At 40.8% G+C, this 1,080,814-nt stretch overlaps 10 protein-coding genes, 1 non-coding gene and 1 pseudogene across 52 annotated transcripts in view; 8 read left to right on the top strand and 4 right to left on the bottom strand.

The window, feature by feature from the left end:
* The window catches only part of LOC109255372 (zinc finger protein 248-like), a 21,222-nt gene extending 9,240 nt beyond the window's left edge, over positions 1-11,982 (bottom strand). The window contains exons 1-6 of one of the 6 annotated variants that reach the window (XM_053910143.1): positions 11,869-11,975; positions 10,979-11,050; positions 10,130-10,231; positions 9,987-10,028; positions 1,774-1,900; positions 1,411-1,506 (exon numbers count right to left, since the gene is read on the bottom strand). In XM_053910143.1, the coding sequence (XP_053766118.1) occupies positions 1,411-1,506; positions 1,774-1,900; positions 9,987-10,001 (238 nt within the window). In that variant the 5' untranslated portion in view covers positions 10,002-10,028; positions 10,130-10,231; positions 10,979-11,050; positions 11,869-11,975. Of the gene's footprint in view, positions 1-1,410; positions 1,507-1,773; positions 1,901-9,986; positions 10,029-10,129; positions 11,656-11,868 lie in introns of those variants that run through there. The other 5 variants (XM_053910144.1, XM_053910145.1, XM_053910146.1 and 2 more) reach the window with 5 other exon arrangements.
* A 17,140-nt stretch (positions 11,983-29,122) lies between these two features.
* LOC109255369 (zinc finger protein 345-like) lies at positions 29,123-58,663 on the top strand. 8 transcript variants are annotated; one of them, XM_053910135.1, is made up of 8 exons: positions 29,181-29,287; positions 30,709-30,811; positions 31,505-31,567; positions 35,251-35,409; positions 43,215-43,341; positions 43,790-43,885; positions 47,994-48,049; positions 54,813-58,663. In XM_053910135.1, the coding sequence occupies exons 6-8, from the start codon at positions 43,845-43,847 to the stop codon at positions 57,056-57,058; spliced, it is 2,343 nt and encodes a 780-aa protein (XP_053766110.1). In that variant the 5' UTR covers positions 29,181-29,287; positions 30,709-30,811; positions 31,505-31,567; positions 35,251-35,409; positions 43,215-43,341; positions 43,790-43,844; the 3' UTR covers positions 57,059-58,663. The 8 variants fall into 8 exon arrangements, with proteins under 8 accessions (XP_019285520.2, XP_019285519.2, XP_019285521.2 ...); XM_053910132.1 differs by lacking the exon at positions 47,994-48,049 and adding an exon at positions 35,583-35,794; XM_053910133.1 differs by lacking the exon at positions 47,994-48,049.
* Positions 58,664-77,133: 18,470 nt separating this feature from the next.
* Positions 77,134-103,256, bottom strand: ZNF25 (zinc finger protein 25). Its single transcript, XM_019430001.2, has 6 exons — positions 103,135-103,256; positions 101,023-101,138; positions 83,654-83,780; positions 83,272-83,367; positions 80,822-80,885; positions 77,134-80,363 (listed from the first exon to the last, which is right to left on the bottom strand). Exons 2-6 carry the CDS (start codon positions 101,035-101,037, stop codon positions 79,310-79,312), a joined length of 1,356 nt encoding a protein of 451 aa, XP_019285546.2. The 5' UTR covers positions 101,038-101,138; positions 103,135-103,256; the 3' UTR covers positions 77,134-79,309.
* Positions 103,257-106,212: 2,956 nt separating this feature from the next.
* LOC109255385 (zinc finger protein 25-like) lies at positions 106,213-141,592 on the top strand. 21 transcript variants are annotated; one of them, XM_053910150.1, is made up of 9 exons: positions 106,214-106,342; positions 107,382-107,424; positions 109,186-109,296; positions 114,581-115,548; positions 116,681-116,739; positions 128,297-128,423; positions 128,707-128,802; positions 132,577-133,215; positions 133,931-136,621. In XM_053910150.1, the coding sequence occupies exons 5-9, from the start codon at positions 116,725-116,727 to the stop codon at positions 134,710-134,712; spliced, it is 1,659 nt and encodes a 552-aa protein (XP_053766125.1). In that variant the 5' UTR covers positions 106,214-106,342; positions 107,382-107,424; positions 109,186-109,296; positions 114,581-115,548; positions 116,681-116,724; the 3' UTR covers positions 134,713-136,621. The 21 variants fall into 21 exon arrangements, with proteins under 21 accessions (XP_053766132.1, XP_053766125.1, XP_053766124.1 ...); XM_053910149.1 differs by lacking the exon at positions 107,382-107,424; XM_053910162.1 differs by lacking the exon at positions 109,186-109,296 and having other exon boundaries at positions 115,330-115,548.
* Positions 141,593-148,807: 7,215 nt separating this feature from the next.
* LOC109255371 (zinc finger protein 33B-like) lies at positions 148,808-184,124 on the top strand. Its single transcript, XM_019429982.2, is given in 5 exon segments — positions 148,808-149,084; positions 159,769-159,913; positions 160,191-160,286; positions 181,530-183,601; positions 183,603-184,124. Coding segments are annotated over 5 exon segments (2,442 nt in total). The 5' UTR covers positions 148,808-149,069; the 3' UTR covers positions 183,717-184,124.
* Positions 151,812-152,702, bottom strand: LOC109255384 (PRELI domain containing protein 3B-like; annotated as a pseudogene).
* A 17,524-nt stretch (positions 184,125-201,648) lies between the features above and the next one.
* Positions 201,649-247,971, top strand: LOC109248848 (zinc finger protein 33B-like). The gene is made up of 6 exons (XM_053910136.1): positions 201,649-201,761; positions 207,868-207,994; positions 214,539-215,432; positions 223,227-223,371; positions 223,652-223,747; positions 245,171-247,971. The coding sequence occupies exons 3-6, from the start codon at positions 215,418-215,420 to the stop codon at positions 247,492-247,494; spliced, it is 2,580 nt and encodes an 859-aa protein (XP_053766111.1). The 5' UTR covers positions 201,649-201,761; positions 207,868-207,994; positions 214,539-215,417; the 3' UTR covers positions 247,495-247,971.
* LOC109248853 (zinc finger protein 37A-like) lies at positions 245,188-278,362 on the top strand. The gene is made up of 6 exons (XM_019418898.2): positions 245,188-245,275; positions 258,087-258,241; positions 258,528-258,704; positions 271,498-271,624; positions 271,901-271,990; positions 278,169-278,362. Exons 3-6 carry the CDS (start codon positions 258,699-258,701, stop codon positions 278,174-278,176), a joined length of 231 nt encoding a protein of 76 aa, XP_019274443.2. The 5' UTR covers positions 245,188-245,275; positions 258,087-258,241; positions 258,528-258,698; the 3' UTR covers positions 278,177-278,362.
* Positions 277,786-311,979, top strand: LOC109248849 (zinc finger protein 33B-like). The gene is made up of 4 exons (XM_019418887.2): positions 277,786-279,062; positions 286,857-287,001; positions 287,282-287,377; positions 303,864-311,979. Exons 1-4 carry the CDS (start codon positions 279,048-279,050, stop codon positions 306,104-306,106), a joined length of 2,499 nt encoding a protein of 832 aa, XP_019274432.2. The 5' UTR covers positions 277,786-279,047; the 3' UTR covers positions 306,107-311,979.
* Positions 311,980-315,961: 3,982 nt separating this feature from the next.
* LOC109248852 (zinc finger protein 37A-like) lies at positions 315,962-403,765 on the top strand. 6 transcript variants are annotated; one of them, XM_019418895.2, is made up of 7 exons: positions 315,962-316,257; positions 327,077-327,203; positions 327,480-327,569; positions 339,463-340,521; positions 341,480-341,605; positions 390,930-391,046; positions 401,021-403,765. In XM_019418895.2, exons 1-6 carry the CDS (start codon positions 316,165-316,167, stop codon positions 391,007-391,009), a joined length of 1,575 nt encoding a protein of 524 aa, XP_019274440.2. In that variant the 5' UTR covers positions 315,962-316,164; the 3' UTR covers positions 391,010-391,046; positions 401,021-403,765. The 6 variants fall into 6 exon arrangements, with proteins under 6 accessions (XP_019274440.2, XP_019274441.2, XP_053766115.1 ...); XM_019418896.2 differs by lacking the exon at positions 401,021-403,765 and adding an exon at positions 398,543-398,793; XM_053910140.1 differs by lacking the exons at positions 390,930-391,046; positions 401,021-403,765 and adding an exon at positions 343,223-343,441 and having other exon boundaries at positions 315,963-316,257.
* Positions 393,813-915,741, bottom strand: CHRM3 (cholinergic receptor muscarinic 3). Of its 5 annotated transcripts, none has more exons than XM_053910137.1 (5): positions 914,949-915,741; positions 767,712-767,824; positions 682,743-682,805; positions 644,998-645,100; positions 393,813-396,216 (listed from the first exon to the last, which is right to left on the bottom strand). In XM_053910137.1, exon 5 carries the CDS (start codon positions 396,195-396,197, stop codon positions 394,425-394,427), a length of 1,773 nt encoding a protein of 590 aa, XP_053766112.1. In that variant the 5' UTR covers positions 396,198-396,216; positions 644,998-645,100; positions 682,743-682,805; positions 767,712-767,824; positions 914,949-915,741; the 3' UTR covers positions 393,813-394,424. The 5 variants fall into 5 exon arrangements, with proteins under 5 accessions (XP_053766112.1, XP_019274433.1, XP_019274434.1 ...); XM_019418888.2 differs by having other exon boundaries at positions 767,716-767,824; XM_019418889.2 differs by lacking the exon at positions 914,949-915,741 and adding an exon at positions 913,863-914,089 and having other exon boundaries at positions 767,716-767,824.
* On the top strand, positions 445,749-445,833 carry TRNAR-UCG (transfer RNA arginine (anticodon UCG)). Its single transcript has one exon. It is a non-coding gene; the product is annotated as a tRNA-Arg (tRNA).
* Positions 915,742-1,080,814: the final 165,073 nt, after the last annotated feature.

Here is a 1,080,814-nt window from a genome sequence, read left to right as displayed (position 1 = left end):
CGCCCAAGCACCATCTAACCACCATGGTGTATTTACTGCATAAACGATAAATCACATCTGATGACTTAATCTGACTTACATTTACTCAAAAAAAAAAACAAAAAAACACAAGGTTTTCTCACATCACTCAAAATAAAATTACCAAGGGCCTGGGGTGCCTGGGTGGCTCAGTTGGTTAGGCGTCCGACTTCGGCTCAGGTCATGATCTCGCGGTCTCTGAGTCTGAGCCCCGCGTCGGGCTCTGTGCTGACAGCTTGAAGCCTGGAGCCTGTTTCGGATTCTGTGTCTCCCTCTCTTTCTGACCCTCCCCCGTTCATGCTCTGTCGCTCTCTGCCTCAAAAATAAATAAATGTTAAAAAAAAAATTTTTTTTAATAAAAATAAAAAAAAAAAAACTACCAAGGGCCACACTACCTCTACGACATCATCTCCTATCAATCTTGCCCACACCTACTCACCTCCAGCCACAATGGCCCCCTTGCCATTCTTCAAACACAGCTGAGAAGTTTAGCACCTGATGTTCCCTGTGCCTGGAACAGCTCACACTTTCACTTCATTAGAGTCTCGTCTCTATTGTGGACCTCATCGAAAGGTTTTCTCTGATGTCCTTACCAAATAGCACATGCCATCATTCTCCCTCCCCATCACAAACTGTACGTATGTAGTCACAAGCATGCACGCGTGCGTACACACACAGGCTCCTTGTCCCTCACTGTAATATGTGCTCCATGATAAAAGGGATGTTATTCTTTTAATTACCAAAAAACACAACCAGGTCATAGTGGGTGCCCACCGCATGTTTGTTAAACAAATATCTACAAGTACAGCAGGAATACACACGAACTAATACAAGGCGTCCAAAGAGAATAAAACAATTTTAAAAGATAAACTAACCAAGAAAAATTATCTGAGATGAAACCAACTAAGTTTGCATCGTGGGCACAAGTAAATCACTCAAAAATGTCAAAGGACAAGGAAAGCATTTATGAGTGGAAGTGACATATGGAGAAGTATGATTAAGGTAATAGGGGGATGTGGGCCAACCGTCCTTACTCACTTCCAAAGCTCTAAGACTAAAAAAAGACATTTTTTAAGCATATTTATTTTGAAAGAGAGAGAGAGAGAGAGAGAGGGTGCAGGGGAGGGGAAGAGAGAGAGAGAGGAAGAGAGAGAATCCCAAGCAGGCTCCACACTCTCAGCACAGAGCCCAACACAGGGCTCGATCTCATAGACCACAGGATCATGACCTGAGCCAAAATTAGGAGTTGGATGGCTCAACTGACTGAGCCACCCAGGCGCCCCTAAAAAAAAGACATTTCTGAAGAATGATTTCAAAAGTGATAAACCCTAAACCAATGGCCTAAGATCTCATCCCCTAGCCTTCCATCTGCCCATCAACTCACTAACTCACCTTGGTGGCAGTGGCTTGGGAATCCTGCCTCTAATATCCAGGGCTCCTCTCCTTGCTCTATCTTGAAGACCACTTCTGGCTTAGTAAAGCAATATCCTGTTAAGAAAAAGTAATACAAGACAATGGTTAAAGAGCCTGGCTTCAGGAACTCTGAAAGGTACAGCTTTGGGAGCTACCCAAGGGAGATGCCCAAATGAACCAACCCCTGAGAAAACAGCATTTTTTATGGGGGCCAGAGAGAGACGGGTCATCTCATGGCCCTGAGTCTCAAGTTTCAAATCAGAAAATTCCACAGGCAATTCATATGTTTCAACAACCAGAAACGTACTGGTAGTCAGTCACAAGGGAAAAAAAACTTCTTACCTACTGAGACAAGGTGGCTGTAATTTTCTAGAATCACATCTCTGTATAGTATCTTCTGAGCAGGATCCAGCAGATACCACTCTTCCTGAGTGAAGTCCACACATACATCTTTGAATGACACTCGTTCCTGTAATGGTATATTCCTTTTCTATATGAAAGTGTCAGAACTACAGGACGTGGAAGAGATTTAAAAGAGCTTATCTCTTTCGGAGTCACTGAAAATTGACATACGGGATGCCTTCTTTTGTGCTATACTATGTAGGATAAAAGAAGTATCTTGCACAAACTGAGTTCCCACTAAGGGCCTGGAACTGTTCCCCTTGCTGCAAATACCGCTGATGAAAACATCGTTCCTGTGCTTAAAGCGCTTACGATCTGAGGAGCAGACGCATACATTAACCTTTACTAAATTACACACTGCAGGAACCAACAGTGTGCACACAGTACACTGGGAAGGAAGGCAAACCAAGAAAAAGTTAGCTCTTTAATATTATCATTTATGTGACAGAAGAAATAGGTAATAAAATAGAGCAGACCACGAGGAGACCCAGATATTGGAATTAATAAACAAGAACTTTGAAACGAATTATGATTAATATGGCTAATAAAACAGACGAAAACACGAACAAAATAAAGGAACAGAGGAGGTAAGTTGACGGATACGTGGTATGGGTGCCATGCAGAGAAGTAATAGAGCAGGCCGGAGACTGCTAGCCCCTGAAAGGCCCGCTGTGAGGCGCCCTTGACTGGCACCTGGGAACTTGGACTTCAGGAGACTCTCCGTGCCCTAATACAAATGGTTTGCTGAGCCTAAACTGTGTGTAAGCAATATGCTTTATGCACACACGTGCATTCCTTCTGGTCTCGAAGTTTCTGTGCTAAGCAGAGAGTACCGATGTCATCAGCTCCTGGTCTCTGAGCACTGAGTCTCCTGAGCTCCCCGGGCAGACGTTTCCCATTTGCTGTCACATCTCACTGCTGGGGCACTGACGGGCGTCTCGGGGGAAGACTCTTAGAAGTCTGCTCCTGGCCTCCTCTCAACTCTGCTCCACGTGCCTTTTCCCTTCCCTGATTCTGCTTTGTATGCCTGCCCGTTAAGGAGTCAGAGCCATAAAAAGGACTACCCGCTGAGTCACTGAACCTGGGGATGGTCTCCGGGCCCTCGGATACACGTGTCTACAGACACACAAGTACACACATCCGAACACAGATAAAATGGTCACTTTAGAGCTAAGAAACACAGCATCGGAATTAACTCATTACCTGGATTCAAGTCCTCACAGAGAACATACACATACATCTATCAAAACAGTATCAAAATATGTACCTCAAAACTGACAGAACTGAATGGAGAAATACACAAATTTATACTCATAGTTGGGAGACTTCGACACCCCCCTGTCAATACTGACAGATCAAGGAGGCAGAAATCAGTTAAGTACATAAATGACCTGAACAGCACTATCTATCAACATGATCTAATTGGCAGTTATAGAATACTCCATCCAAAAGAGTAAAATGCACACTTTATCATTCTATTTTAGCTCACATGGAACCTTCACCAAGATAAAGCATAGTCTTGGCCACAAAACACACCTTAACAAATTTAAAACAACAGCTATGATACAAAATACGTTCTCAGACTACAATGGAATTAAATAGAAATCAATAATCATGAGATAGCTGGAAAATCTCCCAAACACTTGAAAATTAAACAACACACTTATAAATAACCCATAGTTCAAAGAAGCCTCAAAAGAAATTTTTAAATATTTTAAATAAAATAAAAATAAAAATAGCACTTATCAAAATTTGTGGGATGGACTGAAATACATAGAGGGAAATTTATAGCATCAAATGTATATATTAGAAAAGAAAAATTTTAGGGGCACCTGGGTGGCTCAGTTGGTTAAGTGTCTGACACTTCAGCTCACGTATGATCTCACAGTTTGTGAGTTCGAGCCCCATGTCCGGCTCTGTGCTGACAGACAGCTCAGAGCCTGGAGCCTGCTTTGTATTGTGTCTTCATCTCTCTGCCCCTCCTCTGCTCATCTCTCTCTCTCTCCCCACCAAAAATAAATAAACATCCAAAAAAAAACAGAAAGAAAAATTTTATATCAGTAACCTAAGTTTCCATCTTAGTAAACTATAGAAGAAAGGCAAATTAAGCCAAAAGCAAGCAAAATAAAGGAAACATTAGAATAAATCAATGAAATTGAAACCATGAAAAAAAAAATCAATGAAACCAACAGCTGCTTCGAAAAGACCAATAAAGTTAATAAACTTCCAGAAAACCTAACCAAGAAAAAAAGAAAAGAAACAAATTATGAATCTCAGAAATGATCGGTCAATACCGATCCTAATGACATTAAAATAATAAGAGAATACCACAAACAATTCTATTCCTGAAAAATTAGATGAAATGGACAAATTCCTTAAAAGACACGGCTACCATTTCCTACAAAAAAATAAATAGCCTGAATAGATCTATATCTGTTAAAAAAAAAAAACAAAAACTTGAATTAGGGGTACCTGGGTGGCTCAGTCGGTTAGGCGTCCAACTTCAGCTCAGGTCATGATCACATGCTCCGTGGTTCGAGCCCTGCATCAGGCTGTGTGCTGACAGCTCAGAGCCTGGAACCTACTTTGGATTCTGTGTCTCCCTCTCTCTCTGCCCCTCCCCCACTCACTCTGTGAAAAATGAATAAACCTTAAAAAAAATTTTTTAATAAAATAAATTTTAAAAAACTTGAATAAATAATCAAATCACTCCCATAATAGAAAGCACAAAGCCCAAATGGTGTCACTGATGAATTCTATTAAACGTTTAAGGAAAAAATACCAATTCTTCACAATCTCCTCCAGTACACAACACTTGCAAATTCATATTATGAGGCCAGCAGTATCCTAATACCAAAACCAGATAAAGACATGAGAAACTAAAGACCAATATCTCCCATTAACATAGACACAAAAATCCTCAAATATTGGCAAATCAAATCTGACAATGTATAAGATGTATTTTAAACCACGACCGGGTGGAGTTTATTCCAGGTATGGAAGGCTAGATCAATGTTTAAAAAAAAAAAAAAAAATCAATGAATACAATCTAGTACGTCAACAGGCCAAGAAGAAAATTTACATGATCCAATCAATTGATGAAGAAAAAGCATTTGCCAAAATCTAACAGCATTCATGATGAAAATTCTCAGCAAACTAGGAATAGGGGGATCTTAGCTTGATAAAGACCATCTACAAAAATCTTACAGCAATATCACAGTTAATGTTAAGAGACTGGACACTTTTCCTCTAAGGGCAGGAATAGGGCAAGGATGTCTTGTCTCAATATTCCTATTCAACTCTGTGTTGGAAGCACTCACTAGTGCAGTAAGACCCAAAAGAAACCAAAAGGAAAAAAAAAAAAAAAATATATATATATATATATATACATACATACATACATGCATGATTGGCTCTCTATTCTCCTCCACTGATCTATGTGTTTATTTTTGTGCCAGTACCATACTGTTTCAATTACTGTAGCTCTTTGTAGTCTATCTGGAAATCTGGGATTGTGATACCTCCAGCTTTGCTTTTCTTTCCCAAGATGGTTTTGGCTATTCGAAGTAGAACAGAACAGACAGCCCAGAAATAAACCCACAGTTATATAGTCGATTAGTCTTCAACAAAGGAGGCAAGAATATACAATGGGAAAAAGACAGTCTCTTTAACAAACGCTGCTGGGAAAAAGCTACATGCAAAAAAAATGAAACTGGGCCATTTCTTACACCATACACGAAAGAGATTAAAAACCTAAATGTGAGACCTGAAACTGGAAGAAAACATAGGCAATAATTTCTCTGACATCATCTGTAGAACTATTTTTCTAGATATGTCTCCTCAGGCAAGGGAAACAAAAGCAAAATTAAACTACTGGGACTACGCCAAAACAAAAAAGCTTCTGCACAGCAAAGGAATCCATCAATAAAACAAAAATAAAACCTTGGGAGAAGATATCTACAAATGATATATCTGTTAAGGATCTGATTTCCAAAATACATAACTTATACAACTCAGCACAGAAAAAAACAAGCTGACTAAAAACTGGATGGAGGACCTGAATAAACATTTCTCCAAGGAAGACATACAGATGGTCAAGAGACACATGAAGAAATGCTCAACATCACTCATCATCAGGGAAACTCAAATCAAAACCACGAGATATCACTTTACAACTGTCAGAATGGCTAGACTCAAAAAAGAAATGACAGGAGTTGGCGAGAATGTGAAAAAGGAGCCCTCATATACTGATGGGGGGGATATTAGGGGTTAGGGGTGCAGCCACTATGGAAAACAGTATAAAGGTTCCTCCAAAAAAAAAAAAAATAGAACTACCATATGATCCAGTAATTCCACAACTTGGTATTTACTCAAAGAAAATGAAAACACTGAATTGAAAAGATATATGCACCTCTAAGTTTATATATAAATGTAACATTATTTACGATAGACAAAATATGGAGGCAAGCCAAGAGTGCATCGACAAATGGATAAAGAAGATGTGGTACACACACACACGCAATGGACTATTACTCGGCCATAAAGAGAATGAAATCTTGACATCTGCAACAACATGGATAGATGTAGAGACTACAGTGCTAGGTGAAAGAAGTCAAAGAAACACAACTACCATATGGAATTTAAGAAACAAAAGAGACACAAAAAGAGACTCTTAAATATAGAGAACAAACTGGTTATTGCCAGAAGGGAGGTGGGTGGGGGAAAGAGATGAGATCACTGGGATCAAGGCAAAAATAAAACTCTCTATTTGAAGTCAATACGAGTGTCTATATAGAAAACCTCAAGAAATCTATAAAAAGAAAGAAAAAAACCAACTGGAAGTAATAAGCAAATACAACAACATCACAGAATAAAAGTCAATATTAAAAAGTCAACTGTTTTCCTATATCCAAATAAAGAATTGGAATTCCACAGGGCACCTGGGTGGCTCAGTCAGTTCAGCATCTCACCTGATTTTGCCTCAGGTCATGGTCTCACAGTATGTGGGATCAAGCCATGTTTGGGCCCTTAGCTGACAGTGTGGAGCCCACTTGGAAATCTCTCTCCTTCTCTCTGCCTCTCTCCCTGACTCGTTCTCTCTCACTTTATTTATTTTTTTATTTTATTTTATTTTTTTACATTTTATTTATTTTTGAGAAACAGAGTGAGACAAAGCGTGAGCGGGGGAGGGGCAGAGAGAGAAGGAGACAGAATCTGAAGCAGGCTCCAGGCTCTGAGCAAGCAGTCAGCACAGAGCCTGATGCGGGGCTTGAACCCACAAACTGTGAGATCATGACCTGAGCCGAAGTCGGACGCTCAACCGATTGAGCCACCCAGGCGCCCCTCTCTCACTTTAAATAAATAAATAAACAAACACAAATAAAATGAAGAATTGGAATTCCAAATTTTCAAATGAACGAAAAAATACCATTTACAATGGTGCCAAAAAAAAGGTACTCAAGTATACATATAACACAGTATCTACAGGTGTTTGCAGAAAAACACAACTGATGGAAGAAATCAAAGATCTAAATAAATGGAGAAATGTTCCATATTCATCAATAGGAAGACTCAATATGGCTAAGATACCAATTCTTTCCAACTTAATCTATAAATTCAATGTGACTCAAATAAAAACCCCAGCTATTTTGGGGCACCTGGATGGCTCAGTCAGTTGAGTGTCTGACTCCTGATTTTGGCTCAGGTCATGATCCCAAGGCCACAAGATCGAGCCCCAAGCCCTGCTTGGGATTCTCTCTCTCCCTCTCTCTCTATCACTCTGCCCCTCTCTCCAGCTCACACACTATCTCTAAAATAAAACTTTAAAAAAATAATAAAATAAAAAGGTTTTAAAAAACAGCTATTTTGCAGATACTAACAAAATGACTCTGAAGCTTATATAGAAAGGCAAAGGATCCAGAACAGCCAACACAATGTGGAAGAAGAAAAATGAGAATTCACATCAACTGATCTCCAGATGTAGTATAAAGCTACAAGTATCCACAACAGTATGTTATTGCTGAAAGAGACACACAGGTCAATGGAACAAATAGAGGGTCCAGGATTAGGTTTACCAAAATACAGTCAAATAATTTTTGACAAAGGAACAAAGGCAATAAAAGAAGAAAAGATACTCTCAACAAATGGTGGTGGACAACTGGATACCCATGCAAAAGAAATGAACCTAGACAGAGACCCTACACCTTACACAAATATTAACTAAAGATGAATCAGAGATCTAAATGTAAGATGCAAAACCTTCTAGAAGAAAATATAGAACACAGGATATAAGAGAAAAATCTCTGTGCCCCTGGATTTGGTGATGAGCTTTTAGATACAAGAGAAAAAGCACATCCCATGGCAGGGGGTTGTGGGGGAGGGCAGGAAACATGGGCTGGGTGTTATTAAAAACAAAATCTGCTCGGCAAAAGGCATTTTCTAAGAAAATGAAAGGACAAGGCACAGACTAGGAGAAAATATTTGCAACACATATATCTACGAAAGGATTTGTATCAAAAAAATACAAAAGAACTCTTAAAGCTCAGTAAGAAAACAAATGACCCATTGAAAAATGGGCAAAAGATGTGAACAAACATATCACCAAAGACATAACGATAGCAAATAAACATATGAACAAATGTTCAATATCACCTGTTAGTAGGAAAATGCAAATTAAAACAAAAATAAGAGGTGCCCGGGTGGTTCAGTCGGTTAAGTGTCTGAGTCTTGATTTCGGCTTTGGTCCAATCTCACAGTTGGCGAGACTGAGCTCCGCATCGAGCTCTGAGCTACTAGCACACAGCCTGCTTGGGATTCTCTCTCTGGCCCTCCCCTGCTCGCATGCATACACTCTCTCTTTCTCTCTCTCTCAAAATAAATAAATAAACATTTTTCAAAAAACCACACAAAAATGAGATGTCATGACACATTAGAATGGTTAAATCCAAAATAATGACAATACCAATTTCAGGTCCAGATGCAGAACAACAAGGATTCTGATTTGTAATTGGTAGGAATGGAAACGGATACAGCACCTTTGTAAAAATGGTTTGGCAGTTTCTTGCAAAGTTAAACATACATTACATAATTGACCCGGCAATTTCACACCCTAGCATCTGAAACCTTATGTCTCCTTAAAACCTACACATGAGGGGCGCCTGGGTGGCTCAGTCGGTTGAGCATCCGACTTCGGCTCAGGTCACGATCTCGTGGTGAGTTCGAGCCCAGCATCGGGCTCTGTGCTGACTGCTCAGAGCCTGGACCCCGCTTCGGATTCTGTGTCTCCCTCTCTCTCTGTCCCTCCCCCATGCATGCTCTGTCTCTCTCTCTCTCTCTGTCTCAAAAATAAATAAAAACATTAAAAAAAATTTTTTTTTAATTAAAAAAAAAACCCTACACATGAATATTTCTAGCCCCTTAATTCATGAGGACCCCGACCTGGAAGAATCAAGAGTCCAGGGGTTAACAACTCTGAAATCATGTACATGTACATGTATGCTCAAATTGAACTATCAAGTCAATAAAATCCATTTGATGTTAGCCAGATTCTCACTGTTAGAGTGGGAGACTACAGACAAGCAAGGAGAGAAGCTTAGAATGCTCCATGTGGTAATGATTACAACAGGAGAAAACAGTGTGAACTAATACGTAGCCTACTGTAGATATAGATGGTTGTATACTGAAATATTTATAGACTTGTGTATCCGCATGGGTTAGTACACACATGTATTTCCTTGTTCACTTAGCTGGGAGGGTCCACCAGCAATGATGCACCACTAGCAAAAGGCACACCTAGTCCCCCAGTCTTAATTTCTAATACTGCGCTCCAATGAAAGGAACAAGAGCTATTTAGGAAAAATAGGGCAGAGACAGAGGGAGACACAGAATCCGAAGCAGGCTCCAGGCTCTGAGGTGTCAGCACAGAGCCCGACGCGGGGCTTGAACCCACAAACTGTGAGATCATGACCTGGGCTGAAGTCGGATGCTTAACCGACTGAGCCACGCAGGTGCCCCTGAATTTGCTACTCTTGACGTACGGCCCTCAATATAATTCTTGCCCACTTCTACTTTTTCGTTTTAAAAATGTGAATCCTTACAAACTTTAGACAACTCGTTTTAAAACAAAGTGGGAATACACAAACCAAAAAACTCACCTGGGATCTGTTCATTTTCCGCTCTTAGTGAAGGAGGCAGAGCTGAGGGGAACAAGGAAGAAGGAAGTTAGGAGAGACTTGGCCTATCTTGCAGTTCCTGAATTTACCTGCCTACGCAACAGCTCCACATACAAGATACTTACGTGTCCATGTGTGGCTCCGATATATGTTGAGCTTAGACATGATACTTTTCACTGAGTGAATGTAAACATTTGTTTCTTATTGATTTATTACCAATTTAGGTTCTGTGACACAGAAAAATTAAAAACATGAGAAGATGAGTTTAACATAGAACAGTAACCTAAAGGAGGAAACACTATGGGTTTGTCAAAAAAACTGATGTGGTGGGGAAAAATTAAACACCTCAAGCCACATTGTTAATATTTTCCTGTTAACACCATTAATCCCTTGAGGTCAGATAATCCAAGAAACCTCTGGAAAAAAGAGATGGGACTGTTTAAGGCAACGTAAAAAACGTTTAATGTTTGTTCTAACCTGCTTACAACTTTCAAAAGGTCTTTTGGTAACAAACTATCTTTGACTTCACAGTGGCACCACGGGGCAGTGGCCCAGCCATCTGCAGACCTAACTTTTAACCGTGGTTCTGGCACTAACAAACTGCACAATCTCAGTCAGTCAGCTCCTCAGGCTCAATTTTTGCCTTCTCACTTTTCAAATAAGGTCAAAACAGATAACCCTACAAGAGACTTGCCTGCACTACCATTCTGTACGTCTGTAAGGTCAGGAAAGCGGGAACCTCGGCATCTTTCTAGATGCCATCAACAATGGGACATTGTTTGAGGGCAGCTCGCCTCCGGAAACAGAGAACAGAAAATGAGGGGAGAAGGGAGGGTTCAGAGAGGGGTGATGACAGAATTTCCTTAGCTATGGCTGGTGAACCTTTCATTCCCGAACCATGCCCTCACAAACTCTCCAAAGAGGTGACGTTTCCTGTGCAGGCTGCGTGCCCACCCCTCTCAGCTCCAGCTCACCTCGCTCTTCTTAACTCTGTCCCAGACCTTCCACCGTCACACAGCCTTCGATGGCTTCAGGATACAGTCATGCTTATACATAACAAATAACAAATGAATACATAATAAATAATAACTTGGGATCTGGGGAATGTTAGAGCCAGGAAAGGGCCTTGGTGGCTAGCTAGTCCAGCCCCTTCCCTGTTCCATTGCACAAATGAGTTAACTGAGCAATGAAGGCCCTAGAGACTTGTCCACGCTCCAGCCGCACGTATTACACACATAACAAACAAATACAATAGCAGCTAACAAAATGCGAGTGCTCAGAACAATGCAGTGCGGCAAGGATTCCGGACACCCACACTTTACAGATAAGGAGCCCGAGCCTCACGTCGGCTATTCGGTCAGAGCCCTTCCATTTACATCAGAAGCCCTGCCTGGCTCACTCGTTCTCTCCTACGACCGCGCCCCTCCTTAGGTAGCCAGGCGCCTATAAGACGCACGCGCACACGTCACAACGTGAAGCGCGCACGCACGTCGCGCACGCGCGTTCACTCTTTTCCGCAGCCCCACCCCCTCCCGTGGGCCCAGCGCACACGTCACGCACGCGCACTCCCCACCCGCGGCCGCACGACGGCGCAGCCCGCTTAGCGCTGGAGCTGGACACCTGCGGACCCTGCGAGCCGGAGAGCCCACGTTCCCACGCGGGACCCAGGTCCCTTAATCTGAGACGCCCATGCCCCCCCCCCCCCCCACACCCCGCGTCCCTTCCACTCTGCAGGCGCCGCAGAAGCCTGGGGTCCCTCCTATGTCCGCGGGGCTCCTACCCACCACTGGGCACCGCCGCCCCCGCCGGACCCCCGAGCCGCGCGGGGCCCCCTGGGCCCCCGCCCCCTCCCTCCGGGGCTCACCCGCAGCTCCCTCGCCGCGTGGACCCGGAAGCCAGGGAAGGTTTCCCACGAGGGGCTGGAGGCCGGGGAAGGACGAGCCGGGAGGAGTAGGCGGGGATGCACATGCGCAGAGAGAGGAGAGGGAGCGGCGCGGCTGCGGCGGAGAGCTGGAGCTCTCTGCTCCTGGCAGCTTGGGCTGGGAAAGTGCCCGTATCCTCCTTAGAAGCGACGTCTCACTCCTAAGTTGTAAAAGCTAGTGGTAGTAGCCAGCGAACAGGGTTTTAGTGAAGCTTGGAGGCATTTGCGTTGTTAAAGCCCTTAGGATGTTGCCTAAATTGTTCAGTACCTCTCTCAAGATTCCCTTTCCCGATATACACCTGCCCACTCCTCGAGAAATCAGCTGGAGCGTAGCTGCCGAGTCTGCTGAGTTCAGAGTTTATCATCTGAGATCTTCACTTCTGCCTAGAGCCAGCATTCTGTCCGTGCCCCCGACGCCTGCAGCAAAGCAGTGCGCCTTCTAGACACAAGCCAAGAGAAGGAAAGATGTGCATGGATTTCAGTTATAAACGTGGGATCTGTGACCAGCATGGTTATCCTTTGGAATGAGGGAAGAAGCAAGCTAGCAATTCGGTATTCGTGCTAAAAGCCATTGAAGTGTTCTTATACCAAACTCGAAGAAAGCACCCTCTCATCTTCCCAGGACCTCCCCTATACGCTTCACTCAATTTCCCCCGATGTGAACGTCTTGCAGAACTACGATACTTTCATCAAAACTAAGGAAGTAACTCGGGTGCAATTCTTTTAACTAAACTACAGAGTTTATTCAGATTTCGTCAGTTTTTCCACTAATGTCCTTTTACTGGTCCAGGATCAATCCAGCATACCACTGTATAGTCACCATCCGTCACTGTCCCCTCCAATCTGTAAGAGTTTTTTTGATCTTTCACGTCCTTCAGATGGCTGAAGAATAATGGTCAGGTATTGTGAAGAATGTCCCTGAATTTATGTTTGATGTTTTCTCCTGATTAGACTGAGGTTATATATTTGTAGGAAGATTCCCCCTGAGAGGATGTGCCCTACCTACGTATCAGGTGACACAGGATGTAAACATGATGTGACATACTAACCGTGATTACTTGGTTAAGGTAGTGTCTGACAGGTTTCTCCACTATATGGTTAGGATTTTTCCCTTTTCAGACTACAGTTAAAGTGGGTTGGGGGCGCTTTGGTGACTCGCTTGGTTAAGTGTCCGACTCTTGGTTTCAGCTCAGGTCATGATCTCACAGGTTGTGAGCTTAAGCCCTGCATCAGGCTCTGCGCTGTCAGGACAAGCCTGCTTGGGATTCTCTCTGTCTGTCTGTCTCTCTCCCAGCTTGTTCTCTCTCTCTCTCTCTCTCTCTCTCTCTCTCTCTCTCTCTCTCAAATAAACTTTTAAAAAAGTGAGTTTCTAAGTCCAGTGCACACTCAGGGGCAGAGGAAATAAGCCGTATCTCGAATTTTTGCTCATATTTTCAAATATTTATTAGTAAATTTGAGGAGAGACCCTCTAAGGCTACACAAGTATACTGTTTGTATTTAGAGTTTTGGCCACTAATTTTAGCTTTCATTGCTGGATCTTGCCTGCAACCACTTTTACTGCAGTGTTTTAAATGGTGACTTTTCTATTTTACTTCTTCTATATTTATTTATTGAGATTCTTCTGTAAAGCAAAAATTTTCGTTTTCCCCATTTATTCCATCGTTTATTTCCATCAGTACAGGCTCGTAGATATTTATTTTATTCTCAACCATTTTTACTCAACCCCACCTTTTGCACCCAACTCTGTGATGTGTTTTACATTTTATAATTTTACTCTTTTCAGAATGTCTGCAGAATTATCGAATATGTATCTTCTGGGTGTGGCTTTTTTCACTTGGCAAAATCCATTTAGGACTCATTTGTGCTGTTGCTCTTTTTCTTAAATTGGCTCCTTTCTCTCCACTCTTTCCATTTCATCCAATGCTATCATGTTATTATGTTGCTCAAATTGTCCCAGCTTTGGCATTGAGAGCTACCACACGTTAGCTTTGGGGTCCTTTTAACAAATCCGTGTAACTGTTTTTAAAGCACTTCCTTACTTTTTGACACACAAGGTGCTCCCGGCTCCTTGAATTCTCCCTGTCCAGACCTAGAATCAGGCCTTTCTCCAAGGAGCCCTGGTTCCTTTTATCGGAGAAATCAAGATCTGAGCTCTAGGTGTGCTCATTGGTGCTGGGTGAAATTGTTTCTAGACCCTCTCAGCTGACACAGCTAAGAAATACATGTATGTACTAATCCATGCTAGTAACCTGTATCACAGTATCCACTGTATCCATCCCAGTATCTGTTTCACAGTATCCACAGTATACATACACGTGACTACCTACGTGAAAATTAGTAAGCTAACACTGATACCTTTTCGTCTAACTCGGGGTTCATTCTAGCCTTCCCACCCACCCCTTGCTTATTTTTAACTTCACAGTTAGACACTGAGACACCTGCCTACCATTATGTACAATATGTTTATTCTTTTTGCTCTAATGTACTTGTAGTTTCAGAATTGCTAACCCCTGTGAGAATTTACCAAACTAGAGTGTTTATGTACATTTCTCTTTGTTTTGAGTCATAATGTATCCAGTCAAAATGTGGCTTTACGGAATTATTTAGGTCTGCTCCTATTTCCCCACTTTTTAAACTCAGGTTGTGTGATAATACATTTGTAAAAACAGTCACTAGGGGGCGCCTGGGTGGCTCAGTCAGTTAAGCGTCTGACTTCAGCTCAGATCCTGATCTCCCAATTCATGAGTTCGAGCCCGGCGTCAGGCTCTGTGCTGACAGCTCAGAGCCTGGAGCCTGCCCCAGATTTCTGTGTTTTCATCTCTCACCCCTCCCCTGTTCATGTGCGCTCTCTCTCTCTTTCAAAAATAAATTTAAAAACATTTTTTAAAAAAGATTTATTCCTGTGGTATGTGAGGCACTAGTTCATTCCTCTTTTTAGTACTGAATAGTATTCCATTTATAGATGATCCACAGTTTATTCACCTATTGAAGGATATCTGAGCTGTTACCTGTTTTGGTGATAGTGAATAGATAAGTATAAACATTTGTGTTGATACTTTTGTGTTTGACATAGTTTGCAATTCACTTGGGTAAATACACAGGAGTGAGATTACCAGATTGTATGGTAAGTATATGTTTAAATTTATAAGAAATTCTAAAACCTTTCCAAAATGTTTGTATGATTTTGCATTCCCACCACCAGTGTGTGAGAGTTCCTGTCTCTCAAAGTCCACAGCGGTGGCATTTTGTATTTTCAGTGTTTGTTTTGTTTTTCTATTCTAGTTGGGATGTGACGGCCTTATGGCAGCTTAAATTTGCATTTCCTTATAAACCAATGTACATGTTTTCACATGCTTATGTGCTAGCCATGAATCTTCCTTAGGAACTTGTGACATCTTTTGCCCGTTTGGTTTTCTAATGAGTTTTAATAGACTTTTTAAAATGTTGGTTTATTTTTGAGAGAGAGAATGAGTGCGAGCAGGGGAGGGGCAAAAAGAGAGAGGGGGGCAGAGGATCCGAAGAGGGCTCTGTGCTGACAGCAGCGAGCCTGATGCAGGGCTCCAACTCACAAACCATTAGATTGTGACCTGAGCCAAAGTTGGACGCTCAACCGACTGAGGCACCCAGGTGCCCCTTTTGTCCATTTTTTAAAAATTATTCTTTGTTTTTATTATTTTAGAGAGAGAGAGAGAGAGCACAAGCTGGGGAGAGGGGCAGAGAGAGAGAGAGACAGAGAGACAGAGAAAATCAATCAGACTCTATGCTTGGCACAGAGTCCAAACTGGGGCTCAATCCCACAACCCTGGGATTACAGTTTACTGACAGAACCACCCAGATTCCCCCTGCCTTTTGTCTGTATTAAAGATGAATTGTTTATTTTATTTTTGTTTTCAATAACTCGTTATTTATTCTGATACAAATGCTTTGTCAGAAATGTGACTTGCACATATTTTTTTTTAACCAGTGTGTGGCCTATCTTTTCATTTTAACAGTATCTTTCTTAGAGCAAAAAGCTTCCATTTTCATAAAGTCCAGTTTATCTGAAGTTTTAGAATTTTAAATTTATGTAGGTCTAAAATCCATTTCAAGTTAATTTATGCACAAGCTGTGAAGTGTAGGTTGGCCTTCTTTTTGTTTGTTTTTGGTTTTTGCATCTGAATATTTAAATTTTTTTTTACCTTTACTTTTGAGAAACAGAGAGAGACAGAGCATGAGCAGAGAGGAGCAGAGAGAGAGGGAGACACAGAATCCAAAGCAGACTCCAGGCTCTGAGCTGTCAACACAGAGCCCGACACAGGGCTCGAACTCAGGAACCCGTGTGAGATCATGACCTGAGCCGAAGTCAGACTTTTAACTGACTGAGCCACCCAGGTGCCCCTGCATATGAATGTTTTAATGTTCCAGCACCATTTGTTGAAAAGACTGTCCTTTCTACTGAGCTGGCTCTGTGCCTATGTCAACAACCAAGTGGCCATGTTCATGTGGGTTTATTTTTGTTCTTTCTGTTCTGTTCCACTGATGTCTCTGTCTACCCTTTCACCAATATCACACTGTCTTTAATATTACTGGTTTAGAGTAAGTTTTGAAACTGGGTAGTGTGAGACCAGCTTTATTTTTCTTCAAAATTGTTTTGACTATTGTAGATCATTTATATTTCCATATTAATTTCATAATAAGCTTGTCATATCTGTACATAGTTTTGCCGGGATTTTGACTGGCATTACACTTGAGTCTATAGATTAACTTGGGAAGGATTAATGTATAATATTGAGTGTTAGAAGCCAGGAACATGGTATATCTCTATTTATTTGAATCTTCCTTAATTTATTTTATCAGTGCTTATAGATTTCACCATATAGTTCTCATACATGTTTGTTAAATTTTACATGGGTATTTTGTTTTTTGACACTTTTAAAAATTATATACATACAAATGTTTACAAAAATCATACACCTGTAATTTTCTTTTTTGAAGATTTTTTTTAAAGCATTTTAGGGGTACTTGGGTTGGTTCAGTCAGTTAAGCATCCAACTTCAGCTTAGGTCATGATCTCGAGGGTCATGAGTTCCAGGCCCACATCAGGCTCTCTGCTGTCACCATGGAGCCTGCTTCTGAAGCTCTCTCCTTCTCTCTACCTCTCCCCTGCACGCACACACATATGCATGCTGTCTCTCTCTTTCTCAAAAATAAACATTTTTTTTTAAAAAGCATTTTATTTTTTTCTTTCCTTTTGTTTGTTTGTCTTTAAATCCAAGTTAGTTAACATATAGTGTGATGATAGTTTCAGGAGTAGAACCCAGTGATTCATCGCTTACATATAACATCCAGTGCTCATCCCAACAAGTGCCCTCCTTAATGCCCATCACCCAGTTAGTGTATCCCACACCTCTCTGCCAGCAACCCTCAGTTTGTTCTCTGCATTTAAGAGTCTCTATGGTTTGTCTCCCTCTCTGTTTTTACCTTATTTTTTCCTCCCCTTCCCTTATGTTCATCTGTTGTGTTTCGTAAATTCCACATATGAGTGAAGTCATATATTTGTCTTTCTCTGACTGACTTATTTCGCTTAGCATAATACCCTCTAGTTCCATCCACATTGTTGCAAATGGCGAGATTTCATTCTTTTTGATCACCAAGTAATATTTCATTGTGTATATATACCACATCTTCTTTATCCATTCATCAGTTGTTAGACATTTGGGCCCTTTCTATAATTTGGCTACTGTCGATAATGCTGCTCTAAACATTGGAGTGCATGTGCCCCTTAGAATTAGCATTTTTGTATTCTGTAGATAAATACCTAGCAGTGCAATTGCTGGGTTGTAGGATAGTTCTATTTTTAATTTTTTGAGGAACCTCCATACTGTTTCCCAGAGTGGCTACACCAGTTTGCATTTCCAGCAACAGTGCAAAAGTTTTCTCCCTTCTCCACATCCTCACCAACTTTTGTTGTTCCTGAGTTGTTAATTTTAGCCATTCTGACAGGTGTGAGGTGGTATCTCATTGTGGTTTTGATTTGTATTTCCCTGATGATGAATGATGTTGAGCGTCTTTTCATGTGTCTATTAGCCATCTGGAAGTCTTCCTTGGAAAAGTGCCTATTCATGTCTTCTGCCCATTTCTTCACTGGATTGTTTGTTTTGGGGGGAAGATTTGTTTTTAAACAATCTCTACACCGCCCAGTGTGGGGCTCAGACTCACAACCCCAACATCAAGAGTCGCATGCTCCACCAACTGAGCCAGCCAGGCTCCCCTACACCTGTAATTTTAAAAAGCACTAAATTATATATAATTACATATATATATTACATATACATATGGCATATATTTTGTATGTATAGCTTCAAATTCCAATAGATCATTTCTGGTACCTGAAATACAATTGATTTTGTGTGATCACTTTGTATCTTGCAATCTTCTGTTATATTTTGAGCTTTTAAAAATATTTATTTAGGGAGAGAGAGAGAACATGAGCAGTGGACAGGGAGAGAGGGAGAGAGAGAATCCCAAGCAGGCTTCGTGCTGTCAGCGCAGAGCCCAATGCAGGGCTCCATCTCAGGAACCATGAGATCATGACCTGAGCCAAAATCAAGAGTCAGATGCTTAACTGGCTGAGCCACCCAGGTGTTCTTTGAACTTTTTTTATGGGTTCCATGGGATTTTCCACATGGGCAAACCTGTCCTCTGCAAGTAGACATTGTTTGTATTTCTTATTTTTTATTTGTATGCCTTTTATTTCTTCTTCTTGTCCTATGCACTAGCTATAAATTCCAGTACAATGTTGTAAAAGTGGTAAGAGAGGCCATCCTTGCCTCGTTCCTGGTGTTAGCAGGAAAACACGAATTCTTTCATCATTAAGTATGATGTTAGCTGGAAGTCGGTTTCAATCCCTGTATCGGGTTAGGGAAGTTCTCTTCTATTCCTAGTATACAGGACGTTTTTACCATGAATGGATGATGAATTTTATCAAGTGTTTTTTTCCACATATACTGAGATGTGCATGTGGCTTTTCTTCTTCAGCTGTTAATATCGCAAGCTACACTGATTGCTTTTTTAAATTTTTTATTTTAGAGTAGTTTTAGATTTACAGAAACATTACAAAGATAGTACAAGAGATTCTGTATCTCCACACCTAGTTTTCGCTATTACTAACATCTTACTTTAGTTTGGTACATTTGTCATAATTAATGAATCAATACATTAATACTTTATTGAGAGCACCTTACTATTTACCTATGCCTTTTTATGTTCTAGAATGCTATCCAGGATGAATACATATACTTGTCACCTCTGGCTCCTTTTGGCTGTGACAGTTTTTCTGACTTTTTTTGACTTCCTCATTTTTGACGATTTTGACAAATTTGAGGAGTCCTGATCAGGTATTTTGTAGAATGTCCTACTAGAAACTGCTGTTTTTCTCATGATTAGACTGCAGTTCTGTGTTTTGGGGAGGAAGATCCCAGGGTTGAAGTGTTATTTGAGCACATGCTATCAACATGCCTTATCACTTTTGAGGTGTCCCTGTTAATCACCTGTCACCTGGCTAAGGTAGCATTGTTCAGGTTTCTCCTCTATAAAGTTACTCTTTGCTCTCCTGTTTTCATACTGTCCTCTTTGGAAGGAAGTCACTGTGTGTAGGCCATACCTAAGGAGGGAGACTTATGCTTCACCTCCTTGTGGGCAGAATATCTCGAATGTATTTGGAATTCTTACAGAAAATGTGTGTGTTCTTCCTCGTTTACTAATTTATTCAATCATTTATAACAGTATGGACTCCTGGATATTTACTTTATGCTTTACACAATCCTACTTTATTTTTTTTTTAATGTTTATTTATTTTTGAGAGAGAGAGAGAGAGCAAACAGGGGAGGGACAGAGAGAGAAGGAGACAAGAAAATTGGAAATAGGCTCTGTGCTGACAGCAAAGACCCCATGTGGGGCTCGAACTCACAAACCATCAGATCATGACCTGAGCCGAAGTTGGACGCTCAGCTAACTGAGCCTCACAGGCACTTTGATCCTACCTTATTTTGTTGCTCAAATTGTTCCAGTTTTGGCCACTGGGGCTCTTTTGGTTAGCTCTTGTGCTACCCTTCCCCCATTACAAAAATAAAAATAATAAGTTTTATTGCAATATAATTTACGTAACACACAACTGACTCATTTAGAGTGTACAACTCAATGATTTTTAGTGTATTCACAGGAAAGAGTGATCATCACCACAGTCAAACTTAGAACGTTTTCATCACCTCAAAAGAAGCTCCAAACCTTTATTACCCCCGTCCCCATCCTAAGCAACTAGTAATCTATTGTTCTGTCTATAGATTTGTCTCTTTGGGACAGTTCAAATATGCGGAATCAAACAGTATGTGGCCTCTTGTGACTGATTTCTTTCACTTAGCATAATGTTTTTCAAAATTCATCCATGTTTTAGCATGTTTTAGTACTTCATTCTTTTTTTTTTTTTTTTTGGACCAAATGTACCACATTTTGCTTACCCATTTGTCAGTTGATGGCCATTTGAGTTATTTCCATTTTGGATATTATGAATAACGTTGCTATGAACATTCATATGTAAGTTTTGTATGGATATATGTTTTCATTTCTCTTGGGTATTTACCTAAAAATTAAATTACTGATTCAGATGGTAGCTATATGTTTAATATTTTGAGGAACTGATAGCCTGTTTTCCAAAGGATTCACCATTTTTCAATTTCACCAGAGTGTATGATGGTTCCTATTTTTCCACACCCTTACGCACATTGTTTTTACCTGGCATTTTTATTCTAGTCACTCTAGTTGGTGTGAAGAGGTATCCACTGTAGTTTTGATTTGCATTTCCCTGATGAATAATCAAGTTAACATCTTTTCATAAGTTTATAGACCATTTGTTATCTTCCTTGGAGAGTTTTTATTCAGATCATTTGCTTATTTTTAATTGAGTTATTGCCTTAAGAATTGACTTGTAGGGGCACCTGGGTGGCTCAGTTGGTTAAAGCTTCCAACTTCGGCTTAGATCATGATCTCATGGTCTATGAGTTCGAGCCCCACGTTGGGCTCTGTTCTGAAAGCTCAGAGCCTGGCTCCTGCTGCAGATTCTGTGTCTCCCTCTCTCTCTGGCCCTCCCCAGCTTGGGTGCTCTCTCTCTCTCTCTTTCAAAAATAAACGTTAAAAAATAAAGAACTGATTTGTAAAAGTTTGTTATATACTCATGATGCAAATTTCTTATAACATATATGATTTGCAAATATGTAATCCCATTTTGTGGGTTGTCTTTTCATTCTCTTGATAGTGTCCTTTCAAGCACAAATGTTTTTCATTTCAAAGAAGTACAGTTTATCTATATTTTGTTATATTGCTTGTGATTTTGGTGTCATATCTAAGCGCTCATCACCAATTTCAAGATCATGCAGCTACACCCCTATCTAAGAGTTTTCCTCTAAGAGTTTTATAGTTGTAGCTCTTATGTTTAGGTCTTTGATATATTTTGGGTTAATCTTCTCATATGGTGTGAAGTAAGGGTCCACCTTTATTTGTAGTGGCTATCTGGTTGTACAGCACCATTTTTTTTTAAATTTTTTTTTTAACGTTTATTTATTTTTGAGACGGAGAGAGACACAGCATGAACGGGGGAGGGGCAGAGAGAGAGGGAAACACAGAATCAGAAGCAGGCTCCAGGCTCTGAGCCATTAGCCCAGAGCCCGACGCGGGGCTCGAACCCGCGGACCGCAAGATCGTGACCTGAGCCGAAGTCGGACGCTCAACCGACTGAGCCACCCAGGCGCCCCCAGCACCATTTTTTAAAATATTATTCCTTCCCCACTGAATGTTCTTGACCAAAACCCCGCTAACCATAGATATGTGGGTTTATTTCTGGACTCTCAGTTCTGTTCCATTGTCCCCTTATGTCCATACTATGCTGTCTTGATGCATCTGCTTTATGTAGGTTTTGAGATTGGTGAGTGTGAGTCCTCCAACTTTGTTTTCTTTTTTAAGATTACTTTGGCTATTCTAGGTCTCTTGCTAACTCATATCATTTTTTGAATCAGCTTGTCAGTTTCTGTGAAGAAGCCAGTTGGGATTATGATAGGATTTCATCAAATCTGTGGATTCACTTGAGGAGGATTGCCATCTTAACAATACTAACTTTTCTGCTTCAAAACTATGGGATGTTTTCCCATTTTGTTAGGTTTTTAAGTTTTCATCAGTGTCTTGTAGTTTTTAGCACAAGTCTTGTACTTCTTTTGTTAGAATTATTCCAAAGTATCCTATTCTTTTGATGCTATTATAAATAGTACTGTTTCCTTAATTTTATTTTTAAGTTGTTCATTACAAGTATATAGAAATACAATAGATTTTTTTATATTGATCTAGTATCCTGCCACCTTGCTGAACTCAAGGATTCTTTAGGATTTTATATAAACAAGATAATGTCATCTTGGATGAAAAGAGATTTACTTCTTACTTTCCCATCTGGATGATTTTATTTCTTATTGTCTAATTGCCCTGGTTAAAATGTCTAGTACAAAGTTAAATAAAACTGACAATAACTGGCGTCCTTGAATTTTAATTGATCTTGTTGGAAAAGCGTCCAGTATTTCATCATTGAATATATTATTAGCTGTAGATTTTCCTGGGTGATCCTTCTCAGATTGAAAAAATTCCCTTTTATTCCTCATTTGTTGAGTGATTTTATTATGAAAGGATATTGGGTTTTGTTCCTTGTTTTGTGTGTCTATGGAGATGATCATGTGATTTTTGAAAGTTAAACCAACCTTGCATTCCTGAGAAAAATTCCCCTTCATCACAATGTGTAATGTTTTTGTATGTTGCAGGATTCAGTGTGCTATTATTTTGCTGGGGATTCTTGTGCCCAAATTCATAAAAGATACTTGTCTTGTTTTATTTTTAATTTTTTTTTAACATTTATTCATTTTTGAAAGACAGAGAGAGACAGAGCACAAACGGGGGATGGCCAGACAGAGAGGGAGACACAGAACCTGAAGGAGGCTCCAGGCTCCGAGCTGTCAGCACAGAGCCTGATGCAGGGCTTGAACTCACGGACCATGAGATCATGACCTGAGCCGAAGTCAGCCACTTAACTGACTGAGCCACCCAGGTGCCCCTATTTTTAATTTTTTTTGTCATGCCTTTGGTTTTGATAGGATAATACTGGCCTCATAGAATGAGTTGGGAAAAGTACCATCCTCCTCTATTTTGATGAAGTGTTTGCAAAGAATTGGTGGAATTCACTTGTAAGCCATCTAGACCTAGGCTTTTCTTGCTGGTAGTTATTGATTAGTGACTTTGTGTCTTTACATGTTGTAGGTCTACTCAGATTGTCCATTTCTTCTTCAGTCAGTTTGGGTCCTTTATGCCTTTCTAGGAATTTTCCCATTCATACTAAGGTATCTAATTTATTGGCATGTAATTGCTCATATTATTTCTTACCATCTTTTTTTTGTTTCTGTCAGGTGGGTAGTAAAGTCCACTCTTTCATTTCTTATTCTAGTACTTTGAGTACCACTTTCTCCTCTGTCCACTCCCGTCTCATCTGTATAGTTAATGTTTGCCAATTTTTTTTTTTTTTACCTTTTCAAAGCACCAGCTTATGGTTACATTGATTTTCTCCACTGTTGTTCTAGTCTCTATTTTATTAATTTGTACTCTAATCTTTTGTTATTAACTCTTCATACTTGCTTCAAGTTTATTTTACTTCCTCTTTTCAATGTCTTAATGTGGAAGTTTAGTTTATTGATTTGAGATCTTTCTTATTTTAAATATAGGCATATGCAACTATAAATGCCTCGCTAAGCCCTGCTTTAACTGCATTCTATATATTTGGTATGTTGTGTCTTCAATTTCCTTCATCGCAAGGTATGATATAAATTCTTTCTTATTTTTTTCTTTGGACCATTGGTTATTAGGAGTATGTTGTTTAATTTCTACCTATTTGTAAGTTTCCCAGATTTCCTTTTGTTATTGACTTATAGTTCCAGTCCATTGTGGTTAGAGAACATACTTTGTATTATTTCTGTCCTTTCAAATTTCCTTAGGTTTGTTTATGCCTAGCATATGGTCTATCTTGAATAATGTTTTATGTGGACTTAAGAAGAATGTGTATACAGGTGTTGTTGGATGGAGTGTTCTATAGATATCTCTTAGGTGTAGTTGGTTCATGGTGCTGTTCGAGTCTTCTTTTTTGTTGTTGTTGTTAATCTTCTGCCTAGTTGTATCTTATTGGAAGTGAGATATTGAATATTAGTCTCTGACTACTATTTTCAGTTGTCTATTTCTCCCTTCAAACCTCGCAGTTTTTGCTTCATGTGTTTTGGAGCTTTGTTTTTAGGTGTATATGTGTTTATAATTGTTATATTTTCCTGATGGATTGACCCATAAAATGCCCCTTTTTATGTCTAGTAACATTTTTTGCTTCAAAGTCTATTTTATTTGATGTTAGTATAGCCACTCCAACTTTTTTGAAACTGCTATTTATATGATACAGCTTTTCCATCCTTTTATTTTAAATCTATTTATAGCCTAGATCTAAAATATGTCTCCTGTAGATAGCATATAGGAGGATACTGCTTTTTTTGCCCATATAACAAACACTTCCTTTAGATTATATTGTTTAATCCACTTACATTTAGTGTTATTATAATATAGTTAGATTTATATCTGCCATTTTATTTTTTTGTTTTCTAAATATCTCATTTAAATTTTTTTAATGTTTATTTATTTTTGAGAGAGAGACAGAGAGATACAGAGTATAAGTGGGGGAGGGGCAGAGAGAAGGAGACATGGAATCTGAAGCAGGGTCCAGGCTCTGAGCTGTCAGCACAGAGCCTGACGTGGGGCTTGAACCCAACGAGCTGTGAGATCATGACCTGAGCTGAAGTCAGACGCTTAACCAACTGAGCCACCCAGGTTCCTCTAAATATCTAATTTTTAACCTACTCCTTCTTTACTATTTTCTGCATTAAGTGAATATTCTCTAATGTGGCATTTCAATTTCCTTAGTGATTTTTTTTCATAATAACTTTTGAGTTATTTCCTTATTGATTGTCCTAGGGCTTACTACAAACATATTTTGTTTTCCTGGTATGGTAGTCCACCCTCCGCCATGGAGATATGTCCCAAGACCCTCAGTGGATACCTGAAACCACATACAGTACCAAACCTTAGTCATACTAATTTTTTCCTCTATATGCATACATGCATATGATAAAGTTTAATTTATACAATAGACACAGTAAGAAATTAACAAAAATAACTAATAATGAAACAAAAATTATAGCAATATACTATAATAAAGGTTATGTGAATGTGGTCTCTCTCAAAATATCTTATTGTACTGTACTTAGCCTTCCTCTTGTGATGATGCGAGATGATAAAATGCCCACATGATGAGATGAAATGAGGTGAATGACATAAACATTGTGACATAGCATTACGTTACCATTGACCTTTTGATAATACATCATGGGTAACTGAAACCACAGAAAAGGAAATGCAGATAAGTGGGGGACTGCTACATATAAAAGCTTATTTTTGTATAACTTTTAAAATCATGGTAAAAAATCATGTAACATAAATTTACAATCTTAACCATTTTTTAAAAAATGTTTTATTTATTTTTGAAAGAGAGCAAGCATGAGCAGGGGAGGGGCAGAGAGAGAGGACAAAAGATCCAAAGCACGCTCTGCATTGACAGTAGTGAGCCTAATGTGGGGCCTGAACACACAAACCATGAGGTCAACCTGAGCTGAAGTCGGACACTCAACTGACTGAGCCATCCAGGTGTCCCTCAGTCTTAACCATTTTTAAGTGTATGGTTCAGTAGTCTTAAGTATATTCACATTGTTGGGGAATGAACTTTTCCATCTTGCAAAACTTAAATTCTAAACCCATTAAACAACACCTCCCCATTTTCCCTAGCCCCTCAACCACCATTCTACCTTCTATTTCTATGAACTTGACTGTTTTACAGACCTTCTATAATTGGAATCATACAGTCTTTGTTTTTTTATGACTGGCTTATTTCACTTAGCACAGTGTCTTCAAGTTTCATACAGGTTATAGCATATGAAAAAATGTCTTCCTTTTTTTCTTCTCTTGGAACACCACATAAAAAGTATTAGTCCTGAATTTTTTCGTTAGAAAAATAGCAGAGGGTGATAGTATAGGAAATCTGATGACTCAAAAAAAAAAAAAGGGTGAGCTCATGGGTTGAAGATGAGGGCAACTAAAATACTAAATGAATGATGAAAGAACTTAAACTTCTATTAATATCATTAGATTACAAAAGGAGGACATATGAAAAAAGAGCTGAGGGTGCCTGGGTGGCTCAGTTAGTAAAGCATCCGACTTCAGCTCAGGTCATGATCTCACTGTTTGTGGGTTTGAGCCCTGCATCAGGCTCTGTGCTGACAGCTCAGAGCCTGGAGCCTCCTTCAGATTCTGTGTCTCCCTCTCTCTCTGCCCCTCCCCCGCTCATGCTCTGTCTGTCTCCTTCAAAAATAAATAATGTCAATTTGTTTAATTTAACTTTTCATATAACTTTCAAAAATGTTGCCAATCTTACATGTCATAAGAATTATTATGTGGTATTTTAAATCCTTACATTTTTGTTATTTCTTATAATATACTTTAATATACAATAAGTGGATTGCTCATTTTTTATTGTGTTTTAGGAATATTTTGTATGGTTTAGATATGAATTTTTTTTGCAAATTTTGTATCAAATGTGTGTTTAGCAAATATTTTCTTATAATCTGTTGTCTGTTTTTTCATTCTCTTAGCACTACTCTGTCTTCCACAGAGTAGATGTTTATAATGTCAGTAAGTCCCGTTTATCCATTTTGTTTCATGGATTGTTTTGTAGTGTATATAAAAATATATCACCAAACCTGAGGTCTCTTAGATGTTCACCTGTTATCTTCTAGAAGTTTCTTAGTTTGCGATTTTGCATTTAGGTCTATGATCCACTTTGAGTTAATTTTTGTGAAAAGTGTAAATTCTATGTCTAGATTCATTTGTTTTGCATGTTTGTCCTATTGTCCTAGCATTATTTGTTGAAAAATTATCTTTTCTTCATTAAATTACTTTTGCTCTTTTGTCAAAAACCAGTTGACTGTATTTGTGTGGGTTTCTGAATCTGTTCTAAAGACAGATAAAGACATTGATCTATGTCTTTATTTGCTAATACATACTGTCAAAAATCAATTGACCATGGATGTGTGTGGTTATTTCTAGGCCCCCAATTCTATTTATTTTTCTATATACCTATCCTTAAAGCAGCACCACACTGTTCTCTTTTATGTAGTTGTGTAGTAAGTTTATAAATCACAAAGTGTGAGTCATCCAACTTTGTTCTTTTTCAACATTGCTTTGCTATTCAAGATGCTTATTTCTTTATGAATTTAAGAATTGGTTTTTTCATTTCTGTAAAATGGCTTTTGGAATTTTGATAGCGATTGCATTGAACCTGTATATGGCTTTGAGTAATATTGCCGTCTTAAGAACATTAAGTCTTCCATAGCATGAACATGGAATGTCTTTCCATTTATTTCAGTCTACTTCAATTCTTGCAACAATGTTTTGCAGATTTCAACCTACAATTTCTTTATCTCTTTCTTAAGATCGTTACTAGTGTTTTATTCTTTTGTATGCTATTGGAAATTGAATTTCTTAATTTCCTTTTCCATTGCTGCTGTACAGAAACACGAGTGATTTTTCAGTATTGATCTCGTATCTTAAAAATTAACCTAATTCATATACTAGGGCTATTTGCTAGTATTTTATTAAGGATTTTTATAACTATACTAATAATTTTCATCTGTAGTTTTTCTTTGTGATTTCTTTTTTGTTGTTGTTTGTTGTCTCTTCTTAATAAGGAGAATGCTGGCATAATAATGAATGAAATGTTCTCTCCACTATTTTATGGAAGAGTTTGGAAAGATTGATGTTAATTATCCTTTTAAATATTTGGTTGAATTTATGAGTAAAGCCATCTGATCCTAGGCTTTTCTTTGTTGAGGGGTTTTTAATTACTGATTTAACCTCTGTCTGTTATGGATCTGTTGAGATTTTCTATTCTTGAGTTTAGGTAATTTATGTGTTTCTTGGTATTGTTTGACATCTATTGTCGGTGTATTTGTCTTTTACCTTACATGAGAAATAAAAAGAGGAGTTACTAACACAAAATACAGTGATACTGGTTTTTATATTTACCTGTGTAGTTATCTTTACTGGTATTCCTTATTTCTTAATATGGCTTCAAGTTACTGTCTAATGTCTAGTGCCCTTCCTTTTCAGGCTAAAGAAGGCCTTTTAGAGTTTCTTATAGGTCAGGTCTACACTGACTTAGCTTGACTAAACTTTGGTCAGGCCTCTCTTCCCTTCACAAGCCCTGAATTTTGTTTTGTCCCCAGGTCTGAGCCTGAACAGCTCCCTGAACATGCACCCTGAACAGCTCATCCCAAGGTTGGCTGACTACAGTGGGAACATTTCATGTCAGACTACCCCATCATGCTTTTTGTTCACCTCCCCAACTCACTTGCCCAGTTTTCTCTCAAAAATTTCTGCTGAGCGTTTTCCATCCTCCCTATAAAAGAAAAACCTTTTTCTAAAGTTTATTTCCTTATGTCAGTGATCTCTACACCCAACATTTGGCTTGAACTCACAACCCTGAGATCAAGAGTCACATGCTCCCCCCAACTGAGCCAGCCAGTTGCCCCTTTTTTCTATTCAATTTTGAGATGCTTTCAGATTGAAGTCAGAGCATTGTTCCTATAGCAATAGTCTTTTTGAAATAAGTTTCTCCTTACCGAAGTCTGGATTTATTTTTATTTGATACTTGAAGGGTCCAGTGCTTATCTTCCTCACTGCTGAGAGAAATGCTATTATTTTATATACTGTTTACTATTATTTTTATTTCATTGCTAGCATTTCTAGTATTTAATTCGTTTGGCTTTCTACTATTCAAGGTAACTTTCCTATTTATGTTAATAACATACATCGATTTACATTTTTGCCTCCTTTGGTAGCTTGGTGTTCAAAAGGCACATAGGCTTTAAGACTTTTTCTCTGAGGTACTGAAAAAATACAGGGCTGCATACAGAAGTGACAACCACCTGCCACAGTCTCTGAATTGCTAAAGAAACATCAACGTTTTCAAAATTCTCCAGGTCCTTAGCGAGCGGACTTGTGGGAAATGGAGTCCGGAAGTTTCAGAGTCCGCCGCGCGTGGTCATGGGAACGGGTCTTCTTGCGGCTCCTTCTGCGCATGGGCAGTACTTCGCAGGCCCTTCTAGGTTCTCCCGCTTACGGTGAGAGACGGTGCGGAACCTCCACAATCCTGCAGGTCTGCCTGCCGCTCTGGGAGCTGGTGCGGCCCAAGTGGGAGGGTTGGCGAGGCCAGAGGGTTGGCGAGCTCCCAAAGGATCCCCGAGCTCCCAAAGGTGCCTAGCGTGGGGAAGAGGCCCGCGAACCCCGGCGGGACCCTCGGCTGTTGTACCCGAGAGACTGGGTGGGGGAGGCTTCTGCCGGGTGGAGGGACTCCGGGACCGGAGAGTTTGTGTTAGGGGGAGGGGCCGGCGTGGGATGCGGGGATGCGGGGACCAGGTACCCCGGGGAAGATGCACATTCCGCGTGGATCCCGGGGCGTGGCTTGTGCGGCCGCGGGAGGAGCGTCCGGTGCGCATGCGTGGTGGGTGCGCTCAGCCGCAGAGAGAGGGGGCCCGGGTTGAGCGGGTGTTTTGATGCAGGGCAGCACCGGGTATAAAAGAGTCATCTGGGAAAAATAACCTACCTGAGACTTTACGTCTGTAAAACTGAAGGTATTCATAACATCTGCCTCCTGGAGTTCAGAGGCCTAGCAGTAAATATTAGCGACTGTTAACAGACTTCTTATTCGTTACTTTATGCTCACTTAGGTGGGTATAGCTCTCCTTGCTGTAACAAATTGGAAAACTGAGACCGAGAGGAAAGTTATATGCCCGAAGTCACAACATTAGCAGATAAACTAGAAGATAGTTTTAGTTGTTTCTCCAAATGTCTTGGTCTTTGCAATTTACTATCTTGGTTATAAAAGCCAGCACTGCATCCTGCACGCTTAGCAGAAGTAATTTGGCATGTGAAGAAACAATTTGAACGATTGAATCTTACCATGGCAGTTCTGTTTGAGGGATTTCTAGGTGTCTTCAGAGCCTCTGATAGACAGCATAATTGTTTCTGAGTTAGGTCTGTAACTGTTCTCAGAAGCCTTGATTTGAGTTTATTGAAGGTCTGACCTGAGAGATTCCATGGAGCAACAAATACAGTTGAACTGTGGGCCTGGATGACAATTCAGTTAAAAAGAATTTGCCCCTTGGGTACTTTTCTCATCTACCTTTGAATGAAGCACGTTTTGTCAAGTAAGGAAGAGTCTCTGGGAACAGAATCTTACCTGGAGAGAACCATTCCATGATTTGACTGAGTTTTTGAGCAGAGGCAGTGTAGTTCCCAGAGAGGAGCAGATACTAGGTTTGCACAGCCTGTTCAGAATGAGTGAGATTTGAGAATGTTGCCACCTTCAGAATCCTTCAGGGCTGCCTAATGAAGGGAAGTCTGGACCAGGTTTCAGAAGAGAGGCATCTGGGTTGCACCAATGGAGGACAGTTAGGCTTCATTGGAGGCGCTCCAAGGACATGCAGGAAGGGGCCTTAAAACCAGATCTGAATCAGTCTTGTCTCACCAATCCCAGCTCATCCCCCACTCTCTTTATTTTTCACTCACTCTTCCCAGATTCCGAGCTGTCTTTCACATGATGAATCTGACATTTAAAGGTGTGCGGATGAGTTCTTTATAGGATAGCAGTACAAGAAGAGTTTATTTTTCTTCCTAAAAGGTGAGGAAAAATTGGTGCTGAGGGTGTAAGTGAATTTCCCTGGTTTTGTGTTAGGGGCAGAGCCCAAAGTAGATATTGAATCTCCCCACACCCAGGCCAGTGCTGACCACATCATCACTGTGGAAACACATTTCTTAAAAGACAGCCGTTTCAGAGTGTACATCTATTTTAGAAAAACAATTAAAAAGTACCCTTACCTGAAAGTGCCTCCGTCCTTTTTTTTCACAGCTTCGGTTGAGTTCTCTAATTTGGGGAGTAAACAAGGAAATATACATGTAACAACTTTTATTATAAAACCTTTGCTGAAGGTGTAGTGTTCCTTCATTTAGCATATTGTCATTTGTTTAACCAATTTTCTGATTTTTAAAACTTCTTTGAAGTAGAATAAAGGGGTTATTATTTTAAACTGTTTTAAAATATCAATATTGTAAAATATCAATAGACAAGAGTTCCATTCACCCAGTGAAAAATTGCACACCCAAGCTTTGCATGGCCAAATCACAGTCACATGTGGCCATGTGGGTGCTTTATCTTATGTCCTTTCCTGCCCCTTCTCCAAGGTGAAAAGGATATAAAATGCCTATAGAGAGACATTTTATCCTGGTGATGTTGGTGGCTTTTTAAGAAGGCAAATCCAGGAACTGCAAAGCAATCTGTATCTTTAATGACTTCATTCCTGTTTTTCTATCCCAGCTATACTTTCAGAGATTTCAACATTTTTCCAAGAAAGACCAGCAAATTATGAAGAAATCCTATGTGAGTTGTTGTTGAAGTCATTTTATGCTTTGTTTTATAATGGATTTTATGAGGGTAACGACTCCTGTATTTTAAATGAAAAGTAGAAATAGATAAAATGAACCTGAGGGAAACAGCATGACACAATGGTTCTCGAACTTTAGTGCACATCAGATCAAAACTGGAAAGTTTATTAAACCCATAGAATGGGACCCGAAAATTTTCATTTTGAACAGGATTGCAGGTGATGTTGAGGTCTATAGACCAGTAGCATTGGAGTAACAGATCAATAGGGCAAAGTTGACGAGACACACACACACACACAGTTCAAATGAAATTAGATGGTTAGCAAACTTAAGTTGCAAATATTTCTGACCTTTTAGCCATGACCAAAAAAAAAAAAAAAAAAAAGACTGTTAACATTGATCATGCACCGAGCAATCTGACTCCATTTGGAGCCTAAAGACTTTCTGGCATTGAGAGGTGAATAAAACAACTTTTGTTTCTTTTATGTAGATGATAAACAACCTTCTGGTGGCAACCAGAATGCCTATAATTATCTTTCAGTGGAAGCAAAAGACAAAGCTGAGCAGAGCCCAGTTAATGAGGTTTTTTAGGACACCATGTTACTGAAGCCACGTAGACAGCTTTCCGATGATCTTGATTTATTTTTGGTTTTGTTTTCCCTCGATAAAAGTTACTCTGGAATTCTCAGTCCCTGGCAACCAGTAAAATACATTCTGTTGCTGTAGACTTGCCTCTTCTGGGTCTTTTATATAAATACAGTCACATGATACGTATTTTTGTGTGTGTCTTCCTTCACTTAGCAGAAGCTTTAAAAGTTTGTTCGTATTGTAGGATGTTACAGACTTCATTTTCTTATCCAACTTTATTAAGGTGTATTTGACAAAACTCTAAGACGTTTAAAGTGTACATCATGATGATTTTGATATTTGTATACATTGTGAAAGGACTCCTCCTGTCTAGTTAGCAAACACGTCCGTTACCTCACGTAGTTCTTCGTTTCTTGGCGTAGCAACTTTTTTTTTAATGTTTTATTATTAAAAACAATATTTTTTAATGTTTATTTTTGAGACAGAGAGAGAGAGGAGACAGAGTTTGAGTAGGGGAGGGGCAGAGAGAGAGGGAGACACAGAATCTGAAGCAGGCTCCAGGCTCTGAGCTGTCAGCACAGAGCCCTATGTAGGGCTCGAACCCACGAACAGTGAGATCATGACCTGAGTTGAATTCGGAGGCTTAACTGCCTGAGCCACCCAGGTATCACTGGCATAGCAAATTTTAATTGTACAATACAGGGATACCAGCTCTAGTCCCCATGTTACACCTTAGATCATCAAGCCTTCTTCATTTTATAGCTGAATGTGTGTGCCTTTTTACCAAGACTTCGTTCCTTTTTATTGGTGAATAATATTCCATTGCACAGATGGAGGACCACATTTTGTTTATCCACTTATTGGTTAATGGACATTGGGTCTTTTTCTGCCTTTCCACTGTTGTGAATAGTGCTGCTCTGAACATTTCATGTGCAAGTTTTGCTTGAATATGTGTCTTTAGTTCTTCTGGGTGTTTACTCAGAGGTGATAATGCTGGACCATATGTTAGTTGTATTCTTACCTTACTGAGGAACCGTCAGACTTGTTCACAGTGGCTGCACAATTTCACATTTCCACCAGCAATGTATGCAAGTTTGTTTCTCCTCGTTGTTGACAACGCTTTCTTTTTATGTTAGCCATCCTAGTGGGTTCGAAGTAATATATCATTGTGGTTTTGATTTGCTTTTCCCTAATGACTAATGAGTACCTTTTCATGTGCTTGTTTGGTATTTGGATATCTGCTTTGCATGCATGTCTGTTCAAATCCTTGGCCCATTTTTATTATTATTATTACTCCTGGCACCCTTTATTTTTATTTTTTTCTGTATTATTATTTTTTAATGTTTATTTTTGAAAGAGAGAGCGATTACGTGAGAGTGGGGGAGGGGCAGAGAGAGGGAGAGACAGAATGTGAATCAGGCTCTGCACTGTCAGCGCAAAGTCTGACGTGGGGCTGGAACCCACAAACCGTGAGATTGTGACATGAGCCAAAGTCAGATGCTCAGCCGACTGAACCATCCAGGTGCCCCTCAAATCCTTGGTTCATTTTTTAAATTGGATTTTTTGTTAGTATTTTGGGTACTAGATTTTTTAAATTTTTTTTATTTTATTTTTTGAGGGACAGAGACAGAGAACTAGTCAGGGAGGGGCAGAGAGAGAGGGAGACACAGAATCCGAAGCAGGCTCCAGACTCTGAGCTGTCAGCACAGAGCCTGACGCAGGGCTCGAACTCACAAACCACGAGATCATGACCTGAGCTGAAGTCGGATGCTCAACCGACTGAGCCACCCAGGCGCCCCATTGGGTACTAGACTTTTATCAGATGTATGATTTTCAAATATTTCTTCTCATTCTGTGAGTTGTCTTTTCATTCTCTTGATGGCATGTCCTTTGATTCACAAAAGGTTATAATTTGGTAAAATCTGGTTTCTCTTTTTCTTTATTGCATTTGCCATTGATGTCTTGTCTAAGAATCCATGTCAAATCTAAGATCATGAAGATTCATTCCTGTTTTCTTCTAAGAGTTATAGTTTTTAGCTCTTACATGTAGGTCTTTGATCTGTTTTGAGATAATTTTTGTGTATAATATGAGGGAGGGGTCCATTTTCATTCATTTGCATGTGGATATCCAGTTCCAATGTCATTTGTTGAAGAGACTATTTTTTTTCTCCCACACCCCTTAGGCTTGTTACTGTTAGGTAAGGTGCAGTTTTGTTGTTGTGTAAGGAGTTTCTGTAAAGAAAGACTTTTTTGTAAAGACTGTATTTGCTCCATTTCATTACAGAAGTGTATTCCATTTACCAATGGTGAACTAGTAATTAAAAAAAATTTTTTTTTGTGTTTTTATTTATTTTTGAGAAAGAGAGTGCGCACACATGCAAGTGGGGGAAGGGCAGAGGGAGAGAGGGAGACACAGAATCCGAAGCAGGCTCCAGGCTTTGAGCTGTCAGCACAGAGCCTGATGCGGGGCTCAAACTCATGAACCGCGAGATCACGACCTGACCCCAAGTTGGACACTTAACCTACTGAGCCACCCAGGTGTCCCCCAGTGGTGAACTAGAGATTTTCTTAAATGCCTGGGGCCAACAAAACCAAAAATCTCTGAGTCCTTGCTGCTGGGGTCTAGGTGTGTTGGGTTATACCACCACCACCACCACCGGCACGAGACCGGGCCGTTGACAACTCTTCCCTCGCGCTCACTTCCTGTTGGCGCAGAGCTGATGGCCACCAGAGGTGAGAGCCTGGGGCTTCATTGGGTCTTTTCTGAACATGCATCCTGTCCTGAATACGTGTGTCTTCTAGATTTCCAGGAACATGTGGAAGCTTTTCAGTCTCAAGCTATTCCACTCCCCAGCGTTTCTCACCAGACTTTTTTGGCATGTCTTGTTCGCCCCACGCGTTATCTTTTGCCCCTGGTGGCAGCAGCTGGTTCATTTGCCTTCACATGTTTTCAGCAGGTGCCCTCCCTGTATCCTGTGTTGTGCGAGAGTTATAGGAGTATTTTGCCTTAGTCTTTTCATGTCTCCACTAGGCAGGTCAAAACAGGCAGTCCCCATTGTTTGAGAACCAGCTCTGTTCTATTCTCTCCAGCACCAGGAATCCACACCAAGAATGTGGGATTTCATCTTCCAAGACTGTTGCTGAGCCAGTTCGTGGGTTGAATTGTGTCTCCCGAAAATTCATGTGTTGGAGCCCTAACCCCCGATACCTTAGAATGTGACCTTATTTGGAGGTAGGATCTTTACCAAGGTAATCAAGTTAAAGTGACATCATTAGGGTGGGCCCTAATATGGTATGACTGGTGTCCTCATCAAAGGGAGATTTGGACCCAGAGCTGCGTACAGAGGGAAGATGATGAGACACAGGGAGACGGTCGCCTGCAAGCCCACGGAAGAAGCCTTGACCGGCTTCTTCCCTCGCAGAAGGAACCACCTTGCCAACACCATAGTCTTGGAGTCTAGCCTCCGCACTGCGACCGTAACTTTCTGTTAGGACAGCCGCCCAGTTTGCGTTCTTTGCTGTGGCGGCTCTGGCCCACGAGGGCCCCCTGCGAGGCTGAGGTGGAGCAAGGCTAAGTCAAAGCCACACGGGTCTCTCCTACCAGGTTTCAGCTGCCTTCTGTATCCGTCCTTCGGTAGGTGGTTGTCAACCTTTGCCTCTTTTCCAGAGGTCTGATAAAATTCATTCGGATAGTTGTTGCCATTGTTCTGATGTTTCTGTGGAGGGATGGACCCCGGGCAGTTCCCCGCTCTTACCTTCCTGATCCAGACCCGCTTCGGGGATCGTTTGCAGGGCACGAGTTGCTCGACCTCTCTGCCTGTGCTCTTGTGCGGTCCCTACTGCTGGCTCCTGTGACTCCACACAAGCCCCTTCCTCCTGTCAGTGAGATTTCCCTCATGGAATCTTGACTTGGCAGACCATGTTTCCTATTACATTAATTTCCTACTAGAGCTGTAACAAATTACCTCGGAGGTAGTGGCTGGAGCCGACACAGATTTGTCCTCTTACAGATCTGGAAGTCTGACGTCGGAAATGACTCTGACGGGGCTAAGGTCAAGGCAGTGGCAGGACAGGTATCTTCTGGAGGCTCTGAGGGGAGAATCTGTTTCCTTGCTTTTTTGGCGGGGTGGGGGGGGGGTGGCTCTTGTGGCACCTTCCTCCATTTTCAAAGCACATTACGTCAATCACTGCCTTTTTGTCTCCACGTCGCCTTCCCGTCTGTAGTCCAGTCTCTGCCAGCTTGTTAGGACACCTGTCATTATGCTCCAGGCAAGATCTGGATAATCCAGGAAAATCTCTTTTCAAGATTCTTACCTTAATCATATATGCAAAGCCCCTTTAGCCATGTACAGGAATGTTCACAGGTTCCGGGGATTAGATGTGAATATCTCTGGGGCCATTAATCACCCTACCACTCCTGGCTTTTCATCCGTGACTCACTGTTCGCTTCTATTTGTGTATGTACATTGATTTGTCATTCCATTTGTGTAGGGAGACAACCGTGTGTATGTATCATGAAGGAATATATATTTTTGTTGTATATGATTTTTAGAATTCTGAAGGCTGTATCTCATTTGATGTGTATGTTACCTCAGCTCTGTGTTTAAAATTTAATATTGCATTCAAGATCTATCCAAGTTGATTAATACTTAATTCTTTCTAATGTTGTTATGACACCATACATTTTAGTTGTCCGTTTCTTTAAGGCATGCCATTTTCATTTTTCATTTTTATGTATAATTCTCCAGTGAACATCTTTTACATTTTCTCTCCCCGAATAAGAGCAAGCATTTCAAGCACACCAGAGCCTACACACATGATTAATATTGTTGGACCCTGAAAGGAAAGGACTTGCACTGTCACTTGGTACTGCCTGATTGGTCTCCTAAGTAACCATACCGCTCACGCCAGCTTATAGGATAGCACAGAGTTCTTTACCTCCTTATTGATGGTTGTTATTGTTATTTAAAAATTATTGCTTGGGGCACCAGCGTGGCTCAGTTGGTTGGGCTTCTGACTGCAGCTCCTGTCAGGTCATAGTCTTACAGGTCGTGAGTTCCAGCCCCGCTTCGGGCTCTGTGCTGACAGCTCAGAGCCTGGAGCCTGCTTCGGATTGTGTTTTCCTCTCTCTCTTGCCCTTCCCCTGCTCTCTCTCTCTCTCTCTCTCAAAAATAAATAAACATTTTAAAAAAAATTAAAAAATTATGGCCAGTCTGATGGATAATGAAAGGCTCATTGTTGTGATTTGTATTTCTCTGATTATTTTATCAGATTGTGTCTTTCAGTTTTCTTCTGTGAAACGTTGGCTTATATATTTTGTATATTTTTACATATTTTTCTCTTGATTTCGTTCTTGTGTTTCTTACTAATTTGTAAATATCCTTTATGAGTTTTGTATAGTAATCTTTGTTTTTATTCGTTGTAAATATCTTCTCCAGGGTTTGTTCTATCTTTTAACTTTACGGTATTGTTGGTCATGTGGAAATGTTGTATTTTGATGTAGGCAGATTTGTGAATCTTTTTTTCAAGGTTTTTGTTTTTATTTGTTGGGTTTTTAGTTTTTTTTTGCGTTTTTTGTTTTTGTTTGTTTTCTGCAGTCCTTTTATCCTTTGGGTATATTCCCATTGTGATATGTAGTCACATTCCTATGCCTTAAATTCAGCAGATATTTTCTCACTGAGGTGTACCATCAAATTGAGACACAGTTAGATTCATTTGTTTCATTTGCTATTTGTTTTAGGGTTTTGTTTTCATTTTGATAATTATTTTTGTTTAAGTATAAAAAACACAGTTTTCTGAAGATGAACTGTACATATAATACACAGCATATTCAGAAATCAGTCTGGCTTCTATCTCTGTCCCCTCCATCCTGTTTCTTGTTCCTTCCCTTACCTTTTGAGGGTGACCATTTTAAGTTTTTTTTTTTTAATTAAAAATAATTTTTTTTTTTTATTTTAGAGCGCACATGAGCAGGGCACAGGGAGAGAGAGAGGGAATCTCAAGCAGGCTCCACATTCAGTGCAGAGCCTGATGTTGGGTTCGCTCCCACAACCTGGGATCTTGACCTGAGCCGAAATCCAGAATCAGGCAGGCAACCAACTGAGCCACTCAGGTGCCCCAAGTTTTCATTTGAATTCCAGTTAATTAACATACAGTGTTATGTTAATTTTACTTGTACAATTCAGTGATTCTCATTTTGTTATTTTTAATTAAGCAGACCCATGTGTAGGTCTTTGTGGGTCGCATATTATACTTGATTTTCTCACTTAAACTTTTTGTCACTTAATAATATATTATGGAGTTCACTCTGTAGCACTATACGGAGATATTCCCCAGTTCTTTTTCCAGTCGCTCCGCACCACTCCATGGTGTGAGTCTATCATAACACATTCAACCAGTTCTTTATTAATTTGGGTGGTTTCTAGTCTTTTGTAAATATAAATAGTGATGTAGCCTTGCGCCTGTGTCTTTTCTTTCTTTGGCTAGCGTGCCCTGTGGTTGGTTCCCAGAAGTGGGATTTCTGGGTTAAGTGGTAAATCCATCTGTAATTTAGCTAACTATTGCCATATTCCACTTCTTAGTGGTTAATCATTTTACATTCTCAACAGCAGGATATCAGGATGCTTTTATGTCAACAGCAAATTAAATTAAGTATATATGTTGTTATTCTTTTGGATTTCTGCCAGTCCGATAGGAGTGAAATTGTTCGGTATAATTTTTATTTTCACTTTTCTTTTTAAAGGGTGAGCTTGATTTTATAAGGTTTAGTTAGTGCCATTAGTGTTTCTCTTCCTGTGAGTTATCTCTTCTCAGTTCCTGTCCATATTTCATGGGGCAGTTGCTTTTTTCCTTTTAAGGAGCTCATTATATACGGATATTAACGCTTTCTTTGTCACCTAAGTTGTGAATACTTACCTCTGAGTTGTCATTTTTGTTTACTTTTGATTTTGGTTTTAACTTTATTTAACTCTGCAGAGGGTTTTCTTTGCTTGTTTTTTAATTTTTTTGGTCAAATTTGTTATTTTATTGCATCAGGATTTTTAGTCACGGTTAGGAAAATTTTATTCTTTCTTAAGTTATCGGGGAACTCACCCATGTTTTCTTCCATACCTTATGTAGTCTTTTACATTAACCTTGACCAATCTGTTTGCAGTTTTCTTGATGTATAGATGAGAAAGGATCCCATTTATCTTTCTTATCCTATTAAGTTATCTTATCACTGTCTGTTTAAGAAACTTTTTTTTAACGTTTATTTATTTTTTGAGAGACAGAGACAGAGACAGAGGGTGAGTCGGGGGAAGGGCAGAGAGAGAGGGAGACACAGAATCCAAAACAGGCTCCAGGCTCTGAAACATCCGCGCAGAGCCCCATGCAGGGCTCGAACTCACAAACCGTGAGATCATGACATGAGCTGAAGTTGGTCACTTGCCAACTGAGCCACCCAGGTGCTCAAGTTATCTTATCAGTGTTAATGAAAGATTCTTTTTCCTACTCTATGATATTGTCTTTATCATTTACTAAATTCCAGATGCATTTGAGTCTCTTTCCATTGATCCCTTTTTTATTTATGTGTCTTGTACCACATTATTTTAATTATGGAAGCTTTATGTTTATATCTGGTACTTTCCGGTAGATTAATTCCTCCTCATTGCTCTTTTCTCAGGTTTTTCTTGGCTTACTTTGCTTTTCTTCCAATTAAATATATAACCAACTTGTTTTATGCCCACTTAGAAGCTTGATGGCATTTTTTTGAGACTGCATTAAATTGCCCTATTAATGTTACGAATCAAAATCTTTTTGATGCTAAGATTTCTTATGTGAGAACATGGGCTAGCTTTCAGTTTCTTCTAATAGCTTTTTAAAGGAGTGTTTTCACAGCTTTCTTTATGTAGGTTTTGTTCATTTTTTGTTATGACTTCACGTCTAAGTATTTTACTTCAGCTTTTATATTTTCAAAGTTAAAAAGATAGAAGCATTTTCCCCACATACTTTGTCTGTGATATCCCTATGTGTACCCAAAGTGTCCTTTAAACTTTACTGGGTTTAGGATCCAATTAAAGATCATACCCTTATATTCTTTCATATGATAGATTTTTATTTTTTAAGCCCTGGTCACATGTCTTGCTGAGTAGTTATTCTTGAACTTAATGCTTTAGAATCATCTGAAACTCTTCGAATATTCCTGGACCCAGACTATGCTTCATACCAGTTAAGTCCGAAGGTCTGGGGATGATGCCTGGCTGTGGGCAGCCATGTCGAGAAGCAGGTCTGTGGTCTGTGGCCCCCATGTCTGGTTCGACAGATCTGTTTTTCCTCATGATTAGAGTCAGATTGTGTATTTTTATTAGGCTCATTTATTGTATACTTGTAAGGTATGACTGTACCATTATTAATAATACCACCAAATACCCCACTTGAAAAGTAGAGTTTTCTTGTCTCCTTTTGTAAACTCATAATCTGTCACAGGACACTTGGAGACTGTGTGAATGTTCTTATTCCCAGTAGCCTTTCACTCAGTGGTTGATGGTGTGGGTTAAGCATTTTTCTCATGTTGATTGGCTATGGATGTTTTCTTTCGTGAAGTCACTGTGTTAGGTCCTTTTCCCATTTTTCCATTAGTTCATGTTGTTCCTTACTGATTTTAGGAGCATTTTATATATTTTGGATATAATCCCTGTATCATTTCAAGATGTTGCTAAAATTTCCTGTTCTCTGGTTTGCTTTTTTAAAAAATTATTTCCTTTTGATTAATAGAAGTTCTTAACTTCACTGTCCTCCTATTAATTTCACTCTTTTTCTTTATGGTTAGTGTTTTTGGTGTCTTGCTTAAATTTTTTTTGCTTGTCTACAGATTGTGAAGATAGTTTTTTGTGTAATATTCTGGAAGTTTTACTGATCGCATTTCAACCTACAGTCCATCTGGAATTGATTTTCACATATTATGTGAGATTGAAATCAAATTTTTTTTTTCAATGTCCTTTTCTCACTGCTTTACTAGTAACACTTTTTTTTTTCTTTTTTTTTTAATAAACCAGGTGTCCATGTTTGTGGGTCAGATTCTAGATTATAAATTTAGTTCCATTGATCTTTCAGTTTATTCTTTTACTGATAGTGCACTCTGTTAAATTACTCTAACTTTGGAATAAATCTTTATATCCACTAGTACATCAGTTTTGTACTTTAAATTAAATTACCTCAAATTTTACAGGTAAGAACAACACAAGTTTATTATCTCACAGTTTTTGTGGATAAGGAGTCTGGAAATAGGTTATCTAGGTCCTCTTAGGAGTAAGGTTGCAATCAAAGAGTCACCTGGGTTCCCTTCCATACATATGTGGCAGAATTTATTTCTACATAGCTCTAGAACTCAGAGTAGCCTGCTGCTTTCAGATCAGTAGAAGAATGTCTCTGATATTTTACCCTCTTTAAGTGACTCACATGATTAGGTCAGGCCCACCCAAGGCAATCTCCCATTTAGATCAGAGTCAGCTGATTAAGGGATCTTAATTATACTTGGAAAACACGTTTTGCCATTGAATATAACATAACACAAGGAACACAATATCACAGGAACACAAGTCTCTCCCACTTAAGAGAAGATTATATCAGTGTGAGGCTCTTTGGAGGTCATCTTGGAATTCTTCCTAGTCATTGTGAGTTTACTCATTTTGTTCTCCAAGATGGCTTTGGTTATTCTTGGTCATTTGAGTTTCTTCATAAGTTTGAGAATGAACTTGTCAGCTTCCACAGGAATATCTGCCAAGATTTTAATTCTGATTGTCTGGATTTAACCGATCGTTCTGATTTATAGGCTAATTTGGGGAGAAATTAGGTTTTTGTAATATTGAGTTATCCAATCCATGAATATAGTGTATTCATTTATTCGGGTATTCCTTGTTTATTCTCAATAATACTTAAAAAAATTTCTGGGTAATAGTCTAATCTTTTCCCTGTTAACTAGTTTTTAATATATGGCATGAGCATTTATTAGCTATTTGTTTTGATAACCTGGGAATGATACGTCTCTGTCTCTGCCTGCTTATGTCTGTTTCTTGCAATATTTTCCACAGTGGTCATCTCCTAAGTGGGTCATATATAACCCAGGGACTGTGCAAGAGTCTGTTCAGTTATGGGAAGAAAATACTCAGATGCCTCCCTACATTTATTTTAATCCAAAAAAAAAAAAAAAAAGAATGGAGAAATCTAATGTACGGTGAAATGAATATAGACAGTAATACCGTATATTATCATTAGGTAATGTGGTAAATAGAGCTATGCCGGCAATCATTATAACATGTAGGTGTATCAAAGTTACGCAACGTTACGTGCCAAATTTATTCAGTTGAAAACAATAAAAGTGACTTAGAAAAAAAATAATGAGGAAACTTAATATATAGATTCACATTATAAGTTGACAATCCTATGAAAGAAAGGTTTCTTAGAAGAGTAACCAAATATTTTGGATGCCCCTATTCTACTGGAGTTATGTCCAGAATTGCTCGTACCACGTTCCCTGAATACCGCTATAGCTCTTTATCTTCTCAGAATCCCAACAGTACTCCCCTGTGTGTTCATTGTTACTGCTTTCACTACATATTTTGGACATATACATGGTGATGCTGTTGCCCGAGTTTCGTGAATGATACTCTGTTATCAGTGAAACCCACCCCAGTAGCAGGAGTAGAACTTTTCTCCCCTCTGTAACCTCCATCTACATCGTGCATCTTTTTCCTGTAGTAACATCTCATCGCAGTTACATGCTTACACGTTTATGTGTGTTTGTCAGATTATGTGCTCCTTGAGGACAGTGACGTGGTGTTATTGGTCTTCAGATTCTCAGAGTAGGAGAGGTCTTTATGGCACGTAGGCACGTACCACGACCCCGGTAACTTGGCACAACGGTGAGGACCTTTCCAGTCAAGTGCACAAGTAGACTTGCCATGACACATTTTCTAATTGCCTGTGCATGGCGAACTCCCTGACGGTTCTCTGACAGCTGTTCCATGCCTTCCAGTTCTGATTACTTACACTTAAACACAAACGTGCTGTTTCAGGGATCCTTATCATTTGAGGATGTGACTGTGGGCTTCTCCCAGGAAGAGTGGCAGCACCTGGACCCTGCCCAGAGGACCCTGTACAGGGATGTGATGCTGGAGAACTACAGCCACCTTGTCGCAGTGGGTAAGGGGTTGTTTGCCATGTAGACTCCTAGTATGCACATCCTTTCTTGATTTGAAACCTGTAGAAGCTTCGTTGAATTTAGTGATATGGAGGCTTGATACTCAAGTATTAAGGGGAAGGATTGTTGAAACACCATAAAGAATGTTTTATTTTTCGGGGCTCCTGGGTGACTTAGTCGGTTAAGCGTCTGACTTTGGCTCAGGTCATGATCTCACGGTCTGTGTCAGGCTCTGTACTGACACCTCAGCCTGGAGCCTTCTTCGATTCTGTGTCTCCTTCTCTCTCTGCACCCCCCCCCCCCAAATAAATAAACATTAAAAAAAAAAAAGAATGTTTTCTATTTCAATGAAAGATTGTATTTGGCCCCTGAAGCTTCGTTTTCTGTGTTCTTCAAAGGCCCTGAAACCCATGGGCCTAGCCCAGTTGCCATGTCGTTTCCCATTCACAGGGTGCTGCGTCCCTAAACCAGACGTGATCTTCAGGCTGGAACAAGGACAGCAGCCATGGATCGTAGAGGAAGAGTCCCTAGACCAGAGCTGCCCAGGTGAGTTAGTATGTGTTAAACAGATGGACACCTGATGGCATGGTATGAATTCCTTTTATTCTCAGGTGCTTGCTTGTATGTTCATTTTCACATTCAGCAAATACTGAGTACCCACTGTGTGGCACGAAGGTTTTAGGTGCCAGAAATACTTCAGCAAACTAAATTTGTTCCTCACTTCGTGGACCCTGCATTCTGATAGGGAGAGAAAGATAAGAAACAAACAACAGTTCATACGTAACACGCAAACGCATAATATGCCAATAAAATAGCGAGGAAGTTAAAGATGAAAACTAATGAAATGTTATACTTGAGAAAAGAGGTTCAGGAAGGCACTTGGGTGATATCAACTTGAACGGAATGAGGTGAGGATTATGGATGGCAGAGGAGACATTAAATGTCAGTCTACCGAGGCAGGAATGTGCTTGGTGTTTTTGAGGACACACACGTGTCACTGTGGACTAGGGGAAATGAGTGAGCAGAGAGTGGTAAGAGTTGACATTGTGGAGGTAACGGAGCTCAAATTACATAGGGCCGTTCAGGCCATGATAAAGACGATTTTATACTGAGTCAAATGAAAAGCCATTGGTAGGATTTTACCTACTAAGCAACATATGCTTATTTTTCTTTTAACTTTTCTCTCTGGCCACTGGGCAAAGAAAATACTACTGGGGCAGAGGGATGAAAGGGAGACCAGCAGGACAGTACTGCAGTCTCTGAGGAGGGGGGATAGGTTACCCCCGGTTGGGAGTGGCGGAGAAGAGTGGCCATGGTTGGCTTCTGGTTATGGTTTGAAGGTGGGACCTATAAGATGTGCTGTGAGTTGGATGAGGAATGTGAGAGAAAGAAAGGAGTCAGCGACTCCAAGGATTTCATCCAGAGCAATTGGATGAATGGGTACCGGTTGCCAAGATGGGGGGAGATTGGGGAGAAGCAGTTTAGAAGTCATAGGAGTTTAGACTGCACATACCAAGTTTCAGGTGATTATAAACTGTCCAGGTTTACCTGGGAGTAAGTAAGCATTTGACTGTTTGAGCAGAGGTAGTTTAGGGGAGACCCCAGGTTGGAGATGATTTATTTGGAAATTATCAATTTATGGTAGTACTTAAAGTTTTTAAATTTAGTGTCTGAGCCTAAGGGACCAGACAGCCTCTCCTTAGAGGTACCAATGAACAGATCTGAGAGGTCTGAAGACTGTCCCCTGGGCTACCGGCTTTCAGAAGTCATTAAAATGAGAAAGCTCAGTGAAGAAGAGAGACAAGCAGTTTGGGGATAAGGTAGAAACAGAGAATGTGGCGTCCTGTAGCCAAATTAAGACAGTTTTCAAAAACAAAATGAACGTTTTGAAGAATATGTAACGTCAGCCTTTTTTCTCTCTCTGCTCACAAACCATCCAGAAGCATTAAGGAAAATGAACCACATACATGTCACTATGACACGAGAGGATATCTGAAATCCCAAATCAGTGCAGGTGTAAACGGTGCGAAATTGGACAAATCAAGGAGCGTGTGTATCAGCAGGCGGGTAGAAAACAAAAGCATTTCTGATGCTCTGGGGGACTGGCGCAGTGCTTTTCGTGGACAGAGTGCGTAGTCTGAGGTGTGAAACGTAAAACTTAGATTAACAGCAGTGCTGTGCCCTAGATGGCTGAGCTCCCTCGGATGCAGTTTGCTTCTGCCAAGCAGATGTAGTAAAGTGTAGAAACCAAACATATCTTCCAGTAGCCTCTTCTGTTTCTGTGATAGCGCAAGAGAGGCTTTACGTCTGGGAAAACCGCCTCACAGACGTCTAAATGTGGAGAGAGAATCTTACGCGCTCTTAGCGGGTACTTGCAGGACACAGGATTTGAAGCAAAAACTCGCTCGGTAACAATTGGTAAGGATGTGCAGACCTACAAAAATGAGGGAAGCGGTTAGGAGGAAAGGAAAGTTCCAGACGGCAGTTGCCTTGGTGACCAGAGCTCTGTAATTAGCACTTCGGGTCGCTCGGACCAACAGGGTATTGTCAGAGTCTTCATGTGAACCGCTGTGTCCCAGAGCGGTGCGTCGGAGAGGTGGAAGGGAGAACGATAGATCTGTGGTCTTCTTCCTGTTCTCCTTTATTAGATGCAATTGTTCTGTAGAGGTTTGACTACCTTTCTTTTCTGGATTGCATCAGACGGTTTGTCTGGGCAGATGCTGGGGCCCCAGAGCCTCCGTGGGTCCAGTTCGGTTACCGGGGCACGTAGTTTCTGGAAGTCAGCTCGACACCCGCCGTTCCTCACTCTGGAGCGACAGCAGTGCCAGCCCGGTGACCCGACGCAGGGATCGCCAAGAGAGAAGCCGCTGCCAAGGCTGCTCTGGCTACAAAGGAAGGCAGAGTTTGGCTGATCTATAAACTGAGTCCAGTACATGTGCAAAATGCTTGTTCATAAGGAATTACCTTGTCAGTCTAAGACGTGACTCTCTTCCCTTCTCTCGAGTAAACCTTGTGCAGCGTGCTGTTCCTTACAAAGCTCACCTCCTTTCAGCCTGAGTAATTGAACAGGAACCAGCACAAAATACATACGAAACTGTTGCAAGAAAAAAGGAAGGACAAAGATCGGCAAGAAAGATAGTAGGTGATTGAATTGTCATTTGATCAAAGTAGTCATAAAGTAGATAAATAGTGTGACCAAATATTAAATAATGAGTTTCAAAAGAGAGAACTAATGGAATTAATTACCTCTGTGATACAAGTTTTTAAGGAAGATGTTAATAGAAAACAAATTGTGGGGTGTCAAAGTCAGAAAAGAATTGAAACAAAAAATAAAATCACAGTCAAGAAAGGAAATCGGAGGAATCGCAAGAAAAAACAGATAGTGTTGAAATTACATTCAGAAGGAAGTGAGACATGCGAGCGAGAAGCAGCTGAAATGAGTCCTGAAGATTAGAGCTCCCCCGCATGCTCTGCCTACAGTTCGTCCCCCAAATGGGAAAGTAAAGGAAATAGAACAAGTATTTAAAATAACCCAGGAACACTTTTTGTGGGGGGGGTTGGAGGGAGAGGTGCAATTGAATCTGTATAAAAGGGCCAGTCGCATCCACATTAGGATAGATTCTAATAAAGGGACGGGATTTCAAAAACAGAGTCAATTTGATAACCAGCCAATATGAGAGAAAGTCCAACTAGCTTCAGACTTTTCCATAGTTAAATCTGTAGGTAAGAATTAGCACAGCAGTTCCTACAAAATCCTTAGTGTGTTCCATTGACAGTATTATACCCATTTAAGAGGATCTTCTTTAATGAGGAACAAATCTTTTTCGAATAGGCAAGAACCCTAGGATCATTGTTCCTGGAAGCCTCTATTAGAGAATGAGTATCAGGTAACCAAGGAGTGACAGAAAGAAAGCATGGTAAAAAGACTGGTGGTGGGCTTTGAATTTAACTGAAGAACTAATTAAAGCAATTGTGGGAGCTAGCTGACAGAAGAGAATGTACCAGTTGCAAATCTGGGCAACACAAAGGCTGGGTGTCTGTGTAGATAAAAGGAGGCTAAAAACAAGTGGAGAGCAATGAAGGTGTATGAATACACCTGTTATAACACGATATGTGCATTCCTGAAAAATCACTGCTCCATATGAAGCAGTAAACTAAAAGTCACTGGGCTGATGGCAAAATGGGATTGGGGCTAGAATACTCAAAAGCTTTGTCAGTGACACAGTGAGATAGCACCGTTCGAGTCTCCAGCTAGAATTTTGTATTCATTTATTTCTCCTTTCAGTTCTGTTAGGTTTTGCTTTATCTATTTAAAGATTTATTATTGGGGCGCCTGGGTGGCTCAGTTGGTTAGGCGTCGACTTCGGCTCAGGTCATGATATCACGGCTCATGGGTTCGAGCCCCGCGTTGGGCTCTGTGCTGACAGTTCGGAGACTGGAGCCTGTTTTGGACTGTGGATCCCTCTCTCTCTGCCTCTCCTCTGCTTGTGCTCTGTCTCTCTCTCTCTCTCTCTCTCTCTCTCTCAAAAATAAACATTAAAAAAACTTTTTTTTAAAGAATCATTAAGAATTATTATTAAGTGTATAAATATAAGAATCTTTATGTTCTTCTCTTAATGAGATGACCCCGTTATGATGTCTCTATCTCTCGTAGAACTTTTTGCTCTGAAGTGTGCTTTGATATTCATACACCTACTCCACAAATCCTGGGTAAGCCATTTATTAGCTTAGACAAGTCACTTAACCTCTGTGAGCCTCTGTTTCCTCATTGTATATTTAAGTAGTAAGACCTTTGTCACAATACGTACGAGCATCAGATGAGGCAAGATACAAATCACAATGCCTTGCTAAAATAGGCATTCAGGAAGTTTACACCTCCAGCTAACATTTAACTAATGCCCTCCTAAAAGCTTGGGATACATCAGAGATACATCAAGGATTCTGCTTTCGTGGAGCTTAGATTCAGGAGGGAGGCATAGAGGTAAGGACCATAGACGAAGAAGTAGACAATAAACAAGGGTGCAAATAATTTAATCTTATAATTTCAGGTCATGCTGAATGCTATGAAGGGTTTTATTTTTTATTTTTTTAAATTTTCTTTTTAATGTTTATTTTTGAGAAAGAGAAAGAGCCCCTGCGTGCACGTGAGTTGGGAGCATAGAGAGAGGGAGACACGGAATTGGAAGCAGGCTCCGGGCTCTGAGCTGTCAGCACAGCACTCGAACTGATGAACCGCAAGATCATCCCGAGCTGAAGTCAGATGCTTAACCAACTGAGCTACCCAGGCGCCCCATTATGAAGGGTTTTAAAGATAAGAAAATGAGGTGATGTGATCGAGGGCATTTGGGATAGGTGGACTGTTTAAGCCAAGTGGTCCACGTGGCTTCTTCAAAATTTTAGTTGAAAAGGACCTAAACCATGTGATCCCTGAGAAGAGCGTTTTCTGAGAGAGAGGGGAGCGCGCTTGACTTGTTGGGTCAATGGCAGGACGGCTGGTGTGTCTCTGGCGTGGCAAGTGCAGTGAGCAACAGCATGGAGTAAAGTTGGAGACCTCAGCATGAACTTGATCTTGATGTTCTCAGCCATGCCGCTAAATTTGAATTTCATTCAGATAAAACTGTGGGGGTCTATTGCAGTTTTTAGGTAGTGACAGAGGCTAGAATATAACAGAATTTTGAACTTCACATGTGATTCCTTGTACGCATGGCTCCATAATCCCTTGGGGTCTCTGGCATGAAAAGAGGGTCTTTGGTATACTGGGCTGACCGGATGCTGGGGGCCACTAGACCGCTTCAGCAAGGGGCTGGCTGCCACCAGCGGCCTGTGATTTAATCATTCAAGCCTGGGCAGTGAAACCTCCGTAAACACTTCTGAACAACAGAGTTTGAGGAGTGTTGAGTTGCGTGCCCGGAGTTCCACACGCTCACACACCGCTCACACACCGCTCACGTCCCAAACCCTTGCCAATGTGTGTTTTCCTTCTGGCTGTTCCAGAGTTGAATCCTTTATAATAAACTAATAATAAATAAGTAAATTGTTTTCTGAGTTCTGTGAGTTGTTCTAGCAAATTATCAAATCTGAGGTGGGCTGGCTAGTCACAGGAACCCTCAGTTTTTAGTCAGAATGCTGGAGGCAAAAAAAGAAAGACGCATACATAGTACCTTCACCTTTCTTTTAATTAACGTTTCCATGTATATCTTTTTCCATCTTTTTACTTTTTTTGTTGTTAAGTTGATTTATTTGAGAGTGAGAGCACAAGCGGGGGAGGGGCAGAGAGAAAGGGAAGGAGAGAATCCCAGGCAGGCTCCACACTGCCAGCTCAGAGCCCAGCTCTGGGCTTGAACTCCCGAACCATGATGTCTTGACCTGAGCTGAAATCAAGAGTTGGAGGCTTAACCAACTGAGCCACCCAGGTACCCCTCCATCTTTTAACTTTTAGCCTATTTATATTTAGAGTGGATTTTCTATCGATAGCATTCAAAGACCCGTATGGTTGGGTCTATTTTACCTAGTGTGAAAACCTCTATTTTTTAATAAGAATATTTCAAGCATTTAAGTGTTTGCCCTATGGAATACAACATCTTTAATTTATCAGTCTGATTTCAAATGACATACTAGTTTACATGTAGCTTTGCAATCTTATGTCAATATACTTCTGTTCCTCCCATTCTATGTGATATTTTACTTCAAACCCCACAAGGCATCTTTTATTTACTTTCTTTTTTTAAACCATTAGCACTGTATTTCTTTGTGCAGCTTACTCTTTCTAATACTCCTTTTAGTATTTCTTACGACATGGATGTGTTGGCAGTGAATTCTCTCCACTTTTATTTGTCCAAAGAGCCTTTATTTCCTCTTCATTTATGAAACGTGTTTTCTCTAGATACAAAATTCTGCATTGACACTCATTTCTGCACATACTTGAAAGATTCACTTCATTTTCTTCTGGCTTAACGTCCCTCCTCCTGTGATTTTCAAGTGTTTGTTCTTCTGTTCTTTAATATTCTGTTTTGTTGCTTTCAAGATTTTCTTTTCATTTTGGTTTTCAGCTGTTTAGCTTTGATTTGATTTTGAGGTTTTCTGGGTATTCCTTGCTGTTTTCTCAGTTTCCTTTTTCTTTTTTTTTTAAGTTTGTTTATTTTGAGAGAGAGCACGAGTGGGGGAGGGGCAGAGAGGGAGAGAGAGAATCCAAAGCAGGCTCCGCGCGTCAGCGCAGAGCCCGATGTGGGGCTCGAACTCGAGAACTGTGAGATCATGACTTGAGCCAAAGTCAAGAGTCAGATGTTCAACTGACTGAGCCCCCCAGGTGCCCCTGCTTTCTGTTTCTTAAATTTGTGGTTTGATGTATTTCATCCTTTATTTTTGGCAGGGACTGCAGTTACTTATGTGTGGCTGTATTTGATTGTGTTCCATAGTCCTTGACTGTCCTGTGTCAGGAGAATTTCATCAGTGTCCGTGCTGCATTTTCAGCCGCCCTTCCAAGCCTGTGTCACAGAGGGTTTACCTCTCTGCTCCTGTTCCTCTTGCAGCAGTTGACTGAGCTGATGCTATTTCAAAGAGGAATAAAGCCAGACTCCAGCTAAAGGTGATAGATACAGATTTTATTCAATAGCTATGGGAATAGTAAGTGAGAAGCTTCAGTAAAACTGAGCTCAACTCCAAATACTGCTAAGGCAGCTAGGGACGTATAGCCAACAATCTGCGGGGATCACTGGATAGAACAGTACTAAGAGGGACATCAGGGGTAGGGGGATTCTTGCTAAATGCAGACGAGGCACATCAAGGGCAGGGAGTAAGGAACTTGATCAGATATCAAGGGTGAGGGGCTTCCCACTAGACTGACTTAAAAGGACTCTTGCTAGAACCGAATTCAGCCTGGATAAACATGGAAAGGCCTAGTTGAGAACAGGGCTCAGTGGAGCCTAAGGTTTAGTCGACGGGAGAATTCTTGTCGGAGCATATTGTAAAACTTGGGTTGATCCTGAAATAAACGATAGAAGCCGTACCTTTTATTGCGTAATTTCGTTGTAAAATTCTAATGGAGAGACTACTAGAAAAGAGAATATGATCCCCAAAAGGATGCTGGAGATGAGAGAAAGAGCAGTTAGTGATAGGAAATGAGAAAACATCCAGGTAAATCTGAACAATAATGTGTATAACATGATGAAGATATCTAATGTGTGGGACTAAAAAAGACACTATGATCTGCAAAACAATAACTGCATAAAAATGAGGTGAGGGGTGGTCCAATTGAGTTTGATGCTTCTTTTATTCAGAAAAAGAGGTTCAAGATTTTGAATTACTTCAGGTTTTAAGTTAAGTATTTATGGTAAGATTAACAGAAAGCCACCTAAAGCTGAGAAACCAGTGTGTGTAACTTTCAAAGTTGTAAAGAAGAAAACGTAGAAAAGATACAAAATTAGCCCAAAAAGGAAAGGAGAATCAATAGAATGGATAACTGTGGCCAATGTAAAGTACCAAGTAAAATGCAAGAGAGGACTTTGCAACATTTCGATAATCACCATCGAACCGACTAAATTTATCTGTTAGAAGACATCTTGTCAAATTGGATCTTCAGAATAGGGTAATGCCTTCCTATGGCTAAGATGCCAGGTTTTCATTTATCCTGAGAAGTCCATGTTTCTGTCTTCATCTTTTGCCCACTCAACATTCAGCGTTCTACTTGCCTGTGTGTAGGACGTCCTGGGTAGGATATCCTGATCCCTTCAGTGTGGCAAGAACTAATATTACAATTAGCATTTACAAATCGTAGATTTTCCCCACTTGATTTGTTACATTCTCTGAGTCTTCCACTCTTACAACTGACCGTCACGGTATTTTATTTTTCTTCCTTCTTCCTTCCTTCCTAATGTTAGATCAGTATTGTTGTTATTTTGTAAACTTTGCAAATTATTTTCTATTCTCAGTTTGCACTGACATCCCCCAAAACACTTGGGCATACTGTTTTACCCTTTGATGGTCTAATTCCTAAATGAAATTAGACTTTGCCCCACAAAGCATCTGATTTATCATGTTAATATCCTGAGTTATATTTTCCCCAATATGTAATATAGCAAATTTAAGTTTTCCTCCTTTAATGACCCTTAAATATGGCTACATCTCATCTGTGTGGCACAGGACTGGTGCTAAACTCCCATTTAATCCTTCTTCCTGAGTTTTACCCCCAGATATGCTTTCCTGCCCTACAACGTCACATTTCATTTCTAATGTATTTGGTAATTCTTGTGAATTAATACATGAAGAGTACATGGAACAGTACCTGGCTCACGGAAACGGTCTGTTACTGTTCCTGTTGTGAATATCATCGTCATGAATTTTAAGTTTACACTCAGCTTTCCACACCTTTTGTAATGTAAAATGTTCCTTCATTGCTTTGGTTTACATCATCTGCTGTAGAACCTGGTTCCTGATGGTGTATGGATTTTGAATGAAGCTATTATCTGGATTATAATTTTTTCTGAGAGCATACTTTTTTTTGTTATATAACATAGAGTAGATATTGGATCCTTACTTAATTCATTAACTGTGACCCTTGAGTGAGAGAGCCTATATACATTCATTCACAAAATACTATGAGAAATTAATTTCTAAACCCACATGTTGGGTTATAAACCTGTAGATTCTCGTCCAAAATTATAAATTTGATCAAGAACAAACTTGATCTTTGTTTTGGAAAGCACACCACTTGTTAAGGACCATTACTTCCAGAATCCACTCAGATGAATTTAGAGGAAATCAGATATAAATACTTCTGATACCATAGTTTGCGGTTGGAAAAAGAAAAAAAAAGACTACTGAGTATTCTAAATTTCAGCAAGTAACAGGATATGTTTATGTTTCAAGGGAGTGTAATCTAACATTGTGATAGAATGAGATGTATAGAATGTGATTGATTTTAAATTTCAGTGTATGTGGGACTTGAAATTGTAGAGAAGTTTGTGAAGACGTGAGTTATGAGACATGTCATTTTCCTGAAGAATGAAGTTGTGAGCAAGTCCAAAGTGGGAATGTAAGCTCGCTGAGTGAAAAGTCTTGGTTGAACTTGAACAAGTTTTGGCAAAGTAATAGTCTGGCATTTGTAGAAAGAAGACGTTTATTATGTTGAACAACATAATTAGTTGAACAACAGCTAATTATGTATATTGTTGGTAAAAAGTCCCCCCCCCCCCGCCCCCCCAGAATTATAACTGCAGTCTGTTTGCTGTGATGGCACTTAGAGACAATGAGCTGTGAATAGGTTTTACGTTGTATGTACTAAGCAAGAAGGTAACGTGAAGTATGGCTGAGAATTCTTAGGGTAAGTGTTTTAGGTCAGGTCTTCCATGGTTATGAATAAAACCAATAAAGGTAGAGATCTGAGTGTCAAGAAAAAATTATTACCATTATATCAGAGCATGTTTAAAATGGGGGAAAACTAGCATCTGGTGGTAGTAGAGGTTCCCTTTTGAACAAATTCTGAGACTAAGCTGAATATACCACAACTAAAAACAGTTGATGGATTTGGTCATTTCAGCCTTCTTTCTCATCTGATTTCATATTTCCTGGGAGACATTTGTAAGTAACATGACTGGAGGGAAACTTAGAAGCTACGTTACAGGAGTCCTTTCATAAGCACAAAGAAATCGGTGTTTTGGGGATTTAATTTGGCATTGACGGTATAATAAGTTAACGTGTAACAAAATAGACATAATTAAAAAAATTTTTTTTAAGTTTATTTATTTTGAGAGATAGACTGGAGGAAGGGCAGCAAGAGAGGGAGGGAGAGAGGGAATCCCAGGCAGGCTCCATGCTGTCAGCACAGAGCCCGATGTGGGGCTCGAACTCACGAACTGTGAGATCATGACTTGAGCTGAAACCAGGAGTCAGACATTTGACTGACTGAGCCACCCAGGCACCCCAAAACAGAGGTAATTTTAAAAAGAAGGGGATGAAACTGGAAACATGTAAACCATAGAATTTAGGTGCACAATGTAAGGATGGGAGGAAAATTACCTAAAGTCTGATCCTTCAGAATATCAGATCATCCCTCTGGTACCTCTTCAGGGCATTCTCATCTACTTCTTTAGGGCCTCTCTAGTTCTCTGTATTTCCCATTCCTAGATCAGCCCCCTTTTTTTTCAATGACTGTTTCCTTTTCTTCACCGTGCTTTATATTTATTTCTACTGTGTATATGAAGTCTTGAAGTACATATTTGTAAATTGCCAAATATAGTTGTGTTTGTTATAAGTTTCTATCCCCCTTTTTCCACCCTGTCAGGTTTTATTTCTTCTGATATAAACAGAGGTAACTGTTCTGATGGGGCAACACGACTATTTGGATCTGTCTTATTTCATAAAACTAAGTCAACTGTGTAAAAGGGCATTTGTTTGTAAGTGTAATTTCATCATAATTACCATAAGATTCATTACTTATGATTGTTGTGGTTGTTTTGTTTTTTTCCTTCATTTCTAGAAGTCTGCAAAGTTGATAACCAACTAGAACAGAATCAAGAAATCCAGCACAGACATTTCTGGCAGGCTCCATTTATCAACAACAAAACACTGACTGTACACAGAGGTAATGTATTAGGAAACATTTTTAATTTCAGCACAGACAGCATTCCTTCCATAAAAATACCCTGTAAATGTGACTCTTGTGGTATGAATTTGAAATGTATTTCAGAATTAATTGTTAATAAGAAAAACTATTTAAGTAAGAAGCCTGATGACCTCAATCCATGTGGGAAATTGTTCCTTCATAGTAACCCTGAAAAAACTCAAATGGGGGAGAAACCTTGTGAATTCATTCAAAATCAAAAATATGTAAGTCGTAATGAAGATTTCATTCCATATCAGAAAATTAAAAATGTACAACAATGCTTAATTCAAAGGAATAAGGAATATGAGGAATACGGGAAAGAGTTCCATGAGAAGGCACTTGTCCCATATAACCAAGCTTGTATAGGAGAGAGTCCTCGTGAACATAATGAATCTGATAAAACGTTCTGTAATAATGCAACCCTTGTGGTCCGTAAGATAGCACAAAGAATGGAAAATCTTCATGAGTTTAATGAATACGGTAAAACATTTGAGAAGTCCTCCCTCTTGAAACCTAGAGTTCATTTAAAGGTGAAGGGTTATGAGTACATTGATAGAGTGGTTAGTTTCAATAGGAGATCAGACTTCCCTGACACAGGAGATAGAGTATTTGAATATAACAACTTGGGAGAACCTTTCTGGGAGAAGTCCGTTCTTAATATAACTGCGAGAACACACGTAGGAGACAAAGTCCATGAATGTGACGAATGTGGAAAAGCATTCTGCAAAAAGTCAAAACTCCCCAAACACCAGAAAATACATCCAAGAGAGAAACCATACGAATGTAAGGAATGTGGGAAATGCTTCTCTCGGAAATCCCTCCTCACTTTACATCAGAGAATCCACACAGGAGAGAAACCCTACGAATGTAAGGCCTGTGGGAAATGCTTCTCTAGGAGTTCACACCTCATAATTCACCAGAGGACTCACACAGGAGAGAAGCCCTATGAATGTAAGGAATGTGGGAAGTGTTTCTACCATAAGTCCTATCTCACGGTACACCAGAGGATTCACACAGGGGAGAAGCCCTATGAATGTAACCAATGTGGAAAAACCTTCATAAGCAACTCAGTCCTCACAATACATCAGAAAACACACACAGGCGAGAAACCCTATGAGTGTGATCGGTGTGGGAAATTCTTCTCCAGAAACTCGTACCTTACAGTACATCTGAGAACTCACACAGGGGAGAAGCCCTACGAATGTGAGCTCTGTGGGAAAACCTTCTGTCACAAGTCAGATGTCACGAAACATGAGAAAACTCACATAGGGGGAAAACCCTATGGATGTAATCAGTGCGGGAAGACCTTTAGTCGTAACTCGGGCCTGAAAGTTCATCAGAGAACTCACACAAAGGAGAAACCCTATGAATGTAACGAGTGTGGGAAATCCTTTTCCGAGAAATCAGTTCTCACAGTACATCAGAGGATACACACAGGCGAGAAACCTTACAAGTGTGATGAATGTGGGAAAACCTTCTACAATAAATCGGACCTCACTAAACACCACAGAACTCACACAGGTGAGAAACCCTATGAATGTAAGGAATGTGGGAAATTCTTCTCTAGGAATTCATACCTTACAGTACACCAGAGAAGTCATACAGGGGAGAAACCCTATGTGTGCAAGAAATGTGGGAAAACTTTCTACCTTAAGTCAGACTATACAGTACATAAGAGAACACACAGAGGGGAGAAATCCTATCACTGTAATCAGTGTGGGAAGACTTTCACTTGCGGTTCAGTCCTCAGATCACATCAGAGAACTCACACAGGTGAGAAGCCCTATGAGTGTAACGAGTGTGGGAAATCATTTTCGGAGAAATCCGTTCTCACCGTACATCAGAGGATACACACAGGCGAGAAACCTTATAAGTGTGACGAATGTGGGAAGTCCTTCTGTCATAAGTCAGATCTCACTAAGCATCAGAGAACACACACAGGAGAGAAACCCTATGAGTGTAAGCATTGTGGGAAAACCTTCAGTTGCAACTCAGGCCTCAAAGTACATCAGAGAAGACACGTAAGAGAGAAACCCTATGAATGTATTGAGTGCGAGGTAACTGCCAAGGAATCAGTTATCACAGCACATCCAAGGTTACACACAGAGGAAGAAAGCTAGTAAATACAGCGGTGAGAGGAATCTTTCTCTCGTGAGTCATACCTCAAAATACCATGGAAAATCTACAAAGGACGTGACTCAAAGAATGTAAAGCATGGCAGATCTCTTACCAGAAGTCATCTTCCAGAGCAAACGAGAATACTCATAGGGGAAAACACTCTGAATTTGATGAATGTTTGAGAATCTGATGTAAATAAGACAACTAAAAATGACTGCCTGTGGAAGAAAGCCTACTAATACGGGTAGGGAGTATGGGGGATTATTTTATTATGAATTAGAGCTTATTAAACCAAGAATTTACATAGGAGGTAATCCTGTCAATCAGAGATATGAAAATGTTCTTCCAGAATTTGGCCATTAGTAATCAGACCACATTTGGGAAAAACTGTCAGCATCTTACATTTTTTTTTGAGACCTTCGTCCACAAGTTGTACTCATTTGTAGGTCAGAGGAGTAATAGGGGGGATGCCCAAAGAATGCAGCAAACGTAGTTGAGCAACTTTATCAGAAATGCCCTTTCTTGAGCAACACAATTGATAGTGAGAGGAAGTCCTAAACGTGTTTTGAATGTACAGGCTTTAACAAAATCCAGACTTTATTATATCTGAAGATTGTATTGAAGGAAGTATGTGTTTAGGAAATATGGACAGAAATTTTCCTTTAGATCTCTTATCCCTAAAGTTATGCTTTTCTCTGATCTCAAAATTCTTTAATAGAAATAAAGCTGATGGTAGACATTTATAAAAATACTAACCATGCAACGTGAAGCTTTTGGAAAAGAACAAATAAACAGAATAATCTTCTCAGTCTCTGATTTCACTTTTGGAGAAACACGTGTCACCCCGTGACATTCCCTATCATGAGCCATCGTATGTTTTTGATTAGTCCGCCCCCCAACTATGCTGTCACCTCTGCAAATAATGTGTGATGGTCTGGTTCCTCCTGGGATCTACTATAGGGGTTCCCACCGTGGACTAGCCCAGCCCAGAATGTACACCGCCACCAGCCAGGGGCAGTCTGAAGGATGTGTCTGCTTCCTCTTCGTAGGTTCTGGAACCAGAAATAACATTGAATGTCTACTCTGTAGTACTCTAGTGCATATGACCTTTGTGCCCCAGTTCAAATTTACAGGAAGAGCATCTTAGCTTTGTTGCTTGAATTCAAACCTGTTGACCCAATGATAGCCTGGCTTTCCAGGGGGGAGAAACTTGACATATTTCCTATGTGTGTCAAATTATGAGCAATGGCATAACCATTGTGTGCCTGTGTGCCTGCTGCAGGTTGGAAGTAATGTACTACGAGAATAGTTGAATTATATGCACACCGTCCTCAAAACTATCCCATACCCTATGACTTTTTCCACCTTCAGCACTTTTCTCGATTTACTTAATATTGATCCATGTCTCATTACTTATACAATAATATTTTAATGTATGTTTGTGTGTGTGTGTGTGTGTGTGTGATTGATTTGCTAGGGTATCGGTGGGAACACGTGTTTTGTAACTTGTTTTTGTCTTCAGATGTATGGTTTTGATATTTATACATATGCTTTAGTTGATTTGTTTTAATAAAGCATAATATATGATTACATAACTGTAACAATAATGTCTATTTTCCTGTCTGTGATTTTCAAAATTTTAAGAGTTTCATTATTAAAACAATAATGTTTCAAAATTTAAAAAAATCAACTCTGGGCAGTCATTTAAATATGGTTAAATATACCCTATTTAAGTATCCAACTTGAGTTTTATTTTATATATATATGTGTGTGTGTGTGTGTGTGTGTGTGTGTGTGTGTGTGTGTGTGTATGTATAAATTTACATCCAAATTAGTTAGCATCTAGTGCAACAATGATTTCAGGAGTAGATTCCTTAGTGCCCCTTAACCCATTTATCCCATCCCCCCTCTGACAACCCCTCCCGTAACCCTCTGTTTGTTCTCCATATTTATGAGTCTCTTCTGTTTTGTCCCCCTCCCAGTTTTTATATTACTTTTGTTTCCCTTCCCTTATGTTCATCTGTTTTGTCTCTTAAAGTCCTCGTATGAGTGAAGTCATATGATATTTGTCTTTCTCTGACTAATTTCACTTAGCATAATACCCTCCAGTTCCATCCATGTAGTGCAATGGCAAGATTTTATTCTTTTTGATTGCCGAGTAATACTCCATTGTATATATACACACCACATCTTTATCCATTCATCCATTGAAGGACATTTGGGCTCTTTCCATACTTTGGCTATTGTTGATAGTGCTGCTGTAAACACTGGGGTGAATGTGCCCCTTTGAAACAGCACACCTGTATCCCGTGGATAAATGCGTAGTAGTGCAATTGCTGGGTCATAGGGTAGTTCTATTTTTAGTTTTTTGAGGATATATATATATATTTTTTTTTTTAGTTTTTTTTGTTTTTTGTGAGGATATATATATATATTTTAAGAAAGATCTGTTTAAACATTTTTAAAAAATATTTATTTATTTTTGAAAGAGAGAGCACAAGTAGTGGAGGGGCAGAGACAGAGGCAGACACAGAATCTGAAACAGGCTCCAGGCTCCAAACTGTCAGCACAGAGCCGGATGTGGGGCTTGAACCCACGAACTGCGAGATCATGACCTGAGCTGAATTTGGACGCTTAACCAACTGAGCCACCCTGTCACCTCCTACTTGAATTTTAGTAAGAGTATACTCACACGTATTACTTCTACAATTAAGAGAGACAACACCTTCATCACCAGGAGGGTTTCTCCTTCCCCTTCCCATCCACTCCTGGGACTTCCTCCTCCCTCCTGGCCCCTGGCAACCAGTGATCTGGTTTCTGTCACTAGGTTAGATTGATGTTCTTAATATCATTTCACGTAAATGGATCTATACAAGATGTCCTCTTGCTCATCTGTCTTTTATTCTGCATGATTTTGAGATGCATCCATGTTTTAGCACGTATCAGTCACACATTCGTTTTTATTGCAAAGTTGTATTTTATTGTATGCATATATTACAGCTTCTTTATCCATTCTGTTTCCAGTTTTTGATTATTAAGAACATAGCTGTAGTGAACTTGTGCATTTTAATGTAGGCGTGTTTTTATTTCTCTTGGGTAAATATTGAGTAAAATTTCTGGGTTTGTAGGTTAGTATATGTAATGTCTGACTTGTCTGAAGTGCTTGTTACGTTTTGCATTTCCGTCACCCTTGTGTGAGAGTCGCAGTTATTCACATTTTTGCCAGTACTTTGGTACCGTGACTTTTGACTGTAGCCATTTTCATGTGCCTAGTGGAATTTCCCTGTGCTTTTCATTTGCATTTCCCTAATAATGATGTTATGCATCTTTCAAGTCCTGGCCATTTGTGTATCTTATTTTGTGAAGCATCTGTTCAAATCGTTTGCCCTTTTCATAGTTAGGTTGTTTGTCTTATTTGTATTGATTGTGAATATTCTCCCCCAGTGTGTGGCCTCTTAAAAAGCTTTTCATTTTGATGGGGCACCTGGGAGCTCAGTTGGTTAAGCCTCTGATTTCGGCTCAGGTAATGAATTCACGGTTCGTGAGTTCGAGTCCCACATCGGGCTCTGTGCTGATAGCTCAGAGCCTGGAGCCTGCTTCAGATTCTGCGTCTCCCTCTTTCTGCCCCTTGCCCACTCACACTCTGTCTCTCTCTGTCTCAAAAATCAATAAGCATTAAAACAATTTTTTTTTAAGTTTTTCATTTTGATAAAATCCAGCTTATTGGTTTTAATATTTTCTAAAAAATCTATACAGACCCAGTAGCATCGAAGATTTTCCCCCTGTTTTCTAAATGCCTTGGTTCTATGTTTAGGTGTATGATCTGTTTTGAATACATTTTTGTGTATAGTGTGTGTTAAGCGTCGAGATTTAGATTTTTCCATTTGAACATTCACTTGTTTTAGTACTATTTATTGAAAAGACTGTCTTTTCTCCATTGAATTACTTTGGTACCTTCTTAAAAGTCCCAGTTGATTATTTGTATTTGTGTCTGTGTTTTTGGGGGTTCTACCTGTGGACGCTTTTTTTATGTCTCACTAACCTGTTTATCTTCTCTACATTGTCTGTATTCCCTAACTTTGTTAATAAGTCTTTAAATGAAATTGTATAAATTCTCCAACTTTGTTCTCTTGTCCAGTATCGTTTGGACCTTCTAAGTCTTTTGTGTTTCCACATACATTTCAGCATGAACTTGTCGATTTCCAAAAAAAGAAAAGAAAGGCTGTTTTAATACTGCTTTAGGATTTTATTGACTATGTAAGTCAGTTTGGGGAAAGTTGACATCTTAATAATATTGAGTCTTCTGATCCATGAATATGATCTCTTTCCCTCCATTTAATTAGGTCTTTAATTTCTTGAAGCAGCGTTTTGTATTGCCAGAGTATGGATATTGTGTGTTTTATTAGATTTATCCCTAGGTCTGTGTCTTATAAGCAGTACTGTTTATGTACTTTCACTTTTTGGTTGTTCTTTGTTAATCAGTAGCAGCACAGTTGATCCCTGTGTATTGACCTTGTTTCCTGTAACCTTGATAAGCAAACTTCATTTTGGTGGCTTTTTGGTTAAGGTTTTCTAATGATGGTATATGACCATGTCTCCTGCAGTTCCTTTTTAATCTTTATGCTTTTTATATCTTTTTTTTTTTTTTTTTTTTTTTTTTGCCCTTTCTGCATTTTCACTACAATGCTGAAGAGAATTGGTGACAAGATATTCTTGTCTTATTCTGTCTTTGGGGACAGCATTGAGTCATTCACCGCATGTCTCATGTCCGCCATGAATGGTGTTTTCTACTTGAGTTTGCTCAGAGTTGTATCATGAATGGAGTTTGATTTTTGTCAATTGGTCTTTTAAGCACCAAGTCTAATAGTCATATGATTCCTTTTTAAATTTTTCTAATATGATTAATTTATATATATTTTAAATGTTCAAATAACCTTGTATTTCTGGAATAAAATCCAGTTGGTTGTGACCTGTCATTTATACATGGGTGAGTTTGGTTTGCAGACACTGTGTTAAAAAGTTGGTTGTGTCAGTATTCATGAAGAATGATGTTTGTATGAACTATACCAGTCACCTCTTTCATTTATAACATTGATAATTGGTTTTCTCTCTTTTTCTTCATCAGTTTCAAGGAAATTTACCAGTTTTCCTGATTATGTTTTTCAAAAGAACGTGCTTTTGGTTTCATTGATTTTTCTCTATTTATCCTTTTTTTATTTCATTGACTTCTTTTCTTTGCTATTTTTATCCTTCCACTCACTAGGGGATTAGTTTGTTCTTTCTTTGACTTCTTATAATGAAACCTGGGTTTTTCATTGGTTTTGATATTATTTTTATTTTAATTATAAGCTTTTAAAGTTCTGAATTTCACTCTAGCATCTAGAAATTTTGGACAGTTATGTGTTCATTTTCATTTAGTTCAAAAATATTTTCTAATTTACCTTGAGATGTCCTGCCCCCTACCATGGGTTATTTAGAAAAACCTTGTGTGATTTCTAAATATATGGGTATTTTTTCACATACTTTTCTATTATTCATTTCTAACTTAATTTGTTTGTGTTCTGAGAATATAATCTTTATGACTTCACTGAAGTTTATCTTTCTTGGTGAATGTTCCATGCGCATTTGAAGAGGTTATGTATTCTGCTGTTATTAGGCGAGATGTTCAAAAACGGGGTGCCTAATGGCTCCATTGGTTAAGCGTCTGACTCTTGGTTTCAGCTTGAGTCACGATCTCACATGGGGCTCTATGCCGGGGGTGTGGTGCCTACTTGAGATTCTCTCTGTCCCTCTCTCTCTGCCCCTCCCCACTCATGTGCTCTCACTGTCTTTCTAAATAAATAAGCAAAAATAAATAAAATGTCAGGTCGAGTTGGTTGATAATGTTTTGCAAATTATATGTATTTGTGATAAATTTCCCTTTCACCGTTTTATCCATTTTTGAGAAAGGCATGTTGAGGTTTCCAACTGTAATTGTGACTTTGTGTTTTTCTATTCTGTCATTTGTCATATAACCTGAAGCTCTAATGTTAGGTACAGTCACATTAAGATTGTTAGGTCTTCTTTTTCATTGTGAAATTTTTCTACTTATTCCTGGCAAAACTTATCTTCCTGAATTTTTTTTTATAATAATGTAACCAGTTACGCTTTTTATGATTAGTGTTTGCATGGTATATCTAATGCCATCTTTTTTAAAAAATCTGTACTTGTCTTTATATTTAAAATGAATTTTTTATAGGATAGAGTTTGCACTTACTTTCTTATCCTGTCTGATAATCTCTGCCTTCTATTTGAGTGCTTTTATTTGGAGTAAGTTTTTATTTGAACATCTGCCATCTTGCTATTTTTTAAAATTTTAATTCTTATCAGATGATTGTAGATTGACATGAAGTTTTTAGAAACAATGCATATAAGTCTTGTGAAAACTTTACACAGTTTTCTCTAATGGTAACATTTTGCAAAACCATTGGATTAAATATCACATCCAGGATAATGACATTGATAGAATCCTCAGGTCTTGTACGGATTTCTCCAGATATTTTTCATTTGTTTGCGTGTATATATTGAGTACAATACAGCTTTGTCACTTTTGTAGGTTGTATGTATCTGCCACTGTAGTCAAAATACTCTATTGTTCCCTCATCACAAGGGCCTCTTGTGTTGCCCTTTTGTAACCACACCGCCTTTACTCTGATGTGGCCGCACTGTCAGTTCAGAAATTTGTATTTATGTGTAAACATGTATGTTACGTAGCCTTTTGGAATCGGGTTTTTTCATTAGATATAATACCTCCAATATTCATCCAAGTTATGTGTATCAGTAGTTCATTCCTTTTTGTTGCTGAATAGTGTTCCTCATTTTATATATATATATAACAGTTTCCTTAACCATTCATTCATCGATAGATATCTGGTTTTATTGCAGTTTTTGGCTATTGGAAATACGCTGCTATGAATGCACGGTATTATATTCCCATCAATAATGTATGAGTGATCAGTTTCTCTGCATCCTCACCATCATTTGTGTTATCACTATATTTTGTTTTAGCAATTCTGATAGGTTTGTAGTGAACGCTCATTGTCATTTTACTTTGTGTTTCCCTAATGGTGTTTAAAATATTTTCATCAGTGTATTTGCTGTCTGTGTGAAACAGGTTCTATTGTCTTTTGCCCATTTTCTACCTGGGTTGTGGTTTTACTGTGGAGTTTTGAGAGTACTCCATATATTCTGGACTGTAGTTCTCTGTCAGATACAGGCATACCTCATATCACAGGGTCAGTTCCAGACCATAAAAATAAAGCAAATATTGCAATAAAGCAAGGTAAATTAATTTTCGGGTTTCCCAGTATATATGAAAGTTATGTTTACACTATAGTGTAATCTATTAAGCGTGCAATAGCATTATATCTAAAGAAAGAAATAGTACATACCTTCATTTCAAAATAATTTATTTCTGGGGCGCCTGGGTGGCTCAGTTGGTTAAGTGTCTGACTTCGGCTCAGGTCATGATCTCGCAGTTTGTGAGTTCGAGCCCCACGTCACGCTGTGTGCTGACAGCTCAGAGCCTGGAGCCTGCTTTGGATGCTGTGTCTCCCTCTCTCTCTGCCCCTCCCTCACTCAGGCGCACTTGCATGTGCTCTCTCAAAAATAAATAAACATTAAGAATAAAAAAAAATACTTTATTTCTAAATTATGCTAACCATCATCTGAGCTTTCAGGGAGTCGTAACTTTTGGCTGGTGAAGGTTCCTGTCTCAGTGCTGATGGCTGCTGACCCATCACGGTGGTGGTTGTCGAAGGTCGGGTGACTGTGGCAAGTTCCTAAGACAATAGTGCAAAGTTTGCCACCTCAGTGGATTCTTCCTTTCATAAGCAGTTTCTCTGGGGCATGTGCTGCTGTTTGCTAGTATTCTGCTTCAAGTAGAACTTTCACATTTGGGGTCCATCCCTCTCAGACCCTGTCACTGGTCTATCAACTATGTTGTGAGATATTCCAGATCCTCTGTTGTCATTTTAACAGTCTTGATGGCATCTCCATCAGGAGCAGATTCCATTTCAGGAAACCACTTTCTTCGCTCATCCATAAGAAGCATCTCCTCATCTCTTCAAGTGTGATCATGAGATGCGACCATTCAGTCCCGTCTTCGGGCTCCACTTCTGAGTCCAGTTCTCTTGCTCTTTCACCACATCTGTGGTTACTTCCTCCCCTGAGCTCTTGAACCCCTCAGTGTCATCCGTGAGGGTTGGAATCACCTTCTTCCAGACCCCTGTCAATGTTGATGTTTTTATCTGTTCCCATGAATCACAAAGTGTTCTTACTGACATCTAGAATAGGAAATCTTCCCCGGAAGGTTTTCAATTACTTTGCCAGATCTATCAGAGAAATCACTATCTCTGGCAGCTACAGCCTTTTAAAATGTATTTCTTAAATAGTAAGACTTGAAAGTCAAAATTATTCCTTGCAGCATGAGCTGCAGAATGGATGTTATGTTAGCAGACATGAAAGCAACATTAATCTCGTCCATCTCCATCAGAGCTCTTGGGTGACCGGCTGCATCGTCCACGAGCAGAATCTTTTTTATCTGGGTGATAATTGTCAGCGGTTGGCTTAAAATATTCAGTATACTATGTTGTAAACAGATGTGCCATCATGCAGCCTTTGTTCCATTTATAGAACACGGGCCAAGTAAATTCAGCATAATTGTAAATGACCCTAAGCTTTTTGGAATGGTAGATGAACATTGTCTCGAGTTTAAAGTCAGCAGCTGCATTAGCCCCTCACAAGAGTCAGGCTTTCTTTAGAAGCTTTGAGGCCAGGTGTTGACCTCTCTCTCGACGGCATCTTGTTCCAACAGAAGGCTGCTTTGTCTACACTGAAAATGTGTTCGGTGTAGCCGCCTTCCTGAACTCTCTCAGCTGGAGCTTCTGGAGAACTTGCTACAGCTTCCACACTAACACGTGCCCCTCCACCTGGCCCTGTGATGTCAGGGAGACAGCTTCTTCCCTTAAACCTCATGAACCAACCTCTGCTAGCTTCCTGCTTTTCTTCTGCAGAGCACCTCTCTCTGCTCTCACGGAATCGAAGAGAGTTAGGGCTTTCTCTGTAGTAGTCTTTGGCTTAAGGGAATGTTGGGGCTGGTGTGACCTGTCCAGACTACACAAACTTTCCCCACATCACCAACAGGCTGTTTTACTTTGTTATCATGTGTGTTCACTGGAATAGCACTTTTCATTTGCTTCCAGAACTTTTCTTTTGCATTCATAACATGGCTGACTGGCACAAGAGGCGTAGCTTTTGGCCTGTTGGCTTTTGACGTGCCTTCCTCACTATGCTGAATCATTTCTAGCTTTTGATTTAAAGTAAGAGACATGTGACTCTTCGCTTAACACTGAGAGGCCATGGTAGGGTATAGTTGGCTTAATTTCAACATTGTTGTGTCTCGAGGAATAAGGAGGTTCATGGAGGGGGGAGAGAGATGGGACGGCTGGTCGGTGAAACAGAACACACACATTTATGATTAAGTTCGTCATCTTGTGTGGGCACGGTTCTGGTGCCCCCAAACAATTATTATACTGACATTAAAGATGACTGATCGCGTGACCATAACAACAACAATAATAATGAAAAGGTTTGAAGTACTGTAAGAATTAGCAAAAGGTGACACAGAGACATGAAGTGAATAAACGCTTTTGGAAAAACGGTGCCGAAAGAGTTGCTGGACACAGGATCGCCACAGAACTTCAATTTGTAAAAAAATGCAGTATCTGTGAAGTGCAGTAAAGCAAAGTAAAATAAAACGAGGTATGCCTGTATTTGAAACTTTCTCAAATTTGACCGAAAACATAAATGTACAGATTGAAGAAGGAAAATAAACCACAAGAGGATAAATTAATATAAGTCAATGCACAGACACGTTTGATTAAAACTTCTAAAAACTGATAGTGAAGAGAAAATCTTGAAAGGAGTTCGAGAGAAACCGTGTATTAACTTTTAGGGAACACCGATACAAATGGCAAGAGAGTTCTCCCCTGAAACCTTGGGAGGCTAGAAGTCTATGGCATAAAATTGTTCAAGTGATGAAATAATTGTCTACTGTGAGCTTTATATGAAAAATAGCCTTGGGGAAACAGATAAAGGATAACAGAATTTGTTGCCTGGTGACCTGCCTACAGACAGTGGGTAAAGGAAGTTCTTCACGAAAATAGTAACAGAAGGAGTCTTGGAAATTCAGAAAAGGGAAGGAAATGGGTAAAAATTTGGTAAGTGTAAGGCTGTTGTCATAAGTTAATTAAATTATTAATTAATAATAATAATTAAGACAAACAAAAAATAACACCACCTGATGTGGTACTCAGTGTATGTAGAGAAAATACTAAGGGCAATTAGATTTCCAAATAGGACCTGTAAAGAAATTGAAAATTTTCCATACTTCATTCGAAGTTTTAAGACATCACTACCAGTGGACTATGAGCAAACAGTAAGAAAATGGTACAAAAAAGAATATACTGAATGTGAATTTTGCCCAGGCCGTCCCTCAGCAGGATCTCCTCTGAGGTGCATCCCGTACAGTTACTCAGAGTCCACAGTGGTGTTAGACACCGTTCCTCCAGTGGCGCTTTATTCACCTTCCCTGCTTTCCTGGCCAACTCTCTCCATCCCCCTCTGGTTTTCCTAGGTGACGTCTAAAATCAACTGTTGACAGACAGTTCCTTGTCTGTCTCTGCCTTCGTTCCAACCCAGAGCAGTAGTGTTGGCGCCACAAGTGGGCCTACAAATGAGAAGTTGGGTTTTGGAATCTATAACTAGATCGCTTATTAGTCAGATGGCAGTGAAGTCCACGTTGCTGATGGTAAGTGGTGGGAGGCTAACCCACGTCCCGTGAAAGAAGGATTCTCGAATGTGGTAGAGTAGGGTGAGGAGGGGTAGGCTGGTCTTCCACAGTAGCTGCAGCACTTGAACAGGATGGGGTAATGATAAGTTTCTGAGTTGTGGAGTTGCTGACTCTCCTGCCTTAGGAGCCTTGAAGATGGGTTCAGGTTAACTGTCAACACGGGGCACACAGTAAAGGACAGCAGCCCGCCATAAGAGCTTTCAAAGGAGTCTTCTATCCCGAGATGTAAGGCCGTGTCCCGTAAGTCATGCCCCAGCTTTAATTGCGGGGGAGCAGCAGCTCGCCATGGTGCGGGTGTCACAGACCTCTTGTGTGAAATTCAGGAACCTCCTGAATGGAGGTGGGAAATTGAGATCTCGAATGGGGAAATTTGCAGCTGACACCCGAGACTTGAGCCTTGAGGTTCCCTTAAACTCTTCAGACGGGCAGAAGAAGCCATTTCTCCTTAATAGAAAGGAGGGCACTACCATTTCCTAGAGACGGTGTGGATGCCCAACATGGGGCACATGTCTTTCAAGATGGTACTTGGCCTTTTCAAAATCTACCTTCCTCTCTTCATTTCTTACATGAAGATGTAATGTGAATTATTGGTGGATTTAGTTCTGTAATTTCATTATTTATGATTGGTCCCTCTTGTTCTGATTTCTTGCCTCTTTTACTGTTGAATTTGAATATTTTTTAGAATTCTACTTTAATTGATCCGTTGGCTTTTTATTTTACTCATTTTTTATTAAAAAAAATTTTTTTTAACGTTTTATTTATTTTTGAGACAGAGAGAGACAGAGCATGAACGGGGGAGGGGCAGAGAGAGAGGGAGACACAGAATCGGAAGCAGGCTCCAGGCTCTGAGCCATCAGCCCAGAGCCTGACGTGGGGCTCGAACTCACGGACCGCGAGATCGTGACCTGAGCTGAAGTCGGACGCTCAACCGACTGAGCCACCCAGGCGCCCCTTATTCATTTTTTAAAATAAATTTAAATGTTTGTTTTTGAGAGAGACAGAGCGCGAGCAGGGGAGGGGCAGAAACAGAGGGAGACACAGAACCTGAGGCAGGCTCCAGGCTCTGAGCTATCGGCACAGAACCCGACGCAGGGCTCAAACCCATAAACCATGAGATCATGGCCTGAGCCGAAGTCTGACACTTAACTGACTGAGCCACCCAGGCGCCCCAATCTGTATCTCTTTGTATTGTATGTTAGTTGCTCTAGCAAGTACTTTTTCAGTGTACATTTCAACTTTTCACCTTCTAGTTAGAGTTAATAATGTACCATTTCGCATAAAATGTAGAAACCTTGCAACCGAAAAAGTCCATTTACCTCCTTCCTGGCACTGTTCTTTTTGTTGTAGTTGTCATATGTGCACTATGAACTCAAGAAAGACGAGGTAATTTTTGGTTTCTGGCTGTTACAGACTGAATGTTTGTGTCCCTTCCTTTGTTGAAACCAAGCCTCCCGATACGATGGTATTAAGCATTGGGACCTTTGGAGACTAGGATTAGATGTGGTCATGAGGGTGAGGCCCCCATGAATTGGATTTGGTATCCTTGTAAGAATCCCCAGAGAGCTTGCTTCCTCTCCTCTGCTCCCTGCTACATGAAGATTCAGTGAGAAGTCGGGTTTGCAATCCAGAACAGAGTTCTCACCAGAATTTAACCACGCTGGCTCCCCAGTCTCGAATTCCCCAGCTTTCAGAACAGTGTGAATAACATTTCTTTTAATTATAAGCTACCCACTGTATGATTTTTTTTCTTTTCCTTTTTTTTTTTTTTTTTTTTGGTAACAGCCTGAAATGACTGACATGGGTCCAAGATTTAAAGATTAATGTGTTGTCCATAAGCCGTCATCACAGACCCCTGTGAGTGGAGGCCCTCTCGTTGCCTTTTGGTCCTGTGCCCTGTATAGTAAATCTCTCTGTACTTTCGACTGTTAGTCATGCCAGCTGGCTTCTATTTCGGAATTCACCATCTGTCTTGGCATTTGTGAGAGCAGTTCCATAGCAGCATCTTCCACCATTAGACTTGGCCTCCAGAGGAGAGTCCCTGCTAAGCTCACTCATTGTCCCTGTGCCCCTCTCACGGGTATGTTCTTACCACTTCATTGTCCTCTGGGCCCTAACAAAATTGGTGCCATCTCTTGAGAGGACCCAGCAATCCCATTCCTCTTTATAACTCCTGGAGCTTTGGTTTAAAATTGTAGGATGACATCCATGAATAGGTTGCGAAGTTCTTAACATGGTTTTGGGCAAACTTTCCATATACAACACTGAAGTAGAATATAAAACTGCATTATAAGTAGCGAAGGTATTCTTTCCAGAAATTTTTTTTAGGATATATATTCCTTCAGTTGTATTTGTATATACTAGAAATAGTTTTTCTTGCGTCTTTAATGCTTTTACTCTAGATTTTAACATGACACATCCCCGTATGTACTTCCAGTGTTACGTCAGTGTAACGTCAGTGAGGACTTCCTTGATCACGCACCCGCCTCCGTCAGTTCTTTAGCTCTCTTAGGTTTTCATCCTAGCACTTCCTGCAGTGAGCCATGAGTTTCTTACTTTTTGATCCCTACCCTGTCTTCCCCACCTAGAATTGAGCCTGTGCGAGCACACGGAGCTTTCTTTTACTGCTTTAAACCCTATGCCAAGAATAGTGCCTCGTACGTAGTAAGTGCTAAGACGTTGTTGAGGGTATGACCACATTTAAGTTTTTATTGTCATTGAAGAATACCACATTGCTTAGAGGGAAGTGAAGTTAAAAAAGTAGGGGAAAAAAGTTTGGGAAACAAATGAGTTTGGTTAGAGAAACTCATAGTCTAAGACTTAGTAAGTGCTCATATCAATAAGTAAAATGGTAAAATAGAATTGATTATCAAATATAGTAATACATCATAGGTGGAAATGATACTGTTTAATGAAACAGTATTTCAAGTTGATACACATATATTCATTTATGAATATGTGTGAATATACATATATATATACATATAGATATGTAGATAGATTTATAGCATTTATCATATATTTACATATCACATATTCCTACATATGTCCACAAAGTTCACTTACTCATTCTTCAGCTATTGGCTGGAATGTCATTTTCTCAGTGAGACCTTCCCTGACTACCTTTTTAAATTCGAATTCTCTCTCTATAATTCTCTATCCTCTTTTCTTTTCTTTTTTCAAATAATGCTTGCCATCCTGTCTACTATATGTTTTACTTTTTTACATTTCCTAAACTCTCTTCCTCCCCCAACACCCTGCGCATCACTACAATACAAGCATTATTAGGGTAGAGATGTTTCTATTCGCTATTTCCAAGTGCCTAAAATAGTTCCTGATGAATGGTAGGTACTTAACAGAATTTTGTGAATGAATTAATTTAAATTTGTGTGGTTATGCTGGGTCATGAAATATAATAAATTATTTCTTATAGTGTGTTGAGATTTTTTTAAATGTTTAAAATTCTCTCTAAAGAAATTCTTACTCTGGGCACTTGGGTGGCTCAGTCAGTTAAGCATCTGATTTCAGCTCGCCGTCCGTGAGTTTGAGCCCTGCGTCGGGCTCTGTGCTGACAGCTCAGGGCCTGGAGCCTGCTTTAGATTCTGTGTCTCCCCCTCTCTCTGCACCTTCCCCACTCACATTCTGTCTCTCTCTCTGCCTGTGTCTCAAAAATAAATGTTTTTAAAAATTAAAAAAAAAAAAAGGGATTCTCACTCCTCAGCAATGAGCAATAATTACATTCAGCTGTAATAGTGAATCTCTTACTCCTTTATATAATGAAATTATATTTCCCTTATCATAAAAAATTGGAAACTAAATGTTCTACAACTGAAAAGATTCTTGTATGAAGTAGAATAGTATGTACTAGTTTCGTCAACTTGACTGTACATAGATCATATAGATAACCCTGAAAATCATAGAATTGAATAGCAAGCTTTAGAAGAGCTTACATGCTACCATAGATAGAAAAATTGCAAAGCAAAAATATATATTATTTCTAGTGTTGTTGTTGTTGTTGTTGTTTTAGTGTTTATTTTTGAGAGAGACAGAGACAGAGTGTGAGCGGGGGTGGGGCAGAGAGAGAGGGAGAAAGAATCCGGAGCAGGCTCCAGGCTCTGAGCAAGCTGTCAGCACAGAGCCTGCTGCGGGGCTCAAACTCACAAACCACGAGATCGTGACCTGAGCCAAAGTTGGACGCTCAACCGACTGAGCCACCCAGGCGCCCCAAATATATATTATTCTAGACACAAACGTACAGAGTAAAAGTATAAGTAGACACAGAGGATAAAGGAGTTTAGAATAGCTGAGAATGGAAAGGGTACAGTTGGGTGAATGATTTTATAAAGATCGGCATGGGCTTTGGTTTTTGTAGCCTTTTACTTGTTAACAGGGCAATAGGTGATCATATTATTCTCGATTCTTTTCTGCTTGCAAGAAATATTTTCTTAAAATTACCAGGCTTCCAATACCCTAAAAAGGTTATCTGTAGCACAGAACCTTGCACCTCCCCTGACCGTATTGCTTTTCTGGGAATTGGATTGGTGACCCCCAGGGCACATGTCCTGGAAGATTCCAGGAATGGCAGTTCTCCAGCTTCATGTTCATGAACATTTTGCACCTAGAAGAGGCAGGGATGGCCTGCGGTGCTACCTCTGGCTCCTCTCAGTCTCTTTCGGGGGAGATTGTGGCCAATTTTAAGTTCCCCTAGGGAGGATTCTAGAATGAAATAGACCAGGCAGGCACTATGTGGAAAGCTGAGGCCAGTCTTTTGACAAACGTGAGATGGGAAGGTCACAATCTTGCGAGGATTTCCCCCAACGTGATGAGAGTTTGAGAGGAAAGGGACGGAATTTCAAGCCAAGGGAATGATGAGGTGAGGGTACTAACTGCTGATTATGATGTTGGAGCCTCTCCAAGGATGTCTGTAAGTAGGGAGTCCATATTTTGTCAAAGAATTACTTAAGAGATATTTAGCATTTTGTATACAAATTTACTCTGGTATAATTTACAAATTATACCAGACAGTTGTGCCAAAATAAAGGATTCATTTATGAAGATAAAATGGTAAATCGTAGCTACAATGAAAACAGTGAATCTTACCTTTTTACTTTTTATTTATTTTTTTCTTTTTAGGTAAAGTGAGTAGTTTGGCAGCTAACAGAAATCAGTTTGGGAAGTCTGTCTTTACGTAGCCTATCCAGGACATCCAAGAAAAGATGAGTTTTTATAGATTGTCTGAAAAAAAGTGAGAGCTTAACTGTTAAGTACATGTGACAGGTTGTCTCTATATAATCGGTCAGTGTCCTTCTGTGAGCAACTCTACATTAGATCGATACCATTTTCCTCATTAGAAGTTTTCAGACTCCTTCATTTTGGACAAAACAGTTTTGACCATAAAGGCTTTAGTCTCTTTAGTGCAGAATCATCATTTAATGGAGGCTGAGCATACTGGCCGTGTAGCAACCTTTAAGCACCTGGAAATCAGACATCTAGAAAGATTCTGTCTGTCTACAGTATTCAACATCAATTTTAATTTCTTGGTATTACTCTAATGAATGGAGTTATTTCAGTCTGTAGGACGTTTGTGACTTAAGCCGTTTTATCCATTTGTTCCAAAGTCAGAAATAAATGGATGACCTATTCTGGTAATTTTCCTCCATGCTTTTATTCTTGTAGCATTTAAGAATATAAATATAGGAAATGGTCCTTTTCAGTGTGATTTTAAGACTAACATTGATTGGTGTCTCTTTTAACATATATAATATCTTTGTAGACTTTGTAGGTGTTCTGGTGACTTTACTTTTAGAAATGCAGTTTTTTTGGGGCGCCTGGGTGGCGCAGTCGGTTAAGCGTCCGGCTTCAGCCAGGTCACGATCTCGTGGTCCGTGAGTTTGAGCCCCGCGTCAGGCTCTGGGCTGATGGCTCGGAGCCTGGAGCCTGTTTCCGATTCTGTGTCTCCCTCTCTCTCTGCCCCTCCCCCGTTCATGCTATGTCTCTCTCTGTCCCAAAAATAAATAAAAAACGTTGAAAAAAAAATTAAAAAAAAAAGAAATGCAGTTTTTACCTTTCAGGCATATGACTGTGTACATGACATTGGCTATTTGATAAATCTAAACTTAAGCTTTATGAGGGGAAAATTCAAGCCAAATCTCAGATCATTTAGTAACAATTTTATGAGAATTGATAGGGATTTTATTTATTTAAAATTTTTTTCAGTGTTTATTCATTTTTTAGAGAGAGAGAGAGAGACAGAGCACAAGTGTGAGGGGCAGAGAGAGGGAGACACAGAATCCGAAGCAGGCTCCAGGCTCTGAGCTGTCAGCACAGAGCCCGATGTGGGGCTCGAACTCAAATCGTGAGATCGTGGCCTGAGCTGAAGTCCGACGCTTAACTGACTGAACCATCCAGGCACCCCGTGAACTTATAGGGATTTGAAAAGTATAGGGGCACCTGGGTGGCTCAGTCGGTTAAGCGTCAGACTTCGGCTCAGGTCATGATCTCACGGTCCGTGAGTTCGAGCCCCGCGTCGGGCTCTGTGCTGATAGCTCAGAGCCTGGAGCCCGTTTCAGATTCTGTGTCTCCCTCTCTCTCTGCTCCTCCCCAGTTCATGCTCTGTCTCTCTCTGTCTCAAAAATAAATAAACGTTGAAAAGTATAGATCACATTGTCATTATCGTTAGTAATAGTTGTAGAACTTTGGGCTAAGGAATACTAAGCATTTCTCAAAGCATCGTGTATTAATCATGTTTTTTATTTTCTGTATTTTACGTTTGACAGCTTAAAAAGCTTGTTGGCCAGGGAGAGTCTGCCTCCCTCAGAGACCGCACAGGGCTGGGCCTGGAGCACCTCTTGCATATGCAGACCAACTAGTAGCAGCCCCAGCCTCCTACTCTCTCTCGTAGAATCCAGTTCCCCTGCCCTAAATCAGCCAGACAGCTAGAAATACCCCTTTGGTCCAGCGCTATAATGCTCGAAGAGGGAGGGCCCCTAGCCCTGTGTGAACTTTACAGATAAAGCATGATCTGGTCAACTGTTAAATCTCATAGATAGAATCTTTATTGTAGGACAATGTCTGGACAGTTTCCCCCCTGCACTTGGGTTTAGTCTTTCTAATACTCAGCATACAGCTGTGGCTGGGGCAGCAGCATGAGACAGTCTAGTTTAGCTAGGATCGCTTCTTTTTCGTGGCAATAGATTGTGGTGTGTGGGCAAATCCTTGTTAGATGTCAGATTGAATGGTGGTCATTGTGGTGTTCTTCACGGCAGCAAGACTGGCGCTGCGTGTACCGTGAAACTTTTATGAAAGAAGAGACTGGTCAGTACCTGAAGCAACTTGACTTCTGGCTCCCTGTCGGTTTCACTCATCTATTACTATGTGACAGGAACACTCAACTTCATGGCTTTTATAGTGATTTGTTCTTGTAGGTAGAGTAGGTGGCTCCTGCACTTGGCATGAGCGGAAGTCTCGCTTGGCTGGGCCAGAAGATCTAAGAAACTTTGCTTCTGTGTCTGGGATTATATTGGGCTTTCACCTCTGGTAGCCTGAGTTTCTTCACAGCTTGGTGATTCCAGACTACTTGGACTTTGTGCACAATGATTAGCTTCAAGAAGGAAAGAGGAAACTGCCACACTTCTGAAGGGTTGGCCTGGAATCTGTCACATTCTAGTGAAGCCAAAGCAAGTCAGGAGGCCAGTCCAGATTGAAGGGGATGAGGGAAAAAAAGTATCTTTTTAGAACGGAGTAAGGAAGGGATTGATTCTGTCCACCGTTGGCCACCATACTAACCAGAGAAGGGCTATCCTCATGTCAGTCTGGGAAAGTAAAGTGATTCAGGGTTTGGGAAATGGATTCAGGGATTGGCAGGCTTTTAGAAGCAGAAGTGTTGGGGGACTGACTTGCTGGCTTTCAGTTGTAAAGGTTTGGTCACTGGAGTGAGGCTGCACCTGACTGACGTTCCGAGCACGGGCGAACTGAACGCTGGTGCTGATTGGCTTTCAGAAATGTGGAACTGTCAGGTTGGCTGGTCGTCTTCATAAGCATGTGTGGTGACAAGACACCGATCGTTTCTCTCTGATCCATCGATTCTCGTGGTTACTAATTCGTGGCTTGAGGCTTTTGCCAAGAAGCAGTCCAGTTCCCATCTTGAATTTGAAGACCAGGAATATTTTATTCTCATCAGAGTATTTTTAGAAGATTTTCATTAGTACAGACTTTATCCTTTTTTCCCTTTTTCGTTTTTTAATGTTTATTTTGAGAGAGAGAGACAGTGCGAACAGGGGAGGAGCAGAGAGAGAGGGAGACACAGAATCCGAAGCAGGCTCCAGGCTCTGAGCTGTCAGCACAGAGCCGGACGCGGGGCTCGAACTCATGAACCGCCAAGATCATCACCTGTGCCAAAGTTGGATGCTTAACCGACTGAGCCACCCAGGTGCCCCAGTACAGACTGTATTCTTTTTTTTTAATATGAAATTTATTGTCAAATTGGTTTCCATACAACACCCAGTCAGTGCTCATCCCAACAGGTGCCCTCCTCAGTGCCCTTCACCCACCCTCCCTGCCCTCCCACCCCCCCAGACTTTATTCTTAATTACAGGTTTGGCAGAGTTACTGGACTTTCCCCACAAAATACTAATTTTTATTTAACTTTTGGTTGCGAAGCCAGGGGAAATTTAGAAATATATTTGCTTTCAAAGCAGGTTGAAATAAAGAACTACCTTAAAGATGGCTGTTGTCAGGATGGCATGCTTATGTCAGTGTTGGGTAGAATATTGGTAACAATATTGTATTTGAATATTCGGAAGTTATATAGATCATGCAGTCACTAAATATAGTAGGTATTCATTAGTGGTGAACATTAGACAAATCAGAAGGAGGCCTGCGTAAGAAGTTGAGCATCACGAAAGGGCAGGATATAGATTGGAGCAGCATTTGACAACTGAAGGAAGTTCGGGCAGTTCAATGATTTTACTAGTAACGTGGTGATACTAGTAATGCAGATTACTGGTAACGTACCTGGTGGGATTGGCTTGGGTATTGTAAGGGTTTTGTTGTTACTAAATCACGTCAAGTGTGACATAAAGATGGTACTTTCTCATGGGACAGTGAGAAAATTATAAAATGATACAGGGAAAGCGGGCCATAGACTTGTAATAAAGTAAAGGAATATTTTAAGTAGGGACAAATGAACAGTTCTGTTTAATTCAGACAATGTTTATTTCATACGTGTAGTGCTACATTCCATCAAAAGATGTTTGCATTTTATGATAGTTCAACAAGTAAAACACATTTCTTTGAAAAAAAAAATTCTAATGCTTAGGCTTTTAACATATAAATACAATGTACAAAATAAATACACCACAAAAACCACCCACCCACAAACTGCTGTGTGCATCACTCCTGGAACATGTAGCATATATAAAAGTACACTGTATACATTGATTGTGATGTCTTCAGTCCTAAGTAACAGAAAAACTTGACTTTGTAAAGTGCCAGACAGTAACTGTCTTAGGCTCTGTGAGCCATATGGTCTCCCGTCACAACTACTCAACTCTGTTCTTACAGTGCTGAAGGCAGCCTCAGGCAGAACAGAGACAGCGGTCTCTGTTTTATTACTTTATTAGTGTTCCAGTAAAACTTTATTTATGGACACAAATCTGAATATAATCGGCACATGTCACAAAATATTTTTTTTTTTTTTCCAACCATTTAGAAACGTAAAACCACTGTTGGCTTGTAAGGCTACAAAGACAGGCAGCGGGTCACACGTGAGTATCTGAACCATTCGTAGGAAAATGCACAACCAAGCCAAAGCAAGGCACTACAGCAAGAAAGTGAGTGATGAACGCTGGGAGCCAACCTTTTTGTTTTCCAGCATCATTCAAGAAATACAATTACAATGATAGTCGTAGCCAACTTACGCTTTTCTCGTGTCTCAGACGCTATCCTAAGTGCTTTAAAAATATTAACTCATACCTCCAAGCAATGCTAACATTCTCACTTCTCTTATAGAAAAGGAAACCGAGGCACAGAGAGGGTAAGTGGCATGCCCCATGGGATCTGAGCCTTGGCAGTGGGAGTCCAGAGTCCACACTCTTAACCACTGCCATGTTGTGTGAAGAACATCCTTCCTCACACAAAATTCTCCCGCAGATACCTCTGCACCCTCCTCAAACATCAACGGTAGGACACACACTACTTCTTCACACGGCACTGTTTATCATACAGACTGTTTTCATCAGCTGTTTTCAAAAATAAACTCAGTCTTTTCTTAGGAATAAATGTGTCCCTAATGCAAAATTTGGCTGACCACGAGACAGCTGGAGAATTTTACAAAAAGACTTTTAGCTTCTTTCCGAAGGATCAGTTCAGGAACACCTGAATTCACTTAAAAATGCCAGGAAATAGAGATGCGTTAAATTTTAAAAGAACAGTACACTTAAAATACACACTGGAACAACAGGAGTCGATGCCGAGGGTTGACGTGGGATCTCCTCACGCACATGAGGGCTGCGGAGCTGAGGTTACGGATTTTCCCGTGTACACTTACGGATGGGATCCGTGCACGCACAGACATCTGTGATCGGCCTAGCAGCACGCGGACACACATCAGCTCCACTCAAGGACTTTTCACGTGAGTTCAAGGATGTCACCTGGCTTCTCAATGTGTTTGTGCTTTTTAAAAAGCTTCATCTATCTATCTATCTAGACATTTGCAGGTTTCTTCAAAGAAAAAAATCACCCAACCCTCACAATCCAGTCGCTGCAACATGACTTCTGGCGTAACTGTCACTCTCACCCGATACAGATACTGAGTTTTTGTCAGGAAACGGACGTATTTGAGATGTCTGCGATGGTTCTATCCTGGCATCGCTCATCTGAAGGTCACAGAGACGTCACTTCTCAAGAAGGGCTTCTGGATCTGTTTCGACGTCTAGTCACCCCTCTGAGCGTTCGGAGTCCACCTGTTGCCAAGTATTTCTGAAGCTCAGGATGGACACGGATCGGAGGCTCTCATTCACGTGAGCTTTGGGAGATCTAGTGATGGCTGCCCTGACCAGAAGGTTCCTGACCTTCGTTTTTTTTATTTGTTCTTCTCTCATGTGATTTCTGTGTTGTACAGTATACCGTGACTTCTAAAAGAATGGTCTCTCTCATGCTTTACAATTTGTAGGGTGTCTGACACTAAAGTCTAACATATGGGAAAAATTTCTTCCTTCTAGATTCAAAGAATTTTTGTGTATTTCCTGTCAAGAAAAACTCTTGTGACTAAAACTTTTAGATGATATTCCTAAGTTTTTTGGTCTTGTGTGAATTATCTGATTATTCTGAAGGATGAACTCAGAAAAAAGTTCCCAATTCATACTGTTTATAAGCTTTTTTCCTCTGTGTGTGTCTTCTGATGGGCAGTGAGTTTTGATTTCTGGATAAAAGTTTTCCTACACTCCTGACATTCATAGGGTTTCTCCCCTGTGTGTTTCCTCTGATGTATGATAAAATGTGACTTCTGAGAGAAGGATTTCCCACACTCCTTACATTCATAGGGTTTCTCTCCTGTGTGAGTCCTTTGATGTAATCTGAGGACTGAGTTCACAGAGAAGGATTTACCGCATTCTTGACATTCATAAGGCTTCTCCCCTGTGTGTTTTCTCTGGTGTTTAGTGAGGTCTGATTTATAGTAAAAGTTTTTTCCACATTTATTACATTCAAAGGGCTTCTCCCCTGTGTGAGTTCGCTGGTGCACTGTGAGAGCTGACTTCTGATAGAAACACTTCCCACACTCCTTACATTCATAGGGTTTCTCTCCTGTGTGAGTTCTCTGATGAGTTTTGAGGTGTGAATTTCTAGAAAAGAATTTCCCACATTCCTTACATTTATAGGGTTTCTCCCCTGTGTGTGTCCTCTGATGTACCGTGAGGTGTGATTTCTGGGAAAAGGATTTCCTACATTCCTTACATTCATACGGCTTCTCCCCCGTGTGTGTTTTCTGATGTACCATGAGGTATGCCTTAACATAGAAGAACTTCCCACACTCGTTACACTCATAGGGTTTCTCTCCTGTGTGTGTTTTCTGATGTTCCACAAGGTGTGGCTTCTGGTAGAAGGATTTCTCACACTGATTGCATTCGTAGGGTTTCTCCCCTGCATGAGTTCTCAAGTGTCTACTAAGAGAGGACAGGTGGTAGAAGGTTTTCGTACATTCTTTACATTCATAGGTTTTCTCTCGGGCTTGACCTTTCTGTTGTCTTGTGAGGTCTCCATTCCTAGGGACCGATGTCCCACATTCCCTGGGTTTGTCCTTTGAGTGAATATGCTGATGTATTAGGAGGATAGACTTCTGGCAGAAGGACTTTCCACATTCACTACATTTATAGATTTTCTCTCTGGCAGGAGTTTGCTGGTGTTTTGTGAGTTCTCCATTCCTAGAGAGAAATTCCCAAAGTCAGTAATACATAAGGTACTCTAGCTGAGAACCCATTTCTAGAGATGTTCCCATACTGATTCGATTCATGGTTTCTCTACTATGAATGTTCTGACACACACTGTGGTTTAACATTAAGTAGCAGGAACCTTCCTTTGCATTGTATGCAGTCTCTTAATTGCCTGAGATCTGCTTTGGGTAACAAAGCCTCCCTTCCTGTGCAATTGAAGAAATGAAAGACTGCTTCAAAGTTTGAATCTCCTGGTCCTACAGAACATCTCCACTGGGGAAGAGGGCTTTCCCATTTGGAAAGTGAATTCTTTGGAATTCACTCCAGTGTTTTAGTTTTCTCACGTTTAGTATGAACTAGTGCCTTCCCACTTCCAGTACTCCCATCAACACTTTTTTTTTTTTTTTTTTACAAGTCTTTTCATCTTAAAATCAAAATCTTGAACTTGCCTTGAATTTTCAGCTTGGCTTCCCTGGGATCTTGCTCCTAAGTCATGAATCTTCCAAAGGTCTTCTACAAAGGAATTCAAAATTTAATACCATTTAAATCTTAACATATTATTATGGTTGTAGGGCTGATTCTTAGGCTTCAGGCCAATCTCCCCAAATAAAGGAATTCTTATATGCAAATTTCCTCTATGCCTTTGGTTTAGAAAAAATATAAACACTGAAGACGGTTGGAGCAGACAAGGGAAGAAATGTCATTATAAACCCAAGTACTCTGACACTTTACAAACATTTTAAAAACCTGGAGAAAAAAGTTAAGGAAAAAGAAAAAGAATGGGGAGCAGAGAACAAAAGACATTCAGAGTGGTGCACAAGAATCTGGGACTCAGAATGCGGTAAGCCCATTACAGACAATGAACAGTAGGTAGGGTGACAAGAAAAATTAGTAGACGACTGTGTCCACTGGAAATATTGGGGAAAGATGAAACTGGATGCAAAGCTAAGCCTTTGTCAGCCAGAATTTAATTTACTGTTCATTAGTGACTACAAACTTCTACTTTATTTCCTCTGTACCCACACACGACCGTCTAGATGCCTAGTCTAGTCCCTACAGTGACTACATCACAACATGTGTGGAGGAACAGTTCCACACTCCGGGCTCTCTCCGTCTCACTGGTGTAATTTTCACCGGGACGGAAGACCCAGGAACACATACAACCCAAAGAAAAGATGATTAAACAGCAGTGTGCAAGCCATTGTACAACAGGATGAGTTTCCATTTGTAGCACTGACGTTTTCAAGTCTGACCACCAAAAAATACTGCATCTCCAAAGTAGCGTTACCACGACCCAATGCCAGTCTTCCACTGCTTTCCTGTCTTAGTTTCGACATTTCTGCTTCAATTTACTACATGATCTTTAAGGATTAATTATTCAACATGATCCTGGAACCTTTACTGACCTTTAGATTTACTCCTCTTTATTTTTTTTATTCTTTTATTTTTTAACGTTTATTTATTTTTGAGACAGGGAGAGACAGAGCATGAACAGGGGAGGGTCAGAGAGAGGGAGACACAGAATCTGAAACAGGCTCCAGGCTCTGAGCTGTCAGCACAGAGCCCAACGTGGGGCTCGAACTCACAAACCGCAAGATCATGACCTGAGCCGAAGTCAGCTGCCCAACCGACTGAGCCACCCAGGCGCCCCAAGATTTACTCCTCTTTAAAGGCCTGAAAGGAAGCAAAAGATAAAGAGCAGGGGCTTGGGGTAGGAATTTCATGGCCTTTGCGGGGAAGATGTAAGAAGTTAACGTGACGGGGACATGTGCAAGGTTAAGTGAGATGCACAGGAAACAAGAGCCTGTGTGTCTTTGGTCTTAAAGGATGAGCCCTTGCAGGAGTGACTGAAGGGCACAGAGCAGAGGAAAGGGTCTGTCTCTTGTGAGTTCAGATTGAATATTTCCACAAACATCTAGTGAACAACTAAGAAATACCAGGCATTGTTCCTAGTCCTGGCAACGCAGAAGCTCACAAGTACAGGAAAAGCATTTAAGGAGCAGAGTGAGATCATCTTAGTGGTTTTCCTGTTTTTGTTTTTTTATCTTAGTGTTATCACACTCCAAATAAGGTGCAGATTTTAGGAGGGATAATCAGTACCTGTGTGAAAGACAAACACTATCTAAAAGGAAGTATCAACTCTGAAATAATATAACTGATGAAAGGCATAATGACTTATAACCTAATTTCAGAGTTTAAAGAGAGAATAGGAAGTTAATAAACTGGTGCTGAAAATAACTGAGGCACATTTCATTGTTAATAAAAGGAGGGAAATGGCATTCGAAGAAAAATTTATGGTCAGATTTAAGATCTAACACTTTAGGGGTGCCTGGGTGGTTCTGTTGGTTAAGCATCTAACTCTTAATTTCAGCTCAGGTCATGATATCACAGTTTGTGACATTGAGCCCCACATTGGGCTCTGTGCAGACAGCGCGGGGCCTGCTTAGATTTCTCTCTCCTCCTCTCTGCCCCTCCCTTGCTCATGTGTACACGCGCTCTCTGTCTCTCTCTCAAATAATAAACTTAAAAAAAAAAAGAATTGTTAAGATTTAATACTTTAAGATTATAGTGTTCTAGAATTCCCACTTAATTCCCAGGTACTGGAATAATGGGAATTCCAGAAAAAAAGACAAACATCTAAGGCAAGGTTAGGCAGGAATTAGTTTTGTATATAGGAAAGAAAAGTAAATCTATTTTACAAAGTCTGGCAAAGGACGAATTTATGTGGAAAGAATGACAACTGGAGGTGCGATTTATGATGCTTGCATATGCAGACCAAGTGTCCTCAGTCATTCCCAGATGTATAGGGCATTTAAAAAAGAGATTCCTGAAACATATTTCAGAAGGCAAAAGGCACCAACCACCTCACTAGCAACAGGGGTTCTAATTTCTCACTCACCTGGATAGTTCCGACGTGGAAATTCCACCTCCAGTATCCACGGTTCTTTTCCTTGCTTCAGCTTGAAGACTGCATTTGGCTTATTCACACAGTAACCTATGAATGGAGAAGAAAACACGGTTTACTTGGGATTTAGGGCCTGTGAAGGATAAGGAAGTACAGTTTGAGAACACTCAAGTCCTACTTTGGCTCGGCAAATTTAGATTCTTTCACTGGCGAGGGTGGGGACACACATTCTTTCTGGTGCCCGAAACGGCCTCATCACATTTGACCCCTGAAACAAAGCCAATATGGCGCAGCCCTACAGGGACCTCACGTGTTGCAGCAACTGGGGAAGGAAATGCGAACTACTGGCAGTTCCATTCGGGGAAGTTTTCCTCACCCACTGAGACTAGGTGACCATAGTTCTCCCGCATCACTTCCTTGTACAGGGTCCTCTGAGCAGCGTCCAGTAACTGCCACTCCTCCCGGGTGAATTCCACAATAACATCCTTGAATGTTACAGGTCCCTGTAACAACATATTTTGGTTGAAACTGAAGTATTCAGAGTGGAGTACCAGGAGAAAACCACTTGTGAACTAGCTCTTCATGTGCCATCAGGTTTACTCTAGAAAGCTGGATACATTGCTACTCTGTACATAGATAAAATATCTGCCCACTGTATTTGCTGAGCTACGGCTCCACGCCTGGAATCCTGCCAGGAGATACACAGATGAATGAAAGCAACTGTTCCTGCTGTGAAGGAACACACAGTCTGACAAGGAGGCACAGACGTAAATACTCAAATGCGGTACAGATGGCAGGTGCCCTGACAGAAACATGTATGAGATATAAAATGGTCACAAGAGGGAGTGGTTACTTGAATTTTGTATTATCAAGTTAGATTTTCTAGGTTAAGCTGACTAATGGAAACTTTGGGAGCAAAGAAGACAGAATTGACAAAGACATGGATGGATGCATGAAAAATGGCAAGTTGAGGAAAATTATAAAGAAGACAGTCTGATACGAGAATAGGGTGTTGGACAAAGATCAGTTAGAAGGTAATACAGTCCGGTCCAGGTGACAGAATATGGAATAATTCTGAATGTGTCTCTGGACCATTAAAATGTATTTTGCATACCCACTGAATTGGTACCTGCTTATTAATTTATATTTGTAATAATCTGTTTATTAAAAGTTGGCAAGTTTTATTTCTATTTATAATTAAAAAACTAATTCTAGTATTATTTTATACTATGTGGACTGTCTTACATGTTTTTGGGGTGTTCACCCCTTCACTTTGTAGATGCGAGTATGGATAACGGAGCTACCGATGTGATACATGTGGGTAGCAGGAGAGCCACAGGAGTAGACCGGTAGCTTAGAAGAAAACACTAACGGGGCACCCAGGCGCCTCAGTCGGTTAAGTGACCAACTCTAGATTTCGGCTCAGGTCATCATCTGGTTTGTGAGATCGAGCCCTGCCCCGCGTAGGCCTGCTTGGGATTCTCTCTCTCTCTCTCTCTCTCTCTCTCTCTCTCTCTCTGCCCCTCCTCCACTCGTGCTTTTTCGAAGTTAAAAAAACACGAAAGAAGAGGCAAGAGCACATCAGAAATATGGAGTGTTACAAAATTAAGAGGCATACGTGAGCAATAAACATTTAAAGCAGCAGCAGTGGGGGCACCTGGGTGGCTGTCGGTTAAGCGTCGGACTTCAGCTCAGGTCGTGATCTCACGGCTGGTGGGTTCAAGCCCTGCATCCGTCTCTTTTCTGTCAGCTCAGAGCCTGAGCCTGCTTCAGATTCTATGTCTCCCTCTCTTCTCTGCCCCTCCCCTGCTCACACTCTTTCTCTTTCAAAAATAAACATGAAAAAAATAATAAAGTAGCAGCAGTGGGTAAAAAATAACTTCCTTGGAAATTAATTATTGAGAGAAGGGGGAGGTTACGTCCCATAGTACTTCTATAGTTTGATAATGGCTAGAACTATAATGCTAATTATTTTCATTCTCTCATTTTTATTGACAGGACTGTTTAGGGCTATGAAATTTCTTCCAATCGTTGCTTATATTTCATAAAATCTGAAATGTGAAAATCTGAGGAACTTCTTCATTGGCTATAAATTCTTGCTTCACATTTCTTTCCTGAAAACACCATTCTATTCTTTTACATATAAGTTGCTAATAAGAATTATGTCCAAAAAGAAAAGAAAAGAGTTCAAAAAGAAAAGAGTTATGTCAATTTTATTTTCTTTCCTTGCCAAGAGATGTAGACTTTTTCTTTGTGGCCTAGAGGACTCTTTTTTTTCCCTCTGCTTTTAGGTCTAATAGTTTTACTAGACTCTCTCTTGGTGTTTACCATTCTGGGTCAGTTCTCTCTGGCACAGAGAGTCTTTTCAGTATGTAATTCAGTTTTCCTTTTCTTTATGGAAAGTTTCCTCTGATTAAGTATTAGTTTTAGATTTTGTTATTGACGGATCCTACTTCAGCTTCTACTTCTGTTACCCTGTCTTCCTCTTCCAGTTAATTCTTCCCCCTCCCACTCCCTGGGGTCTCTCTTCCATTTCTCCTGTGTATCATTTATCAGGCGTTCATTCATCTTCTCCCCAAGGTGCCCTGAAATTTAATCTTCTATTCTGAGATGATGTGCTGTTCTACCATTTCTTTCCTGAGTTAATTTGCTTGCATTTTATATCTACTTGTTTTTCCATTTCTGTTCTGAGGCTTTAATCTCTGGGGTTCAGGTTCTTTCCTGTCTGAAACACGTAGTATTGGAAGGCTGTACTCTTCTCTACTTTGTGTGTGTTTGGGGGAGGAGTATTGACGTCAGCTGAAAAAATGTCAATTCACAGATTCCACTTTTTCTTGTATTAGCATTGTATACATGTTGAGTAATATTTTTGGTTCATGATCAAATGAAGAGCTTATTTTATGTTGGGGAGGGGTGAAAGTGTTACTTAGTTCAAAAATGTCTCTATTGGCATAGTATGTTCACATTTTTTTTAATGTTTGTTTATTTTTGAGAGAGAGCACAAGCTGGGGAGGGGCAGAGAAAGGGGGAGACACAGAATGAGAAGCAGACTCCAGGCTCTGAGCTGTCAGCACAGAGCCCAACGCAGGGCTCGAACTCACAGACAGGGAGATCATGACCTGAGCGGAAGTCGGATGCTCAACCGACTGAGCCACCCAGGAGCCCCATATGTTCACATTCTTGAAGAAAGCACTACTGGGGGAGGTATCTTTAGATTCTGTGTACTGTTTTGTTTTTTTTTTTTTTAGGGCACCTGATTTCAGCTGCTTGTTTTCTTACGTGCTTTCAGTACGGGCACACAGGAATTCTATTTCTTTTCCTCTGAGTTGCTGATGTTCCCACACACATTCTGAGTCCCTTCGTTTTTAATCCCGGTGCCAGTACTTGGACCCCACGATTCCAGACTTTCCCCCCATCTTTCCCCAATCAGGGTGAGCGCCTCTGCTTGTGGCAGAGTCCACTTGATCTTCTGTTCCTTTACAACTGTGACCTCACCGTCCTTTGTCTTTCATCAACCCCCTCCTGACTTCCTGCTCTGGGGGGAGCTCCCAGCTGCTTCTGCTCTTGACAGTGATCTCCCAAAACTGAAGTGTCCTGCCTCCTAGCTATATAGCAGGATCAGGTTGTGGTGTGTGGAGGTGTTTGTATTTTGCCAGCTAACATTATTCTATAAAAGAAACTGGGAAAATGAGAAAAAGAATCAGTTGGGCAGAAAGAGGCAATGAGTTGAATTTTGTTCACACTGTGAAGTGACTGTTGAACATACAGCTGGAACTGTCCGTTTTGGCAGATACATATGTAAGTGAATTTCCACAAATAATATTGTCATATATATTTAAGCAGAGTTCTGGAAGAGTCCAAAGAAAAAAGAAAAAAAAATCCGTGGAAATAGGAATTTTCAAGATGATGGTAGGAGAAACTAGGCCAAGACCGAAGCCTGACGGAACTTCTCTAAATAGAAGAGCAGGCCAGGAGGAGAGCGCTCAGAAACCAAAGACAGAGAGATTCACAACAAATGGGCAGTTCTACTGTGAAGCCAAATGTAAACATCCAAGGTAGAGTAATTGGGTAAGAGCACAGCAAGGGAGTGAAAGCTGTAATCATTAAGCATGATGATTGGAGAAATTTTGGGAAGACTTAAAATTCTTCAGAGAAACCAGCTTTTGGATGCACATCCTAACAGCTCGGGAAAACAAAGGCCTGGAGTTTGATAAGGACAGAACAACGGATTTGGCAGGGAAACTGATCAGAGTCAAGCTTCTAGGATTCCTTGTCCTCACCCCCTTTTTAAAGAGCATTCAGTTGAAGGCAAGAACTGGTGAAATGAACTGACCACATAAAGCAGAGGAAGACACTGGCTCTAAGTGTGGGAACAAAACAGCCAGAAAGAGAAACACAAAATGGTGTTATACACATTGTATTCCTTTATAATACAAAAGGGTTTTTGTTTTTGTTTTGTTTTGCTTTACAAGGCAACACCTGTGATGAAATACTTACAAGTACTGTTTTCTTATAGCAATATCACTTCGGCAATTAAGAGAATATCTAAGATAATAAAACGGACATGTGACTTTTCATATGCGGAACCAAATGCTGCCAGACAAAGAAGGAACACCCACAAAGATCTAATGAAAACGTTTTGAATCTAAAATCCCATGCCTTGCCAGATTTTCAATCAAGGATAAATTTTAAAAAAGATGTCTTCTTGGGCACCTGGTGGCTAGGTCGGTTAAGCTTCTGACTGTTGATTTTGCCTCAGGTCATGATCTCATGGTTTGTGAGTCAGCCCTGTATCTTGGGGCTCCTATGCATCTATGTATGTATCTTTGTATGGAACCTGCTTGGGATTCTCCTCTCCCTCTGTCTCTTTGCCCTCCCCCTGCTCATGCTCACTCACTCTCTCTCAGACTTTTTAAAAACAGATGTTTTTGTAAACATAAGGATACTAAAAGCATACAAACTATGCAAGTATTCTCCAAAGTACTTGGATACACTGAAAAGGAAACAAGAAGGAAAAGCACGTGGTAAGCCAGAAATGACAGCTAACAGATATGAGATCACTAAGAACTTATTTCTGGTATAGCCATAATAGGAAGCTGTGGGGAGTTAAAATGGATTGCATTCAGAGACCATGAAAAGGAATAGACTATTGTGCATACTAAACAATCACACTGTCCTTTCTAGATACTGATTAGTATGTTAACAACGTGCTCACATCTTTTCATGGAATACTGACAAGATCATTTTCTGACCAGAAGACAAATCTGGAAATAACTGAAATCATATAAAATAAATTCTCTGACCACAGCTGATTTAAACTTAGAAATCAATAACAAAATTATGTGGGAAAGTGCCAAATATTTGGAAATAATATTTGAGCACTTTTGTTTAGTGTTACTGGAAAACAAAAAGTTCTCTGAATGATCAAGAAAATTGATAAAATTATATCCAGAATGATGAAGAAAACAAAACAAGTTAACAATATCAGAAATGAAAAGGGTGACAATTCCTATAGGCCTTGCAAATGTTAAAATAATAATAAAGAATACTGTGAACAATTCTAAGTTTATAAATTTGACAACTTCGATGGAATGGACCAATTCCTGGAAAGAAAATATTAAATCTCACTTAGAAATACCTAGAGCTGAATAGTCCTATGTATCTATTCAGTAAATTGCTCTTGCAGTTAAAAACCTTTCGATGTGAGTGATGGTAGAGAGCTTCAAAAATTGTTCCCTCCAACTGAGGCAACCACTGACAAAACTGGCAAAAACTGCCAGTTTTAAGCTGGCAAAAACTGACAAAATCAACTTTTTCAGAACTCTAGAATCTAATTCTAAAAACTAATGAAAAGCTTAGAGCAACTAGTGAGGTACTTAAGAAAGAGGATGCTAGCCATGAAGAAGGCACTGGTATTTCTGCTTGCCCACCTACCAACCCCCTCTCCAGTGTAGCAAGGGCAGTAGGGACAGTGCCTATGTTCCTGGTGCAGATTGACAGGGTGAGACAATACAGATTTTGTGTTCAAAAACTGCTAAGCATATTGATCTGTCTAGTGGTTTCCTGGTGGGTGAGTGCAGAGGCTTGCCTGCCTTTTGCCCTTCTAGGTCTGGAATGGCATCCTGGGCCAGACTCGATGGAAACTATGTCATGACATGTACGGTCTGTGGCACGGTGGTGGGAAAAGCAGAGACAACTCCAGATGCCCGGGAAGGTGGAAGCTGAGGAGGAAGACAGTAGGGAGAAAAAGGGCCTGCACAGACTACAGTGCATAAACCAGGGACTCCAGAGAGCAATGTGCATGCCCAGGGCTGGACACAGGCTCAGAAAACACTTGAGAGGACACTAGGCTGACATCCGTCTCTGGCTAATTTTAGGGCTCTCCAAAAGAGGTGGAGGGTAAGGCAAAAGGGTAGACAGCATGGTTAAATGGAGAAGGAGTGCCCCAGTTTAGAGCCAATATGTAAATAACGAGTGAGTATTTGATTTTTCTTTTTGGTTCCAGAAGTTTAAGGAAATCTCTGTCACATCACCAGCTGACCACTGAGATAATGGAACAGAAATGGCAACGACCACACTTGACAAGAAACATAGCCTTTGAAAAATTAGAGAGTAGACAAATGAACAAGTCCAGCCTTCAGCGAGCAGCAAAAGCAAACCGTGGGGAGGGGGACAACCTGCTTTCCAGAGTTAAGCACATTATAATGTTTATTCATATTACAAAGCTTCTAACCAAAAGGTAAAGGCATAAACAAGTAGGCCCATTCACAGGGGGAAAGAAAAGGAAATTGACAGGAATCATCCCTCAGATAATGCAAATATTGGATTTACTAGACAAACAATTTAAATCAACTCTCTTAAACATGCTCGAAGGGCTACAGGAAACCATTGACAAAGAACTGAAAGAAACTAGGAGAACAATGTATGAACAAATAATATCAAAAAGATACAAGTTATAAAAAGAAACCAAAAAGAAATTATGAAATTCAAAGGTACAGTAACTGGAATATAAAATTCAATACAACACATCAAAACAGATTTGAGCAGGCAGAAAAATCTGTAAGACTGAAGACATTTGAAATGAATCAGTCTGAGGAGAAGGAAACAAAGAATGAAGAAAGATGAACAGAGCCTAACAGGACCTGTGAGGGCACCATTAATCATACCAACAGAAGCAAACTGGGAGTCCCAGAGGAGAAGAGGCAGGAAAAGAGACATAATATTTGAAGAAATAATGGCCAGGAACTTCCCATATTTGATGCTAGACATAAATGTGTACACACAGGAAGCACAGTGAACTCCAAAAAGGAAAACTCAAAGAGCTCCATACCAATATACATTATAATTAAATTGTCAAAACCAGAGACAAAAAGTCTTTTAAAAGCAGCAAGATCCTCACTATGATTAAATCCTCAACAGAAACTTGGGAGACCAGAGGCACTATGATGCATTAAATTCCTGGAAGAAAAAAACTGCCAAACAAGAATTCTAGCAACACTGTCCTTCAGTAGTGCAGGAGAAATTAAAAGGTATTTGAAGATAAAGGCTCAGGGACTAGCAGACTTGCCCTACAGGAAATGTCAAAGGGAGTTCTTCAGCTTGAAATGAAAAGACATTAGACAGTAATTCAAGGCCACATGAAGAACACAGGTAAATGTGACTGTAGAAAAATATAAAAGCCTATATTATTGTATATATTTTTAATGTTTGTTTATTTTTGAGAGAGTGAGACAGATCTGAGAGAGGAAGACAGAATATGAAGCAGGCTCCAGGCTCTGAGCTGTTAGCACAGAGCCTGACACAGGGCTAGAACTCACAAATCACGCTTACGGACTAAGCCACCCAGGCGCCCCTATTGTATTTTTTATTATAACTCCTCTTTATGTGCTGTATGGTTTAAAGTCAAATGAATAAGATAGTTAGCTGTAAATCTAGGTCAGTGGGCACACAAAATATGAATATATGTGACACTAACAAAATGAAGGGGGAAGAATGAGCTGTTTCAGCAGTTGCTGTTACGCAAGTGAAGCTAGATTTGTATCACTTCAAATTGTTAGGAATTAGGGATATTAATTGTAATTGTCAGGGTAACCACTAGAAGATAACTTTTAAAAGGTGAAAGATGTATACGATCTGAAGAGAAACCAGAGTATGAAGATAACTTTTAAAAGTAACAGAAAAATAAAAGGAAATGAGTAAATCAAAATGGTACACTAGAAAAAATTAAACACAAAAAAATAAGACAGTCTTAGAGAAATTAAGGGAAATGAAGGAATACACCCAGAATAGATGTCAAAATGCAGAAGAATTTAATTTAGGGTTTATGCTGGGTAAGCTGAAGATTATAGGTTTTGAGGGAGAATAACAAAGAGTCCTCATCATAATATATCAGTATGGGGGCGTCTGCTTGGGATTCTCTCCTCCCTCTCTCCGTCTCTCCCACTCACGTATGTGCACATACCCTCTCTAAATAAATAAAACTGAAAAGTGTATAAAGTATAAAAGTATATATCAGTGTGGGTACATAATACCACTGGTGATGATAACCTAGATTACTTTGTTAAGGTAGTTTTTGCCAGTCTTCTCCACTGTAGAGTAGCTTTTTCTTTTTTACACTGTATTCTTTAAAAGAAATTTACTAAGACCAGCACATACTCAAAGAGGGAGTAGGCCCCACCTGTAGAAGTTGGCACTATCTACATATATTGTAATTTTTCACAAAGAATATCCTCTTCTCCCTGCTTACTTATTTGTTCAGTCATTTATTTATATCACTATGGCTTCAAATATTTAATGTTTCGCGTTAGAATCCAATAGTGTGTGGGGCGCCTGGGTGGCTCAGTAAGTTGAGTGTCCGACTTCGGCTTGGGTCATGATCTCGTGGTTCGTGAGTCTGAGCCCCGTGTCGGGCTCTGTGTGCTGAGAGCTCAGGGCTTGGAGCCCGCTTCGGATTCTGTGTCCCTCTCTCTCTGACCCTCCTCCACTCATGCTCTGTCTCTGTCTCTCTCTGTGTCAAAAATAAACAAATATTAAAAAAATTAAAAATAAAAAAAGAATCCAGTAGTGTGTTATTTTGTTGCTCAATTGTTCCAGCTGAGCCTACGAGAAGGTCTTTCAGGCTGGCTCCATGTCCACTTGACACGTCCTCATCTTTCTGAGCACGTACGTTGTGACACTACAAAATTATATGGGCTTATTTTAAATTTCTATGACCTCATCCCTCAAATCAAACATTTCTCCATGTTATTCTAGTTCCCTTTCATTGGAGGATGGTAGTTAGAAATCAACACCTGTGAACCAAGTATGATCGTTGCTACTAGACTGTCGTCACTGTTTACAGGCACTTCACAGAGTTAGAAAATATATGTGTATGAACTCGTGTATACACATCCGTAATCATTTCTCTAAATATATATATGTCAAGCTAGTATATATTAAGGTAGTGTATATACATTTGCTTTTCAATAAATGGGAGCTAGAATAAATGAGCATCCATGTACAAAAAATGAACCTCAGCCAATAGCTTATACTTTATATACAAAAATCAACTCAAAATGAATTATAAACCTAAATGCAAAGTGTAAAACTACAGCATTTTTAGAAGATAGGAAAAAGTCTTCGTGACTCTGAGCTAAGCAAAAACTCTTTAGATACAACACCACAAAAAATTTAGAAAGAAAATCTGGAAGTCAGAAAAATTTGCTCTGTGAAAGATATAGTTGAGTGGAAAGAGTAGGCACAGAAAGCGAGCAAATATTTGAAAATCACAGAGCACTCTCAAAATGCTTTGATCATATAAAGAACTCAAAATTCAGTAAGAAAATAACCTAATTTAAAAGATTCGGGCAGAGAAGATATATAGATGGCAAATAAGCACATTAAAACATTTCCAGTATATTAGTCATTAGGAAAAATGCAAATTAAAACCATGATGGCATACCACTACATCCCTATCAGCATCCCTTTTTTCCTTGGAAAAAAAAAAAAAAGAAAGAAACTGACAATACCAAACGCGGACAAAATGTGAAGTGAGCAGAGCTCTGCACATTGTGGTGGGAATACAAAACAGTACGGCTACTCTGGAAACGGTTTGGCAGTTTCTTATGAGGTTAATCAAATACTTACAACATGACCAAGCAAGCACTTGCCTAGGTACCTACCCAAGATACATGAAAATCTAAACATACGAAATCTAAGCACAAAAATCTAAACACAGGTATTTGTAACAGCTCCTTTCATAACTGCCAGAAACCCAAATGTTTGTCAGCTGGTGAACAGATTAATGAATGGGGTACATACATACAAGTCCGTAGTCTCTGGCAATGAAAAAGGATGAGTTGTTGATACTTGGAACATGATTAAATCTCATGCATTACGCTAAATGCCAGTTGGTAGTCTTAAAAAACTACATACCATTTGGTTCAATTTATATGACATAACAAGAAACGGCAAAATTATAGGGATAAAGAATAAACTGGTGATTGCCAGGAATTAGTGGCGGTGGGAGGGACCAAGAAAGTTTTGAGATGATGAAACCGTTCGATATCTTCACTGTGGTGATGACTGTGCCTTTATGCATGTGTCAAAACTCACTAAAATGTATACCCAAAAAGAATGGATTTTGCTGTTAAGTTAAATAAGGAAGATAAGAACACAGCACAAAACAAAAACGACTTTACACCCCAGAAGATACCAAGTATTCACAAGGATATCGAGAAACTGGAACCCCTGTCCACTGCTGGTGGGAATGTGAAATTGTGCAACTACTACAGAGGATATGTGTCGATTCCTCAAAAACCTAAGCCTGTAATTACCATATGATCCAGTAATTCCACTCCTGGTTATATATCCAAAAGAACTCGGAGCAGGGACTCAAACAGATACTTGTACACAAGTATTCATAGCAGCATTATTCACAGTAGCCACAAGGGGCAAATGTCCCAGTGTCCACGAAGACGAACGCGTAACGGAGAAGCTGAGAAGCTGAGAAGATGGAGTAGGAGGACCGTAAGCTCGCTCCATCCCATGGATACAAGCAGGAAACACATCACCGTGAATAACTCAGCAAACAACCAAGACGAGCAGAACAAACTCCACAGCCAAAAGTAGAGAAGAGGCAGGTGCCTGGGTCTGTTAAGCATCTGACTTTGGCTCAGGCCATGATCTCACGGTCTGTGAGTTTGAGCGTGCGTTGGGCTCTGTGCTGATAGCTCAGAGCCTCGAGCCTGCTTCTGATTCTGTGTCTCTCTGCCCCACCTCTCCTCATGCTCTCTCTCAAAAATAAAGACACATTAAGAAAATAAAATATTTTTAAAAGTAGAGAAGCAGCTCCATCACAGAAGTCGGCTGAGAATATTATCAGAAGTGGATGCAAAAGTAAAGATGGAACTCGTTAACTCATTAAAAGTTATAGAATCTTGATTTTTAATAAAACATCAATAGCAAAAAAAAAAAAGATGAATGCATAAACTAAATGTAAATACAAACAGATGAATATCATTTTAAAGTCTTTAACAGGAAGGAAATCCCGTCACATGATACAGTGATGACACTATGCTGAATGAAATATGCCAGTTAAAAGGGGCAAATACTGTATGATTCTACTTATATGAAATGCCTAGAACAGTCAAGTTCATAGGTGAGTAGATTGGTGGTTTCTAGGGGAAGGGGGGAGGGGAGTTACTGTTTAATAGGTAGAGTTTTAGTTTTGCAAGATGAAAAAAGTTTCAGAGATGGATGGTGGTGATGGTTGTACCATGATGTGAATGTACTTGATGTTACTGAACTATGCAATCAAAAATGGTTAAAATGGTAAATTTCATGTATATTTTGCTACAATTAATAAAAGCAAAAGCCAATACCCACAAAACGCACTAAAAAAACTATGAAAGTATCAAACGTTGGCATACACACCAGACTTAGAGGGATCAAAATCCCAGAAAAAAAGAAATTGATTGGAATGAGTCCTATGCCTTTAATTCGTATTCTCAGGGCATTTTCAAATTTCATAAGCAGGGGAAAAAAGCAGGGCAGAAAATATCTTAGAGCTGGCATCTCAGGAATAAGGATAAGAAGCTAGTTCTGAATAGAATGTAGAAAAGGAAAAGAGAAGCTGATCTCACTATAACCATGAGAACAAGCCCCTAACCTAGAAAATTACAAGTTTTCCAAAACCTCTAAGAGAACCAAGAATCCAAAGATGAACAAAGGAAAAAAACTCAGAAGAGAAAAGAAAACCACAACTTCTTTCAGTTTTGGGGGCTAGTAGGGGACAGAGAGAGCCAGGCCAACTTTTCGCAAAATGTTCATGTTTGCTTGCAGGCTTCTGTGACGTATTAGAATCGCTAAGAGCTTTAGTCACAAAGCAAGTGAACGCCAACCTGCCATTTGACACTCTCTGGTTTCATATTCAAAACAGAAGCCTAGTGTCTGCAGCACTTTTACTTCCCAAGTGTCTCAAGGTGATCAATTTATTTTGAGTTGGAGAACCAGGGAATATTTCAGCAGCACATATAGTAAGTTGGGGAAGCAGTTTCTGGAACCAAATAGGAAGGTCCATAACAGACACGGATGCTCTGAAGTACAAACAGCCACCAGTTTTCCCCCGAGGCCTCTACTGAGTACGTGGTGTCAACCCTCCAATGGCTGGGGGCAGAGAGGACGGGCAGGACGAGAGGTCTCAGTTGGGGAAGGCTCTGCAGAACTTCTCAGTTACTCCTCAGTAGCCTAGCTGGTGGCTAGGCTGCACAGCAGATCACTGGAGACCTGGTGGCGCTCAGATCCCAAGCTGTGCCGAAGAGAAAGCCTGCATCCTGCCCTTAAATCATCTGAAGCCAGTGGTGAACTGACCCTAACGTCCAGGGTCAGCTCAAGTATATCTTAGGTCAGTTTAGCAACCAGACTGAAGAAGGGATGTGCCTTTTTCTGGAGCTATTATTTACTTTGACCTCTACTGTCCCTTTATAAAATGTCTAGCACATAATACAGAATTAGGGGACATGCAAAAAAGTAGAAAATTTTGATACATACTAAAAAAAGAAGCCTAGGGGCGCCTGGATGGGTCAGTTGGTTAGGCGTCCATTCAGGTCATGATCTCAAGGTTAATGGGATCAAGCTCCATATCAGGCTCTGCATGGACAGTGTGGGGCCTGCTTGGGATTCTTTCTTTCTCCTTCTCTCTCTGCCCCTCCCCAGCTCACACGCATGCACACATTCTCTCTCTCTCAAAATCAGTAAACAGACTTAAAAACAAAGAAGCCTATTGAAGCAGACACAACCTAGACGTTGGGATTAGCAGATAAGGACTTCAAAGTAATTACAATAAAATGTTAAATGACTTCATGAAAAAACAGACTGGAAATGAAAGAATGGGGAGTCATAGCAGAAAAAACAAAAACCCAGGAATTTTTAGAATTAAAAGATACAGTATCAGAAGTGGATTAGGTGGGCTTATGAAATGAAGAGAATTAATAAAACAGAAGGAAACTATGAACTTGAAAAAAACTCTGTTCAACAGAAATATTCAAACTAAAAAACTAAAATAGCCTCCAAACTAAATACAGCATTTGAAGATATTCAGGACAATATGTACATGGTGTCTAACATTTGTGTAACTGCAGTCTTAGATCTTAGGAAGAAAAAGAGAGAATGGGGCAAAGAAAATATCTGAAAGTGTTCAAGAATTTCCTGAAATGATGAAAGGAACAAACCATAAATCTTTATCATCCCAGAGGGATAAAACAAAATTGTACCTAAGCACATCACAGTCTAACTGTCAAAAACTAAGGATAAAATGGAAAATCTCTTTTGTTTTTTAAGTTTATTTATTTATTTTGAGAGAAAGAGGGAGAAAGAGTACAAGTGGGGGAGGGCCAGAGAGAGAGGGAAGAGAGAGAGAATCCCAAGCAGGCTCCCTGCTGTCAGCACAGAGCCTGATGCAGGGCTCGAACTCATGAACTGTGAGCTCATGACCTGACCCAAACCAAGAGTTGGACACTAAACCGAATGAGCCACCCAGGCGCCCCAAGGTAAAACTGAAAATCTTAAGCACAAGTGGAGGAAAAAGACACATTATGTTCAGATGAATAACAATGAGACTGACATCTCAGAAACAGAAGACAAAGCCATCCTATAAATGCAGAAATGAATAAAATGCTCAGCATAGAGGTCTATATTTGGCAAAAAAATATCCTTCAAAAACCAAGGTGAAATAAAGACATTATCAGAAAGACAAATGAAGTGAATTTGTCGCCGTCACTCCTGCACTACATGAAATGATAAAACAGGCTGCTTCGGCTGAAGGGAAAAGACATCAGAGACAATCCCAGACCTGTAGGAAGGACTACAGATACCTGTATATACAGATATTTGTATAAACATGAAGCAGTATTTTATGTGCATACACACATGCATACTCAAGTTACTTAAAAAAGTCAATACCGTTTAAAGTAAAAATAACAAATATTTGCAGTTAAAACTGTATGTAAAAGTGAGATATAAGACAAGGACCAGAAAAACCAAAGTGAGAATTTTCCACCAGCAGATCCTCAGTAAAACAAGGAAACAAGCAGAATAAAAACAATAATTATAAGGGCACTTGGGTGGCTCAGTCGGTTAAGCGGCCGACTTCAGCTCAGGTCATGATCTCAGTTTGTGAATTTGAGCTCCACGTCGGGCTCTGTGTTAACAGCTCAGAGCCTGGAGCCTGCTTCAGATTCTGTGTCTCCCAATCTCTGCCCCTTCCCTGCTCATGGCTCTGTCCCTCTCTCTCTCAAATGTTTAAATAAACATTAATTTAAAAAACAAACAAACAAACAGTAATTATAAAGGATGTTTTCAAAGAGAAGAAATTTATGCCAACACAACTTTAGGGATAAAAAAGATCTAATTTGACCAAAATGGCTATGAACAAATAAAAAAATACAGTATCTGCAGAAAATGAACTTTTCTAAGAGTTGGTCGTGATGACTGTACTCAAAGTTACTTCAAAAAACAAAAAGGCTCGCTAGTCCTTTGTGCTGTCCCAAACTGACCGTTCAACTCAGCAATTAGTTACAGAGCCTAAGGGAAACACTGTAGCACCGTCGAGTGAATTCTGGATCAGGAGAATGGCACATAGATATACATTCAAAACTGACTGAAGCAGAACTGTAGAGTAGGTAAGTTTGGTTTTGTTTGTTTTTTTTTGAGCTTCCTCCTACATTATTTCTCCCTCTTTCCAAAGCTTCTTTCTCCCACTATCATGCCCAAAAGCTACGATTTTTAGTTAATAACAGATAATGTCTACATAGCGGGGGTGCCTGGGTGGCTCAGTCGGTTGAGCATCTGACTTTGGCTCAGGTCATGATTTCACAGTTCGTGAGTTCAAGCCCCGCATCAGGTTCCACGCTGACAGTGGGGTTCTCTGTCTTTCTCTCTCTCTCTCTCCCTGCCCCTCCCTAGCTTGCTCACTCTGTCTCAGAATACATAACAAACTTAAAAAAAAGAATCCAATACCAACAAGCCCTGTGTAATAACTGGCTGTAAAATGTTTGGGGCACCTGGGTGGCTCAGTCAGTTAAGTGGCCAACTCTTGGTTTTGGCTCAGGTCATGACCACACGGTTCATGGGTTCAAGCCCTGCATCAGGCTCCACACTGAAGCTGGGGGCCTGCTTGGGATTCTCCCTCTCTCCCTCTCTCTCTGCCACTCCCCTGCTCATGCTGTCTCTGTCTCTCTCAAAATAAATAAACTTAAAAAAACTTCAGCTTAAAAAAAAAAAGATAATGTCTGTTCAAAAAATTTATGATACAGTAGAAATACCATGTCAGAAGGTGGGCTGTGAGAGTTATGTAAGACTGACTATGTCAAGTGCTTACCAAAGGGCTGGGAATTTAAAACAAAGATATGGTTACCACAGAACTCAGCATTCATTTTTCTCTGGGTAATGAATGGTGAGAGGAGATTAAGGTGGGGCACACAGGGGCTTCCAAGATCCTAGTAATAGTCATTTCTTAAGCCAGATAGGGGATACAACTGTGTTTCATTAATATTCCCTAAATTTTACATATACATTATGCACATTGTTTTGAACGACTTTTAAATAAATAAATAAATAAATAAATAAATAAATAAATAAAATTGAAATTCAGTGTTTCTCCAGCCCACAAGGTCCTACATATTCTAGCCCCTTCTACATCTTTGATTTTACCTCTAGGTCATTCTTCCCTAGGTTGCCTCTAGCTTCAATGTGTTGAATACTGTTTCTGGAACACGCCTCAAGGTGCTTGTATTTATTGTTCTTCCTATCTAGAATGTTCTTCCCCTAGAATTCTACTTGGTTCCCTTATTTAATTTAGGACATTTCTCAAATATTAACTTTTTTAAATTTTTTTTTAATGTTTATTTTTGAGACAGAGAGAGACAGAGCATGAACAGGGGAAGGGCAGAGAGAGAGAGGGAGACACAGAATCTGAAGCAGGCTCCAGCTCTGAGCTTTCGGCACAGAGCCCGACGCGGGGCTCGAACTCCTGGACCGTGAGATCATGACCTGAGCCGAAGTCGGACGCTTAACCGACCAAGCCACCCAGGCGCCCCTCAAATATTACTTTTTAGAGCGGCGTTCCCCAATCAACTTATCCCCTGTTCCTCACTTCTCTGTATCATGCTGTCCTTGTAACTGCTTGTTTACCTCTGAGCACATACACGAGGAATATCACTCAAATGCTGACACATATAGAAAATATATCACATTTATTCGTATCCCCACCAATCTCCTCAGAAAAATCTTATATATTAGAAGTTGTCCGCTTCACAGCGGAGGATACAAGTTTTCCAAAATTCTAAGTTTCACTTGAAACCTCAACTTTTAACATTGGCAATAAATACCAAGAGTCATTTTCCTTGAAGTGACAGGCTCACTTCAGCCATTTTTGGGAAAATGGTAAATACTTCTCCGAATAACTATAGTTTGTCTGACAGTTGCTCTTTCAAGCAAAAAAGGTGTGTAGGAGAGCTCATAAATCAGTTGCACAAGTGCTTTTCCTAAATGACCAACCATCATTCCTCAGTATGCAGCAAAAAGAACTGTATGTGCACTTCCCATTTGGTCATACTGAATAGTAAAAAGGGGTGTGTTTGGGGGGCGCCTGGGTGGCTCAGTTGGGTGTCCGACTTTGGCTCAGGTCAGGATCTCACAGTTCATGAGTTCGAGCCCCACATTGGGCCCTGTGCTGACAGCTCAGAGCCTGGAGCCTTCTTCGTTTGGATTCTGTGTCTTCCTCTGTATCTGCCCCTCCCCCACTTGCACTGTCTCGCTCTTTCCAAAATGAATATTAAAAAAAAAGATGTGTATTCAGGGGTCAAAATGTAATAAAATTAGTTACTTTTACTGTTTTATCAAGGCTGTCCTTAAGTGAAGGTGAATTTTTTACCGTTGAGTACACTGTTGAATACAGTCACCTGCTATCATTGTCTCATTCATGTCCAACAGCAATCTATTCACCACTGCTTTTACACCATCAGTGTAAAAGGCAATTTGCATCTTAGTATTAGGTTCTGATCTGATACACTCCTTTGAAAAGGTCTTGGGGAAGCCAGGGGTCTGCATTCTGGAACTGCTGTGTTATTCAAACAGTATTTTCCCTGAAGGTGATTTTTAACTATTTCCACTTTTCTAGTTTAATATATGGGCTCTTTTTCATAAAACTCACTGAAAATACACACACACACACACACACACACACACAGGGCTAAATAAATGACTCACCTGATACTTGTTCATTTTCTGCTGCTCTTGGGAAAGGATAGAAACTATGAAGCCAGAACAGGGAAAGGTGGAAGACAGAAGTCTTAAGAGACCTTATCTTGCCGCTCAGGAATCACCTGTGAGAAATTTCCATACATTTTAGTCAAACATAAACCCCTAGGAAAATATCCCTTTGAGCCATGAGAAGGAATAGAAAGGGGCATGATAAAGGAATACCCACCTGTCCATTGGTGACTCTGATACAACCTCGATGAATCTGGGAAATTTTTGAGTGAATCTAAACATTTCTTTCCTACTAGCTGTTTTGCAAATTATGTACCCATTTACTAAATAATACAAAAGAATTGAAAAGCATCCAATAAGAGCAAGTTAGGCAGAATGTATAACATGTCCAAAGTGTGGATCCCTATGCTGGCATTACAAATGATGTTGAAAAGCACTGATAGAGAAGTGTTTGTTACATAACAATTGTTCCTATTAACATTATAAACCCCACGACGTTAGAAAGTCTTCAGAGCTCTCAAAAATTAACATGTCTCTTCTCCCTAAATTGCAGTTTCTCAAAAATCACTTCTCTAAGACACCAGTTTTGACTTAAGCATGGTGCAGTGGACCTGGAGACTTTGGTTCCATGCTAGTCTCTGGCATCAACAAACCTAGTGACTTCGTTTCAGTGGTCTTATATTTAACGTGAGGAGGAATTAGATCTAATTTTGAAACTTTCACGTACCATTTTGATTCTGTAAATTTTCACTCAGTGCCACAAATCCCGACAGGACCCTGGAATTCACTGTCCCCTCCAAGCCTGGGCTGGGCCGAGGGTAAAATGTAATTAGGCCTCGAAGAATTACGACAGGGACACAAATCTAACTTCTAAAATAACAATTTGACACCATAAATCCCAGAACAGGCCCTTGATGTAGGTAAGCAAAAGGTAACTAGATGCCATAATGCTGGGATAGCAGAAAGCTCTTCCCGATGGCCTGATGCTTACAAAATGCCTAATAATAAGCCCAGATACACCAGCCAGAGGCATTATGATAGCACCTTAATAACACGGAGCAAGGATGAAATTCCAGTTTTTGTCTTTTTAACAAAGTGTGTCCCATTCCCCCTCTAGAAAGTAGTCTCGGGCTTGGAGAGGATTCCCAGCTTCTCCAATAACACGTAAGATTCAGGGCTCAATTTACATATGTAACAGTCCTCTGAGAATTCAAATAGGTTGGAGAATGAGGGAAGGGCCTTAATTATCATTTTGACACAAGGGTTCTGAGGAAACCTCGAGAATTTTTGTTAATTGAACACTAGGTAAGGTCCATTACTCTCCACAGTTATGTTTAGGGGCAATTATTGTACTAAATACAGCCCAAGGCTGTAGGAAACAGCAGGAACCAAAGAGTAAATAAAACGAATTTACCCACCCCCGTCACCGCTAATGCTGAGTAAACCAATCAATTTCCGACCTTTCGTACTCCTGTCTATTAAAATGGAGGTGGTTAATGCCGATTCAAAGGATGGTCATGATGATTATGATTAAATGAGCCAAGAATGAAAAGAACAGCATACCTCGGGAATAATAAAAGCAGCTCACCTTTATTGAGTCCTTATCAAACTTTATATATACGGCCCATTTAATACAGCAAACAACCCCAGTAATAAGTGTGGTTATTATACAGATGAATGTCCGAGTCGTACCCAGGTCATCCTGCCCAGTTAAGTGGCGGGCACCGGACGCGCGCAGGTCCCCCGGGGCTGACACCGCCGCGGCGTAGACAGCCACGCCAGCAGCCACGCCGGCGCGGACGCGGCGGGCCCGGGGTCCACGTCACAACAGCCGTTCCCCCCCGCGTCCCTCCCCGCTGCTCCCGCGCCCCAGGCCAACTCGGGCCGCCCGGCTCCGCAGGTCGAGAGCCAGGCTTCTGAGGAGGGGCGGCAGGTGGACAACGGGCTTCCCCGCCAAGCCCCCTGCCCGGCCCCCTCCCCAGTCCTCGGAGGCCAGCCGGGCGCTCAGAGGGGGGCGGCGCCTTCCAAGTTCTCCGACTCGTCGCAGCCGCGGAGACCCGGCTTCCCCCCGCCCCCGGCCTCGCACCCGCAGAGAGGCCTCCGACACACCTGCAGGGGCTCGGCCACCGCTCCCGGCCCGCGCAGGTTCCAGGCCCCGCCCTCTGCCGCACCGCGGACACCTGCAGGCCCCGGAGTCCTATCCCGCCCTGGGGCAGGAGACAGAAGATGGCGACTATCAAAAGGAGGTGGAATTGCGCATGCCCAAAAGCCCCGCGCGCCTCACTCTGGAACTACGCTTCCCAGAAGCCTCGATAGCAACTCCATTTCGGATGACATATGATAATAAGGCCTGGCCTCCTCCAGCCGCCTGAGCGCTGCTGGGATTTTCAGGACGCTCCCCCCGTGATTACTCACAGTGACAGCTGGTGACAAGTGGCAGCCCGCAGTGAGGGGGCTTGAAAACAGATAACTACCCGGAAGCGGTGCGAATATTGACCAGGCACTTGGGACCAAGTACAACAATACATTCAAATAATAATGTCCACTAACATCTGACTTTTATCTTAGGAATGCTAGTTTTCAAAATTATGCAAATGACACGTGAAATCTGTAATAAGGAGAAAATACGTATAGGCTAAAACAGAAAACTAGTACCACACATACCATTGCCCAAAAGAAAGAAAAGTTTAATGGGAGTGCACAGTCTGAGATTTTTTTCTTATTCATTTTATGCTAATAGTATATAAAATAACTCCTTTCGCTAGGGAATATGCACTGAATATGCAGTGATTTCCTGGTCAGTCACATTATGACATTAACTTAGTTTTGTGCCAACAGAAATGAATTTCCATTCAGTGTAATGACAAAAAAATTTTTTTTTGGTAAGATTAACTTTAAAACCTAAAATCCATGTAGACAAAAGATACATACACATTTGAGTATGTGTATATTATGTATACATACACACATAGCTGGCTTGCAGGGTGGAGCAACTGGATGTGGGAGCCCAAACAGACCGGGTTCAGCCACCGACTGCCGAGAAAATCCAAAGGCAGAGAGACCAGCGGTAGTGAAACAAGAAAGGAATTTACTTTTAGTGAGGCTAACACTGGGAAGACAGTGTGGACTAGCATCTCAAAGACTGTCCCCCAAGTGCTAAAAATCCTTCCAGGTTTATTTTTCAAAATGTGGGGCAAAGGATGGTGGGCACTGCAGGGAGGCAGTGAGAGTCCAGTGATCATTGTCTTGGAGTCAAACATGGGTGGGGTCTTGCAGACTCGGGGTAGTCCTTATTCCTTAAAGGGGTACTGTCAGGTTTGGCGGGGGGGGGGGGGGGGGGGGGGTGGATGCTTGGTCCTCAGGGTCCTCCACCCGAGCCATGAGACCAGTTGGAAAGAAGGATGCGACTAGAAAATCTGAGGTCAAAATGGAGGCAGCCCAGGTCCTCTTTCATATACCCCAGTGTTCTGGATGGGAGGTGTTGGAAAAATAATTAAAAATAAAGGGTCATCTTAATTCTGTCTAAACGAGTGATTTCAGATTTTGGCCTGCAGAACCATGGATGTAGTTACTATTTACCGATGAAGGATAATTCACCCATAGATATACAAGTATTTTTACACAATAAATGTATCATTTTTATTTACTGTTATATTTTATGACTATATATATATATATATTTCTTTTTTTGTAACTGTTTTATATATTAAAGTACCTGCCTTATTCTCAAGAGAGTCTGTGGTGGTCACTCCCACAAGCGATGGACACACACAAATATACAAGTCATACAGAAATAACCTCTTTAACAAAAATGCATACACCCAGACTCACTGACACGATAAATACACTTACATAGCCTGACTGGAATGATGTCTATTTGAGTCCTTACCTTGTGACAGACACTGTCATATCTCCATGAATACATACATACGTTTCATAGATTGCTCCATGTTACTGGCGTGTTTCTTATTTTTTATTTCAGAATATATTTTGAATATCCCTTGTATGATTTAGTATACTTCTACTTTATCACATTTATTTTTTTTAAGTTTATGTATTATTTTGAGAGAGACAGAGTGTGAGCAGGGGAGGGGCAGAGGGAGAGAGAGGGAGACAGAGAATCTTAACCAGGGTACTCATGGTTCCATGCACAGAGCCCGACATGGGGCTTGAACCCACAAAACCGTAAGATCATGACCTGAACCGAAATCAAGTGTCAGATGCTTAACCAACTGAGCCACCCAGGTGCCCCCACTTTATTACATTTAAAGGCTGCTCTTTGTCATTGTACTTCATGGATTAGCATATTTACCATAAAATCTACTGAATATTTGTATCGACTCAACTAAACTGTGAAGGACATTCTTTATATAAATCTTTGAATTATATTAGCATATAACCCAATAAGTGGAATTACTCGAGTGAATTATTGCTTATCTAAAATCTTTTTTATTAAAGTATGCATATATTTTCTGGCTTATTTAAAAAAATATATTGCGTCCTTAATTTAGAAAAGTTATTTTCCTTTTCTTCAATTTCGAGACCAACTCTGCTTGGTAGAGATGTTATTTTTTTACTGTATTGCTGGATTCCATTTTTTAACATTTTAATTAAATTCCCTATTCACAAGAACTGATAACTGATACATGCTTTCCTATTAGTTTTGTGTCTAAATGATACTCCTAGTTCTTTTTAGTTTTGCAATCTTTTATTGAAGTTTCTATTTTCAATCACAGAAAAAAGGGAGCACTCACATACCATTGTCTATATTGGACAAATTTCACCTTTTGCCGTATTTGCTTTATCTTATGTTTGCTGAAATATTTTAAAGTAAGTTAGGTATATTTCACTCCTTAATACTTCAGTATGTATCTCTAAAACTAAGTACATTCTTTAATAGCGCATCTATACTCAAATTCCCATAATTGTCCGCAAATGTCTTTTAAAGATTTTTTTTTTTTTTCCAAAACCAGGACGCAGTAAAGGACCACAAATTACATTTAGTAGTTCTTCTATGTAGGGCCAGAACCACAGACCTGCCAGAGTAACAATCTCCATACCCTTTGAATGGGATAGGTTTCTTTACATTTTTATTTACAGGAGTGCACGCGAAGGATTATGGTAGACGTAGTCTTGAATTTTATTTGCTTACCCAGCAGTACTTGCGCCCTAGCCGTGGAGAGTGCTGCGCACGCGCAGCTCCGCCATCTTCCTGGTGCCCCTCCTGCGCCTACAGGTTTAGCGAAGCCCTATATTCCGTTTCCAGATTTCCCAATAACTCTCAAGGTCCTGGTTGCCCACCTTCTTAACAGCAGAGGTTAGAGCGTGGGCCGGGTGGGAAGCGGCGTTGACCCGCGGTGGGGAGGAGCGGGACCCCAGACAGCGGGCAGGGGCGTCCAGGTTCGCACCATTGGCTTGAGTTCGAATGGCCCCCCAGCTCTAAGAGGGTGGTTCTGCCGGAGCGTCCGCGAGACGGGGGTGGGGGGCGTGCGCATGCGTGAGGCTGTGCTCTGTTTGCGTGGAGAGCCCCGTGACTTTTGAACTTGGCTTACAGCTCTGTAACAAGTGCCGTGAACGTCATCACCTTTGTTTTTGTCCTCAGTGGCCCCAGTATCTAGGGGGACAAGAAGTTCCAAGAGGTGCAGATTTGGGGTCCTGGGTGAAGGTTCCAAATATGAATTTGCCTTCTAATCTTATATCCTAATTTCTAAAGAACCCGTGGGTTCTTGTGAAGTTAAAGACCTGGGTCTCCAGAAACAAATCGCATCCTGAAGAGACCCTTGGGACATTTGATCCCTCCCCAGAGTTTCAGTCCCAGAAAGGGGTAGATCCTGGAACTGCAGGGCATAGCATAGGAATTCTTTGTTTTCCTGTTGCGTAAGGTGCCACTGTAACCGAACTAACCTGAGTTCACTCCTTGGCGAGTGACAGATGCAAACTACACCAGGTCGAGTTGTACAAAGGAAAATTTGCAGCAGATAAGGAGCTCATGAGGCATAACTTTCAAAGCCTTGACTCCCTGAGTAAGGTTGAACGGGTTCCTTTTATTTAGGGTTAGGATGAATATTTAGAAAGGGGATCTTTGTCATTGTATTGTAGATGGAGTAAGGTCCTGCAGTCGCCTTAAGGCAACCTACCTATACTCACACACATTCTGTGTTATGTAAATGGTACTCCTATTTGAACCAAGGTGTTAGTATTATAATATGGTGGTTGCCCCACCTTCTAGAGGTCACTCCATGATCCCGCCTGCTCAGGGTTAAGCTCAAAGTGGTCCTGGCGGTGTTGGGGCAGTTGGTATTGGGGCATTCGCTATCCCTTGACAGGTGATTCAATTTCCATTTGCCTGCGTTTAGAGAGGCCGGAAAGAGCTTAAGGAAAAATGTGGGACAGAGATTGGTGAGTACAAGCTGGTAAACAGTAAAGGTTAGGTGTTAGGGTCTAGCAGGTGACAAATCCCTCCTCTAGTTTTTTGGGGTTTTTTTTCCCCTCTTCATTCTTGGGCACAGGGCAAAGGCCCATCTTCTGTAGTTGTTTCCTGGTGGACATGGGCTTGGTCATTAGGATTGTTAGTGGAGTAGAATTTTCCCTTAGCTCATTTTAGATATGTCTGTGGATCACCAGGTTTAACCTCCAACTACTCATATATTTGTGTTATGACCATCTGTAATTTTTGGCCTTCCTGAATTTGCATTTGAATTGTACCAGCCAGTTAACTGTGCAAGGTCCAAACAGCAGTAAGAGCAGTCGGATTATTCGTGGCCACAAGAAAAGGTGATCAACAAATTAAGGTGTACATACCCTGGGTGTCCTGGGTGTGCACAGGCTTTGCAGGCTCTACTGAGGTAAAGCCAGTTAAGCAGTTTTGGGCTCCAGGAGACTAGGGTCCATTCCCTGTATTACTTCGTGATTTACTGGATCTCAGGCCCTCATCCTCAATGCCTTGGGTGGCAAATAAAGCAGTTCCCAAATCCCCTAGGTCTGGCCAGTCCTGTTCATGCTCTCCGTTTGATTTTTCCATGTCCCAGCAGTACTGTGATATTTCTTTTCTGCACACTAATGAGTTTTGTTTGGAGAGCAATCATCATTAACGTCAAAGGTAAAAGGAACTGTAGTTGTTGGGTCTTGGCTATCATTCCCTATGTCAGGAGTATACTTGTAGCATGGCCTTTGCTTTGAGGTGGAATTTAAGTATCATGTTATCCTCTCTGCATCATTAATAACTGGAGTAAGGTGGACACTTTGAATTGCCCTGTGGGAATGGCTTAGTTGTATAGCTATGGAAGGGGGGTTTTCAAAGGATTTAGGGGAGCTCATAATGAAGTGAATGTTATGGTCATTTTTTATCGGGTGGAACACAGGCCATACGGTTCTTTAGTTTGTTTCCGTTTACTATGATCCTTCTTATATATTTTTTTTTTAATTTTTTTTTTCAACGTTTTTTATTTATTTTTGGGACAGAGAGAGACAGAGCATGAACGGGGGAGGGGCAGAGAGAGAGGGAGACACAGAATCGGAAACAGGCTCCAGGCTCCGAGCCATCAGCCCAGAGCCTGACGCGGGGCTTGAACTCACGGACCGCGAGATCGTGACCTGGCTGAAGTCGGACGCTTAACCGACTGCGCCACCCAGGCGCCCCTGATCCTTCTTATATTTACTAGAGAATTTCGCTCCCAGGGATGCTTCTCTGTGTTTATGGCTTTTGACATCTCTAGCATATTGGTGACAAGAACTAATATTAAGAAGGTATTCGTTATAAAAATCAGAACAAAGTAGATTGGGCTAGATCATTAATAATCACGGAGATAATGATGGTCTATTATGGGACCTGACAGCAAACAATACAGGCTGAAGAAAAAAGAATTATTTAGAGTTGGGAAGCCTTTTTCTTTTCTTTTTTAAGTTTATTTATTTTAGAGAGCAAGTGAGCGAGGGGTAGAGAGAAGGAAAGAGGGAGGGAGAGAGAATCCCATGCGGGCTCTGCACTGTCAGCGTGGAGCCTGAAGTGGGCTGGAGTTCACCCGAGCTCAAAACTCTCAAACTCTCAAACTATGAGAGCACAACCTGAGCCGAAGTTGATCGCTTAACCGACTCAGCCACCCAGATGCCTGGAGAACTCTTACTCTTTGAGGCTGCACTTATCTTGTGTCTCTGGAACAGAAGTCTCAGGCCCGTGAGTGGTTCACTGGAGTATCTGTTGTCATCTGGCACTGGTGGCATCTCCTTCTGGGTCTCTGGTGCAGACGCCTTCTTTACCATGGTGGATCTAAGGTACAACTCCCTCTAATTTTAAGGAGGGGTGTGTGGTTCCTAGTACTGCGTGGGGCCCTGTCCGTATAGGGTATAGGTGATTCTGAGGTGACCCACTTTTCCAAGTTTGAGGTACACCCAGTCCCCAGGGTAAAGCTTGATCTCCTTGGCTAGAGGGAGGCCGAAATTCCCGTATTTGTTGAGCATGTCCATCACCTGTCGGGGATTAAGTATATGCTTAGTGTCTACAGAAACCTCTGGGTCTGGAGGTAAAAAAAAATCAGAACCTTTTGGGAAGGGCCTCTTGTAAGTCATTTCAAATGGACTGAGCTTTAGTTTGCCCTTTGGGGCAGCTCTCATTCTGGTGAGAGCTATTGGTAGTATCTTTAGCCAGTTTTCCTGTGTTTCCTGGCATAACTTTGCCAGGGTGTTTTTCGGGGTTCTGTCAGCACATTCTGTCTTCCTAGAAGACTCAAGTCTCCAAGCAGATTGTCACCTCCACTTGATATTTAAGGTCTTGGCTATCTCAGAAATAATTATTGATGTAAACGTTGACCCGTTATTACTTCGGATTGACCGTGGCAATCCAAATCGAGGAACTATCTCTTATTACGGCCTTTCTTATTTCATTAGCTTTTTCTTTCCTACAGGAAAAGGCGTCAGTCCATCCAGTAAATGTATCTATACACTCCAGAAGGCATTTAATCCCTCCAGGGGCCATTGGCATTACAGTGAAGTCTGCTTGCCACGCCTCCCCTGGCATTGTCCCCCAGATTTGAGTTGCTCTAACCAGAGGGAGTACCTAAGGTCTGGTTTGTACATTTTGTCCAGCAATAGGCACATTGGTTTGTTATTTTCTCAATAATTTCTTTCACCTTCAGGATGCTCATGATCTTTATTAACCACAGGTATAAAGCTCCTTTACCATAATGGGTTGAGTCGTGTGCACTCTTAGGGAGGCCCCAGGCAGTCAGCTTGGGTACCCAGATTCTTCCATTGTTATTTATCATCCACCCTCTGATTAAGAGACCATTGGTAGCCCAATTTTAAGCCTCCTCTATCTCCTGGGGGTAGGTGGAGAAAACTTATTTAGTGATAGAGACAGAATTAGAGCTAGCTGCAAAATCTCCCTACTTGGCAACCCTTTTTGCGGCTGCATCAGCCAAATTATTTCCCTTTGTTATCTCTGAATTTCCCTTTGGATGGGTTCTACAATGAACCACTGCCGCTTCTTTAGGCTTCTGTACAGCTTCGAGCCGCCTGTGCATTTCCTTGCCATATTGAATTTCTCTGTGGTTGCTGTAGTCCTCTTTCCCTGCATGTGGCTCCATGGACATGCATTATAGAGAAGGCATATTTAGAATCAGTGCAAATGGTTAACACCTTGTCTTTACCCAACTGGAATGCTCTGGTTAGTGCGGTTACTGCTGCTGCCATTTGGGCTGAGGTGCCTGGGCCCAGGCCTTTAGCTTCTCTAGGAGGGTTTAAGGGTACTACTGCATATCCTGCCTTCCTAGTCCATTTTGTGTAAAACTGATTTCTTCTGCACTGGATAGACAGGTTCACTCTTGAGATCTTTGTGGCTAGAGTAAACTTGATCAAACACTTATGGACAATCATGGATAATCATCATCAGGGAGTAGGGTGGCTGGATTTAAGGTGTGACATGGCCTCAGTTGTGTCTGGGGGGCATCTCTCAGCATGGCCTGATACCATAGCATTCTGTTTTGGGACAGCCACTGGTATATCCCTTGCTTTCCAGTAAAGTGGAAACCTGGTGTGGGGTCCAAACAGCCATAGGTTGGCACGTAGTTTTTCTTTTTTTATCAAGATACACTGCTACAGCTCTTAGGCAAGGGGGCCAGCCCTTGGCCATCATGTTCAATTGCTTAGAAAAATATGCCACTGCTCTTTTTACAGGCCCAGCATTTGTTTTAATATCCCTACAGTTATTGGTTGCCTCTCATTAACATGCAAATCAAACGGCTTAAGATCTGGCAGTGTGAAGGCTGGAGCCTTCCTAAGCAGGGCTTTAAGTTTATTGAAGTCTTGGCCCCAGGACTTATCGCATGCAGATGAATCTGTTTCAGATCCCCAAAGCTTATTACTAAGAGGTTTTGCAGTCATCCCCAAAGCAGGACTCCAAACACGGCAAAAGCCAGCCATTCCCAAAGACTTATGCAGTTGTTTGCGGGTTTTTGGTGGGGCTAGCTGACATACTACCGTTTTTCTCTCTTGGAGGAGGCTTCGCTGTCGTCTTGAAATAAACCCCAAGTACTTTACAGGTTCCTTAGAATTTTGGGCCTTTTCCTTTGAGACCATATACCATGTCTGCCAGGAAATTTAACATGGATCAGCTGTTTTTGTCAGAAACTTTCTGGGTGGGACTAGTTATTGAAATATCATCTACATATTATAATACAGTGCTGTTTTTCTAAATTTAACTCTCTTAAATCTCATCCCAGAATTTTCCCAAAGATGGTGGGGGAACAGTTCAGCAGTACTGTTGTGTTTGATGGGAGCCAGGATCTTCCCACTCAAAAGCAAATAGTTCTTGGAATTTAGAATCTAGTGGGATGCAGAAAAAGGCACCCTTTAGACCTGACACAGTGTAATATTTGCCGTTACTCAGTAAGTTGGTCAGTAGAGTATAGGGATTGGGTACTATAGGATGTATGTCTCAAACAGCTTCATTGACAGCTCTGAGGTCTTGAATAAATCTGTATTCCCTACTTCTGGCTTTTTAATAGGTAAAATTGGGGTGTTACCTAGGGATCTACATGGCCTAATCAACCCCTGTGTTAAGAAGATCCCTTGTATAACATCTGGTTTTAAAGGGTATTGCCTTACCTGGGGCCAGCAATCTAGCTGTCTCAATTTTACTTTTACAGATGGGGCATTAATGGCATGCCCCCACCTGCCCTTACACCCAGACTTTTCCAGTTGACTTGGCTTAAGGTTTTTTTTGGGGGGGGGGGGGTGGTGGGGATTTCCTCTCTTTTAAATACTGGTATATGTTGTAATAATGCCATGAATTCGGTTCCTTGGTATCTAGGGAGTTGAATTTGTAATTTGCCCTGTCCTGAACTTAGAGTGACCCCTGTTTTGGCTAAAATATCTCATCCTAAAAGAAGAATGGGACATTCTGGCACAGATAGAAAACAGCGTTTTAACATGTTTTATCTTATTTCACAAGTCAAAGCCTCTAAAAACTTTGGTATCTTCTTTTCCCGAGACTCCTTTTATATTACAGTTTTTGTTAGAAAGGCTACCCTTCTGGGTGTTCAGTACAGAGAAAGCTCTGGAATCAGGTAAAAATTCAACTAGCTCTCCTCCTATTGGTAAGGTCACCTGGGACTCCTCGTAGGAGATGAGGATCTAATGGTCCAAGACCAGCTGGGGAGCCCCATGGCCCTCTCATACCTTCAGTGAGGGACAAGTGAACTGATTCAGCTTTGTGCTTCTTCCTTTCTTTCCAAGAGCAGTCTGAGCAATCCTGTTTCCAGTACCCTTCCTGCTTACAGTGTGCACATTGATTGGACCCCAACTTTGTTTCTGGTCTCTTGGTCCGCGGAGGGGGCTGGGAGCACTCACCCTCGGGGTGTCTTTCCTTCTCTTCTGTAGGCTGGAGAGCTACCATCAAAGGAGACCTTGCTTTCTCATTTTCTGGTCTTAACGTCTTCCATCACATTCTTTCTATTGAACACCTTGAAAGCTAGTTCTAGAAGCTGAGGGGTTAGTTTTGAGACTCACTGCCAAATTCTGGACTTTCCTTTGAATGTCTGAAACAGGTTGAGGTATGAACTAGGTTATTAAGGACCATATAAACTATGCTGAGTCTCGGGGTCCCAGTTTGTATTTCATCTTGAGCAATTTTGCAGCCTTTCCGTAACGGCTAATGGATTCTCATCTGTCCCGTGTTGAATCTCCCTTAAATTTAAGGGACCAATTTATACGAGATATGCTTATCTCCTTCATAGCTTTTTATAAATATAATTTATTGTCAAATTGGCTTACATACAACACCCAGTGCTCATCCCAACAAGTGCCCTCCTCAATGCCCGTCACCCACTTTCCCTTCTCCCCCAGCCCCCATCAACCCTGTTTGTTCTCAGTATTTAAGAGTCTCTTATGGTTTGCCTGCCTCCCTCCCTCTCTGCTTGTAACTTTTTTTTTCTTTCTTTCTTTTTTTTGTCCCTTCCCTTCTCCCATGGTCTTCTGTTAAGTGTCTCAAGATCCACATATAAGTGAAAACATAGGATATCTGTCTTTCTCTGACTGACTTATTTCACTTAGCATAATATCCTCCAGTTCCATCCACGTTGCTGCAAATGGCATGATTTTATTCTTCCTCATTGCCAAGTAGTATTCCATTGTATATATAAACCACATCTTCTTTAACCATTCATTAGTTGATGGACATTTACGGTCTTTCCATAATTTGGCTATTGTTGAAAGTGCTGCTATAAACATTGGGGTACCTGTGCCCCTATGCACCAGCACTCCTCCATAGCTTTTAAGAAAAGCCCTGATATGCCCTAAACTTTGTCTCCCATCATGGGAGTGGGGATCCCACTCAGGGTCAGCTCTTACCACTGCTGCCTTGTTCGGTCTTCGAGGATTTGATCCTGGCTGATTATCAGCTTCTTGTCTGGCTTATGCTAACAAAGCAAATTTCTCTCGTTAAGACAGTGGTTAGCAAAGCTTGAATATCTGCCTACATTGGATTGTTGGTAGAAAAGACATCCTGCATTAAATTTGTAAATTAATCAGGTCAGCCCATAGCCCTTTAGTGTGTGCCTTCCGGTTATACAGGTCTGAGGTAAAAAATGGGATGTGAACATTATAGAGACTCCTGTCTCTTTCAGACTCCATCGGTCTCTGTCTGTCTCAATGGGAACATCCCATCCCTGGCTTAAAATTGATCCCTAATCTGGTAGTGCTATCTGGCAAAGGAGGATAAAGGGATACAGGAGACATAGGGGAAAGTTTGAGGAGGTTAGTCAAGGTTTAAGGGCTGGTGCTTATAAAACTGGGGGAGCCAAGGCCTGAGTACCAGAGGAATAAGGCAGAGGCTGATTACGATCTAACGACTTGGAGGAGATGGCAATCTGGGCAAAGATTCCCTGACTTTAGGTTTTCTGGAGCAGGTCTTCTCCATCAGAGAATATAGGAGGCATTTTTAGGGTTTTAGGTTCAACCGTCATTTTCCAAATCTTAGAATTCCTTTGCAACCCCACATTTTGATACAATGCCATAAAACACTGACCATATGAAATCTCTTCCCATTTTCTCTCTTTTACAGAATAAGCTCAGAAGAAAGTCCTATGTTTTCAGGTTAAGGGAGGGTATTTGAATAAATGCTTTCCATTTCTGGAGGTTATAGCCCAACGGCCTCTCCTTCAGAATAGAATTCATCCCTCCCATATTCTGGGATTCTTTCTTAGGGTTTCCTCTTACCCTCCACAAAGTAATTTATAATGGTTAGTGGTGACACAAATGCCAGGCAACCTCACCCACAATATGTATGAGACTCAGTTGACTTAAAACCAGGCTCACAAGGAGAGAAAGTTAATGCTAAGGCGTCTGAGTGCGTGTGGGTAGTTGTGCCTTACAGAGTAGCGGCTGGGGCACAGGCTGCCTCTTCCATCCCCTCAGTGTCCAGGTGGTCCCAAAGGATTTATTGGCAGAGTGACTCAGGGAGAACCTGGTTTAGATTCAATAACTCAAGGCACACTTCCCTTTTTAAGAGGAAAAACAGAGCAGTACAGGTGTCCCCAACAGACAGATCAAACGGGTCAAACGGGTAAGATGGAGATATCCTTTACCATGACTGATTCTAGACTAGTCTCAGATGGGCCACTTTCTCGTTTGCCAGGCTGAGGCACTCAGCCTCTGAGTGGCCAGGTCTTGTCCTGTGCCACTCAGGGATGTCTGCACCCGACTCTAATTGAGTGTTCAGTCCCCCAGAGTGTTTACTGGAGAGGCCCTGTTCTTAACTGACTGCCGGCCTGCCAGGCTTTGTGAGACAACTCAAAGAAGATGCTCTTCTAGTCACACCATAGGATCCATACCACCTACCTACCTCTGTGGAGAGATTTCAGAGCAAGAGGCTCAGGGCAGCCACAGTTCTTCAAGGGGTCAGCAGCATCAGTCCAGAGGCACAGACCGCACAAAGGGAGAGTCCCCTCCAAGAATTCCTCTCCCAGTCCCCAGGGTGGATGCGTGAGCCCGGATGAACCGCTGCCAACTGCTCCATCGGTGGGGAACCAGGTAAGCAGACGGCAGGACCTCAGAAGGACAACAGTCCCATCTGCATTGCCAGATTTGTAACCCAAGTAACAAGAGTTTGCTCCTTGGTGTGTCCCAGATAGAAACTACATCAGGTGGAGTTGTTGCACAAAGAGGGCCATGGGGAGTGACTTCCAAAACCTGATTCCCCAAGCAAGGGTAAATGGGTTCCTCTGTTTAGGAATAGGATGAATATTTAGATAGGGAAGCCTCGTCCGCCACAGCTCACACACACACACACACACACACACACACACACACACACACACTCTCTCTCTCTCTCTCTCTCTCTCTCTCTCTGTCTCTCTCTCACTCACTCTCTCTCGCACGCACTTTCACTTTAATAAACTTTCCCACTGTGTTGTGTCTGTCCTTGAGTTCTTTCTTGTGATGACACCAAGAACCTTCAGCGACATCTTTGGGAGGGCTCTGGGGTCAAGGTTCCGTGGCCCAGGATCTCCCCAGTTCACCCAGCAGCAATTTCTATATATCCCATGTTAATTTTCCCTATTTTTAACATCTTACGTAAGTGTGGTACATTTGTCCCAATTAATAAGCCAATGAAGTCTGTATTTTCTCATATTTTCTCAGTTTTTCTGTAATGTTCTTTGTTCTGTGTTCCTTTCTAGGATACTGTACTACATTTAGTAGTCTTATCTGCTTAAGAGCCTCATGGCTGTGATCAGTTTCAAAACTCTCACTTCCTAATTAATTTCCTTCCTTTTACTCATATCTCAGTTCTCTAGGCTATTTATCTATCAGTATGGTAAAAATACTATATTTCTTCCCAACTCTATGCAGTGACATCATGTGGGTAGTTTGAAATTGGCCATGGCAGGAGTATTTATGCCTCCAAAATTGGCAAAAAAGTCAGAGCTTTTTTTAAAAAAAAATTTATTTATTTTTTTGAGAGCCTGTTATTAGATATTTTCCTCTGTTGGCACTACCTCTATGTGGCCGTCTCTTTTCAGGAGCCAATAGGACAGTGTCCCATAGGAAGGCATTTTACCCACTGGTGTACAGAGTATTTGTAGGCAGGTAAATCCAGGAGCTGTAGGGGAGGCAAGATGTAGGGGAGTCATTTATGACTCATCTCTGTTTTGTTACTTCTCAGTTGTATCTGCACAGGACTCTATGCTTTTGTAAGAACAGCAGAAAATGGACAAATCCCGGGTGAGTTGTTTTTTATTATTATTTCCTACTTTGTTTACATTAGATCTTCTGAATAAGGTATAGCCATTAAGACGTAAATGTAGAAATAGGTACATGTCAACTTAGGAGGAAATATGGAGTAGCAGATTAGTAACAGAGCTAAGGGCACAGTGTGGCAGTAACCTTCAAGTGCTTGAAGTTTCTATGCTGAGCTCTACATTTGTCTTGGATAGCAGTAGCAACCATTACTATAGGAAGTAGCAAACATTCTTACAGGAAGTGCAATGAAAATAAGAATAAACCATAATGATTCTTAATGGGACATAAAGAGTGTCCTGAAACTGAAGTCTGAGAACATGGTAGAAAGAGAGGACATATTGCCAAAGCATAACTGGTTTAGATTATCAAGAGATCATACTACTCAGATCTAAACAATGAGCTGTTCATGGTCCACTCAAATCTGGGATAAAACCTTCTAGTATCTTGAGAAGTGATGAAGGGCAATAGAAATAATTTACTGTAACTCTTCATGAAAATGGTTTTGGTTTTTGTTTAGAATTTCATGTGCCGGTTTTCAGCAGGAAGTTCAAATTATATTCCCTGGAAAATATTTCTGCACCTCGTGTTTCCATTTTAACCCATTGCGTGCAATTTTGGTTCTTTCCCATCACCTGCTTGAATTTGTTCTGGTGAAAATTCACCAGTGAATGTGATCTTATTGCTTGGCAACATTTCTTCTTTTCCAATAAAGCATTTAATATTTTAAATTTCCATCTAAGCACTACTTTAGTTGCATCTCACAAGTTTTTGTAAGTTGTGTTTTCACCTTGATTCTACGTAAAATATTTTCTATTTCTTTTGAAACTTCTGTTCAACCTTTTGAACTTCTGTTCAAGAATTGTGTTATTTAATTCCCAAGTAATTGGAGATATCCAGAGATTTTTCTGTTATGGATTTCTAGTTTGGCCAACAAACATAATATGTATGATTTCCTTCCTTGTAATTTCATCGAGATTTGTTTTATGGCCCAGAATACGGTCTATTTTGATGACTATCCCATTTGCACTTAAAGTATATTCTACAGTTGTGGGGTGGCATGTTTGGTAAATGTCACTTAGGTTTAGTTAAGTGATGGTGTTGTTTAGGTCTTCTGTAGTCTTTCCAATTACCTCTTTACTTCTGTTAATTACTGAGAGAAATATTGAAGTCTCCGACTATATTACTCTGTTTCTCCTTTCAGTCTTATCAGTGTTTACCTCATATTTTGAAGATCCTTTGATAGGTGATATATATTTGATTTTGTCTGGGAAAATTGACCCTTTATCATTAAAGTAATGTGCCTACTTATCTTTGATAATATCTCATATAGTCTATTTTGTCTGATATTAACATAGCTACTCCAGCTTTCTTTGGATTATTGTTTATGTTGTATTTCTCCATTTATCTTTTTTTTTTTTTAATTTTTTTAATGTTTATTTATTTTTGAGAGAGAGAATGAGACAGAGCGTGAGTGGGGTAGGGCCAGAGAGAGGGAGACACAGAATTGGAAGGAGGCTCCCAGCTCTGAGCTGTCAACACAGAGCCCAATGTGGGGCTCAAACCACGAACCGTGAGAACATGACCTGAGCTGAAGTCGGACGCCCAACCGACTGAGCCACCCAGGCGCCCCATCCATTTATCTTTAATGTATGTATTTTTATAGGTAAAGTTGAGTTTCTTCTAGACAGTATGTAATTTGTCCTACTTTTTTTAAAATCCAATCTGACAATCTCTTTATCTGGTATGATCAGAATGTCCACATTTAAAAATTGATTATTGACATGGTAGGTTAAAATCTTCCATTTTGCTAGCTATTTTTCTATTTGTTCTTTATCTTTGTCTTTTTCTTTTCTTGGATTTTAGTTGAGTGTTTTCTATTATTCCATTTTATCCTTGCTATTAACTTATTATTTATATCTCTTTTTTTAAGTTTTAAAATAGCCAAGGACTTGGGTGCCTGGGTGGCTCATTTGGTTGAGTGTCTGACTTTGGCTCAGGTCATGATCTCACCTTGAGTTTGAGCCCCGCATCGGGCTCTGTGCTGACAGCTCAGAGCCTGGAGTCTGCTTCAGATTCTGTCTCCTTCTCTCTCTACCCCTCCCCGCCCCTCACTCTCTCTCACTTTCTCTCTCAAAAATAAATAAACATTAAAAAAAATTTTTTTTAAATAGCCAAGGACTTATAACACACATTTTTAATCAGATTTATTAATTTAAACCAAATATTAAACCACATGATGGATATAGTATAATGACCAGACAACAGTATATTTCCCAGTTCTTCCTTCCTGTCCTTTGTGTTATTTTTTACTTTAACATATTTTATTTTTTACTTTAACCTGTGCTATATACCCATAGTACAGTTCTACTATTTTTCCTTTAGACAGTTTAGCAACCTACAGCCCCCATGCAACCACCAGTTTGTTTTCCATGTTTATGGGTCTGTTTCTCTCTTTTTTGTTGTTGTTAGGAGTCTTTTTTTTTCTGTTGTTTGCTCATTTTTTAGATTCTACATGTAAGTGAAATATAAATGAAATTATATGGTATTTGTCTTTCCCTGTCTGATTTCACTTAGTATAATACTCTGTAGGTTCAACCATGTTATCACAAATATGCAAGCTCTGATTCTTTTTTGTGGCTGAGTAATATTCCATTGTGTATGTATACTACATCTTTATCCATTCATTCATCAGTGGACACTATTGTTGCTTCCATATCCTGGCAATTGTAAATAAATACGGGAGTGCACATATCTTCTTGAAGTAGTATGTTTGTTTTCTTTGGGGGGATACCCAGTAGTAGAATTACTGGGTTGTATAGTATTTCTATGTTTAATTATTTGAGGAACTTGTAGATTGCTTTGCATAGTATGAAAAACAGTGGCGGCAACGCTTTACTTTCCCACCATTCTGCCCACTTTTTGCTTGGATTATTTAGGGTTTTTTAATGTTTTTAAGAATGTTTTATATATTTTGGATATTAACCCCTTATCAGACATGTCATTTGCAAATATTTTCTCCCTTTTATTTGGCTGCCTTTTTATCTTGTTGTTGGTTTCCTTCATTGTGCAAACGCTTTTCAGTTTGATGTATTTCTGTTTATTTTTGCTTTTATTTCCTTTGCATAAGTAGATTGATCTAGAAAAGTATTGCTAAAGTCGATATCCAAGATATCACTGCCTATATTTTCTTTTCAGAGTTTTATGGTTTCAAGTTTTACATTTGGGTCTTTAATCTATTTTGAGATTATTTTTGTCTGTAGTGGTCCAGTTTCTTTCTTTTGTGTGTAGCTGTCCAGTTTTCCCAGCAGCATTTATTGAAGCAGATGTCTTCCCCATTGTATATTCTTGCCTCCATTGTCATAGATGAAGTGGTAGTGTGTGTGTGTGTGTACACGTACACACACACAGACACACACATACACATATAGGTTTGTCTCTGGACTCACAGTTCTGTTCCATTGACCTACGTATGTATTTTTGCAACAGTATCATACTGTTTTGATTACTCTGTCTTTGTAGTATTTCTGGAAATTTAGGATTGTGATACCTCCAGCATTGTTCTTTCACGACATTGCTTTGGCTATTTGATATCTTTCATGGTTCCATACAAATTTTAGGATTTTTTGTTCTAGTTTTGTGAAAAACAGTATTGGTATTTTGATAGGGATTGCAGATCTGTACATTGCATTGCATAGTATGGACATTTTATTTTAATTTTTTTTAATGTTTATTTTTGAGAGAGAGACAGAGCATGAGAGGGGGAGGGGAAGAGAGAGAGCAAGGGAGACACAGAATCTGAAGCAGGCTCCAGGCTCTGAGCTGTCAGCACAGAGCCCAACGTGGGGCTCGAACTTATAAGCTGTGAGATCATGACCTGAGCCGAAGTCGGATGCTCAACCGATTGAGCCACCCAGGCGCCCCGTTTTCTGTTTTGTTATTAACGCAACAGATTTATATGATTGATTTTGTATCCTGCAACTTTACTGAATTCATTTATTAGACCTAATAGTTTTTTGCTGGGGTTTTTAGCTTTTTCTATATGTAGTATTATATCATTTGCAAGTACTGACAGTTTTATTTCTACCTTACCAATTCAAATGCCTTTTATTTCTTTTACTTGTCTGATTGCTATGGTTAAGAATGCCAGTACTATGTTGAATAAATTGATGAGAGTGGACATTCTTGTCTTGTTCCTGATCTCAGGGCAACAGCTTTCAGATTTTCACCATTGACTATGACATTGATTGATTTGTGTATATTGAACCATCCTTCCATCCCTGGAAGAAATCCCACTTGATTGTGGTGAATGATTTTTTGAATATATTGTTGGATTAAGTTTGCTAGTATTTTGCTGAGGATTTCTTTTTGTGTGTGTCTTTGTCTGGTTTTTCTATCAGACTAATGCTGGCTTCAGAGAGTAAATTAGGAAGCATTCCTTCCTCTTCTGTATTTTGGAATAGTTTGAGAAGGATAAGTATTAAGTCTTTAAATGTTTGGTAGAATTCACCTGTGAAGCCATCTGGTCCTGGTCCTGGACTTGTGTTTGTTGGGAGTTTGTTTTTTTTTTTTTAATTTATTTTTGACAGAGAGCTTGCATGAGCCAGGGAGGGACAGAAAGAGAGAGCATCCCAAGCAGATTCCATGGTGTCAGTGCCGACCCTATTGCAAGGCCTGATTCTACGAACTGTGAAATCATGACCTGACCAGAATCAAGAGTCGGATGCTTAACTGACTGAGCCACCCAGGTGCCTCTGTTGGGAGTTTTTTGACTTCAGTTCAGTTTCATTTCTAGTAATTTTTTTACCAGGTTTTTCTATTTCTTCCTGATTATGTCTCAGAAGATTGTATGTTCTAGGAATTTATTCATTTTTTTCTAGATTGTCCATTTTTTCTAGGTTGTCCAGTGTAACTTTTATAGTAATATGATCCTTTGTACTAATGTGTCATTTTTAACTTAGCTTCATTTCTGATTTTATATGTTGGAGTCTTTTCACGTTTTTTTTCTTGATTAGTCTGGCTAAAGGTTTATCGATTTTGCTTATTTTTTCAGAGGACCAGCTCTTAGCCTCATTGATATTTTCTTTTTGTTTCTTTTTAGTCTTTATTTCATTTATTTCTGCTCTGATCTCTATTATTTCCTTCTTTTGTGCTAACTTTTGGGTTTGTTTGTTTTTCTTTTTCTAGTTCCTTTAGATGTTGGATCATTTATTTGAGTTACTTCTTGATTTTTGAGATAGGTCTTTATTACTATAAATTGCTCTTAGTATTGCTTTTGCTGTGTCTCAAAGATTTAGGACTGTTGTGTTTTCATTTCTGTCCAGATATTTCTTGATTTTGTCTTTGATTTCTTCACTGACCCATTGGTTGTTTGGTAATATGTTATTTAGACTTACATTTAGATTTTACATATTTGTGTTTCCTCTAGTTTTTTTCTTGTAACTGATTTCTAGTTTTATCCTTTTTTGGTTGGAAGAGATACTTGATATGATTTCATTCATCTTTAAATTGTTGAGACTTGCTTTGTGGTCCAGCATGTGATCTGTCCTGGAGAATGTTCCATGTGCACTTGAAAAGAATGTGTATTCGGCAATTTGTGGGTAGAATGTTCTATAGATGCTGTTGTGCCCATCTGGTCTAATGTGTCATTCAAAGCCACTGTTCCCATATTGATTTTATGTTCTAGCGATCTATGCATTGATGTAAGCGAGTTGTTGTAGTCTCCTACCATAGTATTAGTGTCAGTTACTCTTTTCATATGGTAATATTTCCCTTATGTGTTTGGATCCTCTTTACATTGGGTGAATATATTTTTTCAATTGTTGTATCCTTTTGTTGGGTTTGATCCACATCCCTTTGTTATTGTGTAATGACTGTTTTTGTTTTTTGTTACCGTCCTTGTTTTAAAGTGTATTTTGTTTGATTTTGATAATCCCTGGTGCTTTTAGAATTATTATTTCATTTGCTTAAAGTATTTTTTCCATTCCTTCACCTTCAGTATCTTTGTTTCTTTAGTTCTGAAGTGAGTCTTTTTTTTTTTTTTTGACGTTTATTTATGTTTGAGACAGAGAGAGACAGAGCATGAAGGGGGGAGGGGCAGAGAGAGAAGGAGGCACAGAATCGGAAGCAGGCTCCAGGCTCTGAGCCATCAGCCCAGAGCCCGACACGGGGCTCGAACTCACGGACCGCGAGATCGTGACCTGAGCTGAAGTCGGACGCTTAACCGACTGCGCCACCCAGGCGCCCCTGAAGTGAGTCTTTTGTAGGCAGCATATAGTTGGGTCTCGTTTTTTTATCCATTAAGTCACCCTATGTCTTTTTATTGGAACATTTAGTTCATTTACATTTAAAGTAATTGTTGATAGGTATGTACTTACTGCTGATTTGTTAATTGTTTTCTGGTTGTTTTGTAGTTGTTTTCTGTTCCTTTCTTCTCCTGCCCTCTTTCTTTGTGGTTTGATGGTTTTCTTTAGTGTTTTGCGTGGATTCCTTTCTCTAAGTTTTTTTGTGCATCTGTTATATGTTTTCAGTTTGTGTTTACCATGGGGTTCAAGTACAATATCCTATGTGTATGGTACTCTATATTATGTTGAAGGTCGCTTAAATTTGAACATATTATAAAAGCACTAAATTTTTACTCCCTCTTCCGTGTTTTACGTATGTGATGTCACATACCTTTTTATTTTGTGTATCACTTGAGTAATTTTTGTAGATATAATTGATTTTGCTATTTTTGCATTTTAACTTCCATAGTGACTTTATAAGTAACTAATCTACTACCTTTACTATATGTTTGCTTTTACTAGTGAAATATTTTTCTTTCTTAATTTTCCTACTTCTACTTGTGACCTTTTGTCTCCACTTAAAAGAGTTCCTTTAAAATTTCTTTTGAAGCTGGTTTAGTGGTGATGAACTCTTAACTTTGTTTTCTTTTGAAAACTCTTTATCTCTTCAATTCTAAGTGATAGTGTTTCTGGGTAGAATATTCTTTTTTGTAGGTTTTTTTCTTTACAGCACTTTGACTACATCATACCAGTCTCTTCTGGCCTGTAAAGTTTCTGCTGAAAAATCAGTGATAGCCTTATGGGGTTTTTGTTATGTGTAACTGCTTTCCTCTTGCTGCTTTTAAGACTATCTAGGGGCGCCCGGGTGGCTCAGTCGGTTAAGCGTCCGACTTCGGCTCAGGTCATGATCTCACAGTTCGTGGGTTCGAGCCCCACGTTGGGCTCTGTTCTGACAGCTCAGAGCCTGGAGCCCATTTCTGATTCTGTGTCTCCTCTCTCTCTCTGCCCCTCCCCTGTTCATGCTCTGTCTCTGTCTCAAAAATAAAAAATAAACAGTAAAAAAAAATTAAAAAAAAAAAAGACTATCTTTTATCTGATTTGTGTCAATTATGTGTCTCAGTGTGGGCCTCCTTGACTTCATCTTGTTTGGGGCTCTCTGCATCCTGGACCTAGGTGTCTTTTTCCTTCTCCAGATTACAGAGGTTTTCAACTATTATTTCTTCAAATAATTTTTCTGCTTCCTTGTCTCTCTCTTTTTTTGGGTACCTCTATAGTATAAATGTTACTTGGCTTGATGATGTCACAGAGCTCTTTTAACTTACCCTCAATTTTTTCTTACACTTTTTTATTTTTGCTGTTTGGCTTGGTTGCTTCTGTTACTGTCTTCAGGATTGCTGATCCATTCTTCTGCGTCCTCTAATCTATTGTTGAAGAAGTATTCTAATGTATTTTAAATTTCAGTTATTCTATTCAGCTCTGAGTAGTTCCTTTTCATATTTTATATTTCATTGTTGAAGTTTAGGTTACTTCATTCACTCTTCTCTCAAGTTTGGTATCTTTATGACCATTACCTTGAACCATATGTGGCACATTGGCTTATGTTTGTTTCAGTTAGCTCTTTTTCTGTTGTTTTGTCTTGTTCTTTCAAATTTTATTTAAAAAAAAAACAATTTTTTTTTTTTTAACGTTTCATTTATTTTTGAGACAGGGAGAGACAGAGCATGAACAGGGGAGGGTCAGAGAGAGGGAGACACAGAATCTGAAACAGGCTCCAGGCTCTGAGCCGTCAGCACAGAGCCCAACGCGGGGCTCGAACTCACAGACCGCAAGATAATGACCTGAGCTGAAGTTGGTTGCTCAACCGACTGAGCCACCCAGGCGCCCCTCAAATTTTATTTTTAATGTTTATTCATTTTTTGAGAGGCAGAGAGACACAAAGCACAAGCAGGGGAGGGGCAGAGAGAGAGGTAGACACAGAACCTGAAGCAGGCTCCAGGCTCTGAGCTGTTAGCACAGAGCCTGACACGGGGCTTGAACTCACAAACCGCGAGATCATGACCTGGGCTGAAGTCAGATTCTTAACTGACTGAGCCACCCAGGTGCCCCTGTCTTGTTCTTTAATTTGGAACATATTCCTCTGTCTCCTCATTTTGTCTACCTGTATGTTTCTACGTAATGGGTAGGTCAGCTATGCATCCTCGTCTTGAAAGTACTGGCCTTGTGTAGATAGGGTTCTTTTCCCTGTTGTGCAGTCCCTCTGGTCACTAGAACCAGATGCTTCAAGGGTGTCCTATTATTGCTGAGCTGTGATTGCTGTGAGCATGCTGATAGGTGTATCTTGCACTCTGTTCAGCTACCTGTAATGACCCGCTTTGCCTGCTACATGCACACTGGGGTGGGAATCTTTCTCCCTGTCTAGCCAAGAGGCTTAGCTGCACCATGCGAGCTTGCTCACAGGTTGAGCCAGTACTCAGCCTGATTGTCTGCATTTAGCTGCTGGGACAGCTTGGGTGCAGTGATCACAGCTCCCTGCACTGCCAACTGAGAGTCTCGGCTGCTTGAGCTGTTGGTGTGTGCGGTTAGCTCCCCACCTCCCCAGGGCTTGAGGCACTTTCCTCACCGGGGCTGCCTGCCAGGTGGGTGGGCTGGGAGCGGTTTTGGAGAAGCACCCTCCTGGGTGGGTTGATGGAGTAGGTCTTTAGAGGAGCACTGGGTGGGGTACATTGTGGTAGAAACGTAGATGCAGAGTGTTTGTACTGGCTTGTATAAATGTCTGGCCAGGCTCTGGGAGGGCAAAGAAAAATAGTGCCTTCTAGCTTCCTCGTTTTTGGAAAAAGCTTCTGCAGATCCCCACCCTTCCTGCACACATCCTAAAGTTAGTCAATAAATTTTCATGTATACCCCCAGGTGCTTTTCAAATGACTGCTTTTATGGTGGGATTATAATAACAGTGATTTTCTTCTAACACATTAGGCATGTCACTTTGTTGTGTTCTAGTTTTTATGGCTCCTGGTGAAATTGTCTTTATTCCTTGTCTGTAATGTTTCTTTGTTCGCTGGCTGCACTTAGGATTCTCATTCTTCTCTCTCTCTTTAGCAGTTTTAATATGTTGTGCATTGTTATGCTTTTGGGAGGCATTTATGCTACTTGGTATTGTTGAGCTCCTTGGATCTTAAGTTTGTTTTCTGTCATTAATTGGGAGAAATTTTAAAACACTATTTCTTGGGGTTGCCTGGGTGTCTCAGTCGATTAAGTGTTCAGCTCTTGATTTTGCTCAGGTCATGATCTCACAGTTCCGTGAGTTCGAGCCCCATTGGGCTCCATGCTGATGGTGCAGGGCTTCCTTGGGATTCTCTCTCCCCTTCTCTCTGCTCTTCCCCCACTCATGCTGTTTCTGTCTCTTTCAAAATAAATAAACTTTAAGACACTATTTCTTAAAGTGTTTTTCTGTTCCATTCTTGACCCCACCCCCCAGGTCCCAATTATGCATATGTCAGAACATGTTATTATATTTCACAGCTATCTAATGTTTTGTTTTCTGTTTTTCATTTTTTTCTTCTCTTTCAGTTTTAGTTGGATAATTTCTATTGACCCATTTTCAAATTCGTTTATTCTTTCCTTACCGGTATTAACGGCTGTTCAGCCTGTTGAAGCTTATTTTTCGTCTGTTATTATATTTTTATTTCTAGATTTCCATTTAGTTCTCTCTGCTGAAATTATCCATTTGATTTTGCATATAATCTTTTCTATTAGAGTCTGAAACATATTAGTTATAAGTAAAATCTTGTTAGGTAGTTTCAACATCTCTGTATATGTGACTCTGGTTCTGACGGTTGCTTTGTATCTTAGTAGTATCTTGGTAGTTTCTTTTCGTATGCTTTGTAAATATGTTTTGAAATGCGTATATCTTGGGTCAGTCTCTAAACTGAGGTAACTAGATTCCTGGAATCTGGGCATGACTTTCCTGCTAGGCCTTTAGCCCAGGGGTTTGTTTAACTGTTAGGAGTTGGGCAGCATGTGAGGGTTACTGTTTCTGCTATTACTCACAATGCATCACAGGCTTCAAGTTTCTATAGACACCTTGTGTTTTAGGATACGGGTTTCTTTACAGCTATGTCTGTTCATTTCTGAGTTTTAAGGGTTCTCTTTGCTTTCTGTCTCAGAGACAGTCTCGTTCCATGTATTTATTTATCTCCTGTCCATCTATCAGCAATATTCTATTGATACTTGTTACGCCACGCTTGTTAGCTTGGTGGTGAGACGTCGTTGACAGAATGTGTCCTCCTTCTCCAATACAGCCTCGGTGTTAGGTCTGACCTTGTGGCCGTGGCCTTCTTGGTTCTCTTGCCCCACCCCCAACCCCAGCTGTACTTGGAGACTCAGTGCATAATCCTGCCCTTCCCCCAGGAGTAGTGTAAGTGCCCAGTGGGGTTCGCAGAGACAAAGCTGGTAAGAAGGGGCAAGTCTCAACGTCTGTGGTCTGAAGGGGTTTCACACTGTCGTGTCAGTTCACACTCAGCCTTCATTAATAAACGTGACCCCTATTCTGGTTGAGTTCTTACCTGTGGTGCACCTCAGGCAAAAACATACATTTTGTCTCTTCCTAGATTTGGGACACTTGGGTACTTTGTGACCTTGGCTCTCCTGTAAGTTAGGGGGGAAAAAAGTTGTGAATTTGAAGTTAGTCTAGCTCATTTTCATCGTAGGAATGAGTGGTTTTCTTGGTTTATATATCCTGGGGTAGAAGCTGAAGTCAACCCATGTTTTTAATGCTTTCAGTATTTTATGTATACTGTGTTGCTTTGTAATCATAAAGAACATTTATCCATCATGTTTCAAGCCCTACGTCTCTAACTGTTTAATTAAGCATAAGCTGTGACACAAAATAGTTAAATTTTTGACTCCAGTATACTTTTTACATATTCTAATACATTCTAGTAATAACCTTATTTTCAGTTTTGGAGTATGTCATGTTTGTATAATATTTAACTTTCTAGGGAAAAAGAACAGTGTTTTATTTTTTTTAGTATTTATGACACCCAGAACATTTCAAGGCATAGGGTATTAATAAAGTAAAACAAGCATGATGTTGTTTCATTTTTCTTTCTTGTACAAAACCTAACCCAAAGTAATGTACACAGTAGGCATATTGTAACAGATACTCAACAATGAACCTGACAAGAATTAGTTCCCATGTTTCTTTCCTGTGCTACTCCAATTCTGACCGCTTCAGACTGAGCAAAAATGTGCTGTTTCAGGGGTCACTGTCATTCGGGGATGTGACTGTGGACTTCTCCTGGGAGGAGTGGCAGTGCCTGAACCCTGCTCAGAGGACCCTGTACAGGGACGTGATGCTGGAGAACTACCACAACTTTGTCTCAGTGGGTAAGCAATTTGCATGTCGAACTTTGTGTAGCATGCGTTTTATTTCTTAGATACCAAAACGTTTGGTCTTTTGTGGTTAATATTGTTGAGACTTTTGCTTCAGGAGTCTGAGGTGGTTAATCTCTTTTGAGCACGAGGAAGAATATTTGTATTTTCACATCCCATGAAAGGTTTAAATGAGCCTCATCATGGTCCACCTCCTGAAAGTATACCTCTTCCCTCCTTTAGAATTGCTGTACCCATGCAGCTTTGCCCAAATTCTGCGTCATTTTTCCTTCTACAGGGTTTCTCATTAACAAGCCAGAGGTGATCTTCAGATTGGAGGAAGGGGAAGAGCCATGGATAGTAAAGGAAGAATTTCTGTACCAGAACTACCCAGGTGAGTTAGTGAGTACCAGGAAGGTTAGTGAGGAAGCCAGGAGAGATTACAATCTAAGTGGTCAGTTTAGGAGTTGGACATTTCAAATGTTTTCTAAGAATCTCTTAGTGGCACTACTTTTCAAGTAGAGAAAGGATATGTATATGATAAAATTGAAAGCGAAAGGGTAATGCCTGAGAATGACTGTATGCTGGTTTTCTGATTATTCAAAGCTCGGGGTCCAAGGGTATCATTTATGCAGACGAGTCAAGTGATAAAGGGTTTTTTGTGTGTGCTTAATAGCACAAAGCTAAAACTTAGAAAGGTAATAAAATCTAAAATTTGGTTCTTGAGGAGAAGGGAGGAAATAATATTTTCACTGCTACGTGTAGTACTTGATACTATTTAAATAAATAGGCAATAAATTAATGGGATTACAAGCTTGTATTAGATTAACTACTGTAACAAAAGCACAGCCGTTGTTATTTTACAAGATTATATCTTTGTACCTAAAAACAATGGGACAAAGACCAATTATATGCCCGAAGAACATTGCTAAAATGAAACCCTCAGTAAATCCTACAAAGTAGAAATAGGACGTTCCCTAGTTGTAGTCTGATAAAACCAGAAATCAGTAACAAAATTATGAAGCTCAGAAGACAAATTAATTCTTTTTCTTTTGCATTTGTATTTCTTCCTTGTAAACTTCTAATATTTCTCATGTTCTTACTTTACATCAATATCAGGTAGAACTACATTCCTTCATACTTTGCTTTATTCTAGTTCCTAATTGTAGTTGGTGAGAGGTTTTTTTGTTGTTGATGGTGGTGGTTTTGTTTGCCTTAGAACGTCTTTTCTTTCAGTAGTAAAAAAGACAAAGTAAATATGTGTTACCCCTATTATTTATTTAAAGAAATTTAAATTAACTTGCCTTTTGCATTATGGCCACACTTGCCATACTCCATTATGGCCTTATTTGGCTGCTGCAATCTTATTTTTATCTTGCTTACACTCATGCTAAACACCATTTGATCCCCTCATCAAATATCACTTAAACATACTCTAATCATTCACACCTTTCTTCATTGTGTGCTTTCTTTGACTGAATACTAAATGAGCTAATGAATGAAAAGTTCTCAGGACAGTGTTTAGTATATAAATAAAACATTTTTATTGTTATTATGTTGAATAATATAATATTATAGTGTAGGTTATAATATAAAAATAACCTATAACAGTATAATAACCTATAATAGTATAGGTTAAGTGTATCTGCTTCCAAGAAACAGACCTTGAATGTTTGAGCCAATGTAATCTCTTCTTTCTCAGAGTGTCCAGCATGCAGTGGGTCTTTCACAAGAAACAAAAGCAAAATCATGATGTTTCCTTATTGTATCTATCTTTTTTCACACCTGATGAATGATATTACAGAAAATGGCAATCATGGTACTCTTTCTTACTTTGGTATATAACCTGAAATAGACATTTGATAAGCACGTGTTGATTGGAATCAAGTAGAAGAAAAATTTCATATTCTGAAAACATTGTGAGGGAACTCATTCTGATTACTTGCATGAACCTATAGTTCTGATTCATCGGGTATAAAAAGGCATAGTGTCGAAACATTTGTGTTTGAAAAAATTCTCCAGGTAATACTGATACGCACAGCTTGTTGAAGTTATTAATTTAAAATTACTCAGGTTCAAAGGAAATCAGAGAGTTAACAGCACTTGTTATGAGCAGTGGTTATAAACTATGGTCTGCAGACCTACCACATGTTATTGTAAATAAAAGTGTTTTTTTTGCAACACAACCATACTCATTTGTTTACATATGATCTTTGGCGGATTTCATGTACTAATAGCAGAACTCGATGTTGTGAAAGGCAGCTATGGCCTGCAAAGCCTAAAATGTGTACTGTTTTGCCTTCTAAGGAAGTTTGCCATCCTCTGGATGGAAAAATGAGGATTAAATTACGTGAAACATTTCAAATTCAGTGTTTACTTAAGAAAAATTTGTTGTATTCCCTCAAATCTAAGAAGCCATAGTTTGTAACTGGACCATTATGTGATGAATCACTAAGGTAAAATACTATATTGTGACTTGTTGATCACAGATATGTGATCAGTTATAACATGCATTCTGAGTTTATAACTTAAATATATGTGTATCGTATTAGGTGAGATACAGTATGTTACAAAGCAGTGGTATTGTTGTGTTAAAACAGTTGATCTACGTAGGAACTACTTTTAGATTTAGGATAAATTTTGAAAGTCTTGAAGAAGATTTGAAAAGGAATTCTTGAAATTTTGGAAAAATAGTGCTATTTTGTCTTTTTTTCTAGATACTAAATTGACTATATCCTAGCCTTGGCTCTGAATGAGGGAACACATTTTGACCTTGTAGTCATGAATGAGTACTTTAATGAGATAACTGACTAAACTGGAGCAAAGGATATTGACTGGGGAGTTGTAGAATGGCAGCTTGAAAATCTGATATGCAGGGGGCACCTTGGTGGCTCAATTGGTTAAGCTTCCAACTTTGGCTCAGGTCATGATCTCACAGTTCATGACTTCGAGCCATGCATCGGGCCTGCTGCTGTCAGCTCAGAGCCTGCTTCGGATCCTCTGTCCCCCTCTCTCTGCCACGCCCCCACTCATGCCGGCTCTCTCAAAAAGGAATAAACATTAACAACAACAACAAAAATCTGATGCGCATTTAGTTGGTGTAAATTTTGTTTGTCTGAATGGTGACTTGTAACAGTTTTCCATGTAGTACATGCTTCAGGCCAGTGGCACTTTTTTCAGCTCGGGGCAGACTTTGTTGCACTGGGCAGAAAATGTGGACAATACTTTTTAAAATGGTAAATCAACGTAAACATTACTCATTTTCTGGGATTTGGTTGAAAAAATATGATCCTTAAATTTTGATAATAAATAGAAATGTGGAAATGTGAGCTGTGAACTGTAAAGCAAAATTAAGTATTAGTATTTTGGCACAAGCAGTGTTGTTTCAAGCAAAAGCAAGTGAACATAAACGTGTCATGGTAGGTTCACCTATTGAATAGCTCCAGTAGAGCGATATGAAGGTATCAGAGCCAAAACAGGGTGATACATCCGATCTCTATTGGCACAAGATTACTTAATGTTGTCATTGTTTTATACTTTCTGTTGCTTGTTGGTATTCCTGTGAATCATAGTTGGGAGGGGAGTTATAATGCAATTCAGTGACTCTACTTAAACATCAGCCAGTTGGCTCATTCAGCAATTTACCTTGCTATTAATGCATAGGAGGAAACTTCAGCTGGAAGAATGAAAACTTGTTTAGATGTTACTAGAACAATATAGGTTTGAGAGTATGAGGTCTACTCTGTAGTCTCTCTCCTTAATGTCTCATGTTTTCCCTCTGAACACCTTTGTCTACTGGTTTTTCTTGTCACTCCAATTACTTTTTATTAGCTCGGTTGGACCCATCTTATTTTCTGTGACTTTTCTCCTTCTGAATCTGTCACTCCTATAGAATCTTCCATCCTCTGTACACTGCTAATTGCATTTATATCTTCATTTCTGTTTTAAATGTTTTATTTATAAAGGGCTAAATAATTACATGTCCTTGTGTTAATAGCTTTTCTCCCTTTTTCCACTTACGTTTTCTTGAACTAGATGGGAAACAAGGCACTTTGATCCTAAGAGACTACCAAAACCAAAAGTCAAGTATATAATAGGACATTTGTATCTTAGTCCAGTTCCATTAGACTGTGAAATCTTATGGTCTGTTCAATATTTTCATTTCTAGAAGACAACAAAGCTCATTACCTAACAGAGAGAATCCAGGAAAACCAAGACAAATATTTGCCACAAGTTGCATTTAAGAACAAAACACTGGCCTCAGAAAAAGTTCATGCTTTAAGACAACCATCTAATACGAGTGCAAACTTTGTTCCTTCGAGAAAAATGTCCTGTAAATACGACTTACATGGAGTGAGTTTGAAAAATATTTTAATATCAATTGGTAGTAATAGAAATTCTTCAAGAAAAAAATATGGCATTTTAAATGTGTATGAGAAATTACTTGATATTAAGCAGGAAAAACCTCATGCTCAAGAGATTTCTTGTGAAAATAATCAGGATGAGAAAACCTTTGGTCATAAGAATGGTATTATTCAGCACCTAAATACTCAGACTTCAGAGGAGACTTTAAAATATAATGATGGTGGAAAACCCTTAGGAGAAGAGACCATAATAATTCCACACAGGCAAAATGACATAGGAGAGAAACTCTGTGAATATAAGGAACATGGGGAAACCTGTGAGATATCATCTCTGTTGAAATATCATGCGGTCTACACAGAAATGAAACAATCCAAAAGCAATCAAATGGAAAATAATTTCAGTAAGATGTCACACTTCACTCAAGTTCAGAAAAGCCAGAGAGGTGAGTGTCTATTCAAATGTAATGAATGTGGGCAAACATTCAACTACAGGTCAAATCTCACAGTGCATCAGAGAACACACACAGGAGAGAAACGCTATCAACTTAATTTACGTAGGAAGACCAGTCACAAATCAGTTCTCACAGACCATGGGAGGACACATACAGGGGAGAAACTTTATAAATGTAGTGAATGTGGGAAGTCCTTTTACAAGAAGTCATCCCTCATTCGACATGAGAGAACATATACAAGGGGGAAGCCCCACGAATGTAATGAAAGTGGGAAAACTTTCTGTGAGAAATCCACCTTCACTCAACCTCAGAGAACTCATACAGCAGAAAAACGCTTTCAGTGTAATGAAGACAGGAAAACTTTCTGTCAGCAGTCAGACATGAAGATACATCAGAGGATTCACACAGGGGAGAAACGCTTTCAGTGTAATGAATGTGGTAAAACTTTCCATTGGCAATCAGACATTAAGCTACATCAGAGAACTCACACAGGAGAGAAACCCTTTCTCTGTAACAAGTGTGGTAAAACTTTCTATCGGCAGTCAGATGTTAATGCACATCAGCGAATTCACACAGGAGAGAAACGCTTTCAGTGTAATCAGTGTGGTAAAACTTTCTATTGGCAATCAGACGTGCATGCACATCAGAGAACTCACACAGGAGAGAAACCCTTTCAGTGTAACAAATGTGGTAAATCTTTCCATAGGCAGGCAGACGTTAATGTTCATCAGAGAACTCACACAGGAGAGAAACGCTTTCGATGTAATGAATGTGGAAAAACTTTCTACCGGCAGTCGGACGTTAACGCACATCAGAGAATTCACACAGGAGAGAAACCCTTTCAATGTAATCAGTGTGGTAAAACTTTCTATCGGCAGGCAGACGTTAACGTGCATCAGAGAACTCACACGGGAGAGAAGCGCTTTCGATGTAATGAATGTGGTAAAACTTTCTATCGGCAGTCAGAAGTTAATGTACATCAGAGAACCCACACGGGAGAGAAGCCCTTTCAGTGTAATGAATGTGGGAAAACTTTCTATCGACAGTCCGATGTCAATGCACATCAGAGAATTCACACAGGAGAGAAACCTTATAAATGTAACGAGTGTGGGAAATCTTTTTACGAGAAGTCATCCCTCACTCGACATGAGAGAACTCACACGGGAGAAAAACCCTATGAATGCAAGGAGTGTAGGAGAACTTTCTGCCAGAGGTCAGCCCTCACTCAACATCAGAGAACTCACACAGGAGATAGACCCTTTCATTGTAATGTGTGTGGCAAAACTTACCGTCATCTCTCAGCTTTTAATGTACATCGGAGAACTCACACAGGAGAGAAACCCTTTCAGTGTATTGAATGTGAGAAATCTTTTCTTACAAAGTCGACTCTTATTAATCATCAGAGGACTCACACAGGGGAAAAGCCCTATGAATGTAACGAATGTGGGAAGAGTTTCCGTCATAAATCTACCCTCACTACCCATCTGAGAACTCACTCAGGAGAGAAACCTTATAAATGTTGTGAATGTGGAAAAGCTTTTGGGCGGAAATCAGCCCTTACAAATCATCAAGGAATTCATGTAGGGTAGGAACCCTGTAGCAGAAATGTGCTATGTTTTTCCCAATACCCATTTCTCTTTCTTTATGGTTACACAACTAGTCCAGATTTGCTAGCCTGTCTTCCATACACATGAGGCCATATGACCTGTGACTCACAATATGGGCACAAATTCCAAGCCTGTAAAAGACCTCATTTGGAATTTTTCCTACTTTCGTTTTTCTTTCCTTATCGGGGGTAATGGAGATATCCTCAGGACAACGTGGAAGCTAGTCATTAGAGATTACAGATTCTTAAGTTGGGAGAAACCAGGGTCCTGGGCAGAGTTTTGCCTTCACTAACATCACTTCGTAAGTCTTGTCATAGACGAGAAATAATTTTTTTTTTCAGCCGTTACATGTTTAGAGCTTTCTGTTGTCATAGTGTATGCTAGCCATGCTTTATCCCATCTATCCTGTGAATCTAATGAAGGTATGAGAAACACTGTAGGTCAGAGAATTCATTAGGGGAGAAACCGCTCTCAATATCCTGCATTTTAATAAACCTTCATCAACAAGCCAAACATTTTATAAATCAGAAATTTACAGTGGAAAACCCCAAAAATGAATGTAGGAAAATTTTCACAGTCTGATTGTCCAGTAGATAATTGAGAGTAGAATAAAGCTAACAACCTGAAAAACATTTCAAGATTTATATATCAGAATACGTAACAAAAGAAAATTGTCAGTTTAGGAAACGAGGAAAACATCCTTACCTAGAAATGATCTTATTCTAGAAGCGATGTTTCGGATGCAGTATTAAATAACTTACAAATAATATGACACAGGATGCTTATTTAACGGTCTTGCTCATCAAGGAACACATCGGTTTGAGAAAGGCGTGAGTGAGTTGAGTCAAAGCAGCGGCATTAAATGTGTATGAGTAGCGTCTGTGCTAGGTCAGGCTTCCACACAGCAGTGCTCTTTAACAGCTGTTTTCTGTATCCTTGATTTTTGTTTTGTACTCACAGTAGTTACAGTAGGGGCATTGCACCCTTACCTAAGTAACTTTTGTAACATACACGAGGATTTCTGACACTAAATACTATTGTCCCATCACATATTTACACCACAACATATATGAATTTTAAAAGGAACGTTGAATGCGTGAATGTCATATGTGTTTTCTGCTTTTTGGTGGCATATATAACTCCATATAGACATTGTGAAGAAACTGTCCTTTTAGTAAATCACCCACATAACATTTAATAAAGTCAAGATTTATTGGAAATCTGCAACGATTCAGCACACAGTTGTTTATGATACACATATGAGTTAATTTTCAAAGGTGGCCTTGAACATTAGTGCTTAGTACACTGTACGGATTGAAAGCAGGGCCCATTGAAGACATTTCCCCCATTTTTGTGTTTTCTAAAGGGTATGTTTAGTAAGTTTAAGTGCAAAGTGCAGATATTGTGAGCACAACTCTCTGCATTTGTATTTTTTGTGGTAGGCTGCCACGTTTCCGCCCTAGAATTATGCATGGTTTCTGCAAACTGTTTTATGCCTGTCACTTACTATTTGAGTGACCTGTATAGTGATTTAATCTTTCTGCTTCAATTTCATTATCTACCTCACAGATAGTGAACAGTTTGGGTTGATGTTTTCTGTTATTAGAGCAAAAGGCAGTTATGTTTAGAACTTGAACATTAGAAATAAAATAGTCATTCCATAGTATGAAGTGTATTTCTGCTTCTTGAGTTGATACAAGAAGATTCTTTTTAGAACTTTGTATTTTGTCAGGTTTGTCTTTAAAATATATGAAACAAATCTGTTTAGAATAAACAGAATAATCTGTTGACCTCTTTGTGTTGTTGATTAAATGTGGTGTGAACTAAAAATCCAACTTTTTTTTTTTTGCAAATGACTAGCCAATGGATCTTTCACCGGTTCATTCATTTGCCCTTACTTCACTGATTTGAAACCCCATTTTTTGTATAGACACCCTTTGGTGTGGCTATTGCATTTCTAGGCCCTGCGTTCTTGTCCCCGTTCTTGTCGTGTCTACTGCTGGTCCATAAGCTAAATGGACCAACCACAGGACACCACCCTCCTACCCTACACTGAAGATTTCACTGCTGTTCACTCTCTGCTTTTTGCCACTGTGTATAAACTCATTGTGAATTTCAGTGGTTCTGGTAACATTTTGTCATCTTCCACACTGTGCCTTGAACACCATTTATTAAAACCAGCAAAATGGTTTTGAGTTATGACCATGTTTATATATGTAGCTTTTGTTCTTTTTAGCATCTTCTGCTCCGTTCTATTAAAATAACTTCATTCTGTTGAAAGGCATCTTGTTTCTAATTTTTCATTGTTCTGAACAATACTACTTTGGACACTTTGTGTTTATGCAGACTACAGCTGCATCCTCAACCCACAGTAAGAAACACATTTCTGTAAATACAGCCGAGCACTTGTTGATTCAATAAATATTAGTCACTATGTAGAAGGCGTTGTACAACAGTGAATACAACAGAAGTTCTAATCTTCCCAAGTTTAAATTCCAGTGAGACATAATCAGCGTTGTCGGAAGAGAGAAACCACAGCAGTGATTTGAACAGAAACAACATGATACAAGGAATTGTTAGCTTGGTGTACAGTTGTCTAGGGATCTGAAAGGGTATACAGGGAACCCTGAGATATGAAGAAGAATCTGAAAGGGGAAAATAAGAGTCAAGTGTATCCCTAGGATAGCAACTGCAGGCAGCAGCTTCAAGCTCTAGGCTGGTAAAATGAAGGGAACAGGGTAGGCGTCCCTCAGAGCTGAAGTGCAGAACTCCAAAGGAACCTGTTCCACTGCTGGGGGTATCTGAGCCCAGAGGAATGGCCCCACAGGTCTGGGACCCATATTGGCTGCCTGACGTTGGTACTTCTGATGGGGAAACACTGTAAAAGTGAATTCAGTGCCTTGTCCTCAGAGGACATTACACCTGACCGGGTGAAGAAGCATTGGTAAGGTGCTGACAGCACAGGACATAGAGGGGAAGCCCACAGGAAACAGGAGGAAGCATGTCCCTCTTCCCTCCACCCTTGCAACCGGCCAGCATATACTATTGGCAAAGTATGCCAGCTGGCGAAACAGAAGTGTGGTTACAGTAGAAAAAGTCGGCTCAGCCAGCCTAGTCAAGCGATTAAAGTTAACATAAATAATACCGACAATTAGTGTCATTCGATAGTATTTAATTTGTGTACCATCTAATAGGATGCAGTGAGAATACAGCCAAAGATGCATAACCTGAGTCAAAGCAGAGAGGAACATCAAACCCATGTTGAGGCACACTCTTTAAAATAAATGACTTGTGGGGCGCCTGGGTTCAGCATCTGACTTCGGCTCAGGTCATAATCTCGTGGTTTGTGAGTTTGAGCCCTGCCTCGGGCTCTGTGCTGACAGCTCAGAGCCTGGAGCCTGCTTCGGATTCTGTGTCTCTCCATCTCTCGGCCCCTCCCCTGCTCATGTTCTGTGTCTCTCTGTCTCTCAATAATAAATAAACGTTAAAAAAAATTAAAAAAATAATAAAATAAATGACTTGTGGCATGACTGGGTTGCTCAGTCGGTTAAATGTCCAACTTCGACTCAGGTCAAGAGCTCGTGATTCATGAGTTTCAGCCCCATGTTGGGCTCTGTGCAGACAGCCTGGAGCCTGCTTCAGGTTCTGTCTCCCTCTCTCTGCCCCTCACCCGCTCATGCTCTTTCTCAGTTAAAAAAAATTTTTTTTTTTAATAAATGACTTGTGATCTTCAAACATGTCATGATCATGCAAGTCAAGAAAACTAAGAAAGTGTCCCAGGTTGAAGGAGACTGAAGAAATAGCAAATTACAATGCAGGATCCTGGATTAAATCATTTTTCTGTAAAGGGAATTATTTAGAAAATGGGTGAAACTTGAATGAGGTCTGAGGATGAGGTGGTAGGTATTAGTGTTAGTTTCCTGATTTTGAGGATTGAAATGTGATTATGTATTCTTGTTAATAAAGTATGTGAGGTGTTGGAATATGCTGACAACCTACTCTCAATAATTCAGAGAATAAAAGGTTATTTGCGCTACTCTTGCAAATGTGTTCTGAGTTTAAAATTATTTCCAAAGACTAATGTAGCTTGTACTTGATAAGTAAATCACCTACTCTTTAACTTAGTTAATAATGTTAAGCTACAAGTTAAAACACAGACTTAGTTAAAAATTGAACTGATTCTAAGAATCTTCCCTAGAGGAAGTCCGTGTATTCAGAGCAGAAGAAACAGGACTGTGAGCTGATTACTGTGTGCTTATAACTCATATGTGGATCTTTGGGTCACATTCTTTGAAACAATAGAGGAAATTGGAGGGCATTGGCAGCTATAACTGGTAACCATGTTTACTCCTGAGTTGATGGTCTCTCGGCTCAGGCATTTTATTCTTGGGCTGACACTAGCCATCGTATGGGGAGGAAGAGGCATTGTGGATGTCCTGTGGGGAGGAAGGAGTGACTGGGTTATCTTAAGTAAACTTCCCCTCTGTGCCCTCTATATAATTACTAAACGTATGTTGTCAAACATTTACTAAGTATCGGGCCCTGTGCTATAAGTTATCAAATTTAACTTTTAGTAAGCCAGGGGAGTGTGAATGAATGGCTATGTTAGTGATGATGAGAATGTGGATCAGGGAGGAGACATCACTCTATCAACGTCATGTGGAACGTAGGAGCTATGGGTAGGAACCTTGTGGCATCCTTAACGTGACTAGAAATTAGACCTGTAGACCGTGTTGTCTAATTGTACATTTTAGTTCATTCAGGCTGCTATAACAAAGTCATAGACTGGGTGGTTTATAAACAGCAGATACTTATTTCTCACGCTTCTGGAGCCTGGAAGTCTAAGATGACCGTCCTGGCAGATTTTGTGTCTGGTGAGGGCCTGCTTCCTGGTTCATAGAGGTCCGTTTTCTCCCTGTGTCCTCGCATGGCAGACGTGGTGAGGGATCCCTTTGGGGCATCTTTTCTGAGGGCACTAATCCCATTCATGTGGTCTCCGCTCTAATGACCTAATCATCCCCCGAAGGCCCCACTTCCAAATATTACGACATTGGGATTAGTTACCCACAAAATGATTTTTTTTTTTGGAGGGAAGGTGACATGGGGCATAAACAATCTATAGCATTATTTCATTTTTATTATTTTTATTTTACAAATAATATTGGAATACATGTATATATTTTTAAATTACAACTATTCCTTTTTTTCTTCCTCCCCTTCCCAGTACAGGGACAGCAGTCCCAATGCAGGCCAGTGAGGGGAAGTGAAGAGGAACAGAATAGTGTGGCTGTTCCCATTACGGAAACACAGGACACTAGGGAGGTGAGGGTTAAGGAGATTATAGATAGAGGAAATGGTTGGCATGGGTGGAGATTGATTACATTGAGGGCAAGATGAAATGTATTGAAACTGATAGCCAAATTTCTCCCTGTTGAAAGTATTTACAAATACAGAAAGGCAGAAGACTAAGCAGAACCCTGAGGTGTTGACATAGAAATATTTATAGGTGTGTATGTCCACATATGTGTGTAGACACATGCATGTGTATATGCAAATGTACGTGTGTGTGTGTGTGTGTGTGTGTGTGTGTGTGTGTGTGTCCTCCATACATGTATTTCCTAGCTCTCTATACTGAGATTGCTTAGAAGCAAGTACATCCTCACAGCAATGAGCAGTACCTTCCAGAGTCTGGTGCCTAGATACTACCTTCCACTTAAAGGAAACAGAACTCCTTTGTAAATGGCTGATTCCAAACTTGGGCCAGGGAAAGCGGATGAACCTAAAATATCTTCTCGAGGGAGAAGGCAAAGAGCTGCTCAAGGAATAATGGGGGCATAGCAAAAGTACACAAAAGCCATCTCAAAGATGCTCCTGTTGGCCAAATCTGAAACAATTTGAGCATGAAAACAAGTAGTAAGAATGGAATATAATCTTTGGTACAAAACAGAAAACCATGAATCCGTATTGATACAGAAAGAAATGAATGGGAGAAGGGGAACCTTTTCCTTACTAATATATGTATGAGGAATAATGGAAATAAAAAACCAGTATTTGGTAGTGACTGATTCAGGTGAGATTATTAACAGATACTAAGATTGGTGAGTGGATGAGGGACAGATTATTGGCATAATCTCAGAATATATCTCCACAAATACCAGTTTCAAAGGGGAGAATGGTGATTTTTTTGGCAGGGAAACCTACCAGACACCAAAATGACAAGATAATCAAGGCTAATATCACCACTGTCAACAATGTGTGTCCCATGACGCGACGCATTGATCTATCTTCTCTGTGGTTACTACCAAGAAAGCATGACCTAAGTCTGGTGATGAAACATAGGATAGACTCAGACTGGTGGCATCCAGAACCAGGAAGGAGAAAGATGTTGGGACAGCTGTTGAGATTTGAAGGGGGTTTGTGGATTTGACAGTAGTGTTCTGTTAAGGTTGATTTCCTGGCTTGCTTGTTTGGATGGTGGTTCTGTAGGAAAGTGCCCTCATTTTAGGAAAATGCATAATGGAGTACTTAGGAACTGTGGTGTATGGTGTCTGTTGTTTGATCTCAAATAGGAAAAGAATGATCATAAGAGGATAGTTGATTAAATAGATACATGCAAAAAGAATGCAGTGAAATGTTAACAGTTGGGGAATCTAGGTAAGGAGGATATCAGAATTTTTGCATTGTTCTTGGAACTTTTGTAAAATTTGAAATTATTTCAAAATGATTCATTAAAGAATTAATTTCTTTGGACCCACCACCTTTACATTGGTAGCCTGCCATGCTTTAACCATTGCTATTAGTTCAGTGTGTAACCTTTTACATCTTCCTTTACCGTATAGTTAAAACCCACATATATGCATGTAAAAAGAATGTATAGTAAGAGTACTGTCTTACTTTAAGATTGTTTTAGTTACGCAAATTTTAAATGACCTCATATAAACATTGATGAAGTCTGATTTATTATCGTAATGTTGAAAGAATACAAGTTCTGAATTATTATTAGTTGTCTGGAATAACAAAATGTTAAAACTGACATCTCAAACGAAGTACAGATTGTCCCTCTCGTTGCCATATGGTAAAGATACTTTAGCTAGTAAGCCGAAATGCATTCTGTAATTGGTTGTATCTTGTGAATGAACCCCACTCTTACATAAGTGCATAGGAAGTTTTATGTGTTATTTGATGATTTGGGCTTCTTTTATTTATTTTTAATTTATTTTCTTTTAAATGTTTATTTTTGAGAGACAGAGTGCAAGTGGGGGAGGGGCAGAGAGAGAGGGAGACAGAGGGTCCAAAGCGGTTCTGTGCTGACAGCACAGAACCTGACGCAGGGCTCGAACCCATGAACTATGAGATTATGATCTGAGCTAAAGTCAGACGCTTAACACGCTGAGCCACCCAGGCGCCCTAGACTTCTTTTAAATTACAAATTGAAATTGAAAATATCTCTAAAAAAGGGAAGAAAGAAAATATTTCTTTTTTTTTTAATTTTTTTAACGTTTTATTTTTTTTTTTTAATTTTTTTTTTTAACATTTTTATTTATTTTTGAGACAGGGAGAGGCAGAGCATGAACAGGGAAGGGTCAGCGAGAGGGGGACACAGAATCTGAAACAGGCTCCAGGCTCTGAGTGGTCAGCACAGAGCCCGACGCGGGGCTCGAACTCACGGACTGCGAGATCATGACCTGAGCCGAGGTCGGCTGCTTAACCAACTGAGCCACCCAGGCGCCCCAGAAAATATTTCTTAAAATCTTTAAAAGTCAGGTGCCTGGGTGGCTCAGTTAGTTAAGCGTTCGACTCTTTTTTTTTTTTTCAATATATGAAATTTATTGTCAAATTGGTTTCCATACAACACCCAGTGCTCATCCCAAAAGGTGCCCTCCTCAATACCCATCACCCACCCTCCCCTCCCTCCCACCCCTAGCATTCGACTCTTGATCTCAGCTCAGGTCTTTTTTTTTTTTTCCTTAATGTTTACTTTTTGAGAGAGTGTGAGCAGGGTAAGAGCAGAGAGAGAAAGAGGGGGACACAGAATCCAAAGCAGGCTCCAGGCTCCAAACTGTCAGCACAGAGCCCGATGTAGGGCTCAAACCCACAGACCGTGAGATCATGACCTGAGCCAAAGTCAGATGTTTAACTGACTGAGCTACCCAGGTACCCCTCAGCTCATGTCTTGATCTCAGGGTTGTGAGTTTAAGCCCCGCATTGGGCTCCATGCTGGACGTGAAGCCTACTTTAAAAAAGAACCAAAAAAACCCCAAAGCAAACTAAACAAACAAAAAAAGCCCCCAAAACAAAAAACTTCAAAAGTCATCTAAATAAAGGAAATAAAAAACCATCATTAGGCAAACAACACATCAATGATTGCTGTAGACACTATCCATTAACAGATACTAATATTAGAAGGCTTTACATTTGAAGAGAAATGGCATAGTTGCATGGCCTGAAATGATCTCCTCCAAGATACTCACAATGTGAAAAATTGTAACTTTACAGCAGAGGACCCTGGCAGACAGAACTTTACCAGAGTGGTTAACGTCTCCAGTAATAAGACACAGCAACATGATGAACCCCGTGACTGGATGCTCTGAGAAGCACAGGTCTCTTCTGTGGTATTCTTGCCCAAAACATACAATATCCTCCCAATCATGAGAAAACATCAGCCAAACACATTGAGGGACATTCTACAAAATAAGTGACCAGTATTCATCCAAGTGTCAAGGCTGTGAAAGAACAGGAAAGACTGAGGAGCGTCCCTCCAATCAGGTGACATTTCCTGCACAGACTGCAGATACCATGTCTTAGAACTCCAGCTCATACTCTCTTCTGAATCTAGGACCAAACCTTCCACAGTCATAGTCCTCGATGGCTTCTGAGAATGGCAACATCTTCCAGGTTTTGCCCACTTCTTGGGAGATGAATCACAAATTCTGATCAGAAATATAAAATATGCTCATTTTTGGACTTCTCTTACTGCTCTTTAGCTCTGGAGAGGGAACTCAGGCTAGAGAGTGTTATCTTCCAGGTCGAATTCCTGTTCATTGTGCTGGGCCTTGGGTCCTTGAGAATGATACACTTGCATAGAAACTTCATCCAGGGTGCCAAAGTCTGACTCTCTAAGGATGCTCAGTTCCCTAGAAACTCAGACTGTATTTTGTATAAACTCAAATGCCACTGGGGACACAGCGTGGTGGGACAGTGCAGGTATGTCCTAGGGACTTCAGTTATGCTGTGTTCTAAGGACTCCAAAGAGACAGCCAGAGATCACAGAAAGATAATGCCCATTTAGTAATCCCTGGTCCCATATGCATCCCAGCACGTCCTGGGGAGCTTGGAAATGCTAAGTGAGCTGAGAGCTCGCACAATGGACCTGTATTCTATAACGCATAGGGATTATATATATATACATACATACGTGTGTGTGTGTGTGTGTGTGTATGTGTATATATATATATATATATATATATATATATATATATATAGCTATATATATAAAGCTATATGTATAAAGCTATATGTATAAAGCTATATATATATATAAAGATATATATATATATATATATACACACACACATAAAGGTATGTATATATATATATATATATATTTAGAGCTTGGTTTCTGAACATGGGGCACTGTTGCCTTTAATCCTTTTGGTTGGGTCTTTCCTGGGTCTTGGGCAGTTCCCTCACACACATGCTTATCGTCTCAGCAGCTTCCTGTCTGGGCCGCTCTGTCCTTTACCTCGCCCTGCAAACTTGAGCTGCTCTCATGAATGCTATGTAATGGTGCCCTTTTACCTGTAAGAAGGTAACTTCATCTGGTATCAAAAACTTACAAATTAAGTACAAGCTTATTTTCTGTGCCTCGGAATCTTTTCAGATGATCTATTGAATCATTGTGGTTTCAACCTTTAATACCATTCTGATTGAAAAAAAAACCAAACCTCTGGAGTAGAATTTTGATGCGAACATGATGCATAGAATGTGAATACCCCACCATTCTGCAAGTAATAATTTAGAGGAAGATACTTTGCATAATATACATGAAATGTTGAGAAAATAAAGTATTAAAATACAAGTACCTTATAATGCTCATAGATTAATGTTTTTGAAAACTGCACCCATCCTTCTTTGCATTTATTCTTGCTGTGGCGGAATAGTGGCCCCCAAAGAGGTGCACATCCTAATCCCTAGAATCTGAGAATATGTTACCTTACCTGGCAAAGGAGACTTAGCAAATGTGTTTAGGTTAAGGATCTTGAGATGCGAGACTATCTTGAGTTATCCCAGTGGGCCCAATATAATCACAAGAATTCTTCCAAGGAAAGAGGGAGGCAGGAAAGTCAAAGTCAGAGACACGTGACAACATGGGCAGAGGTGGCGGTGATGCAGGATGACAAGGCAAGGACAGCCTTTAGAAACTCGTAAAGGCAAAGAAGTGGATTCTCCCTCCCATAGAACATCCACAAGGAATGCAGCCCTGACACCTTGATTCTAGCCATGTGATACCTGTTGTGCCCTTCTGAATTCCAAGAGCATACTCAACTTGTGTTGTTTTAAGCCACTATGCATGGGGCGCCTGGGTGGCTCAGTCGGTTGAGCGCCGACTTCGGCTCAGGTCACGATCTCGCGGTCCGTGAGTTCGAGCCCCGCGTCGGGCCCCTGTGCTGACAGCTCAGAGCCCGGAGCCTGTTTCAGATTCTGTGTCTCCCTCTCTCTGACTCTCCCCCATTCATGCTCTGTCTCTCTCTGTCTCAAAAATAAATAAACGTTAAAAAAAAAAAAAAAGATTTAAGCCACTATGCAGTAATTTGTTACAGCAGCAACAGGAAATTAAAACACCTCTAAACGGTTAATTTTGAATTATGAGGAGTATGAATTTGTTTTTCTTTAGGATAAGTGGGTACGTTTTTCTTGAGATATATAATTGACATATTAACATTGGGTTAATATGGACTTATATATCTACCAGCTGCTAAGTTTGTACCCTTAAACAACATCTCTCCTGTTCTCTGAATGCCCAGCCCTCAGTAACCAACATTCCACAATCTGTTTTTGTGAGATAAGCTTTTTTAGATTCCATATAACTGTTATCCTACAGTATTTGTCTTTCCCTTTCTGACTTCACTCCCATAATGACTTCAAGGTCTCTTCATAGAGTTGCAAGTGGACAAGATTTTCTTTCTCATGGCTGAGGAGTAGTGTGTTTTATGTATTTACCACACCTTCTTTACCCATGCATCTGTTGATGGACACTTACATTGTTTCCATATCTCGGGTATCGTGAATAACAATGCAGTAAACATGGGAGTGCATGTATCTCTTCAGTGTCCTGTTTTCATTTTTTTAAAAAAAATTAATGTTTATTTTGATAGCGCATGCACACGAGTGGGGGAGGGGCAGAGAGAGCGAGACAGAATCCGAAGCAGGCTCCAGGCTCTGAGCTGTGAGCCCAAAGCCTGACATGGGGCTTGAACCCACAAACCGTGAGATCATGACTTGAGCCAAAGTTGGACCCTCAACCGACTGAGCCACCCAGAAGCCCCCGAGAGAATGTACTTTTGTAAAGTACATATTAAAGTACACAAAAATCAAAGAGAAAAAAGTATGTACAAAAATTTGTTCAGATTCTTAGTGGAATGTTGTCAAAGAATATTGAGCCTTTCATTGAAAGGGTCGATCTCTTGGGGTGCCTGGGTGGCTCAGTTGTTTGGGCGACCAACTTCGGCTCAGGTCATGATCTCACCACTTGTGAGTTCGAGCCCCGCTTCAGGCTCTGTGCTGACACCTCAGAGCCTGGAGCCTGCTTCGGATTCTGTGTCCCGCTCGCTCTCTGCCCCTCCCTCGCTCCTGCGCGCGCTCTCTCTCAACAATAAAACGTTAAAAAAATTAAAAAAAAAAAACGGTCAATCTCCCATTTCTTCAAGTAATTTTAACGTCACAGAGGAAAGAATATGTAGACGAATTAAGAAATTTTGTTTTGGACTGTCGATTTTCTGATGTATCCTCAGTTATCATTCATTGTTGTCGTGATTTTGATGAACAAGCTTTCTTGATACCGCCCTTGACCCCTGGCTTTTTATTTCCTGAGAGAGTTGCTGATGGTGACAGATCCTATTTTTTTTCATATATTCTTTTATTGTGTTGATGGAGTCTATTTCATAGTATTTCAAAAAGTGAACTCGACAAACAGGTTCCTTTCCTTGACAGCTCTAGTCTAAATGGCACACTGGCGTCACATAGAATTCAGCTGCAATCCGCAACTTTTGGGGAGTCCCTGACGGGCTCTGACTGCTTGGGTAACTAGGTCAAGCTCCCCAAACTTCCCACGTGCTAGGTAAAGACTGCACTCTCAGCCACCCTCCAGCCACTGGTCGGTGAATCTGCAGGGAAAGGTAGTTTTCTGCCTTTCGGCGCGGACTGCTCACACTGTCCGGTTCTGCGCATGCCTAGTTCTGCGCATGCTTAGTACAGCCTTCTGCCTCTGGGCACTTCCGCCAGGCTTTTCCTCCCCTCCCGTTCTCCTCACTTCTCGCGTGGGAGGCGGTTCCCCGGCCGCCGAATCTCTGCGCTTTTCTGGGGTCAGTGCCTCATGACGAGGGAGCGATAGGTGAGCGCGGGACGGTTGGACGAGGGCCGAGGGGGGCGCTGCGCTGACTGGGAAGTCGCGGGCGGCTGTAGGCGGTCGGTGCCCGATCGCGTGGAGGAGGTCCGTGGACCGGGGACGGCGGGATGGGGACGTGTCCATCAGCGCTAGAGGTCGGGCCCCCCGGTGCTCAGTCCCTGCCGGAGCGGCCGGGGCCGTTCGCGGGGCCCGGTTCTGGAGGCCGCGGGAGGAGGGCGTGTGCCCGGAGGCGGTGGGAGAGGGACGGCGCCGCGGCCGGGAGGGGGGCGCGAGCGCGTCGGGCGGAGGCGGGGTGGTCCGGGAAGACGGGCGCCCCTGCCTGGGCTGACTCGGTTACCGCCCCGCCTCTTGGTTCCCCTTGTCTCCTTCCTGGAGTCCCCCGAGCGGCTCTCCAGTCGGGTGCGCGACTGCTTCTTGAGGTGTGGTGTTACTCAGTCCGGCATTAGGGAAGGATCTCCAAGAATCCCTTACTTTTTGTCTCATTGAATAGAAACATTGTTTGTTTGTTTGTTCGTTTGTTTTTCTTCTCGAAGGTTACTGACTTGTTCAGAATCACAGTTTGTTAGTGGCGAAGCCTGGAAGTTGTGTCTCCCGACTCCAGAGAGACTGCCTGCTTTTCCACACGAGGAAAGGCAAATTGCTTTATAAAAAGATCCTTGTTTTTAAAATTTTTATTTTTGAGAGAGAGAGAGAATGACTGTGAGTGGGGGAGGGGCAGAAAGAGAGGGAGACACAGAATCTGAAGCAGGCTTCATCCAGGTTCTGAGCTGTCAGCACAGAGCCCGATGGGAGGCTTGAACTCAGGAAGTGTGAGGTCATGACCTGAGCGAAGTCAGGCGCCTAACCTACTGAGCCACGCAGGTGCCCCTGTAAAAAGATCCTTTTGAGAAAACCCAACCAGGACGAAGAAAACATAGACCTGTCCTTAAAGCACTGCTTTTTACCATTTTCTGTGGAATCGCTAACCAAAGGTTTAGTAACAGTAGGAAAATTGATAAACAGATTAGTCAGGAGTATTTTTTTGTAAGTTTATTATCACGACAGAGAGAGAAATAGAGCGAGTCAGGAAAGGGCAGAGAGGGAGAGAGAATCCCAAGCAGGTTCCACACTGTCAGCACAGAGCCTGGTGCAGGCCTTGGTCCCACGAACCCTGAGATCGTGACCTGAACCAAGAATCGAGGCTGAACTGACTGAGCCCCCCAGCTTCCCCAGGTCGGGAAGTTTTTTGTTTTTTGTTTTTGTTTTTTTTCTTTTTACAGTAGTTTGGTGAAGAGTTAATGTTGCTTCACTGAGTATATTGTTTTATTTAAACTAGCTTTTTTATTTAAATTTTTTTTTTTTTTTTTTTTTTTTTTTTTTGTGAGCATCACGAGAGGTTTAAACTGTGAAAAAATCCCCAGGAAGCAAATATTTACATTTAGGTGTTCTTTGAGCATCTGCTGTCCTTTCTGAAGGTGAAGGGTACTGACACGCTTCCTATCTATTGGGTTGTATAGTTTTATAGGGCAGGAGCGTTCAGGAGCCACCAGGCAGGCCAGCTCTTTTAGGACCTCATTCCTCCTGTAACTCAGCACAGCACCAGAGTTGTCTACACTTTTCCAAGACAGCAGAAAATGAACAAATCCCAGGTAAGTTGTTCATTCCCCACTTTATTTTGCGATGGACTTGGTGAATCCCATTGCAATGGGAAATTAGCAATAGATAGAAATCTACCTTTACAGAAAATACAGAGTCACAGATCAATAGCAAGACTAAGGTGGTTTGTAGATGCATGCTGATCATTCTATATTTTAGAGTTTCTAAACTGACCTACAGATAACATCTCTGTTGTTTCTGATAACCATGGAGAAAGGAAGACACAGTCTTTTGCCTACAGACAGAATTTTTTCAAGACACAAAGACTTCTTGGATGATACCTTTTTTGGTTTTAACATAGGGACGCATAGTGAATATCCTTCCTGTGACAGCCTCGAAACGAGTGCCTAAAACTGTTCCTCACTGAGAGTAAAAGGGTCTGAGAGATAGTTCAAGTAGTTAATTTAATGATGGTCATGGTCGATCCTGGTGTCAAACCCGATATGTTCAGAGGAATGAATGGTCTACATGCCTGTTAACAAAAACTCTCCATAACTACTTTAGCCAGGTTGTGTCTGCGAGTTTTATAGCAGATGGTTCAAAGTTAAATTCTCTGGTAAATGTGTCTGAGCTTCTCAAATTCATCCTATGGATTTCTATCTTGGTTTTTCCCTTCCACTTTTTTGGGGTTTGTCCAGGTAAAATTGCCAATGATTTAATTGTAATTGCCTTCCTTCAAGAACTGCTCCATTACTCTTCTGACAGTCTCTCCTGGGGAGTCTTCTTTGTCTCTTCTGATGGCTCTTTCCTGTAGCCTTCCTCATTGTACCCCATCGTTCAGTTCCAAGTTTGTATCCTTTGTCTACCAGTCTTAACGTTTATCTCTACATGTATCCTGGAAAAATAATACTGCTTATTATTTTGAGCACTTCTGAAAATATGTAAATTATTTTAATGTTTATATGACAGGCATTTTCTCCCCTCATTACACTAGTAATTTGAGATCTATCCATAGGAAGTGTATTTATTTACTTTTTTAAATAAATAGTTTTTTAAAAATTTTATTAGAGTTTGTGAGTGGGGGAGAGGGGCAGAAGGAGAGAGAGAAAGAGGGAGAGAGAGAGAGAGAGAATGAGAATATCTTTTTTTTTTAATTTTTTTAACGCTTATTCATTTTTGAGACACAGAGAGAGACAGAGCATGAGCAGGAAAGGGGCAGAGAGAGAGGGAGACACAGAATCCGAAGCAGGCTCCAGTCTCCGAGCTGTCAGCGCAGAGCCCGGTGTGGGACTGGAACTCACGAACCGTGAGATCATGACCTGAGCCGAAGTGGGACACTCAACCAACTGAGCCACCCAGGCGCCCCGAGAATGAGAATATCTTGAGAGAGAATATCTTAATCAGGCTCCACACTTAGGGTGGATCTTGACCCAGAGCTGACTCTCACAATCATAAGATCATGACCTGAGCTGAAATCAAGAGTCCGATGCTTCACCACCTAGGCACCCCTGTAGTTTGTTTCTTTTAATGTTGGATTTTCCTGCTGTCTGGACACAGTGTATCCTAAATACTATATTTCATTGGTCGACATTCAGGTAATTCCATTTTTCATTGATATAAATGCTGCTGTGAATATCCTTGACATTCTCTGATAAATGCAAATGTATCTCCAGACTCATGAACATTGCTTCTCAGAGTGAGGATCTTTGGCCAGAAATGGCAGCGTCCCCTCGAAACTTGTTTGACATGCAGATTGTGATCCACCATCCCAAACCTACTGGAAGAGAACTTTTGGAGGCCAGGCCCAGCAATCTGTGTTCTTACGGGATGTCCGTGTGATGGTGTTAAGTTTAAGAATCATTGCTCCAGTGTCCAGTGATTAATATTTTTGAGTTACAGGATATTAGGATTTCTAATTTTTCTAGGTAAATTGTTATTTATTAGAAAACTACTTTTCCTCCTTTCTCTCCAGATGTAAAAATTATTTTTACATTAAAGGGTGAAGAACTTCATTGTTTAATTTCCACGGGTCTGATTATTTAGTTTGTGCAACTTTCATAAATTTATGGCTTTTTAGGTTGTCTTATTCTGCTGAGTTTTGTAAGAATTCCTGTGTATTTTATTTTATTTATTTATTTTTTAAAGTTTAAAGGGCATTGAGGAGGGCACGTGTTGGGATGAGCACTGAGTGTTGTACGGAAACCAATTTGACAATAAATTATATTTAATATATATAAAAAATTTATTTATTTATTTTGAGAGAGACATAAACAGCGTAAGTCGGGGAGGGGCAGAGAGGGAGACATAGACTCTGAAGCAGGTTCCAGGCTCCGAGTTATCAGCACAGAGCCCGACTCAGGACTCAAACCCACAAACCGTGAAATACGACCTTAGCTGAAGTTGGACACTCAAGCGAGTGAGCCACCCAGGTGCCCCACCAGGCAGATTTCTAATGCATTAAAAGCTTAAAATTCTACCTCAGTGGAGATTTAACATGCCAGTGTGATTTTCCAGGTACTTGTCAAAAATTGTTAAATTTGCCCCAAATCCTGGAGTCTTCACAATTAGATGGTAATTTCAAACAACACTACTTTTGGAAATCTCTTTTATTTAGAAATCCTGCACCTCTTTCTTTTGATCAGAAATTACATAGCTTTTCTTCAACTTATAAAACAAATTCTACTTAAAATAAGTTTTATTTTTAAAATAACAAGTAGATTGCCAGCTTACAGAGACCTGGGGGAGCAGGTTCCATCCTCAGTTCTCTGCAAATGCTGCTGTCACTGTCGGTGCCCCGATGTCCCTCTCCCTGAAGCTACCAGTTGTTCCGTCTCCACATTTAATGTATGTGTAAGCCATTGCATTGCTTCACGGCCACTCTTTGCATTTGCAGATGTTGTACTTACTGTCAGTCCTTCAAGGTAACTGCTGAGACAGACTCCTTTCACAATGATTATGGCTTCTTGAGTCAAAAGAGTTTTTTCTGGGTCCTGAGAATGTGGTTTGCATAGAAGTCTGTCATCCACTGAAACCATATTTGTAAATGAAATACTAGCAGACCTAAGTTCCTTGTTTTGTCTATGGGAACAACTACAGACTGTTTTTGCACATACGTTTTAGTTCTGCCGCACCAATAAGAGATCACAGTGGAAGGCAGTCCTCGCTCTGTTCCGAGAAGTCTTTGGCTGTGAAACTTTCCAAAGGGATCTGTATGTTCTGTCCAGTACATCAACTCCAACCAAGCTTGAGGTCATAGGGTTCAGGTATTTCTGCACTGCGACTGTTGAAACAGTTTCCCATGGGTGATTAGAAATGCGCTCTGAAGTCCGTATCTTCATGGTGCTGTCAGCCTGCATGATGACCCTGGCGTCCTGTAGGAGACAGACATCAGGTCACTTTCTTCCCATACAATTTGTCTGAGAACTCTTTTTGAAAACTTGAGTTTCCCCACTGTTTTGCAGTGTGATGTATGTCATAGTGCATACATCTATGTCTGGGTCCTTTCGCGCTCTATTCATTTCCACTGCTTAGTTTGGCCCTTCTTAGGCCAGTACCACATTTGATAAAAAATATTTCAAGTGAGTGGTGTACATCCTTCCACACTTTTTTCGTCTTCAGCAGGATCCTGGCTTCAGTTGGCCCTTTGTGTTCCTGTACAAATACTGTTCGCATTCACAAAATAACCTGCTGGAACTTTATTTGCAGTTGAATTGAATCTATAAGTCAATGTGGGAAAAATTGCTTATTTTCTGATATTGAATATTCTGCTTGTGAACATGATGTATTTTCTACATTTATGTAAGTCTTTAGTAATTTTAAAAGATTCTTTGTGTGTGGAATTCTTGCACACATATTGTTAGAGTTATTTCTATGTGTTTAGCATTTTTATTAATATATATGCTTTTTTTTTTTTTATTTTTGAGAGAGAGAGAAAGAGAGGGTGAGAAAGGGAGGGGAGAGGGGCAAAGGGAGAGGGAGAGAGGGAATTTTAAGCAGAGTCCACACTCAGGGCAGAGCCTGACAGTCCTGGATTCCATGACCCTGGGATCATGACCTGAGCCTAAATCATGAGTTGGATGCTCAACCAAGTGAGCCATTCAGGATCCCCTAATATACCTGTATATATTTTTTTAATTTTTATTTTTTAAATTATTTTTTAATTAATTTATTGTTTAATTTACATCCTAGTTAGCATATAGTGCAACAATGATTTCAGGAGTAGATTCCTTAATGCCCCTTACCCATTTAGCCCATCCCCCCTCCCACAATCCTCCAGCAACCCTCTGTATGTTCTCTATATTTAAGAGTCTCTTTTTTGTCCCCCTCCCTGTTTTTATGTTATTTTTGCTTCCCTTCCTTTGTGTTCATCTGTTTAGTATCTTAAATTCCTCATATGAGTGAAGTCATATGATACTTGTCTTTCTCTGACTGACAGATTTCGCTTAGCATGATACCCTCCAGTTCCATCCATGTAGTTGCAAATGGCAGGATTTTATTCTTTTTGATTGCTGAGTAATACTCCAGTGTGTGTGTGTGTGTGTGTGTGTGTGTGTGTGTGTGTATACACACACACACATACACATACATATACAGATACACACACACACACACACACACACATACACATACATTCATTTTGCATCTTCTTTATCCATTCATTCATCCATGGACATGTGGACCCTTTACATACTTTGGCTATTGTCAGTAGTGCTGCTATAAACATTGGGGTGGATGTGCCCCTTTGAAACAGCATATCTGTATCCCTTGGGTAAATACCAAGCAGTGCAATTGCTGGGTCTTAGGGTGGTTCTATTTTAAATTTTTTGAGGAAACTTCCATACTGTTTTCCAGAGTGGCTGCACCAGTTTGCATTCCCACCAGCATTGCAAAAGAGATCCTCTTTCTCCGCATCCTCGCCAACATCTATTGTTGCCTGAGTTGTTAATGTTAGCCATTCTGACAGGTGTGAGGTGGTATCTCATTGTGGTTTTGATTTGTATTTCCTTGATGATGAGTGATGTTGAGCATTTTCTCATGTGTCTGTTAGCCATCTGGATATCTTATTTGGAAAAGTGTCTACTCATGTCTTTTGCCCATTTCTTCACTGGATTATTTGTTGGGTGTTGAGTTTGATAAGTTCTTTATAGATGTTGGATACTAACCCTTTATCTGATATGTCATTTGCAAATATCTTCTCCCATTCCATTGGTTGCCTTTTAGTTTTGCTGATTGTTTCCTTCGCTGTGCAGAAGCTTTTTATTTTGATGAGGTCCCAATAGTTCAGTTTTGCTTTTGTTTCCCTTGGCTCCAGTGACGTGTTGAGTAAGAAGTTGCTGCGGCTGAGGTCAAAGAGGTTTTTGCCTGCTTCCTTCTCTAGGATTTTGATGGTTTCCTGTCTTACATTTAGGTCTTTCATCCATTCTGAGTTTTTTTTGTGTGTGTATTATACATATATTTTCAATTGTACTTTTTAATTGCTTGTTGCTGACATGTTATTTTTTATATATTGACCTTAAATCAACAATTTTTCTACACTAATTTACTATACCTAATAATTTATCTCAACCTTATTTGCATTTTTTATATATACACATGTGTAATCTGGTATTAGTGACACTGCTGTTTACTTTTTCCAATTCATAAAACCTTTTTTTCTTTATTGCCCTCTTAGGTCCTCCAATATATGATACTCAATAGATGCAAAGAGTAGGTTTCCTTGTCTTTATTCTGTTCTCAAAGGTGAAGTTTTCCTCTCAATATGTGATTTTTGCTGCATTTTTTTTTTTGCATTTCTTACCACATCAAGGATGTCCACTTCTATTCCTAGTTACGTAAAGTTTTTATTTTCTTCATGAGTGCCTTTTAAACTTTATTAAATGGTTTTGGACATCTATTGAAATCATATTATTTGTCTCCTTCATTTTCTTAGTTGGTGAATTACATTAATTTTTAAATGTAAAACTACCTGGATATTTCTGAAATAAATCTAACTGGGTCATGCTAATATTTTGTTTCGGGTTTTTGTTTCTATGTCTATGAGAGAGATTGACCACTAAGTTTTTGGCCAGGGGGAGATATGTTCTTCGTAGGTTTTAGTATTTAGCATCAAAGTATGTTGAATTCATAACATGAATTCTTGAGTGTTTCCTCTTGGTTTCTCTACAAGATTTTGTTTTATTGCTACTTCTTTCTTAGATATACATCCATATGTGGCACCATCTGTGCATGGAGTTTGTTTCTCCTTCCTTCCGTCCTTCCTTTCTTCCACACCCAATCAGGGGCTCATTTTATACTCTGTTTGTATGATGTTGGCCTTTTCTTTCAGGAGATTCTACATGTAAGTAACACCATATGGTGTTTGTTTTCTCTCTTGACTTACCATAATGCCCTCAAGGTCTGTCCATATTGTCACAAATGGTAGGATTTCCTTTTTCCTTTGTTTTTATGGTTGAATAGTATTCCATTGTGTGTGTTTACACACCACATTTTCTTTATCCCATCCATTCCTCTGTTGATGGACACTTACACTGTCATGCCTCAGCTATTGTAACCAATGCTGCAGTGAACAAGGGATTAAGGTGTGTTTTGCAATTTTGATTCCATTTCTTTTGGATTTGTGCCTAAAAGTGGGATTTCTGGATCATCTGGTAGTTCCATTTTCAATTTTTTGAGGGACCGCCATAGTGTTCTCCAAGGTAGCTGCGCCAATTTACATTCCCACCAACAGTGAAGGGTTCCCTTTTTACGCCACATTCTTGCCATTTATTATCTCTTGTCTTTTTGATGGTAGCCATGCTGAGAGGTGTGAAAGTGATATTTCATTGTGGTTTTGGTTTGCATTTCCTTGATGATTCATGATATTGAGCACCTTTGCATATACATATTGGCGTTTGTAGGTCTTTGGAAAAATGTCGGTTCAGGTCCTTTGCTCATTTTAATTGGATTATTTGCTGGTTTGCTTTTTGAGTTGTATGAGTTGTTTGTACATTTTGGATATTAACGTCTTATCACATACATGATTTGTGAATATCTTTTCCCAATCTGTAGGTTACTTTTCAGTTTATGGACTGTTTGCTGGGCAGGGCTCTTAAGTTGGATGAAGTCTTGTTTGAGCTTTTGTTGCGTTCCTTTTGGCATCTTATCCAAAAAAACATGATCCTAGAGAACAATGTGGAGCTTCTCCCCTATGTTTTCTTCTAGGAATTGTATGGTATCAGTTCTTATGTTTAAGTCTGATTCATTTCAAGTTAATTTGTATGAGTGGTGTAAGATAGGAGTATAGTTTCATTCTTTTGCATGTTGGTATCCCGTTTTCCCACCACCATTTACCGAAGAGACTATCCTTTCCCCATTGTGAGTTTTTGGCGCCCTGTGAAAAATGAGTCAACCATATAAGCGTGGGTTTGTTGGGGGGTTTCTCTTCTGCTCCATTTGACTGCAACTGTTTTTATCACTGAAATAAGTCTCTCTTTGGCCGCAGTTGGTATTCCCTGTAATGTATCTTAATTAGGCCTTCATTCACTTCGTTCATTAACCATTTATGAATAGTTAGTATGTGTCTTAATGTGTGCCAGCTGGTGAGGATTCTAAGAATGAGACATCGCTCTTTATAAGGAGAAACTCTTAGAACTGTGTAGGGCATTAAAAGAAACTCACGTGATTTTGACGCTACTGTAAGTCCTACGGTGGGGATCCTGTTTTGTTTTCCTCATGATTTTTCATTTCTGGTTAAAAATGAAAAGACAAGATTTTCAAGGCTAAAATAACATAATTGTTTTTTGTGTTGGGTGACGTACCCCATTTGTATTTGTTCTTGTGAGGCTTTAGTCCCTCCATCTGACAATGTATTTATTCCCTATGCTTTTTCTTGGTTGTGTGGGGCACCCTGATTGAGTGGGAGCCGGTAGGGGGTGCCAGTGAAGAATTCACTAAGACAGAACAGAGGAAATAGAAGTTTACCGGATACCCTGCAAGTGAGCAGCGGGCAGGATGGCAAAGGGGAGACCGTCTGCTACTAGGCGGTGGTGAGGGGCTGTAGTTCTAGAGTAGCTGTAACTTTTCCCCCTTTTTTGGTAATCTTAGGCACTGTGCCTGCCGTGGGCAGCCCATTGGTCAGTGAGGGCCTGTGGCTTAATGAGCCTGTTCACGTCAGCTTGGTGGTCGTGGTCGCTGTGGGTCCTTTTGCCTTGCTCAAGCTTTGACTGCTCAAGCCTGTTGTATACACAAGTGGTCTCTAGAGGTTGTTCGTTTGTATTTTATTGGATTATTTTGTTTTGTTTTTTCAACACTGCATCAGTCAGCTTGTGTCATAACAAAGGATTCATAAATTTATTTTTTGTTTGTGTCTGTGATCTTAGGGGCTAAGGCGTGGCTCTGTTCCCTGTGCTGTGCATTGTGGGGTCAAGGATGAAGGATGATGTCTCTGAAAACTTCTCCCTGAAGTGACACATTTCCCTTGTACTACTTTTCATTGGACAAAGCAAGTCACGTGGCCCAGGTTCATGTCAGGGGCAGGATTTCTAATGTACCCTTATGGGCAGGCTGGGGGGCCAGGACTTAAAGTTTACTCCTACTAGAGTGGTTCAGTATTTAAGTTTTATTCTAATATTAATTATCATTTAAGTTTAAATTGTGGTTATAGTTTGTAATTTTCTCTCAACATATAAAAGGACCTTTATTATTACTGCAATTCGACCTTTACATTTACTTCAGTCATCTTCTGCTATCCCGTATTTTGTGGAAGCCCTCTGAAGTATTTTGTTTCCCTTAATGAAGAATATTTGTAATACTGTTTTTCAGACAGTTTCATGGGGCACCTGGGTGGCTCAGTGGCTTTAGCATCCTTCTCTTGCTTTCAGTCCAGGTCCTGATCTCACGGTTCCTGGGATGGAGCCGTGCTTGGGGCTCCACACTCACAGCATGGAGCCTGCGTGGGATCCTCTCTGTCCCTTTCTCTCTGCCCCTCCCCTGCTCGTGCTCTTTCTCTCTCTCAAAATAAAGAAAGAAACCTAAAAAAATTTCTTGAAGCAGTTTCATTAAAGGACAGAGCTGGTATGTCAGGAATGATTTGGAATCGAATATATCTCTTGATTGGTGAATTCTAATTATGTGCCCGGATAATACTACGTTAAGTAAGTTTTCTGGATTAGCTAGTGCAATCCTACACCACCTTTATGCTGTAGGTACTGAAATTACAGAAGCGTATAAGGATTTAATTTCGGGATCTCTACAGAATAGACATTTGCAGAAAGTGCAGTTTGAGAAGTGGACAAATTTGAGATCTCTTGAGTCAGGTCCACCAGAAGATACCTCTTCTGCCAGTTTGCTACTTGAAATGTGAGAACCGGAACTCACATTACAAATGATACTGGAAGTGTTCTCAGTGGTTCCCGAGGTGCCTCCTGGTTTTGAAAATGACTCGGGAAGATCTTTGTGTGCTGCTGATTTTATCATCTTGCTCCCCCTCACTTCTTCATAGACGTGTCATGTCTCAGTGTGTTCTCCCACTTCAGATACTTAAGGACCTCAGCCTTTATACTCACGATATGTAGCTGCATCAACAGGTAGAAACATGTTATTTATATATATTTTTTAACTTTTTTATGTTTATTTTTGAGAGAGAGAGAGAGAGAGACAAAGAACATGAGTTGGGGAGGAGCAGGGAGAGAGGGAGATACAGAATCCCAAGCAGGCTTCATGCTGTCCTTACAGAACACGATGCAGGGTTCAAACCCGTGACCAGGGAGATGATGACCTGAGCCGAAGTTAGCCACCCAGGCACCCCGTGGCTTTTACCTTTTAAACTGGAGAATAAAAATTTGTAACAAAATGTATTGATAGTATATTTATGTAATTCATAAATATCAACTTCGATAGTACTCAAAAGTGTTCTTTTTTTTAACTTTTTAAATGTTTATTCATTTTTGAGAGACAGAGAGAGACAGATCATGAGCAGGGAAGGGGCAGGGAGAGAGGGAGACACAGAATCCAAAGCTGGCTCCAGGCTCCGAGCTGTCAGCAGAGCCCAGCAAGGGGCTCGAACTCACGAACTGCGAGATCATGACCTGAGTCGAAGTCAGACGCTCAACCCACTGAGCCACCCGGGCGCCCCAGTACTCCAAAATATTCTTTAAGGTGGAAAGTGATCACACATTGAAGACTCGGTCTAATTTACTCTGTGATCCATTTCATGAATTCCTTTCTGGCACTTCTTGTCATCACAGATCCAGGCTGGATTCTCAACTTTTCCTCCACCATTTGCCCCCTTCTCATTTCCCGAACGTGTTAATGGAGCCCCGCCTTTGCTTGCACCGGGGACCACGACCCTGTGTTCATGAGAGTACGGGTTTCCTCTTCTCCACCAGCCGTTCTTCAGTGAGGCCCCATAAAGAGCTAATTTTGCTGCTCGTTTGTTTTAGTCTGTCTTGTGCATACCTCACCTTAGCGATTGTAATCTGTTACTGCATGTTTTCTAATCAGATTATGTGCTCCTGGAATACAAGAACAGTTTTATTAATCTTAGCATTTCTAAGAATTGGAACAGTTCCGGATACGTTGTGGGATCTGGTGATTTTTACATTAATAATACCCTGAAGCAATGGCATAGCGTTTGTTAGATTTCTCGTCTTCCCTCAAAGCCTAAAGCCAAACACGCCTTCTGCAGACTGTTTTGGTAATCATGAGAAGGATTGGTTCGCATACAGCTTTTTCCATGTCACCCAATTCTGAACATTTCAGATTGAACAGAGATTCCAGGGATCGGTATCATTTAAGGATGTGACCGTGGGCTTCACCCAGGAGGAGTGGCAGTGCTTGGACTCAAGTCAGAGGTCCCTGTACAGGGACGTGATGCTGGAGAACTACAGCCACCTTGTCTCAGTGGGTAAGGACTGTTTTTATATAATTCCAAGTAGCATGTTTTGGTTGTGTTAATTATGAGGCGTATAGGCTCTGCGCCGCGTTGAATGATATTTAAGATTGGAATTCAGGAGTCATTGCCGATTGACCACTTTTGGGCGCCAGGAAGGTAGTTGTGTTTACCTCTCCAGTGAAGTGTTCCGTGGCTTCTTCACCGAGCAGCTGCAGCGGCTTCCTCCTCTTCCAGAGGCCCTGAAGTCTAGGCCACCTGGTCTGAATCCTGAATGATTTCACGTTGACAGGGTCCTGTGCTACCAAACCAGAGGTGATCTTCAGGCTGGAGCAAGGAGAGGAGCCATGGATATGGGAGGAAGAATTCCCAAGCCAGAGCCTCCCAGGTGAGTGGATACATACGGCACCGATGAACGTCAGGACATTTATTATCTTCCCATGATTAACCCAGGGCTGGACAACTTTGGAATGTGTTTTTAAGGTACCTGTTTAGAAGTCATAATCCAGTGAGTGACTGAGAATACTGGTTATTGGACCAAACCTCCAGATTCTGCTCTCACGAAAAATCTTCTCCTGTTTGATTCACGTTTTGAATATTCACCATTCTTACATTTGTCAACAGACCAGTCTTTGCCTCCTCCCCTTTGCCATCGTTTTCCTGCATGAGTGTGTGTTTCTCAAAGCAGTGTCAGCCTCCGACCTTACCGGCGTTGTTGCACTGCATTCCTGCTGTTCCCAGGCATTGTTTCATACACCGATTTTCCGACTCAAATAATTTTTGAGTGCTTGCTGTTGTCTAAATTCCATCGTAGTGAGAGGCGCTTGGGTGGCTCAGTCAGTTGAGCGTCTAACTTCAGCTCAGGTCATGATCTTGCAGTCCATGAGTCGAGGCCTGCATCGGGCTCTGTGCTGACAGCTCAGAGCCTGGAGCTTGCTTCAGATTCTGTGTCTCCCTCTCTCTTGGGCCTCCACCACTCATGCTCTGTCTCTCTCTCTCAAAAATTAATAAATGTTAAAAAAATTTTTTTGATTAAAAACAATTAATAAATGCCATAGCAGTGAAAGAATAATGTGCCAGTGACTTTATACAAGTAGCACTAGTGGCCAAGAGATACATGCAGAGATGGTCAACATCACTAACGTGAGGGACATGCACCTCAGAGCCACATCACACCATTTAGAATGGCTAGCACCAAGAAGACGAGAGAGAACAAGTGTTGGCGAGGATGAGGAGAAAAGGGAACTCTTGTGCACTGTCGGTGGTGGTGATGTAAATTGGTTCACCTACTGTGGAAAAGGGTGTGGAGATTCCTCAAACATTTAAATATAGAACTGTCCTAGGATCCCGCAGTTGTACTTGGGAACATACGCAAAGAAAATGAAAAGAGGATATCGAAGAGAATATACACATTCATGTCTATCACGACCTTATTCAAAATAGCCAGATCTGGACACAATCTGCGTGCTCGTCAGTTCATGAATGGCTAAAGAAAGAAAAGAGAGTAGTATTATTCGGTCATGAGAAATGACATCTTGCCACTTTAGGAGAAAGACAGTTACCTTATGGTGTCACTTATATCTGGAATCTGGAAAAGGCAAACTCATGATAACAGAGGGTACTGTGGTGGTTCCCAGGGGATGGGGTGTGGGAAAGGAGTGATGGCACAAGATCGGAAGAGTACTAAGTAAGCCTAGAGATAGCGGATACCATATCAAGAATGCAGACAGTATCGTATTGTGATAACCACACTTGCCAAGACACCAGAACTGAATCGTTCCAGTCACTAATAAGACATGGGAATTGTGTAACATAATAAAGGTGCTGATTACTGGTACAGTAGCAGTCATAATACAGTTTATAATTGTCTGAAACTAACATGTGCACCTTGAATTTATATAGTTATATGTCTCATGCATTTAAAAAGTAGCACTAGAAAGAGATACTTCTGCGTATTAACGCTGTGTAGTGGTAAAAAATGACCATGGAACTTAGAGCAGAGTTAAATTGTGCTGCTTTAAGAAGAGTAGTCAGGGGAGACCTGAAGTAGGAGATCAGCCACCATTAGAGCAGGATTTGAGTGAAATGTTTGTGTGAGTCGGGCGGTTTCTGCCTCTTCTCAGCAAGGGGAATAGCACCCACTAAGCCAATGAACAGGAATGTGTTTGGTGTTTTTTGGGAAATAGCGAAAAAAAAAAAAAAGTACAATGGCCAAAGGGGAGTGAGTGATTGATGAGTGTGGGACAGGAAATGACGTCAGGCAGTTGTGGTCCACAAGGTAAATATCATAAATCTTATTAAAGTTTTTAATGTTATCCTTTTTAGTATATTTTGGTTAACAAGCAATGTGTGGTTTATGTTTATAAGATCTTTCTCGCCCCTGGAGAAGATATTGGGAAGAGCATAAGCACTACAGATGTCGCTAGAGGACGCTTGTCGTTTTCCTTAAGGGTGATTATGGTCAGTCCAGATTGGAAGGCATGGAGGTAACGAGAGGAGGGTGGATTCTCTGTGTGTCAGGAAGAAGAGTAACAGAAAGGGAAGAGAGGGTGGCACTTGAAGGATTTTAAAGAATAACGGTTGAAAACTTCCCAAGTTGGGCAGTAGAGCTAAAAGTACTCATTGAAGAATCTGCATGAACTGTAAGTAAGATAAACGCAAAGGGATCCACGCCAATGGCATGTCATGATTACATTTCTAAAAACAAGAGAATGTTTCAAAGTAGCCGGAGAGAAACATCTCCTTTTCTTTGGAAATGATAGTGGATGTTTCAGCCAAAAGCATGGAGGCTAGAGGGAAATAATGCCTTTTTTTCTGAGTACTGAAGGAAAAGAACTTTCAGACAAAACTGGTATCTTGTGAACATATATTCATGAAAGGAGAGCTGAAGATACCATAAAAAGGAAAACTAAGAGAAAGTGTTGTTAGCAAACAAAACTTTTAAAAATGGCTAGAGGACCTTCTCCGAATCGAAAGGAAATAACACTAGAAAGGTGGAACTTCAGAAAAGAAAGAAAATGGAAGTGGCAAAAATAAGGGTAAATATAATGGAGTTTCCTTCTCATGAGTTTCTACCATCATATTTGATTCAGGCAAAATTTAGAAATATGATTTGATGCTCTATGTGTGGAGAAATTAATATAATTACATTTAAAAGATAGAATAAAGGGCTTTAAATGGAATTAAAGTGTTACATTTCTCTTGAAGTGATAAGATGTTTTGATCCGAGAAGACTATGATAAATTATATATGTGTCTTTTACCTAGAAATGGTCTCAAATACCTAGAACAACCACTAAAAAATTACATGAAGTGGTACACTCAGAAATAGTGTAAACGGAAAAAAACAAAATACTCTAAATTAATGAAGATGGAATGTTTAAAAAAATGTTCAGGTAACCAGTAAGAAAATAAGTTAGGAAGAGATGAGTGAGAAACTGAGAAAACAACCGAAAAATAAAATGGCAGACTTAAACCTTGACGTTAGCAGTGTTCACCATCAATGTAAATGAACTAAATATACCAATAGGCGTATAAATTGGTAGACTGCATGAAACAGAAAACATGATGCAGAAATATGTTATCTACAAAAAATTCACTTCAGAGAGAACATAGTGAGGTTGATAGGGAATAGAAAAAGATGGGGGCGCCTGGGTGGCTGGGTTAAGCATCTGAGTTGGCTCAGGTCATGATCTCACGGTTCTTGAGTTTGATCCCCACGTCAGGCTCTGGTGACAGTTGAGAGCCTGGAGCCTGCTTCAGACACTGTGTCTCCCTCTCTCTCTTCCCCTACCCTGCTCATGCTCTGTTTCTCTCTCTCTCAAAAATAAACAATAAAATTTTATGAAAAAGATGTACTATGCAAATATTAATGAAAACAAAAGCAAGATTGACTCCATTAATATCAGATAAAGTAGTCTCGACGGCAAAGAAAATTATTAGAGAAAAAGGCAGTGATCCAAAAGGTGACCGCACCAAACAACGGAACCTCCTAGGACACAAATCAAAACTGACTGAACTGAACGGATAAATAAACAAACCTTCAATTATATTTGGGGAATTCAGCACCTTACTCTTAGTAATTGGTAGAACTTGTAGACAACAGCTATGAATTAATAGCAGATGTGGAAGAGCTGCAGAGCACATCCCTGAACAGGATTGAACGAAAATGTAGAATACTACCTAACAGATTGGGGTACCTGAGTGGCTCAGTTGGTTAGGAATACTACCTAAAAGAGCAGGATATGTGTTCTCCTCCAGTGCTTGTGGAGCATTCAGTAAGGTAAAACATATACTGGGCCATGAAGAAAGCTTAGGAAATTTTGCAGAACTGAAATCATGCTATGTTGTCCATACATAAAGAAATCAAACTGTGGGGGCACCTGTGTGGCTGAGTTGGTTGGGAGTCTGACTTCGGCTCAGGTCATGATCTCACGGATTGTGAGTTCAAGCCCCATGCTGGGCTCTGTGCTTACAGCTCAGAGCCTAGATCTTGCTTCAGATTCTGTGTTTCCCTCTCTCTCTGCCCCTCCCCGACTTGTGTTTTGTCTCTCTGTCAAAAATAAATAAAAACATTACCCCCCCCCAAAAAAAACCCTCACAAAACAAAAAAAAGAAATCAAACTGAATCAGTAACAGGAAGTCACCAGACCTTACAGATTAAACAAGACCCATGTAAGTAAAGCATGAATCAAAGAAGGCTCAAAGGAAATTTTTTACTAAGAACTAAATGAAAAAGTATACCAATTTGTGTGTGAAGCAGCTTAAAGTGCTGTTATGGAAGTTTATAGTAATAAATGCTAACATTGGATAAGATGAAAGGTCTCGAATCCATAATGAACTTTCTACCTTAAGAAACTGGAAAAAAACAAGGTAAATCTACAGCAAGTAGGAGAAAGAAAATGAAAAAAGCAGAAATCAATGAAGTTTATAATAGGAAAACAGTAGAGAAACCTAATGACACAAAGCCAGTGCTTAGAAAAAAAATAAAATTGTTAAACCTAGCAGTCTTCACACACACACATGCACGCACACCCCAAACCACCAATATCAGGAAGGAAACGGGGCTATCACTTCTGCATTCATTAACAGGATGATACTTTAAATGTTATGCTCTTAATTTGACAGTCGAGAAGAGATGGATCAATTCTTTAGAAATCCTAAACTACCAAACTCAAGATGACATGGACAATTTGAATGGTCCATACATTGTCATAGAGGATGACGTAGATAATTTGAATTAAAGAAATTTAATTTAAAATAGATTAAAAAAATCTACAGATGATTTTACCGTCTATCAAACATGTAACCATTTAAGGAGGAATTAACACTGATTTTACACAATCTCTTCTAGAAAAATAGAAGGCAACAGTTCTAATGGAGTTTTTTCTTATCCCGATATCAAAACCATATAATGATAGCCCAGGAAACAAAATTAATCTATAGATCGATATGTCCCATAAATTTACTAGCACAATTCCTTAACAAAGTATTAGCAAATAGAAACTAGCCATGTACAAAAAGAATCCTACACCGTGACCGAGTGGGATATATTCCGAGTATGCAAAAGTGGTTCAACATTCCAGAACCAATCAGCGTAATCTACCGTAGGCTGACAAAGATGCTGTTATACATAAAATTGCTTTATTAATTTCCTTTCAGATTGTTGATTGCAGTTGCATAGAAGCCTCACCTGATTTGGGGGTGGTTATATTGTGGCTTACGGCTTTTCTGAATTTATTTATTATCTCGAGTGGCCTTTTTGTAAATTCCTAGGGATGATTTGTAGTTAGAGGGAACTTTTCCACTCTTTCTTTAAGGCCAAAGAATTGTTTCCTTAATCCCAAAAGCAGATGGTCACTCTTGGAAGAAAAACTACAAATAATTCTTAGGAATATAGATGCAGAACTCCAAATAAAGTCCCAACAGTGTAGGAAAAGAATTATATACCATGACGAATTAGGATTTATTCCAAACCTGCAAGCTCATTCAACATTCAAAAATCAATGAACATAATCCATCCCATCAGTAAGCTGCAGAAAGAAAAATTGTATAATCCTTTGATAGGATCCTTTGATGCAGAAGCAGCATTTAATAGAATCCATGTATGATTAAAATTCAGCAAACTAGGAATAGAGAATTTCCTCAAGTTGATGAAAAACGTCTACCAAAAAATCTGTTAACATCACTTATAATAAAAAACTGGGTGCTTTCTCTGTAAGATCAGGAGCAAGTCAGGGCCATGCGGTTTCACCACTCTTATTTGACATCTTAGTAGAAATCCTAGGTAATGCAACAAAACGGATATGAAACGTGACAAGGGAAGAAATAAAACTCCTCTTTTTGCAGAGATTCAGTTGTCTAAGAATCCTAATGTGGCACACTCCTACAACATAGAAGTCATTTATAGGAAGGTTGCCGGATACAAGCTTAATATTCAACAGGCATTTGCCTTAATATTTTAGTTGTAGTTGTTTTTTTATTGGTGAGTTGTAAGTGTTCTTTACATATTCTGTATACCAGTCCCTAATTAGGTATACTGTTTACAAATATTTTCTCCCGTTTTGGCGTTGTCATTTTAGTATCTTGGCTGTGCGCTCTGTAGCAAAAGAGTTTTTTGTTTCATGAAGTACAGGTTATCTGTTCTATCTTTTGTCACTATTGGTTTTGGTATTGTATCTAAAAGGGCTGTGTCTATCCCAAGGACAAAAACATTCACTCATATTTTCCTTAATAGTTGTTACATTTAGGTCTGTTACTCATTTTTGTGTATGGTGTGAGAAAGGGGTTTAATATTTTTACGTGTAGATATCCAATTGGTTCAGCATCAGTTGTTGAAAAGGATTTGTCGGTGGGTGTGTGTGTGTGTGTGTCCGTGTGTCCGCGTGTGTGTACCCATTTCACCTACCCGCAAACCCACACCTCTGGAACCAGCAGTATGTTCCCTGTATCTATAAGATCCCTGTTTGCAGTTTTCATTTTCAAATTCCATATATAAATGAGATCATACAGTATTTGTCTTCCTTTTTCTGACTTGTTTCACTTTGCATAATGCCCTCAGGATCTGTCCATGGTGTCCCCACATGGCAAGATTTCATTATTTTTTATGGTTGAATAATATTCTACATGTATATAATGTTTGTAAAATGTATAGTAAATATACACATATATACGTATGTAAAATATGTATAATGTATATGTAATTTATGTAATTTAATATATAACTATTTACATGTTTATTCTTCATTTATTTATATAACGCTGCAGTGAACAAACGTGTGTATGTCTTTTCAGGTTAGTGTTTTCATTTTCTTCAGATAAATACCCAGAAGTGGAATTGCTGGATCATATGATAGTTGTATTTTTAATGTTTTGAGGAACTAACTACCATGTTGTGTTCTATGGTGGCTTCACAATTTACCTTCCCACGATCAGTACCCAAGGGTTTCCTTTTCTTCACATCCTTGTAAACAGTGGTTATGTCTTTTCTTTTTGATAATAGTCATTTTACTCGCCTGAAGTGATATCTCATTGTGGTTTTGGTTTGCGCTTCCCTGATGATATAGTGTTCCTTTTTCAAGTACCTGTTGGTCGTCTGTATGTCTTCTTTGGAAACAAGTCTCTTCATATCCTCTGCCCATTTTAAGTCAAATTTGATTTTTCTTATTGAGTAATATTAGTTGTGTTTTGGATATTAACTCCTTATCAGATAAATGGTTGCAAATAATTTCTCCCATTCAGTGGATTGTCTTTTGACTGTGTTGATGGTCTTTTTTGGGGTACAGAAGCTTTTTAGTTTGATGCTGTTCCGTATGTTCATTTTTCCTTTTGTTGCCTTTGCATTTAGGGTCAAATCCAAAAACTTATTGCCAAGATTGATGTGTAACCTACTGCCTGTTTTCTTCGAGGACTTTCATAGTTTCAGGTTTTGTGTTCCAGTGTTCAGTCCATTTTGAGTTAGAGTTTGTATATAGTACAAGATAGCAGTTTAATTTCACTCTTTTGCATGTGGCTGTCCATGTTTCCTAACACCGTGTATTGAAATGGTGACTGTCCTTTCCCTATTGTGTATTTTTGGCTTCTTTGTCATAGATTAGTTGACTTAGATGTGGTTTATTGTGAACTCCCTATTCTGTTGCATGGATCTGTGTGTCTGGATTTATGCCAATACTATATTGTTTTGATTACAATAGCTTTGTAGTATAGTTTGAAATCAGTGAGCATGCTACCTTTTGCTTTGTTGTTCCTTCTCAAGGTTGCTTTGGCTATTCAAGATTTTTTTGTGGGGGGGGGGGGCGCCTGGGTGGCTCAGTCGGTTGAGCGTCCGACTTCGGCTCAGGTCACGATCTCGCGGTCCGTGAGTTTGAGCCCCGCGTCGGGCTCTGGGCTGATGGCTCGGAGCCTGGAGCCTGCTCTGATTCTGTGTCTCCCTCTGTCTCTCTGCCCCTCCCCCGTTCATGCTCTGTCTCTGTCTCAAAAATAAATAAACGTATAAAAAAAAATTAAAAAAAAAAAAAGATTTTTTTGTGGGGGTGCCTGGGTTGCTCGGTCCATTAAGTGTCTGACTTTTGATTTTCGCCCAGGTCATGATCTCATGGTCCGTCAGATCGAGCCCTGCATAGGGCTCTGCACAGACAGTGTGGAGCCTGCCTGGGATTCTCTATCTGCCCCTTCCCTGCTCACATGCATGTGTCCTCTTTCTCTCAAAATAAATAAACATTTTGGGGGCAGGGGGAACCTCTTGTGGTTCTACACGCAAATTTTAGTATTATTTCTTCTAGTGTGACAATTGCTTTTGCCCTTTTCATAGGGATTGTATTAAGTCTGTAGGTTGTTTTGGGTTGTAAGGACATTTTAATGCTAATCTTCCAATCCAAGAGCATAGTATATCTTTCCAGTTGTTTGTTGTCTTCCATTTCTTTCATTGGAGTTGTATAGTTTTTAGAATACAGATCTTTTATATTCTTGGTTAAGTTTATTCCTAGTTATTTATTCTTTTGGTGCAATTGGAAATGTATTCTTAATTTTTATTAAGAATGTTTTCTTAATTTTACCTCTGTTGTTTTTTTGTTAGTGTATAGAAATGCAACAGATTCTTGTATATTGATTTTTTTTTTATTCTGCCATTTTACCTAACTCATACATCAGATCTAATAGTTTTTTGGTGGACTCTTCAGGGTTTTCTATACATAGTATGACTTCTTCACATAGTGATAGTTTCACTTCTTTAGCAATCTGGATGCCTTTTAGTTATTTATTTTTGTTCTGTGATTGCTGCAGCTAGGACTTAACTTCCATTACTGTGTTGAATGAACGTAATGAGAATGGATGGACATTATTGTCTTGTTCTTGATGTGAGAAAAAGCTTTTAGTTTTTCACCATTGAGTATGCTGTTAGCTGTGGTTTTTTAATATATGGCCTTTATTATGTGGAGGTATGTTCCCTTTAGCCCCACTTTGTTGAAAGATAACCTTATGATTTTTATTCTTTATTTTGTTAATGTGTGTGTCATGCTAATGGATTTGTGGATTATGGACCATCCTTGAATCCCTGTAATAAATCCCACTTTGTTACCGTATATCATCCTCTTATTATATTGTTGCATTCAGTTTCCTAATATTTTCTTGAGGTTTTTTGCATCTGTGTTCATCAGGGATATTTTCCTGTAATTTTCTGTTCTTGTAGCATCATTTTCCGGTTTTGGTATGACGGTAATGCTGGCCTTGTAAAATGAGTTAGGAAATGTTCCCTCTTCTTCTATTTTTTGGTGGAGTTTGAGAATCGTATTCTATTTTAGGTGATTTGTGGAATTCACCAGTGAAGGTGTTTGGTCCTGGGCTTTATTTGGTGGGTGTGGGGAGGGGGCTTTATTTTTAGGGAGGCTTTTTTTCCTGATTTCAGTTTCCTTAGTATTAATTGGTCTGTTCAGATGTTTTATTTCATCGTGATTCACTCTTGGTAGACCATTTTTCTAGAGATTCATGCATCTCATCTAGAGTGTCAAATTTGTTATGACATAATTGTTCATAGTAGTCTCTTAAAATCCTTTGTGTTTCTGTGGTACGAGTTATAATGTTTTCGTTTTCTTTTCTGATTTGAGTCCTCTTTTTTTTGGCGAGTCTAGTAAAAATTCAGATGATTTTATCTTTTCAAAGAACCATCTCTTAATTTTATTGATCTTTTCTATTGTCTTTTCAGATCATATTTCATTTATTTCTGCTCTGATCATGATTATTTCCTTCCTTCTGCTAACTTGGGTTTCATTACCTCATCTTTTTCTCGTTCCTTGAGATGTAAGGTTAGGGTTTTATTTTGGTTTTTTTGGTTTTTTTTGAGAATTTTCTGTATTCTTACTGTAAGTATTTATCACTATGAATTTCTGTCTGAGAACTGCCTTTGCTGTATCCTGTAAGTTTGGATATATTGTATTTCCATTTTCATTTGCCTCAAGATATCCCTTGGTTTCTCTATTGAGTCATTGGTTGTTCAGGAGAGTGTTGTGTAGTCTCCACATATCTGAATTTTCCAGTTTTCTTACTGGTAATTGATTTCTAGTTACATGCAGGAAAGATGCTTGATAGGGTTTGGGTCTTCTTAAATTTGCTAGGTTTTGTTTTCTGTCTTAATATATGATCAGTTGTTGAAAATTGTTCATGTGTACTTGAGAATTTTTCTTTGTGGATGAAATGTTTGTAAATGTCTATAAAGCCCATCTGGTCTAACGAGGCATTTAAGGCCAATGTCAAAAGTTGACAACACCTGATGATTGAACATATTCTAAAGCTCTGTGTTTGTATTCCCCCCTCCTTGTTTTATGGTTTTGATGTCAAATCCATAACTTTTAATCTCCTGTATCTCTTAACTAATTATTATAAGTAATGTTTTTGTTTTGTACTTCGGTCTTTTATGTTTCATAGTGCTTTTGTAAGTGATTAACCCACTATCTTCACAACATTAGGATATTCTGAATTTCACTATATATTTGTTTTTACCAGTGAGATTTATACTTTAATATGTTTTCGTGTTACTAATTTGTATTCTTTTGTTTCAGCTTAAAGAAGTCCCTTTAACATTTCTTGTGAGGCTTTTCCGGTGTTGGTGATTCTAAATGAGAGCTTTGCTGTGTATTGTTGTCCAGTAAAGGTTTTTCTTTTCCCATTCTTTGAATATACCATGCCACTGCCTTCTGACTGGAAAAGTTTCTGCTGAAGGATCTGATAATCTTACGAGAGTTCCCTTTTCTGGAACCAGTTGTGGATTTTTTGCTACTTTTAACATTCTCTCCGTGTCTTTAATTTTTGGCACTCCATCTCATAATGTTTTTGGTGTGGGTTTTTTGAATTCATCTTACATGGAAATTTCTGGGCTTCCTGGATATGGATTTCTTTTTTTCCCCCCAATTTGGGGAAGTTTTCGGCTATTATTTCTCTCAGTGAATTTTCTGCCCCTTTCTTTTTCATCCCCTTTTGTGATTTCTATAATGCAAATGTTGGTCTGCTGTATATTGTCTCATATGTCTCTTAAGCTGCGTTCACTTTTCCCCCTGCTCTCATTGGGTGAGTTCCACTGTCTGACTGCAGATTACTGATTCATTCTGCCTCATTGTTCTGCTATTGAATTCCTCTAGTATTTTTCAGTTGTCTTACTGTATTTTCTCTTTGGTACTTTCTTGCACTTTCTTCATGTTGAGGTTCTCACCGTGTTCATCCGTTTTCTCCTGAGTTCGATGAGCATCTATATGACTATTATTTTGAACTCCTTATTAGGTAAATCACTTGTCTCCATTCCATTAAGAACATTATTCTTAGGTTTTTTCTTGTTCTTTCGTTTTGAACACACATTTCTTTGTGTATTTTTCTTGATTGTCTGTGTTGGTTTGTGTTCATTAGATAAAACAGCCACCTCTCCTAAGTATTGGAAGAATGGCCTGGTGTAGGTGATGAAGCTTATCATTCGACCCTGACTTAGCTCTTGGTTGCCTGTCAAATTTTCATGTTGTCTAACCAGCCTCTTTTATTTGTAGTGGCTTTCAGTAGTTGAGGGTGTTCCAAGACCTGTCACTGTCCCAAGGGGAGGATCTCACTCAGCATCTAGATTCAGGCTGATTGGAAGGGAGATCTTCAGACGGTATCTCTTAAAGTATGCAAATGTGTACAGTCCTGTGAGACCGGAAGCAGAAGTGATGCTGGCCACCAGAGCTGGGGAAGCTAAAAGTGTTCACTAGTAGTAGGCGCCCAAGTATGGTGGAGGAGTATACACACTGCTTTCCAGAAGACCCTGGCGAGCTGGAGTGAGGCAGAGGGAGAACGCGGAGAGAAGATACCCTCCAGCTCGAGTGAATCAGAGGGAGAGTGCACTGTTGGTGCTCACTTACCATCGTCGGATGATAAACCCGCCTTGCGTTAGTAGGATAAATCTCACGGGGTCTTTGTGTGCAGTCCTCGTAATGTGTTATTCGATAACATTTGCTAGTATTGTGCAGAGTATCTGTGGGTCTGTATTCCAAAGATGTTGCTCTTAGTTGTTTTAGACATTGAACTGTAGTCGTCTTCTCTCATCATGTCTGAGTTTAGTGCCGATGTAATATAAGGCTCATATAATTAGGTGGGAGGTGTTCTTTTCTATTGTTTGCAGGAGTGTTTGAATAATTAATATTATTATTTAAACGAGTTTAAAAATTCACCAGTGAAACCGTCTGGACCTGGGCTTCCTTTATGGGCAGTTTTCAAATGACTGCAGTGTGTTTACTTCTTACACTTTTTTTCAGATAGCTTATTTCTTATTGAGTTGTTATATTTTTTCCGATTCTAGGAATTTTTGTATTTCAACCAAGTTATCAAATTAGTTGAAAACATTCACTTACATTTTGTTTTTGTAGCGTAGAAAACATTCCAGGTTTGTAATGTGAGTACATTCTATCCCTAGCGTGTGTACTGTCTTTATTCCACAGCTTCAGTAATTTATTTTTTTTGGAAACATTTATTTGTTTGTTTTTGAGAGAGTGCACATGAGAGTGAGCAGGTGAGGGGCAGAGCGAAAGGTAGACAGAGAATCCCGAGCAGGCTCCACGCTGCCAGCACAGAGCCCAATGCAGGGCTCAGTCACGCGAATCATGAGATCATGATCTGAGCCGAAATCAAGAGTTGAATGCTCAACTGATTAAGCCACCCACCCAGGTGCCCCATAACTTCAGTAGGTTGACTCTTATCTCTCTTATTTCCATGTCAGCCTAAATACAGTTTAGTCAGGCTTATTGATATATTAAAAGAGTCATCTATTCCTTTTCTTTGCTGGTTGATTAATTTTTATTCTTCTCATTTCACATCCTTCCTTGCTTTGGTTTGTATTGCTTTTATTCTCCCGTTGTTCTCAGGTATACACGGCAGGTTATTCATTTGGGATTGTTCTCTTTTAATATTATTGCAGGATAAATTGTCTTCTAAGTACTGATCTCTGTCTCATAAGTTTTGGTGTATTTGGTCTTCGTTTTTACTCAAAGTATTTTCTTAAGTTTCCTGGATATTGTTCCCCTCTATTTTATTCAGAGATGTGTTATTTAATATACTATTTGAGTTTTGAAAATTCCTTCATGTGATTGATTTATAATTTCCTTCCATTTTGGTGGGAGAACATTTTAGAATGTATTCCTGGGAACCTTTCATGTGTACTTCTGAAGAATGTGTAATCTGCTCTTCTTGAGTGGAGTGTCTAATATATACTTGTTAGTCTGGTTACCTGATAGTGTTATTTTTATCTCTTTTTTCCCCCTTTTATTTGTATTCTACCAGTCGTTTTATCCATTAATTAAAGTGGAATTTTAAAGTCTTTAATTATTGTTGATGTGTGTATTTTTGCTTTGAATTCTGTCAGTACTTGCTTGAGACTTATCGTTAGCAGCGGATAATTGTTCGCATTTACGTCTGCTTAAGAGATGGACTGTTTTGATCATATAATGTCCCGCTTTATCTCTAATAGCATATTTTGTGTAAAAATGTATTTTGTCAGATATTAGTATCGCCTCTCTAGCATTATCGATGCTGTGTACGTGATAGGTCTTTCTCTGCTTTTAAAATTTGCTACCTGTTTGTTCCTTTGGAGCTAAGAGTGTCTCTTGTATACAGCATCTGTTTGGATTTACATATTTTCTGCAACCTAACAGTTACTGCTTTTGATTGGATTTCTAAATCCATTCCCAGTATTCTGTTATTGATACGGCTGCATTTACTCCTGCCATATTACATTTTGACATTTATCTGCCCTAAACAGCCTTATGAACCTGTAGTTCTTTTATATTACTGCCTTTGTTTTCATTAAGTGAATATGGTTTAGCATAAGATTTCAATTTTTTCAATGACCTTTTCACTTCATTATTTTCGTAATGGTTGTTGTTATAATTTACCTAAGAAATTCACCCTATCAGACTCTACTTCAGATTTATACTCCCTCATCTCTAGTGAAATATAGAAAGGTCATTCATATGTAATTTTGTTTCTTCTACTCTATCTTTGCGCTGTTACTTTTGTACATAGTAGACCTGTATATGTTTAATTCCAACAATACATTGTTGAATTACTACTTTATATAATTGGATGTCTTTTAAAGAAACTGAGAGAAGAAAGGATAGCAAGTATCTCCTTGTGGAGTTTGTTATATTAACTTTCTTATTCACCATTTCTGCTTCATTTCATTTGCTACTGTGGATTCATGTTACCATCCAGGGTCATTTCCTTACCCCAGGTTACCTTTGCTTTTCTGCCTCATTTTGCCTCATTGTCAAATATATTTAATTTCTACGGTTACAGACTGAACAGTATAGGTATATACATAATGATTGTTGCATGGCCTTGGCCAAATGGTTAGGAGAAGAAATACGTCTTTATCCTGTCTTTTAAAATAGTTATTTTTCCTACAGTCCTTATAGATTTGAGGTCATGACTGGGAATCTGTGGGTTTATTTACATCACCTTCAGGTTTCAAAGCAGTGCTGGTATTTTGGTTGACTGTTTGGGTTTTTTTGTTTGTTTCTTGGTTGTTTTTTTTTGTTTTGTTTTGTTTGTTTTCTTCTGCCAGCACACTGACTGTGTCATCCTACCTCCTGGTCTGTGTCTCTGATGAGAAGTCAGGTGGTCATTATACTGGAGTTCCCTTGTATGTGATGAATTGTATTCTCTTGATACTTAAGAAATTTTCTTTCCTCTTTAGTTTTTAATATTTTTACTGTGATGCATTTTGATGTGGATCTCTGTTTATCCCTCGTGAAGTTTATCTATCATCTTGGATTTGCATATTGTTTTTCTCTAAGTTTGCAAAGTTTTACAACAACTATGTTGAATAATTTTTCTGCCCCTTACTCTTTCTTCTTTTCTTTTGATATTCCCAGTATGAATATGTTGGTGCAGATAATGGTATCTTTCATTTATTTGAGGCTTTGATCAGTTTTCTTCATTCTTATTTCTAGTGTTTGGACTGTATTATATATACAAGTTTACTAATTCTTTCTTGTATAAGCTTCATTGTAGTTATTGTAAATTTTCAAATTTAGAATTTTCATTTCATTCCTTTCTCTGTTTATTATATTTTCTCTGTGAGAAGGTATCACTACTGCCTATCACCACTACCTCCCTTTTTTCTGTAAATATGGTTACTTTGTTTTTAGTATATTTTTGAGAGAGAGAGACAGAACATGAGCAGGGGAGGAGCAGAGAGGGAGAGACAGAATGGGAAGCAGGTTCCTGGCTCTAAGTCAGCACAGAGCCCCCTACGGGGCTCGAACTCACGAGCCATGAGATCATGACCTGAGCCAAAGTCGGACACTCAACCGACTAAGCCACCCAGGCGCCCCAGTGTGGTTCCCTGTTGAACATGTTTATAATAGCTGCTTGGAGGTCGGCTAAATCCAGTATCCAGACCCTCTCAAGGACAGTTTGTTGCCTATTGTTTCCCCCACGTATGTGAAATTTTCCCGTTTGTCTTGTGAACCTGTAATTTTGGACGAAAGCATATTTTAGATATTTTGAACCGAGTCTGATAGGGCTTCTTGTTATTTTTGCTTGCTTATGTATTTGTTAAGTGACTTGATTGTAACATTTGATTGAAGTCTTTTCCTCTTGCAGTGTACTGTTGGCTGATGTCTCTTGTCAGAGGGCTCTGCCTTGGGCAGTGCACATGGTTCGTAGAATGGCAGTCGTGTTGAGAGGGTGCTCTTTGAGTGTGTCTATGATGATTAATTCTAGGTGTCAACTCGAGTGGCCTCAGGGATGGCCAGACTGGTCAAAGTGTGTCTTGGGGGGTGTTTCTGGAAGCAGCATTTGACTCAGTAGACTGAGTAAAGAGATCCACCCTCACCATTATGGTCAGATATCCTCTAATTCGTTGAGGACCTGAATGGAACAAAAGGCAAAGAAGGACAAATTCTCTTTCTCTTTTTGCGCCGGCACGTCCATCCTCTCTGGACAGAATCAGTGCTCCTGGTTGTGGGGCCTTCAGGCTCTGGGACTTACACCACCAACCCTCTAGTTGGCAGGCCTTTCATCTTTGCTGGGAGTTACACCATCACCTCCCCTAGTTCTCAGGCCTTTTGAAATACAGTTGGCTTTCCTGGTTCTCCAGCTTTCAGACAGCAGACTGTGGGACTTCTTGGCGTCCGTAAGTGCAAAAGCCGGGTCCTTTAATAAACCTCTTCCTTTGTCTGTGTCGCTCTCACACGTACATATAGTACCTGGCTCTGTTTCTCTGGAGAACCCTGATTAACAGTCTCTTTCACTGATCTCTGTGTTAACCTCCCTGCCTCTAATGGTGTCACATTCTGCCCTTAGCCTCTACTCATTGTTGGCTCTTTGCTCAATGTTTCCAACGTTGTCCTGAGTCACACATTCTATAGTTTGGTCCAGTTAAATGTGAGTCCTTTCAGAGAGTAGCGTGTGAGGCGACTCTTTGGTACTGCCCTTCATGCCACCATTTTTGAAATCATCTCCTGGAAAACACAGTTGGAGGAAATCATTAGAATATCTTCATCTATCATAAGTGTATTTGTGTGAATGGTTCTGGTGGATCGGAACAAATGCAACAGCCTGGGATGCCTCTTCTTTGTCTCTTTGCCTTGTTCCTTCTGGTGTAATGTCTCTTGTGTTCCAGAGCTGCACACGCCACCAGCTGAGTTTGCCAGGAGCCCCCAAAGAACCAGGTTTTTTTTTAAATTAATTTCTCTTTTTGTTTGTTTCTTTTTGAGATAGAGTTCACGCGTGAGCAGGGAGGTGCAGAACGAGAGGGAGACACAGAATCTGAGGCCGGCTCCAGGCTCTGAGCTGTCAGCACAGAGCCCGACCCAGGGCTTGAACCGAGCCCTGACATCATGACCTGAGTTGAAGTCAGAAGCTTAATCTACTGCGCCACCCAGTTGCCCCCCAAATGACCAGCTTTTTGAGTTAACACTCGTACAACTGTTTTTCTGTTTCTGTTTTATTAACAGAAGGGATCATGAGGGGCCTGGGAAAACTGACCTGGAATGACTCACTCTAAGGCATCCTTTAGTAAATCTGCTGGGCCTTAATAATGAATAAAAAGTTTTATCTGTATTATTATTTTTTAAGTTAATTTATTTTGAGAGAGAGAGAAAGAGAGCACGTGCTCATGAGCAGGGAAGGGGCTGAGAGCCCAGAGGGCTCGAATTCAGGAACTAAACCGTGAGATCTTCAAGTGTCAGAAGCTAAACAGAGTGAGCCACTCAGGCCCCCCCTCCTCTGTATTATTTTTAAGTTTATTTTTTTTTTCTTTTTTTTTTTTAATTTTTTTTTTCAACGTTTTTTATTTATTTTTGGGACAGAGAGAGACAGAGCATGAACGGGGGAGGGGCAGAGAGAGAGGGAGACACAGAATCGGAAACAGGCTCCAGGCTCCGAGCCATCAGCCCAGAGCCTGACGCGGGGCTCGAACTCACGGACCGCGAGATCGTAACCTGGCTGAAGTCGGACGCTTAACCGACTGCGCCACCCAGGCGCCCCAGTTTATTTTTGTATTTCAATGTTTTTACCTTTATTATTTCCCTCCTTGTGGTTTCTGCTTCTTTCTTTTACATTATTGTTGCCTTTTTGTACTTTTTTTGGGGGGGCGGGTCAAGGATTCAGTTGTTTTTCATTCCTTTTCACTGATACATGTAATGCTATGAAATCTCTGATCGGTACGTGTATTCCACATAGACTCATAAGTAATATTTTCAGTGGTTTTTTTGGTGTAGCGATTCAGCTTTGGTCTGTGTTTCCTTAAGAAACAGAGCAGTTTAGGGGCGCCTGGGTGGCTCATTTGGTTAAGTGTCTGACTTCAGCTCAGGTGATGATCTCACGGTTCGTGGGTTCGAGTCCTGCATTGGGCTCTATGCTGACAGCTCAGACCCTGGAGCCTGTTTCAGATTCTGTGTCTCCCTCTCTCTCTGACCCTACCTCACTCACGCTGTGTCTCCTATTGTCTCAAAAATAAATAAACATTAAAAAAAATTTTTTTTAAAAGAAACAGAGCAGTTTACTAGACAGTCGTTTGGTTTTGAAGTCCTGATGGAAGATGTTTGTTCTTCCTAAGTTCTAGTTTCAGTGCATTGTTCCCTGAGTGTGTTACCTTTATCAAGTTTTTTTTTTTTTTAATGTTTTGTGCATCCTTGAGATGTAAGTGTATTTTGTATTACAAGTTTTCATATGAGAAAATTGTATATGGGTGATAATACATGTCTTCCTGATTGTTTGTCATTGCCTCTTCTATACCCTGACATTGTACTTTCTGATCTTTCTTGAAATACTCTTTTTTGTATCAGTGTGTTTTATTTTTTTCCTTGCTTCTCTGAGTTTTGTTTGGTCTTTCCGTACTCCTCACTTTTATTTGTACATTCAGAGTTGTGGGTGTTAGCCTTGCAAAGTGTTTTGTTTTTCTTTTCTTTTTGTCCTTCCTGATAACTAGATTGTATCTGTTTCCTTATTGTTTCCCTTTTACTGGAATAATATTGCCCATTCCTTTGTTTTTAGCTTTTTGAGTCATTTTCTGTCAGTGTGTTTCCACTTTGCAGCAGAGATTTGGGATTTGTTTGTGACTCAGTTTAAAGTCATTTTATTAATTGGTGAGTTAAGCCCATTCACATTTACTAACGTGATTCCTGTTTGGTCTCATATCTGTCATTTTGTTACATTTCATGAGTGTATCATTTTTACAGAATCATTTTGTTTGAACGTGTGTTTTTTTCGTTTGTTTGTTTGTTTGTTTGGAGGCAGCCAATTAGTAAATATTGATGTTTTTGTTCTAGTAGTTAACTTTTACAGTAGTGTATTTTATACTGGCCTTAGTTGCTCATTTCCTTATTTAGCCTTTCTTTTGGTGTTTCAGCTTTTAGTGACCTTCTTTAGACTATTCTATGGCTCTCTCTAACCTTATTCTTTTTTCCTTTTTTTCCCTGTTTCCTGTAGGCTTTTTAGTTGCATTATTTCTGCTTCACTGGAATATGTAACATTTATATATTACTCTTATGTTCTTGTTCTCAACTTTCTTTTGGTCTTAGTCCTACACTGCTCAGCTTTTCTACCAGTGTTTCCTATCAAATACTGGTTGCTTGAAGTTTGTCCTCTTCTAGAAGGTTCCGTGATTACATTATTACCTGATTTCTTGAATCTCTAATATGATCGACCTCTTCCCAGAGCCTGGATACTTTTAAAGGATCACGTGGCTGGATATACAACCCTTGACTTCTACTTGGTTATTTGTTGAAAAGGTTGCTGCACTGACCTCACTTTGTTTATTGGTGACTGAGTCTCTTGCCCAATCTACATGTTTGTTTGCTTATTGAGACTTGATCTTTCTGTCCAGAGGAGACTTCTTCACTTTTAAGGTTTACAGTTTCCTTAAAGCATGTCTTAGGAAGGACTGTTTCAGGTCAGCTTTCCTGACGGAAAAGGAAAGTTCATGGTGGTCCTTAAAATATGCGGGTAAGATCTCTTTTTATTTCTGGGCAATTTTCTTAGATAATGGTTTTTAATACTGTATTTATTCCATTGTTTTCTTTTTTTCTCTTTAGAGACTACAGTCACACATATAAATTTAATTAAAAACATGTATTTTATTATTTTGTAGATCACCTGCTTTATCCAGAACTTTCTCTGTGATCCAGTTTTCTTTCTTTGGTTTTATTGTCATTCTTTTTTCTGCTCTATTGTCATGTCTTTTTTCCATGCTGTTTATTAAAATTTCATTCAAGTCTCTTTTCTCTTCATGCTTCCTATGAGTTGTCCTGACCCGCTCTGACAAAACACCACAGAGTGGGTGGCCTATGTAGCAGAAATTTATTTTTTACTCATCTGGAGGTTGTAAGGCAGGATGAAGGTGCCTGCAGGGTGCCTTCTGGTGAGCCCTCTCTCTCCAGCTTGTGGCTCTCTCCTCACATGGCTTTTTTTCTGTGCACACAGGGAGAGCAGGCAAGTGCTGGTATCTCTTCGGCTTCTGATCAGGAGGTCATTCCTATCCGATAAGTGCTACACCCTGATGACGTAATTCAAACCTTAATTAGCCTCCTTAAAGGCTGTGTCTCCGGATGCAGTGACATGGGGGATTAGGGCTTCAGCATACGAGTTTGGGAGGGGGACAGCTGAGCTCATAACCAGGTTCTTACAATTTGAGTCATATTCTAAGATCACTCTGGCCTTTTGACAATTGAATTCCTCACCCGATCAGCCCTTGCCTCCATAGTTCCCATTAATACTCCAAGTCCCTTGTGTTGGAGTTCTCGGTGGTCTGAGCTGTCATCTGTCAGAACGAAGATGTCTGCTCCATATTTTCCGTCTCACGGTGGGACTTCTCCTTTGAGGGAGTGATTTTATTTGCATTTAATTATCTATACGTTCTAGGGGCACCTGGGTGGTTCAGTCCGTTGAGCGTCTGACTTCAGCTCAGGTCAGGATCTTAACGGTTCGTGAGTTGGAGCCCCATGTCGTGCTCTGTGCTACGAGCTTGGAGCCTGGAGCCTGCTTCAGATTCTGTGTATCCCTCTCTCTCTGTCCCTTCCTCGCTCACACTCTGTTTCCCTGTCTCTCTCTCAAAAATAAGTAAGTATTTAAAACAAAGGACTTTAATTATCTCTAAGTTCTCTGTCTCTTCCTCTACGTGTAGTTGCCACGGGCTCAAGCTCTTTCTATAGATGTGAGCTCTTTTATCAGTTTCTTCTGTATTAAATGTTTATTTCCTCAGTGGTGGTTTGAAGTCAGTAGTATTTTGTATTTCCCAGTTATGCTGAAGTCACGGGTTGTCGATTGGTCATTTTATTTGCTCTCCGTATGTTGATCCTTAGAGGTATTTGGAGGATAGATGGAGACGTTCCGAATTTAGTAGCTGCCATTACTCCTCAGACGTCAGAATGCAGATGTCTGGTTGTAGTAGTTTCCTCTCCTTTCTTCCACCATGCCGGGCCTTTTGTTTCTTGTTTCCATTTTTGTATTTTCATGTCTAACAGAAGAAATCGAAAAAATAAGTACTTGTAGTTATTTTCTTCCTTGGAGACTAGACAAGAAATCAAAATCCGCTAAAACATAGGGCATTTGTATATATGTTGCATTCCAGAAGAAATGTGTTAGTATTTATGTGTACGGTTAATTTTTCCTATCTTTAGAAGTCTGGGAAACTGATCACAAGAAAGGAAGGAGCCGAGAAAATCAGCGTAAACCTATGTGGGAAGTTGCATTCATCAGTAAGAAAACACTGACCAAGGAACGAGGTAATGTAATAGGAAAACCATTTAACCTGGACACAAATTCGTTTCCTTCCAGAGAAAGCCTCTGTCAGTGTGACTCATATGGAGTGAGTTTCAGCTGTATTTCTGAATTGTGTATCTATATGAAAAACTATTTAGGAAAAAAGACTGATGAATTTAATGACTGTGGAAAATTGCTAGTCAGTATTGAACACAAGAAAACTCCTACTAGCGAGAAAAGTGAATTTTTTAAACATGGGGAAACTTTCAGTCAGGATGAGGACCCTGTTGATCATGAGAAGATTCAAAGTGTAGATCAAAATTTTGAATATTACATGTATCAAGAAACCTTCCCCGAAAAGGCAACATTGAGTACGTACAAGAGAGAGATCACTGAAGAGAATCACTCTGAATGTATTGAATATGGGAGAACCTTCTTTCCTGACTCCTCTTTCCTGTTACATCACATGAATGCCTCCGAAGAGAATCACTGTGGACTGCGTGGTTGTGGGAAATCGTTATGTGTGAAGTCTACCCTTTTGAAACCTCATGGGGCACGTATGAAACCCTCGGAGTGTAGTGAGAGTGGGGATCGTTTCCGGGGGGATTTGTGCCTTCCACAACTTCAAACAAATCATAAAGGAGAGAAACACTTTGAATGCAATGAATGTGGAAAAGCCTTTTGGGAGAAGTCCCACCTCACTCGACATCAGAGGATACACACGGGAGAGAAACGCTTTCAGTGTAATGCATGTGGAAAAACTTTCTGGGAGAAGTCAAATCTCACGAAACATCAGAGATCACACACGGGGGAGAAGCCCTATGTGTGCAATGAGTGTGGTAAAGCCTTCAGCCACAAGTCAGCCCTCACGTTACACCAGAGAACACACACAGGGGAGAAACCCTATCAATGTAGTGCCTGTGGGAAAACTTTTTACCAGAAGTCAGACCTCACCAAACACCAGAGAACACACACAGGTTTGAAACCTTATGAATGCTATGAATGTGGGAAATCTTTCTGTATGAATTCACACCTTACAGTGCATCAGAGAACTCATACAGGGGAGAAACCATTTGAATGTCCTGACTGTGGGAAATCTTTCTGTCAGAAGTCACATCTTACACAACATCAGAGAACCCATGTAGGGGATAAGCCCTACAAATGTAATGCATGCGGGAAAACTTTCTACCACAAGTCAGTTCTCACCAGGCATCAGATAATTCATACAGGGTTGAAACCTTATGAATGTTACGAATGTGGAAAAACCTTCTGCTTGAAGTCTGACCTCACAGTGCATCAGAGAACTCACACAGGAGAGAAACCCTTTGTGTGTCCTGAATGTGGGAAATTCTTCAGCCATAAGTCTACCCTCTCTCAACATTACAGGACACATACAGGAGAGAAACCCTTCGAATGTCACGAATGTGGAAAAATATTCTATAATAAATCGTACCTGACTAAACACAATAGGACACACACAGGGGAGAAACCCTACGAATGTAATGTATGTGGGAAAACGTTCTGCCAGAAGTCTCAGCTCACTCAGCACCAGAGAATCCACATAGGAGAGAAACCCTATGAGTGTAATGAATGTGGAAAGGCTTTCTGTCACAAATCAGCTCTAATTGTGCACCAGAGAACTCATAGAGCAGAAAAGCCCTATAAATGTAATGAATGTGGGAAGTCTTTCTGTGTGAAGTCAGGACTTACTTTACATCAGAGAAAACACACAGGGGAAAAACCCTATGAATGTAACGAATGTGGGAAATCCTTCAGTCACAAATCATCCCTCACAGTGCATTATAGGGCTCACACAGGGGAGAAATCTTGTCAGTGTAATGAATGTGGGAAAATTTTTTACCGAAAATCAGACCTTGCTAAGCATCAGAGGTCACACACAGGCGAGAAGCCCTATGAATGTAACACATGTGGAAAAACCTTCTCTCAGAAGTCAAACCTCATTGTACATCAGAGAACACATACAGGAGAAAAACCTTATGATTGCAGTGGGTGTTAGGAATGGTGAGCTGTGGTTCAGTAGCCGCTATGCTTCAGAGAACGCACGCTGTGGAGGAAGTAATGTCGATGTTCTGAATGTTGAGTAACCTTCATCCACAAACTGGCCTTATTTTACCCCGAAGCAGACTGCAAAACATATAGGACAGTCTTGTTAAATATATTCCGTTGAATGTACCCTAGCAAATGTGGGTATAAAACCTTGCAGAATTTTGCTTTTGTGAATGTTTTTTTTTTTTTTTCTTTTTTCTTTCGTGGCAAAAATACAAACTAGGTTATGTCAGAATTTCTATTAAGGAGAAATCTTCAATTTGAGACGTATAGCTTGAAGATTGTCTTTAGAAGTAATATAACATTGGAACTTGTGGTTTGATTTTGATGCCATATTTGTCTTTAGGAAACATGAGAAATTGTAATTTATAGTTGAATATTGTGCAATGTAGAAACAAAAAAAAAGTAGTAAAATGAAACAATGAATTTAAAAGAAGTTGCAGTAATACAGAGAATTCTCATTTGCCCTTTCCCGAGCTACCTCTTAAGATATCTTACATAAGTATGGTATATTCTCTAGCAGAAATGGGGATGGTACCATAATGCTAAGTCACATGCGTCATTCACACTTTAGTCGTTTTTACGTGCACTTTTGTGTATGTGTAGTTCTACAAAATATTGTCGCTTATGGTTTGAGTACCTGTCGATACAGGCTACAAAATCGAAAAGGAATCTGGAACCTGTGTTGCATTAGGATTACAAAGGAATCAGGATTTCACCACAAGAAGTTCCCTGGTGTTAATAACCATACCGTTTCTGCAATCTTAATCCTGGCAATGGATGAGAATATGAAGTTTTTAAAAAGGAGATATAATTCAAATATTAGGGCAACAGCTTTAAATGCTTACATGAAGTATCCCTTAAGTTTACAGGACTCCTGTATCTACACATGCTGCCTTCTATAAACTTTGTGTGTTCCATATGCATAATGGTAGTTAATATGATTGTGAATCGAAACCAGACACTCCTAGTTCAGCATCTCCCAGGTATGTCAGGGCCTGGAGGAACCTCTGGAAAGGAGGCCCCCAAAGCTAATATGTAAACACTTAAAACACATAAATCAAAATAACAAAATGGTAAATAAAATGTGTTCTGTGCAGAGGAATATCTAGTCCGTAATCTCATTTTTCCCTTTCAAGCCGTGGGGTGCCTTGAGTGTACATATGTGAATTATCCAGCCCTCATCCTCAGTTGTACAAACCCCTGGAAGTAACTGCCCTCTAAGGCAGACTTCAGAATAGAAGGCACAGACAGGCTATATGTCACTCAGGGTTGTAAACTCGGCTGTAAAATCACAAGTCCAGTGTACCCAGAAACATATCTGGGTCATGGGTTTTTGATCATATGAGAAGGTGGGTTGAGACTGGAGAAGAGCCAGAGTAAGGTCAGAGTGAGACTTTTATGGACCGACAGGTATAAAGGTGGTATACTATATTTCATTATCCGATTTCATAAATCAGGTTACACAAACTAATGATCTTAAATTGCACAGATATTCTAAGTGTTCACCTTAGGACACTAGAAACAGAAGAGTTAATTGAATGAAAAGGAGCAAAACAAAAGAAATAATAATTTTAGAGCAGAAATCAGATCTTTAAAAAGACAAAAACAATAAAATGAAAAGTTAATTATTTGAAAAGGTCAATAAAATTGATAAACCTTCAGCTAAGTTAACTACGAAAAAGAGTAGGGGCGCCTGGGTGGCTCAGTCGGTTGACGTCCGGCTTCAGCTCAGGTCATGAACTCACAGTCGGTGAGTTCAAGCCCCGCATCAGGCTCTGGGCTGACAGCTCAGAGCCTGGAGCCTGCTTCTGATTCTGTGTCTCCCTCTCTCCCTGCCTCTCCCCTGCTCATGCTCTACCTCTCTCTGTCTCAAAAATAAATAAAAACATTAAAAAAAATTTTTTTTAAATAAAAAAAGAGTAGATACAACTCACCAATATCAGAAGTGAAAGAGAGACATAACAATTGATTACATGGACATTAGACGGATAGTAATGTTACGGACAACTCTGCCCACAAATTTCATAACCTAGATCTATTCCTTGAGAGACACAATCTGCCTAAACTCACAGAAGTATAAATTTGTATAAGCAAATATCTATTAAAGAAACTGAGTTCATCCTTAATCTTCCAAATCAGAAAGTTCAAGCCCAGATGTGTTCACTGGTGACTTCTAGCAAACACTTAAGGAAGGAAGAAATGACACCAGTTCTCTACAACCTCTTCCAAAAAGGAGGAGTAGAAGAAATCCTTCCTAACTCATTCTGTGATGCTTATTATAGTAGCAAAACCAGGCAGAGACATTGTAGGAGAGGAAAGCAACAGGGGTGCCTGGCTGGCTGAGTCAGTAGAACACGCGACTCTTAATCTCGGGGTCCTGAGTTCGAACCCTAGGTTGGGTATGATTACTTTAAAAAAATTCTGAAAAGGAAAGCTAGATGCCTGTATGTCTCGGAACATAGATGCTGAGATCCTCAATAAATCATCACCAAGTTGAATCCCACAATATATAATTAGGTGCCATGACCATGTGGGATTTATTCCAGGGGTGCTGTGCTGGTTCAACATTTGATAGTCGGGTAGTCACCTGTCGCATCAAGAGGCAAAAGAAGAAATAATCATATGATCTTATCAGTAGGTGCAGAAGAGCCTTTCACAAAACGTTAACCCACATCCACAATAAGAAATCTCAGCAGGCTGGGAGTATGGGGAACATTAACTTGGTACAGAACATCTCCAACAGCCCTACAGCTAACGTTGTACTTTCATGGTGAGACACTAGATGCTTTCCCAGTGAGAAGAGGAGAGCAAAGAGGTCCCTGTCCCTGCTCTTTCACCCTCCTTCTGGAAGTCCTCGCCGACAGAGCAAGACCAGAGAAGGAGAGAGACTTGGATTGGGAAGGAGGAGAGAAAACTGTGTACAGTCACACATAACATGATTGCCCATGTAGGAAATTTCCAGGAGTCGACAATAAAACGCGCTGGCGCGAGTTAACCAGGTTTTAGGATACGGTGATTGGGTGGGTGGTACAAAGAAATGAGCCGTTCGGTAACAAGAGACATGCAGGAGCCTTTACGTGCATATTGTTGAATGAGACAAGCCAATCGGAAAGGCTTTCCACCTTACATTACCAGTTGTAGTGCGTTCTGGAAAGGCACGTGGGGAGACAGTAAAAGGATCGGTGGTCGCCAGAGGATTGAGGCAGGGAGGGAAGGCTGAATAGGTGGATTATGGAGGGCTTTTAGGACAGTGGGAGTATGCTGTAGGATATCGTAATGGTACATGGCGTGCGGATCCTTTGCCAGTGCCCAAAAATGTAACACGGGGTAAGGCCTAATGTAAACTGTGGTCTTCAGGTAGTACTCCTGTATCAGCATTGACGCATCAGTTGTAACAAATGGACCACACTACTGCAAGATATGCATGATGGGGGGCTGCAGAGGGGGAGGAGTGAAGGGGTGTATAGGAACTCGACTTTCTGCTCCATGTGTCTGTAACTCTACGACTACTCTAAAATGTAAAGTGTGTGAAAGAAATGAACCATCCTGTCTGCCTATAGCAACATAGAGGATTCTGCGAGGGTGTTTCTTCTATAATTACGAAGTTAGAAACACAGTATTCAGTACCACTTTTCCCATGGTGGGAGGCAGAATGCATTCTCAGAAATCATATACTGACCATCACTAAAGCCTATTTTCAGCTGTAGCTTCCTGTTGTTGTAAGCCTCCTTGTCTTTTCTGCAAGTGCCGTAAATTTCTCACCTCTCTTCATAACGTCTTGTTTCTGTACTAAGTTTCCGTTGGTCCCGTGTTCCTGCACTACAAATATAACGGCCACTGATGAACATTTGAGCTGTGTCTATAGTCTTCAGAATATTTTTAATTACAGTAACTGTGGTCTGAAGTTAAGGCCCAGTGTCCTAGACTCTTGACATCTGAAACCAACATGGAGTGAACCCTCCTAGCAGGAGGCAGTTAACACAGTGGGCATGACTAAGAGGATGGTCCATCTAAGACCCGGGTCACCACATAAGACCTAGTTCACCCAGTTGTCATTAAGTGATTGTTGTTGACTAACGAGTTCTGAGATAGGACAAAGGCCACCTGGGACCGAGCTACCGGTTGCTGGCAGACAGTCTCTTGCTGTGGACTGTGCTGCCTGTTTTGGGTGTCACTGTTCCCTCCCCTGGCAACAAGCTCTTGGCCCTAAGAATTGTTAATTGGCCGTACCCCAGGTGCCTGGGCTACGGGTTCAGTCAGTTTGGCTGGTGTCGTGAGACGCTCCGCCTGTAGAGGCAGTGACGACACCGCACTTTAACTGGTGAGCATTTGAGCCCCAGGTACCCAGGGTCGAGGGTCTGGCTGGCACTCTCCGGTTACTGTGTACCGTGTGTTGGCCGTCCCCGGCTGTTGAGGGTAGCCATGCTTACCAGTTTTTGTCATTGTGCCCCAGCGGGGAGGGCATGCAGATGGCGCTTGGTGAAAGTTTGGAAAGCTGGGCTGCCCTGGCCCCGGAGCATGAAGCGTGCACGGCCCTCGGTGTGTGATGAGCTGTTGTTCACGTGCGGGCAGCGGCCGTCCCCATCTCTTGCTGCCCCTTCCCCTGCTGCCATTGCACACACGCCTCACGCCCGAGGGTGCCGAGGTGCACGCCTGTGGTGTCCTGTGGCCCAGAGGCTGATGAGAAAGAAAAGGGGACGTCTTCCAAATGGCCAGAGGAAGGACCTCAACTGCGCTAATGCAGAACCCTCAGCCAGTGAACCTGGGGTTTGCGAGGCGCTGGGGTTTTTTCAGTACACCAAAGGACTACCCTTGGAGTCCTGGGGCTTGATGGCCTTGATGCTTGCCGTGACAGAATGACCTTATTGTTTGTGAACCGTGACCCCAGAGAGATTGACTGGCATTCCCTTCGGTAAGCGGCAGCTGCCTATGAGGCGGACTGCCGGGCTGTAGTCCTTTCCCTTGTAACCACCCAGGCCCCCGCCACAGGTGTCAGGATGGCGACAAAAACTGAACGCTGTCACTTCCCAAAATACTGTGAGGGAATTTGTAGAGAGAGAAATGAGAGAGAAGAAACCTGCACTGTTGCAAAAAGGCAGCCCTACGGAAGACATTCGGTCAACCGCCGGGTTATGGGCCACGCTTGCTCCTTGCAGCTGTGCTCTGCTGCCTCTGTTGAGAAAAGTTCTCATCGTCCTGCTCAGAGGGGAAAGCACTCACCCTGTGCCACAGCAAAGGGGACCATTGGAATGCAGCGTAAGCCCAGGATCCTTAATCCGTATGAAGCAATGTAGCCGTTGCCATAGAGTGGGCTCTTGAGCCCGTAGATCCTCCCCGGAGGCTCTCTGGAGAAGGCAACTTGTACGTGCGATCAGAGTCAATAGAAACCCCCCTGACGTATATTGAGTGACAACAAAAAGGAAAGAATTGGCAAGAAAGAATGAGGGGTGGGAGGAACTTAGGTACAGGAAAAGGAAACAAGGAAGTGACAGAAATGAAGGTGCACAGATTGCCCCAGCTGGGAGTCCAAACTATACGAAGATAACTTATGCAACAGAAGATCAAGGGCACTAACTGGCTTTTGTACCTTCGCTAGATCGTTTGTGAAATGCCTTAAATATCTGCTGAAACGCACCGTTGACAAATTGTCATGACCTTACACAAGGCTTGAATTACAGCTGTATTTGGGCCTTCGGCTAAATTTGATCATGTCATTCCGTAAAATCTTAGAGGAGTTACTGACCACAAAATGGAGTGCGGGTGACTGTTTTCTCAGAACTTATATGTTGAACTGCAGTCCTCAGTGTGATGGTCTCTGGAGGTGGGGCCTTTGGGATGTGATGAGGTTATGGGGGTAGTGCTCTCATGAATGGGAGTAAAGCCCTCAAAAGTGTTGAGCGAACGCCTTTGGCTTTTGCACAAGTGACGACAGAGCAAAAGGACAGCTATCTGCGAACCAGGAGGCAGGCCCTCCCCACGTGCTGATACCGCTGGCCCCTTCATCTGTCTTGGACTTGAGGGCCTCCAGAACTGTGAGAAATAAATTTGTGTTGTTTGTAAGCCACCCGGGCTGTGTTATTTTTTTTTTTTTTTTTTTGCCAGTATGAACAACCTGAGACATTCGGATGAGTAGGTATATTTTCTCCTAATCCACAGAACTATTGCCTGAGTTCTCCGTGGTCACAGCACCCATTGACTTAATTATAGCCCATTCCCATGGTGGGTTCCAGTCGAGTGAATATGAACTTTTGGCACGTAGAATTTGGGTTGTCAGAAGGGGACCCCCGTGTACTGTATGTCCCGGTTGAAAGCATGGTAACCACCTGTTCAGAGACGAAGTGATTATCACTGCTGCTTCTCCATTTAGTACTCCAGTTTACTGTGTTCTTAAACCTGGAAATAGTGTTGGCATGTCACAGTGGGTCACCGCATCCTTCAATGCTGTGGCCAGTTGTCCAGGACTCAACACCACTGTTCCTGAAATAACTGCCTTCGTCTAAGCAGCAACCAGTACATATATTGTTACTATGGGTTTTGCCAGTACATTCTCCCCAGTGCTGTTTTCAGCAGCCTCAGCCACAGTTTGCCCTCGCCTCCAAAGGGGCCCGGTACACCTTCAGCAGGCTGCCAATGGGATATCCCAGAACTCTTTGCCATTGCACATAGTCTTTGCAGGCAATACCTTAATTGCACCCATATTTGGTGGAAGAGATTCCAGCATTATTCCTGAAGGCCACAGAACTCACTGCCTTGTTCGCTATTAATACTTGTAATGGGAGCCCTTAGCCTCCATGTGAGTAGTACACCTGCAGTGAGACCTTCGTGTCAGAGGAAGCCAAGCCACACAGGGAGGTTTTGCATAGGAGTTCTGTTATATCCAGTCTTTGTTCTCCCAGATAATATATTGTGCATGGTAGCAAGCAAGTCTTCAGATGCCTGTAGCCCACCTCTCAGTGAAACCAGCTTTTCCTCAGACATCAAGGAGCAGGGAAAAGTTTTGTCTAGTATACTCTTGCTGCATTCTCCGGTGTAAGAAAATGGTGGATGTTTTAGGCCACTGTGGGATGGTTAATATTACACAACAATAGTAACTGGGTCACCCAGATCACTTGAAATCAGATGATCATCTTTAATCTGTGTGTATCTTTTTTTGTCACCTGAATCATATTTTATATAGATTTCCGGAGGCGTGTTAATGACCGCGATACAGGGGTATAACCCAAAAGCCCTAATACTGCTTGTTCATGTAGGTCAGGCCCTATCTTCAGACAACTGTTTGAAACATGATTGTTAGTGATGGTGGTAGTGGTGTAGCCTAGGAATCCTCAGCTTGCTTGGATCCGTAGGGTATATGACTCTTTCCTTGTAAATTGGGCACATAGTTCGTTAGGTGTTGATCATATACACAAGGCGTGCGAAGGACTGTTCAAAACTGGAAATATATGATGACTATAAATACATGAGCCAGAAGTAGTAATGTTGATTATATTCTTGAAATCACAGGTTTTTAAACTGCGTGTTCAGAATGTAAATGTCAGAGTTCAATCAGAGAAACAGAACCATTAGGAGACATGTAGACACAGATTTGTTACAGGGATTTGACCTTATGCATTGTGGGACCTTGTTAAATAGTCCCTGGAACACTCTTGTTTTCATGTCTGATGCTGGAGCTTGAAAGTAACGGGGTGGGAGTGAGGAGCAGTTGAGAAGGGAAGACAGATGTGAGGTGGGAAAGCAAGAACAAACTAGAACTCACAAGTAACAGCTGGAACCTACAAGGGTGGACTGAAAGCCATGTTTGTTTGTTTCCTCTGACCTCAGTAAAGGACTTGTGCAGAAGCCAGGGTCCTTCTTAAAGCAAAACCTACCTTCCTGGCCCTGGAGTCAGCCCCAGGGAGGAGCCCCTGGAGGCAGCCCAGGCACTGCCTCATACCCATAAGTAAGTCAGTACATCCCCGACATAGGGTGCAAACTTCAACATGGTGAAAGCTTCAATTCTTGTGAAAGAATCTGTTGTAGTGAACCTTAGGTAGAAACGTTCAAGAAATGGAACTTTGGAAAGTGTAGTTTTCCCCAGCCATTGGCACATTACCATGCAACCTCAGTTCACCCTTGTCAAATTGAGCCCATAAAAACCCCTAAACTTAATCTCCAAATAAAACCAAAACAAAGTCATGCTTCCACTTAATGTGATCAACTATCTTGCAGACAACCAAAAACATGCTTATGCTTTTCTCAGGAGAAGGTACGAAGTCTTTCTTGTTTTTGTTGCTTTCTTTCTTTGGATGATGTATATTTTTCTGATTCATAGTCATCCACTGATACCCTGTAACTTAAATACTGGCATCCTTAAGTTGTAACTTGATTACTATTAACACATACGATGTTAAATGATACAGGGGTGAGAAAGGGAAATAAAAGAAAAAATATTTGGTTAATATTTACATAATTGGTCATTTAAAAATAAAGGAGGGGGCGCCTGGGTGGCTCAGTCAAGTCAGCATCCGACTCGATATCACCTCAGGTTTTGATCTCGCAGTCGTGGGAGTTGTGCATCAGGCTCACACTGAGCATGGAGCTTGCTTGGGATTCTCTCTCTCCCTTTCTCTCTGCCCCTCCCCAACAAATGCACTCTGTTCCTTAAAATAAATAAACATTAAAAAGTAGTAACAATATTGGGTGACAGGCATTAAGGAGGGCACTTTGCAAGATGAACACTGGGTGTCACATATAAGGTAAATCACTGATGCCAAGTCAACTGTATGTTAACTAACTTGAATTTAAATTAAAAAATTACAAAAATAAAAAGTATTCATAACCATACAGTGCTTGTTTCTGCTATTGATCACTTGGTTATAGCTGGCATTTATAATGACCCTCTAGTACATACCTACTGTGTTGTCCCTTTGTCTTCTGCAAGCACCCTAGCTTATCTTGGTTCTTTGGGTTGACCCAAACCTTCACTTCTCTTAATGATAGGACACAGAAGTAATATGGGGCAGCCTAGAGGATCTCTTGCAATCCAGGCATATTCCCCATTACTCCCACTGGGTAGAAGCTAACCAATTTCCTGCTAATAGTAACCAGTCACTCAGCCATTCCAGTAACCCAGCTCCCTGTTGATTCAGTGGCTTATGAGCACCAAAGTGGCTAGCTAGCAGTCTCAGATTCTAGGTCAGTGGAAGTGTTTCATGGTATATTCTTCATCTTGGAATAGGACTTCTAGACCAACAGAGCCTAAAGCTGAGGGAATTGGAAGCAAGGAGTTTGCTAGTAGATCTCTAGGAAAATGATAGGGCTGTTCTCCCATTTCCACCTCTTTGATGCCAGGCTCCATAAATTGTGGCTACGGGAGAAACAGGCCCAAATGTTGGGCACTTATTTAAAGCATATATCACATCTTGGAAGACATTACACAAGCCCAAAAAGGTGTTGCCACCTAGCTTGTGCTGCAACTGAGTCTTCAAAAGGCCACTCCATGTTGTATCACTCTGGATGCTTCAAAATGATGGGGAACAGAGTAAGAACACTGATTCCAAGGGCATGTGAAATGAGTTTCCCGGTATAAAAGAGAGGTGTATGAGATACCATGGTGATGGGTTCAGCGTTCTGTAAATCCACTGATGTTAGTTTTGACAGATGCATTGCAGATGGGGAAGGCAAATCCATGTACACAGTAAATATCTTCACCAGTATATACAAAGTATGGTCCCTCTGGTGATGGAAGTGATGTGATATAATCACTCTGGTATCAAGTAGCCCCTGATCCACCCAGGGAATGGTGCCAAGTTAGTTGTTAATTGGTGGTCTCTTCTGTTAGCAGTTTGGAAACTTAATAGTAACTTTTGTCAGATTGGCCTTAGTGAGTAGAAGTCCATGTTGCTGACCCCATGCATGATCTCTTCACTGCTACCAGGAATATATCTTTGATTCATGAACCCACTTGGCAATGACAGAAATGGCTGGGGAAAGGGGCTAACAGAAGGAGAGTCTTGTCCACAGAATATGTGCTTCCCTGCACCTAATTATTAAATGCTACTCTGACAAGATTACACTTTGGTGAACATTCACATGGTTAAACAAATGTCTTTATACACTGTGCCAGATTGGAAAAGTCTGTGCACACACTTCTTCTCCAGAACAACTTGTCACAGATTTTCCAATGTACTCCTTCCAAATCCTTGATCATCCAGTCAAACCATTAGCCCATGTGTATGAATCAGTGTAGACCTATAACTATGGCCATCTCTCCTTCCCTACAACATAAATAACCAGGTGCCCTGCTCAAATTTTTGCCCACTTGGATGATATCCTTTCACCACTGACTTTCAGGACCATCTCAGAATGAGGTTGTAGTTATGCATACCATGCAGAATTATCTAGCTCAAGCCTGAATTCTTTCTTTCTCAGTCATCTGGTCATAGGGAACTCCTTATGAGACTATAGCTGTGAATTGAGGGAAGTATATAGCAGCAGTAGGGGTCATGGGCATACTTGTGTTTTCAGGACCTGCTGGAGATGAATCGTGTATATCCCATTTCATTTCACGATGAAGTGCTACTGTGAACGCCCAAGTGTATGGCTTGATGGATGAGACAACACCTAGTTCTTGATGGGCAGTTCAGGTTGCATGGTAACTTGGTAGCCCATGGTTCGGTGTTCAGTCTCCACTATGACCCATTAGCAGACATGTCAAAAGGGGAATAGATGTTGACAGCGAATAGCATGGCTTTGCTTAAAGAATCCTAAGGGTATATGCTGTGATTCATGGATAGTTGCCTGCTAAAGGTTCTTAATGGGATCCTCATCCACTGAGACTTCAAGCAACATTAGGCCTTCTGGATAACACAATCCAAATGGCATGGCAGTTTGCTTGGCAGCTTGGATCTATTGCAGAACAGTCACTTCTTCTGGACTCTCTTCAAAATTGGTACCTTTTCTGTTCACTTAGTAGATGGCTTGGAGTAGCAGGCCCAGACGTGGCACATGCTGTAATCCAAGGTGGCCCAATAGCGCTTGTACGTCTTCCCTGGTGGTAGAAGGAGTAACTCCTTCTTTACCCTAGAAAGATTATCTTGGCATGCCCTCCAACACTGGACCCTTAGAAATCTTACCATGGTGGCAGCCCCCTGCATTTTTGTGGGATTATAGTTCACCCTCAGGCTCACAGCGACTTGCCAATAGGTCTTGAGTATTTTCTATTTCCTGTACATTAGGTTCAACCAGCATTGTATCATCAAAGTGATGAATCAACAAGACAGGTGGAAGAAAAAGACAATCTAGCAGCCTGTAGCCTGGACTATGATATTGGGCTGAAGAATTGATAGACCCCTGAGGTTGGACAGTGAAGGTGTATTCCTGGCCTTGCCAACATAAAGCAAACTGCTATGATGGTATTTACTAATAAGTATAGTAGAGGGGGATAAAAAGCATTTGCTGATAAATAGCTTCACACCAGGTGACAAGAGAAGTGTTGCTTTGTTCCAGCAACAAAACTCCATCTAAAAGCTCAGCTACAAACAGAGTTACTACCTGATTAAATTTATGATCATCCACTGTCATTATGTAAGATTAATATACCTTCTGCACAGGCCAAATAAGTAATTGAATGGAGACAATCACCACTGCTCTATCTTTCCAGGCCTTGAGGCTGACACTAATATCTGCAGACCCTCCAAAAATGCAGTATTGCTTTTGATTTAGTATCTTTGTAGATAGAGACAGTTTTACTGACTTCCATATGGTCTTTATGCCATAATAGCTCTCACTTGAAGGGTCAAGGAACCAGTGTGGGAATTCTGAAAATTTCTGGCGTCTCTATTCCAATTATGTGTTCCACAGTTGAAGAAAGAACCACCCTTTGGACTTGGGCCCAGTGGGCCCACTGTGAGATAGACCTGAGCTAAAATCCCTCAATCACTTGACCCCCATTAGCTCCTTCTCTGGGTAGTGCACTACAAGTGACTTTTTGGGTCACTAGGCATTAACATCAGCTGAAAGCCAGTGTTTGGGAATCTTGAAAAGTCTGATTCCCCCTACCCACCCGCCCAAATGCCTACTCAGACTGGTAAACGGCTGGCTGTTCCTCTGGGGAATGCTGGGAGATAGATGAACAGTATACATTTTTGGCATTACTGGGTTTTTCCTCAAGAAGACCTGGAGACTCCTCTCTGAGTCTGTAAACTGGCTCAAGGCTGGACGTTGATTGAGAGGGTATGACTCCTTTGGTGGTTCAAGTCAGACTTCTGCTCATTACGCCTGCAGGTTTTCCACTTAGATGAAGACTATAGTGGACTTCCCATCTATTTTATTTCTGCTTACACCATGATCAACTAGTGAACACCAAATATCTGCAAGCCGAACTATTTTGCTTACTGCTTTGGCTCCACTGTCCCTAACAGTAACCATGTCCATGTTTTTGATGATTAAGTGCCATGTGTCACCCCTGGCACCTCAGCATCCTCATTGGACTTACACATCCCCATTTGAAGGTAGCAATTCTCCCTGTAATTTCTGATTCATAGAGAAGAGCAACCACAAGGCTCTTGAAGGATTCTGGGGCTTGCCTGATAAAAGACATGTCCTCTGGACCTTCTGAGGTCGCTAAGCAAGCCTTACAGAAATCCACTTTAACATTCTAATCTTCCTGAGCCTTTGCATAGTTTTCTCTACAGTATATCAAGGAAGTTTTGGCATTTCAACTGCTTTAGTGCAGTAGGTCAACCAAATCAAACAAGAGACATTACTAGCCCCTCAAGCTAAATATTCAGTCCAGAATATCAATTTAGTGGGCCCGTGTCAATAAATTCAGCCTGATCTGACCTTATATTCTTTCCATTCTGATCCCAAACATATTCCCCAGATTCCTGTTAATATAAAATTATACATTTATTTTAGTGTGTATCACACCTCTTTATGGGTTGCAGTTTGTACTCTTTGACATCTACTGGGACTTATGTCCAGTTACAGATCTAGAAGCAAGGGGAGATAATGTAAGAAAGTCCTGGAGAGAATCAGAAGATCTTTATGAGGGGCACCTGGATGGCTTGGTTGAGTGTTTTACTATTGCTTTTGGCTCGGGTCATGATTTCAGGGTCGAGGGATTGAGCCCTGCATTGGGCTCCATGCTGACCATGGAGCTTGCTTGAGATTCTTTGTCTCCCTCTGCCCCTCTCCCTGTATGTTTTCTTTTTATTTTTTAAAAATGTTTATTTATTGTGCTGTCAAAAATGAGTCTGAGCTTTCAGCACAGAGAATGCTGTGGGGTTCGAACTCACAAATCATGAAGTCATGCATGTCCTGAGCCGAAGTTGGATGCTTAACTGACTGAGCCATCCTGGTGCCCCTTCCCTGTATGTTTATATACACATGCTAGTATACACAAAATATATCCTTTTTGTGTCAGCTGACACAATATAAGCGCACCAGAGTCCTGGAAGGAACATGCACACATAGTGCCCAGATCTTGGTTTCTAATACCATATCCCATGTTTAATCTCCAAATAAAGACAATAAGAAAGTCCTATTTCCTCCATCTAACATTATACAACTATCTCCAGGGTACAATTAAAAACCATTAAACCTGTCCCTGAAAGAGGATGCAAAGTCCTTCATTGATGTTTACTTTTTTCCTTGATAACCCATAACTTAAATACTATGATTTAAGTTAACAGTACTTAAATACTATGATATAAAATCAGTACACCATATATTACAGATACAGGGGTAAGAGAAGGAAATAAACAAAGATATCTGCTTAATATACATACCCAGTATATTTTAAGTATATATTATACTAAGTGTATGTTAAGTAAATATTTAATATATACCTATATGTACATTAAGTACATATACTTAAGGTATGGGCACACACATATTAATGAAATAAAGAAGAAATACTCCTCTGACAATTATAGTCCTTATTTCTGTAACTGCTCATGCAGTCACAGCTGATATGTATTATGATCTTTCATGACTATGTTTATTTCTCTTATCCTCAGCAAGAACCTCAGCTGGTCATGGTTCTTTACCTGGTGGGGTGATCCAGACCTTCTTTCCTGAAGGGTCTGGGCCACTAGTAGTCTTTCCTGAATTGGGTTGTTGTAGTTTTCCATTGATTTTAATCACAGGTCATGCTAGTACTGTGAGATGCCTCAAGGGATCACTTTTCCTGATCCCCAATGTGTGGTAGTAGTCCAGTTTCTTCTTAGTAGAATCAATCGCCTCAGTACAGTATCTCCCTTCTCTGCCTGTTGATTTGAAGGCATGGGGAGCCCAAATTCGCCAAGTGACAATCCTAACTTCCAGTTCAGTGGAATCATTGTTGCGTCTCCTGGTGGAAGCATTCCTCCATTTGGAACTAATATTTCTAGGCCAGCAGAACCAGAAGGTCTTGTGGACAGGAAACAAAAATTTTGCTACTGGACACTAGGGGTAATAATGCTGCCAATCCCATTTCCTCCCTGTGATTCATGGACCTGCGAATCCTGGCAATGGGAGAAATATCATCATATACTGGACACCGATTCAGAGCATATACAGCCTTCTGGAGAACTTGCCCCAGCTCTGTACCGTATTGCCACCCAGTGGCACTGTGCATTTTCAGAAAGTTATTCTGACATTCAATCAAGCTGGCTTCTTTGGGATGGTAGAACAGGTGATAAGATGAGTGAATTTCATGAGCCCTGGGTCCATTGCTTCTCTACTTCCTCTGTGAAGTGGGTTCCTTGATCAGAAGCAACACAGTGTAGAATCCCATGACAGTGGGATATTCTGTTAGCCCACAGATGGTTGTTTTGGCAGAAACATTGTGTGCAAGGAAGGCAAGTCTATATCCAGAGTGTCTGTTCCGGTAAGGACAAAATGCTGCCCCTTCCATGAATTTTTGTCAGATTTATTTCTCATTCTTGGACACACAAATACATTTGCTTCTTTCCTTCTCTTGTCTTCTGGGACTCCCATTATGTGTATGTTGATTTAGTTGATAGTATTCCATAGGTCCTATAGGCTTTCTTCACTCGTAAAAAAAAAAAAAAAAAAAGTTTTTTTTCCTTTATGCTCCTCTGGATATTTTTAAATGACCTGTCTTTGAGTTCACTGATTTTTTTCTTCTGCTTGATTGTGTCTATTTTTGAAGATTTCTACTGAAGTTTTTCACTACAATCTTTGTATTCTTTGGCTCCAGAATTTCAATTTGGTGCTTTGTTGTGGTTTCTGTCACTTTGTTGAAGTTCTCATGTTGTTCATTTGTTGTTTTCCATGATCTCATTTGGCTATCTCTCTGGGTTCTCTTGTACTGAGCTTCTTGAAGATGATTATTTTGAATTATTTTTATTGATTGAGAGTTTGTTACTGGAGCTTTATTTTGTTCCTTTGGTGGTGGCATGTTTCCCTAATTTTTTGTGGTCCTTATAGCCTTGTGTTGGTGTCTGTACATTTGAAGAAGTGGTTACTTTTTCTAGTCATTACAGACTTGGCATCGTCAATAAAAGCCCTATACAAGTCAGCATGACCAGATATTCTGGGTGGACTGGTTGGCTGGGTCTGGGGGTGAATGGACCCAGTGCTGGCTCTACACTGAACTTGGATCCCCACTTTGCTCTCTTTTTTCCTACAGGAGAACTTATGGACTGAGGGGATCTCTTTGGATGCTGCACTGTGTGGGTTTTGGGGAGGAGTGATGAGGGTATAGTGAGACTGTTGTTCTCACTCTTTTCAATTATGTCTTTTTTGTTATTTCTGTGCTCCACCAATGTGCTTTAACCTCTCATCTAGATTCTGGAGATCATCTGAAGGTATTTTTATCTACGGGTGGTTGTTAAATTGGTGTTTCTGTGAAGGAACAAGGACTGGAACTTCATTTTTAACATCTTGTTGACTTCTCTCCTGATTTCCCGTTTATTTAGATCTCCAAAATCTTTCACTGAAATTTTTATTATACAAATCTTATATAAACCGTGCAACTTTAATTGTAGAAGTCTTACGCTCATTTTTGTTCATTTCTTTTTTTTTATGCTTATTTATTTTTGAGAGAGAGAGAAGTGAGAGCAAGGGAGGGAGAGGGGGGCAGACAGAGGATCTAGAGTGGACTCTGCACTGACAGCAGAGATCCCCATGTGGGGCTTGAACTCACAAACCTGTGAGATGATGACCTGAGCCAAAGTTGGATGCTTTCAACTGAGCAACTCAGGCGCTCCTGTTAAATTCATTTCTAAGAACTTTTTGTTTGTTTGTTTGTTTGTGGATTGCTCAGTGCTATTGTGTACAAATTCATTTGCTGTTAATGTATTGATCTTGTATCCTGCAACCGTGTTGCAATCATTGATTAGTTCTGATGTTTGTTGTCATGTTCCTAAGTATATTCTACATAGAAGCTCATGTCATTTTACCACTTTATTTCCAATCTGGATGACTTTTATTCCATTTTATTGCCTAATTTCCCTTTCTAGGACCTTCGGTTCGACATTAACCGTAAGTGGTAAGAGTGGTGTAAGGGCATATACAAATGAAAAATAAGAGGCTTAATATTCTGCTAAAAATGAAGAGACATCCCTCCTTGTAGATTATTTTCTTTGTAAAGTTGTAAATTCTTTGCGCTTTTGAGACTGAACCATAAATCTTCTTAAATGTCTCTTGGCAGTTTTACAGCCTAGAATGTCTTTCCCAAGGACCTCAGAACCATCTGTTTGAAATGTAATAGGGAGCTGGCACTTCTGTCTCCCAGAGTCTGTGAGAGGGTAGAAGCCTAAACTTTGGTGGTTGGGGTCTTGATCCAAGTTGCAAAACTACCTCCTGTCATAAAGATAGGAGAAGCTTGGTTTTTTAACTTGTAAAACCAATAAACTAACACAGGTGGTCATCCAATTACCAGGCAAATTTAGGGCAAACAATGTGTGATAAATGATGATGTGAAGTCCTCCTACTTGAGAAGTAGTTATTGTTTATTTTTGCAACATTTATGTGATGGGATGTATCTACTTGGCTGTAAAAAAGGGTGAGATTTCTTTCTGTCCTTGGATTGTCTTTGATATATATCCCACCATTCAATGATAAAATTGTTTTGTCTTCTGCCTGAGTGGTTAAGTTTTCTAGGTTCAGAGAGGATGTTTAAAATTTTTTTTCAACATTTATTTATTTTTGAGAGACAGAGCATAAGTGGGTGAGAAGCAGAGAGAGAGGGAGACACAGAATCCCAAGCAGGCTCCAGGCTCTGAGGTGTCAGCACAGAGCCGGGCCTTGGGCCTCCAACTCATGAACTGTGACATCATGACCTGAGGCAAAGTCCCATGCTTCACCGACTGAGAAACCCAAGCGCCCCAAGATTTTGTTTTCAATTATATTTCCTTAACAATTTAAGGATGGGCTGAGTCTGGTGAATCCTGACCACTCATAATGCTAAATTGATTATGCTTTCTCATCAATGAACGTCTCAAAGGACGAAGAATGAAATAAGACAGGGATGACTACTGTCAAAGTTATGTTATAACATAAATGGAACACAGACTGTCCCTGGAAGAAATTCTGCAGGTGCATTCTACAAAAGATGGAACGGCTAGGAGAGCCAATTCATTAAGGAAACAATTAATGAAAGAGGTGTGTATTTAGATACTCATTTCGGATAAACAATGAGTCAGACTGTAGTATCAGTGTCTCCTGCTTGTACCTTATTTGCTAAATCGGGCAGTTGTACCCAGCGTCTCCTAAGTCTGATGCCTGATTCCCAAGAAGGTTGCGCCAGGAATTTGGGAAAAGGCCTGCACTAGCGGGTCGCCACATGAGCCGCTCTGGGCCTTCTGCGCATGTGCACTGCGCCCCTCTCGGTATTTCGCGTCGGCGGCCTCGGGAGAAGACGGTCCCGGATGCTTCAGTTGCCGAGTGCCGAGGCGCAGGCGGAGAGGACGCGATGGTCGAGCCCCCGGGTGGCTGTGGTTGAATGTGGGTGACCCGTGGGACGGAGGCCCCGCGCGGGAGGGGCCGGTGACGGAGGAAACGGCTCGGTGCCTGAGCGCGGGGTGAGTCCTGCTCCGTCTGTATGCATCGAATGCGAACCAGCGCGTCCCCGCGCTTGTCACCCAGCGAAGGTTCGTGTTTTCGTCTCCGAGGTGAAGGGTCGCCCGCCCGAGGCCTCGGTAAGACCGGCGGAAACTGGCCCGGGGGCGCTCGTGGGTGGTCGCTTCTCTCCTGGGGGGAGGGGGGGAACCACGTTCTCCTCCACTCGGCTCCGTCTTCGTCCTCCCAGCCACCGGTGGTCAGTGTCCCGTCCCCATGGTAACCGCGTAACGCCTTCTGGGAGGTGACGGGAGCCACTTCAGTGGTATTAGATACATTCACATTGTTGGGCAAATGTCGCTACCATTCATCCCCGTACTCTTTTCATCTTGTAAAAACTGAAATTCTATACCTATTAAACAATAACTCCCCGGTCTCCCCTACCTCCAGGCGCTGGAAACCACCGTTATACTTCCTGTTTCTGTAATTTTGACTACTCTGAGTACCTCGTATTAGTGAAATCCTGTAGTCTTTGTCCTTTTGTGACTGGCTTATTTCGCTTAGCATTACGCCCTCAAGATGCATCCATGTTGTAGCGTATTGCAGGGTTTTTTCCATTTTTAAGGCTGAGTGATATCCCATTGTACGTATATGCACATTATGCTTGTCCATTCACCTGTCCGTGGACACCTGAGTTGCTTCCATGTTTCCACTATTGTGAATAATGATGCTGCCGTGAACACGAGTGTGCAGACATGTGGTTGAGACCTCCTCTTGGGTATATACCTCGAAGGAAAATTGCTGGGCCGTAAGGTAATTCTAGTTTCACTTTTGAGGAAGCTCCATCCTGTTTCTACAACGGTTGTACCGCTTTACACTGTCAGCAGCAGAGCGTGGGGGTTCCATTTCCTCTCCATCCTTGCCAACAGTTGCTTTTTCTTTTTTTGGTAGTAGCAATCTTAATGGGTGTGAGGTGGGATCTTACTGTACCTTTGACTTGTATTTCCTTTGGTATCTTTTCTTGTGTATTGGCCATTTGTGTATCTTCTTTGGAGAAGTATCTGTTCAACTGCATTGCCCATTTTTGAATTGGATTGTTTTGGGTTTTGTTGTTGTTGTTGCTGAATATTAGGAGTTGTCTATATATTCTGGATATTAATTCCTTATCAGATTTATGAATTATAAATATTTTTTCCTGTGGATTGACTTTGAACTCTGTGGATGGTATCTTTTGTAGTGAAAATATTTCCATTTTCATGAAAAGTTTGTCAATTTCTTCTTTGTTACCCATGCCTTTGATGTCATCTCCAGGAAAACCTTGCCAAGTCCAGTGTTGTGGATCTTTTGTCCTATGTTTTCTTCTAAGTTTTGTTGTTTTAGATCTTAAACTTAGGTATTTGGTGTGAGTTGATTTTTGTCTATGGTGTTAGGTAAGGGTCCAACTGTATTCTTTTGCATGTGGCTGTGCAGTTTTTCTAGTGCCATTTGATGAAAAGATGTCATTTTCCCATTGAGTGGTCTTGACAGCCTTGTCAAAAATCATTTGACAATATGTGTGAGTGTTTATTTCTGGACTCTTTTTTTCTATTCCATTGGTCTTATTTGTCCCTTTTTATGCTGGTACCATCCTGTTTTGATTGCTGTGGCTTTGTACTAAGTTTTGAAATCAGGAAGTGTAAGTCTTCCAGTTTTGTTGTTTTTCAGGATTGTTGTGGATAGTCTGGTTTCTTTGAATTTTAGGATGGGTTTTTTTTAATTTCTGCAAAAAACGTCATTGGGATTTTGCTAAGGATTTCATTGAAACTGTACATCACTTTGAGTAGTATTGACATTTTAACAAGAAGTTGTCTAATCCATGAACATGGGATGTGTTTCCATTTATTAATTCCTTCTTTAATGCCTTCAGCACTATTTTGTAGTTTTTACTGTGCAGATCTTTTACATCTTTGGTCACAGTAATTCCTAAGATTTTGTTTGATGCTTTGGTAAGTGGAATTGGTTTTGTAATTTCCATTTCAGGTCGTTCATTGTACCTATATAGAAATGCAACTGAATTTTGTGTGTTGCTGTATCTTGCTACTTTGCTGAATTCATTTAGTTGATGCAGCCGCTTTTTTTGTGGAGTCTTTAGGTTTTTCTACATGTAATATTATTTCATTTGCACAGATGCTTTTACTTTTTCCTTTCTAATTTAGATGCTTTTTATTTCTTTTTCTTGTCTAATGCTCTGACTAGAACATCCAATCCTGTGTTGAAGACAAGTGGTGAAAGCAGGCATCCTGACCTTACTCCTGATCTGACAGGATTAGCTTTCTACCTTCTCACCATTGAGAATAATTTTCCTGTGTTTTCTTTCTTTCTTTCTTTCTTTCTTTTCTTTCTTTCTTTCTTTCTTTCTTTCTTTCTTTCTTTCTTTCTTTCTTTCTTTCTTTCTTTCTATACATGGATTTTATTATGTGGAAATGTGGAAGTAGTTCCCTTCTTTTGTTGAGTGCTGTTACCATGAAAGATTGTTGAACTTTGTCACATGCTTTTTCTGCATCACTTGAGATTGTTATGTGGTTTTTTTATCCCTTCATTGTATTGACGTGGTATATTATATTAATCGATTTTTGTATGTTGAACCATCCTTGCATTCCAGGAATGGATCTACTTGGTCATGGTGTATAATCCTTTTTGAAAACTTGAATGAAAGTAAATTAAATGTTATTAATTTTTTAGAGAGACAGTGAGTGTGGGTGTGAGCAGGGAAGAGGAAAACGGAAAGACAGACTCTTAGACAGGCTCCATGCCCAGTGTGGAGTGTGACATGGGGCTTGATCTCATGACCCTGGATCATGACCTGAGCCAAATACAAGACTGGGTTGCTCAAATGACTGAGGTACCCAGGTGCCCCTATTTTATTTTATTTTTTAATTGAAATATAATTAACATACAATTTTATTAGTGTAAGGTGTACAGCATACTGATTCGACAATTGTTTACATTAGTACTTACCACAATAAGTGTAGTCACCAGCTGTTGCCATACATTATTACAATATTACTGACCTTATTTGCTGTTCTGTACTTTTCATCTCCATGATTTATTTATTTAATAACTCGAAGGTTGTAACTCTTAATCCTCTTTCTTGGTTTCACCCATCTTCCAACACTTTCCCTTAGCAACCACCAGGTTGTTCTTTGTATTTATGGGTCTCTTGTTTCTTTGTCCATTTGTTTTGTTTTTTAGATTCCACATGGAAGTGAAATCATGTGGTATTTTTCTTTTTCTGTCTGTCTTATTTCACTTAGCTTAATACATTTTAGTGCCATCCATTTTGTCCCAAATGCCAAGATCTCATTCTTTTTAATGCCTATGTAATATTGCATTGTGTATATATATACCAAATCTTCTCTATTCCTTCATGTATCAGTGGACACTTTGGTTGCTTCCATATCTTGGGTATTGTAAATAATACTGCAGTAAACATAGGGGTGTATGTGTCTTTTCAAATTAAGTGTTTTATTTACTTTGGCTAAATGCACGGTAGTGGAACTACTGGGTCATATGGTATTTCCATTTTTACTTTTTTGAGAAACCACCATGCTGTTTTCCACAGTGATTGCACCAGTTCCATTCCCACCAAAAATTTACATTTTTCTCCACATCCTCGCCAACATTTGTTATTTCTTTTTGATACTAGCCATTCTGACAGGTGTGAGGTGATACCTCATTGTGGTTTTGATTTGCATTTCTCTGATGATGAGTGACGTTGAACATGTTTTCCTGTATCTGAGAGAGAGGGTTACAGAGAGCAGGAGCAGGGGAAGGGCAGAGAGAGAGGGAGACACAGAACCTGAAGCAGGCTCCAGGCTCCAAGCTGTCAGCGCAAAGCTCAATGTGGGGCTCGAACCCACGAACCGTGAGATCGTGACCTGAGCCAAAGTCGGATGCTTAACTGACTGAGCCACCCAGGCGCTCCTGTATGTCTGCTTTAATCAGGTGTGTAAGTTCTTCATATGTTTTGGTTATTAACCTCTTTATTAGATATATCATTTTCAGATATTTCCTCCCATTCACTGGGTTGCCTTTTTGTTTTGTTGATGGTTTTCTTTGTGCAAAAGCTTTTTATTTTGGTGTAGTTGCAACAGTTAATTTTTGGTGTTATTTCCCTTGCCTGAGGAGACATATCTAGAAAAGTGTTTCTATGGCCCATGTCAAAGAAGTTACTGGGTGTAGTTTTCTTCTAGGAGTTTTATGATTTCAGGGCTGACATTTAGGTCTTTAATCCCTTTTGAGTTTCTTTTTTGTGTATAGTGTAAGAAAGTGGTCCAGTTTAATTCTTTTGCATGGAGCTGTCCAGTTTTCCCGGCACCATTTGTTGAAGAGACTGTCTATTTCACAGTTTATTCTTGCTTCCCTTGGCATAGATTAATTGACCATACAGGTTTTGGTTTACTTCTGAGGTCTCGATTCTGTTCCATTGATTTTTGTGTCTATTTTGGTGCCAGTACCATGTGTTTTGATTACTATAGCTTTGTGATATGTAATAATCCTTTTACTATGCTGCTGAATTCTGTTTGGAAATATTTTGTTGAGGACTTTTTACATCCATGTTCATAAAAGATATTGTAGTTTCCTTGTTCTCTTGAAGACAGTTTTTTAAACTAGAAAAGGATTCACCCATTTTCCCCACCCCACCCCCCACCAAGTTGTTCTCTGTATGAGCTTGTTTTTTGTTTTTGTTTTTTTACGATTCCACATGTAAGAGAGATCACGTACTTACTTGTCTTTCTCTTCCTGACTTATTTCACTTAGCATCATGCCATAAAGTCCATCCATGTTGTTGCAAATGGCAAGGTTTCACTCTTTTTCATGGCTGAATCATATTCCGTTGTATATACATACCACAATTTCTATATGCATTCATCTGTAAGTGGACAGGTTGTGTCCATATCTTGGATATTGTCAATAATGCTGCTGCAAACATGGGGTGTATGTATCTTTTTGAGTTAATGTTTTTATTTGGGGGGGGGGGTGGGTAAATACTGGAAGTGGAATGCCTGGATCATATGGTAGTTCCACTTTTAATTGTCTGGACAGCCTCCATAGCACCAGTTTACATTCCGACGCACAGTGCCCAGTGTTCCCTTTTGTCTGCATCCTTGTTAACACTTGTTCCTCCTTGTGTTCTTGATAGCCATTCTAACAGGTAGGAGGTAATATCATTGTGGTTTTGATTTGCCTCTCCCTAATGATGAATGATGTTGAGCATCTTTTTTATGGGCCTGTGTGTCTTCTCTGAACAATGTGTATTCATGTTTTTTTGGCAAGTGAGTTATGTGAGTTCTTTATACATTTTGACTATTAGTCCCTTATGAGATACAGGAGTCAGGAATATTTTCTGTGTTCAGTAGGTTTCCTTTCTATTTTTGTTGATGATTTTCTTTGGGGTGCAAAGAAACATTTTAGTTATGATGTATTCCTATTTATTTCTTCTTGTGTTGTTTTTTTGCTTTTGGTGTCAAACCTAAAACCATTGCCAAGACCTATGTCAAGGAGCTCATTAGCACCTCTGTTGTTTTTTTTTTAGGAGTTTTATATGGTTACATGTTTTCCTGTTTTCTTGTATGCCTTGTGATTTTTTGATTAAACATTGGGCATTTGAATTTAATAATGTGGTGGCTTGGAAATCAGATTCTCCGCAGTCTGCAATGTTTGCTGTATTTTCTTACTGTTTTTGTTTCTTCTTACTTATTTATTATTTGATGGTGGTAGGCTCTCTCTGTGCCAAGGATCAGCCTGATGTATAAACGTAATGTCTTCTTAGGTGTGGATTCTTTAATTCCTGTGGCAGCTATGTCTTTGCGGATTTCCTAATGAGAATATCTTCTTTGAGATCAGAAAGAGTATTTTATTCCACTTGGAATTGTCAGAACCAGGGCAGTTCCAAGTACATGTGTGCACTCAGATCGTTTGCATTAAAGAATAAATTGATTCGTCAGTGGTATTTCTACTCTAATCTCTTTTTTACTCGCAAAGTCTAACACAAAACAAGGTGTATATATATATATATAGTAGAGGTTAACATTATCTGTTCAGTTTTCAACGGCAAGACATGTAAGAATTTGTCTTTGAACATCTTTTTTTTTTTTTTTTTTTTTTCATATTTCCTGATTCTGACTACTTTAGACTGAGCACAATGTGCTTTTGCAGGGATTATTGTCATTCGGGGATGTGACTGTGGGCTTCACTGAGGAGGAGTGGCAGCGCCTGGACCCTGCTCAGAGGACCCTGTACAGGGACGTGATGCTGGAGAACTACAGCCACATTGTCGCAGTGGGTAGGTAGTGCTTGTTTCTCAGGCAGGCCTCCAGTTTTTTATTTACAGAAACGTGTAGAGTTTTTGTAGACTACAGTAATATTTAGCTTTGGAATTTGGAGGCCAAGGATGGTTTATCCCTTTTGGTTGTCACAAGGAATTTGTTTCCCTCTGTCCCATAACAGGGATTAAATTAAATTTTTTTTATTGTGTAGTCTTTGAGTTATACTGTCGTCCACCTTGAGGAGTCCTGAAACTCCTCCAGTTTGTCCCACGTGATCCGATTCTTATTCACAGGGTTATCCATTCCTAAACCAGAAGTGATCCTCAAGTTGGAGCAAGGAGAGGAGCCATGGATATTAGAGTCCCCAGGCCAGAGTGACCCAGGTGAGTCCGTCAGTGTGAGTCAGTTGGAGTTTAGGAGGAAATTAGATGACAAAGCGTTAGTTCAGAGCTTAAGACCATTGAAATGGTCTTTGAAGTGGTCTTCAGGAATCACTGTTTAGAGGCTCCGATGAACCTTTGGAAGTGGCATGTTGACTTGACTCAAATGTTCACTGTCCCTGAATCACCCAGAATCTCCTACTGTCACTTTTATACACAAATGTTATCTTTTTTTTTATTGGAATAAGTTATGTTGAGTTAAGACATCTTAAGACATACTACCTAAAGATATGTATACTCTCTATAGTATATATTTCTATTTCTATCTATACTAAAGATATCTATACTATCTATAAAAAGATAACACAAATGTTATCTTTTTTTTATTGGAATAAGTTATATTGAGTTAAGACATACTGTCTGTATATGTGTATAACAACCATGTGTATTTTATATGTGTGTGTATATATACATATAGTACCGGGCATCTTTGGTTCATCAGTGTATCTTTGAAAAATACCCATGTTGTGTGTATGATTAGTTAATTGCTGTATGTGTCTGTGTAGCATTCCGTTGTGACTATCCCAGAGTTTATCTCCTTATTTTTATGCTACATCTTTAGGATACGTATTGGAAACACACTTGTTTTGAAACTTATTTCTTTTGAGTTTTAAGGTATTTGAAAAGCCTTGATGTAAATATTCTTCTGTGTGTGTTTTGGAGGACACAAACTGTTTTTAAATCTTTGAAATCTGTAAATGAAGTTCATTCATTAATTTTGAGAGAGAGAGTGTGAATGTGACAGGGAGAGCAGAGAGAGAGGGAGAGAGAGAGTCCCCGGCAGGCTGCATGCTGTCAGCACAGAGCGAATGTGAGGCCCAATCTCATGAACCGTGAGGTTATCACCCGAGCTGAAACCAAGAGTTGAATGCTCACCTGACTGTGCCACCCAACACCCCTCAACTCTTATGTGTGTTAGATGTGTGACCAGAAATGGACTTGCTGGGTACAGAGTAGCTACGTATCTAGATTTATCAATGTGTGTTAGTTTTAACAGTTTTCCAACGTGGTTGTACTAAATCATATTGCCACTAGCAGTGTGTGAGGAGTTTAATTGCAGTTCATCCTTATGAGCACTTGATATTGTCAGTCTAATTAAATTCAACCATTCTGGTCGGTGTGTTGCTCTATCTCGTCAGGTTTTAATTGCCATTTCTCTGATGACTAATGTTGAGTATGCTTTCATATGTTCATTGGCTTTTTGGATGTCCTTTAGCAAAGTAACTGTTCAGGTCTTTTGCCGATACCAGTTTATTGGGTTATTGGTCTTATTGAATAATTCTAGAAGTTTGATGGGAATGCAAACTGATGCAGCCGCTCTGGAAAACAGTGTGGAGATTCCTTAAAAAATTAAAACTAGAACTACCCTATGACCCAGCAGTAGCACTACTAGGAATTTACCCATGGGATACAGGAGTGCTGGTGCATAGGGGCACCTATACCCCAATGTTTATAGCAGCGCTTTCAACAACAGCCAAATTATGGAAAGAGCCTAAATGTCCATCAACTAATGAATGGTCAAAGAATACGTGGTTTATATATACAACGGAATACTACTTGGCAATGAGAAAGGATGAAATCATGCCATTTGCAGCAACGTGGATGGAACCGGAAGGTATTATGCTAAGTGAACTAAGTCAGTCAGAGAAAGATAGATACTATATTTTTACTCATGTGGATCTTGAGAAACTTAACACAAGACCATGGGGGAAGAGGAAGGGAAAAAATAGTTACAAACAGGGGTGGGGGGAGCCAACCATAAGAGACTCTTAAATACAGAGAACAAACTGAGGGTTTATGGGGGGTGGGGGAGAGGGGAAAGTGGGTGATGGGAACTGAGGAGGGCATTAGTTGGGATGAGCACTGAGTGTGGTATGTAATCCATTTTGACAATAAATTATATTAAAAAATTCCCTAAAAATGAATTCTAGAAGTCTTATAATATATCTTGGATATGATTTGTTTGTAGAAATATGTATTTATTGAAAATATCTTTTCTGAGTTATGTCTGATCTTCTCCATGCCTTCTGATGACGGTTGAAAAGACTGTCCTTTCTCCTGCTGATTGGTGGTTTTATATTTGTCATTTATTGGGTGAGCATGTATTTGTGGTTTTGTTTCTGGGCTTTCTGATTGTTGTATTGGCTGAGTTATCCTTCATGACAATACCACTGCGTTTTATTTATCGTAACTTAATTATAAGTTATGATATCTGGCAGCGTCACTCTTCTAGGTTGGCTGTTTTCTTCAGGGTCGCGTGGGTATAACGGATACAGAAAATTGCTAAGAACATCTTTGAGTTTTATTTATTTACTTACTTATTTAGATTTATTTATTTTGAGGGAGTGAAAGAGAAGGTACGAGTTGGGAAGGGGCAGAGAGAGGAGTCTGATTTTGAGCTGACTCTGCACCTCCAGGACAGAGCCCGTCAGGACTCAGTCTCACAGAAACGTGAGATCATGGCCTGAGCTGAAACTCAGAGTTGGATGCTGAGCCACCTAAGCCACCCAGGTTCCCCATTTATCTTTTTTTAGTGTTACTGACTTATTTTTTAAGTACCTCTTTTTTTTTAATGTTTATTTTTGAGAGAGAGAGCGCGTGGGGGCGAGGGTCAAAGAGAGAGGGAGACACAGAATTCGAAGCAGGCTCCAGGCTGTGAGGTGTCATCACGGGATGCTTTCCTTAACATCGCCCCAGCGATGGCCCTGCACTTTGGCCACTAGTAGTAGACTACAGCTTCTTTTTAAAAATTGTTTTAAAAATTTCAAAATAGATATATCTATCTATCTATCTATATATAGATAGATAGATAGATAGATAGATAGATATAATTCACCTACCATTAAATTCACTCCTTTAAGAGTGGAAAATTCAGTGGGTTGTAAGTATATTCACAAAGTCGTGCAACCATCACCACTGTCGAATCCCAGCATGTTTTCTCACCAGCTTCTTTTAGGTCTCCCAGGTGCAGCCATATTGACCCCTCCCCGATGGGCACACCAGCTGGGAGGCGTGAGCCTCAGAGGCGTTATCCCCCCACCTCCGTGCCCTTCTGAGCGGCCTGCGGTAACTGGACGACACCGCTCTGAAGGTCTGAAGGTCTGAAGGTCCGAATTCCAGTTCTGCAGGGCTCTTCTCTGAGTACCTGTAGTATCAGCATGACCCAGCACCTCCTCCGCTTCAGGTGTGGAATCCCAGTTCTGTGGGGCCGCTCTCCTGAGTGACTTCTTCCGTCATGGTTCCCTGAGATGGGAGCTGCTCTCTGCCCGTGTTACGCCTGTGTTGCCTCAGTGTCCACTTTGCCTTTAAAATGCCTGTTTTAACCTGCTCTATTAAATTCCCTCTCTCATAACATTTGGGTGGACCCTGACTGATGTAAACATTCTTGTACGCACATCACTGAACGTTAACTTTATGATAGCGTCACGTGGAGTCGTGTACGTGCTGGAAGTGCCAGATTAACAATCCGGTAAAATTTGATAGAAACGAGCCTCCAGGGAGCTTACATGGATTAAACTCAGAGTAACGGTGACTGGGAATAAGTATCTCCTCAACCACATACCAGAGAGAGAGAGAGACAGGGTGCAAGCAGGGGAGGGGCAGAGAGAGGAGACAGAATCCGAAGCAGATTTCAGGCTCTGGGCCGTCCGCAAAGGGCCCGAAGTGGGGCTCGAACAAAGGAACCATGAGGTCATGACCTGAGCCGAATTGGAACGCTTAACGGACTGACCCACCCAGGCGCCCCAAGGACTTGGGAAATAAAAACCAACAATGTATGTGTATTGATCCGTAAAATAAGAAGGATGAATCTGAAGTATATTGTACTCAGTCAAAGGTACAGACTCAACAAGATTACATACTGTAAGATTCTATATGCACGGGACTTTCCAGAAAAGGCAAACCTGTAGGCATGACGTGTAGATAGTAGCTGCCAGAGGATAGAGCGGTAAGGAAGTTTGACTTCAAAAGAGTAGCACGAAGGAATTTGAGGGCTGTGGTGAAATAGTTTTGGATTTTGGCTGTGGTGGTGGTTACACAGATCTCCGCATTTTGTCACAATTCCTGAAACTACACCAGAGTGAACTTCTGTGTATAGAAGTAAAATGAAAAAATTTTCTCTCAATAAATGATAGGTTACATGTTTTTACTTAAACATTTGCATTCTTTTAAATTCTCCTAATAGACTTTTACATACATTTGTCATTCACTGTCACTTCTTTTTTATCATGAGTGCTTAGTTATGTAGCCGGATTCACGTTTCTATTGACTTAAAGGTGTCTTTATTAATTAACATATCTTTTCTTTCAAATATTAAAAATATATTTCCTTGTTTATTTGCTTTTAACTTAAAATCGAGCTGAACTACTTGTTATTGCTAATACTAAAACGCATCGGATACTAAATTTATGGTTTTTATTTTTGGTGTCACAGCTTGTCACCTTTATTTTCCTAGTGGTTTATTTTACACATTTCAAATCTTGGATCCCTGTGAATTATGCCCTGTGTGAACTATGTACCTAAGACTATTCCAAACTGTTGCGAATGACTTGCTGTTTGGAATATTCCATTCATTTCTCATTGCCTTGAAATGCTGTATTGATTAGACTACATTCAAAAAAACGCTCTTAATCATGGCCATGTTTCCATGAAGCAGATGCCAGACTACTTGTAGTGGAGCAATATTATACGTGTTGATATTTCCTGGGAAGTTTTCTTTTTGAAATGTTGTCAGTTTAGCTTTTCATGTGTTACAGATGAAGTTACGAATGCTTTTGTAAAGTACCTATTAAAGTACACAAAAATCAAAGAGAAAGAAGTATGTACAAAAGTTGGTTGACAGTGTTAGTGGAATTTGTCACAGAATAGAGTTTCAGTGAAAGGGTCTATCTCCATTTCTTCAAGTAATGTTAGTGTCGTAGAAGGAAGAATAAGATTATGTAGACGAATAAAGACATTTTCTTTTGAACTGTCGATTTTCTGATTTATCTACGATTTTCGTTCATTGCTTTCATGATTTTGATGAACTATCTTGCTTGATCCCACCCTCGTCCCCTGGCTTTTTATTTCCAGAGAGAATCGCTGGCGGTGTCAGATACTATTTTTTTATTTTAAAAATTGTTTTATTGCTTGATGGAATCTGTTTCCTAGTATTTAGAAAGTGAAGTCGACAAGCAGGTTCCTTTTCCTGACTGCTCAGCTCAGTGTCCAAATTGCACACTGGGTGCACATAGATCTCGGCTGTAATCTGCAACTTTTGGGGATTCCCTGACGCGATCTGACAGTTTGGGTAACTGTTTGGGTAACTAACAAGCGCCCCAACCTTCTTACGGTAGATAAAGACTACACACTCTCCACTAAAGCCCATCGCCGCTCAAGGAGTCTAAAAGGAGCGGTGGCTCTGGCTTTCAGCGCGGAACGCTCCCACTGCCCGGTTCTGCGCTTGCCTAGTACCGCCTCCTCGTCTCTGCACTTCCGTCCTGTTTCTTTTTTTCCTTCCGTTTAACTCAGTTCTCGTTGGGAGGGGGGGTTCTGCACCCGCCGTGTCTCTGACCTTTTCTGCGGATTCATGTGCAGGGATCGATAGGTGAGCTTGGGACGATTGGACGAGGGCCAATGGGGGCGCCGTGTGCCCGGGAGTCTGTGCCCCGGCGGTCGGTGCCCGATCGCGTGGAGGAGGTCCGTGGACCGGGGACGGCGGGATGGGGACGTGTCCATCAGCGCTAGAGGTCGGGCCCCCCGGTGCTCAGTCCCTGCCGGAGCGGCCGGGGCCGTTCGCGGGGCCCGGTTCTGGAGGCCGCGGGAGGAGGGCGTGTGCCCGGAGGCGGTGGGAGAGGGACGGCGCCGCGGCCGGGAGGGGGGCGCGAGCGCGTCGGGCGGAGGCGGGGTGGTCCGGGAAGACGGGCTCCCCTGCCTGGGCTGAGTCGGTTACCGCCCCGCCTCTTGGTTCTCCTTGTCTCCTTCCTGGAGTCCCCCGAGCGGCTCTCCAGTCGGGTGCGCGACTGCTTCTTGAGGTGTGGTGTTACTCAGTCCGGCATTAGGGAAGGATCTCCAAGAATCCCTTACTTTTTGTCTCATTGAATAGAAACATTGTTTGTTTGTTTGTTTGTTTTTCTTCTCGAAGGTTACTGACTTGTTCAGAATCACAGTTTGTTAGTGGCGAAGCCTGGAAGTTGTGTCTCCCGACTCCAGAGAGACTGCCTGCTTTTCCACACGAGGAAAGGCAAATTGCTTTTAAAAAGATCCTTTTGAGAAACGGCAACCAGGATCAAGAAATGAAAACATAGACCTTTCATTAAAGCATTGCTTTTTATCGTTTTCTGTGTAATCAGTAATCAAAGGTTTAGTAACAGTGGGGAAATTGATAAACAGTTTAATCAGGAGTATTTTTTTAAGTTTACTTATTTTGGGGAGAGGGAGAGAGAGAGCGAGAGCGCCCAGAAGAAGCAGAGAAAGAGGGAGAGAGAATCCCAAGCGGGTTCAACACTGTCAACGCAGAGCCTGATGTCCGGCTCACTCCATCCCACCATCCCTGAGATCTTGACCTGAACAAGAATCCAGGCTTAACTGACTGAGCCACCCAGGTGCCCCAGGTTGGGAGTATTTTTTGTAGCAGTTTTGGTGAAGACTTAATGTTACTTCACTGAGTATGTTTTATTTAAACCTACTTTTTAATTTAAAATTTTTTTGTGAACATCAAGAGAGCTTTAAACTGTTAAAAATCCCCAGGAAGCAAATATTTAGGTTTTCCCAGTGAAAACTTTTATGCCCAGCAGCCATTACATGATTAAGTCAGAGTCCTATTAGATAGTTGTTCTTTGAGCATCTGCTGTCCTTTCTGAAGGTGAAGGGTACTGACACGCTTCCTATCTATTGGGTTGTATAGTTTTATAGGGCAGGAGCGTTCAGGAGCCATCAGGCAGGCCAGCTCTTTTAGGACCTCATTCCTCCTGTAACTCAGCACAGCACCAGAGTTGTCTACACTTTTCCAAGGCAGCAGAAAATGAACAAATCCCAGGTAAGTTGTTCATTCCCCACTTTATTTTGCAGTGGACCTGGTGAGATTTGTGAGTCCCATACTAATGGGAAATTAGCAATAGATAGAAATCTACCTTTACAGAAAGTAGTGGCAGATCAATAGCAAAACTAAAGTGGCTTCTAGATACATACTGATCATTCTATAACTTAGAGTTTCTAAACTGACCTACAAATAACATCTCTGTTGTTTCTGATAATCACGGAGAAAGGAAGACACAGTCTTTTGGATACAGACAGAATTTTTATAAGACACAAAGACTTCTTGGATGATATCTTTTTTATCTTTTAACCTTCCTGTGACAGCCCTGAAATGAGTGCCTAAAACTATTCCTCACTGAAAGTAAAAGGGTCCAAGAGATAGCTCAAGTAGTTAATTTAATGATAGTCTTGTTCGATCCTGGTATAAAACCTGATACGTTTAGGGGCGCCCAGGTGGCTCAGTAGGTTGAGCTTTAGAGTGTGGCTCAGGTCAGGATCTCACACTCCGTGAGTTTGAGCCCCACGTCAGGCTCTGTGCTGACAGCTCAGAGCCTGGAGCCTGCTTCAGATTCTGTGTCTCCCTCTCTCTCTGCCTCTCTCTCACTCACACTCTGTCTCTTGCTCTCTCAAAAATATATAAACATTAAAAAGAAAATAAAAACCCTCATACGTTTAGAGGAATGAATATGGCCTGCGTGCTGGTTAACAAGAACTCTCCATGAGTACTTTAGCCGGGTTGTGTATGCGAGTTTTATAGCCGATCGTTTAAAGTTAAATTCTCCAGTAAGTCTGTCTGAGCTTCTCCGTCATATTCATCCCATAGCTTTCTGCCTTGGTTTTTCTTCTTCACTGTTTGGGATCTGTCCAGGTAAAGGTTGCCAATGATTTAATTGTATTTACTGACCACTCTTTCCAGGAGACTCTTTGTCTCTTTTGATGGATACTGGAAAAATGGTTGAATAATACTGTTTATTGTTTTGAGTACTTCTAAAAATATGTAAATTATCTTAATGTGTAATTGACAGGCATTTTCTCTTCTTAGTTCCCTAGTAATTTGAGATCTATCCATATGTAGCTTATTTCCTTTTTTTTTTTTTTTTTTAATTAGAATCTTAATCAGGCTGTGCTCTCAGTGCAGAGGTCAGTCTCACGACAGTGAGATCATGACCTGAGCTGAAATCAAGAGTCACATGCTTTACCACCTAGACACCCCTGTAGTTTGTTTCTTTTAATGTTGGATTTTCCCGCTGTGTGGACACAGTGTATTCTAAATACTATATTTTACTGATAGACATGTAGGTAATTTGCATGTTTCCTTAATATAACAGCTGCTGTGAATATCCTTGTCATTCTCTATGGTAAATGCAGATGTATCTCCAGACCCTGGAGCATTGCTTCTCAGAGTGAGGATCTTTGGCCAGAAATGGCAGCGTCCCCTCGAAACTTGTTTGACATGCAGATTGTGATCCACCATCCCAAACCTACTGGAAGAGAACTTTTGGGGGCCAGGCCCAGCAATCTGTGTTCTTACGGGATGTCCGTGTGATGGTTGATAACACATTAAGTTTAAGAATCATTGGTCCAGTGTCCAGTGATTAATATTTTTGAGTTACAGGATATTAGGATTTCTCATTTTTCTAGGTAAATTGTTACTCATCAGAAAACTGTGTCTTCTCCAGATACAGAAGTTATTTCTACTTCAAATGGTTACAAACTTCACTGTTTAATTTGTATGTGTCTGATTATTGAGTTTGTGCAAATTTCATAAATTTATGGTGTATAAGTGTTCAGCAATTTCAAGAGTGGGTGGAATTCTTGCACACCCATTGTTAGAATTATTTCTTTGTGTTTAGTGGTTTTTAAAAAATATACATGTATCTCCCCCCACCCAAGAGAGGTAGCGTGAGCTGGGGAGAGGGGTAGAGGGAGATGGATGGAGAGAATTAAGCCGACTCCACACTCAGGGTAGAGCCCGACATGAGCCTGGATCCCACGTCCCTGGGGTCAGGACCACAGCAGAAATCAAGAGTCTGATGGTCAACTGAGCCACCCTGTATTATGTATTAATATTTAAATATATTTTTATTTGCACTTTTTTAACTGCTTGTTGCTGGCATGTTATTTTTTATATATTGACCTTATTTCCAACAAGTTTTCTACACTAATTTACCACATCTAATTGTTTATCTGTATATCCAAAAATTTGGATTTTTTATGTATACACATGTATAATCTGGGAATAGTGACACTGCCATATACTTTTCCCAGATTTTGTACTTTTTTTTCTGTATTGCCCTCTTAGGTCCTCAAATATATAATATTAAATAGAAGCAAGAGTAGGGGGGAAACTTTCCTTTCAGTATGGATTTTTGCTGTATTTGTTTACATTTCATAATGGCATCAAGGATGTCCAATTTTATTCCTAGTTACCTAAAATTTTTCTTTTTTTTTAATGAGTGCCAATTAAATTAAAAAAAAATATTAATGTTTATTTTTGAGAGAGAAAGAAAGAATACCAGCAGGGAAGGAGCAGAGAGAGAGGGAGACAGAGAATTCAAAGCAGGCCCCAGGCTCCTAGCTGTTAGCACAGAGCCCAACTTGGGGCTCGAACCCACGAACTGTGAGATCATGACCTGAGCCGAAGCTGGATGCTTAACTGACTGAGCCAACCAAGCGCCCCAATGAGTGCCAATTAAATTATTTAAAATGGTTTTGGACACCTACTGAAATCGTCATATGATTTGTCTCCTTCATTTTCTTAGTAAATTACATCAAATCTTATGCAATTAAATTTAATGTAAAATTAATTACAACAAATTTAAATGTAAAACTAACAAGATATGTCTGAAATAAACCTAACTGGGTCATGACAATATTTTGTTTTAGAATTATGTATCTGTGTCCATGAGAGACATTGAGCAGTGAGGTATTTTTTCCTGGTGGGGGACATGTTCTTGTTAGGATTTAGTATTTAGTGTCAAAGATATGTTGAATTCATAACAAGAATTCTTGAGTATTTCCTCCTGCTTTCTCCCCAAGATTGTGTTTTATTTTGTTTCTACTTCTTTCTTAGGTATTCATTCATAGGTAGGGACATCTTTACCTGGAATTAGTTTGTTTCCCTCCCTTCCTTTCTTTCTTCATTGTTAAGTAGGCTCTGCGCCCAGTGTGGGGATCGATCTCATGACCCTGGCTTACAACATCCCATTTTTTTCCTCTTTTCTCCCAGCCTCTGGCAGTCCCCATTTTATACTCTGTTTCTATGAAATTGGCTTTATGGTGAGTTATAGTGTATGATATTTGTTTTCTCTCTGACTTACTTCATTTAGCATAATGCCCTCAAGGTCTGTCCATATTGTCTCAAGTGGCAGGATTTCCTTTGTTTTTATGGTTGAATAGTATTCCATTGTGTGTGTGTGTGTGTGTGTGTGCGCGCGCGCGCGTTTATATATATATTTATTATATATGCATGCATGTATACACGCATTATCTTTACCCCATTCCTCTGTTGATGAACACTAAGCCTCATGCCTCAGCTACTATCAATAATGTTGCAGTGAACAGGGGATTACAGGGGTCTTTTGCAGTTTTGATTCCATTTCTTTTGGATTTGTGCCTAGAATTGGATTGCTAGATCATCTGGTAGTTCCATTTTTAATTTTTTGAGGGACCGCCATAGTGTTTCCCAAGGTGGCAGCACCAATTTACATTCTCACCAACAGTGAATGAGGATTCCCTTCACGCCACAGTCTTGCCATTTGTCATTTCTTGTCTTTTTGATAATAGCCATTCTGAGAGGTGTGAAAGAGATATTTCATTGTGGTTTTGATTTGCATTCCTTGATGGTTCATGATATTGAGCACCTTTGCATGTACAATTGGCCGTTGTAGGTCTTTGGAAAAATGTCGGTTCAGGTCCTTTGCTCATTTTAATTGGATTATTTGCTTTTTGGTTTTTGAGTTGTATGAGTTGTTTATACATTTTGGATATTAACGTCTTATCAGATACATGATTTGTGAATATATTTTCCCATTCTGTAGGTTACTTTCCAGTTCATGGACTGTTTGCTGGGCAGAGCTCTTAAGTTCGATAAAGTCTTGTTTGAGCTTTTGTTGCCTTGCTTTTGGCATCTTATCCAAAGAAAACATCATCCTAGAGAACAATGTTGAGCTTCTCCCCTATGTTTGCTTCTAGGAATTGTATGGTATCAGTTCTTATGTTTAAGTCTGATTCATTTCAAGTTAATTTGTATGAGTGGTGTAAGATAGGGGTATAGTTTCATTCTTTTGCGTGTTGGTATCCCGTTTTCCCGCTGCCATTTACCGAAGAGACTATCCTTTCTCCATTGTGTGTTTTTGCAACCCTGTCAAAAATCAGTCGACCATATATGCGTGGGTTTATTGGGGGGTTTCTCTTCTGTTCCATTTGACTGCAACTGTTTTTATCACTGAAATAAGTCTCCCTTTCGCTGCAGTTGGTATTCCCTGTAACGTACCTTAATTAGGCCTTCCTTCACTTCGTTCATTAACCATTTATGAATAGTTAGTACGTGTCCTAATGTGTGCCAGCTGGTGAGGATTCTAAGAATGAGACATCGCTCTTTATAAGGAGAAACTCTTAGAACTGTGTAGGGCACGTGATTTTGACGTTACTGTAAGTCCTACGGTGGGGATCCTGTTTTGTTTTCCTCATGATTTTTCATTTCTGGTTAAAAATGAAAAGACAAGATTTTCAAGGCTAAAATAACATAATTGTTTTTTGTATTGGGTGACGTACCCCATTTGTATTTGTTCTTGTGAGGCTTTAGTCCCTCCATCTGACAATGTATTTATTCCCTATGCTTTTTGTTGGTTGTGTGGGGCACCCCGATTGAGTGGGAGCCGGCAGGCGCCAGTGAAGAATTCACTCAAGACAGAACAGAGGAAATAGAAGTTTACCGGATACCCTGCAAGGGAGCAGCGGGCGGGATGGCAAAGGGGAGACCGTCTGCTACTAGGCGGTGGTGAGGGGCTGTAGTTCTAGAGTAGCTGTAACTTTTCCCCCTTTTTTGGTAATCTTAGGCCTGTGCCTGCCGTGGGCAGCCCATTGGTCAGTGAGGGCCTGTGGCTTAATGAGCCTGTTCACGTCAGCTTGGTGGTCGTGGTCGCTGTGGATCCTTTTGCTTTCCTCAAGCTTTGACTGCTCAAGCCTGTTGTATACACAAGTGGTCTCTACAGGTTGTTTGTTTCTGTTTTACTGGATTATTTTGTTTTATTTTTTCAACACTGCGTCAGCTTGTGTCATAACAAAGGATTCCTAAATTTATTTTCTGTTTGTGTCTGTGATCTTACGGGCTAAGGCGTGGCTCTGCTCTCTGTGCTGTGCATTGTGGGGTCAAGGATGAAGGATGATGTCTCTGAAACTTCTCCCTGAAGTGATACATTTCCCTTGTACCACTTTTCATTGGCCAAAGCCAGTCACGTGGCCCAGCTTGATGTCAGTGGGCAGGAGTTGTGATGTACCCACAGGGGCAGGCTGGGGCGCTGGACCTACTGGAGAGGGGAAAAAATATGTTGTGAGTGGTTTGTCAGTGGTCACATGATTTATCAAGTGACCTTTGATGATACGCTTTTAAAGTTACTCCTTCTAGAGTGGTTCAGTATTTAAGTTTTATTCTAATACTAATCATCATTTAAGTTTAAATTGTGGTTGTAGTTTGTAATTTTCTATTAACATATGAAAGGACCTTTATTATTACTGCAGTTCGACCTTTACATTTACTTCAGTCATCTTCTGCTATCCCGTATTTTGTGGAAGCCCTCTGAAGTATTTTGTTTCCCTTAATGAAGAATATTTGTAATACTGTTTTTCAGACAGTTTCATGGGGCACCTGGGTGGCTCAGTGGCTTTAGCATCCTTCTCTTGCTTTCAGTCCAGGTCCTGATCTCACGGTTCCTGGGATGGAGCCGTGCTTGGGGCTCCACACTCACAGCATGGAGCCTGCGTGGGATCCTCTCTGTCCCTTTCTCTCTGCCCCTCCCCTGCTCGTGCTCTTTCTCTCTCTCAAAATAAAGAAAGAAACCTAAAAAAATTTCTTGAAGCAGTTTCATTAAAGGACAGAGCTGGTATGTCAGGAATGATTTGGAATCGAATATATCTCTTGATTGGTGAATTCTAATTATGTGCCCGGATAATACTACGTTAAGTAAGTTTTCTGGATTAGCTAGTGCAATCCTACACCACCTTTATGCTATAGGTACTGAAATTACAGAAGCGTATAAGGATTTACGTTCGGGATCTCTATAGAATAGTTCATCTGCAGAAAGTGCAGTTTGAGAAGTGGACAAATTTGAGATGTCCTGACTCCTAGTCGACCGGAAGATGCCTCTTCTGGCAATTTGATGCTTGAAACGTGGGAACCGGAACTCACATTACAAATGATACTGGAAGTGTTCTCAGTGGTTCCCGAGGTGCCTCCTGGTTTTGAAAATGACTCGGGAAGATCTTTGTGTGCTGCTGATTTTATCATCTTGCTCCCCCTCACTTCTTCATAGACGTGTCATGTCTCAGTGTGTTCTCCCACTTCAGATATTTAAGGAACCTCAGCCTTTATACTCACGATATGTAGCTGCATCAACAGGTAGAAACATGTTATTTATATATATTTTTTAACTTTTTTATGTTTATTTTTGAGAGAGAGAGAGAGAGAGACAAAGAACATGAGTTGGGGAGGAGCAGGGAGAGAGGGAGATACAGAATCCCAAGCAGGCTTCATGCTGTCCTTACAGAACACGATGCAGGGTTCAAACCCGTGACCAGGGAGATGATGACCTGAGCCGAAGTTAGCCACCCAGGCACCCCTCGGCTTTTACCTTTTAAACTGGAGAATAAAAATTTGTAACAAAATGTATTGATAGTATATTTATGTAATTCATAAATATCAAGTTTGATAGTACTCAAAAGTGGTTTTTTTTTTTAACGTTTTTAAATGTTTATTCATTTTTGAGAGACAGAGAGAGACAGATCATGAGCAGGGAAGGGGCAGGGAGAGAGGGAGACACAGAATCCAAAGCTGGCTCCAGGCTCTGAGCTGTCAGCAGAGCCCAGCATGGGGCTCGAACTCACGAACTGCGAGATCATGACCTGAGTCGAAGTCGGACGCTCAACCCACTGAGCCACCCGGGCGCCCCAGTACTCCAAAATATTCTTTAAGGTGGAGAGTGATCACACATTGAAGACTCGGTCTAATTTACTCTGTGATCCATTCCATGAATTCCTTTCTGGCACTTCTTGTCATCACAGATCCAGGCTGGATTCTCAACTTTTCCTCCACCATTTGCCCTCTTCTCATTTCCCGAACGTGTTAATGGAGCCCCGCCTTTGCTTGCACCGGGGACCACGACCCTGTGTTCATGAGAGTACGGGTTTCCTCTTCTCCACCAGCCGTTCTTCAGTGAGGCCCCATAAAGAGCTAATTTTGCTGCTCGTTTGTTTTAGTCTGTCTTGTGCATACCTCACCTTAGCGATTGTAACCTGTTACTGCATGTTTTCTTATCAGATTACGTGCTCCTGGAATACAAGAACAGTTTTATTAATCTTAGCATTTCTAAGAATTGGAACAGTTCCGGATACGTTGTGGGATTTGGTGATTTTTACATTAATAATACCCTGAAGCAATGGCATAGCGTTTGTTAGATTTCTCGTCTTCCCTCAAAGCCTAAAGCCAAACACGCCTTCTGCAGACTGTTTTGGTAATCATGAGAAGGATTGGTTCGCATACAGCTTTTTCCATGTCACCCAATTCTGAACATTTCAGATTGAACAGAGATTCCAGGGATCGGTATCATTTAAGGATGTGACCGTGGGCTTCACCCAGGAGGAGTGGCAGTGCTTGGACTCAAGTCAGAGGTCCCTGTACAGGGACGTGATGCTGGAGAACTACAGCCACCTTGTCTCAGTGGGTAAGGACTGTTTTTATATAATTCCAAGTAGCATGTTTTGGTTGTGTTAATTATGAGGCGTATAGGCTCTGCGCCGCGTTGAATGATATTTAAGATTGGAATTCAGGAGTCATTGCCGATTGACCAACACTTTTGGGCGCCAGGAAGGTAGTTGTGTTTACCTCTCCAGTGAAGTGTTCCGTGGCTTCTTCACCGAGCAGCTGCAGCGGCTTCCTCCTCTTCCAGAGGCCCTGAAGTCTAGGCCACCTGGTCTGAATCCTGAATGATTTCACGTTGACAGGGTCCTGTGCTACCAAACCAGAGGTGATCTTCAGGCTGGAGCAAGGAGAGGAGCCATGGATATGGGAGGAAGAATTCCCAAGCCAGAGCCTCCCAGGTGAGTGGATACATACGGCACCGATGAACGTCAGGACATTTATTATCTTCCCATGATTAACCCAGGGCTGGACAACTTTGGAATGTGTTTTTAAGGTACCTGTTAGAAGTCATAATCCAGTGAGTGACTGAGAATACTGGTTATTGGACCAAACCTCCAGATTCTGCTCTCACGAAAAATCTTCTCCTGTTTGATTCACGTTTTGAATATTCACCATTCTTACATTTGTCAACAGACCAGTCTTTGCCTCCTCCCCTTTGCCATCGTTTTCCTGCATGAGTGTGTGTTTCTCAAAGCAGTGTCAGCCTCCGACCTTACCGGCGTTGTTGCACTGCATTCCTGCTGTTCCCAGGCATTGTTTCATACACTGATTTTCCGACTCAAATAATTTTTGAGTGCTTGCTGTTGTCTAAATTCCATAGTAGTGAGAGGCGCTTGGGTGGCTCAGTCAGTTGAGCGTCTAACTTCAGCTCAGGTCATGATCTTGCAGTCCATGAGTCGAGGCCTGCATCGGGCTCTGTGCTGACAGCTCAGAGCCTGGAGCTTGCTTCAGATTCTGTGTCTTCCTATTTCTTGCCCGCCCGCCGCCCCCCCCCCCCCCCGCCCCACTCGTGCTCTGTCTCTGTCTCTCAAAAATGAATAAACATGAAAAAAATTTTTTTGATTAAAAACAATTAATAAATGCCACAGCAGTGAAAGAATAATGTGCCAGTGACTTTATACAAGTAGCACTAGTGGCCAAGAGATACATGCAGAGGTGGTCAACGTCACTAACGTGAGGGACATGCACCCCCGAGCCACATCACACCATTTAGAATGGCTAGGACCAAGAAGACGAGAGAAAACAAGTGTTGGCGAGGATGAGGAGAAAAGGGAACTCTTGTGCACTGTCGGTGGTGGTGATGTAAATTGGTTCACCTACTGTGGAAAAGGGTGTGGAGATTCCTCAAGCAGTTAAATATAGAACTGTCCTAGGATCCCGCAGTTGTACTTGGGAACATACCCGAAGAAAATGAAAAGAGGATATCGAAGAGAATATACACATTCTTGTGTATCACGGCCTTATTCACAATAGCCAGATCTGGACACAATCTGCGTGCCCGTCAGTTCATGAATGGCTAAAGAAAGAAAAGAGAGTAGTAGTATTCGATCATGAGAAATGACATCCTGCCACTTTAAGAGAAAGACAGTTACCGTATGGTGTCACTTATATCTGGAATCCGGAAAAGGCAAACTCACGATAACAGAGGGTACTGTGGTGGTTCCCAGGGGATGGGGTGTGGGAAAGGAGTGATGGCACAAGATCGGAAGAGTACTAAGTAAGCCTAGAGATAGCGGATACCATATCAAGAATGCAGACAGTATCGTATTGTGATAACCACACTTGCCAAGACACCAGAACTGAATGGTTCCAGTCACTAATAAGACATGGGAATTGTGTAACATAATAAAGGTGGTGATTACTGGTACAGTAGCAGTCATAATACAGTTTATAATTGTCTGAAACTAACATGTGCACCTTGAATTTATATAGTTATATGTCTCATGCATTTAAAAAGTAGCACTAGAAAGAGATACTTCTGCGTATTAACACTGTGTAGTGGTAAAAAATGACCATGGAAATTAGAGCAGAGTTAAATTGTGCTGCTTTAAGAAGAGTAGTCAGGGGAGACCTGAAGTAGGAGATCAGCCACCATTAGAGCAGGATTTGAGTGAAATGTTTGTGTGAGTCGGGCGGTTTCTGCCTCTTCTCAGCAAGGGGAATAGCACCCACTAAGCCAATGAGCAGGAATGTGTTTGGTGTTTTTTGGGAAATAGCGAAAAAAAAAAAAGTCACAATGGCCAGAGGGGAGTGAGTGATTGATGAGTGTGGGACAGGAAATGACGTCAGGCAATTGTGGTCCACAAGGTAAATATCATAAATCTTATTAAAGTTTTTAATGTTATCCTTTTTAGTATATTTTGGTTAACAAGCAATGTGTGGTTTATGTTTATAAGATCTTTCTCGCCCCTGGAGAAGATATTGGGAAGAGCATAAGCACTACAGATGTCGCTAGAGGACGCTTGTCGTTTTCCTTAAGGGTGATTATGGTCAGTCCAGATTGGAAGGCATGGAGGTAACGAGAGGAGGGTGGATTCTCTCTGTGTCGGGAAGAAGAGTAACAGAAAGGGAAGAGAGGGTGGGACTTGAAGGATTTTAAAGAATAATGGTTGAAAACTTCCCAAGTTGGGCAGAAGAGCTAAAAATACTCATTGAAGAATCTGCATGAACTGTAAGTAAGAAAAATGCAAAGGGATCCACGCCAATGGCATGTCATGATTACATTTCTAAAAACAAGAGAATGTTTCAAAGTAGCCGGAGAGAAACATCTCCTTTTCTTTGGAAATGATAGTGGATGTTTCAGCCAAAAGCATGGAAGCTAGAGGGAAATAATGCCCTTTTTTGAGTATTGAAAGAAAAGAACTTTCAGACAAAAGCGGTATCTTATGAACACATATTCATGAGAGGAGAGCTGAAGATACCATAAAAAGGAAAACTAAGAGAAAGTGTTGTAAGCAAACAAAACTTTTAAAAATGGCTAGAGGACCTTCTCCGAATCGAAAGGAAATAACACTAGAAAGGTGGAACTTTAGAAAAGAAAGAAAATGGAAGTGGCAAAAATAAGGGTAAATATAATGGAGTTTCCTTCTCATGAGTTTCTACCATCATATTTGATTCAGGCAAAATTTAGAAATATGATTTGATGCTCTATGTGTGGAGAAATTAATATAATTACATTTAAAAGATAGAATAAAGGGCTTTAAATGGAATTAAAGTGTTACATTTCTCTTGAAGTGATACGATGTTTTGATCCGAGAAGACTATGATAAATTATATGTGTCTTTTACCTAGAAATTGTCTCAAATACCTAGAACAACCACTAAAAAATTACATGAAGTGGTACACTCAGAAATAGTGTAAACGGAAAAAAACAAAATACTCTAAATTAATGAAGATGGAATGTTTAAAAAAATGTTCAGGTAACCAGTAAGAAAATAAGTTAGGAAGAGATGAATGAGAAACTGAGAAAACAACCGAAAAATAAAATGGCAGACTTAAACCTTGACGTTAGCAGTGTTCACCATCAATGTAAATGAACTAAATATACCAATAGGCGTATAAATTGGTAGACTGCATGAAACAGAAAACATGATGCAGAAATATGTTATCTACAAAAAATTCACTTCACACAGAACATAGATTGATAAGGAATAGAAATAGATGGGGGCGCCTGGGTGGCTGGGTTAAGCATCTGAGTTTGGTTCAGGTCATGATCTCACGGTTCGTGAGTTTGATCCCCACGTCAGGCTCTGTGGTGACAGTTGAGAGCCTGGAGCCTGCTTCAGATTCTGTGTCTCCCTCTCTCTCTTCCCCTACCCTGCTCATGCTCTGTTTCTCTCTCTCTCAAAAATAAACAATAAAATTTTATGAAAAAGATGTACTATGCAAATATTAATGAAAACAAAAGCAAGATTGACTCCATTAATATCAGATAAAGTAGTCTCGACGGCAAAGAAAATTATTAGAGAAAAAGGCAGTGATCCAAAAGGTGACCGCACCAAACAACGGAACCTCCTAGGACACAAATCAAAACTGACTGAACTGAGCGGATAAATAAACAAACCTTCAATTATATTTGGGGAATTCAGCACCTTACTCTTAGTAATTGGTAGAACTTGTAGACAACAGATATGAATTAATAGCAGATGTGGAAGAGCTGCAGAGCACATCCCTGAACAGGATTGAACGAAAATGTAGAATACTACCTAACAGATTGGGGTACCTGAGTGGCTCAGTTGGTTAGGAATACTACCTAAAAGAGCAGGATATGTGTTCTCCTCCAGTGCTTGTGGAGTATTCAGTAAGGGAAACCATATACTGGGCCATGAAGAAAGCTTAGGAAATTTTGCAGAACTGAAATCATGCTATGTTGTCCATACATAAAGAAATCACACTGTGGGGGCACCTGTGTGGCTGAGTTGGTTGGGAGTCTGACTTCGGCTCAGGTCATGATCTCTCGGATTGTGAGTTCAAGCCCCGTGCTGGGCTCTGTGCTTACAGCTCAGAGCCTAGATCTTGCTTCAGATTCTGTGTTTCCCTCTCTCTCTGCCCCTCCCCGACTTGTGTTTTGTCTCTCTCTCAAAAATAAATAAAAACATTCCCCCCCCCCCAAAAAAAACCCTCACAAAACAGAAAAAAGAAATCAAACTGAATCAGTAACAGGAAGTCAACAGACCTTACGAATTAAACAAGACCCATGTAAGTAAAGCATGAATCAAAGAAGGCTCAAAGGAAATTTTAAAAATACTTAGAACTAAATGAAAAAGTATACCAATTTGTGTGTGAAGCAGCTAAAGTGCTGTTAGGAAAGTTTATAGTAATAAATGCTAACATTGGATAAGATGAAAGGTCTCGAATCCATAATGAACTTTCTACCTGAAGAAACTGGAAAAAAACAAGGTAAATCCACAGCAAGTAGGAGAAAGAAAATAAAAAAAGCAGAAATCAATGAAGTTTATAATAGGAAAACAGAGAAACCTAATGATACAAAGCCAGTGGTTAGAAAAAAATGATAAACCTAGCAGTCGTCGCACACACACGCACGCACGCACGCACACCCCAAACCACCAATGAACGGGGCTATCACTTCTGCATTCATTAACAGGATGATACTTTAAATGTTATTCTCTTAATTTGACAGTCGAGAAGAGATGGATCAATTCTTTAGAAATCCTAAACTACCAAACTCAAGATGACATGGACAATTTGAATGGTCCATACATTGTCATAGAAGATGACGTAGATAATTTGAATTAAAGAAATTTAATTTAAAATAGATTAAAAAAATCTACAGATGTTTTTACCATCTATCAAACATGTAACCATTTAAGGAGGAATTAACACTGATTTTACACAATCTCTTCTAGAAAAATAGAAGGAAAAAGTTCTTTTTTTTTTCAATATATGAAGTTTATTGTCAAATTGGATTCCATACAACACTCAGTGCTCATCCCAAAAGATGCCCTCTTCAATACCCATCACCCACCCTCCCCTCCCTCCCACCCCCATCAACCCACAGTTTATTCTCAGTTTTTAAGAGTCTCTTCTGCTTTGGCTCTCTCCCACTCTAACCTCCTTTTTTTTTTTTTTTTTTTTTTTTTTTTTTTCTAGAAGGAAACCGTTCTAATGGAGTTTTTTCTTATCCTGATACCAAAACCATGTAACCATAGCCCAGGAAACAAAATTAATCTATAGATCGATATGTCCCATAAATTTACTAGCACAATTCCTTAACAAAGTATTAGCAAATAGAAACTAGCCATGTACAAAAAGAATCCTACACCGTGACCGAGTGGGATATATTCCAGGTATGCAAAAGTGGTTCAACATTCCAGAACCAATCAGCGTAATCTACCATAGGCTGACAAAGATGCTGTTATACATAAAATTGCTTTATTAATTTCCTTTCAGATTGTTGATTGCAGTTGCATAGACGCCTCACCTGATTTGGGGGTGGTTATATTGTGGCTTACGGCTTTTCTGAATTTATTTATTATCTCGAGTGGCCTTTTTGTAAATTCCTAGGGATGATTTGTAGTTAGAGGGAACTTTTCCACTCTTTCTTTAAGGCCAAAGAATTGTTTTCTTAATCCCAAAAGCAGATGGTCGCTCTTGGAAGAAAACTACAAATAATTCTTAGGAATATAGATGCAGAACTCCAAATAAAGTCCAACAGTGTAGGAAAAGAATTATATACCATGACGAATTAGGATTTATTCCAAACCTGCAAGCTCATTCAACATTCAAAAATCAATGAACATAATCCATCCCATCAGTAAGCTGCAGAAAGAAAAACTGTATGATCCTTTGATAGGATCCTTTGATGCAGAAGCAGCATTTAACAGAATCCATGTATGATTAAAATTCAGCAAACTAGGAATAGAGAATTTCCTCAAGTTGATGAAAAACGTCTACCAAAAAATCTGTTAACATCACATATAATAAAGAGAAACTGGGTGCTTTCTCTCTCTAAGATCAGGAGCAAGTCAGGGTCATCCGGTTTCACCACTCTTATTTAGACGTCTTAGTAGAAATCCTAGGTAATGCAACAAAACAGGGATATGAAAGGTGACAAGGGAAGAAATAAAACTCCTCTTTTTGCAGAGATTCGATTGTCTAAGAATCCTAATGCGGCACACTCCTACAACATAGAAGTCATTTATGGGATGGTTGCTGGATACAAGCTTAATATTCAACAGCATTTGCCTTATTAATATTTTAGTTGTAGTTGTCTTTGTATTGGTGAGTTGTAAGCATTCTTTACATATTCTGTATATCAGTCCCTAATTAAGTATATCGTTTACAAATATTTTCTCCCGTTTTGGCGTTGTCATTTTACTATCTTGGCTGTGTGCTTTGCAGCAAAAGAGTTTTGTTTCATGAAGTACAGGTTATCTGTTCTATCTTTTGTCACTATTGGTTTTGGTGTTGTATCTAAAAGGGCTGTGTCTATCCCAAGGACAAAAGCATTCACTCTTATATTTTCCTTAAGTAAATAGTTGTTACATTTAGGTCTGTTACCCATTTTTGTGTATGGGATGAGGAATGAGTTTAATTGTTTTGCATGTAGTTATCCAATTGCCTCAGCATAAGTTGCTGAAGAGCGTGTGTATGTGTGGGGGTGTCATTTTGACAATACATCATTTTGATACACATACACACACACACACACACACACACACACACACACACACACACACACACATTTCACATACCCCCAAACCCACACCTCTGACAACCACCAGTATGTTCCCTGGATCTATAAAATCACTGTATTTGTGTTTTTATTTTTCAAATTCCATTTAAGTGAGATCATTCGGTATTATTCTTCCTTTGTCTGACTTCTATGACTTTACATAATGCCGTCAGGATCTATCCATGGTGTCCACAAATGGCAAGATTTCATTATTTTTTATCGCTGAATAGTATTCTACATGTATATCATGTTTATAAGATACGTATACATAATATATACATATGTAAAATATATGTACTTTAGTATACATAACGTATATAACTTAACGTATACCTATATATTCTTCATTTATTTGTATAGGAGCACAGTGAAGAAATGTGTGTATGTCTTTTCAGGTTAGTGTTTTCATTTTTTTCAGATAAATACCCAGAAGTGGAATTGCTGGATCATATGATAGTTGTATTTTTAATGTTTTGAGGAACTAACTACCATGTTGTGTTCTATGGTGGCTTCACAATTTACCTTCCCATGAACAGTACCCAAGGGTTTCCTTTTCTTCACATCCTTGTAAACAGTGGTTATGTCTTTTCTTTTTGATAATAGTCATTCTAATCGCATGAAGTGATATCTCATTGTGGTTTTGGTTTGCGCTTCCCTGATGATGTAGTGTTCCTTTTTCAAGTACCTGTTGGCCGTCTGTATGTCTTCTTTGGAAACATGTCTCTTCATATCCTCTGCCCATTTTAAATCAAATTTGATTTTTCTTATTGAGTAATATTAGTTGTGTTTTGGACATTAACCCCTTATCAGATAAATGGTTGCAAATAGTTTCTCCCATTCAGTGGATTGTCTTTGATTTTATTGATGGTCTGCTTTGCTTTTTAGTTTGATGCAGTCCCACGTGCTCATTTTTGCTTTTGTTGCCTTTATATTTAGGGTCAAATACAAAAACTTATTGCCGAGATTGATGTGTAGCCTACTGCCTGTTTTCTTCGAGGACTTTCATAGTTTCAGGCTTTGTGTTCCAGTCTTCAATCCATTTTGAGTTAGAGTTTGTGTATGGTGCAAGATAGCAGTTTAATTTTACTCTTTTGCATGTGGCTGTCCGTATTTCCTAACACCGTTTATTGAAGTGGTGACTGTCCTTTCCCTATTGTATATTCTTGGCCCCTTTGTCATAAATTAGTTGACTTAGATGTGGGTTTATTGCTGGACTCCCTGTTCTCTTGCATGGATCTGTGTGTCTGCATTTATGCCAATAGCATACGGTTTTGATTACAGTAGCTTTGTGGTATAGTTTGAAATCAGCAAGCATGCTACCTTCTGCTTTCTTGTTTCTTCTCAAGGTTGCTTTGGCTATTCAGGATTTTTTGTGTGGGCTTCTGGCTGGCTCTGTTGTTTAGTGTCCAACTATTGATTTCAGCTCACGTCATGATCTCATGGTTCATGAGATCGAGGCCTGTGCTGGCATCTGCGCTGATAGTGCAGAGCCCGCTTGGGATTCTCTATCTGCCCCTTTCCTGCTCACATGCATGTGTCTCCTTTCTCTCAAAATAAACAAATATTAAAAAAAAAAAAACAAAAAAACCTCTTGTGGTTCTACCTACAAATTTTAGTACTATTTCTTTTAGTGTGAAAATTGCTATTGGTATTTTCATAGGGATTGCATTGAGTATGTAGATTGCTTTGAATAGTAAGGACATTTAAAAAAACTTTTTTCTTAATGTTCGTTTCTGAGAGATGGAGAGAGAGCATGAGTGGGGGAGAGGCAGAGAGACAGGGAGACACAGAATCCGAAGCAGGCTCCAGGATCTGAGCTGTCAGCAAAGAGCCCACTGCAGGACTCGAACTCATGAACCATGGGATCATGACCTGAATTGAAGTCAGTTGCTTAAGGGACTGAGCCACCCAGGTAGCCCAGTAAGGACATTTTAATGCTAATCTTCCAATCTAAGAGTATAGTATATCTTTCCAGCTGTTTGTGTTGTCTTCCATTTCTTTTATTGGTGTTTTCTAGTTTTTAGATTACACATCTTTTTTCTTCTTGGTTAAGTTTATTCCTAGGTATTTTATAATTTTTGGTGCAATTGGAAAGGTAAATGTTTTCTTAATTATTTATTATCATTATTATTTTGTTATTAGTGTATAGAAATGCAGCAGATTTTTATGTCTTATTTTTTCTTTTTATTCTGCAATCTTAACCTAATTCATACATCCGTGCCAACAGTTTTTTGGTGGAGTCTTTACGGTTTTGTATATATTATATGACTTCACATAGTGATAGTTTCACTTCTTTAGCAATCTGTATACCATTTATTTATTTATTTTTGTTCTCTGATTTCTGCAGCTAGGACTTAATTCCATTACTGTATTGAATAAAAGTAGGAAGAATGGACATCCTTGTCTTGTTCTTTATGTTAGAGAAAAAGCTTTTAGTTTTTCACCATTGAGTATGCTGTTAGCTTTTGTTTTTTTATATATGGCCATTATTATGTTGAGGTGAGTTCCCTTTAACCCCACTTTGTTGAAGGATAACCTTATGATTTTTTTCCTTTATTTTGGTAATGTGTGTCATGTTGATGGATTTGTGGATGTTTGACCATCCATGCGTGCCTGTAATAAATCACACTTGGTTACAGTATATCTTCCTTTTAATGTATTGTTGCGTTAAGTTTGCTAATATTTTCTAGCATCTGTGTTCATCAGGGATATTCTGTCATGTTCTGTTCTTGTAGCATCATTGTCCGGTTTTGGTATGATGGTAATGCTGGCCTTGTAAAATGAGTTAGGAAATGTCCCTCCTCTTCTATTTTTTGGTGGAGTTTGAGAATGGTATTCTATTTTAGGTGATTTGTGAAATTCACCAGTGAAGGTGTTTGGTCCTGGGCTTTATTTGGTGGGTGTGGGGAGGGGGCTTTATTTTTAGGGAGGCTTTTTTTCCTGATTCAGTTTCCTTAGTATTAATTGGACTGTTCAGATATTTTATTTCATCATGATTCACTCTTGGTAGACGATTTTTCTAGAGATTCATGCATCTCATCTAGAGTGTCAAATTTGTTATGACATAATTGTTCATAGTAGTCTCTTAAAATCCTTTGTGTTTCTGTGGTACGAGTTATAATATTTTATCTTTTCATATTTAATTTATTTGAGTCCTCTTTGTCTTGGTTAGTCTAGTAAAAATTCAGTTTATTTTGTTCGTCTTTTCAAGGAACCAGCTCTTAATTTTATTGATCTTTTCAGATCATATTTCATTTATTTCTGCCCTGATCATGATTATTTTCCTTCCTTCTGCTAACTTGGGTTTCATTTCCTTGTTTTTTTCTAGTTCCTTGAGATGTAAGGTTAGGTTTTTTGTTTGTTTGTTTGTTTGAGAAGTTTCTGGATTCTTATTGTTTTTATCACTATGAATTTCCGTCTGAGTACTGCCTTTCCTGTATCCTTTAAGTTTTGATATGTTGTATTTCCATTTTTATTTGCCTCAAGGTATCCCTTGGTTTCTCTGTTGACTCATTGGTTGTTCAGGAGAGTGTTGTTTAGTCTCCACATATCTGTGAATTTTCCAGTTTTCTTACTGGTAATTGATTTCTAGCTTCATGCAGGAAAGAAGCTTGATTGGGTTTGGGTCTTCTTAAATTTGCTAGGATTTGTTTTTTTGTCTTAATATATGGTCAATCCTTGAAAATTGTTCATGTGTACTTGAGAATTTTTCTTTGTGGATGAAATGTTTGTATATCTCTGCAAAGTCCATCTGGTTTAATGGGGTATTTCAGGACAATGTCAATTTTAAAATGACAACAACTGAGGATTGAACATATTCTAGTGCTCTGTGTTTGTATTTTCCCCTCCCTATTTTATGGTTTTGATGTCAATTCTTGTATCTTTTAATCTTCTGTATGTCTTAACTAATGATTATAAGTAATTATGGTTATTTTTTTGTACTTTGGTCTTTTATGTCTCATACTGCTTTTGTAAGTGATTAACCCACTATCTTCACAACATTAGGATATTCTGAATTTCACTATATATTTGTTTTTACCAGTGAGATTTATACTTTAATATGTTTTCATGTTACTAATTTGTATTCTTTTGTTTCAGCTTAAAGAAGTCCCTTTAACATTTCTTGTGAGGCTTTTCCGGTGTTGGTGAATTCTGGCTTTTGTTTGGGAAACTCATTTATTTGTCCTTTGATTCTAAATGAGAGCTTTGCTGTGTATTGTTGTCCAGTAAAGGTTTTTCTTTTCCCATTCTTTGAATATACCGTGCCACTGCCTTCTGACTGGAAAAAGTTTCTGCCGAAGGATCTGATAATCTTACGAGAGTTCCCTTTTCTGGAACCAGTTATGGATTTTTTGCTACTTTTAACATTCTCTCTGTGTCTTTAATTTTTGGCACTCCATCTCATAATGTTTTTGGTGTGGGTTTTTTGAATTCATCTTACATGGAAATTTCTGGGCTTCCTGGATATGGATTTCTTTTTTTCCCCCCAATTTGGGGAAGTTTTCGGCTATTATTTCTCTCAGTGAATTTTCTGCCCCTTTCTTTTTCATCCCCTTTTGTGATTTCTATAATGCAAATGTTGGTCTGCTGTATATTGTCTCATATGTCTCTTAAGCTGCGTTCACTTTTCCCCCTGCTCTCATTGGGTGAGTTCCACTGTCTGACTGCAGATTACTGATTCATTCTGCCTCATTGTTCTGCTATTGAATTCCTCTAGTGTTTTTCAGTTGTCTTACTGTATTTTCTCTTTGGTACTTTCTTGCACTTTCTTCTTGTTGAGGTTCTCACCGTGTTCGTCCGTTTTCTCCTGAGTTCGATGAGCATCTATATGACTATTATTTTGAACTCCTTATCAGGTAAATCACTTGTCTCCATTCCATTAAGAACGTTATTCTTAGGTTTTTTCTTGTTCTTTCGTTTTGAACACACATTTCTTTGTGCATTTTTCTTGATTGTCTGTGTTGGTTTGTGTTCGTTAGATAAAACAGCCACCTCTCCTAAGTATTGGAAGAATGAAGAATGAACCTTGTCATTCGACCCTGACTTAGCTCTTGGTTGCCTGTCACATTTTCATGTTGTCTAACCAGCCTCTTTTATTTGTAGTGGCTTTCAGTAGTTGAGGGTGTTCCAAGACCTGTCACTGTCCCAAGGGGAGGATCTCACTCAGCATCTAGATTCAGGCTGATTGGAAGGGAGATCTTCAGACGGTATCTCTTAAAGTATGCAATATGTGTACAGTCCTGTGAGACCGGAAGCAGAAGTGATGCTGGCCACCAGAGCTGGGGAAGCTAAAAGTGTTCACTAGTAGTAGGCGCCCAAGTATGGTGGAGGAGTATACACACTGCTTTCCAGAAGACCCTGGCGAGCTGGAGTGAGGCAGAGGGAGAACGCGGAGAGAAGATACCCTCCAGCTCGAGTGAATCAGAGGGAGAGTGCACTGTTGGTGCTCACTTACCATCGTCGGATGATAAACCCGCCTTGCGTTAGTAGGATAAATCTCACGGGGTCTTTGTGTGCAGTCCTCGTAATGTGTTATTCGATAACATTTGCTAGTATTGTGCAGAGTATCTGTGGGTCTGTATTCCAAAGATGTTGCTCTTAGTTGTTTTAGACATTGAACTGTAGTCGTCTTCTCTCATCATGTCTGAGTTTAGTGCCGATGTAATATAAGGCTCATATAATTAGGTGGGAGGTGTTCTTTTCTATTGTTTGCAGGAGTGTTTGAATAATTAATATTATTATTTAAACGAGTTTAAAAATTCACCAGTGAAACCGTCTGGACCTGGGCTTCCTTTATGGGCAGTTTTCAAATGACTGCAGTGTGTTTACTTCTTACACTTTTTTTCAGATAGCTTATTTCTTCTTGAGTTGTTATATTTTTTCCGATTCTAGGAATTTTTGTATTTCAACCAAGTTATCAAATTAGTTGAAAACATTCACTTACATTTTGTTTTTGTAGCGTAGAAAACATTCCAGGTTTGTAATGTGAGTACATTCTATCCCTAGCGTGTGTACTGTCTTTATTCCACAGCTTCAGTAATTTATTTTTTTTGGAAACATTTATTTGTTTGTTTTTGAGAGAGTGCACATGAGAGTGAGCAGGTGAGGGGCAGAGCGAAAGGTAGACAGAGAATCCCGAGCAGGCTCCACGCTGCCAGCACAGAGCCCAATGCAGGGCTCAGTCACGCGAATCATGAGATCATGATCTGAGCCGAAGTCAAGAGTTGAATGCTCAACTGATTAAGCCACCCACCCAGGCGCCCCATAACTTCAGTAGGTTGACTCTTATCTCTCTTATTTCCATGTCAGCCTAAATACAGTTTAGTCAGGCTTATTGATATATTAAAAGAGTCATCTATTGCCTTTCTTTGCTGGTTTATTAATTTTTACTTTTCTCTCATTTCCTATCCTTGCTTCCTTTCAATTTGTATTGCTTTTTTCCTCCATTGTTCTCAGGTGTACAAGGCAGGTTATTGATTTGGATCGTTCTCGTTTAATATGATATTGTAGGATAAATTGTCTTCTAAGTACTGTTTTCTGTTTGTTTCATAAGATATGGTATATTTTGTCTTCGTTTTTACTAAAAAGTGTTTTCAGTTTCCTGAATATTGTTTCCCTCTATTTTATTCAGAGATATGTTATTTAATCTCCAATTGTGAGTTTTCAAAATTCCTTTATATGATTGATTTATATTTTCCTTCCATTTTGGTGCGAGAACCTTTTAAAATGTATTTTTGGGAACCTTTTGTGTGTACTTTTGAAGAATGTGTAATCTGCTCTTTTTGAGTGGATTGTCTTATATATATTTGTTAGTCTGGTTACTTCATAGTGTTTTTCTATCTTTTTTTTTCTCTTGTTTGTATTCTATCCCTTGTTTTATCCATTACTTAATGGGGGATATTAAAATCTGTAATTGTTGATGTGTGTATTTTTGCTTTGAATTTTCTCAGTATTTCTTGAGACTCATCGTTAGTAGCGTATAATTGCTTGGATTTTTGTCTCCTTTACTGATGGACTGTTTTCATTATGTAATGTCCCACTTTATCTCTAATTATGTATTTTGTGTTAAAGTGGATTTTGTCTGATATTAGTATAGCCTGCCCAACCTGCTTACTGATGCTATATACTTGATTGATCTTTCTCTGCTTTTAAAATTTTCTACCTATTTGTGCCTTTGAATACAGTGTGTCTTGTAGATACCATGTGTTTGAATTTACATATTTTCTACAAGCTGACAATTACTGCTTTTTAAAAAAAATTTTTTTTTACATTTATTTATTTTTGATAGAGACAGAACAAAAGTGGGAGAGGGGAAGAGAGAGAGAGAGACACACACACACACACACACACACACACACACACACACACACAGAATCCGAAGCAGGCTCCAAGCTCTGAGCTATTAGCACAGAGCCCGACGCGGGGCTTGAACTCACAAACCGTGAGATGATGACCAGAGCCAGAGTCAGACGCCCAACCACCAAGCCACCTAGGTGCCCCTATGCTTTTTGATTGGATTTCTAAATCCATTCCCAGTTTTCCGTTATTGATAAGGCTGGATTTACTCCTGCCATATTACGTTTTGACATTTATCTGCCCTACCCAGCCTTATGACCTTGTAGTTCTTTTACATTACTGCCTTCATTTTCATTAAGTGAATATGGTTTAGCATAATATTTTAATTCTACGGTGACCATTTCACTCAATTATTTTCATGATGGTTGCTATTAAAATTCACCTAAGAAATTCACCCTATCACCATACTTCAGGTTTATACTCCCTCATCTACAGTGAATTATAGAAAGGTCATTCATATGTAATTCTACTTCTTCTACTCTATTTTTGTGAGGTTCCTTTTGTACATAGTAGATCTGTATATGTTTAAATTCCAGCAATACATTGTTGAATTACTACTTTATATAATTGGATGTCTTAAAAAGAAACTGAGAGAAGAAAGGATAGCAAATATCTCTTTGTGGAGTTCATTATATTAACTTTCTTATTCACCATTTCTGCTTCATTTGCTACTGTGGATTCCGGTTACCATCCATGGTTATTTTCTCACCCCAGTTTACCTTTGTTTTTCTGCCTCATTTTGCCTTATTGTCAAATACATTTATTTCTACGGTTACAGACCCAACAGTATCGTTATATATATAAAGATTGTTGCATGGCCTTGGCCAAATGGTTAGAAGAAATACTTCTTTATCCTAAAATAGTTTACTTTTAAAATAGTTACTTTTACCTACAATCTTTGTGGATTTGAAGTAATGACTGGGAATTTATGGGTTAATTTATATCGCCTTCAGTTTTGAAAGCAGTGCTGTTATTTTGGTTGACTGCTTTGGGGTTTTTTGTTTTGTTTTTGTTTTTGTTTCTTTTATTCCCCCAACACACTCTGTCATCCTACCTCCTGGATTCTGTGTTTCTGATGAGAAGTCAGGTGGTCATCTTACTGGAGTTCCCTTGTATGTGATGAGTTGTACTTCTCTTGATACTTAAGAAATTTTTTTTCCTCTTTGCTTTTTAATATTTTTACTGTGATGCTTCTTGACGTGGATCTGTTTATCCCACGTGGTGTTCGTCTATCATTTTGTGTTTGAATATTCTTTTTCTCTAAATTTGCAAGATTTCACCATAACTTTGTTGAATAATTTTTCTGCCCCTTCCCCTTTCTTCTCTTCTTTTGATATTCCCATTATGAGTATGTTGGTGCAGATAATGGTATCTTTCATATATTTGAGGCTTTGGTCAGTTTTCTTCATTCTTATTTCTTTCTAGTGTTTAGACTGTATTATAAGTTTACTAATTCTTTCCTTTATAACATTCAGTCAACTGTTGAGCCCATCTAAGGAATTTACAGTGTAGTTACTGTAAATTGTCAAATTTAGAATTTTCACTTAATTCTTTTCCTTTTTTTTTTTATATTTTCTGTGTTACAGGGTATCAACACTACCTTCCTTTATCCCGTAAATGTGGTTCCCTTTGTTTTTAGTTTATTTTTGAGAGAGAGAGAAAGAGAGAGACAGAACATGAGCAGAGGAGGAGCAGAGAGGGAGAGACAGAATGCGAAGCAGGTTCCTGGCTCTAAGTCAGCACAGAGCCCCCTGCGGGGCTCGAACTCACGAGCCATGAGATCATGACCTGAGCCAAAGTCGGACACTCAACCGACTAAGCCACCCAGGCGCCCCAGTGTGGTTCCCTGTTGAACATGTTTATAATAGCTGCTTGGAGGTCGGCTAAATCCAGTATCCAGACCCTCTCAAGGACAGTTTGTTGCCTATTGTTTCCCCCACGTATGTGAAATTTTCCCGTTTGTCTTGTGAACCTGTAATTTTGGACGAAAGCATATTTTAGATATTTTGAACCGAGTCTGATAGGGCTTCTTGTTATTTTTGCTTGCTTATGTATTTGTTAAGTGACTTGATTGTAACATTTGATTGAAGTCTTTTCCTCTTGCAGTGTACTGTTGGCTGATGTCTCTTGTCAGAGGGCTCTGCCTTGGGCAGTGCACATGGTTCGTAGAATGGCAGTCGTGTTGAGAGGGTGCTCTTTGAGTGTGTCTATGATGATTAATTCTGGGTGTCAACCCGAGTGGCCTCAGGGATGGCCAGACTGGTCAAAGTGTGTCTTGGGGGCTGTTTCTGGAAGCAGCATTTGACTCAGTAGACTGAGTAAAGAGATCCACCCTCACCATTATGGTCAGATATCCTCTAATTCGTTGAGGACCTGAATGGAACAAAAGGCAAAGAAGGACAAATTCTCTTTCTCTTTTTGCGCCGGCACGTCCATCCTCTCTGGACAGAATCAGTGCTCCTGGTTGTGGGGCCTTCAGGCTCTGGGACTTACACCACCAACCCTCTAGTTGGCAGGCCTTTCATCTTTGCTGGGAGTTACACCATCACCTCCCCTAGTTCTCAGGCCTTTTGAAATACAGTTGGCTTTCCTGGTTCTCCAGCTTTCAGACAGCAGACTGTGGGACTTCTTGGCGTCCGTAAGTGCAAAAGCCGGGTCCTTTAATAAACCTCTTCCTTTGTCTGTGTCGCTCTCACACGTACATATAGTACCTGGCTCTGTTTCTCTGGAGAACCCTGATTAACAGTCTCTTTCACTGATCTCTGTGTTAACCTCCCTGCCTCTAATGGTGTCACATTCTGCCCTTAGCCTCTACTCATTGTTGGCTCTTTGCTCAATGTTTCCAACGTTGTCCTGAGTCACACATTCTTTAGTTTGGTCCAGTTAAATGTGAGTCCTTTCAGAGAGTAGCGTGTGAGGCGACTCTTTGGTACTGCCCTTCATGCCACCATTTTTGAAATCATCTCCTGGAAAACACAGGTGGAGGAAATCATTAGAATATCTTCATCTATCATAAGTGTATTTGTGTGAATGGTTCTGGTGGATCGGAACAAATGCAACAGCCTGGGATGCCTCTTCTTTGTCTCTTTCCCTTGTTCCTTCTGGTGTAATGTCTCTTGTGTTCCAGAGCTGCACACGCCACCAGCTGAGTTTGCCAGGAGCCCCCAAAGAACCAGGTTTTTTTTTAAATTAATTTCTCTTTTTGTTTGTTTCTTTTTGAGATAGAGTTCACGCGTGAGCAGGGAGGTGCAGAACGAGAGGGAGACACAGAATCTCAGGCTGGCTCCAGGCTCTGAGCTGTCAGCACAGAGCCCGACCCAGGGCTTGAACCAAGCCCTGACATCATGACCTGAGTTGAAGTCAGAAGCTTAATCTACTGCGCCACCCAGTTGCCCCCCAAATGACCAGCTTTTTGAGTTAACACTTGTACAACTGTTTTTCTGTTTCTGTTTTATTAACAAAAGGGATCATGAGGGGCCTGGGAAAACTGACCTGGAATGACTCATCTAAGGCAACCTTTAGTAAATCTGCTGGAGCTTAAAGATGAAGAAAAACTTTTATCTATATTATTTATTTACTTTAAAAAATTTTTTTTACATTTATTTATTTTTGAGAGGGAGAGACAGAGCACAAGTCGGGAAGGGGCAGAGAGAGAGAGGGAGACAGAATCTGAAGCTGTCAGCACAGAGCCAGGTGCGGGGCTCAAACTCACAAACCGTGACATCGTGACTTGAACCGATGTCAGACACGTAACCGACGGAGCCACCCAGGCGCCCCTGTATTATTATTTTTTTTAATTTATTTGTTTTGAGAGAGAGAGAGAGAGAGAGAAGAGTGTACGCGTACTCATGAGCAGGGAAGGGGCTGAGAGCGCAGAGGGCTTGAACTCACAGACCAAACCGTGGCATCATCAAGTGTCAAAACAACTTAACCACTTGAGCTCCCTTATCTATATTATTTTAAGTTTAGTTTTGTATTTCTCTGTTTTTACCTTCATTATTTCCCTCTTTGTGCTTTAACTTCTTTCTTTTACATTACTGTTGCCTTTTTGTATTTTTTTTTTAGTTACGGATTTGCTTTTTTCATTCTTTTTCACTGATGCAAGACATTTAATGCTATGAAATCTCTGATCAGTACGTGTATCCCACATAGACTTACAAGTAATATTTTCAGTAGTTTTTTTGGTTTAGAAATTCAGCTTTGTGTTTCCTTTTTCAACAAAGAGCAGTTTTCTAGACAGTTGTTTGGTTTTGAGGTCCTGAGGGAAGAAGTTTGTTCTTCCCGAGTAAGTTCTAGTTTTAGTGCATTGTTTCCTGAGCATGTTACCTTTATCAGGTTTTTTTTTTTTAATGTTTTTTGCACCCTAGAGACGGAAGTGTATTTTGTATTAACGTTTTAATATTCGAAAATTGTGTATGGGTCATAATACATGTTTTCCTGATTGTTGTCATTGCGTCTCTACATCCCGACATCGTACTTTCTGATCTATCTTAATACTCTTTTTATCAGTGTGTTTGCTTCATGAATGTTGTTTGGTGTTTTGATACTCCTTACTGTGACTTGTACATTCAAAGTTGTGGATGTTAGCCTTGTGCTTTGTTTTTTGTCCTTCCTGATAACTAGATTTTATCTGTTTCCTTATTGTTTCCCTTTGCCTGGAACAATATTGACCATTCCTTTGTTTTTAGCTTTTTGAGTCATTTTCTGTCAGTGTGTTTCCCCTTTGCAGCAGAGATTTGATATTTGTTTGTGACTCCGTTTGAAGTCATTTTATTAAGTGGTGAGTTAAGCCCATTCATATTTACTACCAGGATTCCTGTCTGGTCTCATATCTGTCATTTTGTTACATTTCATGAGTATCATATTCACTAAATCATTCTGTTTCATCACTCCTTTTGTTCATTTTGAAGGAGTCCATTAGAAACTTTAGATGTTTTTGTTCTAGTGGTTACTTTTACAGTAACGTCTTTTATACTGGCTTTAGTTGCTCATTTCCTTATTTAACCTTCCATTTGGTTTTCAGCTTTTAGTGACCTTTAGAGTGTTTAGTGACCTTTAGACTATTCCATGGCTCTCACTTAGCTTACTGTTATTTCTTCTCCTTTTTCCTGTATCCAGTAGTCTTTTTATGTGCATTATTTCTGCTTCACTGGTATATATAGCATTTATACATTACTCTGGTATTCTTATTCTCAACTTTCTTTTGGTCTTAGTCCTACACTGCTCAGCTTTTCTACTAGTGTTTCCTATCAAATACTGGTTGCTTGAAGTTTGTCCTCTTCTAGAAGGTTCCGTGATTACATTATTACCTGATTTCTTGAATCTCTAATATGATCGACCTCTTCCCAGAGCCTGGATACTTTTAAAGGATCACGTGGCTGGATATACAACCCTTGACTTCTACTTGGTTATTTGTTGAAAAGGTTGCTGCACTGACCTCACTTTGTTTATTGGTGACTGAGTCTCTTGCCCAATCTACATGTTTGTTTGCTTATTGAGACTTGATCTTTCTGTCCAGAGGAGACTTCTTCACTTTTAAGGTTTACAGTTTCCTTAAAGCATGTCTTAGGAAGGACTGTTTCAGGTCAGCTTTCCTGACAGAAAAGGAAAGTTCATGGTGGTCCTTAAAATATGCGGGTAAGATCTCTTTTTATTTCTGGGCAATTTTCTTAGATAATGGTTTTTAATACTGAATTTATTCCATTGTTTTCTTTTTTTCTCTTTAGAGACTACAGTCACACATATAACTTTAATTAAAAACATGTATTTTATTATTTTGTAGATCACCTGCTTTATCCAGAACTTTCTCTGTGATCCAGGTTTCTTTCTTTGGTTTTATTGTCATTCTTTTTTCTGCTCTATTGTCATGTCTTTTTTCCATGCTGTTTATTAAAATTTCATTCAAGTCTCTTTTCTCTTCATGCTTCCTATGAGTTGGCCTGAACCGCTCTGACAAAACACCACAGAGTGGGTGGCCTAAGTAACAAATTTATTTTTTCACACATCTGGAGGCTGTATGGCCAAGATGAAGGTATCCTCAGGGTGCCCTCGGGTGCCTTCTGGTGAGCCCTCTGTCTTCAGCTTGCAGACAGCACCTTGTGGCCCTCTCCTCACATGGCTTTTTTTCTGCAAACAGGGAGAGCAGGAAAGGGCTGGTGTCTCTTCGGCTTCTGATATGGATGTCTTTCCTGTCATTAGTGCTACACCCTGATAATGTAATTAAACCTCACGGCTTCAACATACGAATTTGGGAGGGGGACAGTTGAGCTCATAACCAGGTTCTTACAATTTGAGTCATATTCTAAGATCACTCTGGCCTTTTGACAATTGAATTCCTCACCCGATCAGCCCTTGCCTCCGTAGTTCCCATTAATACTCCAAGTCCCTTGTGTTGGAGTTCTCGGTGGTCTGAGCTGTCATCTGTCAGAACGAAGATGTCACTCCATGTTTTCCCCTCTCACTGTGGGACTTCCCCTTTCAGGCAGTGATTTTATTTGCATTTAATTATCTATACGTTCTAGGGGTGCCTGGGTGGTTCAGTCCGTTGAGCGTCTGGCTTCAGCTCAGGTCAGGATCTTACAGTTCCTGAGTTTCAGCCTCATGTCGTGCTCTGTACTACAAGCTCAGAGCCTGGAGCCTGCTTTGGGTTCTCTGTACCCCTCTCTCTGCCACTTCCTCGCTCATGCACTGTTTCTCTCTCTCTCAAAAATAAATATTAAAGAAAAAGAACTTTAATTTTCTCTAAGTTCTCTGTCTCTTCCTCTACGTGTCGTTGCTACAGACTCAAACTGACTCTTTATATAGATGTGGACTCTATATCAGTTTCTTCTGTATTAAATATTTATTTCCTCAGTTGTGGTTTGAAGTCAGTAGTTTTTTTATTTCCCAGTTATGCTGAAGTCACGGGTTGTTGATTGGTCATTTTATTTGCTCTCCTTATGTTGATCCTTAGAGGTATTTGGAGGATAGATGGAGACGTTCCGAATTTAGTAGCTGCCGTTACTCCTCAGACGCCGGAATGCAGATGTATGGTTGTAGTAGTTTCCTCTCCTTTCTTCCACCATGCCAGGCCTTTTGTTTCTTGTTTCCATTTTTGTATTTTCATATCCAACAGAAGAAATCGAAAAAATAAGTACTTATAGTTATTTTCTTCCTTGAAGACTAGACAAGAAATCAAAATCCGCTAAAACATAGGGCATTTGTATATACGTTGCATTCCAGAAGAAATGAGTTAGTATTTATGTGTACGGTTAATTTTTCCTATCTTTAGAAGTCTGGGAAACTGATCACAAGAAAGGAAGGAGGCAAGAAAACCAGCGTAAACCTATGTGGGAAGTTGCATTGATCAGTAAGAAAACGCTGACCAAGGAACGAGGTAATGTAATAGGAAAACCATTTAACCTGGACACAAATTCGTTTCCTTCCAGAGAAAGCCTCTGTCAGTGTGACTCATATGGAGTGAGTTTCAGCTGTATTTCTGAATTGTGTATCAATAAGAAAAGACGTTTGGGAGAAAAGACTGGTGAATTTAGTGCCTATGGAAAATTGCTACTCAGTATTAAACATGAGAAAACTACTAGCGAGAAAAGTGAATTTTTTAAACGTGGGGAAACTTTCAGTCAGGATGAGGACTCTGTTGATCGTGAGAAGATTCAAAGTGCAGAGCAAAATTTTGAATATTACATGTATCAAGAAACCTTCCCCGAAAAGGCAACATTGAGTACGTACAAGAGAGCGATCACTGAAGAGAATCACTCTGAATGTATTGAATATGGGAGAACCTTCTTTCCTGACTCCTCTTTCCTGTTACGTCACATGAATGCCTCCGAAGAGAATCACTGTGGACTGCGTGGTTGTGGGAAATCGTTATGTGTGAAGTCTACCCTTTTGAAACCTCATGGGGCACGTATGAAACCCTCGGAGTGTAGTGAGAGTGGGGATCGTTTCCGGGGGGATTTGTGCCTTCCACGACTTCAGAAAACTCATACAGGAGAGAAACACTTTGAATGCAATGAATGTGGGAAAGCGTTTTGGCATAAGTCCCACCTCACTCGACATCAGAGGATACACACAGGAGAGAAACGCTTTCAGTGTGATGAATGTGGAAAAACTTTCTGGGAGAAGTCAGACCTCACGAAACATCAGAGATCACACACGGGGGAGAAGCCCTATGTGTGCAACGAATGTGGTAAAGCCTTCAGCCACAAGTCAGCCCTCACGATACACCAGAGAATACATACAGGGGAGAAACCCTATCAGTGTAGCGCGTGTGGGAAAACTTTTTACCAGAAGACAGACCTCACCAAACACCAAAGGACACACATAGGGCCGAAACCCTATGAATGCTATGAATGTGGGAAATCCTTTTGGATCAATTCACACCTTATCCTGCATCAGAGAACTCATACAGGGGAGAAACCATTTGAATGTCCTGACTGTGGGAAATCTTTCTGTCGGAAGGCATATCTTACACAACATCAGAAAACCCACGTAAAGGATAAACCCTACAAATGTAATGCATGCGGGAAAAGTTTCTACCACAAGTCAGTACTCACCAGGCATCAGAAAATTCATACACAGTTGAAACCTTATGAATGTTGCGAATGTGGGAAGACGTGTTTGAAGTCTGACCACATGGTGCATCAGAGAAACACAGGGGAGAAACCCTTTGTGTGTCCTGAATGTGGGAAATCCTTCAGCCGTAAATCTACCCTCTCTCAACATCACAGGACACATACAGGGGAGAAACCGTTCGAGTGTCATGAATGTGGAAAAATCTTCTATAATAAATCGTCCCTAAGTAAACATAGTAGGATACACACAGGGGAAAAACCCTACGGATGTAATGAATGTGGGAAAACTTTCTGCCAGAAGTCTCAGCTCACTTATCACCAGAGAATTCACATAGGTGACAAACCTTATGAGTGTAATCAATGTGGAAAGGCTTTCTGTTATAAGTCAGCTCTAATTGTTCACCAGAGAACTCATACAAAAGAAAAGCCCTATAAATGTAATGAATGTGGGAAGTCTTTCTGTGTCAAGTCAGGACTTACTTTACATCAGAGAAAACACACAGGGGAGAAACCCTATGAATGTAATGAATGTGGAAAATCTTTTGTCCAGAAGTCTAGGCTCACTCAGCACCAGAGAATGCACATAGGAGAGCAACCCTATGAATGTAATGAATGTCGAAGGGCTTTCTGTGATAAATCAGCTCTAAGTGTGCACCAGAGAACTCATACAGAAGAAAAACCCTATAAATGTAATGAATGTGGGAAATCTTTCTATTTGAAGTCAGCACTTCTTATACATCAGAGAAAACACACAGGGGAAAAACCCTACAAATGTAACCAATGTGGGAAATCCTTCATTCATAGATCTTCTCTCACAGTGCATTATAGGGTTCACACAGGGGAGAAATCTTGTCAGTGTAATGAATGTGGGAAAATTTTTTACCGTAAATCAAACCTTGTTAATCATCAGAGGTCACACACAGGCGAGAAGCCCTATGAATGTAACACATGTGGAAAGCCCTTCTCTCAGAAGTCAAACCTCATTGTACATCAGAGAACACACACACAAGAAAAACCTTAGGATTGCAGTGGGTCTTAGGAATGTTGAGCTGTGGTTAAGCAGTCACTACACTTCAGAGAACTCACGTAGAGGAAGCAATGTCGATGTCCTGAATGTTGAATAACCTGCGTCCACAAACTGGCCTTATTTTACCCCAAAGTAGACTGCAACACATAAAGAACAGTCTTGTTAAGTAACATTCCTTTGAATGTCCCTAGCAAATGTGGGCATAGAACCTTGAAGATGTTTTGATTTTATAAGATTTGTTTTTAGCTAAAATACAAAGTAGGTTATGTTAATTTCTATTAAGGAGAAATCTTTCAGTTTGAGACATACAGCTTGAAGATTGTCTTTAGAGGTAATATAACATTGGAAGTTGTGTTTTGGTTTTGATGCCTTATTTCTTTAGGCAACATAAGAAGTTGTAATTTTTAGAGGACTATTGTACAGTGTACAATAAAAAAATGTAAAATGAAAGAATAAACTGAAAACAAGTAATTAGTAGTATTTATTAGTAGTAATACGTAGCATGCTCACGTGCCCTTCCCTGAGCTTTAGCTAAAGATATCTTACATGACCGTGGTATATTCTAGAGCAGAAATATGGACGATACCGTAATACTCACTTACATTCACATGTCAGTAGTTTTTATATTCACTATGTGTATGTGAAGTTTTATGAAATGTTCTTGCTTATAGTTTAAGTATCAGTTAACACCGGTTACAAAATTAAAAGGGAATCTGTAATCTGTCCTAATTGCATTGGGATTGCAAAGCAATCAGGATTTCACCACATGAAGTTCTGATGTGTTAATAACCATATCATTTCGGCGACCTTAATCCTGGCAGTTCATGTGAATATGAAGCTTATAAAAAGGAGAGATAAATTTAATAATTACGGCAACCCTGTTAAATGCTTCTGTGAAGTGTCCCTTAAGTTTACAGGACTCCTGTATCTTCAAATGCTACCTTCTGTAACCTGTGTGTTTCATATGCCTAGTGGAAGTTGATATAATTGGGAATTGAATATAGACACTCCTAGTTCAGCAGTTGTTTCAATATCAGGCACAACTCCCATGTATGTAGCAACCTGGAGTAATGTCTTGAAAGGAAGCCCAGAAAGCTAATAGGTAACCATTTAAAATATATAAATCGAAATAACAAAATGGTGTGTTCTGTAATCTCATTTTCCCCTTTCAAGCCGTGGGGTGCCTTGAGTATACATATGTGAATCCTCCAGCCCTCAGCCTCAGTCGTACAAACCCCTGGAAGTAACTGCCCTCTAAGGCAAAGTTCAGAATAGAAGCCACAGACAGACTATATGACACTTAGGGTTGTAAACTAGGCTGTAAATTCAGGGGTCCAGTGTGCCCAGAAACAGATCTGGGCCCCTGGAGATTTTTGATTATATGAGAGGGTAGGTTGAGAGTCTAGCAGAGCCAGAGGAAGCTCAGAGTGAGGCTTTTATGGACCGACAGAGTGTAAAGATGATATAATACATTTCAAGCTCCGATTTAAAAATCAGGTTACACAAACTAACTATCTTAAATTGCACAGGTAGTCTAAGCTTTCATCTTCGGAAACTAGAAAAAGAAGAGTTAACTAAATCCAAAATTAGCAAAACAAATAATAAGAATTAGAGCAGAAGTCAGTGAGATGTTTGAAAAGAGACCAATAAACCAAAAGGTAGTTATTTGAAAAGGTCAATAAAACCGATAAACCTTCAGCTAGGTTAACTAAGAAAAAGAGTAGATACAAGTCGCCAATATGAGAAGTGAAAGAGAGACATAACAACTGATTACATGGACATTAGAGGATAGTAATGTTACAGACAACTCTGCCCACAAATTTCATAACCTAGATCTATTCCTTGAGACACACAATCTGCCTAAACTCACAGAAGTATAAATTTGTATAGGCAAATATCTATTAAAGAAACTGAGTTCATCCTTAATCTTCCAAATCAGAAAGTTCAAGCCCAGATGTGTTCACTGGTGACTTCTAGCAAACACTTAAGGAAGGAAGAAATGACACCAGTTCTCTACAACCTCTTCCAAAAAGGAGTAGAAGAAATTCTTCCTAACTCATTCTGTGATGCTTATTATAGTAGCAAAACCAGGCAGAGACATTGTAGGAGAGGAAAGCAACAGGGGTGCCTGGCTGGCTGAGTCAGTAGAACACTCGACTCTTAATCTCGGAACCTGAGTTCGAACCCTAGGTTGGGTGTGATTACTTTAAAAAAATTCTGAAAAGGGAAGCTAGATGCCTGTATGTCTTGGAACATAGATGCTGAGATCCTCAACAAATCGTCACCAAGTTGAATCCCACAATATATAATTACGTGCCATGACCATGTGGGATTTATTCCAGGGGTGCTGTGCTGGTTCAACATTTGATAGTCGGGTAGTCACCTGTCGCATCAAGAGGCAAAAGAAGAAATAATCATATGATCTTATCAGTAGGTGCAGAAGAGTCTTTCACAAAACGTTAACCCACATCCACAATAAGAAATCTCAGCAGGCCGGGAGTATGGGGAACATTAACTTGGTACAGAACATCTCCAACAGCCCTACAGCTAACGTTGTACTTTCATGGTGAGACACTAGATGCTTTCCCAGTGAGAAGAGGAGAGCAAAGAGGTCCCTGTCCCTGCTCTTTCACCCTCCTTCTGGAAGTCCTCGCCGACAGAGCAAGACCAGAGAAGGAGAGAGACTTGGATTGGGAAGGAGGAGAGAAAACTGTGTACAGTCACACATAACGTGATTGCCCATGTAGGAAATTTCCAGGAGTCGACAATAAAACGCGCTGACGCGAGTTAGCCAGGTTTTAGGATACGGTGATTGGGTGGGTGGTACAAAGAAAGGAGCCGTTCGGTAACAGGAGACATGCAGGAGCCTTTACGTGCATATTGTTGAATGAGACAAGCCAATCGGAAAGGCTTTCCACCTTACATTACCAGTTGTAGTGCGTTCTGGAAAGGCACGTGGGGAGACAGTAAAAGGATCGGTGGTTGCCAGAGGATTGAGGCAGGGAGGGAAGGCTGAATAGGTGGATTATGGAGGGCTTTTAGGACAGTGGGAGTATGCTGTAGGATATCGTAATGGTACATGGCGTGCGGATCCTTTGCCAGTGCCCAAAAATGTAACACGGGGTAAGGCCTAATGTAAACTGTGGTCTTCAGGTAGTACTCCTGTATCAGCATTGACGCATCAGTTGTAACAAATGGACCACACTACTGCAAGATATGCATGATGGGGGGCTGCAGAGGGGGAGGAGTGAAGGGGTGTATAGGAACTCGACTTTCTGCTCCATGTGTCTGTAACTCTACGACTACGCTAAAATGGAAAGTGTGTGAAAGAAATGAACCATCCTGTCTGCCTATAGCAATATAGAGGAATCTCCGAGGGTGTTTCTTCTATAATTACGAAGTTAGAAACACAGTATTCAGTACCACTTTTCCCATGGTGGGAGGCAGAATGCATTCTCAGAAATCATATACTGACCATCACTAAAGCCTATTTTCAGCTGTAGCTTCCTGTTGTTGTAAGCCTCCTTGTCTTTTCTGCAAGTGCCGTAAATTTCTCACCTCTCTTCATAACATCTTGTTTCTGTACTAAGTTTCCGTTGGTCCCGTGTTCCTGCACTACAAATATAACGGCCACTGATGAACATTTGAGCTGTGTCTATAGTCTTCAGAATATTTTTAATTACAGTAACTGTGGTCTGAAGTTAAGGCCCAGTGTCCTAGACTCTTGACATCTGAAACCAACATGGAGTGAACCCTCCGAGCAGGAGGCAGTTAACACCGTGGGCATCACTAAGAGGATGGTCCATCTAAGACCCGGGTCACCACGTAAGACCTAGTTCATCCAATTGTCATTAAGTGATTGTTGTTGACTAACGAGTTCTGAGATAGGACAAAGGCCACCTGGGACCGAGCTACCGGTTGCTGCAGACAGCCTCTTGCTGTGGACTGTGCTGCCTGCTTTGGGTGTCACTGTTTCCTCCCCTGGCAACAAGCTCTTGGCCCTAAGAATTGTTAATTGGCCGTACCCCAGGTGCCTGGGCTCCGGGTTCAGTCAGTTTGGCTGGTGTCGTGAGACGCTCCGCCTGTAGAGGCAGTGACGACACGGCACTTTAACTGGTGAGCATTTGAGCCCCAGCTACCCAGGGTCGAGGGTCTGGCTGGCACTCTCCGGTTACTGTGTACCGTGTGTTGGCCGTCCCCGGCTGTTGAGGGTAGCCACGCTTACCAGTTTTTGTCATTGTGCCCCAGCGGGGAGGGCATGCAGATGGCCCTTGGTGAAAGTTTGGAAAGCTGGGCTGCCCTGGCCCCGGGAGCATGAAGCGTGCACGGCCCTCGGTGTGTGATGAGCTGTTGTTCACGTGTGGGCAGCGGCCGTCCCCATCTCTTGCTGCCCCTTCCCCTGCTGCCATTGCACACACGCCTCACGCCCGAGGGTGCCGAGGTGCACGCCTGTGGTGTCCTGTGGCCCAGAGGCTGATGAGAAAGAAAAGGGGACGTCTTCCAAATGGCCAGAGGAAGGACCTCAACTGCGCTAATGCAGAACCCTCAGACAGTGAACCTGGGGTTTGCGAGGCGCTGGGTTTTTTTCAGTACACCAAAGGACTACCCTTGGAGTCCTGGGGCTTGATGGCCTTGACCCTTGCCATGACAGAATGACCTTATTGTTTGTGAACCGTGACCCCAGAGAGATTGACTGGCATTCCCTGCGGGAAGCAGCAGCTGCCTATGAGGCAGACTGCCGGGCTGTGGTCCTTTTCCTTGTAACCACCCAGGCCCCCGCCACAGGTGTCAGGATGGCGACAAAAACTGAACGCTGTCACTTCACATGGCTAGAAACCCAAAATACTGTGAGGGAATTTGTAGAGAGAGAAATGAGAGAGAAGAAACCTGCACTGTTGCAAAAAGGCAGCCCTACGGAAGACATTCGGTCAACCGCCGGGTTATGGGCCACGCTTGCTCCTTGCAGCTGTGCTCTGCTGCCTCTGTTGAGAAAAGTTCTCATCGTCCTGCTCAGAGGGGAAAGCACTCACCCTGTGCCACAGCAAAGGGGACCATTGGAATGCAGCGTAAGCCCAGGATCCTTAATCCGTATGAAGCAATGTAGCCGTTGCCATAGAGTGGGCTCTTGAGCCCGTAGATCCTCCCCGGAGGCTCTCTGGAGAAGGCAACTTGTACGTGCGATCAGAGTCAATAGAAACCCCCCTGACGTATATTGAGTGACAACAAAAAGGAAAGAATTGGCAAGAAAGAATGAGGGGTGGGAGGAACTTAGGTACAGGAAAAGGAAACAAGGAAGTGACAGAAATGAAGGTGCACAGATTGCCCCAGCTGGGAGTCCAAACTATACGAAGATAACTTATGCAACAGAAGATCAAGGGCACTAACTGGCTTTTGTACCTTCGCTAGATCGTTTGTGAAATGCCTTAAATATCTGCTGAAACGCACCGTTGACAAATTGTCATGACCTTACACAAGGCTTGAATTACAGCTGTATTTGGGCCTTCGGCTAAATTTGATCATGTCATTCCGTAAAATCTTAGAGGAGTTACTGACCACAAAATGGAGTGCGGGTGACTGTTTTCTCAGAACTTATATGTTGAACTGCAGTCCTCAGTGTGATGGTCTCTGGAGGTGGGGCCTTTGGGATGTGATGAGGTTATGGGGGTAGTGCTCTCATGAATGGGAGTAAAGCCCTCAAAAGTGTTGAGCGAACGCCTTTGGCTTTTGCACAAGTGACGACAGAGCAAAAGGACAGCTATCTGCGAACCAGGAGGCAGGCCCTCCCCACGTGCTGATACCGCTGGCCCCTTCATCTGTCTTGGACTTGAGGGCCTCCAGAACTGTGAGAAATAAATTTGTGTTGTTTGTAAGCCACCCGGGCTGTGTTATTTTTTTTTTTTTTTTTTTTGCCAGTATGAACAACCTGAGACATTCGGATGAGTAGGTATATTTTCTCCTAATCCACAGAACTATTGCCTGAGTTCTCCGTGGTCACAGCACCCATTGACTTAATTATAGCCCATTCCCATGGTGGGTTCCAGTCGAGTGAATATGAACTTTTGGCACGTAGAATTTGGGTTGTCAGAAGGGGACCCCCGTGTACTGTATGTCCCGGTTGAAAGCATGGTAACCACCTGTTCAGAGACGAAGTGATTATCACTGCTGCTTCTCCATTTAGTACTCCAGTTTACTGTGTTCTTAAACCTGGAAATAGTGTTGGCATGTCACAGTGGGTCACCGCATCCTTCAATGCTGTGGCCAGTTGTCCAGGACTCAACACCACTGTTCCTGAAATAACTGCCTTCGTCTAAGCAGCAACCAGTACATATATTGTTACTATGGGTTTTGCCAGTACATTCTCCCCAGTGCTGTTTTCAGCAGCCTCAGCCACAGTTTGCCCTCGCCTCCAAAGGGGCCCGGTACACCTTCAGCAGGCTGCCAATGGGATATCCCAGAACTCTTTGCCATTGCACATAGTCTTTGCAGGCAATACCTTAATTGCACCCATATTTGGTGGAAGAGATTCCAGCATTATTCCTGAAGGCCACAGAACTCACTGCCTTGTTCGCTATTAATACTTGTAATGGGAGCCCTTAGCCTCCATGTGAGTAGTACACCTGCAGTGAGACCTTCGTGTCAGAGGAAGCCAAGCCACACAGGGAGGTTTTGCATAGGAGTTCTGTTATATCCAGTCTTTGTTCTCCCAGATAATATATTGTGCATGGTAGCAAGCAAGTCTTCAGATGCCTGTAGCCCACCTCTCAGTGAAACCAGCTTTTCCTCAGACATCAAGGAGCAGGGAAAAGTTTTGTCTAGTATACTCTTGCTGCATTCTCCGGTGTAAGAAAATGGTGGATGTTTTAGGCCACTGTGGGATGGTTAATATTACACAACAATAGTAACTGGGTCACCCAGATCACTTGAAATCAGATGATCATCTTTAATCTGTGTGTATCTTTTTTTGTCACCTGAATCATATTTTATATAGATTTCCGGAGGCGTGTTAATGACCGCGATACAGGGGTATAACCCAAAAGCCCTAATACTGCTTGTTCATGTAGGTCAGGCCCTATCTTCAGACAACTGTTTGAAACATGATTGTTAGTGATGGTGGTAGTGGTGTAGCCTAGGAATCCTCAGCTTGCTTGGATCCGTAGGGTATATGACTCTTTCCTTGTAAATTGGGCACATAGTTCGTTAGGTGTTGATCATATACACAAGGCGTGCGAAGGACTGTTCAAAACTGGAAATATATGATGACTATAAATACATGAGCCAGAAGTAGTAATGTTGATTATATTCTTGAAATCACAGGTTTTTAAACTGCGTGTTCAGAATGTAAATGTCAGAGTTCAATCAGAGAAACAGAACCATTAGGAGACATGTAGACACAGATTTGTTACAGGGATTTGACCTTATGCATTGTGGGACCTTGTTAAATAGTCCCTGGAACACTCTTGTTTTCATGTCTGATGCTGGAGCTTGAAAGTAACGGGGTGGGAGTGAGGAGCAGTTGAGAAGGGAAGACAGATGTGAGGTGGGAAAGCAAGAACAAACTAGAACTCACAAGTAACAGCTGGAACCTACAAGGGTGGACTGAAAGCCATGTTTGTTTGTTTCCTCTGACCTCAGTAAAGGACTTGTGCAGAAGCCAGGGTCCTTCTTAAAGCAAAACCTACCTTCCTGGCCCTGGAGTCAGCCCCAGGGAGGAGCCCCTGGAGGCAGCCCAGGCACTGCCTCATACCCATAAGTAAGTCAGTACATCCCCGACATAGGGTGCAAACTTCAACATGGTGAAAGCTTCAATTCTTGTGAAAGAATCTGTTGTAGTGAACCTTAGGTAGAAACGTTCAAGAAATGGAACTTTGGAAAGTGTAGTTTTCCCCAGCCATTGGCACATTACCATGCAACCTCAGTTCACCCTTGTCAAATTGAGCCCATAAAAACCCCTAAACTTAATCTCCAAATAAAACCAAAACAAAGTCATGCTTCCACTTAATGTGATCAACTATCTTGCAGACAACCAAAAACATGCTTATGCTTTTCTCAGGAGAAGGTACGAAGTCTTTCTTGTTTTTGTTGCTTTCTTTCTTTGGATGATGTATATTTTTCTGATTCATAGTCATCCACTGATACCCTGTAACTTAAATACTGGCATCCTTAAGTTGTAACTTGATTACTATTAACACATACGATGTTAAATGATACAGGGGTGAGAAAGGGAAATAAAAGAAAAAATATTTGGTTAATATTTACATAATTGGTCATTTAAAAATAAAGGAGGGGGCGCCTGGGTGGCTCAGTCAAGTCAGCATCCGACTCGATATCACCTCAGGTTTTGATCTCGCAGTCGTGGGAGTTGTGCATCAGGCTCACACTGAGCATGGAGCTTGCTTGGGATTCTCTCTCTCCCTTTCTCTCTGCCCCTCCCCAACAAATGCACTCTGTTCCTTAAAATAAATAAACATTAAAAAGTAGTAACAATATTGGGTGACAGGCATTAAGGAGGGCACTTTGCAAGATGAACACTGGGTGTCACATATAAGGTAAATCACTGATGCCAAGTCAACTGTATGTTAACTAACTTGAATTTAAATTAAAAAATTACAAAAATAAAAAGTATTCATAACCATACAGTGCTTGTTTCTGCTATTGATCACTTGGTTATAGCTGGCATTTATAATGACCCTCTAGTACATACCTACTGTGTTGTCCCTTTGTCTTCTGCAAGCACCCTAGCTTATCTTGGTTCTTTGGGTTGACCCAAACCTTCACTTCTCTTAATGATAGGACACAGAAGTAATATGGGGCAGCCTAGAGGATCTCTTGCAATCCAGGCATATTCCCCATTACTCCCACTGGGTAGAAGCTAACCAATTTCCTGCTAATAGTAACCAGTCACTCAGCCATTCCAGTAACCCAGCTCCCTGTTGATTCAGTGGCTTATGAGCACCAAAGTGGCTAGCTAGCAGTCTCAGATTCTAGGTCAGTGGAAGTGTTTCATGGTATATTCTTCATCTTGGAATAGGACTTCTAGACCAACAGAGCCTAAAGCTGAGGGAATTGGAAGCAAGGAGTTTGCTAGTAGATCTCTAGGAAAATGATAGGGCTGTTCTCCCATTTCCACCTCTTTGATGCCAGGCTCCATAAATTGTGGCTACGGGAGAAACAGGCCCAAATGTTGGGCACTTATTTAAAGCATATATCACATCTTGGAAGACATTACACAAGCCCAAAAAGGTGTTGCCACCTAGCTTGTGCTGCAACTGAGTCTTCAAAAGGCCACTCCATGTTGTATCACTCTGGATGCTTCAAAATGATGGGGAACAGAGTAAGAACACTGATTCCAAGGGCATGTGAAATGAGTTTCCCGGTATAAAAGAGAGGTGTATGAGATACCATGGTGATGGGTTCAGCGTTCTGTAAATCCACTGATGTTAGTTTTGACAGATGCATTGCAGATGGGGAAGGCAAATCCATGTACACAGTAAATATCTTCACCAGTATATACAAAGTATGGTCCCTCTGGTGATGGAAGTGATGTGATATAATCACTCTGGTATCAAGTAGCCCCTGATCCACCCAGGGAATGGTGCCAAGTTAGTTGTTAATTGGTGGTCTCTTCTGTTAGCAGTTTGGAAACTTAATAGTAACTTTTGTCAGATTGGCCTTAGTGAGTAGAAGTCCATGTTGCTGACCCCATGCATGATCTCTTCACTGCTACCAGGAATATATCTTTGATTCATGAACCCACTTGGCAATGACAGAAATGGCTGGGGAAAGGGGCTAACAGAAGGAGAGTCTTGTCCACAGAATATGTGCTTCCCTGCACCTAATTATTAAATGCTACTCTGACAAGATTACACTTTGGTGAACATTCACATGGTTAAACAAATGTCTTTATACACTGTGCCAGATTGGAAAAGTCTGTGCACACACTTCTTCTCCAGAACAACTTGTCACAGATTTTCCAATGTACTCCTTCCAAATCCTTGATCATCCAGTCAAACCATTAGCCCATGTGTATGAATCAGTGTAGACCTATAACTATGGCCATCTCTCCTTCCCTACAACATAAATAACCAGGTGCCCTGCTCAAATTTTTGCCCACTTGGATGATATCCTTTCACCACTGACTTTCAGGACCATCTCAGAATGAGGTTGTAGTTATGCATACCATGCAGAATTATCTAGCTCAAGCCTGAATTCTTTCTTTCTCAGTCATCTGGTCATAGGGAACTCCTTATGAGACTATAGCTGTGAATTGAGGGAAGTATATAGCAGCAGTAGGGGTCATGGGCATACTTGTGTTTTCAGGACCTGCTGGAGATGAATCGTGTATATCCCATTTCATTTCACGATGAAGTGCTACTGTGAACGCCCAAGTGTATGGCTTGATGGATGAGACAACACCTAGTTCTTGATGGGCAGTTCAGGTTGCATGGTAACTTGGTAGCCCATGGTTCGGTGTTCAGTCTCCACTATGACCCATTAGCAGACATGTCAAAAGGGGAATAGATGTTGACAGCGAATAGCATGGCTTTGCTTAAAGAATCCTAAGGGTATATGCTGTGATTCATGGATAGTTGCCTGCTAAAGGTTCTTAATGGGATCCTCATCCACTGAGACTTCAAGCAACATTAGGCCTTCTGGATAACACAATCCAAATGGCATGGCAGTTTGCTTGGCAGCTTGGATCTATTGCAGAACAGTCACTTCTTCTGGACTCTCTTCAAAATTGGTACCTTTTCTGTTCACTTAGTAGATGGCTTGGAGTAGCAGGCCCAGACGTGGCACATGCTGTAATCCAAGGTGGCCCAATAGCGCTTGTACGTCTTCCCTGGTGGTAGAAGGAGTAACTCCTTCTTTACCCTAGAAAGATTATCTTGGCATGCCCTCCAACACTGGACCCTTAGAAATCTTACCATGGTGGCAGCCCCCTGCATTTTTGTGGGATTATAGTTCACCCTCAGGCTCACAGCGACTTGCCAATAGGTCTTGAGTATTTTCTATTTCCTGTACATTAGGTTCAACCAGCATTGTATCATCAAAGTGATGAATCAACAAGACAGGTGGAAGAAAAAGACAATCTAGCAGCCTGTAGCCTGGACTATGATATTGGGCTGAAGAATTGATAGACCCCTGAGGTTGGACAGTGAAGGTGTATTCCTGGCCTTGCCAACATAAAGCAAACTGCTATGATGGTATTTACTAATAAGTATAGTAGAGGGGGATAAAAAGCATTTGCTGATAAATAGCTTCACACCAGGTGACAAGAGAAGTGTTGCTTTGTTCCAGCAACAAAACTCCATCTAAAAGCTCAGCTACAAACAGAGTTACTACCTGATTAAATTTATGATCATCCACTGTCATTATGTAAGATTAATATACCTTCTGCACAGGCCAAATAAGTAATTGAATGGAGACAATCACCACTGCTCTATCTTTCCAGGCCTTGAGGCTGACACTAATATCTGCAGACCCTCCAAAAATGCAGTATTGCTTTTGATTTAGTATCTTTGTAGATAGAGACAGTTTTACTGACTTCCATATGGTCTTTATGCCATAATAGCTCTCACTTGAAGGGTCAAGGAACCAGTGTGGGAATTCTGAAAATTTCTGGCGTCTCTATTCCAATTATGTGTTCCACAGTTGAAGAAAGAACCACCCTTTGGACTTGGGCCCAGTGGGCCCACTGTGAGATAGACCTGAGCTAAAATCCCTCAATCACTTGACCCCCATTAGCTCCTTCTCTGGGTAGTGCACTACAAGTGACTTTTTGGGTCACTAGGCATTAACATCAGCTGAAAGCCAGTGTTTGGGAATCTTGAAAAGTCTGATTCCCCCTACCCACCCGCCCAAATGCCTACTCAGACTGGTAAACGGCTGGCTGTTCCTCTGGGGAATGCTGGGAGATAGATGAACAGTATACATTTTTGGCATTACTGGGTTTTTCCTCAAGAAGACCTGGAGACTCCTCTCTGAGTCTGTAAACTGGCTCAAGGCTGGACGTTGATTGAGAGGGTATGACTCCTTTGGTGGTTCAAGTCAGACTTCTGCTCATTACGCCTGCAGGTTTTCCACTTAGATGAAGACTATAGTGGACTTCCCATCTATTTTATTTCTGCTTACACCATGATCAACTAGTGAACACCAAATATCTGCAAGCCGAACTATTTTGCTTACTGCTTTGGCTCCACTGTCCCTAACAGTAACCATGTCCATGTTTTTGATGATTAAGTGCCATGTGTCACCCCTGGCACCTCAGCATCCTCATTGGACTTACACATCCCCATTTGAAGGTAGCAATTCTCCCTGTAATTTCTGATTCATAGAGAAGAGCAACCACAAGGCTCTTGAAGGATTCTGGGGCTTGCCTGATAAAAGACATGTCCTCTGGACCTTCTGAGGTCGCTAAGCAAGCCTTACAGAAATCCACTTTAACATTCTAATCTTCCTGAGCCTTTGCATAGTTTTCTCTACAGTATATCAAGGAAGTTTTGGCATTTCAACTGCTTTAGTGCAGTAGGTCAACCAAATCAAACAAGAGACATTACTAGCCCCTCAAGCTAAATATTCAGTCCAGAATATCAATTTAGTGGGCCCGTGTCAATAAATTCAGCCTGATCTGACCTTATATTCTTTCCATTCTGATCCCAAACATATTCCCCAGATTCCTGTTAATATAAAATTATACATTTATTTTAGTGTGTATCACACCTCTTTATGGGTTGCAGTTTGTACTCTTTGACATCTACTGGGACTTATGTCCAGTTACAGATCTAGAAGCAAGGGGAGATAATGTAAGAAAGTCCTGGAGAGAATCAGAAGATCTTTATGAGGGGCACCTGGATGGCTTGGTTGAGTGTTTTACTATTGCTTTTGGCTCGGGTCATGATTTCAGGGTCGAGGGATTGAGCCCTGCATTGGGCTCCATGCTGACCATGGAGCTTGCTTGAGATTCTTTGTCTCCCTCTGCCCCTCTCCCTGTATGTTTTCTTTTTATTTTTTAAAAATGTTTATTTATTGTGCTGTCAAAAATGAGTCTGAGCTTTCAGCACAGAGAATGCTGTGGGGTTCGAACTCACAAATCATGAAGTCATGCATGTCCTGAGCCGAAGTTGGATGCTTAACTGACTGAGCCATCCTGGTGCCCCTTCCCTGTATGTTTATATACACATGCTAGTATACACAAAATATATCCTTTTTGTGTCAGCTGACACAATATAAGCGCACCAGAGTCCTGGAAGGAACATGCACACATAGTGCCCAGATCTTGGTTTCTAATACCATATCCCATGTTTAATCTCCAAATAAAGACAATAAGAAAGTCCTATTTCCTCCATCTAACATTATACAACTATCTCCAGGGTACAATTAAAAACCATTAAACCTGTCCCTGAAAGAGGATGCAAAGTCCTTCATTGATGTTTACTTTTTTCCTTGATAACCCATAACTTAAATACTATGATTTAAGTTAACAGTACTTAAATACTATGATATAAAATCAGTACACCATATATTACAGATACAGGGGTAAGAGAAGGAAATAAACAAAGATATCTGCTTAATATACATACCCAGTATATTTTAAGTATATATTATACTAAGTGTATGTTAAGTAAATATTTAATATATACCTATATGTACATTAAGTACATATACTTAAGGTATGGGCACACACATATTAATGAAATAAAGAAGAAATACTCCTCTGACAATTATAGTCCTTATTTCTGTAACTGCTCATGCAGTCACAGCTGATATGTATTATGATCTTTCATGACTATGTTTATTTCTCTTATCCTCAGCAAGAACCTCAGCTGGTCATGGTTCTTTACCTGGTGGGGTGATCCAGACCTTCTTTCCTGAAGGGTCTGGGCCACTAGTAGTCTTTCCTGAATTGGGTTGTTGTAGTTTTCCATTGATTTTAATCACAGGTCATGCTAGTACTGTGAGATGCCTCAAGGGATCACTTTTCCTGATCCCCAATGTGTGGTAGTAGTCCAGTTTCTTCTTAGTAGAATCAATCGCCTCAGTACAGTATCTCCCTTCTCTGCCTGTTGATTTGAAGGCATGGGGAGCCCAAATTCGCCAAGTGACAATCCTAACTTCCAGTTCAGTGGAATCATTGTTGCGTCTCCTGGTGGAAGCATTCCTCCATTTGGAACTAATATTTCTAGGCCAGCAGAACCAGAAGGTCTTGTGGACAGGAAACAAAAATTTTGCTACTGGACACTAGGGGTAATAATGCTGCCAATCCCATTTCCTCCCTGTGATTCATGGACCTGCGAATCCTGGCAATGGGAGAAATATCATCATATACTGGACACCGATTCAGAGCATATACAGCCTTCTGGAGAACTTGCCCCAGCTCTGTACCGTATTGCCACCCAGTGGCACTGTGCATTTTCAGAAAGTTATTCTGACATTCAATCAAGCTGGCTTCTTTGGGATGGTAGAACAGGTGATAAGATGAGTGAATTTCATGAGCCCTGGGTCCATTGCTTCTCTACTTCCTCTGTGAAGTGGGTTCCTTGATCAGAAGCAACACAGTGTAGAATCCCATGACAGTGGGATATTCTGTTAGCCCACAGATGGTTGTTTTGGCAGAAACATTGTGTGCAAGGAAGGCAAGTCTATATCCAGAGTGTCTGTTCCGGTAAGGACAAAATGCTGCCCCTTCCATGAATTTTTGTCAGATTTATTTCTCATTCTTGGACACACAAATACATTTGCTTCTTTCCTTCTCTTGTCTTCTGGGACTCCCATTATGTGTATGTTGATTTAGTTGATAGTATTCCATAGGTCCTATAGGCTTTCTTCACTCGTAAAAAAAAAAAAAAAAAAAGTTTTTTTTCCTTTATGCTCCTCTGGATATTTTTAAATGACCTGTCTTTGAGTTCACTGATTTTTTTCTTCTGCTTGATTGTGTCTATTTTTGAAGATTTCTACTGAAGTTTTTCACTACAATCTTTGTATTCTTTGGCTCCAGAATTTCAATTTGGTGCTTTGTTGTGGTTTCTGTCACTTTGTTGAAGTTCTCATGTTGTTCATTTGTTGTTTTCCATGATCTCATTTGGCTATCTCTCTGGGTTCTCTTGTACTGAGCTTCTTGAAGATGATTATTTTGAATTATTTTTATTGATTGAGAGTTTGTTACTGGAGCTTTATTTTGTTCCTTTGGTGGTGGCATGTTTCCCTAATTTTTTGTGGTCCTTATAGCCTTGTGTTGGTGTCTGTACATTTGAAGAAGTGGTTACTTTTTCTAGTCATTACAGACTTGGCATCGTCAATAAAAGCCCTATACAAGTCAGCATGACCAGATATTCTGGGTGGACTGGTTGGCTGGGTCTGGGGGTGAATGGACCCAGTGCTGGCTCTACACTGAACTTGGATCCCCACTTTGCTCTCTTTTTTCCTACAGGAGAACTTATGGACTGAGGGGATCTCTTTGGATGCTGCACTGTGTGGGTTTTGGGGAGGAGTGATGAGGGTATAGTGAGACTGTTGTTCTCACTCTTTTCAATTATGTCTTTTTTGTTATTTCTGTGCTCCACCAATGTGCTTTAACCTCTCATCTAGATTCTGGAGATCATCTGAAGGTATTTTTATCTACGGGTGGTTGTTAAATTGGTGTTTCTGTGAAGGAACAAGGACTGGAACTTCATTTTTAACATCTTGTTGACTTCTCTCCTGATTTCCCGTTTATTTAGATCTCCAAAATCTTTCACTGAAATTTTTATTATACAAATCTTATATAAACCGTGCAACTTTAATTGTAGAAGTCTTACGCTCATTTTTGTTCATTTCTTTTTTTTTATGCTTATTTATTTTTGAGAGAGAGAGAAGTGAGAGCAAGGGAGGGAGAGGGGGGCAGACAGAGGATCTAGAGTGGACTCTGCACTGACAGCAGAGATCCCCATGTGGGGCTTGAACTCACAAACCTGTGAGATGATGACCTGAGCCAAAGTTGGATGCTTTCAACTGAGCAACTCAGGCGCTCCTGTTAAATTCATTTCTAAGAACTTTTTGTTTGTTTGTTTGTTTGTGGATTGCTCAGTGCTATTGTGTACAAATTCATTTGCTGTTAATGTATTGATCTTGTATCCTGCAACCGTGTTGCAATCATTGATTAGTTCTGATGTTTGTTGTCATGTTCCTAAGTATATTCTACATAGAAGCTCATGTCATTTTACCACTTTATTTCCAATCTGGATGACTTTTATTCCATTTTATTGCCTAATTTCCCTTTCTAGGACCTTCGGTTCGACATTAACCGTAAGTGGTAAGAGTGGTGTAAGGGCATATACAAATGAAAAATAAGAGGCTTAATATTCTGCTAAAAATGAAGAGACATCCCTCCTTGTAGATTATTTTCTTTGTAAAGTTGTAAATTCTTTGCGCTTTTGAGACTGAACCATAAATCTTCTTAAATGTCTCTTGGCAGTTTTACAGCCTAGAATGTCTTTCCCAAGGACCTCAGAACCATCTGTTTGAAATGTAATAGGGAGCTGGCACTTCTGTCTCCCAGAGTCTGTGAGAGGGTAGAAGCCTAAACTTTGGTGGTTGGGGTCTTGATCCAAGTTGCAAAACTACCTCCTGTCATAAAGATAGGAGAAGCTTGGTTTTTTAACTTGTAAAACCAATAAACTAACACAGGTGGTCATCCAATTACCAGGCAAATTTAGGGCAAACAATGTGTGATAAATGATGATGTGAAGTCCTCCTACTTGAGAAGTAGTTATTGTTTATTTTTGCAACATTTATGTGATGGGATGTATCTACTTGGCTGTAAAAAAGGGTGAGATTTCTTTCTGTCCTTGGATTGTCTTTGATATATATCCCACCATTCAATGATAAAATTGTTTTGTCTTCTGCCTGAGTGGTTAAGTTTTCTAGGTTCAGAGAGGATGTTTAAAATTTTTTTTCAACATTTATTTATTTTTGAGAGACAGAGCATAAGTGGGTGAGAAGCAGAGAGAGAGGGAGACACAGAATCCCAAGCAGGCTCCAGGCTCTGAGGTGTCAGCACAGAGCCGGGCCTTGGGCCTCCAACTCATGAACTGTGACATCATGACCTGAGGCAAAGTCCCATGCTTCACCGACTGAGAAACCCAAGCGCCCCAAGATTTTGTTTTCAATTATATTTCCTTAACAATTTAAGGATGGGCTGAGTCTGGTGAATCCTGACCACTCATAATGCTAAATTGATTATGCTTTCTCATCAATGAACGTCTCAAAGGACGAAGAATGAAATAAGACAGGGATGACTACTGTCAAAGTTATGTTATAACATAAATGGAACACAGACTGTCCCTGGAAGAAATTCTGCAGGTGCATTCTACAAAAGATGGAACGGCTAGGAGAGCCAATTCATTAAGGAAACAATTAATGAAAGAGGTGTGTATTTAGATACTCATTTCGGATAAACAATGAGTCAGACTGTAGTATCAGTGTCTCCTGCTTGTACCTTATTTGCTAAATCGGGCAGTTGTACCCAGCGTCTCCTAAGTCTGATGCCTGATTCCCAAGAAGGTTGCGCCAGGAATTTGGGAAAAGGCCTGCACTAGCGGGTCGCCACATGAGCCGCTCTGGGCCTTCTGCGCATGTGCACTGCGCCCCTCTCGGTATTTCGCGTCGGCGGCCTCGGGAGAAGACGGTCCCGGATGCTTCAGTTGCCGAGTGCCGAGGCGCAGGCGGAGAGGACGCGATGGTCGAGCCCCCGGGTGGCTGTGGTTGAATGTGGGTGACCCGTGGGACGGAGGCCCCGCGCGGGAGGGGCCGGTGACGGAGGAAACGGCTCGGTGCCTGAGCGCGGGGTGAGTCCTGCTCCGTCTGTATGCATCGAATGCGAACCAGCGCGTCCCCGCGCTTGTCACCCAGCGAAGGTTCGTGTTTTCGTCTCCGAGGTGAAGGGTCGCCCGCCCGAGGCCTCGGTAAGACCGGCGGAAACTGGCCCGGGGGCGCTCGTGGGTGGTCGCTTCTCTCCTGGGGGGAGGGGGGGAACCACGTTCTCCTCCACTCGGCTCCGTCTTCGTCCTCCCAGCCACCGGTGGTCAGTGTCCCGTCCCCATGGTAACCGCGTAACGCCTTCTGGGAGGTGACGGGAGCCACTTCAGTGGTATTAGATACATTCACATTGTTGGGCAAATGTCGCTACCATTCATCCCCGTACTCTTTTCATCTTGTAAAAACTGAAATTCTATACCTATTAAACAATAACTCCCCGGTCTCCCCTACCTCCAGGCGCTGGAAACCACCGTTATACTTCCTGTTTCTGTAATTTTGACTACTCTGAGTACCTCGTATTAGTGAAATCCTGTAGTCTTTGTCCTTTTGTGACTGGCTTATTTCGCTTAGCATTACGCCCTCAAGATGCATCCATGTTGTAGCGTATTGCAGGGTTTTTTCCATTTTTAAGGCTGAGTGATATCCCATTGTACGTATATGCACATTATGCTTGTCCATTCACCTGTCCGTGGACACCTGAGTTGCTTCCATGTTTCCACTATTGTGAATAATGATGCTGCCGTGAACACGAGTGTGCAGACATGTGGTTGAGACCTCCTCTTGGGTATATACCTCGAAGGAAAATTGCTGGGCCGTAAGGTAATTCTAGTTTCACTTTTGAGGAAGCTCCATCCTGTTTCTACAACGGTTGTACCGCTTTACACTGTCAGCAGCAGAGCGTGGGGGTTCCATTTCCTCTCCATCCTTGCCAACAGTTGCTTTTTCTTTTTTTGGTAGTAGCAATCTTAATGGGTGTGAGGTGGGATCTTACTGTACCTTTGACTTGTATTTCCTTTGGTATCTTTTCTTGTGTATTGGCCATTTGTGTATCTTCTTTGGAGAAGTATCTGTTCAACTGCATTGCCCATTTTTGAATTGGATTGTTTTGGGTTTTGTTGTTGTTGTTGCTGAATATTAGGAGTTGTCTATATATTCTGGATATTAATTCCTTATCAGATTTATGAATTATAAATATTTTTTCCTGTGGATTGACTTTGAACTCTGTGGATGGTATCTTTTGTAGTGAAAATATTTCCATTTTCATGAAAAGTTTGTCAATTTCTTCTTTGTTACCCATGCCTTTGATGTCATCTCCAGGAAAACCTTGCCAAGTCCAGTGTTGTGGATCTTTTGTCCTATGTTTTCTTCTAAGTTTTGTTGTTTTAGATCTTAAACTTAGGTATTTGGTGTGAGTTGATTTTTGTCTATGGTGTTAGGTAAGGGTCCAACTGTATTCTTTTGCATGTGGCTGTGCAGTTTTTCTAGTGCCATTTGATGAAAAGATGTCATTTTCCCATTGAGTGGTCTTGACAGCCTTGTCAAAAATCATTTGACAATATGTGTGAGTGTTTATTTCTGGACTCTTTTTTTCTATTCCATTGGTCTTATTTGTCCCTTTTTATGCTGGTACCATCCTGTTTTGATTGCTGTGGCTTTGTACTAAGTTTTGAAATCAGGAAGTGTAAGTCTTCCAGTTTTGTTGTTTTTCAGGATTGTTGTGGATAGTCTGGTTTCTTTGAATTTTAGGATGGGTTTTTTTTAATTTCTGCAAAAAACGTCATTGGGATTTTGCTAAGGATTTCATTGAAACTGTACATCACTTTGAGTAGTATTGACATTTTAACAAGAAGTTGTCTAATCCATGAACATGGGATGTGTTTCCATTTATTAATTCCTTCTTTAATGCCTTCAGCACTATTTTGTAGTTTTTACTGTGCAGATCTTTTACATCTTTGGTCACAGTAATTCCTAAGATTTTGTTTGATGCTTTGGTAAGTGGAATTGGTTTTGTAATTTCCATTTCAGGTCGTTCATTGTACCTATATAGAAATGCAACTGAATTTTGTGTGTTGCTGTATCTTGCTACTTTGCTGAATTCATTTAGTTGATGCAGCCGCTTTTTTTGTGGAGTCTTTAGGTTTTTCTACATGTAATATTATTTCATTTGCACAGATGCTTTTACTTTTTCCTTTCTAATTTAGATGCTTTTTATTTCTTTTTCTTGTCTAATGCTCTGACTAGAACATCCAATCCTGTGTTGAAGACAAGTGGTGAAAGCAGGCATCCTGACCTTACTCCTGATCTGACAGGATTAGCTTTCTACCTTCTCACCATTGAGAATAATTTTCCTGTGTTTTCTTTCTTTCTTTCTTTCTTTCTTTTCTTTCTTTCTTTCTTTCTTTCTTTCTTTCTTTCTTTCTTTCTTTCTTTCTTTCTTTCTTTCTATACATGGATTTTATTATGTGGAAATGTGGAAGTAGTTCCCTTCTTTTGTTGAGTGCTGTTACCATGAAAGATTGTTGAACTTTGTCACATGCTTTTTCTGCATCACTTGAGATTGTTATGTGGTTTTTTTATCCCTTCATTGTATTGACGTGGTATATTATATTAATCGATTTTTGTATGTTGAACCATCCTTGCATTCCAGGAATGGATCTACTTGGTCATGGTGTATAATCCTTTTTGAAAACTTGAATGAAAGTAAATTAAATGTTATTAATTTTTTAGAGAGACAGTGAGTGTGGGTGTGAGCAGGGAAGAGGAAAACGGAAAGACAGACTCTTAGACAGGCTCCATGCCCAGTGTGGAGTGTGACATGGGGCTTGATCTCATGACCCTGGATCATGACCTGAGCCAAATACAAGACTGGGTTGCTCAAATGACTGAGGTACCCAGGTGCCCCTATTTTATTTTATTTTTTAATTGAAATATAATTAACATACAATTTTATTAGTGTAAGGTGTACAGCATACTGATTCGACAATTGTTTACATTAGTACTTACCACAATAAGTGTAGTCACCAGCTGTTGCCATACATTATTACAATATTACTGACCTTATTTGCTGTTCTGTACTTTTCATCTCCATGATTTATTTATTTAATAACTCGAAGGTTGTAACTCTTAATCCTCTTTCTTGGTTTCACCCATCTTCCAACACTTTCCCTTAGCAACCACCAGGTTGTTCTTTGTATTTATGGGTCTCTTGTTTCTTTGTCCATTTGTTTTGTTTTTTAGATTCCACATGGAAGTGAAATCATGTGGTATTTTTCTTTTTCTGTCTGTCTTATTTCACTTAGCTTAATACATTTTAGTGCCATCCATTTTGTCCCAAATGCCAAGATCTCATTCTTTTTAATGCCTATGTAATATTGCATTGTGTATATATATACCAAATCTTCTCTATTCCTTCATGTATCAGTGGACACTTTGGTTGCTTCCATATCTTGGGTATTGTAAATAATACTGCAGTAAACATAGGGGTGTATGTGTCTTTTCAAATTAAGTGTTTTATTTACTTTGGCTAAATGCACGGTAGTGGAACTACTGGGTCATATGGTATTTCCATTTTTACTTTTTTGAGAAACCACCATGCTGTTTTCCACAGTGATTGCACCAGTTCCATTCCCACCAAAAATTTACATTTTTCTCCACATCCTCGCCAACATTTGTTATTTCTTTTTGATACTAGCCATTCTGACAGGTGTGAGGTGATACCTCATTGTGGTTTTGATTTGCATTTCTCTGATGATGAGTGACGTTGAACATGTTTTCCTGTATCTGAGAGAGAGGGTTACAGAGAGCAGGAGCAGGGGAAGGGCAGAGAGAGAGGGAGACACAGAACCTGAAGCAGGCTCCAGGCTCCAAGCTGTCAGCGCAAAGCTCAATGTGGGGCTCGAACCCACGAACCGTGAGATCGTGACCTGAGCCAAAGTCGGATGCTTAACTGACTGAGCCACCCAGGCGCTCCTGTATGTCTGCTTTAATCAGGTGTGTAAGTTCTTCATATGTTTTGGTTATTAACCTCTTTATTAGATATATCATTTTCAGATATTTCCTCCCATTCACTGGGTTGCCTTTTTGTTTTGTTGATGGTTTTCTTTGTGCAAAAGCTTTTTATTTTGGTGTAGTTGCAACAGTTAATTTTTGGTGTTATTTCCCTTGCCTGAGGAGACATATCTAGAAAAGTGTTTCTATGGCCCATGTCAAAGAAGTTACTGGGTGTAGTTTTCTTCTAGGAGTTTTATGATTTCAGGGCTGACATTTAGGTCTTTAATCCCTTTTGAGTTTCTTTTTTGTGTATAGTGTAAGAAAGTGGTCCAGTTTAATTCTTTTGCATGGAGCTGTCCAGTTTTCCCGGCACCATTTGTTGAAGAGACTGTCTATTTCACAGTTTATTCTTGCTTCCCTTGGCATAGATTAATTGACCATACAGGTTTTGGTTTACTTCTGAGGTCTCGATTCTGTTCCATTGATTTTTGTGTCTATTTTGGTGCCAGTACCATGTGTTTTGATTACTATAGCTTTGTGATATGTAATAATCCTTTTACTATGCTGCTGAATTCTGTTTGGAAATATTTTGTTGAGGACTTTTTACATCCATGTTCATAAAAGATATTGTAGTTTCCTTGTTCTCTTGAAGACAGTTTTTTAAACTAGAAAAGGATTCACCCATTTTCCCCACCCCACCCCCCACCAAGTTGTTCTCTGTATGAGCTTGTTTTTTGTTTTTGTTTTTTTACGATTCCACATGTAAGAGAGATCACGTACTTACTTGTCTTTCTCTTCCTGACTTATTTCACTTAGCATCATGCCATAAAGTCCATCCATGTTGTTGCAAATGGCAAGGTTTCACTCTTTTTCATGGCTGAATCATATTCCGTTGTATATACATACCACAATTTCTATATGCATTCATCTGTAAGTGGACAGGTTGTGTCCATATCTTGGATATTGTCAATAATGCTGCTGCAAACATGGGGTGTATGTATCTTTTTGAGTTAATGTTTTTATTTGGGGGGGGGGGTGGGTAAATACTGGAAGTGGAATGCCTGGATCATATGGTAGTTCCACTTTTAATTGTCTGGACAGCCTCCATAGCACCAGTTTACATTCCGACGCACAGTGCCCAGTGTTCCCTTTTGTCTGCATCCTTGTTAACACTTGTTCCTCCTTGTGTTCTTGATAGCCATTCTAACAGGTAGGAGGTAATATCATTGTGGTTTTGATTTGCCTCTCCCTAATGATGAATGATGTTGAGCATCTTTTTTATGGGCCTGTGTGTCTTCTCTGAACAATGTGTATTCATGTTTTTTTGGCAAGTGAGTTATGTGAGTTCTTTATACATTTTGACTATTAGTCCCTTATGAGATACAGGAGTCAGGAATATTTTCTGTGTTCAGTAGGTTTCCTTTCTATTTTTGTTGATGATTTTCTTTGGGGTGCAAAGAAACATTTTAGTTATGATGTATTCCTATTTATTTCTTCTTGTGTTGTTTTTTTGCTTTTGGTGTCAAACCTAAAACCATTGCCAAGACCTATGTCAAGGAGCTCATTAGCACCTCTGTTGTTTTTTTTTTAGGAGTTTTATATGGTTACATGTTTTCCTGTTTTCTTGTATGCCTTGTGATTTTTTGATTAAACATTGGGCATTTGAATTTAATAATGTGGTGGCTTGGAAATCAGATTCTCCGCAGTCTGCAATGTTTGCTGTATTTTCTTACTGTTTTTGTTTCTTCTTACTTATTTATTATTTGATGGTGGTAGGCTCTCTCTGTGCCAAGGATCAGCCTGATGTATAAACGTAATGTCTTCTTAGGTGTGGATTCTTTAATTCCTGTGGCAGCTATGTCTTTGCGGATTTCCTAATGAGAATATCTTCTTTGAGATCAGAAAGAGTATTTTATTCCACTTGGAATTGTCAGAACCAGGGCAGTTCCAAGTACATGTGTGCACTCAGATCGTTTGCATTAAAGAATAAATTGATTCGTCAGTGGTATTTCTACTCTAATCTCTTTTTTACTCGCAAAGTCTAACACAAAACAAGGTGTATATATATATATATAGTAGAGGTTAACATTATCTGTTCAGTTTTCAACGGCAAGACATGTAAGAATTTGTCTTTGAACATCTTTTTTTTTTTTTTTTTTTTTTCATATTTCCTGATTCTGACTACTTTAGACTGAGCACAATGTGCTTTTGCAGGGATTATTGTCATTCGGGGATGTGACTGTGGGCTTCACTGAGGAGGAGTGGCAGCGCCTGGACCCTGCTCAGAGGACCCTGTACAGGGACGTGATGCTGGAGAACTACAGCCACATTGTCGCAGTGGGTAGGTAGTGCTTGTTTCTCAGGCAGGCCTCCAGTTTTTTATTTACAGAAACGTGTAGAGTTTTTGTAGACTACAGTAATATTTAGCTTTGGAATTTGGAGGCCAAGGATGGTTTATCCCTTTTGGTTGTCACAAGGAATTTGTTTCCCTCTGTCCCATAACAGGGATTAAATTAAATTTTTTTTATTGTGTAGTCTTTGAGTTATACTGTCGTCCACCTTGAGGAGTCCTGAAACTCCTCCAGTTTGTCCCACGTGATCCGATTCTTATTCACAGGGTTATCCATTCCTAAACCAGAAGTGATCCTCAAGTTGGAGCAAGGAGAGGAGCCATGGATATTAGAGTCCCCAGGCCAGAGTGACCCAGGTGAGTCCGTCAGTGTGAGTCAGTTGGAGTTTAGGAGGAAATTAGATGACAAAGCGTTAGTTCAGAGCTTAAGACCATTGAAATGGTCTTTGAAGTGGTCTTCAGGAATCACTGTTTAGAGGCTCCGATGAACCTTTGGAAGTGGCATGTTGACTTGACTCAAATGTTCACTGTCCCTGAATCACCCAGAATCTCCTACTGTCACTTTTATACACAAATGTTATCTTTTTTTTTATTGGAATAAGTTATGTTGAGTTAAGACATCTTAAGACATACTACCTAAAGATATGTATACTCTCTATAGTATATATTTCTATTTCTATCTATACTAAAGATATCTATACTATCTATAAAAAGATAACACAAATGTTATCTTTTTTTTATTGGAATAAGTTATATTGAGTTAAGACATACTGTCTGTATATGTGTATAACAACCATGTGTATTTTATATGTGTGTGTATATATACATATAGTACCGGGCATCTTTGGTTCATCAGTGTATCTTTGAAAAATACCCATGTTGTGTGTATGATTAGTTAATTGCTGTATGTGTCTGTGTAGCATTCCGTTGTGACTATCCCAGAGTTTATCTCCTTATTTTTATGCTACATCTTTAGGATACGTATTGGAAACACACTTGTTTTGAAACTTATTTCTTTTGAGTTTTAAGGTATTTGAAAAGCCTTGATGTAAATATTCTTCTGTGTGTGTTTTGGAGGACACAAACTGTTTTTAAATCTTTGAAATCTGTAAATGAAGTTCATTCATTAATTTTGAGAGAGAGAGTGTGAATGTGACAGGGAGAGCAGAGAGAGAGGGAGAGAGAGAGTCCCCGGCAGGCTGCATGCTGTCAGCACAGAGCGAATGTGAGGCCCAATCTCATGAACCGTGAGGTTATCACCCGAGCTGAAACCAAGAGTTGAATGCTCACCTGACTGTGCCACCCAACACCCCTCAACTCTTATGTGTGTTAGATGTGTGACCAGAAATGGACTTGCTGGGTACAGAGTAGCTACGTATCTAGATTTATCAATGTGTGTTAGTTTTAACAGTTTTCCAACGTGGTTGTACTAAATCATATTGCCACTAGCAGTGTGTGAGGAGTTTAATTGCAGTTCATCCTTATGAGCACTTGATATTGTCAGTCTAATTAAATTCAACCATTCTGGTCGGTGTGTTGCTCTATCTCGTCAGGTTTTAATTGCCATTTCTCTGATGACTAATGTTGAGTATGCTTTCATATGTTCATTGGCTTTTTGGATGTCCTTTAGCAAAGTAACTGTTCAGGTCTTTTGCCGATACCAGTTTATTGGGTTATTGGTCTTATTGAATAATTCTAGAAGTTTGATGGGAATGCAAACTGATGCAGCCGCTCTGGAAAACAGTGTGGAGATTCCTTAAAAAATTAAAACTAGAACTACCCTATGACCCAGCAGTAGCACTACTAGGAATTTACCCATGGGATACAGGAGTGCTGGTGCATAGGGGCACCTATACCCCAATGTTTATAGCAGCGCTTTCAACAACAGCCAAATTATGGAAAGAGCCTAAATGTCCATCAACTAATGAATGGTCAAAGAATACGTGGTTTATATATACAACGGAATACTACTTGGCAATGAGAAAGGATGAAATCATGCCATTTGCAGCAACGTGGATGGAACCGGAAGGTATTATGCTAAGTGAACTAAGTCAGTCAGAGAAAGATAGATACTATATTTTTACTCATGTGGATCTTGAGAAACTTAACACAAGACCATGGGGGAAGAGGAAGGGAAAAAATAGTTACAAACAGGGGTGGGGGGAGCCAACCATAAGAGACTCTTAAATACAGAGAACAAACTGAGGGTTTATGGGGGGTGGGGGAGAGGGGAAAGTGGGTGATGGGAACTGAGGAGGGCATTAGTTGGGATGAGCACTGAGTGTGGTATGTAATCCATTTTGACAATAAATTATATTAAAAAATTCCCTAAAAATGAATTCTAGAAGTCTTATAATATATCTTGGATATGATTTGTTTGTAGAAATATGTATTTATTGAAAATATCTTTTCTGAGTTATGTCTGATCTTCTCCATGCCTTCTGATGACGGTTGAAAAGACTGTCCTTTCTCCTGCTGATTGGTGGTTTTATATTTGTCATTTATTGGGTGAGCATGTATTTGTGGTTTTGTTTCTGGGCTTTCTGATTGTTGTATTGGCTGAGTTATCCTTCATGACAATACCACTGCGTTTTATTTATCGTAACTTAATTATAAGTTATGATATCTGGCAGCGTCACTCTTCTAGGTTGGCTGTTTTCTTCAGGGTCGCGTGGGTATAACGGATACAGAAAATTGCTAAGAACATCTTTGAGTTTTATTTATTTACTTACTTATTTAGATTTATTTATTTTGAGGGAGTGAAAGAGAAGGTACGAGTTGGGAAGGGGCAGAGAGAGGAGTCTGATTTTGAGCTGACTCTGCACCTCCAGGACAGAGCCCGTCAGGACTCAGTCTCACAGAAACGTGAGATCATGGCCTGAGCTGAAACTCAGAGTTGGATGCTGAGCCACCTAAGCCACCCAGGTTCCCCATTTATCTTTTTTTAGTGTTACTGACTTATTTTTTAAGTACCTCTTTTTTTTTAATGTTTATTTTTGAGAGAGAGAGCGCGTGGGGGCGAGGGTCAAAGAGAGAGGGAGACACAGAATTCGAAGCAGGCTCCAGGCTGTGAGGTGTCATCACGGGATGCTTTCCTTAACATCGCCCCAGCGATGGCCCTGCACTTTGGCCACTAGTAGTAGACTACAGCTTCTTTTTAAAAATTGTTTTAAAAATTTCAAAATAGATATATCTATCTATCTATCTATATATAGATAGATAGATAGATAGATAGATAGATATAATTCACCTACCATTAAATTCACTCCTTTAAGAGTGGAAAATTCAGTGGGTTGTAAGTATATTCACAAAGTCGTGCAACCATCACCACTGTCGAATCCCAGCATGTTTTCTCACCAGCTTCTTTTAGGTCTCCCAGGTGCAGCCATATTGACCCCTCCCCGATGGGCACACCAGCTGGGAGGCGTGAGCCTCAGAGGCGTTATCCCCCCACCTCCGTGCCCTTCTGAGCGGCCTGCGGTAACTGGACGACACCGCTCTGAAGGTCTGAAGGTCTGAAGGTCCGAATTCCAGTTCTGCAGGGCTCTTCTCTGAGTACCTGTAGTATCAGCATGACCCAGCACCTCCTCCGCTTCAGGTGTGGAATCCCAGTTCTGTGGGGCCGCTCTCCTGAGTGACTTCTTCCGTCATGGTTCCCTGAGATGGGAGCTGCTCTCTGCCCGTGTTACGCCTGTGTTGCCTCAGTGTCCACTTTGCCTTTAAAATGCCTGTTTTAACCTGCTCTATTAAATTCCCTCTCTCATAACATTTGGGTGGACCCTGACTGATGTAAACATTCTTGTACGCACATCACTGAACGTTAACTTTATGATAGCGTCACGTGGAGTCGTGTACGTGCTGGAAGTGCCAGATTAACAATCCGGTAAAATTTGATAGAAACGAGCCTCCAGGGAGCTTACATGGATTAAACTCAGAGTAACGGTGACTGGGAATAAGTATCTCCTCAACCACATACCAGAGAGAGAGAGAGACAGGGTGCAAGCAGGGGAGGGGCAGAGAGAGGAGACAGAATCCGAAGCAGATTTCAGGCTCTGGGCCGTCCGCAAAGGGCCCGAAGTGGGGCTCGAACAAAGGAACCATGAGGTCATGACCTGAGCCGAATTGGAACGCTTAACGGACTGACCCACCCAGGCGCCCCAAGGACTTGGGAAATAAAAACCAACAATGTATGTGTATTGATCCGTAAAATAAGAAGGATGAATCTGAAGTATATTGTACTCAGTCAAAGGTACAGACTCAACAAGATTACATACTGTAAGATTCTATATGCACGGGACTTTCCAGAAAAGGCAAACCTGTAGGCATGACGTGTAGATAGTAGCTGCCAGAGGATAGAGCGGTAAGGAAGTTTGACTTCAAAAGAGTAGCACGAAGGAATTTGAGGGCTGTGGTGAAATAGTTTTGGATTTTGGCTGTGGTGGTGGTTACACAGATCTCCGCATTTTGTCACAATTCCTGAAACTACACCAGAGTGAACTTCTGTGTATAGAAGTAAAATGAAAAAATTTTCTCTCAATAAATGATAGGTTACATGTTTTTACTTAAACATTTGCATTCTTTTAAATTCTCCTAATAGACTTTTACATACATTTGTCATTCACTGTCACTTCTTTTTTATCATGAGTGCTTAGTTATGTAGCCGGATTCACGTTTCTATTGACTTAAAGGTGTCTTTATTAATTAACATATCTTTTCTTTCAAATATTAAAAATATATTTCCTTGTTTATTTGCTTTTAACTTAAAATCGAGCTGAACTACTTGTTATTGCTAATACTAAAACGCATCGGATACTAAATTTATGGTTTTTATTTTTGGTGTCACAGCTTGTCACCTTTATTTTCCTAGTGGTTTATTTTACACATTTCAAATCTTGGATCCCTGTGAATTATGCCCTGTGTGAACTATGTACCTAAGACTATTCCAAACTGTTGCGAATGACTTGCTGTTTGGAATATTCCATTCATTTCTCATTGCCTTGAAATGCTGTATTGATTAGACTACATTCAAAAAAACGCTCTTAATCATGGCCATGTTTCCATGAAGCAGATGCCAGACTACTTGTAGTGGAGCAATATTATACGTGTTGATATTTCCTGGGAAGTTTTCTTTTTGAAATGTTGTCAGTTTAGCTTTTCATGTGTTACAGATGAAGTTACGAATGCTTTTGTAAAGTACCTATTAAAGTACACAAAAATCAAAGAGAAAGAAGTATGTACAAAAGTTGGTTGACAGTGTTAGTGGAATTTGTCACAGAATAGAGTTTCAGTGAAAGGGTCTATCTCCATTTCTTCAAGTAATGTTAGTGTCGTAGAAGGAAGAATAAGATTATGTAGACGAATAAAGACATTTTCTTTTGAACTGTCGATTTTCTGATTTATCTACGATTTTCGTTCATTGCTTTCATGATTTTGATGAACTATCTTGCTTGATCCCACCCTCGTCCCCTGGCTTTTTATTTCCAGAGAGAATCGCTGGCGGTGTCAGATACTATTTTTTTATTTTAAAAATTGTTTTATTGCTTGATGGAATCTGTTTCCTAGTATTTAGAAAGTGAAGTCGACAAGCAGGTTCCTTTTCCTGACTGCTCAGCTCAGTGTCCAAATTGCACACTGGGTGCACATAGATCTCGGCTGTAATCTGCAACTTTTGGGGATTCCCTGACGCGATCTGACAGTTTGGGTAACTGTTTGGGTAACTAACAAGCGCCCCAACCTTCTTACGGTAGATAAAGACTACACACTCTCCACTAAAGCCCATCGCCGCTCAAGGAGTCTAAAAGGAGCGGTGGCTCTGGCTTTCAGCGCGGAACGCTCCCACTGCCCGGTTCTGCGCTTGCCTAGTACCGCCTCCTCGTCTCTGCACTTCCGTCCTGTTTCTTTTTTTCCTTCCGTTTAACTCAGTTCTCGTTGGGAGGGGGGGTTCTGCACCCGCCGTGTCTCTGACCTTTTCTGCGGATTCATGTGCAGGGATCGATAGGTGAGCTTGGGACGATTGGACGAGGGCCAATGGGGGCGCCGTGTGCCCGGGAGTCTGTGCCCCGGCGGTCGGTGCCCGATCGCGTGGAGGAGGTCCGTGGACCGGGGACGGCGGGATGGGGACGTGTCCATCAGCGCTAGAGGTCGGGCCCCCCGGTGCTCAGTCCCTGCCGGAGCGGCCGGGGCCGTTCGCGGGGCCCGGTTCTGGAGGCCGCGGGAGGAGGGCGTGTGCCCGGAGGCGGTGGGAGAGGGACGGCGCCGCGGCCGGGAGGGGGGCGCGAGCGCGTCGGGCGGAGGCGGGGTGGTCCGGGAAGACGGGCTCCCCTGCCTGGGCTGAGTCGGTTACCGCCCCGCCTCTTGGTTCTCCTTGTCTCCTTCCTGGAGTCCCCCGAGCGGCTCTCCAGTCGGGTGCGCGACTGCTTCTTGAGGTGTGGTGTTACTCAGTCCGGCATTAGGGAAGGATCTCCAAGAATCCCTTACTTTTTGTCTCATTGAATAGAAACATTGTTTGTTTGTTTGTTTGTTTTTCTTCTCGAAGGTTACTGACTTGTTCAGAATCACAGTTTGTTAGTGGCGAAGCCTGGAAGTTGTGTCTCCCGACTCCAGAGAGACTGCCTGCTTTTCCACACGAGGAAAGGCAAATTGCTTTTAAAAAGATCCTTTTGAGAAACGGCAACCAGGATCAAGAAATGAAAACATAGACCTTTCATTAAAGCATTGCTTTTTATCGTTTTCTGTGTAATCAGTAATCAAAGGTTTAGTAACAGTGGGGAAATTGATAAACAGTTTAATCAGGAGTATTTTTTTAAGTTTACTTATTTTGGGGAGAGGGAGAGAGAGAGCGAGAGCGCCCAGAAGAAGCAGAGAAAGAGGGAGAGAGAATCCCAAGCGGGTTCAACACTGTCAACGCAGAGCCTGATGTCCGGCTCACTCCATCCCACCATCCCTGAGATCTTGACCTGAACAAGAATCCAGGCTTAACTGACTGAGCCACCCAGGTGCCCCAGGTTGGGAGTATTTTTTGTAGCAGTTTTGGTGAAGACTTAATGTTACTTCACTGAGTATGTTTTATTTAAACCTACTTTTTAATTTAAAATTTTTTTGTGAACATCAAGAGAGCTTTAAACTGTTAAAAATCCCCAGGAAGCAAATATTTAGGTTTTCCCAGTGAAAACTTTTATGCCCAGCAGCCATTACATGATTAAGTCAGAGTCCTATTAGATAGTTGTTCTTTGAGCATCTGCTGTCCTTTCTGAAGGTGAAGGGTACTGACACGCTTCCTATCTATTGGGTTGTATAGTTTTATAGGGCAGGAGCGTTCAGGAGCCATCAGGCAGGCCAGCTCTTTTAGGACCTCATTCCTCCTGTAACTCAGCACAGCACCAGAGTTGTCTACACTTTTCCAAGGCAGCAGAAAATGAACAAATCCCAGGTAAGTTGTTCATTCCCCACTTTATTTTGCAGTGGACCTGGTGAGATTTGTGAGTCCCATACTAATGGGAAATTAGCAATAGATAGAAATCTACCTTTACAGAAAGTAGTGGCAGATCAATAGCAAAACTAAAGTGGCTTCTAGATACATACTGATCATTCTATAACTTAGAGTTTCTAAACTGACCTACAAATAACATCTCTGTTGTTTCTGATAATCACGGAGAAAGGAAGACACAGTCTTTTGGATACAGACAGAATTTTTATAAGACACAAAGACTTCTTGGATGATATCTTTTTTATCTTTTAACCTTCCTGTGACAGCCCTGAAATGAGTGCCTAAAACTATTCCTCACTGAAAGTAAAAGGGTCCAAGAGATAGCTCAAGTAGTTAATTTAATGATAGTCTTGTTCGATCCTGGTATAAAACCTGATACGTTTAGGGGCGCCCAGGTGGCTCAGTAGGTTGAGCTTTAGAGTGTGGCTCAGGTCAGGATCTCACACTCCGTGAGTTTGAGCCCCACGTCAGGCTCTGTGCTGACAGCTCAGAGCCTGGAGCCTGCTTCAGATTCTGTGTCTCCCTCTCTCTCTGCCTCTCTCTCACTCACACTCTGTCTCTTGCTCTCTCAAAAATATATAAACATTAAAAAGAAAATAAAAACCCTCATACGTTTAGAGGAATGAATATGGCCTGCGTGCTGGTTAACAAGAACTCTCCATGAGTACTTTAGCCGGGTTGTGTATGCGAGTTTTATAGCCGATCGTTTAAAGTTAAATTCTCCAGTAAGTCTGTCTGAGCTTCTCCGTCATATTCATCCCATAGCTTTCTGCCTTGGTTTTTCTTCTTCACTGTTTGGGATCTGTCCAGGTAAAGGTTGCCAATGATTTAATTGTATTTACTGACCACTCTTTCCAGGAGACTCTTTGTCTCTTTTGATGGATACTGGAAAAATGGTTGAATAATACTGTTTATTGTTTTGAGTACTTCTAAAAATATGTAAATTATCTTAATGTGTAATTGACAGGCATTTTCTCTTCTTAGTTCCCTAGTAATTTGAGATCTATCCATATGTAGCTTATTTCCTTTTTTTTTTTTTTTTTTAATTAGAATCTTAATCAGGCTGTGCTCTCAGTGCAGAGGTCAGTCTCACGACAGTGAGATCATGACCTGAGCTGAAATCAAGAGTCACATGCTTTACCACCTAGACACCCCTGTAGTTTGTTTCTTTTAATGTTGGATTTTCCCGCTGTGTGGACACAGTGTATTCTAAATACTATATTTTACTGATAGACATGTAGGTAATTTGCATGTTTCCTTAATATAACAGCTGCTGTGAATATCCTTGTCATTCTCTATGGTAAATGCAGATGTATCTCCAGACCCTGGAGCATTGCTTCTCAGAGTGAGGATCTTTGGCCAGAAATGGCAGCGTCCCCTCGAAACTTGTTTGACATGCAGATTGTGATCCACCATCCCAAACCTACTGGAAGAGAACTTTTGGGGGCCAGGCCCAGCAATCTGTGTTCTTACGGGATGTCCGTGTGATGGTTGATAACACATTAAGTTTAAGAATCATTGGTCCAGTGTCCAGTGATTAATATTTTTGAGTTACAGGATATTAGGATTTCTCATTTTTCTAGGTAAATTGTTACTCATCAGAAAACTGTGTCTTCTCCAGATACAGAAGTTATTTCTACTTCAAATGGTTACAAACTTCACTGTTTAATTTGTATGTGTCTGATTATTGAGTTTGTGCAAATTTCATAAATTTATGGTGTATAAGTGTTCAGCAATTTCAAGAGTGGGTGGAATTCTTGCACACCCATTGTTAGAATTATTTCTTTGTGTTTAGTGGTTTTTAAAAAATATACATGTATCTCCCCCCACCCAAGAGAGGTAGCGTGAGCTGGGGAGAGGGGTAGAGGGAGATGGATGGAGAGAATTAAGCCGACTCCACACTCAGGGTAGAGCCCGACATGAGCCTGGATCCCACGTCCCTGGGGTCAGGACCACAGCAGAAATCAAGAGTCTGATGGTCAACTGAGCCACCCTGTATTATGTATTAATATTTAAATATATTTTTATTTGCACTTTTTTAACTGCTTGTTGCTGGCATGTTATTTTTTATATATTGACCTTATTTCCAACAAGTTTTCTACACTAATTTACCACATCTAATTGTTTATCTGTATATCCAAAAATTTGGATTTTTTATGTATACACATGTATAATCTGGGAATAGTGACACTGCCATATACTTTTCCCAGATTTTGTACTTTTTTTTCTGTATTGCCCTCTTAGGTCCTCAAATATATAATATTAAATAGAAGCAAGAGTAGGGGGGAAACTTTCCTTTCAGTATGGATTTTTGCTGTATTTGTTTACATTTCATAATGGCATCAAGGATGTCCAATTTTATTCCTAGTTACCTAAAATTTTTCTTTTTTTTTAATGAGTGCCAATTAAATTAAAAAAAAATATTAATGTTTATTTTTGAGAGAGAAAGAAAGAATACCAGCAGGGAAGGAGCAGAGAGAGAGGGAGACAGAGAATTCAAAGCAGGCCCCAGGCTCCTAGCTGTTAGCACAGAGCCCAACTTGGGGCTCGAACCCACGAACTGTGAGATCATGACCTGAGCCGAAGCTGGATGCTTAACTGACTGAGCCAACCAAGCGCCCCAATGAGTGCCAATTAAATTATTTAAAATGGTTTTGGACACCTACTGAAATCGTCATATGATTTGTCTCCTTCATTTTCTTAGTAAATTACATCAAATCTTATGCAATTAAATTTAATGTAAAATTAATTACAACAAATTTAAATGTAAAACTAACAAGATATGTCTGAAATAAACCTAACTGGGTCATGACAATATTTTGTTTTAGAATTATGTATCTGTGTCCATGAGAGACATTGAGCAGTGAGGTATTTTTTCCTGGTGGGGGACATGTTCTTGTTAGGATTTAGTATTTAGTGTCAAAGATATGTTGAATTCATAACAAGAATTCTTGAGTATTTCCTCCTGCTTTCTCCCCAAGATTGTGTTTTATTTTGTTTCTACTTCTTTCTTAGGTATTCATTCATAGGTAGGGACATCTTTACCTGGAATTAGTTTGTTTCCCTCCCTTCCTTTCTTTCTTCATTGTTAAGTAGGCTCTGCGCCCAGTGTGGGGATCGATCTCATGACCCTGGCTTACAACATCCCATTTTTTTCCTCTTTTCTCCCAGCCTCTGGCAGTCCCCATTTTATACTCTGTTTCTATGAAATTGGCTTTATGGTGAGTTATAGTGTATGATATTTGTTTTCTCTCTGACTTACTTCATTTAGCATAATGCCCTCAAGGTCTGTCCATATTGTCTCAAGTGGCAGGATTTCCTTTGTTTTTATGGTTGAATAGTATTCCATTGTGTGTGTGTGTGTGTGTGTGTGCGCGCGCGCGCGTTTATATATATATTTATTATATATGCATGCATGTATACACGCATTATCTTTACCCCATTCCTCTGTTGATGAACACTAAGCCTCATGCCTCAGCTACTATCAATAATGTTGCAGTGAACAGGGGATTACAGGGGTCTTTTGCAGTTTTGATTCCATTTCTTTTGGATTTGTGCCTAGAATTGGATTGCTAGATCATCTGGTAGTTCCATTTTTAATTTTTTGAGGGACCGCCATAGTGTTTCCCAAGGTGGCAGCACCAATTTACATTCTCACCAACAGTGAATGAGGATTCCCTTCACGCCACAGTCTTGCCATTTGTCATTTCTTGTCTTTTTGATAATAGCCATTCTGAGAGGTGTGAAAGAGATATTTCATTGTGGTTTTGATTTGCATTCCTTGATGGTTCATGATATTGAGCACCTTTGCATGTACAATTGGCCGTTGTAGGTCTTTGGAAAAATGTCGGTTCAGGTCCTTTGCTCATTTTAATTGGATTATTTGCTTTTTGGTTTTTGAGTTGTATGAGTTGTTTATACATTTTGGATATTAACGTCTTATCAGATACATGATTTGTGAATATATTTTCCCATTCTGTAGGTTACTTTCCAGTTCATGGACTGTTTGCTGGGCAGAGCTCTTAAGTTCGATAAAGTCTTGTTTGAGCTTTTGTTGCCTTGCTTTTGGCATCTTATCCAAAGAAAACATCATCCTAGAGAACAATGTTGAGCTTCTCCCCTATGTTTGCTTCTAGGAATTGTATGGTATCAGTTCTTATGTTTAAGTCTGATTCATTTCAAGTTAATTTGTATGAGTGGTGTAAGATAGGGGTATAGTTTCATTCTTTTGCGTGTTGGTATCCCGTTTTCCCGCTGCCATTTACCGAAGAGACTATCCTTTCTCCATTGTGTGTTTTTGCAACCCTGTCAAAAATCAGTCGACCATATATGCGTGGGTTTATTGGGGGGTTTCTCTTCTGTTCCATTTGACTGCAACTGTTTTTATCACTGAAATAAGTCTCCCTTTCGCTGCAGTTGGTATTCCCTGTAACGTACCTTAATTAGGCCTTCCTTCACTTCGTTCATTAACCATTTATGAATAGTTAGTACGTGTCCTAATGTGTGCCAGCTGGTGAGGATTCTAAGAATGAGACATCGCTCTTTATAAGGAGAAACTCTTAGAACTGTGTAGGGCACGTGATTTTGACGTTACTGTAAGTCCTACGGTGGGGATCCTGTTTTGTTTTCCTCATGATTTTTCATTTCTGGTTAAAAATGAAAAGACAAGATTTTCAAGGCTAAAATAACATAATTGTTTTTTGTATTGGGTGACGTACCCCATTTGTATTTGTTCTTGTGAGGCTTTAGTCCCTCCATCTGACAATGTATTTATTCCCTATGCTTTTTGTTGGTTGTGTGGGGCACCCCGATTGAGTGGGAGCCGGCAGGCGCCAGTGAAGAATTCACTCAAGACAGAACAGAGGAAATAGAAGTTTACCGGATACCCTGCAAGGGAGCAGCGGGCGGGATGGCAAAGGGGAGACCGTCTGCTACTAGGCGGTGGTGAGGGGCTGTAGTTCTAGAGTAGCTGTAACTTTTCCCCCTTTTTTGGTAATCTTAGGCCTGTGCCTGCCGTGGGCAGCCCATTGGTCAGTGAGGGCCTGTGGCTTAATGAGCCTGTTCACGTCAGCTTGGTGGTCGTGGTCGCTGTGGATCCTTTTGCTTTCCTCAAGCTTTGACTGCTCAAGCCTGTTGTATACACAAGTGGTCTCTACAGGTTGTTTGTTTCTGTTTTACTGGATTATTTTGTTTTATTTTTTCAACACTGCGTCAGCTTGTGTCATAACAAAGGATTCCTAAATTTATTTTCTGTTTGTGTCTGTGATCTTACGGGCTAAGGCGTGGCTCTGCTCTCTGTGCTGTGCATTGTGGGGTCAAGGATGAAGGATGATGTCTCTGAAACTTCTCCCTGAAGTGATACATTTCCCTTGTACCACTTTTCATTGGCCAAAGCCAGTCACGTGGCCCAGCTTGATGTCAGTGGGCAGGAGTTGTGATGTACCCACAGGGGCAGGCTGGGGCGCTGGACCTACTGGAGAGGGGAAAAAATATGTTGTGAGTGGTTTGTCAGTGGTCACATGATTTATCAAGTGACCTTTGATGATACGCTTTTAAAGTTACTCCTTCTAGAGTGGTTCAGTATTTAAGTTTTATTCTAATACTAATCATCATTTAAGTTTAAATTGTGGTTGTAGTTTGTAATTTTCTATTAACATATGAAAGGACCTTTATTATTACTGCAGTTCGACCTTTACATTTACTTCAGTCATCTTCTGCTATCCCGTATTTTGTGGAAGCCCTCTGAAGTATTTTGTTTCCCTTAATGAAGAATATTTGTAATACTGTTTTTCAGACAGTTTCATGGGGCACCTGGGTGGCTCAGTGGCTTTAGCATCCTTCTCTTGCTTTCAGTCCAGGTCCTGATCTCACGGTTCCTGGGATGGAGCCGTGCTTGGGGCTCCACACTCACAGCATGGAGCCTGCGTGGGATCCTCTCTGTCCCTTTCTCTCTGCCCCTCCCCTGCTCGTGCTCTTTCTCTCTCTCAAAATAAAGAAAGAAACCTAAAAAAATTTCTTGAAGCAGTTTCATTAAAGGACAGAGCTGGTATGTCAGGAATGATTTGGAATCGAATATATCTCTTGATTGGTGAATTCTAATTATGTGCCCGGATAATACTACGTTAAGTAAGTTTTCTGGATTAGCTAGTGCAATCCTACACCACCTTTATGCTATAGGTACTGAAATTACAGAAGCGTATAAGGATTTACGTTCGGGATCTCTATAGAATAGTTCATCTGCAGAAAGTGCAGTTTGAGAAGTGGACAAATTTGAGATGTCCTGACTCCTAGTCGACCGGAAGATGCCTCTTCTGGCAATTTGATGCTTGAAACGTGGGAACCGGAACTCACATTACAAATGATACTGGAAGTGTTCTCAGTGGTTCCCGAGGTGCCTCCTGGTTTTGAAAATGACTCGGGAAGATCTTTGTGTGCTGCTGATTTTATCATCTTGCTCCCCCTCACTTCTTCATAGACGTGTCATGTCTCAGTGTGTTCTCCCACTTCAGATATTTAAGGAACCTCAGCCTTTATACTCACGATATGTAGCTGCATCAACAGGTAGAAACATGTTATTTATATATATTTTTTAACTTTTTTATGTTTATTTTTGAGAGAGAGAGAGAGAGAGACAAAGAACATGAGTTGGGGAGGAGCAGGGAGAGAGGGAGATACAGAATCCCAAGCAGGCTTCATGCTGTCCTTACAGAACACGATGCAGGGTTCAAACCCGTGACCAGGGAGATGATGACCTGAGCCGAAGTTAGCCACCCAGGCACCCCTCGGCTTTTACCTTTTAAACTGGAGAATAAAAATTTGTAACAAAATGTATTGATAGTATATTTATGTAATTCATAAATATCAAGTTTGATAGTACTCAAAAGTGGTTTTTTTTTTTAACGTTTTTAAATGTTTATTCATTTTTGAGAGACAGAGAGAGACAGATCATGAGCAGGGAAGGGGCAGGGAGAGAGGGAGACACAGAATCCAAAGCTGGCTCCAGGCTCTGAGCTGTCAGCAGAGCCCAGCATGGGGCTCGAACTCACGAACTGCGAGATCATGACCTGAGTCGAAGTCGGACGCTCAACCCACTGAGCCACCCGGGCGCCCCAGTACTCCAAAATATTCTTTAAGGTGGAGAGTGATCACACATTGAAGACTCGGTCTAATTTACTCTGTGATCCATTCCATGAATTCCTTTCTGGCACTTCTTGTCATCACAGATCCAGGCTGGATTCTCAACTTTTCCTCCACCATTTGCCCTCTTCTCATTTCCCGAACGTGTTAATGGAGCCCCGCCTTTGCTTGCACCGGGGACCACGACCCTGTGTTCATGAGAGTACGGGTTTCCTCTTCTCCACCAGCCGTTCTTCAGTGAGGCCCCATAAAGAGCTAATTTTGCTGCTCGTTTGTTTTAGTCTGTCTTGTGCATACCTCACCTTAGCGATTGTAACCTGTTACTGCATGTTTTCTTATCAGATTACGTGCTCCTGGAATACAAGAACAGTTTTATTAATCTTAGCATTTCTAAGAATTGGAACAGTTCCGGATACGTTGTGGGATTTGGTGATTTTTACATTAATAATACCCTGAAGCAATGGCATAGCGTTTGTTAGATTTCTCGTCTTCCCTCAAAGCCTAAAGCCAAACACGCCTTCTGCAGACTGTTTTGGTAATCATGAGAAGGATTGGTTCGCATACAGCTTTTTCCATGTCACCCAATTCTGAACATTTCAGATTGAACAGAGATTCCAGGGATCGGTATCATTTAAGGATGTGACCGTGGGCTTCACCCAGGAGGAGTGGCAGTGCTTGGACTCAAGTCAGAGGTCCCTGTACAGGGACGTGATGCTGGAGAACTACAGCCACCTTGTCTCAGTGGGTAAGGACTGTTTTTATATAATTCCAAGTAGCATGTTTTGGTTGTGTTAATTATGAGGCGTATAGGCTCTGCGCCGCGTTGAATGATATTTAAGATTGGAATTCAGGAGTCATTGCCGATTGACCAACACTTTTGGGCGCCAGGAAGGTAGTTGTGTTTACCTCTCCAGTGAAGTGTTCCGTGGCTTCTTCACCGAGCAGCTGCAGCGGCTTCCTCCTCTTCCAGAGGCCCTGAAGTCTAGGCCACCTGGTCTGAATCCTGAATGATTTCACGTTGACAGGGTCCTGTGCTACCAAACCAGAGGTGATCTTCAGGCTGGAGCAAGGAGAGGAGCCATGGATATGGGAGGAAGAATTCCCAAGCCAGAGCCTCCCAGGTGAGTGGATACATACGGCACCGATGAACGTCAGGACATTTATTATCTTCCCATGATTAACCCAGGGCTGGACAACTTTGGAATGTGTTTTTAAGGTACCTGTTAGAAGTCATAATCCAGTGAGTGACTGAGAATACTGGTTATTGGACCAAACCTCCAGATTCTGCTCTCACGAAAAATCTTCTCCTGTTTGATTCACGTTTTGAATATTCACCATTCTTACATTTGTCAACAGACCAGTCTTTGCCTCCTCCCCTTTGCCATCGTTTTCCTGCATGAGTGTGTGTTTCTCAAAGCAGTGTCAGCCTCCGACCTTACCGGCGTTGTTGCACTGCATTCCTGCTGTTCCCAGGCATTGTTTCATACACTGATTTTCCGACTCAAATAATTTTTGAGTGCTTGCTGTTGTCTAAATTCCATAGTAGTGAGAGGCGCTTGGGTGGCTCAGTCAGTTGAGCGTCTAACTTCAGCTCAGGTCATGATCTTGCAGTCCATGAGTCGAGGCCTGCATCGGGCTCTGTGCTGACAGCTCAGAGCCTGGAGCTTGCTTCAGATTCTGTGTCTTCCTATTTCTTGCCCGCCCGCCGCCCCCCCCCCCCCCCGCCCCACTCGTGCTCTGTCTCTGTCTCTCAAAAATGAATAAACATGAAAAAAATTTTTTTGATTAAAAACAATTAATAAATGCCACAGCAGTGAAAGAATAATGTGCCAGTGACTTTATACAAGTAGCACTAGTGGCCAAGAGATACATGCAGAGGTGGTCAACGTCACTAACGTGAGGGACATGCACCCCCGAGCCACATCACACCATTTAGAATGGCTAGGACCAAGAAGACGAGAGAAAACAAGTGTTGGCGAGGATGAGGAGAAAAGGGAACTCTTGTGCACTGTCGGTGGTGGTGATGTAAATTGGTTCACCTACTGTGGAAAAGGGTGTGGAGATTCCTCAAGCAGTTAAATATAGAACTGTCCTAGGATCCCGCAGTTGTACTTGGGAACATACCCGAAGAAAATGAAAAGAGGATATCGAAGAGAATATACACATTCTTGTGTATCACGGCCTTATTCACAATAGCCAGATCTGGACACAATCTGCGTGCCCGTCAGTTCATGAATGGCTAAAGAAAGAAAAGAGAGTAGTAGTATTCGGTCATGAGAAATGACATCTTGCCACTTTAAGAGAAAGACAGTTACCGTATGGTGTCACTTATATCTGGAATCTGGAAAAGGCAAACTCACGATAACAGAGGGTACTGTGGTGGTTCCCAGGGGATGGGGTGTGGGAAAGGAGTGATGGCACAAGATCGGAAGAGTACTAAGTAAGCCTAGAGATAGCGGATACCATATCAAGAATGCAGACAGTATCGTATTGTGATAACCACACTTGCCAAGACACCAGAACTGAATGGTTCCAGTCACTAATAAGACATGGGAATTGTGTAACATAATAAAGGTGCTGATTACTGGTACAGTAGCAGTCATAATACAGTTTATAATTGTCTGAAACTAACATGTGCACCTTGAATTTATATAGTTATATGTCTCATGCATTTAAAAAGTAGCACTAGGGGTGCCTGGGTGGCGCAGTCGGTTAAGCGTCCGACTTCAGCCAGGTCACGATCTCGCGGTCCGTGAGTTCGAGCCCCACGTCAGGCTCTGGGCTGATGGCTTGGAGCCTGGAGCCTGTTTCCGATTCTGTGTCTCCCTCTCTCTCTGCCCCTCCCCCGTTCATGCTCTGTCTCTCTCTGTCCCAAAAATAAATAAAAAAACGTTGAAAAAAAAAATTTAAAAAGTAGCACTAGAAAGAGATACTTCTGCGTATTAACGCTGTGTAGTGGTAAAAAATGACCATGGAAATTAGAGCAGAGTTAAATTGTGCTGCTTTAAGAAGAGTAGCCAGTGGAGACCTAAAGTAGGAGATCAGCCACCATTAGAGCCGGATTTGAGTGAAATGTTTGTGTGAGTTGGGCGGTTTCTGCCTCTTCTCAGCAAGGGGAATAGCACCCACTAAGCCAATGAGCAGGAATGTGTTTGGTGTTTTTTGGGAAATAGCGAAAAAAAAAAAAAAGTACAATGGCCAAAGGGGAGTGAGTGATTGATGAGTGTGGGACAGGAAATGACGTCAGGCAGTTGTGGTCCACAAGGTAAATATCATAAATCTTATTAAAGATTTTAATATTATCCTTATTAGTATATTTTGGTTAATACACAATGTGTGGTTTATGTTTATAAGATCTTTCTCGCCCCTGGAGAAGATATTGGGAAGAGCATAAGCCCTACAGATGTCGCTAGAGGACGCTTGTCGTTTTCCTTTAGGGTGATTATGGTCAGTCCAGATTGGAAGGCATGGAGGTAACGAGAGGAGCATGGATTCTCTCTGTGTCGGGAAGAAGAGTAACAGAAAGGGAAGAGAGGGTGGGACTTGAAGGATTTTAAAGAATAATGGTTGAAAACTTCCCAAGTTCGGCAGAAGACCTAATAGTATTCATTGAAGAATCTGCGTGAACTCCAAGTAAGAAAAATGCAAAGGGATCCACGCCAATGGCATGTCATGATTACATTTCTAAAAACAAGAGAATGTTTCAAAGTAGCCGGAGAGAAACATCTCCTTTTCTTTGGAAATGATAGTGGATGTTTCAGTCAAAAGCATGGAAGCTAGAGGGAAACGATGCCTTTTTTTCTGAGTACTGAAGGAAGAGAACTTTCAGACAAAACTGGTATCTTATGAACATATATTCATGAAAGGAGAGCTGAAGTTATCATACAAAGGAAAACTAAGAGAAAATGTTGGGAAACCTTTTACTTATTTATTAAAAAATTTTTTTGTAACATGTATTTACTTTTGAGAAACAGAGAAAAAGCACAAGCAGGGGAGGAGCAGAGAGAACGGGAGACACAGAACCCAAAACAGGCTCTAGACTCTGAGCTGTCAGCACATAGCCCGACATGGGGCTCAAGCTCACAGACCATGAGATCGTGATCTGAGCCAAAGTCAGACGCTCAACCCACTGACCCAGCCAGGTGTCCCTAGCAAACTTAACTTGTAAAATGGCTAGAGGAACTCCTCTGAATAGAAAGGAAATAACACAAGAATGTTGGAACTTCAGAAAAGAATGAACATCGGAAGTGGAAAAAATAAGGATAAATATAATGGAGTTTCCTTCTCATTATTTTCTGAAATCATATTTGATTGTTGAAGCAAAATGTAGAAATATCCTATGATTTGATGCTCCATGTGTGGGGAAAATATATAATTCCATTTAAAAGGTATAATAAAGGGATTTGGATGGAATTGAAGTTTTACATTTCCCTTGAGTTGGTAAAATGTTGATCTGAGAAGAATGTGATGAATCATATATGTGCCTTTTACCTAGAAATGGACTCAAATACCTCGAGCAACCACCAAAAAAATGTATGAAGTGGTACACTTAGAAATACTCTCAAGTAGTTACCTGTATAATCCTTGGCAAAATATTCGCAAGTAGAAAACAGTGGTGTATAAACAGAATCCTACACCGTGACTGAGTGGTTTATATTCAGAGCATGTAAAAGTGGTTCAGCATTCCAGAAACAATCAGTATAATGTACCATAGGCTGACAAAGATGCTGTTATACATAAAATTGCTTTATTAATTTCCTTTCAGATTGTTGATTGCAGTTGCATAGAAACCCACCTGATTTGGGGGTGGTTATATTGTGGCTTACAGCTTTTCTGAATTTATTTATTACCTCGAGTGGCCTTTTTGTAAATTCCTAGGGATGATTTGTAGTTAGAGGGAACTTTTCCACTCTTTCTTTAAGGCCAAAGAATTGTTTCCTTAATCCCAAAAGCAGATGGTCGCTCTTGGAAGAAAAACTACAAATAATTCTTAGGAATATAGATGCAGAGCTCCAAATAAAGTCCAACGGTGTAGGAAAAGAAATATATGCCATGCCGAATTAGGATTTATTCCAAACCTGCAAGCTCATTCAACATTCAAAAATCAATGAACATAATCCATCCCATCAGTAAACTGCAGAAAGAAAAATTGTATGATCCTATCAATTGATGCAGAAGAAGCATTTAACAGAATCCATGTATGATTAAAATTCAGCAAACTAGGAATAGAGAATTTCCTCAAGTTGATGAAAAACATCTACCAAAAAATCTGTTAACATCACATATAATAAAGAGAAACTGGATGCTTTCTCTCTAAGATCAGGAGCAAGTCAGGGCCATCCAGTTTCACCACTCTTATTTGACATCATAGTAGAAATCCTAGGTAATGCAACAAAACAGATATGAAAGGTGACAAGGGAAGAAATAAAACTCCTCTTTTTGCAGAGATTCAATTGTCTAAGAATCCTAAAGTGGCACACTCCTGCAACATAGAAGTCATTTATAGGAAGGTTGCCAGATACAAGCTTAATATTCAATAGGCATTTGCCTTATTAATATTTTAGTTGTAGTTGTCTTTGTATTGGTGAGTTGTAAGCGTTCTTTACATATTCTGTATATCAGTCCCTAATTAGGTATGTAGTTTGCAAGTATTTTCTCCTGTTTCTGGGTTGTCATTTTACTATTTTATCTGTGTGCTCTGCAGCAAAAGAGTTTTTTTGTGTCATGAAATACAGGTTATCTGTTCTGTCTTTTGTCACTATTGGTTTTGGTGTTGTATCTAAAAGGGCTGTGTCTATCCCAAGCACAGAAAGATTCATTCCTATATTTTCTTTAAGTAAATGGTTGTTACATTTAGGTCTGTTACCCACTTTTGTGTATGTTGTGAGAAAAGAGTATAATTGTTTTGCATGTAGATATCTAATTGCCTCAGCATCAGTTGTTGATAAAGGTGTGTGTGTGTGTGTGTGGTCTTGACAATACATCGTTTTGATATACACACACACTCACGCATCCATTTCTCCTACCCCCAAACCCATACCTCTGTCAACCGACAGTATGTTCCCTGGATCTGTAACATCACTGTGTTTGTGTTTTTCATTTTTCAAATTCCATGTAAGCAAGATCAAACAGTATTAGTCTTCCTTTGTCTGACTTCTGTGACTTTGCATAATGCCCTCGGGATCCATCCATGGTGTCCCCAAATGGCAAGATTTCATTAATTTTTATGACTGCGTAATATTCCACATGTATATTATATTTATAATATGTATATATACATAATACATACATATGTAAAACATACAAAATATAGTATGCATAATGTGTTTAACTTATAACTATGTATTCTTCATTTGTTTATATAGTGCTACAGTGAAAAAACATGTGTATGTCTTTTGAGGCTAGTGTTTTCATTTTCTTCAGATATATACCCGGAAGTGGAATTACTGGATCACATAATAGTTCTATTTTTAATGTTTTGAGGAACTGCCATGTTGTGTTCTATGGTGGCAGCACAGTTCACCCTCCCACGAAGAGTACCTAAGGGTTTCCTTGTCTTCATATCCTTATAAACACTTGTTATGTTTTGTCTTTTTGAGAATAGTCATTTCGGTAGGTGTGAAGTGCTATCTCATTGGGGTTTGATTTGCATTTCCCTGATGATGAGTGTCGTAGAGTACTTTCTTCAAGTACCTGTTGGCCATCTGTATGTCTTCTTTGGAAAAATGTCTATTCATATCTTCTGCCCATTTTAAATCAAATTTGATTTTTCTTATTGAGTAATATTAGTTGTGTTTTGGACATTAACCCCTTATCAGATAAATGGTTGCAAATAGTTTCTCCCATTCAGTGGATTGTCTTTGATTTTATTGATGGTCTGCTTTGCTTTTTAGTTTGATGCAGTCCCACGTGCTCATTTTTGCTTTTGTTGCCTTTGTATTTAGGGTCAAATACAAAAACTTATTGCCGAGAGTGATGTGTAGCCTACTGCCTGTTTTCTTCGAGGACTTTCATAGTTTCAGGTTTTGTGTTCCAGTCTTCAATCCATTTTGAGTTAGAGTTTGTGTATGGTGCAAGATAGCGGTTTAATTTTACTCTTTTGCATGTGGCTGTCCGTATTTCCTAACACCGTTTATTGAAGTGGTGACTGTCCTTTCCCTATTGTATATTCTTGGCCCCTTTGTCGTAGATTAGTTGACTTAGATGTGGGTTTATTCCTGGACTCCCTGTTCTCTTGCATGGATCCGTGTGTCTGGATTTATGCCAATAGCATACGGTTTTGATTACGGTAGCTTTTTGGTATAGTTTGAAATCAGCAAGCATGCTACCTTCTGCTTTCTTGTTCTGTCTAGTTGATTTCTAGTTTCATGCAGGAAAGATGCTTGATTGGGTTTGGGTCTTCTTAAATTTGCTAGGATTTGTTTTTTTGTCTTAATATATGGTCCATCCTTGAAAATTGTTCATGTGTACTTGAGAATTTTTCTTTGTGGATGAAATGTCTGTAAAGTCCGTCTGGTCTAATGGGGCATTTTAGGACAATGTCAATTTTAAGTTGACAACAACTGAAGATTGTACATATTCTAAAGTTATGTGTTTGTATCCCCCCCCTCCTTGTTTTATAGTTTTGATGTCAATTCTTGTATCTTTTAATCTTCTGTATGTCTTAACTAATGATTATAAGTAATTATGGTTATTTTTTGTACTTTGGTCTTTTATGTTTCATACTGCTTTTGTAAGTGATTAACCCACTGTCTTCACAACATTAGGATATTCTGAATTTCACTATATATTTGTTTTTACCAGTGAGATTTATACTTTAATATGTTTTCGTGTTGCTAATTTGTATTCTTTTGTTTCAGCTTAAAGAAGTCCCTTTAACATTTCTTGTGAGGCTTTTCTGGTGTTGGTGATTCTAAATGAGAGCTTTGCTGTGTATTGTTGTCCAGTAAAGGTTTTTCTTTTCCCATTCTTTGAATATACCATGCCACTGCCTTCTGACTGGAAAAAGTTTCTGCTGAAGGATCTGATAATCTTACGAGAGTTCCCTTTTCTGGAACCAGTTGTGGATTTTTTGCTACTTTTAACATTCTCTCCGTGTCTTTAATTTTTGGCACTCCATCTCATAATGTTTTTGGTGTGGGTTTTTTGAATTCATCTTACATGGAAATTTCTGGGCTTCCTGGATATGGATTTCTTTTTTTCCCCCCAATTTGGGGAAGTTTTCGGCTATTATTTCTCTCAGTGAATTTTCTGCCCCTTTCTTTTTCATCCCCTTTTGTGATTTCTATAATGCAAATGTTGGTCTGCTGTATATTGTCTCATATGTCTCTTAAGCTGCGTTCACTTTTCCCCCTGCTCTCATTGGGTGAGTTCCACTGTCTGACTGCAGATTACTGATTCATTCTGCCTCATTGTTCTGCTATTGAATTCCTCTAGTATTTTTCAGTTGTCTTACTGTATTTTCTGTTTGGTACTTTCTTGTACTTTCTTCATGTTGAGGTTCTCACCGTGTTCATCTCTTTTCTCCTGAGTTCGATGAGCATCTATATGACTATTATTTTGAACTTCTTATTAGGTAAATCACTTGTGTCCATTCCATTAAGAACGTTATTCTTAGGTTTTTTCTTGTTCTTTCGTTTTGAACACACATTTCTTTGTGCATTTTTCTTGATTGTCTGTGTTGGTTTGTGTTCGTTAGATAAAACAGCCACCTCTCCTAGTATTGGAAGAATGGCCTGGTGTAGGTGATGAACCTTGTCATTCGACCCTGACTTAGCTCTTGGTTGCCTGTCAAATTTTCATGTTGTCTAACCAGCCTCTTTTATTTGTAGTGGCTTTCAGTAGTTGAGGGTGTTCCAAGACCTGTCACTGTCCCAAGGGGAGGATCTCACTCAGCATCTAGATTCAGGCTGATTGGAAGGGAGATCTTCAGACGGTATCTCTTAAAGTATGCAAATGTGTACAGTCCTGTGAGACTGGAAGCAGAAGTGATGCTGGCCACCAGAGCTGGGGAACCTAAAAGTGTTCACTAGTAGTAGGCGCCCAAGTATGGTGGAGGAGTATACACACTGCTTTCCAGAAGACCCTGGCGAGCTGGAGTGAGGCAGAGGGAGAACGCGGAGAGAAGATACCCTCCAGCTCGAGTGAATCAGAGGGAGAGTGCACTGTTGGTGCTCACTTACCATCGTCGGATGATAAACCCGCCTTGCGTTAGTAGGATAAATCTCACGGGGTCTTTGTGTGCAATCCTCGTAATGTGTTATTCGATAACATTTGCTAGTATTGTGCAGAGTATCTGTGGGTCTGTATTCCAAAGATGTTGCTCTTAGTTGTTTTAGACATTGAACTGTAGTCGTCTTCTCTCATCATGTCTGAGTTTAGTGCCGATGTAATATAAGGCTCATATAATTAGGTGGGAGGTGTTCTTTTCTATTGTTTGCAGGAGTGTTTGAATAATTAATATTTATTTAAACGAGTTTAAAAATTCACCAGTGAAACCATCTGGACCTGGGCTTCCTTTATGGGCAGTTTTCAAATGACTGCAGTGTGTTTACTTCTTACACTTTTTTTCAGATAGCTTATTTCTTCTTGAGTTGTTATATTTTTTCCGATTCTAGGAATTTTTGTATTTCAGCCAAGTTATCAAATTAGTTGACATACAATTCAAAACATTCACTTACAATTGTTTTTGTAGCGTAGAAAACATTCCAGGTTTGTAATGTGAGTACATTCTATCCCTAGCGTGTATACTGCCTTTATTCCACAACTTCAGGAATTTAGTTCTTTCAGATACGTTTATTTATTTTTGAGAGTGTGCACATGAGAGTGAGCAGGGGAGGGGCAGAGAGCAAGAGGGAGAGAGAGAATCTCAAGCAGGCTCCACGCTGCCAGCACAGAGCCCAATGCGGGGCTCAATCATGCAAATCATGAGATCATGATCTGAGCCGAAATCAAGAGTTGAATGCTCAACTCACTAAGCCACCCACCCAGGCGCCCCATAACTTCAGTAGTTTGACTGTTATGTCTCTTATTTCCATGTCAGCCTATAGTTTAGTCATGTTTATTGATATTTTAAAAGAGTCATCTATCGCCTTTCTTTTCTGGTTTATTAATTTTTACTCTTCTCTCATTTCCCATCCCTGCTTGCTTTGGATTTGTATTACTTTATTTTCCCCATTGTTATCAGTTGTATAAGGCAGATTATTGATTTGGGATTGTTCTTTTTTAATGTGGTTTTTGCAGGATAAATTGACTTCTAAGTACTGTAGTACTGTTTTGTGTGTGTCTCAAGTTTTTGTATATTTGGTCTTCATTTTTACTCAAAGTGTTTTCTTAAATTTCCTGGATATTTTTCCCCTTTATTTTATTCAGAGATGCATTGTTTAATGTCCTCTTTGTGAGTTTTCAAAATTCCTTTATATGATTGATGTATAATTTCCTTCCATTTTGGTGGGAGAACCTTTTAAAATGTATTCTGGGGAACCTTTCGTATGTACTTCTGAAGAATGTGTAATCCTCCCTTTTTGCGTGGAGTGTCTTATATATATTTGTCAGTCTGGTTACCTGATAGTGTTATTTTTATCTTTTTTTCCTCCTATTTGTATTCTAGCAGGTTTTTTATCCATTACTTAATGTGGAATTTTAAAGTCTTTAATTATTGTTGTGTGTATTTTTCCTTTGAATTTTATCAGTATTTACTCTAGTTTCATCGTCAGCAACGTAGAATTATGTGGATTTACGTCTCCTTTACTGATGGACTGTTTTCATTATATAATGTCCCACTTTATCTCTAATAACGTATTTTGTGTTAAAGTATATTTTGTCAGATATTAATATAGTTCATTAATTCATTCATTAATATGAGTTCATTAATTCATTAATATTCATTAATATTAATTCATTCATTAATAGGAATCTAAGTGTGTCTCATGTAGACAGCTTGTGTTTGGGACCTGACAATTACTGCTTTTTGATTGGATTTCTAAATCCATTCCCAGTTTTCTGTTATTGGTATGACTGGATTTACTCTTGCCATTTTGCGTTTTATGTTTATCTGCCTTATGCCTTTTTGGACCCATAGTTCAAACAAGTACCTTGTTTTTCATTAAGTGAATGTGTTTTAGCACAGTATTTAAATTCTTCAATGACCTTTTCACTTAGTTATTTTCGTAATGGTTGTTATTAAAATTTCCCTAAGAAATGCACCCTAACAGACTCCACTTCAGATTTATACCCCCTCATCTACAGTGAAATATAGAAATGTATTCATATATAGTTCTATTTCTTCTACTCTATTTTTGTGATATTACTTGTATACATAGTAGATCTGTATATGTTTAAATTCCAACAATACATTGTTGAATTACTACTTTATGTTCTGAGATCAAGACCTGAGCTGAGATTGAGATCAAGAGTCAGGTGTTTAACCGGCTGAGCCACCCAAGTGCTCCTCTTCTCTTACTTTTGGGTTTTGTTTTCTCTTTCCTAGTTTTTAAAGGTGGACACAGCTGTAGTAATTGAAAACTTTCTTACTTAACACAAGTATATTTTTGTGTGTATGTATGTATCTCTAATACAAATACATATGTGAAATTTCTTTTTTTGAAATACGTATTATAAAGTATATTTAAGATATGTATATATTTCATACATTGAATTTTGTATATATGTGTGTACACACATCTAACACACACGTATTAAATTTGTGTCAGATAAGATGGACTATCACAAACTAATGGCCAACACAAGTACATTTTTGTGTGTATGTATATATCTCTAGCACAAATACATATGTGAAATTTCTTTTATATGGAGTATGTATTATATACAACATATTTAATATATGATGTATAAATTTCATGTGTGTGTACACACACATATATCTAACACACCTCTATGAAATTTGTGTCGGATAAGGTGACCATCACAAATTAATGGCTTCAGCTGCTTCCTGTTTAAGAATCTAGAAAAAAAAGGAACAAATTAAATCCATAGTAAGCAGAAGAAAGGAAGTAATAAAGATAAAAAGTGATGTAATTCAAATCAGAGGAATAAATGAGAAAATTAGTGAAACCAAAAGCTGGTTCTTTTAAGGTCAGTAAAATTGACAGATTACTATTATTTTTTTTAATGTTCATTTAGTGCAAGCAGGGGAGTTGCAAAGAGAGAGGGAGACGCAGAATCCGAAGCAGGCTCCAGGCTCTGAGTTGTTGGCACAGAGCCCGACGCTGGGCTCTCACTCACAAACTGCCAGATCATGATCTGAGCTGAGGTCAGACGCTTAACCAACTGAGCCTCCTAGGTGCCCTGAGACAAATTATTAATGTCAAGAATAGGAGTGGCAATATCACCAAATATTCTACAGATACTACAAGTCAAATAAGGAAATATTATGCCTCTAACTTTATGAATTCAACGTTTAGATGAAATGGACAGTTTCCTTCAAAAAAACAACTACTAAAGCTCACTTCAGAAGAAATAGATAGCTATTCCGCAAAGAAGACCCAGGGGCTTCATTAGTGAGTTCTGCCACATGTGGAATAACACAAGTTTTACTAAACTCTTCAAGAAAATCCAGGAAAAAAGGTATACTAATTCATTCGTAGGCCAGCATTTTCCTAACACTGAAAATGGAGAAAGACAGTACAGGCATACCTAGGGATACGTTAACAAATTTCAGAACCTATGTGGAAAATTTTTAAAGAGATAATTTTGATGAAACTCATTTTCATGATAGCTATACCTCTGATTATGGAGGATTTTGTAGTGAAGGGAGGAGTTTTGTGTAGCCCAGAAGCACATAGATATTTGCAAGCTGTTGCTCCTCTTGAATGGATTATATGATGGGTGATGTATCATTGGAGGGTTTTCCTGAGTGTGATCATGTCTTCATTCTTAGGAAATACATGCTGACATGTTTGAAATAACAGGTCATGATGTCTGCACTTAAACCAAATAGTTCATGGTCAGAAAGCCTTTATATAAAGCAAATGTGGCAAAAATTTAACAATTTTTGAATCTAGGTGGAAAGGATGCAAGTGCGTGTTTTATGGCTCAGGCAAACTCGATATTTTGTTTCTTATGTGGAAATTATTCTCTTTACATTTTGTTTCTTCCAAGATAAATTTGGTAAGTGGTATTTTGTTAGTAAATTAGTTGCTACATTTCTTGCAGATGTATTTGTATCAAGTTGAACAAAAATAGCCTTTAGGATTTTTTCGTACCATGTTTCAATGGTAGTTCTTCCTTAATTTTTTTCTCAGTTTGCACACTTGAGATTTCATTCCCTTGTTTTTGTTGAAGAGGTTAGCCTATGATTTGCCTCCTTTGTTTCTTTGCAAAGAACCAGCTTTTTTTTTCAGACTTTATTTATCTCTACACTCAAGTGGGGCTCAGACTCCCAACCCCGAGCTCCAGAGCTGCACACTCCACCACCTGAGCCCGCCAGGTGACCCCCAAAGAACCAGCTTTTTGACTTACCACTTACTCTACTGTTTTTCTGTTTTTTGTTCATTAACTTGTTTTTTTTTAATGTTTATTTATTTCTGAGTTTTGAGAGAGAGCACGATCAGGGGATGGGCAGAGAGAGAGACACACACACACAGAATCTGAAGCAGGCTCCAGGCTCTGAGCTGTCAGCACAGAGCCTGACATGGGGCTCGAACTCACCAACCGTGAGATCGTGACCTGAGCCGAAGTCGGACGCCTAACCAACTGAGCCACCCAGGCACCCCTGTTTCATTAACTTCTAATCTAAGTAAATTGTCCAAAGGTGAAAAAAGACCTGATGCACATATTCAGAGGGACCATCAGGAACCTGGGAAAACTGACCTGGAATGGTTCACTCTAAGATATGCTTTACTAAAACTACTGGACCTTAAACACAGAAGGCTCGAACTCATGTACTGTGAGATCATGACCTGAGCCAAAATCAGTAGTTAGATCCTAAGCTGACTGAGCCACTCAGGTCCCCTTATCCATATTATTTTAAATTTATTCTTGTATTCATGTGTTTCTGCCTTTATTGCTTCCCTCTTTGTGCTACTTCTTTCTTTTATATTACTGTTGCCTTTTTCTAGTCTTTTACTTTTTGAGTTAAGGATTCACTTGTTTTTCATTCTTTTTCACCGATGCAAAACATTTAATGCTGTGAAATCTCTGATCCATATATGTGTCCCACATAGACTCGTAAGTAATATTTTCACTAGTTTTTTTGGTTTAGAACTTTGGCTTTGGTTTGTTTCCTTTTTCACCAAAGAGCAGTTTACTAGAGGATTGTTTGCTTTTGAAGTCCTGATGGAAGAAGCTTGTTCTTCCCCAATAACAACTTCTTTTTTTAAAAATATTTTTTAATGTTCATTTATTTTTAAGAGAGAGAAAAGGGCAGAGCATGAGCTGGGGAGGGGCAGAGAGAAAGGGAGACATAGAATCCGAGGCAGCCTCCAGGCTCTGAGCTGTCAGCACAAAGCCCGACGCGGAGCTCCAACCCACGAACTGTGAGATCATGACCTGAGCCAAAGTCAGATGCTTAATCGACTGAGCCACCAGGCGCCCCATTCCTGAATAAGTTCTAGTTTTAGTGCATTGTTCCCTGAGCATGTTACCTTTATCAGGTTTTTTTTTTTTAATGTTTTGTGCACCCTTGAGATATAAGTATATTTTGTATTATAAGTTTTAATATTAGAAAATTACATATGGGTCATAATACAAGTCTTCCTGATGTCGTTGCATCTTCTACACCCCGACATTGTGCTTTCTGGTCGCTCTTGAGATACTCTTTTTATCAGTGTGTTTTATTTTTTTCCTTGCTTCTCTGAGTTCTTCATGAAGGTTGTTTGGTCTTTCGATACTCCTCACTGTTATTTGTACATTCAAAGTGTGGATGTTAGCCTTGTAAAGTGTTTTGTTTTTGGTTTTGGTTTTTTGGGTTTTTTGTCCATCCTGCTAACTAGATTCTATCTGTTTCCTTACTGTTTCCCTTTGCCTGGAATAATATTGACCATTCCTTTGTTTTTAGCTTTTTGAGTCATTTTCTGTCAGTGTGTTTCCCCTTTGCAGCAGAGATTTGATATTTGTAACCCATTTGAAGTCATTTTATTAAGTGGTGAGTTAAGCCCATTCACATTTACTACCAGGATTCCTGTCTGGTTTCATATCTGTCATTTTGTTAACATTTCATGAGTATCATATTCCCTGAACCATTCTGTTTCGTCTTTTTGTTCATTTTGAAGGAGTCCATTAGAAACTTTAGATGTTTTTGTTCTAGTGGTTACTTTTACAGTAACGTCTTTTATACTGGCTTTAGTTGCTCATTTCCTTATTTAACCTTCCATTTGGTTTTCAGCTTTTAGTGACCGTTAGAGTGTTTAGTGACCTTTAGACTATTCCATGGCTCTCACTTAGCTTACTGTTATTTCTTCTCCTTTTTCCTGTTTCCTATAGGCTTTTATAGTTGCATTATTTCTGCTTCACTGGAATATATAGCATTTATATATATTACTCTTATATTCTTATTCTCAACTTTCTTTTGGTCTTAGTCCTACACTGCTCAGCTTTTCTGCCAGTGTTTCCTATCAAATCTCGGTTGCTTGAAGTTTGTCCTCTTCTAGAAGGTTCTGTGATTACATTATTACCTGATTTCTTGAATCTCTAATATGATCGACCTCTTCCCAGAGCCTGGATACTTTTAAAGGATCACGTGGCTGGGTATACAACCCTTGACTTCTACTTGGTTATTTGTTGAAAAGGTTGCTGCACTGACCTCACTTTGTTTATTGGTGACAGAGTCTCTTGCCCAATCTACATGTTTGTTTGCTTATTGAGACTTGATCTTTCTGTCCAGAGGAGACTTCTTCACTTTTAAGGTTTACAGTTTCCTTAAAGCATGTCTTAGGAAGGACTGTTTCAGGTCAGCTTTCCTGACAGAAAAGGAAAGTTCATGGTGGTCCTTAAAATATGTGGGTAAGATCTCTTTTTATTTCTGGGCAATTTTCTTAGATAATGGTTTTTAATACTGTATTTATTCCATTGTTTTGTTTTTTTCTCTTTAGAGACTACAGTCACACATATAACTTTAATTAAAAACATGTATTTTATTATTTTGTAGATCACCTGCTTTATCCAGAACTTTCTCTGTGATCCAGGTTTCTTTCTTTGGTTTTATTGTCATTCTTTTTTTTTTTTGCTCTATTGTCATGTCTTTTTTCATGCTGTTTATTAAAATTTCATTCAAGTCTCTTTTCTTTTTGTACTTTCTGTTAAATCTGCCTGGACCATTTTACCAAAAACACCACAGAGTGGGTGGCCTAAGTAACAAATTTATTTTTTCACACATCTGGAGGCTGTATGGCCAAGATGAAGGTATCCTCAGGGTGCCCTCGGGTGCCTTCTGGTGAGCCCTCTGTCTTCAGCTTGCAGACAGCACCTTGTGGCCCTCTCCTCACATGGCTTTTTTTCTGCAAACAGGGAGAGCAGGAAAGGGCTGGTGTCTCTTCGGCTTCTGATATGGATGTCTTTCCTGTCATTAGTGCTACACCCTGATAATGTAATTAAACCTCACGGCTTCAACATACGAATTTGGGAGGGGGACAGTTGAGCTCATAACCAGGTTCTTACAATTTGAGTCATATTCTAAGATCACTCTGGCCTTTTGACAATTGAATTCCTCACCCGATCAGCCCTTGCCTCCGTAGTTCCCATTAATACTCCAAGTCCCTTGTGTTGGAGTTCTCGGTGGTCTGAGCTGTCATCTGTCAGAACGAAGATGTCTGCTCCATATTTTCCGTCTCACGGTGGGACTTCTCCTTTGAGGGAGTGATTTTATTTGCATTTAATTATCTATACGTTCTAGGGGCGCCTGGGTGGTTTAGTCTGTTGAGCGTCTGACTTCAGCTCAGGTCAGGATCTTAACGGTTCGTGAGTTGGAGCCCCATGTCGTGCTCTGTGCTACGAGCTTGGAGCCTGGAGCCTGCTTCAGATTCTGTGTATCCCTCTCTCTCTGTCCCTTCCTCGCTCACACTCTGTTTCCCTGTCTCTCTCTCAAAAATAAGTAAGTATTTAAAACAAAGGACTTTAATTATCTCTAAGTTCTCTGTCTCTTCCTCCACGTGTAGTTGCCACGGGCTCAAGCTCTTTCTATAGATGTGAGCTCTTTTATCAGTTTCTTCTGTATTAAATGTTTATTTCCTCAGTGGTGGTTTGAAGTCAGTAGTATTTTGTATTTCCCAGTTATGCTGAAGTCGCGGGTTGTCAATTGGTCATTTTATTTGCTCTCCGTATGTTGATCTTTAGAGGTATTTGGAGGATAGATGGAGGCGTTCCGAATTTAGTAGCTGCCGTTACTCCTCAGACGTCGGAATGCAGATGTATGGTTGTAGTAGTTTCCTCTCCTTTCTTCCACCATGCCGGGCCTTTTGTTTCTTGTTTCCATTTTCGTATTTTCATGTCCAACAGAAGAAATCGAAAAAATAAGTACTTATAGTTATTTTCTTCCCTGGGGACTAGACAAGAAATCAAAATCCACTAAAACATAGGGCATTTGTATATATGTTGCATTCCAGAAGAAATGTGTTAGTATTTATGTATACGGTTAATTTTTCTTATCTTTAGAAGTCTGGGAAACTGATCACAAGAAAGGAAGGAGCCGAGAAAACCAGCATAAACCTGTGAGGGAAGTTGCATCCATCAGTAAGAAAACGCTGACCAAGGAACGTGATATTGTAATAGGAAAACCATTTAACCTGGACACAAATTCGTTTCCTTCCAGAGAAAGCCTCTGTCAGTGTGACTCATATGGAGTGAGTTTCAGCTGTATTTCTGAATTGTGTATCAATAAGAAAAGACGTTTGGGAGAAAAGACTGGTGAATTTAGTGCCTATGGAAAATTGCTACTCAGTATTAAACATGAGAAAACTACTAGCGAGAAAAGTGAATTTTTTAAACATGGGGAAACTTTCAGTCAGGATGAGGACCCTGTTGATCGTGAGAAGATTCAAAGTGTAGAGCAAAATTTTGAATATTACATGTATCAAGAAACCTTCCCCAAAAAGGCAACATTGAGTACGTACAAGAGAGCGATCACTGAAGAGAATCACTCTGAATGTATTGAATATGGGAGAACCTTCTTTCCTGACTCCTCTTTCCTGTTACATCACATGAATGCCTCCGAAGAGAATCACTGTGGACTGCGTGGTTGTGGGAAATCGTTATGTGTGAAGTCTACCCTTTTGAAACCTCATGGGGCACGTATGAAACCCTCGGAGTGTGGTGAGAGTGGGGAACATTTCCGGGGGGATTTATGCCTTCCACAGCTTCAGAAAACTCATACAGGAGAGAAACACTTTGAATGCAATGAATGTGGGAAAGCGTTTTGGCATAAGTCCCACCTCACTCGACATCAGAGGATACACACAGGAGAGAAACGCTTTCAGTGTGATGAATGTGGAAAAACTTTCTGGGAGAAGTCAGACCTCACGAAACATCAGAGATCACACACGGGGGAGAAGCCCTATGTGTGCAACGAATGTGGTAAAGCCTTCAGCCACAAGTCAGCCCTCACGATACACCAGAGAATACATACAGGGGAGAAACCCTATCAGTGTAGCGCGTGTGGGAAAACTTTTTACCAGAAGACAGACCTCACCAAACACCAAAGGACACACATAGGGCCGAAACCCTATGAATGCTATGAATGTGGGAAATCCTTTTGGATCAATTCACACCTTATCCTGCATCAGAGAACTCATACAGGGGAGAAACCATTTGAATGTCCTGACTGTGGGAAATCTTTCTGTCGGAAGTCACATCTTACACAACATCAGAGAACCCACATAGGGGATAAGCCCTACAAATGTAATGTATGCGGGAAAACTTTCTACCAGAAGTCAGTTCTCACCAGGCATCAGATAATTCATACAGGGTTGAAACCTTATGAATGTTGCGAATGTGGGAAAACGTGTTTGAAGTCTGACCACATGGTGCATCAGAGAATTCACACAGGGGAGAAACCCTTTGTGTGTCCTGAATGCGGGAAATTCTTCAGCCATAAATCCACCCTCTCTCAACATCACAGGACACATACAGGGGAGAAACCCTTCGAGTGTCATGAATGTGGAAAAATCTTCTATAGTAAATCGTCCCTACATAAACATATTAGGATACACACAGGGGAGAAACCCTACAGATGTAACGAATGTGGGAAAACGTTCTGCCAGAAGTCTCAGCTCACTCAGCACCAGAGAATCCACATAGGAGAGAAACCCTATGAGTGTAATGAATGTGGAAAGGCTTTCTGTCACAAATCAGCTCTAATTGTGCACCAGAGAACTCATAGAGCAGAAAAGCCCTATAAATGTAATGAATGTGGGAAGTCTTTCTGTGTGAAGTCAGGACTTACTTTACATCACAGAAAACACACAGGGGAGAAACCCTATGAATGTAATGAATGTGGAAGGTCTTTCTGTGATAAGTCAGCTCTAGTTGTGCACCAGAGAACTCATAGAGAAGAAAAGCCCTATAAATGTAGTGAATGTGGGAAATTTTTTTGTGTGAAGTCAGGACTTATTTTACATCAGAGAAAACACACAGGAGAGAAACCTTACGCATGTAATGACTGTGGGAAATCCTTCAGTCACAAATCATCCCTCACAGTGCATTATAGGGCTCACACAGGGGAGAAATCTTGTCAGTGTAATGAATGTGGGAAAATTTTTTACCGTAAATCAAACCTTGTTAATCATCAGAGGTCACACACAGGGGAGAAGCCCTATGAATGTAACACATGTGGAAAGCCCTTCTCTCAGAAGTCAAACCTCATTGTACATCAGAGAACACACACACAAGAAAAACCTTAGGATTGCAGTGGGTCTTAGGAATGTTGAGCTGTGGTTAAGCAGTCACTACACTTCAGAGAACTCACGTAGAGGAAGCAATGTCGATATCCTGAATGTTGAATAACTTGCGTCCACAAACTGGTCTTATTTTACCCCGAAGTAGACTGCAACACATAAAGGACAGTCTTGTTAGGTAACATTCCTTTGAATGTCCCCTAGCAAATGTAGGTATAAAACCTTGCAGATTTTTTGATTTTGTCATTTGTTTTTAGCAAAAATACAAACTAGGTTATGTCAGAATTTCTACTAAGGAGAAATCTTTCAGTTTGAGACATACAGCTTGAAGATTCTCTTTAGAGGTAATATAACATTGGAAATTGTGTTGTAGTTTTGATGCCATATTTGTCTTAGGAAACCTAAGAATTTGTAATTTATAGATGAATATTGTGTGTTGTACAAACAAGCAAAAAAAAAAGTAGTAAAATGAAATAAAAGAAGTTGCAGTAATACATAGATTTCTCATGTGCCCTTCTCTGAGCTTCCTCTTAAGATATTTTACATAACAAAGGTATATTCTCGAGCAGAAATACGGATGGTACCTTCATACTAAGTCACATACTGTCATTCACACTTCAGCGGTTTTTACGTGCACTTTGTGTTTATGTGAAGTTTTACAAACTGTTGTCGCTTATAGTTTGAGTACCCGTGAGCACAGGCTACAAAATCAAAAAGGAATCTGGAATCTGTATTGTATTAGGGTTAAAAAAGGAACCAAGATTTCACCACAAGCAGGTCCCTTGTGTTAATAATACCCTTTCTGCAACCCTATCCTGGCAATTCATGTGAGTATGAAGTTTTTAAAACAGAGACAAATTGAATAATTAGGGCAACAGCGTTAAATGCTTATGTGAAGTATCCCTTAAGTTTGCAGGACTCCTGTTTCTACAAACGGTACCTTCTATTAACTGTGTCTCTTCCATATGTGTAGTGGAATTTAATATGATTGTGAATTGAAACTAGACACTCCTAGTTCAGCATCTCCCATGTATGTCAGGGCCTGGAGGAACCTCTGGAAAGGAGGCCCCCAAAGCTAATATGTAACCACTTAAAATACGTAAAATATCAAAATGGTAAATAAAAAGTGCTCTGTGCAGAGGGATATCTAGTCTATGATCTCATTTTCCCCTCTCACCCTTGGTCCTTTCAAACTGCCTTGAGTGTATTTATGTGAATCCTCCAGCCCTCAGCCTCAATTTTTAACAAACCCCTGTAGGTAACTGCCCTCTAAGGCAGTCTTCAGAATAGAAGCCACAGACAGGCTGTATGTCACTCAGGGTTGTAAATTAGGCTGTAAAATCACAGGTCCAGTGTACCCAGAAACATATCTGGGCTCATGGGATTTTGATTATATGAGAAGGTGGGTTGAGACGGGAGCAGAGCCAGAGTAAGGTGAGAGTGAGGCTTTTATGGACCGACAGGTGTAAAGGTGGTATACTACATTTCATTATCCGATGTCATAAATCAGGTTACACAAACTAATGATCTTAAATTGCACAGATACTCTAAGCTTTCATCTTAGAGAAGTAGAAGAGAGCTAATTAAATCCAAAGTAAGGAAAACAAATGAAATAATAAGAATTAGAGCAGAAATCTGTGAGATCTTTGAAAAGACAAAACCAATACACCAAAAGTTAATTATTTGAAAAGGTCAATAAAATTGATAAACCTTCGGTTAACTAAGAAAAAAGAAAAGATACAAGCTGCCAATGTCAGAAGTGAAAGAAAGAACAACTGATAACATGGACATTAGAAGGATAGTAATGTTACAGACAACTCTGCCCACAAATTTCATAACCTAGATCTATTCCTTGAGACACACAATCTGCCGAAACTCACAGAAGTATAAATTTGTATAGGCAAATATCTATTAAGAAAATTGAGTTCATCCTTAATCTTCCAAATCAGAAAGTTCAGGCCCAGATGTGTTCACTGGTGACTTCTAGCAAACACTTAAGGAAGGAAGAAATGATACCAGTTCTCTACACCTCTTCCAAAAAGTAGGAGAAGAAATCCTTCCTAACTCATTCTGTGATGCTTATTATAGTAGCAAAAGCGGGCAGAGACATTATAGGAAAGGAAAGCAACAGGGGTGCCTGGCTGGCTGAGTCAGTAGAACATGTGACTCTTAATCTCGGGGTCCTGAGTTCGAACCCTAGGTTGGGTGTGATTAAAAAAATTCTGAAAAGGAAAGCTAGATGTCTATATGTCTCGGAACATAGATGCTGAGATCCTCAACAAATCATCACAAAGTTGAATCCCACAATATATAATTACGTGCCATGACCATGTGGGATTTATTCCAGGGGTGCTGTGCTGGTTCAACATTTGATAGTCGGGTAGTCACCTGTCACATCAAGAGGCAAAAGAAGAAATAATCATATGATCTTATCAGTAGGTGCAGAAGAGTCTTTCACAAAACGTTAACCCACATCCACAATAAGAAATCTCAGCAGGCCGGGAGTATGGGGAACATTAACTTGGTACAGAACATCTCCAACAGCCCTACAGCTAACGTTGTACTTTCATGGTGAGACACTAGATGCTTTCCCAGTGAGAAGAGGAGAGCAAAGAGGTCCCTGTCCCTGCTCTTTCACCCTCCTTCTGGAAGTCCTCGCCGACAGAGCAAGACCAGAGAAGGAGAGAGACTTGGATTGGGAAGGAGGAGAGAAAACTGTGTACAGTCACACATAACGTGATTGCCCATGTAGGAAATTTCCAGGAGTCGACAATAAAACGCGCTGACGCGAGTTAGCCAGGTTTTAGGATACGGTGATTGGGTGGGTGGTACAAAGAAAGGAGCCGTTCGGTAACAGGAGACATGCAGGAGCCTTTACGTGCATATTGTTGAATGAGACAAGCCAATCGGAAAGGCTTTCCACCTTACATTACCAGTTGTAGTGCGTTCTGGAAAGGCACGTGGGGAGACAGTAAAAGGATCGGTGGTTGCCAGAGGATTGAGGCAGGGAGGGAAGGCTGAATAGGTGGATTATGGAGGGCTTTTAGGACAGTGGGAGTATGCTGTAGGATATCGTAATGGTACATGGCGTGCGGATCCTTTGCCAGTGCCCAAAAATGTAACACGGGGTAAGGCCTAATGTAAACTGTGGTCTTCAGGTAGTACTCCTGTATCAGCATTGACGCATCAGTTGTAACAAATGGACCACACTACTGCAAGATATGCATGATGGGGGGCTGCAGAGGGGGAGGAGTGAAGGGGTGTATAGGAACTCGACTTTCTGCTCCATGTGTCTGTAACTCTACGACTACGCTAAAATGGAAAGTGTGTGAAAGAAATGAACCATCCTGTCTGCCTATAGCAATATAGAGGAATCTCCGAGGGTGTTTCTTCTATAATTACGAAGTTAGAAACACAGTATTCAGTACCACTTTTCCCATGGTGGGAGGCAGAATGCATTCTCAGAAATCATATACTGACCATCACTAAAGCCTATTTTCAGCTGTAGCTTCCTGTTGTTGTAAGCCTCCTTGTCTTTTCTGCAAGTGCCGTAAATTTCTCACCTCTCTTCATAACATCTTGTTTCTGTACTAAGTTTCCGTTGGTCCCGTGTTCCTGCACTACAAATATAACGGCCACTGATGAACATTTGAGCTGTGTCTATAGTCTTCAGAATATTTTTAATTACAGTAACTGTGGTCTGAAGTTAAGGCCCAGTGTCCTAGACTCTTGACATCTGAAACCAACATGGAGTGAACCCTCCGAGCAGGAGGCAGTTAACACAGTGGGCATGACTAAGAGGATGGTCCATCTAAGACCCGGGTCACCACGTAAGACCTAGTTCATCCAATTGTCATTAAGTGATTGTTGTTGACTAACGAGTTCTGAGATAGGACAAAGGCCACCTGGGACCGAGCTACCGGTTGCTGCAGACAGCCTCTTGCTGTGGACTGTGCTGCCTGTTTTGGGTGTCACTGTTTCCTCCCCTGGCAACAAGCTCTTGGCCCTAAGAATTGTTAATTGGCCGTACCCCAGGTGCCTGGGCTCCGGGTTCAGTCAGTTTGGCTGGTGTCGTGAGACGCTCCGCCTGTAGAGGCAGTGACGACACCGCACTTTAACTGGTGAGCATTTGAGCCCCAGGTACCCAGGGTCGAGGGTCTGGCTGGCACTCTCCGGTTACTGTGTACCGTGTGTTGGCCGTCCCCGGCTGTTGAGGGTAGCCACGCTTACCAGTTTTTGTCATTGTGCCCCAGCGGGGAGGGCATGCAGATGGCCCTTGGTGAAAGTTTGGAAAGCTGGGCTGCCCTGGTCCCGGGAGCATGAAGCGTGCACGGCCCTCGGTGTGTGATGAGCTGTTGTTCACGTGCGGGCAGCGGCCGTCCCCATCTCTTGCTGCCCCTTCCCCTGCTGCCATTGCACACACGCCTCACGCCCGAGGGTGCCGAGGTGCACACCTGTGGTGTCCTGTGGCCCAGAGGCTGATGAGAAAGAAAAGGGGATGTCTTCCAAATGGCCAGAGGAAGGACCTCAACTGCGCTAATGCAGAACCCTCAGCCAGTGAACCTGGGGTTTGCGAGGTGCTGGGGTTTTTTCAGTACACCAAAGGACTACCCTTGGAGTCCTGGGGCTTGATGGCCTTGACCCTTGCCATGACAGAATGACCTTATTGTTTGTGAACCGTGACCCCAGAGAGATTGACTGGCATTCCCTGCGGGAAGCAGCAGTTGCCTATGAGGCGACTGCCGGGCTGTGGTCCTTTTCCTTGTAACCACCCAGGCCCCCGCCACAGGTGTCAGGATGGCGACAATAACTGAATGCTGTCACTTCACATGGCTAGAAACCCAAAATACTGTGAGGGAATTTGTAGAGAGAGAAATGAGAGAGAAGAAACCTGCACTGTTGCAAAAAGGCAGCCCTACGGAAGACATTCGGTCAACCGCCGGGTTATGGGCCACGCTTGCTCCTTGCAGCTGTGCTCTGCTGCCTCTGTTGAGAAAAGTTCTCATCGTCCTGCTCAGAGGGGAAAGCACTCACCCTGTGCCACAGCAAAGGGGACCATTGGAATGCAGCGTAAGCCCAGGATCCTTAATCCGTATGAAGCAATGTAACCTTTGCCATAGAGTGGGCTCTTGAGCCCGTAGATCCTCCCCGGGGGCTCTCTGGAGAAGGCAACTTGTACGTGTGATCAGAATAAATAGAAAACCCCCTGACGTATATTGAGTGACAACAAAAAGGAAAGAATTGGCAAGAAAGAATGAGGGGTGGGAGGAACTTAGGTACAGGAAAAGGAAACAAGGAAGTGACAGAAATGAAGGTGCACAGATTGCCCCAGCTGGGAGTCCAAACTATACGAAGATAACTTATGCAACAGAAGATCAAAGGGCACTAACTGGCTTTTGTACCTTCACTAGATCGTTTGTGAAATGACTTAAATATCTGCTGAAACGCACCGTTGACAAATTGTCATGACCTTACACAAGGCTTGAATTACAGCTGTATTTGGGCCTTCGGCTAAATTTGATCATATCATTCCCCAAAATCTTAGAGGAGTTACTGACCACAAAATGGAGTGCGGGTGACTGTTTCCTCAGAACTTATATGTTGAACTGCAGTCCTCAGTGTGATGGTCTCTGGAGGTGGGGCCTTTGGGATGTGATGAGGTTATGGGGGTAGTGCTCTCATGAATGGGAGTAAAGCCCTCAAAAGTGTTGAGCGAACGCCTTTGGCTTTTGCACAAGTGACGACAGAGCAAAAGGACAGCTATCTGCGAACCAGGAGGCAGGCCCTCCCCACGTGCTGATACCGCTGGCCCCTTCATCTGTCTTGGACTTGAGGGCCTCCAGAACTGTGAGAAATAAATTTGTGTTGTTTGTAAGCCACCCGGGCTGTGTTATTTTTTTTTTTTTTTTTTTGCCAGTATGAACAACCTGAGACATTCGGATGAGTAGGTATATTTTCTCCTAATCCACAGAACTATTGCCTGAGTTCTCCGTGGTCACAGCACCCATTGACTTAATTATAGCCCATTCCCATGGTGGGTTCCAGTCGAGTGAATATGAACTTTTGGCACGTAGAATTTGGGTTGTCAGAAGGGGACCCCCGTGTACTGTATGTCCCGGTTGAAAGCATGGTAACCACCTGTTCAGAGACGAAGTGATTATCACTGCTGCTTCTCCATTTAGTACTCCAGTTTACTGTGTTCTTAAACCTGGAAATAGTGTTGGCATGTCACAATGGGTCACCGCATCCTCAATGCTGTGGCCAGTTGTCCAGGACTCAACACCACTGTTCCTGAAATAACTGCCTTCATCTAAGCAGCAACCAATATTTTGTTACTATGGGTTTTGCCAGTACATTCTTCCCAGTGCTGTTTTCAGCAACCTCAGCCACAGTTTGCCCTCGCCTCCAAAGGGTCCTGGTACACCTTCAGCAGGCTGCCAATGGGATATCCCAACAACTTTTTGCCATTGCACATTGTCTTTGCAGGCGATACCTTAATTGCACCCAGATTTCTTCAGGAACCCAGGTATGTATATTGATGACCTCATCCTCCAAGGAGATCCTTCACCCATGTATTAGGCGTTCACATACAAAAGTTGTGATAATTCATTTTCCCATACATACTGCAAAGATCCACCTCAGGTAAATTCCCTGAAAATTACTTGTAAACCTTGGACTGTTGCATCCCTGCCACTGTGATGAAACTGCTACTGACTGTTCTTTGTCTTGTGTGTTCTTAGCACACAGAATGTTGATACAAATGTGTCTTTTCTTCTTGAGTTCTGCAAGGAACATATTCCCCACTTAAACAGTTTACTCAGTTTTATTGATGGCTTTATCTTCAATTGGCCCAACTTCTATAGGGCCCCCTCCAAAAACAGGCTCTAGAATCAATCCACATTGAAGTCAACAGGCAGTCCTGTGAGTGCCCTTCTTCACTGCAGAAACTTTGCCAGTATCCCCCCATTCCTCTTGGAGTTTGTAGACCCCCCCAGGGTGGCCATAGGTTGCCCAGTGGCTTCTAATGCAAGAAACTACCTTCTTCAGCCTTGCAGTAATCCCCATTGGAGCATCAGTTGTTGGTCATATACTTGGTGCCCCAGCACAAAGAGGCTCCCTGAGCCTGGGGACCCTCCATACCCAACTGTCTGTTGTAGCTTGAGTCATGGAAGCAGTACCTTGCAAGCATGGTTACTGACGCTTCTTGCTGCATGATGGAGCCAAACGTGGGGTCTCTGGCGTATTCCAGCTGCAAGGGGGCTGTGCTCTTCTGCTTCATTCAGCCCATCTGTGGTGCTGGAAAATGTCCCCCGTCTCCCGGACCCCGTTACCGGGACAGCCCCTTGGAATGAACTGAATGAGCAGCAGTAGCAGTTCTTAGACTTCACAGATGCCATCATCATCCTGACATGTGATGGAGCTCGGGGGAATGTTGCTGGCTTTCATCCCTTATCCAGGATGTCCCTGATGAAGGGAAGGACCCAAGAGTCTGCATAAGTGGTCCTCTTAAGACTGGCGCCTCTGGCCAACAAGTGGCCCCATCTGCAAATTTTACGTACTCTTGGGCCATTAACCCAAGAGGTGCCCCACCGTGGGGTAAGGAATTCTGGAAATGTCTTGCCTCACAGTACAGCCTGAATGTAAATCACGGTAACAGATGTTTCTCCAGGTCCTATGGCTATGATACAGGAGCCGAGCAGGATATTCCTGTTCCCTTCCTAGTTCCAGACGTTACTGATAGTGACCAAGGCACTCCTGTCACTTCTCAGTATGCACAATCCTGGGCTCTTGAAAAAGGCGTTCGTAGAACGTTCGCTTCCCCTGTAAGCCGCCGGCGTTTTGTTTAATAGACCACCTCTCGCAGGTGGGATGCGAGTACACCTGTGCAAGTGTCGCTATTTAAAGTGCCTGCTCAGTGCTGAACTTAGACAAATGCTCACAATTCTTGCAGTAGTGCTCATAGTTTTGCAGTTAATAAAACCTCAGGAAGTTTGAGATGTTTTCAACCTCCCAGCTCCCCTGCATCTTCCGTTGGGGAGATGAAAGAAGGCACTATTAAGTGGTCTCCTAAGTGTAAAGGTTTCAAAACATATTTGCAAATCTTTTGACCCTTATCTCATTGAGAGGGAAGTTCTGTGTGTCCCCGCCCCCCACCCTTTCTAAAGTATATTTATTTGTGAGAGAGAGGGTGGGGGAGCGACAAACGGTGGGGAGATAAAGAATCCCAACCAGTCTCTGCATCAGCAGTGCAGAGCCTGAAGTGGGGCTCAAACTCATAAATCATGAGATGATCTAAGCCAAAATCAGGAGTTAGACTTTCAACTGACTGAGCTACCCAGTCGCCCTTGTGTCCCTTCCTTTTGAATGTGGGCACATTTGTTACATGACCTGAGCCCAAGTTGGATGTTTAACCAACTGAGCCACTCTGGTGCCCCTGTTAAATTCATTTCTAAGAACTTTTTGTTTGTTTTTGTATTGTTCATTGCTAATGTGTACAAGTTCATTTGATATTAATATATTGATCTTGTATCCTGCAACAGTGTTGCAATCATTGATTAGTTCTGATGTTTGTTGTCATGTTCCTAAGTATATTCTACATGGAAGGTCATGTCATCTGCAGACAGAGTTTTACCACTTTATTTCCAATCTGGGTGACTTTTATTCCATTTTATTGCCTAATTTCCCTTTCTAGGACCTTCGGTTCGACATTAACCGTAAGTGGTAAGAGTGGTGGAAGGGCATATACAAATGAAAAATAAGAGGCTTAATATTCTGCTAAAAATGAAGAGATATCCCTCCTTGTAGATTATTTTCTTTGAAAGTTGTAAATTCTTTGTCTGCGCTTTTGAGAATGAACCATAAATCTTCTTAAATGTCTCTTGGCAGTTTTACAGCCTAGAATGTCTTTCCCAAGGACCTCAGAACCATCTGTTTGAAATGTAATAGGGAGCTGGCACTTCTGTCTCCCAGAGTCTGTGAGAGGGTAGAAGCCTAAACTTTGGTGGTTGGGGTCTTGATCCAAGTTGCAAAACTACCTCCTGTCATAAAGATAGGAGAAGCTTGTTTTTTTAACTTGTAAAACCAATAAACTAACACAGGTGGTCATCCAATTACCAGGCAAATTTAGGGCAAACAATGTGTGATAAATGATGATGTGAAGTCCTCCTACTTGAGAAGTAGTTATTGTTTATTTTTGCAACATTTATGTGATGGGATGTATCTGCTTGGCTATAAAAAAGGGTGAGATTTCTTTCTGTCCTTGGATTGTCTTTGAGATATATCCCGCCATTCAATGATAAGATTGTTTTCTTTGTCTGCTGCCTGAGTGGTTAAGTTTTCTAGGTTCGGAGAAGATTTATTTTAAATTAGATTTCCCTAACAATTTTGGCGATAAGGATGGTGATTCCTGACCACTCTAATGCTAAATCGGGTATGCTTTCTCATCAATGAATGTCTGAAAGGACGAACGAAATAAGAGAGGTATGATACTGTCGATGTTACAATATAAATAGAACACAGACTGTCTCTGGAAGAAATTCTGCAGGTGCATTTTGCAGTAGAAGAAACTGCTAGGAGAGCCAATTCATCAGGGAAATGGAATTAATGAAAGAGGTGTGCATTTAGATTCTTAGCATTCATTTCGTTTAAGCAATGAGTCAAACTGTACTATCGGTGCCTCCTGCTTGTACCTTATTTTCTAAATCGGGCAGTTATACCCAAAGTCTCCTAAGCCTGAAGGCTGATTCCGAAGGAGGTGTCGCCTGGGTCTTAGGAAACTCAGCGCGCGCTTCCTGCTCCGGCGCAGGAGCTGCTCGGGGCCTTCTGCGCATGTGCGCTGCGCTCCTCCCGGTGGTTCACGTCGCCGCCGCGGCATCGCGAGAAGACGGTCCCGGATGCGCTCGCGACTGAGGGCCTGGGGGCAGGCGGGGTGGACGTGGTGGGTGAGACCCGGGTGGCTCTGGTGGTTGTTGGTGACCCGTGGGACGGAGGCCCCGCGCGGGAGGGGCTGGTGACGGAGGAAACGGCTCGGTGCCTGAGCGCGGGGTGAGTCCTGCTCCGTCTGTATGCATCGAATGAGAACCAGCGCGTCCCCGCGCTTGTTACCCAGCGAAGGTTCGTGTTGTCGTCTCCGAGGTGAAGGGTCGCCCGAGGCCTCGGTAAGACCGGCGGAAACTGGCCCGGGGGCGCTCGTGGGTGGTCGCTTCTCTCCTGGGGGGGGGGGGACCTCGTTCTTCTTCACTCGGGTCCGTCTTCGTCCTCCCAGCCACCGGTGGTCAGTGTCCCGTTCCCATGGTAACCGCATAAAGCCCTGTGGGAGGTGACGGAAGCCCAGGTGGCGAACCAGTAGATGCGTTCTCTGCCTCATCCTCTGTCTCGCATCAAACCTGAGAGCGAGGCCGACGCAGTAGCTGCAGGAGCCCTGACCTCTCCTGGGGAGTAATTTTCAAGTGAACGTGGCCTTGCATTGGGGGAATTCATTGTTGTTTCTGGAGACCCCAAATGATGGCGTCCAGGTCCCGCCGGCACCCTGCAGCCTTGCCTGTGCCCTCGGTAGCAGCAGTTTGCGTTCCGTAGAAGGTCCAGCTTGCGATTCAGGGTTACAGGAAGGGCCAACAGCTTTCGATCTTGGGTAAGGATTCTAACTGGCTATGGTCAGTTTTCCTGGAACAGGGCAGCTCTTGTGAGGGAAGAAGGGGGCCCCCAAGAGCAGGAATCCCTCCTAGGACAGTCGGTCAGTTGGCCCCAGACCGCAGCAGAAATGCAGAGCGAATGTGGAAGGAGCAAAGACCCTTGCCAGTACCGCCGTCGTGTCGAGATCCTCGCAGACTGGGTGACGGTGTTCGTTCTGGGCCAGCTTTCAGGAGGGACGGAAGCTGTGGCTGGGAGAGGAGGGTGAAGCAAAAGGAACGGAGAATACTTAACTGCTCGCGAGGGAGGTGTGGGGGCATCATGTGGAAGGAAGTGTTGCCAGCCGAGTGGAAGGAAACCACCTGTTTCATCCCTTCCTTCTTTGCTCCACCCCCAGATTCTGAGCCCTTCGCACAGGACAGCACAACTAGCCATGGGCTGAATGCTGCCTCTGTCCCGATCTGATAGAATCCGAGATGGTACTGCAGGAGAGGCCTTTAGGTCTCAGTGACCGCTCATAGTCACACATTTTGTGCTGGCAAAACCAAAAGCAGACATTGAGTCTCCTGATGGCCCTGGCAGGTGTTTTCTGCTTTGGCAACAGATAAGTCAGAACCAGTTTGTGGTGGTTGTTTTTAATCAAAAGATATGTTCAAGAACCTAAAACTGAGTTAAAGCAACCTCTTTTTTTTGCCCCTTACAAAAAAGATCAGCCTTTAAAACTCTCTCCCTTTTTTCAGAACCTAGTGGGACTCTCTGGTGTGTAATGAATATTACGACTTGAGTATTTTTTGCTCAGCATCAGTTTTCATGAAATCCCTATGTTCCATTCCTTGGCTTGTCTTAATTTGCTTAATTAGTGTACTGTGTTGTTTACCTTTTTCTGGGTTAGAGTGTACGTTGTTAGTAACTCAGTAAAAAAATTTATTTTTTATTTTTTTTTTGAAAAAAAAATTTTTTGAGAGAAAGTGTGCGGGCACAACATGGGAAGGGGCAGAGAGGAAGAGAGAGAGAATCCCAAGCAGGCTCTGCACTGTCAACGCAGAGCCTGAAGCGGGGCTCGAACTCACGGACTGTGAGATCCATGACCTGAGCCAAAAATCAAGAGCTGGATGCTTAACCGACTGAGCCACCCAGGTGCCCCAACAAAATTTAAGTCTTTTATCTTTAGTACGTCTCTACCCAACATGGGACTCAAATCTACAACCCGAGATCAAGAGTCGCTGGCCCCACCTACTGAGCCTCCAGGCACCCCGAAAACAAATGTTTTTACATTTAAAACCGAGTGAGTCTCAGCCCTCCGGAATTGTTCGTGGGCTGCTCCCTCCCTTCCTCTCATCCTTTCTGTCCCTTCTCAAAGCATCTCCCCTTCAGAGCTGCTTTGCCAGCAGCTACGTGGAATTTTGTAGGCCGGTGGCATCTCTCACGATCCGTCTTTCCTTCTCAGCTGTGCCCTCCTGGCTGTCCCCACTCTTCCAGGGCCAGCAGAAGATGATCACATCCCAGGTGAGTTGTTCATTTACTCACAGTTTTGCCTAACAGTGATTATGTGAGGTTGATACAATTTGTGTGAGGTTTATTATAAAACGTCTATACCTTCACATGAAATAGTACAAATAAAAATGTTAACATCAGGGAAGATATAGAGCACAAGTCCACAAGTTACAGGTTTGCTGTTTGCCGACCTCTGATACAGTAGGGCAAAGATGCCCTGTGGATAAATGCCCATCTTGAGATCTTACTGAGTTTTGAAACTGGAACATAAACAAGTTTTTTGATAACCTTCATTTGGTGACATTGTGTCCCTTCCAGTGACAGTCCTGCAGTTACTAAAAAAGTGGTAGGAATAACGTGAATAATTCTCGTCCAATTCAGAGGAAAATTTGAGTGGCACGTGAATTGTGCCAGCATTAGGACTCATGGTTGTTCAAAGAAGGAGCGAATTTGGACAGACCATGATGATCTAGGATGGTCCGTAGGAGGAGGTAGGCTTTGTGACTGCCCTGGGGACTGGGCAGAATCTAAATTTTTGCAGAGTCTGGTGAGGGATTCCACTCTTTCAGTTGTGGTAAAATACACATGATGTGTAATTCACCCTTAAACCTTTTTAAAGTGTAGAATTGAGTTGCACTTAATACATTTACAATGTTGTACAACCATAACTGCCATCTCCTGTCAGAATAGTTTCATCACACCGGAAAGAAACCTCATACTTTTAATAAGCAGTGCCGTGACTTAATGAACAATTCCTCCCCAGTCTCCCCAGCCCCTAGCAACCACTAATCTACTTTCTGTTCGTGGATTTGTCTGTTCTGGATATCTGATATAAATGGATAGTCTTTCATGTGTGACTTCTTTCACTTCCTTTAATGTTTTCAAGACCCACCCATGTTGTAGCTTGTTATCATTACTTCACCTGCTTTTGTGACTGAGTGATATTCCCTTGTGTGTATACACCACCTTTTGTGTGTCCATCAATTGATGGGCATTTGGAGTGATTCCATGTTTGGCTATTGAGAATAGTGCTGCTGTGAGCATTCACGTACAAGCTTTTGTTGAAGACCTATTTCACTTTCCTGGCAGTAACATTGATGGCGCATTCTATGTTTAACGTATTGTGAAGCCGCCAAACTGTGTTCTGCAGCAAGGTCCCTTGCAAGTCCATGTGAATTTTAGATTAGCCTTTCTATTTCTACAAAACAAACAAAGAAACAAAACAACACACACACACACACACAAAACACACAACACACAAAACAAAAACCCTAAAGTTGTTGAGATTTTGATAAGGATTGCATTGAATCTGTATATCACTTTGGGGATGTTTTATAATCCGTGAATGTGAGGTGTTTTTCCATTTGCCTAGGTCTTCTTTAATTTCTTTCAGCAATATTTTGTAGTTTTCAGTGTGCAAATCTTACAACCGCTTGCTTAAATGTATTCTTAAGTATTTTATTCTTTTAGATGCTGTTGTAAGTGGAATTGTTTTCTTTTTTTTTTTTTTTTAATTTTTTTTTAACGTTTATTTATTTTGAGAGAGACAGAGACAGAATGCGAGTGGGTTAGGGGCAGAGAGAGAGGGAGACACAGAATCCGAAGCAGGCTCCAGGCTCCGAGCCATCAGCACAGAGCCCGATGCGGGGCTCGAACCCATGAGCTGTGAGATCATGACCTGAGCTGAAGTCGGACGCTCAACCGACTGAGCCACCCAGGTGCCCCAGTGGAATTGTTTTCTTAATGCAACTCTGATTAATTTCCCTTTCAACTTAGTTGAAAGCAGATAACTGAAAACACTTGATTGTAAAAGGAGATATTATCCATTCTCACTCACCAGTCAGTCGTTCCATCCTCTGATATCCTGGAGGTTTTGCGTCATGGGGGTAATGCACCTTAGTGAGATTTTACATGTTCTTTGTGAATATATTTTTTAGTAAAGAACATGTGACTAGACATTTTTAGCCCAATATGAAATGCTATGTCTTTTATATTGGGAATTTAATGTTTCCTTTTTGTTGTAGTTAGTGATACGTGGTTTTAACTCCTTCATCTTTCATTGCAATTTTATCATCCACACCTTCTTCTTACATATTAAAAAAACTCCAATATATTGAGGTGAAATTCATATCGCAAAATTATTATTTTTTTTGAGAGAGAGAGAGAGAGAGAGAGAGAGAGAGAGCAGGAGCATGCATGCCAGGAGGGGTAAGGAAGGAGGGAGGGAGAGAATCTTAAGCAGACTCCACACCTAGTGTAGAGCCTGATGATGTGGGGCTCGATCTCACAACCATGGTATGATCATGACGTGAGCTGAAATCAAGTAGGAGGCTCAACTGACTGAGCCACCCAGGTGCCCCCAAAACAAAATGATTTTAAAGCAACCAAGTCAAATCAGTACATTTACTACACAGTGTTATGAAACCACTACCTTTATTGAGTTTCAAAATATTCCCATCATTCTAAATAAAGCCCTTTACTCATTAATAAGTTTCTCCCTGTTCTTCTATTCACCCAACCCCTGGCAACCGACAACTTGTGTTGTGTCTCTATGGGTTGATCTGTTGTGAATATATTACAAGTGGAGTCATTCAGCATATGGCCATTTGTGTCTGGCTTCTTTCACTTAGCATGTTTCCAGGGTGTGTCCCTGTTTAGTACATGTCAGTACATTATTACTTTTTTCTTTTTTAATTGTGGCAAAATACAAATAACATAAAATTTACCATCTTAAACACTTTTAAGTGTACACTTAAGTGGTATTAAATGCATTCATGTTGTTGTGTGTCTGTCACTACCATCCATCCCCATACTCTTTTCATCTTGTAAAACTGAAATTCTATACCTATTAAACAATAACTCCCCAGTCTCCCCTACCTCTAGGTGCTGGAAACCACTGTTACAACTTCCTGTTTCTATAATTTTGACTACTCTGAGTACCTCGTATTAGTGAAATCCTGTAGTCTTTGTCCTTTTGTGACTGGCTTATTTCGCTTAGCATTACGTCCTCAAGATTCATCCATGTTGTAGCGTATTGCAGGGTTTTTTCCATTTTTAAGGCTGAGTAGCATCCCATTGTACGTATATGCACATTATGCTTGTCCATTCACCTGTCCATGGACACTTGAGTTGCTTCCATGTTTCCACTATTGTGAATAATGATGCTGCCGTGAACACGAGTGTGCAGACATGTGGTTGAGACCTACTCTTGGATATATACCTCGAAGGAAAATTGCTGGGCCGTAAGGTAATTCTAGTTTCAATTTTGAGGAAGCTCCATCCTGTTTCTACAATGGTTGTACCGCTTTACACTGTCAGCAGCAGAGCGTGGGAGTTCCATTTCCTCTGCATCCTTGCCAACAGTTGCTTTTTCTTTTTTTGGTAGTAGCAATCTTAATGGGTGTGAGGTGGGATCTTACTGTACCTTTGACTTGTATTTCCTTAATGATTCATGATTAGTATATTTTCTTGTGTTTATTGGCCATTTGTATATCCTCATTGGAGAAATATCTGTTCAAGTCCATTGCCCATGTTTGAATTAGGCTGTTTGGGTTTTTTTTGTTGTTGCTGAATTTTAGGAGTTCTCTTTATATTCTGGATATTAATCTCTTATCAGATATATGAATTATAAATATTTTCTCCTGTCAATTAACTTTTAACTCTGTGGATAGTATCTTTTGATGTGGACATTACAATTTTCATGACAAGTGTGTCAGTTTCTTCTTTGTTACCCATGCCTTTGATGTCATATCCAGGAAGTCATTGCCAAATCCGGTGTTGTGTATCTTTTGTACTATGTTTTCTTCTAAGTTTTATTGTTTTAGAACTTAAATTTAGGTACTTGATGTGAGTTGATTTTTGTCTATGGTGTTAGGTTAAGGGTCCAACTTTATTCTTTTACATGTGGCTATCCAGTTTTTCTAGTGCCATTTGATGAAAAGATGTCATTTTCGCATTGAGTGGTCTTGACAGCCTTGTCAAAAATCATTTGACAATATGTGTGAGTGTTTATTTCTGGACTCTTTTTTCTATTCCATTGGTCTTATTTGTCCCTTTTTATGCTGGTACCATCCTGTTTTGATTGCTGTGGCTTTGTACTAAGTTTTGAAATCAGGAAGTGTAAGTCTTCCAGTTTTGTTGTTTTTCAAGATTGTTGTGGATAGTCTGGTTTCTTTGAATTTTAGGATGGGTTTTTTTAATTTCTGCAAAAAACGTCATTGGGATTTTGCTAAGGATTTCATTGAATCTGTACATCACTTTGAGTAGTATTGACATTTTAACAAGAAGTTGTCTAATCCATGAACATGGGATGTGTTTCCATTTATTAATGCCTTCTTTAATGCCTTCAGCACTATTTTGTGGTTTTTATTGTGCAGATCTTTTACATCTTTGGTCACAGTAATTCCTAAGATTTTGTTTGATGCTTTGGTAAGTGGAATTGGTTTTGTAATTTCCGTTTCAGGTCATTCATTGTACCTATATAGAAATAGAAATGCAACTGAATTTTGTGTGTTGCTGTATCTTGCTACTTTGCTGAATTCATTTAGTTGATGCAGCCGCTTTTTTTGTGGAGTCTTTAGGTTTTTCTACATGTAATATTATTTCATTTGCACAAATGCTTTTACTTTTTCCTTTCTAAATTAGATGCTTTTTATTTCTTTTTCTTGTCTAATGCTCTGACTAGAACATCCAGTACTGTGTTGAAGACAAGTGGCGAAAGCAAGCATCCTGACCCTGCTCCTGATCTGAGAGGAATAGCTTTCTGCCTTTTCACCACTGAGAATAATTTTTCGTGTGTGTGTGTGTGTGTGTGTGTGTGTTTTACATTTATGGCTTTTGTTAAGTGGGGGTAGTTCCTTTCTATTCCTATTTTGTTGACTGCTGATACCATGAAAGATGGTGGAATTTTGTCAGATGCCTTTTCTGCATCACTTGAGATTGTCTTGTGGTTTTTTTTTTCCTTCATTGTATTGATGTGGTGTATTATATTAATCAATTTTTGTATGTTGAACCATCCTTGCATTCCAGGAATGGATCTACTTGGTCATGGTGTATAATCCTTTTTGAAAACTTAAAGTAAATTAAATTTTATTAGTTTTTTTAGACAGTGAGTGTGGACGTGAGCAGGGATGGGGCAGAGGAAAAGAGAAAGACAGACTCTTAGACAGGCTCCGTGCCCAGTGTGGAGTGTGACAAAGGGCTCGATTTCATGTCCCTGTGATCATGACCTGAGCCAAAATCAAGAGTGGGTTGCTCAACTGACTGAGGCACCCAAGTGCCCCTATTTTATTTTATTTTTTAAAGGAAACATAATTAACATACAATTTTAATATTAGCATGAGGTATACAACATACTGATGCAACAGTTGTATATATTAGTGCTTACCACAATAAGTGTAGTCACCAGCTGTTGCCATATGTTATTACAGTATTACTGACTTTATTTGCTGTTACATACTTTTCATCTCCAGGATTTATTTAATAATTGGTAGGTTGTAACTCTTAATTCTCTTTCTCTGTTTCACCCATCTACCAACACCTTCCCTTAGCAACTACCAGTTGTTCTCAGTATTTATGGGTCTCTTTTTTGTTTCTTTGTTCATTTGTTTTGTTTTTTAGATTCCACATGGAAGTGAAATCATGTGGTATTTTTCTGTCTGACTTATTTCACTTAGCGTAATACCTTTTAGGTCCATCCATTTTGTCACAGATGCCAAGATCTCATTCTTTTTAATGCCTATGTAATATTCCATTGTGTGTGTGTGTGTGTGTGTGTGTATATACATATATGTATACATATATATACACATACATGTATATACACACACACACATATATATAGACACATATATATATGTGTGTGTATATATATATATATATACACACACACACACATATATATATATACACACATACGTATATATATATATATATATCTCCACACTAAATCTTCTCTATTCCTTCATCTATCAGTGATTCTTCCTTCATTCTTCCTTCCTTCTCTATTCCTTCATCTATCAGGGTTCTTCCATATCTTGGGTATTGTAAATAATACTGCATTAAACATAGGAGTGTATGTGTCTTTTCAAATTAAGTGCTGTTTTTTTTTTTCTTTTGGATAAATGCACGGTAGTGGAACTACTGGGTCATATGGTATTTCTATTTTTCTGTTTTTGAGGAGCGTCCATACTGTTTTCCACAGTGATTGCACCAGTTCCATTCCCACCAAAAATTCACATTTTTCTCCACATCCTTGCCAACATTTGTTATTTCTTTTTTATACTAGCCATTCTGACAGGTATGAGGTGATATCATTGTGGTTTTGATTTGCATTTCTGATGATGAGTGATGTTGAGCATCTTTTCCTGTGTCTGAGAGAGTGAGGGTTGGAGAGAGCAGGAGTAGGGGAGGGGCAGATAGAGAGGGAGACACAGAATGGGAGGCAGGCTCTAGGCTCCGAGCTGTCACCACAAAGCTCAGTGTGGGGCTCGAACCCACGAACCGTGAGATTGTGACCTGAGCCAAAGTCGGATGCTTAACTGACTGAGCCACCCAGGCGCTCCTGTATGTCTGCTTTAATCAGGTGTATAAGTTCTTCATATGTTTTGGATATTAACCTCTTTATTGGATATATCATTTGCAGATATTTCCTCCCATTCACTGGGTTGCCTTTTTGTTTTGTTGATGGTTTTCTGTATGCAAACACTTTTTATTTTGGTGTAGTTGCAACAGTTTATTTTTGCTGTTACTTCCCTTGCCTCATGAGACATATCTAGAAAAGTGTTTCTATGGCCAATGTCAAAGAAGTTACTGGGTGTAGTTTTCTTCTAGGAGTTTTATGATTTCAGGGCTGACATTTAGGTCTTTAATCCCTTTTGAGTTTCTTTTTTGTGTATAGTGTAAGAAAGTGGTCCAGTTTAATTCTTTTGCATGGAGCTGTCCAGTTTTCCCGGCACCATTTGTTGAAGAGACTGTCTATTTCACAAAGTTTATTCTTGCTTCCCTTGGCATAGATTAATTGACCATATAGGTTTTGGTTTACTTCTGAGGTCTCGATTCTGTTCCATTGATTTTTGTGTCTGTTTTGGTGCCAGTACCATATGTTTTGATTACTATAGCTTTGTGATATGTAATAATCCTTTTACTATGCTGCTGAATTCTGTTTGGAAATATTTTGTTGAGGACTTTTTACATCCATGTTCATAAAAGATATTGTAGTTTCCTTGTTCTCTTGAAGACAGTTTTTTAAACTAGAAAAGGATTCACCCATTTTCCCCACCCCACCCCCCACCAAGTTGTTCTCTGTATGAGCTTGTTTTTTGTTTTTGTTTTTTTACGATTCCACATGTAAGAGAGATCACATGGTACTTACTTGTCTTTCTCTTCCTGACTTATTTCACTTAGCATCATGCCATAAAGTCCATCCATGTTGTTGCAAATGGCAAGGTTTCACTCTTTTTCATGGCTGAATCATATTCCGTTGTATATACATACCACAATTTCTATATGCATTCATCCGTAAGTGGACAGGTTGTGTCCATATCTTGGATATTGTCAATAATGCTGCTGCAAACATGGGGTGTATGTATCTTTTTGAGTTAATGTTTTTATTTTTTGGGGGGGGTGGGTAAATACTGGAAGTGGAATGCCTGGATCATATGGTAGTTCCACTTTTAATTGTCTGGACAGCCTCCATACTGTTTTCCACAGCACCAGTTTACATTCCGACGCACAGTGCCCAGTGTTCCCTTTTGTCTGCATCCTTGTTAACACTTGTTCCTCCTTGTGTTCTTGATAGCCATTCTAACAGGTAGGAGGTAATATCATTGTGGTTTTGATTTGCCTCTCCCTAATGATGAATGATGTTGAGCATCTTTTTTATGGGCCTGTGTGTCTTCTCTGAACAATGTGTATTCATGTTTTTTTGGCAAGTGAGTTATGTGAGTTCTTTATATATTTTGACTATTAGTCCCTTATGAGATACAGGAGTCAGGAATATTTTCTGTGTTCAGTAGGTTTCCTTTCTATTTTTGTTGATGATTTTCTTTGGTGTGCAAAGAAACATTTTAGTTATGATGTACTCCTATTTATTTCTTCTTGTGTTGTTTTTTTGCTTTTGGTGTCAAACCTAAAACCATTGCCAAGACCTGTGTCAAGGAGCTTATTATTAGCACCTCTGTTGTTGTTTTTTTTTTTAGGAGTTTTATATGGTTACATGTTTTCCTGTTTTCTTATATGCCTTGTGATTTTTTGATTAAACATTGGGCATTTGAATTTAATAATGTGGTGGCTTGGAAATCAGATTCTCCACAGTCTGCAATGTTTGCTGTATTTTCTTACTGTTTTTGTTTCTTCTTACTTATTTATTGTTTGATGGTGGTAGGCTCTCTTTGTGCCAAGGATCAGCCTGATGTATAAATGTAATGTCTTCTTAGGTGTGGATTCTTTAATTCCTGTGGCAGGTATGTCTTTGCGGGTTTCCTTATGAGAATATCTTCTTTGAGATCAGAAAGAGTATTTTATTCCACTTGGAATTGTCAGAACCAGGGCAGTTCCAGGTACATGTGTGCACTCAGATCGTTTGCATTAAAGAATAAATTGATTCGTCAGTGGTATTTCTACTCTAATCTCTTTTTCACTCGCAAAGTCTAACACAAAACAAGGTGTATATATATATATATATATATATATATATATATATATATATATATATATATATAGTAGAGGTTAGTAACATTATCTGGTCAGTTTTCAACGGCAAAACATGTAAGAATTTGTTGAACATCTTTTTTTTTTTTTTTTCATATTTCCTGATTCTGACTACTTTAGACTGAGCACAATGTGCTTTTGCAGGGATTATTGTCATTCGGGGATGTGACTGTGGGCTTCACTGAGGAGGAGTGGCAGCGCCTGGACCCTGCTCAGAGGACCCTGTACAGGGACGTGATGCTGGAGAACTACAGCCACCTTGTCGCAGTGGGTAGGTAGTGCTTGTTTCTCAGGCAGGCCTCCAGTTTTTTATTTACAGAAACCTGTAGAGTTTTTGTAGACTACAGTAATATTTAGCTTTGGAATTTGGAGGCCAAGGATGGTTTATCCCTTTTGGTTGTCACAAGGAATTTGTTTCCCTCTGTCCCATAACAGGGATTAAATTAAATTTTTTTTATTGTGTAGTCTTTGAGTTATACTGTCGTCCACCTTGAGAAGTCCTGAAACTCATCCAATTTGTCCCACGTGATCCGATTCTTATTCACAGGGTTATCCATTCCTAAACCAGAAGTGATCCTCAAGTTGGAGCAAGGAGAGGAGCCATGGATATTAGAGTCCCCAGGCCAGAGTGACCCAGGTGAGTCCGTCAGTGTGAGTCAGTTGGAGTTTAGGAGGAAATTAGATGATAAAGCATTAGTTGAGAGCTTAAGGTCATTGAAATGGTCTTTGAAGTGGTCTTCAGGAATCACTGTTTAGAGTCTCTGATGAGCCTTTGGAAGTGGCATGTTGACTTGACTGAAATGTTCAGTGTCCCTGAATCACCCAGAATCTCCCAGTGTCACTTCTGTGTACGAAAGGAATAATTATATTGAATTAAGTGCACACATCTTAATATATACTCTCTATATATGCTATATATGTGTATGTGGACCATATGTATGTTCTGTGTGTGTATATATATAGTATCTGGCTTCTTTGGTTCAGTATTATGTCTTTGAGAAACATTCATGTTGTGTGTATGATTAGTTTATTGCTGTATATTGCTGTGTAGCATTCCATTGTGACTATCCCAGAGTTTATCTCTTTATTTTTATAGTACATATTAAGGTTACATACTCGTTTTGAAACCTATTTGGTTTGAGTTTTAAAGTATTTAAGCGTCGATATAAATAGTCTTGTGTGTGTCTTTTGGAGGAAAAATTGTTTTTAAATCTTTGAAATCATATCTTATATATCTATATTTATATCTATCTATTTATATATTAAAAGTTCATTCATTTATTTTGAGAGAGAGAGCATTCATGTGAGCAGGGGAGGGGCAGAGAGAGAGGGAGAGAGAGAATCCCCAGCAGGCTGCATGCTGTCAGCACAGAGCCCAACACGAGACTCGATTTCACATGTCATGGTCTCACATGACCTGAACTGAACGCAAGAGTTGAATGCTCACTGGACTCAGCCACCCAGGCGCCCCTAAACTCTTAACGTCTGTTAGATGTGTGACCAGAAACAGGCTTGCTGGGTACAGAGTAGCTACATATTTAGCTTTATCAGTATTTTTTAAACAGTTTTCCAAAGTGGTTGTACTACGTCATATTGCTACTAGCAATGTGTGAGAGTTTTAATTGCAGTTCATCATTCACTTGGTATTGTCAGCCTAATTAATTTGCTATTCTAGTTATTGTGTTGTGCTATCTTGTTCGGTTTTATCCCATTTCTCTGCTGACTCATGATGTTGTGCATCCTTTCATGTTTGTTGGCTTTTTGGATTTCCTTTAGCAAAGCAACTGTTGACGTCTTTTGTCGATATTATTTTATTGGGTTATTGGTCTTACTGAATTCTAGAATTTTTAAAGTATATTTTGAATATAAATTTTTGGCAGATGTATGTAGTTATTGAAATCTTTTCTGAGTTATGACTTGTCTTAGTCTCTTGATGACTTCTGAATACGGTTACAAAGACTGTCCTTTCCCCTGCTGAATTGTGGTTTTTTCTTTGTCATTTATTGAGTGACCATATATTTGTGGTTTTCTTTCTGGACTTCTGATTTGTTCTACTGGCTGATTTATCCTTCTTCACGACAATACCACTGCTTTTTATTTTTATAACTGAATTATAAGTTATGACGTCTGGCAGTGTTAGCCTTCTGGGTTGGCTATTTTCTTTTTTTTAATTAAAAAAAAATTTTTTTTTAATTTATTTATTGTTGAGAGAGCACGAGCAAGGTGGGGCAGAGAGAGAGAGGGAGAGAGAGAGACTGTCTCTCTAGACAGAATCTGAAGCAGGCTCCAGGCTCTGAGCTGTCAGCACAGAGCCTGACACAGTTCGAACTCAGAAACTGTGGGATCATGACTTGAGCTGAAGTCGGACATTTAACCAACTGAGCCACCCAGGTGCCCCAAGAACATGTTTAGTCTACAAAATATATTAAAATAATTTTTGTGATGCCAGATATTATGGATAATGCATTGCTACTATGAGCTTTTGCATTTTCATATACATGTTAAAAGCACCTTGTCAATTTGTACAAGTACACACACACTCCCTACACCTACCTTTTTAGGGCTTCTATTGGGATTGCATTGCTCATTTTGGAGAAAATTGACATGTTCATAATACTGAGTTTTCCAATCCATGACCATGGTATGACTCTATTTAACTCTTCTTTAATTTCTTTCTGGTTTTTTAGTTTTCAGTTTAGTAGTTTTTCCCATCCTTCATTAAATGTATTCTTTGTTTTTTTAAGTTTTATTTGTTTAAGTAGTCTTTACACCAAGTGTGGGGCTTGAAATTACAACCCCAAGATCAAGAGTCACATGCTCCTCTGACTGAGCCAGTCAGGTGCCCTTTAGTAAATATATTCTTAAATATATTTATGTTTTCTTATGCTATTTTCATTTTTAACCTTATGCTATTCATACTATTTTATTCTCCAGTTGTTTAATGCTAACATATAGAAAAACATTTGATACTTGCACCCTGGCTTTGTATCCTGCAACTTTGCTAAATTTACTGATTTTGGTAGTTTTATAGATTTTTAAAAATTTCATAGGTAAACAATTGTGTTCTCTAGGAATAAAGACAAGTTTACTTCTCCTTCCTAATGTTCATACATTTTTTTTTCTTAGCCTGTTGTACTGGTTGAGAATGCCAGTGATGTGATGTATAGAAGTGACGAAGGTGAACATTTTTGTCTTGTTCTTGACTTCAGGGAGAAACTGTTGGGTGTATTATTATTAATTTTGACTTTAGCTGAAGGATTTCTATAGATGTCTTTTATCATTTTGAAGAAGTTCTATTCCTAATTTTGCTAGGAGATTTTTTTTTTTTTTTAGATCATGACTGAGTATTGAATTTTGTCAAATGCTTTTCCTGCATGTATTGAGATAGTCATACTTATTTCATATTTATTATGTTAATATGGTGAGTGATCTTGATTGATTTTCAAATGTTAAACCAACCTGATATGTTTGAGATACGTTCTTCTTCATCATAATGTATTTTGCTGTTATAATCACTGAGTTTGGCTTTTCACTATTTTGTATAGGGTTTCTCTGTGTGCGTGTGTTCACGAGAGCTGTTATCCTGTAATTGTCCTCATCGTAATCTTTTCAGGTTTTGGGTTGAAGACTGTACTACCTTCAAAAGATGAGTTGGGCGGTGTTTCATACTTTTCTATGTATGATATTATGTGAGATTATGTTATTTTTTTTAATGTTTGAAAGGTTTCACCTATGAAGCCATTGGGTCTGAAGTTATCTCTTGGTGGAGATTATAAATTTCAGACTGTTAAATTTTTAGTATTTGTCTTTGTTAATTTTACCGTAAATACAATATACGAGTATTGGTACGAGTATCTGGATCAGAGCAGATGAATTATTATTTATGTAAAGCCAAGTAACAATTTTGTGGTTCTGGTGTACCTCGATTTCTTACTCTCCGAGCAATAAGAAAAACCAGGGGTCTTGCACATACATGCAGAATTGGTATTTTGGGTGCAGAACACCGAAAAAATGAATCTGGGTGCTTGCATAGAGGAGAGAGGTAGTTGTCCCCCTACCCTTTTTAAAGCAGAGAGCGGAACCTTTGCTCCCTTAGAAAGGAGCCCAAGTTCACACTCTAATCCTTTGGACTATGAGTAAATTTCTTCAGGGAAAAAGACGGTTATTATCTCCAGCTATGTGTGTGTGTATGTATGTATGTATGTACTTTTTAAGTTCATTTATTTATTTTGAGAGTCAGGGGAGGTTCAGAGAGGGAGGATCCCAAGCAGTCTCCACGCTGTCAGCACAGAGCCCCACATGGGACTCCAACTCATGAACCATGAGATCATGACCTGAGCCAAAGCTGCGAGTTGGACGTTTAACTGACTGAGCCACCCAGGCGCCCCTGTCTCCAGCTGTATACCCAGGATGGCATCAGGGTCCCAGGTCCAGCATGCCCACTGAACTGTAAATCTCTCTAGAGTGTGTCCCTATCTCATTAGTCATTAATTACTTTCCAAGCCTCATTCTTGCACCTTAAGCTCCAAGTTTTATCGAGATTTGCTCAAAAAGTCCTAACTGTTCAGTAGCATAAAATTTATTTTCCCTACAGTCCCACAGTACCATTCGTCTTATTTCTGACTTCTGGGCAGTTTTTCTGTGTACGTGCCATTCTTCATTTTGTTTTAGTCTTGAAACAGGTTTGTATGCTGAAAGCTAGATGCTCTTCACGTTTTTCCATTCACCTTTTACCTGGCCCAAGGTGGTAAACCAGCTGCGGCAGCATTTATTGATATTTTGTACAGACTGTGCCTTGGTCTGTGTGGAAGAAGTCTGTGGCACGCTCTGTGGTCCATACAGCCGTGGCCAGCCAGTTAAAACTGACTTGAATGCCTTCCAGGCTGAGGCAGGGTCATGAAGCATTTCAGCTCAAGGCAGGAAAAGATTCTGTCCCTCTTTCTAACAGAACACCTGCACTGTAGGTGACACTGCTCACAGAGTGCATGTCTGGGGTCTGTTCAGCACCAGGTGTTTGCTCACATACTTGAGTGTTTCTGATAACCACCCCTGGGTGCAGATCACACTTCAGTTTCAAGTTAATGCCACACACACACACACACACACACACACACACACACACACACAATCTCAGAGGGTATACTGGAAAATAAAAATTTTGCAGTTGTTAGCACCACCTGCCCCCCCTGCCTCCATCGTGGCTTCTCACTGTCTGGTAAGCTTTAGACCCCCACCCCAGTACCAGTCTAAATATTTGGTTTTGTCTTCTTTTCAGGCAGTCAGTTCCAAACAGTTCTGCTTGTCCATGACGCCATTTCGTCCATCCCCTTCCCTGTGGTATGCATGATACCCACAGGTGCTCCGAGCTGCTGTCTTGTGACACCAAGCAGGGATGGGAGAAACAGCTGCCAACTTCACTGCCAGGGATTCGCTGCAGTTTGTAGTTGGGTTGAAGAGCACGGGCGGCATTTAGCGGGAGCAGCAGAGGCATTGGTCCTCTGGGAGGAGAACTCCCGAGAGCAGGTCTGACAGCCCTGTCCCCATGCTGCCATAAAGGTTTGCTTTCCAGGTGCCAGAGAGTTTGCTTTCCTTCCGTCATTACAAAGTCTGCGTGTCTTAATGGAAACTGCAGCTTCACAGTCTTTCCAGCCCTCCTCCACTCTTAGCCAGACCTTGCATCTGGAAGGGCCAGGTACAAGGCAGACCACAGCTCTGTAACAGAAGCGTTTTCATACAACTTAGAATTAGTTCTGATGCTTGAAACTGTTTTTTGGCTGTGTTCTGGCCTGGAGTCGCTGTCAGGGAAAAGAGATCCATCATGCCCACCTGAACGGTCAGGGTGAGATGTTGAATTTGCAAAAGAGGTCCGTGTACTACCTGCCCCCATAGTCACCCTTTTTCCCCTAATCGTATCCAGGAAATAGCCTGGAGACCATCCCTTTTGAGGACAGCTGCATTTAATAGACTGCTTTGCTAAGGTGTGTGTGCCAAGAAAGAGGTAAGGGAAATAGACTCATTCTTGCTCATTATTGTAAAGTCACAGTAGTGAGATATCCTCTAAAGGAGTTTAAAATTGAGATCGATTCCCTGTCCCAGAATGGGTGCTCCCTACCCCCCCACCTTGCACCTTCCACAGGAACATGAGCTAAGAACACAGTCAGCTCCTGTAGTCTGGGCGGTGCAGGCCCCGGCACCAGAAGTAGCCCTCTCCACGATTCTGCCAGGATTCACCGTGTTTCCACAGCCCACAGTGCCTCAGGGTGGCTTTCAACATTGTCATGGTCAGAGTCCTGCCACTGCACAGAGGGACCACACCTGCTTTCACACCTGCCTGGCAGAGCTGAAGGACACAGCGGAGCAGCAGCCAGGAGAGAGCTCTGTGACTCCATCAAGGCCTTTCTTGCTGGGTTTTATTTTAAAAAGTCTTTTTTGGGGGCGCCTGGGTGTCTCAGTTGAATGTCCCAACTTAGGCTCAGGTCATGATCTCATGGTTCAAGAGTTTGAGCCCCGCTGCGGGCTCTGTGCTGACAGCTCAAAGCCTGGAGCCTGCTTCGGATTCTCTGTCTCCCTCTCTCTGTGCCCCTCCCCCACTTGCAAGTGCGTTCTCTCTCTCTCTCTCAAAAATAAATAAACATTAAAAAAATGAATAAAATAGAAAGGCTTTTTCACCTTGCCAGTGGTAGATTCCAAGTTGATCCACTCAAAAATGGGTTCAACAGGCTAGAGACCCATTATCACTCTCCAGTAAATCAGGCATCACAGTTTAACAAGAGCTCATTAGCAAGTTCAAAATGATTTTTCCAAAAGGCAGCTAGCTCCCAAAGTGTCTCTCTGTCTGGACAGGCCCTCCCTAGTTCTGTTCTTCTGCACACGGCCCTCCCTTAGGCAGATCATCAGTCTTGCAGACTTGTTCTGTCTCCAGTACTGTAAGATTCTACACATGGACACTAAATCCTCACCCACAGACACTTCTTCCCTTGATAGGGACGACTGTCTCTGGGACTTACACCAAATTGTTTTCTGCCACATCTTTGGACGTAGTAGCCACAATACAGAGCTGTTTTTAAAAATTCCCCCTTTTTTTGCTTAGTGCAAAATTCGCACCTACTCCTAGAAGCTAAATTCAGCGTTGGGTGTTGGCTGGGGCAGAGCTGGGGCTGCAGGGCTGCCATGGAAATCTTTTTAGGAACCCTCCCCCCCACCGCCGCCTTTTAAAAGTTCTTTGATCCATGGTTCATGGGTTGCTTAGAAGGGAGTTGCTTCTAAAATCATTCTTTTGTAGTTATCCTTCAGGTCTTGAGTTCTGATTTAATACAGAGAAGACTCTTTGTGTGATTTCAGTGGCTTGAAAGTTGTTGATGTCTGTTTGTACTTGAGAAGGATATATGTTCTACAATTGTTTCGTGTAGTGTTTTATAATGGTCTTCTGGTCTTCAGGTCTTGTGTATCCTGATTGTCTTTTGTCAGCCACTCTGTCAGTTACTAAGAAAGGTGTTTTAAAATCTCCAAGTATGATATTTCTTGAAGCTGTATTATTAGGCAGACAGAAATTTATGATTGTTATATCTCACCTTTTAATGGACTCTTGAACCACTATGTGGTGCCTGTCTCCGTATACGCAGTGATGCTCTTCCTTCGAGTCCATTTCTGGTATTAACATCGCCACACCAGCTTTCTGTTCTTTAGAGTTTGTAGGATATACTCTGTTTCATCCTTTACTGCCAGCCTTACCACACTCTAGTTGTTGTTAAATCTAGTCTGACATTTTAAATTTCTTATTTAGACTGTTCAGTCCATTTATGTTTACTGGTATAACTGGGCTTAAGCCTGCAGTCCTATTTCGTGTCTTTATGTACCATTTCTTCTTTCTTCTGTTATTTCTCCTTTCACAACTCCTTTTGGGTTTTTTAATTATTACTTTCTTTTGCCTCTATTAGCTTTTTATAGTTATATAGTCTTTTTTATAGACTAGTTATATAGTCTTTTAAAAAATTATTAGCCTTTTAGGGGTTACACTGTATGTAACAATATGCATTCTGTTAGGGCAGAACTGGAGAGACGAGTGGATGCCGGCTGTGTGGTGATGTTCAGTCGTGGGAGCTGTATGAGAGCTTCTTGCTCATGAGTGCATATAAACCAGAGGTGTGGGCTTGTGGCTAAATCCTGGGGCACCACGAGGTTTAGAAGTGATGACGATGAGGACTGAGCAGTGGGGACGGTGGGGGAGTCTGAGGATGGAGTAAATTTGAGAGAAGGTGATACTCTGGAGGCCAGAGAAGAATTTCAAGGAGAAGTAAAGGACCTCAGGTTTGAAGACAGAAACATAAAGTTGGCATTTTAACCTTGACTTCTTAGAAACAGGAAGAGCTAAGACCTGCCAGTCAAACCCCACTTTGAAAGAACAAGCAGAAAGCTTAACTGTCAACAACAGAACCAGTGAAGGGTTGCCAAGAGCAGGGAAAAACGGGGTGGAGGTGTGTGCCCAGCTGCCACGTCCGAAGGTGTGACCTCGGATCGTCGAACGTCATCTTACAGAACAGGAGGAAGGACTTTTAGGATGCTGGTAGATCTCTGTAGTTTCTTTGTGAGAAGCAGAGGGCTGGAGTGGACTCCACACTGGGGGCTGGATGAGGACTCACACACACAAGCTCTGTTGGAAAGATGCAGGCCATCTGTGAAGTGGTAGAAAGTGCAGAAGACTTTGATACTTGAAACAAACCAAAGACTTCTCTCGGTTGGTTGGAGACCGTAGTAAAGATTGAGGAGAGCACGCAGTGCCCTTGTTAAGAAACATAACACGAGATGGATTCAAAGTTATTATGAGAAACAGGAGAAGACAGGACAAGCAAGTGGCAGGTGAAAAACAATTCACTTGAAAATGTTATCATGTAATGTCTGAATATTGTCACTAGTGTTTAATATAAATTAACAATGAAACATGGTTTCTGGTGTACGAGAACATAAGAGAGGCAGGTCGTTCATTCTGAAGGGGATAGTAAGACCACAGGAAGGTGTGTTATGAACTGTGTTATACCATAGGAAATAATTCTATGTTATATCATAGGAAATAATTGAAAAAAAGAATAAAATCACTGCAGTAATCAAAATTAAATTGATTAAAAAATTAAATTAAATTAAATTAAATTAAATTTAAATTAAATTTAAAAAAAAACAGAGGTAGAAAAGATATTGCAGGGGTGCCTGGCTGGCTCACTCGGTGGAACAGAAGATGCTTGATCGCAGGGTTGTAAGTTAAGCCCCATGTTGGGTGTAGACATTACATAAAAATCGAGGAAAAACAAAAAGATATTGCTGAAAATAAGTAGGAGACATGGAGGTTGTAAATGAGAAACCTAAACAGAAAACAAGGTGTGGAAAGAGTGCCTGACATTGAGTAATGGCTTCTTGTGTTCATCACGTGATTTATATTGCCAAGAGAAGCTCATCGACTACTTCGGCATACTTCTCGTTCCACGTCTGCCCATCAGGAAATTAATTCCTGGTCATATAGTTAGGTAATTATAGTTTATAGAGGCTTCTCTTCCTATCAGTATTTTGATCCTCCAAAGAGAAAGATCTTAGTTTCACTCCTTAAAAATCTAGTATTACACATTAATGATTTTGCTTGACTGTGGAGCCACATAGAGCCAGATTTTCATAATAATGCAGAAAGCCATTACCACAAATTCTTTACAAACTTACATGCCAGCTCATCAAGCATGTAAGATATGTTAGATTCTGACTTATTCTGTGTACACTGACACAGAGACTGAAAAAAATCGTGTCTATTATCATCCTTGTTTCTTATCAGAAGTAGCACACACTCATTTTAAAATTTACTATGGAGTGTGAAAGCCAACCCCGTGTCATCTCCCTCAGATGAACAGGACATTTTTGATGGGGTTTATATGGATGTGTTAATAGCATTTAAATATTTATTTTCATTATAAACTAACATTAATTATTAATGTCATAATATTAAGTACATTGTTCTATACATGCTTTTTAAAAAGTTTTCAGTAACATTTTACCATATTTGCTGGTTTTTTTACAGAAGTTTTTTTTTTTTTTAAGTTTATTTATTTATTTTGATAGCATGAGTGGGAGAGGGGAGAGAAAGGGGGAGAGAGAGAATCCCAAGCAGGTTCTGCACTGTCAGGGGCTCAAACGCAACAAACCATGAGATCATGATCTGAGCCAAAATCAGACCCTTCACTGACTGAGCCACCCAGGTGCCCCAGAAGTATTTTTAAAAGTACAGACGTTAAACCACTAAACCTTTCAGTATGATGCCTAAAATTTGTGTTTAGTAAAGCTGTGCAGTTAATTCTGATAAAAACCGTTTGTTAAATACCATTGACTTCATATCTGTTCAGTGTTGAAAGAAAATCATAGGTAGAGTTATGGTTGCCAGAAACATAGTTGAATGAAAATCAGAGCTGCATGAAATATTTAAAAATTTAGTATTTGGGGTGCCTGGGGGCACAGTCGATTGGGTGTTCAACTCTTGATTTTGGCTTAGGTCATCTAGTGGTTCGTGGGATTGAGCCCCTTGTCAGGCTCTGCGGTGATGTCACAGAGCCTGTTTAGGATTCTTTCTCTCCCTTTCTCTCTGTACCTCTCCTGTTCACACACACTGTCTCTCAAAATAAATGAATAAACATTAAAAAAAAAAATTAGTGTTTAACAAAGACAGTGTTACCGCAGTGTAGTTCATGTTTGTGGTAAAGTAAATTATACAAACAGATTTTTTTTAACTTTTTATTTTAATCACCCAGTGCTTATCACGACAGGTGCACTCCTTAATCCCCATCCCCTATTTTACCCATCCCCCCACCCACCTCTCCTCTGGTGACCATCAGTTTGTTCTCTATAGTTAAGAATCTGTTTCTTGGTTTCTTTCCCTTTTTTCCCCCCTTTGCTTGTTTGTTGTGTTTCTTAAATTCCACATACAAGTGAAATCATACAGTATTTGTCTTTCTCTGACCGGCTTATTTCACTTACCGTTACATTCTCTAGCTCCACCCATGTTGTTGCAAATGGCATGATTTTATTCTTTTTGATGGCTGAGTAATATTCCGTTGTATATATATACACATACCACATCCTCTTTATCCATTCATCTATCGATGGACACTTGGGCTGCTTTCATATCTTAGCTATTGGAAATAATGCTGCTATAAACATTGGGGTGCATGTATCCCTTTGAATTAGTATTTTTGTATTCTTTGGGTAGGTACCCAGTACTGTGAGTGCGGGATCATAGGGTAGTTCTATTTTTAACTCTTTTGAGGAATCTCCATGCTGCTTTCCACAGTGGCTGTACCAGGTTGCATTCCCACCAACGGTGTATGAGGGTTCCTTTTTCTCCGCATCATCACCAATACCTGTTGTTTTATGTATTTTTATTTTAGCCATTCTGACAGGTGTGAGGTGATATGTCATTATGGTTTTGATTTGCATTTCCCCGACGATGAGTGATGTTGAGCATCTTTTCATGTGTCTGTTGACCATCTATCCGTATGTTTTCTTTGGAGAAATGTTTGTTTATGTTTTAGGTCTTTTTTTTTTTTTTTAACAAAAGAGGCTGAAAATTATGGGGAGATTTGGGAAAGCAACTTTTTAAAAATGTTATTGGACTGTAAGCTAATGGAGTGAAAGAATATAAGATTATGAATGAGAATGAGCAATTTATAAGGGACAAACAGCTGGGCTTACCAGAGTAAAATATATTCATTCTAGATTTGTAAATTGACAGCTTGATTCTAAGCTGAATCTGGATATAACTGATATGTTCTCTTCAGTGTGATACCATTGTAAAAAATATTGTCAGTTCTTAGGTTATAGGACTCAATAGTATTATTATGGGTTTTGTACAGTATTGTATGATATATCATTACAAATATAGTATTGTAGATAGCAGAGGAGTAAAGGTGAGCATGCATAACCAAAAAAATATTAAAGTAAAGGTAAATGACAGTTTTAGGACCAGGTTTAGAATTGTAGGTTTTCATGTTTTGCAAAGATATAGAAGGGTGTGTGTGTGTGTATGCAGGATTGAAGACTAATGTTAAATCAGGTGAGATTTGGTTGGGGGAAAGCCAGAAAGCATTGGAAGAGGGTTTGATGGTTCACTATTGAACAACTCAGATGGAATAAAGGAAAATATCTATAAATCAGAAAAGAGCTGTAAATATGATCCTGTGGCAAGGCTGGCTTGACCACTCATTGATTTTGCTATTTTGTTGTATGTTTTTATTGCTAGTGATTTAGATCTAGTAACAGAATTAGATATTAGAGATTGGGTTATAGTACTATTCTCTTTTGAATTAGAGTTCTTAGAAATTTGATTTGTTGCTGTTGTGTAGAATGGAAGAGAGAGATGAAACTGGAAATGTGTATACTGTTGTCATAATCTAGATGTGAGAAGATAATGACCTAAACTTACCCACTCCCCAAAACGTAACTAATTCTGTTTCTCCTAATTTTCCTGTCAACTAATCTTCCTTGTCACTCTATTTATATTTCAGAATTAATTAATAGCAGTAGAAACTATTCAAGAAAGAAGTTCAATGAGTTTAACAAAGGTAGAAATTGGCTCCATAATGATAAGCATGAAGGAATTTATTCTGAAGAGAAACTTTATAAATATAATAAAAATGGGAATGGCCTCCATCTTAATGAAGATTTTGTTCACCGTCAGAAAATTCAGATTTTGGAGCAACCTTTTGAATACAGTGAATGTAGGAAAGCTTTCCATGAGAATTCACTCTTTGTTGTACATAAGAAAACTTACACAGGAAAGAACTCCTGTGAACACACTGATTATGGGAAGATCTTCTGTGATATGTCATCCCTCATGGCTCATCAGAGAACACATCCAAGAGAGAATCAGTATGAATTTAATGAATGTGGAGAAAATTTCTTTGAGGAATCCATTCTCTTTGAGCATCAGAGTGTTCAGCCTTTCAGCCAGAAGTCAAACCTCATTCCAGTTCAGAGAAGCCACTCAATTGACAATGTGATTAAATATAATGAATGTAGAACGTTTTTCAGTGAAAAGTTAGTCTTTGGTGTACAACAGAGAACACAACCTTATGAGTGTCATGATTGCGGAAAAACCTTCAACCAGAAGTCAGCCCACACAAGACATCAGAGAACACACACAGGGGAAAAATCTTGTGAATGTCAGGAATGTGGGAAAACTTTCTACAAGAATTCAGACCTCATTAAACACCAGAGAATTCACACAGGGGAGAAACCTTTTGAATGTCAGGAATGTGGGAAATCCTTCAGTGAAAAGTCAACCCTCACTCAACATCGAAGAACACACACAGGGGAGAAACCGTATGAGTGTCGTGAATGTGGGAAAGCCTTCTCGTTCAAGTCAGTCCTTACTGTACATCAGAAAACACACACAGGGGAGAAGCCCTACGAGTGTTATGAATGTAGGAAAGCCTTTCTTAGAAAATCAGACCTCATTAAACATCGAAGAACTCACACAGGGGAGAAACCTTATGAATGTAATGAATGTGGGAAATCCTTCTCTGAGAAGTCAACCCTTACCAAACATCTGAGAACTCACACAGGTGAGAAACCCTATGAATGTATTGAATGTGGGAAGTTTTTCTGCTACTACTCGGGTTTCACAGAACATCAGAGAAGACACACAGGGGAGAAACCTTTTGGATGTAATGAATGTGGGAAAAACTTCCGTCAGAAGTCAGCCCTAATTGTTCATCAGAGAACTCACATAAGACAGAAACCCTATGAATGTAATGAATGTGGGAAATCATTCTGTGTAAAGTCAAAACTCATTGCACATCATAGAACACACACAGGGGAAAAACCCTATGAATGTAACGTATGTGGAAAATCATTTTATGTGAAGTCAAAACTCACTGTACATCAACGAACACATTTGGGGAGAAACCCTATAAATGTAATAAATGGGGGAAATCACTCTGGGTGAAGTCAAGATTTTATAGAAAAAGAATGCAAAAGGGGAGAAAAATCTGTTGCTGTAATGATTTTGAAAACATCTTAGGTCTAAAGTCAGTTCTCACAATACAGGAGAGAACTTATAGAGGGGAGAGAATAATATGAAGCTATTGAATACAGAAAACTTTAGTGCTGGAATTTGAACCATAGAATATATCAGAAATCTCAGAGTGGAGAACACCTTATCAGCAAATCACCCAAAGCCACACCTCACAAGTTAGAAACCTCTATTAATGTTCATAGGGTAGAAAATACTTGATCCACAGGCTATAGAACATGCACAGATTGTAGGAAGCTATAGGAAAGCATTGTGCTATTTTATTGTGTGTAGCATCTCAGTGGATATCAGTAGTTACTAGATAAAATACATTATTTTAAATGTGTGGGAGCTTTAAGTTAAAATCTAAGCTTATGCATCAGATATTTTGAATTGAAGGATCTCTGGCAATTTAAGGTGGAGGATGATTTTCATTTAGAAATAGCTTTGTATTTTTGTTGAGATGCAATTTGGCCCATTGCTGGGCTTGTTATTCCCCACTGTTTAAGGTATTAGATGTGAAAACACAGCACGCTGGGACCAGCAGTTGGAAGCAAGTCAGAGGCTCATGCATCTGCAGAAGAAGAGAAGATTTTTAGCAAGAGGACCCACCAGGAGGACTTTCGGATGCCCAGGTAGAGAGAGAGGTTCTGGATTGTTGGCTCATGGACGGGCAGCTTGCCAGCAGGATGTGTTCATGCTTCTGGGGCAGACTGTTGAGAGCGGCTCATCCTGGCCTAGGGGGTCAGAGGGGAAAGGTGGGTTGCTGCACGCACAGCTTAGTGGAGGCAGTAGAAGTTGAGTGCGCATGAAGCGTCGGTGGTCTCTTCCCTGGCAGGCATTGACGTTTGTCTCAGTGTCACCCTGCTGGGGTGACTTGCCATACCCCGCTCTGTCTCTCCACATACTTAATACTTCCATAGGTGATGTAACAATTTCCAAAAAACGTAATAGTCACATACAAAAATGTATTCTTTGGAGCACCAGCGTGGCTCATTTGGTTAAGCATTCAACTCTTGATTTTGGTTCGGGTTGTGATCTCATGGTTCGGGAATTTGAGCCCCATGTTAGGCACCATGCTGAGAGCGCAGAGCCTGCTTGGGATTACCTCTCTCAGCCTGCCTGCCCCTATCTCTCTCTCTCTCTCTCTCTCTCTCTCTCTCTCTCTCTCTCTCTCTCTCCCCCTCTCCCTCTCCCTCTCTCTCAATAAACATTTAAAAATGCATTCTTAAATATAAAGCTTTAAAAAAGCACAAGTAAAAATAAGTAAATTAAAAAACACAAGTAGATTCCAGTGCTGGGTAGTAACTTGTAGCAGGTCGGTGCCCTAGTGAGAACAACTAGAGAAACATCACAAAAAGCATCTGTTTCAATGCAGCTTATTGCTGCAGGAGCAAAGAGGACTAAAGGTAAAATTCAGGAGAGGAGTGAGTCACAGAAAGTTCCCCGGGCAAAATGCACCTGTTTCCCCTGGGAGCATTTGCCAGCTTTGGGCACAGAGGAACCTGAGTCCTGAGCTTGGCTCAGGTAGAGGGTGAAGCTCGTAGCGAGAGGGCGGAGACCAGAAGCCAGCAGAACTTTCAGCAGTCAAGGCTGGAGTGAAAATTTCTTCAACATTAGAGGCTTAAGCCTCGTAGCTAGTCTCAAATTTTTAGAAGATTGACTCAGGACGGGAAGGAGCCTGAAAAGCTAGGCCGAAAGTCGATTTTATTCAGGACAGAGAAAATGATTGGAATTCAGTTCCAAAAAATGATTGGAACTGTCAGTAGGATGGGCCCTTGGCGAGCACAGCATGCTATCAGTAAAGGTAAGGTCATACCAGAGGTCAGTTGTACAAATGATACCTGATATTAAAAAAGAGCCAAAACTTCCCAGAAAGAAAACTCTGAGTACAGTTGCTTTCACTGCAGTTATTCCAAATATTTAAGAAGGAAATAATAGGAAGCTCCCATGACCTTTTCCAGAGAATGGAAGATGGAACTTTTCTAATTCATTTTGGGGGCATGGTACAACCTTGATACCAAAACCTGTAAAAGACATTTCAGGAAAGTAAAGTTACCAATATTTTATGAATTAAGGTGAATAATCTTAAAAAAAAAAATCCAGTCATATCCATGGACCAAGTAATGTTTATTAGGGGAATCAAAGGATTTACTATTTAAAATTAAATCGATTTGGCCAGTTCTTCTTCCTCTCACATCCTCCCTTCTCCCTTGTGCTTTCTGTGTTTCTCTTCTGCCTTCCGTTCCTAGAGTGGAAGTCAGAACAGGCCTGCCACAAGGGATGAGAAAGGTGTGGTGATGTGCACACTTGCATCAGACGTGTTGAATGCAGCTGGAAGAGATGATCATCGTGGCTAAAGTATCGATAACATTGAGCAGATGAGAAAATGTGCTGAGGATGATGAGAGCCAGATCAGAGAAGGTTTTCATGAAAATGGAGAGGGGAAAGTTAGAAAATCCTGGGGTGTTGGATTGGAATGTAACTCACGGAAGTGTGTGTGTGTGTGTGTGTGTGTGTGGTGTGTGTGTGAGATGGATCTGTCTGCTGAGAGGGCCTACACACAATGACACCCCAGGAGCAGTGTGCACACCAAATACCAGGTTACTAATGTCTAAATGCTGTCCTCCACCAAAAAAGGGACTGTCTCCGGAGTGATGGCTGGTTTCAGGTAAAAGAGGGGGAGAAATACACGATGAACCTGAATCATCTTACCTGCCAGACAGTAAAAAAATGTTCAAATAATCATGGAGTCAAAAGAACCACCTTGGTCAGGTTCCACTGGCCAGATTTGAGACAGTTTGAACATAGCGTCAGAATTATTAATTCCCATTAATAAAATGGGAGTCCATTAATGTATAGTGATATAGATAAATTTGTAAATTCATAAAGGAGAAGGGAAGACTTGTACAAAAGAATGCCAGTTAATAAATGTAGGGAGAATAATGGACATAGAAAAACACCATTGGGCAACCATTGGAGGGGCAGTTGATTCAGGAGGTAGTTGTCAGCATAGACTAGAGTCTGTGAGTAGAGCTTTGATGAAGAACAGGATATGGCATAATCTTCAGATATCTCCCCACAAAATACCCATCAGCTGCAGAGGTGAAAGGGTGATTTTGTGATTAAACCTGGCAGACACCGGCATGACCAGGCCATCAAAGTTCACCTCACCAGTGGAGTAGGACAGGTCAGCATGATGTGTCCCCTGATGAGATGGACTGAGAAGAGGCAGCATCATCTGTGTGGCATTTTCGCCAAGAAAGCACGACCTGTAGGATGCCTGGATAGCTTAGTGAGTTAGGTGTCCAACTCTTGATCTCAGCTCAGGTCTTGATCTCAGGGTCATGAGTTTAAACCCTGTGTTGGGCTCCACACTGGGTGTAGAGTCTACTTAAAAGAAAAAAGAAAAGAAAGCTTGACCTATGTTTATTTAGGAAGAAACATCAGGTGAATCCATATGAATGGTTATTTTAGTGAATGCAAAGCCTATAGTTTTTTATTATGTGAAAGATACGAAAAAGACTGAGAGGCTGTTTCAGATTAGAGGTGACTGGAGATAATTTTAAAATAAAAATGAAGACCAGACATTGGTAGAACAGTTGGCAAAATTCAGTGTATGGATTGGATGGTCGTGCTTATCAATGTTTGTTTCCTGATGTGGATGATTGCTGGGTGGTTCTATAGGTTAGTGCCTTTGGAGAAAATACACACTGGAATATGTAGAGGTAATGGAGCCTCATGGCTGCAGCTTGCTTTAATTTTTTTTAATGTTTATTTTTGAGAGCAAGACTGAGTGGGGAAGGGGCAGAGACAGAGAGAGGGAGGCATAGAATCCGAAGCAGGCTCCAGGCTCTGAGCTGTCAGCACAGAGCCCGACACGGGGCTCGAACTCACAGACCAGGAGATCGTGACCTGAGCCGAAGTTGGACACTTAACCAAGTAAGCCACCCAGGTGCCTCTGCAGCTTATTTTTAAATGCTTTAGACAAAGGCTAATAGAGAGAGAGAGAGAGAGAGAGAGAGAGAGAGAGAGAGAGAGAGAGAGAGAGTGTGTGTGTGTGTGTGTGTGTGTGTGTGTGTGTGTGTGCGCGCGCGCGCGCCTGCGCACACAGCGCGAAGGACTGATGGAGGAGATGCAGTGCGGTTAGGAGAATCTGTCTGAGGGGGATATGGGAGTTTTTTGGTACTGCGCTTGTGACTTTTTTAAGGGTGAAGTCATTTCAGAATAAATGTTTACAAGTTTAAGGTAGTTCATGTAACCTACCACATTAGTAGAAAAAATAAATGAAGCCATTTGATTATTTCAATAGATGCAGAAAACGTATTTGATAAAAACTTTCCTTTCATGGTTAAAAACCAACAAAACTAGGAACGGAAGGAAAGTTCATCAAACACAAAAGGAAACCAACATACAGCAAATATTATACTAAATAAATAAGTATTGACCTATATCTCCCTGATATTAATGAGACAAGAATGCTTGTTACCACTTCTGTTTCACATATGACTGAAGGCTCTAGCTCGTCAGTAAGGCAAAAAGGAAGAAAGTTTAAGGCCTGAAACTTGGAAGATTGAAGTGCCAACTCATTATTGGTAGGTGGTATCATTGCATGGAAAAGTGAAAAAAACTTACGGAGAAGTTACTAAAAATGGTGAACTAGCAAACTCACTGTGTAAAAAACTACAAATAGAAAACAAGTGATAGCAGGACAGTTGTATCCACCCAGGATACGGTAGCAGAGACCAGATCTACCTACCTGCCAAAAAAAAAAAAAAAACGGAAAAAGGAAACCGATAAAATCCAGGAAATAACTGTTTTCATGACAGGGGACATCAGGCAATAAAGGGGCAGTGATCCCTATAGGTGATGGGTAGGTTCACTATATTGTGATGGTTTTTCAGCTATATTTATCAAATTATATCAAGATGTACACTTTAAATTTTTTTTAAGTGTTTATTATTTTTGAGAGAGAAAGAGAGCAAGCATGGGAGGGGCAGAGAGAGAGGGAGACACATCGGAAGCAGGCTCCAGGCTCTGAGCTGTCATCACAGAGCCCAAGGCAGGCCTCAAACTCATAGACTATGAGATCATGACCTGAGCTGAAGTCGGCTGCTTAACCGACTGAGCCACCCAGGCACCCTGTCAAGTTGTACACTTTAAATACTGTTACATCGCTGTTAAGCTTACAGTATTCCAAAAACGGTAAGTTCTAGAAATCCAAAAACTGCACCACCACCAAATTAAGGGATATTAAAGATCAAAATAAATGAAAGGATATACATAACTGTCTTGATGACTTTGAAGGCTCATTTCCCCAAAACTGAGTGGTAGATTCAGTGCAACCCAATCACCATCTCACAGCAGGTTTTGTTATTGGAAATTAGCAAATCTGAATTTAAAATGTATATTCAGGGGCACCTCGGTGGCTCAGTCAGTTAAGCATCTGACTCTTGATTTGGGCTCTGGTCATGATCTCCTATGGTCATGAGATCAAGCCCCACATCACACTCTGCGCTGGGTGTGGAGCCTCCTTAAGATTCTCTCTCCCTGTCCCTCTGCCCCTCCCCTGCTCATGCTATCTCTCTCTGTCTCTGTCTCAAAAACATGTATATGCAGATGCAGTGACCATAGCTAAGACAATCAAAATAGAAAAATAAATCTGCAGGACTTAGATTTTGGATATCAAGACTGTGGTATAGGCACAAGGATAAACAATGTCCAGAAACAGGCCCCAATATCTTAATATATGATAAAGGTGACACTTTAATATTGTGGTAAAAAGATGGTAATTTTGATAAATGGTGAGTTAGTCAGCTCTGTGTGTGTGTGTGTGTGTGTGTAAAGAAACATTTTGACTGTAGCCACCCACTATACACAAAGACTTGTTTGGTGTGGATTGTATATCTAGATGTGAAAGTAACACTTTTAGAAGAAAAAGTATAGGCGAACACCATAGCTTTGGTTAAGACAGCTTAAACAAAAAACAAAAACCATAGATACACTATATGTTAACTAATTTGGATTTAAATTTAAAAAAAAAGTGTAGATAAATTTGAGAACATTAGAATTAAAAAGTGCTGTTTGTTCAAAAACAAAAACCAAACAAAAACCAACAGCAACAACAAAAAAACATGAGTTAAAATGCCAGCCACAGCCTGGGAGAAGATAATTGCAATGCATATATCAAACCAAGGACTCTTATAAGGCATATATAAAGAACTCCAACAAATCAGGAAAGGAAAAGTGAGCAGCAGATTGAACATAATTCACAGAGTGTATTTAAGTGACCAGTAAATGTGGAAAGTTGCTCAATTTCATTAGTCAGCAAGGAAAAGCAAATCATAATGAATATGTGATTACCAGTATACACCAGAATGGCTAAAGTGGTAAAAAGAAAAGACCAACCGATGATGAAGATACGAAGCAGCTGGGACTAATACGAGTTTGGTAGGAATGTAAATTGTACACTGTGGAAAATAGGCTCTTTCTGCTAAAGCTAAACATGCGTGTACCTTTGGCTGTGTAATTCTACTTCTAGGCATATATCCAACAGAAATACACGTTTACTGAAAGAATATTCACAGTACTAGAATTCTCAACGGAAGTAGAAACGGCACACATGGCCACGACACTAAAATGAGTATATAAACTGTGCTGTTCATTCAGTGCTATACAGCAGTAGGAATGAACAAACCACAATTACACGCATGCAAAGAACACAGAAGACCTAAGTGCTGTATACATGTTTTTCATTCAAAAAGCTGGCAAATCTAATATGTGGTGTTAGAATCCAGGTGGTTGCCTGGATGGTAGCAGCTTGCAGAGCCTAATGTGAGGGGGCTCCTCTGGTGCTCATCGTGTTCTTTTTGTCTCAGTATTGATTGTAGGTGTAATCAATTTACAGATGTTGTTACTTGCGAATATTTACATATATATATATATCTACATGTCTGAGTGTAAATGTTCCTTAATAAAAGCAGAAAGTCTGACATTGTTCACTCTCTGCTTAGATTCCTCCAGCAGCTTCCCCATCTCACTTAAAAACACAACACAAGATGAATAATTAGGACAACAGCAGTAAGCGTGTGTGTGAGGGATCGCTGTGTAGTAAGTGCTTATGTATGTGAGTTTACTACAGAAAGTATTTTGTTCCCTTCTCAATGTGCTAAATAACAAAGATACTCCATGTTAAAAGCTAACCAATTTCTCTGTCTTACCTATTCAATAAACATGTTAAGTGAAGTAATATTCCATAGTTTTACCATATATTACACATGTTCTCTCTCAGTTTCCTGGCATATAAAAGTGGATTCGGCCCGTGTTTTGTATTAATTCTTCAATAAAGAATTCAGACACTGTGTTTATGAAGTTGTTATCTGCGTCAGGATCCATCAGTGGGTATAATGAAAATACTGATTACACAAAATAAGCCATACCAATTAAAGAAAGCAGATATTAACAGTACTACTTGAGTTCAACACAGTATTGCTTTCCATTATATGAAGAAAATGTCCAGCTGAAACATTCAGATGAGCAATCCACTTAGGGATGAGTTGCATAGCCCAAGCGTAACGAACCATGTACATTTGTGTTGTGATGTTGTATATACATAGTTTGTCTTATTCCTTCCTTCCCAGTGTAGGGGAGGCCGTAGAATTAGTTACCAGATTGCCTGGGCTCATATGATGTCTAGCCCTGTCACTTACTAGATTTGAGACAAATTACCATCTTTTGTACTCAGACTCTCATCTGTCAAATGGGGACATTAGTAGTGGCTACTTCATAGGGGCAATTTAGTATGAGCTGTGTATGTGTTAGCTGTTATTTCTTAAGTTAACTTTCAAACAATTGATAGGTTCTTACAGACTCTTAATACCCAACACATTTTTCCCTTGATGGCAGTGCCTTAACTTGTAATTTCTCACCTTGGCCTTGAAAGGTTCAGAGGTAAAGAACAATTGTATTAAGCTAGTCATGAAAGACACTCCCCTCCAAGATTTGTTTGGGATTGGCCCGTGTTCTGGCTGTCATCAGAGTTGTTTGCAGAAGTGTTCTGAAAACTTCCGGGAAAGGTTTCTTTCTTGCCCAGCTGAAGTGTTTGATGCCTGGACTTGACACTTAGTTCTGTCTTGCAACTTGCAGAGGTAGGTGGTGGTCTGAGGATGGTGGGGCAGAGAGTGAAGGGTTCATGAGGATGTTACTGAGTTGCCTATCCTAACTGTTCTACAGTGAGAACGGATGGAGGTTGTATTCAGCGTAGGCAGAGCATGGAGTAGATTCCCTGCCCAGGCAGGACCATGCGACAGGCCTCAAGGCTGGCATATCTTGTTTGAGGAACTAGTCTAGCAGAATTGTAGTCCCAAGTTCCCTGGCCATATGGGCCAGTGTCCTCAACTCAGCAGATAAGCAGTGCTGCTGGCCATGATCTCCACTCAAGTGCTGTTTCTCTAGGCAGCTTCCCAGGTGCTCAGGTCAGGCTTTTTACCTGGTGGGGTGGGCATCTCTGCACTCAATAGTGGATGGGGCTTTAACTGAGCTCCCCTGACTGGGTGGAAAAGGGAACCAGCTCCCAGCCCTGCGAGGCTTTGTGTGTGTGGTCTTAGGCTTGTTCTGTGGTGGTGCATAATTCTCTAACAACACTAGTTTAAAATTAAAAACAAAAACAAAAAAAACTTAGTAAAAATAACCATGAATACAATAACCTTTCATTCGATATACAATATATATAAACTGTAACATCAATAATGAAAATGTGTGACAGAGGAGAAATAAAAGTGTAAAGCTTAAGAATGCTGTTGGATTTAAGTTATCAGTTTAAAATAGACATAATTTTAATATACTTTATATAAGTTTCATGGTAACCACAAGGGAAAAACCTATAGCATTTATGCAGAAGAACATGGTAAAGAAGTCCAAGCATACTCACCAAAAGGCATTAAAACACAAATGGATAAGAAGCAAGGAACAGTGGAGCTACAAAAAAGAAAATAACAAAATGCCAATTGTAAGTCCTTATCTGTCAATAATTACCTTACAGTAAAGAGATTATAGTCTTCAAAGACCTAGAAAGGTTGAATGGATAAAACAATAAAATCCCATGATAGGCCGCCTACAAGAGACTCTAGCATTAAGTTGCATACTGACTGAGTGAAAGAATGGAAAAAATATTTCATGCAAATGGTAACCAAAAATAGCAGGGGTAGCTATCCTTATGTCAGACAAAATTGACTTTAAAAATAGTAAAAGAAAAGTTCATTATATGACAGTAAAAGTGTCAATCCATCAAGAAGATATAACGTTTGTATATATTTATGCACCCATCATTAAAGCAACTAAATATATAAGGTAAAAGTAGCAAAGCTAAAAGGAAAAATAAACAGCAATGCAATATTTGGGGACTTTAATACTCCTCTTTCAAAAAGGATACATCATTCAGACAGAGAATCAACCAGGAAATACCGGGTTTGAGCAGCACTGTAGGGCAAAAGGACCTAATGGACATATACACAGAACATCAGAATACACATTCTTCTCAAGCATGCATGGAACACTTTATACAGGAGACCATATGTTCACAAAACAAGTCAGCAAATTCAAGAAGACTGAAGTCATACCAAGTATCTTCGATGACCACAATGGTATGAAATTAAAAAATCAGTAATGGGAGGATAACTGAAAAACTCACGAACACATGGAAATTAACACTCCCTCAAAAACCAGTGTATCAAATAATAAATGGGTAAAATAGTATCTTGAGACAAATGAAAATGGAAAGACAACATACCACAACATATTGGAATGTAGCAATACTTTCCCTTCTCAGACTATTCCAAAAAACAGAAGAGGAAGGAATACTTCCTGATTCATTCTATGAGGCCAGCATTACCCTGATACCAAAGCCAGAAAAGGACACTATAACAACAACAACAAAAACTATAGGCCAATATTTCCGATGAGTATAGATGTAAAAATTCTCAATAAAATACCAACAAGCCTAATTCAGGAGCACATTAAAAGGATCTTTTACCGTATTCAAGTGGGATTTATCCCTGGGATGCAAGGATGGTTCAATATATGCAAATTAATAAAGGTGATACAACACATTAAAAAAAATTATATGATTGTCTCAGTAGATGCAGAAAAATTCAGTAGATGAATTTTTTTTTTTTTTTTTATGAATCCATTCATTTTATTAAAGTAAGGCTAGTGGAGCCATGGCATGAAAACCTGCAGTCATTTGGGGCAAGTGGATGATTTTATAAAGCTAAAATCAAAAGACTTAAGACATGAAAAATTCATAAGTAGGAGGAAGTAATAAAACGCAAAGTGACCACAAGAATTACAAATATATTTAAATCTCAGACCTGGGAAATGGACACAGCCTTCTAGGCGAGAAGAGAAACGCCTTATATGTTCTGACAGCACTGCATCTTTGGCTTGTTTTCAGTGGTTGGCGGAACATGAATAGGAACCACATTGTTGCTTGGAGACATGTCATTTTCACATCTGTCTGACATTTGCTTTCTGGGAAACAATGCAGTAGATCTGTCAGAATTGTCTGAAGAGCAGCTTCTACGTTTGTAGAGTCTAGAGCAGAAGTCTCAATGAATGACAAACCATTCTTTTCTGCAAAAGCTCTTGCTTCCTCTGTAGGTACTGCCCTGAGATGACGCAAATCACTCTTATTGCCCACAAGCATGATAACAATGTTACTATCAGCATGATCTCTCTGTTCTTTCAGCCATCGTTCTACATTTTCATATGTGAGATGTTTAGCAATGTCATAAACCAATAAGGCACCTCAGTGGATGCATTTGACAAAATTCAACATCTGTTCGTGACAAAAACTCATGACAAATTAATTATGGAAGGAACATATCTCAACATAGTAAAAACTATAGGACAAGCTCACAGCTAATATCATACTCGGTGAAAGTCTGAAAGCTTTCACTTATGATCAGACAGGGGTGTCCCCTGTCACCATTCATATTCAACATAGTCCTGGAAGAGCAGTTAGGCAAGGAAAAGAAATAAAAGGTATCACAATAGGATTGGAAGAGGTAAAATTGTCTATATTTGCAGATGACATGATTTTTATATAGAGAAAATCATAGAGACTCCACCAAAATATTGTTAGAGCTATGATTTCAGGAAAGTTGCAGGACACAAAATTAGCAGCATTTTCATACACTAACAATAAATTTTCAAAAATAAAATTCTGTTCATGGGAGCATCAAGAACAGGAAAATACTTAGGAATAAATTTAACCAAAGAGATGAGAGATCTCTTCACTGAAAACTACAGGATATTGATGAAGGAAATTGAAGAAAACACAAATAAATGGAACGACATTCCATATTCATGGATATAAGAATTAATATTTTTGAAATCTCTATACCAACCAAAGCCATCTATAAATTCAGCACAATTCATATCAAGATTCCAGTGGATGGGGCACCTGGGTGGTTCAGTTGGTTAAGCGTCAGACTTTGGCTCAGGTCATGATCTCACCATTCGTGAGTTAAGTCTCCTGTGTTGGACTCTTTGCTAATAGCTCGGAGCCTGGATCCTGCTTTAGATTCTGTGCCTCCCTCTCTTGCTGCCCCTCCCCCCACTCATGTTCTCTCTCCCCCCCTCAAATAAATAATAAAACATTAAGTAATTTTTTAAAAGATTCCAGTAGAATTTTTTACAGAAGTAGCAAAAAAAAAAAATTATCCTAAATTTATATGGAACAACTTAAAGACCCTGAACAGCAAAAGCAATCCTGTGAGAGGTTCACACTTCCTGATTTTAAACTATGTTATAAAGCTAAGGTGGTCAAAACAGTATGGTACTGGCATAAAACAGACAAATAGATCAATAGAAATAAATTGAGAGCCCAGAAATAAACCCATGCATATACAGTCAACTAATATTTGACAAAACAACCAAGAATGCTCAATGGAGAAAGACCATCTCTTCAATAAATGGTGCTGGGAAAATTGGACATTCACAAGTGAAAGAATGAAACTTGACCCCTATATTACTCCCCCATAAAAATGAACTCAAAATGGATTAAAGATTTAGATGTCTTTTTTTTTAATGTTTATTTTTGAGAGACAGAAACAAAGCATGAGTGGGGGAGGGGCAGAGAGAGAGGGAGACAATCTGAAGCAAGCTCCAGGCTCTGAGCTGTCAGCACAGAGCCCAATGTGGGGCTCAAACCCACCAACCATGAGATCATGATCTGAGCCAAAGTTGGACACCTAACCGACTGAGCCACCCAGGGGTCCCAACGAGTAGGACTGTCTTGAAATAAAAAGCTCCGCACAGCAAAAGAAATGATCGACAAAAGGAAAAAACAATCTATGGAATGGGGGAAAAATCTGTAAACCATATATTTGATGAAGGGTTAATATCTGGAAGATATAAAGAACTCATGCAACTCAACAGAAAAAAAAAAACAATTTTATTTAAAAATGGAAAAAGATCTGAACAAACATTTTCCAAAGAAGATATTCAGATGGCTAACAGGTACGTGAAAAGGTGCTCAACATCACCAATCACTAAAGAGATGCAAATGAGAACCACAATGAGGAATCTTTTGCTCGTTAGAGTGATGGTCTATTAGAGTGATGGACATGAACAAGGGTGTTGAGAAAAGGGAAACTTGTATTCCTTGTGGGATTGTAACCTGGTGCAGCCACTGTGGAAAATAGTATGAACTCTTCTCAAAAGATTAAAAATGCAACTACCGTATGATCAGGTTATTCCTCTTCTGGGAATACATCTGAAGGAAACAAAATGTCGAAGAGACATCTCCATCCCCTTGTCCATTCCAGCATTATCTACAATAGCTAAGACATGGAAATAACTGAAGTGTTTACCAACAGATGAAGGGAAAGAGGTGTGGTACACACACAGTGGAATACTCATCCACAAAAAGAAGGAAACCCTGCCATTTGTGACAACATAGATGGACTTTGAAGGCATTATGCTAAGTGAAATAAGTGAGACAGAGAAAGACAAATGCTGTGTGATCTCACTTAAATGTGGAATTTAAAAACCAGCAAAGAAACAAAAACAAAAAACAGACTCCTAGCAAAAGAATTGAGGTATGTGGTTCCCTGAGGTGGTAGGTGGGGGATGCGAGAATTGGATGGAGGTGATCAAAATGTATAACCTTTAAGTTGTAAGATAAATACTGGGTATGTAATGTACAACATTATGACTGTAATTAGTTCAGCTCTATGGTAGATATGAAAATTGTTAAGAGAGTAGATCCTAAGATTTCCCATCACATGGAAAAAATTTTTTTGTATCTACTTGAGATGATGGACGTTAAGTAAACTTCCTGTGATAATCATTCCATAATACATATGTCAAGTTGTGCTGCACACCTTGAACTTACACCGTACTGTGCATCAATTATATCAATAAAATCCAGGCAAAAACACTTGAAGTAAAGATGTCTATAAAAGTAGAATCTGTATTCTACCACAGAGGAGTGTCATTTAATGTTCTGCAATGCATTTAGAGAAGGACCTAAAACTTATATAATTATTATGGTTCTATTAAGGCACCGGTAACCTGCACTAACAAGAGTGTTAGGGAACAGGTGTGATAGCTGTATCTGTTAACAGGTTAAGAGAATTTTTAAAAAGTAATAAAAAATGTTTATACTGCTGGGTGTATATTAGTTTGAGAAGTATGTTGTTTCAGGGAATGGAAGTGATAGCCTTTCAGTATGCATTTAGAGAAGTGTTTGAAACACATGTGATAAAAATGGGTGTGAGAGTGCTATGTATAATGTGACTTGGAGTATGGTGTTGTATTAGGAAATTGATATGTTAGCCATTCTGTAAATTATATGCAGAAGTGTTTAAACAGACATGTAGTAAGATGGTCATCACAGTGATACGAGTCCATCGTTGAGAGGGTTGTTATTTCAGAGCAGGGGTGTGATGTCCATTTTGCAAGGCATTTGGAGGAGAATTTAAAACCAAATGTAATAGCAATGGCTCGAAGAGTGCTACTTGCATTCTACTTTGAGAAGAGTTATTTCAGGACATGGATGTGATATCTTTTGTATTGAACGTAGAGAAGCGTTTAAAATCATATGCAATAAAGGTGGGTATTGGAGTGCTTATGGCATGAGCCCTGACAGTTGGGTTTTCTCTTTTTCATAATGAAAGCACGTGACTTAAGTCTGATTGCTGAGGGCCCACTTCACAGCTGCTCTTTAAGTAAATACGTAAAGAGCTGGCCTGCACCCCACCCCTGAGGCTCCTTTGTTTTGGAGATCTTGGTAGGTTTGGTAACTGACCCTTTGGGCTACTTGTTCTTTCTCTTCCCAGTCTTGATTTTTCTTTACTTTTTACATTTTTATTTATTTTTAATTTTTTTAACGTTTGTTTATTTTGAGAGACAGAGACAGCACAAGTGGGGTAGGGGCAGAGAGAGAGAGGGAAAGAGAGAGAATCCCAAGCAGGCTCAGTGCTGCCAGCACAGAGCCCAACACAGGGCTCAATCCCACCAAATGGCGACGTCATGACCTGAGAGCCAAACCAGGAGTTGGACACTTAACCAACTGAGCCACCCAGGCGCCCCCTGTCTTCAAATGCTTTAAATTTGACAGTCTTATGTTCAAAATTTACCAGTAAAAAGCCTACCAATAAAAAGGCCCCCACTCTCAACTCCAAGAAAAGTAGAACTCTAGCTCCCCTTCTCCCCACCTGCAACCTTGAAGTGTGGCTTCAGGTGTGCATGTAATGTCCAGGACTTGTAAGTAATAAGCCTGGTTTTTGTTTTTGTTTTTGTTTTTGTTTCAAAGTTTCCTGATGGTTACTGCTGAGGGCATCTTGCAATCATACTAAGAGCCACAGAGGCCGGTCCAGCCACACTGGTTATCAGTGTGGTTATCAGGCTGAGCCTGGCACACGAAACAGTGCTCCCGGCAAGCTACGTTTACAAGAGTTCTTACGGGGAACGAATGCTGTAGACATTCTGTAAAACATTTATCAGCGTTTAAAAACACACAATAGGGGTGCCTGGGTGGCTCAGTCGGTTAAGCGTCCGACATGGGCTCAGGTCATGATTTCACGGTTTGTGGGTTCGAGCCCTGTGTCGGGCTCTGTGCCGACAGCTCAGAGCCTGGAGTCTGCTTCAGATTCTGTGTCTCTTGCTCTCAAAAATAAATAAACATTAAAAAAATTCATTAAAAAACACACAATAGCATGGTTATGGGAGTATTATGTGGAAGCCAGTTTGACAGTATTATGGGAGTATTATGTGGAAGCCAGTGTTATTCCTGGGGATGGGGATGGTTGCTCTTCTGTAGTGCATTTATTTATTTAAAAAATTTTCAATGTTTATTTGAATGAGAGAGAGAGAGAGAGAGACCGGAGGGGAGGGGCAGAGAGAGAGGGAGACACAGAATCCGAATCAGGCTCCAGGCTCTGAGTTGTCAGCACAGAACCTGATGCGGGGCTTGAACCCACAAACTGTGGGATCATGACCTGAGCCGAAGTCAGATGCTTAACCGACTGAGCCCCTTTATGGTAGCCATTCTAACAGATTGTGATTTTGATTTGCATTTCCTTAATAGTTAGTGACGTTGAGCAACTTCTTACATACCTGTTAGCTGTATCAATATCTTCTTTGTAGAAATGTTTATTCAGGATATTTGCCAATTTTTAAATTGATTTTTTTTTTGCTTTTTTTACTTTTTTAAAAAGTTTATTTATTTATTTTGAGAGAGAGAGAGCACGAAATGTGGAAGGCAGAGAGAGAGAGAGAGAGAAAGAGAGAGAGAAAATCCCAAGCAGTCTCCATGTTGTCAGCACAGAACCCGATGTAGGGCTAGATCTCACGAACCATGAGATCATGACCTGAGCTGAAATCAAGAGTCGGGCGCTTACTGGACTGAGCCACCCAGGTGCCACTTTACATATTCTATTAATCCCTTATCAGATATGTGGTTTGCAAATTATTTCTCCAGTTCTGTAGGCTTCTTTTCCATTTTGTCGATCATTTCTTTCACTGTGCAGAAACTTTTTAGTTTGTGTAGTCCCACTTGTTTATTTTGTATTTTGTTGCTTGTGATGCAGGTGTCACATAAAAAGTATTGTCACCAAAACTCATGGCAAAACGCTTTTTCTCTACGTTTTCTTTCTGGGAGTTTTATGGTTTCAAGCTTGCATTTCAGTGTTTAATCCATTTTGAATTAGTTTTTTGAGTTTTTTAAATCTTTATTTTTGAGAGAGAGAGAGAGAGAGAGAGAAAGTACAAGCAGGGGAGGAACAGAGAGAGAGGGAGACACAAAATCTGAAGCAGGCTCCAAGCTCTGAGTTGTCAGCACAGAACCTGATGGGGGGCTTGAACCCATGAACCATGAGATCATGACCTGAGCTGATGTCGGACGCTTAACTGACTGAGCCACCCAGGCGCCCCTTGAGTTAATTTTAAGATGGAGAGCTACTTTCATTCTTTTGCACCTGACTACCCAGTTTTCCCAGCGCTGTTAAATGGAGAGACTCCACAAGGGAGTGCTTTTGGCTCCCTTATCAAATATTACTTGACTGTGTATAGGAGATTTATTTCTGGGTTCTCTTTTGTTCCACTGGTCTCTACGTATCTGTTTTTATGGCAGTCCCATAGTGTCTCAGTTATTAGAGCTATGTAAGAATCAGGAAGTGCAATTCCTCTACCTTTGTTCTTCTTGGTAATGCCATATATATAATACTTTCTTAAGATCTTATGTATATAATGCTCTATTTTATGCTGGTAGCAATTTAATTTCGATGGCATTCCTAAACTTTCCACTTTTACTTCCTCTCTTCACATTTTAGGTTATTGATATTACAATTTACATATCTTTATATTATGTATCCGATGGCAAATTATTGCACTTACGTTTATAATACATTTCAAAACCTAAACTACACTTATAAGTGTTATGTACCATTACAGTATTGAGGAATATGGCTTCTATTTATTTACCTTTTAACAATGAATTTTACCCATGTGTCCATCTGTTCTTATGATGTTAATTTGCATCCTTTTCTTTCCACTCAAAGAACACCTTTCATCATTTCTTGGAAGGCAGGTGTGATGACCGTGAACTCCTTTGTTTCAGTTCATTTGGGAAAGTCTTTATTTCTCCTTGGTTTTGCCTCTCTGTAGGCCTCGGTTTCCCAGTTGTCCCGTGAGGAATTAGATTCAGAAACTGTATCAGTGTGAACCCAGTGGCCCCAGCTCCCTCTGCCCCGAGTGCTGTGTGGACAGGGTGTTAAATGCCCGTCTAGGCCGCTGAGTACTCACCCCACCCCCTGTGCCACCTCCACGTCCACATGCAGTCCCACTGACAGCCTTTTCCGGAGTCCCTGAGAAAACCTGGGTGCAGCCAGGGCCCCACCTGTGAGGACACAGTTGGGTTCACACTTGGCTCCACCTTCTTACTGGGATTCTGGGCGAGGCACTGAACCTTTTGGGGCCTTCCCCTCCTCTCCTCAGCGGCTCTCTGCGATCCCCACAGTGGCCACATCCTTGTGTGATTTCCTTCTGTGAGCGTGGACTGGACTTAGTGGCCTCTTTTCCATACAAGACGGCAAAGCTATGCACCGTCACTCCCAAGAGTTGGAAGCGACTTTGAGTAATGTTTCGCCCCCTCATTCTTGGGTTCTGTCTTCTTCCCCCTCTTTCTCTCTTGTGTCACGTCCCCCGTTGTGAGGCAGACACAGAAATTGCATTGGTGCGCAGGAGAGGTTCATGCAGTCCACAACTGAGAGACACTGACAGGGGCGTCAGGCCCTCGGTCCACACCGAGTCCTGCCAGCACCCCCAGTGCACGCGGCTGCAGTCCTGCCCCGCTGCAGCCTCGGCTGACCAGAGCCCCAGCCTCCTGAGATTTCTTGGGGAAGAGGCTCCCGGGACCAGCTGGATTCCTGGTCCACGCAAACCGTGAGGTAATACACGTCCGTGGCTGCAAGTCGCCGTGTTTGGGGTAGCTTTTCCACCCAGAGACACATTGTTGACGCGGTCTCCCAGGCCCCAGGCCCCGGGTCCCAGCCCTGCCCTCCTCCCCCGCCCTTCCTCTTCTCCCAGTGACAAGCCAGCGGTGGTGGTGCCTTGCTCGTGGCATCTCTGGCCGCACTCACTTGTGTCACTTCGTCTCCGAATCGCTGCAGATGAGTCCCCGCGCCCCCCCCCCCCCCCCCCCCCCCCCCCCCCGCAACACTGTTCCGAGGCGCGTGCAGGCCTGGCCTTGTCCTGTCATCCTGGTCCCGGCATCCACAGCACCTCAGTGTGGCCTGTTCAGACCCGCAGCGCCTGTGGCGCCCAGCCCTGTCTCACGGCACCGTGCTTTATTTAAAGACAGCCTTTGGCCTTTGTCTCCCACGTGTATTTGTTTCTGTGCTGTTGTCCATCTGTCCCTCCAGCGTGTGAGCTCCTGGAGGGCAGGGCCTAAACCGGGATGAATGTTCTGGGCACAGTTGCCAAAATGAATAAATGAGCGGATCCAGGAGCCCCATCCCACCTCGGACCAGCTCGGACTGTGTAGATGGACGCCCATAATTGAAGGTGCCTGTTCGGCCGGGGCAGGAGAGTGGCCAGAATGACCTCCGCGCGGATCTGCTCTGGCGCCCCGCTCCTGCCGAGCACGGCGGGCACCGCCTGCCCCCTGGTGGCCGGCACTGGCATTGCCGCCTCAGGCGGGAGAACCTAGAGCAGAACACCTTTGCTGGGGCATTTCAGACAGCAAGAGGGAGGAAAGGAGGAGGACTCAGGGGAGCGTGGCCGTGTGAGCCTCCCCAGAGGCCCACAGAATCCTTCTGCTCACTGTAAGTTGGCCGAGACTTCACGTGGTCACTCTTAGCTGCAAGAGGTGACGAACTAGATAGAGTCCTTCAGCGTGGTGACTGGTTGCCCCGAATGAAACCGAATCTCTGCTGAGAAAAGTCGAGAAAAGGAGAAGGACGAGGCCAGGGCTCTTTTCCTGCACCAAACTCCGGGAAGAAGGGGGCGGCGGCGCCTTTCTCAGAGGGCTTGGGCGTCCACATACCTACCACAGGCTCTCATTTCTTGGTTTTGTTTCCAGGGAGAGAGAAAAAGTCTTGGCTTCTAACCAGGATATTTGAGTAGGAAACCTGCTTTCGCACAGTACGCCATGGGGACAAGGATGGAAATTACGGAACGGGACCCTCAGGGGTATTCATAAGGTGTGCCTAGAATGAATCGATGGGCAGCCTGCCAGGAAAAAAGATCCAGATCCAGTGGTTGCTCCAGTGAGAAGTCACGGTCTCTCACCTAACCCAAGCCCCCGAAGACAGTGTTGGACCCGGAGCCCCCAGCCTGAGGGGGAGACTGGAGCTCCTCGGGTAACGACCCTGCAGTCATCTCAGGTGCCTGCGACGTCTTCTCCCCAGCTGTTGGGGAACATGAGCAAAACGATGTGACAACCGACTGACCCGTGAGCTGAACCTGGGCACTCGGGGGGCTCCTCACCCCGTCCCCATCCTTGGAATGTGGGGTCCACTTACCTTTTCCTCTCCAGGGTCTGCTCGAAGACAGCATGTTGAGACGGTGATGTGTTGAAAACACCTGCACAGTGTGTGACTGGGTATTTTATTTTATTTTATTTTATTCTATTATTTTAGAAAGGGAGAGATAGAGAGTGGGTGCAAGCAGGGAGTAGGGGCAGAGAGAGAGAGAGAGAGAAAGAGAGAGAGAACCGCAAGCAGGCTCCACGCTCAGCACGGACCCCAACGTAGGGCTCCATCCCATGACCCTGGGATCATGACCTGAGCTGAAATCAAGAGTTGGATGCTCAACTGACAACCACCCAGATGCTCCAGGGCCTTTTTATAAACTTTTAAGATTTAGAGAGTGGGCGCAGGGGGAGGGGACGCATTTTTCTTGCTGCCACCCGAGACAAACCTCGTCTGCAAGTTCCCTTTGCTGTTATTAAAATTGCCACCTACCGGAATGGCTTGCCTTTCTCTTCCGTCTCTCCCCGCCCTCTGCGTATGGGGGCCGGTCTGAGATTACACCAGGAAAGCTCCTGAGGTTATGAACTTACACCAGCCTTCCCCAAGTGTCCCCAAAGCTGCAGACATTTACCAGTGTGACCATACTCTGGGAAAAGGGAAATACTGCTTTTTCTCAGGACTTACATATAGTAGTTTTGAACATACTCTGATTCCCAAAGATCATACATACCACGCGGCCCATCAGTTGGCATAGGGCTTTGAGGTCTGGGGATAGAAGGAGTCTTAACCCACACTTAACAGTTTGTTTGTCAGGACTGTGGACTCTCTCTGTGCGTGTTTCTTCCATCCCAGAGTATAGGGAATAGATACATTAGCAACTGGTGGAATCCTTACTGTCGTCTCTGGAACCTAGGAGTGAAGGTTTGTAGAGAAGAAAGGGCTAAGTAGACTAGTAGGTCCTCGGGACCGCCTCTCCCTCAGAGTAGACGGCAGGCCAGTCTGCATCACTGGGGGCGGGGGAGAGATGAGTGGCTTCCTCGGGCCCTGGGGGGTTACAGGGTTGGGCCTTTTTACCGTGCTCGTTTTACTCGCCGTGTTGGCTACTGTGAACGCCAGATGGGTCGTGGAGACGATGGTGGACCTTCACGGACTTCGTGGGATGCAGGAGGCGCCTGCAGCTATGACCCTGCATGTGGGTTCTCTACTGCTCGACTCCCCCAGTTGACCTGAGCCTGCAGAGAATCCAGCCCGAGCAGCTCACTGCTGCGGGACGGGCAGGAGCTTGGTGTGAGACACAGGAAACCCCCCAGCCCCTCGGCCCCCACGTTAGGCAGCCAGCCCCCACCGGGGCCATTCGAAACCAGCCCAACTCAACTACCTGGTCTCAGCTCCCCACAGTACGGCCTGGGGGAGGAGGCACCCCCACTTCTGGACCAAAATCTGTTACCGCAGCCGCTGTACTTGTCTGTAATTTTACGTCAGCGAATTTGGAAATTTGAACCAAACGGACACATTCCTTAGAGGAAAAAAACCTGCATGACTGGTTGGTGAATTTTTCCTACTCAAAGAAATGTTCAAGAAATGTCAATCTCTTCTCCCTCTCTCACGGAAGCAAGATTAAGTTACTTTATTGTCACAATTGCAAGAGCCCATTTTAGAGTAACGCTAACGTTCTTTTTCAGCCATCCAAGTACCCGCTGCCATCCCTCCTTCCAGCGTATTTCCAGTGTTCCCCGGGGAGGTGAGGCTACTGCTTTCCGGGTTAAGACTCCAGCGACGTTGCCTGGAGAGGAGATGACTCCTGTGTGCTAACGTTTCCTCCAAGAGAGATGCAGCCCACTGTTCGGAAACATTAGTTGTCCCTTCTGCCCAAGGAGCAGGCACTGGATGTGGCCAAATGACTGAGGCGAAACCTAAGGAATATGACAGGGGTGATGTGGATTGCGTCTGGGCCACGACCGGAAGGTGTAGCCATGCCTGCCCCGTGTCCTCCTCCCTCTTCTGCGGGATGAATTCTGGCCAAATTGGAGAAGTCTTTGTCTGCACACTGCACTGAGGGGAAAAACTGCCTCCCCGATAAAACAGGAACATCTGTCATGTGGATGAGCCACGAACGTCCATTATGGCAGGCCCCTGAAATGTGGGGGCTCTGGGTGTTAGCATAATACACATGTGAGGGGAGAGGACATAAGGTATTACTGATGTCAGATGACATGAAAATAATTTTGCTAGAGGGGCTCCTGGGTGGTCAGTCAGTTAAATGTCTGACTCTTTTTATTTATTTATTTATTTATTTTTGAGAGAGAGAGAGCATAAGCAGGGGAGGGGCAGAGAGAGAGGGAGAGACAGAGAATCCCAAGCAGGCTCTGCACTGACAGCGGAGCTCAGACTCACAAACCGTGAGATCATGACCTGAGCCAAAACCAAAAGTCCGGCACTTAACCGACTGAGCCACCCAGGTGCCCCTAGACTAGCTAGGTCCTGATCAGGGTCGTGAGATCGAGCCCTGTGTCTTGGGATTCTCTCTCTCTCTCCCTGTGCCCTTCTCCACCACTCATGTTTGCTCCCCCTCCCCCTCTCTTTCTCTCTCTCAAAATAAATTAAACATAAATAAATAAATAAGTAAATAAAGGTATAAAGAAATAAAGTGATTTTGCTAGATAAATCTTCTTAACCAGACGTGGCTAAGAGCAGTAGCTTCCCCCACTATTCATTGTTTTCTTCTTCCACAGTAATGACATGTCTGATTTTAGTTAGGAGCATGGGGGCTGAGAAAAGAGGTGAAATGACATTTTCCAGGTCCCATTGTGTGCCAGGCGTGTGACCATGTGACTAAAGGTGGCCAAGCGACTGATTCAAGCTAATAGGATGTAAGCTGCAGCATCACGTGATAGCTGGTAGAATCCTTCCTTAGAAGAGAGAAGCTTTATGCAGTGAGCCTTCTTCTTCTTGATTCTTTTTTCCATTCTGCTCCCTGGAGTGCAGATCCAATGGCTGGAGCCCTGACTGCCATCCTGAGTAATGAGGGGTGCCCTAGGGATTGCGTATGGGGTAGAGGGAGCCTAGGCTATGAGGATCTCATGGATTACCTACATTCAGACTTACCTATGAGAGAAAACTTACTTTGGTATAAATCACTCTTATTTGGGGGTCTCTATTACATGTAGCTACAGTGAATTTTAGTTGAAAGACTTGAACGGTAAGTAGGAGTTTACCAGGTTCGAAAACTTTGAAAGGACGCTGTGTGGGAAGATCAAACTATATTTGCTTAACCCTTGTTGCTAAAAGAAAAAAAAAGTTACCAATTGATCTCCTTAGTAAGTGCAGTCTAAGGAACAAATGAGTCATTCTTACAGATTGGAGAGCCATCGTACTAAAGGTCTACAGCTGTAAAAGTGAAGGTGCAAAAGGTCTGTGTTGACTGAGTGCCACGTTAGTGTCTCAGGGCTTCTGTAGCAGAGTTTCGCAAGCTCAGTGGCCTGAACAGCAGAAATGTATTGTCTCCCACCGCTGGGGGCTAGAGGTCCCAGGTCAGTGCATCAGTAGGGTTGGCTCCTTCTGAAGGCTCTGAGGGTGTCTGACCCTGGCCTCTCTCTTAGCTTCTGGTGGTTTGCTGGTGGTCTGGCTGCGGACGTCTCGTCCGGATCTCTGCCTCCTTCCTCCCGTGGCATTTTCCCTGTGAGCATGTTTGCATCCAAATTTCCTCTTTTAGAAGGACTTCAGGGGTGCCTGAGTGGCTCCGTCGGTTAAGCGTCCAATTTCAGCTCCGGTCATGATCTCACAGTTTGTGAGTTCGAGCCCCACGTCGGGCTCTGTGCTGACGGCTCGGAGCCTGGAGCCTGCTTCCGATTCTGTCTCCCTCTCTGTCTGCCCCTCCCCCACTTGCACTCTGTCTCTCTCTTTTTCTCTCTCAAGAATGAATACACATTGGGGTGCCTGGGTGGCTCGGTCGGTTAAGCGTCCGACTTTGCCTCAGGTCATGATCTCACGGTCAGTGAGTTCGAGCCCCGTGTCGGGCTCTGTGCTGACAGCTCAGAGCCTGGAGCCTGTTTCAGATTCTGTGTCTCCCTCTCTCTCTGCCCCTCCCCCACTCTCTCTCTCTCTCTATCTCTCTCTCTCTCTCTCAAAAATAAAATGAACATTTAAAAAAACAAATAAAAAGACATCAGGCATTTTGGGTGAGGGGCCCCTCCTGTTCCAGTGTGATCACATCTTCACCTAACTAGTTACATCTGTATTGGCCCTGTTTCCAAATAAGGTCTTAATCTGAGGTCCCAGGGGTCGGTGTATCAGCGCCTGAATTTGGGAGGGGAACATAATTCAACCCCTGACACATCCTGACATTGGAAAGTTGATGGACTGAAGATCCTTCCTACTTTGTTTCTCTGACATTGCTAAATGTAGATCGATGACGGCGTCCGTTACTCGAGGGTTGAGGCTAACGATGGATTTACCTGCCACGTGTTTTCTCGGGGGGTGAGCGCGTGGCCGACACACGGTGAATGGGAACCAGTCCCCGTGTTCAGGACGGCGTCAGAGGCAGGGCTCCACGCACGATGCGGAAGCAGAGCCCAGGAGCCATCGCCACCAGAGAGCGACCATTGGTGGCGACAGCCGTTGTGGCCTCAGCAGATGGAAGTGACAGGGGGGCCCCTCGGAGCTGGGGGAACGGAGGGCATGGATGCGGCCCTTGGTCGGTCTGATGTTTATGCCAGCTTCAGAGAGTCCATGTGGGTGGGAGGCAGATGAGGTGTGGTGCAGGCTGTTCCCAAAGCTGAATTGAGGGCGAAGGAGCATCATCTCCTCCTCCGTTTTCCATGACTTGTCTTAATAACGTCAGGCAGCCCCGGCGTGGGGCCTCTCTCTCTGGCTGCGCGCAGACGCCCTTGGGCGCGGGTGCATCCACACCAATACAGAGGTCCGACCCGAGGCCCAGACGTGTCTGTAAAGCAGCCGCTAGGCGGGCTGGATCTTAAGCGCTTTGGGGAACCCTACTTCCCCCGTGGCATTTGGAGTTAGCTAGCACTGCAAGACGGCAAAGGGATGGGACGAGCCACTTTGAATTTGACCACAAAGTCTGGGAGATAAGAAACTGGTGATCGTGGCGTCCAGGTGGTTCAGTCGGTTAAGTGTCCACCTCTGGATTTCAGCTCAAGTCATGACCTCAGGGTCGTGAGATCCAGCCCTGAGGTAGCCTCAGTGCTGGGCGTGGAGCCTGCTTGGGTTTCCCTCTCTCCCTCTCCCTCTGCCCCTTCCCTGCTGTCGTGCTCCCTCTCTCTCTCCAAAAAAAAAAAAAAAAAAAAAAAAAAAAAAGGAAACTGGTGATCGGAATCATGGAATCGTGGAATCCTGTAATAATAAAGACCTTCTAAACAAGTAGGGGGAAACAGTAAAAATTTATAGCAAAATATCCCTCTTTGGCTTATTTTGGTTCTCTTTTTTTCTTGGATTTAACTATAACTCATGACACAAAAGGAAAGGCGGTTTTTCTCATATATAAAGTCTGTTAGGTTTTCAGAGATGGAAGGAAAGAAGAGGAGAAAGAGGGAAATTAACATTTAATTGGTACTGATACTTCTGTGCTAGGTGGCTTAAAATTCACTGATTTATTACAAAACAGGGATTACTATTTCAATTTTAAGTAAAAGATGATGAAAACTTAGAGTAGTTAAAAATGCAATTCTGGAAGACCTAGAAAACCAAAATACTCTTAAAAAGAACAAGGTTGGAGGATCATGTTCCTTGATCCCACGACTACTGGAAATATATAGTAGTCATGAAAGTGTGGTTTTGTTGTGTAAAGAATAGACATAGAGACCATAGGAACAGAATGGAGCTCAGAGATAGATCCACATTTATACCCTAGTTGTTTCTTGACAAAAATACAGAGACAATTCAGTGATGGGAAGGGGGTTACAATTCATGTACTTTCGTGTTTAATTTTTCCTGCATACCATGATGTTTTTAAAGGCTTACCAATGTTATTGCATTTATCAGTAGTTCCTTCCTTTTACTGTGAAGTAATATTCTATCACACAAAAATATTATATTTGCATACTGACGCATTCTACTCTTGATGGATATTTGAGTTGTTTCCAGTTTGGAGCTGTTATGGATAAAATAGTCAGGAACTTTGTGGTAGAAGCTCTCTTTTTGGGCATATGTTTTATTTATCATCGTAAATACTGAGGACTAGTATTGTTGGATTACAGAACAGGTGCACATGTACTTTTATAAGAAAGCAGGGTGACTGTGCCATTTTACGCTCCAACAACAAGGTGGGAAAGTTCTAGCTGCTTCACATCCTCTCTGATATTTGGTGTCTTTAGTCCTTTTAATTTTTAGCCCTTAGAGTGTTGTGTATTGGCTCCTTTTCACTGTGGTTTTGTGTTTCCCTGATAACTAATCGTATTGAGATTGGGTCCCTATTAATTATTTGTATATTTTCCTTTGTGAAGGTCTGTTCAAATATCAGGCTGTTTTCTTTACAGGTGTAGGAGTGAATGATTATATAATATATATATATATATTTTTTTTAATTTTTTTTATTTTGATGTTTTATTTTATTTTTGACAGAGACAGAGGGTGAGCAGGGGAGGGGCAGAGAGAGAGAGAGAGGGAGACACAGAATCCGAAGCAGGCTCCAGGCTCCGAGCTGTCAGCACAGAGCCTGACGCGGAGCTCGAACTCACAGACTGTGAGATCATGACCTGAGCCGAAGTCGGATGTTTAACCAACTGAGCCACCCAGGCACCCCTATAATATATATTTTTATATAAATTAATGTTATATATAATTTATATAATATATATTATATATATCTTCATTATATATATAGGCTATCTACCTTTTGGATTCAAGGCCTTTAATAGGTAAGCCCTTAAACAGAAAAAAGGGCCATTTTTCTCTCTGTTTGATTTTTGGAGAGGGAATGCGTGTGTGTGTGTTATATATAATATGAAGATATTCTCCAAAATTTCCTTCTAAAAATTTCATAATTTTAGATTTCCTACTTGGATGAAATGTGTCCTTATAAAATTAATTTTGGGGAATGGTAAGTGGTAAGGGGTGTATTTATTTTTTCCCCACACAGATGGTAAAACCAAATTCTGAAAACTTTTACAATCTGTGTAATATAACAATAGTATTGTAATATAATCTTTGTAACCACTGCCCAAATGAAGATATAGAACATTTCTGTCATTCTAGATATTACACACACACACACACACACACACACACACACACACACATATATATATATATATATATATATATATATATATATATATATATATATATATATTTACATGTATATTTATACTAGAGGATTAGCTTGGGCTGCTTTAACAAAGATACCATAGACTGGGTGGTTTACAAAACAAACACTTATTTTTCACGGTTCTGAAAGCTGGGGAGTCCAAGGTCAAGGCACTGGAACATTTGGTATCTAGCGACAGCAGCTTCCTCTTTCATAGATGCCTGCCTGTCACTGTGCACTCCACTCACCCTAGAGAGAGGAAGCAAGCTCTCTGGTGACTCTTCTAAAGGCACTAATCTCATTCTTGAAGGTGGAGACCTAGGACCTCATCTAACCCTAATTACCTCCCAGAGGCCCCACCTCCTGATACATCACATTGGGGCTAGGGTTTCAATATTCAGATTTTGAGAGGACACATTCACAGACATGCATAAATAGATAGATAGGGACATAGACACATATCTAGACAGCTAGATGATAGACCCATGTCTATCTGTCGAGCTCTCTATGTAGCAAGGAAATGGGGGGGGGCGGTGCTTGTAAATCTGAACTCCCTGTCAGAAAGGGCAGACTGGACTCTCCCACAGGAGCTCACGCTCCAGGTCTCAGGTGGAATTTCTTCTTCCTCGGAAAACCTCAGTTCTGTTTTAAGGCCCACCCAGATTTTGGAGGATATACTCATTTATTTAAAGTCAACTGACTGTAGATGTTAATCACATTACAGCAACACTTAGTGTTTGGTAGATGAGGACTCTAGCCTAGTTAAGTTGACATGTAACACCAGCTATGGCCCCTTTGTACTTTCTGACGGGATTAACCTGTTCTTGGACTTCAGATAAACGGAATCATGGACAGTACTGTCTTTTGTGCCTGAGTTTGTCCTGGAATGTGTTTTTACTCAACAAAATGCAAACTGCTGCAGAGAAAGAATTTTAATGGAGGCAATGTCACTTGAGATCTTAAAATTTTAGCCAATATGTTTGTCAGGAAAAGGAGAATGGAGCACAATAAAGAGGAAGTGTGTCCATTTGTAAAATTTAGAGTCATAGGGAGGGAACACATTGAATCATTTGATCAAAATGTGTAGCCCAAATTATAAAAATTATGAGAGGCAAAATATTTGACTTATATTTTACATTCAGTTGCATAATTTTGTGCATTTGGGTCCCATTATAACCTATAATAATCTTATGTAATCTTTTAAAAATAACGTTTATAGTTCTGTTACAGTCTACACTAGACAGAAAGGTTAAACAGCAGACTGCCCAGTTCAAAATCAGACACGTGCTGCCTAGTCATGATGTTAAAAAAGTGTACCAGTCAGCACCTCCGCAGGGAACAGAAACCGAACCTGTAATCTGAACAGGGATAACTTAATATGATGAATTACTAAATGGTAAGGTGTAGAACTACTATTTAATAGGGATAAAAAAAAAAATAAAGATAACAAGAATTGCAGCTAGGGTGCAGACTCCACCAATTAGATCTGAATTTTAATTCGAAAGTAAGGTACTGAAGGAAGGAAGCTCTGCATTTTGCTGGAAAAAGTGGATGCAGGAGTGTTAGTTAGGCTTTTGGAAGCATGGAGGCCGCCAGGAACACAGGTCCCGGCGCGGGGAGCAGTTGGAGGAAAGGCTGGAGGTTTGGCGCCACCTTGTGGTTCTGAGGGAAAGAACCACCGGATGCTGGACAATTACACAGTTTCGCTGCTTCGCCCGTGTGCCCTTGTCTCCATCAGCTGACCCCCTGGACCCCATTCCATGTTCCAGGACTTCCTTGATCCCCATTATTACCCCTGCCAATGTTTACCTTTTCTGTGTACCTTTTTTAAAAACCATTTTTTATTCACTTTTCAAAGTACCAACTTTTGTTTGTTGATTTTCTTTTAGGTTTATTGATTTTCCCTAGTGTATTGATTTTGGCTTCTTTTCATTGATTTCTGCTCTTACATGTATAATTTAGCTACTTCTGCCTTCTCGTTGAACTTGCTGTTCTTTCTCGGGCTTCTTGCAGTAGAACCTTAGTTAACTAATTTTCAATAACTCTTTTTTAATATAAGTATTTGAGGCTACAGTTTTCCCCCTCAGCAAAATCCACAAGTATTAGTATATTATATTTTTATTACCATTCAGTCCAAAAAATTTTATACATTTTACTGTGATGATTCCTTTGGCGCATGAGTCATGTAGAAGAATATTGCTGCATTTCTAAAGAGTAGGGATTTCCTGGTCCTCTTAATTCTCACGTGTTTTTCACTGTTTTTTCAGAGAACATGCTCAGTGTCACTCCAGTCTTCTGAAATTTGTTGAGACTTGATTTACTGTGTAGCATACAGCCTATTTGGTGAATTTTCCATTCACAGTGGAAAAGGATGTCTATTCTGCCGTTGTCGTTGGGCGTGGTGTTTCATGAATCAGGTCAAGTTGGTTCATCAGGCCGCTCTGGGTGAATCAAACAAGATTAGTTAACCTGACCTTGATTGGGTCAAGTTGGTTAACCTCACCGTGTCCTGCCCGGTTGTGCCCGTTTGATCCCACAGCTAGTTCCAGAAATGCATAACATCTCCAACTATGTTTTGGATTTATCTGTTTCTTCCTTTATCTTGAAGGTATATTATTACCTGCATACACATTTAGGATGTTTACGTTGTCCTATTGAGCTGGCCCTTTTAATTATGAAATGTTCATCTTCATCTCTGGTAATAATTCTGTTTTATGGTAATAGAGCGACACAGTTTTCTTTCCCTTCATGTGTGCACGATCTTTATGTTTCTATCCTTTTATTTTCAAGTTTTTCAGGTCAATCCGTGTGTGCTGCTTGCCAACAGCATATAGTTGAGTCTTGTATTTTATTTCAGTCTGGCAATATTTACACTCAATTTCCTTTTATATACACTTAATGTAATTGTTGATATAGTTGAATTTATGCTCACTGTCTCGCCACTTTATTTCAATATTCTGCCCTTTGTTCCAGTATTCCTCCTTTCTTGCTTTTTTTTGGATTATTTTAATTATTCAATTTTCTCCTCTATTAGCTTTTTAAATTATATCTATGTCATATCTTGGGTGCCTGGGTGGCTCACTCGGTTAAGTGTCTGACTTCGGCTCAGGTCATGAGCTCTCAGTTTGTGGGTTCGAGCCCTGCGTCAGGCTCTGTGCTGACAACTCAGAGCCTGGATGAAGCCTGCTTTGGATTCTGTGTCTCCCTCTCTCTCTGCCCCTCCTCCACTCACATTCTGTCTCTCTCTCTCTCTCTCTCTCTCTCAAAAATAAATAAACATTAAAATTTTTTTAAAAAGTTATCTATGTCATATCTCCCTGTTAATAGTTTAAATTGCTACTAATTTTTTTTTTTCTGACTCCCCCTTGAGATTTGGTTCTTTCCTTCTTTTCTTTTGGGCTCATTATTTTTTATAACTCTACTTTTCTCTTCAACTAGCTCTTTAGTTAGGTATGTATCTCTACATTTATATCTATTTCCATCTATGTATACATAGATATATGTATTTTAATTGAATTTGTAGTTACTCTAGAAAGTCAATATTTATACTTATAGTTACATGGCTTATATCACTTTTATTACTTTTGTTTTTTATTGTAAATAATAAAAACATTTGAAGACTCAATTACATTCTTTTATCATCCTTTTTAAAATTTTATTTATTTTTTAAAATTATTTTAACATTTATTTTTGAGAGACACAGAACATGAATGGGGGAGGGACAGAGAGAGAAGGAGACAGAACCTGAAGCAGGCTCCAGGCTCTGAGCTGTTAGCACAGAGCCTGACATGGGGCTCGAACTTACAAGCTGTGTGATCATGACCTGAGCCAAAGTCAGATTCTTAACTGACTGAGGCACCCAGGTGCCCCATCCTTCTTTTTTTTTTTTTAAAGTGTATTTATTCATTTTGAGAGAGACAGAGAGGCCATGAGTGGGGAAGGGCAGAGCGAAAGAGAGAGAGGAGAGAGAATCACAAGCAGGCTCCATGCTGTTAGCACAGAGCTGGACGCAGGGCTTGAACCCACGAACTGTGAGATCAAGCAGAAATGAAGAGCCAGATGCCCAACTGACTGAGCCACCCAGGTGCCCCTATGATTATTACTTGTTAAAGCCAATGGTAAACATTTTCTTTTTACCTATACACATATATTTGTTCCTCTTCATATGTGTGTATTTTATACATGCACTCTCTCTTTTCTGCTTATTTCTTTCTGCTTCAAGTAGGAAAAGTTTTCTCTAGCCTGAAGAGTTTCTGTTAGTATTTCTTGTAGTGCAGCTCTAGTGATGAATTCTGTAGGTTTGGTGGAACATAGTTTTCCATGGACTGCTAGTTCAAAAAACTTGTCTTAAAAATAATGAATGAGGGTAAAGGTGGGCATTTTAGGCAAACAAGCAAAATATTGGATAAATACTTTGAATTAGGTGGGAATTTGATTACTTGTCAGATCACACTGGTATGGGCAACAAACTACTTTCTTTGTTCAGATGTCAAATATATTGGTCACTGCTTGTCTTAATCATTTCTACATTAGCAGTTCTGTTGAAGGTTACATACATTTCACCCAATAAGATATTGGCTTAATTCACTGCCTTGGTTAATTGATCTTAGCATAAAAGTGCCTGGGTTATGGTGAATCCTCAAATAAATATTTGCTACATGGGTGAACACAAAAAGAGATTTTTTTAAATAAAAATCATTACGTTGTAGACCCAAAGATAAATATAAGCATACTCTGCCACGTCAGTTTCCTCAGACTATTTTGATCAGCAAGCGTGCCTAATAAACATCAGTTACATAAGCCAAATGTTGAGCAACAGTGAAGTGTATGACATTTAACAACAGATTTTCTGATTACAACCGCAGAAGAGATATTTGAGGAAAAACCTTGAATGTCAGAATTTTTTCTTACTATCATGACAAATATCACACACTTTCTATTGGATTTGATGCAGCATTACATTAATATTACATAATTAGAAACATTATAAATCACGAGCCAACTCCCATCCAGATGGAAATGAGTGTATTTATAGGAAATGATCACATATTTATTTCTTGAAATTTAGGAGGAACAAATTTTGTATTTAGGACATTGGTAATTATCGAAGATACTCTTCATTTATGCCTGAATTACATTAAAAGGCAAATGAGTCATATCAAGATATGTCTCCTTTCACTGATGTGGGTAAATTCTCAAAATTCACCTCCCATCAAATTTGCCTTATGGTCAACATAAACATGTGATGTGTTTGTATGGAGATACATAAAACACAAAAGCTCACATTAATGAACCACGTCACAGTCTATTCACTTCAAATAGCTTTTCTTATATTGAGATAGTTTGAGGGGCATCTGGGTGGCTCAGTCGATTAACTGTCTGACTCTTGGTTTGGGGTCAGGTCATGATCTCATGGTTCATGGGATAGAGCCCCATATCGGTCTCTGTGCTGAATGCACAGAGCCTGCTTGGTATTCTCTCTCCCTCTCTCTCTACCCCTCCCCTGTTCGTGCTGTCTCTCTCTCTGTCTCTCAAAAAAAAAAAAAAAATAGTTCGGTTTTTTATTTGGCGCAAAAGTAGGCAAGTAGTCATATTTTTTCCCCTTCCGAAAACATTAACATAAACTTTAAATCACTATCTCTTGTTTTAGGAAATTATTGTCTATCAACTCTAGTGGCCATAAAATCAAACATAAAATTCTGTATGTCTCTGAATCTAAGTAACCACTTGTGAGCCCATTGTTTTATATACCAGAAAACTTCCTTCATTTTACTATTAACCAATGCTTTAAAAAAAAAGAAACTTTTTATTTTAGAACAGTATTAGGTTTACAGAATGTGGAGCTGTTTCGTCATTACTATTGTTATTGTACATTTGGTGACAGCTCTTGGAGACTTTAGGTATGGATTTAAGTCGTGTATCTTTTTCATACACGTGGGAAGAAAGGAACTATCAACAAAATAAATTGTTTCGGGCATTCCCAAAGCTTCTTGGTGTCAGTGTTCCGCTTTTCTGAATCGAAGTCCCTGATGTCCACTTTTTCCCCCTACACTCTGCTCTCCAGAACCTTGGTGACGCTACAGCTCTTGAAAGCATCCCTCCCCCACTCTGCCATCTGATTGCTGACATTGTCTTCCTTTTTTATGTTCATTCTGCAAGTTTGACTACTGGTCCCCTCTCTCTGTATCAGGTGTCAAAATGATTTCAGATGATCAGGACGCATGTTCCTTTCATTAAAGGTCCTTCCTTTAAGATTCTGTTGACTCAGATGGCAAGTGGTGGTCATTGTCCAGACAGGTCCCAAGTAGTAACCACCGAAGTCACATGTTTATAGGCAACAATACGTCACAATCCCAACTGGACGACTGTGTTTTTATGATGCAGTCAATTTCAGATACGTGCGAAACTGTGAAAAGCATGTGACTCATAGAATGTATTCAATACATTAATTCTTTTCTCATCATCAGCCACCCTCCCCCCACCCCTTACCCCAACTGGGCTGGGTAATAAAACAATGCAACATACCTATAATTTTATTATCCCTATTTTGTTTTTTTAATTTCTATTATTTTTTAATGTTTATTTTTGAGAGAGAGCAGGGGAGGGGCAGAGAGAGAAGGGGACTGCACTGACAGCAGAGAGCTGTCAAAAGTGGATTTTACTGGTTATGAGTATGACCTAAAGAGCACCGCACAGGAAAAGTAGAGGAAACGAGAGGGGGTTATGACAAAATGGGCTTAGGAAGTGGGAAAGGACCCACCGACAGAGTCCATGGCATCTTCATGGAAGAGGTGCTAACAGCCTTTAGAATCAGACACACTAATGTCTGAATTCTAGGTCGGCCAATTCATAAATGTGTGATGTTGGGCAAATGACTTTTCTGAGACTCGGTTCCCTTTTTCTGGACTAAATGTCTCCTAGGATTGTAGGCGGAATAAATAGGATATGAATATATTCGCATAACACCTCACCCATAGCAAGTGTTCAACAAAATGGAGGCTACCCCATGTCACTAATTAAAGAGTATCTGTGAATTTTTGAGAATTCTTTTATGAAAAACTGGCCTTTAGTGGTAAAAACGAACTTATACGGATTTGGGAAGCTCATTGTGGCTTTTCAGAGCACACAGACTCTTCAAACTTAATATACATTCTTTCAGTTAGCAGGAAAATGTACACACATTTAGTATTACAAATCATTACAGAGCAGCTGTGGAAACTAGAATTTGTAATCCTCTGTCCACAATGTCACTGAGATAGACGTTTCTGTATCATTTTTAACACACTGGAAAGACCCCACTCGCTCCTAAGTCCCTCTTTCACACCCAGAGGTCGGCATGCCTTGAGTTCTGTTTTTTAGAAATCAATTTTATAGGCTTTTCTTTTGAAGCACAAACATCTGTCCCTCCTGGGGAGGGTGAAGGACACATTACCACTTCTGTTTGGCAGAATATTGGCTCCCAAAGATGTCCATGTACTAATTCCCAGACCCTATGAATATGCTTCTTAACATGGCAGAAGGAATTTTAAAGATGTGATTAAGTTAAGGATCTTAAAATGGGGAGATAACTGTGGATTATCTGGGCAGCCCAATTTAAAATATATTTAAATTTTTTTAAATTTATTTTTGAGAGACAGAGTGTGAGCTGGGTAGGGGCAGAGAGAGAGGGAGACAGAGGATCCAAAGCTCTGAGCTGTCAGAGGATCCAGGCTCTGAGCTGTCAGTGTAGAGCCCAGTGTGGGGCTCTCTCTCATGAACTCTCATGAACAGTGAGATCATGACCTGAGCCGAAGTCGGACGCTTAACTGAGTAAGCCACCCAGGTGCCCCTAGGAAGCCCAATTTAATCATAAGAGTCCTTATAAGGGAAAGAGGGAGGCAGAGAATCGGATTCAGAGAAACAGATGTAACAACAGGGGCAGAGGTCCAGGGATGAGATTGTTGGCTTTGAAGGGGGCAGGGGCCACAAGCCAAGGAGTGTGGGCAACATCTAGAACTGGAGAAGGTAAAGCCATATCTTCTCTTCGACCCTCTGGAAGGCATGCAGGCCTTTCAACACCTTGATTTTAATCCAGTGAGATTCATCTTGCTCTTTGACTACAGAGCAAGAAGAATAAATGTGTGTTGTCATAAGCCACTAAATTTGTGGGAATTTGGTACAACAGAAATAGTAACTAAAGCACCACTTGTATCTTGTTGTGAAGTAACTTAGTAGGTATTTCTTCTAGGTCCATACACAATTGGAACAAGAAGGAACTGGGGGAAAAAAGACCAAAGATCCCCTCAAGAAAGGGCAATGAAAAAATGCCTGAATATAAATTTGTATATTTTGCATTTCTTTTTCCTTGCCTGGAAATGACCACACAGAACCACCAGATTAAACGGAACAAAAGAAATAAAAAAAAATCCTGAAAGCAAACAAACAAGGACCTATTTCAAATGTAAGGCTGGGGCTACCTGTCCCTGGACTGAGTCAGTGTGATGGATTCATCTGCACACACTTGCCCTTTTCATCCCATTGTCACTTTCAAGGTGTCCAAAACATTATCTTTCTCTTGTCTTGGCAAAGTGTATTTACATAACTGGACTTTAGAGGCATCTGGGTGGCTCAGTCGGTTGAGCCTCCTACTCTTGATTTTGGCTCAGGTCATGATCTCACCACAGTCGTGAGATCCGGCCCCACATCGGGTGTCAGGCTCCTCGCTAGACGTGGAGTCTGCTGAAGATTCTCTCTCTCCCTCTGTCTCTGCCCCTCCCCTGCTTGAGTGCACGTTCTATTTCTCTCTCTCAAAAACAAACAAACAAACAAACAAACAAACAAATAAATAAATAATAACTGGATTTTACTTTTTCGGAAAGAAGAGAGAAATAGCTGATTCCCATGTATTCTTCTAGAGTACAAAGGATTTGGGGAATGGTGAGTCAGTGGCCATGAAATATAAGAAAAAGTCTCAGCCAGGGTGGAGAGTGTGGGACACATCAAGTCTTGGGGGATTTAATTGGGACATGTTTCTGGATTCCACCATTGAGGGTTTGGGGGCTCTAGGTGGAAGAGAGAGAGTTATTTTTTTGGAGTAATAACGTACAAGCATAAAGAGAAAATGTGGAGCATGACGTGTGTTTCAGAGATCACTATTGGTTTTGATGTTGAACTAGCTTCAAGCTAGAATAACTCTAAGGCAGGAGAAAGATGAACCATTTGGTGGCTTGTCAAATAGTGCGGAGTTTGAAGGGCGAAAGGAAAAAGACAGTAGTACCAAAATTGAGGAATTCAAATATATATATAATATGTATGTAATTATAATTACAGATAAATTATATATTTGTATATATTCAATATATAATTTATATTACCTTCATATAACATATACATGCTATATAAACATTTGCATATTTATATCTAAAACTATATGTACTTATATATATATCTATACATAAATCTATGTATATATATGAACAGTCATTAATATATAAATATACTATAGGAACATTTTACATAGTCATGGATAAATTTTCCAACTATGAGTACACTTCTATGTAAAATCTGGAAACAAATGTAAACTGTTATACTGAAGGCCTGAAAATGTATACAGACCATTCAAAATGTCACATCATTATTGAATATGTGATATTACATATTTCCTAGGCTTTTATTGCAATGAGCTCTTTGTTGTTTCTAGAGCCCTAGAAGTAAGAACAAAAATATGAGAATGGCCCATCCTGCAAAGAAAGGCCTCGGCTGGAGAGTGGGGAGCATTGTTCATTTCACTGGCTAGCGTGGAAGGCTGGAGAGCCTATCAGATTTCTCCTTGAGGAGTTATTGATCACACATTAGATAGGAAACTACATATACTGAAAAAAAGAATTCAAATCAATTGAAATGTGGAAGTTTGAAGACATGCTTTTAGATTTTATTCTGTTCATTCACTTAAATACATTGTAAGTATCTGCCTAGCATCAAAATACTTTCCTAGGCTCTTACACATGGCAGGGGCGGGGGCGGGGGGCACGCGGGAAGAGACAGGAAAAGTAAGCAAAAACCCAGTTTCCACAGAGCTTACATCCCAGTGAGGGGAGATAGGTCACAAATGCTTTAAAAATGTGTAACGTAATAAGTGCTGTGAAGAAACATCCAGTGGGGTAAATAAGTTGAGGATGGGGTGGCAAGGTGCTATTTTAGAGAGACCCTACATGGTAGGGTCGTCGTAGGGTCTCTCTCTGAGCAGGTTCTATAAGAGCAGAGGATACACGCTTTCCCACCAAGCCACCCCCTGGAGAGCTGGGAGGGACATGATCTGGGTAGAAATGGCAGTAATGCCATTGGCCAAAGCCATGTGGTCACGGCGAGTTTCACCTGCACCTAAGGAAACTCCTCTATGCTCTTTCTCTCCTATGGGTGGTGACTAGACAGTTCTGGGCAGCACAGTCCCCAAGTCCATTTGCCACCCAAAGGCCTTATCATCCTAAAACCAGTTTGCCTTTTCTCCTGTTGCTTGACGTGGAACTCTGGACTCTAGAACATCCCCTCTGCGCTATTCCGTAAAGCCCCCACTGCAAAATCCGAAGACAGGGCACCTGTAACCAACCTCCAAAGTGTGGCTTCCACTGTAAACGACAGCATCTGGTTCAGTGAGAATTCTGAGGACCTTCCCTTCCCTTTATTCTGAACGGACTTAACTGCACATCTTGTTCCACTGTGTAACGTAAGATACAGCATAAGAAATAAAATTATGGAGCTTTCAGAAAGCTCTGCACTCCCCAGAGAAATATTTGAACACTGTCATCAGTGTGAGTGTCAGGTGCTGGGAGGTGGGGGTGCCTGAGCCGGGAGAGAAGACTATTTTGGGGGCTTTCCTCTCTGCACTGACCTCTGCTCTGTAAAGCAGCGGGAAGCCTTTATCAGACAGGAAACAGAAACGTCAGGGGTTGAGCTGAAAAGGAGCCAGAGTTTTGAATCGGAAACGAACAAGCAAACAACAACAATGGGCAGCTACCAGCTGAAGAAGCAATACCAGATGAAGACTTCAGGAAAATGTGGCTCTCGGGGGCGCCGTGAAGACTTAGCCATGACCCTGGTCGAGGACCCCGGCTCGGCTGAAGGCGAGAGCCAGTGGAAATTTAAAGAGCAGAGAAGCGTGAAGGCAGAGACACATGTCCCTGGGTAGAAACCCAGGGAAGGTCTTAGAATTCCCAGGAACATTTTTCTCTTTGTCTCTCTCTGTTACCTTTGAAAGCTATGGCTTAACGACGTCTTTTTCTCCTCTAGGTTGGTTAAAAATCTGCTTGGAAGCTCAGAAGTTCAGAGTTTTGACTCTGTCTCTTTGCATCAGCCTTCTCCTTGAGCAGTACTTACAGAAACCATAGGTTCACGTGCAGGATTTGGCCAGGAGTGGGGTTGGGAGTGACGTGGTGCTAATAGGCAAATAGTGGATTAGAAGAAGCGAGGAACGTAACAACCTGTTCCCCTCGCAAAGTCAGAGCCTACGACACGTGTGATGTCACCGTATCCAAAACGCCACTGACTCTAACCACATAACCAGTGGTCTTGCCTGTGGATGCACGCGTCTTGGTGTAGGTGGGACACACACTCACTTTCCTTCAGCCTCCCTTCTTCCTCCCTTCCTACTTTTTGGCTCCCTTCTGCTTGTCGACTGTGCCTTGAGGCAGACAGGGCGCCTCTGGCACAACGAGATTCGCTGGAGTTAGGACAAGAAATTACGGTCAAGCCACTCATTGGTTCTTCAGAGGACGGAGCAGCTATTGTTCTCTGAGTGGCTGCTTTTACGTGCACTGAGGTTGGACAAGCCAGATTCGGAGGCTGAGTTACCAGGAGGGCTGGGTGGGGGTGTGAGCTTGATCCCAGGAAAGACAGAAGTGGGACTTGCTGGGATCACTCACTCCTTCCCCCCTCAGTGATGCCCTTGACTGTGAACTATGAAGAATGGCTCAGGCCGTCCAGGAGGTTTAAAGTGGAGAGAAAGTGCTGTACAGGAGAAATGAGAATTGTCTTCATATATTCAGGGATATGCCATGTGGATGAGGGGAGGTTATTACTCTGTTTTCTGTTTCACTGCTTTCTCCCCCCTCATTTACATAAAAATTTAAAAGCTGTATGCCTCTTGCCTACTTTTGTTTATAAACAGATTTAATATAAGTTCAAAGGGTGCAGTTTCCTGCATATGCCATATGATCTCTGTTCAATATATCAAAACTTTGTAGTGTAGATTTTTCTTTATCCACCTTATGGAAAATGTATACCTTATAATCCAACTGGCAAAGCCAGGCCCTCATTGCGAAATGAATCAACAGAATTCATTTACTTTATGTTACAAAAAACCTGACCTAATGTTCCCGTTTAAATAAATGCGATTATACGTGTTCTTATGACAGCTACCTCACCTTTGAATTCTAACTCATAGATTAGTGGATAGATGGATGGACGAATGAGTGGATGGATATATGGACGGACAGATAGACGCACGGATGGATAGATGGATGGACGAATGAGTGGATGGATATATGGATGGACAGATAGACGCACGGATGGATAGATGGATGGACGAATGAGTGGATGGATATATGGATGGACAGATAGACGCACGGATGGATAGATGGATGGACGAATGAGTGGATGGATATATGGATGGACAGATAGACGCATGGATGGATAGATGGATGGACGAATGAGTGGATGGATATATGGATGGACAGATAGACGCACGGATGGATAGATGGATGGACGAATGAGTGGATGGATATATGAATGGATATCATAGAGGCATGGGGCTTTGGTATAGGTTTGTTCTCTGGATAAAATAAGACACTCCACTCTTCAATATTTCTTTGAAGCTCTATTTGCTTTTCTGCTACAAGACACTCTCTGGGAAAATGTGCATTTTAAAACTGTCCTTTTGTGAGGCACCTGGGTGGCTCAGTCGGTTAAGCATCTGACCCTTGGTTTCAGCTCAGGTCATGATCTCGAGGTTCGTGAGTTTGGGCCCCGTGGCTCTGTGCTGACAGCGTGGAGCCTGCTTGGGATTCTCTCTCTCTCCCTCTCTCTCTTCCCCTCTCCTGTACACTCACTCTCTCAGAATAAATAAATTTAATAAAAATAAATAAAACCGTCCTTTTGTTTATTGTCTAGATTGTGCACACGAGTGAGACTCAGGCTGGGTGAGATGTGTGCCATGTGAAGTAGCAGAAAGGCAGGTTTGATGGAGGAGATGATCTTCTAGTCAGGTCACCTTTGAGAAGGAGTACCTGTGACACTTGAGGATCTCGCAAATGACTTCCTTAAACTGACCCTACGCTAGTGCTCCCTGGAAAGTCCTCATGTATCCCCACTGATATGCATATACTGTGGAAGATCAGTGCCCTAGAGGGGAAGGCTAGAGCCCGTGGATACAGTGTAGCAAAACAATTAAAACCCTAAATAAAAAGTGGTCCACTTTGTTAATGAGTTTCTTGCCATTGGAATTACTTACACAGCATCTGGGTGGTTCGTGGTCAACAATGCCATAGGAGGAGGGACCCTTGCTTGCATTGATTTGACTGGAGAGTATTTAAATTTTTTTTAATGTTTATTTTTTGTAAAAATTTTTTAAGTTTATTTGAGAGACAGAGAGAGCAGAGGAGGGGCAGAGAGAGAGGGAGAGAGAGAATCCCAGGCAGGCTCCTTGCTGTCAGTGTAGAGCCCGACGCGGGGCTTGAACTCACGAAGCATGAGTTCATGGCCTGAGCTGAAGCTGGACGCTTAACTGAGTCAGCCAGGCGCCCCTTAACTGGAGAATATTTAAAGTTTTGTTGTTTTTTTCCCCCCAACTAAAGGATCTATGATATTTTATCCAGGAGTGCTCAAACTTTGTAGTGCATTAAGATCTTAATCTTATTTTGGAACCTTGAAAGAAAACAAAGGAAGCCATTATCTCTTAATGAACAGTGAGTGTTTATTTTCCTTTTCTTTATCTCTGTATCTCTGTTTTTACACATTGGTTCTATCTTCTGAAGTCAAAGTCACTTCTGTTTGCCAAGCTTAGCTAACACAATGAGAAAGAACTTGCTTACTAGTACACAGAATCATTTTTGTAACTTCAGAGGTGGGAAAGTGTTAAGTCGCGTTACAAAGCATATATGAAGTTTATATACTCGGTGCCAACAAGGTAGGAGTTACTTCTGGGTGTAGGGACACACAGAGGGCATGAGGAAGGGAATTGGGGTAGGGTGGGCAGGGGTAGCAGAGAGAAAGGTTGGTGTATTAACTCCGTTTTCCCACCTTGATAAGGAATCATATGTGCCCTTTTTGTTTCTGCCAGAGCCAAGAAGGAAATGCAATTTCAGCAGGTATCCTCCCTGGGTTTTCGTGAAGCCTCTAGTGAGTCTGATCTTGAAGCTCGTGGGCGTGTGGATCGGTGGTGGAAGGGGAGGGGTGTGGGGAGCTGTCATGGATCTGACCCCTGCCCCACACGTGCTCCCACTACGGCTGGGAACAGCTGGAGGCACGTCACTGATGCCACGGCCCGGGTGGCGATGATTTCTTGCAAAGCTACTGCGAAAATACTTAACCTCTGGCTTAGTGGCAAAGGACTGGCCTTTTGATATTGTTCTGAAGTTAATTTCAGAGGAGGCCCTTCCCTGTGATGTCATAGTTAAAGGTCCTCCCGACAGCTGGTAGGTAGTATTGGGCCTCCTTAATTATCTCTGCTAGTTATGAACTTCCTCCATATTTGGTTGGAGCGTCTACTGACTCTTTCCATTTCAAGCTAACCTAGATAGTGCGACAGTGTAGTCAACTCTTTCTAAATATAGCTATCCCTGCTGGGTGGAATCCATTCAAGTGGTCAGATTTCTAAAGGCACTTTGTGTTCTGGAAGCCAGGGTTAGTGGGGCGGGGGTGGGGGGTGGGATTGTGTCACTTAGAGATCTGTTTGTATCCACGTGCCAACAATGTAATGAAACAGATTATTATTCAAATTTCATTGGCCTTATCGAACTAAATGTTAAAGAATATTTCCTGTGGTGAGTATATGAATATATAGTCAGCATTGCTTTCTATCTGTCTTCCTAGCTTGTAAGTGGCTGTCCCATAGCAGAAAGACAAATCCCATGTTTGTCATCTTTATGAATTAATTGTTTGGGGGAGAATGATTGGGCTCAGAAAGGTAAGTTAGTTAAGAGGGGAAGTTAGTATGAGTCATGAGAAAACACTGTGGGATTAAGTCAAACCCATACCCAGCCTACACTGTTATTGCCAATAGTTTCCTCCAAATCCAATAAGTAAAATCACTTAAAAATCAAAATCCCTATCTTTTTATGGAAAAGAACAACCAGTAAAATGAATTAAGGGCTAAGTATGATAGATAACATCATTTACAAACAAGACATTATGAGAGATTTAGTCATTTAGTGAATGCAGAACATTAACATTGACTTTTATTTAAAACATCCCCACTGTCTAGAAACATTATACTGTCTGGAATGAAGAAAAATGCAATGAAGAGACCCCTGATGTAATGAGTTTTAAGAATTACAAAGATGCATATCAGGAAGATGACAGAAATGGACGTAAGCACAATTTTGGTCACTCTTGGCTTAAATGCTGGCTGGCTCATCATATTTGGGGGTTCCCGGGCGCGGAGCACATTCAGGGCAAACTTTGGATCCTCTAAAATATCTATCCTGTGGAAGCATGGAATCCCTTCCTCCCCCAACAGAGATTTGTGATGTCTCAAATATTTTCCAATAGCAAACTGGCAAATGATTTGGTGTCAGAATAGGCCAAGTGGCAGTGCAGACGACGGGAATGAATCCAGGACTAAGTGCCATTTCTCCTTCCACTCTGCAGCAAGGTTAAGTTGGTAAATCTCTTATGAGCCCAGGGTAGATACTCTATTCTTAAAGCACATTGCTGTGGAGAGTGCGAGAGAGCTCCCACGGTCTGGGCTCTGATTGCAACAAGATTCTCATCAGTGTCCCCATGTAACTCGAATGAGAACCCATCTTTCACAGTCACCTTAAAAATTTTTTTTGAATGTTTATTTATTTTTGAAAGAGAGAGAGAGAGAGAGAGAGCGAGCGCAAGCAGGGGAGGGGCAGAGAGAGAGACACATACAGAATCCGAAGCAGACTCCAGGCTCTGAGCTGTCAGAACAGAGGCCGATGCGGGGCTTGAACCCACAAACTACAAGATCATGACCTGAGCCGTAGTCGGATGCTTAACTGACTGAGCCACCCAGGTGCCCCCTGACAGTTACTTTTTATTGGTAATTACTTTTGCCTTTTATTGACTCTAATGGGGGTCCTCTGTGCTTCCTGGATTTTGATGTCTGTGTCTTTCCCCAGGTTAGGAAAGTTTTCTGCTATGATTTGCTCACATAACCCTTCTACCCCTATTTTTCTCTCTTCCTCTTCTAGGACCCCTATGATTCTGATGTTGCTCCTTTTTAATGAGTCACTGATTTCTCCAATTCTTAAATCATGCTCTTTTGCCTTAATCTCCCTCTTTTTTTTTTTTTTTTTTTTTTTTTGCTGATTATTCTCTATAAGTTTGTCCTCTATATCGCTGATTCTCTGTTCTGCCTCGTCCATCCTTGCTGCCGCTGCATCCATCCATGATTGCAGCTCAGTTATAGCATTTTTAATTTCATTCTGGCTATTTTTTACTTCTTTTATCTCTGCAGAAAGGGATTCTAATCTATTTTCGACTCCAGCTCATATTCTTATTCTCGTGATTCTAAATTCTGGTTCAGACATGTTGCTTGTATCTGTGTTGGTTAAATCCTTGGCTGTCATTTCTTCATACTTTTTCCTTTGGGGTGAATTCCTTCATTTTGCCATTTTGAAGGGAGAAGAGGAATTAATGAGGTAGAAAAATTAAAATTAAAAAATTAAGATTAAAGAAATATTAAAATTAAAAAATCAAACACACACACACACACACACACAAATCTAATAAATGATGCTAGATCCTAGGTGTGTTTTGGTCTGGGTGTTCAAAGTGGTTTGACAGATTAGAGAAAAAAAAGGGGAAGGGGAGGAAATCGTTTGAGAATTTGAAAAAATGAATACACTGAAGTAGACTAAAATGAGATGATGGGAGTAAAATAGAATTTGAAAAAAAATTACACAAAAGCAAAAAATATAGTAAAAAAATTAAATGAATTTTTTCTCTTTCTGCATTCAAGAAAAAGAAAAGAAACAAGAGAACAAAGAGAAAAAAGAAATCGTTTGAAAATTTGAAAAAGTGAATACACTGCAGTAGACTAAAATAAAATGATGGAAGTAAAATAGAATTTGAAAAAAAATTACACAAAAGCAAAAAATATAGTAAAAAAATTAAATGAATTTTTTCTCTTTCTGCATTCAAGAAAAAGAAAAGAAACAAAAAAGAGAAAAAAAAAAGGAAATCGTTTGAAAATTTGAAAAGGTGAATACACTGGAGTAGACTAAAATAAAATAATGGAAGTAAGATAGAATTTGAAAAAATTTACACAAAAGTAAAAAATACAGTAAAAAAAATTAAAGAAAAATATTTTTAATAAAAATTGAAAATAAAAATGAATTTTTTCTCTTTCTGCTGAATTCTGTGGTTCAGGTTGTGCAGATTGTTGTGTTAACCCTCCAACCAGTTTTCTAGGTGTGTAGGATGGTTTAGTGTTGGTCTGGCTGCGTTTCATGGACGCGAGACACACGAAAAGCTTCCATGCTGTTCCGCCATCTTGGCTCCTCTCCTATTTTTGCCTTTTAATAATGTGAATGCTGTTGGTTAATTCTAGTGGCGAATACACTGACAGGTACACGTGGCATCTCCAAGAAGCGGGAATTAGGTTGAAGGGCGGTGTGCAAAAATGCCCAAGAAAGACCACAGTCAGACTAAGGAACTTCTGCTCTATAGAGAAGTTGGCTTCGTTCTCTTTACAACTCTGTAAATGCTCTGGATGAGGGGACATCTCTTCCAGAAAAGTGCTATGTGCAGACTTACCTTTGTGAAGTATAATTTCAATAAAAAAAGTATGCTCATCGTTTAAACAATGTTAAATTCTTACTGCCCTTAAAAAGCATGCTAGATAGTTAAAAAATAATAGTGATTATTTTCATGAGAAATATATGGCTGCGGTTACAGAACAGGAAGCATTGAATTCAAGGGTGAAATTCCTCAGTTCAGCCAAATAAAAATTTAATTAATTGTGGGAATATTTAAATCAGCGGAATGGTCAATTACACCCGAATGACTAATCCCATAACTTAAGATTTCGCAAACATTTGTATTACCTAATCCCCTCAGCTTGTAGTGGGTAGTCCCGTTTAGTTACAAGTAATAGGTACTTAGCCCAATGCCTTTAAACTAAAATGCTAAGTTTTACAAATACCCGGGACAGGCAAAATACATCTGAACAACCAGGCTTGAGAGAAGTGTGCAGATGCCATTGGGCCTTGGGAAAATCAGGGGTAGATGGTGTCTTTCTCTACTCTCTCTTTGTCTCTGGAATCTGATTCATCTCACTTTTTCCCACATCAGTTTCTGATGTGCTCATACGATGCATATGATACATACGATGTGTTCATGTGACAAGTCACGGCTGCTAGCTCCCGTGTTTCACAATCCTGGGTGCGTGAGATGAGACCGGCTCCAATCTATCCCTCAAATTAAAAATTCTTTGGTTAATTTTTTGATCAGTCCAACTGGGTACCAATCCTTGGATTCATTAACTGAGGTCGAGAGAGCAAAGTTCTGTTTCACAAAATTGCCTCCCATGTAACCATTCAGATTATGAAGTAGCAAGTCCTTCCCAAAGCTATTTATCAATTCCCTCCGGTGCACCACTCAGTTAAAAATCAACTCGTGCCTGGTTGTTCTTTCCAACATTAACATGTTCTTATGCCTCATTAACTTTCCATAGTCTCAGCCATTTTTTTCTTTCTATAGCTATAGGTTATATCTAGGCAATTTAGGTAGCAAATTATGGAAGACTTCAGTACAACAGAAAACTCTTCTTATTCAGTCTCAGTATTAATTTCAAATAAAACTGTTATTGGGGTACCTGGGTGGCTCAGACGATTGAGCATCTGACTTCGACTCTGGTCATGATCTTGCAGTTTGTGAGTTCAAGCCCCGCATCAGGCTCTCTGCTGTCCGTGCAGAGCCCACTTTGGATCCTGTCTCCCTCTCTCTGCCCCTCCCCTGCTCATACTCTCTCAGGAATAAAATGAAAACATTAAAAAACTGCCTGTTATCATAGAGTGTAAGAAAAGTAGTTCATTTCCTGGCAATTTGCATTGATCTCCTTGAGAATCATGACAAAATGGTTCATCAAATCAGACAGAGCTTGCCCTAGAGAGCATATGTCCAAATGATAAACTAAGAATGAGGATTTAATGACAGATGAAGGAGATAGGAAGAGAGAGAGAGAGAGAGAGAGAGAGAGAGAGATTCAGAAAACTATTTTCTTAACTGTTTTCTTGGTCTTGCTTACAAGGTGAAAGTTGGGAAGTTTCCACAATGAAGAGGCAGTGTTTGGTTTCTATGGCACGTGCTGTGAAATAGCATAATAGCCACAAATCAATTAAGCAAGACATTAAAAAAACCCCTCGCATCCCTTGCCTAGACTGACTTCAGTTTATACCTACACTTGCAGAAAATTTAAAGTCAATGCAGTGAAATATGATGCTTGGTTTTTATTTTCAGGAGGAAAACATTTCTGATGGGTCCAAAAGAAATTAATAAACAATTCTTTAAAAAAGGGGGAAAGAGGGATGCCTGGGTGGCTCAGTCAGTTAAGTGCTCGACTTTGGCTCAGGTCATGATCCCACGGTTTGGGAGTTCGAGCCCCCCTTGGGCTCTGTGCTGACAGCTCAGAGCCTGCTTGGGATTCTGTGTCTCCCTCTCTCTCTGCCCTTCCCCCACCCATGCTCTGTCTCTCAAAAATAAATAAAAAGTCATTTAAAAAAAGGGGTTGGGGAAGATAAGCATTTCTTTTAAAAGGAGGAAAATAAAATTCCTTGTTCATGGGTTTATCTAGACAGAATTTTTCCTCAGACTCTTGGAATAAGGATTGTGTGTGTAGACACATTTTACACATGCTTAATACACACTCCTAAACACATTATCATATGTGTTTTTGGGTTATGGCGGCAACAGTATTGGCTGTTGAAGAAAATTCTAGCGTATATAAAAAGAGTAGTCAGTGTGCATAACTGCCTCTTCCAGAAGGAACCCTCCGTGTCTCTGCTCTTAGAGCAAAAAGCCGCAGCTGTGCAGACTTTGGATTAAAAAGCAAGCAAACCACATTCTTTGTTTATTAATAGTTTTATTTCCTTATTTCACTGTTAAACTTAGGGGATAATATCACCACACAGTTGCAGGCATCATTTTATAGTACAGACAATTGACGTATTTTCGGGAGAAGGAATGAACGTGGCATACGGCATACCAAAAATGATCACTGAGGAGGTGAAGGCCACCACCAGGTCAGAAAAACAGGTAAAATTCAGTGCCTTTGGTAAAGATGTGGACACTATTATAGATGCAACTATGTTACATGCCTTTTGCTTACAAAGCAAATACGTAGCCATCTCTTCTCGACAGTGGTTTCTCACTATACCTTCATAAACGAGAAGGATATGATGATCACTGGACGCATCGTAGATACTTCCCAGAAAGCTTCTTCCCAACAGAAATGAACTTGGAGGCCCATTTTAATTTAATTATCCCTCCAACCTGCACCAACTTAGTTCCCGTGTTTAAAAAAAAAAAAAAAAGAAAGAAAGAAAGAAAGGCATCGTTCGCAATGTCGCCTTCGCATAGTCTTCAGTACAAGCCCCGAAGAAGTTTCTCGGAGTGTTGTCTGTAGGAGGCTGAAAATGGCCATGTAGTGGGTGGGGGAGGGAATGTGAGAGAGGGCTTTTGTTTAACTGCTTGTGGAACAGAATGGATCCTCCCCTAACTTTGCACACCCAGCAAAGCTACACACGAAGATGTCTTAAGCCAAATGGCAGCTCTCACTTGCACAAACAGAAAACTGACCTTCATGGACTCTCCAGCCTCCCTCAGTACTCCTCGTACTAGGATGACCAAGGAGAACCAGATAGAGTTGACCAGTCCGGTAAAAAGTCCCCGAGTTCTAGGGATAAAAGAGACAGTTGCTCCCCCCCCCACTTCTGTACTCTTACTTATATCATTCACTTCAAGTCTATTTAAAATATTTCTCCTCGTTGCTTAGCAACATCTTATTAGCTAACCATTATCACATTTTCCTTTAAGTGACTTTTCGCAGCTCCACTGAGCTAACCCCTGACTACCGTAGCAGTGTGGGGCAGGGATGTGCACATAATCCTGATAAATAATTGGTATATTAATTCATAAGGAGTATATATTACACATTCAACAACATTTATTGAATATCTGCTCTTTGACAAACACGGAGCCAGTGACAGGAGACAGATGGATGGATAAGACCCACTTTGTATCATCAAGGAACTCCCAGAATTGATCACAAGTTTGGGGCTTGGTGTGTGAGTTGCAGAGTTGTTAAGGATCTTGGGACTTCCAGAAGGGACAATAATAAACTTATATATTCTGGGGATAATATTTTTTAGGTTAAGATAGGGTTCCTGGGCTCTGATTTGGGTGAGGAATGTGTTATGAATATTTCTCTTTCATGGAGGCTATGGCCTCGTTTCCCATTGCCTTTTATGTGGGACGTCTCCTGTGGCTCAGAGGGGAGCCACCTCGGGTCTCAGGTCCCAGCCCAGACCAGGGTAGGAGGGTCAGGACTCAGTGCTGAGTCTCTGTGGTTCTGCTGTGACCACCACAGACCTAATGTTCTGAAGCCTTCGTGTCCACTTCTACACGTCTCCAAGCATACTGTCTGTCCTTGGGTGTGTGAGGCTGTGAATGTACCATGTGTCCCAGTAAGGTTTGTAGCACCTGTCTGTTTCCGAGCCAGTCAATACAACGTTGTGCTTGCAGGTGCGAACTTCTGCCGAGTAGAGTCGCCTTATCAACTTGTCCCTGTCCATGTTCATTCCCTCAACAGCCTCCTTTCTCAGGCAGTAATGCTAAAGCCAGAAAAATACAATGGAAGTCTCTAGTTCTGGAGAGCCCTGGGTTACCATCCCCAGAACCAGACTGTTACGTCTGGAATATTTACTCACATAGCGTGAATCCAGGCTGAGATCTACAAAACACAGTCATGAAGACACAAGGAGAGAGAGCACGCGGCTTAAATCTGCAGGGGGAAGCCGTGCAATTTTCCTTGAACCTGAAGTGTGGGCTGGATTGTTCACTGTTGAACCAAGCTCGCTGCACATTTCACTTGGGGAAAAGTGCGCTTTTAGAGGAGGACGTGGGAGGCGGGGTGAAGAAAGGATTGCTGTTTTAGGTGCTGTACTCTGCAGAGTTTTGGTCCCTTTAAGAGGAGAACCACCGTTGTGAACCCCCAAACACCTGCTCCCCAGCAGCTCTATTTGGAAGGCTGTTGGGCCTCAGGCGGGGGTCCCGGACTGGAGTGGTATTTCAAACAGTCCAATTTCAGGTTCACCCACAAAGTGTGCGTTCCTTAGATTCCGCTGTTTTGAAATGTAAGGAAATAACTGACGGATATAAAGTTTTCAAGCATTCATCAGATACACCATTTCACACTCCCCGCTGTTCTCGCTTACCTCCCACCAGGCCTCAGTTTTGATCTGTTTGCGATTAATTAATTAGTACGAGCTTATGGAGATGACCCAGACAGTCTGAGGGTAAGTGACATGCATGGCAGGGGACATGTAAGTCCCTGGTGACAAAACTGAGCCAGGAGCTCCCCCTGTCCCCCCATGCTAGTTTAGTGTTTCTTTGTGCTACCTTCCTTTGCGCCCTGGAGCTGCTGGTGACAGACTGTTCTCAGTGATATGTCCCCATCTGGGTGGGAATCATCTCTGCTCAGGTCACTATGGGACACCCAGGGTAACCCCCGGGTGCTCCCCCTGTTTCGTGTAGTCCAGATCAGGCTCCTCCAGCCTGCCTGAGCCCTGGCATTCTTCTTCCGTCCTGAGGTGCACCTGAGGCAGCCCTCTGCCTGACTCTGCCCTCCCACTTCTCTCAGTTGATGCCCAGGGGCTCTCCTCCCTCTCCAGAGCAGTGAACTTGCCCATGTGCGACAAGGGTGCTTGACAAAGTGGATATGCTTCTGGATCTTTACCCACGGAATCGTCTAATGCTTATGCTTTCCTCTGTTTTCTCTGTCAGAGTGGAGAACTATTACATGTGAAAGAGTGAACAGAAGTGGGACATATTTAGAGTCAAGGCTGGATTTCTGGCAAGGATGATGCAGGATTCGAAGGAGAACCAGCAGAGAGACTTCAGGTGGGTCATGGGCTGAAGATAAGAGAGCCAAGGGAAATAGGGGACTGGATAGGTCAGTTCTCTTATTCATCTGGTAAGGCCTGGAGAACAGAGAATAGAATAGGTGTGTGTGTATGTGTGTATATGTGCTTGTGTATATGTATGTGTGTATGTGCGTGTATATATGTGTATATGCATGTACATGTATATGTGTGTGCATGTATGTGTGTGTGCATATGTGCATGCATGTATGTGTGCATATGTATGTGTGTGTGTGTGTGTGTGTGTGTGTGTGTCGGGGGGTGTTCTTCATGTGTGGTTTATTCTAGGCTTAATTATTTTGCTCTTTCAATTAAAGCGAATAATCGTGAAAGCTCTCTGCAAACCTCACCAAATAAACCTTGGTTTATTTGCAAACCAAATAAAATGGTTTGAGGATAAAGACACTTTGATCTTATGGAAATGCTGAACCCCTCCTCTCATGACATACCCTTGGAGAGCTGCACGTGTAGCCCTGTCCTGTTAGAAACACTCTTACGGGGCACCTGGGTGGCTCAGTCGGTTGAGCGTCTGCGGTCATCATCTCACAGTTCGTAGGTTCGAGCCCTGCGCCAGGCTCTGTGCTGATAGTTCAGAGCCTGGAGCCTCCTTCAGATTCTGTGTCTCCCTCTCTCTGCCCCTCCCATGCTCATGCTCTCTCTCTCTCTCTCTCTCAAAAATAAATAAATATTAAAAAAAACCCCACTCCTACAGCTTTGACTACATATCCTGATTCCCCGTATTCGAGAGAGTCGAATTTTCCTTCTCTGGAAACAACCTAAGAGTTGGCCATACCTTTCTATAAACACAGTCCACAGATAGCACTGAAAAACAGCTTTCACCCATAAGAGATTTAAAAATGGTAAAGGGGAGCTAGAGTGTTGGATTTGATACTTTTCTGCCATTATCAGCGTTAGAGAAAGGCAAGGAGAGAATCATGTTCAAGAAGAACCGTTAGTGACCTTCGCAGCTTGGCCAAAGCTCGGGGGTTTCTCCATTTCTCAAAATCTAATCGTCTCTAATTTTGTTTGAAAAACAGGCTAACAGCCCTCTGGGAAAAAGGCAGGATATCAAAAAGATTCAGAATGATTGAAGCCCTGGGACACTCGAATCTGCATTCACGCATTTATTATTAGTGCCAGGCCAATGGGAGAAGTAAAATATGGATGTGGTTGCTCACTAGACATTTCACAGGTGGATCACAGAACATTCTGTAGTCTGTTCTACACGTTAGAAAATGGTCTCTGGTTTTTCTTGTTCTTTGGTTGAATGTGGGTCAAAACAAAACAAAACAAAACAAAACAAAAACCATCATTCTTTCAATGACACTGATCTGCTTTTTAACCCTTGTCATGTGACTTCAAATTTGCTCCGTTCAGGGTCCATCAGGTATCAAGTAAAGAGTGGTTTTCCACACTGACGTTAACGTGACAGTTGGCTTTTGATTGCCCAGGAGTTAGGTACTTGCTGACGCCAACGGGATGGCTGTCTTCTTCTTCCCGGCCTCATGAAAGCCCAGTTCCCTGCACGTGTCGCTCTAGAGGACCTTAAACAGTCTCTTGCAAGGGACACCACGGCTGAAGACTGAAGAGTAATATTTATCAACATTAAATAGACGGGTGGTGAAATATGCATAAATATTTCTTCATAGAAACGTAACACGAAATTAAATAGTTCAGCAACACGCACACCACTGAGTCCACGTCCGCTGATGTTGCTCGTAAACACCAGCTTACACTGAACACAAGCAGCTTCTGTTCTGGCTCCGGGTCCACGACACGGACGCCCTGTACAAGGTGAGGTTTCTCCTCAGCCCCCCCCACCCCCCCCCCCCCCCCTGCTCCCCACACGGCCCCGGCAAAAGGAAGGAGAAGGAGCCCCGACAATTACAGCAGCGACGAAAACAACAGCAACGGCAGCACCCCTCCCCTCCCCGCCAAATACAACATTTAAGCTTTTGGATCAATTCGAAGGAGATACAAAAATCGTTGTCGCGAAATGTAAGGAGATCAATTGGAAGCGATACTTTCCAGAGTGCTAATGCTTTCTTCAGAGGACACGCGAGTTCCTAAACCCCACCGACGGCTGGGTGAAGGTCACAGAACGAACCAGAAAGCACTGGCCACTGCTAAGTAACACAGGAGTGAGCCCTTTTTTGTTTGGAAGGTGCCAGGTAGCAAGAAATCCAATCCCACGCTCTCCTCCCCTCCTCGCACCCCCCACCCCCCCACGGTGTCCCTTTTTGCTCTGCCATCTATATTGCTGTGTGTGACATTCAAGCGTGACACTAGTACTGAGTTTCAAGCAGTTTGGATAGCAGACGTTTCGTTTGGAAACATTCAGATTTGAATGACTGAATTCAAACAATGTGCATGTGGTTCGTGTTTTGAGCTCAGAGGGGCCCCAGTTGGGCTGAGCTCTGTAGAGAACACCAGCAAAGGACGAGGCTTATGCTCACGAGCCTGGGCAAGCCGTGGCCGCGTAGGACCTGACTCTCAGGGGCTGGCCTCTCTGCTGAATATTCCCCAGGGTGGTTTGTGGACAAAGAGCCCTGGTTTCCAAAACATGACACTGGGTTTATTTCACTTTTATGTTGTGTTAGGATCCTAGAAAACTTCAGTTACCAAAGTACTGAAAACATATTGCAGGAATAATTTGCCAGCTCAGCGATTCCCACTCTATTATATACACTATGTGTGTGTGTGCAGAAGTCTCTCTCTCTCTCTCTCTCACACACACACACATATATATATACGTCTATATTTTTATTTTGTACGAGACCGGAACTGCACAAAACAGTACTTGGCAAGAATCAAGTCCACAAATAGAGTTTAACAACACACCAGAGAAGACGGAAGCTCTACTGGGACAAGAAGGTTCAGCTTTGCATGACGTAATTTCAGAACCACGGGGTCACTAGCCTGACGTGTTCCACGTGGAATCCTTGGAAAGGACGTGGCCAAGTGTGTCGGCTAGTTACGCTCATCTGAGATGCCAGCGCTATTGGGAATTACAAGAACCAAGCAGATCAATTTGGGTATGTAATTGCTACGAAACATTTTTTTTTTTTCCTTTCTTTAAGAAAAAAACACTTGAAGTCTATTTAAGAATAAATCTCTTTATATTCGGTAATACGCTTTTTTTTTTTTTTTTTTTTTTTTTTGCTGAATTGGTATTTGACTTTCTCTATTAAAATGGATTTATTCAATGGGTCAGTGAACAGGCAGCTCCTTCCATATCTGGGTGATAAAAACCATATTCATCATGCCCAGAAATCGCCCCCGCCCTCGCCTCATTCCCTGCTAAGGTCTGTGGGCCGACGTGCGTGCGTTTGGTCACCGCGATTGGTCAGACCCCACTCTACGAGGCCTGCTCGGGCACGCGCTTGTGGAAGATCACGGACTGTCTCTGCTGATACTGCTGCCTGCGCCTCTTGCGTTTGTCACACTGGCACAAGAGCAGCATCTTGAAAGTGGTTCTGAATGTTTTGTTGCACAGGGCATAGCACACGGGGTTCACGGTGCTGTTGATATAGCACAGCCAGTAGCCCAGATTCCAATAGGTTTTGGGGATGCAGCTGTCACAAAAGGTGTTCACCAGAACCATAATATTGTAGGGGGTCCAGGTGATGATGAAGGCAAGCAAGATGGCGCTGAGGGTCTGGGCCGCCTTCTTCTCCTTGATGAGGGACATCCGCTTCCGCTTGGTGATCTGACTTCTGGTCTTCAGAGCAAACCTCTTGGCCAGAGTGGCTTCCTTGAAGGACAGGGGGAGGGTGGCCGTGGCCTTACCCACCGAGGAGTCGGCCTCAGAGGTCTTGGCTGTGTCCACGGCTGACTCTAACTGGACGGGAAGCTTGGAGAAGCTTTTCTGGAAACTGCCGCCATCGTCCACGCTCTTCTGGGTCTGCAGTTTGCCGGCCTTCCTCTCCAAGTCCGGCGCCCCCAGCTCCTCGTCAGGCACCCGCAGGTTGTCCGATGAGGGTAATTTGGTGGAGTTGAGGATGGTGCTGTGGCCGGGAAGCTTGAGCACGATGGAGTAGATGGCCCTCGTCTCGGAGCCGATGTCCTCCTCGTCGGAGGAGGCCGAGTTTTCCAGGGAGGCAGCAGCGTCGTTGTTGTTCCAGCTGTCGCTGCTGCTGTGGTCTGCGTCCATCTGCTCGGCACTGGGCTTCCAACTCTTGGTGGCGAACCAGAAGTGACAGCGTCCGTACTTCCTCCTGGCCGAGCGTTTCATACTTTGCTGTTGAAGCTCATAGCTGCTGCAGCTTCGAGAGCTGCCCGTGGGGTGGACAAAGTTTTCCGCCTCTGCTTCTGTCCCCGAGGCTTGCAGGCCGGCGAGCTCTTTGGTGCGTTTTTCAGTTTCCTTGTAGATCCTCCAGTATAAAATAGTCATGATGGTGACAGGCATGTAGAAGGCAGCGATGGCCGTGCCGAAGGTGATGGTGGGCTCGCTGAGGAACTGAATGAAGCACTCCCCTGGGGGCACAGTTCTCTTCCCAACAAAGTACTGCCAGAACAAGATGGCGGGGGCCCAAAGGATGAAGGAGATGACCCAAGCCAGACCTATCATCACACCGGCTCTTTTTGTGGTTCGTTTGGCTCGGTATGTGAGTGGCCGCGTGATGGAAAAGTACCTGTCGAAGCTGATGACCAGAAGATTCATGACCGAGGCGTTGCTGGCCACGTAGTCAATGGAGAGCCAGAGGTCACAGGCCAGGTTCCCTAAAGCCCATCGGTTCATGATGATGTAGGTAGTAAACAGATTCATTGAAATGACCCCAATAATCAGATCAGCACAGGCCAGGCTTAAGAGGAAGTAGTTATTGACGGTCTTTAGCTGCTTGTTGACCTTAAAGGCCACTATCACCAGGATGTTGCCGATGATGGTCACTAAGGCCAGCACGCCCGTCAAGAAGGCGATGAAGACCACTTGCCAGATGGTGTGACCTCCCAGAGGGTCATTGGTGGTGCCATTGGGAGAGGAGAAGTTCCCAGCTGCTCGAGAAATGTTGTAGCTGCCAAAGTGGGTGGCCGTTCCTGGGGGCAGCCCTGCATCCGAGGGGCCGTGTACCCAGGGGGAGCTGATGTTTGGAAACAAAGGCGAGGTTGTACTGTTATTGTGCAAGGTCATTGTGATTCTCTGACATAGTCTGGGGAGATAAGAGAGAAAAGACCCGGTTAGGAAAATGTCTGCCTTCGTTTGATTGGTTCTTTGCATCGACTGAACACTTTAAAAGACATGGAGACCTCTTACGGGATGCTGACCCTCAGGCAGGCTAGAGACACCAAGCCCTTCCTCTTAGTTTTAAAGGTGAGGAGTCTAGAGCAGGTAGGCGTTGATTCGTTTGAGCACAGTTAGCTGGAGGCACGCACGGAACATTGTTCTTTCTCTCCACACTGCCCTTACTTTTAAGAGTCTGCCACCTACACTCGCACGTAATGCTGTTATCCAACAAAATCTTCCTTCTCTTAGTTTAAAGAGAAGGGGGAAAATATTAGATGCTCCTGTGATACTTATCTAGCATAGCTTTATCATCATGCTACTCCAGACCCTGATGTCCCTCATCTGAATTTTCTCCACCTGGGCACTTACCTATCCCAGGCTGCGGACGTAAGCAGCGTTAAAGAGGTGCCCGAGCACTGAAGCCTCACCAGCCTGAGCAACGTCAACCCGGAGCAAGGGACGAGATAAGTGTAAATGACCTCACATTGTGTCCCCTCTTCAAGACACAGATAGGAAATAGCGTACTGGATCCGCGTAGTGGTTGGTAACAGTACGCAAGGCAGCTGCCATATGCTTGATAATAGGCAGGATCTTTACCAGAATATTCGGAACCGCCCAAACTGGTTTTGGATATTTCCAGTATTCGTAGATATTTTAAATTCAGCGATGAAAAAGTATTGTAGCACCACGCATGCACATTTGTGTACAAATAGTTGCAAAATTGCAATTAGTTCTTTTGGACACTTGTCACCAAGATATAGAAATGACTAAGAATCATTACGATTAATGCGTCACCAGGAAGACCCCCGTGCTGTCACGGGAAACCTTGGGGGAGACCTGCCCCATCCTCTTGGAGCCTCTGGGGTCGTGAGGCCTACAGATGCTCACGTCACCAGCCACTGTGGACCTGACTCAGTCCATCATTCCTCAGTGGGCGTCATTCTATGAATTCAGTGTTTGTTGATCACAGCAAAATACTACTGGGAACACTTCTGTTGTGTTTAGGCTCTTGATTTAAAAAGCGTTCAACCGGGGGCACCTGCGTGGCTCGGTCGGTTAAGCGTCTTGACTCTTGGTTTCGGCTCAGGTCATGATTTCACGGTTCGTGGATCCGAGCCCTGCATCAGGCTCTGAGTGGAGAGAGCACAGAGCATGCTTGGGATTGTCTCTCTCTCCCTCTCTCAATCTCTCCCTCTCTCTGTCTCTCCCTGCCCCTCCCTCACTCTCTTGCATGCTCTCTCTCTCTCAAAAATAAACAAACTTAAGAAGAAGCGTTCAACTGTAAGCTCTTACATATAAAGACGTGCACACGTCACACGGTAAGAGTCCTGACTCAGGCCTTTAGACACCGCAAGTCAGAGTCTTTCAACGGAGAGCAGTCAGAATGACACGTGGCCTCTTGGGGTGGCCTCAGCCTGTAGCAGGAAGACCTTGCAGTCCCAAAGGCGTGGGTTCAAATGTCGGTTCAACTACTTTCTGGTGGTGGGATCTTGGGTATTTCTTAACTTAAAAAAATTTTTTTAATGTTTGTTTATTTTTGAGAGAGAAAGAGAGAGCATGAGCAGGGGAGGGGCAGAGAGAGGGAGAACACAGAACTGGAAGCAGGCTCCACGCTCTGAGCTGTCAGCACAGAGCCCGACATGGGGCTTGAACTCACGAACCATGAGAACGTGACCTGAGCCGAAGTCGGACACTTAACCTACTGAGCCACCCAGGCGCCCCTGTTTCTTAACTTTCTTGAGTGCCAGTTTCCTCACTGAAAAACAGGAATGAAACATTCTGTATAATGCAATAAACCATTGAGAAATTTAACACAGAATTCCATAGTAAGTGGTCAAAGAAATTTTGTTTCTCATCAAAATACTTTAATACGTGCAAAGAAAGTACTTAGTGCAGAGCGTGGCACACAGAACGTGCTACAGAAGGGTAGTGTCTAGTGTTGCTTTACTCTTCTTCTTACGAACAGTGAGCTCACTTTGCTTTCAGGATGCTCAAAGCTCAATTTAGTGCAATAATAGTGATTAAAACAGAACATATATTGGATACTCCTATGTGGTACACGTGCAAATTGCCATATGTTTTCATCTCGCTTCACCTTTAATCACATTTTACAAGAAACTGAGACACAGAGAGTTATTTGTCCGAGAATCAAGCTAATGAGTGACAGAGGAGGGGAGCAGAGATTCATTCATACCCAATCTCGAGCCCACCACCTCTGTGTTCCACTGGGATGTTTCTCTGCTTCCCACCAGCCTGTCCCAATGCTGCATACACCTGGCCTGACTAGCTGAAACTCTTGATGAACCTCTTTCAAGTGGAATTAATGTGCATTTAAAGATCAATGAGATACCATTTGTCACCTACGAGGCAAAATATAAGTGATTTGATGCATGGAGTATTGACAACAGTGTGAAGGAAATAATTTCACGGTCTTGGCTGTAGGGTAAACTGGTCAACAATCTGAAAGGTAATTTAGCAGCATGTGTCCAAATAATGCACAAATTCCAAGATTCCAGAAGCTGACAGCGTGTGCCTGTAGCATGTAGGTATTGTGTGTGTGTGTGTGTGTGTGTGTGTGTGTGTACTTACACATAAAATACATAAATGGTTGGGCATACAAAAGCATACACATACAATTTTACATGCACTTACATTCATACACATATACACATGTATTTACTTCAGGACTATTTGAAATTGTAAAAAAAATTTTTAATAGTCTAAATGTTCTAGTGTATTGTTCTATTACAGAGAAGAAGAGTTTAAGAACTCCTGAATACCCAACAATAGCACTACTAGGAATTTATCCAAAAGATACAGGAGTGCTGATGCATAGGGGCACATGTACCCCAATGTTTACAGCAGTGCTTTCAACAATAGCCAAATTATGGAACGGGCTTAAATGTCCATCAGTTGATGAATGGATAAAGAAGATGTGGTTTGGGGCACCTGGGTGGCTCAGTCGGTTAGGCACTTGACTTCGGCTTAGGTCATGATCTCACAGTTCGTGGGTTCAAGCCCTGCGTTGGGCTCTGTGCTGACAGCTCTGAGCCTGGAGCCTGCTTCGGATTCTGTGTCTCCCTCTCTCTGTCCCTCACCCATTCACGCTCTCTCTCTCTCAGGAATAAATAAACATTAAAAAAAAAAAGAAGACGTGGTTTTTATATACAATGGAATCCTACTTGGCAATGAGAAAGAATGAAATCCTGCCATTTGCAGCAATGTGGATGGAACCAGAAGGTATTATGCTGAGTGGAATAAGTCAGAGAAAGACGGATATCATATTTTCACTCATATGTGTAACCTGAGAAACTTAACAGAAGACCATGGGGGAGGGGAAGGGGAAAAATAGTTACAGAGCGGGAGGGAGGCAAACCATAAGAGACTCTTAAATACAGAGAACAAACTGATGGCTGATGGAGGCAGTGGGGGAGAGGGGGAAATGGGGGATGGACCTTGAGGAGGGCGCCTGTTGGGAGGAGCCCTGGGTGTTGTATGTAAGTGATGAATCAAGGGAATCTACCCCCAAAACCAAGAGCACACTATACACACTGTATGTTAGTCACCTTGACAATAAATTATATTAAAAAAAAGGAACATCTGAATAACGCATAGATGAAATCTACCGCACTGCACTAACTGCCAATCATAGGTGATGGAAGGGGTCCTCTTCTTTATTTTCACCTCTCTGGGTTTTATTAGGTGCAGTCAACTCATCCTTATCTCCAGCTTTCTCTCACCGCGGGACGTCTGTATTCGGGAAGCGAGACTTGCTGTTTGGGTACTCTGTTGCATTTACGGTTCCTTCCCAGATCCATTTGCAGAAGATCTGTTTCTTCTCCCTCCACCCGGTTCCCAGCTTCCCATAGGACTCCTAAAGGTGTCTGCCCGTCTTCCCCATCACACTCGCACCCATACGGGTGGATGAGAACGGATCCGTCTCGAACCAGACACCTCAGCTCAACGTCCTGTCTCTGAGGTTTAACAGCCACTTTCTCCCGGGGAGTGGAGGTGCCTGTCCAGTGTCCTCCACTGCATGTGCTCGGATGAGCGTTACTTTTTTCTTCTTCACATCATCACCCGTTGTCATGCATTCCTCTTCTTCCTCACGTACCCCTGCTAATTTTCTACACACTGAGTGGCTTTTATCTCCCCAGCGTCTTCCATTCCAAAGCCTCCTGGACATAGCAGCAAGGTCCACGCTTGAGCTGCATTACAGCGAATGTCATATTCCTCCCTTCTTCCTACTCGCCCTCCCCACCCCAGCCCCTGCTGTGTGCTCTGAATCCCACATATCCTCTGCACCACCTTTCAGAATTCTTAAGAACGCTAAGTCTCTGTCATCGTGTCCCACGGAATTGATCATGTTCTGTACAGTTATTTTCACAGCTTCTGCCATGCTGATTTTCTCATACATCATGATAATGGCCAATAATCCCAGTGCTTTGTATTTGTGCTGATGGCACATCTGTCTTCGTTCATCTTTGTTTCTTCTTGCCAATGTCATGCAGAGGCTGTCTACTATGTGTCTCTCCTTCGGCCATTCTTTTAGAAATGGCCTGTCATCCACAGTATGTAATTTCTGGATGACCATCAATCATGTGGTCCTGACTCCTCTACCTCAGCAATGGGCCTGAAGAACATGCAAACAGGAGCAGCAAGAGTAAATTTAGGGAACTGATATGCGTCCTGGAAAGGGAGGGTAATTCTGTGTTCCTGGGGATTTCTAGGTGCCGGTGACCTATTTATATCCACGCGGAAAACCTGAGAAGCAAGCGTAGAGCGGAGATACGGGGGAAGGAGAGAGATGGCAGGCAGTGCGGAGCACAGAGACGGCATGATCATGATGTCTTCTCAAACCTGGATGGAGCCACTCCTGAGGTCAACCCCTCCTCCTTGACCTTGCAGGATATATATGTGAGCCAACCATTATCTTTGTGGCTGGGGCTACCTGAGATAGCTTGCTGCCGTCTGCAGCCGCAAGGGTCCCAATTAATATAACTGTCACCCTCAACATCAACACTTCTCATTAAGCCACAACTAGCTTTAGGCCATTATGATTGGTGCCACTGAATTCAATGACTCAGGACTCTCCCCTCCATGGGCTTACCCCCAGATGAGATATGGGATATGAATAAAATAGTTTTTAAAAAGCACAAAGTGTTTTAGGCAATGTCATATTGCTCCCCGCAGGTAATCACATTACGTTTGTAAAAATTCAAGAGCAAATTAATTTGCTCAGTCGACCCATGTTGATGAAGAAACACGTAGGAATTTAAAAAATATGCCTGAGATCAATTCTTCTTGTTTGGCTCACTTCATCCTGGGAATCTGTGGCGCACCACAAGTTGTATAATATTCCATTCTAATTATACTTTGTTGGAACACAGGATATAAAAGAAACCAGAATTGAGAGAAGACACCCATGCATAGGACTATGTCTCTATCCCGGGCTCATTAAATACTCGTTCTGGTGCTGCTGGAGTCTATGGGCTTCTTGATTAATCACTAGAAACCCTGTGAATCACAAACTATCAGGCGATCTTTGACTTAAGTTCTTTGGCATATCTACCAGCGGCCATTGTTCTCTTTATAATTCAATGCTAATTCAATATCTAATATCCCTTAAAAGTTTCAGATATGTGCTTTTTCTTATTTTAAAAATATTCTAGTCTCTGTCCATCATACCATGGATATAGATTATGAACTGAGCAAAAATTTTACTGTTGCGAAAGAGCCATTCACAGAGAATAACCTGTAGTTACGTGCTCTCCCCCCTTGTGATACAACATCGAAAGGACAGTAATTAAAAGCTAATGGTTAATAATCATGTATTCACTCCCGAAAAATACACTTGTTTCCTTCTGATATCTTCATATGTGAAAGTGAAAAAGAAGAATGTGAATCTGGTGCGTGAACAGGTCACTGAGGAGAAGAAAGCCTTTCAAATGGGAGATGGAAAGTAGTGAGCAAAGCAAATTACGAGCGAAAACCTGTTATGACTTCTGGCTCTGAGAGGGAGAAATGTCTAGGAAATCATGCTTGCTCATCTGAAGCCACCACATAATGAGATGCACTAACTGCACTTCTCTCAATAAATATGATGCTGTTGTTATCAGTAATAACTTTTCCCTGGAAGGCAGCCAAAGGTAGTTGAAGAAGCATGGTCTTCAGAGCCTGTTTGATTTGGGTTTGAGTTCTGGGCTGGCTGAGAAGGAGTACAAACTTGGCAGAATGCCTGGCTTCTCTGAGACACATTTCCTCCTCTGTCAAGAGGGCTTCCCTAGATGGAACCACAAAGGACCCCAGAGAACGAAGACCATCTTGAGAGAGAAGAACAAAGCTAGAGGCAACACAATCCCTGATTTAAAAATACATCACAAAGTTGTAGTAATTAAAGGAGGATGACACGGCCTGAAGACAGACATACTGACCCAGGTAAGCAGAAAGAGCTCAGAATGCCAAGGACACACAATGAGGAAAGGACAGTCTCTTCCACAAACGATGCTGGGAAAACTGGATGGCCACGTGCAAAAGAATGAAACTGGACCCCAGTCTTATGCCATGCACAAAAGTCAACACAAAACAGATGAAAGCCTTATTGCACATAAGACCTGAAACTATAAAACTCCTAGGAGAAAACAGAGGATGGGCTTCATGACACTGTCCTTGGCAATGATTTCTGGGTATTTATCCAAAAGAACCGAAATTAGCATCTTGAAGCGCTTCAAGCCCTTACTCCAAGCCTTACTTCCTTACCACTGGCCCTTACTTCCTTGTTCATGTAGCACTACTAACAATCGCCAAGATACAGAAACAAACTAAACATCTATGGATGGATGAAGGGATGAAGAAAGTATGGGGGGTACGTAGAGCGGCATAGTTTTCAGCCTTAAAAAAGGAAATGATGCAATATGTGACAGCACAATGAGCCTTGAGGACATTATGCTGAGTGAACTAAGCCAGTCACAGAAGGACGAACACTGCGTTACTCATATGAGGCGTCGGAAATAGCAGAACTCGTAGAAGCAGACAGCAGATTAGCCATGGCGGGTGCAGGGGGAGAGAGGGAATGAGGAGTTGCTATTCAATGGGGCACACGTTATGCAAGATGAATGAGTGCTGGCGACCTTCTGCACAACACGGTGTCTGCAGTTAACGACACTGCAGCCCGCACTTAACATTGTCTTAAGGGGGGGGGGGGGCGCCTGGGTGGCTCAGTTGGTTAAGCGTCCAGCTCTTGACTTCATGATCTCGCAGTTCATGAGTTCTAGCCCCACGTCGGGCTCTGTGCTGACAGTGTGGAGCCAGCTTGGGATTCCCTCTCTCTCCCTCTCTCTATCTCTCTCCCTCTCCCTCACTCATGTGCTCTGTTTCTCTCTCTCTCTCAAAATAAATATACTTAAAAAAATTTTTTAAGGAGGTCGATCTCATGTTAAGGGTTCTTATCAGAATAAAAACAAACAAAAACCCTGGCCACCGCCTGCTCTCTGTGGGTTATGAAGAGGGTAAGAAACATGGTGTGACAGGCTAATTCTCGGAAGTATTAACTGATATGCTGCCTGCTTTCCACTAACGCCAACTTCTCGTGTCCTCAGTGCTGGGTTGTGACCGCAGGAATACAAGGAGAAAGAAATCAGACCATGCTCAAAGTGTGCTTTTAAAAGCAGACTTCAAATACTCTGGTAGAGGGGCGCCAGGGTGGCTCAGTCGGTTGAGCATCGGACTCTTGATTTCGGCTCAGGTCATGATCTCACACTTTGTGAGATGGATCCCGGAGTCGGGCTCTGTGCTGTCAGCTCGGAACCTGCTTGAGATTCTCTCTCTCACCCTCTGTATACCCCTTCCCTGCTTGTGCTCTGTTTCTCCCTCAAAAATCAATAAACATTAGAAAAACTTTAAAAAAGAAATACTCTGGCTGAAACAGGGCTTTAGGGATAAGTTCTTTTTATCTATAAGCATTTAAGTCTTTGGGCACCAGGGAATGGTGTACTGGCCTAATCAAATACGAAAGATCCCTCCTCACCCCGTTAAATCTAAGTAGATGGACAAAACGACCACAAAAAGTGATTCAGCAGGATCATGGAAAAAATACGTACCCCATGAGCCAGCAATTTAAGTTCTAAGTATCTGTCCTCTAGAAAATCTTGCATATATTCAAGGAGATGTGCATAGGATGTTTGCTGAAGCATTTGTTGGCATGACAACAATTAGGAAAAAAAGAACATCAGTTTGAGAGTGGATTAACAAAATTTGGTAATACATAAAAGGGAATACAGCAAATAAAAGTTTATCTATCTATGATCTATCAATTTAAAAAATTTTAAATGTTTATTTATTTATTTTGAGAGAGCAAGCTGGGGAGGGGCAGAGAGACGGAGAGAGAGAGAGAGAGAGAGAGAGCGAGAGAGGAGAGAGAGAGAGAGAGAGAGGAGAGGAGAGAAAGAATCCCAAGCAGGTTCCACACCATCAGAGCCCAATGTGGGGCTCGAACTCATAAACTGTGAGATCATGACCTGAGCTGAAACCAAGAGCTGGATGCTTAACCGACTAAGCCACGCAGGTGCCCCTCATCTATCTATTTAAACATAAGATCTGAAGCTCTAATTCTAGAAGAAAACAGGATAAGTGAGCTTCATGACCTTGGTCATGGTGATGATTTCATGGCTGGATATATACGAATATAGTTCTAAAAGCTCTAAAAATATATTGTTGAGTAGGAAAAAAATGCGTGTGGGGTGATGAATAAACATGATATGATTCAGGTACCAATAAAACATATACAAAAATAGTATGTACCTTATATAGATGCTTATATGTTTAAAATTGTCATAAAAAGACAGAAAGATGCAAATCCCATAGTAGCAGTGATGTCTCAGTTGGGGAAGACGATGAGGGTGCGGGTGATGGACAAAGAGGACTTCAGCCTAATCTGTAACGTTCCTAATGGGAAAAGTATGCGTTTCCAAAGCCAGAGGGAGGCAGGGAAGAGAGTAAAGACGGGAAGATGCTGGAATTTTCCGCCCGCCACCCTGGTGTTGGTTCTCCGTGAGGAGAGGGTCAGGAAAAACCAGGTCTGAGGATGCTGGTGATGCAGGGGTCACGGGGGGCCGCACACGCTCCCTGCCTGGCGCCCGGTGGGAGGTAGGGGGGCGTCTCTGCCTCTGGGTCACGAGGGTCTGCGACAGCCTGCACGCACTTGGAGCGGCTGGTCCCTCGGCCTCACAACTCCAGAGCTCAGCTCAGGCCGGCTGACACCCGGGATCTCAGCTTTTAACACCCCGACCCGGGAACCCTGCCACCAGCCGAAATGGCAAATGGGTGTTGTAAGCTGCTGTGTGGCGATTCCCCATGCCGAATGGGGCGTGAAAACGGAGATTGCAGTTATATACAGATGAGATTCCTTGCTGGCACGGGGCAGCATTCGTGGGTGGAAAAGGTAATACCCACGTTATACGTGAATAGTTAACGTCCTATCTGACACGTGGCAAACCCCAGTTCTCCAGTCAGTCGTGCACCCTGTCTCCCCACGGCTGCGGGGGGCCCTTCTCCCATTTGTTCCTCCGTGGGAACATCCACAGGGGCCATGCATCTTCACAGCACACTGTCTTCTATCCCCAGCCAGGGGAGTGATTTCCAGTGCCCCCAGTCCATCCACAGCGAGCTGTACCCATGGGATCTAGTAAGGGGGTGTCCGTATGTGGCCAGGAAACAAGATCTCCTCCTCCTCCTCCAACTTTCACTCAGGTACAGGTACCTGAGACATCTTCCATAACCTTCTTCCTGGCCCCCTGTGCCAGATCCGTCTTCTTAAAAGCACCCTCGTGCTCTCGGAGGTTCAGCGATGGAAGTCTTGTTGGTATGACATCAGAGAAACCGATCAGAAGGTCCTAAGGGCTTCCATAAGGACTATCTAAAAAGACTTATTAGACATGAAGTCACCTACTCTCTTTCCGTACATACCCCTGCCATTCAGAAGTAACATGTAACTTGCTAAGAACCAGGGGTCCTGGGTAAGATCCAAATGAAACGATGATAAACGTGGGGCTCCTGTTTAAGGCCTTTCCCCGAGGAGGGGATGTGATTTCGAGGCTCGGCACTCTTTCTCATCCTGACTCAACAGCCTACACGCTGTGGAGCTTGTCCATCAAAAGCCTACATGCTCTAGGGCTTATTTCGAATCAAGGAAGTTCCTAATCTATGGTCACTGAACTGATGTCCACTGGTGAAGACACCTGAGGGAAGCCCCGCCTTCTCATGCTCGGGAAGGAACAGGTGGCGAGAGCAGAGATCCCTGCAAGCAGAAGGTCTAGGAACGCAGGCTGCCCAAGGGCAAAGGGGTGGTGAGGCAGGAACAGAACAGGGATCCAGAGATTTCCGACCCGTCGGGTGGGAGCCGGGGCCCGTGGGGGTTGGTGGGACATTCAGGGCATTGCTATGGAAGTGTTCCAGCCTGCAGACCTCAGGCGAGGCATTCAAAAACGAGCACGATCCTGCCAGTGGGTGGGGACACGAAGTCCTCCTCCACGATTCTGGGAGGAACGCCCTATCCTTCCACGTGGATTAGTGACATCTGTGCATATATAGGTTGGTTCCCGATTTCACCTCTGAGTGTATATTTTTCCAGACCATCTTCTCCACGTTGTATTTACGAGCACATACAGAACTGCTTTGCTGAGTTTTTCAAAACAGAAACCAGAAACCAATCAGTGGGCCAACCGGGGAATAAAAAAGAAAAGACACAGAATTGAACAGGGCATATCAGAACACATGATAACTGTAAGTACTGTTTCTGAAGACTTCTTTTTAGGACACACATATTCACATACACAGGTATGACATAAAATGTAATTTGTACTGTCGGTCCTGGTCAGCAATGTTTGAAAGTCACTGCAGCGGATAGTCTGGCCTCTTTTATTAGTATTTAAAATGAAAAATTGGAACAAAATGTGAACTATTTGAGAGTGCCAAGAGTTGAAAGTAACATTATGAGAAATTTAATCCCCCTAAGTTATGGGAAAAGGTTTTGGGATTATAAATCTGTAAACTACCTAGATGACGTTTTAAAAACTTAAAAAATGTAAATATCCAATATGAAAACACGTGTAAAAGTGCTTAGAGACACCTAAAAGGCCAATGTAAATGTGAGGCATTTTTTAAATGAATTCCAAGAGACAAAGTCATTTCATTTCCTCTAAGCCATCGTGAAAAAAAAGGATTGGGGGCTGTCAATTTTTAAACCTCCTGAAATGATTAAAAATGTGTAAATTAACTTTTTCTAGAAGTTTAATTCCACTTCTGTTGTTGTTATAACTATTACCATTACTATTATTATTATTAAATCACGAAGGGCCAAGGGAAAAAACCAAAAATACCTTTGCAGTTCACAACCATGCTTTTTTCTAAGATCAACTATTCAGCCCTTCCTCCACATTCAGCATCAAGTACGCATCACTTCTCAGGGTTTGCTGTGGGTCTCTCCTCCCCTTCTTTGTTCAGAGGGTCTCTGTGTCCTTATTCACCAGTCTTCAACGAAAAGGACTTTCCCCAACGCTACGTTGTTCAGATGACAGGCAATTCCAGAGCCGGCCACTAGGTGGCGAAGCAGACCCGGAGAAGCGGCTCGGCGGGCGGGCGCGAGGCTGCAGCCCTTCTCCCCAGGCCGGTGAGCGGGAACCTCCACGCGGCTCAGTCATGCGGTGCGTGGAGAGACAGCCAAAGGGTCAACAAACCCTCCGCAGTCAAACGTGTCTTTAAAGGGAATCAAACCTTTGCAGACTCGCACAGTCAGAACCAAACTTTGTGAACCCAGCTCTTGTTTCGAGCTGCCAGGAGGAAAGTCGTGCCCTAATATGGTGCAATTGCTCCCGTTGCGAACAGAACATTCCGGAATGCCAAAATGGGAATAAAACGCCACTTCAAAAAGAGAAAGCTTGTTTTTGAAAAGTCGATGGATCATGCCGCCTCCCTTGGTTGCTGCCTTTCATAGGTTTTATGCCATTTGACAACAAAAAGGAAGGCTGCTTGGCAAAGTATTGGCCTCACTACTGTCTATGCACAACAGCTGGCTGCTGAAATAACACGGTGGAGCCTCAAAAACAAACGTCTACATTGGACTAATTATCTGCACCAGCACTCTCGAGCCGCACACCTTTTGTTATTAGAATTTTTAGAGCAACAGCAAGAAGTAGAAAACAAAGCTCAGAGGCGCTCACTCCCTATCCCTTTACTTACTCGCTTCCGAGGGAAAAGAGAGAAAGAGGGGCCAGCCGGATTCTGTTCTCCTGCAAACCTTCAGGATCTAGGATTTACTTCTTATTTTCTCGATATTCTGAAAACTTACTGTTACTTCTTTTGAATACGGTGTATGCGTTTGTGATGGGTGAGGAATCGTGTCTGTAAACTGCAGAGCTAATGCACTCAGAGAAATAACTCTGATGAAAAATCTAGTCAAAACAGACTTGTGGACTACATATTTTTTTAAATAAAAAATTTTAATGTTTATTATTTATTTTTGAGACAGGGAGACAGAGTATGAGCAAGGGAGGGGCAGAGAGAGAGAGGGAGACACAGAATCCGAAGCAGGCTCCAGGCTCCGAGCTGTCAGCACAGAGCCTGACGCGGGGCTCGAACTCACGAGATCATGACCTGAGCTGAAGTCGGATGCTTAACCACCTGAGTCACCCAGGCGTCCCTGGACTACATGTTTCTAACGTGTCCATTTATATACTGATAGGACACCTGGCAAAGAATGTTCTTTTGACTTCACATTTATGTTTTTTGATTGCTTTCAGTTAGACTAGTTATGATTTTTTTCAAGGTCCGTATTTATCAGAGTATCTATTTTTGTAGCTGGACATATTTCATAGATCTGATTTCCTTTGAAACTTCAGCCGATTTGCACCTCCCCATCCCCACGTGACGGAAGACTGTTTGCAAAGAAGTAGCAGTTACTTGGGGGCGTGCACATAAGGGGAGACTGAGTCCGGCCCGATCCCGTTAGGTCAGCAAACATACCCCTTCTGCCAGGTGGGCAATCTCCTGAGCGCTCTGATCCTGCTTCCTTAACTATAAAATGAGGATTATCCTACTTGAGGATTGGATAGAATGTGTAGAGAACATTTAGCATAGCCTGACGGGTCCACAGCAGTTTCTTGAGAATGGTTAAGACTATTAAGTTTCTGTGATTGTTCAATTTTACAGAATGGTTTTTTCAAGGCTAAACGAGAGCCAGCCTCTGTGGAGTTCTAAACCCAGGGTGACTCTGCCCTCGGGGGACGTTTGGTAATGTCTGGACACATTCTTCTTGTCACAACTTGGGGAGAATGTGTGTAGCAGGGGCGGTGGGGGGGGGGGGGCAGAAACGCCGATAAATATCCTACAGCACAGCCCCCGATGACAAAATTATCTGGCCCCAGAGGTCTGTCATCCAGAGGCAGAGAAACTCCCGTGTATAGACAGATAATAGAGATCCAGAAAAATGGATCCAGTGCCTGGAAAACGTCCTGGCACCCATGAACCTGGCAAGCCGGTTGGCAAAGTCTCTTCAAGAATCAGCTCACGGGGCGCCTGGGTGGCTCAGGTGGTTAAGTGTCTGACTTCGGCTCAGGTCATGATCTCACGGTTGGTGGGTTCGAGCCCCGCGTCGGGCTCTGTGCTGACAGCTCAGGACCTGGAGTCTGCTTTGGATTCTGTGTCTTCCTCTCTCTCTGCCCCCACTCGTGCTCAGTCTCTCTCTCTCTCTCTCTCTCTCTCTCTCTCAAATAAATAAAACGTTAAAAAAAAAAAGAATCAGCTCACATCTAATTCCTCTGGAAATCCCACTCCCCACCTATGGGAATCAATCTTGTCATCATTTGATCAACCCTTCAGTCATCATCTGAGACAGTCTGTGCGTTTGAGCGCTTACTGTGGCCTTGGACAGGGGACAGGGTTCTTGCTCCCCAGAAACCACTCCTTAGGGACACCGTTAGCTACGGTGAATTGCCACAGGAGAAGGAGTCTGGTGAATAACCAGCTTTGCTGGAGTCGGCAGGGGTATTTGGCGAGTCTTGAGAAATAAAACCCCAGGCTGCCAAGCAGGAAACAAAGAGCACAGCATTCCAGGTAGAGGGAACAGCCTCTGCAGGGCGTAGCCGGCCGCCCTACAGGCTCCCGTCCCTCCCAGCACAGTGTGTTTTAGTTTTTCTCCCTCAATTCACCGCAGGGGAGGCGCCTCGAGGGAAGGTTCCTGCTTCTCCCACTCGCCGTTTTACTCGGAGATCTTCACGACTTCTTTTGCACAGCAGACCCAGAACTGTGGCCTGAGCTCCCGCGTCCCTGGCATCAACGCAGCCGCACTTAGGACAGAAGTGCTGATAACAGAAGGGCCCGAGGAGGTGCGGGCGCCCAGAGTAAACGGCGGTGGCAGGGAGGCAGAGACCGAGGTCGCATCTGATGAGAGCCCACTGGAAGGGAAGGAGCACCGCGGGCTCCTCCAGAGGCGGCCGCAGGGGGAGGTGGAGAGATCGCCTAGTGCCCTTGGGCTGGGCTGGTCCAAGAAGATAAGAATTCGGTGGCACCCGTGACTCGGGACAGAAAGGAGGTGTGGCTGGGAGAGAGGAGTCCCCATCGTCAAGGGCCTGCCTCAGCCTCTTCCACGGCAGAGAGAGGGAGAGAGAGAGAGGGGTTCTCAACCACCCTGTCCCTCCAGATGTCCCTCCGTGGGGGGCACAGGGCAAAGACAGGCTTGCCTGGGGGAAAGAGCCACACGGAAAACACCACCTTCTTGTCATCGTTCTCCGCTGCCCCCTATGCACTCTGGCCCTCACACTGGTGACCCTGGACCCACACCCTGTGCTGGGAGTCCTGTGAGGCGATTGTCCAGGTTTGGGTGCTGCCTTGTCATTGCCTCAGTATCCGCACCAGAAAATGAGCAGGGGTAACACCACGTGGCTGTTAGGCACATTCAAGGAGATAACAGAGAAAGCGGGGGGCACAACCGTCATCACTCAATAGGCGTTTATTAAAAAAATTTTTTTTAAATGTTTATTTATTTTTGAGACAGAGAGAGACAGAGCATGAAGCAGGGGACGGGGGTGTCAGAGAGAGGGAGACACAGAACCTGAAGCAGGCTCCAGGCTCTGAGCTGGCAGCACAGACATGGGGCTCAAACCTGCGAACCGTGAGATCATGACCTGAGCCGAGTCAGGCACTTAACTAACTGAGCCGCCCAGGCGCCCCTCAGGAAGCGTTTTATAAGAAGGTGTCGGTCCTCTCTTGCCTGCTATGTGATCACGCCCAGAGCTGGAGTCCCTGGGACGTACCTGGGCCTTCCCCGGTCAGAGATTTGACACATCGCTTTTTGTTTCCACGGATCTTCATCCTCCTGACAGGTTGTAAGCCTCTTGGGGGCAATGAGCAAAGGCATTTTTATCCTTACTTTTTGAGTTTCCAAGTCTGTCTTAGAATTCACAACTCTGATAGGAGGAAAGCGGCCCCTTGGTGGTAACATGTTCAGTAGATTGACCCTTAAGGCATATGGTTTTATTAATAATGTTCACTTTTGGGGCGCCCGGGTGGGTGGTTCAGTAGGCTGAGCATCCGACTCTTGATTTCAGCTCAGGTCATGATTCCAGGGTCATGGGATCGAGCCCCACGTCAGGCTCTGTGCTGAGTGTGGAGCCTGCTTGGGATTCTCTCTCTCTCTCTCTCTCTCTCTCTCTCTTTCTCTCTCCCTCTGCTCCTCTCCCTCTCTCTCTCTCTCAAAATAAATAAAATGAAAAAAGTAATACTCACTTTTTCTTATAAAAGCAAATCAGGCAAGAGAAAGATAGAGTACTTGTGATTCCTCCTTGAAAGCAAAAACCCCTCAAGGTTCAAATGAATTCTACTGAAGAAGAGGAAAAATGGAGAACAGGGAGAATTAATCTCCAGTAACAGGAAAAAAAAAAAAAATGAACACACTGGCGAGGTAGCTTTGGTACGATCGGCGAAGAATTTACACACGGCCGAGATATTAAAAGGCTTTGCGGGAAGGAGAAAAAATGGTGGAAATGTAAGCAAGACCCCACAATTTTATTTTGCCTTCTATTGTCCTTTGGGGGACACGCCTTCTTGGTTCCTTTCTCGTGATTTTAAAGACAAACACCACGATGACCCCAGGGGCTGCGGGTTTTGATCTCAGTTTCCCTTCCAGTGCTGCCATCGATAACATCTGTCCTCCAGGGACCCGGGCTCTTGCAAGTGAGCGTGTATTAACCCCTGCAGCCTTATAATCATCCCATGAGGTGGGGACGGTCAGGCCTCCCGCCTGCAGCGTGAAGAAGCCGGTGCACTGAGTGCCGTAGAGACCTGCCCCGGGTCCCGCAGCTAGCCGCGGCCGGCTCCCCGTCTTTTCCTAACTTCTACCCTGGTGGCACATCCACCAGGCCCATTGCCAAGCAACACCCAAATGTATGAAGCACCCATGCAGGCCTCTTGCCCCGCCTCTCTCACGCCCATGCCCTAGAGGTAACCACTGGCAACAGTTCACTTGTTAAGTGAATACTTGGTAGAGGAATGGATATGTCCTTCCAAAATCACATATGTACGTGTTTAAGCACTCCCTGTGTGCCAGGCACCGTTCTCTATGTTTAAACACATATTAAGCCATTTAATCCTCACGACAATTCTGTGAGTTAAGAGTCTTTCATTTAATGGCCAGATGAGGAAACAAGAGGCACAGAGAGGTTAAGTCACTGGGCCAGGGTCACACAGCTTGTAGGCTGCAGAGATAAGATTTGCACGAAGGATGAAGGCCGTCTAACCCAAGGCATTGCTCCCAACCAGCCAATGTGTATTATGCTGTCTACCTTGCTTTTTTTTCATTTAACGGTATATTGTGGACATCTTTCTCCTTCAGTGCCAATAAATCTACGTCACGCATGCCTAAAAGGCACCCGGTACCATAAAGAGGGACGGACCAGGATTTGTTAATTAGCACGTTATGTCCTGGACTCCAGCAGGTTTTCACGGCGGGAGAGCGTATGAGACACAGCGTCCCCTGACGATTCCTCCTCCTTTTAAGTGACATGATGCCGAGTCAGCGTGAGCGTGGCCAATGCGAATCTCTGAGAACCTCCAAACAAGAAAATGACCGGTTTCCAGACTCCTGTTCCGCACTTGCTCTACTGAAATTCTAGTAAGAAGGCAGAGGGCCATGTCTCCACGTCCTCGGCAGCTGGCCCACATCACAAAGCCGTGTAGAAGTCAAACAAATGAAGAGATACGAAAGGACTGTGATGGAGAAGATGTGGTGGTGGGGGGTCAACCCTTCTCTTAAAACACTACCCGCCAAGAACGCTCACAGATTTTGATGAAAGAAAATGGACACTAAACTCTCAAACTATGGTAAAGTATAAAAAAGTGACTGTTCAAAGCACTACGCATCTGGTAAAATGAAACAATGAGAGCAGAAACTGTGAGATTTAAATAAAATAATAAAATGTATATTTTGGCACAGCCCTCACAATTAAATATTAGAAAACAATGATCTCTTGTTTTGAATTTCCTGAAACCAAATGGAAAGTAAAGCTCATATCACTATTAATTCTGGCTCCACAGGATTAAAAACAAAGGGCAAAGGAATAAGGTTGAACCGGTCTAACAAAACAGTGCAAATCCTTATTCTAAAACCGCACAGGAGTATGAATGCAAACATTAAATACCAGAAGTATGAAATTAATAAAATGAAAAGATTTATCAGACAGAAAAGAAGAAATTATACTGAGGATTCGGAATAAACACAAACAAAAAAATAATCATGGGCAGAATACTGAGGTTTGGTGCCTGGAATTATTTTTAGAAATCCCCATCAAACTGCCCTTCCTCTGGGCGATTTGGCACTTGCTGTCGGGGCTTCACTGAGGGGCCGTGGCACGGGGGGTCCCTGCCCCGATGAGCTCAGAAGTGTCACATCTCCCCACCTGCCTCTGAACTCCAGAGGGCAAGGAATGGCACTAACATGCATATGTAACCCAGCAAGGGCATGATTCGGAGCTGGATCCACATGATCGTATACCGCGAACACCCAGGTTGCCTGGGCGGGTGGCTTCACCCTCCGAGGCTTGTGTTTTCCTTTCCCGAGATAAGAAAGTTTAAGCTTCTGATGCAGTGGCCACGATGTGACGTCTCTGTCTGTGGTAGATAATTTTTTAAAGGTTATTTATTTTGAGACAGGGACACTGGGAGTATGAAAGGGGCAGAGAGAGAGAGAGAGAGAGAGAGAGAGAGAGAGAGAGAGAGAGAGAATCCCAAGCTGGTTCTGCACTGTCAGTGCAGATCCTGACGTGGGGTTCAAACTCACAAATGGTGAGGTCATGACCTGAGCTGCAATCAAGAGTTGGACACTTAGCTGAGCCACCCAGACGTCTGTGTGGTAGATATTAACTGTATCTCACTGTTGATCTGCGAAGCAGCGAATGCTTCATAGAACTAATAATATACCACAACGGAGTGGCCATGCTTCTGTGAAGGACAAATTTATCAATGGCCAAATCCCAGACCCAAATGATTTTAAAGCCTTTATGATGTCGGCGATTCGACACGCCACATCACATTAATATTGGAGACTGAACTGCACATTGCACAGAGCTGTGCAGAATGCGGGATCGTTATGCTTCAGCAGGTGCAACATGACCCATGACATAACCAATTCTGTAATAACTGGTCATACTGTCATCTATCGAGCACCTATCTCATATATGGCACATATATTATGTATATATTCAAAGTATATATTCATTAGGGCAAATCCTTAGAGTAATTCTATAAGGTGGATATTCTTAACATTTTATGTTTGAGAAAACAGAGCCTCAGGGGTTAAGAATTTGCCCAAGAGACATCGGACGTGTCCAATGGGATTATAGACTTTGTGTGTCAGACACTAAACCACAGTCTCCATGGTTTGCTTAACCTACTCTACCAATGGGGTCTTCTTGTAATTGGCATGAAGCACATCGTTAATGTTGTGTTCATACATTGCTAGTTCGAGAATCGATTCCTCTTTCTCTGTAATAGATGAAGCAGGAAACGGTACGTGGGAGAATCCCAGAATTACAGGGGCAGGCCCTTCCCGAGTTTAAATTTGTACTCTTTGATGCAAGCGTGTCTTATTCATTCTTACCCCCCTCATTATGAGTTATTTTCTCTGGCAGAACCGTATTTTAGAATTGGTTACGTCTCTGACACAGGCTCAGCATATCCTAGTCTGGGACCGAGGGCTGAAATGCCACCTCCATGAGCCACTGATACAGTGACGGGACTGGCTCCCAGTTAGCAGCTGCCCCTGAACACGACAAAGTACTTCGTTGTTCTCCATTGCCGGTGGAGCCTGGTTCAACCAGTCTGCACAGCCTTCGGTAGAGCTGTACGCGGAGGTGAAGTGAGTTCGCGGGGCAGTTGTTACATGACAGAGGAAGCCACCCTAAGATTCCTTCCCTGGCCTGCCAGACTCGGGAACCTGGACTAATGACAATTAATCATTCGGGGAAGCTGATTAACGCCCTGCTTGTCTTCTCTGTGAAGGCAGCGACACTTGCATCAGAACAGATCGCTTTATCCAGTCTATTTCTTGTTGCTGTTACTATTGACACATGAATGTTGGTGTCAGAACGCATTTGTCTCCAGAGGAGAACACCACAGTGACCGTGAGCACCACCGCCTTGATGATAAGAAACCCTTTCCACTCCAAAAACAGGCTGTGAAAGAAAAGGCTTTCTATACGAGTTGATATTTCAATATATTCCAATCAGGGGCAGATACAGACTTTGTGGAGACTGAAGCTTCTACAAGTTTATTGTCCCCCTTTAAGAAAATGCATACGAAATTAAGAGTATAAGATGCCATCACTCTCCTCTCCCCCAGAGGCTTGCATAAAGGGAAAGAGCTTGCCGTTTTAGCTTTACTAGCTTCACAGTAAATTTTCTCCCAATTCCAACAAAAATTCAGACGATTATGATTGAGGAACTTAAAGTTTTTAAAACTCTATATGCAACTCACTCAATATGTGTATCTGTAGACTTAGAGGTAATGAAGTCTTCAAAAACACCTCAACGTGGGGCGCCTGGGTGGCTCAGTCGGTTAAGCATCTGACTTCGGCTCAGGTCATGATCTCGCGGTCCGTGAGTTCGAGCCCCGCATCAGGCTCTGTGCTGACAGCTCAGAGCCTGGAGCCTGTTTCTGATTCTGTGTCTCCCTGTCTCTCTGACCCCCCCCCCCCCCCGCCCCGTTCATGCCGTCTCTCCCTGTCTCAAAAATAAATAAACATTAAAAAAAAAATTAAAAAAAAAAAACACCTCAACAAGCAAATGCAAATACAATGGCTGGAAATTCTGATGCTGTGCAGAAGGAAATTGGAGTTGGCCCACGTGTGATGTATTCCAATGAATTAGGTTTGAGAACGTTTAATTAGCTTCTAAAGTTAAGAACCCATGAGATCCCACTGTATGCCACCAAATGATCACATTCGAAAAAGGGTGGGGAGGGGAGAAGGGAAAAAGGAAGGGTTCCCCTGGGTGGCAGGCTGGTGTCAACGCAGAGCCAGTAGTAAAGGGACCTGTCTATCAACCCCGGGGAAGCTAGTCACCGAAGCAGTCTTATAAGGACACAAAGGGACAAATTGGGACATGCAAACCTCATATTTGAGGGATTTAGTTTTTCTGAGAATGATAAAAACTGACAGAGAGGAAGTCACTTTGAGTCAATCATATGCCAAAGAAAGGTTTATGGGAAAGTTTCCTCCACGTGTTTGGTACAATGTGGCTCACACGGTGGCCCAGCGATGCTGATTGGAACCAGGCTGGAATACAATTAGCAAATGTGTGACAAATGGTACCCTCTGTGGCTGTAAGCAGGTGTCCACTGGGGTTCCTGAAGGAACGGTCGTTTCAGCCAACTTAAAATTCTTAATTAGAGATCTAGAAATGAATGCTAATGAAATTTTCACGTGATATTCAACTAGCTACTATTGAAAGCACAATGTGGAAGTCCACGGAACTGCCTGCAATGTTACAGTTTATTTCAAGAAAGCCTCTGACCAGATAACATGCTATCCATGGCCACAGAAGGTGGAGGACCTACGGAAGGGTTAAGTCGAAACTGATTCCAGGAAATATTTAAATAAGATATGATAATGAGACAGAAGAGCTGGCCCTGAGAAAATGTTTCCATGGGAACGTCTATTTTTTTCTTCCCCGTGATATTTTAAATTAGAATACATATCCATCAGGGTTGGAAGCCCTCATGCGAAAGACCCCAAATCACTGGTCATTAGCACATCCCCTGTGCCATTCTGCTGGCCATCCAACACCGCTCAACACCCATCGTGTGCTGCCTACGACTGTAACCCAAGACTGCCCTCCGCACGTTCTCCAAGGTTTGGGCGCCAGAGAAGATGAAGTCAAGGCTTAGGTTCTGCCTCAAGAAGCATCAGGAACCAGACCTACCTTACTGGCTTCCTCAAAAAACGTCTGTCACGTGACCGGCTCGGAGTACCAAAAGCACATGCAATGGAGAACTCAGGGAGCAGCCTCTGCAGCACTAACCGTCGTAACAGTTTTGTTGATCGATCAGAAATAACTGGATCGCTTAGCAATAGCTGTGAGAGCCTTTTAGTTGGCAATCCCCTCAACTCTCTGGTCGGGGAATCAGAGCCAGGTTAGCTTCCATATGACCGACCAGAGAAGGAGAGAGGCCGAGGAACGATTTTAAGCCAGTGCACTTGGATCGTTTAGCTGTTTCGCGGAGTCACCTTGCCCTCTGTTGAGATGGGCCTGGTAGGAGCCGAAGATTCCCTATGTGGCCTTTGAGGGAAAGGCCACTGTTGGTGTTGCGCTGACACGGGATTAATGGCTTAGTCACCGTGCGAGTGTGGGAGGCAGGAAGCAGATGTGCCCTCTACTTGAAAGCACAGTGTGGTTGCTGGAGTGCCCACCACACAGTCATTGTTGCCAAAGTTGTCACCAGATAAACGGATCTGCACTGAAAAATATACTGAGGACTTCAGCACAAAAAGCATTCAGTGGTATTTCTCTCAGGGTACAAGAAATGGTCCCAAGATAACCACAAGAAGCCAATCAATTTGGCTAGATGAGTATATCCTTCCCTCATATAAGCTTCCTAGACTAGTGGTTCTCAAAGTGTGGTCCCCGGACCAGCAGCAACAGCAACTGGTTGCTTGTTAGACGTGCACATTTGTGGACCGCACGGAAGACATCCTGTTTCAGAAATTCCGCAGCAACGCGTGTCTCACCAAGCCTTCCAGGCATTTCTAATACATGGTGAAAGTTTCAGAACCCACTGTCCTCAAGACACCCACCGGGGAGCCTGGGGCTATTTCGGGGACATCAGTTATTTTCCATTTCTTCTAAGGCACCTGCCTGTTACAGTTTCTCCAATGATCTCTAAACATTCTCTTCAGGCGTTCCTCCCGGTCACCTCCCCGCCCCAATTCTTATCAATCAGATTCTAAATAGACAGCCGACCGCAAGCTCTTTGGCAGCAAGAAGGAACCAAGACCGGCAGCATGATTCCCGTCTTCTATCTGGTAAGACACCTGCTGCTGGTGGCTAAGTACAGTCCACTTGTTTTCTACCAGCCACTCAGCAAGAATTCACTCTGCACCTACGAATTCAGCCTCCCAAGGCTTTGGGGGATATTTACCAAACTTCAAGGCATGTTTTTAAACTCAAGAAATTAGAGTCCCGCTGAAGAGAAGGAAACAATCAGAAGCATTCAAGTCATAGGCTTCTGTTTTACTTTCCCTCCGCAGTGCCCAATACAGCGAAGGGCCAGGGCGGACCTCTGGTACAGACCTGCTCAGTGCCAAACCAGGACGTGTCATATTTATTTTTTTTTAATATTTATTTATTTTTGAGACAGAACATAAACGGGGGAGGGTCATAGAGGGAGACACAGAATCTGAAACAGGCTCCAGGCTCCGAGCTGTCAGCACAGAGCCCGACGCGGGGCTCGAACTCACGGACCGCGAGATCATGACCTGAGCAGAAGTCAGACGCTTAACCGACTGAGCCACCCAGGGGCCCCGGACGAGGCATATTTAAAACTTAGTAGCAAGCACCAGACATATGTTGGATTTACTCTACAACCATCCACAGCCACGCATAGGAAAGCTAGAGTAACTAAAAGAAAAAAAGAGATTTCAAGATGCCCGAGGTAAGCTGTTTTTCTTACCCTTTATCATTCATTTATACAAGACACATGAACCAAATCGGTTTCAAAAAGCTTCATTACTGGAACTAATAAGCACCTACTCAATCTTCATAGGTCAGTGTATTAGTTTCCAGTGGCTGCCTTAATAAATTACAACTTGGGTGACTTGAAAACAGCAGAAATTTAGTCTCTTGCTGTTCTAGTGGTTAGACATCCAAAATCAAGGTGTCTTAGGGCTGCTTGTCCTCCAGAAGCTCTAGGAGAGGGTCCCTCCTGTGTTTTCTTCCACTTTCAGGGGCTCCCGGCACTCCTTGGCTCATGGCTTTCTCTGCCTCCCTGGTCACACTGCCTCCTCCTGCTTTCTCCTCTGTCTTTTGAGGATACTCATCACTGGACCCTCATAGATAATCCATGAGATGATCTCATCTCAAGCCCCAAATTACACCTGCAAAGACTCTTTTTCCAACTAAGGTAACAGTCACAGATTCGGGGAGGTGAGGATGTGGACCTATCTTTTGGGACCTGTTGTGTGCAAACAGAAATCAGGCAAGTTTAGCTTTCTTGAGGATAGAACTTGCATCAAACCAGGGCTGATGTTTGTGTCTGTTGATGGGTTTCTCTTTTCATATGATAAATATATTTCCTTTGGAACTTCAGCTTTGCCAAAGGTTTTTCATTTGCATTCGAAAGATTTTAAGAGGAGAGAAACACTTTCAATAATACTTCAAGAAAAAAGAAAAGACCAAGAGATTAGAGGTGGGGATAAATATAGATCAAGATGTAGGAAGTAAAGCCGACGGGAAAACAGATACAGTTAAGTAGGAGGTATTTCATTCTTTGCTTCTTTCCTGGCATTTTTAAAAAGTTTTTCATATGTCCAGCAGATAAGAATTGAGTGTGTCCATATTTGTTAAAAGGGATGGTTTAAGACAAACCCAGAGCTCGATTCTGTGGGTTCAAACCCGCATACTAGTTTTGTGCCTTTTGACAAGTTACTTGAACTCTCTGGGTGCCTTAATTAATTATTAAATTAATAAAGCACTTAAAATACCGAGCATATAGGGAACAGGTAGTGTTTGCTAAGTAGATAAAACAAATGTGTCAGGTTCTGAGCTAGCTTTTGGGATGAACAAGACAAACGCAAGGTATATATCCTGGTAGAAAAGAGAATCCTTCACAAAATAGATGGACACAATTGAGATGCTGTCGAACAAATAAACAAGGGTCTGTCGTGGGGTTAAAGGTTATGTCGGATAAGGGGGGAGGCCCATTTCAGAAAACGTGGGGTGGGCTCGGCTGTCTAAGAAGGTGACCATTAAGCGTAGCACAAAAAAGGAGCCATGCAGAAAGTTGGGGAAAGCAGTATTATGGACTGAGAGATGTGCTTCCTGATAAGACTAACTGTTTCTTTTTTTTTTTTAATTTTTTTTTCAACGTTTTTTATTTATTTTTGGGACAGAGAGAGACAGAGCATGAACGGGGGAGGGGCAGAGAGAGAGGGAGACACAGAATCGGGAACAGGCTCCAGGCTCCAGGCTCCGAGCCCTCAGCCCAGAGCCTGACGCGGGGCTCGAACTCACGGACCGCGAGATCGTGACCTGGCTGAAGTCGGACGCTTAACCGACTGCGCCTCCCAGGCGCCCCAAGACTAACTGTTTCATACTTTACAAGGATAGGTCAGATAAGAGGGGCACTCATTCTATCGAGTAACTGATTCATTCATTGTTACCATTTGTATGTTTCAAGAGAAACATACAGAGGGTGGAAATAGGCAGGAAATTCTCCTGAACCACAAGGAAAACATCCCACCTGAGAGAAATATTTGGATAAGTAGTTCCTAAACTACTATGGCAAGATGATCCTCCAATAATCTTGAAGTGGAGAATCCTTTTTTTCCAAGGCAGCAAAGAGGAAATGAAAATAGTTCCTATTTCACACGACTGTGTTGGGATCAAATGAATTAATACATGTATTCTGAACAGTGTCTGGCATGTAGTGAAAACCCAGTAAGTGTTAAATGATGATAGTTATTATTACTAGTCTCCCCAGGACACCGTAATTCACCACAAAGTAAAAGCAAACAAAATAACTAACAACAATCACATACACACGCAGGAGCAGCTTTGTACTAATTAGCATACGATTTGGGCAAGTAGTTTTTCCCTGTGGGCTTCGAGTTTTCTCCTGGGTAAAACGAGGACAATGAAGGTAATGAGTCGTTCTCTAACTGTAGCTTTGTAGAACTCTGTTTCTAAATTCCCCAGTGCTTCTGGCTCTGTTGGGCTTTGCTAATGGTCCAGCTCTTCTCCCTGGCAGGGGAAGAACCATAAAAAGGTTTTCTCCCATTGGTGAAACTCTAGCTCGAAAAACTTACTTTAAATAGTTATTCAAAGGGCATAGGAAGCAGATGGTTGAGTGTGAGTTCCAAGTCAGTGGCTTGGGGAAGAACCCTGGGAAAATTAAGGTAAAATCTGGAGATGTGGATTCTTCTGTCTGATTTAGGACATGGCGAACTTTGGGGAAAATGTCACGGAGGGCAGGGTGAGGCAACTGACGGTTACCCGAACCACAAGCCGGTGCATTTATGGATGGAGCCCGAAATAGATTTGCATCTTATTTTTTCCCCCATTTCTTTCATTATTTTCCCCCTTTCACTCTCTTTACCCCTGTGAAAAGTAAGGGAGATGATTCATTTTCAGAAATACCAAATAAAAGCTGGGCTGTCTAGTTAACATATTAGAAATATGGACACACACCTCCTTCCTGGCAGTGGAGTCCCAAACCCTAGACACTTCACTTTCTGGTTCTTCTTCCCCTCTCTGTTTCATGGGCATTTTTTCACAGGGTTTGCAATGAGCACACGCCAAGGTCCCTGCCTCACCTCAGGGAATGTACATTTGTTCCAGTCAGACTACTTTTGGCCTTACATGGGCATAGGTAACTTCCAGGTGAGGTTGTAACCGCTGTAGTACTCAGCCAATGAGGAATCAGGGGAGGGGCTTGTGCGCTAGGAGCCAATGAGGAATCAGGGGAGTGGCTTGCATGCTAGGAGACAAATCGTCTGCTGTAACTGCCCCAGGATGCCTGTCAATCAGACACCTGCTCTTGCAAGAACGTTGATTAAAGCCTCACTTCACTGTGCTGAGTCTCCCTATCCTCTATCGATTGGGTTGAGGGGTTCACACCCCTCTCCCACTTTCCTCGCTAGACCATTTGCAGCAGCTTCAGCAACAGGCACTACCCTCTGGTTCCTGGTTTTTTTTCTCTAGTGCTTGCTTGCTGCTGTTACTACTAAGGAGCTTACCCTCTGCTTCCTCAGCTGAAAACTGGGATTGCTAGTTTCCTCTTCTGAATGCTCAGGCATATACAAATTAGCAGCAATAAGCAGATGTTTGAAATTACCCGTTTTGTTTTCATGGCCCTCAGACACAGATAGACGTCTGTCTAGAGCTACTGATATGACTGCAGAGGGGAGATGTTTCTTGAAGCAGTCAGACCCCACAAGAAGCTGGGTGTGAGCCAGGCAGGGTGGGAGGTTGACCACCTTTGGTCTGGACCAGCAGGCCGTTCTCTCGGGTGGCGGGAGGAGGGAAGGGGGGGGCAGAAGGGGTGAGAAGCCTTCCTCCAGCCCGTGGCCCTGTGCTGAGACCAGCTGGTTCATCCAGAAGCCTGATTTTCAATCTGATGATTCATGATTCGTGGCTTCCTTGCCAGGGGAATTTTCAGATCGAAAAAAGGAAACTCGGCAGATTTATGGATGTCTTAGCAAACATAAGCAATGCAAAGTTGGTTTCTGAGGTAACACGTGGGTATGAACATCAAATTGATAAAACCTAGAAAGCATAGCCCAGCTTGGATGACCTACAGAGACAGTCCAGCGGGGCTGATCAAAGCTGTTCTTCCCAAGGGTGGTCTGGTGGCACCGGCATCATCGGGAGCCTGCTAGAAATGCTTGTTCTTGGGCCCCACCTGCTGAACCAGAAAGTCCGGGGGTGACACCCACTCATCAGTGGTGTTTTAACCAGCCCTCCGGTGATCCTGATGCACACTTGAGATTGAGGACTTTTGGTTTAAAAGAGTCTAGAATCGGAGCCCCTGGGTGGCTCAGTCAGTTGAGCGTCTGACTCTTCTTGATTTTGGCTCAGGTCATGATCTCACGGTTTGTGAGATCGAGACCCCTGTCGGGCTCTGTGCTGACAGCGTGGGGCCTGCTTGGCATTCTCTCTCTCCCTCTCTCTCTCTCAAAAAAAAAAAAAAATTAAAAAGTAGAAAATAAATAAAAGTCTGGAATCATTCTCTCTGCCATATCCCTGTACTTGCCACCCTCTCGACCTGGAAAATCCTGCCTCACCTTCCGCGGTCACCTGGTCAAGTCCAGGAGGATGCTGCTGGAGCCTCGCTTCCTCAGGCTGGGACAGGTGTCCCTGTGGGGCAGTCACAGAGCACACAACACACATGCTCTCATGGCAATGATGAAACCAACTGTCTTTCAGCGGATTCTTGCCTCCCGTGTCCCTGTGGTTTATCTGAGGGCAGCAGCCTTTCCTGAATGTCTGACAAGCTGCCTGGTATGGAGGCAGTGAATGGACGGACATCCGGTGTGGGGGAGAGGGGAGAGAGATTTTATTTTTAAAATCTAACAACTTAAAAAACACTGAGAAGATAGTCATCACATAAAATTTTCTGTTGAAAGAAATTCTGGATTTTCCCCTCCTGGGAAGAAGCAGAATGCAATGAAATGACCCTCGGGGTTTGAATTTGGTCACAAAACGATGTGGCTTTCGGCAGTTCAATTTCTCTCTTGTGGACTCAGTGTCTTAATCTATAAAATGGAGAGACTGCACGTCTGCTATAGTTTTGAAAGTGAGAAACAACGTGTAGAAGTACGGGGCACCTAATACTAAAGAAATGGCAAGGGGTAGGGGCGCCTGGGTGGCTCAGTCCGTTAAGCATTCAACTTCGGCTCAGGTCATCATCTCGGGGCTCATGAGTTCGAGCCCCACGCCAGGAATGTGTGCAGCCTGGAGCCTTCTTCGGATTCTCTGCCCCTCCCCTGCTTGCACTCTCTCTCTCTCTCTGCCCCTCCCCTGCTTGCACTCTCTCTCAAAAATGAATAAACATTAAAAAAAATTAAAAAAAAGGAAATGGCAACTGGTGTTATTCACCAGTGAGACTTCACAGACTATGTAATTGAAAGCAATGTATTTTATCCTTTTTAAATTATAGGACTGTACTTACTCAAAGTCTCCAACTTCTTTTAAAGAAAAAAAATGCCTTTATGTTTCAAAATAAAAATCTTGCAGTTAAATTCTGAAGGAATGATTATGATAGAAACTGTAACTGAAATCAAAATTACCTGAGTACCTTCGATGGATTAAATTTGCAAGCAAACGCAGACTGGTGTGTGTGTGTGTGTGTGTGTGTGTGTGTGTGTGTGTCTTTCTGAGAGAAAGGGAGGGAGAAGGGCAACTTTTTAAAAAAAAAATTAAAAAAAATTTTCGTGTTTATTTTTGAGAGACAGTGTGAGTGGGGGAGGGGCAGAGAGAGAAGGAGACACAGAATCCGAAGCGGGCTCCAGGCTCTGAGCTGTCAGCACAGAGCCTGATGTGGGGCTCGAACCCACCGACTATGAGATCATGACCTGAGCTGAAGTTGGACGCTTAACTGACTGAGCCACCCAGGTGCCCTGTGCAGGGCAATTTTAACATAAATTTGCTGCATTTTCTGTAAACCCCTTCTGATACAGCTCTTCTCCTGACATTACACAGTTGCTTTCTCTGTTGAAGACGTCAACCAGGAAGCAGAGAAGGTGAGGACAAAGTGACAGTTCTGTCTTCTCCCGAGGGCTGTTAATAAGCAAGTGACTCTTGCCAGCACACTTGGTCTGTGGAACCCCTTGGTGACCCCGAGAGCTGAGCTGAGAAAAGTAAGGGCCGCGAAGCGATGGCTGAATAAACACTATGGGGAACGGACGGTTGGCACAACCGAAGTTACAAAAGAAAATTATACAGTGCACGCCGAGTGTAGAGTAACATCCCTAAAAATCCTCTGACTTTCCAGTTCCTGCTGTGCAACCTCATCGTGCTGGCGTGTGACTGGCCAGGGCAAAGGGACTGGAGAGGTTGCATGGCATTCTCTCTCCCAGGAATGCGTCTTTGGGACCGAGTGGCAGCCAGCAGTGTGTGGGGACCAGTCTCCCATACAGTGGGGATGCACACTCGGGCTACGGCTGTGTTGCCTTCTGCGTACCATTTAGACACACAGAGATGTAGGGTGAGTTTGTCCACAGAGGCCACTGGGGCTCAGATGAAGACACTGTCCTGCTTGGGGTCCCAGTGGCTTTCCAGGTCCCAGTCAGGGCCCCCCCATCAGCCTGCCCCTTTTCCGGGCTCCCCTGAAATCCCTCGTCGTCATACGTGAGTTCTGCTTTGTGCTTACACTGCCTGCAGCTGCCTTCTAAGCTGACCACCGCCTGGGCTGTAAGCAGTGTTGTGTCCACAACAAATGCAGACCAGCACTTTAACATTCAGAAATCAGACCAATATTAAGGATGTGGGGCTCCTTATCTTTGCACATAACTAAAAGTTAAGTCAGGAAGAAGATCCCTTAAGGCAAAGCTGGTTATTCAAATAATTCCTATCTAATTGTGTTCAGGAGAGCTAAACCTGAACATGCGTGGTTTTGCCTCTTCCGTTTGCTTATGAGCAAAAGTGGAGTTATTCAGCAGGATACCAGTGGGAAAGCTGTGGAAATCAGCTTTCTGAAGCCTTCTGTTGCCACAATGTAAGGATTAAGATGTCCTCGATGTCATCACAATTTAAGGATTAAGATACCGTCAAAAGATGTGTGGTCAAAAGATGTCATCAAGTACCTAGCCCAATCTTCTGGTACTTCTGCAACACTACATGAAACTACCTCCAAGGGGGAGTTTGGAGAGATGGCTGGGGTGGCAGTAATGCTCTGATCTGGGGACAGAGGGAGCACTTTGGTGTAAGTTTCTTTTCTTTAATTCATTTGATATTATCTTGGAAGAAACAACAGGAGAAATCATAAGAAGCGTTAAATAGAAAGATATTGATATACAGTTAATTTCGACCAAGTGCTGGTCATTTCTGCCAACAGGCTAACTCAAACAACCAAGAACACCGATGATGTGTGCCAGAATGAACATAAATCATCAACGGCTATACAACATCGTCTTAAGATATAGCCTCTTACATCATTATTGTCAATAAAAACCACAATTCAGCTAGGTCTCGACTGTCATACTGTCCCATAGATCAGGGGTTGACTGTGGACCAAATCTGTCCAGCCTCCTTTTGTAAAGCTGGTGAACTGAGAATGGTTTTTACATTTTTCTTTAAAGAGATGCAGGCTAATATCAGAGGAATAACACTTTGTGATACACAGAAAGTATACGGACTTCACCCTTCAGTGTCTATAAAGTAGTTTACTGGAACACGGCAAGGCCCATTTGTTTATGTGTTGTCTGTTGTCGCTTTCCCGCTACAACAGAGCTGAATAGTGTAATAAGGACTGTGTGACGGCAAGACCTAAGATATGTACTCCCTGGCCCTTCCCAGAAAAAGTGTGTGGACCCCTGCCACAGAAACATACTGAGCCTTCTTCGTAACACTCATTCACTCTCCAGCGTTACGCGTTCTGAAGGGCGGAAATCATGTCTGTCTTATTACCGCTATTTACCCAGCACGTGACATATACTTTGCACATACTTGGCATTCAGATATATTCGTCAAATGATTGAACTTCTGGGTGTTTTTCTAGTCAGACACATACAAAGGTATATGATGTACTGACCCTGCATTGGATTGAACGTGTGGGTTTGGTCCCAACGAACGTTGAGACCCTTGAACAACAGGGGTTTGAACTGCACGGGTCTACATATATGCAGATTTTTTTTCAATCGGTACAATATTGTAAATATATTTTCTCTTTCTTATGATTTTGTGGACATTTTCTTTCCTCTAGCTTACTTTATTGTAAGAATACAGTATATAATGCATATGGCATACAAGATATGTGTTCACCAACTGTTTATGTTATTGGTAAGCCTTCCAGTCAGTAGTTAAGTTTCTGGGGAGTCAAAAGTATATGTGGATTTTTGACTGTGCTGGGGGGCGTTGGTGCCCCGTGTTGTTTTTTGGTCAATTGTTTTATGTATATGGCTTAAAACTGAAGTTGCAAGGAAGCTGTGTGAAGGAAGTCTACACTCAGTGAAGTCGAAATTGTCTGAATTAAAAACTAGTTTCCTAGATTGGTGCTGGTGTCTCTGGCCTGTCTCCCGCCCTCCTGGGCCTCACTTTTCTCATCTGTAAGATGGGGATAACGCCTACCCCTCTAGGCTCCTGTGAGGGTAACAACAGAAGATATACATAACGTACCTAGTTGTGCTGGGCACACGGTGTGCACTAGATAAATGACAGTCCCCATGTGGTGAGAATTCTGTCAACACCGCACAGAGAGCGCCTGATGGTGGGGCATACCACCGGGGAGGCGAGGGGCACCTTGCCTGGCCTGTGAAGAGCCAGTTCCCGGATCCAAGAGGGCAGGCCAGGGTCGGGAGGTGCCTGGCACATGCAGAGAAGGAAAATGAATCGAGGGTCCAGGCACAGGGAAATGTGAAAAAGACAGAGACTTGCAGGAACAGTGGGTCCCCAGGAACTGGGTCCCCAGTTTGGGAAGTTTTGACTCTTAACTAAAAAGAACAGAGATCTGCTAAAAGGTTTTTTGTTTTTAATTAAAATTTTTTTAAACGTTTACTTATTTTTGAGAGAGAGAGAGAGACAGAGCATGAATGGGGGAGAGGCGAGGGAGAGGGAGATACAGAATCTGAAGCAGGCTTCAGGCTCTGAGCTGTCAGCACAGAGCCTGACGCGGGGCTCGAACCCATGAACTGTGAGATCATGACCTGAAAAGAAGTCGGACGCTCAACCGACTGAGCCACCCAGGCGCCCCTAAAAGTTTTTCGATAGGGAGTGGTAGGCCCAAGGGAGTGTGTAGAAAATTCCCCTCACATTATCATGTCACCAGTGCAGTGTTTCAGCTTCTGGAGACCCCAGATGTGTCTGCCTGTGTCCATCCAGACTGTACTGGCCTCCTGGTCATGACTTTACAACTAGGTGGGCATCTCACGAAGGGCTGTGCTTCCCTAGCAATCCCTGTCTGGGCATCATTTCAAAAGTGCTTTCTGGAAACAACCATCTTCTGGTCCTCGATTCTAAATGCAGTTTAGGAAGAAAAATACCAACAAACTTTCAAGCTGAACTAGAGGAACTCGGACTAAAAACACAGTTTTGTGCAGGTGGCTACAGGCTCGGAGAGATTCGAAGCCTGCTGAGTTTTGAGGTCTGTTCCTGACATCTATCCCAGCATGTATAGGACTTGAAAAAAACATACCCACGATGCTAAAAATACTCCACAGTCTCCCCTGTCGGCAGGCTGTCAGAATGTTATATTCCGATTTTTATACTTCCTGCTGATATTTGGACATCTTCACAAGTATAGTGTTTACCATTTTTTTTTGGTTTTGTTTTGTTTTTCTCTATAAAAGTAGATCGTGGTGCACTCAGGCTTAGGGAGGGCAGCCTCGGAAAAGGATGCTGTGGCCTGTCATTCCGAGTTGCCGCGGGTAAATCATTCATCTGTGGAGTTGATCTCAGGTTTGGGCCCCTCTCGCCATGTAGGGGTGAGTTAGTTCTCTTTGCAGGATTCTCACCATGGCTACACCTCTTCCTGGGCCCGGCCAGGCCCACACGTCCGTTGGGCATAACCAGTGCTGTGATTTGTCACAGGGTCTGAGCTGGAGGGCAGTCACCGGCTTGCCAACCTCGACCAACACGCTGATTATCACCTCATTTTACAGACATGAAGACCGAGATCTCCAGGGTTCCTGTCTCTGAGTGGAAAGTGGAGATGTGACAAAGGTTCAGATCCTTGGACTCACAGAAAGTCTGCGTTCTGACCGCACTGGCTGGCACGTTTGTAAACACTCACGTCTCCCCTTGACCCCGCGTTCCAACCTGTAGCTTTCAGGTTAGACGGGTCCCGGGACACAGCCCTCGCCAGTATCCTTAACACCAATCGTTTCCAAAGCGACCAGACCAGGGGTGAGGTGTCCTGGCCACCTGACCAAATCTACCAGAACAACCACAGACTAACTGATCTTTGTTTCTGTTTTCAGAATCCAATCCACACAGTTATTCTAATTAATTAGTGAGAAGTACCGAGACTGCCTATAAACATAGGCAGATTGACGGCCCCGATGACTTTTTTTTTTTTTTTTTTTTTTTTACTCTTGGACCCACTTAAAATTCTCAGCGCGTCCCTCATAGTTGGCAATATTTGGGAATGCTGCCTTTTACTGATGAGAAAAGGAGAAACTAGGTTCTGTACGGCACTTACAGAAACTCCGAAGCAAGCAAGCATTCAAGCTCCAGAATGCCTTCTAGGCTGGGTAGCTCACAGACAGCAAGGATCCAGACAAAATGGGACAACGGGGACACATGACTATGGAGCAAACCAAAACGAAGCAGAGGGAAACCACTAGCCACGTATTCGGATTCAGGTTTATGGTGGTGCTTCTTTCCGTCTGTCCTGTGAATAGATCACAAGCCCACAGGCTAGTCTGCGGTTCACCCCAGCCAGCCTTCCAACTTTCAACCAGAGACGTTCTCTTTATACAGAATATCACGTGTTCAAGGCAGCACTATTCTAACTTTTCGCTCTCCTCGATCATCTTCTCTCACTAGTACATTTGGAGTGATTCCACGGTCCCAACTTTGCAACCCCCCCTGGGGGCACATCTTGACGAGGGGATACTGCTGGGGTGGTCGGACGCGGTGCGTTGGCTCAGCATCGCAGCACGCTGACCGGGAGTCTGGACAAGCCAAGGAAGGGAAGGGAAACCCCAAGTCACCCCCGTAGCTGGTTACCGTTTTCTATGCCTGCTCCCTTCCAGCGAAACTATCTTTCAGGAATGCCTCAGGCAAAAACTAACGATTGTCACCGGAGTCAAAAAAGAGGATAAACATGCCCAGCACCTGCGATGACTGCTCAGGTATTTCACGCCCCAGTGAGAAGGTATGGAAAGCAGGATCTCCTTGGAGCAGTTAGTTTGCTTTGACCAGATGTGAATATTAAGAAAAGTGGCCAGCGAGGTCAACAGCTCTTCTAGAAGCCTAACCACAGAGTGAATGCCGAGCACAGAAACGCGCGGGAGGGAGGTTTTTCCTTCCCAGAACAGCAGGTGGAATTTGGGGGGGAAAATAACCAGAGAACAAACAGTGAACCAGCCCGTAAACCCTGAAACTGCTCACCTCTGAGCTTGAGCCACCCCGTCAGCTGGTCACTTTTATGTTTGAATTGTGCGTCCGTCCAGCGCTCCCAGGAAGGGACGGTGTTGTATGTCTGACATTCAACAAACAATATTAATCCTTATCATATGACTTAATTGAAGGCCTGCACAGGAAACTGGAAGACAAGGTTTCCTCTGCCCTCCCTGCCCGGAAGGGGCACTTCTGCTTATTTGGACAACTGTACGGACCTGGGAGGTGGACAGCCACTCGGTTTTTCACCCCTCGCTTCTTTCCGTGTGCCTGTCTCTACAGAGATGCGACCTCTGGTTCCATTTGCTTCTGTCAGCATTGCATACAAATGCCTATTCTTTCCCTCTTCAGATAATAACCTCCTTGTGTGCAAAGATGGTGCCATTTACACACGTGGAACCTTCCCAGGAGCGCCTCGGAGAAGGGACCTCTATCCTATTCATCTTCTAGTACCTAGGAATAACTCGAGAACAAGAACGCCAGAGCGGCCCCGAACTTAGAGTTCACGTGGCAGTGAAAACAGTAATCCCGTGGGGTGCCTGGCTGGCTGGCTTCGTTAGCAGAGCATTCCATTCTTGATCTCAGGGTTGTAAGTTTGAGCCCTGCGCTGGGTGTAGAGATTACTTAAAAAACAAAACCTTAAGGATGCCTGGGTAGCTGGGTTCAGTGTCCGACTCTCGATTTCGGCTCAGGTAGAGATCTCATGGTTCGTGAGATCGAGCCTCAGGTCAGGCTCTATGTTGACTGCGTGGAGCCTGCTGGAGATACTCTCTCTCTCTCTCTCTCTGCCCCTCCCCTCTTCTCAAAAATAAATAAACATTGAAAAAAAAAATAAAACCTTAAAAACCGCCCAAAACAAACAGTAATCCCAAAATTGCTTGTTCTGAATAGAAGGCAATGTTCACGAAACCAGCCATCAGAGAGTCGGCAGTGCCTCCCGAGTGCTCCTTCTCTTTGCCAACTGTCCCCGTCTTTGTGGCTGCCGGAAATCCCTGGCATCCTACCAGTCAAACAGCAAACATCCCATTGAAAAGTATTTGCCAAACACCCTCGGAGGAGAAGGCACAGGAAGATGTTTAGACACAGCCCTTCCTTACAGGAATTCACAACTGGGCACATGAAGAGACGATACCTAATAAGAAGCAATAAATCCTATACCAGGCACGCATCCAGCTGGAGAGCTGGAGGAAAGGAACCTTGGGGGCAGGCTGGCCGGGGAAGCGCTCAGCCCAGAGAGTGGGGACCGAGGGCCCCAGGCTGAGCCAGGCCACGGGGGACTTTGTCGTTGAGGCCGTGTCCCCGGCGGGAGGCCCCATAGAGGCTGACCTCCAAAAAGGAAGGACAGGCCTCAAGATCCAGTGGATCCAGTGTCCCACCTAATCGCCTGATCACGCCCCAGGCTTACAAGGCTGTGTCTGACTGCGCGTGGTTTCCAGACGGAGAGGTGAGAGCCAGAAGCCGGACAGCGCTGTGGGCCCCCTCCCAGCTGGCCCCTCCATCATGCTGTAGGACTGACTCTCACCTCCTTCATCTCCTTCCAAGCCTGAGCCTTGATCGTATCACTCCAAATCATACCCGGTCGACAGTCTGTAAGGTATGACATTTTGTGGCTGCTTTCAGTTCACGCTGCTGGTGTGCTGCACAGAACCCCCCTGGTACACGGCCCCCCGGTGACGAGCAGCCGACACTGGTGGGCCTCCCTACCCCCTAGCTGTGCTGGGCCTTGCTCCACGGTGGGGCCACCTCAGTGGGACCGGCGGGCTCCAGAGCTGTCCTGGAATCAGGCTGAAGCAGTCTCCAGCCCAGACCCATCCTTGCTCAGCTCCTGAGAGCACGCCCCCACCACCGTGGGCACAGGAACCCTTGCCTCAAGCTCTGCTTCCAGGGAACAGGGCCTAAGGCTCCAAACGCAATGACACAGGCGTGCTTATTTGAAGTGGGCAGTCTTGAAACTGAGGCTCACGGTCACGAAGTCACAGTGACAGGAGCAGTCTCACTAGGAGCCAGGGCTCCCTCTTGGCATCGAGCATCACAAATTCCTCTCCCCTTCCTGCGGGGCTGAGGGGGGACCCCAGGCTCAGGGGCCCTTCCCTGATCCCTGGATGACTCTGTGGGGGAAGAGAGCACCAGATCTTCTTACATTCAGCTGGGCAAGGAGCGGGGAGGTGGAGGAGGTTGTTGAGTGCCAGATGGCGCTTGAGAAGGACGTGAGAACCTTCTCGATCGGGGTCATGGACTTGGCTTGAAGCTGTGGGTGAGGGACAACAGCCCCTGAACGTTCCTAGTGAAGTGGGCTTTGTTTGGGGTGTTTCTTTTGAAATATCTGCACCTATTTCATTTACCATTTAACTTTTGGAACAATGACTTAGAGAGAGAGAGAGAGAGAGAGAGAGAGCGTGTGGTCGCTGGGGGGCACTCTGGCCGTCCGTGTGAGTACACGCAGCATTTAGTGACGGCTGTAAGATAAACATGCCCACGGGAACTGTGCACGGGGTCCCCCCTTGCAGGGTAATCATTTCAGGTCCCGGGAGGTGTCTCCCAGGGACTTGCTCTGGCAGTTCCCTTCTGTTCCCTGGAAGCCCTCGAGGCTGTCACCGAGCAGTGTAGTGTGTCCTTCCCGAAACTCCTGCAGAGGTCTGGCTTGTGGATTTCTCTCCAGTGCGTGTCAAAGGCAAGGTGGACTTTGGGGCCGGGCTGCCGTGGGCGTGCCATCGGTGGGCGTCCGCCCTGCCTCGTTTTCCTCCGTGGCTCACCCTGGTCTGGCCACGCTCACAACACATACATGGCAGCAGGCTCCTCTAATGTCCGTGTGGAAGGACACTCATAGCCAAGAGAAATGCGCCCCCATCCCTTCTGGGGACTAGGGACTCTGCCAGATTCTACAGGCAACCTAAGGCCACTCGGAGGGGAGCCGTGCACGGTGTCTGGGCCCACGGGCAGGCCACAGCCACAGCCACAGCCACAGCCACAGCCACAGCCACAGGAATACACCCTATTTCTCTGGTATGCACGTGGTTCCTGTGTCACAGAAGTCACACACTTTATGTGATCTTCCCTGTGTCTTGCAAATCCCTGCTCCTAGGGGTATATTCCAATTCTTTACCATCCGATTAGTGTTCAAATAGGCAGAACATGCACACACCCGTTGATTCTGTAAGTACAAGGTCTGCTGTCCTCAGCACAATCTCCACTAAAAAACTATCCTCTCTAGGGATGGTGTCAGGGAAAAGCCATTCTATTTATGCTTTATAACTTTATTTTTTAATGTTTATTTATTTTTGAGAGAGAGAGAGCGAGCATGAGTATGGGGGGTGGGCAGAGAGAGGGAGACACAGAATCAAAAGTAGACTCCAGGATCCAAGCTGTCAGCACAAAGCCCAACACGGGGCTCGAACTCATGAACTGTGAGATCATGATCTGAGCCAAAGTTGGATGCTCAACCGACTGAGCCACCCAGGCTCCCCTATAACTCTATTTTTTAATGTTTATTTATTTTTGAGAGAGAGAGAGAGAGAGAGGGAATGAGCTAGGGAGGGGCAGAGAGAGAGGGGGACAGAGGATCTAAAGCAGGCTCCACACTGAAAGCAGACGGCCCGATGTGGGGCTTGAACTCACGAACCGTGAGATCATGACCTCGAACTGAAAGATCATGACCTGAGCCGAAGTCAGACGCTTAACTGACTGAGCCACCCAGGAGCCCCCTGTTTTGATTGGAATAGAGCAATGTCCCTCTGTACTGTGGGTGCCTGATTGAGGCTTTGGGTTAGGACGGATCTGTGCAAACATTCCTGCCCTGAGGTGGGCAGGGAGGGGAGCTGTAGTGGGCAGCCCAGGGCTCCAGCAAAGGCTCCAGACTCAGGTAGATGCAGGTTTGAGCGTGGTCCTACCACGCACTAGCTGTGTGACCTGTGGCAGTTTTCATGAGTAATTATTCATTTTTCCCATGTAAAATGCAAGTAGGGATATCTATTTTACCGTACGATTGCTGAGTTTCAATAGAACGGTATATACAAATCCCAGCTAAAGGTTTATTAATCCCTGGTGATTCATAATAACGGATATTTGCTGTTTCTATTTTTTTACGTTCATTTATTTTGAGAGAGAGAGTGAGCACTAGTGGGGAGGGGCAGAGAGAGAGAGAATCCCAAGCAGGCTCTGTGTGTTGTCAGTGCAGAGCCCAACATGGGGCCCAAACCCACCAATCACGAGATAATGACCTGAGCTGAAACTGAATCAGAAGCTTAACCAACTGAGCCACCCAGGTGCCCCTTACTATTTTTGAAATACATATTTTTGAAATAAGGCTAGTAGTTATTATTCATCCTATATACAGTCAAGTGAATTCCTCTGCACACAGTAATTAATTTTTGCTCAATGGAAAAAAGCATATGCTACATTATCTCTTCCTTCTCAAACTACTTTCACGTTCGTTACCCTGCTCAACTGTAAGGATGTCACCCTAATATTTCCTGGCTCTTGGGTTTCCTCTGAATTTTTGCCTTCCAGTTCATGTCCACTGCCACAATCCTGGTTTACAGAGGCATTTAAAATTTTTTTATATTTATTTTTGAGAGAGAGAGAGAGAGAGACAGAGGTAAATGGGGGAAGGAAAGAGAGAGGGAGACACGGATTCTGAAGCAGGATCAGGCTCTGAGCTGTCAGCACAGAGCCTGACGCAGGGCTTGAACTCACCAACCGTGAGATCACGACCTGAGCCGAAGTCGGACGCTTAACTGACTGAGCCACCCAGGTGCCCCTAAAACAGAATTTAATATTCTTTAAAAGCAGAGACTATATAGCCAGAGTGCTTGGTGAATCCAGGCTTCACCCTGCCTGGCTGTGACTCTGGGCAAACTTTTAATCAATCCCAGCCTCAATTTCTTCCATTTGTACAATGGGGACAATAGTAGAGCCCCTTCATACAGTTATTGCCAGGATCAAATCAGGCCCTTCATGGAACATGCTAGAAAGGTATCTAGTGTGTGGTAAGTGCTCTAGCTAGCTCTGCCTGGATGTATGCCTACCAGTCGCTGTTCTATGCAGGGGGGCTAAAGAGCTGAACCAGTGTGAGTTTCTGTGCTCAAGGAACTCACCTGCTGTGCCTGTTCCTTTAAATTCGTTCTCTCTGCTGGTAACAGGTTTTAAGCCCTTAATAGAACAGTTTTGATCACGTCTCTTCTCTAATGAAAAGCCTCTGATGGCTTCCCATTGTCTGCCAGATAAAATGCAGCCCCTTTAAGCCTGGAGCCAATGTCCTCTGCAATGCCACCCCAGTACCTTTGAATCTTGCTCTGCTCATTCTGGTGAGACCTGAATTGCTGTTACCCTTTGAATGTCCTCCCCTCCTGCGCCTTCCGGCCCCCACTTCACTCCTGTATTCCCACCACAGACAACGCCCACACTGCTCCTCTCTCCCTCAACCCTTCTCCACATGATGTGCCCTTCTAGCTGCTTGGACTAGATCAGTCGCTGGATGCAATTCCTGCCACCAACCCCCCACCCCCACCCCCCCCCCCGCCCCGCTTTCTCCTTTCTTCCTTAATTTGCACTTTATTCATTTATTTCTTGAGAAGGTAATACATTCAGATGGTTCAAAAGTCAAAAGCTCCAACTGAAACTGTTTCGCTGACATCCTATCCCTCAGACACCCAGCTTTCTGCCTCACAGACATCCAAGGCCTTCCGGGTCTCATGACTCCTTTTAGAGGATGTTTTATGCATATACATGTTTTTGCACAAATGGGAACATGCTACATACAACATGAGCTTACTGCAGATACTGTTCTCCATCTTGTCCTTTCTCACTTGATAGGACATGGAGGAGAATGGGTCCGTGTCCATTCCAAGGAGATTCCTCGTTCCCCGGATGCCTGCGTTAGACTTCACCGATGGATCGTGGTGGATGGATTCGTGGGTCATAATTTAGTCAGCCGACGGCCACTTAGGTTTTTTTTCTGTGTTTTTGCCGTTACACGCAATGCTGTAATCTACATTCTTCACTCTACTTATGTAGCATGTGTCACTGGTACATCTACATACTCCCAACAGTGGACTCGATGGTCGAAAGACGTGCACACTTGGGACCGTGACAGAGGTCATCACGGCCTCATTCGGAGAAGACGTATCCCATCAACACCGTGTCAGAGCGCCAGAGCCTTCTCACCCTTGACCGCGTCATGTGTCACGACGCACGTGAGTCTTGTCTGATCTGACAGGTAACAAATGAGATCCCGGAGAGTTTACTTTGCACGTGAGTCCGTACTTTGAGAATCGCAGAGAATCAACTAGTAACACGTTCGTACTTCTGGTACTTCAGGACAATTTTAGTGAGGTGGGGGTAGTGACCGCCCTTGTCTCATTCCTGATTAAACGTATTCCTGATTTCTGTTTCTAGTCTTTCCCCTTTAGGCTCAGTGTAAGTCTCAGAGTTAAGAAGTGGCGTCTATGTAGAAGATCTTATCATTTTTCTCCTTAGGTCTCTTGTGTTGAACTGTACTAATCAGTTTCATAATGGTAAAACCATCCTTATTTTCCTGGAATAAGCAACACGTGGTCACGGGGCGTTTCCTCCTAATCCCAATTGCTGTAGTGTCCTGCCTGCTATTGTCATATTAAGGGTTGGCCCATCGCTCTTCAAAAATATCTGTTTGTGGTTTTTGTCCTTTGCTGAGTTTTATAACATCGGATGCTTGTGTTGGTAGGGTTTCCCCGCTCTCCCCGTCAACTCCACACTGTGTTCTGGAACAGTATTAACAGCACTGGGGAATCTGTTCTTAAAAGGTTTGGTAGAATTCCTCTGGGAAACTGTCTAGATCCTGTGCTCTTCACGTTCCTGTGTCAAGGAGTCACCCCTGATGGTTCCACCTGCCACCCTGACCTGCCACCCTGGCTGCTATGCTTCCTCTGGGTGACACCAAGGAGCTAGAATAAGGCTCTCTGGCCAGAGGTCACCCACACTGTAAAGTGACTCAGGACCTGATGCACTGTGCTCTCGGGGATTCTGCATCCGAGATGCCCACACAGAAGGAACAGAAAGCGGCCAGGGCTGCCCATCATGAAATGACGGCTGGGTGGCTGCAGGCATTATAGTCATAGACTGAATTTAGACCAGCCATTATCTCCATGCTCTCAGAGGAGGGCTGAACATGTCATTGTGCCTTTAGAGCAACAAGGTCCGAGCTTAGATCTCAAGTGTCTCTTCCTTGAAATAATATTAAAAAAAAAAAAAAGAAATAATATGAAGAACTTAAATAGGGGCACCTGGTGGCTCAGTTGGTTGAGCGTCTGACTCCTGATTTCAGCTCAGGTCATGATCTCAAGGTTCATGAGTTCAAGCCCCGCAAGGAGGGTGGGGATTCTCTCTCCCGCTCTTTCTACTCCTCCCCGCTGCCACATGCATGCATGCTCTATCTCTCACAAAATAGATAAATTAAAAAAACAAGAATCTAAATAATATGAGAAGATGTGGCTTAGCCATAAGGAGTGCAGGTTTTGGTGCTGAACAGGCCTGGGTTTGAGCTCTGGTCCCATCTCTGTCAGCCTCTTGACGCCCAAGCCAAGACGCCGAACTAGCCTGGAAGGCTCCTCAGGGCAAAAGCCCCTCTTGATATCCTGAGGCTCAAAGACATTTATGAAAATAAATGGATTCTGTAACCTACTGTCCATATTTAATGATTCAAAGTTAGGGGCATTCTTCTGTAAATCTTTTTTTTTTTTTCCCCACAAGCCTTTTGATTTAGAATTGGTAGGCTGAAAATAAATGAGAAAACTGATTGTCTCTGTAAAGTGTCACTGAATTTCACAGGAATGTATGTTTTGACCTACACAGCCGAATGGGAAGAGGGCTGCATTAATGCGGGCAGCACCTGGGTGATTCAGCCCACGAGTTCCTACTTTTGCTTTCTGCCGGAATGCAAAGGTTTTCATCATATTTATTTTCACAACATGTTACTAAGTAATAGGCCACTTATAGAAAGCAAATTAATAACTATCAAAACACTACATTTAATGACTAGCCTACATTTTTAAACCTACGCTACCTGAAAATCTCTACTCGAAGTGCTATTTTTAAAATGTCAATCCTATTTTTCTCTCGTGTTCTACCACCCTCTTGGGATTCAGTGAAGAAAAGAAGTAAAAATAACGATGTCGCTGGACTTGTCATTTAACGACTTCCGGAGTCTAGTCATCGCTGCTTGGATAAACCTGCCCTTGTCAACGTTCTTCTTTGATGTTATCTGTAAATGAAGTCAAAGGACGATGAACGTCCAAGAAGGTGATGCTCTAGACACGTTGCAATTTTCTGACACAGCTTCCTTTTTAATAGCCTGGATTTCTCACGTAAGAGGGAGACAGGCTGGCCTGAGAGTTGTGTTTTCTAGAAGTCTGCATAATTACTGAGACTCATCACGAACTTCCTCTTGTGTTTACATAAGATTATAATACTCCCAATATCCTGAGAGAATTCCCTAGGTTTTAATTTTTTTAAATGTGTATTTATTTTTGAAAGAGAGAGAGAGGTTGAGCGAGCAGGCAAGGGGTAGAGAGAGAGGGAGACACAGAATCTAAAGTAGGCTCCAGGCTCTGAGCTGTCAGCACAGAGCCCAACATGGGACTTGAACTCACGGACTGAAAGATCATGAGCTGAGCCGAAGTCAGACGCTTAACCAACCAAGCCACCCAGGTGCCCTAAGAATTCCCTAGATTTTAGAAGGCTGGGCAACCTCTTTGATTTTGCAGCCTTCTTTCAAACAAGCGATCCTGTATGAGCTGAGAGTCTGGGTCTAGAGGGAGGCCTGTCGCCGGCTACTGGAAGCCAGGGACAAAGCCTCCTGTATCCTAAACTGTCCTGGTGAGTCTTTGCGATAGCTCCAGCATGGGCTCCACAGACAGTCCCAGAGAGAAGTTAGTTTCACATCTGCAAAAGTGTTTCTCTCTTCAAAAACCATTCCTTTCTACTAAAACAGTTCATGTATTTTTCACTTTTTTAAAAAATATTTATGTATTGATTTTGCGAGAGAAAGAGAGAGCATGAGCAGGGGGAGGGGCAGAGAGACAATCCCAAGCAGGCTCTGCACTGTCAGCGCAGAGCCTGATGCAGGGCTCAAACCCACGAATCATGAGATCATGACCTGAGCTGAAATCAAGAGTTGGACACTTAACCGACTGAACCACCCAGGTGCTCCTGTTTATATATTTTTCTTAGATTTGATCAGCTTAGTCAATTACTAAAATCACTCAAATTAAGAAATACCAGAACAAGAAAACACATTGAAATAGTGGGCTGGGGGATCTCTATCTGAGTTTCTCAGGGACATTGCCAAAGTCCTCAGAGATGTGCTTTCACGGAGCAAGGCGGCCTCTGGACAGGGGACTAAAGGGTCCATGTGACCTTGAGCACGAGACTCGCACCTGCTCTCCTGCCTGGCCCTACTTGGTCACGGGCACAGTTCTGAGGCCCCGCTGGCCTCCCCAGCCTCATCTTGGGCCTTTCCCTGCACCCTCCTTGCTCTCCAGCCCTGGCCGTGTTGGTCTTTCCACCCCTACCCTGTTTCTTTTCCCTGCAGTCAGCTCAGACTGTTTCCTCTGCCTGGACCCAGCTTGCTGCCCATTCTTGTTCAGCCATACACAGCCATCCCTCAGATGTCAACTCCACCTTCTCTTCCTCAGGAAGTCCCGCCCAGTCCCCATCTGCCTCCGCTTCCACTGTGGACCCCATGATTACCACACGCAAGGGCGTTTCTCCAGTTGTGGCTTCACTTGGTTCTATGGTTCCTGGACCACAGGGCTCCCTCCCCCTTTGCAAGCTCTGCAGAGTCTCTTTTGCTCATCGTGTCCCCGGGGCCTAGCCGAGGGCCCGACCCATGAAGTATGCTTGGTAGAATATAAACTGAATGTTATTAATAACAGATATCAGTGACAGGAAGAAAACACAACCTCCTAAATCTTAGTCGTGATTCTCCCACTAAATGACATATGAGGTACTGGTGGCTGCATTTCTTTGCTCTTTAATTTCTCACCCTGTGAATATGCACAATAATAATAGCATTCAAAGGATATTATAAAAGCGAAATAACATATTATGGTAACTGCTTGGGATTAGTTAAAAAAACTTTTTTAAGTTTATTTTTTGAGAGAGAGAGAGAGAGAGAGAGAGAGAGAGCATGAGCAGGGGAGGGGCAGAGAGAGAGGGAGACCCAGAATCCAAAGCAGGCTCCAGGCTCTGAGCTGTCAGCACAGGGCCCAACATGGGGCTTGAACTCACAGACCTTGAGATCATGATGTGAGCCAAAGTCGGACGCTCAACCGATTGAGCCGCCCAGGTGCCCCTGCTTGGGATTAGTTTAAAGGATATCTGAAATGCTTCAAATTTCTTTGATAAACTATATTACTGGTGTGTCTGATGCCAGGCATTTGAGCTGCATGGACTAATTTCTCACTTCCACCCTATCGGTTTCTATCTGTATATTTAGAAACAATTAACAGACAAGCATATTTGTAATAATTTATGGTTTAAAAGGCTTGTATACCTTTGATACTGTGCTTGCTGCTAAATGCAGAAATGTCGGTATTCATACTTAAAAAAATTTTTATTTTAGAAAGAGAGAGCGTGAGAACAGGGGAGAAGGGCAAAGGGAGAGAGGGAGAGAATCTTAAGCAGGACCTGTTCTCAGCACAGAACCCCTCATGGGGCTCCGTCCCACCACTGTGGGATCATGACCTGAGCTGAAATCAGGAGTCGGACAGCCACCCAGTCTCCCTGGTATTCACACATTTTAATTAGAATCAGCTTTTTGTATAGTGTTTTGTAGTTTACAATGAGCTTTCACAGACATTATTAGGGTTCCATCTCCTGGTTGAGATAATATTAGGCCCAAGATCACGGGCCTAGGAAACAGAGAGCTGATACTTGAGCTGAGATCTTCTGCCTTGAGTGTGGGGCTCAGCTCAGACTCCCCGAGCATCCCCGCCACCTGCCTGGTTCCTAGGCAGCTTTCTTCTCCTTGCAGCTGCAAACACTAGAGAAGGGGGACACTTCTTTCCAACTGCTGAGTGTCAGGTTCTTGGGCTACATATTTCAGCCTTAGCATAACTTGAGGCTGGGTTTTAGAGTGTCCCTGAAGCTCTTCTCATGCCCAGCTGGGGTCAGGGCGATTTTGGCCAGATGCCATCCATAATGGTAAATTCCGACCACTGTGATGTGTGGGTGCCCACTCACTTTCAGATGTTGTCCCGGCTCCTTTTTATCCATTTATATGTCATTTTTACAATAATCCTGCAAACTAGGCGTTACTGTATCCATTTTACGGTAAAGCCGTGGACTTGCCCAAGGTCAGGCTACTTGGTGCTAGCATTAAGAATCGAAATCAAGTCTGTCCAGGTATAATTTCTTCCTAATATCCTCCTTCCTCTTTCACTCATACCAGAGGATCCAAGTACAGAAGAGAAAAGAGTGATCTCAGACAAAGTGTGCGTCTGGCTGATACACAGTCGTGGCCACACCGGTGTTCAAGGCCAGAGTCTTTCCTGAGTGTTAGCAGCCCAGCCATGTCTGCTGGTAAATGCTTTAATACTGACCTCTGACGTAAGGCACACACTTAGCACCATATCGTTTGCCCACAACCTAACTGGACGTTTCCAAACAATTAGCTGGTGTCCCTGCCGATGCCAAAGCTTCCATTTCTAGCTACTCTAAATGGGCCGTGATAGATGGAATGAGCAAATGTTTGAGTCACATGCAAACACTGAAGGAAGGAAAATAGTCGTGTTCTCAGTCTTTCTCAAAATTAGGCGTATGAGAATTAGAGGTGCAGATGTTCTCCCCTAGCAGATTAAAGGGGTGGCTGCTTTCGAGGTAGTTGCTGCTGTGCCCACTCTCCCCCTCCCTCCCTCCTGCTCCCAGCAGTGGAGGTGAGGAGGGGCAGGAGGGCGAGTCCAGCTGAGATCCAGCAGGAGAGGCCTGGATCTCACTTCCTCAGCTGACCCTTAGTCATGCTTCCCTGTGTCACATCCCTTCTGTCCTCCCTTTTCCTTTTCCTCCACAGGACTCAGCACCACATGCTACACAATGTATCCATATTTATTATCTGTTTACTGTTTGTTTTCTGCCCTGAGGATGGTGAGCTCCAAAAGGAAGGTCCTCCCCACCCCCCACTTTTTTTTTTGTTTTTTGTTTTTTGTAAATTGCTATTACAAAGCGCCTAGAACAGCATCTGGCATATGACAGGCACGATGCGTATTTGTCGAAAGAATGAATGAACAAATGAACATGTAGACAAATTAAGCCTTCTTTCAGGTTTACGTGCAAACAAAACCCTAAAAGCACATCTGGTCTTAAACAAAATCCTCATCGTTGGTGAACTGAAAGCAACAAAGTGGTCATTCTACCTCTGGCATGTTCTGGAATGACGGTGGGGTGGGGGACAACTTCGATATCTTTTGGGTATTCAATGAAAATGTAAATTAATGGTGTAATAAAAAAAAAAGAAGACGTCATGTTCTTTTCTAGCCTTGTTCTCTCTGGTTTTCCATTGTAACTCACATTTATCATTTGCAAAAAGCTTTGCATAGAATAATAGTATACCTGTTTTGAGATTACATGATGATACGTGTATGTGTATATATATGTAAAGTACTTAACACAATGTGTGATACACCATACGCATATTATCTATTATTCACTCAATCAATCTTTATTAAAAAAATGGTATGAGGGGGCGCCTGGGTGGCTCAGTCGGTTAAGCATCCGACTTCAGCTCAAGTCATGATTTGGCGGTTCATGAGTTGAAGCCCCGCGTCAGGTTCTGTGCTGACAGCTCAGAGCCTGGAGCCTGCTTTGGATTCTGGGTCTCCCTCTCTCTCTGCCCCTCCCCCGCTCATACTCTGTCTCTTTCCCTCTCTCTCTCTCAAAAATAAATAAAACATTCAAAAAATGGTAGGAAGTCAACAGGAATGTGAAAAGATGCTCAGCCTCATTTATTATTAGGGAAATGTGAATAAAAACCACGAAGAGATACCACTTTATGGCCACTGGGGGTTAGGCATGATACAAAATAAAAAGAAAAAAGAAAATAACAACTGTTGACAAGGATACGAAGAAATCAGAACCTTCATACACTTGGTTGGAATGTAAAATGGTGCAGTGAGTTTGGAAAACGGTGTGGTGCTTCTTCAAGTGGTTAAACATAGAGTTTCCATGGGACCCAGTAATTCTATCCGAGGTACACACCCAAGAGAAATGAAAACATATGTCCATTCACCAACCTGGACCCAAATGTTCTCAGCAGCATCATTTATAAGAGTCAAAGGGTGGAAACAACCCAAATGTCCATCAGGTGATGAATGTGGTATTTCCATGTAATGGATTATTATTTAGCCATTAAAGGTGATTAAATAATGACACGTGGTACAATGTGGATAACCCCCCACATCATTACGCCATGTGTAAGAAACAGGAAACAAAAGGTCACGCATTGTATAATTCCATTTATACGAAGTGTCTAGAATAAATAGACGGAAAGCAGATTGGTGGTTGCTAAGGGCTGGAGGTAGGGGGATATGGGAAGTGACTGTTTAATGTGTATGCATTTTGCTTTTGGGGTGATGAAAATATCTTGCAACTAGGCAGAGGTGAGTTACCAACATGGTGAATGTACTAAATGTCCCTGAATTAAAATGGTTAGTGGTTAATTTTATGTTTTGTAGGTTATGTAAATTTTACCTCTGTTAAAAAAAAAATCCCCCAGACTGTATGAAGCACACATGATAACTATTTCCATTTTTTCAAATGAAACTCCTCAGACACAGGAAGGTTAAGTAACTCATTGCGGGTTTCACAGGGAGTTAACGGAAGAGCCAAAATAGGAAGGTAGGCAGTCTGATTTCAGAACACGTACTCGAACAACTACACGCGAATGCCCCTCTTATTATTCCTTTCTCCTATTCTTTGATTTGACAAGTGACAAGAAAAGCTAAGAGCCAGCTCTGAAGGAGGAAGTATGGAGAAGGAAAGGGATGATCCAATATACACTTAAAGGGAACGCATTCATGTGTGCGATTAAAGAAAAACATCATCTGGTTGTGCAATACTGTGAAATCATGACGGATGTCAGTTCGTGAGAGCTCTTGAAAACTGGTCAAAGAATTTACCTGTTGTCGCTTCCAGCCCTCTAATAAAAAGACCAGTGCAAAATTAAGTGAGTTACTTTGAAGTCATTTTGCTCTTTGGCAACTGATGAAGGTTATGATGGACACAGAGTGAGCTATATAATCTCCACCTTATATTTACAGCTTTATTTCCAAAAGATAAGCAATTTCAAATAACATCTGTGTCACATAACTGCCTATTTTCCTGAGGGAACACAAGGATAATATCCAAAGCAAGTTCAAATCATGTTATAACTAAGACTTCAGATAGACAGCAATAGTGGCAAAGCATGATTAAAGACCATGGGTAGGGGCGCCTGGGTGGCTCAGTTGGTTAAGCGACCTGACTCTTGGTTTCAGCTCAGGTCACCATCTCACAGTTCATGAGATCGAGCCCCGTGCCTGGTTCTGCACTGACAGCGTGGTACCTGCTTTGGATTCTCTCTCTCTCTCCCTCTCCCTCTCTCCAGCTCACTCTCACTCTCTCTGTCTCAAAGAGATAAATAAACATAAACAAACAAACTTAAAAAAAAAAAGACCACAGGTAACTAAACAAGCCCTTTGTCAGCTGATAAATTATTTTACCCCTTGTAATCCGACTGGTTGAGAAAGTCTGACTGTGCTCTCATCCCTCAGGCTTACCCTACTGCCTTCCAGGTGTGGTCAAGGTCCTAGACAAAGTAGACAAAAGTGCCTCGAGTGATGGTCCAAATTACCTAAAGTGAGCTTCTGGCCACACTAAATTATTAGAATCACTTAAAAATGATATAAATAGGGGCGCCTGGGTGGCTCAGTCGGTTGAGCGTCTGACTTCGGCTCAGGTCATGATCGCGTGGTCTGTGGGTTCGAGCCCCGCGTCAGGCTCTGTGCTGGCAGCTCAGAGCCTGGAGCCTGCTTTGGATTCTGTGTATCCCTCTCTCTCTGCCCCTCCCCTGCTCATGCTCTGTCTCTCTCTCTCTGTCAAAAATAAATAAACATTAAATTTTTTAAAAATGATATAAATAAATAAAAACAAATGGCACGTACTAGGTTCAGTAACCAGACACCCAGTTTATAACTTCAAAAATATTTTGGAATGATAAGACAAATTTTAGAAAGATGTTCTATTTTTATCTTCATTTTTTATTATTTATATACATATATGCACACACAAGGTTTTCTTTTTTTTTTTGAAATAGTGATTTTCTTTTCTTTTCTTTTAAATATGAAATTTTTTGTCAAATTGGTTTCCATACAACACCCAGTGCTCATCCCAACAGGTGCCCTCCTCAATGCCCATCACCCACCCTCTCCTCCCTCCCACCCCCCCATCAACCCTCAGTTTATTCTCAGTCTTTAAGAGTCTCTTATGGTTTGCCTCCCTCCTCTCTAACTTTTTTTTTTCCCCTTCCCCTTCCCCATGGTCTTCTGTCAAGTTTCTCAGGATCCACATATGAGTGAAAATATATGGTATCTGTCTTTCTCTGTATGACTTATTTCACTTAGCATAACACTCTCCAGTTCCATCCATGTTGCTACAAAAGGCCATATTTCATTCTTTCTCATTGCCAAGTAGTATTCCATTGTATATATAAGCCACAACTTCTTTATCTATTCATCAGTTGATGGACACACAGTTTTCTTGATTATTATATATTTTCAATCCTTGAAAGCAACAAACCTCTTTTCCTCATTTTTAGGGAGCACCCCAATATTTTGTCTGTTTGTTGGGCTATCATCCATAGATCAGCTTGGGAAGGTACCTTTGTTTTTTTTTAATTTTTTAAATTTACATTTATTTATTTTTGATAGAGAGACAGAGCATAAGTGGGGGAGGGGCAGAGATAGAAGGAGACAAAGAATCGGAAGCAGACTCCAGGCTCCGAGCTGTCAGCACAGAGCCTGACGCTGGGCTCGAACTCACAAATCGAGAGATCATGACCTGAGGGGAAGTCGGACGCCTAACCGACTGAGCCACCAAGGCACCCCGGTACCTTTGTTTTTATGCTCCAAACAGGAGAGATCCCGGTTCCAAATGGAAATGTCAAAAACATTTTTATTTTAGCTCTCTCTGTATAAGATGTGTGCTGAGACATTATCACCTTCCTTGTAAACACTGGGATCAGTGACTGAAAGTTATGCATCTGGTTTTCGCTTTGGCAGCTTTCTGTATGTCCCACACTTGTCCCACACTCACTCATCTCTACCCTTGCAGCTTCTATCTGAATCTTAAGTCCTTCAAACAGCCTCCTACGGAATCATCCAAGTTTTAAAAATACTCTTGAATGCTACTTGTCTTCAGGGAGCTTTCCCCAGGCAAGTTTCAGCCACCAGAAATACAAGTGCTCATTGGCCACCTCCACTTTTAATCAATGTGCTAACGAGATTGTGTTCAGTTGAGGGTTTGGTTGAAATTTTCCACTGAGATGAATCTTACCTACTCTCTTGATGAAATCTCATTCATGTAAGTGTCAGCTTTTCCAAGAAGCCTTCGCTTATCATCCTAGGTAATGGCGTCCTTTCCTCCCTTTCACCCTCTCTCCCTCCCTCTCTTCCCCTCTCTCTCCTTCCATTTTCCTATCCATAATGTTTATTGAGTCCCACCTATGTGTCAGACACTGGGTGAAGCGCTTTGTCAACTACCCCTGCCTTTCATGGTTTATAATACTCTTTGGCCATTAACTGTCTTTCTGGTGGTGATTTCATACCACCCGCACAGCTACACGCACCTTGGTTCAAGAACTCTTAACTGATTCATGGCTGCATACACAAGTCTGTGGTACAGGGGAAGGAATAGAGATGGGAGCACAGGCAGAGTTAGGACAATTAGCACCAGGCTCAAGAGAGCAGTCGATGAAGCCAAAAAAGAGAAGGGAGAACACTGGAACTTCACAGAAGCCGGAACAACTGGACTAAAATTCTGAGTAGCTTATGAGATTTAAGATCACCTGAAATGATCCCTTCCGTGAAACTTTTACATAAAAATTACTTAATTCCATACATCTGCTGACATATTTAGGGGAACTGATGTCCACAACTAACTTGGAAATGCATTGAATAAATATGATGGGTTGTTGGATGGATAGATGCGGATATGTACTATACCAAGTACAGCACAACACTAATTATTCACTCTAAGAGGTTTGTTTAGGGATGCCAACTGTAAAATTCTTTGTTTTTGAGGACTGAAAAAATTTTATAATCAGTGTAGGAAAAAAGCTAGTTATGACGTAAAAAGAGATGACCTCTTATTTTGCCCACTGGTCAATCTACGAGCAGACATGTTTACCCGTCAATAGAGTCTATGCACACAAGTGTGTGTGTGTGTGTGTGTGTGTGTGTGTTTGTGTGTGTGTGTGTTGTGCATCTGAGAAAAGGTCCATCGGTTTGCAAAACCCATTAATGTTGACCAGTTTCACAGGGCATATTGATATATTAAGCTAATGTGCATTCAGTTCATTTATAGTCTTCCTTGTCTTCATATAGTGAAGAGAATTCTTGTCTAAAGGAGGGAGTGTTTTGGAAATAGTAATTCGTATGAGACTTACATAAAGATTTCTGTGTGAAACTGAGGTAGTTTCTGAATAGATTTCACGATGGAGCTGCTAATCAAAAAAGGTCAACTTCAAATCTAAAAACCCCTCCGTAGTTTTTGTGTGTGCAGAGATATTTCAGGAATGCATGAGGACTCATGATCATTTTGACCATTTCAAAGCCATTACTGAAAGGCAAGGATTTATCCAAGGGACACTCATGTTCAAGGAGGCGTCACTAAAGTAACTGGAATATGCTGGAGAGTGTCTGAAACACTTAGTGCTTCTGGATCGATAAAATATATTTCCATCTGCAAAGTCAAGAGTGAAGGGCATTACCAGAAAGACCTGCATAATAAGCCTGTTAAATCTTCGCAGACTTTATGAATGAAGTGACATCTGACACACTGTGAAAGAAGGACCTGACAAAAACTAGGAAGTGGCTTTTACTCTTGAATTTGAGCAATGCAATTTATAAAATGGAGCTATTAACTTTAAAATGTCTTCCACTTATCTGAATTCTTTTGAGTAGTGCAGCATTAAGCTTTCACAGAGGGGAGGAAACATACTAGTGCTCACAGTAAATTTTCCACGTAAAAATATTTCTGATATCTCTAATAGCCTTAGTGATTTAGAATGAACAGATGGGTAAAACCTTTGGAATTATATTTCTTCTTTGGGAATAATAACGGCAGAGAGCCCATGTTTCATGCTGGATATGATTCCTTAGACATGAAACACAAGGCAACAGGTGGTTTGGAAAGTATTTGGCCTTTTTCATTATGAACCCAGGTGGCGTATGAGTCATGTTTTCTGTAAATCACCTAAAGGCTAAACAGAGCCCATAAAAGTTGAGCACTTTGGCATTTGCCTTATTATCATTTTTTTTTAACATGCCCAGTAGAAGCTTTTACACATCGGACAGAACAAATGTAAGCTTAAATGCCTACGAGTCAATATATCTTGATAAACGGTCTCATTACAGGGACATGGCCACCATGACAGATGGTGTTGTTTAATGCTTTTGAATCATAGAGATGTCAGAGTTTGTTTAATAAGAAACCAGATGACTTGAACAGACAAAAGTCTTCACATGAAATTATTATTTCTTTAGCTTCTTTACATTTGGACTCCTAGGGTATGGCCAAGAACTTTCCAGGTGCGATCAACAAAGAGATTCATACATAGAATAAAATGTGTATCTCGAGGATAACCAGGGAACAATCCACTTAAGCTTTCATAAATCACTGACTGTTCTGTTCACATGCTGCATGCATTTTTCAAGTGATCAATCAAGTGGGTATTAGGGGCCAGCTCTGTGCCCATTGCTAGGGTGAAATGTAAGAGCCCTAAAAAGCACACAGCATGGCCTTTCAAGAGCTTGTAATCTGGCTGGAAACAATTAGTGAGTGACAAAAGATCCGATATAAAAGAGTATTAATGACAGCACAGACTATAGAAGTTTATTATTGGTGAGGCAAAGAAAGTACACAGAATTGATACAGTACTTGCTATAAACTCTCCTAACAGTTATCAAGGCACTGCTGACCTTTGTCAAGTGAGATCTCCACAGCACTGGCAGGGTCGAAAGCTCATGGAAGAAAGAGATTCATCTGGGTCAATTAAATTCAATATGCATATTAAATAGCTTACATAGGAAATATAATTGCTTCCCTTGTCGTATTTCCCTTTGGAGGAATATCTCCAGTCTTACACAAAGGAGAGAAAAAGCAGGAATCACGGAATTTAGTTTTCAAATCATCTTTATAGGTCCTGTATCTTTGATGTCAATTGGAAAGGAACAGCATGTGGATGATTTTAGATTTGCTAATTTACTCTTATGTAACTACATTTCAAAATATTCACAATACACAGCTGGCTCTCAATGCATATCTGTCCTATATTCCTCCTAATAATTATTTGCAAATCTGATCACCTTGTAAAATGACTTCCTTGTCATTATTTGCAAATCTGATCACCTTGTAAAACGACTTCTAAAGTTGCATAGTATGACCCAAAGTAACTTCCATTATAAAAATACTTTGAGCTCTATTTTACAATAGAGTTCACTATTTCACTGTTCCTTACGTAAAAAGGAAATATGAAAACATGAAGCAATGCAATTACAAAGTGGGCAGAGGATCTGAATAAACATTTTCTGAAAGAAGACTTTCAGATACATAAGCAGGTACATTAAAAGGTGCTCAACATCACTTATCATCGGGGAGATGCTAATCCAAACCACAGTGAGATGTCACCTTATACCTGTTAGAATGGCTATCATAAAACAGACAGGCGATCACAAGGGTTGGCAAGGATGGGGCGAAAAGACAACACGCGTATTCCACTGGTAAGAACGTAAGTTGGTGCGACCACCACGAAAAATTCTACAGGGGTCTTCAAAAAATTAAAAATAGAAATACCATGTGATCCAGTATTTCCACTACTGGGTATATATCTGAAGGAAAGGAAAACAGTAACTCAATATATGCAACCACATGTTCACTGCAGCATTATTTACAACAGCCAAGACATGGGAGCCCCCTAAGTGTCCACTGATGGATGAGTGGATAAAGAAAGTGTGGTGTACGATTTCACTTTTATGCGGAATCTTAAAAAAAAATAAGCAATATCAAAAAAGACAAGCTCATAGATACAGACTGGTGATTGCCAGAGGTGGGGGCGGGGGTGGGAGATTGGCAAAATGGATGAAGGAAGTCAAAAGGTACAAACTTCCAGTTATGAAATGAGTAAGTCCTGGGGATGTCAGGTGAGTACAGTTATAGCATGGTGATTATAGTTGACAATAGTGTATTATATATTTGAAAGTTTTTAAGACAGTGGATCTTAAAAGTTCTCATCATAAGAAAGTTGTAACTACATGTGGCGATGGGTGTTAATTAGACGTCTGGGATAATCATCCTGATATATACAGATATTGAATCATTACATTGTACACCTGAAACTAATATGTTATGTTTCAGTTATATCGTAATTAATTTTTTTTAATGTTTATTTATTTTTGAGAGAGATAGAGACAGAATGTGAGTGGGTTAGGGGCAGAGAGAGAGGGAGACACAGAAGCAGAAGCAGGATCCAGGCTCCGAGCTGTCAGCACAGAGCCTGATGCAGGGCTCGAACCCATAAACCATGAGATCATGATCTGAGCCAAAGTCGGGCGCTTAACCAGCTGAGTCACCCAGGTGCCCCAACTCTTTAGGAATTTAAAGCCACTTTCTCAAATATTCATTTAGTTGTGAAGGAGGTATTTAAATTTAAAAAAACCAAAATCTCACAGGATGAGACCAAAACTTTGTAAGAGACTAATTTTTAGTCATAAATGGTTTTGCTATATTAAGAAAAGCAAAGAAAATAAGCATGGTATGGTAGCATTCAATTTAAGAAGTTCTAAAAAGAGCAAAGATGAACATCTCAAGGAGCAGAAAGAAAAAATGTGAAAATAAAGTAATAAATTTATCTTAACACAGAAAAAACAAAAAATAAGTATAGTAACTGTCCAAAAAACCCCAACAAACTATGTTAATTTCTTTTAAGAGGCATTATAAGAAAGTGAAGATATAAGTAAAAATTACCATGTAATAAACACTTGTCAATACGTGAATTAGAATGTGCACAATGCTAGACAAATTTCCTTTAGTAATACTGACTGCAAACTTGTTTTCATTTCCATTTAATTTCTTGAAAGTAATTTTTTTCTTATTTTAAAATTGTAATTTATTTTAGGGACGCCTGGGTGGTTCAGTTGGTTAAGCGTCCGACTTCAGCTCGGGTCATGATCTCAAGCCTCGTGGGTTCGAGCTCCGTGTCAAGCTCTGTGCTGACAGTTCAGAGCCTGGAGCCTGCTTCGGAATCTGTGTCTTCCTCTGTTTCTCTCTCCCCCTCCCCCGCTCATGCTCTGTCCCTCTCTCTCCTTCAAAATAAATAAACATTGAAAATATTTTAAATTTCAAAATATTTTCAACATTTAATACAATATACACAGTACCATGAGAATCATATGCCTACCCTCAGGTATAACAAATTTGCATTTTGCCCTATGTGTTCCAAATTAAATATCGTTATAATTTAAAAAGGAACTATTAAGATACAATTTAAGTTCAGTCCCTCGATTCCATACAGTCTGTCCCAGAGATAACCATCATCCTGAATTCTAATCCTTTTAAATCAGATCTTCTCAGTTGACCAATACATGGATGCATTCATGAATAATGTATAGAACTGTTTTATGAGTTTTAAATACATATGTGTATATATATATACATATATATATATAAATTATCAAAATAGTATGTAGTTTTATGATCTGCTCTAACTATTCAACATTGTGTTTTTGCAATTCATACATGATGGAACACAGATCTAGAATGTTCATCTGAGCCACTCTTCAATATCACTGTTTGAATAAACCATTCCTTATGAATCCATTATAATCTCGAAAGTATTTTTTAACGTGTCATGTTACTCATTCATTCTCTTTTACTCATTCATTCATTCACTGTTCATTTGTTTTTTCCAGTTTTATTGAGACAGAATTATCATATGTCATTGTGAAAGTTTAAGGTGTATGGCATAATGATCTGACTTACATGTATTGTGAAATGATCACAAGAGGTTTAGTTAACATCCATCACCTCCTACAGATAGAAAAAAAGAGAAGAAAAAGAAGAAAAACACTGTTCTTCCTTGTGATGAGAACTCAGGATCTACTTTCTCAATGACTTCTGAATATACTAGACAGCTGTGCTGGCAATTCCTTGAAAACATTTTATGTCATGATTGGAAGTATTTGCTTATTACTTCTGGAGTATATGAAGAATGAAGAAAATAGGAGCGAGTGGAACAACTGAGATCGGCTGTCCATAATCCAAGCTTCTACGCACATCTTTTTCATTTACACATTACTTTCTGGAGAATTTACTGGCATTGTGGGTCTGAATGCTGGGTCAAGAGGCCTGGAATCTCATCTTGGCCATTAGCTACAACTTTATGGTCTTTGTTTCAAATGAAAAACTCTCTCTCTGAGGGAGGGAGGCAAACCATAAGTAGACTCTTAAATACAGAGAACAAACTGAGGGTTGATGGGGGAACAGGGGAGAGGGGGAAATGGGGGATGGGGATTGAGGAGGGCACCTGCTGGGAGGAGCACTGGGTGTTGTATGTAAGCGATGAACCATGGGCATCTACCCCCCAAACCGAGAGCACGCTGTATACACTGTATGTTAGCCAACTTGACAATAAATTATATTAAAAGTAATAATAATAGGGGCATCTGGGTGGCTCAGTTGGTTAAGCATTTGATTGCAGCTCAGGTCATGATTTCACGGTTCATGAGTTCAAGCCCTGCGTTGGGGTGCTCTGTGCTGACAGCTCAGAGCCTGGAGCCTGCTTCGGATTCTGTGTCTCCCTCTGTCTCTCTCTGCCCTTCCACGGCTCGCACTCTGTCTCTCTTCCTCCAAAAAGAAACATTAAAACAAATTTTAAAAAATAATAAAAGAAAAGAGAAACTCCCTCTCTGGAAGGACATGATATTACTTGTATCTGAAACCGCTCAAAACACTGTAATTGAAGACCTGAATAATATGCCTTGTACATAATCATTAGATCAGAAGGGACCCGAGAATCGTTTCAAGAGGTGGAAACAGGCTGAGTTGTAACGACTAGACCAGGCTCCCATTACAGTTAAGGGCAGTGTCACATTCACCACGTTTTCAAATTTGTCACCCAGCCTCCCCCTTTCCTCCACTTCTCTTCTATGAAACAAACATAGATGTAAAAAATAAGCCTTTCCCAAGATACTCAGAGCACGATTCCTTGACTTGGTGAGGAGAAGATCTCCTTTACAACCCTTCAACACATTCAGTGTTAATAAGAATAGAGTGAGTTACTGGGTGTGGAATGGGAGCTACTGTCATGTGTTTCTGCTCTTATGTGACGGGTGACAGTGAAGATGACCCAGTCAGCACTTCACAAATGTGAGTGTGCCTGCAAAGGAGCTGAGGATTTTTTTAATTTTTCTTTTAACGTTTATTTATTTTTGAGACAGAGAGAGACAGAGCATGAACGGAGGAGGGTCAGAGAGAGAGAGGGAGACACAGGATCCGAAACAGGCTCCAGGTTCTGAGCTGTCAGCACAGAGCCCGACGCGGGGCTCGAACTCACGAACCGCGAGATCACGACCTGGGCCGAAGTCGGCCGCCCAACCGACTGAGCCACCCAGGCGCCCTGAGGATTTTGTTCAAATACATGCTCTGCTCCTGGGGGCTCAGGTTAGGACTTCAGATTCCTCACTTCTTTTTTTTTTTAAATATGTTTATTTATTTATTTTGAGAGAGACAGAGATAGCATGAGTTGGGGAGCGGGGAGAGAGAGAGAGAGGCAGAGAGGGAAATCCCAAGCAGACTCCACACCGTCAGCGCAGAGCCTGGGGAGGGTTCGAACTCACGAACCATGAAATCATGACCTGAGCCGAAACCAAGAGTCAGACGCTCAACTGACTCAGCCACCCAGGAGCCCCGAGAATCCTCACTTCTAACGAGCTCCCAAGTGATGCTCATGTTGTCAGTCACTTTGAGAAGTGAACGTCTACCAGATGGAAGGAAAGCCATTTGGGACGAAGCCTTTCATTTAGTCACTAATTTTATGGAGACTCATCTCTAGGGGGAAGGAAATGACACCTTTCCTATGCTAGCTTTATGGAACAGAGCAAAGACTCAGCAGGCAAGCAGATGGCAGCCACACTTCCTTATACACGAAGTTCTAGGCCACTGCTGAGAGCCGCACACGCTTTCTCCATGTCTACATTTCCATGATCCTGGTTCCTGAGAAGGTGTCAAATTTTGCTATTTATTTCCTATTTGGAAAGGGCTGTGGGAGTTTAATATGTTGCAGAAAGGGTTTTTCACCGAATGTGATTAAAATCAAATCTGGATTCCTAAGGAGCTAAATTTCATTTCTTGGACAACTGCATTAGATGGAAAAGCTTCTTCTCAAAGGAGTAAGAAGAGGCTTAAACCTGTTTTCTACAGCTTTGCTTGCTCCTGCCACAGAATATTGGAAGATAAAAACGCTTTGCTTGTAGGTACAGTCATTTAGTAAAGAGACGCTCCTTGAATAAGAAAAAGATGGAAATTATTTTTTCTTAGAATTTCTATATTTCGGTGATGGGAATTCTACCTAAACAGCTAGTTGTTTCTTTTCTTTTTTTTTTTTTTTTTCAACGTTTTTTATTTATTTTTGGGACAGAGAGAGACAGAGCATGAACGGGGGAGGGGCAGAGAGAGAGGGAGACACAGAATCGGAAACAGGCTCCAGGCTCCGAGCCATCAGCCCAGAGCCTGACGCGGGGCTCGAACTCACGGACCGCGAGATCGTGACCTGGCTGAAGTCGGACGCTTAACCAACTGCGCCACCCAGGCGCCCCAACAGCTAGTTGTTTCTTAATGAAGGATTAAAGATCACTAGATTGCTTTCTTGAGTTTTTTTTTTAATTTCTGAAATCAATGATTAAATTTGCTAGGTAACCATTACTTCTCAACATGAATTGCAATTTTTTTTATTCATTCAGCTCATGTTATGTATTTCACTAGGAAGTAATAGCAGTAAGTTTACCTAATCAATATTATTTTTCCTAAGCCAGACTTGGTTTTACTCACTTCTTCCAGAACTTCACTATCCTTTGGGATATAGACTCTGAATCTTAGGGTTTATGACAGATATAAGAGTGCCACATGTGTCATAGATGTCCATAGTCAAGAAAACATGGATGTTGCTTTTCTTCTGCTTGATATAAATACGTGGAATGGTAGAATCAGTATTTTTTTCCATTATGGGTAATTCCGTTTATATCTTAACAATGGGAACATACAGCAAATCATATTGTTAGAGGCTGGTATATCCCATACTTGGAAACCTACTCTCCATAGATGGCTTGTTACAACAGATTTCCCACCAATGATGTGAAAGTTTTGAAAAGATTATATACTCCTTAAGTATTTCCCCAGTAATTCAGCAAATTTATATTAAAAGTGTGTGGTGGGGTGCCTGGGTGGCTCAGTCAGTTGATTCTGGCTCAGATCATGACCCTGGGGTTGTGGGATTGAGTCCCATATCAGGCTCTGTGCTGAGTATGAAGCCTGCTTGACATTCTCTCTCTCTCTCTCTCTCTCTCTCTCTCTCTCTTTCTCCCTCTGCTCCTCTCCCCTGCTCATGCTCTGTCTCTCTCTAAGAAAAAAAATGTTGAAAAAAAAGTGTATGGCAAGTGTAGAAAAGGGATCAAATACATTTCGATAAGAAAACTAGGGCTCATGAGTCAAACATAGCAATTACATCTATTACTAACAGCCAACATCCATTGGGCACTTACTAGCTGTTTTCCTGGTATTCTCTTATTTCTTTTTCTTTTTAAAAATTTAAAGGGTATTTATTTATTTTGAGAAAGAAAGTGCATGTGCAAGTTGGGGAGGGGCAGAAAGAGAAGGAGAAAGAGAATCCCAAGCAGGCTCTTTGCTGGCAGTGCAGAGTCCGATGTAGGGCTTGAACTCACAAACCCTGAGATAATGACCTCAGCCGAAATCAAGAGTCGGCCCCTTAAGTGAACGAGACACCCAGGCGCCCCTATTCTCTTATTTCTTGGACAAACTCTATGAGAGAAATGCTGTTGTTATCTCATTTACAAATGAGGAAGTTGAGGAAGGAAGAGTGGAATCTACAAAGTTCACAGCCAGTGAAACAATTAGCTTTATTGATCGAGTCAAAATCAAGCAACTTCAAACGTCTGTGCTTTTAAATACTACCCCAGAATAATTGGGGCGAATGTCAAAATATTTTAATGGGACCTCTTAGTATTTTACTGCATGATAAATATCTGTATTTTACTTCTTGAAAATTTTATCATTTCCTATGACACTTTTTCTAGTATTCAAAGAGATGAAGTCAACAACTCCATTATGCAGTCAGGATTTTGGTTCTGTTTTACGACTCAACCCCGAGCATGCGATGCACCTATAATAGGAAATGTCTGTAGATGGAAGAATGTGGCTGTTGGTCTTAACTTCGTGCTACAATGATACTTGAATCATCACCAGTCATAAAGACTCCGAGGACCGTGAAGCAAATATGCAAAATCAGAATGGTATTCAGCGTTTTCCTCCATTGATGTGTTGGCTTTGCTAAAAACAGCCCAGATTTTGCCTGAATTGTAAACTAAGCAAATACGACTGGAGGGTACACAGGGAACAGATGTTGATTTTTAAAAGACCACTTATCCATCATCACTTTTTTATATAATCAGCTGAAACCAGCATTCGATCCCTTTTCTTAAAATTGTTGAGAGTTTATCTATGAAGACTAAGCCTCAAAGATTATATGGTGAAAATGGAATAATTTCTTTTCAAGACTCTATACCGTAATGATGATTTGGTGAAGCTATTTATAGATGATCCAATTATTTTCAATCTTATTGGGCCAAGAATGTGGGGAATTGTATTCCTGTATGTGCTGTGGGAGCACCATGACAGACATGCACCATAATTAGATTGAGTCAAGGGGCATTTATTTATTTACTTACTTACTTATTTATAGCAAGCCAGGGAGGGACAGAGAGAGAGGGAGAGAGAATTCCAAGCAGGCTCAGCACTTTCAGTGCTTTGGCTTGGTCTCAGCCAGTGTGAGATCGTGACCTGGGTTGAAATCAAGAGTCTGACACTTAACTGAGCCACCCAGGCACCCGCTACCTATTCTTAATAATAAACAATAGGCGTGTGTTACTCTGTTATACACACACATGGAATACTGAGATTCCCTTGCAAAAATAAATTCAAATATGTACAAATACTTCTGAACCAGTGAAGAGTCTCTTCCCAAGTTGGAGAAATACAGCATAGGAGTTCAGAAACGGAGACCAAAGCCTGCTCTTGCTGCTTCCTAGGTAGGAATATCAGTCAGGTTATTTTGAACTTCACGGGTTCACTTACACATGGACTTTGTTTTTCAATAAATGCACATACAGTTCTGTAAATGTATTTTCCCTTTCTTATGATTTTCTTAATGTTTTCTTTTCTCTAGCTTACTTTATGGTATGAATATAGTGTATTATACATAGAACATAAAAAATATGTGTTAATTGACTATTTATATTGTTGGTAAAGCTTCCGGTCAACAGTAGGCTATTAGCAGTTAAGTTTTGGAGGAGTCAGAAATTCTATAGAGATTTTCAACTGTGCAGGGGTCAGTTCCCCTAAACTCTGTGTGGTTCAAAGGTCAACTGTAAAATCGACCCGTGCCCCAGGGTGTTTGGGAAATACTGATGAGTAAAGTATATTGTAATTTGCTATAAGTCTGAACCAAGCAGTGAAAATGACAGAGCGAACCAAGATAATTTTGAGGTCAATCTATTTCCAGAATAATTTTGAATGTCAGAAAAGATTGATCAGAACTCCCTCTCCTCCTTTTTAAAAGCATGGGAGGTGGGTAGGAGATGGGCTAGATGGGTCATGGGAATTAAAGAGGGCACTTGTGGTGAGCACTGGGTGTTGTATGTAAGTGATCAATCATTGGGTTCTACTTCTGAAACCAGTATTGCACTGTATGTTAACTAAGATACAAAAAAATAAAAAAAAATAGATATTTCCATACACACACATAAGCATTAAGGTAGTGATTGATTCCTTATTTGAGTCAGAGCCAATTCTATTACTGGATAATGAAAATTTTCTGAATTAGGACAATGTCTCCCCAGCCATGGATAGATGGATGTTATCTATTATAATTAGGCAAATTTATGCATAAAAGTCTTAACAAAAAGGTATTTTTAATATGAGGGTAAAGACTGTGTTAAATGGCGGTTATTTCTATTTCTTTAAAAAAATTTTTTAACGTTTATTTTTGAGAGACAGAGAGACACAGAGCATGAGCGGGGGATGGGCAGAGACAGAGGAAGACACAGAATCTGAAGCAGGCTCCAGGCTCTGAGCTGTCAGCACAGAGCCCGACGTGGGGCTCAAACTCATGAGTCGCAAAATCGTGACCTGAGCCGAAGTCAGATACTTAACCGACTGAGGGTGGTTATTTCTGTTTCAAAGAACGAGACCAGCTTCTCACTACCATGAACTCATGTAGTTATTTTTCCTTTACTTGTTTCCCTCATGTAGTTCAATCCTACATCTATTTTTGTTGTTGTTATTATTGGTTCAAGAAATTCATACCAATAAAAAAAATCAAAACCTTTGTAAGTAATACTTAGATGTATCTATATCAAATATAAATACTTATGCTATATATTATTTTGATTATCTGTTCAGTGATTTCTGAGTCAGGGCATAGATTCTAACAGTCTGAAAATACTCCTTCTCTCTATCTGTCTGAAATATACGACCCTCTTCTTGTAGCCATGCATATGACCACCTCGCTAAAAAGACTTAATTTCCTATCATCCTGGCAGTCAGGACTAAGTTTGGCTAATGAGAAATAAAAGGAAGCACTGAATGTATTTACAGAAAGTTCCTTTAAAAGACAGGTGGGATTCCATACCTACTTTCATCTTATTTTTGAAACACAGATGTGATGGGTGGAGCTACAGCAGCCACGTTGGATTATAATACCACGGATCAAATTCTATGGTGAACAGAGCATTAACACTGGAAGGAGCATGAGTACTCTATAAAAATACAGTCATGTCAGTCCCGGCCTGCTTCTAGACTTCTTTTACATGTGAGAGAAACAAGTCATCATTACTCAAGCTTAAAACTCTGTCTCCCACAGCTGAACTTAGCCTTAATCAATGTACAAGGTATTTTTTAAAAAGTTTATTTATTTGAGAGAGACAGTGTGTGTGTGTGTGTGTGTGTGGGGGGAGGAGCAGAGAGAGAGGGAGAAAGAAAATCCCAAGCAGGCTCCACACAGTCAGTGCAGAGCCCTATGCAGGGTTCAGTCTCCGTCTCACGGACTGTGAGATCATGACCTGAGCCGAAACCAAGCGAAAGGCGCTTAAATGACTGAGCCACCCAGGCGCTCCTCAATATACCAGGTATTTTATGTAGGGTGCTCATCCAAAGACATTCTATCGAAAATGGATTTAGTTTAGGAATTACTGTATGCCATATATCTTCCCTGGGAATTCACCATTCATATTAACATAATAACATACTAAACACTCAGAGAATCCTATAAGAGAAGGAAGATGTTTGACTTCATTAATGCATTGATTCCCAAATGTATATGACCAGAGGTTTTTAAATGTTGGGAACAACACTTACTAATATCCTGGATTATTAGTATTCCTTCCACACAGTGTACTCTGGGAAATGCCGATCTATTTCTGTCGCTGTTCCTCTGAATTAGCATTTGTCATGAATTGTCCATATTGCTCAGTCTTTTGCTCACTTGCTGCTTGGGGGGACCTGTCCCTCAGTTTTGTCTCAGATCTTGGCAAAGCTGGCACTTCTGGAATATTTTTCATCATCTGTCCGTTGATGCATTAGACTGAGAGTCTTTTCTTTCTGTGACATGGAGGCGATTAGTTTGACTGAATTTAGATCAAGTCTGTTGGATTTTTCTTGAGTTTATAACAACAAACTACTAGGTATATACTAGGAGTAATAATTTTCCTTTACGTCTAGATAAATGTTCAGGCCGATAACTACAGTAGTCCCAAGAATATAATTTTTCTTTTGGGCCCTTCAAGAGAAGGCATTTTCTGGAATTTACTTTAAAAATGACATTAACACTGCCATCTATGTCAGAAAATTTACAAGGAAACAAAGTGCACATTTATTATATCAACCGGATCCCTGGCCTAGAAAATGTCTATTAAATCATAGCTTTAAAAAAAAAACTATAAAATTAACTTTAAAATCACTGAGCCCGAGGTAAGTATATCAAGAGACATGTTCCTCTTCCACAGTTAAAATTTCATTAGTGTGGATTGAAAAAAATGTTCCCACCTATCTGTCTATTGATAAATTACTTTCTACCAAACCTTTATTCTGTAAAATCAATATAAATTTAAGATGTATTTCCAGAAAGGCAATGCTTAAGATGCTTTTTCTTTTTTTTAGAAAAGCAAAAGGGAAGTAAGGTTAAAATCAGCAAGGATCCATCTGGAAGTATATGGCTGACAGTGATATATAAATGTCCACCCTGGAAGTATGTTTTGGCATGTATCTGTAAAACAGGCCAGAAATTGGAATGTGGTCTAGAAGACCTAAGCCTTCAATTGTTTAGTGGATGTTCTTTAGATATACCAAAAGTTTGTTTTCTTTTATGCATAATGTATGTCCCCTTATGCAAAATTGCTTCAGAAAGAAAATTATGCCTTGTCCATGTAGTGAACTCCAGCAACTTAAAAAGTATTCTTCAGGTTGACGTAAGGGGTGGGGCAGCACCCAAATGATAAGAGCTGGGTCGATGACATACTGAGTGAAGCAGGCACACTACAAGATGACAGGGCATGGTGGGAACCTTCTGGAAACATGGCACTGTTGACCTGTGGATTCAGGTCCAGCGCTGCTGGGTTTGTCTCTTCAAGAAAAGCACGTAACCATCCCGATTTTAAGATATTGGCAACTAACGATTTAAAAAGCAAGAACAAACAAAACCCCCCACAAAAATGAGCAGGGTAAAAAAAAAAAATCAACCCAAAACTATAGAAAGCCAACAAATTTGTGGTTCAATTCCTAATTTGGCCCAGGGGCTGCAGTTTGCTCCACCTTGTTTATACCATCCTATTTCCTCAGTCAACACCTCACTGGGGAAGAATTTCCTACAGTTTTCTAGCATTTCTTTCTTAATTGGCTCTGTCACAGGCATTATGTAACTTCTGTATCCTGCGACTAAATGGAAAATAAGGAAAAACTCACTGTGAATGGACTACAGCCTCTTACCTGTAGATATCAAGCCATTCAGCCTATCTGTGACCTCTGCTATCTTTAAAAGAAACATATTTTAAACAGATTAAATCTCCCCTGAATCTGGAGGTTAGAAAAAAAAAATTCCAGAATCGTCTGTAAGCACCTTCCCTTTGTCGGCATTGCATTCCATCTACAACTTTCTCAGACCATCTTCTCCCCACCCCTGCACCCTGATTAACAAAATGGGTATCAGTGTCTTGGTTAAGAGCCTTAGCTTTGAAGTCAAACACATGGGGTGACTTTCTGTTCTGCCACTTTCCAAGTAACTCAGGATAAATTATTCAGTCTCTTTGCATCTCAATATCCTTATTGGTGAAACAGGCTGGATAATAACATAATCTACTTATGGGAAGGATAGAACCGAATAACAAATCACAGTTCACTCCGTTTAACAGTAATTATTAGTAAGGGCAACCCATTTAATGATTACATAGCTGCAATTCTCAGGGAATTCTCCGTGAATTCAAGTTAAAATGGCACCCATTAGCCTCATTGTTTGGGCCTGAGCAATCAAGTTTCATCTTAAATGTAATCTCAGACTGAATGGGTGTAGTTTGTGGCATACAGAGAGGGGATTTCCTCTCACTGCCTTTATTCTAGACACTGCGTTTTCCCCTGTAGTCTGGGATCACCTCTGCCATAAGAAATAATAGGTACACCATACCGATGGCTCACACTGAACTCATTAATACGTCAAATCTTTAAACCTTGATTTTTGTATTCAAGCGTAGAACCTCACATCTTATCCCTCTTAGGCCTCAGTGAAAAAATACATAATTTCAGAAAAAACTGGCAGCTAATCTCTTCTAGATATAAATGACCTATCCACGATCCGTTGAAAGAGAAACTAAAGCTAGCATCTTTAGGTTCTGGTTTTTAAACATTTACCTATTTCATATGGGGTTTCCTTAGAAAATTTAAAATAGAATTACCGTATGCACTTGTAATTATACTACTGAGTATTTACCGAAAGAAAATGAAACCAGCAATTTGAAGGCATACTTGTACCCCCATGTTTGCTGCAGCGTTATCTACAATAGCCAAATTATGGAAAGAGTCCAAGCGTCCATCAATTGATGAATGGATAAAGAAGATGTAGGATGGGGTGTGTGTGTGTGTGTGTGTGTGTGTGTCTGTCAAATGGAATATTACTCAGCCATAAGAAAGAATGAAATCTTGCCATTTGCAATGGCACAGATGGAGTTAGAGAATATTATGCTAAGTAGAATAAGTCAGTCAGAGAAGACAAATACTGTATGATTTCAGTCATATGCGAAACTTAAGAAATAAAACAAATGAACAAAGAAAGAAAGAGACAAACCAAAAAACGGACTCTTAACTAGAGAGAGCAAACTGATGGTCACCAGAGGGGAGGTGGGTGGGGGGATGGGTGACAAAGGTGAAGGGGATTAAGAGGACACTTGTCATGATGAACACTGCGCAAAGTATGGAACTGTTGAATCACTGTATTGTCACCTGAAACTAATTTAACATTGTACATCGATTATACTGGAGTTAAAAAAACTAATCTTTTGTCTGTTTCTTCCTTTCATTGGGAGAGGAATAGGGGCACAGTACTTCTACGTGGACAATTACAGTTTTTTAGCTGGTAACGTGTGGAAATGCGACAGGTACTGGATTACTATCTTTTAGTGTGGGCTATACTTTTTCTTTTACTGATCGCAAAATCTTGTGCTGGATTCCTTCCTCTGTCTATATAAGACCACTGCTGAGTCATTCATGCCTTTAGCTAATCTGCTACATCAAGGCTAATAAGGCCTCAAAGGGATGCTAAGAAAAGTGAGAATCCAACAGAGTTTATAGCTTAATGGAGTAGGTAAGAGACATCTGTAAGTAATTATGACATAAATTGTCATGGGTCCCTAGTGCTACAATACCACATTTTACAATTCTGCTGAAGTTTTGGAGGATGGGCAGAATTTAGTCAATAGAGGTAAGGAGTATGGTGATGAGTGTATGGTCAGGAGGATTAACACAAGCGAAGCCACAAAGTCACCAAAGCATGGTCCTTGTTTTGGGGCAGGACATCTATATTGCCTGGAAAGTAAGAAGTAAAAAGACCTAAAAAAGCAACAAAGTAACTAGGAACAAGAAAGCCACATAAGGGGTTTTGTCCTTATTCAGGGAGTGGTGGGATCAGATCCCCTGAAGTTTACAGAGGAGAGGAAGGAGGTGACCACAAAAGTGTAAGCTGTGGTCTAAAGAATGGTTAAAACATGGAGGGTCTAGGGGAAGGAAGACCATTTAAGAAGAGTCTATTGCTATGGTCTAGGTGAGGGGTGATGAAGGTCTGAGTCTTGGATGGTAGCCGTGAGAATGGAAATCTAACAGTTCCTGAGATATTGGGGCCATTATTTTAACACCTCTCCCCTCCCAAATCTGCTGCTATCCCTTATGTTTAGTGTGTGTGTGTGTGTGTGTGTGTGTGTGTGTGTGCGCGCGCGCGTGTGTACATGCATGTGTGTGTTGGGATCTTAGATGATCCATCCAACTTTGGGATTTTATGAAGACATTTGGATTCCTGATAACTCAAAGTGATCAAAATCCAGGCCAAAAAGATGCCTCTAATTCCGTACTCTTGTAATGTGTTGATCAATCCTCCCCCTTTCTTTCCTTTTCTCCCTCAGCTCTCCCCACCCATCATCAACAAAGTAGAAGAAAATGGGATTTAAAGGTGACATATTATAATTCCATGATATACAACAACCATAGGACTTAGACTCAAATTCTACCTTTGTTTAGTTATGTAACCTTAAATAAATCTTTCAGTATGCCTGAACCTCATTAGTAAAACAAGGGGCAGCCCATTTCAGCATCACCTAGAGATTTTCAAAGTACACAGCCTACCCTACAGGTGTCTCCCCCCTACCCCCAGCAGCTGACAATCCCTAGGGTAAGTGAACTCCAAGTTTCCTTCCAGATATAAAATCTTATTATTCTAGAATTCTATTTTGCACAACTTCTCTCTGGGCTACTTCCTCATTCTACCCGGTTTACTTCCTGTTGTCAGGAACTAGAGATGGACACTACTTTCTGGGGCTTCTGAGACTGTCCATCTTCCCATCGAGATGAAAATAAGCCAGTTATGCTAATGCCTTAAGTGGTGCTATTCAAGAGTCACACATTACTCTGGACTCCAAGTAGAAAATGAAGTGCGTCTAGTCAGCTTCTGTGGCCTTGATCATCTCTCATTCTTTGAGTTCAGTTTCTACCTTGATAGTCAAAGAATTTAGGATGCCAAGTCCTACAGCCTTTTGGGTTTCTAACCACGTGGAACTTCTCTTCATTGCAGAAAAAACTGGGGTCCTGCACATCTAATGAAAAAAACAGCAGGTCAACAAATAATGGAGTTGTACTCTTTGTTGTCCTCCCTTAGAGAGAGCTGACAGTCTGTGAATCTGCACACAATAGAATTCTACAGTGAACTGTAATTGATCATTGAAAATGAACATCGTTCTGTTTTGTCAAAATGCAACGTAAGGTTCAGACATGCCTCACCAAACCCCACATTTCTTCCAAATTCATCTCCAGAGCACTCTGGCTCAAGGTTCATACCGAAAGTTCTGGCAAATTGTCCCCCATGTGCCAATATCTAACACATACTACACGGGTATTATTCAAGGAGAGGCTGATTCCATGAGAAAATTCAGCGTTGTGTAAGGAGCTTGATCACACCTAAAGGCATTTCTCAGCCTTTACGGATCAGTAAAAGGCAACACTCATGTTCTCAATGCTTGCTCAGTACTGAAGAAGACACCGCGGGTCAGTTTTGTAGCAGACAAGACAGGCAGGGTGTCTTGACGTACAGTGTAGGTGGGTGGCTTCTGATCAATCTGTTCTGGTAGCTGGGCCTTTGTAAATGGCCTAAAATTATGATGTTTCCTCCGCGTCTGCTGCTGCCCACACGTGCACCATGAATCAAGAGACAATCACTTCCTATGCCAGGGTGACAGCAATGAATATTAATCACCCCAAAATGGAACAAGCAGTGACCGTGCTCCGTCTCTGAATAGCATACTACACATCGAAACAATCCTCGATGTCCTGAAGAGAAAACACCACACTAACTCTTTTTCTTATTCTAACTGCTGCTCCTCGAGTTGCCGGAGGAGCATATAGATGCAAGAGTGAGATTTCTGTTGTTCCCAAGATTTTGTGTGATTTGGCTTTTAAAGCCGGATCATGGAAACTTTTTCTTTTCATTCCCAGAAAAACAGTCTGTACCTTGGTCAGCAACAATTCCGAGGTCTTGCCATACGTCAGTGGTGTCCACTTCCTCTGCCCGAGCCGCTCCTCTGGGCCAGGGGACCACATTTTGACATTAACTGTAACTTACTTGTTTGCATAACTGGAATATTGTTTTGTGTATTACCGTCACTGTCTTCCAAGTATCAGTTTATTAGGAGTTAAACTGGAAGAACCAGACTGCTTCTTTGGGCATGACTGAGAATAGGAAACCAATGCCGTGTGACATGTCTGAGTGTTACAGACCAGTGATTGGCTCTTAAATGAATTATGAGGCCTAGAGATCATGTTAATGGGGAGAATTCATTAAGGTACATGCTGTCTTACGGTAACTGACTTCCCATTAATATCTTTAATGGGATGCAAAAAAGAGAGACCACAATCAAAACAGACTGATATGTTTCCAAATGTACATACAGCATAAAGATAAATTTATAGGCGATTATCTGGATGAATATGCCCAAAATTGAGGGAGGAGAAAACTCTCTGGGTAGGAGAGTGAGACTGAGTGTTGGTCAAGGGAGATGACAGTTCCACCTTTCCTGTTTGAAGTTTTTCTTTTTTTAATTGAAAATTTTTTTTGTGATGTTTATTTTTTGAGAGGCAGTGAGCAGGGGAGGGGAGACAGAGAGGGAGTCACAGAATCCAAAGCAGGCTCCAGGCTCTGAGCTGTCAGCACAGAGCCTGATGCGGGGTTTGAACCCACGGACCGTGAGATCGTGACCTGAGCTGAAGTTGGACACTTAACTGACTGAGGCACCCAGGCGTCCCTGAAGTTTTTAGAGTAAGAATTCATGCATTATTGTTGAAGTTAAAAATAAATAACACTTGTAACGACTGCATTAATGGATTTAAAAACCGCGGCGTGAGCTAGATTGGGCTCTGCACTGGGGGATGACATTCTTCCTCATGTGCTGGGAGAAGAGCCTGGGTCTACCTCTTTCCTCTCTCTTTGCTTCAGCTCTGGCTCCAGGAGTGCTATGGAAAAGAACTGTCCACACCTCCCCCTGAATTCAATATCAAGGTTCCCAAAGCATTTATGGCCCAAACTGCTTCCTGGTAAGCCACGTCCTCCTTGCCTCTCTGTTTAAATGATGGATATGAATAAGTGGACCCTCATGAGGTTCTTCTCACTGACTTCGATATTTTAAAGCATATAAATGGTAATGTTCCTAAGCATCCTATTCTGCCTTGGGTAATGCTTCCCAAAGCCCAAAGAAAAATCTATCCCAATAAAACCTAAAAGATACGGTTGACCAGTATGCAGAACCACTGGAATAAATTATGTATCTCAAACCAAATATACAGTCTGTAACACCTTATTATTAAATCATCTCAAAAGACTTTCATTTGTGAGGCAGATCTAAGGGCAATGAAAGTGGCTTTGAATTAAGAGCTTCAAGAACCACCTGAGTTCCAGTCCCAGTCCCATTAACCAGCATGACCTGATTAATGAGCCTTAATATTCTGATTTACCAAGGAAGGCATAATAATACTTACCATGCCTATCTTAAGGGGTTATTTGGAGAATCAAGTGTTTTGAGAATGCCCTGGAGGGCAAATCAAATGGAAGGGGGTATTTATTTTGCATTCTGTATTTTCAAAGATGAATCTAATGTTCCCTTCTTTTTACGTGACCTCTTAGAAAATCTGTCCCCAACCAAGTTTGAATTTTTTAGATGACATGATGCTTTGCTTGACATCTTCCTTAATCTAATTTGAATTTTCTTGGTTCTCTTCAGAATAGATAAAAGAATATCTAGCCGCATTTTTTCAGAAGTGTCAGTCTCCCAGAAAATAATTTCACATTTCTGCAAGGAGAGCTCACTTCTTTACCTATGATAATATTTTACACATAAAAGGACCCCATTGTATTTTACAGGGCTCGTGGTTAACAGTCCAATAAGAACTAGGTTCTGGGGACCCTGTCATATATTAGGAGATTCTCTGGATCTGCAGGCAGAAGATTCCAGTGTCTACTTTGTCACGAACCAGCTATGTGACCAGAAGAAACCTCTTGGAGCATGGTTTTCCTCCCCTACGATGGGCTAAAACATCATAGGCTGGCAGTAAGGAACAAACAAGATCAGGTGCTTGCAAAGTGGGCATGGCAATTTTAAAGAGTTTACAAATGTTGAGAGGAGCAATGAAATAAGGAATGTGTTCTGCTTGCCAGTTACAGCCGACATGATACCTATATATTGTGGTGTTATCCCAAACTGGGTGAAAACAGATGGTGTTTGTGGTGGAGCTTGGAATCTTCAACCACACACATCTGTCTCCAATCACATCGCTTCTGTCTGCTCCGACACCTTCCGTGGGTCCCCACCACGTAGGCTCAAGTTGACGCTCTGTTGCCTACGCTTGTCTGACTCCACGCTGCCCTTCAACCTCGTGTTCCAGGCTTCCATTTATAGACCCCATTCTTGGTCAAAGTAAACGTCTTCCCATCTGCCAAATATTCCCTGAATTTTCCAACCTCACTGTGTATCCACTGCTAAGAGGGCTCTCTCCCATTTAAAAATTCTTTTTCCTATTTATTTATTTATTTAGAGAGAGAGAAGAAGGGGTAGAAAGAGAGAGAGAGAGAGAGAGAGAGAATTCCAAGCAGGGTTGGTGCAGTCAGTGCAGAGCCCGATGCAGGGCTCAAACTTTGGAATCATGAGATCATGACCTGAGCCGAGACTAAGAGTCGGATTCTTGACCGTCTGAGCCACCCAGGCGCCCCCTCCCGTTTTTATACATCCTGGTCTTAAGGACTCAAGCCAAATGTCACTTCCTTCATGATCTTTCTTTGAGTCATATGTTTTGAAGTATGCTCTTCTTTAAAATTCCACGGAGGTTTGCCATTTTACGATTTCTGCCTTTTAAGGTTGTTATCTATCCACACGACTTATCCTCACAATTGCATTGCAAACTCTTCTAGGCTGAGTCAGCCTGTTTCAGTCTCATTGTACCTGCACAGCTTGGCCCGAGGCATCACACTTAATAGAAACTCAGCAAATGAGGAATGAACGAATGGATGAATGAATGAATGAATGCACGAATGAGAGGGGCTTCATTCAGTTGATACAGGTAACAGAATATCAAAAAGAGACCCCCACTCTAACCCTCTTTAAGGGATTGGCGATTTTAGATAAACAAGTGAAGTCAGCAATCTATAAACTTCTGAAGGAGAAATGTCTAGCCGTCATTATGTAATTGTGTGGTTAGGTGTGTAAGTGCAAAGATATTTTGCGGGAACTGAAATTCACTATTATCAGACAGTTCTGCCTGTAGTGTTTCACCTTAAGCTCTGTGGCGTCTCACGAAAACTTCCATAACATAATGTAGCCATTAGGTCTCTGGAATTAATTGGCTGCAAAAGTCTGCTAGGGTCTGTAGTTTTCTAAGGAGGACAGGGCAAACAGGGGGAGGCGGTGAGGACCAGCACCTGACTCCCTCACCAGGGTCCGTGCCTGCTCAAAACTAACCGGTGATGTCAGCTTCAGGAAGATCTGGACACAAGAGGCTGGACTGGACAACCTTCTGTGGATTCGTTCTAATTTTGCAACTCTAGGCCCCCGGATATTTTTCTGGCTCTCTCGAGCCATCATTAAGGATGTGTCGAATGTGTCATTTCATTGGCTCTAAACAGACACTTCAAAGGGCAAGCATGGAAATGAGAGAAAAGTAAGATGTGTTCTCTGCTCATACACCGTGAGGCATGACAGATTCTCAATTCACGGTTTAGCTAGCATTTCAGTGGGTGATCCATGAAGCACGAGGCACAGTACTCAATTTCTTCTCTTTACAACCCTATCTATTATGCACTTCTGACAGCAGGGAATGATGGTGACTCTATGCTCCAAAGATCCCTTGCCCACTTCTCTCCATCTTACCCTTTAAAGAAACTTTCCCTTTGTGGCTGCTTCCTGTGAACGTCAACAGGGTTCCAGGAATTCTAGGAGGGTCGCCCTCAGGTGAAAAGGCGCTTTGAGGTTGGTGTTCAGCAACAGTGGGGATGAATTAGGATCCCACACTTCTCTCAGAGCAGGATGTTAAGGACAGAATCGGCTCCTATGGCAGCTTCCCAGCCAAGAAATATACTGGGATAGGAATAACAATCACAGGGTTTTTTGTATTTTTATCAATTGAAATATATTTATATGCTTCTCTTTAAAAAAAGGAGAAGGATTTGACCTGGCTTCATTCAGCAAGCACCGTGCCAGGCTCAGACACTCGGCCGGGCACAGAATGAGGAAAGCACACTCCCTCCAAAGCCACACCCTCTCTTGGTCTGAGGATAAGACTTTGTTTTTGAAATAGCTTCGAGAGAGGGGCCTAGAGCAGCTTGCGTTTCCTGATGCTGTGTTAAGTGTTCCTATTTCTCACTTATGAATTTGCTGGATGGGGAGCTGGTCACGCGAGCTCCACCAATTCGAAGCCAACATACTCCTCGGTTGAAACAAGAGGTCACAGCAGGGTGACCGTCTGGAAGCTCCGTCCATGAAATACCATCCATGCTTGTGCATAAATGGCAGTGACCACCTTCTTCTCTACTAATGCATCTCCATCAACCCACAGGACGACCTCCTCTAAACTACCCCGGGTAATCACAGTCTTTTTGCGCAGAATATATTATGGGTGTGTGTGCACCTGTCCTTCTGCGTGGCCTGTACGGGCTATATATGGTATTATTTACTGGGCATTTATGTAGATGTTTCACGGGGAAAATGCGTGGGTTTCCTGAGACATAGGTGGGGTCTGTAAATCCAAATATGAGACAGAAGAGTCTGATTTACTCCCTCATCATACTTTGTTCTTAACTAGTTTCAAACTTCGTTGCTAGCATTGGAAGTTACTCTTTTTAAAAAATGTTTATTTTTGAGACAGAGAGAGAGAGAGGGAGAGAGGCAGAGAGACAGAGGATCCAAAGAAGGCTCTGCACTGACAGCAGAGAGCCCAGTGCAGGGTTCGAACCCAGGAACTGCAAGATCATGACCTGAGCTGAAGTTAGATGCTTAACCGACTAGGCCACCCAGGCGCCCAGAAATTATTCTTGAATTGGCTTTTCATTAGGTAGGTTCCCTACAGCCGGGCAATTCCAAAAGCTGTTCTCTACCCAGGTCAGCTTCTGGAACACTTCCTTTGATAACACCAAATAAGCCAGATCATTTTCTCCTCTGCACCTGGTACTTAGCTTTCTTTATTGTGCTCACCGCATTGTTTTGATGGTGATTTAATGCTTTCTTTCCCCCTACCGGACTATAAACCTTTTAAGGGCAAGGACCATGTTTTATACCTCTGTGTTCCCACTGATTAGCACGTGGATGGTTAATCCTTATTTGTTACATTTAATTTGAAAATAAAACTAAAAATTATTAGCTTGAAAATCTTTAAGGCGTTCCTTCAGCTGTTGCAAAAGATATGTCAGGAATACGGTTGGTTCTTTGTAGAAGACAATACCTGAGCTTTACTCAGACCCATTTAGAGATCCAAAAAAGTGATCTGTATATAAATGTATCTTATATGATATGTATGTAAAATGGCCTCAAGGAAAATATCAAAAGTGATTACCTCTGGGAAATGAGTTGTACGTCATCTCTCTACATATTTCACTGTAATACGGTGAACATGTATTATTGTTATAACTGTAATAAAGACAGTAAGTATTAATCATGTGGCAGAAGACATATGTGAGATCTTTTCATCCGTGTCCTCCTACATGTTATGAATAACAACTGAAACATGGCAGCCAAAGAGTTAGTTCATCAAAGTTCACTACTGCATGAAGGGATGTTTATACAGAGCTCACTGGTCCCGGGAAGGGAGAGAGAGGCAAAGTGGTACAAATATGATTCAGCTGGGGTCGCGTGGATCCTTGACACTTGTTTGACATTGGATACTCTCATACTTCTCCTCACAACTTTAGTTTCTTACAACCCAGGGGCACCTGGGTGGTTCTCCGTTGAGCGTCCAACTCTTGATTTTGGCTCAGGTCATGATCCCAGGATCATGGGATCGAGCCCTGTGTTGGGCTCCACACTGAGCGTGGAGCCTGGTTTCTCTTCCTCTGCCCCTCCTCTGCTCATGTTCTGTCTCTCTCTCTTTAAAAAAATAAATAAATAAAATAATCTCTTACAACCCAAATTGCAATGACTTATGTACATGGTCATTGGTTCTTCTGAATCAGCGGGCTTCTGAATTTTTTTGTCTTACAGAAGGAAAGACAACCTACACTGTTATCTGGGGCACACATAGCCACTCTACTGAGCATAAGTCCCATGTGATAATATCTTCGCTTTATGGGAGGTTCTCGGATGCATTCTATTCTGTACTATTCTAAATAAGAATGTGCTTCCTGATCTACTAAATTGATTTCATGTCTTGTAATTTGAAAACCACTGTTTGAAAGTTTAAGGGCTCTGAGGTCGACAACCATGCTTTATTCATCTCTGACTCTTAAAATGCCTTTACACATAAAAGAGAGTCAAGAAATGTTGTTACCTAATTTTTTTCCCCAGTAAAAAGAATAACCTCCTGAACAGCACTGCCCAAATGATCTTTTGATTCCCTGCTCCATGCTTCCTATGGTGCACAGAACATAGTGGGCATGAGCCAGTTGCTTGCTGAAAGACCACGAAATCTATAAAAGATTCACACTTGAATGTCTTCATTGAAGGGAAGAATAAGGAAAGGGGAAAAAGGAAAGAAAAGCAGAACCAGATCTGTGCGTCTTCAGACAAAAGTTACAGGAATGAGTTGGCATGGAGAATCCCAAAAGACGGAAGATTTGCTGAGTCTCATGTTGGCCAGAAAGAGTGCCATGTGATTTATATTCAATCATTACTAGACAAAACTTTGTTAAAGGGAAAACACCTTAAATCAAAATGGCAGTTTAAGATAAACTAGTACTTTTCCCTTGATCCCAAGCCCCACCACCAGAATCTAGCACACTGTCCTCTGACATCTCCACGTAATGAAAATGAACTAATTAGCCAGAAATCAAAGCTTGCCCATATCTTCATTTGCCTTTCCTGTAGCATCGACATTAAGCATATAACCTTGTGTATGTGTTAAACTTTAACCTAAAAAGATTTATTTTGAGAACCTTTCCCCTGATGGGACTTGTTCAAGCTGTACTCAGCATGTGTCATTAAGAACTTGGTGCTACCTTTTGGGATGAGCACTGAGTGCTGTATGGAAACGAATTTGACAATAAATTTCATATATTGGAAAAAAAAAGAACTTGGTGCTAGATCATGGCAGGAGAAAGGTAGGTGATACCTGAACACCTCTCGGTCTATCTTGGCAGCCATATCCACAGAAAGCTTCGTACGATATTTCTTTTCTTTAATGTTTATTTATTTATTTTTGACATATATATATATAGAGAGGGAAGGAGCGGCCGAGAGAGAGGGGGGCAGAGAATTCTAAGCAGGCTCTGTATTGCCAAGGTGGGGCTTCAACCCATGAAATCACAAGATCCTGACCTGAGCCAAAACCAAGAGTTGGATGCTTAACCGACTGAGTCACCCAGGTGCCCCTTTTGCTACCATATTTCAAGAGTAGTACCATAGGTCTGAGCAAAGCGTCATGGATACACAGAGAGGGAGCCCAGCCTTCTGCTGAGTGTAAGAGGTAGTGTGGGGAGGCGGAGGGTTCACAGAGGAGGAGCCATTCGAGCAGGGCTTTGAAGACTGGGCAGGAGTCATCAAAAGTAGAAGTTACTGGTATGGGGCATTCGGGTCAGTGGGGACTATGTGAACTTGGCTGCCAGCAGCAGGTTAAGTGCAGGACACTTGGGCGATTGCTGAGTGGCTGGGTGTTCTTGTTGCCTAAAGGTTTATGGTCGAGGTGGGGCAGGAATGGGTTGATACCACGTTGAGAAGGACCTTGAGTATTATGGTGGGGAGTTGAGTGTTGAGCATTTAAACATGTACCACTTTGTCGATTCTCTAATTGTCGAGTGTGTGCAAAGCTTGTCCTCTCCAGTGTTCGTGATGTAGAATTATACAGCTGGAAGGGGACTCAGGTTATTTTATACAAACCACTAATTTTGTACATGAAGAAACAGAAGTATAAGTCATTTGGTTAAAAGGGTCTTTTCCCAGGGCTTGGAGGGAATTCAGCCTATTTGCATATAGATAGAAAGCAATCTTCCTGCTGCTGTTGTATAGACTGGCTCTTAGTCAAAAAGAAAAACAACTCACTGTTTATTTAAATTAAGCAGGAAGGAAGTGTGGGAGCAGGCGGGTATGCCCGATAATCTCACTATTCAGGACAGAGAGGAATTTGGTGTAAAGGTAGCTTTGATTTGGACACGGTCCAAGGGAACTGAGCTACAGAAAGTACCGGAAGGACTTGGTAATGAGGCAGTTTTATGCCGAAAGTAATCACAAGTAAGAGCCTCTCTTGGACTCCACCAAGGCATCTTTTGCATTCAGGCACGAACAACACACATAGGTCATCTCCTTGGGGATTTAAAACAAAGTTCTCCTTAGTGAGAGTACAGAATTCCTCTGTTGGTAAAAGTAAGTTCTGGGATGGAGGCTGAATCCCATGAAGACCTTGGGTCTGAGAGTATCAGCCTCCTTCGAGGGTCCTGTTCCGACCTCCACTGGGATATAGTGTGAAAATCATAGGACGATGTGACCCAGGAAGAGGCTCTGAAAAGTAACCGCCTGGAGGAATTTGAGAAACCTCTCCTCTCCTCTGGATCTCTCCTTCAGGCCCACTACCTCCTGATTTCCATAGACATCAAGCTCTGGGTTGTAGGGCGCCATCTTGAATCTATGCCATATTCATCATTTATCCTAGAGACAGGACAAGCCTGGTGTTTTTGCATGAGCAATAAGAAGTCTGCTGAGAAAGATCTTATCCTGAGGCAGGACCGAGTCAAGATACTAAGCTCTGTGCCAGGAAAAAGCCTGGTTTCCATGGGGAAACACCAAGTCATTTAACCCTGGTTCAGCCCCAGCCTCGTCCTACAAGACAGACGAACCCTAAATCCAGACAACACAAAAGCAGAGTTTTACTAACTGTCTGGGAGAATGGAGCTACAAGGCTTTGAACCCAGCTGCTGCGTTCTCATTGCTAAGGAAGGCTGGGGTGCCTTCTCAGCATGTCCAAATAAGGAATGGACACAGCGATGGGTGCCTATATCTCCAAGAATGAAGACAAATGCCACGGATTTTGCATTCGAAGTCGAACAAGTAGCCACGGACATCTAGAGGTTCTCATAGGCAGCATGGATTCCAGCAGTCCGCTTTTGTCCCGGTTTGACAATATTATAAGTGAAGGGCAAGAACATGACAAATGTAACCGGCTGGGAGCTCACCAGTGGAGAATCATCGCTTCCTCCGGAAGTCAGGAGGTCGGCATGACGACGGAGGGACCACAGGTGTTCACACACAGCACTTCCCTCTCAAGCGATTTTACCATAAAACAGTAAGTGACAGGCTCTGTCCTGGACCACACGCAGGAAGATTTAATTCTTCTCCTTGTTTCCATAAGGGTCGTGAGCAAACACTGAGCATGAGGGCTGAGCCAAAAGCGTAGTGGTCTTTTCGTAAATATATAAAGCATAAGCATATAGAGAATATTAGTGCTTCTAAGAGGAAAAGAAAAAATATTTCCACTCGCTTTCAAAGTCCTGCTGTTTCATGCCTGGTAAGATATAAAAATATCGCCTTCAACCTATATAACACCTGATTCCATCACGTGGCGCTTAGTAAATTATGCCCCCAGAATATTCGGGTGAAGCATCCCCCACCACTTGCGGGCGCTCTGGGCAGGGCACCTCTGGACCTCATGTTCTGCTGAAATTCGAATGTCATTTTCAGAGAATGGATAGTCAAGCTGATGCTGAAATGAAAAACCATCCCCTTTCCTTGGTGCCTTCTCAACAGCTCCATCAGGGGCTGCTCCTTCTTCTATAACTGGAGACCAAACTGTGGAAGACGAGTTCCCATTTTTCTGCCCAGAACACTTACCATCAGACCGCCAGGGATAGAAATATATTTTTAAAAGTCCAATACAGAGAAAAACAGCTCCTTCCAGGTAGTGTGTTTGTTCCCCCAAGTCGGTCAAGAGGTATTTATAAAAACACTCGGTGACAAGAGACTGCTGGAGGAGGGAACCTCGGGCACCCCCAGCCTGCCGCTCCGTCTCCTGGCCCATCTGGGCCCGGAGTGTGACCACTTCTGCATTTCACTTCTCCAATAATTTAATCACAGGGAATCCAAAGGCCTTAGGGAGCATCTCGTTGGAGGTCTCCCACGTAGAGCCTAGAGGATGCAGAGATCGACCGATTCACGGCACAGCCTCACCGGTCCCCCTCCTGGCCACGTCCCTCCCCTCGGCAATGCTGCCCTTAGCGCTTTCGGGGACACGCGGAGAAAAACAAAGAATGCAGTGGTGCCCAGTAGCACCCTTTCCCACGCGTGCCCCGAAGACACAGAGCCCAGATTAAAAAACAAAAATCCCAAGCACAATGACAATTGTGAAAATCTCCTTGTGGAGTAAAGGGCTCTTCCCCGTCCTCAGCCAAGGGGGGCTGAGGAGACGCCACGCACACGCCCAGCAGTCTCAGGCAGGGAGATCTGAGGACACCGCACGTGGGCAGGGCCCCCGCGCGGGGCACCCTCTGTCCCCCACCGCCCACGCCCACACGGCCCCATTTTCTTGTAAGCGACCCTCACCCGAGAGGGACACGTTCCACCGAGACACCTCATTTCGGAATCTCGGGGTACCGTGTTACATTTCACGGATGCGGCTTTAGGGTGCTCGCACTGTGACTGAGCGAAGAGAGAGATAAAGAGTGATGAAGCTATTTCCCAGCACTTCCCATCCATTCTCTCTCTTAATCCTTACGACAACCTTGAGAAGCACACATTTTCATCTTTATTTGACAGATGTAGGAAAAGAACCTCAGGAAGAACCTCCCCAAACGTATAGCGCCAGTAAAGGAGCGGGATGGGATTAGCGGAGTTCTTTCTGAGTTGAAAATCGATGGTGTTTCCAAAGGCACGTTTCACAAACGGTCTGTCCTAAATCACTGGTCCAGGGCACGGGTATCATTTCGCCACTAGAAAGAATTCTTTGAAAGAGATACAGAGATTTTAAGTATCAAGCATTTTTCAAGTTCTTTAAAAGTAGAGGTGGGTAGAGTATTTGAGTAGAGAAAAGAAATAATAATTATAAGGAACTCCTTCATCAAGCAAGGTATCAAGCAATCTCCAAGTGCTTAACAGGCATTAATTTTTGTGGTCCTCAGAGCAATCCTGTGAGGGAGTACTGTTGTTATCTTCATTTTAGAGATGAGCAAACAGAGCACAGAGAGGTTGATTAATTTGCCTGGGATCACACAGCTAGTAAGTAGCAGAGCTGGGTTTGAAATGCCAGCAGTCAGGCTCCTGAGACCCTGCTTTAACCACTCTGTTACATGCCATTCTCCAACCTGCAGACACACTACATGGGTCAGAGGGTTTTTGGTAAAGCTGGTATAGACTAAAATTTACTTGAAAAGAAATGCTTTTTAAATATGGAACGTAAAATATGGTAATGGATAGCAGGTGTTTTAGAACCCCAATGATGGAATAATTCTTCAAAAAAATTTTTTTTGACATTTATTCATTTTTTTGAGAGACAGAGAGAGACAGTGAGAGCGGGGGAGGGACAGTGAAAGAGAAAGATACAGAATCGGAAGCAGACTCCAGGCTCCGAGCTGTCAGCACAGAGCCCGATGCGGGGCTGGAACCCACGCACCGTGAGATCATGACCTGAGCCGAAGTTGGACGCTTAACCGACTGACTACCCAGGAGCCTCTGTTTCTTGATCTTAATGTAAACCAGGCTAATCAAGTTTAAAAATTCTAAAAGTTCTAAAAAAAGAGGAGGGGGAGGAGGAAGAAAGAAAGAAAGAAAGAGAAAGCGAGAGAGAAAGAGAGAAGGAAAGAAAGAAAGAAAGAAAGAAAGAAAGAAAGAAAGAAAGAAAGAAAAAGAAAGAGAGAGAGAAAGAGAGAAGGAAAGAAAGAAAGAAAGAAAGAGAAAGCGAGAGAGAAAGAGAGAAGGAAAGAAAGAAAGAAAGAAAGAAAGAAAGAAAGAAAGAAAAAGAAAGAGAGAGAGAAAGAGAGAAGGAAAGAAAGAAAGAAAGAAAGAGAAAGAGAGAGAGAAAGAAAAGAAAGAACGAATGAATGAATTCATTGAGTCCCCATATCCAAGCAACCGTGGTAAAGTTTGGTGTGGCTGGGAAGCTCTCTGACCGAGCTGCAACGATACCTCTGGTAGAGGAAAGAGGTCTACAGTTTACATACAGCTTATAGTTGGGGAAACCAGGCTCAGAGAGGTCAAGATTTCCACTGCTGGAATCAGACTTGGAACTGTTAGTTCCTCATGTATCCACAGTTCACACAGATTCATTTATTTCACAAAGAGATGGAGTAAGTTACAACCAAAGCAAACCACAACAAAAACAAAGCGAGCTGACACGAAGGACATTTTGAGAAAGCAGGTTTCTGCACACCTGTTGAGGCAACTCACATTCGGCGGTGTCCCAGTCAATCGACACTGGCATCTACAACGTGCATCCAGCACATCAGCAGACCCCGTATTCTCTGCTTAAAATGGACCCAGAATCCTAGTCCAAACTGTGACCATCACACTGTACCCACGGCAGCCAGAGTGGCACTTGTAAAATATAAATCATATCACTCCCAGGCATAAAATCTCCCCGGTTTCTTCCCATTCACTTAGAAAAAATCCGTATTACAGCTCCCAGTTACTTTCTTAAATTTCTCACATACCATTCTTCCCCTGCCCCACTGCTCTCTGGCCTTTTATGCTCTCTCTATGCTGGGATAGAGAGATAAGAGCTTGAAACAGGCTTCTACCCCAGGGCCTTTGCACCTCCTGTCCCCTCTTCCTTGAACGGGTCTTTTCCCAGAGACCATCACATCAGTGCGTCGTTTACTTAAGTGTCACTGTATCAGCGTCCATCCCTGACTACACTAGATAACCATCCTCTCCATGCAATGCTCTCTGTAATCATTTTCCTTCATGGTCATTATTGTTCCATAACACACACACACGCGTGCGTGCGCGCGCGTGTGTGTGTGTTTCCAAACAGGAATATAAGCTCCATGAGAGCAGAGGCTTTGTTCCATTCACCGCTGCATCCCTGTGTCTAGAACACTGCCTGGAACATAACAGGTGCTTAATAGCATTGTGTCTACGGAGGACTGAATAATTTATGATCACAATAGTGAATCTGAGACACAGAGAGAAAGTTAAATTTTCTTCCACATGTTCTGAAAAAAACTTAAAGAATTACATGGTGTACTTCATAATGATTTTTTAATTTAAAACACATTAAAATTATCCTAGCGTTTAATACTTAGGTACCAAAAAAAAACCCCCATCTTTTAGTTGAAATCACCTAACATTTATGAACAGTTGAGGCTCACTGTTGGGTGAAAACTATGTTGAATTTTTCTGGTGGGGTAAAACTGTGTTTTTAAAGATTTCATATTCTCTATGCACGGTGAAATTTATGATGGTCTCCAAGTATATCTTAGCAAAAGGAATAACTTAACAAAAATAGTGTGAGAAACAGCTGATATTTATTGAGGTATGTTCTTTGTAGGCACTGGTCTAAACATTTTACCTGTTCCCTTTCATCGAATCCTTTAAAAACCCCTGAGGTAGAAACTATTATTATCCCAAATTTACCAATGAGGAAACTGAGATACACAGAGTTAAAATGTCTTAATCAGTCACACAGGTAAAGAGCAGTGGAGTCGGGATACAGTGGCAATTTGCTTACTTCCACTTACCAATTTTTAATGAAAAAAAAAAAAAACCCCACCTTTTCATAGCTACAATATGGTGGCACTGAGTTAGGTAAGGAGGGGCACAATATAGTGATGGGACTCCTCCCCTTCCCTGGAACAGAGGTATGAACAAGATGGCGGCCTGCCCAAGAGGCTGACTCCATGTGGGCAGATGCAAAGAAGGAATAGTTCACTGGTCAAGGACTCAGACCCTTCTCCATCTTTATTCCCACTTGTTAAAAAAATGTATTTATTTATTCTGAGAGATAGAGAGGGGGAGGGAGGGGGGACAGAGAGAGGCAGAGAGAGGATCCCAAGCAGGCTCCATGCTATTAGGGTAGAGCCCGATGCGGGGCTCGATCTCACGAATCGTGAGCTCGTGACCTGAGCCAAAAATCAAGAGTGGGACGCTTTAACCGACTAAGCCACCCAGGCGCCCCCTTTTTTCCCATTTTAATGGTGGAGTCATTGAGCATCACAGAGGGATCCCTCTTGGTTCCCTAGCATCTTCTACTGAACCCAGAGAAGAATGGGACTATTTGAGCAGTGAGTTGCCTAAGGTTTAAGGTTTGGTTCTGGGGGTGGCCTTGAATTTGTAACTTTGCAGCCTGCCACTCTTCCGCACGCTTCCATCCAGGTTTTTCTTGACATCTGAAGAGGCAGTGTCTCTAGAGAGTATATTTTTGTATTTCTCCATATGCTGCTTTTTGTCTCCTTATGTATATTGCCAATAAAACGTGTGAGTTCCACCACAGGCCAGCCCTGCAAACTTGCCTGTGGTGTTGGCCTGGAAAGGAATATATTATTGTTGTTTCCACTGATTTACATCCTTCCCTCTATTGTGGAAATGATACTTTCTTGCATTTTCCCCTCGATGTACTAACGCACTTTCTCTCATCTTATTTTACCCGTATTTCTTCAGAGTACTCACAGGTTGCTTTTGCTGATGATTGGGCTTGCTTCCTCCTTTTATCAAAAATCCATTTAATAAAGTGCCCTGCTTCTATGTTTATCTCAAAGCTTTCCTTTGATTACTTTATCTGATTCTTTTCATTTTTCCAACGCTGTGGATTAAGGTAATTTTTTGCTTATTTGGTTCTTTGCCACAGTCTTCTCAAAATATCAGTGACATTGACCTTGGTTTAATCAGACTATGGCTGCACATAACATTGAGGTCAGAGAGAGGTCAGGGATGCTTTGATGTTGGAGAAATTTCTCTCTCTCTCCTTCCCTGCCTCTCCCTGTCCTTCCTTGCCTCTCTCCCCCTTCCCCATTTCCCTCCCTCCCTCCCCATCCCCTCCTTCTCTCTCTCTCTCCTTCCCCACCTTTCCCTCTCCTACCCTCCCCATCCCCTCCTTCTCTCTCTCTCTCTCTCTCTCTCTCCTTCCCCAACTCTGACTCTCCTTCCCTCCCTCCCCATCCCCCCTTCTCTCTCTCTGCCCCACATCCTGCATTTTGCAGTCATTCAAGTATGTCTATTGAGTACCTTTGTTTATCTTATGTTTTCAGGGCCTGGAGAACATAACAAATGACACCAGCATTGTAAAATAGCAAAAGGCAGGGACCCTTAAGTTCTTCACAACTGAATGCGGTGGGGAAATGAGCATCAGTAATTTTTAAAAACATACATTTAAGTTGTGGCAAAATACACATAATATAAAATATACCACCTCAACTATTTTTATTTTTTAAGGGTTTTCTTTTTTATAAAGTTTATTTGAGAGAGAGAGAGAGAGAGAGAGAGAGAGCGCACAAGCTGGTGAAGGGAAGAGAGAAAGAGAGAGGGAGACAGACAAGAATATCAAGCAGGCTTCATGCAGTCAACCCAGAGCCCGACATGGGGCTCAAGCTCACAGAACTGTGAGATCATGACTTGAACCGAAATCGAGAGTTGGCCCCTGAAATGACTGAGCCACCCAGGTGCCCCAATATTCATACTGTTTTACAACCATCACGAGAGCTCTTTCCATTTTGCAGAACTAAACTCTAAATCCCCATTAAACACTAAGTCTGCATTCTCCGCGCCCCCCCACTGCGCCCGCCATCCCCGACAACCACCCTTCTATGTTCTGTCTCTAGGATTTGACCCCTTTAGCTACCTGCTACAGGTGAATCATACAGTGCTTGCCCTGTTGCACCTGCCTTGTGTCACTCAGCACAATGTCCTCAAGGTGCATGCATCTTGCAGCAGGCGTCAGAATGTCCTTCTTCCTCACGGTTGCATAGTACTCCACTGTATATAAATGCCACCCTTCGCTTATTCACTCATCTGTCCACAGACTCTTAGGTTGCTTCTATCCGTGGCTCTCGTGAATAACGCTCTGTGAACATGGGTGTTCAATGATCCCTTCAGAGCATGTGTAATTTTATTTTTTTATAGTTTTTTAAAATGTTTATTTATTTACAAAATTAGTGTTTATTTATTTATTTTGAGAGACAGAGAGGGAGAGAGGGGAGACCATGAGTGGGGGGAGAGGCAGAGAGAGAGAGGGGGAGAGAGAGAATCTCAAGCAGGCTCCGTGCTGTCAGTGCAGAGCCCCGTCTGGGGCTTGAACTGAACTCACGAGCCATGAGATCGTGACCTGAGTCAAAATCAGGAGTCGGAGGCTTAACCACCTGAGTCCCCCAGGCACCCCAGGAGCATGTGTAATTTTAAAGGCCCAGGGTTCACGGAACAGCACAGACATGTGATGAACACCTACAGGTGCACAGAGTGCCGGGGGCAGGCGTGTATTGCACAGAACGCATCACAAGAAGGACTAGGGCCGGGTGGGGGCTCTAGAAGTGGGGGGGGGGTTGTGAAGTGGCACTTTCAGTGTGTCAAGAGAAAAGGTCTGAAAGGGAAGAGAGCGGGAGGGCACTTGGAATGGCCCTGGGAGCTGCGAGCTGAGTGATGAGGTGGACTGGGGGATGGGGCATTCTCGAAGCGAGAACATACAGTGCTAGCTGGAACGAAGGAGGGGCCGGCTAGAAACTGATATAAAACAGGAACGACTGTGATGGCAATGTTTTCCAAAGAAATCAAGACGACGAAGAAGCTGTGAGCGTCTCAGAACTGAGGAGGCATCCATCAGACGGTGCCTGCTGTGAAGGCAGGTGCAGCCTGTACTGTCATCCAGGGCCCAGCACAGAACTTGCACCGGGACATGTGCAGCAAGGACCTGTCAATCAGCCAACCGCAGGGCATGACTGTGGCGGAGAAGATGGGCCAACAGAGAGAGCTGGAGTCGAGGGTTTTGTTTGCAGGGATCAGGGTTGCCGGGCACGGCTGTGGGAAATAACACAGCTACTGAATCTGAAATACGCTAAGAAGGAAGAGTCCGCGGGACAAAACGCTGGAACTCTTTGGTTGGGATTTTGTTTATGTCTCTTGTCCATCCCAAAACACGTTGGTCTGTCCTAAGAAAACTCATTTATCACCGGTGGGTATTTAAAAAAAAATGTTAACACTTATTTTTGAGAGACAGAAACAGAGAGCGAGTGGGGGAGGAACAGAGCGAGAGAGGGAGACACAGAACCCGAAGCAGGCTCCAGGCTCTGAGCTGTCAGCACAGAGCCCGACGCGGGGCTCGAACCCACGAACCACGAGATCATGACCCGAGCCGAAGTTGGATGCTCAACTGACTGAGCCCCCCAGGCGCCCCACTGGTGGGTATTTTGACAGGTGTTAATATCCTTCCTTCTGCCCTGGGTGTGCTCTTAATCATTCATTTTTCTTTACAAGGCTCACTCAATATTCTCACACGCAGTCAACATTTTCACATGAAGATACAAGGCTGAGGGACGCAGAAACACAAACCCGACCCTAGTTAGTGGATATGCTAATTTCATCATCTCAGACCGGCCTATCTTTACTTCTTCCAGGGAAAAAGAAACAATACATTCGTTAATTATCTTCTGTTTACCCACAAACTACAGAGGTTTTTATTTTTCGCACTGGGCTGTGTGATTAGCCAGCAATAAACGGAATGCTATTGGCATTGGATAAGCACCGAAGGTTGGGATTTGATAGTTTGGCATGTCAGGCCAGGAAAGGAAGGCTCGTTCACAATGGCACGTTGGAACAGCTTCCGCTGAAGGCATGGAGTCCACTGTGTGCCTTCCGGGACCCTAAACGGAAGACGATAAATAGATTTGCTGACTGCTGCTCTCTGTAGTGTCTTCTCACCAGCAAGGTGCCTCTGGTGACAAAGTTACCAAGTTTTCGATTCGAGAGTCGGGATATGAAATGAATGCATGTGTGTTGGAGTGGAGAACAGAGACGTCTGGCACACAGGGCACGAGGGACTGGAGGAAGTGAGGCATCGCCCGGCCCGGCCCTTTGCAGGTGCAGGCGGGGCGGGGGGGCCCTCGGCTACTCCCCAGCAGTTACCAGTCGGGGCTGCGAGCTTTAGGTATTTGCAGAGTTCCCGCCCTCTGATCTAACACCCCCACGGTCTCCTTTACTCCACTTACGTCTCTCAGTGGCTTCTGGCATTCTATCTGCTTGCCCATTTTCTCTTCAATCCCTCTGGAAAACGATTTTATTTCCCTAGTTTACTATTGTACTTAAAAAAAAAAAATCACAAGAGTCTGCTGTGTTCTTGAGTTGTCCACTTTTTTTTGCCTTTCCTCTTCAAAACATCTCACATAAGCCTCTCGTTTAGGAGAAAAATAATTTTTTATTTTTATTAAAAATTAAAAAGTTTTTTAACATTTATTTATTTTTGACAGAGAGAGAGAGAGAGAGAGAGAGAGCAGGAGTGGGGCAGGGTCTGAGAGAGAAGGAGACACAGAATCTGAAGCAGGCTCCAGGCTCTGAGCTGTCAGCACAGAGCCCGATGCAGGGCTTGAACTCATGAACTGTGAGATCATGACCTGAGCAGAAGTTGGACGCTTAACTGACTGAGCCACCCAGGTGTCCCTTACTGAAATTTTTTTATGTGTATTTATTTTTGAGAGAGAGAGAGAGAGAGAGCACACGGGGAAGAAGAGGCAGAGAGAGACAGAGGGAGACAATTGGAAGCAGGCTCCAGGCTCTGAGCTCTCAGCACAGAGCCCGACACGGGGCTTGAACTCAAACTGTGAGATCATGAGCTGAGCCGATGTTGGCCCCTTAATCAACTGAGCCACCCAGGTGTCCCTATGAGAAAAAATAATTTTTCAGTGTCATCAATTCATAAGTATTTTCTGAATTTTTCCTAAAGATGAGCTGACTCTTCAGTAAGTTATTTAATTGGGAATATTTTGGATAATCAATTGTAACATATTCTTCAGGTGATAGTAACTTGAGGCTGAGAGGGGAGGGAGCAGGAACGCAGGTATATGGGTTGACACGCTGTGAAACGGGACCCAGAGCAAGTGGGCAGAACCCGGGCATCTCACAGGTGGCCTTCCTGCAGCAAGGCTGGGGGATTTATCATCACTGGCTTGTCACCGTCCTGCTTAAAGGCACAAGGCATGAGCATATGGGGCCTGGAGGCTTTTCTTGCCCTATCGTTCCGTAAGGTTGTTGGTTTTTACATTCCTAGTTGCATGTGATGAGGTGACTGATTCCAAGCCTCCTTTTCCAGAAAGATGTCATCTGTCTCCCTCATCAAACTGTCTTGATAATCAGATAAGGTGATGCAGGACATGTTGCTTCGAAATTTATAAACAGCTAAACAAATGTTAGAGATTATTACTGGAGATTGGGTGATATATATTGGCCATGATCTCACTCTGACATAAATCTGTGATAAACTTTCTGCCATTGGTTTGTCATGCCTCAGCCTCAAACTCCGAGTACCTGACAGAACAATTCTTTACGATGCTCATTAAGTAACACATTTTGGGGGAGGGGAAGCCACAGTTCTAATCTATTTCTTTGCCACTTTACCTGCGGGGAAATGAGAACTACTGGGTCTGTCCTTTTTCTCTTTTTCTTTCACTCTGTTTTCTGCGTCATTGCTTCTCCAAGACCCGTGTTAACTTGTGTAGTGATCCCAACCTTGTAATTTCCTGGGTTCCTCAAAGGGGTCACTTAATGCAAAACCCCTTTCCATGTTTCATTTATCAGCAAAGGTGTTAGTGTCCACAACACAAGTTCACCTCCTATTGATTAATTATATTCTTGGGCGCCTGCGTGGCTCAGTCGATTAAGCGTCCGACTCTTGATATTGGCTCAGGTCATGATCTCACGGTTCATGAGATGGAGCCTTCCATCGGGCTCTGTGCTGACAGCACAAAGCCTACTTGAGATTCTGTCTCATTCTCTACCCCTCCCCCGCTTGTTCTCGCCCTCTCTCTCTCTCTCTCTCAAAATAAATAAGTAAAAAAAAAGTCAGATTCTTTTGCTTCGCATGTTAAGGTAAAGGTGTAGATAATAGGAATCTCTGTGCGTAGCAGGGTTACGATAATTTATTGAAATATAACCGGATAATTACCTTCCCAGATTGATCCTGAAAAGCAGGATCCGGGTCTCAGTCTAAACTTTTCAGTCGGTGTCGGGAGTTTTTCTAGTTGTAAAAGTTATTTGAAGAAGTGCTGATTGGTTTCTGGAGAATGACAGGTCTTCAACAGGCTCACATTTGTCGCTGGATCAATCATTACCCATGACGGTGCACCCACCTCTGGATACGCTGAAGCGGAATCTGGTTAAGCAAACGCATCATCTCTAGAAAGGAGCAAAGCTTCTTTCCTGCTACTCCTACTCAGTTTAGTTATCTTTGCACTAGTCTCTAGCACAGATACAAGTTACAGGACACTCTTCAGGAGTGCCAGCGTCACAACTGAATTCCACGGATCGTTTGTTGGTTATAAAAGAGGAACTGTTATTTAATCATGTTGGCTGTGGTATCATAATTTCTGAATGATGCTATAATTTCACGGATTAGATTTCCATCTAGAAATACCTAACATGAAAGCCTGTCCTTTATCTCTTATGTTCTGAATGCTCACAGAGCAGTTTTAGAAAACTATATTCTGATTCTGGAATTTAAAAATTCTGTTCCAGCTGAATTTAACCTTCTGTAAAGTAGATCCAAATCTGACCCTTTTTGTTCTTTATTCCATAAGGAACTGAGCACTGGTGTGCAGGTCGAGGGGTAGTTTCTCATTCCAGCGCCTGGGGCCTGGGAGACTGGCAGAGACAAGGCTTGTGTCCCCACCCTCCACCGCCTTGTCCCCTTATCACTCACATCTCCCATGGCTCCTGTCACTTGATTCCTATTTCCCACCCAGCACTGGGTAGTGCCTGCTCTCTGTTGAGACTAGAAAGCAGGTGCAATCAGAATGTGCACCAGAGGATTTCTGGGAATATCCTGATGACTGATAAGACTGGAGTGTCATCTAAAGACTAAGAATTACATCAAGGTAATGGCAGCAGAAGGACCCCCTTGCCCTGTTTTCTAGGAGATGCCTCGGATCTTCCCCACGTGCTGAAGTAGGTTAAGTGGAGGGGGATCCCGACAGCCACTGTTCTTTTGGATCAGACAGAGATCAATGTTTATGTGGCTGATTAGGGACCCTAACCATAGTATTGCTGCTTTATCCTGCATGATGGAAACACTGCCAACTGAATAAGGTGCATTGAATTGTATTTTATTTACTTTTTAATGTTTACTTACTTTTGAGAGAGAGAGAGAGAGCAGGGGAGGGACAGAGAGAATCCCAAGCGGGGCTCAAACCCATGAACCGTGAGATCATGGCCTGAGGCAAAATCAAGAGCCAGACGCTTAACCAGCTGAGCTACCCAGGTGCACCTGAATTTTAAAGAGAACTGTACTAGTTGTGCTCAGGTGGCTCAGTCAGTTAAGGTTCCGACTTTGGCTTAGGTCATGATCTCGTGGCTCATGGGTTCGAGCCCCGCGTTGGGCTCTGTGCTGACAGTTCAGAGCCTGGAGCTTGCTTTGGATTCTGTGTGTGTGTGTGTGTGTGTGTGTGTGTGTGTGTGTGTGCGCCAGCACCCACCCCTCCTTGTGCTCTCTCTCTCTCAAAAATAAATATAATAAAAACTAAAAACAACTGTATCGCAGGGTGGTCTTCTCAATTTTGGGACGGCCACTGGCCCTGTTAGGTCAGAACATGTGGCTCTTCACGCTGTCCTCCTTGGAAGGTTTGCAGACACATCACAAGATGGTAATAAGCCCACAGAAATCACAACAGGCTGTGACTTTTCCAGCGTGACAGTGTGAAAGAGTGTAAGTAAGGAGAGAAAGGAAGAAGTCTCAACTCAGTGCCCCCACGGTGAGTCTCTAACGAGTCACATACAAATCCAGCTATGACCATTTCTAAATGGCTATTTTCTGAATGGCATTAGTGAAATTGTTTAGAGAAACACATAGTTTCTTCTGGAAGGCAGAACAGCAAGGGCATGCTGTTTGGCCACTTGTTTTGTGTGTCTTTTTTTATTTTTATTTTTGTTCCGTTCATTTATTATTGAGAGACAGAGAGATACAGAGCATGAGCATGAGAGGCGCAGAGAGAGAGAGACACACACACAGAATCCGAAGCAGGCTCCAGGCTCCGAGCTGTCACCACAGAGCCCAAGATGGGGCTCAAACTCACAAACCGAAAGATCATGACTGATTTACCAACTGAGCCACCCAGGCGCCCCCGTTTTATGTCTGTCTTAAGACCAAAGTGGCACCTTCCCATTCACTGTACTTTAGAACCATTGGTTCTTGTGGGTTCAGGGATTTACAAATGAATGATCTGAATACCTGAGAGGTCTTATCCACGTACTAACCACAGGGTGTAGCCTCCCCTGCGTCCTCACTGCCAAGTGGGCACGGGGGCGGACAGCAGTGTCCGGGGCCGCCCCCTAGGCTGTGTCTAGAAAGTGAGGTGGGTGCGTGAACCGTAAGCTGGCCAGGGTGGACGGGGGGTGGAGGATGCCAGATCGGTCTCGGAGCCGCAAGATGACTGGCAGGGAGAAAAGCCCTTCAGCACCTCTAGCCCACTCTACTTCAAGCCTCGCTGTAAACAGCACATTCACAAGACGATGGCATTTCGATTTTGCAGCCTCGCATATGTCTCCGCTCACGGTATTGGGGGCTCCAGCGCCATTTTTTACCGTACAGGTTTCTTCAATGAACATTTCAGTGTCCCCAGCAACTACGTCCACAGCCACACTATGCTGCCATCTGATCTTTCCATTTATCTTCCCTGCGGGCTTTTATACATTGATTTAACTTTGTGATCAGCTTTCCCTGATTATTTACATGTATGCGCAGCTCCACACCTTTCACTAGTTTCCCAGAACTGCCAGGAAATAACAGAAAATCGAGGTCGAGTGTGGGCCGAACGAGGAAGGGGCTATGGACCCAAACATCTGCTATTCTTCTCCCTCAGGAGGGATGACAGGTCCCAAGATGACACCTGATCTCTACAAATAGTAGAAACTTGCAGCCGTGGACAGTGTTGACCCTACCCCTTCCTATGTGTGTGATGACATTCCTGAGCAGGGACCGCTTACAGGGTACCTAAAATACCCACCTGCGACTTTGGGGTCACAGGCCTCATCTGTTTGGGGTGCCACTGGTTGGAGGGAGGGCAGGGCCAGGGTGCAAGGAGGTGAGACAGAGCTCCCATGGGAGCACAGCTACTCGGCTTGGGGGACACCCAGTCAGCCAGGCATGCCCAGCAGCAGAAAGGTGAGGAAATGAATGGCATGGGAACAGGTATCCCAGGATACAACATACTCTCAGGAGCCCAAAGTGCTTGAGCTGCTGGGATGCTGGCCAGGTGTATGAAGCAGGTGCTTGAAGCAGGTGCTTGAAGCAGGTGCATGAAGCAGGTGCATGGGACACGTTCATGAAACAGGTGCCTGAAACAGGGCTATGACTCTACATTAACGGGCTGCATCTGAAGCCCGGGACTCCAGGGCAAGAGGGACACGTGCACTTGACTTAAAGATGAAAACCCACGTGCTGCCAGGATGTGGGAGAAGCAAGGGAAGAGTGAGCAAATGTCACTTTCTGTGCACCTGTGCAAACCTGCCTGGTCAAAACTCTAATGTCGAAGTCCCCCTTCCTGATGTGACCATTTTTGGAGAAAGAGCCTTTAAAGAGGTTAATTTGGGTTAAATGAGGTCGTAAGGGTGAGGCCCTAATCTGGTAGGATTGCTGTCCGTATAAATTTTTTTTAACGCTTTTATTCATTTTTGAGAGAGAGTGCGAGAGGGGAGGGGCAGAGAGAGAGGGAGACACAGAATGTGAAGCAGGCTCCAGGCTCTGAGCTATCAGCACAGATCCCGGCACGGGGCTCGAACCCACGAACCGTGAGACCACGACCTGAGCTGAAGTCAGACGCCTAACCGACTGAGCCACCCAGGAGCCCCAGGGTTGGTGTCCTAAGAAGAGGAAGAGACCCCAGAGATCTCTGTCCAGGCATGCACGGAGAGGCCACTTGAGGACACGGTGAGAAGGCTGTCATCTGCGAACCAGGAAGACAGGTCTCACCAGAAACCAACTCTGCTGGCACCTTGATCTTGAACTTCTGTCCTCCAGAACCATGAGAAAATAAACATCTGTCGTTGAAGCCTCCCGCCTGTGGTGCGTTACGGCCACCTGAGCAGACTGGGACCACGCACTGCACACCTACTGTTAGCTCACCGGTTTCTCAAAACCTGCGTGCAAGGCAAGCTTCTCACCTCCATTTCATACACACAGAAGGGGCCTCAGAGAAAGAAAATGATTTCTCTAACGTTGCACGGCTGCTAAGCGTCAGCGGACATTTGAACAGGGAAGGGGGTGCAGTAATACAGGAGCTCATTGACTAAATCACAGTTCCCCGAGTCTGGAGAGGGGGGAATCTCTTTAAGATTTAAAGAGCTGTGGGAGTGTGTGGGTGCAGGTGGATGGGTAGTGCTTTTCTCCTGGGGAGGGGATGGGGGTTTTGCATGCATGCACTCCTGTGTCCGGGGAGGCATCGGCTGAGGAGAGCTGAGGGAACACGGAGGCAGAGGGAAACAAAGGCAGCGCCCCCAGTAGCCTGTGGCAATGTCCACACGCCTTTGAGACACTGTAGGAGGCCCTAGGGACCCACAGGAGCTCTGTCCCATGGCCATCTCGGTGGGGCTGTGGCCTGTCTTCAATATTTTGATGGTTCTGCTATCCTATGACCCAGCAATTGCACTACTAGGTATTTATCCACAGGATACAAAAATGCTGATTTGAAGGAGCACATGTACCCCGATGTTTACAGCAGCACTATCGACAATAGCCAAATTACGGAAAGAGCCCAAATGTCCACTGACTGATGAATGGATAAAGAAGATGTGGTATGTATATACGATGAAATATTCCTCGGCCATCAAAAAGAATGAAATCTTGCCATTTGCAACAACGTGAATGGAACGAGAAAGTATTATGCTAAGCAAAATAGGTCAGTCAGAGAAAGACAAATATCGTATGATTTCACCCATATGTGGAATTTAAGACACAACAGATGAATGTAGGGGAAGGGAAGGAAAAAGAAGGTAAAAACAGAGAGGGAGGCAAACCATAAGCGACTCTTAAATACAGAGAACAAACCGAGGGTTGCTAGAGGGCTGTTGGGTGGGGGGCATGAGCTAAATGGGTGATGGGCATTAAGGAGGGCACTTGGGATGAGCACTGGGTGTCACATGTAAGTGATGAATCACTAAATTCTACTAAATTCTACTCCATTATCACACCATATGTTAACTAACTTGGATTTTTTAAATAAAATTAAAAAAAGAATTTGGGTGGTTCTCGAGGTGGGACAGTTAGGGAATGTGACTTCACATCAAACTGACTGAGGAACCCCTATTAGGCAGGGAACAGTAAGGGGAAAAGACTCAGGGAAGGAGACCTCGAGGGAGGGCTGGTGCAGGGGGCTCCATAAGTTCTCTGTGGGTGTCCCTGGCACTCGGTCAACCTCAGGACCTTCAGAGCCTGGTCCCACCACCCCGGAGAGGGTGACAGGCACTGGTCCAAGTACTGTGCAAAGCTTCAGGCGTACATCCATTCCCACTTGCGTTTTGTGAGGCAGGTACTAATACCCCTAGTTTGGAAGGAAAGAAAGTGAGGCTCAGAGAGGTTGGATGCAGCTTCTCGGGTCGTTCAGCCAGCAAGGAGAACAGGCATTGAGCCCGGGTGGCCCCACTCCCCTGCTCTTGAGCACCAGATTACAGTGCCTGGTGACTCCCCGGAGAACCCCACTTTCCCCCACGCGTCCCGGACCAGGAGCAGGACAGGCAGGCATGGCGGCCAAAGTTCCGAGCGGGGTCTTAGAAGGGCTGACGTTGAACCCTTTCTTACTCCACCTGTGTCTGAGTTTGCCTGGCTTTCAACAGGGTCATTCACTATAGATTTTGCGTACAGACGCGCTGCGCGGATTAGTGAGCGAGTGCTTAGACATTATGAAGAAAGCTCGTCAGGAAAACAGGATTACGTGGATAAAAAAATGTAAAAAAGCAGCCAAGAGCTGGACTAGTAGAGCAAGACTGTATTAGGAAAGACTATCTCTTTGAAGCAAGGCAAACACATTCCCTCAGCCTGAATCAGCCTCACGGGAGTGGGCAGCAGCAAACATCAGTCACGCTGAGGCTCTGCCTTCCCTGCATTCTAGATGCTTCTCTGCAGCCCTGCAGCTCAGCCAGCTACCAGGGCATCTAGATGGTAGCAACTGGTGGGTGAATCCTCCCGAGAGATGACCGTGGGAGGAGAGTCTGAGGGGAGGAGACTGACATGGAATCCCGGCTTTGTTTTTTGTGTTCCCGAATGAGAAAGGCTCAGCCAAAAACAGAAACAAAAACCCAACCCGAATGGCATACACGGATGACCTCCAAATGGCAGGGACCTACTGTTCAATTTGTCACTGAGGTACAAGGGCTTGCATCGATTTGGCCAAACTGCTGTCACTACATAACCTTCAACTCCAGAAGAGTCAGTTAAAAGTGCAATTTAAAGATACATAAAACCTGTTGTATACATAGCATCAGACCATGCACCATGTGCCCCCACGGCACACACGAGTGTCTAGATGAACACGTCTTCCCCTCCCGACGTCAGTGTGTCCCTGTTCGATGTTCCACTAACATCATTTCATTTTACCTTTGACTGCCTGTAGGCCGAGTGGGACCTACCCCGTAGTAAATATTCTAGCATTCTCTTTACACTTGGGTGTGTGAGAGCTCACCTTCTTCCGTTTTTCAGATTTTTTTTTTTTTTTTTTGAAAGAAGTAGGTTTTCAGAAGGATTGTACTGAGCTTACAGGCTTGCTTTTAGTTACGGTCACTTCCAAAATGGGTACTAATTAAATAAAGATACGGGTTAATCCATAGTTTATGGAATGAGAGGCAACGGCAGAAGAGGTCTCAGCGTGTTTTAGACAAACCTCTTCATTTTACAAATAGAGTAACTTGATTACAAATGGAAGAGGGGCGTCTAGGTGGCTCAGTCGGTTAAACACCCGACTTTGGCTCAGGTCATGATCTCACAGTTCGTGAGTTTGAGGCCCGCGTCGAGCTCTGTGCTGATGGCTTGGAGTCTGGAGCCTGCTTCGGATTCTGTCTCCCTCTCCCTCAGCCTCTCTCCCACTCGCTCACTCTGTCTCTCCCTCTCTCAAAAATAAATAAATAAAATATTTTGAAAAACGGGAGAGAAAAAGTTGCACAAAACAACATTCAGACAGTTTAAATGCCGAGTTCAAAGTCACACATTCCCTTTACTGGGTGAGTCACGAGAATGGGTACACACGAACGGCCATGACAATACAGGGAGTCAATACAGGGAGATCTGTCAACACAACTATTTTCAATTTTATTCATGAATCCTTTTCAACTCTTTGACTTGCAAAATTCACTTTATCCCTACCTTCTGGTAACAAGATAAAGAACTAAAATGTATACAAGGGATCCATGGGTAGGCTGCCAGAGGAAAGAGAAGGAAAGGCAAAAGGCACGGTAACATAAGAAATCAGGAGGGGCTGAATCCTGCCCCTATCTCTGAGGCTGGCTGTCAGTCACCCTCGGCAACCACTTGCTATCAATGTTATCATTTACAGGACTTTTGTGTGGTGCTTCCCGTGGACTATCTTCCTCACGAGCTCAGTGGCAGGTCGGGGTGCCTCACGCCTGAGATGACTGAATCAGCATTCAAGCCAATGTCACTAGCTTCCACAATGCCGAAGGTGCCAGCAGGTACATGTGGCAGTTCCCACAGATGAAAGAAAAACACCACCTCCAAGGGTGGTGGGGGGAGGGAAAGGAGGATTTGGGTGCCTCTGAAACGGGCCATATTCAAATATTCCTCTCCAGGCAACTTTGATGTGACTCAGGACTATTTCTCTGGCATGAGGCTAAGAGGAGAAGCAGCCAAGACTGTAAGGCAGAGAAGCCTGGGTTTGCTGAGAAATACATCAAACAAACCCTACAGTGACCTTCTTAAAAATCAAACTTTGTCTCCCCTGAGCAAGACCTAGGTAACAAATGAATTTTATGATATTGAGACAGGGAGAGAGGGAGGCAGGCAAGGAGAGAGAATCCACATACTAACCTTCCTCTCCACTTTGAAATTAACCATCTGACTTCTAGTCCATGGATACACAAAATGATTTAAATTCATTTAAATTTGGACTTAAATAGCCAAAAAAAAAATATCCCAAATTGGCCTTTTAAGATGGTTTCATCAATGTTTTCTTAAAGAGAGTTAATAACTTTCACCCAATTGTTGGGGAATTGGAGTGAATAAAAAGAAAGGGCTTTGTCAATAGGAAGGCAGTTTACAATTCTAAGTGTGACGGCTGCTGTTACTTTATGTGGTGGGGATTTCCCAACGCCCTCCCCTCCCTTTGGAACAAGACTGGGGAGATAAGGTATTTGCCGAAGCAGCCAAGGAAGATAAATATTTGCCAAAGTTAGTTCATGGAAACAGTTCTTTTTTGTTTTGTTTTGTTTTGTTTTTTGGTCAGACAAGGGATTGAAATGCTGGGTAGTCCAAATCAGGTTCTCCCCCCATTTTTTAACTGTAAATTTTGCTGCTTAGAATCACTAACCTACTGACACATATTGTGAATCTCTGAACAGGAGAATACAGTGGGCATCCTTGACTAAATGGGTTTTTTTAAAAGGGAATTTCACATGGTCAGCTTTCTGCAGATGCTCTTTTTTTCTAATTTTTGATATTTATTTGTTTTTGAGAGAGGGAGAGACAGAGTGTGAGCGGGGGAGGGGCAGAGAGAGAGAGAGAGGGAGACACAGAATCCGAAGCAGGCTCCAGGCTCCGAGCTGTCAGCACAGAGCCCGACTCGGGGCTCGAACTCACCAACTGTGAGATCATGATCTAAGCTCAAGTCAGACACTTAACCGACTGAGCCACCCGGGTGCCCCTCTGCAGAAGCCTCTTTATGAGGTGGTGCAGTAATGGAAAGAAGGCAGATTTTGGAAGGCGGTACACTGGAGAGCAGACCCCGGCTTTGCCATTTCCCACATATGTGACCTTGGGCACTTTACTCCCGTGAGCCTCTTGTCTCCTCTGCAAAATAAAATACCTGTCCGTCCAGGTTGCTGGGCTGGATACTGTGTAGTGTGCTTGGCCAAGCGCCAGCACAGGGAGACACCCAACTAGGTGGTGGTCACATCACGACCTTCATTTCCGTGATGGACTGATGGCTTGCTCATTACGACCCGGTGGGTTGCAACTAGGTATTTTTTGCAATTGTAGAGAGATGTGATTTGTGGCCAGCAGCGTCAGCCTTTTATAACCCTATGGTACAAATCCATGTGATGCGGCATCTTGGAAATTAAAGCACCTTCGACAGCACTCCTAATACAATTGTACTTCATTATGCAGAAACCCTGGACTCCTCCTGTGCTCATTTCTCGTTTCAAGTAGCCTTTTGAGTTATCCTAGGCAGTAGGTGGGGCTATCTTTCTTATTACCTAATTTCGCCGTTGCTCAGGTGGTCTTGGGTTGCTAAAATATTATCAAATTAATATCTTTTTCCCCCTCTGCGAAATGTTTCACAATATACTCTACAGTTTCTAGGAAGCCCTACCACATGCTACTTATAAGTAAACACGGACATGCTCACAGGAATATTCTCCATTTAACAGAGAAGATACCAAGAAAAAAGTGGCTAAGGGAATTTCCTCATGTTTCACCATCAGCGCTGGGGGTGAGACCCCAGACCTCGCTGCTCAGCAACCACCAAGGGGCCTGCCCGTCCCATTATAAGTTTGTCACAAAAGCAGAATCGGATCGCCTTTCCTCTACAAGAAGTGATGGTTTATAGTGATTATAGCAAGAGACTCCAGGGGACAAAAATCTTTCCTCAGGACGGAGGCAATCGGCCAGTTCATGCATGACTGAAATGAAATCAAGCTTTGCTCCTGGTGTTGAGCTGGGGATCTGTGTTGCTGAGTTGGTAGCCATGGTTTCAAGGTCAAGCACACAGCCTAGGTGTGGTCTATATACAGAAGATATCCAAAAGTCTAAGAGATGGGTTGAACACAGCACAGACTCAACTGGAAAGAGATTAGTATTACTATAAATCTCACCCAAGTTCTCTTGGTATAAACCAAGAACCTTAACTAGTATTTAAACGAAGTAGACATCCTTATGTAAAAAGACTTAAATGGGGGCCCCGCTATGGTTTCTGTCCTCACTGTAATATGTCACATACTGTCCTTCTTCCCTGGAACCAGTGACTTGCTTTGTAGTCTTGGACGCCATTTTATTTTTATTATTATTTTTTAATGTTACTTATTTTTGAGAGACAGAGAGAGAGAGAGAGAGAGCGTGCAGGGGAGGGGCAGAGAGAGAGAGGGAGACACAGAAGCTGAAGCAGGTTGCAGGCTCTGAGCTGTCAGCACAGAGCCCGATGCGGGACTCAAACTCACAAACTGTGAGATTATGGCCTGAGCTGAAGTTGGAGGTTTTAACCCACTGAGCCACCCAGGCACCCCTATTTTTATTACTTTTTAAAAGTTTATTTATTTTCAGAGTGAGAGAGAGCAAGCCAAGGAGGGGCAGAGAGAGGGAGAGAGAGAGAATCCCAAGCAGGCTCCATGCTTAGTGAGGAGCCTGACATGAGGCTTGATCCCACGAACCATGAGATCATGACCTGAGCTGGAATCAAGCCACCCAGGCACCCGCCTTTTTATTTTTTGAATTCCACCTGACACAGATCAATCAGGCTCTTGACGTGTTTTGTCAAATAGAGGACGAATGCGTACGGGGACATGATTAGAAACCGACCTGTGGCCTTGGACTTAGTCTCATGTTTGCTCACTTGCAAAATCTACCCAGTGGCCACTGAATAGCTTTTCCTTCTATTCATTCCGGTTGCCTCCTCATTGGTGACACTTTTTTGCTTCTACAAATTGTTTTTTTTTCTCCTGTCTTCAAATGGCTTTAGAACATCTTTGAACTGTGCTTAAAATAATACGGAAAACTTCCTTCTCCCCCGAAACCTTTCCCTGGAGGGACTCTGACATCGGATGGTCTGGTAGCCGTACAAAACCTGCAAAGCGTGAGTCAACGACATGCAGGTCTCATTCAGGTGCCTCCTTTCCTAACTCGTAAAGGTTAGGAGGCCAGTGGAACTAGCCCACGTGAGAGAGAGACTTTGGGTTATGTGTCCTCATTCTGTTTTGCTCAACTGTCCTAGTGAAAACGAGGTACCAGATACATCAGATTGTGTCCAAGGAGTCTGAGAATAAACTTGCTTGGCTGAATTAGAGGAGACGGAGGGAGGTCAGGGGAAGGCAGGCGACGACCCACAGTCAGGGAAGCGCCCGGCTGTAGCAGCCAGAGGGAGGAAGCTGAGGCTGGCGCAAAGGGCTTTAGGAAACAGCGAGAAGCTTTCAGGGCAGGAGTGACAGGATCAAAGTGGCTGGCAAGGAAGACGATTTTCACAGCGGTCTGGGACGGCCTGAATGGGAGACAATAGGTCTCGTGGTCAGCATGCTATCAGCTGCCAACGGAGCCACCACATCGCAAGTGCTAAAAGAAATCTAATCGCAGACTTCCTTGGAAACAAAAGGCAGAGCCTCCCTGTAGAGTGGGTCTGCTCACGGTTCACAGACAGCATTGTCAATGAAACCCTGAAAGGTTACCTGGACTTTGAATCGGGATGGCTTCTACCGACAAAATAAAAATCACGGCCATGTGCGAAATCATACACTGCATCTCGCTTTAAAAGGAAAGAGACTTTTAATTCACACGTATGTATTGAGTATGCTTAGCCACGGATGAGGTAAGGTATCAAGTTTCCTCCGTGCCCTTAGAAGCGAGTGGCACCTGGGTGGCTCAGTCGGTTAAGCGTCCGACTTCTGCTCAGGTCATGATCTCACAGTTCATGAGTTCGAGCCCCGCGTTGGGCTCTGTGCTGACAGCTCAGAGCCGGGAGCCCGCCTCAGATTCTGTGTCTCCCTCTCTTTCTGGCCCTCCCCTGCTTGTGCTCTGTCTCTCTCTCTCAAAAATAAATAAAAAAGAAAAAAGAAAAGAAGCAAAATTTATGGTGGTTCTAAGGATTTCTTTGGAAACTGTGTCTCAGAACCACATGCTGGTACAGGTACTCGACAGCTAACTTCACTCTTACGGATGGGCGTTTTCAGAAGCACCACCATGGCATATTACAAGGTGTGAACGGTCAGTTGAGGACAGCCCCTTCCCTTAGCCTCGGAGCGCTGATAAGCAGGTGGCGGTGTTTAATCACAACTCAGAGCCGACCCCATTTGTTAGCTTTTACTAACAAATGATGAAGGTGCCTTTGGACTTGACCAAGGATACAGGAACCATAACTGTGATTATGCCAAAGCTTAACATTTGTCACTTGGCCCTCAAAGATAGCTACCGGGAAATGAAGCTTCCAGTAAATTCCAGAGAGATAACATTGGAAATAACTGGTGTGGCTTTAACTTCTGGGATCCTAAGCACCTGATTTGGAAGTCCTCCCCCTTCCTAGTCCGCCAGGCCCAGGCCCGTTCTTCTTGATCCTGGGATGTGTCCCACCAGGCACTGCCTTTTTAAAAAAGTCTCACAGCAGGAGGTCAACATTCCCCTGACCAGCCTCGCTTTCCCCTGAAAGACCATGCAGTCCCGGGGGCCACGGGGAAACTACGGCTGTGCCTTGGCCCCCCATGTGTCCGGGGGTGCCTCGAGCGCTTCCTCAGGATGGCAAAGCATGACCTCAAGTTCTCCCTCATCCCTTTAATAGCCCAGGAATCCAAAGCATCACAGTGAGATCCCTTTTTGGTAAGGGAGCTGGCATCTCATCCTGGCCCCCAGTGTTGCAAAAGTATGTTTGGAAGAATAGTCATTACACTGTGGAAGGTACAGAGCACAGAGCAGCGTGGGTCCCCCAGCCCGTGGCTTGGCCCCAGGGCAGAGAAGCACAAGAACAGCAGTGGCCACCTTCTGCACGTGGGCCTCCCGCGAGACCACGGATATTAAGACAAAGGAGGGAGCTTTGCTGGTCTCCAGATCAAAAAACGCAGTGGCCACACACCCTGTTCCTCCTTTGTTGAGCGGATGGACCTCACCTTTCCTGGGCCTCTGGACCACCAGGTGCACAAGTGTGCCGACCTCCTCACGAGGTGCAGCGAATCGGCTCACAGGGCAAAAAGGAGCCTTTGGTGAAACGAACAGGAAACAGCAAGGAGTGGGCAGGAGATTCACTCCTGGGGAGGGAGAGGGCGGCGGGGACAGGAATGGAGAAGAGAACTGCAGGGTGAAGACCCCCGGAGAGCCCGACCTTGGAGATCCTGCGGGTTTGGTTCCAGACGGCCGCAGGAAAGCTAACATCACGGCGAAGGGAGTCAAGTGAATTTCTTTTTGGCTTCACCGTGCCTGTAAGAGTTACGTCTACACTACACTGTGGCCTGTTGGGTGCACAATTAAATCATGTCTAAAAAAAAAACAAGGTGCACACCTTAATGAAAAAAATCCTTTATCGCTGAAAAATGCCACCACCTGAGCTTTCATTGATCACAGATCACCATAACAAATATAACAGCAATTGATCATAGAATCTTTGAAATACTGTTTCCATTACCGAAGTGTGCCACAGAGGCACAACGTGAGCAAATGCTTTGGAAAAAGGGGTGAGGGAAAAAAAACCAGCAACCCGTGAACTCCCTTATTTCTCCTTTTGTGAAGATTAACACACGATGCTTAACTGGGAACCCGTCAAGACGTTAGTAACAGGAAATTACTATTACAAACAAGCCTTTCAACAAGTGCTTGTCCCCTGCATCCATACAAACCATCTTTGATGGGCTTTCTAGAAGAGTGCTGATGAACTCTTTTTAGAATCAGTGTATTTCTAAGACATGAAACTACTCTGGGCAACTGTCTGGGAGGCTTTTAAAGGGTCTACGTAAAGTCTAAGGTGATGAATAACATCAGAGGTTCGCCCTGATTTTTTCTTCATGATCCATTTCGCGTTGTAGGAGACAGGAAGCGTGGCAGTCTTATCACACTTGATTCATCAGCCCTATAGACACGGCAAAGACTATCACTAGGCATTTTCGAGGTGATAAATAAGAGGCTGTCTGCTTTATTCCTCTAGATTTGATGTATCACTATACCTAGAAAAGATCACCTGTGTCAGAGTGAAGATGGTTCACACAGCATGTAATTAAGGCAGCATGACATTGCCTCCTGAGCCACAGCACGATTTTAGGGCAAATTCACTTGGTCTCCTTTTGTTCAAGCATCCCACGTGAGTTCCCACCTTCTAGGGGGCAGGTTGATCCTGCCCATAACAGAGCCTGGCATTTTACCGACAGAGATCAGGACTGTATGGATTTTTCATGCCTGGTAGGTCACATGGCGGGGGAAGCGGGAGAGGATCGCGTTTCCTTTCTGCTCCTCTGACTTCAGCTCTGGGTTTTCATGGGTAGGTGCGTGTGTGAGAGCTTTCTCTAAGGCTGCCTTTATGGAGCTCCCACGGAGAAGTCACTTCAGAGGAGCCTGGTTGCAAGGGGCGATTCTGAGGCTCTTCTGATTTGGGTCAAAGCAGCCAGTGTCTCGAAATGGCAAGAGGTGGGCGATGACTCACAAAGAATTCAAATGATTTTGGGATAGGTTTCTTTAAAAAACATCTTCATTTTTTATAAGTATCACGCATAGACATTGCAGGACGGCTTGGAAACAGACGAAAGAAAGGAATCAATGAGATCATCCTTAACACCCATGATGCCGCCTCTGAGCGCTTGCTAAGTGCTTTTAAGATTCCAGTGTATTTCAGCATTTGGGGAGATGTGTGTGTGTGTGTAAAACAAAACAAAACAAAACAAAACAAAACAAAACAGAAACTCGATGGCGTGTGTTTCCAATGCATTATAGCAAATTTGCCTCTCTTACATGTACTGAAAGGTATAAATTAGGTCTTTTATTTGGTGAGGCTGATGAGTTAAAATACAACAGAGCGTGTAAAGATCAAAGACAAAGTGAGGAAAGCCAGAAAACATTTCACCTAAATATTTGAATGCAATGCATGATTACTAAGCCAAAGGAAAACTATTTATCTGGCCTGAAGAATGTTATTTAAATCCCAGGCTCATTCATGCTAAACAGAGGCAACATTTTCCATTCACTTCTCCAAGGGTTCTCTTCTCCTGGAAGTGACCCCCTCCTTTCTCCCTCTAGCATTCCTATTTATGGGCTTAATGCCCACAACTCAGAAGGGTAAGTTTAGAAGGTGCTCATTGCCAAAATGATGATGTTTAAGTGACAGGTCAATTTTAAACAGGGTGATGTTTTTAGGTTGTGCCAACCTATAAACATTTTTCTTGCCATAAAACTATAAACTAAAACCCACTAATAAAAAGGCCAGAAGGATAATTATTTACAATGATGTAGTAACGAGTTTGAGCTACCTTCCCTTTTCCAAAGAAGTAAAAAGGAACTGAATTTTTTAAGATGGAAAAGTCACACCGTCTTCTACCTAAGTGAGCCGTTTGCTCCTTTCCTTATATTTTCAGTGTGTTAGCGGTTAAAACGTACAGAAAAATGCATTTGGCAAATCTCCCTATCTTGCTAGACACAACCCAATGCTAACGTCAGATAAAAAAGATTTCATTAATAAGAATTTTCATTATCATCGCCATCAAAACTCATGTGGAGCCACAGTCTTTTGGAATATTCCCTGACCAGAGACGGTGGGTGCTACTCTCAAAACAGAATACATGCTTCCTTTTGGTTCTTCTGCCAACTATTTACTATTTTGAGGTCTGAAAGATAATGGAAGTGCATCTAATATTACCAGATTTCTTATATTCCTAGCTCTTCTTTCCATGTTTCTCTTTCTTTGCCCAAACTGCCTGTTCTAAACGATGAAAGAAAAAAAAAGTTAAAATATATCTGTATTTTAGAAGGGGAAATAGCATGTAGGTATGTATTTGTTTTCTACAAGGTATTTGTTTCTGGAAGTGAACACGGTGATGGTCCATCTCCCAGAGGAGGCCCTGCCAGTCTGGCTTTGCCACACTTGAGGTCACGTGACCTGCAGCGCTGTCTGTCCGCCATTACTCTGCAGGCCTAATACGTCTGGCTTACTAATTCCCTTACTGCTTTCGGCTTAATTCCCGAAGTCAATCCTATTTTCTTGCTAAGCAGGCCATCTGCTCCCGATGGACGCAACCATTATAATCTCTGGCTGTCCACAGATGTGTGTGTGGCATGTCATTCTGCCCCGTATCGCTGGGCCCTGCTTAACACCTAGGCACAGGTGGTTTTTGGTTTGAGTGAGTGAGGTCAAAGCAATTTGTAGGCGTGCAGAATGCTGGAGGAGCAGAAACTCGAGATTTTCAGTTCTCTTTGTCATTAAGTGGTTGCTCGAAGCCAGGCAGAAGGTGTCACTGAACTGGAGGCTGCCGGCTGAGGGCTGATTACAGCATCTCAGAACCTCTCTCAGGGATCTGCAGGCAAGAGTGGGGTGGGGGTGGGGTTTACATGGGGCTGTGCCAAGGTTTCTGAGCAGACTGGGTTCCCTGATGGCCATGGGAATCAAAAGCTTCCAAAAAACAGATTCAAGCCCCAGGAGATCTCTCTCTCTCTTTCTCTCTCTCTCTCTCTCCCCCTTAAAATGTGGTAATGAAATGCCAACTATTTTTTTTTAACGTTTATTTATTTTGAGACAGAGAGAGACAGAGCATGAACGGGGGACGGTCAGAGAGAGAGGGAGACACAGAATCCGAAACAGGCTCCAGGCTCTGAGCCGTCAGCCCAGAGCCCGACGCGGGGCTCGAACTCACGGACCGCGAGATCGTGACCTGAGCCAAAGTCGGCCGCTTAACCGACTGAGCCACCCAGGAGCCCCTGAAATGCCAACTATTAAGATGCCGGAAAGAAACAGTGGAGGTGAACTTCTTTCGAATTGACCAATAAGGGAAATCAAGTGCTTTAAAGTTAGTACCGTTAGTAATAATAAAAAATGGTGATGCTAATTACAGTCTCCCTTGGAGGGTGTTTTATACTTTACAAAGCATTTTAAAGTACCCTAGTTCACACAGTCCTTACAGTAACAGAGAGGATATATGACGACGGCGTTCCCATTATTCAAAAAATGTAAACCCAGACATAAATACGTGTATGAAGTGACAGAAGGGATGGAGTTGGGGCTCAGACCCAGGTGTCTGTTCCACTGGTGCTCACCCTGCTAGTTAACCACTCACCCTGCTAGTTAACCACTCACCCTGCCAGTTAACCACTCACCCTGCCAGTTAACCGTTTTCCCTCTTTCTGCTGCTTTCTTTCTTTCTGCTTATTTAATGGTTTCATGATGGATTTGGCATTTTGCGGGGTGATATTACAGCTGAGGGAAGCGAGCCATCGGAAGGTACCCACTCCACACTCCACAGGGTGACTGTGAACTCCGTAAAAATGTTGTACATTTTGCCTGAAAGCCAACCTTGTGAATTTGTATGCTTAGTTAAACCAACTTGACAGCTGAAGAATATATTTATAGTTTTCTTTACTGCAGACACAAATTCCTCCAGCCTTATGGGAAGGGGTGAGCCCAATCATTCCTTGCCCATCCACTGGAAGGCTGTGACTCCTCACCTCACCCCTCGTCAGGCCCCAGATTCCAGGGCCAGAGGCTTTCAAGTCTCAGAAACGTCAATCCTTTTCACATGTTTTTCTTCCCCAGCTACTTCTCTTGACCTGGACTCTTCTCTTCCTCATCCCACTTTGCCACTCTGCCTACCTGTTAGTGCCTGAATTTATGAACTGCTTAGATATCCAATATATAATTATTGAAAGGTGTGCAGTAAAAGAAATTTATCTGCATCAAAGGGTACAGGTCAATGAATGGCCCTGAGTGAAATGGTGTAAATATTTATCAAGCTTCACTCCAGGCCTATGAGTTATAGCTCACATTTAAGCAAGCCGTGTCCTTTTCTGCACACCAGGAGTCAGATAAACAGCACCAGACCGGAAGCTCTGTACGCTGATCATGGTACGAACCTCGTCGAATCTCATCAATTAAAGGGCACGGTGCCATCCTGTCATTTGCAGGGATTAAGTGAGATGTCAAACGTGAAGTGTGTAGCCCAGTGTGTCCTGAAACATAATAGCTTAAAGTACAATCATTACCACTCTCATCATTGTGACTTATTTTAGGTCTAGAAGGCGAGTAATGTTAAGACTTAAGGAAATGAGCCACGGGTGACTGCAGAACAGGGAAGGAGCAAGAGGTGGAAATGAGTTAATAATCTTTGGGATAAATGAGGAGAGATTAAATAGAAGTACTAACACAAGGACATGATAAAAGAGAATATTTTCGAGAGAAGAAAAGAGCTTGCACAAGTCACGGCCAGGCAGAGAGAAATAAAGGGGAAGATATACACGGCGTAAAGTGATGCAGAGAGAAAAGGACTCTTGTGAGAGGAGCAGAAAGAAGATTCAGAAGAATGAATACCCTGTCTTCTGCTGCCCTCTGAGCCCCAATTAAGAGGAAGGGGCTGCATTTGCCTCAAGCTAAATCCTAAGATTTGGGAGTGAACTTGCACATGGCCCTGTGGACCACTGACTCTCTAGGAAAGATGCTGTGAAGTTCAGAGTCACCATCAACTTGGCTTCCTTAGAAACCCAACTACAAAACAAACTCCTTCAAAAACAAAAGGCAGTTTTGGGCCAAAGGAAGACGAGACTTGCACCCTTAAGAAGTGGTAGGTGGGTCCTCCACATATGCAGCTCAAAGGCTGATAACTTTGAGGAACTTCCCCAGGAGAGAATGTCAAACAGCAAACACACAGGTCTTTACCACAGGAAGAACATTTTCCACAACACGGTCCTTTATGGATAAAGGAAAACAGTGGCTGACACGTGAAGTTGCAATGGGATAAATCAAGGGGGGGGGGGAGTCAATTTCCCTTCATGGAAATGACATCTCGTTTATCACCCCTGAGTTTTATTCAGCTTTTACTTCATAATGTGGTTCCTCTTTCCTATGCCACTGCCCTTGGAAATATGTCAAAAGACGGTTGATTTTGTGAAAGTACCTTCCGTGGATTTTCTCAGTAAAATCATAAAGCTGTCATCACTGAGGAGAGATAAATGTTTCCCGAGAGGGGGAATGCTCCTCTCTCCCATTACCACGATGCCTACTGCTTCTGGTGGTCATAAATCCTCTGATCACCAGAGTTTAAAGGTAATCGGCTTGCTTGGCAAGTCTGACAAATCTTAGAATGGCAAGATACCAGCCTGTCTGAGGCAGGACTGAGAGTTAAATTCAGACAAATGCTAAGGAGATGTAAAGCACTTACCGGGATCTCCAACAGGCCATCCTCACAGGGAGGGCTGAGGCCTTTCTTTTCTGCTTCAATTAATCAGAGTCCCCCTCTGTCTGGCAATGTGGTATATACTCTTAGCCTGTACCATTTAACTTGTTGGCCACGATCACCTGCCTTATGCCTTTCAGATTGGAGTTTAGTGCCTAAGGCTATAATATTCAGACTAAGAAAAAAGAGCTGATATTCCAGAATTTGTGATTATCTGACATTGAAATGATAATTTTGAGGATAGGTGAAGTATGGGTAGAGAGATCAAGTACCTCTTGAAATGCAAAGCTCTTTGTGTCAGCTTCAGCTGATACAAAGGGAAAACATTTCCCAGGACTCTTGCCTCATAGTGATAGAACACCCTCTCTGGGAAATGTATGTCTTTTTAAAAAAAATTGTTTATTTTTGAGAGAGATTTGGGAGAGGGACAGAGACGGAGGGAGACAGAGGATCTGAAGCTGGCTCTGTGCGGAGAGCAGAGAGCCGGACGCGGGGCTTGAACTCACGAACCATGAGATCATGACCCGAGATGAAGTCAGACGCGTAACTGACTGAGCCACCCAGGTGCCCCAAATGTATGTCTTTTAAAAATGAGTTGGTAAACAGATTCACGTAAACAGATTCACGGTTCTGAAGGCGGTGTGATGATGGACATGCTTGCCTTGTATTTTAACTACCTCCCCCTTCCATTTTCCTCATCCCAGCCAATGGAGTAAGTGCTGAGAACACACGTACTTCCACTCCACATGCTCGAAGGAAAGTGTTCTCGGAATTCGCTGCCGTGTGTTGGGCTTTGTGTTGAAATAACGGACCATCAAGATGGGCCAGCACGATGGAGACCTGCCCTCACCAAAACCAGCAAGAAGGTAAGACACGGGGATGCCTCCGTGCCTCCTTGTTCACTGGGGGAAATACAGCTTTCTACTCAGTTACCCTGTGAAAGTTTCTATTCAGTTACCCTGTGAAAGAAGCGTCTAAATGTGTTTTCGCACTACGATGTGAAGGACTCCATGTCACCTTTCTTAGGGACATTTGTCTTTTCAAACAATGGGATCAGATTGCATATGGTGGACTGTAGGCTCCACTAGAGGAAACAGTTAGCTTCCCTTGCCTCTCAATCAAATCTCACATTAAGATTTGGAGACGACTCCATGTGCCATCTGCATGTCTGAGTGCTATGCCTCTCAGCTTCCTTCCCTCACAAAGGCTGCCTGCTGCTTCACTGCTTCTGGGAGACCATAGAGGGCGCTGCTCAGCCATTAGATAGATCGTTAGCAAGGAACTCACAGGGGTGGTATCACTTTGAACTGGTGTTCTCTTACATTTCTCGTGTAATCAACTGTGCTGAATTTTTACGTATTATCAGCTACTGGTATAAAATAATTTGCAAAATTATGGTACTGTATGGTTCAGAACAATATTTTTCTTGAGGATAAGCCTCTGGGTTATTAGCTTAAGGACCCACACACAAAACTTCAGGGTTCCTGTTGACCCTGGGGTCTAACCGATGGGTCTCAGCAACATCAGACTGCATCGTTCCAAAGCAGCTTGACTTTCTCCAAACCTGAACCTCTACAGAGTCTCCCTTAATCGAAAGGATCAGGGTGTCTCACTTTTAGAAAAGTCAGGGATTCGTGATAAGGAGAAGGAGAAAATTTAGTCTATTTTTGAGGAACAGAGAGCCATAATGCATAAGAGAAACTGGCCTGCCTGGGGCTACGGCTCCTGCCGCACTTGCCCTTGGCCACCATGTCAATCTGTGGGCAGCAGGCATGTTCATCCACATCCCAGAATGAGCATGGTGTGTATCTGGAAAGAGTGGTATCACAAGCATGGAAAAATACTACAAATGATTAGCTTGGGGTGGGAGATGATGGGCATTAAGGAGGGCACTTGTTATGATGAGCACTGGGTGTTACATGTGACTGATGAATCACTAAATAAAAAAAACCCAAAAAACATAGGAAGTAGGAAACAAAAGAAAAAAAAAAGATTGCCTTGTATAGCTTCTAGAATGTGGACTTGAAATGCATAGAAGAGAATTTCTTCTTTATAACACTCAGTGCTACCCTTTTAAATTCCATTTGTGTAAGGAGTGAAACCCATTAACTGTCACCTAGTAATGCAATTTATAAAAACTCATTACAGACCGTCTTTTCCTTTAACTGTGATGGCTGCTTGGCAGAGGCACACATTAGTGAGAAAGTATTGATTATCTATGAGCCTAGAACCCCGGATCGGATACTGAACAGAAAAGCCAGTCAGTCTGCTGATTGTTACCATGAAAGAACCAGAAGGAGTAAATATCCAGGTTCATACAAGGCACATCTCTATGATTTTCAAAGTCACTCTGCCAAATGCATCGACCTGCTTTGTCTCAGCTTCTCCACTGAGTCTTGGACGGGAAGTGAGATGCTCTGGTCCCAGCCCCGGGTCTCCCTTCCTCGGGAGGCTCAGAAACCCTGTGGCTGACAGCAGGGACTTTGACGAAAGATAGATGTGTGCTCTGGGACAAACCACCTAGGTTCTCTGAGGCTCTGTTTCCTCAGATCCAAGTGGAAACAATCATAATATGTACTTCAGAACACTGCCACGAATACTGAATGTGATAACGTATATATCATGCACCATGCCTGGCTCGTACACAGGAAGAACCCAATAAACGTGAGCTGTTGTCCTCAATGTTGTTGTAAGGCTGACTAGCTATTCAAACCTCCCTGGTCCCCATTTCCTCATTGGGATTATATTAGTGCTTCTGAACCTTTTTCTCTAAGGTACCACAGCAGCTTCTGATCAAAAGCATCCCCTGGAGGCCAACTGGGAGTGTAGCCTGCAGGGGGTGATCTCCACCACAAAGAAATCCCATATATATTATATATATATATAACATATAATATAATATAATAACAAATATATATTTTTTACAGTTTACATTTTTCCTTGCAATTTTAAAAACCAAATTTTGCATTTGCCATCATAGTAAACCTTTGTTTAAATATTTAAGAAGATACCAGAGCTCAAACTACGTTCAGCCACATTTGACGCTGCAGGAAGAGGAATCTGGATCATCCTGTGGGTCTACGACAGCAGCGGTTGGCGGAACCTGTGGGGGGTGCATTCCACAAAAACCCTGCTTCGTAAGGCGTGGTTTGCAAACCAGCATGTAGGCGCCCCCTTGGAGCTTGTGAGAAATGCAGAATCAGGTCTCGACACAGACCCACAGGGGCAGGACTGCATTTTATCAAGATCCCTGCGTGGTAGTATGCCTATTAATGCCGAGAAGCATTGTATTCGGTTTCCAAGGAACCACTGGTGCTAACCTACTCTGATTAAGTCAGGTGAGGAAATCAGCACACGGTCATTGAGCGTGGGAGGCTGACACTGTGCTAATTAACGTGGGGAACGCAGCGACGACAATGCCATGCCCCTCCTTTGAGGGTTTTCTAGTTGGGAACGGGAAGAGCAACGACCTGGCCCCACAGGAACCTGCCAGCTGCCCCACTGGAAATTTGGTCACCTATTCATTAGAGATTGTCCACCTTTAAAGGGAAGTGAAAATAAAGGAGGTTGGTGATCTGAATCTGGAAATCTTAGAGAAATGGCCATCAGCCTCTCGCCTATTCCCCTCTCCACCTCCCTCCCTATCTCCAGCCCTATTAAAATACTGTTAGTGGTTTTTTTTTTTTTTTTAACGTTTATTTATTTTTGGGACAGAGAGAGACAGAGCATGAACGGGGGAGGGGCAGAGAGAGAGGGAGACACAGAATCGGAAGCAGGCTCCAGGCTCTGAGCCATCAGCCCAGAGCCCGACGCGGGGCTCGAACTCACGGACGGCGAGATCGTGACCTGAGCTGAAGTCGGACGCTTAACCGACTGAGCCACCCAGGCGCCCCTCCTCGTTAGTGTTTTAACATATTATTCTTACATCCCTACACATACCGTTAGTGTTGAAAAAATTTAACTCCCTGGTGTGAAGAGGAACTAAAAATCCATTTTGACCAGACTGGCATTAAGTAGTTTTCTTAAGGCAGCTGTTAGGGTGCGTAATGAGTTGTCTGTGTATCCCAGACACCTGTTTACAGTCTAAGCTTCTGACACCCTCTCATTTGACTCTGCCGCTAATAATTCATGGGTTCATTGAAAGTTGCAAGGGAAGGAGAGTTTTTCTGAATTTTATAGAGCCCTTATGTTCTCCCTGAGACAGGCCTGCGTGGAGCAGTTCAAGTTTGATGTTGTGCAGAGTAACATTTTCACCCGAAGACCACAGGATCTGCGCTGTTACGAAAGACTGTCAAGGCAGAAAAAGGAAAAAGTCAAGGGAAGCCCAATCTGACTGTTTCTCTTGACGTCCACATATGGGACTGTGTCACTAAAAGGGGCAGTGGTGGCAAAGTGTCATCTGTGGCTCCGGGCTCTTTGGAGAAGAGGAAGATAAGGACAGAACCGGTGGGCTGTTTGAGGGATTCCGTGAGGCGATGCTGGGTTCCTAGGAGTCTGGGTAGGAGTCTGGGTACAGGGAGGGGAGGGAGAGCGTCTACACTGCCCATCAGAAGTGCAGATCCACAAATGCAGTCTCATTCCTCGATGGTATCAATGACGTCTTGATTCTTTCCTGTCTAACGTCATGAAGACATTACCAAGACTAGTGTCCCTCCTTCCCACAGGCTCATTTAAGCCCGTTCCATCTGGCTCACACCTTCCCACTTGAATCCCACAGATTCTGCCCATGACCTCTTAGGCCTCAAGTCCAATGGCTTTCCGAAAGGTCTTCTCCCACTAGATTTTACTCCAATATTTGACACAGTTTGTCTTTTACCATCCTCTCTTCCTTTGGCACCTCATCAATCTGCTTTTTTTCAATGTATCCGGTGTTCTCTTCTGAGTTTCCTTTAATGGCTTGACCCCTGAGCCTGTCTGTTAAACAGCCACTTCCTCAGTCCCAGCCCCCATCTTTCTGAAGCTACGCTCTCGTTTTTAAATATGCATCCACTCCAACAGCTTCAACGGACGTTTCATTGAATACCCCCGGAATACACATATCAACAACTGAGGCCTTTATTTCCCCGGATCGAGTAATAAATCTCCCACTGTCTCCTGGGCATTCGCATATGACTAATAATCTCTCCATCTACCTTTATCAACTCGATACACTACCACCACCCCGGGCTGAGCGTTGGTCTTATTAGTACCATGAAGCCTTCAATGACCTCAAAGCCTAGAACAACCTCTCTCTCCCTACTGAAGTGTGCCAGTTGAGATTTGCATAGTAATATCTGCTCTTTGGTATTTCACAGAGCTAATGTTCTCCCCAGGACAGTGCAGGACTGAGCAGAATGATGTGCAGAGTAAGATTTCTGCCTTGCATCACTCACTTATTTAACAAATATTTATGGAGTGTCTACTGTGTGCCAGGCACTGTTCACACAACTAGGAATAAAGAGGTTACCAAAAAATACTTCGTCTATCCAATGACCCAACAATTGCATTACTAGGTATTTATTAAAAGGATACAAAAATGTTGATTCAAATGGGCACATGCCCCCCCCCCAATGTTTATAGCAGCACTATTGACAATAGTCAAATTATGGAAAGAGCCCAAATGTGCATCAACTGAGGAATGGGTAAAGAAGACGCGGTTTATATATACAGTGGAATATCACTCGGCCATCGAAAAGAATGAAATCTTGCCATTTGCAACAATGTGGATGGAACTAGAATGTATTATGCTAGGTGAAATAAGTCAGTCAGAGAAAGACAAATATACAATTTCACTCATATGTGTAATTTAAGACCCACAACAGATGAACAGGGGAAGGGAAGGAAAAATAAGATAAAAACACAGAGGGAGGCAAACAATAAGGGATTCTTAAAATACAGAGAACAAACTGAGGGCTGCTGGAAGCGTATTGGTTGGTTGTGGGTGGGGGGATGGGCATGAAGGAGGGCACTTGTTGGGATGAGCACTGGGGATCATATGTAAGTGATGAATCACTGGGTTCTACTCCTAAAACCAATACTATACTGTATGTTAACTAACTTGGATTTAAATAAATAAATAAAAAAAAATAATAATAGCAGTAATTATTAAATAATAATAAATAATAATTAATAAATAAAAAAATAATAAAAAACACTTTGTCATCAAGAAGCTTACATTCTAGAATGGGAGGGGGATCTGACCAATCACCTATCTGCCTACCTACCTACCTACCTACCTATATTAGGTGGTAATAAGCACCATGAAGAAAAATGAGGAAAAGTAAGAGGGAAGGAAATGATGTGTTTACAGAGGAGGGCTATTCACTTAGGGTTGTAAAAGGGACCTTTCTGCTGGACTGATATTGAACAGAGACCTAAAGAGAGAGAGAAAGTCATGCACGAAGACATCTGCAGGACGGGCATTCGGTGCCAGGCGCAGAGCATGCTTGCGGTGGACAGGACACGGTGGTGAAGCCAGTGGGGGCCAGGCAGGGAAGGAAGGGGATGGTGGGAGGAGAGGACACTGGAGAAGCAGCAGGGAACACATCACTAAGAGCCTCAGGTTCCAGCAAAGACTTTGGATGAGAGAAGAAGCCATGACAGAGTTCTGAGTAAGAGTGTTTGGGCATGATGAGCCAGCTTGCGTTTTGTAAGAGCTGTTCAGGCTGCCATGCTGAGACCAGGCTGGAAGGACTTTTGTATCCAAAGACAGAAGCAAGCGGTGCAGTGAGGCGATGATTAAAATAGTTCAGATGGGGGCTGATGGTGAATTGGGCTGGGAAGTGGTGTGGGGCTGGTAGCACTGAATAGATACTGAATATATATATTTTTAAAAGGACAGTCAACAGTAGGAGAGAAAGAAAGAAACAAGGAGGACCACGAAATGTCAGATCTGAAGACCTGGAAAGAAGAAGGTGTCAAAGACAGAGGAGTCGGTTAATGGCCGTTGGAATGTGGAATCTGGCGTCGGGCTTTCTGAGTTTGAGGCACGCGCTGGGTAAGGAGGTAAAGAATCAGAAAGGCGGTTTGTTATATATGCCCTAGTTGTCTCACTCTCAGAAGACTAGTGCATTGAAAGCACAGCTTTTCAAATGCTGGGTAGCAAAAAGAAACCGACTCTACAGGGGAAGGGAGGAGGCATATCATACAACCTGCGACCGCTTTTTTGCATGCCACATGCTGAAAACAGCCATCTACCACATGAAGCTGTTTCCATTTCATAATCGAATTACTCCCTCAAATAGGCCTGACCATTTTCATTTTTATTTTTTGTTTTTTGTTTTTTTTTTTTTTCCAACGTTTTTTATTTATTTTTGGGACAGAGAGAGACAGAGCATGAACGGGGGAGGGGCAGAGAGAGAGGGAGACACACAGAATCGGAAACAGGCTCCAGGCTCCGAGCCATCAGCCCAGAGCCTGACGCGGGGCTCGAACTCACGGACCGCGAGATCGTGACCTGGCTGAAGTCGGACGCTTAACCGACTGCGCCACCCAGGCGCCCCCATTTTCATTTTTAAACCATTATTTAAAAAACACATTATTTTGGGACAATGCAATCCTTCTGCTTACTCCTACTGCAGAAACTATCAGTGTAGTAGTGGAAGATGAAATATTGACAGAGTTGTGAATCAGTTAGTTTCTAAACAACAGTGGGTCAGACATTTTCTACTACAACATGGTGCCCGCCCAAGAAGGGATCACGGGGTGATGCCTTTCAACACCTGAAAGCATCTGAAAGGTGGATCAGCCCAGTGCTCCGACCATGGATGTTTGCTAGCACACACACGAGTCTAAAGCATGTATCTAACTGTGCCAGAATGTACATGGAGTCCACACAACTGATTTCCAATTTCTATTAGCGATTTAGGAAGTACTGGAAACATCACACCAAAACTCTGCCTCTCTGACAGAGCATTTCTGTCAGATGTTCATTTTGAGACCTGCATCCCTTCAAAAGTGTGGTGATTCTTCTCTCTCCTGTGACTTATGGGCAAAATCTCTGCTTTCCATTTCTCTTTTTTCTGTGATCCCCCTTCCTTCTCACTTCATCTCACTATACTTTCTTTCTTCAACTCTAAAGGAAAAGACAGAGTACAGAGGAAGGAGGAAAACATTAAAATTCCAACATTTATATATACATTCAACCTCGGATGCTCTAGAAAGACGAGGTTCCATCTGGGTACAAATTTGACATATATTAGTTCAAAGCAGGAGTATTAACAAAGCCTTAAAACAAACCATAATAACAACACAAATTTCAACATATTGCATTTCTTTGATGAACTTAAAAATACGCTTAGCCAGAAGACTTCACAAAATGTCTCGTTTGTGTTCCCCACGCCAGAATGTAAATGTCATGGAGCATAGTCAATGTGGAAATAACAGCATAAAGTCCCCTTATACCTTATCACGTGGAGACCATGGTTTATTTTATACTCAACTCCGACAAAGATGAACTGGTCAGACCTAATGTGCTGCCAGACAAGCAAATAACAATTTCACTTATTTAAAATGTGATCCCTCTAGGGATGCCTGAGTGGCTCAGTCAGTTGAGCATCCAACTTTGGCTCGGGTCATGATCTCACAGTTTGTGGGTTTGAGCCCCATGTCAGGCTCTGTGCTGATAGCTCAGAACCTGGAGCCTGCCTCGAATTCTGTGTCTCCCTCTCTCTGCCCACTCACGCCTCTCTCTCTCTCTCTCTCTCTCTCTCTCTCTCTCTCTCAAAAGTAAATAAACATTAAAATTTTTTTTTAAAAATATGATCCTTCTAAATCTGAGAAGAAAAAAAAGCCACACTGTTCACAAAAATGCAAGGATGATCAACCTTCAATAAAAATGGTGAAGCTTGTCAATATTTTCCCAATTTCTGAAGCTACAGTAAATCCACTCAGGAAGCATATTATTACAGGTTAACAAAGCATTGCATAGGATGAAAGAAACAAATGAAATAATTAAGAGAAGGCCTTCATCTGTGTTCTCCTGCCTGACTCCAGTGAGTTTTGAGCACTGTATTTGGACAGTTAACAAGGACTGAAAGCCACGGGGACAGCATGGAGAAGACCCGCTTCACACGGGATTAATCACAAAACAACCCTGGGGTCACTGATGTGCTAACTCACAGCATGAGGGGTTGAAATCCTCATGAATGAAATCCCTCATTAGAGAGGGAGGGAGCCAAAACATAACAGACTCTTAAAAACTGAGAACAAACTGAGGGTTGATGGGGGGGTGGGAGGGAGGAGAGGGCGGGTGATGGGTATTGAGGAGGACACCAGTTGGGATGAGCACATGGGTGATGTATGGAAACCAATTTGACAATAAATTTTATATTTAAAAAAACCCCACATTTTTAAAGTTTATTTATTTATTTTGAGAGAGAGAGAGAGAGTGTGTGCATGCAAGCGAGTGAGCGCAAGCAGGGAAGGGGCAAAGAGAGAGGGAGAGAGAGAATCCCAAGCAGGTTCCGTGCCATCAGTGCAGAGCCTGATGAAGGGCTCGATTCCATGAACTATGAGATCACAACCTGAGCCGAAATCAAGATTCAGACGCTCAATGGACTGAGCCACCAGGCACCCTGAGAAAAATTACTTTAAATGATCATCCATAAAAGTAACCATTAAACCCATCTACTTTAGTAAAATTACTCTTAAAGACCATCAGAAAATACCCATTATCTCCCACCTACTTTTTATACCAGCTCACTTTCAAAATACAATTTAACAAAAAAGCAGTCGAAGGACTTTATATAAGTTAACACCAGAGAAGCCAATATTTTCTTAACTTTTGGTCAAAAGAAATGTGGTTGGTGCAGGAAATGTAATAATTTGTTTTTCACACAAAAAAGGGAAAAATAGTTATTAAAGATAATTCTACCCTCTTATGATTAAACAGTACCACAGCTAGATATAATGGAATGAAATTGGACCACTTTCTTATACCATACACAAAAATAAATTCAAAATGGACTAAAGACCTAAATGGGAGACCTGAAACCATAAAAATCATAGAAGAGAACACAGGTAATAATCTCTCTGACATTGGCTGTAGCAACATTTTTCCAGCTATGTCTCCTAAAGTAATGGAAACAAAAGCAAAAATAAACTATTGGGATTCCATCAAAATAAAGCTTTTGCACTGCAAAGGAAACCATCAACAAAACAAAAAGGCAACCTACTGAATGGGAGAAGATATTTTCAAATGATATACCTGATAAAGAGTTAATATCCAATATATATGAAGAACTTCTACAACTTAACACCAAACCCAGAAATAATCCGATTAAAATGGGCAGAGGTTCTGAATAGATAGTTTTCCAAAGAAATGCAGATGGTCAACAGACTCATGAAAAAGATGCTCAACATCACTCATCATCAGAAAAATGCAAATCAAAACCACAAGGAGATATCACCTCATACCTGTCAGAATGGCTCAAGTTACAAAGAAATAACAAGTGTTGGCAATGGTATGGAGGAAAAGGAACCTTTGTGCACTGTGGTGGGAATGCAAACTGGTGCAGCCAGTGTGGAAACCAGTAGGGAGGTTCCTCAAAAAATTAAAAATGGAAATACCATATGATCCAGTAAGTCCACTACTGGGTGTTTACCCAAAGAAAACAAAAACACTAACTTGAAACCTCTGTGTTTACTGCAGCGTTAGTTACAATGGCCAAGATATGAAAACAGCCCAACTGTCCATCAATAGATGAATGGATAAGGATGATGTGGGGTGTATGTGTGTGTGTGTGTGTGTGTGTGTGTGTGTGTGTGTGTGTATGTATAATGGAATATTAGCCATAAAAAAGGATGAGATTGTGCCACCTGCAACAACATGGATGGACCTAGAGGTTATAATGCTAAGTGACATAAGTCAGACTAAGACAAATATCATAAGATCTCAGTCATATGTGAAATCTAAAAAACAAAATGAAACCCTAAATGTATAAACAGACAAAAATCAGAATAAGACATATAAAAACAAAGAACAAGGGTGCCCGGGTGGCTCAGTCAGTTAAGCGTCCGACTCTTGATACTGGCTTAGGTCATGATCTCATGGTCATGAGATCGAGCCCCGTGTAGGGCTCTGCACTGAGTGTGGAGCCTGCTTGAGATTCTCTCTCTCCCTCTGCCCCTCCCCTGCTTGTCTACACAGGCTCACTCTCTCTTTTTCTAACAAAACAAAACAAAACCCAAAACAAAGAACCGATGATGGCCAGAGGGAAGGGGGGAGGGGTATGAACAAAACGGGTGAAGGGGCGTGGGGGGTACGGGCTTCCAGTTATGGAATGAGTGAGTCATAGGCTAAAAGGCTCAGCATGGGGAACAGTGTCAGTGCTATTGCAGTAGTGTTTTATGGTGACAGACGGTAGCCACAGTTGTGAGCTGAGCATAATGAACAGTCTTGTTGAATCACTCCGTTGTACACCTGAAACTAATGTAACATTGTGTGTCAGCTATTCTCAGATGGGAAAAAATGATGCACAATGTCATCAAAGATAAGATCAGTTCTATATTGACAGATTTTCAATATCAACAGCTAGTGTGCAAATGTGAGTTAACAGATTAACAATCTGTTCTCATGTATGAATACTAGAAGCTAATTTGGGAATTATCCAAAATTGGATGTTTACAGAAATGTGACAGCAATTGAATACTGTTATCTGGCCCACATAATGGTAGTTCTGATGTTTAAAAGACATTAAATTTATTGATATGACCGGGAACCTCTTGAAAATGTAAAACGAAAGAAAAAAAATGATGGAATGGGCATACAGCAATGTAATACCAGTTACTTGCTTAATATTGAAAGTGGTTTAATAGCTTATAAAACTTGTAAATTAATAAACGGAAACACTACTGCTTGTTCAGAGAGAGTGGTAATTAAAAGCACGGAGAGCCGAAATAAGCCTTTGAATTCATACAGCCCACCCAACTCCCACGTTTTTACTGGTAGGAAAATAAAAACACAGGTTGATCAGGTTAAGACAAAGCACAGGATGTATACAGCAGACCCTCGCCACTCTTCCTGCTCTAATGTCTGAACTCTTGGCTTGGTACTGAAACATCCATTTGAGTTATTGAATGGTCACACGATCTAATACAAATTACAGGTCAGTCAAAGGGAAAAAGACAAAGAAGGGAACAAGCTTGTAAGTGGGAGAGACAAAGCTCAAGTCGATTCGCAGGCGTGTGCTATCCTTGTGAGGTTTTTCCCTACCCATGTCTATACAGTCACCACAGCAAATAGTGTACCTCTCATTGCTGCATATTCCGTCCCATGTACGGTCAGCAGTGTTAGAGCCGACACCTGTATCTAATTTGTGTTACTGTAATCTGTATATTTTCCATTCGGAAATACTTGCTGCCCAGAAACTAAAAATTTTCTGACCTACACAGCCGACGGGGGGTAGTCTGGGAGGAAGTACGGGTTAGATTCTCTGAAAGTTACACATCTGCTGGCTTCTGGTGCAGAAGGTTGTGATACAGCGAGAATTCCCCGACGTCCTCAGAAAGCCGAGGCCGTAGGCCAATTTCCCGCCTTAGAGTGTTCTGCGTAGTCCAAGCAGACGAGATGTTTTCACGCTGAGAAGCTCAAAAGATAAGAGCATCCACAACAGCTTTAGATGCAGGACTGCTAATCTGATATGTTTAATTCCTCTGCCTGAGCAGTTAAGTAAAATTTTGGTTGTTTCTAGGAATCATTTTGTTTCATATTAACGGTCTCACCGCTAACCACCAGTTTTTTAAAAGTCCCTAATGTGGGCGTGTTCCCTCTCATTCTTTTCTGGAATTAGGATAACTTGGTGGATATTCCATGAGGTGACTGTCCTCAAAGGGAAGGCCACTGATCTTGCCGGGACCCTCCTGACAGCTCCATCCCAGCGAAAAACGATAGGGTCATTGTAATTTTATTTATTTAATAATTTTATAAATTACAAACTTATAAATAAATGTATTTACTTATTTAAAAATTTTGTGTATCACTACCAGGAGCAGACAAAATTGTTTTTTTCTACATTTTTTTAAATGTTTATTTATTTTTGAGAGAGAGAGAGAGAGACAGAGACAGAGTGCGAGCAGGGGAAGGGCAGAGAGAGAGGGAGACACAGAATCCGAAGCAGGCTCCAGGCTCTGAGCGGTCAGCACAGAGCCCGACATGGGGTTCGAACCCACGAACCTGTGAGATCACACCCTGAGCCAAAGTCGGGCACCTAACCCACTAAGCCACCCAGGTGCCCCAGGAGCTGACAAAATCTCAACCTTTTGAAACAAAAGATAAAACTACATTAAAACAAACAATCCCGAAGGAATCCCTAGAGAATTAAAATAACCAGTGCCACACCATCATTCAGAATGGATACAGATTTTAAAAGCAGCTCAGTAATTCACATGCTAACGCTGGGAAGGTATCCAAATGTGTGACAAATAATGAGAAATAACTGAAGCCCATTTGTTGTGTTTTCTGAAAAATAACTCAGAGGCCAGTCAAACGGTCTCTAGCCAGGAAGAACGACCAGCAAGTTCAGGATTTGCCTTCCTACTGGTACTTGTTTTATAAAAGATAATCATTTTCTATTGAATGGCATCTGTGGCTAGACCAGTCACAACTACAGGCTAGGTCTTGCTGTAAAATGCAAATCAGAGCTGTGTCACTTACTCCTGTCGTAAGTTACCAAAGACCATAGCAACACCACAACTTGGCTAGCAAAGCGTCAAGCTCAGGGTCCAAGGCTTAGGTGTTCAACTGGACTGTGTGGTCCACTATTTGAATGTCCTCAGAAAGAACCAGTTATCCTCTCTGAGCCGTGAACTTCACCATCTTTAAATTCCATTCAAGTTCTAACATCCTGTGGCTTTATACAAACACATTTTGGTTTTCACAGACAGCTAGAAACAACAGGAAAACAATGAATTTGAAAGTCATCTTTATAGTTGGTTGAAGATGAAGACAATCTTATAAAACGATCTCATCCACTTGTGAACATTAAAATGCATGTTAATATTGAAAGTTTCTCAGGAATTTTTTGGCTGGGACCCACACAAGAAAAGGAAGTGGCTTTTTGTCTGTCTGTTCCAAGGCTTTTCTCAGAGCCTGCCAGCTAGGCTTTCTTTTTCTTTCTTTCTCTCTCTCTCTCTCTCCCTCCCTCCCTCCCTCCCTCCCGTCCTTCCTTTAATTTTTTTATCTTTATTTTTGGGAGAGAGAGAGAGAGAGAGAGAGAGAGAGAGAGAGAAGGGCAGTGAGAGAGGGAGACACAGAACCTGAAGCAGGCTCCAGGCTCTGAGCTGTCGGCACAGAGCCTGATACAGGGCTCAAACCCACAAAGTGAGATCATGACCTGAGCTGAAGTCAGACGCCCAACCGACTAAGCCACCCGGGTGCCCCTTTTCTTCTTTTTAAAAAATCGATATTCTGGGGCGCCTGGATGGCTCAGCTGGTTGAGTGTTCAACTTCGGCTCAGGTCATGATCTCATGGTTTGTGAGTTCCAGTTCTGTGTTGGGCTGTGCTCAAAGCTCAGATCCTGCTTGGGATCCTCTGTCCCCCACTCTCTCTCTGTCCCCCCCCATCCCCCCACTTATACTCTCTCAAAAAACATTAAATTTTTTTTTAAAAATCGGTATCCTGAGTAAGAATTGTAAGACTAATGACGTATATTTATAGACAACATATACATACTACTGTAGACCTCCTTGCCCCTGTCCACCTATCCAGGGTGCTTCTGGAATCCTCCTGCCCCATTTCTTTCTCATTTTTCCAGCTGAATCTGTAGACTTCTGTCCTGTGTCTTCACTCAACTCCATGAGGACCTGGCCCCTGCCCCCTTGCACATCATCTTAGTGTCCGTGCCTAATGAAATACATTTGGCTTCCCCCCCTCACGTTCTCAGAGCTGGCAGAGATCATACTGAGCCTTCTGTTTGGCAAATCTTTGGATGGCCAGGAGGATGTGTCATGATCTCAGACATCAAACGATAAAATTGACTAGAAAACCAGAAACACCAATGGTAGCACTTGTATGGCTGGTAAAGATGCAGAGATATCTAGACGTATTTGCTCTTCTTAATTCATCTTGCTTCAGCACGTCTTTAATTATATTACTGAAACTGTTCAGCCCGCCCCTTTTAAAGAAAGTCTACTGATCTTGACAGACTGTGGGACGTGCCTTTTTTTTTTTTCTTCAGAAGAGACTGCTGCGTATATCTTCCTGTATTTTTGTTTGTGGACTATTACCAGTTAACGATAATAATCTAACTGTGAATAATTGCATTGTACATTTTTCTTTTAACAGTTCCTTCCACGAAGTCACACCCTTTGTACAGCTGCAGAGTCGATGTGGCTTTGACTGCCAGTGTGACTTTCATGTCAACAGAGGTACGTTTTGAGGCACAAGCCCAGTCTTGGCTCTACTGTGTCTGTGCTCCAGGAGATTAATTGACTTAGAAACCAATACTCTGTGCAGGAGGTCAGGGAACTCACCTTGCGCTTTTAGATCTGCTATTAACAGCTTTGTGTCTGCCTCTGTTTAGGTTTGCACAATTGCCAGGCTAAAGAAAGGGTATTTATCGTTAAGTAATCCCCAAAAGACTGAGGAAGAATTTTCTCGGGTAATCCCCAAAAGACTAAAATGGAACTAACTGTGTATTTATTCAGTGTGGCTGGGAAGGTGATACTCTGGTTAATAACAGCTGAAATATATGCATTATTTCCTATCACTTACATACTGTGCATTGACTGGCTAATCTTCACATTAATTTTCTCTTCCTCTGGGCATACAGCTAGATAACATTCTCTAGCCTCCTTCATAATTCGGAAGGGTCTGTGGTTACCAATGGGCTACGAGCAGAAGTACTGAGCACCACTCCAAGCCTGGCTCACAGCATCCTCCCGTGAGCAATTTTATATGCTCTTTTTCTCTTCCAAATTGCTGGAGTGGAGACACCCTTACATGATGGAGCCAGAGGATGGGACAATCATCATCAAATCACTGTTCAGAGAAGAGATGCCTGACCAGGAAAACTCAAAGTGGACTCTTGCATGAGCAAAACATATGCTAATACTGTTTTTCTTTTCTTTCTTCCTTTTTTAGCTTCTTAAAAAGTAACTTTCATTTACTTCATGGACATGAATTGCATCTTAATTTTCAGATTGAAAAATTTTAATTTGTTTTTTGTATTTTACTTCCAGTGCAGTTAACGTATAGTGTGTACACTATAGTGATTCAACAATCCCATACATTACTCAGTGCCCATCATGATAAGTGTCCCTTAATCCTCATCACCTAGTTCACCCATCTCCTCCCTCGCCTCCCCTCTGGTAACCATCAATTTGTTCCTTATAGTTGAGAGTCTGTTTTGGATTTGTCTCTCTCTCTTCCCCCCGCCCCCTTTTGTTTGTTTTGTTTCTTAAATTCCATACACGAGTGAAATCATATGGCATTTGTTTTTCTCTAACTGGCTTATCTCACATAGCATTATACTCTCTAGATCCACCCATGTTATTGCAAATGGGAAGATGCCATTCTTTTTTATGGCTGAGTAATGTCCCATTATGTATTCCACTACACACACACACACACACACACACACACACACACCACACCTCTTTTTGACAGTTGGGCTGCTTCCACACTTTGGCTATTGTAAATAATGCTGCAATAAACATAGGGATGAATATCCCTTCAAATGAGTATTTTTGTATTCTTTGGGTAAATACCCAGGTGTGTGATTCCTGGATCACAGGGTAGTTCTATTTTTAATTTTTTGAGGAACCTCTACACTGTTTTCCACTGTACCAGTTTGTATTCCCACAAACAGTGCAAGAGAGTTCTTTTTTCTCCACATCCTCGCCAACACTTGTTGTTTCTTCAGTTTTTGATTTTTAGCGATTTTGACAGGTGTGAGGTGATGTCTCATTGTGGTTTTGATTTGCTTTTCCCTGATGGTGAGTGGTGTTGAGAATCTTTTCATGACTTCAGGTTATATTACAAAGCAGTAGTAATCACAAGGGTATGTACCAGCACAAAAATAGGCACATCAATGGAACAGAATAGAAAGGCCAGAAATAAACTCACAATTATATAGTCAACTAATTTCCAGCAAAGGAGGAAATAATATGCAATGGGAACAAGACAGTCTCTTCAACAAATGGTGCCGGGAAAACTGGACAGCTACATGCAAAAGAATGAAACTGGACCATGTTCTTACACCATACACAAAAATAAACTCAAAATGGAGTAACGACCTAAATGTGAAACCTGAAACCATAAAAATCTTAGAAGACAGCCCAGGCAATAATTTCTTTGGTGTCAGCCACAACAACGTCTTTCTAGATTTGTCTCCTGAGACAAGGGAAACAAAAGCTAAAATAAACTATTGGAACCACATGAAAATAAAAAGCTTCTGCACAGCAAAGGAAATAACAAACAAAACTAAAAGAGAATCTACTGAATGGGAGAAGATAGTTGCAAATGATATATCCAATATATAAGCAACTTATACAACTCAGCGCCAAAAAATCAAATAAATAATCCAATTAAAAATGGGCAGAAGACATGAACAGACATTTCTCTAAAGAAGACCTACAGATGGCCAACAAGCCAATACTGTTTTATTCCACTGAGTTTTTGGAATTTATCAATTATATTAGCTAGAATTGTCATAATTAATACGTATTCAATATCCTCTCAAAGAATTAAGGTAGCATAAAAAATACTTCATAATCAAATGAAATTTAATCTTTCTTTGGTGATTTAACATATTCTGCAGAGTCTTTCATTCGGAGTCATCCAAATAAAAAACATAAGAAAGTCTAGTTGCTGAAGCTCAATGGTTGTCTGATTTCCCAGTATTAAAATATTGGCCCTACTTGGGATTCAGGAGAAAACCCTTGATTATTCAGTCTAAAATTACAGCAAAAATGACAACTATTCTCATTAACAATGTACTTTATATACGTGAATGTACATATTTTTGTGTTATAAACATATAACATATTTTATACACAAAATCTTTTTTATGCATATCGGCACATTTAATCCCCCAAATATTCTCTGAGATACACGGCATTAACTTTACACACTAGAAAGCTGTAGGTATGGTATGTGGTCACTTACCTAACGTCGGACAGGCTTGTTCAATGCCAGAGCTACAATCTGAACTCAGTTGTGCTGATCATCACGCTCATTCTTATTAAAAGATGAGTCGGAGAAAGTGGTTCCCACATCCTCTTGCACGGGTCGGCGTGTTCACACTGCAGTGTGGGCTGTGTTTCACCCCACTGACCTACATTCAGGTCACAAAGACCTCTGGCTCGCCAAATCTGATGCCCCTCTATTGATCACTTCCGCCATCGGAACCTCCTGTCTTGGCTTCTAAGACTTGATTCTCTCTTGGCGTTCTCTCCTCCTCACAAGCTTCTCCGAAGCTTCCACACGGCTTCTGCCCCGTGAAGTTCTCACCCCGCATGTGGGTGGCTTTACTTAACTGCCCGAGTCCCCTGCTTCTACCGGCCACCTCGAGGCGGAACACTTGTCTCTTCATGTTCCAGACACGGCTTTAGCTGCCTGGTGGGTCCACCATGATGTGATGACTCTGGCACTTGAGACTGTGGGCATCCAGCATATAAATTCACAGTCTTTCTTTTCCCACCTGGTCTTACGGCATGCTCTATCTGAATTGGCATCATTGACCTATTTACAAAAGCCAATACCCTAGATCTGAATCTTCTCCTGACGTTCTCCCGGGTTTACTGCAATCACCCAGTAATTAGTCTTCCTGCCTTCTGCCTGGCCCCTCTGCCAGCTGTCTCTGCGTTCAGGCCGGAGTGGTCTTTCTGAAAAGCACGTCTTCTCGTTGAATTTGCTTGCACAATGTCCTTTAATGGCTCTCTCTGACTTCGAGCTCCCTGGTTCTGCCACAGGATTTCCACAACCTGGCATACTGTTCACCAAACCCCTCTCCTGCACTCTTCTCACTCGGTTCTCGCCCTGCCCTTCACTGTGCAGTGTGGACACCTCAAGCGGGTGGACCCCACAGAGCTGAGGTTTTGCCTAATTACAGTGTCTACCCACAGGAACGTTGTGAAGTTGAAAGAGATAGCACATGTAAAGTGATCGGAATGGTATTTGGTGCACAGTACTTCTAAGTGTTGGTGATAGTTATGATTTGCTTTTGCCTCACCGTAGCCTAGCTCAGTGGAGAGAAAATGTTAATACAATGGACCATATATAACTGGGGAGGGGAGTGTTCTTAGAGTGCATTTTAAAAATAAAACTAAATCAGGGGCGCCTGGGTGGCTCAGTCGGTTAAGCATCCGACTTTGGCTCAGGTCATGATCTCGAGGTTTGTGGGTTCGAGCCCCACGTCGGGATCTGTGCTGACAGCTCAGAGCCTGGAGCCTGCTTCGGATTCTGTGTCTCCCTCTCTCTCCCTGCCCCTTCCCTGCTCGCGCTCTGTCCCTCTCTCAAAAATAAATAAACATTAAAAAAATAAATAAAATAAAACTAAATCAGACTGCATCTTGATAAAAGCAACACCCAGCCCTCCTGAAACCAAACCGACATCAGGAGAATGACAGGCTGATGCTATTGTAGGGCAAACAAAGATGGTTCAAAGTGTAGCTGATGAATCCCTTCACGTACAGTATGGTTGGCCCTTGACCAGCATGGGTTTGAACAGTCCGGGTCCACTTACACATGGATTTTTTTTCCTAATAAATACAGGACAGTACTGTGAATGTATTTTCCCTTCCTTGTAATTGTCTTCATAACATTTTCTTTTCTCCAGCTTACTTTATCAGAAGAACACAATATAAAATACATGTAACATAAAAATACGTATTAATTTACTGTTTATGTGATTCGTAACGATTCCAGCCAATAGCAGGCTATTAGCAGTTACGGTTTTGGGGAGTCCCAAGTTGTAATGTGCAGATTTTCAACCGCGCTGGGGTTGGCGCCCCAACCCCTGTGTTGTTCAAAGGTCAACTGTGTACTCAAACAAGTCACCTGAGATAATGTGTTTAACATATCAGATCTGTTGGGGCACCTGGGTTGCTCAGCTGGTTGAGCGTCTGACCTTTAATTTTGGCTCAGGTCATGATCCCAGGGTCATGGGATCAAGCCCCGCATTGGGCTTCCTGTTGAGAGTGGAGCCTACTTAGGAGTCTCACTTTCCCTGCCTCTTTCTCTGCCCCTCCCCTGCTCACGCCCTCTCTACAAATGAAAGAAAAAAGTATCAGATTTGTTGATATCATGAAAGCACTTGGACCCACTTTCTAAGATTACTTATACCCACGTGTGCACACACACATGCACACTTGACAGGGTTTGTACAATGTAATTTTACTCAAAGAAAATATTTCCACCTCCTCGTGAAGGAAAGCCTCCTAAGTGCCAAAGAAGGAAGGATCTACAAAGTAATCTTTTCCATGAAGATTAAAATAAAAACCATAGCCCATTGGCGATGGCTGCTTCCACAGTTAGTTCAGTCCCCATGTTTTCATGAAGGAACTAACTCTTGTCAATCCCAGATAATACATGTGGAGTCAGGAGAAATCATTATCCAAGGCAAAAATTAGCTGAGGAAACCACAAGATATCAAGAGATAATAAGAAATTAGAACCTAAAAGAAAGAAGGAGGAAGGAACAAAGGAAGGAAGAAAGGAAGGGAGGGAGGGACAGAGGGAGGGAGGAAGGAAGGAAGGAAGGAAGGAAAGAAGGAAGGAAGAAAGGAGGGAGGGAGGGAAAGAGGAAAGAAAGAAGGATGGGCAAGAAAGAAATCTCACACTGAAAGAAGAGAACGGATAAAGGCAAACAAGGACAAGGAGACTGAGGGGCACAGAGAAGTCAGTGCAGCTGCGAAAGAAGAGAGCCATCCATCTATGTGGTCTCCATGCGGCCAGACAGAAAGCCAAGGGTTTAGGTGATTTATTTTTCTATGTTTGTATCCTCAAATTCTCATCCCAACTAAATTCCCAAATCCATTGAAAATAATACAACCTCTATAACTCAGAATATAATTTTAAGAAGTCACATAACCAAGTCACATCAGGCTTCCCTACAGCATTAATTTCACCTTACCTATACAAAAGAAATACTCCTAAATGAAGTTACAGGGGGTTCATCTATGATCATGGGCCGCTGGGGATGCTGGCCTCGGGCTGTGTGGCTTTATACGGGAGTGGTCACACTGCGGAGGCTGGAAGGCTTGCCTCTGTCTCCCTGGTTCTGATTGTTCTGAGACCCTCAAATCGCACAGAAGGAGCCACAGCCTTGCTGAGCGGTCGCAGATCTGGCACGTGTGGCCGGCAGAAATCTCGCCAAGTCAGCAAACTGACAGATGACAAATTGGAAAGCGAGCAAGGGGACAGAGGGAACAATGGGAATGCTGGACACCTGTAGGACACAACGCTGTTTGGTTTTAATTAACAATTTGGTATGCAGATCTAGTAAGCAATGGAAGGAGAAAGAGACGAAACCAAAACCACTGAAAAACAGACCTGGGAGAGACATCAAAAATAAGTGAGGACCGCCTCCCCCCTGCCCCCGCAAATATTTATCAAGGGAGGAGACACATGTCACAGGACTTGTGTAAGGCTTTGCTGCTGAGAAGTTAATTTGGTCCCTAAAAAGATGAGCAAATAGAAACGAACAAACCCATACATCAAGGTTGATTAGGATTAGTAAGTGATCACTGTAAATACAGAGAGGAAAAAGTGTCCACTCGTCCTGACGAGCGACGAGAAGATAATGATAAACTACCCTTCTGGAAGGAATAAGAGTGGAAGTGGAACCACAGTCAGAGACATCACCTTGTTGAACCTATAAGTGAGTCTCCTTTAAGGAAAGGGCTTTTTATGGTCATTGTGAGTGTTTATAATCAGGGAGGGAAAAGTTGGACAAAAAAGGCCAAAATGAATAGGATTTGGCATCCCCTGTAATTGTGGCTCGAAGGAGAGGAATGACAGGATCGCGTGTGGGTAACGTCCAAGTCATTTCTGAATCACATCCAAATCCCCTAGCTGCTATCAGGAAAACACTGTGTGCGAACTGACCGGCCCACCATCATCCACCTCGCGGCAAGGGACGCGCAGTCCTGAGGCTGCCCTTCCAGAATCCTACAGTGTTGCTGGAAAGGGGCCAGACAGAGGCGGTGGAAAGGAGGAAGGTCGGGAAGGGGGGCTGTGAAGTCTGTATAAATTCTCATCTGCCAGGATGAGTGTGTTCTTACACAACAAGGGATGCACGTCTAGAAGATCATGAAGGCGTGGGTAGGGTAAACATGGAACTTTTATAGCCAGATGCTGTGAAAACCCAGAGCTGGGGAGAGGCTGGTGGAGGTGACGCCCTGGAGACGTCTGAAGTAAACTGAGGATAAATCAAAGTATCACTTAATCAGTATATAGTAAACCTCCTTCACTCAGTACTTCAAGAACTGGTAAAGCCTGAAAATACATAGCACTCCAAAGGATGGCTTATGTCATATCAAGTCTAATAGTTCAACCTGATGTTTTGAGAGTATATCCCTATTGGGTTCCCCTGAAGAAAAGAAGCTGGTATATCATCTAGGTGTCCAAAAATGCGACCTTTCAATGATTTGACGATTCAAGTGTGTTGCTAATGCCTTTCATCCATCCTAGAATACAGCCTGATCTCTATGAGCGACGGTTCCTTTGTTCTTTTCTGCACTCATTGGTGTCTGAATAGCACAGATTATTAGGCAGCCTTATGACCTGTGTGCTCAGCGAACAGAAGCCCGTGTCTTCTCGCTTTGTGCACACCCGTGCCCTAATCCCTTTAAACAAAACTTTGTACCTTTCTCAGATCTGGAGCTTACTGTTTACTGACTTATACGTGATATACTTAATGTTTTATCGGCCTGAACCTTTGCTGCAATTCGGTTGGTTATAACTATCCCACCTCAAACAGCACAATCCCAGAACAAAGTTTTATGGCATGACATTAGTACTCTTTGTTATTTGTGATGGCAATGACTGGTCTAATTCCACATCCATCTCACTGCATTATGAAGCAATCCATATTTCGTCCCCAATCACAGTGCCTCGAAAAACTGCCAATTGTCTTTCTGAAATCAAGACGCTCTCATCTGAAACCAAGATGCACAATGTTTAACGATACCGATCTCTTCTGTCAAATCCGTGATGATGTTGTTGGGGCTTGACTTTTGGTGAGCTCTTGTTCGTCCCACTTCTAGTTATCCATTGTTCACAACAGTGTTTAATAACCTTTTCTAGAATACAAACGGTACAGTGCATTACAGAGGCAGCCAAAAGCTTTGGTTGAGGGAGTAAGTGCTCCAGTTCATGGATGAAGGATGTACCATTTTACATTGTACTAGATGGGCAGTCCCCGGTCGTGGACCTCATCTAGCAGATCCTGTCCTAGGGCTGAGTCTTTCTTTCCTGTCCTTCCCTTTCTTAAAATTGTGTGAAGGGGAAAGGGAGACACGGATTATGGCGTCTAGTTTTGAGCGGCAATGTTGAGAGAGACGAGAATGTATTGAACGATCCTTTATAGCATTATCCTACTGAATACCTGGCACTAGTTTGAAAATTTTACTTAAGATACTATGTTTTTGATATGGTTTTTAGGACTTTAGAGTCGTTACTTCATGTAATCTTTTGCAACAACTTTATAGTGTAGAAACCAGTATGACCCCCATTTTACAGATGAGAATACTCAGGCACAAAGCTGGTAAATGGTGGAGCCTGGATTCAAACCGAGGGAGTCTGGCTCCACAGTCTGTGCTTTAGGCCACTCTACTATGCTGCTCCGGAGCTAAGAGGAGACATATCCACAGAGGCTGTATCGTCACGTGATGCCTTTTTCAACAGAGAAGACAGCGCGAACAGAATGAATGGAGAAATGGACAAAGCACACAAGAGAGCCCACATGCGCAGAACGGGTCAGACTTCTCGAACTACAACATGCATAAAACATGTATAACATGTATACAACATGTATGATGAGCCTTCAGGTGTACAAATACCTCTGCAAGGTAAAAGCCTCTTAGGGCTAAGAAGCCACACCAGGGCCGGATCCATCAAATCTCCCTTCTTACAAACTCACCGGGATTGCCCTAAAAACTCCACCTGCCGCCCCCACCCCCAGCCCTGTCTGCTGTCACTAACACCGGCTGCATTAAACCTCAGGCTTCTCCTCAAATTCGGCTCTGGGATTATCTATTTCTCCTCTCTGTTTTCCACAGATAATACAATGACGGTTGCAATATGCCACAGGTTTGTGGCATATGGTAACACGATATGTTCAACAGTTGGTCTTTCACAATACCTTGTGCTTTTTTCCACCTGAAAACGGAAATCTTGAGCAAACGTGTTACAGGCATCCCCCCAGGTACACAGGCGGCCGGGGACATAGCAACTACTGCTTGGTGAGGACTTCTGGGAAGTTCGGAGTACAAGCTAAAGCTGTACTGAATTTTCTGTGTAAGGGGGCTTGGAACACTTCTTTATTCATGCTATGAAAGATAATATGTGTTTTTAAGGCATTTTTCACGGCAGGATTTTTTTTTAAACGTTTTATTTTATTTTTGAGAGAGAGAGACAGAGGCAGAGAGCACGAGTGGGGGAGGGGCAGAGAGGGAGGGAGACACAGAATCTGAAGCAGGCTCCAGGCTCTGAGCTGTTAGCACACAGCCCGATGTGGGGCTCGAACCCACAAGCTGTGAGATCACGACCTGGGCTGAAGTTGGACGCTTAACTGAATGAGCCACCCAGGCGCCCCTCACAGCAGAATTTTTTAAAGTAAGGTTTGAAAGTTGAAGAAAATCCCTCCCACCTTGGTAGAAATCCTGAACATTTTTGCAGACAGTCCTTCATGTTTTTTCATTGATTTTTTTAAAAGTTAATTTATCTTATTTTGAGAGAGAGAGAGAGAGAGGGAGAGAGAGAGAGGGTGCTGGGCGGGGAGCAGGGTGGGGAGAAGGACAGAGAGAGAGGGGGAGAGAGAGAAACCTAAGTAGGCTCTGGGCTGTCAGTGTAGAGTCTGATGTGGGGCTCGATCTCACAAACAGTGAGATCAGGACCTGAGCCAAAATCCAGAGTCAAGCACTTAACCAACTGAGCCACCCAGGTGCCCTGGTCCTTTTAGAAAGCTGACTGTATTACATAGAAAAACAGTACCTGGAGTTTCCCAAATAAGTCCTTTTCCGGGAGTATTACTTAGTTGTGCAAGGCTGCAGTTCAAATATGGTTGGAGAAGTAAGTAGGAAAACTTTCAAGCTTCAAACTACTTCTTTAATAATAACTATAAAAGTGTTACTGGATTATTAACGTGGACGTCAGACATAAAGTCATTGTTTGATATTTTAGTAATTTGCAAAACTGATCTAAAATCTTTTTTTAACTCACCTAAAGAAATAAAATAAACTTCTTTTAGGCCATGATCCCAAATTGGATCAGACAAGGGAGGCTGTCAGATAAGGGAAGAGTATCAAAGAGCATTTCTTGCAAAGTTTCAGTGCAGTAGAGTTCCAAAAAGGCAGAATTCATATAAAGAATACACGTGAGGTTTTTGGGTTTTTATTTTCAGATCTTCTTTTCCACGAAGCTTGACTTTTTCTCCTTCCCCAAATCTTCCTTTCCTGCATCCCAGACTGGCTATTAGGAAATGCCTGAGTGGTACCTGATGTCCTTTTTTTCTGTGAAGGGAATACCTTCTTGATTCTTTTCATTAGTAGAAATATCTGACAAGGCAGGGATCAGAGAATTCTTGTTTCTAAATTGAGAAACTTCACCCACATCTTTCTATGAGCCAATGCAACCCCAGATTTTGGAGAAAGCTGCTGGATAGAAAGTCTGGGTGGAGAACCCCGGAGAGTCAGCACTATTCTGAAACAGGATTCAATCCCTCAGACTCGTATTTTATTTAATGGTATGTCTGTCATTGTGTTTGTTTTTTGGTATGTCTGTCATTCCATTTTATCAAAATATGTCATCCAAGAACTTCGGATTCAAAAGAAATTTTATTTTGCATTGGTCCCTAAATTAAATGTTCTTTTTCTATATCTTGACTGTACAAGTCTTTCTTTACCCCACACTGAAACTACATTCAGCTTTCATGATTAAGCAACATAGGAACCGCTATGCGTTGTAAATACCTCACTTCTCTCTTTTATTATTTTTTTAATGTTTATTTATTTTTGACAGAGAAAGAGAGAAAGGGGTAGACACAGAATCTGAAACAGGCTCCAGGCTCCGAACTGTCAGCATAGAGCCCCACGCGGGGCTCGAACCCACAGACCGTGAGATCATGACCTAAGCCAAAGTTGGATGCTTAACCAACTGAGCCACCCAGGCGCCCCTGCCCCACTCCTCTCTTTAAATAAACACATTGCCTAGGTATTCCTACTTTGACTTAGAACTTTAAGAGCGCCTAAATGAGGCGACACAGCCATGACTATACTAAGAACAATGACACCAGTGGACTCATAGGGAGACGAAAGCTCAAGGGCACCGAAGAGTCTATCGAGAGCAATCCCTGCCCCAGAGCAGTGGCAAGGGGCCAGGTGTTGCTAGCATGCCGACCATGTGGCTCATGGTGCTTGGCCTGAGGCCGGCCACCTGGATTCGGTCCTCACGATAATCCCATGAGATACACGGTATTGTCTCCTGTTTCGTAGTTAGGACAAAAAGCCCAGAGAAGTTAAATAATTACCTCAGGTTCCCCTAGCTGCTAAATAGTAGACCTAGAATCCTCCTGTCTAACTTCAAATTTCATGATTTTTTTTCTCTAGTACGTCTAAATCCAGTGATCTACGAATCTGACAGTGCTAATCAACACCGGCACAGACAATCTTCGCTCACCAGACACTCTTCCTCCCTCCTTCTTCCATTCTAACAAAATCCTTACGTCCAGAGGTAACGAGGAGAGATTCCTTTAATTAAGGGAGGCTATACTCATCCCCCCAAGTCTAGGGGTTGACTCACATTCGATGTAAACTAGTTATCTTCATGTCACTGCCCTGGACTAATGATTGAGAGGTGAGTGGCCACGGGTAAGGGGACAAGGAAATGTAACGCAAAGACTTCTCTGTCATAATTAAAAGAGCAAGAAGAGAGGTCTTTTGCGTCTATACTTTAGTTCCTGCCTCCAGTGTGGATGTGATTCTTGGTGACGCATAGCCATCCTGCAACCATGAGGCAACACGCATGAGATAGAAGCCAGCTTGCTAAGAAACAGTGAACGTCAAGACGAAAAGGGCATTTGCCCCTGATGCCAGCAGTGAGCCGGTAATTCACCATCAACACTTGCCTTCCTCCAGACCGCATATCTGAGAACAGTAAGCACTTAATTATCTGGGCCATAAATAGAGGATTCCTTTACTTGCAGCTGAATACATTCACTACGAATATAGCTATAAAATCAACATCTTAGAAGGTGCTACTTGACTTCCAATGCAAAAAGCTTTGGGTTGTCTTGGCCACTCAGGTGATGCTGAAAACATCCGAGTCCACAAAGCAATAAGGCAGACCCACATGTGCACCCCTCTCTTACAGATCATTCACCAATAACCCTTTTCTAGATGGGGATATTTAAAACATTTTGCCATACGAATCTGCATTGTAGACTTCACTGAACATTTTAAAATTTCAGTGTAAAAATCTCCCTATCACATCCTTAAGATTCTTAAAATATTTCCTTAACTAGGAGCCTTCATCTGCACAGATTTAATGAGTGTTTACTGTGCGCTAAGCTGTGTGCTGAGTATGGAGATTCAGAAATGGCGAGACAGAAGCCCTGCCTGAAGAAACCCAGCCTAATGGAGGGTGTGAAAATGGAAACAGTTATATATTAAAATGATGGGAACAGCTTCTGGATTTAGGAGATGGGAAAGATGTGGGCACCAGTGGAGAGACAGAGGCTCAGATTTCAGGAGATTATTCATTATTTCAGTATTTTTCTGTAATGGAAATACAACACATAATCATGTACAAGTTTAAACAATATAGAAGTATATAAAAACATAAAGCACATAAAAACAGAAAATTTCCTTGCCTTTATACCTATCCTCTCTCAGAAGAGCTCTCAGTAATATTTGGTGCATATTCTTCTGGATTTTTCTGTTTTGTGCATAATGTATCATGTATTTGATTTATTTCTATTTGCATTTGTTTCTATCTCCTTCTGTCTGTATACATGTATATCTTTTTAACAAAGATTGAAAGGCAAAGAAAGATAGCATAACAAACATAGGATATATCAGTAGTATACTGTTTTCCCTAAGACTATATTGTGGATATCCCTCCGGATCAGCACATGCAGACTTACTTAATTGTTCTAAATATCCAGTCCTTAATCTATACCAGGGCTTGGGAGACTACAGGTCTAGGGGCCAAATCAGCATGTCCTTGTTTTTATAAATAAAGTTTTATTGGAACACAGCCATGCTTATTTGTTTATGTATTGTCTGTGGCTACTTTCTTGATATAAGAGCAGAAGTTAGTAAAAACGGTCGAGGTCATATGTCCTGCAAAGCCTAAAATACTACTATTTGAACTTCTACAGAAAAAGTTTGCAGACTCCTGGCATCCTATGTATTATGCACTAGAATAAATTTCATTGTATCCATACTGACAGACACTTAGATCACCCAATTGTTTTGTCACAAATAAAATGGTAACAAATGTTTTGAGTATTTCTGTTGAAGAGCCTTCTAGAAGCAGATTTGCTGTATGAACAGATTTTCTTTAGAAATTTTTATTTTCTTCTTTGGAGAGGATCCTGGTGGCAGTATGGAGAAGAGTCTGAGTAAGGAGTCTTGGGGCAAAGGGATCAATTAGGAGGCTATTCCTATCAGCCGGGACAGAGACGAGGGAAACGCAAAGGTTGGAACGGGCAGAGGTGTTAGAACTGATGAGGGGGTGCCTGGGTCGCTCAGTCAGTTAAGCGAACAACTCCTGATCTCGGCTCATGTCATGATCTGACAGTCTGTGGGTTTGAGCCCCACATCGGGCTCTGCGTTAATGGCGTGCAGCCTGCTTGGAATTCTGTCTCTCCTTCTCTCTGCCCCTCACCACTTGTGCTCTCTCTCCAAATAAATAAATGAACTTAAAAAAATAAAAAAACCGGGGCACCTGGGTGGCTCAGTCAGTTGAGTGTCCGACTTCGGCTCAGGTCACGATCTCACGGTCCGTGAGTTCGAGCCCCTCATTGGGCTCTGTGCTGACAGCTCGGAGCCTGGAGCCTGCTTCGGATTCTGTGTGTGTCTCTCTCTCTGCCCCTCCCCTACTCATGCTCTGTCTCTCTCTCTCTCTGTCAAAAATAAATAAACATTAAATTTTTTTTTTAAATAAAAGAAAATAACTGAAGGAGGAAATATTGAGAAAACACTGGCTAAAGTCAAGATGCAAGAGGGGGTAAGAAGAGCTTCTGGGGTTAAAATCCTAACTGAAATACAAAAGTGGGGAACTCATCCCCTGAGAAGAAAGGATGAACACCACCAGAAATGTGAATTTAAGGAAATATATTTTCTTGAACATCACTTTTCTGACAAATCGATGTAAAACTCACGTATACGTTCATGTCATGATAAGTGACATTGTGAACAGAGATTTGTGATTCTTTATACTGCCAATGTTAGCTGTTTTATTTTAATTTTTAAATGTTTTTTTAAATATTTATTTTTGAGACAGAGAGAGACAGAGCACAAGCAGGGGAGGGGCAGAGAGAGAGGGAGACACAGAATCCGAAGCAGGCTCCAGGCTCTGAGCTGTCAGCACAGAGCCCGATGTGGGGCTTGAACCCACGGACTGTGAGATCATGACCTGAGCCAAAGTTGGATGCTTAACCATCTCAGCCACCCAGGCACCATTATTGTTACAATTTTTAAGAGGAAAGGAGCCACCATAATGGAATTTGACTAAAAGAAAGCTAAACGTTGGCCTAAAAGGAATAGATGGACCCCCAGAAAAGAAATGATTCTGGATCCCGAGAAGAAAAAGTGATGGGCTTACTGAGTGATCTAGGAGAAGAGTTACAGCAACAAAGCTGATGGCAAAATGTCATGATTCTTTTTGGAACATGGTGTTTATACAACTTTTCCATATACCGAAGAGGTCAGTAACCATATGATGAAAGTTCACATTTTTAAGCAAAGAAGATCTTGTGGCTCTGTATGTGAGAACCAGAAACCGATACCAGAGTTCTTAGCTCTGAATGACATAATGGCAGCATGGTGCCTTTGCCTGAGACCTCTGAGGTCAGATCCAGGGAACTGGGGTAGGACTCATCAAATCCTGGTTATAATGACCAGTCAAGGGTGCCAGAGGCAGGTGGTGATGCACAGCTGTCCTTTGCTACCCACTGCCCTGCTTCCTCCCACACTGGAAGGGAAAAGCAAATAGATCCCCGTCTTCATCACTCCCCCCATAAAGCAACTGAACTAAAGAAGAAATTCAAAATGCTGATGTGTGGGGCGCCTGGGTGGCTCAGTCGGTTGAGCATCTGACTTGGGCTCAGGTCATGATCTCACAGCTCGTGAGTTCGAGCCCCGCGTCAGGCTCTGTGCTGACGGCTCGGAGCCTGGAGCCCGCTTCGGATTCTGTGTCTCCCTCTCTCTCTGCCCCTCCCCAGCTCATGTTCACACTCTGTCTCTGTCAAAAATAAATAAACTTAAAAAAAATTCAAAATGCTGATGTGCAAATATCATGCAGGATGTGTTCTGAAGAAAAAAAAAATCACTGATGTTCTGGCCTGGCCCCCGTGGAGAAGTAAGGAAAGGAAGGAGTTTCTAATACGGGAAAAGGTTCAATCTGGAAAATGTTCTTAGCTCCTACAGTCTCCACAAACGATCCCTGCAGTGTCTAAGGGCTTCAGTAAAGGAAGCATCAGATACAGGAAAAAAGGAGAATTTGAAACTACTAATAAAGTTTACAATGAGCAATTCCTCCCTCTATTTCTTTCATTTTCTTTTTTTTTTTTTTTTAAGTTTTGTTAGTTGGTTTGTTCTGACAGAGAGAGAGCAAGTGAGGGAGGGGCAGAGAGAGAGGAAAAGAGAGAGAGAGAATCCCAAGAGGCCCCCTGCTATCAGTGCAGAGCCCGACATGGGGCTTGATCTCATCAACTGTGAGATCATGACCTGAGCTGAAACCAAGAGTCAGACGCTTAACCGACTGAGCCACCCAGGTGCCCAGCTCCCTTGAGTTCTTACTGCATTTTTCTCAACCTCCATTTAGAATTCATTTAATCCTGCCCTGAAGTTAATTTTTTACACATTTATTTTCACCAAGTTGAGCTCTCCTTGAAGGCACGGGTCCTGCTTTATTCTTTTTTGTATCCCCCCCCCCCCCCCCCCCCCCGGCCATTGCCTTCCCAGCTCCAGTAACTACTAGGCATAATAATGGTTATATAACTTTACCTTATTCTGACCACTGCCAAGTCTTTGTTTTAGTGTCTTCCAGAAAAGGTCAGTCAGCATGATGGAAAGCAGCACTTCTAAAGAGAACCCTAATCCTCAGGTATGCTGGATAGGGAAAAATTTCTATTACCAAACAGATTTGAAAAATGGGATATATGCTCCCCTCCTTTTAGATCACAATGCACATTAACAAATTAAAGGCTACTTTTTTGTTTTGGTCATTTCTAGGGAAATACTCTGGGATTATTGCACTTTACAGCTTTGCTACTCAAAGTGTGGCCAATGGTCATTAGCACTGACATCTGACAGCTTGTTAGAAATACTCAAAGGGATTCACACACACATCAATGTTTGTAGAACATATCTAAGGAAACTCTGGTGTTCTGGAAAGAGCATTCATTAGCTTTGGAACCAGGTAGATCCATCTGATTCCATCAGTTACAAATTGTACGAGCTCCTGCAAGAAAATATATATCTTGTGTGGTCGTTGTAGAGATAATATATAAATCACCTGGCACACAATAAATATTAAATAACTTCTAGGAATTAATATTATGGTTACTATTCATGCTCTATATATACTTCACTCATTAGATATTACATAATATATAATTATAGTTTTTCATTTCAAATGATCACCAGAATTAATTTGTTAACAGTTTTGATTTTAGAAGTACACATTAGTGTAACTAATGTTTACTGTAATGAAAGGGGAATTTCATAATCCTGGCAAGTCCCCTTGGATTCTTCTCCGTTGGAATTTTATTTATTCACTTATTTTTAATTTAATTTTTAAATTTCGTTTCCAGCACAGTTAACATACAGTGTCGTATTAGCTTCAGGTGTACAATATAGTGATTCAACAATTCCCTACATCACCCTGGGCTCATCATGACAAGTGCCCTCCTTAATCCCCATCACCTATTTCACCCTGTTTTGCCACCTCCCTTCTGGTGACCATCAGTTTGTTCTCTATAGTTAAGAGTCTGTTTCTTGGTTTGTCTCTCTGTGGTCTTGTCCCCTTTGTTTTGTTTCTTAAATCCCACATATGAGTGAGAGCATATGGTATTTGTCGTTCTCTGACTTATTTATTTAGCTTAGCACTGTACTTCCTAGCTCTACCTATGTTGTTGCAAATGGCAAGATTTCATTCTTTTTATGGCTACATAATACTCCAGTGTGTGTGTGTGTGTGTGTGTGTATCACCTTTTCTGTATCCATTCATCTATCAATGGACACTAGGGCTCCAGGAGTTGTTTTTATTATAGGGACCTACACTTTTAGAGGAAAAGGACATTGCTTTATAGAAGTTCTAGAAAGTTCTCTGCGATTGTTTGTTTTTTCCTGCAGGAGAAATGAAGGACACAGTCTTGGAACTTAAGTCTTGAATCTGAAAGGTTTACACTCCTGAGACCCAGATTTTATGCCATTAAATTAATAATCTAATATTTAATTAGCCATTGAACTTCAGTTTATCTTAGGCACATAAACAATATGCATTAAAAAAATTCAGCAGCCTGATTTTCATGTAGCATGTAGCAGACATTTACTGAACTATAATTAGAAAGAAAAATGTTCAAGGGTTGTCTGGGTGGCTCAGTTGGTTGAGCATCCGACTCTTAATTTTGGCTCAGGTCATGATCCCAGGGTCGTGATCCCTAGGATCCCAAACATAGGGTGTGGAGTCTGCTTAGGATTCTCTTTCTCTCTTCCTCTGCCCCTCTCCCCCACTCATACTCTCTCTCTCTAAAAGAAAAAAGAAAAAAAAGTATTCAAGTCAGTTGGGAAAGAGGTGAAATTAAATGAAAAAAATTTGACTAGCAAGCGAAAATCCTTCCTGTCCACATTTCTAGATTTGCTATGTTATTTAATATACACCTTGTGAACCCTGTTTGCATTTTGTACCCACACAAGCTTTAAATGGTCAACATTGTAATTTTTTCTTAAGATTACAAAGTCCCAGAAATCATGTGTTTCACTCTCTCTCTCTCTCTGTATGCTATATTTTATGTATAATATATAACACATATAACACACATATAATATATATTTTTGAAAGCTCGGAAGGTCCTTTCTCAATGACCTCTCTTTAAATCTCGCATTATTTCCCAAGAAGTAGAAGAGACACGGCAGTTTTTTTTTAATAGGGAATTTCAGAGGCCTTGGGGAGCATAAGGGACTTACAAAGGAATACAGTGTTTCGCAAGCAAAGCCAGGATAAGAATTCAGGTTTTCTGCGTGGTTCCTGTCGCTGCTGTTGTTTGTATTCAAGACTTTTTCTAAACCTAGTATTGCATCAACGCTACATCTTCTGGGATATGGTATAAATGTACAATGGAATATTACTCAGCCACAAAAAAGAATGAGATCTTAACAGTTGCGACACCATGGATGGACCCAGATGGGATTAGACTACATGAAATAAGTCAGAGTGTGACTATGATTTCACTTCTGTGTGGAGTCTAAAAAAAACAAACCAAATGAACAAACAAACAAGCAAAAGACAGAAACAGACCCATAAACACAGAGAACAAATTGGTGGTTGCCAGAGGGGACGGGGGTGGGGGGGGAGGGGATGGGCAAAAATGGTGAAGGGGAGTTGGAGACAGAGGCTTCCAGTTCTGGAACCAATCAGTCACGGGGATGAAAGGAAGTGTATAAGGAAGGCAGTCCATGTACAGTTGGTAGTTCTACTCGTGGGCAAAGCCTAAACTATGGAGATGTCCAATTACCATGTCTCACACCTGGAACTAATGTAACACTGTGTGTCTACTAAAAAAAAAACCCAACTTCCTCCCCACCCCCCATTCCCCACCGGAAGTTTGATTCTACCGCGTGGGAGTCTGCACGCTCTGAAAGTGGCTTAGCTGTTGGAAGCTTGGCTGCCTTCCTTATGCGAGACCCCCCGCCCCATCCACCTGGCCAGGAGGGTGAGCATGAGCCACGATGGGGACAGCATCTTCCCGCTGGACTCTCTACATGGCATGTCACAAAGACAGAGCGTCTGTGAGCAGGAGGGCAGGGTATTTTATGAACTCTCCACAGTTCCCTGTGCGCGCCTAACACATGTCAAGCAAAACCACAAATGACATTAATAGTCTACTGTCTCCTAAAGTTGAAGAGGATGATATTTTAAACTTTACTCAGAGTATTGGCAGTCCATATTTACTTATGATGCTTAAAGGAATTTGTTATTCCTCGTGTGTTTCAACAAGCCTCAGAGAGACACTATGCTGTGGTATGCGTACTGATTTTTCTCATTTTCTGTTCATTTTGTTTTTCTCTAAATGACAACATATCCATTTACAGTAATCCCACATTTGATGATAAGCTCTCAGAATTTCAGTTATTTATGCATACCATTTGTTCTTAGGTATCTCTCCCATTTCCTGCATTTATTTTTGGGAAGAAAATATCCTCTCATTTTATTAAGTTCATTTCATTGCCAGTTTGATTCTCGTTTGACCATTTAAATGCAAACTGAATATACTGACTGCTTGAGAGTCTTTCTACTATGGTTCACACATTCTTACATCAAATAAAAGAGGTAAAAGTCAGAAGTTGGGCTCCTCCCCTACAAAGCCGCTTTTGATGTCAGGTAAGAAGGAGATTTCAATTTTTATGGTCAATCTGACATCAGCAACACCAGGAAATTAAACTACTGGTCTTTTAGCCTCAAAATGTGCCGTCAGTTAATTTCTGTCAAATATAGCTGTCGAAATAAGAGTCTGCAGACGTTTCTATTGTCTGTTGCTATAAACTATTGGCATTATAAATGTCATAACTAGAAAATAATAAAGCATTAAATGCACCTGACCCTGAACAGGACTTATTGCCATAAGGATGAGGATTTAAAAGCAGCCAGCTAAGACCAAAGGCCAGTGGCAGAGGGACATTCACGCTTCCCAGGAGGCAATGGAGAACGGCAGGGTTGGGGGCAGAGAGGGGGTCCCAGTCTCTGTGAATAGACAGAGATCTGTAGAGAGGTTTGTTGGGTTCCACTGTGAAAGATCAACATCTCCCTGGAGAAGCCTGGCCAGCACAATTGCGGCACCACTAGCACCTTCCAGAACATTCCGAGTAAGGCACCCTGTGACTGATACAGTTCCCTTGTCTCTAAAAGGAGGGAACAAAACGATGATCTCCAAGTTTCTTTTCACTTCCAGATTATTATAAGTTTATGTTTCCAGGCAGACCTAGGAATTCTTTTCCCTGGGATATCCTGAGTTCTACAGTATGGCAAAATGGCAGAAAAATACTTTCTAGAGTCATATAACTTCACCTCAGCGATGGCCAGTCGACGTTGTGACTAAATTCCTTCACACGATCACACGTGTCCAACAAGAGGCAATTTTGGGTTCGCTGGACAAGACTCTTTTGAATAGTAGTGTGTAGAGTTAAGTCTTTACCTGTTCAGAATTTGTCAAGCCAGGAGATAATTATGAGGAGAAGAAGTGGCTAGAATAGCCTCTCTTTGCTAAAAATATTCTATTGAGTTCCTGCAGCCTAATTTATCAACCCATTCTGCTATCACTGGACATTCACAAGCTAGCAGAATCCTTGTGTGTTGTGAAAAACTGCATGAGCATACAGAGAGGACAGGAAGGGATTCTGAGAAGTGGAATTTCCATAGCAGCTGCATAAAGCCCCTTGCATTCACACCCCACCCCACTCTGCCACCTGTCCTGTACCCAAGTTTCATGCCCAATGCACACATTTGTGGACAGCTGATCTGCCCCATGGGCTCACTGAGAAAGCAGTCCACCTCAGCTGGAAATCACTCAAGGTCCACCTACCACACAACCCTCTGTGCTAATTCACTCCTGTCCCCCTCTGTTCAGATGGGAGAGAAGTCTTCTGCATGCAAAGGATAATTCTTCCAAGTCAACATCAATTTTATCCCCCCCACTTTTTTTTTTGTCCAAATTTTCAACATACACTTCAAGAGACCCTGTTATTAACTTATCATTATTTATTTATTTTTTTACCCTTTGAGAAAGATACAGATGGCAAGCAGGGGAGGGGTGCAGAGAGGAGACAGAATCCCAAGCAGGCTCCACGTTGTTAGCCCAGACCTCCACATGGGGCTCGAACTCACGAACCATGAGGTCATGACCTGAGTCGAAATCAAGAGTGGGACGCTTAACCGAGTGAGCCACCCGGATGCCCCTAACTTGTCATTTTTAAAGAGGAATACAAAACAACCTGAAAATAGATAAATGATCGGAGGTGTCACGGTAACCTACATCACTAACTCAAGCTCAACGGGGAAGGAGCTGGTGGCATCGTCGGCTTACAATATTAACGGTCATCCTACCCACCCAGGAGTTAATGAACTAAACGCTCACTGAGGACAAACGTCTTAGGTTGTCTTTTCAATTCTTAGCGCCACAGTATGGAAAGTGACGAATAGGTTTTCTTTTTCCCTGAGAGTAGAAGGAATTCATGGGAATTCACAGCAGCACTTTTTTGGGGAAGATCCAGTCTCCAGACCACAGACACATTTCTCATCTTCCATTTTATAGCATTTTGGTGCCTTCAAAGTACTCCACCATGCATCCATCCAGGCATTTGGGATTACCATTTGTTTGACCCAGTGTTTGTAGAAATTTATGTCTGTGCAGACAGTGCTGTTAATTAGCTACCTGCCTTGAAATGGGATTCATTTCTTTGAGACCACTCAATTTCATCATCTGCAAAATGGAAATAATATTTCACGAAATGGCTGTGAGGTTTAGATGATATTATACATTCTTGAGACACTGAGAAAGTCAAAAAAAGCTATTTGGACGTCGGGCTTTCTTCTGCACACCCGCACACGGTTAGCGCAGGGCCTGCTGAAAACCTTTCTGATGTTCATAACAGTTTGTTGTGTTTTTCATTTACTGGCTCCCAATGCTAAGGCTCCTGTTTTGGTTTCGGTTAAAGGCAGTGGTTGTTCTTTTTTGTTTGCATGTTTTCTTTGATACAGCATGCTACTTTTCTGTACACACAACTCGTTCTTACAGAGAGGCAAGAAAGCAAAAAGGGAAAACGGGAATAAGGTTTCTTCGTGGGTTCCATTTGCGGGAGTTTAACAGCTTTCTTCTTAAAACCCTATATTTGCTAATGCTCTTAAAATAAAAATAGATCTCAAAAATGCCACAGGATTTTTATATGGGTTGTATAATTATGATTGTGAAAGGATAATTATCTTTGCCACTTTTACAAAGCATCCTATAACAACAGGAAATTTCATTTTTGACGCGTTTTCAGCTTGTGATTCACCACGGCTCTTACAATCTTATGTGGTTCCAACCCTCTCTATCATGGCAGGTGGCTTAATTCCTTTCTAAAACTTAATAGCTTGTAGTTTCATTTAATTTTACTTACTTTGTGATCACTCATCCTACTTGCCAAGGATATAATTAACCCTAATCTTATATTTTGAGATTACGATCCCCTTCGGGTTTGGTATTCTCTACAAATTTAATGAACATGCTTCTTACTCCCTCCTTCCTGTCACTGGTAAAATTATGCAGAAGGACTGAGGGGAGAAAGCCGAGCAAAGGCAACTATTGGAAAATGTATTTCGTTTATCTGCAATGTTGTTGTAAACAGAGGTCCAAATTCTCACGTATTAACTAATGTGAACATATTATTATTTTATTTTATTTTTTTTTTAAATTTTTTTTTTTTCAACGTTTTTTATTTATTTTTGGGACAGAGAGAGACAGACCATGAACGGGGGAGGGGCAGAGAGAGAGGGAGACACAGAATCGGAAACAGGCTCCAGGCTCCGAGCCATCAGCCCAGAGCCTGACGCGGGGCTCGAACTCACGGACTGCGAGATCGTGACCTGGCTGAAGTCGGACGCTTAACCGACTGCGCCATCCAGGCGCCCCTAATGTGAACATATTATAAATGCCTTTGTTCGTTCACTCTATTGGGCTGTGGGACACACCGTGGACACATTCTGTGATGTGCAGTGGGCGACTTAAAAAAAGGGTGTATCACAGGTACAGCTTATTGAGAGGTCATTTGTAAGACTCAAGGAGTAACACAAAATCGACCGGAGAGGTGCTATAATGCTGGAAGAAATGATGAACTGAGCCACTGTAGATGAAGTCACAATCAATTCTCCTGGGGAAAAAAAGAGACTCCTAGATTTTCATTAGGGATGTGATGGCTGAAGCAGGGTTTAAGGAGCTGCAAAGAGAGAGGGTTCCGGAAATCCGTCGGGTGTGACTGGCCGGTGCATGTGTAGAAGGAAACTATCTGAGGTTGGGGAATGCATCCCAGGGAAGGAGCAGCAAAGCAATCTTCAGACCACACAGGCCAGGAAGAATTCACATACACACACCTTAACAAAGCACTCTGAAGACACAGTCAGTCATGGGGAACTAAAGACCTTGGGTCTTTCCTGAAAAGCAAGCCTCAAAAAGATTGAAATGTTTCCGACTTAAATGCATCCTACAACAAAGAGAAAACATTTAGAGGGATACAAAACATCAGGACCCCATAGAATAAAATTCACAATGTCTGGCATCAGATGTTAACATCCTCAGACATGCAAACAAGAAGAAACCCACAATCCCTAGTGAAGAGAGAATCCACAGAAATGGGTCTGGACATGAAATAAATGGCATCGTTAGTAGACAAGGACATTAAAGGAGCGTGCGCGCGCACACACACACACACACACACACACACGTCTGAGAAAGTAAAGTATGAGCATGATAACAGAATCACACAAGACATAAAAAGAACCAATCAAACTTCTACAGAAAAAGGGGGGCCTGGGTGGCTCAGTCAGTTAAACATCCAACTTCAGCTCAGGTCATGATCTCACGGTTTGTGAGTTCAAGCCCCGTGTCAGGCTCTGTGCTGACAGCTCGGAGCCTGGAGCCTGCTTCAGGTTCTGTGTCTCCCTCTCTCTCTGCCTCTTCCCCACTATTGTTCTGTCTCTGTCTCTGTGTCTCTCTAAAAAATAAATAAACATTACAAAATATTTTTTAAAAATGGGATGGTATACTGCACAGTATTTTAGAAACCTTGTCCTGAATAAAGACTAAAGAACTAATTGGTGTGCCAAATTTTTGGTGTGTGTGTAAATATATGAAATTATATACTATATAACAATATTATACATTATAGAAAAAATATAATTATCTTAAATATAAGTATTAAATACAAATGTATCAATAGACATTAAAAGGCACATGTTAGAAGGTGGTGGCTCAGTCGGTTAAGCGTCTGATTCTTGGTTTGAAGTTTGAGCCCCATGTCAGGTTCTGCACCAATGGTGTGGAGCCCGCCTGGAATTCTCTCTCTACCCCTCCCTCTCTCTCTCTCAAAATAAATACATAAAACTTAAACAAAATTGTTCCACTATGCCTATATAAAAAAATAACGTTCTTATTCCTTGATCAACTCAGTACTCGACATTTTGTTACAGGAGAAAGAGCGGGGGGCCCGTGCTCATTTTCTCTGTGACTTCCCCGCTGAGTAAAAATGCACTGCAGAGGGCACAACCACACCCATTTTCCCTTTCCAAAATCTCCTTATTTTACAGTCTCTTTTAAAACAAATTGGAAGCAACAATATGATTATTGTTGCTATTTTTGTACACAGATTGAAGAACAAATTCAGGCATCTAAAAAGACATGGTCGGTATTATTTCACCTTGGCTCGACAGGCTGCAGTTTAATTGTCTAATCTCTTTGGTCTTGTGGTTACACAGGATTTACTTGGCATACCAAAGGCCTGTGACTACTTGTGCTTATAACTCCTTCCTCAGAGGATGACAGGTATCCATATCTATCGTCGCTCGCTCCTTGATACATTAACATAACACAAAAGTCTAGGTAAAATTGAACAGATAATATATTTTAAAAAACTTGTTCCAAAATAGCTTATTTTTACTGAGTTAAAATCCAGCCCAAACTGTGTATGTAAGTGTTTTAAAATAGGAGTTTCCTCTCTGCAAAAGCCCACAGACCTGTGGGATAAGGCTCTTAAGCGAAACACTGAGTTAGGAGGAAGATGTCGAGGTGCTGATTGGTCCTCCGCCCCTGCTTTTCTGATGTAGGTATGGAGCCATTTAATAAATCGGACTCTCCACTGCATATACTCTGGGAAACCTACACATTCAAGAACCAAGCACTTGATTATAAGACAATCCATACAGCTCATTCTTTGATTTCTTTTTTAATTTTTAAAAATGTTTTATTTATTTTTGAGAGAGAGAGAGACAGAGTATGAGTGGGGGAGGGGCAGAGAGAGAGAGAGGGAGACACAATGCAAAGCAGGCTCCAGGCTCTGAGCTGTCAGCACAGAGCCCAACACGGGGCTTGAACTCATGAACCATGAGATCATGACCTGAGCTGAAGTCAGATGCTTAACTGATTGAGCTACCCAGGCACCCCTCATTTCCTGATTTCTTAGAAAAGGCTTTGAGTTTCCTGAAAGGTCTCCTTCAACGGCCAGATGTATGAGCACTGGGACCACATCAAGTCCAAGCTCTGTTTTGTTTTGTTTTTTAGTTTTTTTAGATGTTTACTTATTTTTGAGAGAGAGAGAGAGAGAGCGGGGGAGAAGCAGAGAGAGAGAGGGAGACACAGAAACTGAAGCAGGCTCCAGGCTCTGAGCTGTCAGTACAGAGCCTAAAGTGGGGCTCGAACCCACTAACTGTGAGATTATGACCTGAGCCGAAGTCAGGAGCTCAACTTCAGGTGCACACCACCCCCCCCAACCCCCGGCTCTCTTATGTGAATGTTTACAAAACAAAGTCATCCACATCTGAAATTCATCATAACTACAATATGAAAAAACAATATACTCAGGAAGATAAGAGCTTTCCCAAGGGGGAAAAAAACAATAGAATTACAAAATATAATCTTTCCTTTGAGTCAGTTATATTCCAAACTGTTTTTAACAGACAAGCCAATTAAAAAAAATTCAAGCATTTAACAATTTCAGTAACCTCAAAATTATGAAGCATGAAGACAACTCCTACAATTTGGATAAAATTGGAATCATTTACATATACGTCTTTACATATTCCTGTTCCAATAAGCAATTGTCAACCATTTTCATGGAAATGTGCTGATTCTCCTGCAATGCCATCACAATCATTATATACCACCTTGTTTGCTGGGGTGGCAAGGGGAGACACCATGCAAGATGCCATTCTCTGACTCATCCAGCATTCATTCCCCAAGGGCTATTAGGTGGGGCACAGCCCTAGAAGCTGTGGGAGAATACCAGGGGAAAACAAAATATATCTCCTGCCTACCATTTAGGACACAATTATTAAAAATCCTGGATGCAAAAGGTTCTTTCTTAGTTACGATTTTGAAGCATTTATTTATTTATTTTTAAAGATTTTTACTTTTAAATAATCTTTACACCCAACGTGGGGCTCGAACTTACAACCCCGAGATCAAGAGTCACATGCTCCACCGACTGAGCCAGACAGGTGCCCCTTAAGACATTTATTTAAAGTTTCAAGAGCTACAATCCTTGGAAAGAACTGTTTAAAGCCAACTCAAGCTTTTCCTTATCCCCAGCCTACCCTCAACTGGGGTCTTAAATTTGGATATTTGATTCTCTTTAAAAAAAAAAAAATATTTATTTATTTTGAGAGAAAGAGAGGGGGAGGGGCTAGGGGAGAGAGAGAGAGAGAATTTTAAGCAGGCTCCTGTCAGCCCAGAGCCTGACTCTGGGCTTGATCTCACAAACGGTGAGATAATGACCTGAGCCGAAACCAAAAGTCAGACACTTAACTGACTGAGCCACCCAGGCATCTCTGAGTCTCTTTATTAAAAAAATCTAAATAGCTAAATTTTTATATTCATATATGGATTTTGGGGGGGATGGTCAGAGGCTAAAGTTACATTGGTGACACGCAAGAGAAAGTATTCCTCTGCAAGGTGTCAGTCTTGATTATGATGGCCAATGAGACCAGGCAGTCTTGGCCCATGCGAAGTTCAGAAGAGTTACGCGGTAAGATTCGCGGTGTTACAAGCCACTATCAGCAGTTGCTATTTATGCAACAAACTGCTGAGATGTAGCACTGTTGGGTTGGGCAGTGCTGGGAATTATTTAATTCTGCAAATTAACTTGGATTTCTTAACCACACATAAGATGTTTGCAGTTGACTGACTGCTTCTGACCTATGAGTCACTCAGGAAGAGTGAGTGGCACTTAAACATCTTCATTTCACTAGGATTAAGCGCTTAAGTCATTGCTGCTTGTATTAAGGGGACTGCCTCCCTTTGTCTATTTCATGAGATGGGCAAACGGAATGCATTAACATTCAACATTCATTTACCAAATGTTTATTGAGCTTTAAAGTAAGAAAAGCAAAGGATTAAAATGGATTGCTTATATTGAACTTCTACTTTAGATAGCCCCTGGCAAGTACATAAAAAACAACTTTCACATCTACCATCCAGACATTCTTAATAAGGACATCTTCCCTACAGTTATTTTAAAATAGGGTGTGCAGGGACGCCTGGGTGGCTCAGTCAGTTGAGCCTCTGACTTCGGCTCAGGTCAAGATCTCATGGTTCGTGGATTGGAGCCCTGTGTCGGGCTCTGTGATGACAGCTCAGAGCCTGGAGCCTGCTTCGGAGCCTGTGACTCCCTCTCTGTCTGCCCCTCCCCTGCTCACGTGCTCTGTGTCTCCCTCAAAAATAACTAAACATTAAAAAATTTAAAAAATTAATAAAAAAATTAAACAGGATGTATAGACTGAATGAGGACATATACACTCGTTACTTAGAGGGGATAAGGTAAGAAATGTGAACAGTTGATTTTCAGTATCTCACTCCTTGAATTAACAATCAAAGGAAGTTTGGGATAAATATGAATTTGACACTCATGGATGAGGGAGACAAAGTAAAAATTGTAACAACATTCATTTTTGTTCTCAAAAACCTTCAGCACCTTTGTCTTGAAATTCTCAAAGTCCCTCACAAATAATATTCATGACATTGTCATGTGAGGGAAAGTGGTATTTTAGTCTCAGGCAAGAAGTAGGAGGCCATGGAAAAGCATGTGGTCTATTTTAAATTCCATTTAATAGACTGTGTATAATTCCAAAACTCTCCAATGATTACAAGTCACTCATCGAATGCTTAAAAATGCAGATTACCTATATCTCAGAATTTCCTCATAAACTAATATGAAAGTCTACAATATTTACCTCTGTGTAGTAAAAGGCCAGAAATATTATGTAAAAAACTCAGGCAAGAATAAGATGAGAAGAGAGTAAGGACAACGATTTACTTCTGCTGCCCACTGTGGGCACCACAATTTAACCCCAACTGGGTGGTTCTACACCTCAAAACTTTAGGCAGAGAACAGGTCAGCCCTCCCCCTCCCCACCTTTGCTCTCATAGGATCCAGTTCATTCTCTCATGATTTATCATTATTTCAGTAACTAGTATATTTTTCTTCCCTTTTAGACATTGGGTATTAGAACAACAGTGGTCCAGTATATACAAACATTTTAGGGCTATGCATTGTACTCTATCTGCATTGATTAGTCCTTATCTGGAATAAATCCGCAGGCAGGACATACTCCATAAATGCAATTACGCTAATCTAAGGGTTACTAACAAAGAGAGAAGAATAACCTAATCTGTAAGCTTTAATTATTATGTAACACATATTTCCCATTTTGGTAGCATTTGATTTCAGTCCACTTCCTCAATTCTCTTTACCTGTGATGGTGCAAAATGAATAAAAGACGTTCTCTCCCTCAACTTACGTAAGGGGCATTGGAAACTATGGTTTCACCCATGCACCAGCCTGATGACGCAGGTTCTCATGACACTGAGTAACTTTGCGTCCCAGTGTGCACTTGAGGCAATCAAGTGAATAACATATAGTATGAAGACATCTGTAGGTCAGGAAGACACATATCCCATGATGGGGGATAAGAGGTACAGAATTTGCTGTGTTTAGTTTCGAATAGTTCCAACTTTCAAAGGAAGATTTCCAAACTGAATTTCCCATACAACCGTCTCATTGATCCAGCTTTATAAGGAAGTAAGATATTCTAAATCAGTGGTGTTTTCCCCCCAGACTGTTACAGTTAGTCTTATAGCCGGCACAATTGTAAAAAAATTACAAATTTGGAAAAAAATTATGAAATTTGAGGGAAACCTTGTAAAAGGGGCTACAAACTTCTCTTGCTTCTTTCTATTTTTTTAAAATTTATGTTTATTTATTTTTGAGAGTGAGAGAGACAGAATGCGAACAAGGGAGAAGCAGAGAGAGGCAGACACAGAATCGGAAGCAGGCTCCAGGCTCCGAGCTGTCAGCACAGAACCCGACGTGGGGCTCGAACCCACGAACTGTGAGATCATGATCTGAGCCGAAGTCGGACACCAAATGGACGGAGCTACTCAGGTACCCCTCTCGCTTCTTTTCATATGGTTAGTGTGACCACCAGTGTCTACACCTAGGGAACCAGCAGTGTGCTGTAGGAAATGCCTAGCTGGATGGCTTCTCTGAACAAAACACCCTGGTTCCAAACTCACATGGTTTTAGAGTTCCTTTTTTGTCTTCCAATAAAAGTGGGGTACCCTTTGCCCATACCTTTTCCGTGCCAGGCTATAGGAGGTCCTGCTGCAATCCTTAACCCAAACTAAATAACTCCCTGGCTGTCCATTTTTCAATCTGTCTCGAGCCAGGGAAGCAGATAACAAAACTTCTTACAACAGTGTGTAAATTGAGAATACATCGACTCCCAAGAGAGCCTGAAGTTTCTCATTTTTGGCATAAAAATCGGGCGCTTTGTTGCTTGGGTTACTATATCCTAGATATTCGAGATTCACAGATAAGGCACTTCCTGGTAAGTGAGGTTTTATTGTGTGAACTGAAATAAAACACAATGGTTTACAGAATTCAGCCTGGGGGCTGCCTGACATACCCTAAGGGAAACGAAACTTTTCAGAATGTTGATCACAACATCCCCAATGGTTTTGAACAGATTTCCTTTAAAAAAGAGAAGGATAGAGTCAGCTGGAATATTTAACCTGGTTATAAAGCACTGATAAGGACCTGCTTTGGATTCAGTTTTAAGAGAACAAAGAAAGGATAAATCTCATTAAAATTAAAGAGAATTCTACCTCAATAAAGCAGGAAAGTTCTGTAAGCTTGGCTGGAACAGAAAAGTCCCTTAATCCAATCCATAATCCTTTTAAGACAGGGTAGGACAGCCTTGAGTCTGCACATTTAAAATTCATTAATGGTCTTAACCTGAGAATAAGACTGGGCATTTTTTTCCATCATCAGACAAATTATGAAAGAAAGTCTTCCTTCTTCCTTCTGCCTCTTTCAGCCTCTGGAGGACTAGCCCATAACTCATGGATTTTAAGTTTTTCTTCCTCATTGCCCTCTGGTTGGGGTTACCCCAGGATCACACTTCCCTTCCTGAATGCAGCATTAATTATCACGGATTCTGGTAGAATCCTTTTTGTCTTGTGTTCCAGTGTGTGCATGGTCTGCCCACGCTTAGCCTGAGACAGATACCTAAAGTTGGATCTTCAGAACATAGAAATGGACGAAGACTGACTTGATCTCCCCGTATGCTTCTGGATGGGAAGCCAGTGATAATCTGGACAGGACAGTCCCTCATGGTACTGAGCTGTCCGTGTGCTGCCGGCATGTAGGGATTTCAGCCTCTGTCCGAGGTGCGCAGTCATTGCGAGAACTGAAACGCACGAACATATTTGCAAATGCCTCCTAGAGAGGTGGTTCTGGCCCCACGTGAGGACCACTTAGACACGGTGCTGTGCTGACATGGCTGCAGAAACCATCACAGCCACCACCATCTCAACAAAACCCATACAGGGGAAAAGTGCTATCTGGTGGTACCAATAAAGAGCCGCTTGAGCCAATGTGCAGAAGATGTTCAGGTTCTAAGTTATTTGTTCACGTAGCACTCAGATATTTATGATCGTGGTTACCAGACACATCTCCTTGGTACTGACCACTGCAATTAAAAGACATTTGTCTGGAGTCTCTCTGTTACACAGTCTGCATATACTAACAGCCTGGTATTTGCTTCTGAGCTGTAAGCTCACTGAAGGCAGTCTCGCCTCCCTCGTGTGTCACTATAGTAAGTACTGAAAAGAGAACAAATGAATGAGTAAGCGAATGAACACAGAAAAGCCTCTACCGACCATCCAGGACACCTACAATCCAATGGGCTCTGTCACACAGGATTGACTGTATTAAAAAGGTCAACAGATACACAGGATGGATGATGTTAAAAAGGTTGACAGATGAAACTGTCTTCTATTGAGTTACTTTTCTTACTCTGTCCAAAGTGTCTTTTAAAAAAATCCCTTGGGAAATACCCACTGTTGTCTTTGTAGTGACTACGGTCATTTGCCTAATGACACCTTCCCCATCTGCAGGTTTGGCTTATACAACCCAGGAGTAAACCGAGGCCTCCCTGATGCTCACACTTCTACAATCATCCACTCATTCAACAAAATATGGGAACTTGCCATCTCTATCTATATCGGTAGCTATATCTATATATCTATATTTATATATGTAGCTATATCTATATATTTATATCTATAATGTCTCAAGCATCCCTCTAAATCCTGGGACTGTACTCTGGTGAACAAGACAGATGTAACTCCTGCCTTCAGGACACTATAATGCAATTTCTATATTCTTTTTTTTTTTTTAATATAGTATTTATTTATTTATTATTTATTTTTTTTTAATATATGAAATTTATTGTCAAATTGGTTTCCATACAACACCCAGTGCTCATCCCAAAAGGTGCCTTCCTCAATACCTATCACCCACCCTCCCCTCCCTCCCACCCCCCATCAACCCTCAGTTTGTTCTCAGTTTTTAACAGTCTCTTATGCTTTGGCTCTCTCCCACTCTAACCTCTTTTTTTTTTTTTTTTCCCTTCCCCTCCCCCATGGGTTTCTGTTAAGTTTCTCAGGATCCACATAAGAGTGAAACCATATGGTATCTGTCTTTCTCTGTATGGCTTATTTCACTTAGCATCACACTCTCCAGTTCCATCCACGTTGCCACAAAAGGCCATATTTCATTCTTTCTCATTGCCACGTAGTATTCCATTGTGTGTATAAACCACAATTTCTTTATCCATTCATCAGTTGATAGACATTTAGGCTCTTTCCATAATTTGGCTATTGTTGAGAGTGCTGCTATAAACATTGGGGTACAAGTGCCCCTATGCATCAGTACTCCTGTATCCCTTGGATAAATTCCTAGCAGTGCTATTGCTGGGTCATAGGTAGGTCTATTTTTAATTTTCTGAGGAACCTCCACACTGCCTTCCAGAGCGGCTGCACCAATACAATTTCTATATTCTAAGTGCCAAATTCCTTGGAAGAGGTTTCTATGCTCACTCTTGTGGATTTCAGAAAGAATATAAATCATTCTAATCTTACACATAGTAGACTATGCAGTCTTGCTCTCTACCTTTGGTGGCTTATCAAAGTAGTTCTTCCAACAAATACTTTTGCTGTCCAAAAGAGATATTTAAAAAAACATCACCTATCTCCTTATGCATAAATATCAATAAAAATAATGCGTTATCTTGAAGCTTCACATTCTCTTTACCAAGATAAGAATAAGCTAACACTAACCCCGACCTTAACCCCCTTTTGCTTTGATTTGTTTCTTTTTTTTAATGTTTCACTTTTATTTTTGAGATGGGGGAGGGGCAGAGGGAGAGAGGGAGACAGAGGATCTGAAGTAGGGCTTGAACTCAAGAACTGTAAGATTATAACCTGAGCTGAAGTCAGACATTTAACTGACTGAACCACCCAGGCACTCCTCTCTGAAGCCTAGTGAAAAAATATTTAAAAAATACGATTATCACATCTAATAGACAATCATAGGAATTTCAGGGTTTTCCAATTTAGAAAAACAGCTTAGGAAAACTGGCATAGCTAAACTATTCTATTTGTTTTTAGAAATGTTTGAATGGATAAATTTGGCAGTTGTTTGTCATAAGCTCACTTAATGTTATTTCATATTTGAAAATGGAAAACAAAATAATCCTTACCCTGTATTTTTGTTGGCAATTTTTCAATTAGGAAAATATTTAACCAAAGTGGTGTTTTGCTAAAAGTCAGTAGTCTCTAATTCTCTAATACTGAGAACTGGAAGTTATCTCATAAATGACTTATTCCCATTCCTCATTTAAAAAGAAGAGGGGCTTCTGGGTGGCTCAGTCGGTTAAGCGTCCAACTTCGGCTCAGGTCACGATCTCACGGTTTGTGGGTTTGAGCCCCGTGTCGGGCTCTGTGCTGACACCTCAGAGCCTGGAGCTGCTTTGGATTCTGTGTCTCCCTCTCTCTCTGCCCCTCCACTCCCCCACTCTTCTCTCTCAAAAATGAATAAATATTAAAATATTTTTTTTTAAAAAAGAAGAAAACCACAGGGGCGTCTGGGTGGCTCATTTGGTTAAGTGCTCAACTTCCGCTCGGGTCATGATCTCGTGGTTTGTGGGTCTGAGCACCGCGTTGGGCTCTGTGCTGACAGCTCGGAGCCTGGAGCCTGCTTTGGTTCTGTGTCTCCCTCTATCTGCCCCTCCCCCATTCATGCTCTGTCTCTGTCTCTCAAAAATAAAATAAACATTAAACAAATTTAAAAAAAGAAAACCACAAAACTATACACTTAGACAGGCTTGACTCACAAACTCTCCACGTAGGCAATTTCCAGGGACCTGTGTGCGCTCTGCCAATCTCCCAACAGAAGACTGACGGCTCAAGGACAATTCACTGTCCTTCTCTTCCACAGGAGCAGAAGTGAGGGCGCCCAGCAGTTGTGTGGAGTTCTGTGATCGTTCCCCCCCGGTGCAGTCTGATGGACCTGACAGGTGTCACTTCCACGCCCGACCCCTGATCTCCCACATTTGCTGCTCCATGTTCTGTGTCCTTTCCCTGAAATGGACGAACTAGAGAGACCTTGAAAATGACCTCATGAAGTAGAAACTCGCTGACTTGGAACGTCTGTTGAGCATCTTTAAGCAAACAGTACCTACACTTCTGCATGCCTTGAACTCTAGAACTATAAGGGATCTTTTGCTACAATGGCATAGCATTCCCTATCTAACACACAGTCTTGATGGACTCTTCCAGACAAATTTGTGTCTTGCCACTTTGCTTTAAAGTAATAATGTGTTATTAGCATGGCTCCTATTTTAAAAAGTGCTCCACCCAATGTCAAACGCTTGGCCCGGGTCATATCATTTATTCACCCAAACCCTCTCAGGAGGATTGTATTGTTGCTCCATTTTGTAGATGAGGATATTGAAGGTCCTTGAATAACTTGGTGGAGCTGAGATGAGGGTCCTCGTCTGTCTGACTCCTTATGCTCTTTCTTCTGAGCTGATAATTGCTTGTTTCTATGGAGTTACACTAGCTGGCTATGTTGTAAATGGGCAGCGGCCCATGGTTCCAGCGTCTCAAAGAAAGATGTTAGAAGTAAAAACATTTTGATACAAATGTCCTTAAGAATCCCCAAAACACGAACTTTATTGAGAGGATTGAAGTCTACTAGCTCTTAGCTCACCAGCACAAGTCAGTTTCAGATGACTGATGTGAAATGCAGATGTACACAGCAGAAATCAAATGGCAGACATCGACAGGTGGTTGGTGCCTTTAGCCCAGAAACCAAACCTCACCCTCATTTCCCTTGGAAGCAACTCAAAAGCTGAAAACAGGAGGTGGCAATGACTCCTCAGTCACATCCCCTCGGAGGATAATTATTTTGTACATCATCATTTGGCATATCATCTCTGTTTAGGGTAAGGTGAAAGAATCCACCAGGAGACATCTGGTGAGAAGAACACTTTCGGGTGACGGCAAAGTAGATTCCTTGAATAAGTCCTCACACAGACATGGAATTTGAAGAGTTGACCGAATGATGGCAGCAACACAAGTCCTTACAGAAAGAAATCTCCAAATAAATTGCGAAAATGCATTTGACAATAAATGCACATCACTGGTGACTTCCTATTCATTCATTATAGGTCTTGCATATGTTTCTTTTCCGTTTTCCTTTTCATAGCCTCTGCTGTGCCTTCTTTCAAGCACATTCGTATCTACTTGTCTATCGGTTTTCCATTTATATCCTGCACATATCTACCAAACCCTGTTGCAGCCGGTCCATCAAGAAGGTTGCAAACCCTGATGCTGAGTTACAGGCACAAAGATGGGGGTATATACAAATCAGAACAGTGAGGAAAGTCAGTGCTCCAGAAGGGAGGGGTAAGAAAAGTTGTCACAGGACGGGTGATAGTGAAGATGAAGCTTGACGTTATACAACCAGTACTGTCTCCACTAATAAAAATTCAATCTACAAATAACTATTTCTTCAACAGCAGTCATGGACTATCCTAACCCTTAACTGCCACTCAGTGCCACAGTCTTGTGTTCCTTTGTATCCTTCACACAGGCCCTTATAACTCAAGTAGCCTCCTTCCATTTGGGCAAGGAAGTTCTTCGATGCCTTCAGTAGACATTCTCTAATCTGAGGTCAGGATGTCCTACCTATGTTTTAATTTATTTACAATAAAAACCCTTACATAACAAATGCCATCACTCTGGTTGGTGATTAAACTGCCCTTGTTCGAAAGCTCCCTGAAGCCCGGAGGCTCACACACGATGCAAAGCCACCCCTGAAACTTTGCGCCGAGCACGTCAGAGTTTGGAGTGATAATGAGAACAGGTCTGTTTTCCTGCTTTAGGAGTTATCTGGCATAATTTGGCATGCACAGCAGCCTGATCAAAACCAGTCTCCCAAAAGGGGGCGGGGTTGGGGGGAAGATTCCATTTAAGCTCATTACAGCAAAGTTGTCAAGGGTCAAAAGGTAAAGTTTCACTACTGGTAATGATTCCTCTTTCTTTACCAAAGAGTGCCGAATCCAAACCCACATTTTATTAAAATATAAAACAAATATGGAAGGGGAAAAAAGTATGTCCCTGGCCTTCTGAACCGGTGGGGAACACATCCTGTGGTCTTGGTACCCACACCGCTCATCACCTGGGTTTGCCTCACCTGTACCGTAATGAGGAGTCATCTCTCCTGCGCATTTCAGTATCAATGCTCATTTCCATGCCTGTTTTCACAGGGTTGGACCTCTTTCACAGAACTGCCAGTACAATCTCGGTATTCCACAGAAATCATTTTCCCTCAATAAAGCTATCCACTCCACGTGAAGATTAAATATCTCAGCCCTGCATAAATCTAGACAAGGCTAACTTGCAAAATAGAAGGCACGCTAGAATTTGCATCAACCTCTTTTGTCTTCTGCAAATTGTTCCTTGTTTAATGACGTTGGTGTTTAAGGGCTAATTATATTTACCAAGTGAATTCAATCCATCCATTTTGGACTAATCACACATTCCCTGGCTGTTCCTTCTTTCCTTCCTAATACTGAAGTAACAATGAAACAAGATCTATGCAAATTGATTCCAGTTAATAACTTCATAGTTTAAATTTTTCTGACTTAGAAATCGACTTCTGTGCAGAATTTATTACTTAACTGTCCAGACATTTCATTAACTGAAAAACACAGTATACTTAAAAATTCTATGGAATTAAAGAGAGTCAAGGACAGATGGGTATTGTGATTTATCTTTTATGGGAATAACGGCTGAACAAAAGTCCACCATAAAATGGGAGGTTGATCGGGCTGAGAATTGGAAAAAAAGTGCCCATAAAACTCTGTCTACAGAACAAGAGAGAATTGATGTTTGGAAAACCAAAATAAAACAAAAATGAGGAATGTGACTCTTAAGATGAGAATGAATGATAAGTAGTTAATAATACCCAATATATTTTGAAGCAGTGTCTATAATGGGTGAGCGTGTGCACACTTTCTTCTTGGGTGGTGGTTTGAGATACCCCAACAGTTGATAATCTAGTACAGTTTTACAGAACGGTGAAATCTACAGGTGTCTATTCAAGTTAAAATAACATCATTTCCTTATTCCTATTTTGATAGTGGTCCTTTGCACAGCACTATTTCTGCTGGATTAAAAACACCATTCTACTTATAAAACTGATTTGAAACATTTCACACGTGTAAAATACTGACCAAATTACACATTTTTTAACAGTTTTTACTTAAATTCTGGTTAGTTAACATAGATGGTAAAATTGATCTCAAGAGTAGAATTTAGTGCTTCTTCATTTACAACACCCAGTGCTCATCACAAGTGCCCTCCTTAATGCCCACCCCCCATCTAGCCCATCTCCCACCCACTTCCCTCCATCAACCCTCAGTTTGTTCTCTCTCTCCTTGGGTCTCTTGTGGTTTGCTTCTTCTCTCTCTCTTTCTCCTTCCCATATGTTCATCTGTCTGTTTCTTAAATCCCACATATGAGTGAAATCATATGGTATTTATCTTTCTCTGACTGACTTATTTCGCTTAGCATAATACACTTTAGCTCCATCCATGTCGTTCTAAATGGCAAGATTTCATTCTTTTTTATGGATGAGTAATATTCCATTGCATATATACCACATGTTCTTTATCCATTCATCAATCAATGGACTGAAAATTACACATTCTCAAAGAAGAACTCTGTGCCCTGTGTTTTCTCAAGTTGCTCTCCACGTTTGACCAAAAGCTGGGAATTTGATAAGAAAAGCACAAGAATGGTTTGTAATGGAGGACCAATATATCACCACTGTTTCCACAAAAGTTTCCCGGTCCCAGTCCTAATCAGAATCCTGTGAATCTTTTAAATCGCACAAACGTCCTGGGATCCTGTGCATCTTCAAACTGTTCCATGGACAATTCTTTTTTTGTTTAATATGTACTTTTAATGTTTATATTTTAGACAGAGAGAGACCGAGTGCAAGTGGGGGAGGGGCAGAGAAAGAGAGGGAGACACAGAATCCGAAGCAGGCTCCAGGCTCCGAGCTGTCAGCACAGAGCCTGAAGCGGGGCTCGAACCTACGAGCTGTGAGATCATGACCTGAGCTGAAGTTCGATGTGGGGCTCGAACTCATCAACCGCGAGATCATGACCTGAGCCGAAGTCGGATGCTTCCCTGACTGAGCCACCCAGGTGTCCCTCCCCCCCTTTTTAAATTTAAATTTAAATTCAAATTTAAATTTAAATTTAAATTTATTTAGTAAGGCTTTTCAGTCTGGGAGAGCAAACAAAATCTCTTTACTTAATTTTGTTTATGGACGTTTTGCTCTTCTACCTGCATGTTGACCAGGGAGGGAATGAACTGCTTAGAAGGAGAACTGATATTTACCGACGAGATGGATAAATCTTCCTGAGAGCGTTCCAAACATTCTATGAGAAACAGTATTGGCAGGACCCTTCTACCTGTCGATGTGCATTTTGCTTTACATACCCGAGTACGCTTTCTCATAACAAGCAAAGCAGAGGCAAGTGGAAATAGCCATCACTTTGGATATGAGGCGTGCATCCAAGTTATTTACATCGCTTTGGAAAAGAGGCGTGTATCCTTAGCCAAGTTATTTACATCTCTGAGCCTCAGTACTGTCACTTGTAAAATCACACATGGAACACAGCTTTTTAAAAATTAAATAAAAATTCATGTGAAAGTGCCCGGCATAGAAAAGACACGCAAGAAACGCGGTTTGGTATTCAGTCTCTATGGACACAAAGGATAAGCTTCTGTTGGTCCTGGGGAGTTCCCTTCAACAAGCTTTAAGACATGCATATTCCCAGCTCCTCTGGCTTGTGTTTGGGGAAAATGCTGTGCTATTTTTCCAAAATGAAATACTGCAATTTGATCAGTATGATACGGGTAATGGTATTCAGGGATAGAAAATATGAGGGTGTTCTGAATTGTCGCCTTTCTTTTTCATATACTAAATAAAAATGGGATTTAGTCGCAAGGAAGTTGGATCAGTTTCTTCAGGAACTCAGTAAAGAGGGTAATTAACTGTGACACCAGAGGGTCCAGCTCTGTGCAGAGAAATGTGATTGTTTATAAGGTACTCACATTTCAAAACAGATCATCATTTCAGAAGGGAAATTGTGTAAGGCCTTCAAGAAAAAGAAGTCATATCATATTATGCTCTAACAAAAATTACAACAATAAGTAACAGTAAACACAGGCCATTATTGTTTCTTTCAGGAGTGTTTTTTCAACACGAAGAGGTACATAGCATCTTTGCATAGCACTTGACCTGTCCATTGCATGACTGTCACTTTCAACCTTGTTGGTAATTATGATGTACATGACTTAAGTCTCCTCCTCTGCAATTTAACCTTCACTGTGCTGCCAGTTACTTTTCTTAATGATGTGTCCGGTCATGTTACATGCCTGCTTCAAAGACTTCCATGGCTCCCATCTGGTTACAGAAGAAATACTAAATTCCTCGGCATGTCCTATAAAGATGGTCGCAATCTGGCTCTCCAATCTGTTTCTCTAACCTCCCCACCACCCCCTTCCGCCCCCTCAGTGTCTTGTCCTGCAATCCAGCCACATCTGATACCGCTCCCTGAGCGCCAAACCTCTCCTCGCCCGGGGTCCTTGCTCAAGGTCAGTCCCTTCACCTGCAATGTCCTCATCTCCAATTTCTGCTCCTTGACCTAATGCAAGTCCTTCAGGATCTAGCAACTCCTAGTATTCCCTCCCCTGTCTGGGCTGCCACAGACTGAACCGGTCTATGAACTGAGGAGTCCCACACGGTGTGCCAGTCCAGATGTGCTTCTGACATCCTTCATTCCTGCATCTGTCTATGTGCTTCCTCAACCTCTCCCCTATGGATGTTTAATAAGCATCTCAAAATGAAAACATCTAAAACAAACCCTCCCCTCCCACCTGTCCTTCCCAGTCTCCGTAAACCTCCTCTTACTGTCTGCCTTCCAGCCACCCGGGCCTCCTTGATCTTTCTGGAACTAGCCATTCACGCTCCTGCCTCCGGACATTTGCACCTTTCCCTCTGCTGGGAACAGCCTTCCTCTCTAGCCGCTGGACCCTATCCCAACTCCTCCAGGCCTCTGCTCAGCTGCCATCTTCTCAGTGAGGCTTTCCTTGACCTCCCTACCTAAAAACCACAATCCGGTGACTCCCCATCACTAAGCCCAACCCACACACACACTCCCTTTTCCTATTTTTTCTACTTTCCCTATAGTACTAATGATCTACTTATATGCTGTATATTATCTTACTTACTTTTGTCGTTGTTCTTGTACCCCTGATCTGAATGTAAGTTTAATAGCAGGATCTAGGCCAGTTTTGGTCACTGCTGAATCCCTAGGGCCTACAGTAGTGCTGAGGACATACAGTGGCTCAATGAATACACATTGAATGAGGGAGGCATTAGCTGTATCATTAAAAATGGAAAACATGTATGTTAAGATTTAAATAAATAAAAATAATTTGATTCTTTATATATATAAAAAAAGGAAGGCACTGAGACAGAAAGAAATTGAATGGTCACTTCTGAGTAGTCTGGAAAGGGAATACAAGTTGGTGGTTAGAAGCGTAGGTTTGGATCTGGGTTCTAATCCTGGCCCTACCACATGGTAGCCAGGGGCCCCAAACATGTGGCCAAGCCTCCCTGCCTCGGTTTGCTCTGACGTGAAATGGGAGCAATGAGACCCCTCGTTTGGAGGCCGTGGGGGACACGTGTGTCAAGTGCCTGCTAGTGGTCCAGCAGGTCATAACGGTTCCATCAAGGTCAGCTGTTACTGGGATCGCATGCAACTGAAACGGTAGTTTCAGACCGTCCCCTTTAAGACCACACCACTATTTCCATAGGTCAGTTATCAAGGAACGTTAAGTTGGGTGCTCTGTCAGGGTCTGGGAGCTGAAATGCAAACGAGAAATGGCCCCTGTGCTCAAGAGAGAGGACACTTGACCAAGAGGACACCGATGTGTAAAGCAACAAACAGAGCCTGATGGGCTAGAAGTTCAGTTCAGGGAGGCCGACAGAGGAAGTTTGATGGGAGGTGTGATGCCTGCCCTGATTCTAACTGGGGAGTAGGAGTTAGACCTCCCAGCTTCTCATCTACGCTCTGTGCACAGTCTTTACGATCCTCAAGACGCATCTACTGTGACCTGGGATTACAGGGGAGAGCTGACCCAAAGTGCAGTAGGTGTTCAATAAATACTAGGGCAATGGCAGCGGCCATTACCGTTTTCACCACTAGCTAACTGTATACTAGCACATGGTCAGATGATCTCACCTTTGATGATTCAAACTGACAACCCTCTAAGAAATAAACTTGGACAGGGGTGCCTAGGTGGCTCAGTTGTTTACGAATTGGAATCTTGATTTGGCTCAGGTCATGATCTCACGGTTCGTGAGTTCAACTCCCATATCGGGCTCTGTGCTGAGAGTGTGGAGCCTGCTTGGGATTCTTTCTCTCCCTCTCTCTCTGTCCCACCCCCTCCCCAAAAAAGAAAGAAACATGGAGGGCTCGTGAAAGAAATCATTGTAGCCTAAATCATGGTTAAAAGCAAAGATACTCCCCCCCCCCCCCCCAAGAAGAGGAAAGAAGGGAAAATTTAGGAAGATAGAGTCAGGATCACTGGTTGAACTGTCCCCACCCTAACTTTGTTTTTTCTTAAGGACCCACCATTTCTAGAAGCTTAAAGTCCTTTTGTATGTGCTGTTAATTAAGGACGCCTTTTCTTTCCAAAACATTCACGGAATAAAGACTTTGGTTAGAAGGACACTGGGGCTGCTACTATACCATCTGCAAATAAAAGCAGGTGGGCTGCAAGAAGAAAAGGCACATACGGAGAAAGCCGCAAAGAGTGAAAGGTTAAAACTGTAAATTACAACAAGGCACAGAGATTTGGTAGGAAAAAAGATATACGTGTATTTGTGTTAAAATACCAGCTGAGTACTTGCCAAGTGCTACACCTGAAGCAAGTTAGCTCGAGGGCACCGAGGCTTGGTTCTTTCATCTGAACCAGGATAGCGACACTTTTTGGACTGATGGCATAGACTGGATCACATTGTAGGATACAAGGAAAGTGTGGTCCTTGGCGCCCCAGCCACGCACACTCTCCACAGAAGTGGCTGAATGAATCAATGACTGTTTGATAGAGCTCCTGGGACTATACTTGGTTACTGCATGGATATAACAGAATGCCCTCTCTCTAACAATATTGTTTGGAATTTTCCAGATTTGAGACAAAATATTCATATTTTTCACAGATTCAAGATGACTTGTAAGCTTCTGTGGTCATAGGCCATACATTTGTAATTGGCCTCTTTATTTGGGTGGTGGGAGTAGGGAAAATTCTTCTCAGGAAAGAAACGTATGCCGCTTTTCTTTTTAGCTTTATGAAGGAAATTGTGAAATCTTACTGTAAATTTTCCCTACAAATGGAGGAATATGCTATGTTCATGAGTAAGAATATCATCTTTTGTAGAGACGTCCCTTTTTCCCAAACGATGTCCACCCCCAGCTCTCGTGAAGCCCAACTGGCAAATGTATGCTGTCTTTCTATCGGTTGTAGCTGAGATTTGAAGTGATGGGGCTACTTGATGGGTCTCTCACACACAGCAATCTCATTGCCGTGTCTCATAAAAGCGCAGTGTGGATAGGTTCGTGTGAATTTTATTAGGAATTGATTCTCCCCAGCAAGAAAACATCAATGCTAAAATGATTAAAGGGTATTTATGCTTAACTGGAGTTTATTGAAAAAAAAAAAAAAAACACCCGGGATACAAGAATAAATAATGAGGAACGGCACCCAATGCTTGCGCTATATTATGTGATGAATATTAGAAAACATTGTTTTTTCTGGAAACCAGTTTCAACTTTGAGTTCAAATTATAAATAAAATGAGTAGTAAAATGGAGCCATCCTCATTACTTAGACAATTGCTAGGGTTTCCACTTAAACAGAAGCTATTTTTTTAATTGATTTTACTTTGGGCTCCAAGTCATGGCATCTGTTGAATATGACTAGGCATTCAACATATCCCCAGACTGTTTCCCCTTTCGATAAATTATAGAAACTGGTAGCTTTCTAAAAAGACCTATATTCAGGAGGTGAGGTTAGTGAAGGCAGACGGTGGTACAGATGAGTAACACAGGCAATAGCAACAGAGATGTTTGGTTTTCTTTCAATTATCACAGGGTCACGGGTTTTAAGCGAATCTTGTCAGAAGTTTAAAGATGACACCGGACTCTTGTTTCCTTAATGTTCAGACTTGCGACATGCTGCTTCTTTCATTTGCGTGTCTACTACTAACGAAATGAATTTGACAAAAATTAAGATGGTAGTAGATTTTTAAAAAAATGTTATTTAAAACATTTTTCATGTTTATTTTTGAGAGAGAGAGAGACAGCAAGGAAGGGCAGAGACAGAGGGAGACACAGAATCCGAAGCAGCCTCCAGGCTCTGAGCTGTCAGCACAGAGCCCGACACAGGGCTCGAACTCAAGAACTGCGAGATCATGACCTGAGCAGGAGTCCGTGGCTTAACTGACTGAGCTACCCAGGCTCCCCAAGATGGTGTAGATTAAACATGGTCACAGATGATTTCCTGTCTTTCCCATCTTGGGAGTGTATTTCTTCAGCCTAGAATCCAGGCTGGACTCGGGACTTGCTTTGACCAAGAAGATGTGAAGGTCCTGACATTGGTGACATCCAAGTGTGGCCCTCGTAAGGCCTGTGTTTCTGCTTCCCCCCCTCTCAGACTGGCAAGACCATCATCAGAAGCCTGACTATCCTGTTGGATCAGCCATGCAGAGGGGAACTCAAATACCTGCACAAAGTCCTGCTAACTGCCATACAGGTGAGTGAGACAAGCTTGGACCATTGGGCCCCATTTTGGACCCCTAGATGACCTGAGCTGAAGTCAGACATTCAACCGACTGAGCCACCCAGGCACCCCTAAAATATGTCATTTTAATATAAACTTTCTCTGGTATCAAGTTCAGCCAAAACTATATAAACAGAGAAGGAGTAAAAAAATGTATGCAGATTGCCATGATAAGACAAGACCGGTAACATTTGTTCAGGACAAATACGTATGGCAATTGTTTTGGCTTACCTTTTTATTTTCCCAGAAAAAAAGAGCTGGATTCATTATTTCACAGAAGAAATTCAAAAGTGTAAAGGAATTTCTCCAAAGGTGTATTATAAAACCAACACTTATATTAGGTTTCCACTGATTCAAACTATCACGTTCCTTTTTGGTGCCTCGCGGTGTCCTCAGATCCGTGACTCATGAGGCCCAGAATTCATATACGCTTTTACACATGACATGATTAGAAAGCAGTAAACGTCCAATTATTTAAGGAATAAACAATGCAAACTACTGGGGCTTACAGGTCAAAATTGAAGTGCAACCGACCTTTGCACGACTGAGAGAGACGCCTGGGGTTGGGAGCCGTGGGCGGAAGCATTGACTGGCAACGGGGGCTGGAGGAGATGGTGACGAGGTGAGGGGACCAAGAGACGGGTGGGAGCAAGAAGTGCCATGATGTGTGGGGCCGATTCTGCCTTGAAGGGACATAGGCAGAGATGCGGTTGACCAGCAAGATGGAATTAGATTTACTTTGTACAAAGAAGTCTTCTTTCGTCTGCCACAACTCTCGCTCTGTGAAGTTAAATATAGCTTTGGACGATGACACAGAAATATAAGGGGTGTGTGCATAGCGTGACTATAAGTATACAGGAGGGGGCGTGGAGCTTTATTGTAAATAGATAAAAAGGCTTTAACTGACTGAATTCAGCCACTACTCAACTGGCTTCAGTGTCAGAATTCCTTTTATTTATTTGTTCAAACCCAGATGTCTTACTAAAAGGATACGAGATTGCTTATAGATCACATACAAAGGGCTGGGAAGAAAATACACGAATACATCAAGAAAAAAGAAAAACGGAATCATAACAAGATTAAGCTGGGGGAAACGCTTTTAAAAACAACGGTGATTTATTTTTACTAAACTTGACCTTCCCCCTCACCTCAGCAAGTATTTGTGAAAACACCCTCAGTGTCAATTTCCTCAGTAGCCAGTGGGACCTCAGAGCAAGGAGCCTGCATGTTTCCTGCTGAAGCTCCTCAGACTGAGCCTAGAACATCTTGTCAAAATTCCAGACTTCCAGTTTTGAAAACGGGAAAGCAATGGTAATTAAAAAAAAAAAAAAACAAAAACGTAATTTTTCCTCAAATCCTAAACAAAGCACTTCACAATATTATTTTGAGGAGATTTCCAGTTGTTGTGTTAAATAATAAAACAATAGTTTTCTCAACTTTGGTTGTAGCCTCAAAAATTCCTGGCCTGGAGAACATCCTATTCCCTGACAGGAAGAAGGTTGTATGACAGAAAGTGACCTTACAAGAGACACCCAAATGCCTCAGAGCAGACTAACCCTTTTCTGGCGACAACCCTTCTCACGGTGCTCCACTCTTTCTGGAATACTCCCCCCTTCCCTATTGCCCTTCTGACTTGGAAACCAGCACACTTACTCCGTGAACACCCACAGAGAAGTGACGTCCCACACGGGCACACACCTCTCTCGATAGCTGTCCCATGTAGAGCAGCTCGCAGTGTTGGGAGCTGAGTGGCTCAGTTGGTTGAGCATCTGACTTCGGCTCAGGTCACGATCGATCGCTCAGCTCATGAGTTCGAGCCCCACATGGGGCGCTCTTCTGTCAGTGTGGCGACTGCTTCAGATCCTCTTTTCTCTTTTGTCTCTTCCCCTCCCTCGTTCACTCTCTCTGTCTCTCTCAAAATAAATTACACTTAAAAAAAAAAAAAGCAGCTCACATGAAGCACCAGGACAAAAAGCAAAGTCAACTGGCTTCCAGATGCCAAGCACCCACCAGCTAGCAAAGTATAAGAGAAATCAGTTTCTTTGAAAAAAATATTAGGCTGCTAAGGAAAAGAGACATTAAGTTTTTTGACATCATGTGTACCGTTCTTCGAGATGACTGGGACATGCCCCATTGTACCCAGGACAGTGTTTAAAATATACCTCCTCCCGTGTGACCAACGCTCTCTGGGTACATAATATGATGCTGAGCTCTTCACAATCGTACAAAGCCCTGATGCCTGACGTCACAACTGAGCTGGGTGTTTTCCAGACTAAGTAGGGGGATCTCTGCACTCACCATCCTCATTCACTATAAATTCTCTATCTCGGGCACAACGGAAGTATCCTGCCTAAAAGTGACTGTGACTCAGCTCTCCTGACCAAACTTTTAGCAGCTACGTGATGTTCTGTCCGAAGACCACTACCGTTGGCTTGATTTGTACTGTTTTGGAAGAGAAAGGCTTTCGTATTTTTTTCTTCCAGATGAAAAGGGCAAAACAAGTACGAGATTTGAAGTCCTATTAATAGTCCGTCCAAGTGCCGCAGCAAAGCCCAGTACGCACCCGTTTTCAAGTGCTTCTGAAATGACAGGGAGCTTTCAAACAGAACCGGGCAGTGCATTTTTCCAATGCCTACCCGGGCTGGTGCTGCCGTGCAATGTCAAATACACACTACTGAAAAGCCCAACTGGACACCTATTCGCTGCAATGTTCTTGGCTGTTCTCCACCCATCCTGTCTCAAGATAGAATCTGCTCCGAGCAGCAAGTCTATTCTTAGGTGCTTCCTGTAGTGAGCACTAACAAAACGATTGAAATCGACGGAGGCAGGTAGGGATGGGGAGGAGAGCCCGGAGGAGAGCGAGACCCCCCCTTCCACAGCCCCGCCCCGGGAGCAACCTCAAAAAAGACAGAATGTGTAAGACACTTCCTAGTGTGGACGGGGACTTCTACATCAAAAACGTGTCCTGAATGACACCTATCTTTTCCAGAGCCTTGTGTGGATTTTTCAGTCCTTTCCAAAGAGATCCACCACTCCGTATTTACACGGTGCTCGGCCCAGCGCACAGAGTCCACACTACATACCTTTAGAGAGAGCAGAAAGAGCGCCGAAGTGGTTAATTTTCAGTGTCTGTTCCCGGAGCACAAGAACTAGCAAAAGAAAGTGAGTCGTGGATCTGTCTGGACCAGGCTTTGTCTCTCTCTCTCTTTCTCCCTCTCTCTCATTTCATCCCTTATGTCCAAACATCTACTTCACGCGTTTCTAATACCAAACTGATGTCATTCGCTCGCCAAACATCAGAGTCACACTTGCCCGAGGACAAACGGGTTTGGGGCCATCCTGTCAATGTCTCATTTGCACACAACCCCTGGCCCCCCAAATCTCTCTGAGCCTGACCCTGGGATGATAATCCCCATCTGGCTGGCTGCGATCACCCGCTGTCCCTACCACTAAGCCCCGGTGCTGACCACCAGCCAGGGCTGTCCATATGGGGCGTGGGTGCTCGCGTGCTGAGGATCCAGCTTTTCTCTAATTCTGTACAAACAGAGGTGGATCTTGCAACCACAGATGGCACCAGAATGAGGCGACGAAGGGCACGGGGTCACCGGGGCGGAGGATGGGGCTGAGAGAACGGATCAAAAGCTGTTTCCCAAAATGCAGATATAGAGTATGATTAAAGGAAAGTTCAGTTACACGGACGCTTCCCTGCAAAACCATCATGGAAATAAACCTCATGAACCTCAAACCCTATTAGGTATTCAACCTGCTCCTCTTAATTCTTGCTGGCAACAAAAGAAAGAGGCAAACTCAAGAAGCTATATCCGTGAGTAATTTTTTTAGGAAAAAATTTCAGTTCAAGAATGAACTGACCAAGAGAAATAAATACAATGTTCACATGTGTTCAGAAAGGTCAGTTTACTTGATTTGCTGACTCTTGGCGGTGTGATCTCAGATACTTGGACGGGCATCTTTGTAATCCATCATGATTCTCTCTTTGTTGGAATGTTTTAGAGTTTTCGGAGTTAGCTGTTACTTCAAACAACTCCAAAGAGCAGAGAGAGCAGTGCTGAGCTGTGATGCTCTGTTCTGGAAAACATTGCTCTGCCCCCGGGTCCCCCCCACAGGGCCAGGTTGAGGCTGCAAAAAGTAATGATACAAAAATGCAAGAAGAAAGTGTTTGTGTTTTTAAGGGTGAGGAGCAGAGGACATTTCGACAAAAGCTAGCGAGGTCAAAACTACCTGGCAGAGCTCTGGCTTTGAACTATGTGTTTGGGACATTGGTAAATGGTGCTGGACACATCTGAGCACCTATACCTATGGTTAGTCATGTTTTCTGACCTCCTTTTTCTCTAAATGATTTGTAGCAACAGTAACATTATTACTTTCTATGACTGATGCTGTAGTTAGTAGTTAGATTCAAGTTCCATTATTTGCTCAGATTTTCTGTGGAAAATTCATTTTGTCTAAGTAGATCATTACAAAGTGGCTATACTCATTACCCACAGCGACAAAGGGTAACAATTAAATTATAAGTTATTTTGTCAAAATGTAGTTAAAAATTGTCATAAATAATATACTAAGATAAAGATGTCCTGGATGACTAACGGTGGTGAGCAGACTCAGGCACATCATCCTTAATATGTATATAGTACTTTACAGGGACATGGTTGAAGAGATATATATGTGGAAAATTAGGTATTAATTTTTTTTAATGTTTATTTATTATTGAGGGACAGAGCGAGACAGAACATGAGCATGGGAGGGGTAGACAGAGGAGGAGACGCAGAATTTGAAACAGGCTCCAGGCTCTGAGCTGTCAGCACAGAGCCTGACGCGGGGCTCAAACCCACCACCAACTGCAAGATCATGACCTGAGCCGAAGTCGGATGCCCAACCGACTGAGCCACCCAGGCGCCCCAAAAATTAAGTATTAAATAAAATACAGACGAATTGTCCAGAAGTTAGTGTTTCGGGGAAAAAATTCCTGAAAGGAACCCCAAACATTAAACTATTTAGAAATACTTCTGTAAAGACCATGGGGGAAGGGAAAGGGGAAAAAATAGTTACAAGAGAAGGAGGGAGGCAAACCATAAGAGACTTTTAAATACAGAGAACAAACTGAGGGTAGATGGTGGGAGGGGTGGGGAGAAGGGAAAATGGGGGATGGGCATTGAGGAGGGCGCTTGTTGGGATGAGCACTGGGTGTTGTATGTAAGAGATGAACCATGGGAATCTACCCCAAAAACCAAGAGCACACTTCACACACACTGTATGTTAGCCAATTTGACAATAAATTATATTAAAAAATAAATAAATAAAAAATAAAAATATTCTGCAGTAGTGGTAATTCCATACAAATATAAATGTTTTATATAAATGTATTCCCACATTTTTGGTAAGACTGAACTTTCACACAAAACTAAATTAAGAGCAGAGAATTGATTTCTGTGATAACCCAATGGATTGTTGTAAGTAGATTCCAAGTTGGAGCCATTTTATAGGCAATTTCTTTACAAGTGACTTTACTATGTTTAAGGAAATAAAACATTAAAAACTGAATGCTGCCAATTTGATGCTGGAAATGTAAATTTTATTGACATCATTTGTTACAGAACCAGTATGAGCAAGATCAGCAATTAAGCTTACAAAATTTTCAAGAACAACAAAAATGAGATCGAATTTCCAATCTATGACAAAGCAAAACTGACAGCATTCAGTGTGCATCCGGCAGTCATTAGGTTCAGTGTCTGATGGTATATCCTAAAACAAATCCTTTATTTTTATATATTCAAATTTTTTTGAACATTTATTTATTTTTGAGAGACAGAGAGAGACAGAGCATGAGCAGGGGAGGGGCAGAGAGAGAGGGAGTCACAGTTTTCAAAGCAGGCTCCAGGCCTCAGCACAGAGCTGGACGTGGCCTCGAACTCACAAACTGCAAGAACCTGAGCCGAAGTTGGATGCTCAAACGACTGAGCCACCCAGGCGCCCCTAAAATAAATCCTTTATTTCCAGAGCAATAGCTGTGGACACACCCATGTCTTTATGTATAACACAAATGAGGTTGGTATCATTTGTGTTCTGGGCAGTATTACGGTCAAGATGGAGTTAAATGATAGATCAACATTTTTAAATTCTTCTTTTCCTGCACATTCCTGTGTTATTTGGTGATTGGTTATATTTTTATTTATTTATTTTTATTTAAAAAAAAAATTTTTTTTAACGTTTATTTATTTTTGAGACAGAGAGAGACAGAGCATGAACAGGAGAGGGGCAGAGAGAGAGGGAGTCACAGAATCCGAAACAGGCTTCAGGTTCTGAGTGGTCAGCACAGAGCCCGACGCGGGGCTCGAACTCACAGACCGTGAGATTGTGACCTGAGCTGAAGTCGGACCCTTAACCGACCGAGCCACCCAGGCACCCCTATTTATTTATTTTTAAAGTTTATTTATTTATTTTTCAGAGAGAGAGAGGGAGAATGAGCTGGGGAAGGGCAGAAAGAAAGAGAGGGAGACACAGGCTCTGAGATGTCAGCACAGAGCCCAACTGCAGGGCTTGAATTTACAAACTGTGAGATCATGACCTGAGCCGAAGTCAGATGTTCAACTGACCAAGCCACCCAGGCACCTCTGGTTATGTTTTTAACTACACCTTGTTTTTTTCCGGCTGATCGTAGTAAGCTATTCACCCTTAGGGAGGCTGTACCGAGTAGAGATGAAAAGTGCAAGGTTGAGCTCAGACTTCAGAGTTCAAATCCTGGTTCTGTCACAGTCCAGCCCATTGGCTTTGGGCAGCTTATCCTATACCACCAGCTCCTCATACAAGATACATGTCTGCAGTAATAACATAACCCCTTCCTCATGGAACTTCTGTGGACGGCACACAGGAAGGGTTCAGTTTCTATCCACTGTTGCCATGTAATCGAGAATATAACATTATAGAGTTGGTTTATTTCTCCTTGCCTTCTAGGCTCCAATCTCACGAGGGCAGTAGTGATGATGGGTATCAGCACGTCAATAATTTGTCCCCAGTGTTTACAGAAGGAGCCCTCACTGCTGAAGGTGGACATTATGCACATTACAGCACATCCATGCGTCTCTGAGGAAACCCCCCTGTATGGTCTCAGCTGCTAAATTATTTCAGCGTAACTGCTTTTCCGATGCATTTTATTTGTGCAAATTACATAATGGCGTTAATTTGTCAGCATTCATTTTAGGGGAGGCAGTTTTCTCTGGATGGCAAATTTCAAGGAGAAAAGAAAAGAAGTGACTCAACCAAGTCCTCAGGAAGTAATGACCACTGTAACATAGGTGGTCAGAAAAAGAAACGTGACAACAATTTACACCTCAAGCCAAATTACTGCTTCACTTACGATTTGTTGTTTTTATTCACTGCTTCAATTTTATTCAAAAGTAATGAGTCTGTGCCTGGGAAAGAAAAAGGTTGACAGTGCCTTGTTTTGACAAAAACATTCAGAACTACTGCGTGATTTTTTAAGCTGGAGTTATCATTTTTAAAAGAATAATAAAAGCAGGGGAAAAACGGTCTTTCATTTTATACTTGTCAGTGACATGAAACATGTTAGTTGCAGCGGATAGACAGGGCTGAACAAGATTATTTGGCAATACAGGAAGCAGACACAGACAGTATGTTCTGAATACCCAATTTCTGCATTAAGCAAATCAGCATCATCTATAAAGCAATGATAGAAACTACTTGGCTTGCTTTGAGAGAAGACCCATAAAGGACCACTGGACTTTGATATCAGTCACATGATCTCAACCAGGGTGATATTAGGGATGATAAACTCATGTTACACTGATTTTATATCAAAGTTTTATGTTTCTGTGTCTGAGCACCTTTATTCTGTTTGCTTTCTTGCCTACACAATGGGTAAATTAGAAGTATGATAATTCTTTCCCTGTTCTGACATCACCACCTTTTTTTGGGAGCAGGCGCAAATGCCCTGATGTATTTCAAATGGGTACACCTTATGGAATAAAAAATATCTATTTTTATATTAAATAATGGAAAATTTCCAGTGTACACAAATGTAGAGATATCGTATTGAGCTCCATCACTCAGTTTTAACAACTGCCAACATATGGCAATCTTATTTCATCTAAATTCCTACCTACTTCTCTCCACCTTGGATTGTATTGAAGCAAATCCCAAGTATATAACCACTATGTCAAAACCACACCTAAAAAATTAACAAATATTCCTTGATGCCCACTAATAGTATTTCTCTCATTATATATGAGTGTTATTTTATGGTTGGTTTGCTCAAAATCTGGATCAAAATAAGGTCCACATATTACATTTGTTTGGCCTTAGTTCTCTTTTAATCTATGCATGACCCTTCCTCCCCTGCCCTCCTCCTTTGTTGAAAATCCTGATTTATTTATCATGTGTAAGTTTCTCATCAGCTTTTCTGCTAATCGTCTTGACAGTGAATGAGGATTATTGCCCAGATTCATGATTTCATTTACTGGTTAAAAAATAGTGATGTCTGAAGTTTTTCCACTTGTTATATTCTAGTTACTAATTGGAATTCTTCTAAAAGGAAAACATTTCCCTCATCAGTTGCTTGGGATAGCCTGAGATCCGGTTTGCAGAGAGGAGTCAGGAGAAACACTTGAGTCCTTGCCTTCAGTTACCAATTTCCAGAATGCTGCGTTGAGTTCCTAACATTCTTCTAAAGCCCCACTCAATCTCCTCTTCAGTCCTCACCCTTTAATTTTACTTCAAATGTTCCCCTGTTAAATGACAATAAATGTGCTTTGTGATAAAACTACAGTACCTCTGTGTGCATCTAAAGAGGTGATAACAAATCAGGGATTTATTGCTAGTCTCTAACTTAAGACTCTTTACCTGGAAAATTACTAACTACTACTACTACTAAAATATTTCTTGGATGCATAGTGTATGCCAAGTATATACCTGCAAATCGCCATGTGCCTTACTGTTAATAGAAATTTTTGCTTCAATTCCTTCCATTTGTTTGTAAGTCTTTGAGACAGCTGGAGAATCCTTGGGGGTCTTTATTTCTGTTCTACTCTGCATCTCTCTTGCCCTTGGAGCCTCCTCCTCCTTTGCACACTCAGGGAGCTGTCCAGATGCTGGTGCTGGACCCAGTCTCCACTTTAGCTCAGGGCTGACTGAGGTAGTTGGTGGTATGGTTCGGGATTACAGGCCACGGAGAAGTAACTCAGACAGATTAGAGAGCTAGGGGGAATGGAAGAATTTGGGGAACTTGATTAAATGCCCAGAAAAATGGATGATGAAAGGGTCAGATGACATAAAATCTTTTTGGAATAAAATGGCATTTAGACACTGGAGACATCTGGAGGGAAAAGATCACTTCTAAGAATGTAAGCAATGTTAAAATGACATTTGTTCCTCTTTTTAGATGAAGTTATCCCAATTAATCAAATTAAATGAGATATTAACTATGATTATCTAAATGTGATATGTTTTAGACAACTTCACATGAATCATTGAATTTATCTGTATGTGGATAAAGGGTCAACCAAGTGAAAGAAAGTCTTCTGCTCAAGCCAGCTGTGTCCTATAGTTATGTCACTGAACATTTTCTAGACTCAGACTCAGAGATTTTTCTTTGTTAGAAGGTTTAAATTTAAAGGTTGCTAAATGTGTTTGAACCTAACTGTTTATATTTACTTTTTATATTGTAAAACCATAATCCTCATAAAGCAGTTTAGTTTACATTTTACATTACAATTTAAAATATAAAACACAAGCACATATAGCTAATTACTGGTTAATTTTTCAGTTTTGGACCAGTGTTTCTGCCAGACCATTGAGGCCAGCACAGCAGTAAAGATTTCTAAGTGTTTTAATTTTTTTTAATGTTTATTTTTTTTTGAGAGAGAGAGAGAGAGAGAGAGAGAGAAAGAACGAGTGGGGGAGGGGCACAGAGACGCAGAACCTGAGGCAGGCTCTAGGCTCTAAGCTGTCAGCACAGAGCCCAATGTGGGGCTCGAACCCAAAAGCTGTGAGATCATGACCTGAGCTGAAGTCGGGCGCTTAGCTGACTGAGCCACCCAGTCAAGATTTCTAAGTGTTTCTGAAGGAACAATCTTCATGGCTATTTACAGATCACAAATGGTTGGCAAAAGGTACATTTGAATCTAAACCAAAATTTAAATGTTTTAAATTATCTAAATGCTGCCAGATATTTAACAAGAGTAGATTTGTACTAGAAAGTGTTCATTTTCCATATACATTCACATTTACTGCACCCCTCCCTCTTTCTCTTTCTCTTCTCACTCTCTTATTCTTACTCATGTGCAAGAATTCATACAGATCTCAACATATATGATAGCATGTGAAAGCTATCTGGGATGTTCTTTAATCTCAGGGAAACTGAAGGTTGAAAATGAAACTCTCCTAAGTAACACAACAGTCACTACAACAGACAACATCATCTGCGGTATAGTTCCTTTTGTCCCATGTAGCTCTTTGACACTGACGCTGCTCTACTCTCATCCTATGCCTGATGTCTAAGTGATCTCAGCCAGAGCCATGGAGCCAGTAGGTGTTAACGTTTCTGTACCGATAGCATCCACATCTTTATTTTCAGCCTCTGTGTTTTTCCTAATAGAGGTGGACATTCAAGAGCTCATTGGCTCTCTCCATTTGATGATCCAGTCAATCAATAGCTCAAAATGTTACAATATATTGATCAACACCATCCTTCTCCAGTTTTTCCCTCATTTTTTTCTTTCACGCAAAGAACGGCACCATTGTTATCCAACCACCCAAGCCGAAAGCTTAAAGCCATATATTTTTTATCTTCTTCCTCATCCTCTGCATTCAGTTAGCTATAAATCTGACCTCACTGACACGGATCAAATCCATCTCTTCATTCTCCCTGCTTCCACCTGCTACTGCCAGTTTTTCTCACTGCCCACAACAGTCTCCAGGGTAGTGCTGGAGTCGGCTTCTTAGGATGGGAATGTTTCTGTTGTTTCCTCCACGGTCAGACCCATGTGCAAGCTATACTGCTCCAGTGTCCGCACTGTGGCTCACTCATGCAACCTGAATTTGCAGTTTCCAGAACACAGCATGTTCTCTCACCATCAGTTTCTCTAAACAGTGTGTTCTCTCTACAAGAATGCACATATTCTTCTTATTGGCTGAATGTGAACTTGAATGTCAAGATTCAGACAAACATCAAGAGTCAGATAAACTTAAAGACTCAGGCACATTGTTATGTCCTTTAAGAAGCCTTCCCTGTAGAAGGGAAGGAAAAATAAGATAAAAATAGAGAGGTTGAAAATCTTAATGGCTATTTACAGATCATAAATGGTTGGCAAAAGATACATTTGAATATAAACCAAAATTAAGATGTCTTAAATTATCTAAATGCTGCCAGATATTTAAAAAGAGTAGATTTGTACTAGAAAATGTTCAGTTTCCATATACGTTCACATTCACTGCACCCCTCCCTCTTTCTCTTTCTCTGCAAACCGTAAAAGACTCTTAAATATGGAGAACAAACTGAGGGCTGCTGGAGGGGAGGTGGGTGAGGGGATGGGCTAAATGGGAGATGGGCACTAAGGAGGGCACTTGTTGGGATGAGCACTGGGTGTCATATGTAAGTGATGAATCACTAAGTTCTATTCCTGAAGACATTATTACACCAATATATCAACGAATTTGGATTTAAATAAAATTAAAAATAAATGATAAATAAATAAACAAACAAGCAAGCCTTCCCCATAACTTCTGTGACTTATGAGTCCTGCCTCTCTTCCCATAACCTCCTTACAGAACTTCTATTTCAGTGTCACACGCAAAGGAGTAGCTGAATTGCTCGTTCTACTTCTACTAAATTGTGAAGATGAAGGTTATGGTTTTGAGTCTGCATTGCCCGTATCTAAACCACTGCATCTCAAAATTTTGGGCCTTAGTCCTCTCTAAACCATTAGAATTATTGAGCACACCAAAGACCTTTTGTGTGTGGGGTATGTGTGTATCAATATTTACTATATTAAAAGTTAAAACTGACAGTTTAAAAAAGAATCTAGAAATAAGCCGATTATGTCAACACAAATCATGTATTTTTATTGAAAAGTGGCCGTATTTCCTAAAGCAAAAAATGTATTGGTGACAATCGTATTCTTTCACATTTTTACAAGTTGCATTAATGTCTGGCTTTATAGGAGACAGCCAGATTCTTGTTTCTGCTCCTGAATTGAATGTATTATGAGAGATGTAGCTTTGGCTGACATACATGAAGAAAATCCAGCTTCACACAAATATATAGTTAGAAGGAGAGTAGTATTTTAATAGCTTCTTCAGATACTTGTGGATATTTTACTTTGACAATACACTCAAACTCAACAGTAGTTTCTTAAATATGAGATGCAATGCAGAATCCAAAACCATACCTATAGAGTTTTCACGATGTTGTATTTGAATCCCTTGTATTTTGACTGAATTTTTACCCATGACTCTTGCATTAAAAAAACAAAAACAAAAATAAAAACACTGGTCCACTGAATTATGCAGATCTTTCATATTTCAACATGTTTCATTATATAATACAAAAAAAATCACATTAATCAATATCACACAATATCATCAGAAAACTTTTTAAATACCATGAAGCCATCAAACTCACAGTGGTGAATATAATTTTTTCAAAATTTTAATTTTTGCTTTTCTGCAAACCTAAATTTTGTCATTGGAAACAAGCAGTCAAGTATTTTCCTCAAAGTAACAGCTCATTTCATTCATTATTGAGAAAATAGCTGTAAAATACCCAAGTCTTAATAACCCGAGTTTATCTGTTAGTCATTCTTTTAATGGGATTCCCATTCTTTTAATGGGAAATACAAATGGGATCCCATGAAAAAAATGGTTAGTTCAGCTTGCATCTCAAACAAGCACACATGTTCTTCTTTTTTTAAGTTCACTTATTTATTTTGGGGGGGGCAGAGAGAGAGAGAGAGAGAGAGAGAGGCAGAGAATCCCAAGAAAGCTCGATGCTGTCAGCGCAGAGCCCAACGTGGGGCTCGAACTCACAAACCATGAGATCATGACCTGAGCCAAAAATCAAGGGTCACACGCTTAACCAACTGAGCCACTCAGGGGCCCCACACATGTTCTTTCAAGACAAACATCACACTTCAGTATGAAACAGAAATTTGTGCATACCTCACACATATTAAAAATATTACATATTTTAAAGTTTTGTGGCTGAAGGATGGAGATTTAGCGACATTAGTTGGCTTTAAAAAAAGAAAAAAATTGCTACACTGCAAATGTTTTTAAGTGAAAATGTGTGGGAAGGGGTAGTGGTGGAGGATGGCCGCAACTAGTACAGTTCTATGTCCCTGCCTGGATTCCTGCTAAGGAACTAGCAGTGTTACGTACTATTGACTTAACACCATCAGTGCGAATGTCAATGGAGTGCACATCCTCTTAGTATTATAACCTAATGATTTCTGACCTGGTGTACTCCCTGAGAGAGTCTTGAAAACACACACAGTTCAACAGACCACAGCTTGGAGAAGTGCTGGTCTGAACTCAGTGAGCACTCAGAATATTCCGAGTGAATGGATCCATGTTGGTTTCATCTATGAACGATAGGCCTTCTGATGGCTTGAAGGACATATGTGAGTGCGTTGCATCTAAGTGTGTGTGTGTACAGAGAAGACCTTGTCTGTTTGAGGTACAGTTTAGTAGACCCTTGAGTCAAGATTAGAATAAAAGACAGACTTTGTGCCAAAAATTTCCATTCTGATTTGGGGACGTGCTAATGAGAAAGGTCTAGGTTATTCCATTAAACGTGCTGCCTTCAACTACAAGGAAATACAACATTGTTGCTTCATTTTATATAGACTTGTCAATTAGTGCTATTTTAATTATTTTGAAAAGCAATTTAATCTACATAATCTTTAACTGAACTACTCTTGTGAACTTATAAAATATGGGACAAAGATGGAAAGATTTGAAAGACTTGCTCAACCAAATTGAGCCAAGAATATTGACAGATGGACATAGCATGTTCCAGGCGATTTAGCTTCCTCTCCTACCATTGTATCTACATTACTTCCTTTCCTAGAGAGTTGGCCCCAAATATGTAGATCTTAATGTTACATGAATCACAAACTTGGGATTTTCACCAGAACCCCTGAGATCTCATTCTCTTACATCCTAATCTCATTCAAATGGTGTGTAACTGTGACCACTAATGTTAAGTTTAGCTTCTGTCAGTGGGGGTGACATGGAGTGTGTGTCCATCCTGAGAGAGGCACAGCGTTTGCTCCACTTAGGGGAAACCCTTATCAGTAAGAGGCAGAGGTGGTGAACTCTATAATCCTGCTGACACCGTGTGAAAAGGAAGTAGGTTATGTAAATTATTTGGCTGGGGGTGTCCCCTCTGTAAGAGAGGGATTTCTTCCTTGTACTCTTGAAGTGACAAGGGTCATCTTAGAAAAGTTCAACAAAGAATCTTGGGAGGCAGCAAGAATTCCCGACAAAATAGTGAGTAAGTGTATTTGGTATTGTGTGTTTGACGTGCCCTGGTCCCAGCATTGTCAAATTTGGGCAGGCGCAAACTTAACAGACATGGGGTGATGGGCTGTCCACTCTAGGAGAATGCATGTGGTGAACTTGTCTGTCAGTGGAACAGGTTTGCAAATAGCCAACATGGGAGACTCACCATTAGCCTTAATGAAGCATATGCATAATTCAGTGCTGAAAGCAAATGGTAAGGTTGTTTTTTTTTTCTTTTTTTTTGTTAACCTCCCCCTCTGTATTACTTCTCTCATGTTTTTAAAAAAGTCATTTTGACCCTTGCTGATCTGTGGAGGCAGAGTGCCCAATTAAATTACTTTCATTATAAAAGCACATACAGCCAAATACTTTTTATAGCACATGATTCCAAACCTATAATAAGCATCAAGAAAAAGGAGCACAAAAGCTTTTTAAAATTAAATAGAGACTTTTAAACAATTGGGGATGCCAAAAAAGGTCAGAGAGAGTGCCTCACTCTCAAGGGTTCAATTGGCAAAGAAATTGTGAAGCTGACATTTTGAAATGAGAGAACATTTTCATACTCATTTCTGGGGGGGTCAGGGGTAAGATACTCAGAATAACAATTATATCCAAACAGAAGATGAAGACCTTCCAGGCAGAATTACATTCAGAACAGGTTATCCTTCTTCACTTAAGATTTATTTATTAAGACATGATAATAACTTACATTTACTGAGAGTTGCCTATGTACCAAGTGCGTTGTTAGAGTTTTGTTTGAAATTTACCATTCGATCCTCACCAAAGGTCTATGAAGGGGACACTGTCATTACCCTTCTCATACACATGGCTGCGGCTGGGAGTTTAACTGCAGTTAAACTCTGTGAAAACTGTGACACAGAGTTTCATTAACATGTGTGGAGTGACAAAGGTAGTGAGTGATGGAGCCAGTATCCAAGCCCAGGGCTGCTAATTTTAGAGGCTACACTTGTAAGTGCTGTTCTGGAAGGTTCCCTACTGCAACAGTATTAATTTAGACAATTCAATCTAGATACCAAATACCTGATAAGCACTGCTATCTGTCAGGCATTGTGATAATAAATAAGAAATTGATCTTATTTCTTCACAAACACACAGTTTCATGAGCACATGATTTCTTGGAGTTGGCTCGGTAAGACATTTATTGTCATGTCTGTTTTCGCAGAAGGAAAACCCAAACAGAGATTGTCCAGGATTTTACACTGGGTTGGTAATAGAATTCCTGCCCATTGATTTCGACCAAGTGTTTTGTCCACTAAACATCACTGTGTCTCGTAGAGAAGCAGGAAAATAATTTTTGAGGCCATAAAAATGACTTCTGTCTTCCCAAACCTGGTACAACCTCTTGGTCGGAACTCTCTAGATAAAGAAGCTATTTTAATACTTTAAATTATATGGTAGTCATATTTTTAAAAAGGTAAATCAGAATCATTCAAAGTACAAGAAAATAGAAAAAAAACCTAAATGGTTAATAAATGAAGCCTTGTTTAGTAATATGCACATTAATTCCATGGGTATTACAGATTTATGTAACTTCTAATCCAAAAGTTCTTATGATGCACCAAAATTACCTATTAATATAACCACATCCAGACAAAAAAACCATACAACAGCTAATATACTAAATCAGTGGTCAGCAAACTTCTCATTAAAGGGCCTGAGAGCTTCTAGTTTGCAGCCTCTGTTGCAATTAGTAGTCAAGCCTGCCATTTTAGTGCAAAAGCAGCCATGAACAATGTGCAAATGAATGAGTGTGGCTGTGTTCCAATAAAACTTTATTTACAAAACAGGCAAGTAGAGCGGGTTTTAGCTGAGGGTTGTATGTGCTACACTATGGGAGTACCAAAAGAGTTTAAAGACATTTACACTAGTGTTTGTAGTAGTATTTTCTGATATTGCTTAATACATTTCAAAAAGGGGAAGATGCGCTCATCTCAATAATCGAGGTATGCATTTGCTCATTTGAATTCAAACTAGCAGCATGAAAAAAAAATCCAGTCCACATTTATCCCCTTGAAATAGTTTGCAAATTCTAGCCTAGATTTTAGGGAAAGGAGTCTTCTTTTTTCTTTTCTTTTTTCTTAAAGTTTTATTTATTTATTTTGAGGAAGGGAGGGGCAGAGAGAGACAGAGAGAAAGAATCCCAAGCAAGCTCCATGGTTTCGGCGCAGAGCCCGAGCTAGGGCTCGATCTTATGAATCGTGAGATCATGACCTGAACAGAAATCAAGAATGGGACACCTAACTGACAGAGCCACCCAGGTGCCCCAGAAAGGAGTCTTTTTAAAATGTTTATCCAGGCAGCAAAACTCTCATAATTTTTTGTTACGTAAGTGAAAATTAATTATCTGACAGTGAGTGAGGCAACAGGCGTTTACAGATTAGTTACAAAGTGTTTTGCCTTTTCTAAGCACAGTGGGAACACACTTGTAAGAGTTCCTTTGTTGTCAAAAAGCTTAGAATGTAATAGATGAGGCAACTGCATTATTTATGTGGTGAGACATCTGACATAAAAGGAAAAACATCGAGAGAAACAACTTGTACATCCAACAACAAGAAACAAGTACATCAAACTGCGTAGGGTGGAATCACTCCAGTATACAAAGAATTTATACTGTAGTATAGTTTAAAAATTACTGTACTATATCTGCATCCATAGAAGTATAGTCAAGTTTACTTTATGTATGAACATTTCTACCTAATATATTCAAACTTACAATATTTCGAAGACAAATGGTCAGTAATTTATTAATTTTAGGCTCTTAATATTCATTTTCCAAGCCTCAATTTCACTGCAATGGTAGTAGTAGACAAACGGCATAATTATTTGGTAAAGTATCTTATGTTACACCACAAAAGCAAAGAAAATATAGTGTCATTATTCCCCAGGCAATGGTAAAGCTTGAATTTTTCTAATAGCGAAAGACTGTAAAAACTCCTTTCCTAAGTAACTTCCAAAGTGCAAAGCATGTTGAAGAAGGAAAATATGTAAGACAGCCAGACAGTAGCTAGATCCAAGAAGATGCCCTCCATTTCCAGGAGGGCGGCACAGGGATCACTGTGTCCGTGGGGGACGTGCTGGGGGAGGAGGTGACGAGAGATGTCAGGCAGGACTGCACCTGAGAATAAATGATTGACTGCTTTAGTAATCAGGTCCAGAGATGATAAGGGACTGAAAGAAGGCACTGGTATAAGAATGCAGGAAAGAGAGCAGATTGAGGAATATTTAAAAAAAAAATTTTAAAGTTCTATTTATTTATTTTGAGAGACAGAGTGAGCAGGGGAGGGGCAAAGAGAGGGAAAGAGATAATCCCAAGCAGGCTCTGCACTGACCGACACGGGGATTGAACTCCCAAACCGTGAGATCATGACTTGAGCAAAAGTCAAGAGTCGGCTGCTTAACCGACCAAGCCACCCAGGAGCCCCCTAATGAGAAATATTTCCATGGCAAAATCATCAGGCTTTGGTAATTGATGATATGTGGGAGATAAGAAAGAGTAAGCAACGAGAATTCCCAGCCGAGAGGATTTGGTGAAAAGTTGAAATGTGACACAAAGAAATGACTGGATCAGGGGAGGGTGAGGAAGGAACTCTATTTGAGATATGTTTGCAGCATCTGCGTGGAGAAAATGCCAGATTGGCAACTCATCATCATGAACTATCCTAACACTGGTGTGTACTGAATGAGTCCTTTGTACCAGGGACCGTGCTAAGCCCTTTGCGTGTATAACCTCACTGACTCCTCGCAAAAGCTCTACTGGGGTGCACAACTTACAGGCCGAGGAACAAACGTCTAGTGAGGGTTAGTAACTTCAAAGCATAAACAGTTAAATAAAGGGCATACCTGGACTTTAACTCATTCATCTGCAATCCTAAATTGAGTCTTAACCATTACCACACTGTGATAATAAAGCAACTCTGTCCGAAGAAAACTGCGAGAAATGATTTCCTTTGCCCAGGCCAGCTGCACAGGTGTGCTGTTTGGGCTTTGCCATATGTCTTATCAGCAAATGACTTGATAAAGAGAATTACACTTCCTGCACTCCACCGAGAGCTCAAGACACAATTCTGTAAACTGGGGAGGTTTATAAAAGGACGAGAATGTATTCCTATCCTCCTAGGTCAACATTCTTGCCAAAGTGACACTGTTCCAGTGTTCCGACGTCTACCGCATGGCCAACAATGGCAAGCCTTCTGACTCTGGCCAGTACTGATGCACAGAGAGACCAAAAGCCAGATTTGCAAGCTTTCAACCATATTTGAAATACCCAGAGACTGTGCAGCTTGGTTTCAGTGAATATCAACCAAGGGCCAAAATACGCCCATTCATAAAATGGAGTTTGCTTCCTGACTAATATATTTAGGGGTGACAGCCCCTGGATTTTTGGCAAGCTCCACAATTTGACACTCCATTGAATTGTTGTTGTAAGGAAGCAAAATGCTACTGGTCTGTACCCTGGGGCCTCATGTTCTAGAATCAGTAGAATAAGTGGTGTATCAGCCCTAGGTCAGTCACGCTGAACACGGCAATTCCCAATCTAGTTCTAGAAACATCTCATGAAATTTGCCCCAATGGGCAGGGATCATATTTAGCCACTTTACATCTTACGGGACTGGTCTAGTGAGATACAGCATATGATGTACCAAACGCCGCCTGCATACACAAATTGTTCAATATATGTTAGCTATTATCACTACAAGTTGTTAGCTATTATTACTACAAGTTGTTAGCTGAAGTATGGTTTAGTAATAGCAGCCGGGAGCTTAATATGCATTTGCCTAATGGTTGAATTTGCCAGCCCCCACGACCTGTTATGTACTTTAAAGATAAAGTTGAAAATAACACATCCAAAATGAATTAAAAAAATCATCCCTATCAAAGATAACATAAACTATTGACCTTCCAAAAAATACTGATATATTAAAATTCTTAAAAGTAAAAGTCATAATTCGATTATACTTTAGGGGACACTTAATTTTATTCTCATAATTAAGTACCTATAGAAATCACTGAGGCACTGCTGTATTTAGTATTTAGTATTTAGTACTAAACACTTAATACGTATTTAGTATTTTTGGCAAATAGCTGAGTCATGATGCCTTATATATAGCTTAATAAATTGAAGTGATGACCTCTTCCTCATGAAAGCAGATTTAGAGACCACCAACAAGGCAACCCAGCAAAATCTCTCATGAGGAAGTAAGAGAGAGAAAACAGAGGATGTTGAGTAAATTCCTGTCTCCATAACTCCAAAAGCTAATCTAAGTACCATATACACGTCAGTAAGGAACTGTCAGTCTTTACTCAAAACGAATTAACCAGCCAGAACTTAGTTCGACTTTTATTTCCCTCTTGTACTCACATTTAAGAACCCAAGGTAAAAGAAATATGAAATTCAATAAAGCACAATCACGTTTACAGATGTTCTCACAATAAGTGCGTGGCTTTTCCAGGCAAGAACGCATTCATTTGAATGATCATCTTAAATGCCACGCTTGGTTGCATGGTTGGCTCTAAATTAAATGTATTATCTCTACGAGGTATTTACAACTTTAAACAATGAAGATTCCTAACGCCAACGTACTTGCGTTAAAGACAATGCATGTACATTTCTCAGTGTGCCTAGTGAGTAAGTGCTCAGTGAGGAAAAACTAAGTTGAAGACACGTTAAATGACTACCAAAGTCACCAGTTAAACTGCAAGAGGAAAGATTATGTAGGCCGATAAAAATAATACTTAAACGGGGGAGAGAGCAGGTAACTATAATGTCTGTTCATGCAGCTAACTGGGGGTATGTGAGAGGTTGAGCACATATGGCCAATAGGCACTAAGAAACATGTCTACCGGGTTCTTTTGTTTTGCTGAAAACTGTCAAGTCAACCTGACTGAAACAAAGGCACATGTCACAAGAGTGGAAGAAAATTGGTTTCAGCCAATCCTGTTAGCATTTTCTAGGCGAGTACATCTTTATAAATCTCCTGGCAAAAACCAAGTGGTTATATTGCTTCACAGACTTTGGCTGGAACATGAAAGAAATGGAATGATTTATGCAGGAAAAGATCAAATAAGTTGCACCGTATCTAAATGCTTGTCCCTTGAACCAAAAGCTGAATGTGGATTGGAAAAGTAATTATTTTTCACCTTTTTTTCCTAGGATTTCGTGGTCTGGAATGTCTTTCCCTACCTTCTGTTGAGGGGACAAATTTTGCTCATTTTCAAGGTCCATCGTAAAAATCATTGTCCTGGAAACTCCCCATATCACCGCTGGTCCCCTCCCTCATCTTCTGCGATACTTATTTTTTTCATGCTCCACAGTTAACATTTTTTGGGGTCCTGTTTGTATCTTTCTCCAGCTGTTTCACGACTGCATGTAATACACACGGGTGCATACAATTCCCATGCAGGTTATAGGCACTTCTTGTTTTGTGTTTCCCATACTGTACAGAGATAATATACATTGAATATCCCACGATGAATTTTCAATGTAGGAACCATTTCGGTGAAATGTTCTTCATTTGAGCTGACGGTATGTAAGAGATCTTTTCCCATTCTTCTGATCTATCAGGGGGTAGTTTTTCTGTACTCCATTAAAATAGAAACTATTATTTTGACTTTCAGTTTGAAACTTTGTACTGCTTGTTAATGAAATGTGTTTATATCACCCGTGGGTTTCTAATGTTTCAGAAGCCCTGAAAACATGAATGATCATTCGGTATAAACGCCATTGCTAAGGTTCGATGCCATGCCTGTCATTGAAAGGTGCTTCTTCCCACTTGATCTTAAATACCTGGGGTTGCAATCTAAGCAGATCCATCTGAGCCAGTGGGAAAGGTGAGTCCACCTACAAGATGAACCGGAGAAGACAGTTCTTTCCCATCGATCACTAATCTCATCTTCTGTATTCAATGTTCCCTCTAAAGAGAATTTCACTCACAGCGTTAGACAGGAACTCCTTTACTCTGTCTGTTTTAAGATCTAAAACACACTCAGTTTTCTGAGAAACAGGCATCATTTCACTGCACAGAGTTTGGGCTTTTGACACATTTCTCATCCTTCACGCGAGTACTCCTTTAATTGGATAATCTGAATACAATTATAATTATTTTCAATTGCACAATACATAATTTCCACATAATTTTTGGAGACCCTCGTTTAAATAAATACATGTTCTTCTCACAGATCTATTTCGGTCAAATGTAAGTGAAACAAAAATAAAATTAAAAAGTGCACACTGCCTCTCAACAAAATCACTCTCTGGCAGGGATGTTTAAAGAAGGAAATTTGATTCACACAGAAAAAACTGCATTCAAATAAACCTAAGGGGCTATCACTTGTTTTCATTTTCATTATATTCAAGGAGATGACCCCTCTGATCATATGTAAAGAGACCTAATAGTCATGATTTCCAACATGAATTACATAAGGCTTTGTTTTCTCTTTAAATTTTTTTAACGTTTATTTATTTTTGAGAGACAGAGACAGAGCGTGAGTGGAGGAGGGACAGAGAGAGAGAGGGAGACACAGAATCTGAAGCAGACTCCAGGCTCTGAGCTGTCAGCACAGAGCCTGATGCAGGGCTCAAACCCATGAACTGCGAGATCATGAACTGAGTCAAAGTTGGACACTCAACCGACTGAGCCACCCAGGTGCCCTGTTTTCTCTTCAAATCATGCCTGTTCCATGCATTTTATAGTAAAGGTTCTGGAGAATTGCATAATAGAAAATCAAACAAAACAAAACACAACCCCCCCAAAACCCCACTCAAATTTCCCATATCTCTACAGACAAGCCCATTAAAGTTTGGGATTAAACTTTTGGAAATATCAGGAGCATTTAAAACATGCTCACGTTTACTTGCAATGTGGAAAGTTCTTGATTTGCACCTTGAGGAAGATGGAGGCAGATGGGCATGGGAGCATTACTAGTTTACTTCAATAATGCAAGCTTCATTAAAAAAATTTTTTTTTTACATTTATTTATTTTTGAGAGACAGAGACAGAGCGTGAGCAGAGGAGGGGCAGAGAGAGAAGGAGACACAGAATCCGAAGCAGGCTCCAGGCTCTGAGCTGTCAGCACAGAGCCCGACGCGGGGCTCGAACCCACGAACTGTGAGATCATGACCTGAGCCGAAGTCCGCTGAAGGACGCTCAACCCACTGAGCCACCCAGGCGCTGTGCAAGCTTCATTTTTAATACAACTTTCATTTCTACTTTACACTTGTTTTGGGATTGGTGCTACTCTGCCTCCAAATAAATAACCAAATCATTAATTGCTAGTGGCTTCATGAACATGCTAGGAACAAAACAAGCAAAGAGAAGAAATAGGGAATAGTTTTCGGTTCCAGCAAAACATACGCTCACGTTCTATCTGTTCTGGACGTCCTCACTGAAAAAACAAGCAGTAACTCAAAATGTTCCTACAACATGGCTCATTAGTCTGCAGGTTGGATACACGACATGTCAAATCCCTTCCCCTGAACCATAATAATTAGAGTAATAACACAGCTATAACAAAGTTTGCAAGCCCTCGCCCTGCTCTTCAAAACTTAATGCTATCATAAGTCTCCTGTGTATGTATTTTTAGTGCCCACTTCCTAGTTCAGTGTTTAAAAATCCTGCTGATCCTGGAGTTGGAACAAAGCTTTCGGAAGCAATCAACTGCCCTTGCCATCACAGGTGCCAAACACACACACAATGTCCTTTTATTTATGGAAATACACACAGATCTATTCTGCATGTGCTCAGAGTGCAACACAAATACCACCCCTTTCCCACAGGCAGCAGGAAGGATGTGGTTTGAAGGGACACGCTTGCTTCATCTGAATGTTCAGTTCTTCAAAGACCTCTTGTTTCTGCACTGAGTCGCTGAACTTCTATTTGAATTTGAGAAGATACAACCGGGCCATGCCTGAAATCCCACTTTTATTTAACTGAAATCGGCATTAAGGCAGATCGTGCAATACTCTCCCCCCCACCCCTTGTGTTCAATGGATGCGTGCTCAAAGTATGTCCATAATCCGAAGGCATTTCTGTGAGCTGGTGACCCAGTAATTCTCTACATATACAGGTCAGCTGCAACAATACAGTACTAAAATCGCCAGACGAAATGGTCAGAATTACCCAGCGGTTTGATAAAATCAGCTTACTTTGAGTCTAATCCAGGGATAAATATACAGAAAGCTCCAAGCAGTGGAAACTGTAAACACTGTAGAACTGCCCGTGAAACTGTGATGCAGGCAGATCCGTCACTGCCAGAGAAATAAATATTTGCTGAATTATAGGGCATTATCTTGGTTTTTACCTGAATGCAGACGAGGGCTAAATAATCACAAGCTGCTGTTTACAGTGGAAAAGTGTTACAAGCGGTACAAGGGACTAATTCCATCCCTCCAATCAACGACGAACTCAGAACATGCAAGCCACTAACCCTGATTATTAATTCAACATCTTGCATTCCCGGAGCTCACCGACTTCATCATCTCACTTGCAAAAGGCTGGAGGTCTACGCATGAACATTTAATCCACGGCCCTGCACCCTTTATCTTCTCCATGATTCTCGTCCTTACCCCTTTCTTCTGTGTTCCACAGACGATTTCTTTTGTTGAAGCCCAGCACCTTGCACCTGCCTGTAGTCCCACCTGACCCAGTATTTCTGTGCTCCTAAGAAATATAGAAGTCGTTCAACACTGCAGATTAAGTCTTTTGTGACCTGAATTTACCTTACAAAGGATGTATTGTTAGTTACCAGTTGCTTCTTCATCCTTGCACACAAAGGCTATTCTCCCTTTACGATTCCCCTGCAAAGTTACCAGCTCATGGGAATCTAGACTTTGAGAAAATAGCTTTGGCAAGAAAGTAGGTAAACTGCTCCTCATGGTTACTTCTGAATTACTGGAAGTGGACTCTTGTGTTTTCTCTTGGGTTTTCTCATCCCCCCCCTTTTTTTTTCCTAATCAGTTTTACTATGTGCGATACATGACATTACTTAGAACTACCGAAGCAGATATCAAGAGAAAGAAAAAAATGGAAATATGAGGAAAATATTTTATGGGGAACACCAAACTAAAAACCCCACCTTCTGGGAAAGTGTGCACAATTCCATCTGTCAGGTGGAATATTACTCCTGCCCCAGGGTTTTAAATAAGCATCTACGTTTTCTTTCCCAAATAGAAACAAATTGCTCTTGACCAAATGTCTGAGCCCTGGACTTTCCAAAAACCCTATCTGGCTCTCAGATGCCAGGAAAATTTCACCTAGTGTCATGTTTCATGCTGAGAGTCTTGTACAGCTCTTGTGTAAACCTTGCTCTCAGAGACACATTCCAGGCTGCATTTATTTCGAATTCCCAACCAAGTGTATTCCATCCCACTCACTTAAAATTCCTATTGTGATTGGAAAATATATATTTCATTTACCTTCTGCGCAGCATTCAATGAACCGCTTGTCATGTTTCACCCTTGAAAGGTGCATTTCAATCCTGAGTGGGTCTATCAGTTGATTAAAGCTTTGTTATTACTTGAACGGAACATCATAACATCCACTGTTATCTTTCTCGACAGTTTTTGATACTGTCACATGAGAGTTCTGGCAAAATAATATGGTGGTTGCTACTCTTTCCCCTACACTATACCATTTACTTGTCAGTCCACAAAATCATGTTTCAAATGAAGTAGAAACACGTGTACAAAATCAACCTCCCTGTCCTGTGAAATCTATGTCACTATATATGCTGACATGATCTAAAACGAGATTGCTTGATAAAGTGCTTTAGTTAAACACAGATTACTACCATTTAGCTATAGCAGGATGAGTCATTTCAGGACATGGCCTCAGGGAATGTCAAGTTTAGAGGAGGAAGGATAAAACTCAAGCAAGGGAGCCGGTTCTTTGTTCAGTGGAGGTGAATTTCCCGGACAAAGTTTAAGCCACAAATGACAGGTAGCATAAAAGAGTAAACTACACCTCGAGAAAGGGAATGATTTAAGCACTTGACCCCCAATAAGGTCCACACAAGGTCCTTACTACATAGATCATTTCTCAGATCTGAAGAAACATAATTCTAATCTCTAACCGATGGAGAATAACCATCAACCATGTTTAGTTACTGTTTACTAACAACAGTGAGAAACGTGTGTGCATATTTGTCTCTCTCTTTTTTAAAGTTTATTTATTTATTTTGAGAGAGACAGAGACAGACTGAGTGAGGGAGGGGCAGAGAGCAAGGGAGAGAGAGAATCCTGAACAGGCTCTGTACCACCAGCACAGAGCCCGATGTGCGGCTTGAAACTGTGAAATCATGACCTGAGCGGAAACCGAGAATCACACGCTTAACTGACTGAGCCACCCAGGCGCCCTGTGTATATGTCTCTTAAGTTTTGTTTTAGGATTTTCCAGTGGTGATGGAATGGTCTGTTAATAAAATATTTCAATCTGCCCAAGAAATAGTCCTGGCTCCCCTCTGTGACACTGAAATGTCCAGCAAGACTCTGGGTTTTCTTTTCTTCTTCTAATTAAAAAAAAATTTTTTTTAATGTTTATTTATTTTTGAAAGAGAGAGAGAGAGAGAGAGCAGGGGAGAGGCAGAGAGGGGGGATACAGAATCCGAAGCAGGCTCCAGGCTCTGAGCTGTCAGCACAGAGCCTGATACAGGGCTCAAATTCGTGAATTGCGAGATCATGACCTGAACCAAAGTCGGACACTCAACCATCTGAGCCACCCAGGTGCCCCAAGGCTCTGGGTTTTCAAAAACAATCTGTTCAATGCTTTCCCAGTGCCAGCATTACAAAATCAATACAACTGACTGCTTTTGAAGTCAGTGGCTATTTCCTTATCAAGCTACAGGTCCAACATGTGTATAAACCTTATTCAGGGTCCCAAAATTCGCAGTTAAGAAATTTACCCAGGGGCGCCTGGGTGGCTCAGTCAGTTGAGTGTCTGACTTCAGCTCAGGTCATGATCTCAGGGTCCATGGGTTAGAGCTCCGCGTCAGGCTCTGTGCTGACAGCTCAGAGCTTGGAGCCTGCTTCAAATTGTGTCTCCCTCTCTCTCTCTGCCCATCCCCCACTGTGCGCTCGCTCTCTCTCTCTCTCTCTCTCTCTTTCTCAAAAGTAAATAAATAAACATTAAAAAAATGAATCCAAAAATACTTTTTGAGAACCTCATCATTCATCTCGGATCTTACCCCTTAAACTTTCTCTTTTTTATTGGAAGATGTACTCATGGCAACTTTTTCATGCAAGAAAAATGAAGGTGATTAAGAACACCTATGTCTTTCTGAAACTGAAGACATTTCAATTATTGTTCCCGAAAGTGTCACTCCCTAACTATCTTCTGAACAGTCTTCAAATATGCTTGTGTGGATGGTGAAAATCAAAGGAAACTAACAAGCCTAAACCAAGTCAAACAAACATACACACAAACCAACCACAACCCTCTTATGTGTTCTTGTATTCAGAGAGAGCTGCCTTCTCCTGCTTTCCCCCTTAGCTGTACCTGGGCTCTTCTCTGTGTCTACTCACATTTTCTAAAGTTCAGGCTCTTCATTAAAAAAAAATCCCTATGTTTTGCCTCATAAGAGACTCTTAAATTCAGAGAACAAACTAAGGGTTGCTGGAGCGGAGGTTGGTGGGGGGTTGGGCTAAATGGGTGATGGGCATTAAGGAGGGCACTTGCTGGGATGAGAACTGGTTGTTGCATGTAAGAGATGAATCACTAAATTCTATTCCTGAAATCATTTTTACACTGTATGTTAACTAACATGGATTTAAATAAAATTAAAAAATAAAGGAAAAATTTAGGAAAAAATTCCTACTCTCTCAGGACCCCTTGGCTAGCTTTCTTCATTACCACCTTAACAAATAATATTTCTTCATTTTCTTGTAACTCACGCTCCCTTCTAAGGAGCACACTGTTCAGCTATACCCCATTTCTCCCTGCAAGTGGCCACAGTCTCAGTGAGCTCCTCCTACATCTAACAAAGACTTTCACACAGGGTTTAAAGTCTTAATATCCAGTACAAGATCCTGGGTGACTTCAGCGTCCTTTTGAATGACTAACACCCTTGCTTATTTGTTGTTATGGCCCCCACCCTCCCTTGGGCTTTGGCCCATCACAGTCATGACCACGCAGGACTTGGTTATCTCTATACCTGTTTACTCTGTGATATTGTCCAACCTGCACCTCTCAATGCTTCAGCTGTCAACTTCATATTTCTATGAGATCTGTTCTACAACCTCGTTAAGACTTTCAATCTCTTAGAAGTAGCATTTCTTTTCAGTCTAAAAACTCCCCTTGGCTCTCATTTTTGTTCTTGCTCTTCATCCTAGACACCCTAGCCTATCACTTCAAACATTCTCTTGTCAATAGCCACTGTTTCCCTGAATTCTTGCCCTCCCTCCACATTCTCCAGCAAAATTTCAATCCAAGGACAATGCAATTGTTTGGTTTCTGTGTTCCAGTACCTGTGCTGCTATGTTCTGGAAAAACCCACATGCCCCTGCTAGAGACAGCCCTGGCCATGATATCGATAGAACCCCAACTAACCTACCACATGGACGTTTCCTTCCAACTTGGACTATTCCTCCCAAACCAGTATGATATACCGACCACAACTTCCCTGCTCTCAGCAAAGCCCTCGTTTCCTCACTTTATTTTATAGATAAAATAGCCCAAGAAGCAAGACCTCTTTCAGCTCCCTCTCCTCTCTCTGAGTTTGTTCCAACCCCGTGCTGTGTCCCCCAACTCCTTAGAAGCGATGTCTTTTCTCTTGCCCAGCACTGATCTTTCCACTTTTATTCTTGCTGCTACCCCTTTCCTCTCTACCTGCTCTATTGCGTATTTCATTCCGCACACAAAGCTCCAGCCACTCCCACTGTGCTGGAGCTGTGGCTGATTCTGTGTCTCTGCTTGTATCTGCACCACTAAGATCACATGGACAGCCTGACGTCAGCCATGGTGGAGAACTGAAACCATGGCAGTGAGCCAAAGCTATAAATCAGGGGTTGGGTTATCAACCCCACCCCGGAGAGAGCTGGTTTATCAGGACGCCACTGCACATAAACTCTGCTCAAAACAAACAAAAATACTGACAAAAAAAAAAATCATTGTGTCTAGCCTATGTCCTCTCTTTTTCCTTTTATATTCGACTTAAAAATGTAGTGTGGGGGCGCCTGAGTGGCTCAGTCGCTTAAGTGTATGACTCTTGATTTTGGCTCAGGTCATGATCTCACGGTTCGTGGGATCAAGCCCCCCATCGGGTTCTGTGCTGCAGCCTCTCTTTCCCTCTCTCTGCCCCTCCCCCACTTGTGTGCTCTTGCTTTCTCTCTCTCTCTCAAAATAAATAAGAAAAAACTGTAGTGTGTACTCAGCCTGTAATTTCTTCCTCACCAATTCAAATATGCCTTTAATTCTTACCATTTCTTCACTGAAATTGAAAGTAATAAGTAACCTCCCAGTTGATAAATCTAATGGCTGCTTTGCAGTTGTTACTAAGCTAATCTGACCCTATTGGCAACTCCCTCCTTATAATCACTTGCCTCGGCTTCTAGGATATCAACATTTCTTGAATTTCTCCTTACATCTCTTGTCATTTTTTTCTCAGGGTCCTTTTCAGGGACACTTCATTTATGTTCTTTCCTCAGTCTGCCCCCTCCACATTTATTCAATACAATAATATTTGTTTCTCTCTTTAGATGGTGACCTCTCTGAAGGCCGAGACTGTCCCTTCTTGCTCATAAATACACACCCAGCAGTTTATGTCACGCGCACAGTGTTAGTCTTGTGAATATGTACTGAATGTTTGAGTGCAGGTCCTGGGAATTTCCAAAATTTCTTCAGGTGGGGAAACTGGTAGAATGCTAGATTTCCTGCAGACAAGCAGAAAGCAGTTCTAAGCCAGGAAATTAAGGCCTCGACAGAGATATAACCTGATTTAGTAAACATCGCTGGTGAGGCACAGACAAGATGAGTTACTGAAATGACAGCAGAAGAATGTGTCGTCTTCACACCATGTCTCCCCCCAAGATCAAGGTTTAAAACCATAAAGCGCTATATACACTTTTCTAGTTTTATGCTCAGTCTGTCCTCCATATAAAATATGATGGAATATCATGATATATGCTCACATAGGGTAACAATACAGTTTATTATTCACACCTGGCATGTTGGTCAGTGACAGGAGGTGATATTAATAATTATGCCAGGACAACAGAGGTAAACCGTGGAGCTGTCCAGACAACTGGGATTCACGGTCACCCTAGCGCCAGTTGACAGAGCAGAACAAAATGGGTAAATGCAAAATTCTCTGTCCATGGTGGACTGTCATTGGGGTCACAGAAGGACCAAACCCATCACAGAAGAGAGCTTCTTGCAATGTGGTGCTGGTTCTGTGCAAACTGTGCAGTCAGTAGTGTATCCGCAGCAGCCATCACACAATTGCATTAATCATTTGTATTTTATCTGGAGCTTATGCCATTTGGCACATTATTTGGTAACCCCCTGCAATAAACCCAGACTCCTCTCAAAACATTTACTGAGCACGGGGCCCGTGTGAAGGAAGAACAAGATAGAGACCATCCTTAGAGAAGCTATTGTTTCATTATAAAGCAAGTAGTATCGGGGTGCCTGGGTGGCTCAGTCGGTTAAGCAACCCACTCCTGGTTCTGGCTCAGGTCATGATCTCACGGTTCATGAGATCGAGCCCTGGGTCGGGTTCTGCGCTGACAGTGCAGAGCCTGCTTGGGATCTTCTCTCTCTGTCCCTCAGCTGCTTGCATGCTGTCTCTCTCAAAATAAACATTAAAAACAAAGCAAGTAGTGTTGCCCATATTTACAGATGAAGAAACTGGCGCCCAGAACTCTGAAACGCAGATAATAAATTGCACAGCTGGAATGGTGCCATCAGGTCTCTGACTTCCAGTTCAGAGATCGGTTCATTTTGCTAAGCTGCCTCCAAAAATGGACATGGCATACCTCAAAGTATTTTATGACCTTGTCTGCTACTGCACAGAAATGCCCGTAAAGAACATTCACACAATCTTTGCAGAGGCAGACAGTGCCCACGCACAGCGGGCAGTATTTGTGGTGTCTGTGCAGACTTCCTTTTTAGGCGCTGAGAACTGGCCCTGCGATGAGGATTTAAAGGGGCTTTAAAATGTCAAATGCACAATCTCTGATTGGCTTGTCCTTGTATCATACCTGTACTTAAATCCTGGGTAAATTAAAAGGGCAAAAATATGTCCTTTACTGTGCGGTCAAATCTCATACAGGACAATGAAACAGCCCAGCTATGGTCACTCTAGTCTTGTTGACAAGACACCACCTGTACCACACGAAACGTAGGTATTTCGCCAGGATTTGTCCATGAAATATTTCAACCTTGCAGTTAACAGATGAATTCTTTTTTAAAAATATCTGTTTATTTTTGAGAGACAGAGAGAGAGAGAGAGAGAGAGAGAGAGAGAGAGGGAATGGGCAGGGGAGGGGCAGAGAGAGAGGGAGACACAGAATCCAAAGCAGGCTCCAGGCTCTGAGCTGTCAGCACAGAGCCCAATGTGGGGCTTGAACTTATGAACCTCTAGATCATGACCTGAGCCAAAAAGTTGGATGCTTAACCGACTGAGCCACCCAGGCGCCCCCAGATGAATTCTAATTTATTGGTGCTTTGGGGTTCCTCTTCAGTCTTTACAAAATACATCTATCTCTGTTCTCAGGTTCTCAAGGGAAATCGTTTTTGAGATTGCGATCAGGGTGTTAAAGGCAACGTGTCACCATGCTACATTCACCTAAATGCTGGCAAGAGGAACTCATTACAATGTTGAGAGTTTTTGGTAGTCAAATCCCCCCTGCCCCACCCCCACCCCCCAGATACAAAGACCTCTGGGTTTTCATTCATTCCAATGACAGAGTTCTGTTAGTATAAGATCCCAGTAATAAACTCCAAGGTGAATTTTGTTATTTTCTGTTTTTCAGAATAATATATTTCACTTATTTTAGGAAAATATTTCTTAAGTAAGAGATGGTTTTCACACCATCTTTTTTCTCTTCTGATCTGAGAAGAATTCTGTAAAGGACAAAAGTAAATTAAAATAGCTCACCAATCAATGAAGTCATTCAAATCACAAGCAAGGATAACTAAAATAGAAGGCTTTCAAAATTACCTGAAATTGATCAGGGACCGAGTTAACTGAGACAATAACAATCAATGAAAGTTTTTTTTTTTTTTAACATCTGCAAAAATCTTGATCCTATGCTCATGACAGAGATGAATAAGACATATAAGTGAGATAAAAGGAATTATTCTCTTTATGGAATGTCTGAGAGTTTCTCTTAAAAGAAGAACTTTTTTGGGGGTGGGGGAAGGGACATTTCTGAACAAGCTTGCTGGGGATAAAAGCTGAGATAATAAGGAGTCTGCCCAAGTGGGCTTCCCTGAGTGAGGTCTGGGGAGGCACCTGGCTGCAGGGGGGAAAGAGGGAAAAGAAGATAGAGGCAGAGGGAGACTGGCAGGTAACTCAGGATTGGGTGGAAGGAAGTTTGCTGTGTTTTGTTTGAGGATTTTCTCCTGGAAACCCTCAAATCTTTGACAAATCATTAACTAGTTCATCAAATTCCAGAGAAAGTTGATACTACTTTCCTGGAAAATTGCGAAGGGACTGAGTGGTGGGTCTGGGCACTGGATCATTGCTAGACACATGGAGGTAGGAATGAACACATCAGTGATACAAAGAAATAAACTCTTGGGGCACCTGGGTGGTTCAGTCAGTGAAGCGCCTAACTCTTGATTTCAGCTCAGGTCATGATCTCATGGTTCGTGAGACTGAGCCCCCAGTCGGGCTCTGTGCTGACAGCATGGAGCCTGCTTGGGGTTCTCTGTCTCCCTTGCTCTCTATCCTTTCCCCGCTCGTGTTTTCTCTCTCTCTCTCTCAAAAACAAAGAAATAAACTCTTCACTAAATTCCAGGACTTGTAGGGAGAACTCTGGACCATAAGAGGATACAAAGTTGGATGCAGTAAATACTGCTTACCAAATCTCAGAGGAGCAGGAAAACCCCAACTTAATCATCAGGGTAATAGAGATCCATATAGGACCCCAATGCCTCATGGTGTGGAGGGAAAGGCAAGTGGGCAAGCAATGAACAAAACCTCAATACTGTCACCTGTGCCACAGTGGCTGTGTCCATATAAAACCATGTGGCCCCAGAGAAGGGCTCCTTTATCCTATCTTAGGACTCAGGGAGGTGTCACCAGGGAGGTGACATTTTTGGTAGGTATTGCAGGATGAGCATGAGTGGTCAAGTAATTTAGAAAACTCAGGACCGTATCCCTTCACTTCCCTCAAATGAAGCCAAACAAAACTGGAAAAGAAGAGGAAGAGCTTTCCAAGCAAAGGATATAGCACAAATGAAGTGGGCCAGGGACACCCACCAGGTCATTTGGGGGATAGTGAAAGGTGCTGGGCACATGGTTGAGCAGTGCTCAGAGGCAGCACTTAAAGGCTCTATCTATTGTCCCCATGCTTAGGAAGAAGTGATTTCTCCAGAATGAGACATAGGGAAAATCTATTAAATGACTTAACCCAAACTTGGTATTCAATTATAGTCATCAAATTCTCTGTACTATATCTGGTTAAATAATATTCAGCAAATTATTTTAATTTGCATGCTTAATTGAAGCTTGTTCTGAAGTGAACCCCAGCCCCCTCTTCACGTCTCCCTCCCCTCATGTCACATACACAGACCCAGAACACATCTATCTCTGCAGTTTTAACAATCTTAATCACGTAGAATGCTATGTCATTCTTTGGACTGTCACAATGTATTTTCTTGCATTAACGGCCTTACCTATTGATATGAAATTATTATAACTTTATGAAATGTCTGCCTAACTTAGATCAGAGAATTTTTCAATGATTGATCTTGATATGAATATATAGTTGTATAGGGGGTGCCTGGGTGGCTCAGTCGGTTAAGTATCCAACTCTTGATTTTGGCTCAGGTCATGATCTCATGGTTCTTGAGCTTGAACCCCACATAGGACTCTGTGCTGATAGCGTGGAGCCTGCTTGGTTTTCTGTCTCCCTCTCTCTCTGCCTGTGTGCTATCTCTCTCTCAAAATAAATTTAAAAAATTAAAAAAAAAAGAATATAGTTGTAAAGATGATGTGTAGATATCAACAGATGGAAAGACTATTTATTTGTCTCTTGGTCTTTAGTCGGGCTATTACATTGTCTAATTCACAATGGTGTATTCCTGGGGTCCCATGACAATCTCAACAACATTAACCAGCCTTCAAGGTCAATGTTGGCAAAAAGAAATTGCCAGTATGAGCTTTTCGATCAGTGCCTTTCTTACCTGATCAGGGTATAAGAGGACTGCAGTTTCTTTTATTAGTATCTCATGATACAGTGACATTTCATGCCAAATGCCCATTAAAATCATTTTTAACTTATCCCCATGTGGATACTGTTTCGATATATTATAGCAACTTTTTAAAAACACTTAGGCTTTAAAGATAAAGCAAGGTCACTTAGCCATCAAGGAGTATTTGTTAGTAGTGAAGAATTTAGGTGTACCAATGGTTATCTCTTTAAGCTTATTTGGAATTTAGCTACTGAATACAATTTTACAACAAATAATGAATTGCAAAAATAGCCTCATAGAGGACTCTTAAAAGCCTGTCTCTGGCAACATTATTTCCAAAAGCAACTAGTGAACAGGATAAAAGGACTTGTATACTCCTTTAAGCAATTCCATGTCTATAAGAAAGATTTCATTCATTCATTCATTCATTCATTCATTCATTCATTCATTTCAACAAATACAGTCTCTACAACACTGGAAGGGCTGTTTTAGCTTTGGACATATAGGTAAAAGAGATAAAGTCAGTCATTAAAAGGAATTTTATTCTAGTAGGGGAGAAAAAAATTGCACCTGAATTTATATGATACATTAGCTGCTTTACTGAAGAAATAAAGCAGGGTGTGGGGGTAAAAAGGGCAGTGGAAAAGAAGAGGATGGGCTGGCAAGGGCATGGCCATTTTGGATCCAGTGGCCAGTGAAAGCTGCCTGAGGTGGAGTCACATTGAGCAGACCACTGCTCACCAGAGGGCAGTCTATGAAAACATTCCAGAAGGTGGAACACAGGGGTGCCCAAGTGGCTCAGTCGGTTAAGCGTCTGATTTCACCTCAGGTCATGATCTCATGGTTGTTGGGTTTGAGCCCCATGTCCGTCTCTGCACTGACAGCTCGGAGCCTGGAGCCTGGAGCCTGCTTCAGATTCTGTGTCTCCCTCTCTCTCTGCCCCTTCCTTGCTTATTCTCTCTCTCTCTCTCTCAAAAATAAATAAATGTTAAAAAAGTTTAGAAGCTGGAACACAGAGAACAAAGGCCTGGGGTGGGAACAAACTTGGCTTGTTTGAGAAGCAGCAAGATCAATGTGAATGTGTTTGATAAAATCTTTGATAAATACCAAGCTTAGATGCAGAAAATAGGAAGCAAAAGAAAGCATTATATTTCTCAGGATATGTAAATAACCAGGCAGGACTAGATGGAAAAGACTTATGTTTTGGTAAGCTCTTTTGTTTTTAATGGCAATGTCTTTTTGCCAACGTGGACCTTGAAAGCTGGTTAACGTTGTTGAACTTGTCACGGGACCCAAAGAACAAACTACTATGAATGAAACAGTTTAATAGCCCCATGAGAGACACAGATAAATAACTTAAGTCTACCTTTAGCCTTCAGGTTTGGAAACCATTTTTACACCCCAATTGAGGAACAAGATGGACACTCATAAAAGTTCCTTCATTCATTAACCATTCTAGCCCTCTGCCTCTGAGGAATAGCTATCCTTACATATTCCACAAAAGAAACTTAAAAATGTATCTTACTCATTCATGAACACCATTTCCAGGACGGAAGAAAAGCTTTCTCAGCCTCTTTTGGCTTAGGCCTACAAAGTAATATCCATTTGGACATTCCCATTTTTCAGAAAATTAATTTCGTTATTTCTTCATGGAACGTTTAATGCTTACATTGTAGGGGTCTCGGTCCTTCAAACATCCACACATTCATAGTGACTCTACCATGACATTCATGTAATTTGAAATATATTTTCTTTCGTGGCTCTGAGAAGTGACAACCTAAAAATTCCAACCTCAGGAACGGCATTCTAAGGGAATTCAGAGACAATGAATTCTTAGCTATTTAAAAGGGAACTCCCTGCATGGTCACTCATTATGTTGAAAATCTTGAAACACTAAGACTGTTATAAATGCCCAACAATAGAAACTTACTCAACTAGGTGGAGAACTATTTTCTGAAATATTACAGATCCGACAAAACGAGAATCATGAATCCAATGAAGCACCAGAAAACTCCACTATTATGAGAAGTTTAATTAAGGTTTGCAGCATGTATGTAAACTTTTATACATAATCTGTTGTAAATAGGGACAAGGAGAAACATGCGAAGAGCTGAGTGAAACGATGAGTATTTGTTTCTATTTTCTAAAAAATTATATAGTGTTACATTGCTAGTGTTGGATTTTGTTTTATTTCATCTTCCGGTTATGTTTCTTTTTTTAGTTTTTATTTAAATTCCAATTAGTTAAAATACAGGGTAATGTTAGTTTCAGGTGTATAATACAGTGGCTCCACACTTATCACCCAGTGCTCATCCCGACAAGTGCACTCCTTAATCCCCATCACCTGCTTCACCCATTTCCAACCCATCTCTATTACATAGACTCAAACACCCTGAAGGTCATATCTTCTCCCATGCTGCAGAATTACTACATTCAGATACTGACACAGTCCTTTTTAAGGAGATGAGTAGGTATTTCATGTAATGAAATATTCCATAGTATTTATTTAGCAAGTTAAAGACAGGTCGAGGGAAATAGCTAAACTAGTGTACATAAAGGCATTTAATGTCTATAAGTGTATAAAAAATTACTCCAAGACCAAAGATGCCCAGTACTTTTCTATATTAAGTTATCCCAAGGTATGTTTATTTTCAGTCCATGCTTAAGTTTAGCTACAGAGTCAGGGATAAAGTAGGATAAGTGAAGGTATTTAATTACTGTTTTCTCTTCTGCATTCTCAACAGAGTAATTGCTGACAAACTCTGTTGCCCAGAAAATGTCGGTTGGAATTATTGAGTCCAAAAAATACAAAAGCAATGAAAAAAGGAGGATGTTTTATTTACATCTTTTTTCAAAACCAGTGCCTCTGTGTGATTAATGTCTTTGTGGGACCAAGATCACACATCTGCATGAAAAGTTTAAAATCGTTCCTTAAGTTTTCCTCCAACAAACGTTGGTATATTCATTTGAAAATGTAGATTTTATTTCCTTCTGAAACAAGTATCTCACTATTCAGAACATCTAGGTTTGCAAAACGAAACAAACAGAAGGAAACTTGACACGAGCAATAGTTGCCAGTTTTGCTGAGAATCATCCCAGTCCTACAATAGCTATGGGTTTTTCCACCGGAGATTCAGATTTATTTTTTTATTGTCCAGCTAGTTTATTTTCACCTTATGAATATGACAGCAAATCAGTCTGTGCATAAGCATGTGTTTAAATCTATAGGCAGAAATGTCTGGAATCTTTTGGTTATGAAAATTATAATTCATGATAATGAAAGAGAGATATAACACTTATTGTATCCTTCATACAGCTCATTTAATCTAATTGTCCAAATGACTATATGACATATTTGTCCTCTTCTTACATGGCACATTAACCAAAGTTTGTAAGATAGGCTCATATGTCCACAGCCACCTAGAAAATGTTGATGGAGCTCATATACAAGGCTGCCTGCCAGACTCCAAGTCTTTTGTTTTTAAATTTGTTTTGAGAGAGAAAGACACACACACACACACACACAGAGAGAGAGAGAGAGAGAGAGAGAGAGAGAGAGAGAGAGACAGAGAGACAGAGAGAGACAGAGGGAGAATGAGTGCGAGCACTGGAGGGGGAAAGAGAGAGGGAGAGACAGAATCCCAAGCAGGCTCCGCAATGTCAGTGCATAGCCCGATGCAGGGCTCAAACTCACGAACTGTAAGATCACGACCTGAGCCAAAACCGAGAGTCAGACACTTAACCGACTGAGCCACCAACCTGCCCCAAGACTCCAAGACTTTGCTCTTTCTTCTACCATACCCTGCCCTCACTTTTCTCATACAAGTTGAAAAATAGCATTCTCTTTTTCACATTTCCCTGGAAATTACCCATGATAATAAATCGAGTTTTTGTAGTACCTCCTTAGTACTTCCCAACATCACCCTTATACATGTGTGCTTACCTGTACACGCCTCTGTGTGTGTGCACGCACACGTATGGAGGGGATGTGTGAAGCAGAATGGGAGTGAAATTTTTTTCTAGATTTAAGTATCAGGAAATAGTGGAAACCTCTCCAAATCATGCTTCATGACTAACAAATTCTACCTCTTTGAAATCCGCAAGGAGACAGACGATCTAACCCAGGACGCAGGAGGTGGTACCTCGTAACAGTGCTTCAGGTATTTTACATAAAATTTGGAGTGGGCAGATGGTCTGCACATTGGGTCATGGGATGTCCTAGCTGTGTTCAGTGCCTTTAACAGTTCTTGGAAGTTGAATGAAGGTATTCTTTTCCTCAGTTTAATATTCCTTCCATGTCAATAAATTAGCCACCATCCTTGACATTCAACCCCCTCCTCTCATATGTCAAATATTTAATTATAATTTCTCTTTTATCTCCAATATCATCTACTGCCACCATTCATTTCACAACTTTGCATCCTAATTGTGTATGAAAGCTTACTTAGTATCCCAAGGTCACTTAAACACCTTGTACAGATTGCCCACAGAACTCCAATGCTTAGAATAATGTTTATATTTCTTATTTTGAAAATCAGGGCCACTGGATATATACAGTGAATCTCTCAGTCTGCCATTTTCCCTCCTTTAGGTACTCTTGTGGGTTGATTTATGTCCTTCCCAAAAGATGTGTTTAAGTCCTGACCTCAGGACCTCTGAATGTGATCTTATTTGGAGGTAGGATCTTCACAGAGGCAACTGAGTAAAAACAGGGTCATCAGGGTGGGTCCTAATCCAACGTGACTGGTGTCCCTATAGAAAGTGGGAATTTGGACACAAACGCATGAAAGAAGGCCATGTCAAGCTCAGCCTCCAGAGCTCCAAGACCATAAATTTCTATTGTTTGAGCCCCTCAGGCTGTGGTGCTTCGTTAAAGCGGTCCTAGCAAAGTAGCAACTCGGGCTGCATTCAAAAAGGGCGATTTGCTTTTCCCCAGCCATGTTCCATACTTCTCCTTTTCCAAAATTCATTTATTTCATATACGCCTAGACAATTCCTCATTATCATTTATGATTAGCCCGAAGATGGCTTCTACCGTAAATTCTGCAAAATTGCTAGCTGGCATAAACGTATCTCCTCCAAGCTCCCGGTAGCGCTTTATTTGTATCTTAGTATAAATATTAATAAATTCTACCTTGCTTTGTTGTTACTTGTATACATATCTTCCTCTAATAAATAAACCAAGTTCTTTGTGGCAAGGACTACTTCTTCCTCCTTCTGGTACCGTTCATGATTCTGCTCACAGCACTCTGCACAGAGAAGGTACTTCGTGTTTATTTTGTTACCTGAATTGCACAAGAGAAGCCCAGCTACTTGGGAAAAGGTTGTGGTGAATTGCGTTTCTGCTTCTGTGATAAGAAGCTAAAATACACTTCTGACTGTTTATTCTCTTCTCAATGTCCTTTCATGGTATATCTTCTCCCTGGGTCTGGTGTCCCAGATTTTCCTTTTTTGTAATCAATACAAAAATCCAAGTCAAAGTTCTGCCAGAAGGTCTTCTTCAACCGATTCATCAGTTCAGTGGAAGAAAGAACGGCAGGTTCTTCATAATTTCCACGGCCAGCATTTCATCTCTTGTTACATCCCACACCTCTCAACGGGGCCAGGTGCAGACCCGCCTTAACAGTTGCAGATGCTTCTGGTTTGCACATACATCTTCCTCTGCCCTTCTTGAGGAATTATTTATTTTCAAAGTTATTTATGCAGAAAGCATAATTATAGAATAGTTGGGGAAGGGCATTTCTAAAAATTTTACACCAGAATTTCTTCTTTAAAATGAACAAAACAGGGGGTGACTAACTAGGTGGCTCAGTTGGGTAAGCGTCCAACTTCAGCTCAGGTCATGGGTTCGAGCCCTGTGTCAGGCTCTGTGCAGACAGCTCGCAGCCTGGAGCCTGCTTCGGATTCTGTGTCTCCCTCTCTCTCTGCCCCTCCCCTACTTGCACTCTGTCTCTCTCTCTCTCAAAAATAAATAAACATTAATTTTTTTTAAATGAACAAAGCTGGATAAAGCCTCTGTGACCTTCATGAAAAGCCTAGAGGCTAAATGCTTATTAGCCAAAGAAGTGCTCCCCCAAAGTTATTCCACTTCTTTCCAGGTGAAATGTCAAAATTGATGCAAAAATGAGTTGCTCTCACATTAGTTAATAAACAAATACATTCTGAATAGGAGGGAACAAATACAAATATTAGGTAGATTCACCAACTCATGCTTACAAGATGACATCATCACTCATTAAAGGGATTCCTAGATCTATCAATTTTCACTTAATTTGATTAAACTATTTATGGCCTACAGCTTTGAAGACAAGTATATCAAACTTGGGACAGGTTCAATGTAATGCTTATTATGTCATCATCTCACAAAAGCCACACGATTTTGCTTGCTTTAACCTGAATAAGAGGACATATATTTGGGGGTAAAAAGAAAAGGACAGATTGCCAAGTAACAGTCATTAGTTGGGTGCCTTTATGAATTTCTTGATTTGTACTGTAGTCATTTCTCACACTTCTACCCCAAACAACAAAGATCATATTAATAAGTATCTGTCGTTTTGTTTTCCTGAACATGGATGCCTCCCAAATGCAACCGAAACCCGACTCCATTTTGCTTTTAGTCCAAAGGCACAGTAGCAGGGAAAGTTAACTCATCTAGCTAAAGGGATTTCTGTATGTGGGTATATGCAATCTCTAGACAATGTAGAAACTTCCTCTGTCTCCCGAGAAACCAGAAACTGATGTAAACTCGTAAGAGAATCAAGCAAAATAGAGTTTCCCAGGAGAGCAAAAATATGGCTCATCCACATTGCTCTTTTTTACAGAGCATTGAGCCCAGCGCCATGCCTGGAGGGGCCTAATCAATATATTTCTGCGGTGGTGGTACAACTGAATTAATTACAACACAGGATATAGGAGGATGAGATAACAGTCTGTGAAATTTTGGAAGCAGTTTGCAATGCTATCAATCCACAGAAGATATCTATTGAAGACTATATGTGAGGCTGACATAGAAACACTGAAAATCGGGACAGACAAAGAAAGTTACCTGTCGCACGCCCCTGTTTTGGAATAGAGATTCAGGTCACCATAGGAACTCAATGGATCGAATTCACGTTTTAAGTTACCATGTAGCAAAAGAGATGAATTTTATTCTTGCAAAGGTGAGACTGAATTAATAGATAAGACAAGAAATTTCTACAACGCTTTATAATACTAAAGTTTTTCTTTTGCGTTCGTTTCTGGAATTAAAATGAAAGAAAAAAAGAATAAAAATAAAGGCAACGTTGGGGCGCCTGGGTGGCTCAGTCGGTTAAGCGGCCGACTTCGGCTCAGGTCATGATCTCGCGGTCTGTGAACTCGAGCCCCGCGTCAGGCTCTGTGCTGACAGCTCAGAGCCTGGAGCCTGTTTCAGATTCTGTGTCTCCCTCTCTCTGACCCTCCCCTGTTCATGCTCTGTCTCTCCCTGTCTCAAAAACAAATAAAAACGTTAAAGAAAAATTAAAAAAAAAATAAAGACAATGCTCTCTTTTCTAGATGTGAAGTGAAAAATACATGTGATGTACCGTGAATGACATCTGTGAACGTTAGCTCAGAGTAGCACCCCATGTTCAGTAAAGGGAAAAATCTGTGGACAAAGTATTTAAAACAAGAACTACTGACATTCACATGAATGCCAGGATTGAATCTGAGATAGCCATGTCTCCGGGGCACACAGAAGGCTCTTCAGAAATACTGTTAGAAGGGTCAGATAGAAATTGCCCCCAAACACTGTCCTCATTCTGAAATTCCATAATCAATCAAGTTAGTTGCACAATGGATCAGTGATAAGTTTAAGCACCACATTCCTTTAAGTGTAAGTGTATCAGCTTGAGAGCAACATTCACCAGGCATCCATCATGTGTTTAATACTATTTCAGGAAAAGTGTTTAGACAAAGCATTAAAGGACATGGCTCCTTTTCGACGCGCTTACCCTTCAGCCCAGAAGGAGGAATAGAACCCAACTGGAACCATTAAAGAAGTGATAGTAGAATCATTAGGAGATGACTTAACGTTGATTAGTATAGGGTGCCTGGGAGGCTTAAGCATCCAACTTAGGCTCAGGTCATGATCTTACAGTTTGTGAGTTTGAGCCCCGAGTAGGGCTCTGTGCAGACAGCTCGCAGCCTGGAGCCTGGTTCGGATTCTGTGTTTCCCTCTCTCTCTCTGCCCCTCCTCCACTTGTGCTCTTTCTCTCTTTCTCCAAAATAAATAAACATGAAGAGTCTAGGCTGCCCAGGACTCTGGGTGGGTCAGAATGGAATGGGGTCACTGAGGCCATGACACCCACAGGGAAGAATGTGCATTTCTTAAAACTTTTTTTAATGTTTATTTATTTTTGAGAAAGAGAGAGAGACAGAGTGTGAGCAGGGGAGGGGTAGAGAGAGAGAGAGGGAGACTGAGAATTCAAAGCAAACTCCAGGCTCTGAGCTGCCAGCACAGAGCCCAAAGTGGGGCTTGAACCCACCTACTGCGAGATCATGACCCAGTTGGATGCCCAACTACTGAGGCACCCAGGCACCCCGAAGAGTGTGCATTTCTAACTACAATCTATTAAAATATCAAGAGCAGAATAGACATGATGAACGTGATATTTTAGGAAAATCATCAGGCAATGCCACACAAGGTGCACTGAAATTCAGAGTTAAGAGCCAGCTAGCCAAACAAGGCAGGTAATTGCTGGCAAAACCCTAAGCCTAATTTGACAAGGGACAGCTCTTAACCATGAGAACCAAGAGGACAGCCTGGTGGCCATTCTGAAATCAGACCTCCCACACCCTGGTGACAAGCTTTGGGGAAGGAGGACAGACTCAGAGGAAGAGCAAGGAGCATGTTGAACCCACGGGGAAGAGGAAGGTATACAGCACCCTGCTCGTGGGTCTCTCCTCAGTCGGGTCCTGCTCACCTGTGCGCCAGGACACGATAGAGACCACAAGCTTTCTCCAGACAACACAGTCCTGCAAGGGACTGACAGATGCAGGACACAAAAGTTGTCAGTATTCTGCCTTGGTGGACCAGCTCTAGGAAGACATGCTCACTGGTCATGAGTCCGAACTCCTATGCTTCGGTTCAGAAAACCGACTGCACAAGTAAAGGCAGAGAAAGGACTTAACAGGACACCGAACAGTGGAAAAATGTCTTAGGAACTTAAAATGAAGAGTAAACAAAAACCAAGTGTCTTAATGGCTGATACACATTTGGGGAATGTCATTAAAATGAGGGAGATCACAGCTCTCCCTCCAAGCGGTTCAAATCAGATCTACAGTGCTGTGTTCATTTGAGGGACCTGCCCTTTAAGACAGAGGTCACAAACAGACAGGCGTCCAAAAGTCTGCAGGTAACTTAGATGAGTAATAACTTCAAGAAGTTAAGAAAATTGGGAGGAACATGCCAAACTAAAGAAATAAAGCCCCTCAGATCTTACCTTTTTTTTTTTTTTCCCCCTCCCAAATACTCAAGGATCAAAAGCCAGCCTGCAGGCTATGGGTTTAAGACATCTGCTTTAACAAGAACATGCCCACAATGGAGAGCATTCTGAGGGTGACAGGATGCTAATAGGACTCAAAGCCACATCGCCCAAGGGAAAGGGGATGGACTGATAAGATTTATCCAGGAGAAGGTTTATTTGACAGCTCTTTTCAAATTTCTGAAGGCTTTTGAGTCAAAGTGGAATTAGATTTGTTTGTGATCCCTCCAGAGGATGGATATCAGCAAACGGGACTGACCAGTGAGATGACGAGTTTCTGGTCACTGAAGAGGCTCATATGGAGTTTAAATGAACACTTGGCGAGGATGTGATAGAGGGAATAACACATTGTAGATGGGATGTTGGGATGACAGCCTGCGAGATCCTTTGCAAATCTAAAATTCTAACACTGTATGACATCAACGTCTCAGGCGGGAGAGAGCGGAAAGGAACACTGGTCCCTTGACAGAAAGGTAGAGGAGTCGGTGAGGGACAAGCCCAGAGTTTTTGTCCAGCATTTCTGTCATGAGCCTCTATTTATCAGACACCATATTCCTCCGTGAAAGAGTGAATTAAAAATCTGAAGGCATAGGATCCACGACTCTTTTTCCTTCCAGAATGAAGGAGAAAACAACCCTGCTGAATGGCAGGCATAGGAAAAAGGAACGACGGAAGAAAAGAAACTTAAATTTCTTCCCTATTTTCTTAAGGCTGGTTCCGAACACCGTTCTGATATTCTAACTAATATTTTGAGGGTTTCTGTCACGCATTTCTTTTTAGTGCTGTTAGGCCGAAGACATGCTTTCTCCATATTCCTTTTGGCTATGTAATTTGGTACAACCGATTTATAAACACTTAGCAAGTATTCTTGTCTTTGATCAGATAATTCCACTTCTGAGAATTTGCACAAAGGAAGCAATGTGAACTACAGGAAAATATTTTATGCACGAAGATGTACACCACAGTGACAGAGGTTGCCTGTGAACAATTAGAAATAATCAAGCAATATATGATGGAGTCACTTGTCCTAGGCAGCTCAGGCTGCTGTAAGGAAATAGCACAGACTAGGTGGCTCAGGCAATGGAAATTTCTCTCTCATGGCTCTGGAGGCTGGGAAGTCCAAGATCAAGGTGCCCACCAATTCAGGCTGGTGAGGGCTTTCTTCTCTTGGCTTTTAGATGGGCATCTTCTCACTGTGTCTTTACATGACCTCCTCTTTGCATTGGCATGAAAAATGAGCTCTCTGGTGTTTCTTCTCCTAAGAGCACTAAACTTTTCAGACCAGCACCCCACTCGTGACGCCCTTCAACCCAAGTATCTCTCAGGGACCCCACCTCCAAATACCATCACCCTGGGGGCTTGCGCTCCAACATACGCATGTGGGGAAAGACCCAAACATTCACTCCATAACACCACGCACTCAACAATGAGTTTTCCCAAACTATGTAATAACGCGGAACATAACTTTTGCTAGATTAAATAAAAAACAGGATCCAGAAATTATATAATATTACTAAAAGCACACTGAGAAAACCTCAGACATAGGAAAAAAAGTCTTCAAAGTATCAATGTGCTAGCTGTGGTTGTGTTAGTGTGGTAGGACTAATGAATGGCTTTTATTTTTTTATTTTTCCTTTCTTTTTTTTTAAACCTTTTTATTTTCCAGGCTTCAAGAGAGAAATGTACAACTTGAACACGGTGCTAGGAGAGTTAAGTTTGTGGGAACACTCCTGCTAATCAGTTCATCAAGACCTGGATTGAGAGTCTATTACCTTTGTTAGGTAAATGGCCCTGAGGAGCAAGAGAGACCAGAGGGTCAGGACCGTGGCCACCTGGAGATAAAGGGCCCCCACACCGGAATCAGAGCCCACAGGACACAGAGTTGACCCTCAGTAACTGTTCATTGAACTCACTGTTTCTGCAATAAGATAGCGGCTGACCATTCATTATAAGGGCCACGGGAAGTAGGTGTCGCTCTGACAAGCAAGGGTCTGTGTTGTAGTTAATTAGCTTTTCTGTTTGGAAGAATTAAGTTCTGCCAGTTAACTGTATACTTCACTGGAAGTACAGTATATTTATTGTGGGTTTTTTATTTTATATTAAAAATTTTTTTAACGTTTATTTATTAAGAGACACAGAGAGATAGAGCACAAGCTGGGAGGGGCACAGAGAGAGAGGGAGACACAGAATCCGAAGCAGGTTCCAGGCTCTGAGCTGTCAGCACAGAGCCTGATATGGAGTTCGAACCCACGGACCGTGAGATCATGACCTGAGCCGAAGTCGGACGCTCTACCGACTGAGCCACCCAGGCGTCCCTACTGTGTTTTTTAGCTTTTATTTTTATTTTCTGTTTTTGAGAAAGAGAGAGAGTGCAAGTGGGGCAGGGGCAGAGGGAGCAGGAGAGACAGAACCTCAAGCAGGCTCCATGCCCAGTACAGAGTGCAGAGCCTGACACAGGGCTGGATCTCACTTCCTTCAGATCGAGACCTGAGCTGAAATCAAGCGTCAGATGCTTAACTGGTTGAGCCATCCAAGGGCCCCTATTTATTGTGTTTTAAATGCTACGTTCTAATGAACAATTTAGTAGCCTCATAACAATATGTATTTTATTTCCAAAACAAAACAAAAAAATGCAATTGATTCACATCCTTCTTTGTCAATGAAATAGTGAGTATAATTCCTGAATATGAGGCGTATCAGGTAGGCGTGATCCTGCTCTTTGAGGGGTCCACGCCATAAATTAAATTAATGCAGCATGGAAAGAATAAATCTGCTTTAAACTTTTATGCTGTTTTCCTATATGCTACTGAAGTACCTTAAATTTCATTTCAGATTAATGACTTAGAAATAATGACCTTTGAGGAGGAAATGGGAGAGTGATTTCTCGAGATCTGCAATAATCTCTTCTTAATTATGCAGTAATGTCAAATGTAGACGTCGTAGCATTCTTAATGCCTGTCATGGTGCAGTTTCACAAAATAATAATTACCTCTTAATGCCTGTTTTCACAAAACGAATGTGGCAAACTTGGTGTGTAATTCCTTTCTTAGAATCTTTTTTTCTTAATTGCCCCTGTGTATGAATAATTCTCCAGTTCTGTCTGCACAAAGCCAGAGATGTCAAATTTAGTCACTTCTCTTCTCTTCCGGCTTTTCTCTGCGGCCACTTTTCCCTCCCCATCCACCAAGGACAATGGTTTCTGATGTCACAGGTATGAAGGGAATGATTCAGAGGACTTGGTTTTCTTTTCTTTTCCTATTTTATTTTTTAGGGAAAACACTGGTAAGTGGTTTAATTTTTTTTTTTATTTTTTAAATATTTATTTATTGAGAGAGAGAGAGAGGGAGGGAGAGTAGGGGAGGAGAGGAGAGGGGCAGGGAGAATCCCAAGTAGGGATTCTCAGCATGGAGCCTGATGAGGGACTCAGTCTCACAATTGTGAGATCATGACCTGAGCCGAAATCAAGAGTCAGGCATTTAACCGACTGAGCCAGGAGCTCCATGGAAAATGGTTTATATGTGTATCTCTTGACCCCCTCCATGTGGCTATGGTCGCATCCCTGCCAGTAGAGTGGTCAAATGCTACAGGGGAAATGGTGAAATCAGGGTGATTCTACCCTAAGCAAGGGCATATGTTTTAGTTATTTAAAGTAGTTTTCAGTCCTTATTAACACAACCATAGTTTTGTAAGTCAGTTGTTTCTTTCTCTCATATATTGTACTTCCTGAATTCCTCCCCCTCCACTGGTTTCCATTCTTCGGGACTGGTTTCTCTGCAACCCAAATCCATCCCATTTCTATCAGAGAAAACTTTGGTTTTCTCTGAAATTATTTTTGTTCAAGTCCTTTTCCATCTGAAGCATGTTAAATAATGATTCTACCTGGCAATTGGATTGATGGCTGTTTTTCTTTTCTTCTTGCTTTTCTGTACGTTCTGAGAGTTTACAGCAAAGATGTATTATTCAGTTACCAGAAAAATAAGTCTTACAAAACTAAAATAAAAATTCATGTTTTCTTTTTAACACATATCCCATTCTGAGCAGGTAATACCAATGCCAGCTACAAAACTGTGCTAGTATGATGCTGAATATGTGTGTTTTAAAACAAAACAATATGAATTATTATTTATTTTATGCTCATTACCTGCCAGATTTGTCTGTAAGTACTTTGCATGCATTTTCTAGCTTAAACTTCACTTTGCCTTTAGAGGGGAATATCCTCAAAATTCCTAGTTTAAAGATGAAGAAACTGAAACTCACAAAGGTTCAGGATCTTAACCCAAGTCACAAAATTGTCAGAAATGACTGGAGAGAGATCACCTACACAAGGAGGACACCAGTGTTCATCTGTCAACCAAGATATCTACACTACTGCCTCCGTGAGAACTTGTATTTTTTAAAAACATTTAATCATGTGTTTTATTTAACCTTATATATCCAAAATCTTGTAATTTCAACATTTAATCGAGTAAAACTTACTAATGAGGTAGTTTACATTGTTTTCATAGTCTTTAAAATATGGTTTATTTCAGGGGCACCTGGGTGGCTCAGTCGGTTAAGCGGCCGACTTCGGCTCAGGTCATGATCTCGCGGTCCGTGAGTTCGAGCCCCGCATCGGGCTCTGGGCTGATGGCTCAGAGCCTGGAGCCTACTTCCGATTCTGTGTCTCCCTCTCTCTGCCCCTCCCCCGTTCATGCTCTGTCTCTCTCTGTCTCAAAAATAAATAAACGTTAAAAAAATTTAAAAAAAATATGGTTTATTTCACATGTGTAGTGCATTTCAAGCACTGAATTGTCATAGGTGGTTGGTGGCTGCCATACCGGATACTACAGTTTTACGTACAGATAATTTTCGACACATAATTTAAAAAAAAATTTTTTTTTTAAAATTTTTTTTCAACGTTTTTTATTTATTTTTGGGACAGAGAGAGACAGAGCACGAACGGGGGAGGGGCAGAGAGAGAGGGAGACACAGAATCGGAAACAGGCTCCAGGCTCCGAGCCATCAGTCCAGAGCCTGACGCAGGGCTCGAACTCACGGACCGCGAGATCGTGACCTGGCTGAAGTCGGACGCTTAACCGACTGCGCCACCCAGGCGCCCCTAAAAAAATTTTTTTAACATTTATTCATTTTTGAGAGAGAAAGCATAAGCAGAGGAGGGGCAGAGAGAGAGGAAGACACAGAATCTGAAGGAGGCTCCAGGCTCCGAGTTGTCAGCACAGAGCCTGACACGGGACTCGAACCCACGACATGAGACCATGACCTGAGCCGAAGTCAGATGCTTCACCAACTGAGCCACCCAGGCGCCCCTTGACACATAATTTTATATTATTTCCTATAATGCCTGTTTTTGTTACTTACTCTTTTTTATTTTTTTAAAAAATATTTCCAAGTTTACTGAGATATTATTATTGACATAGATGTAAGTTAAAGGTGTACAGGATGATTATGATACATGCATATATGGCAAAATATGACCATACTAAGGTGAATGAACACCTCCATCCCCATACATAATTACATATTTTTTGTGGTGGAGAGAACATTTACGATCTACTCTCTTAACACCTCTCGACTTCCGATAAAAGTGACAACATACAAGAACTTGCATTTTTTAAAAATTCCAGTATAGTTAACATACAGTGTTATATTATTTTCAGGTATACAGTACAGTGATTCAAAAATTCTATACGTTACTCAGTGCTCATGATGATAAGTGTACTCTTTTTTAAAAATTTTTAACGTTTATTTATTATTGAGAGACAGAGAGACACAGAGAGTGAGTAGGGGAAGGGGAGAGAGAGGGGGAGACACAAAATCTGAAGCAGGCTCCAGGCTCTGAGCTGTCAGCACGGAGCCTGAGACAGGGCTTGAACCCATGAAACATGAGATGATCACCTGAGCCAAAGTCAAAGGCTTAACTGACTGAGCCAGGTAGGTGCCCCTATTTTTATTTTTTGAGGAACCTCCATACTGTTTTCAACAATGTCTGCACTGGTTGACATTCCCACCAATGGTGCACAAGGGTTCCTTTTTCTCCACATCCTCACCAACACTTGTCTTTTCTCCTGTTTTTGATTTTTGTCATTCTGACAGGTGTGAGGTGATATCTCACTGTGGTTTTGATTTGCATTTTCCTGATGATGAGTGATAATGAACACTTTTTTCATGTTTCTGTTGGCCATCTGTCTGTCTTCTTTGTAGAAACATCTGGTCTGGACTTCCGCCCAATTTAAATAATTTGTTTTTTGGGTGTTGAGTTGTGCAAGTTCTTTATATATTTTGAATACCAACCCGTTATCAGGTATGTCCTTTGCAAATATCTTCTCCCATTGAGTAGGCTTTTCGTTTGTTGATTGTTTCCTTCGTTACGCGGAAGCTTTTTATTTTGATGTAGTCCCAACAATTTAATTTTGCTTTTTGTTTCCTCCTGTTGCCTCAGGAGACATATCTAGAAAAAAGTTGCTCTGGCTGATATCAGAGAAATTACTGTCTGTGCTCTCTTTAAGGGTTTTTATGGTTTTAGGTCTCACATTTAGGTCCTTAATCCACTTTTAGTTTATTTTTGGGTATGGTGTAAGTGGCCCAGTTTCACTCTTTTCTATGTATCTCCAGTTTTCCCAACACCATTTGTTGAAGAGACTGTCTTTTTCCCGTTATGAATTCTTGCCTTCTTTACGAAGAAGATTAATTGACCACATAACTGTGAGTTTATTTCTGAGCTCTCTATTCTGTTCCATTGATCTGTGTGTCTATTTTTGTGCCAGTACCATACTCTTTTGAGGACTAGAGTTTTGTGGTATGTCTTGAAATCTGAGACTGTGATACCTCCAGTTTTATTCTTCTTTTTCGAGATTGCTTTGGCTATTTGGAGACTTTTATGGTTTCAGACAAATTTCAGGATTATTTGTTCTAGTTCTGTGAAAAATGCTACTGATATTTTGACAGGGATTGCATTAAATCTGTAGATTGCTTTGGGTAGTATGGACCTTTTAACAATACTGGTTCTTCCAATCTATGAGCATGGAATATGTTTCCATTTGTTTATGTTGTCTTCAGTTTCCTTTTCAGTGTTTTATTATTCTCAGAGTACAGGTTTTTTCACCTCCTTGGTTAAGTTTATTCCTGGATATTTTATTATTTTTGATTCAACTCTAAATGGGATTATTTTCTTAATTTCTCTTTTTGCTGCTCCATTATTAGTATATATAAATGCAATGGATTTCTATATATTAATTTTGTATCCTGCAATGTTAATTAATTTATCAGTTCTAGTAGTTTGTGATGGAATCTTCTGGATTTTCTCTATATAGTATCATGTCATCTGCAAATAGTGAAAGTTTTACTTCTTTTGTACCATTCTGGATTCCTTTTATTTCTTTTTGTTGTCTGATTGCTGTGGCTAGGACTTCCAGTACTATGTTCAATAAAAGTGGTGAGAGTGGACATCCTTGTCTTGATCTGAGGGGAAAGCTCTTAGTTTTTCATCACTGAGTATGATGTCACATGTGGGATGTCTTTCTTTCTTTCTTTCTTTCTTTCTTTCTTTCTTTCTCTTTTCTTTTCTTTTCATTATTTCTAATGTTTATTCATTTTTTGAGAGACAGCATGGGTGGGGAAGGAGCAGACAGAGAGGGGGACAGAGCATTCGAAGCAGGCTCTGCACTGACAGCAGCGAGCCTGATGCAGGGCTCAAATTCAAGAATTGTGAGATCGTGACCTGAGCTGAAGTCAGATGCTCAACTGACTGAGCCACACAGGTGCCCCTAAATGTGGGTTCTCTATATATGGCCTTTATTATGTTGAGGTATATTCCCTCTAAACTTATTTTGTTGAGGGTTTTTATCATGAATCGGTGCTATACTTTGTCAAATGCTTTTTCTGCATCTATTGAGGTGATCATATAGTTTTCATCCTTTCTCTTGTTGATGGTGATGTATCACATCGATTGATTTGAGAATAGTGAACCACACTTGATTGTGGTGAATGATTTTTTAAATGTATTGTTGGATTTGGTTTACTAATATTTTGTTAAGCTTTTTGCATCTACGTTCATCAGAGGTATTGACCTGTAGTTCTCTTTTTTTTGTAGTGTCTTTATCTGGTTTTAGTAATGGGGTAATGCTGGTCTCATAGAATGAATTTGGAAGCTTTCCTTCTTCTTCTATTTTTTTGGAATAGTTTGAGAAGAATAGGTATTAACTCTTCTTTAATTGTTTGGTAGAAATCACCTGTGAAGCTGTCTGGCCCTGAACTTTTGTTTGTTAGGAGTTTTTTGATTACTGATTCAATTTCATTGCTGATAACCAGTCTGTTCAAATTTTCTATTTCTTTCTTTTTTTTTTAATTTTTTTTTTAACATTTATTCATTTTTGAGACAGAGAGAGACAGAGCATGAACGGGGGAGGGTCAGAGAGAGGGACACACAGAATCTGAAACAGGCTCCAGGCTCTGAGCTGTCGGCACAGAGCCCGACGCGGGGCTCAAACTCACGGACTGCGAGATCATGACCTGAGGCGAAGTCGGCCGCTTAACCGACTGAGCCACCCAGGTGCCCCTTTCTATTTCTTTCTGATTTTGAATCTTGGTTTTGGGAGGTTATATATTTTACATCTTATAATCTTTTGTATTTATGTGGAGTTAGTTATTTCTCCTCTTCATTTCTGATTTTGTTAATTGGAGCCTTTCTCTCTCTCTCTCTGTCTCCCTCTCTCTCTCTTTTTTATTTTTTACTTTTGGTGATGAGTCTAGAGAAAAGTTTATCAGTTCTATTCATCTTTTCAAAGAACCAGTTCCTGGTTTCATTGATCTGTTCTATTTTTTTGGTTTCTATTTTGTTTATTTCTGCGCTAATCTTTATTATTTCCCTCCTTCTACTGGTTTTGGGTTTTGTTCATTCTTCTTTTTCTAAGACCTTGCATTTTTATAGTATTTTATGGTTTATTAGATATAGCACTTATTTTGACATAAGATTTTCATTCAAGCTGCAAGGCAGGTATTATTGTCTCTATTTTAATAGGGCAGAACCTGGAATTTAATGAAGTTAAGTGTCTTACTCAAGGCCAGACATTTTAACAGATAGCAAAGTCAGGGCCAGAAATCATGTCTTTTGGCTTCAAATCCAGATATGTACTTTCTATACTTAACATGATAAAGATGGTCTACACCCTCACTGTATTGTAAATCAAAGTCTTAAGAGAAAATGCTAGTGCATATATGGAAAGCATGGAAAAGATATTGGGTTTGGAGGTAACACATATATTTTTTTGTTTTTTGTTTTTTTTTGTTTTTACCATTTTATTTTATTTGTTTTTTTAGTTTACATCCAAATTAGTTAGCATACAGTGCAACAATGATTTCAGGAGTAGATTCCTTAATGCCCCTTACCCAATTAGCCCATCTCCCCTCCCACCACCCCTCCAGTAACCCTCTGCTTGTTCTCTATATTTAAGAGTCTCTTCTGTTTTGTCCCCCTCCTTGTTTTTATATTATATTTGCTTCCCTTCCCTTATGTTCATCTGTTCTGTGTCTTAAAGTCCTCATATGAGTGAAGTCATATGGTTTTTGTCTTTCTCTGACTGACTGATTTCACTTAGCATAATACCCTCCAGTTCCATCCATGTAGTTGCAAATGGCAAGATTTCATTCTTTTTTATTGCCAAGTAATACTCCATTGTATATATATATACCACATCTTCTTTATCCATTCATCAGTTAATGGACATTTGGGCTCTTTACATAATTTGGCTATTGTCGATAGCACTGCTATAAACATTGGGGTACATGTGCCCTTAGGAAACAGCATACCAGTGTCCCTTGGATAAATACGTACTAGTGCAATTGCTGGATTGGAGGGTAGTTCTATTTTTAATTTTTTGAGGAACCTCCGTACTGTTTTCCAGAGTGGCTGCACCAGCTTGCATTCCCATCAGCAATGCAAAAGAGATCCTCTTTCTCCGCATCCTCGCCAACATCTGTTGTTGCCTGAGTTGTTAATGTTAGCCATTCTGACAGGTGTGAGGTGGTATCTCATTGTGGTTTTGATTTGTATTTCCCTGATGATGAGTGATGTGGAGCATTTTTTCATGTGTCAGTTGGCCATCTGGATGTCTTCTTTGGAGAAGTGGCTATTCATGTCTTTTGCCCATTTCTTCACTGGATTCTTTGTGTTTTGGGTGTTGAGTTTGATAAGTTCTTTATTGATTTTGGATACTAACCCTTTATCTGATATGTCATTTGCAAATATCTTCTCCCATTCTGTCAGTTGCCTTTTAGTTTTGCTGATTGTTTCCTTCGCTGTGCACAAGCTTTTTGTTTTGATGAGGTCCTAGTAGTTCATTTTTGCTTTTGTTTCCCTTGCCTCCGGAGATGTGTTGAGTAAGAAGTTGCTGCAGCCAAAATCAAAGAGGTTTTTTCCTGCTTTCTCCTCAAGGATTGTGACGGCTTCCTGTCTTACATTTAGGTCTTTCATCCATTTTGAGTTTATTTTTGTGTATGGTGTGAGAAAGGGGTCCAGGTTCATTGTTCTGCATGTTGTGTCCAGTTTTCCCAGCACCACTTGCTGAAGAGACTGTCTTTATTCCATTGAATATTCTTTCCTGCTCTGTCAAAGATGAGTTGGCCATACACTTGTGGGTCCATTTCTGGGTTCTCTATTCTGTTACATTGATCTGAGTGTCTGTTTTTGTGCCAGAGGTAACACATATATTATGATGACTACAGAGGTAATCCATTCATTAGAAAAGGAAACAGAAATCAAGATAAATAATTTTGAGGTAATAAGGGCACTTGAGTTGGGCGTATTCTCTAGCATGTTCCCCAACCACTGAATTTAAATAGCTGTGTGAGTCTAGTTCAACATCTAATTAAAGAACAGCAAATCTGAAATAATTCAAAGGTAATGAAAATTCTTTCTCTGCTTCTTAAAAATAATTTTCTAAATGAGTTTTCTTTCCTTTTCATTTCCTCTAACTAGGACTACTCTGAGGGAAAAAGTCATTTCGTGTAACTATTATAATAGCTTAAAAATTCTTAGAGCCTAAGTTTGAATTTCGATCACTAAAGCTTATAATGTGCACTAAAGCCTTTCTTGTTTACAATGTAATTTTGCATGTAATGACTGTAGCTGACCACAGAGAGCATAGTGTGATGATTTTAGTCTCTGGTCCCTCAAGATCTTCCAGATTTCTTGTGAAAGTAAGAAAAATTAAATATGTGAGTAATAACAATGTGCCGACATGTCAAAGCAGTAAACTAAATTTTCCCAATTAAAAACAATCTAAAAAAAATAGTAATTTACTTTGCTAGTGGTGTATATAAGGTAAAATACACAAAATATGAATATTTTCCCAAAGTAAAATAGAAGCATCTTTAATAATCAACTCCAATTTTACCCACGTCATTTCTATTGCAATTTTTTTTTGTAGGGTAGTTTTTTGCTCTGCAACATAGATGTCAATGAAAAACCAATGTATAGGGGCACTTGGGTATCTCAGTCAGTTAAGTGTCTGACTTCTTCAGCTCAGGACATGGTCTCACAGCCTGTGAGTTAGAGCCCCGTGTTAGGCTCTGTGCTGACAGCTCTGAGCCTGGAGCCTGCTTCAGATTCTGTCTCCCTCTCTCTCTGCCCCTCTCCTGCTTGTGTTCTCTCTCTCTCTCTCTCAAAAATAAATAAACATTACAAAAATTTTTAAAAAAGAAAAATCAATATATAACTCCAAAAGGTAAAAATATCTGAAAGTGAAAGTTTTTATTATAAGTAGCTATACATATTAATAAAGGATACCCTTTTTAATACATTGATTATGCAGATCAAGATTAGTATAATTATTTTAGGATGTTAAATTTGTATTAAAATGCAGATGATGACTCAGAATTTTTTCTTCAGTATCATTTTTATATGCTTATTAATGTGTAAGAGAATGGGACATTTTAATTCTTTTGATTTTTAAGCCCAGAGTCTCAAGGTAAAAATGAAATAAAATAAAATATTTTTAAAACAGACAGATGGCAGTCTCTACTATTCTAACACCACTCAGAAAATACAATATTTAACTTACCATCACGCAAGAACAAATTCACATTCCATAAGCACTTTACCCAGGAATGCCAAAGACCTTTTCTTATTTCTTGGAACATCTAAGCTCCTTTGAAAGTCTCAGAACTTGGATGGCCCATTTGCATGAGGCTTGTGGAAGCAGAGACACGGTCGGTCGTATGCCCGACTTGTCTGAGCTCCCTTCCTACAACCTGTGACACATGACTTGTGCCTTGTTCTTTCTGACCCAGGGGAGCTCCTGTGTGCTCTGGTGGAAAATGAAGCAGACCGTGCCTCATTGTTTCTTCACATCTTAAGATGATGTTAAGTTATCTTCATTGTAACCATAGGGTTTGGTTCCATACTGATCTCATTCTTACGATCAGCACAAATTTAAGAGGTGGAGAAGTGTGTGGGTAAGCAGTACTGAGTGCCTGTAGACCAGAAGTGCTGACACAGTATACAGGCTAGAAGCACGATGGACCCAGACTGCTGAGGTTCAGCCCCTATCCTGAGACTTGGGCAAGCCGTTATTTTCAGCCTTGACTCCCTTATCTGAAAAATGGGTGTGCTGATCATAACACCCACCTCAAAGAAGAGCGCTAAGAGGAAAAGAGAAATTAATAATTGCAAAACCCTTTGGAACTTCTGTGGCTCGGTGTAGGCTGGGCCTGATGCTTCTCTAAATCACCAGATCATATGGAATCCAAAGACTGTCATAAAGACTACATTTAATTACAAGCTTCTATAGCAAATGTGTGAGTCAGTGCCTAGATTAACATCTACACCTCATGGCAGTCTTTCATTCTGAGCATTTACTCCTTCACTCAAGATATTAACGCGCAACTGTTGTCATCTATATGCATATACAAATGTAAGAACAAAAGTCTTAAACAGTGATGATGTCCTAGAAGAAAACATGCCTAAGTTCCATCTCTTTGAGTTATCTTCAAAACGTTATTCGTAACGATGCCTTTCTTGGCTGAATTCCCATTGTACTGGGAGTAGGTATCGGATCAAAGTCTTCAACTGCCAACTACTGTCTTAACTGGTTTTGATACGTAATTCTTGTCTCATTGTATTTTGAATTTCTGAGTGTTGACTTCTGTTCTTAATTCTCTTAAACTTCATAAATATGTAAAGGCCTGAAACTTGCATACCATACAAATAGTGTAAAGCTCAATGCACCCCACTACACAGTGTCTAATATATAAATTATTGCTATGTGAAAAGGAATCAAAAATCATCTTCCTGAATGTGGCTGTCTGTCATTTATATATTGGCCAGAGGCTAGCCTGTCTTTTATTCCTAATGGAAGAATAATTCCCACCGTGTATGAAATCAAAGGAAACCCTGTAAGTTTATCTCCTGATCTGTTCACCAAAGTATTAAACAAGTCTGATTTAAAGAGTGTTCTGGCACGTCCCAAGTATGGCATAAATAACCCAAGTCTGTTTCTGTTCTAATGAGAAACCTTCCAAGGTGGACATGCCCTGAGCCTTTCTTCTCCTATCGCCCTCCTTTTGCCCCCACAACCAGAACTCTACCCTGCCCCTCACTCTATGGAGATACTTATGAGAAAAGCCTTGCCTAATTTCTAAGGTTTCTGCTAATTAAAGCCAGCTTCAGACATATGAGATTATGATAGTCGAGCAGCAAACTTTCCTCTTATTAGTCTACTCAGGTTACCACAACCAAATGCTATAGACTGGGTGGCTCACAAATACAGACAGCTCATGTTTTTGGAGGTCGAGGAAGTCAAAGATAAGGCAGATTTGGTTCCTGGTGGGAGGGTTCTTTTTATAAGGCTACCAATCCTATGGGATTAGGGCCCATCTTTAGGATCTCATGTAACCTTAATTACCTCCTAAAAGCCCTATCTCCAAATAAAATTGCACTGGGGGTTAAGGCTCCAACATATGGGTTTGGGGGCACGCAATTCAATCCACAGTGCTCTGAAAAGTCAAAAAGCTATCATAATCTTGTGAAAAAAAAGTAAGTGGCATCTGTTTTGAACTATTGGGTCATGATTGTGTAGAGAGCTGAGGGTAGCAATCACAGTACTTTTCTTAAACACTTGTGTGAAGAAAATGGGGGCAAACAGAGGCGTACACGAATTCAGAGCAGTGATGCCCAAGCTGTGCACCCTCTGACGATCTGATTTCTTACTTGTAAATGCACTTGAGACATCCTTCTCTGGAGCAATGAAGAAAGTCATAGCAATGCTTAGAAAAGATTAAGGAGTCAATCTGAGGACACGACTTACCAAAGCAAAAACAAGTAGATGAAAACACATCTTCTCTACACCCTCATTCTTTGAACAACTAAACTTTACAATCTTTTGGTTCCCACTCCTGCTGTTTCCAAGTTTCACGGTCAAGAAACCAGTTTGGTCCTGGAGTGTAAAAGCCCTTACCCCTAGTTGCGGTCTGTTTGGTCCTGCAGAAAGAACGCAGACGTAACCATCTCTCAAGGAGCTGTTGGTGACTTCAAAGATCACTCAAGTTCTTCTAGAGAAGTTCTTTGCTTTTCATAACTTTTCCTGCTTTTTGTTTTGTTACTCACCTTTGTGATTACCCTTTAAAGCTTTTTCAAAATCTCCACGCTCCTTTGGAGTTATGGAACCAATACACTCATTAGGGTCTTTTCAGTATTGAGCATGACAGCAGGGTTATCTCACTGTTTTTGCAAATGGCTGACAACATTCCCAAACAGCCAGGTGCAACGGGTTCCTTATCGTACCTCAACTGCTGTTTCTTATGTTGTCTTTTTTTGGTCTTATTTTGTCTTTCAAAATTGCAACTAACCCTAGGCCTTCCACTATTTTGACATGCAAATCACCTCTAACTAGAGTTTACATGTCAGAGTGTTGATTCTGGAACCTTAATTTCTCTTCAACTCCATAGACACACTGCCCCCTACAGAGTCATTTGGCCTGAGCACATGCAGAATGATTCGGCACCATCATCAAGGCAGATTTCTTCAAAATCTTGCCTGACTGATTCCAGCCTCTGAATATTTATCTCAAAGATATATGTGTTTTGCTCAAGATGCCTAAGAGAGAGACCACCTTTCAGACTCAAGAGAAAGAAACTGGAACAGATTCCAGGCAACTAGCCTAGAGGGAACAGACGAGATACTGGTGACATCTAAAGTTGCTAATTCATTTTGAGATACTTTTGTCCCCTAAGGTCTCTTGCCTTAGGATCCTTGTCAAAACACTGAAATAAGTACCCTTTGATTTCATTACTTCACGACTGATCTTTCCAGACACTTGGTCTTGGGGGAAAATCCTCAAATGATGTGCCTTGGGGAGCTGTAAGCCCGGAGCCTAAAAGTGGACATTCTATTTCACAACAAAATATGGAGAGAGCCATTTAATCCACTATTCATATGCACATCCAAATTGGGAGACATCAGCATGACTGAACAGAAAAGGCGAATACAACGTAAAACGTTTAGAGTTCATTTAAAATTATGATTGACTATTTTCTCCCTAGGAACAATATTTAAAACGTAAAATGGATGAATTACTATATGATGAGATCCCCAGGTGGACATGAGGGACACGGCTTAATGTCACTCTAATCTATCTTCAGATAATTGCTTCGTTGTTACTCCCTCAAGCTGACATTTTATTTAAATTAAACTGAATACATGGACTATATTATCTATGTCTCTTGGCTAAATGATGAAAAGCTTGTAGCCTCTGACCTTTAAAATATTTTCTTTTTCTTTTCTTTTTTTCCTTTTTTTTGGTAAGAGTCAGGAAAATTTTCTAACATGTTGAGTAAGGTAAAATTCTTTGAGCAAACACAAGGCAAAGCCAAAACATTTTAAAAAGTTACTCTTAGAAGCAAGCCTTCTAAGAAAGTTCTTAATCACATTTACCCATGCCTCTGTTTATAAGACTAATGAGCTCTTCCTACAGGCTTAAAATGAAATCCAACTCTTCCTGAAAATCCTGAGTCAGGCCTTAAAGCCCCTCACTGCCCAGCGCTCACTCTGCCTCTTGGTTTATTCCTCACCCGATCTGCACAATCTCGTGGCTTCTCCAACCCCAGAGTGGCTTCCTCTAGCTGACCCTCAAGGGCTCAGCCCTTAACAACTCCCATCCGAGCCTGGCAAATGTTCCTGAGCGATGCTGCACCAAAGGTTTCTGTTTTCTGCTGCTCTTAGCTGGTATCCAAATGTCATAATTACTTCAACTTTGGACACTTTAAAGCTTTTCATTAGGTGGATTCCTTTCTCTTGGATTCTCTGTCTCTATAGTTCTATAACTACATATACACTTAGATATAAAATACTTAAGTATGCCTATATATATAGGTATATAACTATATATATACTAATCTAAGAGATATACATGTTTCTTACATATACACTTATCTTATAAATACTTAAGTATATATCTATGTAAATATATATTATATATTTCCTCTGCTTATAACAAAATGCCTGTAAAATACTTCAGTAAATATGTTTATATAACTATATATGTAGTAATCCAAGATATATACATACATATATATATCTTATACGTACTTATCTTATAATACCTAAGTAATTATCTACCTAGGTATATACATGCATATTTCATCTGCTTATAACAAAACACCTAAATATATATACTTCAAAATTACCAGCTACTACATGTTACATAAACATTATGAATTTTTAGGAATACTAACACAAACAACCCTATGCAACTTTTTAAAATGATGATCCTCTCCCAGAGCAGACAGAATAATTTACTGTGAATTTGCACATAAGGGGTAATTTTTGAGAAAAACCGTCCTATTTTTAAGTGATTTCACCCTTTAAGATGAGAAAGTACTTTTGCGTGAAGTTATGTTCAATTCAGGTTAACACAGCCCCCTTCTTTTGATGATTATTCTGCCTTGCTGGGATCATCTTAGGGATTTCAAGTATTATATATGCAAAAGCTTGCACTCACACTGAGTTGGGAGAGAGAAATTGGAATGGGAATCCATAGCACTCTGAGTGTTAGGGCAAAAAGGAAATGTGCAGACCCTGAGGAAAAAGAGAAGGCCACCCACCAGCACCTTCTCTCCCTCTGTGGGTGAGGTGACTCTTGAAATATATTCTCAAACCACGCTCAGAAGCAGGGACATCCCTAGGGTTCTTGTCTCTTTCCCTTTACATGCTCGTGTTTCCAAGCTTCGAATTGACATATAACAATACAAAAGAACCCCAAATCTTCCCCAACCAAACAACTCCTTTGTGCCCCTCCCAAATATTTCATTGGGGTTCACCTGAGCATCTCATATTTTTCTTGCACAAACCCTCATGACTTCCCCTCCACAAACTTGGTCCTTCTACCCCATGTCCTACCTCTGAATGACACCGAAACTGCTCTTTTCACACTCACATCCGTTCTTCCCGTTCCTGTAATAATAAGCCCCTGACTCTCAGCTGGTCACACGGTGACCTTCCTTGCAGCTGGGCGTGGCTGTGCAAGGAGAAATGTTCACGTCTGCTCCTCACGCTCCCATCTATTACCGATGGTCGGCAACCCTTTCCCCGTCTAGTCTTCTTCACAGAAAAGCCAGAATGATCCTTCCATAAAACCCTTAGATTATGTCACTCTTTTGCTCAAAATTTTCCAGAGGCTTCCCAGGTCACTTCGTCTAAAATTCAAAGTCTTATGATGGTCTACTTGGCCTTCCACCAATTTCTGACTTGATTCCATTTTCTCAGTGTTTTCTTCCTCTCCATCCTGAGCTTGTGGTTCTTCCCTGCCTCTCTTCAACATCTCAAGTATGCTCCTACCTCAGGGCCTTTGCTGATGCTGGTCCCCTGCCTTGGCTTCTTCTGGGGTTTCCCTTCCAATGTGACCTTAACTGAAAAAGGACTCTGAAAACTCTCCTTAAAAGAGCACTGCACCATATCCCTTTAGTGCCAAGATTCTCTCTTGCCCTAATATGCTTATTAAGATTGATCTCCCTGCACACTCAACATTTGTATGTGTATCTCTGTACTTTCTATCTGCCCCTACTATAACATGACCTCCGTAAAGGCACAACCTTTTTGTTTCATTTGCTGTCACAGCCTCAGTGTGTAAGGATGTCTGACCCAAAGCACGTGGTCAGTAAAAATCCCAGTTTTAGGATCTCTCAGAAAGAGGAAACATGTCTGAAGACACGGTGCAAGGCTAACGAAGCACAGGAAATTCCAAATACAAAATAATTTTACATTTGGGGACCGATTTTATGTGTTTTAACACGCAGCGTTATCATAAGTCTAATTCATGAGCTCTGCTATTTTATAATTCTTTTCACTATTAAAAAACTTCTAGGGGCACCTGGGTGGCTCAGTCGGTTAAGCGTCCAGCTTCGGCTCAAGTCATGATCTCGCAGTTCGTGAGTTCGAGCCTCTGTCGGGCTCTGTGCTGACAGCTCAGAGCCTGGAGCCTGCTTCGGATTCTGTGTTTCCTCCTCTCTCTCTGCCCCTCCCCTGCTCATGCTCTGTCTCTCTCTTTCTCCCAAGAATAAATAAACTTAAAAAAATTTTTTTTAATTCTAACTAGAAAAATTTACATTTTTATTCATATTCTTATCACCTTCTTATGCAAACATTTACTTACCCTATGCCTGAATGTAAACCTGTCTGTGCACAAAGGAAGTGCTTCAAGTTAAGGCAACAATCGGTCCCATTAATATTTTATTACGTGTCATTCCTCCTGCATCTTTTTTTGTCTTTTTTTATTATTAAATATAATTTATTGTCAAATTGGTTTCCATACAACACCCAGTGCTCATCCCAACAGGTGCCCTCCTCAATGTCCATCACCCACTTTCCCCTCTCCCCCACCCCCCCATCAACCTCCTGTATCTTTAATTTGTGACGCTTCAATTAGAATCCTCCCCTGGGGGGGAAAAAAAAACTAACTGCGAAAAATCTCATTCTGTGTTTTCCAACAAAACAAATTAGTAACATTCAAACAGATCACATTTTCACTGTAATTGTTATTAAAAACTCCAGTGGAGAGAACTGAGGAGGTTTACTTTATTTCAAAACAAATCAGCATATATATATATATATATATATATATATATATGCACACACACACACACACATATATATGTGTGCATACATATGTGTGTGTGTGTATATATATATATATATATATATATATATATATAAATCTTATAGAGTATTTTTAAATTATTATCTTCAAACTTTGGTTTTCGAGTTAAATATTTTCTAAAAGATTTTATTTTCTAAGTAATCTTTACACCCCACGTGGGGCTTGAACTCACAACCCTGAGATCAAGAATCACGTGCTCCACTGGCTGAGCCTGCGGGGGCCTTGTGGTTTTTGAGTTAAATCTTCAATTGTGATGTTCGATGGTGAATTTATCACAGTCTTCGGGTCAAAGTGATACATTCTCTTATTTAAATATCAAAAACAAGAGAAGAAGTAAGACAGCAGTTCCTCCTTGACTATCCTAAGGATACACAATAATTTAAAGGACTTCAGAAGTATCTGTGCTATTGAAAGTCATGGTGTTCCTTAAGGATCATTCTTCTCTCACCTCCTAACATAGACACCTCAAAAATACCACTATCCACAGTCCCTGAATTTCAGTTACATTTTATGCATAAAACAAAACAAACAGGGGCGCCTGCCTGGGTGGCTCAGTCGGTTAAGCGTCCGACTTCAGCTCAGGTCATGATCTGACAGTTTGTGGTTGGAGCCCCATGTCAGGCTCTGTGCTGACAGCTCGGAGCCTGGAACCTGCTTCAGATTCTGTGTCTCCCTCTCTCTCTCTGCCCCTCCTCCTGCTCACACTTGGTCCCTCTCTCAAAATAAAATAAAAACATTAAAAAAAAACAAAAACAAAACAGACGACTATGTCTCAACTTTTCTTCATTTAGTACACATTAACAAAGTTTTATTTTATTTCAATAAGAGTCTTAAGAAAAAGATAAATATTTTTAAAATATTGAGAAAACAAAGTCCAGTTGTTTATAAGCAAAACAAATGGAGGAAAAAAGCAAAGGAAGAATTTTATATTGCACATAGAAAAGAGGAATACAAGGAGACCTGATGATAAAAACCCACCCAAAGGCATATATTCTTTCCAAAACGTTAGTGGCAAAACAATAGTAAGAATAATAAAATTTTTATTTCAAAACTTCAAAAGGTTTTTATTAACACTTCCTTCTAGTTATTCAAGTTTATCCATTTGCTCTATCAGTTATGAAACGAACAGATATTGAGTGTCTGTCTATACCAGGCACTCTCTTACATCAATTAAGACAAGATTCTTGCCCTTGGGATGTGATGTAACAGAACCTTAGCAAAAAGACTACCTTCTGCTGTACTAGTGTGGCTCAAAGACTCTCAGTGTATTCATCCCTAACTTTAATTTCCCATAGGAATTCTTACAATCACTAAATTGTCAAAATTTTCTTTAACTGCATTACTACCCAGCATTTCTGGAGTGCTTACTATGTTTCAGAACATTGAGGATGTAAAAATCCATCTGGCCCACCAGGGGCTCGGGGCTAGAGGCAGGGCAGGCATGAGGGAAGCCCACATTCAGGGGCACTCCAAAGCTCCGTGACCTGGAGTCAGATACTTCCCAATCGCTGTGGACATGGCTTTTTCCCTCTCTCTCTCCCTTTGACACAAAATTGAACTATTAAAGGCCTTTGTGAGGTCTAAATTCAAATCACTATTCTCTGTACTCTAACCTGCACAGGCACGCAGAAAGTTGTTTAACTTTATACACCCCATCTCATGGAATCCTTTCCATGGTCTGTCCATAAAATGGGCCTGATGACCCTCCTTGGCAAAATGGGAAAACGGGGGCTAAGATAAGTCAGGAAACAAGGAAACTCCATGGATAGGTTTTGATGGGGAACTTGAACCCAGAGCTTCTGGGTGCAAAGTTTATGCCCATAACCGCTACACTATGCTTCTGGAAGTACTTTTTAAATCGCTGATACATCGACTTACAACATTGTTAGTCTTAGATGGGCATGTGTACAAATAAACATGCACAAATATGCACTTAGTGGACTTGAATAATCTTAGCAAAATACAGAGCATATAAAAAATGAAATTTTGCACTGATAATGCAGTTTGAATAAAGTTAAAAAATAGTCATTAAATCTGTGTTGAAAACCGGTATGGTAACATATTTTTTAGGAAAAAATCCAGGACAATGCTTCGAAGTCAGCGAGAAATACATATATAAAAATATATTATATACTATATAATAATAACATATAATTATATACACTAGCAGTTATACACTAACATATTTATATTGGTGCTTTCTGCAAATAGATCAATGAAAAACTCTGCAATATATTACAAGAAAAAGTAAAAGAAGGTACCAAACTCCCCAATTTTTTTTTCATTCTCACAACTATCTTAAGAGAAGAGAATTTTTATTAAGTTTATTTATTTTGAGAAAGAGAGAAAGAGAGAGAGAGCATGCACGTGCGAGAGGGGGCGGGGCAGAGAAAGAGGGAGAGAGGATCCCAAGCAGGCTCCACACTCAGTGCGAGATCACGACCCGAAATGAAATCAAGAGTCAGACGCTGAACTCACTAAATCACCCAGAGGCCACAAGAGCAGAGACTTTTGTACATCAGTGTAAACATCCAGCATGGCGTGATGCATTAATAACAGTGGTATTTGGTAGTGATCACAATATAGTTATATACTCAAACGCATATACTTCTTGAGTGTATAAACATGTCACATTTATATTAGTAAAGGCAGGTTTTTACGATTTTGCGACATGAAGACCATAAAACTTGTTAAAATTGTTCAATGGAATGTAAAAGGAATGGCTTTATGCAGTAAACTAATTACAAATTTTTTTTTTAATGTTTATTTATTTTTGAGAGAAGAGAGAGACAGAACACGAGCAGGGGAGGGGCAGAGAGAGAAGGAGACAAAGAATCTGAAGCAGGTTCCAGGCTCCAAGCTGGAACCCAGCCCCATATGGCGCTTGAACTCACAAACCATTAGATCATAACCTGAGCTGAAGTCCGATGCTCAACTGGGCCACCCAGGTGCCCCTGAAGTGAACTAATTTTTAAAAAGTATATCTAAGTATAAATATGATCTAACTCAGAAAGACATGATGTAACAATACCACATGATGTTGTTGTTCTGGAATATTCCTGCTCATAAAGTAGAGTGAGGAATAATCTCTGAACCCAGCACCAAGATATATAGGTAACATCAGCTTCCTTTAGAAGGAGTTTATTAACAGATAAATTTAAAGTCATAGATCAAATATAAAACTTGTAGAAATCTTCTTAGCACAAGTGAGTCAATTAATTATTCTTGGGCATTAGAGGATACATTTTACATCTCATTCATTTTCTTTTTTTAAAAATGTATTTATTTTTGAGAGAGTGAGAGAGACAGAGCATGAGTGGGGGAGGGACAGAGAGAAAGGGAGACACAGAATCCAAAGGAGGTTCCAGGCTCTGAGCTGTCAGCACACAGAACCCAACGTGGGACTTAAACTCACAAACTGCAAGATCATGACTTGAGCTGAAGTTGGCGCTTAACCTACTGAGCCACCCAGGCGCCCTACATCTCATTAATTTTCAAAAAATAGTACGATTATTATTCAAATATAGTATTAATAGAATAATAATGTTCCAGGCAATCTGGCACATATTCAGCAATCAACACAAATCTGTTGAATGAATGGATGACATCTGTCCTTAAGTGATAGCTTTTTTTCTTGAGAGAACGTAATATCTTAAACGCTTCCTAAGTACTTATGTTGATAATTTTGAAAGAAACTGGATGACACCACATCTTACAAAAAGTGTCAAAGTCTTAGGAGGTAGGTACATTACATTTTTCTCTCTCTGCATTTCTTCCCAGCTGAAAAATGGTGGGAGGGTAAAAGCTGAAGTTAATGAAACTCACTGCTAATCTTTTTGGATGCTCCAGAACGTTGGGCAAATTAATTTATTGCACCATTTCCCTAGCTGCAAGGGAATGATAAATTAACAGGGATTCATGGGTCGCTTAGCATTTATTCAACAATAAAGCATGTATTTAGTGGCCGTTATGTACTGCCCTAGGAATACTATGATGAATATGAGGGCGGTCCCAGGGAAATGACCGAGGAAATCAATAAGTTACAATACAAGGTGCTAAGTGCTGGGTAACTATGAAGGAAGAGTTCTGGGGACACAGCATGGTAAACCTAACTCTGCTTGGGGAAGATGAGCCAGGCATGTGAAGAGGCATCAATGAAAAAGTGAGATTTAATCAGGGTCTTGAGAAGAAGACACACGTGGCAGGAAAGGAGGTTCAGCATACTGCAGGCAGAATGGGGACCGTGTGCAAGCACAGCGTTTGGATAATTCCCAGTGAACAGTAAGACACCAGCGTGATAGAACTTACGTAGGATTAATGGAAGGGGGTGGCTCTTAGGAGCTTGCATAAAATTCTCCAATTTCAGTTTGTAGGATAGGCGCCTGTGGGCACCATGGAGCCAACAGTTTTTATTTTTTAACGTTTATTTATTTTTTGAGAGAGGGAGACAGAGCATGAGCAGGGGAGGGGCAGAAAGAGAGGGAGACACAGGATCCGAAGCAGGCTCCAGGCTCTGAGCCGTCAGCACAGAGCTTGACGCGGGGCTTGAACCCACAAACCGCAAGATCATGACCTGAGCCGAAGTCGGGTGCTTAACGGACTGAGCCACCCAGGAGCCCCTGGAGTCGACAGTTTTTAAGGTAGAAGCGTAACGTTATGTGGCTCATTTAAAAACATATAGATTACTCTGGAATCAGTACCGAGGAAGGACTGGAGTGAGGTAAAACTGGTGGCAGAGAGATAACTGAAGAAATCGTTAAAGAAGACTTCAGAGTCATTCAGTTGCAGTGATGACGACTCGCACAACGGGGGAGGGGTGTGTCAAAGACGGAACCCGATTCTGAGAGCTGGCGAGACCCAGCCTATGGAGGAAGCAGAGCAGCAAGTTTTTATTATTGCTTTTGTTTGTACTGTTTGGGGATGAGAATGGCAGACCACAGAGCACCAGTGGTTAGAACTCTTGATTTTGTTTTTTTTTTTGAGAAAGCCAATGAAATGCCACTTAACTGAGCAGCTAATAGGACATTTAGGAAGAACTTGCTTTGTAGTAGAGACTCTTCTATTCCTTACGACAATCCCAGGAAGAAAATACTACTATTTCCATTTTTACAGATAAAGATACCGAAGCTCAGGGAAGTTAAATATCTTGCCTCAGAGTAGATACAGCCATCCAGTTCCCGGCTGGGGTTGTATGCAAGGTACAGCTGAAATGCAGATTTGGAGTAAGACAGGGTCCCCCAGTAGGTAGTGGGTCATGACACTTCTTAGAGCTTACATGCCCTGTGGAATCAGAATGAGCAGCAGAGGGGAAACGGCCAAGAAAGTCCAGCGAGATGCTGAGTGAGGCTGGAGCATGAAGAGGGCAGACAGGTTGTCCTGCATTTGAAAGGAAAGAGAGGGGGCGCCTGCCTGGTTCAGTCGGTTAAGCCTCCAACTCTTGGTTTCAGCTCAGGTCATGATCTTACAGTTTTGTGAGTTCGAGCCCCGTGGCAGGCTCTGAGCTGAAAGTGTAGAGCCTGCTTGGGATTCTCTCTCTTTTTCTCTCTCTCTGTTCCTCCCTTACTTGTGCTGTCTCTCTCAAAATAAACCTTAAAAAATAATAAAAATTATGGGGCGCCTGGGTGGCGCAGTTGGTTAAGCGTCCGACTTCAGCTCAAGTCACGATCTCGCGGTCCGTGAGTTCGAGCCCCGCGTCGGGCTCTGGGCTGATGGCTCGGAGCCTGGAGCCTGTTTCCGATTCTGTGTCTCCCTCTCTCTCTGCCCCTCCCCCGTTCATGCTCTGTCTCTCTCTTTCCCAAAAAAAAAAAAAAAAAAAAAAAAAAAAAGTTGAAAAAAAAATAATAAAAATTAAAAAGGAGGAGAAAAGCTCCCTTTCATACATGTTTCCACGTGTCTCCTGGCTCCATCCGCAAAGCCTTCCTGCCCCTGACACTCCCCCTCAGCCCCCAGACTCACTCTCCCCAGTGTCCCTGTCAGAATACTCACTTCCTATACACTTTCCTTTTTTATGCACATCTATAGCCTTTCACTAACTACTCAATACTCTCCACAAGGCACTTTTTAAAAATTTATTTATTGAAAGAAATTTTTTTCAATGTTTATTCATTTTTGAGAGACACAGAGCATGAGGAGGGGAAGGGCAGAGAGAGAGGGAGACACAATCTGAAGCAGGTTCCAGGCTCCGAGCCGTCAGCAGCCTGATGCAGGGCTCGATCCCACGAACTGTGCGATCATGACCCAAGCTGAAGTTGGACACTTAACCGACTGAGCCACCCAGGAGCCCCTCACAAGGCATTTTTTTAGAGCAGGGCGTCTCCACCTCAGCAATGTGGACATTTTGATCTGCATAATTCCTTGTTGGGGATATGGGTTCCCTGTGCATTGCAGGAAGTTTGCATCATCGCTAGCCTCCACCCACTAGATGCCAGGGACGCTTCCCCCTGACAACCAAACACGACTCCATAAACTGCCCAATGTCCCACAGGGGACAACACAACCCTGATGGCGAAGCGCTGATGTAGAGGATAAGAGTTTTGTGCTGGGAAAGCAAAAATTCTGGTTTTCTTGGGTTATCCTTCTTAGTAAGGAGATGGGAATCACTCATGACATAACTTTCCTGTAATACATTTTTGTTTATTACATGCAGAGTGAAGATGATATTACCTATCTCCCAGTGCTGCTCTGAAATCAGGTAATGTGAAGTAATGATATGTGTTAGGGTTCCCACATGGGGACTGGACCATAGCAGTGTTTGGAAAATGGGAAAGAGTCGAGCAGATTAATGGTGATACTCAAGTTTTAACTGCATAGCAGTAAAAATAATCAATTTAATAAAATTAAAAAAAAATGTTTATCTATTTTTGATGGGGGGGGGGAGGGGCAGAGACAGAGGAAGACACAGAATCTGAAACAGGCCTCAGGCTCCAAGCTGTCAGCACAGAGCCCAACATGGGTCTTGAACTCACAAACCACGAGATCATGGCCTGAGTTGAAGTTGGACGCTTAACTGACTGAGCCACATAGGCACCCTCAGAATAATCAATGTAATTAGTTAATTAATTAATTATTATATTTTTAAATGTAATTTATTGTAAAGTTGGCTAACATACAGTGGGTACAGTGTGCTCTTGGTTTTGGGGGTAGATTCCCTTGATTCATCACTTACATACAACACCCAGGGCTCCTCCCAAAAGGCGCCCTCCTCAAGGCCCATCCCCCATTTCCCCCTCTCCCCCACTGCCTCCATCAACCATCAGTTTGTTCTCTGTATTTAAGAGTCTCTTATGGTTTGCCTCCCTCACTTTCTGTTTTTAACTATGTTTTCCCCCCTCCTTCCCCCATGGTCTTCTGTTAAGCTTCTCAAGTTCCACATATGAGTGAAAACATGATCTCTGTCTTTCTCTGACTGACTTATTTCACTTAGCGTAATACCCTCCAGTTCCACCCACATTGCTGCAAATGGCATGACTTGATTCTTTCTCATTGCCAAGTAGTATTCCATTGTATACATAAACCACACCTTCTTGATCCATTCATCAGTTGGTGGACATTTAGGCTCTTCCCATACTTTGGCTATTGTTGAAAGTGCTGCTATAAACATTGGGGTATATGTGCCCTTATGCATCAGCACTCCTGTATCCTTTGGATAAATTCCTAGTAGTGCAATTGCTGGGTCATAGGGTAATTCTATTTCTAATTTTTTTGAGGAACCTCCACACTGTTTTCCAGAGCAGCTGCACCAGTTTGCAAAAATAATCAATTTAATTTAAAATGGTCTTTGTAAGTTGAAAAAATGTCCCAGAAAAACAGCATTCAGTACCACCATGTTGACCTTTTGTTTAATACCTGGAGACAGGCTCTCAAACTTATCTTTTATTCTAAATAGGGAGAACTTATAAGGCAGCCACAAGTTAAAAATATGCTCAAAATAAAAAAACATAAAAAGGTTGTTAGGAAAAAAAAAAGAATATGCCCAAAGTCATAAGAAATTAGTGGAAGAAGAATATAAATTTCAAATTTTGGCCCCTCATTACTTAATTCTACTTTGTGTTGGTTACAGTGCAATATTTGAAAACAAGCTATATGTTAACATAGAAGAGCGTGTTTTACTGACGATTCATTCTTTCTTATGGATTCATTTCCATTGTTTTTTCCTTATTGAAAGTAGTCCTTTCAATCTTTTAAGACCAGAATTCATGCATAGGGATTCCTAACTCTATCTTATACCATGTGGCTTACATAATATGTGATTCCCTTTTTTTCCTTTTTAAAATGATCCAGTTGTGTGCCATGCTTTTACAAGAATTAATCACAATATTCATATTGCAATAGATTAATGCAGGAAGTTGTTGTTTAGGGAAATATGTAGCAGTTTACTACTCTTTGTTCAATGATCCTAATCAAAAAAATATAAAGACTCATTCATTTTTTTCCCCCAAAGCTTACAGAGTAACAAAATTAAAAATATGTATGTCTGGTATTAGCCAACCTAACAAAAACAGTGTTAGGCGGCCATGTGATTTTATGCCAAATGAAATAAACTAAAGAATTTGAAACAATAAAACTACCTCCACTTTTGTGAGAATCTAGACAGCAATTTTGAAACTATAGCTTCAACCTGATTCCATAAACCATCATTCAAAATTTAATGCTGACAGGGACACCTGGCCGGCTCAGTCAGTGGAGCATGAGACTCGATCTCTGGGTTGTGGGTTTGAGCCTCAAATTGGGTGTAGAGGTTGCTTAAATATAAAATCTTTAAAAAAATTTTAATGTTGACGGTGGTAGAGAACAGAAGATATGATCAAGACCTCTGTGCCCATTGAGGTTAAAAGGCTAATGTAATTCAATATACAAATTCCTGACTTCAATGGATTTCATTCAACTATTAGCTGAAACATGACTTCAAATATAAATAGATGCTGATGATAGATACACACAGTTCAGGATAGCTGTAGCTCATTCCTCCTATTGTGATGGTTTAATATGAGTTCAATCGTCCCACAGCATCATAAACAATTTCCATTCCTTCAAGTGTGCAATTTCTCTTTTTACAGAATGAATATGATAATGTTAGGCAGTACAGTACTTGCTTTTTGTGAGATTTTTTTTTTCAGATAACAAAATTGCTTAACTAAATTTTGCTGCCAGGAAACTCAGAGTCAAGCTTAAAGACCAACAGTAGTAACTTCTGGTCCCTAGGGTCTGCTAATTGTGACTGATATTTCTTTCTTTCTTGGTTCTCTGGTTTTAATTACACTTTTTTCCTCCCCTAATTTTCTTTTTTTAAAAATGTTTATTTACTTATTTTTGAGAGAGAGAGAGAGAGAGAGAGCAAGTGAGCACACTGAGTTGGGGAGGGGCAGAGAGCAAGAATTGCAAACAAGCTGTCAGCGAAGAGCCCGATGTGGGGCTCACTCCCACCAACCATGAGATCATGACCTGATCCAAATCAAGAATCTGACGCTTAACTGACTGAGCCACCCAGGCACCCCTTCCCTAATTTTTTATTTCATTTATAATTATTCTATTTTATTATTGTGCTAACCCATCTAAAGTCTTTTTATTTTTTAGGTTAGAAAAGCATAGTAGAGATACACAAGTAAAAAGAAGAGTAGATGAAAATGTTTTAGAATATTAATAATGTAAAGAAAAATATGATTGAACATTGAAAAGGCAAAGTTAAATATGGAAGTTCTTTATTTCAAAATATTTAGTATCAAAGTTATCATTGATCATATTATTATTCTGATAAAGAAAATGTTTTGCTTTGTTTTTAAATTCTCCCAAATATGAGGATATGATTTAGGAACCTTAAATATATGAAACTGTTTCTTTCCCAAGGCACTGTGTGTTGTTACACTATGAATGCAGTCTAATTTTGAAATGAAATTTCACTACTATTGAGAAAAATAACTTTCCGTATGAAGGGCTTATAGTATCATGAAGACCATCATATCCATTTGGACCATCTACTCTTTTTCTAAAATGCAAAAGAGAAGTAATATAAAGTCTGTCTTCTTTAATTGGGTTTGAACTTTGCCAAGAGAAGTCAGAGATTTAATGGATAGGTAGATGGAAATGTGGAAGAGATTCAAGTACTTCCTAGAGTTTACTTGGACAGCATTAGAAGCCACCAAACTATTCACTAGTGCAGCTATTTCTATACCAGACTAGTATTTATACCCACTCTGTAGTACTTTACATTTTAATGGTTGTCCACATGACTCTAGAAAAGTTTCAAAAGATAAGGCATCTCAGTTAGGAATCTTCAGGCTAGAACATCTCCTCAACATGGCAGAAAAAAATTAAAGATGAAAATATTGGTGAAGAAGGAAGTCAATGGCCATGGCCTTAATAAAATCAGGATGAGTTCTTAACCAAAATATTAGCCTTCTTGGCTTTTTTACTTTATCCAAATCCTTCAAAAATGATGTCCATCTCTGCTTCAGCAGAGCGTATCAAATATAGCCTCTGATCTGATGAATTACCATTTCCATTGCTCATTATTCTATGTACCAAGTCCGTTCCTAGCTTTGGTATTTCCTCTGCTTGTGTCTAATATCAAAATGCATTTGAATTATTCATTCTAAAAATTCTAAAAATATTTACTAAAATCTAATGTGGAGTCCAAGCATGGAGGATACTGGAAGACTATATGTTTCATTCTAAAATATTCACTCTCAAGAGGCAACATGATTATTCTCAAGAGGTCATGATTATTATGACCAGTGGGATTTATTCCTGGGCTTTGGGGCTGGTTCAATATTCACAAATCAATCAACATGATACACCACATTAATAAAAGAAAGGGTAAGAATCATATGATCCTCTCAATAGATGCAGAAAAAGCATCTGACAAAATACAGCATTCATTCTTGATAAAAACCCTCAACAAAGTAGTGATAGATGGAACATACCTCAACATAATAAAGGCCATATAAAAAAGACCCACAGCTAATATCATCCTCAATGGGGAAAAAAAACAAGTGTGTCTACTCTCTTCATTGCTATTTAACATAGTACTGGAAGTCTCAGCCTCAGCAATCAGACAACAAAAAGAAATGAAAAGCATCCAAATCAGCAAAGAAGAAGCCAAACTTTCACTATTTGCAGATGACATTATACTGTATGTAGAAAATCCAAAAGACTTCATCAAAAAATTGCTAGAACTGATACATGAATTCTGCAAATTACAGAATATGAAACCAACGTGCAGGAATTTGTTGCATTTCTATACACCAATAATGAAGGAGCAGAAAAAGAAATCAAGGAATCAATCCCATTTGCAACCAAAAACAATAAGGTATCTAGAAATAAACCTAACTAAAGAGGTTAAAAGGTCTATACTCTGAAAACTATAGAACACTTATGAAGGAACTTGAAGAGGACACAAAGAAATGGAAAGGCATTCCATGCTTATGGATGTGAAGAACAAATATTGTTAAAATGTCTATACTACCCAAAGCGATTTATACATTTAGTGCAACCCTTATCAAAACACCACCAGGATTTTTCACAGAGCTAGAACAAACAATCCCAAAGTTTGTATGGAACCACAAAAGACCCCAAATAGCCAAAACAATCCTGAAAAAGAAAAACAAAACTGGAGGCATCACAATTCTTGATTTTAAGCTCTATTACAAAGCTGTAGTCATCAAGGCAGTATGGTACTGGCACAAAAACAGACACATAGACCAATGGAATAGAATAGAAAACCCAGAAATGGACCCACAACTATATGGTCAACTCATCTTCACAAAGCAGGAGAGAATACTCACTGGAAAAAAGACAGTCTTTTCAACAGATAGTTCTGGGAAAAATGGATGGCTAGATGCAGAAGAATGAACCTGGACCACTTTTTTACTCCATACACAAAAACAAGTTCAAAATGGATGAAAGAGCTAAATGTGAGACAGGAAACCATCAAAACCCTAGAGGAAAACACAGGCAGCAACCTCTTTGACCTTTCCACAGCAACTTCTTACTAGACATGTCACCAAAGGCAAGGGAAACAAAAACAAAAAGGAACTATTGGGACTTCATCAAGATAAAAATCTTCTGCACAATGAAGGAAACAATCAACAAAACTAAAAGGCAACCGACAAAATGGAATAAGACATAATTGCAAAGACATTTCCAATAAAAGGTTAATGTTCAAAATCTATTAAGAACTTATCAAACTCAGTACCCAAAAAATAAATAACTCAGTTAAGGAATGGGCAGAAGACCTGAATAGACACTTTTCCAAAGAAGACATCCAGATGCTAACAGACACCAGAAAAGTTGCTCAATATCACTCATCATCTGGGAAATACAAATCAAAACCATGATGAGATACTACTTTATACCTGTCAGAATGGGTAAAATTAACAACACAAGAAACAATAGGCATTCGTGAGGATGTGGAGAAAGGGGAACCCTCTTGCACTGTTGGTGGGAATGTAAACTGGTGCAGCCACTATGAAGAACAGTATGGAGGTTTCTCAAGAAACTAAAAATAGAACTACCCTATGACCTAGGAATTGCAATGTTAGGTATTTACCCAAAGGATACAAAAATACAGATTTGAAAGGGTACATGCACCCCAATGTTTACTGCAGCATTATCAACAACAGCCAAACTATGGAGAGAGCCCGAATGTCCATCAACTGATGAATGGATAAAGAAGATGTGGTATATATATATATATATATATATATATATATATATATATATATACACACACACAATGAAATATTACTCAGTCATCAAAAAGAACGAAATCTTGCCATTTGCAAAGATGTGGTTGGAGCTAGAATGTATTACGTGAAGCTAAGTTAGTCAATCAGAGAAAGACAAATACTGTATGATACCACATGATTTCACTCATATGTGGAATTTAAGAAACAAAACAGATAAATATACACGGTGGAAAAGAGAAGAGTGGGAAACAAACCACAAGAGACCTTAATGATAGAGAACAAACTATGGGTTGACTAACGGAGGTGGGTGGGGGATGGGCTAGATGGGGGATGGGTACAAATGAGGGCACTTGTTGGGATGAACACTGGGTGTATGTAAGTGATGAATCACTGATTCTACTCCCGAAATCAATATTGCACTGTATGTTTACTAAAAAGAATTGAAGTTTAAAAAAAGGTAAAAAAAAAAAAGAACAACAACAAAAAAAGAGTCAACACAAGGTGCTAGAGGAATGACAGTACTAAGAAAAAGTCTGATGCAGTAGTAAATATCTGTGACAAACGTATATTTTTGGAGCCATTTGATATAACAATACAAGATAATATGAATTTTCAGAATGAATTCAGTATTCACAAGCATTCATGGTGTGTCTGCTCTTTAACAAACACAATATGTATTTATCTTTTATATTAGATTTTAAAGATTAATCTGAATCAACTGTATGTTTTAGGGAGCTCTCTGATTAAAAAGACTTAATAGAAAACGAGCAAAGTAGTAGAAAATACCAAGTGAAGGACGCTTAACACAAGGCTCATTTCAGATGCTATTAATTTCTCCCTCAATAGCTGGTTCATGTGGTCGCAATATGGTACATTTTATAGAGATTTTCATCTTCCTCTGTCCAGAACCCAGGGACTCAGGGACATCAGGAATTTAGAAAAATGGCTTTATATTATTTGAAAAGCTTTGTCTGTACAAATGTAAAACTCTAAAACACAAGGGGTGTCACTGCCTGAATCCTTTCAAAGAAATTCCTAAAACAGCATGAAAGGAATCTGTGGCCTTATTAAAGCTCTATTCACCACAGAGAATTCCATACAAGACCAATCCACCTTGATCCCAAAAAGAAATGCGTGGGCATCTCATTAGCAAGCAGGGTCCTGTCCAGTGTCTCTTGGGATGGTCCGTGTGTGTGTGTATGTGTGTGTGTGTGTGTGTGTGTGTGTGTGTGTGTGTGTGCGCGCGTGCATGCATGTGTGCTTCTCTCCGTACATTTTGTTTTCCATTTTCCCCCAAACTAAACGTTTAGGGGAAGCTTAAAATATCAACTGTTTTCTTAAATGAAGGATAACTCTGCACAGGCATATTATTTGGGTAAATTAGGTCCCCAAACACACTTTAGCTTCACTGATGAAAATAATGTAGGGTAAAGAAGGTAGCCATGCCCCCGGCCTTAATTCAACACCTAGGTAGCTACATTTATAACCTCTTTACTGGTCTCCATTGCCGGAATGTCAAATGCACATTTTTGTCAGGTTCTTAAAGCAGCTCCTTGAACTTTTTAATAATGGAAATGGTGAACTGCAGAAGGTTCTGTATATAAGACAGCATGAAATAAAAGCACGAAATAAAAGTTGATTATGCCACGTGCATGGGGTGCCGACAGGGATCCAAGTTTCCACTCAGCACCAAAGTGGTTTGCATTGACTGGTATCTTTTAAAACTCTGATGAAACAACATCACTATACCTCAAAGAGTGTACTTTTTGATGAAAACCTTATTTTCTGCCCTCCCAGTGGAAAGTGCAACATCTACAGTGATGGGGTGCTTAGAATCTAAAGAAAAGATTTCAGGGGCTGATACAGTGGTCTATAAAATCGCGATACAGTCACATGAGGAAAAAATGTCTCCACTGCATCTCAAATAAATAGCTGGATTTACATTATTTATTGGCGAAAAGAAAGACCTACACGTATGAGCTATAGGAAAAAAGATCTTAGCTGTAACCATCATCCCCCGCCCCCCAACAAATACACACCCTTACTTCTGTTATTTTGCCTAAAAATTTACCAATATCATTGTATTTTGCTGGGTGAATCGTGCAACTCTGAGGGAGTGACATTTAATAAACTTTGGTGGCTGTGCCATGAAATTAATCTTATAATAGTGTCACTGACAAATTATGAAATCCCTTTGCTCCTCCTGATGGTCACGGGAGACCAGGATATGGACTGGGTGGCAATTTGTGGGAAAGATCAGCACTATTTTTGGCCTCTGGGTCACTGCCTAGAGGAACAGGCCAGCAGAAGATTCGGCCAGAAGCCTGATTTGGGGCGGGGAGGGGGGTGGAACAAAACTGCCTTGGTATTTTCAGTTATACCTTTTATGTCCTTTCCCCCATTTGTCCTGAAATTCACCACTTCGGTGACTCGGTCTTTCAACAAACCTGAACTTCATCCCACCAAAGCATAAATGATCATTATCCGTGATCTTCATTATTGCTGTTATTACTGAAGAGGTGTAAGCAGGCACTGACCAGATATTTTTCTATTACAGACAATCGTTCTGGCTGTTGGGCAGAGAATGGGTTGACTGGGGATCAGAATAGAAGTGAGAAGGTGAATTCAGGACCACTGCAGGGCACTGGTGACACGGGAAGGTCTCACTTGCGTGGGGGGAGGGGTGGTGGCATTTGACACAGACACGAATGAAGATTTTGGAGCAGTGGCTCTAAACCCCAACTGCACGTATGAATCTTTTGAGGGGCTTTTTAAAAAAAAATTCTGCCTTCCTTTTCTGGGGGCAACCTGGGAACCAGCATCTTTTCACCATAAGGGTTGAGAACCACGGAGTCAGGGCTGAACTTGGAGAACTTAATGGGGTAGATGTGGAGAGGTTAAGAAGAGGGAAGTCTCTTGTATGGCAACTAGATTTCTTAAATAAGTATCTGGTTTAATTGTAGTGTCACTGACCAAGAAAGAGAAGACTGGGAACCTAGATTTTTATGTGAACTCTCCTGGGTTTTTTGATTTGGTAATTGTTTAACATACATACGTATCAACTTTGTGTGGGCCAAAAACCAAAACAAAACCTTGTAAAAATAAACAAACGAAGACAGATCTAACATGTAGGTGACCAGCTGCAAATTCTGTTTAAATCAGGCAGTTAAACTCTAATTATGGATTTCAGACTCTCACAGAACGTAGGAATGAAATTCTTTGGAGACTCTTGGAAACACAATCCTTAATTACCAGATACTTCATTAAGAATAAAAGTGACCTCGTGGACTTCATACATTGTACCTGTGAATTAATTTATTTTCTTCCTCCCATTCAAATTAAGTGATAACACTCTTCCTAAGGAAACATAAAAGATTCTCCTAAGGTAATGGGTTAAGTAGTAAAGCTAGGTCCTCATGTCTCATTAACTCTCAAGTCTGTGCTACTTCTGAAATGTGGTTTTCAACACTTTTTTTTGAGGGGCGGGGCACGGAAGAGTTGTTATAGAGTTTTACTTTTGAAAATACAATTTATATAGATGGGACACTTTTCTAAATTTTTGCCAGCATCTCAACAAGCCTACCATATTCCTAATAATATTTTAAAAGTCGAATACAAGAAAGCAATGAATCTTATAATAAAATATCCCTTAGTGATAATATCTCTCTCTCATACACACACACACACACACACACACACACACACACACACACACACAGTAGTTATCCAAGTAGTCTTAACTGGATCAAATCAAGAGTTACAAGGCTTACACCTTATAAGAATCTAATTATGGAATATTTCCTTCAAAAGAATTCTGTATATAGAAAAACTGTCAGATACTGTATTTTGTGGTTTTTATATCATATTTATATGATGATACACCAAGGGAGTAATTGTCACAAAACCTCAGTGATCCGGGGATGATTAATTAATTCACATGTGCAATTATTCAGTCTGTAATTTAGTATTCAGTTTTGTCTGAGCCTGGCCTAATTTTGGGGAAAAAGAAGTTTGTATATTTCCATTACAGCACTGAACTACAGATATTATACTCATAAACATACCAGAGCATCAGTCATATTTCATATACTTGATGTTCAAAGAGTTGCAGATAAATATTATTTTCAGAATCCTACGAGCATAGAATTTCCTCCCTCTCCTGGAATGACTGTATTCTCAATGTGTATTTATCACACGAGGAAGAAAAGAAAGGCATCTTCCGGAGCTTTGCAAGTCATAAACACAGACTTCGAAGCAGAAAAGACAAAGGTCATCTCTGACCCATCAGTTTTACCCCTCATAGCAAATTCCATTCTCAGTGAGCAGGAATGGTTCCTGTTGAATCATAAAAAGGGTTCAAAACACTAAGTAAGAAAATATTGAAGTTCTACATACCTATTCCAAGTGGGATCATCAAACTAACCCAGTTTATCAAGGACTCTGCTGTGTGCTGAATTTCTCTTGTAGAAGGAAAACAGGGGCCATGTTACCACGAAAGCTGAAAATCGAACAAAATAATGAAAGAGGAAGTTAATCTAAACCAAAACAAAAGACGAAATGATACTCGGAAAGCTAAATTGTGAGATGGCATTTCACTTTCTTCCAGTCCTGTTGAGATATAACTCACATACATCACTGTGTAAGTTTCAGATGTACAGCCTAATAAATTTCATTTACATATATTGTGAAATCATTATTGCTGTAAGTGTAGTTATTAGCATCCATCATCCCATATAGATACAATGAAAACAAAGCAAAAAAGAAAAGAAAAATAATTTCTCTCTCCTTGTGATGAGAGCTCTCAGAATTTATTCTCTTAACTGTTTTCATATATGTCATATGGCAATATTATCCATAGTCATCATGCTGTATATTATATCCCTAGTATTTTTTTATCTTATAACTGGAAGGTTGTTACTTTTTGACCAGCCTTCTCCTACTCCTCCAGAGATGACATTGTAATTAAATGATAAATTTTATAAATAGAGATTTTCCCAGAATTTTCCAAATGTTCATCAAGAAACCCTATTCTTCTATAATATGTGTTGGCGTCTTGCTGAATGAGTGATTCATGGCAGCTACTGGGGAAACAATGAATTTGTATAAGTTACCTCTCCACATAAACATCACATCTTATGGTCTCTGTCACATGGTCACATGTCCTCGGTTTGAAACTTCAAATAATTGGGAGTATTTTTTAAAGTTATATTTTTTTTTGAGAGAGAGAGAGAACGCATGAGCAGAGGAGGAGGGGCAGAGAGAGAGAGAGAGAGAGAGAGAGAGAGAATCCCAAGCAGGCTCCACCTTGTGGAGCCCGATGTGGGGCTCAAAGTCTCAAACTGTGAGATCACGACTGGAGGTGGAATCAACAGTCGACTGAGACACCCAGGAGCCCCGGGAGTATTTTATTAGCTTTCCCCTTTAATATGTACACAAAATGAATATATATGTATGCCACTTATAGAAAGCTGAGTGAGGAGTTTCCTTCATAAATTTATAGCAAAGAAGCAAAGAATCGCTCACCTGATTAATACAATTGATTTCATGGCACCAAGTATTTGACATTTCACTCACCATTTTGATCAACATTTGTTGAGTGAATAACATGAACCAGGTATTGGGGTGAAAACTGAGTAAGACTTGGTTCTGCCTTCGACAAGCCTGGTCCAGTCAAATGGAAGAGACCACACTGGACACAGATCATCCCAATACAGGCAAGCAATTGCCCGACTGCGGTACAGAGAGGGTACAGAGGTGGGCATCACCAGTCAGGAGGTCTTTAAGCTGAGTCTTGAATGCTGAGTAGGAAAGTGGCAGACAGACAAAGGGACATGGGGGTGGAGGGGAGATGAAGGATATTCAAGCGGCATATTCAAACGCAGGAAGCTGTGAGGGAGAACGGCATGTTCTGAAAGCCGCCTTAATTGGTGCACAACAGGGTGAGGAAAGTGGAACATACACAAACAAACGGCAGAACATCTTTTTACAGATTTAAATTACTGTAAATCAGCCTAACGGCGCTAACAAAAACAACTACCCTGGTAATTGTAGAGAATTTGAACCCTGTTCCAAAATCCTGTATGCACATTATCTCCTTCCAGCTTAATGAGCTCTTTGCAGGACAGTGTGACCTTACCTGCACTGTGTAGGGGAAACTGTGGCTAAGGGGACTTGATCAAACCACAAAGCGAGTCATGCAGACTGAGGATCAAGCTGGGGCCAGTCCTCCGTCAGCCGCAGGGAGAGGCTCAGGATGCCAGGGTTCGTGAAGAAGTGCGTGCGATACAGCGATGAACGTGGTGTGGCCATTACAGTCACTGTCCTGTTTCATGTCAACAGCTTTCTTGCTGTGTGCAAGTTGGGCTCTGGGCACAAGTACAGCATTTCTAATATCACCCTTTCTGGTCCCAGCTTCATGAATGCAAGTGTGGGGCAGAGAAACAAGACCGTGATTGTAAGTGCACGTTTCGTTCACCTTGTGAGTTTGGGAATTTCAGTGCTAGATGTCTCTGTGCAGGCATATTGCGGGCATGGTGGCTGCTGTGTACCACTCACCAGCAATGGAAAAACCGGTCTTTGTGTCTAAACCCAGCTGTGATCCTTGAATTCCCTTTGTTGATTTAACTATTACACAGGAGCCTCTCTCAGGCTTGGTGGAAATCATCAGTACTTGAACATTTGCCGGTGCAGTGTGCGGATGAAGGGCTTGGATGTGGGTAAGAAGGTAGAATTGTTGCATCTGCTCAGATAGGAAAAGAGGCCAGCACTCATGTGTAACATCTAAAAATGGGGAGAGTGGGCACAGAGATGCAGGAAAGCAGGTTTAGCAATGCAAAAATGAAGCCTTGCCTGTGACACATAAAGAGAAGGCTTATGTAAGAAATAAAAAATCGAAAGGAGCCCGTGGCATTCTCTAGAGGATGAGAAATACAGTTGCCGAGGCTGGAAAAGACTGTAGAGAACTCTTCTCCCTTCTTCTCCCTCCTCCCCTTTTGCTCTTTTTAAAATCCCAAAGTGGAACTGCTTAGAACACATCTTACTCAGTTCGATTTCTCGTCATGAAGGTGAGAGATTGGAAGATCTTCTGGTAGACCCCAAACCGCCTTGCCCTCATGGAAGAGGACAGGAACTTACAGTTTCGATGCTTTTCCAATTGAGAAACCATATGCTTGCTCACAGGCTTTCTCATACTTTATAATGTATTTGGAATTATTTTGGGTTTAAGGGAGAATGACCGCTTGAAAAGACAGCTCCTGCCACAAAGGTCCTCAAGATGGAAACCAATTCAGGCAACCGCTGGGCGATAACGCCTGGAAAACACACTAGACGCAAGATGGACAAAATGCAGATGACAGCATCATCTATCAACGTCTGGCGATCGGCTTGTCTTACGACTGTCTGACCAACTGCACTTGTTGCCAGAAGAAGGACGCTTGTTCTCAGGTGGGACACAACAAGTGGAAGATTAAGATAAAGTATTACCCGAAACCAGCACAAAGAGGCAAATAAACAAATAAAAATATCTCTGAAAAGACCAGTGGAAGGAAACTCGGAGAAGAGACATTTAAAAGAGAAACTGGACTATACACAGAATCCTAAAGTGAGTAATTTATAGAAAGACATTCATACTGAGTGTATTACCCACATGTTTGTGTGAACACTCAAGTAAGTTCAGACGTGGTCCAACAGATCTGGCTTCAGTGATGTGCAATATAAGTCAGCCCTTGCTGGCAAGTCAGAGATCGGTTCTCTAGAGAACGCTGACAAAGAGCTCCCATGGATGTAAACTCTGGAAGGACAAGGCGGGTCCTACAAAACTGTGTACCAAGAGAGCGTGAGTGCATAATCCATGCGAGAGGAAGTCAGGGGCACGAGGGTTGGTAGATGAGATGAGGGAGGCAGAGACAGAGAGAGAAGTAACAATTCCCCATGTGCTGCTAACTCATGAGGCATTGATTAATTCATCCAATCGTTTCAACAACTTTGTAATGCAAGCCTCATTGTCACTAAGTCGTAACTGAAGAAATGATTATTTTTTTTTGAGAGGCTAATTCAGAGTTGGAACTTGAACCTATGCTTGAATGATACTTCAGTGATTTCCCTGATTAAGCTCACTAATAGTAAGGCATGTGTAAAGCAATATGTAAACTTTCAAAATCTGAATGGCAATTAAAGAAATACAAATAAATTAAAAAAGTGACACATATTATGTTAGTTAAAATTATAAGCAAGAAAATATAAATGCAGATGAGGTTACTGGGAAAACAACTGATAAATTCATATAGTTCTGGTGGTACTATACATATATATAGCCCATGGACCCCCCCCCCCCACCATCTGATGCATCTCTATATTAAGAGTCCCTAAATATATTCATATCTTTGGACTATTAATCTTACAAATTATTCCAAGGGAATAATTCAAAATTAGAAAATGGCATACTTAGGAAAATGTTTATTGCAGCCTTATTCATTATAGTGAATAATGGAAACAATCTGTGTGTCCAACAGGGGAGATTCTAAGAAAATGTTGCTAGATTAACTCCATTAAGTTGCAATATGGAGAATGATAAAGAAAGCTATATACAAAATTACATGTTCTGATTATAAGTAGGAACAAACTACATATGTGAGTAAATACTAGCTGGTGACCAGAAAAAGAAAATAGTTGTGCTAGGGGTAGAGTAGGGATGAATACATTTAAGAAATCCTAATCCCCTTCGTACCATATAATTTAAAACTGTACTCATTTAAAGTATCCATTAAATTAAAATACAGACCCACAAACACAATACAGTTGGAGTACGTGTTTATATGGTTAAATGATTTCCACATACACAATATTATTTTGTTACATAATTAACTATTTGATAGTAGAGGAAGAGGGAAGGAGGCACGGTTTGTATAATGCTGGGACAAAATACACATATTTTAACATAATGGTGTAAACAAATGTTTTTAGTATTATGGCAGCCATTGGAAATTAAGATGAGATTACAAGATTTGTTGACATAATTGCTAACGAATGTGATTTGAAATGGATCTACGACCAGTAGTCTTTCCCACTATGTATTATGCTTTCATCTTCTCACATTCCCTCCATCCCATGTTCTAGGGAAAGTAGGTGGGCTGGAGAATTCTCCCACTGCTTCATCTTCTGCTCTAAGACATCACCCTTGGCCCCAGCAAGGTCTCCTCCATCTTTGGGAAGACATTTTGTCTTTGGCTGGGCAAGAAGAAGGAGCATTTGAAGAAAAAAGAGCCAGTCTTGGTGCTTCCTTCTGCCTTGTGTAAGACTAAGGATGAGCAAGCAAGTGCTTAGATGGTGTCATATTCACCCCTGTCCACTCTTGGTCTCATTCTTGGTTCTAGGCAGTAAAGTCATGGCATTTGCTGCTCCAACACACTCCTTGTCTTCTAGAGATGAATGCAGAGAAACTATTACCCATCTCATGTCAACAGTTCTTGGAAAGCAAAGGCACTTCCTAAGTGTATAAATCTTACAGATCATTAGAAATTCACAAACCGCATCCCTGCCCCTCTGCCTGCATTGTATTTATGCATTTGTGTATAAAAAGAAACACAAAATTAAGTGTAATTCAGGTACCATTAATCTTTTTTGGACAAGTTAGCATCTCCGTCAACTTCCTCTATTTCTTTTCTAAAATGTGTGTGTGTGTGTGTGTGTGTGTGTGTGTGTGTGTGTGTGTGTTATGCAGAGTGGAAAGAGGTGTGCCTTCAATAAATTTAGGAACAGGGGCACCTGACTGGCTTAGTTGGTATAGCAGGCAACTCTTGATCTCAGGGTTTTGAGCTCCCAAAACTCAACTCAAGATCTCAGGGTTCTTAAGCCCCATATTGGGCGTAGAGATTACTTTAAAAAGAACAACAGCAAAAGAATAAATCTAGGAACAGCAAAAAGGGTCTCTGTCTCCAGACATGACTTTTTCTATCTGTTCTGACCTACGGGACCAGGTTCCTTATCCATCTGAGTGCTCCCGGCTTGGTGGACTTTACAGTTCAATTCACCACTGGTAGGTATGCCATCTGCTTTTTCTTGCCCTGCTACGGTGGGTAGACATCTCTATTTAACTCATCCTGCCTCCTGCTGACAATGCAGCCTTTTCTAGGGTGTGGCTGTGATGCAAACTCAGCCCTCGAGTGCTGCAGCCCTCAGGTCAGAAGCACCCTCACCCACGTGATGGAACCCCAGCCCCAGTGACAGGTTCTCCGGCTATCTCGGGGTCCTTTCTGTGCCACACGGGAACCTAAGTTCCAAGGCCTCCCTGTGACCTAGCAGGCTGAACTGCCAAGTTCACTATGCTGCTGCATGGGGCTGCACGTGAAATAGCTCCCTGTCCTGTGCACACCTCGTTTTCACTGACACACCTCTCTTTCTCTGGGCTAAAACCCCAAGAGAGAAAGTCGGCAGGCACACATTCTACAGCTTTAGTTTCCTCCCTGCCACTGCCATTCCTGCTTGGCAGAGTTCCTCAGGCTCAGCAAAGGGGCACGTTTTCCTTTCTCTTTCTTGGTGTCATATTCTTTTACCATCAGACAGTGAGCCCAGAAGTGATAAGTTGAAGGGTTTTTGGGTTTTTTTTTTCCATACAATACGACTTGAGTTTTCTGGGCTTGGCCCTTGATAAACTAAAAAAAAGAATATAGAAAATTGCCGAAAATAACCTGAACTTCTATTTATAACCATGACAGAGTAACAAGGATGGAGAGTAACCTAAATCCTTTGCACACGGCACCGGCTTTCCCCCTCCCCCCAAAAAAAGAACCTTAGAAGACTGTGCAAAACAAACGAAATAACTGTTTTCAAGAACCAGACAACAGGTACACAGGACTGTGATGACTGAGGGAAGGGAAACCAATGAGGGAAGACAACATCTGGGCTCCCTGTTTGGAAAAGATTTCTGGAAAGTGGACAGAAGAAGTGGGCAGAGCACAGCTGCCTCACTGAATTGAGAAAGTGACGACCCGAGTTTGAGGAGTCCGGTAAGGCGACGAGTGAGATGCTCAACACCATTAGTAATCAGGACACGCAAAATAAAACCTCCATGAGAAGCCACCAAGCCCCCACAAGAATGGCTCACATTAAAACGACTGACTATGTTCGTGCTGGCCAGACAGGACAGGAAGCCACTCTTGTCTCCATACACTGCTGATGGGAATGTAAGGTGATGTGACCACTTTGGAAAACAGGTTTGCAGTTTACTGTATAGTTAAACATGTTTAGTACAAGGCTGTGCAATTAAACTCCTAGTTAGTTTCCCAAGAGAGATAAAAACATATATCAATACAGAAACTTTTACACCCATGTTCAGAGTAACTACATTCACAATTATACCAAACTGAGAAAGCAGATGTCCATCAGAGGACACAGAGGAGCAAATCTAGATACTTTCATACAATGGAATAAAAAAATGTAATGAAAGGGAATGAACTGCTCATATTCACAATACTATGCAGAAACTTCAAAAATATTACGCTGAGCAATAGAAGCCAGGCACAAAAATATATATCGTAGGACTCCATTTAAAAAAAAAATTTAATGCTTATTAATCTTTGAGAGACAGAGAGAGACAGTGCATGAGTGGGGAAGGGGCAGAGAGAGAGAGGGAGACCCAGAATCCGAAGCAGGCTCCAGGCTCTGAGCTGTCAGCACAGAGCCCAATGTGGGGCTCGAACTCACGAACCGTGAGATCGTGACCTGAGCTACAGTCAGACGCTCAACCAACTGAGCCATCCAGGCACCCCTCATAGGATTCCATTGTTAGAAAACTCTAGAAAAAGGAAATCTAGAAAGCAGAAAGCACAGCAGTGATCACCTGGGGCTTAAGGTGGGCTGAGGGCGTGTGTCAAGAAACAAAGAAGGGGCATAAAAGGAACAAGGTGTGGTGATGGAAGTGCACTGTTAAGATTTGATTTACTGGTAATAACATGGTTAGATGAATGTGTTTCACCTCATCCAAATATACATTTAAATGGGTGCTTAGTATTGTATATACATTATACCTGACTATAGTTCATTAAACAGAACCTTAACTGGCTTCTTAATTCTTATATAATATCAGAGATGATCTCTTAAAGATTAAATATTTTATTTTTAAAATTAATTTTTAATATTAAAATATCAATTTAGAGACACTTGGAAATATGCATATCTTGCATTTCTTTTAACGTAATCCAGTGCTGGGAGCTACGGTGGCTTAGTCAGTTGAGTGTCTCACTCTTGATTTTGGCTCAGGTCATGATCCCAGGATCATGGGATCGAGCCCTGAGTCAGACTCTGTGCTGAGCATGGAGCTTGCTTAAGATTCTCTCTCCCCCTTTGCCCCTCGCCCCCCCCCCCCCTAAATAAATAAGTAGGTAAATAAATAAATCCAGTGTTTGTGGGAAAAGAGGGCCATCTACAAGAAACAAGCTGGCCATGTGCTGCTAATTACTGAATGAGGCAGTGAGTACAGGGGGTTGGTTATGTTCTGCCTGCTTTTGAGTAAGCCTGTAGTTTTTTTTTTAATTTAAAATGTTTTAAACATCTAGAGGACTGCATTTCTTTAAAAGAGTATCATCGATATAGCAGGTGGCATTAGATGTATGTCTTAATGCCCTCCTCTCCACATTCTTCTTCTTGGATTATGTGGTGAAGTCTTTCTGGGTCTTTCTCACATCCTCTTTACTGTCCTTTCCTTATCTCCTTTCATAGCTTAGTCGACCACAGCTCTCAGATGAGAATCAGCGTGTGTCACATGTACACGTGAGATTCTGAATAATTTGAGGAGAAATTGGTTAAGTCAGAGTCTGGTTCTTTGTATTAAACAGTAATGAATTTCAGTAAAGCTTGGCCTGCAGAAGAGAGGTCCTTTTAGGAATAAACTAAGCAAGGTGCAGAGAAACGCCCACTTTGTTAAATGAAGGGGAATAATGAGTCTGCTTTCACCAGTTGATCGAAACAAACAGAACCAAGACACCAATTTAACACAAGGAACATCAAGAAAGAGCCGGTGCAAAGAATTTTTGTTAAAGGGAATGGAAATTGGCCTTCACTGTTTTCATCTTACTTTTCCCTTTTAAGGCGTTAGAATGCTTGCTAACTTTGGGGAAAGCTGGCTGCAGGCTCGCAGTCACATGAGTGGGGTTTGGGTCCGGAAGTGCTGAGCCCCTTCCTGACTAACAGGAGCGTGAACAGGCTCCATGCTGACAGAGCCTCCTGAATTTTCCAGGGAGATTGAAGCTCAGGATGAGGTCAGTCAGAATAGAAATTGATGAACGATGTAGAAGGTGGTGTTCAGCTATGTAGGCAGGGATGCCCTTTAGAGAAATTAATGTCCCTTTCAGTTTCTCAGTGTTGTATAAAATGGAATATGGCACTTCCTGCTTGATCTGATTATCTCTAGAACTACCCGTTCTTTCTGTGAATAAGACCCCAAACTGTTTTACTAATGAGCAAGAATGGACACAAAAAACATGTACTAATTACCAGCAAAGAACATAAGCTTCTGCAATCACACTCTGATGTGATAAATTAGAATTCTGTTTTCCAGAAGCCAACACATTATGGATGAACTGGGAATTGTTCTTATTGTTGAACTAGAACAATCAAGCACCAGGATATTTAAGAGTGCAAGTTGCAGAGAAGTAATGCATAATCCCACTATTTTGGAGCTTTAATTTTCCTGTGGACACAATTTTTTTAAAAAATTGACTTTATCTGCTTGAAAAATGTTTCGTCTTAGTAATAGGAGCTTAAAGGAGTCCAATAGAAAGAGTGTGACTGTATAGAACAAAGGTCAGAAAAGTTTTAGAATAGAGACATTGCATGTGTTTCTTTTTCAAGATGCTCTAGATTTAATTATTCCAAAAAAACTCAAATAGAGAGTATGATACACTAGGGATCTAGTGTCTCTGTGGGATATAAAGGAGTGTAAGTCAATCATCCTTGTCTTTGGGAAGGTTACACGATGTTTTCAGCAAAAAGATAATCATGTTGGGAAAATAACAGAAAGTTACATATATGCATACAATGTGTATATGGTGTGTATCTATTTATCTATCTACCTATCCATCCATCCATCCATCCATCCATCCATCTTCTAATGTGGTGCTCAGCGTTATTGGCAGTGAGTCTTACGGCGCCATGGGAAAGGCGTAGATTCATAAAGAATAAACTAAAAAGGAAGAAAATGCTAGATCTTAAATTCTCAATGTAATTCATAAAATAAGAGGAGGGAAGTGGTTCAGGGACTGGGGGGTGGACAATAAGAAAAAAGGCTCAGAATCAAGAATCAAGATGATATACCGTAAGACCAAGGGGAGGATAACACTGAGCTGATTTACAGGCATCTAGGCTGGAACCAGACTGAGAAAGTCTTGAATGCTAGTCATTAGGAATTTGTGCTTTATCCTGAGAGCAAAGCAGAGTCACTGAATGTTTTGAGTAGAAGGTTCATGTGATAGAGATGGTCTTTCTGGGAAAAAAGATCTGTAAGCAATGCTTAGTAGATACAAAGAACAAGGGACTAAGGAAGCAGAGGCCAAATTAAATTTGGAAAGTGTATCCTTAAGTGATGAATGAATAACATTTCTAAGTAGCGGTAAACTTCCAATAAAATTAGGTGCTTCAAGTCTGCACATATTGTTGAATTTCAGAGCAATTCAACGCAAAACACTAACTGCATATTGTGGGAGGAAGACAACAGGGTTTGTGACAGAATTACAAAGCTACCTGAACACAGAGAAGGATGAGTTCTGTTCTCATCAGGCATGAGAAGGCAATGGCAGATCTGTGTTGGATCCTGCAAGGTGGGGAAGAGTTTTGGCAGGAAGACATGGGAGACATGGGATTCAGGTACAGAGGAACACAGGAAAATGTCCACAGGCTGCGGCACGGAACATGACAGGTAGCCTTCCTGGTGCATCTATACTTCTGGAAGGTGGCACATGCAAAAGGAAAGAATGAAGCGATGCTTCTTTGAGAAAATTATTTTTCCCTTTTGGGCCTCAGTCTCCTCATGGAGCTCTATGTTTTTATGGCTTGAATTCACACCGAAGACATGTCAAAAAGTTGAACGGTAATCAATCTGTTACAGAGAGGTGAAACAGAGTCATGATGGGAGTCAGTCACACTGGGGATCATGAGAAAGAATGAGGCCTTGGTAGAATCTGGAGAATGATGCCAAGGGTCTAGGCACACAGTGACTGATGCCGGTGCTGAGGCTGGGGTGGAAAATGAAGGACTGAATATGCCAAAAGGCCTCATGAAGGACACAGCTGACTAGGCTTTGGTAGTGCAAGCACCTGACCAGACACTTTTGATCGCTGAGGCTTCCTTTTCAATGACCCCCATCTCAACTCAGCATACCAGCTGTTGTGTGACTGAGATGCTAATAAAACCACCAGATAAGGAGCCAGGCCTCTCCCACGCATGAAGTTCCCCTTCCAGAAAGCCCCGGGGAACCTAGGTAACTGACCACTTGGGTGACCCCACTCTTCCCTTCCTACATTCTAATTCCCACTCTTATGTTTTCAAGTTATCAATACTGAACCCCCTAAACCATGGGCACCCCACCCTTGGACTCCAAAAAAGGCCAAGCCTCAGGCCATGCTCCTTCCCTCTCTCTCTACCTGTGACCTCAATGTGTGGCCCTTAGGTGTGCCTTCCACCTTCCAGAACCTGTGAGGAATAAGTCTTCTTCCTCAAACTTCCCTCACCTTGTTGCTAAGATGTGTTTAGAAATGAGAAGAACCACAAGGCCAGTGCAACCCCAACACAGGCTCCGACTGGGGAAATGTCAAGGGGGGCTCGATAAGCCCCTGGCTCAATGGCTACAGGTAGGAGGGGCCCAGGTGAGTCCCTCAGGCAGAGATCAACACAGCAACTTCTCAACTAACTGGATATAAAAGAAAAAGGAGATTATTCACATATTTTGATAAGGCCAAGTTACTAGGAGAATAGCAATTTGAGATAAAAAGGAGAAGAAAACGTGCGTGTGTGTGTGTGTGTGTGTGTGTGTAAATTTCAAGAAAAATGGTAAATAGTTCTGTGTTTCAGAAGTGCTGATTTTCACTCATTCAGCCATTGAAACAATTAATAGCACAAGAATTAAGCCTTGGAGAGATAGTTTAAAGATTAAAATATAAAGATGACCTACCTGCCCAACAGCCATGAGAGTTATGTGAACAGAGCACGTAGAATAGGAAGAAAAGCATGTAAGACAGGAGAGGCAGACTCAGTCTTAGGGGATAACTATTTTAGGAGGGCAGGAGGTGGAAAAGAAGACTCCAGCCAAAATCCAGGAACCAACCGGAGAAAGTGGAAAAATACAAGGATTCACAGATCTGACTGACGGCAATGTCAAACAAATAGGTAACTATGGCCTCAACTTCTGAAAAGTTTTCAGGTAGAAAAGCTGGAGAAAAATAGGTTTAAAAAGAGAAGGGTTCACTGAAAACCTTTAAGACCAATGTTTCTAGATAATGAAGGAGGAGAAGTCAAATGGCAGTGAGCTAAAGAAGAGAGGGGACCGGCAAGGGCAGGTGACACCGTGGAGTCTGGAGGAAACGCATGCTCGCTGCAGACAGCACGGGGCACGCACTAGGGCACTCACGCCTTTTTGAACAAGCGAGAAAAGACAGGGAGGTGAGGTCAACACGCATTTTAAATCTTTTAAGAACAAATTTTTAATGCTTAAGATAGGAGGATTAGAACTCAGTAATTGGCTAAAAGGTCAGATGTTGAGAACCAGAGAGACAGGACGGAGAGTCTAGGTTGGAAATCGGTTAGTTTGAAGGGACACTTCTCCAGAGACGGAGGGAGACATGAGACAGGAGCGGAATAAGGGACCGACGTGTTGAAGATGCCTGGAGCGCAGATGTGGGAGCTCTGGGTTTCTCAGTCAGGCAGGTGATGAGGTATCCCATTCCAAGAGAACTCAGGTTGGAAGGGCAATGTACAGGACTGGGGGCAAAGAGTGAAGGAGAACTGGAAAAGCCACTGTGAAGAGTAGACTCGGCCATTATGGACAGTGGGCAGACCCACATTTATAACGGGACTTGTCTACAAGGCTTGTGGGAGTTTCCAGTGTTCTCAAGCCACCGAAACATGGGAAAAGCTTCAAGGAGGGTAAAAGGGGAAGCCCCTGAGTGGTGGGTGGGGAGGGGGGCTGGGCAGAGGAAGGAAAGAGGCTGGAGGCTGGAGTGTGAGAGAAAGGCAGTGAAGGGGCTGGACGAGGCACCTGTGTAGTCTGAAAGGGACTCTCAGAGCAGTCTCCACAGACTCTGAGGAAGGAAAGGACCTGCAATCTTCTTGTGAGGAGAGATTCTGAAGATAAGGGGTGCAGGAGAACAAAATAAACTTTTAAACTGTACTGGTCCCTCTGCCCAAGGGGCAAGGGCAATGTCTTCTCCATTTCACAGAATAAAACGTAAGCATGTGTGGAAAGTATCTGGATATATGTAGGATGCCCAATTTGTTCTAAGGAAGCAAGAACCAGGGTGCTTGTGACTTTCACTGTAGAGCCCAAAGAACAGGGCCATACACGCAAGAATTTAAAAAATGCTTTTGATAGTGTTCAATCAGGGATAAATCAAACATGGATCAGAAGCTACTTTGCCTCCCAGACTATGTGCACGGGCTAACAGAGCTGGGTAAGTAGGATGACTTCCCTGAAGATAGTGCTTTATGCTCGGAAAGAACTCTGTAAATATTTACAGACAAAGAGGGTTCTTGGACAAGTGATTGGTGGTCTATTGCTTTCTGATGTCATGAAAATATTTTTTGAATGGAGACTGCATTAGGATTTTGGTAGCTTTCAATTCCTCATGGGAGCCAGAAGGGACACCCAGAGGGTAAAGCCAACCATCACGTTTGTAAAACTTGGGTTCACGACTAAGAAAAAAAATCAGCCAATTTTAAAAAGGGTTACATATATTTTAAAAGCTTTTTGATATTTAAGTAGTTTTCACTTACCACCCAAGATTGCATGCCACTGGTTCCCTAACCTGATGAAATCATCAGAATTCCTTTTCAAGAAGACATTGCTTGCTTGCTTGTTTGCTTGCTTCCTTCCTTCCTTCCTTCGTCCCTCCCTCCCTCTCTTTCTTTCCTTTTTTCTTTCTTTTTCAAAGTTTATTTATTTATTTTGAGAGAGAGAGGGAGAGAGCCTGAACTGGGGAGGGGCAGAGCAACAGGGAGAGAGAGAATCCCAAGCAGGCTCTGCACTATCAGTGCAAATCATGAGATCATGACCAGAGCTGAAATCAAGAGTCAGATGCTTAACCAGTTGAGCCACCCCGGCACTCTGAGGAAGAAATTCCTTGAAAAGGAAAGATTTCTAGGTACCACGCTCAGAGACTCTAATTAAAGGGGTGCGGGGCAGGCCACGGGAATATGTATTTTTCAAAAAAGTCTCCAAAGGAATCCTGAAAGAGTTTTCTACTGGTAAGGACTGACTATAATTAATCAGCTGCAAAAAAAATATATTTTGACTGGCATTGTACACATTTTTTTAATGTTTATTTATTATTTTGAGAGAGAAAGAGAGAGCACAAATGGGGGAGAGGCACAGAGAATTCAAAGCAGGCTCCGGGCTCTGAGCTGTCAGCACAGAGCCCGACGCAGAGCTCGAACCCACAAACTAAGGTCATGACCTGAGCGGAAGTAAGACGCTCAACTGACTGAGCCACCCAGGCACTCCGGAATTGTACAAAATGTAAGAGTAAATTGACATTGCTCAACTACCATCCCAGATGGATTAGCTTCTTGTTTCATTTGGAGATCCAGTATGTATGGTTCTGGTTTTAGTTATTCCTCCTTAAAAATATAAATAGGTTTAAAGGTAATTAGGCAGTAAACAAGAAGTAAATTTACTGTATGTTCTTCCTTTCTCTTATGATTCCACTCCATTGACTATTATGACATTGATATGGGATGAGATCACCTCCAGCATATTTGCCTCAAGGAGGCATTCATGTTTCCTCTTCCTGGGGATGTACAGCGAGGAAAAGAAATGTGAGCGTGTCGAAAGTGAATTATATGGAGTCCGGGAGTTTGGCACATTGTTGACAAAATTCCGTATGTCCATTCTTTTGATATCCTTATAAGTGTTAAGATGAAAGTCACAGGTCTCATGGTGATCTGTATTGAAAGAGGGGAGGGCGCCCGGGTGGCTCAGTCAGTTTAGTGACTGATTTTGGCTCAGGTCATGATCTCGCGGTTCGTGAGTTTGAGTCCTGCATCGGGCTCTGTGCTGACAGCTCAGAGCCTGGAGCCTGCTTCGGAGTCTGTGTCTCCCTTTCCCCGCTCACACTCTGTCTCTCTCTCTCAAAAATAAATAAAGATTGAAATTTTTTTTTTTAAAAAAGAAAGAAGGGGGAAGACAAAGGAAGAGCAAAAGAGGTGAGATTGAAAGCCCTGATGAAGCAAACGGGGCAGAAACTCCTCCTCAGCTCCAACTTGATAGATGTCTCAGCACCATGACAGTCTAGCTACTGAATCAAGACCTTCTATTCCCCAAACACATGAATCTACGTGAGATATTTAACAAAAGAAGAAAAAGGAGGGAGGGAGTGGGAAGAGAAGGGGGAGGGGAAAATGGGGGGGAGGGGGGAGGGGGAAGGAGAGGGGGAGGTCCTTGCCTGGAATGTAGCAAAACTTCAATAGATATTCTTAAAAAGACTGAAGGATTCCCATTTTTCACAGGCTTCATTTTTTAGAAAAACCCAGATGTGAGCCTCCGAGAATCTATATAGTTTGGTAAGCATAGAGAGGAGGCAGAATACAACAGTCTGAGGATAAAGTATAATATGAGGCTGGAAAGTAGAAAAGTAAAATTAGCATTTGGAGGATAGTGATGAATTCCATTAAGGCAGAGAATTAAGAGTCAGGATTGAGAAACTTGCACTGGACTGCCTTTTAGAGATGCTGATGACCTTTGCAAATGGTATATATTTGAACTTCGTCTTTCAAGGGGCTGGAAAGGAAGACTTCAGTTACCTTAGCAGAAAGAACAAAGTCCTGACGCCCTCAAGCACCTACTACATGTGCTGATTTAACTTCTCTGCATCTTGGGATAATACCTGCTATGTACTATCCCTGGGAGAATGGAGACGATACATTCAAATAATTTTCTGTGTTGTGTGGCTCAGGTGAGGGACTCTGGCTTAGAAAGTCTACCCGTTGTCCCATATTGCAGCCATTTGCCCTGTATGACTGCTTTAAATTTAAATTAAATGCGAAGACGTTCCTCAAAAAACTAAAAATAGAACTACCCTACGACCCAGTAACTGCATTACTAGGTATTTATCCAAGGGATACAGGTGTGCTGTTTCGAAGGGACACATGCACCCCAATGTTTATAGCAGCACTATCAACAATAGCCAAAGTATGGAAAGAGCCCAAGTGTCCATCGATGGATGAATGGATAAAGAAGATTTATATATATATATATATATATATATATATATATATATATATACACACACATACATACACACAATGGAGTATTACTCGGCAATCAAAAAGAATGAAATCTTGCCATTTGCAACTACATGGATGGAACTGGAGCGTATAATGCTAAGTGAAATTAGTCAGTCAGAGAAAGACATATGACTCCACTCTTATGAGACTTTAAGAGACAAACCGATGAACATAAGGGAAGTGAAGCAAAAATAATATAAAAACCGTGAGAGGGATAAAACTAAGAGACTCATAGATATGGAGAACAAACAGAGGGTTACTGGAGGGGGTGTGGGGGAGGGATGGGCTAAATGGGTAAGGGGCACTAAGGAATCTACTCCTGAAATCATTGTTGCACTAGATGTTAACTAATTTAGATGTAAATTAAAAAAAATTAAATTAAAAAAAAACACAAAAAATAAAAAAAAATAAAGAGGAAAGAAAATGAAAAAATAAAAAAAAATATATTTGATATAAATGCACTATACCTTTTTTTAATGGAAATGCCACATTTTTAAAGTTTGACTATACCATTTTAACCGCAATTTGGAAAAGACATTTCAATAAAAAAAGTGAAAAATAAAAAAAATAAAATAAAATGTGTAATTAAAAATAAATAAATAAATAAATAATTAAATGCCAAGAAATCACAGTTCATTTCTTCAAGTTACAGCAGTCACATCTCAACTGTTCAAGAACCACAAGTGCTGAGTGGCTTGGACAGAACAGGTACAGAACATTTCCGTTACTTCAGGAAGTACCTCGAGTGAAAGAAGGTCAGGAGGCCAGAGAGGCCTGTCCTGTGAGAGGACAGAAACGATATGGTAGCTGGAAGTGAGGGACAGAGCTAAGTGAAGTGAAGTTTCTACTGAAACAGAGAGACTAGTAGACCTTTAAGGAGAGGGAAAGGCTCCAGACAAGAGAAAGACAGGGCGGTTACTACAAATCTTGGGAACAACTGAGGCACAAGATCCCAGGAGGGGCAGGAGAAGGTAAGAGCAGAGCGGGTATATACTTAGAGGTGAAGGAGAGAAGCGCCTTCGCCCCAGAGACATAAGGAGCAGACAGCAGGTACAAAAACAGTGAGTTTGAAATAAAAGACACAGAACTCACATCTGTTTAAAATTTTTTTTAAATTTTTATTTATTTTTTGAGAGAGGGAGAAGCAGAGTGCAAGCAGGGGAGGGGAAGAGTGGGAGAGGGAGACACAGAATCCAAGGCATGCTCCAGGCTCTGAGCTGTCAGCACAGAGCCCTATGTGGGACTCTGAACCCACAAACTGTGAGATCATGACCTGAGCCAAGGTCGAACGCTTAACCAACTGAACCACCCAGGCACCCCAGAACTCACACCTGTTAACCTTGAACAAACCACCATGGAGGATGAAAGATTTAGACTTTGCTAGTGTTTACACAAAGACAGCATGGGATAAATGCACTTGCTGAAAAGCAAAATTGTAGTATTATTTTGAAGAAGCTACGAGGACACACAGATATGCTGTACAATTTGGCAAATTTTAGGTGCTAAATATTTGCTAATTTGTCAATCCATTAATTAACCAATCAATTATCATTGCTTACTGGTTCCTAACATACCAGATGTTTTGGGAAAACGTACAACGAAATTGAAAAGTCTGGACTTACAGAAGAAACTTAGAGAACAACATAAAGATACTAAATTTTAGAGTACAGTTTGAAAATGTTACCTCAAATTGGGCACAACAACACCCTGGCACTCGGGTGCACCTCGTGGTTCCTGTCTTTTGTAGACAGTATGAATCCGTCTTGATATTCTTTCTGGTTGAGCCCAATGAAGCCTTGGGATGCCTTTCAACACAATACCCATTATTTCTTAAAAAAACATTTTTTGAATGTTTATGTATTTATTGAGAGAGAGAGAGAGAGAGAGAGAGAGGGAGACAGAGGATCACAAGCACTGTCAGTGCAGAGCCTGATGCAGGGCTCAATCTCATGAACCTGTGAGATCATGACCTGAGCTGAAACCAAGAGTCGGATGCTTAACCAACTGAGCTCCCACCAGGCGCCCCATAATACCCATTATGGAGCCTGCCACTTAGTATGAGAACTAAAGATTATTTGTAAATCTAGCACAAATAATATTAAAATTGTGTAGTGAGTCACACAAAGGAAGCCCTTGGTGAAGCAACAGCTTCTTTTTCCAATAATAAACTCATCTCATTATTAAAAATCCTAAAGTTAATCACTCACTTGCAATAAAAAAGTAGATATGAACAGTTGGTCTCACTCTATTAGACATTTAATCCCTAATCAGGGACTTTTCTTCATTTGAGAGAACCACACACAGAGCATACTAAGAACTGCAAATTAATATTAACAAAGGGGCGCATACTAGACCCCTTAAGAATAACCCCAATGAAGTACACTGCATTGTTCTCAGTTTTTTGGTACTTATGCAATAACACAGCTGTCAGAGTAATAAGATAAATCTTGTAATTTCTCTCCAAGGACCGTAGAGGGAAGAACATAGACATATTAGCTCTATAAAGGACAAAGGCACCAAGGGCAGTGGAGACAGATGTTATTCTTAATGGGATTTTGCCTTATTTGAAAAAATTTTTAATGTTTTTATTTATTTTTGAGACAGAGACAGAGCATGAGCAGGGGAGGGGCAGAGAGAGAGGGAGACACAGAATTGGAAGCAGGCTCCAGGCTCTGGGTTGTCAGCACAGAGCTCGATGCAGGGCTTGAACTCACGGAGTGTGAGATCATGACCTGAGCCGAAGTCAGACGCCCAACCGACTGAGGCACCCAGGCGCCCCGCTTTTGCCTGATTTTAACAAGCAACCTACTGATGTGAATTTTCTTCTGAGGGCCAATGACTTGCCTGTCCATACTTCAAATCACAGAATCTAGCTAGAGTTAAAATGGCTTTATCATGAGATTTAGTACCTAAAATATATTTCAGACAGCGGGGGGGAAAATGACTGAGTATAAAAAGGCAGTGAAAGAAGAGGATTCTCAAATGCCTGTCTGGTACCAACCTTGATGAATCGTTCATATAAGCTGCTGACTTTTCTGTGCTGAATCAGCAGAGTCCTTAACTGCTGAGGCCACCTTGTCAGCCAGTCACCTGACTCCTGAAATTCTAGGTTCTTCAAGGGGAAAATTTTGGCAGGATGTGTGGTTGTACCTTGGTATCTCTCAATTTACCTGGAACGTTCCAAATTGAGCGCAGTGAATATTACGGAGTATTGTTCCATTTTCTTCAATATTCTTGTGCAGAGCTGGGGAATTTTATAGTCACAATGACACAGAGAGAAAATGAGACATTGTAGGCACTCCATCTCCATGTTTCACTGTAAAAGGGCTGTCTCCAAAATAACTTTATTTCACACTAATGTCATTAAATAGAATTTCAATGGATTTGAAATGGTGTATATACGTGTTAATATAGCCCTCATAAAAGTTTGTAAAAATATACCTATTGGCCCTTCTCCTGAAGGGTCCTTTTTGTTCTTAGACCAAGTCCTTTATATTAGTATAGTATTAAAATATCCTTTCCTTTTCTTAAAACTTAACAGCACAAGGTTAGTTGCTTTTAAAACATTATTCCGTTTTCAAAACCAAAAATTCATAAGAATCGTTACTATAGAATAAAATAATGTGCACAATCACCAAAACGTACCAAAGGATGTGTCTTTTAGAAATAAAACATCGAGGGGCGCCTGGGTGGCTCAGTCAGTTAAGCATCCAACTCTTGATTTCGGCTCAAGTCATGATCCCAAGGTCATGGGATCGAGCTCCACATCGGTCTCCACACTGAGCATGGAGCCTGCTTAAGATTGTCTGTCTCCCTCTTCCTCTACCCTTCCCCTCCCTCACCGAAGCACACTCTCTGTCTCTCAAAAAAAAAAAAAACATCAAAATTATAAAAATAAAGTATGATGGTTATGCTTAGGAAAAAGCTTTTTAAATAATAGATTTTTCCCCATCATTGGATGAATGATAAAGAAAAGATGATAGGTATATGTATACATATATATGATGAAATATTACTCAGCCATAAAAAAGAACAAAATCTTTCTGTTTGTGATAATACAGATGGACCTTGAGGGTACTGTGCTAAGTGAAATAAGATGGGGAAAGACAAATACCATACGATCTCGATTATATGTGGAATCTAAAAAACAGAAAGATGTTACAAAAAAAAAACCACAAACAAAACCAAGCCCAGAAGTACAGAGAACCGACTGGTAGTTGCCAGAGGTGGGGGTACAGGGTGGGTGAAATGGGTGATGGTGGTCAAAAGGCACCAACTTCCAGTTGTAAAATAAGTAAGTACTGGGATATAATGTACAGAATGGTGACTATATTTAATAATACCATACTGCATATATGAACGTAGCTGAGAGTAAATCTTAAAAGTTCTTATGACGAGAAAACAAAAATTCTGTAAGTAGGTATGGTGATGGACACTAACTAGACTTAATACGGTGATCATTTCACAGTATATACAAATGCTGCATCTTTATGTTACACGCCAGGAACTAACATCACTCATATGTCAGTTATCTCTCGTAGCTCTAAGAAATGGTTTTCTCATTACAAAGATTTGAAAAGAAAAAATGAAAACATTTTACAAATCACTTACAATCCCAAATCAATATTTTTACGTGGCAATACTTTTTCTTTGCATTTTCTTAATATTGACTTTTACCAAACAAACAAACAAACAAACAAACAAACAAACAAAAAGAGATCGCATTAAGTTAAATGTTTCATTTCAAACTATTCGGTAAGCCGTTAGAAAGACTGCCCCTATAGAGAAGACATCGAGATGACACTAAGATCTAAGATCGAGCCTGACGGGGCAGGTTAACAAACGTCAAGGAAATGACAAGTCAGGTGGGCACCCAGCTCTGAGAGTAAGTGGACGACAGTGGCTAATCGGTTTCAAGAATTTACACCAAGAAAGAAAGCTGGTCTGCCACCATGTGTATGAGGACATCCGAATTATGTTTAATTTTGGGTATCTGGAAATATCTGGAAACCAAGGCACTCAAAAGGCCTTTGTTACAAAGACAGGGATATAGATGAAGAGCATGACTATCCCCCATTCAACAGATGGAAAAACCCCGGCTCAGCCAACAGTTCAGGAGGGCAAAGAATGGATGCAAGTTTTTTGATGCAGTCTTGAGATCTATTGTTAGATCTTGCAAATTTTGGTGAGAAACGAGAAACAGTTTGACTTTACTTTGCTTGGCCTTTTGGCCTGCAAAAATACTAAGTCAGGCTGACATTTCGGCTACAGATTTTGCAGCTGTGTAATCACTGGGGTCTGGGAGACCTTACTATAATAGAACTTATAATTAGCAAACTACCATAAGTCTCAGAGTATGACACATCAAAAGAACTCTTCCTTTTTCTCTTTTCCTTACACAGGGACATAAAAATAGAACAAGAAACTAGTATATTTGCACTTCTACTCACACTGACTTTAAAATATATTGAAACATGGAAGTTGGCAAGAGCATTGCTCACTATGAAGTGAGTGATTTCTATTTTCCTCTAATACTGATGCCTCTTGCTGACGAGGAAGAGTCATGTTACAAAGGCATTTGTTCGAAACTGTCCTTTCCTTTTCATTCCCAGCATTACAAATCCAGCTCAGGGCCTGATTACTTTTCCTGAGCCACTCCAATACGGATTTAGTCTCTCTACTTATTCCTGGGTTAAGCCACATCACACATGGATGCCAAATAAATGTTCTGACACACATCCCTGATCATGTCAGCTCCCAAATCAAGAACAATCTATGACCAGCCGTCACGCAGAAATTAGGAGTCGAACAGTCAGGGTCCTTCAGAATCTGATCCCCACCTACCTTCACGACTGATTCTTCCTCTCCAACCCTGTGCAATCTGGAGCCTCCAAATTAGAATCTTCACTCTTCCTTCATGAGCATCAAGCTTTTCTGGCTTGTTCTTCTCATGCTATTTCCTCCAATAAGACTGCAACTCCCTCTCAACATTCTCTCCATCCCCCAAGGCCAACCATAAAAATCTTCTCTCTCAGAAGCTCTGCTGAGACCCAACCAGATGCAATCATTCCTTCCTCTGATCCTCTTTAGAAACTTTTCCTCTATGCCTACTTCCTTAATTTTGTCTCGCTCTTTTGCTGCTGCTACATAGGTAAAGAGCAAAATACTTAAGTATCCCTTGAAAGTCTACGTTATTTTTTCAAGAACAAACTTCAGAGGCCTCTGTCTCTGAAGACGGAACTAACTCCCTCTCCTCCCCATCTGCCAGTAGAATCCACCTGCTCTCCTCTTATCAAAAGGGAACGCCCTATCATTTATTCCACCCTGCATTACTCTAAAGTGATGTAATTCACCACCTTCAGTTATTTAGCCTCTCATGGTAAGATGATTCTTTCTTTCTTTCTTTCTTTCTTTCTTTCTTTCTTTCTTTCTTTCTTTCTTTCTTCTTTCTTTCTTCTTTCTCTTCTTCCTTCCTTCCTTCCTTCCTTCCTTCCTTCCTTCCTTCCTTCCTTCTCTCTCTCTTCTTTCTTTCTTTCTTTCTTTCTTTCTTTCTTTCTTTCTTTCTTTCTTTCTTTCTTTCTTTCTTTCTTTCTTTCTTTTCAGTAGGCTCCATGCCCAGCATGGAGCCCAACGCAGGGCTTGAACTTATGACACGGAGATCAAGACCTGAGCTGAGATCAAGAGTCACACGCTTAACTGACTGAGCCACCCAGGCACCCGGGAGGATTCTTTCTAATTGTGAAATCCATCATGCTACCTTCTCCAGACTCGCTCTTTGAACAATGAAAAGAATCTACTGTCTTATGGACCCCTTCACTTTTTTTTTTCCCCCACAACTGTGATACAGGCTAATGTGGCCATCCCATGCTACTGGGGAGGACACTGAGGCTCAAAGAGGTTAAGTGACTTGTCCATAGGAATGTAAATAGAAAAAAAAAAAAAACCTTGTGGTGGCAGAAGGAAACTCTGAGAAACTATCAGATCTGCTTGCAAGTTCCTGCTGAGTCTGGGGTTGGGAAAGGAGAGAGTAAGGTCATAGTGAGAACCCTTCCTCACTATTTCCTTTTCTTCCTGCTCTGCATTAGAGAAATAATAAACATAGCTAAGGTTTATTGATTGCTTACTGAAAGGCAGGTACTACACAAATTCTTTACGTGTACCTATCTCATTTACAGCAAGATAAGGGTATTTATGACTCACCTATAAGTGCAGAGGGCAGATGATAAAACAGTATTATATAACTGGCCTGCCCGAGGAGGAATCAGGATTTGAACTCAGATCGCCTTGCATTAAAGCCCACGTTTCTAATCCCTAGAACAATACGTCTCAAATTTTAATTTAAGATTGAAGCCCACACACCTTGAGAACTTGTTAACGGCAGATTCCAATTCAGTAAAGAGTTGCTATGGGGTCTGAGATTCAGCATCTGCAGTAAGTTCCTGGGTGATGCTGATGTTTGTCCATGGATCACACTTTAAGTACCTGTTGCCTTTTTTTTTTCAATTTTTTTCTAATGTTTATTTATTTTTATTTTTTTTAACGTTTATTTATTTTTGAGACAGAGAGAGACAGAGCATGAACGGGGGAGGGTCAGAGAGAGAGGGAGACACAGAATCTGAAACAGGCTCCAGGCTCTGAGCTGTCAGCACAGAGCCCGACGCGGGGCTCGAACTCACAAACCATGAGATCATGACCTGAGCCGAAGTCGGACGCTTACCCGACTGAGCCACCCAGGCGCCCCTCTAATGTTTATTTTTGAGAGAGAGAGAGAGAGAGAGAGAGAGAGAGAGAGAGAGAGGCAGAGTGTGAATGGGGGAGGGGCAGAAGAAGGGAGACACAAAATCTAAAGCAGGCTCCAGCCTCTCAACTGCCAGCACAGAGCCTGATGCAGGGATGGAACTCACGAGCCATGAGATCATGACCTGAGTCGAAGTCGGACACTTTAACTGACTGAGCCACCCGGGTACCAGTTTCTTCATACTCCCAAAGTACCAGTTTCTTTATACTCCCCTCAGAAAGTACTAAGCTAGTCACTCAGGTCACTGACGTTCTCATTCTGGAGACTAGCCTGGGGAAGGGGAAGAAGGAAGGACAGAGAATCCCCAACTCTGTCTTAGCCAGGACTACTATTCAAGCTTCTCTGAACACCCCCTCCCTGTTCCCGTGCTGTGCTGCATCACCTCCAGCTTTAAATCTTGCCTTTCTTGGCGCGCCTGGGTGGCTCAGGTGGTTGTGCATCCGACTTCTGCTCAGGTCATGGTTCACGAGTTTGAGCCCCACGTCAGGATCTCTGCTGTCAGCACAGAGCCCACTTTGCATCCTCTGTCCCCCGCCTCTCTGCCTCTCCCCTGCTAGCACTCTCTGTCTCTCAAAAAATAAGTTAAAAAAATTTAAAATCTTGCCTTCCTTCTTCTCTCATAGGAATGTTTTGATTTTGCAATAAATACAACATTATTTCAGGTAATACTTTAATGGTATGATTTTGTACCATAAACCTTTTTCCAACAGTCTGGAACACAATCCTACCTATGCTTACATGATATGTACTTCAGAATGCCTTGCCCTTTTTCTTGGATTTGATACATCAACTCATACAAAATTCCTTCATTATAGTGCTTTCTAGCATTAAGCACAATTTTGTGTTACATTAGTTTGTAAGAATCGAAATAGAATGCATTGGCTATTTTTTCCTAAGATGGAGACCCTCCAATGTAAGCTACGTAGGTTGCAAACAGGGGTTTTATCTGTTCATTTATTCATCCACCACCATCTGGTAGCTCATGTCCCAGGCACTGTTCTAGATTTGCCCTTGGACACTGGTGGTTCCATCTGGAAATCAAGACACATAATATGCACATTTTTAACACCCTGTTTTTATATTATATCCATGATGCTACAGAACAGTATATTTTAGGGGTGCCTGGGTCTGTTGGGCATCCGACTCTTGATCTTAGCTCAGGTCACGGTCTCACGATTCATGGGTTTGAGCCCCAAGTCGGGCTCTGCACTGACAGCTCAGAGCCGGCTTGGGATTCTCTTTCTCTGTCTCTCTGTCCCTCCCTGGCTCACGCTCTTTTTCTCTCAAAATAAATAAACATTAAAAAAAACCCAGAGTATTTTAATTAGTTAGTTTACTTAGTTTTAAGTGTTTTGCATGATGCTCTGATATAACGTGGTAATTAATGTCCTTTCCCAGTACAAAATCTCATTCAATTACAGATACGTGTTTGGAAATGTGCCTGCGCACACACGAAATCTCCCCTGGCCTTTACTGAAGTGAAAATGGAGAAATTTTTATTAAATTTATCAGCTTCAAAACAAAAGCTGGGCCTTGCCCACCTCACCAGGCTTTAATTGGCTGCCATTTGGTTAAAAATTAAGTTTTTAAAAACCTTGCCTTCAAACCGTTAATCACTTTGTCTCTCCCCCATTTATGTTAGGATGTCACCAGTGTCTGGCTGTCCGTTCTCTTTACACTCTCTTGTTGTGTGCTGGGAAATTTATGTGCAATTTCTTTTTCTTTTAAAAAAATTTTTTTTAATGTTTATTTATTTTTGACAGAGAGAGAGAGAGAGAGAGAGAGAGAGAGAAAGACAGAGTATGAGTGGGGGAGGGGCAGAGAGAGAGGGAGACACAGAATGGGAAGCAGTGGGGCTTGAACTCAGATCATGACCCGAGCTGAAGTCAGACGCTCAACCGACTGAGCCACCCAGGCGCTCCTATAGCAGCGTTCTTATTTGTTGCTCATTTGCACGACCAGCTTTAATCACCATGTCACATGATAAGCGCTGAGGTGGAAAGGGCTAAGTGCCTGGCCCAAGTTGATAGGGACCGTCATGATGGGGCTGGCACAGGAGTCCGTTCCAGAGTCCAGACCAACCCGGTCCAGTCCTCACCACCACCAGCCGTGACGAGAGCCCTGAAGCTGAAGGAAGGGGGCAGAGTCAGGACACAGAGGTCTGCCTGAAAACAAGGCCCCTGAGGTCAGTTGCTGGGCACGCGGCGTGCTTTCTCCAGACCTGTTCTTCTAAATCCAGAAGGTTTAAATCTGCACCCCACTTGAACTCAGGGACACAGAGCCCTGTTGCCCAGTCTCTTAGGGTTGGGGCGACAATAAGTGAGAAATGTATTTGCTCTTCCTTATGATTTCCTTAAGAACATTCTCTTTTCTCTAGCTTACTTTATTGTAAGAATAGAGTATAGGATACATATAACATATGAAATACGTGGTAATCGACTACTGTGTTACCAGTAAGGTTCCCAGTCAACAGTAGGCTATTAGTAGTTAAGTTTTTGCAGAGTCAAAAGTTATACATGAATTTCTGACTGCATGGGGCAGTCAGCACGCTTAACCCCTGTGTTTTCAAGGGTCAGCTGCATATAAAAATGTATATTTATAATATACTATTATACATGGCATTACATCCACAAATACCATAACAAAAAAAAAACCCCTGTAACTCATTAAAACTGTGTGTATATTGTTATATCTCAACTTCCTATATATCACAAATTTATGTATGTTTTGTCCTTTCCTCATTCTTGACACTGAAAGCCTCTCTTTTTTGGAATCTTCTTCTGGAAGATTTTATGCAGATATAAATCCATCACAGGTCAGCATGAGCTCTCCTTTCTTGCCAGCCACCCCTTCCACTGGGCCCCATGGACCTCTCCTCCACTGTGAACCATCTACCAGCTGGCTTCCATTTTTCTTCTCACATCTTTGACTTAGCTTTTCCCCAGGATCCCCATATCCCTTTTGCCTTGTCCTCTTCAAACTTTCCCTTTTGCAGCCACCTCAGACTCCGCTGAGGTGAAGGCTGACTCAACCATATTTAGGGGCCATTTCTAGGTGCACAACTGGCACATCCAACTGTTATTCTCTTTTGTCCACACCCTATTGGTTATACTTCTTCTCAAAACCACTCCCACCTACAGATAAATAGGACATCCTCTACCACCAAGAAGCTGATAGTACAGAGGTAGAGATAAAGATCTGTGCTCGATGACAACATAGAAGGAACAATCTCTGAGGCAATGGCTTTCCAGAGGCACATGGAGGAAAACTAGTTGAGATCGAAGAGAAAAATGCAAGAAGAGCTAAGCACCTACACTTAAAAAAAGTTTATTTATTTTTGAAAGAGAGATAGAGATAGAGAGAGCAAGCAGGGGAGGGGCAGAGAGAGAGGGAAACAGAAAATCCCAAGCAGGTTCCGGTCTGTCAACACAGAGCCCAACGTGGGGCTGGAACTCATGAACCATGAGATCATGACCGGAGCCGAAATCAAGAGTCAGACGCTTAGCCAACTGAGCCACCCAGGCACCCCTACCCACATACACTTTGATGATCAGGGGAAATTATCATGGTTAAGTCATGATCTGATACCAGGAAGAGGCATTCATGAGCTTGGGGGATGGTGGGCAGAGAATGGCACCTCAGAGTGTCTTCTATAAGGGTGGAGAGCAGGGTGGAAGTTGGGAAATGGTGAGAAAGAAGTTTGAGAATTAGGCAAAAATCAAATCACATGCTAAGAAAACTAGGGTTTTTTTTTTCTTTTCAAGTCTATGGGGAGTCAGATTATTTCAAACAATGCAATAGCTATACGTATTGAGGGCTTACAACGTGCCATTTCTTATCTTCACAGCCCTTCTGTGAGAAAAGTGTTACTATTCTGTCCATTTTATAAATAAGCAAACTGAGAGCCATAGAAGGTAAGTAACGTAGAAGGTCTCATAGCTAAGAAGTGGCTCAGTGGAATAAAGATTAGATTTTCACTTCAGAAACAGAAAGGGTTTATCTAGTTTCTGGGTTGCACCTGTATAACACACACAGCACTGAGACAGAGACATGGAGAAGCAGGGAGTGGAAAGAGGAACAGGGGAGTTCAGTTCTGCTGTTCTGAATTTGGAGCATGTGGTGAAACCCTGTAGAGAGAGTGGTCTCTACAGATACAGATAGATGTGAACTAGGGAAAGGTGTCTAAGCTAGAGGCACAGATTTGAGGTCATAGTCTAAGCCTGGAAGTTAAATGAAATAAGGAGAATTCTGAACAAAGCTTTGCAGGGGCAGAGGAGAGAATTTGCACTTAGGCAGCTGATAGAAGGAGAGAGAGAGAGAAGGAAGGAAGGAAGGAAGGAAGGAAGGAAGGAAGGAAGGAAGGAAGGAAGGAAGGAAGAATGGCAATGAGGGAAAAAAAGGTACGAGATTCAAGGAGAGGAAGTTCCTTGCATTCCAAGCAAAGAGAAAATTTCAAAAAGGCAGCAAAACTTGCAGAGATGTCAAAAAAGTTGTGGATCAAAAATTCTTAGGGTTTATCAACCAGGAGATCTTCGCTCATTTTAGCCACAGTTCCAGTGAGGCAGGGGGACCAGCCACCAGGCTATGGAGGGTTGAGGACTGAGGAGGAGGAAACCTAAGGAAGGAACTAGGGTCACTGGCGGGTTGGAGGAAGAGAAGGAGGGAGAGACAGAAATCAAAAGAGAACCTAGGCAGGGTGTTGTTTGCTTTTTCTTTATGATTTGAACCCATTTGACATGTACATATGAAAGGCAAATCATCAAAAGAACAGAAAGGTGTGAAGACAGGAGAGAGCAAACACCACACCGACTAGGAAAGAAGACAGAGACTTCGCTGTGCTGTTTTCTGAATCCAGGCTTTCCTCCCTCCTGGGGGTAGCTTTCTCTTCAGCCTTTGACATTCTGGTTCCTGATTAAAGTCACCCACATATTTTCCCCACTTTCCATCTAGCTCCACATAGTGTTGCCTAATTAATTTTTCTCACGTTATCCCCTAATTCATATTCTTTCAGTGGTATTCCATGATTTTTCAGATAAAATCCAAGCTGCTTTAGAATTAATTACAAAGTCCTCTTCATTCTGCTCGTCCCCTTCTCTCACCATCCTTGAAAACCACCCCCTGCACGCACACACATACACACACACACACGGATGATACCTGCATTCTGCCCTGTGATCCTTTGCAATGTTCTCTGGTTTCTTTCTGCCTATGTAAGTCCTACTCTCTCTCCAGCCTCTATATATGTCATCCCTTTTTATTGAGGGGTGTCTCTGTGCCCCTGAGGCCATGAAAAATGTTACCTTTTATTCTGCTTTGGCATGTCATTAACATATCCTTTCCATAAACATGTTCTACAAGCTCACATAGGTCTATCACTGCGAAAAGCATCAAGGAAGTAAACACGCTAAGGCTATAGCCCATGACCACAACAGGTCAATGATCTGTTTGGTACTTAAACTACTTAGTTACATTGCTAATACTCGGTCTTGTATTTAACACTTACAACATTAAAAAAAAAATGTGTATGGCTTCCCATCTAAACGGAACTGCACGTTCTTTGAGGATAGACCCTGTGTATTAAAGCATTGGTATAGATCATCTAAAATTTCTTAGGAACATCCAGCAGGAATTGAATAACTCCTTTGCTGTAAAGAAAACTGGATAGAGTTTGCAGTCTTGGAATAATAAGAAACTGTGTAGATGGATTTTCTTTTTTTCTCCCCTCTGACACACTAGAATGTAAATATAGCACTTCGGCAGCTTTTGCCTTTGATCACATTATGAGATCTTTTCTTTCCAAGTCATCCTTATACGCACTTTGAATTTATTTCTTCTTATACTTCCATGTACGCTGCATGTTGTCTGGTGTGAAGACGGTGGCTTGTGTTTAATGTTCCTTTCTACGGGTTTAAAAAAATTTTTTTTACATTTATTTATTTTTGAGAGACAGAGAGAGACAGAGCATGAGCAGGGGAGGGCAGAGAGAGAGGGAGACACAGAATCCGAAGCAGGCTCCATCCAGGCTCTGAGCTGTCAGCGCAGAGCCCGACGTGGGGCTCAAATCATGAACCGTGAGACCATGACCTGAGCCAAAGTCAGAGGCTTAACTGACTGAGCCACCCAGGTGCCCCTCTACATTTTTTTTAAGTTTATTTATTTATTTTGAGAGAGAGATAGAAAGAGAGGAAGAGAGAGAGCATGTACCAGGGAGAGGCAGAGAGGGAGAGAGAATCCCAAGTAGGCTCTGTGCTGTCAGCACAGAGCCTGATGTGAGGCTTGATCCCAGGAACTGAGATCATGACCCGAGCCAAAATCAAGAGCTGGACGTGTAACTGACTGAGCCACCCAGGAGCCCCTATGATGTTTTTATTCTAACGAGCTCTTTCATTTCTCTTGGAATGTAACTGAATTTCTCCATGTTATGGAATTATGTCTAAAACCCTCTTTTATTTAAAAAGTATCACCTACTAACTCCAAACTTGGATTTTAATGAAATTAATCACCTTTATTACTTTATCTGATTTACTCTAGTTTTCTAGAGCTGCTCTTTTGTTACAAGTTTTTATAGTCATCCCATAATATTTTTTAATTTTTGATTCCCATCTCCCGATACTGTTTGTGTGTTTGTCTTAAACAGGATTCTGTGAGGGGCGCCTTGGTGGCTCAGTCGGTTAAGTGTCTGACTTCGGCTCAGGTCATGATCTCATGGTTCTTGAGTTTGCGCCTGGCATCGGGCTCACTGCTGACAGTGTGGAGCCTGCTTGGGATTCTTGCCTGCTTTGGAATCTCCCTCTCCCTCTCTCTCTCTCTCTCTCACCCTGCCCCTCCCTTGCTCATACTCATTCTCTCTCTCTCTCTTAAAAATAAATAAACATTAAAAAAAATTTTAAAGTGGGATTCCGTGATATATTTTGATGATCTGATCAATTGTTGGGTAGCATTTTATTTCTTTTGTATATGGCGTAACACCTATATTTACTTCCCAAATGTTTCTTTTCTAATGTTTATTTATTTTTGAGACAGAGGGTGACAGAGTGTGAGCAGGGAGGGGCAGAGAGAGAGGGAGACACAGGATCTGAAGTAGGCTCCAGGCTCTGAGCTGTTAGCACAGAACCCGATGCAGGGTTCGAACTCACAAACCGTGAGATCATGACCTGAGCCGAAATTGGACACTTAACCAACTGAGCCACCCAAGTGCCCCCAAATGTTTCTTTTTTTTTTTTGTTTTCTTTTGTTCCTAATTTGGATTTTCTTTTCTCTTTGGTTCAAAGGTTCCTCTGAGAACTTAATCATTTTTTTATGCACTGCTTTTATTTGGGTCACTTCTGAAAACTTTGTAATCCAATTTCATATAATGAGGTATAATCTTGCTAGAGAACTATTAGATTTACCATTTCCCCCTAATGTGCCTTTTTGAGCCTGATTGTAGGACTTCCCACAAGCTGGGTGAAGTGCCCCAGGGTGTAAGATAGGCGCATATGCCCTCAAGGACCTGTGTGGTGGAGGGGGGGGGGCAATCCCCAGGGGCAGGTGTGCCTGAGCCCGGTCTGGTGCTGAGCTCTCCCTGGCTGCAAGCATGCTGGGGACACCTGGCCTTGCAACACTCTGAGCACAGCCAAGGTGGGTTCTGACACCTGGACATCAAGTTCAGTACCCAGCCCCTGAGTGGGCTGCTGCCCACGTGGACAAGGGGCTGGGAGCTGATGGAGGGACAACTGGTGACACAGGTTGCCAAGGGACATGATATAGAATTGGGCTGGAAGGTCCTGGGGGTAAGGACAGCTGTCTGTGGCAGGCCCATGTCTCTGTGTTCACCCAAAGCAGATACTTCTGTCCAGTACTGCCCTGCAACCCAAACAGTAGGACCCTGGCCTTGACCTTGTGCATCACCGTCTTGCTCCTCAGAGTTTAGTCAGTATCAGCATCAGCCTCACCTGGGAGCATATCAGAAACGCCAAAGCTCGGGCCCACCTCAGCCCTTCTGAATCAGAATCTGTATTTTAACAGGTGCGTCCACGTTAGTGTTGGAGAAGTGCTGTATCTGTGTCCAACTCTGGACTTCCTCTGGCCATGACCCTCTGCATGGGAATTGCCCACAGGGAGTTGGGTTTCTTCTAGACCAGGCTTCATCTCTGCAGGTCCCTAGAATCTCTCACCAAAGGTCTGCTCACTTCTAGGGCTTACGTGGTGGCTTCACCAGATGCATCCTTAGGTGCCGCTGGGACCCCATGGCTGGCCAAGGGACAGCTGTGACACAGTGGGAAGGGGCGTGTTAGACTTTCACAGGGAGTGTCTACATGAATGGTCCCAGAGCAAGGCCCCTGGAAAGACAGGGAAGAGCCAGGGACGGGAAGGGGGTGGGCCCTGGGCCTCCAACTGCACTTTTTCTCCTGGTTCCACAGATAAACTCAAGCCCACTTTGGCCCATTTATGACTGACATGCCCTTTTAGTGGGGTCCAAACTATGTGCAGGGTGATGGCTATAAAAGAATATATGTTTTATACAAACTTAATATACTTGATACTAAAAAGTTAGGTTGGATTCCATAATCATTTGCCTTACCTTAAGAAACTTCAACATAACATTCATCAGTGAAAGAAAGTAATAGCTGTTAGATACTTCAAACACAATGTCAGTTACAGGAAACCCTTGAATGGCTATAAACTAGGTTTCAAATTTTTTATCACCTACTTATTCTTACAAAGCATCACACAGACAGTGGCTGTCAAGATTTTAGACAGATACTGATCAAGAATTAGAGGGGCGCCTGGGTGGCGCAGTCGGTTAAGCGTCCGACTTCAGCCAGGTCATGATCTCGCGGTCCGTGAGTTCGAGCCCCGCGTCAGGCTCTGGGCTGATGGCTCGGAGCCTGGAGCCTGTTTCCGATTCTGTGTCTCCCTCTCTCTCTGCCCCTCCCCCGTTCATGCTCTGTCTCTCTCTGTCCCAAAAATAAAAATTAAAAAAAAAAAAAAAAAAAAAAAAAAAAGAATTAGAGGTCACTGTTTCTAACATGATACCTGATAAAGAAAAGCTGCATGTAAATTTACACTTCTCATGAAAAAGATTTAAAATGATTTTATTTGAAAATTCGATATAAATTCAATAGTTAGTATTATCCCCAATACTTTTTATTTTCTCTTCTTTCAAGTACTAAGAATATATATTGAATTCTTTTTCTGTAAAATTCCATAGAGATGCTCTCAAATCTTGTCTAATTCACCCAAGTACCATACGAACATTATGTATGCCTAATAAAGTAAAGAAAGGTGAGAAACACGTGTCTAACTAGCCAGAGCTGACTGAGAAAAGATAAGGTTCCCAGAACAGGCGAGGTGAAGAAAGATACTCCCTCATATTACACACAATATGTCTTTGGATCACAAATGTCTATTATTCCTGACTTTTATTAGAAATACATCCTTTAATAAAGTAGATTTCCTTCCTTTGTACAATTTGAAAAAAGCCAGATATTTTTTCCCCTCAACAGATCAGCTTCAGAATTTTTTTTAACGTTTTCCTAACATATAATTATCATCTTCCAAAGACCCAAAAGTGTTGTCAATGTGACTGAAATCAGAATGTAAATATTTTATAAACAGCTGTCAAATCTCAATTGGCAGAAAACAAAAAGCCCCCGAATTGCTGTAATCGACCCACGAGGCTACATCATTTAATTGACAGATAAGACATTTTTCTAGTTTCCATTTTCCCATCAGCATTTTAATACGTTACCACGGTATGCCATCCTGGAGAGTCACTGTGACAATTTACTTGAAGATGGAATAAATTCTGAAATGCTCTCAGGGAGATGCCTAGCGCAGTAACCGAATTCTGCTTCATGGAACATTCTTCACACTCAGTGTATTTGGAATGGCTGTTACTAACACGGACTAAATATTGGCATCAAGGGAATGTTATCCTGCCCATTTAAAAAAAAAGGCAAAATGCTCTTAGCAGTTCAATAATTTATTATTTCATTCTTTTGGGCCTTCATTCAACAAACAGTTCTGATCGTCCACATGTCAGGCTTAGCTAATAAATCTTTGTAAGATCCAAAGAACTGGCCTCCGCCACCCATCACCACAGATCAGAAATACTGCTCGTAAAAATACCTGAAGCGATCCCTCCCAAAGATTTACTGTTCTTTCCTTGTGCCCTGCTGTCTGTCCCTCTCCCCAGAATTTTTTTTTCATCTTTACTTTTATTTCTTTTTCCCTTCCTTCCTAAGCAATAGACTCTTCGGGGACATCTGTAAGCACTGCTTAATTTGGGGGGGGATATTTGATCTACGGCATTTTCTGCCTCTACATTCATTCATTCACTAAATATTTACTAAGCTTCTTGCAGGGACCAGGCATCCTTGTAGGCACTGTGGGCTTTGGCAAGGAAGGAACAGATAAGGCCCTGCCCTCACCGAGCTTAGATCACACTATGGCAAGAGATAATAAACCATAATCAAGCAGGGCTGAATTCTTCACGTCTGGCCTAAATCCCTTATTTTTCATGTCTCTCCTAGATCCCTTAAGTTCTATGCATACATAGATATCATACATGGGTATTTTTGTATGCTTTACAAAATAAAATTTCTAGTTTTTAAAAGGAATTCAATTTGGGTACCTGGGCTGGCGCTCATATCCAGAGAGTGGTCAGGGAAGGCTGAAGCAGCTGAGATCCGAATTGGAAGGACCAGGGACACACAATGCCAGCCAGGGGACTATACTGCCAGGGCCCCGGGGGTGTCGGGGGAAAGAACACAAAGAAACATTCAAGGAACAGTGAAAAGGACACTTGCTGGAGTTGGGAAGCAAGGAGTCAAGTACAGGTAGAAACCGGATCGTATGGGATGTATAGGTCATTGTTGTGCACTGGGGGTTTTGCTCTTAATGTAGAGGAAGGAGCTGAAGGGTTTGCAACAGGTCTCCAGCAGGAGAGTAATGAGATGTGCTCCGGGCTCCCCAGTCTCCTGGAAGCCAGGAGACCATTGGGAAGCTCACACCGTTGTCCAGGAAAGACAGAATGATGACCTAGGGCAGGGTCGTGACAGAAGAGACACAAAGAAATGAAGAGATTCCGCATCTATTTGAAAGAAAGGAAAGGAAAAGGGAAAGTACTGAGAAATCATAGCTTCCGTGGCCAAAAGGAAAGTTTGACTTTAGTAGATGCAGCGTTTCCCTGCCTTAGCAAAGGAGATCTGACAAAGAAAGCTATTATTTTACACGAAGAGAATATCAGAATATCTGACACCCTCCATTTACAAATAAAGAACAAAGGTCCAGAGAGGTGAGCTGGCGTTTTTCAAGCCTTGGAAGAGCTGGCTGTCACCTGCACTGCCCCTCTCGTATTTTCCAGCCCAGAGACTTTTCCATTATAAGCACCTCCTTCCCTGACTCAGCTCAGTACCTTATTCAATATCGTGCATGACTTTCTTTGGAAAGGAGTTCTTTATATAATTTATCTCTTACCTGCATTTTCCCCCGATCCCAACAAGTGCGAGTAAAGAAACAGAGATTGTTGGAAGGAGAACATTTAGTATTTGGACCATAGGTTAAAAGCTGAATTGTGGTGGCCTTATTGAGACCATGAGTTCTAAACTTTTACTGCCAAAAAAACCCCAAAAAAACAACAAAAAAAAACCCCACCTTGGAATTAATATTTCCTTCACTTGCTTTCACAGGCAATTCCAATCAAATCTGATCCCCCCAAATTAGAGTTTTTTCTCTTCTTCTTTTTTTTTTTTAATGTGGAATAGCCTAAGTTCACTTGGTTTTATAAGTGGATAATCCAGTGGAAATTCTGGCTTATCAAAGAGCAAGCATTCAAAGGGGTAATGAATTGGCGATGTTGCTGACTAGCCAGCAGATGTGAATACCGAAAGCACAGGCTCCTGGCATATACTGTTAGGATAGGCATCAGGGTAACAGAGGACAGGGAAGGGCACCGGAAGGTCCAGCTCAAACCTCGACCTTAACACTCAGTGTGTGAGTTTCCCCATCTGTAGATGGGGATAATAACACTTACCCTGACTGCACACTACTGCCAAGATTAAAGACAGGCATGTCTAGCACAACCCCCGGGTACGAACGCCTGTGAATCAGTGCTGTAAGAACTGGGCTCCGAGTGTCAAGAGATCTAGAGAATCAGGGATTTATCTGAGTCATCCCACAGGAGAGCTGATGGTAGGCTTACTGGAGGGCAAGAATGTCATCAAGGAGTCAAGTTCATTTTACCTTCCTGCTCTAACATCTCTGGCTGTGGCTTTCGTCCTTGGGATCTCAAGATGGGGGGGGGGGGGGGTTGTGCTGTGTATCAGGCATGTTCTTTCCTTTCTGTATTTTATGATGTTCTGAGATCTTAAAACCTTGCTGCTGAGGGAGAGCCTGCCTCTGTCAAGGCTAGCCAGTTCTTTTCATTTATTTTTATTTTCTATTTTTTTTTGGAAATAATTTATTGTCAAGTTAGCTAAGATACAGTGTATACAGTGTGCTCTTGGCTTCAGGAGTAGATTCCTAGGTTTCATCGCTTGCATACAACTCCCAGCGCTCATGCCAACAAGAGGGCTACCCAGGTCTTAGAGACAGCGAAGGGCGTGGCCCAGAGCACATCTTTCATGTGTAAACCAAGCAACCCTGGATCCACAGTCCCTGTTCTCCTCTAACTCACACACCAAGCCGGTGTTTCCTCAGCCCTAAGTCACCCAGCGGCCAGGGTGAGGCCCTTACACGGTCAGGCCCTTACAGCCCAGAGCCCCTCACACGGTTTTAACTGGCCAATCCTCAACCGTATGCCCCACCCTGCACAGCTGTTCCCACAGACACTCCCAGGAGAGACTGTTGACTCAGACTCTCTCCTCTTCCCGTCTTCTGCCTCTTGACCAAACCCGGTGCTTCCTGGTGGCACAGAGTGGCCCTTCTCTCAGCATATGTACGGAAGAAATTCTCCTTTCAATGGCGTTGACCTCTCCATGTCAACACTCAGTCACCTCCACAAATTAAAATCCGCGGCTACAAATGTTAGAACAGCTTTCCAGGTAAGAAGATGAAGTAGTAACAATATTCCCAAAATATTCTGCTCTTGAAGCTCTGATCTTTTAAGTCAAGAAGGGAATGAGTGCAGGAAGGGAATAAATTCAGGAAGAGAAGCCCTCCCTGGGGCCCACCATCCAGGGTCATTAGTGAGAACCAGGTTACGTGGCCTCGTAAAGGAGTCTGGGAACGTGACGGTATTTAAACAAGGTATTTCACTGCCTTTCAAAATACCAGGATGATGATGATGGTGATGATGACGATTTTTGGAAGGAAGAAGGGAGAAGGGATATTGACTAGGACAATAACACTGTCTGCTGAATAGAGAAGGGATTAACAATAACATTGAGAGGAAATGGAGCTTTTTCACAACGTTGCTCTGTCTTTATATTCACTATCAGATTTTGTATGGCATTTTATATAAGGTGATATCAATCAAGGGATAATATGTAAGCTTCTGTAAATTAGACAAGCTATAACATTTTATAGACGCTAAAAATTCAAACATTTGGCACTAATTTCCAGTAACCCCGTCTTGCTACACTTAAGAGACAAATGAGTATTTGAAAGAAAACAACATTTCATATTTTAACCGACATGCTTTCATTGTAATTTTGAATATTATGCGCAAAAAGCCAAAAAAAAGTATCTGTATTAAGACAAAAATCAAGCATGACTGTGTTACCTATGTTGAGATGCACAGAGAGCAATTATACATCATACTTGAAAACACCAACTTAGAAATTCCTATTCCTCATTAATCTGTTTCACTGATCAAGCCATACATCCTTTTTTTTTTTTAAACCAAAGAACTCAACCCAGAAAAAGATCTTACCTCATAGTACCTCAGTAGAAGTTCTGAATGTCATTTATTTGGCCTCTGAGCAGAACACAGTTGCTAGAAGAGAATTAAGAACATAAGGTTAACATAGAGCCCCGGGATGAAAAAAATCAATAGTTTAAACAAAAGATTTGAGGCAATGTATGAAAATTATGGAACTTTCTAGGGAATGTGATCCCAGTACTGAACCACCGCATATCACTGATGAGGATACAGGTGGTCAGAGAGTTAAGATCCCTGTCATTGGCAGTAGAAACACATCTACTGACTTTCTACAAAAGGATCTTTGTACAGTTCCACTCCTCATACCCATCGAAGCCCCCGTCAGAGTGAAGGGACACAAAGGGAGAAGAACAGAAAACAAAAGATATTGCACATCCCTTCATTTTACAAGTTAGTGATCATACCCTCCTTTGTTAGCAAAGGGTTAACAAATGGTACCCTCCTTTGTTAGCAAGTGGGTTAATACCATCCACCTTCCTCAGAAGCTTTGGTCGGCTACCTTCTCCAGACACGATGGACACGTATACACGCAGTTAACTCCTGCTTAGCCCCCTTTTCACATTGGGAGAGAGTCAAATCTTAACATCCCCCAACCCCGTTTCAGACACTGACATTCACATTTTTTTTTTAAAAGTATATTTATTTATTGTGAGACACAGAGAGAGTGCACGTGGGGGAGGGGCAGAGAGAAAGGGAGAGAGAGAATTCCAAGCAGGCTTCAAACTTTCAGTGCAGAGCCCGATGCGGGGCTCAAACTCACAAACCGTGAGATCATGACCTGGGCCGAAATCAAGAGTCAGACACTCAACTGACCGAGTCACTCAGGCACCCTTGACATTCATATATTTAAAGTGCATAGAGCCTGACATTTAGGCTAGAACCTTAGGAAAGCTTTTAGAAGGTCGACTAGAGAAAGAAAAAGAGACACCACGTTCCACGGGGAGAGAGTGAAGGAAGCGTGCTCCTGTGAAGGACGTCACGGACAACACGGGGTCGGGAGGGAACCATAAGTGCTATGGCAGAATTGGGGGTGGGGACTGACAAGATGTGGCCAGATTTTTAAAAGGAGAACCTTGCAGTTTCCTGAGAGGTGACAGTGAGGTCAGACCATAGGAGGGGAAGAGGCCGTGAGGTGAGAGGGTGAGGGTTCCCAGGGTGCGCAGGACGAGAGGAGCTCAGGGCAGCCTCCGAGAGTGTGGTCTGCAAGATAAGCCTGGAGACAGAAAGAAATACTTCATCCACAATGCAAAATAGATGCGTGTCTTGTGTGTATCTTTTGTTGAAAGTATCGACCTGCAGAAGATTGGGAAAAAGGAAAGGAAAAAGTCGCTGGTGCTGCCTCAGTCTGAGAAGCATTATCCTAGAGAACATTCCTCCTTTGCTGTCTCATTCTCCCCGAGGGCCTCTCACTCTGCTATTGCCTGCACTGGCGGAGCTCTCAATCAAGGGACCTCTCCCACTCTGGGAAGAGGGCCCCGGACCCCAGTGAAGCCTCACACGGTTCCTCTCCCTGCAGCCCCAGCAGAGGAGGGCATCCTCGGGAAGGAACAGCTGAAGCTGATCATCTCCCGAGAGCATGGGGAAACCGAGGCCGTGGCTGTGAGTGAACAGAGGTCACTTGAATCCAGGCTCTCTGGCCTTTTCCACCTATGGCCTTGCTTCTGGTAGATCCCAGCATCTCCTCAGGAAATAATACACGTATTATGGCACTTCAAGGGAATGTGCGGCAGCATTAACACTCCTGTTGTAACTAGAGAAGTGCTAGGAAAAGCATCAACTAGCATGTCAGTGGGAGGAGGCAGACTTTTCTGTCTCTGGTCTCTAACAAACCGGATGTTTTCTGCCAAGTGGGGCATGCCAGGGAGCCTAGACTTCATCTTTCACCAGTGATTCCTTATAGAATCTAGGGAACCCAAGGGCAAGTGCATCTCACTGAGGCCCGTGTCAGTCCTGTCACTGTAACCTGCCAAGTCCCCCACGCACAGTAATTGCTCCATACGTATTTGTCATATGGATTTTATCGTTCAAATGAACGGTTTTCCAGAACACAGTTGAAGTAGAAGTCCTAACATGCCTCTGTATTAGGATTATGATCACTTGAATATGTAAATACGTATCTCAATAAAATAAAATTAAGTCACACATTTAATGATAAAATAAACACTATCCAGTCATTCAAGTGTCTGCTAATAAAAATATCTCATTCACTACATGAATCAGAGAACAATAACTGAGACTGAATACCTCGAAGAATCTCTAAGTTTCTCTAGTGTTTGACTAGGCAAAGCACTCATTGTGAGAACCAGTGAGGGAACTGGCTTCTGTCATAACTTCAAATTACTTCTATTGCAAATTAACCGCACATGACATTCATTGAGGGTGAGCGTCAGCTCTCGGAGTGTAGATGACAGGCTCTACCAAATCCCAGTAGACACGGCTCAAAGGGTTATATGATGAAAATATGATTGGCGATTCCAGAGATTGTTGTCGTAGTCTTGCAGTAGGCCAAATAAAGAGAAACACAAAGCCAGACACAGAATAATAATTAAGGAACCACAGATGAGAAGATTCTTTCAACAGGCCAACAAAACATTACTTTTAGGATGTATAGAGAATAGGCCAACAAAACATTACTTTTAGGATGTGTACGCTCTTTTGTTAGTGTCTTTAATTGTTTCTTTGTGTCGTATCAGTGGGTATTTACAGAGGTAATGAGATAGCAACAAGGTGGCAGGTCTGGACTTTTAGTATAACCATCTGAACGGTCCCATTTCCTTCAATCTTTTCCAAAAACACATTATTTGCCTACTTTCTAATTATTGTGAGCATGCATATTGCTCTGATCTCCTGGGAGACACAGAACACTTGAGCAGATGTTTGCAATCTAAGTGAGTGATAACTGAACCCACAGCCATCTGATGTTTAAAATTTTTTTTAGTTTATTTATTTATTTTGAGAGAGCACGAGAGCAAGCAGGGGAGGGACAGAGAGAGGGAGACAGAGAGGATCCCAAGCAGGCTCCGTGCTGTGAGCACAGAGCCCGACGCGGGGCTCGAACTCATGAACTGTGAGATCATGACCTGAACCAAAATCAAAAGTCATATGCTTAACCGACTGAGCCACCCAGGTGCCCCACAGCCATCTGATTTAGACAGCATCATGCCTGCTCACAGCTCCGAAATAAATAAGCTTAATTAACTAATTTAACTTCTGGTATTCAGCTGAAATTAGATTCCAGCCTCTTCGGAAAGATCTAGAATATTCTCCTTTTTAATTTCATGATATAGCTTTAGTTTTTAACTTGCTTATCAAAGACCAAAATAACACGTGTTTTGACAAAGTTGTGTCTGACAGCCTGCTTTATGGGAATAGGATAAATATGGTTCTAAAAATGTATATATTATGCTAAGTCTGGTTTGCATTAAGTTCTTATCTAAACACAGGATTCACTAAGTATCTACATTCATTCAGATGTTGTGTTGGACCCTCACTAGTTCCTTTCAAAGTCTGTCTTCTCATTTTTGAGCCAGCCTATCCAGAAAAAGGAAAGACAGATAATTAAAACATGAAATTGTTCTTATGAATGAAATGATTCATTCTTTTGTTACTCTTCCCAATTTGCAGATGAGGCTCGGGGATCAAATCACTGTCTCAGAGTTGTCCTGTGAGTGGTGGGTAGAGCTGCTGTCCAAGCTTGGCTCCTTTGCATTTCCAGTCGCACATAGTTGTAGCGATAACCACAACAGCGACAAGTATCTACGGACGCTCACCATGTTGCAGGTGCCATTCTGAGCCCCCCCTTTTTTTTTAACGATTGTTTATTTTTGAGACAGAGAGAGACAGAGCATGAATGGGGGAGGGGCAGAGAGAGAGGGAGACACAGAATCGGAAGCAGGCTCCAGGCTCTGAGCCATCAGCCCAGAGCCCTACGCGGGGCTCGAACTCACGGACCGTGAGATCGTGATCGGAGCTGAAGTCAGACGCTTAACCGACTGAGCCACCCAGGCGCCCCCCGAGCCCTTTGTATACACCCGGTCATTTTAATCACCACAGCCCTAACTATTGTTGTCTACATTTCATAGATAAAGAAACAGCTACTTGTTTGCTCTGTGTTGGGGCACCACAGTTCCACAGGGATCATTGAGACCAAATTTGGCGTTGCTTCATCTTTTTCCATTTACCATTCCCCTTCTATGTCCTTTCCTTCTTATTTACTTCATCCAAGACATACAATTAACACCACTCTCGGTTTGAATGGGTAGAGGTGCAGCAGGTCCAGCAATATCCAAAACATTTTTGAGACGTTGCTTTGCCTGTGTTGACAGTCAATGGATCTTGATCCGGGCAGCACCGTGAGAATTTTTAGTGGATCCTGAGCCCTCTAAGATAGATAGGCTCTACTTTCATATTCCTGAGAACAGAACACTCTGGAAGGGGAGGGGCAGTAAGTGGGAATGGCATTTGGGAGCTGAAGAAAAGCTCCCACTTTGGGGGTTTGCTGTCCAGGAGAGTGTTGCCACACTGCAGTGTCTAAGGAGCCATTGCAAAGCCAAGATGGTGGGCAGTGGGCCCGCTTGATGGGGGACACAGTCTTAGAAGCCTTCAAGGCAGGTTCCGTACTCATCATCAGGATGGGAGCAGACTCGGTGGCTCATCTGAGCTGACAAGACCTCAGCCAGTGGCTGGGAACACGGGCAAGGTTTAGTAGTCTGGAGCGAGTGCCCTGGTCATAGTGAAGCAGATCCCTGGGTCCCTAGCCTTCAGAGGTGTGTTGAATTGGGGGGTGGGGCATCTATTTTAAATAAGAATGAGAAGAGCAAACCAGGACTTGAGGATGATGAACTGTAAACACTGGCGCTACCAAGGCCCACCCTGGACCTCTTGGAGGTCACAGGATTCTCAGAAGCTGCCAACTGGAGAGGACGAGTCTGCTTCTTTACTACTCGGGACCTGGGCACGGCTGAGTCTTGGTGGCTGGCAGTGGTCAATTCTCACGGCTCCCGGAGCCTGAGGTCAGTAGGAGTGGCTACTGAGATTCTTATAAAGTCTCATTACACCCAGAGTTCTGGAAATTTGAGGCAGCATCAGCAGACAATTGAATGAAGAGAATTTCAGTTTTGGTAGAAAGCGGTAATGGGAGAAGAAAACTCTCCTACGTTCGTGGAAAAGGACCGCCTGCCAGTCCAATTTTCGCAGACCTAATCTCATACCGTTGAGATAAAGGTTGGAGGCTAGATTCGACTAGACGTACAAAACAGTGTGAAGGGTATTACTCAGACTTTACAATTTCGCCTTTCTCCGTCTGTACACAGAAAAGTAACAAAAAGGAGCTTCACCAATAATATTAACGCCTGTTGGCTGGCTCTTTCTGTAATTAGATGTGATTCTTGTGTACTTCTTTGTTTCTATAAATTAGAAGAAAATGTCTTTCATATAAACTAACTAGTGTTTCTACGGGGCCCACGAAATGGCTAGAATGTAATAGGCTAACCAGTGCTTTCCCCAGAAGCTATTTTAAAAGCAAAAGAAATAATTCTAAAGAGGCATCATTTCAAATATCACTTTCAAAAAAGATGTACGTACGTATCTCACATATTATGTTCAATATAAAGACATTTTAACAATGTAATGAAATAATTCATGACCTTCTAAAATTGGACCCTGTAGATTATACCTGCTGGCTGTGGCAAGCTGTTAAATGTCAGTTCAATTTGTTTCTTTTACTAAAAGACACAAAAAACTTAGAAGGGAGAAACTTAGCATAATGTAAAATATACACAAATTTTGTATCCCGTGGTAGCCTATGTTTGTTTTTCTCCCTGTTATGGATGAATTTTGTCCCCCTGAAATTCATATGTTGAAGCCCTAAGCCCCAGGTGTGACTGCATTTGGGATGAAGTCTTTAAAGGGGTAATTAAGGTTAAGTAATAAGGTTAAATAATAAGGGGGGGCCCTAATCCAATAGGATTGGTGTTGAGATAAGAAGAGAAAGAGATACCTCAGCTTGACTGTTCTTCTCTTGCTCACTCTCTTTCTGCTTAGGTACAGAGAACACAGCATGTAAGGACACAGTGAGAAAGCCCGGTCAACAAACCAAGGAGAAAGGCCTCACCAGAAACAAGTTCTTCTGGCCTCTTGACTACAGACCCTCAGCCTCCAGAACTGTGAGAGCAGGGGCTCCTGGGTGGCTCAGTCAGCTGAGCATCTGGCTTCGACTCAGGTCATGATCTCACAGTTCGTGAGTTCAAGCCCTGCATCAGGCCCTGTGCTGACAGCTCAGAGCCTGGATCCTGCTTCAGATTCTGTGTCTCCTTCTCTCTCTATGCCCCTCTTCCACTCATGCTCGCTCTCTCTCTCTCTTTCAAAAATAAACATTAAAAGATTTTTTAAAAAGAATAAAAAATAAAACACCCCATCTGGGATATGTCATTACAGCAGCTTGAATAGACTGATACACTTCCATTCAGGTCTCCAGTGAGCAAAAACCTACTGGAGATTATGTCTGGCTTCACCGGTAGTTTTGGCTTTAATTTTTCTTTACAATCATCGAATTCGAGAACTCTGAAGCTAACAAGAATTAAAGGACAATTTAGAGCGAAACTTCCCAGTTTTGAATTTTGTCCTTTGGTCACAAGTGGTGGATTTAAAATGAAATTTGAACTTTATGTGGAGTATGTATGATGACAAAACGAAATATCTTCCTCTGCTAGCATCTTTCAGGAGAAGGATAAAAAAAGAAAGTTTAAACATCAGTTCCTTTTGTAACATAATTAATTTGAAGCCAATGCACCACATTGAATATTATGTGTGGCCTATATCTGAATTAAAGAGTGAAAGAGTCATTTATCACATGTGATTCATGATTATTTTCATCTGTTTTTTAAAATATTTATTTATTTTTGGGAGAGTGCAAGCTGGGGAGACGCAGAGAGAGGGGGACAGAGGATCAGAAGGGGACTCTGTGCTGACAAGCTGACAGCAGTAAGATGGATGTGGGGCTTGAACTCACGAACCATGAGATCATGACCTGAGTCAAAGTCAGAGGCTCAACCAAGTGAGCCACCAGGTGCCCCTCAACATAGTTCTAAAACTTGTGAGTTAGGTTGGTCGAAAAGTAGTTAATCTGTATTGCTGGTAGAAATGAGGTGGGAAGGGGGCTCCTGGGTGGCTCAGTCAGTTAAGCGTCTGACTTCGGCTCCAGTCATGATCTCACGGTTCGTGAGTTTGAGCCCCGCATCGGGCTCTGTGCTGACAGCTCAGAGCCTGGAGCCTGCTTCGGATTCTGTGTCTCCCTCTCTCTCTGCCCCTCCCCTGTTCATGCTCTGTCTTTCTCTGTCTCAAAAATAAATAAAACATTAAAAAAAAAAAGAAATGAGGTGGGAAGGAAAAAGAGCCATGGGTTTGTACATTTCCACTTTTCCTTTTATACAGAAAAACTATTATTTTCCACCTTTTTTTTTTATTCGAGAGAGAGGGAGAGTGACGAGCAAGAAAAGGGGGCAGAGGGAGCGGGAAAGAGAATCCCAGGTAGGTTCCATGCTCAGTGTAGAGTCCGAGGCAAAGCTCGATCCCATGACCCTGGGATCATGACCTGAGCTAAAATCAAGAGTCAGATGCTCAACTGACTGAGACACACAGGCGCCCCAGTTTTCCGCCTTTGCATCCCCATTGGATATAGAGGTATTTATGAGTCGAGACATGTATTTATGGATAAGCCTAGGACAATAAGCTAGCTATAATTCCAAGGAGTCTATGGAAATTGAGTGGGAAGAATAAGGTGGGGGCAGAAGGTAGTTTTGTTCACCTGGGTTCCACCATTAACTTTTTGTTCTGGAGCCTTCATCTCGGTCAGCCCAAATCCCAGGCAACCTAACCTCTTAGAAACAGGATTCAGTGGCCACTCATGCACAATAATACATAACAAAATGTTGTCTATTTTGTATTTATAAAGTCATAAAGCTCATTTAATAAACCAAAATATACTAGTTACATAAAGAGAAAAAAAAATCAATAAATTTGTCTTTTCCTCATTTTCACTCCCAAATTCAATCCCTTGAATTTACTAGTTTGATGTTTATTGTTCCCGGTGTCTTGTCTTGTCATTCTGTACTATTACCCTAACATTCATGTTACAAAGCATATGCTGTTCTCAGTAATATTCCTCATCAGTGGGTCTAGGTCTGACTCATGCTTTGTAAGAGCTGGTGAACCCACCTCGGCACAAAGTGCCATAATTTATTCAATCCTTTTACTGTTCATGGGATTAGGATTGTTTCCTTTTTTTCTATTAAAGCAATTTAGCAATAACCATCATTGTGCATAGTATGTTCATTTTGGTAGTTATATCTTCTTAAAGCTATAATTTGTGGATCATACGGTCTTCACGTTTTATGTTGAAGTCAATCATGCCAGTTACTTATCAAAAAGGTTGTAGCAGTTTTGTTTCCCGTTTCCCATAATTGTGTATTTATCTCTCTCTATCTTTCGATCAATCAGTAAATCTATCTTATTTTTGGCAAGAAAATCAGTGTTCTCAGTGTTACCTCTATCTGTTGGGATTCAGAGATAGTTTTGTTCTAGGGGCACCTTTGGCCAATGTTCCAATGTGGTGGCATAAGAGGGAGATAATCCTTGGAAAATGTATCTTAGGAAAAACAACAGGAACTACCATTCAGAGATAGAATTTTTGTACTGAGTGAAAACAAGTAAGTGCTCCATTCACTGAGTTGCTCTGAATGGAAAAAACATTCTGATTTAAAAGCCACTGCTATTATTTTCTCCATAAAACTATAATTTTTAAAATGCCTAACCCACCCAATGGTTTCCTGTATTCTCTAAAAGTTCAAAAAATATATAACAAAGGAAAAGGTCCAGTCTTGAAGTTCCTTAATTTTATAAACAATATTATATCTTTAAAATGCTACCCTTCAGCCAGAAATGACTCAGTTCACATGCCTGGAAATGTTAATCACCCTTTTCTTCAGGTAACCTTTTAGGAGTCCTTACTCAGGTGGCTTATAATTATAGCCCTTAAAGCTCAGTCTTTCTCTCTTTGAAGTTAGGTCATAATACAACTGTAAAAGCCAGAAAGGAGTATTTCTTATTTTTGGTCAAACCAGTCTTACAAAGCCTGAGCAAATAATTGTGTTTACCGGGATGAATTTTAAGGGGGAAAATGTACCTAAAGCCTAGATTCTTATAAAGGATATTCTTCTGGGGACTTCCATTAGGCATCTGAGAGACACCCAAAAAGACCACTGGTGAATGTGGAGCCCAAGATTTCTTAGTAGTGGGGCACCCACACTCACTGACTACACTTTGGAACAGATTTGTGATGAACAATTAGTCATAATGCCAGCTTAGTTTACCACACCTCAGGTAGATAGACTCCTTAAAACATAATAATGAAAATAGACTTTGCTCTATGCCTATTATTTGCTTGTTTGGAGAAGAGTTTTTTTCCCATTTTCCCCCCTTCTTTAGTCTTCATTTCAGTACTCAGGAAGTTTCCATGTTCTTGAGCCCTCGCTGAGTCTGGACTTTGGGCAGGCGCTTGATTCAGTGTTTTGGTTTTCTCACACACAGCCTGAAGTTAAAAGCATGAACTCAGCTCAGAGAAGTGATAAAAGAACTTGTAAGACAGAGAAGGAAATACTACCTCCTAATGACAACATGGCTGTCTTTTGGATAAAGGGAATGTGTGTTCTGTATTCCGTATCACTCTTGTTTTCAACTTCTTTTTTTATAAGCAGATGCATTTGATGCAAAAGTAATCTGAAACAAATCCTCTGCAATATGAAGCCTGAGTTCACCTTCAAGTCTGACAGGATCTTCCATGCCTGACGCCCTCTCTGCGCTTCCTCTCTTCCCAACATTCCTGCTTTGTGCCGCTCGCTTCATCTGTGGTTACCATGCTGCCTGTAATTAAAAATCAGCCCTACTTCCTATTCTTGTGTCTAGCTCTTCCACAGGATTGTAGATAAGGACTGCGTGCACCAAATGTTCCCTTAAGTCGACACTGCTTCTCAGGTAGACATACAGCTAAGACCAGAGGAGACAGTGAAGTCATGCCTGGTAAGTTCTTAATGGCGACACTTCTCAGAGTATACTACAGCTAAGCCAGATTCCTCAGGGATGTGGCTGATTAAACGAGCAAACAAAAGCAGACACTTAACAACTGCAGGCAGAGTCTGAGATTTCTAAATGCTTCTATAAGACACAAGAGAAGCACAATACTTAGGGACACGGTACCTGAAACAGTAATAGTGTGGGGATGTAAAAGGGACTATCACAGACTATTCAAATCCAGACACAAAAGGACAAAAGGACCCTCCAGTGGACCGCTACAGTGGTCTTCTTAGCTACAGATTGTTATCCATTTTGTGTGTGTGTGTGTGTGTGTGTGGCAAGCAAAGGGAATTAGTATTAGTATATACAGCATACTGTATATAATATACATATAAAAATATAGACCTTTTTTTTTTTTGAGAGAGAGACTGTATAAGCAGGGGAGGTAGGCAGAGGGAGAGAGAGAAAGAATCTTAAGCAGGCTCCACACTGAGTGTGGAGGCTGATGCAAGGCTCAATCCCAAGACCCTGGGATCATGACCTGAGCCAAAATCAAGAGACAGATGCTCAACCGACCAAGCCACCAGGGCACCCCTAAAAATATAGACATTTTAACACCACACTGTAGATTCAAATTTTTTGGCACAAAACTATCTAATTTTATAAAAGTTAACTTGTGCTGGCATTGCTGTAGTGAGCCACCTTAACTGTCTAGATTCTGATACGTGACCAAGAGGATAGTGTTTGGAGTAGACAAAATCAGGCGATCAGAAGACTCTTCACTGGTGTTTACAACCTTTTCTAGACTGCACCTGACATCTAGGAGCTGCACAGTTTTTAAAAAAGAGATCTGGTGCTCAAATAAATTTGGAAATTACTGGGTTAAATACTACATTACCATTATCTTTACAACAGAATCATTCAGAGATTAAAACTGAGGTACACATCATGAATTTCCTAAAGACAGATGCATTCTGATACTTGCTCGTCCAATTTTGTTTGGCCATGTGAAGTCTTCCTAGGAGGACAAGGGCAAATGCTGCATTGCACAGCTCAAGACTCTTCTACTTCACTACAGAAAAAGACATCTATTTCTTTTCTAGCCTAGCTTGAAAATGAATTTGCTCTTGAGTCTGGACTGGTATTTTCTCCAAATTCATAGACTCTATAACATCATGAAAAATAAATTTGTCTTTCTGAAAAGAGAATACTGCCTGCTGTGTTACACAACAAAAACTAATTGATTTGGGATAGGAAAAAAATTCAATAACAATATTCAAAATACATATTTTTAAATGCCACATTTTGAAATGTAACCATGATATTCTAGGATACACTCTTGAAAATCTAATGAGCTCCTGAAACTGTAGTTTGCTAAAATCTCAACCTCTTAAATATTTGGAAAGGTCAATTTTGATGTGATGAATTACAATTTTGGCAATTCCTATTGTACAGCTGTTCTTGGGAAATAGAATACTGTTGGGGGTGCAAGCAACAGATTTAATCAGCTCCCCTGGAGCTTTTCTTGTTAAATATCTTTCAGAAAATGCTCAAGTGTTCTGAGTTAGTATGGCTTTTCCCTACTGGATTGAACAGTATCTTTGGTAGGTAAAAGGTTAACACATACCGCCTTCTCATAACCAAGGCTATATTCTTGTCTTTCCAGATCAGAAGCAGCCTGAAGGATCCCCAGAGTCACAATGGTGATGCTTCAAGACTAAGGGAGTTCTTTCATTAGAAAGAAGTGTCATTTCTCCCCAGGGAGCTGGGCAATGGGAGGAGCTTATTCCTGACTGATGGCTGATGGCATGAAGGCATTTGTATTTTTCCCTAAAGAGGGCCATCTGGAGTTCACAGAGATGGTTTCCTTCTAGTAACACCCATTTTATTGAGATCGCCCCCCAAAAACGTGAGCAAGATGGGGGGAGAAGAAAACAATTAGACTGAAATAAAACTACGAGTCATTCAAAAAAAAAAAACCCATGAGAATTATTAATTAAGAAATAGTCAACCAACCCTGTGTGTTAACTACACAGGAATTAAAATAATAATTTTTAAAAAGACAAAAAAAATAGTCAACCAAATAATAACTCTTGAAAAAATATATCAACTTTTCCCATATTATGAAGACTAGACAGAAGTGAATACTTTTCAAGCTAATAGAAGGGTATTTTTATTTGAATCTAATATCTTTGTATTCCATTTTGCTTTTCAAAATTCTGTTGATCCTATTATATCTGAGATATTCATTACGTTGAAAAAGATGACATGAATTTTTGGCAATTAAGTACTCAACTAAGGATTTAAAAATACTCTATATGTAAATGCTTCCGTAATCCATGAAATCATCTCCACCTTTGCATGAATTAAAGCACAGTTTTCCTTCAACCACATGGAGTGCCAGCCATTCTGGGAGAGCACAGGTTTTACTGGATGAGGGAAAAACTGGACATTTTGACTGCCTGTGGTAGACAAGAGGAGTCACTGGGAATCTGGGGTACAGCAAAAGACAAGACATTTAAACTTAGGTTCAGGATTTATTTTTCTCAAGCCCAGTGTGAACCTATTCTGTGCATAAGCATTAACATTATAACCATTATTTCTGTGTCTTCCTAGCGGGACTTGACAACCAATCTCCCACATATACAACGTGATGAATCCTTAACTTGGATTTTTATTTGTTTGTTTTTTTATTTGAGAGAGAGAGAGAGAGAGAGAGAGAGAGAGAGAGAGAGAGAGAGACAGAGAGCGAGAGTGAGCATGGGCAACGGAGAGGGGCAGAGGCTTCATCTCATGAGCCATGAGATCATAACCTGAGCCAAAATCGACAGTTGGATGCTCAACCGACTGAGCCCCCCAGGCTCCACCTTGGAATTTTATTTGAAATTTCACATTACAGAGAATACTGTTGTCTTGTATCTTTTGGTTATTCATTCTAATAATGTTATCCAATTGATATTTTTATTTGCTTAGTTGTAAGAAATCAGTAAGATTGCACATACGTTTGAAATAATTAGAAACTTGGTCTTTAAGAAAGTACAGGCCAGACACAGAGGTACTGCAGCGACCTGACTCTTCTTTTTCTCTTAAATGAGATACTGCATACTTCTTGATTACTGCTGTCATGACTTTACATTTCTGATTAGTGATTAGAGTCATTAATGTGGAGAGAGTGGGTCTCATTGCCCGTGTGCATGTATGTGTAAAAGAAAGAGACAGCAATAGAGAGTAAGAAACACACAAGCAGAAAGACTGACAGAGGGAGAGAGACAGACTGACACACAGACAGATGGACACATACCCAATGACTGAGATTTGTTTTTATTCTCTTACGGCCCCTTTAGTTTCATTTCTCTTTACCTACAGATCTTTCATCAACTAACATCACTTGTTTTGAGACCTGTAACTCCTTAGGCTTCAACTTTTTGTCCATGTGCATGAGGCTGACAGTGAATAGTGCTATATTATGTGGTACCTGAGATTGGGAGATTTTTAGAATATATAATCTGTGTGATACTCATTTTTCTATAACTACAAACCCTATGTCTAAATATGCATAAAGCTATATGTTGTCTTAATTCTACTTAAAAAAAAATCACAGCACTTTGTTGCTCTGAAATGGCTCGTTCTCCTCCAGCTCACTCGTGGCTCCTTAGCGATGATCAGTAAAGTGGCAGAACTGGCCTTAAGAATGACAGCGCGTTCAGCCTTTGCTTCCTGTGTGCAGAGGTGAAATCTGCACCCAGCTTGGCAAAAACTTGTGTTTGATGAGCTATCACATCAGCTCTTTGTTGCCTGTCACGTCCTCCCAGCACCACGGGGACAGCCACAGGGAGGATGAGGTGAGGACGCCCCAAGTCACATCGGCCTATTTTGTGCTATGCTTTTAGGGCGCATTCTCCTAGTCTCGAGTTCATGGTCAGAGAAGCGGATTAGCTTAGCCGTATAGCATCTGACGTACTCCAGACGGTCCTCAGGAACTACCTCTAATTCTCATAAAAACTCTATGCCAAGGTGTTCTTATCCTCCCTGCCCCTGAGAAGGGAAAATCAAGGTCTGGAAGGGAAGCTTACTCAAGATGACCCAGGTAGTAAGTGCCAGTGGCCGAGTTTGAAGCCGGACCGTGCGGCTCCACGGCTGGGGCGCTTAACCGCTGTGCTTTTCCACACCACTGCCAGCTCACACCACAGGGAAACATTCAGTGGGGACAAAGTTCCATAGTGGTTCCGGACATTTAATGTGAGACAACGGGCAGCATTTCCTTAAGTGCATCCTGTAGGAAATGGAAAAAAAAAATGATGGAGAAGGAAAAAATGAAACAACTAGAAATCAAACTGCTTGTGAATGATACCCTATCAGACCGACATTTCTCAGTGTGTAATGAAGAGTGGGGTTGGCAGGCAGTGAGGAATAGGCCAGTTTCTGTTATCTGTGGGTTTGATTGCTTTTTCCTTATCTGTCTGAGGAAGACGGCATGCAATTTATAGAAGAGGGAAAAACATATTTTCTGCTTTAAGGAAGAGTTCTAAATGCAAAACTCAGAAAACGTTGATACCCTTGATTCATCAGAAGTGGCCGTTCAAGACACAAAAATGCTCTCTACAGCTATATGCCAAATAATAAAATCACCTAATAATTAGGCAAGAACTGCTAAATTAGATGTGGTATTATGTCTCGTGACATACTAATTAAAATAAAAATTAAAAATCTGGCCCATGTCTTCTACGAGTCTCCTCTCTAAGAAAGTCAGGGCAGTAGGAATTATGATTATCCCTCTGATATGACAAAACACTCAGATTTATGATTTAAAATAAAGACATGGTGTTTCCATCTCTGAATATCTTTAAGCAGAGAGAGTTTATTGTCAGATTCATGAAGACATGGTAAAGGGAAAGAACCAATTTAGAAACCCGTGAGAGCAATCCCACCTCCATGATTAAGTTATTTTACGAATGACTTCATGTGTATAAACTCAATCCTGTAAATTAGAATTTTATAAATTGTACTTAGAATTCTTTAAATCTGTGAGAATTTTCTCTTCATTTTTCATCAACATCAATATCACACATTTAATATTGAGAGAGAGAGAGAGAGAGAATGCATGAGTAGGGTAGGGGCAAAGAGAGAGAGAGAGAGACAATCTCAAGCAGACTCCACACTCAGTGCAGAGCCCCATCAGGGGCTCTATCCCATGACTGTGAGATCAGTACATGAGCCAAAATCAAAAGTTGGATGGTTAACCAACTGAGCCACCCAGGTGCCCCAATATCACACACTTCTTAATTATAACCCATTGACAATAAATTTTAGTAGACTTGTCTGAATTTGCCATGTTATGAAATTTTGTCTACAGAAATGGTCAATCTTAAATTTTCTCTTGGATGCAAAACATGTCACTTACAAAATTTGGATTTACAGGCGTCTGGTTGGTTCAGTCTCCAGAGCACACAACTTTTGATACCCGGGTCGTGAGTTCGAGCCCCACCTTAGGCATAATGGTTACTTTGAAAAAATAAAGTCTGGATTTATCCAATGTTTAAAGAATTGTCTATTTATATGATATTATACTACTTCCATTGTCTATTTATTCTATTTACATGTTAGAAAAATTAGCACATGAGTGCATGGTACTCAGTGAATTTAATGCATAAGAGCTTGGTTTAGAATTCATAGATTTTTCCAGTAAGCTTAACTTTGTTTTCTTTTCTCCTATACATTTTGATATTTCCACTACTTAGAAAGGGCAACAAAGCTAGCACTCAAATTTGTTTATTTTATTTATACAAAGGTTAATTTGGTGACAGAAAAATCATTAACATCCATAGCTTTTTTTAAAAGAAAATTTCCAAGCCTTTAACAGAGATCTAGAGTTTGTACACTCAGACCAGACAGTCCAGATGTGAAGTGAGTCCTAACTCTGCCCTCTACTCATTCGTGACTTTGGGCAAATGTCTTTCCTTTCTTTTACTAGGCTTTCTCATTTCTAAATGGGGTCACATTAGTACACTCATGGTGTTGTAAGGACCAAAGTATTTAATGTATGTAAAGACCTTAGAATGATTTAGAATAATGCCTGGCAAGGAAAAGTGCTATTCACTTTTAGCTTTTACCATATCTATATAAAGCTACAAGGTTTTATAAATACATAATAGATCAGGAACAGCATCAAGGAGAACTTGATAACTATGGCATAAAAAAGGGGACAGAAATACACCATTTCATGAGAAATTGTAATCTAATATATAGAAGACATAGGCATTAAAAAAATAAGAGGCATAAATAATGATAGCACAGTTTTTTTCTGTTTTAGAGAGACGGAGAGCACAAGTATACAAGTGTAGAGGAAAAGGGTAGAGGAAGAAAAAGAGAGAGAGAGAGAGAGAGAGAGAGAGAGAGAGAGAATCTTAAGCAGGCTCCATGCCCAGCACAAAGCTTGACTCAGGCCTTGATCTAACAATCCTGAGAACATGACCTGAGCTGAAATCAAGAGTCAGATGCTTAACCGACTGAGCCACCAGGTGCCTCCTGATACCATAGTGCTTGGAGCATACACAGTAAAACAAGAGATGACTCATACGTTGAATCAATTTAAAAAGCATTAATTTTAAAAGTTATAGAACTTTGGGGCAGCTGGGTGGCTCAGTTGGTTAAGTGTCCAACTTTGGCTCAGGTCATGAACTCGCGGTCTGTGAGTTTGAGCCCCATGTCGGGCTCTGTGCTGACACCTCGGAGCCTGAAGCCTGCTTTGGATTCTGTGTCTCCCTCTCTCTGCCCCTCCCCTGCTCATGCTCTGTCTCTCTCTGTCTCTCAAAAATAAATACACGTTAAAAAAAGTTACAGAACTTTAGTTTGATGAATTTATGGGTGAAAGTTTAAATAGCATCAAATTAGCTGTAAATTCTAGCTTATAGAACTTTACATGAAATATATTTAGAACTATTAACACTCAATAATAGAATGAACAGCCCAAGAGAAAATATGAACAATACGATAAAAAAGATTTTATCAGACACTTCACTAAAAAAATATATACGAATGGCACATAAGCACCATGAACAGATGCCCAAGGTCATTAGCCATTAGGGAAATGCAAATAAAAATAAATACCAGTATCCATCTGCTAGGAGGACTAAAATGAAAAACACTGACCACAGTGAGCGTTAGCAAAAATGTAGAGCACCTGGGACTTTCATTTGCTACTGGGAATGTAAAACCTATAACCACCTTGAAAAACAGTGTGTCAATTTCCTAACAAGTTCAACATATACCTACCATATGATCCAGACATTTTGCTCCTGGTTATTAACCTAAGAGAAAAGGAAGCATTTTCTATGCAAAGATATGTACACACTATTCACAGTAGTTTTTTTTTTTTTAATAGTTCAATGCTGGAAACAGCCCAAATGTCTACTAAGAGGTGAATGGATAAATAGTAGCATATCAGCATACTTGAATACTAATAAGCAACAGAAAAGAAGAAACTACTGATGCGCATAAAAGTATGAGGAAATCTCAAAATAATTATTCTGAGTGAAAGAAGCTAGATCAAAACAGAGTACCCATTATATGATTCCATGTGTATAAAATTCTAGAAAATGCAAACTGAGCTATACTGCCAGAAAGCACATCAGTGGTTGGTTGATGACAGGGAATTAAGGGTGAATGGAGAATGGAAAGACTGCAAAAAATTACATTACAAAACATTACAAAGTGACAAAACATTCTCAGTGTCTTGTTTTTGTTGATGGCTTCACAAATGTATATATTATGTCAAAACTTCAACCTAGTTGCTTTAAATATGTGCAGTTCGGAGATTCAATTATGTTTCAATACAGCTGGAAAAAAATAAAAAAAATCCACTGTATGTTTCAATTTATTGTATTTTCCAATGTCCTGCAATATATGCGATAGAAAATAAAGAAAAAGTGAGGCTCTATAAGAAAAATGATTTTGGCTGAACTGCTATCTATATAGTATGTCAAATTTATTTGTGAGGTTAAAATTTTTCTTTAAGCAAACCTTATGTATGCCTAACAGTTTTGTACTAAAAACCTTTGTCCTGGTGAAAATCGCCACATTTTCCCCAGAACTGAGTAACGGGACTAATCAACTTTGACTTTCATTAATGTTTCTGCCCATGTGTTACTGCTTACTGGTACCCATGGTCACTATCTGCATTTGCAAGGTGATATTATAAAGCACCAAACGGGGGGCCTGGGTGGCTCAGTCCGTTAAGGGTCCTGACTTCGCCTCAGGTCGTGATCTTGCCATTGGAGTTCGAGCCCTGCATGGGGCTCTGTGCTGACAGCCCAGGTCCTGGAGCCTGCTTCCGATTCTGTGTCTCCCTCTCTCTCTGCCCCTCCCCTGCTCACACTCTGTCTTTCTCTCAAAAATAAGGAAGCATTAAAAAAAAATAAAGTACCAAACGAACTTGTCCATATTCTAAGCCACAGAACTATCAAGGTTTATTATTTTATGGTTTGGCAAGTCAGTTCTGGCACTTTCTTGCAGGTGAAAGTATCTATGTTAGCTCTCTTAGAGCGTACAGAACAATTAAAACAGATGGAAGTATTTAGAAGGACATATTCTTGCCAGCAAGGATTTTGTCAGAGCTGCTCTTTTCTGAAACTCAAAATTATTAAAGTCCACAAAAGTTTATTTAAACAATAAGTATGTGGGGAACATTTTCCAAAACAACCTTTGAACAAAGTAGGTACATGTGATAAGCACATAAAGCTGGCAGAATTATTTAATCCTGCATTTACCATGATATTTACCAAGAAACTTCAGCCAGTGAGTGATAAATGAGTTTGATTCATTTATAACTAAATGATTTCAAAATAGAATTATATATAAACTTCAAAGTTTATCCACAACAAAAATTATATTTAAGTTAAGGTGCAGTTTATTCTGTTTATTATCATACAGAGTGGGGCTTATTAAATAAAGGAACTCAGGACCTCAGAAAGTCTGAAAACTACTTTGTTTATTAATACATACTTGGTCATTTCTTCCAGTGAAAAAGCATCTTCCTTTAAAAGTAAATACATAAACTCTTAGGAGCCCATGGGAAGCCACCTAATGAAAGGTTTCCCCAATTCTAAACACAAATAAAAGAAGGCATAATTATGTTACAGTCTTAAAACAGAATGCAGGCAATAATGTGAAGCATGTTTTCATTATCAAGTTAACAGAATAGATAGTTTCCTTTGCTGTGTAGAAGCTGTATATGTAGTTCGATGTAGGTCCACTTTATTTTTCCTTTTGTTGCCTTTGCTTTTGGCATCAAATCCAAAAAATCTGGAGCTCACCAGCTATGTTTTTCTTCCAGAAGTCTTATGGTTTCAAGTCGTACATGCAATCTTTAATCCATTTTGAGTTGATTTTTGTTTATATGATAGGGCTGTTTCACTCTTTTGCACATGGCTGTCCAGTTTACCAACACCATTTATTGAGACTGTCCTTTCTCCAGTACATTCTCAGCTACTTTTTCGTAAATTAATTCACCACATATGCTTGGGTTTATTTCCTGGTTCTATATTCTATTCCATTGATCTATGCCTGTGTTTTTTTTTTTTTTAATGTTTATAATGTTTATTTATTTATTTTGAGAGCAAGAGAGAAAGAAAGCAGGGAAGGGGCATAGAAAGAGGGAGAGAGAATCCGAAGTGGGCTGTGTACTGGCTGCACAAAGCCTGACATGGTGCTTGATCTCATGAACTATGACATCATGACCTGAGTCAAAATCAAGAGTAGGACGCTTAATCAGCTGAGCCATCCAGGCGCCCCAGATCTATATCTATGTTTTTATGTCAATATCATATTGCTTTGATAACTTAGCTTTGCAGTATAGTCTGAAATTTGAAAGTGTGATCTCTCCAACTTTGTCTTCTGTCTCCAGATTGCTTTGGCTACTCAGAGTCTTTTGTGATTCCACGCAAATTTTAGAATGGTGTGTTCCATTTTTGGTAAATGCCATTGGAATTCGAATAGGGATTGCACTGAATCTGCAAATTGCTTTGGGTAGTATGAACATTTTAATAATTTTAATTGTTCCATCCCATGAGCACAGAATATCTTTTGCTTGTGTCTTCTACAATTTCTTTCATTCAATGTCTTATAGTTTTCAGTGTATAGATCTTTCACCTCCTTGGTTAAATTTATTCCCAGGTATTTTATTTTTTTAATGCAACTACAAATGGGATTTTTTTTCTTAATTTCGCTCTTAGTTTGTTGTTGGTGTACAGAAAAGCAACTGGGTTTTGTACACTGGTTTTGTATCCTGCAGCTTTACTGATAGAGTTATTAGTTCTGACTTTTTTTTGGTGGAATCTTTAGGGTTTTCTATATATCACATCATTTCATCTGCAAATAGAGGCAATTTTATATTTCCCTTTCTTATTTGGATGCCTCTTATTTATTTTTATTGCCTAACTGTTTTGGCTAGGACTTCCAGTACTATGTTGAGTAGAAGTGGTGAGAGTGGGTGTCTTCCTCTTCTTCCTGATCTTCGAGGAAAAACTTTCAGTTTTTTTTCAATGTTGAGAATGATGCTAACTGTGGACTTGTCACATATGGGCTTTATCATGTTATGAGATCTTCCCTGTACACTGAGTTTGTTGAGAGTTTTTATCAGAATGGATGTTGAGTTTTGTCAAATGCTTTTGCTCTGCATTTATTGATATGATCATATGATTTTTATATTTCAGTTTGTTAATGTAGTGTATCACATTGAGGGCTGATGAGGTTGAACCATCCTTGCATGCCTGGAATAAATCCCACTTGATCTTATACTTTCAAATTTTACAACCATGACTTGCAGTGAAAAAAAAAAATTTCAAATAAATCTAAGGAACGCATGCTAACTTTTGTGTATTTTTCAGGTCAAGTAATAAATTCCAAAATTAATTTGTGATACACACACATATAACAGAAAGGTTGATTTAAACGGAGTCTTTTTCATTTTAGTTTTTCATATTGGTGGCATTCCACTGAGATAAATAATTTAAATGGAAAAATAAAATCACTTTCTTGTAACAAAAAGAAGCTAAGTCAGAATTTTATTTTTTTCTGCCAACATTCTAAGTTATTGAAGAAACTGATCCCACCATTAATAAGGGTCCTACAGGTACTTCTCTTTTCCTTGGGGACATAAAATCAAGGATACAGGCAGCCTCCACCCCAAGAAGCCGTTGTTCCAGCCAGATGCCTATGTATTTGTTAAAGGGAACCAGACAACTCTTTTTTAACAATCAAAATAGATCTAGCAGCACTTGCTGTACAGCTGTCTTATGCTAGGCATTATTCGAAGCTCCTTAAATGTATGAATTCATCTCTCACCACCACCCGATGCAGGATTACTGCCTTACTCTTCTCCTTGCACAGGTGAGGCCAGGGGCCCAGAGTGATCCCTGGCTCTAGGGAAAGAATGAGTTTAGCCTGTTGGGCTGGCCCATAGCACATGAACTTTTTTTTTTATCATTCTGCTGATCTGGGAACCTTTTTTTGCTGTTTAAGTTTAGAAAATAATACATTTCCACCTAAATGGAACCTGAGTGGCAAGAGGGAAGAGAGGCCAAGTGGATGAGAGTAAGAAGCCAGTGTTCCTTCTCAGAGGGCGTGTAGGATAGGACTGCAGTCAGGAGGCTCACATTTTTGGGTGCAATCCTGTTTATGTAATGGTACATTGTTTGATGGTCTTAAGGGCATCTAGGGTGCATAGAAGACACTACTTAGAGGTTGACTTTGGATTTAAGAATTAATTTTCTTTTTTTTTTTAACGTTATTCATTTCTGACAGAGAGAGACAGAGCATGAGCGGGGGAGGGGCAGAGAGAGAGGGAGACACAGAATCTGACACAGGCTCCAGCCTCTCAGCTGTCAGCACAGAGCCCGACGTGGGCTTGTGGGCTCAAACTCACGGACTGTGAGATCATGACCTGAGCTGAAGCTGGACACTTAACAAACTGAGACACCCAGGCACCCCAAGATTTAATTTTTGACTCATTAGAGTTACAAATCAAAATCATGGCTTTCTTAGGCATTCTACTTAGCCACCACCTCTACACCCCATGAATGTGGTAACTTTAGCAATTAATTTAGAGTAGTCTCAAGGTTGTAGGTTTCAGGATGCGTTTATATGCTCAAAAATAACACCAATCAGCTGTTCTTTATGTTAATTATACCTATAAATATTTACTGTATTAGAAATAAAAACTACAAATTAAAAAAATTAATTCACTTAAAAAATAAATTGACCCCCCAAATTAGCATGAATGATTTATCTTTCAGTGAAAAATAACGACTTTCCAAAGCAAAAAAAATTTCAGTAAAAAAGTGGCATTGTTTTACATTTTTGCAAATCTCTTTAATGACTGGCTTAACAGAAGACAGCTGGATTCTCCTATTTGCTTCCGAATTCTGTCTGTTGCAATATCGCACTTGGGGAAGCCTCTGGGCGAGTCCACTGGACATGCTGAGGCAGCAAGAGTGAAAAGGCAAGTAGTCTAAAATTTTAGCAGTGTTATGAAAATAGTTTTGACCATGTGAAATCCCTAATGGACCTGGGGACCCCACAGAATCCCAAGGCACGCCTTGGAAACTCACAGCAGTGATGACCTTGAATGCTGTTTGTTACCAACTGATATGTCTAATCCTTTTTAAGTGTCACAAATGCCCAGATGAGAAACTTCCCTAAGCACATAAGTAGTTCTCATGCATTTAATAAGTTAACCTTATAAATGCCACAAACCTTAAGTTATCTTAAACATTCTAATGAAGAACATAAACTTGGTTGAGATTTCTGCCCCAAATCCCAAGTTTAAATGGTTATATATTTTAAACTGGAATTATCAGGCTGTAATTACACTAGGGTGACCTTAAAATTACATGTCTGTAAGTTACCAGTTGTGCACAGATTCTCCTTTAAACAAAAATATTAGCATTATGGTTTTGATTCTCTTAAACATTTATATTTTAATTCCCTATCTTCTCAGAGGTGAAAAGTGCTTGCTTTCTAGGGAAGACAACCATCTTCTCAGTCTCATTGGGATTCCCTTTGACATGTTCCTTTGGCCAATGTTTTCATGGGATTTTGTTAGCTGATCTTATGAGAGGTACTAGACTCCACATGGTCAATATATCAATGGCTCTGTACCATCAAGAAGGAGAAAGAATGTAGCCCATAACCCTACATGGGCATGACCTATTTTTTCCTTCTATTGAAAAGTCTAATACTCTCACACAGGCTGGTGGCTTGATTGGATTTTGAATACGACTGGATCTTAAACTATGTAAATGTCTTCTTACCTAAGGACCTTTGAATTTGAAAATAATTCATTCATCCACATTATCTGGACTATGCAAACGTACAAGTATTTAAACTCATACCTGATAAAATTTTGGATTACTCATGTGGCTCTTCCTGGCATAAAAACCAGTGTTACTCAACCTATATATGATCTCTTGAGATACAGAATTCATCCTAACTTTATAAAAATAGTATTAAATCAAATTTTTCTATTAAAAATCTTATTCATTAAAGGGAGCACTTTGATTGAAAATAAAGAGACCTTAATGAAATTAACGCATATAATCATAGACTAACAAGGTAAAAAGGAAGGAATTCACTCTGCAATTAAACAGTCTAACAATCTTTAAACGGCACAAAAATTTAAAAATATCATTTGGCATTCCATTTTCCCCAACTGTACCATTTCAGAGGAAAATGAGCTGCAAATCCCTGGATTAAAGGAACAATAAACGTATCCGAATACTCTGAAGCTAGAATGTTGTAGAGGACACCTACGTTGGGACCGACTTCTCTGGGACTATCCGTAAGCCACAGAAACCAAGCCTCTGTCTGGAGACCCACAGTCTGTCACTTCATGAGAGGGCAGTTGCTGTCTGACATGCAGAGAGCCAGCCAAGATGCACGTGGCTCTAGAGAGGAGTCTTAGACAAGTAAGCATAATGTTAGACATATTGTCAGAGACTGGAGAGGATCTTTCCATTTTTTAATCATTTCAGTCCTATCTGAAGAGAGGTGGAAATATGTTCAAGAATTCATCAAGCCCGGGAAATACAGGAAGGGGCTAGATGAAGTGAATGTCATGGACAAACACCATGGCAGTATTCTCAGTATTCTGAAGTTGTAATTAGTGAAACTGACTTTGTTCTGGTTGCTTTTCCTTGATTGAAAAAAACAACTAGCCTCAGTTTTCCCAGATGGGCTAAGAGTTTGCTATTCCACTTGAATTTCATTAAGTTTCCAATTTAATAAATGCTACTTCTTAAGGTGCAAATAATCACCATCTTTCATGCACAGAGCACAAAAGCACGGGCAGGAAATGTTTAATCCATCATCTGAATCTCTAACTTGAACCACAAAGATGTTTGTTTGTTTGTTTGTTTGTTTGTTTTTAAAGTTTATTTTTATTTACTTTAAGAGATATAGAGAGCAAGCAGGGGAGGGACAGAGAAAGAGGGAGACAGAATCCCAAGCAGGCTCAACACCACCAGTGCGAGATGGGCCTTGAACCATGAGACCATGACCTGAGCCGAAACCAAGAGTTGGATGCTCAACTGACTGAACCACCCAGGCACCCCTCACAATGTTTAATTCAAAGGAAAAGGATTTTCCCAAGGAGAGAAATTTTTAACACTGTATTTCAATTTACAAATTTACGTATTATGGATTTTCTTCATTTTTACTAACATATAACTAGGTAACCTGTGGTTCTTATTCGAGTTCATCTTTTACTACATTGTTGAAGCCTCATAATACCACTGAGGAAAATCAAACAGAATTTGGGCCATAAACTACCATCTCCAGTAGCAAATGTCTAAGTTATAGAAAATTACTTATAGTTCTAATTTTCACTCCCAACAGAACTTAATGTAAAGCTATTCATTTTTTATTATGAAATTTATTGTATCTATAGACTGTCCGTAATGTGTTTATATAATGTGTGTGTGTGTGTGTGTGTGTATGTGTGCATGCATGTGTGTTTACATGTGTGTGTGTTATGTGTGCATAAAGGTAAAAGAAAAACACCCATGCACCCATAACTCAGCTTACCTTTGAGGTTCCCTATCAATCTGTCTACATTAATCATATAAGGCTATCTTTCATGGGGAATTAATATATTTTCTCTGGTAAAGAAGAAAGTCAGTTTCTAGATGCAGATTCAAAAAGAACAAAAGAAAAACCATTGGTTATAAGAAGGTCAAACTCAGAGCTCATTGGCTTACTATCCATGCTTACTTACTTACTTAAATTATTTATTTATTTAATTCATTGTCAATTTGATATAATTCATTGTCAAATTGGTTACATACAACACCCAGGGCTCATCCCAACGAGTCCCCTCCTCAATGCCCATCACCCATTTTCACCTCTCCCCCAACCCCCCTCAGATTGTTCTCTGTATTCAAGAGTCTCTTGTGGTTTGCCTCCCTCCCTCTCTGCTTGTAACTTTTTTTCCCCTTCCCCTCCCCCATGGTCTTCTGTTAAGTTTCTCAAGATCCATGCTTACTTTAGTGTAAACTTACCAACAAAGGCTGAGAAAGTCTGAACAATCAACTCCGGTAGAACAGAGCAATAGCATGTGCCTTCTTTGTCCAAGCAGACAGAATGCCTACCAGGATACAGGATAAATGGCCCTATCACTGAATGGTAATAACATTCACATCTGTTCAGAAAAACCCAGTTATTTCTGAAATATTGCCATGTTATTTATTCTTCCTTTACCTATCCATTCCAAAAAGTTAACTTTTCTAAGTTCTTGCCTTTGATTGTAGGAATTCCCTACAAAAACTTGAGATGAAAATAAGAAGCATTATATTTTTAAAAAACATTTTCTGGGGCGCCTGGGTGGCTCAGTCGGCTAAGCATCCAATTTCGGCTCAGGTCATGATCTCATGGTTGGTGAGTTCGAGCCCCATGTTGGGCGCTGTGCTGACAGCTCAGAGCCTGGAACCTGCTTTGCATTCTGTGTCTCCCTGTCTCTCTCTGTTCCTCTCCCACTCGTGCTCTGTCTCTCTCAAAAATAAATAAATTTAAAAAATAATTAAAAAAATAAAAAAAACATTTTCTTTTTATGATAAGGGATTTTTAAATATTCTTACTGCTTTTAACAACAAACAATAATAACAAATGAAAGTGTTATAATGACTCCATATTTCTTCACAGCAAATGAAAACAAAAATTAAATAATTATAAAAAACAGAAAATCAGACTGTACTAAAATTTAAAATTTCTGTGCATTACAGAGCATAAACAACAGAGTGAAAAAGAATGGAGAAAATATTTGTAATTCATAACCTAATAGGAGATTAATGTCCAGAATATATAAATAACTACTACAAGTCAACAACAACAACAAAACAAATTTAAAAATGGGCAAAAGACGTGAATATGTATTTCTCCAAAGAAACAAATGGCCAACGAGCATATGAGAAGATGCTCAATATCACTATCATTAAGTAAATGCAAATCAAAACCACAATGAAATATCACTTGACACCCATTAAGGTGACTACTATCAAAAAAGAAAATAACAAAAGTTGCTGAGGATGTAGAGAAATAGGAGTGTGCTGTTGGCGGGAATATAAAATGGTGTATCCACCATGCAAAAGAGTATGAAGGCTCTTCAAAAAATTAAAAAAATAGAATTGCCATATGATCCAGCAACCCCTCTCCCGGGCATATATATGAAAAAAAATTGAAAGCAGAATGTCAAAAAGATGTTTGCATACCATGTGCACAGCGGCACTGTGCATAATAGTCAGAAGTTCTGGAAGAACCAAAGTGCTCATCGATAGATGAATGGAAAAGCAGATGTGGTATATACACGCGATGGAGTACTGTTCAGCCTTCTGACATCTACAATGTGGATGAACCTTGAGGACACTATGCTCGTGACATAAACTAGTCACCAAAACACAAATGCTGTGTGATCCCACTTATATGGGTGGGGTATTTAGAGTAGTTTTTATGAGAGACAGAAAGTAGAAGGGTGGTTTCCAGGGGTTGGGGGTGATAGGGAATTTTTGTTTAGTGGGTATAGGGGCCAATTTTGCAAAGTGGAAAAGTTCCGGAGATTGGTTGCACAACAATGTGAATGTACTCAACATAACTGAACTGTGTACTTAGAAAGGGTAAATGTTTCTCACGTTGCCACTGCAAATAGCTCTAAAAATGAATTGTCCTACAGATGTTTAGGGAAATGCTTCTAGTTTTATATGGACACACTTCCAGCAGGTTTCAAAAATAATTATTTGCACACTAAGCATTAATTAAAAAAATACATATTCAGCTCCTAGTATTTGCCTGTTGTTGAAAATGTTACTTTTATTGCATAAAGAGCTATCAATAGACACTTTCATTAATTTTTCTAGAGCTCAGGATGGGCTTTTCAGCACAGAGAGACTGTCTATTTTCTCTCATCTAAACTCTTCAGTAATGGAAATCTCTCATTAGTTCAGCATTTCACATTCTCAGTTACTTACTTTCTTTTCACACCAAAATCCATGATCTTAAATGGGTACTTCATCTCCAACAATACCTCAAATTGTCTGGGTTTGTTACCAGGATGGGTTTTTTTTTCCAATTATAAAATCATATTCTTAAAGTCCAAAGTGACTCCTCCCACTTAAAAAACATTTTTTTTTTTAAATAGGGCCAATTTAGTAGCATTGTGGGCATTTATATATTGAAAGTTTTGTGAGCAACAAAAGAAGGAAGGAGGCTACCATGGAAGTCATAACCTGCTGATCAACATAGTGGAAAACAGTTATTGCACAATGAAGAACAAAGGATAGTGAGTGGATTTCATAAAAAGCACAACAATGGAGCACATGAAAAAGCATAGAAATGTCTAAGCAACAGCAATGAAAGCAGCCACGGGAACACAGCAGAAGTCATCATCTGTCCATATATTGAGCCCTTATGCTTTGCACTGTATTCAATACTTGATAGGTTATCCGTTGATTTACTCCTCACAATAAGCACATGTGGGGGACTCTTGCCCCCATGTTCTAGAAGCATAACGGACAACCAGAGAATTTAAGTAATTTGCCCAATGTCACACAGTTGGTATCCATGAGCCTACCACCCTTTTTCTAATTGGTCTTGGGGTCTATCAAACCGATAGAGCTGGACGTTCTTCTGAAATGCATGTAACTTGATCTGGCTCTAACCTCACTCTTACTCTTTCCCACTTTATTACTCAGTAAGCTCATGCATATTGACATTTCCTTGAAGAAAACACAGTTTAAAAACCACTTCCATCACAGAGGATCAATCAGGTCACAAAGATTATTTGCTTGTTTTATGGATCAGGAAACAACCCCACAGTGCCATCGGTCATGTCACCACGACTCACATCCCGGGCCTCTCTACGGTCTCCCATCAATCACCAAACAGCACAGACCTCAGCGAATTAACCGAGGAAAACATAAGATTTGAGAGCGGAGGATGAGGGAAAGCTTTCCAGCATGGGATTTAGTCCCTTGGGATAATTAATAATTAGCTTTCTTGAAATATGAAGTTTCACTTAAGGAATGACATAATCCTCTCCACTGGGTTCTTAAAGGCAATATTTCAGATGAGAAAGATGAGTTCAGCCTCCTATCACTGGGCTTTAAAATCACTCTTCCCCCCCCCCCCCCAACTCCCTGAGCCCACATACTTCAAAATCAACGGGTTCAAAAATCTCAAATATACTTCGTACAATGTGAGGAAATGTTCCTTTAATATGTTCAGAGGTCACTGCACATATGGGAAAATACCTGTCTTGAGCTTCCATGAGTAACCCATCATTTCAAACTTCCTCTCTGTTTAAAATAAAATATGCCTCGGGGTGCCTGGGTGGCTCAGTCGGTTAAGCATCCAACTTCGGCTCAGGTCATGATCTCACGTTTCACGAGTTCGAGCCCCGTGTCGGGCTCTGTGCTGACAGCTCAGAGCCTGGAGCCTGCTTCCGATTCTGTGTCTCCATCTATCTCTGTTCATCCCGTACTGTGTGTCTCTCTCTCTCTCTCTCTCAAAAATAAATAAACATTAAAAAAATTTTTTTAAACAGAAAGTGCCTTATTTCCAACTTAACAAATTGGAGGAAACAAGCCATCCATCGGGAAAAACAGTCAAACTTCTTGTTTTCAACTGTTCTTCGGAACATTCACCTAAGTGACAACAATCTGAAAAACTCCCTATCGGTTCACATGGTGGTAGCAACGCTGGGAGAGGTGAACGAGCAGGTCAAACGGAGCATGGCCAGAGTGTAGAGTCCTCAGAGCTATGGAGCAGGGCTCTCCCTACCGATTCAGGTTTATAAGCACTTAGACTCAGCCAGTTCCACCCTGCAAAGGGCCAAGCAGGGTAGAAGAATCCTGGAGAGGCAGGAGATCATGGAGGACACTGCCACAGAAACCGCCCTGCCATCCTCATTCTTCAACTGAAGGAAGTCATGGCGGAATTTTAAGTATGTGGATGATAGATTTACAGTTAAAAGTTCATTCTGCATAAAAGCATGGAGGATGAATGGGGGAAGGGCAGAGCTGAAGACTGAGACCAGTTAGAAGGTGCATCAGCCCGAGTCCCGGCAGGAAACCCACTGGCACACCCAAACAGAGGTAAAAAACCACTAAGGGTGAAGTGCCCAGGGAAGTTGCCAGCCCAAAGAAGAAGGGGAAGGAGGGACACTGTAACTGGAGGCTGGAGAGAACCAGGGGTGGATGAACAGCTCCCCAGATGAGCCGTATCCTCGGAGGAAGACAACCAAAGCCAGAACCACGGGGACCGATCTCTCCCCTCATGCCCTCTGCCATCTTCTAGGGCCTCCTATGGATTTAGCTCAAGCACAAGAGCCCACATGGAGGTCACTGTCCCAGGACACAATCCCAGATGAAGGGCAGAGAATGTACTGGGGTGGGGGTGGCCGATGGGAACTAACCATCCAAACAACTCTTGATAGAGTCACAGGACAGATGCCAGGGGTCTGAACAAGGAGAGCGGCAGTGATGACAGACAGGAAGGGGAAGGCAGCAGAGATTATGTGAGAGTTAAAGTCCGTGTGACTCAGTTCTGAATTGGATGTGAGGAGGGAGGAAAGGGAACATTCACAGATGACTCTGGGGTTTCTGGTTTTGGGGGTGGGGGCACTGCTTTTAATCAGAAGAAGGCACATACATTACAGTGTAAGTTTAGAGGAAAAAATCAGTTCTTCCGGGTGCATGTTAGGTCTGAGAAGCAGCCCAGTGGACATAAAGTGTACATTCTTGGCCTTTGCAGTACCCCAGTGTAGGCACGGGTAGGAAATAAGCTTTGGGCATAATCATCAAATGGACAGACGTTAAAGCCAAGGGAATGGATGCAAAGCCCGTGGATATGACATCAGAAAAGAAAAGCAGGGGGTCAGGGAGGACCCCTGTGGAACATTATTAATGTTTAAGACTCCAAGAAAGGAAAAAGGCCACCAGGAGCCTGCCAAAGAGACCGAGAGAGGATGAAAAGTGGTGGAAACTGTAGAAGGAAGGAGAGGTCTGTGCAGGGCATCACCGTGGAAGATAACTGAAGTAAGAGGGTGTGGGGGCATCCAGTGGGTTTGCTGAGGAGGTGGTCATGCCGACCTTGGGAAGAGCAGCTATCCGGGGCGACCAAGGGAGAATCCATCGCCATCGGTAGGGCGGAGCACGGGAGACCCAGAAGTGAAAGTGAAAGTCCTCTAACCTTTTGAGAAGGTTGCTGCTGCTGGGCAGCTGTGGAAGGCAGGTGCCTGCAGTGGGAGGCAGGACCAAGGGCGGGGGAATGTCTTCTCAAAATAACAGTTGAGGACAGTCTGCGGAAGGGGGCTAAGAGAGGGGTTGAAAACACAGAGAAGAAATTAGATCCCCAGAGAGATGTCACAAGAGGAGGGAGCAGCTGGGAACAGATGAGGGAAGAGCCAAAACATGAGCAGGTGGTCCATGCAATTTCAGGTGACATCCATCATGGGGGGTCGAAGTAGCTCATGCTTGGAGGCCTCTGTGCAGACCCTGATGGTGCATGGGGCTGGGGCTGGGGCTGGGGGCCGGCGGGGGTGGGGGGAGCACAATTAGTCCGTAGTCTCACCTATTCCCGCCCCAGAGCCCACACTCTCCACTTTGGAAAAAGAGAGAGAGGAGAGGGAGAAAGGCAAGAAGCACGTTGGTGTGCAAAGGAGAAAATTTGGTTCAGAACAGTTTGTAGACTTTCAAAATCAGGAAACCCAAAGAAAGTTTGAAACACTGAAACCTTTGTCACTCCTTCCCCAAACGAGTCGGGTGCGAACCCCGCTCTGATTGACCAGTGACTCCGCTCGCTCTTTGAACCACAGTTGTGCCTTATCCTTAAATCGGGAACCTTTAATTCAGGAGCCCCACCTTTATTTTTTTTTTTTTTAAATTTTTTTTTTTTTTCAACGTTTTTTATTTATTTTTGGGACAGAGAGAGACAGAGCATGAACGGGGGAGGGGCAGAGAGAGAGGGAGACACAGAATCGGAAACAGGCTCCAGGCTCCGAGCCATCAGCCCGGAGCCTGACGCGGGGCTCGAACTCACGGACCGCGAGATCGTGACCTGGCTGAAGTCGGACGCTTAACCGACTGCGCCACCCAGGCGCCCCAGGAGCCCCACCTTTAAATTGGGGGGCATGGGGCGCCTGGGTGGCTCAGTCGGTTGAGCGACCGACTTAGGCTCAGATCATGATCTCACGGTTTATGAGTTCGAGCCCTGTGTCGGGCTCTGTGCTGACAGCTCGGAGCCTGGAGTCTGCTTCGGATTCTGTGTCTCCCTCTCTCTCTCTGCCCCTCCCGCACTCATGCTCTGTCTCTCTCTGTCTCAGAAATAAATAAACATAAAAAAAGTTTTAAATTGGGGGCATGGATGAAGCATCTTGGTTTAATGCCACTTCAACCAAAACAGAGTTTCGGAGGCACGTGTGTGTCGCGTTCTCCTGAGACAAAGGTGCGATCGAAAGACAGAGCCGAGACGAGAGGCTGAGAATCCGTCTCCCGAGTGCTCGGTCAGCAACCCTTTCATGATACCAGTTTCAGAAGAACACAAAGGTACTGGGTATGGATGTATCTCAGGGCACATTCAAGATGCAAAGAAGCCAAGGAAAACACACTTCTTATTTTCTTTGGCTCAACAAAGATCCAGCTGATCCTGCCAGCCCAGCAGGGAAATTCAAGCAATAACAATAACACAACCATACCAATCTCAATGATGACTGGGGCCTTTCCAAGGTCCTGGCGTCTCCCATAGAACCAAAGCGTGAGGGAGCCCCTCGCCCCCCGCCTCTGAGTCCTGCCTGCTGTCCACACTGGCTTTTGCCTTCAGAGCCCCTGGCTCTGTGCCATGATGAGGTACAGGAATTGATTTTACAATTAAGAACCCAGGTCTGAGTCCAGCCTCCTGCTAGAGCATCCTCGGAAGTCTTGCCGTGTCCCCAGGCAATGCCACTGAATTACTCAAGGGACCCCTCTGCTCAGAGATCCCAACTCTCAACATTGTATTTCAGGGGCAGGGGAGGCTCTGGCAAATCATTTGTGCTCTCTTCCCATTGCCCTCAGAGACCTACAGGAGCAAAAACCCCATCAACAAGTTTAGGCTTTTACAGAAGCCCCGAGATGCTACTGACCAAAAAAAAAAAAAAAAAAAAAAAAAAAAAAAAAAAATACACAAACGGAGACGTAAGGAAATGCTAAAGTATAAATGGGTCTCTGCTCGAAGTGAGGTGAGGGACAGTTGGGTGAATAAACACAAGTCAACACTACAATCCCTTGCCTTGATTTTCACAGGACATGAAAAAGAACAAATCAGGGGCGCCTGGGTGGCTCAGTCGGTTAAGCGGCCGACTTCGGCTCAGGTCATGATCTCGCGGTCTGTGAGTTCGAGCCCCGCGTCAGGCTCTGTGCTGACAGCTCAGAGCCTGGAGACTGTTTCAGATTCTGTGTCTCCCTCTCTCTCTGCCCCTCCCCTGTTCACGCTCTGTCTGCCTCTGTCGCAAAAATAAATAAACGTTAAAAAAAAATTAAAAAAAATAAATATAAAAAAAGAAAAAGAACAAATCAAAAGGTATCAGCTAGAAACAAATTATGATGAGAAACGGAACTTCAGTCATGTCATGAAAAAAAAAAAAACCTCAGCAAAACACCCCACTCGATCAGAATCTGCTACAGGTCAGCTGCTGACGTAGTTTTATCGTATGCCATTTTAGCTTTCTGAAATACATCGCCCTCTTGATGAAGCCAGTGAAACAAAACTGAACGTGCCATTATTTTTCTGTAACACACAAAAGAATCAAAACGTTGGAATCACGGAAGGGCAGAGTGTCCAACTCATAGGAAATGTCCCAGGATGCATTTTGATGATGATGATAATAAGATGGCAGGATGATGAAAGACAGGAATGTTCCACCCCCTCCCCCCAAATACACCGAAGCGAATTATAGTTGAATTTTCATCCATAAAGTCTCTTGGTTTGATTTTATTTACTCAGTTGTGTTTATTTTATTTTATTGTTTTGTTTTGACTCCTCCGTTTAAACCGTGAGCCCTCTGGAAAATCAGAACCTAGCTCATCTCTTTGTGAAAAGGGTTCGTGTTCTTGGATTCCCCCTCACTCCCTCCTAGAGAAGCACAGAGTGAAATGAAGCCTCTTTTGCTTTCTCTGTCCCGAATCTTGTTTTAAAAACAATTCCGGTCACTTGCGCAGCACTTACACTCACACAAAGTATCTGTATATATGTGCAGACACTCAAAGAAAAACCATTTAGGGGCCTCTTATCCATTAAATTTTAATCTCTTTAAAAAATCAGCAACAGAGATGACATCCGTTTCCTCAGAGACTGCTTCACATTCTGGAACAGCGGCGTGTGCACTGTTGCAAGAAAGGATTCTTCTCCGAATGGGATGATTCGGGCTGGATCCATCTTCTGACTTACAATCAATCAACTTCTTAATTGAAATTAAAATTTATCAGGGGATACACTTGTCTTTGATAGTACAATTTTTATCCATGAAGAAGAAACAGCATAGTTTGGTGTGTAGCTTTTTTTTTTTTTTTTTTTAATGTGTCGTATTCTCCGAGTTTGTTAGTTTTGCTCAGAATTTTTTAAACAATGGACATTCTACTTCAGTTCTCTTAGCGACCTTCCTTACGTACGAGCTGCTGACTGTCTCTCATACTGGCAACAATTCTTTCACTCAAAAAAATAAAATAAAACTTTTAGGGACATATGGCTTTTTTTCCACCTCCAGGTTTCAAATTTACTTGAAAACACCTACACAGAGTTGGAAGTTCCTAAAGTGTCAACAGCTGAAATGTCCCAGGAACTGCGAACACTTTTCATGTAGAATCAGAGATGGAAAATTACTGGATTTAAAGAATGAAGAAGAAGGTAGGAATTATCTCAACATTGTTTTATTTCTCTGCGACTTCTCACAGTCTAGCAAAACGAGAGATGGAAAAAACAGCCCACATAAAAAATTTCAAACTTTGAATTTTGTAAATCCAGCCAGGTGAAATATACTTTAAGGAGGATTTTTTTTTTTCTAATTAAAACTAAGAAGCATGAACTAACACTGATTCTTAGTATAAAGGCACTGAATGTTTTGGGCAACGTTCTGTTTCCTAAACATAACATGAGTCACATATAGTACAACAGACTGGTATAACTTAGTATTCAAAATCATGGGACTACTTGTAAAGACTTTCAGTATTCTAAAAACCAACTCTAAAATTAAGGAAATAGAAAGTAGAAGAATATAGTAGTAAATTTTGGCATTGATGTTTATATCAGAACATATTTCCCCTGGTACACAATTCAATTTTCAAACACCCTGGCACTAACTTGGCCATTTTAGAGTAAAATGGTTAAAACAGATTTAGATTTGTTTGTCTAAAGAAAATTCTAATCTCTGCCACCCAAATGGATAAACATTAAACATTGTTTCAAAAGCCTACAATGTTCAGAGCATTGGAGAATTGAAAAGGGAAGTTTAGAAAATGCTACAACAGGGGCGACTGGGTGGCTCAGACAATTAAGTGTCTGACTCTTGATTTTGGCTCAGGTCGCGGTCTCACGGTTGTGAAATCGAGCCCCGCATGAGGCTCCACGTTGGGCATGGAGGCTCCTTAAGATTTTCTCTCCCTCCCTCTACCCCTCCCCACTCATGCTGGCTCTCTCTGAAAGAAAGAAAGAAAGAAAGAAAGAAAGAAAGAAAGAAAGAAAGAAAGAAAGAAAGAAAAATAAAGAGATGCTCTGATTGAACAAAACATCTTGGAAATACATGGTTTTCAAATACTTAAATAAATGGTTTTGTGCCTTATAAAAATATAAATAAATGATTAAGTTGAATACCTTAAGTTATGGGAGATATTTCTGAAGACATACTCTTCTCTCAGTTATCAAAATAATACTATTTCCTGGGGCGCCTGGGTGGCTCAGTCGATTGGGCGGCTGACTTCGGCTCAGGTCATGATCTCATGGTCCGTGAGTTCGAGCCCTGCGTCGGGCTCTGTGCTGACAGCTCAGAGCCTGGAGCCTGTTTCAGATTCTGTGTCTCCCTCTCTCTGACCCTCCCCCGTTCATGCTCTGTCTCAAAAATAAATAAACGTTAAAAAAAAATTAAAAAAAATAATACTATTTCCTTCCCTAAAAGTCTTTCTTAAAAGCTACTGGAATTCTATCTACTGAAATTGAAACAGTGAGGATTTGCTCAAACTGAGAAACGGCCACAAATGTATCTGAAGTTATACATTCTCAAAACACCTTAAAAGTCTGAAACACTGAGTTGAACTTAAGTGAACCTTGACACCAATGACAAGTTGATTTTGCAACAGTAAATCCACAGGTACAACAGTACCACTGCTAATATTCACAACAGAGATGTGCCCGTATAGATACAAACACTGCTTCTTATAAACACAAACATCTTGCAAAATGTATTCTTTGCCAATGCATCTCACGATCCATACCAAATATAGAAAATCCAAACATTTGGGGAAAAGCTTTGTTGCTACCACTTTTAGTCTCTCTTAAACAAAAGTCAACAAACTCCCCAAGTAGTACAACTGTGCTTATCAAATTTGTCTGGTTTTAGAAATGTACTTTTTATTCCCGTGCTTGTAAATCAAATGAGTCATATTGAAAAGTCCTTCGCTTCTGATTTCCAAATATTTTCTTTTTTTTTTTTTTAAATATTTGTTTATTTTGGGGGAGAGTGCAAGTGGGGGGAGGGGCAGAGAGAGGGGGGCAGAGGATCTGAAGCGGGGTCTGTGCTGACAGCAGTGAGCCCGATGGGGGGCTCGAACTCACAAACTGTGAGATCATGACCTAAGCCGAAGTCAGATGCTCAACTGACTGAGCCACCCAGGTGACCTCTGATTTCCAAATGTTAAAGCTAATAATATCAAGTTATATCATAACACAGAATGCAGAAATAATTTGTGCCTGGCAAAAATAATTTAGACATGAAAAGGGAGAAAGAGCTCATCCACTTACGTGTTTTACAATACTTTCTGACACATCCTGTGCCTGGATAACTGTTAATACGGCTTAAAAGGGGGAAACATATTAATAATATGGAAAATACCTAAGAGCACAATTAAAGTGGTTATATAGAGCAGTAAATGAGGAACTTGCTTATCAGTGGATTTGAACATCAGGGTTTAATTACAATTCTGAAGATTTATTTACAACTTTAATGGCAAGTGCCGCTAAGTAAGGATTATAGGTGCTAAGGATTGCTTTTGAACGAGATTATAATCAACTGCGGTGATATATCAGATGCATTAATGACTTCTGCTTTCCTTGGGCTTGGATGAAGGTCTCCCTTTCAGTGATGCTTGCTTAACCTGGCGGTTCCCTGAGTGTTTGACACTGTATCTTCTGGTGGAGAAATGCTACCTTGCTGGCCTAGTCATAGTGTTCATCGTCTTTAACCTCAAATCACTGCAGGTTGTGCTTCTGGTAAAATTCTGAGCCTGATAAAGAAGTGTGTATATTCTCTTGGATGAGTTTACAAAGAGGCAACAAGTTTGAAATTGTTACCTTCTGCATAGAAGTTGGTCCATAAGTACACTCTTTGAGAGAAATCAACAGAAATAAGAGAACAGATAAAAACCTGGCCATTTGTCTTTGAAAATGGACAGGGGAAAAGGCTGGGGCAGCTACTGATATTAACATAGTTATTATACTTTCTAATATAAGTTAACACAGTTTTCCTAGGTAGTATGAATTCAATATTGAATTATAACAACCTCCTAAACAGATCATAAAATTGATCTCAGGCAAATTAAATAAAATATATGAGCTTTATTATGTTTTTAAAGGAATGGACTAAAGTAAGAAATAACTCAAGCAAATCCAATTATTACTTTTGTTTGACACCCAAACCGATTTTGGAGACCAAAGGAGAAATCAAGGCCTTCAGGCATTAGAGTGAAGATCCAAACACAAACAAAAACAAAAAACTTGACAATTTCTGGTAAGGAAAAAAAAATGGCAGGTATATTATGGATGAAGAATAAAATCTTAGTTTTAAGGTCAATCAATCATGGTAGATCACTTTCTGCTCAGATAACTATAAAGAGCACGTTTCTAGATTAGCTATATTTTTGAGAGAAAAAGGCCAAAACCTCTTCACCGTAATGATGCTTTCTGAGAATAAATTTTTTCTTTTTGTTTAATTAAAAAAAATTTAATGTTTATTTATTCTGAGCTCAGAGCTGACGGTCCATACATTTACTTAAGAGGTTATGAAAACTCCAGAATATTCATTCAGAGTAATCTTTCTGTTCATTTGTTTCAATAAAGACTAGCATGGTAAAGGTTGCTACGGCGCTTTAAAATGAAAAGAAATAACACATCTTAAGTAGTAAATATAAGTCTCTGTTTTCTCCCACTCAGATGGTATAACCATATTCTTTCACCTCTGCCATGAACTATCTATTGGAGACAAAAGGACAGGATGATTCACACTATGGGCAAGACAGTGAAGTGTGTAAGCCGCCTGTCTCGGGGACCGGGGGATATCAGAAAAGCAGAGGCCAAGGGGAAAGTGTTTTTAAAACAACAACCACCACATTTTCCATCTGGGTGGATGTTAGAGCAGTGGTGTCTAAAATGGATGAATGCCTTAGAAGGAGAGGAGTGTGTCACAGGGAAGGAAGAGTGATTCAGTTTTAGAAAACTGACTGAAAATTGCTGGGAGTGAAGAACTGACTGAACAATGGAGAGTTGTTACAAACCAGGCCATGTATCACTGGGTAGTACGAGATGCTACACACTCAGAAGCTTGGCAGTTGGTTGAAACTGAAATTCAAGATGGAGGCCAAGGTTACTCCAGAGATACAGGTGGGGAGGTCTTCTCCATACAGAGCTTTCAGGTTTTCTGTTATTTTAAATGTGACACACAGAACCAAACGGATTATTTTCCAGCTGTGCTCTGACCAGCGCCTGGGATAATGAGCTTAATAGTTACTGTGATATGAAGCCTGTTTCCATTAACAGTAACTGTGGACGAGAGGTTGAGTTGGGATTTCAGCAGCTACATCTTACAATGGGCTTATACTGAAGTTTGTGGTCAGCTAAAATCTTCAGACCTTTTCATTTAAGTCAGTGCTTCTCCTGTCTTTTATCTGTGATAACATTTTTAATTTAAATATAGGATTTTATGTTTATTCCTGTTATATTTAATCTTTTTGGTTTTGATCCAGCAATTCAAATTCAGCCTGCCAAAAATTCAGATTGCTAAATAAGGGATACCAATCAGCAGTTTTCCATCTTCCCTGGAGAAACTAAGGAACTTCAAGTTAAAAATGCATCCTGAAAAATTTCAGTAAGATATAAAGAATTTCTTAAAAGAAGGGTCAGAGAGGCAGAATAGATACAGGGAAAGTTTTTGGTCTCTGCTTTATAAAAAATGAAATTATCAAGACATTTTTTTAAAGTTTATTTAAGACAGAGCAGGGGAGGAGCAGAAAGAGAGAGAGGTGGGGAGAGAGAATCCCAAGTAGACTCCATGTTGTTAGCACAGAACTTGACACGGGGCTTGAATTCAAGAACCATGAGGTCATGACCTAGATGAGACCAAGAGTTGGACACTCAACCCACTGAGACACCTAGGCACCCCTAAAGACATTTTTTATTATAAAGTTTCATCTTATGCAAAATGGTTAAAACATAGTTCTTTAAGTAAACTTGTATCCCTGCCTCAAGGAGAATTGGCCATCCTTTCTTTGTGTCCCAAATGTATCTTGTTTTATATGTAGGTCATAATACTGGTAAGATGTATTGCCCATTTTGCCCATTGGTCTACTTTTTATGCTCAACTGTGAGGTCTTGGGGATATTGTATCGGTCTTGAAATCCCTAGATGTATAATGGGCATTTGAAAAAATTTTTTTAATGTTTATTTATTTTTGAGAGCGAGAGAGAGAGAGAGAAAAAGAGAGCACGAGTGGGGGAGAGGCAGAGAGAGAGGGAGACACAGAATCCGAAGCAGGCTCCAGGCTCTGAGCTGTCGGCACAGAGCCCGATGCGGGGCTCAAACTCACGAACCATGGAATTATGACCTGAGCTGAGGTCGGATGCTTAACCAACTGAGCCACCCAGGCTCCCCTAGATTTTTTAATGATCAACTTAATAAATCACTGAATGAACTGAAGGCAAAGTATGAGGTAAAAGGAATCAGTCATTTCATCTACAAACATTCAGCATCTCTGACTGAGCTTGAGATCCTTAGGGACAACGCCACTGCTTCACCCGAGGAAGCGAGTCAGACAGACCAGATAATCTATGAAGGTGACCTTGAGTCTTGTGGATCCATCACACCCACGAATTTAGGTCTAAGGCCATTTACATACAAATATTATAACATGCCTCAGAGAGAAATATAAAATAATAGAAGATTTAAAAAAAATTAGTGATGCCTAAAATGTGGGTTTTCATACAAAAATCAAAGACCCTATTATTTTATATTTATCACTAAGGTATTTTATGGCACTTGTAAATGAATGGTCTCACTTCTGAAGTCATGGACTTCACAGGGACTTCTGTAGAACTTCAGACACAAAGTCAGAAATATATAGTTTTATGTAATTTTCATGTACTAATATATGATTTTTTTTTCATGAACGGTGCTTGCATTTGGTACCTTGAATCATCTTTGGCAGAGAGAGGTCTACGAATGTAGGAGGCTATTTTCACTCAGTTGAGTGAGTTAGTAGATACGAAATTTGGTTCCTCATTGAAATCAGTACATTAACTATTCGTAAGTTAATACACTGTTTGGTTCTCTTATAATGGTGCTTCAAAAACTCAATAAAGTAAGTGTTTTGCTTTTTTGTAACACCTGAAGGTCTATGATGGCTTTATAAACCCACTTCCTTTTCTACAAAGTTGTACGGGCACTTGTGAACTATCATATACATGTGGGTATATGCAATCCACTTCTCTACACAGCTAAAGCCTGTATGTTTGTTTGTTTGTGTGTGTGGTTTTTTTTTTGTTTGTTTTTTTTTTGTAAAATGCTGTTATAAGAAGCATTTCCCCCAGCTTGTACACTGCTGGCCTTCTGGTTCCTCTGTTGCAGAGCATGACGAGCACAAGAGAGCTAAAAATACATATATGTATTTTTTTTTAAGTATCCCAGTGCCTTTCCTTTTATTTTCCTTTTGATTTTTTCCTTTTATTTTCCTTTTGATTTTCAAAATCATCCTTTGTTCGCAAAAGTAAGATGATTGTCTACTCACGTCCTGCAATAGAACATCTGAAAATGGAAAATGAAAAGACACGACTGAACACTCCTAGTGGGGGTCTGATTATAGCCACACATCGAACAGATGATCCTTTACTCAGTCAATAATTGCTTACTGAGCTTCTCTCATACTATGCACTATGCTACCTATTGGAGGTCTATGAATTCTAGAGACAACACTCTGTTAAGGATAATAAAAATACCTCCATATGGTATATAAGCACTTCCAGATGTAGGACCTTCATCTCCAAAGACCAGTTTCAACCAGACAGTGTGAAGGCTGATCAATATTCTAGATTACAGTTTCATAAATATTGTCCCCAGGCTCATCCACTCCTTGGGAGCTGCAGGAATGGTATTCTAACTAGCAAATGAACCAATCTGCATACATGCTTAAATCAAGTTTGTTTAAAATTAGAAAATGGCATAATGTATTCAAAAGTTTTTATGCAGTATTCACATAGAATTAAAAATATGCCACATGGTTTGCATTAAGAGAGCAGAGATGTGTGGCTCGTCTAAGGGTCTAATAGAATGTTCAAAAACCAAACTTCAAGAGACCTTTGTACTTAAGTAAAAATGGAAAAATAAAACCAGAATGTAGGAGTTTGTTTTACCGGTCTACTAAAAGTATACTTAGCACCTGCAAGAAAGCTATATTGGTGGATCAGATATGTCAAATTTAAGCCAATATGAAGCTTCTTTTGTTGCTTAGCCCCAGAGAAAGTTTCTTTATAAATGAATCTCAGAAAATGTTTCTCTTTGCCAGAACACGCTTTTGTAACTGTGGCTATAATTCCTGAATTAAGCCCTGGAAAAATGACTTTGTTGCTGCTTAGGGGTTAGAGAAATGGAGAGAGGAAGGGAGGAGTGTAGGGCAGTGAGACAGGCAGATAAACAGAAAAATAAAATAAAGACTAGTGTCTGTAGGTAATTTAAACAGTTTTGCCAACCTCACTATTTTAATTGCATAGCTGGCTTAAAATTCCCCAGGGTGCTGACTCCAAGGCCACCCTCTGCTTCCTCATGTCCCAACCTGGCCTGTAAATGATGGAAATTCTTGATGAGAAGCAAAGTTCTTTCTGGGGTATGTGTGTGTGTGTGTGTGTGTGTGTGTGTGTGTGTGTGTGTGTTTGGGGGTGGGGTGAAGTAGGAGGAGGAGATCCTTCTATCTCGCTTTCCACCATATTTTCCATGAAAAGGAAAAGAGCAGCAGTAAACTGACTGGTAAGAGGCTAATCTCTCTGGTGCATGGTATTTACAGGACGGAGGGCTGAGCTCTCCGCTCAAGTGGGAACTGACCTCCGATCCATGTCTGTCTGTGGCGAGTGTCACAGCCCTGCAGGAAGCAACCGGGACCTAACTGGCTGCTCCGATGGACACCTGTGGGTAAGGCTGAGGGCGCACCTGCCAGAGGGAGGGCCTGGAGGGTCACACCGAGCTCGGGGGCTTGACTCTGGTCTTCCTGTGACAGACTGTGGTGGGTAGAGCTGAGGTCAATCCTCCCCTGGTTCAGGTGAGAGGACATGCTCCAAGCTTTCTCTACAAGCCCAGAAAGGTACAGCCCTCAGAAGTTAGTAGGAGCCCCAGATTTCTCCATTAGTCATATTTTCAAATCCAACTTCACCAAAAAGACCTGTGTTGGGAGATGCCAATATCCACCCTAAATAAAACTTAAGCTTTCACCTTCCTTTTTCTCTTCCTGTCTACCAGACAGAATCTAGAAAGAAGAGGCAATATACCAGCACCACAAACCTCCAGGACCAATCCTAGAACTGGCTGTAGCTCATTATGTAGCTCAGAAAGTGCAAGAAAATGATTTTAACTTACTCCAAAAATTTAAGAAGCCTCCTAGCACATTTTTTTTTCCTTGAGTGCCAAAGTTATAATCTTCACACAGAAATAAGAAGGAAGCATGAAGCATATCTGCTTTATAACATCCCAAAATATATAATGAAAAGCGTTGAAGTGTTTCTCAAAGAACACCTGAATAATTTCTAAATAAATTAATGGCGAATTTAAGAATAATCTCCCTGAGACATTGAAGAATGGGAAGGGGATTATTTTCTGGCCTTGAATTTTGGTTCTAAGAGGTAACTATAATTTTATTTCTGCCTGTGTTTTGATTCGTATGAGTATCCAAAGCCCTGACATTTGCTTTGAGAAACTTCCATGCTGCAAAAAATAGACTGCAGTCCGAGTTCACCTCGGCAGTTTTTGCATAAAGACCTGTGGCTGTGTGGACCACAGTTATATATTAATAGGCTTTGGTGTAATTCCAGAGCTGAAATCCACTAAGAAATGGCAACAAAAAAAACTATATAACTTTCCATCAGTTCCGACTCGGCTTGGCCTCAGATACTGTTTTATGAACAATCTAAACATCTTATCACATCAATTCACAGACACCAGGGTCTCTGGGCCTGTCTACTTCTTGAGGCACAGCAGTTTAGATAGAAATGATTCCTATGGAGCATGGAGGGTGGAAAGTGGATGGAACGCTGCTCCATCAGATCAAGATTTGCATCACGATCGATTAGCTGAGTTCCCCTAGCAAGACTGTGCCCCTGGGCTTAACTATTCCCATCTCGAAACTGGGAATAATAAATAAAACCGACATCATAGAGGAAAACCTTATTTTTTTTTTTTAGAGTGGAAGCAAGGGCACATGAACACTGAGTTCTTTTCCTTTCTCCATGCATCCTGTGCAAGATTTAAAAGGAAGTGGTGACCAGTTTACAGACCGAGTTAATCTTGATGTGGCCGTTTAGAATTCATATTCTGTCTCTTAAAGTACAAGGACTTCTTGAACTACAACTCTCCACTGGCTTTCATAACATTCAGCCTGCAAATCAGGAAAGATCGGCCTGCCAAGCATTTATAGCCACCTTCAACTGTGATCATTAGATGTAGGCTATACTGGACCCATTCAGCTCAGTGTTTACTCTTGAATATTGCTGCTTAGGGAAAGGCTGACATGGGTGCTTTTGATGACAACATGATCAAAGGCAAGGTGTTTCTCCTACATACCTCCGAACTACTAAGGGCTGCCCGGGTCCCAGTCCATGAATACAGCACATCTTATCTTCCTGTAATCATCTTGGTCTTTGTTTTACTAATGTTAGATATGCTGCTCAAAATCTTTGCCTATTGACCTCAGCTTCAAATCTCTTTCTCCTATCACCAAACAAAATACCTTATAGTCCTGACCAGCCGGTTGACCCTCACAAAGGTCTTGACCACCTATTTTTTTTCTCCCAGAAAACACATTTGGATATTCACGAGACAGGAGCCACAGTGGCTCTTACTCAAATGACATGTCCAGTTTATCATCCTTTTAGTATCAAAGTTTTTCGGCATTTTCCTGTTAATTTATGACTGAAAGTATGCATAGATCTATATACATACACTGTGTCTCCAAACAATCATGTAGGTCATTTTTCAACTTTTATTGGGTTGATTTCATGAAGAACTATTGCCTCTTACGGCTGTAAGTCATGGGCCTATTTGAATTATTCTAACCAGAACCAAGTGCAAACGTTCACAAAATAATCTGAGCTTAGAATTATAACACTGGTATCTGATATATGAATTCTAGGTCTTAATGAGCTTCTAGACTATCAGAGAAGACAATTTACATATTGCTGGTCAATACAATGCCCACACAACCGACAGACGCTTTTCCAACTGGCATTTTGAACGAATTATGAGGAATGCACCCTGAACTGAAGACAGAAGGTGTCACTACAGGTGACACTTTGTGGGGCTCAATCTGAACAGGAACAAGAATCCTCTAAACCTAGATCTTCCTGACTCTCTTCTCAACACAAGGCTTTACCCCTCTCAGCAGCTTCCGATTTGATGTATATCATAGCATTTTTTTAGACGATTTCATGTTCACCCTTACCTTCTCTCTTCTTCTAGAGGCTCTGAAGCACACTATTAAAATATTTCAATTAAGCTTAACAAAACTATAAAATAATGGTTATTTTTAAAAATCTCAAGAGTCCAAGAATTTGAAATAGACACTAATCATCAGTATTTTTGTGTCTTCCATATCAGCTACCCAGATGGCTATTCCAATCAAACCTGAGAGAAACACAGCTTGGCTTTGACATTCTGGTGCTGAGCATGGTCTGGGAGGGGGAAGGAGGGCTCTGGGGCCAGTTGGCAAGGGCAGAAGCAGATCTTGTCTACTACCCAAGGCTTCTTCATCTTCATGGAGTCATAAGGTTTGAGTCTATGGTGTGTCCATTGGGCAGCAGGCTAGGAGGAAACCCATAATTTAAAACATTTTTTTTCTTTAAAAAAAAATTTTTTTTAACGTTTATTTATTTTTGAGACAGAGAGAGACAGAGCATGAACGGGGGAGGGTCAGAGAGAGGGAGACACAGAATCTGAAACAGGCTCCAGGCTCTGAGCCGTCAGCACAGAGCCCGACGCGGGGCTCGAACTCACGAACCATGAGATCATGACCTGAGCCGAAGTCGGACGCTTAACCGACTGAGTCACCCAGGCGCCCCAAACATTTTATTTTCTAAATAGTCACAAGATTTTTGCAAAACTTCCCCAGCTAGAGTAAATAAAAATGAACGATTAGTAACCATTCTGACAATAAAAATGTGCTGGGTGATAAAAATTAAAACAAAGTCCTCTTATGGTGATTACACTGATGACTTTATACTGTCATGATGCCAAATGAGAGGAATTAAATAAATCTTACGTTACTGCTCAGAAAAGGGGGTGAAAGGGAGGAGAAAGGGAGAGAAGAACAATTCAAAAATTGTGAAATTACTTTCAAAGTAATTCTTGGCTAAGTAATTAACCAGTAAAAATAGATACTGAGACTTAGTACCCCTATACTAAATTGACCTACATTACCATTTCTTTGTGTCTGTGTCCTATCTTCTCAACTACATTGTCCAAAACTTTGAAGACACACACTGTGCCTTATACCTGCTATATTTAGCACAGTCCGAAGCATAGCAGAGCATTTACTAAATACTTTTTGAACAAATGCATTCTTTCTTATGCCTAGCATTCAGTAAGACTTAGTAAATATAAGCATTTTTGAGACTGATGATATATTCCACTGCTTCCATGTTTTATAAACTCAATGAATCATTCATGATTAAGCTATAAACAAATACATATGCATATTTAATATAAAATACTACAAATAGTATTAACATACTGGTTTCCATATGGTTCATTCATACATGAGACCTGCCCTCATAGAATTTCACTCTCCCAGGAAAAATAGGCACTGAACTATGAACTAAAGTGTGGTGAGTGGTGGTGTGGGCAAGTCACATGGTCCATAGTAAGCAGAGGCTCACTGAAAGGGTGACAGGGGAGATGCTAGCCAGCCCAGTGAGCCAGCTTGAGTGTAGACGTGGGTGTGAGTGAGCTCTCATGCCAGAGAAGCCCAGACACATGCAGCCTCTCGAGAGGTAGCAGGAAAAGACAGAGTGGCTTATGGGGACTCTGGAGAGCTCGCCAGGTAAGGTATCAGAAGGTGTCTTGCAAATCAAATAAAAGCCATAGGACTTGATCCCAATGGAAGACACTCAAGACTTCTGAGAGAATTCACAGCTTGAACCCGTCAGGAAGATCCATGTGATTTTAAAGGTTCCCATTAGTTGCTGTGTAAAGAACAGATTCTAGAGGGGAATGACTTAGTTAGGGGGCAGGCTACAGTGCTGTTTCAGTAACTCAGGTGACAGACCATGATGGCATGGACTTGGGCGGCATTGGGGAGATGAATTTCAGAGGCTGGAGGGGGAAAGCATGTTTAGTCTGAGAGGTGGTATGTTTGAGATGCCTGCAGAATGCAAGGGGTGATGTGCAATAAAATGTAGGATGTACTATTCTGGAGCCCAGAACATCTTTGCTATCCGGAGAAATTGTTTGAGAGCCAGGGGCACGTGGCTGGTAACCGAAGCCACACTGTGCATGGGCTCTCAACTGGGAGATTTTCCACTTGAGTGAACAATGATTCTACAGGTAGAAAACCGAGTTTGTGATAAAATAATTCAAATACTCGGGTGCCTGGGTGGCTCAGTCGGTTGAGTGACCGATGACTCTCGATTTTGGCTCAGGTCTTGATCTTGTGGTGCCCGAGTTCGAGAACTGTGTCGGGCTCTGCACTGACAGTGTGGAGCCTGCTTGATATTCTCTTTCTCCCTCTCTCTCTGCCCCATCTCCTGCTCTCGGTCTCTCAAAGTGAATAAATAAACTTAAAAAAAACCCTCAAACACTAAAAAGGTAAGTACTATGGACCTCCTTATTTTACACAGAGATGGTTCATTTTTTTGAATGAGACAATATATTGATTAAAAATAAGTGTTTTTAGCAAAGTAAGCCTGCTAATTCTCTAAGCTGATGGTGCAGTCGAAATCCTCTTTAGCATGACATTTTCAGGCTGGTTAGAGCACAGAGGAAAAAGTCATAAAGGTTGGCAGGCTGGCATAATTTATACTACCCAAGAGTATCTTATGTTTGTAGCACACAAATGGTTTCACTCAGCACACAATCTACCTTCACTGTGCTCTCGCTCAAGAAATTCAAAATTTTAGTTATTTAAGTGACATCTACTTGCAAAGCGGTTAGGTTAAAAAGTCCTACAAATATTGGATAGTTATATGTATTCATTTCTATGTATGCTTTTATATTATTGTGACAACATTATGGCAGAGATGAAAAAGGATAAAAAGAAAGATATTATAAATCATTCGTAGAATTTATTTTCTCTGCACTGTATATAGTGAAAAGTATGAAAATGTTTCTTCTAATTTCTTTACAGAATAGCAAAGTGAATAGACGCACAGAATAGATGCACAGGCTTTGGAATCAGGCAACCTAAGTCCAAGCCTTGAACTTGAATAACGCCCTAACTTAATCTCCTAAACCTCAGTTCCATCATCTATAGCATGGGATATTACCTAACTTTTAGGGTTACTGTGAGCTTTAAATGAGATCATGTAATTAAAGCATTAGCATAGAACTGGTCACCCACAGATCACTCAACACATGGTTAACCATGGTGAATTGTGTTCAGTTAATGATTGTGCCTTCATCATGTCCGTATCCACAAGGTGACAAGTACAGGGAGTCTGGCTTTGCAGGTGCTCAATAAATATTTACCCAATGGAAACTCAGTAAGCATTTGATACACACACTCACACATGCACACGCATATACACATGCACACGCACGCACAAACAGGCAAGTCTCAGCAATAACTCTCCTTAAGAAGAGAGTGTTGGTATCAGACAGGCCTGGATTCAAATCCCAGCTTTGCCACTGACTAGCTGTGTGATGTTAAGCAACGTCTAACCCTCTAAGCCTTGATTTCTCCCTCTGAAACAGAAGGATAACAATATCTGCTTCATAACAATGCTTTAAAATTTAAATAAGAACTTTTTTTTGAGCAGTACAGTTTATTTGGTAAAGGTACCTTTTTCATTGTAAGTCCTCACCATATTCCTCTTCCTCCTCATTACTAGTATTCTCGTTCAAGAAACAAAACCACGCATACAGAACTACAAGTTCTGTGGAGTTACTACGTGGTTCCTATAATAATTTCTTACCAAACAATCTTTAATTAAAATGAACAGCAAGGGCCATCTTGAGAGGGTTAAAAAAAAAAGGTGATAAACCACAACTTTGGAGTACTGTGAGGTCTGTGTAAAGGGTCATGTCCCTGGGTCACTGCCAAGTGCTCGGAGTATGACCCCAAAGGCCTATGTTTGGTAGTGAAATGCCCTAGAGGTAAGGAACTCTGTTCCAACAGAGAGATATGTTCATCTAAAAAAGCCAATCTGAAGAAGCACATTCACTGAAAACCTCCACATGTTAAAATCATATCAAAGTTCTTAACTTGTGTATAAGAAATGTGAACATATATATATATAGTATATACATATATACATATAGTATATATATACATAGTATATATATAGTATATAGTATATAAATAGTAAATATATTTGGCAAAGCGGTGCATCTAATCTCACATACAGGTAACAACAGGGAGAGAGCACAGGTGGATATTCTGACACTGGGTCTGAAAATCAGAGCAGAAACATTCAACTGTGCTGTCAGGTTTGATAACCTCTCAATGACTACAAATCAATCATTTAACAGTTTTTTCTTTCGTTGAGTGAGAATCTAAGAGTGACTTTCCAACAAGGCATAAACAGTCACTAAACTCTTTGCCAAAATAGAATATTATATAAATAGTCACCAAGTGAGAACAGCAAGGAGGAATTTTAGTTTCCTTCCTTGTTAGATAATAGCATCTTAATAATTTGATTAAAAAAGAAAACATAGAAACTGATCATAATACTCACTTGAATATATTTATTTAGTCAATTTCGTCTCAACTAACAATGTGTTGGTGTGCACGAGTGCACACTGTTTCCTGAAGAGCACAGTCTAGTTCCTGGTTCAAAGAGACTTGGGTTTAAAATATGGGGAGAAAGAATGTCATCTGTGTATTTATAAATCCCCTTAGTGACAGAGGAGGGGTAGGTAATTAACAGAAGCGATGTGGATGCATCCAATAATCTTCACTGAGTCCATACAGCACCAAACTATGGACAAAATATACGGACAAAGGGCACATAACTGAGGATAGCACAGTGTCCTCAGCATAGTGGTTAAGAATACTCGGGCTTGTGGGGTGCCTGAGTGGCTCAGTTGGTTGTGCGTCTGACTTCGGCTCAGGTCCTGATCTCACAGCTCATGGGTTTGAGCCCCCCATCGGGGTCTGTGCTGACAGCTCTCAGCCTGGAGCCTGGTTCGGATTCTGTGTCTCCCTCTCTCTCTGTCCCTCCCCTTGCTCGCACTTTGTCTCTCTCTCTCTCAAAAATAAATAAACATTAAAAAAAAATTTTTAAAGGAATACTGGAGGTAGGCTGCTTGAATTCAAATCTCAACTCAAATATCTTTGGGCTGTAGGACCCTGGACAAATCACTTAACATCTCTGTGCCTTGGTTTCCTCCTCTACAATATGGTGATAACCACAGTTGCCTACCTCCTAGTGTTTTGGGGAAGATATATAAGTTCATACAGAAGTATAAAATACAGCAATGCCTGCCGTAGAGTGAGGACCAATTATTAACTATTAGGAAAGACTGATAAAAACAATTTAGAAGATCTAAAATTCAAAGTAAGTTATAGGGCACAACTCTCATTAAAGGCAAGAAGAATTATCTCGGGAGTAAGAAAGTTCGCACGGACTGCTTCTGGACAATCGGGTTGTGTTACTGGATGAGAAAGTGAAAGTGGAAGAGACTAAAACATCTCCAGCTTTTAACGTATTTTTTTTTTTTTTGTCTTCTCTGTCAAGAAAAATGAGCTCCTAAGTGTATGTGAAAATTGCTAAGATGAAATTCAAAGTCAGCTACACGAAAGCAGGGATTACACAGGCTGCTCCAAGGGAAAAATCTACTATCCTTGCCTCCGGTGAAATACCTTTACAGGCACTGAAGAATCCACAAGTAAGAATATTTAGCTGTGACTGGTGACCTTTAAAACCATATACAGAACATCAAGAGTTCCAATGGCTCTGGAAAATTATACATGTTGTTCCAATTCCCCAAAAGCAGTGTCATTTCCAAATATTGAGACTAATCTGTTTGATATTCCAGAAATGATTCTATAACAGATTAGCATAGTAAAGGACATCATGAAAAGAGACTGGGGAATCCCTAAGGACCACTATGGGTTTAGTAAGATAGTACATGTCAAACTAATTTTAACACTTTCTTTGTTAGGCTTGGAAGATTGGTAATTTAGGGAAATGTGGGATAAAATAAAACCTGGGGCCAGAAAAGCATTTAATAAGGTCTGTCTTGATGCCTTCATTCAGTCACTTCATCATTCATTCAACAGCTATTTCATAAATGCTCAAATTATGCCAGAATAGAATTCAAGTCTCTTATTGGAGACAAGTGGTGAGACATTCATGCTCATAAATATAATAACGAGACAGTGAGATATTTAAAATGCAAAGTCAATAGGATCTCATTACTCAAGAAAACGGGGATGAAAACATCCAAGTCTCTTCAAGTTTCCTGAATGGGGGTAGCTGTACATCAATGGTTCTCAGTAACCCCCACTGGTGTTGATCTGGAAGCATGGGAATCACTTAGGGAACCAATTTCAACCATGTATTCTGGGCGGGAGACCAGGAAATTCTGGGTCAGGTCTCCGGGCTGAGTCCTGGTGGTCTCTTCGTGTAAAATGCTCTTGAGGTGGTTTTGAAATTTATCTGGGCTTTGGAACTGCTGAAAAGACGGTGTTTAGTAAAGAGCTTAACCCAGGATAATGAGATTCATTTTATAAAACCCTACACACCCCTCTCTATCCATTCTGGTAATTCAGGTCATTTTCAAGGCAGTCACATAAGAAGTCATATACTAATGACAAAAACAGTATCATTGAGTTAAAATACGAAAGACTGCTTCTGCTGAATGTCCTTCTGATTCTGCAGCATCATCATTTGAATGTTGACCATGCTAGTAGATTCTGACCTTTATTGATAGATTTGACTTTTGGAAAAAGTCCAGTTATTCAGAGTTAAATAATACCAGTAAGGTGCATCATTAACTTTATTTTTTGGAACAAAGTGGTATCACTGAGGTAGATGCACTATATGTATATATATATATTTACCAGAAACATTCCCTGAGTTTCACTGATATATATATATATATTGATATATATATATTGATATATATATTGATATATATATAGATATATTGATATATATATATTGATATTGATATATATTGATATTGATATATATTGATATTGATATATATTGATATATACATATTGATATTGATATATATTGATATATATATATATATATCAGTGAAACTCAGGGAATGTTTCTGGTAAATATAAAAATATGAAATTTAATTGAAAACATACAAAAATGTGCACAAACATTTCTTGTACCAGAAACTGCAAAGCCACAAGACACAGAGTCAGAAATGTATTTACTATAATTGCACCCATAGATGCGACCGTAAGATACTGTAACTTGTCAAAAGAATTAGCTGGTCTTCCATAAGGACAACCATCTTTGTGATCTGATTTCAGGGGTATTCCAGAGTTTACATCTTAAAAGAAAAATCTCATTTCTTTGGTCCCTTGCAGATACCAAAAATCCAACCATAAGCGTTCTATTCCTCAGGCCGAAAGCATTGATCGTTATAAAAATGCACATACCCTTGGGAACAATGACATAATAAGCCTTCTCACATATTAATGTCTTCACATTAATAAGTCTGTCATTTCCTTCATGAACAGGGTTTTGCTAGAACTGTAATGATTCTCCTGAGGGGTCAGAATACCCGTGATGGGCACTTTAGGTGAGTGCCATTGACAGGAAAGTGAGCATGCTGTAAATGAGACCTGCCTCCTTCAGGATGATGCATGGCTGAGGCACGTTGGAAATGGCAACCAATACATAAATCCGACAGGAAGCACGCTTTGGGCAAAAAAAATTTAGAATGTAACATTGAAACGTGGTGAATTTTGTGCAGAATTTTATAACAGAATAGGTACCAATGCCAAAGTTAGTAAACAGTTTGTACTCAGAAGCAATCATTATTCCAAAACCCAAGTGCACGTTGTTAACAGTTTTAAGAATTTGTATAACCCGTCACTCTTTAACTGTGAGGCAGGGGAGAGGGTGGCGCATGTGGTGGTGACAACACCGGGACGTGACCCCCTTGCATGAGAAGATCGTGCATCAATCCCAACGGAGCTGGCCTGCAGGTTTGGCCCATCCTTATCTCAGATGTGAGAACTGCATTCGTTATGAATATTCTCTAAACAGCTTGTTTTCCACTATGTTTTTCGAGATGTAGATGAACAGGGAACGGTTTCTCATTTTAAAATAAAATTGGGGCACCTGGGTGGCTCAGTCAGTTAAGCTCTGACTTCGGCTCAGATCATGATCTTACGGTTTGTGAGTTCGAGCCCCACGTTGGGCTCTGTGCTGACAGCTCAGAGCCTGGAGCCTGTTTCAGATTCTGTGTCTCCTCTCTCTGCCCCTCTACCTCTCATTCTCTCTCTCTCTCTCTCTCTCAAAAATAAAAAAAACGTTAAAAAAATTTTCAAAAATAAGATTAAATTAAAAGGGGGCACCTCGGTGGCTTAAGGGTCCATCTTTGGCTCAGGTCATGATTTCGCAGTTCACGAATTGGAGCCCTACGTCAGGCTCCTTGCTGTCAGTGCAGAGCCCTCTTTGGATCCTCTGACCTTCTCTCTCTCTGCCCCTCCCCCTCTTTGATTCAAAGAATCAAATGTCCTCTTTGATTCAAAAATAAACATTAAAAAATAATTTAGAGGAGGAATCACAAACCAATGAAGTTTCTAATATGTCAGTTTCAATTTAAAGATCTCAAATGGTCTTGAAAATTCTGAACTGTCTGTGATAATTTTTCCCCCTGGAAATGTTTTTATATCGAGAAATAAGTAACTTATCTTTAAAGGTAAAATCTCTATGTGTTTACTCTTTACTCTTTGCTGGTGCGTGTTTGCGAGCACAAGGAGTGTTGTTCAGAGGGTCACAAAGAGGAGGTGTTGGTCTTTTTTTTTTAATTAAGTTTATTTGTTTATTTAGAGAGGGAATATTCACAGGAGGGGCAGAAAGGAAGAGAGAGAATCCCAAGGAGGCTCCGCACTGTCAGTGCAGAGCCTGACTTGGGGCTCGAACTCACGAATTGTGAGATCATGGCCTGAGCCAAAATCAAGAGTTGGACGCTTAACTGCCTGAGCCGCCCAGGTGCCCTGTTGGTCTCTTTGCTGCGTTGAAGCACGTGGCCCACAGTAACTGTGCAGACACTGTGTACTTTCATTATTCCCTCATCGTGGACCAAACCTCTCACCAGTTACTTCTCTCAAACTTGCTTTAAAATAAGGGTCATCCCAATGTTCTTTCTGATAACACTTCCCAAAATAATCTCAAGTACCTCTTCTAACCATCACAATTTCACTTATAATTGCCACTAACTACAGACCCTGGGAGGAGGGGCGTAGGATGAGGGGAGAAGTCTAGTCTCCCAGAATGAATGGATAAAGAGAATGTGGTATATCCACACAACGGAATACTACTCAGTTCTAAAAGAGGAAGGAACTTCTGAAACAGGCTACATGGATGAACGGAAAGGACATTAAGCTGAGTAGAATAATCCCATCACAAAAAGGACAAAACCCGTATGTTTCCATTTTTATGAGGTACTTAGACAAGCCAAATTCAGAGATGCAGAGAGTGGAATGGTGGTTGCCAGGGGCTAGGAGGAGGAGGGGAAGGGGAGTCACTGTTCAAGGGGTATGGAGCTACAGTTTTGCAGGATGAAAAGTTCTAGAGGTGGTGGAACAACAATGAATAAAACTCAACTGGGGGGCTCCATGGGGGCTCAGTCAGCTAAAATTCTGACTCTCGGTTACAGCTCAGATCATGATCTCACGGTTTGGGGATCAAGCCCCGTGTGGGGCTCTGCACAGACAGCATGGAGCCTGCTTGGGATTCTCTCTCTCTCTCTCTCTCTCTCTGTCTCTCGGTCTCTGCCCTTCCCCTGCTCACACACTCTCTCTCTCTCTCAAAATAAATAAATAAACATTTTTTAAAAACTGAACCACCACATGAAAATAGTTAAGGTGGTAAATTTAATATTATGTGGGTTTTTTGTCACAACAAAAATCATTAAAATGTGTGTGTGTGTGAGTGTGTGTGTGTGTGTGTGTGTGTGTGTGTGTGTGTTAAAAACTGTAAATTGTACACAGCCTGTGGGACTGCACACCCGCTCCCGATTCAGGATGTTATCATGCGGCTGGTGACTAGTGGCTGTACATGGGTGTCACTGAGCACAGCTGTCTGAGTCAGACCAGCCACCTTTCTGGCTCTGACAGCCTATAGTTTTTCCAGTCTCTAGAAAGGATGATTTTAGCTTAGAACCCAAACGACTGGCTCACCCTAAGAGAAAACACAAATCCCTTCACAAGACACCACAAAGCATCCAGGACTTGTAACGCACGCCTATGTCTACAGTGACCTAAATCAGAAGTCAGAATTAACTCTGTGTCCTGGGTGTGATGCAAAGCTGATCATTACTCTCAAAGGTGTTCTACTTTCTCTAGAAAATGAGATGTGGTGAGATCCAACAAATTCAGAAACCCAGTAAGTCAAAAATACTCTGGTTTCCTCCTCTGACATTCTTATAAAAGATTAGGATTACAATAATATGAATTATTTCAGTTGCCCCTGGGCATTATTAAGACTTGTAATTTCTCTCTCTTCATTCACAACAGACTGATGATGACTTTGGTGAACCAGAGGCGTAAGAACCGTTCCCGCTTTCCGTTCTTTATTCAAAGTATTCCACCTTTTTTAAACAAATTTTTTTAAGTTTGTTTAGTTTCTTTCTTTCTTTCTTTCTTTCTTTCTTTCTTTCTTTCTTTCTTTTCTTTTTTTTTCTTTCTTTGAGAGAGAGAGAGTTGGAGCATGAGCAGGGGAGGGACAGAGAGAGAGAGAGAAAGAATCCCATGCAGTCTCCATGTTGTCAGCTCAGAGCCCGATATGAAGGTCAATCCTACTGTGAGATTGTGACCTGAGCCGAAATCAAGAGCCAGAAGCTTAACCAAATGAGCCACCCAGGCACCCCTCTACCTTTTTAAAAGAATGAATGCTAATAAACATAGGGAATCTATATGTTTTAATCTGTTTTCATAAAAGGAGAGATTTAATAATACCCCAGTTGGAAAAAAAAAACCCAAAAACTTAGCTCTACTTAATTTAAATCCCTTAATTCTTATCTTTGTACATAATGAGGGCATTAAAGAGTTTTGGGGCTCCTGCGTGGCTCAGTTCGGTTGAGCATCTGACTTCAGCTCAAGTCATGATGTCATGGTCCGTGAGTTTGAGTCCTGTATCGGGCTCTGTGCTGACAGCTCAGAGCTTGGAGCCTGTTTCAGATTCTGTGTGTGTGTATGTCTCTCTCTCTTTGCTCCTCCTCCACATATGTTCTCTCTCTCTCTCTCTCTCTGTCTGTCTCAAAAATAAATAAATAAACATTAAGAAAGTAAAGAGTTTCACTATACTGACATTTATTTGACATCAGAATCAAGGCATAGTTTCTGACACTATAAAATTAGCATTGTAAACTCTGAAATAGTGTCCTGTAGTCTAAGGATAACATTAGGGCCAAGTTGTCAATTGGTGAGATGGGTACTTCCATTCAACAAATAGTTTTGAATACACATTATGTGCCAGGCATTGTTCGAGGTGATGCTGTTGCTGCTGATGGCAACTGTCATAATCATAATCACAAGATGAAAATCACTACACTTACTGGACATAAATTATGGCAGAGGGAATAAGAAAATAAACGAGAAATCAAATAAAAAAAGTTAATTATCAGGGTGCTTGGGTGGCTCAATTGGTTAGGTGTCTGACTTTTGCTCAGGTCATGATCTTGCAGTTCGCCCTTGTCAGGCTCTCTGACAAGTTCGAGTTCGAGCCCTTGTCAGGGTCTCTGCTGTCAGCACAGAGCCTGTTTCAGATCCTGTCTCCCTCTCTTTCTGTCCCTCCACCACATGCACACGCTCTCTCTTTCTCTCAAAAATAAACAGAAACATTTTATTAAAAAAAGTAAATTATTGGGGCACCTGGGTGGCTCAGTTGGTTAAGCATCTGACTTCAGCTCAGGTCATGATCTCACAGTTTGTGACTTCGAGCCCTGTGTCGGGCTCTGTGCTGACAGCTCAGAGCCTGGAGCCTGCCTCAGATTCTGTGTTTCCCTCTCTTTCTCCTCAACTCGCACTCTCTCTCTCTCAAAAATAAATAAACGTCAAAAAAAGTTTAAAACATTTAAAAAAAAAGTAAATTATTTAGAGTGACAGAAAGTGATAGGAACATGGCAAAAAAAAAAGGCATAAGTAGAGTGAGCTGAGAAAAAAAAGTAAATTATTTAGAATGACAGAAAGTGATAGGAACATGGCAAAAAAAAAAAAAAAAAGGCATAAGTAGAGTGAGCTGAGAGTGACAGGAAGTGTCCGTTGCGGCTTTGGGGTGGGGGAGGGGGGATAGCCTGTTCTATTCCACAGGACAGTCTAGGCAGGGCTGGTAGAGGAAGTGACATTTCATCAACGACTTGAAGGGGGTGAAGGGGTTGTCTCCGTGCGTATCTGGGTAAGAGTGTTCCGGGCCCAAAGCTGGAGCATGGTCCCAAGGGGGAAGTATGTGTTGCATGTACGAGGACCGGCGGGGCCCATGAGCTAGAAAGTCATGAGAGGCCGAAGCAGGAGGGGAAGTAGATGGGAAACTGACATCCAACCACGCTGGGCCTTTCAGACTCTGTAAAGACTGTGGCTTTGACTCTGAGTGACATGGGGAGCTACAGCAAGCTGATGAGCAGAGAAGTAGTGTGCTCTGGCTTGTTTTACAGAAACACTTCAACTGCTCTGCTGAGCATCAGCTAAAATGGGGCAAGGAATAGGAAGACCAAATAATCTCTCCCCCATATCCAAAACTAGTTGTGTAGGAATGCAAGACTCTTTTTTTTTTAAATTTTTAACGTTTATTCATTTTTGAGAGACAGAGGGAGACAGAGCGTGAGTAGGGGAGGGGCAGAGAGAGACACACACAGAATCAGAAGCAGGCTCCAGGTTCTGAGCTGTCAGCATATAGCCTGACGTGGGGCTTGAACTCACAAACCACGGGATCATGACCTGAGCCGAAGTTGGATGCTTAACCGATGCTTAGCCACCCAAGGTGCCCCCCAAGACTAACTCTTGATGGACCAGCAGGGTGGGCTGGTGTGGACTGCTCTCAGACATGATGATAGCAGGGAAGTCCTGGCATTTTGCAATGAGTGTTAGATCAGGAGACAAGAGACGAGACCCAGCCTCCACCACTCACCGAACCTCTAACTAGGAGTCATTCTAGGGGGTGGTGGTGACCTGGAGTGGAAGACGAGGTGAAGAATGTTAATGCTCTGGTGAAGGGTTATATGAAAACTGTGTTCAGAAAGGAGAAAGTTAAAAGAAGGACAAGATTAATATATCTATAAAATGGGGATTTCAGCTCAGAGATATGCTTTGAGCAAAACTCAGTGACATTGTTTAGAAGAGAACAGGACAATTACAGAAGGAGGAGATTTAACGGGGGCCTGCGGGCCAGGAAAAGGAGATCCTCGGCCAGAAGAGCTCTTACCCACAGGAGAATTAAAGCAGATAAAAAGCATGGTTTATGGGGACCTCTACTGCATTGCTCTATGAGATTACGGGCTTTGACAAGCGACTGTTTTCAATATAGGTTATGTGCATTTAATATAATTTTGTTCTTACCCAATAACTCTTCCCTACATAGTAAAATCATTAAAGGACTTTAGCAATCACTTGGGGGAAGAATATGGCTTAGAGAAGAGAATTTCCGGGGCATGCCAGAAAGTCATGGCCAAGTTTTGGCCCTGGGATATATCGGTGTTAAGTTAATCAGAGTAATTTTCTATAGAGAATGTTTTCTTGATGATATTTCAATATAATATTACCCAGAAGCCTCATCTTTTTGAGTTTCATCTCACAGAAGGCACTTAGCAAAACTGCCTGACTAGCTGATCAGCACAACGCTGGAAGGGGGAAAACAGAGATTGGAAGGGAAAAGGGAAAGTGAAGTCCAATGTTGGGAGAAATTGGCAGTGAAGGGCAGTCAGAGAAGGGATGCCGGACAAGACAAATCTGGTAATGAAAAGAGATACAGAGAAGAAGAAAAAGTATGGGGAGGGGGAGTCTGTGCTCTATATGCCCATGGAATAGTGAGGATCGTGTCAAAGCCCTCAGAATGCCAGAGAACCCCTGGAAACCTGGCAGGAATGGGAGGGGTAAGAACCACCTGTTAAGTGAAGCAGAAGGTAAGAATGTTCTGGAGAAGAAAGAGTATTGGAAGTGAAAGGTAAACTCAAAGGGGATATGAAGAATCACGGACAAGGAAGGGCTCAGTATAAAGTATGCCAGCTTGTTACTCTCTCTGTATTTCGCATGTTTTGTGTAGTCCTTAACAACATGATTTCATTTCTCTTAAATAAAAATAGTTACTGTAGGGGCGCCTGGGTGGCGCAGTCGGTTAAGCGTCCGACTTCAGCCAGGTCACGATCTCGTGGTCCGTGAGTTCGAGCCCCGCGTCAGGCTCTGGGCTGATGGCTCGGAGCCTGGAGCCTGTTTCCGATTCTGTGTCTCCCTCTCTCTCTGCCCCTCCCCCATTCATGCTCTGTCTCTCTCTGTCCCAAAAATAAATAAAAAAGCGTTGAAAAAAAATAGTTACTGTAAAGGAAATATGAAACAATAGATATGGGTATGTCACAAACATCCCAGATCACATCCATTAAAGGAATGGCATTCATTGTCACTACTTAGTGACCAGAGGCACAGCAGGACATCAAAACGATGCATAAAAATCAAATAATTCTTGAGAAGAAAGATTTGATGTATTAAGTACCTAATGGAAATAGAAAGCTTCATTTAAATAAACTGGTTTACAAGAGCAGTGTAGACAAATAAAAATGGATGAATTTGCCCATTGCTGATGATGATTAAGTATGATGCATGCTGGCTGAAAAACACATATATTCTCCTGATACAACTTTATACTGAATTAGGAAATCTCATTCAACATGACCTTCGTCAACATCACATTTCTAACAATAATTTACTGATACATTGTCTAGAAATGATAAGCTTCTACATTTCAGACAGAAACTTAGCAGTATCTCTGATCCACCTAAGAGTCTGGAAGACAGGACTGAATTTATGAAAAGCTTATTCATTGGTATCTCTTCTCCACTTCATCAAGATGGTCCAGGATCTTCAGCAGTCATTGTGGGAATCCCCAAGGGCTCAGAATCATTCTGGGTAAAGGAACATTACCCCCAGCCCCTGTACCTGTACTCCTGCATGCACAAGTCTAGGTCCCAGGTGGCAACTTGCAGGAGATTTGGTCACGAAATGGATAATCATACAGCCTTAGGTCAAATCCCAGTTAAAATGCAAAACGCTGTAACCTCCATATAGGGTGCTTGTAAAAATAATTTGACATTATATGTAAGTTACTTTGCATGCCTGGCACATAATACTTTTATAATTAAATGGTGGTTGGCGGGACATACTGGCTGAGCCAGGGCTTGGGAAAAGAAGTTTAAGAAGTCAGCCCTGTTGCAATGCATTGATCAGTTATGGAGAGGTTGAATTCTAGTGGGAAGAAAGGTGCTATTGCCCAATGCCCACATATCTACATGTATTTATGAATTTATGTATTAGTGCACTGATTACTTTCAAGAGAAAGGTAACTAGAGCTTTGGCCACTTCCATTCGGAGTTGAGCATTTTTGAGACCTCTCTGATGGCCTGAGATTGCCCTGACAGAGCAGGAGAGAGTAAGGGATTGTGGTAGACAGAAATCATGGAGAATAAAAGAAGTCTGAAGCAGAAGGGGCCACAGGGAATGTTACCATGGGAAGGGACAACTGATGGTGACCTGGTCTTCACCCAGCCACCCCCAAATGGGCATGTGTCCATGGTGGTTCCTAGGGATGTAATGGAGGACATGTCTCTGAGGTTTCTCTGTACCAAAGAGCAGGGTTCCCAGATGCTCTGAAATTTCACAGTCATGTGCCTCAGTGTCGATCTTAATTCGTTCTGGTGCAGGGCAAGGGCATGCCTCTTCAAACTGGAGACTCTCGGAGTGCCTGGGTGGCTCAATCTGTTAAGTGTCCAACTTTGGCTCAGGTCATGATCTCATGGTTTATGAGTTCGAGCCCCACATTGGGCTCCATGCTAACAGTACGAAGTCTGCTTGGGATTCTCTCCCATCCTCCCCCACTAACGCGGTTTTTTTTTTCTCTCTCCAAATTAAAAAGAAAGAAAGAAAGAAAGAAAGAAAGAAAGAAAGAAAGAAAGAAAGAAAGAAAAAGAAAAACTGGAGACTCTTGTCCTTTAGTTTTGAGAAATGTTTTTGCATTGTTTCCTTGTTAAAATTTTTCCCTGCAATTTTCTCTACACTATGTTTCTGGAACACTTCTGTTCGAAGCTTTCCTCAAATAGCTTGTGCTCCGTGGCTGTCTGTCCTTATTAACATGCAAAACCCTAACAAGCTCATCGGAAGGTCTGGTACATAGGGGACGGCTTGTCCACTTCATGGTACAGAGATTTTTAACTGGTGGCCCTTTAATTGTTACGATCTTTAGGTGATTTCTCTGGGTAGAATCGGTATATCCAGAGAAAGGTCCTGCCCTGTTCAGGCAGCTGCTTGTCAACTAGAACTGGGCAGACAAGAGGTTTGGCCCCAGGGTCTCCATTCACTGCAGACTTTCGTGTATATCCCTGAATTTTATCCAGCCCCTGCCCCTCTTGCCATTTTCCGAGTATTATTGGTAGTCATACCTCCTACTGTCAGAGAAGATGGAGTTTGGGTTTATTTCTTGTTATTTTGAGTTTATCTTGTTATTTTCTTTATTTAAGATGACAAGGATTGAAAACATCTTTACTCCATCTCAAAGCTAGAGGTTGCCATAATCTGAATATGCCCTGTTCGTTACAGTGACCTCCGGCCGAGTCACTTATCGCTAAGGTGACCTCCAGCCGAGTCACTTACTTCCCTCCAGAGTGTATTTCATATTAACCTACCTCACATTTTTGAGCAAACTATATGATTGAAGGGAACATCCTTTATCTGGTTCACCATTTTTATTTAAAAAGCGCCCTCAGGGGCGCCTGGGTGGCGCAGTCGGTTAAGCGTCCGACTTCAGCCAGGTCACGATCTCGCGGTCCGTGAGTTCGAGCCCCGCGTCAGGCTCCGGGCTGATGGCTCGGAGCCTGGAGCCTGTTTCCGATTCTGTGTCTCCCTCTCTCTCTGCCCCTCCCCCGTTCATGCTCTGTCTCTCTCTGTCCCAAAAATAAATAAAAAAGGTTGAAAAAAAAAATAAAAAATAAAATAAAAAAAATAAAAAGCGCCCTCAACTATCAATTATTGGAAAGAATGAGCCTATCAATGTTTGGTCTCAAGAAAATAAAACTGATCTGCAAGTGTTACTAGAGATTCACGTATGCCTGACAAGCTGGCCCTTCACAAATCGCTGCACCGTTTGACATTGGTAGAAACCCAAAGGAAGTGAAAGGAGGAGATTTTCCATGTCTGTGTCAGCCCCTCTCCCCTCTCCCGGGGACAGTGGGAGTTTCCGATGAGTCCATTCGAGAAGCGTCCCCCTGACCTCTCTTTCTTTTGTTCTTGTTTTTTTTAAACGTAAAACATAAATGTCCTTTTTGATTTCCTAGGAAGGTAGCCAATTTTAGACGGATCTTCAGAATTCAGTTAAACTACTGAAATAACACACAGTGGGGGAAATCGTAAACCTACAGAAGTCATCTTAAAATACAAACCTCTTAGGGCTCAAGTGAGCCACCTCTCCGTCCTTCCTCTCTTAATGTTCATATGAACGATTCCACCACCGCGGGGGGTGGGGGGCACCGGACTCATCCAGCCCTGCCATCTATTTCTGACTGTCAGTATCGGGAAACCCTCTTCAGTACCCACATCAACCAACGTTCCTCTGCTTTGGCTTTGGGATTTGGGATTCTCTCTGATCGCAAAGATGGGAAAAGACAGGTAAAGATGATGTCTTGTTCTGCCTCCTCTCAATTATTCTTTATTTCTCATTAAAATCAGGACTCATAGTATGAAGGAAAGTATATTTTTTTTCTTTTAATGTTTATTTTTATTATTTATTTTGACAGAGAGACAGTGTAAGCAGGGGAGGGGCAGAGAAAGAGGGAGAGAGAGAGGGAGAGAGGGAGGGAGGGAGGGAGGGAGGGAGGGAGGGAGGGAGGGAGGGAGAGAGAGAATCCCAAGCAGGCTCTGAGCTGTTCATGGAGAACCCGATGTGGGGCTCGAACCCATGAACCATGAGATCATGACCTAAGCAGAAATCAAGAATCAGTCACTTAACTGACTGAGCCATCCAGGTGCCCTGGAAAGTGGATTTCTTAAACAACAATGGATACAATCACTTTCCAAAGGCACAGCTTTGACAAACTGGTTGAAATCACTAACCTACCGCCAATACATACATGTACTGCCTAATAATCTGCATTACTATCATATTTACATTTTCTTAGTTTAAAATAAGTACAAGGGCCCTTTTGATAGATTTCCACAGCAGCCATCTGAGTTATTACACAATGAGTTAACTGTGCCTGTTTGAAGTGTCTCTGAGTATAGAGTCAAAGATCATTAGATCTGAATTTAAGGTTCTTAAAGACCTTACCTGTCATTTCACCTACTAAACCCTGTTTACCACTTAAAAAAAAAAAAACCTGGGGCGCCTGGGTGGCTCAGTCTGTTGAGCGTCTGACGTCCGCTCAGGTCACGATCTCGCGGCCCGTGAGTTCGAGCCCCGCGTCGGGCTCTGGGCTGACGGCTCAGAGCCTGGAGCCTGCTTCCGATTCTGTGTCTCCCTCTCTCCCTGCCCCTCCCCTGTTCATGCTTTGTCTCTCTCTGTCTCAAAAATAAATAAACGTTAAAAAAAAAAAATTAAAAAAAAAAACAAACCTTACAAGGGCGCGTGGGTGGCTCAGTTGGTTAGGTGTCTGACTTTGGCTCAGGTCATGATTTTACTGTTTGTGAGTTTCAGCCCCACATCGGGCTCTGTGCTGACAGCTCAGAGCCTGGAGCCTGCTTTGGATTCTGTGTCTCTCTCTCTGTCTGCCCCTCTTCTGCTCTCTCTCTCTCTCTCTCTCTCTTTCTGTCTCTCAAAAATAAATAAACATTAAAAAAAAAAAAGCCCTACAGAGTTATGGGCTTTTATAGCTATATCTTAGTGCAAACCGAAGCTTACAGAGTAAAGCAAATTTCTTACAATCATATAGCTGGCAGGTGACAAGACTGTTATATTTACATATGTATGTATATACACATCACATATATAAATATTGGAGATAATGACTGTAAATATTAAACCGACATCTTCCTCGCTTTCTCCTTTCTGTCAAGGGTGCAAAAGGCAAAGAACCCGATTCTCTTTAGCAAGAGGCAATGGGAGCCAGGCCTGATACGTGGAGACCAGACGTATTGGTCTGAATTGCTGAATTGCAGCTGCTCTCATTTAGTTCATCAAGAGCTAAGCAGAGGGGTACTTGGATCCCAGGCACCCCGGGGAGTAGAGAGAACACCCCTATTCCTCCTCAGGGATTAATGATTAGGCTTGTATCCAGAAGAAGTATGTGATCCCAGAAAATCTGCCTTTTGTGGTTCCTAGGGAAGAGTGGAGTAAGAAAGGAGGCCGAGCCAAGAAGAGAGAAGGCAGGAGGCTAAGAGTGAGGGGTATGTACTCTCCCATTCTGCTCTTCTCTCTATGTTGTCCATGGGTTGGGAGTGCAGGTTAAAGAAGAGAGCTAAAGCAAAGCAAAGTAGGGCTTTTGACTCACTTCCTTACCTCAAAAGAGGCTGCCCACACCAGCCTGGGGTACAGTCCAATGAATGGGAATTTGGCTGTCCAGCAGGGCTGGGTGGGGGAGACCAGGCAAATTCCATTTCATGGCCTGGCTCGGTTCCTAGAGACGGAGACAGGCTCAGAGGTGGCTGAGGGGCTGCCTGAAGAAGAGCCAGGCCGAAGGGGATAAAGTGAAGACCCCATGAGGGCCTAGGGAGAACCCACCAGCGGGTGCCAGGGAGATGGGGAGTGAGCCAGGGAAAAACAGACCCTGTGCCAAAACAGACCAGCCTCTATGTTACTACTTATCCAGGTTTCATAGATGCCACAGGACAAGTGGGGATGGGGGGGTCAGCATCCTGGAGCCCAAAGCAGACCGCCCCGTGCCCAGAGATGGGCATCACACGCTCCATGATATAACAGAAGCCCCACATTCACCTTTGCTCACAGAAGTAATCCTCACCAGCAGACAACTTAAAGATCACGTCCCCTAGACAATGGGCAGTATCTAAGGTACTGCTTAAATTATGGCCCCAAAATAAATCCTGAAAATGTTTTAATCAGTAGTTTAGGATTAAAATAAATAAAATGTATTTTTTTCTGCATATCTGCGTTGCAATGAGAATGAAAATTTTAACTATAGCACCAAGAGGATGTCACCAAGTTCTTTATTTAAATTAGAGAGCAATCAGTTTTAATGAGGTCATAGGTAGGCTGGAAGCCCCTAACAGTAGTTCTTAAAAATTTTTTTTAATGTTTATTTATTTCTGAGACAGAGAGAGACAGAGCACGAGTGGGGGAGAGGCAGAGAGAGGGAGACACAGAATCCGAAGCAGGCTCCAGGCTCTGAGCTGTCAGCACAGAGCCCAGCGCAGGACTCAAACTCACGAACTGTCAGATCATGACCTGAGCCGAAGTCAGATGCTTAACCGACTGAGCCACCCAGGCACCCCAGCAAAGAATTAATTTTAAGTTCCTGAGATACCTATGAAATGTGTAACTATAGCACATAATCATCCTAATACAATGATGCTTTCCTTAGAATAAGCTCTTCCAGTCACCCTGGAATAAAGATCTCGATCTAGGTAATTTCACCTTGCACAAATTTGGTACATTTCTGCAGAGACTCTTTTTTTTTTTTAATTTAAAAAAAAAATTTTTTTTTAACGTTTATTTATTTTTGAGACAGAGAGAGACAGAGCATGAACAGGGGAGGGGCAGAGAGAGAGGGAGACACAGAATCTGAAACGGGCTCCAGGCTCTGATCTGTCAGCACAGAGCCCGACGCGGGGCTCGAACTCAGGGATCGTGAGATCGTGACTTGAGCCGAAGTCAGCCGCTTAACCGACTGAGCCACCCAGGGGCCCCTGCAGAGACTTTTTAATCTATCATTGTGAATGCACTCGCATCGGACACAATTCGTATTTGTGTTTAGTGAAAGGGATCGTATTTGTTACCAAATGCAGTCGCACTTTTTGGGGACCTTCCTTCTCTGACCGCCTGCCTCTCTGACACCAGACCCTTACTGTTCCGTAAGCGAGGAGCCCGGCTTGCTCTGAAGAGCCTGAAACGTCTAACTGAATCACCAACATTTCTCTGTGAAATTTGGGTCAAGTGGGAGCAAACTAGACTCCTCAAAGTACCCTGCAAATCCACACTCCTAGGAGAAATGTTCATGTCCCACAAGGAATTCATGTCCCATTGTATTTGACAGCAATTTAGAATTAAAAGTAAATAATCTGGGACCAACGAATCCTTCAAGGTAATAAACATCCACAGAAGAACTCGAATTAAAAGGAACTGAAACCAGGCATCCAAGTAAAGATGAACAACTCTGATGCAAAAGATAGAGTGTGTTTTAATAAACAGCTTCCCTTTCCATTAGTAGGTATAATTGCTGCCACTTAGGGAACTCACATGTCTCTTCGAGCTCTTATTACTATGATAAATTGCTAGTGAAATGCATTCCAAAGTGAGTAATGTCTTGCTGGACATTGGTAATTCACTTAAGCTAATTAACATAATAACAGATACGATGACCTAACCTCCGGATTCGCGTTATTATCTATAGCTTGGTCTGCTCTGGCAGACACAATGCTGAATCAAAATCAAAGATGCTTGGAATGAAAACAGTGTTTGGCGAAGGTGGTGTTTTAACATATATCATTTTCTCAGTGGGACGTGCTATAAAAACAAGACCAGATCAGAGCTGTTATGTTGTCTTCTTAATTCCTTTACCGTGATCACAAATTGCCTGAATGTGAGGAGATTGTCACTGGAAAACAGAACAAGAAAAAGGGAGAGTTAACCACCTAACTGTGGAATTTAAAAAAGGCCTAACGGCAGGTATTCTAATCTACTTCTAATATACATCACCAAGGACCAGTAAGGCAAAATGGGTCAAGGAACTTTGGGAAATAAATTTCTAATAGATGAAATAAATGTGACTCGAACATTTAAAACTTGATTTCTATCATATTTAATTGGCACAGAACAATAGAGCTTTATGGCATGACCTCAGTAATTGAGAACAGATGAAGTACGGGGGGTAAAAAATACTCTGGGTGCAAAGCTAGCTTTTTTTTCACCCTATTACAGCTATGATAGCTTTGATTAGTTTTATTTAACTAAAAGTTCTAGTTAACACCTACATTTTAATATATTCCACAGACTACATTAGATTTAAAGCTACTTGAGAATCGGAAACTCCATGCCTCAGCCTGTAGTAGATAAATAATGCCTCCCTTTATTACAGAGATGTCAGGCCCTAATCCCTGGACCCTGCAAATGTGACCTTATTTGGAAAAAGAGTCTCTGCAGATGTGATTAAGTCAAGGATCTTGAGATGGGGAGATTATCCTGGATTATCTAGGTGAGTCCTGAATGTGTTACATGTGTTAAGAGGAAGGCCACACGAGATCTGACCCATTTGGAAGAAGAGGTGATGTGAAGATCCAGACAGAGATAAGAGTGATGTGGCAACAAGCCAAGGAATGCCTGCAGCCACCAGAAACTGGAAGAGTCAAGAATTCTCCCCCAGAAACTCCCATGGGGGATGAAACCTTACCACCATCTTGATTTTGGACTTATGTCCTTCATAACTGTGAGAGAATAAACAAGTTGGTGGTAATTTTTTTTTTACGCTGGCATTACGAAACTAATACACAGAATTTGATTTTTGTCGCCCACAACCCAAATAAAATCTAGAGTCAAGAAGACAACAACTCCAGTGAAAAATGCATTTTGTTACTTAAAAATATAGTTGTGGTGGCTAACTACTGCAATAGAACCGTATATCCTAAGATATATATATATATATTTCATATATTCATCTTATAACTGAAAGTTTGTACCTTTTAACCAACCCTTTCCTAGTATCCCCTTCCCCCAGCCCCTAGTAAGGAAATATTTTTTATTCTTTTGTTGTTGTTGTTGTGGGAGAGAGGGGCAGGGAATTCATAAAGATATTCCACTCAAATCTTTTGGAATCATTTTAAAAAATATAGTCCTACCTATAGGTTATTAGTTGCATTAAAATATTTTTCCAAATACATTTTTACATTGTATGATTTATGTTTCCTTCAGTTCTTGTGTCTTTGGGATTCCAACTCCTAATTATACCAGTCCTAATATTTCTTTATTTGGAACAATTAAGTGCAGTTCTATAAAATGTTATGTATGTTCTACTTTACATTAGGTATCTGGATCGTTTTCTCAATGGTTAGCTAAAATACTCATTATTCTGTAAAACTGATTCTAAGTGTTGAGTTCAATACAGAACACTTTCTATGAATGACATAAGCAGAGATTTCTTTCCTCTTATCTTTATGCTATTCGAAAAATCTCCATTCTAGTATAATTTCTGAGTAACTAAAATTAGAAATATATGCATTGTCTCATTAAAAAGTCCCCCAAATGGCTAAGAACTGAGCTTCTAAAACTCATTTTTTTTGCTATTAAAGTTTTACAGAAATCTGTTAGAGGAAAAGGCAGCATGCTTTTTGAACGATTTCCTGTCCTTGTTCCAGTGCTCATGAAAAAGAGGAACGCTTTAGATAAACCAGCTGCTGGATTGCCTAGAATAGTAAATTACTCTAACACTCCTATTTGATGTGATCCTGTCACACTTTTTTTTTCTTCCAGCAGGATTTCCTCATTTTTCACAACTATTTGTTTCTACTTTAAATTAGCTTCCTACAAATAGCCTCTTGTCAAATGTGTACTGAGCAATCTGCACAGAGTTACCATAAATAAAGACACTCTAGTCCACAATGCCCACCTCCCTTTCATTAAAGTGTTGCCTCCTCCCTGCCTTGAGATGGATCACTTCTATAGTATAAAAACTTCAAATTCTGCGAACCCATCTGGAATTCTTCATGATTATTGAATTATACTGTGAAATGTTTGGGATCAAAAAAGAACAAAAATGAAAAGGTCATTCATATATCTGAAGAACTAGTCTAAAAGTAATTCGTCCTCTTCCTTTTTTTTAATTTTTATTTTTAGCTTAAGCCATTCTTAACTCTTCTCATTTTATTTACCCAAACATTCGTTATGTTAGTGACATTCTGAGGGCTCCTCAGAAGTTAGCTATCTGGGGAACTTGAACAATTGCATGCACACGCCACACTGACCTCATCTTCCTGATTTGAACTAAGCCACCTCTGTGATGATCTGCTTATTCTTAGAAACAAATAAATATTCATAATTTTGATTATATCATCTGAGAGAAAGAGTTTGCACCTGGATGGATCCCTTCCTGGTTTCTTATATGTCGCTCCACGCCAACCTTGGAGTAAAGGACATCTTAACCTTCATAGGAAGGAAGGCAAATCTCTGCGCCCGTAAGCATGTCTAGAATATGATAGAAATCTCATCGGCACCAATTCTGATGACATGATTTTATTAATGCGTAAATAAAAGGTTTGCTGAACTCTCCAAAAGCAGCTTACCATTTCTTTGCTTATATAAATGATGGATTCCAGTCACTTCCAGGTCTCTACCTGTGAAATTCCCTTTATGTAGTAAAACAGATATGTGAGTCTGTGGAAATCTCCTAAAGGAATGACACCTGTTTGTTTAAAAAATGTTCTGAATAAAGCACTAATATCCAGAATCCACACTAAAACTTAACGGTTATGGCTCAGAAAGCTTGTGTGGTGATGGATATAAACCTTTATGTTTATGATGTCGCATTAACACTTCAGATTTCGGCATCAGCCAGACTTGGGTACAGATTTAAACTATACAACCTGTTAGTTTCCATGAACCATAATCGCTCAGAGAACATCTCTTCATATGAAAATTTAAAAAAGGGGTAATATCTATTTTCTAGGGTTACTATGAGGGTCAAATGACTTAAATGTAAATACTTCAATGAAAAACAGCAAGTATATGGTCCCTAACAGACTCTCAATAAATGTGTCTCCATTTGCTTTATCCTTTCCTTCCGGAAGTCTTCAGATTGGATCAGAAGTCTGGATTGGGTCAGAAGTGAGTGGGCTTCAAATGAGAAAGATTTCCAAACTTCTTTGGGCCCCATTAGCAGACACTAATGTGAAAATGAAAACCATTGGTTAAATGCTGTGCACTGAGCTGGCAAAACAATATTATTCATGCAGTGTTGGATGGGGAAGGCAGTGTGGTAAATTTAGCCCTGCCACATAATGCGCGGGGACTAAAGACTGAGAAGCAAAAGGTTAAGAAAAAAATTTTTTTTGACTGAGAAATTCTATTTAATACAAATTCTAGTAGTAAATCTTCACGGATTTATTTGTTCACTTGGTAAATATTTAGTCTTCTCCACACAGTAAGCACTATTCTTGGTTCTGGGGATAGAGTTGGGAGTAAGACCGAGTTTTCTCTCTGCTTCCACAGAGCTTACATTCTAATGAGTGGATGTATGATAAACAAACACAGGAGTATTTAAGAAATAATGTACATACACAGGAAACAAAATGTGCAGGTCTGTTGGAGGCCTTCTTTCCTACTCGTTGGGCAGGAAGCCACTGAGGGCAATGGCATGTCTGCTGAATCCTGAACAAAAAGGAAGAGGCAGTGGGAGTGTGAGGGGAGGGGATTTTCTACGAGGCAGAAAGAAGCCAGTAGACAAAGCGGGAAAGAGGAAGAAGGTGGTGAAAGATGAGGGAAAGCACGCCTGGTGATGGTCACATGGGGTCCCGGCAGCTGTGGAAGAGAGTCTGGATTTTATCTGGGTATACCGAAAGCCCCTGCACGATGGCGAGGGAAGGAGAGACGCGACAGGGGCCAAGAGTGGGCTCAGGGAGAGCTGATGGGAAGTGCCAGGTACCAGCTCAGGTGAGACCAGACGGACTCGGCAGTGCTGGAGGAGAGCACATCCGGGATGTGTTATGAAGGCTGATTTAATAAAATGTGCTGGTGAATTACATGTGGGAAATGAAGAAAGAAGAGAAATAACACCTAGGCTTTGCCTGGTTCTCCTGGGAAAGAAGTAAAGTTTGGGGGCCCCTGGGTGGCTCAGTCAGTTAAGTGTCCAACTCTTGATTTCGACTCGGGTCACAGTCTCACAGGTCAGGAGATCGGGCCTCCCATCTGGATCTATGCTGACAGTGTGGAGCCAGCTTGGGATTCGGTCTCTCTCAGCCCCTCCTATGCTTGTGGGCATTCTCTTTCTCTCTCTCAAAATAAATAAATAAACTTAAAAAAAAAAAAAGCAGTAAAGTTTGAAAAGGGAAACAAGACATTGTGGAGAAGCATGTTGGAGGTGGAATGGGGGAAAATCCATAGTCCAATTCTGCACATGTTAATTTATCACTAACTATCTATTAGGTCCTCACGTGATGATGGCATGTTTGTTACATAGGAATGTATCGTTATACTACTAAGAGGAAAAAGGTAGGAGTTTTGTAATCCCACCGGTTCTGTAAAAGTATGTAAACTTTAGAAGTCTAGAATATAAAAAATATTTGAAGAGTTACTTTGTAGTTTTTCAGTGGTAAGGTTTGAGGTGTTTATATTACTTTTTGTATCTCTTTTTATATTTTTTTATATTTTATATTTTTATATTTTATAAAATCTGGAAAAAATAAGGACCATAAAAACTTCAGTTAGCCTATGAGTTACAAGAAAACAGCAGAATATATTAAAGAAAGATTTAGCAAAACCAGTTTAACGGTATTTCATTTCCTAACATTACTATAAATTTATTAATTGAGAAGTAGCATATTGATATATTTTCTAATTAATGTGCTTATAGAATGGTATTGTTTAAAATTTTGTTTTTACAACACAAAACATTTCTCTGTATCTTTCCCTATTCTTTGTATACATAAATTTTTGGTCCCAGAGAATTGTTGCACACTAGTTAATACACTTCACCATTTGTATCTTTTCTTACAAATAAATGGTATATAGTTAGTCTATCCATCACTCTTAAATCTACTTGGAAAAACAAATTGTGACATCCGTTGCTATTCATTCCAAAACAAAAAGGCCATGAAATGTTTTGTTTCCCCTTAACGGTTGATTTGGATGAAGCATGGGAAATGATCAATTGTGTGATCAATTGTGTGAGTTCTGCAATGACAAAAAAGGGGGAAAGTGTGCATAAGACATTTCATAGTCATTGGGACAATGTTATATATATTTATAATTATAGAATGAATGCAATATTTTCCCTTATTAAACATATCCTATCATGGCCAGTGAAATGTAACAAGGTAATCAATTCATGCACGAGAAATGCTGATTAGCTTCCTGAACTAACAGGAATGTCTTCTTTACTAAATTAAACCAATCAGTGTTCTCTCTTGAAATTCTTCCTCACTTTCCCTGAAGTCTTATGAAGAAAATATTATACTTAAAGCAATCGGCTCCTCAAAATTCGATGTTTAAATCTGATGCGGTGGTTAAACGGTCAGTTGTTGACATTCAATGAAAAAAAAAATGACTATAATAAAACAATCAGGGAAAATGCGTTGTATAACACTGTTCAAGATGAAGGGTAAGGTCAAGGGTAAGCTGAAACCCAAGATTTCATTTTAAATTCTAGTGTTGAAATAAGTATTTGTGCCCACATTGGAACATTACTTTAGGATATACACTGTAAAAGCATAAACTGGTGAATCCATGTAAGATGATCTTAACCCAAGTCCAGAGTATCAATGGAATAACGTGAATAATGGAGACATATTGCTTTGCTTATATGACCTTTTCAAAGATTATAAAAGTCATAGATGGGGTGCTTGGGTGGCTCAGTTGGTTAAGCATCCAATTCTTGATTTCAGCTCAGGTCATGATCTCACAGTCCACAGATTTGAGCCCCACATCGGGCTCCATGCTGTCGGTGCAGAGCCTGCTTAGGATTCTCTCTCTCTCTCCCTCTCTCTGCTCCTCCCCTACTTGCATTGCCTCTGACTCTCTCAAAATAAATAAATAAATTAAAAAAAAAAACCTCACAGATATAGGGAAAGTGATGGAGAATGGCTATGGTGAATATTATTTTGTGCCATACTTATGAGTCTAGCAAGAATCTGTGTCAGTGGTATAGTGGGAGTGAGAGGATAAGGAAGGCCGTACCAGTAAAAGAGGACTGGCAAATATCTTCAATGATTCTGGCACAAGAGTTCACTCAGCCCATATTCCCTGAGCATCCTTCTAGTGTTCCGCACTGTGACAGCTTCTATCTCTGGTTACAAAGGGAAACTGGCAATAGGTATGCAAGAGAAGCTCTGAGTCTAATCAGGGATAGGAAGACGAGCATATAGACATTGAGGGATTTCAGTTTCGTAAATAGTAAGTAATGGCAGAGAAGCTGACTCAGGTGACTCGGAATTCTTACATAAGGCAAAAAACCTAAACCAATATGTTAATGGATGTGTAGGCATTTTCCAGGCATAATAGAAGGTGAAGGCATTGTAGGCAAGGAGAGCGTGGGCGAGCCCGATGGTCCAGTCACACAAAAGATTTTAACGTGCTTAATAGCTGAGAATACCGACCTGAGTTCAAATGTTAGGTGTAGAAGTGGGTAGGGCTGGATATGTTTGGAGAATTTCCTGAAGTCACATATTGGAGGGCCTCTTATTCTCACTGAAATGTGTCTGGATTTTAATCTCAAGGCAAAGGGAATGTGGCTATGGGAAATGTTTATGCAAAGAGTGAAATATTCAGGTTTGTGTGTTAGAAAAGATTCCAACGGCAAGAGCAAGGACATACCAGAAGGGAGTCAAATAGACTATTGCAATGTTTACTGTAATAGCTTAGGTATAAAATCACAGGGCCAAATAGTAGTCCTGACAAGGTAAAGAATAGGATTGTTTTAAAGGATATTAGGTGATAGAATCGTCTGGATTGATCACTCATTTTGATTAAAGAGGCCGGGGAACTTAGAAAATGACTCAGAAATTCCACTGGGTAACTGCATGGTTGCTGGTGATTACCACTGGTCATAATAGGGATTAAAGGAGGAAAAGGAGGGTGGGATTAAAAACTAAATTCACAGTTGGGACTTACAAAGTCGTAACTGCTTTTAAGAATGCCAGTAACTCATTATTTCAAACAACATTACGAGATCACTCCAGTGATCTCTGTACTAAGTGTTGGCTATCATGACAGAGATACTGAGGAACTAAGGAGCTGTCTACACTGGCAAAAAAAGAGTTAATGAAATGAAAATTTTGAAAATGTATGAGTTAGAAAAGACAAATTAAGAAGACAGAACTAAGAAGAGAGGGGAGGGGATTAGATAAATAACAGGGGTTTTCTAACTTTTTTTTCCACTGTGACCCCCAATAATAAACACATTGTACCCTTGACCCGGCACATATACATACAGATATAAATGAAACAAAGACTTTATAGAAAGTCATCATGGGATACACTCTGACACTTTTTCCTTTGCTGTGTTGCATTTTAAAATGCTGGTGGCAATCTACCAACCTGATTTTATGATTGATTCGCAGGTCAGCCTTGAAGTATGAGCAAGGCTGACAGAGAACTCAGATGGAAAGACCAGTTTTGTTCAGCAGCTAGCTGAACAAAGAAGTTTTAGTGTCAGAAGAGATGTGATTGAGTTGCCTTTCTCATTAGCAGGCAACAGAGAATCTGAACAAAGGGAGAGGGCTCTCTCCACTAATTAAGTGGCTTTTCCTTAATCTGCACAGCCCCTGAGGATCTTCTAGCCCAAGGCATAAATGAAAGAATGAGATTAAAGCCCATGATCCAATTACTTTTTAAAGTTAAAAAAAAAAAAAATAAACACCTTTAGTAATATAGTCTGAGCTTGTAGCCGATCTTTTAAAGAAACTGAAAAGCAGGGGCATCATTCGATTGAACTAACATTTATTTGCTTCCTCCTATGAGCCCCACTTGGTGTGAATTCCCCCCTGAGAGTTACAACAAAACTGAAAAAAACAACCTGGAACTCCTTCTACACAATGAGTTTTTCCTTGTCTTGGGCTTACTGGTTGTATCTTGCAACTTATCTTACATACCTCCTCCCCGAGGAAGCTGGAGACACATCTCCAGCTTAAGGAAGACTGACGTTTCTATAACGTGTCTAATGTATTTTAATAGACAAATGCTAGGAGTATGAGACACTGAAATGCAGCTTTAATTACTCTCCTTATTAGACTGCTACACTTTGCAGGCTGTTAGCACACAGGATGGGAACTTGGTGATAATCACTTTGTCAACAATTTTCACTTTGGCGGAAATTCTTTAGTTTTGCTCTCTATACAGAGTAGTAGGGAAAAGGCAAAATTAGCACTGATGAGCTACTCATGGCCCTCTGCCTCGGCCCTGTTTTCGTCCCATCGTCTAAAAGCCATTAGACATTACCATTTGACTACATTACCATATTATTTTTTAATCTAGGTTATTTTAAAGAGCTAACTTCAAAAATGCACTCTCAAGAATGGCTGCAAAGTCTTGTGTAGCACTTTTTTGCATCAAGCATTGATTTTCACATCAGTGGCATGAGAGTTAAGTGATCTGGAGTTGGGAGAGCCACCAAAACCACGTATTCAGAACACCTAGAAAGTAGACTAAGTTGTCAAACATGCAACTGGGCTTCATGCAAAGAAAAGAAATATTTTTTTAAAAAATGAATGCAGTTATGATGTTTATCATCTCCCCCAAGAGGAATGGGCTATTTTTATTTATCACTGCAATCTAAGTAAACAGAGTTTAATATCTACTTACTGAGCTTAAGAGGTCATTATATGGCATCCAAAAATCACTAAAAATCTCTGACTCACTTTCCTGTTGGAAAGCTGGTTCAGCACAGTGCATGGCTGTCACTTTACCCAATTTTTTAAAATTTTTCCTTTTGTCACCAGCTCTACATCAGATACTACATTTCTAATTAGGTGATGGATATCAATCAATGAAGGGTTCTGGTTCTATACCCAACTTTCATGGGATTAGGTGATACAAGGGCAACACATCCATGCCACTCGGTGCTTCAGCAGAGGAAGAACTTGAACTTCGAACGAAGTTCCAAAACACTGGAATTGCTTCTCTTCTCTCTGTTATTTTTTCCCTTTTGGGCCTCATGGTGTGCAAGCTATCTGTCCCCCTCAGTCGCTTTTAGCCACTCTCGGTGTAATCTGATGATGTACACAATAGTCTTGAAGTTTTCTCCTTTAGGTTCTGGAGCACCTACCAAATTATCTTACAGTGAGTAAAGAAAACAAGGCAGAAAACACACGAATCATTTTCCAACGAAGGCTGAGATAGGTTATCAAAATTTTCGTTTCTGGAAGCAATCAAAATAGGAAGTTTTGGTGAGTAAGAATTTCCAAGTTTGTAATCTAAAATTATGCTTTGGAGGGGCGTCTGGGTGGCTCAGTCGGTTGAGTGTCCGACTTCGGCTCAGGTCATGATCTTACGGTTCATGGGTTCAGGTCCCACATCGGGCTCTGCGCTGACAGCTCAGAGCCTGGAACCTACTTTGGATTCTATGTCTCCCTCTCTCTCTGCTCCTCTCTCTCTCTCTCTCTCTCTCTCTCTCAAAAATAAATAAACAGGGGCACCTGGGTGGCTCAGTTGGTTAAGCGTCCAACTTCAGCTCAGGTCATGATCCCACGGTTTGTGGGTTCGAGCCCTGTGTCGGGCTGTGTGCTAACAGCTCAGGGCCTGGAGCCTGCTTCAGATTCTGTGTCTCTCTTTCTCTCTGCTCCTCCCCCACTCATGCTCTGACTCTCTCTCTCTCTCAAGAAGAAATAAACATTAAAAATTTTTTAAAAAAATAAATAAACATTATAAACAAATAAATAAAATTATGCTTTGAAGAAAGTTTTTGCTGGTACAAAAAGCAACTGCTTTTATGTAAACTTAAATTCATTACTATTTGTATATACATATATTTAATGATCTATGTCACTATAGAAAAGGACTTTATATATATGTATACACACACACACACACACACTCTACTCTCGTCCTCCATGCCTCCTGCTCACCAGTGGCTACCTGGAAAAACTACGAGGACAAGGATTTTGTCTGTTGTTCACAGCGGCAGGCAGGGCCTGCTGCATAGAAGGAGGTCTAGAAATATTTGCTGAATGAATAAACAGAATACCTCAGTTCTCCAGCTTCAAATATTTAACATGTCATGTAGGGCATGATTTTCTTTCCAGATAGTTTAATCCCCTCGAATTTTAAATGACTTCAAAATATTATAATTATCTCCTTTATTTAAAAGCAAGTGTTTCTTCAAAACTCTCTCTGCTTCCCAGGCTTATTTTATTGTATTTTTTTTATTCCATTTAGGTGTTGCTTGCTGGGGTTAACAGACCCTCTGAGTGAGCATCTAAGGGACAGTAAAACACTGTTAATGTCTCTCCATCAGAGAGAGAGAGGCAGCATATGACATGAATCCACAAAATTCTTTTCAAGCATAACTGAGCTGAAAAGAGGGAATTAATGTGAAAGCATTTGGTGAGGTGACTGGTGTACAGAAGACAGTTGTTGAGAATAAGTATTTTAGTCTGAATTTTGTGGGAGCAATTAATTATAGTATGAAACACATGCTGATTTCATGGCACTTACACTGACTGTTAATATGAAAAAAAAAAAGATATAAAGAAACATGTTGAATAAGGATGTCGTTGAACTTTGCAGATAAACTGTCCAGTCTTAAAAATGCATTTCTGATGCATTTTCCTGGAAGACACCTGCTTGTATCTGTTACTGAAGACATGACTGAAATAACTGCAGATTCTCATTTTTATTCATATCGGTTGCTGCAGAAGGATAGAAGGGGAAATCTTTAATTATAATTTTATAAGCTATTGATTCTCCAGGATATGAGAGAAGCATGGCTCAAAACCCGAAGCACATTATATTTTCAACACTAATTTTATTTTAAAAATCAAATTAGTTTTCTAATTTCATAAGATATGATATGCCTCCATACATATGTGCCCCCCTGTAGGGATGAGGCTGTTACAAATTTAGGTTATGTAAGCATGGGTGTGAATCAGTGGGGTACAGGGTACAGTACTCATCTCCTTTGTGAAAGGAAGATGATGAGGCCATTGTTGCAGAGTTTTGTGAGGATGACACAATGATGTGACACAACATGAGACCAAAGCCTACTGCACAGTTACTAGCTCAGTACGTGGTAGCCATCACTGTCATTGCCAAGTTTCGCCACACGACTGTAAGTTCATTAGCTAAAAAGAATGTCAGGAAATAGTCACTAAGGTAGTCGAATCTTCAAATACATAAAATAAAGACTTAAAAAGTTACCAGGAAACAATCTCGAAAATTTTCAAGTGTTACCTCTGGGAATAACAACAACAACAACAAAATAAAAACCCCTACTTCTGATAATATGTTATTCTTGGCATACCATGCTCTACTTATTGGAGCATACCAAAGCTTTAATATTGTGATTACCCGAGCCCTGTATTTCTACATTAGTCGTATATTTCTGCTTACGCAACTGGATGAATATTCATCACTCCTACATTAGTCCTGTATTTCTGCTTACACAACTGGATGAATATTCTTGATACATGATTCATTCAAACATTATCCCTTTTTGCCAGAAGCATGTCAATCTAAAATAGCTCATGCACTGAGAACTGTCAGCCCATTTTCCTCTCTGAAATACGTCTTTACTGGCTCAATGCCTTCCGCTTACCTATCTACAGCCATCTGTGAAAGCTGAATGGCTTAAGATACAGTGTGTCACAATTCTACGTTAGCCTGTAGTGACTCCTCTGTGTGAGACTGATGTACGCGAAGTAACAAAAGATGAATGTCGAGTGTGAAAATACTAGTTTAGCGGATTTGATGGTCTTCCCTGTTAACATGGTACTATTCAAGTATAAATATTAAACTAAACAATTGTAAGTCCACTACTGTGTCGTATACGGCCACCAAAGTTAAGTTTCAGATAGAACTTCATGCGGCTACATCATGAGGGTTTCGTTTATTGACTTGGAGGGAATTTTTTGGTTTGGTTGTTTTTCTCTGTATTTCTTCAAAAACAGCTCAAACCTAGAGGAATGTTGACTTACACAATATATACATTCCACCTTTCCCCATTCAGATTAATAGTAGGTATCTTCCATGGTTTCCATGGGTAAACTATGTTAAAATATCTTACACATTTTAATATATTTTATAATGAATTGAACAAAATCAATTTTAAATATATGTAATAATTACTATAATAAAACAAAACCTTAAGAACTCTTTAATGTTTTTTTACATATTAGTAAACTATTAATTAATCTATTAATTCCTTAATTAATATATAAATAATTTCTTACATATTAACTTACATGAAAAAAATCATTTCCCTCTCAGTCAAGAAAAGGTCAAATAATTCTCATTGTTGAAATGCTGTTCTAAAAATAATACATTTAATGGTAAACCCATAAGGAAGTTAGTAGAATCAGTTTTACATTTTCAAAACTGTGTTCTGTTTTTCTAAAAGTGTTAAAAATGATGCAAATCTCATAATATGTTAAAAGTTGCCAGTTTTCATTTTTCTGGTTATACTTTTTGCAGATCTATATATAACATATAATATTGTAATATATAATATAAAATTATATAATGTATAATATATTATAATATAAAATTATATATATATATATATATATATATATATATATATATATATACTTTTTAATGTTTTATTTTATTTTTTGAGAGACAGAGAGAGACAGAGCACGAGCAGGGGAGGGGCAGTGAGAAAGGGAGACACAGAATCCCAAGCAGGCTCGAGGCTCAGAGCCGTCAGCACAGAGCCCAATGTGGGGCTCGATCTCATGAATTGTGAGATCATGACCTGAGCTCAAGTCAGACGCTGAACCGACTGAGCCACTAGGTGCCCCTGCAGATTTATATTAATAACAATTTGAAGTAATATCCATACTGAATAACATTTCGTAGAAATCTTTTGATGTGGCAAATGCAATTATTTCCTCTTCAGTCTGAGGACAGAGAATGGTATTGTTTCTACCATTAATTTAATCAGGAATTAGTTGTTGAGCACTAGACCCTGGACATAAGAGACTGAGTAAGACGAGGAATGCCCTCAACAAGACTGCAAAGGGACAGATGGATACTTGTTATAGACTGACTGTGGACCTCTCACCCAAAACTCAGACGTCACATGCAAATGTCCCATGTGGTGGCATGTGGAGGGGGGCGGGGTCTTTGGGGGGGTGATTAAGTCGTGAGGGTGAAGCCCTCATGAATGGGATTATAGTTATACAAGAATACGTGGGAAACTTATAAAAGGTGCCCCAGAAAACTCCTTCGCCTCTTCCACCATGTGAGGACGCGGAAAACATGGCTTTCTAAAGAGCAGACCCCTTACCCTACATGAAGTCTGCTGGTGCCTTGATCTCAGAGTGCCCAGGCTCCAGAACAGTGAGCAAGAAATTTCTGTTGTTCATAAGCCACTCGGTTGATGGTGAAATGGAAGCCAAGTATTGCAGAAGAAGTGAAGAATGTGATCTCTCACTAAGGTGCGTCCGCAGTACAGAGGTGGAAGGACAGCAGGGGACGGTCAACTTTAAGAGGAGGATGGGGGTAGCTTTCACAGACGGCAGCGAATGCCAAATGAGTCTGGAAGGAAGAACTGGAATTTGATGGACGGCGAGCACGAGGAGATGGCGACGGGCAGGTGAGACGGGGGTGCCTCCGGGTGGGCGGTCAGCGCAGAGGCTGAGATCTGAAGCCGACAAAAGAGAGGGGGCCTCATCCACGTCTGGGGGCGTCTGCGGCTCATCTGAGGCTACTTCTGGTCCCTGGGCAGCAGATACTCGCTGTTCACGAGCTCCTCTTCCGCCTGTCCTGCCGCCCATCCGGCTCACCCGCAACCGCTCCGAGCTTCTCCCGCTCCCTCCCGTGAGTGTGTTATGCTTACAGTCACAACCTCTTCTTGAAAGTCCCGCCAAGACAGATTTCATTTCACGTCTGTCTCCGAACGACAGCCGACTTTAGTTCTGGACGCCCCCCCCTCTTCCAAACTCTGGCCCTGTGACAGGGAATGAAACGTCTCTTCGTTTTCAGAGACACGATTTGATGAAGTATTAGAGTGATAACTGACTAGATCAGACCCCTTTAAAAGGACACTTCTAAAGCCACAAATCACTTTTGAGACAAACATCGCAAGTGCGCAATGGCCGCGGCAAGAAGGAGGGCGGAAGGAGGGCGATGTGAGAATCCACTTGTTTGGATGAGCACGACGACTCTGCTTCTTTTTATTACACTCTAACTCCTAATACGAGACTTCAAAACGTGAATGGCGACCATACCGAAGGCCTGAAGTATGCAGCAATGCAGGGCCCTCCGGAAGGAGGTCAGAATGACCAAGGTCATCTCTCACCAAGGGCCCCAAGCAGGGACAGCAAAGCCTATGTCTGCATACGTGGACATAAGAATGCACTTCCCCGGGGCGCTTGGGGGGGGGGGGGCTCAGTCGCTTAAGCGTCTGACTTCAGCTCAGGTCATGATCTCACAGTCTGTGAGTTCGAGCCCCGCATCGGGCTCTGTGCTGACAGCTCAGAGCCTGGAGCCTGCTTCGGATTCTGTGTCTCCCTCTCTCTCTGCCCTTCCCCCACTCACGCTCTGTCTCTGTCTCTGTCTCTCAGAAATGAATAAACGTTAAAAAAAAATGCACTTCCCAAACGTTTACACCCAAAAATCTCCTCTACAACCATGACTGTCCTCATCGTGGGCAAACTCTTAAAGGCTAACGCTATCACAAAAATAAACAAGAAGAATAACAGGCTTGTAGAAAGCAACTGTTGATAATATCACTATCTGAATTGTCAACAAGTCAGGTTAAATTTGCGTGTGAAAGAGTCTCTGGGTGGTGATACTGAGGGACAGAGATGAAGTGACCAAGCACTGTCACTGTTCCAGACGGTTTATAATTAACACGTGATGGAAAGAGACTTGGTTTTCTGTTCTGAGTCGTACACAGCAGCCAGGCAATTGGCTCTTGGCTCAGATCACTGCCCCAGATTATCAGCATTTCCCACCTTGGGAACAAATAATGACTCATTTGAAATATACCACCCAGTACAAGCACTGAATTTTGTCCAATATGCTCCCAGAGGACAATACATTAAGTTTATTTATAACAAGAATAAGTATGCAATATGGTTTAGACGAAATGTTCATGGAAGTGAAAAAGCAAACCGTCCTCCACATCGTTTTGTGACATACATTCTGCATTTCCACCTCTTTCCTCCCCCCCACTTTTTTTTTTTTAGAAAACAAATCATTTTAAATGTGGTAACAGCCCAATCTTTATAACAAAATAAACACTGAGTTGATATTCCCTGATAGGCTTAAAAAAGGCAACGAATTTTTTTTTTAATCAGGATACCATATTTAAGTTATGTTTGCATTTTTTAATTTGAGTTAAGTTATTCGTTTGTCTTTTTTGAAATTCTGGATCTCACAAAGTAAATCATATAATTGGGCACATTTCTAAAAGTCCCCTAAATATAACATATGGCAAGAAGGACATTTTCAGAATCAGAGTATCTCTGATTTACATGACTTTAAAAATGCATTCTATAATAATTTGTGACTATATTTTCACAACTCTCGATTCAGGTGTTGGCTACCACTGCTTGCCAGATGTTGTGTTAAATCATCCTAACAAAAGCAGTATGGAGTATTTTTAAATTCTTTCTTTCTTTCTTTTTTTTTTTTTCCAGAAACTGAGACTTCGAAAGGTTCAGTAACTACTTTAGCTTCCACCGTAACATAATGAATGGTTTTGGACTTAGGGCTTTCTGATTCCAAAATCTGTGGTGGTTACCATAATCCCTCACTCTGTCCAGTGAATAATAACCATAAATATTGATTAGTTACGAAGCATCACACAGCGCTCCTAAGCACTTGACCCTATTAACTCATGTAATCCACGCAAAAACCCTATGAGATAATCCTGGGTGCTGATATACAGATGGACACAGAGATGCGGTGACCAAGCACTGTCACTGTTCCAAATGGGTTATAATTAACACGTGACAGAAAGAGACTTGGTTTTCTGTTCTGAGTCATACACAGCAGACAGGCAATTGGCTCTTGGCTCAGATCACCACCCCAGATTATCAGTATTTCCCATCTTGGGAACAAATGATGACTCATTTGAAATATACCACCCAGTACAACCACTGAACTTTGTCCAATATGAGCCCAATGGACAATACCTTAAGTTTATTTGTAACAGGAATAAGTATACAATATGGTTTAGAGAAAATGATCGGGGGAAGTGAAAAGCAAACCGTCCTCCACATCGTTTTGTGACATACATTCTGCCTTTCCACCTCTTTTCTTACTTTCTCTCTCTTTTTTTAGAAAAAGAAATCATTCTTATTATTAGACCCATTTTACAGATGGGCAAACTAAGGCACAGAGAGGTTAAAGGACCTGTCCAACAGTGCAAAGCTGGAAAATGAAACAACTGGGTTGGTTGCAACCCCATAAATCTGACTTTAGACAGCTCCTCCCCCCCACCCCCACCCCCCCTTAGGGACTATGCTACAATATTAGCAAGTGAATATATATTACCTGTTATTAAAGATTTTGTTTCACCTAAATGCAAACACTGTATTCATGTAATAAGCCATTGTCCCTTCAAAAATAATCATATCCAATTCCTGGAGAATAATCTGCAAACCAGTGTCATTGCATGGTCCCGGTTATATAACAACTTTTAAAATTTTAGTGAAAAAGTCTTTTTCCGTCTTACTAAATATATTCGTTAAGATTCTCATTTTCAATCTTTTAAACACACTAACTGTATTCCATTAGCAAAAAAGAATGGCTATATGAGGCACTGAAGAGGTTTCGGTAAAAAGGAATGTAATATAGTAAGCTAAATGAACAATATCTGGTTGAATTTCTCCATTATCTCTTAATGTCCTGAAATTAAACTGTATACAAAAAGCATCTAATGTATCTTTTCTCCTCCGAGTGTAAATACCCAAAAGTAGTCTAATAAAGTGTATCCAGGAGAACAGTGTAAATACCCAAAAGTAGTCTAATAAAGTGTATCCAGGAGAACAGAAGCAGACATCTAACACCCATAGTTGGTGGGGACTGGGGTGCACAGTATGTGCGAGAAACATGGTTGGTTGGTTTTTTTTCATGTTTAATTTACACATAATTTTCTCAAATATGAGAAATTTATTTGGTTCATGAATTAAAGTTAAGTATGATTTTATCATTTATGTTTTGGGTGAATAACACACAAAATATCAAGCTGTATTGGCCAATTTAAAAAGCTGAGCACCAAATGTATAGAAGTCCTGAATCACTAAATCGTAGACCTGAAATTAATATTACACTGTATGTTAACTAATTAGAATTGAAATTAAAAAAAAAAAAACCTAAAGAAAAAGCAAAGTATGATCACAACTCTTGTCCAACTCCCTCCTTGAAATATTAATCAGCCACAGATAACATCATTTTTATGGGGTTTGTAGTTAAATAATAACTTCACATTATTACCTCACTGGACCTATAAAGTAACCTTATGAATCAGGTAAAACAGAAATTCTCTCTCATTTTGCAGATGAGGAAACTGATGCCTGGAGACCTGAGGGTCTGGTCGGATGATCCAATTAAGGTTTTCTGACACAGTATAATTCCCTTTCCATGACACCATAAACATCACATGCCAATTACCACATGATACTTGTGTAAGTGGACACATTATCAGATATCTTGTTAGTTAAAACTGCAATAAAATTGAACCGTTTCAAAACATCACATTAGGTAAAATTTTTTAGGCTTTCACTGCCAGATTTATATGATGATATTAAAGAGCCAAAGGACAGTGAAAATTTCCAGTGACATTATTTTTACTCAGTTAAAAGAGAGGTAAAGTTCTATACTTCTAAACTCTGCTATAGGGATACATATACGCTTCCATACTCATATACACACACATACACAACATACATTTTAACCTGCTCTTTCATTTTGCAACTGGCTGCCACATAACCAGAATAAATCTAGCCATGTTCATAACCACAACACGAACACAAGTATTCTGCTTCTCTTTCATTATAAATGTAGACTCTGTTGACAATCTCCATATATAACCACGTAAACAATACTGAATAGAAAATACCTACTAGTGAAGAGGCTTAGTGGCATACATCACGACAGGCATGTTTATCGTTCTGTCGATCCACAGCTCACTGAGCGACTCATAACTGAAATGTGTGCCATCACTGTTCAGATCTAAAAAAGACACACAAAGAGATAACAACGTCAGTAAAGAGTATTTCGTATCATTCATATAAGAGTATGTTTCCAACCTCCAGCTTGAAAAAATGTTTGATGATACATCACACTTTTCTGATTTCTCCCACAATGCATAGTACAGCCACGGACACGCACTGTGCAGTCAATAAATAAGTCTGATTTAGTAGTAAGTTTAGCAGTAAATCGGTAGGACTTTACTGGAAGGCTATAAATTTATCAATAAAGAACAAAACAAACACAAGGCAAATTTGACATCCTTGGATGTGGGTGGTTTTTTAGGGCCTATGTGCTAAACATTTATATCTGGCCCGTGTATGACATTTCTTTCAGTCCTCCTAACAAAGCTCCAACACAGGTAGTCTCCTCGTTTACAGCATTTAGGGTTCAGAATAGTACAGCAGCTGGCCCCAGACTCTGACCTCTAGAGCCATGTCCTTTCACTTATCATGGGCAACGTGTAGGAACATGTGTCGTCCTATGCTTAATTGTGCCCCCTACGTCCCACAATATGAGTGACAGATACCAAGAGATTCAAGGAAAGATGGGTCTCCTTGATCTCTGCCTCCCCTGGGGTTCTCGGGAGACAAACGTGGTCCTCTGCTCATCACTGTATGTAGACCTCCAAAGCGAGAGACCTCGTGTGGGGGTGCAGAGTCTGGCACATGTAAATATTTGCTGAGTAAACGAATGAATCAATGGCAACAAAAGTAGGAACTGGCATATATTTTTTGTCTGAGTTCACACTTTTGTTTGATCAACCCTTTCATTTACTTGCCGACATTACCTTCCTGTCTGCAACACAGTCTCGGGAGAAAAAAAAGCAGAATACATAATCTGAAACATCAAGTGAGCTAAGGTCAAATAGCCCTCATTCAAAGAATTACAAATTCATTAGGAGTCAGTTCAATTTGCCTCAATTGGAGAGGTTCCTGAAGAACAGCAAAAGGTCAATAACAAAGAAATTTTCCAGAGACGGAAAAAGAATTCGGCTTTCACTCCTGGATCAGATATCAGCGTGCTAACAGAACTTAACCACCTTCCCCTGTGGCCAGATCTCTTCATGCAGTCCTTCCCTTGCACAAAGACGGGGGCAAACAGAAATGGCTAAAGACCCTAGGAAGAAACTGCGTGACCACAAGGAACTAAGAAAAGCTGGAGAAGCTATAGAGAAAGAGCCATGTCAAAGACCCCGATGGTCAGACCCAATTTACCCCACTGAAGAAGCAGTGAGTGCTGTGGCTGACTGTCTGTCTAGAGCAGGGCCTGGCGAAATGCAGCCTGCCGCCTGTTTTTGAGCTAAGAATGGGCCTTACATTTTTAAATCACTGAAAGGAATCAAAAGAAGCATGCAGATTATTTGAAATTCAAATTTCGGAGTCTATAAATAAAGTTTTATTGGAACACAGCCACAGCCATTCATTTACATATCGTCTCTGGCGGCTTGGGTGCCACAACGGCAGAGTCAAGAGGTTGTGACAAACAGCATGACTCACAACGTCTAAAATACAGACTATCTGACCTTTTATTGAAATGGTCAGTTGGCTTCTGATCTAAAGAATCGCTCTCCTTTGGGCAGGGATGATATTAGAGAAAGATGGGTGTTTTCAGGCAGACTAGAGGTAGGGGGTGGGAATCCAATCCTCGCAGAGGATGCAGAACCCCAGGGGCAATGCAACGGCTGCACTGAGTATGGCCAGGCTCCTCTGGGGACAGTGGGGCTTTTCCTTGGAGGAGGCACTGGAAAGGTTAGACTCAGCCACACTCAATCTGGCATACAGGTCGTGCCAATGAGGATGGATGAAGAAATCCGGCCACCAGGATAAACGGGCCACAGTGTTCTCAACTGGCCATGTCTAAGGATGGATTAAGGGGAGACGGAAATAAACAGACAAAAAAGCATAAAGCCTGTAAACAAGAATCTGCTGTGATGAGCACCAGGTGTTGTACAGAAGTGTTGAGTCACTAATCTGTACACCAGAAACTAATATTACACTGTATGTTACCTAACTGGAATTTAAATAAAAACTTTAAAAAAGTAAAACATAATTTAAAAATCCTATTTAAAAACCAAAAAAAAAAAAAATCTGCTACAAAGCACAAGGAAACCATGCCGTCTTTATGAAGAGGAAACATTTACATCTGAAAGACACCAAAGAAAGTTAAAGTGTTGTAGAACATTCTTTGGACTCTCAGTGAAGTTTGAGACAACACAGAACAAAATCCCACAGTTCTTCGCAGAAATTAATTAAACATTAATTAATTAATTAAACATTCTAGAACATTCTTTGGACTCTCAGTGAAGTTTGAGACAACACAGAACAAAATCCCACAGTTCTTCGCAGAAATTAATTAAACCCAAATAAATGAGAAGACATTTAAGTGGCTTCCCATTTAACTACTAATTGCATCTTGGTGAAGAAAAGAGAGGTTCTGATCTCAAAGACGTGGCCCTGAACACCAAATCCACCATATTCTTGCTGTATGACCTTGAACAACCTCATAATCAAAGTCTCATTTCCATTACCTCTGAAACAGGGTTATTTTGAAAGTTGTGAGACAAAATATGCCTAAAATGTCCAGGATATTGCCTGTTACATGGGAAGTATGATATTTACTAGCTTGCTACCTTCCTTCTGGTCTAGCCCTGTTCACCTTCCCACCCTCCTGTTCTAAAACTCATCCATCCACCATGACAATTACGACCATAGGAAAATCGTTGCTGGACATGTAAGTCTCACCTGCCTTTGCATTTTCTGCTTTCTTTGCATAGACTATGCTTTCTAACATTGAATCTTTTCTCATCTCACTGGTAAACTGCTATTCACTTGAAAAAAATAAATTTTGTAACCATTCTTAATCCCTTGGGCAGAAATATACAGGCACAACCTTTTTGTGCAAAAATCTGTTATTATTAAGTCATAGTGTATTATCTGTTAACATCTGTCTTGCCCAGGACTCTGTATCTTGGTCATTTTCATTGGTAAGATATGATGTGATAGCAAAATGACCAACTATAGCCTCCTGGGAAACACAGACATATAAACACACACACACACACACACACACACACACACACACACACACACACCATACATTCCTGCTTGCCTATTACTGGCCTAGTGTTGGAGACCACATCCGAGTCATCTGACACTTATTGAATAGACAACACCTTCCTCATGCCAGCTGCAACCTGAGTGTAATGGCGACTTCAGAAATGTCTGGTGGCCAAACACTGGTTATTTGTTGAAAGAGTAAGTGAAGAATGAGTGCAGGAAGAATGCAACAGCAAACCTAGTAAGGATCTGATATGTAAGAAATGGACACTTAGCAAGTTCTCAGTGACACGGACTGCTTAATTACCCTGGAAATACATCTGGAAATAGACACAAAGTAGTATACATCTCTTCATCTTATTGATTTGGGCAAAAGAGCTTTTGAAGTAGATTTCAATGACAATCTTCCCAATTTCCCAAACATCTACTATGTACCAGACTCCAGTGGGTACAGCCTCTAAGTCAGCTATTTCCATTTTTATTCTTTTTCAGAGGAGGAAGTTGAAGGGGAGCAAAGAGTGGGAAGCTTTTTCTTGACTAAAGTCACACAGTGAGTGGAACCTTAAGTATATCAAAGTCTAGGCATTTCCACATTAAAACTCCTTTTTGGTGTCTACTTTGTTAAAAGATGCTCTTAACGGAAGACTTCTTGTATAAACAGTCAATAAGTGATAGTTGTTGTTACTACAATTATTATAACCCAACAAAAGGGAAACAGTTTATCACTATGGAATGTTACAATGTGAAACTTATATTATGCTTTGTTTGCTGTAAGTATCGAAGTTATGCTAACATAAGGATCTGTGTCCATAAATGCAGAATACAAAAAGCTAAGAAGGCTCATCAAAATTATGAGCAATTTCATGTAGAATAAATAATAAATATTGGAAGACAGTACGGTGAAAGCAAGACCGTGTGATTATAGGTAACTTATTTGAAATTCATCCATTTATTTGAGAAAAGTGCAAACATGCATGAGTTCAAATTTATATTTTAAAAAAGCTGACATGTATACATTTCTAAGAGTGGTGGTAACATGCCAGACTTCTCCACATTTGAAATCTCACTTTTTCCCTGAGCAGGAAAATACTTACTGCGGTTTTAGTAAGAGCTATTAGTTTGTCTATTTATTTTGCTACCGGAAATGGAAACATTTAGAGGCGGATTTAAAAAACAAGGATTACTGGAGCTAAGTTCTCTCTGAAATGGAGTCATTTAAACTATCTACTCGACTTAAAATAGAGTTTACCTTCACATTTGCCAATTAGGATAAGCAATCAACACAAGATAATACTGACTATGGTACTCCTGCAAAAAAAAAAAAAAATACACACACACACACACACACACACACACACACACACTTTTGTGTGTGTGTGTGTGTATGCATACCGCATATAGGGAGCGTGCTATTTTAACAGAACCACAGCAAAGACAATGATGAAAGTTCTTACCCAAAAAGGGAGACCATACTGGACAAGAGCAACAGCTGAGGCTCAAAAACATGTTGACGCGTGCTCAGTCAGGACCTGATATCCACACCAGCAGATGCCCAGGTCACAGACCACCTGCATCTCCAACTTTCATCTGAAGGCAGTTCTAACCTGTGTCACTTACTCATGAAGCAATTAGTATTCTCTTATGGTCATTGCATTACAACAGAAGAAAGTCACAAAAACTTAAAGAAATCTGTTTACTTATTTTTGATAGAGAGAGGGGAGGGGGCAGAGAGAGCAGGAGAGAAAGAATCTGAAGCAGGCTCCAGGCTCCGAGTTGTCAGCACAGAGCCAATGCGGGGCTTGAACTCACAAACTGCCAGATTATGACCTGAGCTGAAGTTGGACACTTAACTGACTGAGCCACCCAGGTGGCTGTAAAGAAGTCTATTTAATCAAAAGCATCTTCTAGGAGGCTCCTGGGTGTCTCAGTTGGTTAAGCGCCCAACTTCAGCTCAGGTCATGATCTCACTGTTTGTGAGGTCAAGCCCCGAGTCAAGTTCTGTGCTGACAGCTCAGAGCCTGGAGCCTGTTTCAGATTCTGTGTCTCCCTTTCTCTCTGCCCCTCCTCTGTTGGCACTCCGTCTCTCTCTGTCTCAAAAATAAATAAACATTAAACATTTTTTTAAAAAAGGCATCTTCTACCAAAGAAAGTACAGAAAAGTGATCTTGATTATACAACCATGAAACCTAATCATCCAGGAATCAGGAGCAGCTTCTTCTGTGTGAGTGGGTGGCTTTTCTCCCATACAAATGATTATGCCCAGAGACCGACATCTGATATATACATGGTTTAAGCGCACTAATGGTTATACCCAACGTACATGGTGATAAACCGGATGAAAATACACATTTTAGCTAGGTTTCCCACTATATAAAGGATAATCTGATGGGTATTTTTCCTTCTCTGTTAAGACTCTAAAATTAATTTTCATGAAAACTATTTTATTTTTCAATGTTCATTTATTTATTTTGAGAGAGGGAGAGAGACAGAGAGACAGAGAGCAAGCAGAGAAGGGGCAGAGAGAGAGGGAGAGGGAGAATCCCAAGCAGGTTCCACACTCAGTGCAGAGCCCGATGTGGGGCTCAAACCCATCAACCATGAGATCATGACCTGAGCCGGAACATTGAGTCGGATGCCTAACCGACTGAGCCACCCAGGTGCACGAATTAACTATTTTAGTAACTGCTGTGGACAGCTACAGTGTTAAGGTAGGAAATAATAAATCAAAAAGAATGATAGCCTTGGCAAGAAAGGCTCAGGCATAGCCAAAGTAGGAGGTATATTTTTATTTCTAAGTTTGTTTTAACTTGCTACTGGGTAGGTTTATATGTGTTTACATTTGTAATGAGGTAACTGTCACTTCATGTTTATATTTATTGGCTATTAAACTTTAAAGACTAGTTGCACTGAAAATTAACTTCCATGCTTATTCTACATTTGCTTTCCTGATGTGCCAATTAGTCTTTTATATTAATTTTAAGTAAGGACTGTTAAATTAGCTAGACAAAAATCAGTAGATTTTCTCATATGCCATTTACAAAACAGACAGCAGCTTCTAACTCTATTTAAATTTTAAATCTGACTCCAATATTATCTGATTGGGTTGAGACATCCAGTTTGGCAAGCTGTGGATAAAGGGCTCTCTTATGAATCAAAGCTGTCATGATGGTAGAGAAGTGACCAAGCCTTTTGAAGGAGGGGTGCTGTGGAGGTTAGCTAATGCAGAAAGGCGATCTACAGTTGGGGCAAAGCACCAATAGAGGGGAGGTGGGAAGCATTTTCTATCAGCATCTTCCTGAAAAGAAAAAGCCTTTCAGAGGCTCTCATCGCCCTTTGTAATCACACTGAAGATGAGAGCTAAGGTAAATTGAAGAAAGAGATGCTTGGGAAAACCCTCCCCAAAGGCTATCGAACAATGGAGAATCTCCTTATTTGGGCCATTCCAAGCTCCTCCTCTCCTCTCTCTTCTATCCTTCCTCTCCTTCTCCTCTCTTTTCTCATCTTTCTCCCGGTCCTTTTTAGCAGGAGCAATATCACAGTCATTACTCACGAGCCTACTTCTGTGCCAAGCACATTGATGGGTACTTCACATGCATCTTTGTTTTCTTTTTCAGTCTTCCAAAACTGTTGCTACTGGTATTTCACAGAAGCTGAGGTTCTTCCAGACTGAACTTCACAGCCAAAGAGCCACTGAGTGGCAAAGGTAGAAACCAAACCCCAGTTGAACGGATTCTTTTAGTGAGAAAAGTAAGAGCTCTGTGTAAATGCAGAACTCACTGCGACACTGCAGCCCCTGAGCATGTAAGGAATCATGATGGAAACTGGCAGCTGGATTGTTACCCTTCAGAACCTACTTCCATATCAGAGAGCTACTCAATTAAACATTCTTAAATCACAGCAACAGAATAGTAGTTCCAGAGCAAATGGAATTAATGTCTGAATCTTCATGTTAAAAAGGACCATGATCACTACCAACGTTCCAGTTAATTTACGGATGATAAAAGGAAACAAAAATAAAATAATGGTTACCAGACCAAGAGGTGTCTAGACTGGAAGGAGTGGCTAAAATTTAGGGTATTTTTTTTTTTTTATTTACCGAACTACAACAAAATTAGCAATCTATGAATATCTCAGTCATTTGATATCTGCTAAGGATTCCAGACATAAAGCCCAAGGAAAGCAAACTTCAAAGTCATCTTTGAAGCCCAAGAAACAAAAGAAAAGAAAAAAAAAACAAAACAAGCTTCATTGTCCTCTTAAAACCTCATAGAACCTACTACTGGAATGCGGAAGCTTTTGACTGGAATAGATCAACAGAGACAAAATCTGCATTTATATCTAAATAAGAAAGGCTTCCTTAGGACTTCTAATGCCGTCTGCTGGAGTGCATGGTAACTTTCCAGGACTGAGAAGCCAGTGCACAAATTTTTCTGAAACCTGGAAAGGCCTTGGTTTCCTGGAGGCACGGTAATGAGGAAGGCAGCCAAGAGAACACAGAAATGATTAAAGTTGGGGTTTTCTCTTTTCGCCTTACCAGCCTGGATAGTTAGATGGCTATCATCATGAATGCCTTTGGACACTTTCCTAGTTTTGCGCTTGAAAGGAAGTGATTTAGGACTCTGAAATCACACAGTTACCTCACATGGATATTACAGTTTTCAAAATGATGACAGTTTACTAGTAATTTGGGTGAAGAGATGTCTCAGGTACATTTTGCAGTCAGAACATTTACACATTTCACAAATGCTCTTGAAGTCTTTGGAAGTGATAACACTTCCCTTAATGTCACGGAAAGACAAATGCATAAGCATTCCTTAGTGCTGATACTCAGCATTCTCTTGACTAAGTAAGGAAGACTACAGCAAACGTTGAGGGCAATAGGATACTGCGCTCTTGGGGCAGAAAGAGGACGTCCTCATGGCTTAAAGTGGCAGCAAGGTTTGTTTATGGCAAAATGTATTCAGAATTTCAGTGTGTGGCTTCAAGCAGATGTCTCTGGGCAAAGTCCCTCTCTACCCTACACATTTAAGCAAGGAAAGTATCACTCAAAATGTGGATAGAAGGAAGGACTTCCACTACATTAGAGAAAGTAGGTTTCCAGTCCACCTACAAATTGATATCGAGGACAGGACTAAGAAACTAAGGACAAGCAACAGTCCTGTGGTATGGGGCATACAAGCTTTGGAAAGGAACCTCCCACCATACAAAAATGCACCATATGTGCATATTATTAAGCTGCTCTTAAGCTATGCATTTATACAATGAATACACTCAATAAGATTATCAACCTCTGGGCAGGGATCCACTGAATTCCATAAGCATACAGCTGGTTAATGAATGCAGAAACACGCTAGTTGGAAGCCTCACCACTAACCATCAGGGCCAGTGGGTCGAATGCACCTTTCACACATCACCTTTTCCTCAGTCCATAGCTCCCAAGTATCAATCTCAAAACTATGGTCTCCATCTCAACAGAGACTGCTTGCCATAGGAGGACGATGGCTTTGGCCAAGAGAAAACTAGTAACCACGTCCTCCAGTTAGAACGTGGAAATAAATGATTGAGATTGAATGGAGGGCACACAAACCACCGGCCCCTCAAATACTCTGCATTGTGGGAATTGGAAAACCAAAGCCACGGTGCGAATTTTGGTAATTAATCCAACCAAAGCAAACTTGAAACCCTGAGGATACACCGTGTAAGTCCCGTGTTAGTCCCGCCTCCTGGACCCCAAGCGTAGAGTGGAATTGGAAGCAACAGACCTCTAGATGCTCACACCATTCTCAGACCCCGTAGTCTGAAGATGGAGTCTCAACAGTGTCTCTTCACGTGCGCAGCAGGCTTGCAGCTTGAAAGCACTGAACACTATTCACCTATCCTGCTTAAAATACTCAGTCTGCTTCATTAACAGTTCCAGGGTAGGTGGGATCTCTCTGGGTCAAGGTCAAGCTGCAGCAGCCTGTGCCCAAGGGCCCAGGTGACAGCCAGTTTCACAGTCCTCACCTTTGCTCAGGCCTAACAATAGCCCTGCTCTCAACAGCCGACTGACCTCCATGACATCGACTCCGTGGTGCTGGGGAACATGCCTCACAAGTATCGACAGCAGCTCCAGGCCACGAATCCGATGGGAGAGATCCCCAAACAGAAAAACAAACGCAGGCAGGAGAGGGAGAAATAATCTTCCCAATTAGACAGGTTACTTTAACCTAAGCCAAAGCCAAGGGCAACACAGGAGCCTGAAGAATTGCCTGACCAGAATGTGAAAGCATTTTCACAAGGCAGATCCCACATTCCATATGGTCTGGGGTGCTAGAAACATGGGGCCCAAATAGGAAAAAAGAAATGTAAAGGGCTTAAAATATATCCTAAATGGGAAATAAATATATACTAAATGGGTTCCACTCAAAGTTCTCAACATGGTAACATGGCAGCAATATGGTGAACTCTCCCCTTTGGAGAGAGGAGACAAAATGCATTATAAAGAGCTTTTTGCCCCAGATGTGATGAGTGCATAGTGCCAATATTAACTATTAGAAGATTGTTCCCAACTGAGTTTAAGCCCACAGCATGCAGACTCTGGACCACTGGCACCGACTTGTGGGCATCCTCATCAATGCCAAGTTTTAATCTGTCCGTCTTCCTTCCCTCAATGAATACTTGGTGCTGAATGAATTCCAGGACTGAGGTTCTGTTAAAAGTTCAATCACTTGGTGCAAGAAAGTTGTACAGGCAGAGCAATGTGCACATGCTAAGAGACACGGTAAGCTGCAGGAGAGCAGAGGCTCTTTCTCACTGCTGCATCTCCAGTGCTTGGCACGGAGTCTGACACGTAGTGGGACAGTTCTCGATGGAGGAGCATCCTTACAGAAAGATGCTATCTTCAAAATAAGCCATTACTCAAGTTCAGCAGCCACCAGCAGTGGTAGGACCCTTCAATCAAGGAGAACCTTACTGCAATCAGAGTTTATTGCTTTTATTATACACTGTTAGTTACTGAGGTTCTCCCAGGAACTAGACCAAATGCTAATTGTTCCAAATACGGACTGTGCCATTTAGTCTTCCTTACTACCTTGAAAATGTATATTGGCCCCCTTCTACAGATGGGAAAACTGGTGATTCAAACTTAGGTTGGATTATGCCAAATCCCATTGACCCTCCACCTTATGAGAACTTAAGTTTTTGTTTATTTTCTGTTTCAGAGAATGTCCCTGAAGCTGGAAATGATTGGTAGACTTCTAGATGTGAGAGGTGGTCGCTAATTCTGCCCTCAGCACCTAGACATATGATAGTGATCTAGCCTGGGACCCCTTTCCCAATCCACTACGTGGGATCCAATAAAGCAACATGCATGTGAAAAAGTTTTGAAAGTTAAAGACCTAGAAATGCAAATCAGTGTGTGCGCTCACCTGAAATGCACATCGCCATTTTGACGTGCGTGTAATGGCGCGGAAGGAGGAAGGGATCTCCGGCTGTCTAGTCAAGGCTACTGAGTCAGCCCCACGTTCAGTGGGGCAGCACAGGTGACAACCAGATTAGCCTCATCGCTGATGTGCCCATTTACCAACATGGAAAGTTTGGCCTAGTCACGGGGACCTTAGTATATTTTCTCATCATGTTCCCACAAAAATTGAGGAATGGAAGGAATACAATGCTTTTCTTTTCTAAAAATTTGGAATAATTTGACCTTTTGTTCCCTCCCCTAAAGGAGAATGATAATACATCAAAATATGTTATTTCCATCAGAGTTCCACAAATAGTTAAAGGATACTCCAGAATTATTTAAGGTTTTGATTATGGGGCCTTTTGCAAAACTAAAAAAAAAATCATGAAACAGATGAATTCAAGTGAAAATCAGCTTAAAACCATAAATAATATTTTAAAGTAATCTGCTTCGGTCATTTTTGTTCTCATTTTCTTACAGGTGATTATGTCTACGTTTGTAGCAAAGATTATATTAAACTTCACCAGACAGTCTTCTTTCTTAATTACCTTCTTTTAGCATATTGTGGTTTTTTTTAAAGTTTCTATTTTAATTCCAGTTAGTTAATATACGGTGTTATACTACTTTCATGTGTACAATATAGAGATTCAACAATTCCATAAATCACCCAGTGCTCATCACAACAAGTGCACTCCTTAATCTCCATCACCTATGGCATCCATCTCCCCACCCTCCTCTGGTAACTATCAATTTTGTTCTCTACAATTAAGAGTCTGTTTCTTTATCTATCTATCTATCTATCTATCTATCTATCATCAACCTACCTATCTTCTATCTATCTATCTATCTATCTATCTATCTATCTATCTATCTATCATCTATCTATCATCTATCATCAACCTACCTATCTATCTATCTATCTATCTATCTATCTATCTATCTATCATCTATCTATCATCTATCATCAACCTACCTATCTATCTACTATCTATCTATCTATCTATCTATCTATCTATCTATCTATCTATCATCTATCTATCTATCTTCATCATCATCATCATCGTCTATCTTTTCCCTTTGCTTTTTTTGTTTTGTAAATTCAATATGAGTGAAATCATATGGCATTTGTCTTTGTCTGACTCATTTCACTTAGCATTGCAATCTCTAGCTTCATCCATGTCATTGCAAATGGCAAGATTTCATTCTTTTTCATGGCTGAGTAATATTCTATATATCTATCTCTCTACATAGATCTATATCCATAGGTACATAGATATACACCACCTCTTCTTTACCCATTCATTAATTGATGGACACTTGGGCTGCTTCCATATCTTGGCTACTGTAAATAACGCTGCTATAAACACATAGGTACGTGTAACCCTTTGAACTGGTACTTTTGTACTATTTGGGTAAATAGAAGTGCAACTGCTGGATTGTAGGGTAGACCTATTTTTAACTTGTTGAGGAACTTCTCTATGGTCTTCCACAGTGGCTGCACCAGTTTGCCTTCCCACCAACAGTGCACAAGGGTTCCTTTTTCTCCACATCCTCACCAACACTTGCTGTTTCTTCTGTTTTTGATTTTAGCCATTCTGACAGGTGTGCTATGGTATCTCATTGTAGTTTTGATTTGCATTTCCCTGACGATGAGTGATGTTGAACATCTTTTCATGTGTCTGTTGGCCATCTGCCTGTCTTCTTTGAAGAAATACCTATTCATGTCTTCTGCCCATTTTTAATTGGATTGTTTCTTTGAGTGTTGAGTTTTGTAAGTTCATTATACATGTTGGATACTAACTCTTTATCAGATATGTCATTTGCAAATATCTTCTCCTATTCTGTAAGTTGCCTTTAGTTTTGTTGATTGTTTCCTTAGCTGTGCAGAAGCTTTTAATTTTGATGAAGTTCCAGTAGTTTGTTTTTGCTTTTGTTTCCCTTGCCTCAGGAGACATATCTAGAAAGAAGTTGCTATGGCTGATGTCAAAGATGTTACTGCTCGTGTTCTCTTCTAGTATTTTTATGGCTTCAGGTCTCCCGTTTAGGTCTTAAATCCATTTTGAACTTATTTTCATGCATGGTATAAGAAAGTGGCCCGGTTTATTTCTTTTGTTGCTGTCCAGTTTTCTCAACACCATTTGTTGAAGAGACTGTGCTTTTTTTTAAAGGTTTATTTATTTTTGAGAGAGAACAGCATAAGTGGGCAAGGGACAGAGACAGAGGGACACAGAATCCAAAGTGGGCTCTGCACTGACAGCAGTGAGCCCAATGCAGGGCTTGAAGTCACAAACTGTGAGATATAACCTGAGCTGAAGTCAGACGCTCAACCAGCCAAGCCACCAAGGTGCCCCAAGACTGTCCTTTTCCTATTGGATATTCTTTCTTGCTTGGTTGAAGATTAATTGACTATATAATTGTGGGTTTGCTTTGGGTCTTCTACTCTGTTCTATTGATCTATGTGTCTATTTTTGTGCCAGTACTGTATGGTTTTGATTACTAAACTTTGTAATATAACTGGAAGTCCAGAATTGTGAAGCCTCCAGTTTTGCTCTTCTTTTTCAAAATTGCTTTGGCTATTTAGGGTCTTTTGTGGTTTCAATTTTAGAATTGTTTGTTCTAGTTCTGTGAAAAATGCTGGAGGTATTTTGATGGGACTGCATTGAATGTGTAGATTGCTTTAGGTAGTATAGACATTTTAACAATACTTGTCCTTCCAATCAATAAGCATGGAATGTTTTCCATTTCTTCGTGCTGTCTTCAATTTCTTTTATGGTTGTTTTATAGTTTTCAGAGTACAAGTCTTTCACCTCTTTGGTTAAGTTTATTCCCAGCTATCTTAATGTTTTTGGTGCAATTGTAAATGAGATTGATTCCTTAATTTTTCTTTCTGATGCTTCATTATTGTTGTGTAGAAATGCAACAGATTCTGTATGTTGATTTTGTATCCTGCAACTTTATAGACTTCATTTACCAGTTCTAGTAGTTTTTTGGCGGAGTCTTTGCGTTTTTTACACATAGTATCATGTCTTCTGCAAATAGTGAAATCTTTATTCCTTCCTTATATACTTGGATGCCTTTCAATCCTTTTTGTTGTCTGATTGTTGTGGCTAGGACCTCCAGTGCTATGTTGAATGAAAATGGTGCGAGTGGACATCCTTATCTTGTTCCCGAACTTAAGGGAAAAGCTCTGTCTTTCACCATTGAGGATGATGTTAGCAATGGGTTTTATGTTGAAGAATGTTCCCTCTAAACCTACTTTCTTGAGGGTTTGTATCATGAATGAATGTTGTATTTTGTCAAATGCTTTATCTGAATCTACTGAAATGATCATATGGTTCTTTTCCTTCTTCTTATTGATGTGGTGTATCACGTTGATTGATTTGCAAATATTGAACCACTTTTGTAAACCAGGGATAAATCCCACTTGATAGTGGTGGTATTTTTTAAAATGTATTGTTGAACTTGGTTTGCTAGCATTTTGTTGAGGATTTTTGCAACCATGTTCATCAGAGATATTGGCCTATAGTTCTCTTTCTTAGTGGTGTATTTATTTGGTTTTTGTATCAGGGTAATGCTGGCCTCATAGAATAAATATGGAAGTTTTCCTTCCTTTTCTATTTTTTTGGAATAGTTTGAGAAAAATAAGTATTAACTCTTCTTCAAAATAAGATTCACATGTGAAGCCATCTAGTCTTGGACTTTGGTTTGTTGGTAGTTTTTTGATTACTGATTCAATTTCTTTGCTGGTTATCATTCTGTTCAAATTTTCTATTTCTTTCTGATTTAGTTTTGGTAGGTCATATGTTTCCAGGAATTTATCCATTTCTTCTAGATTGTCCAATTTGTTGGCATATGGATTTTCATAATATTCTCTTATAGTTGTTTGTATTTCTGTGGTGTTGATTGTTATTCCTCCTCTCTCATTTGTGATGTTATTTATTTGAGTCCTTTCTCTTTTTTTCATAATAAGAACCAGCTCTTGGTTTCACTGAGCTGCTCTATTGTTTTTTAGTTTCTAAATCATTTATTTCATCTCTAATCTTTAATTTCCTTCTTTGTGCTGGTCTTAGGGTTTGCTTGTTTTTGTGTTTTGTTTTTTTTTTCTAGCTTCTTTAGGTGTAAGGATGGGTTATATATTTGAGACTTTTCTTGCTTCTTGAAGTAAGCCTATATTGCTATACACTTTCCTCTTACAACCGTTTTTGCTGCATACCAGAAGTTTTGTCCCATTGTGTTTTCATTTTCATTTGTTTCCATGTACTTTTGTATTTCATCTTTTATTTCCTGGCTGACCCATTTATTGTCTAGTACCATGTTATTTAATCCCCATTTATTTGTGACTTTTCCAAATTTTGTTTCGTGTGTGTGTGTGTGTGTGTGTGTGTGTGTGTGTGTGATAATGTGTGTGTGGTTTACTTCTATTATCATAGCTTCATGGTCAGAAAAGATGCATGACATAACTTTGATCTCCTTGAATTTGTAAAGATTTGTTTTGTGGGCTAATGTGTGATCTATTCTGGAGAATGTTGTATGTGCAAAAGAATGTGTATTCTGCTGTTTTAGGATGCAAGGTTCTAAATGTATCTCTTTAAATCCGCCTGTTCCAGTGTGTCATTCCAAGCCATTGTTTCCTTGTTGATTTTCTGTTTAGATGATCTGTCCATTGTTGTCAGTGATGTGTTAAAGTCCTCTACTATTATTGTATTACTATTAGTTCTTTTATGTTTGTTATTAATTGTTTAATGTATTTGAGCATCCTATGTTGGGTGCATAAATACTTACAACTGTTATAGCTTCTTGTTGAATTGTCTCCTCTGTGATTATATTGTGTCCTTCATTGTTTCTTGTTACTCTCTTTGTCTTAAAGTCTATTTTGTCTTATATAAGAATTGCTCCTCTGGCTTTCTTTTGCAATCCGTTATAGATGTTTTTCCATCCCTACACTTTCAGTCTGCAGGTGTCTTTAGGTCTGAATGAGTCTCTTGACTTTTCTATCCATTCTGCCACCTTATTTCTTTTCACTGGAGCATTTAGTCCATTTACATTTGAAGTAATTATTGAGGGATATGTATTTATTGTCACTTCATTCCTTGTTTTGTGGTCATTTCTGAAGCTTTTCTCTCATCCTTGTCTTTCTCTTTCACGGTTTGCTGGTTTTATTTAGTGATGTATTTGCTACTTCTTTCCCTTTATTCTTTGAATATTTATTAGCAGTTTCTGATTTGTAGTTACCATTAAGTTAGCATCTAACCTTTTCTGCATATAGCAGTGTGTATTAAGTTGATGGTCATTTAAGCTTGAACCCATTCTTTACTCCTCTCCTCCCCACATTTTAGGTATATGTTATTATATTTTATATCCTTTTATTTTGTGAGTTACTTGATTTTTATAGAAATATTCATTTTTCCTACTTTTGTGTTTTCTACCTTTATACTGTCACTTTTGGTTTTCCTTTCCACTCAACGAATCCCCTTTAATATTTAATATTGCAGAGCTAGCTTAGTGGTCACAGACTCTTTTAGTTTTTGTTTATCTGGGAAACTCTTTATCTCTCTTTCTATTTTGAATGATAGACTTGCTGGATAGAGTATTCTTAGCTGCAAATATTTCCCACTGAGCACTTAGAATATATCATGTCACTCCCTTCTGGCTTAGTATAATCTCTACTACTTCCATGCTTATTAACCTCTCAGTTTTCATTATACTGCTTTTGTTTCAAGGTCTTAATGTTAAACTTTATCAAATAGAGTGGAACTCCTACATATCTTGTAAGACGACTTCTTCATCTTAGAAACCAATTCTAGAAATGTTCTTTTCTACAACACAAAGTGAATAATAGATATTTTTTCTTAGAATTAACCAAGTTCATGATATCTTGAAATACTTAATTCATAATAAATCCATTTTAAGTAGAATTACAAAGAATGCTGCTCTCTGACATTTTAGGAGTACTGACATCATCTAACTATATGATTTATGTTCAGTCCCTAAATACAATTATTGGTTGCCATTAAACTACTTTTAAAAGTTTCTGATCAGATGTTCTCATGATCCTCCAACATTTTTAAATGCAATTTTCCTCATGTAATTCATCATCTCTATCACATATATGTAGTTTTTTCAAACTTGTTTTGGACTTCAAAACTCTTAAAAAATAGTGGTCAACAGCAATGGCATAAAACAAGTTCTTAAATGAGTCCTATTTCTTTTGTTATCACTATCAAACACATTAACATGTTGAGCTTGGCACAAACCATGATTCTAGGCACCATGAGGCTCACAGGCTTTGGCTGCAGAAAATCTTACTACTTCAAGAGCATATTTAGCAATGCAAAGAGATAAGTCTTGACTTAACTTCACGATGTGAACAAGTAAGACAAATAATTCAATATATAAAAGAAATAACATATATCCAAATTTGTGTACATTTTAATGAGAGAGGTTATTGGAGATACTGACATGCCATGCATGCCAAACTGGTTTGGTTGATAAAAACTTCCCACAATACATCTGTCTGAGCTTGGACTGGACCACAGAGAAACACAAGAAATGATGGCCTGTTCTGAGCATGGGAGAAAGGTCTTTGTCAGCTAGTCTGGTGTCGGGAACCAAATTCCCTGCACTAGAAAATAAAGTTTGTTGAACAGGATAGGCAAAGGGAAGAGAAATGTACTTCATTCAAGTTTTGTATCTTGGAAATGGCAAAAACAGAAAAGAAAGAAATGAAAAAGCCCTCCACTTTCAGTTGATACTTTCAATATTTTAAGATAAAGGATAAAGAAAATTAATACAAAATTATGAGGCAGTCACATAACTGTTCTAGATGTGTCATTTCCAATAACTGAGAAAAAGTATCAAATTTATTACATGGCAAATATTGCTATTGCCTTTTAATGAAGAGAAAATAAGTTTCTCAGTAAGTGGCAAAGCCTACGTGCACATGCATCACTGTGCTTTGATTCAAAGGCTCATGCCCTTTTCACGAAATTGTCAATATTTGCTAACATGTAATTATAAATAAATTCAGGATGTTTTCTCTTCAGTTTTAAAGTTGGATTTGTTTAGAAATAATTTTCAAAGAGTAAAATTCACCCCTTTTTTATCATATGGCATGTTGGGTCTTTATAAATGTTCATGGTACAGTAGCCATGCCTAATATCACAAAATACATTTCCATTACGCTAGCCAGTTACCTGTGCCTCTTTGTAGTCAGTGCCCTTCTCCCACTCCAGTCCTGACAACTTCTGCTCTGATGTATATTCTTTTTTTTTTGTTGTTGTTCTTAAGTTTATTTATTTTGAGAGAGAGAGAGAGAGAGACAGAGAGAGAGAGAGAGAGAATCCCAAACAGGTTCTGGGCTCTCATCATGGAGCCTGATGCAGGGCTTGATTCCACAAACCATGGGACCATGACCTACACCAAAACCAAGAGTCAGACGTTTACCTAACTGAGCCACCCAGGCACCCCTACTCTGATTTCTATTCTTTAAGTTTTTCCAGAAGGCTATACAAATGAAATCATAGAGATAAAAAAGCGTTTTGTATCCAGCTTCTTGTACTTAGCATATATTAAGTAAAATCAATGCTCTATGCATCTGTCTTTAATGCTATCACACTGCTATGATTAATGTAGTTTACATTAAATTCTAAAATCAGGAAATATTAAGTCCTCCAACTTTGTTCTTCTCTTCCAAAATCACTGGATTACTTTCAATGCTCAGAATTCCCACATAAGTTTTTGGATCAGTTTATCCCTTTTGCAAAGATTCTAGAGGGAAATTGATAAGACTTTTTGAATTGATTGATAAAGCTGGCAAGAACTGCCATATTAGCAATAGTGAGTCTTTCTATCTATGACCATAAAATGTCTCTCCATTTATTTAATCTTCATTAATTTCTCTCAGCTAACCTGTTCTTTCTCTCAGAAAGTTTCTTTTTCTTAGCAGTGCTTTGTAATTTTTGTTGTTTAAGTATTGTACTTCATTGTTAAATTTATTCCTACATATTTATGGGAGGGATGAAATTATTTTAATTTCAGTTTCAGAAAATTCATTGACAGTAAATAGCTATGCAAATTATTGTGCTTGTTGATAATATATTCTCTGGTATTGCTGAACACTTTTATTAGTTCTAACAGTATTTTTGTCGATTTCTTAGGATTTTCACACACAGGCTCAATCGTCTGCCAATAAAGGCAGTTTACTTCTCTTCAAATCTGGATGCATTTATTTTATTTAAATTTAACTTTTGACCTTACTGCAAGTGATCAGCATGTTCTATACAATGATGAGGAGAACACTGAGATTGGATGTCTCGACTTGTTCCCTGTCATAAGGAGCAAGTATCAATTTCTCATCCTTTTGTATAATGTTAGCTATATGTTTTTTGTAGATGCCCTTTAATAGACTAAGAAAGTTCCCTTTTATTTCTAGTTTGTTGAAAGTTTTTTTGTTTTCATTTTTGTTTTTATTTTATTTTTGAGAGAGAGAGACAGCACAAGTGAGGAGAGGGTAGAGAGAGACACAGATGGAGAGACAGAGAGAGAGAGAGAGAGAGAGAGAGAGAGACAGAGACAGAGACAGAATCCCAAGCAGGCTCCATGCCTAGCACAAAGCTTGACCCGGGGCTCAATCTCATGACCATAAGATTATGATCTAAGTCAAAATCAAGAGTCCGAAGCTTAACTGACTGAGGCACACAGGTGCCCCTTCATTTTTATTTTTAAATTAGGAATGTTGGGGTGCCTGGGTGGCTCAGTGAAGTGTCTGACTTTGGCTCACATCATGATCTCATGGTTTGTGAGTTGAGCCCTGTGTCAGGCTCTGTGCTGACAGCCTGGAGCCTGGAGACTGCTTCAGATTCTGTATCTCCCTCTATCTCTCTGCCCCTCCCCTGCTCATGCTCTCTCTCTCTCTCTCTCTCTCTGAAATAAACATTAAATTTTTTTTAATTTAAATCAGGAAAGGATATAGGATTTTGTCAAGTGCTTTTTTGTATCTTTTAAGATGATCGTGTGTTTTCCCTTTTATTCTATTAATTTGGTGCACTACATTAATTGATTTTGAATATTAAACTGATTTTGTTTTAAAATGACAAATCGCAATTAATTTATACATGTTGTTCAACTGACACATTGATTTGGTTTATTATTTTGTTGATGATTTTTGCATCTGTATCTATGAGGGATATTGGTCTAGTTTTCTTGTGATGTCTTATCTGGCTTTGGTATGACAGTGATACTGGACTCAAGGAATTATATGGAAAATATTCTCTTTAAATCTTGAAGTGTTTGTAAAAGAATAGTATTATTTCTTCCTAAAATATCTGACAATTCACCAAGGAAGCCACGTAGGCCTGGATTTTCCTTTATGTGAAGATTTTAAATTGTTAATTCTATTTTTTTTTATTTATCACCCATTCAGATTTTCTATTTCTTTCGAGTCAGTTATGAATTTCTATCTGTGTAGGTATTTGTCTATTTCATCAAAATTGTCCAATGATGGCAGAAAATAGTTCAAAGTTTTTTCTTATAATCCCTTTAACTTCTATAGGATTGGTACTGGTGTCTCTTATGTTCCTGATTTTGACAATTTGTATCTTTTCTCTTTTTTCTTGGTCATTCTAGCTAAAAGTTTGTCCCTTGTTTTGATTTTTTCAAAGAACCAAACTTTGATTTTATTTTCTCTATGTTTTTATTGGTTTTCTTTACTGCCTTTCATTTCATTGATATCCACTGCAATCTTTATTATTTTCTTTCATATTTTATTTTAGTTTGCTCCTCTTTTTCTAGTATGTTATGAAGTTTAGATTATTAATTTTCAATTGCATTTTACTATTTTGTGGGCACTTAAAAACACAAATTTCCTATAGCACTGTATTAGCTGCATCTCACAAATTTGGATAAGCTATACTTTCTTTTTCAGTCATTTCAAAATATTTTTAAATTTCCCTTGTGAATTCTTCTGTGACTACTGGGTTATTTGAAAAGTATTTTGTTCAATTTTTAATTTTTGGAGATTTCCCCAATTTTTGTATTGTTGATTTCTAATTTAATTTTGTTAGGGTGAGGGAACACAGGTTATGTGACTTGAACCCTTTTAAGTTTATCGAATCTTGTTTTATGGGCCTAGCATATGTTTTTTTTCTGAAAATTCCTCATCTGCACTTGACAATAATATATATTTTCATGTTCTGGGGTGGAGTGTTCTACATTCCACTTGTTCTTTTATTTTAAGTTAGTTGATAGAGTTGTTCAAGTATTTATATACTTGTTGATTTGGTCTCATTATTCTATCAATTATTAAGGTCAGAATTCTCAAACTATTTTTGTTGAACTGCTTGTATCTCATTTCAATTTTGTCAGCTTTCACTTCCCATATTTTAGGGTTCTATTGTTAGGTGTCTATATGTTTTCAAATTTCTTATCTTCCTTAATAGACACTTTTGGCATTATAAATATCTTTGTCTCTAGTAAATGTCTATGGTCTTTCTGGTAGTCTGTTTTCAAGTTTTTATCTTTGTTTTTGGCCTTCAACAGTCTGATGATGATGTGTTCAGGCATGGATCTCTTTGTATTGATCTGACTTGGAGTTTGTGGTGATTCCTGGATATGTAGATTGATATTCTTCATAAAACTTGGAAAGTATGGCCATTACTTTTGCAAATATTTTTTTCTATGTTTTCTGCCTTTTTCTGGAATGCCTAATGTTGGTACATCTGATGTTGTACCACAGTTCCTGTGGCTCTGTTCATTCCTTCACTCTTCCTGTTTTTCATGACTTATTCCTTCCTATTCATAAATCTTCATGTTCACTGATTCTTTCTTCTACCATCCAAGTCTATTTTTTAGTTTGTCTAGTAAATTTTCATTGGGCTTTAATATATAATTTCTTCCTTTTTTCTGATATTTTTTATTTTGTGATATGTCATTCACATATTTCCCTTTACTTCTTTAAAGCATAGAGCCCTTTCATTCTTTGAACATATTTATCATAGCTCCACTGAAGTCGCTATATGCTAAATTCCACTCCTGGCCCTCACATTGACAGCATCTATTAAATGACTCTTCTTTCTTTCTTTTCTTTCTTTCTTTCTTTCTTTCTTTCTTTCTTTCTTTCTGTATGGACCACACTCTTAAAGTCCCACTTTCCTTAAAATTTGTAATTATTAATTTTTATAGGCACACTACTTAGAGCTGTTCCCTGTCTTAAGGTCAATATAAATTGTACTGGAATAACCAATATAGATAAAAAATACATCAAGTTAGTTTTTGCTCATATGTTGGGATAGAAATTTGAATTTGAGGAATTAGGAACTTAGTAGCTAATTCAAGTGTGCAATTATTTAACTTGATGTATTCATGGAGAAGTTTATTATCAAAAGTAATGAAAGACATGATAGCTCGGTAGGGTTGGAGGGTAGGGCTAAGAAAGGAACTTGTTCATAAATTAAAAGTGTTTTTATTAGAAGAACAGGGGTGAGACCAGCACCCGAAGCAGCTACCACTGAACGTGCATGGGGTAATCTCTGACCCAAATGACGATTGGGTTGATGTAAAGATGAATGATAAATGGACAAAAATGAGAAAATGCGCAATTAATCAAGAAAAGTGACAAATAATTAACAAGACATCTCCTAATATACTAGCTATTTAAATTTAAAAAATGAAAGACATTTGGAATTAGAACTTCATATATTTACTTCTCAAACTACCACATCAAAGCAGCTGATAATCACTAAACTGATGATCTGCTATATTCTCTGACATGGAATATTCTCCACAAACAAAGCCAAGACCTGCAAGTGTTTCTTCAGTAACAATTTTCCAGTCACATTTTCTTTCTCTACAGGCAACTACGGCCAAGCAAATTGCTCAAAAAGGCATGAGTGTATGAGAAGTGAATGGAAGGTGGGCAAGAGGATCCAACAAATAAAGACTTCTCTTTTTAAAAAATATGTGTGTTAATGTTTATTTATTTTTGAGATAGAGAGAGAGAGAGAGAGCATGAGCAGGGGAGGGGCAGAGAGAGAGGGAGACACAGAATCCGAAGCAGGCTCCAGGCTCTGAGCTGTCAGCACAGAGCCTGACGCGTGGCTCGAACCCACGGACAGCGAGATCATGACCTGAGCCGAAGTCAGACGCTTAAACGACCAAACCACCTGGGCGCCCCAAGAGTGCTCTTTTAGGCTTGAATAGGAAGAGGAATATTCATACTGTTTTGGGGAGTTATTCCAGAAGAAAAGATTTTGTTATGGTTGTCTACATCCCAAATTAAATGAATGTCCTTTTAGTTCCATCTCCAACCTCTGCTGCTCCAGAATGTGTAAGCTTACTTGTAACAGAGATTACCAGGTACTCTCTTCAAGTCATGTTTTGGAATTTACTGTAGATGAATTACTAGAATTTACAGGAAAGTACCTTATTTCCTTGGTCACCATTATGTCCTGCACCTTCAAACAAATGGTCTACCAAAATTCCAGGGCAGAACAGAAAGAATCTATGGAAAGGGTTTATCTTATTGTCAAAAGAGACATTCGGCAAGACTTGCCAGGTTTCTCGCTGATCAATACAATACTTACTCCCTGGACGACTGCAAAACTCAGTCCTGCTGCATATTGGTAAGACAAAGTCTAAAGACTGGTCATATCCCATTACACGATGAGGTCTATCTAGGAGACAGCTGACACAGACAGCTGTGATTTGCCATCATCTCAGTATAATAAATAGAAACCAGCAGCATAAGAACGTTTTACTCGCTCCTGAATTCATCCATCCATTTATTCAAACTTATTACATAACGATAGTTGCTGACACTTATTAAAATATTTCCATGCTAATCAGTTTAACATTCTCTCTTAATCCACATATAACCTCATGGGGTCCTCATTATTGACAGCTGGAGGAGTTAGGTAACTTGCAAGAGCTCATAACTTTCTACTGTGTGCTCAGCACTTTACATAATATGGAAATACAAAATACAAATCACTGTGCCCATCCTCACAGAAAGAGAAAATAGTTTTTTAAGACATTGTGCTATGAACACTTTCAACAATAGCCAAATTATGGAAAGAGCCTGATCCATCAACTGATGAAAGGATAAAGAAACTGTGGTTTATATACACAGTGGAATACTACTTGGCAAGGAGAAAGAATGAAATATGGTCTTTTGTAGCAACGTGGATGGAACTGGAGAGTGTGATGCTAAGTGAGATAAGTCATACAGAGAAAGACCGATACCATATGTTTTCACTCTTATGTGGATCCTGAGAAACTTAACAGAAGACCACGGGGGGAGGGGAAGGAAAAAAAAGTTAGAGAGGGAGGGGGGCAAACCATAAGAGACTCTTAAAAACTGAGAACAAACTGACGGTTGATGGGGGGTGGGAGGGTGGGTGATGGGTATTGAGGAGGGCACCTGTTGGGATGAGCACTGGGTGTTATATGGAAACCAATTTGACAATAAATTTCATATTAAAAACAGAAAGAAATTGTGCTATGAAGAGATGGTTAATAATAAAAAATATAGTGAGGGGCACCTGGGTGGCTCAGTCAGTGACCAACTCATGATTTCAGCTCAGGTCATGATCTCATGGTTCATGAGATTGAGTCCCACAGTGGGCTCCATGTGCTGCATAGAGCCTGCTTGGGATTTTTTTCTTTCCTTCTCTCTCTGCCCCAACCCCCTGCTCACGTGCTCTCTCTCTCTCTCTCTCTCAAAATAAATAAATAAACTTAAAAAAAAAAGGTTGTCTCTCTCCCTCTCTCTCTGACCCTCCCCTTCTCATGCTCTCTGTCTTTCTAAAATAAAATAATAATAATAGTTCATATTTTTTAAAATGCTTATTATACAACATGTTGTTAAATATCTTAAATTCATTATCTCCTTTTATCCACATAAGACTCTGAGGTGAACCCTCTGATTAACTGAGGAAACTGAGTCTGACAAATGAATCATCAAAAGTCATTAGCTAGAGGTGCCTGGGTGGGTCAGTTGGTTAAGCATCTGACACTTGATTTCGGCTCAGGTCACGGCCTCATGGTTCGTGGGATCGAGGCCCACGTTGGGCTGTGCACTGACAGTGTGGAGCCTGCCTGAAATTGCTCTCTCCATCTCTCTCTCTGCCTCCTCCCTGCTCGTGCGTTCTCTCTCTCTTTCTCTCAAATAAATAAATATTTAAAAAAGTAATTAGCTAGTCAGTGATGAATGCTGTGATTGAGACATTTAACATATGCTGTAAGAACACAGAGAAAAGAGCAAATAGCCAATGTGGGAGCTCAGTTGAAGCTTCACATAGAGTCGTTTGACACTTGAACCGAGGTTTGAAATTGTGAGTGGGCGTCCACCTTGAAGGAGGGAGCAAAAGTTTCTGGCTTAAGAAACAAGATGTGGAAAGACACGCCGTTGTCACAGTTGGGGTCAACCAGTAGGTCGGTAGGACTTGAGGAAACGATAAGTGAAGATGACCGTGAGAACACAGAAGTTGGAGAGTCGGTTTTTTGAGGATCTTGCATATTTTTTAAGAAGCCCAGGTTTCACAAGACCACGGGTAATTCTCAGGCTCTGGGAACTCATCACTCCTAGGCTGGATCCTCTTAGCTCTGTCATTTATCAAATATGTTACCTTGGTCAAGAAACTTTGTTTCCTCATCTGCAAAATGGGACTGAGTAAAGTAATTTATTTTGTAAGTTGTTACAGCAGCAAATGAGATATAAAAGGTGTAGAAGGCTTATCAGGGTGTGTAGATGTAGAAAGAATCTGATGAAAGTGAGTTATTTTCATCATTGTGGTTCTTGTCATTACGGATGAGACAGACTTAGTTTGCAGCTGGTGGAAAATAAAAGTAAAAAAAGGAAAGACTAATAAATGGAAATGGGCTTTTCTTCCCTGCTCTGCGAGCTGGTCCTATTAAATACAGCAAAAGCTACTGGATTTCGCTTGCACTTAATTGTGGTAAAGGAATCAGAGTAGGAGTGTGTTTGCTGAGGCCAGAAAACGTCTTACTCATTAAAGCTATGGGGAGGCCAACCCAGCCCCGGGCCTCTAGGAAGTAGTGGTGCCCAGGCCAGTAGCATTCATATTCATTGCAAAGGTCAAATCCTGTAGAAGGTGTGCCCTAAAACTACTGGGATGAAGTAGGATCATTGTGGCTCCTGATTAATATAAAAATATCAAGTATTCTCTGAGAATACAACTTCAGCCAGGGTTTGGAGGTTCGGGAAGCAAGATGTAGCTCCGCAGGCAAAGAATCAGAGAAAAGTGTGCAAGCAGTCAGATGCGGTACCAGTGGGGCTGACAACAGTAAGGAGGGACCATTATAGGGAAGGATACTCAATACGGAGAGACCAGCCAGGCAAGGGTGTAAGCAATACGAGGAGATTCAGGGTCAAGGTAGGGTTTGCTTCTGCAGAATGGAACCAAGTAAGACAAGCAACTCTGCTTAATTCTGATTGCTCCAGAAGATGAAACTAAGGCTATTTCTCTTTTTCCAGTCCCCTGTCAAACCCAGAGACAACTTCACAACCAGGTTAGTCCAGTGCTCCCCAAACCCAGCCAAACCTGATTCCAACAGAATCACTTAAGCAGATTTAAAATGTAGGGATGACTGGGCTCAGTTGGTTAAGCGTCTGACTCTTGATTTCCAGCTCAGGTCATGATGTCACCGTTCATAAGATCGAGCCCCACCTCGGGCTCTGTGTGCTGACAGTGTGGAGCCTACTTGAAATAAATAGATGAACTTAAATTTTTTTGTTTGTTTGTTTTAACGTTTATTTATTTTTGAGACAGAGAGAGACAGAGCATGAACAGGGGAGGGGCAGAGAGAGAGGGAGACACAGAATCGGAAGCAGGCTCCAGGCTCTGAGCCATCAGCCCAGAGCCCGACGCGGGGCTCGAACTCACGGACCGCGAGATCGTGACCTGAGCTGAAGTCGGACGCTTAACCGACTGAGCCACCCAGGCGCCCCAATAGACGAACTTAAAAAAATGTACTGATGCCTGAGTTCCACTCGTAAGGACTCTGACTTAAGTGGAATTGGAATTGGGGTGTCCTGAGCATCAGGGTTTCTAAAAGTCCCCCAAGTTAATTGTAATATGCAGCCAAGGTGGAGAACCACTGGGCCTGACAGTATGTTATGAACACTATCTTATTTCCTGCCATAATTAAAAAGCCATAAATTTAATCTTTTAGGCATTAAAACAAAAAATGTAAGCTGTCGTGAGATAGTGGATGAGGGAAGGTGGGGTGGTATAGACACGTATGTTGCCAGTTAATCTGTTCATTTTCTCTAAGAAAAATCTGGGAGGGGATCCTGGGTGGCCCCGCTGGTTGAGTGTCTACTCTTGATTTCGGCTCAGGTTATGATCCTGGAGTGACGGGAACAAATCCCCGTGTGGGGCTGTGCACTGGGTGTGGAGTCTGCTTGGGATTCCTTCTCTCTCTCTCCCTCCTTCTGCCCTCTCCCCTCTCTGTAAAAAAAAAAAAAATCTGGGAATGTGTTGTAATTTGTATTATTCAACTTCAGCTGAACTTTTCTATTCAACCCCAAATAAATAGCCTAATCTGTATATAAGTGCTTATACTATATGTGATTTAAAGGTTTTTAAAAAGAGAGAGAAAAGGAAATCAAAATGCTTAGCAAGACAACAGCTGATAATCAAGTTAGGACACAGCAACACGGTATTACGTGGCTAAGAAAGTAAAAATTAGGTGGACTATCTCAAAACACAAAAACCTGTGTAAGAAAAATGAAGCAAAATGCACAATAATATATTCTGGATAGTGTTATATAAGGATGTGCATGTGAACAGACTGCAATGCTTGAATGTGCTCAGTTTTTCACTTTGCAAAACCCAATATGAAAAATTCTTAATTTATCCAACTAGAGAGGGAATAATTAATTTTTTTTTCCCTAAACAATAACAGGTTTCAGAACAAAGGGTAGTACTGGAAGTAATCTTTGTTGATCAGGCCTCTGACCTGTGCCAGGCTTACACAGAAGGGTGAAGAGACTATAGCTCAAAGAATCCACTTGCTTTTAATTCCCTTGCCTTTGGGGATGTGTCAAGTAAGAAATTGCTCTTGCACTGTTGGTGGGAATGCAAATTGGTGCAGCCGCTCTGGAAAACAGTGTGGAGGTTCCTCAGAAAATTAAAAATAGATCTACCCTATGACCCAACAATAGCACTGCTAGGAATTTACCCAAGGGATACAGGAGTACTGATGCACAGGGGCACTTGTACCCCAATGTTTATAGCAGCCCTCTCAACAATAGCCAAATTATGGAAAGAGCCTAAATGTCCATCAACTGATGAATGGATAAAGAAATTGTGGTTTATATACACAAAGGAGTACTACGTGGCAATGAGAAAGAATGAAATCTGGCCCTTTGTAGCAACGTGGATGGAACTGGAGAGTGTGATGCTAAGTGAAATAAGCCATACAGAGAAAGACAGATACCATATGGTTTCACTCTTAGGTGGATCCTGAGAAACTTAACAGAAACCCATGGGGGGGGGGGGAAGGAAAAAAAAAAAAAAGAGGTTAGAGTGGGAGAGAGCCAAAGCATAAGAGACTGTTAAAAACTGAAAACAAACTGAGGGTTGATGGGGGGTGGGAGGGAGGGGAGGGTGGGTGATGGGTATTGAGGAGGGCACCTTTTGGGAGGAGCACTGGGTGTTGTATGGAAACCAATTTGACAATAAATGTCATATGTTGAAAAAAAAAAAGAATCCACTTTGATTTTACCACTGTCTTTTTTCACATTTTTTTGTTTGTTTAGTCATTTAATTTTATGTATATTTATTATTGAGGTAAGACATGGTTCACTTTGATATGAATTTAAAAACGGAAGAGGGGACACCTGGCTGGCTCAATCGGTGGAGCGTGCGACTCTTTGATCTCGGGGTTGTGAGTTCAAGCCCCGCGTTGGGTGTAGAGATTACTTAAAAATAAAATCTTAAAAAAAAAAAATGGAAAGGAAACCTGATTTTCATGCTCAGGTTATAAATTCAATCTGTGGAATTCACTGATTGGATTTAACAGAAAATCCCCTACGATAACAACGTTCTTAGCTGCATTTATCCCATTTTAGCCTGGCATGTGGTTTGCCAACCTTGCCGAAGGACTTGGTAATAAATAATGGAATGCGCTGTCCGTGTTTTCAAGAGAACACCCACTGCAGAGATACAGAGCAATTTCATTGGGGTGATACCTCAAGTACTACAAAGTGGAGAATAAGTTGCTTAAATCAAATGACAGATTGTTGAAAAGAACAATGACAAGGAACCGTCTTCTTGAAGAGATAAAAATATATGCTGTCAGTAAAATTTGCATTTATTTAGAAAATCACAGAAGGCCTGTTTTGGTGGGGGGAAGGCAAATAATTTTATGAGAAACTCATATATATATATATATATATATATATTCTTTTTAAGTCAGTAGGGTCTAGAATTATAAGTTGGGCAGGTCTATTAAAAAAGGTGGGATGTGGACTTAATGTTTTTGGTGGGTTGAATACTTAAAAGCTGAGAAATGTGACTTTACCTTTTACAGGAGAGCCAGGACTCAGGCACTTGGTTATCAGTTCTGCCCTATAGGTCTTCCTTTCTAACAGATTTCATTGACTCGATATCCTCTGTCTGGTTTCACCTCACAAATATTGCACTTATTAATTTATTTTTTTATTTCTTCTATTTCCTGAGTTGAGCATGCCTTTTCCGATTGTAACTTCTGCACAAAATCACACAAAAAAAGCCAAACAACAATGTTTTATTTGACACCACACTGCTTCTTCCCATTAATTCCATCTTACTTTCTGTCATCTCGTTTTTGCATTCAGTCCTTCTGAAACATACTGTTCTACCTAACACACAGTAGTCACTTGCTAATTGTCACTGGGGGCCTCTATGGCACCTTAATTTCTTGTCCTGGCTCTATTTTGATCAAGAAAATAAGCCAAAATCAGAATTTCTGAATTATAATATGATAATAATAGAGAGACACCAAATGGGAATGTAAAAAAAAAAAAAAAGCTAAGCTAACAAAACATTTCCACATATGGGGGACAAAGGATTCAGATTTTATTTTTGTCTTCAACCACATCTGTCACTCCGAGTATCTGCATTCATCAGCTTATCTGTAATTTTTAAATGATATTTTCATTTGCAAAGTATCACTGCTGAGAAATTAATTTTTTATTGCACTGCGAGTATCTAGAGTAGTGGCTTATGAGCCAGATGCTCCTAATGCTGGTTAACCTGGACTTAGCTTTGCCTTTAAGATCTGTAACTTCAGCTATTAAATGACAGAGCAGGACTCACAAGATGATAAGGCTACTTTGGTCTTCAGGATTCTAGGATTCAAGAAGTCTCACTGTGCCGCACCTTCCTTGGTGACAAGGAACAGGATATACCAAAAAAATAGATAAATAAAAGTACTAGGTTTATTATGGAATATTAATAATTCTATAGCCGATGAAACACTAGGCTTAAATAAAAGCCAATCATTCATGAATTCACCAAATATCTAATGAATGCCTACTGTGCACCAAGCCCTCTGCTAAGAGCCCTGGGTGGGTCACTGAATACAAAGCACATGGAGTTGACATGCTCGCGGGGAAGACAGACAGCACCCAAGTGAACAAATACATCAACAGGGACTCACACAATGACAACCGCTACGAAGAAAATAAACAGGAAGATGCAATTAAACAATGGGGGATGGGGTGGCTTCAGGTGGATAGTTAGGACAGCCTTTCGAGGGGTCAGGGCATCTGCGTGGGATCCTGAGGATGCCATTTAGTAAAGTGCAGAGGTGGAGGTTAAGCTTTCCAGCAATGGGAACTTGGACAAGTACACACGCCCATGTATCTGTGTCTCTGGTTCTACATTCACGCCACTGTCCTTTTACTACAAGACCTCACGGAAGGCCCCAGGTCGAAAGTCTCATACATGTGGGCAATAAGGAAACACAACTGGGTCAGAAGAATTGTTCACGATTTCTCAGTAGAATTAGCTGATTGCATTTGATTATGCTGAATGTGTAAAGAGAGTGAGAAACTCCAAATGTAAGCATAACGTACAACTCCTAACTCTGCTAAACATTATCTTCTAATACACCTGGGAAGGCAAATTATGAGACCACAGAAAGGAGTCACGATGGTCTGCCCATCAAACAGCAGGACACATCACTCAACAACATCCCGGTTCTTCCACCACAGAATGCACGTTAAGATCGCTGTGACAAATTTCTGGGCAGTGTTTGCATTGCACCGTGTAGACATTATCCCTGTTTTTGATATTAAAAAAGTTCACAGTACTTACTCTTATTTGGAATCACTACAGAATGAACTGTTTTTGATCAAATAACACACTAATAGCCGAACGGGCATTTGTAGAGAGATACCCTATTTTGCAGTAACTCCATGGCATAAATCCTTTGATAATTCTGCATGAACTTCAGGTCACCATTTAGAATGTCATTACCAATTTCTGCTCAGATAACAGGCACAGCTGTGGAATAAGATGTTGCCTGTGATTCACTCTCTAAAAGTTAAGCCTAGGTTTTGGAATTACTTTGCCACAAAACTTTTCATTACATAATTTTGAAATGTGGTCAGTCCCTCCACTGGTATACTCTGAATCAAGACCGTTAGGTGCTAGGCACACTTATACTATGGAGTTTTTTAAGTCTTAGAAGAAACTAACAAATACAATTATTTCTTGAGGTCACATGATACACATTTCTGAGGCATAATGGGAAGATTTTAAAATCAGACTGGTTTCAAATTGTAGCTCTGAAATTAGTTGAGGGATGAGCCTACTGCAAATAACTTCTTTATCTTAAGTTTCTTCATCTATAACATATGTAAATAGTCGTCATCAAGATTTTTGAAAGAATTTAAGTAGGTAGCATGCTATTATTCTCTGATTTGAAAATGGTTATTTATTGAATATTGTAAGGGGTCAATAAATGGTTTAGATACATGCAAGTATATATGTATTGTATATGCTGTGTACCTATATGTTGTGTATATATTGTCAAAAAGAGGGGTGCCTGGGTGCAGTTGGTTGAGCATCTGACTTTGGCTCAGGTCATGATCTCTTGGTTCATGAGTTTGAGCCCCACGACGGGCTCCGTGATGACAGCTCAGAGCTTGTAGCCTGCTTTGGATTCTGTGTCTCCCTCTCTCTCTGTCCCTCCCCAGCTCATACTCTGTCTCCCTCTCTCTCAAAAATAAATGAAACATTAAAAAAAATTAAAAAAAAGAAAACCATTATATGCCTGTACATACAACATATATATTATGTACTGTGATGGTTAAGGTTTTATCAACTTGACTGATTACAAGGTGCCAGATATTTGACTAAACATTATTCTATGTGTGTCTGTGAGGATGTTTCTCGAGATTAACATTTGAATCGGCAGACTTAGTGAAGTCAATTGCTCTCCCCAGTATGGGAAGCCTCATCCAATCCATTGGGACCAGACTAGAAGAGGAAAACGAAGAGTGAGAATTTCGTCTCCCTGCTTGAGGCCTTGAGCTGGGACATCAGTGTCTTCCCGCCTTTGGATCCAGACTGAACTTACACCATGGGCTCTCCTGGGTTTCCAGCTTGCCAGCTGCAGATCTTGGGACTTCTCAGCTTCTAGAACTGCATGAGCAAATTTCTTATTATAAATTACTTCCTGTTTCTCTGGAGAACCCTGATTAATACATCTACAGATGCAATCAACTTGATTTTTGTCATTTTTTTTAATTTCACTGCTGCTCTCCACGTGAGTTAGATAGGTGGGAAGAGCCCACACAACACCAGCCACGGGGGGGGGGGGTAGATTAATTATGATGTCTGATCTTACAAGGCAAGGCTGGAGCTGACTCAGTCCCTTAAAGCAGGGACTCCCTGGACCCAGGAGTCCATACAGACCTACAGGGGGAATAACATTTTACACCCAAGAAAGGATTTTGCCAGGTCTGAGAAACTCAATTTTTTTGCTAGACCACTACTTCTTCTATGGGCTTATATGACCTTTCCAGAAGGACTTAATCTAATAATGTATGAACTTTTGTATGGGAGTATTTAGAAACACTGAGAGTTCCTACTGCTTAAATCAAGCTCAGCGTCTGCAAGGCCACGTATTTCTTGGAAGGAAAAAGTGGTTTCAAAGCCTAAAGGCCTCTATCCAGAATGTCCCTACCACCTGATTTTCAGCAACCAGAAAGCTCACTACCCCTCATGCACAAAAGCAGAACATATAATGAACCCATATGCCCAACCCAAATCAGTATCTGCGATCTACTGCTATAAAGTAATCACCTCGAAACCAGGTGGCTCCAAACAATATTAATGGTTATTATTCTTCATGTGGTTTCTGCTGGATGAGAACTTGGGAAAGATTTGGCTGGGAGGGTCCACTTTCGGGTTTTTCATGTAGCTGTAGTTATGCGTTGGCTAAGCCTGAAGGATCCAGTAAGGGTTTGAGTGAGGCTTAGGCATTAGCTTCCCAGGAGGCTCATTCAAAAGGCTGGCAAGCCAGTGCAGGCTGGGGGCTGAGGGTCTCCATCCATATGCCCCCCCACCTCCACAGGGTGGTTTCAAGGTCCTCATGACAGGGTGCCCGCCTCCCCAACTGAAACAATCCAAGAGACCAAGATGGATGCTGTAAAGCCTTTCAGGACGTGGCTTCAAGTCAACGATCTTATTCTAAGACCTGAGGCAGCAAAGACAGTCTGCCCGTGTTCAAGGAATGAGCGCATATTCTTATCTTTGGATTGGAAATTTTCCGTGGCACACTTTAATGCTAGTACTATGACCAAAACAATACACATCCCTTCCTCAAACAAAGCACAGACTAAACCTGTACATCCAGCTGTGCAAGGGAATTTCACTATCTTTCTTTAAAACTGATGCAGAGAAAATAATCATTTGGCAATTCAGTATAATTCACATGGCATATTATTTCAATTTCAGAAATGACTTCATTTAGTGAATAACCAAAAAGGGCATAGTGCATATACATTCTACTTATGGGAAACCATTGTGACTATGTCAATACTGGAGAATTTCAGAGAATTATGGAGAGCACAAATCTTCAGTGAATAATTCCTAAGCTGCCTTCCACAAGGATGAGAAAGACCCATTGTCTTGTATTGCTCAGGGACCCAATGTTTTCACAAAGACACCCATGCCTTCATTGGAGCTGTAACTCTTCTAAAGGCCTAATGACCAGGAAAATAGTTTGTGTGCATGTCCTAAGGGAAGTAGGAACAGGGCAATGCTGACCTTAGCAATGACCATCTGCTGACCACCAGAGAGCTTCAAACTGCACTATGTACTGACAACTACAAAGGAGGCTCTTTAGTCTTTGGCTGACAGATGAGGTCTAGGTTAGTTACTGTGATTGGAATTAAAGATAACAGACTTCTGGATGGTGCTACGGCAATGTGGGAGGAACATCTAATCCAATTATTTTTAATACTAATCTGAATAATGAAAAAAATTCTAAAGGATTTCCTGCAAGTCTATTTTTGCACTCTCACTGCCAACCTTGATTCCTTTAAGTTCTTATCGGGTCAAATCTCTGTCTTTTCTGTGCTTTATAATTATGTAACTCCAAAGAGACAGGAGTTTTATTAGGATACATTTGAAACCCTTTGTAAGACTGTACTAACAGTATGCCATGTATGTACGAATGCTTTGGATTGAAGGGGCCTTTTGAAAGTCAACAAATGCCTCAGCAAATACATGAAAGTGTCCCTAAGACGAGGTCAATATTACATCTGTTCAAAGGAGCTGAATCCTGCAAAGCTTAGAAGAACCAGAAGAACCTGGCTGGGATATTGTTTCAGTTACTGATTTGACTTGCATTGACATACCTGCCTTGCTGTTATGAACCGGAGTTCTTGATGACCGTAAAACATTCCCATGCCCCAAGTAGTCCTGATTTCAATTTAATTTCCTGTATGCATTTCTTAGATGCTAGAATATTAAATACACCATGGGGATTAAGCAAAATAATTTTTTTTTCTCAGCAATAAGTGAGCACACTTAGAGTTAAACATTTGGTATTCGGATGGGAGACAATATGTTTTGAACTTTAAGAGACAGGGAATGCAAAAGAATAAGAACCGAGGAGCTAGTTTTTAACCATGCGAATATGGCAAGTGAGTTCAAATGGCAAGGAACGTGGGAGAACAATTCTCTTATGGAAGGATATTCAAGAAATCAAAATAAAGTTGATAAACACTAAATATTCTCTCTGTTAAAATCTCTCTGCTAACAACTATTTAGACATTTCAAAATAGGTGTTGTTTTGATGATAAAAAGAGTATTTGTGCTTACCTGAACCCAATGAATGAACTGCTTAATTTACGAATCACTAACCATTCACATGTGAAACACAGAAAATTGATATTCCTAATATCAATGAAAACATCACAAAAATATCTGCTTAATTTTGGTAGGTCTTAAAACATACATGGGGCGCCTGGGTGGCTCAGTCAGTTAAGCGTCCAACTTCGGCTCAGGTCATGATCTCGCGGTTCGTGAGTTTGAGCCCCGTGTCGGGCTCTGGGCTGATGGCTGTGTCTCCCTCTCTCTCTGCCCCTCCCCCACTCATGCTCTGTCTCTCTCTGTCTCAAAAATAAATAAACGTTAAAAAAATTTTAAAAAAACATACAGAAGACACTATATTTGTTAATACTGTCTTATAAGGGATGGCTTTATTTGAACTGCAATATACAATCTTAAAACCTGAGTTTAAATTACTACAAAGGAAAATCTGTATAAATTTTTACTTATCTAGATAAACGTGTGTACCACATGCTAAATTTTTATACTATTCACATTGAAAAAATTGCATTCAAAGTATCTCTAGATTATACTCAAAGAAAAACGTATGTTGATGACCTCTCAAAGTCAAGTTGTTATGATGCAAAAATCATCAGTCCATTATTCTGTGGCCATAGAAACATTTGTATCAAATATGCACTGGGCTAAATTCAGGGGGAGAAGGAATGAATACAGCAGATCACCATAGACAGGAAGGCTGTGCCTTAGCAGCTCAACCACTAGTCCTCTGTCTTTTAGATAAGGAGATTCGTGTGGGGGCATCTAGGTGGCTCAGTCAGTTTGGCTCAGGTCATGATCTCACGTTCATGAGTTTAAGCCCCATATCAGGCTCTCTGCTGTTAGCACAGAGCCTGCTTCAAATCCTCTGTACCCCCCCTCTCTCTGCCCCTTCCCTGCTCAGACTCTCTCTCTTTAGCTCTCTCTCACTCTCAAAAATAAACAAACATTATTTCTCATTGCCAAGTAGTATTCCATTGTATATATAAACCACACCTTCTTTATCTGTTCATCAGTTGACGGACATTTAGGCTCTTTCCATCATTTGGCTATTGCTGAAAGCACTGCTATAAACATTGGCGTGCATGTGCCCCTGTGAATCAGCACTCCTGGATAAATTCCTACTAGTGCTATTGCTGGGTCATAGGGTAGGTCTATTTTTAATTTTTTGAGGAACCTCCACACTTTTCCAGAGCGGCTGCACCAGTTTGCATTCCCACCAACAGTGCAAGAGGGTTCTCGTTTTACATATACGACGGAATACTACTTGGCAATGAGAAAGAATGAAATCATGCCATTTGCAGCAATGTGGATGGAATTGGAAGGTATTATGCTGAATGAAATAAGTCAGTCAGAGAGAGACAGAAATCTTATGTTTTCACTCATATATGGATCTTGAGAAGCTTAACAGAAGACCATGGGGGATGGAAGAGGGGAAAAATATTTCCAACCGGGGGGGGGGGGCAAGTCAAAAGAGACTCTCAAATACAGAGAACAAACTGAGGGTTGATGTGGTGGGGGGGTGAGAGGCGGGAAAACGGGTGATGGGCATTGAGGAGGGCACCAGTTGCGATGAGCACTGGGTGTTGTGTATAAGTGACGAATCATAGGAATCTACCCCCAAACCAAGAGCACACTGCATACACTGCATGTTAGCTATTTGAAAATAAATTATATTATAAAAAAATAAATAAACAAACATTAAAACATTTTTTAAAGGGAGATAAGTGTGGAATAAATGCACATAAAGTTTCTCCTCATAAGCACCAGTATATAGGTTTTCCCATCATGACCCTAAATCATGCTATTGCCTTCACTGTATTTAAGTTAATCTCTAACACCAGTTACCTTCCTGGAAACAGCTTCTGCTTTCTGTGTTCCCTCCACCACATCCACCCTTCTGATTTTGGAAACCTTCAAACCTATAGCAAATTGAAAGGGCCTTCACTCAGGGTGGCAATTTACATTTGGCCACACGCGCTTTCTCCATCACCCACCATGAGAACCTCATGGGAAGCACCTTTTGTGGACCTCAGTTTGGAAGACTATACAGCGTAATGTCACTGACACCAATCACCTGTCCTTCTATTTATATGATGCATCCAGTCCAGGTGTAAAGTTGAGAATGACTTGGGATAACAGAAGGGGGTAGTGGGGTTCATTGATGACTGAATTGAGACAGGTTCCAATGCACATTCACTTGATTGTCTCTGATACATGGGAGAATGTTTTCACCTATATTTACTATTCTTCTGCATATATTTAAGGAACTGATTACTTCTGCTTATTAGAGGTAGCCTGGGAAATTTATATGACTGTTTAGTCTTCCCTTGTGCTCTTTAGAAAGCAATTACATCAGGGGTACCTGGCCGGCTCAGTGAGTAGAGCATGTGACTCTTGATCTCAGGGTGGTGAGTTAGAGCCCCACACTGGGCATAGAGTAGGTGTAGAGATTACTTTCAAAAAAAGGAGTATAAAGATTTTTTTTTAAAGCAATAAAATTAAAATGTGGGGAAAGTGTCTTTATCTCATCAGATATATTGATTATTTATCCCCAGTCTGCCATAGTTAATTTTAAAGCAGAATATATAAAACAAAGACAATCAAAATAGTGCTTCCTAAAATGTGCCCTTTGAAAATGCTCGTTCCTAAAGATACAAGTAGTCCCTGGAGAAAAATAAAAAATAATTTAAACATTACATTTTCTTAAACCCATGACTCTCCTAGAAGACCTGAATGATGCTCTGTGCCTAGCTGTCGTTAATGTTGCTGATAATTGGCCACCTAATGTATTATACTTCACTGAATTCGGGAACTACTTTATAAGGTATATTATGTCAATGATAAACTCATGTTGTTTATTTATGGTCTAAATGCAAAGCACAACAGAGGCAACAGATGTCAAATCAATGGGAAAGTGAAGATTTTCGAAGTGAGGAGACAGTCTTTGCTTATCAGCTGAGCAAACTTGGACAAGTTATTTATCTCTTTTTACCTCAGCTCTCACACCTAGGAATGGAGATAAAGAACAAATCCTAACCCAAAAGCCAGGGTCTGAGGTTTTAAGTGATATATTTTCAAGGTTGTAAGAACTACTTGCAAATAGCATAATTCTTTCAGCTTCTTCCCTTTATTTGATATGTTTGCATAATTGCTTACAATGCTTCCCCTGCTAAGAAGGCCACTCTTTCATATGGTGAAAAGTCCCTCAAAAAAAGAGAAGAAAGTATTACACCAGAAGGACTAACCTACAAATGGTTCTTGCTAACAAGCAAAAAATAAGCTGTAAGTTTTCTGGCAATCTAGACAGAAAAGGGGGGAAAGCAATGAGTTATCCAGCTCTTAATGGCTATTAAAAGGAAGATTACTAGGGGTCAGATTACCATGGTCCCATTCAACAACCAAACCAAAGAGCAGCACTCTTAATTTCATAATTCATACTCCCAAAAGTCCCTAAAAGTCATTCTGCACTTCCTTGGCAAAAAGATGACAGTTCAGTGTATTCCATCACATTTTACTCATTTCGGATGCAGATTGCTGCCTGCCCAAAAGTATGATGCAGGGAGTTAAATACATTGTCACTTTTCATTTCTCACAATCGTTGTTCGTCTGCCGTGTTTTTGAAGCCATGCAACATGGTTTTAGAAAAGTCAATAATTTAAAGTCCAGAAAAATAATTCCCTCTGTTTATGGCAGAAAACAGGTTTACAACAGACATTGCTCTTGTTCAAATATAAATATTGCGAAAAATTTTAACTTAAGATAAAGTATTTTCCCTACCCCATCCTTATTCTAGAATTTTAAAAAGACCTACAAATAATTATAAATTATTCTAGATGTCCCATTAATAGTTGCAATTATATGGCATATTTTCTGCTTTTCATTTGTATATCTATTTTTAACTTACTCAATGCTTACTTGTAAAGTCAATGTAAGATTTTTAAAGTCACAGGGTGGGGTGCCTGCCTGGCTCAGTCAGTCAAGTGCCCAACTTAAGCTCAGGTCATGATCTCGCAGTTTGTGGGTTCGAGCCCCGCGTCGGGCTCTGTACTGACAGCTCAGAGCCTGCAGCCTGCTTCGGATTCTGTGTCTCTCCCTCTCTCTGCCCCTCCCCTGCTCATGCTCTGTGTTTCTCTGTCTCTCAATAATAAACAAACGTTAATATATATATATATATATATATATATATATATATATATATATATATATATATATTTATATATACAGGGAATCTTTATGGGTTTTTAGAAAAAAAACCGTATGTATTGTTTTAATAAGCATTTTAAAAGACTGAGTTTGAATATCTAGTTTATTTATAGGTAAATATATACAGTTATCCAGCAGTGAAAACATGTTAAGCTTTAAAAACATGACCAATAAATACACGAATTGATAGAGAAAATCAGTGTATTTTTTTCTTGTACAGTTCAGCATCACATTTAGTTACATTTCTCTTCTTTCTACAAACGTAGGGAAAGTTATTAGCAAGGGAAAATATTTTTAAGTTCTTAAATATTCAACTAAGTAATTTTAATTTTCACTTCTGTAGTGATGCTTTGATTTAGAGAGGATTTTATGATGGATTGAATCCCAAATTTTAAAAAATTTCTTTCTGCTATGGTCAAACACCTAACAATGAAATGCTTCCACCTGTAAATTTTCTTTTTGCTCAAGTTCAGTGGACAGTAGTCAAGGTGGGGGACTGAAATAAGTGATGCATGTAAAACACTTAAATTCTGCACAGAAAAAAACATTCAAAACCAGTAAGCTTAAAAAGGGCACCCAGAGGAGAAACTAGAAGCTTCCCTAATTAGATCAAGAACAAGCCAAGGAAGTCCCCTCTGACCATGCCTTTTCAACATTCTGCTGGAAGTCCTAGCTAATGCAATTAGTGAAGAGAAGAGAAGAGAAGAGAAGAGAAGAGAAGAGAAGAGAAGAAAAGAGAAGAAAAGAGAAGAAAAGAGAAGGAAGAAAAGAGAGAAGAAGAGAAGAAGAAAGAAAGAAAGGAAGAAAGAAAGAAAAGAAAGAAAAGAGAAGAAAAGGGAAGGAAGAAATAAAATTGTCTTTGTTTACAGAGAACATGAATGTCTATATAGAAACCTGAAAGATTAACTTAACTCTTGAACTATTGCAAAAAAAAAAAAAAAAAAAAAAGTCTAGACATAGACCTAAATCCTTCATGAACTCAAAATGGATCACAGACCTAAATGCAAAATGCAGAACTATAAAATTCTGAAAAGTTAACACAAGAGAGAAAATCTAAATGACCTTGAATAGGGTAATAATTTTTTAGACAAAACACCAGTGGCATGATCCATAAAAGAAATGATTGATATGCTGGACACTTCATTAAAATTAAAGACTTCTGCTCTGTGAAAGACTGTCAAGAGTATGAAAAGACAAGCTACAGACTGGGGGAAAATATTTACAAAAGCCATGTCTGATAAAGGATTGTTATCTGAAATATATAAAGAAGTCTTAAAGCTCAAGACTAGGACAATGAAAAACAAATTTAAAAATGGAAACCAAAAGAGACTCTTAAATACAGAGAACAAACTGAGGGTATATGGGGGGTGGGGTTGGGGAGAGGGAAAATGGGTCATGGGCATCGAGGAGGGCACTTGTTGGGATGAGCACTGGGTGTTCCATGTAAGCCAGTTTGACAATAAATATATTTTTAAAAAGGCAAAAGAAAACCCCTAGCTTCCTAATAAATAACAAATAAATAATAAATAAAAATGGATAAAAGACTTAAGTGACTCCTCACCAAAGATGATATACAGATGGCAAATAAGCATATGCAAAGACACTCAACATCTCATATGATTAGGGAACTGAAAATCAAAACAAGATACACACCCATATGAATAGTCAAAATCCAAAAACACTGGCAACGCTGACTGATGGTAAGGATACGGAGGAACAGGAAGTCTCATTCATTATTGATGAGAGTATACAATGATACAGCCACTTTGGAAGACAGTTAAGTAGTTTCTTACAGAACTGAACATACTCATACCATATGATCCAGTAATCGCCCTCCTTGGTATCTGATCCAAATTGGTGGAAAACTTAAGTCCATACAAAAATCTGCACGCAGATGTTTATAGCAGCTTTATTCATAATTTCTAAAACTTGGAAGCAGTCAAGAGGTCCTTCAGTAGGAAAATGCATCAATAAACTGTGGTCCATCCTGTCAATGGAATTCAGTGGTAGAAAGACAAGAGCTATTAAGCTATGAAAATGCATGGAGGAACCTAAGCTATATATGCCTAAGTGCAGGCGGCAACCTGAAAAAGCTATATCCTACATGATTCCAACTATTAAGATGGTCTTGAAACAGGAGAACAACGGACACAGTGAAAAGATTATTGGTTGTCAGTGGTTAAGATGTCAGTGATTAGAAGGATGTCAGTGGTTAGAAGGGAGTGAAGGATGGATAGGCAGAGCACAGAAGATTTTTGGGACAGTAAAACTACTCTCTATGATACCATAATGGTGGATAAATTATATATTTGTCAAAAACCATAGAATGTATAACCCTAAGAGTAAACCCTAATGTAAACTAAGGACTTGGGGAGACAATGAAGTTCAATGTAGTTTCATGGATTGTAACAAATATACCACCCTGGTGGGGAATGTGGAGGGGGTGAGGCATATAGGGACTTTCCCTTCAATTTTACTGTAAACTTGAAACTTCTCAAAAAACTAATGCCCAACTATAAAAACAGGCACTCTGTACATAAGCTGTACTTTAAGGCACAGTTTCTAACAGTATCCAACAGTTTTCTAACACTAAAAACAGTATTATTTTCGTTCACAAAACAGACTCTAGTTGAAACAAGTAAATAATGTGTTTTTTTTTCCAAAAGAAAGTAAGCCCTGTGATATCAGGAAGTTTACTGATAACTGACTTTCCAGTGCCTGGAACAGAGTCTGCCCCCTGCCATGAACTGGTCACTTGTTAAATGACTAATTATTTGAATGAATTAGCTAATTAACCTTTCAAATATTAGGAGCATGGCTTATAAAAGGGTAATTAAAAAGTTTAGAATTCGATATATCTAATTTAGAGAAAATGTTTTATTTCCAATTGTTAGAATGTTTATCAAGTTTGTAGGAGAAAAAAATCAAACCAATGCACATATAAATAAATCAAAATGTTATTTTGAAAAATGGCAAAATTAAAATATACAGATTTAAACTAACTAAATCAACACCCCCCCCCAAAAGGGATCAGGTTAAGATGCCAAAAGACTAATAACATGTCCTTTTTCTCTCTTCTATTATTATGTCTTTACAATACCTATAAAAACATTTAAGATATATTATTGGAAACCCAGTTGGCATTGGGCTAACTGCCAAAATCTAGGTTTCTGATATTAGAAATAAGACCTAAAATGTAAAAGCCGTTATGAAAAACATTTCAGTATAAAACGTTTCACTATAAAACGTTTATCAATATCGAGGTGAGGGGCATGAGAACAGGCATTCCTGTAGGCATGGCATAGCCCAAAACAACAAGAGAGAAATCGCCAGAGTGAGCTAAGAGTGAAGGCGAAGCTGACCAGGTGGACTGGGGAGTTGGCACAGAACCCATAGATACTCTGGGCCATCTGCCAGATGCTCAACCAAAGGTCTTGCTTCTTACGGTTTTTCTAAGGGAAAGAGATAAGGACTTGGACTCACACAAAATATGGAACTGAAAGTTTCACATACAGCTAGGTCCTTAGAGGATGGTTACCCATCAAGAAACCAGAGCAACAAAAGAGAATATCCATCAGCAAAGGGTTATGACAAGAAGGGAGGAAGGAAGGAAGGAAGGAAGGAAGGAAGGAAGGAAGGAAGGAAGGAAGGAAGGAAGGGAGGGAAGAAGGGTGGAAGGATGGAAGGAAGGGAAGAAGGAAGGAATGGAGGAAGGAAGGGGGAAGGAAGGGAGGAAGGAAGGGAGGAAGGGAGGGAGGAAGGAATGGAGGAAGGGAGGGAGGGAAGAAGGGTGGGAGGATGGAAGGAAGGGAAGAAGGAAGGAATGGAGGAAGGAAGGGAGGAAGGAAGGAAGGGAGGAAGGAAGGAAGGAAGGGAGGGAGGGAGGGAGGGAAGAAGGGTGGAAGGATGGAAGGAAGGGAAGAAGGAAGGAATGGAGGAAGGAAGGGGGAAGGAAGGGAGGAAGGAAGGGAGGAAGGAAGGGAGGAAGGAATGAAGGAAGGGAGGGAGGGAAGAAGGGTGGGAGGATGGAAGGAAGGGAAGAAGGAAGGAATGGAGGAAGGAAGGGAGGAAGGAAGGGAGGAAGGGAGGAAGGAAGGAAGGGAGGAAGGAAGGAAGGAAGGAAGGAAGGAAGGAAGGGAGGGAGGGAAGAAGGGTGGAAGGATGGAAGGAAGGGAAGAAGGAAGGAATGGAGGAAGGAAGGGGGAAGGAAGGGAGGAAGGAAGGGAGGAAGGAAGGGAGGAAGGAATGAAGGAAGGGAGGGAGGGAAGAAGGGTGGGAGGATGGAAGGAAGGGAAGAAGGAAGGAATGGAGGAAGGAAGGGAGGAAGGAAGGGAGGAAGGGAGGAAGGAAGGAAGGGAGGAAGGAAGGAAGGAAGGAAGGAAGGAAGGAAGGAAGGAAGGGAGGGAAAAAGGGTGGAAGGATGGAAGGAAGGGAAGAAGGAAGGAATGGAGGAAGGAAGGGAGGAAGGGAGGGAGGAAGGGAGGGAGGAAGGAAGGGAGGGAAGAAGGGTGGGAGGATGGAAGGAAGGGAAGAGGGAAGGAAGGGAGGAAGGAAGGGAGGAAGGGAGGAAGGAAGGAAGGAAGGAAGGAAGGAAGGAAGGGAGGGAGGAAGAGAGGAAGGGAGGAAGGAAAGGAAGGAGGGAGGAAGGGAGGGAGGGAAGAAGGGTGGGAGGATGGAAGGAAGGGAAGGAGGGAGGAAGGGTGGGAGGAAGGAAGGGAGGGAGGAAGGGTGAGAGGATGGGAGGAAGGAAGGGAGGAAGGGAGGAAGGGAGGATGGGAGGAAGGAAGGGAGGAAGGAAGGGAGGAAGGGAGGGAAGGAGAGAGGGATAGGAGGGAGGAATGGAGGAAGCAATCACAAGCTTCCAGATACAATAAACAGGCCAAGTGCTCCTAAAAGACAATTAATACCCTGAAGTTAATATCAAACTGTGGTGAAGTCAACAAAAGAGACTGGGACAGGGACTCAGGGATACAGTCATGATGCTCAGGCTCTGCTGCTTCCTGTGCCTTCACCTTTAGCCACTTTGCCATGAGATCTACATAGATGAGGCTTTCATTCAGGTAAAATTAGTTGAATGGAGTTAAAATCCTTCAGGGATCACCGAGAGCTCAGATAGCTCCATTTCTCTGAGCAGTCACCTGACTGAAGCCCTGAATTCTACGCTTAGCCTGAGAACCTAGACTTGACTATCCCACTTTTACATCAATGGCTGTCTAAGAGTGAATTGGGGTTTCCACCCAAAGCGTACCCTTACTGGACTGCCCTTTTTCTGGATTCATATTTCTCTGTTAACTCCTCCTTCTGCAAACTCAATCTTTCACCTCTCACTCTGGTTCCTTCCATCCAGTTGCCATGCCAACGTACTAGCCCAAGCCCTCAACTAGAGTAAGTGGCTCCTTCCATCTTTCTTCTTTCAGTCTTAACCCTCCAATCCGTTGTACATATCATAACCAGTTAATAGCCCAATAATATTCCTCTCTCTGCATAAATGAGTTCAACATGCACTTGCAATAATAATGTAAAGTGCTCATTCATTACAATTTCAATTACCTTACAAAAAGCTTATTTTGCTTCCTTGATCTATTGATTTGGCAATGGTAGCATTTTTACTTTTGTTGTGTTCCGCTTAATTTCCCATGAAACACGTTTCATTCTGATCAAGAAGTAAATCTGAAAATAAGTATCAGCTTGTGCTTCATGGAATTAAACTTAATAAAAAAATAAAGTTTTAATTTGTTACATGTCAGGCAAAAAGTCTCCAAACTCTTCTCCTAAAATAATGTGGTGCAACTTCCAACTAATTGAGCCTGATTTATTTTTTAAATCCCATAGAGTTGAAATCATTTAACAAATTCATGACAAAAATGGAATAGACATATCTAATATTTTTGGAAAGTTATTTTTAAGGAGAAAAATAACCATAGAAATCAGATTTGACAGTTTCATTTTTTGAATCTTTTAAAACACTTAATTCTAGCAGAAGAAAGTGAATATTTACTTTAAGTTGCAGTGTAACAAAATTACAACAAATAATAGACCTCACCTTTATAATAACTTGATATTAAATGTATCTACAAGACAACAACTTAGAGAAAACTGGAAATAGTAACCCATAACACATCTACAGATTATTTACTCTGTGTTTAATTAATTTTGAAAAGATATTATCAGCAGTATTGGACAGTAACATCCATGGTTCTAGCCAGTCTTCACAGTTAATAAAACTGTATGCAATCAATCTGATTAATCTCTCTCTCTGATTTCTTGTATAAGAGTGCATAACCTATAGCCACATAGATGTGATTGACGAATGCTGCTTAGTTCTTTGCATCTGGTACTTTTCTTTAAAGCCCTTGGACATTTCATTCTCTTTTCATGTAAAGGTGTTTCTGTCTTTCTGTAATATTTTATTTCTCTTTATTGCTGTAGTTGCATTGTTTTCTTCTGGACAATTCCATCTCACCCCTAGAGTTTCATTGTCTATTCTGTGTCTCTTAAGAGATTTCAAATGTAGATAGGAAAAACCTCAAACTAGCTAAAACTTATTATCTCATAATACAAAAGTCTAGAGGGTTAGTTTGGGCTTCTGGCACATTCTAATCCAATGATGCTACTAAAGATCCCAGTTCTTCTATCTCTCAGCTGTGCCATTAGCTTCTCAGTGATAATCACAACATGGCAGCCACATTTTCATGCCTCAACATCCAGGGGAAGAAGAGGGAACAATTTTTGCTCATTTCTCTTTCTAATGAACAAGAAAACTCTGCAGAAGTCCCAAGCTGATTCTGCTCATGACTCAGACCTAGATTACTGCACATGCTCTTTCTAGACCAATATTTGCTAGGAAAAAATTGAGATACTACATCTACAAAAAACAAAAACAAAAAACCCAGAGTTACTTTGTTTGGTTTAAACTAATAATCTTGGAGTAAGATATATTTTGAGGCATCAGCCTCCCTGAGAACTACATACAGCTTCTTCTATGGTATCTCAGATTGCTTACATAAGGTAAATAGCTTCTACTTCTTAAAACTTCTCAGTTGTTAACTAAGCAAACAAACAAACAAAAAAAAACAAACTCATAAACACACACCAATTCCTAAGCGATGTTCAAAAGGCACAGATAAACATCTTTACACACCGAATTTAGTCTAAAACATGTAAAAACAAACAAATAAACAAACAAACAAACAAACAGAAACCTGTTTCTATACAGAACCTATAGTATCAACATTGCTATGTAAACAGGCATGGATGATTTCACAGGATCCCAGAAGCTTTTGAGTTGCTGGCTGGGAACCAACCAACCAGATTACATGGAAATGAGCTCCACCTACACCTTGGGGAAAAACATTTGCAAGTATTTTATACATAGATTTTACCAGAGTAAAAAGCATGAATGCTGCTGGATAGAAATTCCAGGTTAATTTCTTCTTTGTATAGAGGAAAATAGCATATAACTGGGTATTCCCATTGATGGAATTTGATGGAATTTATCTAAAATCACTTCAAGACCTGAACAGGATGTGTAATTACTCAACAGTAAAAATGAAAAATTCTTGTTATAACATATCCAAGGAAGAGCAGGTAACAAGAAAGAATATTTCTCCAGAAAAAATATCCATCAAATGTATTTATCCACACCCCTGCACATTTTTGCTGAATGGATGAGTTAAATTAAGAAAAATATAATACTGGATCGAGTCTGAAGAATTTGTCCTGGGACTATAGTGAAAATTTCTCTCTCTTTATAATACCTGGTTTAGATAATGTAGTAAATGTTTGCAGGCCTGGAGACACTTCACACTATGTGAGGTGGACCTAGCCCTTCAAATGTTTATCCAGTATATTTATTTGAAACATTTCATTTGAAATAAAGTCCTGCTTCTCCTAGTCTTCTCTACTGCTTACCATTCATGCGAAGGCTGATGTTTTTTCACATTTTCTAAACCATCATCTCACAATACACAGCTGAAAGGGCCCTCAAGATAGTCCAGTAGATACAAAAGCCTAATTTGAAGGAGACTCTATGACTTGGTCCCACGTCACAACACAAGTAGTCACACAGAGAGCTGGAACTAGAACGCAGCTTGCAGGGCGCCTGGGTGGCTCAGTTGGTTAAGCGTCCGACTCAGGTCATGATCTTGCGGTTGGTGAATTATAGCCTGCGTCGGGCTCTGTGCTGATAGCTCAGAGCCCGGAGTCTACTTCAGATTCTGTGTCTCCCTCTCTCCCTGTACCCTCCCCTGCTCACTCTCTGTCTCTGCCTCCCAATAATAAATAAACATTTAAAAAAATAAAAAAAAAAATTTTTTAGAACAGAGCTTGCTTGATACTTGATTCATGGTTCGGTTAATTAATAATTATATATTGAACACCAACTATGCTGGAAGCTCTTTGCTAAGGTTTAGGGCTGATTCTAGAAGCATCATACATTTGTCTGTGTATTTAAGGAGTTTACAATGTAAATATGGAAAGAATACAAACAAGAAAAAGTATTTTAAAATAAATAAAGGAGCCAGCTGAAGTTCACGCAGGATTAATTTGCTACGTGAGTTTGGAAGTCCTTAGGTACGAAAAATTTACAGGTATCTATGGAGTAGAGAACTGAGTTCAAGGAAGGAGAAGTTCAGTGAGGCATGCCTAGAAGGGTAACATACACATAGGTAAGAGGAGTGTCTGAGCTGGTTATACTGAGCGGGGAAGGGCATCCTCAAAGCCTTCGTGTGTGCACTGTTTCTGGACGTCCCATGTCAGAATTGCCCATTATGCTTATTGGCCTCAACATGAGGCTGTGATTCAGGAGATCTGGAGCGATGCTGAGAAATCTGAATTTTAAACAAGCAGCCCAGGTGACTTTAATAAACATCCAATTTAAGAGCACCAAAATGTTTAACTTGTCGACCTTGTCAAGTGTTACATCGCTCAACTCTGCTGGCATCCACTGAAGTATTCCATAAATATTTGTTGGAGGATGGTGGGCACAGGAGATAGATGATTGTAGAAGATGATTGACATAATTCTTGTTGCCTGTGTTCATAAGAGATTCCATACAATTTAACTTTCATGCTCTAGAAATAAGTACCAATATGGGAAGCATTCTAGTCTTCTCTGTAAGCTTCTAGTCCTTTCCGTAAGAATGTACCCATTGGAATTATAAATAGGAAGTTATTAGTGATTATACTTAAGGCAGAAAAGTAAGGGCAGAAGCCAGACTGTAGTGAGTTGAGGAAGAGAATAGAGAGCAAAGATGTAGAGTCACTTTTACCCTAAACCTTAGGAGAGGAAGGAATATCACACGTATTACATTGTAAACGACAAAAACAAAAATAATTAGAGCATGGCCAAAATAGAGCTGGTGCTGTAGGTTTTCAAAATGCAAAGAATTCACTTACATTCATATTTGCTGCTTAAACACTTATATTTTAGTGAAGACTTCTGGTATTCAGGATGATCCATCCATCTGGATGATCCATCCAGATTCCAGAAAACACTGAGGTATATATACAGTTTGAGTTCACTGTACAGAACTGCCCAGCTTCATAATTGCCCTTCCACATTAAACTGTCAACTACTCTTAAACCGAAGACGTATCGCTTCACTTCTCATTTTTCTCTGACTACTAACCTGGGGAGAGCCGATCTAATTCTTTTCTCTGGAAAATAAATTTACATATGATTAATAGTCATTTCCAATGACTTCAAGATTTACAGGAGAAGTGTGTCTGTGAACTCTTCCTGTCCCCCCCCCCCCACCCCGCCTCCGTCAGAGGGAATATTTTCAGCCTCAGGCTCTGTAGCATTGTGCTTGAAATAATTACTACATCCTGCCTTGTATTCTTATCAGCCACATACCATAGAGATTCTCGCCAATTGTGTCTTCAATAGTCACCCAAATCTCTGCTTTTCTCATAAGCACAAAGCTCCTATTTTCAGGGACTTCTATATAAGTTTTAGGGATATCCCCCTCATATCCTAAACCCCAGAAGGTCCAAAATAGAATTTCTCGTTTTCACTCGGATGTCTGTTCTTCAACAGTCCAACAAGCACAGCTGTGCTTGACATACAAAAATAAATGAGACCAATTCCCTGAATTCAGTGAGTTTCAGTCTATTCACATAAACAGGCCCATAAATACATCATGGAAAATATAATACAGTAAGCACTTAGCCCAAGTAAAGGTGATCTCTTTATGTTTTTGTCCTGCTCATCAACATTATCAAGAACCACCATCACCAGCTTCATTGTTATTATTACAACAAATAGCTACTGAGTCTTTATATGTCTCAGGCACTTTTCTAGGTGTTAATTCCACTTATTTCTCACAACACTAAGAGGTAAGTATGAATGCGACCCTTAGTCTTAAGGCTGAAGAAACCAAGGCCAACAGATGTGAAGAACTTTCCCCAAAAAACAGAACTGGTAAACAGTGAAGTCTTTAGTTATTATTAAGCTATAATTTATTAATATTATCAATTATGATACAGTATTAGCATCAACTGGGTATTAATGTAATGTTACATAAGAAACCATTATACAGGGGCGCTTGGGTGGCTCGGTAGGTTGGGCGTCTGACTTCGGCTCAGGTTATGATCTCACGGTCTGTGAGTTCGAGCCCCGCGTCGGGCTCTGTGCTGACAGCTCAGAGCCTGGAGCCTGTTTCAGATTCTGTGTCTCCCTCTCTCTCTGCCCCTCCCCTGTTCATGCTCTGTCTCTCTCTGTCTCAAAAATAAATAAACATTAAAAAAAATTTTTTTAAAAAAGAAACCATTATACAATATAAATTATGTACAGAATTATATGTAAGTATAGAATATAGACTATACATGATTATTTGTATACTGATAATATAATTCATCAATAGAGCTAAAACTAGTCATTATTAAACTCCATTTTTAAAAAATTATTTTTGAGAGCGTGTGAGTGGGGAAGGGTCAGAGAGAGGCGGCGGGGGGCAACAGAGGATCTGAAGCAGGTTCTATGCTGATAGCAGCAAACCTGATGTGGGCTCGAACTCATGAACCGTGAGATTATGACCTGAGCCAAAGTTGGGCCTGAGCCAACTGAGCCACCCAGGTGCCCTTAAACTCCCTTTTAATGTGGAGTTATTAAGCACTAACAACTCACGTTTTGTTCACAGGTCTGCAGGTTGGGCGGGACGCAGTGGGGATGACATTAACCAGTCTTTTTACAATCCTGGGAGAGCTGAATAAAATGGGAAGTCTGAAAAACTGGGGTGTTGAACCCCTACCCCAAAGTGTAAAAAGAACGACCATGGTGATCACCAACATTCTCCCAAAAGTGTTATCATCACCTCACACTCCTTGGGATAACATTTGTCTAAATTTATTCTCCGAAGCCATGATCCAGTTCCCAGATGTGGGAAAGTTAGTGCAGTGATACTTTCTTGGTCTGCCTGGTTATTGTAGCGTATGCCCAACCCCAAATACCCCTCGCTAGAAACAGAAGCATCTAGTTCAGTGTCTGGGTTTACACACACAGATGAGGAGACTGGCTGGGGAAAGAGGAATTATTCTAAGGCGACAGTGAGGCACAGAAAATGGATTTCATAGCAGCCTCTCTTCAGCAGAGAACATCGGTGATTCATGCAAACAGGGTTCCGACTGCCCTGTTTATTAAATTTTTTTTTTTAACGTTTATTTATTTTTGAGACAGAGAGAGACAGAGCATGAACAGGGGAGGGGCAGAGAGAGAGAGGGAGACACAGAATCAGAAGCAGGCTCCAGGCTCTGAGCCTTCAGCCCGGAGCCCGACGCGGGGCTCGAACTCACGGACCGTGAGATCGTGACCTGAGCTGAAGTCGGACGCTTAACCGACTGAGCCACCCAGGCGCCCCCCGACTGCCCTGTTTATTAAAAACAAACAAAACAAAAAATCTTTTAAAAACCTCTGGACTGTATAATTATGATACACATGAGAAGTTGTGTGAAATTGTATTCGAAACACGTCACCCAAGTTGGAGAATTCTGAATGTCGACACAAGGAGCTGCTTCAAAAATTCATTGGTGGTGTGATCTGGAGATAAAAGGAGACAAGTGTGGTCACTGCAGAAAATTCTTCATCGTACTCTTATTTGTTGAGGCTTGGAAAGCGAAAATAAGCTCGTAAAACTAGCAAACGTAGGACTGGTGCTTGGCTAAGTGTGATTCCCACATGTAAAGCAGAAGTAGTAATACCTGCCCTGCAGAAGCCGGTTCCTGCTAGCTGACCTGTTCTGCATGGTGTTTTCACCTAGCTTGTCCCCTTGGTGATCTCTGCATGTATATACCCAAGAGAGAGATTGTGATGTAGACAGACATCTGAAAATAGAGTGCTTGAGGTATTATTGTGCAGACTGCATGAAAGAGGATGAATGTCCTCAGGTTCCAACACAGCACAGACCCGGACGTTAGTTAGCAGTAGACAGGAAACACTGGAACAGAATCCCCGCTCCCTCTCACCTCCCAGTGACAGTATATACACGTCGTACCCCTTTGCCCTCTTATTCCTAGTTTTGGTATAGGTTGTCAAAAATAGGGACAAAAGGATAAGAGATCAGAAGAAATTATGCTTGCTTTTGAGCAGAGAAGGAAACTCCAAGATGGGGTGTGCAGGAATTAATAAGAACAGTGGCAGTGATAATTAATAATAATAGCTAATATTGGGGTGCCTGGGTGGCTCAGTCGGTTAAACGTCCAACTTTGGCTCAGGTCATGGTCTCATGGTTCATGAGTTCAAGCCCCGCATCCGGCTCTGTGCTGACAGATACGAGCCTGGAGCCTGCTTCAGATTCTGTGTCTCCCTCTCTCTCTGCCTCTCCCCCGCTCGTGCTCGGTCTCTCTCAAAAATAAATAAACATTAAAAAACAATAATAATAGCTAATATTTATTAAGTTGTTACTATGTGTAGGAAACTTGATAGATAGGTTCATTCATTCTTCAGTATCGCAACTGTAATTATCATCCGCATTTTATATGTGAAGATTTGAAGCTGAGCCTACTGAGGGCTCACGGTTGGTGGAGAGCAGAGCGGTGGTCAAAGGGAGGTGGACTGATCTCAGTGCCACCTGCCTGCTCTTCCTGCAACATCCTCCCCCACATTCTGCTGTGAGCACAGAGAACATAAATCCAACCTCAGATGCAGAAGTGTTTCACAGGTGGATGGAGAGACTGGTTCACAGAGAAACCAGCCAAATTTGTACCTGGGAGGGAGTGGTACAGAGGGTAGGAAGCTAAAAAGAAAGTTAATTAGAAGAGAGACAGGGCTACAGGTCCACTGTCTGCCTGTTTCTTGGGCTGCTTTCTTGCTCTTCCCTTTTGTGTAGCAGTTGATGGTTTGCATTTTTTTAACGTTTTTATTCATTTTTGAGACAGAGAGGGACACAGCATGAGTGGGGGAGGGGCAGAGAGAGAGAAGGAGACCCAGAATCAGAAGCAGGTTCTAAGCTCTCAGCTGTCAGCACAGAGCCCAATGTGGGGCTCAAACCCACAGACTGTGGGATTATGACCTGAGCCGAAGTTGGACACTTAACCGACCTAGCCACCCAGGCGCCCTGGTTATGTGGTTTAATGTGGAGAAAACCCAACCATCTACATGAATTCCCAATGAGTTCCATTCTAAAGATATTGATGTAGGAGTTCCTATGAGTATCCTGGTTGGTAGACAAACCAGTAACTATACCTGAAACAACATAAATACATGTCGAGTCCGGGTCCTAGTAACTGAATTTCGAAAAACTGCCAGCAGATGCACTAAGAATTTTGTCTCCGTTAGAGTAACAGCTGTCACAAAAGAAGTGAGTGTCCCAATCCGGACAGACAAGAAAAATGAAATACTGAAAAATGCCCAATGTTTAGATACAAAGAAGACCCAGGAGAACCAGGACAAAGGCATTGTTTTATCTACTTGGGAGAAGGAAACAGGACTAAAGATATAAACTATACAAATATTTTTGGCAACTTGTTGAGGTGGCATGTATATAAATATCCACACACATTTTCACTATCAAGTTAACTGTCTATTGAAGTGAACATGAGTATGCAGTTTGTATTTAAGAATGCTCTTGGACAGGCGGGCTTGGGTGGCTCAGTCGGTCGGGCATCTGACTTCGGCTCAGGTCATGATCTCGAAGTTCATGCGTTCGAGCCCCGCGTCTGGCTCTGTGCTGACAGCTCAGAGCCTGGAGCCTGCTTCGGATTCTGTGTCTCCCTCTTTCTCTGCCCCTCCCTGGCTCGCGCTCTCTCTCATATATATAAATAAACATTAAAAAAAACAAATGATGCTCTTGGACAGTATCGAACAGCAGTACCTGGACTAGTGGACTTTGGCTGAGCATGAATACTGTCCAGCGTCTGAATGCCTCTTCCTCCTTACACACAGTTACAGAGTTGAACCACACTGCAGGTCGGAAATTTTAATTTTCTACTCAGTGGGAACCTATTAACTAAAAGTACAAAGCTTCTAACGTGTATCATTAGCTTCACTGCTTTTGAAATGCCTACTGTGTGTTTGGCATGGTATTCAAATAATTTTTAAAGCTATTTTTGAGCAGAGTTTTCAAGAAACTTCAACCATAAATAAACTTCCAGCTTATAAATATGTGATAACAGCAACTTCCCACAGAGATTAATTTAGCTGAGATGTTTTCAGTACAGGATGGACTGAATTTTTTTGAAACACATCTGACGGGGTTGGGATTAAAGGCGACAACGGGCAAGCCCAGCAGTGAGAACACAGCTCCTCAGCTAGTAACTGGGGTCTCCCAGGGGGACCCCATGGTTCTTACTGAGAAACTGCATTGGTCCGCTGGCATGAATCTACATGAAAATACTGATGCATCTGCAGTGTATAACTTCATCACTTGTGTATCTCCAATATTTAATTACATTAAGGTAAACATAATCCCTAAGAGTCCTTTGTTTTTAGTATCAGCTTTTCCTTGCAAAATCTTTTGATTGCAACTCTGTGCTCTAGCTTCAGTCCAGCTATTGTCTCAAACTGTCCAAGTTTCATTTCCTGGAACTTCCGCTTCTTTACCCATAACCTGCGAGCCTGCAGTGGTAGGCTGGTGTGATGCCTAAATAGTGTGATACTGAGTTCTGAGCAGACTCCATATAAACCAGTGGGCTTCTCCAACAGGTTTCGGACAAATGAAGAGTTAAGACCAAAGAGTCAGCAAATTCCCCCGAGTCTGATAAAAGTTGGCCTGGACCAAGGGGCAGACTGAGATCAGCTTCACTCACCTCATTGCTGGTAGCCCTGGACCCGGCAGCCCCCCACCCCCGTCCCAGGGCAGGGACCTCACCCCCATTTTCCCAGCCTGGCCACAGCCACAACAGCCCCGCTCTCTGCAGGCTGGCAGAGAAAAGACAGCACTGCCAGTCAGAAAATTCCAAGTTGTTCTGTCACAATTTCTGCTACGACACTTTTACCACGGGAAGGAGGAAAGAGTGAGGGATGACACAGAGGTCAGGTGTATTTGGGCAAAAGTGCCTTCCAGGAAATCAGGAATAGGAACGTTTTCCTTGAAAAAACTAAGCTGTGATTCCAGACATATCCAGCTATAAATATAAAGCAGGAGGTCCTGTAAACACATAAGGTTTCGATTACAGTCATGATAGTGTGAGAAGCTGGGTTGTTTCTAACTTATCAAAGTATTTTTCTTGCTCAAAAAAGAGTAGTCAAAAATTGGAGCCTGCCTTTTCTCCAGCAACAAAGTATCTAGGCAACACGTGATGCTCTTTATTTGCAACCAGATTTTTGTTACAAAAAATATCATTAGGTTGGAAACAGGCAGGTATAAGTTTAGACATATATAATATGAATTCCCATGTGACCTCCTAATTTAATATCTAGAAGAAACTACAAGCCTAATTCCTTACCAATTCTTCTGAAACCTTTACGAGCATCAAGTGCAAAACAATTTATGTAGGAGAAATTATAAACCTAATCATAAACCTATACACAAGTTACAGCTTGCTTTTCTTCTCACTAGGTATTGAAAATTGTCCTCTACCAGCATCTACAAAACTAGCTAATTAGTCTGAACAGCTACTCAGGAGCCCAAAATAGGGATTTACCATAATTCAATAGTGGTCTCCTATTAATGAATGTTTAGGTGCGACCACTGTAATGTCAATAATACCTTTCACACCTTTACCAGTATGTAAGTACAAAATCTTCGTACGAGGGGAATCTGGCTGTTAAGAGGGGTCAAAGAGTCTATGCACTTCACCTTTTGAAAGTCAGCCTCATGGAGACTGATGGTTCCACACCAGTTTAAACTCTTGCCAAGAGGGCAGAGGGAGTGCCTGAGATTATGTAACTTTAATCTTTGCCAACCTCATAGGCTAAAACATGCCTCGTTTTTTTTTTCTTAATATTTATTTATTTTTGAGAGAGACAGAGTGCAAGTGGGAGAGGGGCAGAGAGAAGGAGACACAGAATCTGAAGCAGGCTCCATCTAGGCTCTGAGCTGTCAGCACAGAGCCCAACGCGCAGCTCAAACCCACGGACCGGGAACCATGATCTGAGCCGAAGTCGGATGCTTAACCGACTGAGCCACCCAGGCACCCCTAAAACATGCCTTGTCTCAGTGTGCATTTCTCCGCTTAGTGATGAGGTGAGCTTCTTTTTTCCCAGATGATCACTGTCTATTTATGCTTATCTTGGTAACTATGAATTGCTCTTTGTGTAATTTTCTACTGCATGGTTTGTATTTATCTCTGTATTTTAAGGATAATTTCTCTTTGCTCTTTTTTTTTTTTTTTTGCAAATATTAAATAATCATATTTTGGTCATTTGGTTTTGTATATTTAGTAGTACAGTTTTTTTTAAAGGAATCATATTTCTCTTTTCTAGATTAAGATTTATAGGTTTGATAGGATTGATAAATGTGCTATCATCTTAGGTTTACGTTTCTTGTATCCTTGTAAGTGTTCCCGAGATAGTCTCTTTTGTTATTTTGACAAGGAATTCAATGTAGTTACAGCTTAATTCATGGAGAACTGGCATTTTCACAATAACCAAACTTCCTATCTAAAACCATGCCATGTGTTTCCACATATTCAGCCATTCCTAAATGCCAAGAGTGGGGTCTGAAGTTCTTCATGTTGGTCTGACATGTTTCTGACTGAATTTCTTCCTAGACGTGCTTTTTTTGTTGTTGATACTCTACATGGAGGCTCTTCTTCCATTTTTTTTTTTTACTTATTTTAAGTTTATTTGTTTATTTTGAGAGAGAGAGACAGAGAGCAAGCGGGGGAGGGGCAGAGAGAGAGGGAGAGAGAGAAAACCAAGCAGGCTCCATGCTGTCAGTGCAGAGCCTGAGGTGGGGCTCAAACTCATGAACCGTGAGATCGTGACCTGAGCCGAAACCACAAGTCAGACACCTAACCGACTGAGCCACCCGGAAGCCCCTCTTCTTGCAAAATTTAAGTGTTTATTTGTTGTGTGCATGGAAAGTTACTTAGACTGAGTTATGTACAATTTCTTTAAAGCAGAACCTTTATTAAATTCTCTTCTTTTTTTGATTTTTCCGTGAGATTTTCAGGCTTACTAGAGACCATGTTACCTGAAAATAATGGTAACATTATAGTCATTTGAAAGGCTAACAAGATTATGACAGGGATTCTGAATGTGACTTCAATTATCATGCACAAAAATTAAAGGAAATAGCTTTGTCTTTTTTATATACTTCAGTGTCTTAAACTAGGGCCGTTTTCTCACATTTACTTGGAGTTTATTGACTTTATGAAGTTCAATATATAGATGGTTTCAATTTTCCTTACTGACTTTTATATTTGAAAGGAGAAAAGATTAGCATAAATATGACAAGAATTAGGTCTTCCCTGCATCGTTCTTTATTGCTTTTCCCAGTAAGTTCTATCTACAAGTTGGTATTTGTAATACATGTCCAAACCCAGAAACTTCAATGACATAGAGCAAACGGTTCTTCATATTTTCACGTAAACGCTATTCAGTACAGGAGATCCAAAGAAGAACGACACGTGGCCCTCTCCCCCAGGAATCTGCCCTCTTGTTGAGGAGGACACCTCAACAAGCGGTGTTTACTACAGCCTTCCAGGTGTTTACAAGTTGTTGCCCTGAAGGGTTATGCTAATTACTCCCCCATTTATGGTGAATAAGAAAGAATTCCTGATGCTTCACATCTTTGCCCACAGTTTCTATTACCAGACTTTTAATTAGTAAATGTGGTAGCCGTGGTGTCCACAGATCAGAAACCAGGATTCTTTTCTAGGGGTGATGATGAGAAAGCATCAGAGGGCAGGAAGTTCAGGCACACAGAGGTAGGGGAGGAGATTCTAAGTCAAGGGTTAGTAAACTACAGCCTTTCAGCCTTCTGTTTTGTAAATAAAGTTTTACTGGAACACGCGCTCTCCTTTACATGTTATCCGGCTGGTTTCACCCCACAGCTACGGAGGTGAACGGTTCCAAGAAAGACCATACGGCCTGCAAAGCCGAAAATATTTACTTTCTGGTCCTTTACAGATGAAGTTTGCCAACCCCTATCCCAAACCATGTCCTGACCGAGTTCCCACAGACAGAACAGAACTAGATCTTTTCCGTGGTGTGTGTGTGTGGGAGGGGGTGGGGGACGGCTGGAACTAAACAGGACTGAGAGCAGACTGGGTTTACAGAGAAGCAAGTTGGGAGCCATGATGTCTGCAGTAGGCACCGTGATGAACGAAGGCTGAAGTAAAGGACGGACCACAGCCAGACTGGGTAGAGCCTCGAACGCCAGGCTAAGCAGTTCAGAATGTATTTGGTAGCAAGAGGGATTTATAGATGTTGCTGGAAGGCGGGGCATGATCCATATAGAAACTGAGAAAGATAAACCTGATGTCTGCGCGGGAGTACTTGCAAAAAGGGATGCTGAACGAGAACCAGCGTCGTAGTCAGAGAACACGGTTTTGTGTCCCGGGCACCTCACACAGGGTCCAACACACAGAGTGTAAATTAAACTTCTCTCCTTGAAGCCAAAGCATAAGAGACTGTTAAAAACTGAGAACAAACTGAGGGTTGATGGGGGGTGGGAGGGAGGGCAGGGTGGGTGATGGGTATTGAGGAGGGCACCTTTTGGGATGAGCACTGGGTGTTGTATGGAAACCAATTTGACAGCAAATTTCATATATTAAAAAATAAAAAAAAATAAAAAAAAAATAAACTTCTCTCCTTGAGAGAATAAAAACAGAAAATCTATTGCAGTAATTGGAAGAATGGTCCACACGAGGCCCTGTTCATGCATGGTAGTGACAAGTAGGAGATGTGTAGGAGGTCCCCCTCAGTATAAGCATGGGCCTTGGTATGTTATAGTCCACTGTTCCTGATGCTTCCCAACATTGAGGTGTCATTTCAATTAATCGCTGAACTGGAATTTATATTTTCCCTTCATGGAGACACATTTTTCCATTCTTACATCAAAAGAAAGAATGAAAAAGGCCAAGATTGCAGCCCCTGGGTGGCTCAGTCGATTGAACACCCAACTCTTGTTTTCCACTCAGGTCATGATCTCATGGTTCGTGAGTTCAAGCCCTGCGTCAGGCTCCGTGCTGACTATATGGAGCCTGCTTGACATTCTGTCTCTGTCCTTCCTCTGCCCATGCTTGCTCTCTTTATCTCTCAAAAATAAACAAGCTTAAAAAAGTAAAAGATAGACCAAGATTGTTACACCTTTCAAGAAAAGAATTGGGAGGTAGCATATTGTCTGACACTGAAAAGACGAGCCTTGCCGATTTAATAGCAAACTCCTGGCCCACTCTGTGACTCCTGGAGACAGTTGAGACTTTGTACACTAATCCTATTCGTGCAAGACAGAGCAAAAAATTGGGCAATAGCTGGGTCCTCGGGCATTCCAAGATGGCTAAATTAATCTATAAAGTTTTCATAGCTTGATAATACAGATCAAGGCAATAGCTAAAAACTAATAATGCTTTGTTTCAGAATATTAAGAAAATGCTAAGGTCCACTGAGGAACCTGAAGGTCATCATGAAAGGGATCCTGTTTAGCAAAAGCAACTTAATTTCAAGATTGCCATAATGGAGGTCCAGAAAAGGGGGCACGTGAACGTACAGGTTTCTAGAAATGTATACATTGGGAGTTTATGTATATTTTCTCTTATATAATGTTTTATGTTCTAGAAGTCTTTGTAATAAGATTCCTTTTAGATTTTATCCTTGCTTTCTCAGAGCACAGCAACCTGAGGATATATCATCTTCGCAATGTGAGTTTCACACCATATCTCTGCTTCCTTAATGCAAAATCCCAGCCCTACACGGTGTCCACACCTGTCCCCTACTCCCATGTCTGGCTTTCTTCCATTCTAATAGCCGTGTTCTTCAAGTTGGAATAATATCCTAGAAACATATTCCAATGAAGATCTTTTGGAGATCTTGAAAGGATGTTTCAGAGCCGAAATGCCTACACATTTATTTTGTTGGTAATGTTATGTTATTAACAAAACGTCCACTGCAGTGAATTGGTTTCCTTCTTGTACAAAATAAGCACCCGAGAAAAAAAGAAGTTAAATTAATAGCTGCATTAGAAGTAGACCATATCCTGGTTGTGTTAAAACCTACACTTGCTGAGATACCAAACCATCTTTTCAACCAATGTAAGGGTGGACAAAAAGTAAGGACAATTGTTTACCCAGAGCCTTCTTATTCAGCCAAGGAAGGGGCATGATTTGCCTCCACTTTGTTCATACCCCCTTCTGTTTACATAGACTCTGTCTCTGAGGTGCTCACATAATTTTTCAGACAGTATCCAATTAATCTCTCGCTACGTAGGTGGCAGCATTTCAGATTAAATTATCTTCCAGTCACTCCCTCAATTAAAAAAAGAAAAAAGATGTCAAGCATGTGACAAAGCATCTTGTCAAAAACAATTTCACAGTTAAAGAAGCTTTGCAAAAGCAGGGCAAACCACTCCCATTTGCTCCTGTGCAAAGCCAAGTTTGTGCTGCCACCACCATTTACTCTTTTGAGAGGCTGATCATCTCAGATTACTAGGCTCGGTCTTATTAGGGAAGTCCAGCAGCATATGATTAGTTAATTTCTACAGAAGCCCATGGAAGTACAGTGTAGAATTACAATGAGAGCTTATGACAATGAGAGTTCTCAACAGCTTCTGGAGAGGTGCATTTTTCAACTGGGGCAACATTCTTAAGTCTCTACTTGGTCAGTTAAATCTTTAATACCTTCTTGTATAATGAAGGTTAGAATGATTACAAGTTAGAAAATGTAGAACAGACATGTAATAGTTGTAAGACATGCGGTACCGGCTTGCTGTTGAAGTAGGTTTTTCAAACACTTTAACTAGGCTGTTAATTACTGCTGTGTTAACGCTAGCATCCTCCAAGTACTCCTCTTACGTCTTTCAAATTTACTTTGCGAGGGCCATAAACCCAAAGAGGAACCCTTAAAGATCCATTTGATTCAAAAAAAAGCCTTTACAAACATGATTATGAAGTCAGCACAGCTTAGGAAATCACCTTCTTTCAAGGTGGTGGGGGGGAAGCAATGTTGTAGAATCACATGAATACAAAGAATATTGAGGACACCAAAAACGTTCTGGGGGGGGGGGTTTCAGTTTCATGAAAACAACCATGAAGCACTTCTCTGTTTTTTCTATCACGCTATTCATTCATTCATTCATTCATTCATTCTTTCTTTCATTCTGACAACAGAGTCTACTACGTTCCAGCTACTAAGCTAGGTACTGGCCATAAAAGATGAATATGACAAAAATGATACAGAGCAGTACGAAATTTATGGCTCAGTGGAGAAGAGAAACAGGGAACTGTACCTCAGTGTGACAACAAAGGGCACAGTGCAGGCCTACGAAGGAGCAGCCTGGGTCTGGGGTGTCAGAGGAAGGCTCCCTGGAGAAAGGGATCTCTGATCTGATATATGAAGGATCAAGGTTTAGCCAGGGGAATCGAGGGTGAGGAGGAGAGGGGGGACCACAAGGGTACTTCAGGCAAGAAGGTTCTCTTGCGTTGCAGAGCAAAGAACCCGTAGTTCAAGTAGGGTACGTAGCTTTCCAAGCTCAGACAAGTTCACGTTTGGGGAAAAGAAACACGAAAACGGTCTTGTTTGGCTTAAGCCCTGTGGGTGTCTATCTCCCTGAGGGGGCCAGTGTTCCCCACCACAGTTACATGTCCACGCGGACAGAGGTTGAGAAAAAAAAACAGACATGCAAAAGAAGAGAAAGGCTACAATCATCAGCAATGTGCGAAAATACTTGCTCTATGAGTAAGCAGAGCAGCTGTGAAAAGCACGAGGCTGTCCTTGGGCTGTTACTGCCATGGCCAGGCCAGCACAGACGGGCCAGAAAAAGAGAGAGGAAAGAAAAGGGAAGCGTCGCAAGGACAGGGCGGGAGGGGGCTGGGACAGAAAGGAGAAGAGACTGTGAAAGAAGAGAGTCTTTATAATGGCAAAGAGGGCTGGCTTCAAAAGTTACTTGAAAGAACTTCTTGCCATATTCATTGTCCTAAAGCAGTGTTGTGTCTGAGGCTCAGAACCCATCAATGACCCCTCACCCCCACCCCTCAGCCCACAATACAGCACTAACCTACCTTCGCCTGTTCATTATTTCCCAAACAAGACTGTGCTTCACCAACACGTATCTGCACTTCTCAGCCTCCCCCACCTATGTCTGTATCATTCTTGCCTACGGTGGTATATATGGTGGAACTCAGTGATATATGTGATATATCCCAGACCTCAACCCCCAAAATAGTGCCCATCCAGTATCTGTTCAACTATTACCTCCTACATTATGCTTCTTTTTTTTATTTTTATTTTAAAAAAAAATTTTTTTTAACGTTTATTTATTTTTGAGACAGAGAGAGACAGAGCATGAACAGGGGAGGGGCAGAGAGAGAGGGAGACACAGAATCCGAAACAGGCTCCAGGCTCTGAGCTGTCAGCACAGAGCCTGACGCGGGGCTCGAACTCATGGACCGCAAGATCATGACCTGAGCCGAAGTCGGACGCTTAACCGAGGAGCCACCCAGGCGCCCCACCTACATTATGCTTCTAAGCAGTCCTATGTATTGCTGGGCTTGTCTCATCCCAATATTTCAAAGAATTTTACTCTATCATTACCAACATCCTTTAAATTGAAAGTTCAACAAACAGTAATGGCTTTATGCCAGGGCATTCATTATACTGGGTACAAAGGAAAAATCTAGATTAAAAGAATGGCCTCTGCCTCTATTAAGTTCATGTTGTGAGTCCTCTGCTAGTTTACTACAGTGAAACGAGCAAAACTAGGATTTGTTTAAAAAACTAGGCTTTTCAACATTGGGGGGAAAGTGCAAGTGTGTAGCAAAAATTTTAACAACACCAAAAGAGAGTGTTGAAAAAGTAAGTCTCTCTTTCAGTTCTCACCCTCAAGTTCTAAAGTCCTTCTTAGATTCAAAATCTCTTAGCAGTTCTTTTGTTTTGTGAAGGGCTAGTTTCTCTACATGTATACGTATAGATGGGCGTTTGTGCACAAAAGCATAGAAATAAACACACATATATGTGCATAGGAAAATATGCTATTCTCACTGCATTAATCTGACTTTTCCCACTTAAAATTATGTCATGGATATTGCTCCAGGTCAGCACATTTAGATATAGGACCCTTTTTAACAGCTGTATAATATTCCATAGAATGGAAACACCATAAAAGAATGGAAACATTATGGCTTTTTTATTAGTTGCTTCCTGGTAGAATGGAGTTATTTTCTGTATTACGTTTATACAAACAATTTTATAACTTTGTTCATGCATTTGGAGTGTAGAAGAGCTTTGCAACTACGTGGCTGTAGGATGTTAGGCAAATTACTTCAGTCGTCTGAGCCTGAGTTTCCTAGTCTATAAAGTAAGGGCTATACACCTGACTTTAAATGTGTAAAGTACAATACTTCGCACATAGGATGCACTCAATACATTATATCTCTTATTTTTATAAGATTGTATTAAGTATTATGAGATGCTGTTCACGTGTTATAAATCTCATGGTGTAATGCTATATATAAGCTCTGAGTAGTTAATATGTTTTAAAGATACACATACATACACACGCACACACACACAAACACAAGTATATGTAAACCAAAAGCAGTCCTCTGTTTTATCTACATACTTATCCTTCTTGTTGTTCTTCATTCTTTTCTATGAATCTGGGCTCTCATCTGTTATCATAACCTAATCATAAACCTTTCAGACTAAATCATTTCCTTTAGTATTTCATTTAGTGTAAGTTGTCTTCATCAAATTATCTTAGCATTTGTCTGCCTGAAATGTTTTATGTAGTCCTTATGTTTGAAGGATATTTTTTTTTTCCTTGCTGTAGAATCCTAGGTTGACTGGTATTTTTTCAGTGCTCTGAAACATTCCATCATCTTCCCAGCCTCCACTGTATCTTCTGAATAGTTATCTGTTTTTCTTACCTGTGCTCTCCTGTAGGTCTTCTAGTCTGGCAGTTTTTAAGATTTCTTTCATTTCGTTGGTTACAGCAGTTGGACTACAATGCATGTTAAGTATGGTTTTCCTTGTATTCACCCCATTTAGATTTACTGAGCTTACTGGATTTGTAAATGGCAATCTTTAATTTTGAAAAAAAAAAAAAGGCCATTACTTATTCAAATATTTCCTCTGCCTCAATCTGTTTCTCCTTCCCTAGAGGGATTCCAGTTACACTAACATAAGATTGTTATTGTCCTATAGTTCTTAGGTATCTATTACATGTTTTCACTCCTTATTTTCTCTTTATGTTTAAGTTTACATAATTTCTACTTATCTATCTTAAAATTCACTGATTCTTTCTTCTGCTGTATCCACTCTGTTGTTAAGTCCATGGAATTAATTCTTCAAATCTTATTTTTTTCTTATTTTTAAATGTTAATTCATTTATTTTGAGATGGAGAGAGAGAGAGAGAGAGAGAGAGAGAGAGAGAGAGAGAGACATAAAGTGCAAGCAGGGGAGGGCCAGAGAGAGGGAGAGACAGCATCCCAAGCAGGCTCCACACTGTCAGCACAGAGCCTGATATGGGGCTCGAACCCACAGACCAAGAGATCATGACCTAAGCCAAACCAAGAGTTGGTTGCTTAACCTGCTGAGCCACCCAGGCACCCCTTATCTTATAGTTTTCAAGTTCATCATTTCCACTGTTTGTTTTTTAATATATAGTCTCTATTTGTTCGGCTAAAATTCCACATAGTGATTCACACTGTCTACCTTTTCTAGAAAGATACATCTTTTGGAATATACATTACAGGTATTTTTAAATTCTTTACCTACATATACTAGCACTTCTAGGTCTGCATCGATTTGACTGTTCTTGTTTTGACTACCAGTGACCTTTTCTTGCTTCCTCAACACTTTGTCATTATTTTATGCTGAATATTCTGTGCAAAGAACAATCAGGACTGAAGGCAGCAGCATATTCTTCCGAAAAGAGTGCCCCCTTCTTCTGTCAGGCCGCTGGTGTGGAGATAAGTCGCTCTTGTCTAAATTTGACCTTTGTCTGGCCTTTTTATATCTTTATTCAGTTAACCATTGAGGGAAGAATCAGACTTTCCTTTCACCAGGACTTGAGAACTTAACACCAGAAATAGGCTAGAGATTTACTTTCGCTTACAGAGCAGCCACCTGGTTTCCACACTGTGGACGATCTTTCTCTGCTTTATTAACTTTCCTGCCAGCTCTTTGTTTCACTTGTAGATATTCCTCACAGACACAACATGGATGGTTTGTTTTAACTTAATTGTTTCTTAACCACACTGTACCCTATTCTGTCAACTTAATTTACTTACCAGTTACATCATCCCATTTTCCTAACTGTTTTGTTGTTTTTCACATAACTTCCTCTTAACTGCATATTTCTATCCGGTATTTTGGTGCCCCCAAACAAATACGTAAGTAAAAATATGGTTTAACCTCATTTTTGTGAGTGGGTGATATCACTGTCTCTGACTATAACCCAGTAGTAAGTATTACCAACTTATTTAAATGCCTAGTTTATCTTGTTTGCTGTAAATGTGGTCTAATACTGTAAAATTTTATCAGCTTATGATATTCAAAAAAGTTGATGCTTACTACCTCTCAGACTCTAACTAAAAGTGAGTTTAGATCACTTTTGGAAGACATCTTTTATCTGTAATGATTAGGTTCTGTGTAGGCATAGCCCATCCCTGCAAGCAAATTGCCATTGATTACATTAGTTCTCAACACTGTCTTTATCTTTTAAAAATTATTTGCTACAGGACACCTGAGTGGCTCAGTAGGTTAAGTGCCCAACTCTTGATTTCCACTCAGGTCACGATCTCATGGTTGTGGGATCCTGAGAGTCTCTCTGTCTTTCTGCCCTTTCTCTATTCACATGCATGCATGCTCTCTCTCTCTCTCTCTCTCTGAAAAAAAAAAAAAGAAAAAACTGTATCATTATATTTCCTCAATATATCATTCTACAATAATTCAGTGAGCACAATTAGACATCAGTCAGTATTCCCAGTGCTGGTGACACGGTAACATAAGAGTAAACAAAATAAATCAGCAAAAACATATACATGTAATAGTCTACTCACAGATACACCAACAAACAAAATTACATTATATATAAATTTATACTTATACATACAATATATATGCAATAGCCACTTTTTCACTTTTTATTGTTGTGATTTTATATATTGCTCATATAGCTTGGACTACATCTCTAATTATTTATTTATAACAGAATTAGGGAATTGGAAACAATAACAGGGCAAAAGGCATGAGGCATTAAGTACTGCCATGTTAACTTCCAGGACTTTTACCAATTCAGTCACAATGAAGCTTAGGAGGGCTATGTTTCAATGTATTTTTGCTGGTTCTTCTTTCTTTTTTTTTTTTTTAAAGGCTTTTGTCATTTCATTAAGTAAAAATGACATCTTTAGATGCTTTAGATGTTATCTTTTAAAATAAAATGGAACACCTTTATGTGGATAAAGACTTTTTATTTCTTGTTTTGCATTGTGAAATACTTTGGCAAATCATTCTCTTATACACAGCCTTTCCAAATCTTACTATTGGCTGGTTTGGGTTCTTTTCTAATAAGACAATGATTCTACTGAAGCCCTTTCTGATACCATTTCTTCTCTGTTACTCTCTCAGAGGAACCATGACCTCGAATTTGGTATTACTACAAACATATGTACACATAAATAATACCAGTGTTTTAGCAATACTGAAATGGTATAATACCATAGGTACACCTCTGAAAATTCCTTTCCTTATTTCACTTGCTTTTGCTAAATGTATTTAGGAGGTACGTTTATCCACACTGACTTCAGAACACAGGTCCATTCATTTATGTTATTCCACAACATCAGTATACTATAACTTATTTACCTGTTTTGTTATTATCATGTAGATTGTTAACATTTTTTTCATTATTACAAACAATGTGGTCAATAATAGATCAACATCTGGGAATAAAATTGCATTACTATGTATTGTAAAATTACAGTCCAAATTAATTACACAAATGATTCACCCAACATTTCATGAGAGCTCTGCTTGCTTCACATTTTTGCAGCCATTTGGACCATCTTCTACGTGAACTGCCTATTCTTATCTTTCCTTTATTTCTTTTACTGAGTTATCTTTTTCTTGCTGTATGTAAGAATTTTTTTGATAAAAAGAATTTTCTATATACTGGAGTCTAAATATCCATCCGTGCTTGATAATGTGTGGTGCAGATGTATTTCCCCAATCTGTGACTTGTTTTTAATTTTTTCATGCATCTTTTTAAAAGTTTTGCTTGGATATGCTTACATTCTATTTAAAATTTTCAGCCTTTTTGCTTATGAGATGGTTTTTGCATTTGACTTAAGAATTTACGTATTTCCCTTCATTCACAAAAAGATTCTTGTATATTGTTTTCATATTGTAAAATTAGTATTTAATGGACCAAAGATTTACTTTTAAATTGGTTTATTTTTGTCTTTACATGCACCCATTTATTCCACCACCATTTTTTAAAAAATTATGTATTCTTTTTATTTTTATTAAAATTTTTTTTTAACATTTACTTATTTTCAAGAGAAAGAGACAGAGCGTGAGTGGGAGAAGGGTAGCGAGAGAGGGAGACACAGAATCAGAAGCAAGCTCCAGGCTCTGAGCAAGTCCGCACAGAGCACGACGTGGGGTTCGAACTCACAAGCGGTGAGATCATGACTTGAACTGAAGCCACCCCAGTGCCTCATAAAGTTATGTGTTCTTCTTAAATGCCAATTTATCATACATCAAGAATGCTTTCGTATGTGAGACTATTTCTGATCTTTGTTATTTCCTTGGTTTACTGTTTATAACTGCACCAGTGCCGTAATATTTTCACTAGTCTAGATTCTTAAGTTGATATGTGTAAAAGCAAAATGTTACCTGCTTTATATTTTTAAAATAAATCTGTCTGGTCTTGGCACTTGGGCCTCCCCCATTTGAAGAGAACTGACCTATTTCTGATACTGCATTTTGCCTGCTGTCAATGAATATGGCCTATCAGTCTGTTCATTCTTTTCAGGAGTTTCTAGCAACGAGGGTTTCCTATAGAGGCAGGCTATGGCAAGCAGGGAGAAAATCACAGAATGTACAATATTAGGTGACCACAAGCACCGAATCCATAAGAAAAACAGAGTCGGTATAGAACCATTTAAGATGAGTGCTAAGAAAAGTTCTCAGTGCCCACACCTGAGGACAAGAAAAGGCCATTCAGAGCTGTCTGGAAGAGGATGGGCCAGGAATGGTGCCTTTAGGAGAAGAGCAGAGATGTATAATAAGCTAGCTTTGTATATGAGGCTCATAAGCTTCCAGTCACTCGTGCTCCTCCCTGAAGTGATGTTGGACCCAGCATGATAAATGCATGCGACTCCAAGGAGCTGTTTGCAGAATATTTGGTTACCTGCCCCCACTCGGCGGGGTGTCCTTCCAACCTGGAAACAACAAAACAAAACAACACCACTTGGGGAATTGGGCTCTTAGTTAAAACCTATGTGTGATTTCTTCAGAACTGACCACAGGCGGTTACGCAGGCTTTTTCTGGCAGATGTCATGGGGGGAAAGCTGTCCTCTCCACGCCAGACTTCGTGCACAGACGGTGCGCTCAATGTCTAAAAGAGGGGAGTTACGGTCAAAACTCAGGGCCCCCCAGGGGCGCCTGGGTGGCGCAGTCGGTTAAGCGTCCGACTTCAGCCAGGTCACGATCTCGCGGTCCGTGAGTTCGAGCCCCGCGTCAGGCTCTGGGCTGATGGCTCGGAGCCTGGAGCCTGTTTCCGATTCTGTGTCTCCCTCTCTCTCTGCCCCTCCCCCGTTCATGCTCTGTCTCTCTCTGTCCCAAAAATAAATAAAAAACGTTGAAAAAAAAAATTAAAAAAAAAAACAAAAAAACAAAAACTCAGGGCCCCCCAGCCCCTTGCTGGTCATGCTCTTACCCACGTTTGCATATCCAGCCCTGGGCCTTCATTCCTAGGTCTCTCTGTCTAAGACCCCAGGCAGAGTTTTCCTCAGGTGGCTCTGCCAGGACCTCCTTATGGGGAGGGGGGGAGGGAAACACATGAAGACAACTTGCCCCCATCCTGACTCAGTATCCAGTGCTTTTCCACTACTAGATTTTGCCTGCCTTGTTGTTTTGTGTCCCCGCCCCTGCCAGGGTCATAAATCTGCCAGAGGCTTTCAATCAAAGCTCTGCCTACAGTGAGACTTCTGTGCTGAACCACCTGACCATCAACTGGTGCACCATTTCACGGGGAAGGTTGCAATGGGCGAGTTCAGCACCTCCTCCAATATTAGACAGTTGCTTATAGTGACTCCTCAGTGATGAAAGGTTTAACTCTTTCATGCTTGGCTTTTTGCCTTCATCAAGTATTCCAGCTCCTCCAACGCTTGGCAGCCCAGCTTTCTCTCTCCCTCAGCTGAGCTCCTGACCCATTTGCTAGAGAAAGGAAGTCTAGCAACAATGAAACATTAACAAAAATTTAGTTTTGTAAATGCAGAAGTTATTTTGAAATTCTTCAAAGTGCAATTAATGAGTCATTGAGTTCTCTCATATAATTCATGGTCATGAATTTATGCCCATTTCTTAGGGCTATTTAAAAAATTTTTTTAACATTTATTCAGTTTTGAGAGACAAAGAGAGACAGAGCACAAGCAGGGGTGGGGAAGAGAGAGAGGGAGACACAGAATCCGAAGCAGGTTCCAGGCTCTGAGCTGTCAGCACAGAGCCCGACACGGGGCTCGAACCCCCAAACCGTGAGATCATGACCTGAGTCGAAGGTGGATGCTTAACCAACTGAGCCACCCAAGTGCCCCCTCTTAAGACTGTTTATATCCTAACTAAACAGGACTATTTAAACAATTAAAAACATATAGCCTTTACATATAATTATAGGAAATCTTATTGTTTATATAAATGATATATTTGATTCTAGGCGAGGAATTCAGCCCCTAAGATTGTTTCTGCTAAAAACTATTCTATTTCACCAAGAAGTTTTCAGGAAGTGAATTCAGTAAAAATGAAAGCCTCGTTGTAATTCTTCAACTTAATACACACACTGTCTTAGCTAAGTCTTTTACAAAGCAGAGCCTGAAGCAAGTATTAAAATACTGATACTTTTGTTCTGTGAGGTGCAATTCTGTGGAGGTGATGGGGAGGAAGGAAGGAAGTGAGGCAAAGTGAAAACACAAAACAATGCCATGTGATGTTATTACAGTGCTGGCCTCCACGATGAACTGGGGGGGGAGCGCTGTAGGTAGCTTGGGGAGTGTGATAGGTAGGCGCTTCCCTGGAAAGCATGAAATAAGAAACCACACAGTGGCATGTTCCAAGAAAGGATGAACAGAGGGGAGCACTTTCTGACTGGCTGCTCCTATTTCCAGCTGGCTCAAGCTATACGGGGGTCATGCATCCACACTTCTGAGATGCTTCCTGAGGACCACTCTGGGATCCAGATCCAAGCCCATAGGGTAACATTTCCTCTACCAGAATGGAGCGATGTTTATTAGTTTTCTGGGGCTTCCATGAACGACTACCGTAAACTGTGTGGCTTGAAACAACAGAAATTTATTCTCTCACAGCTCTGGAGGCCAAAAGTCAGAAATCAAGGCATGCTGGCAGGTTGGTTCCTAAGGGAGAATTTGTTCTGAATTTTTGGTGGCTGCTGGCACCTCCTGGCATTCCTTGGCTTGTAGCTGTATTTCTCCTTCTGGGCCTGCACCTTCACATCACCATCTTCTCTGTGTCTATGTGTCTCAAATGTCCCTCCTCTTTTCATGTAAGAACAGCAGTCATGAATTCAGACAGATGATCTCATCTCAAGATCCTTAACTAAATCACATCCACAAAGACGCTATTTCCAAATAAGGTCACAATCACGGGTACCATGGGTTAGAATGTGGACACCACTATTCAATCCTCCACAGGGTGAATGGCACAGGTAAGTCTCAGTGGGTGTGGTGTAAGAGCCACACAGCCCCTGGGTATCACCTCAGACTCCAGCCTACAGAGGGAGCTTGACAAGGGAGGGTGGACACAGTCCCAGGAACAGGTGGGGTTTTTGGAAAGAAGGAGGCCATCGAAGGAATCCAAGAAAGTGCTCAGAGTTTGTATCCAGAACATCCACTAAATTTACTTAGCATCCAGGCTGAAGATTTGCTTATGTAGTCATGATTGTGCAAATAATGCTCATTCCTTCACTCATATTTATTAATAACGTTTATTAAGAACGTTCACTGTGTCAGGAGCTACAGATACCAAAATGATTCAGATATAGACCTTGAAGAGCGTACAGTCTAACAAAGAGAGAGACGTGTCAAATAAATGGGCGGAATTAACTGCACGCACAAGGTATGGGAGGGAGCGGGTCGGAACCCAAGGTACCGTCTGTTTTAGCTAGAAACAGTCAGGAAAGTGCAAAGCACTTTAACATATACTGTATCTGTCTGACCCTCCACAGAAATACTACAAAACAGGCTAGTTTGAAGGAAGGAGACCATGAGACCCAGGCTGAATAAATTACCCAGATTTCTCTGTAAGATAAATGAGAAGTACAGTCTAGTACTCAGGCTTTTTGACTCTGAGTCTAATTTCTATTTCTCATTACGCCTGACTTTCATTGGAATTAATAACCTCTGGTCTTCCCTTACTCATCTTGGCTTTTATAATCCCAGAATAACTTTTCCTTCTGTAGGAATATGGTAGTTAGATGACATCATTTACTAATAATGGTCTGTTAATGAAATTCCTGGACTTGTATACAGTTATCTCCTGCTTCATTTTGTCTTCTGGCCATTTCTTTCTTAAAGTGGCTAAGACACATCCCCAAAGACAAGGGAATTAAAAGCAAAAATGAACTATTGGGACCTCATGAAGATAAAAAGCTTCTGCACTGCAAAGGAAACAATCAACAAAACTAAAAGGCAACCAACGGAATGGGAAAAGATAGTTGCAAATGACATATCGGACAAAGGGCTAGTATCCAAAATCTATAAAGAGCTCACAAAACTCCACACCCGAAAAACAAATAATCCAGTGAAGAAATGGGCAGAAAACATGAATAGACACTTCTCTAAAGAAGACATCCAGATGGCCAACAGGCACATGAAAAGATGTTCAACGTCACTTTTCATCAGGGAAATATAAATCAAAACCACACTGAGATATCACCTCACCCCAGTCAGAGTGGCTAAAATGAACAAATAAGGAGACTATAGATGCTGGCTAGGATGTGAAGAAACAGGAACCCTCATGCACCGTTGGTGGGAATACAAACTGGTGTAGCCGCTCTGGAAAACAGTGTGGAGGTCCTTCAAAAAATTAAAAATAGATCTACCCTATAACCGAGCAATAGCACTGCTAGGAATTTACCCAAGGAATACAGGGGTGCTGATGCATAGGGGCACATGTACCCCAATGCTGATAGCAGCACTTTCAACAGTAGCCAAATTATGGAAAGAGCCTAAATGTCCATCAACCAATGAATGGATAAAGAAGTTGTGGGTTATATATACAATGGAATACTATGTGGCCATGAGAAAGAATGAAATCTGGCCTTTTGTAGCAACATGGATAGAACTGGAGGGTGTCATGCTAAGTGAAATAAGTCATACAGAGAAAGACAGATACCATATGTTTTCACTCTTATGTGGATCCTGAGAAACTTAACAGAAGACCATGGGGGAGGGAAAGGGGGAAAAAAGTTAGAGAGAGAGGGGGGCAAACCATTAAGAGTCTATTAAAAACTGAGAATAAACTGAAGGTTGACGGGGGTGGGAGGGAGGGAAGGGTGGGTGACGGATATTGAGGAGGCACCTGTTGGGATGAGCACTGGGTGTTGTATGGAAACCAATTTGACAATAAATTTCATATTAAAAAAAAAAGTGGCTAAGAGACTGAACTCCAGGAGCCACACAGTAGATACTTGAGTTTCCTTATTTGAGATCTGTGTCTGAAGGCCTGTTTCAATGTATTTTGTACATGAGAATATATTGTCGTTACACATTAATCGCTTAAAACATATCTGGCACTAAATTCTAAGATAAAGTCATAGGAATGATGTCCAATTCTCCTGTTTCTAATTTCAGTACGTCAAATGCTAAATACTAAGATGGCTTTGTTTCAAATACTTGAGTGCACCACCTAAAGCAAGGAATTTAAAGATCCTCATGTAAAGACCGTAGTGTGGTTTCTAGGAGTTGACAAAAATTCCTCCGAAAACAGGAAATTTCAATCGTATAGAATTGGCACCTATCACTTTCACGTTTGCCAAAACCATCATACCAGACATGAACTTCAACGAATTTAATTTACAAAAAAGAAAAACCATACTTTAAAATAAGTTCATACTGAGTCACTATTTATAGAAAAATATATTTAACGTTTATGTAATGGTAAAAAGACATTGCAGGGGTAAAAGCATCTAAAGACTTCTCTTGGTCACCAAAGTCAGAAGAAAATTTGGTAATAATCTTATAATTTGATATACTTTATTTCCCGTATCCATAGAGTTACCCACCTTGGTCAACCTTTTCTGGAAGTCTATTAAATCAGCATTTCTCAATGACTGATCCAAAATGGACATTTTGCACTCTGGGAAAAGAGCAGTGAGTCAGAATAGGGAGAAGCAAAGATTTCTTTATGTGTTACTCAAGAATAGCAAAGTATATTCTATTACTAAGCCTAAGTTTTGGATCTTTTTAAAGAAAAAATTATAAGGGGCCATGTGCTTTTTAGCACAATTCCATCTGTTTTACCACTCAGAACTCTTTAACACCCTCAGACTTCGAGGAGACAAATGATCACATTTTGTCATCTTTTCATCTTGGAATAAAGTTGGGAGGGGGTAGGAAACATTGGTGGAGAAAATGATGAGTTCTATTTTAAGGATGGCATTCTGGGAAATACAGAAAATAAAAGTGAGCCAACCCACTAAGCAAGAGTATGTCATTAATCATAATTCTCTTCAACCCAAGCGATAACCTATCTCAGCAAAGGTGTCACGTGCTATTCAATATTAGCACAATAGGGGCATACTTTAAAATGAAAGCCAACAGGTAAAACTTGTAGAATATATTCAATGCCTCCGGATATTTTTTTCTTCCTGTCTGTGCTCTCTTAAGATCTAAAGGCATTTAAACTCATTCACCCATCATTGGAAACTGTTCATCACAGAGAACTTTTTAAAAAACAAAAGGAAAACAAGCACGCACGTCTAAGCATGAAATCTGTGTTTCAAGTCCCGAGGGATGTAGAGTTCAACGTGACACGGCCACTTTCTTAATGGCTAAGTGTACTGTGTTGAAGAAAAAAAAAAAAAAATGAAATAACCAGAGGAAAAGATTCGGTACACTTAATCACCTATTTAAAGAGGACCACAATAAAACACTTGTTTAGTACCTTAAAAACTGCATTACTCTTTCTCCAAGGATTGTAAATACCTTCTAGAGAGACTAGGAGAGGCACAGAAAAAAGACCCAAACATCTGAACATTAGTCTCAGGCCTGCACCTGCTCCAGTTAGTGACCATGAGAAGCTGATAGAAACCGCCTGCATCCGGTTTCTCCACCCGGGTATTAGCACAGATGATAGCATCCTCCTGTCCATCTTAGATGTACATGAACCCAAACGACTGGAGTAGAATTGCAACTTGCAATTTACAGTAATAACTACTACATAATACAAAACTGATACTGGAAATTAAGACCCCTTTTTCTCAGAAACGTTATCTCAGCACCCAGGTGGGAAGTTTGCAATTACGCAGGACGACGGGGCGTTACCGGAATCTAAGTTCGCTGCCCCTCCCCGAGGCAGCGGGGACCCAGAAGAATCGAAAGTGACCCTGGACCTTACACACCTCCTGGCTCGGCTGTGGAACCAAACGCAAGCGCAGTGCTGCGTACGAACGGCAAACACAGGCAAGAAGTCCACGGAAGGAACCTGACGAGCACAGCACGGTCAATGCCATCCTGCTCGACTTCCTGCTTGCCTGCGTCAAAAGCTACTTTCCTCAGCCGCGGAGGAATATTTAAACTCCTCGCCTGTCATTCGAGACCTGATACTACACATCGCCCATCCAACGGCCCGTTTCCTCTTACACATACCCTGCGCCCTAGCCAGAATGAACAACTCCCTGGCCTACAGATGTCTTAGGTCATGTCCAGATTTTTGCTTTTCTTGATGGCATCCCGTAAGCCTGCAAGGTGCTTTCTGTTACGTCACTTATCTCCAGCAAGCCCAGAGCACAGCTTTCACTAACGCACTGTGAACTGAGAGACGGGGCCACCCCTTCCCCAATTCTGGAAGGTCGGCACACAGTAGCACAGAGCTGCACTGGCTTATCCTGGGTGTTAAGGATTGAGCAGTCACTGTATAAATAAAGAAAACTTGGAAGACACCACCTCTCCGTTTATAGGCTTTGATATTATTACGAAACATTCGTGGAGAGAAATTTTGTAGGCACCTAAAAAGAAACTGAATTCGATTCTGGGGGAATAAATCAAATTAGAGGCATAACTTTGGAATTCTGCAAGGAGAGGCCTTGGCTCACTGCCTTTTATTTGTGCGTTCTCCCTTTCAGGGACTTGCAACGCTACATCAGCAGTTAATTATTGCTCTTCTTTTAGGAAACACTAGTATGCGTATACACACATAGGTTAAAGATGATTAAAATTTCTTTTAACATTTATTTTTGAGAGATGGAGAGACAGAGCACAAGCTGGGGAGGGGCAGGCAGAGAGGGAGACACAGAATCCAAAGCAGTTTCAGGCTCTGAGCTGTCAGCACAGAGCCCGACATGGGGCTTGAACCCACAAACCATGAAATCATGACCTGGGCTGAAGTCAGACGCTTAACCAACTGAGCCACCCAGGCGCCCCAAAGATGATTTTGATGTTTACAGATTCATAGACTTTGATCTTGTTAACAATTCAACTTTTCCATTAAAAAATATTTATGCACATGCCTCAAATAAGTGTATATTTATACATAAATCACAACCATGTATTACACATTATAATGTCACTAAAATAGAAATGATGCACCTAAGGGAAACTTAAAAATATGCTACAAAAAAAAACCCATAGTAACGCAAATGATAATATTTACTTCCTACACCTAAGTAGATTGTCTTTTGTACTTTGGAGACCACTGTTTCGGGGAAAGTCTCAAATATAAACATAAGTTAGAGTCAGGAACCCATTATAGTCACTTATTTTTTTTATGTTTATTTATTTTAGAAAAAGAGAGAGCACGCACACAGGGGAGGGGCAGAGAGAGGGAGAGAGAGAGAGATTCCCAAGCTGACTCCGCACTCTCAGCACAGAGCCCAACATGGAGCTCAAACTCAGAAACTTCAAGATCGTGACCTGAGCCGCAAATCAAGAGTCGGATGCTTAACCAACTGAGCCACCCAGGCACCCTTACAGTCACTTCTTTAGTAAAAGGAAACAGGACCACCTAGGGTAGTCAGACTTTTTAAATAGAGGCTGGGGGAGTGGACAGTGAGTGCTCCAGGAGAAAGGAAGCATAAGCTGCCGATCTCTTGAGCCTCAGGACTGGAAATCAACAGTGTCCCTCCTGACATTCTGTGTTAGTCAGAACAGTCCAGGACCTGCCCATGTTCAGGGGTAGGGGACACGGTCATCACATCTAGGCAGGAAGAATGCGCAATAAGTTGTGGTCATCTTTAATCCATCACACCCAGAAACAAACCCCAACCGCAAGCATGTCGCTAAAAGCATCACACAGCTTTGGGGATGAAAAAGAGCACATTCCGGGCAGAGGGAGAAAGACCCCCCGCGGAAAGCAGGGAAGGAATGAGTTCACAGGATTGGGAAGTGAAGTCCAGCACGAGAGGAAGACAAGTCAGACGGAAAGAGAGAATGCATGCCAGTGACAAGTGGGGAAGGAAGACACACGGGTTTTTAGATTCTAGCTCTAAGAGCAGACAGGTAAGAGCTAAACTTACATTTGCAGAGAAGAGTCATCGTGGGAGCAGTATTTAAGAAAGATGAATGTGACAGTGACAGATTCAGAAAGCTCTGCTCGGGTGCTCGCACAGAATCACAGAGCAGAGAAGCACAGGTCCAGGAAAAGAACAAAGGAACGGGCAAGGAGGAACAAGGAGAACCCGAATGGAGGTGATCACGAAAGCCTCTCAGGGCACACCCCAAAATTTATGAAAACTGGATTACACGTGGAAACAAGTTCCGACTTTGGTTGGCAAATAAAGTCTCCCAAAATTGCCACACGAATACAATGGGCCGTTACTTATCTATTTGTTTATTTGCTTCCTAATTGCTTACTATCCTCTGTTACATACCATCCCAAGGCTGGTATCATTTCTTCTCATCACTGCAATCACTACAGTGTCAATAGTCTCCACTCTGGGAACTACATTGTTCAGTTAATGAAGGCATTATACATAGTCCGGAATACTATAAAATGGGAGTTATGTATTTTGGCTGCATAAAAGTGAACTGCTTTTTCTAGGAATCATGACTCATACATTTTCTCTATTCCTCTCATTATGTATTTACTGACTGGCGATCAGAAAATTAATTTTGTCAACCTGAAGTCGAAGAGACGTAACACTGTCTACGACCGATTCCATAAAATGTCTGAAAAGAGTAAGTTTCGTTCATCGTCTGGAATTTCAAAACACTATGCTAGTAAAATATAACTATCAAGGAAGGAAGCTGAAGAAATAGCTGTCAACTAAACTTGAAATATAAATTCAAAAGCTAGCAAAATCATTTTTGGTGTCAAACACACTATATGTAAAGTTAATCTAAAAGTATTTTACACATTTAAAAATTATCTCTAATTAGAGCATGTCTGAGTAGATGAAAATCAATCATCTATTTTGCTATCTTAATCTGCCAGAAAAGTGAACTCGTAGTCAAGTTATTTTTACACATAGCCTGTAAGCAGCTGTAAAAGTGTGAATGTACAAAATGAAAGTCTGTTTTTTATATCCCTGGGATGCATTGTATCATAAAAACAAAACCAAACAAAAGCATTTATGATTTGGCACAAGAGCAGAAATTGAGAAAAGTTTTTCGGTTTTCTTTTGACAACTATGGGATTTCAGAATTACAACTTTTGTTTGTTTGTTTTTTTAATTTAATGTTTAGTTTTGAGAGAGAGAAGGAGACAGACAGATAGACTGTGAGAGGGGGAGGGGCAGGGAGACAGGGAGACACAGAACCTGAAGCAGGCTCCAGGCTCTGAGCTGTCAGCACAGAGCCCGATGAGGGGCTCGAACCCACGAACTGTGATATAATGACCTGAGCCAAAGTTGGATGCTCAACAGACCGAGACACCCAGGTGCTCCAGAATCACAACTTTTGAAACAGATCAACTTTGGGTAACAAAAATGGGTTCTTGTATTACCAGATGTACATTATTTACCTACCCAGTGGCATAACACACAATAAACACTTCTGCTCACATAAACCTACTTGAAGCAAAATAAAATAAATGCCCCTCAGTTCTCAAATATAGTAAATGCCCCTGAATCCCTTTGTTTTCCCTTTGAAGCAAATTTAGCATTCATACATTTCACATTTCAGGACAACCTCTCCCCACCCCACCCCCAATCACAATTATTTACTTGTTTAAATGCATGCAAGAAACAGAAGTTCGACTCATAGCTACATCAAACACAATTTTGAAAATTAAAATTTCTACTCAGCTGTGAAAAGAAGTGGTATTACCTGAGGGTGGAGAGGCCAAGAGGCAGGTTCAACATAAGGTTCTTTTTTTCCTGACTTATTCAACTTTTGAAAATGGGAGAGAATCGAGAATGTGGAGGAGAAAGAACTTGCAGGAAGCAAGATGACAAAAAAAATGAAGTCAAGGTGTCATCCACGAAGATGTCCCCAGAGGAGACAGGAGGAGGTGTCATACGTGGGTGGGGTCTTGGCAGCAGTCGGGAGTGGGGGACGGAAGAGGGGCAGAAAATAGTATCAGTTACCTTCCTGGGCAAAGGGTGTATGTTTGCAAGTGCTGGATGGAACCACCCCCCAAATCAACCAGAAATACCACCTGAAGAGCTCACTTTGTCAAGGGAATTGTATTATTTACTGTGTGTTTATGGAGACAAGCACATTCGCTAAGGTTTGATTGCAGAGAATCTGCATTTAACATACACAAAACAAGAGGAGCATAGAAATAAAGGAAGTACGACAGGGTGAAGGAAGCCAATCCTCCCACAGTGTACTTTGTTTTAAAAAACCGACAGGGGTGCTGGGGTGGCTCAGTTGGTTAAGCATCTGACTTTGGCTCAGGTCACGATCTCGTGGTTCATGGGTTCACGCCCTGTGTCGGGCTCTGTGCTGACAGCTCAGAGCCCGGAACCTGCTTCGGATTCTGTGTCTCCCTCTCTCTCTGTCCCTCCCCCGCTTGCTTGCTCTCTCTTTCTCTCTCTCTCTCGCTCAAAATAAACAAATGAACTTAAAAAAAAGAAACAGAGCAATGAAATTCATTTTTGTCCTTACTGTCAGTATCACAGATACTACTCATCACATGACACGATGTCTCTGCGTAAGGAACCATGAAAGTCCTCTCTGCCGCATGGGGATGACTACACTCTTCCTATGAGTCTTCTTTAACCCAAAGACCACTGCATTTTACTTTATATTTTCCTTTGTGTGTTGACTGTTGAGAGACTATAATCCTATTTCTATCCCATCACTTTTAAGCACAGCCAAACTGATGTTAACTTATTGCCCGTTTTGCTAATTTATTTTTCTATCTTTACTTCCCTTAACAACTTCATTTAATTTTATTGTGTTGTAGTTCAAGTATTTTTGGAAATCACCTCAAATCTTTTTGGGGGAAGTGTACAGAATTTTTTTATGTGAAGGAATATAGAATAAGAAAGGATCAATAATATATAAACACAGAGAAGAATTGCCCAAAGCAGAAATGAAGAAGAGAAAAGACCATACAAGATCTAACCTTGAGTTGAAACCAACCACTAGTTTCATTGGTTACAAATGACTTTTGAATGGAGTTTGGTAGGAAATCCATCCCCTAACATGAAAAGATTTCACTGGCTTTGATCAAGGATGGCAAGTTCAGGCAGAGATCTCTCCTTAACACTGCAGAGCTTCTCCCCAGTAAGCATCAATGGTTCCGTTATGACTGAAAAATGGGTGTTAGAAGCCCATGCCCAAGAGAGAACAGAGGGGGAAAAGAACATGGAAAATAAATGAAATATATAGGGGCACCTGGGTGGCTCAGTCGGTTAAGCTTCATGACATGACAGGAGTCCAACTTCGACTCATGTCATGATCTCGAGGCTCATGGGCTCGAGCCCCACGTCGGGCTCTGTGATGACAGCTCAGAGCCTGGAGCCTGTTTCGGATTCTGCGTCTCCCTCTCTCTGCCCTTCTCCAACTCGTGCTCTGTCTCTCTGTCTCAAAAATAAATAAATGTTTAAAGAAAATTAAAAAAACTAAACAAAATATAAAAAATATCTATATTCTAGGGAAAGGTTCCTGTCCACAGGGTATAGAGAAGTTTAAGAAGATTAAATAGATTCTTACTGACACTTTCAAAGACAGTTTATTTTCATCCATATTATATCATAATCTGAGTAAGTAGAAAAATGAAGGGAAACTAATACAATGATTTTTTCCTTGGTAAGCTTTATTTCTTTCTTCGTTTTAATTATGACTATCTTATGGAATTAATGGGAAATAGAAAAGATTCAACTCATGTAATAAAAAACATTTAAGGTACTTGCAGAAACAGAGAGAAGAAAATTAATATTTTCTGTTCTCATAGCCCATTACATTCTCTTCTAGTAACCTCAGTCCATTCAAAAGACTTACTCTTTTTTAAGGCTCTACCTACTTCCAAGAAACTTCTGTTCCGCGTGTAACTTACTGACTATGTTACAGACCATCAGAATTTGGCCAAGTAAAACGGGATATTACATGAAAGTATTTCCTCCTGCTAGAAAGCTGCCCCATCCCCCTGGCAAGCCCCTCCCTGTCCTGGGATGTCAGCCGCCTGGTCAGGAAGACTCTCCTTGTGTAGGTCCAAATACACGGTGGGTCTGAAATAACCGGAGGTGGAAAGGTTATTGTTTAAAAAGTACTTGAGGGGCACCTGGGTGGCTAAGTCGATTAAGTGCCCACTGTGGCTCAGGTCACTATCTGTCAGTTAATAAGTTCAAGCCCTGCATCAGGCTTTGTGCTGACAGCTCAGAGCCTGGAGCCCGCTTCAGATTCTGTGTCTCCCTCTCTCTCTGCCCCTTCCTTGCTCTCTCTCTCTCTCTCTGTCCCTCCCCAACTCACACTCTGTGTGTGTGTGTGTGTCTCTCTCTCTCTCTCAAAAATAAACATTAAAAAAAAAGTACTTGATTTTTCTTTTACATTTGGTGGGGGGAGACCCCAGACTCCAGGTGATAAACGTCATCCTGGTTCTTTGGAAATACCACCACCACACCTCTAGTCAATGGCCAACATCACCAAATCCCCTGTCTCTAAAGCTTTCCTGTGCTACAAGAAATCCTGAAATCCTGACACTTAGCAAGAGGAAGAACATCTAATCACAGGGAAAGACATCTAACTGCGGGGAAAACCATTCTTTTCACATTTATTTATTTTTGAGAGACAGAGACAGAGCGTGAGCAGGGGAGGGGCAGAGAGAGAGGGAGACACAGAATCGGAAGCAGGCTCCAAGCTCTGAGCTGTCAGCACAGAGCCTGATGCGTGGCTCGAACTCACAAACTGTGAGATCATGACCTGAGCCGATGTCGGACGTTTAACTGACTGAGCCACCCAGGCGCCCCGGGAAAACAATTCTTTTAAAGGAATTCTTGACAGCTCTGTTGAACATAATGTGCCATTTCTGTATAAAGGGTATAAATAAGGCTCATATACCCAAAATACCAAGTAGCCAGAAGACTTTGATGGCACTTCTCCCATTTCTTCCTCTTGCATGAAGATTATCTGCGGGGTCTCTTTATTTCACTTCATTTCACTTCACTTCACTTCACCTCACTTCATTTTTATTGTTTTATTTTATTTTATTTTATTTTATTTTATTTTATTTCACATATGTTTTTGAAGTTTAGTAAATACACAATATTATGTTAATTTCTGTTTAATTATGTTAAAAATTTTTGAGTCTGTGGTCTTTATTTCCAGAACAGTACCAAGTAATTTCTGACTCTATGTGATGAGGACCTTACAAAAAAAAAATAAAATAAAATAAAATAATAAAATAAAGTAAAATAAAATAATAACAATGCAGACTAAAAGCAGTCATTGTCTAAATCAAGGGTTTGAAAAATTTGGAAATTCCTTTAAATACATTCAAGAATAAAACCCTTTGAGTTTTAAGGCTTGTATATTTATGATACCTTATGTAATTTAGACATAATATGTATGCCTTATTATTTTAATTATTCTGCTACACCTTATTTATTTTCCTTCCAGTTTAATTTTAAATACTATGCTTTTAAATATATTGGTTTAGTACCGACATAGTAGGGACTTCTGTTTGGAAAGCAACATATGGTAAAACCTTGGTTTTCTAGCATACTTCGTTCTGGAAACATGCTTGTCATCCAGAGCACTTGTCTATCAAAGTGAATTTCAAAAACCATTGACTCAGCTGTGATCATGTGACGTTCAGAGTCACGTATGACTCGTATTGCAAGACACTGCCCATTTGTCAAGTTAAAATTTATTTTTTATTTTTTTTAATTTTTTAATGTTTTATTTATTCTTGAGAGAAAGAGAGACAGAGCATAAGTGAGGGAGGGGCAGAGAGCAGGACACAGAATCGGAAGCAGGCTCCAGGCTCTGAGCTGTCAGCACAGAGCCCGACGCGGGGCTCGAACTCATGAGTGGTGAGATCATGACCTGAGCTGAAGTCGGACGCTCAACTGACTGAGCCACCCAGGCGCCCCTCAAGTTAAAATTTATTAAAAATGTTTGCTCATCTTACAGAATACTCACAGAACAAGTTACTGACAATCCAAGGTTTTACTCTATTTCTTTTTATCTGCAGCTTATTGTGTTAGTTAGAACCATAACAATAGAGTATGGATCATGCATTTAGCTTTGCTTTCCAGCCACACAGAACATCCCTATACCCAGCCAGGCATCTTAAAAATATGGATCCAATGGCTTGAATGTGCCTGGAAAAACAGTCACAGTCTATGGTAGGTCTTGTCTTCTTAAACCCAATGGCTTCTCAGCTTTATTTTTCTCCATAGGTTTATCACTACCCAACATACGATATACGCTACTCTTTCCTTATATAGTTTCTTACTTTTCTTTTCTCTTTTTTTTTCTTTTCCCAAATACAATGCAAGCTTCCTGAGAACAGGTTTATTTCTGAGACCCTAATATTCAACTACGATTGTAATATGTAATTTCCTGGACAAAACACAAGGAGAGCATAACGGACCTTTGTTGTCCCCCACAAATGTATCGAATGAGAAGCAATTTCTGTCAACAGCAGGGGCAAGTGATAAAACAGCTTCACCAGTCACTTGGGTTGGGTCCACATGAGAAGCTGTTGTATTCAAACCCACTCTTTATAATCTCTTTCTCAAACAACTGTACTTTTCTTATATTTATCAAGGGCATTCCCAAGTAGATAATTTTATGGTGAGCATTTTTCACAAAGCTACAAAGGTAAGAAGACATGTATCATTTTTTCATTAATAAACCAAGCACCTCTGTGCTGCAGATGTCTTGCCCTCTGTCCTGACAAGTACTGGGGTTCCTTTTATCTGTAAGCCTCACAGCCCTCAATATTTATTTTTGTTCCTCAGAAATATGAAATCATAGTACTCATCACGGAACTTTGATTTGGCTTGCCAATAGACAAAACACCACATTGAAAATCCACAGCATTAGACAAGGTCCTCATTTGGCATTTTGTAGATCTCTGACATCATTTGTTCTATATTTTCCATTAAACTGAAGGATACAATTGGAGCTTTCAAAACAAAGCTCGTCAGCTCAAATGGAAGCGTACAGAAACTCAGATATTTCCAGATAAGAGTACGAAACGTATAGATAACAGAAGGATACTCAAAAATTACAGTTACAATGAAAATTGTTAATGTTTTCAGATGCTTGAGGTAAGCCAAGCATCATATTGAGAGGTTTCTATGTGTTCTGTCTTTAAATCCTCTCTTTCAATACTTTATATTTTCCTTCCCAGTTGACAGTTGAGAAAACTGAGGGTTAAAAAGTTAAGTAAATGGGGCATCTGGGTGGCTCAGTTGGTTAAGTGTCCGACTCTTGATTGTGGCTCATAAGTAGAGAAATATTGGAAGCTCTGAATGAAAAATGAAGCAATGGAAATGTCATCTCATCCCTCCGAATCTTTCCAGGGACAAGAGATTTTTGAATGTCTTCATAGATAGTGACAGAAGATACAAGTACCTACAACCTTACTTAGAATGGCACAGAAAGGGGCCTGGGTGGCTCGGTTGGTTAAACATCCAGCTCAGGTCATGACCTCATTGTTCATGGGTTCAAGCCCTGTGTTGGGTTCAAGCTGTTAGCGCAGAGCCTATTTGGAATCCACTCTCTCCCTCTTTCTCTGCGCCTTCCCTGCTCTCTCTCTCTCTCTCTCTCTCTCTCTCTCTCAAAATAAATAAACTTAGAAGAGAAAGAAGTTAAGTACGCTGCTTATGATCATACAAAGAAAACCAGGTAGAGAGCCAAATCCAGATCCGAAGGACCCCTTGGTTTGAACTCCGAAAGTATGACACAAACCAAAGACACAACAAGACAACATGTTGAACATACTCCCAGTCCTCAGCAAAGGGAGGGCTGAAACTTAGAGACCAGACCACAAAGTGAAGACGTGGATCAGTAACTGGATACAAAACAAGGTAGAGGTAGATACACTTGCAGGGGCTGTGCGTGTGTAAAGGCAACTTTGTACTTTCTCCATGGCGGTCAGCAAGACGGTCACAGAATTCTGCTCTGGGCTCCCCGCAGCAGACCTCGCTTTGTGGAGGGTCGTCACCTGGCAGCCTCTAGTCCTTGTACTTTTTGATCCACTGTGGCGTTTCTAGCAGGCCACGTGGCCTTCCCCCAGGTCCAACCCCTACCCCCACTCCAGCTGCTCCAAGCCGGTAATCAAGCAATGGCAGACTACCAGACGGAACCAGCTATTCTGGGGGCTCCTGGGTGGCTCAGTCGGTTAAACGTCCAACTTCAACTCAGGTCATGATCTCACGGTTCGTGGGTTCGAGCCCCGCGTTGGGCTCTGTGCTGACAGCACAGATTCTGTGTCTCCCTCTCTTTCTGCCCCTCCCCTGCTTGTGCTCCATCTCTCTCTCTCTCTCTCTCAAAAATAAATACACATTAAAAAAAAAAAAATTAAGAATCAGCTATTCCGGCCCGACACTTAGGCTCGGAGCCTTTCTCCAAACCGCACTGCCCTCTGAGGCTCCCCCATCCTGAGACTCCTTCCCTGCTCCCTTCACAGATGCCAGACCTTCACTGTGGTCTGAAGCTCTCCCCACTCGTCCCTCCTCTGTCCTTACCTTCACTGGCTTCTCCCCCAGGGAATCTCTCCTACATCTAAATCCGTTTTGGTGCCTGCTTCCAAATGGATATATATTTTCTCATGAGAGTAATAATACTTTAACTCTTCTAGAATCTTCACCGTATCTAAGATTATTTAATAGAATGCACAATCAATGTGTTAGTTCGTATGTCATAATTTATACCTGTGTGTACCCTTCTGTTTTTAATGGCTAAATTTGTTCATTCCTTTTGGAAGATATCTGTGTGGAAATAGAAGTGAGCAACATCTTGTTTATAACACGACATAATGTGCCTGCGTGACAATTTTGTGCAAAATTGTACAAAGATGCACCTTTGTCATTTAAAATGAGAACCCGGATGGTGTGGCAGACATTTGCATACATTTGGATGAAACCACGTTAAAGAAGTCGACCTATTCCCCAAGGTAGGCATTTTAGCTTAGCTCTTGCTACAACAACACTTGGGATAGCAACATACCCGTCTCCATTTATTATTCTGAATTCCCTATAATTTCATACTGACAAACATCATGAGGTAGGAATAAAAGATCACTAGTTAAAATTCCATTTTCTCTCTCTCGTTTCTCAGAAGCAATGCCGAAATAAAACGGAGAAGTTAAATTATCTTGATGACACCGTAGCGGGCCTGAAGTTTTTCAGGCTTCTGGAGCTGTTTCCTCGTTCTCTTAGTCTCTTTTATCAACACTACCCCGCATCAGTTAATTAGAAGCAAGCCTAAATACAGAAGTCTGTGTCAGCTTTTTAACTTTCACTGCTTTCTGGAATCGGAATGACTTTCTTTGTAAATATAACTGTCAGGTATTAGTCTAGAGTTCTGCTACAATTTATACTCCCTTTGGGTAATGAATTTGATACATGCATTTATTCTTTGTTGGCTGACATCAGGCACTGGACTCTGATTGATTCTATATCATTATGGGGATCTTACCTCAGTGAAATATCTTGGCTACAGTGGAAATTAGTACTAGAAATATTGGAATATATTTAGTAGCTTGGTGGTTCTTCTGGCCGAGATTCTTTTTTTTTTTTTTTCAACGTTTTTTATTTTATTTTTGGGACAGAGAGAGACAGAGCATGAACGGGGGAGGGGCAGAGAGAGAGGGAGACACAGAATCGGAAACAGGCTCCAGGCTCCGAGCCATCAGCCCAGAGCCCGACGCGGGGCTCGAACTCACGGACCGCGAGATCGTGACCCGGCTGAAGTCGGATGCTTAACCGACTGCACCACCCAGGCGCCCCTGGCCGAGATTCTTAAAATAAGCCCACCTTTAGAATCTGGGCTTAATGAAGCAATTAATTTCCAGAATTCCTGAGGTCTTTTTCTCACTATGGTGTCAACCCCCTGGAAATGGCATCAGTCACTTAATGTTGCAGATATTCATGGATGGGTAATGAGAGTACTGTTAATTATTTAACAGTAAACTATATAAACTTTGTAAAGAAACAAATTGTAACCAGCTTCTATAAAAGGCCAGTGACTTCTGCTACATTTATGGAATCCAAACCCACGCTAAACTAATTCAAACGCATGTATTCACAATTATTTTAACATGTGAATTTTCTTTCCTTCATCTGGCCTAAATCAGGGTAGAATGTAATGTATTTGAATTATAATACGTGGGCATCAGTTTGTGTTGCACAGTTATGGGAAATGGATAAACACCATTTTTTAAAGGATGGGCGTAATATTGTATGGAAAGTATATTTAAGCAAGAATGTCGTGTGACAACAAAAAAGGTACAGGAAAGTGTGTTCAGATTTCACATTCTCTTATTTCAAAATGTACTGCCTGTTAATCAATGAATAATTTTATTTCTAAAATCTAATAGAATAAGTATCCTCAAATGTAACATTCAATTTTAATAGGCAATAGAATTTAGGAAAACAAGATAAAATATTTTATGTATTTAGAATTCGTTCTGAACACTCTTAGTCATATATTCTGCGGTGTGAAACGTGTTTCATTTTTCCATCCCTTTGCTCAGTGTTTTCCTACTGGTTACCAAGTTTATTAAAAATATCTTCTTGGGGCGCCTGGCTGGCTAAGTCAGAGGAGCCTGCGACTCTTGATCTCAGGGTTGTGAGTTTGAGCCCCGTGTTGGGTGTAGAGATTACTTAAAAATAAAATCTTAAAAAAATATCTTCCTGAGGTTAACGATCTTGCTTCAGTAGATTGTCTGATTTTTGAAAATGTTCCAGGCACTGTTTAAAGCGCTCCATATCTGTGAATTCGTTTAATCTGTATGAGATCTGTGAAGTGGTACTCTTCTTGTCCCTGTACCCCAGTGAGGAAAGAAAGGCACACAGGTTGAAGAAAGCGGCCTGAGGCCACACGAAGCTGGATCTCAATCCGAGACACGTCCTCCTGAGCCCGGTCTCTAGATACTGTGAGAGGCCAGCCCTCCACATTCCTGACTTAATCGATCTTTTCTTGCCCACATACTCATTCTTGGCAACAATGTTGGTGTTGTACCATATAACTTACAAATTCAATTCTGCAGAATTATAAAAGTCAAATTCAGACTGCTGTGGTGTGCTTCTTAGACTCACGGAGCAGTTCCTGGCCCTATACTTACAATGCCCACATTTAATATATTGATATTGATGGCTGAACACTGATTTCATCTATCAATTCACTACTGTAATGCGATTTTTAGGATCACATCCACAGACACTCTAATTTTATAAGTAATACTGCCTTGAGAAGTGTCCTTAAAAGATTTAAGAAGAGACACTTAACCACAGATAAATTATTACATCTTATAATTCCACTTGATACGAACCAAACGTGTAACCAACGTGGACATTTATAAGCCTGAGTTACCTGGGACGGTCACACCAGCTGTATGGGATTCCCTTGCATTGTCGAGAAAGTCTATACTTTTTCTCCAAAGATATGTTTATATCTAGCTTCACAGAATCTTTCCACTAAACACTCATAATCGAAAGTGAAACAGGGCCGCCTGGGTGGCTCCTCAGTTAAGCGTCTGACTTCGGCTCTAGGTCATGATCTCGCAGTTTGTGAGTTCAAGCCCCACGTGGGCTCTGTGCTGACGACTCGGAGCCTGGAGCCTGCTTCGGATTCTGTGTCACCCTCTCTCTGCCCCTCCTCCCACTCACGCTCTGTCTGTCTCTGTCTCCGTCTCTCTCTCCAAACTAAACATTAAAAAAATTTTTAATAACAAAAAAGGAAGTGAAATAGATACAAACTCACTTTTCATGACCATATTTATTCTCGACACAGCTAACACTGTCTAGGGGAGGAAATCTCCTGTTGCGGGATGTAACAAAGCCCTTCCGAAACGGAACACGTCGAAATCACAGGGTCGTTCAATGAAGTGGCAGAAAAGGCAGCCTTTGCGTATTTTTTAAGATCACTGACGATTAGAATCAAGTACAGAAAACTGTGACAGAGTGCAAACAAAAACCGGAAACGCATAATTCATTCTCCAAATTTTAGCTCCCCTCTCACTTTCCTGTGCTAGGTTAGGCTCTGAGCTGGACCCTGGGATTCATAATGAGTAAGACACAGCTCCCGTCACCTAGAAGTCTGCAGTCTCAGAGTGAGCGAGACGAGTAAATAAATTGTGAAAAGACGGCGTGATGAGGGCCGCTGTCACAGGAGGAGCCGTGAAAACAGGCCCCAGAGCGGAGCTCGCTGGCAGACGAGCAAAATGCTGCCGTCTCCCGAGGGGCCCGTTTGGCAGTATGTTTCCAGAGTACGAAACGTGTACACACCCCGGAATTCCTTTTCTAGGAATTTGTCCTGCCGAAAGAATATTAGATGCGCACAAGAGTGCTTTGCTTGTCAAAGCAAAATATTCTACACGGCCTCAATGCACAACAAAGAGAGGAAGCATTACACTAATCACACTCTAACCTGTGTGATGGAATATCGGAAAGGGATCACAGCCATGTTTTCTCAGAACACTGAAAGACACGATCTAAGGAGAAGTGGAAAAGAGAATGTAAACATACATGCACATCGGTTCCCAAGTTGGTTTTCTTTGCGGTTGTGACTGCCTGTATTCTAGAGCGGTTAGAGTCAAATACGAGGTGAGTATACTAAAATAATAATGTTGTGGGGATTTGACAAGATAAACTAAACTGAGCTGTCATAAACTCTCCTAACTTATTTATTTTTTTCATTTATTATTATTTTTTTTAAACGTTTATTTTTGAGAGAGAGACACACACACAAACAGAATCCAAAGCAGGCCCCAGGCTCTGAGCTGTCAGCACAGAGCCCGAAGCAGGGCTCAAACCCATGAACCGCGAGATCATAACCAGAGCTGAAATCAGATGCTGAATGGACTGAGTCACCCAGGCGCCCCACTAATTCATTTATTTTTTTTTTAATTTTTTTTTAACGTTTATTTACTTTTGAGACAGAGAGAGACAGAGCATGAACGGGGGAGGGTCAGAGAGAAAGAGGGAGACACAGAATCCGAAATAGGCTCCAGGCTCTGAGCTGTCAGCACAGAGCCCGAAGCAGGGCTCAAACCCATGAACCGCGAGATCATAACCAGAGCTGAAATCAGATGCTGAATGGACTGAGTCACCCAGGTGCCCCACTAATTCATTTATTTTTTTTTTAAATTTTTTTTAACGTTTATTTACTTTTGACACAGAGAGAGTCAGAGCATGAACGGGGGAGGGTCAGAGAGAAAGAGGGAAACACAGAATCCGAAATAGGCTCCAGGCTCTGAGCCGTCAGCACAGAGCCCGACGCGGGGCTCGAACTCACGGACCGTGAGATCATGACCTGAGCCAAAGTCGGAAGCTTAACTGACTGAGCCACCCAGGCGCCCCACTAATTCATTTATTTTTTTTTTAATTTTTTTTTAACGTTTATTTACTTTTGAGACAGAGACAGACAGAGCATGAACAGGGGAGGGTCAGAGAGAAAGAGGGAAACACAGAATCCGAAATAGGCTCCAGGCTCTGAGCCGTCAGCACAGAGCCCGACGCGGGGCTCGAACTCACGGACCGTGAGATCATGACCTGAGCCAAAGTCGGAAGCTTAACCGACTGAGCCACCCAGGCGCCCCACTAATTCATTTATTTAAGTGGGTTTGTATAAGGTTAAGTTGGTAAAATTATACTAAAATACTAGGGGTATTTATCTCTTTTCATGGAGTATTGGATCATATTTATTTTCACTTTTTTATTTCTGTATCTTTATGCAATGTACTTAAATTAATTTTTTCAATTAAAAAATTTTGTAATGTTTATTTACTTTTGAAAGAGAGAGACAAAGCACCAGCAGTGAGGGGGTGGGGCAGAGAAAGAGGGAGACACAGAATCTGAAGCAGGCTCCAGGCTCCAAGTTGTTAGCACAGAGTCCAATGCTGGGCTTGAACTCACGAGCTGTGAGATCCTGACCTGAGCCGAAGACAGACGCTCAACTGACTGAGACACCCAGATACCCTTTAAATTAATTTTAGAATCCAAAGATGTTTTTAAGACAAAAGAAGAGATAAGTAAAAAGTAATAAGAAAAGCTTTAGAATGGAGGGGGCGTCTGAGATGGGCCCAGAAGGACGACAAGTGCTTACCTAGGAGGGAGCAGGAAGGCATCCTTGACAAAGTCAAGGACTTGTGCAAATGCAGAGCCATGAGATGCTTTAGACAAGTGGGACCTACTTGGTTGGAGGGAAATGTAAAGAACAGTGGCTTGAAAAGGCATAAAATGCATAATTTGCCAAGGTTCCTGTATTATGAATAGGTCCAGGGCACCCATATTTACCATGTAACTCTGAGTTAACAGAGATGAGAGCCTCAACTAAGCCCCCCAGTAATTTAGTTTGCTTAAGTGGTCATCTACAGAAGATGTGGTATACATTTACAATGGAATATTACTCAGCCATGTAAAAGAATGAAGTCTTACCATTTTCAACAATGTGGTCGGAAATAGTATTATGCTAACCAAAATAAGTCAGAGAAAGACAAATACCACATGAGTTCACTCATCTGTGGAATTTAAGAAACAAAACAAATAAGCAAAGGGAAATAAAGAGAGGCAAACCAAGAAACAGACTCTTAACTATAGAGAACATAATGGCGGTCACCAGAGGGGAAGTAGGTGAGGGGAATGGGTGAAATAGGAATTAAGGAGGGCACTTGTGATGAGCATTGGGTGTTGTATGCAAGTGCTGAATCACTAAATTGTACACCTGAAAGTAACATGACACTAACACTATATATTAACTACAGTTGAATTAAAACAAAAACGTAATTAAAGAAAGTGGTCACCTACCTAACACATGGCTAAGCAGGGACTTGAATTTAGGTCTTCTTACTCCAAACCCATGAATCTTTCCATTCCGTGTTCCTACCCTGCCTCTTTATGTTACAATTTTACACACACACACGCATACACACACACACACACACACACACACACACACACACTGACAGACCTACACACCCAGAAAATGAAAATTCATCCTAAGTAACAGAAAGCTGAGAAAATTAAGTCTAGTTAAGTGAATAGTGTGATGAACTAAATTTCTTGTCTTGGTGTCATCTATTGTAATTACTACAAAAGAGGGGAACCTGGGTGGCTCAGTCGGTTAAGCAACTGACCTCAGCTCAGGTCAAGATCCCATTCACGGTTTGTGGGTTTGAGCCCCACTTTGGGCTCTGTCCTGACAGCTCAGAGCCTGAAGCCTGCTTTGGATTCTGTGGCGCCCTCTGTCTCTGCCCCTCCCCCCCAAAAAAATAAATAAACATTTAAAAAATTTTTTAAAAATCACTACAAAAGGGGGCGCCTGGGTGGCTCAGTCGGTTGAGTGTCCGACTTCGGCTCAGGTCATGATCTCACAGTCTGTGGATTCAAGCCCCGTGTCGGGTTCTGTGCTGACAGCCCAGAGCCTGGAGCCTGCTTTGTATTCTGTGTCTGCTTCTCTCTCTGACCCTCCCCTGTTCATGCTCTGTCTCTCTCTGTCTCAAAAATAAATAAACATTTAAAAAAAATTTTTTTTAATTACTACAAAAGAGAACCTGGAGCTATCTGCAAAATTCCACACCATACGCCCTCCAACTCCTTCACTTCTGTCTTGGGTCTAAACATCGAACCCTAGATCAACCTGTAGGAAGGAGAATGAAAAAATATTATTTTAATATATTACATGTCTTTCTGTTTTTAAAATCTCCTTCAAGCTCATATAATGACCTTTATATTCCTTTATAATCCTCCTCTGCAAGGATTCTGTATGTTGAATTGTATTGTTCAGGTTTTTGTGCAGTAATTTTATATTTTTGCTCTCTTTTTCTACATCATCAGCTAAAACATCCTTTCCTTAAAAAAAAAAAGATGGTTGAGATTGCATTATAAAATACCTATATAAAGTTAAATATGCTAAAATTTTACTAATAATGTCTTTGGGGTTTGACCAGATAAACTAAATTGAGCTGTCATAAGCTCTCTTAATTTATTTGCCCAGCAGAATTGTAAATGCAGCAGAAAACAGCTTCCTGTAATGTAAACAGAACTTTCCATGTACTGCGCACAGGACAAGTTTATTTAATGTAATATATTACACTCACCCATCATTGCTACCTTTCAGTTTATACTTTTATGGTAACAAACGGTTATAATAAACAGAGCCGTTGTGTTAAAAAATCAAATAGAAGAGTCAGCGTTCATCCTGTAGTTGAAAAGGATTGGATATTCCTCAACTTTATAATTTGTGATATTAAAGACTTATAGACCAGAGTATTTTAAGACTAGAAAGACCCTAAATTCCTGATATTGATCCATAGAGAATTTTGGTCTAGATTTTTTTTTAAAACTAGTCTATCCTTTAGTATCTCTTTCATGGTTTAGCTGAGTGGTAAGCAGGTTTAAAAAAAAGATGAAGATTTGTCTGTAATAACATTATTTGGGTGTTTTATACTATTAAGTATTACTAATGCCTCTGTCTTCTTTTAAGATTATCTTGTAACAAAAGTGATATATTAATCATGACAAAGAAATCTGTGAGTATATCATTTTGAATGTTTATAAAGGAACATTTATTTCCTTTGTAGAGAACTTAGGTAACCTTTTCTTGTATGAGGTAAAATTGGGCTCAATATTTGTTACAAACTTGATAAAGTGTTCAAGTTCTAAAAATCAATTACCTTTGATTCACTAAATTTGAGATATCCTTTAATGAAATACATGCTAGGCTCCAACCTATTAATAATTTACTAAACATATTACTCTATGTATAATTTAATTTTTTAAATTAAAGTGAATGCTTTGACTAAAATGCCTACGACTTTGATCTAGCAAGTGAATTACATAGGTCCATCTTTCAGAACCAAGAGCAGAGTAGCCAGTGGCTGCTTTAGGAAAGATACACTTCTTGAACATTTATTATGTGGTGAATGCTTTGCTAAATCTTACTCCATGTTGTTTCATTTTGTCCCTTCAAATCACTTTTCAAGGCACCTTCTTCAGTTTAAACACAAGGACACAGGGCCTTAGAGAGCTTCATTTGCCCAGGACCTTGTAATGGTCCTGGACTATAGCAAAATTCGGACTGGAATCCAGATATGACCGGAACTGCCACTTTTTTTCAAGAACAAAGTGGTGGGTTGGGTCTACCTCCAATGGTGTGGTGGGGATGGAACCAGCATTGAATGATGGCACACCAAACCCAGTGAAAAAACAAGAGTATATTAAAAGGAGTGCAGGATGCCAAGAAAAACACTCTAATTCACACTGTCAACTCCAATAATGTCGTCTCAATAAACAGATTCCAATTTTAAGGCCCTTCTACTTGGACACAAAGCTCCTGGTCTAATACGAAGCATTTGTAAATTTTGTTTTGTTTTGTTTTCCTGGCACTTAGCTGCTTTCAAAGAAAAAAAATGCATGCAATTTTTTCCCTCCAGAACTTTCTCTCTGACCTTCCTTCTCTCTGTCCCCAAATTCTTAGAATATTGTAAGGAAATATATCTAGAAACTAACTTAGCAAACTACTTTTACTTAATCTTTTCCTTCCACATCTTTTTTTTTTTTGTATAAAGATTCTTAAGACTTTTTCCAAAATAATATTTTCAATATTGGGCAGTCATGAAATCTTCTTGTTTAATCTCTAAAATATATTGCCAGCCTTATCTAACTTACAAGTCATCCTAAAAAATCAAATGGAAATCATTTAGTGAATATTTTAAAATACTAATTAATGTTAATCTGGTGATGAAAATGATTGCATGCATACATACTCATAAACTAGATTCTAATTAAACATAATTTGTAAAATGTGGAAAACCCAAAAAAAGTCACTTATAGACCTGTGCCCCAAGACCCAATACAACCACAAAAATAGATCCTCTCTCCGTTTTTAATGACCATATTTTTACGTACATAATTTTTGTGATCTGCTTTTTCTTTACTTATTCATTATTGTTATGTGGGTGATTTCCATGGTGTTAAACAACATTACTAACATCCTTCTAAAAGGCCCCTTAGAACCACTGGTACCTAGTCACTCCCCCTGTCTAGGTGAACATTTAGATGATTCCAGTCTTCTCCTACTTTAAATACGCTGAAATTTAGATGCACACTGCTCTCACCATACTTTCTTATATTTCACTAGAATGGTCCATTCAGACTTACACATTGCCAGGCTGTTTTTTCAAGGGATTGCACCATTTATACTCTCATTGGTAACGCATGAGTGAGCTCATTTTACTGCACATTGACAGTCACTGAAAATGTCTTAAAATTTTGTGTCTAGTCTGCAAAGGAAAAGTTAGGTCATAATGACTTTAATTTATATTTCTCTGATTGCTGTTTAAGATGTAGTATTTTTGTTCTTGTTTAGATGTGTTGACTACTCTTCAGCAAATGGCTGGCTATCCACATTGATCACTAATCTGTGAGCTGTCCACTAATTTCCTAACAGTTTAACTGATATTATATACTAAATACAGTTTCCTTTTATTTTGCTACAAGTTACATTCACAGCTTAATCAGCTCCAAATGTGATTTCTTATTTTGCATAAAGGTTATAAATATGAAAGCATTCAATTCTATTTGCCTTTGTTATTTTTTTCTGTCTTCAAGGCTTAGAGAGTGTTTGCCACTTAAGATGTTTGGTAATTAACTCAAAATTTTTTTTTTTTAATGGATCAGTACCCTGTAGTTGGCTGTTTTACATTCCTCCCCCCACTGGACTGTTTCTGGCAGGCTCTTTCTTTCATCTCTGAGTTCCCCAGCGTCTAGTAGATAAAACCCCATATTTCCTGGTTTTATAGATGGATGAATGGATGGATGGATGGACGAGGATGGTAATAACACCGGCTAATGTAATTTGACTTCTTAAGCACTGTTTCAATCATGTTTATAAATACTAACTCCACGATGCATTAAAGTTTCTAGTCTTAACCACACTTATATAACAGTTTTAGAAAGAAACTGAAATCCACCTCTAAGAGCCTGCTCTTCTAATGAAGGGCCATTAGAGAATACTTGTCAAACTTCTACCTCCACCCTGTGTCTTGGATGATGGCCGCACTGTCCACTAGCAACTATAAAATAAAGGTGTGTGCAAAGTGCCACAGCTTCTGTTGTGAATGCATTTTCTCACACTTAAAGCTCAGATGCTTTAGTCTTAGAAACATGTCTGTCATATGGATGATCGCACTCCACTGAGTTTCCGGCATCTTCTTTCCTTCATCAGTAGAAAGAAAATAATGCTGTCTCCTTCATGAGGTTGCTATGGAGAGTAAATGGGACGGTACTTAAGGCAATGCCAGGCACCTGGAAGAACTCCATAACACTTAGCCATTATCATCAACATCATTGTCAGATCAGCTAGCATTACCCAGGTTGTCACTCCTTCTCCTCTGCCAAGCTAGACAAATTTCTGAAAAATAATTATTTCATGACTATGCAGTTCAACTTCCCCAACTTTCACATGCTCTCCAACACTGCAATCCGATTTCCATTTGTGAAGGCACTGCCTCCAGTGTCCATCATCTCCTTACTGCTAAATCTGCTGGTCTGCTGCACAAAACGAATCACTGATCGCCCTTAACCTTCCAAACCTTCTGTCCTCCCTCTCACTAATGCCAGAGACCTCAGTACCACTCTCGTTCTTTCTCTTTCCACCTGCCCCTACAGGTAAATAATCATCAAACAAATATCCATCAAATCCAATCCTTCCATCTTGGCGAGCTTCCCTTCCTTCCTTTCTCTCTCTCAGCTCCCATCACTCCTAGAGGCCACTGGGAAATATGCAATATTCTCTGCTCTCTTTGATCTGTGTTTTTCTCCAAGAAAAAAAAGTATATATATATATGTATACATATATATATACATATATATACGTGTATATATATATACGTATATATATATACATACATATACGTATATATATGTATATATATATTCAGAGTTATAATTCTAATTGCATCATCCAATTGACTTTTTCCCTCAAATTCTCTGAAATCAACTAAATTGAAAACACTCCAGGTCTTCTATGATCTAGTTTCAATCTCCTTTTCCAGTCTTCCATTTTTCCTTTCCCGTCTGTTCCTCACCCCTGACCTCTCTCCTTGACAAAGTTCTTTTTCTACCCACCTTTCAAATCCCGGCTCCTACAGCAGGGCCTCTAATGAAGTCTTTCTTTTGTATTCTTTCCAGCACAAATTAAGTGCCTTACTTTTATAAATCCTTAGTAATTTTTATACTCCTCAATTAATCTAAAACATTATTTTTATTTCAGTTGTATATAAAATGCCTGTCTCTCCTATCATATTGTAAAATTCCTTGTTTATCTTTGTGGGACCCATTGTACCCAGGAGAGAGAGAGAGAGAGAGAGGAAATTGACCGAGTGTCATTTAACTCTTTTAGATCTTATTTTCTTCTTTTTTTAAAAAAGAGACAACAATTTGATACACATAGAGAGCAACCAAGTGGGGTAAGAAAATAACGGGCTTTCGTATTTTCATCGGTACATACAAAGTGTGTGACTCTTGAGGAAGACCCATGACTAGCCTGAGGAAACTTTACTCATCAGTAAAGCAAGAATACTCATAAATAGCTTGAAGGATTCTCCTAAGAACTGGAGAAAACATAGGACATGCCTCGTGTGATGCCTGGCTCTTAGTATTCAAGGTCACAATTGCAATTATTAAAAGCAAATTCCACACAAGCTATTTTTTGGTAGGCATTACATAACACAATAAGTGGAGGAGGGTTTTGAAAACTATAAAATATAGAACACATATGTCCCACAAGAGAGCTCAAGTAATAGGACAGGAAGACCTCCACAAAGGTTTAATTGAACCTTCCTTTAGTCTCTCCCAAATTCTCTGTGATGACTGAAGCTTCTTTCACTCAAGCAATTTTGCATGTATCTAGCCTCTGAGGAGTCAAAATATTACAATGACTAATGCTCAAACAAAGAAAAATATTTTTCTTCACATTTTTCACTTTCTAAGCATTTCTTCAGATTCTTCACTAAAGTAAGTACTTTCTAAAAAAATACTCTGGATTTATTATAGGCAGCTTTCAACGTGACAGTCACCTTAAACAGCCGGAAAAATCTTATCCTAACAGCAGGTTTTCTTCTCAGACACGATGATATGATCTTTGCAATTCCAATTCCATTTGTGCTTACATAACTGCAGTCCATCGGCAATTTTTTCCCCAGAGTTGATGTTCTCATAATTATTTGTTTAGAAAAACCGATATCAATTTTATGTTCGTAGCACTACAAAATCAGCTTTCTTTAGTAAACTGCAGAAGACTTCAGTACGAGATATTCACTTTAACACCATATTAGGATACATGACTCGTGACAAATTATACAATCATCAGATTATTCCTCAAATACAGGACTATTCCATAAATGACTTAAATCCTCTCTGAACACCAAAAACCGCAAGTCACACATGGGGGTGGAATAATACTGTAAATTCATTCTAAAATATCTTTATAAGTGACAGCAATGACCTCAGGCTTTTGTAATTCACTATTAAATGAAATAAAATAAGCTGTGTTATATCACAGTAAATTAACCACATAAAACCATCAAGAAGTAATACTCTGTACAATCAAATGAAAATGTTAAAGATCGGTGGGTCAATTAAAATTGATAGTTTTATCCTTATTTGTAAATACACTTTTGAGAACCTCAGACTCGACAAAACCATAGCCCAAGGATTTGTGCATAATAACAACACATATACCTATTGCCAGGGAAAAAAGGCAACTAGCACACAGAACTCACCAGGGAAAGAAACGACACAGGTTCTAAGTATAAAAAAAAGTATTCTGATTTTCTCTTCCCATGCCTGCTGGCCGTGGGAGAAAGTTTAAGTCTCTGCCACTTCTGGTCCCTTTCTAAACTAAAAAAATAAAACCTGTTGTAGGTTAAATTAACTTTAAAAAGTTCCCTGCTTCTATTTTTTCTTTTCCTTCTTCTGTAATCAGAGCAAAAGCCAACAGTGAGAGTAGGCTGTTAGGGCCATCTTACAGGGTCTGAGCCACATTCCCCATTTCTGCTCAAGTTACCCCTGACGGGTAAAGAAATACAACCGGTGTGTGCCCCACACATTTGTTTCCAAGACAGTTCATAATCTCTCAACCTGAAAAATTCGTTAACCTCAAGAACACAAAAAGAAAAAACAAATGTCTCTATCCATGCATTCATCGAGAACTAGCATTACTTGTTTTTAATGCTAAATATAATCTGAGACAACTTGATATTCAACCTCTGCTAGCTGAAAGGAAGGACCGGAGACAACATACTTATATGCCCTTTGGCGATTAATATACGGGCTGTCTCCTTCTAGGTATACAGTAAAATTCAAATAGAATTTTTATGCTAAGAAAAATGATCTATCTGTAATTTTCTTAACTTCTTAATTTCTGTTAAAAACATTTATTTGTTATCAAGGATTTTAAGATTCTTCATCTGTACATGGCAACAGGCAGCAAGAGTTCAACTAATGAGAAGTGTATGAATTCTTAAACATACAAGCAGCTTTCGAAACAAATTGGTCATGGCACAATCTGAAGAAGAATTGTTTGACTGAAAATTATTAGCTGCAACTGTGAAAAATAAACAAAAGCTTTAACCACCTGGGAAAGCCTTCCCCTAGTTTCTCGGAAGGACTTATTTGAAAGGACCCTCACTGGGGCAGCAGGGTGGCTCGGCTGAGTGTCCGACTTTGGCTCAGGTCATGATTTCCCGGTTCATGAGTTCAAGCCCCACGTCGGGCTGTGTGTGGACAGTGTAGAGCTCATTTGGGATTCTCTCTCTCCCTCTCTCTGCCCCTCCCCCACGCTCTCTCTCAATGTCTCTCAAACTATATAAAGAAACTTAAAAAAAAAAAAGACACAGAAAGTCATGCAATTTGCTCCAATTTAGGTAACAGTTGTTTTTGTTTGCTTTTCTGTTTTGACTTACGTTTTTTAAAATTTTTTTTTAATGTTTTTATTTATTTTTGAGACAGAGAGAGACAGAGCATGAGCAGGGGAAGGGCAGAGAGAGGGGGAGACACAGAATCTGAAGCGGGCTCCGGGCTCTGAGCTGTCAGCACACAGCCCGACACGGGGCTCAAACTCACAGAGTGTGAGATCATAACCTGAGCTGAAGTCGGACGCTACACCAACTGAGCCACCCAGGCGCCCCTGTTTTGTCTTACTTTTGCTTAACTTGCCCAAGAGCCAACAGCTCTAATGTGAACTTTTCCGGTTATAAATGTTCTTTCACCTTTTTGTTCCCATTTCGGATCTATTCATCAACAATTGATGACACATGCTTAAAATAATAATCAATACTTCTGGAAAACTGTGTGAAGCCTTCCACCAGTTAAGAACCATTATCAGGAGAGTTTACTTTGCTTATTTTTCTGTTTCTGGCCTCAATCTGCCGGTTTACGAATTTAACTGTTGACACTAGGAGTACTAAGCAGCCAAAAGACTATCAAAGAAAAACACCATCCAGAGTAACGTCTGCCTCACAAGTGAACAGTAAATGCAAATTCGACCGCCCAGGGGAGGCTGAGCTGTTTATGGAGTTGAACCACAAAGATCTGAGCTAGTATCACAGGTTTCCAGGCAAGGATTAAGGGATTATTTAATTAGGTACAATTCTGGGGCCGTTAATTAGTGTGCCATGTTAGCACTCCTGTAAAGGATACATTTGTTAATTGGCTGAAGAGCAACAGGGCGTTGAGACCTGTTCTCTGACAAAAAATAATAGTCAAGAAATACTGCTATTGATGAGGAGATAGGAATATTCTGAGCGATGGAGCTAAACATCGCTTTGATGATGAATACGCCTTATATTTCTCCACCGTCCAAACTGGAACTGAACCCCCGAGTATAGAGTTAGCCATGTGCTTAACGTTAGTATTGCTCGTAAACAGAATACATACATCGTATGAGGTCAGCAGTTCAGCTTCCTAGTTGGATTTTCTGATCTTCTGCCCTTTTTCTTTTCTTTGTGACTCACTTTCAAGAACTACTTTCTAGGGGCACCTGGGTGGCTCAATCGGTTAAGCATCTGACTTCGGCTCAGGTCATGATCTGTAGTTTGTGAGTTCAGGCTCTATGGCGGGCTCTTTGTTGACAGCTCAGCATTAAAGTAATTTTTTAAAGAACTACCTTCTACACTTTACACTCAATGTCTAAACCCACCGGGTTCCTAGCCCTGAAGTGAGGTCTTTTAAACTTCCTGATATCACCTTCTTGCCCATTATTTCCTAAAATCGAACAGGCTGATGCCACGCCCTAGTGAAAGGTACAAGGACTGACTTCTGCTCCCTACAGAATGTTCTCCACGCAGACGGCCCCACTCTGTGTCCTAGACACAAGCAGTCTGTACCATTCAGTACAAAGACCCAGGCACAGTGACACTGAAATGACCACAACAGATCATAATAAACTCACGAAGCCCAAATTTTCAGGAGTTTTAACAACCTGTGTTCTTTCCAAGATCAACTTTTTGTAGTGTGTTGACTACCTCCTCCATTATTCTAAGAAAAACTGACAATAATTAGAATTTGTCCAACAAGCCCTTTCTTACCCTTCTTTGGACCCTATTTCGAATTCTCCGTTTCACTGCCCTTACAGGTGTTCAGTGTCCTCTGGCTGCTCCCAGTGCGGTCGGAAGCTGACTGTAGCCTCCCATCAGCTACCGTCCTCACAAGTACCAAAGATGCTAATATTAGTTCTCTCTCCCCAATACTCTTTACCCTTTCCCATGAATGACTAAATAGAAAAGCTGTGAAGTGCTATTATTACTATTATTATCAACATCAGCAGAGCCATTCATGTTCATGTCACAGAAGACAACCACAACCTTGACCTGGCCACCTAGGAAATCCCAGGACTTCCAGTGCAATGTAAACCCAAGGAGCATGTTTCGAACTTGTACTTGTACTAACTAGTGGCCTTCAGTGGAAATGCTAATTCAACCAGGGAAATGTGCCTTTTCAGTAACTGCCATTAACCTATGTGAACCTGTCAATTTTCACACTACGTTTGCCAGGAGAAGGTACTGCTGTTTAAGAACCTGGGTATTCAACTAGGCTCGATTTACACAACTATCTGTTGGGGGAGGGGGCGGGTCACTATGTTCATCAGAGCCAGGGTTACACTTTGATTTTGTATGGAACATTCTTTGCTTCCAAGTCTCTAAGTTACATCAGTTTGGTTTTCTATTCTTTGATGACTGGGGCACATTTGTGCAACCTTTTGCTTAGATAATATCAAAATTCTGAAACAGGTTTCAGAAGCACATCACTACTGAAAAATACTGTATAACAACTATTTTTTTCTTAGATCGCATACTTAATCAGAAAGCCTCAAGGTTCTTTAGAAGAGATTTGTAACTTACAAAAGTAAACATCATCTCTCCTAATGCAGAGGTCTCTTAAAGCTTTTGTGGCTTAGGAAAGCTTCTCGAATCTCAAATATTGAGTCACTATTGTGACTGACACAATAGTTCTACCAAATTTATTGTAATGACAGATTTACTGTAATCCACGTCATATAGACAATATACAAGAAGGAGATTATGTAACAAGCTTTGGTGTATAAAAGTAAAACACAGAAACAGACTGTACCAGAGTCAACATGCCAAGATGTGGCAGCAGAATGCCGTGTTTAGCTTGGCCAAATTGAAGCAGAATCTTGTCCTTTATTAGTTAGCTTATAAAGTGCGACTCCATTTTTAAGTTGCATATGGGTTTGAAGTCACATACAGAATTAGCCTTACTTGAACGTGTCTCTGTGTGTTTACGTGTGTGTCGAAAATCGGCACCATTTATAGATAACTTCTGTAAAAGTTTCACATCTCAAGACTTTGGCTACAGTTGCTGAAAACATACCTTCCTTACCTATTAAGAAAATACCCTGGGGACCTGGTGTGGGGGCCACAGAGAAACATGACATCCCCGGTGCTATGTGTGCTCTGAGAACAGCTCATCTGATCTCTTGGGGAGATGGGACTGGTCAGGACCAAGTTTCTGGGAGCTGGAACAGAAGCCAAGGCAATGAATATCAGGGGTGGGGTGACCAGGGGTATACTCTGTGGCCATGCAACTACCACATACCTAGGATTGTCTGGGCTTAGGACTGTAGTAGATAAATCCCACACTGCCTCTGCCCATGGGGCTGGGGCCTCTCCATTGCTACCCGACTCCATTCTTGGTAGCCTAAGGCTGAGGGCATTTGAGCCTTTCTGCTGCCGAGAATCGGAGTCTTTAACTGGGCTGAGCTGGGGAAAGTCAGGATAGTTTGCTGCTGCTGTGTGGCACCCTAAATTTGAGGTCACCCTAGTGTGCCCCTAAGATCCAGAGCACTGACACAGAGTCCAAGGTCCTGACGTCTGGTAGACCTAACATCAGTGTTGGGTAATGTTGGCTAAGCACTTGACCTCTCTGAGTCTCAGTTTCTATCCTTTAATGGAGTTAGTCTGCCTTGGGTTGTGAGGCATGAGTGAGTCCCCATAATATTTAAAATTGACATTAAATACAAACAAGAAATTCTTTTTTTATTGTCCCCATTGCTTGCAGGTACTCTGCTATGTTAAAACATTATTTATATACAAAACCTTTGCTCCATTTTGTACATTTCTGTGCCTCCCCTCTTTAAAAAAATAGGCTCCACTTATCTACATCCTATCAATGCTTTCAGGCTGAGGTCTTTGTTGATGCCAAATCAAGAGTTGGGAAAAGAAACATAATTGTTGGTATCTGCCCTAGTGACTTGTCTCTGAACAATTGTTTGCCATTTCATTCATTCAGTAAACTTGTATTAAACTCTTAAAAAAAAAAAGAAAAAAAATACCCTGGGGTGGAAATAAGTGTAAATGTACTTAAGATACCATATCGTGAAATATGTTTTGTTCTATTTTAAAATGTAACGTGCGTTTGCCGAAGAAGAAATGCAATGAGCAAGAAGTCATTAATGAACTTTAAGGTCTATTAGAGTTAGAACTTCCAGTTCTCTCCATGTGACCTTCACCCTGTGATTCTTCCAGTCCCCATTTCAATTAGCCCAAGGAAGATCTCAGCCCCACACTAGGCAAAACATTAAGAACGTTAGGAAGACCTTAAAATTTTGCTAATATTGGGGTACGTGGGTGCCTCAGTCGGTTAAATGTTCAACTCTTGATTTCAGCTCAAGTCATGATCTCACAGTTCATGAGTTCAAGCCCCACATTGGGCTCTGCACACTGACAGCGGGGAGCCTGCTTGGGATTCTCTCTCTCTCCCTCTCTCTCTGCCCCTCCCCTGCTTGCACACTCTCTATCTCTCTCTCTCTCTCAAAATAAGTAAAGTTAAAAAAATTTGCTGACATTATTCAAAACTGCTTCTAGCTTTCATTTAAACAGATAATCTTTATTCTTTTAGTACCAGCTAGACTCTCGATGGTCTCTGGTTTCAGATTTCCTTTCCAGATTCCCTGAGTTGTTTGGTGAACCTTTGGGATTATTTTGTCAATTTTCATCTTCTGCCATTGCTATGGGGTGCACAGGCCCAGTAAGAAAAGCTCTACCTGCCTGGGGTTCCCCAAGGCCATTAAGGGGAGCAGACAGAGCAGAATCCCACAGCAGAGACTGTGATGTGACTTCAATGCTCTAAAAGGGGCGTGACCAAGCATTAGCAATTACTTAACTGGAAGAGAGATAAAAATTTTCCTTACCCACTAGATTGTAAACTGTGTGAGGCCACTTATTAAAAAAACAAAAGAGTTTATATGTGAGATATGTTGTGTCTAGCGAGTCATTCATGTGTGGTTCTGGAACTGGAAATCCCATGAGAGGTCACTTCATTGGGGCATCCTTCATGATAAGGTCAAACATAAAAAGGGCAGGCAAAGGCCTAACTCCCAATAAAGATGGAATAATAGCAACACTCAAGGCAAAGTTTAATCTGGGAGAGGTACTGGGGTGGGGGAAACAAACGAGTCATACAGATAAAACCCTGCATTGCTACTAAAATTAATATGTTTGCCCTAGAAAAAGTAACTGTGTATCACTCTGAGGTTTCTCAGTAGGAAGCCTTTCAAGGCAGAAAGTTACAAAGTAACAGCATCCAGAAAAGGTATCTGAGCACAATTAATGAATGTGAGAGCCATTCATAAAGCTCTCCCACTTTTGATCAAAATAAGGGCAAGTGACTAACCCCTGGCTGGTCCCGACAGGTTGGGGAGATGGATGAAAAAAAGCAGCAGTGGATGCAAAGGAACAAACAAATCTGTGTTATCTCGGGATTGCACACACCACGGTCAATGCCATGGGCAGAGGCTGCCCACGGTCAATGCCAACAGGCAGAGGCATCCTGCCGGTTCATCTCGTAATGGTCTAGTGAGAACAGCACTGGAAGCACAGCTCGGTTTACTGGGAGGAGAACAGGCTCGCGTCGTGCAGTCCTTGCCCCAGAATGCTGGGGACCGACTATACATCGAGACCTCCGACTTCCATGTGGCTTGTGTCCTCAATCTCTCCAGGTTAGAAATGCCCTGACCCGCCAAGCTATTTGAGATTAATGTGTTTCCAAACTGTTGGGCAATGTCAAAAAAACAAAAAACAAAAAACAACAACAAAACTCCTCCTAACCAACCTCCCTGCCTTTCAGAATACTAAGCTAAAATAGCCAAGAATTCTCTTTCTTTCTTATATGCCCATGAGCATACACATAACACGTGCATACACAGATTCATTTTTTAAAAATTTGTCAAATATTATTATTTACGGTATCTTTCGAAATTATTTTTTAAAAATACCAGATATCTAAGGGCTCCTGGCTGGCTCACTCGGTAGAGCATGTGACTCGATCTTGCGGTTGTGAGTTTGAGCCCCATGCTCTCGAGTAAAGAGATTACTTAAAAATAAAATCGTTAAAAATATACCACATCTCGTTAATTCTCAACAAAGAAGTGTGATCTTCTGAACCATGCCTTGCATAAACCCCTCTGCAGTGCAAACTATCACAGGATGGAAATGTTGAAAAATAAAGGCATAAAATGCTTTTTAGGAGAATCAAAGGTCCATCTGAGCTCAAAATTAAATCTCCGTAGTCTATAAACATGGTGGAATTCATTACTTCTAAACATTACCTGTCAAACATGGAAAGCACTGAACACATTTTTTACAGTATGGACACTTACTAAAAATAAATAAGAAACTTCTAAATGCCTAGCCTACCTTAGGTATTAATTGGTAGGAAAGTTGCAGATACATTCATTCACTTACTCACTATTTCTTTGGGATAATACCAAGTGGTGATCACACCAATAATAGTGAGAAAAACTTTTATTGCACCCTTAAAAGCACTGAGCATTATTAACTAGTATTTTTATTTCTAAAAAATTAATTGGGCAACTGTTCATATAATTTTTGCTACTCCCAGTTTTATGAAATATTTAACATTTATTAACAGGAAAGAAATGGGAACAATACTGTCTTCCACAGGCAGTAGAGTCCTATAATGAAGTCCTAAAGCAACAAAGAGCATGAAAGAAAACAAAACAAAACAAAGCAAACAAACAAACACTAAGAAATTTGCTTCCCTTTCCACAGACTGTTGGATAGCATTCTCAAATTCCCAACCAAAATACCCATTATTGTTTCCTTTCAAAGCGATTCCAATCCCATAATTTAATCTGTGTATCCTTCCATCCTCCCTTCTTTCTCTGTTCTCTTTCCTTCTCTTCCAATACCAGGCAAATATTATACGCTAGAATCGAAATCCGTATGTGCAGCGATTTCTATTTTGTTCACTGATGTGTTACAAGCACTTAGCGCCTAGCATATAGTAGGTGTTCAGTAAGTATCTGTTGCATTGAACTGGATATGCTGGGACAAGAGCAGTAAATCAGACCCAGCTCCTGCTCTCAAGGAAGTCACTCTATAGCTGAGGAAACAGACAAGAAGATCATATAAACCATGTGTTACATGGTAAATTATAGCAGGCACTGCGCAAAACATTCTTGGAATGCAGAAGGGCATTCTATCTCTATATAGTAATTCTATTTCTATATAGATGGAGTAGTCCTATGAAATATCCAAGTGAAGATGATGTTTATCTTAAGTTAGGAGACAGAAGCAGGAATTAGCTACACAAACAAGGCAGGAAAGGGACTTCCAGGTAGAAGAAATAGGGCACATAAAGGAATGAATTACGAGATCACAGGGCACTGCCTGCCCAACTAAGGAGAGGCTTGTGTAGAGGTAAGAGAAGTAAAGTTATCAGGCGTCAAGGCTCAAGTGTAACTCATGGAAACCACTGAAGAAGTTCAAACAAAGAAGCAATTTGATCAGATTGTGATCTTCGAAAGCCAGTTTTGAGGGTGGGGAGGAGGAAATGTGCGAAGACTGAAGGGCTAACGTCTAAGTGAGGATGAATTACATTTGTTTAGGCCAGAGTGTGGTGGGTAGAGGGGATGAAGGAGGGGACAGAGACGGATAAATAATTGTTGAATTAATAGAAAGACCAAGAATCCTATCCTAAGAAGCCCCAGTATTGGAAAATAAAAGAGCCTATAAACTTGGCTGAGAAAGTGATAATCGAATATTAACAGACTTACTATCTTAGGGTAGAAAAATGCATTTGACTGAATTTGACGGTTTCTCTTCAGTTCTGAAGTACCAGAGAAGACTGAATCTTCTCTCTAGATTATTAAATAATACCATGCTTGGTTTTCATACATTCTATTTTCAAACATATCTTGTTGTTTATCACATCACAGTTTTCACAGGATGAACATCAAAATCAACTTTTCAAAGGAAACAGCGCAGACGTCCCAGCACAGCACTTACAGGTGACGTACCGTGGGGTCAGCATAAGTAATCCCCAATTAGTCCACTTGTGCAAAGACAGCTGTCCCCACAGTCTACCTACAGAGCATCTTCCCCACTCACTCTTCATATAGCAAACAGCAGCCACACAGCAGCAGCTCATTAGGTAAGATTAAACAAAAGTGAAACCCAGGTGACTAAGGAGGAGGATTAATATATTTCGATATAAATACAGAGTCTGAATGTCATGTCAAATTATATGTGCACAGACCAGCTAATGGAATGCCCCTGAGACGTTACCACCCAATAAAAGATGCTCCCAGGAATCTCCCAGGAGGTAACAAAACTGCTTATGAAAACTGAGTAGGTAATCGCCAAACAGACACTTCCAGATGGGATTTTGAATTGGAACATGTTGTTTATCTGTCTCCCCTCCCCCCCTTGACAGTCAACCTCTATAAGCCATCTTGGGGTGGCACATTCCCCATGCACAACTCCTGTGATAGCCACATTCTTCAAGGATGAGGGAGATGGTTACAGAGAAGGAGTGTCGAGGGTTACAGAGAAACGTGTGCTCTCCCTTACAGCGGGGGCTTGCTGGATTTTTAGAACTGCTCACAGTACAGTTTTTAGCACTCTAGCAGACTGACCCAAAGCAGCGACTTCCTGACTCTTGGGGGAAAGTCTCTAGACCCAGTAAAATCAAAATGGAAGTCGTTCAGGACTAGAGTCCCATCTCAAAAATCCCTAAAATGGAGGGAGGGGGGTCTCTTGTTGGCAAAGTTTCTTCAAAGGATGCCAAACAGTGTTCTCCACCTCTCTGTATCTCTCACAGTACTTACTAAGCACTAAATAAATGAAATGAATCACTCAAGTGGTAACCAACACTATCCTTGACTGTAAATTACAGAGCGTGGCAAAGGCAGGGAACTTCAGGCAATTTACACTGACAGTCAGTCTTCTCTTCAAAAGCCAGGGCCTGACCTTGAACTCTGTCTGGGTTTATTTTGCTCCAACCTAAGTCCACATGTAGTAACTTTGAGGGATAATATTTATTTCCCTGTTGGTAAAGAGACTATTGTGTCATGCAGAGCCACTGAACCTTGTTAATTTCATTATTTGGCATGCCCGGTTATAACCTCAGGCATTTTAATTGCTATTTTATAGCCCTTAAAAATCCTTTTCCTGAAAATGAAAATCAGTGAAGCAGATTTGATAATCTGTGGAGGGTTGATAGAACAAAAAACTGTTGTGTGATCCTTATGTTCCTTATAAATTTATTTCAGAGGGAAAATTAACTAGGTTGCATAGATTTATTATGTAAATTAATCTTTCTCCTTCTGTATCCCAGAGCATTTTATAGGCATAGTAGGTACCTATCAATATGTCGTGCACCAGTGAATAAATGAGTTAATTTCATTAGATTTTTCAATATGGAAGGATTATGAAGGTCACATTCTATCATTCATAGTGAAAGTCTGGCACAGTAGTACAATGTGTGGTTCAGAGGGATTGGTTTAAAAGCAGTTTCGGGGGCAGCTGGCTGGCTCAATCAGTAGAACATATGACTCTTGATCTTGGGGACATGGGTTCAACAAGTCCCATGTTGGGTGTAGAGATTACAAATAAATGGGGATTACAATAAATAAATAAATAAATAAATAAATAAATAAATAAATAAATAAATAAAACAAAGAAACAAGAAGCTCTAAGGTCAACTAAAGTTAACAGATGTTATGATTTTCAATATGCTGAAAATACTTTTCTATTATTCACTTAATATTAGAAGTAACAAAGATATTCTTAGCTGTTATCTTTCTCTCAGGCTCTGAAAACTCTTATATTACAAAAAATCTACTTATAGAGAAATCAATATACCAGGCAACGTGTCAAGCAAAAAAAAATGTTAACAGAAAACCAAAACAGCAAACAGTAAAACTCCTATCAGCCATTTGATATATGTATTTGGGGAAGTGTGTGTGTGTGTGTGTGTGTGTGTGTGTGTGTACATGTTTACCTGTGTGTATGTTTATATCTGGGGAATTAAAAAACAGTATGATTTTAGGTATGAAAATTGTGTCCTGTTTTTTTTTTCTTTTTTTAAGCAGACTCCATGCCCAGCACAGAGCCCAACACAGGGCTTGAACTCATGACCCTGAGATCAAGACCTGAGCTGAGATCAAGAGTCTGACACTTAACCAACGGAACCACCCAGACGCCCCTAAAAATTATTATTTTTTTAATTGAATCTACTCTCTACATCATGTCATCAGGGAAATGTAAATTCAAACAATAATGAGATATCTACCATCACATACTGATTATAATGGGCAAAACCCAGTACAATGACAACACCAAATGCTGACAAAGGTGTGGAGCAATAGGGACTCTTGTTCACGGCCGGTGCGAACACAATATGGTGCAGCCGCTTGGAAAGACAGCTTGGTGGTTTCTTACAAAATGAAGGATACTCTTCCCTCTTACCCACCTCCATGGGATTTTCCCAAAAGAGCTAAAAATTTATTTCCTCACGAAGACGTGGATGTTTATAACCGCTTTGGTCATAATTGTCAAAATCTGGAAGCAACCAAGTTGTCCTTCAGTAGCTGAATGAATCAGTGAGCTGTGGTCCATCCAGACATGGAATATTATTCAACAATAAAAATAAATGAGTTATTAGAGCACGAAACGACATGGGAGAAACTTAAATGCATATTATTAAGTGAAAGAAGTCAACCTGAAGTGGATAAGTACTATACGATTCCATCTCTAGGACATTCTAGAAAAGGCAAAATCATGGAGAGAGTAAAAAGACCAGTGGTTTCCAGGAGTTGGGGGCATGACAAGGGGTGAATGGATAGAGCACATAGGGTATGATACTATAATGATGGATACATGTAATCTTTATTTGTCCAAATACATACAATACACAGTAAACACCAAGAGTGAACCATAATATAAACTATGGACTGGGTGCTAATGATGTGTCAATGTCACATCAGCTATAACAAATGTACCCCCCTCTGGTGGGTCCATGTTGATCATGGGGGAGATTATGCATATTTGGGGGCAAGGGGATATATGGGAAATCTCTGATCTTTCTCCCCACTTTTGCTGTTAACTTACAACTGCTCTAAAAAAAAGTCTTAATTTTAAAACATTGAGTCTCCCATGTTTAATGCTTAGCCAGTTATCTATAGTAATATTTTCCAAAAATTCAGCTAAACATGGTTTTCTTCTGATTATTTTGGCCAATGAGTGGAAAAAAATCCAGCAGTCACATGAAAATCACACCTGCTGATTTATAAACGCTGAACTCATCTTAAACAGATGCATTTAGGGGTAGTTTGTGAGAGTCTGTGAAACTTACATGTATTTTAGGCATTTATTTACTTAATTTAGAATCAAAAGTGAAAAGTTAAAAGATGTGTTAAGTTATGGGTTTTACTTATTTTTATAAAGTGCAAAATATTTACAGGACTGTCTGGGTGTTTATTTACTTGATCAAGTGGTTTTATACCATTTGAGCACATGTTTTATTTAATTGCAATGAAAGGTTTAATAGGTTAAGAAGTATGAAGAAGGCAGAACCCATGTGTAGGTAGCTCGGGAAAACATAAAGGAATTACCATTGAGATGTTACAGGAGAAAAACTCATGATAATGAAGATGAACAGAAAATAGTGACAGAAGGGGAAAAATAATTAAATGCAAAGAGAAGAAAAATGCAATCAGACTAGCCAGATAAAAACACCAGATATGAAAAAATCAACACATTGTCAGAAGTGTAAAAGAGCAAAGCACAGAAAATATGTGCCATCCACTTGAGTTCTGCAGTGTAAAATCACAGGGCAAGAGTGAAACACATTAAGTAAGCATTGGTATATAACAATCACATCCTAGTTTTATAGCATATGTTACACTGGGTATGAGCCGGTCACAGCTAGCCTTTTGATCTAGTTTGAAGCACTGTAGCAGATGGTAATTGGACTGAAATAAATCACAGATAATGACTTAAGAGTCACGTATTAAAACCTGGGGCACCTGGCTGGCTCAGTTGATTAAGCATCCAACTTCGGCTCAGGTCATGATCTCACAGCTCCTGAGTTCAAGTCCCGCATTGGGCTCTATGCTGACAGCTCATAGCCTGAAACTTGCTTCAGATTCTTTGTCTCCCTCTCTCTGACTCTTCCATGCTCATTCTCTCTCTCTCTCTCTCTCTCTCTCTCTCTCTCTCTCTCTCATTCTCTCTCTCAAAAATAAATAAACATTAAAAAAAAGAATCATGTATTAAAATTTACTCACTAGATTTAATCATTTAATCCAGTTTAATAAGTATCTGTCCTTGCGTTCAGGGATGAAGGGTTTCAAGTCCTTTTGTTAACTTCCCTCTTACACAGAGCTACCACCGTTAAGCATTCTGCAGGCCTACACACACAAACCACTAGGTTTTACTTAGTTTAGGGAGTTGTTAGGTACTAAAGATACTGAAAATGTATTCATTCAAAGGCAAACTTAAGAAATAGTAATATCAACGTGCCTTAAATTGCATCAAGATCCATAACAATGTTTCTGCTCTTGGACCTAGTAATTTGATTTCAGAAAATCCAAAAAAAAAATTCCTAACAACCCAAAACTCAGTGGGTAAAGTTCTGGGTTCAAAAACCTCATTATAATATATATTTGTAAGAGTGAAAAACGTGAAAAAAAAAAAACCCAGTAACAGGACAACAACTAAGAATACCATCTTGTATCTTTCAAATAGGCTATCTTTCTGCCACTAAAAATGACGACTAGAAGTGAGGTGGAGAATCCCCATTATATAAAGCTGACCCAGGAAGCAGTTAATCCATAACTGTGTATACAGTAAGTAGAAAAAGGACGTAACACAACGATCTAGAAAGAAATTTCTCAAAGTGATAAAGATGGTTATGTTGGCATGTTAAAAACTGCTGTTGTAGTTGTGCTGTTAACAGATTTATATTTTGTAACAGGAAAAATAAACTTAAAACAAATAGTGAAAATGTTACTTTGGCTAATCCTTTGGTGAGATGTCGAACAATACAAAATGAGGACTTTTCCTTACCGAGTATTCTTATGACTAAATCTGGTAGCATCTCTCCAAGTTTTCCTTTGCTCCATTCAACATACATTTATGGAACGTTTGCTCTGTATTGTGCTGTTCCCTATATGCATTTCACTCACACCTCCAAGGGCCAGTCTCCTGACATTTCATACTAAATACAAGGACTTTTGCCTTTCTTCTTTAACGTGTTCTATGTAACGATTTCTGACTCCCTGTCAATTCACAACCAGGTCATATTTTGTATTCTGAAATACCACTGCAGACTGTGCCAGAGACAAGAACTACTAATCACTTGTGCGAAATAGTCTACTGCCATTTCTGAAATGGAAAACACTGTGTCTGCCACTCCAGGACGTGTGTCAGACTCCAGGGGGTTTCGGAAAGCGGCAGGCCCCTCCTCTCTTGCTGCTGGCAGTTACCACTGCCTTCCTTTCTTGCACAGCATCCTGGTGCACCAAAGTTAATCATTACCCATCTTCCCTCACGCATCTTTCAGAGCGTATGCTTGGAGAGACAGGGGCACAGGTGGCACAGGTACAGTCCCACTCTTAAGGGACTCTCCATCCTCTTCATGTTTGATGCAAGAACCACGGTGCCGAATTTTACAAATATGTTCCTGTGGCCGCCACCAATTTCATAACCTCGTTTGTGCACATCACAATGTGAAGTCACAAGAGTCACCAAGGACCCTCAGTGACTAATTTGGTGGACACTCTCTGGAGTTTTGTTATTAGATTTTTCTCCTGTATATGACAGTGTTGATGGTTTCCTCCTCCTTGCAACGTTCTCCTTCCTTCCAGCAAAACCACCCCACCCGTCCCCTTCGGTTTCCATCTAGCCCTTGATGCCCTTACTCAGGCTCCTCCTCCTTACCTGTCTTTTCATGTTGGTGCTTCTCAAGGCTCTGTCTTGCCCCAGCCTCTTCAGATGACCTCACCTGTTGTCTTCCACTCACCATTCCAAGTCCACAATCTCATTATACCTTTCCCTATCCTGCTCTGTGCCCAAGGAAGATGACCTCTAAAGAGCCTCAAAGCATTTCCTTGCCCTTTGGTTTCACTGTGGATTTGGCCAATGGAAGACCAGAGGTCAGAGAGTGGGAAGGGAGAGAGGTCATAATATGTATTCCCCAGCCTGTTGTCCTGCTGGGCCAAGTCTGGTAAGGGCCAAATTCCTCTACTGAAGGCTATAAATACTATTAGGCATTTCTCTCCTACAGCCATATCTACAGCTTTCGCTTCTACTTGTCCATGTTCTGGTAAGTGCTCCTTCCCTCTGGCTCTCCAGACCTAATGTGGACAATGGCTCTATTCTGTTGCTGGTCCCAGTGTGTTTTATCAATCCAGTTGGCTTCCTTAAGCCTTCCCATAACCTCCATGAACCATCTTGTCATTGAATTCCCCTTAATTACCCCATTTGCACTTGACCTCTGTTTCTTGTTGGGATCTTGACTAATACCCCATCTTATTCTCATTCAGCTTGGACTGCCGCCACAGGGCAATGACTTTAAGTCACTATCACCCATCTCTTTCCAATCTCCAAGTATATAGTTCAAAGCACCTTCCAGGTATTCTAAAATAACTTCAGATTAACACACCCTAAATTAAATCCATCTCCTTCAAGGACCTCTGCCTGCCCTACCCACATCTCCCTTCAAGCCATTGCTCTCCCTGCAATTCTCATTTTGGGGACAGACAACCATCCACCTGCCTGCATAATCTGGAAAACTGGCAATTATCTCATTCTCTCTGGCCTTTTATCAAGTATTTTTGGTTGTATCTCCTACGTAGTTCTTAAGTCTCTTACTTCTCTGCAACTGCATGGCTTCCACTTCAGTTCAGATTCCATCCTCAATATATTGTACAGGAATCCCTGTCGTCTCTCACCAACTAGGTTGGGATCAATTTGAGGAAAAAGACCCTCGTTTGCTAGAGTCTCCAGTAAATAAATGCATTGCTTGAGTGAGTGAATGAGTGAGGTGCAAACTGAACATGAGAATAACAAAATTTCGCTTTTCCCATAGGCCTTAGAAATAGTCCCGAACCATTTCAATCTGTATGTGCCCGTGCGTGCTCACACACACACGCACACACAGCACACATGTGTTTCAGAATTAATGCAATCCATGAATCATAATTTTTTTCTTTGTTTTTTTTTTTTTTGTGTGTGCGTTTTGGATTCAAAGCAGTGGTGTGCTAGAAAGTAATTCACAATCAGCTTTCTGAGGGAAAAGGCCAAAGCTCTGATCTGTAGCACTTGCAGTTTCCGTGCTGACAATACGGCCATCACTGCCAATTTCAAGCTACCAAGGCAACATCAGTAAATAGGAGCCAGCAGACAGGGCTCTCCTGAGCTGCAACGAGCTGGTCTAGCATACACTGAGAGGCGCGTCTGACACAGGGAAGGTTAGATTCCCCAACTCATCAGAGATTTCCGAAAGAACACAATTGCATGGAATGAGTGTTTGAAGATTCTACATGAACAATCATGTGAATTAACAGTCACTTGCCAGGGAAATAATAAAAATAACACATACGGTTAGGGATATCATCAGAATCTGATCATCATTTGACCAGATTTAAATGATCATCATTCAAATTAAACAAAATTTAATTTCGTTTCATGGAAAACTCCCCTCCTTTGTTTTCTTCAGTTTATTTTAACTTGATCGAATAAGCATTTACCACGTGCCTGTATTTTGTGGGTCTCTGTTCCAGTGGGAGGAACCAAATCTGAAAAAGCAGCACTCTGTCCACACTACTGATCGAGGAGAATGCCTTACTGCTTGAGAGCTGTGATATTTCTACCCGGTGGAAAGATGAGTAAAAGCTGCTATTTCTAACTGGGAAGACCCACAAAGTGGTCTCGGGAGAACAGGCTTGAGTTGCACTTGGGTAAGAAAAATTACAATAAACTGAGAGACAGAGCAAAGGGAGACTGAGGTTAGCAAGGGTACATGGTTTTGTTTGTGGCACACACAGTAGGCACACAATAAGTATTTATTGAGTGAATGGATGAATATGTAAACGACTCACCTAATAAAAGATTGAGGGAATGAAGGAAAGGTAAAGGCAGAGATGTGACAGGTCATTTGGTTTGGGTTTGACCCATTGGACCTAAGGTTTCAGCTTGCAGCACTGTCTCAGTATTACCTATTCAACCTTAATTCCTGTTACTCCTAGATCACTTGTAGTGACGTTACTAATCCCTCCTTATCCCAAGGTACATCTATCCTAAGTGCGGTCTCTATCAGAAGCACTCGTGGCCAAGCCTCCAAGGGAGTGCAACAGCCCTCCAGGCCCTCAACCAGAATCCACTCTGGCCCTTCCCCACAGTATCACCCAGGCCGCAGGCAGAGTCAGCTCTTCGAAATGCCAAAGTGAAAGTCTGATGATTTCTGCCATTCCTTCACTGCTCACGCAAGATTAAGACTTCTCAGCGGTTTGGGCTGTTCTTACAACAAAGTCAAAGCTCCTTAATGTGGCTCACAAGGTCTATCTGATCTGGTCCCCACTGCCTTCTTCAGGCCAACACCTTCCCCCCGCCACCGACCCCCTTGTACCGGCCCACAGCCTTCTTTCAGACCATCATGTTGTGTATGCAACACTCCTCTTCGTAGGAGTCCTCTCCCTTCCTCCTGTCACCACACTGCACGTAACACTCTGTCCTCTGCGACTAGGTCAGACGCTTAGAGCTCCATGTACCTTTCCTTTGCGGAATTCATCCCAGCTACAAATGTCTACTTACTGTCATGACTGTTTGATTAATGCCCATCTCTCCCACTAGTCTGTATGTTCCACAGGGAGAAGCTGTATCTGCTTTTACTCAGGGGCTTGGCACCAAAAAGCTGCTTAATAGATGTTTGTTGAATGAATGAATGAAATGGCATGCTCATTTCAATCTCCGCATCTTTAAAGATTGTTCCCATTCTTCTCTTTTTTTATTTTTTTGATGTTTATTTTGAGGTTTATTTAATGTTTATTTTATTTATTTATTTAATGTTTATTTAGTTGCAGAGCATGAGCGGGAAAGGGGTAGAGAGAGAAGGAGACACAGAATCCAAAGCAGGCTCCAGACTCCCCCAAGCTGTCAGCACAGAGCCTGACTTGGGGCTTGAACCGCGAGATCGTGACCTGAGCAAAGTCGTGTGTTTAACCAACTGAGGCACCCAGGCGCCCCAAGATTGTTCCCCTTCCTGAAGAGACTTCACCCATCCCCACCACCATGAACAAAATCCCGCCATGAACAAAAATCGAGTATTTCCTTCATGCCCAGCTCAAACCTGTTATTTAATTCAACAAATATTCATTAATGAATTCTCATGTTCTGAGTCCTGTGTTACAAGGACACAGACTATGCGGTTACACGAGATCTTATCAGCTCCCCTGAGGAATGCCTATTCTCCCCAGCAGGATCCCCCACCAATTGTCAGACTATGTGTAAGTGCACTAATATAGGTGTGGTTGAAATCTGTGGATACATGGTGCAGAAATAGGTCGACAGTCTCTGGATATTCAATATGGTTTCACAAAGAAAGAGGCATTGGGTCTGAAGTTACAAAGCTTTCTTCTTGAATGTTTTTCTATTTCTTAGGGGAAAAAAATCACAATAATATATGTAATTTTTAAACCTACTACTTACAGGGGTACCTGGGTGGCTCAGTCGGTTGGGCGGCCGACTACACCTCAGGTCGTGATCTCACGGTCTATGAGTTCGAGCCCCACATCGGGCTCTGTCCTGAGTGCTCAGAGCCTGGAGCCTGCTTCCAATTCTATGTCTCCCTCTCTCTCTGCCCCTTCCCTGCTTGCTCTCTGTCTCTCTGTCTCTCTCTCAAAAATAATAAACAATAAAAAAAAAATTTAAACCTCCTACTTACTGGGTTTCTGCCCTGTGCCAGTCACTCTGATTGAGGCTTTTTATAAATTTACCAATTTAATCCTACTTTATAATCTTTTCGGACTCTACCTTTTAGTAACACTGGTCTACAATAAAAGTCCACTCAAGTATACATTGAATAATTGTTAAATAGTTTTACTGAATGTCCTGGCTTCCCCAAATATGGCTCAAAAGCTGGGATCTGATACTGTGTTTCTTCCTCATTCTGACTCTACCCTCTTCTACCAGGATGCTACCCTAGACACAGGCTAAGTGGTTAATGGATACCTTCAGATGAGTGGAACCCAGGTGGTCTTTGAGCGTATGTGGCAAAGAGCTGCTATTCTAGTCAAAGTGTTCCATAAACAAGTTATCATAATCATGAGAGTTTTAACTTCTTGATTGCATATGATTTTCTTTTAAATGCAAAAATATGAGGATTAACAGTACACACCTGCCGTACCTATTTTTTTTTTTTTTTTTGACACGTGTCCTAAAAAGATCAAGAAACACTGAGGAAGAAATAAATTGGAATTTCAATCCATTTCCCAAGAGTTCCCTAGGTACAGGTGCCCTGCAGGTGACTAGCATGCTTTACTTCGCTTTGTCCTCCTACAGCCCTTTGAGAGCGATAGTGCTATCTCTGTGTCACAGATAAGAAAACCAAGGATCAAATGAAACTTACGCAACTCAGTGGAGATCAAACAGAACTGGCACCCACGCCTTCTTTTTAATTTTATTTTTAAAAGTAAGCTCTACACCCAACGTGGGGCTTGAACTCATGACTCTGAGATCAAGAGTTGCATGCTCTACTGACTGAGCCAGCCAGGCACCCCAACACCTTCTGATCTTGAGGCCTATCCTCTCCTATCATACTTACATTTCCTTAGATGCAAAGCTGTCCCATAATGACCTGTCCTACCTGATCCCTTGCCTTCCTGCATTAAATGGGTTTTATTCTTGGCAAAGTATTTCATAGACAACTTATTGTCATTACAAAACCTTTGTCTTCTCAATTGTTAAGGCAGTCTTTTATTTATTTTTAATTTTTCAAAGATGGTCTTTAAAAATAAAAATGTGAAGCTTGCCATAATACAACTTCATTACGCACTCTTCCAATGTTTGTTCTAAAGAAACAAAGTAAACTAAAAAACAGCAGTAACGGCGACAGAGAAAGAAAGCAAACGATGATTTACTGACTTCCCAGAACCTCCCTACTTACATGCACCGGGCCAGGTCACTTTCTCAGGATTTGCACGGCCTAGAACACGAAGTTATTGAACACAGTCAAGCTTCAAACTTCAACAGAAATCAGCAATGGGAAAAACACAGTCTATGTCCAAATCCTGTGATCCCAACACTTTCTTACGGTAGCATCATTGAAATCATCACAGGCATTAAACAAAAACGTTTTATGAAATATAAGAGTAAGATAAACTCCCCTTTTCGGGCCATTATAGATAAGTGGCTTCTGGCCTCATTTATGATCTCTTGGCTAAAGGATCACACAGCCTTCATTCTCCTGGGATGTTATCTGTGTTATAACTTAACAATGGAGACAAGTCATGTACAGAGCAGAATACATCTACGTGCCTTACAATTACTGCATTATGTGCGCTCCATGGTGTAATATGAATTATAACTTCCATTCTTCACAAGATAAAAAGAAATTTAAGCACATTTGTTAGTCCAATAAAAAAAAAAAAACTATCTGGCATCAGTATGGTGTGGTTTGGCAATGAAGACCAGAGACTGTAAAACTAGCCTAATATAGACAAATGGAGAGATAAAGAGCACATTAGAGGTGAAGCATTCCACAGGGTGAGTTTCACACGGATGATTGGAATTTCTCAATAAAAGCATAAGAGCACTTAATATTTCCTGACCTATGTTTTGGAGGTCAGATCAAGAATGACTGGTTAATATATCTGGAGAGCAAAGAAATTCTTTTTATAATACCAAGTCACACACATAAACGTATATAAAAGCAATATACAAATGCAAAATTTTAAGTTAACATTATTTACAGGGAATCTGAAAAGGGAGTTTAAGATTTAAAATGTAATTAAATGATAAATATTTATTAGCCAAAAGCTAAGCTTATACAATCAAATGCAAATCGATACCTCCCTCTGTCATTTTACTGTAATAAAAGGTCAGTACCCTCCAAATAAAAGACTAATAACATTGTGGTATTTCATACAAGGAAGTCAGAAAATAAAATGGACAAATGAGGCTACTAATTGTGACTAATCACACAATGTTTCCAAGAATTCTTTTTTTTTTTTTTAATTGAGTAGGCTCCATACCCAACATGGGGCTCAAGAGTCACATTCTCTACCAACTGAGCCAGCCCAGGTGCTCCAGGAAGAATTCTTTCTAACAACCATTCTAAGGGCGCCTGGGTGGCTCAGTCTGTTGAGCGTCCGACTTCAGCTCAGGTCGTGATCTCATGGTTTGTGGGTTTGAGCCCTGTGTCAGGCTCTGTGCTGACAGCTCAGAGCCTGGAGCCTGCTTCGGATTCTGTGTCTCCCTCTCTCTCTGCCCCTCCCCTGCTCATGCTCTGTCTCTCTCTCTCAAAAATAAATAAACATTAAAAAATTTAACACATGAATTCTTTTTAAAAAGTAGGCTAACTTGTAGGAAATTAGACAAAGTTATCAAATGACAGAGCACCAGACCTATGGGTCAAATAAGAGAAGAAAAAACTATCTGCATCATGTTCCAATGTCCTAATATCACAGTAGGCTTATCAAAGTTTTATTTTCTTTCTTTCTTCAAAAACAAAGCTAATAAATACATCTAAACTTCAACCATTCACAGAAAACATACTAAACAGAAAAACTGGGGAAGCCAGCATAATTGTCCCAGAGGATTTATACTGAAATCAATACTATTTATCAGTCTTAAAAGATACAGAGTATTTTGAATAACCTTACTCAGAGTGAGGAAAAACCTCACTAAGATTTCTTATTATGAAACTCATTTTTAGACTAAAATTGAAATGTTCCTTAATTAAAGTGTATCAACATTATTAAATTTACAAAAACTTAATAAATATCCAGCTTGGTGGCTTTCAACTCTGCTATAAATCAGGATCCCCTGTGAAACTTTTAAAAACCTACTGAATCAAAATCTCTCAGGTAGATTCAGAATGCCTCAATTTCCTTAAAGCTTCATAAGAGCTTTGAGAATTGTAGTCTATGCTTTCATTCTCTGAATCAGGGGCACTTCGGTGGCTCAGTCAGTTAAGTGTCCGACCTCAGCTCGGGTCATAATTTCATGGTTTGTGTGTTCAAGCCCTGCATCAGGATCTGTGCTGACAATGCAGAGCCTGCTTGGGTTTCTCTCTCTCTCCCTCTGTCTCTGCCCCTCCTCCACCCATGCTTTCTCTTTCAAGAATAAATAAATAAATCTTTAAACAAACAAATAAAATAAAAGTTTTCCGAATCAAGTGTTGTGCAATAAGATCACGAAGAATGATAGAATTTGAAATGAAAGACTGAAGTTATTTTACATTTGATCTTTTTAGACAATAAATTGTTCCCCATTTGCATCCTGATTGTTATATGTGAACTGTTACATCTAATTTTATTAAATTCCGTAACATATGAACAATATGGACCACAGACGCCTCAAGTCCAAAAGCTTTAAACACACACGATCTGATCCTTCTTTTTAGCTATCTTCCTTCAAAACAACAGGCAGATAAAACTTAAAAGTCTTATAAAATCCTTCCTTTGTGATTTCCTAACATCAGATCTTAAATCCAATTGTACATGTTGTAATCACTTAAAATCCAAATGTCAAGATGAGTTATATCTCCACGTGGTTAAAGATATGGAAAGCCTAACACTTTCATCCTAACTCTTCCAAAAGAGTTAATCCATATGGAAAGGTTGGGTGGGAGCTTATGGTACTAAAATTTGTTTGACTCTAATAAGTAGGTACTTACAAAAACCCTTTTGAGAGCTGGATATCTAAAGTCAGATCAAATCAAACTCACAGATTCATTGAGGCAATACTATGGATTAGGGAAAAAAGGGATTCATGTCTCTGCCTTCAAAAATATGACAAGTCAGGGGTGCCTGGGTGGCTCAGTCGGTTAAGCATCCGACTTTGGCTCAGGTCATGATCTCACGGTTTGTGCGTTCGAGCCCCACGTCAGGCTCTGTGCTGACGGCTCAGAGCCTGGAGCCTGCTTCAGATTCTGTGTCTCCCTCTCTCTCTGCCCCTCCCCTGCTCATGCTCTGTCTCTCTCTGTCTCAAAAATAAATAAACGTTAAGAAAAATTAAAACAAATACGACAAGTCAGAGCACATACCAGATAGAGATGAGCAATTCAAGGACCCTTACACTAGAATGTGGCTGTGAGTCTTGTCTTTCACTTCTTTCCTTCCTGCTTTTATCCTATGCCGCAGACAACCTGAGCCAGGTACCCATCCTCCACCCCAAATGTGCCTACGACACATACCAGCATGCCCCTCTCTATAAATATCATTTCTGCTGCAGAAATCCTACAGATCCTTCAAGGTCTATTTAAAAGACACGTTCATGTTTAGCACACACTGGATTTGTTCTTTCCCTCCAATGATTTCCCATCTCATTAAAGAACAAAGTCACCAAGAATGGTGTGCACCAATGTCCCATGAGGCAGCACTGAGGAAACCACTCATGAAGTGACTGATTATCACGGCCAGTACACTCCTTCTCAAGCACTACACTTGTCCTACTGCAGTACCAATGTCAACATAATTTCTCTCTAAGAAACACCCAGGCCAGGAGGACAGATGCGTTCGAGTTTTCAGCTCCTTTATTTAAAGAAACCAGGTTTTGAAGAATATAATTTTTTTTTCAAACTGTTATTTATTTTGAGAGAGAGACAGAGAGAACACGAGCAGGGGAGGGGAAGAGAGAGAATCCCAAGCAGGCTCTGTGCCCTAAGCACAGAGCCCAGTGCAGGGCTTGAACTCATGAACTGTGAAATCATGACACGAGCTGAAATCATGAGTTGGACGCTTAACTGACTGAGCCACGTAGGCACCCCAAAGAATGAAATTTTTAGTCATTAAAAACCTTCCAAACTTTTCAGGGTGCCTGGGTGGCTCAGTCAGTTAAGTGTCCGACATTGGCTAAGGTCATGATCTCACAGCTTGTGGGTTCAAGCCCTGCGTCAGTTTCTGTGCTGACAGCTCAGAGCCTGGAGCCTGCTTCGGATTCTGTGTGTCCCTCTCTCTCTGCTCTTCCCCCTCTCCTGCTCTGTGTGTCTGTCTCTCAAAAATAAATCAACATTAAAAATTTTTTTTTCAACTTTGAAAAGGAAAAACAAATATGTTACAATTGGTTATCTGCTCTCAAATAGTTCTAACAAATTTCATGACCCGATTGCTTATTTTCATCATTGTATCCACTTGTCTAGGGTTGAAAATTTGTGCTATTTTTCCAAACTGTCTTTAGTCAAGAAGGAAACCTATGGAATTCAAAATTAGTAAGTCCTGTCGACTTCAAAATATAAAATTAGGAATATTTTAAACAGATGTCTTCAGATAGTTCAAAGTAACTTCTGACCCCAAAATATATTCTAAAGAGATATACATATACATGTAAATTATGAAAAAAAATCAAAAATTAAAATGGAATTTTTTAATCTGTACACTGGCTTAAAACCTAGAATTTATGAAGAGTGACTGGGATAATAACCAATTAACCTATAATTTATTTTAACTTATAATTTATTGTTCATTAGGAGGTTAACCTTCTGTCAGCTTCTGTGGCAATATTCTGAAAAAAGGAGTATGGAGGAATCTCTTTTTCTTTTCTTTAGAGAACTAAATGGAACAAACTTAAAGTTTACCCAGGAGCCCAGACTACTTGTTCTAAAATATACCAGACTATATTCTTTATTCTATCATGAAGTCTATGAATTTCACATCTTAAAATTTTCTCCATTCACACCTTTTTTTTCTTTTGAAAACAGCATGTGTGAGCAACACATACTCCCAGCCTAAATTGTTTTCTTCTCATCTTAGAAAAATGATGAAAAGTTCACATGTACCTCTTTTCCCCAAATTCAGAAACAGATGGTAGGGTGATTGTAAAACCACCTAGTCAGTTTGTTATTAGGTAGCCGCTGATACTGCACAATTCTGTTTTCGCAGACCTTTCTTTTTATTGTACAAACGAACCCCTGGATCCTCACAATAGTTTACCCTTTTGTTCCATACTTTTGCTCCATGAATTCCAAAGCAATTCCTGCAATTTCCTTCTTACTGGCTCTCCTTCCTTCTTACTGGCTCTCCTTCCTTCAGCCTTATCGACAATGGCATGACCCAGCACCTTGTCTTCCCCAACTACACAACTTCGTATCTAAAGAGAGAGTTGGGGCGCCTGGGTGGCTCAGTCGGTTAAGCGTCCAACTCTTGATATTGACTCAGGTCATGATCTCACAGTTTATGGGACTGAGCCCCGTGTTGGGCTCTGTGCTGACAGCATGGAGGCTGTTTGGGATTCTCTCTCTCCCTCTCCTTCTGCTGCTCTCTGTCTCTCAAAATAAGTAAACATTAAAGAGAAGGGAAGGAATGAAGGAAGGAGGAAGGAAGGAAGGAAGGAAGGAAGGAAGGAAGGAAGGAAGGAAGGAAAAAAAGAAAGAAAGAAATGAAAAAAGAGTGAGTTTAAAGCAGCTTACTAGCCAGCAGCAATCTGGGCTCCCAAACCATATCCATGGGAGAGGAGGAAGGTTACATATAAACCCTTCGAGAAAGTCTCCTCACCTTCCAACCCTGGAATGAGTGTGAAATGTGAGGGCATATTCCTTGCTCAGTTTTACACACTTCTTTCATTTACGCTTTTTCCCTCCATTGTCTTGACTTATAAACCAGAAGTCCACGAAATCATTTTCTGAAAAGAAGGAAAATATTAATTGGCAGCAAAAGAAGAACACAAAGTTAACAACTGTTTCTGATACCTCATTGTCATTAGTATTGATGGATATATTTTCACCAGAAAGAAGATATAAATATATTTCATTCTGGTTCCTATTCTTGAGGCTTTATCACTCAAACAGTCAGATCCCGTAGAATGTGAAGGAAATGCCCATATGAGGCTCTACTGGTCACCTCAGAGAACAACAATACTGTTCTACAGAGAACACCTCTCTTTCGTGGAAGGGGAAATTCTTTTATTTTACTACATAGGCCAATAGTTAGTTTCTGCACTGACAACATCTTGTCATTTTTTTATATAATCTAAACTTTAGGGGAAAATGAATGACACAGTCAGATAAAAATGAGTCCACAAAACTAAATTATCATTTAACAAAAACCAACCCATGATCATTGAAGACCGATGTTCAAATGAAGAATGGTCTTTATGATTTTATTTCCTTCAGGTAGATTTTGAGATTCAGATCAACTGTGGTTTCCCCACAATATTTAATTCTGTTCCTGAAGAGCCTTCTAGAACTCTCAACAACTTGAATTATCAAAGAAGGTGAGCACAGTGGCAGAATCACTGATACACGTTCCTATTTGAAAAGTCTGCTCTTCTCCCCTTAAATGTTTACTGTTTGGAAAATCCATACCAAACACAGAAACTGAGTAATTCTATCTGTCATCTTTTATAGCCACAGTGCATTATTTACATAAGATCACTAAATTAGTGTCCAAGTTGCAAAGAGATCATATTGAGAGCAGTAGATGATCCTACTTAGATGAATAAAATAACCTCTTATTGTAACATTATTATGAGTAACTTAAAAAAAATTTTATGTTTTTATTTTTATTTGTGAGAGACAGATACAGAGTGTGAGTGGGGAAGGGGAAGAGAGAAAGTGAGACACAGAATCTGAAGCAGGCTTCAGGCTCTGAGCTGTCAGCACAGAGCCTGACATGGGACTCAGACTCACAGGCTGTAAGATCATGACCTGCACCAAAGTCGGACACTTAACTGCCTAAACCACCTAGGCGCCTCAATAAGTTTCATTTTTTAGTCCGGAGATTGCAAATACCTTTAACCAAAACCACAGTCATACCTGGACTGGACAAGTTATTTAGCGTATGTGTGGTTTATTATGCTCACCTATTAATCAGACAGGATACCTACCTTGCAGTATTGTTTTAAGGGCAAATGAGATATTACAAAGGAAATACTTAGCACTGTTCTAACACAGAGCAAGCACCCAGCATTTTTTGGGTAAATATTAGTGTTTATATTATTGACAGTGAATCATTCTGTATGACAGGGTCAAGCTTGGGGCGCCTGGGTGGCTTAGTCAGTTAAGCGTCCGACTTTGGCTCAGGTCATGATCTCACTGTCTGTGAGTTCGAGCCCCGTGTCGGGCTCTGTGCTGACAGCTCAGAGCCTGGAGCCTGCTTCAGATTCTGTGTCTTCCTCTCTCTCTCTGCTCCTCCCCACTCGCTCTCTGTCTCTTTCTCTCAAAAATAAATAAACATTAAAAAAAAAAAAAAGGGTCAAGCTGGTTTCCTACAACTCACCACCACCACCAGTATTTCCACTACTAGCCATATGTTCCATAAAGGCAGGAGCTCCCAAGAAACTGATCATAAAATAAATGCATGTTCAGTTTCTACTCTATATATTGAATCAATCCTCCTTGATCTCAGCTGAATTGAATTTAGGAAAATATATGAAATTAAGTGTACTATCTATGCTAGTCCATTTTTCTGAAATGGATGTTATCTGATCTGAACTATTTTGTTCTGTTCCAGTTGTTTTACTACCTGCTTTGGAGCAAACATAAGGTAGAGGCTGATGTTTGTTGAATGTCACATAGCACAGGCAACTTGGAAAGTGTGTTCCAAATAGCATCAAACTGTTGGAAACACTTGCCTGAGGTAGATGCAACCTAAGTGAGTATTAAAAATTACCTAGGTTTGTTAAAATCAAAGTAAAGAAGGGATGAACCCCTTTTAAAAAAAGGTAAGCCACAGGGGCGCCTGGGTGGCTCAGTCGGTTGGGCGTCCGACTTCAGCTCAGGTCATGATCTCACAATCCGTGAGTTTGAGCCCCATGTCGGGCTCTGTGCTGACAGCTCAGAGCCTGGAGCCCGCTTCGGATTCTGTGTCTTCCTCTCTCTCTGACCCTCCCCTGCTCATGCTCTGTCTCTCTCTGTCTCAAAAATAAATAAAGGTTAAAAAAAAAAAGGTAAGCCACTTGTGTGAGTCATCATAGAATTATTCTTTTGATTGACGTCAAAGACAAGTATTCAGCTGTCACAAAGCATGTGTGTTCAGTATAAAATTAATTGTGAATAGAAAAGAAACCAAGGATTAGATGAAACAAAGAGCATAGTAGTGAAACAAAACAAAACAAAACATAGCAGTGATGAGGTGAGCCAGTGCCCCACCACCCACTCAAACACATTTAGATTTTCAGCTACAGAGACACAGCAAACTCCGGGATTGCTCACAAAATTACCACAAATGACGAGGTCCTAGGTTCAAATTCTTTTTGAACTTCAGGGAGAACATTCTCAGGGAGAACCTGAGACAAGACAAGAACCCTCGTTTCTTGTCACCAAACTCTCCCCACCTTGGGTCTGCATTATTCTGGTAGCATTCATATGATTTAAAACCACCCAAGTAAACATTTGCAATGGAAATAAGAACAACAGAAAACAAGCTGATGCCTACTTCTTTAGTTTAAAAAAGTGTGTGTCTATGTGTCTTGTGTATTCTCTATGCCCCCAAACCACTCTAACTGCACAGTAACATCTAAATCCACTTATTTTTGAGTCCTTCCCTTTATTAAAAAAATTGTTTTTGATGTTTATTTATTTTTCGAGAGAGAGACAGAGTGCAACTTGGGGAGGGGCAGAGAGAGACGGAGACACAGAATCCGAAGCAAGCTCCAGGCTCCAGGCTCCAGGCTCTGAGCTGTCCACACAGAGCCCGACGCGGGGACTTGAACCCACAAAGCCGCGAGATCATGACCTGAACCGAAGTCAGATGCTTAACCGACTGAGCCACCTAGGCACCCTGAGTCCTTCCCTTTAATTAATTAACTAAATAACCTGTGCAAGTGAGTTCTGTGTTTCAACACAGCCATTCATGCTTTTATGTTCTACAGTTTCATTCAAATTAATATTGAAGTAGTTGACTGACGTTCACAAAAAACATAGAAGACTATTAAAAGTCGTGACGGTTTAATTTCAAATCGGATTACGGTTCAGTTCTAACCCTCCCAGGAAATGGGCCTTTCTTTTGAGGGTCAAAGTACAAGCGAGGTCTGGACAGCAGCGGTCAGCCAGCAACCCTCAGCCAGACTCTCCTCCATGAGGTATCTGCTCTGATTTATCCATGAAACAAGTCTGCAGTACCATTAATAGTAATTGTAATAATTATGGCTACATAATCATTCTGCAAGACTCTTATTCTACAATAATCTCTTACTCTACTCACATCATGTCATAGAGACGGTGATGAGACTGGTAAGATAATAATAGAAAAATAACAACAAAACAGTAGATACAGCAGTGATAATAACACTGTTTTTTGGGGCACGTACCACGTGCAAGTTCTACTTAAGGGCTTATACATATACTCAGTTTAATCTTCCTGATAACCAGAAGAGGCAAGGAATAGTAATTATCCTTCTCACACTACAGATGGTAAAATTGAGGAACTCTGAAGAAAAGGGGTAATTCAGGGAAGAGTAGAGTGAAGGAATATCTTAAGAGTGCAGATATATGGCAGGTCTAGAGAGCAAACAGTTCTGGAACGCTCCTAATAAATGAAAGAGGACAGGAAGGAAGGAAAGAAGGAAGAAAGGAAGGGAGAAAGGGAGGAAGGGAGGGGGAAGGAAGGAAGGAAGGAAGGAAGGAAGGAAGGAAGGAAGGGAGAAAGGAAGGGATAAGGGAGGAAGGAAGGGAGAAAGGGAGGAAGGGAGGGGGAAGGAAGGAAGGAAGAAGGAAGAAAGAAAGAAAGAAAGAAAGAAAGAAAGAAAGAAAGAAAAAGAAAGAAAGGGAGGGAGAGAGAAAGGGAGAACATGAGACAAGTATTACTTCCTAGAAAATAAAAAAAAATACAAAAAGAGAAAATATCATAAGAAGTTCACTAAATGGTTCAGTAGTAACATTTATATAGTCAAAACATGTTAATATTGAATATTCCTATAACAAAAATTTTAATGTGATTTTCTCAGTATAAGGATGGAGGTTTTCTATAGTAAGAAGTAAATTCTAAAAGCCAGAGAGTAAGGGGTGCCTGGGTGGCTGGCTAGGTTGAGTGGCCAACTTTGGCTCAGGTCATAATCTCGTGGTCTGTGAGTTCAATCCCTGCATCGGGCTCTGTGCTGACAGCTCGGAGCCTGGAGCCTGCTTTGGATTCTGTGTCTCCCTCTCTCTCTGCCCCTCCCCCAATTCATGCTCACTCTCTCTCTGTCTCTCAAAAATAAACATTAAAAAGTTATTGAAAAAACTAAAAGCCAAAAAGTAAGACACATCAGTCGAAGCATGGTATTTACAAATATGAAAGTAAATAAGAGGGGGAAAAAAACAGCCTAAAGAGTTAAAAATGCTCACCTGTCAAGACTGGGAAGCTGGGAGGCCTGGGGCGCTGAGGGCTGCTATAATTTTCTCACAGCCTTGGGAACCATGGGACTTTGTGAAGGACTGAGGTATTACAAAAGCTTCAAAACTCTTTGATGACACAGGAATGCAACAACTGTGTAAATCGTGTAAGAAAACAAAACAGAGTGGCCCTATCTAGGCTTCCCTTTATCTCAAGTGTACTTGGGTGGTGAGAACAGGCAGATTTGCCAGGCAGAACAAAGCAAATTTAAGGACACCCACAGCAGTGGAGCTGGAGAAAAGCAGTAAGAAGCTGGAAAATAAATAAAATTGTGCTTGGATTTTCTTATTGTGCCTCAGAAGAACACACTGACCTTCTCCACTGCTCAAAAACCCAGTATTAAGGGGCCAGAGTGTAGTAGAGGTTTACTGGAAATCCTTTTTTAGGGACAGCAGATGCGTCCACTCTAGCACGAGTCCTGAGGGATCAGAGGATTCCAGCAGAGAGATGGTGGGGAAGGGATCCTGCGTGCTTCCATGAGAGAATCACGTCAACGGTACAGAACTTTTCCGGGGAACGGCAAAGGAGACTAAAAGCACCATGAAGTGTAAGGGGCCATGGAACCACTTCTGCCTTGATACTGTCCTGGTAAATGATCAAAGTATGTAAGGGCATACCCAGCCTTTAAAATGGGTTCTTAGAGGGAAAAAAAAAAAAAAAAGTTTTAGAGATTGCAATGGGTTCCAAATCTCTGAATGGCCACATTTTACAAACAGCTACACAGTGAATGCATGGTATTAAATTTTCATGGGTTACAGAGATTAGGACCAAAAAAAAGTCCAAATAAGAAACACTTAATTAAAAGAAGGTTAAGAGGGAAAATAATGGTGGGAGAGCTTCAGAATGGAAATTGGTAACAATTGAGAAGGACCTTATAATTCTGGGAGCATGACAGCATTTTGTGGTTAAAAACATTTTTAAGGTTGGGATGCCTGGGTGGCTCAGTTGGTTAAGTGCCTGACTCTGGATTTGAACTCTGGCCCTAATCTCACGGTTTGTGAGTTTGAGCCCCACATCAGGCTCTGAACTGACAGTGTGGAGCCCGCTTGGGATTTTCTCTCTTTCTCGCTCTGCCCCTCTCTCACACTGGCACTCTCTGTCTCAAAAATAAGAATAAAATAAAAACTTTAAAAAAACTATTAAAAAACAACAACAACAAAACATTTTAAGGTTAATATCAGCCATCTGATACCATACAGCAAAATGTTCTTCAAAAGGTTAGAGCAGCAGATGCCCTCAAATGAAAATTGCTTTAGTATCTACATCACTGATTTTGTTTTAACAAAAGATATTCTCTATTCAGTGAATCTCTTTTTTTAATTTTTTTTAACCTTTATTTATTTTTGAGACAGAGAGAGACAGAGCATGAGCAGGGGAGGGGCAGAGAGAGGGATACACAGAATCCGAAGCGGGCTCCAGGCTCTGAGCTGTCAGCACAGAGCCCAACGCGGGGCTCGAACCCGCGGACCGTGAGATCATGACCTGAGCCGAAGTCGGACACCCAACCGACTGAGCCACCCAGGTGCCCCTCAGTGAATCTCTTGCTACAAATTCCAAGCATCTCACTGTCCTTTTAGCGATCAAGAGGTCAAGCTTGTGACAACCTCACATTCTATTGGACAATAGCTTCCGTGTGATTCCAGTAAAATATTTTCCTAACTTCCAAATACCTGTTTTGAAACCATGCCTGTACAAGCATCGTTTCCCACTTTGATTCAGAGCCCAGACAAAAGTTCTCACCTACACATATGGTTTCAAGACCTGAGAGATGGGAGAGATTCAGCCCCAACCGAGTTCTGGGTGCTGCTAAGATGGTTCACACAGTCGAGTGTGTGTGCGTTTTGATCTGCAGGTTCCAGAGAAACAGCGTCTCCAGGGAATGCCTCCTATCCCACCATCATCAGAGCAAAATTTACCATATTAGGAATGTCAATCTTATGGTGATGCCCACGGATCAGCACCCTTCAAGCCAGATTACTTATTATAATATTTATATTATATTTATTATACTCTTATTACATTTTTTTAAAGCTACTTTTCTGCTAATCTTTTTTTTTTTTTAACGTTTATTTATTCTTGAGACAGAGAGAGACAGAGCATGAACGGGGAGGGTCAGAGAGAGGGAGACACAGAATCCGAAACAGGCTCCAGGCTCTGAGCTGCCAGCACAGAGCCTGACGCGGGGCTCGAACTCACGGACCGCGAGATCATGACCTGAGCCGAAGTCGGCCGCCCAACCGACTGAGCCACCCAGGCGCCCCTTAAAGCTACTTTTCAATAGCAAGAACAATTAGTTGATTCACTGAAGCTTGAAGCTCCTCTTGAGGGCAAGACCCTGTCTTTTTTCGGCATCACTGTATCCCTGACGTGGAACAGCATTCTAGCATGGGCAGTTGCTCAAAAAAAAAAATCTGATGAATGAAAAAATAGAATACATTATTTTCAAGTATGTTTGGCAATATGTCAAGACCTAGATTTTGCTGTGAAAAACCTAACAGAGTATAATACTTGGTTATTTTTAAGAGCCTCAGAATCACCAAACTGCTAGAAAGCATATTAGCCAAGTAATGTAGAAAATTAAGTATCTTGTGGTACTTTGGGCCAACACACTCGTGATTATGTCACTTTTTGCACAGTGACACATAGTAGGTACTCACTGGTGACTTCCTAATTACGCCACAGAATCAAACTCAGAAAAGTCCTTCGACTTCCCCTTCCATTTTATAACCCAAAGAATTTCTTGACTTCCTTTTTAGTGCATATGCTTATAATTAAGTGAGCACTTATTTAATACATTTTATTTATTTATTTATTTATTGTGAGCACAATAAAATTTTAAAAAATTAGAAGGTAGCAAGTTGCTTCTCTCTTATGTAATTCTAATGGGAAAATAGGGGAAATAACATTATTAGAAACAAGGCTAGGCATAATCAGGTAAATCTGAGTGAATGTGCTAGTTTATTTCATTGTTCTGCACATCTATAATCCTATACTTCACTGTAAATGATGCTATGAGTGATGATTTTAATATGAATGTACAAAAGAAAGGGCCATGGCTGAATGGACAATACGGGGTAAGTTTATCAGTGTTTATGTGACAAGAAATGCAAAAGTGGCACTGAGTATTCGCTTATTCGGTTAGTGTTTGTTAAGAGCCTATGGTGGGCCAGGCAGTGTTCTAGGAACTGGAGATTTAGCAGTTTAAAAAAAATTAAATTCTTGGTCTCAGAGAGCTCATATTATGTGGATTACAAACAGGCAATAAATGAAAAAATAAATACACATGATGTCAGGTGGTGATAAATACTATGAAGAAAAGGACGAGAGATTGAAGAGACAGTGAATAGTGGAAGAGAATTCATACTGTTTCAGATGAGGTGGTCACAAAATGCTGGCCTGATCAAGTGACATTTGAGAAAAACCTAAAGTAGGTGCAGAAGCATGCTGTACAGATTTCCAGAAAGAGTGTTCCAAACAGAATAGCAGGTGCAAAGACTCTGAGATGGAATGTTCCTGACACAGACAAAAAATAGCAAAGAGTTTCCACATGTAAGGTAAGTTTTGCCTAATTAGTGTACCTTGCATGTCTGCCTATTTAAACCTTACCAGTCCTTTAAAGTATTTCTCAAGTGAAATTCCTTTAACTAAGAAGTTCCTGGAATCCCTCCAAAAAGATTTGGCTTCCCCACCCTTTAAATCCCAAGAACAACTTGGCTCAGATAATTCTATTTTACCAATTAACACTTTTATAGGTTATAAACACATATCTAAGGGCAAGACTTTGCTACACATTTTTCCCTTCTGAACCTCATTGCCTTAAAACAATTATTTCCAAGCTGCTCTGGAGTTCAAAAACAGCATCTACAGTTGGTATTGGCTTTCTAAAATTTTAAAGAGTCAGTGGGCACCACTTTATAGCTTGGTCTGGTTTGGACTTGGAAAACACACAAGATGGCGCCTTCAGTCTTCTAAAAGACACACTGAATGTCATGCTTTGGTTAGTTATTTCTTTTTTTGTTAATATTTATTTATTTTTGAGAGAGAGGGAGAGAGAGACAGAGAGAGACAGAGAGAGAGAGAGGAGAGAGAGGGATGGGCAGAGAGAGAATCCCAAGCAGGCTCTGTGCACAGAGAGCTCATGACATGAGCCAAAATCAAGAGTCAGACACTTAACCGACTGAGCCACCCAGGAGCCCCTGGTTAGTTATTTCTGTGCTAAAAAGAAGATACATTGGTGGGATCTTCATTAGCAGGATCTGGGCCAGCTTTCTACTCTGTAATGGTAATGTTAATCTTGGTTTACACATATGAGTTGCCTGATATAACTTCTGTTTATATTTGATTTTTTTTGGATTCCTATAACCAATGGCAGATAAAATTAATTAGTCAGGCTTAAGGTTTCTAGTATCTTTGTTTCTTCTGTCACCCCCCCCCCCCAACACACACACAAATGAAACCTTTGTTTCTCACACATTTGGAATAGTAGTCTACTCCCTAGAGCTACTAAATGTGTTCATCTAGGTTTCAACTTGCAAAGTCTATTTTAATTTTTTCATATGTAAGAAACACTGGTCAAGGTATGTTAGGGAATTTCTATTCTAGCTAATATCTTATATTTCATATATTTATTATATCATAACTTAGATATTATAAGGTTATTATAAGATATTAGAGATAATGTCTTATATCATAATTCCAGCAATACACGTGACTTTCAACATAGGTTTCAAAAATGGGCTGTCCTGTGTTTGGAAAGAAAGAGCAGATAGCCACATTAAAAACTAAATCCCAACAAAACAAAACAACAAACTAAATGCCAGAGAGTAAAGAATGACCATAGTTAAAGCATGAAATCTATGGAATATAACAGCAACTCCTCCCTCTCCCTCACATGGAACTAACAACATTTCCCCATATCAAGTGACTCATTTTGAACCTCATTTTAATTTTTCAAGACTTGACCCATTCATTGGACACAAATGCTGATGTCTGCCATCTAGTGGCAAAAATCAGAATCGGCAGCCTAATTTTTCTAGAAAACAGTCTATATATATGCATATATACATGCATATATATACACATATATTTTTTTGAGAAAAATCCAATCTAAGCTCTAAGCTTAAAAGATAGAGGAAAAGTGAAACCTAGGAAGGTCACACATCTAAGTGACCATGCTACTGTAATACCCATATCTCTCTGACTTTGACATCAAGTTAAGGAAGGCCTGTGTAAAACCCCTTGGGATCCTATGGAGTCTATGGATTGCTATGGATCCTATGGATTTTCACAAAAACAGAAATTTCATGAAACTTGTAGATCTTATGTCTAGATCCTATGGATTTTCACAAAAACAGAAGTTTCATGAAAGCAGCATCTTGTCCTGTTTATTTCTCTCTTTATCTCTGGCACCTAGAACAGTGCCTGAAACAATTTAGGAACGTGATAAATTTAATGAGCTAGTGAATGGCAGTAGAGGAACTGGAAACAGATCGGAACAGAGTGATTGATAATTTTGTTTAATTGTCTTAGAAATTAATATAATACTTTAAATTTGTGAAGTACTATGAAATGTATTACATACGCTTTTTAAAACTTATTTATTTCTAGATGATCTAGACGGAATGACCTTTAATCAATGAGCAAAATGAATCTATGCTTATTCTATGAATATTTACAATAATTGAATTATTAGGCACATAGGTAGCAGTTCTAGACTATACCGTCTCACTTTCCTGACATTATCTTCTTCATATCAATAATGCATATGATATACTTTCTCAGAAAGGTAATCCTTAAATATAGCATTAGATACATGCAAATATATGGTCTGCGTATAATAGCTCCATAATATAAATCAAGAAACAAAGAAAAAAAATTGTCAAGGACTTCCTGTATTCGAGATCAGAACTTCTGTTTTAATACCACCTATGAACACATATCCGTACTTTTTAAATACAACAATATATTTAGATACAGTGGAGGACATTTGATGGAAACAGTTTCATCTTATTTCTACACCTGAGATCTCAGTCCTTGCTCGATTGTGTTTAAATTCCAGTGGAAAAGAGCACTCCACCCTTCCTCACAGCCTGAGAAACACCCTAAATTGAATATGACTCATCTTACCAGAGAGAACAGCCTAAGATAATGCACCCCTTGCCAACCAGGCTACTCACAATCTACACAGAAAAAAAAAAAAAAAGGAAAGAAAGAAAATGTTTCTTTCTCAATTTCTTTCTATGTCTGTCTCCCTCCTGTTCGCTGTTAATCCTCACTAGTGGGTCTTAAAATTGAGCAAGCGTAAGTATCCTTCAAGGTATTTATTTGAAATGCAGACTGACAGAACCTGATTCGGCTGGTCTGGTTTCAATCCCCAAGAATGCATTTTTAACAGCCACCCCCAGAGAATTCTGGGGCACTCAATCCTGGGCTATGTATGGCTTTAGAAACATCACCATTTCTAAACCTGTCCGGTGGTTACAAGAATCCCCATGAGAAGCCGCTACTTAGGAAGCTCGACCAATAATGACTACTTCAAAAGTACAATCAGCATTGGCCAGTGAGAGGAGCCACATCTGGAGGTGGTTCTCTGAAAGGATTATACCTCTCAAAATGTTAGGGTCACCCGCGTAACCATTATATCTACACAGACAACCCCCCAAGCAAGTGACACTCTGGGTCTGGCCTGGGATAATTCTATTATGTTCTGTATGATACTCATCAAGAACTGGTTACTGTTTATAAACATGTCAGCTATTTTGTCATTATTAAGATGCACTGAAAACTGGTAAACCTGAGATTTAATTCAAGCCCCCCCCCTCCCCGCCCCGCAAGGGGAAAGGTGAGAGGGAATTCACTCAACAACAAGTACATAACGAGAGTCTATCATGTGCCAAGCACTGTTTTTGGCCCATGGGAGACGCTGGCGAGGAAAACATAACATAAAAATCTCTGCCCATACAGGGACAGATTTCGAGAGCTTCTCGTTTGGACTTTACAGCGTGAAGTCCTAGGCATCGAAAAATAAATAATGGTGGGTCCTGATGAGACACGGAAAATCTAAAGGAAAAGACAGTTATTCACGTAACTTATTCTAGCGCAAACATATGTGGCAAATGTGATAGCGGGCATGGGACTAATACACTAAAGGGGCATGGGGACTGAAAAGGTGACTTTTGTCTGGGGAGGCAGGCCTCTAGCATCTGTGGGTCTGCTAACAGTCAGAGCAGGAGTAGAATGTCAGGAAGCATGGGGGGGGGGGGGTCTCTACAGACACCCGGAGGGAGGAGAATGGGGGCCAGTGAGAGGGTTCCCCAGCAGGCTGACATGCATCTAAGAGCCGCAGCAGAGGGAGGCAAGGAAGACCGTATGGACAGTTGCATAGAGCCAAATGTGAATGACTTTGACCTCGTTACAGAATAGGGAAAAGCCAAGGCAGAATGAAAGCAGGGAGCCACGTTCGAGGCCATGGGCACTGTGTGAGGGGGAGATGGGAAAGGCAGTGGGAAGGGGAGGGAAGGAATGGATGAGACAGCTCAAGAAAATCTGTTAGGATGTGGAGACTGCATGTGCAGAGTGAGGGTATAAAGGAAATACAGTGGCAAAAGGTCTGAGATCCTAGGGGGACTGATGCAATCAGCTAATATAGGAAAACCAGGCAGAATGGTATATTTCGGAGAAAGGTGATGGGTTCCAATGTCCAAACAGGGCGTGAGAGGTGCCCGGTGGATATCCTTTGTGGAAATGTCCAGCAGAGTGCCAGAAATGGATGTTCCGCACTCAAGGGAACGGACCTGGGTCTGCTGTCACCGAAGCCCTAAGTGCAGCTGAGATCTCCAGGGGCGAGAACACACACAGACAGCAGGTGGGATGACTCTTCCCTGGAAGAACCGAGAAACCCTGATGTGCAGCCCAAAGACCCAGGCTTGTTAAGTTTGTGTCCTTGGGTGAATCACTCAAAGTCTTGGGACCTCATTTTCCTCAAATAGAAGAGATATGATCTAGAAGTGTTCTTCATACGATTTCACAAACTCAGACCACAGCAGCCTCACACATGTCTAAGCATCAGCCCCTTATTGTCTGGCATTCTGCTTTTAGGTTTTTTCTTCATGAGACATAGCCAGCTTCAATGATAACTGTAGGTTCCCCCTACATACTCCACCTGACCCACTACCCAGGCAAAACGAACTTCCAGAATTCTACCGCAAAACTGATTTTTCAAAAATTGACAAATAACGGTCACAGTAACAAACATTCGTCGTTTGGAGCTGTCTCTCCAAAATCCTTAGAGGAATTTTGATTTTGACTTCTATAGGAATTTTCTTTTCAATCAATGTCTTACATTGTGCATTCATTTATTGGCATTCTAAAACATAGCTCGTATGACTTTGTGGGGTTTTTTTTTTTTGCCCTTCCTCTCTCTAAATTGCACTTTTGTTAAATATACAACATGATTTTATTAAATCTTTGTTAAAGAATTTCTGGGGGAAAAAGATTTTCTGGGCTTTTTTACTCCAAGATTACATTCATTCATGAAACAAAAACTAATATACATTATATGTGTGTCTTCAATAAATATATCCACATTCAGATTTCAACATGAATCATCCGCTTTCCACAGATCTAAAGTATGTGAAAGATTAGGGGCGCCTGGGTGGCTCAGTCAGCTAAGCGTCTGACTTCAGTTCAGGTCATGATGTCATGGTTGGTGAGATCTAGCCCAGCGTCACATCACGCTCTCTGCTGTCAGCCAGGAGCCTGCTTCAGATCCTCTGTCTCCGTCTCTCTCTACCCCTCCCCTACCTGCACGCACGTTCCCTCTGTCTCTCAAAAACTAAAAAATAAACTTAAAAAAAACTATTAAAATATAAAGCATGTGACAGTTTAAATTTCAATATGAAATTCAACTATCTGAAAGTGCAGGGCATCAAACCTGAGTGGTCACTACATCACCACCAGTCTACGGTCCAACATCAGCCTGAAGGGACGTGAACAGCTTGTGCCCTCTGGGGCAGTATTATGTCTTACTCTCGTAAATCCTAAGTGTCTAATCCTGGGGGCAGAGAAAGTGCTGAATAAAGACATGCTTAACTGATCAGAATTTCAAAGCAAACATATTTCTATACCACTGGGCCATCTTAAGTGGATTGATTTTTATGCAGCGAAATCAGTAGATCTTTTAGAATACATTGCAGATTTAAAAAAAAAACAGGGAGAGGTAGATTTACATTTAAAGTCAGGTCACAAAAATCTATTATTATCTCAGTTTTGTATAAGATAAACGTGAGGGTGTATATAGAAAAATCTCAAAGGATTGGGGCGCCTGGCTGCTCAATCAGTAGAGCACATGACTCTCGATCTCGGGGTCATGAGTTCAAGCCCCACGTTGGGTGCAGAGCTTGCTTTAAAAAAAGTATTAAAGGATTTTGCATCAAATTGTTAACCATGGTTTTTTAGGGGATATTAGGTCACGGTGAACTTTTTGGTTTTACTTTTGACGTCATATACATTGTTGTAATGCTTGATTTTTAGTGTAATCCCTATTACTTACATAATGAGAAAGCAACAAATACAGTATATTTACACAGTTTATAGGTTGATGAGTATACTGAGCATTCGGAGGAAGACTCCACGCAGGGTACTTTAGGGCAATAAAGGACAAATGAGACACAGTGTCCTCAAAGGACTTCACACTCCAGTATCTGAAATAATTTACACACACACACACACACACACATGCACGCACGAGTAAATGTGACCGGTGATGACACTGAATGTCTGATAAAGTACTAAAAGATGAATTCATGGTAAGAAATGTCAGTTCAAGCAATCCTTGACAAACTGCTAAAATCCGAGCCCATGAGGATATGGAAGAAAGGGCATTTTGTGCAGCACTGAGAACACATGAAAGTCAGGGAAATGGCAGAGCGTATACACAACAGCAAGTGCCAAGGGTACCGTGAGAGGCGACCTTGAGACTTGGGATTGAATTTAAAATGTAAATCCAAGCCATGGAACAAGTGGAATGCTAGTTGAATGCTGATAGAATACTTTTAATTGTCATTCAATAATAATAGAAGGGGATGTCAAAGAAGTTTTGTGAGGATAGGAGAAAACAACGATCAGATTGGGTCTTCAATAAAAGTGATCTGTATAAAATGGATGAGAAGAGGGCACAGTCATCTGGGAGGCCCAGAGACTGGATGAACGAGGTGACTCGAATCAGCATTCGCATCACCTGGGCTAGTTAGAACTGCAGATTCTCAGGCCCCAGCCCAGACCTCCCGAATCAGTCTGCCTTCTACCAAGATCCCTATGTGATCTGAATGCACAATAAAGTTGGAAAAGCAATAAATCAAGGTGCTGGTGATAGGGAAGAAAAGAAGCCAAGAGGTTTGAGCTATTACTTGGTTGAATTATTACAATTTGGCATCTGACTAAATGTGGGAGGCAATGGAAGGGAATAAATCAAGATTACTCAGACATTTTGAGTTGTACGATGGCCATGCTATTTATAGAAATAGGAAACCGAAGAGGAGCAGGATGAGGAGGAAACAGATGAAGGCTGTGCTGTCCGGCAAACTCATGGAAACACTCCTTCCAGAAGCCAAGCTGGGCGTGGAGACCATGAATGGGTGTGCTCCACACTGGAGGCATTGGAAGCCATGAAAACAAGTGCAGTTACCAAGGGAGGAGGGGGCGAGGAAGGCATGGGGGACAACAGAAGAGAAATTCTTGGAGAGTCTCACTCCGCTCAGGAGATGGGGTAGGGAAGCTGGGAGAAGGCAGAGGAACCACAAGAGAGAGAGAGCCAGGGAAATACGATGCTTTGAAAATAAAGAGAGGTACAGGTGTTGCTAAGAGACTAAAGGGGACACCTGGGGAAGGGCAACTTGTTTTATGACTAAGAGGTCAGGGGTGACTTTTGGTAGTGGTTTTACTCCTGGTGAGGAGGGAAGCTAGAGAGCAAAAGGTTAGGGTCGGAGGGTAGTGAAATTGGGGGTGGAGGGAGGTGGCACTGAGCACGAATGAAAAGATTAAGAACGAAAATGAAAATTCTGAAGGGGCGTAAGAGACCAGGTTGAATGAACTTTAAACTGTTGAACTTTAAAGATTTGCTTATGGAGAAAAGATGAGAAGTATTCTCATCGTAATTCTCAGAATTATTAGGAGGGCAAACAGTAAGAATTAGATTTTTGGCTCAACGTAAGGAGAATCTGCTCAGGGCTGTCTGAAAATGGAAAAGGCCACCTTGTATACATTCATTTCTCAGAGCTCACAGATCGCACAATTCAACAGGGAATCACAAAGTAGAATGTGGTTCATCACTGACATCTGTAGCTGGTTGAATGGTGTCCTCTCAAAATAGGATGTCCACATCCTAATTTCCGAAACCTGTAAATACTACTTTATGTGGTAAAAGGTATGATAACATTAAGACTTTCAGAAGGAGGAGCTTATCCTGGATTTTCTGGGTGGGTCCTAAATGCAATCACATGTATCCCTGTAAGACAGGAACACAGAGGAGGAGGCACACAGAAAAAGAGCTGGCGATGTGACCACAGAGGCAGAGACTAGAGGCAGTCACAAGTCAAGGAATGTAGACAGCCATCAGAGGCTGTGGGTGACAAGGAAGGATTCTCCCCTGGAGGCTTTGGAAGGACTGTGCACCTGCCCACACTTTGATTTCAGACTTCTGCTCTCCAGAATTATGAGAGGAAACATTTATTTTGTTTTAAGCCATAGTAAATCAATATGACACCTGACATCACCTTCCAACTCTTAGATTTCTGGAGCTGCTCTCAACACATGCAGATCATAAACTCTTGGAAGGCACAGCCCTGGACTCACCCTCTTGTGAATCCAAAGAAGGATGTCTGTGGTACCCGGCACATCAGATAACACTGAACACTGTCAGGGAGAATTACCACAGAGATGTACACCCACATGTGTAAGCGGAACACAGAGATGGATACACAGACACACAGAGAGATAATAGACAGATGACTGATAGATAGATAGATAGATAGATAGATAGATAGACAGACAGATAGACAAAGCAACAGGGAAGGAGAAAGGCAGATGGATAGACTCATCCTACTAAAGCAAGTAAATTAAAATTTATTTATACTCTCATGAAGTTAACTTCATAAATACTACCTGGGTTATCCTCGAATGCCACATTTACTATTCAAGATAGAGGGTACAACCAGAATTTGGAGGAAGGACATGAGGCTTATAGTTGCTTAGACAAGTTTTCTTACTATTACATGAACTAAAGGGTTTTAAATAATTTATCACAAGGAAAACAGAATGATAGCTGCATTCAAGGAAAGTTGAGAGAGGTTGGCTGAGGATTTGGGGGTGAGGAGGGAAGAAAGGAGGACTTCATAGGAAGGGATACTGTGGCAATTCCAGTTTTCCCAAATGTCTCCCTTCTGACAAGGTAATGCACACGGCACAGGTCATTATCACGTGAGGAGTCACAGGCAAACTAGACAGGAGGATCTCTGCATCCATTTCATGTATGAGAACTTCTTTTCAATGCAGATGATTTGAGGGATTTGCACATGAGAGAAGTTGTGCTTTTAGACTATGTTGAACTGAAAAAATTGAAAATAACAAAAAAATCACTGTGTTCAACACTTCTCAATGAATACACATATGTATAAATAGATAGATACACAGACACATAGAACCCAGTAATATTTGAAATTTATGTGGATTCTTGGATTCTGCAAAATACAACTGGATTGGGCCCCACGGGAGGTTAAGAGCCGGCAAGATGAAACTCCAAATGGCCATGGGCAAGAAGTGGTTCTTAGTTGAGTAGTAACGGGGTCTCTCTCCAGACTTGGTTCCATGGGCAAGTCCAGAGCAAATATCACTACTCTAAAGTGAGAAGTTGAAAAAAAATGGACAAAGGCTGTCCATAGGTCCCTTTCCCTAAAGCTTACTGGCAGGATATTTTGGTGTGAATCTAATTCCATGGCCATAGCTACCTGTGATAAATTAAAAGGCCTCAGCAGAAGAACACCTCACAACCATAAACGCATGGTCCTTCACAGCCTGCTGGCGGTATTTTACTTTGGCTTGATCCTACCTGAATTTTATCTGCACAGCAGTAGTGGAAGGATATCCTGCCTGACCCAGGATGTCTACACTAGCTCTACTTCCTGCAGTAGAGGTGACTGAAGGTAGAATATGTCAGGGCTCAGCTGGTGTGCCAGATTTCAAGGGAACACCGGGGACAGGAAATAAGCTAGGGCTAGGCCAGAACAAATGACCTAATGAAGAATTAATTCTGTAGTGGATAGTCAGCAACTCAAATTACAGTGGCCAGGAGGAGTGTGGAGAACTGAGATTTGATCCTGCCAACAATGACACACAAGGAGAATTTATTTGTCAGGTTGGAACTTGGCAGCACGACTCTTCAGGCAGAAAGGATACACTGTCAGGAGGGTGACTGTGCCTTAGGCCTAGGGGTTTGTCCACTTTAGGGTTGCATCAGAGACTAAGAAGAGAAAGAATGCAGTCTTGCTCCTGGAGAAAAGTTCTTGGCAAGGGTGAGGCTAACTGCCAAGGTCACAGCTAAAGCCCTTCCAGGCAAGCCTGTAGGACTAAAACTGCAAACATGAGAAAAGCCTAGCCTTGGAAAATATGACAAGAGTAAGAGAAACTGAGGCTAGCTTGGCATGGGAAACACTAGAGCTCACTAGGGTTAGGGCCAGTGAACCTCACACTCCCTTCTCTGCAGTGCACTGGTTGAAGAGTCCAGAAGCCCAGTCTCCCAGTGTCACACAATGCAGGGCTGGGGAAGGCAAGAGCTCAAAGCCCACATGCATCAGCCAGCTACTGTTTGTCTAATCGTATTCCCCCATTTCCCCCCCATCGTTGTTTCTCCTCAAAGTGTTCACATTCTAGCTGGCTTCAGGATGAACTGGCACAGTTGGTGAGAAGAAGATGGCAGGAGCTCAAATATTCCTTCTGTTGGCCTGCCATCACCACCGGCGGATCCCGGGGCTCTGTCGATGTGGGGAGCTACAGCCTCGGCAGAGAGAAGTCAAAGAAGGTGCATGCCAGCCAGAGGACTTAGCCTTCAGGAGTGCATGAGCAGGACGTTTCAACAGGTGGGAGAGCAGAAGTGCCAGCCGGAAGGGGAGAGCCTGCCAGAGGCCAGGGAGTCTACAAGCCGCCAAAACTTCCGGACAGAAGGGAACGCAAGTGCAGCCAGCTACTTAGCCAGAGGGGAACCTGTACTCTGGCTCTCCGGGCTCCACATCAAATAATATTAAGGGTCCAAATCGTGCGCCACATTTAATAGTGCTTTAGAGATTGTTCGAAAAGCACTTCCACAAAAGTCATGACTATGGATGGCCAAAAGCATTCCGCAACGTAGACAGGAAGACTTCTATCTCCTCCACTTGCACATGGGGAAAGAATTGCTGGGGGAGGGCACCCCATTTCCACTGTACGGCCCATTGTGATTCAATATTTCCAATAGCTTCACTGCAACAAAACTGTCTTCATTTCCTTATTTGATGACAGTGCTAATGCAGGTCTAAGTCGCCCAGGATATGCACTTTTTAGGGAACGGGGAAATCTAATGGAGCACATGGGATGTGGGATTACAACCAAAAGGGGATGCCTTTTGCACCTGCACAGCCTTTCTGTGGCGTGCTGGTGGAGAGACAAGGGCCATAACTACTGATTTAGGATTCAGAGTCTTTAATTTGATCTGAACAAGAACCCCTTCCTTAATGTTGAAGATGGAGTCTTGTCAGACATGAGAAATTAACTTCCAATTTGACAGGTTTTGCCTCTTGTCAAATTCATTAGGTGATCTGTTCACCTTTCTCCCCTAAAGTCAAAACTTTCCACCGAGGCTACAATTCTATCCCCCAGTTCTGTTCATACCGGCAACTAGGACAGGGATTCCACTGGACTAAATGAGATTGATAGGTTAAAAAAAAAAATCCAGTGGACCATTTCATGGCCATGTAGGGAAGCACTGCCATCAAAAATTAAGCATAAGGCACATTTTATTATGCTGATTTTTTTTTTAAACAACCGTGGTGGAGGCATTTGCTTAATTTTTTTTTATTGGAGCCATACAGGTCTTTTTGATATTCTCCCGTACGAAAAATGTATTTTTCAATTCACAAACATATTGCATAAAGTAAAACATTTCCAGTTACTCACTGATGCTTCAGAAACACAATGTGAGGATAATGCTATGGGTCATAATATATTATGACATAAAAGTAGGTTCCCTCAGTGAATGACAGGTGCATCTCTCAGCATACCCACCAGAGACTCTGTCTTCATATGATTCACCATTCATTCATCTCATGTCTGAAGTGCCACTAGACCACAGCTGTTCTCAATATAAACTTCCCTGCATTGCAAAGACCCAGTTCCTTAATAGTTACACTGACAATGTCCAGGCCATTTAGGAGTAGGCAAGTAATTCTTCCAATGCTAACAACTCTATTAGGCAAGAACAGTACGTGGGCTCAGGAAATGCTAGAGGAAATTTTAGGTACAAATATGAACAAAATTATTACTTTAGAATTTGCAAATACACAAGGGAATGTTGCTTTTAATTATATCACGGAAATTTCCTTCTATTCAGTGGACTGGTGGGGATGCAAGAAATTTTATATTATTGTGAATTTCATATATCACCCCCCCACCCCCACCGCCAAACTCATTTTCAACAGGTTGCCCTCAATTAAAGCTGAAACACCATTAAAAGAAGTTCACGCTTTTACACACTGTAGCTTAAACAACACACTCTTTCTGTAAGGAAGTAAATTATTTGTCTTTATAAGGAGAAGAAAACGGGTGCATCCTAAAAAAACCCAGTATGCCTAAATAATCTTCAGAAATTGGTAATACTTTTGATGTGATATCTCCCTTTTTTCCCAAAAAGAAAAATGTACAATTCATACATTTCACTAAACTTTAATAGGAAGTTTCCTAAATAAGTTTAAATGTAGGGTTTAATGCAAAACTACTCTTATAACACAATCAATCTTTCTCTATATGTTGACCAATTCCACACACGTTTTCCCTTTTCCCGAATTACACTTTCCTCTTACAATAATTTCCCATGCAGTAGATATATACATTGTCAAAGATTCTTTTCAAAATCTTTTTGTCTTTTCCTTTTTAAAATATTAAGTCTATTTGCATAAATATTTGCTATTATTTTTAAAAAATGGCATTTCAGTAGTACTATTTTCCTTTTGGAAGTCAATGTTATTAGCAAACCCCCCCCCCCCCAGCCTATAGAAACAGTCTAAATCAGACCGGCAATGTAATTAATTTTAAGTCAGCAATTTAAGCTAAAGGTATATTTCCATATGGAAACCCATTTAAAAATAACATGCTTTCTAATGCAACAATAGCTAATTATACATTAAGCTAATTGAGACAAGCTCTGTAAACAAAATCTCAAATAGGCTATTCAAGGATAGGAGCGTATGATCTAAACCACAATTCTGTGGCATGTTGAATGCACACAGAAAAGGCAGGCATGTTCTATATACTGTTCGCAATACCAGCTCCCATAACAAGAGGGTGCACCCAACGCCATATCTATCCCACCACGTTTGGAACAGAAAGACCTCAGTTTGTTTTTTTTTTAATTTATACGTGACTACCACAATCTTGTCTATATGCTGGTATTTGTCCTAGGTTCACCTCTCCCCTTTCTTAAGTGTATATTCTTAGGCAGGGTCTCTTTCTTAAGTAAATACAGGGGCATTGTTTTAAACACAGGAAATAGTGCTGAATGTTTCATGCAATTTAATGATCTCACAATATAAAATTATTTGGGACCGCAGAATCAACAAATACATTTTTTTTTTTTTTTGGAAAAAAAATTATTTTTCAAATAGTAACACAGAAAGACCCAAAATGGGGGATCAGGCTATCTGTTTTGTTGGGACTCACAGGCCAAGAGAGGCATGAAAAGGTCTGTGCAAAACATACAGTGAAATAACCAGTGTCTTTAACAACACAAACGCTTGGATACATACATTTACCTCCTAAGAAGAGCCATCCCGTTCAACATCGCAACACAGCCAGCCTGAGGACAGCATATCCTTACAGCCATCGGACAGGTTCAAATAACACTTGCAGACACATGAATGTTTGCATTCTTGTAATCTGTCCATATGGGTGCAATTCCCAAACCCCTGCTTCCTCTCCCACTTCCAACCTGCGTGCTAGGAGAGTCGCACACATGCACACGCACGCCGAACAGGATCACAATTCCAACACGCACAGCGCGAAAAAGACAAGTGCATTTTGCTGCACGAGTCAACTGTGCCCCCACCCCGCCCCCCACACCACCACGGTTTAAAAACACGCAGAAATTAACCCAGCTGTAAGGAGGCTGTTCTGGGGGAGGGTTCCAGAGAGAAGATCCGGTGCGGTCTAACGGCCACGGCTCCGCGAGTGTAGACTCTCTCTGGGTCAGTAAAGATGCGCACCGGGGCTACCCACCTTCGCCCAGGTGTTACACTAAGTGCCAAATTTGCCTCTTCGCCCCCTGAAATGCAATCCGAACAAGCCACCCTATTTCGAGGTTGGCGGGTGTCTGCTTTAGCTTTCCTAAAAGCGGTAGGAAATCATCTGAGGGAAGCCACACACGCACATCACACAGGCGCGCGCGCACGAGCACACACCAAGCCGAGTAGCTCCTCTTGTCCGGACTCTTGGTGCCTCAAATCCGGCATTTGGGGGAGAGAGGATGCAAGGCTCGAGGAGAGCCCAGTGGTGCGCCCCCGCTCTCTCTCGGCCACCGCTCCTGTTACTCCCGTCATTTTCCCGGCACTTGCGGTGACCCCAGCATTCCCACCCTGGGTCCCAGGCTCCAACTCCGCACAATATCGCGCTCTCTCTAGGTTCAAGTTTCCATCACCCACCCCCCTACTCCCCAAATCGACAGACCAGCTCTCTCCAGCGTCCCCAATACCCTGTTTGCATTCCCCAAAGCAAAGACATTTATTTCCTACCCGGGCCGAAAACTTTTTCCTCCCTTGGCAACGCGATCAGGCAAGAAACCAGGTCAGCCGCTACCTCCACCCGCTTCGCCCAGCGCCCCGGTGGCGAGCACCGTCTTTTACCTGGCCGCTGCGCTCCAGGTGACCGTCCCACGCCGGCCGCCCGCGCCTCCTCGACTCACGGGGGTCGCCGGGTCCCCTGTCCTTTAGTCGCCTCCTGCTCGGCGCTCCGGGAGCGAGTGTCCTAGGACCGCACGCCCATGCCCGGAGCCGCCCTTCGGTTCATCGCGCGTCTTTGCAGAAGCGAGGCTGCCGCCGGCGATCTCACCAGCAGCGCGGGGATCCGGAGGCACCGACTTGCCCCGCGGTGTGCGCTCCCGGGTCCGAGAGCGCTCCGCCCGCGGGCAGCTGCGGCCGCGTCACATGCCGCCTCCAGGCAGCGGCCCGGCACCTGCCCAAGCGGCAGCGCTCTTGGCTCGGCACCGCCGCCCCCGCGCCTCGGGCGCCCGGCACGCTCCGGCCCTCTCTGTTCGCGTCTTTTTTTTCTCCCCCCTCTCTCTCTCTCTCCCTCCTCACTTTTCCCCCTCCTTCTTTCCTTCTCCTCCTTTATCTTGTATTCTGTCTTTCCAAAAGCAGACACAAGGCGCTCCAAGTGGAAGGAGGGTCTCTCCCTCCTCACGAACTCTTTCTCTGCCTGGTGGTGGCGGTCGTGGCTACTGCTCGCCGCTCCTCCTTCTCTTCCTCCCGCGCTCCTCCTCCTCCTCCTCCTTCCCCCAGGACGGCGAGCACGGGTGTAATGCACAAGCTGCCTGCCACAGACCCAAACCTGCCCGGCTTCTGAGCATGCCCAGTGGCTTTGCTGGCGCGCGCTCAGCTCCCGCGTGCGGGCTCCACGGGCTTTCTGCGCCTGGGGGCGGGGGAGCCCGGCGGCGGCGGGAGAGCCCCGCGGCCTCCGGGCTGGGCTCGCTCTGTCCACGCGTGTCCCCAGCTCGGGCCCCCGGTGCTTCAAGGACAGATCTTGTGGGTCAGTGTTGCTGTGTTCTCTCCTGAGTCCATTTGCTTGGGCTGCTTGGAAGGATTGAGAGGAAGTGGATTCTTGGGCACAACTTACTGCCGAGAGAACCCCAGCGCGGTTATAATAAACGACTCCGTTGAGAACCTTTCCTTAGAGAGCAGCCTGAGCCTTCCCCGCCCCCTCCCTGATGATAGTCTCTTCATTACAGAACAATGTAATAGAGGACGACCTGGCTTTTCCTCTTCCAGAAGTTGACGCCTTAGTTGTAAAAAAGGTAAACATGCATTAAAAAGACGCGCGCGTGCACACGCACCCAGACCCTTTTTTTTTTTTTTTTTTTTTTTTTTTTGTAATCAGAAGATAAAAGATAGGATCTTGCTAGCCAGGCTTTTATATTGCATAGGTAGCTCAAGAGGAAGGAGAAGTTCAAAAGAGAGAAAGGAGGAAAGAAAAGGAGAGAAGAAGGAGGTGGGGAGAGGGGGAAAATGTCTTACTGTACTACTTTCAGCTAACTAAATAAGGACAAAGTGGAAAGAGGCCAAAGTTGCAGAGATACCAATGAGGCTGCCCCACAGCGCACTGAAGGTTTATAGAAGATCATGTAAGGAACAATTGCAGGAGAATCCCTTGAGGAAGGAGAAAGGACTCTGGAAGGAAGGGGGGAAAGAATTTAGAGCACAGCATGAAATTAAAGTTTTAATAATATGGGAAGAGAAAAATGATTTTGTTAAATCTATTTGGAGCAAGAAAATAAACAGGAAAAGAGCTCTTCTTTGAGAAAGTAAGTCATGCTAAGAGAGAAATAAAAGTGTACATATTACATTCTGAGTCTATCTATATATTCTCTTCTAGGTAGAGCAATCTTCAGGACAGAAGACACTAAACATTGCTTAGAGAGAATTAAGGTCAAAATAGGAAAAATCTAGTGAGAAAGCATATGCCTACTTAAATTTAAATACCCAAACTCAAATGAATTACATGCAAAATACTAGAATGATGATAACTATTAGTAAGGTAGGCATCTTGTTTGGATACCTCTCAGACTGAAATATAATAGTTGCGTCCAAATATATATCCCTAATCGTCAAAGCAAACATAAAAAAAAGTATGTTACCCCCATTTAATAATGGACAGAAATTGAAAGGACTAGATAAATACCCATTACACAGCTAGTAAGAGCTAGTAAATTCAAATTTAAAATATCTTTACATTACACAAAATTGCTATTTACTCTTCATAATTTGATATAATATATTTTGATAATGTTTTGTAAATCCATAAATAACATACAGGAGGCCAGAAGAATGGACATAAAGAAATGTACCAGTTTTTTGTTTTTTTTTTTTTTTTTTTTTAGGTAGATTTTCTTATCTATATAGTGATTAAGTGTCAGAGGGATTCCTGGCAATACTCTAGAGAAGATCATGAAATAAATCATTTGCCAGTAGTCAGAAAACAACTATAATTTAGTAAAAATATCTTCCCAGACCTTGCTTCATTTATTTCTTTCTTCATTAAACTCATACATGTGGCATTTCCCAATTCCAGTTAAATTTCTCATTATCTTTATGGACAAGGCAAGTGTAAATTGTATGGTCATATTGAACAAAGTGAAACCAACAGTTTGGAGGGTTTCCTGAAGTGTCTTGGTAATGATATTCATGCTAGATCAGAGTAGTGTCTGGTTTTGAGCGTGGTGCCCTATTGTTCAGCAAATTTATCAAATTATATGGCTACTTCTTAGATTTGAGAATGAACCAAATTAGGGGCAGTGATAATTTATAAGACACTAAATGTCAAATCTAAAGAGTTCTTTATTTTTTTTTGTTTTGTTTTTGTTTTATTTTTTAATTTATTCATTTAAATTCAAGTTAATTAACATACAGTGTAGTATTGATTTCAGGAGTAGAACCCAGTGATTCATCACTTACGTGAAACACCCACGGCTCATCCCAACAAGTGCCCTCCTTAATGCCCATCACCCATCCTGCTCATCTTCCAAACCACCTCCCCTCCAGCAACCCTCAGTTTGTCTCTGTATTTAAGAGTCTCTTATGGTTTGTCTCCCTCTCCGTTTTTATCTTATTTTTCCTTCCCTCCATGTTCATCTGTTGTATTTCTTAAATTCCACATATGAGTGAAATGTATTTGTCTTTCTCTGACTTACTTCACTTAGCATAATACACTCTAGTTCCATCCACATTGTTGCAAATGGCAAGATTTTACTCTTTTTGATCACCGAGTAGTACTCCACTGTGTGTGTTTGTGTGTGTGTGTGTGTGTGTGTGTGTGTGTGTGTGCAAGCATATACATACATACGTATATTCCACATCTTCTGAATCCATTCATCAGTGAATGGACATTTGGGCTCTTTCCATAATTTGGCTATTGTTGATAGCAGTGCTATATACAATGGAGTGCATGTGCCCCTTCAAATCAGCATTTTGTTGTAGGGTAGTTCTACTTTTAATTTTTTGAGGAACTGCCCTGCTCTTTTTCAGGGTGGCTGCACCAGTTTGCATTCCCACCAGCCGTGCAAAAGGGTTCCTCTTTCTCCACATCCTCTCCAACATCTGTTGTTGCCTGAGTTGTTAATTTTAGCTATTCTGACAGGTGTGAGGTGGTATTTCATTGTGGTTGTGATTTTTATTTCTCTGATAGTGATGTTGAACATCTTTTCCTGTGTCTGTTAGCCATCTGGATGTCTTATTTGGAAAAGTATTCATGTTTTCTGCCCATTTTTTCATTGGATTACTTTTTTTGGGCGGGGGGGGGTGTTGAGTTTGATAAGTTCTTTATAGATTTTTGGATACTAACCCTTTATCCCATACGTCATTTGCAGAATGAACTATTGGGACTTCATCAACAGTTCTTTACTTTAGATGTTGATTTATAGCAAAAGGGATGAACTAGATAAAATACATTTTGAAATCCTGCCTTTTAGGTTCGTTTTTCAAAAATAAAACACAGGGGGTGTGTATAAGATTTATTCATTTATTCAATGAGTCAATTATTAAATAAGGCTTTGGTTTTGGACAAGAGAGAAAGCTAATAGCACACTTACCCTTCTACCATAAAATAACTACACAACGTGGACAACATATGTAAAACTACATTTTTTGGTTATTAATCTGCAACCAACGTAGGGCTGCAATGTTTGAGTAGGGGAGGCACAGGAAGAACCATTTCCACGGATTTTCCCTGTGGGCCATTTTCTTTCTCCAGCAGAAGTGCCAGGCGCCGGGGTTCAAGATGGCGACACGGGAAGACCCTAAGCTGCTCTCCTCCCACAGAACCGCTGAATTCGGTTCTTTACGGAATCGTTTCCTCCCAGAAAAACCTTCAACCCGACAGAGGAAACGCCTTCCCATCAGCAGGCAGGAGGGAAAGCACGCGGCAGCAGGTAGGAAAGACTGAGACACATCCCACCATGAGGACCACCCCTTGTTCCCCAACCCCAATACGTGGGAGGGAACTCAAAACTTGAGGCTCCTCCCTGAGGGACACCCCAAGTTTAAGACCGACACCTGAAGGATGAGACCCCAAAACCTGTGGCCTTGCAGCCCAAGGCCACCGGCAAGCAGGAGACGCAGGGCGCTCGTTCATAACGGGTCTGCGTCCAGGCCTGCCCGCCCAGACTTGATGTGAAAGGGACTCGTTTGGTCATTTCATTTTATCTTTTTTTTTTTTTTTTTTTTTTAATGTTTACTTACTTTTGAGGGAGGGAGAGCTAGCACGAGTGGGGGAGGGGCAGCGAGAGCCGGGTCAGAGGATCCCGCGCTGCCAGCAGGGAGCCCGAGGCGGGGGCTCGAACTCACAAACCCCTAGATCGCAACCTGAGCCAAAGTGCGGCTCTGAACCCACGGAGCCCGCCACCCCCCAGGCGCCCCTTGTGTGGGAGTTTTGAACCCTCCTTGGCCTGGGGCCTCCGCGAGCTGGGGAGGAGCTGGGAAACTCCCCCTGGCGGCGCTGGTGGCGCCATCTCCCCCGCCTCGCCAGAGCCAGCGGGCGCCCTGCCTTTTCCTCTTTTTTCTTTTCTTTGTTTCATTTTCTTCTCTTCTTTTCCTTGTTTTTTTCTCTTTTCCTTTTTCTTTAGCGGGCGCCATCGTCGCACTCGCTCTCCACCGGGCTGCAGCCAGTGGGCCCTCGCGGGGCTCTTGGCTCTGGCGCATTTCAGGGCACTGGCCTCTCTCCCGAGGAAGGGTCGGGGGACCCCCGTGTTCATGCCTGGGGCCCTGGGTTTTGCACATTTCTGGGAACAGTATTAAGATATTGTTGGGGCGCCTGGGTGGCGCATTCGGTTAAGCGTCCGACTTCGGCCAGGTCACGATCTCGCGGTCCGTGAGTTCGAGCCCTGCGTCAGGCTCTGGGCTGATGGCTCGGAGCCTGGAGCCTGTTTCCGATTCTGTGTCTCCCTCTCTCTCTGCCCCTCCCCCGTTCATGCTCTGTCTCTCTCTGTCCCAAAAATAAATAAAAAAAACGTTGAAGAAAAAACAAAAATTAAAGAAGATATTGTGCCTGATGCTTACTGTGGCGTCTTACTACACTATTATGTCTATTATTGTAATCTCTGATGAAATTCCTTTCGGAGCGCTGAAAACAGACTCACATAGTCATGAATGTCTTGTTAAATGTGACAGAAGCAAATAGATGGCGGAAGCTGTGATGGGGTTTGGGGGGATGGGGGGGGGATGTTCAGAGCCCAGGGCCAAGAAAGAATTCTTGAAGATGGCTTTGGTGCAAACGGGTGATTTTATTAAAGCACGGGGACAGGACCCTGGGCAGAAAGAGCTGCACGGGGGTTGTGACAGGTAACTGATTATATACCCTCAGGTTGGTAGGGGGTCAGGGATAGAGTAAGTCTGTTGCTAGGGAAACACCATTTAGTACCTTTTAGTAAAACCTCAGTCATGAGACCCTTCAGATGGGACACCAGGGGCCATAAGCTTGGAGTATGATTGCCAGCCTGCATTTGGGGGAGTTCAGTTAAAGGACGTTTCCAACGGAATTTTTATACGTTAAAGTAGGATCCTTGGCGGTCAGGATAACGTTAGGCCAAGATTCCCTTTTGCCCCAGCAAAGTGTCATCATCAGGGCAGCTCAGCTCCTAGAGGGAGGTCACTCTGCCTGTTTCAAGGACTTGTCAGTGGGCTGTGGGCAGTAAGGGAATTTAATTTTTCATTTGCCTTAGTTTCCTGTATCACCATGCAAGCACTTTAACTCCTTTACGTCTTGAGGAGGGTGATATTAGGGCTCCAGGAAACGGAGTCTATAGGCTTCTGGAGATTAGGCTCTGGATAAGATTACCTTTTTCTTGCAGTTTACTAAATTATCTGTAAACTGAGGGAGACTCCTGTCCTGCATGACTGTGATCTGTATCAGTCAACCATCTGCTTTCTTTCCTTTCCCTGTTCTTGGGCGGCCAGACGTGTCCGAGGAATATCACACATGTCCCACCTGGGGTGGGGAGGTGGGGGAGGGGTGCTGTTAGCCTATACTTTGCTCTCAGCTTGCCTTATGCTCCCTCATCAGTTGGGTTCATATTTAGTTTTCCACACACACCCCCCTCCCCACCAAGTCACACAGTGGTGATATCTGCCTACAAATAATATTGCTCTGGTGATGGGACTGTTGTACTTAAGTAAAGCAAAATGAAACAAGACTACGCTCCCATAGCTGGAGCCAATTTAAGGATGCAGTCTTGAGAAATAAAGTATCATTGAAACCAGCTGGACAGCATATGTGACTGAACCCTGTGAAGGCCTCTATACACACTTTTAAGATTCTGGAAAGTGGGTGCAGAGATTTACTGGGCTTGTGGTCGCCCAAGACAAGCTTCATATGTAAATCCCCTTGCTTATTAAATTAAACCCTCCATCTACCAATGTGGAGTGGTCTTCCTCTTTCTTTGGACTCTCCTTGCCCTCTGTGTATCGGGGCTAGTTTTGAATTTCACCTGGGGTAATCCCAGGGTTGTCTGTCAACATCAGCCCCTTGGCTCAAGAAAGCTCTTCTAAAAGAAAAGTAATGACTTCTATCAGGCTAACTCAAATGTGCTTTTTGCTTCTAGAGGTCTTGGTCCCTGAATCCAGGCTACTTTGTTTAATGTCCTTGATTTTTTTTTTTTTAATCTACAGTTTTTAGTAGTTCTCCTTGGAAAAGTTGGCTTGATTTCTATAGATGTCGATAATGGAGAGTTACATTTGAAGGTTATGTATTCAACAAGTGTAAGGCCATTTTAAACGAAGAGTTATAATTGCAAAGGGGAGGCTAGAGATGAAGTTACGTTGACACTTGTCAGTGACAGTGGTGTCTGACTCTGTATTGTCGTCAATATTGTGGTCAATATAGTGGTCAATATTGTGGTCAATTTCTTGACTCTTACTTGTACTTGGTATCCTGTTCTTATATGGATGCTTTTAGGATTAAATTTGATATATATAAAATAAAACCTCAGATTAACCTCAGTATTAGACCAGATGGAAGCTTATTTCTCTCATCTGTAAAAATAATCCAGGAGTATGGTAACACCACACCACAGTCATCAGGGAGGCATGTTCCTTCTGGCTTTCTGTTCCACGAGAAATTTGTAGCGATTATCAAGAGCTCCTCATGGTCTACAATGGCTGCTGGAGTTCCTATAATAATGTCTGTGCTGGAAGCAAGAAAAAGGAGGACATGGTAATAAGACAGGATAAAGGGATAATCTCTACTCTGGGATTGCCCACTGTAAGGACCCATCTGCCCCTTTATACCTGATTGGCAACTCCATTTGCAAAGGAGGCTATGGAATGGGGTCCTTTGCTCAGAATATGATTGGAGTTTTATAAATAAGAAAATTGAGGAAAATGGATATCAGATAAAAACACTAAAAATCTTTACTACATTTCCTCTTTGTTCTTAAGATTTATATATAACATATTTTGAAGCCTTACTACCTTCTAGCCATAAAATAGTCTCCGACTCAGATAATTTTATAATCCTACTTTTGTAATTCTACTGTAATCATCACTGCCTATATCAGTGTCTTTATAAAATAGATTAATCTGTATAACTACATTGCATTGCTGTATATACATATCTATACTATCCTAAACAAGCCTGATCTAAGACTGAATTAAACTTAAGTAAAGAACATAGAAAAATAGCTGGTTACTAAAGGCATTTGCCTCCTCTAAACTATAGGTTCCTTATAAGCAGAAAAGTGTTTTTATGTGCTCTCACAACTTGGTCAAGACTTATTAAATATGAAAACCATGAAATTAGTCAAAATGAATTAAATGAGAACACAAATTAGTTGAGAAAGAGCAAAACTTATCTTTTAGGACTCTCAGAAGTTATGGAGCTTTACTGATAATGGCAACCTGACTTTTATTTTTATTTATTTAGTTTTAAGTTTTTATTTTTTAATTAAAAAATTTTTTTGAAGTATGCTCCACACCCAGTGTGGGGCTTGAACTCACAACCCCTAGGTCAAGAGTCAGATGCTCCAGTGACTGAGCCAGCCAAGCACCCCTTAAGTGTTTATTTTAATTCCAATTAATCAAAATATAGTGTTATATTAGTTTCAGGTGTACTAGCAACTTGACCTTTAAAACCTTATTAGCTGATTATTTTTTACCTCCCTCTTTGTACCTTCTGCACAGGACTAGGCATGCTTTTTAACAAGTGTATCTTTTAGTAAGTTTACATGGTTACATACAATTCTTCTGCTTTTCTTGCATGCCCACGTTAAACTTCCTTCAAACCAAAGAAAATGCAAAGTACACAGAGGTATGAAATCAATTCCTTAGCTCCAAACTCTTCGAGCTCAGCAAAGGCATACTGTTTCAGGATTCACATGACTATTGGCATTAGAACTCACCCCACATCATTGTTTCACATTGACTCGAGTTTTTTCTTTAACTTCCTTTAAGTTTGGTATATATCTTCAAGTTGTTTTTACGGACATTTAAATATCAAGCCTTTACCAACATTTCAACCACTTTTTCATTTCTCAGTCTTTTTTTTTTTTTTTTCTCTACCAATTCCAAAATTCTATACCCAGCTTGGTCTTCTGATATAGAAGTCAGCAAGCAAGTAAATTAAGTAAGTAAGTAAGTAAGTAAGTAAATAAATAAATAATATGAATAACTTAGAATAGTGTGTTGTAAATCTTAGCAAACACACAGTAGTTACCCAGAAAAGTAGAATAATAGAATAAGAAAGAGCATTTGAGGCACAGAGGTTAATGGTAACAGAGACATGGTAGCATGATGTGTGTGTAGAACTAAAAGCTGTTTGATGTTAGTAAATGTAGATGTTTGCTAACTAAATAGATGCAGCCAGATATTTGAAGACTTGTGTCTTGATTACTATGATAAGGTGTTTGCATTTCATGTTGTGGTTAATAAAGTACCACACAAGGGTATTCAACTGAAGAGTGAAGTGACAAGCATTGTGTCAAGCATGGGCTTGATGGAGAATTGACTAGAAGCAGAGGGACTACTTAGGGGGCCGTTTCCGTTAATTATAAGCAAGAAATAATGAGTGAGGAAGTGACTTAAGAAGATAACTCAAGGGTGTTTCCCTGGGGGATAAGTAGGCTCTGATGTTTAAAACCGTTAGTCCTAAAGAACGGCTTTGGTTGAGTGAAGACAATTTCAGTGTTTCCTTTGTTGTATTCACTTTCCTTTGGGAAATGAAACTGGAAATGTCCATCAAGCATTTGGAAATAATACTCTGAAGATTAGTGTGGGTCTCATGCTAGGGATGTAGATGTGGGTCACCTCCGTCTTTGAGACATTGGGTCAATGGGAATTGAGAACAATATTCAGGAATAATGTTTACTTTTTTAAATGTTTATTTATTTGAGAGATAGAAAGAGAGAGAGAGAGAGAGAGAGAGAGGGAAGGGGAGGGGCAGAGAGAGGGAGACAGAGGATCTCAAGGAGGCTCTTCGCTGACAGCAGAGAGCCTGATGTGGGGCTCAGACTCATGAATCGTGAGATCATGACCTGAGCTGAAGTCAGAGCCTCAACCCATTGAGCTACCCAGGTGCCCCCAGGAATAATGTTTAGCTTGAGGCGAGGTGTCAGTGAAATCCTGAGAAACAACTACAGTTCAGAAATCTGAAGAGAAAGCGGAGTGCATACAGAAGAAAGACAAGAAACTCAGAGATTGTGATGACAATTAGAGTACCACAGTGTCACAGAAGTCAGCAGAGTAAAGGAATTCAAGAAGGTAGAATTATCACAGTAATCAAATGCACTGGAGAGATCTGGTAAAATTAAGGATTTAAAATATATACATATAGATCGATGGCAACTCAAATATTAATGAAGACCTTATTGAAGCTGTTTCTCTAAAGTGATAGGGATAGAAACCAAATTTTAATGGGTTAAAAGATAAATGGGAAAGCAAGCGTATGAAAATTTTAATAGATTTACTGAGGTATAACTGACATTAAATAAAATGTACCTATTAAAGTGCACAGATAAGTTTTGTCGTGTGTGTGTGTGTGTGTGTGTGTGTGTGTGTGAATAATCAGATTACGGGGAAAAATGTATATATCTATCTTTGCCCCAGTTCCTGGAGCAGAGCTCTTAAACCTTGCAATTTCCTAAGTAATAAGAGTATTAAGAGCATCTTTTGTTCTAATATTTGGTCTTTGATCTGGGTTCCTGACCCAGAACTCCTAACTCCTTTGGAATGTCCTGGGTAATAGGAGTGTCTTTTGTTCTAATGAGGTAACTCTTGGTAGGCTCCTGGATGGGGACTCATCACTGGAAAGACCAAGGCATGATTAGAAGCTTGGGTCCTTCACGATCCTTCCATCCTCATTCTCTAGAGAAGAGGGAGGGTCAGAAAATGGAGTTAATAATCAACCATGTCTACATGATGACGTCTCCATAAAAAACCCTATAGTACAGAGTTTGGACAGCTTCTGGGTTGGTGAACACATGGAGGTGCTGGGAGAGTGGTACCCAGAGACAGCATGGAAGCTCCATGTCCTGTTCTGTGTGCCGTACCCTATGCATCTCTTTATCTGGCTGTGTCCTACCTATCTGTACTCTTTAGTATATCCTTTATCATAAACCAGTAAATTTAGCTCAGCATTTCCTTGACTTCTGTGGACCATCCTAGACTATTGAGTCCACAGAGGGGCCTATAAGAACCCCCAATTTATAGCCCATTGCTCAGAACCACAGGTGACATTCTGGGACCCGACAATGACATTCCAAGTGGGGGGCAGTCATGTGAAATTGAAGCCTTAACCTGTGGGATCTGATGCTAACTCCAGATAGCTAGTGTGGCAGAAATGCTTACTATGTGGAAAGCTTACCACTACAAGTGGTGTGAGTGTGCTAGTGGTATGAAAGTAAAGGAGAAACACAGGAGTGATACACACACACACACACACACACACACACACACTACTTGTTCTTCACCCCCTATAACCCCCAAGCAACCTCTGATTTGCTTTTTGTCACTATAGATTAGTTTTTCTTTTCTAGAATTGTATATGAACGGACTCCTACATTATATACTCTCTTTTTGGTCTGGCTTCTTTCTTTATTTTTTTTAATGTCTTATTTATTTTTGAGAGGGAGAGCATGAGTAGGGTAGGGGCAGAGATGGGGGGAGGGACAGAGGATCCAAAGTAGGCTCTGTGCTGACAGCAGCAGGCCCAATGCAGGGCTCGAACTCAAGAACTACAAGATCGTGACCTGAGCTGAAGTCAGACACTCAACTGACTGAGCCACCTAGGCACCCCTGGTCTGGCTTCTTTCATCCAGCATAGTGTTGCAGTATTGATCATGATGTAGTTATTTTAAGTCATCCATTTCTTTTTGTTTGGTGCTGAGTATCACAGTTTAGCCACTCACGTGTGGGCTTAGACTATTACATGTACAGATTCTGCGAACATTTCTGTACAAATCTTCTTTGGATATATACTTTGACTCCTCTAGGTTAAATACCCAGGTGCTGAATGGTTTGATCATGCAAAAAGTACATGTTTATTTTTCTAAAAAAACTACCTAACTGTACCATTTTACATTGCCATAGCAGCCGTGTATGAGAATTCCAGTTCTTGCATAATCTCGCCAACACATGATGGGGTCAGTCCTTTTCGTTTTAGCCATAGAGGTGCGTAGTGGTATTTTATAGGGGTTTCAATTTGCATTTCCCTAATGACTATTAATATTGAGGATCTTTTTATGTGCTTACTTTTCACTGGTACATCTTTGGCAAAGTGTCAGTTCCGTTCTTTTGCCCATTAAGAAATTTTTTTTTTTCATTACTGAGTTGAGACAATTTTAAAAACGTATTCTGTTTACAAAGGCTGAAGACAGAAATCCTGATGGATAATGTCTTAGAGACAGAAAGACTTTGGTCAAAGGAATAGGTAGCAGGGTTAGTTGAAAAGAGCTGGCATAGTTGTCTTCTACCTGGAGGAGAAAAGGCGAAGACAACCATGGATATAGAAGCATGAATACTCGTCACATCTCACGATTTTTATTCCATCCCAGGGTGGAGTATTTGCTTACTCTGTGACTTGCCACAGAGAACTTTTGTGGTGACCCATTGGAAGAGGGCTCCACAGAAAAACTGAGATACCAAGGAAAGACATGGTAATCCTCTCAGAGAGGAAATTCTAGCATATCTGAGTGAGGAAGCCACAGGCAAGTTTTTTTAGAGACCCACACAAAAGAGATGGTCCCAGTAGCTGTAATGATTAGTGGAAGTTTGGGAAAGTTTTAGAACATCTTGGCATTTGTATAATCCTGTTAGTACTTCCTCTGGGAATTCAATAAAGATTTTCATCACTCTTCAATGCTTTTGAAATAAAAGTTGTGTGTCTTTTGGATACAAAACTCTTGTACAAGTAACTTAAGGCCAAGACTTACACACTCACACACACACATACACAGTTTGTAATCAGTGTGATGAATATGGTCAGAGATCATGCATACTGGGTAAGCCAAGTAGAACTCATGAATTAGAGGATACATTTTCTCTGATAGTGTGGAAGATGGAGTTTGAATAGAGAGTGAAAGGAAGGGAGTAAAGAATAGAAATCTTTGGAAAAGTCATTGAAGAAGCTGACAGAAGAAGCTGAAAAAAAATGAAGTGAAATTTTTACAGGTTCCCCTGAGGTCTCAGCTAACTTTTAATGCCACAAGATTTTTATGGTTAGGCAGCTATTTGTAGCAACCCTCAGCTTCCAGGGTGTAGGAGCTAAGAAGTTAGATCATCATAATAAATGCACTGAGCCTGGATGGTGGAAAGATAAGACTGCAAAGGAACCAGGGTGGCAGATAAGAGGGGAGACCAGATGTCTCCGCAACAGGCTGCGTAGGAAAGAGAAGAGCAAAGAAGAAGGTGGCAGTTCTGGGAGTACATGATGCTGATACTGGGGTGAGTAAATCTTCCCCTGATCCCTATCCTTCAACTGAGCTTTGACAAGAGACTGCCCAACAGACTCAATCACTCTGTCACCTTTAGAGCCATTGTAACCAAGCATTGGTACACTAATCCTGGCATATTACCAGTTCCTGAACGAGCCCGACATGGCACACATGTGCAGTATGCTAGGAATGCAGAGATGCCCAGTACTTGGCCTCGTACTGACGATGTTCTCAGCTCTTGCACTTCTTTTTACAAACTCTCACGTCTCCTGTAGCTTCAAAACAGTCTTATTACATCAACAGCCGACAATCAGGTAGCTGCTAACGTTTCTTAAAACGCTTTTTGACTGCTGTTCCCCCCGCACTACTCACCGCTTCTGTTGTAGGCCTGTTTCTCCACTTTATATTTCTTCTGCCTCAATGAAACAAGATACCTCTTTTGAGAAGAAAATGTATAAAGATAACAATTTTGGTGCCCTATAAACTGCCCACTGTATGAAATTCTGTCATATATTTCTCTATCACTTTTCTAGAAGTTACACCTTTAGTTCTTACTCTGTATTTACAGTTGTCTTTCCTTTGTAGTAGTCCACTTACCTTTCCCCAATATTATTACAGCCCTGGGACATAAAAGTGTATTTAATTGCTCCATTAACCCAATCTTTTGTGCTTGCAAAAATTAGGGCTTCTAGCCAGATATCTTTACCACTCCAGGCATTTATTAACGGGCCAATAAAACATACCTTAAAGTGTCTTCATCTAATAGAAATCATAGCAGACATCTATATAGAGGTTTCCATTCTATGAGATCCAAAGTGCTTGGCAGATTTTTGCCATCAAACTCACCGAATTTATGTGTAGCAGAGTAATAATTGATTAGGCAAGGAAATGTGATGATTTCATGAATACAGAATTCAAAGAGACTGGCTAAAGGGAAAGGGAAAAGAATATCTCTGCCTTTCTTTAATGCACCAAAACAATGGTATTTATCATACAAGACAATGTGGGGTGGAAACAAAATTACGAAAATATGCTATAAAGCGGGCAGTGATGAGTTTGCAAAATAAAAGGAAGGAAAAGAGTGAGTTGGTGAGGTACAAGGAAGTCAAAGGAATATAGGGAGAGAAATGAATGTTTCTGTTCCACATTGTGTGCTCACTTTGACCCTGCCCTCCCTGTTGTGGCAGGTCAGATGCTAGCAGCAAAATAATAATTTCCTGGGCTTATTCAGCTGGTGCAGGCTATGTATGATGCTAAACATATGAGTTCTGAAGTCTGAAGATTCAAAGACCATAATATCACACCCCCTTTTTTTTTTACTTTTACTTGATAAGCATTGAATTTTGATCCTTGTGTTTCTCTCGAAAGGATAATGGAGTCGACATTTGAATTTCGTATTTATATATGGTATGGGATTTCAGATGCACAAAAACAGGCTTCATAATGAATGGGGAAGTCTTTCTCCTAGGTTAATATATGATGCAGGAACAGTTTAAAGGTATCATTGGAAGAAAGAGAAACATTTCTATTTTACCCTTATAAAAAGATGAAGAGTACAAGAATAAAACATAAAATCCAAATTACATTATTCTTCCTTAGACGTGTTGATAGGGTAATTAGTAAATGATGCACACATTATGTTGAAATTAATATAAGTTGAGGTTTACTACTGCGTAGTAGGCAAATTCACATGAACTTTTAAGATAAAGGATAAGGCTTTGGAGAAATTTCATGCTTGTGGCCAAACATTTTGAGCTACATGGTGACCCCTTTCCTCCAAGATACAAATCCACTTTCTTCTATCTTAGGAGGAATTTGCTGGATAAGTTTGAGCTTTATTGCTTTAAAAGAACAGGTTGTAAAAGAGTTCTTACAAGACTCTGGCAGCCAGTTTGGAGTTACCAAATTGTTGATAAATCTAATTAATACAATTTGAAAGGTAAAGAATGGGAAAATGAACCATTTTATTGCAACAAAGCAGTGTTAGTGACTCCATGTAATGGCCTCTAATAAAGCTTGTTTAATCACCTGCTGTGAGCAGGAATTTCCCTTCAGCATTTGTAGAGTCTGAACAAAGGAACTATTTTACTTTCTCCTTTTAATGCCTCCTGCCAGAGCCAGCCTTCGGTGTGGCTGAATTGGCAACCCAGCTACATGGGATGATTTGCAAAGTTCAGTAAAGCCTTTTCTGCCTCTAAGCTCCGCCCACCCCTGGGTGTCCCTCTCCCTTTTGTCTAGAAACTTCACCTTTGGAGTCACGGTTGAGTAACAAATGGTTACTTTGTGTGTTGCTCAAGAATATAAGAAAATATAAGAAAAGAGAAGAACCTGGGGTTAACTGTGATTACACAAATCAAATACGATGTATATTTAAAGCTGCGGGCTACTGGGGCATTGGGAACTATTCATACAAGGGACAGATTTGAATTGGATGCTGGTCGGAAGTTGCTCTAGGCATGGCCACAGGTGCAGGTGACCATGATGTGAACATGACCAACTGCCCACCTGGCAGCATGTCAGATTGACAGCTTCACCCACAGCAGGCCTACCTCTATAATTTATTTCATGGAATCATAAAACCAGTGCCTATGAATAATCTTCTACACCAATTCCTACATTTTAGTAAATTGGGAGCTAAGATTTTTAGAGAGATACAGTTGCTTTCATTTAGTCTCACCACTAGTTACTACAAAACCTAAGACTAGAATATGGGTTTTCTGGTTCTTCGTTCAGTGTTCTTTTATGTATCAGTGGTGAATATTCTAAATATAAGTAATCAATGCTAATAAATAAGAAAATACTTAATTTTTAATTATTCTTCATATTTTAAGATAAAGAGATGGAAAAGGTGGGATGCCGCAAATTCTGTGGAGTTAAGAAAAATAAGTAGATAGTAGAGGCACATAACTAGTTAAGTACATGTTTTATATTGATTTTTTCAAAGGCACAACCTGAGAACAGAAATGGGGCATAGGTAAATTATTCAAGGGGAAATTTCAAGGAGCAGAAGTAAAAGAGTGGGAAATATGAGAGAAAAAAGAAGGTAGAGGAGCAAGCTCTGAGTTTTGAGAGTCCAGTTACCCCTGTGAATGAGTGAAGCTCGGTCCTACCACGGACCCTGGTGAGGAGCTGTATCCGACCTCCCTTCCACAGTCTCTGTAGAGGATAGGAAGGCTGGGCATTTATCAAGACTCCGGTCTCCCACTTGTAGAAGATTGTTCTCAAGGGGTTAATTCCCCTACCTTTGCAGGTTGAACCAGGTTCAGTTGAGTGGCCTCCTGTGGCTTAGGAGAAGGCCTTGAAGACATGGGGCCCTGGCAGTGTGGTTGGAACTGTCCACCTCTCATGGGCTGAAGTCAGCTATGCTCAGGAGAGTTTGCACAATGCATCACAACCATCAACGATAGCCTAATTCCTAATGATGAAAAAAGACGCTTTTATGAGTTTTCTACTAAGTAATTATTCCCGTGAAATTAGAATTGAATCTTCTGGGGCTCTCATGAAGTAGATTTGTGGGTTCCTTGTAAACTAGATCATTACATATGCATATTATTCACAGAGAGGGTGCAAAACTCCAGGAAGAAGGTAGAATCAGTATCAGTAAAAAATGCTTCTTTGAATTTATGTAAACTTTTAACTTTTTCCCCAAATCTAATACATTATCTTGGTTTTGTCCTCTCAAATATCTCATTTTTCTTTGAACATGTTGGTCTCCTTTCTGCTTCCATTCTCTTGTGATATATAATACCTTCTTTTATAAAGGTAGGCAAATCTTCCAAGATACAGATGACATATCAGTTCTCTTATGAAGCCTTCCCTAATTCACCAGGAAAGCTGAATTAGTTGCTTTCCTCTTTGGTTCTAAAGACCTTTCCTCCTTTCTCCCTTCCTTCCTTGCTTCCTTTCTTCTTTTTTTCAGAAAACAGTAACAAGTCTGGGTTTAAGTGTGCAGATTCAAATAAGATGCTACTTTTTCCCCATACTACTTTCATTAATATTTAGAATAGAAGCTATAGTCCCATGGATATGGGAGTACAGAACGCTGTAAACATTGCTATTAATTTAGAGTTCCTGAAAGACAATATCTTCAGGAATCTTGACTGTCAAAAGGAACTGTATTATTACCATTGGATTTAAACAGTTTCTCATATAAGATGGAAACTTAGCAATGTTGCTGCCTCTGCCCATAAGTAGAAACACTGATTTCATCTCTTATTAAATTATGAAAGATCTATAATTCTGAATTACAATGTGTGACGATGGAAAGAAAAAGTAGGAATTTAATTATTTATCAAAGTAGAAAGAGATGAGGGGCGCCTGGCTGGCTTGGTCAATGGAGCACATGACCCTTGATCTCAGGGTTGTTAAGTTCGAGTCCCATGTTGGGTGTAGAGATTACTTAAAAATAAAATCTTAAAAAAAAAAGTAGAGATGGTGTACATGGAAGTCTACAAAGTGGGTTATCCATGAGGAAGAAGCTGATTTGTTCTTTGGATACTAGAAAGACAAAGCCGCGGCACCATAACTACAAAAGGGCGGTTGGAGAAGGCTCTAAGCCTGGGGCAGTTTGGAAGTAAGTTTACATAAGAAGCAGCTAGATTTCCTGCTCTCACCTCCACCTCAGCATTGTTAGAAAACTATAGCCGCTGGGTTTCCTAGGAATGTGAAACATGCTCTATGGAGGAACTGAACCAGAGAGGCTTAGATTAAGGTAACCAGCTACAGAAGAATGTAGGACGAGGTGCAAGATTAGAAGAGAGCTGTTCAATGGGAGTCCACATACTAATTACATGATGCACTGCCACCCTCCTTCCAACCTCTTTCTGCTACCTGGCTGTGTAGACCACCCACCATCAGGTTTTTGTACAAGATCAATAATGTGAAGCCTCCACCTCTAGATAAATTGAACCATGCCAGAGAGAAACCTAGATCTTGCCATGTAGTGTTCTCCAAAGGCCACCTGCTCATTTTACAATGCATCTCTCTGGTCAGTGTTCTCTGCCATGCACACAGAGCTTAAAGGCAATTTTTACTGTGAACAGATGGCTATGTATCTCAAAACTTTTGAGAGAAATCTGTAACATGAAAGGGGAAAACCAACAAACAGATAATACCTGAGAAGCTCAGAAGGGGCAGGAACAACTGTGAAAGCAAGAAAACTTCAAAGAAACAGTAATTAATGTACCCAGAGTCATTAGATAAGACACTGAACCCATTAAGGAAGAGCCAAATGCTGTGAAGAAGGAATAGAGATCAAAGTAAGAGCTCCAGGAAATTAAAAATTCCATACCAAAAAAAGCCTTTTTTAAGTTTATTTATTTTTGAGACAGACAGAGAGAGAGAGAGAGAGAGAGAATTCCAAACAGGCTCCACATTGCCAGTACCGAGCCCAATGCAGGGCTTGAACCTATGAATTGTGAGATAATGACCTGAGCCGAAACCAACAATCCGACACTTAATCAACTGAGCACCCAGGGTCCCCTAAATTTTTTCTAACCAAAATGGTTTCAGTGTTAAAATCAAGGAATACTACTAGAAGGTAGAACACACAGGCAATAGGCAACCAAGTAGACACTGAGAAATAAAGTTGTGATCATTCCAGGAACAATCCATGGGACATCCAACTAATACAGATTCCAGAAAGAGAGAAAAGGAACATTGGAAAGGAGGAAATAATAAAAATAAATAAATAATACAGAAAATTCCCCCAAATGCAGGAAATCAATCTTCAGATTGCAGTGAATCATTGAGCATTCAGAATAATGAATTAAGACTTAACCAAGTCAAATTTTTAGGAGACTTTTAAATATCATATCATAAAAGTTCAAGAAGTTTCAGGTGTACCTCTTAGTGATTCAACATCTCTATACGTTAAACACACACACACACACACACACACACACACACACACACACAGTGAGTTTTCTGTAATGACATTTGAAGCTAGAACACATAGATCTGTGAATTCAGAATTGTGTCTACAAATGTTACAAATTGATAAATTTGATACGATACAAGCGTTGTAAACACATGAAGGGAGAAGACAATGAGAGAGAGAGAGAGAGAGACTCACCTTTATCTGTTTCATTCATCTACACTATCTTTTTTTCAGATACAACGGATCTATGATACAATGAGATCCTAGTTTCATCAAAAGTCAATCCTGTCTTTGAGATCTGGATCCTGTTCCAACTAGTTCACTCAAGAACCTTGAACAATTATCCTCTGTACTACATCATTTTCTCCTGCTTTGCTGAATAATTCCCTTTAGCACACAAGGGAAGCCCTGATAGGTCGAAACTTTTAAAAGAAGGGCAAATATCATGTCTTTCCCCAGCTACTATTCCTTTAGTCTGCTTATCTTCACAAAGCATTTTTTTGAAATTTTATTTTCTAATTTTATCATCTCTCATTTACTGTTCTATCCGCTTCAGTTGAACCTTCACTGTTACCACCATAAGAAACGACTGTTACCAAGGTTCATCACATTGCCAGATGTACTGTCTAATTCTCTGTTCACATTTTCCTTGCTTACTGAACAGAATGTAAAATAGTGAACCACTCTTTGCTCTTTGAACCAAGTTATTTACTTGACTTCTGGAACATTGTCATGTACTATTTTCCAGCAGCTTGCTGGCTCATCTTCCTTGGTGTACTCTTCTTCTACTTGATTTCTCTTGTGAAGTTTACTTGGATGTCTAATAGGCATCTGAAAATGTCTCCAACATGTTTCCCCTGCTCTCAAGCATGTTCTTACCCCAGTCTTCGCCACCCCATGCAGTGGCACCACAATAATTCATTTACGCAGTTGCACAGTAAGTGGGAATCATCTCTTTTTCCTAGAGCTCAACTTTCAAAATAAATTCTGAAACTACCTTCTTCGTTCCATCTTTATTTATGGTACCCTGGTCTAAATAACCATCAGTAATCTGATGCCTCGTTTCCCTGTTACCATTCTTATCCTTTCTCAACACAACAACAATACAATCTCATTAACGGGTAAATCCCATATTAAAAGCTAACTCTTACCACCTCCTTAGAATCTTCTAAATACTTCTCATTGTACTTAAAAAACTGCAATTCCTGACTATGACATGCAAGTCTCCATGTTGGTGCTATCTATAAAGGTATAACGTGGGCTGCAGATGCAATCTAAAATTTTCTGGTAACATCTTTAGAAAAAGTAATTAAGTTTTTTAGTTGGTTCTAGTTCCTTATATCTGCATTTTTACTTGTTTTAATAGTGTACATGCAAGTATTTATTTACTTTCTTATTTTAATTTTTAATTTGTGTACAGTTGACACAAATGCTATGTTAGTTTCAGGTGTACATCACAGTGATTCAACGTCTCTACACATTACGCTACGTTGATCACAAGTGTAGCTACCGTCTGTCACCATTTACCACTATTATAATACACTGACTATATTTCCTTTCATCCCCATGACTGATTCATTCTGTAACTTGAAGACGGTACCCCTCCCCGCCTTCATCCACTTTGCCCATTCTCCCAACCCCTTTCCCCTGGCAGCCATCAGTTTGTTCTCTGTATTTATAGGTATTATTCTGCTTTTTGCTTGTTTGTTTATTCATTTCTGTAGTGTTTTAGATTCCACACGTAAGTAAAGTAACCCCTTTACTTAAGGTAACCATCAGCGGAACAAAAAAGCAACTACGGAATGGGAGAAGATATTTGCAAATGATATATCCAATAAGGGGTTAATAGCCAAAATATGTTAAGAACTTTTACAATTCAACACCAGAAAACCCAATCAAATTCAATAAAAAGAAATGGACAAATAATCTGAATAGACATTTTCCCAAAGAAAACATACAGGTGGCCAACAGATACATGAAAAGATGCTCAACATCACTCATTGTCAGGGAAGTGCAAATGAAAACCATAACCTGTCAAAATGGCTAAAATTAAAAAGACAAGAAATGACAAGTGTTGGTGAGAATGTGAAGAAAAAGGAACCCTTGTGCATTTTTGGTGGGAATCTAAATTGGCAGAGTCACTGTGGAAAACAGTATGGACATTGTTCAAGAAGTAAAAAATAGAAATACCATATGATCCAATAATTCCACTGTTGGGTACTTACCTAAAGAAAATGAAAACACTAATTAAAAAAGATATATTCAGGGGTGCCTGGCCAGCTCAGTCAGAGGAATATGTGACTCTTCATCTTGGGATCATGAGTTTGAACCCCACATTAGGTGTAGAGATTGCAAAAAAATAAACTTTGGGGAGCTGGGTGGCTCAGTTGGTTAAGCATCCCACTTCAGCTCAGGACTTGATCCTCCCAGTTTGTGAGTTCAAGCCCCGCATTGGGCTTTGTGCTGACAGCTCAGAGCCTAGAACCTGCTTTGGATTCTGTGTCTCCCCCCTCTCTCTGCCCCTCCCATGTTCATGCTCTGTCTCTCTCTGCCTCTCAAAAATAAATAAATGTTAAAAAAAAATTAAAAAAATAAACTTTAAAAAGAAATACATGCACCTCTATTTTTATTGCAGAATTCTTTGCAGTAGCCAAGATATGGAAACAACCTCAGTGTCCATCAATAGATGAATGGATAAAGATGATGTGACAATTGTATATATAGAACTTATATAACTTTATTTATGTTATATAATGTATAAATAATTTATATGTAAATGTAAATAAAATACAAAATTATATAAGTAAATGTATGTATTATATGTAAGATATATATTATATGTATAACTAAATATTGCACAGCCATAGAAAAGGATGAGATCTTGCTATTTGTGACCATGGATGGACCTAGAAGGTGTTATGCTAACTGAAGTAAGTCAGACTGAGAAAGACAAATTTTTTTTTTACCATATTTTTTTGCTTAGAAAAAGTAATTTAATAGTAAAACCTATTTAATAAGTCATTTAATAGTAAAAATATATTTCATTTAATCCAATATGTCCAAAATCATCATTTCAATATATAATCAATGTAAAATTATTTAAATTTATTTTTAAGTTTATTATTTATTTTGAGAGAGAGAGCAAGCAGGGAAGGGGCAGAGAGAGAGAGAGAGAGAGAGGGAGAGAGAGAACAGTAAGCAGGCTCCACGCTGTCAGCACAGAGCCCAAAGTGGGGCTCAAACTCAGAAACTGTGAGATCATGACCTGAGCTGAAACCAAGAGTTGGACGCTTCACCAACTGAACCGCCTAGGTGCCCCAAGTATAAAGATTATTAATGGGATATATTCTGTTTCTACACTAGACCATCACATCCCGTGTGTATTTCAATTCAGACTAGCTTGATTCAGACTAACTTGATTTCAAGTGCTCAGTAGATACATCTGACTAGTGGCTCCCATATTGGACAGTGCAGCTGTACAAGGCTTACCCCTAATTAATTCTGCTGCTTCTGTTATTATCAGTCTCCACATCTTCAGACTCATCGAACTGACCTCCTTTCATTCTTTAAATATGCTAAGCTTATTCCCATCTTAGGCCTTTTGCACTGACAGTCCCTCTGTCTGGATTTTGATTCCCCAGCTTGTCTCAAGATGAACTACCTCTTACTCAGTTGTCGGCTCAAATGCTACCCCCTTGGTAAGGTCTTGCCTTATCATCCAATGTAAAGTCATGCTCCCTCTTCAGACCCTCTTAGTCCCATTATTCACGATTGTCTTCTTCATAAAACTTCCGTGTTTCATTATTAGCTGGCTCCTGCACTGCAGTACTGTTGTCTTGACCATACAAGTTTTAGGTAGCTTGTTCACAGATGTATCCATAGGACTTAGAACAGCTCCTGGAATGTTTACAGAAAGGATGGATGAATGTATATGTGAAAGAATAAAAGGATCGTTAAAACGTGAACAGTAGTGATCAAATATTATTATTTATCCCATTGCTTTTTCTAAGTTTGCTTTAGCAAACACATGTTCCTTTTGGAATAAAAAATAACAATAAAAGCCTTTGTAGTAAACTAGCAAAAAACATTACGAAGCCACTGGGTGCTAGACTAGGTGGGCAGTCAGAAGTACCAAAAGTGTGTTCCCTTCCTGGTGAAGTGAATGCAGTTTCCTCTGAATGAGAGATGTAGCTGCTTTGCAGTATACGTTCAGTGAATGTTCTGACACTTGAACGTGAGCTGACCAAAAGTACAGTTTATCTCAGATGTTGTAATGGATGGATAATGCTCATTATCTGATTCTGTTCTTCTTGGCATTTGGCATCGGGCCAAATTATAGCACTCATACACTGTATACAAGGTTACTGTAGAGAGCGTGATGGAAAATATTTGAGAGGTACTAAAACCCCTTGCTTTAATCCTGACTATGTAGTTGAGTGTGGTGATGTCACATGTGTTTGCTCCAGGTACATGGTTGTCATTTCCCAGTCTCAGTCTCAGGAGATTCTCTAAAGCATATGTGTTTAATCTGGTACCCTGCAAACCTGTATTCCTAAACATTCATTCCAAGAGATTCTGTTGATCTTACTTGAGAAACACAGCCTGAAGTCAAAGATCTCTTCTCTTTTATGGCACAAGTTCTTCTGAGGGGAACAACCGTGAACAACAGTGAGCTAGTCACAATTTAGAGGACGAGATTTTCAGATCTTTCTACATTGGCAACTTGCTTAAAACAGAGTTTAAGGAGAAAGGGGTAAAGATTTCTGTAGAAGCTGAGGACTGCCTAGGGAGACAGTCTATTATGATAGAATTTTCTGCGCTGCCAGGACTCAGATAGCATAAGAATCCTGGGCATAGCTAGTCTGCAAAAAGATGGAAAGGCACCAAAGAGAAGCAGTGCCCATCATACAATTTTTCCAAGATATGCAGTCATTTTGGGGAAGAATCGTCTATACACAGACACACACTCAATTACAAAGAAGAAAGAAGAAAAAACGTTAGGACTTCGGAATATAGGGTATAAGTAGCACCTGCCCAGACCCCTGTTAGAGGCTTGTGTTAGAGATTTACATAACTGAGGTGTGGAAAGATAAATTGTTTGGCATGACACTTCCACATCCTATCGGTGATGAGAAATGAAGACTGAATCAGGGCTCTTAAGGACTCTGAATCACCTGGCTATTCGCCTAAAGTGGAATAAAGAACCCATTCTGTCTCTTCTTTCCCTTTAAGCTTTAGGTTTAGTGAACCAGTTCACACCTACTGCTGATGAATCATCTTTCTAAATGACCCTGCTAAATCATATGCAGTTAATTATAAAGATTTTAGTGCTATGTTTTGTGTGTGGGTTGTAGATTACCATTGCCTGACCACATCCTCAGTAAAACTTTCAACTGTCATCAGAGTATACATAAAAGAGTGAATTCTTCATTTCCTGTAACTGCAGAGGAAGAAAAAAATAAGGGATAAACTCTAGTGACAAAATAAGACTGTAAAGCCTTAGCCCTTTGTCCTCACTGCACACCGTTGATGCAGACTGCGTCCGGGACTCTTTGGTACTGTTACTTTAATTATCTGCTTCTTCGTGAAGGAGAGAGCCGGTAGAAATAGAACAAACATCTTGTTAAAAAGTAAATAAGTCTCACACCAGGAAAAGGGAATTACATAGGGCAAAAGACAGGTTTGTGGGGCGAGATGATGTGAAGGGCAAATTTTTCTTATAAGTGATAACTTCGTTGGCAAAGACAGATTCATCTCAGCATAAAATTATTTTTCCGTATCATAAGGAATAAAAGTTATTGGGGTGTGGGGTGTTTAATCCTGGATACCTGAACTGTCTTATTAGCTTGCAGAAAAAAAAAATCTGTATTTATAATTGCACTCCTTGGTATTTACCCTAAGCAATTCAAAACGAATGTCCATACAAAAACCTGCACACAAATGTGTAATAGCAGCTTTACTCATAATTGTCAAAACTTGAAAGTCACCAACATGTCCTTTAGTAGGGTGAATGAATAAATAAACTGGTACATCCGGACAATAAAATTCTGTTTTGCACTGAAGACCGAAGAACTGTCAAGTCATTAAAAGACAGGGAGAAACCTTGAAAGGTTCTCCTTTCTATCCAACTAGAAAGATGGATATATGTTATCATCTATTTTTCCAAACCCACAGAGTGTACGAGACCAAGAGTGAACCGTAATGTAAACTATGGACTTTGAGTGAAGATGATGTGTCCATGCGGGTTCCTCGGCTCTAGCAAATGTACCCCTCTGGTGGAGGATGTTGATCATTGCGGGATGGGAGACAAGGTATGTGTGCGACAAGGGGGTGATGGGAAATCTCTGCAGCTTCAGCTCAGTTTGGCTGTGAACTTAAAACTGCTCTGAAAAAGTAAAATCTTCATAAAAATATGGCTGGCCATAAATTTTACTATTTACCCACAAACCAAGAAGTCACATCAAACATATCAAATTCAGTTATTTCATTTTACATTTTAACAAAATGTAATACTGAATTAATTTAATGGCAAAAAAATACATACTTTTAGAATGCCATTTCCTGTTAAACAGATTTTTAACCTGGCTTGGCACTTAGTTTTGAAATATTTTTATTGTAGAAAAACCTGAGTTGTTTCCCCCTACTTAACTATAGTAGTAATGCATGTAGAGTTTTGGTATTAAGCACAAATATTTCCTAATGATGGGAAGGGAATGTATGAACTCCCAAATCAAAAGTCAACTTGGGGCACCTGGATGGCTCAGTCGGTTGAGCATCCGACTTCGGCTCAGGTCATTATCTCACGGTTCGTGAGTTTGACCCCCGCATCGGGCTCTGTGCTGACAGCTCGGAGCCTGGAGCCTGCTTCTGATTCTGTGTCTCCCTCTCTCTCTGCCCCTCCCCCACTCATGCTCTGTCTCTCTCTGTCTCAGAAATAAATAAACATAAAAAAGTTTAATAAAAAAATTTTTAAAAAGTCAACTTTAGTTATCTGTGTGAAAAGAAGCAAAAGAAAATACATTAGGAGACTAATTTTATTTGTCATAGAACAGATAATAAACAGTAGAGCTGTTCTTCTAGAAGAATTCAATTTTTGAAGCTCCTCCCAATTAATTTTATCCTAATATTTATTATTATTATATTTTGCAGAAAATAATACGTGTTAATTGTAGAAAGATTTTAAGAGTAGGGGCAAAGAGAAAATTTCTGTTTCATCAACTCTCAGTGGCTATATGATATTCCATTTCTAATTTTTTTTTTTAATGTTCATTTATTTTTGAGAGAGAGAGAGAGTGCAGGGGAAGGGCAGAGAGCGAGGGAGACACAGAATCCAAACCGGGCCCTAGGCTCTGAGCTGTCAACACAGAGTCTGTGTGGGGCTTGAACCCACGAACCTCAAGATCATGACCTGAGCCGAAGTTAGATGCTCAACCAACTGAGCCACCCAGGTGCCCCTATAATACTCCATTTCTGATATAGCACTTGTGTGATCAAACCCATAAGTGTTAATTATTTATCCCCAGCTGTTAGCTTCTATAACGAACGTTACAATAAATACTTTTTTTCAAATATTATTTGGCAGCTGAGTGGTCCAGAAATGTTCTCCCACTGTCTAGTGCCATTAACAATGGCTATGAATGATACTTTTTACTCGATACCACAGTTCTCAATAGACTAGTCAATAAATAAACACAAATCAATGTCTGTATTAATCTGTAATTGTAACTGTTAGTAAAAATGAAATTCTTTTTAATATTCTTACTACCTATTTATGTTCCTTTGCTATTAATTTACCAGGTCTTGTCTTAGCCTATTTTTAAAATACTGGTGATATATTTTGACTTCACGTGTATTGAGTTAATTGTACTCATCAATGGTCTGGCATGATATTATGATTGATCTTTGCAAAGTACAATAAGTGCAATTCTGTTGTTCTTTGTTTTTGTTTTTTTACTTATTTATATATTCCATTTCTTCTATTGCATTTCTAATCTCCTCCCACACAGATATTCATTCTAAAGTACTTAATGTACATTTTTTGTATATGTTTTCGTTTGTACGTATGTTGTTCTTTATGCACATACAAATTTACGTAAATTTTATATTCCCATTTTTACCATATTAAAAAAAAAGCTCAACCCAGATTATTGGGTTTATGTCTAGTTTATTACTTCTGACTTTTACAAAATAATTCTGTGTTCATTAATCTCATTTTGTGAGTCTTGTCTCCCAGGAAAAGTCACACAGATTGCCCATAATATCCCAGTAGTGAAATAAAATACTTTTACAAATAATCTTTGCTTAATTTTACCTAGGAGTGTGATTGCTATGCTATTGGATAGGCTTACACATTTTGATTGAGCTCTGTTACATGTGTCACAAATATTTCCCCTATTTTGAAATTGACTGATTGATTGATTTGGTTGATTCACTGTGTGTCAAATCTGTCAGTTTACTCATAACTCTTTCTGGTCTTGGCGTCACATTTAGAAGGCCATCTTAATCCACTAGACATATACCATTTGTCTATGTGATTTATTTTATTATAGTCATAACTGTAATGAATCTGGAATTAATTTTGCTAAAAAGAAGAGGTATAAATTTTGCTTAATCTTTTTCAAATGTTTAACCAATATATCAGCCTAATTCATTGATTAGATATTTCTTTTTGCCAATGGTAAACTCATCTGTACTCAATTCTATTTGAATCTGTTTCTGGACTTGCTGTTCACTTTCTTTGATCATTTTGTTCTCATGCATATATAATATTTTTCAATAAATATAGAATTATAGTATGTATTATTATCTTAAGTAGACTTCATGCCCTGTGTGGAGTCCAGCACAGGCTCAACATGGGGCTTCAACTAACAACCTCATGAGATCAAGACCCGAGCTGAGATGAAGAGTCAGATGCTTAACTGACTGAGCCAGCCAGGCACTCTTTATCATTTTTTTTAAGTTTATTTTATTTATATTTAGAGAGAGAGAGAGGCAGAGAGAATGGAGAGAGAGAATCCCAAGCAGGTTCTGCACTGCCAGCATGGAGCTTGACATGGGGCTGTAGCTCACTAACTGTGCCGAAATCAAGACTCAAACGCTTAACTGACTGAGAGCCACCTAGGCACCCCTCACCCTTTATTATTTTTAAGTTTAGTTTAGAAATAACTGCTTTTTGTTTAAAAAAATAAAAGTACAATGTGTATAGGAAAAATTATTACTCATAATTTCTTAATTTCTAGAAGTCATCAGTTGTTAACATTTATAAGTCTACCTTGTAATATTTTTCCCTGTCTCATATACATCTCATATATGTATATATTTTTCAAAGTTTTTTAAAAAGTAAGATTCTAACATACATATTTTTTACAACTTGCTTTCCACTGTTCAGTATATCACAGCCATATTTTAAGAACAAAAATACTTTATATCAGTTATGGTAGGCTGGGTTATGCTTCAGTAATAGTAAATATAATAATAACAGTAATAATAAACCATTTTTAAATTTCAATGTTTTAAGACAATAAAGGCTTATTTTTTGTTCAACTGCATATTTATTAAAGTTGCTAGGATCTGAAGTCTATGTAATATTCTTATTCAGTGTCTTGGAACAAGTTATATTTATGCTAGAGGGAAAGAAAACAAATTATATACGAGCTTCAGCCTAACACAGCAATGCCATTTCATTGGCCAAGGCAAGACACATGGCCACACCAAACTTTAAGAAGGATCCCAAATCTCAAAGTATGTTACATGCCCTGAAGAGGATAAATGACATATTTTTGAGCCATTCTTTAAAAAAATTTTTTTAATGTTTATTTATTTTTGAGAGAGAGAGAGAGAGGAGGGGAGAGAGAGAGAGAGAGAGAGAGAGGAATGAGCAGGGGAGGGGCAGAGAGAGCGGGAGACACAGAATCCGAAACAGGCTCCAGGCTCTGAGCTGTCAGCACAGAGCCCGACGCGGGGCTTGAACTCACGGACCGCGAGATCATGACCTGAGCCGAAGTCGGCCGCTCAACCGACTGAGCCACCCAGGCGCCCCAATGTTTATTTATTTTTGAGAGAGAGAGAGATGGGGAGAGAGAGAGAGAGAGACAGAGAGAGGAATGAGCAGGGGAGGGGCAGAGAGAGAGGGAGACACAGAATCCAAAGCAGGCTCCAGGCTGTCAGTTGTCAGCACAGAGCCCGATGTGGGGCTCCAACTCATGAACCGTGAGATCATGACCTGAGTGGAAGTTGGACATTTAATAGACTGAACCACCCAGGTGCCCCTTGAACCATTCTAATAACTACCATAAAACAGTTTAGTTCATATATGAATATAGTGTCATTTGTTCAGACATTCATTGATACAAACATTCAGAATATTTCCATTTTCCCTTTGACACACTACTGTGAGAAATATAATTTACTATAAGTATTTATTGGAAATATGCTTGTGGATTAAATATTTATATGAATATACAGTGGGTTTTTAAAAGTTATGTTGCTGGATCAAATAATTATTGTCAAATTACTTTTTGGAAAGTTCAAGGCAATTTACCATTCAGTGTCATGTGAGCAGATTCATTTCCCTACATCCATGGCAACATTAATTAGATAGTATCAATCTTTTGATATTTTTATTTTGTGTTTTCGATTATCACGTTTTTAGTAGTAATAAAGTAGAAGATCCATTCACAGGTTTACTAAACTTTTATATTTACTATTTTGTGAATTGCCTAATAATATTTTTTGCCTAATTTAAAATTGCTATTTAAACATAAGTTTATAGTGAAGCCAAAAACCTAGGTACCTAAATATACATCATATTTATCAAAAACTCTTGTGTGTTCCTAAAGTCTTAGTGAAAATATGACTTTCTTTATTCTTACCCCCTACCATTTCAAAACAAGTGATTATATTATTTTACTGGTTTTACAAAATTCTTTGGCTAGGGTTAGATTTATTTTTTTCCTTAATGCTATTCATAGCATCAACTACAAGGGGAATGTGGGGAATAGTTTACGTAAATACTGTATCCTGAGAGTGATCAACCAACAGCCCGTTTTTAACTAAATTGTCAAAAGACAAGAACTAGATTTTATTTTGTCTTTTTGCTTTGTCCCCTGCACAGTGATTGCCATGTATTTTATTAGCAGTATCATCAATAGTGTTTGATGAGATATGTGAATGTATTACTGGGAAAGTCCAGGCATTTATTTATATCATGGTACTTGACTTTTTAGATCATTCAACTACAACTCCATAAATACTACACATATATCCTTTTTTTTTTTTTTTTTTTTAAGACAGAGAAATGTTTGTTTAAGTTCCCAAGGATTAAACTCTGGGGTTATGGAACATGTTTGTTCTCTTTCCTCTCAATCAGGATGACAGTAAATCGAAAAGAATTTAGGGAACCTGCTCTGAGGGCCAGGGACCCTGTAGCGTCATTGCTCTTGATAATCCCATTATGGCAGGTGGTGAATCAGGTAAATCTCCCAGAGCTTCTGAGGGCTCCACAGCTACAAAGAGATGTAAGGCAGGAGGGGATTACAAGGAAGTTTATATGAGTGCCAGTTATATTGCTGTGCAAATAAACACCTTCCTACATTATTACTATGTCTAATCATTAACATGTAGGCATAAACTTTCCAGTTGTTCACACCTCATTCAGTTCACGACTCAAGGAGACTGGGATTCACCTTCTCTTTTTTTATCTACCAGCCTTTGCTTGGGAAATAATCTGTGCCCGTGTCTCTCAAAACTTTTCTATTTTCTTCTCTACCAACGAAACCTCTGAAGACACTTCTGCCTAAAATAAACAATAAAAGACTAACAAGTTGACAGATCTTCTCTAATGTTGCTGCCTCTTCTCACATTGGCCCGTTTCTCCTCTTTCTTTTGCCAGTAGAGAACTTCAAGAGGAGAACATAGCCCCCCTCCATTTGCTCTCCTTATAGTTTTTAATTAAACATTTTTTTTCAATCTGGGTTTGCCCCACTCTTATTCCTAAAACTTGTCTCTAAGTACCAATCCAGTGACCTTTTTCTCAGTCTTCATCCTTTCTAAACTTTTTTTTTTTCCCCAGCCAATGGCAATGTGGTCTATGTCCTCTGGGGTAGATTGTTGCAATAATGGAGCCGAATGACTCATGTCTGCCTCCTTTCTCAAGCACATGTGGTCCTTTCCCACGTTCTGTCAGTGCTTGGCCAATAGAGCCAATGGATTCTTGAAAAGACTTTCTTCCCAGACTAGAGAACATGCTTCCTCTTGAAACATAATCTCTTTAGCTTAATGTCATGTTATCCTATGCTCCTGGTTCTTTATATTACTGTGTCAGTGCTCAACCTCTCTCCTCCTCCTCCTCCTCCTCCCCTTCTTATTCTTCCTTCTTCTCTTTTTTTTTCTTCTCCAAATGTAGTAAGAAGTGGGATGTACCAACTTTAGTGAAACTAGGTCACAAAGTAGAAATAAAGATCACGAATATGCAGGCAATTCGTATCAATACCCATCCCTATGGAAAAATGCAAATGAGCGGTGGCTTTTGGGTAGTAAGAAAACCACTCTTCTTTGCGTCCAAAACTTGCCAACGGTGGTTATCATTACCTGTATGCTGCTTACGAACATTAGACCTTCCTAATATTCCTTTGAATGAAATCACAAAGGTTTTAATGTATCATCTGTGTGAATTATCGATGCTATGCTATATCAAGAAAAAGTGAATCATTTGGTTTTTGATTTCCCACATGTATTTTTCATCATTTGGTGCTATTAAAATGGCAAATGTACATATATTCTGTGCATAATCAAAGGTTATTTATATACCCACAGTGAATCACTATATAGCATATTTAATTACTTATGCAATCTTCTTTATGGTTATTTATGTGCAGTAGTAAAAGCCAGAGCTTTGTATGTTAAATAATGGTTTAGTGTGGACATATACTTGATGAACTGGATATTTAATTAAACAGGAAGAATGTTTCATTCCACTCCGAGTGCTGTGTCACATTTCTGAGTTCAGTAAAATCGGATGACAAAATGAAATAATATTCTCATAAGTAGATCTGCCTATATACCTTTTCAAGTATGAAGTAGACCTACACTAAGGCCTTCCTGTTGGTTATCCCCGTTAGCATTTATTCCTGACATCATCTTATGCTGTATTGAAGATATGGAAGGATTACTCTTTGGCTGGCCCACCTGAAAATACTTTATGATCATTATAAAACTACTAACTGCATCAAGGTATGCCCACTTCCTTTGTATTCCCCTTAGTTTATTAAATACTGACAAAGCTTCTGAGTTATTCTTCCAGTAAACAAAATACAATATTTATAAATTACAGAATAATAGCTTGGTTCTATTAAAAAATCATCGCTCATTTAGTTTTTCTCTAATATATGCCTGCATGCAGGACAAAAAAACATGTTTTAGCTTGTATGCATAAGGAATAGTAAACCCAATTAAAAAAAAGTCATTGAATAGGAAATGTGTTTAATTTCCTATGAGTTATTATGATACATTGGGTAGAAGGTATTTAGGGGAATTCAGTTGTATGTCCTGAACCTTTAAAGCTCTGCATATCAAGTCGTTCAGGGAGAACTACCTTGATGGTATTCATTGTAAACCAAGAATAATACAAATGCTTTTAGCATGAAATATATTTTATTTCACCAAATCAAAAATACATTCATGAGATTCTTTTTTCTTAGTCCTTTGGACTTCAACATTTAAATGTTTTTGGTTCCCTTTTTTCCTCCAATAAAAGCAAAAATAAATACATACATACATAGATACGTACAAAGTTAAGCAGTAAAAACCCCAAGGCTTGGACTAGTCATACAGTCTTTCCTTGTCATCTGTGACTATTCCTGAACGTATGATTCTTATTTTCATCGAATTTTTTAGTCTTTAAGGATGTCTTTTTTTCTTCATTACAGGCCTGGCCTGAATAATGTGATTTCTTCAGAATCATTTTTTGCAGCTATTTTTACTGTATCAACTTGTTTTCTTTGTCCAATTTCAATAGAAGCAGTTGGAAATAAAACTAGAAATAAAGCTTATTTTTTTTTGGTATAATTTTTTTCCCTCTTTAGATTTGAAATAGTTAGTTTCCAGAAAAGACATGGAAACATAAGTAGAATTCTAACCTGGGCCCTTGAATTAGTGATTGACCAATATGGATTCTTGAATTAAAAGCATAATGTCAAATATTCTTTATAAATGTAAACAAGTTTGAGATAGTTTGAATTGTGTTCTTTTTCAGATTTATAAAGGAGATATTCTATTGATTATATTAGAAATTCCAAAGAAACAAAACCTGAATAATTAGGTGTTTATAAAAGTTCTTACAACCATACATTTTGGAATTATTTTATTTTATTTTATTTTATTTTTCAACGTTTTTTATTTATTTTTGGGACATAGAGAGACAGAGCATGAACGGGGGAGGGGCAGAGAGAGAGGGAGACACAGAATCGGAAACAGGCTCCAGGCTCCGAGCCATCAGCCCAGAGCCTGACGCGGGGCTCGAACTCACGGACCGCGAGATCGTGACCTGGCTGAAGTCGGACGCTTAACCGACTGCGCCACCCAGGCGCCCCATTTTGGAATTATTTTAAAATTAATTTTCTAGTTGTGATATATTTATGAAAAGAAGTCAAACTGTATTTTAAAAGCCATAATGGGGGTGCCTTGGTGGCTCAGTTGGTTGAGTGTCAGACTCTTGATTTGGCCTCAGGTCATAATCCTAGGGTTATGGGATCAAGACCTGTGTCAGGTTCCAGGCTGAGTGTGGAGTCTGCTTGAGATTCTCTCTCTTTTTTTCTCTCTCTGCCTTTCCCCCAGCCCTGCTCATGCTCTCTCTCTCTCAAATAAATAAAATGAAAAAAAGTTAAAAACCATATTGTCACAAAACACTTCTTATCACTTCTTTCCCCTCAAAAATAATAAAAGTTGGGGCACCTGGGTGGCTCAGTCGGTTAAGCATCCAACTCTTGGTTTCAGCTCAGGTCATCATCTCATGATTTGGTTCGTGGTTTCAATCCCCACCCCTCCACCCCCTTGCCACTGGGTGATTCTCTCTCTGTCTCCGCCCTCCCCCATGCCCTCTCTCACGCTCTATCTCTCTCAAAATAAATATACATTATAAATACATAAATAAATGTCAACATGCTCATTTCTTTTTTTTAAGTTTATTTTACTCTTAACTTAGAATGCCAACTTCAGAGTTACCCTGCTGTGAAGGTGAAAAGTAGTATTCAGGCCTTGAAATGCTGATATTTGCTGAAGCTGCCCACTATAGCCTAATCAGTGGTCATTCTAGAATTTGATCCTGAGTTCCTGGGTTTGTATCCTGACATTCTCATGTAGTTGTGTGGCATTTGGAGTTATTTGCTCCTCTGTTTTTTGACTGTTAAGTGAGCTATGAGTACCAAATATGTCAACACCACCACAAATGGCCCATTGGTCCAAACATGGTAAGGAGTATGGAGCTCATTATTTTGCTATTATTTCTATTTTGTCTAATGATTTAAGATGAGCTCTTATAAATAGTAAACTAAAAAACAAGTTTATCAATGACTTTGAGGGAATATTCTTATTTCTAAGGAAAGAACATAGAAATGAAAGACTGAATCACTAATATGAGCTGTGTAGGTCTCCACTGTATCAGAAAGGTCCAAAATAGAGTTATAACTCTGTTAAATTGAAAAAATGTTATTTCCTTGCGTGATCACATAATGGTTGAAGGCTTCAGTAACAGTGACACAAAGTACAGAAGGGAAGTCAACATCCATAAACTAAACTATTCACTACAAAGTATGTGCTGCTTGCTTTTTTCTTGCTGTTTTGGATGAGAAAGAAGTATGGTTTCAATTATATATTATATTGCATTCTGTAACAAAGAATGATTACTTAATCAGCAGATAAAGTAATGAAAGAAGGAAGGCTTTAGATGAATTTACGGAAGGGAAACTTCTCTTTTAATTCAATTCTCTTATGTAATTAAAAAGATATTATGGAAGTTTATAAAATAGAAAAATATCAAGTCAGAGTTCTCACTGAAACCCATATCATTTAAACCACCAAGAATTATAGAAAATTCTAATCACCATTTACCTTACTCCTGGGATATTCACTAATACCTACAGTTATATATCCGGTCTAATATATGAGGTGAATCCTGTTAGTCTGGTTAGCCGTCAAGAATTAAGCTTATTGTCATCAGTGGTTAAGTTAGAAACATGCCAGCCTCCATATTTAAGGATGGTCTGAACCACTGCAGTAAGAAATAGTCCCTAGATTAATATTCTAGTAATGGAAATAGATTTGATTTTGTGTAAATGGATTCTGTTGTCCAATGTTCCTCTTAACCAATGGTGAAATATTAAAGTTATTCTGGTTGAGCTGAGAGATCCTGGTTGCAAAGGGTGCTCATAAAGGCTCCAATGAATCAACATTTAGTGATTGAGTCCCAAATGTATTCAATATTATCAAAAAGATAATACTAATCAAATGTAAAATACTAAGTAGAGCACTGGGTGTTATATGTAAGTGATGAATCACTAAATTCTACTCCTGAAACCAATATTACACTGTATGTGAACTAAATAGAATTTAAATAAAAACTTAAAAAAAATCATATAAAAAATAAAATAGGGGTGCCTGGGTGGCTCAGTTGGTTAAGCATCTGACTCTGGATTTCAGCTCAGGTTGTGATCTCATGGTTCCAGAGTTCAAGCCCCATGTTGGGTTCCACATTGGCAGTGTGGGCCCTGCTTGAGATTCATTCTCTCTCTCTTCCCCTCCCAGCTCATTTCCTTTCTCTCTCTTTCTCAAAATAAATAAATAAACTTAAAATAAAATAAATGAAAATAGTTGTATGAGAACAGTTTTGAAACACAAGAAAAGTAGAACCTTTGGGGCTCTGGGGTGGGTCAGTAGGTTGAGCGACTGACTTTGACTCTGGTCATGATCTCTTGATCCGTCAGTGTGAGCCCCTCTTTGGCCTCTGTGATGATGGCTCAGGTCCTGGAGCTTGCCTTGGATTCTGTGTCTCCGTCTCTCTCTCTGTCCCTCCCCTCCTCACGCTCTGTCTCTCTGTCTCTCAAAAATAAATAAATGTTTAAAAAAATCATTTAAAAAACAACAGCAAAGAAAAGTAGAACCTTTTATAGTAAACATTTGTGTATCTACTTCTGTAATTTTAAGATATGTTTCATTATTTTATGTTTTTAATGTCTATTTATTTTTTTTGTGAGAGAGTGAACCACCCAGGTGCCCCTATGTTTAATTATTTTAATTTTTGAAAAATAAAAGATAACAGATAAAAAATAAAATAAAAAACTAAATAATACCTCCTCTAATACTAATATTAAAAGATAATGTTCATTGATTCAGTTTTTTTCCATTTCAGTTGCTACCTTTGTTTACTAAATTTTGTTATAATTATCATACAATCAAAATTTTATTTTCATTAACTTTTCATTAACTATTTTCCCTATTAATTTTCCTTAAACTCCTTAAATCATGCTCAGGGAGCACTGACGTCTCTCCTTGAAACAATTTTAGAAACATCTACAGCATTATCTTAAGAGAAAATTATCCCCAAATCCTCAAGATGTCAGTTCTGTTCTCAGAGGGTAAAATTTATGGAATTATTATGATTTTCCCCTCATTTTACTTCAGCTTTCCTTTGAATTTTAATTAGCTGCAGAAATGGGTTTATACTTTGGGAAGAAGTCTTTGACTCTTATAAATTCTTTTTTTGTAAATTGTTTTACTATAGACGGTGAGTCTCAGTGCTTTGGTGACTAATTCATCAGCTTTTTCCCCTATGCTGTCAGTCATATAATGTCTTTTTCTGAATGGCATTCACCACTGATAGGAGCAGATTTGTCCAAGAAAACCACTGAATCTACAAAAAGAGAAATAATTATCCTGAAACAGGTGCTATTTTGGTTGTTCCTTTGCCCCAATCAAATATGAAATTTAGCATGTCTTATAATTTACCTTTCTCATCTTCCAATTTATTTTCCTCATCAGAAGGGGAAACAGTTCCAGTGCTCTGAACAACACTCACTGTTTGACATCTCTCTATACTTGTTTCAGCATTCCGCATTTATTAGATTATAATGAATCCCTATGTGGGAGGTAGGGACCCTTTATTCAAGAAGTATTTATTAAACATCTAAGCAAAACATAATAGAGCTGCATATCTAGAAGGAGATCTGTTAGCTTCCTAAATGACTACTTAGTGATATTGTAGCTTGTTAGAGATCTTTTGATCAGAGTCCTTCATTGTTTCAGTGAAACAGCCAGTCCAGGGAAGTGACCTTTCCGGAGCCACACAAATACCTCTCCAGTTAGGACAAAATCAGCAATAAATGCAGGAAGGGATGGAGAACTGAAGCATTTGACACATTTTTCTTTCTAACCTTTCTGTTGACTCGACCACTGAGAGACTTGCAAAGCATTTCCTTCATTATGTTCCCCTTCAGGTCAGCCTGGCCTTGATCTCGTTATTACCATCAGACATACCCTTATGTTTATAACTTGAGTTCGGTTTATTCCAGTGCTTACTATTGGGGGTCTTTGTCTGATTTCCGGTACTGATTCCAAGGCTTCTCAACCGTGTGCTGAGGCACCCTGAAGAGCTTCAGTCAACCCAGGGGGAGGAGTGGGAGCGTAGTTTTGCTTATGTTCAGCTCCACTTAGAATGTTTTCTATATCATCTGTCTATCTGTTAAGGGCTCAGTTTAGTCCTGGGTGACCAACCCATCTCTGTCATTCTTTTGATGTGATAGCATTCACTGTAAATACGTCTCATGGTTAATGAGAAAAAAGGCAAGACTGCCTCCAACAGACTGGTCTCAGATGTCAGCTCTATTATTTCTAACTCTATAGCCTTAGGCAAACTATATAACCTCTTTGAGGTTGTGTCTTCATCTGGGTTATGGGAATAAAAGGCATATATTTTTTAAAGGTAGAGGTGAGGATTGGACAATATAATTTTTTTTTAAGTTTATTTATTTTGAGAGAGAGGGAGAGGAGAGAATCAGGCTCCAAGCTGTCAGTGCAGAGCCAGACACGGAGCTCAATCTCACAACAGTGAGATCACGACCTGAGCCGAAATCAAGAGTCACATGCTGAACCGTCTGAGCCACCAGGCGCCTAGAACAATTTAGTATCTTAAAAACATCTAGAACCACCTATTTCATAGAAGGCACACCGAAATTAAAGTTATCTTTTACATTATTACTTCTTTGTATCATTATATTTTTTCTTTATATGGATGCATTTTCTCCAAACTTGAGTCTAAAACTCAGAGGATTTATGTAAGTTTCTGTATTTTCACTATTTGAAGCTGGGGGTTGGATAAGAACAAAACAAAATGAAAACAAAACAAAGCAAACAAAACCATGAATTTTGGGGATGGAATAAAATACTAAATTTCTAATTTTAGTAGTTCTGATTTAAAATTTTCACTTTTGGGTCATCTGAGTTGCTCATTCGGTTAAGCATCTGACTTTGGGTTTTGGCTCAGGTCATGATCTCATAGTTTTGTGAGTTCAAGCCCCACATTGGGCTCTGTGCTGGCAGTGAGGAGCCTGCTTGGGATTCTCTCTCTCCCTCTCTCTGCCCCTTCCCTACTCAAGTTGTCTCTCTCTCTCAAAATAAATAAATAAAATTCAAACAATTAAAAAATTTGAAAAAAGTCACTTTTACTTTGAGCTGGTTTACCTCAAGTATGATTTGGTTGCCCAGCTAAGAAAATTATTTTATGAACATATTTTCAGGAAAAAAAATTTTTAATTTAAATCCAAGTCAGTGAACATATAGTGTAATAATGAATTTAGGAATAGAATTTAGTGATTTATCACTTACATGTAATAACACCCAGGGCTCATCCTAACAAGTGCCCTCCTTAATGCCCATCACCCATTTAGCCTATCTCACCACCCACCTCCCCTCCAGTAACCCTCATTGTGTTCTCTGTATTTATGAGTCTCTTATCATTTGTTTTCTCTCTGTTTTTATCTTATTCTGCTTCCCTTCCCCTATGTTCATTTGTTTTGTTTCTTAAATTCCACATATAAGTGAAATCATATGATGTTTATCTTTCTCTGACTTATTTTGCTTAGCATAATACACTCTTATTTCTATCCATGTTGTTGCAAATGGCAAGATTTTTGATCGCTGAGTAATATTCCATTGTATATATACCACATCTTCTTTGTCCATTCATCAGTCAACGGACTTTAGGGCTGTTTCCATAATTTGGCTATTGTAGATAGGGCTGCTTTAAACATTAGGGTGCATGTGCTCCTTCAAATCAGCATTTTTGTATCCTTTGGATAAATTCCTAGTAGCGCAATTGCTGGGTTGTAGGGTAGTTCTATTTTTAATTTTTTGAGGAACCTCCATACAGTTTTCCAGAGTGGCTGCACCAGTTTGCATTCCCACCAGCAGTGCAAAAGCGTTCCCCTTTCTCTGCATCCTCACCAACATCTGTTGTTAACTGAGTTGTTAATGTTAGCCATTCTGATGGGTGTGAGGTGTTATCTGAGTGTGGTTTTGACTTGTATTTCCCTGATGATGAGTGATGTTGAGCATCTTTTCATGTGTCTGTTAGCCATCTGGATGTCTTGCTTGAAAAAGTGTCTATTCATGTTATCTGCCCATTTCTTCATTGGTTTATTTGTTTTTTGGGTGTTGAGTTTGATATGTTCTTCATAGATTTTGGATACTAACCCTTTATCTGATATGTCATTTGCAAATATCTCCCATTCCATCGGTTGCCTTTTAGTTTTGCTGACTGTTTTCTTCACTCTGCAGAAGCTTTTTATCTTGATGAGGTCTCAGTGGTTCATTTTTGCTTTTGTTTCCCTTGCCTTCAGAGACATGTCAAAGTAAGAAGTTGTTGAGGCTGAGGTCAAAAAGGTTGTTGCCCATCTCTCATCTAGGATTTTGATGGCAGGAAAAATTTTAATTACATCATTTTTATTTTAAGATGATTACAGTTGCAAAGAATTCTTAGAGCCATAATGACTACATTTTAACTGCAGTTCCGATATCAACTATAGTCTTGGCAACAATCTCTATGACTTTGGATAACATTACACCAGTCTCTTGCCAATCCTGTAAGATGTACGTAAGCACTGTTGTGCCTCCTGCCCCCTCACAAGAGAATGTGAGAATTATTAATTCTATGTAAAAGTGTTTGAGTCTTGAATGCAAACAGGTCTGAGCCAATATTGAAAGCATGTGGGTTTCAGATTGTTGAATGCCAGGAATGTGCATCATGTTCTATTCCTAAATCTCAGAGTAGAATTGAGTAGGCGTTTTTCTTTCTTTCTTTTGAACTTCTTAGTTTAGGAATTGGCCAATATTGGACATCTATTATTATAATGTCTTAAGTCTAGTCTTCAGCATAAAACTTAGTTCCTAAGACACATTGATCCTTTTCATGTCCATTTCCCCACATTACAGACAAGCTTTGAAGGTGAGATGCATGGCATAAGTTCTCTTTTCAACTTGAATGCTGAAAGTACTAGTGTTTATAAAGTGCTGGAGAAATGTTTGAAGAATGTTTTACTTCCTTCCTCTGTTACTTAGAATGAGACAGTCCACTCAACTAGAGCCTAATCTTACATCTTCAGTTTTGAACAAGTTTTGCTTCAAATATTTAGCAAAAACACTTACCTAGAGTGTGATACTTTACTAAATGAAAAAAACTTGTGATGTTTATATCTTGCAAAAGAATTCATCCGCTTTCAAAAATAACGTTAGGTTTTAGGGTGTGAAAAGCAATAGAATTTTTTTTTATTTAATTTTTGAGAGAGAGAGCGAGCGAGCAGAGGAGGGGCAGAGAGAGAGGGAGACACAGAATCTGAAGCAGGCTCCAGGCTCTGAGCTGTGAACACAAAGCCCGATGCACGACTGGAACTCATGAGCAGTGAGATCATGACCTGAACCGAAGTTGGACGCTTAACCAACTGATCCACTCAGGTGCCCCCAAAAAAGAAATAGAACTTTTTGCCAAAATACATAGAAAGAGATATATGGAAGATATCTCTGTCTATTCTTGCTTTCCTCTTGCTCTCAATTCTTATAATAACCCTGCAGGGTAGGTATTATACCATGTCAAAGATGAGAATGTTGAACCTCACAGAGGTGGAGTGATATGCTCAGGGTCTTGGAGCTTATTACTGACAAACTTGATATTTCAACTCAATCCTCTGATAATAAATTCAATTCCTATATTGCATCATAATTAATAAGGGTGTTAAAACTGTGTTGCCATTCTCTTGCTCATTACTCATACACCATTTTTGATAAAAATTGTGTTAAACTAGTTTGAATGCCATTACGTGCGCTACAAACATGTTACTGAAAATGTTTGTTTTTCCCATTCTGTAGGACATGTGTAATGTAAGTCTAAGAGGTTAAGGGATTTTGTGCCTTCCTATATCTCCAAAGGGGGGATAATAACTTCACTAGAAAACCTATTTTAGGGGCGCCTGGGTGCTCAGTCATTTAAGTGTCAGACTCTTGATTTCAGCTCAGGTCATGATCTCGTGGTTCTACATCTAACACCTTGTTCTGCTCAGCACGGAGGGCGGAGCCTGCTTGGGATTCTCTCTCTCTCCTCCTCTCTCTCTGCCCTTCTCTAGCTCATGCTTTCTCTCGAAAGAAAGAAAGAAAGAAAGAAAGAAAGAAAGAAAGAAAAGAAAAGAAAAGAAAACCTATTTTAATCACTTATTGGGCAAGAACTTGAACTTAAACTTGGCACAGTGTTAATGGAAACTGTACTATAAACTATTTTGCAGTATATGCTAGGAAGCAAACATGCTGGGAAGCTCTGTGTAGCAACTTTTTTCATGAGTCAGTGCTCAGTTCAAATCCTAACTGCATTTAGAAATGTCTCATCTTTAGTTTTCTCAGCTCCTTTTGCAAGCCGCTTTTAATATTTTTCCCTATAGTATATGTCACATTGTAATTTATGCTTTAATGTCTCATTTAGACTGTGAAATTCTTGGGGACAAGGTCCAGTCTTGCTATCTTTCCCCATCAACAGCATTTATTAGAGCATTAAGCACAGAATAGGTGTTCGATGGGTGTTTATTCAAATGAATAAACAGACTTTTATAATATAAATTGTTTCTCAGGAAAGTTAAATTTCTAAGGTCATTGATCTAAAATTCACTTAGGTTCTCTTTACTCTGACAGAGTCCCATTAGTTATCTAAACTGTACTCCATAACTTAACGATAATCAGTGACATCCATGTCCCAGGTGTCGTGTGCTTTGCTGTGTGAACCTCATCTCAGTGTTCTTCCAGGGGTCTGTATGTACTAACCAATCCTATACCCATTTTGAGTTTTCATATTTACCTCCTTCTCACGACTGGTAAATTACTCAAGACCACTCTATTTCTGTTGTCAGACTAATTTTTTTTTCAAATTCAAATGTATCTCAAGTGTAGGCTTAATGGATCCTAATATAAAAATAGATATGGGGGCACCTATGTGGCTCAGCAGGTTAAACATCCAACTTCAGCTCAGGCCATGATCTTACAGTTTGTGGGTTCGAGCCCAGAGTTGGGCTCTGTGTTGACAGCTTGGAGTCTGAAGCCTGCTTCAGATTCTGTGTCTTCTTCTCTCTCTGCCCTTCCCCCACTTGTGCCCCCCCCTCCTCTCGAAAATAAATAAATAAACATTTTTAAGAAAAGAGATCTGTGCTAAGTTTTCTTTAGAGAGAGAGCTGAACTGTGGAGAGGGGTCAAGGGAGAGAGAGAGAATCCCCACACGGGGCTTGATCTCATGACCGTAAGATCATGACCTGAGCCGAAATTAAGTCAGACCGTTAACAGACTGAGCCACTCAGGCACCCCGATGTGTGCTAGTTTTATACCAAGTTAAGGATAAGAATGGAATGTGGAGAGAAGATAAAAAAGTCTCTCAACAACAAAAAATTTCCTAAGGACTTTATTTATATGTATGTTTATATGCATGTGCATATAAGTACACGTGCACATACACAGACACACATTTTTGAATCATTATATTTAATTATATTTAATTTAATTCCAAATGGTTTTTAAATGTTTATTTACTTTTGAGAGAGAGAGAGAGAGAGAGAGAGAGAGAGGAAGCAGGGGAGCGGCAGAGAGAGAGGGAGACACGGGATCCCAAGCGAGCTCTGCGATGACAGCAGTGAGCCTGATGCAGGGCTCCAATTCACAAACCATGAGATCGTGACCTGAGCCGGAGTGCAGCACTCAACCCATTGAGCCAGCCAGGTGCCCCGAATCCCAAATGTTTTTAACTTAAATTTTATCAAGTGAGATAAATAAATCTTTCCCAGATTAAACCATATCTTAATTCTGCACTTACGAATTCCAAGGCAACAATTTTTATTTTTCCCACTCCTTTCTTCATGGTTTAGAACAGTGGTTTACTGTAAACGGATGAGTTTACCCAACGTGTGTGACAAGACCAAAGTACTACTATATTGTCCAATAAGTCATGAGCTGACACAGACTTCACTTGTGAAATATTGGAAATGTTGCATCATCTCAGGTGTGGGAACTTCCTACTACTGATTGCATTGTACCACTCTGTTTAAGTGTGGTCTCTGAGAAAAAAGTTTCAAGTACTTGAATTGCACTCTATATCTCCCCTGCTCCCTACAGAGTCATAGAGCTGGTGACAATTTCTAAAGGGTGAGTACTTTCTGAGGCTCTTTACTAGCTCAATTAACAAGTTAAAGCCTGGGCTTTAGAGTAAGGCTGATTTGGAGCCAGGTCTTGGCTTCCACACTTAATCACTGTGTAAATTTGAGTCAATGACTGAATCCCACAGAACCTTATTGTTTTCAACCATAAATTTGGAAAAATATTAACAGTTTTCCTAGTTTTGGAAGGGACCGTCACTAATATGTCTGGTCCACTCAATAGGTGAGTGACAAATGATAGACACAAGAGATATGGCCTGGCCCTGGGATGCCTGTAGGAAACTGGGAAGTGTTCACTCACCCACATGAAGCAGTTAGCGAACCATACAGGGTCACAAATACATACATGAAATCTAAGATGTGAAGTCTAGAGTCTTAACAATAATAATTATCTGTGATATGCAGATCATTAGTTGAATAGGATTTCAGAAAAGAGTGAAATGATCAATAATATGGATCATTCCTAGAAGACTTCATGGAGAAAGGGGTTTTCAAATAGGCAATTTAGTTGTTTATAGGATATTGGACGAAAATTTCTAAGAGGAGACTGTATAAGCAAAGCTATGAGCAGAAAGGGCAAACGTGATTTTTTTTTCTCAAGCATTTAGGGAATTGGGTTTAGAAGTGCAGAGAGTAAAAGAGAGTGGTAGAGAATGTTCTTGACAGGTACGCTAAGCCCAGATTGTAAAGAGTACCGAATGCAAGAAAACAGAAGTTAATCTCAATATCTTAAATAAAACAAAGTTAATCAAATTTTCAGAAGAGCCAAATACTGTGATAAAAACTGTATTTAATGAAAACAAGACAGATGGGAGAGTGTATAGTCATGGAGGAGACACAGGAGTGGAAGAAGGAATGACCAACTGAAGAGGACAAAGTTAGGAAAAGAAAGAGGAAATGGTTGGTTTTAATCATACTGACTTGAAAAAAACAAAACCGTGGAACAAGGAGTGAAAATGGTCACAAGGAAGGATCTGAGATGCAGATTTCAGTAGCTAGTGAATATTTTGGAACAGTTGCCTTAAAGAAAACTATTCATTGGCAAATGAAAAATTGAGATCTGGAGAAGTAGAGAAATTGGCCTGTGGGTGGGGACATGACCTGGCTCCCAGTCCAGCACCATTTCCATCAAAATGGTGAGAATGAATATGCTCCCCAAAAGGCAAAGAGAGGAGACTTACAAGTGCGGAAGGCAAATGTTTAGAGCAACATATGTGAGTACTCCGTGAGTGCTAAGTGAGCGAGACCAAGTCCGTGAGGAACATCACAGGTGGTCAGAGATGGAGGCAGGGTCAGCATATTATAGCTCGTGGGAAGGAATGGAAAAGAGGAAAAAATTCTGTGGGGAGGATGATGTTCACCTGATTCCTGATTCCAAGAAGCACAACAAATAGAAAGCAAGCATGGAAAACGTGAGGGCAGAGGCCTAGGGTCTGAGTGAGAGGGAGAACTCACAGTAGCTGTGGAGACAGATACCCTTAAGGATGGGAACAAACGACATCAACACCAGTTAGCTTTAGCCAACTAAAGGGGGGCGTTTATTTCAAGACTCACGGGAGGAATAAAAGAATACATATAATACAAAACATAACTATTAAACTAGAAATAGGTAAACACATATCAAATGTATTCATTTACTGGTTTGTTGGGAGTAGACTAAAAGTCAAACTCACTTACATACATAAGAAGACCATGAGGGTGGTGAGTTGTACTTTGAGAAAGAGTAGAATTGAGGGACACCTGACTGGCTCAGTCTATAGAGCACGTGACTCTTAATCTCAGGGTTATGAGTTTGAGCCCCGTGATGGGTGTAGAGATTACTTAAAAATAGACTCTTAAGAAAAAAAAAAGGTAGAATTCATGCAAAAGTTGGTATGTGGCAAGTAGAATTAAAGGGATTAATAAAGATATTGTATTAGCAATGTGTTGGGATGAAAATAACAACATAGCTAAGTAACTGCGACTTTAGATAGTTAGATATCTCTGATTATAAGAAATGTAGAGAGAGGTAGTTCTCGAATTGGCTCAACACTCAATAATATCAGAGTGTTGTGTCAGCTGCTGTAGATTTTTCTTGGCTTTTCTGCCGTCCCAATGGCTATATGTTCATAGGACAAAAAAAGGTGGTGTGAAAATAGAATGTCTCCTCGTGCACCTTTTTCTCTATTATTAGAAATAAAATGTTGATCTTGCTCTAATGAAACATGTTTTATCTACGTCCTGTGAAATAACTGAGGTGAAAGAATGAGTTAAAGTTGGGTGGTTGCCAGGTGCGGAGGGTGGGGTGGGGGTGCTGGTGAGGGAATTGTATGCAAGTTACCAGAACAGACAAACTTCCAGTTGTAAAGTGAGTGTGACTGTGGGGATGGAACGTACAGCATGGTGACTGTAGCAGTCCTCTATTGTATGTTCGAAAGTTGCTAAAAGAATAAATCTAAATAATTCTCATCACAAGGGAAAAACGGTAATTATGTGAGATAATGGAGGTTAAGTAAACTTATTTGGGAATCACTTCACAACATTTACATAAATCAAATCATTATTTGTACACCTAAAATGAATACATGTCGAAATATGTCAATTGAGTCTCAAAAAAAAAAAAAACAAAACAAAAAACAAAAACAGGAAAAAAGAGGTAATTCGAAGAGGTGTCTACATCTGTTGGTGTATATATGGCTCAATAAACTTGGGCTAGTTACTCAGCCTCTCTCTCTCTCTCTCTCCCTCTCTCTCTCTATGTATATATATATATATATATATATATATATATATATATTTGACATAGTATTCAAATAGTATGACAAACACTGCAAATCAACCAGATTTCTCCTAATACTGAAAATGAAGAAACATTTGCAATTGAAATTCTATCTGCAGAATGGTATTCACATGAAGGTTCTAAACAGTAGACATGTTGCATTGATTTAAAAGTGTTTTGCAGGGGGCAGGGGTGGTGCCTGGGTGGCTCAGTTGGTTAAGCATCCAACTCTTACTTTCAGCTCAGGTCAGAGCTGAGCCCTGGCCCACAGGCATGGAGCCTGCTTAAGATTCTCTCTGTCTCTCTGTCTCTGTCTCTGTCTGTCTCTCCCTCCCCCCACTCTTTTTCTCAAAAAAAAAAAAGTGGTCTGCAATGATAAATGGTCATTTTGGTTTTCTTTATTATCTTTAGTTATCTTTATTATCTTTGGTTATCTTTATTATCATTACTAGATCCCCTAGTAAACAGAAAAAATTTCCTGGCATTGGTATTGGGGGTACTGGTATTAGTGAATTTCATCAGCGATTATAAAACCACAGAAGAGCCTCAACAGAATGCATACTTTATTTGAACTCCTAATGGAATAAATAAATACAAATATATTTGATCAAGTCTTTACTAAGGTTTTTTTACATTACTCTGAAATGATACATGGCAAGATCCAACATGCTATCCTGTCTCTGTAATGCATGTGAGAGATGTGGGGTTATCAATTTTCTACAAAGATCAGAATTAGATATGTGGTTCTCCTTGTTTATGCAGACTCTGTCACAGAAAGGAAGTGATACTCATATCATATACCCTGAACAACAGATGGACCGAATATTTGTTGAATAAGGACAGCTGGGTTAACAAATATCTGGGTTCCAGACCCAGCTTTGCCTCTGTGCAAATTCGTAGTTGCTTACACTTTCTGAACCTTAGTTTCTTTATCTGTAAAATGGGAATAATCACAGTAATTCAGTGACACGATACATACAAAATACATGGTATCTGCATGTTCTAAGTAATCGGTAATTGTGAACTGTTAATACTGTTAATTTATTATTAGTTTTACACATTTTTAAAGCATGTATTTCTTTTAAAAAATTGCTTTAGAAGAATCAAAAACAGCTTCCCTAAGAGTCCACATTTCACCTATATAGCAAATTAATACAAGAAGTCAGTAAAAAAAGAACAATACAAAACTTCTTCCATCTCATTTAACTGATACGATGCCTCTGGAAGAAAGATGTTCTACGTAATCAACTATTACAGAACAATTGATCTGTTAAGGTAGGGCCAGAGAGGGGCTTGCTTCAGTACTTCCTGCTTCACAGCAAAATATAATCTGAAATGTCCTTATTTCCTGTTTTTTTTTCCTTCTTAGTTTCCTGGTGCCCCTCTACAGTCCATCTCTAACGCCCACAAAAAACTATGTTGTGATTTCTGTCATCATAGATTGGTTTTGCCTGTTCTGAGCTTTATATGGTCTGTACCTTTAGGGTCTGGCTTCTTTCACTCAACATAATAATAACGAATTTCACCCATGCTGTGTGTATCAGTGTAGCTTTTTTGAAAACTTTTTAAAAGATACGTAAAAGTTGCAAGAATCAAGGGATTTCTGCATACCATTCATCCAAGGTGCTAACTGTTAATATTTTACCACATTTGCTTTCTCTTTCCCTTTGTGAGTCATTTGGTGTAAGTTGTAGACTTTATGCCTCATTAACCCTAAATATTTCCTGTGTATTTCCTCAAAACAGCATTCTCTTGAAGAACATTAGTGTAATTATTAAAGTCAGAATATCAACATTGATATAATACTAACATCCAATCTAGACACCTTATTAAAACTCTACCAAATGTCCCAATATTTTCCTATATAGATGGGAAAAAAAGTGGTTTTTGGCTCTTTTTGTTTGTCGTTTGCTTGTTTGTTTTTGGTTCAGGATCCAATCCAGGATCAAGTATTACATTTACTTTTGAGGTCTCTTTGGGATCTTTTAATTAGGAACAGTTCCTCAGTCTGACATTTTCTTTCATAACCTTGACATTTTTGAAGAGTCGGAGGCATTGTATAATGTCTTTGAATTTGGGTTTGTATGATATTTCCTTATTATTAGATTTGGGCTATGCATTTTTTGACAGGAATAGCATAGGAGTGATGATGTATCTTTCTCAGTGCATCCTATCAGGAGGCTCATAATGTTGTTTTGACCTATTAGTTGTGATGTTTACATTGGATACCTGGTTAAGATGATGTCTGCCAGTTTTTTTCTTCTGAAAAGTTATTGTTTTTACCTTTGTTATTAAGAAACGCTTTGAGGGGCGCCTGGGTGGCTCAGTCGGTTGAGTATCCGACTTCGACTCAGGTCATGATCTTGCAGTCCGTGAGTTCGAGCCCCGTGTCGGGCTCTGTGCTGACAGCTCGGAGCCTGGAGCCTGCTTCCGATTCTGTGTCTCCCTCTTTCTGACCCTCCCCCGTTCATGCTCTGTCTCTCTCTGTCTCAAAAATAAATAAACATTTTTTAAAAATCTTTTAAAAAAGAAACACTTCGAAGAGAGTTAATTTATCGTATTTGAGTTTTTAATTTTTTTTAAGTAATCCCTATACCCAGCATCAGGCTGGAACTCACAACCTGAGATCGAGTTACATCCTCTACTGACTGAGCCAGGCAGGCACCCCAATTTATTTTTTAAAACTAAATATTCTCATCCCACAAATGTCCAATTTATTAATCCATGTGTCTGTTAATGGGAATTGAATTGCTTCCAGTTTTGAGTTATTACGAATCTGCTACGAGCATTCTTGTGCAATTGTTTCTGTGGACATACATTTCCATTTCTCTGTGTGGATCCTAAGAATCAAATTGTGGGATCATGTGGTAAAAAGTGTACATTCTTTTGAAGAAGGAAAAATGTCTTCCCTCCCTCCCTCCTTTCTTTCTTGATTTCTTTCTCTCTTTCCTTTTCCTTTCTTTTCTTTCCTTTCTTTTCCTTTTCCTTTTCCTTTTCCTTTTCCTTTTCCTTTTCCTTTCCTCTCCTCACCTCTCCTCTCCTCTCCTCTCCTCTCCTCTCCTCTCCTCTCCTCTCCTCTCCTCTTTTCTTTTCTTTTGTTTCTTTCTTCATTTTTTAAGTAAGCCCTATGCCCAATGTGGGGCTTGAACTCATGCCCCTGAGACTGAGTTACCTGCTGTACTGACAGAACCAGCCAGGTGCCCCTGGTAGATGTGTATTTCATTAACACACACACACACACACACACACACACACACACACACGAATGGACAGAAGGGTTTCCAAACTGGCTGAACCAGTTAACATTTCCCTCAGCAGTCTAAACATGTTCCTGTTGCTTCACATCTTTGCAATATTTGGCATTGACCTCGTTTTAAATTTTAGCCATTTGAGTGGTTGACAAGGCATCTCATTTTGATTTTAATTTTAATTTCCCTCATGACTAGTAATATTGGACATTTTAATGTGCTTACTGGCCACTTATATATCTTCTTTTGTGAAATGTCTTTTGCAATGTTTTGCCCACTTTACATAAGGGTTATTTTTCTGTTGATTATTGTTTTGTAGGAAATCTTTATATATTCTGGATACAAATTTTTCTTTTATTATTTTTTACAAGTTCTTTGTATATTCTTTGTCATTGATTGTCTATATTTTCTTCCAGCCTGTTGCTTGCCATTTCATTTTTTAAATGGGGTCTTTTGATTAGGAGAAGTTTTGATTTTAATGAAATCAAATTTTCATGAAAGATTTTTCTTTTAACGTTTATTTATTTTTGAGACAGAGAGAGACAGAGCATGAACGGGGGAGGGGCAGAGAGAGAGGGAGACACAGAATCGGAAACAGGCTCCGAGCCATCAGCCCAGAGCCTGATGCGGGGCTCAAACTCACGGACTGCGAGATCGTGACCTGAGCTGAAGTCGGACGCTTAACCGATTGAGCCACCCAGGCGCCCCATGAAAGATATTTTTAACTAATAGTTTTGTCACCCTAAGATGTTTTTTGTGTAACTTAAATTCATGAAAGTGTTTTTGCATGTCTTCTAAAAGCTTTATAGTTTTGGCATCTACACTCATTATTATGATCCATGACAGAGTGATTTTTGCATATGGTATGATGCAGAGTTCAATTTAAAATTTTCCCATATGCTGGGGGTGCCTGGGTAGCTCAGTCGGTTGAACATCCTACTCTTGATTTCTGCTCAGGTTATGATCCCAGGGTCATGGGATTGAGCCCTGCATCCGGCTTTGTGCTGAGCATAGAGCCTGCTTAAGATTCTCTCTCTCTCCCTCTGGCCCCTCCCTTCCCCCCACTTGTGAGCTCTCTCTCTCTCTGTAAAATAAAATTTTAAAAATGATAAAGTTCCCCCAAATGTTAATTCAACTGTTTTTGCCCCACTTTTGGGAAGACTTTCTTTTCTCATTTAATTATCTCAGGCGTTGAAAGCTTATTAATTACAAATGTACGGTTCTGTTCCCATACTAAGTCTATTTTGTTAATATATTTGTTTATTCTTACACATTATCAGTTGCCATAATTAGTGTAGATAAATAAAAGGATTTTAATTTGGATTATATAAAACATGAAATTTTTAAGAGATTATTTTGGCTATATTTGGCAATTTTAGCTAATCTTTGGCTGTTTAAGGTTATTTGGTTACTTTCATTTTTATATAAATTTCAGAATCAGCTTTTAAATTTCTATTAAAAACCTATCTGGATTTTGAATCAGATATACTAAATTTATACATTAATTTGAAGGGAATTGACTTTTTAATAATCTTGAGTTTTTCAGTCAACAGGTATAATATATCCATTAATTTATTTAGGTCTTAAAAATTTTTTTTCTGTACCATTTGGTAGTTTTCAGTGTTGTGTTCTTGAACATCTTTTTTATTTATTTATTTTTAAAATTTTTTTTAATGTTTATTTATTTTTGAGACAGAGAGACAGAGCATGAACGGGGGAGGGGCAGAGAGAGAGAGGGAGACACAGAATCGGAAGCAGGCTCCAGACTCTGAGACATCAGCCCAGAGCCCGACGCAGGCTCGAACCCACGGACGGCGAGATCGTGACCTGAGCTGAAGTCAGACTCTTAACCGACTGAGCCACCCAGGCACCCCTTGAACATCTTTTTTAAATTGAATCCTAAATGTTTTATATATTTTATGCTATTCTAGGTGGATTTGTTTTAAAATCCACTTTTCAGGGCGCCTGGGTGGCTCAGTCAGTTAAGCATCCGACTTAAGCTCAGGTCATGATCTTGCGGTTCAGCTGGAGTCGGGCTCTGTGCTGACAATTCAGAGCCTAGAGCCTGCTTCGGATTCTGTATCTCCCTCTCTCTCTGCCCCTCCTGCTTGTGTTCTGTCTCTCCCCATCTCTCAAAAATGAATAAACGTTTAAAAAAAATTAAAAAATAGAATAAAATCCACTTTTCAACTTTTATTGCTTCTCTATTGAGATACAATTGATTATTTTGTAAATTGGAGTCGCGTCCTGTAGCAGTTTTCCATTGGGTATGAACTTAGCTATATTTTTTTCCTGGATGCCCTTTCCTGGATGCTGATAAATACCTTACCATTTTTAGTTTGTTATGGAGTTCTTTTTTTTATCTTTAATGAGTATCAAACTCAGTCCCCTGCTTTATCTGATAATCAGTGTTTAATCCTTTATTCAATCATGGTGGTGAAGTAAATGATTGATTTTTCTAATGTTAAACTAAATTTATATTTCTGGAATTAACCTCACTTGGTCATGAAGTGCTTCCTTTTTATATATTGCTTGATTGGGGTTTTTTAGCTAACATTATTTTAAAGGGGTTTTGCATGTATGTTTCTGAGAGATACTTATGTACTGTTTTTTTTAATGCTACCAAATACTTGTCTTCATTTGGTATCAGGGTAATTCCAGCATCATAAAATGACTTGAGAGGTATTCTCTCTTCCTTTATTTCCTGGAAGAGTTTGTGTAAGTCTGTATGTTTGACGGAACCAGTAGGAAAACTATTTGTGCCTCAGGTTTTCTTTGCGATATTAGCTATTCATTTACATTTTTTAACCTAGTATAAGGCTATTTAAATTTCTTAGTTCTTCTTTTTCTGGCTTTACAATTTACTGTTTTCAAAGAATGTGTCCACTATAGTGTGAAATTTATTGACATAAAGTTGTTTTAGTGTTGACTTTATCTTTTTAATGCTTATACAGTTGAGTCTTGAACAATATAATCCACTTATACATGGATATTTTGTACAGTACATTACTGTGAATCTATTTTCTCTTCCTTATGATTTCCTTAACATTTTTTCCTCTAGCTTACTTTATTGTAAAATACAATGTGTAATATATACAACATACAAAATGTGTGTTAATTGTTTATGTTATCGGTAAGCCTTCTGGTCAACAGTAGGCAATAGTTAAGGTCTGGGGGAGTCAGTTATATGTGGAGTTTTACCTGTGCAGGGGTCAGCGCCTCAACCCCTGCATTATTCAGAGGCCAGCTGTAGTGTATTAGGAGTTGAATTGTGCCCTCCCAGAAGATAATGTTGAAGTCCTGTGAATGTGACCTTATCTAGAAATAGGGTCACTGCAGATATAATTAGGTTAAGGTGAGTTCATATTGCAGTAAGGTGGCCCTTAATCCAGTATGACTTTGTAAAAAGAAGAGAGAGACACGGAGAGGAGAGCACTCTGTGAGGATATAGAGACACTCAAGGAAAAGATGGCCGTGTGAAGTGGGAGGCACAGACGTCACCCGTGCTTGTACCCGGGGAATATGCTGGGGCCCTCAGAAGCCAGAGACATGCAAAGAAGGAGCCTCCCTAGAGGCTTCTGGTTTTGTAATTCTGTGCTCCAGAGAATAAATTTCTGTTATTTAAGCCACAAAGTATGTGGTCCTTTGTTATTGCAGTCTTAGGCCACGAATATGAAATTATATCCACTCTTCAGTTCAAATACTGGCAATTTCTGTCTTGCTTTCTTTTGCAGGCGGAAGACTCTTATGAGAAGTTTATTAGTCTTTTCAGAGAAATTAATTTTGATATTGTTTAACTTTTCTACTGTTTTTCTGGTTTTTATTCATTGGAATTTGTTCTCATCCTCAATCTTTTTTTCTTTCTACTTACTTTAGATTCAAACTGGTCTTTATTTTCTAGATTCTTTTTTTTTTATTAAAGTTTTAAATTTTAATTCCAGTGTAGTTAACATAGAGTGTTATATTAGTTTCAGGTGTGCAATATAGTGATTCAACAATTTCATACATTACTCAGTGGTCATCAGATGAGCGTCCTCTTAATCCCCTTCATCTACTTCACCCATCCCCCCACCCATCCCCCCTCCCCTCTGGTAACCATGGGTTTGTTCTCTGTTTTTTGTCTGTCTCTTTTTTCCTTTGCTTGTTTATTATGGTCTTTTTCTGACAGACTTACTTCACTTAGCATTATACTCTCTAGCTCCATCCGTGTTGTTACAAATGGCAAGATTTCACTCTTTTTATATAGAATAATATTCTATTATGTGTTTGTGTATTACATATATGTTATATATATTATTATAATATAGTAATATTTATTATACAATTTATTACTTATTATTTATTATATATTTATTTACTTTTTTATTACTTATATATTATATAAGTAACTATTTATTACTTATTTATTATATATTTATTATATATTTGTTACTTATTTATTACTTATTTTTCTTATGGTTCTGGAAGTCAGGAGTTTAGAAAGGAGTGTCAGCAGGACTATATTCTACTAAGGGGTCCGGGGGAGAGCCTGTGTCTGTACCTTTTCCAGTTTCTCAGGGCCATCTGCACTCCTGGGTGCCAGAATGCTTCCTCTAACTTGCAAGTGCCTCACTCCAGACCCGGACTCCATTTTTGCATCTCTTGTTCTGACTCTGGCCCTCTTGCCTCCCTCCTAGAAGGTTCCCTATGATTACTTTGGTCCATGTGATAATCTAGGGTAATGTTTCTATCTCAAGAATCTACCAACCCTTAATTTAATCACATCTGCAAAGTTCTTTTCCATTTACAGCAATGTTTTTATGGATTCCAGGGATTACAATGTGGACTTTTTGGGGAGGCCAGTATTCTGTTAACTATATTGAATATAAACATTATATATATTAATATATATTATTTTATTATTTATTATATTTTATTAATATATTTTATTTTTTATATATATTAATTTATTTATATATTAATATATATTAATTTATTTACTTATTTGTTTATTTGGTTGTTTATTCTTAAAGCTTATTCAATTCTGTAGCCTTCATGGGTTTGTGCAGAAGGCATGAAGAGGCTATAGGATGACCTGGTCTGGAAAGAAGAATATACAAGGAAAGTTATCTGGGCTGGTGTTCAGGGAGAGTATACCTTAAAGTTGACCTTTAAAGAGGGTAAGCATCAGTACCAATTGCAAAACTTTTAAGTGGATGATTTGGGTTCCAAGACAGCCCATCTGGCTATCTGATGAGGGAAAAGAGTTGAGGTACTTGGTTTTAATTCACCATCAGGTGCAACAGATAGAGACCCATGGCAGGAAATGGCAATGTGTCATCTCACGGGACCAGTCCCATTGGGGATTCATTACACAGATAGGGAGTCAGAACAGCAGTATAATTTGGAAGTTTTGACATTGAATCCAGAGGGGAAGCATATGGATTCATACCAGGTTTGGGGGAGGATGACTCTGTGGATTTCATTTGAAGGTGAGACAGTATGAATTCAATGAAGTCACAGAATTGCTTCTTAACTGCTTGAGGATTAGCATGGGCTGTGTTTCCTGGCTTCAGGTTTTCAGTAATCACAAATGTGCAGTCCTGGGACAGTGAGAATTTAATAATCAACAAATATAACCAGTATTAACCAACTTCTGTTTGTTGCGTAATGGACAGAAACGGATGAAGCTCTGGGCAAAGCTTTACATGGTATAAATGGTTAACAATATTCATGTTGTGAAGATTAAGCATAGACCCCACGCACTGCTTGTTTTCAGCCTAATCCTTAAACATAGTAGGGGCTCATAGTGCACTATCAGTATTGGTCTTATTATTAGCTTTCTGTGTCATGTGACACCTCTTTCCTGCCTTATCTCCTACCTGAGCCAACATAACACATGTTTCAGCCAGACCAGCCACCCCCTGATCCTCAGATTGGGCTTTTCACCATCTTGTGTTGGCACAGGCTGGAACTTCCATTGCCTTGCAAACTCTTTTCATCTTCAGATCTACTCTGTGTACCTGTTTCTCCGACTTACTTAGGTAAGGTTTGCCCTTCTCTTTCCCCACAGACTTTTCTATGTCCCATAGAACCCTCGTCACATTGACTATAATTGTCTGTGTCTTTGCCACTAGACAAAAAGGCCATTCACCAACCATATGTGTTCCCCAGGAGCTAGAATCTAATAGTGGTGCTTGGCACCTGCTTGGTGACTATTTATTTATTTATTTATTTATTTACGTTTCATTTATTTTGGTTTCTAAGGAATCTCTACACCCAATATGAGGTTCGAACTCACAACCTTGAGATCAAGAGTCCCATACTGTACTGATTGAGCAAGCCAGGAGCCCTTGGTGGTACTTAAAAAATTTTTTTTTTAACATTTATTTATTTTTGAGACAGAGAGAGACAGAGCATGAACAGGGGAGGGGCAGAGAGAGAGGGAGACACAGAATCTGAAACAGGCTCCAGGCTCTGAGCTGTCAGCACAGAGCCCGACGCGGGGCTCGAACTCACGGACCGTGAGATCATGACCTGAGCCGAAGTCGGACGCTCAACTGACCAAGCCACCCAGGCGCCCCCCTTGGTGGTACTTAAAAAAATTTTTTTTAATGTTTATTTTTGAGAAAGAGACAGAGCATGATAGGGAAGGGGCAGAGAGAGAGGGAGACACAGAACTTGAAACACTCTCCAGGCTCTAAGCTGTCAGCACAGGGCCTGATGTGGGACTTGAACCCATGAGCCTCGAGATCGTGACTTAAGCTGAAGTTGGATGTTTTCCCGACTGAGCCCCCCAGGCCTCCATTACATTTAAGTAGTTCTTATATGCTACATGACAAATCTTTGATGCAGTATTTCATTATCTAGTAGCAGTAGTAGTAATTGCATTAGTTTTAATGTAATTAATATATTAGCAAAGTAGTTAAAAAAAATTTAAGAGCCTCTACCAAGTTTCAGTGTTAAGTGCCACTGATACAGAAATGTTGATCAGAGACAAACTAAAATACACTGCTTATATACTTAAGCCATTTACAATTGAACTGGTGACTCCTGGGGAGTAATTAGCAGGTTGTGTTGTAATTTGCTCCAGCTGGCCATTCTGCTAGCCTTTCTCCATCCACCACCTTACCTTGGACCCAATAGCACTTTCTCACAAGAAATATTCCCAGGGCTCAAGGTCGGGTCCAAGTGGCTCCCCACTGTGAACTCCCAGGATGATCCGGCCCCCATCTCTGTGATTGTAATCAGCACATTGTGTTATAATTGTCTGCTTCAGTCATCCATTCAGTTGTAAATGCCTTAAAGCATAAGCAGTGTGTTTAATTCCTTTTCTTAATCATTTGTTGTTGTTGTGTTTAAGAAGTAAGTACACTCCCTATCATGCCTGGTAACCACACTAAAAGTGCATGGTTTCTTGGGAGACAGCATGCAGCAGGGAATAAAAGACAGAATTCCGAAGGAATACTCCACACTGGCATCCGGAAGCCTATGGTTCAAACCAAATATGAATGAGGCAAAATTAATTTTTTATTTATTTTTATTTTTTTGTTTTTTTAGTTTATTACAACAAGAGATAAAAAGACAATTTAGCTGGGGAAAGAGAGAAGCAGTAGAGAGGAAAGTTGAAGACTGGACTTTTCTTGGTCCCTTTGGTGGAGGCTGTGTACTCAACCTGTCTCTGCTTGAAAATGGGGGCCACTAGGGTCATTGCTGGACCTTGGGGAGGCCATTCTGGGCACAGGGGACTAGAGTTTAGGGATGTCTGCTTCGCAGTAAAACATGCCTAGAGACAAGTGCAGTGATTTGGCAGTGTGGGTAGTAGAGTTTGGGGAGCGACAGAACTTGGTAGGAGAGGGCAAGGATGAGCCCCAAATTCCCTCAAAGCTGAGTTTGATTCACCAGTTGCCAATAGGCCTAGAGTCGCCTATGAAAAAATCTGGAAGGGCGAGCCATTTCCCCAGCATCACACGGGGCCACCCATGGCATTAAGAGAGCTCTGTCACCAGAGGGTCTGCCTGGAACCCCCTCTACCGCGGATTTTGAGGGGGGCAGCCATGCTTCCCTGCACTGGAGTCCCGCGGGGGACCCACACACATGGAATGCTTCATATGCTGAGCCCAGCTTCAGATACTGTCCAGGCTGAAACAGACAGTTCCAGGGATGGATTGAGGTTTGACAGCAGCAGTAGAAGGCAAAGGACCACCCAGACCAGACATGTGGTGTCTCTCCTGAGGGACAGTCCCATCAGCCCACTCCCCTTTTCCCACCTGCAGCTCTAACAGAGAGGCACCAGCAGCTGAAGAGGAGGAAGTAAGAGCGGGAGGTGAAGGCCACAAGACAGGGGGAAGTAAGGCGCTGTGGATAGTGATGGAAATAATAATACTTGAATTTGACTGAATATTTACCCAAAGGAAGTGAAGTTTTAAACTAAAAGAAAAAAGAATACCTGGAAATGTCATGATTTTGTTAACCCTTGGCCACTGAGAAAGAATGAGGCCTTGAGAAAGGAAACCCGTTTTATATCAAAACAAAGAGATGTTTTTCCCCCCTGCAAACATTTGATTTTGCTGTCGAATTCGTACCTGTAAAGAACCTCAGTCATGCACTCCTTTGATACTCAAGGAACTTTCCCAGGGAATCAACAAGCTTTCCCTCTTGTGACTTGTAACATGAATAGCGATCAATGAATACTATAATCATGGTCTATTATATTAACTTGACAGTAACTGAAACGGGAAGGATAGAATTAATATTTTTTAGTTTGAATAAACAGCCTTAGACAAGTTGTGACTTCTGACATACAGGTCGATGATTGTTCTGCTGGCCCAAGCTGCTTACTAAAGATCAGTGATAAGAATTCTCCAGGCTAGGGCGCCTGGGTGGCTCAGTCGGTTGAGCATCCGACTTTTGGCTCAGGTCATGATCTCATAGTTTGGGAGTTTGAGTCCCACACTGGGCTCTGCTGACAGCTAGCAGCCTGCTTGCTGATTGGGATTCTCTCTCTCTCTCTCTCTCTCTTTCTCTGTCTTTCTCTCTCCCCCCCCCCCCAACTGCCCCTCCCCCATTTATGTGTGTGCTTTCTCTTTGTCTCTCAAAAATAAATAATAAACTTAAAAAAAAAAAAGAATTCTCAAGGCTTCATCCAGGAACTCTCTGCATCAGAACCAATTGGGATATTTGTTAAAAGTGGAGATTCTTGGCCACACATCTGATCTAAGGAATCAAAATATATAGGAGTGAAGCCTAGGAAAACAGCATCTTAACTATTGCCCAGATTATTTGATGCTTGCTAAAATTTGAGCACTACTGAAGACCACATCGCTTCTCTAACTGATGTGTCACCTTGAAATGACATTAGGGTTTGGTTTTGAATAGGGCTGAAAATACATTATATTCTGTTTTTGACCTTTGTAATTAAGGATGCGTTTAAAAACCCTTTCCTTTTACCTCTAAAACATGCATGTTAAAATAAAATTAAAGTCCAAGACCTCAGACACAGGAAATTGTGATTAAATCGTTCATGCTCTGAAATGCTGTAGGTGACAACTTTGATCTGTGCACGCAGAAGTCGCTGTGAAGCAGAATGTGCAGATGACTTTTCCTCTACTTGTTGGGTCATTAGTTTTCCTGTTGGTTATTCTCAGCTTCTGTTCGTCCTTAGCATCAGACGTTTAAGCCGTTCGGTATCTGGCAGGAAATAACTTTGTACTTTCTTCATGTACTGCTTCTAGTAACCCCTGCTATTTATTCACATATGTGATAAGTGGTTCCCTGGAGTCCTGTCCTGTTTCACTTTTGGTTTTATGAATGTTTCTTCATTTGCAAGTTAAAAAACACTGCAAATATCTTGAGACAATAAAAGAACGGGGAGGCTTATGATATGAGAGCCTGTGTGTACATGAATTAAACACACACACTCACACACACACACACACACGGGGATTCTCAGACCTATGCACAGTCGGCCATGCCTCTGGGCTTCAGAACAGGTTGGAAGTAGGAACTGAACATGGCAAGGGGCTGACTTTCTTAGGCTCTTTCTTTTTGGAGGCACGCGGTCTCTTTACCGTTCCTTCTCTTTGGACATCAGTTATATTCTTTCTATTTTGTGGATGATGGGCACGCAAGACTTACTATGATTGAATCTTGGTCCTCCTTTGAGCCCTTCTCTTACATCATTTTTTTTGTTTTTTTTTTTTTTGTTTGTTTTGGTTTTTTTTTTTTTTTTGGTTTCATCAAAATAGGTAGCTTCCTAGTGACTTATGACAGCCTGTGTTTTCCTTACTCTGGTCCCTCTCTTTGCTTTGGATTCTTAGCCTTTAATCTCCCATGTGGAAGGCCTAAACGTCCTCTCCCTCAAATACCATATCCTTGGGGAATCTTCTCCAGATCTGCTATCTAGGGGATACCTTTTCCTCCTCTCAGAAGAGGGTATGTTATGTTTCGGGTCAGAAGCAAAGTGTTTGTGTCTCTAGTTTATTTTCCATGATAGATGACATGTTCACTGAGGTTATATACTTTGTGCACTTCAGCGTCCCTGGTCGGTCCTGTATATACAGTAGCTACCCAGTAAATATTTGAAAATGAACAACAGGGAAAAAGACCAACTGTGCTTAAAAAAAACAACACCAACACAAATGTACCGTTCATCATACATCCAAGATGCACCATGCAGCTTCATGTTCACTTTTGTCACATTGTCACATGATGCTTTTCAGTGTAAAGGCTAGGAAAGGAAAGGGTAATTGTCAAATAGTTACAGTTAGATTACCAATGCGCTGTGGAGAGTACTTTTAATAAGATAGTACACAGCACTGAAACGCCTCGTGGAGTAGAAAATCGTTAGGGCGAGTAGTCAGTACTCTTGTATAGCAGCTGTTTTTCAAAGTTACATAGTCTGTTTTACAAAAGGAATTATTTAAATATAAGAAAAAGCTTTTGCTTGTAGAAATCAGTAACTAAAAAAAGATTATTCTCAAAAACATCCTTCCTTTTGCCGCTCTTAGGGGAAAAAAAAAAGACAACTTAAAATAAATAAAATGTCATCCAGCTTCCCCTCAAACATGCATAGCAGTTAAAAAAAAATCGAAGAACAAATGTGGATGGAGCCAGAGCCAAATTGAACCAAATGCAAATGGGAATGCTTTCCTAATAATACCCTTCCTGATAATCCCTCCAGAATGGCCTCCCGGTGAACTTGTTGACATATCATTTTGTTACCAGGGCCTAGTATTTCGTTACTAGGGCCAATATAGGTGCCAACTGTGAAATGTCACTATGTAAGAAATGAGAGAATGAGAGAGAGAAAGAGGAGAGAGCGAGCGAGAGAGAGAGAGAGAGAGAGAGAGGGAGAAGGAGGGAGAGGTGGGCATGTGCCAACACACACACATGCACACTGGCAGACTTTAGAGGAGAGCCGATAAAAACTGCCAGATCAGTGGCATCTAATTGAATGTAACTGCTCTTATGGTATTGGTAACGGAGCCACAAAGTAGGTCATACAACCCATTTGACTTCTTTCCTGGGATCAATCAGCCTGAAGCTTTTGCATTCCTTGAACAAAAAGGGAGGAAAATGATCAAGGCAGACATCTGAACAAACACACGCTGTTTATATAGCGCAGGGTGGCTTCTAGAACTGATCCTTACCTGATTTGGCATATCAGTTATTTGTACCCTACTGCCTCTTACGTAAACTCAAAGCTGTGCCTTGCCTTGCTGATTTCCTCTGATAACATCTCACTGCCTGCCTTTAGCACCGGTTTGCACAACCTTGGGTAATTCATTCGCCTAGGGTCCATATCTGACCGAGTGTACATCAGACACAGTGAATTACAACACTAAGTCCTCAAATATGGTTTTATGTGTTCCAAAATACAAGTGAAGGACCAGTGGTAATTTAGAGCAATCAATCAATTAAAGATTAAAAAAACCTGATCTATAACAAATGCAGACATAAGTAATTTGGTATATTTCCATGTATACTGTAACTTATAATGTATCTAAAAATTAAAGCAGGGATAATTCTTACAAATCAAAACAAAAAAAAAAACACTCAGGTAATACTAAACCACTCTCTTAACTGCACACTTCAGATTTTCTTTCACGAAAACAGATTGGTTGCCAATAGAGAGATTCATTTGGGTCGCGGAATGTACGAAAAAAGCCTTTGGCAACATTATAAATAATAATTACCATCACTGATAGCACACAAAATGTATTACTGTAGATTCGGTTATAATAAAGAGAGTCAGAAATTTTAGTAGGAGGGAAACCTTGACATTCTATATCAACAAGCACATTGAATAGAAAACACAGTCATTGGACAGAGTCTGGATTAATATCCGGATACTAGTTCCCTTTATATCACTGTCCTGTTTAGATTTCTGTTTTACTTTAATATAAAAGCTGCAGCTTTGATAACAGAAATAAAGTAACTCTTGGTGAAATGCATTGATGATGTTTGACTTGCTTTGCAGTGCAAATAAATGTGTATATGTGAAAGCACGCTAGTTCTCACACTGTAGGTGTGTAATAAAAGTTTGTTGAATGAATATGATAAATCAGTATATCTTAAACTATAATTCAGTTATAACTTTCAGAACACAAATGACCGGGGCGCCTGGGTGGCGCAGTCGGTTAAGCGTCCGACTTCAGCTCAGGTCACGATCTCGCGGTCCGTGAGTTCGAGCCCCGCGTCGGGCTCTGGGCTGATGGCTCAGAGCCTGGAGCCTGCTTCCGATTCTGTGTCTCCCTCTCTCTCTGCCCCTCCCCCGTTCATGCTCTGTCTCTCTCTGTCTCAAAAATAAATAAACGTTAAAAAAAAATTAAAAAAAAAAAAAAGAACACAAATGACCAATTCCTCACAGGGAAGTCAGCCTTTCAGCGGAAATTATTTTATTGGAAGATGGATTTAAAGCACTATAGCTATAGAGTCAGTATTTCATGAATGCCTGCAGTTCTAGAAATACGGTCATTGTTGATTTAGTGCAGCTCAGATTATTTATATTTAAAATTACACCTATTTTTTTTTCTCTGTACATAGTATTAGAGAGGCAAATTGAGGAAATCACACTTTAGTAAAAAACTATAAAAATAAATTATGAGTGGAGAGTGTTTGTGTTTTTAGTTTGTTGAATGTAATTTTACTAATAGTATACTTAAAATTATTCAGTGTGGGGGTACCTTGGTGGCTCAGTCAGTTAAGCATCTGACTCTTGGTTTTGGCTCAAATCATGATCTCACGGTTTGTGGGGTCGGGGCCCATGTCGGGCTCTGTGCTGACAGTGTAGAGCCTGCTTGGGATTCTCTCTCTCCCTCTCTCTCTCTGCCCCTTTCTGCTCTCTTTCTCTCTCTCTCTCTCTCTCTCTCTCTCTCTCTCTCTCTCAAATAAATAAGTAAACTTAAAATACATTCAGTGTCTAAGCACAGGGATGACACTATTTTGGACTTACGTTTAAAAATTTTTTTAACTTTTGTGATTTAATCCACAGCTAAGCCTATTGCATAGTGACTCTTTGGGATTTTAGAAGGCCATTTTATTCCCCCACGTTTCTCACGTATATGAGAATTTCTCATCATCAGAGTGCATCGTTCCCCACTTCCATTCCCGTCCTCATCAAGTGGCATTGTAGTAGGTGGCTCTTCCCACTCGAGCGGTTCCTGCTTCACACACTTGTGTCTCCTAACAAAGCCTTCTTGACTTTTGTCCTCTGACTTTTCACCTCCCATTGATAGGTCTGGCCTTAGCTGTCAACTCAGGTCATTTCTCTACTCATGTTCTTTACATCATGGCCAGGACTCATTGATAAGGTTGGGTGAAGCAAGCATGCAATTATTTGGGTAATTGAAGCTACCACCATGCTTTGTCTCTATTACCTGGACAATTGACTTGCTAGGAGGTCAGTAGTGAAGAGATTATTAACTTGCAATTATTCAGGCAATTCAAGTCAAAGTAATGTTTTTGCTTGAATTATCCAGATAATTGCTTCAAATCTATATTTTGCTTTGCTGATTGAGAGCTAACCTTGGGAAGCATGGCTTAGCAGCAAGTAGCCTCAGAGATTCCAGTTCAAACTTTCATCCCTGGGACTTCTATTGGTAGCTGATTTCATTATATTTTTATAAGGTGAATACAACATCTAAGTTCATAGATAAGGAACAGGTAGTTAAAGTGCTTTGTGTGACTTATGGATAAACGTGAAATTGCATGAGCCTCATAGACGATTCACAGAACTCTGCCACTTAACCTGTAGTCGCCCTTCCTGTCAAAAGCGAAAGACGACTATGGATGATGTTCCATAGTTTTTAGTCTATATGTACTAAGTCCATATGGATGATGTTCCATAGTTCTTAGTCCACTATGTAGTTCTTAGTCCATAATTAGGCAGATTATGTCATGGTTTTCTTGGGATCAAGGAAATGTGGTCTACCTCAGTGCCTAAAGAAACTCGGGATTTATTTTTAAGACACACAAAGGCTGGAGCTGAATTGGGAAGGTGGTCTCTTCTCTATGTCCCTCCTAGGACTCTCCTGGAAGATCGCCAGGGAATCTCGGCATCGCTCAGCACATTTGCTCGTCATCCTACTCTTTGTCTTTTGCTTGCAAAACACCTAGAATGGCTGTCTTGCTTTCAGTTTCTTAAAATCATCCAGCTCTGTTCATTATTTCCATCTTAAACTTTCCTATCTCTAAACTCTCAAGAGATGAATATGATTGGTTCTGTCCAGAGTTCCAAGGAGGTGGTGTCTGTGGGCTGACCGTGAATCTATCGACCACAGGTAAGCCAGTAGGCTGGGGCAGGCCATTGGGTTCATGCGGAACAGAACTTTGCTCTGGAGGCTCACCTGCAGGGATGTAGACACGGTTTCCCCCGGGAATGTGTGCAGTGGGTCAGGTAGCGACTCACTTCTGTAATGCTAAACGTACGCCTGAGCAGTATGGTTGAAAAACTGCAGGATTCAGTTAGTCTTGTTCTTCAAATGATGGTAATATATAAAAATCATAAATATCAAACGCATACTGTCTTGATTAAAAAGTAGGGCTCTGGAGACTAATAAGCGTTAAATGCAAACATCTATCTAGTGTCCATTATACTCCAGGCCCTGGTGCTTGGAACACAGTAGTAAGACAGATGGCATGTCCCATACCACTTAATTTGTAACAGGGGGAGACGTACTACAGGCAAATACACAAGTTCTACAAAAGGCAGGGTCTGCAATGATAATTGCAATGAAGAAAAATAAAGCTTGGTAACGGAACAGAGAATGCTTAAAGTTAATATTTAGATGAGATGGCAGAGAAGACTTTTCTGAAGGGGTGACATTTGAACGGAAACAGGAAGGAAACACGTGACTAGGGGGTGGGTGTGCCAAATAGGAGGAAGAGGAAGTGCAAAAGCTCCCCCCGCCCCACAGTGGGAATGTGTTGTCTGGTGTTTTCCAGGAATATATGAGGGAGGCCACTGCGGCTGGAGGGCAGGCAGCTGAGGGGCAAATAGTCATAGAAGAGGTGAAGTAAGGGAGGAAGGTAAGGGCTGAGGTCATGTCATCCTTTAGGTCGTGGGATGGAGTTTGGAATTTATTCTAAGTGAAACTGCAGGCCTTTGGGCAAGAGAGTAGCACTAACTTTTTTATGTTTTAAGAGAGTAATTTTCTCTACTGTTTGGATTATAGACGGTGGAGAGTGAGAGAAAGCATGGCGGCCATTTAAGAGGCTGTTGGAATTTGTCAGTGTAACTAGCACTGTAGCGTAGGATGGTGAAAAAAGGTACATTCCGTTTTAGGAAATATTCTGATAGGTAAGCTGATGGCATTTGCTGATGGTTTGATTTGGGTTGTAAGTGAAGCAAAGGAGTTGAAAATGATTCCAAGCATGTTCACCTAACCGAAGAGTGACGTTTCCTGAGATGAAGAAGACTTGAGGCAGCCAGGACTTGGGTGCAGGGGGGCAGAAGTTCATTCCTGGACACATTAACTTAGAGCCTTGACTTCTATTAGCCATGCAAATGTGGATGCTGAAGAATTCGTTGTCTAATTCTAGAGTTGAAAGATTAGACTGGAGAATAGATGAAAAGCTGTCTTTAAAGTGAAGCAAAGATCACCTCTTTGAGATGGTTGTGTGAAAAGAGCTACCTCTTATTCAGTTCCTAGATTGCCTTACCTCTTTTTCTCAGGTCTATATACAGAAAAATTTCCAACTTCGTCATCATCACAAATACTGACCCTAATTGTGATCCTTTAGTTACTGTCTAGTTCTTTGCACTTTATCATTACAGTTCCCTGCTTATAATTTCTCCTGCCATTTTTAATTTTGCCAATGCCCTTTGCCTTATGTTGTCTTCCCCACCAAATTATGAAGTTCTACTTCTCACCTTTTGAAGAAATTACTTTAATACTCACTTTCCACATTAGTTTTATGAGGCTCTGGCTCACCCTTTATTCTGTACCCACATTCCACTGTGTTCCATTTGTAGCATATTGATTTTATATTTGATTCAATAAATACTGTTGAAGAATTATATGCTAAGAATTGTGATCTTATGCTTTATAAATGTTCCGATTCTTTTTAATATCCATTACAATGTTTAGAGCAGCATCTTATAAATAATAATGTTGACGTTTGTAATCATAATAATCTATAATGTATAAGCAGTGCTTTACTTTTTAAAAAAATTAATTTATTTAAGTTCTAGTACTCAACAGAGGCAATCATAGTGCAATATTGATTTCAGGAGTAGAATTCAGTGATTCATCACTTACATACAACACACCCAGTGCTCATCCCAACAAGCTCCCTCCTAATACCCATCACCCATCACACACCCACGTCCCTCCATCAACCCTCAGTTTGTTCTGCTTCATTAAGAATCTCTTGTGGTTTGGGGCACCTGGGTGGCTCAGCCAGTTATGTATCTGACTTGATTTCCTCTTGGTCATTGTCTCATGGTTCGTGGGTTCGAGCCCCATGTCGGGCTCCGTGCTGACAGTTCAGAGCCTGGAGCCTGCTTTGGATTTTGTGCCTCCCTCTCTCTCTGCCCCTACCCTGCTTGTGCTCTTTCTCTCTCTCAAAAATAAGTAAATAAACATTAAAAAAAATCTCCTGTGTTTTGTTTCCCTCTCTTCTCTTTTTTTGTTGCCCCCTTCCCATATGTTCATCTGTTTTGTTTCTTAAATTCTACATATGAGTGGAATCATATGGTTTTGTCTTCTCTGACTTATTTTGCTTAGTGTGATACATTCTAGCTCCATCTACATCATTGCAAATGGCAAGATTTCATTCTTTTTGATGAGTGAGTAATATTCCATTGTGTGTGTGTGTGTGTGTGTGTGTGTGTGTGTGTGTGTGTCACATCTTCTTTATCCGTTCACCAGTTGGTGAACATTTGTGCATTCTCCATAGCTTGGCTCTTGTTAATAATGCTACTGTAAACATTGGGGTCCATGTGCCCCTTTGAATCTGTATTTTTGTATCCTTTGGGTAAATACCTAGTAGTGCAATAGCTGGTGAGCAGGGTAGTAGTGCTTTACTGTTTACAAAGAGTTGTCATGTATCATCCCTCACTTAAACTTCTCGATAAGACTATGAGGGTGACATTACTGTTATCTGTGTTTTATAGGTATTTATATTGAATATCTATTATGGCACCTGCTCCAGGAAATAAAGAAGATGTAGAGAAGGGTGGGAAGATGACACCTCATTCCATTGGCTTATAATGTGAAATAATATTTACATTTAATTAGATAGAAAATGAAAACAGATCAAACGTACAGTTGTGCAGCAATTAGAGGTGCAGTGGCCTGTTTCATATGAGCAAACACCATTTACTGTGAGGAGAAGAGACTGGATGTCCAGCAGCTCCAAAGCCGTAGTTGTCTTAGGAGCCTGCTAAATACATTGCCAGTCACTTTCTTCTCATTGTCATTTTTGAATATAAAAATGAGTGTGAAATGCTGCCGGAAGTTGGATTGTACCATTTTGAATTATTTAAGTCAACATACACAGAGTCCTTGGCTACAGAGAAAACAAAACAAACCAAAACATTACTCTTTTATTAGTTGACTGGATGACTGAGGAGTCAACAGAAACAAAAATACTCTATTTTTTTCTGTATTTGACATTCTCAAATGAGGCAACAAAAGGCTACATAAAAGTACAAACCATGGGGATTTTCTCTTCCTCTTCCTCTTCCTCTTTCTTTCTCTTTTTATCATTGTCATGCGCACTCTCCTTGTGTGGTGGCTTCCAACAAGGGTTTAATGTGCTTTGTCCACTCAAAACGTTCCCTCCTCATTACTAGAAACTGCATGAAGGAAGGAAGGGGCCCAGTAGATTCCTTCGTCTTCTATATTAAGAAATTATTTTAACGTACTTTAATGTCTTGCAACCAGAACGTGCTGCTTTTGTTCCATGTGAGTTTCGTTAGGCTAATACATTGATTTTGATGAGCAACCAGGAACCAAGCTGTGTAACTTTAAGTAAATCACCAAATTCTTTAGTCCTTAATTGCCCTACCTATGAAGTGAGGGAATTGAACTATGTGATGTCTGTTCTTCTTACTTTAAAATTTTTGTGGGTCTACAACATGCAGAAGAAACTCAGTATAACACCCCGCCTGTCCTGGAGCTTGTGGTGTCCTTCTGCAAAGTTCCATTCTGGTCTGTCTGTTGTCTGGGAACCATTGCATATAGTCTCAAGGATTTAATACCACAAGAATATTGATTACTTCCAAACACAGATATATAGCCCAGCTTCCCCAAGTCATGTTTGTGGGACATTAGTGTTCCTCAAGATAGTAATAGTAATTTATTCAAAAACAGTTCCAGTGGATGTAATTTTTAGTATTCTGCTTACTCTATTCCCAACTGGGAGATAAACAAAGCACATAGAGCATCAAGTTCAGTAAAACTTCGGTTGGCAAGTACAGTGCCTTCTAGAAACATGCTTGTAATCCAAAGCACTTGTATATCAAAGTGAATTTCAAGAACTATTGGCTCAGTTGTGATCATATGACATTCCACGTCAAGTACGACTCATATTGCAAGACATCGCTCGTTTATCAAGTTAAAATTTATTAGAAAGGTGTGCTCGTCTTGCAGAACTCGCAGAACAAGTTACTCACAATCCAAGGTTTTATTTGTACTTTGAAAACTGTTGAGGTGTGGAAAGTTGCTTAGGACAATGTCTCAAGACCTGTTTGGGGTACCAGCAGATGTCTTTGTTTACTTGTCTTCTCTGGAGCCCTGCAAATCCTCAGTAAGCACAGAACATACAGGTCCTAGTGCTTTGAATAAGTCATTTGAGGTTAGACTCCTTTCATGTTTGCTTATGTGAGTCATTGAAAGACTAAGATCTCACATTTTTATTTCTCAGAATTCAAATATGGTTTTTTTTGCATTCATATTTTCTGCAGTGAAAAAATCAGTATAGTACAAAAGATCTAATTGATCAAAATCTGGATGATTGCTCAAGTCAGACAAATAAAAAAAAGGAAAGAAAGGAAAAGGATGCATCAGATTGTGCATTTCCATTTGCTCATCAAACAAATGCTGCAGTATTTATGATTTTCCTTCAACTTCAATGGCAGAAAGAACAGATGTTTAGCATGGTTGGAAATCCTTAAATGAATACTTACTGTAGAATGCAAAAAGCAATTGATTGTTCGGATGTACAAGCTTTTGAAAGCCAAATATTTCAGATATGACATGAAATTTAAAAGATAGTGTTCCTGAAATCATACCACAAAGACTTTTTTTAGCTCATATAAGGAAGTAAGTCAGATGATATTATTTTATGAAATCCAACCATGTAAAATAAACTTGACAATGACTGATTCTGTCACTGAAAAATAAAATTTCTTGTAAATGTTGGAATAAAGTTGGTGAACACTGTAATTTTTGTGTGCACACATATATTAGGGCATATGCAGAGCTTATTCTAAGCCTAGCGCTACCTAAACCTCACAGCTCACCTGTGAACTGTATTCTTAAACAAGGTCATTCTTATCACAAGACACAATTGCAGCTTACCTTAGTTAATTGTTAATAGCTCCGACCTGTGGCTTTCAGTAACCAAGTTATCAGGTCAGTGCCATGTGGGACAGTTACCTGCAGTGCAACTAATTCCTCACTATCTTTATTCTGGGCATTAGACAAATTATCTTTCATGAGATAAAGTTAAATGCATAAATTTAAGTGTCGGAAGAATATCTTATTCCTTGTGAAGATAATAACAGTGGTCTAAGAAAACAGTGTTGTATCTTCAAACATTATTTATAGTAGATATTCTCCATCTGCATTCTATGGCTACAGTTTTGGTTTAACTCTGAGAGGAGATTTTGTCATTCCATTAGGTTCCCTGCTTCTTTAATCTTTTCCAAAAAAATGAGATTTCTACAAGGAGAAAGTTTAAGAAAAGCAAATAAGAGGTCTATGCTTGTTAATCAACAAAAATGAGACATTTAAATAAATTGAGCTTTTTCGGTCTTAATCCAACAAATTCCCCCAAACGAGGTTAGCATTAAAGATTAATTTGGCCAGAGGAAAGAATTAACACCGGGAAACCAAGTAAAATATACTGTAGCTGTCCAGCCCAATAATTGTATCATAATTTCTTTTCTCCTCTCCCAGATATATGCCTAAGTGGTAAATCTTATGTAGGAAATATGCTGAGTTCTTATAATTTTTATTTTTTATTCACTAAAGTTTATTCATTTTGAGAGAGAGAATGCACTGTGCAAGCAGGGGAGGGGCAGAGAGGGAAGGAGAGAGAATCCCAAGCAGGCTCCATGCTGTCAGCTCAGATACTGATGTGGGGTTCGAACTCATGAACTGTGAGATCATGACCTGACCGGAAATCAAGAGTCGGGTGTTCAACCAACTGAACAGCCCAGGAGCCCCAGGTTCTTATAATTTTTAAAATTCTCTTGCAGCTCTTCTCACTTGGTTTCAGAGGTATGGAGAACACTTTCTTCTTCTTCCTCAGACATGACTCTCACCTTCTCTAAAAATCCCAGCTTTGTTTAAATTTCTGGGTCGGGGTGATGTGGAATTTAACTTGGCTCATTCTTTCAATTCTAAGTAAGCTCTTCATATGTCAAATTCCAATTTGAGGCAATCTGTTTAAAATGTGGGAATACCTAACACTTCTTTAAACTCCATTTGGGACCCATTAAAACTTCCTGAAAATCAGAAAAGTGTTCATTTAGCATCTTGCTGCATAGGCTGCTGATATCAATCCTGCTAATAGTGGTGACTGTGGGTTCCAAAGAAAGAAAGCTTCACAGTTACAATCTAGTTTAAAGTGAGAAATGCTTGTGGTTTGTCTTGAGGTTTCTCTCAACCCTTAGCACTCTGGTTTCTTGATTTATTTTGGAAGCTGTTGGTGGGGGTTGTAATAGAAATTAAACAAGTAGTGAAAGCATCCTCCCAGTTTCCTCAGTCTCTTGCTCTGAACACCTCCCTCCCCAGTCCGAGCCATACTTCAGCTCCTGGTATTGTGGTTGGCACTGATGAAGAAATGACTGTCTGGAATGACCACAATGACCTGTTGCTTCTTGCATGATGAGCTCAGCTCCACTTTGGGAGGGACGCTAAGATAGCACTATACTGACCCTGTGAAGGCCAAGCTCCAGGATGTGGGCAGGGCTCCTCCCAGTGTCTATGGGAACATGGGCAATTGTTTGAGAAGTCTTTATACTGACTTTATCAATGAAATTCATGGGTCCACGTAAGGTATATCAATTTATAGTTTTAGTTTTCGGCTCAGAAGAATGGGTAGAGAAGAGGTACCCAAGCATTTGTTTGTCATCCAACCGGTTTATAATCCAAAGGATCAGAGGATCCTTTCTGATATTTAGGCACTGTCATCTTCCATTCAGATCTAGGAACTATCTCTTCATGGACTTTATTACCAAATGCACTTTCCTGGCAAATTTTATATGTCCACCACAGTAAAAAGGCAGCAATTCTGTTACTGCTTAAAATGGCACGGCTCCTTGGAATCTGTTTCTATTGAAACAATATAGATATTCTTGTCTTATATCCTTTATCTAATGCTAATTACATTGATACTCATGACACTATCCTTTCCATTGAGTCTTCTGTGAATATTAGATACTGTCTAATAATAGCTTGTTACTGTGCTTTGCTGAGAATGAGCCCAGGTGCAAATCTTATCCAGAATATTCAGACTAATGTGAAAAATAATTCACTCTTGTCATGTTAAGTTTATTGTGAGGAGTTTGTGGTGGAAACACAGTTCAACACATCTTCAAACCACGTCTTCTCTTGAACTCTTTAGGCCATGCTCACTGTATTCCTCTTGCAATGTTGTCCCTGCCCTCCACATACCAACACAAGTGGGGAGGGTAGTTGAGGGGCAAAGTAAGAAAAGCGGTCCTATTTGCACAAGGAATGTCAGTCCCTCATCTGGTATGGCTTCCTAATCACCAACAAGAGCACAACATCGCTGTATCTGTTGGAGGCAAGAGAAGACAATGATTAGTATGGCCCATTTCTGTTGTAGAGCAATAATTTCAAAATCCCTAAAAAAGAATACACACAGTGGAGGAGGTGGTCGACTGCATCTGGGGCTGGTGGCATGGAGAGCACAGGGTAAGGGAATTCTGCCATTACTCCACTACTCTCAGGTACAAATCAGAAGCAGTGATGGATGGGTGAGAAGCAATTAACCATCCTGCACATGGCTCAGGCCCAAGGGTCAGTGGTCCTCTGGTAGCCCATATCCATGAATGCCTTCTATTTCCTCCATGGGTCAAAATCACCCCAAATCGGCATGTAGGCATGATTCTGGCAGCATGGTCTCGCATTATCCTGTAAAAGAAATACCATACAATCCAGTGGGAGTAATCTGTTTACCAGACTCTTCTTCTAGAAGTAGGGACTTAACGCAAGGTCCTGGGATAACCCCAAAGGCATGAATCCTACATCTCCTCCTTGAGGCATCTGTAGAGCAGGTATGGGAGAGATGAGTTAATGGGATAGGGTTGGAGAGTTCCTCAAAAGGGAGAAATGGAGACTAGGGCTAAGCAGTCCAGGCCTGGGGCCCCCTGACACGATGATGGTGTTGGCCCACAACACAGGAAGGATCTAAAGACATTTTCAGGAAGACATTCCAGAGTGGACATGAGGACCCTACTTGGCCAGGTCTAGCAGTGGTACTGCCTATGCCTGGCATGGATAAGGGTTGGCCAGTGTGTGCCATCTCATGAGTGAATATCACATCGTTACTATCTGGAAAAAATTGTCCTTTAGGACACAGATCATCTATTTTAACTCCGATAAGAATGACTGTTAGCGATTTCTGCCTGTTTTATCTCAGATGGGATGAGATGGTCTATCAACACTATGTTCTCTGAAGCCCTCTTGTACCAGATCATAGGTGAATTTGATGTTAAGGTTTTACCTTCCCTTCTCCTGCATGTGTCTAGACTAAGTCTGAGATCTCTGTGTGTTACTGATCCTCAGAGGCCCTTTCTTTCTTTGCTCTAGTCACTCATGTATACATGATCCAAATCTTTGGCCTTTATCTTTTTTCTGAGTGGAGTTCTAGACACAGATGGCTAGGATCCTGACTAGTCCCAGTCAGCTGGCTGATTTCCCTCAAGTTTTTGAGTGAGTTGGGCAGAAGAGAAACTGTAGGATAAAATTAACCATATCTGGGGCTCTGGCTTCCAATTTTTATAAAATCTACTTTATGGGATTGGAACACAGTACATGTGACTCTGAGGAATTCCTCTGACTGGACCAGAGACACACCTATGCTTCCTGCCCCTTTGTTTCTCTTCCTGTCTCTCACCCCCGTTCCCACCTGGTGGCTCCAAAGAGATGAGCACTAGACAGCATGTCAAGCAGGAAGGACAACTGTACCAGACCAGACAGGAGAAGAAACCGAAGCAATCCCCAAAACCCAGCCCAAAGAAGGAAAAAAGAATTACAGAAGAGAGGACTGAAAGAGGTCGATCCCCAAAGTGGTGATCCTAAGAAGAACATCCTGAAAAAGATTTCCAACTGGGCATAATTGCTTTTAGAAGCGTCATCCTACCCCTCCCTACCCCCAAACCGTGCACTCCAGCACCAGTGGTGTGTTTGCTATCGCTCCAAGCTGGCAGCCGGTGTCCTGTTAAGAAAGGTGAAGAGGGGAAGGAAGGCGGGGAATCTGCACCCTGGTCCGGAGCAGAGAGCTTGCTTTCCACCTGGAAAAGGTGGGGGCAGGCACACTGCCTCATGAGCCTTCATTCCTAGGCCACCGTGAATATATGGAACTTACTCTTTATTTTATCTTCTCACAAAATGAAGGTTTTTTGTATTTTTCGTTTGTTTTGGCTACAAATCAAGAGATAGAAAAGGAAAAAAAAAAGTCACAAGTTCCCCTGAATTTTTTCTCTCAAAAGCTCTTCAAGCCTGCTGCTGTTCGTGGAGAAAACAAAGTGTGAAAGTAAATCATGGAGACTTTTTGGAAAAGATTAGTTTATAGGAAAAAAAAATTAGGGCACCTGAAATATCAAAATAAAACTGTGACTCACAAACCAGAACTCTGATTAACAGGGTATTATGTAATGTGTTATTAAGACCTGGTCAATAACAGAGTACATTATATGAAACAACATTAATGGGAATAAATATAATCAACCAGTCCCTCCCTCTCAAAAATCTGTACCACTATTTTAATTTTTCAGGCAAAATTTATTTTTTTGAATGAAGTTGTTCCTTGGTACAAAAAGTGATGAATTAAGATATTGCCAAGGTATTAGAACTTGCTATATTCAAGTGACATATATGTTTTCCAATTCTCTGAATATTTAATAATTTGATTGAAAAAGATACTTCTAGATATCTGTTGAAAGTGATAAGGGAAATTAGAGCTCGTCTACGTTTCTACAATATAAAAAATTAAACCAGTTGCTTGGGCATTTGTACAATAGCATTACTTTGTCTAGATAAAGTTATGTTGCTTGAAACCAAATATAAGAGAAGTATGTTTATATGTGTTTTCAGATATGCTTTTCCTTAGCCATTTATATATGCAGTTTCACAATAATTTAAACTATTTTAAATGCAAAAAAGATGGCTTTCAATTTTATTTATTTATTTTTATCTTTCAAAAATTTTTAATGTTTATTTATTTTATTTATTTATTTTTAAATTTTTTTTAACGTTTATTTATTTTTGAGACAGAGAGAGACAGAGCATGAACAGGGGAGGGTCAGAGAGAGAGGGAGACACAGGATCTGAAACAGGCTCCAGGCTGTGAGCTGTCAGCACAGAGCCTGACGTGGGGCTTGAACTCACAGACCACGAGATCATGACCTGAGCCGAAGTCGGACGCTTAACCGACTGAGCCACCCAGGCGCCCCAATGTTTATTTATTTTTGAGAGAGAGAGGGAGAGACAGAGCGCCAGTGGGGAAGGGGCAGAGAGAGAGGGAGACACTCCATGCTCTGAGCTGTCAGCACAGAGCCTAACATGGCCCTGAGATCACTAACTGAGCCACCCCGTGCCCAGCTTTCAATTTTAAATACGGAAAGAGTTTATTTCAATGAGCATATATCCCTTCTTGGGAATTTATCACAGATTTTTCAAAGCAAACTTGTATCTCAATGTTCCCATTAGCACTGTTTCTTTAGGACAGTTTGTTGTAGAACTTAGTTTTTCCAAGCCAAAAACGGCATGCTTGTACTTCAAGAGTAATGAGTTCATTGCCCTGTGACAATGGGCTGTTTTGCATTCTTTGAGCAGTTATCTATTGAGCACCTTAGGCAGGCACAGGGGACAACAGGAAGTTTCCTGCCCACAAGAAACCTGGGATCTTGGTCAGAAAATACATCTTGACACGAATATTCATAACGAAAACAAAGAATAAAGCCTAAGAGAGTCTGAAATGAAACCCTACAGAATTATAAAGCATGGAATAAAAACATTTTGTATAAAATCTTTTTTTTTTTTGCCTTTTTTTTTGAGACAAGGAATAAAGACATTTCAGCCAGAGAGAACAAAATGGGCAAGTTGTGTTTAGGAAATGGCCAATTACTCATTTTGTCTGAAGCATGGAATAACATAGGGACCAAATGGTATTAGGAGTTTGCAGCTGATGGTGAAGAAATCGGAGTCTGCGTCTTTGGAGGAGACATGTAGGAAGACACAACTGCAGGCAGCTGGAATGGGGACCTGGGAATATGGGAGAAGAGTAGCTGGGCGTTCAGATCCTGAAGCCCTCTGCACAGAGGAGAGAGGCGGGGCTACCCAAGGGCATGACGTCAGAGGACTGGAAATCAAGAAGACAGGGAACAAACTTAGGGTTGCTGATGGGGTGTTGGGTGAGGGGATGGGCTAAATGGGGGATGGGCACGAAGGAGGGCACTTGTTGGGATGAGCACTGAGTGTTATCGATGTGATGGATCACCGAGTTCTGTTCTTGAAATCATGATTATCCTATATGTCAACTAACTTGGATATAATTTTAAAAAGTGAAGAAAAAATGATAAAATAATAAAAAATAAAGTAAATATGAAAAAAAAGACAAAAGGTGGTGGAAAGATCCCAGGACCCTACTCCTCAGGGGATGTTTGGAGAAACAAGAACGACTGGAAGGAGAGAGAAAGCATGGTATAGAGCACCCGTGGGGGTAAGTCAAGCAAAGAATAATCAACAGGGGCAAATGTTGTGAAAACCTGATGAAGGTGTAGCCTGAAAAGGTGATAGGGTTTGGAGATGAGGTGATTTTTGAGCTAAGAATTCAGCTGATAGTTCTGGCAGAAACACTTAATATGTATCCATTTAAAATGCAACAGTTATTTCTGAAATGATTCCTCTGTGGCATGAAAGAGTTGCTGCCTTTTTTTTAAAGGACATAATGTACATTGTAGCATAACCTGGACCCTGAAAAATCCCCTCTTCATGTCTGGCATTAACCACCCCCAAAAATCCTGCACAGGCGGTCAAGACAATGGAAGTGATGGTAAACTCATGCCCTTCAGGTTTTATAAAGAAATCGAAATCGAAATTACTAGGCTGAGGTATGTATAACTAACTATGCAGAGAGAGACAAGTTCTGCAAAGCTAGGTGTTAAATAAACCTCAAACAGATGAACTTTTAACTTCTTTCTTAAGTTTCATTACAAAAATGAACATGTGTTACCAGGAAACAAATGCAACGGACTCAAGATGAAAAACAAAAACTTAACCAAGGATAAAGTCAAAGATTTAAATAGGAGGAAAACAGTAGTTTTCTTTTAAAAAGTTAAGAAATGTAATGCAAACAAAGGTGCATATTCTTGGAGATGGAGTCTTATCTGGGATAAGCATTCTTTAAAAGCCAAACGTACAAGTTAAAAGCAGCTGGCTTCTCTACTCCTTTTGGTTCTTTGTTCTTTACTGTAAATATACTGATTGTTCATCTGTTTAACTAAGGTCCGCAGGGCTGAGAGAACATTAAAGGTATTTGCCGCCCTTGATTTGTCATGAGCTACAGATCTGTACACAAGTAAGGGACTGCTTGGACTTGGACCAGAATATATACACATATTATCTTTTTTCCTTATGTGGTGGTTTTTCAAAATGACGTTTTCCAAAATGAGGCATACCTTTGTGAGATTTACAACTTTTCAAGGAAGTAGTATGAATATGCTTCCCTAAATAGCCCTAGAATCGGGTGGAGACTGCATTATTAAAGCACACTGTTCTGATCTCAGCGTTGGAATATTTCTTTTATTTTTTTTATGTTTTTAATGTTTATTCATTTTTGAGAGAGACAGAGCATGAGCAGGGGAGGAGCGGAGAGAGAGGGAGACACAGAATTCGAAGGAAGCTCCAGGCTCTGAACTGTCAGCACAGAGCCCGACACGGGGCTCGAACTCACAAACTGTGAGATCATGACCTGAGCCGAAGTCGGACACTTAACCGACTGAACCACCCAGGCACCTCAGGTCTTCACATCTTTCTAAGGTTAAGCTATAATTTTTCTGAGCTTAATACAGCGATTCATACTTTTGTTTCTGAGTATATACCTAAGTTTTCTCACATGCAGAAAAGGTAAAGAAAATGTCATATCATAAGAGGGCTAAAGGAAGGAGGACAATTGCATAGCTAAAAAGTTAATGTTTCTAACTGTGATGTAACTCACGAACCAAGAACTGGGAACTCTATGGTATTAAACATTTTCTATTTAAAACCTGGTGACATTTATCCATTTTTTAGAATCTTTGAGGTGGGTTGCATTTAATCTGTTACTTAGCAACTCTATAAATTTAGTAAATATCTTATCATCCAGGATCCAAGTAAATGTATTATTCTGAGTCAATAGGAATCATTGTAAGTTTGTTGGTAACAAATATTGATCATAAAATGGTGTTTTTTCCTGTTTCATTCATAGTGAGTAAAACCAAAAATCAGTGTGGTTTGCTTGAGGAATATATGTTTTCTACATATGTATATGTGTTTCCAATTTAACCACTCTCAACGATATTAATATATCGTGGTTGTCCTCTAAGGAAGGAATTCAATAGTTGCCTACAGTAGTTTAGGATTCAAGCAGATTTTGCTCAAATCTGAACTCGATATGTGATCTTGGCTAAGTTGCTTTCCTTTGTGATCTCTCCCCTTCTCCAAGATGAGCATAATAGACCAGATTCATAGTTCAGAGGTGATTAAGTAATGTCAGACCCAATAGCTTAATACCTTTTTGTAACTTAAAACTTACCAGCACATAGTCACCTCCCCGCCCCCATTTTTGCATGTAGGACCAAAGTCTTTTGTTTCTGTCGATGCCCGCAGACAGATACCTCTGAGTCCTTCTTGAGTAAACCATAAACATAAGACTTTGACTAAAGTTGCAGTTCTTAATGTTTAATTTCAGATGGTAGCGTATAAACAAACACTGATGAAGCACATTCAGGAAAGTCAGTATGTTTACATTCTTAACTCATATTTTATGGTTATTTATCCTGCACCTAATTCCACAGATGGTTTGGGGGCTAGGGTCAAGGGGCATCCACTTGCCTTAACTGAGTTTCCAGCTATTTGGCTTACTTTACTTTGTACAACTGTGTGTGACTGCTGTCTGTTACTGTTCCTGTTTTCTGCTGTCTAATAAAAAGGCATGGTGAACATAAGGAGTGAAGGTATAAACAGAAGAAATCAGAAAGCCCCCTGCATCAGGTGACTAGGCCCATATTGGTATTTTTACAGGGAGAATGGAGAACCCCTGGTAATTCTGAAGCAACAGCATGTAAGTTAAAACTCTTCTGCAGTATGAATGATCTCAAGCCATCTTCATACACGTTTATCAAAGCAAAGCCATAGCCTAATATTTTACACAATCTACATGATAAGGAAGGCTGTCCTGATTATTGCATGGGCACAGACACTAAATTCCTCTTGCTATCTTTCACAGTATTTTTGCACTCAGTGCACAGAGCGGAAGCACAGTGCGTCGACCCCTTTCTGCCGTGGACTCTCCTTACTGTCTGTGGCCTATTTTTTCTAACTCTGTGTCGGGGGGATCGCTAGGTGGAAAGTTATGAGCTGGGGAAAGATGCTGGGGATGTTTCTCTGAGAGTCATGAAGCCCACATAAGAAGGTCACATCACAAGGACCTGCCATATTCTTTCTTTCTTCCTTTCTTTCTCCCTTCCTTCCTTTCTTTCTTTCTTTCTTTCTTTCTTTTTTCTTTCTTTCCTTCTTCCCTCCATCCATCCATCCATGCATCTGTCTATCATCTATCAATCCATCCATTCATCCATCCACCCATGCATTTATCATCTATCCATCCATCTATCCATGCATCTATCATCTATCCATCCATCATCCATCCATCCATCCATCCATCCATGCACACATGCATCTATCATCTATCCATCCATCATCCATCCATACATCTGTGTATTTATCATCTATCCATCCATCCATCCATCCATCCATGCATCTGTCCATCTATCATCTATCTAGTGTGGTCAAAGTGGATAGAGTTGAGATTTTGGTTTCATGGATGCTTTGTTTGTACAAAACCATACTGTTCTTCCATAACATATTTGCTCATTTCCTCCTTAAATTTCACATTCAAGTGATACCTAATTCAATATTTTAAATTTAAATTTGGATGTCTGTGTGACTCAGTCAATTAAGTGACCTTTTGATTTTGACTCAGGTCATGATCTCACAGTTCATGAGTTTGAGCCCCGCATCAGGGTCTGTGCTGACAGTGTGGCGCCTGCTTGGGATTCTGTCTCTGTCTGTCTCTCTCTCTGTCTCTCTGTCTGTCCCTCCCCCACTTGCTCTCCATCTCTCTCTCAAAATAAATAAAAATAAATTAAAAAAAAACAAATTTAATTTGAACAGAGCTTTTAAAACTTAAATTTTGATATTTTTAATAGTTCAAGTGTCACGTTTTGTTATTTTAGAGTTATCCATTTTAGTTAATGTGTATACAATTTACTAGCCACTAAATTTAAAGCTCTAAACATCAATCAGTACATTTTCAAAATTTATCTATTTCGTGTGTCCTGACTCCTAATGGCTATGGTCCTAATGATTGTGCTGCTCATAAGTTTGTCCATAAAGACATGGATTTAAAGTCTACCATTTTCTTCCTATTAGATAATATTCAGAAAAACTCATGCTTATCTGGCTCAAATATTATGGGCACTTGCTGGCATTATAAAATTCACTAGGTTAGACTGTGTGTATTGTAATAGTTAGGACTGTGTTCAGCTACAGGCAATAGAAAATCAAATGAAAAATCGCTTCAACCAGGCAGGGGTTTTATAGGTTTATTTGTTTTTTCAACATATCAAGTATTCCAGAGTAGGCTGCCCAAGACTGGTGGTGTGGCCGCACGACTCGGCTTGGGATTCAGCCGCCCTTCCCATGTTATACCTGTCACCTCTGATTGGCCTCCAGGGTCGCACTGAGTTTCAGGCAGGAAGAAGAAATAAAAAAGCCAAAGGGCACATGTCTGCTGAATCTCCCTGATTGAAAAGAAGTTTCCCTGAGGCTCTGCTCAGTGTCATTAGGTACCTGTCATTAGCCACATTCAGTTATCTCTAATTGCAACGGAGCCTATACGTTGAAACTTAAAAAAAATTTTTTTAATGTTTATTTATTTTTGAGAGAGGCAGAGAGGGAGAGAATGCAAGCAGGGGAGAGGCAGAGGGAGACCCACACACTCACACACACACACAGACACACACACACAGAATTGGAAGCAGTCTCCAGGCTGAGCACAGAGCTGACGTGGGGCTTGAACTCACAAACCTTGAGATCATGACCTGAGCTGAAGTCAGGTGCTTAACCAACTGAGCCACCCAGGCACCCCTATATGTTGAAACTTTTTATCTGAATGTGTTGTAGTCCTGAACAAGTGGGAGCCTTTTGGTTCCAAGGAAAGGAAGACTAAATACTGCATAGACTGACATCAATCAGCATCTTGCACAAGGCACTAAGATCCGTGTGCTTCTGCATCATAGAGGTCTCCGAAAAACTGCAGTGTGAGGTTTGTTTCCCCTCTGCCTCCATGTGTGTTGAGATGGAAAGTGAGGAAAGGTTAGCAGGGAGGTGCTACATTCTGACATGTTCTCAGGTTTGAAACAGAGCCTTGGAAATCCCAAGTTCTGTGCTTCTGAGCAGGAATAGTCTGCTAAATGACAGAAAGTATGTTATACTTTAACAATTCGCAGTGAAGCTGCGAATTGGGGCAGATGTTGGGTAGACAGTTACTCCCCAAGGAATCTGGGAGAAATAATTTGCAGTTTGGTGATAGTATTATCAAATTTTGAGAAAATAGCCAATCCTCCATCATACAAAAATTTAAAATTAAAATGCCCATATTTTCACGCTTCATCCTTTGAGACTTGCAGCCTAGGCTTAACTGGTTCCTTAGATGTTACAATGTAATCTACACTTTCAATATGTGCACTTAAAATGTTGTAAACTTTTTATGTCGCCAAATGTGTAATGTTTTAACTCCATAGTCGATGATAAACATTAAAAAAAATCACATGTGAAATCCATAAGAAAGAAAGAAATTTCACATAATATGATAGTCTTGAAATACCTGTGATCTATTTTTATGAGAAGAAATGTGTTATATAATAGCATATTCTCTTTTTTTCATAGCATGACTTCAAGTGAGTAATTTCCTATTTACAGATGTATTCTAACTTTGTGTCCATTTGGAGCGGAGATCCTAAAGGTCACTATATTTTTTTTAATTTTTTGAAGTTAATTAATTAATTTATTAAGGCAGAGAGAGACAGAGCATGAGTGGGGGAGGAGCAGACACACACACACACACACACACACACACACACACACACACACACAGAATCTGAAGCAGGCTCAAGGCTCTAAGCTGTCAGCACAGAGCTTGACGCAGAGCTCAACGCAGGGCTCGACGCAGGGCTCAAAGCAGGGCTCGAACTCACGGATGGTGAGATCATGACCTGAGCCCCAGTCAGATGCTTAACCGACTGAGTCATCCAGGCGCCCCCTAAAGCTCACTATTTAAAAGTGTGGTATTTGGGAGCACCTGGATGGCTCAGTTGGTTAAGCATCGAACTCTTGGTTTCAGCTCAGGTCATGATCTCATGGTTTATGAGGTCAAGCCCTGTGTTGGGCTCTGTGTGGACAGCATTGAGGTTGCTTGGGATTCTCTCTTTCTACCTCTCCCCCCACTTGCACTCTCTCTCAAATAAATAAATAGTCTTTAAAAAAATAAAAAAAGTGTGCTATTTTTAAGACAGTACAAATGAAATTTTTTGAAAGTTTTTTTTTAAAGATTTTATTTTTAAGTAACCTGTATACTCAACATGGGGCTCGAACTCACAACCCCAAGATCAAGAGTCACATGCTCCATGCACTGAGCTGGCCAGGTGTCCCTAAAAGATACATTTTCTAAGAAATTGTACCTCTGCTTTGATTTTTGCCAGGATACTGTAGATCCCAGGCTAAAAAAACTTCCTATGACTTTAAAAAGCATTCAGTGCAGCTTGAAGCTGGACAAAATGCAAAATGTTTATAAACTAAAGTTTTCATATGTGCCTTAGCCAAAATTCAATTTTAGTTCCTCATTTTCCTATTTCTAATCATACCTACAAGAAAAACAAAGACTAGTTCTGTGCATATAATAGCACAAATTCAATTATCTTTTGAAACTAGGTTTCTCTCTTTGTAAATTGGATTAGTTATAACCTCATCATTTGTGAAAGGAAATAAAATTGTTTATAAGGAAAATAGTTTTTTTTTAGTTTTTCAAAGGTTGTCTCTTGGTATTCTTATATTTTGATGAAATTGTGTGTATATTCAACTTTCTAAAAAACTTAAGAAAAAAAATCATTGTTAACTTTCTCTTCTTCCAGTACTGCCCTACCTGTAGACACCTGGAATTCTCCTCAAGTTCTGAGAGTGTCGTCTGTGCTTTCTCAGAGTTCTACTTTGCCTCAGGCTTGTCTCTTCCTTTTTACCCAAACTTGCTTATCTCATGTTCTAACATGACAGACATGCTGTTATTCACGCCTACCCCAGGCAGTTTATTAGAGATTCCCAACACATTAGTGTATCTTAGTGCAAATTTATACAAGGTCTTTCTGAGAGAGTGTTGTCGTCTGGTATTTTATCAGCTGGCGTGTGAGTAACAATCCCGCCGACAGATGTTGATACGTGCCCCATTCAAAATATAAAAACATTTCAGAAATGGTGCATTGCAAGTGTGCTCTCTCTGCCCCATTTTCTTCATTTAATTTTAATCCAATCTGATTGGAATGGAGAAAACATTCTTTTATAGCATTTGTACAAGTGTGTAGGTATTTGTATACACCTACATATAGTTTCCTTGTAATTCCCACTAGGGAAATGCTGGCTTAACCCTATGGTATAATTCTAAAAGGGACAATTTAAAGTGGCACCCCTGTAGCCAGGAAAGTAGATACATGGACCTTTGAGAAGGATGGAGGAAGAAACCAAAGAACTTCAGTGTTCACAAGACAAACAGAGAAGGAGAGAGAGGAGTTGAGAAGGAGCAGAGAGAGGTTGGTGTCACACAAAACCAAGGGACGAGAGAGAAGTCTAAGGTGGTGACGTAGTGCATAGGCTGGTAAGATTTATAAGGAAGTTAATTGACACGTGCCTAGAGATGATGGAAGCGTCAGCTGTTGTGGGAAGAGAGGGCACAAACCAGATGATGCGGAGCAAGAGGAGACAGATGAGAAAGTGTGACTTTAAGTAACCTCCCATGAAGTTTGGGTGTGGAGGTAAACATTTTGTGCAAGGGTGGAAAAGACTTGGGCTTTTCTTCAGCTGAGGGGATGAATAAAAATGGGAGAATCCTAGAGAGAGCCAGAGAGCCAGGCTGAGCGTGTTCAATTGGGGCAGGTGGGTTCTGAGCGCAGGTGAGGTGGGACAGGTGAGCTGTTTCAGGACCCGTTGTGTGTGGGCAGTAGGGAACTGAAGACATTGACCTGTGATCAATTCATGTGTGTGTGTGTGTGTGTGTGTGTGTGTGTGTGTGTGTGTGTGTGTGTAGTAAGAGAGGGAACAACAACAACAACAACAACAAAACCCCACAAAACTATGCTAACCATGAAAGTGGTTCTTTTAGGACAGAAGACTTAAAACTTTAAAAGTAAGAATGATCATTGAGGAAGATGATATGAGACTAACCAGTGATGTGTAAAGACTTTATTTTGCATCCAGATAAGTGTAACTTCAGGTTAACATTCCCTTCCACCTCCTCTCCCAGCTGACTGCCTTACAGAATTTCTAAGAAGATATTTAAGAAGAAAAAAATGAGGAGCTACAGAAAACACCGATTATATTGCATTCATTGTTAAAAATGTACCAGGATTTGTTTTTTGTTTTTGTTTAATTGTTTTTTGATTTTTTATTTATTTTCCAGAGAGAGAGAGAGAGAGAGAGTGAGCGAGAGAGAGAGAGCAGAAGAGAGGCAGAGAGAGAGGGAGACACAGAATCCAAAGCAGACTCCAGGTTCTGAGCTGTCAGCACAGAACCCATCATGGGGCTCAAACCCATGAACTGTGAGATCATGACCTGAGCTGATGTAAAGAGTTGGACGCTAACCAACTGAGCCACCCAGGCATCCCCCCACCCCCTGCAAAATGCACCAAGATTTGTTTTAATCAGATATGGTAAGACACACAGACAATGAAATGACTGTCATGAAGAAAGACAGTTTTATGCTCGAAGATCCCTCGAAGCAGGAGTCATGGGAGGTCATGCAGGGCCACATGAGGAAGCAGTAGGGGCAGTCAGGAGGCAGGAGTAAGAGGAAAATTTGGACGAAAGCCTTTATCATGGTTTCTGTGAGAAGGAATGTGTGAGGCGGTGAAAACAGACATAGCATTGGCTAGTTGGAATAGTGTCTGTGGGCTCTGAAGTGTAGGGACCACCCCAGCTTGTCTGATAGCTGGCCGTGGGGTGATCAGAGCAGCTGGATGGTAGCTATGAGTGTGAAAGTTCTAGAAAGGAGGTGGTTGGCCTATGTAGGCTTTGGATGGTTTAGTTTGCATGTGAGAGGCATGCTCCACAGAGGAATTGTTTGCTGTCTCTAAGAACTGGCTAGCCCAGGAAGGGTGGCCTCATTAGTGGGTGAGGCTTCAGATGCCAGAGTATCAGAAATGTAGAAAAAAAATGAGGGGCACCTAGGTGGGTTCGGTCGGTTAAGCAACACTTGGTTTGGGCTCAGCTCATGATCTCACAGTTTTGTGGGTTCAAAACCTGCGTTGGGCTCTGCACTGACAGTGCGAAGTCTGCTTGGGATTCTCTGTCTCCCTCTCTCTGCCCCTCCCCAACTTGTACTGTCTCTCTCTCTGTCTCAAAATAAACAAATACACTTTGAAAGAAAAAGACATATAGAAAAGTTATACATATAATTATAATACTTCCATAAAATTACATAAAATATACACAATTTTTTTCTGTATTTCCCTTTTTAAAAATATTTTATATAGGGGCGCCTGGGTGGCTCAGTCGGTTGGGCGGCCGACTTCGGCTCAGGTCATGATCTCGTGGTCCGTGAGTTCGAGCCCCACGTCGGGCTCTGTGCTGCTGACCCGCTCAGAGCCTGGAGCCTGTTTCGGATTCTGTGTCTCCCTTTCTCTCTGACCCTCCCCCGTTCATGCTCTGTCTCTCTCTGTCTCAAAAATAAATAAACGTTAAAAAAATTTTTTAAAAATAAAAAAAATATTTTATATATAAATATAAAATGAACAGAGCCATCAGAGCTATATTTGCGGGGTGGAGAAAACAATTGGTGGTCTGTTTCAATATTGTCCTCCTCCGTGCCCTAACAACACCAACCAAGAAGGAGGTGGAAAGATTCAACTCGATCCACAACCTGTGAATCAGCGTCCACCAGCAAAACAGAAGCGACCCTGGTTCCTTCTGACTGTAATAGTGTAATTCAAACAACAGGTCACACAGGTGAGGAGTGGCTGACAAGATAGAGACAGCAAGGCGTCCTGAACTTCGCTACCGCGTGAAGCCACGATCTGCCTAGGACTGCAGAAGCAAGAGGTAGGGCTAACAGAGCTCAGACGCCAAGGGATGAGGGCAGGAGCAGAAACCAGGCATTTGGCTCCCTCCCTGCTGGAAGCTGTGAGATAAAGGAAGGTCCTATGGGGTGGGAGCTGAAGCTACTGAGCAGATGTCTGGAGGCCGAGGGGGCAGAGACACACAGTTCAGCCCTGCTTCCCGTGGACTCAAAAATGCCCAGAAGCCAGAGGACAAGGGAGCGTGGAATATACTGTCCTGAGGTGAGGGGCAGGCAGGAGACTGTCGGGAAAGGATCCGAGAGCAAGCAGGGCATATCCTGCAATGCAGAGACCAGGCTCAGAGCGACTAGAACGACAGGAAGCCTCCCGGGTGCTTATTTCCGAGCAGCTATGTCCAGGTCGCCCAGCTGCTCTCCTCACATCTGTTATGAGAAAGTGGAGCCAGAAGGAGAATACGGGCAGAGTTCCATGCCCCGCAGAACCCCTGACCCTCAGTCTTCCACGCCGCAGACGCAGACGGGGTGACAAGGGCCTGTCAGGAGGCAGAATTCCTCAGCTGGATCCCTCAAGGGAAACCCCTTCTTCAGTCTTAACAGCAGGCTCCTCTCTGCAGCCTGGTTGTTTTTGCAGGACAGACTGTCCTCATCAGTTCCCATTGTGAGAACCTAAATGCAGCCTCTTGTAAGCTTCCTTTGACTCTGCTAAAGCTTGTTTAAAATGTGCATTTTAGACTGCGTTGCCTGTGAACGACTTTGTCCATAGGTGGGAAGGAAGGGTGGTTTATACACTGCCCTCTGGCTTCACATGAGCATCAATTGTCCTCTGATCCCTGTGTTAGCAGAAAACATACTAAATGAGCTGTTTCCCTTCTCGTTCTTTCCTAACTAGATTGATTTGGTCTAGGACTCCAGACTCAGGGCAGAAAGAAGCTCTGTGCTCTCTCAGTGGGAGTTGAAAGGCAACCTCTGTTTCATGTGGGTTACAGTAGTATGACTGTATTATTATTATTATTATTATTATTATTATTATTATTACTATTACTTTAGAGGGGAGGAGGGGCAGAGGGAGAGTGTATCTTAAGCAGACTCCATGTTCTCTGTGAATCTGAATACTATAACCCCACGTGTGGGTCTGAGAATTCTGCTGGATCATTCCCTTCTTGGAGGCACGGGGTCTGCTCAATAAATAATTGCTGATTAACTAGTAATTTTCTTTAGTGCTGTGACAGTGTCTTCAAACTGTAGCCAAATGGGGAACAGCTAATTACAGAAATTACAATGTCCACCTAGTTCTAGAAAAAAGCAAGAGTTTTGCATACACTATGCCTCTCAAAATGGAGAGTGACCGTTCTACTGATAGCATGAGTCTCCACTGACCACAGTGAATAGGCACAAGATGAATTCATCTTCAGTTTTATCCAGTTCGAACCCTCATAAACTGACTTCCGTGAAGTGAGAGAAAACATCAGGAAATGTTCCTGACATACCTTGGCCAAAGTGGTGTTATATATAAAAGTAAAAAGAAGAAATATGTACATAGACATAGTTACGTTTCCACTAACATCTAAACTTTTTTTTTTTTTACTTTTATTCCCCGAGAACCAAAGTACAGTCTCTGCCTGAAAGGAACTGACATATTCTTTTTGACTTATTTAGTGGTTTTAAATCAGAATGTCTTCTCAGCATGGGAGGGTAGGTCAAACAGCAAAATAAGATTGGAACAAAGGTCAGGATATCTGACAGAAGCCAACCGTGTAGGTGGACCATCATTATTTACAAACATAAAGAAAGTAGGTGGCAGGAAACTTGAAAAGGAAAATTCAATGCTTGTGCTAAAATAAAGAGCAGCCCAAGCTGTCCAAAACAATTCTCCTTTTTCTAAATCAAATGTGAAGACCAGAAAAGAAAATGATATTGTACAGTCCTGGTGCCTTTCTCTTTGTCTTCATTGTCCTTTCTCATTTTAACTTTGTCCTATCTGCCCAAGCTTTCCTTTTCACTTCCATAAACGTTCGCTGTGTTAGTGATCCATCATAGAAATGAGGTTAGGTCATGCAAAATATTCATTTGTTCTTTCATTCACTCATTCAACTTGTTTCATACTTTTGCACATACTTTTTCTGCACATACTTTTTTTTAAATGTTTATTTATTTTTAGAGAGAGAGAGAAAGAGAGCGTGAGCAGGGCAGGGGGAGGGGCAGAGAGAGAGGGAGACACAGAATCCAAAGCAGGCTGGAGGCTCTGAGCTGTCAGCACAGAGCCTGATGTGAGGCTTGAATCCACGAGCCACAAGATCATGACCTGAGCCAAAGCTGGACGCTTAACCGACTTAGCCATGCAGGCACCCCTATGCACATGGTTTTTGAGTACCTTCTGTGTATTAGGCACCAAGTGCTGAGAAAGCAGTGGTGAGCAAAACAGACAAGATCCCTGCCCTCTGGGTTTTACATTCTAGTGAGGGGCGAGAGGCAATCAATTAATTAAAAAACTAAAATATATAATAGACTGCATGGGTGGTAAGTTTTAGGAAAAAGATAAAGCAGGAAGGGGGATAGAGGTGGTCATGGAAATTTCACCTTAGAGAGGATCAAGGGGGCTGCTCTAGGAAGCGAACATTTGAGTCAAAACCCGAGAGAGGTGAGAGAATGAGCCATGTGGATATTTGGGAGAAGGGTGTTCCAGGCCAAGGGAACAGCCAGTACAAATACAAAAGGCTTTGCCTGGGGAATTCCAACAACCGCAAAGATGCCTTCGTGGATCCAAGTGAGCAGGGGAGGAGCGAGTAGGTGTAGTGGGCTGTGGGGTGACAAATCCCGAGAAACCCTTGGCCCGTGGCAACAAGTTTGTCTTCTACAGTGAGAAGTGAAGCCATGGATTCTTTGAGCTGCCATATTGAGAAGAGGCTGAAGAGAGTGAGGGTATCAGTTGGGAGACAAGCTCGGAAGCTGCTACAACAATCCAGGTAGGGGGTGATTGTGCTATGAGCCAGGGTGGTAGCCGAAGAGGAGGTGAGAAGCGTGTGGGTTCTAAACAATATGCTGAAGATAGAGGTAAAAGAATTTGTTGATGGACCAGCTCTAGGGTAGGAGACAAATGAGCAGAGCCAGAGATGACTCCAAGGGTTTTAGCCTGAGCAGTGGGAGGCAAGGGATTGTCCCCACTGAACGTGAAAGCCTGTGTTAAGAAAGGATTTGGGAGCAGGGAAAAGTCGAGGCTCATTTTAGGACAGGCTAGGACTTGGATGTCTATCGGATATGCAAGTGGAAATGTCAGATAGGCAGATCGATACAAGAGGTTGGAGTTCATGGAGGAGTCTGTGGCTAGAGATAAAAATGCAGGGGTTGTCAACATACAGATGGTTTTGAAAGCCACAGAACTGGGCAAGATAGTGAAAAGATTTAAAGTAAAAGGAATGTAAATGTTCAAAGGATTGGTCCTGGGAACAGGCCTACCACAGCCAAGGGCACAACCATGGGCTGCAGGACTCCTTTAGGGAGGGACTCATGAGCAGAAAGAGGCAGAGAAGCAGGGCCAGTGCAGGCACAGGAGAGCTGAGAGTGTGGTGACCTGACGGCCGAACACAACAGTGGCTTCAAGGAAGAAGAGCCCACTGTGCCAAACGCTAAGTGTTCTAATAAGCTGAGGACTCAGCAGAAATCACCGATGGCTTTGTGATACAAAAGAAGTAGGACACGGCCGTTCCCTGGGGATGATTCAGAGTCTCGCAGACTCCAACAGGCCAAGTTTTACAGCACAGCTCTATGCAAAGTGCCAGGAAGTACAGAGGGGTAGGTAGGTAGCCGCTCTGACAGAAGGCGGTGGGAAAGAGTGGAGGGGAAAATGTGACATAACCACGCAAGTGTTGATAGGAGAAACTGTTAAGAGCTAAGGCAAGTATTTGAAGATATTATGCAGTAAGTGACCAAGAATAAATCATTTCTGTTCAGTGGACTTATCTTAGTGAAACTTGGTCTGGAAGACGTTCCTTTCCTGTTGTAACTAGGGCTGACCTCCCGCCCTTAGTAATCCTGTTTTGGATGCTCCTGAAGGCATTTCAGGGAAACAAAGACAAACACACCTGACAGTAAGCATATGGCAGAAGAAGCCTCGGAAAGTTCTGTATCACAGACACTTGTGCAGGGGCAGCCAGAGACAGGGACGTCTGCAATGGTGTAAACGCACTTGAGGCAAGATGTATTTTGGGATCTGGACTTCAGCAGAGATGTAAAACCCTGTGAAATCGGTTTAGCAGTGCAGCTACTAGAAAGAGTTCATTCTATCACTTACTTGTAAGAGAAGAGAAAAACACTTAGGACGTAATGTAGAATATAAATGGAGGGGCACCTAGGAGGCTCAGCTGACCTTCGGCTCACGGTTTGTGGGATCAATCCTCATGTTGGGCTCTGTGCTGACAGTGTGGAACCTGCTTGGGATTCTCTCTTTCTTCCCTTCTCTGTCTCTCTCTGTCTCTGTCTCTCTCTGCCCCTCCCCCAGTCCCGCTCATGTGTCTGTGCTCTCTCTCTCTCAAAATAAATAAGTAATCATTTAAAAATAAAATTAAAAAAATAATAATGTAAATGGGAAGTTGGTAAGATCTGTAAAAAAACCAAGACAGAGAAACTTGGCTGGATGTTTCGCCACTTCCTCAGCGAAGTGGTTTTAGAAATTCCGACCAGAACCGCAGCGTGTGCCAGTCGTAATTCGTTGTAAAGATGAGTGACAGGGTGTCGAGAACAAGAGCGCTTTCTGAATTTGCACTACTTTGCTTGAAATTCCAGCTTTCTAATTCACTAACTTTGAGACTTTTGGAAAGCTAACTTAACTCGTTATAGTGAAAAGAACAAAAAATGGGTGACTAATACGACTTTTCTGCGTTAAATGAGATAATACATTATAGTGTCCAGGGCAAGATAATCACTCAATACAATGTATCTATTATTAACAGGGTGTGTATGCCTAATGTAACTCTCTAGTAAACTCCTACCATTCCCTCCAATGTTTGATTAGTCGTTCTCAACTAATATTTTCTTGCCTTTATAGGTTCCAGAGTAAAGAACACTTGAGATTTGGTTATTAATTGGTTAGACTTCCACTGGTTTTTGACAATAAGATTTTGTCACTCTCTAAGTAAACTGAATAAGACATACCCAACAAATATTATTTCCTTATTTTTGTTGTTTGGTTGCACTGTGTTATTAATGGCATTTGAATTGTATTTTGAAGTATATTTAGGTATTTTTCAAGGATAAAGTCTGCTCTAGAAAGAAATTCTTGATATTAAAGCATGGTGACATGACAAGTTCTTAGAGCACAGTAGTGGTACAACATTGATTGCAGGATAGGATCCGTGCATATGGCAGGTAGGAATTAAGGCAATGCATGTAAGAGCACTTTTTATAATATGCGGAAGAACTTGCACATTGAATTACAGTTTTTTTTCCACAGAGGTTTAATTAATGTACAATGAACTATACATATTTAGAGTATACACTTTGATAAATGACCTTTTTTAGCCCTAGTAATATTCCTTGCTCTGAAAGATACTTTGGCTATAGCAACTATAGCTTACTTTGGATTAGTGTTAGTATGCTATGTTTTTTTCCATCTTTTACTTTTAACTCTCTGTAGCTTTATACTTAAAACTGGGTTACTTATTGGTAGCATATGGGTTATTTGTTGGCACAAAGTTTGATCTTATTTTTTTTAATCCAATCTGAAAGTCTGTTCTTTAATTGCAATATGTAGACCCTTTACATATCATATGAATATTCATATCTGTGTCCTGTTTAGTCCTATGTGTTCTGTGTTCAATTTTTCTTTTTTTTAAATATCTTTTGAATTCACTGACTATTTTTTAATGGTTCTATTTTAGGTACTGTCTTGGCTTTTGAACTATAATTCTTTGTTACTGTATAAAGGTATATATATAAGGTAACAAGAATGTTTCTAGTTATCTCATCCTGTCTTTTTTTGTTTGTTTGTTTTGTTTTGTTTTTTTTGGTTATACATTCTACTTCTGACAACTGTTACCAGTCTTACAGTACACTGCTGTTACTTTTGCCTTCAACAATCAATTACCATATAAAGAGATTTAATTAGTAAGAAAAAAGCCTTTTGTATTTACCCATGCTATCACTATTGCTGGTGCTTTACATTTCTTGGTGTAGGTTCAAATTCATAGCCTCTGACGTCTTCTTTTCTTCTGGAGAACTTTCTTCAGTGTAGATTACAGTGCTGGTCTACTGACAGCGAGTTCTTTCAGCTCTTCTTGGCCTAAAACAGTCTTTATTTTGCCTTTTCTTTAGAATGTTAATTTTCGTCAAATTTACAATACTGATTGGTGCATTTTTTTTTCCTTTCCATGTTTTAAGATTTTGCTTTACTGTCTTTTGGCTTAAGTTGTTTCCAGTGAGAAATCTGCCATTATCCATACTTTTGTTCCATTGTGTGTAATTCGACTTCTTCTCAAGTGATATTATGATTTACTCTTCATCTCTTTATCAGTTTTTTCCCTGCCCTCTCCCATCCTCTTGGGGCTATAATTAAATATATACTAGGCCATTGAAGACTTCAGGATTTTTACAATTTTTTTAATGTTTATTTATTGTTAAGAGAGAGAGAGAGACAGAATGGAAGCGGGGGAGGGACAGAGAAAGAGGGAGGCACAGAATCTGAGCAGGCTCCAGGCTCCGAGCTGTCAGTACAGACAGCCCCCCGATATGGGGGCCCCCCGATGTGGGGCTCGAACTCACAAACCGTGACATCATGACCTGAGGAGAAGTTGGAAGCTTAACCAATAGAGCCGCCCAGACACCCCAGGATTTTTACAATTCATAAAGTATTTTTTAAAATGTTAAGTTTTAGGGGCGCCTGGGTGGCTCAGTTGGTTGGGCTTCCGATTTGGGCTCAGGTCATGATCTTGCAGTTCATGAGTTTGAGTCTGACATTGGGCTCTGTGCTGACAGCTCAGAGCCTAGAGCCTGCTTTAGATTCTGTCTGTCTGTCTGTCTCTCTCTCTCTTTCTCTCTCTGCCCCTCCCCCACTCGTACTCTTTCTTTCTCAAACATAAATAAGCATTAAAACAAAATTTAAAAGTGTTAGTGAAAAATACTGAGGCCCTAAATGTAAGCAGTGGAAAAGAAGCACAACCAATGGAATGATATGTACAAAGTAGAATTTACTGTTCGGGACATTGGGCAGGGTTAATGAGGCACACGGAAAAATCTAGAAAATGTCATTTGCCTCTAGTTTGAGCATTTGAGGGCTATTTAGTTCACTAAGCAACACACAGAAAAGCATTAGCAATAGCTTTGAGGGTGTTAAGAGAGATGATGATTCTAGATGTCCATCCGAGTGTCATGCAGGGTATTCGGGTTGAAATGCACATTTGTCAGCTGATATGCTTGGCAGGCGAGTTTGATGGGGAGACAGCAGCAGAGAGGAAATTATTCATGTTGTGACAACTTATAACACTGCTCTCTTAAGGTAGACAGAGTGCAAATGAGACAAAGAAAAGGGTGCTGGAACATACTCCTATAGAAGCAGGAGCTAAAAGTAGGGCAGACAAAGAAGGAGACAGAGACTCCCCATGTTAGAAGGAGAAAATAGTATTGTGTCGTCCAGGCTCTGAAGGTGAGATTTGCCAGGAGGTTGGAGAAGTGGGATGGGTCCTGCAGAAACTGGTCACTGTTAATCTTGCAAACAGAAGTTTCAGTAACAGAGCTGGGGGTTGAGTCAGCTTCTTGCAGCTACAAGGACGCACGGAAAGCTAAGGAGATATGGACAGGAGAAACATATTGGGCCATGTGGTTAGACGTCAAAGAGAAGTAGTAAGGAAAGCACCTTTAAGTTTAGGATAAAGGAGGTAAGGGTGTGATTTGGGTAAAAACAGAATAAAAATAGGAAAATGAGAGACTGAAGATGTTAGAAATGAGAAGGAAAAGAATTGTGTCTCATTGAGGAGCTACTAAGAGACAAAGACAATTAAATTTAAGACAGAAAAAGATGCAGACGAAGAACACCAACATTTTTGTAGGGCCTGTATGTTGCTAGTTCCTTGACACATATTATATAATCTATAATGTTTGTAACCATCAGTCTCTAAGGTAGTACTTATTATTTCCCTCTTACAATTGAAAAAGAAAAGACTCAGGCAAATTTAATAACCCACTGTGCCGTGGTTAATACGTGATAGAGCTGGGATTCATATTGAAGTTTTAAAATCAGGTGTATCTAATATTCTTTTTACTCCACTGAGCCCAAGTTGGAGACGGCTTTAAAAACATTTTTTAACGTTTTATTTTATTTTTGAGACAGACAGTGAGCAGGTAAGGGGGAGGGGAAGAGAGAGAGGGAGACACAGAATCTAAAGCCAGACGGCTCCAGGCTCTGAGCTGTCAGCCCAGAGCCCGACACGGGGCTTGAACCCACAAAGTCTGAGATCATGACCTGAGCCGAAGTCGGACATTCGGCTCAACCGACTGAGCCACCCAGGTGCCCCTAAAAGAAGGCTTCGAGTTTGAAAATGGGATACTTTCTTTGGTCTTTCACAGGAGGAAAAGAAGTAAATATAAGTGAATAGACAGATCTTTGTGACTGGAGGCAAAGGGAAATGCAAATGTTGATGTCTGATGTCCTTTTTTGTCTATAGATGTCTGTCCTTGCAGGTGTATACCTGGGGACTTGGGGTGAGCAATAAAGATTTAAATTGTCTGGGGCACTTGGCTGGCTCAATCAGTACAGCCTACAACGCTTGTTCTCAGGGTTGTGAGCTCAAGCCCCACGTTGGGAGTAGAGATTACTTAAAAATAAAATCTTTAAAAATTTTTAGATCATTTATTATGGGAAATAGAAAAGATGACAGACAAGAAATAAATCAAGAAATTATGTTTGTTCAACTTCTAAATGTATTTAGGAGAATTTCTTTGAAGTTTCATCGGTATTTCTATTATTAGAAAATGAAGCATATGAAGTTCTTAGTAAGAAATTAACACTTCTGACTATCATTGGAAAAGTAGATGTAAACCATAATTTGTTATAATTTTGGATTAGCACTCTATTTTTGGGTATAAACTATTTTAAATTTATTAGAACTATCCTGGAAGTCATTGAATTTATTGCACTTTTAAATTTATAAATCTTCTGAAAAAAACAGCAGATAACCCATCCATTTGGATCAGGTATACAGATTTTTTTCATCGAATTCAATAACTTCTTTCCTTAGAACTTTCTTTTGGATGATAAAGAAATAAATTATGGTACAGTAAAAAAATGAACATTTTGAAGTCTCTTGAAAAGACAAATGACTTGAAAAAATACATGTGATATTTTCTCCTCTCTTCATGAAGACCAATGATCATGACAAAGAAGATTGCTTTTTTAAAAAAATTTTAATGTTTATTTATTATTGAGAGACAGAGAGAGACAGAGCATGAGCGGGGGAGGGGCCGAGAGGGGAAGACCCAGAATCCGAAGCAGGCTCCAGGCTCCGAGCTGTCAGCACAGAGCCTGATGCAGAGCTCAAATTCGTGAACTGTGAGATCATGACTTGGGCTGAAGCTGGATGCTTAACTGACTGAGCCACCCAGGCGCCCCAAAGAAGATTGTTTTAATCAAATGTTTTAAATAAATATTTTAAATAAATTGAAAGAGTGAGAATTAATTCCACTTATTTGGAGAAAAATAAATTTAACCATAAATGAAGTGGCTCTAAGAAGGTACTAGAAAAATTCATGATGGGGGCACATGGGTGACTCAATTGGTTGAGCATCTGACCCCTGATTTTGGCTCAGATCATGATCCGAGAGTCGTGGGAATGAGCCCCATGCTGAGTTCCATGCTAAGTGAGGAGCCTGCTTGAGATTCTCTCTCTCTCTCTCTCTCTCTCTCTCTCTCTCTCTCTCTCTCTCTCCCTCCCTCCCTCTCCCCTGCTCATGCTCTCTGTCTCTCTCTCTGTCTAAAATGAAGAAAAAAATCACGATGATTCTTTAGTGTGTGTTATAAAATGAAATCATAAACAAACAAAGCAAGTATTAAAGTGTTTACTAAGTGAACAGAATGAAAGAAATTACTCATGTTTGTGAATTATGTTGGGGAAGGACAAGGTAAGTGGAGATAGAAGGAAGGGCTTGGTACAAGACCTAGCATTTGCCTGAAGCCTTGGAGCACAGTTAGGATTCACCAGCTATTGACAGAGAAAGATGCTGATACAGAATGAAAAAGAAATAGTAGCAAACACCTGTGTAATGGTTAGTATGTGTCAGGTTCTTCCCAGAGACGCTAGATATACCTAACATAGGCACTGTTGTTATTGTTTTAGTTGAAGAAACTGAGGCTTAGGGAAGTTAAGTAACTTGCACACGTTTTCACAGCTAGTATATGATGTAAACATAAAACATGGAAGAATGAATAAAATTCTTCTAAAATATTCCTGGAGGAAAAGTTTCAGATAATGAGGCATTAAATCTAAACATAAAGCAACAGTTTGTGAGATAGACAGGGTGGATGTTATTCTCAGATTATATAATCTCATATCAGAAGCAGAACTGAAACAAGAATTCTAGTTTCAAGATCAGTGTCCATTCTCTTTTATTTGAATGTTGACCACGTGCCGCTCAGCAATCATTTATTTGGCCAACAAATATTTATCTTGAATTTATTATGTTCCAGATATTCTCCTAGGAACTGGGAATTCAATGAAGAATGAAGCTTTCCTTTTTTTAAGGACAATAAATAAATATATAACTAAATGTAAACCACGTAAACAAAAATGTATGATGGTGATAATTCTGGAAGGAAAAATAAAACAGGCTACTACAGGGTGACTGGGCAAATTTAGACTGGATGGTCAGGGCAGGCTTCTCTGAGGACGGGATGCTTGCTCAGAGAGATGGAAGAGGGGAAAACACAGATAAGCTGAGCAGTGCAGGCAGGGAGAACACGAGTGAGGAGGCCCTGAGACAGAGATGAGCTAAGTGTGGTCAAAGGGTAGAAAGCAAGTCCGTGCTGTTAGAGGTGGCAAAGGGGGGATGGGGAGAGTGGAAAGAAATGGGGGAACAGAGTTATTCTGCCGGATTATGTGTAGCATGGAGACCATTGGAAGGAGTTCAGGGGTTTTAAAATGTGAGTGGGGACACTGGAAATTTACCATTTAGTGTGCAAGTATAAGCCACCATTTCCAAAAGCATACATGCTGAGTTTCATGTAATCAGTATAAACTCTTTTTTTTTTTTTTCTGGCAGTATTCTTTATAGACTTCTCTTCCTATAAATATTCAGAAAATTCCAGAGTGATTCACATATCATTGTATTCAGGATACAGAATCTAAGAAACCCAAACGTAGCTAGTGGGGGACTGGAAAAATTCTAGCAGAGCATCTAGCAGGAAAGCACTACACAGTAATACAGATGTGAATACTTCTGGAAATAGAGAAGGATTTCAGGCTCTAGTATACTGTGTGGCTATAGATTCATAGAATCATAATGTTAGAACTGGAGTGGAGCTCAGTGATCATCTCATTTTATAAATGAAGAAATTGGAGCCCAGCCAAGGTATTCACTTGCCCAGGGTCATAAAACTCATTAAGCAGAGCCAGAATGAAATTATTCCTGTAAGTAAGATGCCGAAGAAGGGAAATAGAAAAATCTCTCTTTCATATTCATTGACTTTGCCAAAGCATTTCATTCTGGACTATAGTAATTCACTGAGGTTGAAGCCAGTATTTTGTGCGACTCAGTGATGGCCCCATCGACAATGCTTTTGTGTCCTTCCTCTTGCCCTAAGGAGACCGACCATGTCCTCATTTGTTTACTCACTGGAAACCAGATGGTGCTGCTATAGCCTACGTGGGACGTGTTTGTATGTGTCCCACCTCACCTTCCCTCACCTACCTCTTTACAGTAGGTTTGTGTGGCTACCACTGTTTAGTTGTGACCTGAAATACTGGGCCTTAACTCAATCACAAAGTTCTTACTTTTGGCCCTGAGAATTCTCTATTGCCCTCACCCCTGGCCCCCATGGGCACCTTAAGGGATCCGCTTGCCGTTCTGATGTAAGATAAACCAGGAAGATTGAGGAAACCCTTGACCAATGAGGAGGGGGTATTGATGGATAAGTACACCATTTTTCATGGTTCCCCAGAGTCCCCAGTGGAACTGGTCCCATGCTGTCCATAGCAGCAATCATTTAGCCTTGAATTCTTCTTCTGTCTTTACCTGCTTCATGCTTCCCTGTCCTGCACCTTTGTCCCTTGAAATTACTTCCCCAAATAAGCGAGCTGAGGGCCATCCTTTGTTGAGGGGACTCACACTATGGTATCACCCATATGTTCGTACTGCAGTTAGATGAAAACTCAGGTGAGAGATAGCATTAAATAATTTCAAATGATCCCTGTTATTTATAAAATTATATTTTAATTTATAAACAAGTATAACCAGTTTATGGAATATGTGATCAGTGGAGAAAAAGAACAAAAATGACATATGAATCTTAGCATCCAAACATAACTTCTTTCAGAATATTAATGTATTTCAATCTAAGCTTCTATTGTAAGCCTATTTATTTTATATACATGTAATCATAGTTTGCTAATGTTTTTGGATCTGTGTTTAAGCAATTGCTATATTAGTACGTAGTATTTATTAGAACAGTAATAATGATTGGGGTGTCTGGGTGGCTCAGTTGGTTAAGGGCCGACTTCGGCTCAGGTCACGATTTCGCAGTCCGTGAGTTCGAGCCCCACGTCGGGCTCTGTGCTGACAGCTCAGAGCCTGAAGCCTGCTTTAGATTCTGTGTCTCCTTCTCTCTTCCCCTTTCCTTCTCATGCTCTGTTTTGGTCTCTCTCTCTTTCAAATGTAAGTAAACATTAAAAAAAAAGAATAGTAATAATGATTATATAACCAGTTGGCTTATGGGGTGTCTCAACTGCTTTGGGGATGTGAACATAAATTTTTTTTATTTTTGTTTCAGTCATTGCTTCCAAATTACTATGTCAAATCTCTTTTCCTGGCTACATTTCAAGCACCTGATGACATCTAGATCTGATTGTAACTCTTCTGTCATTTTTTATCATTGAAATTAGTTCTCTCATTTAAAATTCTAATTTCTTATCCAATTCAAAGCCCTTCTCCCTCCCTTGTGAGGGCTAGTTAGCAATGCGCGGAATGGGGTGGGAACTTGGCATCATCTTGAGAAGTCCCTTTCTTTTTTGTGCTAAAGTCCTTCCAGTCCCGGGGGCCACGGAAGAGGGTTTGGAAGGAGCAGATGTCTCTGTAGAGTGAGCGAAGTCCAGTCCTCTGCCTGGTGGTTGTCTCTGCGCCTCCAGTCGATATTGACACGCTCTGTGTAGCAGATGCTGGAATGGCAGTTCCAGTACGGGATCTGGCTCTGTCTCTGTTTCCTTCCACCTTGTTTCATCTCCGATGCCTGAATTCTGCTGCTGGCTGGATCTCCTTGCCATGTGGGTAGCGTTCTTAGTTGGGTTATGAAAAATCAGTTGAAGCTCTACTGTATGAAAACATTTTAAAGGCAAAACTTCAAAACCAATGCTTCTAAATATACGGTGCTGATCGTGAGGAACACAGTTAGTTACAAATTAACCTCTCCAGCTCTATCAGCTTAAAACCTTTGGCTGGAATAAACCCTGTATTTTAGAGGGAAGTAGATTACCTAATTTGCATGCATACATGAACAATTTCATGATATCAAAGTCCAGATTGAATGAGGTTCATGGGGAAGAGGGCAATGATGTGTTTGCTCTGATATTGTAGAGTCAAGACCCTTGAACAGGTAGCAGGGAACAAAGTTGCCGTAATGTTAAAGGCCTGTATTATATCATGGGCAGGGAGAGAATCTGAGGTTGCATAGAGCTGAGGCTCCTCTGACCATCCTGAGACCCTAGTCATAGATCACAGGGAAGAGAAGATCAAGTGTGATGGTGTCCTTTATTCCCTGCTGGAGGGAAAGCTAATGATAGTAATAGCTACCATTTATGGAATACCATGTACCAGGCACGTTATGCACATAATTGTTAAATTATTGAGCAAAATAGATATCATTTGCATCTCATTGATGATGCTCAGCATTAAATTGTTCAAGGCTACAAAGCTAATAAGAGCCTTTAATGTTTCCTTCTCAGAGACAACACGATCTGGGGAAGAAAAAGTCTTGTAATTGTTGTCAGTGCTTAGCTTTCCCTTTACCCAAATTTCAAGACCCGTTTAAAGGAAGAGATGATAAACATGTGTATTGAAAAATAAATGTACCTTCAAAATATTTTGTTTTGGAAGGTGTAATATTTAGGGCAAACACATTTGGTTCTCTGTCAAAGAGAATAATTGAAGGTTCAGGCAGCTGAAGCAGAATGCATGGCCTCTGAGGAAAGCGGGCTAGACTTGGTGCCTTTTCACTTGAAAGAACAGAGGCAGAGCTTGTGGAGAGATGAATGTGCTGAGGGAAGCAGGTGGTCTGTCCTCCCAAGGCCAGGGTCAAGGTGATGCAAAAGACACCGAAGGCCCAGGAGATGGAGTCCTGCCCAGCCACACTGCTGAATTCAGACACACAAGTTAAGCCATGGGCGGGAGAGGGGAAAGATGCAGAAAAGAACCATGACGAGAAATTCCTTTTTGAAATGTGCACAGCCAGGTTTGACATTAGTCTAAGATCAATTACCTGCCTTTTTTTTTTTTTTAAACAAGGTTAGCGGCTGCTTTTCTTTCTTCTGACATCCTCCACTGTGGCTTGAATATTCAAACAGCAAAACTGACATTTCAAGAGAATAAACCATTGACAGGTTGTTTTAATCTCCCCAAGGGGCAGTAGAGAGGGGGTTGTTTGGTTGAGGTAGTTGACTGAGTGTTTTGAAATCACAGAGAAAAACTAAGGTTTTCAGTACATCTGAACAAGTGAATCATTTATGGTTACCAAAAGTCTACTAAATGCTTCATGTGAGGGTTAGCAGTTCATAACTGAGTAAAAATGATTGAGAAGTTTTGTTAATGACGTTATTATTCCCACGTGAGTTTATCAACTATCTACCTAAAATTATCTTCCCCTCTCTGTATACTTGCATCTGTGAAGATATGTGCCCATAAACTAACCCGCACAGGTGTGAATTGAGAGAATATTTATAAAATGAGGTAGCTCTCTTAATATAGACTTATACATAAAGCCACCTTTCTATAGTAATGTCAGAAATTCAAAACAGTGGATTCATAATAGAGTAAAACAGACCAAGATCCTCTTTGTTTTCTTGCGATCTGTCCTACTTTATTATTATTTTTTTAAAGTAGGCTCCATGCCCATGTGGGGCTTGACCTCATGACCCTGAGATCAAGGGTCACATGCTCCACCAACTGAGCCAGCTGGGTGGGTACCCTTGTCCTACTTTAAACCAAATTCACTATTGGTTTTAAAAGTACTGATCATTTTGTTCATAATTTTGATTTTTGTTTTTGACGTTCAAGAATTGGGGGTTGTATCAGTTAGGGTTCCGTTAGAGAAATGGAATTATATATGCACATGCGTGCACACACACACACACACACACACACACGTACACATTTTTTTCAAGGAATTGGTGAATGTACTTGTGGAGTCTGGCTGGGTAAATGTGATATCAGAAGGTCAGAACAACAGGCTGGAAACCCTCCAGCAGGATCAGCGGATGCTTTTGAGAGGTGGGATTTCTTCTTTCTCAGGAAAACCTTCAGTTATGCTCTTAAGGACTTTCAGATGATTGGGTGAGGCTCACCCACATTATTGAGGGTAATCTAGTTAAAGTCAACTGACTATAGGTGTTAACCACATCGACAAAACACCCTCACGGCAATATCTAGATTAGTGTTTGAAGTACTGGGTACTAAGCTGTAGCCAAATTGGCACACGAAACTCGCCATCGCAGTGGTTGACCCAAATTTACATTTAGAATTTGACTTCAAGTTTCCATAAAAGCATAATGTAGAAATTGAACAAAGAGACACTTAAGGATACAATATATCTTTAGAGGTCTTTGGAAAGTCTCATGTATAGGAAGAAGGGAAATAGAATACAGTTTGACATGAGAATTCTTCTGTTTCACTGTTTAGTTTAAAAGTTTGGTGTTCCTCAAGTGCATAGATTTGAATTTGTGTACTCCTCAATTCAAAGCACGCTGTTTCATTAGTTTGTGCAAAGATGTTGGTTTGCCATTTTATTTTTCCCTGGCTTACTTTGTTTTGTCTGTTTTCACTAGGACCACCTTTTACCCTTCCTCCCATTATGCTATGTTACACTACACTACTATAATGTACAGTGTTGTGCTATGTAATAGCATGCTAATGTCCTTAATACACATATTATGTTAGATATACATACATCCTTTAATAATGATGTATCATTTCTATATGTATATATTTTAACATATATTAAATTACACTATGCATTTCATTCTGTTTTCTACTTCTGTTACTCATTGCTATGCATGGAGTTCTACCCATGATGCTGTGCATTCATCACATTCAATCCTTCATTCTACTGGACAGTTTCCCCTTGACTGCATCCACCATATTTTATTTTTCAGTGTTTCCATTTATGGACACTTGTGTTGCTACCAAACCATCACTAATCTACATGCAAAAAATAGAGTGATGAAGTTTAAGTACATGTCTCCTTTTGGATCTTTGCAGACATTTTCTGGTAAATATAGACCCCAGCAGTTAAAGCAATTTGCAAATGTAATTTGTCACATGAGCAGACAAAAGAGAATACCATGTATTTTGTTCAATGCATATAAAATACAGATAAAATTCAATACATATTTTGGTTAAAAGCTCTTCAGTGTCATGGATAACTTTTTAAACATATTTAGTATTTTTAAACTATAATTCTAAGTGCAATGAACTGATAGTTTACTTCTTGCAGTCTTCTTATTGTGGTTTTGACATCAAGTTTGCGTAAGTCTTAGAAAATGGATTAAGCAGATTTGTCTGTCTCCATTCCTTGAAATTTTGGTATAATTCATCTGGTCAGGGGGATTTCAGGAAAGAATGGAAATTATTGTTTATTACTCTTATTGCTCAACTTTCCAGGATATTTGTTCCTTTAGGATTTTTATTTCTTTTCTCACCAACTTTGTTGTTTTGTAAATTTTTCAGAAATCCATCAACTTGGTTTAGGCTATTGAGTATATATCTGATCAATACTATTCTCTTGTTCCATTAACCTCCCTGAATCTAAAATTATCCTTTTCTTCTTGTATGTATTTTGTTTGTATGCAATTTATTTTTTTTTTTTTGTTTTCTATATTGCTAGAGGTTTCACCATCATGTTGATCTTTTCAGTGAATCAGAATTCCAATATCTTGTTATTGTATCCACTTTTTGGTTATCTGATATGTATGTTTTGATCTTATAATTATTTTTCTTTCATCTTATTACTAAAGGAGTTGCTACATTTCTTTTATCCAGATTCTTAATTTGAGTGCTCAGTTCTATATTTTAAATATTTCTTGTTTTCTGATAAGTACATTTAGAGCTACATATCAAGACATAAATATTACTTTAGAACCATCTCACAAATATCAGTGTATAGTGTTTTCATTGACAATTACTTTTATGTACACTTCCCTTTATGTGACTGTCTTTAACAAAATTAATTAGCAATATGTTATGAATTCATAAAGCAATTTCATTTTGAGGTATTCTTTGGTAATTGATTTATTTTCTAAACATTTTTAAAAGTTTATTTATTTCTTTTGAGAGAGAAAAAGAGAGAGCAAAGGAGGGGCAGAGAGAGAGAGAGAAAGAGAGAGAGAATCCCAGCCAGGCTCCACACTCTCAGTGTAGAATTCTACCTGGGGTTCAATCTCAGGAACTGTAAAATCATGACCTGAGCCGAAATCAGGAGTCAAACAGTTAACCAACTGAGGCACCCAAGTGCCCCTGGTAATTGATTTTTAATTTTATTGTATTGTGGCTAGGGAAAAAAGACTACTCTATGTTGATTCTTTGCATTTTATTGAGACTTGAGACTGTTTTTTGAGAACTGGTTCATAGTAAAATTGGTGAGTGTTCCAGGTGTAGTAGAAAAACACACAACTGTTGTGAAGTTCTCTGCCTATTTATCTGTTCTGTCAGTTTCTGAGAGTGTGCCTCCGTAGTCTGCCAGTTGGTGCTGTATTTACCTGAAATTATTATATTTTGCACACATATGTTATAAAATATAGGTTTTATTGTTATTGAGGTATGGAAAGGTCAAAAGATCAGGAAATGACCACCATTGAAACGATTGTTATGCTCACAGATTGTACAAGAAGGGGGCAGGCCATTCTGTGGGGGCAGGCACATAGGGAGGCATGAGAGTCAGGAGGCAGAAAGAGGGAGACAAAAATGTGGGCCGGACCTTTTATGTGCTTTCTATGGAAAGAGTCAGTTCATGCAGAGTAAACCGGTTTGGGATTGGCTAAATTGAAGAGCTTCAGTAGGCTCTGGGGCATAAGGGTGGTCCCTGGTTGTCTGGTACCTGGCCCCGTGGTGATTAGTGCAGGGGACTCTTGGCTGGGAATGTGAAAGCCTGATAAAGGAGCTGGTTGGGGTATTGTTTGATTTGCATATGAAAGATGCACTGGGGAGGAAGGGCAATGCTGGTGTGTGAGTCCATTCATTTAATATGTCTAGGAATTGGCTGACACTGGGAGGGGCAGTCTGTCCAATGTCAGCAAGGTCCCAGATGTCAAAGCATTAAAAATATAGAATATAAAAGTACACATATATATATACACATATATATAACATTATAGAATTAAAAATATAGCATTAAAATGTAGAATATAAAGGTATATAAATATATATAATTATAGAATTAAAAATACAGCATTAATATATTGAACATAAAGTATGTAAATATCTGACTATACATATATATAAATATATAATATGTATAATCATGTTTCCATTATGCCTTTTGCCACCATAGATATGTTCTTCCTTATACTGTGTCATTTTTTTAAATACTACTATTGCCTGATATTAAAATTGTTTTCTGGATAATATAGTACTATAGGTATCCAGGTGATGTAATACCTTAAAGTTAATTTAAAAAAAAACCCAAAACTGGAACATTATATTTTCCTTCCTACCCTTTCTTCTACTTTGTGTTTCCTCAGCTCAGTAAATCAGAACCCCGTATTTCCAGCTGCTCAGACCAAACACTTGGATTTCTCCTGAACTCTTTTCTTTCTGGAGCACCCACATCTAGTGATGTGCATCCATGATCCCCCCCGGATAATGCAGCAGAGAATGAAGAACACAGATCAAACCTTGTCACGTAGCCTGTATCCTAAGTTTGGCATCAGGCCTTCCTCTGCTCAGAGCCACCATTTTTGTCTCCACACTAGACCATAACTGATATCATTATCAAGGGTTCTCATGGGTTGTTCATTGGTTAGTTGGTTGATTTTTCTTTGGCTTGACAGAACTATATATATATTCCTTTTATTTATGTGGCTACTTCTGGGTTTGTCCAGTAATAGGAGCCAATGTCACTTTACCGTCTTGTCAAGAGCCAAGGTTTCTTTTTTAATAACTTGTTTTTAAGTTATCCAAGTGTATTATAGTAGGAAGGAATATCTTCTCAAGTAGACAAATCTACTTAAAACATTTTTTTAATATTTATTTATTTTTGAGAGTGGGGGAGGGGCAGAGAGAGAGGGAGACACAGAATCCAGAGCAGGCTCCAGGCTCTGAGCTGTCAGCACAGAGCCCGACGTGGGGCTAGAATTCACGGACTGCAAGATCATGACCTGAGCCGAAGTCAGACGCTTAACCGACTGAGCCACCCAGGTGCCCCATAGACAAATCTACTTTTATCCCAACTCTAGTAGGATCAGTTGTGGTATCTTGCGAAAGCCATTTAAATTCTTTGAACCTCGATTTCCTCTACTGTAAAAAGAGAACAATACTATTTCCCTTGCAGGGGTGTTTAAGTGTGCGAAATTCTCTCACGTTAAGTGCCTGCCTTATAGTAGGCACTCCTTAATGACTATTCTCTTAGGTATATCTGTTGTTTGTTGAGTCTTGCCTGCTTCTTGCCTGAAGTTGGTAAATCACCTTAGCTGCAAATTCTCAAAGCCAGTGGAAATTGTCTCAAGGACAAAATAATTTTTCCAACACTGCATGTTTCCCAGTATTAATACTTCCTCTTATCAGTGCTGAACTACTCCATTCTTGGAGTGTTTAATAAGGACATGTTTCTAGGAGAAAACTCCCTCTCTCTTTCTCTCTCTTCCTCTCTGCCTCTGTTTTTCTCTCTCTAGCTAAACCTGGATGCTGCCATGAATCCTTCCCCATTAACTCTGACAAATTTCTCAACACTTGTCTTCCTCAGATCTGTTAAACTAGAACAGCGAAGGCCCAGAACCTTTTGTCTCACTCCAGCCCATTTCTTGAAACAATCGTAAAAAGGTAGGAAATACACAAAGAGCTTTACCTTAGCAATAAATGGGACTTGAAATTAGGCTTATGTATAGTGTTCAATGATCAGGGCTGATATTTACAGAACAAAAATATCCACTGAGTTTTCTAACTTATTTTAACTCTGGGGCAAATTTGTTTCCGCCTTGGTTTTCACTCAACTTCTTTGGGAACTTCTCCAAACCTCAGCCTACCTGACAAAGGCCCTTAGAACATACTGATTCTTGCTAGCCCCTATTCTCAAAGTTGGGAAACTCTGGTTGAATCCCATCCAAACCTGAACGAAGTTGCTGGTAATACTGTGGGCCATGTTTGGAGACTGCAGCTTCATCAAATGTACCCCTCATTCACCAATTGTACCCTTTTCCCTCCCCACTACACTTATACATACCAATAATTCCTTTGCTTTATTGTGCATAATAATTATAGAGTGAAGAAGAGTGCTTAGTTTTAAATGCATACTTTCTTCTTTGTCTGGATTCTGATATACAATATGTCTTGGTTGGGACCCAGGGATCAAAACTTTTAGTAAGCAGACTGACTGATTCTGACAGTCATGGTCCGAGGAAGCTGCTTTAAGAAGCATTGATACATCCAGGCGTGGATAACTAGTTTCTGAAAGTCAGCTCTGTAGTGATGGTTTATGTCTGTCTTCCTGCTGACGACCCTCAGTGCCAAGAGCATCCCCTGTCATTCAGCCTCGTCGATATTTGTTCAAAGACCGTTGCCTGTTGAGGTCAAATGTGAGCAAGGGAAGTTAGGAGGCCTCAGTAGCCATAACAATCTGCAAGAATAGCCAAGGGAGCTTGGGAAAGGATTAATAAAGCACCACGTGCATAGGGCAACATAGGTGGGCATGCAGCACAGGTGCTGGTTAACACCTATATGAAATAAAAGGGCGAGAATGGAGGAACGGAGGCTAACGGTGGTCACTCAGACTAAAGGTCAATAATGTGGAGGAAGGGCGTCTGGGTGGCTCAGTTGGTTAAGTGTCTGACTCTTGATTTTGGCTCAGGTCGTGATCTCATGATTTGTGGGGTCGAGCCCCAAGTCGATGTTGGGATTCTCTGTCTCTCTCCCTCTCTCTCTCTGCCCCTCCCCCCCGCTTGTGTGCTCTCTCTTTCTCTCAAAATAAATAAATAAACTTTTAAAAGAGTCCATAATGTTGACTGACTACCAAAAGAGATAATCATTGTAGGCAAGGAAAACTCTTAAGCCAAAGCATCTAATAGTGCCTATTGGAATAGAGTACCTTTATCACAGTAACGTTTTCAAACTGGTGAATGATTTGTGATTCATTTAACCAGTCTGCAAGGTTGTTTTAATTAGGGTGGCCTAGATGCTGTGGAGACTGCCTGTTAATTGGTTTCTGCTTATATCTGATGTTTTTTTCATATCTCATTATTTTCAGTGAATTGGGATGAGACAAAAAAATTGTTAAAAATGTTTGTCATGGAGTATGGTTTCAAGATCTCATTTCCCCATGAGAAACTGTAGTTTTACTTCTCTAACTGGAAGGCTTGTACATTTCCATAGCCTTTGGAAATAGTATATCCTGCTACTGCCCTGTAGGTTGGACAGGAGAAGAAAGTAGGCTTTCACTCTATTATTCTGTCTAAGAGGGCTGCCTGCTTTCCACCTGAGTGAATCCTGTTAGACCTACTGGGCATGGTGACTAATTCTGAGCAGATGTCAGGGTGACTTAAATGAGTCAGGCACACAATACCGGGGGACTTAAGACCCAAAGTAGCTAAATTCTAATGAAGGAAAACATGTGGGGAATTTGAAATCTGTAACGTTTTTCACTATGTTGGCCAAATAGGCAATTGCTACTTTGCTCTCTTAGAACACTTGTTACCATATTGACATGGTATTAGTTTAAAGCCAGGAGATTTGGTTACTATATTCCAAGAATTTTTCTTGTAAAACAGGTAAATCCAAAGTCTTTTTGTTCTTTCCAGTGATAGAGGAAATTTATATTGATTGTGAAAGAAGTTTTACTCTTAACTATCTGGTTGGATGTGAAAAAAATAAATGGAAAAATAAAACCATAGTGATTTCACTACTATTTGCTTTGTGTTATTTCATTACATTTTCTGATTATTCTTCTCATCTTAGCACAGATATAGGTAATCTATTTAATATTAAAAGCCAGTGCTCCATAGGGAAATTAATAAGGCCACATAAGAAAAAAAACACCCAAATATTTAGAGTACACACACACACCACACACAAGAGTTTCACAGATGGGGAGAGAGTCACTTGGACATACGAAAACGGAGTAATAAAATAAAGGAAGCTAAGGAAAAAGGCAGGGACTATACTTGTGTGTGTACTTCATAAAATTATATCCATGTACATATTTGCATATATATTTAATATTTGCAAAATATTTAAAATGGCTTTACCTAATAGTTACCTAATGCTTTGTATTTTTAAGAACATTCTTTAGGGACAAGAGCCCCCAAGGAAAAAAAGGGAATAAGAATCCTCACTTTCAATAGAGTCACTGCTTTTGAGATTACAACAGATATCATCTTTTTTTTTTTTTTTTTTTAAGTATAGTTGACACACAACATTACATTAGTTTCAGGTGTACAACACAGTGACTCCACAACTCTGTGTGTTGTGATATGCTCACTACCTGTGTAGCTATCACATGTTTAAATAGGGTCTTGCTTAACAAGATATGGCACTCGGTGATGCTGTGTGGTTGCACTGTTTAACTATCATTGCTTTAAGTTGCCTGCGTGCTTGTGCTTGTCAATAGGCCAGCATATGCCAAGGTTAGGTGCTATCCCTACCCACCACATCCACATGGGTCTCACCTTGAACTCTGGATCCGCTGTATCCTTTAATCGGCCAGGAGCTATGACTTCACCTCATTTACAGTTTCTCAATTCGTTATGTTTTCCTTCTTGGGAAATAACATTTTATTTTTGAAAATAGCTATAACCAGACGACTTAGTTCAGGGCATAGAGAAAAATAACAGGGACATCTTACAACACTATTTCTATTTGCAGACATTTCAAGAAAGAGCTAGCTAGGTATCCCAGACTCATGTAGTAGAGAGTAGGTACATATATGTCTTGACATTCACTACAAGCGAAGGAAAATCGTAACCTCTTTTCTCTGTACCCACATTATAATGCAAAATTCATTGAAAAGTGAAAAGAATTTTAAAATGTTAGATAGTTTGTGGGGAAGGGAGAGGAGAGAATAAAAAGCCCATAACTTCATCACTCTAAGAAACTGTGATGATATTTGTGGATTTTCTTCCAAACTTTTTTCCTAAATAAGATACCTTACATGGTTAAATGAAATTAGATTAGATTAATATTGAATTTGGTATTGAAATATTACTAATTTTGTACAAAATTCTCTTTTTCTTTTTAGAGGTATCAATTTTGGCCATAATATCATTTTATAGCATATTTTAAAATACTTCTTTATAATAACATGAATAGAAATTAAAATGCACAAATATGTATTTTAATGCCTACTTATAACCAAATTAGAAATTATTGTAAATTTTTTTAATGTTTTTAAATTTATTTTTGAAGGAGAGACAGAGACAAAGAATGAGCAGGGGAGGAGCAGAGAGAGAGGGAGACACAGAATTCGAAACAGGCTCCAGGCTCTGAGCTGTCAGCACAGAGCCCGACATGGGGCTCGAACTCACGAGCTGTGAGATCATGACCTGAGGTGAAGTCAGATGCTTAACAGACTGAGACACCCAGGCACCCCAAATTAGAAATTATTCTAAAAATGGAACTATAACTATAAACCATAAGCCACACCCAGATACTCAAATAGAAAGACTGATAAATAAGATTACAATGGCTGTATTGCAAAAAAAAAAAAAAAAAAAAAAAAAAAAAAAAATAGCTTAAACAAACTGAAAAAAGATATAACCCAATAGGAACATATTTTCTAATTTCCTCTGTTCTAAATAACAATAGAAATCTGGGCAGGGGTGCCTAAGTAGTTCAATGGGTTGAATGTCCAACTCTTGATTTTGACTCAGGTCATGATCTCTTGTGAGATCAAGTCCTGCATCAGGCTCAGTGCTGAGCTTGCTTGGGACTCTCACCCCCTCTCTTTGCCCTGTCCTCCCACCTCTCAAAATAGATAAATAAACATAAAAAAAAATAGAAATCTGGGCAAAGACATGACCTAGAATTTTAAAGAGGGAAATAAATACAGAATGTGATGAATAAATTCATCTTTATTGAACCTTATAAAACTTATAAAATATTAAGTATTACCCTAAAATTTAAGGAACCTAAATAAGTTAGAGTGCTCTTTTTAAAAACAAAGACTTGGGAGCCAGACTATCAGACAATCTGTATACGAATGTCAATTCTGAAACCTGGCTGGTCATGTGACCTTAGACTAGACACGTAACCTTGCTGTGCTTCAGTTTCCTTATCTGCAAAATGGGGACAGCAGCAATTCCTAGTGTTGTTTTGGGGGATAATAAGCTAACCAATATAAGCATTCACATGTGATGTCTTGAAAAAAAAGAATTCTCATGGGAGAGGAGGGGCCGTAGGAATTAGGACCTCAGGGTGGCTTCTAGGAAAAAGAGTGGCCCCAGCTAGCAGCCAGCAAGAAAATGGAAAACATGATCCTACAATCCCAAGGACCTGAATTCTGACAACCAGGGGCCCCTGAGGGGAACCCAGCCCCCACCGACATGTTGATTTCAGACCGGTGGGCTCCTGAGCAGGGGCACCGGCTGACTGGCACCCACCATCGGGGCCCACAGAAACTGTGAAGTGATAAGTTTGTGCTGTTTAAGCTGCTAAATTTGTGATAATTTGTTACACAGCATCTTGTCATTCACTGAAGGTCACAGGGTCTAGTCGAGTATATGTAGAAATTTGTGAATAAATGTTTCTTCAGGCAATAAATAAATAAGTGACCAACTCTGGCTTTTAACTGGCTTTTGAATATTTTATAATAAAATATAGAATCCTTTTAGCTAAGTCTTTCCTATGATTCATAAGTCAAAAAATTCCATTAAAATCAGTACTTACAGCCAAGGTGAAAAAAAGAATAAAGAATAAAAGTAAAATACTGAGATTCATTCCATAAATCATCTGAGAATTCCTTTTCTTTCTTTTTTTTTCCTTCATTGTATTATAGTCATACCAAATATTTTGGAAAGGAAATGGAGAAATGATTATGAAATATATCCTTGGTTGATGAAATAGGAGAGAGCATCAGTAAATTAAATGACACCTTTACAACAAACTGAAGCTTATTTTGTTTGTAGTAATATCCAGTAAGGTAATAAAATGAAATAAAACTCCTTGTTTCTTGATAACAACTAAAACCAAAACATGAACTCTCTCCCTTCTTAGGTTTGCACATTGACCTAGAAAATTCCTAAATCCCCCTCTATCACACTCTAGCATGAGAACCTGTTTAATTTTTAATCATTTATTCAGGCATCTCCATACAATGAATATGAACAAGAAAAGGCTTTGTTTGTTCTAATCATTGCTCCCCACCTGTCCCATATGGAACCCTATTTCTTGTTCAGTACTAGATTTCTCAGTAACATCTTGACAAAATTTCAGAATTTTTCTCCTATTTTAATATTTGGATATTTTCATTAGGGTATTCAAAGTCACTGAATATGTCCTCACGTGGTGGAAGGGTGTAGGAAAGCTTGGTGGGACATCTCTGATAGGGCACTAATACCAGCCATGAGGGTCTCACATTCATGGCTTCATCACCTCCGAATACCATCGCATTGGGGTTAGGGTTTATGGATTTTTGAGAGGATGTAAACATTCAGTCTATAGCAGGACTTCACATGAAACCAACTTGAGCCTCAGCCACTGACTTAATAATCAAGGAATGCTCTTTGTCTGTCCAGAGTATTATTGCTCCATAAATTTGGGCAGAATATTGCCCATGGATATAGCATATTAATGTATTTTTACTACTAGTAGTAGCTATTAAATATTGTGGTTACGGAACACTCTCACCTTCATTATTCTTTGAGGAACTAATAGTAATTACTGCAAAATTAATTATTTATTACTGAATTTATCTATCTATCTATCTATCTATCTATTTATTTTAAGAATTTTTAAAAAAAAAGTGATCTCCACATCCAACATGGGGCTCCACTCATGACGCTGAGATCAAGAGTTGCATATTCCACCAACTAAGTCAGCCAGGTGCCCCCTTTTTTACTGAATTTAAATATAAATCCATAACCCTCATACCTAAGATAAGATAACCAAGGCTCAATTTCATATTTACTTGGTGAGTTTTGTTCTGTTATCTGCAGGAGATATATTAACCTCTTTGTTATGCATGATTACTTTGAGTTGTCAGCCATATTGCCAAGGACTGATAGAAAATCATTGCTGGCTGCCTGAGTGGCTCAGTTGGTTTAACATTTGACTCTCGATTTTGGCTCAAGTCATGATCCCAGGGGTGTAGGATCAAGCCCCACATGGGGCTCCGTGCTGAGTGTGAAGCCTGCTTAAAATTCTCTCTATCCTTCTGCCTCTCTCCTTTGCTCCTGTCCTCTCTCTCTCAAAAAAAAAAAAAAAAAAAAGAAAAAAGAAAATCACTGCTATGTCAAAAATCTCAATGGTACATGTGTCGTTGCTTTAATGGATGTTTTCCTTTGACCTGGAATTACTATGCTGAATGCCCATGCAACCTCACTATCACTTACTTGTGACTCTATGCTCTGGATAATATATGAAGAGCTTGTCACCTCTATGCATTTGAATTTATCCAAACTTTCCCTCCCTGCTACAAAAATAAAAATATACATTATATAACTATCTCAAGGAGGTGGAGCCCATATTGTCTCTGAGGGATTTTCCCTGCTAGGAAAAGATAGTGCGGCAATGTGACAATGAAGCACATGGTTCTTTGAAATGGAAGACATGGAGAGAAGATAAAAAGGCTTTCAGAAATAATACCTTTGATGTTTACCAGCAGCCCAGAAACACGAGGACAGCACCCTCTCTAACAAATCTATTAAATTGTTTTGGCCAAGGTGGCAATTTTTTAAAAAGTGCCTCTTATGTTCGTATTTTTTTTTATTGGAATACATGTCAACTTTTACCATTTTTATCCTCTCAGGAGTGTTTTAAGAAGTTGATTACTGAAGGAAGTTAGTTTAATAATGGACACAACCTCTCCTGTCAACCCAGTCATCTGTCGTGTTGCCAGCAAAGCCGTGCATTATTTCAAGTCCAGGAAATAAAGAGAACAGGTAAGATGTGATTAAATTGGCTGTTATGAAATTTGGCTAAAGCCTGGGAATATATGCCTTTAGCTTTTTTTTATTAAGTGCCAGAGGACTTGGAAAATAATAAGTTTATTGCTTTGAATGTAACATAGCATAAAAAGATACAACTCTGAGAAATTACTTTACCATTCATTCATATTGAGGAATAATATTTCTCTCTCCAAATTCATTTTTACCCTGTTCTGATCTATTCCCCACATAGCAGCAATAATTAACTTAAAAATGATTGAGAAAATGTACGGTATTTTCAAATTTGTAGACTCAGCTAAAACTCCTACTTAAAAATACCTAGGAGCACTGGGTAAATTATAACCACACAGAAAATAAGGGCAGGAAGTTTCCAGGTGACAGAGATGGGAAGACAGATAGAAAGCTAGAACAATAGTAGATGAACTGATGCAGTTATGGGGGCCTGAGGGACAGGTAGAGATAATCTGACCAGGAGCCAGGAAGAAAGACGAAGCCTTGTGTACTTGTTAGTTCTGAATTTACCTGTGACCCTTGTTTTAATGTGAGACCCTCTGGATGCTGCACCCTCAGTAAAACGAAACCATTTAATAGTCCAGGGAATTAACAAGTTGCTTGGATATTGAGCATAAAAAGAAAAATAAAGGATCTTGTGAACAATAGAATCATGTGTTTTTTGTAGATTTAGAGTAAATTTCAGCAAACCATGTATCAGGATTCTCTAAAATCAAAAGTGAGTGTAAGTTCTTTAATATCTATGACAACTTTGGTGCCCGTGATAGAAAGAAACACAAAACTAGTCTGAGAGATCTTTCAAACACCAAACTTAGGATATCTCCATGAAAGAACACAAGCCCTACTTTAGATAAATAATACAATTTCAGAGAACATAAGTAAAATAAAACATTATACAAATGTGATCGACTGACCCAACACATAGGCAGTAAGAGACTTAAAAAAGACAAGCAAACAGTGACAACAAAAACAATAACAAACTGTAGCAACAACAATGGGGGGTAGGGAAGAATCTTATTTCAAGAGTTGTATATTATTTTAAAAATACAATTTCACACACACAAATTTATGTGAAATACAAAGATAAAGAAAACTGTGGCTACATACAGGTAAAAAAAAACAGCTAATAGAAACTGCTCCTGAAGTACAGTGAGGCTGGACTTACCAAACAGACTTTAAGTAAGCTATTAAAAAATCTTAAAAACAAAGGAAACCGTATCTCAAAAATGAAAGGAAAACATGTGAATGATATCCCTATTAAATAGAAAATGTCAACAAAGATAAAGGAATTGCTATCACCATCAAGCATCCTAATATATACATCATGTGAATCCCAGAAGGAAAGGAGAAAGAAAAAAGAGGGAAGAATATTTAAAGAATAATGGCTGAAAACTTGCCAGATTCATGATAACGTAAACCAGCATCCAAGAAATTCAGCAAACTCCTAATAGGATAAACTTAAAGAAGTCTGCAGTTTGATACATCATTATTAGATTATTGAAAGACCAAAAAACAAAACAAAACAAAAAAACGAGAGAATCTTGACTTTAGCAATGGTAAAACAACTCATGTTGTAGGTAGGTGTCCTTGACATGATTAACTGATGACTTCTAATCAGAAACATGGAGGTCAGAAGGCAGTGGAATGATATATTTAAAGAATTGGAGGGACAGCTGGGTGGCTCAGTCAGTTAAGTGTCCAACTTCGGCTCAGGTCATGATCTCACAGTTTGTGGGTTCAAGCCCTGCATCGGGCTCTGGGCTGACAGCTTAGAGCCTGGAGCCTGCTTCGGATTCTGTCTCCTTCTCTCTCTGCCCCTCCCCACTTGTGCTCTGTCTCTCTCTGCCTCTCAAAAATAAAGAAACGTAATAAAAAAAATTTTTTTAAGGACTAGAAAAAAAAAGGCTCCCAACAAGAATCCTGCATCTAAAAAATCTCTCCTTCAAAAATGAGGGAAACTTAAGACATTCCCAAATAAACAAAAACTGAGAGAATCTGTTGCTAGGAGATCAGTTTAACAAAAATTACTAAAGGGAATTTTTTGGTCTGAAATGAGAGAACACTCAACAGTAACTCAAATCTCCACAGAGAAATAAAGAACACCAATAAAGAGAACTATCTGGATAAATATAAAATACAATACCAATGTATTTTTTTATTGTAACACTTATCTTCTACCTGATTTAAAAGACAAAGGGCTTATAATGCATAAACAGGTAATGTAGATGAAAATAATAGCTCCAAGGATGAGGAGGGAACAGAGCTATATTGGAGCAAATCTTTTTATGTTATTGAAATTAACTTGGTGCTAAAATGAAATGGATTTTGTTAAGATTTTCATTATAATTCCCAAGTAAACTACTAAAAACATAACTCAAAAATAGTCAGTAAAAGAGACAACAGAGATTTACAACGGTATACTAGAGGGGCACCTGGCTGGCTCACTCTAAAGAGCCTGTGACTCTTGATCTCTGTGTTGTGAGAGATCTCTCACACTGGGTGTAGAGATTACCAAAAAAATAAATAAACAGTAACAACAAAAAATACTTAGCTAACACAAAATAAGTCAGTAATGAAGGTAGTAAACGAACAGCAAGATGGCAGATAATGCATATTCTACCTTCTCAGTAATTACATTAAAAATGAATGGATCATCAGAGCACCTGCTAGCTCAGTTGGTTGAGCATCAGACTTTGGCTCAGGTTATGATCTCACGGTTTGTGAGTTTGAGCCCCACATTGGACTCGGTGCTGTCGGTACAGAGCCCATTCAGGATCCTCTGCCCCCCTCTCTCTGTCCCCTCCTCTGCTCATGCTCTCTCTCTTTCTCTGTCTCAAAAATAAACATTAAAAAAATAAAAAATAATCTTACAAAAATGGATGGATCAAGCATTCCAATTAAAACGTGGAGATTGGAAGAATGGATAAAGATATATGATTCACCTATATTCTGCCTGTAAGAGACATGTTTTAGACTCAAAGGCACAAAGAGATTAAAAGCAAAATGATATAAAAATATGCCATGTAAATTATAACCAAAAGAGAGCTAGCATAGCTATAATCATCCCATGAAAATACACCTTAAAAGAAAAATTATTATTAGAGAAAATGAAGAATATAAAGAACAACAAAACAATAGGGAGTATCAACGAAAAAGAAAGTTGGTTCTTTGAAAAGATCAGCAAAATTTAGCTAGGTTGTCCAAGAAAAAAAAGAGAAGATTCATTTTGGTAAAATCAGTCATGCATGAAGGGACAATACTATTGACCTTACAGAAATAAAAAAAGATTATAAGAGAATCCTATAGTCAACTATATGTTAACTAACTAGAAAACTTGGATTAAATGGACAAATTCCGAGGATGAAACAAAGTACTGACTCTGCATGAAGAAGAGATAGAAGGTCAGAGTAGACTTATAATAATAAAAAGAAATTGAAATGGTAATTAAAAACATCCCATACAGAAAAATACAAGATAAAATGGCTTCAGTGGTGATTTCTCCCATAAGTTTAAGAAAGAGTTAGTATCAACCCTTTACAACCATGTCAAAAGAATGAAAGTGGAAGGAACAATGCCCGACTCATTCTATGAAGTCAGCATTACTCTGATACCAAAACTAGACAAAGATATCTCAAGAAAACAATAGGCCAGTACCTCTTATTAAAACATAGGCAAAAATCCTCAAAACTATTACCAAACCAAATCCAAGAATGTGTAAAAATGATTATATATGCTAATGAAGTGGGATTTAATCCATAAATAAGAAGCCTGGTTTAAATATCTGAAAATCAATCAGTGTTGACAAATTCAACAGCACTTTGTAATTAAAAAAAGAATCAACCTCAACAAAATTAGTGGTAACTTACTCAACTTGATAGATGGTATCTACATGCCAAAGATAGCATTGAATCTATGATAAGAGACTGAATGCTATTTCCCTAACATAAGGAACAAGACAAGGATGTCTTCTCTTGCCCCCTCCATTCACCATTGTACTGAAAATTTTAGCCATGGTGATTAGGCAAGAAAATGAAACAAATGGCATTCATATTGGAAAGGAAAAAGCACAGCTTTGTTTGTAGATGCCATCATCTTATACGGAAAGCCCAGAGGACCACACACACAAAGTATTAGAACTAGTAAATGTGGTAAGCAAGCCTGCAGGATAACAAGATCTATACATCCCAAAGATCAGTTGTGTTTCTACATATCAACAATGAACAATCAGAAAATGTAATTAAAAAGGGAAAAGTTATAGGGGCACCTGTGTGGCTCAGTCAGAAGAGCATGTGACTCTTCATCTGGGGGTTGTGAGTTTGAGGCTCATGTTGTAGAGATATACTAAACAATAAATAAACCTAAGAAATTCCATTAATAATAACAAGAAATAAATTCATCTCTAAGTAGATGAATTTAACAAAATATGTGAAGCCTTATGTGTTGAAAGTTACAAAAAAAACCATTAAAAGAAATTAAAGATGGTGAAAGTAAGTGGGAAGACCGTCCATATTCATGGATGGGGTGACTTAATATTGTTATCATGACATTACTCCCCTAATTGGTCTACAGATTCAATACTTCTCTCATCAAAAAATACAAGGAACTCAGAATAGCCATAGTAATTTGGAAAAAGAAGAAAATGTTGGAGGACTCAACCTTCCTGATAACAAACTTACTAAAATACTACAGTAATTAGTAATCAAGACAGTGAGTTATGAATATTCAAATATATATTAATGAAATAGCACTGAGATTAACACATATTTGAGGTCAATTACTTTTTGATAAGGGTTCCAACTATTCCATGTTGGGAAAGCAGGGTTTTTAAGAAATGATGCTGGGAAAACTGGATACCCATATGCAAATAAGTGAAGTTTTACTCCTTTCTCACAACATACACAAAAACAAACTCAAAATAGATTAAAAATACCCCTAAACGTGAGTGCTAAAACTATAAACATTTTTAGAGAAAACACAAGTCTATCAAATGCTAAATTCTTAAAGTATGGTCCCTCATCACAACAAAATTAAAGCAGAAATCAGTAACAATAGCATATTTGGAAAATCTCAAATATTGGAAAATAGACAACAAACATGTTAGAAACCCAAAAGACAAACAAGAAGATGATTCAGATGATTATAATCTGAATGGTAATGAAAATAAAATTTATCAGAATTTGTGGAATACAGCAAAATCTGTGTTTTGTAAAAAATTTATAGCTTAATGTATGTATTGTTTTACTCAATGATCTGAATTTCCACTATTAGAAATTTGAAAACATAATAGTAAGAGTTAAAGTAAGTGGACAGCAGAAAATAATAAAGGAAGAAACAATAGAATTAAAAAAAGATAAGTAATAGACACAATTAACAAAGTTCAAAATGGATTTTTTGGAAATACTAATAAAGTTGATAACCTGGTGAATGGGTGAACCAGAAGAGGCCAAACCAGAAAATATTAATATTAATGACCAAAGGGCGAGCATGCATGGACTACTCCTTCCGGTGCTGCCTTCTCTTCTGAGAGCGCTTCTGTCTTGTAAATCCTCCCGTCTTCTGACACATGTTGCCTGCTGACCGAGCGGCTCTTGATCTGGAGTAAGTGAAACTGTCAGCAAGGACTTTGGAAGTTTCAGCTCCGAAAGCTTTATGCCTTCAGTGGCTGAAAATAATTATGGCTACCGTTTCTTGGTTACCGTCTAGCCAAGGGAGCCTGTCAAATTGTGTATGATTTGTTGAGTCATTGGCAAGATGAGACAGATGTGAGGAAGGGAACTACTCATTTGTCACTTAATCACAGAATGAAAGAGCTGAAAAAGGAAGAGTAAATAGTTGGGACAAGATGGGCAGTGGATGCCCCACAGCTCATAAAGATTTACCATGTTGTATTGATCCTGTGTGTGGGTGTATGTGTGGTTACTATGATGCTAATAACCTGAATGAGCCCCCGATGAGTAGATTCAGAACTGCTGTGATGTCTCTAGAATAAAAGGAGGGCAAAGCAACACTTTTGGTGCTTTCTACACCCATCCTGTGTCTTCTTCCCTTTAAAACAAACGTCCTGGGGCACATGGGTGGTTCAGTCGGTTAAGCATCTGACTTCCACTCAGCTCATGGTCTCTGGGTTGGTGAGTCCAAGCCCTGCATCGAGCTCTGTGCTGACAGCTCAGAGCCTGGAGCCAGTTTCAGATTCTGTCTGTCTTGTCTGATTCTCTCTCTCTCTCAAAAGTAAATAAACATTAAAAAAAATAACAAAAATAAAAATAAAACAAATGTCCTTTAAAAATGACTTGGCTATTAACAAAACTGAGAATTGATTGTTTGAAAGATAAATGAAATTGATACAAAGAAAACCAAAACACTGTATTGAAAAGATATCTGCACCCACGTTTCAGAATATATGGAAGTCAAATAATTATGCAGGACACCTTAAACTTACACAGTGTTGTATGCCACTTATATTTCAATAAAACTTGGAAAAAAGAAAAGAAACAATGACTTGGCTATGCTTATGAATCATCACCTCCCAGTCTTAGATTACTTCCTTCATTATCTTCATTGAGATCCCTATCACTTTTATCTTGGTTACGGATTTATAAATATAATACATAATTCTAAATTGCCATCTTACTTGATGTCTCAGAAGCCTGCAAATTGTCTTTGTCTTTCTTGAGACGTTTTACTCCAGGACAACCACTTCCCTGTTTTGTTTTGTCTTGTTTTTAATGCAGTGTTGGTCCTTTTCACCCTCCTTTGTTTATTCTTCCTCATCCTTCTGACTACTTTCTAGTGCCCTAGTGATCAGGCATTAGACATCTCATCTTATCTATACTGACCCTATATTTTCACCCAATCCGATGATGTTACTTACAATCCATTTTCTAATATGACCAAATTTTGTATCTCTCTTGAGTCCAAACACATATACCTTGCCACAGACTGAAACTTTCCTGTTGGATTTCAAACAGGCATTTCAAACTTAATGCATTTAATCTCTGCGTTTCTCCAAATTTGCTGTTCCATGAGATTTTTCCAGTAAGTGGTGCCTTAATTCCTCCTTTACATGCAGCATCTAGTCCACCAAAAACTTCCTGGCATTTCCATTAAAATGGATCCATAACACAAATACTTCTCTCTACCTTCTCTCTTACATCACAGTCCCAAACGGCCATGCTTCTCTCCTTTCTCACCTGAACCTTTTTCTGCAAAAGCCTCCTGATTGGTTTTCTGGTTACCCCTGGAGAGCGACAGAGTTAATTTCCCACATGGAAGGCCGTATGAGTGTTTGAATACGCAAATCAGATGATGCCATTTTTTCCAAATCCCTCTGTGGCTCTCCATAACATGTAGAATAATATTTTCAGTCTTTACTGTGGCTTACATAATCCCGACTTCTTACTTCTCTGATCTCATTTTCTTTCATTATTGCTCGTGTTCACCTTGATACAGAGATACCTGTCTTGTTGATGTCCCTTGAATAAATATATCAAGCATATTTTTCATCAAAGATATGCTTCTTCTATTCCCTCTCCCTGAATGCTCTTCCCTAGAGGGCGCCATGACTGACTCACTACATGTGAGAGAATGTACCCTTCCCCTTCCCCATTGCTATATGATTTGCAGTACTTGTCTCAGGGAGGAGAACCCATTCCTGCCCCAGTGACAGTAAGATTAACCCTGTGATTTGGTCTAGTGGAATGAGAGCAGAAGCAATAAATGCCACTTTTATAGAATCACTGAGAGCTGTGGTTTTGTTTTGTTTTGTTTTGTTTTGTTGTGTGTGTGTGTTTATTTTTGTTAAGGACTATGCATACCTACAGTTGAGCTTATTTTTATAAGTGCCTCTATCTTACTTACGTTCTCAGGGAAACACCTATGTAAATTCTGGAAGGAGATTAAGGAATTGGACTGGGTTTCCATCTGTAGAATTTACAATAAGGACTAGATGAAAAATATGTTGAAATTGAGCAAATTCAGCAGAGATGGGAGCTTAAAATCAGAGGTATCCCTGAGAATATAAGGGCTACCCTCCTTCAGCCCAGTTACTTCACAGAAATTTGGGGGAAGGCATTGGGCTTTTCTCTAATCAATAAATGTGGGTCTGAATGAATCTTGTCCAGATCTTAGGGAAAAGAGTGTACCTGTTTATATCTAGGGCACAGTTAGAGAAAACTTATAATGAACTCCCAATTTTATGTATTAAATATAATTATTAATTAGAAATATTTTTAGTTTTTCTTTTTTTTTAAAGTTTTATTTATTTATTTTGAGAGAGAGAAAGACAGAGAGTGTGAGCAGGGGAGGGGCAGAGAGAGGGAGAGAGAAGATCCCAAGAAGGCTCTGTGCTGTCAGCACAGAGCCCAATGTGGGGTCAATCTCACAAACCATGAGGTAATGACCTGGGCTGAAATCAAGAGTCAGAAACTGGCTAAGCCACCCAGGTGCCCCTGGATTTTCATTCTTAAAAATAAGATAGTTACACATTTGTAAGTATCCTGTATGCAGACCTACTTTATAAAGCAGAATCCAAATTTAAATGAAGCAAATTAAAGATCATTTGAATATCTCCATCTCCAGTCATGTAAAAGTACACCAAGAGGACTGCATAAGTGATTTTGCTTTTATCACAGTTATCCAGAGGTCAGAAAAGAGAGCTGAATGAGACTGAAAGATTGGTTTCTGAGTTCACTGGTTTGTGGGTATCTATTATTATGTAATAAATGACCACCAAACTTAGTGGCCTCAGTTATTATCCCTTTTGGTTTTGTGCACTGCTGAGCTTAGCCATATGGTTCTCCCTTGGGATCTCTCATGTGGTGGATGAAGTTGCAATTAGCCGAACCCTTGCTTACTGGCTACATTTTGAATGGCTCCCTTATATGACTGAAATTTGATGCTGTCTCTAGGCTGGGAGCTCAGCTGTAGTTATTCACTGGCATGTTACACAAGGGCTCACCTTGTGGCATGGGATTCTACAACATGACAGGTGGATTCTCAGAAGAGTTCCAAGAACAGTCATTCCAAAAGAACCAAGCAGGAGATGTTATGATTCATATGATGCAGCCTTGGAAATCATGCAATGTTATTTGGTTTTGCTTTTTATCAGTCAAGTGAATCATAGGGTCCATCCAGATTTAAGGGGAAGGAAACTAGACTCCACCTCTTGAAGGAACTAAGAATTTGCAGCCACCTCTAATCTACTATATGCTATGAGTTTTCATTTGCATCTGTGGTTAGACAAGGGATACATGCACCAATCAGTATTAATATCTAATATCACAAAACAGATCATAAGTAGGCTTCTAAGAGGATCCATGAAGTGATTAAGCTCTTGGAAACACACACACACATATTCTCACTGCTAATGGAATACTACTAAGGTTGAATGAGGGCCAGCATTGTGAGTCAGTTTTCTTTCCCCCTCACTGAAGTTAAAGAGCACTTTAAGAAATGAGAAATAATTTCAAAAGCATTCCTATAAACTGCTGCTCCATTAATTGACTCTTCTGTGATAAATTTATTAGATATGCTTACCCTAAAATGTTCACAGTTACTGGAATAATTGAGATGAATGAGTTGGTAAGTTTACCCATCATTATGATACAATCATATTTTGAAAGTTTGCTTGAAACAGCATATTGACACTTAAAGCCAAGGATCTAAAGGAGGTGTTCGTCAGGCAACAGTTGACTTATACCTAGAAGAGGAACTACTAGGAAGGACTTGGTATATATTAAACTTGAAACAGAATTGCCTGTCAGTTTTCCAGAGTAGTTACACTATTTTACACTCCCTCCAAAAATATGTAAGAGTTCCCAATGCTTCATACCCTAAATTCCAGCTGGTACTGGCTGGTTTTTATTGTTTTCATTCTTGTTCGTGTGAAGTAGCATGTCCTTGTAGAGTTAATTTGAGTTTCTCTGATGCCTAATGGTATTGGACACCTTCTTCTGACTTACTACCCATCGAGGTATTTTCTCTTGGGAAGGGTCTGCTCATGTCTCCTTCCAGTTTCCATTAGGGTTTTGGCTCTATGTTACTAAGTTGTTGGAGTTCTTTGTGTAATTTTTGTTAGTCTTTTGTTAGACATATGGATTATGAATAGTTTCTCCCAATCGATGGCTTTTTCTTTTATTAATTGGCATCTATTTATGGGCAGTGTTTCAGTTTGTTGTTTCTTTCTGTTGTCATTGGGACTTTTTATGATGTGTCTGAGAAATATGTGTACCCCAAGTTGAGGAAATGATTTCCTTTTAGAAGCTTTGCTTTTAGAAGCTGTGCTTTTAGAAGCTTTATGGTTGAATTTTTGTTCAGGTCTATGATATCTTTGGAATTAATTTTTGACTAGTATGAAGTAGAGCCAGGGTTCACTGCTCCACTTGCTCAACCCCATTTATTGCAAAGACTTCTGTGTCCCCACTGATTTGCATTGGCTCCTATGACTCTCTTTTCTGTTGCATTGATCTATTTGCCTCTTTCTGTCAATACCATGCCGTCAAAATTAATGTAGGTCTATTGTAAGCTTTATAATTAGGGAGTAAGTGTATCTTATGATGGAGTATGTTACCCTGAAACCAAGCACTGAAAGCCCTCTAAAATTGTTTTTCTTTTTCTAGATTGTCTGTGGCTATACCAGATCCCTTTCAATTTCACATAAATTTATTTTATTTTATTTTATTTTATTTTATTTTATTATTTTATTATTTCATTTTTTTCTAGTCTATTTAATTTGGGGGGGAGAGAGAGAGAGAGAGAGAGAGAGAGAGAGAATCCCAAGCAGGCTGCACACCGTCAGCATGGAGCCCAATATGGGGCTTGACCTCATGAACCCTGAGATCATGACCTGAGCTGAAACCAAGAGTCAGATGCTTAGCTGACTGAGCCCACCCAGGCACCCCTCAATTTCACATAACTTTTAGAAACACCTTATATTTCTACCAAAAAACCCAAACAAACTAGGATTTTGATCTCGATAGCATTGAATCCCTAGTTAAATCAGAAAGTGAATATCTTAACACTACTGATTTCACTTTATGAATAATTCATACCTAATAATTCTTGCAACTCATCATTAATAACTCTCAAATTTTTTTTTATGTTTAGTGGTAGAGTTCTTGCATATCTTTCAATAAATTTATTTTTAAGTGTTTTGATTTTGGTACTCTGTTATTCTTAAAAATTTCATTTTCTTGGGGTGCCTGGGTGGCTCATTTGGTTAAGTGTCTGACTCTTGGCTTCAGCCCAGGTCATGATCTCAAGGTTAATGAGATCGAGTCACACGTTGGGCTCTGTGTTGATAGCATGGAGCCTGCATGGGATTCTTTCTCTCTCCCTCTCTCTCTGCCTCTCCCCTGCTCGTGCTCTCTATCTCTCAAAATAAATAAATAAACTTAAAAGATATTTTGCTGCAAATTGAATGAAGGGTTGTATTTTTCTTCTTTTGTGCATTAAAATTATCGTTTTGTTGTCTACCAGATTTTGGTGTATCTAATGAGAAGTCAATTATCGTTATCATTCTTATCATTCTTTCAGGATTTTAAAATTATTTTAGGGGTATCTGACTGACTCAGTCAATATAGCATGTGACACTTACTCTAAGGATTGTAAGTTTAAACCTCACATTGGGTATGGAGCCTACTTAAAATAAAAATTAAAAAACAGTGATAAAATGATTTTGGATTGGATTGTCAGTAGTTTGGTTTTGTTATGTCTAAGGGTGGTTATTTATGCCCTGGTTGAGTTTAGACTTGCTGTGCTACTTGGACATGTATATTGGTGGTGTAAATAAATATGGACATTTTAGCCTTTATTTCATGAATTCTTTTTTCTGTTATAGTCTTTCTCTTCTCTTTTTCTGACTCTAATTATAATAGGTTACAAAATTTGATGTTTTCCTACAGGTCCCTTTTTGTTGTTTTATTTTTTAAATTTATTTTTGCCTCTACTTTAATTTGCATAATTTCTATCAATCTGTATAAGGATCACTAACCCTTTCTTCTGTTGTGTCTGAGCTATGTCCAGAATTATCACCTAGGATAGGGGGAGGGAAATTGATTTGCACTACTTTAAGTTTCTTATTTTTCAGATATATTTTTTAATGTTTGTTTATTTATTTTTCAAGGGGAGGGATAGAGAGAGAAGGGGAACAGAGCCCCACATGGGGCTTGATCCCACGAACTATGAGATCATGACCTAAGCCAAAATCAAAAGTCAGATGCTCAACCTACTGAGCCACCCAGGAGCCCCAAAGTTTATTTTATTTAAGTTTAATTTATTTTAAATACATATTTAAGATATTGTGTATTTGAGTTTGAGTTTTTGTTTCATTTATATAGTTTTCCTTTTTTATTCCGTAATTCTCCCTTTCTTCTCCCAATCTGTCCTTTTTCTGGGTTTGTTTTGTGTTTTTGTTTTGTTTTTTGTAATTCTTAACATTTTTATCATAGTCCTTTTAAACCTCTTCCTGCTGATTGCAATATCTGGATCTCCTGCTGCTCAGCCTGTGTTGACTATCTTTTCTCATAATTATGTAACATTCCCTGTTCTCTGCATATCTTTACATTAAATAGAGTGCAGATTAGATCTGTAATATTTTTTTGTTGTTATCATGTTGTATCTTTTTTTCCCCTAGGGATTTCAAGTAGTATTTCTCTCTGGAGGGGTGAGTAGTATAAAGGAAGGAGTTTTCAGATTCCATGAAGAGTTTGGTTGAGTTGTTTGGCCTGTTACCATTAATAGATTGCCTTCATTCACTTGGTGTTTCAAATTGGGTTCAGACCCTCTCTTTACTCTCCCGCTAATCTCTTTGATCTTGTCAGGGGTCGGGTTGGAAGCGGTTCAGATGGCAATTTTAGGTAGTCTTGATTCACCTTTCGATTGTACTCTTGCTGATCCCTGGAATGTGAAGCATTACGGAGCTGTGCAAGTCTTCGCAAAGACTGCTTTTCGTTCTCACCTCTGTTGTCTTTACTCAGCAGTACTCTACAAAGGGAAGTGCAGACTGACAAGTTAAGAGATTTAATTTTTCTGTTACTGATTTTCTGTGTTCTGTCATTGGCTGATTTTACAGTGTCTCTGCAAGCTCTTTGTCTTTGACAGGCCTACTTTTCTACTTACCTATTCCCACACTAGGCCCTTGATCCCAGGGGTGGAAATGGCACTTTGATAACCAACGAAGGGCTCATCTCTATCCAGAACTCAGTTCATTAAGACATCTTTGTGTTCAGTGCCCTTCAATAGCTTTATAAAAATTATGCATGTTAGCATATCTATTTTCGTCTTGCTGCTACCATGGGAGTGAAATTCTTTCATGTATTCCTACATCCTAATTGGAAGTAGAAATCCAATTAACCTTTTCCAAAACACATAAAACTCTAACTTGTATTAACACCTTCCGTGTGTAGACTGTAATATCTTCTGCAGCCGTCAGGTTGTATTTACATAGATTTTGCCTCATTTGTTTGTCCATCTCGAAAGTGTCCGTATTTGTTAATGATATCATCAGCCACATTACTGATTGCAGGAGAGCAGTGTGGGACTTCTTTTGAGAGTACGTGTTTTGGTGTTGAGAGACTTGGATTTGAATCCAACACTGGCATTTGTCAGTGATCTGAGTTTGCCTCATCTGAAGACGGTGATACCCAATAGCAATTTCTTCCTTTAGTTGTTACAAGAATTAAATGTTACTGCACATGAAATGTACATGTCTGGCGCAGAGTAAACACTCAGTAATAAAATCTATTATTGTTCTATGTTATCATAAATGTCTTTTGTTTTCTCATCACCTCCCTGTTTCACTTTCAAGTTAATCTAATTAGAATTTAGATCTGTTCTGGTGGGTGGTCTGGGAACTTCTTTGCATATCAGAGTACAGGGAACTCAACTTTGACAGACATGCAGAAGAAAGACAACTGAGAAAATGGTTGCAATGCTTAAGAAATTTTTTACACATAGTTACTTTATTTATTTCTCTGTCAAAACTGTGGTTTAATGAATCATACATATGATGATTTAATAAATGAATTTATCAACTCTTCAGATAATGTAACCAACAATCAGCGACTTCAGGTGATTATTTTAGAGACAAATGTATTTAAATTTCTACATGTTGCCAAGGCAAATTATTGAAATGATAACATTTGTAAATGGGAAGAACATACCATATGATGATGACTTTATATTTGTAACTGCCATATTGATGTAATATGCTTAACACTCATAATATATTGTTCTGAGCTGCTACACATGTTGCTTAAGGTAAGTTATGAAATTTATTTTGATATTTGGTGAATCTGTACGTTGTATCTTCAGAAGAAGTTAGCGGACTTTATAAAGAAAAAAAATATTCTAATTCTTTATTATTTTTGAATATTGACAAGATTGCTTGTCGGTATTATATATTGCCAGGCAACTTAGTAAAAGCTCGCATGGGTATTCTTTTTGCCTTCATCTTAAGGCCCAAATAAGATGTTGGCCAGGGAAACTCCCTCCATGCCAGCTTCCTTGTAAACCACAGTGGCTATAAACATCATTTTCTTTAGGCCAGGAGCAAAGCTTGCCTAAACTAATTTCTAGTACATTGGGCTTTTGTATTGTGACCATTGGTTTACCTTCCAAGTGTAAGGACACCTGCAGGCAAAAGTAATCTGCAGGCCACCTTATCATAACGAGCAGGAGAAGAAAGGAACAAAAAACACAAGAAGGAAGAACGTTCAGACCTTTTTTGGTATCACCCCTAAAGCCCCACCCACTGGCACACTGATTAAGCTTCTTTCAGCATTTCCAACTTTGCCTTGAGCCCTTTCTCCCAGAGGATGAAATGAAATGAGCTCCCCCAAGAGGTTAGAAGGTGACCTACAATCCAACATGCTTTTATTGAGATGAATTTTTGTTTTTAAAGAGTATTATTAGAATTGCTTTTGGTTTTTTTCTCCAGGATTATTTAATCTGCATTGGGATGCTATGCAGATTTTTCCACATTAAAGTCCGCTCATTATTTAAAGTTCTGTTCTTTAGGCTAAAAATCCTTAATTTCCCCAGAGACCTCTCCGAGCTTACTAACAAATATGGTTGCCTTATATGGACAAATCATGGTTTCTGCAATTTAATTTCCACCACACTTGTGAAAATATTGTGTGCTACCATCCCTTCTCAAAGCATTTTGTCATTAAAAAATCATACCTTTACGGAGCGTCTGGGTGGCTCAGTCAGTTAAGTGTCAGACTCTTGATTTTGGCTCAGGTCACGATCTCATGGTTTGTGAGTTTGAGCCCCACATTGGGCTCTGCGCTGACCACGTGGAACCTGCTTGGGTTTCTCACTCTCCTTCTCTCTCTGCCCCTTCCCAGCTTACTCTCCATCTCTCTCTCAAAATAAATAAAAATAAAGTTAAAAAAATCATACATTTACATTTAAAATATTAAACATATTTGTAATATGTTAAAAATATAATAAACCAACTTAGAATATATGAAACATGGGTTCAAATTTTTGATACGTCAGATTCATGAATAAATAGTTGAGGGTAAAAAACTATATAAATGGGATTGTTTTATAGTTAATGAGAATATCATGGCTAATCTTCATTAAATTTTCTTTTTACTCCATAGGCTTGTATTTTCTTTAACATTTCCTCTAAGAGAATAGTTGCTTGCATTATTTATTGAAAATGAAAATATCACTTGCAAAAGACCAGCTTTGTTCGCTTCTTTCGTGGTTCTGGTGATGATTTAAAGAATGCATATACTCCAACCTGTGTAAGGGTAGCCTTTAGGGATAAACTGAGTGGACAGGCTTCTGAACTCTGGTGGCCAGTGTAAAAATTGTAAAACCATGTTTTCTTAACTGCTGTCTTGATATGATTGCTTGCAAATTCCACGCTCACCAGTAGAACCTTCAATATTCCCTGTATTACTAAGAATTTTGCATTTGGCTGTCATAGCTAATGAGAGATCACGGTGGTGTCTGATTCTGGGGCAACAACAGTATGAGTTAAAGTTAAAAATGCAAGCAGAGAAGTGGCCTTCCATTATGTAAGGTGGAGAGAAACTGAAATTCAGATTTCTAAATGCACAGAAGAAAACCCGAATGTCACTTCAAGGGCAGAACCTCTGCTAATGTAGATTAGAGCCTCTTCAAAAGACTAAAAGCTTTTAAGGAAATTATAAATATTTCTCTTTACCAGTCTTGAGTCCAGGCACAAAATCTTTCTTTGTCATATTCTTTTAGTTGAATCTCAAGATTTATTTAATCTCTGTGGCAGCATTCATAATGCTTAGAGATTCTAGTACTTAAAAGCCAAAATAACTGTACAAGTTTCCGAATGTTCTGTTGATTAAAAATAAAAAACAACTTTTTTTTCCCCTTTTCTTCAAAGTTGGCTCTACCATTTATTAGGTATGTGATCTTGGGCATGGTTTTTATACTTGTTGAGACTAAATTATATCATCGATAAAACTGTTTAAAAGGGCACTTATGTGAATAATTTAGAAAATGCCTAATTGCCCATCAAATGCTAAATGCTATTGTTATTTGTTATTGTTATTTGTTTGTGTATTGTATGTTGCCTCACCAGTCCTGACAAAATAGGCAGAATCCTATTTGGAATTGAGAATCATCTCAGCTCCATAAATAGAGGTTATGCATCCGAGGTTATTTCGATGAAGCCAGGACAAAATTGGGTTCAGATCATTTTTGTGCAGTTGACTGAGCCATTCTGCCTCAGCTTTTTGGCTTGTATTCCTTTATCTTTCAATGATGAGGTTCCTGGAATGAGCTTTAGACCAGTACTCCTTATGCTTTAATGTGCACAGATCCCATGAAGATGTAGTAGGGCCCAAGTTTCTCCATTTCTAGAAACTTCCAGGTGATGTCAATGCTGCTGATTCATGGACCACACTTGGAGTAGCAGGACTCTGGCTTAGCACTGCCCAGATGACGGGAGGTTTCCGTATCTGTGCCGTCCAGTAGGTGTGCTGCTGTGGTGAGTGCTACGGTGGGACCCAACTTTAATTTTACCTATTTTAAAACATTTACATTCACCTGTAGCTAGCAGCTACTGTATTGGACAATATAGCGATAGATAATTTGCTGATCCTGCTCTTTTTCAACATTCTTTTTGTATTGCCGGGCTCTGGGTGGGTTCTGTTCTGACACAAATGACAACTGGTACGCACAACCCTTATTAAGGATTGTCACTGCCCAGAGATCTCTGATCCTCTATTTCATGTAATGGATAAGACCTCCTAGAATCTAACCAGGGCTGGTATTAGGCCACCTAACTGGCTGCTGAGTCCGGAAGTCATCTGAGTGTTCTGGATGAACACTCTGTCTACCTTTCTGACTTCCTGCTAAGAGTTGTTTGAGGATCATTACCTCTGGAGGTTGAGTTGATATGAAATTCGGCAGTAAGGAGTATTTCTGCTTTCTTTTTTTTTTAACTTGGTGATTCATTGCTTTGCTCATTTTGTATCCAAATTATACTTGTACTTCGTCTACCTAATGAATCACAGTTTTTATAGAGAGGTGCTTAATGTTGCTAATGGACAGATGTTTAAAGAGATAGAGACGGAAGAGGGAAGTGATCTCACTGAAATTATACAGTCTGAAGGACTGTAATTACATCTTAAACTCATATCTTTCCTCATGATCAACAAAGCAAAGGAGTGTAGAAATCACGTATTTATGTAGCATTTTGTGGGGTTTGCTTATTTTTATTTATTTCACTGGAGTTTAGCCTCTATTCAAAACCTCATTCATTCTCTTAAATAACATGCCCTATTAGTTTATGGTTCGTCATTTTCACTTGCTTCTTTGCTCTTGATTTCCAACGTGTACAACCTTGAAGATGTGAAAATACTGAATAAATGCTAAGAAAAGCTTGACATATACACATACTAGTGTTTGACACAGCTACATCAATATATTAAAGGAGAACTACTGAAATAATGCCATTGATCTGGTAAATATTTAACTCAAAGCAGTTATTGAAATGAATCTTTGATGAGGACAAATTCTGTCAAGATTTTCTGTCACATTACCCAAGTCAAATGGTTGGTTCTTAAGCAATACTTCAGTTGAAAAATATATTTCTTCTGTTGCTGTTGAAGTTACTTGGTGTTCCAGTGACTTTATCTTTCTTTTGAATCAAATAAACTGTTAGGACACTTATTTTCCTAATTCTTATTTTACCTTTGCAATGGGAAATACCTGATAGATAGAAATACAACAATGCATATGGATTGTCTTTTTCATGTGGATTAGAGAATAGAAGTCAATCTCAGGTGTGATTATTAGTTGTGTCATATTCTGACTCCATTTCTTACATTTGTTTCCTAGACATCCCTGGAAACTGTACTCTTGTTAATGAATGAGATACGCTGGAACAAACATTTAACAAAAGAGGAGGAAAAATAGATTTTGTTCAGTGTGAAAAATACCCTGAGAATTAAAGGAAGTGTTTGAAAATGAATGGAGACCACGATCTTTTAAGAGAACAAGGCTAAAAATGTTGGTCTGGAGTTACAGGAAAGAAAAAAAAAATGCCATGATAGATTTGGTGGGGGGAGGGGGAGATATTTTTTTCTAAAAAATTTTTTAAACGTTTATTTATTATTTAGAGACAGAGAGACACAGAGTGTGAGCAGGGGAGGGGCAGAGAGAGGGGGAGACACAGAATCTGAAGCAGGCTCCAGGCTCTGAGCTGTCAGCACAGCGCCCGATGCGGGGCTCGAACCCACAAATCGCGAGATCATGACCTGAGTTGAAGTCAGACGCTTAACCAACTGAGCCACCCAGGCGCTTTTATTATTTTAATTCTAAGAATAAAATATTATAATTAGAAATCAAGAGTAATCCTATGCGTTCTAAAGGTGGAGCTACAGACGTCTGTGCAAATGTGGCAGGAGTAATGTCGCTAAGAGCTCACTTGGAAACCATGATGGGGGGAGGTAGGTTGACTTTCTTACTAAATTCCTTACTGATAGACAAAGCCAGGGAAGAACCCAGCCCCCAGTTTCTCCACTCACCCCACGCATTGTTGGGAGGAAACCAAGGTTCATCCTTACAAGGCTCATTCCAACATTTGTGACCTGGAAGCCATTTCCTGTTGCTTCTTGCATTGTGTTCTTCCTGGTGGTCTGCACCATCCATCTGTATCCTAACTGATCTGGGTAACGTTTCATGGGTTCATTCTTGCCCTTCAATCTCACCCCACTCTTTCCTTCCATCTCCATGTTTTTCAGATTGGCTTGAAATAGATATTCAATTTCTTCATCACCTACTTACCCATTTTTTAAAATTAAGAACTAATTCTACCCTACCTGAAAGTATAGAGAAGAATATCATAAGCATCCATGTAGCTACTACCCAGCTTAAAAATAAAACTTACCATATGGCTACTTGTGTTTCAGAGCATTCATAGATTTAGTTGACAATACTTGTCCTTAGCACCATTTAATTCCCTCCCCTCTCTTCCCAAATAACCTGGATCTTGAATTTAGTATTTATCACGCCACATCCGTTTTTTTTTTAAATTATTATTTATTTATTTTGAGAGAGAGAGAGAATGTGTGTGAGCAGTGGGAGGGCCAGAAGGAGAGGGAGAATCTCAAGCAGGTTCCATGCTCAACAGAGTCCGTCCTGGGGCTTGATCATGACCCAAGCTGAAATCAGGAGTCAGATGCTCAACAGACTGAGCCACCCACGGCCCCAGGCCACATGGGTTTTTATACTTTGAAAAATTTGTGTGTATCCAGATGCATTTGTGCGCATCATATTTTTATGACGGTAGTAAATACTTATGCTCATGTGTTGATGTGCAATTGTGTGAATCTCTTTAGTACTTAAATCCTGACTATGCACAGTTGCAACTTTATTGTTTTTTTTTTTAATTTTTTCAATATGATTTATTGCCAGATTGGCTAACATACAGTGTGTCAAGTGTGCTCTTGGGTTTTGGGGTAGATTCCTGTGGTTCATCGCTTACATACAACTCCCAGTGTTCATCCCAACAGGTGCCCTCCTCAATGCCCATCACCCATTTTCCCCTCTCCCGCCCCCACCCATCAACCCTCAGATTATTCTCTGTATTTAAGAATCTTTTATGGTTTGCCTCCCTCCCTCTCTGTTTGTAACTATTTTTCCCGCTTTCCCTTCCCCCATGGTCTTCACATATGAGTGAAAAACATATGATATCTGTCTTTCTCTGACAGACTTATTTCACTCAGCATAATACCCTCAAGTTTCATCCATGTTGCTACAAATGGCATGATTTCATTCTTTCCCATTGCCAAGTAGTATTCCATTCTATATATAAACCACATCTTCTTTATCCATTCATCAGTTGATGGACATTTAAGCTCTTTCCATAATTTGGCTATTTTTGAAAGCGTTGCTATAGACATTGGGGTACATGTGCCCCCTATGAATCAGCATTCCTGTATTGTTGCAACCTTAATACATATTGCCTACATGCTCTTCAAAGTGGCTGGACAGATTTCTATTCTTACAGTCAACATATATTTATTCCCATTGGTCAGTATCCTTTGTAACACTAGGTATTATCAGACTTTTACATTTTTACCCACTTGATGGGTGTGAAATAATGTCATACTTTTGCTTTACTTTTAATTTTTCTAATGTCAATTTCTTTAATCCTTACTGAGGTCTTTTATGTGCTTAGCCATTTGCAGTTTATAATTCTGTAAATAATCTCTTCCTGTCACTTGTCTTTTGAGTTGCATTAGGTAATATGTTGTTTCATTTGTCTGCATGCTAATATGTTATTATTATATATCCTTATCCTTCTACAGTGCCTTTATGTATGTAGGTAGGTAGGTATGTACGTACGTATTTATAAAATAGGCTCCATGCTCAACATTGGACTTGAACTCATGACCCTGAGATCAGGAGTCCCATGCTCTACCAGCTGAGCCAGTCGGGCACCCTTACCCTGTTCATTTTTATATGTAGTAAGTTTTCTAGAAACTTGTCATGAATTCTTCAAAATTATCCTATGGAATTCTAATACATTTCTGATAAAATAATCTATTGATTTCATTAAGAAATTGAATTTACAGCCCCCTTCTTGGAGGACTCTGTTCTCCTATTCATATCTGGACTGATTGCTTTCTAGTCTAAGGACACATCTGTTCCCTAACTCTGTCTGTCATTCACATCCTGGGAAGTCCCTTTGCTTGAATTCCATGTTGGGTCCTCTCTTTCCTGGATTCTGTGTAATCTTCTTGACGCATTGTTTATTTTAGTGGAGGTAATTTTTTATCGCTGTCATGAGAATAAGTGTGGTGCCCATGAGGATAATTTATGAGAACTGTTAGATCTGAACATCTGTTTATTATATCATCTCATATGATCTTTTATTTCCCATCTTTCTTTTCGATGTATTTTTGGAAGATTTTCTCAACAATAGCTTCATATTTCGTACTGAATTTTTAAATTCTAATTATCATATTTTTAATTTAATAAAATTCTCTTGTTATCTATTCCCCTTTATTGTTTTTCTTCCTCTGTAATGTGAAAATTATCTTCTCTAATTGCTATGAAGATATTAATTCTAACTTTTAAAACTTTTCTTCTTGCACTGCCATTCTGTCTTCGGAAATCTTCTTTGATCTATGTTATTTGATCTCACAGATTTTCCTCAAATGTTTGTTTTCTTGGTTTCAAGCATTATCAGGATTGAAACTGTGTGTTCATATATGGGACGTGTCAACTGATGACTTCTTTATAACGAATAGGATAGTGATCTGGGCTTTTCTTTCTTTGCAGGTGTGTTTTAATCAGAGTACTCCAGAGAAACAGATTCAGTAGGGTGTGTATGCACGTTTGTGTGTGTGTGTGTGTGTGTGTGTGTGTGTGAGAGAGAGAGAGAGAGATTTTAAGGAATTGGCTCATGAGATTATGGAGGCTGACAAGCCCCAAATATGCAGGGTGGCTGACAGGTTGGAGACCCAGGGAAGAGCCACTGCTGCAGTTCAGATCTAAAGGCCTTCTCCTGGGATGCTTGGATGACTCAGTCAGTTAAGCCTCTGACTCTTGGTTATGGCTCAGGTCAAGATCTCACGGTCTGTGAGTTTGAACCCTTAATCGTGTTCTGTGCTGACAGTGTGGAGCCTGCTTGGGAATTTCTGTCTCCCTCTCTCTCCCCTTACCCTTCTAGCTCTCTATCTCTCTCAAAATAAATAAATAAACATTAAAAAAAAATAAAGACCTGGCACAATTCCCTTTTGTTCAGCGGAGGCCAATATTTTGTTCTGTTTAAACCTTCATGATTGTATGAGGCCCACCCACATTATGGAAGAAAATGTGCTTTATTCAAAGTCCACCAATGTAAATGTTAGTTTAATGCAGGCTACCTTCACAGAAACATCCAGAATAATGTTTGCCCAAATATCTGAGCACTGTGGCCCAGCCGATTTGACACATAAAATTAAACATCACAGTGCGATACCTAAATATAAGTAAGGGTAAGTATTCTTTTTTATCCCAGAGGATTTCAAGAGGATCTCTAATCCTTTGCCCTAAGATAATTAGCAAGCATTCCAGCAGTCTGGGAACTAATGACGGAATTAGGGCTGGGGAAGAGGTTGTCACCAGCATTGTATAGCGTGCCTCTTTATCTTCCTGCCTCAGTCATGCTGTCTGCACCGACTTATGTCTAGAACCTCTTGGTTCAAGTTCTCCAAAAACTAAATGCCAGTCTCTGCTGGGGTATGAGAAGGAACTTGGAACTCTAACTGGTGCTTTATACAGACATCCAACAAATGATCCTGTGTTCAATGCCCGGTTCACCTATGCCTGCTGGGTAACTTGGTGCTCCTATTCTCCATCATCATTTAGGTCTTAGGGTATGAATTGTATGCCTCTTTTTATCACTCCTTTAGCAAGCCCTTAGATTTCAACTCTTTTTATTCTGCTAGCTTAGTTGCCAGTCTTTTGTCAGACAGTCAACTTCCAAAAATTTGTTGCCCAAGTTCATCCATCAATATCTTTTCTGTTCTCTTTATTTTCAGGTGTTTATGCTTTTTAAAACAGTGTGTGTGTGTGTGTGTGTGTGTGTGTGTGTATGTATGTATTTATTTATTTTGAGAGAGAAAGAGAGGGGGTAGAGGGAGGGAGAGGGAGAGTCCTGAGTAAGCTGAGTGCTGTCAGGTCTTGATTCCCTCTATTGATTTTTTTAAACTTCTCCCATGATACTCTTTAAATTTAAAATTTCTACATGATTATATATATATATGTGTGTGTGTGTGTGTGTATGTGTATATATATGCATATATATATACAGACAGAGAATATTAATATATTTATATATAAACAAATTATATAATATAAATATATAACTAAAGTATATAAATGTTTATATATAAATTATATCTTTATATGTTTCTATGTCTTTGTTGGTAATCTCTATTTGGTGGGACATTTTTCTTATACACATCTTTAGTTATTTACACTCGGTTTCTTTGAACTCTTTTAAGCATTTTTAAAATAGCTGATTTAAAGTCTTAGTGCAGTAAGTCTAACACCTGGGCATCCTTACAAATTGTTTCTCTTTATTGATATGGGCCATAGTTGTTTCTTTCCATGCCTTATGTATTTTTGTCGTTGGTGTTGATAACTGGAAATGTTCAATAGTATGGTGTGGTAACTCTAGAAATAAGATTCTCTCCCTTTCCAACATCCGCTGCTGTTGCTGTTTGTCTTATTTGTTTCATCATTCAGTGCCTTTTTTAAAAATGTTTTTTTATTTATTTTTGAGACAGAGGGAGACAGAGCATGAACAGGGGAGGGGCAGAGAGAGTGAGAGACACAGAATCTGAAGCGGGCTCCAGGCCCTGAGCCATCAGCACAGAGCCTGACGCGGTGCTGCAGCTCATGGACTGTGAGATCATGACCTGAGCTGAAGTCGGACGCTTAACCGACTGAGCCACCCAGGTGCCCCATCATTCAGTGCCTTTTGAAGTAATTCTGTGAAGTCAGTAGCCTTTCTTCTAAGTGGTCACGGAAATCTCTACTCTGTTTGCTTAGTTTTGGCTTTACTAATGGTTGGATGGATGTTTACTTATATACCAGAAACCACTCAATCCCTGTTTTTGTTGAGGGACCTTGTGTTTATATCCAGGCACATTTCCAGCACTCAGCGGAGCAGTTAACAGTTCTGTCCTTTCCTTCACTTCATCGTTATGTAGAACTTCGAAGTCAGCTAGAACTGAGAGCTTATGGCTCTCTCAAATTTGTTCTGTTCAAGTGTACGTGTGTATGACCTTCTAGAAACTCAGAACGGGTCACAACTCTTCTTTGCGTGTTTGTGTGTATGTGTGTGTGATAACTTTTCAAAAATCATGTGGGCATCTCATTTCTCAGCTTTTCCTTTTAATCTTTTTGGTGTGTATTCTGTTTGTACCAACTATTACCCTCCATTACAAAAAGCAATGGAAGGTTAAAACACTTGCCTTTAATTGCTTTTGACCAATGCCTCCTAGGTGAAGAATTTTTGCTTTGGGTGAGCTTCTAATTAGGTTGAATGCAGACAGCCTTATAAGTGGGGTCTTCAGGGAATGACCAGCAGGTCAAATAATACCAACAGGTTCATTGGGAACGAGGCTGTGGGCGTGACCCAGTCCTATTTCGCCACCTCCAGTGGCTGGTCCAGCTGCGTCATGGTGGTGGGCTGCTGTTTTTCAAGGCTGCCACCGAGCTGGAGAGCAGAGGGTGGGACGAAGGCAAGTGAAAATGCCACAAAAGTTGCTGCCTTCACTGAGGTCCCACTGATTGTCTTGAATAAATTCTGCCTGGATTACTGTAAACCTTTAGTGGATTTTCAGAGTTCTGATAATGAAAATTCTGTCAGTTAAAAAAATTCCTGTTATGGAGGAGCTCATTCTCAGAGGTCTGTGTTTTGCCATTTTTGCTGATGTCACTCTGTCATTGGTGTTTTGGTGACCGAACTTGAGACTTTTGGAGAGTTATTTATGATGGAATCGTCTAGTCTATGAAGGGTTAGCTGCCTGATAAGGCCCACAACTAGCCAACTTTTTCATTTGATGTGGTCTGGTCTAAAAGCACATATATTCCAGTCTGCAGTTTTTGTCATTGCATCTGCTCTAATCCGTGGACATGATTGTTTTTCCTCCCTTGACTAGGGAATGTGGAACAATGAATTTCATATCCAGACATGATTAACATGTAACCATACTGCCTGGAGTTTTGAGAAATATAACCCTTATGCTCTCCAGGGCCAGGAAACTCAACTTCCTCCTCCATTGGTCTAGGGTGCAGAGAAATAGTAATGAAAATGTTTCAATTTAAAAAGTCTCTGTTTAAGGGTCACTTTTGTTAGAGGAAAGGAACCAGCTGTTAGTTTTACCTTTGATACTAAAAAGTAAGCACATTTTTTTCTTTAAGCATATTAACCTTATGCTTAACCTTCAGCTGCCCAACAAGCTATGAGAGGAAAACGATTAATGTGGTACCACCATGATTACTTTAAGTGGGGACATCTATTATGGATTCCTCCAGGTTGGTTCCTCCAGGACCAACATTAGTTGGGATAATAGCCTTAAGTCCAGATTCTCTGGTCTCTGGATTGCTAACCATACTTGTTCAGCTCAGGAGACAGGGGTGATTATTTTGCCCTCCATAAGACTTCTTACCCCGCCTGTGAATGGAAGATGGCTGTCTATGTCATTTCCCAAAGTTTCCACAAGGGGGAGTTTACCCAAAACACGCTCAGGTAATTTATGTTGATGGCACTTACTGGACACTTCTCTATTTGCTTTTGTGACTGTGCTTTCCGGTATTACCTCTAGCCCTGTTGAGAAGAAGTAACCACTTCCCTCAGTCATAGAAAAGGCTTAGATCAACTTACGCTTTCGTGCCCAGGTCTTCATGAGCTGCCCGTGCTGTTCTGTTGTTCTCCCTGTCTGTGTAAGAGTCCTGTGACCAGCTAAGCATAAAATTTGCAGGTATGTATCCCGGCTTGACTAGTACCACTACCAGTGGCTTACAACTGATCAACTCCCTGACACCCTCTGTGGTCTTTCTCTCTTTTTCATACCCTATTTTTCTTAAGTTCTTGATATCCCAGAAACAAGTCAAGAAGCCTGTGGTACAGGAGACAAGAAGATTCCTAAGGTTTGCTTTCTGAATTCCTGTCACTTTCCTGTATCTTCTTTCCTTCATTGAGAAGGGGTCCTTTAGCGGATGGCATGTGCTTGACATTGTTAGTTGCTCTGACACTGCTTTGGGCTGCCTATGAAAGACTCCCTTAGCAAGACCAGTGGTATTCCTTGCTACCTGCCCAAGGTATTCGGTGGGTTCTTCCTACGATGGGTTGTCATATGTGCTCCTGCAGCTTTCACAGTTGGAGGGAGATTATATAAACACATGTGCTGTGCCAAATTGAACATCACAGTCCTGATCAGAAGCTCCCTGCCAGGACTGGGACTTTGGTTTGAATCCGTGGTGTGGATGTTCCAGCAAGCCTGCTTCATCCTCTGTCATTATGGGAGTCAGGAGTATTCGGGTCCCTAGGAACCCTTCACAAGCTTGTAATGATACTCTCCCTTCATTGTTTTCCTGTCGCCAGTCGTGAGGCAAAGGTAACAAACCTGTTAACAAGGACTGAACCATAACCATGCAGCTCTGTAACAGAACACATCTGCGTGCAGGCAGAAACCTGGCCATAATCCCAGATTTGGGTGGCATGACTCCTGACACCAGCAACCTACTGGCTCAAAGTCATTATGTAAAGGCCAGCTCCTTGTTTCTTGGCTTTAGTGGTATGGATGATTCAGACACCAGTTCAGGGGGAACTGGCTTGACCCAAGAAAGCCTCTGCATCATCTGAACAGAGTGCATATGGCCTCATATAACCCAGAAACTAGGGTGATAGTACCTGTATCAGTCTCCCAGGGCTGCCATAACCTCGTACCACAGACTGGGTGGCTGACAGAACAGAAGTTCATTTTCTCACAGCTCTGAAGCCTAAAAGTCTGAGGTCCACGTGTTGGTAGGGTTGGTTTCTTCTGAGGCTTCTCTCCTTGGCTTGTAGATGGCCACCTTCTCCCTGTCGTCTTCACATCATCTTCCTCCTGTATCTTTCTATAAGGATGCCAGTCAGAGTGGATGAGGGCCCACTCCAAAGACCTCATTTTTTACGTAATTATGTCTGTAGGGACCCTGGCTCCAAATGCAGTCACATTCGGAGGTATGAGGATCAGGACTTCACCATGTGAGTTGTAGAGAATGTAATCCATGTCGTAACAATAGCACTTGTGGAACATTTTATTAACCCAGATCTCTTCCCTGAGAAAATCCTTATCTGACCATTATCAGAAAGTATGGATATCCAGGGGCGCCTGGGTGGCTCAGTCGGTTAAGCGTCCGACTTCGGCTCAGGTCATGATCTCACGGTTTGTGGGTTCGAGCCCCACGTCGGGCTCTGTGCTGACGGCTCAGAGCCTGGAGCCTGCTTCACATTCTGTGTCTCCCTCTCTCTCTGCCCCTTCCCTGCTCATGCTCTGTCTCTCTCTGTCTCAAAAATAAATAAACATTAAAAAAAGAAAGTATGAATATCCATTCTCATTCTCAATAAGATCACCTATAGCAGCCATTGTGTATACATTTGAGGCTCTGATTTGAGCCTGTTGTCTAAATCGGTGTCACACGCATGTAAGAAGATGTTTGAAATTGGCTTCTCCCAAACAGCACACCTTACTCTAAGTTGACTAAGTTGCTTGTCAACTAACTTACTGAAAACCTGCTGTGTGCATGTCTGCCCTGCGTGTGACCCGCCAGACAGCTCTCCAACACAGTGAACCGTGAGGAACCCCCACAGCAGTCTTCCTTAGGGAGTCTACTCTTAAGATCTCAACTATATGAAAGGTTTCCTTTTCATTTTTTTAATGTTTATTTATTTTTGAAAGAGAGAGACAGAGCACGGGCAGGGAAGGGGCAGAGACAGAGGGAGACACAGAATCTGAAGCTGTCAGCACAGAGTCTGATGCAGGGCTCGAACTCACAAACCACGAGATAACGACCTGAGCCGCAGTGGGACGCTTAACCGACTGAGCCGCCCAGGCTCCCGTAAAAGTTTTCTTTTAGAATGAGCATTTATTACTTGTGTAATATTATAAGTCATCCATTACCCTTTTAATATCCGGGCAATAGTTATTTATAAGAGAATATCCACAGGGATTTAAGAAGACCAAGCAAGGAAAACAGCTTCACGGTTTTCCAAGGAAGACCTTAGTACATGAGGCAGCTCCTGAGAGGTACCTTTCTTTGTTAGGTTGCTGTTCAGAATGTGTGAAATAACACACACGTGGCTGGCCTGATCCTCACATGTGGGAGAAGCTAACAAGTGTCTCCTGACGGAGTGAGCATGTGACGGTCAACCGTAAGCAATCTCCGTCCAAAAGGTCTTGACTAAGTGATCAAACTCTGTGCTTACAGAATATCAAAAGAGAGCTTTGCCCTTTCACTTCACTTTTCCACACTGTTCCTTCTGCACCTTCTTAGCATTCTTTACTGGATGAAGAGAGATAAGGTGCTAGATGGTTTCTGTGTTCTCCTCATCCCTCCCCGACCCGTAACTTATGAGGCCCCTAGCCGTGACCTGTATCAGCAGGGCTGAGCCCTCTCTGCCTTTTTTTTTTTTTTTTAAACTAATAACTGTTTTGGGTTATATATGATGTTCCTCTCTTCAACAAGGCTTTTAAACTACAGAAGAAAGTTATCAACGAGTCTGGTGTTCCTTGTCTTCTCCCAATGTCCCTCTAAATATGTGAAGTGGCATGGGCCAGGTCCTCCCTTTGGATCTCGACTCACAGTCTGCTCAGTTATGTCCAGTGGTGTCCAGGTATAGACATAATCTGGTTTTCTTATCTAAGTGAGCCTTAAATTCTGCTTACAGTATAATAATTTTATTTTTATGTACAGTTTTAAGAAACCTAATAATTTGGTAGCTTTCTTCGCAGTATTTTGATAGAGGAGTATGTAAATGTATGTGAAACCACTTATTTTAAACTACTAACTCTTATTTTACTAGCTAATGCGAGTAAATAATGGTAGAATCTTGTGATCTATTTCACTCTGTGTAAATGCATAATAAAATTTGGCAGTGATATCTTGCAAAAAAAGTGTCAGTAAAGTCTTTTCATTTGAAATACAATAAATACTATGCACTAGGGACACAAGAGGAAACGAACAGGTATTTAAGTGTCCCTGAAAGCAAGTATTAACAGATCTAATAATTATCCAGTGTGCTGTTTGCATTTCAAGTTCTAAACTTTTAGAGCTGAACATCTGGAGTACTTTCACAAAAGCCCAGTTTTCTTTCAGCTTTCTACCATCCTGAGAATAATGTAAGTGAACTAATAACTCCCACAGATCAAATGGTGATGCATATGGTTGGACAAGATGGTTATACAAATAAACCTTGACATGAATGAGTCTGTTGTCAACTCAGTGTAAGTGAACATCTGCTGATCATGTAGTATGTTAATAAAACCCATGTAGAATGACTGACTCACTCAGAACATTGGCAAAAAAGGGATAAAACCCTAAAACTCTGGGCAACTGGCACTCATTTGTCTAACAATGGAAATTAACCATTGTAGTATTTTCTACTTCTGTACTTTTATTAATATTTGCTAAGGGCTTGTTAACCAAAAGCCTTCTACTGAGTGCTATAGGTGTAGGTCATTTTTAAGGTCATATATAAGCTAGAGCACTTCTCTCAGAAATTTCATTACCATGTTTAGACAAGAGCTAGACACACAGAAACTGAGCATATTAATATGGGACATATGGGCGAAAAAAAAGATGTATGCTCTTCTTTGAGGGGAAGCCCCACTTTTCAGTGACAAGCAAGTATAAACTCTAGGATAGATTGCAAAAGATGGAAGGAAGCCCTTCCCTGTGGAGGTGGTCGTGGTTGTTGAGCACAAGCACAGTTAAATCACAATTAGGAAATGAATACATTTGTAAAATAATGAGAATCTACAGAAAAGGACAACCATGAGATCAGATTTAGAAGATTTAATGTGGTCGCAAGAGCAAGGAGAAGGTAGTGATGAATTTTTAAATTATGTTTACCACATGGTGAGTTGTGGATCCAACATTTGCTCACCTAATCTAAACAGTCACCTCTAATATGATCAAGGTGTTAGTCAGTTTTTACAATGCTTTACAAAAGATAACTTTCTAGCAGGCATTCATTCACTACTGATTATTACTATGTATAAAATGCCATGTTAGGAACATGTAAAAAAGGCATGGGTCTTCGTGGAAGTTTAAAATCTCCAAGAGTATCCAGGTTAAGTATGTGATATCTATAATAAACGTAGACTGAAGTAAGGCTCATAAATGTAATAAATGCTCTGGAAGTTCAATTACAAAGAGATTGATTCCAAAAGGGGGCGAGAAGGCCCTCTATGTCACTGTCACTGAACAGAAGAAATTATGCCATCAGCTTAATGTCATGCAAAATATGATATAAAAAGGACTTAGAATCCTGGATCCCACATTCACTTGTGTGACTTTAAGTTGTGTTATTTAATATCTTTAATTACTTGTGTGTTACTTAATATCTTTAAGTATCAGTTGTTTTAATTTGTAAAGTAAGGATACTAACGCTAACTTTGTTTGCCTGAGAGTGAACTGAAATCATTCATAAAAATCATACACTCAGGGGCACCTGGGCGGCTAAGTCGGTTAAGCGTCTGACTTCAGCTCAGGTCATGATCTTGTGGTTCATGAGTTCAAGCCCTATGTCGGGCTGTGTGCTGACAGCTCAGAGCCTGGAGCCTGCTTCGGATTCTGTGTCTTCTCTCTCCCTGCCCCTTCCCCGTTCGCGCTCTATCTCTCGCTCTGAAAAAATGAATAAACATTGAAAAAATTTTAAAAATCACATATTCCAAGAAAGGCACTTGTGAGTACCCATTAATGGTTGATTTTTCAGATAGTTTTACCTTATGCATTAGCCAAAGAAAATAAGATTGCTTTTTCTGCTTTCTTTGAAATTATTTTCACAGAAATTCTCAAGGTTTTATTCCTTTGAAGGGTTAGAGTAAGATTACTTTTATAGAGCCATTTGTATCCTACACCTAAATGATACTGGGCAAGGTTTCCTATTTTGATTGCATTCAGAATTTAGAATATCATAAGCTGTTTGATACTGATCATACTTTAGCAGTACCTCAGATATTTATTACTTAAAGAGGGCACTGAGTTGATATTGTTAAGGGATTTCATTTGCAAAAGAACAATACATGATAGAATAAAGAGAAATCTACTTAAAATACAGGAGACCAAGAACCAAATATTCATAATTGTAGGCTTGTCAGCACTCAGATTCTTTTCATTAGACAAGACAGTCAGACTGCATTCCTGTGTGTCAAATGGGGCTCTCTGGTTAAGACTCACAGTGTTTTTGCATGTTTGGGGGTTACTTAATGAAGGAAAGCAATGTAAAAGTTAAAAAAATTTTTAAAAATCTCTTGGTATTTTACTCATTTGGCCTTTCCTTAAGAGTTTACATATAACTCTTCTCTAGACAGTCGTGAGAAATACATTTTGGGGGATTCTCTTCAGAAAGTAAAATGAAACGTTTATAAATAGCTGTTGTAATAGGTGAGCTGTATAATCATGCAATATTAGAATAAATGTGTAAGGAGAAATCGTAATAATAGGACATGATTCTTAATCATTAGTGTGGGGAATTTAGGAAAAAATTAAAATCTTGTTTGCTGCATTTCAATCTATTAGCATTTGGAAGTAACCTCCCCCCCCCCCCCCGCCAGAATCTCTGACTTTAAACATTCAGTTTTAATTTTTGAGGATGTAAACTAGGAATCATTTACGAGAAATGTAAAAGATGAGCCTTAACCATTTATCAACAGAACAGAAGACCACCAATGGCTTCTTTCCTCTTATTCTCCCAAAAAGGACAAATGGTCATCCTTCTTTCCAACTCCTCTGTTCTCCGTAGTTGTATAAAATTCAACTTCTGGTGGCTGAGTGACCTCTCCTACAGACCAAAAGAATATGTCTGGCAGGTGGCCAAGCTGCCTTTTTCCCAACACAAGGCTAAGATAAGTGTCAGCATCCTAACATCTTCTGCCAGATCTGGCTCCATTGCCTCCTCAGTGGTCTTGGTACCCAGTGGCCAAAATCCTACTACGGAAGAATCCCCAGGGAAAAGGTAAATACCAGAGGAATGACTCCTGGGAAGACAGAAGAGGTTCTATTTCACTCCAAGTCATCTGCTTAGAAAGAAGAATATTTTATGCTCTAGCAGTGTTTCATCGTCAATTGATGGAAAATGTTTTTCTCTAAGTGCTGGCAACGGTTTTTCCTTATCTAATCAGTGTTCACAGTAGCAGTTCCATAAAAAATGAAATTGGTTTTGGTGGCCACATTCAAGTATTTCTGCCAATTTTTCTTGCATTGCTGAAGCTTACAGGAGTCATGCATATATGTCTTTCACCATGAATGAGGGAGTCTTTGTTCCTTTGTGAGCTTTTTCTCGTTGGCTATGCTGTTGTGACCACAGTCACATGAACTGGTCTGAGCCTTTATCTTCAGAGACTTTGATAAAGTTAATCTCTTATACAAACTGGATTTGTGCCAGTATTCATAAGTCTCAACAACAGAACAGCCTGTTATGACAAAGCACACAGCAATATTTTCAGCCAATTGATCACAAAGCATATGGATATTTTCCCCTTCTTGGGAAAATTTTCTGAGGATGGCAGAGTGCTCATTTGGAACATTTTATTTTGGACCATAACACTCCTTTCAATACCTTATAAGTTTAGTTGTGGCAAGTGATGTTATCCAGGTATTACAAAACTTGGTAGAATTGAGACAGCATTCTTAGCACTGTATTTCTGATACTGGGTTAACTGGTACAGATATAAAGAGGACAAGGTTGTAGGGCAAATGCATGATCCCAAGATTTAATAAATTTGGCAATCTAGACAGAGAAAAGTTTAGAGCTTTTAAAAAGTTGCATCTAATTTCCTTTTGCATTTGTGCTTATCATGGGATCAGAGGAGACTCACTTTCTCATTATTCCCAGATGGGGTCCAATGTCAGTTTTTTTGTATGGAAAAATATATTGTCTTTTTTTCTGTATTTTCCAAGCACTATTATCTTTCGTGCTAACATGAGTATGCTAACATACTCAAATTGGCAGATGTTAAGTACTTTGAGATTTACCCAATATACCAACGAATGCCTTTTGCTCTTAACTTGGTGGTTAATTCCACTTATTTCATAATACCTAGTAAATACAACTACTAGAAGTCTGTACTTAGAAGTGTATCTAGGAACAATATTTTTGTTGAACACTGGGGTGAAATACTGATGATATATGCTCCTTCCTATGGTTTTGTGTTAGGTCATCAGTGAAAACAACAGAATGATGGAGTTAAAATGGTGAGCTTTAAAAAAGTTTTTAGGTCCTGTTAAAATTGAATGAGGATTATCAAGGTTTTTTTTTAATGTTAATTTATTTTTGAGAGAAAGAGCGCAAGCAGGGGAGGGGCGAAAAGGGACAGAGGATCTGAAGCAGGTTTTGCACTGACAGCAGGGAGCCCGATTTGGGGCTCAAACTCACAAATCGCGAGATCATGACCTGAGCTGAAGTCAGATGGTCAACGGACTGAGCCACCCAGGTGCCCCAGGATTACCAAGTTTTAAATATTAAAATATTGGTGCTCTGGGGTGCCTGGGTGGCTCAGTTGGTTAAGTATTTGACTCTTGATTTCTGCTCAGCTCATGATCTCCTGGTTCATGGGATGGAGCCCCGGGTAGGGCTCTGTGCTGACATCACAGAGCCTGTTCGGAATTCTTTCTCTTCCTCTCTCTCTGGCTTTCCCCCAGTCTCTCTCACTCTCTCTCTCTCTCTGTCTCTCTCTCTCTCAAGATAAATAAATAAACATTAAAAAATGTTGGTGCTGCATACATTTTTATATAGTTCATAGATTTTGCAAAGCCCTTAGCTCAGAACTAATGTTCAGTATTTGAATGAATTCATGAGACAAGTTGCTGTGAAAGAGCTATAGATTTACAATTATATATGGATCCATTTTATCTTCCATTTCAATCTGACATACACATTTGCTGAGTGGAAGCTTGCTTTATATTCAGGAATTCATCCTTGGGGAAAGAGTTGTAAAATATTAGTAAGATATTTCAAATATTTACAAACATTTTGTCTCAGTTGTGTAGACTGAGATGCTTTCATTATAAATTTTTCGGTTTTCATGAATATCAGTTGGTTTTTAAAAATTATATTGCCACAGCTCACGTCAATTGCATTAACCTCTTTTTTCTTACTTGCTTTGTTGGGTGGAAGGGAGCAGGGTGTCTGGACAGAACAGTACAACTCAGAATTTGTGTTTCAAGAATGCTGAGCCAATAGCATAATCATGGTTTATAAAAGTCGCATCTATCTTCCAAGGATGGAAACTTCCTAGTGGGGAAAGAACAGTATTACATGATCCAGATTCGCGACTCTTTTTCTTGCCGTTTACCATGTGTTTGAATCTCATTGAATCTCATCTCTGAAGGGAATAAAACAATGTCTTTCTCACAGGTACACTGAAAGAAATGGATGATGTGATATATTTGAAAGCATTTTTAAATGTTAGGAAGTATTAACATATCCACGCCTTTTAGTAGGTGGGTATTTGGTTCTGGTTTTGAGAATACTGTCTATTATTCTGTATTCACTGAAGGCAAACCTGGATGAATAATATCACTGGGTGTGGTTTCTTGATTTTGTGTGTGGCTTGTATTTTCGTGATACGCGGTAATCTTTTGACTAATAGAAAACAGTTCCTAAACTGTGGTTGGAGGCACTGAAAGTACAAAGTCGAAGTCTAACGAGCAGTATGGCTATTTGAGTAATTTTCCTATCTAAAAATATCATTTCTGATTTATGTGTGTTGACTTCAGTATTGTGTTTAATTTAGGAATTATGAGGTTTGCCAAGAATAACTCGGGTAAGGTAGCTCAACGTGTGTGGCTAAAAGACTCTTGTTACCACTCTGATACTAGGTACACACGTCCCTATCCAGGACTTCTATCTCACGCCTCCGGAAGATTCATCTCCGTTTCCTCTGTGGTCATGTCGTTGGCCCTGGCTCACTCTAATATTGTTCAAAATCAGGAAATTTTATTTTATTTTGTGTTACATTTTAATGGAGATGTACTTGACATGCAACATGGTATTAGTTTTAGGTGTACAACATAACGATTTGATATTTGTATATATTGCAAAATTATCACCACAGTCATTCCAGTTACATCCATCCTCATACATAACTACATAATTGTGTGTGTGTGTGTGTGTGTGTGTGTGTGCGTGTGCGTGTGATGAGAACTTTTACATTGTCTTAGCAGCTTTGACATAAGCACTACAGTGTTATTAACTATAGTCACCATGCTGTACCTCACACCTCCATGACTTATTTATCGGGTAGCTGGAAGTTTGTACCTTTTGACCCCTTTCATCTATTTCAGCCACCCTCCCACCCTCCACCTGTGGCAATACCAATGTATGCTGTGTATCTTATGAGTTTTTTAAGTTACACATATAAGTAAGGTCATATGGTTTTGTGTCTTTCTCTTTGTCTTTCTCTGACTTATTTCACATAGCATATTATCCCCTAGATCCATCCACATGGTCGCAAATAGCAAGATTTCTTTTTTTCTTTTTTAAAATCAATTGATTTAATTAAAAATTTTATTAATTAAATAATTAAATTTTAATAATTAAATTTTATTAATTAAAAATTTTAATTCCAGTGCAAGTTAAAGTACAGTGCTGTATTAGTCTCAGGTGTACAATATAGTGATCTAACAGTTCCCTGGCACAGCCACTGGGGAAAACAGTAGGGAGGATTCTCAAAAAAATTAAAAATAGAACTACCCTGTGATCCCCTAATTGCGCTACTGGGTATTTAAACAAAAAATGTGAAACCACCAATTTCAAGGGATGTATGCGCCCCTGTGTTTATTGAAGCATTATTACAATAGCCAAAGTATGGAAGCAGCCCAAGTACCCATCAATACATGAATGGATAAAGAAGATGTGAGATGCACATACACACACGCATACACACGATGGAAAAGAGCAATTTCTTGCCATTTGCAACAACATAGAAGGGTATTTTCTTTCTTTTTATGGCTTAATAGTATTCTATTATAACATGTATGAGTATATACACATACCTTCTCTTTATTCAGCATCCGTAGACATTTAGGTTGTTTTCGTATCTTGGCTATTATTTATTGTAAATCATGCTGCAGTGAACATGGGGGTGGATATCTAAACTTACATTTTAATTATAAGTTTCTGTGGTCAAATTATAGGATTTAGGTGACTTTGAAATTTCAACATAATTTAACTTTCATTGTAAGTGAAAAAGTTCAGTGTTATGAAATAAGCCTGCAAAAGGACGGGGCGGGGGGCGAGTGTGAAGTTGATTTGGAGAAGTACTCATGACGTATCTTGTAGTGAAAATGCCAGTGGAGGTGAGTGGTCTGGGTGTGTAGGGAATCCAAGGTTTCCAGTACAAAATTTGGCATAGCCAGGCCCATTAGTTTCTTGGTACCTCTTCTTGTAAGGAAATTGAGGGTCTCGTTCCAACATGCTAAACTGAATCTATAGGAGAATCAGGCTTCTATTTCCTTTCAATTTACCTTCCAACACCCTGGCTATTCCTAAAAAATTCATAATGCTGGCAAATGATCAGAAAGATCATACTGAATACACAAAATGTGTAAAGCAATGATTCCAGGAGGTATATTCCAGCCTTTTTCATCATTGGCAAATTCACAACCAGATGCTTATAGCAGATTGGTTTGTAAAGTTAATGAGACTGAACAGCTTCCCAGTGTCATTTGCAGCAATGCCATGGAAAGGTACTCCCTTAGCCAGCGTGAGATGACATTGATTATATTCAATCTTCTTGCCCCATTTTTTAAAACTTTGGCCGAAAAGCAAAGAAAAGCAGATCTTCCCGAGGGATAAGGAAATGGCAATTGAAGTGTTATTATTGTTATTGTTGTTATTATTATTATTGTTATTATTCTCTCTTTATAAGTAAGTCTACAGACCATTCCAATCCCACTGGGAAGGAGATGTTTTGGGTAGGCAAACATCAATAAATATTTAATGTTAGAGTAGAATCTCATCAATTTATTATTCAATAAAACATATTCAAAAAGCATGAAGTGGAAATGAAATTCTGTATTGCGCTATTTGAACTGCATCTCCTTGCAGCCCTCACTATACTTGCAAGGCATGAGCGGAATGTCTGTTGAAACAGATAAGGTGGCACTCACAAAAATCTCTCCAGGTGTTGCCTTAGCCTGTTCAGGCTGCTATAGCACAATACTACAGACTGAGTGGCTTATCAACAACGGAAGTTTATTTCTCGCAGTTCTGGAGGCCGGGAAGTCCAAGATCATGGCACAGGCAGATTCAGAGACTGGTGAGGACTTCCTGGCTCATAGGCGGCAGTTTTTTCACCGTGTGTCATATAGTGGAAGGGGGAGGGAGCACGGTCAGGTCTCTCTTCCAAGGGCACTGAACCCACCCCCACCCCCCACCATGGGGGCTCCACCCTCATGACCTAATCTCCTCTCAATGGCTCCCTTCCTAAAACCATCACTTTGGGGTTAGCATTTCAGCATAAGAATTTTAGGGGGATGCCAACATTCAGAACATAGCAGTTATATCAGTATAATTTTTTTCTAGGAAGAAGTTTGACTGCTTCCCTAGGTCTGGGGGCCCATGGATAAGTTAGTCATCATCTGTTACAGTCAGCATATATTATTTGTGTTATTTATAGTATTAGTAAGCTGAACTTCCACAATTTAAGTTTTCAGCCCCAAGTTTGATCTGAACTTAAGACACATTTATGCAATTGCTTATATAACCTTTCCACTCAATTTCATATTTATTAATTGGAAAAGAAGTTGTTTTGCATTCCTTTCCTTTTTCATAGGAATCATTCCTTATTCCTCTGTTTTCCTAAATACTCACATCCAGAGTCACCTGGGTGGCTTAGTTGGTTAAGAGTCTGACTCTTGATTTCAGCTCAGGTCATGATCTCGCAGTTCCTGAGATGGAGCCCCATGCCGGACTCTCGGCTGATAGCGTGGAGCCTGATTGGGACTCTCATTCTCCCTCTCTCTCTCTCTCTCTCTCCCCTCCTTTGCCCCTCCTCCACTCACTCTCTCTCTCAAAATAAATAAACAAATTATAAATCCGTTCAAATCCATCAACATGCACCTATATGCTATACTTTTAAAATATGCTCCCAACCCATCTCCTTGACGCCTGCCTTTGCTTTCCCATTATTCCCACACAGTCTCACCTGTCTCTCGCATTATGGCAGTCCCACTGGTCCCAGCAGTCCTTCTGCCCCACTAGTGATCCAACAGTACAGTCCTGAGCAGACGGTGCAGGTGATCATTTTATTTTTGAAAATTTTAATTCCAACACAGTTAACGTATAGTGTTAATCCAAATGATCATTTTATGTACGTATTTATTTATTTATTTATTTTGAGAGAGAGAGAGAGTGAGAATGGGGCAGAGTCAGAGAAAGAAGGAGAGAGAGACTCCCAAGCAGCCTCCATGCGCTGTCAGCGCAAAGCACTACGTGGGGCTCAAACTCACCGTGAGATCATGACCTGAGCAGAAATCAAGAGTTGGCTGCTTAACTGACTGAGCCACCCAGGCGCCCCCAAGTGGTCATTTAAATAATAAATTCATTCATGCCATTCATATGCTCAGAACACTCCAATGGCTTCTCCTCACATAGAAGAAAAGAAAAATCAACTGTCTTCCTCCTGGGCTTCCAAGGCCTACATGACTGGCCTAAATGTCTGTACACATTTCCCTCCATATCTCCCTTTATAAATGTGCTCTGGCTCACTGGTTCCTCGCTCGTCCTTGAGCAAGCCTGTGTGCTTCACTCTCATCATTCGGTTGTCTGTTCAAATTTCATCTCCTTAGATAGGCTTCCTTGATTCTGCTTCCCAAATTAGGTCTTTTGTCTGGTGTTCTGAAGTTCCACTATGATGTGTGAGGCGTAGACTCTGTATTTTTCCTTCTTTGTGTACATTGAGCTTCTTGTGTTCATTAGTCTGTATCTGTCATTAAAGGGTTTATGTCCTTCATTAAATATAAACAATCTTGAGGCATTGTCTTAGTCAGTTTGGGCTGCTGTAACAAAATGCCATCAATGGAGTCGCTCACACAAACATTTATTTCTCAGTTCTGGAGACAGTGAGGTCTGAGATCAGGATGCCAACACGATTGGGTTTTTGGTGAAGACTGTCATCGTGGCTTGCAGAAGGCTGCCTTTTTGTTGTGTCCTCATGTGACAGAGAGAGAGAGAGAAAGAGAGAGTTTGGGAGACAGATTAATTGCCAAGGGTGGGGGGAGAGAAAACACTCTGGTCCTCTTCTTATAATGACACTGATCTCATCATGGAACCTCACTTTCATGACCTCATTTAACTCTGATTACCTCCCAAAGGCTTCACCTTCCAATACCATCACACTGGGGAGTAAGACTTCAACATATCAATTTGGGATGGGGGGAAACAAACATTTAGTCCATGGTAGGCATTATTTTTATAAATACTGTCTCTCATACATTATCCCTATTCTCTTCTTTATAATTATGACTAGTTGCCTCTTCATCTCCCTTGTTTTCTATAAAACTATTATTGGTAAGAACCTTGAATTCCTATTTAAAACAATTAAGATGACAGTGTCACAGCAAAGAAGAAGTTTTAATGATTTTTACTCCCACATTGAACTAATAATTGAATATTCATATTGGGTAATACAAAGATGAGTTCTTCCTAACAAATAAAATTAGATATTAAATATGATAGAAATCTATATATCAATTAAAAAGTATAATATTCTGAAGTCTAACAGATACAAAAAGAACTACCCAAAACATAACTGTGGATGGAACTCACTAAGATGTGAACTATGTAAGGGCGCCCGGGTGGCTCAGTTGGTTAAGCGTTTGACTCTTGGTTTCTGTTCCGGTCATGATCTTATGGTTTTGTGTGTTCTAGCCTCACATCGGGCTCTGTGCTGACAGCATGGAGCCTGCTTGGGATTGTCTCCCTCTCTCTCTTCCCCTCCCCTACTCGCTCTGTCTCTCTCAAAATAAATAAACTTTAAAAATTAACAAGAAAAAAACCAAGATATGAACTGTGTCAAGACTTTCAGATCAAGAGCCAGAATGTTGCCGGCATTAAAGTTCCAAACAAATAAAATGTAATTATTACAAGTTTTGCTAAACGCTCTGAAGAAGCAAATGAAGTACTGTGATTTAGAACAAGAGGGGCCTCTACTCTAGCAGGTAGATACAGGTGCATATCTATATGCTGGGGGAGTGATGGGCAAGGCAGGAGGAAGAGAAGATCACATATGGCCTTGAGAAGAAGGTAATGTGTAGAGTTCTGAGTAGATTTTCTAGGGGTAGCATTGACAGAAGGATGAGTCCTTTCTGCATTAAATTAGGAAAGAAGAGGGAGAAAATGGGCACAAGAAAGAGTATGTTTGTAGGTTTATTGGTAAAAGTTCTCATCTATGAGGTTCTTCTATGAGGTCAGTTTGTCTCCTGAATATGGAGATATGGAAGGAGTCTAAATGTTTAAAGAAATAGGAGAAAATAAAGGAATGATGCTGTTATGATGGTTTCAATGATGGGAAAGTTGGCCTGGAAGGACAGCTGTAGGGTGAGGAGGGCCCCACTGAATTTAGGCACCATTGGTTTAAAATACCATCAGCTGATCTGATTCAGTATTTTTAATATTTTCTCCCCCCCTGAGTGGTGGATCTGTGAAGGTAAAGCTACGGGGAAGGTGGGCAGTAGGATTCATTCAACTTTAGCCTTTTGACTCCTGAGTGTAATGGGAGAAAATAGTGATAAGGAAATTAAATGTTTTGCAAAAGACCATCAATACATTGTAAAGTCAACCTACTGAGTGGGGGAAGATATTTGTAACTGATATATCTGAAAAGGGTTAACATTCAAAATTTATAAAGAATTCGTAAAACTCAATAGCAAAACCCACCAAAGAATCTGTTTTGAAAATGGGCAGAGGAACCGAAGAGACATATTTCTTTTCATAAATATCTTCCTCTTGTTCCTTTCCTTTCCTTTCTTTACCATTTCCTTTCTTGCCTTGTTCCCTCTTACTAGTTTTTGGTGTTCTCATATTGTCTCATGGACTAAATATATATGCATATAAAGTTACTATAGTGTAGATGTTGGTTTTGGTTTCAACAGTCCAGGAAGCTCTTTATAGCCAGAGGTTTGCATGTTAGACATCTTTTTATCTTCAATACCTTGTATATTGCTTAAAACTTAGTAAGCACTCAATCATTGTGAAATCAATAAATGGGTGAATGAATATGTTGGGCATATCGTCGAAGATATTGGATGTCAGGACAAGGTGAATGGATTTTGTCCTTCTTGTTTTGTTTTGTGTTAGGTCATGACAGTTCCGGATTGCCAAATTCAGGGAAGTTACGTGAGAAGGAGTGATATCTAAGTAGGGCTTTGCCAGGTAGACAAGATGCTTGCCAAACAGACAAGAAAGAGAGAATGGCATTCCTGGCATAGGAAACAGCCCGTGACAAGGTGCAGAGTCAAGAAACAATAAGTGTGTCTGCATTCTAAGTGGCTCTAGTGCTGGAGCACAGTTGTCAGGTGGTGTAGGTGAGGTTGAGGTGAAGAGGTAGGTGGGAGCAGGAGAGAAGTAACACCATTTTAGGCAGAAAGCCTTGTAATTTGAAGCCTCAACAGCCTGCAGCATCCCTGCCGCCAGCTCATCTTTATAGAGCTTTCTACATGAATAGGCAATGACCTGCCAAGACAAGCGTGGAACCCAACCAGAGGGCAAAACAAAGCAAAGTCAGCCAGGCCCTGGCCCGGTCTGAGAGCTGTCTTCTGGCGAGTCACAGAAGACTTAATGAATCCTCAGTTCAGAGAGCTTGGCGGGAAGCAAGGAAACAACTAGGTGACGTATACTTTGCCATTAGTTATATCTGTGTCTATCAAGTTTAACAGTTCAGGAAGCAGACCTATAACTCAAATAGAGGTGCATTTAAGTTCCTCACCATGTGTTGCTTGTTATTGCCAGAAGTGTAGAATAACGATGAGTATTGTGGAATTATTAAACAAACAAACAAATCCAGAACCTGAAATAGGACGTGTCTGAGCAGCTGTCCATCACAGTGTTCACCTGGATGAGTCGACCAGCTACCAGGGAGCTCACTTGTACAAACTCTTTGCTGAGCTGTTCCATTAAGCTAGGTACCACCTACACAGCCATAAGGAAGATGCAGTTCTTGACCTTGAAGAGCTGACTGAGTTTACAGATGCTGACTAATCCGCATGGTTTCTGAATGGGGACTGTCTCTGATTTGGGTATCACCTGGGAAGAAGAGGCAAGTAGTGTAGGCAGTGATAAAGGTGAAGAACAGAGACATGTTAGGAAATGGGACCTGTCACAAACCTTTAAACTACACAGATTCGTTATTAAGTGACACAAACACACACAAAATAACAGAAAATAAGACATAGCCAGTGCGCCTCAGAAATGTTTACCATTTTTTATTTTTTATTTTTTTTTAATTTTTTAAAAGTTTGTTTTTGAGAGAAAGAGAGAGAGAGAGAGAGACAGAGCATGAGAGGGGAGGGGCAGAGAGAGAGAGGGAGATACAGAACTGAAAGCAGGCTCTGGGCTCTGTGCTGTCAGTACAAAGCCCTACATGGGCTCGAACTCACGAACGGTGAGATCATGACCTGAGCCGAAGTCAGACGCTCAACTGACTGAGTCACCCAGGCGCCCAGAAATGATTACCGTTTTTTAAAGGCCTGTTATATTACAGATGAAATTGAAGCCACCTGCCAAATGTCATTCACTTTTATGTCCTCCTAGATACATAATAAATCAAATTTGCTGTTTATCCTTTCCATTTGTGTTTTTATACTTTTTCTACATATGTATGCATCTGTAACTAATATATAGTATTTCTACTGTTTTAAAATTTTACAAAAGGCAACATATATTGTAATTTCCTTCACACTGCTGTTTAGTGGTCCACTTGTCAGTATATCACAATTTAATTACTCAATCTGTGGTGGATGGGATTTTAAGTTGTATCTTCGCTCCTTTCCTCCGTCCTTCCCTCCCTTCCACCCTTCCTCCCTCCCTCCCTTCCTCCCTTCCTTCCTTCTTTCCTTCCTTCCTCCCTCCCTCCCTTCTTTCCTTCCTTCCTTCCTTTTCTCCTCCCTTCCAAACAGCATTCTAGTAGACATTCTTTTATACATGTATGGATATTTCTACAGTGTATATACCTGTGGAAATTCTTGACCTAAGAATTTCTTGACCTAAGATATTCACATCTTTTTAAAAATTGTTACTTTTGAAAGGGGGGGCAGAGGAGGGGGGGAGACAGAGGATCCAAAGTGGGCACTGTGCTGACAGCAGTGAGCCTGATGCGGGGTTCGAATGCACAAGCAAAACTGTGAGATCATGAGCTGAGACGAAGTTGGACTAACTTAACTGACTAGGCCATTCACGTGCCCCTATTCACACCTTTGTTAAATTGGCCTGACATTGGGGAATTGCTTTCCAAAGTGGTTGAACTAATGCACACTCGCGTGAGAATTATCAGAGCATTCCCTTTTTTCCATATAAGCATCAGCACTTGGTATTATAAGATGTCCAGTATTTATGCCAATTTGTTACCTGTGAAATTGCATCTCAGTTTTAATTTGTCTAAAAACTGACAGCTAGTGAGGTTGAGCCTCTTTTCGTGTTATTAGCTACATGAATTTTCTCTTTTGAAAACTGTCGGCCAGGTGACATGTTGGTCGGGAATCTCGGGGAGAAAAAACACCTGTGAGCTGACTCTTACTGGCAGAATTCAGTTCATTGTGGTCGTAGGACTGAGTTTCCCATTTCATTACTGGATGTCAGTCAGGGGCCCTTGTCAGTTTCAAGGGGACACATACATATCTTGCCACATGGTCCCACCCACACTTAAGCCAGCAATAACATGCTTACCCTTCTCCTGCTTTGAGTCTGTGACTTTCTCCTCTCCCAGACTGATCCAGATTTAAAGGTCTGGTGTGATTAGGTCAATCTCACCTGCATAATGTCCCTATTTAAAATTTTTTTAAATGTTTATTCATTTTCAGATAGAGAGAGAGAGAGAGACAGAGCACAAGCAGGGGAGGGGCAGAGAGAGAGGCAAATACAGAATCCGAAATAGGCTCCAGGTTCTGAGCTGTCAGCACAGAGCCTGACATGGGGCCCAAACCCACAAGCTATGAGATCATGATCTGAGCTGAAGTCAGACACTTAATCTACTGAGCCACCCAGGCGCCCCATAATTTCCCTATCTTAAAGTAAACTGAAATGTGACTTTAATTTCATCTCTAAAATTCCTTTTGTTATACAATGTAACATAACCACAGAAGTTACTTTTCATCATATATACAGATTCTTCCCACATTCATGGGGAGGGGATTATACAAGGGTGAGGGCCATTGACTATTGTCTCCCACAGGCCTGCATGGGAACGACTCGAAAATATTACTGTGAGAAATTAAGAAGACACAAAGAAAATCAAAGGAATAGATTATATCCACAAGTGGAAAAGAAGCTGTATCACAGGTCTGTCTGTTCTTTCAAACTGATCTGTAGTTCAATCACAAAGTCACATCAAAGAATAGAAAATAAAAGATTCACTTGAAAACGTACCTATAAATATGAATACATAAGAAGAGCCAAAAATTATGGGGCACCTAGGTGGCTCAGTCAGTTAAACGTCCAACTTTGGCTCTGGTCATGATCTCATGGTCTGTGAGTTTGAGCGAGTTTGGGCCCCACGTCGGGTTCCTTGCTGACAGTTCACAGCCTGGAGCCTGCTTCGGATTCTGTGTCTGCCTCTCTCTCTGCCTCTCCCCTGCTCATACTCTCTCTCTCAAAAATATATAAACATTAAAAAAATTTTTAATAAAGAATAGCCAAAAATTAATCTTAAAAAACAAAGCTGGAGAACTTATACCAGCAGAAAACTTTACTTATTCCAAAGCTATACTAACTAATACAATGCTGATAGGAAAATAGACCAATGAATACAATAGATGGTTCGACAACATTTCCACACATACTTTAGATATTTGATGTACAATAAAGATGATCTATAGGATGAGGAAATAACAGCATCTATAAAACAGCGCCGCGTAACTTGGATATCTATATGAAAAAAATAAACACACAACTGATTTTGACCGTTTCATCACATCATACAGTAGAATCTATTTCAGGTGGGTTGTAGTTTTGGTGGGGATATGGAATATCATCATTTGTGGAAAAAGTTGTTAAATCCCTTTAGCTGGGGCGCCTGGGTGGCTCAGTCGGTTGAGCGTCCGACTTCAGCTCAGGTCACGATCTCACGGTACGCGAGTTCGAGCCCCGCGTCGGGCTCTGGGCTCATGGCTCAGAGCCTGGAGCCTGCTTCCGATTCTGTGTCTCCCTCTCTCTCTGCCCCTCCCCTGCTCTGTCTCTGTCTCTGTCTCTGTCTCTCTCTGTCTCAAAAATAAATAAATGTTAAAAAAAATTAAAAAAAAAAAGAAAATTGGCAGCATTTAGTAAAGCTGAACATCTGCCTCACCTATGTTTGAGCTGGGGTACTGCTGCCTGAGAAAACGTCAGCAGACATGTGTCTACGGGGGGCACATATGAATATGTTCACAGCAACATTATCAAGACAGTTCCACGCTGAAAACGACCAAGTAATCCATCAACATTAGAGTGGGTAAGCGAGTTGCAGGATATCCACAAAATAACAAAACGTTATATCGCAGTAAGAATAAACCAATGTGTGCACAAAACAACGTGAATGACTCTCAAATACATGAAGTTAGAGGAAATAGCCCAGTCATTAAAGACCGTGGACTGTGTAGCACTATCCTGATTTTACTGCAGATACTGAGCTGAAGAATGGTGATCCACATTGATGTTTATAATTCCTAATAATAGGCATGGTGTTGCACTGTGGGGTTTCAGTAGCAAGAAGTGGCTGGACGTGTGTGTTTGGCTTTTGCTCCCTAACCTAAGATATTAATCACTAGACTTCCTCCCCAAAGAAAGTGATTGTGAAATCATTAAATATACATATAAGTATAAAATAGAAAAACTACATATCCCTGACATTTCCTTACTTCTCTGATCACCATGTATAAGTTACATCCAAAAGGTGATTCCTCTTGGGGCATCTGGGTGGCTCATTCTGTTAAGTGTCTGGCCTCAGCTCAAGTCATGATCTCGTGGTTCATGAGTTCGAGCCCCGCGTCAGGCTCTGTGCTGACAGCTCAGAGCCTGGAGCCTGTTTCAGATTCTGTGTCTCCCTCTCTCTTCTCCTCCTCTGCTCGCACTCTGTCTCTCTCTCAAAAGTAAATAAACATTAAAAAGTGATTCCTCCTTCATAATAAAAAAAATACTGAATAATTCACGTTGCTTGGAGATGTATGTAAGTGTGTAAAGTAACAGTTTGTGAGGAATATAGGAGACAAGTACGTTGGGAGATGTATTTTACTCAATGGAAAGGAGAGACACTTGAAATGCTTCAACTCTTCTCAAATTCCTTTACATATTTATTACAGTCCTGATCAAAACTGGCAGAATACTTTTAAAGAATTATTAATTTGACAGAACGCAAAGTTTAGACGATGTGACTATTGAGATGTGAAAGGCGAAGGTGATGGTAAAAGCACATGAACACATGTCACAATATAATCAAGAACAACATATAACATTGAGTGTTTCTGAGACACAGTAAGATATTGCAGTGTATAAAAATTGTTGAATAGGGGCACCTGGGTGGCTCAGTCAGTTGAGCGTCCGACTTCGTCTCAGGTCATGATCTCATGGTCCATGGGTTCTAGCCCCGCGTCAGGCTCTGTGCCGACAGCTCAGAGCCCGGAGCCTGCTTCGGATTCTGTGTCTCCCTCCCTCTCTGCCCCACCCCCGTTCATGCTCTGTCTCTCTCTGTCTCAAAAATAAATAAACATTAAAAAAATTTAAAAAAAAATTGTTGAATAAATGTAAAGATATAAATTTCTGGATAAAAGAATCAATTTGATATGTACTATGTAAGGAGATCTGAAAACAAACAGGGATAAGGGGTTCCAAGGACTTTGATGTGTGAAAATATAATGAAAACACCAATTGTTTTCGTTGTAAGAGTTGAAAGGGAATTATACTATGTAGAATTTTAGTTTTCACAGATATAAGATGGGCATGAATTTATCGCTGTTCAGTGTTGCCCAGAAAATTTGAAAATGGACAAATTAATATATTGCATCGATCTTCATAAAGAAAATTGTTTGTATTGTAGTCCAGAAAAAGATTAAAAAAAAATAGTATGCATTACATGGTGATATTGAGGAGATTCAAAACCAATCATGTCATAGATTGCCTAAAGTGAATTCTCAGAAAAATCTAACATTTTAGTTAATTTAGACCTTCCAGTTCCCTTGTGACCACAACTAGAAATTACCTGGCTTATTTCAATAAAAAAGAAACTTTGTCAATCTTATTTTTTTTTTTTAATTTTTTTTTTCAACGTCTTTTATTTATTTTTGGGACAGAGAGAGACAGAGCATGAACGGGGGAGGGGCAGAGAGAGAGGGAGACACAGAGTTGGAAACAGGCTCCAGGCTCCGAGCCATCAGCCCAGAGCCTGATGCGGGGCTCGAACTCACGGACCGCGAGATCGTGACCTGGCTGAAGTCGGACGCTTAACCGACTGTGCCACCCAGGCGCCCCTGTCAATCTTATTTTTAATCAGTTAAGACATGCCAGTATGGTGTAGTTGTTAAGTGTCCTAGGTCAGAAATCAAGACATTGAAGTGTATATGGTTCTAAATAAGCCCTTTAATATCTGTGTTTTGGTTTCCTAATCTGTAATTAATGGAGACGGATTTGTGTTTTTCTACCTCTTAAATACTGATATGGGCGGGCCAAAGACAGGTGACCCGGCAACATGTGAGCATACTTTGAACCCTTATGGGACTTTTTTAGCCTCATTGGAGTTTGGTTTGCTTTCCTGTGAAATGAAGCAGTTGGAATAAATGATGTTTAAGATTTTTTCCATCTTTCATACTCCACGTCTCTATTCTGCTGCTTCTAACTGACAGGTGATTTATGATATAATCACTCAAGTAGTTTTTTGACATTCCGGGATCAAAAAGCTATGAAGGCGTAACTAATATAACGTCTTAAAACATTATCATTTTTTAATGTCTTTCCTTCCCTTATCCTTCCCTCAAGTTTGTTGCCAAAGGCATTTTCTCACCTAGACAATTTTATGCCCTTACATCATACTGAACCAGAAAAGAAATAGCCCTTTCCAAAATATAAATACATGGAATAGGTCTTTCTCTTGTTTCTCCTTTGTCAGGCTGTTAAACGGTTTATATCATCTTAAAACACAGGCATTAAATTATTGATGTGTGAAACTGTCCATAAAGCACAAAGGAGTTTTAATTTTAATTTTCTCCACAGAGATTGTTTGGATTCTGGGCGAATTCTTACATACTTTGTAGGTTTTTGCTGATGTTGCTGTTGTAAGTAGTACCTAATTTCCATTGCTCTAGGGTGGGGCGTGGGGAAGGCTTGTAAAGGGGTCCCCAAGAAATCATTGTGGCATAAAAATTATTTTGAACTGAAGGCATTTGAGTTCCTGAAATCCCTAGCTGCCTACAGGTAGAGCCTCCAGAAAGAACTCAATTGTCTTAAATTCCTTCCCCAGAGCAACTCTAATCTCTTCTCAGAGAGGAGCAGCAGGCTACACACACAAACAGACATTGTCACAAAACTATCATATCTCCCTTCTATTCCCCTAAGGGCCCATTTTCTTTCCAAAATCCACTTGTTTTTCTATAAGTGTCCTTTCTCCCCCCCCCCCCCCCCCCACACCTCTTCAAATAAGTCATTTGATTTCCTGGAAGTACCTCTCTGTACCTCCTTGTCCCCTGTTAAGATGGTATCTAAGTCCCAAATTCTAATGTCCTCTTTGAGTCACAGTTTTCTTTGTTGATTTAGCTTTTGTCAGTTTAATTTGCAGGTTCCCAGAAAAGAACCTAACAGAGTGGAGGAAAAGTTTGTTCACAACACTTGCTACCCTGTGGGTTTCTTGCTTATCACACAATAACTTGGCAAATCTGTGATCTCAGTACATAAAGGTCATTTCTTTGGGAACTTCCAGTGTCTTGAGAAAAGAATCCTCAAATCTCAGGTCTTAAGTCATGTCCTAGAGAGGGAGAAGGTGCAAAACCTCTCACCGTTCACTAGTGTGTCTTTCTCTTAATCCTCCCGTTTTCATTTCTGGGCTAACCCTCTTCCATCAAGTGCTGAGCCCGGAGCCTTTCTGGTTAAATTTCTATAAAATTTAAAGCACGGAAGAATCTCCTTAGGGAGGCAAGGGTTACTGGGATTACACACTGCTCTTTGTAGGATGCCACTAGCTTTCTGGTGGTCCGATTTTCTGCACGGACATTCTCTTTATGTTTGAGGGAGGAAGTCCCCCCCCCCCTTTCATTTCTGCATTGTCATTTAGTGAGGTTTCAGAGGGATAGGAGGTACATATTTGTTAGGATTCCTTTAAGTTTATTGTCTGTGGTTATCTCACTCAAGTTAGTCAACTCCTCCTCCTTTTATTGTTCTTTAAAATTCAGTGTTATTAATTAAGTAAAATTAGATAATTTAGGGAAAAAGAGTGAAAGACTTGAAAATGCATGAAAAGATCACTGCGAGTCTTTAAAGTAAAACTAGGATGGGGTGCCTGGGTGGCTCAGGTGGTTAAGCTTAGGTCATGATCTCACGGTTTGTGAGTTTGAGCCCTGCATTGGGCTCCGTGCTGACAGCTCAGAGCCTGGAGCCTGCTTCAGATTCTGTCTCTCTCTCTCTCTGCCCCTCTCCCACTCACACTCTGTCTCTCTGTCTCTCTGTCAAAAATAAATAAACATTAAAAAAAAATAAAGGTAGGCATTGAGTTTGTGCTCCTGTGGAATCTCTGTGCCTTTCATTGTCTTTGAGCTCTTCTGTAAATTGTCAAATACTGATATTAATACAAATGACTTGACCATAGGAATGTAAATTTCCTTGGAGATAGGGACAACTATTGCCTTGTTAATATTGGCCAGTTCTGCATCTATTAAGGGGATTTATGTCAGTCTTTCTTTCTTCTTACATATGTACGTGCTCTTTGGATTCTCCTTTGAAACCCTTGTAACATCTTACTGGTCCCCACATTAATGAGTTAATGTTTGACATGTGTCCATTTCAAATTGATAAGAGACATTATTTTACCTTTTAAATATGATTCTTTTAAATATTAAGTTTATCAATGTGAAGTCCTGGAAAAGTAGTTTTTATTTCATAAAAATGGTTTCATAAGAGTGAAATTACAGTTTATAATTTCAATTTGCAAAGAGGGAACATTATTTAAGAAATAGGGAATTATGGAAGGACTCACATAAATGAAACTGATGAAGGTTTAAGAGAACATATGGAAGCAGCTTTCTCATGGAGACATTAGGTCACTGTTCTGAACTCGATTACCAGATGTGCATTGTTTTAAATGTAAACTTCACTAGTTACACTGAGTGATCCTGGAGGGCCATCTTCTTACGTATCCGTTTTCACAAGTGCAAAATCAAGATGATAATAAAAATCACTTCAAATTGTTGTGAGAAGTAAATAAAATAGTCTCTCTAAATTAGCAGAATGCCTGTTATGTAATAAGCATTAAATATATGAGATACTAGATATCTGTGCTCAGAGATGTGGGAAATTAATAGAATTATTGTAAATAGTCACAGTCCATTTTAAAGGTAAAAGTATTTAAAAATGTCTTCTGTCAAGAAAGTATGATGAATGACATTTTATACTTCTGCATTATCAAAATGATATGAATATTTCACATCAACAGGAAATTAACTATTATGTTGAGTTTTCTTTCCCCTCTTGGAGTGTCAGCCATCAGAACATTCATTAGTTTAAAAAGTAATTATTATTATAAACTTCTTTTGATATTTTCAATCATTTCCGTGAAAGATTATACAAATTTACTACTTTTGCACAAGGCCCTTGAACAATTTTTTCTCTTCTCTTAAAACTCTTCACATTCTGTCCTCTCAGTTTCTACCTTCTTTTCTGTATGTTGACCTTGAACAATGATAATAGCTACTGCTTATGAGAGGAGAAGTACCTAAATTAGCCTTTCTTTTGGCTGAAATGATTTTTGATGGTGCTGTTGGAGATAATAGTCGTGAAGGTGTTTTGGCTAATGAAGTGTGGTCACAAACATACCACAAGATGTTTTTGTACTGGTTCCTGAAAAACAGGTTGCTCTTAATTATTAAAAATTCATTTCCTGTTGTTGGTAATTCAAACACTTTTTTTTAACCTTTTTTCCTAAAAGTGTCTGATTGCTTTTATAATACTTTACAGCTTTAATGTAGGGTCAGAAGGGATCTGGGGAAAAGAGGAGAGGAATGGAAAGGAGAGAAATTTGTCATATTTTTACTTGTTCCTTCTTGATAAATGGTCTGTTTTGGAGGGAGGTTGTAACAAGGAATGTAATGGGTTGCTACTTAA

Source organism: Panthera pardus, unplaced genomic scaffold (genome assembly GCF_024362965.1).
Source record: "Panthera pardus isolate Hobbes unplaced genomic scaffold, ASM2436296v1 HiC_scaffold_22, whole genome shotgun sequence".
In the NCBI taxonomy this organism is placed as follows: domain Eukaryota; kingdom Metazoa; phylum Chordata; class Mammalia; order Carnivora; family Felidae; genus Panthera; species Panthera pardus.
The sequence above is the reverse complement of the archived record's forward strand: the minus strand, read 5'-3'. Positions and strand labels throughout refer to the sequence as shown.

Coding starts and splice junctions, on each gene's coding strand:
- LOC109255369 (XM_019429974.2), top strand. CDS start 29,138: ATGGAGTCCGGAAGTTTCAGAGTCCGCCGCGCGTGGTCATGGGAACGG. Junction 43,342..43,789: donor CAGCCACCTTGTCGCAGTGG/GTAAGGGGTTGT, acceptor TCCCATTCACAG/GGTGCTGCGTCCCTAAACCA. Junction 43,886..54,812: donor CCTAGACCAGAGCTGCCCAG/GTGAGTTAGTAT, acceptor CTTCATTTCTAG/AAGTCTGCAAAGTTGATAAC.
- ZNF25 (XM_019430001.2), bottom strand. Junction 83,368..83,653: donor TGGTCACCTAGTCTCAGTGG/GTGAGGAAAACT, acceptor CTCCATTCATAG/GTTACTGTGTGAATAAGCCA. Junction 80,886..83,271: donor TCCACGTCGGAACTATCCAG/GTGAGTGAGAAA, acceptor ATTCCTTTGTAG/AAGACCTTTGGAAGATTCAT.
- LOC109255385 (XM_053910157.1), top strand. Junction 128,803..132,576: donor TCTGTACCAGAACTACCCAG/GTGAGTTAGTGA, acceptor TTTCATTTCTAG/AAGACAACAAAGCTCATTAC. Junction 133,216..133,930: donor AGTTCAGAAAAGCCAGAGAG/GTGAGTGTCTAT, acceptor ATCTTTCCATAG/GCAGGCAGACGTTAATGTTC.
- LOC109248848 (XM_053910136.1), top strand. Junction 223,372..223,651: donor CAGCCACCTTGTCTCAGTGG/GTAAGGACTGTT, acceptor TCACGTTGACAG/GGTCCTGTGCTACCAAACCA. Junction 223,748..245,170: donor CCCAAGCCAGAGCCTCCCAG/GTGAGTGGATAC, acceptor TCCTATCTTTAG/AAGTCTGGGAAACTGATCAC.
- LOC109248853 (XM_019418898.2), top strand. Junction 271,625..271,900: donor CAGCCACATTGTCGCAGTGG/GTAGGTAGTGCT, acceptor TCTTATTCACAG/GGTTATCCATTCCTAAACCA.
- LOC109248849 (XM_019418887.2), top strand. Junction 287,002..287,281: donor CAGCCACCTTGTCTCAGTGG/GTAAGGACTGTT, acceptor TCACGTTGACAG/GGTCCTGTGCTACCAAACCA. Junction 287,378..303,863: donor CCCAAGCCAGAGCCTCCCAG/GTGAGTGGATAC, acceptor TCTTATCTTTAG/AAGTCTGGGAAACTGATCAC.
- LOC109248852 (XM_019418891.2), top strand. CDS start 316,165: ATGCATCGAATGAGAACCAGCGCGTCCCCGCGCTTGTTACCCAGCGAA. Junction 316,258..327,076: donor AAGGGTCGCCCGAGGCCTCG/GTAAGACCGGCG, acceptor GTGCTTTTGCAG/GGATTATTGTCATTCGGGGA. Junction 327,204..327,479: donor CAGCCACCTTGTCGCAGTGG/GTAGGTAGTGCT, acceptor TCTTATTCACAG/GGTTATCCATTCCTAAACCA.
- CHRM3 (XM_053910137.1), bottom strand. CDS start 396,197: ATGACCTTGCACAATAACAGTACAACCTCGCCTTTGTTTCCAAACATC.